General features: G+C 47.2%; 6 protein-coding genes across 36 annotated transcripts; 4 read left to right on the forward strand and 2 right to left on the reverse strand.

Annotated features, from left to right (window-relative positions):
• Positions 1–632: 632 nt before the first annotated feature.
• EHMT1 (euchromatic histone lysine methyltransferase 1) lies at positions 633–175,165 on the forward strand. 7 transcript variants are annotated; one of them, XM_030535184.1, is made up of 28 exons: positions 66,617–66,640; positions 77,392–77,479; positions 99,201–99,757; positions 116,612–116,789; positions 119,754–119,890; positions 120,837–121,025; positions 121,840–121,920; positions 123,807–123,927; positions 126,258–126,389; positions 128,323–128,468; positions 130,435–130,578; positions 132,091–132,317; positions 133,193–133,357; positions 134,246–134,328; positions 135,436–135,542; positions 137,319–137,441; positions 138,589–138,744; positions 140,559–140,660; positions 141,586–141,690; positions 143,949–144,103; positions 145,151–145,318; positions 145,717–145,861; positions 147,414–147,491; positions 148,616–148,731; positions 151,160–151,246; positions 158,117–158,195; positions 167,045–167,220; positions 173,804–175,165. In XM_030535184.1, exons 2-28 carry the CDS (start codon positions 77,434–77,436, stop codon positions 173,985–173,987), a joined length of 3,987 nt encoding a protein of 1,328 aa, XP_030391044.1. In that variant the 5' UTR covers positions 66,617–66,640; positions 77,392–77,433; the 3' UTR covers positions 173,988–175,165. The 7 variants fall into 7 exon arrangements, with proteins under 7 accessions (XP_030391039.1, XP_030391041.1, XP_030391040.1 ...); XM_030535179.1 differs by lacking the exons at positions 66,617–66,640; positions 77,392–77,479; positions 138,589–138,744 and adding exons at positions 633–706; positions 12,909–13,072; XM_030535178.1 differs by lacking the exon at positions 138,589–138,744.
• A 55,688-nt stretch (positions 175,166–230,853) lies between these two features.
• Positions 230,854–738,326, forward strand: CACNA1B (calcium voltage-gated channel subunit alpha1 B). Of its 16 annotated transcripts, none has more exons than XM_030535592.1 (50): positions 230,854–231,601; positions 233,786–233,891; positions 246,031–246,170; positions 429,932–430,023; positions 434,156–434,308; positions 439,249–439,436; positions 492,909–493,012; positions 519,281–519,396; positions 527,646–527,702; positions 528,444–528,515; positions 530,228–530,317; positions 534,479–534,688; positions 547,312–547,424; positions 552,934–553,046; positions 561,470–561,601; positions 562,437–562,509; positions 568,881–568,998; positions 581,211–581,278; positions 588,318–588,424; positions 595,914–595,976; positions 607,399–608,220; positions 613,784–614,001; positions 616,110–616,236; positions 621,311–621,440; positions 623,466–623,525; positions 626,478–626,584; positions 630,613–630,624; positions 638,729–638,825; positions 640,817–640,977; positions 642,518–642,655; positions 644,324–644,525; positions 645,258–645,422; positions 646,299–646,409; positions 646,550–646,633; positions 653,565–653,570; positions 658,477–658,593; positions 667,466–667,531; positions 668,174–668,265; positions 673,502–673,652; positions 682,632–682,759; positions 693,884–693,980; positions 709,369–709,477; positions 712,379–712,486; positions 713,863–714,020; positions 716,532–716,659; positions 717,528–717,666; positions 719,106–719,255; positions 727,097–727,304; positions 727,687–727,886; positions 734,454–738,326. In XM_030535592.1, exons 1-50 carry the CDS (start codon positions 231,342–231,344, stop codon positions 734,991–734,993), a joined length of 7,206 nt encoding a protein of 2,401 aa, XP_030391452.1. In that variant the 5' UTR covers positions 230,854–231,341; the 3' UTR covers positions 734,994–738,326. The 16 variants fall into 16 exon arrangements, with proteins under 16 accessions (XP_030391452.1, XP_030391457.1, XP_030391458.1 ...); XM_030535597.1 differs by having other exon boundaries at positions 719,106–719,216; XM_030535598.1 differs by having other exon boundaries at positions 713,863–713,975.
• A 6,451-nt stretch (positions 738,327–744,777) lies between these two features.
• COL27A1 (collagen type XXVII alpha 1 chain) lies at positions 744,778–999,277 on the forward strand. The gene is made up of 69 exons (XM_030535277.1): positions 744,778–744,883; positions 824,298–824,445; positions 824,877–825,035; positions 831,156–831,351; positions 834,182–834,337; positions 834,996–835,085; positions 836,908–836,949; positions 871,057–871,935; positions 881,694–881,738; positions 885,069–885,188; positions 900,162–900,200; positions 900,829–900,882; positions 904,240–904,293; positions 911,478–911,585; positions 913,515–913,568; positions 916,005–916,058; positions 916,823–916,867; positions 917,563–917,616; positions 920,168–920,212; positions 921,927–921,980; positions 922,097–922,141; positions 922,505–922,558; positions 925,373–925,417; positions 928,182–928,235; positions 931,158–931,202; positions 932,952–933,005; positions 937,845–937,952; positions 941,237–941,290; positions 943,837–943,890; positions 944,844–944,888; positions 946,468–946,521; positions 948,131–948,175; positions 949,633–949,686; positions 951,633–951,686; positions 953,284–953,337; positions 954,418–954,471; positions 955,283–955,336; positions 955,619–955,663; positions 959,301–959,345; positions 960,075–960,182; positions 961,829–961,882; positions 962,849–962,902; positions 963,714–963,767; positions 964,857–964,964; positions 966,810–966,863; positions 967,226–967,333; positions 968,361–968,414; positions 968,580–968,633; positions 969,188–969,241; positions 969,679–969,732; positions 972,626–972,733; positions 973,442–973,495; positions 975,333–975,386; positions 975,792–975,845; positions 976,528–976,581; positions 976,968–977,021; positions 978,334–978,387; positions 985,042–985,095; positions 987,169–987,222; positions 987,316–987,369; positions 988,195–988,248; positions 989,087–989,104; positions 990,470–990,523; positions 990,809–990,871; positions 991,682–991,847; positions 993,941–994,047; positions 994,744–994,824; positions 995,942–996,130; positions 997,593–999,277. The coding sequence occupies exons 1-69, from the start codon at positions 744,778–744,780 to the stop codon at positions 997,740–997,742; spliced, it is 5,751 nt and encodes a 1,916-aa protein (XP_030391137.1). The 3' UTR covers positions 997,743–999,277.
• A 1,261-nt stretch (positions 999,278–1,000,538) lies between these two features.
• Positions 1,000,539–1,024,293, reverse strand: LOC115635913 (ER degradation-enhancing alpha-mannosidase-like protein 3). Of its 6 annotated transcripts, none has more exons than XM_030535271.1 (20): positions 1,024,209–1,024,293; positions 1,022,951–1,022,996; positions 1,020,923–1,021,023; positions 1,019,852–1,019,891; positions 1,016,925–1,017,037; positions 1,016,289–1,016,442; positions 1,015,440–1,015,574; positions 1,014,150–1,014,255; positions 1,013,561–1,013,658; positions 1,012,459–1,012,584; positions 1,011,070–1,011,153; positions 1,010,065–1,010,148; positions 1,009,355–1,009,479; positions 1,007,529–1,007,694; positions 1,006,479–1,006,633; positions 1,005,726–1,005,846; positions 1,004,177–1,004,365; positions 1,003,137–1,003,302; positions 1,002,404–1,002,592; positions 1,000,539–1,001,616 (listed from the first exon to the last, which is right to left on the reverse strand). In XM_030535271.1, the coding sequence occupies exons 2-20, from the start codon at positions 1,022,978–1,022,980 to the stop codon at positions 1,001,522–1,001,524; spliced, it is 2,277 nt and encodes a 758-aa protein (XP_030391131.1). In that variant the 5' UTR covers positions 1,022,981–1,022,996; positions 1,024,209–1,024,293; the 3' UTR covers positions 1,000,539–1,001,521. The 6 variants fall into 6 exon arrangements, with proteins under 6 accessions (XP_030391131.1, XP_030391130.1, XP_030391133.1 ...); XM_030535270.1 differs by having other exon boundaries at positions 1,005,726–1,005,867; XM_030535273.1 differs by lacking the exon at positions 1,004,177–1,004,365 and having other exon boundaries at positions 1,005,726–1,005,867.
• Positions 1,024,294–1,025,745: 1,452 nt separating this feature from the next.
• SLC31A2 (solute carrier family 31 member 2) lies at positions 1,025,746–1,047,679 on the forward strand. Of its 5 annotated transcripts, none has more exons than XM_030535801.1 (5): positions 1,025,746–1,026,055; positions 1,035,727–1,036,118; positions 1,041,425–1,041,491; positions 1,042,786–1,042,975; positions 1,046,598–1,047,679. In XM_030535801.1, the coding sequence occupies exons 2-5, from the start codon at positions 1,035,984–1,035,986 to the stop codon at positions 1,046,764–1,046,766; spliced, it is 561 nt and encodes a 186-aa protein (XP_030391661.1). In that variant the 5' UTR covers positions 1,025,746–1,026,055; positions 1,035,727–1,035,983; the 3' UTR covers positions 1,046,767–1,047,679. The 5 variants fall into 5 exon arrangements, with proteins under 5 accessions (XP_030391661.1, XP_030391660.1, XP_030391664.1 ...); XM_030535802.1 differs by lacking the exon at positions 1,025,746–1,026,055 and adding an exon at positions 1,027,222–1,027,255; XM_030535800.1 differs by lacking the exon at positions 1,035,727–1,036,118 and having other exon boundaries at positions 1,025,809–1,026,055.
• Positions 1,047,680–1,049,154: 1,475 nt separating this feature from the next.
• On the reverse strand, positions 1,049,155–1,150,011 carry NIBAN2 (niban apoptosis regulator 2). The gene is made up of 14 exons (XM_030535855.1): positions 1,149,762–1,150,011; positions 1,102,968–1,103,098; positions 1,087,864–1,087,992; positions 1,086,918–1,087,023; positions 1,083,946–1,084,113; positions 1,070,630–1,070,745; positions 1,067,692–1,067,796; positions 1,061,100–1,061,262; positions 1,059,192–1,059,379; positions 1,058,097–1,058,252; positions 1,056,263–1,056,379; positions 1,055,516–1,055,623; positions 1,054,873–1,054,984; positions 1,049,155–1,053,660 (listed from the first exon to the last, which is right to left on the reverse strand). Exons 1-14 carry the CDS (start codon positions 1,149,814–1,149,816, stop codon positions 1,052,831–1,052,833), a joined length of 2,484 nt encoding a protein of 827 aa, XP_030391715.1. The 5' UTR covers positions 1,149,817–1,150,011; the 3' UTR covers positions 1,049,155–1,052,830.
• Between the last annotated feature and the right edge of the window lie 3,422 nt (positions 1,150,012–1,153,433).

A 1,153,433-nucleotide genomic window follows, 5' to 3' on the forward strand; every position in this document is an offset into this window, starting at 1 on the left:
CTGTGACCAGGCTGCCAGGGCGAATCCTGGGGTGGGAAGTGAACGCATGTCCAAACCCGGGCCGGGGTAGAGCGCCCGCACATGTAGGGCGACCAGACAGCAAATGTGAAAATCAGGACAGGGGTGGGGGGTAATAGGTGCTTATACAATAAAAAGTCCCAAAACCCAGGACTGTGCGTATAAAATCGGGACATCTGGTCACCCTAAGCACATGCTCCCCCCGAGCCTGGGCAGCTCTTTGCAGGGGGGGTGTCGGCGGGCGGGTTAAGGGCTCAGTGAGTCACAACACAGCCGCAGTCAAACCTACAGGTGTCAAACAAAAGGAGACGAATAATTAATGACTCATCGCAGCCACAGGGTGGGATGAAAGGGCTGAATCCCGCCCCCGCTGCTCCCCCTGGGCGCGGCTCGGAGCTGCCTCTGCCTCCCCGCGCCCGCCCGCAGCAGCTTGTGCCTCCACCGCCCATGTGTTCGGAGCTGTACGGAATCACCACTCGTGGGAGCCGCCATGACGCTACGGCGGAGGAGGGGGACATGGGTGCCGCCATGATATTAGGCGCATGCGTGGTCGCTCACGGAGCTCTCCATTGAGAAGAATCCGGGGAGGGGGAGGAGCCGAGGCGTGACGCGCCGCCAAAGGGGCGGGGCTAGGCTCCGGGGCGCCGCTCCCTCCCTCCCTCCGGCCATGGCCACTGTGGATACCGAGGTGAGTGAGAGCGGCAGCGTCCATCTACCCCGGGCGGGGGAGAAGGCGGGGGGGGAGGGTTGAATGGTATCACCCAGGGCCAAACCGGCTCTGTGGGAGGGGAGGAGGGGCCCTGTCCCCCGCCAGCCCGTTCCATGGTTCAGTCCAACTCCGCGCTGAGGGGAGGAATGTGGGAGCTGCTGCCATTGTGTGTGTGGGGCCCGGGACTCTGTATAACTCACACCCCTCCCCGGCTAACGAGTGGTATGGGCCATACCGGGGCCGGGGCCCCCGAGGGGCAGCAGCCATGCAGGTTCCGGGGCCCACGTGGCTGCGAGCCAGGCAGAGGCGGAATTGAGCCATGCCGCGTCGGGGGCCCGCGGGGGGGGGGGGGGGTGAGCGCCGCGGGGGCAGTATGGGCCATTCAGTGTCCTGGGCCCACGGGGCGGGGATGAGCCGGGCAGGGGGCGGGGCAGCCACGTGGGGGCGGGGCTGGTGAGGAGCGGTCCCCCTCAGAGCCAGCCTGGGGGTCCAGGGGGTGCTTGGGGGGTCGGGGGCCCCATGAGCAGCATTGACCCTGAGGGGGTCGGGGGCCCATGGGGCCATCGCTGGCCCCAGGGTGATCTCTGGCCCCATGAGCATCGCTGGCCCCAGGGTGATCTCTGGCCCCACGAGCATCATTGACCCTGAGGGGGTCGGGGGCCCATGGGGCCATCGCTGGCCCCAGGGTGATCTCTGGCCCCATGAGCATCGCTGGCCCCAGGGTGATCTCTGGCCCCATGAGCATCATTGACCCTGAGGGGGTCGGGGGCCCCATGAGCATCATTGACCCTGAGGGGGTTGGGGCCCCACGGGGCCATCGCTGGCCCCAGGGGGGTTGCTGGCCCCAGAGGGGTCGCTGGCTGCAGGTGTCACTGGCCCCAGGAGACCCATTTGCCAAGTAGTTGCCGACCCTAAAGCAATGGTTGAAAGCTTTCCGCTTGAAGTGCCACTAGGGACAAGCCGTGCATGATTCCTGGTGGGGTGTGTGTGGGTGTGAACCATGGAAGTTTGGGGGGCTGTAACTGGAGGCATGGGGGAGTCTCAGCCTTTTAGGGTGACTGTGTGTCCCTGAACCCTGTGTTTAGCCCTGGTCCATCCTGGCCAGGTTTGTAAGAAGCAGCTTTTCGTCCTGGTTTTTGTAAAACCTGCAGGCTCCACGTCTGAAGGGTGCAGAACCAGTGACTTTGACAGTGGGCTGATTAATCACATGTGTGCCTCGAACACCATCCCCTGCACCCATCACATACTGACACTGGGGTGCAGGTTCTGAGGGCCCTGTCCCGGGAAAGGGAGTGAGTCCTGGGGGTCATTGACCCCAGAGCTCACTAGGGAGCTGCATAGTGTGGGCCCCAATAGTTAGTTATGAAAGGAAGATTGTCTGTCTGTTTCTTACTCACTGCTGGGATTTTAAGCATCCACTAGAGGAGGAGATAATCCCCTCCCACTCCAGTGGGGACAGCTGATACCCACTTACTCTCCACAAGTACACACATTCAGGGCTTCTCGCAAGACCAGCTCCTTCTCCCCCCAAAATAACCTTGTGACTAATGTATCAGTGTCACCCCAGTCCCAAGTCACTCCGAGGGTACTGTGTCAATACTCTTTTGCTCTGCCCTCCCCCGCACGTTGAAATCAATATCAAATTTCCCTTTTCCTCCAACTTAACCAATGAGTACAATATAACCCCCCCATATGCACAACCAATTAATCAAGAGGGTGACGTTTCATTACCATCCACTCATCTCAGTTATAGGATGTGTGGAGATTTTGGAGGGTTACATTTAAAATCAATACTACCTCTTTTCAATCAAACAAGTGAAGTTGGCGGTGGTGAAAAGGAAATAATTTTTTATTAAACAGGCCCATTCCAAATTACATTGGGGAAAATGAGCATGCAAAAAGAGCTAGTTGGCATTTTGAGCAGGAGTGGGGATGATGGGATCGTAGGGAATGGGGTAGGCAAATTTTCCATTGGAGAAAACAACTTTTGGGGCCTAGGAACTTTTAAGATTCCACGAAAACATAGGAGATTCCAGGCTGCTCTTTGGTTACTGAGTGTGTATCTGCTGGCATTCTTTCGCTTTCTCTTTGCCTGCTTGGCAGTAGTTTAGATAAGGGGGGCTCCCAGTTACTAAAGATAATTCTTTCCCCTATGTCTGGTTTCTGGGTCTCGCCCACATGCTCAGGGCCTAACGGATCGCCATATTTAGGGTTGGGAAGGACTTTTCCCCGGGTCAGATTGGCAGAGATCCTGTTTTTTTATTTTTTCCTTCCTCTGCAGCGTGGGGCATGGGTCACTTGCAGGTTTAAACTAGTGTAAATGGTGGATTCTCTGTAACTTGAAAGTCTTTAAATCATGATTTGAGGATTTCAGTAACTCAGCCAGAGGGTCTGGGTCTATTACAGGAGTGGGTGGGTGAGGTTCTATGACCTGCGATGTGCAGGAGGTGAGACTAGATGTTCATGATGGTCCCTTCCGGCCTTAAATTGTGAGTTGGTGCAGCAGCCTTTACAGTCAAGGTTATGTTGATCAGAAAAAGGTGATGTTGAAGGACTGGAGAGCCCCCTGGTCATAAATGGGGTTGGAGGTTGTGACATACTTTCTGTGGGAGGTGAAATGTACTGGGACTTTGTCAGAGGTCTTGTCAGTGAACTCAGACCATAAAGTTTCCATCCATGAAGATTTTATTTTGGGTATGGCTACACTTACAGCTGTACAGCGCTGGGAGTTACAGCTGTCTTCGTACAGCTGTGTAGGGAAAGCGCTGCAGTGTGGCCACACTGACAGCTACCAGCGCTGCAGTGTGGCCACATTTGCAGCATTTGCAGTGCTGTTGGGAGTGGTGCATTGTGGGCAGCTATCCCACAGAGCACCTCTTCCCATTTTGGTGCTGTGGGTTGTGGGAAGGAGACAGAAGGGTGCGGGTCGTTCTGCTTCCTGTCCCAACGCCCCGTAGTGCATCACTACACATCCCAGCAGTTTGGCGCCATTGTGAGTCTGCAGCGTGATTTCTGTTAGAAATGGAGCCCGAGCTGCTGAGGACTTTGCTGATGAATGTCACCAGGACATCACGTTTGGCAGTTGAGCTATTCCTTCAGCTCCAAAGTGACAGTGAGGAGTCTGGCGATGATATTGATTCGCCTGACGCGTGTGACAATAAAATTGCTTTTGGCAGTAACGGACATGCTTAGCATCGTGGAACGCCGCCTTTGGGCTCGGGAAACAAGCACTGAGTGGTGGGATCACATTGTCCTGTAAGTCTGGGATGACGAGCAGTGGCTGCAGAACTTTCGGATGAGAAAAAACACTTTCATGGGACTGTGTGCTGAGCTCCCCCCCACCCTGCGGCGCAAGCACACGAGATTGAGAGCTGCCCTATCAGTGGAGAAGCGAGTGGCTGTTGCAATCTGGAAGATGGCAACTCCAGACAGCTACCGATCGGTCGCGAACCAGTTTGGAGTGGGAAAGTCGACCGTTGGAATAGTGTTGATGCAAGTTTGCAGGGCCATTAATCGCATCCTGCTAAGAAGAACCGTGACTCTGGGGAACGTGCAGGACATTTTGGATGACTTTGCAGAAATGGGTTTCCCTAACTGTGGAGGGGCGATAGATGGGATGCATATTCCTATTCTGGCACCACCCCACCTGGCATCCGAGTACATTAATCGGAAGGGATATTTCTCTGTGGTTCTCCAAGTGCTTGTGGATCACCGTGGGCGTTTCATTGACATTTACACAGGATGGCCTGGAAAGGTGCATGATGCATGCATCTTTCGGAACAGTGGCCTGTTCAGGAAGCTGCAGGCCAGGACTCTTTTCCCAGACCGCAAGATCACAGTAGGGGAGGTCGAAATGCCCATTGTGATCCTTGGAGACCCCGCTTACCCGTTAATGCCATGGCTCATGAAATGGTATACAGGGAAGCTTGACAGGAGCAAGGACCGGTGGTTCAACTACAGGCTGAGCCGGTGCAGAATGACTGTGGAGTGTGCTTTTGGCCGTTTAAAAGGGCGCTGGAGATGTCTTTATGGGAAGCTAGACTTGGGGGAAAGCAGCATCCCTGCGGTTATATCCGTGTGCTGTACCCTCCATAATATTTGTGAAGGGAAGAGTGAAACATTCAGTGAGGAATGGACCTCCGAGGTTCAACTCCTGGAGGCTGAATTTGCACAGCCAGAGAGCAGGGCTACTAGAGAGGCCCAGCACAGGGCTACAAGGATTAGGGATGCCTTAAGGGAGCAATTTGAGGCTGAAAGCCAACAGTAATGTTTGGTGCCTTACACGGGAGTGAAGTGGAGTGGTTATAATGATTTGCAGTGCCTGTTTTTCTCTTGGGGTAGAGTATTTATCACTTTCTTCAATAATAAAAAATGTTTTATAAGCCAAGAAATCATTTATTCAAAATACAGTACATAAAAGGGCAGGGGGGTAGGGTGCTGAACTGTACAGTCAGAGGTTTGAATATGTCCTGCCTGGAGTGCTGTGCAGTGCCTGCTGCACTTCAGTATTAATATGCTGCATGGTGATGGGGGTTGAGTGCATAGGGTAAGGGTCGTAGTTCTCAGGGCTGGTAGGTGAACGTACAGGTGTTGGGGGCAGCTGGTGGTGGTAAGAACCAGGATGCTGGAGAAGGGGGTTTTGAGCAAACAGTAGGGCACAAGGGAGAGAGCTTTGGGATGGGGAGGGTTAGCACGGTAGTGATCTGCCTGCATGGCTACGAGTGACTGCATACAGTCCGTTTGGCACGCCAGGAGGCTTATCAGCTGCTTTGTGCTTTTCTTGGTAGCCAATTCCTTTCTCCTGCTTTGTGTTTCCCTCCAGTCCTGCAGCCTCTTATTCTCTCTGGCATACTGATTCATAACTGCTTTCACCAAATCTTCTTTGCTTTTGCTTGGTTTCCTCCTCAAGTTCTCTAGTCTTTCAGCAGGCTGTGATAGGGCTGGAGGATTCAAGGACACTTAAAAAAAACAGAAATAGAAACATTTATTACAGAGGCTGCATTGTTTATAATCACAGTGAAGGAGTTGGTAGACTATTTGCAGCATCATTTACACATAGCAAACATAGCACAGAGATGCCACAGCAGCGAAGACATGGTGAGTAATGGGGAATGAGTGATTAATGAAGCCATGTTGCTGCCGTGTCTCACCTGGGAAGGGGAGCTGCTTGAGTCAGGGCTCACTGGGGTTTCTGTGCATTGGGGAAAGCAGAGAGCAGCTGGAGGGGACCTGCACTGAACACTATCCCTACCTTTTCCACAGGATTTTATCCTGCCAGATATCTCGCTGCTGCAGGTTACCTGGGAAGAGCGGGAGGGTCTTCTACAGCAATGTGGATTCCGCCCTGGTCCCTGTGCAGCTTGCCTGTGTGCAGCAATGGTCCCCCCACCCCTCGCGGCACAGTGGCGCGGATGCGTTAGCCTGACTAGGACAAGGACCACAATGGCTCTCCCTATAAACTTGCACGAGCGCATTGCCCACGCTCTGGCTGAAACTTCTGAACAGATTACAGAGGCCGATTACCGCGACGTGATAGACCACATCAATGGGCTATTCCACATCTAGGCATGCAGGCAGGCAGCCATAACCCCCACCCTCCTCTCCCAAAACAGTTCCATCCTAAAAATAAAATCTGCTTACCCCGAGCACGCTCCTCTGCTTCTTCTTCACCAACAAGTTCCAGCTACTGCGATTGGCTAGCTTCCTCCTGGCTTGAGAAGAGCTCCTGGCTGCATGCCTCCTGGGACTCCGGGGTGTCTCCCACCACCTCAGTAGCCTCACTCTCAGTTTCCTCTACACCCTCCTCCTCCTCTCCCTGCTCTGAACTGTCCATCGTGGTCCTCGGATTGGCAGTGGGGTCATCCCCAAGTATCACATCCAGCTCCTTGTAAAAACCGCAGGCCGTGGGGGCAGCACCTGAGTAGCGGTTTCCCTCATGGGCTTTGCAATAGGCACTGCGCAGGTCCTTTACTTTAACCCTGCACTGCACCGCGTCCCGTTCATGGCCCCTTTCCAGCATGGACTTTGATATCTGGCCATAGGTATCATAATTTCTACGGCTGGAGCGCAGCTGTGATTGCACAGCTTCCTCCCCCCAAACACTGATGAGGTCTTGCAGCTCACAAGTGTTCCATGCTGGGGCTCGTTTGGGGCATGGAGGCATGGTCAGTGATTGATTGCACTCCACACCTGGCTGAGCAAACAGGAAGGGGATTTTTAAAATTCCCCGGGGCATTTAAAGGGCGGGTCACCTGATCCCAGGGCAGTGGAGTGCGAAACGATGAGCAAAGTGGCTGAAAAGGTATGCTGGGATACCTCCTAATACCCTGGAGGCCAATAAAAGCGCTTTTGCTGGCCACACTTGATGAGCAGCGCTGCATCACCAGCGCTGGAATCGTTACACCCCAAGCAGACCAGGTGTACAGCCAGCGCTGCAGCCAGGGAGTTGCTTTGCAAGTGTGGACACAGAGTAAGTTGCAGAGTAACCCCATCACCAGCGCTGCAACTCTCCAGTGTAGCCAAGCCCTCAGACTCAACACTCGCTTTCAGTTGTTTGAATGCACCGAGTCTGAAATGCTAGGGAATATATCAAATTCAAATCCAAAATTCCTGAAGGAGGCGGTGTTTGCCAGCTACCCTCACCACATGATGGCAATTAGTTATCAGATTCATAGCTCTAAGTATCCCAAAAGATTACATAGATTCATAGCTCTAAATGTCCCAATAAAGAAATACAGGCAACACACTGAGCGAAGATGCCTTTTGCTTGCTTTGCTGCTGAACACAAGACTAAGACTTTCCCTCAAACTTTCTTTTTGAACATAGTTTCGGAATATACACGTTGCACTGAAATGAAGAGTAAACGCTAATCTGCAGCAGTGAACAAGATTTTTCATGTGCATAAGAGAACAGACAGGATAATAATGCTATTGTACATTTATATATCAACTGGATACAAATAGCTGCTGCAGATTGATAATTGGATACATCATAGTCATAGCCACTAAGCACTTAATGATCAGTAACCTCCCAACAGCCTGGCTGCACCTGACATTTCAGGTGTGCAGTTGCCTATGCTGTAACCTTTCACAGCTTTCTGGTTTAATCCTGTATCCAAAATATTGCACTGTGGCGGAGGAAATTTCAGCCCCATGTGCGATGAAGTTTGTGGCAGAGGTATGCAGATGGTAACATTAGCAGTTCTTTGTAAAATAGTTCGAAGGTGGAATGCTCAATCTAAATGCTTGTCGGGTGAGATCTTGAATTTCTTGCTCAGGGAAAGCCCTCATTAACTTCAGTAGGCATTTTGCTCAAGTAAGGACCATATACATCATATTCAGTCACAATTGCAGTCTAGAGGCCTGATCCTGCTGCCTCTATTCATGTGAGTAATAACAGTAGGGCTTTTAAAGGGGATCAGGTATTAATCTTTCTGTGTGATTTAAGAGTTCGTATCCAGGCAATTCCATCATTTCAATACACCAAATTTTGCCTTCAGCTACAGTGGTTAATTGATGTGGCGCTGCATGGTTGTAACTGAGCGCTCTTTCCCCATGAACTCTTTATATATAGTTTAGTCTTGCAAATAAAAATGTACACATACTGTGGGGGAAATCTCCAAGGATCTTGGCTGAGGGGCTATTCCGCATACAATTCTCTGGAGAATTGTTGAGTATTATTGCTCTGAGGGCACTGGCCTAATATCTACAGCAGTGGAACATGGAGGGCAGAGGAGAAATGGTGAGTTATTTAAATCACTCTCCTAGGCCTTGGCTACACTGGGGCTTTACAGCGCTGCAACTTTCTCGCTCAGGGATGTGAAAAAACACCCCCCTGAGAGCAGCAAGTTACAGCGCTGTAAAGCGCCAGTGTAAACAGTGCCCCAGCACTGGGAGCGCGGCTCCTAGCGCTGCAAGCTAATCCCCACGGGGAGGTGGAGTACCTCCAGCGCTGGGAGAGCTCTCTCTCAGCACTGGCCACACGACCACACTCGCACTTCAAAGTGCTGCCGCGGCAATGCTTTGGAGTTTTGAGTGTAGCTAAACCCCTAGTCTAGTCTTTCCTCCCTCTTTGTCTCTCCCAGCTCCAAGAAGTTTAGGGACCAGATTCTCCCCTGATTTATACCATGTGTAATCCCACTGACATCAGTGGGGATGGAGTGCATGTAAATCAGGGCAGAATATTGGAAACTGATGCAGATTTTTAGACTAGAGGCTAGCAGTTTGGTTTGTAAGGGCTAGCCCTTAGAAGGAGTAGCCCTTCATCCCGCAACTGGAATGGGAAAGCAGGGACTGACAGATCCTTCTTGTTGTCCCATGATCAATTTGTTTTGCCAGATAATAACAATAACAATAACACTTAGCTCTTATATAACACTTATCCTTAGTAGATCTCACAGCACTTTACGCGAGAGGTAAGGACCTTAGTGACAAAATTGAGTGGGATTGGGGAATTGTGTTGTGGCCAAGAGTCGTGGTTTGTTCTTTCCTGTGTGAGCCTTGTGCTCAGAAAACAGGATATGTCTGATCTATCCTAAATAAAGAATAAGCCTTTATAATCTAGAACAAACGTGGGCAGTGTCCACATCAGACTTTACAAACGTGTTAAGTACCTTAAGTTAAATGGCAATCCGTTAACTCTAGGGGAAATGCCTAGAGTAATGAAGCCTGGGGTGAGGCTGGGGGCAGAAATCAGTCTTTAGCACCAACCTAAGCACTGAAAGGCTGGTTTGTTCTCCAGTGAGTACCACCTTGTGGCAAGCCCTATAGGGTGGAATTCATAGATTCTGAGGCTGGGCGGGACCATTGTGATCATCTAGTGTGACCTCCTATATGACACAGGCCAGAGAATGTCTCCAAAATAATTCCTAGAGCAGATCTTCTAGAAAAACAGCCAGTCTTGATTTAAAAATTGTCAGTGATGGAGAATCCACCACAACCCTTGGGAAATTGTTCTAATGGTTAATTACCTTCACTGTTAAAAATTTACACCTTACTTCCAGTCTGAATTTGTCTAGCTTCATCTTCCAACTATTGGGCTGTATTACACCTTTCTCTGCCAGACTGAAGAGCCCATTATTAAATATTTGTTCCCCGTGTAGGTACTTATCGACTGTAATCAAGTCACCCCTTAATCTTCTGTTTGTTGAGCTAAATAGATTGAGCTACTTGAGACTATCACCTCAAGACAGGTTCTCCAGTCCTTTAATCATTCTTGTGGCTCTTCTCTGAGCCCTCTCTAATTTATCGACATCCTTCTTGAATTGTAGGCACTAGAACTGGATGCAGATTCTAGCAGGGGTCACACCAGTGCCATATACAAAGGTAAAATAACCTCTCCACACCTACTCGAGATTTCCCTGTTTACGCATTCCAGGATCACATTAGTTTTTTGGCCACAGCGTCACACTGGGAGCTCATATTCAGCTTTTTATCTACCACAACCCCCAAATCTTTTTCGTAGTCACTGCTCCCTAGGATAGAATCCCCCGTCCTGTAAGTATGGCCCACGTTCTTTGTTTCTAGATGGATACATTGACATTTAGCCATATTTAAACACACATTGTTTTCTTGCACCCAGTTTACCAAGCACTGTAGATCACTCTTAGTCAGTGACCTGTCCTCCATTATTTACCACTTTCCCAATTTTTGTGTCATCTGCAAAGTTTATCAGTGATGATTTTATGTTTTCTTCCAGATTATTGATAAAAATGATAAATAGTGTGGGGCCAAGAACTGATCCCTGTGGGAACCCATTGGAAACACACCCACTCAATAATGACTCCTTGTTTACAGCTGCATTTTGAGACCTATCTGTAGAACCATATCTGTGCCCTGTAGTGTCTGTAGTGTACATATCCCTCCGTTTTTACACCTAGAGTAGTTCATCTGCATGGTAGCTAATGGTTGAGAGCCTAGTTAATTAACTGTTCTGCAAGTATGATACAGACAGGACCCACACAGGGGATACCTGCCTTCTTTACTTCTCCTGTGGATGATTTTTGTTCATTACAGGTTTTTACATAAGGTTAGTTTGATTCTTTAGGTCAGTGGTCCCCAGCCTTTTCCGGGTGGCAGGCACTGGATGAAGAGCCACCGAGGACCGTGGCTGGTGTACAAGCATCCGCCGAAATGCCACGAGAAGCAGCAATCTCAAGAGGCTTCACCGCCAAAAAGCGGTGTCGCTGCTAAAATGCTGATGATTTTCGGTGGCATTTTGGTGGATGCTTGTCCACCAGCCAGTATGCGGGCTCACATAAATGCCCCGGCGGGCGCCATGGTACTCGTGGGCACTGCGTTGGGGACCACTGCTTTAGATCTTCAGGGGTGGGCAAATTTTTTGGCCCGAGGGCCACATCTGTGAATAGAAATTGTATGGTGAGCCATGAATGCTCACAGAATTGGGGTTGGGGTGTGGGAAGGCGTGAGGGCTCTGGTTGGGGGTGCAGGCTCCAGGGTAGAGCAGAAATGAGGAGTTCAGGATGTGGGAGGGGGCTCTGGGCTGGGGCAAAGGGTTGGGAAACAGGAAGGGGGGCAAGCTCTGACTGGGGATGTGGGCTCTGGGGTGGGGCTGAGGATGAGAGGTTTGGGGTTCAGGAGGATGCTCTGGGCTGGAATTGAGGGGTTTGGAGGGCAGGAGGGGGGATCAGGACTGGGGCAGGGGGTAGGTGTGTGGGGGGAGGTTCAGATGTGCAGGATCTGGGCGGTGCTTACCTCAAGTGGCTTCTGGAGGTAAGGCATGTCCCTTCTCTGGCTCCTATGTGGAGGCACAGTCAGGTGGCTCTGTCGGCTGCCCTGTCCGCAGGCACTGCCGCTGCAGCTCCCATTGGAATGCTGGAGGGGGCCTTTGGAGCACGTAGGAGCCAAGGTGGGGCCATGTTGTGCCTTTCGGGAGCCGCATGGTGTGGCCCCCGACCCTGCGCCCCAGCTGGAGTGCCGGAGCGGGGCCATGCCATGCCTTCCAGGAGCTGCATGGTGTAGCCCCTGACCCTGCGCCCCAGCTGGAGTGCCGGAGCGGGGCCATGCCATGCCTTCCAGGAGCTGCATGGTGTAGCCCCTGACCCTGCGCCCCAGCTGGAGTGCCGGAGCGGGGCCATGCCATGCCTTCCAGGAGCTGCATGGTGTAGCCCCTGACCCTGCGCCCCAGCTGGAGTTCCGGAGCGGGGCCATGCCATGCCTTCCAGAAGCTGCATGGTGTAGCCTCTGACCCTGGGCCCCAGCTGGAGCGCCATAGTGGGGCAAGCCCCAAACCCCGCTCTCCAACAGGAGCTCACTGGCCGCCTTAAAAGGGCTTGTGGGCCGAATCCAGCCTGCGGGTGGTAGTTTGCCCACCCCTGCCTTAGAGTCAACAACATGCTGAAGATTAAAGCTTGGGGGCCTGACTTGCTTCTTGCTCACACCAATTTTACCCAGTGCACCTGCAGGTTCATTGAGTTTGATGGAGAGCTTCCTGACTTGCACCAGCATGAGTGAGAAGAACCTCAAGCCCTGGGTCTTTTGGAAATGTGCACTTTCTAAAATGATAACTTGGGGTAAAGCTCCTCCACAGTACATGGGGCCCAGGCAAAGCCCCTAAGGGGTGCATTTTATCTGTGATGATTAAGAAGTGGAGTATGTCCCCCCAAGACATCTGCGTCAGGATTGTGTCAGTTTGCTAGTCAAGGCATGTCTTCCCAAGGCCTGTTGATGAACAAAGCTGCTGGCTCACCTGTTGTGTGATACAGTCACCAACAGGTTCTGCACTTTTCACCTCGACAGAGTAGCCCTTAGGTAAGTTTGAAAACAAGTAGCTTCCAACAAGGATGCAGTTTCTCCTGGGTCCAGAGCAGTTTCTGTGAAAATTAGTGTCTAGTTTCTGTGCTTTGAATAAACCAGCTCTCGTTAGAAATGATTTTTTCTTCTTGTAGCTGTTCATCAGTAAGATCTTTTTTTCTGGAGATGCTTTTATCTTTACAGATGACGGATGACAAGCCAACCCCATAGGGCCAGATTCTCAAGTGCTCAGCATCCAATGTGTGTTGTGGATTAAGGGGCGGCATTTACTGGTTCAAAGCAGGGTTTCTGTTCCCTGGTAGGAAGGACAATACTGTAATAGGCCATTGAATGTAGGATGCAGGAAGAGCTCTGGGCAGAATGCGAAACCACTCCACATAGGTGATTTCCTCAGAGTTTCCCACTTTCAGTTTTGCAGGTGACGTGATCGCCTTTCAGTCCTGCCCTGTTCTGCCTCCTTTTCTCAGTTACTCCCGATGGCTGATATCCTCTCAGGATCCCTGGCTCACAAGTGAGGAGAGTGCTCTGCTCTGCTTGCCTAAGCCCATTATTTTTAACACTTAAGCTGCTCCAGGTAAGTTAAAATAAGAAAACCTCTTGCATTTTAAATCTCCCCCTCTCTCTTTCACATGAATGATTCAGAAGGCCATGACTTGATAGACCAAAACAAAAGTTTTCTTCAATCTTGTTAACTCAGTAGAGTTAGCTTAATGGTAAGCCAGTGTGAGCTCGTCTACACAGGCAAAAATGGGTGTGTTTGCAGCCATGTTAGCTCTGCTTAAGGCTAAAATGTGGCCAGTTAATCCAGCTTCAGAGGTTTAAGTCTTCACTGGGGGGAAAATTGTCTTTTTGTCTGTTTGTTTACCTCGTTAGCTAACGTGGTAAGATCCTAATGTGGACAAGGCAGTTGGTAGTTTTCGCATGTTAGCACGTCACAGTAAACTCTGTGGGGTGCCTTGGGTTTACTTATCCTGCTAACAAGCATGAAAATTACCAACTGCCTTGTCTATGTTAGGTGCTAGTAAGCCACCTTTTTTCCTAATGTGGATGCTCCCAGTGGGGCTTTAATCATGTTAAACTAGCACCGTTTTCTGCCCATGTAGACAAATCCAAAGCTACAATACATTCAGCTAATATGAGTTCAAATGTGTTAGTCTGCGTATTAAGGAGCATTAAAAGAGGGCTTTTCAATTGCTTTAAGCTAATTCAATTGAGCAAACGAGATTGAAGAAAGCCCCAGTTATGCCCATCAAGACAGAGCCTAGGAGGTCTGGTAAACCCACCAACAGGTGAGCAATATTCTTCCCTGAGGATTGCTTGCATTCTTAAGGTTATATTCTGGGCCCCTCCTTACCATCCTGCAGTTTGTTTCTATATTACATTTGTCTGAGTCTAAATTTGAATGTAGTTTGGTTCCACGGCATGACACATTGCAGAGGATTCTTTGCTGCTCTGACATAACGCGCAGCTAACTACTGAACAAGATGAGCATGCATGATACTGGGAGTAAACTACTTGTGTGGATAAGGAACTGGGTGGAGGGTAAAGACAGGCCATTCAATATTAAATTCACCCCTGTCAGAGTCTTTGCCAGGGGGATTTCTCAAGGGCAGTGATGACTGGTAAGCGGAATGGCAAGTGGATTGGAATGGTAAATCAGTGCATTCAGGCCTAGTTCTGTCTGCATATCAATAGTCTGGAAGAAGCAGCATGGAATAGAGGGAGGAAAGTTGCAGATGAACAGCTAGAGAGGAAATAAGTGCAGAGGAAGGAGGCAACCAGGTTCTGATTGACTTGGATAGACTAGGATTGTCCCCAGGTAAATGGCTATTGCTATTCCGTTGTGAGAAATGTAAAGTAACGTGAGTAAGGGCAAAAATTAAAAAAGGGGTTATTGCTTCTCAGGGCAGACAGCACAACACACAGATCAGGAAAAGGATTTGGGGCTCATAGTGACTAGATCACCCAAAACCATCAGCACAAAATTTGGGGCTGAACGAATAGATAGCGCTAATATTGATGCCCAAAGGCTACAATGACAGGCACTTTAGAGACAGGCAGCTGGGTTTGGAAATAAAGTATTTTAGCACAGTGCAGGAAATCAGTGATTCTGCATGTGGTGTGATGTGCTCATTGGTGGTTGTGCTTTGATTAAAAAAGGAAGGGGACACAAGGATTCTTCCACGTGTGGAGAACGAATAGTACAGAGTAGCAAGAATTAATCTGTTGACCGTGGCTATACAGGGAGCCATGGGGGACCCAGGACTGAAATGAGGCGACCTCAGTGAGGCGCTAATGGTGACTTTTGTATGACTTGAAGAGAACAGAAATGCTGTATGCTTCAGCCCTGTTTAGAGTATGATGAAAGGTGTATTTGTAAAACCTATTGGCTTAGATGTTTAAACTAACACATTTTAAACCTCTAGTGTAGAGAGGGGAAGTTGTATTTTAATGCATATTAGTTGGTTGAGAGGAATCCTGTTTCCCGTTACTGTTCACTTTGAGCTGCTAATATGTTAAAATACAAATTGTAGTGTTGCCAATTCTTACGATATTTGGTGTTTTTTCCCTGAGCTCCAGCTCCTGAAGTCATGTGATTATATGAGAATCGTCTTTCTTTCTTAGATTTTTCTGCGTGGATGGTAGGGGAGTTGAGTTATAATCCAGGTTAGCTGTGCAGCGTAGACATACCCTATCTGGGTGCTTAACTCTCTTGGGTTTTCAACGGGGCCTGAAGAAGTACTGGGTCTGGGAATTTTGAGGGGTCTGTTAGGTGCAAGGGGTAGTTACAAACTGCAAACCGTCAAAAGTGGTTAGTGGAAACCATGTGGCCTGTCAAGGTAATCTGCTGGCGGGCTGCGGGCCAGCCGCCACTGGTTTAAATGGTCTATAAAAGGTGTTAAAGAAGTATATAGAGAGTAAAATGTTGACGGTCATGGGCACTGACTAGTTTATCTAGTTCTATCTGGCTTCCTATTGTCCTATAACTTTTTAGGTAAAGATGTCCAGATTGCTAGAGCATAGAGCCTGAGTCTAAATAATGTATTAATTGAGGGGCATAATAAATATTTGATAAACTAAATCAGCATCTTGAATGCTTTGCACCACAGACAGGCTCCTACCAAGATACTAGGAGTTTTTAATCGAATGCATGTAAATAATAGTCATTGTCAATTAGTCTGAGTTCTAACTGTTAAGGGAGTGTGATTTCCTTGCATGTGGAATTTACTTTGTGGTCCTTGCAATGGGAGAGGTGTTTTTTAACACCACGCCAGGTTGCAGTGTTACAATTTGGTGCTTATAAGATTCTTTAAAAAGCAAATCTCTTTAAAGTCCAAATCTTTGTTGTTCATAAGCAAATATCTTATAGGATTTAGAGGCTTCACCTAGAATATTTCAACTTCCCTCCAAAACACTGAGTATAAACAACTAACACTTCTTTAAAAAGTAGACCTCACCTATACAAAGCTAGGTGCAATATTTACTTTTCCTACTGTTCCTTCATGTGCAGATGGTAATTAATACTGAGATGTGCTACCAGTATTTCAACAAGAAGCTCCCACAAAGTCTTTCACCCTTGGTGACAAGCACTGTGACCTAGGCGTGCATGTGCTTGCAGAGAGGAGAGGTCGTGTTATCTGTCTGTTTGTTTTACTCTTGGAACTAAAACACAGGGAGGCAGCACCACTAGTCCAGCAAATTTATATTCAGTGCATTTCCTGGAAATGTTTGTGCTTTGGTCCATGAAGAATGTACAGCGTATAGAGAGAGTCCAACTTACATCATTTGAAATGGTGGAGAAAGTGTAAGTTTGTTCCCTCAGTGTGTTTTGATTTTTCTAGACAGTCTTTAGTTTGGTGTCCATCTTATGAGTTGGAGACTGTCACAGCCGTAGCCCCAGCAGGGCTGGTTTCTCTCAACACAAATATGGGGCACCATGCTTACTCTGAACGTTTGGAATCAGCCTGTTGTGTATTTGATAGCATCCTCTCCCAAACAGGATACCCTAGATCCTGGTGACACGGCTGCCCTGCTGGTTTCCTAACAGTCCCAGCCTTCTCCCTGATGCAGCGTGATGTTTATAGCAAAGTGTTTTTAATCATTCATTTCTCATTGATTTAATTTCTTTTCAAAGTCTTTGTTACTGGACTGAGAATGCCGGGAAGATGTTGAAAGACATGTTTATCCTGCTCCGACTCCCATGTGGTATTAGATCGGACTTTCAATGAGTGCTTTGGGATGAAAATACCCCTTGGTTGTGCATCTGTACTAATAGGTATACCTCTTGTTGTTGTTATTGTGGTGGTTTATTTGTATTGTGGGAGTGGCTAGAGGCCCCGGTTAGGAATCAGGGACCCTTGTGCTAGGTGCTGTACACAAATATAACACAGAGTTGGCTCCTGCCCTTTGCAGTTTAAGGGTCTGTAGCTATACTGCAGAAAAAGTTGTGTTCTTAACCCAGGTTCGTTAGCCCGCATTAGGTAACTCAGCTTCAAATAGCAGTGAAGGCTTTTAACTCAGGTTACCAATTGGAGTTAAAGCCTGTGGGTTGAACTGGAGCTGGTAACTCAAGTTAAAATCCGTGTTGTGTGTCCTCACTGCTATTTTAGCCTAGGTTTGCTAACTGAGTGAAGGATACACCTTTTTTTTTTCATAATGTAGACATACCCAATGTTTGACCCCATCTCACTGTAGTATTGTCACAGATTCTGTGCAGTCTGGTTAGAAAGGAAAAGATTGCGAGGAGATGGTGGGCACGTTTGCCTCACCTGACCTACAAGCCAGGTATACGAGGCCCCATCATGGGCACATATTTAGATATTAAGCACTCAGAGACCTGAACAGTTTTTTCAAGTGACAGAAGCTCCCTCATCACCAGTGAGAATGGAGTGATCCAGAATTACTGCTTGATGCAACAATATCTTTTTTTTTAGAGGATAACAGTCAGTGACATGCAGGCCCGTGGTTCCCCTCTTATTTCTGTGATGAGTTTTATGTCTGAGCTTGCACTGGGTTGGCCTTGCTAATGCTGCCACTGATTATTGCCAAAGCACAGAGTCCATGTCGGGGCATTGGAAAACATTCCTTCCCTCCCTTTGCTGGGAATTCATTAGCATTTTCTTGCTACTATATTATTAATAAAACGAATTTCTATAGCACTGTAATTGGTGCTTTGCAAATGCAGAGTAGGAACTGTTTGCTTCCTCAAGAACTTCTGGTCAATATGTTTAAAATATTGAGAAGCTGACTATGCTTCTGAGTACTGAAAGAAAAACCACATTTGTCTTCTCTGTATAAGAAGATGCCCAGCTTCAAGGCTGGTCACTAGTGGCGAATGTGAAGATGCATGAGTAAAGACCCACAAACTTGCTCTGTGCTGAGCTATCAGGGTGAGTCAATGGGAGTTCTGTGCAGGCAGAGCCCCTAAGACAGAGGGCTGCACTTCCTGGGTTTTCAACAAAGGCAGAACAGTGAACTAAAAATGTTCCTGGGATCTGATCCTGCACCCTGGATGCTTTGCCATTGACTTCATTGGGAGTGGGATTGGCCCCTGGTACGTTTAAGCATTCAACAGTTTATAACAAAATTTGATCTTTTTCTCTTTAAGTTTTAATACAGAGGCCGTGGAAACTTCCAAGGAAGATCTGCTTGGCTGAGCCTGATTAGGAGCTTTAGAATTTCTCTCAACTGAAAAGCAGCTGCGTCCGAAATGTATTAGTTGACTCATTAAATCCAACATGTCCAAAATTCTGCTAATTGCCCTTGTATCATTGCTGCATTGCTTTAAGCCTTGGCTACACTGGCGCTTTACAGCGCTGCAACTTTCTCACTCAGGGGTGTGAAAAAACACCCTCCTGAGCGCAGCAAAGTTACAGCGCTGCAAAGCGCCAGTGTAAACAGTGCCCCAGCGCTGGGAGCACACCTCCCAGCGTTGTAGGCTAATCCCCACGGGGGGGTGGAGTACGTGCAGCGCTGGGAGAGCTCTCTCCCAGCGCTGGCACCGTGACCACACTCGCACTTCAAAGCGCTGCCGCGGGAGCCCTATGGAGTTTCGAGTGTAGCCAAGCCCTCTGTCTATTGCGAACACACACTGCCCTTGCAATCTGTAGTGAAGTGTCTCAACATCCAGCCATGCACAAGCAGCAGCTGGCACATCTGTAGAGGAGGTGGTGATGTACTGCTCTCTGTGAATTTGCTGTTTTAGGTCAATAAGTTGGATATATTTATTATTGCATATATAAGTCCAGATCTGTGTATTTTGCAATTGGCATAGTCTGCTGAGGACAAGTATGCTTCTGTACGAGTTGTTTTCTAGTTCGGTGAGCATTAGCAGGCTGCTTCTCTTTCTTTGACCCTAAGCAAGTCACTTAAACCCTTCTTTATAGACGTGGATGGGTGACATGGGCAGGGAACTGGGAGTCAGATGTCTAAAGTGTTAATCTAATGGGGAGAAAGTATGGTTTTGTAGCTATGGCCTGGGACTGGCCACTGGCCGAGCTGTGTTCTGTTCTCTGATCTGCCACAGCCTTCCTCTGTGATCGGGGCAAGTGATTTAATCTCTGTCTCTGCCTCCATTTTGTATCTGTAAAATGGGGACAATGCTACTGAGTAACCACAGAGGAGCTTAATTTATTTATATACCTAAATTGCTTTGAGATCTGTAAATGGAAGGTGCTATAGAAGTGCAAATCATTAGTATTGTTAGTTATTAGTCTGCCTTCCTCTGCAGCTGACTGCAAGTCACTTAGCTGAAATTTTCACAAAGGGTCACAGGTTTTTTGTGCTTCAGTTTTTGGCTGAGACACCTTGGGCCTGATTTCCAGAAGCACTCAACATCCACAGCTCTGATCAGGGTCAGCGGAAGCTGCAGATGCTCCGCACCTGTGCGTGCAGGCTCTAGGTATGTGAATTGGGATACTCAAAATCTGAACCATCCAACTCAGAGCCCTCTTTTGAAAATGCTGGCCTTAATCTCTCTGTGTTTCTGTAAAATGAGGATAATAATATATCCCTGCCTCAGAGGGGTGCTGTGAGGATTGGGTAGTTTATGTCTTCCAAGCACTTTATAGGAGAAAAGAGCTACAGAAGTGATAAGTATTCTCATTGGCTTCTTAAGTTACGTATTAAAAAAACCTTTACAAATATGGTAGCTACTACACATTCTTTATATACCCTTTTTAACATTGATCATTAAAAACAAACAAACAGAATTAGCTCTGAAATATTCAGTGATTTTTTCCAGGGTAGCTTCAGAAATTACGTATAGAAAAGTGTCACTTTGGATGGATAATTGTTCAAGTAGCTATTTCTTTACCATTCCAGTTTCAAATGCTTCTTTCAAAGAGTACAAGACGATTGCACCCAAAGACCATAACCATTGTAAAAAGCTGTGTACCACTGGTCAATGTAACCTCTTTCTGCATAGAATAAAGGCCCTAATATTTTTAGCATGAGTTCACAGTACTTCCTTTTATTCTAAGGGTGGCAAAATTGTGCATTACTCAACTTCATGTTCAGTTTAGCTGAAATTCAGAGCAGAGCACTATTGTATGACCAATGCACAATTTAAATTATAATGGACCAGCAGGTCTACTATAGTCAAGGGCTAAACCAGCTTTCTCTTTAAAGCTGGTCTCTTCTAAGTGCTGTAACATCTGCACGGTTACTTGAATAGCCTTGAGATTGGGTGTGACTCCTGGGGGTGCAGGATAGGGTCAGTGATCCAAATCTTACTGAAGTCTTATTCTCAGTTAGAAAGGTTTTGCTCTGGCCTTCTCTGCAGGGGTTCTGTTTCACCTTTTGTGAAGTAATACTATGTAATGCAAGTACAAGTTAAATTGCATGTAAGGAACACTCACCAGGGTTGGGTTTTTTGCAAGACAGCATTGGAGCTTTTTAAGAAATTGGACGTACTTGACCCAAGTAAAGGAACTCTTGGATCTGAAAGGCAATGTTCGGTTACCCATTAGTTCTTTGAGTTGGCAGACACACACGGGTAAACAGGTCTGTTCAGAGCATAGTAATCCAGGGAATGTCAGAAGCAGGCCACCTTTGGAGTCTGTGTTCATTCTGTAAACAGATTTCCAGGAGACACAGTCATTTCCCCCGCTGCTTTCTACAACTGTATTTGAATCATTGTTTATATTTTTTGCCCCAGGAACCTCAGGATGATGATGATGTCCACAGTCTGATCTCAGAGCTAACTGTTTATTCACCCACATGCTGTCATTTTCTAGGTTACATTTCACCTACCCATATGCTCACAGCTGCATTGTGGTACAAACTTTGCAAGCTGTGATGACTGTCTTCCTTGAAACTAGATGCTGCTGTCTCTTGGCTGGGTACCTGGGGTCGGTAGGGGGTTGGAGAAGCAATTATAATCTGTCCCCTCCCCAGTGAATACTTTGGGTCACCTCTGTGACAATTGCAGCCTCTTCTAGGACAAGGGACCCAATATCACTTGTAAACTATCTCCTATGCTGTCAGCACAGCATGGGATTTGTGACTGAGCCACGTGACCTGCCCCTGGCCAAAGATTTCCCATGGAAACACAGCTCAAAGTGTGAATAAAAAACAGGGTATTTCTTATAATGTTACGGTGTAGGACTGAGCTTGGTGGGGGTGGGGACCGCACACTACCGAGTTTTGCACTCTATAAATACATGACAGTGACAGACAGGTAGGGCCTGATCTTGCAGGCACTTGAGTAGTAGTTATAACTGTGCCTTGGGGCATGTCTACATTGCAGCCACTATAGCAGCACAGGTATGGCACAGCTTTGCTGCTGTCGTGTAGATGCTTCCTATGTCGACGGAAGGGTTTTTTCTCTCAGTGTAGGCTATCCACCTCTCGGAGAGGCAGAAGAGTCCTTCCGTCGACGTAGCCACATCAGCACTGGGAATTAGGTCAATCTAACCACAGTGCTTAGGATGTGAAATGTTTTACAGTGACATAGCTAGGTTGGTCTAAATTTTAGGTAAAGACCAGGCCTTAACGTTCACTGGATCAGGCCTATAGAGAACGCTAAAGCCCAGTGGCCTAATGGCTAAAATACCAACTTCCTAAATTAGGGATTGTGAGTTTCAGTGCCAGCTGGTGTAAGGGAATATTTTCAGCTACAAGTTGTTGGCTTTCAGTCACGTGCTATTTGGTTTAATGCAGGGACCACTGGTTGAAATGTGAGACTAGGATCACAATGGTTCTTCTGGACCTTAAAATCCATAAGTATAAGGTACACGGCAAGGGTAAGAGTGAACAGTACAGAGTGAAGGCTTGTGTACACATAGCTTTTGTACCACTCTAAATATGTCAGTTTCAAAACTGTTATAGGTATACTGATACAACCCCTAGTGTGGATGCAGTTTTACCAGTTAAAGGTGATTGTACTAGTATAACTTATTCCTGTAAATGTACAGGAATAGGCCATATTGATACAAGCACCTTTATGCCAGCATACCTGCATTCCCATTGGGGGTTGTCCCAGTATAAATATTTCATTATAAAGTCCCCCTCAACCGAAATAGTATCAGTACAAAAACTGTGTGTAGACCAGGGTGAAATCTGATCAGACCCTTGGGTTCGTTTTCTTTCTCACGCCCTTTCAGGACAGTCGTTGTCTTTGCCCGGGTTTTCACTCATCAAGATGAAACGATGAGAAATGTTTGTATAATCTGTAGAAGAGCTAGTGCTTAGCTCCCAGAGCTGGAGCCCAATCCAGAGCTTGCTTGCGTTGCATACTGGGTAAACGATGCATTGTTGAACAAGAGAGATGCTCCCGGAACAAGGTGTAAGCGAGGTCCCCCGCAGGAGGTTCCTTAAGGTTGTGAGCCTTTCGGAGCACTGGACCTGCTCTTTGTTTGGCCCTGATCTCCCACTGTCTGACACCTTGCACGTTTACAGCACGGTACACATGAATACTAACAGATACTAGGGAGGGCCTGAGCATTGTTGGTAAATTGTTTAAAGGGGCTCGATTCAAAGCCCACTGAAGTCAATGGCAGGTGTTCCACTGCCTCCTATGGGCTTTGGATCAAGCCCAAGGTCAGGAGATGTCAGAAGTTTCGGGCCAAATCCTGCAGTCCTTACTCGGGTCTGAATTCCCATTGGCTGCATTGGGAGATGTGGCTATTAACAACTGTACAATTTGACCCTTTTTGTCTTCTTTCCAGTGCTAAGCAATTGGTCAGTTTCTAATTCCATGACTGTGAGCCACTTACTTAACCTTTCTGCCTCTGTTTCTTCCGCTGTGAGATTGGGATAATAAGGCTTGCCTATGTCACCGGCAGGGTTGTTAGTGCTAGTTCGGTAACATGCGTACAGGGCTTTGAAATATAAAGGGCTGTTTGACGGCTAAATAGTGTTATTAGCTTGAGCTATGGATAGCTCTGTATTCAGCAAGTCTGCAGATTAATTTTTACAAGCCTGTGCAAGAGTATTTGTCTTTCCTATGCTCTGCTAAACCACTTGTGACCTTGAGATTTTTTGCCTTCCTCCGAAGCGTGTGTGTGTGCGGGTTGCTTGCCAAGGTTATCTGGGTCTATCTCACTCAGTCATTTCCCTGCCATTGCAGGGGCCTCTGGCATTGGTGCATCTTGGTCCCTCCTGTTTTCTGCCTGTGACACATCATAGTCTAGTTTCCTGTGGGCTGTGATATGGTCTCATTTGGGTGGCTGGGTTTAGTGGGCAGATGCTGGGTGGGGTTGGTGGCTGTGATATACAGGAGGTCGAACTAGATGATCTGGTCACCTCTTCTGGCCTCAAACTCTTATCACTTGTCTAGAACTGGGGAGTGCTATTCTCTGTTCACAGTTGCACCATGGTAACCCCATGGACTTCAGTGGACCTCCTCCTGCTTTACATTTAGGTAAGTGAGGGGAGAATCAGGCCCTAAGATTTACTTTTCAATCCTCAGAAGCACCATTACCTTGAGCAACAATTTGTTTCTCTTCAGAGACAGAAAACAAAGCAAAACTTGGAACAATAAGTCCCAAATGAGTGTCTGACGTCCAAGGATTCTGAGGATCATCCCCCTATTCCAAATTTTTCCAGAATCAAAACTTTTATCACAGATAACATGCCACAAGGAACCACAACTGCAATTGTCTGATTTTGGCAATAGGTTGTAGCCTTATCATGTAATTGCATAGAACACCCCAATAGATAGTCCTTGTAGATAGAACCATCTAAATCAACCTTGGGTCCAACCTTTCTGGAGATGATTGTAGCAGCAGTACACAGGCCCTGAGCCAGCCTGCATGATTAATGTACAAAGTGCCTATATTAATGCAAGCAATTGGGACACCCCGATAATTGAAGAGCCCTGGTAGATAACTGGGATCTAGTCATATCCTGCTGGTTGATTAGTATTAAGTCCTCTGCATAATGCCCTTCTGGATTTAGGCTGAACCACAAGTGTCCTATCAGAAATACTTCCATGAAGCCTCCCCCTGCAAGGATTACCCACTACAAAACCCAAGTAGCAGTTTGCTTAGGTGACACTCCAGCTCCAGCTCCAGCTCCCTCACCCAATGCCCCGATGCACACACTACCAGCTAAAAACATTTAATCCCACAATGGTACATCCAGGCTGAGCATATCTGAGTGGATCAGGGAGCGCTGCAACACATCAGGACAGAACAGCCCAGAGCAATGATAAGGAATCCCCACCTGATGCTGAACCATGTTGCCACAATGTCACATCTCACAGGTGGTGTGTTTCCCAACTTGATCAGCTGCACCAGAATTGATGTCATCCCCATCAAATCCATTGTGGTTGGCGGTTGGTCCCCTGCTAACATCACATTGCGAAGATAAACAGGGCCTGGCCTTTTGCCTGGGCAGAGTGGATGCAAATCACTGCCAAGTCAGAGTTGTCTGCTCACTTATGCCAGTGTGTATTCAAGGCTATGGGGAATTGGGTCCATTAAGGCCTACCCAGAGCCTTCCACCAAGTAATGTTCCCTGCAGTGCACAGTGACTGTATCTGGCTCTAAGGGAAGCAACTTATTCCCATTTTATGTCCCTGATCTCCTCTGCAGAGAGCGTCCATTGTGGTACCCAGTCAGGAGCCTTGTTTCATTTTGCTCCCATTGCTAGAATTCATTGCTGTGACCACACATCCAAACTCAAAGAGGAATGGTTCCCAGTGGCAATGGAGCTGAACAGAAATAAAGGAAGCACACCACAGGGGGCCAAGAACACCCTCATGAAAGTGCCACAGACACATCGGAAGTATGAATGGAAGGTCTTCATAGCCTGCAGTTTTTCAGCCCAAATGCTCCCAGAAAAACCAATGTTGCTGCCCCAGCTGTGAATGGGTGGCGTCCAAATTTCCCTTTGGGTAAACCCTGGAAGACTGAGGCCTTGCAGCTGGCAGACTCATGCCATCAGGAAAAGAACTCCTTAAATTGCCAGCATTATTAATCATTTTGCAAGTTGCACATCCAGCTGATGCACTTACCCATAGAGGCTGGATATACCTGTCATGCTCTTGGTTGTCATTCACGTCTCTTCCATAGGAAAAAGGCAGCAAGTTTTACCTCCGAAAAGCAGCAGCGATTCAACGGAAAATTGTTTTGATTGATCATGTAACCGAGGAAGCTGCCACTGTTCTGCAGTGTGGTTTGTGGGATTCTGTCAGCAGGGTTGGCATTTTGTGGGTTTGCTATGAAACAGTGATAGCAGTATTGTAAACTAACCCCTAATCCCTTTTTTTTTCTATGCTTTGCCATGATATAGAGTATTAAACTGAAAAGGCACAGCTAGATGGGGTAGCAGTCATCTGCAGCAATTCTGTGGGCAAGAGGAGGAAGAGAGATCCTTGCAGACTTTGGCATGCCTTCCCACAGCTTCCTATTGTCCCAGGCAATGATGAAACAAAGAACCAAAAGCATTTCACGTAGTAAATAAATGAAGACTCAACAGGCCCAGCTCCGCAGTGATTGGTTACAACAGCTCACAGTGTATAACCCACCCTATCAAGTGTATTCAGTAAGAATGATACAATTAAAGCAACTCATCTTCTGTTCTGCACCTGTTTGCAGGGTTGTGGTAGCCTTATTGGTCCCTAGACAGTAGAGAGGCCAGGTGGGTGAGGTCATAGCGTCTGTTGGTGAAAGATACAAGCTTTCGAGCTTGTGCAGAGCTCTGTGTATGCTCGAAAGCTTGTCTTTGTCACCAACAGAAGTTGGCCCAATAAAAGACACCACCTCACTCGTCTTGTCTCTCCATCTTCATCTTCACCTGCATGTTCTTCCGAAAGCTATGAAAGTCACTTAAAATGGAGGCCACAGGGTATAACCTCACCTCCCCTACTAAATGCCTGCATTTTATCGGGTGAGTGATTTTGGTGTCCCAGTCACTGAAGATGCTGCGGTAAAGCCTATGTACAGTAAGGGGTTGATCCTGCTTCCATTGGATTTAGTGGTAACCTTCCTATTAATGGGAGTAGTATTAAGCCCGAAATCCCTGCTTGTCTTCATCACCCAAGCAGTCCATTGAGGTCAGTGGGGCTACTCATGTAGTTCAGATTTGGTCCTAATCATTATAAAAACGATTAAGCTCATGTGAAGCAAGGTGGGGGCCTTGCCCCCTCCCCCCCCAATTCCATGCCTGCTCTGCAACTTGCAGGCTTCCCCACTTCCTCTCCTGCAGTAAGACTTGACACAGAGGAAACTGTCTCCAGTAATAGGAGCAGAAGGAAAGTAACTATTACGATTTGTATTGTCAGAGCATCCACGGGTCTTAATAATGGATTGTGCTAGGCGCTGTACAAATGCGTTTTTTATACTCCTGCAGCACCAGGAGATCCTGCTCAGGGATTGTGGTAGGCTTTCTTTGTAGTGGCTTAGTGCCCAGCAAATCATACAAACTAGCCCTGTTCCTTGTCCTGCGAAGGGGCCTTTTAAAAGTCATCTGCATCTGATAGCGTAACAAGCTGTCTTGAATTTTCAGAGAGGGGCTGGTGCTCCTCTTACTGGCACTTTGTTGGTACCCGTGTTAAACTCCCCGTTGACTTGGAAGAACAGAGAAGTGAGTTTCCATAAGATGAACAGGAATATTGATTTTATTGGATTTAAAACCACTGCTGAATTTAAAGAAGAGAAAAGTACCTGAGTTTTGCTGGGATGGTGCCATTAAACACACCCTTATCTGTAAGCTCTGGGGTTCCGCTAAAGAGTTAAATGGATTCATAGTGATTAAGACTTGAATGGTAAACATTTCACAAGGGCCATTCTATTCTGCTCTTGCCTTGCAACTAATTATACTAAGCAGATTCCTCCCCCGTGTGGCCCATTCCACACCCAACTAACGCTTTCATGATGCCAGTGAAAAATGAGGAGTGCCCTGGGCTGATTTTGCAGCATCACCCATAACCAGCCCATTTGGTAGCTTAGTAAGGCACAATTTGCTCCTTTGCCAGAACATCACTGGGTTGGTTGCTCTTTTCAGCCAGGTTGCAGGTTGGGTGGTTTTATAAATGCTAATTTTTTAAAATTGAGAAGGGCTTTGATTTATTGACCCATTGCTTCTGCAAATCAAGTTGTCTGGGCTGGCATCTGCAGATAAGAGGCTGCCAAGTAATTGCTTATTATTGATGGATTGCCAGCGTGGACTATTTGCTTGAAGAAGAATCAATGGCAATCAATCTTCAAAGTATAAACTTTCAAGGAGTGAGACTCGTTTCCAAATTGGGTGCAACGGTTCAGGATGACACCATATCTGACATCCTGACTGTGTTCGGCTGTAATCCTGCTGCGAAGTAGGAAGCACAGAACAAAATCATTTTCACATCTGCCTGCTTTCATGTCTGGGATTTTCCTTCTCTTCATTTCAGGGACAGATTATGCCTTATTCTAAGATCTTCTTCTAGTGTACAGAGCACTCTCAACTCCTGTGTATATTAATGGGAGTTGAGAGAACTCAGCACCTTTCAGGATGGATGCAGCCCTAAACTCACTGAATCCCCAAATCATGGAACAGGGAGGGATGGTTGAACAGCCTGTGCTATGACACATCAAAACCAACCAGTTTGAACACTTTATAAATAAAACAAAACATCTATTTTAATGCATGGTAACAGAGGTTTCCTTCCTGTGGGTGACTCTATTTAGGTGATAGCAGAGCAAAATATCCACTGCCACCAAATGTTTATCGTTCCTTATGGATGCTGTCACTTTGGTTTGAGTTCATTTTAAAAAGTAGACATAACCCTTATTTAACATTCCCATGACATTTTGGATTTTTAGTGCAGTTTCAAAAGAATGTTTTAAAAAACAAAATGGGATTTGAGATATTTTAAGAATGTAACACTCTTTAAAATGCCATGCATCCGACGAAGTGGGTATTCACCCACAAAAGCTCATGCTCCAAAACGTCTGTTAGTCTATAAGGTGCCACAGGATTCTTTGCTGCTTTTACAGATCCAGACTAACACGGCTGCCCCTTTGATACTTAAAATGTTTAGAGCTTTAGTATCAAGTGGGGAAAATTGAGGGCTGGATTCTGAGCTCATGCTACTGGCTTCAACTGAGATAATCCAGGTTTACCCTAATGTTCATATGATCAGACCTGTCCCCTAAATCTTCTAGATTGAAGCAGCTAGGGTGACCAGACAGCAAATGTGAAAAATTGGGACGGGGGTGGGGGGTAATAGGAGCCTATATAAGAAAAAGATCCAAAAACCAGGACTGTCCCTATAAAATCGGGACATCTGGTCACCTGAGAAGCAGCAATCATAGCCCTAAAATATGAGTATTTATAGGGGTAGGGTGGGAGGGGGAGCTTGGATTCCTACCGGCTGTGAAGAGTAATTAAGTACTGGGACATAAAATAGATGAGAAGACAAAGGCGGAAATGTTGCTATGATGATAATACAAGAAGATAAAAATGGAAGAATATAAGAGACTCTATTTCTAAGGGATCAGTCTTTGTCTTTCAGTAGCAATATTGTCATTTTAATCAAGAAATCTCTGATTGAGATGCACAGCTATGAGGTGAGGGAGAGGGAATTAAGTTGCTCCAATTAAGATATAATGTAGGGTGGCCAGAGAATGAGTGGACAAGATTACTTGCAACTGTCTTGTTTAGCTATTGGATTTATTGCCAGTAAGCAAATCCTCATTTGCATTGGCCTTTAATCTGTAGAGTAAAATGTGTTTGTCGGGAGCTGTTAGTTACTGTGCTACACTATTGAAAACTATATTTTTAAAGCAGCCTCCCCCCCCAATCTTTTCTGCCATTTTTAAAGCAGAGATGAGCTGAGAAATATAAGGAGGAAAAAACTGCCAGGGAGAAGGAGCTATTTTGACTAAAGCTTCATTAGAGGGACCCTCTACTAGTTTGTCAGGAGCGAGTCAAGAGCAGACATTTAAACCATGTGCCTTATAGAGAAACCATTGTAAGAAATGTGGGGAAATGCATATTAGTCTCTAGACAGTAATTACTAAATTACTGTCCTTGGAGGTAGGGAGTTTGACAGAGACTCTTGCTAGAACTTCAGAAAGGGATTAGCCCTTGTTTATGGAGCTATTCAACTTTGCATGTAGTCCTGAAATGGCATTTCCTCGTGTCTGCAGTAGCCCTCATTTCATGAAATGGATGCAACTGCTGAAAAAAGATCTCGCGTGAGCATGCTCACTGGAAGATTAATCCTTTAGAGGGAGTTGGAGAGTTAAGCTACTGTAATTTCTCTGCAGTTGGCTGCAGTAAACAACTGCTCTAAAGACACGAGGAAAAAAAATTGACAGAGGTACATGGGACTAATGAACATATCTTTTTGTGTTTCTACTTTAACATAGAGGGGTTGATAAAGGTTTTCTCTATAGAGAACTGGGAAAGAAGGATCTGTGTTATGATGTTATGGGTAACCTTCATGTTGTGGGTTTATTTTGTTTTCCAGGCCACTGTAATCCTATTTCAGTGCAAGGCCATACTGCGAAGCTGGTTTACTTTCTAGAAGTGGACCGAGCCCTGTTCTGCCTTCATGTTGGGCTAAATGAATATACCAGTTGAGGCCTGCTGCACATTATGCTGTGTTGGCAGGAAGGAGCTGATAACACGCAGTACTTTTCAGTTGTGAGCATAGCCCAATGTGATTTTTTTTTTTTCCTTTTTGAAATATCATGCTTCTGTTGAAAGTAAATTTGTAAAAGGATTAGCTTTGATTGCTTGCAGAAGAATAGTCTTTTTATTCCATTTAAAGAACTGCCAACTTGTTATATTGGTGAGATATCTTAGCTTTGGTCTAAAGGGCGATCACTTTTGAATGCTGAGGGAAGCCTGTCTTGGTGGCGAAGGAATTGTGTGCACAAGGACTGTGTCAAGGTGAAACTGGGCCATTTTGTTTTTTCATTTGCTCTTTTGTGAAGGCAGCCTGAAAGAGTGAAATCCTCTGCCAGTTATTAGTGAAAGGACAGCATGGTATCAGCTCTTGCCCTGAAAGCATGGACGGAGGAAAACACTGTTTACCATCCTTGATACTTTAATTAACAACAACATCAGCTTCAAGAAGCTTAAGACACTGCAGATCAAGAGCCAGCCTAGTCCTTGCTGTAACTCCATTGAAGTCCAGCCCAGTTTAGTTTCTTTCTTGGGCTGAGTCAGCACTGTGTGAGCGTTGGGAAGGGCAGAGCTCAGTAACCCACAGCTTGAGTGTTTGCCATTGAAAACTTCTAACTAATCCTTGTGGGGGATGATGGAATCAAGGTGAACTAATTGTCAGTGAAGCATGCTGGGGATATTTCTTTTTGGAGTGGGGTGGCATTGATTATTACACCACTAGCTTTAGTAATTCCCCCGTCTTCAGTAGCAAGAGTGCTCATGGATTGCTTCCTACCTTGTTAGTTCCAGGACCGTATTACTGGAGCAAAGGGGGGGAAGGGTGCACTCCTAGTTCTGAGGAAGCTGAAGTATCTTGCAATATGATGAGAAAGAGTGAACAGTAGGCAACAGTTCGTTTTGTACAGTCTATGCCATTGAGAAACTATGTTGGATGGCTGTAATGTTAGTCCTGGCATTGCCCGTTGTTAATGAATTTCCAGCAGCAGCAGGAGTGTGTCTTTGCAGTGCTGCATGTTGGAAAATGGCTACTTAAGTCCTTGGTGGTGGGATTGTGTTTTAACAGGTAGGCAAATGCTGATGGCTCCCACTGGATTCTTCTTGCAATAGCTGTGGGCTTAAACACAATACGCAGGTGAAAGTTAGTGCAGTCAAATGAGTTCAAAAGGACATTTCTGTGACAGGCTTTGCGGAGCTAGATGCACTGTGTTTTTCAGGAAGATTTTTCCAGACGGTTGTTGAGTTTCTTAGGTTTATTTTTCGCTCAGAGCCATCTTCTTTCAATCCTTTCCAAAAGCTTTGGCTAGCACAGATTGTCAGTGTTCTGTGGACATTTTTAGGGAATACTGATGGGTGTGTATGTCGGGGGGAATAATTAGCTACTAAATGCAAATGGATTGCATTTTACTGTTTTAAATACCATTGTAGTCTCTCTGAGGGTGGGTTAATTATGTCTTCCTTTTGTTGGGTGTGAGGAAAGGGTTTTTTATATATATGGGGAGGAGCATTGTTTTCAGAACATGTTTTCAAATGTGACGGAACAAAGCTGTGTTTGTCATCTTGGAAAAGCTACAGTTCTGCTGGGATCCAGCAATGCTGCCTGGTTTCTCAATGTGTGTTTGTTCCTAACAACGGATTTTTATCTTTTGTCTGATGCCAGTGAAGGATCCACAGGCACTAGAAGGATTTTCATGATGAGAAAAACCGCTCAAACTCAGGGCAGATTACAACTGACTGAAGCAAAGGGGGCTGTTTTCAATTTTTTAAGATAAAATACAAGGAAAAATTGAAGCAAGAAAACTAAAACAGGACTTCAAATCTGATTGCTATGTCCACCACAAACCAAATAATCATCTCACATTAACCCACCACATGTGAGTGCTGGCTTGTTTTGCAAATATAGAATCCAAAGGTCTCATAACACCAGGGCTGTGGGCATACAGTGAAGGAACCTCCTGTTGAGATAGGATCCATATATCATAGTTCTCTCCCAAAGTGCAGACAGTTCTTGTTTCCTTCCTCTTTTTGTAGAAAGTGACTATAGCGCCTGGATCAGTGCTCTTCGCCCTCCTCATTCATCCAGGGGATGGTTGAGAATTAACCTAGTCACTAAAACAATTCCAAATGCTCATCGCAAAATCTCTTCCAGCCTCTGTTGGAAGGTGGGCTAGGGCTGTAGTGACTAGCACCAGAAATTAAAGGGAAGACTCAACAAGAAGAAATACGACACTTCAATACACATGCCTTTTGGCTCAGAACCTCTCTGCAGTGGGCAGCTTACCCTGGGGTAGGACTGAGGCTTTGCTCAGCTTGATTCAGACTAAAAAGAGTAAACAGTTCGAGTGTATTTAGCAAGAAGTCCAGTCCCTCGGTGTCACCAAACATGCAGCTTCTCAGGGTGTTCATGTGTCCTGGTCAAAGCTTGGTCTGGCTTGGTAGGACACTAGGACTTCCTCCTGACAGATCCCCCAAGCTACCTGCCCTTCCTGTGGATGAGCCCATGTAGAACACCTTTCTCTTTCCAGCTAGGACGCTGGGTGGCTTCTCCATGACAGGCAAAGCCCTCCCACTGGTTCATTTGAAGGGAATTAGCCACATCCCTATCTGACCCCCCTACATTTAGTCTGGACTAAGTTTCAAAAGTGAGCTCTTAGAAGTGTTAGGTAACATCCTAATACATTCTGAAAGTCTAGTGTAGACAAGGCAGTGTAGATTTTAAGAGGTGCTAAGCTGATTGAGCTAGAGGCCGGGCGTCCCCCAGTGTAGCTCTGCTGCTAGGAGTGCTGGGATAGATGGATTGCCAGAGGCAGGTTGGCCACCAGATGTCTTGACCCCATCTGAGCAAGGTAGGAGGACATAGTGATTTAATCACCAGCAGTGTGTCGATATTAGTGCTTCCATCATTGCTGTCATAGCTGGAGCTGCACCATTGCTGGTGCAGAGTTGGGAAAACTCCAGTGCAGAGCAGGCCTTGATGTCTTTTACTGGACTCCTAGACTCCATTGTAAGTGCCCCCTAAGGAAGTTAGGTGCCCAAATCCCACTGGATTTTCAGTGGGATTTGGTACCTAACTTCCTTAGACTCCTTTACAAATCCCAGCTTTAGGGCCAGTTTCTGCTTTTTGTTCCATTAGTGCAACTCTGCTTAATTCAGTGGAGGAAATGAAAGCAAAATAGAGTCTTGTTGACTAGTAGATGCCTAACTCTTTGGCAGACATCAGCCCCTGAGTTTGTTAAAAGCAGTTCATAAGAAAAAAAAAGAAAGTGGCACTGACCAGCCTTTCAGACACCTAGACCAGTCCTTAGAAATGTTATAGGGCTGCAGCAGTGATGTGAAGGCAAAAGCGATTCACCAAGTAGGCTATATGGCACATATTCCTCAGTCATTACTAGCCAAATAATGACCATTGGAGCCAAATAATGACCATTGAATTGCCTTTGCTTCAGTACCTTAACTCCTTCTGCCAGTTGTTATCTGATTGGTAATGACCTTAAAGCCAGACATATGGCTTAAGCATTGTAATTGTCCACTGTGCTGAATCCTCTTTTTGCTGGGAAACTGTGCAAGGGTTTTCTTTAAAACATGGAGTTTGTCTCTGCTTGTGCCTTGTTGTGTCTCTTGCACTAGAAGTGGAATCATATCACCCTTCTCCTCAAACATTTGTCCTGGCTTGCGGGCCCCAATTTAAAGATTGCATTTCAGCTTTTCAGAACCCTCAAAGGGCTCCTAACTGCTGCACACCTGTTCTGGCAATATTGACTGCCAGTCCCTCCACTACTGGGGGACAGGATCAGAGTCCTGCCTACTCATTCAGTATGACTGTCCATCTGCCGGAGTCAAGTCCCCACCTTCCCTCAGCATACACAAGCTCTGTGGAGTGTTCTGCAATGACCTGTGCTCAATGGGCAAGAAGAATTGGACTGTATTATACCATAGTCAGCCATGGGAGTTCTGCCCCGGGAAAACTGGCCAGCTTCATGGTGTGATGCCACTAAGAGAGGACAGAGCAGGGCGTGAGTTATGCTGGCTGGAAAGAGGATTCTCGCCTGGGCTTATCAAGGCAGGTGTATAAAGAGAAAGTGGGAAGTAGTTTAGAGGCTGTCTCTCAGGGACAGAGGGTCTTTTACACATCTGCAAAACAAGGTTAATCACTCCACTACCAGCGGGAGGACAAGGCTTAATTAATTAATGAGCATAGGTAAAGTACCTTGGGGTTCTTGGATGACAGGTGCTACAGGGGAACAGAATGTTATTATTGTCCATAAAGTATCTTTGAAAAATGATATACAGTGAAAGGAGAGAGTGATGGGTGTACAGCTTGCAGGGGAAGAACAAGAAATGAAACAGTGAAGGGAAAGATCTGAAATGTAAATGATATATATGCGAGGATGCTAGTTACAAGGAGGGGAGAATAGAAAGACCCAGGAAAGGACAGGTGGGTGGGGTGTAGAGTCAGCAACAGGCAGGTTTTTAAGTTAGTATTTGAAGAGAGGAAGTGACATAGTGGCTCGTGAAGAGAAGGAAGTGCACAACAGATCATTCTTAGAGCGTCCTCTACTCCCTGACCTACTTGCTGTCAGTAATTTGCAGCTAGAAAGGAAAACAAAAGAAATTGAAGTTCTCCTTAGAAAAGATATAGATCCATCTTTCCACTCTGCCTTCTCCAGGAACTCTGCATCAGCTTTACGGAGAAGGGGAGAGGCAGAAGTCTGGAATTTACGGTGAACCCTCAGGAGAAAGCAGAAGAGTAAATCCTGGGCCACATATTTCACTCTGGTGTTGTGAATCATGATACTGAAGGAGGACAGTATTGGATTTATCTACCAACTTTAATGTGTAAGCCCCTTAATGCAAGAGCAGCTATTTCCCCAAGAACGACACAGGTGTTAATTAATTGGCTTGCCTGGGGATACATCTCACCATGACACATTATGAGCATTAGAAATGATCTGTCCCTAACCTCCTTCATAATCCATTGCAAACTAAAAGTCTGCTTTCCCTGCCTCTGCGCCTGGAGGAGCCCCCACTAAGCTGATATATCTTAATCTCATTTTATTCTCCAGATCATTTGATTTCTCAGTGCTTCTGCAGTCCTTAGCGTTCTCGGGAATCTTTGGGTCCATCAATCGTTATCTCGGTGTCTTTGATTTCCTTGTCAGGCCCTTAGCAACCTTGGAACAAAGTTCCCAAACTGTCTCTCATATATAACCCAAACTGTTTATAATGTGGAATCTTTTAGTAGTATGTGTACAACTCTTGGTAAATCAAATTCTGCCCTCTTTGTAGTATGATACTGGTGATCTCCTTTCCCTTCTCCCTTCTCTGCTACTGGAGATTGGGAATTAAATGCCAAATATTTAATAGATCCACCTGTGTGTTTAAAGGTTGTAGGGTATTTCAGACATCCCAGTAACTGGATTAATCACAAAACAGAGAAACAAATATCTCAAATAGTTAAAGAAAAAAAGCAAATAAGCAAATGAAACTGAAAGCAGCACCCTTCTGCTCTGCATTCAGCACCAAACCTTGTCCAAGTAACCTTCCTCCTAGACTTAGTTTAGGTACAGATTCCAATCTTCTCTAAACTGATGGGAATCCATTCGAACTGCAGTGACTTCAATGGAGTTACTCCAGATTTTCACCAGAGCAAGGAGATCAGTCTGGCCCTTAATTTCTGTATTGTTCTTTACTTTCTAAACAGCAGTTAAAATTAGTAATAATAGTGTCTGAAATGACAATAATCTCTTAAGTATTCCTCCTGCTGATTACATCCAGGGAGTGGCATGGGTTAGCTCTCCCAAGCTATTTACCTCCAAAAGTTCTGCAGTTGCCTTGCAGCCTTCGTCCAAGAACACCTTGAATGGGAAGGAAAAATGAAAGTCCCCTGGTTTTCGAAGTTGTCAGTTGTGCTCTTGGCTAAGCTGATTATTTTATTTATTCCAATAATCCTCTCTTCCAGAATAAAAGAAAATTAATTGTCTGCCTATTTCAGGAGTGATTTGCCTTGCAGACGGAGTTGCTAGGCAAAGTGCTTAAAATCTGGGCTGAAAAGATGGCTGAGTGTTTAAAATCAGAGTTGCTATAAGAGAGGGTTTGGATTTTAATAGGCTAGTATTCAAGTTGCCACAAAGAGTACCATTTGCTCAGTGTTCTGTAGGATTATGAAGTCCTTTCTCTACATATTAAAAATGGGGTCAAACCTGTTGTGATAGATAATGTTTCTTAGCTAGGATTTTGTTGGTAATATGAACTGGCTGGAATTGAAGCCCTAAAAATTATACAGTATTAAACACAAACTGTTTGTTTTTTTTTAAATGTGGAGCATTGTCATTGTTTTTCATTGGGTTTACTTATTTGCCTGCTAGTCAGTTTCAGCTGCATTAAACTGCTTGAAAACAGAGATCTATTTCAGTGAGCTGTGGTGGAACAATGAGACTTTTACTGCGTATTATACCTGGCTCTTTGGACTGTTAAATATCACGTGATTTCTTGTCTGCACAGGGACAAGCTAAATTTACTACAGCAAAATGCTGTATGGCTTCTTGGCAAAGATCAAAAGCAATGTCATAATATTTAGTGATGAGAGTAGCTACTGCAGAGAGATTTAGGTCAGTGTCTGTGTGTGGTGAAGAGGAGAATTTCATCTTTATCTCGGGTCATATTGTCTTTGATCCTGCTGCTAAATTTTGTTCTTGTTTAAGAAGCTTTTATCCTGGAATTTACACCAGTGTATTTCCATTAACATCTATGGAGTGACTCCAGATTCAGGCAGGTGCAACTCCTCCATTTTGCCATTTAGATTAATTCACAATCCAAATGGCCACATCCAAATTTCCTCCTGCCTCCACCACGAGATTAGATTCAACACATGGCAGAATGATGCATGGGCTGAATGAACAGCTTGGCTACTGAATGGCAAACTAGGCTTCTTGTGGCTGAGATGATCAGCCTCCTGCCCACCAGGAATGCTAAGTGCTTGGGCCTGTGTCATCCATTGCACTTGCCAGATGTGCTTCAGCTTGTGTTCCAGTGAATGTTGATCCTAATACACACTGGTGGTTTTGGCACAGTTTGGATTGTGCTGAACTATGGGAAATACAGAAAAGTTTAGAACTGTGAATACCGTCTGACCGAAGGCGTGCCTGGTATGAGGGCAGGAGAGACAAGGGGAATGAACAGGGGATTGTTTGTCCAAACCATTCGCTTCCCCCCCCTCCCCCAGCATTATATACTGGTATATGTGGGTGCATCACGCTCGAATTCAGTGGAGATTCTCACTTACGCCAGGACTGAGTCTGGTCTGAAACCTTCTTCCTCACCTCGCTGCATGATCAGAAGGCAGCAAGGACAGAGCCTTGGCAGCTCCAATGCTGTTTCAACACAGAAGGGTACCAAGAAGCCGCATGGCAGTAAATCCCTCGTATCTGTCATGTATGTTTCCACCACCTGTTTTTGTGAGGCTGTCCCATGGTAATCCATCATAGTAAGAAGCAGGGTAGGAGTTAATTCATTTCCATGATCTTTCTGTAGCACTTAGTCCAGGTAGTAGTAACTGTTTTACTGGGCTGCTGCGATAATCCCATAAGGGACCCACTGGGAGCAGGCTCAGCACAAAGGATCAAGAGCCCAGGGATATTTCCATCAGCCCAACCGCACAGGTGAGAATCCCTTGCATTTCCATCCACAATTTGCCTGTGCCTCCATGTACGGGAGAACAAATCTCTACCCTCTTCATTCAGCGTAGATCTTGGGGTGGGCTTTTATTTTTATTTAAATACCATCAAACTAGCGAGACAGTTAATTATTGAGGCTCCTAATAGCTTTCTGGTTTGCCAGAGAGTGATTTAGAATTGGTCTGTATAGCATGTTACAACAGAACTCCCTCTCCTTCCCATTCTGAAGTCCTCAAGGGATATGCTGTAGCATAAAGCTGCCCAATTCTATTTCTTCTTTTGCTGCTTAATATGATGATGATGACGACGTGTTGAGCACTGTTGATGTGCTTGGCACTTAACAAACATTGAGAAAGACATTGTCCCAGCCCTGAGGAGCTTACAATTTCACAGTCTGCTCCCCTTGAATTCGACAGGAAAGCTCCCATTGACTTCAGTGTTTCAGGATCAGTCCCTTAGTTAAACACAGAACCAGTTTCCCTGCCAATATAAACCAACATCGTTCCACTGAAGTAAATGGAGCTCTGCTGATTTATATCAGCTGAGGATCTGACCCACAGGCAGTGTATTTCAGATGTTCCTATACATACATTGAAAGCTGAATTTATAAGCCATCCAGAGTTTTGTTGTAAAGATATGATCTGTTCTTGGTGGTTTATTGTCAAAAACACTTTTGTTTAACTGTAGCACCCTAATAGCCAAGATGGAGTCCGCTCTGCAGGGCAGCTTCTGCCAAGAAAATGCATGCACAGGAATGCAGCAGGGAAACTCCCTCCCACCCCAGGGACACCTGTTCTGTACCTGTGGAATAAACATCCCTCCCTCCCCCGGAATGGGACAATGAATATAGGAAAGAGACATATTTATTTACAGAAGGATGAATGGAGAAAAACAACAAAGTTAGGGAGAGAGGTAAAACAGGGTAACATCCAACCCAAGAGTCCAGGGGTACCACAATATAAAAATACAGACACTGCGCAATGTGTCTAGACTCAGAGGTTAGGAATCCTGGGCAGAGTTTCAATCCAGTCTTGGGTGCTCCTGGTCATCTTCAGCACCAGTAAACTTTCCCCAGCAAACCCCTCTGGTGCCTTCTTCTGCCCCTCTCTGCAAATCCACACAGAGCAACAACCTCCCTCCTTATTCCCAATGCAAAGTCACAAGTCCCACTACTCTGGTCCCATACAGTTCTGGGTGATGATGGTGATACTGAATCCAACTCCGGTTTGTCCTTCTCGGGTGATTCCTTCCTGGCACGGTGCTCCCTATGGCTCCCATCCTGGTTGGTTGCTTTGTCCCTCCTGGGCTCCAGTCTGGTTCTCGACTGCTTTGGTACACGAGGGCCTGCTTGATGTAGGCACTCTTGTCTGGAGCTACAGGCACTACACGGCCCTGTCCTCTCCCTCTCTTGACGCCTCTCCCCCTGGAACAACCAGCACTTCCTCTCCTTCAGGATGAGGTTTTAAAGGTGCCATGCTCTCTAAACCTCAAGGGGTTACAGTTGGAAGGTATGTGCATTACGGGAGGATCATGTCCTGGTGAAAAGTCAAAGTTTATGAAATTCACAGCAAAGCTCCTGAAAGACCAGAGACTTGTTTTAACCAAATGGATTGGTACATTTTGACATCTGCAAAACGAAGAGTAGAGAGGATGGATGGTAGAGGCCAACATTTGCAGGCCATTGTAGACCTTCTCAGGACCTTAGCTTTTGTCCCCTTCAACCTTCAATAGTCTTTTCAAAGGCCCTGTGTTCTACGGATACCTCTCTCTTTCTTCCAAGTTCTTTGTGGTGCTTCACTGCTGCACCTGCTTTGGCTAACTGGGTCCCATTACTAGTCCACCCCAGTTTGACAGTCCTGTCTTGTTGTGTCGACTGTGCCACTCTCTGAGCCTGACTCTGATCTCTGTTCCACCAGTGTCAATCTGGAGTAATCCACTCAAATCAAGGGGCTGATTGGCCAATTCACTGCATTTTGTGTGATCGTTTACACCTGTGCAAAGCAGATGTAAAATCCTACCAGATTAGAATGGCAGTGTGTTACACACACAATGCAGGGCAAAAGAGAATTGGGCCCAGGGTGCTTACTGCAGATTTACACTTGTTTAACAGAGGTCAGAATCTAGACCCCAGAGTTTAACGCTTCACCCGTGTTTTAAGACTTTGAGATTGCTTGAGAGACCACGATGGCCAGGATCAGTAGGATTTGGCCTGTTAGTTGCAGCTTTGGTGCCACTGATGAAGCAGGTCGCTTATGGGGTATACAACAGGAATGTAGTTGCATTACATCCCTTGATATCGTCACATCATGCTGAAAGCTGTATCATGACCCAAAGCCTGTGTATCTGGGTGTTATAATGGGCTATACTTTGACTTGCAAGGAATACCTTACCAAAACCTTGCTGAAAATATGGACAAGAAACAACCTGACCAGCAAACTAGCTGGTCCTACCTTGGGAGTGAGTGCGGGGACACTAGGAATTCTGGGCTTGCTTTTTACTATTCTGTAGCAAAATATTGCTCCGCAGCGTGGCTCAGCTCTTTTCACACAGGACTAGTAGACAGTTGAATGAAACCATTCGTATACTAACAGGTATCATGAGACTGACCAACCTAGCTTAGCTACCCGTTCTGTCCAATATTGCCTCTCTGGATATTAGGCAGCAAGTCACCTTGCAGAATTTGCTCCATAGGGTACAAGACTTGCCACATCTATCCCTATTTAAAAATGGATTTAATTTACTGAGCCACTGTCTCTGCTCAAGGCACCCCATTTGGAGAGTTCCCCTAAGGTGGGAGTTCTCAACTTTTTTCTTTCTGAGCCCCCCCCCACCCCCCAGCACGCTATAAAACCTCCATGGCCCACTTGTGTCTCAGCAACTGATTTTCTGCATATAAAAGCCAAGGTCGGCATTAGGGGGTAGCAAACAGGGCAGTTGATTGCGGCCCCGTGCCACAGGGGCCCCTGCGAAGCTAAGTTGCTCAGGCTTTGGCTTCAGCCCCAGTTGACAAGGCTCAGGGCCCTGGACTTCAGCCCCGTCTTTGGGTAGAAATCAATCGCTTCAGAGGTAGAATGATCATGACTCCCCCTTTTGCCACCATGGCGTGTTAAAAGATATAGGTGGTATATATGCAGGTTGCACCTATCAAACAGGGCTACCTGGTTCCATCTTGGACATTGTACAATGCTCTTCCCTCATCTGTTGACTGGTTAAGAGACTTAGATCAACACGCTTGACTTGACTATCTGTGCAGATGTATTATCTCCACACTTTCCTTTTCTCCTTTGCCCACTCACAAACTCATCTCCTAAGCTCTGAGGCTTTGCAGGTGTTGTGTTGGAACTTGAATACTGCAGGATCAGTAACGCAACTGCACACTCTTTGTCTGGAGGGAGACCAGGCTGAGCTCCCTAATCAGCGGCATTGCTCATTTTTCTGGGGTGACCGGTGCATACCCCTATAAAGAAATAAACTTGTATCTCAAGCATGTTTCTTGCATCAGCATAGGAAGGAACAAAAAGCAGTGGGGCTGGCACACAATGAAGTGGTCATGATATAAATTGGCAGACTGCGCTACAAAGCCAGTAGGGTCCCACACGTATGTGATAACTTGAATACTATCGTTTATGCTATAGTCAGCCCATGCTCTCTCATTGTTTCTAGCTCCCCTGCCATCCAAATTTCAAGGGGCCGATTCTGCATGCTTTGTGCACCCAGAACTCAGCTGAAGTCAGTGGGAGGAGTTCACCCAGGAGTACTTCCTCTTGGTCTCCTGGCTTGGATTGATCCTAGCAGCAGTTTACGGTCTGACCCCTCCTATGTTAGGGGACTATACTCTGCTCATGCAGAGGGGATGGATTGGAGGATCCAATAGATCTTTTCCATCCCTTGAAATGGATCACTAAACACTGCATTCTGCTCTTTCTCCCCCCTACCCCAAAGGTGAGAAAATGGTCAGGCATCCTTATAGACAGAAACTTGCCAATGCTGTCCGTGCAGCTTCTCTTCTTAATGAGCAACAAGAGATTCCTGGTTAAGAAACAGTCATGTCAATTCTGCATATCCGTGGGAAAGGCCCATTTCAACTCTTCTTCAGGCTTAGCCATCTAGCCTGTGTATTTTTCCAGTGGGAACCTTCTTAATGAGTTCTTGGCATCTCTGTGTTATAAGAATAGACTCCAAGGCAGTGCCACATACTATGCATGAACTTTAGGTGAAATAGAAAACCACAGTGATAGTACATTCAGAAGGGTGTCCCCCCCCCCCCAAGTGCGGTGATACTTATCCCCATGATTTTCTTAAGCTGTTTTTCCCCCTGGTTGCAGCTTTCTTTGTCTCCATGGCAGCTGCGCCTGTAACTTTACAGTTCTGCATAGTTCTGAGCATGAGTGTTGACTATAAAAATTGAGTTGTTTGCAGGGTGTGGTGGGGTTGTTGCTTATGGCTGGTTTAAAAAAACAAGCTACTTTGTTTCCCAGTAATAGTTGAACAGCTGCTGTTTGCCTCTGGGTACTTTTACTTTGAGTTTGAGAACATGCTTAGGCCTCAATTCTGCAGTCTGATCCGGGCAGAGGGACCTTTATAGGCAGAGTTCCAGTGAAATGAGCATGATGGTACTGGGGTCTACCCACGTGCTTCAAATTGCAGGATTGTGGCCACAGTCATTCCTAACCCAGAACTATCTCATCAGGGTTCACTGGTGTAGTTTTTTGCTGTTCCAAAATCCTGGAATGGTGAGCTGGAATAATAATTTTTTGAAAAAACAGACTGACTGAATAAATGTTCGTTTCCTCTTTCTGAGTTGCCACTGCACATTAAAGCAGGTGGAGATGTTCAAATGGCTAAGATCATGGCTTCATGGCCTTTTTCAGGCTACCATGGCTCAGAGAAAATGGGAATGGATGCCCTAGACAGAAAAAAACCCAAACCCTCTAACATGTTTCAGGCTCTTTTTTCCCCTCTCAAATGCTCTTTTTAAAGAATTACAAATGCATGTTGGCATAGAAACTACAGAATCTGATTGAAGCATGCAAATGTAAAAGGAGCCTTTTCTGTGTGAACAACATGGACTGACTCTCAGAAAAAGCTGGCTAAAATCTTTTACAAGGCAAAGAAAATTGTCCAGATGTTGCTGGAATTATCATGGCACTAAATATTTAGGGTTTTTTATTTGCATTTAAAATTCAAAAAGGCTCTAATGTAGGGAATGCAGATATGTTACCATTGGGTTTTCTTTCCCCTCCCTCCTTCTTTTGAAAGAATTTATGGCCTACAAATATTGCTAAAATCTGTTTGGCTTTGAATAGTGCCAAATGCTCATTAAACATGTGGATATTTCTGTGGTTTAATCTGTTGGAAATGTATTCGAGATCCAGTTATGTTAAATTAAGGAATAATATTGGCGTGGATGTTGTTTGAAATCTTAAATGTGGCAGTCGGAACACCAAGCAAAATGTTTAATCATTAAGCGATTAAAATGTGCAATCTCTTAGTTTAGTCCGAGACACGATCTGGAGTGCTTAAAACTGTCCCAGTTCTCCCTTTGGAAGGGAAATATTTGCTTCCTTTCCCCCTGAAACACCCAAAGAGTAACACAGTATCTCCTGCACCTTGCTTCCACTCACTTCCTCTTCAGCTGGCTAGCACAACTGCAGGGCCATGAGCTGAAGGAAGCTGTGGAGCATTGTAAGAAAGCTCTCACTGAGCATGCTCCTCAGCACCTACCGTGGGGTTGGAACTCATGGACAGACCAGTGTAGGCCTCTGAAATCCTTGATGAAAATCTTAAAAGCCAGCACAGCCAAACAGAGGTATGGATCATGTCAAGCTTTATTTAAGAGGTTTTTACTGCTGATTCTTCAGTCCTTTGGGGTTTTCTAAAGACTGTCTTAGAGGAAATGCTTCTCTAAACTTACATGGCTTAGCAACACATATCAGTAGTTTGTCTCTCTGATATTTTATCTGCTCTGCTGAAGGCCAGGTTAGTTCTGGTAGCATGGAACCTTTGCACTTTTCATTTGTGCTCTGTGTAAGGTGCTGCCTTTTGCTTGCATGCTGCTGTTGTTGGAAATAATTCCCTTTTCATGTGTTACTTCAGAAGCAGGTAAGGCCACGAATTGCAAAGTCAGTTCATATATATTTTTTTTAATTGCCTGTGGTAAGTCCCACCAAGTCTTTCTCTCTTAAATGCAGCAGAATTAAGACAACACTTCTTCATTTTGAGTGTCGAAGTAGGTAGGCAAAGAGAGCCATGAAATGCAGCTTACAAACCACAGTGCCTTGGGATACATACATAATGTATAGTATGGAGAAAAGGTTAGAGGGCTGGGTGGATTTGTTGCGTAGCATTTTGGGGACTGTTTACTTTGAATGTTACGTTTTCCAGAGTTTAATAAGAGTTTTGTTTATTATTTTCTTTTTTAAAGATAGAAATGAGGGTAACCGTGGTAAATAGGCCCATTTTTTTTAAAAACGTGTCCTTATTTTGGACTTTTTGCCTTGGTTTTCAGATGACATTGTATTAAAATGGGCGTCTAGGTGAAAGGTCTGTGCTGTTTCTTAAATAGCATTGTGTTGCCATTGCCTCGTGTGTGAGTGTGTAGCATTTGCACCCCATCAGTTGAATATGTGATCACTCTGACTTAAAAGGGGCACTGTTTAAAGTCAATAGGCCCATAACTCGATCGATTTTTTTTTCTCTCTCTCCTTCTGTCTTAAAACTCCATATAATTCTTTCTGTTTGAGGGTTTGGATTAAAATAAATTTTAGTCAGTGCAATTTCAATTTTTTTTAAAAATTGGCATCAGTAGCCTAGTTCTCATGAGCAACCCTACAATAACAAATCAGGTTGCTAAGTCATAATGCTGAAAAATCAATTAGTGGGTTGTTGGTTTTTTTTGGATAAATATAAGGCACCTGGCGATGGCATCACTCTAAATTTTTCAATAAAATGTACAATAATAAACCAGCATGCAAGGAAGGGTGGGGAAGGAAGCCAGCTTCAGGAGGGAAATAGGTGTCAAAGGATTCTTATTGGTGACTATGAAATGCACCCGAACAGTGGGCTTTGGAGCACTGATGCTTTCCTATGATAGGTTCTGCAGGGGTGCTGGCTGAAATTCATCTCTCCCATCTCCCCTCTTTCTCCTGCATACCATACAAACCATAATTAATTGGGCTTTGTGCTGGGAATGCCGCTGGGGACGGGGGAGGGACAAAATCCACCCCAGAGACATGAGGGCAGGCATAACTGCATACCAGTCTGCAGACTGGTAAGTGGTCACAGTCTATCCATGCCCCTAGGTGGGAGTTCTTGTTACCGTACCCAAGTGCCAATCCAGTAGTCCGTCTGTTCCAGCCTAATCAGGTTTGCTGGAGACTCCCCAAACATGGAGCTGGCTCCTGCAAACTGCTGGCTTACTTTGTTCCAGCCCAGCAAACCACTTTAAGCATGTGAACAGTCCTTCTTAAAGTGCTTTGTTTGACTGGGGCCAGAGGGCTCTGCACTGGCAGGATTGAGCCCACGATGCATAGGGGATAAGGATGCAGACACATTCTGCATGGCCATTCTGCCTCCTCCCCCAACAGAGACAGTGGTAGGCTTAGGTGCTGTCTTGTACAGGCCTTCTGCACCTGGGCGCTCTTCACCTTTTCAGAGTAAATCTGGATGCTGGAGTGTTTAATTCGATGGCGTAGGCACTGTCTTCTGGAATCTTTAGGCTACAGTGGGATACTGACAGTGCCTGTGCCCAAGAGTAAAAACATCTGATGTCAGAGGTAGGGGCTGTGACCTAGCAGAGAATCCAGACAAATATAAATGAACAGGAACCCTGTATTTCCAAAGATTCTGCTTTACAAAGACTTTTTTGAGGGGAGATTTTAATTCCAATATTTATTTCCTCGACCGATTTTTAGGGAAATTTTCCCGCATAGTTACAGCAAGATAATTATTCTGCTACAGTTATATTGGGATAAATCCTGGCTTTTTAAGTGGAGTAATTATACTGGAATAAAGTCACTTTAATTCCAGAATAGTGTGTCCACATGTACATAACGGGATAATTATTCTGGTATAGCTAGCCCTTACTAGTGGCTGTTCCATCACTCAAAAGGTAAAAGGTTGAAAGAGCTTCAAAAAAGCCAGGAGCCCTTCCCCCTACTTCAGGCCATACACACGCAGTCTACTGTTTGGACACTTAACAAGAAAGAAGATCTGTGTCTAAACCTAGGTTAAATTAGAGAAAGAAGTGTTCTTTGGAATCCTCTACATACAATGAGAGTGGGAACAGGTCCTAGTAAGCTGGGCTTCCTCCTCACTGGCTGGCTCAAGGGAGTGTGTGTATGTGTTTTGTGGTTTGAATTTTACAGTTTCTGAGACCAGGACAGGGGATTTGGCAGAGTTTTCTAGCAAGCTCACCTGTTTTTGAAGGATAGCAGCTGCCAATTAACTCTGCTGCCTAGACACCTTCATCCCCTGCATTTTGAGGACTAGCAGGATCTGTGCTCCAACTACCATCTGAAGGCGTCCATAGGAAGAGGATTAGATATGGGGGGTGGTGTCATTGGGAGAGCAGGGAAAAAGAGGAGAAAGAAAACACTGAAGGTAAAAATAGAGGAAGAGAGACCGGATCAGAAGAGGAATAACTTGGCACAGAGGATGAGGAAGGAGAGAAATGCACTGAAACATTTAAGGGGATGAACAATTATAGACAAACTAGTGGAAGAAAGAGCCCAGATGTTAAAAAAAGACTGAAGAAAAGACACCTAAAGATACAGACAGAAAGGTGGAGAATGGATGAAAAGGGCAAAGGATGTGGGAGGGGAGGAAGCAGGACCTAGTAACTTGCCCCTGTGTTAGGTAACAAGATGTTTGCTTTATCCATCATGTGAACCTGTGGTTAAATGGTGATTTGGCTGTTGAAAAAATAAATCTGAAAATTGTGCTGGCATTGGACTGAGGGATGACCATGCCCTTCCCCCAACTTGACCCCCCCTTGTGGAGGCAGTAGATTCCCCTCATTTAAGACACTACAGCTGGCTAAGTAATGTCTTGATGCTTAGAGGCCTTGATAAAGCATGTGAATGGCCATGTGGAAAGAGAGTTTAGGAGGATTATACTCTGTGCTAGTGAAAACGGATTCTGTGTAACTCATGCTTCCTAAGGCATGGCAATAGCCTGTCTGCCTTGTTGTTCTCAATGACTATCACAGTCTTAGGCTCTGTCTTGACTGCTAAAAGAGGTACATCTTTTCATCAAGATAGCAGTGGTGAAATGGCTATCTTAATGTCAGATCCTAGTGGAAACAAGATATAGGTAGGTTTGACCTCAGTGTAGGTTAACACTATACATGCAGCCTGGGGTTCACCTCGACTAGAAACATCAAGGTAAAAGCTACAGTGCCTTCTCTCTGTTAGGATTTTCTGTCAAGCTGGCTATATCAAGTGAGCCATTTCAACCTCAAACACACACCTCTTTTTTTGCCGTGGAGACAGAGACACAATTTAAAAACGTTTCCCTTCTCCGGAGGTGCCCCTGTTTTCAATGAATGTAACATTTAAAGGAGATTTTGGGAACCAGGCAGTGTCAGAGTTGGTTTCGGAAATGAAGTGTGCCCTTGATAAGCACTGCGAGGTAGGTTGCGATGAAAATGGCTGTCTGGGTAGAGTACCTAATGGAACTCTACTCAGTTAGCCAAAGCTTTAGCGATCATGCTTCTCAATGCATTCTGTAAATGGGACAGAGAACCTGCTTTAATATTTTGCATGGCAAGATATGGAATATCAGTGCATGGGCTGACATCGAATCATAGAAATGTACGACTGGAAGGGACCTCAAGAGGCCATCAAGTCCAGTCCCCTGGGCTCAGGCAGGACCAAGTAAACCTAGACCATCCCAGACAGCTGTTTGTCTAACTTGCTCTTAAAAACCTCCAATGACCAGGATTCAGCAACTTTAAATCCATCATGATCCTTATGGAGCACTGTTTGGTTGTAGTTTTTATAAGCAAAGTGACAGCAGCTATTTTCCCTTCCTTTTCCTCAAATAGAGTGAGAGACGCCTAGATTTAAGCATAACTGAGTGAACGGTAGCATTGCGAGGGACAAAAGAAATGGCTGCAACAGAAATACAAACGTGCTAGAAACGAAGGAGTGAAAAATCCACTTGACTCTCTCGTTTAGTATGCGCACGAGTGTCCACTTTCCACAATTTAGAGCTGAACAGAATGTCTGATTTAGTAGCATCCCTCACTGCAGAAAGATTCTGCTTTATGAAGATGTGGCATTAGCATTTCACTACAGACTGGGGTATTAGTATTATACTGATGCAGGGATAAATAAAGGTTTCTATGTACTTTTATTATTTATGACTGTGAGCCATGTTTCTTTTGTTTTCAGTTTGTATGTTGGGATGGATGGAGGCTGCTTATTTGATTCATGACATCCATTCCAGTCTCTCTGGAATGAGGCATATTTAGGTTAGGTATGTAATATGCAGAACTGAACTAGGATTCCAGCAGAGCTTTAGTCACTCCAGAATGGATGGAGAGCATTGAATGTTTTCTGAAGTGACAGGCCTCTTAGAGTGCCTTAAAACTCATCTTTCAGACTATTCCTTCCAAAGGGAGTTTAAAAAAAAAATCTGGAGCTCCAGGCATGTCAGTTTACTGACCTGTAAATATTCACCCTTGTAGGTTTCACACCAACATCTGAGGCACGTTAGGAAGAGAGAATATCAAAAATCCTAGCAGAGTAATGACAATGCCAAAGGGATTTTCTCTTTGTAACCATGTGAGTTTATATAGGGGTAGCTGTGTTAGTCTGGATCTCTAAAAAGTGACAGAGTCCTGTGGCACCTTATAGACTAACAGAAGTATTGGAGCATAAGCTTTTGTGGGTGAATACCCACTTCGTCAGACACACGTGGTGGAAATTTCCAGAGGCAGGTATAAATATGCAGGCAAGAGTCAGAGTTTATATAATTGTTATCGTGATGTGCCTGAATGGGCCTCTCCACTTAAAGGGAGAGAAAGGGAAAATGCTACTCAGCAGTCCCTCTCACAACCACACGATGATTCCCTACAAGCAGTCAAGGTTTAAGATACATTTGCATTTAGATCATACATTTGCTTATGCTTAAACCCCAATCCTGCAGAGAGATGGATGTGGGCAGACATCTCTGAGGAGCCTTGTTGACTTTGATTAAGGCTCCAGGTGGGCTCTGGGATCTGCCTCCATGATTTTCTTTTGCAGGCTCAGGGGCTTATTTAAGATCTGTAGTATTTGGGCTTTTCAGTCATGAAGTGGAATGGTACAAAGTATACACAGAAAAGAATGAAAAAGAGTATTTTACTTCCTACAAAGGTGTTTCACTATGCACCACGTTTTGCCAACCCTATACTGAATGGTGTCTTACGTTGCAAGTTGTCCCATAGATTTCAGTGGGACCATTATGGAGGAAAGCACTGTGTGATGTGAATAAGTGAGGGTGGCAGGATCGACACTTGTTTTCTTGTGTGGTTGAGGCTGTGAGGTGCTTTGCCAGCCCAGATTCGCAGTTCCCATGTTGGTGTTGCTCACTAGTGACAGCGAAAGACACCAGGGGCTCAAGAAAGGAGCTAAATAATGTTTGCAAGGTGATCTACCAGTATTTAGCTTGACATTAACCTGTTTGGAGAAAGATCACCGCACAGACTGTGCTGAAGCTTAATGAATGCGCCATGGTGACGCTGGATAAAACGCAAACCTCAGTGCACTGAAGAGGTTTCTGGTTTGCATGTTTTCTGCTGCTGACTGTAGGAATAGGATGTCTGGTCCTGGGAATCTTTCTGTTTGGCTAAATCCTGCCCTCATAGGGGTAAATGAGGACAAGATTTAACCCCCAAAGTACAACACGAGTGATTAGATCAAAGGCCTGCAGGGATAAATTGATCAAAGCCATTCAGTCAACTGAGTCTGAAATATCCTCATGAAGGGCTAGTTCTGGTTTTCTGGACAAGATCAAGTGAGCAGATACTGGGAATGATCCAGCTCCTGGTAAGCCTCATGTGAAACTGCAGAGCTTTCCCGTACCAAGTGGGAAATATTACCTAGCTGCGGGAGGAAAGCAGGCGGACTTGAGTTTATTTAATTGAGGCCTGAATGATCAGATGGTTGATGACACCTGTGAGTAGGTTCCCTGTCTGAAAAGATCTTGAGCCTGATTCTGCATTGCCCATGCACACTGTGCGGTCACATTTATGCAAAGGGGGGTGTAAAATGCTACTGAGTTAGAATAGTAGCGTTTTACTGGTGTAAATGACTGTACAAGGTACAGGAAAACAGAGGATCAGGCCCCTTGTTCCAAGGAACAGCTGTACCCTTGATGCAGGATTGCACTGCAAGGTCAGAACCCAATACCGAGGTGTAAAGCTCAGCACCTGGGAGAGCTAGTCTGAGCTGGTACAAAACATTGAAACGTTGAGCCCTGGGTCTTTGCATTTTTCTTGCCCAGTGAGAGTAGGGGAAAGAGTAGTTTTTGTCGCTAGACTAAGTTTACCCTAGTGTAACTCCTTTGACTTCGTTGGATTTACACCAAGGTCAGATATGAGCTACTGTGTCTGCGAGAAAGCAAAGAATAGCAGAGGCTGGATTGCTGAATTGAAAACATTTCAAAAGCAAATGGCCACTTTGCCTAGCACAGCCCTCTGAAAGCTCCAAATAATGCTACTACTATTTTGCATTTATCTAGCACCTTCTCTATGAAGGTCTCAAAGCCACTCCAGATGTTAACAAATAAAGCCTCATATCTTCCTGGGCAGTAGGTGTGTAGTATTATTTCCTGCCTGGGAAACCTGAAGCACTGACAGCTTGAGAGGCCAGTTTTGAAAATATTGATTTAATTCGGATGCCTCTGCTTTTTGGGTGCTCAGTCTGAGTCTTGAGGCCTGAGTTTAAGAGGTGCTGAACACTTGCAGCTTCCATATGTGTCAATCAGAGCAATAGGTGCTCAGCGCTTCTGAAAATCAGGCCTAAGGTGTCCAAAGTTGGGCATCCAGCATCAGTGACTGCTTTTGAAAACAGGGGTACAGTTGACTTTGAACAAGATCAGACAGCTAGCCTGTCGCAGACTGAGGCCTTGTCTACGTTATGAGGGGAGATCAAGCTAAGTTATGCAACTTCAGCTATGTGAATAACATAGCTGAAGTCGACGTACTTGGATCTACTTACTGCGGGGTCCACCCTATGCGATGTCGACTGGAGATGGTCTCCCCTCGACTCCCCTTGAGCTTCTCGTTCAGGTGGAGGACAGAAGTTGACAGGAGAGTGATCTAGACCTGCGAAATCGACCACTAATGCACCGATCGCCGTGCGTTGGACCTGCTGTTAAGTGTAGACAAGCCCTCAGGAACAGAAACTACTTCCCACTCTCCCCTTTTTCTGCCATGACAAAGGCTTATTCTTGTAGAATTTTCTTACGGAAGATGAATGTTGGGCCTTTGTCATGGCAAATTGTGGAACATATTTAAATGGGGTGGTTAAATAGGTTAGTACACCAAATGCCATAGCTACCTTTCCTCATTTAAATTAGTGTTCAGACATCTCCAGGAACACGAGTGGCCCCAAGCATTCATTCTTTGTTACTTAGGTATTTGCAAGCAGCACGTGTTGGGGCACTAACAAGGGTGCAGAAAAAAGGGAGAATGGGAGACTTGTTAAGAAGCAAGTGGTCTGACCCGATATTTTTACATACACTATTATTGCCATATTACATTGTTACCTAAAAAATTGGCAAATGTTTATCTGTACAAACCACATGATGTAGCAACTCCTGCTGTCAGCTGTCTGCCCATATTCTGTGTCCCTGCCACTCCAGCAAAGAAATAATTAAAAAATTTTCAGTAGAAGTGGTTTTTCTGAGCCTGAGGTGGTGGCTAACTTCTTGAAGAGTGACCTCTTGTGACACTGGCCAGTTGGTGTACTGGTGTCACAGATTCAGTGACAACAGGATGCAGTCTGGTTTAAATACAAAGAAGCGCACCAATTAAAAGTTAAAGCTTTTTGTTGAAATACATTTTTTGTATAATTTTTTTTTCCCCACCAACTAAAAGTTATTTTTGGGGGAGGGGAATATATAAAGAAAAAATAATATAGCTGCTACTTCTGTCTAGTACTGTTTATGCTTGTTTTAAAATAGTTGAGGCTGGGATTTTTAAAGGAGTTAGATGCCCACATCCCATTGAATCTTGAAGTCAGACCCAAAGTATCTCACATTTGGAAACCAAAAGCAGTGGCCTAAATGTTGGCTAAAGTGGCATGCCCAGGGTGACACAGTGAATCAGTGGCAGGGCCTGGAGTAGAATCTAGGTCTCTGAAGACCCATCCTCATATTCAGTACACTAAACTAAGAGCTTGTGTATACCACCCTGCAGGGGTGTGAATAGCAGAGTGTCCCAGAGTGCTAAGCTGTGACATCCCCATGTTGATGCTAGGAGCATGAACTAAAAGGTTCCTAGGTTGCGTTAACATAATCCTGTTTTGAAGAGGTTTTTGTTAATGTGACTAGGAACCTTTTAGTGCATGCTCCCAGCATCCACATAGGAGTGTTACCGTTCAGCACTGTGGGGCGCTGAGCTATTCACACCCCCACAGCCCAAACTGTAGGGTAGTATAGACATAGCCTAAGACCACTTTTCAAACTTTTGGCCTTCTCCTCTCTGTGCCTCAGTTTTTCCATCTATAAAATGGGTAAGTTTCATTATCTCCACCTTTTATACACCACTTTGGGATTTAGAGATGAAAAGTGCTAAGTATTTTTCTTATTTGTAGTAATAAAATTAAGCAGATGATTATTTTTCCTTATAGCCAGTTCTAGGTGATTTTAAATGCTCTTTTGGGTATTTAATCTGTCTTTTTAGCTGAGACACACAGATAATTAGGGCTGGGAAATGGTCAGAGCCTCCAAGAACATCTGCATTGGTTTGGACAAATCTAGTATTATAAGAATAAGCTGCAGGAGGTGAAGATGTACATTTGTGGGTGGTTGGCTGGAGAATTTGCCTTTGGGATTACAGTATTTCAGGCTGGACTATGATTGGAAAATTGCATTAAACCAGTTAAATGCTATTCACTGTCAGTTGAAAAGTCAATGTACTGACAGTGGATTGGCTTTTAAGATAGGGCTTCATGCTCTAACATGGTGGTTCTCAACTAAAGGTTCACGTACCCCTGGAAGTACCCAGAATCTTCCAAGAGGTACATCAACTCATCTAGATATTTGCCTAATTTTACAACAGGCTACAGAAAAAGCCCTAGCAAAATCAGTGCAAACTAAAATTTCATACAGACAGTGACTTGTTTATATGTCTCTATCTGTAATGCTGATTTTGGCACTGGTATTTTTATTAAAAGTCATGGACAAGACGTGGGCAATGAACAATAAAATCATGGAAACATACACAGGGCTGGCATTAGGGGGTAGCAAGCAGGGCAATTGTCCGGGGCCTCATGCCTCAAGGGCCCTTGCGAAGCTAAGGCCATGTCTACATCTAAAATTTTGCAGCGCTGGTTGTTACAGCTGTATTAGTACAGCTGTATAGGGCCAGCGCTGCAGAGTGGCCACACTTACAGCAACCAGCGCTGCAAGTGGTGTTAGATGTGGCCACACTGCAGCGCTGTTGGGCGGCTTCAAGGGGGGTTCCGGGAACGCGAGAGCAAACCGGGGAAGGAGACCAGCTTCGCCGCGGTTTGCTCTCGCGTTCCCGGAGCCACCCTGCAAACCGCAGGGAAGGAGACCTGCTTGCTCGGGGTTCGGGGAACGAGAGAGCAAGCCGGGGAAGGAGACCAGCTTCGCCGCGGCTTGCTCTCTCGTTCCCGGAGCCACCCTGCAAACCGCAGGGAAGGAGACCTGCTTGCTCGGGGTTCCGGGAACGAGAGAGCAAGCCGGGGAAGGAGACCAGCTTGATTACCAGAGGCTTCCTCGTTCCACGGAGGTCAAGAAAAGCGCTGGTAAGTGTCTACATTGGATTACCAGCGCTGGATCCTCTACACCCCAGACAAAACGGGAGTACGGCCAGCGCTGCAAACAGGGAGTTGCAGCGCTGGTGGTGCCCTGCAGATGTGTACACCTTCAAAGTTGCAGCGCTGTAACTCCCTCACCAGTGCTGCAACTTTCTGATGTAGACAAGCCCTAAGTTACGGGTGGTGGGGCTCGAGTTTCAGCTTTGCAAATGAAAAACAGGCTGAAGTATCACTCTGAAAGGTAAGTACAATATTTATATTCCAGTCGCTTTATTTTATAATGATATGGTAAAAATGAGTCAGCAATTTTCCAGTAATAGTGGGCTGTGACACTTCTGTGCTTTTGATGTCTGATTTTGTAAGCAATTAGTTTTTAAGTGAGGTGAAACTTGGGGTGTGCAAGTCAAGTCAGACCCCTGAAAGGGGCACAGGAGTCTGGAAAGGTTGAGAACCACTGATCTAGAGGCAGTTTCCCTGGACACATGCAAGTTTTTAATGTCAAATTTTACCCTTCAGGCTGCTGCCTGGGTTCTACTATGAGCATGTTCCGGTGGGTCACAAGGTCGTTCCATCAGTAAATTGGCATTTTCAAGCAGAAGGCCTCTTCTAAAACCCTCTGATGGATAAGAGCTGAAGGCCTGATTTTTAAAAGTTTCCAAGCACCCTCATTGCAGATTAACCTTTGGACAGAGCACTTTTGAAAATTAGGTGCTCGATGGCGTGGAGGTCTCAGTTGTCTTCATTTGCAAGAAAGAAATGCAGTTTTACTAGATATTGGTGATGTGGCTGCATTCTGTGGATCTCTTATCTATGTATAACAATAAGTCATCAATTATGAGGACTTGAAGGTGGTTTGCTTTGTTTTTGTAAATCAAGCAAAGGTAAACACTTAGCTTTTACCATTAAAAGACAATTTAAATAGGACAGATGTTTGTTTGTATGTTGCATCCCTTTTCCCTTCTCTGTAGCTTGCCTGGTTTCTTGTGCATCTCATTCTGTATTTGGAAAGTGCCTATATCACACTGCGGGTTGCATTCAGAATAACAATATGAGTATGCCGGGACCAGTTCTCCTCTCACATCATTATCTCCATTGATTTCATTGCTGTTGCTTGTGATTTTCACACATGTAAGGGAGAGCAGAATCGGGCCCATGTCAACTCAAGCAGATATTGCAAGCTGGCCTTTCGGCCCAGCTTGTTTTAAGATGAACTCTGTGCTGAGTCAATCTTCAGAAGAATATGTTTAAGGAGCCATCACTTTATTTGCTCTTTCATGTGTGTTCATTTAACTTCCTGCATCCTGATTTTCAAGCCCCGGCAACTCCAAACGAAGTCAGTGGGAGCTGCAGGTGCTCAGCACCTCTGCAGATCAGGCTCTAGATCACTCAGCACTATTACTTAATGTGTCTCTCTCCTTGCCCTCATTCCTGTCCACACAAAGAGGTTATGTGTCATCACCAGAGGATTTATAGCCTTCAGCTCGAGGACCTTTCGGTGTGAACAGCCCTATGAGAAGAGTTATGATTGTGAGGAAAGGCAGCCTTTGCACATAAACCCTAATGCGTGCCCTTGGCCTGAAGTTGTGGAGATAAAACTAACAAAACAAATCTGGGAAAGGTTACTGTTTCTACTGGACATGTTGCAGCTCTTCAGTCTGTGTTGATGGCAGGTGTATTTTGAACTGTGCTAACATACATTGTGGAACTGTGTTAAGGGTTTCCCACTTAGTCTGCTCATCCACTGGAAACAGAGGACCTAGTCTAGGGTAAGCGATTGAATCTTGATTTCCTTTCTTTCTTTCCCCGCCACTTCCCAGGGAAACAAAGCAAATGCCTTGGGCAGATAGCTACTGAACAAGGGGTTTTATATAGTTGCAAGCCAGTCTGTCCCTTTAATGAACAGTTGGCTTGCTGCTCTGACTATTGATAGTTCTGTAAGAACCTTGATGGTATGTGAAGCAGCTTTCATTCCTTTTTATCAACAAGAGTTGCAGGTACAGCTTCCTTATATATTTTAAGGGCAATGCTTACAAATTGGTCTTTGTTTCCAAGGAAACAGACTTGACATGCTTGAGCTGCGCTAGTTGCAAATGCTTACATTTAGCAGACATGCCACAGGATTATATGGTCTGCATATTATTTTTAAATTACCTTCAATTTAAAGGTAAAGAGGGGAGGAGGGGGATGGAATTAATCAGCAGACTATGCCAATTTGTGCTTAATGAAAACCTATATAATATCTTAGATTTATCTGTTATGGTGTAAGGAGAACACTGTCCTGCATTGAAAATGATGGACCTACTACACATTCCCATAAAGAAAGTGTCATGTGGCCAAATGGCTACTTCAATTTGTGAGTATGGGTGATGTAATGAAATGTTTTGGGAGAACTAAAGGCTTGAGTGGACACCAACACACACTTTTTACATAGTAAATTTATCATGGGTCACGTTACCGAATGTGTTTATACTCTGAAAAAATACTCTGGTGAAATGCATCTGACAGATGCTCTGCTCAAAAGGATGTGTCAAAAGTGAATGTCATTGCTTTGAGAGTGAACAGGAAGCCATCATCAGCACTTCACTACCCCTAAAATAATTTGGTTAAAGCTAAAAACCACTAGTTGGCTGTAGAGTGCTTTCTTGAATTTGTGTGTGTGTGTATCTATATAAATTGTGAATTCATGTGAGAAGTGTCCACCTGGCACGTGAGTATGCTGTATATAGACGAAAATGGGACATTTAATTTGGTTTATTGCATTAAATATATTTTAGTCCCCTTTTTATCATTTGAGTGGCTCTAATTGCCTCCTTGGAAATTTAGCTTAGAAAAAGATGCACTCTCCTGACCCAACTACCAACTAAGCTAGTCCAGGGTTTCTGTGAAATGCTGTGTTGTGAATATCTGGTTGTTCTTCGAGGGCCCAAAACATTTGCATCGAAGCGGACACTGTACATGAACTAAAGAAGTGTTAGTCATGGGATGCATAGAAAACCCGTGTCAGGTAGTGGTGTGCATGGACAATTAACTGATTTCCATGTCCAGAGGTTTTTTGGCTAAGATCCAAGACTTTGTAGGGGCTAATGGCTAGTTTTGTGCCCATTCCTGCAAACCGTTACTCATACAACTAGTTTTTCCTTATGTAAGTAGTCCTATTGAACTAATGGGACTACTCACGTCAGTAAGGAGTAAAGGCTTGCAGGCGAAAGTTCGTAGTTTTCACAAGAAGAGTAATTCACAAGATGCAGTGTGCCAGTGAAAAATGCCCGCTGGGCTTCAAGCCTATTTTGTAATTTGTAAAGCAGTTTGGAGGGAAAAAATACTCTATGTATTTTGAGGAATTAGCGTTGAAAAATGAATTGAGGGTTGACTGGACAACAACAAATATCCTTGTTTCTTTGGTTTCTTAAAAAGTAATTTGATGTGTGGTGCAATTTTCTTTTCCCATTATGCATTGTAACTTTCCTTTGGAATAGTTTTCCAGCTAATATAGAATAAATTAAGGTAGATTTAGCTTTAAGACGAAAAGCACTATTTGCATAGTGCATTCAAAGCATCAGTTAAAGTCTGCTGTAAATGCATTTTTTAATGACTTCTGATGAAAATGTTCTCATCTGTGAAAGGCCTACCGTGAAAATATGCTTGTTTCAGTGTCTGTTAAATGCTACTTTTTGCATAAGGCTTGCCAGAGACAAGATGTTCTCCTTGCTTTTGTTCTAAAATAACGCTTGACAACTGAAAATGCAGCCTGCATTCCACATATTGAAAGATTAACCTTGATGACACAGTGGATGGAAACAGTGAGGTTGACTGGATCATGATGAATCCTGCACCTTTTTTTGCTAATGACACTTCCTTATGCTTACATTTCATTAAAGCTCTGAAATGGCTGAAGATGCCTTTACTGAGCATGCTCCAGGGTTGAAGCTGCACCCATAGAGTGAGATGGATTTGTGGCTGAAGGAGTTATAGGCCTGAAGTCAGGATCTGGAAGGAAACAGCAGCTCTCTTCAGACAGAACCACAGAGGTAGGGGAATTCTGGAAATTTAATTCACGTGCCATGGGGCTTCCGTAGGGATTCTGACTTGGGAATAAATAGACCAGATGAAGTGGTTCTTGAGGAAAGTGTTGGAATTGATTCAAAAGCAGCATAGTTAACCACTCACATAAGGTGGCTTCAAACTGCTTCCTGCTGATCAGACTGGAGGATTTTAAAATAATGACCTTTACTGACTTGCAAACCTATATAAAGAAAGAACCTGTCTAATGTTAGGGTTATGACATAAAGCAACAACAGGCAGGCCACTCGGAGACAGAGCTGGCAGCGAAGGCTTTGGATTTGTCTGATTGTGCCTTCATGTTGGAGAACATGTGATCACGCTCAGCGTAGGATTGTGGTAACTCAGTTGTTAATTATTATTATTTGTAACACTGAAAAGGATCAGATCTACATTTCAGTTTGAATCCAAAGCTGTTTGGGGCTATGGGAGTGCAAAGGAATGTAAAACTAACTCCCTTTTTTATTTTGCATTCCAATGATTATAAACAAATCAAACTCCATGAAATCAATTGTCTTTCTAATTTTGCAAGAAGTGGGAAAATATATATTTTGTTCCTTGGCCGACATGGTGATTTATGCTAGTTGTCAGCCTGGAGTCAACAGGGTTTAGTGTTGGCAAGTAAGTTTGAAGGGAAGAACAGCAATCTGTTATCTGGGTTGAGTTGGGTTTTTGCATTGGGTGTGCAGTTGTTAGCTTTTTCCATGGAATTTTTAATCACCAGCTGACTGGTGCAGTAGAAGGAGGTGATTGATTTCAGTTGGTATACTAGCAAGCCACATGGTGTAGTGCTAATAAAACATTTACATTGGCTGTTGGTGTTTGTTGTAGGGAGGTGTAATGACAGTCTTAGTGTAGAGAAAGGGGGAAGTTTGGTGATTATAGAAACATCTAGTCAGTGCTGAGATACTGTATATACTCTATGGGGAACATCATATTGGCTGTCCAAATTCATATCAGTCTGGTTCTAAAAGAAGTTACAAATGAGGGTATCGTATTTAAAACAGTATGGAGAATGGAGCTTTGGAATTACTGTATGAAGTTAGTGCATTTGGCTTTTTTTATTAACAGAAGTCTCTGATTACAGTCCATCTTTAGACTACATCCAGTAAAGTGGTTTGACTCTTTAGGACAACTCTGGTTGTTCCTCACAATGTACTTTAATGTGTAAATGTTTAAGAGTGAAACCTGCGGGTTTTGATTTTATTGCTTAGTTCCAGATGATTGCCTTACATGGTTAGATCAATCTGTTGAGTGATGAGTCAGTTTATGGCCTAAATTAACTTGCATATTTATTGCCCAAACCTGCATTTCTTGCACATCCAATTCTCCCCTTGCCTTTGCTGAGAGTTGTCCGAGCACAAGGAAGGAATGATGCAATCCTTAAATAGCTTGTTTGATTTAGCAACTTTGTAGTAAGTTTGGTGTCAGTTTTAAAGTGCCTTTCAGAAGGTCTGTCCTGCGCCTCAGGCATCTATGCTACATGTCTGGATGTATAGCACGTCTCTTTATAATAGGTGATGGTGGGCTAATAGTGGAGAAATGGCTAAGGAAAAAATAAGCATGTGTACGAAATATATGCATTGTGACGATGCAGTTTATAAGCATTGCTTTCATTTTCATTGGCTTATATGTGGAATATATTTATAGCTTTTCATGATTGATCTCATTGGCTGCTTCCCCCTTCCCCCACTGATTTTCTGGTGTTGAGAAAATTGGGGCTGAAATTATCGTGTATGGTCAAGTCTCCTGGAGGAGGAAGTTTGACTTAGTAGTTTCAGAGGCTAAGGCTCATGTGACACTACTGTGTTTGTGCGATAGCCTTAAAGGTCCACTGCCACCTCATGGCAATCGCTGAAAAGCAATCCTTTTAGAGACAACTGAGTGTACACATCATGCTTTCTGTATTTCTCTCCCCTTACTGCCAGTGATATTTGCATGAAGACAGGATCTTTGCTTTCAAGAGTTCATTTCTTCCTGCTCTCCCTCACACAAATTCATTATGTCAGCTGAATCACTTACAGAGCCATCACGTGCTTTTGCAACCAGAGGTTGATGATTTTGGGGAATTAATAAAAGCAACATGAACAGATGAATCCCAAAGGTTGTATTTTCATGTGGCTGTCTATCCCTAATGCTACAAAATTAGGTGGGAGGTCAGGAGAGGGAAATACATGATCATAGGAAATTTAGAAGCAGAATTGTCTCTAAAACGATCTTCAGCATTTCAATGGAGCTGCAGCAAAAGTCAGAGTGAATGGAAGCAGCCATCTTTACTGCCTGCTTCACTGACATAAGACTATGATCATGACTAGTATGACTTTGCTCTGTGGATCCACTGAAATGTCTCTGATCCCTGCCACGTCTCCTCTCCCAAAGAGAAATAACAATACTTTTCTTTGCTGAGCACATGGTTACTGTGGTTAAAGCAATAAGCTGGATCTATGTTCTTGAAGGTGAAGTATGCATGATGCATTCAGTACCCTGGCAAAGCTTTATTTATACAGTACAAACTTCCTGTGTGCAGAAGCTAAATGAAGGGGAAAAGTGGAAGTTTGGGATTTCCAAAATAGAAATGTTGATTGCCAAGTAACTGCATGTTGAAGCTGAAGGAATTTGTAAATTAGGATTGTTAGGAATACAGTATGTTGTAAGTTACACCCGGTCTGCCCATTATAAATTTAACCTTTTAATTCTAGGGTTGTTATATTTATTGAGATATTCTGCACATTCTTATAAAAACACAGGAGCATCTTCCAAAGAGCTTGTATCTCACCAGCCGTCACCACAGCATATGTTTTCATAGCATTCTCCATAGAAAGTCAAGGGGCATTTTTACACTTCAGAATGGCTAACAGCAGCATCAAACTTGTTGAGTTTTTGGCTTAAAAACCTTTGAACACACTCAGTTTTCAGAATGTGGGGTGAAATGTGATCGAAGGATAATAGTTCACTAGCTGACCTCTCAGAATATAATCGAATTATGGTTCCTGCGAGGTGCTGAGTGAGCATTCAGCACCTTTTACGCCCATTCGAATCAATGGGAGCTGAGAGATCCAGCCTTCTGTTTAGGACATAATTCCCCTGAATAATCGTTGAGGGAAGAAGGAGGTGTGGTGGAACTGATGAGCAGTTTTTTTAGCAATGGAAAAGTAAACGAGGGTTCCAAGAGATGCGCTCTCATTTCTAGGGAAAGTTACTCTCTCTCTTAAGATCGCCTCTTTGTCGTACTTTTAAGGTAGCTTCAGAGAAGACCGAAAAGCAACTTCATTTCTGGGTACAAGTGAAGTACGAATTGGAGAGGGTGGCAAAATATTGCTCGTCTTACAGAAGGAAAAACCTCCCTTTTCCTCCCACTTTTTTTTTCCTTTGTGAAAATGACATATTTAATGGTGTAAATTAAGCAAAAGCTTCTTAGGAACTATGTATCCTTTGTGAAGGAAGGTGGTTGTTCTGCTGTCTTTCTCTTTAAAATGTGAGGTCCTAAAAGCATATTCAAATTCTGAATCACAGAATGGAGGCCAGAGAGCCAGGAGTTTAAAAATAAGGTTCCTGTTGTTTTATGGGCCCCTGGGTAGAACACGTTTTTAAAAAGAAACAAGTGATATGCTGTCCCTGACAAAGACAATCCACACTAGAGACAGTTTGATGGGGAAATTTCTAGGTATACTTGGATTAATTCAAGGAGAGGGGGAAGGGGAAAATCTTTCTTGGAAACAAATGACTGTTTTGTTTCATTTATGTGTGAATTCATTCAACTAACATCCATTTTAGGGAAGGATTTGATTTTCCTGAGGGGTGGATGGAAAGGAAAGGTCAATTCAACTTGTTTTTACATGTGTAAAGTCACTGAATAGTTAAATTGTTCAACCATCTTCTCATCTGAAATGTCAGTAGTTTTCTGCTTCAATCTGTGTGTGAGAGAAAGCGAGCGAGGGGGAGAGAGAGATGCAAAAGATGGCTCCTCTTAATGTCTTGCAAGATCTGTCTAGAAAGAGGTTGTGTCTGTGCACTGCCTGGCTTCCATGAAATGGCTGCAGTTTCCACAACACTGAGAGAGGCTGAAAGGAAATGGCCTCCTATCTGAGCATGCTTACTGTAGCATAGGAACCTGTAGAGGGAGTTAGGTCATGTGGCCTAAGCAGGACGGTTGTTCATGTGGACCAAGAAAGAAACAGAGCAAGAAGCACTGTCCGTAGCTTCCATCAAATACCAAGCACCTTAAAACAACAGTGCAGCTTTGCCCTGGGCATCAAACTAGAACATGATAGCGTTTGAGTCTGTCGGGACACAGTTAAACTCCAGAGCTGCGAACAAGACTGTTACTTAACTTCACTCGTAGGTATTATAACTGATTATCTCAATGTGACTTGCAGCATTCCATTGAACGTTAGATCCAAAAGAAGAAAAAATTTTCTCCTCAGACATGATGCACACAACAGTGTTACTTTAGGATATTGGCCTTTCGATGCTGGTGTGTTGCAACTTATGGTATGTGCAGTGTTTTAAGGGCAGCTTAGAAGCTATTTTTTTCCTCTTTTGCTTTCATAAATGTAAAGAACTTGACCATTACCTCACCAACCAATCCACAAATAATCTTGATCCTTTCATATAGTGTCATTGTGACGTTGTGAAATGTTCCTGGTAAGATGCTAATTGATTGCTTTGCTTGATTTTTTAGTGTAATTGCTGAAACGTCCCACTATGTTGTTTGAGGATCATCAGTGTTTAGTGCTTTGGAGGAGATGCTTTCAAAATGGAGGGGAGATTTGAAAAGCAAATTGGAATCTGCATTAACTTCTGTTTTTAGTGTCTTTTTAACCTTAGCAGCGAAAACACTTCTAGCATTGAGATGCAGTAAGACTACTGTATTAGTGAACCTACTGAAATAATGAATACTGTAGCATGCTCTTGTATCATTTTTTTAGCTTCCTCTGAAAATGTGTTTTGACTAAGTTAGCTCATTGACTTTGCATTTGTAATGAATTTCTCTGTATCCATTCCCACATTTTTAATATTAGTTTTGTAAGATCATGCCATAAAGAAGTATAGAGGAAACATTAGACCTATTTTAAAGCCATCTTTTGTTAGAACTACAGTAATCTTTTGTAAAATTTCTGTCTGAACTGTCAGGGTTGTTTCGTTTTGTTTGGTCTTAAATAGGTTACAGTTACAACTTCCAGTGATTGATAGAAAGGCCAGAAAAAAAATCCCATTATATATGTATTACAACTTAAAGCGGAATCAGACAAAAGCCAGTGGGTGAAAGTGATATCCTTGCTTTATTGTGTCATCTCAAATTTTCTTTCTTTATCAATTTTATCCCCTCAGCTTAGACTGGTGTACATTAACCATTTGGTAGTTAAACTTGTCTGAAATGCTTGGAGAAAGGAAAGTAATAGTGTTTTAGTTGATGCAGCACTATGGAAGATTCCTGCTGTTGTTTAACCATGACAGCTTTTCAAGCATGTACTGTATGTGGGGAATGGTGCAATAAATACTTGGTTTAGAGCAAATTGAGACTGTTTATGTTTTCAGCTTGTGACAATAAAAGATCATGACAGTCGCATGCATTGTTATGGACACTAAGGGTATGTCTACACTACGAAATTAGGTTGATTTTATAGAAGTCGATTTTTAAAAATCAATTTTATACAGTTGATTGTGTGTGTCCCCACTAAGTACATTAAGTCGGCAGAGTGCATCCTCACTACGGTGGCTAGCATCGACTCACAGAGCGGTGCACTATGGGTAGCTATTTCACAGTTCCCGCAGTCTCCGCTGCCCACTGGAATTCTGCGTTAAGCTCCCAATGCCTGATGGAACAAAAACATTGTCGCAGGTGGTTTTGGGTACATGTTGTCAGTTTCTCCTCCCTCCCTCCATGAAAGCAACTGCAGACAATCATTTCGCACCTTTTTGCCTGGGTTACCCGTCCAGATGCCATAGCACAGCAAGCATGGATCCTGCTCAGCTCACTGCTGCTGTTGTGAGCATTGTAACCTTGCGCATTATACTGCAGTATGTGCAGAACCTGGCTAAGAGACAGCAGCACAAGGATAATTGTGAGGAGGACATGGACACAGATGTTCCTGAAAACACAGAATGTGGCAAGTGGGACATTATGGCTGCAGTGGGGCTGGTTAATACAGTGGAACACCGATTCTGGGCCCGGCAAACAAGCACAGACTGGTGGGACCGCATAGTGTTGCAGGAATGGGATGATTCCCAGTGGCTGTGAAACTTTCGCATGCGTAAGGCCATTTTCCTGGAACTCTATGAGTTGCTTTCCCCCACCCTGAAGTGCAGGAATACCAAGATGAGAGCTGCCCTGACAGTTGAGAAGCGAGTGGTGATAGCCCTGTGGAAGCTTGCAACGGCTGACTGCTACCGGCCAGTCAGGAATCAATTTGGAGTGGGCAAATCTACTGTGGGGGCTGCTGTTATTCAAGTAGCCAATGCAATCGCTGATGATCTGCTATCAAGGCGTAGTGACTCTGGGAAATGTGCAGGTCATAGGGGATGGCTTTGCTGCAATGGGTTTCCCTAACTGTGGTGGGGCAATAGGCGGAACGCACATCCCTGTCTTGGGACCGGACCACCTTGGCAGCTAATACATAAACCCCAAGAGGTACTTCTCAATGGTGCTGCAAGCACTGGTGGATCACAAGGGATGTTTCACTGACATCAATGTGGGATGGCCTGGAAAGGTGCATGATGCTCGCATCTTTAGGAACTCTGGGTCCTTTGAGCAGCTGCAAGAAGGGACTTACTTCCCAGACCAGAAAATTACTGTTGAGGATGTTGAAATGCCAATAGTTACCCTTGGAGACCCAGCCTACCCCTTGTTCCCATGGCTCATGAAGCCATACACAGGCAGCCTGCACAGTAGTCAGGAGCTGTTCAACTACAGGCTGAGCAAGTGCAGAATGGTGGGTAGACTGTGCATTTGGCCGTTTAAAAGCTTGCTAGGTTATGATCGCAGCGCAACCAATATTCCCATTGTTATTACTGCTTGCTGTGTGCTCCATAATATCTGTGAGAGTAAAGGGGAGACGTTTATGGCGGGGTGGGAGGGTGAGGCAAATCGCCTGGCTGCCAGTTTTGAGCAGCCAGACATCAGGGCGACTAGAAGAGCACAGGTAGGCACACTGCGCATCAGAGAGGCTTTGAAAACCAGTTTCACGACTGCCCAGGCTATGGTGTGAGAGTTGTGTGTGTTTCTCCTTGTTGCAAACTCGCACCCTATGTTGATTTTAATTCCCTGTAAGCCAACCACTCTCCCCCCTTCGATCACATTTGGCAAAGGAAATAAAGTCACTATTGTTTTGAAACCATGCATTCTTTCTTCATTAATTTAAAAAAAAAAAAGGGAGGTAACTGATAAGGTAGCCCGAGTAGGGGAGGGAGGAGGGAAGGAGAAGGATTCACCGCTTGCCTTCTGCACATTGTCCTCCTCCTCTTCCTCTTCCACAAAATCCTCCTCCGTGTTGCGTGAGACTCCCCCCCCCTTGCAAGTGTCCACGGACAATGGTGGGGTAGTGGTAGGGTCCCCCGCTAGAATGCCATGCAGCTGATCGTGTATGGGGCTCTGACCCAGAGCGACCGTTTGCCTCCTTTGTCTTTTGGTAGACTTGCCTGAGCTCCTTGACTTTCACGCGGCACTGCTGTGTGTCCCTGTTGTAACCTCTGTCCATCATGCCCTATGTGATTTTTGTACATATATTAGCATTTCTTCTTTTTGATTGAGTTCTGCCTGCACAGATTCTTCTCCCCATACAGCAATCAGATCCAGCGTCTCCCATTGGCTCCATGCTGGAGCTTGTTTGCAATTCTGGGGGGACTGCATGGTCACCTGTGCTGCTGAGCTCGCTACGCTGACCAAACAGGAAATGAAATTCAGAAGTTCCCTACGCTTTTCCTGTGTACTTGGTTAGTGCGTCAGAGTTGAAAGTGCTATCCAGAGTAGTCATATTGGAGCACTCTGGGATAGCTCCCAGAGGCCAGTAACGTCGATTTGTGTCCGCCCTATCCCAGATTTGACCCAGCAAGGTCGATTTTAGCATTACTCCCCTTACCGGAGAGGAGTACAGAAGTCATTTTTAAGAGCCCTTTAGGTCGACGGGATTGCTTGACCTAAAGCTGCTAAATTCGACCTAACCCTGTAGTGTAGACCAGGGCTAAGAGAGGAAAGAAGGGGACTCTTGTCAGATATGGGTTCATAGCTCAATGTGAAAACTAGAATTTAGTGCACTTGATTCTCATGCAATGTCTGAGGAAAGTAAAATCATTGGACATTTCAGTATCTCGCTATGGATTTTTAAGGTCTGACGCAGGCTAGGTTTTCCTCTTCATCTCAGTCCATTGTGATGCAATAAGTTGAATGAGCATTTGTTTTAATCTTGAGAGAAAAGTCTTCAGTCCTAGTTGATGGGAAAGCTGTGTTTTCCATATTCAGGAACTAACAGGAGACATTATATTCTATATAAGAATTTCCCTTCCTTCTCTCTTCTCCTCGAGCTTCCCTACCCCTCCCTTCTCTGTGGGAGGTTTTCCTGAGAAGTATTAAACACAGAAACCCCCCCATTTTGCATTATGATAAATATGTCACTTCTTGCATTTGAATCCAGTCCAGCCGATCTCTGCTTACAGATGTTCCTGCAAGTTGCTCAGGCAGTTTGACTGGGAACTTTAGCAGATATGGGGATTGCCAAGAGTTTGTGCTTAATTGTTAAATGGAACAGAGACAAACTACTCGTGATGTAGAAGCTAAAACTTCTTATTTTTTCTTGCTAGCTGAGCAAGTTGTATCATACATATCTCAAGTTCACTTTCAGTTGGATACTGTAAATTTACCAATTAACCTATGTGCATTTAGCCCAGCATTCAGAGGGTGCACAGTTTGTTACACAGTCTATAATTAGCAGGAGTGTCTTCAATTTTAAATGCTGATATGCAGCATCTCCTTTTGGAGGCAAGAGCTACTCTTGAAGGCCACTAAACAACATGTTATTGCATTGTTTTGAAAGTTTTTTTCAGGCTAGTGATCAGTCTTAGGCATGGCATTATGTCAGAATGCTGACAGATTGTCTTTATTAACTGTGTATTGTACCAGGACAGAGGCAGTATCCCTGTGATGCCTGAGATAATAGTTGTTCCAATGGAAGCCCTGAAGTGTGCAGGTTCTCTGTGAAATGGCTGCAGCTTGGAGTGAGCAGTGAAATGGTCTCCACTGGGCATGCTCACTCTGTAGAGGGAGCTTTTATCACATGAGCAGAAACTGAATCACTGTTCATGAGGATCTGGAATATGCAACTCTTTGAGTCTTCATCAAAAGAAGACAACAGATGTCTGCAGGTACAGTAACTTCTAGTGTCCATGCTCCATGTGTCATAAATAGCAGATTCCCTCAGGTTGTGTCCGCAGACAGACTGTTGTCAGGTAGTAAAGGAGAAACCTTTGAGAGGAGGAAGACAGTTAAGATAATCATGGCTGGATTTTTTTATTTATTTTTTGCCCTGCGCAAGGAAGAACAGCACAGCAGAAATATATTACATATTGATGCAGCATGCAGGGCAATGTGTAGGGGGCTTCATTCAAAGGAGGAGATTTAGAGAGTAACATGCATACTTTCTGACTTTTTTCTGATGAATGTTTTGTTCAATAGGCTGTTGTACACAATTCTGCGTCTCAAGTTATATGTGGCAAAGGACGCATGCGCACTCAGATTCTACAAATTCAGCGAGTCTTTCACTTATCTAATTTGTCGGGGAGTTCTTTGGGGTTGTTTTTAGCATGGATTCTCTCTTTTGAATGTGTGGTTGTATACTGAACTCTTCCCCCCATTTCATATAAGTGAGAGGAGAAAACTCTGGAGTCTTTAAACTGTTCGAAGGCTGATCTTTCAAAGACAAAGGAGAGGGCCTGCAGCCACATTTCACCAGCTTCCTAGAAACATTTTGACAGTCTTCGCTTATGTCAAGGGAGCCTACAGTTTTGCTTTTGGGGTGTTGGGAGGATGAAGATTGTATTTTATTGAGGGGGAAAGAATCCTTTTTCAATAACCTGCAGTCCAGATCAGGGAATGATTGAACCATTGATATTTCATTTTATTTTATGGCAAAAGGCTCATGCTGGCAGATGATTGAAAATGTTGACTAAAATCCTCACACCTAGTTCTGCCATGTACCTTTTTTGTTTACATTGTGTATAAAGAGCCTTGTGGTCTAGTTTACCATGGACAAAAAGGAGGACATTCAGCGTATGGGGATATACTCCATTCTTGACCTTCAGTGTTGTCCCTTGATTGTTGCAGAGCTTCCAGAATTGATTATATTACCAACCCCTGCTGGTATGTAAAATCTAGGCCTGTAAAATCTGCTTAATGTTATTTCTCACACACACATTCTAACTAAGAAGAAAAGGTGAAAATACCATCCTAAAGAAATCTGTCCTACAAATGTAGGGGAAATGACGGACAGTCTGTAACCCCCTGGTCCAAATGCCTGTTGTTTATGCGATACTCTGAAAATGTTCCTAAAAATGTCATTTTTCCTCTTTTGAATGTATATTGAGAGCCTGCATATTAAAGCTGTTGGGGAAGAGACAAGCAAGATTTACTTTTCCAAAGATAGTACTAAGAAAAAGCAAATTCCCTGCCTCAAAGCGAGTGATCATTTGCAGTCCAGAAAGAATGTGTTTTGGATTGCAAGTAGACTTGTGATAGAAATGCTGAGATAACGTTGACTGACTGTGGTGCTAAGAGTGCTCCTATGTTATCATGGCCATGATGATATCAGCCTGATGGAATATGCCTAAGCTTTTTAGGCAGTCTGGTATTGGAGACTGAAACCTTGCAAATGCTTTCAAAAGGTGATGCTGAAATGCTCATCCCATAACCTTCTGTTCTGTTTTAAAATTCTGGGTCAGTTTTCAGCGGTGTTAGGGTTAATAGCCATACACCTGTTTGTTTTTCGGTCGTTTTTCCCTGTTATATGAAACTGAGCATTATGCTAGTTTATGTGGTTACAGTACACCTGGCCTAAACCAGCCTTCCAAAAACTTTGTGAAAATTTACTAGCCCAGGCCCACTATCTATTTGCCTTCCCTTGCCATAGTTATTCTGGAGAGAAAAATGGTATTGAACTTGCCGTCAAAATTATTTTTCACTCTTCCCAAGCAAATGAGTGAGTCGAATTTTTGCTAGTCTAATCTATATAAATCTATGTAGCTTCCTGTGGATGAGTCAGAAATGTAGCTGATGTTTAGGTACGTGAGGAAAGTCAGGACTTGCTGTAGGATTCAGCTGATTTTATATATAAAACAGTCGCATGCCAATATTCAGAGGGGATCTGCGGACAGGTGCTCTTATGTCCATTGGAGTTGGGAGTGCTCAGCACCTCTGCAGAACAGGCCCTTGGTGATCAAAATAAGACTTCCAGCTTACCTTGGGCCTGATACCTGACGGTGCTCAGTATCTTGAAGGACTGGGCTTGCGGTGTCGAGGTGCTGTTTGTATCTGGGCATCTCATGGAACATTTTTATCACATGGAACATGAACATCCGGGCTGGTTGTATGGCAACTGATATGCTGCAAGCGTCCCAATTCCAGTGTGACCTCTCTTGTACGGCACCATCTCCTAATGAAAAAGGATTGCATGCTGCTTTGTACCGTGGAAGGGAAATACTTCTTTCAAATAAACAAGGCGTTTAAGACCCTCTGCCATTGTGACTAGCAGGTTTGTAAGGGGAGGAGGGAGATATGGTTTGACATCAGGGGCCTTTTATTGTTTGTTTTTTCTTAAACAATTCTTCCCTTCCATCTCTTCTCCTGATACTTGCAAAGATCAAGGAACTAGTGTGGAGACTTCTATTCAACCAGGAATCAGAGAATAACCTTGCCTTGCCATTAAAGACTTGAAGCACTTAAAAATACGTGCTAACAAGCTTTGAAGGAGCTTGTGTTCTTCCTATGCAATCTACTGTCAGTACCCTTCGAGGCAACTCTCGAACTTACAGCTCTTAATATCATTTTCAGAGGTCCTTTCTATTACTCTACATTTTAAAGAGGCTTGAAATCAACTCCCCTTCACAAAGGAGAACCTGGAAGTTGTAATGTGATCTTCCCTAAGTCCCATTTCCCTCTTCTCTCTGCTATGAACCTGCCTTCCTCTGCCACTTTTTACTTGAACTTCACCTCTTGTTCTAGCACTCTGGATGGTCTTGTGGTGTGCTAGACAATCTGATTTGTCTCTGGCTATGCTGAGGTGGTGTTGGGGTGGGGGTGGGGCAGAGGGGATTAGGAGGAATGGGAAGGTACACTCCCTGTGTAATAATGCATGCCGGAACGTATAGTAGTCAGTAAAGCAGCAACACACACACACACACACACACACACACACACACACACACACACACACACACACACACACACACACACACACACACACACACACACACACACACACACACACACACACACACACACACACACACACACACTATAAGCTAACAGGAATGTGTATAAAAAACCACGTTGATAGCAGGATAGTTTTTGAATGCTCTAGGAGCCAGAATAAGAGCTGTTTAAACAGTTCCTCCCCCCTCCTCTCATCCAAGGTGATTAATTTTCCCTTCATATTCCACCATAGAGGTGGAAGATGGTGGGGGGAGAAGGTGTACGAGAAGTCTCACATGCAAACGTTCCCTGAGTCACTGCCATAATGTGTGTCTGAGCAGTAGAATGCCTCGTGCAAAGGAAGCATTTAACAAATTGTCCTTGTTCCAAGGATGAGGAAACTTAGGGCTCTTCTGGCATTTGCTCTTCACAACTCGAAGCTGCTTTCAGTTGTAAAGTATGGGGTTAGGCATAAAAGGAGAGCGAGAGAACTGGAACACAGAGTAACTTTAAAGCCATGCAAGGCTTTTCATGGAGCTCTTGGTGTTTAATCGAGGAACTTTTCCCCCTCCTCCTTCGTTTTCCTGTGTGCCTGTGAAAATATTCTGCTTTGCATTTAAAAGGAAAAACTGTATTTGCTGGGATGAAGCCAACTTATTTATTCAAGGGAAATGCCATCTTCCCAACCCTTTCTCTTTCAGAGAAGGTTTGTCAGAGGATGGCACGGTGGGTTGAATATTAGATGTCTAGGTGACATCGAGGTATGGTTGTGATTTGAAGAAGCTAAAATCATGGCTGGCATTTTGCCTTGAAGCCCTAGATGTCTATCTCCCTCCTCCCCACCGCCCCCCAAAAGGGTTAACTCTTTCCTGCTAGATTGAATTCTTACAGCAGGTGGATTTTGACCTATAACAAACAAACAAACAAACAAAAAACCCACAACCCCACAGCGTTAGAATTTGCAGTTTCCAGTGTTTATAATTCTCCTCCCCAGATTGGATTTTTATTGCATGACATGAACTTGACTGCATCCTGGTTGTAACGAGAGCCTTGGACTGAACAGGGCTCTGAATTAGCTGTTGCTAGTCGAAGCAAATAGTAGCTTCTATTTTACTGTCAAAAAAATGGCAGGTCACTGTGTGTCTGTAAACAATGCAGTTATGAAATGGCAGTGCAAGGCCGAGCTGAGCATGCTCAGAAACAGCCTGTAGGGGGAGGTGATCAGAGAAAGATGATCTAATTCAGTGCAATTCTGGGGATTGAAGGAAAAGACCAGGCTCCATCCTAATGACAGAGCAGAAAAAATACTTCTGGGACTAAGCCTGTAGGCCATAGCTGATAGATTCTGATGATCTCCTACCTTTAGGACTTCGAGTTACTGACCTGTGCTGTTTCGCTTTGTCATTTTCAAGAAGAGTAAAGTCTTGGTGAGGTTTTTCTGTAGTTATTAGAAGAACTGGCCCTAGATTGCTCTCTCTTTTTTTTGTTTCTTTCTCCCTCCCCCTGTCTGTTTCTCAGCTTGCAGGAGTCAATGTAGTGCTACCTGGTCAAGACAACTAACAGATGACACAAAGTGTTGTTTGAAGAGGCTGTGATCCTGAGCGAGGGCCTCTCCGCTCCAAGAAATTCCGCTCATTTGGGCTGGGGGAGAGAACTTTATTTTGTGTGTGTCTTTTTCTCACCTGCCACCCCAGCATGGCGTCTGAAGTTGGAAATGCGAAGTGAACCCTTTCTGTGACTTCCTCCTGGAGGGGAAGGGGGAGCGAACTGTTCTGCTGGATATGACAGTTTGATATGGGGTGGGCCTTATGGCTCAAAGAGGTGGTTGAGTAATTTCAATGAGAGAAGCATGCCAGTCTTCCTGTTCTAAAAGATCTGTGTTTGCACCCATTGGGCTTTCATGTTGGGCTTTGCTTCGGATACCCATTCATATTACGTTTTATTCTTGTAAGTCTTCTGGGGGGCTGAAGTTTCTAAAATGGATGTTTGTAGCCAGTAGGAGAGTTTAGCTTTTGCTACAGATAATGATGAGTTGCCAGGCAGGATCTGACTCTCCATTTTTAGGCTTTTTTTCCAGCGGTAGGGCAAGGAAAACAGCAGCTGTGAAAAATGCTCCAGTACTTCTGTCAACCTCCTCCTGTGGAAGGAGGAGATGCCTTTGTCTGCACTGATTTTTAGGGCTTGTCTGTACGCATATATTGTACTGGCATAACTATCCTGAGTCAAAGAGATAGAGCCCTCCTTGTGTGGATGCTGCTATAATGGTACTTACACCAGCTTATTTCTGTACAGGAAGGGAAGTAAATTGTACCAGTGTAAGGTACCTTTTGCACTGGCATAACTGCAGCCACACTAGGGATTTTACTCAGATCACTATTCTGGTTTAAAAAAAAATGGCTCCGCCCTCCAACTGCCATAGTTATATCAGTACAAAAACTGCACGTTGAGCAGGCCTGAGTGGGAGGCCCTGCAAAACCCATTTGCACAAAAGCCCAAAGACCATTATGAAGTTTTTGTGTTGTAAAAAGTCCATTTGACATAAATACTGTTACATTTCATGCATGTGTTTTTGACTGTTTCTGGCTCTTGCAGGCAGAGACTTTTACCTTGATCCAACCCCTGCTCTCCCAGCCCTGCTGCTTTGGAAGATAGTGGGGTTTTTTTTATAGCGAGAATAAGAGAATCTCATTGATAGAAGAAAATATTAATCTCTAGGGAGGGAAGGGAAAGGCTTTGTGATGAATCTGTCCTCTGAATTGCTTGGTAAAATAAAAGAATCATAAGACTAATGTGACTTGAAGACCAACTTCAGAAGTAGAGCAGTGCTTGTTTTAAATAGGGTTTATTAGATACAGTTCACATGATTGCTAGCAGCTTGTAAGGAAGTGGCCTCAACCTTAAAAGGGGCTTTGAGAATGGTGACTGCTCTGTAGGCCAGGTACATTACTGGTTACTTTTCTTCTCCTTACTGAATGAAGTTATTCTGCTTGTTCTATTAAGAAATGGTCAGTGTGACACCAGCAAGCAACTGGACAGCAGGACATGATCGGTACTGACTCCTGAAATTAACACTCTTCACAGGCCAACCAAGAACCGCCCCCTCCCCACCTTTTTTTCTGTAGTTGTTTTCTTAATAATTATTTCCTAAATAACTAGCTGCTAAATGTTTATCTTCTCAAGCCAAAGGATATTATTAGAAAGTTGATTTTAGGAAAAAAATGGGGGGGAGGAGGTGAAAAAGAACGGTGAATGTGAATCTACTGCTGCTGGAGTTGCATCATTTATTAAGGGCTTTGCCTCTCTTTCTTGCTACAGCACATATTTCATACCTCGCTGCCGCCTTGCACAGTAGGTGAAATTCTGCTTTGTTGAAGTGCTTGCTGAAGGTTTGCCTAGGACTAGAATTTGATCTGTTAGGAGACTGGGTGTTGTAACAGGGGGTGGGTGGACTGTGGGGAGTGGAATGGCAGCCGTGTCGTGGAAAGACGGGCTACATATCCATTGAGGCTTTGAACCTTCTGGTTATAGGCTTTATAGGCCATTCAAGATCACTCCTATGTCATTCTTTCCTAGTCTGCAAACAGATGTGTTGATGCAGATAGTGCCCTGAATGTTAAAAAACATAATTTTCCTTGTGCTCTGCCTAGTTTGAGAGGAGAAGGGTTAGTCTTGAATTATTTCCCTCCCCAGCTCTACTTCGCATTGACGTGTTCTAGCTGAGTATCTAAATGAGGATAATGTTTCTGCTAAGTCTCAGTTTACTGGACAGTTAATTTTAAGACACAAAGAGAAACCCGCTGAAGGTTTACACCTGAGCATATCAAACTCTGATCCCTTTTCTTATCCGACTTTAGAGAACTCTGGTTCATGATGTAACTCGCTGCTCTCTTGGGGGCTCCTGGAAGGAGGAAAGCTACAAGTTTTGATACCCTGGTGTTGTCTTTTATATGTAAACCTTATTGGAACCATCTTGCTATGGAGTGAACCTGGATGGCTAATGACATTTCCAAAGAGAAGGCTGAGTAGATTTCTTTCTGTTTTTCAGCCCTTTTTTTTTTTTTTTTTTAAAGGCACCAGTTTAGTTTCTAGCTCTGTGTTTGGAAATGCTGCAAAGCCTTTACTTGGATTCTCTAAACTGTCTTCCATTGCCGCCTTAGTTTTAAAACAACAAAGAGAGCCTGATTTCTTGTACACAGAAGTGGAAGGGGAAAAAAATAATCAACCCTATTACAAGTCCTTGGATTCTTATGGCTTTTAAAGACCTAATCAGTGTCTTTTAAGATGCAATAATTTTTATTTGCCTTGAAAGCAAAAAAGAAAAAAAATGTTTCATGGCTTGTGGTGCATAGTCTTTGTGGAGGCTCTCCAGTGATTGAAGATTAATAATCACTCTTTTGTAGGCAGTGGAATGGAGACAGACGGCTGCAGGAAAGGAGGGGTGGGGAAAAGAGAGTGAGACTTTTATTCTGAAGCAGACTGTGCTTGGCAGTTGGCTTTTGTTGGGACTGCTGTTAAAGCAGACATTTCTCTGCTAGGAGGGTGGGTATAAGATTTCTCTGCCAATCAGGAGCCGACAGATTGGGGCATGGTGGAGTGTGAGCAAAAAGGGAAGTTTGCTTTGAATGTAAGGGGAAAAAAATGGAGGTATTGACACTTACAACAAAGTTGCTGCTAACAAGTTTGGATGAAATTGTGTGCTGGATGGAAATGGATGGAAAGCTAGAATCCTGCTGATTTTGGAGGAGTGTGTGTTTGTGTGTGGTGTTGGTTGTGTGGATTCTGCAGGGCTCTGTTTGTGTGAATACTGTCTTCAGGCTGAAAATGTTTGCCATGAAGTTGATACAACTGACTTTTGATAGACCTAGAAGGGGGAATGCTGCCTCCTCCCAAGCTTTATGGGAGGCAGGCTTCGAATGCTTTGCAGCAATTGTCTGCTGTAGCCTCCTTTTGATAAATATGCTTCACAACTTCCAATGGTCTTTTCCTCCCACAGGGTAAAAGATGCATTGTGCTGCTTTAGACATTGATGTTGGGGTTTTGCTTTGGTTTTTAATGAAAAATGAAAGTGATGGGACTGCTGCTGTTAATGAGGACTGTTTAGACGTGGTTCTGGAATATGGACCATGCGAACCTGTCGAAAGCAACCTAGAGTAACTCTGGCTGGCTGGACACAGGTGTATTGGCTGTGAGCTGGGAAAGTGTTGTGCTGCTCAGTCTCTTCTGTGGTGATGGGAATTCTCTTAGAAAGCTGGTTTTGTTTGCAAGAATTCTGGGCAGCAGGGCACTCTTGTTAATTACAGTAGCTGAGACATGTGGCTGTGGTCAGTTCTTTCTTCAGAGTTCTAGCGGTGGCTTTCCTTTAGGCCTCTTCCCTTGCATGGCAATAACATATCCCTTGGAAGGGATGAAAGGGGGAGTATGTGTGATTTTGTGGGGGGTTGGGGTGGGTAGAGGTGTTAAACTTTGAAGGAAAGATTGTAAATCAGTTGAGCAAAAATGGCTTGTCTGAAATCCTGAGGCTTTTAGTTGGAATCATTTTAAAGGTGGGAACATAAAAGGGTTTTCTTTGCATAACGTAAACCTCTGAAAACAAACCGGTCCCTGTTAGAGATACTGAGACTCTTTATTTTATTCCAGTTGCTGTAGCAAGGGCGAGGATTCATTCTTCATGAGCAAAAACCCCAGGGTCTGCGTCATTGTGTAGATACCATGGGACTGATTCTGCTCATACTTGAGTTAGTCTTATACCTATATAATGCCATTGGCTTGCTCCTGATTTCCACCAGAGCAAGGGAGATGAGAATTGGGACCTAAGTATACACGTGTGCATCAAGAATAATGTTTTAACTCTTGGCTTAACAAAAATGAAGTTGGCCGCCATTCAAACTTCAGGCTGCATTGATGCTCATATCACTGTGGAAAATACGTGTCCCTATTACCAAAGCTTGGCTTGTTCAGGCAGGTTGATCAGATGGCTAAACTAGAGTTTACATCACTCTTTTAAAAAATCTTTTTTTAAAACCTGAAAATAGTGTGTCAAATATTTTGTTTCCTCTCAAATGGGATCGCCTGGATATGCACCTGTGTGGAGTTTGTGTCTGCATGGGGAGATGGGGCTGCACCGGACATGGATTACTCATTTGGGGGAACCATTCTGCAAGATGCAGAGTGCCCTCCAGGCAGGACTCCAAGCGTAGTTGCTCCATTTTTCTAGATAAAAAGGGAGCTTTTCCTGGAAACTTTAACAAGTGGTGATTTCCATCACATTACAGACTTTCTCCTCTGATTAGCTTAGTTATCCATTGGGTTTCAGATGATGCCAGCTTTTTTGTTTAACCCTCTATACTGTGGCCTTAGAGTCCTTCCCTGCTCTTTCCTGAACAGCCTGTAGCCAGGCTCATGAGCATGGGCCCTACAGGATGGTTACTAAATGGGCCAGGTGGGCTTTTGCATACATAATGAGAGAGCTTCTCTGCTGTAACACCTACAGGAGCGTGGCAGTGCTGCTCAGCTCAGATGGAAACAAAAATTGCCTGGTGGCTGATTATAGTAACACGAAGATCAGCTGCGTTGCTAGCCTGGGAAGGTTCAGACTTAAATGACAACGAAAAGGGCAATACTGTGTATGTGTTCATATCTTATCTGCTTTATTTGCTTTATGGGAGATGGGCAGGAGTTTTTCCTTATCACCCAATGTGCTTTAAACCTTTTGATTTGCATGGCTGCAGGCACCATCTGTGCTCTGTGGAGGCCTACAACAGTTGGCTTGACCTAGGCTTATTCTTCTTCTGTGATGCACACAGCATGAAATGAACACTTCACCCTTGCCATTCCCCAACCTTTAAGACAGACAGTTCTGTTTGCATTAACCAGATGCAGCTTTGCCAGGCAGTTGCCATGTTTACTCTTTAAACTAGCTTGTCACTTTAGCCAGAGAATTGTGTCAAAAGGCCCCTCCTCCTATATTTTTTTAAAATAATACCCTTTTCCTTTCTGTTGCTGCTGTGCTTTTCTTTATAGCCAGGCATTTATAAGATAAGCAGCGTAGCTACCAAGCCCATATAGCAACGGGATGCCAAGTGCCTCAGTGGCTGAATAATATAGCAGGTGTTCAATAGAAAAAGCAAAAACTGTAGAAGTCAGATGAGGGTGAGACCATTAAACTCAATAAACTTAAATTATGTATTAACTGTTACTTTCCTAGATTGAAGGTTTAACTCTTGCAAATTGTGTCTGTTCAACCTGGGAAAAACACCTATGTTTGTCATCTTTGCTTGGCTAAGTTCTTGGCACTCTGGCCTCTATTTTCAAAAGTGACAAGTGAGTCTGATACCCATCTTGACACCTTCAATCAGGTTCCTTTTGGGTGTGTCAAGGTGGGCACCCAAAATCACTAGTGAAAAATCTTGGTCCACATCTTTTCCCCATGTGATCTTAGATCTCAACTGTACAAGAAAATCCACGCTCACGTCCTTCTCGAATGAGATGCGCTGCCAGCTCTGGCAAGCCTTTGAATTTTTGATCTTTGACCTGAACCTTGCAGGCAGTTTCCTGGAGTTGTTAGTTTTCACTCAGCAGTTTGCCCATTACTTTTCTGCCCTGGCGTGGGAATGTAAACAGGATATTTTCACCATTATTTGTTGTTAAAATGTATAGTGAATGGATGTTGGGCTAAACAATAATTGTTTGTGTCCTTCCTCCCGCACCCTAGCGAGCAGTGCAGAGTAAGGCAGAGACTAGGAAAGACGTCTGCATGAAGACTGAGCTGCTGAAAGATATTACCAACAGTAAAGAGGAAGGTAAGTGCATGCTTTGATCTGGGACCAAACCTCATCAGTGGGAACACTGCATATGGCATGGTTAAAAATGAACCAACAGATTAGTGACAGTTGAGCTGTGTGTATTAACGACCCTTGTCCTGCTCCCATTCAAGGTAATGGCAGAACTCTGCATGGGCTTCTTCAGCAGGATCGTTCCCCAAAGGATGCAGATATGGGTCTCAGTTCCTTTGTTTCCACCCATCACGAGAATTACACTTCTCACTTCTGCTTCTGATGTGCCTCTGAAACTGAAAGGAGACTTACGTTACTTTGATCTCCTGATCCATAACTAGTTTGAACTGAAGTCTGTCTTTTGTTTCTCTGATGTTAATATTAGTAACGAATAGTTCCTTAGATACTAGAGAATCCAGCAAGTTGCTTTAAGGAACTATTTTCACTCAGGGGGACAATGAGTGGCTCTTGCCTTGTTGAGTTGGTTGCTGATTGCTTCATGATCAATTTTGATATATATATATATATATATATATATATATATATATTTTATGTCTTGAAGCTTGTTTTGTGCTTTCCTGTGAGCTTGCTGTTTGCTTCAAGAAGAAATGGTAGCACTGGGGAATGACTGGGACATGGCCTGTCATTGTGGGGCATCTCCTTGCTTGTGCATTGTTGCTCTTTTACCTTTACCTTGAACGATGCCATGCACATCCCACAAGGTATTTCCAACCAGAGTCTATGTGCATGTGTGTGTGTTCCATGCATGCACTCGCCATCTGAGGATTTAATATTGATCTCCATATTTAAACCTCTTATTGTTTGTTTTTTTTGGTTTTTGCCTTCATGGCGTCATTACTGAAGTCTTTGCTTCTGCATGGATGGGCGTACTTTTGTTCTAATCCCTAGTCCAGGACTGGGGTTTAGAAAAGAACTGAACTGGCCTCCTCCAAAATATTTCTAGTTCTTGCTGGACATGAGATATCAGACCTTAAAATTCATACCAATCTGAGCACAATCTTATTTTCCTTTTCTCTTCAATCCAGCATAGAATTGCAGAATCATAAAAATGTAGGAGGGACCTCAAGAGGTCATCAAATCCAGCCTCTGGCACTGAGGCAGAATCAGAATAGGGCTAGACCAGCCCTGACAGGTGTTTGTCCAATCTCTTCTTAAAAATCTCCAGTGATGGAGATTCCACAATCTCCCTTAAAAGTCTGTTACAGAATTTTAACTAGTCATATCGTCAGAAAGTTTTTCCTTCTATCTAACCTAAATTTTCCCTGCTGCAGAGTAAACCCATTGCTACTTGTCCTGCCTTCAGTGGACATGGAGAACAATTGATCACCATCCTCATTATAACAGCCTTTAACATATTGGAAACCTTTTCTGGTCTCTCCTCGGTTTTCTCTTCTTTTATGAAGACTGAATATGCCCAATATCTTCAACAATTACCTCTCATATGTTACATATGACACCCTTGTTAATACACCTCAGAATGACATTAGCCTTTTTTTTTTTGCAACTACATTGCACTGTTGACTCATACTCAATTTGTGATCCACTATAACCCTCAGATCCTTTTCAACGGTTTGACCACTTTGCCTGTTATTCCTCATTTAGTAATTGTGCATTTGATTTTTCCTTCCTAAATGTATATGTCGCTACTGAATTTCATCTTGTTGATTTCAGATCAATTTTCTAATTTGTTAAGTCATCTGGAATTCTAATCCTGTCTTCCACCATGTTTGCAGACCATCCAACTTGGTATTATCCACAAATTGTAGAGGCATTTTTTTAAAAAATGACTTGAATAATGTAGTGAAAATACTATATAGCACTGGACCCAGGACTGACCCCTTTAGGTTCCCACTAGATACACCCTCCCAGTTTGACAGTGAACCATTGAGAACTACTTTTTGACTCCTGTCTTTCAGCCAGTTGTGTAACCACAGTATAGTAATTTCATCTAGACCACATTTCCCTGATTTGCTTATGAGCATGTCATGTGGGATTGCATCAGAAGGCTTACTTAAATCAAGATATATCACATTTGCTGTTTCCCCCCTTATCCACTAGGAGAGTTACCCTGCTAAAGGAAATTAGGTTGGTTTGGCATGATTTGTTCTTGACAAATCCATGCTGACTTTTCCTTAAAACACTCTTATCCTCGCTAGGTGCTTATGAATTGATGGTTTAAATATTTGTTCCAGTATCTCTCCGGGTATCAACGTTAGGGTGACTGTCTATAATTCCTTGGTCTTCTTTGTTCCCCTTTTAAAGATAGGTACTATATTTGCCTGTCACCAGTCCTCTAGGACTTCACCCATCCTCCATGAGTTCTTGAAGATAATTGCCAACAGTTCTGAGAGTGCTTCAGTTAGTTCCCTGGGCCTAGGATGACTTTTGTCAGGCCCTGTTGACTTGAATGTATCTAACTTACCTAAATATTCTTTATCTTGTTCTTTCCCTATTTTCGCGTGCCTGCCTTCCCCCTTGTTAATATTGTGTTGAGTATCTGATCACTGTTAACCTTTTTAGTGAAGATTGAAGCAAAATAGCCATTAGACACATTAGTCTTCCTGATATCATCCGTTATTAGCTCTCCTTCCCCACTAAGTAGAGGACCTACACTTCTTCTGCATCATTTTCTTGCTCGTAATGTGTTTTAAAGAACCTCTTCTTACTGCGTTTTGTGGCCTGTGCTTAGTGTAACTCATTTTGTGCTTTTGTCTTTCTGATTTTGTCCCTGCATGTTTGTGCTATTCTTTTGTACTCCTCCGTAGCACGTTATCCATGTTTCTACTTTTTGTAGGATTCCTTGTTGATTTTCAGGCCATTCAAGAGTTCCTGATACAGCCATATTGGCCTCTTTATTATTATTATTCCTAAATTTTCTTCACGGCTGGATAGTCGGCATTTGTACCTTTTAATCTTGTCTCCTCCTGGAGAGCTGACAGTTCCCGAACTCCTTTATCTCATAGATTTTCTTCCCATGGGATCTTACCTACCAGTTCTCTGATTATGTTAAAAGTCTACTTTTTTGAAGTTCATTGTCCTTATTCTGCTGCACTTTTCCCTTAGAATCCTAAAATCTATCACTTCATGATCATTGTCACCCAAATTGCCTTCCACCTTCTGATTTGCTACTAATTCCTCCCTGTTGGTCAGAATCAAGTCTAAAATAGCTGCCCCCCTTGGATTCTCCTTCCACCTTCTAAAACACAGTTGTCCCCAACACATTCCAAGAACTTATTGATGTTCTGTTGATGGATTTGCTGTTTGACGTATTGCTTTTCCTACAGATGTAGAGGTAGTACAAGTCCCCCTTTATTACCAGTCCTCGTGTTTTGGATATTTCTGTTCTAGAAATGCCTCATCCACCTCCTTTTCCTGATTTGGTGGTCTAATATCACCCCTTTTCCCCCCTTTTATCTTTATCCTGAGACTTTCAGCTAGTCTACCTCCCACCTACTTCTGGCCCTTGACATAAGTATTTATATTCTGGATGCATAATGCAATGCCGCCTCTCTCTTTCTTTTCCCTGTCTGTCCTTCCTGCAAATGCTGTACCCCTCTATACCAGTATTTCAACCATGAGATTTATCCCACCAGTTCTCAATGATGCCAATTTAGTCATAGTTTAGCTTATGTATTTATACTTCCAGATCTTCCAGTGTTTTTCTTGCATTTGTATATAGACATCTAAGATTTTGAGCAGATTGCCCCACTGATTGCCTTCTTGTTGTTCCTGTGTAGAGTCCTGTGACCCTAGTATACATTTCCATGTCTGCCCTCATCCTTGTTAAGGTCACCTTTTTATGCTTACCTGTGGGCTTTTGTCGCCCTCTGTGAAGCCTCCCTCACTGGGTTGGTGAGTCAGTGCTTGAAGAGGCTCTTCCCCCATCTCTTCCCAGAACAGAGTTCTGTGGTCGATGTTTGTTTTTTAGAAACCCCTTTCTTACAAACTGCTCAAGTTAGAGACTGATGACCAAATCCTGCAAGCATATGCACCCATGCTTGTCTTTAAGCATGTGACTTAATCTAATTGAAGTCAAAGTTATATGTGTGCTTAAAACTTTGCACCAGTGTAACTCAGAGGAGAAAAGTATCAGAGGGGTAGCCGTGTTAGTCTGGATCTGTAAAAGCAGCAAAGAGTCCTGTGCCACCTTATAGACTAACAGACGTATTGGAGCATGAGCTTTTGTGGGGGATGCATGCATCCGACGAAGTGGGTTTTCACCCACGAAAGCTCATGCTCCAGTACGTCTGTTAGTCTATAAGGTGCCACCCCAGACTCTTGGCTGCTTTTGAGAGGAGAAACTGGCTGTGGTGCCTTATATCACTTGAATGTGGGATATGAAGCTGCTTTTGCATGATGCAAACCATTGCTTCTAGCTGGTCTCAAACAGCAACCTCTAGGTTCTGGTGGGTTAAAATACCAAGAGGATAATCAGAATGGAGTGATACTTGAAAGTCTTGATACCTCGTGACTGATTTTAGGCTGAAAGGAAATACTGTGTATCATAGGAAAGTGGAGAATCCCACGTGTGCAATGGTATAAAATGTGCTTTTCCGGTCTTGGTGCTTCCCGAGGTATTGGACTTTCAAACTATCCTCCCTCCTTCAGTCTACCAGCTTTTTTATGGAGCTACGGGACAGAATATTTCAAGTACGGAGGCTCAGACATGTCATTTCCATTCCCTATTGTGTTTTTTTGTATTAACCCATTATTTTAACATGCCTGACTTTGTCTTGCATGATTATATGACTTGTACATATAATTCTAGCCTGACCTTCGTAAACCAGCATTGGTGCCACATGAGTTTAATTAAGTAATGTGCCCCAATTCCATTACCAATAATGCATATAATTTATATAATGATTTACAGTTTCAAGTGCATCCCAAACATTAAATAATTACTACTCCCTGACAATTTGACAGGAAATGTTTTCTCTAGAGGTAGCATATGGTGCGGTGATGGATGGACACCTCTCCAGGTTGGGAGGTTTGGTTTGGTGAAACACCCTGAGGTCTGGATGCTTCTTTGAAATGTCTCTCAACTACCTGAATCTCTTGAATCTGTAAAATAGGACACAACTAGTTCAAGAAGAAGATTCAGTGAAAAGCTTCTGGTTCGCATGATCAGATCTGAAGGAGCATGAGACTGCTGGTTGTCTCGTGTTGGATGAGAACTGTTGTCTATTAGAATAGGAGCTGATCTGGATTCTGTTCCTGTTGTAAGGACACTCTGGGCTATCTGCAGGGTTTGAACCCAGGATGGTTGGAGCTAAAAGCTGGAGCCTTTACTGCTTGAGCTAACGGATGAGAGCATGGATTATACACATGAACAATTTGTAAATGCTTATCCTGAGCTTAAGAGGTCCATGTCAGTTCAGATCCACATTGGGACAGTTATTTGTAACAACGCTGCTTTGTGTTAGTGTGGATTGTGCCAGCTCTGCCACTGACTAACTGCGTGGCCCTTGGCAAGTCATACAACTTGTCTGTGCTTCAGTTTTCTCCATCTGTAGGATGGCAAGACAGCTACCTACTTCACATGCATTTTGGGAAGCGTAATGCATGAAGTGCTTTGAGTTCCTCGAAGGGAAGATACAGCAGAGCTGCAGTGTTGTAGTTCAGTAATTTGGAAGGTCTCTTCTGGCTTCAGCCTAGCAGCACAAAAATGAGAATTAATTAAATTTTAAAGTTCACACATCTATCAGTGTTCTGGGAGCAAGTCCCAGATGAAGTAAAACCCAGTATTTGCTGCATGTGTTGACTAAAAGCTCCTTTCTATCTAAGGCCACACAATACAGAGAGAAAAAAGCTACTCCACAATAGCAAACTGGTAACTAGAACCTTCATTATGAAAGGGTCCAGTTCAGTTTTCCTACGGGTAAAAGTTCAGGTCAGCCCTTTGCTTTTGGGGGAGGGGAAAGGAGTGAATGGAAAAAAAGGTTGCTCTTGTGTTATGTTAAGGCTGGACGTATCTAGTTTGTCTCAGTGTGTAAAGAACTATTGAATCATCTCTTACATCAGCATGACTTCAGTTCTTCTGCTAATGTTCACCATGCAGAGCAACTGGCTACATCTCACTTGGTCTTTCAAAGCAGACCGCACTTGTTTTGCTCAGCCCAGCAGATGGAAAGCTCCTAGTGAGAGACCAGTCAAGGTCTGGGAGCTACGATGGCTTGCGCCCGCTGAGGATCAGGCCTGATGTTTTCAGTGCTGTTTCACCAAGAGGAAAAGAATCACCCCTGACATCAAAACTTTCCTGATTCTGGGTTGAACTAAATGGATGTAGTTTTCCTCTTAATTCTAATACAAAATCTTAATCCAGAGTTTAATACTAACTAGTGCTCGTTCACTGAGCATCCTTCTTTCAACTTCCTTTTTCTTTCAACTGGGCTTTTCTCTGCTTTACTATTTCCTTTAATTGTGTTCTTTTTTCTGAGAAGGAAAGAGTTCTCTTTCTTACCAGCAAACCGTAAGACCCACAAACCCTTGAACGACCTCTTGTTAAAAGTGAATTCAGCAAGGCAATCTGATCTTGAGGAAATGGCTCTTGTATCTTGATTAACTATACAGGCACACTGCAAAGCTTTGGTTATAGACACACGGGAGTAGAACTACTGCACCTTTTGGACTGTTTGAGGATGACCTAGCAGTTGGATGTTGTAACAGGGTGGTCTGCCCCTTTACCCCTGTTCAGTTGTCAGACCCATGACTCCTATAGAGAGCTGCAGTCAGGAGGTTGGTGTCTGGCTGTCCCTGGAGCAGGTCTGAGAGATGCAGCGGGAGAGAGCTCCGGGCCCCCTAGCCAGTTAAGGTCAGGGAAATAGCTTGGTTTTGGTGTTACTTGGTGTGTGTTTGTGTTCAAATTCATTGTGCTCTGCAGTAAGGGCCTGAAAGAAACGGGGTGTGGTGTTAGCCCTTCCTGGGCTGGGGAGATGGGCCAGCAGTTTCCACGTGACCTGTCTCCAGTAGAAGTCAGTGCTTTATGGTTCAGGGGAATGTACAAAACCCTCGTAACGGACAACTGTGCATTCACTTGCAGGACGAGTTTTCCTCAGCTCAGTCATAGTGGTTGGCTTATGCCCTGAAGCATGACGGTCCATATCCTCTAGCTGTTTTTCCTGACTAGTGTAATTGAGGATAGAAGTCTATGGTTTTCAAGGGGAGCTAAGGGAGTTAGGTGCCCAGCTGAAAGCCACAAGCAAACTGAAGGGGAGAAGGTCATGTTGACCTAGTCATCCTCAGCTGTCTCTTTAGAGGCAGTACTGTTTCCCTCAGGCTGTGTCAGAGCAGCTGGCATGAGTTGTAGCTCCTTTGTCATAGAATCATAGAAATATAGAGCTGGAAGAGATCTCGAGAAGTCGAGTCCAACCCCCTGCATTGTGGCAGGACCAACTAGACCTAGTCCTACACCGTCTGCCTGGGGACAGTTACTGGCAGGCTGGCCAGGAGCACAGGCCATTTCTATCGCAGCACAAGAGCCGAATGTGAATCCGTTTGAAAGACAGCTATCCAGTACAATCAGAGCCAACAGAAAGGAGCACAAACTATGGCAGGCAGTGCTGGGATGTGAGGTGGCATGGCATATGGATTCTCTTGTTCAGAATCTCAGCTTTCATTAAAAAAAACCCAACCTCTGTCTTGCTGTTATGCTTGAAAAGACAACGTCAGACATGTGGGATGTAAACGACAAGGAGATGTCTGCAGAGAAGCAGGAGCAAAAGCTGGGAGAGCTGAGAACTGCCCCCATCACCTCAGCAAGGTGTTGGCCCAGTGGTGATCATTTAAATGTCAACACAAGCTGTTTCATTCCTTGTGTCTGAAAGGAGTCACAGCCGTGCACAGTGAAGGAATGATTGGCAGCATCGGTAAGCATACCAGCGAACAACCAGCCTCAAGCCTGCCAGGGACCCTGGGTATGTCCTTTGGTTGCTAGCCTGTGTGGAAGCCTGTGTGCCAAGTCTACACGACTGCTATTACCTGTGATATTTAGATTAAAGCCAGCATCTGTACTCCTGACTGTGCTATCAGTCCTTTCATCACTTGGCAGTGTGGATGTACCCTTACTGTGGCTGACGTGGTGCCACAAGTGGGTGATGTCTGGGAGAGAGATAATTGAGGTTGGCTAAAACATGGCAAGTCAATAAGAACTTCAGAGGGACCTAGCAAAACTGAAGAGATGAAATTCTTTGTTGATTATATGTATCCACTCAGACACATTTCTGGTTTCTAAATTAACTGTGACCTCTCAGGAAACAGATCTGGCCACCACTGCACACAGTTCAATGACATCCTCTGTTGAATGTGCAGTGGGGTAAAAAACAACACTCGCACTCTCTCTCACACACAACCAACCCCCAAAATTCTCAAATGCATAAAGAAAGGAATAGAAAATAATGCTGAAAATATGATGATGCCACTGTATATAAATTGAGGGTATACTCTCTCATGAAATAATGTGCTTTGTTCTGTTTTCCATATTTAAAAAACAACCACCACATAGATGCAGCAAAAAGAAAAGGGGTTCTGAGATGGGTGAGGAAAATGAGTGGAGGCCTGAAGCAACTTCATGTGAGGAAATATTGAAAAGATAGACTTCAGAGAAGAGATTAATAGAACGAGACATGGTAAAAATAGACAGATCAGACATTTCTGTTTACCCTATCTCATAATATGTAAGCGAGGAGATGTTCAATGAAACAGAAAAGCAACACTTTTAAAAAGAAAATACATCATGCTCTGCTTAAGTGACCTATGGAACTCATTGCCACAAGATATCAGCAAAACCAGCATCTTAACAGGAGTCTGAAAAGGATGAGATATAATATATCGCTAGTGAGAACCCTCACAGTATTATTAGAGAAGATGAAAAATGTATTAAGACTGTAAAGCCTCAGGCTTCAGGGCATAAACCAGCAGTTCTCAAAATTTGGATTGCATCCCCACTTGGGGCTGTGCCATCAGCAGATAGGGTCATCTGTAAATGAGCCAGGTTCAGCCCACGAGACAATGCCGTCTGACCTTTAACATGTCCGGATCTGCTCCACACATGCTGTGCCAGGAGGCTGAGGTACAAAATGGCAGCCTCCACCACAGCGCGTACCACATGTGCGAAGTCCCACTGTGCGGAGGCCACTATTTTGTAAAATGGTGGCCTCCTGGCATGGCGTTTGTGAAGCAGGTCTGGACACGTTGGCTGTGTGAATGCCATTTTTCCACTTGCACCATACGACTGTGCAAGCATCCAGCTGAGAGACTTGAATGCAGAAGTTTATCTGTGGGCAATATCTTTATCAACAGAGCATCTTCTCTGAGCTCTGAGGAGCCTGTGCTAGCCTTTTCTGCAGTGGCTTGTAAGCTCCTTAAAACAGGGCCCATATCTTCTTTTATGCCACCCTGAATACCCTGCTGGCACTTGATAAAGAATTATTGTAAGTCACTGTCTCTGCTTCCCTAGTATCACCACATGGGGCCTTCCTAAGTCCTGCCTCATTTGCCTAGCAGTGAATTCCTCTTTCTGATTTGTAGTAAGAGGCACAGTGGAGCCATTTTTATGCAGAATCTCTGCTGCAGCCTCCAGCAGTGAGTTTGGTGGTGTGGTTATGAATGAAAAAGGAGAGTGCGAGAAACGTGCTCTCAAATATGATGAAGCTTTCTTTGAGTATGGCTTCACTGGTGATTTTGAGAGCATGAAGAAAGGCCAAAATGCCGGCTATGTCACATGGTGTTATCTAGCAAAAGCATGAAACCTAACTAACTTAAACACTCAAAAACCCTTCAGAACGAACACTTGGGCAAACTAAGTCATTTTTCCAGCTCTGGAAAGAAGACCTTTCGGGTCACCAAGTGCCGTTCAAGAAAGCCATGTCTGTCTGTGACTGTGTTCAAAAGGCATCATTTGAGGTGAGTTTTACCACATCATACAGGCCAAAAATCCTCACACAACTGGAGAGACTTTGATTTTGCCAGCTGTAATCGTTATGGTGAAGATAATGGTGAAGGGAAACTCAAAGCCATATCACTCTCTAACAACATAGTGAAACGGAGGCTTGAGGTGTTAGCAGCAGATCATGAAAACACACTGGTGAAGCATCTGCAAAACATGGATGCTTTTGCTCTTCACATTTACGTGAGCCCTGAAGGTCGTGATGCACATTTATTGACTTTTGTGAAGTACATATGGCAAGGTACAATTCCTGGACACAACGGCACAAGGAATGTTCTGTGTGCTACATGAAAGACAAAAGTATCTCGTGTGATCACATGGTGGGCTTCTATCTAGTTGGAGGTCTGTCTGTGGCAGCCCACAAAGCAGGTCTGTGCTTTGATGAAGAAAGTTGCTCCGTCTGCTGTATAGACTCACTGCATGATTCAGAGAACAGCTGGCATCTAAAGCTCTGAGTCCAGAGCTGGGTGAAGTTTTGCAGCCGGTCTTGTGTATTGTGAACTACATCAAGACTCAGCCTCTTTGCAGGTGTGTGTTTGCAAAATTTTGTGAAGGCATGGGGTCCAGTCACAACATGGTAGTGTTCCACACTGAAGCTCGTTAGCTCTCGTGAGGAAAAATACTGGAATGATGTTTTGAACTGAGAGATGAGCTGCATGCCTATGCAATGGATTGCAAAAAGAGTGAATTGATTTTCTTTGTGACCGAAGGAAGATGTGCCTATGTCCCAGACATATTTGGGAAACTGAATGAATTGAATAAAGGTCTGCAAGGAAAGAACACCCACATCCTTCATCTGAATGATCAAATAACAGGATTCATGAAAAAAAGTTGTTTTCTGGAAGAATAATCTATTGAAGACAAACAATGACTCCTTCCCACAGCTTTGCAAGTTCCTGGCTGACAATGAAATTGTTCAGCCACCCACATAGGTGATTGCTGAGCATCTCAGGTAGATGGAGGAACAATTTACATCCTTTTTTTCCTGACTTGGACGTGACAACATCCAATTGGATGCGAAACCCCTTTCAGTGCAAGCCCGAGATGCCATGGTTTCGCCAGCATCTGAAATCAAACAGCTCATTGAAATTTCCTGCAGTCAGTTCTTGCAAGGAACCTATGCCCAACTTTATCTCCCAGCGTTCTGGTGCACTGTCAAGAATGAATATCCTGCACTATCAATGTGCGCCTTGCAACTGCCAGTGCCATTCGCGAGCACATATTTGTGTGACTCTGGATTGAGCGCACTTGTATCCATCAAGCTTTGGTACGGATCTACTGTTGATGTCACATTGGCGATTAGATATTCAATTTCTGCCACGCTACCGGATTTCGAGACACTGTGTTGTTACACTCAAGCCTATGTGTCACATTACAGAGCATTCAATAACATACTTCATGTGTAAATTCCTTTGCTTCTTCAGTTGCTATGTTGCTTTGCTGCTGGCTGCTGTCACAGGAAACAGCAAGTCGCAAAATGGGCACAAGTCGCAAAAGTTTGGGAACCCCTGGCATGAGCCCTTTATTTAGTGTCTGGGGTTAGGGAGGATCTAATGCTATGGGCTACTTAATAACTATCCATGATGAGGTTTCTTTTACCTTCCTCTGAAGCATCTCATACTGGCCACTCTCAGAGGCTCCAATTCCGCAATGTACTTAGTGTACTTAAGTCCATCTCTGTTCAGCAAAGCAGATACTTTACTTTTTAGGCTTGTGGCTACATCTTATTGACTTGAACGAGACTTAAGCCAGTGCTTATGTTGTATTGGGTCCAGAGCCAGGGTACTAGGCAAGGTCTAGTTGTTCTGAGCTGGCATGGCAATGTTTTTATCACCAGATCAAGGTATTTCTACTCTAAAAGGAGCCTAAATTATGTTACCATGTCTTATTAAGCAGTTTAGAGCTTGACACAAACTGGAGCTTAGTGGGGGGTCTTTCTAATTAGAGGCTTGGGCAAGGACCTGAGATAATCCTTAGCAACTCTTGAATGAGCTCATGCAGGCCATCAGGCATTGTCACGGCAGCTCTCATAGGAGATTTGGGCAGTGCAAAAACGTGTTTGCAGGGAGCTGCCAACTTTCTTTTTTAAACTAGTGAATTTATTATTATTTTCTTCAATTTAGTGCTGGTGAAAAACTTCAGATTCACAGCTCTGAAGATTGATTATCTCTTCCTCCCCCTCCCCCTGTCCTCCCCCCGAGCAGGAGCTTCATGGGCAGCTGCAGTACAAGTCTCCTCCATACTGTGCTTCAAACCTGAAATGAGATGAGAGGGAAATTTAATCTCTGGTCATCTTAAATCTTTGGCCGCTTTGCTGGCTTCTCCAGCCAAGGAGCCCAGTGATTATCATTGTAATCCCAATTTTTGCTATTGACAGGTGTCCACTAGAAACTAGATTGTCAGACCTTATAACACCTTATGAGCAGCAAATAAGTGGGTTGTAGATGGAAGCTCAAAGGGGCAGATTTTGCGTTGTTCTGCACCGTGTACATTCACTTACACCAGTGCAGAATGGTATTAAATTATTTCGGGGAAGTTCTATAGCCTGAGTTACACAGGAGATCAGACTAGATGATCACAGTCATCCCTTCTGACCTTGAAATCTATGAAATCAGAAACATGTTCACTTTGCCTTGCCGTAAATGATTGCACAAGGTGAAGCACAGTGGCAAAAGAGGCCCGTAGGTCTACTGTCAAGTTCTAAAGTTCCACACTACTCTACAGAATATGGACTATTTTCCTTTGTCGCTTTGTACCATTTCCAGTAATCAAGGTTCAGAAATGTTTGTCTGTTTGTAAAGATTAATGGCATTTGTTCAGCCCATCATATAGGAGTTTTCACACAACGCACAGTCAACCTGTGGAACTCCTTGCCAGAGGATGCTGTGAAGGCCAAGACTATAACAGAGTTCAAAAAAGAACTAGATAAGTTCATGGAGGACAGGTCCATCAATGGCTATTAGCCAGGTTGGGCAGGGACGGTGTCCATGGCCTTTGTTTGCCAGAAGCTGGGAATGGGCGACAGGGGACGAATACCTGTTCTGTTCTTTTCCTCTGGGGCACCTGGCATTGGCCACTGTCAGAAGACAGGATACTGAGCTAGATGGACCTTTGGTCTGACCCAGTATGGCTGTTCTTATGTTCAACATTTATTAAAAGTAGAAAATTGTAGGTTTTTTTTTTCTTTTTAAACTTCAGTCAAGTGGCTTTTTTCATAAAGTCTCTGCATCCTTTATGGAGTAATACAATTATCCTTTCCCCTAGTGTAGTGCTCTGATCCAGGGGTTCTCAACCTTTTTCTTTTTGAGGCCTCCCACCAACATGCTATAGAAATTCCATGGCCTGTCTGTGCTACAACTACTACTTTTCTGCATGTAAAAGCCAGGGCTGGCATTAGGGGGTGGCAAGCAGGGCAGTTGCCCAGAGCTCCACGCAACAAGGGGCCCTATGAAACTAAGTTACTCAGGCTTTGGTTCAGGCCCAGGCAATGGGGCTTCGTCTTTCTGCCCTGAGCCCCAGCAAGTCTAATGCTGGCCTTGCCTGATGGACCCCCTGAAACTTGCTCGTGGCCCCCCAGTGGACCCCGGACCCCTGGGTCAGAACCACTGCTCTAATCTGTCTCAATTTGGTCACTTTTAGCTAAATTGAATGAGCAGAGAGTGCAACAATTGCCAGTTGCAGAAGCTATCTAATTGCTTCAGTGGGAATGCTCAGCAGCGTAAATCCTTCCTGTATTTAGCACCTGGCAAGAGGAGGCCCTGAGTGCCTCCTGCAAAATACTGGGAACCCTCCACTCCCAGAGCCTGGCAAATTTCGACCCATAATTTTGTGTTTCTCCCAGTGCTAACATGGTTGAAACGAAGATTGAAGTGGCTACACCAAGACCAATTTAAAAGTGCAAACTAGGGGGAATATAAAGGGCTGTCAGCTTTCTTCTGCTCTTTAGCTGAATTTTTCCCCTTGGTGATTGTGGACAGTAACAGAAAAATCCATTCTTTGTCTTTCCTCCTTTTAAATCACAGCTGGCAAAAGCACATGCCTTCTGCATCTTACTGGTTTCTTAAGCTGTGAATGCTCCCGTAAATTGAAGCTGTCCCGAATGGCAAGAGTTGGTGTTGCTCAGACTTTGAAGCCTGCTTGCACATCCATGAAGCTGCATGGCTGGGGCACGTCTTTGCCTCTGCTCTCCTGCATAGTCTCTAGGGAATACTAGTGAGTTATTTTTAAAAGTTACTCACCTGTCCGTAGTCTAGACTGGCAGAATCCACCTGGGGAGCTCTAGCATTCCTGACCTTCTCTTTGTGGGAAAGAGAGCATTCCTAATGGAGGTTCCTAGCCAGGCCGAAGCCCCAGAGCCCCATGGGAAAGCCATGTACATGAAAATACTTTCCTGCAGGATATTCAGTGCCAAACATCCATTGATTTCAACGTGAAATAAGCAGAGCTTTAGAAGGTCACGCTGATACGGCACAGTTATAATCAGTGTTAGGGCTAATGGCAAATGGCTGTAATGGGGAAACGTTTGTATCTCAGCAGAAGACTAGAGAAAGTAGAAGTGCTAGGAAATGTTATGCGTGTTTCAAGTGCTAGAGCAGATATGGAGTATGTGTAAGTGAAACAGTCCGATGCCACTATGACTCTCCAGATGAAACCCATTTGCAGACAGTGCATTAAAGATGAGTTGAATACTTAAAAAAGAAATATATAATGCAAAAACAAAGATCTCATAATTTGGGGGCAAATCAGCCTCCTAGTCCCTTAGACCACGAGTGGGCAAACTTTTTGGCCCAAGGGCCACATCTGGGTATGGAAATTGTATGGAGGGCTGTGAATGCTCACAAAATTGGGGGTTGGGGCATGGGAGGGTGTCGGAGCTGCAGGCTCCGGGCGGCGCTTACCTCAAGCTGCTCCGAGAAGCAGCGGTATGTCCCCCATCCAGTTTCTACACATTGGTGCTCTTAAGCAGCTCTGTGCGCAGCCCCATCCGCAGACGCCGCCCCTGCGGCTCTCATTGGCTGCAGTTCCCAGTCAATGGGAGCTGCGGGAGCAGCACTTGAGGCATGGGCAGCATGTAAAGCCCCCTGGCTTCTCCTACGCATAGGAGCCGGAGGAGGGACATGCGACTGCTTCCAGGAGCCGCGTGGAGCGGGGCAAGCCCCCAACTCCACTCCCCGGCTGGAGCGCCCGGAGCAGGGCAAGCCCCGGACCCCAAACTCTGGCAGGAGCTAGAGCGCTGGATTAAAATGTCTGGAGGGCCGTATGCAGCCCCTGGGCTGTAGTTTGCCCATCCCTGACTTAGACGCTCAGTCCCACGCCAGGGGAGAACGCTTCATTGCTGCCATCTTTGTGGCAGCAGAGGTTGTTCTCCAGCCCCTGTTGCAGTCTCAGAGGTACATTGGTTCTTGCAGCCAGTGCTCTGTTCCTTAGATTCACCAGCCACTGCCATGCGTCCAGTGCCATCTTTGCACTGGGTCTCAGCAACTCCTGGTAGAGCTGAGCTCAGAGTCAGTGCTCCAGGTATGTGAAACCCCCTGTGCAGTCCAAAATCTGTCCCCATGCTATAGAACCACACCACTTCTTCCCCAAGCAGAAGAGAGGGGCAGGATTCCCCTAAGAGAATGTTTGGATGGATCTAAAGGGCCAGATTCTCAAAGCAGCTCCGTATCCAGTGTGCTGAGTTGTGAAAATCTGGCTTCTGCTGAAGGTTCTGAACCCTTCTAAAAATTCCAGCCTAAAATTACCAATATGTATTTTGAATCAAACAGGTTGTAAATTAGGCCCACATACCCTGACATCCCAGTTAGACAGATAGCGCAAAGCTTCAGCTGGTATTTTGTCTTTATGCTTCTTAATCTGTTTGGCCTCGGGAAGGAAAATAATACAGGGAATCTCTGATAGTACGTCAACCTAATCATTCCACAGAACAGGCCAGTGAATTATTATCGCTTCCGGTTGTCCAGGGAACTGCTAGTTTTTCTGGCTGGCAACTTTTCTGCTTCACATGTAGTTCATATTTGGATCCTTTTTACTCAGAACTGCAACTTGGATGGGACAATTTGTGTGTGGGGGGGGGAGGAAGAGGAGGTTTTGCAAGGGAGAAAAGAACTTTTAACACACCCCTTCCTGTTCTAGTTGTGAATGAGCTTTTCGTTCAGTTTATTAGCTCAGATCTCACTGTAATTTGAATTTGATGAATGTGGTTAGCCTAGAACTGTGTTAAAAGTGGTTTGGCACTGTGTTTACTCTGCCTTATGCCTCTGCTAGGAAACCATGCGTCCTGATCCTATGCTTTTTAGGCAAGCTAAATACTCTTTGAGCAGTTCTACACTAGAAACTTTTGCTAGTATAGCAACATCAGTCAGTGTGTGATCAGGGTGAATAAAAATCAATGATTTAATAAAAAAAATCAGGTTTTTTTATTTAAATTGGAATTTTTGATAAAATGCTTTTTGAGGAAAAACCTCTCTAAAGATAGTTTTAATGAAGATACATTATAGCTCAAAGATATCGCATTATGGAATAGGGATTATAATTTCTAATTCTATTGTATGAGACAATATATTCATGTCATGTTTAAGAAAAGTTTTATAAATGAGTTCCAGTCGTTCATGGATTAGAGACCCAATCTTATGGGGTTCCAGGGGCTTTTGTATAGATTATTTAGGCTAATCTTTCTATCTACCCAATGGGCCTCAGTGCTCAGTCTAGAAGATACCGTCAGAGATGCTTAGTTTTGCAGTTCTCAAACTGCAGATTTGTGTCTCCAGAGCTAACATGCTCGTTAACAGCAAAAATGTTTTTAAATAAATAAATAAATAATATATAGCGGTGAGAAATAAGACATCAACCATGTTGTCCCTCTGCAAATTTGTGTACACAGAGTTAATGCTTTACCTCTCTCTAAAAGTGCAAAGTTTCAAAAAGTTGTATGACTAGAAGATTGTTGGGGGTGGAATAGATCTGGACAAGGAGAAGTGTGGAGATAACTGTGAGAAGGGAGGGACAGGCAGTATAAACAAAAGTGAAACTATTTGAGCAGCATATTCCAGAAGTCCTGAGGTCTTTCTGAGCGTAGCCTTCATTGATTTGAGATCTACCATACCATTCCCTCAGTGGAAGGGAAAACCTATAATGGCAGCAGGCCATAAAAGAGACGCAGTTTGGGAATATTTTAGTGAAGTTCCTCTACGTGTGGGTAAGACGGGCATGAGTGCAAAACGCAAACAGTGAAACAAAGAAATAGAAGGCCTGATTGCCCGAATGAAACGACATCATGAGAAGTGTTCCTTCGCAGGAGGAAGCTGCATTGAAGATGATGAAAGGAACATGTCTGAACATGCAGGATCTTCAGGTTGGTAAACTTTTTTATTTCATACTTCTTTCTTAAGGACTGCTTGTCTTCCTTCTGGACTATTCTTGGATTCTCATGTTTGAGTAAAAAATATAGTTGTTACTCTATAGTACAGTAACTCCTTGCTTAATGTTGTAGTTATGTTCCTGAAAAATGCTGCTTTAAGCGAACCCGTATTAAGCAAATCCAGTTTCTCCATAAGAATTAATGTAAATGGAAGGGGGGAGGGGTTAGGTTCCAGGGAATTCTTTTTGCCAGACAAAAGACTATGTTTACACACACACACACACACACACACACACACACACACACACACACACACACACACACACACACACACACACACACACACAGTAGAAGTTTTAAACAATTTAATACTGTACACAGCAGTGATGATTGTGACGCTTGGTTGAGGTGGTGAAGTCAGAGGGTGGGATATTTCCCAGGGAATGCCTTACTCCTAAATGATGAAATAGCACTTGGCTGAGCCCTCAAGAGTTAACACGTTGTTGTTGTTAATGTAGCTTCACACTCTACAAGGCAGCACAAATGGAGGGAGGAGAGACAGCATGGCAGAGAGAGACAGAGACTCTGTGTGTGTGTGTGTGTGTGTGTGTGCGAGAGAGAGAGGCATTGCCCCTTTAAGTGTGCTGACCCCATTCTAAGTACATTGCCTTTTTAAATAGATCAGCAAGTTGACAGCAGCTGCTCCCAGCAAGCTCCCTCCTTCCTGAGCCCTGTTGGTGTACATCCCCCCGCCCCCCGGCTCTGTGGAGATGGCCCGATGGGGTAAGGGAGTGCGGGGAGGATGGATACCCTGACATTAACTTGCACAAACACACGCGCACACAGCAAGCAGGCGGCTCCCAGGGCAGGAGCAGCACACGGCAGTGGGGAGAGGGACAGCTGAACTGCCCGGCAATTGATAGCCTGCTAGGTGGCTGCCGCACAGGGAACTTAGGGGAGCGGGGAGGTGATGGGGGGGCTGCCGGTCCACCCTGGTTTCAAACCCCCACCAGCTAGCTCCAGTGGGCTGCTCTTTCTGCAAGCAGTGGACAAAGCAGGTGGCTTCCAAACAACATTGTAGGGGAGTGTTGCGCAACTTTAAACAAGCATGTTCCCTAATTGATTAGCAACATAACAACGTTAACTGAGACCACTTAGTGAGGAGTTACTGTACTATCATTTTAGATGCAGTTGTGATAAAAAAAATAAATAGATGACATAGGCAGAACTTCCTTTTACAATTTCACCTTCAAAGTAGTACTGAATGTCCGTGAATGCAATGAGTAATACTAAATGAGCAGTGTGGTGGTAATAATTAAATAACTGCATTGACTTATTTTGTTTAGGAGACTCCATCCTCAACATACAGGATTCTGAAGACTATCCATCTTCAAGATCACCATAATTTTCTATAGTTTCAGAGTTATCTGCCAGTGATAGTATTTCAGTCACATCATGTATGTCACATAGCCACAGTTTATCACCTGTAGCAAAAAGAAAAAAAAAACTTCATCCAGAAACAACCATAGATAAGTTTATGTTAAGAACCAGCTGATTGCAAAAAGAAGTAATTGATGAAAAAATTGTCTGTTTTGTTTATGCAACAAACTCTCCTTTCTGTATGATTGAGAACCGACACTTCATTAACGTGGTTCAGTCATTAAGACCAGGATACAGTCCACCCAACAGAGCGGATGTCACAGGCAAATAGCTGGATAAAGTGTATGAAAGAGAAATTGAGCAGTGTGCAAAAGGTCTAGAGGGTGAAATTGTTAACCTGACTCTTGATGGGTGGAGCAATGTCCACAATGATCCTGTTGTATGTGCTTGTGTGACAACAGAAGAAGGGAATGTCTTCTTTATAGAAACAATTGATACATCAGGAAATGCCCACACAGCAAAATACTTACAAGAAATAGCAGTAAAACTATAACAAACCGTGAAAAAAAATTCAAACGTCTAGTGTGCAGCCTGGTCACAAACAATGCTGTAAATGTATCCAAGATGAGAAGAAATTATTTAGAAGAGCGTGAAGAGAGTCCCAAGTTAATAACATATAGTTGCAGTGCTCATTTTCATGCACCTCCTAGCCAAAGACTTTAGTGTTCCAGAAATAAAGGCTAATGTTGTTGAAATTACAAAATACTTCTCTAACAACCGCTTTGCAGCAGCTGCTTTGGAAAAAGTGGGAGGAACCGAGCTAACTCTCCCACAAGACGTGCGATGGAACTCAGTAATGGACTGTTCTGAGCACTATATCAAGAACTGGACTAATCTGATGACAGTTTGTGAACAAAATCATGAAAAAATAGATGGCATCTATGGATAAGTTCTCAACATTGGGCTTAAGAGAAATGTTGAACACATGCTGAGTACCCTGAAACCTATTTTGTAGCCTTGAACAAAATGCAGGGAAATAGCTGTTTTATTGCTGATGCTGTTGAAATTTGGAAGGAACTGAGTGAGATCTTGAAAAGAGAAATATGCAATGACAGAACTAAATGACAAGCATTAAAAAAACGAATGGGACAAGCACTATCTCCAGCTCATTTTCTTGCAGATATTCTCAATACTCAGTACCAGGATCAAACCTTAATTGCTGAAGAAGAAAAGTTGGCTATGACATGGACATCCAGCAGTCATCCCTCCATAATGCCAACTATCATAAACTTCAGAGCTAAGGGTGAACTATTCAAGAAATCTATGTTTGTGATGATGTTTTCAAGAAAGTCACACCAGTGAACTGATGGAAATCACTTAAGCACTTAGATTCAGAGACTGGTGAAGTGATGATCTTACTTTTAATAGCAGTAGCTTCTTCTTCTGGTGTAGAAAGAATATTTTCTTCCTTTGGACTAATTCATTCCAAATTGTGAAATCGTTTGGGACCTGAAAAAGCAGGAAAGCTTGTTTTTTATTTTCCAGATTATGAACAAACAGGAAAATGAAGGTGAAGATGACTGAGTTAGCCAATATTTTAGCAGAAGCCAATATTTTAAGTTTCTCATGGTGACCTCGCTGGCATGGTCGATTTAATTTTTGTTTTTTTTAATATTTCATTTAACTATTTTAGTTAAAAACAGTTTTAAAAAAAATAAACCTGATTTTAAAAAAGTTGAATGTGTAACTAAATTCAAAAATTCATTTGCTTGTTTTGTTAAAATATATGTTTGCTGTTGAAGAAAAAAATCAAGAATACATAAAGTTTGTTTGTTTGTGTTAGTTTAAATAAAACAATTTAAATGTCTGTCTGTCTGGTGGTGATCTCCTCCTAATACAGCATGGCAAGAAAATCCTCCAAATAATAATGATTAACCTGTTGAATTGGCAATAATTCATCTCCCAGTGACCTCATCAATATCTACTTCAATTACCTTTGGTAAATGAAATAACCAAACAATCATTCACTTTCTGATATAGCTGTAAAACTAATCTGAAAAGTTTTCAAAATAAATCACTTTAAAAATGTCTAGTGTGTACCTTCTAAAAATAAAACCTACATCTATCTCTGAGTTGTGAAGAATCTGTATTAAGGTTATAACAACCAACAAGAATGCACTTTTATGTAGAAATCCATGATTACATTGAGTCTTCCTGACTAGTGATTTAAATCAAATCTACCCCGAGTGTGATGCTTTTGGTGATGCTTCTCTACCAGCAAAAGCCCTAGTGTAGACACAGTTATACCAGCAAAAAACTGATTTTGTCGGTGTAGCTTATTTCACTCATCGTACCAGTATAAGCGATACACCAGTATAAGCAATACACCAATATAACGCTGTCCTCAGGAGCCAAAAAATCTTACCGCATTATAGGTTAAACCGCGTTATATCAAACTTGCTTTGATCTGCTGGAGCATGCAGCCCCGCCCCTTGGAGCACCGCTTTACTGCGTTATATGTGAATTCGTGTTATGTCGGGTTGCGTTTTATCGAGGTAGAGGTGTACTAGCAAAAATATTTGTTTGCCAGTATAAACTGCTTCTGCCCTGGGAGAGTTTGCTGGTGTAGCCGTGCCAGCCAAACTTTTCTGGTGTAACTCTGGCCTTTGTAACGAGAGCTTTGCCTGAGGTGGGCATGCAGGATTGGGTAGCGCTTTGTTTGACATGCTAGATGTTGAAGGATGATCAAATAAATGTAGTTACTGGGAATGCTACAGAGTATTTTTACCTTGAAAACCTATCGTTAGAAGTGAGGGACCAGATCCCCAGCTGATGTAAGTGGTCATGGCTCCATTGACTTCAGAAGAGTGACACTGACTTACACTAGCTAAGGAGCCAGCCCAAAATAAGCAACTGGGTAAAAATGGCATCCAGTTTTTTGGTGGGAGGAGGATTTGCTGTGACATAGTTACTATGGCAGCTAGCCATATCTTCCTGTTGAGGCTCAGTAACCTGTAACCCCTCTTTCTCTCACCCTCTGTCTGCAGGATTTAATGCCATGGCTGCAGATGAAAGTGCTACGGAAAAGCAAGTAGGGGAACCAAAAATGACGGCAGATGGTGAAACCAATGGCTCCTGTGAGCGCAACGAAGCTGGTAGCCACCCAAACCCAACTAAAAACACTCAGGACAATACAAAAGTGAGCCAGCAGGACTCCAGTACTAAATTAAATAGGATAGCAGAGAATGGCATTTCAGAGAGAGACAGTGAGACCGGGAAGCAGAACCACATGAAAGCTAATGACTTCACACATACTTCTGTAACAGGGAGCAATGGATATATTTTAACTAAGCAGATGGCACAGGAGCAGCCCCTAAGGACTACAGGCACCTTTGCTTCTCTCACTGGCCATGCTGCAAAAACCCTCCCAGGAGGAGCAAGCAAAGGGAGAACTCTGAGCGCCTTTTCTCAGATGCAGGCCACCATGCCAGCCAAGCTCGGGGAGGGGAGTAAGGACATGGATGCTAAAAAAGCCACCACCACCAGCGCTGAAGTCAAGGTCCACAGAGCACGGAAGACAATGCCTAAACCCACACTTAGCCTGGTAATGTATATACACTGCAGTGAGTTGCTCTGCTACTAAATGGCCTTGGGTTTTTTTGTGGGAAGGGGAGGGGCGCGTGGGGCATGGTACCCTGATCTAAGCCAACCGGTGTAATTTGGAAGTGTCCAGCCAGGTCACTGATCTCTTTCTCCTACAAAGAGGCAGGGGTGATAATAGGGTTTATAACTCGCTGCTGCTGTTAGCTTCACACCTCCCGCTCCCAGTTTGTGTTTCTAAGTGTGCAACTGATCAGTTACCTCCCCCAGCATATTTGTGTGAGCTCCGTAATTGCCTTTCAGCCTCAGCTATGCTGCACTTTCAGCCCTTTTACTAAATCCACGGGGTTGCTTTGGAAACAGATTCCATATAAGGCCAACTGAAAGGAACATCATGCACAACCCCGATGGAAAACTCTGGGAACTTCCCACTGTCGATGTCTGGGTTTTATTCTGTTGCACATCACTGAGTATCCTGGTACCTTTCTGTCCCTTTCTGCAGTTCTTATTTGTTATTTAAACGTATTCATTTATAAAATGTGCCCTTCTGAGTGACTCAGGGTACATGCCCACTACTTAATAAAACGCACAGTTCTGCCTTCTCTCAGATTTGGGGCATGGGAAACACCCACTTCCAAACAATCCCATCCTTTCCCCTTCGAGAACTGAGGTGGGTTTTGCTTTGTGCATTAAACATTAGCAAACTCTGGCTCTATCAGATCAGCTAGGCGGGGAATGGTTTCCAGAACTGAGGCCTTTCCACTGAGAATGCTCTGCCACCAGCTCTTCGGCACTTCATGTCTAAGATCTCTTAGCTAAAGCATCCCAGCTGCTCTCCACTGCTGTAGCTGCTCATGGAGAAAGAGGCAGACTCTTCGATAGCCAGCACCCAAGTTAGAGAGAGTTTTATAAGCCAGGTTTAACATTTTGAATTGCACCCAGAAGCAATAGGAAGCCAGTGCAGCTGATGAAGGACTGGTATAACGTGTTCCCTTTAGCTGCCAACATCTTATGCCCCAGACGCACCTTCCAAATGATCCTCAAGCAGAGACACAAGTGCTGTAACAGGGCAATAATCCAGTCTAGAGGTCACAAAGTTGTGGGTCCCTGTGGTGAGGTCTGGATCAGAAAGAAAAGGCCCGAGGCACCTAGCCAGAGGTAGATGGGAAAAGGTCCTGTTAGTTGTCCACACCATCTGTGACTCCGGAAGCAAGGGCACTTCAAGATAGTGCACTCTTGGACACACAACCTCACTAGGTGGGCACAAACCACCTCTCCCAGACCATACCCCAATTGCCTTCTGTCTTCTCTTGATTGCACTTCGGTGAGCTCCCTTTCACTCCTGTTCCCATTTCGGCTAGTGATGGGGGAATCGCTACTGCACTTCCAGGTCTGGTGAAAGCACAACATTGAACTGCGTCTTATCCAAATAAAGCACTACAGCCAAAACTGCTTTGCCATCTCCCAGGGTGGCCTCTCATATACTTGGATTAAGCAGGTCAGCAACACAAACCCTTGTGGAACCTCACATGGAGAGCGCGATCCCTTGGGGCAGAGGAACAGGAGGAGGCAATTTTTCTGTAAGAGATAAACATCAGGTGAGGAGAGATTACCTCACTGCTCTTGCCTCACTTTTATTTGACTATAAATCAGAATAACTTGTACCTAAACCCACAAGGCTGCGGCGGGTTTGTTTTAGAAAGCTGGAGGGTTAACATTTGCAACCAATTGCATGGCTGAATTTACGTGCACAGTTACTGTGATTGCTTGTGCACACGGCTATTTGTGGTCATTTGCAATCGCAGTAACGGCACAAAAATTAGGCATGCAGTTGTGCACACAGGTTTTTTAAAATCACATCCTCAAGAACTCTCTCCATTTAGTTTTGGTCAAGAGAGAAGGAAAATACACAGTAAGACCAAGCCAGTGGGTGTTGAATAATTGTCTGTCTGTGCTCAAGCCGTTGCATCTGACTTTGAGCACAGGGTCTTCCATTTTTATCTGATCTAGTTTCTACAGACAACAAAACATCTGCTCAATTCAGCATTCAGGATAGTTATTGACTTTCCCTCCGGTGGCTTTTGGCTACATCCAGTTCTGTGTTGAGAAGCACAATGTCCAGACTGGTTCTCATTTTTCAGTTTCTTGGTTATCTCTGTCTCTCTGTCTATATGACCTTCATCACCATAGTATCCCAGTGTCTTTTAAAGTATGACTCCACCATCACACCTGCCTTTTCCACTTGGTAAGTAAAGCAGCTAAGTTGCAGGTGGCACAGCCTTAGCAATAAGTCTTTACCCTTTGGAGATCAAGCAGCAGACAAGGGGGTGGAAGACTGCAGCTTCTACATTTTCATGTTTAGAGCATTGTTTTATTCCTGCTAGATCCTTGTGTTGCCTGCGCCAAGGATAGGAAAAAATTAGGATTCCTTAGTCGTCAAATTGTAGAATCTTTTCTCCTGGCCTCTGCAAGATTGGTTGGGAAGAGAGACTTGCTTCTTGGACTTCAGTCCCCCTCAAGCAAACTTGGCATCCCCTTTCTGTGTGAATTGGATGGTCTTTGGTAGAAATAGAACAGGTGGCGATTGGGTGCTTCTCCACCTGGAAGTCACTCTCAGAAGCAGAAAAGCAGCTAGGAACCAAAACACAGCCATAGATTTCATTGCTACAGGTCTATGGTGATTTTGTTTTAAAATACTGATATTTGTAAAGCATCAGCCCAACCACTGTGTTGCACGCATGTCCTTGCATCTTTTACCCCACGTGAGAGTTTTTTTCTTTTCTGGTTTGTCCACCTACAGCTTCATCAGGCACATGAAAGGCTTTGCGAGAGGAGGAAATGGGCCAAAAGGAAGCTGGTTGTAGGTTTTAGGCTCAAATGCTTTCAGAACGCTTCTGTTGATCATATATTTTCTGGGTAAAGAACCCCATACTCTGCCCCACTAGCATGAAAATTTAAACCCCTTATCAAACTTAACTTCATTTGCACAACTCTAGAAGAGCCTAAGAACTTTGATAGTAAAACCCTGCTTGTATTTTATCTATTGAAATACAAAAAGCAGTGTTGTCTGGTGGTTAGATCAGGGCATGGCGTCAGGAGACCTAGGTTCTTTTGCTAACACTGAGGCTGGATCTACACTAAAAAATTAAGTTGACCCAGGTACGTCACTCGGGTATGAAAAATCCACACCTGTGAGTGATGTACTTAAGTCGACCTATCTCCCAGTGTAGATAGGACTAGGTCAACGGAAGAGTTAGTACATGACCTCAGGCAAATGACTTTTCCTCCCCGTGCCTCAGTTTCCTTTTCCATAAAACAGGGATAATGGTGATGTAAATCCATTTAAGGTCCCCAGACAAAAGATGCTGTGTCATTACAAAATGTTGTTTGTCATATCAATGGTATGTTACAGCCTGATACCTAACTCCTTCTGTGCTCTCCTATGTAGTCCACATGTTCAGAGAGTCCTAGGGAGTTCTCGCACTTGACTAACTAAGAATAGACAATTACAAATCACCAGCCAGTAAGCATCTAGGATGCATTTGCATTCTTCTATTCTCTGCAAAACTAGAGCATTCAACTGTCAGAACGTGGAGGAATCCTGACTGAAGTGATTGTCTTTCAAATGGAACGTCCCATGAGAGCAGAAAGGATAGTCTCTCCTGAAGGAAAGTGAACTGTACATAACCAAAAACCCAAACAGTTGTGAAAAAGAGAATGAGATATAATTATAAATGATCGTAAGGATTTGTCTAAACACAGAATTTCACCAGTTTAACGTAACTTAAGGGCTTGTTTACACTTGAAAATTAATGTGAAATAAGATAGGGTGTGAATTTAAAGTGCAATAGCTGTTGTTGAATAACTCCCTATCTGGGCACTCTTATTCTGCAACAAGAGTGTCCACACATGGAGTTTTTCCGAATAGCTATTCTACTTTAAGTTCACACTCTAAGTGAATTCCCATTACCTTTCAAGTATAGACAGTGAAGTCAACAACTCTGTGTAGATAAGCTCTAAATCCTTTTTTTAAACTGAAGTTAAACTGGTTCAATTTTGTGTGTGGACGCTCTTACACTGGTTTCAACATGGCTTGTATCTCTTTAACTTGCGTGGCAAGCTAAACCGATGTAAGCCAAGTTTACACTGATATAAGGGTGTCCACATACATGGGTCAACTTTAATCTAAAATCACATCTTTGGGCTATGTGTACACTACAGACCTTACAGCGGAACAGCTGTACTGATGCAACTGCCCCGCAGGAAGCTCTCCATGTAGCTGCTCTGTGCTGGTGGGAGGAGCTCTTCTGCCGACATAGAGTGTGCACACTACCACGTATGCTGGCGAAACTTGTCACTCAAGGAGGTGGTTTTTTCGCATCTCTGAGTGACATAAGTGATAGTGTAGATATAGTCATAGCCTGGTAGGTACAACTTTACATGTAGACGCAGTCTAAGAGTGCCAGTCAGAGTCTTAAGTACTATGGCTTGTCTGCCATGGATAGTTAGCTTTGCAGTGTCCCCATCCGTACTGTTCCAGGTTAACATTCGTATGCTGGGTCACCACCAAAACCCTCTACGGCATGTTTGAATTTCAATGAAGAAAATGGTAATTCTCTGCCAACCCTAATGTAAATGTGTAGCTTCAATACTACAGTCCTTCATCTTTTTGGTGTAGTTTGTGATATATTTTACTGGCTTGATAGTCTGGGCTTGAATCTCATTTACACTAATGCCAATTATCAGAGGTTGATATGCAAGATGAGACCCTGACTATAAGGTCCAGAGGCATCACGTTGGTTGGAATCTTGTGGCCCTTCCATGTCCCAGCATCTGGGGAAGGAAGGGAGATGGGCAGCTTACTAAGTGCTGCCTCTGGACCTGGCTGCTCTGGCTTTTTGGGGCTAAGCCCCTGGCTAGTTGGTTAGGTTTTCAAGCCCCTGGCTAATAGAGTGTTTGAGACAGAAGTGCCTGAAGTCTTATGTTTTACTGAAAAATGTGACAGGCAGCCCAGCCTGAAAGAGCTTATATGTGTAAGCTGGAGATGAGTATATTGGATGTCGAGGACAGATGTCAAGATCCTGCTGATGTGCTCTCTGAAACTGCCTTCTTGTTAAATGATTTGTGCTGCAGGATTTACCACTGTATTGTCACTGACACAGTGATATGTTTTTGGTCTTGTTTTCTTTCCTTGCTAGTAATTTGGTTGGTAACGAAGGGCCTCTTAATTGTCTGGTTCTGGGCAGAATGCTGTGGGCCATGCTGGTCCAGGGCTTAATTAGTTGCTTTGCCTCTGGAAAAATGGAGGTACTCCATCTTTGTCATTTTTAATAACTCCCCCTACTGTTCTAAGGGAGCTGCATGCCAATAACACGCACCTAATCAATCCCATTAAAGCATTCAGCTATACAATGAATCTTTCATGTCACAAGTGTGCCCCTGTTCTGACATCAGCAGCTTTCTCATCTGCTCTCCTGAGGCGCAGAGAAAAGTTCCTGTTCAGTCCTGCCTCCTCTGTGTCTAGATCTGGGCATCTTCTGAAACCCAGGCTAGACATCAGCGTGTCTTCCTTTGGCTCCCTGACTGCCTCCACTGTGCCTTGCATGGGAGAATATATCTGTAGCCTCTCATGTGAAGAGTAACTGATGCTCTATGGGAAAATGCATTATTTAGAACATCAACCTGTGGTTGGGTCCACGGACTACATCAAAGGGGTCTGTCAAAGAGTTAGACTGAAAACTGACGGAACAGAATTCAACTATATATGCAGACAACAGGTTTCCTCAGAAGTCTGCACCTCACCTCCATTCAAAATTTTTTAAGGGTCCACAAATGAAAAAAGGTTGAGAACTACTGCTTTAGAACATGTTCTTCTGTATTGCTTTTGCCTGGTGTAACTCTGTTAACTTCCATGGATCTTGGTGCTACTCTGCACACTGCTTTCTCTTTGTGCGGTGTTAGGATGGCATGAAGGCTGCCCTAAGTTACGCCAGACAGTAATGGCCCTAAGAGACTCAATATCTGATACAGTGTGGGGATATTCTGACCACTTCTCTCTCTCTCTCTGAGGTATAAATGAGAGTAGAACCAGTCTTAGATTTTTTTTTTAGCTCCTTTATAAAAATAACAAACAAAAAAAGAACCCCTGGGCCAAAACTCTTTCATGAGAACAATAAATAAAATTGCAGTGGATTCAATACACCTACATCATTACTGACCTACTCCAGCTCTGTATGTACTTGTCCTCTTATCCTGTGTAGTCAGGGGACAGAGTTCAAGGCTTCAGCTATAGTCGGGGACTGGATGGATTCGTGCACTGGAAATGAGATATAGAGCTTTTAACCTCTAAGTGTTGCCAGTTTAATCCCATCAGGAGAGGTGTCAGCTGAATGTTGTTCTGCTCTCTGATGAACCTACAGGAAATAAGATGATTTTGGTCCAGGTTCCAGGGCTAAGGATCTGTAGCATTTAGAGTACACACAGTCAGCATTCATCTCCGTATTGGCATTCTCAGCAAATAAACCTACTACTGATTGGGCTGTGGAAGTTGCATATCCATTTCACTTCTTTGGAGGCAGCCACTCGATGTCAGGGTCAGGGCAAATTAGCTTATCCTATCCTATCCTATCCTGTGGATAAAAGGAGCACCTCAGACTCCAGGTTTATTTATCCTGAATCTTTCACCAGTGCTAAAGTCTCTCACTGAGGCCAGGTCTGCATTAGAGGCTTCTGCAGGCATAGTTGTGTTGGTCAGGGTTGTGATGAGTTGTGATCCCTGACCGGCATAGCTGTGCAGGCAGAAGCTTCTAGTGTATGTGCGCTTTGCCGTATAGCTAGTTTCCCTTGAGTATGTTTTTCCTCTGCTGATATGGCTGTGTCTGCCAGGAGCACTTGGCTGGGATAGTATACCAGTGTTCCTGTACTAGTAAAGTGACATGGCCTTAATCTCACATGCTCTCAGAATTCCAAAGGGGCAATTGGAAGAAAAATCCAATACATCTTCCACACGAAGGAGAGGAATTTGAACTTTCAGGAAATGAGGTAGATTTGTGTTAGGACTTGACGATGGCAAACTGGATGAAGGAATATTGGCTGGTAAATTACTCACCACCAGCTTTGTCCTTGTTCCCAGGCTAATATTTGAGAATTCCTCTCTTCGTACTTTCCCAGCTTTGGATAGTATTAAACTGGATGTAACTTGTCAAGTCCTCTGCCTGGCTACCAGGATCTCAGAGCCCAGGTGGAAGCCCCCTCCCCCCCCCACTGCCCCTCTTAAGTCGGTGCAGGCACTCCTGGTGAGGATGCGCATCACCGACAGAAGGAGGGTCATGTGGACCTGAGAAACCGCAGTAATTACTTAACTTAAATTTGTAGTGTAGACATGCCCTCAGATGCATTCAAGGAGGTGGGTCCTTCCAGAACAGGGGTGAGGCACATTGATGCAGATACTATGGTAGCCTTGCTCTTTTTACCTGCTCTGCCTGTTCTGCAATAGAAGCCCTCCCTTTCTGTGCTGTTAGCCTGATGCGTTTCTCCCCAATAGTAAATTCACTTTAGCTAAGTGTGTAGGGTTTATTTTAAAATTTTCACTAAGATGTCCCTGCTCCTAGCCATAGCTCTGAGCTGAAGTATCTATTCTTCTTCGAGTGCTTACTCATATTGATTCCAATTAGGTGTGCGCGTGCTGCGTGCACATTCGTCGGAAGACTTTTTTTACCCTAGCAACACTCGGTGGGTCGGCTGGGTGCCCCCTGGAGTGGCACCGCCATGGCACTGGATATATACCCCAGCCGACCCAGCCACCCCTCAGTTCCTTCTTACCGCCCGTGTCGGTCATTGGAACAGTGGAGCGCGGCTTATCTGACCTCCACTTTCCTAGATACTCGTAGTTCTCTCGTTCATTATTGTGTAGATAGTTGTAAACTTTTTATATAGTTATACTTAGTTTATCTGTTTATAGCATAGTTAGTGTAATATAGTTAAGAGGGGGGTTCGGGGATTAGCCCCTTCCCCGCACCCGGTGCTGGGGCCCATGCCAGTTTCACCGGGTTTCAAACTGTGTTCGGCCTGTCGCAAGCTGATGCTGACAGGAGATCCACACGACTCCTGTCTGAAGTGCCTCAGGGAATCGCACCTGACAGCTAAGTGTCATATTTGCAAGGCTTTCAAGCCACGAACAAAAAAGGAGCGGGACTTCAGACTTAAACAGCTCCTCATGGAGGCGGTTCTCATCCCTCCGCCTTCGGCACCGAGCGCTGGTCAATCGGCGGGCAGAAGCGCCTCCTCGGCACGGGACCTTACCAGTACTGCCAAGGCCTCTCAGCACTGGCTGTTGCCGGCACCGAAGTCGGCTCCATGCCGCTCCCTCTCCCCGAGGTTGAGAAAGACTAAGACTCCTGCTCCTTCTGTGCCGCCTGCACCGCAGCCAGAGAGCTCGTCTAAGTTGGATCGCCCGGCGCCGACACCCGCCGCGGCATCGACAACGTCGGCACCGTCGATTCTGGTCCCACAAGGGCCATCAAGTCCGGCGCCTGTTAGCTCCCCGGCACGAGCCGCGGTAGAGCTTACTATCCCATCCACGCCAGAGACGTTCTCAACAGCGAGGGATCTAATTGCCATGACAGAGTCGACACTGCCTCTACTCCCGGCACTGCCAGTGCTGATAATACAGTGTATAGGCAAGCCGGCCTTCATAAGACCACCTTCTGTCAGCACAGCAGACCAGCACCGTTCACGATCACAGTCCCGCAGACATTCTAGGTCCCAGTGGCGCTCCCGCTTCCGACGCCACTCGCAGTCCCGGCACCGTTCTCCTCCTCGGTATTGGTTGCACTCGCTGCACCGATCGGTATCCCGTTCGCCGGCCCGCTACTCTCGGCACCGTTCCAGCTCCCGGCACCGCTCCAGGCACCGTAACTCCCATAGCCCATCCGACGTCGAGCCTCAAGATCTCGGTCAACGTCCCAGCACTGCTCTGGTTGCAGGTCCCGATCTCGTTCCCGGTACCGGTATGCTTCCCGGTACCAGTCGCCGGTGCCAAGTAGAGCAAGGTCCGCTAGAGACAGAAACTCTGCCCAGGGCTTCTCCGCTCCTCCATGGCCATCCAGACACACTTCAGTGTCGTCCCACGCAGACAGCTCTTATGCTCAGGACCGTGATTCTGATGTGCCCACTGGAGTCTTTCAAGAGACCCAGACCCAGGACCAAGGCCCACATCATTGGTCCTTCTGAACACCTTGGGCGTACCACCAGGCCCAAGGTGCTCCAGTAGTTCCGTCTCACTCTGCCCCATCAGAGCACCGAGTGCCAGAGGCAACAGCTAACCGTCCCCCTCTGGCTGGTACGGAGGAAGCACCAGTCCACCTACCGGTCTCCCTGGAGCAGGAGGTTGCCCAAGAGCAAGAGGCCACACAGGATCCGCTCGTCCCCAGCATCTCCTCTTCCTCTTCTCCAGATGAGGCTGTGGCAGGGACATCCTCCTCGGGCTCTCCTCCAATCTACCTGAGAACCCATCAGGACCTCCTCAGGAGGGTGGCACTCAATATGAACCTCCAGATGGAGGAGGTCCCAGAGGTAGAGAACCCGATAGTGAACATTCTGTAGATGGATACTCCCACCAGAGTGGCCCTACCATTTATTCGGACCATCCAAGCCAATGCCGACACTATATGGCAATCTTCAGCCTCTATCCCTCCTGCGGCCAGGGGAGTCGAGCGTAAATACACGGTACCCTCTAGGGGGTATGAGTATTTGTATGTCCATCCTCCTCCCTGCTCACTAGTCGTTCAGTCCGTTAATGAGAGGGAGCGCCATGGTCAACAGATGCCAGCCCCGAAGTCGAAAGAGGCTAGGCAAATGGACCTGCTCGGCTGCAAAACCGTACTCGGCAGGCACCCTACAGCTCCAGGTGGCAAATCAACAAGCCCTGCTCAGCTGCTATAATTATAACACCTGGGTGGAGGTGGGTAGGTTTACGGAGCTACACCCTCAAGACTCCTGCCAAGAGTTCGCTGCCTTCTTGGAGGAAGGGAAAAAGGTGGCCAGAACTTCCCTCCAGACCTCGCTAGATGCAGTCGACTCAGCAGCCAGGACTCTGGCCTCGGGTGTTGCCATCGAGACGCATCTCATGGCTGCAGGTTTCCAACCTCCCACCGGAGCTGCAGTATACATCCAAGGACTTGCCGTTTGATGGTAAAGGTCTCTTCTCGGAAAAGACTGACCCGTAGACTGCAAAAGCCTGAAGGACAATAGGGTCATAATGCAGTTCTATAGTCATGCATACGCCGGTGACCCAATGCAAGGCCTTTCCAGTCCTCAGCCTCACTGCCGTACTTTGTGCCTAGACATAGACAAGACTTTGGCAGGCGGTGCAGACGAAGGTGGGCGTAGATGCCAGTCAGGACCCCAAGGGGGCCAAAACCAAGGTCCCTCGAAACCACCAGCGGGACCAAAGTCCAACTTTTGAAGGATGCGCCCGAGGACAGCGTACCAGTTACAGGCCAGGATCCTTTTCCTCCGTTTGCCAACCATCTCTCCTACTTCCTCCTGGCGTGGTCCCAGTTAACCTCAGATCTCTGGGTTCTATGCACGGTGGAATATGTATACCATCTCCAATTTGTTTCAACCCCGCCCTCCCATCCCTCCAACCCCATCCCTCTTCAGGGACCCTTCTCACGAGCAATTCCTCTTGCAAGAGGTGCGGACGCTCCTCACCATGGGAGTGAATAGAGGAGGTACCGAAGGACAAAAAGGGCAAGGGGTTTTACTCCCGTTATTTCCTAATCCCAAGTCAAAGGGAGGTCTCAGACCTATCCGAGACTGCGAGGACTCAACCAGTTTATGATAAAGTTGAAGTTCCCATGTATCCCTGAGGACCATTATCCCGTCCTTGGATCCTGAGACTGATATGTTGCCCTCGATATGAAGGACGCGTACTTTCACATCGCCATTTTTTCTCCTCACAGGAGGTACCTTCGCTTCGTAGCCGACCGTCAGCACTTCCGGTTTATGGTCCTACCCTTTGGCCTTTCTGTGGCCCCAAGGGTATTTACAAAGTGTATGACCATAGTCGCCGTGTATCTCTGCCGATGTCGGATACATGTTTTTTCGTATCTGGACGATTGGCTTATCCGAGGAGACTCCGAGACACAAGTCACCCAGTATGTGGGCATCATCAAGGACCTATTCACACGTCTATGCCTGATGATCAATATGGAGAAATCCACTCTGGTTCCCACGCAGAGGTTAGACTTCATAGGAGCTACCCTGGACTCCAATCTAGCCAAGGCCTACTTATAATAGCTGCGGTTTCAGGCAATGGCAACAATTACCCAAGGTCTACAGAATTTCCCGACAACCTTGGCTCGCACTTGTCTCGGTCTTCTAGGTCACATGGCTGCCTGCACGTTCGTGACCAAATACGCTAGACTCCGCCTCCGTCCTCTCCAAACTTGGCTCAACTCGGTATACCGCCCGGGCAGGGACCCAATAGACATGATAGTCACCATTCTCCCGAGCACTCTAGGCTCCCTAGACTGGTGGCTGACTCCCTCCCTGGTGTGTGCAGGGCTGCCGTTCCATCCGTCCCAACCCTCAGTGTCCCTGACGACAGATGCATCATCTCTCGGCTGGGGTGCTCACCTCGGACGCCTTCGTATTCAAGGCCTCTGGTCATCTCAGGAACTGGTGCTACACATAAATGTCCAAGAGCTGAGAGCAGTCCACCTGGCGTGCCAGGCGTTCTAGCAACATTTACAAGGCCGTTGCGTCTCAGTGTTTACAGACAACACAACGGCCATGTATTACATAAACAAACAGGGAGGGACTCGATCTCCCCCCCCCCTTTGTCAGGAGACTATCCGACTGTGGGACTTTTGCATAGCCCACTCGATAGACCTGGTAGCATCCTTTCTCTCAGGGGTTCGGAACACTCTGGCGGATCAAATGAACAGGTCCTTCCTGTGCCACGAGTGGTCGATACGCCCGGATGTTATTCATTCGGTTTTCCAGAAGTGGGGATTTCCCCACATAGACCTGTTCACTTCCCGCGCGAACAGGAAATGCCAGATGTTTTGCTCCTTCCAGGGTCTTCCACCGGGATCGATCTCGGACGCATTCCTAATGTCGTGGAAGAACCGGCTGCTCTATGCCTTCCCACCAGTTCCCGCTGGTTCACAAGGTCCTGCTAAAACTCCGCAGGGACAGAGCGCACCTATCATGATCGCTCCAGCATGGCCCAGGCAACACTGATACACCACGCTGCTCGACCTGTCAATAACCAACCCAATTACCCTGCCACTCCACCCAGACCTCATAACTCAGGACCACGGCAGTCTTCGCCACCCAGACCTGCAGGCCCTTCACCTCACGGCGTGGCTGCTGCGTGGCTAAACCAGTCAGAGTTGCGTTGCTCTGCCTCAGTACAACAAGTACTCCTGGGTAGCAGGAAGCCTTCCACTCGGTTAACGTATCTGGCCAAGTGGAAACGTTTCTCTTGCTGGTGCGGAATGCAGAATGTTACTCCCACTGAGGTCTTGATCCCTACCATCTTGGACTAACTCTGGTCTCTTAAGCAGCAGGGCCTGGCGGTATCTTCATTGAGGGTGCACTTGGCAGCCATCTCTATCTTCCACCCAGGGGAGAGTGGCCGCTTCGTGTTCTCACACCCTATAGTTACTAGATTTCTGAAGGGCCTGGAATGCCTATACCCCCAAGTACGCCGCCCCGCCCCAACATGGGACCTCAACCTGGTTCTAACCAGACTTATGTCTGCCCCATTTGAGCCGCTGGCAACATGCTCGTTGCTATACCTGTCCTGGAAGACAGCTTTTCTCGTAGCCATTACATTGGCCAGACAAGCTTCGTGCTCTCACAGTGAACCCACTGTATACTGTATTTCACACGGACAAGGTGCAGTTGCTACCACACCCGGCATTCCTTCCTAAGTTGGTTTTGGCCTTTCATGTTAACCAGGACATCTTTCTCCTGGTCTTCTTCCCGAAGCTGCACTCATCACGATGGGAGCAACAATTGCACTCCCTGGACTTCCGTAGAGCGCTCGCATTTTATATCGAGCGGACAAAACCATTTCGTAAAATGCCCAGGCTCTTCGTCGCAGTGACGGACAGAAAGAAGGGTCTCCCTATCTCTTCCCAGAGAATGTCATCGGGTGATGGCATGCATCCGTACTTGTTATGATTTGGCTCATGTTCCCTTGAGCCACCTCACCGCGCATTCTACCAGAGCCCAGGCTTTGTGTACTGCCTTCCTGGCTCGTGTCCCTATCCAGGAGATATGTCGTGCAGCTACCTGGTCTTCGGTCCACGCCTTCGCTTCACATTATGCTCTGGTTCAACAGTCCAGAGATGATGCAGCCTTTGGCTCAGCAGTTTTGCATTCTGCAACATCTCACTCTGACCCCACCGCCTAGGTAAGGCTTGTGAATCACCTAATTGGAATCGATAGGAGCAATCACTTGAAGAAGAAAAGACTGTTACTCACCTTTGTAACTGTTGTTCTTCGAGAGGTGTTGCTCATATCCATTCCAAACCCACCCTCCTTCCCCACTGTCGGAGTAGCCAGCAAGAAGGAACTGAGGGGTGGCTGGATCGGCAGGGGTATATATCCGGTGCCATAGTGGCGCCACTCCAGGAGGCCCTCAGCTGACCCACCGAGTGTTGCTAGGGTAAAAAGTCTTCCGAGGAACATGCACGCGGCGCACGCACACCTAATTGGAATGGATATGAGCAACACATCTCGAAGAACAAGTTACAAAGGTGAGTAACCGTCTTTTCCTTTGTGTTAAAAAGCAAGGAAGGGAACTTTACCTAGCTCAGAGCCTCGGGTAGTGACTTCTGCAATTACAGCTGACAACACTGCATTGTATGTGACACCGTTCTGCTGCAGTAGCGCAAGACCTGCAAGGAAGAAGCAAAGCGTGTGTCAGAAGAAACAGGAGAACCTTCTCCCAGAAGATTCCCATTTGAGAGATGCACGTGAGCAGGAGAGAAGGTCTGAATAGTGCAGACACTTGCAACTCATCTGTTTTGGCAGAGCAATTCTGGGCAAGTGCAGGGTGGCAGTTGCATGCCAGAGCATTGGCCTGGCAGTGAAGGGTGCAATTAAATAGGGTTGCTTGAGCCGGCTCTGGAACTGCTAGATCAGACTATAAGGACATTTTAGGTTGACTGTCAGAAGCTCCATGACAAGATGAGGTGGGCTGTGAAAGTATCCTCTGGAAACATTTATGAGTGGACAGGTCGGAGCACAAGAAACTGCTGTAGGGTACAATTCCACACTGGTTTCCAGGGATTGGACCAGAGGAACTAATAGAATTTATAGCAATCAGAAAAGGAAAAGCTTTAAGTGTAATTGTCCATAGAACATGTATAATGATCTTTCAGAAAGCACAGCGTTTCATAGCGGGAATGCCTTATTTCTTCTGCCTTACTCTTCTCCATCATCTTTCTGAGTTTGGGGAAGGGAGAGAAATTTGTTCATGCTTTCAGATCTTTGCTGATCCTTGTTAACCAAATCTCTCATATCCAGGATTGTCTTCACTGGGGCTGCTAAAATCTTCTATCCAGTTAGGCCTCCCAAGAGAGAACCAGTAGCATTGCTCCATTTAAATACTTTCTGTCGCTTAGTATTGAGATGTGTATCTCCAGATAGTAGGTTCAGGGAGTTCCTTACCCACTGGAGTTCCAGTAATTCAAATCTTACAAGACAGAATTCAATTTGCATATTATTTTGCGGGATTGATATTAAAAGTTGCTATTTGCCAACAGCTACCATGCAGCAGTATCTGAGATGCCTTACTGACTTCTCTACTGTAATTACAGGAAAACAAAGCAAATAGCGTATTTCTTTTTAATTCGTTCTTTGTGTTGGTCCTGGCAAACTCTTGCCTCCATTCTGCTGTGATCTAGTTGACAATTCTCAATGTTTTCAGTCCATCCATCCAGATGAAGATGCATCTGACTGCAGCCCAATGCAAGGTCATACATTTAGGGACAAAGAATATAGGCTATAGGATGGGAGACTGTGTTCTGGAAAACAGTGATTCTTCAAAGGATTTAGGAGTCAAGGTAGATAACCAACTGATCCAAGCTTTCAGTGTGATGCTGTGGCTAGTAAGGTTTACATCCTTGGATGTATAAACGGGGAATATCGAGCAGACATATATGGCATTACTGAGACTAATATTGGAAGACTTGTGTTCTGGTATTCACATTTTTAAAAGGATGTAGAAAAATTGGAAATGGCCACTCACAAGAATGATTTGAGGTCTAGAAAATGAGCTGCTTATATTTAATTTAATTTATCCATATAATTTATCAGAGAGGACATGAAGAGGTGACTCGATCATGCTCTGTACATATCTACGCCAGGGGAAGATTTCTGGTGATGGAGTGTTGTTTAATCTAGTAGAGAGAGGCTAGATTTCTTAACAGTGAGGGTCATGAACCATTGGAACAATTTACCGAGGAACGTGGTAGCTTCTTCATCGCTCGGAGTCTCTAAATCAAGACTGGCTAGCTTTCGAAAAGATGTGCTGTAACTCAACCAGCAGTTCTGGGCTTGATACAGGAATCTAGGTGAAATTCGGTGGCCTGTTTCATGCAGGTCGGACTTGATGATCATAACGATCCCTTTTGGCCTTGAAATCTGTGACCAGTTTCCTGCCAACAATGCTCCCTTGGCAGATTAGAGGAGTCCGTCATTTCTCCCTTTTTTCTCAAGACCATGTTACTTGAAAGCAGCATCTGAGGATGGGTCCCTGATCCTAGAGTGATAGGGGCTTTAAAAAGTCTTCCTTCTCTGGCTTACTTTTTCTGTTTAGCTCTCGGTCCAGAGTTCCTGTACCAGAAGCCTCCCTATCCCAAGCGGAGCAGCACTGAAACATCCCAAAGCTTGTGATCTTGCAACAATGCTTTAGGATTTCTGTAGCACCTTTCATCAAAGAACCTTGGGCTTCACAACCTCACAACCCGCTTCCTCCCTGAGTCCCATTTGGTATCTAACCCCCTTGATGGCTGGCTTAGCAGAGGCACAGAGAAGTTTGAATGGGCCAGTACTGAGCAGAGCAAAACCAGCGTAAAATACCACTGCATCAGAATGGTCACATTCTATACCCCTCTGTTCCTGTGTAAATGATGGCTCAAGGAGCAGGGCAACAGGGAATCAGGCCCTAGGAATACTGGCGCTCAATCTCTGCAGTAGCCACTAGACAAGCTTAATTCAAGCCTTTGTTTTGCATCTCCGTGTCATGCAAAACAATTAAATGCCTTCTTTCCTCCATTCCGGGTTGTTTATTAGATAGCATTCGTGGACCAGAACCTCATCGTGCTAGATGCTGTAAAACCACAGAGCAATCCTCTTCCAGTGTTACACGCAGTGTGGTAAACCATAGTAGACTGCTTCTCTGGAAGACTGTGTTGCCTCTGCCCATCCGCCCTCTCACATACGGACCTCATTACAGATGTGTGTCAGGGAGTAGGCAGCTGTTGCATTAACTCCTCTCCTCCAGGGGTGACCAAAGGCCTGCGTAAATAGCATCTGCTGCTTTCCCTTCTTTACGCATGCTTTGGATCAGTCTCTCTCCGCTAGACACCTTCAAAGGGAGCCGAACTCACTGGAGGAGTAGTGGGCTGCCAGAGTGCTGCGGGGATTAGGCAAAGAACTGTTCGGTGGAGGAGATCGGATAAATGACTGGGTCTGTGTGCTTCTGCTTTGAATGTAGACCGCCCTCTTCAGATGGGTTTGGAGGGAAGGAGAGTGGGTGTGTGCACGCTTTTTTGAATGTAACTAGTAACCTTTGACCCGGATGCAGAGGCTCATTTTAATCTCTGTTTTCCAGCATGCAAGTAAAGACCCCAAAGAAGCAAGAGACACCAGAGAACAAAAAGAATCCAAGGAGGAAGGCAACAAAAACGTCTTGGAGTTCGGCAAGCCCCCACCGTTGCCCCCTTTCCCAGGCATTCATCAGTCACTACCTCAGAACCAGAGCTATGTGGCCACCACAAAATCTCAGACAGGTAAAAAGGACAGAGCCAAATAATAATAATAATAATAATACAAAAATCCCCTTTCATTGTGCTTGGGAAGAGACACTGTCAGGCTGGCGGGGGCTAAAAGTTGCTCTGCTGTGGCCTTGTCTCCACTGTCTTTTGCCCCTAGAGTTCCCCTCTTTTGCTAGCCCCAGTGGAAGTCCCATTGTGGATCAGACCCGGGTAGTTGTCATTGTATTAACCACCGTGTTGCTGTGACCTGCTCAGAGGTGTGTGTGTTAAAACGCTAGCAGCCTGCCTTTGCTAGCACAAGTGGAACAACAGTGATGGGGAATTTGGGGGGTGGAGGAGGGAGGCTAGCATAGACACCGCCTGTACCTTTGGGCCCCACTTGCATTACAAATACATATTTAATCAAAAATATGACCAAATATCACTTATTCTGGGCAAGGTAGGCAGAAAAAAACTATTGTATGTTAAACGCATGTTAGAGAGCCATGGTTTTTCCCTAGTTCGATATGGAGGAGACGATCCTTGTCCCTTTATGCGCCAGCGCCTTTAAGAGAAACATAAGAGCTTGAGCAGAGTAAATGAGGTCCTAAAAGCAGTGTATCTCCCTGGAGAGATTTTCTTCCAGTGCAGGCATTGCAGACGAAAGCAGTAGAGCTGCCCTCCCAGGACCCGTTTGGAACCCCAGCGTAAGGAGCGCTTTGGGGGCAGGAATGCAGTCCACAACACTAGAGATTCTGGGCAGGGCTGCAGCCCATCAGGTGTCTTGAGTTATTCTGGGGGCCTCCCCGGTCACCTGGGGAACCCCAGTATTGGGAGGACATAAAGGTAGCTTAAAGCTGCTTTAGCGCCTCTTCCCAGGGCTACAAGTTCTGTGTTCTGCTCCTTAGAGGTACAGCACTGAACTCGCCACCTAGACTGAGACATGGTTCTCTTACATAGTTGTACCATATGTTTTTATGCCTGCACTTGGGAGAATAAACCATGTTATAACATGACTTGGCCGTAGTGTGTTGATTGTGAAAGGGTAAGTGGAGCCTAAAAAGACTAAATTAAACCAAGCTGGAAAATAGTATTTGATAGTGGCCTGTTTAGAGCCGCAATGTACTCTGTTGCTCCCAGTATTAAACTCAATTGATTTGGTTGATTTCAATGGGGTTACTCCCCATTTACACCAGAGTTTGAGAGCAGGATCTGGCCCAGAGTGCTTATCTAGTTGTCTTATCAGTTTTACATTTAGGATGAAGATTTTCAGGTGCTCCCAAGTCACTTTTGGTGCCCAAGTCTCATTGACTTTTGCAACGACTTGTGCTTCTAAATCACTTTGATGCTTTTGAAAATCTCATCCTTATTCTTCTTCTACAGCTGCCAGTTTGTACCACTTGCAGATTTGTGGAACTTACTGTCGTTATAGGGGTATGTCATGGCACAGGTCAGAGTGAAGTTTCAGGGCCTGATCCCAAGGAACCAAAGCACCTAAGATAGACAATTAGACAGCACTCCTTTGACACCCCAAATTCCCATTGACTCCTCTTGGGGTTTGGACTGAGCAAGACTGGCAGGACTTGTAAGGATAATGCTGTTTGCCTCCTACACCACGGACCATGTGCTAGCCTGCAGCCTTTGGACAGTTCAGGGCATAGTCCTGCAGTCCTTGTTGAAGCTGTCTCCCCATCCAAGGGAATTCTGTGTAACTAACATGGGGAGGACTCTGCTGGCTGTAGTGTTTATGGAGGGATGCAATAGAAGCCAGGTGCAGTTTTAGAAGGGGAGAGATCAAGAGTTTGAGAATGGAATGGGTGAGTGAAAATCCCCAGTGTAAACTAGTATCTTGAACCTCGGTGTTCAGAGATTGACAGTCTGTTGTAGCTTTGGTGTTCTGCTTCAGTGAGAATGTAGAGGGCAGAGCACCTGTGCCTTCCATCACAATCTCCCACTTCCCTTGGGTGCTGAAGGCAGTCATGGGCAGACATTTCATTTACTCACTTGCACTCTAGGGTGAAGCTGTTTACAATAGGCAAATTTGTAGCCCTTCAGTTGTCACATGGGGTATTGATGCACTGAAGGCTTTCTTTGGGATTGCTGTAGCTGCTAGTACACAATTTCATAGGATTCTGATGGTAGTTTACTACTGGTTTCTGCTTATTGTGAAGTGTAGCTTTGTAATAACAATAACTTGTATTAACACATCTCTTTTAAAGAGAAGCCTCTTTAACATCCTTTAAGTGAAATTTTTAAAATAAAATGAGATGCAAGGGAATGTTCTAAAGGAACTGAGAGTTCACAACTAGAGAGCAATAATGTTGACTCCCAAGATAGCCATTCCCTGGGCTTACATTATTCTTCAAAGAGCCGGAACCAAATCTGCACGTGACATGTATTCTCTGTGAGGCACTGAGGTGTGATCTCTGATTTGTCTAGAGGGCTGAAGGGAGGCTAACAAAATTAAGGGTTGAATAGAGGCGTTTAAGGAAGAGAACTGAAACTTTGGTGCAAGGTTTAAAGTGAAGTTAAATAACAGCCATCTCTGTATTCAATATCTCTGCTCCCTGTGTGTTCTCAAGTTGTTCTTGATCACTTTCCTGGTTAAAACATATGTTATTACACCTGTAGGCTCTGAGAGCGAGCTGGAGTCTCTTCTACCTCCTGCATCATCAGCAGAACTGCCCGCTGAGTTCTGAGGGTGAGACTCTGTATTACTGGTGGTGATGTAAAGAGCAGAAAAAATTGGGAGCGGGGCAGGGGAATGTCAGAACGTAGGTTGAGTTTGCTGCTTTGACGGAAACACGTGTGCATGCACACAAACTCTTTTGGTTGACCTGTAAGTGGAGCAGTGGGTTCCAGAAGCCCTTATGTTTGTTCTCTGTGTTGCTTTTCTGCCCGTAATCTCATTTTTAAAGCACTCGAATGGCATCTCTTCTGCTTTCCACGCTTTCTCCTTCCCATCCTGAATCTGCTTTGCGTTTTATTCCCCCCCGCCAGCTGCTGCAGTATCCCGGAAGAAAAAGCGGAGAATGGGAACCTATAGCCTGGTTCCCAAGAAAAAGACCAAAGTGTTAAAACAGAGAACGATGATTGAGATGTTTAAGAGCATAACTCATTCCACTGCAGGTGCCAAGGTAAGGGCTGAGCCAGACCTGCTACTTACTTGCTTATTGGGGGAATAAAGTGTTTGACTCTTTCATCCATGTGTATTTTGCACTGGGAGACCAGCTCCATGTGCAGACTTGCAACTATGGCAGCTCATTGGAGATCTGTAATTCATTCTTTACAGCTGCATTCTCACTGTAACCATTTCCTACCCTTCTAAGGCTGGTGGTTGGGAGTCTTCTCAGGTGCCGTGTGTCAAGAGACCTTGAACAACTGAAAACAACCCCTTTCTGATTTTTTTTGTTGCTTCCCCTTCCTCTGTGATTTTCTCGGAACCGGGGATTTCTCAAGGCGACGTTGACAAATGTTTCTGCCTTGGAGCCCTCAGGAGAGTCATCCCTCGTGTTAGTGCTTGAGGTTGCAAGAGGAAAAAGGCAGGTGATTTTAAAAGGTGGGATTCGGAGTTGGCCTAACTGTGCTCCCACTGCAGTTCATACAAGGGGAGTTTCACCATTAAATTCAGTGAGAGCTGAAAATCCCAGTCTGGGTGTTAGAACTTTTTTCCTTTTAGAGGAACCCTCCCTAGGTCCTTGAGATGACACAGTGGAACTGTCCCTTTGTGAAATAAATTAGATGCTTTCAGTTAACTGGTCAATCTTTACTCATGATCACTCCTAGTAAGCATCAGGGCTGACCAGTGACCCTGCCATTAACACTCTGTACTGCCACAAGAGCCCAGCATTACTCCCGCTGGCATCTCGTCCTCCAGGTTGATGGGGCAAGGTTGCTTGTGGCAAAATCTCTATCCAGATCCATTAGAGCCATACTGGGTTCTGAGGAAAAGCTCATCTTATACTCAATCCACAGCAGGTGTCCTGGTTCAAAGATGATGATGTGAATCTGTGGTTAGATGCAATGGGTCAGTAGCGTGAGTTGCTGTGGCCTTCCTGGTTTATGTACTTGGGTATGTTTCAGGGTGAAAAGGACCTAATTGACATCAGCCCTCACATGAATGGGGAGAGTATAGAGGTGGACTCTGAAGAGGAAGACTCTGACGACCTGGAAGAGGAAGATGAACATGGAGCTGAACAGTCTGCTGCATTTCCTGCAGAGGACAACAGGACCTCTAAGGAGGGCTCATCTGAGGCCGACAATGCCAGAAAGGTATTTGGATGCCTTTTGAGTGACTGTGAAAGAGTTGAAAAGGGATTTTTGTACATGGGGACAGGGCAGAGAAAGAGAGGAACCAAAGTTCACAGCATGACGTGAGGACGTTTCTAGGACTTAGCACTTGAGGTGTCAGAGAACAGGGCTATGGAAGCAAAGGCCCCTGGTGACCTGCTACTTCTCCTTGCCTGCTGTGGGAATTTTGAAATTGGGGCATTGTCATACAGGATTGTTTAGTCTCATAGCCTGTTTCGGGACAGTGACCAGAACCAGCGGCTTGAGGGATAGAAGCAGAAACCCCATGGTAGACAGTCATAAAATTAACTTATCAAAGAGCAAGTTTCTTCCTAATCCTCTTCAGTTATAGGCTGTTTTGTATCCTGAAGCATGAGGGTTTATATTTGAAGCAGTAAAAACCAGATGCACCGAACATTGCCATATCTGTTCATATCACCGCTCCTGAGTGGCTGGATCTTTATATATTAGTAGGAGCCAAACAGATGGCGAAGACATGAAGCTGGCCCTGCTTCTGGGAAGCCAAAAAGGTTATGATCCTCACGCTGGGTAGCAAAGTTTTTCCTTGTGCTAGAAGTGGAGCTTCCAATCCTGCCCCAGCACATGTGCCCCTGCTGTGAGTTAACAGACAAGGGGTTCTTGGTTTGGGAAGTGAGTTCTGTTAGTTCACGTTCTGGCTAGAGCATGGATGGTGCTTGGTGACAGAAACCTTGTAGTTGCATGATGAGGAAGGTGCTTTGGTTTGAAATAGCTGAGATGGCCGGCTCTTTCTCTTCTTGGGGGATGCTGACTACAGATGGAAGATGGTGAATCTGAGGAGGAACAAGAGTCTGGAGAATCTGGGGAGGAGGAGGAAGATGGAGATGAATCTGACTTGGTAAGCCAGGCTGCGAGATGTTTCTTTTCAATCTTTGCCCTGTACGCTGTGCCTGAGAGAGACAGAGAGAAGCACCATGGTTCCCTGCCAGAGTAATGGAATCACTGTCTGAAACTCAATGGAACTACTCAGACGGGTGCCATATTTTCCATAATGTCCATGAATTGCAATAGAACCAGTTGCCTTCTGATGCTCGCTAATGAGCTTTTGTTTGTTCGCTGTTTTCAGCAAGGTGCTGACTAGTTTCTTCTTACGTTTTAATGTTAATGGAAATATTTGATGGTTCCTCTTAAGTTCTTCCTTAGATACAGACCCGGCAGTTGTAATGAGTCTATAACAATTTTTTTTTATAAGCTGAAACTGAACCCTCCTTTTCAGAACACTGTTGAGTTCATTCATTAAGCCATGGGCCAGACCTCCCTGCGCCCTGTGAGCCGCAGAACACATCAAAGAAGAGGGATTTAGGCTTATAAACAACACACAGAGTCACCTGCCTCAAGCAAAATGGGGAGATAATTGCACTTTTTTTTCAGTGTCAGAATGTTTGCACTTTTTAGGTGCCCACCTTGAGATGTCTCACAGGAACTTGGTTTTCATACAGTGCCTCCACCCCCTCTGAAAATCAGGCCCCCTTTTAAGGCATCCAGGATCACTAGTCACTTATGCATCCAACAAAGCGGGTATTCACCCACAAAAAGCTCATGCTCCAATACGTCTGTTAGTCTATAAGGTGCCACAGGACTTTTTGCCGCCTTTACAGATCTAGACTAACACGGCTCCCCTCTGATACTAATCAATTATGAAAATCTTTAGCCTCAGTCATTTCTTTCAATTATTTGCATAGTCAGTTTGGCTGAGCAGAAGATTGAAGGTGGAACAAATTGCAACAAGTATCGTTTCTGTTAAGTTGGAGAGGGAAAGGAAGGTCAGATCCTGGTCAGTAGTAATGCTCCCTGGCATTGGCTTGTTTCTGGCTTCCAGAATAACTTTTCCTGGGCAGTTACTTGATGTATCTCATTATCCCTTCTGGGACAATTTCTGGGTTGAATTTTGATCTGTAAAGCTCTTTGTGGTTTGGATTCTGGCTGTCTGAGTGACCACTGCTCTCCCAATGAGCCATTAGGGAAGAATGAGCAGCAGAAGCATTTGACTGAGAGTCCCTATAGTTAAACATCTGGAGCACAGTGTAGTCAGCAGAAAGCCCTTGGCTCTGTACCGTTCTCCTCTCATTGGTCGATAGGAGTCTGAACCTGCCCTGGGGAGCAAGAATTCAGTATCTGATATTTTCCAAGTGATTCCGGTGCAAGGGTAGAGAGTGGTAACAGAGTGTTTTGAGGAGGAACACAGTGTAGATCTGCAACCTCTTCCTTGACTGAAGTGGGAGTTGGGTTGAGCTGTTAATGAGATGTCAACTTAAATTTGATCACGGACTTAGAGGCTTAGATTTTCAAGGCTGCCTGAGAGATTTGGATGCTTTGACCACCAAGCCTGGAGTATGTTGTATAAGCAAATTACATGCATTAAGCAGTAAATCACCCTGGATTTGTAGACATCGCTGTTGAGGCTGGCCTCCAGAGAGCTGGATGCTCTCTCTCTCTGTGGTGAGTGCGATTAGGCTGTGTGTATACCCAGTACCTTGCCCTAGAAAAGCACTTTGAAAGTGAAGTGTGCACTGTTTTAATGATGGAAAACGTGCCTGCGCATGTGTGTCTAGTAAGCTCTAGACATTTCTTAGTACCACTTTGATTTCAAACCCTGATTCTCAGTTATACTAACCACCCTGACATCATTCGGGTCGTATAAGTGGCCTTAACATGGGTGGAAATGAGTATTGGGCCACTGGTCCGGGCGGGCTTTGTGTGCAAATGGTCTTTCTGGTTATTCAGAGCTCCGAGTCCAGCATCAAGAAGAAACTGCTGAAGAGGAAAGGAAAGACGGACAGCCCATGGCTGAAACCCACCCGGAAGAGGAGGAGGAGGAATAAAAAGAAACAAGCCAGCGTGTTAGGTAATCGGTTGCGTTTGTCTGCTAACTGTACAGAAACAGGCCTTCCAGGTGAAGACAAAGAATGGTGGCCTCTACTCCCAGTTGATTTGTTGCCTTGCCTTTGTACATGTTAAGGATGATAAGTGGGAGGAGGGAAGGGCTTGAGTGGAAAATGATTACAGGGTAAGAAGTTGCCTCTGTTACCTTGGAATGCATCTCAGGATTTGCCATAGGAACTTACACCAGCATCCTTGTCTTCACCAGTTTTGAAAAAGTCACTTAGGGCCAGTTTACACTTGAACTTCAGCTATGTTAGGGGCCCCAGGTACAAAAGAGCTGTCCCCAATGCATTTTACTGTGCTGTTTTACACCACCAGCACCCCCAAACCACCCACAAAACCTGAACTGTTTGAGATTTTGAAAAGGTTCAAGGGCACAAGGGAGCAATATAGAACCATGGTGTAACCAGGGTCATCGACACAGCTACTGTTGCAGATAGACGTTATTATTCAGTATTTGTCTTTTTGTAGCGCCTAGGTGCCCCAGTCATAGGCAGGACCCCAGCGTGATAGGTGCTGTACAAACGCAGAACTAAACAATCTCTGCCCCCATGAATTTCCGGCACGTGAATCCTCTATACTTCAGAACACCGATGCCCAGCAGCCAGTGATTGTGTGTGCAGCACTTATGGGCACTTCTCCCTTCAGAAAGGAATCAGTAGGTTTTTCAGGTGACATGGCAGATTTGGGAATAACCCCCAGTCTTTGTTCTTCCTCCAAGACAGCAGAAGAGCCAACAAGCGGAAAGGCTGCATCAGTTTGGGTAGAAGGCAGTGGGGACAGGTTGGCTGCTGCTCCTTAGGTGAATGTTTCCCAGTTAGTCATGGGATTGTTCTCTTGCCTGCCTCATCCAACCAGAGGAAAGAATGCCATGATCAGAGCCTGTGCAAGAGAAGGAGCAAATCGGGTGGCTTCTCTGTAGTAAGAATTAAGATCCAAGCAAATCTCACAAACTCATCCAAGTATGCTCAGAAGGGACACAGGGAAACCACCATGTAGACTGGGACTATGCCTGGTTTTGGGTATCCTCATCATATGGAAGCAATGCAAAGTGTGTGATGATTAACCTCTTGGTACCTTCACAATGAGGGCAAAGTTCGGAGTGTCAAATTTATTTGACCCAAAATATGCAACATACTGTGTAGCATACACTACTCTTTCTCTTGTGAGCTGCTGCGTAGAGAGATTGAAGAGAGGGTGGGTCTGATCAGTTCTTTGGCTGATGGGTGAAAGAGATTGAGTCTCCAGGAGTACAGCAGTGAAGCCTTTCAGTCAGCTCTGTTATTACAGGTTCACACTTCTCCTTCACCATCAAATGATTTAGCCAATGGGGGAAGCGGTCTTTCTGCTTGCAAACTTTCTGCAGACAGACTGACTTTTACCAACTTCTGTCATAACTGGCTGAATGAACACGTTTCAGTCCCTGGGTTGGTTCATAGTGTGAAATCGATCACATCCGTTGTGCTTGGCTTTTCTTTTCCCTGACTGGATGACGGAAACGTTATTAATAGGAAGTGGAGGTGCCAATCACTTCTGGGCAAATAGCTAATACTAAAATTCAGGCCTGGGTCCCGTTGTTGACCTGCAAATACAGGTATTGGCATGAAAACCAGCTGTTCCCCAGTCATCCAGGGGAACAAAAGCCCGTTGGCACCAATTAGACTAAGTGGTAGGAGCAAGCAAGAAACAAATGTGAAGGTGGGTGAATCTAAAGGGGCTTGAATGCCTGAAAAGATTCCCACATATCCCTTCCCCCCCTCCCAAAATCTTGATTCAGCAGCAGCATTGCTTATTTAATGGTAGGACTGGGCACTTACATTGCCCCCTCCTATTAATCTGGATGTCAGCTGTCCCATTCCCTTCCAGTGTTTTTATGTGCACGTTATTGGTTAGTTTGCACTGCCTGTCTGGGGCAGTGGCCTAGAGAGTTTGTGGGGTAAGTCAGGGTGAGTGAGGCTTCCATCCCTTTGTCTTGCCACTTAAGCTTCTGCTGCTGATTCAGTACAGCAGCAGACAGATGTGTCTTCGGAAGGCATGACTTGTTTGTCTCGTTTTATTCTTTTATCGTTACCTAAGTGAAAGTGAAAAATCTACCCGATCATATAGAGAAGGAGATAAGAGATCAATTGTAACATAAATGCCCAGATGTTAACGTGTTCATTATTCTGTGTGCATCTGTATTTATAGACTCCTAGGAGCATTGCCTGCATACTGCTTTCTTGTGATGAATGTGGCCTTTATACATACACACACTCTTTTTTGCTATATAAATATATGTATATTTTAATTTAGGTACTGAAGCGTATAAACCACCTTTGGGAGGCAGAGAGGGAGCTGGGCAGGAGAATAGTATGGAATACATGGAAGTGTCTCTTGATTCTTTGGATCTCCGAGTAAAGGGAATTCTATCTTCACAATCAGAAGGTGAGTGTCAGCTTTCTAAATATGGCCATGTACCATTTTGGTTCTTTGTTTCCTTGGTATTATCCTCTGTATTAAGATGATGCCCCCTGGTGGCTACTGATGGGAGAATTTGAAGAGATGCATCATTAAAAAGGCAGCTAGTTAATCTCACTGAATTCAGGGACGTAGGTAGCACCGTTAATGTCTGGCCCAAGTGGTGTTCAGAACGGGGTTCAAGGGAGGGAACCCTCCTTAAATTAGGTTACTGGGTTTTGTTGGTGGATTTTAAGCTTGCAAACATTTCTCAGGGAGGATGCAAGCCTTCGTAGTTTTGGTTGACTTTTTCTCCCTTGATTTTTATCTACCCAGTTTTGCAGCCCCGCCCCTTTAAATAACCCTTATTTACCCAAAAAGCACCATACTGCAGCCCTGCAGTATTCTACATTACTAGCCCCCAGCACTGCAGTGTGACTATTGCAAAGTGGGGTGCGTTGGATCGTAAGTACGTTCTGAGAAGGGCAGATCAACTCCCTGAGGATGGAATGCTTCTCCTATGCAGGAGGGCAGTGCCTGGGGATCCAAGTACAGAGCTATCTGCCTCTTGGCGCCAGAGAGGCCTCTTCTAATGAGAAGGCTGCTGTTCCCAGTGCTGAATTTGCCTTGAGTCCAGTGCTTCGTCATAAAACTGACTCTCCCCCACACTGAGCTGCCTTTGAAAGTCTGCCTTATTCTCTCTATCATGGGACATCACAGAGCTGGTGGGAGTGTCCACCACGAACGGAAAGTCAATTTCTCTCCCTCCCCCAAACCACCATGAGCTGGTGGTGGGTGTTTTGACTGGATCCGCTGAATGTCAGAAGGGCTGTTGAAATGGCAGCTTGGAAGGAGAAATAAACTGCTCCTCACCTTGTGATCCTGCTTGTTCAGCTAGTTGGCTGCAGTAGAGACAGACTTTATCCATGTACTGTAGTGCTTCTTGGAAGCTTAATGCTTACAGCTTGGGGACGTTCCTTATGAGATGAAAATGGATTGGTTTTTAACCCTTAAAATGGTGTCCTCAGAGGAAAAAAAAGAATGTTTATTTCACCGTGGCACCAGAGGGGATTCTCTACTGTGACCTGAATGATTAGTATTGGTGTTTCAACCTTTGCCCAGAGGAAAATAACTCCCCTTTTGAAGCTTTTTTATTTTTTAAATAAAAAAGTAGCACGATTACTTCACTTGAAGACCTTATAGCTTCCCAGGCTTGGCTCTGAAGAACAAGACAGTTTTGAATTAGCCAAGGGGAAATGTATAGGAAGTTTAAAAAAAAAAAAAGTGTGTTTCTGTAACTCAAAAATGTGTAAGGAACAGTGTTCAGATAGGATCCAAATATTCCGTCTCTGGCTCAGACTAAATGTGCCAGGGAATATTTTTCAGCCATGTCATAAGCCTTTGCAAACAGAAGCCAGTGATGAAATACTTTCCTGACATTCTGCCATGCTGCTATAATGTAGCTTCAGACTTTGAACTGCAGTTGGTCCCTTTCAAGTTATCTGATATTTAGAGTATTGGGAGTCAGGACTCCTGGGTTCTCTATTCTCTGCCACAGGTGCACTGTGTGACTTTGGGCGAGTCACTCTTTCTGGGGTGGGGTTTTCAGTTGTCATAAGTGTCCATTTCCATTGAAATCAGTGGTAAAATTCCCAGGGGGAGCGGAGTTAGACCAACGCTGGACACTTCTGAAAACACCACACTAAGTACCTTGGTTTTCCCCATCTGTAGGATAGGGATAAGAACAACTGCATACCTGTGTAACAAGATGTAACTAATGCTTGTAAAGCACTTTGGGAACCTTGTATGGAGGGGGCTCTAGAAGGATAAAGCTAACATTGGCCAAATGTCCCCTTTTCTTCCCTATGGGTGTTCTCAGGAGGTAATTACAGAGCTGACTGACTTGACTTTCGCACCATAGGTCTCTCTAATGGCCCTGAAGCAATAGAAATGGATGGTCTTCAGGAAGTGCCTCTCTGTAGCTGTCGAATGGAAACCCCCAAAAGCAGAGAGATTACCACGCTAGCCAACAACCAGTGCATGGCAACGGAGAGCGTGGACAATGAGGTAGGAGACCCTCCTTCAGCTTCTCTTCCAGCTTCTCTCAGCTTCCTCCCATGTAAGGGTTAGGCCTATCTGCTTCACACGCTGAGGACTCTGTCTGCTCTCTTTGGGGAGAGAAATTGGATGTGCTCAGTTGGTTTGCCACGGTCTTGACTTTGACGGCAGGAGTCTGAAGAGGTCTGTGCTAAGAACATAAGCGTGCTCAGTTTACAGGCTAGTTTCCCAGCCTGGGGCAGGTCCCCAGACTAGTCCATGCAGAGGGTAGTTTGGGAGCAAATAGGACCAAGAACTCTCTTCGCTGCTTATGAATTGTAGCAGGTAAAGTGGCTGTCAGGTGACTGAAAGCCGCCTGCCTTCCCTCCTGCTTCTGCCCTGTGACTGGGATGGAGCTCAGCTTCAGGAGCACGTGTTGCAGCCGCACGGAAGCACCAGTGGACTCTTCCCCCAATAGCATGTGCAGTTCTGATGAGAGGGGCATAGGGAAGGGAGAGAGCCAGGGTTCTGGAAAGAATTGGGGGTGGGGGGGGATAATCACCCTTTCGCAGGCCACCTGTATTCCAGTCACCTACGCACACGAGTACCCCATGGCAAAGGAATCCCCAATACGAGACAAGAGCTCATCATTGAAGGGAAAGCACCCCTAGAGCCTTGGGAAGGAGAAGACCTGGAGTCTCACTCTCAGGGGTCTCTAGACAAGGAAGAGAGGATCTGGCAAGAAGCTATAAGGTTCTCTGAGAGCTACCTTTCCCGGACAGATTGGTGATGAGCAGGCTGAGGGAATAATGGCCACCCTTTATATTAAAGTTCTATGTTATAAAGCATTAATAAGTGGCTAATAGGTTACATGACTAGTACGTAGCGGGATGTTGTAAGAACAATATTGGAAGGGGTTATCAAAGGTTATAAACCACCTGTTGGCCTCTGTAACAGTTGATTGTCAGTTGGATAAAAGAGCTATTAATCATTTATGTACTCTTTCAAAACTACCTGGATATGAAACCTTAATAGAAAGTGCGACCAAGGTAACCTCAGGACTGCTTAATACAGACAGGCTGACCTGCTGTATGGCTGATCAAATTTGCTTAGTTTTTAGGTAAAACAAGAGAATTTGTTCGCTAATTTTCAGCTCACTCTGAGTGAGAGGGTGCATTTAAGGAGTGAAAGTTTTGGAAACCCAAACATAACCCCATGTTGCCTAGTGCTTGGCATCCAGGCACTGAAAACGCCGAGATGTATAAGTGCGAATGCAGCAGGGGGAAGCACTGGTTTCTCTGATCCAGTAAAGCAAGCAGCACAGGTGTTGATATAGGTTAATAACCTACGGTAGTGGGAGAGAGCATAAGGATCCTTTGAATCAGACATTGATGGTAACTCTATCCCTAGAAGGCCAGATTTTTTTTTATATTTTTTTAATGGTTTCAGCACACAGTGCTCTCACAGTGTCTTGAGTTCTTGTGAAAATCTGGCCCTTAACATGCCTGAGCATGTTCCAGCACGGGACCTCAACAAGCGCAAGCCATAATTTAATTGCACATTGATTCTCCCTCTGCCTCTGTCTCTGTTCTCCCTCTGTTCACTTTCGAACAGTAACATGCTTTGGCCCTTTAGGTCTTATTCCCTCAGTCACTGGCACCCTCCGTTTCTGGCAAAATGAGAGTGAGTGTTTGGTGACTCAAACCCGGGGGCTGCCCATTCTGCTGCTGCTTGGCTCTTGCGTATTTCCAGTTATGAATTTCCTTATGAGGACTGAATGACTCTCTGGTCCATATGCATGTTAGTTAGTAAATGATGCATTTCTTTCTGTGAGAGCACCTTTCTCTGCTCACTATTGGACGGCTAATGCTGTCTGGCATGCATCTGAATGGCTGTGAAAAGGCCAGGTTTCATCATGGCAGTGTGCACAAGCCGAGAGGATTGTCTGTGTTTTGGTCTCCAGTAATTGTATTTCCTCTCATTATTCCCGTTCCAGCTGGGCCGATGCACAAACAGCGTGGTGAAATATGAGCTGATGCGCCCTTCAAACAAGGTCCAGCTCTTGGTGCTGTGCGAGGACCACAGAGGGAGAATGGTGAAACACCAGTGCTGCCCTGGCTGTGGATACTTCTGCACTGCAGTAAGTCTCTCATTTAAGCCTGGGGGGGACTCAGAGGTGCTGTAGGTGCGTGCCATGCTGTCCTTCAGTGATCACACACATCTTTTCTACCTTTCACTGCTGGGAAATGCTGCTTCAAGTGCTGTGGAATAGGTACAGCAGCAGCTAAGTAACGTACCCTGGGGTACCTTTAGCTTCCAGAGGAATGTCAAAGAAAATTATTGACTGATCCAGCCTGATAGCTACACCATGTTGGAGGCCTTGCCTTAAGAATTTCAGGGCTGTGGGTGTCTTCCCTCCCACGCTGATCTTTCCCATAATGACCTTTCCCAGTTTACCTTTGTAGATTTCAAAGCCAGAAGGGACCATTGTGACCACCTAGTCTGACCACCTGTGTAACACAGGCCAGAGAAATTCCCCAAAATAATTCCTAGAGCAGATCTCTTAGAACAGGAGTGGGCAAACTGTGGCCCACAGGCCACATCTGGCCCGTCAGACCTTTTAATCTGGCCCTCAGCTCCCCCTGGGAGCGGGGTCGGGGGCTTACCCCACTCTGTGCAGCTCCCAGGAAGCAGCCAGCATGTCCCTCCTCTGGCTCCTACATAGTACTCACAGGCACGGCCAGGCGGCTCTCCACGCTGCACCATCCACAGATGACGTCCCCGCAGCTCCCATTGGCTGTGGCTCCCAGCTATCCCAGAGTGCATCAGTCTGTACCATCACAAAAATGGGCTTCAGGTAACACTAGTGCCACAGAATGATGGATTCTGGGATAACTTCAAGTCATCAGGAAGTGTTGGAGGATTTTGGAGAGAGGAGAAGAAAGTCACTAGCAGCCAGTTAAGTAGCGTTCTACAGCGCACACTTATAGAGCTTTGAGAAACCCAAAAGTCATCCTGATTTTTCTGAGTTGGTTTAGAAACTGAAATCGCTACATCGGTGTAACCCCTTGCGCGGATTCTCTGAAATTGGTTTAGGAGTGTAGCTCTGTGTAGGTAAGGCCAGGCACTAACTCTATTGTCAGTGTAGCTTTACAGCACTCCTGTAAGTGAAGGCCTGCAATAGAGGTCAATCGTCCGATTTTCTTAGTGTGCAGACCTGACCTGTCATCTTGACATGTGCCCCTTTTTGCTTTTAGGAGCATCGTGTGCACAGAGAGAGCATCCACTGGGAAAGGGAAAGTGTGACTCCAATGTATAAGCCATTACAACATGCCACGTATTAGAGCTTGTGTTTCTAGAAACACCAGCAAGAGTTTTGATGTTGGGGATGTTAGAGCAGAGAACAGGGAACCAAGACTCCTGGGTTCTGTTACCAGATCGGTTAGTGGCTTGATTTGTAACCATAGCCAATCGGCTGTTTCTCATTGCTGCTGTTTTGTTCATCTGTAGAATGGTGATAATTCTGGCCTTCCTTCCAGGCGTGCGCTGGTGAAACTAAAGTGATACTAAATGTGATAGTAAGAGAAGGGCAAAGAACATTATTATTTATGACTGAACATGTGAACTACTTCTGTGCGTTCTCTCCCCCCAGGGCACTTTCATGGAGTGTCAGCCTGAAAGCAGCATTTCCCACCGTTTCCACAAGAACTGTGCCTCCCAGGTTAATGACACGAGCTACTGCCCACACTGCGGGGAAGAGGCCTGTAAGGCGAAGGAGGTGACGATAGCAAAAGCAGACACGACCTCCACGGTGTTGCTGACCTACGAGCAGGAGAAGCCGGTGTCTCTGGAGGGGAGGGCAGACACCACCACAGGGAGGTGAGTCGCTGCTCAGTGGAAGCATCGGGCCCTCCATTGTGCCTTGATTTGTCTGCTGCGTGGATCAAACAGATTCCTGGTTCTTGTCTTATATGCCAAATCCAGCAGCTGGAAGCTGAAGGCTGCACCAGGATGATGCACTAGACTTCCACCTCTGAAGACCTGTCCTCCCATGTCACAAGTTAAATGAGTTCTTGGTGTCAGTCCAGTCCCCAGAGACATTTGTCCACCTCATAAAACCACTATGTCATTCAGCACATATTGCATTCTGCTTGAGAGAGGCCCAGAATTAGCAGGGAGAGCTGCAGAGACTGGGGCGGATTGGCAGAGCTGCATGGGGAGCCTAGGACAGGATTAGTAGTGGGTGTCTGCAGGTCAGGATTGGGGATAGCAGATATCATCTCAGGGAGAAAGCTTACATAGCACCGGACCATAACACATGTGGCTCTAACCGACCAGCATGTGTGCATAGAGAAAATCAGAGTGAGAAGCAAATCACCACCTGTTCTGGAAGTCTTCATTATTGAGCAGCACTTAAGAGACATCCTAAATCTTGAGATTTATCTGAATGTGTGTTAATGATCTTTGTCATTTGCCACCTTGTATTTTCTCAGCAGACTGCTGGGACAGAACTCTCTGCCCCCTGCTGTGGTAGTAGCTGTATCCCCAGATATGTTACTTAGAGCACAGCTACTCTAATGAGAGGGTAACGCTGCTTCTGGTCCGAGGAGAATTCTAGCCAAGAGACCACTTTTCAAAATTCTTTAAGGCATTTGAATTTAAAACCTGTTTTCTTTCCTTATTTGGCATAGACGTATGTGTTCTTGTCTGGGTTTAATGCTTACGTTTGGTTCTCTCTCTCTCTCTCGCTTCAGTGGCATTGGAACACAGTTGTCTGAGGAAGACAAACCAGAGAGTTTGGCTACTGAGGGATTTGATTTGGCTGGATCTTCTGTTTTTGTGAAGCCTGTCACTGGCCTGCCTCAGGGACCAGTTAAAGAAACCTTGGAAAGTGCTTTGATTGCGCTGGATTCAGAAAAGTAAGAACTGGCCCCCAAATCTCTCCAATGCCACCCTGGTTCATTGGGCTGGAACAAACCAGGATTTAGTTTCTTTGGGCTTTGAGGCCCACTTGAGCACAGTGTGTTTCTATTCTGATCGGTCATTCTCCTCTGAGGATTGTGGATTCTGAGCCCAGCGTCTGCTGCATCCATCATGCTGATGGATTTGCTAGTGGGGATTAGTCTGCCTTCCCACAGACCGGGCTACCAAGGTTGACCTACCAGGGATCCTCATTCACACTCTTAGCACACCGACAAGAGTGAACCCCAAAGTCAGGAGCTCCCTCAGTCTGGCTCCTTTGAGCCTTCTCCTTTCAGACAGTTGCCTAAATAGAAACATCCTACTAGATATTCCGAGATGCCCAGAGTCCTCCAAGAGCAAAGTAATTAATGGCTGCTGTTTAGCAGCCATTGTAGAGGTCTGTTGAGCAGCTGAATCCTGTGGAACGTCACACGAAAGGTATTGCTAAAGGATTCGGGGGGAGAAAATGCTGCTTCCTGCCTCTTAACGCCTCGCTCTGTGTGTGCAGCCATGTGACGCTGGTCACACGCTGCTTGAGTGGGTGTGGTAAAAAGCCAAGTGCTTGCAGTAGCTGCATTCTCTCGCTTTCAGTGAGGGACATCCACTGGGAGAACCCAAAGGCTCTGTCTAGTGGGCTCGAGAATAGGGCTGTCCATGGTATGTCTGAAGCGGGTTGGCAGAGGGTGGTAGAAAGGTGCACTGCAGGGAGAGCAGATGCATGTGGTACTTCCTGATATTCCTTAGGAACAGATTTCTGGTATAAGCCGATGGCAGTCAGGAGAGGACAGAGCTCTTGAGATTTTTCTTTAAGAGTAAATAATAAGCCTATTTCCTCCCTGCTACAGACCCAAGAAGTTACGGTTCCACCCAAAGCAGCTATACTTCTCTGCCAGGCAAGGGGAACTTCAGAAGGTCCTGCTTATGTTGGGTAAGTGGATCCTTCCCAGAAGGTGCTAGTTTGGCAGTACTCCTGCTCCTGCAAGTCAATTGCCACAGTCCAGTTCCCTACTTTGCATTCCCCATTGGCCCAGGTGGGAGGGTGTTGGAAGCTAAAATCAGTTTTGCCAATAACTTACCATTGGCAGTTTTTCCTCCTCTGTCTCATATGTGGACCCATCTGAATTTGGACACAGTTTTATACAGATGCCCATCCTTAACTGCCCTCAAACATCTTCTATGTAATTTTCCAAACTGGCAAAATTTGCCTCGCCTCATAACGAGTGGGGGGATGTTTACATGCGGTATGGAGGGTGTTTTAAATTAGGACTCTGTGAGTTTGCAGAGAATGAAAGATCCTTAATGTGCAAAGCTTTATTATTAAGGTGCTTAATAAACTGAAACTGGAGGATAATTTTGAGATTCTGATGTTGCTTTTATCCCTGATCACATGGGAATATTTGCTCTTTTTGTTTTGGTTGCAGGACACTGAGTAATTTTTTCTATTGATCGTGTTCGCTCCTCTCCAGTGTTTTGCAATACATTTTTGCAAATATTTTCAGTCTTTTCTTTTAACAAACACCTTTGTCCTTTTGGCAAATATCAACTGCATTGTCTGAGTCCTTGGTAGTAGTGAAATTCGATTCACTGGTGTTTTGTTTAACCATGACTTCATCCTACATATCATATTGTCATGCCCAGCCATTATTGCTTGGCCATCATCATCATCTGTCAGTTTCTGCACAGTTGAGCCAGATAGATTAAATAATTTCCCAATTACTTCGCCATGTCATCAACTGCTGTTGCAGCCATCAGGATGTTAGAGAATTGTGAATGAGAGGGGAGGTGGCATGCAGGATAGCAAATGGGAAAACAGGCATCCATGAGACCATCTCTGTGTTAAACGGTAGTTCACATCATATCTGAGAACTGCCTGGTCTACAAAAATAGTCACTCTTGGGTTTCATTGTTTTAGCACTTGGTGATAGCAATGATGTAACAATTTAATTTAAGATCCCAAGCGAGATTGGTGGCAGTTTGCTGGTGGTGGTTCTGCTGATCTCTGTATCCCAGCTGGAAGAGTCTGTTTGTTTTTCAGTGGACGGGATTGATCCTAACTTCAAAATGGAGCACCAGAATAAGAGAACCCCTCTCCACGCTGCTGCGGAATCTGGGCACGTGGACATCTGCCACATGCTGATTCAGGTTCATCTCCATTTATATTCTTCAAATCAAGAGGCTTCTCTCCATGCCATGTCTTCCTACCCCCCAGGGCTGAAAAACATTTGGGAATTAACCTACTGAGCCTTTACCTTCCATTATAACCCCTTAAATCTCAGGATTTGCTGTCTGTCCGCCCCACCCCCCTATCTGAATGTAGGCTCAGTGCTTCCATTGCAAATCAAAGGCACTATAAATAATAGTGCATTCTTCTTTTGGTCTGTGGAGTGTGAGTTGATGGGACTTGGACACTAATAAGTTTGTATAAAGGTAGACACGTGGTTAACACCAAGAACTGGAGTACCAAAAATGCTTTGCATTGGAACCCTCTAAAATGAATGTTTTTTAAATAATGGGCTTTTTAAACTTGTACAACAAAATGTAAAGCAAAATGAATAGGCCCATGTTTTCAAAGTGGCCGGTGATTTTGAGTGCCCAATTTGAGAGACTTCTAAGGGGCTTGATTTTCAGAAAGTGCTGAGCCTCCTGTGCTCTGAAAATGAAGCTCCTGAAGGTGTCTCAGATTGAGCACCCAAAAACAGAGGCACTCAGAATTAGTGGTCACTTTTTAAAATGTGCACCTTAATCCTGCTCCTTTTATCCAGGTGAGTTGTCCTGTTTGAAGTCAGTGGAACTACTTGCATGGGTAAGGCCTTGCAATGAATCACAGAAATAAAATCGGTTAGAAGAATAACTCTATTAAAAGGATGACCATGTTAGGAGATGGAGCATGAGGACAAGTCCATCATCTCATGCATTTCCCACTGCAAGGCTGTTGCGACAACACAATACTGAGGCAGTAACATCCCCAGCTCCCTAACCTGAAACACACAGTGAGGACTGGGTGTTTTAGATTTTTCAAAGCAATGAAAACAAAGTGGTCTACTGAAGGATTGCTAGAAGCAGTGGGCCCCCTTTTATGTGCATAGATAAATCTGAGTCGGCCTGTTACTGCTGTAAATAGGCTTTCTCCTAACAACAACAAAATCCAAGGGTTGTGCCTGCCTCAGAATTGTTGAGTTTGGGTATGTGTTTTGTTTGTCTGTTTGTGTTTTGCTTGTTTTGAAGCAGCTTGTGTGTTTATTGCGCAAAGCATAGGGAATAAACAGGCCACATGCTTTGCACAGTAGCATTCTGACAACAAATTATGGTAGTATTTTCCCAAGCAGCTCCGCATTGGCCTAACTCTGCTCTGATGGAAGTCAATGGAAATTTTACTGTTGATGTCAGTAAACATCCTAGTTAACTGTTGACCCTTGCAAGAGGGGTCAGTCATCCTAGTGCTGAGCGCTTTGAAAAACCCTCTCCTCACTATTGGTGAATAGGTCGTTCCAGAACAGCTTGTGATGGATAGGGAAGGGACAACTGTTTGTTTCCTCGTCCCCATGGAGTTGATGGGCCCTTGGAAACAGAGAACTTCTCTTTGGCTTTAGAGGACATAGAGATTTTTGAGATATCGTACAGATGATCAGAGACAGCTGTGAATTCTACAGTGGCACAGAATGAGTTAATAACAGTGACCATCTAAGTCCAGATGTGTGTTCCTTTGTGCTCCCAGTTACTGAATATGGAAGAGAGCAAATAATATGATTCTTGGACAGGGATCAGCTTTGACTCCCCCTCTTCCCCATCATTCTTCTTTATGTGGGTGAATCGTTCTCTCAATAGACAACCTGCTGGCAAATCTGTATTCCCATATCCTTCCATTGATAAACAGTAGCTATTATAATGGCTCTTGTGTTTGCCTTGGCCATTTAACAGGCTGGTGCTAACATAGACACCTGCTCGGAGGACCAAAGGACCCCGCTGATGGAGGCAGCAGAGAATAACCATCTGGATGCTGTGAAGTACCTTATCAAGGCTGGAGCATTGGTAGATCCCAAGGTAGCCGCTGATTCCTTGTTTTCTCCTTGCGTGGCCTGTCAGGCTTTCCTTCCCTTTCTTGAAGGGTTTGAGTCTGGATGCAAGTTCCTAACTAGAGGGGAAGGGGGCCTCTTATCATTTGGGTCAGGCTGGCTGGTGGTAATTTTTAAAAATTATTTAACACCTAGATTGCAAGCTCTTTGGGGCAAGGACTGTCTCTTACTACCTAAGTGTACGATGGGGATCTGCTCCATGTTTGGGGCTTCCAGATTCTACTGTAATAAAATGATGAATAGCAATAATAGTTGGTTCTGAATTCCATGGGCACAAAAGAGTTTTGATTTTTAACCTCTGGTTTTGTGCTCCATTAACTCAGCACTAGGCTTTTTGGGGCAATTTTTTAAACAGGCCTCTAATTAGGTGCCTACAAATCAATTGAAGGTGAAAGAGAGAGCATTTAGCTGTCCAAGTACCTAATTGTGTAGCAGTTTGCAAGCACAAAACTGCAGTGGCAAAATCAGAAGCTGTCTTTAAAATACAGCCCTTTAAATTAAACAGATACAATAAAAGTATGTCTGGCTAGCTGCCAGTAACATGCTTGTTAAATACATGGATGGATTATTAGTGTCTTAAATCAGATGCCATTTGGAGGGCAGGAGCCCTCCTCGCCACAAACTTCATGGAGTTACCACCTGCTCACTTCAGCTCGCTGCCTGTGATATTGCTAAGGAATGGAGCAGTATGGTGATGATACTTTGCCCACTCAGGAGCTGGCCTATGTCTGTGGGATTATCCTGCTTGCAGGCTACAAGAGGCCAAATGCAGTCTGTCATCGGGCCTTTGACAGTTCCCCTGGAGACCTTCTCCAACGTGTGGGGGCACATGCAGGTTCAAACTAGCTGGTGCCAGGGGCATCCCCAAGCAATTGCCAGATGCCTGTTGTGTGATTTAATGATGGCACAGTGCAAAGAGATTTTTTAATAAAGGTAAAGAGGGGGAAAAAAACCCTTATCCTAACCAGCGAAAGTAAATTAGAACTGTTACAACCTTGGGATCGTTACTGAAATTCAATAATTCCTGAAGTTTATTGCGTCAATTAGTTTCCTGTACGATATTAGTCATGTTTGAAAATAGCAGCCTTGCTACATCAACTGGGGTTCTTTTGCAGAGAGACAGAATTGCTAGCTGCTGCTTCTCTGCCCTCCCCTCGCTGAGAGAGAGGGATTGTCAAGCAAGAAAGGGGCAACTAATGACCAAGGGCATTCCTGGGTCCCCCTGCGAACTGCTGCTGTTCCTGTCAGAGGGACATCCTGGTCCCATTGAAGTCAGTGGGAGTTTAATATTAACCGTGCCTGCTCTCACACAGGTGTATTGAGAGACTACAGTTACCTCTTGTGAATCTTAACAGAAAGGTGCTGCTGTTAGCCAGGGTCATACGTAGCTACAAGCCTGTTGTGCTTGTGCTAATTATGAACCAGATTCCCAGCATGCTTTTCACTTATGTCAAGGTTGCAGTGAACTTTGTGCAGCCACTGTTCTTTGTATATGCGGAACCTGTGAGGAGTAAGATACACCATTGATTATTAACACTGTGCTCATGGGCACTTGTGTATAGGGGCTTGTGGGACACTTTAGAGAGAGTAAAAATGTCCTCTTTGCCCTGAGGAGCTTCACAGTGTAAACTGTCTAAAACCTCACCTCCCCCGTAAGAACGGCCAGACTGGGTCAAACCAAGGGTCCATCTATTCCAGTGTCCTGTCTGCTGACAGTGGCCAATGCCAGGTCCCCAGAGGGAATGAACAGAACAGGGAATCATCAAGTGATCCACTCCCTGTCACCCATTCCCAGCTTCTGGCAAACAGAGGCAAGGGACACCATCCCTACCCATCCTGGCTAATAGCCATTGATGGACCTATCCTCCATGAATGTATCTAGTTCGTTTTTGAACCCTCTTATAGTCTTGGCCTTCACAACATCCCCATCCAATTAAATTGCTTCCCCCCCACCCCCCAGCATTGTCCGTGAGGCACCTGTGCTCTCTGTATTGGACACCTATTTGGGAGGGGGTCCTCACTTTTGTGAGCCAAAGAGGTGCTCCTATGTTGAAGTGTGTTGCTTTTTGTGGGTTTAATGTGAAGGAATGATGTGGTTCAAATTGGGGGAGGGGTGGTTGCTTTTGGTTTTTCATTTATTTTCAGTCCCTTGGGGCTTGCTCTGGATTGAGTTTGTGTGAGGTAAAAGTTTGGGTTCTCCAGAGCACGGCTGGTTTCTGATTTTACGCTGTGGGTCTCTCCCCTCCCACCATCACTCACATCCCAGCCCTCCCACCTTTCCATCCTGTAGAAGGCCCCGTACTCGAAAACCCCAAAGGGAGTTTTGCTTTCAAAACTTGATCTGAGTTTCTCCTCAGCATTTCCAGACCTTCTTTTAGGCCTTGTCTCTCTGGGGACCTCTGTGTGGTTCCAGTGTAGAGGTACCGGGGCAGCCCCCTGTGTGGACATACTGCACTGGTGGGAGGAGTGGTTTGTACTGAGCAGCTGCGTCGGACTAGCAACTGGGGATTAAAAAAACCCAGGTGTTGGCAAAGCCTGAAGTTTCTGGTTGAGATTGTCTCTCCTGGAGGGCCCTGCTGATGTAAGGGGCCTTATGGGCACAGTCACAGCCTGTGCAGAAAGCTCTGCCTGTGTGAAGGAGAGAATTCTCCCCCGCACTTCCTGCCCCTCTGGCTCCAGCGGGGGAGCAATAGACGACAGCTCTATGGGAAAGGGAGGGGGCAGAAAGCCACAGTCAGCAGACGGAGATGGGGAGCAGCTGACAGCCAGCTCTGCAATCTCTGCAAACCTCTCAGGGGAGCCTTTTCATCCAAGGCCCTTCTCCTCCTCCCAGCCCCGACCTGTGCTTCCTGGTGGTGGCTTGTCAGGGCTCCGCTTAACACCCTACTGGGGGCTGGCTGCGGCTGCTCTTCCTCTCTCCTGACGTCCTCAGCAGGAGGGGCCAGGGGGCTCTCCCAGCTCCCAGACCTGTGCTCTGAGCACTAGCCTGTCTCTTTCTGACATACCACAGTGCGACACCAACAATATCTGACGCCAGGGAGGGTGGGAGATGATTTTCCTTGAGTTCTGTGATTTTGTTGCTCAGGATGCTGAGGGCTCCACATGTTTGCACTTGGCTGCCAAGAAAGGGCATTACGACGTAGTTCAGTACCTCCTCTCCAACGGGCAGATGGACGTCAACTGCCAGGTGAGGTCCTTCTGCGCGGTGCCTAAGGAAGACCAGGCACTTTCCACGGCTCAGGAACTGTAGTCTGTCCCTGCAGTCTCAGCAGTGCTCCATATAGTTACTCAGACACTGCTGGGCTGGTCTGGAGAAGCAAACGTGCTTAGCTAATGGGGTCGTGATTCATCAATAATCTGAACCTACCTTCCCAGCCTTCAAGGCCATCACAGAAAGGCCCTCCTTCTCTGCCTCCCTTCCACACACGTCGGGCAGCCCGGCCCACTAACCAGCAGTCAGCTGTGCTCTGTGCTGCCTCTGACTCTGCTTTAAATTCCCTGCTTCCTCTAGGCCTCTGCTGAGCCTGGGGCCTTTACCCCCAGGGTCCATTAACAGAGCCTCAGTCTGCCCCTGCAGGCTCCTCTCACAACCCCTCCTCCCAGCAATGGGGCCAGAGAGGAAGCTGATCCGGGGCCCATTTGCACTGTCCTGGAAAGGGTGGGAGGCAGCCGGAAGCTAAGCCATTTTCAATAGGACATCCAGCCATAAGGAGTGAAGCAACACGGCCTTCCCATAGCCTTCCAGGCCTGTTCTGGGCTGCTCATCGGGCTGGCAGCTCCCCTGGTGCCTTGGCAGTCAGCCCACTTCAGATGTAGGGTTGGGCTCTGATGCTACAATCTTACCTGCACAGATGGGCCCTTTCTCTCGCACCCCCAGAGACCAATTTTCAGTCTGTGATGCGACGCCAGGATGCAGGAGTGGGGCGGATGGGGCTGAACCACACTATGCTGTGTGTGAACGACAACAGGGTTTTCTCCACAACATGGTGGCCTGAGACAAAGGGGGTCAGTAGCTGCCTGTTGCGGCTGCAGCCCATGGAGCCAGTGGAAATCAAGGCAGGCTCTGCTTTGTCCATGTTGTGTGTGTCTCATGCACTCCTCTCCCCTCCCAGGACGACGGAGGCTGGACGCCCATGATCTGGGCCACCGAATACAAGCACGTTGAGCTGGTGAAGCTATTGCTGTCCAGGGGATCGGACATTAATATTCGAGACAATGTAAGACTTACCGGAGTTGGGGGTTTTAGTACATAAATGTCAATCTTTATTGAAAAGTTCCCCAAACCAGTAATGCCAAGCCCCTCGGAAAGGACGGTAGGAAGCAGTGGGTTTGATAGTCAGTGTGACACGGAGGGAGGTAGCGGATGAGCGTTTGCAGCACGAGCAGCCGCATTGCTTGCACTTTAGGTAGGTCCTTGCAGACAGTCTGCTAACCTTCAACTCCAAGTACTTCCCTCTACGGTATTTAAAAGTCATGTCCATAGTGTCTCTCCTGTTCTGTGTAGTAGTAAGTCCTGTGCCCAGTTGTGTCTGCAGCGTGGGGCCCACACAGTACCACACGTTCCGTGCCCCAGAGAGCTTGCGCTCTGGGGACTTGACTTGCAGAAGTGCTGAGTAGCTTCTGCCCCAAATGAAGTGAATGGGAGCTCCAGGGGCTAAGCTTCTCTGAGGAGCAGGCCTTCGGAGCCCAATTCTGCAAACCCTTCCTCATGTGAGAAGTTGCAGATGGGACTGCTTTCCCGAGCGAGGGCCAGGCACCTGATACCACGTTCTGTGATCGGAAAGATAAAACACGGGGCAGGAATTAGGGAGCGTGGGCGGGGATGATTGGAGAGGAGGGAGAAAGCAGTGTCCAGTCCTCCATCTAGGAGATGGGTCAGACCCGCCACTGCTCCTTTTATTGATTGAGTGCAGCGTCTTTCCCATTTTCCCATTCCGCCTCTGAAAAACTCCTGTGAGTCCAGTGGATGTAAGAAGCTGTTCCTATTGGTCTCCCCCAGTGCCTCTCTCTTCCCGATGCTGTCAGGGTTAGATAGAGGTGCATGTATCTCACTGCGCTCAGAATGACTCAGACTGCTCACTAGTAGCTGTCTTCCCCAGCCCGAAAGCCCCTCCTCTTTAGGAGCCTCCATTTCTTGGGTAGCTGAGTACTTTCCAGGCAAGTCCTGCTCTGACAAAGCATAAGAGTCAGAGGTAGGAGAGGGCATTCCAGACTCTTGCAATTGACTTCATCGCTGTAAAACTGGTTCTGAACAAAACGGTTTCGTGGCTGATCCATCACAAAAGCCGCCAGCTACCAATCCCTTGGATCGCACGTTAGTCTCACCGTGTAAATCCAGTCATTCCGTCCAGCAGTTCCCTCGCACGTGTGAGATCCCCTTTAATTTGTCCAGAGTTCCAGCATCTACTTATTGTTGGTCATTAAGGGTCAGCTCCTGCCATCGTTCCTCACACTGAGTAGCACCTTACTCCTCGAGTAGCCCCATTGATTTTAATCAGCGTAAATTAGAATGGCAGGAGCTGTAAATTGGTCTGTCCTCTCTGTCGCCTGATACACAGTATGTGCAGCGGTACCCTTGCTGGATTAAATTAATCTTCAAAACTATACTTGGGATTCGCTGCCATTTCTAGATGGTGGTATGCTTGGGAGCAGAAGCCCTGTCGAAAATATGCCGCTCCTGCACCCGGGCATCTATTTAAGTCAGATCTTCCCTTTAATAGAGAAATTAAGTTGCAGAGACTTAAATATGCAACTTTTTTTGCCATCTGTGAGAGACCTCCGTTTATAATCATCGTCGTTACGTGGTCACAATCAGCCTTTCTGGTGCTTGTCATGCTGAAGGATTCCAAGGTGTACTATACATTACACAGTAATAGGATCATCACTTAAAACATCTATATCCGCAAGATTAGGATTCCCTTCTTTCTGGTGCTTTAGTGAGAGAGTGATACACACAGGATTTACGAGATGCCTGAAATCAGTTTGCTCTCCCTATGCCTGGCGTCCTGCTTTTCAGACCTTTGTACCCTACAGCTTGTGCTCTGCTTCTTCCCGCTGGGGTTGCTCTCTTTGACACTGTAGAGTTAGGAGATGGGCTAGTTTTGCTGCATGTCTGGTTTGGACGGTTCAGCTCCTCGCCCTTCTCTGGGGCTCGTTAGCATCTGTCGTGTCTCCCTGTGGATCGATCCAGATCGTTCTGTGGCTTAGAGACAAATGACTCGTCTGTACGGATAAAGAGAGTAGTGCAGTAGCTTAGGTGTAGCCTTGCTGTCTCCAGTGAGCGTGGAGGCGGCTGTGCTGAGAACTCCCTGCCTGCCTGTTGCAGAGTTGTGTTCCTCCGAGCTAGAGAGAAATCCAGTAAAGGAGAAGGCCGGCCATGTGTTTCATGCCATAGCTACAGTGCTAAGGATGGTGGAGTCCCAAAGTGGTGGGATCTTAGTGCACTAAACAGCCTCTCCTGTGTTTTCCCCTCCAGGAGGAGAATATTTGTTTGCACTGGGCAGCTTTTTCTGGCTGTGTTGACATAGCGGAGATACTGCTGGCTGCTAAGTGCGATTTACATGCAGTAAATATTCATGGAGACTCACCACTGCACATCGCAGCCAGAGAGAACCGCTATGAGTGTGTTGTGTAAGTACGGCACCTGCCACCCCCGCTTTCTTTCGTTACTTTGTTCACTTCTCATTTGGACACTGGCTGGCAAGCTGAGGAGTGCTATGAAATGCCTTTACCTCTGAACATGAACCAAAATAGGATGATGAGCCTGATTCTGCATTGCTTTGCACCCAGGCAAAGTGGGGGTGAAATACATGGGGCTGATTCTCATGAACACCAAGACCCCTTCGCAACACTCTGGCCGTAAATGACGCAAATTAAAATTGCATCCACTGTCAGGCACCTTTCCACTGCCAGAGTGGTGTAAAGGGGCCTTTTGAGCAAACAAAAACCGAGCCCTCGTATCCTGATTCAGTAGCACACGCACCGCTGTAAATGACTGCGCGATGCACAAGGCAGTGGAGAAGCAGGCTGAGTTTTGTAAGCACGCGAGTGGAGCTTGTGATGGCTCCTAGCAGCTGAGCCTATTTATAGCGAGGTGGGATGCAGGGCCACTCCATTTGCAGAGCCATCGAATGGAGGCCCCGGATGCTTTCCCTGTGTTACAATGCATGCAGCAATTCCAGCTAGCGAGCAAGTGCTCCGTTTAGAGGGTGAAATTCACCCCTGGACAAAACTAGCTCAAGGCCTATGCCCCTTTCTAAAATTCCATTTATGTCCTTGAAATAGGGCTTCAATGGGACTTCAGTGGTGCCTATGCCTAGTTCTAGGTCCATTTGGAGCTAGGCTGGTTATGAGCAAACTCTTTTTCATGCCTGATATAAGGCGAGATTTGGACCCAGCTTTCTAGAATTGGCAGTCTGATGTGCCAGTCTGTTCCTCTACTCAGCTTCCAAATTAACCTCTACCTTTAGAAAGTGTTGTTCAATGGACCAGCTTTATAAAAAAGGAATTGAGGTGGTGGCTTTCTGTTGTGGTGGAACCTGTTCTGAGTCATCTTTCTCAAGAGAAAGTGGTCCTGCGAATGCAACCTTAAGGAATGGCTGCAGAATGCCATTTGACTCTTCCACCTCTGATAAGTTCTTTCTGGGTGGGTTATCTATTGTTGTTGCTGTTTTGCAGCCTCTTTCTCTCCCGTGGCTCGGATGTCAGCTTGAAGAACAAGGAAGGTGAGACTCCACTACAGTGCTCAAGTCTCAACTCTCAGGTCTGGGTGGCTCTGCAGATGAACAAGACAATCCGAGAATCATCTACTGACAAACCTGCCCAGATAGAGAAGATGGTGAGCAGGTGAGAGTCCAGCTAGCCTCTGTTGTGACTGCCAAGTACAAACTCTCTAGGCTGAGGGTTGAGGCCCCGATTCGGGAAAGGCACTTAGCTTTTAAGCTTGTGCTGAATCAGGGTTGGTGCAGCACATGCTGAATCAGGGCTGGCATTTATGAATTTACCATCTACATGGAACGGTCCAACAGGAAGTAATAATGTATACATCTGGCTGGAAAAATGGATTCAGAATGAAACGGAGTTCCTTTCAATCTTAAATATTCAGAGATCAAATTCTGCTCAGGATGCCACTGAAGCTGCACTGGATGATTTTATAGTCACCAGATTGTTTTGGGGAGTGGAGGATGGTATCTTCGTTGCATAAAGCGATTGTTCTCTTCCCTACCTTTCCCCTGCTGTGACAGAGACATTGCCCGGGGTTACGAGCAGATCCCAATTCCATGCATCAATTCAGTGGACAGCGAGCCTTGCCCCACCAACTACAAATACGTTTCTCAGAACTGTGTGACCTCCCCAATGAACATCGATAGAAACATCACTCATTTGCAGGTTAGATGGGCCGGGTACATATGTGGGTGGGTGTGTCTCTCCTGTCCTGGTACGGAATATTGTTAGAGAGGTTGTTGTGTGCTGATGAGAAAGCCAGCTGGAGTGTGCACTGCAGAGATGTGTTCCCATAGGAAGGGGTATTCGTGTGTCTGTCTGTCTCTCTAGGTGGACACTGTGATATGAGCAAACATGGTTGAGTTGCTTGATTGTGTGCTTGTATTCTAGTTGCACACTTGCCTCCTCCACCTTGTTGGTATAGGTCTTTTTGCAACAGAAGAACGGAAATTCCTCCCACTGCTCCTTGGAACTGAGAAAACATTTTGTTCCATGGAAATCTGAAAGTCAAGCCTCATAGGCGCTGTGATGGTGGAGGTGCGAGTTTTAAGATGAGAGAGAAAACCCACGATCCTTTCCATTTTGTCTGAATTGAAAACCCTGTGACATTTTCAGTAAGAATTGGGGTAGTTAACCCCCATGTCCTGGCAAAATTCTAGCTTAGGCATTTGGACTCTGCCTCCCTAAATTCCCCCAGCTGTTTCTCTTGGATGTAGGATTCTCTATCTCTTCCTTTCTTAAACTGCTGCTAACTGCACATGACGTCCCACTCTAGAGATGGCTGCTTTTCATAGTTCTGATGTAGCCCATACACTAGGTGTAGTGAGGCTTTAATTAGTCAATGTTTGTAGATCCTCCAATGACAGAAGCTGGAGATGAGCAAAGTAATATTTGGCAATAGTAATAATTCAGGCTATTGATTGTGGTGTTCTGTGTGATATCCATGAAGGCTATGTGTCCTGGTGCCATAGTTATGAGCCTTGTGTAATATCCTCGAGAAACAATCAGGCATTCATGGCTTCCCAGGCTTGATTCTTGCAACTCATTGTATCCAGGCATGAAGCCACATGCCCTGAAAAACCTCCAATTGGTACAGAATTCAGCAGCCTGTCTACTTAGCAGCACAAGTTGCCAGGAACACATCGCCCCAGTGTTCCACTCGCTACACTGTCTCCCCAGCGAACTCAGCATCCAGTTCAAGGCTTGTGTCTCTGATATTCAGAGCCCTCCAATCGATTGGCCCTACCTACCTGAGAAGTCACTCTGCCCTCTGTGACCCTGACTCCCCATGCCAGTGACCCTGGCAGCTAGTGGGTCATGAGCACAGGAGAGAGAATTTTCACAGGAGCTGGAGCTACACTGGAATTCACTTCTGCATGAGAGAAAAATGGACACAGGATCATCCCTTGCAGAACTGACTGCAAAATCCCTTTCTGTGATCTAGCTTCCCCCAGTAATGTCACCCACAAAAATGAGCAAACAAAATGCCCTGTGAAACCAATGAAGCTGATTGTGCTGTTGTCTGATGAGAGAGGGGGAGGGATTTGTGCCTATTTTTAAATACTTGGGAGGCCCCCATATTCTTGGTGTTTGGGAGAGGATGGGGTATCTCAATAACTAAGTCGATAGCTGTTTCCTTTCCAGCCCATTTAACCAATTTAGTCTTTCTGTTGCATTTGTGTGAGAACTGGGTCTGCTCCTTGTTTCTCCCTTCCAGTACTGTGTGTGCATAGATGACTGCTCCTCCAGCAACTGCATGTGTGGCCAACTCAGTATGCGCTGCTGGTATGACAAGGTGAGGACTTTGAACTTCACGTTTGGTTTGGCCGATATTCACGTATTATAACAGTTAATTAAAAAAAATTCTTAGATTTTCTCAATTCCAGTATATAAAATACTCAAGACTGTAATCTTGGCTTCAGTGTGTACGTGGCAAGAGACACAATAAATCTCAAACTTGTGTTACTTCTATACCAATGGAGCCATTAATTATCCCCCCATGATGCGCAGTGTTTAACAATTCGTGCCCAAGGTACAAGCCCCATTGAAGAATACAGTGTGCTCTGTTCAGTCGTTAAGTGTTTGTGTAATTTATCAATGAGGGGAAGGGACTAGGGATTTTTTATTTTTCCCTTATTTACCGTGATCCACCTCCTGTGAAGGCTGAGTGGATGTATTTTAATTACAGGGTTGCTAGGTGGCTGCTCTAGCTTTTTGTGTATATATGCTTAAATCCTCCAGGGAAGTTTGGAGGTTAATCCTTGAGCAGGTTCCACATGTTCCCATAATCTCTGCAGGCTTCTCCCTTGGGAATTTTGGTATCTCCTGGCTTTTGCCAGGTATCCATTTGAATTGTGCTTTAACAGGCTTCACAATCCAAAGTGACTTCACTGCTCGTATCCTTTGAGCATTTATGTCCAAATTTATTAAATATGGTGCACTATCTGCCACCTTTGCATCTCCATGTAACTGGAAGATACTTAGAGGGGCTTCTTATGAGAATAAAGGTGGTCCAGCAGCATGACTGCTGGCCTCAGAGTCTGGAGACCTGGGTTCTAGTCCAGGCTGTACCATAAACTCTCTTCCCCAGTTGGAAAATGTGGCTAAAGAAGCATGCACACTTCTGTAAAGCACCTTGAGATCTGCAGCTGAATAGCACCACATGCAGGCAAAGTTCTGTTTTTGTTTTTTGCCTGTCCTCTGTTTCTGATAGTGGTGCAGAGCTCCCTCAGACTTCGGGGAAGTTTGGGTATGGATCTATGTTGTCATCTGAGTCAACTCTGGAAGATGAATGGGAACCAGTGTATCAGCTCTAGATTGACTTAAACTTTGAGGAAATTCAGCTCTGGATTGGAGCTTTCCAGCTTTATTTCCAGTTCCAAAAGAATACAGGAATATAATCTCATGTCTCTTCTCCAGGATGGCCGACTCCTGCCTGAATTCAACATGTCTGAGCCACCGCTGATCTTTGAGTGTAACCACGCTTGCTCATGTTGGCGAAACTGCCGGAATCGGGTGGTGCAGAATGGGCTCAGGTGAGAGAGAAGGCTCCTGATTTGGATCATTATTTTAAAAGGAATAAAGCCCCTTGCCTGTCTGCTCTAGTCTGTCTGTAAAAGCAAAGATTTCCAAAGATGAGGGAGAAATGGTGCAGCGATATCATCATTGAAAGATGTAAACCAGAGCCAAGCTTCTGGGTCCTGCTAGTGACCACAAAACAACAGCAGGGTTGTAGATAAGCTGAGAACACCACCCTGACACTGGCCTAGACATTTAGACCCTCTGTGTTCTTTAGTCAGCCCAAATGTACAATTTATTAGTTGCTTCTGTGTGGTTTTTCTATTTTTTTTTTTTAAAGTGGTCGCTTTGCTGCCAGTTCAGGGTAAGGTCTTTGGGGAAAATAGAGTAATAATAAGGAAAAAACTGAGCCATTTATGTCAAACATTATTTATGTCATAGATTTATGTCAAAATTATAGGTTAGCAGTTCGTATCAGAAGTGATGGCCAAAGCTTATGGACCTGGGTTCCTAAAGTTCCTCTCTAACTGGTCTGATTTATTTTTTTTCCAGAGATGCTCAGCACCCATTGAGTTCAGTGCTGTCAGTCACACTATTTTTATTGTGTTGCTGAAGGATGAATGTAAGCCTGTAACTTTAGGTACTCAGTTTGGTAACCTCGGCTGTCTCCTGTAAAACAGGGGAAGGGATGTTGTGGAGAACTGACTCAAGGTTAAACTGATGTCGTCTCTGGTTTGGTTTAGTTTTATTTAGTAAAGAACTGATTTTTTAACTTTGAAATCTGATGAAAATTTGAAATTTATTAAAGAAAAAATCCCACTCAAGAAACTTTCCTGATGAAATTCTTGGCCGCACTTTCTCTTTTTTTCCCCTTTGGTTGGCACAATGTGTTTGTTCCTTTAGGAGTTGTGCAAACAAGGTTGTCACTGTTGTGCCCTGTTTGTAAGTCTTGCTAAGGGAGACAGGTTGGCTCTGTAAACTGAGGCTGAGGTTGAGTGATAAGTCCCTGTGGAGCCTGTGATAAGGTCAGATATTTCCCAGAGCTCTGTGAGCCGCGTCCCTTGAGAAATCAAGGATAACTCCTGGCTTTTGATCTGCAAAGTGACTGCTCAGTAATGATGCCTGGGTGCTTCCTCTTCATTCTCAGTATTTCCCTTATCAGATTTGCTCCAAGTTAATGTTACGTGTCAGTGCGCATGTTTCCCTCTGGCAGGCCTACCAGCTCTGCCTGGCCTCTGAAAAGCAAGCGATGTTCCCTGCGTCACCCCCCAACCACACAGTGTCCGCGATCCAAAACTCAGCTGCCTGTTTTACTGGTGATGAACGAGGCAAAACAGAATGCAGCTTCCTCAGGCCTGAAGCACGGTGTGAGCACGTTTTCTGAAGCTGCTAGTGCTAAGGAAAACCTATCTGCCTTGGGTTGTGCTCCTGGTACAGTCTGCCAAGGGTATGAAGTGCCATGGAGGGAGAGGGATTATTTAAGACAGTGCGATGTAAAAGGGATATCAAAAGAAGCAATGGGGAGAAATTAAGGAAAGGGGAAAAAAGGGGAGCATTAGGATTCTCCCCTTCCTTCCCCCCCTCTCCCCAATAATGGAGTCTATGAAAGTTGCCTTAGGCTCCAGCGGGGGATGCAGGGGACATTCCTGGAGAATGTTAAGTATAAGATGGTCCTAGGATATATTCCAGCAGTGGCTGGGCAGTGCAGTAGAGGACCTACTGGGGCTTTTCTGAGTCTAGTTTTATAGGCTGTTTATAGGGGCCAGAAAACCCAGCAAGTTTCAAGTTACACAGTTTCCTTCCTACCTCTCAGATAGTGGCTTAGATAGGAATGAGTGGGACCCACCAAACTTCCAGCTCTGCGCAGGTGGAAGGGATATCTGTGTAGTGATCCAAGGCGTTCTGAGTACTGCTCCAGCTCCATCCCCTCTATTGCAGCACACTTTCCACACAGCCATGCTCCCATGTGCTCCTGCCGACTTCTCCTCAAACATCTCCTCCTTCCATTGTGCAGATGGGGAACATGCAGGAGGGAAGAGAAGCTGGTAGCTGACATTTGTATCCCATGTGTAAATCCCCAGAGGTTTAAGGTGGAGGTGGTAACATGGAGAGCGCCCAGTCCCCATGGAGTGTGGTAAAGGGGGTTCTGCAGGATGGGGATAAAGGAGAGGTGCCACATAGTTGCTGCTTCCCCCTCTTGCTATGCCAGAAGCCAGTTTGCACCTGGTTTTCCTTCCTTCTGCTCACATTAGCAGAGGGAGCAGATCGTGGGGTGCAAGGAACTGGGGTCACATGGTGACAAAACTAGAAACTGTCTCTTGAAATTAACATTTTCTGATTAAATTTGCAATTTCTGTGTAACCCACCCCTCCCCAGAGAGCGGACGCCTTTCTGCAGAGCGCTGCCTCTGATGCCTTTAATGGGACCCCTTTTCTTGTCTTTCAGGGTTCGACTGCAGCTTTATCGAACGCAAAAGATGGGCTGGGGCGTGCGGTCAATGCAAGACATCCCCTTGGGAACATTCGTGTGCGAGTAAGTTCATCAGCTTAGAGTAGCTCACAAAGAAAGCATCAGCTCATGAACTCTTTTGGACAATTGGTGTCGTGCACCCAAATTAGAATGCTCCTTATTGAAGGAAGAGGTACATGCAAAAAGAAATTGCTTCATACAGAACCATCTAGCCTAAGTATATAAGAACGGCCATACGGGGTCAGACCAAAGGTCCATCTAGCCCAGTATCCTGTCTTCCAACAGTGGCCAATGCCAGGTGCCCCAGAGAGAATGAACGGAACAGGGAATCAAGTGATCCATCCTCTAAGTGAACATTCCCTATGCAGTTAGAACATATCTTCAAGCTTTCCCCATGCTGCTGAAGTCCTAAGTCGGCTCATAACCCACCCTACCTTAGTGACCTCCATGCATCACCTTGGAATGAGAGTAGTCTCATAAATTCCACATTATGGCCCTAATTCAGCAAAGCATGTGCTTAAATCCGTTTGACAGCAGTGAGATTTAAACATGTGCTTAAGAGCTGTCCAGAATAGGACTGCTTTCCTGAATTGGGGCTTATGACTTTGTCACAGTGACTGTTGTATTGATAGATATGCCTGAGAGACATTGATTTAAGCTCTGAAAGCTTTGATTGTTTAGCAGAAATGAGTAGCGAGATGGGAAATGCAAGGCGGGGGTAGAAGTAATCCATTTAATTTGTATTGGAGATGGGCTCAAACTGCAAAATTCACGCCTGGGACATCCCAAAGTCTGAGGGGTTGGAGGTGCATCAGTGTCTCTGGAGCCCGTGTTTTGAGTTGGGCCAATCTCTAGTCAGTGTGAGACAATTAAGGGTTTTCTACAGTACCGAAGTTCTGGTTTGGACCCTGACTCTGCAGAGCACTTAAGTGTATGTTTAAAGTTAAACACATGAAGTGCTTGGCTGAATCAGGGCCTAAGAAAGAAGATGATTGCTATCGTTTATGTATGGTTAACAAAAATAATTCCTGTTTGAACCAGTGATTTCTTAGGCTTCAGCGTGGTGCTGATTCTTCATAGCGAGCTTTGGAAAATGACCCACTCAGCTATGTTCTTCCCATGAAAGCAGGATCTCTGTTTCTTAGCAGTATGTCATGGATGCCTCATGGTATTTTGGGATGGGGCAGGGAATTAATTTTAAAGGTATTACCTCTGAGAAATCTGAGCCTGAAAGTCTGAACAGCAGCAGAAATTTAAATAAATAAATTCAGCATTAGTTTGGTAAAGTTGTCCTGCACCTGCATTGCTGCAGAAGCTCATTAGAAGCTATAATGGCCTTGATGGTGTTTTCATGGTTCTGGCCTAAAGCCAAACCCTGCCTGGGTTTTTCCTGAGATCCATCTTGCAGCTGGGCTGGTGAATGAAGTTGGTAAACCCGAACAGGGCTTTCTACCCAGATGGAGCATTCAAAGTCCAGAGCTAAACCTGTGCCTGGAGATCAGCTGGGTCCAGTAAGAAGGCAGGGGAAAGCATCAACTCTTCACAGATATACAGATACAAGGTTCCTCCCTGTCACGGTCAGGGTGCTCCCTTTCGGTGGCATCAGGGAGTTGGTAGATGGGCTAGAAGTTCATCGGGATGGCCTGACTTGCAGCAGCACACTGCCCATCGGCAGGGATCCCCAGTCCCTGTTTGGGGTGCACACCAGCAGTCTATGATGCTGGCACCTCAGGGTCTGGGGGCTGAGCAATGAAATAGTCTATGGCCTCAGCCTCCTGGCTGGGGCAAATAGCCAAAGTCTAGGGTTTAAGGCCTTCTGCATCTGGGCTGAGCAGCTACACAGTCTTTGACCCACAGCCTCCTGGCAGGGGCAGGCAACCAGAGTCTGGGGCTCTGGCCCTCTTGGCAGGGCAAGCAAATTATCTAACGCCCACAACCTCCTGGCTGGGGCAGGCAACAACCGCACCATCTCGGGATCAGGCCCCTTTGGGGGTGTGGGCCAAGCAACCAACAGTCACTGGCTCAGGTGTCTTGGCCTAAAGTTTCATGCCTGGCCAGTCACTGAATGTAAAGTGGGCTGGGGGACCCTGGCCCATCCTGCTCCACTGCGTCCCAGCCCAGGGCCCTAATGGTGGCAGGCGATCCCACCACAGGGTCAGCAGGGAAACGGGATTGCTACCTTGCATCCTGGCAGCACAACCGAACCAAAGTCTTGTTTTCCTGGACTGCTTCCTCCCAGTTTCTGCTGGTGCTGCTCCATCACTGCCTGGCTCTGGTTCACAGGCTTGCGGTTGGGTGACCCTCCTTCCGGTCTCTCCCTTGGGTCTTCCATCCCCATGGCAGTGAGTTGACTGGTCCTGGACCTTGCTGAGGGCTCAGCTCTCTGCTTGGGACGTCTGCCTCCTTCCATGATCTGTCACAACTGAGCGCAGGGCCCTACTTTTATACTTCCTGCCCCACCCCTGCACTTCCTGCGAGGGGGGTGGGAGGGGCTTAGCTGTGCCTCCCAGGGGAAGTTAACCCCCTCTGTACTGGAGGGAAGCCATTCTGCCGCACTGCACTAGAGTAAATGCACAAGTTATATGAGGAACAGCTGATTAGAGAAGTGTAATTTTAAACAGAAGGCATGAATGCCAGGAAATTTAAAATTAAGGTAATGATGTAATAAAATGATCACTAATGTGACATTTTGGGGATTGCAGAGTTGAGTGAAGATACCACAAGCCACTTTAGCTCAGCTTATCCCCATCCACAACTCATGGCACCCTTTCACCTGTCACACTGTACCTCTTCTCCATTACAAAAATGAACCACATACTAACCAACTTTGAATGAATACGTAACATGCCCCCACTATGGGCTGGTCTACACTGAGGGGGGGAAAGGAGAGGTGTTTCAAACTAAGATACTCAGCTTTAGCTACGCTATTTGCATAGCTGAAGTCAAAGTATCTTAGTTAGACTTATCTGGCTGTCCTCATGGCGGCAAGTCATCTGCCGTGGCGCTCCTCCTGCCGAGGTGGAGTACGGGCGTCGATTAGCGAATCGATTTATCGCGTCCAGATGAGACACGATAAATCGATTCTCGATACATCGAACACTAGCAGGTAGTGTAGACGTACCCTAAGTGTCACCAATATAACCATAGGTCAGTCTTCAGCTCACCCTCCTTTGGTGAGTCAGCCACACTAGCTTCTTACCTTTAACTGTCTATATGCAAGGCTTGGAATTGTCCCTCCCTCACCTTATTCCCATAAGGAAAGAAACTCCAGTGTTTACACACCTTAAGGCTTGTGTACAGGGGGAAATTGACTGGAGTAGCTATTGCAGAATAACCTATTCCACAATAGCTACTTCAGAATAGCTCCCCTTGTGAACATTCTATTCCAGTGTAAAAATTACTCCATTCCAGCATAGTCAGTATACTTTCAGAGCAGAGTAATTTTTCTGGACTAGATTTTAACTGAGTGTCTTCCACCTCCCGTTCACGATCACTCAAGCCCCCTCCCCTCCCATTCATGATTGCAAAACACCCCCTTGGCAAAACACAGCAATGGCTTGAATAGAAAGCATTTAGCTGTCTTCAAATGCAGCTTGGCAGCTGAAAACAAGAAGAGCTAGACAAGCCAGCAATTGCTCCCATAGACCACAGGCTGAGAACGATTGCTACATACCGCTCCACTGCAGAAACCTCCGGTCCATGCTGCCATGTCTACATTATGTGTAGGTCCTTGGAACGATATTCTGCCTAGTAAAATGTATGTCTTCAGTCCCTCCACGTACATCCAGTCAATTAACCCATGCCCTGTCATAGTATCCTTCCCCAAATCTGAACCTTAGATTCCAAAAATATGGGGTACCAGCATGAATTTCTCTAAGCTTAATTACCAGCTTAGATCTGTTAAGTTGCCACCACCCAAAAATATATAGTGTTTTGGGGCACTCTGGTCCCCCCAAAAACCTTTCCTGGGGACCCCAAGACCCAAATTCCTTGAGTCTCACAACAAAGGGGAATAAACCATTTCCCTTCCCCCTCCTCCCCTCCAGGTGTTCCTTCCCTGGGCTCCTGGAGAGAGATACAGATTCAAGCTCTGTGAATCTAAACAAAGGGATTCCCCCTTCTTTCTTTCTCCCAGATCTTTCCCGCCCTGGGTACACTAGGAGATCACCGTGATTCAAACTCCTTGAATCACAACACAGAGAAATCAGGTGGGTTTCTCCCCCTTTCTCTCCCCCCTCCCTTCTCCTTCCCTGTTAAGCACAGACTCAATTCCCTTGAGCCTCAACAAGGGGAAAAATCAGACAGGTCTTAAAAGCAAAACTTTTAATAAAAGAAAAAAGAATAAAGAAAATCACTGTAAATTCAAGATGGAATATTACAGGGTCTGTCAGCTTATAGACACTAGAAAGAAGCTTCCCCCCAGCAAAATACAATTTAAAATACTTCCAGCAAACTACACATTTGCAAATACAGAAACAATCAAAAGACTATAACCGCCTTTCTTACTAAATTACTCACTATAAAAGACGGTAGCAGGGAGATTGGCAAGAAAACTGGTTGCCTATCTAGTCCCTTCCAGGACCCAGAGAGAACAACGCCAAACCCAAAAACACAAACAAAGGCTTCCCTCCACCGAGATTTGAAAGTATCTTGTCTCCTGATTGGTCCCCTTGTCAGGTGTTTGTTTCCCTGTTTGTTAACCCTTTACAGGTAAAAGAGACATTAACCCTTAACTATCTGTTTATGACATGCCCACTCTTCAAAGATGGCACCACAATGCCAGAATCACTCCTCTGAAACAGGCGCTCCTGTTACCAGCTCCATATGCAACTAGCTCTCCAGGGAGAATTGATTTGAATCTACAGCGTATTTGTTTCCTTGCTAATAATTTCCCTATTAACTTCAGAATGTTCGCAGGTGGTTATAATAGCGTGTAGAGAGGGTGCTCAGGTTGGTGGGACACAGGGACAGAGCTAAGGGGGATGGTGATACCTGTTTCCAATTCCGTACCTCATATGCTTTGTGATTTGTCCCCCATCCTGCCATAGAAATAACCTGTGCCAAGCAGAATTTTTACCCCAAAAAGGGAGAAGATCCAGAGACTCCATCGAGTCTTGACTTCGCTATTGATTTTTACATGGAATGTGCTCAGATACCTAAGTGACGGACACCGTATAAACCTGTAGGAGATAGATAGATAAAGTGCTGCTGAATAACAGTTGCCTCATGCAAGTCTTTCCACTGACTTCTGATCTGGGAAATCAATGGGACTATTTCCATGAGTAAGTACACCTGAAAGTGAAGAGTGGTTGTAGAATTGGGCCCTAAAGGAACATACAAGCTACATCTCAACTTCCATTTTAACTAATTTTTTTGTCTCACAATTGCTTATCAAAAGGAGTGTCACAAAATAAAATGCTTTTCCGGGTGCCATTTTTCAGCTGCTTTTGAACTGCCTTTGGTTTTGTCTACTGTGCGACACTAAAGCAATTTTGCTCCATCCATAATCCTCTCTTGCTCTAGGTTACTAATGATGTTGTTGTTTTCACTAATGCTGCAGCCATATGGGAGTGGTTAATAGAGACCATGCACTGAAGGCAAGATGATAGGATTCCACATGCAGTCGGCATCCTAGCCTGGTATAGCAATTCTGTGCCAGGCTGCTCGAGGTCAGGAACTGCATCTGAGTGCCCCCTCTATTATGAAATGTTTAGTGGTTCTCAGGGTTCATGTTTCAGGCTTTCATCTCCAGGGCCCTGGGGTCAAATGCTACCATCACAAGGGTGAATGCACATCGTTAATGTTGGAAAGCGCTTGGAAGCTGAAAATGCTGTTAAGAGCGGTAGGAACAAGGAGTATGAAAATCTCAGTTTTCTCTTCAAAAGACGTTTACTCATATTCCTAATCTGTCACTCCTATTGCTTATTTATTTGTGTTGCCATAGCACGTAGGAGTCCTGCCCGTGGACCCAGACCCCATTGTGCTAGGTGTTCTGCACACACACAGCAGAAGTACGGTTCCTGTCCCACAGATCTTACAATGTGACTATAAGATAAGACAGATGGAGACTGTCTCACTTTCCTTCTGTTCTCCCAGTCTGTCACACAGTGGGGTCCTGGTTTATGACTAGGGTTCCTAGGCCTTACGGTAATACAAATAAATCATTATTATAATGGTGATAGCTAGGCTGGCAATGTGTCAAGCGTGGAAGAGGTTACAAATATCTAATCCTCTACTTGAAGCAAAGCCGTTTCAGACGGAGAGGAGAAGGCTGACATCTCAGAATACTTACCGGGCATGATGGCGATCTCAGTGACACTGGTTTTAGATCAGTGTCACTGCATTGACTCTGATAAAGTCATACCTGTACTCCTGATTTGAAGGTGGTAGGAAGCCCAGTTACTTAAAGGGACACTGTCAGGTTAACTTAATGTTGACATCTAGGAGATGGTAAGACAAGGCTTTAAGTAAGTAGCTTCTATGACCAGTAACAATATTTCCATGTTTTTTTGCACATTCCAAAGCAAACAATTATGCATTGGTATGTAAACGTCCTCTTACAGTGTGTGCAGCCCAAGTGTTGCAATATTGCATATGAGAACCAGAAAGTCGGTGGACAGTAAACAAAAGCAAAACTAACTAGCCTGTTGTTACTGGGGGGAAAGTGGATCCTTTTTTAAAATTCACTTTTAATGTTCAAAAGTATTAGCAGTAACTTGAGTAAAGGAATTTTGTTTTTTTATTTTAGAGATATGGGGCCAAATTCTCAGTGTCAATCAGCATTGCCCCACTGGCTTTGATGGATCTATGCTGATTTATACTGGCTGATTTGTCACTTTCACTCTTTACTTTGCACACAAGAGGCAAGATGTTAAAATCCAAGCTAACATCTGCACAAGCATCTCATTGCTGCATTTCCCATTCATCCGACAGGTACGTTGGAGAGCTGATTTCCGATTCGGAGGCAGATGTACGTGAAGAGGACTCCTATCTCTTTGACCTTGATAACAAGGTAGTGTGTTCAAGGGACTCCCTGGCAAAACAAAAGCCAGCGCTTGCTACTCTAAAGAGCTAAAAGAAAATTTGTCCTCATCTTGCTGGGCAGAGCAGTCCGAGATCTTGGGAGAGGGGAAGCACTTCTCACCTTATCTATTCATGGCTAAGTAAAGCGTGGACTGTGTGGCTCAGGGGATTGGTAATGGGGTACAAAGCCTGACTGAGTTAGGTCTGCAGTTTGAATGCAGCTCAGGTCGATAGTCATTGCAAGTTATTCCCATCTGATGGCTCTGTGAATTAAATTGGTGTCTCCGTCTGATGTCTAATGTCCAAGTACCTCTGTAGCAAAGCCCATCCCCAGCTGGCACTAATCAGCGCCCATGTTGGCAGCCTTACTAAAGAGCTCACCGATGAATGAGCTGATAGACTGAAATACTAGCTCACCAGTAAAGGACCTTTCAGGTTCGGCTTCTGGTACCCTGGCAGGGCAGTGCGGGGAAGCTTGCGCTGCTGGGTGTGCTGCATCTGGCCCGAGAAGGACTGGTGTCCCTCGAGCCATCAGCTCATTCCTTTCTCAGAGACTTTAAACTCACTTTTAAAAGTCTGAGCAGAAGCTTTATGCGAAACTGTCCTTGGCAAGAACAAATGTACAGAAAGGTGATGCTGATGACTTTCTGTGGGGAGCTGCAAACCAGCTTCCATCCTGCTTCCGTATTGGTTCGACAGTTAAAGATTAAAAAGAGGCTTTGCCTTTAAGAAAGGGAGAGGCCTCTCCAACCACTAAAGAAGGATCCAGTGAGGAGTCATGTAGCCAGTGCTCTGAAATCAGAAGAGTAGAAGGACCAGCCTCTCTCATAAACCTCACTAAATGCTCAGGGTCAGTCTGTTCATCCATGGATTAGCTAGTAGGCTGCATCCTCCTCCTCCAAAGATTAACCAGGCCATCATCTCCACATTGCACCTTCTCTCCATCAACCTAGATTGAGGCATTTCAACATGGCTGCCAACCTACATCGGTCCTGTGTTTCTTCAGCATGCTCTGCCGATAAGGCTGACTGGGCCTAGGATTGAAAATACACTGTAGGGAATAGGCAGATTGATAAGCGATAGATCAGAAACCCGTCATTCATCCTGGCTTCCCTTTTGGATAAATAACCAAGAAATGATGCTAGCACCAGGGAATTGCCAGGAGTTCTGTACGGGGAAATTATGCTAATTTCTCATGGTATTATGGGAGTCTGACCTCTTCTCCCATAGTTCCTCTGAGCTCCCAGATGGCCTTTCAGAATCTCCCAGAAGCCATTGCTTCAGGAAGCTGTGTTAGGAATTCTGGAATAAGGGTGCTCAGTGGCCAGTACAACTGCACCAACATTGAACATTGCAGGTCTGTGCTACAGACTGCTGCCGTGAAAGCTGTGTCAGGAGGTGTGATTCCTGACCGACGTCGCTGATCAAGGAGAAGCCCAGCGGAGACATAGTTCTACTGGCAAGACTGCTTTTACCAGCCCAGCTTGTTTTGTTTGTGGGACAAAGTGCATCTTTGCCGGTCTAGCTGCCTCTGTGGCAGGAGTGCTTTGCTGGTGTAGCATACCCGTGTCTCTATACTGATAACGCCCTCCTAGTAAAGACATAGCTTTACACCAGCGCTGCCCAATTTAATTCTCTCGCGTAGACAAGGCCTGAAAGATTTATGCATAAACTTGGGAGCATCCTAGATACTTGCCTTGGCAGAGCTCTTACATACAGACATGAATGTAGGGAGGTCACTGAAGCCAGCAGGCCAAGGCCACGTAACCACTTATATTGGAAGATTTTGTCTCTAGCATGATCACAGTATTTAACCAGCAGCCAGTACAGACCTTTCATAATGTAGCATGTGCCGATCATCCCCTTCCCATGAGGAACCAGCTCTGGCAAATTCTGCCCTCGCTGGAAACTTGGCACAGCTTCATTGGGTTGACCAACCAGTGAGGAATGGTGAAAGCATGGCTCAGCATTTCGGGCTCTGAGACTGGAATGCAGAAAGCCCTGCAGTAGAGGGGATCTTCTCTTTGGGGTGCTCCTTGTGCCTCCCCCTTACTGCTTCTCTCCAGAGCCCCTCTAGGCTACTCCTGTGTCATGCAGAGGGAAGGCAGTACTTGTACAGCAAAGCCAAGCCCTCGATAATGGCAGGGGCCAAGCAGGCGCCCCCCAGAGTAATTCTAGCCTCTGCCATGTCGAGGAGTGAGAGATCATACCTGGGAATCAAATCTGGGTCTTCCTGGAGAAGTGCAGAGTGCTGAGCACACAGCTCTGGAGTGGCCTGCTTGCTGCACTCCCAACCGCGGCTGTTCAGCAACTGGAGAGCGAGAGTGGATTCAGCTCCCTTGTGTGGTTGTGTAAAGCGCTGTGGGATTGACCATCAGGATAGTCCAACCACACCATTTAGAGGCTTCTTGAGAGGACAAGGAGAAGCCCCCTGGTTGTACGTTGCTGATCCAGGGAAAAACAGGATTCTCTCAGTAGAAATGTCAGGCAGCAGAAAAGAAGCCTAGCTGATCTGTTGGGTCAGGGAGCAGCATTTCCTCTTTGCTAGGGCTACGTTTGAGGAGCTAACCAATCACTGGGCTGAGATGTGAGACAGCAGATCCATTGTAAATCGGCAGTGGTAGACAAATAAATTATAATGGGGTAACCATAACCACTAGGATCATAGTGAAGGTAATAGCTGGTGCAAACTCATGTGGCGCTGGGGAAAATCGTTAGTGGAAATGCCTGGAAAAAGTGAATCAGGAGTACCAGCAGGATGGTCAGATAACATATGGTGGCTTTATAACCTGGAGTGCTGCTGCTGCCGCCGATTCATGGAGGCCTGACAATCTCTGGGCATCAGAGCGAGTTTATGTGCAAGAGTAGGACAGACCCCATTGAGTACTCTTAGTGCTACAATGGCTGAGGCTGCACTGAAAACATGGCACTAACAGAGTGAGGAGAGAGACAGTCACCACTGTCTTGAGCATCGTTATCAGAAAGGCCAGTTTTAGCGTTGTGGAAACGAGCCACAATGGCTTCCCCTTCTCCCCCCAGAAATGGAGGGAGGACATGAGTCTGCACATCAGGATGGCGGTCAAGTAATCGGTAATGACTGGAGTTGAGATAGGAACATTTTTTAAGAGAAGCTAAATTGGAAAGGGGCCTGTGGAACAGATTCTCTGGTTTACCAGACTTGGATGGAATTGTCCTAGAAAGTATTATGCAGGACCGATCCCTATGGTATATTAGCTATCTGCAAGGTGGGGCAGGAGAGAGCAGATTAGGACCTAGTGCTTTAGATATGTTCATCACCTAACTTCTGAGATTTGGTCAATGAAGAGGCGTCAGGATACACAGTGAAACGGTACATCTTGTTTATCTTCACCAGCAGCAGCAGTATCGAAGATGCATAAAGGTTGAAGGCTGGGTACCTTAGGTTCTTATTCCGACAGAATCTGAGCACCTCACAGTCTTTAACATCTTTATCCTCACCACAACCCTGTGAGGTAGGAAAGTGCAGTTAGCCGCTCTGTGCCTCAGTTCCCCAGCTGTAAAATGGATACAAGCGACTTGCCCAGGATCATGCAGGAAGTCTGCGGCGGTTCTGGGATTTGAATCGAACCAATTTGTGGGCTAAATCTCTAACCACGGGACCATCCTTCCTCTCCGTTTAGGTAGCCATTGCGAGCTTTGATGGAGAATCTGTGGATTAATCCTAGATTGAGCCTTTTGGCAGCCACATGTAGTCCCGTTTTCAGAAAGCTAATGTAAAGTTACTAACCGGGAGGAGGAGGGTGGAGCTGTCTCTCCAGGAATGTCAGGGAAGTGGAATTGTGTGGGATTTCACTTCATCATCTGTGTGTGGAATAACAGCCCCCAACTGGGAGTAATCAATCAGAGAAAGAAACCTGTCAGCCAAAACCAGCCAAGGGAGAGCAGACTGCAGTCAGGTGAAGGCAGGAAACAGAAGGCAAGGCTCTGCTATTCGCTGAGTGATTGGAAAATATGTCCAAAATGGCATTACCTGTTTTCAACCACCAGTAACTCAGAAGAGAATGATCGGGAATGCTTGTGGATCAATGTTCTAACGGGTAAAGCACAAGATGGGGCATTAGTTGGTGTCTGCTACAGACCAAATCACACTAGGGAACAGGAAGACCAGCTCCTTATGCACCTTATCTATAATGTAGAGGAAAGGGAAAGCTGTGTGATCATAGGGAACTTCAGTTTGAGTGGCAGATGCTGGAGGGGTCATGCTGGCAGTACTGAAACATCCTTGAAATTTCTAAATATTGTAGGTGACAATTTCCTAACTCAAAAATTGTTGAAACTAATACAAGGGAATTCTATATTAGACCTTGTCTTGATAGATGGAGCAGAACTGATCACTGAATGAAAAATTAAGGCTAGCTTAGGTATGAGTGATCATGTGCAAACAGAGTAAAATTCAGACCAGTGATATATATTACGCTTGGTGCTTTAAAAGTGCCAGTTTCGCAAAACTGAAACCAGTTTATGAGCCAAATTAGCTGTGAGGAAATAATAGAGTTAGCAATAATAATGCCAAAAAGGCAAAGGTGTTCAAAAAATATTTCTATTCTGTGTTTGGGGAAAAAACAGATGATGTCATCCTATGATAACACATTTTTCATTACAATAGTACCTCAGGAGGATGTTAAACAGCAATACTAAAGTTAGACACTTCTAAATCAGCAGGTCCAGAAGACATTCAACCTAGAGTTTTAAAAGACTTGGTGGAGGAGTTCACTGGACTGTTAATGTTGATTTTTTATAAGTCTTGAATGCTGAGTAAGTCCCAGAAGACTGGAAGAAAGCTCATGTTGTGCCAGGATTTAAAAAGGGTAAATGGGATGGCTCAGGTAATTATAAATAGGGCTAAGGTTATGTCACAGAAATCATGGATTCCGTGAGTTCCAGAGACCTCCATGACATTTTTTGCTTCATCCCATAGCAGCAGGGTTGGAGCTGTCAGCTGGTGGGGGCTCTGGCGTTCTAGGCCACGGCGAGCGGTAGGGGACCCTCACAGCTCTCAGATGGACCCCGCCCCCCTTCCCCTCCCACAGCAATGCTCCGGATCTCATACCCTCCTCAGGCCCATTTTGTCAAAGTCAGGGACAGGTCACAGGCTTCTGTGAATTTTTGTTTATTGCCCTGACTTTTATTAAAAATAACTGTGATAAAATCTTAACCTTAATTATAAGCCTGTCAGCCTGACATCGAACCTGAGCTTGATAATGGAGTCTGATATGCGACCCAATAAAGTCAATTAATAAAATCAATAAACACGGGTTTATAGAAGATAGATGCTGTCAGACTAACTTGATTTTTTTTTTTGTTGAGATCACAAGTTTAGCTGATAAAGGTAATAGAGTTGATGTAGTATACTTAGACTCCTATAAAGTGTTTGACTTGGTACCGCATGACACTTTAATCTAAAAATCTAGAACAGTATATAATTAACACGGCACCTGTTAAATGGATTAAAAGCTGACTAATGGTTAGATCTCAAAATGTCATTGTAAATGGGGAATCATCATTCAGGAGGTGTGTTTCTAGTAAGGTCCTGCGAGGTTCGGTTCTTGGCCCGATGCTATTTAACATTTTTATCAATGACCCAGAAGAAAAAACAAAAAGATCGTGGATAAAGTTTGAAGATGACACACGAATTAAGGGAGTGCTAAATAATGAAAAGGACAGGCCACTAATGCAGAGTAATCTGGATTGCTTGGTAAACTGGGCACAAGCAAAAAATATGGCATTTTAATATGGTTAACTGTAAATGTATCCATCTAGGAACAAAGAATGTAAGCCATGCTTACTGGATGGGGGACTCTATCTTGGGAAGCAGTGACTCTGAAAAAGATTTGGGGGTTGTGGTGGATAACCAGCTGAACATGAGCTCCCAGTGTGATGCTGTGGCCAAAAACACATGCGATCCTGGGATGCATAAACAGGGGACTTGTGAGTAGGAGCAGAGCGGTTATTTTGCCTCTGTGTTTGGCACTGGTGCAACTGCTACTGAAATACCGTGTCCAGTTCTGGGGTCTACAATTCAGGAAGGATGTTGATAAATTGGAGTGGGTTCAGAGGAGAGCCAGGAGAATGATTAAAAGATTAGAAACCATAGTAATAGCTCAAGGAGATCAATTTATTCAGCTTAGCTTAACAAAGAGAAGATTCATTGATTACAGTCAATAAGTGTGTCAGTGGGGAACAAATACTTAATGATAACAGTCTAGCAGCGAAAGGTATAACCTGACTCAATGGCTTGGAGTTGAAGCTAGACAAATTCAAACAGGAAATAAAGTGGAAATTTTTACCCGTGAGAGTAATTGCCCATTGGAACAATTTGCCAAGGGTCATGGCAGATTCTCCCTCATTGATGGTTTTTAAATCAAGATTGGATTTTTTTTCTAAAAGACGCTCTAGGAATTATTTTGGGGAAGTTCTGTGGCCCATGTTATACAGGGGTCAGACAAGATGATTGCAATGGATACTTCTGGCCTTGAAATCTATGGAAGAAGAGGCTGTTAAGTCCTACCCAGCCAGGCAACTGCCTTGCAAAGCTCAGCATCCCTGGAGAATGGCTGAGTTTGAGTTTGCCCTGTAGCACAAAGGAGCAGTAGGGGCATTATTTTAGTTATCTTTGTTTGTCACTCCAGGCTGTGTGCACTGTGGTTTATTTAGCATGCTGGGTCCTACGTGCACATCCTGTTCAGTGTTTGAAAAAAGCAAACATTTGTTTGATAGCCCCACCTCTCTGCCAATTCAGTGCTCTTGGGCAGGATGTCCTATAGTGGATGTTGTCTGGGCTTCCCCTTTTAAAAGCACAGCCATCGTCTTGCTGTCCTAGGGAAATGCAGAGAAATGCACATTCTCTTGGGATCTTTGGGAAAGATGAGATTGGGTTTTATCAGTTGCAGCCTCTTGCTAGTGAAAGTTGCCTGCTTTAACTGTAACATGGGACTCTCCTTTAGAACCTTTCATGTGAAGATCTCAAGCACATAGCAAACATTAATGAATTACGCTCCCCTTTGACCTAGGTGATATCACCCCATTTAATATATGGGGAAGTGGAAGGCTAGTCCACGTACATTCGAAAGCTACGTGGGGTTAGTTAATATGTTTCAGACAATGATTTTCTAGTGCGTCCTGGCCCGGAACGATTAAGGGACTTGCCAAAAGACGCCCAGCTGGTCTGTGGCAGAGCTGAGACTAGAACCCTGGTCTTGTGACTCCCAGTGATGTGTCCCCCCCACAAGTCCGTCCTTCACCCCATTACTGAGCTACATTTTAGTTCAGTTCTCGGGGGTGTTGGAAATTACTTTGCGTGTCACAAGCACAGGACCAGCTCCCGCTGCCCTTCCTTATGCAGGTTGTCCCACTGCAGTCAACAATGACCGTGTCCATGAGGAAGAACTTGCATAAGAGTGGCAGGATCAGGCCCACATCTCAAGTCTCACTGTGTGATCCATTCCCTCAACCTCCCCCTTCCTATGTTGCTTTCTCTATGTTAAAAGAGGAAGGGCAAACAACCCCCAGGCCTCTTTGCTGTTCACATTGGTTCTCCCTGGCTCCTCACATGACTCCTTAATTAGAGCCTCGTTTTGTCAACACACAATGAGGTTGACAGGCTTGATGCACCTGCGAACCGCCAGGCACGTACCCTGCTCCTACATATCATGCAAAACCAGAAAAGACTCATTCACAGAATCACAGCTGAAGAAGCTGACCCTTTCCACCGCAGTGACCAGCTTTCAGGGTTAAACCCTCTATGAAATCCTAGTGTGGTGGGTTTTATTGTCCTGTTGCTGCAAACAGCTCAGGCACCTTCTCTGAAGCCCTCTGATCAAGTTCTCATTGCTCTCTGTTCACTGTGGAATGAGCGACATGTTCCTCACTATACCCTAAGGCGGACATTCTGCAACCTTTCTATCCAACAGACTCTTTCCCCGGCCTGACTCAACACCCCAGCCTGAACTAGATACCATTAAAATTGCAAAGCCTGCTGAATTTTAAAAACTAGCAGGCTGCTCAGTGTAAACCAAGTGTGTATCTTTTTCACATCTTCAGATGTCTTCTTCTGGGGCTCCTGTATCAGTTGGCTGGTAGAATTCTGGCACAGCTGATTCATTAAGGATTGTGAGGTGCTTGCCCAGAAGGGAATGTGAGCTCCACTAATGGATCCTTTTGCTTTTGGCTTGCGTGTGACTGAAATTAGCTTCTGTAATTAAAGCCTGCAGCTTGCACAGTCATTCTTCGCTGGAATAAAAAGCCCTGAGGGAGTCTCTTATTTTCAAGGAAAACAAAATATTACTGTTACTGCTGTGAGGGCATACATCCAAAGGGAGAATGTATGTGTTCTCTCTTTCACTGTAGTCTGCAGGAAGTAGTGTGTTTGCTGTAAGCTCCTGCTTTGTGCTTCTCAGCTGTCATGTTCAATTAGCAGGGCAGGAGAGATGCTATTTCCTGAATCCACTGGCCTTTTACCCACCAGGTGTTTGTTCGCATGTAACAGAAGTACCACTGTAGCAGATTGGTGCCTTAGCAGAGCAGGTTGTGGAGAGCAGATCATCCAGCTCAGCTCCACATGTGGCTTCTCAGGAGTGTTTCGAACAGCCTCCAGGCGTGCAGGCCAAGTGCTTTCTGAAGAGACGTGTATTTTGTAATGCTTAATGGTTTGGCCTTTTAAGTCTTCAAGTAGGAGGCTCCGAGACTCCAGGATTTTGAAAGATCTTGAAATTCCCTTGTGTGTGAACTGTGAAGTGACCTGTATCTCAGTTGCTTTTAAATAACACCACCTAATGCAACATTTACTGTTTCTCCCTCTAGGATGGAGAGGTGTACTGCATAGATGCTCGTTTCTATGGCAACATCAGCCGCTTTATAAACCATCTCTGTGAGCCAAACCTCACCCCTGTGCGAGTGTTCATGTCGCACCAGGACCTGCGCTTTCCCAGGATCGCCTTCTTCAGCACCAGGCAGATTGAAGCCGGCGAGGAAATCGGGTATGTGCTACCCACAGGGTCTGCCTTTCCCCTGGGAATTGTCCTTGTGCTCATGTTCCACATTTTGTGGGGTTTCTGGGGCATTCTGAATCTAGGAGCTAGGCTAGAGATGACTCTTTCCAAAGCGATACATCTGCCCAGTCTGAAGCTGTGTAAGCGAACATTTGGAGTGCTGCTTGGGTTCCTAAGAGTGGGAAATTCCATGGTTAGGGAAGGGATAGTGACCTACTGGTTAGTGCAATGGTCTGGTACTTGGGAGACCTGGGTCCTATTCCTGGCTCTGCCAGTGGCCTTCTGGGTTACTTTGGACAAGTTGCCGTGCCTCAGTTTCCCCATTGTTAACTAGGACATAAACAATGCTCACCTCCTTTGTAAAGTGCTGTGAGCTCCATTGATGAAAAGCACTTCTATCAGAGCTAGAGATTCTTATTGATGTCGGTCAGTTGCAGGCTAAGGGTAAGCAAGCCTCATGCCTTACGGGATACAGGGATTGGTGCAGGAGTTGGGAAGGAATTTTCCCTCCTGTGCATATCCTTGCCCCGCTGATGAGGTGCATTCTGGGTTTGTCTTTCCCTTAATGCTTCCAGGGATCTCAAAGTACTTTGCAAACATGTAATGAATTTCTTTTCCTGCCCCGCCCCCCCTTGTGAAGTGAAGTCAGGAAGCGTCTCTATTCACCGCTGGTCAGATGGAAATGCAGCAGGATAGGTCTTCTGTTGCCTCATAGAGTGCAGAGTGGGTGTGCCACTCCACTAGATCAGAAACGTGGAGTCTCATGCTTGCTTTGCCCAGTGTAAATGACAACACAAGGTGCCAGGCAGTGAATAATCAGCCCCAGAGAGCACAGTGCTCCCTTTACTCTCACTCTGTGTAACCCTATCAAGTTAGAGGGAGTTGCATGAAATGTAACGGTTTTGATACTGTCTCGCATGACCTTCTCATAAACAAACTGGGGAAATACCACCTAGATGGAGCTACTATAAGGGCTGGTCTATACTAGGCGGGGTATTGATCTAAGATACGCAACTTCAGCTACACGAAGTCGAAGTATCTTACTTCGACTTACCTGGCCGTCCTCACAGTGCCAAGTCCACTGCCACAGCTCCCCGTTGGCTCTGCTTACTCCTCCTGCCGAGGTGGAGTACAGGTGCCGATTTGCGGATTGATTTACCGCGTCTAGACAAGACACGCTAAATTGATCCCCGATAGCTCGATTACTACCCGCCGATCTGGCGGGTAGTATAGACGTACCCTGAGGTGGGTTCAAAACTGGGTGGGCAATCACTCGTTCGCAGAGAGTAGTTATCAGTGGATCACAGTCAAGCTGGAAGGGCGTGTTGAGTGGGGTCCTGCAGAGATCAGTTCTGAGTCTGGTTCTGTTCAGTGTCTTCATCAGTGGTTTAGATAATGGCATACAGAGCACACTTACAAAGTTTGCGGATGATACCAAGCTGCGAGGGGTTGCAAGTGCTTGAAGGAAAGGATTAAAATTCAAAATGATGTGGACAAATTGGAGAAATGGTCTGAAGTCAATAGGATGAAATTCCATAAGGAGAAATGCAAAGGACTCCACTTAGGAAGGAACAATCAGTTGCACACATACAAAATGGGAAATGACTGCCTAGGAAGGAGCACTGCGGATCTGGGATCATAGTGGATCACAAGCTAAATATGAATCAACAGTGTAACTGTTGCAAAAAAAGCAAACATCATTCTGGGATGTATTAGCAGGAGTGTTGTAAGCAAGACACTAGAAGTAATTCTTCCACTCTACTCCACACTGATTAGGCCACAGCTGGAGTATTGTGTCCCGTTCTGGGTGCCACATTTCGGGAAGGAAGTGGACCAATTGGAGAGAGTCCAAAGAAGAGCAACAAAAATTATTGAAAGTCTAAAAAACAAGACTATGAGGGAAGATTGAAAATATTGGATTTGTGTAGTCTGGAGAAGAGGAGCAGGGACATAACAGTTTTCAAGTACATAAAAGGTTTTTAAAAGGAGGAGGGAGATACATTGTTCTCCTTAACCTCTGAGGCTAGGAAAAGAAGCAATGGACTTAAATTGCAGCAAGGACAGTTTATGTTGGACATTAGGAAAAACTTCCTAACTGTCAGGGTGGTTAAGCACTGGAATAAATTACCTAGGGAGGTTATGGAATGTCTGTCACTGGAGGTTTTTAAGAGCAGGTTAGACAAACACCTGTCAGGGATGGTCTAGATAATACTTAGTCCTGCCAGGAGTGCAGGGGACTGGACTGGATGACCTCTCGAGGTCCCTTCCAGTCCTACAGTTCTATGATTCTATGTGAATCAAGGCCGAATCCTGTCCTCAAGTGACCCTGACAACGTCACAGTGAGCCAGTGATAGAACCCGGCTACTCAGATTCCCTGTCTTTTGCTGTAACCACTAGACCATCCTTCCTCTGTGGCATCTAATGTTAGCATTTGCTGGGATAGCCTGTGAGAGCTTATCTGCCTGGTTCCCAAGAACTCAGCTCTACTCCAAACTCATCCCTGAGGTTTCTTTCTTGGCACACAGTCAAACAACCCTTGAGCTGATCCGGCTCCAGAGTGAGGGGCACGTACAGGGTGTACAACACATCCAAAGTTACACAGCATATCTCCTCCTTCCACACCGATACACGTGTCCTTGCAGTTCCTATACATAGCACTGCATGTTTTGGGACTGGCTTGGTTACTCTGCAGGACCCAGTCCCTGTGCAGCATGCTCTGTCCATGTTCGACTTTACTCCTTACCTCATCTTTATGCTCCTGACTTCTCTTGTCCGTTGTATCTTGTCATTAGTAAATGGTTCCCTAGATTTTCCCTCTTATTGTCGCTAACTGAGACCTTGTCCTTTAGCTCACTGATCCATTACTTACCTTAGCACAGACATTTCATTTTTAGCCTGTTCATTACCTCCCCAATCCTGTCTTGCAAGAAATGAGGCGACCTGCATGTTTAATTTCTCACGTCAAGTCAGGCCTACAGCCATTATCCAAGGCAGGGATAGAGGACATGGTGGCCCAATGACAGCTGCTCTGTTCTTGTTCCTTACGGTCAAGAGTCACACAATGTAAAACCCTGCTACTGAATCCTAGGAGGAGGCCAGTATACAGGCTAATGGTATCCTCCAACATGCAACCGACACTGGGATTGCAGAGAGTAGTAACTATTGCTAAGCAAAATACCAGTAGGTCCAGTGGGTTCACTATGGCAACAGTGCTCTAAATTTGACCAGCTGTACAGTTCAGAGGCCACCCTCTTTGGAAATGGCCAGGAATGTGATCTGGGTGCTTGGCCATAGAAACACGTGGGAAGTCCCCAAAGAGCTGACGTTTTCTTTAAAGTGAGATTCAGAAGCGAAGCTGGGTGAAGAGGTTGCCTTGGCACCGAGAGAGGGGCTGAATTCAGAGGTGAGGCAAAAATTATCGCATACGCAGCACATCCGGGATGAATTGATCTGAAAACAGGCAGGACAAAGTAACTAACTGTGTAAATGAAAATCAGTGTAAATCACGTCAGCTTTGTATTCTGAAGGGATCAGATTGAGCCCCTGGCAGAGCAAGTGCAGTTCCTGTTGAAGTGAGTGGCCTCGATCTGGACTCACACTGATTTTGTCACTGTTACACCATTGACCTCAGTGGAGTTACTTATGCTGGTGACAATCCGGAGTGACATTGGAATGGGGCCCAGTGGAAGCTGCCCCTGTTCACACTGTGGCCCAGAAGCACTGGGAATTGTGTAGGCATAAGTTAAGGGGGTGGGGGGGCTGCTTTCTTTTGTGTCCTCCCTGTTACTTGTTCTTCTGGCTTCACCCCCGTTCAGTCCCTCCATTGTTTCACACGCCCAGCAAGGGGCAGAGGCACACCAGTTACCATGCTTTGCCATGCCTGTGTGTTTCCTGACTGTGGCCATGGAAGTGGCATCTCCAGTCTCTGTATTGAAAGGATAAGGAAATGCAGGAGGCTATTTTTCCTGTCTGGTGCAGAGCACCCAGCTCATCTAGGAGCCAGGACCTAGGGCTGATGCCAAACTGGTGCTACTTGCACTGGCAATTTTTGCCATTGCTGCTGATGTGCTTGTAGATCCCAGACCAGGAAGCTCACTGGACCAAACGGCCTGTTGTCTGCTTTCAGCCTGATCTGGGCAGCGTTTTGGTTCCCGAGCTCAGAGCTGGGTTTGAAATAGCAGACTCTGATTCATTGATTCGATTCCTCAGGTGTCTTCTTTGACTTACAAATCTCTGCAGTGACTGACACTAATACAGCTCACCATTGTACAGACATCTCTGCTTTGCCGAGTGAGTGCCTGAAGGGACTGAGCTGGATTCCAGCCCCCACACGGTCCCTTTACTGCTCTCCGGCAGCGTAGAGGAGCTGCAGTGGTCCCCAGGGGAATTCCCAGGATGCAGGGGCAGCATACAGCCCTGTGCCAGACTACAGCAGGGCATCAGCTCCCATTACAAACGAGCTTCGTTACCGGGTTTTTGAGAGCCGTTCCCTATGGTGTCTCGCGTCTCTCAGCTGTGGGAAGGTGAATGTATAGTGATTAACAATAGAAAATTGCAGCCTCTGTGGCTGAGACTTTATCGCTGCACAGATGGACAGGCAAGACTGCAGACATGTATGTTGTGTTGTTCACCTCTATGGATGGCTTCTAGCCATCACTTAGGATGCGTCAGGCTCTTTGCCTGTGGGATCTGGGTGGCTCGGGGCCATGGTTACAGGGTAAGGAGCCTTCTGCACAGAAGTGTCCCCATTCACATCCATCCCAGGGTAGCAGTGACTGCAGTCCGTTCTCGTCCAATGCCTGCTTGATAGACCTGTGAGCTGAGCTGGTGGGGCTCAGTAAGTTCCTAGAGATCGGGTAACGATGTCACAAACGTTTCGGCACAATTTGCGCAGCGTTCTTGCCCTGCTGCTTTAGTTTCTCCGCGTGACGGTTCCTAGTAACGATACAGTAAGAGGTGGGAGGAGCTGCAGGGAGATGGGTTTCCCCGAGGCAACTCCAGCTCTATTGTACCATCGTCATGACTGCCGATGAGATGTCCTTCGAGGCAGCAGTGAGGAAGCAGTTTAGGAAGCACCAAAGCCAGAGAGGGCTCCAGTGCCAGGGAAGGGGGGACATGGCAAAGGAAAAGGGAAATGTTGTTCCCCACATAACCATGGCCCTAGTAAGTTTATAGCTGCACCGTGGATAGTGTCCGTACTGGTTTCTTTAGAGAGTCCCACCCCTGCTGTGCAGGGACCAGCCCAGGGGGTGGGAAGGGAGATCACAGCTCTCTTCTTACCCCCCAGCCAGATAGAATAACCCACAGGAGCCGAAGTGTTGAATTCCCCATCATGATGTCCCCTGGGCCATCTAGTCCTCCCAGGCTTGTCATGTTCGTGGCTGGGGAGCATTTTTACGTGCTGTCCGTTCCCCTCTTGAGGCTTGCATAGACCTCCTGCCAACCTCTGTGGGAGAGGGAGCTGAGTGGTTTGGCAGTGGGACACCTTCCGTCTGGCCCCGCCGGGCACTCCTACGGAGGCATTGCCATCACTGTGCAGTACACCAGCTGGGTGAATGTCATTGGTGGGGCTCTGTCCAGCTGGAGCACTCCCATCACTGGTCGCACCGAATGGTCCCCTCTTGGCAGCTTCAGCAGGGATGCTAATGACCGAGACTGAATCAACCCCTGACTAGGAGATGTGGTTCTGCCAAGTCCAGATTGAGACATATTGACCAAGGCTGGTGTGGGAGGGGAATCTCGACCTGCTGCTGTTACTGTACCATTTCTGGGATGTCACAAAGGGTTTTAGCCTCTAGGGGGCACCTTTCCCCTGGGCCAAAGGGGCTCTGCCCCCGCATGGAGTGGAGAAGGCACTCACCCTCCTGGCCCATTTCATCCTTTGCTTCCAAGCGCCAGACAGCAGCCCATTAGAAGGGATCGGCTCTGTACACACAGATTCCATCAGAGCCCGTGGTGTGTGGGGGGGAAATGGGGCGCACAGAACTCTGAGCAGTGGGGGAGATAGACTGCAATGGAGGGGAAAAGGGAAATGGGGGCACCCAGAGCCCCTGCCATGCAGGAGGAGAGTGAGGGTGGGACCCTGGAATGGGGGAGACGGACACACAACTGGTGGAGGGAAGATTCAGGGAACTTGGTATGGGAAAGGGGGGTACACAGAGCTCCTTCCACGTAATCCCCTCCATGGAGGGCATGGGGGAAATGGGAATGGGGTGCACATGGCTGCTGGTGTGTGGGACAGAGTGGGAGACCCTGGTATGGCAGAAGGGGAATGAAGGGCGCACACACCCCTGGCAGGGGTGAGCCTGAGGGAAGCTGTGGGTCCCTACAAAAGAAATGGGAGAGTGGCACCCAGGAACTTTGATGGGGGAGGGATGGAAAGGGACAGGGAACCCCTGGGGTGGGCAGTGAGTTCAGCCTGCACAACCTATGAAGTGTATGAACCCCTGCTGTGCAACCTTTTTTGTTTAGCTCTTCTCTGCTTCCCTAAAGTATTTGTTTGCATGCGCACACAGATCCCTCCTGTTGTGTTCCAGTGACCAAATGTCCCTCGCTGCTTTTCTCTTCCAGCTTTGACTATGGAGACCGATTCTGGGACATCAAAGGCAAATACTTCAGCTGTCAGTGCGGTTCACCCAAGTGCAAACACTCGAGCACAGCCCTGGCCCAACGGCAAGCGAGCACATCCTCCCAGGAGGCCCAGGAGAACGGACTCCCCGACACCAGCTCTGCCGTGGCAGCCGGCCCCTTTTGAGGACTCGCTCCCGGGAGCCTGAACTGTTTTAACTCGATAGATTCACATACTGTTTGAAATTTCCATTGAAAGAGAAAACACATTCAAGGAAAGCCAAGGGGTTCGTGACATCTAGGGATGTGCCACCGACTGTTACTTGAGGAATAAGTGAAAGCAAATCCAGACTCCATGTTGTCGTTTTCCTCCCTCTCCACCCCTGGAAAGCTGCGGGTTTTACAGTGAGTGTGAAGGGACGGCTGTCTCAGTTTTTCCATGCAAGATTCCTCGCATCCATCTCTTAATGTGCTAAGTATTGCCAGAGCCAAGGGAAGAGTTTATCCCTCCTCTTCAGAACGCTGGTATTGATTGAATGGAACCGTCATGCCAAGTCATCTCCAGTTCTCTTACAATAAACTTTGAATACTTGCTGGAACTTGCTTTTTAAAGGAGTGCAGGGAGGAATGGTTCTGACATTGGTTTACTTGACGCAGCTTTGTGGGGCAGGTCTTTTAAACCACAAATTTCTCCCTCACCTGGCAGGACATTACGGTGTGGTCTTTCCTGGCCCAGTTGCTGGGAGCTAGAGGTTCTTTGCTTCTAACAGATGCCTGTCGGTTACCAAATCTGCCGATCTGTTATTTTTTTTCCTAAAGAAAAATGGAAAAGAATCCTTCATTTCCCCCCGCATCCCTGTCTCTGTTCCAAGCCTGCCAGAGATTCTCTCCCCACCACCCCTGCTCCATACCAAGCTTTCTCCGTTAAAAAGCTCTCACCTCTGCCCTTTGGGCATGTTATTGTCTCAGTGTTGGTTGCACCAGTGGAAAGATTTGCCTCTCCTGCTGCGTTAGCAACCTTAGAGAAGGATGGGGATTGTACCAGACACTAACTTCTGAAAGAATCAGTTTGCTTTTTTAAAACAAAACAAAGTGGTCCGTATACTATAAAGAAGCGTTGACGTATTTCTCAAGAGGATGCTTCAGGCTGGGCAAGCATCAGATAGGACACATCCCAGAGAGAGGAGATACCATTGTCACCAGCTCATTCCCTCCCTTTTCTCAACTCTGGGCACCTCCAATTTAATTTTTAAGCCACACACTATGAAGTTGAAATGAACAGATTTATTTTTTACCATTATTAAAACATTTGGGACAAAGCATTAAAAAAAAAAAAAACCCAACAAAAAAACCCACCCACCCACACAACAACGAAAAGAAACCACAAAACAAAAACGGTGCTGATTCTGGTGTGATTTTTACTCACCACGTGAATATAAACTATCAATTGTATAAAAAGAACAAAGTGATTTTAGTATAAAATGCAGGAAAAAACACAAAACCTTTTTTAAATTGTTAGTATTGTAGTGTGAATAAATTTGCCATCGCCTTTTGTGTGATGGCTCAGCAGGTCATTATCTTAATTTTTTTTTTGCATATATCTTTAAATACTGTAATTAGTGCAGTAACAGGATTTTTTTTGTGCATCTCTTCTAAAACATTCATAATGCCATCATGTTTATTATTATTATTATTATTATTATTTTCTGTTAATGTTTTTGACAATTTTAAAGGAGCAGTCTTTTGGCTCTGGTCATTTTCTTGTTCTGTTTTCAATGAAATCAATAAAAAAAAGTGCTTTAAAATGAATTTGGCTCTTTCATCAGTGTTGCCAACTCTGATGATTGCATGACAAGTATTGTGAGGTACGGGGTTTTTTAATTTAAATCCCAGCTCCAGGAGTCATGTGATTAGATAGCAATCTGAGTTTTGGGGGGAGAGGGGTTTCTTGTGGGGGGGGGGGGTTAGGCAAATTTCTGGCCCTCATGGTTGCACAGAAAAGCTAGAAAATGTGTATTCTAAAAGCTCAGAAAGCAAAATGAAAATCCCCCACATCTAGTAGTAGTGTAAATATTGTGCTTTTAAGTCACTCAGGATATTTTGGGGCAGCGGCCTTCATGATTTTTCAGTGGTTGAGGTTGGCAATGCTGTTTTGAGGTGATCTTCCCCCAACTGCCTCTGCAGAATAGGTCAGCAGCAAGGCAGCCTTCCAAAAATAGGCTTCTATCATGAGCCAATTGCTGTGCCCACTGAAGAGCCCCATAGACTTCCATGGGCCTCTGTCCAGGAGCAGTAGTCTGCCCGTAGAGATTGCAATGCAGGACTGCGGGCCCTGGCCATGCAAACCCACCATTCCTGAGATCTAGTTGCCTGTCCTAGGAAAAAAACTAATGAGATCACCCCCCGCCCCCCTCTCCCTCCAAAAAATCTCACCCAGCATGGAGATGCCAGTTTCTTACCAGCTTTGCTTGGGACACCTGTGAATCCCCCCTGAGCATTGTTCACATGGGTGAGAGAATTGCATGAATGGGTTTCCACTGCTGGCAGGAGCTGAGTGATCTGGAGATGCAGGGTTCCCAAGGGACCTCTTTTACAGTGCAGATAAAAAGGACCTGCGGATGGAAATAAAAAATGGACTTTCTGCCCCCAGTAGCTTATTTATGTATGAAGAAGGCCTGAAAGGTTTTCTTCCCGTCCCCCACTTTTGTAAGGGGGCAGGGGGGATGTGGTTCTGCCTCTGGGGGTGGGGGTAGTTTAAGTTTAGAATGATTGGGAATGTGATGTCTGGGCTTCCCTGGTTTTCCTGGAGGACTCCTTGGAGGACTCAGAGACGTGGACTGGGCGCTTTCTCAGTCCGGCAGTACCGGCTTGGTGAGGGTGGGGAAGCCCTCAGCAAGGGAGCTCTGCATCCCGTGACTTGAGTTAAATTGGGGTTGACCAAATTTAGAACAGTCTGAACAATAATTACCCCTGGCTCAAACACAGTTCTCTCGTCTCCACTCCGACTCCTGCTCGTTCCCCCAGTGGCCCATCAAGGCTGAATTTCAATTGTGAGTAATCAAAATAGGGGGGGAAACCCTTCTTGGACACACACCTAAATGAGTTTCTCTTTCCAAGGTTCCCTGTCAGAGTTGGCCTCTGAAGCTCCTCGGCGATAGCCACAGCAGTGCCTGGTCCAGAGCCCACTCATGTCATTGCCAGGCTGTCCGGTGACTTCAACAGGCTTTGAATCAGGTCCAGAGAGTGGAGCAGCAGCAGCTATGGTCAAACCACAGGCTTGCTTTTGAGGCTGCTTACTCTGTATTAAACACAGCCTGTGCTAGCTGCAGCTTGGGAGAGAGGAATGAGTGGTTAAGGTGATAATGGGTTCTTCCTGCCAAATCTCTGAGTCTGAGCTCAGGCTACAGAAATTGCTCCCGAGGCTCTGGAGGGAACAGGTGATGGGGTCCTTCCCCACAAGGTCGCTTGGGCTTCGACTCTGCCGATGCGTGAGGGCAAGAAACACGTCATAAAATACACAGTGATTAGGCATGATCATGGGGATCTGTCACCATAAATCTGCCTTTTAAGAAAAAATAATAAACTCATGGAGTCATTTACAGGCTTATAAAAATAATGGGAAACAGTAGTAAAAGTTGGGCTCGACTCCAGCTGAGGAGATAAGGGGAGGCCAGTGTTTCAGTGGCATTCTGCCTCAGCCACATAGCTTGAAATGGCGGTTCACCTTGTCTCCCCCTTCGAGGGAAGCGTCCTGTGAATCCCACCTCTGGCCTCTACCCCCTTCCCCCTTAGTTCAAGGCTCGCTTTGTCTCATAGCCACCAATCTTTGGGATGAGGATTGGACTGGCCTCCCTCCAAAGCCCCCTCCTGGCACATTTCTATTGATCACAACATTTAGCACTTGTTTAGCCCTGTTCGTTTCAGAGGTGCTGTCCTGCAATGCCCTTGTCAGGAAGGCATGGAAAGATGGCCCAGCAGAAGCACTCCAGGGGAAGTGACATTCCCAGAGTTACACGGTAAATCAGTAGCAGAGCGAGGCTTAGAAGCTCCTAGTCCTATGTACAGACCACTAGGCCACACTGCCACAAAGCCATTTGCTCTTCTTTTCCTGGAGTCAGCCAGCTTCCCTCCAACAGGCTTTCAGCTTCTGCTGGCCCAAGTGTGAGATACCAGGAAATACATTTGGCCTAGTCCTACCTCAAGGCCTTTCACATTAAGGAGGTGACCCAAGTGCATGAGAGCAAACTGGTTCTGCTGAGTGCTCTCTCTCTCCTAGCACTGCGAGGGAAGGAGAAGCATGTGCACGCGAGTGGCGGTAGCTGCTTGTCACACTGGTATATGCTTCCACCACTGGACAAAGGACAGAGGCCTGGTCTACATGCTGCAAAGTTAGGTCGACACAAGTCACCTTGCATCAACCTATGGGCATTGTAGTCAGGTGGAGTGGCCTCCCTCCAGACTTGAGAGTGAGGGACCACGACACTTCTCTTGATGGGTGGGGCCAAACCTGCCCCGCCCCCTGCCAGAAGTACTGGGGCGGGGTAGGACGTATAAAGGGAAGGCCCTCAGCTCAGTTGAGTGGGAGCTAGGGAAGTAGACAGATGTCTCTGGCCTGCTGCAGAATTTGAGCTGAACTGTGCCCTGCACCCAGCAGAGACGGAGCCTGGAGGGGCATTACCCAGATAGATCTCCACAGAACACCCCAGAATGACAGAGGACCCTTGGCCTACGGAACCCCCCTGCCCAGACTGTGGTGGGAAGTAGCCCAGGGAACCAGACTTTAGTCTGGTTTTGTTGCCAGAACAGGGGTCCATGGGTTTCGGTCAGGGCCGGCGCTACCATTTAGGCAGTCTAGGCAATCGCCTAGTGCGCCAGAAGAATTAGTGGGCGCTGTTTTGCCGGAGGGGGCGGCAGGCGGCTCCAGTGGAGCTGCCGCAGTGGTGCCTGCGGAGGGTCTGCTGGTCCGCGGCTCTGGTGGAGCTGTCACAGTCATGCCTGCGGACAGTCGGCTCCTCGCACGGCTCTGGTGGACCGCCCACAGGCACCACTGCGGCAGCTCCACCGGAGCTGCGGGACCAGCGCGCGGGGCAGCGAAATTGCCATGCGCCTAGGGCAATCAAACCCCTAGCGCCGATCCTGGTTTCGGTAGGATCCCTGCTGACCCAGTGGTGGAACTGTTTGCTGCTGTTAGGGCCCTGGGCTGGGACCTGGTGGAGCAGGGTGGGCCTGGGTCCCCCAGCTGCCAACCCCCACCCCTGGAGTGGCAGCCTAGGCCAGAAGGCCTGTGCATCACTTGTGTCTTGCCCCAGCCAGGAGACAGTGGGCCCAGATTGTGTGTTTGCAGGCTGTCTTAGCCGGAAGGCTTTGGCAAAAGCCCAGCTCTGCCCTGCCTAGAAGGCCAGAGCTTCCCCTATAGAATGGGTGGTGGGTGGCATCCCCCCCTTTTGGGGGGCTGGCTCCTGGCTCTGCCCCTTCTCCCCACACCACCTGCTGGGCTGGAACCCTGAGGGCCCCCTTCTGCTGCTGGAGCCCTGAGACTCCCTGCACGGTTGGAAAAGCAGCCCCCCCCGACCTGCCAGGATGAGCCCCCCAACTTGCCCGGAAGAGCCCTGGGCCAGTCGCGCCTCCCCAGACCCCAAGCCACCTGGGAAAAGTCGCAGCATTCTTCCCGAAGAACCTGAGCGTTTGCTATTCCCCATGCAGGTTCCGGGGTGGCTGAGGAGGCAGTATGTGCTACTCAGCTTCCTGGGTTCATCAGTTACCTCTCTGGAGTCCAGGGAGATGACTGATGACCCTGGGAAGCTGAATAGCACATACCGCCTCCTCAGCCGCCCTGGAACCTGCATGGGGCATAATAAAGCAGAAAAGTCGCCCGCCAAACCCGCACCTGGGCATCCGGCAGCAGCGACGTTATACCTGCAGCCCATGCCCTATGGACTGGTTGAGTGCTGTCTGCCTAGCCTGGTGGCGTAGGCTAACCACTGCCTATGCTCTGTCTTGCTTAGAGGGCCAGAGCCCTAGACTCTTGACTGGTGGCAGACCTAGCTGGGAAGCTCTGAGCTAAAGATGGCTCACTGCCCTGCCCCGCCCGAGTGGGTTCGACCTCCAGACTGTCAACGGTGTTTGCCCCTGCTAAGAGGCTATCTGGGACAGACTGCCTGCTACTCAGCCCGCCACCAGAGCCTGAGCAGGAGAGCGCTCCCTGACGCAGAGTGGCCTGCCTCCCCCTGGAGAGCGAGGGACCAAAGCCAAGGACACTGCCCCTTTTAACTCTTAATTGCCGTGTGTTTGTGTGTGCCTAGGGAGTCTGTCAAGGGCGTATCCAAACAGCACCTTCAGCCCACTAAGCATCTTTGGACATGCCTTATTATCTGGGTAGCTAATTGGCTTCTCTAGTATGCAATAGTTTGGGTCCATAGTACCCTCTCAAGCTCTGTTTGCCTTGTCAGCGGGTGATCTATTCGGTGTTAATGGGCTCTCTTGGCCACCCTGGAAGGTTCTCATGGTTGGGAGCTTATCCAGTTTCATTAGCACTCGGAGTTCCTCTCTCTACATCGCTTGATTTTGGAGTGTTCGGTTGGTTAACTCTGTAGGTGTGTGTTTTTCCTGGATATTTCTCCATTTGGAGGCATAGGGGGGCAGTTGCTCTGTTGTATGAATTCTCTTTGGCTACCTCCCTACTTCTTTTCCTTGGGCTTGGAGCTATTTGTTAGTCTAGTTGTGCAGGAGGGCTGGTAATTAAGTTTTGTGTGGAGCTTCTGGTTGTGCTTAGACACATAGCAACTGGATGCCTATTATCTCCTCCTGTACACAGACGTCAGGGCACCATGACTTTGCAGAGAAGCCCATGATGATAAACGCACTGCTGTGAAATGGGGCCTGGGGCTGGTGGCTGCTCCTGTTATTGGGAACGGGGTGGGGAAAGATGGAAACAGAGCAGAACTTGGAGCTTTAAAGATGAAGGGACAGAACTAACTTATTAAGAGCTTCCAAATAGAGGGCCCAATCCTGATGCTGCGCACGCGCGCGTACACACACACAGAGTGACAGCTCTCTATTGATTTGGGTGGAGTTCCTTCTAGTTCATCCGAGTAAAAAATAGCAACAAAGTCAAGAAACAACTGCCCCCCCCACACACACACATACTTCACTTTAGTCTCTTCTAGATCCTGTTATGATTTGGGCGCGACTATTTCAGATAGTTGTAAGGAACCCTTAACCTTCTTTATGGCACCAGGTAGTTGAAACAATAGCAGCCTCTACCCCAAACAACGGCAGATGCAAGGCATGTGTGGACGAGTGATTTGGCTCGGTATTGTTTTCTGAAGGCTTGCTTGTCCGTGAAAGAAAAGCAGAGAGAGATAGAAGCTCCGCACACAGCCTGAACAGGGAACATAACGCAGAGAAAAGCCAAGAGCAAGAGCTTTTGGGCTGAGTGCTGGCTGAATGGGGCTTGGAACTGTGAGCAAAAAAACTCTCTTGCTCTTTGAGTCCTGCTGGGTTCAGGGAAACAGGTCTATAGCCATTCTTTGTAAATAAACAGGAAGACACCAAAGGAACCTGACTCCATCACCAATTGCTCCTCTTAACTGGAATGAGCTGTTAGCCAAAAATGTGTCCCACTACAAAGCCTCGTCTCTGGCAGAGCTGCTGGAGTGATTCTCATCAGATACAGCCCCTTTTTAGGGCAATGGCTCTCAATCTTTCCAGCCTACGGTCCCCCTTTCAGAAGTCTGATTTGTCTTGTGTACCCCCAAGTTTCATCTCACTTAAACTACTTGCTTAAAAATCAGACCTAGAAATACAAGTGTCACAGCGCCCTACTATCTCATTTTTACGATGCAATTCTAAAATAAATCAATTGGAATATAAATGTTGTACTTACAGCTCAGTGTATAGTATACAGAGCAGTATAAACAAGTCATTGTCTGTATGAAATTTTAGTTTGTAATGACTTTGCTAGGGCTTTTATCTAGCCTGGCGTAAGACTAGGCAAATATCCTGATGACTTGATGTACCTTCTGGAAGACCTCTGTGTACCCCTTGCTTATTTTCAGTTCCTTCCTTCCTAATTTTGCCTTGCACCAAACCACTAAAAACAAACCCCTGGAGCCGGAGACTGTTCCCTAGGGGATTGTGCAGGTTGCTTTGGCAGGGACATACCCAGAGCTGGTAACCATAAAACCCCTGGTTGAGTGGGGGCCCAATTTGCAAGCCAAAATGAGGGACTGCTGGATGGAAAGAGAGATGGAGGACATGTATCTTCTCCCCCTGTCCCCAGGGATAATGCTGCTGGGGTCCTGCGCCTTTCTAAGCCTGAGCAAACCTGCAGAGAGGAAGAGATGAGATGGTCAGCAGTCTGCACCTGGAGTCTGCACTAAACAGCGGCACTAGGGAGCTGGGAGCTGGAATGCAGAGAGGCAGGATTTCACAGCTGAGTTTTCTCCCTCGCTGGTGACAGGCATCAGATAGAAGCCTACCCTCCAAAGCAAGGCCTGATTCTCCTCTCATGCCGGTGTAAAGCAGGAGTGACTCCATGTATGCAAACGCTGCAAAATCAGCCTAGCTGAAAGGTGATGCAGACCCACAGGGACAGAGGATCTTCAAACTCTTCGGGCACAGAAGGGGTCCCCTTTGCATCTCCCTGTGCTGCTCCAGCCTAGCTCTCTCCTGAGCAGGAATTGCGGCTGGTGGCAGATTGTGCACTGCTTTTGCGATGAGCACTCACTTAGATGGGAAGTTGGCTAGTGAGCTAAATAGGGTTTGAAGCAGAATCTCCCCAGAACCAAAAAGCACTGACTGCATGTCCCTTCTGGCCCAGCCCCAGCCATATTTCATACACACCACAATAAGCCTGCAAGCCCTCGGCAGTGGGAGTAGCAAGCCGGATGGCATCGTGTCCTGTTATGAACACGGAGGCTAGGGCTGCACTTAAAACACTTTTGCAGCACAGCTGCTTCTGTACTGCCATAGTGCGTCAGTGTAGACATGCCCTACAGCAACAGGGGGGGTGCTGCTGCTGCTGCTGCTGTAGTTAATCCACCTCCCTGAGAGGCGGTAGCTACAGGGACATACGAATTCGTCCTTCAGCCTCCTGCTGTCTACACTGGGGCTTAGGTCGGCCTAGCTACGGGTGGGGATTATCCACACCCCTGGCAGATGTAGCTATACCAATGTCCGTTCCTAGTTCAGACCAGGCCACAGTCCCATGAGTCTGGCCAGGTGCGCCATCTGCAACCCGTTGTGCTCAGGTACCTCGTGGAGTTTTCACAAAGCACTCACTATCAGCCCATCCTCAGAGGAAACCTCTGCACCACACTGCCAAAAGACAAGGCGCAGAGCCTAAACTCATAACTTGGGTACACACTAAAAACCAGGGTCTTAATAAAGACCCTGGATTTATGGTTTATTACAACTCTGTAACCCACTAACCCCCACGTTTTGTCCTGTGATTGCAGGGGTGTTAATGGGCCACTCCACCTTGAACAGTCCCTTGGGATAGGCTCTAACTAATTCTGCTAAACAATCTGATCTATCCTACATTTAGCTGGGGCGCTCTGAGTACCTTTCCCAGACCTGAAGGAGACCGTGTAGCCCGAAAGCCTGGCTCTCTCACCAACAAGAGCTGGGCCAATGAGAGATACAACCTCACCTACCTTGTTGGTCAGGGGCACAGAGTAATTTCTATGGAAACTTATTATTTTTCATCCCTGTTAAATTCTTTAGAACTTTGGGTAACATCTGCAGCCTTTGTTGACATGTGTGAGGTCTGAGCCTCAGCTCATGTAAATCACCCCACTGACTTGGAGCTAGACCAGCTCATGATTTGGCCCATCAACTGTAATCTTACCCTCCAGAAGCCATTGCTCTGCTACAAAGCAGTTTTCACCCTAATTTTTTTGTTTTTTTAAACCATCCCTCGTTTCTAGGGTCTCCAACTTTCCTCTTCCACTCTCTGGAGGCTGCCCAGGTTTAATTTCACGCAGCTAATGTGTTTTAAACTCGACCTAGCCCTGCCTACACCCTTTGTGTATTGGACCCATCCTCCTAATACAAGTGAGAAACCCTGGAGTAAAGACGCACTTTTCTCCCCATTCTCTTCCTCTGCACGCCTACCCCCCTTTTCTCATTGTCAGGAGGAGGCACCTCTACACACCTAAGGTGCAGAGCTCAGAGGGTTAATTTGATGCAAACCTGCTTCCCATGATTATGAGAAAAGGATTTACTGGCTGGATGGCTGCTGTTGCTCATAAATCTGGAAGTGCATGAGAATCCCTCTTGGTGGTTTCCTTGTTATTATACCGGCATTGGGCTTGCCCTGTTGTGAGCATCTCAATATGTGTCATCTTAATGGATTTTCTGAGAGCCTCTTGTAGACGCCAGGCTCCGTGCCCTCCATCTATTTAATTCTCTTGCCATGGTGCGCAGGAGTCGCCGTGGGGACTCCCAGAATGCTAGCGACCAGGCTATCTTGGGGATGCTGCCGCTTTCCTAGGCCCCAGGACTGTGGTGGCTGTAACACTTTCTGCCCAGCTACCCACTTTAGAGTGGGAAAACTAGGCTGTGTTGGATGATTAATATAAGGGCAGTTTGGGCTCCTGTCTGTTTTCGACTCCTCCTTATTAGCTGCAGTGTGTGATAGCTGTGCATCCCCCCAGGCTGATGGACTGTTCTGCTCCGGGGCTTTTGAAATGCTCCCTGGCCTCTGTGCAATGTTCGCAGTTTGTTAGAGATGCAGGGAGAGTCTGGTAACAGGAAGGTTTGGATTTTAAGCAGGGATCTCGCATCATGTCCTCTTTCCTTCCTGTCCCCCAACCAGTTTCATAGCCATGTTCCGTACAGGGCCTGAGCCTACTCGTGCCTGGTAACATCAATGGCAAACCCTGCCCAGTGTCTACAATAGCACAAAATCACGGGGCAGATTCTGCCCCCTTGATGCTGTTGTACTGGGCTCATGAAGCAGCTGCCTAGAGAATTCCAGCAGAGGAGAATCAACATGAAGGGGAAACAGCTAGAGAGTCCTAGGCGCTGGCCATCCTAGCCTGCCAAAGAGCTCTGGGATTGCTCTTACATTTGGGGCTGCATTGTCACCCAGACAAGCCCAGAATCCAGGAGACACAAAGGTGGCTTAAAGCGCCTCCTCTTAAGAGGCCCCTCTGGGCAATACTGGTTTGTGTTGGCCGTGGACTGGGCACAGACAAGTGCCTTGTGCTACCAGGTTTCCAGACAACCCTGCACACCGGACAATACTTCCAGCCAGCAGGTGAGGGGAGATTCTGGAAAGAATGGGGAGCCGAGAGGATTTGAGGGAGGGTGTTGAAAGCCCCAGGTGTAGGGTGACTTCTCGAAGCACAAGGGGTACCAAGAATGATGGCGTGATGCTAAGATAGGGAGGAGGAACCAAAGGGGCCAGATGCTGATCTTAGGTGAATTGGTACTGGGGACTGCCTAGAAAGAGAGGACATAAGTCACTCAGTGGCTGATGTTTTTGAATCCCCTGAGAAACCACTAATCAAGGCGAAATAGCATAAGGGTCTCTCTTCCCAACATTTGGTCAATGCTAGCTTTGCGCTATGCACCGCGTGTAAACAGGGGAGGGGACACCAGAGACCCATTGCCCTACATCAGCCCATGTCAAAACCATTCATGCCTGCCAGGCTTGACTCAACCACCCGTCCGCTCTGGTGCCTTGGTAACTCATTAGCGACACACAAGGAGCTTAGAGCCAATGTTTAAAATAGGCACTGACCTAGATCCAAATTTTGAAGAGTGTCTTGCTTTATAAGGGGTGGCACTAAAACCATGTATCTGAACGCCTCCCGCTACAGCTTGAGCCCCTCTAATAAAATAACTTGAACTCAGAGGATCTCAGTTAATACATCACTCCCCCATTCTGTGCCTCACTTTCCCCATCTGTAAAATAAGGTTAATGCCAGGAGGCACCAAGGACTGATTGAGCAGTCCCTATAAACGATCTCTTCAGAGGGAAGAGATTAGCCAAAGGCAAAACCGCATTCATTTTAATATTAAACTTCTAACCTAAAAGCCCCCATCTTTCATAGCTCTAGTTTCAATCACCGTCTGCCATCCGTCCAATCCATGCTCTCTGCTTTTCCGTGCCCTGAAGCTTGGCACCCTGAGGTTAACTCTCTAACAGAAGTTTTACTCATGAGCAGTTTGAATTAGGGCCATAGGTTGGCAGACAAATGAGACACCTTATAAAACAATTACATGGAAACAACCTCCAGGCGCCAGACAGACTCTACAGCATGCTTTAAAAAACAAAGAGATTACAAAACTTTTACTTTCTCAATTCCTGCCTCCTTTCCAGCACCCGTGTGCAGTTCTTGTAGTCGGCCTGCTAAGGTTGTATTCCAAAAATTCCCCTCCAGACACATCCCCAACTCCCAAACACACACTCATCCATATTCTAGGCCAAAGTTTTGGAACAACTGTGTTTGTCCAGTCTCTAGCGCAGTGGGGCCCCATTCTCGTCTGGTTCTTCGGCACTATGGTAATAAACACGATTCATAATAATTAACAGAAGCAATCCTCAGAGGTCATTTCAGGTTTATCCCAGACCCAGTTTGTGCTGAATGAGTAGGATTCTGGGGACAGTTTAGCTGGACAGGAGGCTGGGATAGACGTGTGTCATATGTACCATCACTCATAGGTGCCGACTTCTAGTTTTCCCTGGAGGTGCTCCGCCCCTGCTCTGCCCTGAGGCTCTGCCTCCACTCCACCCCTCCCCCTGAGGCTCTGCCCTCACCCTGCCTCTTGCCACCTATGCTTCACCCCCTCCCTGAGGTCCACCCCCCCGCCCTCTCCGAAGCCACTCCCCAAGCTTCCAAACAGCTGTTTGATGGCTGCCGCTGATCAGCTGTTTGGAGGTGCCCCTAATTAGCTCATGGGGGGGGCCACCAACAGCTGATCAGTGGCGGCCTTGCCTTAGAGCTGTGGCTGATGGGTGCTGAGCACCCACAATTTTTTTTCCATGCGTGCTGTACCTCTGGAACACCCATGGAGTCGGCTCCTATGCCAGCCCTAAAGATGGTGCTATCCCTTGTTTTCTGTGCAATTGTTTACAACAGAAAAGGCTGAAGTTGTACAAGGCTACAGCCATAGAAGAGTGCAACACAAAATCAAGTACTTTGGAGTGTTAAATGAGACAGGCTTATTGCTGGTTCCAGAGGAGGGGTGTGTGTGTGTGTGTGTGTGTGTGTGTGTGTGTGTGTGTGTGTGTGTGTGTGTGTGTGTGAGTGTGTGTGTAATAATCAACTTTATAAAGTAGCGTGAATAGTGTGTAATATGTCCATTATTAGCAGGGACACACAGATGATGAGGATATGTACTGTTTCTTTAAATCTGTGGCTCAGCGCCTTGAAAAATCAGGCTTAGGGTGACCAGATATCCTGATTTTATAGGGACACTCCCAATTTTTCACATTTGCTATCTGGTCACCCTAATCAGACCCCACAATGGCTAGAGGTCTTGTGGTTAAGTCAAAGGACTGTTGCTAAAGAGATGTGGGTTCAGTTTCTAACTGTCCCCTAGACTCCATGCGACCTTGTGACACGTAATCTCTGTGCCTCAGCCCCCCACCCTGTGAAAAACAGTGGTAATGACATTTCCACTGTCTGTCTGTTGTGTCCATTTGGATTGTCGGACCTTCCGAGCAGGCCCTGTCTCTGCCTACACTTCACAGCGGCATGTAGCATACAGACGTTACAGCGAGTCACACACCCCAGTGAAAGGCCGACTGTCCCCACACCAGTCACCGCAGTGTGGAGCTGTGTGCTGCAGTGAAAGACACTCTGCTGCTGGACCCTTTCAGTGCAGTGAGGAAAGGTTCTGGCAAGGGAGAGGCAGTTGAGAAAGGCTCCTGCAGTGGAGAGCTGCTGAAGCCCTTCCTTGCTGCGTGCCCACAGCTGGAACCTTTTCCCCCTGCCAGAGCCTTTCACTGGCATGTAGAAAGGCTCTGGCAGCAGGGAGGCAGCAGGACGCTACACAGCTAAAAAAACGCAGTGCAGATGTGGGCGGCCCGGCTTCAGTGTAAAGAGAGCCCATGAGGTAGATAACCCCGGGGTTCAGGTGAGCAGGGCACGCTACTCTACTTGCCTCGACATCCACACTGCTATTTATACCCCTGCTAGCTGCGTATAGATGCAGTGTCTGGACTCGACTTACCCTATGTGGCTCCATAGTGCCTAGCACTGGGAAGCCCAGATATTAGCCGAGGTCTTTGGATGCTACTGTAATGATAGGTGTCTCTTGACAGGCAAAAAAAATTAGCTGTCCCTTTTAAAAAGCTCAGCTTTAACTTACCAGTTCCTCAGTTTCCCCATTTGCAAAACTACTGCAGAAAACGTGATGGCAAACAGAAAATGAGCCTATTTTGAACCTGTGAAACAAAAATAATGTTGACACTTCTCAAGAAGTCATCTTCCCATTTTCCAACCTGCTCTAATTAAGAGCTCACAGTAGGAGAAGCCATTTCCCTGATTGCATATAAAGTGCATTGTGCCCTCTGCATATTTACCGTCTCTTAACAAGGGGTTTTATTCAGTCTCTGGATTGTTCTCTAAGGTTCACTGGACTGATGCTACAAGTTAAGGAAAGGGTTATTGGCTTGCTGGACAGGGATCACTGTATTACACTTGGCACCAAATTCAGCCGAGTAGCTGTTGCTGCTATGTCTGACCGTGGGAGAGGCCGAGAGTTCAGAGTCACCTGTCCAATGGCAGGGCAGGGCTCTGTGACTGCTGATCAGAACACCTGCCTGTTACAGCATGAAATGTCGGGGTAGCGTCCCATGAGCATTCAGGAGGCTGTGAAGTTAAAGAGAACTTTAACGCGAGCTTCCTGTGCGTTAATGAGAAGTTCAGCCCAGAAGAGGACCCTAATTCTGGTTCTGCTTTAGCTGTTCAAATGCTTTCTAGCGACACTTGAAATGGTCCATGGCTAATCGAGTAGGGTCTCGCTAATTTCCTGGTGCTGCCTTGGCTACAATCACACTGCACACCTACAACATGGTTCTACAGTTTTGATGGAACTTTCTCTGCCCTGTGCTCACTGGCTGGTCGCCTCCAACGCTTCCCTCTCATTTCCTCACAGTCCTTTTGCCTACTCTCTATTCCTCACCTGCCCCTCTTACCCTCTTCTCTCCCCAGCCCTGTCCTCCTCACCCCCCTACCCTTCCTGTTTCGTGGATCCCATCCTAACAAAACCCACCCAATGGAACTAACTGACACTTACTGCCATTGCATTGTTCACTCTGCTTGTGTGTCCTAGCCTTTCTCCCACCCTGCGTCTGTCCCGTCCATGTAGTTTGTGAGCTCTTCTGGGCAGGGACTGGCTACTCTTCTGGGTTTGTTCAGGGCCGAGCACGCTAGGGCCCCATTCTCAGTCAGCCCTTAGGTGCTACTGTAATAAACTTGTTTAATAATAAGTTTCACTTTGGCGGCTTGGAACTGTTGTGCCGTGGTGGGTGGAAAGAGCCTCGAACCCATGACACCTGTCTGGCTCTGGTCTTCCCTGGGGATATTGGTTTATTGAAACACTATATTTGAAAGGAAGCCCCAATTTTAATGGCAATGTTTTGACTCACTGCCTGGAGCATAGTTCCTGTGCAGCCACTTGATATTTATTTATGAAATCTGGAGCTAAATCCTTAGCTGTAAATGCCCTATGATGCCTGGGAGCAGAGGAGATGTTTGTGGTCTCACTTTTGTTGTTGTTGTTGTTGTTGTTGAAAAGATATATTAAAAAAAATCTATCAAGAGTGTCTGTTTGGGGCTTTGGTCTGAAGCTGCTGGCTCTAATCCTTCTCTGTTAACTATTGGGGGATTTTTTTTTTGTCTTCAGTGCAAAGTAATATGCAGCCTTTTCAACTACAAGGCACTTGGAATGGCTTCTAAGCAGCTCTATATTAGGAGATACCAGTTAAACAGCCACTGTCCCTCAATTTCCCCTCCACATCAACCTAAGAAACAAACAAGTTTTCGATAATTCATTTTCCTTTGGCAAGTGTTTTCGCACTTGCTGTGTAAGGTTTGGGGTCATCTATACCCGCCTTTGAGCTCCAAGGGCTTTACAGAGGGGAGTGAGGCTGCTCATCTCCTTCTGGGGGAAGGGAGCACCCAAAGCAGGTCAAAGGTAGAGCTGGGGATAGAACCTAGGTGTCCTGAGGCTCAATCCAGGACCTTAGATGCTGGGGTATGCGTAGGGTGACCAGATGTCCTGATTTTATAGGGACAGTCCTTATTTTTGGGTCTTTTTTTTATATAGGTGCCTATTACCCCCCATCCCCTGTTCCGATTTTTAACATTTGCTGTCTGGTCACCCTAGGTATACTGTTAGGAGGCATTTATAGAGTTAATACTGTAGGTCTCACTGCAACTAGGAGTGCTGATTCTCCTGGGTTACTTGTGGGTAAGGTTTGGTAACTAGGTCTGAGGAGTAAGGGGCTGAGCAGCAGGGGAGGTCTGGATCAGGGACCAAGGGATGGGCTGCGTGAGCGGGAGGCTAAGGCTTGAGGCAGTGGAAGTGAGGCTGAGCAGTGAGGGAGGCCGGCTGGAGGAGGGCCATGGGGCTCGTGCCTGGTGAGGGAAGGTACAGGGACAGAGCTAAAGGGAATCCTGCCTTCGGGACCGTGTGGTCAGGATTGTTCCTCTGCACATCACCTGCTTTTAAACGTGTTTTCATTCCGTTAAAAAGGGGGTTACCCCCACCCTTGGGGGCCCCAAGCCACGGTCGATGCCCATCTGTCCCACAGAGCAGCTGCAGCAGGAGCAGATGGTGTCTGGGCATATGTGAGGAACCAGCCCCTACCTCCCACTGGAGATTGTGCAGCTTGCTTGGCCCGGTCTCAGTCTTGCAGCCTCTCTATTGTTTCAGCTGTGTTTTCATTGAGCCTTGCCTTCCCCTACATGGCTGGGAAACAGCTAACGAAGGCCCATCCTGTGTTTATAAAGGACGAGACCTGATTACACATGACTGACAGGGCAGCATCACTTTCCTTCCATGCTCAGGAAGTCTCTCCTCTCCCGCTCGCTCCTGCCACAGCCCCAGTAAATATTTATCCTGTCAGGCCCCATTACGACTGCAATTGCTGAGTCTGGGATAGCGGAGTCCGCGTCCTGAGCCTGGACTTGGGAATAATAACAATAATCCTGGTATCGCTTGATAACTGGACATCAAAAATAAAACCGCATTCAACAAGTGGGAAAAATGGCCCTGTGCAGACAGCCCAGGAGTGTCCCCGATAGGCTGAAGGGAAATGTTCTGTGGTGCATCGCTGCTCCCTGAGAGCCTGTGCTGATAGCAGTGGCTTGTGCCATTGGGGTGAGTAGATATGAGTGCATTTGCAGTGGGTCCTCTCTTGTTTGGATGGAGGTGCCCTAAAGGTAAAGCCTCTTTAAGAGAGACAGCATGACAGAATAATACCATTTGATAGGGAGATGCGGGGTGGGAGAGGAGGTGAAACTGGCTCCTCCGGCCTCTAGTGTGTGCCTGGGGAAGAGGGTTAACTTGTTTTGATGTTGGAGAGAAATTGAGCGCTGGTGAAAGGTAGTGGCTGGAAAGCTTTGGGGAGTGGCGTCTTTGGACTTCTCTACACTTAAAACCCCATAGCAGCACAGCTGCAGCGCTTCGGTGTAGACACTTCCTATGCCGATGGGAGGGGTTCTCCTGTCGGCGTAAGTAATCCACCTCCCCGAGAGGCGACAGCTAGGCTGACGGAAGAATTCTTCCATTGGTCCAGCACTGTCTACGTGGGTGCTTAACTACGTCACTCGGGGAGGGGGGGTGGGTTTTTCACAACCCTGAGTGACATCACTGGGTCCACCTAACTTTTTAGCAGAGACCAGGCCCTAGCCCCAGTCCTCAAAGACTAGGGCCTAATGACATGCTTAGAGACAAACGATAGGCCACTAGCCTGTGACATGGGAGGTTTGGTGTAGTGAGGCGGCCTGGCTCCCAGCCACACGAGAGAGGGATGAGCCCCTCCGGATGCCAAAGTGGGTGCAGCCACTGGATCCTGCGCCCGCCCCCCAGAGGTCACAGCACAGGACAAGAAGTATAAAAGCCCAACCCCACGGCTCAGAAGCTGCCTGGCTGCCGGAGAGGCTGCATGCTGGTGGCCTAGCTCCCACTGGGGAGACTCCTGCCGCCTGTGACCGCCCCGAGGACTGGCCCATACCCATTGACGCCAGACGCCGACCAGATGCCGGAGAAGCCAGTAAGCCTACCGGTGAGAAGGGACCCAGAGGAGCTGCCCAGCTTACTGCTTGCCGGGTACCCCGAGGAGCCCATGGTGCTCGATGCCACGGAGGACGCCGACCAGACGCAGGTACTGCTAGAGGGGAAGGTCGGAAGTAGCCCGGGGGCAGCCGACCCTAGTCTGGCTGCAGCACACCCAGTGCCCATGTCGGTGTGTTGTGGCCAGGATCCCCACTGACACACCAGCGGGTCGCCTGCCGCTGTTAGGGCCACGGGCTGGGACGCAGTGAAGTGGGAGAGCCTGCGTCCCCCCTGCCACCCAAATCCTGGGTGGAGCCTCCCCCTCGCCCTGACGCTCAGGATCAGGAGCCTGGGCTTGTTCTTGAACTCTGTGCTCAGCCCCTGCCCGAGGGCCTGAGCCCCGAACTGTTTGTTCACTGCCCTGCCCTGACCCAGGGCCTGGGCTTGGTATTGGACTCGTCGCTCAGCTCCTGCCTGATGGCCTGAGCCCCGAACTGTTTGTTTGCTGCCCCGCCCTGACTCAGGGCCTGGGTTTGCCCTGTTTGAGGGCCTGAGCTCCCGACCGGGCACTTGCAGCCTGCCCGTATCCAGGACCGGGCCGGTCTCTGAACTATGTGATCAGCCCCTGCCTGAGGGCCTGAACCCTTGACTGTTTCCTGCCCCACCAGGTTAATTCCCCGACGCACTGGACTTGTGTAGTGAGGCGGCCTGGCTCCCAGCCGCCCCAGAGAGGGGCAACCCCAATAGCACACGCCTACACTTGGGATTAGCTGCCCGCTTCTCCACGGGTTTCCTTTGTGACCCTCAACAAGTTGCTGGTTCGTCCTGTTCCGCAGTCCCTCCCCGCTCATAAACTGGGACTAATACCATGCCCCTCCTCCATGGGGCTGTTGTGGGAGGATAATAGAGAGTCTGAGGTGCTCAGATACAGCAGCAATGGGAGCCGTACAAGTACCTCAGATGGCTACATGGCGTTCAGCAAGAGCCTAATATTTACAGGACTGGGGCAGCGGCAAACCTCGCTTTCCAAGGTACCTGCTGCACCTTGACTTGGACAGTCGGGGTGGAGAAGAGATTTCAGACTCTATCATACATTTAGGGCCAGGCTCTCCTGCTGAAACCGCCCCAGAGGCCGGTTTTGCTGGTGGTGCAGATGAGACTTTGTGGCTGTTGGGACATCTTTCTTCTGGGTACTGATGTGAGACGCTCCCAGTTCATTCCATACAGGCTGCTGAACAGCAGTCAGCGGTCAGGCGTTTTTGATTGGCTGTATTGTAAGGCTGTATTGAGCCTTCTTCCATGTCTTTGACTGCCATGATAATGCTGGCACGGCCGCTCATGTGCCTGGATGGGAGAGAGGCAGGCAAGTCCCCAGCGATGACATTTTGCCTGCAAAGAACATCAGTCTTAAAGGAGCTGTTGACTATTGGAAGGTCTCCACTCATCAAGAGCAGAGAGATGGCAATTGTTAGAGATAGTCAGGAATTTTTTAGCAAAATATTTTTTTTGTGAGAAAATGCCAATTCCAAAACTTTTGGTGGAAACGTGTCCATTTCAACAACATGGTTTCTCGACCCGGGGAGAATTACTGGTCAAAACAAGCAAGAAACAGAGACCAGAACAGCCAATAGCCTACGCATTAGAGCACTCACTAGACCCAGGTTCAAGGGCCCGATTTGAGCAAGGATTTGAACATGGGTCTCCTATAATGCAGGTAAGTGCTCTAACCATTGCGCCGTGGAGTCAATCTCATGCTCAGACCTAATGAATATTTAATCCGAAGTGGAACAGCTCCTACAGGAGAGACAGGAAGAAACCCACCTCAGAATAGCCACAGCCCAGTGGTTAGGGTGCTCATCTGGGCTGGGGAAGATCAACATTCCAGTCCCTGCTCTGCCTGCTTGAAGCAGGGACTTCAGTCTGGGTTTTCAACGCCGTAGATGAGTACCCTAACCACCGGTTTGATTAAAAGTTTTGAAAGTCACAGTTTTCCCCTGATCTGAAACCTCAGTTTCTCCTCAAATAGCATTTTTGTTTTCTGGCCAGCCCTGCCCATTGTGACAAATTAAGAAGTTTTGTTTAAAAACATCAGTTTTTAAAATGGAGGGTGCCAGCCCCTCAGCTGGTGTGAGCTGGCATTGATGACAGCGGAGCCAGGCTAAACTTGCATCAGACCAGCCAGGTGTGAATTGGCATAATTCTACTGATTTGCTGCAGCTGAGGATCTGGCCCATCATTAAGAATTGAAGCTCCCTTTCTGAGCCAGCACTGAAATCCCACTCTGTTATCTCAAAGTAGAAGTAGCAGAGCAGAGAGGGTTGCATGACTGTTGTGCAGGTGAGAGTTATATATATATGATTTTGACCCATCTCCTTACTTCTGAGGTTCTGCCAGTTCCAGGAGAAATATTACTTTATCTTATGGATAGTACAGCACATTCCATCCTCTGCTGAAAGAGACAAGCTATTGCCTTTTTCATTTCCTTTCCAGTGGCGCTGTACGTGTATGTCTGTATTGTTTGGGCAGGCCACGGATGCTATCTCTGCCAGCAAGGGGGAGACCCAAACATCCTGAAACAGTTATGAAAGCTTTACACATATCAGACTGAAATTCACGTGCCCCTGAACCTTATGGTTTGAATCTAAGCGATGTATTTTATTAGATCTGAGTGCATGTTAACCAAAGGAATCAGGGAGCGGCTTTCTTGATATAGCTCTCTCCCTGCTGATGCTGGGCCAAATGTTTGCCCATTTATTTCAACAGAACTGCAGCAGCTTAAGTGAAATCAGAATTTGTGCCCTTGGGCCTTATCGTGAGACCATGCTCTAGCACCTTTTGCCAGGGCCATCCCTAGCCATTTGGGTGCCCTACGTAGCCCCCCCAGAGTCTGGGAGGCAGGAGCTGTGGGGGGCCACTTTTGGGGGCCCAGAGTTACCCAGGGGATTAGCGAGGGGCTGAGTAAGAGACAGGGCGGGAGGGAGTTGTCTGGGGCCCCACACCCCCCTAGGGACAGCCCTGCCCCTTGCAGGGAGGGCTGGCTGAGGGATAGGGCTGGTGCTGCCATGTATGCAGCACCCAGCCGCCTAGGGCACCATGAAATTTGGGGCAATTTGGTGCCCCAAATTTCATGGTGCCCTACACAGCTGCATATGCTGCATATGCCTAAGGATGGCCCTGCCTTTTGATTCTGCAGAGCTCAGGGCATTGAACAAATTTAACAAATGAAACCTCAAATAGGTCAAACACTACATGGTTCTGTCTTGTTTGGATCCTGACTTTTGATTCATCCTATTAAATAGACACGAGCCAGCTGCAACATTTGGCTTCAGTATTCCATGCCTCATCTTGAAAGGCAGCAAATTCAGCAGCATAGTGCCACCTGCCACCATGATTAATGCCCTCTCAAAAGGAACAATGTTGCCTACTGGATACAGCTCCACTTCCTACAGTACTATCCTAGCATTGCCTTGGAGCTGGGTTGGCTGGGCTTAAGCCTCCTTTGTGAGATTGGCTGGAGGATAACGGGCTGCAAGTCTTAAAATGTAATGGAAGTGACACTCACACAAGTCAAGGGGAGAATTAGACCTCTAAGCTGGGTGGTAGCTGCCTCCTCGCTCACTTTCACAAACAATAAAAGAATGAATTAGTACACGGAGGAACCAAATATTGCTTAACACAGGTTGTAAGCAGGGGAGAAATGTTACAGTTTTAATTGGGGGAAAGAAGTTGAACAGTGTCACCCCAGCTACTGGCTTTCATTACTCAGCTGCCTTTAATTTGTATTTACCAATACGGAGAGTTGGGAATGTGAAAGAGCAAAATAGCAACTCCATTAAGCACCCGCCGCAATTGCTCTGACAGGCCGGAGGAGTTGGGCAAGCAAGTGCAGTTGGAAGAGGGTAGGTAAGGGAAAAGAAAGCCGCTCTGCTGACAGTCCCACATTCCTCTTTGTTGAAGATACAGTTCAACACTGTTCTCCTGCATTTATGTGATTTGTGTTTGCAGTAGCACCTAGGAGCTGGAGTGGTGGACTGGCACCCCATTGTGCTGGGTTCTGTACAAACAGAATAAAAAGATAGTCTCTGTCCCAAGGACTTTACAATGTAATCTATGTGTGTTAGACACGATTTGCCTCATGGGACTCTGCTGCTTCCTTCCCTGCTTCCCTGCCTGTCCCCTTTAGATCTACCAAGTCTCACATGACCCTGTCAAAACTAACCATTCTGTAAAACCTGCCAGCACCGACTTCCAGGCTGGGAAGCAGCAGGGAGCCTGTACAGCTGATCTACTACAGCTTTCACTGTGGGGGTTGAGAAGGACGCCAGCAGCCCTACATAACAATAATGGCACGTTTATCCTGCTCCTCCGCCCGCCACACACACACGAAAGAATCTCAAAAAATCGTACATCCCTTCATGAACGCTTGATGTTGGTTGGTCCTGTTATCCCCATTTGAGAGGGTGGAACGGAGGCAAAGACCAGTGTGTGGAATGACTGCCAGAGATCCCGAGCCTCACTAAGGCTGAGATAGGGGACTGACTGGAGCAGGAAAACTGCACCTCAGGCACGGTCAAGCACTGAGGAAAGGACCAGACTAAATGGAGCCCCAGCAACCTGGGCAAGGGGGGAGAGAAGCTATTTCCTGGAGGAGTATCACTCGGCAATGGGAAGAGAAACAGCCTCCCCACTGCTGAGGTCTTGCTGTGAGCTGCCCCCTGCCCCTGTGACAATACCCAAGAGGGAGGGAGAACCGCAAATAGGGCACTAGAGGCTACCAGCATTGACCCCTAGATTGTGGGGTTTGAAGTGAAGGATTTAAACTCAGTGGCAGCCAGGTCCCAAACAGAGGTTGTCAGGTGTGGTAGGAAGTGGCCCAGGGGAAGGTGAGCAGCAGGTGGACTGGGGCCTTGCTATCCCACACTATTATACTTTTGGGGCCCAATGAAGTGGGAAGGTCTAGGTACCCCTGCTCACTCCAGACTCTCCTACTCTAAGCCCTGGGTTGGGATTACCAGCAAGGAAGCCAACTGAGCTGGAACTTGTCCAGGACATGGTGGGCTGGAAGAGAGACTGGAGTTGGAGGCCCAGACCACTAGGCCTGCTGACCAAACAAGTGACCCCATGATAAGCTCCCGCAGAGGATACTCAACGCCTCTGAAAATCTGGTCATAGTATTCCAGGTTTTTCCAAATAACTGAGCACTAGCTTCCCAAGTTCTCAGCACCTGCAGTCAGGCCGAGGCTTTCAAAAGGGCTCCCCACCTAATGTGCTGCTTGAAAATCTGGCCCCTAAAGTGACTTGCTTCAGGTAAAGCAAATCTGTGGCAGAGCTAAGAATAAATCCCCCCCTTTGTCTCCCAGGCCTGTGCAATAGCCACTGATGCTTCCTCTCTGAAAGCCGCGACTAATCTAATGGTATTGGGCGTCCCTGGGGAATTCCAGATGAATGGGGCTCATCTGTCTCTGGAGTTGGAGAGGGGCATTTTCTCTTCCAATCCTCAGCTTCTCCTGCGTGCTGCAGCGCAGGGTTACGGCAGCGCTAAGGATAGTGTCATCTGTTGTTCAGCTTGGGCCGGGAGGCTATAAACCCAACCCTACAAATGAATGTCCCTAGATGACCAAATAGGAGAAAGGGGCTGGACTAACAGCGAGCCTAGCCTTTGTTTAAACATCCCTTGCTCTGGTAATTACCAAATAGGGCAAGAGGTTCTAGTTTTACAAGGGCTTTCTATTTTAAGATGGATCTGTCTGAAAGCTTTCCCTGTGAAAAAAGTCCTCCTCTAATTTTGGTGCCGAAATCAAAAGTATTTGATACCTACATACCCGGTCTCCAAAGATTGGTTTTAGGAAATGCATAGGATGTCTCTGCGCACAGACAAAGGTGTTTGGGTGTCTCTCTTTTTGGGGGGTGAATGGGAGTGTTGGGGCAGGAAGGTGGTCACTGAATGGAGGGGCCTTTGATGTACACAGACTATGCCCAGGGCAGGTGGAGGGTCAGCACAGTCTCCCAGAGTGGAGGAAAGGTCACGGCCGTATGCTCTAATTGCAGGGCTTGGCAGAGAAATGCAGCTGGGGCAGAGTTGTGATGAATTAGAGAAGGGCCAGGAAGGGCTCTGAGGAGGTGGGGTTGGCAGGCAGTGAAAGCACAGACAGATGCTTGGGGAAAGAGCTGGAAAAGCCCTCAGATCTTGGCTGCACTGAACCTGCCTGTTGGTTAAGTTCATTCGCAGATCAGCCTTCAGAAAGCCCTTTCAGATTATACCTCACATCTCTGCTAGGGAAAGGTCTTTGTTAGTGTCGGTAACTACTTGTATCATGGTACTGCCTAGAGGTCCCAACTGAGGCAAGGGCCCTGTTGTACAAACACACAGTAAAAGAGACTCCCTACAATCGAAACAGACAAAGGATGGGTGGAGAAACCAGTGGGGAAGTAACTTGTCTAGTGGCACGCAGGAAGTCGGTGGCCTCTGTCATAAACAGATCGTTAAGGGTTAATGTCTCTTTTACCTGTAAAGGGTTAACAAACAAGGACCCAAACACCTGACCAGAGGACCAATCAGGAAACAAGATACTTTCGGGTCTGGGTGGAGGGAAGCCTTTGTTTGTGGGTTTTGGGTTTGTGGGTTGTCCTGTCTGGGTCCTGGACGGGACTAGAGGTGCAACCAGGTTTCTGCCAATCTCCCTGCTACGGTCTCTTATCTATTCAGAATAGTGAGTAAATAAAAAGGCGGTTATAGTTTTTTAATTTGTTTTTCTTATTTGCAGAGGTGTACTTGCTGGAAATAGCTTAAATTGTGTTTCTGCTGGAGAAAGCTTCTTTCTATTGTCTATAAGCTATAAAAGCCCTGTATATTTACCATCTTGATTACAGAGACAAGTTTTATGTTTTTTCTTCTTTTATTAAAGTTTTCCTCTTTTTTAGAATCTAATTGATTTTTTGGTTATCTTTTGTAAAACTCCAGGGAAGGGAGTCTGCACTCACCAGGGAATTGGTGGGAGAAAGGAAAGGGAGGAGGGAAGAAAAACCTGCTCTCTGCATTTATCTCTGTATCTCTCTCTGGGGAAGAAGGGAGGGGGAAGGGGTGATTCAAGGAGTTGAATCATGGTGGTCTCCTAGTGTACCCAGGGCGGGAAAGAGCTGGGAGGAAGAAAGGAGGGGGGAAGGGAAATGGTTTATTCTCCTTTGTTGTGAGACTCAAGGAATCTGGGTCTTGGGGGTCCCCAGGGAAGGGTTTGGGGAGACCAGAGTCTATCAGGCGCTCTACCTAAGTCCTGATTGGTGGCAGCCTATTAGATCTAAGCTGGTAATTAAGCTTAGGAAAATTCATGCTAGTACCCATATTTTGGACACTAAGGTTCAGACTTGGGAATTATACTATGACAGCCTCATCTCCTAAGTGCCAGCCCAGTTCCCTGGACTACATATCCTCAGCCCTTGACTGTCCCATTCAGCTGGACTTGTAGACACGAGGCTGTACGTTTGGTAGAGTGCCGAAGCACAGCTCCCCTAGCCTCTTAGCAATTCTCTGTCTAAATATTCACATGACGCAGGTTATAATTGTCAGTTCCAGGGCAACTGCATCTGTATTCACCTTCCAGCCACCTTGGTTAAGCACATTAGGCTTCCTGCTCCCAGCCATTATCTCTGTTGGGCAAAGACCCACCACGTTTCACTGTCTCCTGACCAGGAATTTTAAGGCTGCACAGCCCCCTTCCTCGCTGTGACATCCCCAGCAAGCCAGACTGTCCCAAAAGCCAGCACCTTCACTTTCCTTTCTCATTGTGGGCTATGACCTGCAATTACAAGTTAGCCCACTGCTCTTTCTCAGCAAGCTCATTTATTCTTAAGGTGAAAGCATTACAGAGAAAACACATTAAAACAATAAAAGAACCTACAGATATGCTTGAAAGCTTAGCAGAAGTTACCTCAATTCTAGCCCAAGTAGGGTTTAGTCCTTCAAAACCCAAACCTGGGTTTTCCCCTGGGTTTTCCCCAGGGTTACAAGTTCATCCATCTTAGATCCAGAACAGAGATTGAGCAGATGTTTCTTTATACAGCTTGGGTCTTTGATCTTCGCCTTCTGTAACAGGCAATCATCAGACAATGACTCCTCAGGGTCGTACCTTTGAAAAGCTGGGGTTTTGCATAACCAGAGTTGAGGAATTTGCATTAACCCTAGGGCTTGCCCATGAAATCTGCTTAACAGTTATTGTTCCAGAAGTCCACACTTGTCTGGCACATTTTCAGTATGATCTTTTGAACTCCCACATCTCACATCTGCCCCCTGAGAGAAGTAACCTACCATCTTGGCCCACAATAATGCATAAACTGAACGCAATAAGGTCTTCGAAGGATATTGCAGGAAATTGCCACCTCTGTCACAATAATTTTAAGATAATGTAGTTGTCTGTAATGGGGCTTACTTTTAAAAAAAATCAGCAAACCCAGTTTTAAAAAGCAAAACAATGTACAAGGGAATTGTTGGCTTTCTTCAGAAAACATGGCACTGCTGAAGTATCAGGTGATGTATTGCTCAGTGCTGACTGAGGTGTGTCATACTAAATTGATAGGCTTGGAAGAATTAGCTTTTTATCAATAGATGTTGGTAAACATCGATGTAACTGTGCACACAGAAACCCATGAAAAAAATATTTCCATCAATGACAGTCCAAATGTACATATAAGCAAAGTAAGAAAAGTGTTGCTTGAGAATTTATTGGAGTTTGATTTAAGGATTCTTACTGTGTATATTTTGACATGCGATGTTGACAATTGGTGTTTCAATGGCTATAAAGCTGTATCATTTTGAATCTGTGTCTACTATCATTAAATAATTATTGTCTGACTCCCAAATAATTTCCCACAAATGTCAAAATTTAAATCAATAAAAATTGGGGAAAAAAGTCCTTAAACCCATAATTTTATGCAACAGTGAACATTCAAATCAGGGGCGGGCAAACTTTTTGGCCTGAGGGCCACATCGGGTTTCATAAATTGTATGGAGGGCCAGTTAGGAGAGGGGGTCATGGCCTGGCTCCCACCTCCTATCTGCCCACCCCCGGGCTCCTGCCCTATCCAACCCCCCGATCCCTGATGGCCCCTCTGGGACCCCTACCCCATCCACACCCCACCGCTCCCTGTCTCCTGACCGCGCCTCGACCCTCGCTGCCCCATCCAACCCCTCCTCTCATTCCTGACTGCCCCCCCGGGACCCCTGCCCCATCCAACCCGCTGGTCCCCCCGACCCCTATCCACACCCCTACCCCCTGATCACGACCCCAAACTCCCCTGTCCCCTTACCATGCTGCCAGGAGCTCCACCACGCAGCACAGAGATCGGGTCAGGCCAGGCTCTGCAGCTGCATTGCCCCAGAAGCTCACAGCCCCACAGCCCAGAGCACTGCGCTGGTGGCAAAGCAAGCAAGTTGAGGCTGCAGGAGAGGGGGAATAGCGAGGGAGGGGTCAGGGCAAGCCTCCCAGGCCAGGAGCTCGGGCACCGGGCAGGACGGTCCTGCAGGCTGGATGTGGCCCGCAGGCCGTAGTTTGCCCACCTCTGATTTAAATAGATTAAAATGAAAACAATGCTTAAAAATAAACACGGACATCCGTTGAAATTATATATATAAAAAATTTTTATTCTGCCAAGCCTATAAATAAAGTATGAAATCCAGCCACTGCAATGCCTGGGCTGGATGGAAAACATTCCACCTGAGTAGCAGCAATTACTTCACTTCACTTTATACTGGCTACACGCCATTCTCTGTAAATCTGATTCAGAACAACCAATAAGCGGGTAACCCTTCCCCAAAGTTAATGGTACAAATACCCTTCTCTTTTGGCTCTGCTGGGAAGAGAGTTTCTCTCTAGTTGTGCAGCTGTCAAAGGAAAGTAGCTGTAATAAATTGCCTAGGAATTTGTGAATAGTAAATGTAGCCTGCAGCTTTAGCAAAATCACTGCTATATACATGAGTAAAGCTGGTGGGAAGAATATTCTCATTTATACCATGAATTGGCTCTTAAAGAGGGACTTGTGTTGGGGCAAATTGGAAGCAAAGGAACTCTTACGGCATGAAAGCATTTTGCTTTGCCAAGGACTCACTGTAGCTTGAATTCTGTTACCACAGGAAGAGTTTTTTAGCTGGACTGAAGGCTTCTTGTCTGAATGTTGTGCTGTAATCCTATCAGTTCTTCTCAAAGAAACAGGTGCAGGCTAGGTCATTAACTGGATGGGAAAGAGGGCTGTTTTTGTGCCCAGGTGGTGAAGGAAGGTGTGTGTGTTGGTGATTCAGTAGGTAGATGCTTGTTCCTTCTTTGAATTAGTAGCACACCAGCATTAGTGATAGGGCCCTGGTTTTTAATAAGAAGACAAACGCAAGGGCCCACCTGCTTGTGGCTATTGGGATCCTACAAGGCTACCTTCTGCCTATGTAAGCTACCTTTGTGGTTTAATTGGATGTAGCATTTTTCTTAAGTTCCCGCTCTGAAACCATTGCATTGTTTTTCTCTGAGTTGTTAAGACATCGGTGGTGCTACACCCCAGAGATGGATGCATTCAGTGATGGATGAACAATCCCTACAGTATGTGCTTCATAGGAGGGGCTGTAAATTTTAACTAGTTAATATTTCCACAGTGCTCTGAGATCCTCATATAGAAAAAAATATAACTACAGGAGGGCAAAGCATGAATTTTCCCTGTACTAGCTGTGTAATTTCTCTGTGCCTCTGTTCCCGTCAGTAAAATGGGGATAATACATCCTTGTCTGTTTAGACTGCAGACTCTTTTGCTGCTTTCTATTTGTACGTACAGCACCTAGCACCATAGTTTGGTTGGGGCCTCTAGACACCACAATAATTTTGAGTTCATTCACAAAAGCCTCTGAGTCAGGAGCGCAAATCCCACTTTTAATGCACATCTCAAAATGACTGCAACTCAGCTGAGGGCGAAGGGACACACAGAAAAAAAATTGAAATACATACAAGATTGTCAAAGGTACTGAGGCGCTTAAAGAGGCTTTAATGGGTGTGTACCCCCACAAGGCCCTGAAGGGGTTAATGTGGGCTCAAGGGACCTGTTAGGGTACTTGGCTGCCCCTGGAGGGTGGGAGGAAGCCCAGAGAAACAGCAGCAAGGGTTAGGACTGTGCAGACCTTGGCTGTTTTTTATGGGTTCTCTGGGCTGGAAGCCCGTGTAGAGGGCAGGCCTGGGTTCCCCTGCGAGCCACTGGGAAGTGGCACAGGAGTTGGAGATGCTAACTGAATGTCTGGTACAAAGAGACTTGTTATCCTGGAAGGGGAGGAGTATAGTGACCTGGATGGAGGGCTGAGTCACAAAGAAGGAGTTGTGGGGAGAAGGGAAGGCGGTCACAGCTTGAGTACCTGATGGAAGAAGGCGCCAGACCAGGCAAGAACTGATCCCCCAGAGCAGTCACAAGGAGGCTTCTCCTGCGGTGAGCAATTCCTGTCACAGATGCAGGCATGTGCTTGTAGGAATTTTCAAAGACACCTGTCTGCATCTTTAAGGGCTGAAATACCTCTGAAAATCTGGTCCTGAGAATACACTAGACTGTTTTGTCTTTTACATGGAATTATAAAGGTCCAAATTTGCCATGACAAATCTTATTAATCTACCTAAGGAAGATAGTAGTGAATGGTGTGTTTATTTTTCAAGTGATCATTTGTCTTCACACTTTTCTGCGATTTCTAAATGAGAAATATTGTTTTTTGTTAAAGAAATCCACATTGTGTCTGTGGATTTGATTTCAATGGTCCAGTTATACATTTCTTTGTGATAACTGACAAAGTATCCCTTTTCTTTCCTAATAGTGACACCTTTCTATCCAGTGAGAGATCCTCTACTGTGGTTCATATTTTTGTTTAGTTAGTAGAGGTGGGTCTTGTACAACAGATTGCTGATGATTTGCCAAAGCTGTAAAGAGAAACTCTAAAAAGTAAATGGATTTCTGCTTTAAGTGTAAAATAGTTGAAACATTCCCCATGTGTGGAAACCCCAGTTTACAGAAGACTAAAACCCACTATTCTTGTATTAGTTAATTTTCCCAGTGCATGGCAGATGACCACAGCTGTAATGAATCAGCTGGCTATGTGCTTTGGATTGTTGTCTGAACTATGAACGAATCCTTGGCAAGATGCTTGTGACTTCAAAAGCATGTTACTGACACTCCATTTGCCACTGTTATGCCTGGTAGCCTCCCCTTCAGGTAAAATGCACATCGTGCGGAATAAACACTTATTGCTAATTTTGTTAAGAAAGTTCTCAAATCAAACGCTGAAGAGTAGTAAAATGAAAACCAAGGCTTGGATTTTCAGAGGGAACTGAGTGTCCAAGTTCTTTAGGCAACTTTGCAAATCCTAGCCTAAGTCTTTTGTGAGTTAGTTAAATAAGATTTGCATAGCCAATAAACCATTTTTTTGCTGCGTCCACATCTCCAGTGCTCAACGCTCCATTAAGTGTAACAGCTGGAATGTCTTGCTGGCAGCATGAATACCACTGCTCCTCGTCTAATGGGTCACGGATCACTTGCTGGAGGATTGTCTGCAGCTTGAGGTCTTCAAACCACAATTTGAGAACTTCAATAACTCAGACATAGGTTAGGGGTTTGATACAGGAGTGGATGGATGAGATTCTGTGGCCTGCATTGTGCAGGTGGTCAGACTAGATGATCATAATGGTCCCTTCTGACCTTAAAGTCTATGAGTCTATAAGATGTCCTTTAAAATACGGTAATGGAGGAGCTGGCCTGTGAAAAAGAAGGGGGCAGAAGGAGCAGTGTCATCCCAGAAGGGAGAAGCTGAGTGATACCAAACCCAGACTTGACCTATCGTTCAGCTCCGGAATGACAGGGAAGGAGATAAAATTCATCTCTGGGGAATCTGGCCTGACTGACCGACTGGATACTCGGCAGCAAGCTTTGGCGCAGGTGTTAGAACATGAGTGGGAAGGTGCCAGGGTTGTAATTGAAGTTGTCACGTGTCTGAGCAGAGACAAGACCTGACCTGCCCATAGGTAGGTGTGGGAATAAGTTAATTCAGGGGAGTGGGATTCTCTTTAGGGTTGCTAACAGTCTAATCGCACAAACCCAAGCACCCTTACCCTGCCCCTTCCCCGTCTTTTCTCCGAGGCCCTGCCCCCCCCGCTCACTCCATCCTCCCTCCATCCCTCACTCGCACTCCCCCACCCTCACTCACTTTCACTGGGCTGGGGCAGGGGTTGGAGTAGGGGAGTGGGAAGAGGGTGCTGGCTCCAGGCAGTGCTTACCTCAGCGGCTCCCGCAAGCGACCAGTATGTCTGGCTCCTAGGCTCAGGGGTGGGAAGGCAGCTCTGCACGCGGCCCCTACTTGCAGGCACAGCACCTGCAGCTCCCATGGGCCGTGGTTCCCAGCCAATGGCCCTCAGGGTGTGTGTGTGCAGTGCACAGAGCCCCCATAGCCGCCCATCTGCCTCGGAGTCAGAGGGACGTGCTGGTCACACCCAGGAGCCGCGCGGAGCCAGGGCAGGTAGGGACCCTGCCTTAGCCCCGCTAACTGGACTTTTAGCAGCCAATTAAAATCTCCCGGATTGGTTTCAGAAGCCACTGGGAGATCAATGCTGATTCCAGGAGACTCCTGGCCAATCTGGATTCTCTTCCTGAGAGGAATCACTTCTTGGGCACTCTCTCAGAGATTACACAAACCAAGAGATTGACAAAATCTTGCTCCGCTAGTCTGATTGGCGCTTTCCTGATGGGGACACTTACTTCTCATTCACTTAGATGCTTATATCAATACAAAGTATCTTCCTTGCTGGATCCCCTCCCTGTCATCTCCTCTAGTTCACTTCAACCCTGACCTTATTCCTAATCTGAGCCCTTAGCATGCTGTGTGAATGTACCTCAGTTCTGGCTCGCAGCACCCACTGCCAAGTCTGTCTGGCTAATCACGATATGCTGTGAAGTGCGTGTTATGAGCTGGATGAATGTACTCTGAGGACTAGGTTGAGACCATCAAATTCACTTCACTTCTAGCTTGATCCAGACTTGAACCCTGACTTCCAGAAGTGACAGCCTGTTGTTGTTGGGGCACAGCATGATCCAAGAGCTAGAGCATGAGACTGCTTTAGTTACCGTTCCTGCAACTGCCTTGCTGGGGGTCCTTGGACATCTCTCTCACCTCTTCTCCTCTGTGCAATGAGGATACTGCTTAGTAATCAACCTCCTTTGAGGAGGTTGGGAGGACTAACCTGTCTAATGTCTAGGCAGTGTTTTGAAGACGTAAAGCACTACGAGAGACTTCCTTAGAGCAAGAAACAATGTGGAGAAGTGGCAAGGTAGGAAAGAAAGAGACAAGAGATCAAGTGCTAGGTAACATTCTACCACCTTCCAGATCCAAGGAGATAGTAGAAAGGTAAAGCCTGGGAGACAATGGCTGTATAATGGGATGGGAGGGAGGTGTCCAACCAACTGCTCCGTGTATTCCTGCTTGGCTGTGAGCTGTTTGACACGACTCAGCCTCTTTTGCTCCTGGAAGCAGCCTGCCAGAGGACGAATCCCAGACAGTTTGTGTTTGTGCAGGTGCTTGCTTTCTCCTTATCTCATGTTGGGGCAGCAAGACCAAAGTGACGACCCCTACTTCCTCTCCCCGGGAGCAACTGCATATCTGAGCTAGAGACTTGGTCAGGTGATGCTGCACAACCAGCACTGAAGCTCAGCAAATCAGAGCTTTTCCCCCAAAGAAGTTACTTGCAATTTATCCATAGTATTTTTCAGAAACTGCAGACAGAAGAGCCAGACAAGTGACCTGTGGTTTGTTTAAGCACCAGTTTCCCAGGCCTTATAGCATGTGAGGCAATAAACAGCTGCTGAGATTGATTGGGTGCCCAAGGGAAGTTCCTTCATACTGTGCCTTCTCTCCCCTATGGCTTGTAGCTGTCGCTGTCTGCATGATCTCATTGTCTGTCACTGGACCATGAATCTGGCCTAGAGAAATGCATTTCAGCAGTGCCAGCTTGTGTTATAGTAGGATAGGACTGAAGTAGCTCAAGCAGTCTGGGAAGAGGAATGGAATGTAAAATGAGATCATTGAAAACTCCTCCCTTCCACAAGCCTCTTTGGTGCTTCGTGCTTAGCTAGACTTGAAATGTCGCCTTTCTCTGGAAAAACAGTCTTGCTTGAAGAGGTCTGGGCTGGACGTTGAATTCTGTCAAAGGAATTCCATTTAGAAAACGTTGTCGTCTTTGCTTGTGAGAGAGGGAGACATGCAAAACACAGTGGTTAACCATTCCAGACTTTTCTCGCTAATTCATAAGAAATCCATCTTGCTTACATGAAAGTTGCAAAGGGCCAGATCTTGAAAGCTGTTTAGGCTCCTAACATCTGTTGAAATGAATGGCAGTTAGTTGCCTAAACCTTTCATGATCTGGGCCAAAGTCAACATTCTTTTATTCTATAAGTCAATATGGGTCCACTGGCGTCAGTGGAGGTAGCACTGATTTACCCCAGCTGGGGATCTGGCCTGACAGTCTGAGTCTTCTGTATTTACACGTTTTATTATCTAAAATAAAATACAAAGGCTTAAAAGAGAATTTCACAAAGTAAAATAAGACAGCTATATGATAGGCAATGACAGAAACTGACTGCATAAAATTTAACTTGGCATGTTCAAAGTTTTATCTAACTGGTAATTAAATTCAGCAATTGTAATACACAGCAATCCAAGTGGTATTTAAAACTGGTCATCTAGTTTAGCTTCATTCCTCTCTCCTGAAAAGACAATCTATGTCCAAATATGGATCTTTAATACAGATACTTTCTAAGGTCAATCATGCTTATGCCAATAAGTAGTTATCAAAATTAACTCTAGCTAGAAATTTAAAACGATGTGAAAAATTGTTTAATTTTGTTTTGAATTGATATTTTAAACAATTTCTTCCAAGGGTTAACAAACACAAATCATAGTCAAGCATTTTTATTTTCACACCCACTTAGTCGAAGATATAAGACATAAAAATAATGTTGTTAAGCTAGAATTAAGGTTGAGAGTACACATCAAAAGCCAAGCACTGGAATCTTAGGAAAGTCAGAGGAACCCAGATGTTTGAAAGCATGGAAGTGCGTGGTTACGACACCCACCCAACGTTAACTGTGTCCCCCGAACACCTTGGATCCAACCCCATTCCCTCCTCTGTTCCTTTCATACCTTCTCCTTATGCATAGAACATCTTCCCTAACCTTGTCAGTAATGCCGCCCTTTACTCCTTCAACTCCCTCCTCAAGATCCGCTGCTATTGTGAACTGTATAGGAAACTGCCAGCTGGCATGGGCTAGTTGGTGGAAATAGCTGACACTCTTCCTTCTTTTAAAATAGAAATCAATGGTTAAATTATTCATTGCCATCACATTAAGGTACCTACATATCCACTTGTGCGCACATGGGGTGCTCTGGGCCAACTTCCATTTGATTCTCACTTGTTACATGATGTTTTAAATTGGCTTGTCAGCTCTTTGGGGCTGGGACTGTGTTGCTGCGTGTGTTTGCACACTGCCTATCACAATGAGACCCTGATCTGGATTACTGCCATGCACAAGATAAGGGCTTGAAATAACTAAGGTAAGCATTAAGCCTTCATCTCTCTTCTTTTCTGACAACCCATGCAAAGCACGATGCTTTTCTGTTTCCTATAGTTTTCTCCTTGGATCGCCTCACCTTTCAAGGCCTACATTACTTATTCCTGATCACCTTTCTATTATGCACACTTCTGAGGCTCTCACTCTTACATGCTTGTCAAGAAAGGCCAAGCACTGAACAGGCAATGCAGGCAGATCTGCGCTCTCACTCCCAGAGGTGGTACCTCCAGCTCAGGGCTGTAGTATATTATACTACCACAGACCATCTACTGCACCTCAGTATTTATTTGAGAGCCAACAGTATGCTCAGAGCTGCACAAAATGGAGAGCAAGCCATGACCCCTGCCCCAAGGATCTTACAGTCCTAAATGCACAATACATTCTAGGCACACAGCTGTGTTACCTGCCACCTCTGCTGCTGATCTATCACTGAAGAAAGCAACTCCTGTATTTAAAAGACCTTCAGCCCCCTCTTGCTTTCAAGAGCAGTCTACTGAGGCAATTGTTTGTGATGGTAGGGGGCAGGGCTTAGCAGCCTGGGCCTCACATCCTGTTTGTTCCTAAAAGCTCATGTGTCTGCCTGCCAGCTTCAGGGGCCAGGAAGAGATTTCCCCACCCCCTGATGTATTTTGTGTGGGTTTTTTTATCTCCTTTCTCTGTAGTGTTAGGGGTGACCACATGGGGATAGGGCAGGGCTCTGAGGTGCCACCAAGCACTCTCTCTCAGAGGTGCTGCTGCTCATGTGCTCAGGGTCTAACTGGTCACCATGTGTGGGTCAGGACGCAATTTCCCCCAGGTCAGATTGACAGTGACCTTGGGGTTTTTTCCTCCATCCTCTGCAGTGCATGGGTGTGGGTCACTTGCCAGGATTATCTGGGTGTATCTCACATTATCATTTTGCTGCCATTGTACGGGCCTCCTATTCTCTGCCTGTGGCACATCATAGTCTACTCTCATGTTGTCTGTGATACGTTGGTCATTGGGGATAGTGTGCTGGTGCTGGGTGGTGTTGGTAGCCTGTGATGGTCTGATGGTCCCTTCTGGCCTTAAACTCCATAACTCTGCCAGTCATCCTGAGTCCTCTCTTCCCCTATGTATTTGGGAGAGAGCAGTACCAAACGCTCAGGCTACCAATGCCTGCTAGAGGGACAAAGTCCACTCTTCCCCATCTCAGACAGCTGGCCCGTATATTCCATGAAATGGCTGGCAGTCTCTTCCCTTCAGCCATCAGACCAAACCAGAGGGAAACCTCCTATTTGGTTCAGGAGGTAGCCCTGAGCAGCTGCTTTCAATTTCACCCAACAGGCCAAACTGCTCGGTGAGAGTTTATAGAAGGTAACAGTGCTAGCAGGCTCTGCCAGTGGCAGGGTCTCTTGTACCCCTTTGATCACTTCTCCTTTAATTCTATATCCCTCCAACCCACTCACCTACACTGCAAAGCCCAGAGGTTCAGCAATTCTCCCACCAATCCCAGGTAACAACTACCAGAACCCATCATTGATGGGCCATGCAAGAATTACACAAGGTGCTCCTAATCTTGGGGGAATTGAGAGCTCTGATTCCAGCCTTCATGGAAGCATTCCTCCCACAACGGGGATCAATGCTCCACCTCTACTCAACACACCCAGCCTGCAGTGAGGGGCCCAGAGCCAGGTTTCTTGTCATCCTAAGCATCAGCTCACTGCAAAGTCCACTCTGTGGCCTTTGGGATGCCTTTCCTCTAGGCTGCCTCTGTCCTCACAAACAAGGTCAGCTCCCAGGCTACTGCACTGGGCAGCACAATATGGGGAGGAGGTGACCAGCCCTCTGTGGAAAAAAGTGGTTCAGGACTTTTTAGAAAAGCACAAATCCCTGGGGCCGGATGCACTGCATCCAAGGGTGCTAAAGGAGTTGGCAGATGTGATTGCAGAGCCTTTGGCATTATCTTTGAGAACTCATGGCGTTCAGAGGAGGTCCCGGATGACTGGAAAAAGGCTAATGTAGTGCCCATCTTTAAAAAAGGGAAGAAGGAGGATCCGCGGAACTGCAGGCCAGTCAGCTTCACCTCAGTCCCTGGAAAAATCATGGTGCAGGTCCTCAAGGAATCAATTTTGAAACACTTGGAGGAGAGGAAAGTGATCAGGAACAGTCAGCATGGATTCACCAAGGGCAAGTCATGCCTGACTAAATTAATTGCCTTTTATGGTGAGATAACTGACTCTGTGGATGAGGGGAATGCAGTGGATGCATTATTCCTTGACTTTAGCAAAGCTTTTGATATGGTCTCCCACAGTATTCTTGCCGGCAAGTTAAAGAAGTGTGGGCTGGATGAATGGACTATAAGGTGGACAGAAAGCTGGCTAGATCATCGGACTCAACAGGTAGTGATCAATGGATCCATGTCTAGCTGGCAGCCGGTTTCAAGTGGAGTGCCCCAAGGGTTGGTCCTGGGCCGGTTTTGTTCAATATCTTCATTAATGATCTGGAGGACGGCGTGGACTGCACCCTCAGCAAGTTTGCAGATGACACTAAACTGGGAGTAGTGGTAGATATGCTGGAGGGTAGGGATAGGATACAGAGGGAGCTAGACAATTTAGGGGATTGGGCTAAAAGAAACCTGATGAGGTTCAACAAGGACAAGTGCAGAGTCCTGCACTTAGGATGGAAGAATCCCATGGACTGCTACAGACTAGGGACCAAGTGGCTAGGCAGCACTTCTGCAGAAAAGAACCTAGTGGTTACAGTGGATGAGAATCTGGATATGAGTCAACAGTGTGCCCTTGTTGCCAAGAAGGCTAATGACATTTTGGGCTGTATAAGTAGGGGCATTGCCAGCAGATCGAGGGACGTGATCATTCCTCTCTATTTGGCATTGGTGAGGCCTCAACTAGAGTTCTTGTAGCATGGGACCCAAAACTGGACACAGAAGGATCTGGAAAAATTGGAGTCCAGTGGAAGACAAAAAAAATGATTAGGGGGCTGGAGCACATGACTTATGAGGCGAGGCTGAGGAAACTGGGATTATTTAGTCTTCAGAAGAGAAGAACGAGAGGGAATTTGATAGCTGCTTTCAACAGGGTCAGCTCTAGACATTTCGCCGCCCCAAGCATGGCGGCATGCCGCAGGGGGTGCTCTGCCAGTTGCCGGTCCCACGGCTCTGGTGGACCTCCCACGTTCACAGGAGATGCGGGACCAGTGGACCCTCTGCAGGCATGCTGCCAAAGGCAGTCTGCGTGCCGCCCTCCCGGCGACCGACAGAGCGCCCCCCATGGCATGCTGCCCCAAGCACGTGCTTGGCGTGCTGGGCCCTGGAGCCGCCCCTGGCTTTCAACTACCTGAAGCGGGGTTCCAAAGAGGATGGATCTAGATTGTTCTCAGTGGTAGCAGATAACAGAACAAGGAGCAATGGTCTCAAGTTGTAGTGTGGGAGGTTTAGGTTGGATATTAGGAAACACCATTTCTCTAGGAGGGTGGTGAAGCACTGGAATGGGTTACCTAGGAAGGTGGTGGAATCTCCATCCTTAGAGGTTTTTAAGGTCAGGCTTGACAAAGTCCTGGCTGGGATGATTCAGTTGGGAATTGGTCCTGCTTTGAGCAGGGGATTGGACTAGATGACCTCCAGAGTTCCCTTCCAACCCTGATATTCTATGAAGACTTCAGCACACGTTAAATAGCAACAGGGGAATTGCCAAAGACTCAGTGCTAATGTTGGGCAAGAAAAGTCCTGAGAACAACCTTACTCCTGATATTTCTGGTGCGTCCCACCTCTAGCTGGGCTGGAAAAATGAGTGAGAAAAGTCTTATTCCTGGGGCACTTTCAGTTTCTCCCAGCTCAAAGTGCAAAGGTCTGAAGATATAATTGGGTGAATGGGGGTGCAATTAACCAGCTGTTTCAGAACCTTCTGAAAGCTTTTGGTTCCTGAAATAAACACTGTCTGATCTGGAGGCATTCTTGTCTCTCCTGAACCGATTCACCGTTCTCTAGTTTCAAAGAGGTGTCACTTTATCCAGGTGGTACTGATGTTGCAAAAATAATACACATATTTGCCTTCTACTGCCTCTGCCGCCCTCCCGCCCCGCTCTTTCATGACTCTCTCATGGCATGAGAACTCTAGCAGCCTGCAACAGAGCAGCTAAGAAATCTCTGAGGACTCCAGCTGTAACTAAGCAGAATGTGGCTTATGTTGGGAGTGACTGTTGGTAACAACAGTGCTATGAGTGTCAGGGAGTAGGGGTGTTTTGGGCCATGCTTATAGGCCTGAGCTGGTTGGCTTTTTAGCATTGATCTGGTTTTGTTAGCAGAGGAAAATGCTAGCCATAGATAAATGAATGGGCGGTTTGTAACAATAGATGCTTGTTTATTTGTATTATGGTAACACCCAGAGGCGAGGGCACCACTATCCAAAACGCTGAGTTGTGTTCCTGGAAGCAGATGGTTGGTTTTAAAACGTAAATATCCTTTTGGAGACTTGCATTTATGCAGTACCGTGTATCCTTTACAAATATAAACTGAAATGCAAAGCCTAAGCAGGATGACCCAGCAGTGAACTGCATCTGTCTCGTAAGTGTTCAGTGCACAGCAACACTGCGTGACCGCTGGGAAGCACAAGTGGAGAAGAAGACTGCATTCTGCCCACTGTACCTATGGTCCACATGAAGTTTCCATCAGATGCAATCAGCTGAGTTTGGATTTCCTCAGGATGTGAGGGTTAAGGCTGGCAGTCTCATGAAATGTGCATGGAACGAACACAAGTGAACAAAACCTCAGGTTTTTGTTCCCTAAAGCAAGGCTGGGGCACTGATATTGACTCAGAGGGAAAAAGCACTGTCTGCTGAATTACCAACAGTCCCAAATATTGGCCGATTCCCAGCCCTGGTTAGCTGGCGTGATTGGACAGGCTTACAGGTGATGGACAAGGTGATCCATCTGCAGCCTAAATGTAATTACCCGCTGGGTGCAGGGCTCTAGGGAGTGCTGGATGTTATACTGATCATTCTGCTTGCTGTCACTAATGCTCAGGCTTGGTTTCACCACAAGACGATCACTTTAATTTCAGCATTCCAACAGAAAGTGTCAAGCAGATACTTAAAGCCCTGTTCCTTGTCCTTGTAATGGATACCTCCCTAGAATGCTTGTGAGTCATAATTACCATGTTTAACTTGCAAATATCGCTCTACTGAAAGAGTAGGCTCTATGCATTCTCTCTCTCTCTCCTCCTCCCCTCCCTGAAATAATTTGAATAGTGAGCAACATAATTTGACAAGAACATGAAGATGTTTGGGGAAAATAGGGCAGCAAATTGTTGTGCATATGGAATGAAGCTGACCCAGGGAGATAACTGGCTTCTGCTTTCTCTAGCCCAAAGTCTCAGAATTCTTAACTGACAGAGGAAATGTTTGATCTGATGCTCAGATTGGCTCTTAGATGTTAAAGGAAATATCAAACGGCTGGGTATCAAAGGCAGACTACCAGGACTGGATAGCTTTGCTTCTGCCTGACATGAAGAGGAGATGGCATTGCCCTGGAGTTATTCAGTTTTACCTTATTCATGGCAGGTCTAAATGCCCCAAGTCCTGTTTAAAGGGGAAGAGATGGGTAACCTGAACTGTATATCAAAGAGGAAATCATGGTGGTTTTTGTTCAGGCCTACAAGATTTAAACTGTGTCCTTTCTTTTCTTAGGTCTGGGTAACTTACCCAGACCAAACTAACAAAGCTATGGTGCAGTGGTGTTTTTTCAGTAAAAAGTATTAGGCCATGAGTTTGGGTCAGCCATTCCCAGTGCCCTGAAAGGTGACAATCCTTTGCTCTATTTGACATGCTAAGGTGCAAACATTTTAGAAACATTCAAGGTCAAGTTTCCAAGAGCATCTAAGTAACTTAGGAGCCTAAGCCCTGTTGATATTTAATGAGACTTAGTCAGATTTTTCAGAGATATTAGTAGACTAGTGTGGGGTTATTTTTCCTTCCTTTTCAAAAATGCCTAAGCAGGTTTGGCATGTAACTCCCTTTGACTTCAATGGGAGTTAGGTGCCTAATGTACTCAGGTACATTTACAAATCCCACTAGGCAGCTAAATACCTTTTGAATCTAGTCACTTTTGAAAATGAGACTTAGATGCTGTTGACATTTTTAACCTGAGTTTGATTTTCAGAGATGCTGAGCACCCACATATCCTACTGCAGTCATTGGGAATAGTGCCAAGCAACTCTGAATCAGGCCAGTTTAGTCTTGCAAAACACCCATGTGAGGTAGGAAAGCAGTATTTCCAATTGCAGATGGATAAATTGAGACACAAAGAATCATAGAAATGTGGGGCTGGAAGGAATCTTGCGAGGTCATCAAATCCAACCCCTCATGCTTAGGCAGGACCAAGTAAACCTAGACCAACCCTGGCAGGTGTTTGTCCAACCTGTTCTTAAAAATCTCCAGTGATGGGGATTCCACAACCTCCCTTGGAAGCCTGTTCCAGTGCTTGACTATCCTTATAGTTGGGAAGTTTTTCCTAACTAAAGAGTAGTTAAGCTTTGGAAGAAGCTAAGTTCCTTGCCCAGAGTCACACAATGAGTTAGGGATGGAGATGGGATATGAACCTAGGAATCTTAACTTCCAGTCCCCTGCTCTCCTTATCTATCTCCCGAAGCCAGGATAAGAATGCAGGCTTCCTGACCTTGTATCACCTGTTATCACCATGGACCCTCACCATTACTCATGAAGGACTGGGCTAGAATCTCATGACGTTTGGCCATTGAGTTGCAGAAGGGCTGCAGCTGTCAGCTGCATTTTCATCCATTAACTACTCACCCAAAGTTGAACTGCACAGGCAATGTTGTCCGACTGGTGTCGTGCAGCGATACTTTGTCATCCTCCCTGCTGCTGACTGTTCGATAATATCGCTCACTTCTGGGTCAGCATCTCCAGCTCTAACACAAACTGATCTGTACACAACTAGGTTTTGAAATGTGAACTCTCCAGATGTCTGACTTCCCCTTGGGATAAACTTTTGTTTCTGATCATATGCAAGGGTTCCTGATGAAATTGTTTTTGACCCAACAGGAAGATCCCAATATTTTCTCTAATGTAAGGAGAACAAATTAAGCAACCTATGTAATACAAGTAATCAGTGCTATTGAGGAGTTCTGTGCCAATGCTTTAGGGCATGCTCAGAAGTGCCCTAGAGATGTAATATCCTTTTATTATGATGTGGCACTCTAATGGTTGGGGTATTGTCATGGGTCAGAGAAGAGATTGTCATTTGAGCTGCATATGTGATTAAACTATTTATGCTGCTTATATGATCCTAATTTGTGAGCTGCTTTGGTTTTTTAAATGCATTTCTAGTCCTAAAACTCCTGCGTGGAGGGCAGTGCTATCATACCCATTTTACAAATGGAGAAGTGAGGCTCACAGACGTTAAGAGGCTCGCCCAGGATCACATCAGAAGTGGCAGAGCAAGGTAGAACCCAGCTGTCCCATGTCCTAAACCTGGCCTACACTTAAAAGTTAGGTTGACACCACTATGGCGCTTCATTTAAATCCTCAGCGTAAGGTTGATGGAAGAATTCTTCTGTCCATCTACCTACCGCTGCTTGGAGAAGTGGATTATCTACAGTGACAGAAAACTTCCTTCCATCACTGTAGGAAGCATCTACGCTATGACCCTAAGGCACGGTAGCTGTACTGGAGGTTAGTGCCCTTATCACTGGACCAGGCTTCCTCTCCAATTCTAGGCATTTGTATTTATGCTGGTGCAGCTCTGATACAGCTAGTCAAAAAGAGGTAGGAAATTTTCATTAAAAGTTTTAAAAAAAAAACCCAACCTTAGAAGTATGTCTTAGTAACTTAGAAGAATGTATTCTCTTGGTGTAGGATGGAGCAGGGATGATCTTTCTTTCTTTCTTTCTTTCTTTCTTTCTTTCTTTCTTTCTTTCTTTCTTTCTCCTGGCTCAGCCCTAGGCTTTTCCTAAATGGATACTATCTACTTTCCTTTGCTGGGGTGAGATAGCATTTGTCCTTGTAACTGGCAGTGTTCTTAGGCTTGGTTTACCAACTTATGTCAGTATAACTATGTTGCTTGGGGGTGGGAGTGTGTGCGGAAAACCACACCTTTGAGTGACGCAGTTAAACCAGCCTAACCCCAGTGTAGACAGTGCTACATCGAAAGGAGAATGTCTCCCCTTTATGTAGCTACCACCTCTCGGAGAGCTGGATTAATTACGCCAGTGGGAGAAGCTCTCTCATCAGCGTAGTGAAGACGCTACGAAGTGCTACAGCGGCACCAATGCAGCTGCGGCACCAATGAAGCTGCGCCACTGCAGCGTACAAAGTGTAGACAAGCCGTAGTATTTCCCTGTGTGTAATCTAATGGAGATGACTATAAAAGCTTCTTTCAACCCAGGAATGATCTGAGCATTTTGCAACTCACAACTTTTAGCTTTAATAAACAAAGGCAGAATTGCTGTGTGGGTGAGGAGTTGATGATGTGCTATGGGAGCATCTTTCCGCAGTGGAGAACAACTTCCAGAATTATCCATGTACATTTTACTCCAGTTCTTGAGATAAGCTTAGCCGAAGGCTCCAAGAAGTGATTTTCCGAACACGGGAGTTATTCTCCCAGGAATCTGAAGGTGATTTACCGAGGTACATCCCAATGGCAATTTCCTGCATAAATCCCTCATGTATCAATGGAAGGCTGTAGACCTATAAATCTGATTAACTTTTCAAGCCAGCCCTGTGCCTTTGTGTGGTAGGCCCTGTGGGATGAAGAGTACCGCGAGAGATGAAGACTAAGGTCAGGACTCTTACCTGTCTATAAAGCTGTCAGAAGTCATCCTCTTCCTGCACATACTGACAGCTCTTCGGAGAGGGACGACATCTGCATGTTTTGTCAGCTTAGCTGCAGATTTGAGGATGTGAGAGGTGAAAAGGAACTTCAGTACTGTCTGTGCTGAAATAGAGGGCACCAGAGTACAATAAAAATACCAAGGCTGCTGCGAGCTGTTCTCAGATGCTCCAACTTTGCAGAACTCCTCGGTTTCTCTAAGGAACCAGAATGGAGGGATTCAGGAATGGTGGGGTAGGGGGAGATCAGGGAGGCAGCAGGCCAAGGGCGGTTGTAATGCGATCCAGAGCCTTTTGCCTTCTGCCCATCAGTGATGGAGAGTTCAGATGATGGTCAGTCTGTAGCCTGTGTGGAATTAATTGGCCTCTCCAGTCTCATGGCTGAGTGGGACAGGGTCCTCCTCAAAAAACCCCACCCTCACAAGTGGCACCTTCTTGGCATATGAGAACAAGAGGATTGAAAGGGTAGGGAGACTTGAGTGCCTTGCAGGGCAATGTGAGGGCAGCTTGCAAGGCGACTGTCTGCGCTCTGCCTGTGTTGTGGATCAATAGCACACTTCCGTCACGAGGGCTGTCAGTCTAGTATTAGAATTCACATTAGAAACCCAAGTGATCTGCAAAGCTGCAGGAGATTCCTGCTGGACTTGTGACAAACTGGAAAGTGTTTCTTTGATGTGCCCTGAGAACCCCCCGTAGCAAGCATGAGCTCTGCCCCATGATGCTGCCAAAGAGCAGCTCTGTCCATACAGAAGGGGAGACCCTGGAGGCAGCCTTCGCTGGCACCATCCTTGTGGGCGCTCTGCTTTTCACTTACAAGCTAATCAAACACACTGAGTATTTGCAATGCCTTTATCAGAGGCCAAATAATTGCAGCCACCTCCCGTATTTCTAAGGAGCCTCTCACCCTGGTATCTGTGTACCAGTGGCACAGCTAGGAGTGGAAATTTGGGTGGGCCCTGACTTTCGGGTGGATGGACAATGACAGACTGTGCTATCCACTGGCCATGCTGGCTGGCAGTGCACCTGGCTGGGGCAGGGTGTGCTGATATCCTTGGTTGCACCCTGACTCTGCAGTGGGGGAAAAGGGGGAGCCCTTGCCTCGTTGCAGGGTCTGAGCTGCTGCCCTTTGGCTGGGGGCTTATGTCTCCTGTGGGCCAAACGGCCCCTGTGCAGGGTCTGCTCTGGCTGTGCTATGTGGGAATGAACAGAGGCTTGCAATCTGCGTGCAATTTGGCCCGGACTCTGTACTGAGTTGCCCAGCAAAGTGCATCCTCTGCTGGGAGCACTGCAGAGAGACCGGCCTTGCCGCTGCCTCCAGCTGTGCAGAGGATAAGCCGTGTGGAGAACGCCACTGGCCAATGGGCAGGCCCTGAGCACCTGTTAATTCTACTTCTCCCGCAACACCATGCCCTCTTCCCAGTCCTGGGGCCCCCAGACACAGGGCTTCACTGGCCGAGCTGGGCACATGCAAGGGGCAGCTCAGAAAATGCCCAGGCAGAGCTGCCAGAGTGTAGCTTTCTGAAAGACGGGCGCAGAGTTCCGGCCTGGATTTCAGATGCCTGAGTGATGCTCTGGGGTGCTGTGGAAGCACTACACCCCAGTTCAGATTTGGGTGGGCCTGGATGCCTGGATCCCAGACCCACCCATGGCTATGCCCCTGCTTTGTACCCACCAATGGTCAAGAAATGCTGAGATTCTGGCTGCTGGGCTTCAATCAAACCATCCTCTTGGGGAAGCAGGGTCCCCGCCCCACCGCAAGGGCAAGGGGCAATGCCCTTCCTATCCTGCAGATGATCCATACTCATTGGGGAGGACCCCCATCCCTTGGTGTGTCTGCAGAGGGAGGGAGACCCACTTGCTCAGCATTAGTCTTCCATCCACCCTCCAGGCCCCTATGGGCAGCATGTGCTGCTGACCATTCCCTCCCTCTAGCTGAGCCAGTAGGGAAAAGAAACATTTGGGGAAGGAAGGTGTTTTGAGAGGGTAGAGTGGGCATCCTCTTAAAGTACTGGCAGCCAGCAAGTCCCCCAGTCTTTGGGAGGGTGATCCACCGGAAAGTGGTGCCCCTTTATGCTTCCTGTCCCTTCACTCACCATCACCACTCCATCTCCTGAGTCCCCACACCACAGCATCCTGTACCAGGGCTGCTGGAGGGGCAGGGGCTGAATTGGGGATGAAGTCTTGTTAGCTTAACACCTCTCTTCCTGTCAAAGCTAGAGCCAAAGACCTGAGGTCTTTGCTCCTTTTTAGCCCCGTGAGAAAGGAAAAAACCCGAGGGGTTGATCCTAGCCCCACATGTGTAAGTACAAGACCTACTGTTACAGGGTAACGGGCCAGTGTCTTGACTTATTACTGTCTTGTGGCCTGGTGTTCTTCCACCAATGAAGAAACTGGGGAAAAAGAATCCCCCACTTTAATGCTAGTGCAAGAGGGGTATTTCATTTTCTGTACTGATTAACCTTTTCTTCCCCTTTGGCTACTTCTTTTATTTTAGCATCTTAAGCAACCATGAGCACGAGACAGAAATCACTGTGTTCTGTACGTGACCACAGCTTAATTAAACACTGAGCCTTAATTACTTGGGCCAAAGATGACTGACTAAAGGCACCTGAGAAAACAGCTGAATACTTAATTTATGCTGGAGTGTGGGGTGTAACTTCCACCATTAGCTGTCTAAACAATGGGCACTCAATCTAAGCATATTGATTGCTTACTAGCTGTATTTTAATGGCGCACCTACCTTCATGTGCAGACATAAAGCTGGACTCTGCCTCCGTCTGTGTTGCTAATAGTTACAAAATAGAATTTTACAAAGGTGGAGCTGCTCTTCAGAGAATCACCCGGTCTTAAGCCCGGGGGACTCCTTGACTGCCAATATTATGCAGCTGTCAGTCCAGTTCTCAAAGCACTAGTAATCTGCATTTCAGGAGGGGATATTCAAAGGCACAAAAAGTGCTCTCTTTGCACTGAAAGTTAGTTAATGGAGGTAGCCACCTATCTCCCCCTTGTGCCTTTCACAATCTCCCCTGATAACTACTACAGACCCTGAGCAGGGAAAGTTAGTCTGCAAGGCCTGGGCACCTCACTACCATGTCCCCTTTTACACATCTACATGCGTTAATTTCTCCAAATGTTAGAAGAGCGAAGGATGGGCATAATTTCTTTCCTGTAATTTTAGGGAGGTTGTACCATGGCTTTTCCTGATCTGATTCTAATCTGAATAGCTTCACAACCCCCCATTAATTGTATCACACAGAATAATAATACACTGCCGTTCTCTGTTTCCTCTTTGAGGCCTCAGTTCAGATCAGAACCCTGTTGTGCTGGACGTTAACCAACTACACATGGGGAGAAACAGTCAAAATAGAAAAGACAGACAAAGGGTGGCCAAAAGGAAGTCTCATCAGTAGAAGGGTTAGAAGGTGCGCTGGGGAATATTTCCTTGTAAAAGAAGGGTGCAGAAGAACATAGCAAATCAGGCAGGATTGGCTCCCTCAGAGAATGCTCATACTGCTGAAGGACCAGGAAACCTAACTGGAATCTAGCGTATCTCTCATCAAAGGTTGGAAGGAGAGAGATAGACAGTATTAAAATTATGTGTCTGTCCTGAGGTGATCATCAAGAATGATTGACTGAAGAGATAAATATTGATTGAGACAAAGCAGGGACATTGCTTATCTTAAAGGATAATAAATCTTAAGTTCCCAGTGCATGAACACCACTAAATATTATATACATGGTGAATGGCCTCATCGTGCACACCCAGAAATTCTCTAGGATGATGTATTTGGACAAAGTCGGGTTTTGGAGGGAGAAGGGGCAGGAGATTTGGTTGGGGTTGTGGGCACACATTTTAAAATGGTGATTGAAATTACAGTTGCAGGAAAACTAGCCTGCATTTCCAAGCCAATCAGCAAGTTTAGCTGTCCATATGCTATCTGATTGGCTCATTAAGGTTTCCCTTCTGAAAAAAACAATGAGGAGTCTGGTGGCACCTTAAAGACTAACAGATTTTTTTGCGCATAAACTTTTGTGGGGAAAACCCACTTCTTCAGAAGCATGGAGTGAAAGTTACAGATGCAGGCGTTATATAATGACACATGAAGAGAAGGGAGTTACCTCACAAGTGGAGAATCATTGTTGACAGGGCCAATTCAATCAGGATGGATGTGGTCCACTCCCAATCATTGATGATATCAATGGGAAAGTTGCTTTTGTAGTGAGCCAGCCACTCCTAGTCCCTATTCAAACCCAAATTAATGGTGTTAAATTTGCAAATGAATTGTAGCTCTGCAGTTTCTCTTTGAAGTCTGTTTTTGAAATTTTTTGTTGTTGAAGGATGGCTACTTTTAAATCTGTTATTGAATGTCCAGGGAGATTGAAGTGTTCTCCTACTGGCTTTTGTATGTTACCATTCCTGATGTCTGATTTGTGTCCATTTATTCTTTTATGTATAGACTGTCTGGTTTGACCAATGTATATGGCAGAGGGGCATTGCTGGCACATGATGGCATATATCACATTAGTAGATGTGCAGGTGAATGAGTCCCTGATGATGTGGCTCATCTGGTTGGGTCCTCTGATGGTGCCGCTAGAGTAGATATGGGACAGAGTAGGCAACGAGGTTTGTTACAGGGATTGGTTCCTGGGTTAGTGTTTCTGTGGTGTGGTGTATAGTTGCTGGTGAGTATTTGCTTCAGGTTGGGGGGCTGTGTGTAAGCGAGGACTGGCCTGTCTCCCAAGGTCTGTGAGAGCTAGGGATCATTTTCCAGGATAGTTTGTAGATCGTTGATAATGTGCTGGAGAGGTTTTAGTTGGGGGCTGTATGTCATGGCCAATGGTATTCTGTTATTTTCCTTGTTAGGCCTGTCCTGTAGTAGGTGATTTCTGGGTAACCATCTTGCTCTGTCAATCTGTTTCCTCACTTCCCCAGGTGGGTATTATAGTTTTAAGAATGCTTGTCTCTGTCTGAGGGATTGGAGCAAATTTGGTTGTATCTTAAGGCTTGACTGTAGACAATGGATCATGTGATGTGTCCTGGATGGAAGCTGGAGGCATGTAGGTAAGAATAGTAGTCAGTAGGTTTCCGGTATAGGGTGCTTATGTGACCATCACTTATTTTCACTGTAGTGTCCAGGAAGTGGATCTCTTGTGTGGACTGGTCCAGGCTAAGGTTGATGGTGGGGTGGAAATTGTTGAAATCCAGTGGAATTCTTCAAGGGCCTCCTTCCCGTGGGTCCATATGATGATGTCATTAATGTAGCACAAGTGGAGGAGGGGCGCTAGGGGACGAGACATGAGGAAGCATTGTTCTAAGTCAGCCATAAAAATGTTGGCATACCGTGGGGCCATGCAGGTACCCATAGCAGTGCTGCTGACTTGAAGGTATAAGTTGTTCCCAAATCTGAAATGGTTGTGGGTGAGGACAAAGTCACAAAGTTCAGCCACCAGGTGCAGAACTAAAATTCATTTGCAAATTTAATACCATTAATCTGGGCTTGAATAGGGACTGGGAGTGGCTGGCTCACTACAAAAGCAACTTTCTCTCTCGTGGTATTGACACCGCATCAGTTATCGGGAGTGGACCACATCCACCCTGATTGAATGGCCCTGTCAACACTGGTTCTCTGCTTGTAAGGAACTCCCTTCTCTTTACGTATAATCATGGACTCCATTCTGAAACTCTTCCAGAGTGGTACCCTAGCTGGCGATTTCAGGGGCACTACCTGAGAAGGAAGGTATTACTGCACATAAAGGTGGCAGAAGGGGATGCTAGGGGAATTTTTCACTTTAAAGCAGCAGCAGCAGCAGCTTGGGTGCAGTCACTGCTGATTGGCTAACACACCTCCGTTGGGGCTGTTTTCAGACACTCTCGAGCCAGGACTCTTTTCTTGTATGCAAAAATAGTCTTTATATAAATGGCTGTTTGTTCCACCCCACTCCTGTTCCAGACATGTGCCATTATGCAGGCTAGTGTCCAATTAGTGAGTGACTGTCAGAGGTGCTGAGCACCTGCAATACCTTATTGGAGTTAATGGGAGCTGCAGGTCTCAAAAAAATCAGGGCAACAGCTTTTTTGTTCTTAGAATGTGAGTTTAAAATGCACAGAACAATTTCCCAAACAAGGAAGAAGAGAACTCTGCAAAGTCCTGCTCTGCTTGTATAGTCTTCCCCCTTAGGCAGGGGCAGCTCCAGGCCCCAGCACGCCAAGTGCATGGTTGGGGCGGCAATCCGCGGGGGGCGCTCTGCCGGTCACCGTGAGGGCGGCAGGCAGGCTGCCTTCGGCGGCATGCCTGCGGAGGATCCGCTGGTCCGGCGGCTTTGGCCTGCCTGCCGTGCTTGGGGCAGAGGACTTAGGCGTTCTGTGCTGTGGGTTGAGGCCTCCTTTTAGGTACCTCATTCCAAGCAATGGCAAAATTGGAAACGTTGCGTCGTATGTTCCTATGTCAGGGACCTCCTTCGGGGCCTTGGGCAATGTTTTCTTTGCTCCCTTAATGCATTAGCATATTATCTTCCCCATCACTGAGAAGAGTAAACATTCCAGGATGAGTCACGGGCTGCCTCTGCCTAACTTACTACCACCCTTATTATAGAACAAAGTGTTTCTCTCTTCCACTGTGTAACTTTACATGCAAGTGATCAGAGTCTCACAGGCAAATTTCTAGTGAGGACAAACTGAGGCATTGCCAGTTTCATTTGGCAAGGAAGAGAGGAACTGGGTATTTATGAAAGTGCATCGCTGAGGGCCACTGGTGCTAGGGTAAGACAGAGGAGGCACTGCGCAAGCTTCTCTTCCTACCTTTCTAGCGCTGCCCCAGAACAACCTGGCTTGCCCAGTCTTGGAGCCCCTCTAACAGCTTTCGTAATGCACCTCACTCCTGAACTACAACAGTCACTGCTAACCCAGTCTGGGGCACATAGTGGGACACTTGCCATCTCAGTTAAGGTCATATTTTCAAAAGTATTTACGTGCCTAAAGATGCAGATAGGAGCCTGGTGGGATTTTCGAAATGCTCTTATGGGCTAGTGCCTTAGTCCCAATAAAATCAATGGGACTAACCTTTTGAAAATACCCCTCAGTGCTCATTTTTATGTTTATTCACTAGGCCCAGATTTTTAAAGATATTTAGGCATTGCTCTGATCAGCATTGTCTTATTGTCAGCTAAGTCTTATTTTCAAAAGTTACTTAGGAACTTACTCATGATGAGATGTAGGCTCCTAAGTCACTTATGTCTTGCAATGCTGAGCAGAGCAACATCTAAATACTTGTAAAATTTGGCCCTAAATGCCTTAGAAAATCTGGCCTTTAACACCTAATTTGCTATGGCCTGCTGCATGCAGAGAGTTTGTTTCAAAATGCGTGGCGGATTTCTGTGATGCTGCCAAAATTGCTACTAAAAATTAGGCTGAGATCCACCAAACTCCAGGTCTCCTGGGGTGGAAAAGTGAATGTGTTATCGTAGCCCATTACCTTCCTCTGTTTGCTGCCAAGTCTTCAAGAATGAGGGTAGAGAACTTTGTAAAGAACAAGCTCAGAGGTTCTAGTGAAAATAAATGTACAAAGTCTGAAATAAAAATAGCAGGACACGTTCAATTCAGTACCCAGCACCATGGTATTTGAGAACCTAATTAGTCACAAGCAGATGCAGCCTTATCTGATTGGACTTCTCTGGTATCCACAAAGGAAAACTGTAATTAGTGTTGCTGGAGCTAAGCAATTAGCATAGTGACCTTTTAAATGGGAGACTGGACACCAGACTGTGGGCTCCTTGCCTCTCGTCCCCATTCATTGAATAGCTAAGCAGACACTGTTGTTCACTGTGATCTTTGATGCGATATGCATCCAGCACAGCAATTTTTTTAACCCTTTATTATCCAGACATTTGGTCTTAACATCCAAAGTCTTTACTGAGCTGTGCATTTCTGACTGTCTGATTATTTAGCTAATTGGGTGAGGGCACTAAGCTGTATGCAGCAGCCTCAGACACATGTTAAACCCGCTTCTTCTGCAACAAAGAAATGGCTGTAGCTCGGTTACATGTAAAATAGCCTTTTAAAAGGATGAGGGCAAGGAACCCATCAGAGAAATGGAATGGCTTGCAGCCAATCTTTGTGGACAAGGAAATGCATTCAGTATTAGACAGTGTGATATGAGAGGCAGTGTGGTCCAGTGGATGAGGTGTTCTTTTGGGACTCAGGATACCTGGGTTCTCTTCCTGACTCGGTTACTGCTCTGGGACCTTCCTTCCTCATGTCTGCTTTTCCTTCCACCCTTTGTCTCTCCTGTCTATTTAGAAGGTAAACACTTTGGGGCAGAGACTGACTTTTACCATGTTTGTTCTTTGTGTAGCACAATGGGCCCCAGTCTCAGCTGCGGACCCTAGGTGCTAATGTGATACAATTTTAAAGAGCGTTAGGAATCCCTGCCATCCCACTCTCTCCAATCATCCTTTGCTCAATGGTGTTATGTAAGCTCTGACCAAGCTAGGAATAATCATAGTGCCCTTCCACAGGAGGTATCACCCCAAAGCTCTCGGCTAATGGTGTCACAGAAGGGCTGTACTCTCTAGGTGATAGGTACCCGTTGCATACACAGCAGTTAGGCAAGCAGACATTTGTGGCCAAAAACATGGGGAAGACCTCATTCTGACCAAAAGTACCACTGGGTCCTGAATGTGGAATGTGAGGTGTTGGCTTTGACCTAGAGAGCATTATTGGCTTGCTCATCAGGAATGCTGAGGTTTTTAGCAGCTCTCCCATGGATGATCCATATCTGAGGTCACACCTTGACTCCACAGCTGCTGATAGACTGGACTAAAGGTTTGTTCCATCCTTAAGTGGTGCACAATTTTTTGGGTGGTGGTGGTCATGGTACTTAAATGAAGTGCCAAATAATATGCTCAGTTGTGGCCTTCCCAGGGCCTCATATGAATCCAAGCAGGGTGAATGCCAAGCAGTCTTCCCCTTCCCTCTGAACAGTCATTTAAGATGTGGGCCAGTCCTTATGGGAGTCTTTGGAATTTAATGGCCCTTCCTTCAGTTTTCATTTAGCCTCTTCCCTATCCCCTTCTGCCACCATCTCTGCAAAGACCTACTTGCCAGACTACAGTCTTGGTGACCAGCCATAAAATGATGTTGGTGTGGTGTCTTTCCAGACAGAAGACCAAGCTCAGGCATCTGGGGCGTATCAAGCTGCAGGTGACCTATGGTGCTTCCACATGATTGAACCAAAAAGCCCTAGAGTTGGGGCCTAAACTTATTAGGAATTTCAATACTGTCATAGTGAATCGTGTCCAGTGTGTCCCATAAGAATCCTATCCCACTAAATAGAGGACAGCAGCCCCTTTATATCCAAATGTCTGTAACTTGGTATCATTCTCTTTAGCTTGCCATTGGAATGTAGGCTTTGCCATTCTGGATCCAAATACTGACCCACCAAGCACACTAACCTGCCTCAGGCACTAGCCAATGCTTGGTACTTCAGAGGAAGACAAACCCCCTCGTTGATGGTGCAATGTTGCTCCAGGTGGAGGATGGGGGGAAGGCAGAAAGAACAATTTCTCTCTGATGGCAGAGGCAATAGGCCAGTGCCATAAAAGCACGAGAAGCACCATCATCCTCACATTGGTAACTGTAAAACATTATTCATCAAATGATCCAGTCTGTTTTTAGAACAAAATATTTAATGCTTTGTCCTCTTGCGGTGGTAGATTCCACACTGTTTTAAATATTTCCTTACTGGCTTGAAGTTTGCTTTCCATTAATTTCCTTGAGTGACCCCTTGGTCAGGTAAAATGTAAGAATATTCTTTTACTGTTCTTTCCATAATCTTATGTACCCAAGCTAAATCTCTGTGTTTCCCTTTTCAAGGCTAAATAATCCTACCTTTGCAATCTGTCTCTTGGACTTAAGTACTTCCATGTCTCCAGACAGCTTTGCTGGCCTTTTGGATCTTCAGACTCTCAGCTTGATCTTTCCTGAGGTTTAACAAAACAGATCATGCAGCTGCAGAGTAGGGCACAGAGGAGGTGGTAGTGTGGCCTCATCGCTAGCACACTTGGACTGGGAGATCTGAGTCCAAGATTTTATTCCTGGATTTACCCTGGGCCTCGTGAATGACCTGGGGCAAGTTCTGTCCTTTTCTGTACCTCAGTTTCCCCATCTGTTAAATGGAGATAATATTGATGTACTTTGCAAAGTGCTATGAGATCTACTTATGAAAAGTACAATGTAATATTTGGGTATTAGTTTAATGTCATTACAACATGTTTGCATTATTTTCTAGTCATTTTGAATGTACCCAAGCATCCTTTTTAATGTACTATTAACTACAGCTCCACAGCTGACTTCCTCATGGAGAGAGGCAACATGGTCTAATGGATCCACACAGAACTGGGAGATAGGAACTTGGGAGCTCTAATTCTGGCTCTGAGTTGATTTGCACTATCATCGTGGATAAGATCCTTCAGGCAGGGTTCTTCAGAGGTGGTGAGCATCCACAACTCCTGAGGAAGGCATCAGGAGCTGGAGGGGATGAGCACCTCTAGAAAGCACCACCTACCCAAAGTTGGTTGAAATATTTTCTATAAAATGATTTTTCATCCAAAAATGGGAGGGGGAGAGGGGTGTTGGAAATGACATTGTTCATAAAAAATGTCAGTGGGTTAAAATGAAAACAACAGAAAGGTTTAGACTTTTAGCAACCAGAACAGGAGAATCCCCCCCAAATGTGCAATTACCATAATAATAAAAATTAATAATAAATTCAATTTGGAGTGTTTTAGTTTTTAAATTCAAATGATATTTTGTGGAAACCATTTAATAAAAATGGGAAAAAAATTTTGTCAATATTTTTTTCTACAGGGAAAGAAATAATTTCCCAACCAGCTCAACCCATAACCACCCTGAGCCCTGACTTTTCCATATGTACAATGGGGATAATAATTCCCTGCCAGGCAATCAATAAGATGTCCTGCATTTTGAAGATGTTGAATCTATATAAGTACTATTTATTTATTTATATTATCGAGCTATCTGGGATGACTCCCAAGATTTTTTTTTTCCCTCTGAGGATCCTGTAGATATCAAGCCCATAAGGACATATGACCTGAGGCTATTTTTGTCAAGGAACATTACCTTGCAGTTATCCATAGGCTCAACTACGATTTCAAAAGAGATTGGGGTCAGATTTTTTTAAGGGGCAGGTACCCATAGTTGGGCCTACTGGGAGACTGAGCAGATTGAACACAAGACCATATTTTCTCATATTTTCTGCATGCACAATGAGGACAAGATTTTCCAAAGAGCCCAGCACTCAGCATGCACCCAGTGTGCTGGACACTTTTGAAAATCCCTAGCCTGGATTGTGGGTGTTGGGAAACCATTTTTATATTTCATCTACCAGCAGGCAGCCAATTCACTCATTCCCTGTAGGTCTCTACACTGGAAGCTTCTTTATCAGCATTCTACCTATAAACCTTAGAAAACATGATGACGTGGATGTGTCAGGCTGGTACCATGTTCGCCTTATCACTGAGGCAGGACATGATGTCATTCCTCCATTATTATTTGTTTCTGTGTTCCCTTGATTTAAATGTCAATACTCTTTCGTCCTGGCTCTAAAACAATATACTGCCTGTAATGATTACGCAGGCTTCATATACAAGAAAGCCCATCTAATTCCAAAGCCATGTGGAAGAAGCCAGTTTCTTCTTTAAAGTCACCTTAGCAGACAGCAGCTGACCCTTTTTATGAATAAATACACTTCTGTCCCCAGCAGATGTGATTGTTGCAGCCTTGCCTAATGGTGGGTTGGTTTTGAAGTGAGACAGCTTGGATGACTAAGGCAAAAATACATTAGCTGCTCGGAATGAGATGAATCCAGGATTTCCTTTTGTGGGAGAAGTGAAAATGTCTTGACTGACTTCTCTGGAGGGTACATTTTTAGAGTTACTAGTTGTTATGTCAGCTTAGTCTAGCTGTAAAAGAAGGGAATCCACCCCAGCTAGGGAGTACAGCAGCATTTGTTATGGAGCAGCAGGAATAAGGGGTTAGCTTCATGGCCTGTAGGGAAAGGGAAGAAAAGAGGGTGTTGAAGTAAACAGGATTAAAGGATTTCATTGGTAAATACAGGGTTAAAGGTAGCCAGTGCTCACACCAATGGGAAGGAAGGCCAGTTCTCCAGAGTGGAGGAGTTGTTCCTGTTCAGATAGGTGTCTGTTAATGCCCAGGTACAGAGAGATGTGCGGACACACACAACCCACCCCCTCTACTGACCCCAATCCAGTTTTTATTATTAACAACAAAGCCATTAGAAAAACCAGGGGCCCTATCATGCCCTCAGGGGTTGAGCAGAACCCCCACCCCCGAAGTCAGGGAGGGTTTCTGCGGCAAAACTACTGTAGGGCCCAGGCCCTGTGCTGCAAATGATCTGAGAATCTCCCCCCACCACCTCCCAATTAATCCTTCAATCCCAGTCCCTACAGGATCAGCGCTCCGCCAGGCTCTATTCATTGCGCCCCGGCGGGGCGGGGGAGGATTCCCAGGCTCTTTGCTAGTCCAGCGGGATCAGTCCAACCCTTGTGCTCCATGGCTCCGACTTCTCCAGCCTGGCCTTTGCCCCGGTGCGTGGCGAAACCCTGCGGCCCTTCAGCCCGGCCGGGTTCGGAAAGTTTGCAGCGCGTCCTGGGTGCTGGCGGGCAGGGGCCGAGGCCAGGCTGGCACGGGGCGATCCCGGCAGGACTCCTCCAGCTGAAGCAGCTGTGTGACCCAGGCGGGGCGGCGCCCCCAGCCCCCCCCGGCCCGCTCGGGGCGAGCCCTGCAGCAGCTGGACAGCTCCCAGCTGGCCGAGGCGCGCCCGCGAGTGGGGTACCTGCTTCTCAGGTCTGCCCCCCCCAATTCTAGCTAGCGCCCCCATCAGCCCCAGCGCCGCCCCCACCCCAGCCCGGGGAGGCGGGCGGGGTTGCTAACTCCTTGCCCACCGTAGTGTGTCCTCTGCTGGCAGGGGCAGACTCTGGCATCGTGTTAGAGGAGGGGGTGGGGAGGGGGAACTTAACCATGGATTGGGGCATCTCTATGGCATGGCTCCAAATCTCCCCCCCTCCCGCGATCCCTGGGGTGCGGATGGACAGGGTGTGTGTGTGGGGGGGGAGCGAATAGACCTTCCCAGCCCCTTGCTATGCACTCAGGAGTCGGCCAGGGCTTGGCAATGAAGCTGGGGGAGAAAATCTTGGTTCTCTCTCTCTCTCCAGGGGTTGTATTGGCCTGGGTGGAGCTGCCGCAGCTGATTGGCTGAGGGGAGTCACCGGGCCGGGCTCTTATAGGGGGCCGAGGTTCCACAAACTGGTTACTCTGATCGTTTCCATTCGAGCTGCCGGTGACTCAGGGAGTCTCCTGCGCCGCGCTCCGGCTGCCTGCGCTGGCCACCGCCGGGGCAGAGGAAAGCGCCAGCCGCCCGGGGAGAGGGAGGAAGAGCGAGAAGGTCGGAGGAGAGGAAGGGGAAGGAGGATTCCTGCCCCCCGGCCCGGAGAGCCATCGCCCTCCCCCGGGGGAGCTGCCCGGATCGGGAGAAGCATGAGGCTGGGCTGGAGGGAAGGCACCTGGGTGGGAAGTTGAGCGCAGCCCTCTGCACTGCCTTCCGCCGGGTGGGGAGCGCGGCGTGGCCGGCTGGACCGGCGGGTCCCTACCGTTCCCGCTGCTGCGTCCCCTCCCCAGCTGCAGCCGGCGGAGCAGAGCCGCACCCCCCGCTTCCTGCCCTCCCAGCAGCGAGGCCCCAGGAGGCAGAGTCCGGGGTGCTGGGATGCGTCTTCCCCCTGCCTCGGCTGCCAGTGTGGATTGTAGCGCCCGGCTCCGTGCGTTGCGAGAATGGCTCGGTTCGGAGATGATCTGCCCACCCGCTATGGAGGCGGCGGTCCGGCCGGGGCTGGAAGAGGGAGCAGCCGGCAAGGTGGCCCCCCACCCGGCCCAAGGATGTACAAGCAGTCGATGGCCCAGCGAGCCCGGACGATGGCTCTCTACAACCCCATCCCCGTCAAGCAGAACTGCTTCACGGTCAACAGATCCCTCTTCATCTTCAGCGAGGATAACGTTATACGGAAATACGCCAAGAGGATAACAGAATGGCCATATCCTTTTGGGGAGGGCTGTGGGGGAGAGAGATCAAGCAGGGCGGGGTGAGTCTGGGGGTAATAAAAGCTTGGGGTGTGTGGGTGTGTCTGTGTGTAACCCAGATCGCGAGTGCTTGTGTCTGGGTGTGTGATCTAGGCGTAATACAACTGTGCGGTGTGTGCCTCGTCTAGATCTGTGTGTGGGGATGATATGGGTGTGTGTGTCTGTAAAAGAACTTGTTTATAATATCAGGGGTGGTGGCGGTTGAATATAATACATGGGTGTGAAATACATGGATTTTTCATAGTGTGTGTGTGTATTATGCATGCACATTTCACACTATTTAGAGCCATGCAAAGGGATCTGGAGGACATCTAAGAGTAAATTATGGTTCTTATTTTAATATTTTAGCCTTTCTCTCTCTCTCTCTTTGCAGGAGGGCCAATGTGAGGGAAAATGGTGACACCTTGGCATTGAAGCTAGTGCTAGGGACAACAATAATCAAGGTCTCCTTACTGACATCTCACCCATACACAATTGTTGCAGCCTGTTTTTAGCACCCCACCTTGGCCAGGCTGTTTCAATGAGAACTGCCATTAGCCCTCTCACTTGGAATGGGGTACCACAAATACCTGGAATCAGGAGAGCCTAGGCTTGGGGTTTGGTTTTTAAATGCTCAGTGGCAGAGTGAGGCAGGGTACCAAGAGGCAGTCCATGGCTGTATTGAGAAAGGGGCAGATGCTTTTCATCCCAGAACCAGCTTTCCGACCAAGTGATCTGCAGAGACCTCACTAGGAAAGCAGACTCTGCTTCTGTTATGATGCATGTGGTGAGAAGCTAAATCCTGGGCAAAGGGAGCCCGACTTTTCCTTTGAGGTTTAGGTTGCCAGGGTGTGTGTGTGCAGTAGCTGATGTGCACCAGCAGGAATGCATTGCACAGGGGAATCTCAGGGGAGCCTGTTGTTTTCATTTCATCTGAAATCACACACCTATTAATCCTTGGCTAGCAGCAGCAAGGCCTCCTCTCTGCCTCCTAGCAACCCTTGAACTCGCCAGGAGCCCGGCTCCCATTCAGACCTCCCCAGCTTGAATTCGGAGGGTAGCTGGTGGGAGGGGAATGCACTGGTTTGGTGAATAGACGTTCCCCACAGTGATCTCTCGATTAATGCTAGGAAACACAGGGATGGCAGTTGCAACCACCCTGGAATAAACAAGCAGCAAAAGCCCCTGGGGCAGTCTCGCACCTCCTCCTCCTTCTTTACCACTAAGGAAAGGTACAGACTATAGAAACCCCAGAGTCAACAGGAAAAGCAGAGCTACAAAATGTCCGCAAGCCCCACTTGGGGAAGTTCCAGCTCAGGCCAGAGATGAGTTCACTGTATGGTACTTGCCAAGGATGCTCTCTGAGATGAATCAAAGAATCTGCTCCATGAAAGGACTGGCTTGTGAAACTGCGATGGGTAGACCAGGCGCTGTCCTTGCCCTGGGGAGCTCTCCGTGGTGCTGGAGAAGCATCACCCACCACTCTGAGCTACTCTTCAGTGCTGGAGTCAGCCAGGGGTTTGCTCATGTACAGGTCGAGAGAGAGAGAGAAAAAGGCAGAGGTACAGTATTTCCAGCTGGCTTTACTATCTTGTGAAGCTGGTTTCTCTTCAGCAGCCATCTACACCTATCAGGCACTGAATATCTTTCTCTACACTTTGCTCTGGCATGGCAATCCATCAGTAATTCATATTGCAGACCTAGATAGAAGGCTTGAAATCCAAGTTCCCTAACCTATCACTTACTTATTTACATAACATGCTTAGATTTAAATTCCAGAGAATTACTAACGGGGGGACATCCAACTTTACTGTCTCTTGGGAGCCACTTTATATTATCAGTCTTTTTTTAAAATCAAAACTTCCTATTTGCTTTTGGAAAAAGAAGACGAGAAACCCAGAATTTATAGAGGGATTTTGTGTGACAAAATCTAAATTGCTGGTTCCCAAAGAAGGGAATTGATTTCTTAAAAACCTCCCAAAGACACCCCTAGAAGGGACTGAGGTATGATTCAGATAAAGACTGGCTGAGGGTTTCCAGGAGAGACCAATGCCACTTGAATGATCAACATCTGAAGACATGTAATAATACATGGCATTATTCTTCTTGCTGAAATTCTCCTTGTGTCAGCTAGTTTCTTCTTTAACTATTGGCTGTACTCCATTTGAATACATGATTTTAGCAACAATCATAGCCAATTGCATAGTTCTGGCTTTGGAGCAGCATCTACCAGAGGATGACAAGACACCCATGTCAGAGAGATTGGTGAGTTGCATTTATTTAGGTTTTTACTATTATGTGATAAGAGAACCTACCCACCCAGTGCTGGATGCCTGTAGCAATCTTTTAAAGATACAGTAAAAGCTGTGTTATCCAGCACTTTACTAGCTGGAAAGCTCTAGAAACCAGGCATTTCTGATATCCATTAAAAGTCCAGTTGGTGTGGGTTCAGCAGGCTCCCTACCTGGCTCTGCGTGGCTTCCTGGGAGCAGCAACATGTCCCTGCTGCTCCGAGGCAGTGCAATGGCCACAGGGGCTCCGTGCGCTGTCTCTGTCCTGCCCTGAGGAACTGCGGCCAATGGGAGCTGCGGGGGACGGCACCTGTGGGTGGAGGCAGCATGCAGAGCTGCCTGGCAGCGCCTCCACCTAGGAGCAGCAGGGACGTGTCACCGCTTGCAGGGAGCCACTAGAGATGAGTACTGCCTGGATCTGGCACCCTGAAACCCATCCTGTGCCCCAACCCCCTGCCCCCATCCCTCTCCTGCACCCAAACTCACTCCCAAAGCCCACAACCCATATCCCCTTCCGCGCCGCAACCCCCTGCCCCAAGCCCCCTCCTGCATCCAAACTCCCAGAGCCCGCAACCCGCATCCCCTCCCTCACCCCAACCCCCTGTCCCGAGCTTTCTCCCACCCCCAAACTCCCTCCCTTTTAGTTAACCAGAATTTTTGACTTACCAGCACCTCCCATTCCACCAACATGCCGGATAAGAAAGCTTTTACTGTACATGTATAAATAAACAGACCCATCAGTTACCCTAAGGCCAAAACGAATAACCCAACCACAACATGAATTTAACAAAAATAAATGATGCTCTATATACAACCCCCACCAGAGATGTGCACCACTGCTTGCCAGCCCTGCCCATCTCTTTAAAGTTAAGGGAGAAAAGTTGGACCCCTGAAGACCAACAAACTCAGGCTGTTACAGACCAAGGTGGGAAGAGAATTCCAAAGGCTTCAGTACTATATGTGGAATCGAATGACTCTCTTGGGTCATTTTCCCCAGTATTCTGTATAGAATACAGTGGGTTTTTGTTACTCTTCAGATATTGTCCTGCGTGAACATATGTTGTGGGGGACCTCTCAATGCGCAACTCTTTGGTTTTAGAAACTGTTACGATCTTGCCAAAAAGAAACCAGCTTACAAAGAAAAGTAATTTACCAGCAGGCTTTATGATAGTGAGTCAATTACATTGTTTCAAATGGAAAATAAGAAAAGCTTCAAAATGATCCTTTCATTTCTTATCACCCGATGACAAAATGGGCAGAGTTTGGTTTCATTTTTTCTTACTCTACGCAAACTGGAGCAACTTTCAAGCTGGAATGAACAGATATTGGTGCTTGTTCGGTGGGGGACTAAATCTGAATCCACCTGTGTTTTATATGTATAAATGAAACGATACAGATGAAAGTAATATTAGGCTTAGGGGCAAAAGCTAGGAAATGCAGGAGATTCTGATCTATGGTTGGTACAGTTTCCCAGACTTTGCAGGACATGATCTCTGGAATAGTACATTATGATGAGCAGTGTTGATGAGCTGAATGATTCTTCAGTAAAAGGAATACAGCCATAGGCGATAGAACTGGAAAGGTGTCCAGGGTCATTTATTGACCCCACCTTTTCTTATGCATGTTGACCTGGGAGTGCCTATTTATTTACGTTATTGGAGTGCTTAGCAGTGCCATTCATGGACCAGGATCCCGTTGTGCCAGGCACTGCACAAACCTATGAACTTCCTTAATTGTATCTGTATTGATTTTTCCCCCACCTCCCATCTAGTTGAAAAGAACAAAGGGAAAAGAGGAACTCATGTATACATGCCCAACCTTTTTACCATTCTATGAGAGTGTATTGTTATCAGTCTTGCGCTTTATTAATTGGGGAAGGATGGTTTTGTGATGAAGGCACTGGCTGGGACCCATCTGACTTCAATGGAAGTTTTGCCTCTGTAAAGATTAAGGGCTGGATAAATGCTGGATTTTCCCTTGGAGTTCCTAAAAGTATGAACCAGCAAAGGGACAAAATGATTTCCTAGCCTAAGCTCCCCCAGTAACTCTTCAGTGATAGATTATTCCAAGCAACAAGGGGCACAATTAGCAAATCTTATTTCTGTCTCTACATTTCTCTAGATTGGGGGTAAGGGAGGGGGGAAGAGAGGATACGGTTCGATGCCATGTCAGAAGCTGAGAGGAGCATTTTATTGGTCTTCCCTCCCTCCCATCATTTTAACAAGGTTCTTCACTGCAGGTGTTGTCCTTCTGGGATTCCTGCCAGTTGCTGTCAGTGTTACTCCTTAGCGAACCAGAGGTTCACCAGCGTGTGGCATAAAACTCATCCAGTTCCTATGAGTCTCTACAGCACTGCCAGCTCTTACTGACTGGTGAACGAGTTGATCCATAGGTTTTTGACCCACTGATAGTGGACAGCAATGTCTCAAAGGGTGAGTCTACACTATGATAAAAGACCTGCAACATGAGAGCGGCTGGCCCAGGTCAACTGACAGGCTCGTGAGGCTTGGGCTCTGGGGCTATAAAGTTGCATTGTAGAGGTTTGGGCTCGGGCTGGAGCCTGGCCTTCAAGGCCTTGTAAAAGGGAGGGTCTTCAGCTTGAACGTGAATGTCTACAGTGTCATTTTATAGTCCCGCAGCCTGAGCCCTGCAAGACCAAGTCAGCTGACCCAGGCACTGAGACTCGGAGCCGCAGGTCTTTTAGCGCAATGTAGATAGACCTTGAGCCAGCCTTTGTGAGTGTGTCTACACTGCATACTAAGCCTGCATCTGTGGGACCTGGGCTTGTGGATTCGGTGTTTCCAAGCTCATGCTTGAGCATCCACACTGCATTGTAACCCTGGGTTTGCAGTTGCTGGACTGAGGTCTCACAGCCATGCTAATGCGTTCATGTTGCACTACACAGACCTTTTGACTCTGGTTTGTGGCTTGAGCTGTGTCCACACTCAAAAATGACAGGGCTTGGACCCACCTGCCTTGCAGGATTCTAGGACTCAGGTCCTGAGTGCTTAATGACCCAAGTCAGACGGATTTGTGGGTGGGTGGAAGTGGGGCTTGGACTGAAACCTGAGTCAGATCCCAGGCTTAGAGTATGTTTACACATGGATAAAAGACCCACTGCATGGTCATGGCTGGCCTGAGTCAGCTGACTTGGTCTTGCAAGACTCTGGCTGTGGGGCTAATAATCTCTGTATAGACATTTGGATTCAGGCTGGAGCCTGAGCTCTGGGACCCTCCACCCTCAAGTCCCAGAGCTTGGACTCCACCCTAAGCTTGAACATCTAAACAGCAATTTTTCAGTCCCAGAGTCCGAGCTCTGTGAGCCCAAGTCAGTTGTCATGGGCCTGCCACAGGTTTTTATCCCTCGGTAGGCATACCCATAGACATGCCATAGGGCCGTTGTAATTAGAGTGTTTTGATAACCATAGTTAAGGCTGCCAATTAATTTCCATGCGCGAGGCCTTACCAAAGAGTCACGGTGATAATGTTTTGAGGTTAGATTAGCTCTTTCATCCTCAAAGTGTGTTGCAAAAACATAAGTATTGCTAATGAGAAATAGTTTTTGTCGGTTTTCCAATTTTTCTGCTGTGGGTCACAACCAGGGCTGGGCAGGAAATGGTATTCCTAGTTCCACAACAATTTTCAACAATTTTTCCCCATCCCAACGTGAGGGACTGCACCTCTCTCTCTTTTCTTTTTTTTTTTTTGTTCAGGTCAATAAAAATATTTTATTTCAATAATTCTGAAGTGTTTCATTTTCATTTCAACCTTTCCCCTTCTTTTACTTCCTTTTTCTTCAGTGAAAATGTACTCAAATTTTGCAACGAGGAGTCCTTTTGACTGAAAAAATGGAAGTGGCCCAGTTTGAGAATCTTTTTACCAAAACTGTTTCAAGCTGGGTGTGTCATTGAACCTGACGCTGGTTTTGTGAACAGTTTCAGTTTGGAAGAAATGGCATTTTAGGGTGAAAATTGCCCAGCCAGTTCTAGTTGTGATGCAGGTTGAATGTGCTTCCTGTTTCTCCTGCAGATCATAAGCTGTCGAAAATGCTAAACAACTAATGTTAGATGCACAATAAAACACAGCGTGGGAAGAACTGCCCTCTCATTTTTGATACCTGGGGCCAAATCCCGATCCCATTGAAACCTGTGGCAGTTTTACCATTGACTTCAATGGGACTAAGAATTGGCTCTTCTGGTTTAAGGACTTAGGGCCACATCTTCCCCTCTTCCAGGTTTATTAAACCATGATTGCTAGTACGGTGGCATGGGAGTTGTTAGCTGACACAATGAGCAGATCACCTCTTGGGAATGGGACTCAAGCAGCGCTGCTGAAGGGATAGAGGACTGGCCAGGTAAATACTCCTACACCACAAAGAACCTGAGCCCTCTGGCCTCTTGGAGCATACATGTGTAGTTTGTAGAGTGTCAGAAAGGGGGTGGGGGAAGGGAAGAATTGCAAAAATTTTGACAAAGTTTCATTTAGTTTTGTTCAAATGTTGGTGTAAAGTTTTCTGTCCAGCTCTAATTGTTTCCCTGCTTTCACAGGGCTCCGGGCTTCCCTCAGCAATGGAAGTCCAGCTAAATAGCTCTACTGCTGTGCTACCACAGGTTGCCCTATATTCTCTTCCCCTGTGGCCATGTGATCCTTCAGCTGGGTTTTCACGTGGCCTGTGCGAGGAGCTAATGCTGCCCAGGTCAGCTTTAATGTCTGCAAGGTTTCAGCATATCCAAGGCTGGTTTTCTTGGCTAGACTTGCCTAGACACAATGGATCTTCCTTGATTCCTCTTTGGGGCAGCTGTGTGCAATTTGTGGCTGTCATGTAAGCAGCACAGAAACGGTGGCAATTCTATGATGCTGTGGTATGATTCCTCCTTGTCACACTTTCCCTTTCCATGGCCTCTCCAGCCTCCTCTGGCTATAACACACTACTTTGCGGGGCATACGGACCTCAGTGTACATAACGTCCATGCTTGCTTGTAAGACACGGGAGGTTTCTAGCTGGTGATGCTCTGGAAGATGCCACCTGCTTGGGTTTTCGGGATGTTTTTGATGGGAAGGTGGGGCAAAGCTGGCTGCTCTGTTGTTCAACATGACAGATTTTTAACTTGGCTAATGGATTTCATTCTTTATCCCAGCCACAGGCATTCAGTGCAGGCATACGCAAACTGCTCAGATTAACCTCTGTTTGTACAAAGCCTTTATTTACCAGCACACCCAAACCTGTTCGATTTGTCATCTAGAGCCCAAGGAATGACATTAGGAAATGAACCGGGAATAGCGATAACGTTCCAGAATCAGAGCTAGTTTCCGATGTGAAGCTTATTTATTAATCTGTGTATCTGGCCCAGTCACGGCTGCGCCCACAGACAGCAGCCTGCTGGCATAGCTTATGGCCAACTTCTCCACCAGAATTCTGCCCTGGTAGGAAATGTTCTCAGAGGTCCCTTCTGAGCACATAGAATGGCACCCCAATGTCCCACCAGCCTTTTCCAGCAGGGTTGTGGATTCCCCCCACCCTCCAGGAAAAGGTTGAATGGGGCTACATCAGTGGTCCCCAAACTTTTCACATCATGCCCCCCCTTATCCCTCTCCACCCCCACCCCCTGGAGCTGCGATGAGGAGCCGAGGCTGCAGCTCCCAGGTGTGAGGGGATGCAGACAGACATAAGGGGGCCGAGGCTGGGGCCAGAGTCACAGCCAGGCCATGAGCCAGGGGCTGAGGCTGGGGCCGCAGATGGGGGTGGGTCTGGGGTTGGGAGAGGGGTGTGGCCAGGGGACAAGGCTGGAGGTGAGGCTGGGAGCGGAGTCATGTGCCAGGCCGTGGTTTGGGGCTGGGGCTGAGGCCAGGAGTGGAGCCACAGATGGGCCATGGTCAGGGGCTGAAGCTGGGGAAAGAGCTGGGGCCAGGAGCAGAGCTGTGGACGGGCCCTGACTAGGGCCAGGAGCAGAGCCACAGCTGGGTCAGGAGCCAGGGGCTGAGACCCGTAGCTGGGAGCAGAGCCGTGGCTGGGAGGCAGGGCCGTAGGTGGGATTGGAGCAGAGTGGGGCTGGGTGGCACTCCCTCTTTGCCCCCTGTGGCTGCTGGCCCGGGCCCCACCACACATTCCTATGTGCTCTCCTGGTGTGGGGAGTGCATCCCACAGTTTGGGCACCACTATGATAGATGATGGTCTGAAGGTATCTCCCTGACTGACAGCAGCATTGCTGAGTTGTCAGCCAGAGGGAAGAGACACGTCTCATTGGGCTGACATCATGGCAATTGGTGAAAGGGGGTCTGAAGAAGAGAGGCCCCCACCTCAGAAGAGATCTCCCCTTCCAGCCCCCACCCCAGCAGTGTTGTTTGTTTTTTCTTTTCAGCAAAGACATGAACCCAGCTCAGACCCCCTTTTCCCCCACCCCTTTGGAGCTGCCAAGGACTTCCCCTTCCCCCTAGCTTTGGGAGGGACTTATCCTATAAGGCCTTCTAGTAGAGTACTGGTTCTTGGGTGCGTGTAGAGACCATAGTGTGTCTTGTGGGCAATGGCCCTTTAAAGCTGGGAGCTGGAGGTCACAAGCCACATGACTCAGAATAAGCATGTGACCTACAGGACCCCAGATATAAGGCAGCAGAGAGGTGAGTCTCAGAGCAGGGGAAGGGCTCTTTGCAGGGGTTGTACAGCTGGACTGGGTGAAGAAGCCAGGTACTAGAGGGGCCTGGGGCTCGGGCTCTCCAGAGTAGCCAGGTGAATGACTGATGGGTTAGAAAGCTTTGAAGGGGCAGACCCTGCTGGTAGAGGGGTGGGGGAGACAGGGAACTCTTTGTGTGTTGGGTTGTAGAGGATCTGGAGATTGAGGGTGGGCTAAGCCCAGAGAGGACTGACTATTTGTGAAGCCCTGTTTTGCGGGGGTGGGGAAGCAATGCTTGTACTAATTGTGTGGGTCTACCAGGCCCTGAAAAAGGAATGGTCTCTGAATTATGTGGGGGGGGGGGGTGTTCATTGCAGAGCTGAGAAGGGGAGCTTGAGGCAGCAGCTGTGCCGTAGTTTCCCCTTCTTGGCTCCAAGATGACTGTGTGCTCCCCTGCCCCCTTCTCCATGGTTCAATGAACATCGCTCTTTTGATGTCTGATTCATTAGACATGCTGCTGAATTGGAGCCTATGTGAGCTGTCCTCCATGTTGGAGTCTCTTCTCCAAACAAATGCAGCTCCTGCTACAGAGAAGGAAGTGTTTGTTTTGTTTTTTTCCAAATCATAGGGTCTCTGGCTGGAGGTGTGAGCTGCAAGCGGTACCCATCATAAATCAGAGTCAGGTGGTGACCACCTCACCTTTCCCTTGTTGCTAACTGGGAGAGGGGTCTAGAAGCTTTAGCGGAGGTCCTGACCTTAAAAACCTCTAAGGAAGGAGATTCCACCACCTCCCTAGGTAACCCATTCCAGTGCTTCACCACCCTCCTCGTGAAAAAGTTTTTCCTAATATCCAACCTAAACCTCCCCCACTGCAACTTGAGATTATTGCTCCTTGTTCTGTCATCTGCTACCACTAAGACCAGTCTAGATCCATCCTCTTTGGATCCCCCTTTCAGGTAGTTGAAAGCAGCTATCAAATCCCCCCTCATTCTTCTCTTCTGCAGACTAAACAATCCCAGTCCCTTCAGCTTCTCATAAGTCATGTGCTCCAGCCCCCTAATCATTTTTATTGCTCTCTGTTGGACTCTTTCCAATTTTTCCACATCCTTCTTGTAGTGTGGGGACCAAAACTGGACACAGTACTCCAGATGAGGCCTCACCAATGTCGAATAGAGGGGAATGATCACGTCCCTCAATCTACTGGCAGTGCCCCTACTTACAGAGCCCAAAATGCCATTAGCCTTCTTGGCAACAAGGGCACACTGTTGACTCATATCCAGCTTCTTGTCCACTGTAACCCCTAGGTCCTTTTCTGCAGAAGTGCTGCCTAGCCACACGGTCCTAGGTTGTAACAGTGAATGGGGTTCTTCCGTCCTAAGTACAGGACTCTGCACTTGTCCTTGTTGAACCTCATCAAGTTTCTTTTGGCCCAATCCTCTAATTTGTCTAGGTCCCTCTGTATCTTATCCCTACCCTCCAGCGTATCTACCACTCCTCCCAGTTTAGTGTCATCCGAAAACTTGCTGAGAGTGCAATCCACGCCATCCGCCAGGTCATTAATGAAGATATTGAACAAAACCAGCCCCAGGACTGACCCTTGAGGCACTCTGCTTGATACTGGCTGCCAACTAGACATGGATCCATTGATCATTACCCATTGAGCCTGATGATCTAGCCAGCTTTCTGTCTACCTTATTGTCCATTCAGCCAGCCCATACTACTTTAACTTGCCAGCAGGGCTGGCTCCAGACACCAGCATTCCAAGCAGGTGCTTGGGGCGGCAATCTGCAAGGGGTGGCAGTCTATGTGTTTTTGCCCCCAAGCAGCATGCCAAATTGCTGCCACGAACGGTGGGGGCAGTCTGTGTGCCATTACGGTGGTTTGTGCATTTCCGCCGCAGCGGCATTTCGGCGGCAGCTTCTGTGTTCAGCTGTCCGTGGTGGCGCAGCTTCTGTTTTCCAGCTAAGACAGAAGCTGCTGCCGAATTGCCACCGCTGCAGAAACATGCATGCTGCCCTAATGGCACACAGACTTCCCCCGCTGTCCACGGCAGCAATTTGACGCACTGCTTGTGGCAGCAAAAACAGTAGAGCCGGCCCTGCTTGCCGGCAAGAATACTGTGGGAGACCGTATCAAAAGCTTTGCTAAAGTCAAGGAATAACACATCCACTGCTTTCCCCTCATCCACAGAGCCAATTATCTCCTCACTGAAGGCAATTAGGTTAGTCAGGCATGACTTGCCCTTGGTGAATCCATGCTGACTGTTCCTGATCACTTTCCTCTCCTCTAAGTGCTTCAGAATTGATTCCTTGAGGACCTGCTTCATATTTTTTCCAGGGACTGAGGTGAAGCTGACTGGCCTGTAGTTCCTTGGATCCTCCTCCTTCCCTTTTTTAAAGATGGGCACTACATTAGCTTTTTTCCAGTCACCTGGGACCTCCCCTGATTGCCATGAGTTCTCAAGGATAATGGCCAATGGGTCTGCAATCACATCCGCCAACTCCTTTAGCACCTATGGATGCCGCCCATCTGGCCCCATGGATATGTGCTCGTCCAGCTTTTCTAAATAGTCCCGAACCACTTCTTTCTCCACAGAGGGCTGGTCACCTCCTCCCCATGCTGTGCTGCCCAGTGCAGCAGTCTGGGAGCTGACCTTATTCGTGAAGACAGAGGCAAAAAAATCATTGAGTACATTAGCTTTTTCCACATCCTCTGTCACTAGGTTGCCTCCCCCATTCAGTAAGGGGCCCACACTTTCCTTAACTTTCTTCTTGTTGCTAACATACCTGAAGAAACCCTTCTCATTACTCTGAACATCTCTTGCTAGCTGCAACTCCATTTGTGATTTGGCCTTCCTGATTTCACTCTTGCATACCTGAGCAATATTTTTATACTCCTGCCTGGTCATTTGTCCAAGCTTCCTCTTCTTGTAAGCTTCTTTTTTTGTGTTTAAGATCAGCAAGAATTTCACTGTTAAGCCAAGTTGGTCGCCTACCATATTTGCTATTCTTTGTACACATTGGGATGGTTTGTTCCTGCAACCTCAATAAGGATTCTTTAAAATACGGTCACCTCTCCTGGACTCCTTTCTCCCTCATGTTGTTATCCCAGGGGATCCTGCCCATCAGCTCCCTGAGGGAGTCAGTTTGCTTTTCTGAAGTCCAGGGTCTGTATTCTGCTGCTCTCCTTTCTTGCACCAGGAAATTGTCCCCTACACTTTCCAAAAACTTCCTGAATTGTCTGTGCACCGCTCTATTGATATCTGCTGGGAGAGCAGGGTGATTGAAGTCCCCCATGAGAACCAGGGCTTGTGATCTAGTAACTTCTGCTAGTTGCCAGAAGAAAGCCTCGTCCACCTCATCCCCCTGGTCTGGTGGTCTATAGCAGACTCCCACCATGACATCACTCTTGTTGCTCACACTTCTAAACTTAATCCAGAGACTCTCAGGTTTTTCTGCAGTTTCATACCAGAGCTCTGAGTGGTCATACTCCTCTCTTACATACAATGCAACTATCCCACTTTTCCTGCTCCACTTGTCCTTCCTGAACAGTTTTTATATCCATCCATGACAGTACTTTCCCCACTTAATCCTCGGTGTGAATGTGGATGTATGTTCATGCCGCTTTTGTGGGATGTGTATGTACCTGTTTGGGAGGGGAGTGGCTCCTGACTTCCTGTACTGGTGAGACTTTGGCTGTTTATTGTATACCCTGTTTGGAAAGTCTGAGCACGTGCACATGTGCTGGGTTTGAGAGCTGAGCAAGAGTTCTGATGCTTGCAAAACAAATTTTTGTATCAAAATCACTTCCTTATCTCTTAACTTGTGTGAGTCAAAACTGCTGCTGTTCCTGCCCAAAAACACAGGGCCAAATTTCATCCCCACTGGAATTGTATTCATTTAAATGGCAATACACCAGGGATGAAGCTAGCCTACAGTCCACTCAGAGTCAATGGGTCTTAGGCTCCCAAATATCTGTCCTTTTTGAAAACTAGGCATAGGCTGATAAATCAATGAAGGTGTGTACATTGGAAAAAACAACTTTATAGCAGCAAGTTTCAGAGCCCAGGTCTACAGATGGGACTTCAGGGGTTCATGCTACAGGTGAAAAAGAGCAGCGTAGATGTTCCCACTGGGGCTGGAGCTTTTCTCTGAGACCAACCTCCTTGCCAGGCTTCACAGCCCAAAGCAGGAAGGTCTATATGGCTGTTTTAGTGCCGTACTAGGATTCCGAGTCTGTAGACTCAGGCTCTGAGACTAGCTTCTGTGGGGGATTTTGTTTGCAGTATAGAGGTGTCATTAGGTGCTTTTGAAAATTGTACCTAATGTCTTTGCCTTTGTTATCTCCAGCTTATACATGAATGCCAGCCACAGCCATTCCTCTTTGGCACCAAAGATAATTTTCTGATACTTATTTTTTACTTTAAATAATTGATCTAATATTGCAGTGCCACAAATGTCTACGGTGCTGAGCAAAACATAGCCCCTTCTCCCAATGAGCTGACAGTGTAAAGTTCTGATTGTTCAGTGAACTCCATGTGAGTCCAGGAAAGCACATTGCAGGGGTGGGGGGCCTAAGAACCCAGTCCCATTGTCCTTAAGTAGGCAAAACTCCAAGGGAAGTGAATGGGAATTCTGCCTAAATTGTGATAAAGTTAATCACAGTTAAGTTTGTTTCACAAACTTAAACAAAACTACATGTGGGACAACAATTCAGATAAGGGTAGCTGTGGAGACACATTGGAAGAGAAAGTTACTGAAAGAAGAATTGACAGAAGAAATGATTTTGGAGGAGGATGAGGGAGGGATGGATCATTGTACAAGAAGTGGGGAGGCATTTATAAATCAAATGAAGCTAAATAATTCATTCACAAAGAGTAATCTTGGTTGAATTTTGCCTTACATTTATTAAAATGAATTGTCCATGATCAGGTCATAACATTCTCAAATTATTCCATGATTCAACTTATTTCCCCATCAACTAATTTTCAGTTTGCAGATCATTTGCAAATAATATGTTCCCAATATTTGCAGTCCATGCTGCTCTGATTGCCTGTGTGTCAGATGCTTTTGTTTCTGGTCCCCGACTGCATGGTGTTTGTAAGTCACCAACATGGGAAGAACTTTGCAGTGTACAATTAAACCTCAAATTTGAAATGTTGTGCTTGGTGAATATTTGATCTTAAAATTCCCTTTTCATGGCTACTTGGGCAATTGCAGTTTGAAGGCTCAGATATTCATGGCAAAAGAAAATGAGATTCGCAAATATGTTGAATCACAATTTATTTTTTAATGTCAAAAAATGTTCATGGAATAGGAGTTTTTTTGTTTGTTTTGTTTTTTTTACTACTATGTCCTTAGGTCTGGTAACATAAATATATATGGGTTTCCACTTAAGCAAGAAACTTCAACACTGACTACGTTATTTTTAGTTGTACAGAAGTTGAGGCAAACACAGAAATGTGTCTCTCTCTCTGACATCTCTAATTTTTTCCCTTCCTTTCAGGATGATACTGAGCCGTACTTTATTGGAATATTTTGTTTTGAAGCTGGTATAAAAATCATCGCTCTGGGGTTTGTTTTTCACAAAGGCTCTTATCTCCGAAACGGCTGGAACGTGATGGATTTTGTCGTTGTCCTCACAGGGTAGGTGACTGTTACCATTGCTTCAAGTTTGCTAAGGGATGAAGGCTGCTTTGTTTCATATTGTTTTTTAACTTTAGATCCGTGAAGAATTTGAAATATGCACTGTAGTAAAGTTGTGCATTGCTGAACTTACTGTCTTTAAGATAGCTTTTGTGCTGAATGAGCTGGTTTTGAAGTATTGTTTGAACTGAACTAAAAAGAAGTTTTGAAGACTTGTTAGAATCTGTTCTTGCCCAGATGCTCTGAGAGACCTATTTTTCCAGGTTCTAATTAGCAATAGGCACTGAAACTCTAGTTACAATAAACCCTCCTCTGAAATGGTGGAGTGATTTCAAAAGGAAACACTGACAAAGATGATGGGTGAAAGTTTGTCTTTAAAACAGCTGCAACTCCCTCAGACTTCATGGAGTTTCACCACAGATGAAGCTGAACCATTACAAAATAGTGGCTTTTAAAGGAATAATAGAAAGAGGCTGAGCATTCTCAAAAGCTGTACAGTTAAAAATTCTGTTTATGCTTCCTGAAATGTGTAATGCACATGTCTAGCTGGAAAACATCTGTTGGGCTTGGTATGTTGCACCTATGCTGAACACACGTTGTTCCTGTGCTGTAGGTTATAAGTTTACAATTATGTACTTTGCCACAGTGCGTTTAGCCAGTGAGAGATTAGAAAAGTAACTTTATTTAAAGAGGTCTTGTGAATCCATAGTGATTGATGAACTGTACCCTTAAAGTCCAAAATAGATGTTAAGGTTTTGAAGTTGAGGAGCTGATCATACAGTCTTTATACAGGCAAACACCTGATTGATTTCAGTGGGAGTTTTGCCTATAGAAGACTGCGGAATCAGTCCATTAAGTGTTAATATCTACTTGTTTTTCATACCTCTCTCTGGCACTGTGAGTATTTTCTCATGGGGAATATACATTCTCTGATGTCCGAATCCTGGCATGTGATGTAGAATGGAGTGCTGTTAAGAAAGTGTGTGTGTGTGTGTGTGTGTACACACACACACACTTTCCTAGCAGCACTCCATTATATATATATAGATGCATTCCGACTGTAATTCTGTTGTTCAATGTACCATGTGATGTGACTGTCAAGATGTTGAAGGGAATTGTTTATGCATTAGGAAGAAAAGAAATGTGTACGCTTTAATTCTCCTGACGCTGGTGTAAATCAAGAGCATCTTCACTGGAGCCCCAAAGGAGAATCAGGCTCATATTCTAGGAATTTGTTAGAGGGGACCAGGATGAAACCTGAATTAGTGCAGTTGCTACAGGCGTTGATGATGATAGGATGTTCCACATCCTATTTCTCATTGTACCCTTGTAAAGAAAGGAGAAACAGGCCTCAGTTCCGGAAAGCCCTTAAGCACATGTTTAAATTCACCCTTATTTTAAGCATTTAAGCATTTATGCATATGCTTAAGTCTGACTCTAAAAGTACTTATGCATGTGCTTAAAGTTAAGTGTACAAGGACTTTCTTGAATCCAGAGGCTTCTCTGAATAGGGGCCATGTTTTGGTTTATACAGGCAGGTTTTTTGATTTACATTTTTTTAAAGACCTGAACACACAATCAGAACACACCGTGTTAAATGCTTCCTGATTGTGACTGAGTTGCTCAGGATTTAGCTCCAGGGTGTGGAATACTCCTGGCGCGTGCCATGCCTGTGGAATCATAAATGAAAGTGTAATGCTGTAGGCTCGACACAGGCATTTTATTGCTATAATTTCTATGGCAAGTACTTGCAGAGCTGTTTGATCTCTGAATATAATTGTGGATTACCAGTTTGATTAGACAGCTGTAATAAGGAATCCTGTTGTCCTCTTCAAACATGTATAATCCTTTGAAGTACAATCCTGTTAATGTCAAGGCTTCTGGTTTCCAGTGGTGGCACTAGCTGGGTTGTATTGAAGTTGTCTTGTACATGGACTTCCCAACAGGAAAGCAGTGTAGGGAAGACAATGTAAACTAAGTGACATCAAGTATAGCAGCCATCTACACTGAAGAAATTCTTATCACCTGTAAATATTACAACTTATGGCCCTGATTCTTTGGCACGGTACTTACATGCATGCTTAACTTCATGCATTGAAATCAATGGGATTGCCCATGTGTTTAAAGTTAGGTATGTAGTGTCCGTACCTTTCTAAATTGGGGCCTGAGTTTGAAAGACCAGTAATGAAAAGAAGGAACTTAGGGACAGAAGTGGTGTTGAAAGATCTGCAACATCACACAGGATATTAAATTAATTTTTCTATGAAGACTCTTATACTCTGGTCAATTTCCTAGATTAATACGTTCTTCTTAGCTTACTGTTCTTGCTCCACATTTTCTAGGCTAAAAGGCAAGAATTTATGGTTGTTTGGGGATCACTGGCTAGCTCAGATATCTTTATTTACATACTCATTTTTTCTCCAATAACCCATATACATAAGAAGCTTTAAGCAAAGCCATTTTGTTAGAGAGAGAGAGATTATTATGACATCCCCGTAAGAGGACTTTAAAGAAAGGTCACTGAGGAAGAATGTTTACCAATAACAAACCTAATTATTTCTTCAGGGAAGATTTTGCTCGTTGATGACATTAATTCAACTTGAATTTTTCTTTTCTATGAAAGGTGATAGCAGATCAGTTTATTTAAAAATGCTTGTGCTGGGGCGCGTGTGCGTGGTATATCAGAAAATAATAAAAATGACCTACAGTAGTAAACCTGCAGCTGATGCAGCATTTCACATATTTATAGAATGTGTGCTACAGTATATTACTCTTGCTACACTAATATGGCAAACTCTGTCGTTGCCACGTTATTTTCTTCTTGCCATACGTACTGATACTTTGTGAGATGGATTAATTCCTCTTATATGGAAAGTGCACAACTGTCAAACCAGACAACCCCTTGGTCATTCCAAACCCCTCTCATTGCAAAGATAAAAAGGTAGACTGTGTTCAGAGTGCAAGCACAGAACAAAGCTTGCCTTCAAATTAATTTTAAATAGATATGGATTTTGATTTCTCAGGTTTGTGAGATTGTGAAAACATATGATGTGATACAGAAAATTACACACACACAGAGCACCTTTGTTAATCCTGTGTTCTTTGTAAAGATAAATGATGAACACCGGAAAACCTGATCTCATTTTCAGCTTTCAGCTTAAACCCAGAAAAGCAAAAAGCAGATTTGCTCTCATTAGGTGTTTCCATAGGGAGAGGGCTAGTTTGTGCTGCGCTTTTATCAAACCCATCCTTTGTGTGAATTTGAACATGAGCTGATCACCTGTCTCAACAGATATTCTGCAAACTGCCTTATCCCTTTCTCGGCCTCTTTTCCCCCACACCAAAGCCCAAATCCTGGAACATTTTTGATGATGATGTTGTGGCTGCCAGCAATGATAGACGTTTTGTCTGTCAAAATTAGACATTAGAACTTGTTAATTAGAAAATAAATCACATTTCTGGTATCTGCAGCCAGGATCAATATCCTATTGAACTAAACTGGAGGCTAATAGATTGTGGCCTACAATGACTTGTTTTATCATTCCAGAAAGCACTCAGTCAATGTCTTACCACAAAAGTGCTGCGGTGTCTCCTTCTCATTTACTTTCAGGAAAGCCTGCCGATTTGTTGTTAATAAAGGCAAGGGAAACAAACAGATTTCTGCTCTTCAGAAGATTGTTTCCCTTGGATTTTTGTTTGTTTTAAACTCCTCGGGTTTCAGACAAGTGCCAAGGACAGTTGCATTGTTGTGATGTCTGTTGCTATATTAGAAGGAGCCACAAGTATTTAATAGCTGCTGTTATTTGACTTGCATATTTTTATTGGTGTGTTTTAATTCCAATGACATTTCTTTCACGTAGTAACTGTTAACAAAAAACCCCAAACAAAACGCACCTGAATAAGTGGACCAGAACCAGAGGAGCTTGTTAACTATTAGCACCAGAGAATAGGCCCTGCACACCCTTAGATCCACCTGTGCACCTGCAATGTGTCCTGTAATGGCAGTTCCCAATGTTTTGGGGACTGGAGCTAACCACCTTGTGTGGTGCATCAGTGTCATTCCCAGAGGCTTGGTGTAATGTTCCTTTGGATTAGGGCTGGATCCAGAGACAACTGAAGTCAGTGGAAAGATTCCAGTTGACATCAGTAGGCTCTGAAACAGGTCCTTAATGAGGTAGACATGGTAAACTCCCTCTACTCTATAGAAGGAACGTGCCATGTGAACCTGTTGCTGTTCCTTGCAGTTAAGAACCAGCTGTAGCCTGCCATACAGTCACACTTGTGCACTAGCATCAGAGCTTTCTCCCACTTTAAGCTGCAAATATTAACGGGAAACATTGTTGCATTCACTGTAAAATGTCAACAGAGCAATTTTGCATAAGAGTCTATAGCCAATGGAGGGAAACTGGATTGTGTCTGCTTGAGCATTCCATGCAGCAGAAGGAGCGGTACTCTCACACCGGGTTGGAAGACAGACTGACAAATGTCGGGTGGTATGTTCTAGCGGAGCTGTTTCAATCTCTGCTTCCAAGGAAGGCATCGCTCTAGTGGAACTAGTAAACCCAACAGTAGTTGGGAAGGTAATTCTTTCTGCACATAGTAACAGCCTGATTTGTCCTCAATGTGGACCTGACTAGTTACCAGAATTGTCTTAATTATGTCACCAGTTTGATATACTACTTTTGTAGCAGGGTGTGAAAAGCGGCAGCTTCTGTACCTCAGTGATATCAAGTCCCAGAACACTGTACTTTTTTTGTCTAAGTGCTGGGCAAGCAGCAAGTATCAAATAAGCAGCAGAAAGCAAGAGGAGGTTAAATACATAGCTTCCTAGTTTGACTTAGGGTCCAAAACCCAATTCTTTTAAGAGTTACCATGTCTGACAGTTATTAGGAGGAAGGTGTTGCAGGCACAGAGGGTGCCCGAGGCAAGCAACAGTGGTTCGTGCCCGGAGTGCTTGGCGCCAATGAACACACACCAGGGTGGAGAAGCAAGCAAAGTTTATTTGAGATCTCAAAGTGGTGCTGGGAGACTTAGCATGCCTCAGATCCAGCACCCCTACACAAGCGGCTTTTCCCTTTTTATAAGTTTTTTTTCTCTTTCTTCTTTCTTCCCCCCTCCTCCTCCTCCTCCTTCCTCCCCCTGTAGCAGTTACGTAAGCGCAGGTGCATTAAGTATTCTTGGCCGCGGCAGCTCGTTAGTAAGTTTTCCTTCTGCAAGTTATCTTGTCCTTCTGCTAAAGGTGCACAGGCCTCATTATTTCTGCTTTAGACCAGTTAGAACTGTTGCTACTGATAACGGCTGTTACACCTGGCCTTTTAGGTCGATTAAAGTTCACACATGGAGGGACTCTTGTTTGCTGAGGCCTAAAACCAGGAAGGCTCCATACCCTTGTGGTCTTCCACCCTCCCGAGTTACTTAGGGTTATGCTTAGTGACACCAACAAAGGTACACAAATTATCAAAAGGGAAATGCACAGCAGTGTCCGGTGGAGCTCTGATCATGCAGCCAGAGACGGAAATACCTTGCCCCGGTTTCGCAAATGTTTGTTTGACATGAGGATGAAGAGTACTTGCACAGTGGTTGGTAAAAGAATGAAAAGTGAATTTCTTGAGGCAGACGTGTAGTTTGGGACTTTCAAAACTGCTTGCTGGATTTTAGATGCTCAATTCCTATTAATCAGTTAAGCACCTAGAAAACGAGGAACACACTATTCGTGACCACTTGTGAAAAGTTTGGTTTAAATAACTTGCCTGCAGTTCTCTGCCTCATTCACGACACACCTTCCAACTTCTGCAGCAGATGAGGCCAAGGTCCTACAGACAACAGCCTTTTTCACTACAGAACCTTGATTGAATCCCAGAGCAGGGCTAAAGACGATCCAAATGCATACATACAGGACAGGGCAAATTAAAGTAGCGCAGGCAATGTTAAGTCTGATGCTTTCTAAATTATGAGTACTTGACTTTTCAACCGTAATGTTTTTATTCATCTAGTTTTGGTATGTAATATACATAGCGATGGAGATAGGTATGAAAAAGATCATTCACATAGGAGACTTTCAAACCTTTAATATCTTTTACCCACTTTTTCCTAGAGTCTTACTATAATTTGGGGTGTATTTTTGTGGATTATTCCCATGGCACGGAGCTCATGGTGTCACACCTTTAATGGGATATCAACCTGGCTCTTATAATTGTGCCTACAGTTTTCATGCCTATGTCTTTATGAATGTGAAAAGCTTGGACTTGCGTGTCTGAGTGCAGTTGCCCAGGCAATCGGCATTTGTGTGTGCACAAAGAAGTAAATTTAAAGAAACTGTTGGGTGCAATGTCAGAGGCTGCTTTTGAAAACATGCTCCCTGGATTTGTGTAATGAACCTCATACTTGAAGTGCTTTAGGGGCAAAGGGACCAGAAGAGGGGAAATGTAGGTTTGTCTGTGCTTTGTATGTATTTAACCCTTTCCATATCTTCAGCAGAAGGCAAAGCTGAGCACAAGCATCAGTGGAAATGGATACTTTCACAGGAGCAGGCTTTAATCTTGGTAATTTGTTGAAGGAAAGAAGGAAGCCTCTTTGTATCACTGCATTGTACAGGTGGCGATGGGCTATGGCTGACTGCTATTAATGTTATGCTTGAGTCACACTAAGAGCAAAGCCTATATAGAATTAGTCAATTTGATCCCTCTTTTCAATTTCTTTTGTGCTTTCATGATGGATGGTGACTTGCTGGTGCAGAAGAGCTAGTGGTACCTTGCAAAATGAAATCAAATAAGGAATGTGACAGGGTGAAGAGGGTCTATGTGATTTCCAGGGAATGCGGCGTTAACTCGCTGCTGAGATGTCTCACTGGTGTCTGGAAGGAATAACAAAGCAGGGCGAGAGACAAAAGGCCCCAATAATAAATAAATCAATCAGAGAGAACCCACCAAGAACCAGCTGCTTGGTAATTGGCGAGAAGGGCCTCTGTGGAGGCAGAACTCCACCTTTAGGAGCTAACTCTAAGTAGGGTGACCAAATGTCTCGATTTTGGGGGCTTTTTCTTATATAGGCACCTATTACCCCTCACCCCGTCCTGATTTTTTACACTTGCTATCTGGTCACACTAGCTCTAAGGGGCTTGGATTGTGTCCATCACCATGGTATCTGAGCCCCTTCCAAGTTTATTGATGTGAATCCAAGAAGACTTGAGAGGCGGTGTGGTTCAGTGAGAGGGCATTAGACTAGGAGTCAGGCCACCTGTATTCCGATCCCAGCTGGGCCAATTACATCACATCTCTGTGCTTCGATTTCCCCTCCCACCCTTTCTCTGTCTTGTGTATTTTGATTGACAGTTCCTAGGAGCAGCCAGTGCCCAGCTCTCTGCTGGCATCTCTTGGCACTACCATAATACAAATCATACTGATGTCTCTCTAGCTTTCCTGCCCCTTGCTGTGCACAGATGTTAAGTGTATGAAGTCTGGGATTTTGTTAGGGACTTGAGAAGGCAGCTGGAGAGGTGGGTTGTACCATATGGCTGCATTGTGAGTCAAGGTGAGCCTTTCCTGAACCCTGTGCACAGCGAGGCTCAGGAATAAAGCCACAGAGAGAATCTGTGCTGGGTGACCAAGTTTCTTTTAGTCTCCAGACCTGATGCCCATCTTGTGGGCCAGGCCAGGACCTCTGCTGGTGCAAACTGGTGTAAGGCTTAACATGTGTATTATGGCAATGCCTATGAGCCAACCAGGTCATGGCCCCGCTGTGCTGGGTGCACGTAGGCTACATCTACATGTGGAGCTGGTGCTGTGATTCCAAGTTCATAGATACATTCTCATTGGGGGTGCATATTCACAATAGTGGTGTGGTCACAGTAGCACGGGCATTGGTGAGCGGCAGCACGGCCTAGTCCCCACAGTCACATCCACCCAGGCCCATGGGCACGTACTTAGCCTATGCTGTGGTTGCCCACACTGTTGTGGCTACGCTGCTATTTTTAGCGCACAAACTCAACAAGAGCCAGCACTAGCGTGTCTACACAAGCTGGGATCCATGCCCTCCCCAGCTCCAGGTGTAGACAGAGCCATAGGGTAGCTCCATTGACTTCAGTGGTCTGACACCAATTTACACCAGTTGGGGATCTGTCTGCCTTGAGAAGGGGAAGGAAGAGTGAACTCCAAAGAGCTTCTTGGGGAACACAGAGCATGCCTGACCTAGGCATCAATCCTGCAGTCTAAACTGTGCAGCTCCATTGAAGTCAGTGGGGTGCCATGCAGGTGCTTTTGTTTGAACTCATCCATGTCATGACACAAGAAGTTTTTAAGCCTTTCTTTTGTCAGACGTTCTAAGCCTGGAGTTTCTGCCCGCTCCTCCTCCTTCCCCCTATTGCAGCAAGGTGCGAATTTCACGTGAAAGTCTCTGAAGGGAATTAGCTAATGAATTTAAGGTGTTTTTGGTTTGTTTTATTGGCAGCAAATACTAGAGAGCTGACTACCTGAGCTGTGAATAGATAAATAATGGGCCTTATGCAACAACGAGCAAGAAGGAGGAGGTCTGTGACAAATGACTTTTCTCCAGAGAGAGTGAGGAAACATGACAGCAGCATTTTTCAGATTTCCATCTCCTGCCGATTTCCATGTTTTGTGCCTGTTAACTTCTCTGCAGCTTTTTCTGTTAGCAAAAAAGAAACACAATCCCCCATGCTTATTGCTGTGACATTACTGGAGAGCTTCCTCCTCCTTTGCCCACAGACCCTGCAGTGGGCTGCCTGCAGAAGAGGGGGAAAAAAAAATCCACGAGCTATTGAATGGAAGGCATGTTTCCCCATTGCAATAGGGTCATTATCTGAGCTGGTAACGCAGGCCAGGATCATTAATCTAGGCAGCAGTGTTACACATTTCATGGCATTAAAAGGGAGGCTGGTAACAACAGAATGTCATCTCTACCGAGTCAATTAGCTGAAGAATGTCAAGACAATGGGGGCTTGGTGTGGTGGGGAGGTTTGCTGTGGTCTGTCCCTAAGCTGTGATGGTTCCATAAATGCAGGTGTCTGTCCCCTAGGGATGCAAAGGAGCTATTGCCTGCCCTGGTGGAAGAATCTGGTCAGCTGACAGTTGCTGCTCTCTGGGGCAGAATGTGCTACATAGGTAACTAACTCGGAGTGAAAAAAGAGCAGGAGGACTTGTGGCACCTCAGAGACTAACAAATTTATTTGAGCGTAAGCTTTCATGGGCTACAACCCACTTCATGGGATGCACAGACTGGAACATACAGCAAGAAGATATTTATACATACAGAGAACATGAAAAGGTGGAAGTAGCCATACCAACTGTAAGAGGCCCATCAATTGAGATGAGCTATCAGCAGCAGGAGGAAAAAAAAACATTTGAAGTGGTAATTGAGATGACCCATAGAAGGTGTGAGGAGAACTTAACATGGGGAAATAGTCATTTAGTGTAATGGCCCAACCATTCCCAGTCTCTGTTCAAACCTAAGTTAATTGTATCTAATTTGCATATTAATTCAAGTTCAGTCTCTCTCTGGAGTCTGTTTTGGAATCTGATTTGCCTCTTACAGTCGGTATGGCTACTTCCACCTTTTCATGTTCTCTGTATGTATAAATATCATCTTGCTGTATGTTCCAGTCTATGCATCCCATAAAGTGGGCTGTAGCCCATGAAAGCGTATGCTCAAATAAATTTGTTAGTCTCTGAGGTGCCACAAGTACTCCTGTTCTTTTTGTGGATACAGACTAACACGGCTGCTACTCTGAAACCAATAACTCAGAATGTTGCATCCAACATGGAAGGAATTCTATTAGGCCTTGTCCTCACAGATAAAGAGGAATTGATCACCAAATGAAGAATTAATGGTAACTTAGGGCTTGTCTACACTACAAAATTAGGTCAATTTAAGTTAGGTCAACCTATAGCCACAGCAGTAATTAAATTGGCTGTTGGTGTCCACATGACCCTCTTTCTGCTGGTAGTGCGTGTCCTCACCAGGAGCACTTGCACTGACTGAAGCGGGGCATTGTGGGGCACTGAGAGCCAGAGTGTAGGGTGCTGACAGCTGTGAAGGGCTCACAGCTGGAGCCCCCGGCTCTGGGGCTGACAGACAGACAGAGCCGAAGACCAAATATGGAATAATAGCAGCCGTGAACCTGACAAAAATGTCAGTTTCACTGCTGGTAGGCTCCCTGCTGTGAAATTGAGCCCCCTGCTGGGCTCACAGCTCAGGCTGTCAGCTCCTGGGCATGCGGAGGTTGGGTGACTGACAGCTAGGACTCCTGTTGCCACCTCCCGGTGAGGGATTGGGACATGGGGGCGGGGAGAGCCTGGGCGGCTCAGCAAGCAGAGTTAAGGACAATAAGAAGGAGTTTAAGTATATTAGGGACAAAAAGAATCCTGACAACAGTATTGGTCCATTAGAATTATCAGCAATAAATATGCAGAAAAGGCAGAAGTGTTCAAGAAATATTTCTGTTCTGTATTTGAGGAAAAAAAGCAAAGGATGTCATGTCATATACGATAACGTGCTTTCCATTCCACTAGTATCTCAGAAGAATGTAAAACAGCAGCTGCTAAAGTCAGATGCTTTTAAATAAGCAGGTCTGGATAACTTGCATGCAAGAGTTTTAAAAGAGCTCACTGAAGAGCTCACCGGACCATTCATGTTGATTTTCAATAAGTCTTGGAACACCAGAGAAGTTCCAGAAGCCTGGAACTAAGCTAATATGGTGCCAATATTTAAAAAGGGTAAATGAGATAATGTGGGTAATTACTGTCCCGTTAGTCTGTCATCGAACCCGTGCTAAATAATGAAAAGTTTGATATGGGACTTGATTAATCAAGAATTAAAGGAGAGTACTGTACAGTAATGCCAATCAAGATGGGTTTATGGAAAACAGATCCTGTCAAACTAACTGGATACTTTTTGTTGATGAGATCACAAGTTTGGTTGATAAAGGTGATAATGTCGATGTAATATATTAGACTTTGACTTGGTATCACACGACATTTTGATTAAAAACTAGAAAGTTATAAAATTAACATGGCACATATTAAAATGCTGGCTGGCTAACTGATAGATCTCAACATGTAATTGTAAATGGGGAATCATCACTGAATGGGGGTGTTTCTAGTGGAGTCTTGCAGGCCCTAGTTCTTGGCCATATACTATTTAGCATTTTTATTAATGGCCTAGAAAAAAACATAAAATGATCGCTGAAGTTTGCAGATGACACAAATTGTAGCAGTGGTAAATAATGAAGAGGACAGGTCAGTAATACCGAGCCATCTGAATCAGTTGTTAAACTGGGCCCAAGCAAAGGTATGTATGTTAATATGGTGAAATGTAAAAATATACATCTAGGAACAAACAACCTAGGCCATACTTATTGGATGAGGGACTCTATTCTGGGGAAAAAGATTTGTGGGTTGTGGTCGATAATCAGCATGAGTTTCCGGCATGACCGTAAGGCTAATGTAATCCTTTGATGCATAAACAGGAGAATGTGGAGTAAGATCAGAGAGGTTATTTCACCTCTATACTGGGCACAGGCATAACAGTTGCTGGAATACTGTGTCCACTTCTGGTTTCCATAATTCTAGAAGGATGTTGATAAATTTGGAGAGGGTTCAGAGAAGAGTCATGAGAATGATTATAGGATTGGAGAACAAGCCTCAGAGTGATGGACACAAGGAGCTCAATCAATTTAGCATAACAAAGGGGAGGTTAAGGGGTTTGATTACTGTTTTTAAGTACCTGCATGGGGAACAAATATATCTGATAATTCACGCCTCAGGCTAGCAGAAACAGGCATAACGTCCCAATGGCTCGAAGTTGAAGCTAGACAAATTCAGACTGGAAATAAAGCATCGAGGGCAGCAAATCGTTAGGACAATTTACCAAGTGTCATGGTGGATTCTGGATGTTTTTCTAAAAGGTCTGCTGTAAGAATTATTTTGGGGCAGGTCTCTGGCCTGTGTTACACAGGAGGTTGGACCAGCTAATTGCAACAGTCCCTTCAGGCCTTGTAATGTCTGAATCCATGAATGAATCTACTAGCAGTGCTAGTGTAAGCAGTGCTAGTGATTCCGAGAGCAAAGAAGAATAAAAGGGCCAACTTACATGATCTTATCATAGAATATCAGGGTTGGAAGGGCCCTCAGGAGGTCACCTAGTCCAACCCCCTGCTCAAAGCAGGACCAATCCTCAACCATTTTTTTTTTTTTTGCCCCAGATCCCTAAGTGGCCCCCTCAAGGATTGAACTCACAATCCTGGGTTTAGCAGGCCAGTATTCAAACCACGATGCTCTAGAGTGATGATTACTACAAGAGAGGAGGGTGTTGTCTAATGATTAGCGCTGAAGTGTGGGACTGAGGACTCCTGTGTTCTCTTCAGACACTGACACACACTTTGGCCGTGACCAAGTCACTTAGGCCTAAGTTTTTCAAAAACAGCCTCTGACTTTGGGTGCCTCAGTTTCAGAATACCCAGCTTTAGGCACCTAAGGGCCTGACCACTAGTGGTGCTGAGAATATGCCAACAGCTCCCGTTGAAGTGGGTGGGAGCTGTGGGTAATCAGCCCCTCAGAAAATCAGCCTCCCAGGTATCTACAGCCTGGCAGCTTTAGCGTTAGAGGCCACTTTTGAGAACATGGGATTTTAATATTTAGGACCAGGGCTGATCCTAAAGGGTTTTTGGTGCTTTGGGGACATGGAGTTCATCAAGATTTTCTGAAGGGAGGTGATGGCTTGGCAGCAGCACTGCTGAGAAAGATCTGGGAGCTGTGGTGGGTCACGACCTCAATATGAATCAGCAATACAATGCTGTTGCAAAAAAAGCAAATTAACAGAGGCATAGCATGCAAGTTACAGGAGGTGACAGACTGCTCTGCTTGGTGCTGGTTAGGCCTCCGCTGGAGGATTGTGTCCAGTTTTGATCACAGCTGTATAGAAAGGATGTAGAGAAACTGGAAAGGATCTGGAGGCGAGTGACAAAGATGATCAAAGGGATGGGATGCATATCATATAAACAAAGGCTGAAGGAACTGGATATGTTTAGTTTGGAAAACAGGAGATTAAGGCAGTGGTGGATTAATGATTTTGTCTCCCCTAGGCCCTGAAATAATTGCTGCCCCCCTGCCTTTGGCCCCGCCCCCACTCCATCCTTTCCCTGCCCCCATTCCAGCCCCTTCCCCAAAGTCCCTGCCACAACTCCGCCCCCTCCCTGCCCCTATTGGATCCCTTCCCCAAATCCCCACCCCAGTCCTACCTCTTCCCCCAGCGTGCCGTGTTCCCCCTCCCTCCCTGCCCCATGAAGCGGCTGTTTCACGGGACAAGCGCTGGGAGGGAGGGGGGAGAAGCAGGGGGCGGGGTCAACCTAAGAGACTCAACTTCAGCAGTCGGCGTGTCTTAGGTCGACTTACCTGGCCTTGAGGACGGCGGCGAGTCAACCGCTGCCGCTCCCCTGTTGACTCTGCTTCCACCTCTCGTGAGCTGGAGTTCCGGAGTTGACGAGTGCATTTGGGGATCAATTTATCACGTCTCATCCCCGATAGAATGATCGCTACCAGCTGATCTGGCAGGTAGTGAAGTCCTGCCCACAAATTTGCCACCCCTTGCCACCGTAAACCTAGGCCTCGTCGGCCTAGGGGATAATATGCTGCTGGATTAAGGGGAGACATGAAAGTGCTCTTCAAATACTTGAGGGGCTGCCATAAAAAAGATGGAGAAAAGTTGTTCTCTCCTGCCACAGAGGGCAGGACAAGTGGCAATTGGTTCAAACTACAGCACAGGAGATCAGATTAAATCTCAGGAAAAACTTCCTAACTGTAAGAACAGAAGGACAATGGAACAAATTGCCTCGGGAAGTCATGGAAGCTCCTTCACTGAAGTTTTTAAAAAAAGAGGCTGTATAGCCACCTGCCTTGGACGGTTAGACAACAAATCCTGCAGTGTGGCAGGGGGTTAAACTAGATGACCCTTGTGGCCTCTTCTGACCCTGTGGTTCTATGATGTGCCAAGGAGGATCAGGATGTGGGGAAAAGTGACTTCCACTTCATTCATTCGAAAGTGTCAGTAACTGCAACTTGAGAGGGGGAAGGGAGGTTGACCCAGGCTGGACCGAGCAGCCCAGGGCTTCTGGGAGACAGGGTAGTGGTAGAGTGCCGTTGGGCCGTCACGTACGTATCCCAAGAGCCAGGATATACTCCCCTGGCTCTCAGATGATTAAACTGTTAATCTGCAATGTCATGGCAACATTGTTAGTGCAATCTGGTAGACAGCACACTGGATTGGGACTCAGGAGACCTTGGTTCTGTTCCTGACTCTGCCACTGGCCTGCTGACTGACCTTAGGCAGGTCATGTCCCCTCTCTGTGCCTCAGTTTTCCCATCTATAAAATGGGAATAATGGCACCGGCCTCCTTTATAACGCCTTTTGAGAGCTCCAGATGAAAAGTGTCATATAAGGGCTTGGTGGTATTAACTCTGGCCCTTGTGTGTCTGTCTGCTTACACAGGAAGGTGTGTTTGTTTTTTTTTTTGCTCTTTGATGTTTGAGATCTCCGGTAGAAAGGCCACTGCATAAAGGCAAAATGTCTTTAATATAGTGGACAGTAGAATGAATGGGACCGTGCACGGTTCCCTTAAGCTCATTCTGGGCTGGGCCAAATGTGAAGTCTTGGAAACTCCACTTCTGCAGTGTGAAAACAATGGATCAACAGGAATCCTAGTCGGGCCCAAGCCAAAATAGCTCCTGTTCCCCCCAGGTGACATGTCAGGCATATAAAGAGCTGGGATATTTGAAAAGCCCTTTGTGATTCCTGCAAATGAGCTGGCTGGTTTAATCCCTTATTTAAAAAAAAATTCTCCTTCCTCCCTGGTGTTTCAGCATTATCTCAATCAGTAGCAGGCAATGAACAAGAGGCTTTCTCTCCATTCTCTTGCAACCAGCCAGTCAGGCAAAGCACCGCCTGTTGGCTTTCAATAATTGAATGGAAGGATCTAATTTGCTCTGGTATTTCTATGGAGGAATATTGAAGACACCTGTTGATTAAGTTTATACACTTATCCTGCCAGTCTGGTTAGGCCACCTTGGATTCAACAGCTGGCTAGTGTTGGGGCAGGAAGGAGGTTCTGCTTAAAAACCCATTGCTGATCAAAGTGGATGGGGAAAGGCTCTGAGCATGCTCTTATTGCTGGGCTGAAACCAAAATTCCAGAACCAAGCACCCTTAAACTGTGGGTTTAGGGGGTAGGCAATGCAAATGAGTGGGCTAGAGAAACGTCCATCTGAAGAGAGACTGAAAAGACCGGGCCCGTTTAGCATGGGACATGGTGGAGGTATAGAAAATAAGGATTCATACAGAAGATAAATTGTGTGTTCCAACTTCTCCTTTCATAATGCAAGAACAGGGACTGTGCAAAGACACATGCTCATTTGCCGTGTAAACTTATGTGATGCATAATTAACCTGCAGAACTCATTGCCACAAAAAATAACTGGGGCCAACGTGGATCCAAAAAAGGACTGGACACTTACATGAACCAAGAAAACATCCACAGTTATGTTAGAGAGGAAACATTTTTTTTTTTTTTTTTAGAAAGGCTGTAAACTCTCCTGCTTCAGGGCTGTTAATCATGGGGGTTAGTAAAAAACAAGGTAGTTACTCCATAACTCTTCTCTATGGGGTGTCTTTACCTTTCCTCTGAAACAGCTGCTACTGGCCACTGTCAGAGCCATGATGCTGGAGCACTGGTCTGGTCTCCTACAGCAACTCCTAGTCCTAATAAGCTTATTTATACATATGAAAAGCCAAATGTTGCCATCAGGTACACAAGGAAAGTCATCAATGGTGGCAGTGTGAGTTGCAGTGAGATGCAGGCTCCAATACTTGACCTCTTTAGCGCAAGACTGGCTATGGTGCTAAAAGACATGCTGCAGCTCGAGGAAATTATGGGCTATGTGCAGAAATTACTGGGTGGATTCTCCGGCCTGTGTGATGCAGGAGGTCAGACGAGGTGATCGTAACGGTCCCTTCAGGCCTTAAACACTAAGTGTCTGTGCGGATATTGGAGAGCAGATTTTGGCTCAAAAATTGTATGTCATTAAAGTGAATTGCTATGGTGAACATGGGGCTGTTTTTCTAATAATATAGAAATGGCTTCCGTGCAGAATAGCTGTTGTTGGGCTCTGCGGCCACACCCCGCTTCTTGCTACACTGAAGCCGTCGTCCCCGATGGGAAGGCAGGTTTCAGAACAGACAGCAGCTGGCCACAGCTTGTGGCAGGCTCTTGTTGCTGTGTTGTGTTACATTGAAATGAAAACGTAGCTGTTAAATGCAAACTTCCCATGCCTGGAGAAGAATAATGCAGCTTCTAGTTCCTTCTCTTCCCAGGGAAGAGTGTTGGACTTAATCCCCACCACCTGTAAGGCAAGGTGTCATAACCTATTCCCAGATTTGGACCTTAGCGTCCAAAATATGGGGGTTAGCATGAAAACCTCCAAGCTTAGTTACCAGCTTGGACCTGGTAAAGCTGCCACCACCCCAAAAATTAGTGTTTTGGGGCACTCTGGTCCCCCCAAAAACCTTCCCTGGGGACTCCAAAGACCCAAATTCCTTGAGTCTCACAACAAAGGGGAATAAACCATTTCCCTTCCCCCCTCCAGGTGTTCCCTCCCTGGGTTCCTGGAGAGAGACACAGAAGCAAGCTCCGTGAATCTAAACAGAGGGATTCCACCCTCCCTATTTCCAGTCCTGGAAACACAAGTACTTCCCTCTTCACCCAGAGGGTATGCAAAGTCAGGCTTAAAATCTAACACACACAGATTTCCCCCTGACTTCTTCCTCCCACCAATTCCCTGGTGAGCTACAGACTCAATTTCCTGGAGTTCCCCACTAAAGAAAAACTCCAACAGGTCTTAAAAAGAAAGCTTTATGTAAAAAGAAAGAAAAATACATAAAAATGGTCTCTCTGTATTAAGGTGACAAATACAGGGTCAATTGCTTAAAAGAAATATGAATAAACAACCTTATTCAAAAAGAATACAATTCAAAATACTCCAGCAACTACACACTTGTAAATACCAAAAAAAACATATAAACCACTGTCCTTTCTGTACTTACAACTGGGAAACAGAAGATTAGAAAGCAGGAGACAGAAATCCTCTCATAGCCGAGAGAGAGTTACAGGCACAAGACAAAAAAACAAAGAACTCAGATACAAACTTCCCTCCACCTAGATCTGAAAAAGTCTTGTTTCCTGATTGGTCCTCTGGTCGGGTGTTTCAGGTTACTCCTTTCCAAGTAAAAGAACATTAACCCTTAGCTATCTGTTTATGACACAAGGGAGGGACCCTAATTACTTATGCTCCTCACCTGGGGGGTGATTGCCTCCTGGCCAGAGGAGGAGGAGCAAGGCTGGCTAAGGAGCAGAGGGAGCTCAGGTAGAAAGGGGGAGACCCAGGAGAGAGGAGATCAGGAAAGGTCCCTGTTGAAGGGAAGGGCCAGTAGTTGAGATGGACTGTGGGCAGAAAGCAGAGCTCCTGTGGTAAGGCCCTAGAGGGGAGACAGGGTTACCAATCCCTCGTGGTTTCGTCGGGAGTCTCCTGGAATCAGGCTCGATCTCCCGGAGGCTACTGAAGCCAAACTGGGAGATTTTTTAGGTTGCTAAAAGTGCCGTGGTGCAGCAGGGCTAAGGCATGCTCCACCCTTGCAGTTCCCATTGGCTGCCGTTCCCAGCAGGCGGGTGCTGTGGGGTTGGCGCTTGGAGTGCGGGCAGCGCGCGGAGACCCCTGCCCCCACAGGGGCCATGGGGATATTTTGGCCACTTCTAGGAGAAGTACGTGGCCAGGGCAGGCAGGGAGCCCACCTTAGCCCTGCTGCACCGCTGCCTAGGAGCTACCCAAGGTAAGCGCCACCTGGCTAGAGTCTGCAACCCAACCCCGAGCCCTGAGCCCGCTCCTGCAGGCAAATTCCCTCCCAGGACCTACACCCCAATCCCTTGCTCTAGCCCTGAACCCCCTCCCAGAACTTTCACCTTGCACCCCCTTCTGCACCCCAACCTTCTGCCCCAGGCTCAGCCTGGAGCCCCTCCCACACTCTGAACCCCCCAGCCCAAAGCCCATGCCCCCTCCCACACTGCAACCCCCTGCCCCAACCTGGTGAAAGTGAGGGAAGGTGGGGGAAAGGGAGCGACAGAGGGAAGGGGGATGGAGCCTTGGAGATGGGTTGAGGCCTTGTGAAAGGGGTGGAGCAGGGGGCAGATGGTTTGTTTGATTAGACAGTCCGCAACCCTAAAGGGAGCAAGGGCGCATGAGGACCAGGGAATAAGATGGAAGCCCATGAGGGTTGGAAAGCTAGTTTCAGTGGTACGTGGACTCCCAGCAGGGAAGAGCCTAGGGGAGGAGTTGAAGTTGAGCCCTGGGGAGGCGAAAGACCCTTTGTCTAGAGTCTAGCTCAGGAAGGGCAAAGGGCCTTTTTGCTTAGAGCTGAACCCCAGAAGGGGATTCAGCTATTGTGGGGCTTGGCCAAGGGGTTTGAGCAGAGGTGGCTCTATGTATTTTGCCGCCCCAAGCACGGCAGTCAGGCAGCTTTCGGCGGTGCGCCTGCGAGAGGTCCGCCAGTAACGTGGATTCGGCAGCTTCCCTGTGGGAGGTCTGCTGGTCCTGTGTCTTCGGTGTACCCACAGCCAATTTGCCACCGAAGCCATGGGACTGGTGGATCTCCTGCAGGCAAGCTGCTGAAGGCAGCCTGACTGCTGCCCTCATGGCGACCAACAGGGCGCCCCCCACAGCTTGCCGCCCCAGTGCAAAAGCCCCAGTGAGGCAGTCCAGAGATGAAACCACCTGGGCTGGGCCCCTGCGGCTGAGGAAGTGGCCCCCTGAGGGAGTGCAAGAGGCAAAGTCCCCTGCAGTGCCACATCCAGTTGCAAAGGGATGCTCTAGAGAGATGAGGAGGTGCATTTACTGGGCCACTAGCTCCCTTCTGCTCCATTTCATAGCTCTCTCCATGCCTCTTGATGTGATAGCAGCACTCTGCCCCTGGGAATCTGGCAGGGGGGATAAATCCTGAAGGAGGCCTGGATCCTTTTCTAGCATGGCTGAGCCTGCAGCAGGCAATATGATCACCTGAGGCTCTGGCTGCCTGTAAGCTTAACTGTATAACAGCAGATGCTGGCCATGCACTTTCCCTAGATATGCGGAAATACTGTTTCTGGTATTCGGTAGGCAAAATTCCAGAGAAGGAACAATTTCACAGTCCTAAGACTTGACTAGATAAGTATGTATAGATGATCAACAGCACCTAAAGCCTATGCATTTCCAAATGCAGTGGGTATAAATCCTGTGTCTTCACAGAGATCACATTAGTGGTCAAGGCCCCAATTCAGCAAAGCATGTGTTTAAAGCCCAGTGATTTTTCAAAGGGACTTAAGCGTGTGCTCAAAGTTAAGCATGTGGCCTAGTGCTTTACTGAATCAGGACCCAAAATACCATTTCTAAAACATTTTAGCAGGTGACATTTTTATCCTGTTTACTAATGTGTAGTGAGTATTCCTAATCTGACGTTGAAAAAGATTTAACAGAAACAAACACTTTTTTCCAGTTTTCCTTTCCTGGTGTCAAACTTCATTTAACCATTTTCCAGACAGAGAGATTTTTGGTGCTGAAGATTTTATAAAGTCCTGAGATGAAGAATTTTCCCCAGGATTCATAGCCCAAAAAGTTGGGTTGGGTGAATCCTGTGTTCTTCACACTGTCTAAAATCCCTTTTGTGTGGTAATGGATAAAGTGTTTTAAATTGGATATGTACAATGTAAGAGGATTTGGGAATACTAAACTTGGCTGCCAATTGTAGAAAAGATAAAACCACTCCTTGATCCATTAAGTCCATTACCCCAAAAAAAGGCATTTCTCTCCCCTTTCCCCTCCCACTGGTTACAAAGTTACTGCTAATTATACCTGATATAAAATTAGGGTAACCTTGGATTAGCACAAGAGCTGAAAGGGATGGAAGAAGCTGGGTATGATCCGATTTCCCTGCTTTAACTGGACTACATTAAAAAAAGACTATAGAGGCAGGTAATGCTGTGTATTCACAATGAGGGATGCAAGACAGTGCAAACCTACCTGGACTCCATGGGTCCATACTCAGGTGGTTAGCCCATGCTGTTTTTAGCATGCTAGCTGAAACAGGGCCAGCGCATGTCTGTCTACCCGAGCTGGAAAGAACACTGCCAGCTGCAATGTAGGCATATCCATAGTTAGTGAGGCCTAGTGGCTAGAGCACTGGACTGGGCCTTCAGAGACCTGGGTGCTATACCTGACTCTAGCCCGCTCTGTACCTCAGTTTCCCCATGTGTAAAATGAGGATAATGATACTGACTTTCTTTAAGTGCTTTGAGATGTACTCATCAGAGCTAGCTATGGTTATTTGTAAGGGCACTTAAAATGTCCCAAATGTTTAAAAATATTTTCTTAAGATGTTGAAGCCCACTGGGGAGCATTTGAAGCTGATGATACGCAGGCACACGTTTGACTGCTTTATCCAGACCCTTCTCTTCTTCCTCCACTGCCCCCGGCCACAGCAGCTCCGTGTTCCTATTTGTAATAATTGTTCTAACCTCCCGGCTCCTCAGAGACCCTTGTTGTCGTTGTTGTTGGGAGGAAGGCTGGGTGAGGCTTAATTTCAATTTCTTATCTCTGTTAATATGTTAACCTAATCTCTTTGAGAATGCCATTAAAAATCAATTACATTAATGGGGCTCAGCTGGAGATTTTCTAAAATGTAGTTATGGCCAGAAAAGTGACTTTGCAATATTGGCCCCTTGGTGTTGCAGATATTTGCTCCTTACAGAGATCTTCTCACTCATAGCTGTGCATTTTACTGGCAAAGTTTTGACTCGTGTCAGCTCTGCAGAAGGCAACATAGCGGCTCAAGGGCAAGATGCAAATTTCATGCTCCAGGCCATAAGCCCATCACTTTTTGGGTCAGGAGGGAATCTTCTTCTCTCCTTTATTAATTATTTACATCGTGCCACCAGTGGTGTGCTCAGCCCTTTGCAGACAAGAAAGAAGAAAACATCCCTATTAAGCCTGGAGCCTGAGCTTGCAAATTTACTCCAGATCAGATACTTACTATCCTCTGTAGTCACACTGAAGTCTCATTCTTCACCTTCCTATCGGCCTGCCTCCTAGGTATTTCTGAGGTGCTTATCACTGTGATGTCTGAGTTCTGTTCCTCAAAGACATGTGGTGCTAGTTGTTGGAATCAGGCTATTGGATTCAGTAATCCTGTGGTCTGATCTGCTATGGCATGTGCTGTATATTTCCACCTGTACCGTAATTTTACCTGCATGTAATGGAGGGAGGAAGGATTGTGTGGTGGGTAGCCCAGACCACAGGAAGCTCGCGTTCAATTCCCCACTGTGCCTTGATTTGCTGTTCAGAGGATACGTATCTCAGAGATACTTATGAGCAGGCGAAATACTATTTAAATTCACTCCTGTAACCTAAAAATCTAAGGTAACAACTGATTTTTTTAAGGCATCTATTCAGTGAAGGGGGAAGTAATGTAGTTACTGGAGCATGTGTCCTTGCAGCGTCCCCAGTGCAGATACCAGGAGATGGGGTCTTTCATGAGGTGCACTTCCACCCCCTGCATTGAATGTGGAGTGGAAGCAAAACTCGGTAACGAGAGCCAGATTCTGGCCCACGCTACTCAAAGCCTGCAAGCTGTAGTGACCCCCAGCAGAGTCAGCACTGTGCCCTTGTTGCCAAGAAGGCCAATGGCATATTGGGCTGTATTAGTAGGAGCGTTGCCAGCAGATCAAGGGAAGTGATTATTCCTCTCTATTGAGCACTGGTGAGGCCACACTTGGAGTATTGTGTTCAGTTTTGGTCCCCCCGCTGCAGAAAGGATGTGGACAAATTGGAGAGAGTCCAGCAGAAGGCAATTAAAATAATCAGGGGGTGGGGGCACATGAATTATGAGGAGAGGCTGAAGGAACTGGGCTTATTTAGTCTGCAGAAGAGAAGAGTGAGCGGGGATTTGATAGCAGCCTTCAACTACCTGAAGGGGAGTTCCAAAGAGGATGGATCTAGACTGTTCTCAGTGGTGGCAGATGACAGAACAAGGAGCAATGGTCTCAAGTTGCAGTGGAGGAGGTCTAAGTTGGATATTAGGAAACACTATTTCACCAGGAGGGTGGTGAAGCACTGGAATGGGTTATCTAGCAAGGTGGTGGAATCTCCTTCTTTCGAGGTTTTTAAGGTCAGGCTTGACAAAATCTTGGCTGGGATGATTTTGTTGGTGTTGGCCCTGCTTTGAGCAGGGAGTTGGACTAGATGACTTCCTGAGGTCCCTTCCAACCCTGATATTCTATGACTGGCTTGCAGCCAAGTGATGTTCTCGTAGGCAAAGCTCTGGATAGTCTTTGGCCTATAATCAGTGGCAATGCCCACTGGGTGCTGTAGTGGATTGGAAACTCTGGTCATCAGTTTCATTTCAATTAGCAAGTGGGGGCTTCAAGCTAAGTGAGATCTGGAAGTAGCTAATAGAAGGGGCAACCTCAGGGGTGGTTTTATTCTAAATTCAGTTTCTTTCATGCTATCCAGTGGACCACAGATGCAAAAAAAGCAAACATGATTCTGGGATGCATTAACAGGTGTGTTGTAAACAAGACACGAGAAGTCATTCTTCCGCTTTACTCTGCGCTGGTTAGGCCTCAACTGGAGTATTGTGTCCAGTTCTGGGCACCGCATTTCAAGAAAGATGTGGAGAAATTGGAGAGGGTCCAGAGAAGAGCAACAAGAATGATTAAAGGTCTTGAGAACATGACCTATGAAGGAAGGCTGAAGGAATTGGGTTTGTTTAGTTTGGAAAAGAGAAGACTGAGAGGGGACATGATAGCAGTTTTCTGGTATCTAAAAGGGTGTCATCAGGAGGAGGGAGAAAACTTGTTCACCTTAGCCTCCAATGATAGAACAAGAAGCAATGGGCTTAAACTGCAGCAAGGGAGATTTAGGTTGGACATTAGAAAAAAGTTCCTAACTGTCAGGGTAGTTAAACACTGGAATAAATTGCCTAGGGAAGTTGTGGAATCTCCATCTCTGGAGATATTTAAGAGTAGGTTAGATAAATGTCTATTAGGGATGGTCTAGACTGTATTTGGTCCTGCCATGAGGGCAGGGGACTGGACTCGATGACCTCTCGAGGTCCCTTCCAGTCCTAGAGTCTATGAGTCTGAGATGTTTGCACTAGCGGTGCATAACCTCATCAGACTGTAACAAGGCCACCTCAGTCCCGCTTCCGTCTCGGTCTACAAACTACGCAGAGACCCTTGTGCTGGACCAACCCAGTCCCGCCATCTTCACAGCATACATAGCATCTTTAACAAGCAGGGGAGAGCAATCTCTCTCTTCCTCTTACTCCCTGCTTCCCCCTTTTTTACTTCCTGTGCCTATTTGTGGGCTCTGGCTAATGGCTTAATTAGCCTTTCTGCCCTGCCCCGCCCACAAATTAAGCACAGCTCTTCTAACTCTGCTCCAATTTGCCTTGCCTGATTGGAGCTGCTGTGAACAGAGTGCTGACTCATGCTTTCATACCTAGCACTCTGTCACATAGACAGTGGAAGGGGAAGCTGGACATTTTGGCAGGTGAGTGGACAGTAGCTGGCCGGGCATGGAAATTATCTTGGGATTGTGAGATAAACACATGAATAGGATGTTTTCTCTAGTGGAATTTAGGTCATCTTTAGGTTTCAGGGTTAACAGCGTGATTGAGATGATTAGGGCAGCTGGCACCTCTTGAAGCTGTGTGCAGATTGAGGAAGAGAATGCTGCATCTGTTTCGGTGTTTTTTAAGGTTATCTTTACAATTTGCGAGGTAGAAACATAATGTGAAAGAGCTGAAGCTTAGATTCTGGAGCACGATTCTGCAGAGCGTTTCATGTCTCTGGAATTGTGGTGTACGCAGGGCTCCTCGCATGAGAAAAAAGGGAGAATGTGAGGGTGGTGAGGTGAGGCTGATCAGTCAGGGCTTTGAGTCATTTAGGGAACTGACGAGTCTGGTGCCCTCATGCATCGTGATTAACCGAGCTCTGACAGTGTGCTCAATGCTGTACCGAACAGGGAGGAGAAGGTGGATGCCTTCCCAGGGAGCTTGGGTGCTTCTGCTTATGTGCTGGCAGTGACTGACATCGTCTCTGTTTACCCAGTGCCTTCAGTACTCATTGCCCGAATGGAGATGGGAGTGCCAGGGCAACTGGGCTTCAGTCATGCATGGGGTGGCAGAGACAAGGGACTGGGGCTGCAATGGTGGTTCTTAGGGAAACTTTTGTCCATTGTATTCAGAGTGCCCATCTCTCTGTGTGATGGAGCGACTGAGGCGTAACACACTTCTGCCTGTTTACTGTAGGGACAGACCGATCCTGGCAGGGGCTGGAAGGGAGAAGGCTGTCTAGATTAGTCATGACCAGGTGTTTGAATGGGGAGAGGAGGGACAGAGAGACAGTGTTTCAACCAGGATAAAAACAGACAAATTCTCTTTCTGTTTCCACTAGAATCCTTCCACAGCCATTTTAAGAGCCCGTCACAGACACTGTGGCATTGTTTGATGTGTGTGTGGGGAAGATTGGCCATCTACTCCTCTTCCTCCACCCCACCCCCCTTGCCACAACATGGTCTCAGTTTTTCTCTTGAAGTCTGGTTTCTCTATTCTCACCACCCCTGCCAGGCACTGGAGGTGACTCTTCCCACAGCAGGCAGGAGTGAAGTGTCCTGCTCCCAGATCACTCAGTGGGACAGCGGCAGATCTAGGGATGGAACCTGTTGGCTTCCAGTCTCCGGCCCGTACCACTGGCCCTGCGGAGGTGTCGCTGGAAAAGATGCCTATTAAGTATACAGCAGTTGTGATGCTTCGAGGCAGGGGGGCATCTAGAAGATGGCTGCTGTAGTGCCTTTCTGTGGAGTTGTCATCTTCCATATCAAGTGCAAGGGCTGCCTTTAATGGCTTATTGCCCTTAATGCTTCACACCTGAAATCCAGGAGGGCGGGTGAGGTTTTTCCTGGCAGGGCTGGCTTTCCCCAGCAATGCCAACTGCTTTGTCTCACCTGCAGTCTGCTGATTAAGCAGTGCTCAGGTTAGATTAGATCCGGGGTAGGCAACCTATGGCACGAGCTGATTTTCAGTGGCACTCACACTGCCCGGGTCCTGGCCACCAGTCCGGTGGACTCTGCATTTTAATTTAATTTTAAATGAAGCTTCTTAAACATTTTAAAAGCCTTATTTACTTTAGATACAACAATAGTTTAGTTATATATTATAGACTTATAGAAAGAGACCTTCTAAAAACGTTAAAATGTATTACTTGCACGCGAAACCTTAAATTAGAGTGAATAAATGAAGATTTGGAACACCACTTCTGAAAGGTTGCCGACCCCGGGATTTGATTGAAATCTCCAGGCTTTTCTTTTCTGTCAGGTGCAATTCAAGGCCAGGCCTCGGCATTCACAGGCAGTGTATCTTGCAGGGAACAAACCAGGTGGCCACTAAGCTGTGTCTAAGCAGCTGGAGTCAGCAGCAGTGTGGAGTTAAGCTGCAGAGTGAGCCGGATTCAGAACCTTTAGAACTTGTGCATTGAACAGGAAAAAGTGTGTGTGTGTGTGTGTGTGTGTGTGTGTGTGTGTATGTAAAAGAGAGACAGAGACCTCCAGAGGCCTAAGGAGTGCCGAGGACACATCAGCAAAAATGAATTGAACCAGAAAGCAAAGTTCCCCAGTGGGAAAGACATTGATTGGGATTAGCTCTCCTCATGTGGACTGAGAGGATGAGATACTTGGAGAGGAACTTTGTTGATCAAGGCCAGGAGTCTGGTACTTCCTCCGCCTGACCATGGCAGTTCATTTTCTCCCTTGCGTTGGTACTGTAATTCCAAGATCATTAGAGCCTCTGAGGTGAGAGCCCTTTGAAACCGAAGAAAAGAAGTGAAGTTCTGAGTGAAATTCTGATTCTGCTCCTGTATGATGGAGGGAGGACTGACAGACATGGCAATTTCCTTCAATGTCCTTGGAAGACCTTATTGTATTAAGGTGGGTTGGGAGTTTCCTAGGGGGAGATGTGACAGGTGTGAGACTTTTGAAGTGTAAAGGAGTTCAAAGACCATATTGAATTGTGCTGGATAAATATGGACATCTTGGGACAATAAAAGTTAAGTGGATTTCCTGGGGAAACCCTGGGGAGTGGCTGATGCAAATTCCACACCTGCACTTATACAAAACCCCAGCCTTTTGTAGCTATGCCCAGAGGGGAGGGCTTTTCTTCTGGTTACCTGTTACAGCAGCCCAAGATCAAAGGCCCGTGTGTGGCTCTCATCTGCCCAGCCTCGGTTCTGGATCTGAGACACATGAATCTGTAACCACGTTGAAACCCAGCTGCGGGGTTTGAAGGACAAAAACTTCCAGAGTGCCAGGTTGGAGTTGAGTGATCTCTGATCTGCTTTTTAGCATGTATGTAGATTCTTTTATATTCTAAGATGTTGTCTCTTTAATGCTCCTACCTTAAGAATAAATGTGCTTGCTTGGAAGGAGCTGTTTGGTAACTTCTAACTGTGGGCGATACACTGGTCATAGCCTTTGGAGAAAAGGCAAAGTGCAGGGCTTTGGGGCAGGCTGGCTTGCTGGGGATGTCACAGTGTAAGGCAGGGAGCCGTGCAGTCTTCAAATCCTGAGTGAGATGGAGGTTTCCTGAGTGAGATGGAGATTTCTGCCCAAGAGAGGTGGTAGCCAGGAGCTACAAGCCTAAGGTGTGTGCTGTTGGTGGTCCGCAGAAGGGGTGCTGTTCCATGAAACTGTGACTGGAGGGTGCTTCCTTTTTCCATTGTGAGGAACAGCCACTGCCTCCCTTTCCTGCACCTTGCCAAACCCCCCATACGTGAGTAGTTTAGTTTAGCCCTTGCCAGCTAAATAAATGCATCTGGTGTGACCATCAAGCCCGAACACATGAAACATGGATGGAACATATGTGGAGAGCTGCATGGGCACGTGTAACCCACTGGTGAGTTGTGTGCCGCTCCACAGAGGAGCTGAGTAGAGCTAAGAATCATTGATCTTTCAGTTCAATGGCTGACTGAAAAAATCTGGGGAAAAATCAGCTTATTTTGAGCAAAACTGACTTTTTTTTGGTTGCTGTCACTGAAATGAGAAACCAAAAAAAGCCACTCAGATCCAACAAAATGTTTTTGGAGCTTGCCAATTTTTTTTCCTCGTTCTCCCCTTGGCCAAAACTATTATTCAACCTAAATTCACGAATAGTTTTGTTGCCCTGAAAAGTGCATTTTTGGGGTGGATTTTACTATTTGCTGAATTTTTTTTTGCCGTGCCCAAGGTGTGAGTCTGTTTCTGACTGGGGCCGTGACCCTGATTCTTTAGCTCAGGCAGTAGCAGCCCGAGCTTTTAGCTATGGAGGGCCCAGTGCAATCCCTGATGTGGCAGCTGTCACGTAAGCACAAGGTGAAATGCAATGAACTGGAGAGAGACTAAGCAGGAGAAAACAGCCTTGTGTTAGTGAGAGTGCTGAGGTTATGTCTACACCACATTGTAAACCTGGGTCCGGGAGATCCACGCTAGTGGACTCAGGTGTTTCCAGGCCTGTACTTGAGCAGCTACACTGCATTGTAACTCTGGGTTTATCATTGCTGGACCTGGGTCTCACAACCGTACTGATGCATCCACAATAGGGGGGGAGGGCAGGAGTGCCACCAGCTTGTTTTGGCGCCTTAGGTGGCAGAAGGTCCTGCCCCCGAAATACCCCCGATGACTAGAGCAGCTGCCCCCCTCCCCCAAATGTTAGTGCCCTAGGCGACCGCCTAGGTTACCTAGTGGGTTGCGCCAGCTCTGGGGGAGGGATTGCTCAGTGATTTGAGCATTGGCCTGCTAAACCCAGGGTTGTGAGTTCAGTCTTGAGGGGCCACTTAGGGATCTGGGGCAAAAATTTATCTGGGGATTGGTCCTGCTTTGAGCAGGGGGTTGGACTAGGTGACCTCCTGAGATCCCTTACAACCCTGATATTCTATGATTCACACTGTACCACCCAGACCTTCTGACTTGGGCTGGTGGCTTGAGCTGCATCCACACTGCAAAAATGACAGGGCTTGGACCCAAGTCTCAGCCCCGAAATTCTTGCTGACTGTATCAGAAAGATTTGTGTGTGGGCAATGGGGGGTTTGGGCTCAGGCCTGAGTCTGAGACCAGGTTTACAATGCAGCGTGCACACTCCCTGAGTTACTCCAGGAGGGGAGCACTCAGTTCAGAGAGTCACTATAGTACTATCTCCTCAGACATGCCCCTCCTCTGCTCACTCCGCTTTGAACCTGTGCTCTCGAAGAGAAGGGGGTCCATCGTGCAAGAGGCCTGATCTCTACCTCAGTGCAAGGGGCTTTGCCTCATGCTTAGCCCTAGTTAGGACCCCACATAGCCTCACTTCACTAGAGTGCCCCAGCCTTGCGTCCCCTGAGTGAAGACTCTCATGATCAAGGCCTGAGTGGTCTGTGCCTCAATTTAATCTCAAATGGAAGCAGAATACTGCCTCCACCATATGTGCTTCTCACACACACACCCTCCCCTGAGTACCATGTCTGACGTGTACTCAAGGGCTGTGCCTTTTCATATAAGCTCACCGCACCATTCGTGTTCCACTCTAGATGCAGTGTGGATGTTTAATCAATGAAGAGAGACTATGGCTGTGTGGACAATATGGGTACGTCTGCACTGCGGTAAAACACCCGTGGCTGGCCCATGTCAGCTGACTCGGGCTCGCTCTGGGGGGAAAGAGGAGGCTATACAATTGCAGTGCAGATGTACCCATATCGCCCACACTGCTGCGGAAACTGAGCCTGAAAGTCTCTACTGCAATTTTACAGCCCCACAGCCCAAATCCTGTGAGCCCAAGTCAGCTGACTGACATGGGCCAGTTTTGGGAGTCTTACTGCAGTATAGGCATACCCAATGAAACTGCACGGCTTCCTGTGGTGGGTCCAGCAGCCTCCTCCACCTTGGTGAATTCTGTCTTCTCCCAGTCACAATTCATCCCAGTCCTCAGGGCTTACTAGCCCAGAGCAGTAGGAGCAGAGGGACAGACTGGCACATGGGAACTGGAATCAAGCTGTTATGGCTAATTTTGGGCCTGTATACCAGCCAAGTGTTCCTTGACGTCATTTTGATCTATTGATTTGCAGTTCACCACCTCCCTAGGGGCTGGCCCTAAAGGAAAGCTGTTGCACCCGTTGTGCTCAGCAGGGCAATCTGAATGTGCCATCTAGGTGGCCACGGTGAAGCCCAGGCCTAAGGAATGCTGTTGCTCACATGGAGACGCGCTGGCTTAATCAGAGCCACCTGCGTGAGATGTGTGCACAATGCCTGCTGCTGAATTCTCAGCGCTGGCAAACAATGGCAGAAGTAACCTGCAGGATAGCACATTCTGTTTCGTCAGGGCCCAGAGACGAATACCATTTCTATAATAGCTTCAGCCGTTTGTTGGCATGAGTTTGAAAACACAAGTGAGCTGCAGATGCAGCGTATGCAGATCATCCCAAGTGATTGCTCATGTGGAAACTTTACCCCACTCCACCCTGTCATGTATTCCAGATGCGCCACACTTGAGTGAAAGGGGATTCTTAGCAGACTTAAAACCTGAGATTATGTGAGGCACCACGGCTAGAAACAAATGCTGTTCATCAGTAGAAAGGCTGGAATCTCAGCTGCACAAATGCTGAAAGCATCTAGCTGAGATTTGCTGCTGCACCTCCAAGAGAGACAGCCTGGGGGAAGGAAGCATAGGCTGCCCCAGGAGCCAAAATGGCTCTGGTATATTAGAGCAGTCATGGGGCTGCTCTGATTTATGGCAGCATGCTGAAGCTTGCTCTATAGCCTGGAACAGCCCAGAACCCCCATTGTGGTGTGTGGTGGAGTTCTACCCCCTACCCCAACACTCACCTCTGACCCCTAGTCTTGCCTCCAGCATGCCCCTAGTGCCAAGATTTGCAAGGGGGCCAATGCAAATGGGGCAATGCCTGGACAGGAGGAATTCGCCCTGGCCCCTTGCAGTACAGCAGGGGTTCTCAAACTGGGGATTGGGACCCCTCAGGGGTCACGAGGTTATTACATGGGGGGTCGTGAGCTGTCAGCCTCCACCCAAACCCCACTTTGCCTCCACTGAAATATATTAAAAAGTGATTTAATTTATAAGGGGGGCAGGGGGTGGCACTCAGAGGCTTGCTCTGTGAAAGGGGTCACCAGTACAAAACTTTGAGAACCACTGCAGTACAGTTCTCACCCTTATGTGCTGCTGCAGGGAGGTATTCAGGCTGGGCAGGGCACGGTATCTGTGTCTCTATTTCTAGTCCTGCTGCTTTGCCAGATAGCCGACCTTAAAACAGCAGTGAATCCTGGTCCAGCAATGAATATAGCAAGTGTTATTTTCAGCCTCTGGGACCCACTCTTCCACTAGAGGACAGAAGTGACTTCAGAGGGGAGATGCTTGTGTTCCATTGTTGGAGAATGACACCCTGTTTTTAGTGAATGCACATTGGGTAAAGGGGAAGAAACCTTTCTTTACAGTGGGGTCTTTTTGAAAACAGCTCAGGTTTCCTCCTGCTTGTTTCAGCTAGAGTTGCAAGATTAGGCCCCTGTACTTCGACTAGTATTATGGAAGCTTAGAGGCTTCAGTGGAGATCAGGGCCCCCTTGGGCCAGGCCCTGTACAGACACCAACAGAGGAAGTTACTACCCCAAATAGTTCAACTGAAGTTCAACTAAATTTTTCAAAAGGGGTTATGGACATGCTCCCAAATAAGCCAAATTTACATGCCAATGAGAGATCTCTGTGTTCCTCCTTTATTTCTTTAAAGGAAAGAAATGTGCAATTATTTTTCCCCCTGGGAAATGTGTCTATATGACTTTAAAACCAAAGCTAGTGGATGTGCATTTAAGAAGAAATGAAAGAAAAGGAACAGAAAGAACTTGGCGGGCTGGGGAGAATATTCTCTTTTAGCTGAGACCAAGCATGGGACATTTCCACCCAAAAGAAGAATATCTCAACAAGTGATGAGTGATGCTACAATTATGTCACGGAATCCATGACTTCCATTGACCGTTGTGACATTTTCTGCCCAGGGCTGGAGCTCCCAGCCCCCAACCTAGTGTGGGGACCCCACAGCAGCCTGGCAGGGGGGACCCTGCAGCTTCCACCCCCCACATCGGTGGGGGACCCAGGAGCTCCAGCAGCAGTGGGTGCTAAACCCACCTATCCCTTTTGCCAGGGATATTTTTAGTGACAGTCAGGGACAGGTCATGGACTGCTGTGATTTTTTGTTTATTTCTCGTGACCTGTGTGACGAAGTGGGGCTGTTCTTAATGTTTCCTCTGAATACTGTGTGGGGGCCTCAGTTTCTGGCCGACCCTCTGTCTCCTGGCAACTAATGTCCTGGTCCTTGCCCCCTGCAAGGGGATGCTAAAGGTGTGGGAGAACAAAGAGATCAGGTGACTTCCTATCCCGGGAAAGGAACTCAGCAGAGAAGGGGCTGGAGGGGGTTTCAGTTTGGAGCTGGCTAGAGACGAGGAGTGAAGGCAGACATGGGGGTCTGCCTCTCTGGGCCCCAAATGGACTCGGCTGAGGGGTCTGGTTCTCTGTACCTACAAGCTCTGTTTTAGATCGTGTTCTTGTCATCGAATACACCTCTGTTTTACTGGCTGGCTGAGAGTCACGTCTGACTGCAAAGTGGGGGTGCAGGACCTATGGCTTCCGTAGGATCCCATCTGGGCGGACTTGCTGTGGGAAGCGCACGGAGGGGTGTATGGTGAATGCTCCAAGGAGAGACCCAGGAGGTGAAGCCATGTAAGCTTCTTGCCCTGGAGACAGTCTGCTCCTGACTGGGGAGCAATTCCAGAGCATCGCCTGGGAACTCTGTGACAACCTGTCCATGACTTTTACTAAAAATATCCCTGACACAAACTCAACTCCATTTTCATTGGCTCATCATTAAGGCTATCATAATGAAAGCATTCTCTGTTTAGCGACTATTATTTATATTGGAGACAGTGGGAAAAGTCTCTCTGAAATAAATACAATGTGGTATTGGATAGCTAGCTACACAGGTGGAGCAATGAAAACAAATGGCCAAATATTCATAGTTAACAGTATCAGTCTAGTTTTAAGTGTTCAGATTAATTAAAGGAAAAGAACGTGGACTATTGCTCTATTAATTTGTAGATCCAAATGAAGCTGATGTATGTTAAATAAGGCATGATGACTCTGTTATCATGCATTGGTGTTTAAAATGCATGAAACAAACTGATCGAGACCTTAGGTATACACTGAAACTAGATTTCTCTGGAGTTAATACTGATTTTCCCTTTTCTTGTCATGGTGGGATTAGGTGCTCCATATTTCTCAGTAGGCTACTCAGTCTCGTGTTGAGCATTTTTCTTTTAAGACGCATAACAGCATGATGTTAACTGTACAATATTGTAAGATTTAGTGAATCTCATGTTAGTGCTTGGCTGCTGCTTCTTACAAAGAGAAGACGCAAGGTGCGGCTGACTCAATCTGCGGCTTGTATGATTGATGGACGAAGTCGGCTCCGACTGCAGATGCAGGCAAGAGGGGTTTATTTCTCCCTTCCCTTATGTTGCATTAATATATATGTCCCACACAGGCTGCTTTCTGCCGTCCGACTCCAGGCCACTGCCTCTGATTCCTGCCACTGCACATGGGTATTTGTGTGTTGCTAGTGCAAACAGCTCATGCTATGTTGCCACAGGTTCTGCTTAAAGAAAGAGAGAAAGAATTCACTACTAATCACTCCCAGCTCATATGTGAATTCCTATTACACCCTCATACACTTATATGTCCCTCTCATGCATATACACACCCACTGGTGCTCTTTATCCAACTTGTGTGTGCATCCTAACTGGCAAACCTTCTGATGAGATACCTACTGCTAGCTTGCTCCAACATGCTGCATAGCTCTTTAAATTCTGATGGGCAATAGGCACCTGTTGAAAAGGACTGTGGTTCTAAGTTCTGGTCCCTGCTCTGCCATACCCTCCCTGTACAGTCTTGGCAAAGCGAGTAAGGCCGAGTTGTTTTTCAGAGGTGACGTAAATCCACCAACCTAACTGACGTCAATGGGAGCTGCAGCTGTTCTTCCTATTGACTTAAGGGGGCCGTGGAACAGGCCCCAAATCTCTCGGTCACACCACCATGTGCTCTGCATGGGCCCAATCCTGCACCACTGGCAAAACTCCAGCTGGCTTCAGTGGTGGAGCATTGGGGCCTACGTACAGTATGAAATGGAGAAGTCTTAGTGATGTCTCATTATCCCACCTCACTCCTCTTCCCCTTAAACAAATGTCAAATACGTGTCTTCCTTCATGCCTTTGCACTTGCACCACCTTTAACTAGCTAAAACAGTCTCAACTATATCAAAATAGGTATATTTTGTATAGCAGGTTTGTATTTGTTTTGTCAGAGGATCCAGGGACAGAGTGAAATGACCTTATTGAAGTTCAGTAGTACCATACTCCACCAAAATGAATTGCCACACTCCTGGAATGAGGAGGAAGGGTATCAAATTCTTGGCCTTGGTGTAAGAGCTGTGCAAACAGGTCAAGGAAGCCAAATGTCTTCCAAAAACCTGTGGCTCTGCCTTGCAATCTGAACATCACTCCTTCATATAACAGGGAGACAGGAAGACATGATACTCATTCAGCTTCTGGCCGTGTCACTTCGCCAGTTCATTAGGGATTACGTGCAGGGCACCATGCAAAGCTTGTTGGCTCTGGAAAGCTGCAATATTGTTTCCTGCATATAACAGAGCCCGACTGACAGCTAAAATATTTGTAATGACTTTTTCTTAGAATTTATAGATCTCTTTGCTCTCATAAAGCATATAAAGTGTATTCCCTATGGTGTTCCAACATTGATGGTGTAAATTTGAATCCATCATTTTGAAATGTCACTGTAAATGCCACATAAATAATAGAGCATCTTGCACCCTTGTAACTTGAAATTACTGTCCATTACTGCAGAGTAATTACCCCCGTCAGTGAGTCCTTGGTACCTCTGAATAAGCCTTTCCATCCTCCCACATTGAAGTCTTTTGGAGAGGCAGTTTAGAGTTGTTCCGAACCCAAAATACTTACATGGTTATGGACCTGATCTTGTAACATAATGATTGGCTTTATAGAATGGTTTGTCATGGAGGCACTGCCAGAATTCTGATTTGAACAAACCCTCCCTGGAGCTCAGTGTAAATTGCAAATGTGCTGTTACCATATAGGTCTTCAGAACAGCATGCCAGTGTTTGTTTGTTCTTGACCCATGCAGGATAAATAAGGAATCGCTGCAGACATATGTGTCTAGCTGCAAATCTGTTCTTCCTCTGCTTTCATGTGTTGTTTCCAGGCAAGCCTTATGATGGGATTTTTGATGATGAAAGTAGATAAGCTCCAACACCAGAAGTATGATTGTAGTTAGGCGTCCTTTTACTGAACACAATATCCTTCCATGGGATTGGGTTAGGTTCTGGTATTCACAAAGACCAAATAATTGGTATAGCTTCATCAAAATCAATGGATAAGAATCTGCCCCCAAATCTTAATGTGTGATCAGTTAATGGCTTTCTGGTACCAGTTAAAGTTTGGAAGTTTCAAACTGCCATCTTCCCATGAAGGTATTTCTTCCAGTTTGGTTTTGCTTTGTCACTGGACCAGCTGAATTGTGAAATTGCTCTTTCTTTGGTGAAACAATTATCCACAATATCTAAAGGGAGCATTTGCAACACAGAGTTAAATTCTGGAGCAGAAGACAGTTTTTATAATACTTATTCTGCTTCGTTCCACCTCTTGGAGTCTTCTGTCGTGTTTTTCATTGCAGGATCTGCTCTCTCTCTCTCTCTCTCTTTTTTTTAACTACATTCTTTCAGCCTCTCTCTAACATACCTAGCGATAGTTAAATTCTTTGAATCTCCCCCCCCCCACCATTGGCATAAACTTCCCTTTGTTGTCAGTCAAAGCAGAAGGACCAAGGATTGCATGAGCCATAGAAACTAAACTCCAGTCTGTTCTGGATGTTCTAGAGGAGTGGCAGAGAGGGTGGGTAATATGGGAGAGACCTGAACTGATCTGTGGGTAAACAGAGTGGCCCACTGCGGCCCCTATCAGCAGCACTAAGGTAAAAAATGGAATGATTTGGTCAATTTGAGGTGTTGAAGAATGGATCAATCTAATGGACTATGACATGTGAAACTTAAAATGTTATCACCTGGGTTGGCATTTTGAATGGAGGCCTCTGGAGGCTGCAGATCTGCTATGGGTTTATTAAAGGAAGTTTTTGAAATGTGCTCAAGATTTTACTGACCTTCTCTCTCCTCCGTATTGCAGACAAGATGGCCCTGACATGCTGAATAAATGACCATGCTGCCGTTTGGTCATTTTATCTTTGTAAGGACCATTTAGCACACTTCTGTTTTTTACTCCTGTGTGAGGGAGCTTTTCAACGTGAGGGTCAAGGAACATGATGCAGGCAATTGATTCCATTCTTTCAGCTGTCCTTGCTAGCAATACGGCTTTAAATATCTCAAATGGCATTGTGTAAAACTCCGATGAGCTCACGGATCACACTTAGACCAGGAGAACACAGGGCAGATTAAGATCCACATAAGTTATAGCATATAACGGGTCTAGTGGGGTGAGTATGGGACTGTGAAGTAGGAACCTGAGTGTTCTAATACCAACTGTGACAGTCTGAGTTTGGACAGAACATTTACTCTCTGTGCTGCACTTTCTGATCTGTAAGGAGGCAATTTTTCAGCGTTAATTAATGTTTGAAAATGAAAAGTGCCTGAAGTGTGTGTGTGTGTGAGTGAGCTCTTTGGGGCCGGGACCATCTTTTAGTCTGTTTTTTACAGAACCTAGCACAGTGGAGTCTCGGTTCATGATTGCTACCACAATACAAAATATAAGCCTGACATTATTATGCGAGACCTTTCATGGGGCAGGGGTAAGGAGGCAAAGCATGCTTTTCCTAGTGTGGAATCCATTGCTGGGGTGTCAAACACCAGGCCCAATTGGTGCCATGACGGTTCTGCTGAGCATTTACTGAGCAGAAGCTAACCAATGATGAGCGTAGTCTTAACTGTGTTTCATAATGAAGATGATGATACTTAGCAGTTCTACAGCAGCCAGAAGCTGGGAATGGGCAACAGGGGATGGACCAATTGATGATTCCGTGTTCTGTTCATTCCCTCAGGGGCATCTGGCACTGGCCACTGTCAGAAGACAGGATATTTGGCTAGATGGACCTTTGGTCTGACCCAGTATGACTGTTCATATGTTCACCTTTCATCAGAGGAGTTCAGAGTAACCTGCAAAGACTCATTAATTAAGCCTCACAGGTTAATATAGTTGAGTATCGTTATCCCCATTTTACAGATGGGAGTTAGGAAATGGTGGCATAAAGTCCAGAACTGTCTGGAACAAACCGCAGGGGTCTTGACTACTGATCATCAGACAACTCCATCTCTTCCCCAAAAGCAAGATATGGTGGTGAACTATGGCAGGGAGCATGAAATTCCTGTTTAGCTAGAGCTCAGTGTGAAGTTCACCTTAAATCTCTGGGGTCTTTTACATGAAGATCTGAAACCCCGGTCCTGGCCCATTGGGGTCATTACCACTTTTATACTTTTCAGCAGTATGGGGGTGTTAATCCAAGTGTCCTGCCTAAGACCGACCAGAGATGCTATCTTCCTAAGTTTGCTCTTCAGTGCAAACTGCATATAGTATCTTCTCCACTTCCTGTCCTAAACTATCATCATGCCTTTGTAACAGGGTGTGCAGAGTCAGCAGTGGACTCAGCACCGTGTCACTCAATTCCCCACCCCGGGATACATTAATTGGGGCCTGACTGAAAGACAGGCAGTTGGCAGAGGGTGCCAATTAGTGAAGTAGAGAGACAGCTGAGGTCCTAATTGGGTGGAAGAAACCCCAGCAGCTGGGCCTATGTAGGCAGACAGGAAGGAAGTGCTAGGGAGGAGAGAAGGAAAGCAGGGTTAGGCAGAACTGGCTGCTGCTGCTAATACCGTATCCATCCCCAGAAGGAAGTGGGGGATTGTAAATAGTATGTAAATAACACTCCAGGCTGTGGCCTGCTGAAGGGCTATGATGAAGCATGGTGGTAGTGAATAACACCTGGAGTGGTGGTGTCAGTTCTCGAGGCTGTAAAAGAGTCAGAGGACCGCTTTCTGCCAGTACTCTTTAATAGCTGCTTCCTTCTACCTGAGAGGTGACTACTTCTGTACAGTAAATGAAGCGACTCCTGTTCCTTGTAAAGCACTTTAAGGTGATTTGGGATGAGAGGTACAGTGTAAATGTAAGATGGTTATTATTTAAGTGTGGGGAGCCTTACCCACAGAGTTCAATTGTGCATAAAACCAATTAGAGTCTGAACAAGGTTGAGGGAAAATTGCAGGATGGGGAGAAAAGTTGGGGTTGGAGGGAAGAAGGAATCCCTGGTTCTTCAGCAAGAAAAGTTCCAAAGCTGTGGCTGGCAGCCCCAGTTATCTGAGCTTGACATCCTAAGTAAAGAAGGGACAGTGTGGTTTTTGATGGAAATGTAATGTACGCTTGAAGAATGGCACTATCTGTGTGTTACAGAAACACAAGCAGAAGCAGTTCTGATAATTCTCTACTGCCTTTGAACATCTCCCATCTTAGGAGAAAAATGTGCCTTAAAAAAAAAAGTTAACAAAGCAAAGGACCCTGGTATTGCTCTTTTGTGTCATAGTAGGAGAACCAAATCTTACCCTCATCTTCCTAGGACGTGGCTGTATCTGCAGTAATTGGCCGATTTGTTTGTTCCTCTTATTGGATTTCATTTTCTTGAATCTTTCTTTGAAATACGTATTTCCCATGCTCAAAGGGGCCCAATTCTGATCTCACACCTTGGTGTCTATCAGTGAAGCCAAGAAAATGGCTCCAGGACGGGAGATCAGAACCAGACTTGGGTACTTCGGCTTGGCCGTTCGTTTAAGCCCGTTCTAAGAACAACTCTTCGTATTGCTGAGAATGCTGGGCTCAGTGAGATGTGCTGACCAGCACTTTATGAACCTGCGAGGTCTGAGGCCCATGTGCTGCTCTGTGCGTGGGTCTGTGTAAAAGGAGGGAGCCTTTATCTCCATATGCCTAAATTGTTTCACTCAACTGGATCAATCAAGGGTTACTAATGAGGTTCTCAGGGGGCCTGATTTGCTTCTCATATACTTATTCCAGCCAGTAGTTGGAACACTTCTTCCTGGCACGTGAGAGTTTTTATGTACCAGGATTCTGAGCCATCCCTTCATCCAGACTTCTTTGGTTTGGAAATCTTACTACAGAAGTAGTTTTTCTCATGATAGATCAGGCATTTCCTGGCCAGACATGCCATGCCCAGAGGAGGCTGCCTCTTCTGTCTGGAGGAGACAGTTCAACAAATCTTGACAGGGGACCTGGCAAGGTGAAGGGGGAAAGCATAGGACTGAGGGTTGATGCAAGAGAGGCTGCATGACAACTGTGGATTATGGAGCTCTTGTGGAAGAAATCAGTCACAAAGAGAAGAGGTTATTTCTTGTTGGGGTCGAGAGGGAGGGACATATTTGAACCCTCACAGCTGTGTCTGAGGGACTGAATGTTGCTGGAATCACCTGTTCTATTTCCATTCAAGAGAATTACTCTCTTACAGGGAGAAATGGGCTTTAAATCTCTGCCAGCCTAGCTGAGGGAATGGGACAGGAGACAGCTAATCATGTTGCTAGAAGCATTGGGCACATGAGGATGTTGGGCTCAGATGGCATGGCTGAAAGGTAAAAGTGGAGCTTCCAAGTCTCTGCCTATTTATAGACGCTTCTGCCATCCCTTCCCTTGTTGGCATCGCTGGATGGGAGTAGAGTGGGAAATCTTGTGATTTCAGGGGTTGGATGGAAAAATAAGTTACTTTCTCGTCCAACATCAGGAAGGTGCAATAGGAAAAAAAAAGCTGTTGTTACTGCATGTATTGTGTCCTAGGGGCCAGGGCACAGATTGTGGCACGTAACAGATTGTCATAATGTCCTGGGCCAGCCACGCTTGTCTGTAGGCAAGGTAGCACAGGGTCCTTTAGAGGTGTGGTGCTTAGGCCATGATCAAAGCATGTTGACTGAATAAAGATTTGAGAGTCGTGGGGGGACAGTCATCTGAACGTGAGCTCCCAGGATGGTGATGTGGCCACCAGATCTAATGCAATCCTTGAATGCATAAACAGGGGACTCTTGAATAGGAGTAGAGAGGTTTATTTTACCTCTGTATTTAGCACTGTTGAGACCATTACTGGAACACTGACACATTCTGGGGTTCAGAGAAGAGCCATGAGAATGATTAAAGATTAGCAAACAAGCCTCAGTGATACTCAGGAAGCTCAATCTGTTTAGGTTAATAAAGAGAAGATGAATTTGTAAGTAACTATATGGGGAACAAATATTTTATAGTGCACTCTTCAATCCATCGGACGAAGGGCATACCACAATCACATGTCTGGAAGCTTAAGCTAAACAAATTCAGACTAGAAATAAGGAGTCAATTTTTAACAGTGGGGTAATTAACCACGAGAACAATTTACCAAGGATTCTGGGAAATTCGCCATCACTAGCAATTTTTAAAATCAAGATGGATTTTTTTCTAAGAGATCTGCTCCAGGAATTATTTTGGGGCAGTTCTCTGGCCTGTGTTACACAGGCGGGTTAGACTTGATGATTACAATGGTCCCTTCTGGTCTTGGAATCTATGTGAATCTGTTTGCAATGCCCCCATCCCTCTGCTAAAGAGCTGATCCAGAGTGTAGAAGTGTGTGGCTATGGGGCGGGGGGGGGCATATAAATAGTGTGAAACAAACTACTACAGCCCCCAAATCCATCCTTCTCCACATTAGAACATCTTTTTTCCTCCCAAGATGACCAGTTGTGGGATCATGCAACCTCCATTGCTCTGCCTCATGCTCCTTTTTCTTGAGCTAGTTTGGAATGTGCATTCCAGGTTGGGAAACGCTTGACTTAGACAGGGAGAGGAGACCAAAGAGGTTCAGGGAATTTGGATCAGCCTCAAAACTTCAAAGTTCTTCCTTGCACCAAGCCTTCACAGGGTGGTTTTGTGGAAAGCAATATTCTAGCATCACCTCAAAAGCAGAACGTTGATAGTTGAAGGAGCTGCAGGGGAAACATGTTTCTGAATCAGTAACTGTGCGAGTGTTGCAGATACTGTCAAAAGGTGAAGTGTGTTATGGGCTTTCTGAGGTCTGTAATGAGGACAAATTACATCTGAGCAAACACTTGAGTCACATGACATTTGGTTATTGCTGGCCTCAGGTCCAGCTATTAAAATCGAGATTAGAACCTCTAACGGATTTACTAAAATGATTCAGTCAACAAACAAACAAGCAAACAAAAAAGAAACCCGGAAAGGTTAAGAATCAACTATTGGCGTCTTCATTAATGCCTTTGAAAAACAGGTGAGAGGGGTATTGCAGGAGCTTTATATGAGTGAAATGTCAGAAAGTCCTCAGAGTTGCAGTCTAATGGGGTGTAGTTAAGCAGAAGATGAATCTAATCAAGATGAGGGTTGGAACGATAAATCTTGGTATAGCGTTTCCAGGATGTAGAAGTGAGGCTGGATTTGCACCATAGAAGCTGAGCCTTTTATTATCTCTGTGTTTTCACTGGGAATATGTTCAAAGGCTGAACTCATTTTTTCAAGCAAGCATCAAAGCGAGAGGCTTAGAAGAAGGCCACTTCTACCATCAGGCCTCTGATCTTGTAGGAAAGATGCCTTCAGGAGGAGTGCATGTTGAAGTTTTTCCTTCTTCTTTACCCCCTTGTGCTTCTTTAGAATCACAGAATATCAGGGTAGGAAGGGACGTCAGGAGGTATCTAGTCCAACCCCCTGCTCAGAGCAGGACCAATCCTCAACTAAATCATCCCAGCCAGGGCTTTGTCAAGCCTGACCTTAAAAACCTCTAAGGAAGGAGATTCCACCACCTCCCTAGGTAACCCATTCCAGTGCTTCACCACCCTCCCAGTGAAAAAGTTTTTCCTAATATCCAACCTAAACCTCCCCACTGCAATTTGAGACCATTACTCCATGTTTTGTCATCTGCCACTACTGATCCATCATCTGTGGAATTCCCTTTCAGATAATTGAAAACGGCTAACAACCCCCCCACCATTCGTCTCTTCCACAGACTAAATAATCCAAGGTCCCTCAGCCTCGCCTCAAGTCATGTGCTCCAGCCCCCTAATCATTTTTGTTGCCCTCCCCTGCCCCTAGAGTCTGTGCTTTGTTTTGCAGTAAAAAACCCCCAATCATAACAATTGAAGAAAATCCTCATTGAACTCGCATGACATTGGCCAGTCATCACCCGGAGTGCTCTGTCTGTATCCCTTTCTTCCCATGACTCATGTGTTTAGAGTGTAAACTCCTTAATGCTGAGATTTTTACTGCTTGTTTGTACAGCCCTAGCTCAATGTACCTTTGATCTCAGAAGGGACTCTTGTATAAGTGATATACACAATAGCCCTATTTTTTCCCCCTTACAGATCACCTTCTACAGTGCTTTGTGTTGCCATGGTTGTATATTTCCAGTGGAAGAGACTGGGGAAGCGGGAAGATTGTCAGAAGCACAAACAATTGTATCTCTACCTGCCACTGGATGCCTTTTCAAAATCTTGCCCCAAGGTTCCGGGGAAGATTTTCAGAGTGACTTAGTGAATCTGAGGTGTCCAGCTTGAGACATCTCAGACATGTACCTGATTTTCAGAGGGCAGCTGCTCAGCACTTTCTGCAGGTTGTTGGTGAGCTCTCAAAACCGATAGTCACTTTTTCCAAAATCTTGGCTTTAAATTCTTATCATGACACCTTCCATTTGCAGCAGAGAAATTTGCCAAGGAAGATGCTAGATCAGGGCAACCATCATATTTTCTACACCTCTGACATTTCTTCCAGAACAGGCTCTTATTTTGGGGCGAAGCAGTAGCTTTTACCTTCTGCATTTCACTGACACGCTTTTAGTTCTCTCACGGAAATTGTCCCTGCAGCTGCCGCCACTGGGCATATCAGGTCAAGGAGTGAACATGTGCATTGTGATGTCACAAAGAGCAGTTGAGGCCATGTGAGACTTAAAAAACTTACCAGCAACTTCGCTTTCCAACTAATTATTTTTTTCCAGAGTTCAGAAAGCTGCACTCCCCACTGAGACAAAGGGCTCCATACATGCCAACTTTGATCTTTCAAAGCTGAGTCATTTTTGAGCTATTGAGGTGGAAAACAAATATGTATGTCAATTTAAAAAAACATTGGGCAAAGTGCACTTTTTCATCCAGCACTCCTAACAAAAATGCTGAAAGCGTTTAGCTTAAACTTAATCAATCAATCAATCAATAAATCACCATCTTCAAACAGACACCAAGTATGGCAAATTATCGCTTCAAACCAAAATATTTTTAAGCATGTTAAATACTTGTTTGCGTTTCACTAGAGCAGCAGTCATGGACCAGGAATAGTGTTGCCAAGTGTCCAGTTTTCGACCGGGACGCCCGGTGTAAAAGGGACCCTGGCGGTGCTGACTGGGTCGCTGAAGTCTGGGCAGGGGTGCAGTGGGACTAAAGCAGGCTCCCTGCCTGCCCCGGCTCCATGCGGCTCCTGGAAGTGGCCGGCAAGACTGGCTCCTAGGCGCGGGGTGGCAAGGGAGGCTGCGGGGCAGTTCCTGTGGGCGCAGGCAGTGCACAGAGCCCCCTCGCCCCTCTGCATGGGAGCAAGACATGCCGTCCGCTTCCGGGAGCCACCTGAAGTAAGTGCCGCCCGGCTGGAGCCCACATCCCGAACCACCCCCCCACACCCCAACATCCTCCCTCAGGTTGGACCCGCCTCCTGCACCCTAACTACCTCCCAGAGCCTGTACCCCAACCCCCTGCCTCAGCCCTGGTCCCCCTCCTGGAGTTTGCACCCTTCAGCTCCTCCTGCACACCCCAGCCCTGAGCATCCTCCTGCATCCAAACTTCCTGCTGGAGCCCACACCCCTGCCCCAGCCCTGAGCCCCCTGCTGCACCCAAAATCCCTCCTGGAGCCTGCACCCCTCACCTCATGCCCAGCACCCCCAGCTCTGAGCCCCCTTCCATACTCTGCACTCCCTCTTACACCTCAAACCTCTGCCCCAGCCCTGACCCCCCCTCCTTCAACCCAAACCCCTCATCCCCAGCCCCACCCTAGAGCCCACATCACCAGCCAGAGCCTGCACCCCTTCCTGCACTCTGAACCCCCTGCCTCAGCCCTGAGCCACCTCCTGCACTCCAAACCCCTCATCCCCAGATCCACCCCAGAGCCCGCGCCCCCCAGCCCAGAGCCTGCATCCCAACCCCCTGCCCGGTGAAAGTGAGTGAGGGTGGGGGTGAGTGAGCAATGGAGGGAGGGGGGATGGAGTGAGCAGGGGCGGAGCCTTGGGGAAGGGGTGGTCTAGGGGATGGGGCAAGGGTGTTTGGTTTTGTGTGATTAGAAAGTTGGTAATCCTAACCAGGAGCACATTTTGCTAGGTGCTGCACAAACGCAGAACAAAAAGAGTCCAGTCCCTGGGGCCTCAGCCAGTTAGGGGCACTGTGCAAGCACATAATTAGACCCCCCGCTCCCTGCTATCATGGAGTCTGCTCTGCGCTCTTAACAATAATGGGCAGGATCAGGTGCCTACTAGAATATAATAGGCCTCTCTGTTCTAGATGGAGAGTAAAAGGGGACTGTGGAGGGGTTAAGACTTTTTTCGGGTAATCATAGTTACCAACTTTCCCTGGCGCCGGTGGGTGTTTGTGCCCCCTGGCCCCGTCCTGACTCCACCCTTTCCTCACCCCTGCCATGCCCTCATTCCAACCCTTCCCCAAGTCCCCGCCCCAACTCTTCCCTCTCCCTGCCCTTATTAGACCCCTTCCTCAAATCCCTGCCCCGGTCCCACCTGTTCCCTGAGCGTGCCACGTTCCCCCTCCTCTCCTCTCCCCTCTCCAAAACGGCTGTTTTGCACAGCAAGTGCTGGGAGGGAGGGGAAAAAGCAGGCATGTGGCGTGCTCAGAGGAGGATGCAGAGGTGGAGTGAATGCAGAGGTGAGCTGGGGCAGGGCGGGGAGCTTCTGCTGGGTCCTGAGTACCCACCAATTTTTCCCTGTGGGTGCTCCAGCCCTGGAGCACCCATGGAGTCGGCGCCTATGCAGGTGATTATCACTGGGCTTTTCAATACTTGCAAACATTTGTGGGGTCCATGCTAGGGCTGGTGTTGAATATGCTCATTAATAGTCCAGAAAAGGGATTGAAGAGAGAAGGGTTGACATTTGCAGGTGACAATAATTAGGTTAGTCAAGACTAAAGAATTCCAGAGGGACCTAACCAAGCTAGGGGAATGGGCAGCATAATTGTACATGGATTTCAATGCTGACAGAGCTGGATGATGTTTTTTGTTTGGTTTTTTTGACAAATAGCTTATCTGATAAATGAAGTTTTGGGTTGTCTGACATGATTTACAAAATTGGGTCAAATAATTTCAGTAAAAAGGAGAAAAACAGAGACAAAATATCAGTGAAATGTTTTGACTTTGTTTCTAAATTTAACTAGATTTAATTTTTACCAGGGTTAAAACAAAACATGTTGTTTGATCTGGGTCTGTGTCGATTCCCCTTCTTCCCCGCCTCCCCCCGTTTTTCATTTTGGGGAGGAAAACCAAAGGAATTTTCATTTTGGTTTGACCCAAAATGAAGAAAAAGTGGGTTTTTTTTCTGCCCTCTCCTTCTGTCTGGCCACTGAAACAAAAAACAAACAAAAATCAAGTCTATTATCTGCTCTGCAGACAACAACAAAAAAGGTTTAATGCTTTGCAAGGAATAATTTGAATGTCTCATACAACTGTCTGGATTCTAAATGAATTTAAGAGAAAGATCTAGGTGTCACTATGGACGGCTTGATGAAAACCTCTGCTCGATGCACAGCAGCAATCCTAAAAATGCCAACTCATAAACCATTGTGATCATCTAGTCCAATGGTTCTCAACCAGGAGTACGCAGGTCTTCAGGGGGTCCATCAACTCATCTAGAGATTTGCCTAGTTTTACAACAGGCTGCATAAAAAGCACTAGCGAAGTCAGTACAAACTAAAATTTCATACAGACAATGACTTGTTTATACTGCTCTATGTACTATACACTGAAATGTAAGTACAATATTTATATTCCAACTAATTTATTTTATAATTATATGGTGAAAGTCAGCAATTTTTCAGGAATAGTGAGTGGTGGCACTTTTTTATATTTTTCTGTCTGATTTTGTAAGCAAGTAGTTTCCAAGTGAGATGAAACTTGGGGGTACGCAAGACAAATCAGACTCCTGAAAGGGGTAGCGTAGTCTAGAAAGGTTGAGAGACGCTGATCTAGTCCGACCTCTTGCATATTTCGGGCAACAGGACCACACCCACCTCTAACCAACCAACTTTTTAGGATTAGAGCTAGACCAGTGGTCCCCAACGCAGTGCCCACGGGTGCCATGGCATCCATGGGGGCATCTTAATGCACCCGCATCCTGGCCCCTGGGAGAGCACCTGCCGAAATGCCGCTGAATTTCAGTGGCATTTCGGCGGGGACGCCTCTCGATGATGACGCTTGCCGTCGACAAGTGACGTCATTGAGATGCGTCGCTCCCAAATTTTGGCGGCGACGCCTCTCGATGACGCCGCTTGTTGACAGCAAGCGGCGTCCTCAAGAGGCGTCCGCGCCGAAATGCCACTGAAATTCGGCAGCATTTTGGCGGGTGCTCCACCGCCGCAGTGGTCCTTCATCTGGCGCCTGCCAGATGAAAAGGTTGGGGACCACTGGGCTAGACAATAATCCTGGAGGCATGTCAATGGGATGCCCTCACCTGCAATACCATGTTCTGGTCTGATCACGGCATCTGAAAATATATCTATTAAAAACATATAGGGAGGTGTCCAGATGAAAATTATTGGCCTGTAGATATGGAAAAGCCTGGACTTGTTTAATTTAGAGCGGAGCTATATAAATGGGGAGATGAGGAGTATACACAGTGACCAATGTCCCAGAGAAGGTAAATCAGGCTCTCCTGTTCACGCTCGTGCTCTCATTACATGAAATTGAAAGGCAACAAATGGAGAACAACTACATGGTAATGCTTTATTTTTATGCAGCACGTCATTAACATGGGGAGCTCATTGCCACAAGGTGCCACTGGGGCCAGGAACTTAGCAGTTTATTCAAAAAACTGACATTACATTTATGAGTAACTGCAAAAATGTCCTTAGTTACACTAGATAGAATTTATTGAATTTTTAAAAGGAGGGGTAGAAACATCACGATGAAGGGCACAATGCAAAGGCTAAAGTGCTGGGGTCTAGGAAGACACTTTCCCTCCTGGCAGGTTATTCCATCATTGCCTCCCCTCCCCCCGAGGGGGGATTTCTTGAACTTTCCTTGGCTGCAGTTGGTATTGGCCACTACCCGAGACCCTGATTCCTTGATGCCTTCCTTCAGGAAAACACTTCAGCACATTCTTAAATTCTGTCAATTTCAGCACATGCTTAAAGTGCTTTCCTGAATTGGGATGGGTTTATACACATGCTTTCCTGGCTCGGGGCCGGACACAAGATGTGTTCTGCTCCAGACTAGCCCCTTTATTTATTTATACAGTGCTTTACAGAGCCAGTGAAAAGGAGTGGCCTGCTTCTCTCAAGCCCCAAAGAGTTGCTCTCCCAGAAATAGACAGGGCTCTGAGGCTCCTTTGCAGACAGTGAAGCATCTCTGCTTGGAGAGAGGCACCGTTTTGAGAGATTACTCAGTCAGCATTACTTAATGTAATTGTTTCCCCTGTACAGGCTGTCTGGTCCCGGCAGCCGGCGGGATAGATTTGGACATTGCTGGACTTAGATGTCCGTTGGGAACTTGAACAGCTAGTGTGGTGAAGGAAAAGAAAATACATCTCGAGCTGAAGTATCTGATTTTTGTTTTCTTGCCTCCTCAGGCCTGTTTAAGGGACTCGAACTCAGCCGCTTAGCTCGTTCCCTCCTTGGGCTGCTCCTGGGAGAATGGTTCAAAATGCTCTGCCTGTTGCCTGAGCCTCGCAAGAGAGGGGCGACCGAGGGGGTGGTGTATTAATAGCCGTGGGGTGCGGGGCGAGCTAAAGTGCAGTAGCTCTGCATCACGGAAGGGCTGGTGAGCGGCTGGGGAGGGAGCCTGGCTGCAGTTAAAAGTAAAATTTCTGCCTATGAAAGAAAAAAAACAAAATAGCCCCTCTTCTGCAGCACTTGCTTGGTTCCCCACCTCCACATCCCAGGCTTTCTCCCCTGCCCCGCCCAGCCCCACCCTCAGCCCAAAGGCTCAGCCTCTCTGCTTCCTGTCATGTTGAAATTAACCAGGGAGAGAGACAGCGCCTGTTCCTCCTCACCTCGTTTCTATGGTGATATTCCACTCAGCTGCTTTCAGCTGGTCTCCGCTTATTTCCCTGCAGATAAGGCAGCCTATGCTATTATACTGCAGCCTGGGCTCTAAAGCTTGGTATCGAGCCGAGGCCTGGTCTCAGGGAAATTAAACGGCACTAGGTGGAATGTATGTCACGCTGGCTTTGGCAATAGCCTGCATTATCTCGTAAAATAATATTTTGATTGTTTACTGCTGCTGTTTGACAGTCCAGGCCAGGAAGCTGGAAAATGCACAGAAAACACGCAACTTCCTTTCCTTTCGGCCCTCCTTTGTGGTTGGAAGCCCAGGGCCTGTCAGCAATGACCTGAGCTAAGACGCTGGGGTGAAAGTCACACAAGGGTAGACAGGGCATGCAAAGGCCTAACAATGCTGCTGAAAACCTGCCTTGCCCCTCTGCGGTTAGGGGCAGAGAGTAGGGGGCGAATGGTCATACAGAGGGTCTTGGCACTGCGTAGTCACGCAGGAGTTTACTGGGGATTATTGGACCTGCCTGTACTTGGATCCAGTGACCCCCACCTCTTTCTAGGGGTCTGGCATGGCTGTAGTGCATCCCCCTCCAGGTCTGCACATGGGTTTTAGGGAGCAGACCTCATCTCTCTTCCTGTCTTTCCCCCAGGGCCGCCCAGAGGATTCAGGGAGCCTAGGGCAAAGCAATTTTGGGGGCCCCTTCCATAAAAAAAAATTATAATACTATATTCTCGTGGGGGCCCCTGTGGGGCCCGGCGCAAATTGCCCCACTTTCTCCTCCCACATGGGCGGCCCTGGGAAAAATAAACCTTCTGCATCTCGGCACAAATCCAGTTTTGAGAAAACTTCTTTACGAGGTATCACTGGCTCTCAGCATCAGCTAGTGCTAAAAGGCACTAAAGCTCATTAAAAGGGTTGGACAAATATGTGCCGTCAAACCTGTTTCTGGATCAAAAACTAGGAGTTTTTAAAAAGCAGAAAAAAAATTACAGACAACATCTGCTTTTCTTCAAAATGTGTTGTGTTTTTTTAATTGAAAAGCTGAAATTAGTCTGCCATAACCTGAATATGGTTTGGAGTTTCAGAAGTGTGTGGCCAAATATCTGCTGCTTGCTGTGTTTGATTGTTTACAGAAACAATAAAAAAATTCTGCTTAAAAAAAATCCAAAACTTTTTGAACCACCTCAGCTTGTGACCAAACGCCTGAGCTCATCCAGTCAGAGACTTTTCCAGGTTTCTGATACGCTGCTGGCTTCCTTGACTAATATCTGTCTCCATAACTTTGGGTTCATTTAGGTTAGAATATAAGAACACCCATACTGGGTCAAACCAAAGGTCCATCCAGCCCAGTATCCTGCCTACCGACAATGGCCAATGCCAAGTACCCCAGAGGGAGTAAACCTAACAGGTAATGATCAAATGATCTCTCTCTTGCCATCCATCTCCACCCTCTGACAAACAGAGGCTAGGGACACCATTCCTTACCCATCCTGGCTAACAGCCATTAATGGACTTAACCTCCATGCGTTTATCTGTTTCCTAGAGACTGGCTCCATGGGGTCCCTCACAAACTGGAGACAGTTACTGTGGGTTTGTCTTTAGTATAGTTTATGTACATACTCCACGAACTGAGCATTTGAGCTTGTTCCAAATCTGGGATGAGCCTATGTTGTGAAAACTGAAATGCTCAAAATAGCACATGCATGTGAATGGACATAGGTGTTAAAATTAAATTACCCCAGGGGTTCTCAAACTGGGGGTTGGGACCCCTCAGGGGGTCACGAGGTTATTACTGGGGCCGCAAGCTGTTAGCCTCCACCTCAAACCCTGCTTTGTCTCCAGCATTTATAATAGTGTTAAATATATTAAAAAGTGTTTTTAGTTTATAAGGGAGCGGGTCACACTCACAGGTTTGCTATGTGAAAGGCTCACCAGTACAAAAGTTTGAGAACTACTGAATTAACCCCTCTGGAGCCTCAGGAGATGTGTGTGTGGGGTCTCCCTTGGTAGGGTTGGGAAGGAGGTAGGTGGTGTAGGATATTGCTCTTCTCATGTGATCCCCCTCTCCCAGTGGCTAATTTTAAAGGAAGCCCCCTCCCCTGACATGAATCTCCCTATGGCACTGAAATTCAATGTAGACTATAATTTGGCATTTGAGAAGTGAAAGGGATGGTAGCCCTAATGGAAAAGCTAACAGCTTGGCTTTTCTGCAAGCCTCAAACTGCTGAATGAGCTTTAGGGTAGGGAAGGCTGTGCCTCCCAAACAGCCTGGCCCTGCCCTCTATCCGACCACCACCCACTTCCTTCCCCCTGGTTGCCCCCCGCTCAGAATCCCTGACCCATCCTGCTCCTTGCCCCCTCACCATCCCCCAGAGACCCTCCACTACCACCCGGGGACCCCACCCCTGCTCCCTATCCCCTGACTGCCCTGACCTCTATCCATCCCCCCCCCCCACTGAGTCCTGACAGACCCCCGGAATGCCCACGATCCAACCCCCCCGTTCCCTGTCCCCTGACCGTCCCCCCTCAACCTCTGCCCCCTCCCTGTCCCCGGGACTCCCTGCCCCTTGGCCAAACCACTCCCGCCCCGGCCCCTTACCCCAGGTCCCCCCCTCATCCAGAGCCTCAGCATATCCAGGAGCTTCGCCCGACAAAGGCAGCGTGTCTCCGGTGGGGCCCGAGCCCCGCCCCGCTCAGAGCCGCGTGGCCAGGGGGCAGGGCTGGGAGCTCCAGGCTGAGCTCAGATCCCTCTGCTCGGCCTGGAGCTTGCAGCCCCGCCCCCCCACCACATGGCTCGGAGCAGGGCAGGGCTCAGGGGCCACACCGGAGCCACGCTGCAGCTGTCTGGGACGCTGCTGGACGGGCTGAGGCTCTGGGAGAGGGGAGGGGAGGAGACAGGGCCGGGGAGGGAGCGTCAGTCATGCTCACAGGGGCCCCTGCGGAGCCCGGGGCCTGGGGCAAATTGCCCTACTTGCGCCCCCCCACTGGGCGGCCCTGGTTTCCCCATATGAAGCTTGATTATTCAGGGAGGGGGAATGAATTTCACCCACTGAGAGAATGAGATGGTGCAGTTTGCCCACTCTGCACCTTACCCTGGCACCATCCCCTAATATTGCAGAGCGGGGAGGGGAGGGAGGAGGTCTTTTTTTCAAGCAGAAGCTGCCAATTAGGGCTGCTGCCCCACCTGAAAAATTGGCACAGGTGTAATTTTCTAGCTGCATAGAAAAGAATCCAGACTTCAGGGTAAAAAAGCAAAATAATACTTAATAGCAGCTGCTACCTGAGGATTTCAAAGTGCTGCACAAACATTAACTTAGTCTCTGCTAATTGGGTGTTGTTGCAATTCTACAGTCAGGGAATCTGAAGCAGAGGTGACATGACTAACCTAAGTCCATTGCAAAGTCTTTTTTTTTTTTTCTTTAAAAACAGTCCTTCTGCTCCCAGGGTGTCCAGACTCTCTGCAAGGTGCTGGGAGTCATCAACTCTCCCTGATTTAAGAGGTTGTTGAGGGGGCTAGTAGAAAGTGCTGAGCACCTGGCAGGATCAATCCTGTAGGCTGGAAGCTCACATGCAAGTAAGAAAAAGATAAGTATCTAAATTGCCATTTGCAATTACATGTGCAATCTCCCCCCCCCCCCCGATGCTTACTGACAGATTTTGATGGTTATTTACTGGCAGTCATTTACTGATGCTTAGCAACCCAAGTCACAATGTTATATTCACTCCCACGGGAGGGTAAACAAACTTGAGGGTTCTGAAAAGTTCCGATTGTTATTGTTTTAATCACTCCCAGGTTCCATCCAGGGTCAGGGCTGGAAATGGCACGATTACTTGGTGTGGCTGGGTTGGCTGGACGTGCTCACATGAGGGCCCGTTCTTGTTCAGCCTCCCTTTGCAGCGTTTGGATGCAGGGGCCAGCACACTGCGATGCTGAGAGCATCTTGGTCTGTCATGTGAGTGGGCCTGTCTGCTGAGGGACAAAGTGGGCTGTGTCTGTATCAAATTTTGAACTCCATTTTGTATGAAGTGTCAAATGCATGTCTGGACATGTCCAAAAGCATCCCATTGTGTTATGTTCCAGACAGGTGCCCTACCTTGACCCCTCATGAAGGACCACCATGGGGAAGCTATCAAGACAATAAATCAGGGCTGTCAATGACTGTCTCTCAGCTACTGGTCCACCCAGGGAACAATTTGTTTTTTTGCATGGCTGGGGCAAGCATGACTCGGGAAGGAGGCAGGGGAACACATGGTAAAGAGACAGACCCTACGTATGAGCAGGGTGCTGTTCTCAGCTGTGTGTGAAAGAGAGAGACCGTCACCACATGGAGGAAGGACTTTCCAGAGAGAGAGGGCAGAAGGGACTCTGCCCAGCTGGAAACACAGACCTTGGACTCTCAGGAGGAGTGAGAGGAGACTCGAGGGGAGGGTGGCTCAGGACTCATTTTGAATTCTCTATAGCTCTACAGTGCTTGAAGGGCGAAGTGTCTGGGGTCAAGAAATTCCTTTGCTAGGCCTGTTTTCCCTGCCATGTTGTTGGTTAAGGGATTAAACTAGAAGCTTAGAGAGCGTACAGCCATAGGAGCACTTAGGGGCATGTAAAAGCAGCAAAGAATCCTGTGGCACCTTATAGACTAACAGACGTTTTGGAGCATGAGCTTTGGTGGGTGAATACCCACTTCGTCAGATGCATGTAGTGGAACTCCGAAACGTCTGTTAGTCTATAAGGTGCCACAGGATTCTTTGCTGCTTTTACAGATCCAGACTAACACGGCTACCCCTCTGATATTAGGGGCATGTGTAAACGACTGTGTGGGGTGAGGCTTGGATGTCTCAGATGCTGGTTTCAGGGTCTGTGATGGCTGGGCAGTGGCCCATGTGCCAAGGAAGGGCGTCAGAGTAGTGGTCTCAGTCTAGTGCATCCAAGGTTCCAGACCTAGAAACAGTGACTGGATTCTACCCAGGACTGTATGGAGATTGGACATTGGATGGAGTGGGCCGAGGCTCTGAGGTGGCACCACGCAATCCCTTTCACAGGGAGTTGGCTGGCTGGTTCTTGCTCACTTGCTCAGGGTCTAAAGGATTGCCATATATGGGGTCGGGAAGGAATTTTCTCCCAGGTGAGACTGGCAGTGACTGTGGGTTTTTTGCGTTCCTCTGCAGAGTAGGGTGGGGGTTATCTGGGTATAACTCATATAAGCTATTCCCTGCCATTGTAGAGACCTCAGGTCTGGGTTCACCTTGTTCTCTCTGCCTATGGTACGTGATGGTCCTGTCTCCTGTGGGCTGTAATACCTTGCCTGGGTGTGAGTTTAGAGTGCAGGTGGTGGGTGATGGTGGTGGCTTGTGATAGACAGGAAGTGAGACTAGATGATCTGGTGATCCCTTCTAGCCATGAACTCTGACTCTGACAATTTTCCCCACCCTTCTGTCCTTACGGCTGCTTTCTTACCTGGGGGTGTTCTCAGGTGTTACGCTCCAGAAGAAGGACTGCAGCACTGTTCCATGGCTACTGTTATTTCGGACAGGCTTGTGTGAAGAGAAGAGTTTTGCAGTGCACCTGAAAAGTGGAAAAACTCGGGCTCATTCCAGACTCCCACAATTCAATGCTTTTCAGTTGAGGGCCTACTGTCCTGCCTGTGAAATGATCCCATAGTATCCATGCTCCTAAGCAGGGGGGCCAAGAGGCTCCGTACTCTGCCCCTGCCCCAAGTACTGGCTCTGCACTCCTATTGGCTGGGGACTGCAGCTGATGGGAGCTGGGAGGGTGTTGCCCGTGGGCGAGAGCAGCGTCCAGAGCCTTCTGCCCCCCCGCCTAAGAGCTGGAGCTACTGGCCACTTCTGGGGTGCAGCGTGGTGCTAGAACGAGCAGGGAGCCTGCCTTAGCCCTGCTGCACTGCTGACTGGGAGCCACCTGAGGTAAGCTTGTTCCCCAACTTCGAACCCCAACTCCCTGCCCCAACCTCAGCTCCCCAAAATCCACAGCTCTCTCTCCTGTACCCCAAACCCGCAGCCCCACCCCAGAGCCCTTACCCCCTCCTGTACCCACAATCCCTCCTGGAGCCTGATCCCTGCACCCCCTCTCACACTCCAACTGTCTGCGCCACCCCAGAGCCCCCTCCTGCACCTTGAACCCCTCATTTCTGGCCCCACCCCGGAGCCCACAACCCCAGTTAGAGCCCTCCCCCCTTCTGCACCCCTTCCCCAGCCCAGTGAAAGTGAATGAGGGTGGCGGAGAGCGAGCCACCAGGGGAGGGAGAATGTAGTGAGCAGGGGGGAGGTCGGGATGGGGCCTCAGGGATGGGTGGGGCTAGGGTGTTTGGTTTTGTGTGATTAGAAAGTTGGCAGCCTTAAGTCTTGGGCAGAGAAGGAAATTGAACACTGATCTTCTAGGTCCTAGACTGAGGCCTGACCCACTGGACCAGCCTTCTGCTCAAAGCATACATCAGCCAAACTCTCAGTTCTCAACTGGTTTCCACCTAGAGCTATACTAGGGTTACCAACCATCCAGGACTGTCCTGGAGTCTCCAGGAATTAAAGATGAATCCTCCAGGAATTTGTCCAACCCAAACTGGCAATCCTAAGCTATACCTTTAGTCCAGTTTTGTTCTGACATTGTAGGAACCCAGGTGAACCTGCTGGCAAACAAGCCTGAGTCTCATGTCCATGGGTGAGCCTGAACCGGAGTAAGCACTGCCCAGTTTGGAGTTGTTAAGGAAGTTCATTGCAGTTCTAGTGATGACCATTGAGCTCCTACTGACTGACCTGTGCTGGAGCTAATTTTACTTCCTTGAGTTTATTTTTGTCCATCACAGATTAACAGCTTGAACGTCTGACGGAAATCTGCTTTTTTTCTTTTCCCCTTCCAGTGAAGGGTTATTAATAGATGAGGCATTAACAACAAAAAGACCATTTGAGAAATAAGAAAGGACATTTGATCTACAGGGAAAAAAAGCAACAGCAAACCTCCATATAAAACTTATAACTTTTTAAAAGGACCTTGACAAGGACTGATTCTCTCTCTTCTTAATAGCCATTTTTATTCCCTATTGTATGGTTCAGCAAAGCTCTCTGCTCCCTCTAAAGAATTTAAAATCTGAAGGACTCTTCTCCCCTCCTCCCCAATAGCATGGAAGAATGATTTTAAGGGAGGTGAGGTGTTGACTCCAAAAGTCTTGCCTTGAATTCCACTTCCTTTTATCGCTCCTGTGTGAGATTTGTTTGTCTCTTTGGGCTCTGAGTAAACATTGCCTACAAGCATAATCAGAACTCATGCTTCAGGAAGTAAGAGGATCACTTGCAGGGATCAGGCAGGAATTGTTTTTCTTCTATTTATAGGGCTGACTGGATCCATTGGGGAGGGCTGGGTGGCCCTGGTGCTTTCCTCTGGATTTAGGTCTGGGGCACAGATGCAGGCAGACTTACCAGACCAATGATCTGATCCAATGTGACACAGTCTGTGCCACAGACCCAACTTTAGGAACATAAGAACAGCCAGATCGGGTCAGACCAAGGGTCCATCTAGCTCAGTATCCTGTCTTCTGACAGTTGACAATGCCAGAGGGAATGACCAGAACAGAACACCCATTCCCAGCTTCTGGCAACTTGAATGATCCATCCCTTGACACTTGGGAGTTGTGAGTTAGAAGTACCCCATGTCCACAGATCCTGTGAGAGTTTCCGATTTAGATCCAAATCAGAACTCCATGGATTGGGCCAGTTTTGGTAGAGAAGCTTCAGATGTCTACGGGAGCTGGGAACTCTGTCATTGTTCTGGGGTCACATGGGTAAAACACACTCTCAAATCGGGAGTCATGCCACAAAACTTGAGCGAGGGTGGTAAGTGAATGGATGACACCCTCCTTCAATCTCCCCCTTTCCAAACCAGCCCTGTGCCTGGTGTTTCCTCCACAGCTGAGTGAGAGTACCACACAACTCTCCACATCCACAACATCCTGTATGCCCCCCCCAAGAGATGGGTGTCACTCTTCCCCTTATTCTGATAAGGAAATGAAGGCATGGGGGGGAAGGGGGCGTGTGACTTGCCCAAGGCCCCCCCAGCAAGCCAGTGACAGAGTCAGGAACAGGATCCTGGTTTGCCTGACTCCCAGTCGTACAAAATATTTGTAGGACTTGAACCACGGACCACAGCTTCCCAAGTGCTGGTGTGACATAGGCAGAGTGTGTCAGCTGCTGATTGGAACAGAGAGTCTGGAATCCCTACCCTGCAATTCTTCATAAGTACCAAATATCCTGATTTCAAACTCCCGTGAAAAAAGGCTTATTCTGAACGGGACATGAATGAGGATAAATTACCTACCACTAACTTGTAGCAGCAGAAGAGGAGAGAAAGCGTGGGGAGGAGCACAGCCGGCTAATGTCCTCTCTTGGAAGGTCACTTCCTTCTCTCTTCTCACAGGACTCAGCTGGACCCTGTGAGGTGTGGAGCCTCCTCAACACCTCACAGGGCTAGTTTCTTAATAACCCCCCTGTGTTATCTGGGGGTAATTATCTAGCCCCATTACAGTAGTATCTGAGTACTGCAGACGCTGGTAATGTATGTATCCTCACAGCACCTCTGTGAGGTAGGAAGTTCTATTAGGCCCATTTCACAGATGGGGTGCTGAGGCACAAAGATGACTTGCTTAAGGAGGCTGTGGCAGAGAAGGGAACCAAACCCAGCCTACACCTGTACTGAGTTATGCTGCTCCTGCTGCACCTTTACAAGTCACATTCTCAACTGGTGTCAGCTGGAGCTAGCGACTTACCCCAGCTGAGAATCTGTCCCTCCTGTATTGCTCTAATATCAAGATTCCTCTGAGTGCAGCTTCATGCACCGCCTGGCAGGCAGTCTCTGAATGGAGAAGAAACTTACTGGAGAACTGTATTTCCTAAATGCAGCGTCTGTTCCCTTTTTGCCGCGGTCCCAGGTGGGGACCCACTGTGTTATTTAAATACTTGGGGGCATTGGCAGGGTTAATATGAAAAATGAAACAATCCTCTGAGTTTTGCAGGTGATGTTTTATTTGGAATTCTAGGGAAATCCTCCTAGGTCAGTTCCCTGGGGTATTGCAGTCTCTCATGGATTTGGGTTGGCTGTATTTATAGTCATTCTTGCAAACCAGGAGATTCAATAACAAGTTGCCGCTCCCGGACCCGTATGTTGAGATAGAAGTAACTGACGTCGTTAACGCCTTGAAATCAATGCAGAGGAGCTTGTGGTTGGCCTTGTATTGAAGACGTTGCCTGGGACTCAGCAGCCTGAGTTAAAATCCTGGCTCCCTCACCGCTTTTCTCTCTGATGTTGCATGAGTTGCTTGATTTCTCTGCGCCTCAGAGTCACCCCTCTTTGAAAGGAGGGCGATAGTCTTTTCATTCTTCAACCCTTTGTCCGTCCAGTCTGTTTTCACTGTAAACTCTTTGGGGCAGGGCCTGTCTCGCAGTCTGTTTGTACAGTGCCCCAATGGGGCCTCACTCTTGGTTGCTCTCATGGCTGCTATGGTAATCTAAACCCAAGAGTGCTGCCGAGGAGGCGGCTGGTGAGTGGTTAGTGCATAACTCATGTTTCTGTACACAAGGAGCGGGACTGCCGTTTTCATTCTAAAAGGACTTTAAGTTTAGAGGAACGCAAAGAGCGAGGGAGAGATCGAGAGCATAGTATGTGCGTCTCCCGAGTAATCTGCCTCAACTCTGAGGACAAAATGGCAGGCAGAGCTTTTACAGATTTAAAGACGTAGGACACAGTAAATTGAAGCCAGCACGGCTCCAAGCTACCTATGCTACAACATGGCCCAACAAGCTAAAGTCGGGTCATCTGAATTTGAGGTGCCAGCAGCTAACCCCAACTCATTTGCACATTGTTCCCAAAGGTGGGGCAGGGGAAGCTTTGAAGGCTGGGGAGCAACTACTGGAGCTGCCCGAGGGAACTTTGCCAGTTCGTGTTTGTCTTATTTCAGGCCTTTCCCACCCTGTGGCAGGTTCAGATGCCCTTTGGCTCTGCTACTCCCACTATGCTCTACGTGGGTGGCTATTACTGCTACTGCTGGTACAGTACAAGGAATGTCCCTAGCCCTTAGGATTCAGCTAAAGGCCAGTAAACAACTTAGAAGATAAAATGAGAACAAATGGGGGGAGATGGCACCAGAGGGAGGGAGAAGACAAGGGAGAGGACAGCATGATGGTGCAGTCGCTGTCACGTGGGAGGCTAGGACACGTGTCTCCTAGGAGTACAATCAGTCCATCTATCTGTTGCTGTCTCACTGTGTATAGAGATTGCGAGTTCTCTGGGGCAGGGGTTGTCTTTTTTTACCTAAGTGTAGAGTGCTTCCCTGTGGCTTAGTGGGTAGGGCTCTGGACTAGGGTTCAGGAAACTTGGGTCTGTTCCTAGCTGTGCCACTGCTTTCCTGGGCAATCTGAGGTAGGTCACGTCCCTTTTTGTGCCTCAGTTTCCCTTTCTGTAAAATGGTGGTAATAATACTGGCCACTTCTGCAAAGAGCTTTGAGGTCGATGGATGAAAAGTGCTAGAGTGAAACGAGGTTATTCCTATGATGTGGTGCAGGGAGAGATGGCCAGCAAAGGGGACGGAAATGTAGGAGCTTTTGCCTGTGAGGATTGGTGAGCTTGAGACTCTGCTATCAAAGGCCCTGCTGCCAGGGTTAAACCTGTCAGGGACTCTGTTCTCCAGTGGGATCATGCTGAGGTTTCATTTAAACAAGTGGAGAAAGGAGGAACAGTTACCCCCCTCCCTCATCTCTGTTCCAGATCAGTGAACACCATAGAGACGCTAGACATGGGCCTGGGCTGCGCTGTCTGGATACACACCTTGAGTTTCCCAAGTTCTGGGGGCATTTGGCTCAGGCCCACGTCAGATTGTTATTGGGCACAGTCTGTGCCTGCATGATGACACACTCCTGGCACTTCACCACCATTCCCGGAGAGCTTGGGCCAAGGCAAGTGCGTGACTCCGTGTAGCTGTGTCCAAAGTAGCAAGGGAAACGGTTTATCGATTCTCTGTGTCTTTCTCTCTCAGGCACTTGTAGTGTCCATCACTATGTGTTGGTGCTGGGGCACAGCTGGTTAGAAAAGGATTGTTTGTTTGTCTGTAGAAAATCTCCACCAAACAGAATTGGAGTGGAAAATGTTTTAGGTAAAAGCCCAATTTTCCATCAAAGAATGTTTTTGACAAGATTTTTGACCAGCCCCATGCTGGGGTTTCCTGCTGTGACAGAAGGTATCAACATTCATCTAAACCTTGTGAATTGGGTCTTGTTTGTTGAATAAAGTGATGTACATTTCGTAATGACAACCCTGGCCTTGAAGCATGAGTATGTACTGCCTGAGCAATAGGACCAGGTCTGACAGCTCAGACAGCAGCACATAAACCTCTAGCCACTAGAAGATGACAGAGCCCTACACTGCCGACATGGGTTAGCGTTCTATCTGGTGTCAGTGGGCCTGACGGCAGTTTTACACCAATGTAACCCCACTGACTCCTGTCAGGAATAACTCCTGATTGACCCATGAGGAAGTCAGAAGAGAATCAGACCCTATAAGCTTATGAGTGCGGTGTTTTTGTTTGATTTGTTTTAACATATTTTTAGTCTTGGCAAATTCAATTTTTCATAATGTTGATGGATATTTATGTTCTTTAAATATTTTAATTTTTTTATCCATTTAAATTTTCTAAGTTGTGCAGAATTATCGTTTTTAAGCATTTTTCTCAATTTTAAAATTTTCACAGCTGTGGGAAATTCTGTGGGTCAGGCAATAATTATTTAATGACAGGAGATGTTGAGAGTCAAAAAGTTGAAGCTTTATGACTGTTAAAATACAAATGGTCAACATCAGATGTCAAAATATGCAAAGTAAATAGCCTTAAATGAACCGCCAAGCATCGGTTTTCTTACTTTGCCTGTCTTGTACATTTCGATTATCGATGGAAATAATATTTTTTTCACTGGTTTGTGTGTGTGTGTGCTGACACTGAATCAGCATTTACTGATAACAATCTAATCCTGCCAAGCCTAAATGTTACATTGAAAAAAAAAGTTCATAAAACCAGATGGGTTAATTGTAACTTGCTTTACCCATGATGCTTTTTTTATTGCACTCATACCAATCAAAGCATCCCTGACAGGACCCCCACAGCCACTTGCTACCTAGAGATCAAGCCAGGAGCTGCAGGGGATCATTTATTAAAGAAGCCGGTGTTTGGATCAGCATTAGTTGAGCATAGGAGGGAGGAGATGGGAAAATCAAGTGTTAAAAGTAACCAAAGAAAGAGGGGTTTTTGGGAAGTCCTTGTCATTTAATAAAAATTGGAGCTGCTCGGAAAAACTGAAACAAATTTTACAGGAATTTTTCAAAATCTTTTTGACTGCTTTTTTTTAATTTTGAAATTTCGAAGAAAATGTTCGGTTGTTAGTAATGTTGTCAGTTCTGTAGCCGGTCGAAAGACATGACATGTTTTAATAGAAAATTTTCATTGCAAACTCGAAATGTTTGAAGTTTCAACCAGCTCCAAGAAGAATGTTGTTAGTCACACTCTACACGCACACTCTCTTCCCTATGTGACTGATATCTGTAACTAGGGACATGTTCGCTGCAGGGAGCTGGTTTGAACTGTCATGATTCTAGCCTTGCAGGGGCTGGTTTGGCTCCTGACCCTGGTTAGGACATCCTTGGGACCTGCCACGGGGAAATCACTGGACACAGAGCTGCCTGGCCATGTCGACTCCCTCTCATCCACCTCTTGTCTCCTGTGGCCTGCCCTGAATGGGGTCCCTGTCTGGAGGGTCTCTGTGTGGTAGCAAAGAGCTCCCTCCTATACCGATATTGGTCTATTCAGAGCCATAGAAGTGTAGTACATCCATATTAGGTCAGACTAAAGATCCATCTAGCCCAGTATCCTGTCTGCTGACAGTGGCCAATGCCAAGTGCTTCAGAGGGAATGAACAGAACAAGTAATCGTCGTGTGATCCGTCCCCTGTCGCCCATTCCCAGCTTCTGGCAAACACAGGTTAGGGACGCCATCCCTGCCCATCCTGGCTAACAACCATTGATGGACCTGTCCGCCATGAACTTATCTAGTTCTTTTTTGAACCGTGTTAGAGTCTTGGCCTTCACAACATCATGTACAGCAATTCCTTGGGGTGGTTCTGAAATTTTAAAATGGAGCTTCTCCCACTGGTTTAAAAAAATAGCTGGGATCAAAATGTACTTTCCCTGTGAGGTGGCCAGGGTGTAAAGAAAGCAGCATTATCTAGGGGTTAGAGTATCTGACAGCCAAGCATCCTGGGTTCTATTCCCTGCTCTCCCACTGGTTGGCGTGGTGACCTTGGGTAGGTTGGTTTCCCCCTCTGGGTGTTGGTGTCCCATCTGTAAACTAGGGTGAAGAGCATTGAGCTCCTCAAATGAGGCATGAAATATAAATGTGACATTTAAAAAAAAAAGTTACTTCCTTTAAAAAGTGCTTCTTTCTCCCCCCGCCATCCCTGAATGAGCCAGCCAGCCACCTGTGACACCCCCAAAAGGCTCTTATGGGTGTACGGTTGTGTCATCAGCTCATTTATTTTTTCAGTATGACAAAGGCTCCTCCCATGCTGTAGGTTCCTGCTGAGGAAGCATGGCTTTCCAGGGCAAGGAGGCATTTCTGAGAAGGGTATCATCAAAACAGTGGCACCAGCCACAATTCAAAAGCCATTCAAAAAACTTGGGCTCTGATTCTGTGCTGTGCTTCCAGAATGCAACAGCCCACAGGGAGAGCTGGCAAAGGTGGCTTCACACCACATTTACTTCCTCTGGGCTGTGTAACTTAGAGCAGCCCCCACGTGCTACAGGCTTCCCCTTAATCTGCTGTCTCTTTGCCTCTGATGGGTCCCCTATGACAGGGTTTGTGAGTGTAGCTGCAGCTCATTAATGGACCTCCTGTGTTGCTGGCATGAGGGGGAGAATCCGTCCTATTCTCTGTGGAATGTCCTATAGCCCAACCCGCTGTTCAACCTTAGTTTTCATTTTTAAAAGCCTCTAAACAAGGAAAAGAAAAATGTCTTACAATTCTGGAAGTGAAATTTGAATTACACATGTCAAGAAACCTCTTTTTTAAATCTACAACTGTCCTGTCTGTCTATATCTATCTAAGGTGGATTCCTCTGCCAGGGGTGCAGGATCTGAAGTTAACAACCTATCCAGTTATATTAAAGCCCTGCATATGCAAGAGGGTAAAATAACAGTTGCTGTGGGAACTAGTATGAAATAACTTAACTGCAGAAAAAAAATCAATCTCAGCCTTAATAACTTTAGTTATAAAGGCCTCTCCCAAAGCACTTACAATGCTGGACAAACTATTCATATGTACTAATAAAAAAACAACCTCATAAAAAGGTGTGGCAGAATTCAGTTTTGATCAATTTTTTTTAAGCTTTTTTCAATTTTTATTGATTTACTTTTTCACGGTTGCTTGGACAAAATGATTGGGTGGAGGGGCCAGTCGATTATTTAATGATGGTAAATGTTAAGATTCATATAACCATTAGAACACAACTTGTCTAGCATGTCAAAATATACAAAGTAAATCAAACGCTAAGATCTCAAGCCACATTTTTCTTTCTTTGCTTATCTATAAATTTTGGTTATCATGAATGGAAATATTACGCTACAAGAAGGATATGGAGTCCAGCAGAGGGCAACAAACGTGATTAGGGGGCTGGAGCACATGACTTATGAGGAAAGGCTGAGGGAACTGGGATTGTTTAGTCTGCAGAAGAGAGGAGTGATGGGGGATTTGATAGCTGCTTTCAACTACCTGAAGGGGGGTTCCAAAGAGGATGGATCTAGGTTGTACTCTGTGGTAGCAGATGACAGAACAAGGAGTAAGGGTCTCAAGTTGCAATGGGGGAGGTCTAGGTTGGATATTAGGAAAACTTTCACTAGGAGAGTGGTGAAGCACTGGAATGGGTTACCTGGGGAGATGGTGGAATCTCCTTCCTTAGAGGTTTTTAAGGTCAGACTTGACAAAGCCCTGGCTGGGATGATTTAATTGGGGATTGGTCCCGCTTTGAACAGGGGGGTGGGCTAGATGAGCTCCTGAGGTCTCTTCCAACCCTGATATTCTATGAAATATCTTTTCATTTGTGTGTGTATAGTGAAAATGATGTTGACCGATAAACCTAATCCTTCCAAGTCTACTCATAAATAACACAATCTAGAAATGAAACAAACTACTAAAAAGAAGCATCATAAAAATGGCAGGTGTTTTGCAGTTTACATTTTTATGTTAAAAAGGGGGAGGGCACTTTTTCTTGCATCTTAAATAGTAGTACTGCTCACCTTGTTACCTGGGGTTCTTTCAACCCAAAGCTCTTGATAACTTTTACTCTGTGTGCAAGGAGGTGTCAGGGGAGACACGGCCGTCCGACCGATAGATGGCTGGCACAAACAGGACAACACAAGAGTGCTTTCACTTAAAGCTAAACTTTACTTAGTCTCAAGCATTTACACACATCCACAACAGATTAGTAACACACCCCCAACCCTTGATAATTACCGAAGCTGAGTGTGGCTCTTGAGTGGCACAGTGGCTGCCCGTCTGCTGGTGGGGAACACAAGATGCATCCAGAGGGAGAGACCAGTCCTGAAGAGTCCCCCCATCTCAAGCTTTTCCCTCTTATTTATACATTAGTAATAGAATGACATATCCCTTAAAGAAGCCTTGTTAAACAAGCAGTTCCAATGGGCAAGCAAGAGGCTCCTTCTGATTATTGAATAACCAGGTGTGGGTTTTTCCAGAGTTTGCAGCCTTGAGACGCCAATAGACATTCCTGGGGCACATCCTGCTCTTCTAAAACGTATCAGCAACTTTAACACAATTCTTATCAGGAAGGACGTGGGGTCAAGCTGCCCTTTCTGTGGCACCCCAGATCCTCTCCCCTCCTGCCTTGGTCAAGCTGAGATTGCTGAATGGTCAATTTACAGCTTGCTGACTAGGCCGCCTTTAACAATAAGCCATAGTGGTTTCAAGCACTTTACTGGTTTGCCAAAGTCTCCCCATACAACCTGTTTGGTCCCATTTATCACAAGGGGAGGGATAGTTTTGAAGCTTACTACACAGGACTGCAGTGAAGAATTGAACGCAGAATTCTTGCAATCCTCTGCTCTAGCTGCAAAACCATGCTCCCCATTGTGATAAATGGGTACAAAGAAATGACCGTGGCACCAAAGATATAAAAAAGAAATAGCAACGAATTGGTGATGTACTCTGTGTATGTGTATACGTCATCTTGCCATTTGGTGTATCTCAGTACTTAGTCTTAGGTATGATGGCTCCTATGCTTGCAATATGAAATCTGTTCATTATTGATGATTCCACCAGAGCTAGTTAGAAATTTTCCATCAAGGATTTTCTGATGGGGAAAAACAGCCTTTTTTCAAAATCAAAATTTCCCTCAGGAAATTGCATGTTCATTTCCATCTCCTGCTGTGACGGTGGGTGCAGCCTGTATCACTGTTTCAGTGTCTGTAGTGGGGGGCCTCTGATGCCTGAATATTGTAGCTCTCTCCCTGCCTCCGCTCTTGAATGGAAGTGAGGGATTGATTGCACTGGCTGTAGGCAGGCCTAGGGTACGTGGGGGAAGTTTGGTACATGATTTCCACAGGCCTCGAGAAGACTGTAGTGGAACGTCCTGAGTAGAAATGAACCGCACAGACCCGGTCCCTGCATGACTGCGTCAGGTATTTCACTGCCTTCTCCACTGTTATGATTATTGGCATAGAAGAAGATGCAGCCCCGGCCCTATGGCGCTTAGGCCTAGATTTTCAGAGGTGCTGATCACCAGCATCTCATGATGCCTTCAAAGGCAGCTGTGTGTGCTCAGCATCTGTTCTTCTAGCAGGTCTTCCGTAGGAATTATTTTGGGAGAAGGTCTATGGCCTGTCTTATCGAGGAGGTCAGACTAGAAGATCACAATGGCATCTTCTGGCCTTGGAATCTATGAATCTAGCCCAGGGGTGGCCAGCCTGTGGCTCCAGAGCCAAATGCGGCTCTTCAGAGGTTAATATGTGGCTCCTGGCATAGGTACCGACTCCAGGGCTGGAGCTACAGGCGCCAACTTTCCAATGTGCCGGGGGTGCTCACTGCTCAGCCCCTGGCTCTGCCACAGGCCCCACTCCACTCCTTCCCCCAAAGCCCCCACCCCTTCCCCTGAGTTTGCTGCGCTCTTGCCCCTCCTCCTCTCTTCCCCCTCCCCCCCGAGCCTCCTGCACACCACAAAACAGCTGATCGTGGTGGGCGGGAGGCATAGGGATGGAGGATTAGGTGCTGATTGGTGGTGCTATTAGCAGGTGGGAGACACTGAGGGTGGGAGCAGAGTTGATGGGGGGCTGCTGACATGTTACTGTGGCTCTTTGGCAATGCACGTGGGTAAATTCTGGCTCCTTCTCAGGCTCAGGTTGGCCACCCCTGATCTAGCACCTCTGAAAAACAGCTAACAGTCTAAGTGCCAGATTGTGCTTCTCAGCGCGTGACTGAGGTGACATGGAGTCGTGCCAGTCCAGCAAGAGAGAGGTTCTCAGAGCTCCTGGCAGGCACCGCTGCTGCTGCTGCCTGAGCTCTTAGGGTAGCCGCTGAGCATGTCCCCAGAATACCAGATATTCCAGTACTTGTGGGAGCCGTATGGGACTGCCCCCTCCTATATGACCCTTTGCCCCCAGCGTGACCTCACATGCACTGTGGGGGTGGCATGTTACGCTCTTCAAAATGGCATCTTCTGTCCCATGTAACGTGATACCAGACACAGCCACGTCTCATCTGGTTTTATGTCCGTATCAGACGGGACAAACCTTGAAAAAAACAGTATTGTACCGCTTAACCGCAGATGAATGGGCTGCCTGTGCGCAGCCCTCTGTGATCTGACGTGCCAAGCACAGGGACGGCAATCAAGGCTGGCCCTTGCATGGGATGTGCACGTGGGGTAGATTCTGGCCCTGTGATGTAAACTGCCATGAGCTCAGCTAACCCCTGCTCTTCCAGGCTAAGCCCCTTCCCGCTTCTCTTCCTACTGCTCAATGCATCTCCAAATGGGTTTACAGCCACCCACTATTCTAGCTCTGTACCCACACGGAATGCATCTCAGACTCGACATCCTGCCTGCCCCGCTGCTCTAGTCATAAGCAGGGCCTATGGAGGTGGGTCCACGATACAAACAGAGAGAACCAGGCTCTGATCACCAAGCTTATTCCACTTAGAACTGAAGGCAGCTTTGCATCCAGATCAGCAGAGCTGAAAGGCTGGTGCAATTACTCGCTAGCCACCCACCGCTCTCCCCAAGAGCTCCATTTTGATGTACACTAGTGCTGACAACTGTAGCATTACCTATGAGCATTTGATGTTCACAGACTGAAGCATGTTGGAGGCAGCATAAAAATTGCATGTAATTATGCTTGGCCTGGGTCTATGGGAGAAAGCAAACATCAATATTGATGGATGACGGCATTTATGTTTTATACGAGTGTGTATATGTGCCTCTCTATATTCAGCAGAGTCTTTTGATCGCTGTGTATGTGCTGGAACATGAAGGGCGGGGTTCTTGGGCTATTTTCTCTTTCTGGGGCCAGTGTCGCTTGGCTTAGAGCAGGGGACAGAATATTATGGACATCTTTTCAGCCTGTTAGAGTAAAGGGGTGCTGATCATTAAATTGCAAGAGGTCAGGCCGTTGGCATCCGGGCAGCAGCGTCAGGGAGTCTTTTGGGTCCAGTTTCTTTTTTTCCTGAATGTATTTTTGCACCATCCCTGACACCCAATGAATAATTCAGAATGAAAGATGTAAGAGGGAGAAGGATGTTGGCTCATGACAGAGGAGTGGGAGGGAGGGGTTAGGGATAAGTGCTGGCAGACCCGTGACAGCCAGCCCATTAAAAAGAGAGAGATTAGGCAGGAGTGTTTGAGGATGAAAGATGTGCTCAGCTGACGGGCACTCAAACGTGTACAGAGGGGGCACGGAGGCCGGTGAGGGTTGATGCTGATGCCAAGGAGGGGAGATTTGGGGGAATATATTAAGTATGGGTGGAGTGGCTGGGTAGCCCAGGGTGTGTGTGTGGGAGGGAGAGAGGTGGTGGGTAGGTGCAGGAAGAGCATATGGGGGTGGGGAAAATGTGGCAGGTAGGTGCCGGGGGTTATGTTTGGGATAGTGTGGCGTGGTGGTCAAGTGCCATCCTCTTCACATGAGAAAAGCTGCTGTTTATTTCCATTCTTAGTGATTTGTCTAAGTCACAAGTGAAATCAATTTCCACTGCATCTTCTCACTTGACCCAGCTGCTGCTGGAGCTGCGTCGCAGTGCCTGCCGGTGGGGATGAGCCATGTTGCTTAAAGCGACGAGCCGCTCCTGGGAATCCAGAAGCAGTGAAGGAACAATGGTCCCATCAAGCTGCCAGCCGGACTGTCTCAGGATTGGCATCTGCCCCTTTGGCAGTGTCAGCGTCTGAGCAGGAAGAGAGAAACCTCACAGGAGACTCGGGTCAAGCAAAAACCTCTCATGGTTTATTTTATAGGGTTCCTGTTCAACCCAAAGAGCCAATACTAACAACAGTCCTTGCATTCCCTTCAGGCCACCTGAGGCTTTAGACCCATAGCAGCATGATCAGGCCAGCTCCTCTGTCTCTCAAGCTCCCCATCATCCTGGCTTTTGGTTAGAGAACCAACCCTTTTCTTCCCTGTCCCCACCCACCTCTCGTGAGAGTTGCCCAGATCCTTCTCCTAAGGTTCTGAACACAGCCAGTCTCTGTTGCCCCCTCTGGCTCCTGCTCAGGGCACGGCCGTCCTCTTGGAAAGCCCCTGCTGGAGTTCAACGCCAAGCGTTCCATATTCTGTGTGGTTTAGTCGGGTTTATTCCCCGTGGCAGCCAAAGCCTGTGCACCTGCCCCCATGCTGACTCCAATAGATGCTGCAGACCTAGCTATGGCCACGTCTCCCATGACTTCCCCTTTACCAACCCACCTCACTTCCGTCCTATCTAGGCGGCGTATCAGCTAGTGTCCCCCGGTCTGTTCTGATCCATGTAAGTCCTTACGCCACTCAGATCTGAGCACCTTCTAGCCGTGCATTAAGCAACGTGGCCCACTCCTTGCCTGTACCCCCACCTGGCTCTGGGACACAGGGAGGAGGCAGCTGCAGCTGGTTTAGATGAGGAGATGCCGCATAAGACTGTTGAATTGCTTTCACTTGTGATTTGAGACAAATCAAGAACTGAACTGAAATAAAACAATATTCTCTCATGTAAAGATGGGGGCACTTAAATCCTGTGCTCCTCAGCTGGTCCCCTCCAGCCACCCTATCCCACAGGGTACCATGACTCTCTGCTCAGATGCAAACCTTGCCACAGGGATGCATGCCTATGTTCCTGCCAGGCTAGATTACTGCAATTCCCTTTACCTGGCGTAGCTTAGAACAGGACTGGGAGAGTGAGCAGGTGCAGAATACAGGACCTGCTTGCTAATCCGGGGTGTGACCCCCTAGTTAGCTCATTATCCTGTGCGGGTCAGGCACACAGCACATTGGCAAGGGAGTATAAAAGAACTGCACAGCATCTCCCTGCTCTATGCCAAGCTCTACCATTTTATTGTTCTAAGGTAGGATGCACCATCTTACTCCACCCTAGATCCTACCTCAGCCTGATGTTTATGCACCTCAAACATGCATAAGGGAGGAAGACTGTCCCCTTTCTGTAACAGCACTGGCAACCCCCTTGGGCTCTTGTGTGCTAAAATTGTCAAGGATAGTTAATATTTTGCTGCTCTATAACTTCGTTAGCTGAAACTAGACCTATAGTGCTCATGAAAATCTGTGGCTGAGAAAGATGGGAGCCAGGTGTATTGCAGGCAGGTGTGCAGTTCTTCCCATTACAGCGTCAGCTCTGCTGATGCACCTCAGCTGCAGAACCCCCTGCTGTTCCAGTCCTGGGCTCCACAGGCAGGCCTGCTAATGCCGCTTTGTGCTGACCTGCAGCACTTTCTGTTTACCCAGCCCTGAATCTTTTCTTTTCTGAAAATCTACCTAGGATCAATCTGCCCACCCACTTGACGCTCAAGTATCAGAGGGGTAGCCATATTAGTCCTCCACTTGTAAGGTAACTCCCTTCTCTTCACGTGTCAGTATAATATTGCCTGCATCTGTAATTTTCACTCCGTGCATCTGAAGAAGTGGGGTTTTTACTCACAAAAGCTTATGCCCAAATCAATCTGTTAGTCTTTAAGGTGCCACCTGACATTAATATCCAAGCCCTATTCTAAATCTTTATCTCACCGAAGACCATGAGGGTTCCGGAGGCTACTAAACTTAATTCATCTCGTGACCTAATCTAAACTTGACCTCACATCTCTGGGAGTGAATTACTAGCACTAGAGCACCAGGATTTTGCTAACGGCTGCTGCTGTTCATGTGGAAAAGGGCTGATATTTATGAACGGGGACAAGGTTGGTAGGACTGGGATGTGAGGTAAGGACCGACAGTGACTCATTGATCCCTGTGAGGTGGGCTGTCGTTACGCCGGGCTGTAACTTGCATTCCTAGAGGCAGCCTCCTGTGCCGCTGAACCCAGCAAGAGTGTCTGAGTGCTGCAGATGACATCAGCCTGGCTTCTCAAAGTGGAGGCAGATGGCCCAAGTCAGATATGTCCTTCAGCTGGACTATAGCTGGGTACCTGGCCAGGTGCTGTGCTATGCCAGAAACAGAGGCCCGTTACACTAGGAATCCCAGTGGTTTCTTTATAAAAAGTTTCAAGAATGTTCTTCTCCCTAAAAGAGTTGGATTTAGAACAAAGTGCAGTGATTGGTAGCTAGAATATCTTACCCAGCAACTAAATATTTTCTGTGTAACGACTGAATCCTCCCCTCCCATATTCACATGCAGTATCTGCCAAACGAATTGAGTGAGACAAGGTGGGTGAGGTAATATTTCTTAGTGGGCCAACTTCGGTTGGTCAGAGAGACAAGCTTTCAAGATCCATTTTTCTTATTTTGGGGGGCATGTGTATGAAATTTACCCTGTGCAGAGGGACATATGTTAGTCCCACTTAAAGCCTTTGAGGATTTAAGTTTTGCACAGGCCTTTGGCAAATTACTCATGTTATACTTAGGTATATCTGAGAGCAACGTCTAGCCCAAAGAACACACACAATGCTAAGTATTTTGCAAGTTTATTCCAATAGAGATTCATGATTCCTACCTTCTGTCCTTCAGAAGAGTGACTGGCAAGAAATGCCACTCCTTTGTTACCTCATAACGGTGAATGGAGCTGGGACCTCTCCCAGCGTTAGCTGGTCATCCTCTAAAACTGCCGGTTGCCTTAGATGTCTAACATTGAACCTAGCTATTCCTAATAGGCATACTGAGGTAATCAGATCTATTTATCTAAGGCAAAACTGGCCTCAGTAGATCATCTGACTATCAACAGGGCAACTTCTGTTTGTTCTTTAATTCTTATTCCAACTGAGACCCGCTCAATCTTCTGTAGTGATTTTCTCTGCATTGTAACTAGCTACACTGAGAATTTCCTCTCCTTCACACTTTAAAGTGAGGCTCTACTCTGATAAATGATTCTGTAAAGATGAGATCATAGGGTGTCTGTCTCAATTTCATGTCAAATCAGGGCTGAAGGAATTTTCCCCAGAAATATTTCAATGAATATATGCAGAAGTGTAGGTTTATTGAGCAACCTGGTGCATTTATCGTAGAGCACATGCATTCATTCCGCCGCCCTCAAGGCCTGATTAGCCAATGCGAGTTTGTTCTGAAAATGTAAAGTTTCTAACATTGCATTTTATTGGTTGAGTGTTGTCACATGATATCTTGTGGGTGGAATTTGGAGGTGAAGTTTCCATTTACAGTCCCAGAAGTTTCTCTACCATGAGCTGTTTAATAGACTGTATTGACATAGAGCGAATATGACTTGGAATTGAGTAGCGCTTAGGGTGACCAGACAGCAAGTGTGAAAAATTGGGATGGAGGTGGGAGAAAATAGGACCTTATATAAGAAAAAGACCCCAAAATCAGACTGTCCCTATAAAATCGGGACATCTGGTCACCTTGAAGAGCTCCTTGAAATTTTTAGAACAAGAAGTGTGTTTGTTTATGTCAAATTGCCTCTTATTTTTGAGAACAAAATTGTGTGGAAAAGTGTTGTAGTAGACAGAGCCTGGAGCATTGAGCCTGCTGCAAGGCCTGATGCCTGAACGCAAAATTAGCAAGAGCTATGCTCTGTACCAAAGCCAGGCCCTGTCATAAAGCAAACGCCTGCTTGTAAGTTCATTATCCAGTATGTAAACTTGGCAAAAACACGGCTAATGTTGCTAAACCACCCGGCACGCCTAAGAAGTACTAGGCACAGGGTATTCATGTAGGCACATTCCAGAAAGCGAGTACGGGTGTGTCCCAACATAGAGTTATGGCATAAACACAGTCCTGGGAGATGGTACAAGAGCATAGCGACCTCAAATAAAACAACGGCGGGAGGACGGGACAGGATGATGGATGAAGATGTTTTGTTCGAACTGGCAAGTACAAGGTGTAGGGTTGGTAACTACCGATGTCAGGTGTGTAATATGGAACTTGTTTGTATCACTGTATAAAAGAAAAGGAATAGGAGGGGCAGCACTGCCCACCCAAGGGGGCATTGGAAAGTCCTACCGCTGACTGAGCTGATTCTGATGCCACTGAGCACTCACGTGTTAGCACCTGTAGACATTGATCCGGGAGGGTGGTACTATGTATTGAGGGCAATAAACTTGGCTGAATGCCTTCGCCACCGAATCAAGTCTCTGGTCCTTCTGGATAACATTATTGAGGTCCTCTAGACCAGCTATCTGCGCCGAGCTGATGCAGCACACAGAGAGACCACACACACCCCGCACGCACTGCCAGCTGACAACAATTGTCAACATTGTCCTTACATTTTTTTGTGTGTGCAAAATTGTCTGTTTTTTAAATTTTTGTTTCAAAAAAATTGAAATGGTTATCAACATTTTTTTTACTTATCAAAAACCAGCTTTTTGGTAAACAACATCATTTTATAACTATTTCGATAATATTTTCAATATAAAACATTTTTTTAAAACATTGTGAGCAATTTTGAGAAAACGGGTCTACTTCAAATCCATTGAACTGAAAAGGCTGTTGAATTTGTTCACAAAAATAACTGTTTGTTTTCCAGGCTACTCTAGAACTGAGACATTTGATGCTCCCTCAACCACGGGCCCTGCCTCGGGAACCTCTCTTTCTTCTAGGAGTCTCAGGCCCTCAGTTGTGGTGTTTCTGCTTCCTTTGGACCTTATAATAGGAGGTGCTGAGCATACACCCTTCTCTATTTATGTGGGAGCGGTGGAGGCTCAGCACTACTTAGAATTGGTCCATTTGTTTGCATGGTTGTTTAAACTCCGAATGTAAGCTGGTGGGTTTTTTCCCCTTTCAAAGGTCATGCTGTTTTGTGTCTGCGCAGAACTCATTGTAACCTTCTTCTATATAGAGTTAAAACTGGTTTCTGCTGCAAATCACTCAACCCAACAATTACCTGAAGGCATGGATTAAGCAATCTCTTTGCAGGTTTGTGACTGTGTGGTACTAAATCCAATTAAGTTTTCACACAGTAGTTACGTTGTCATTGCGAGGAGTTACTGCAGGAGTTTTCTGTCTGTCAACTCTCCCTGGTCTGAAACCCCATAGACTAACCAATGATAGACTGGAAATTTGTTAATCTGATATACCGGAGAGATGCCACCTTTATAGAAGATAGGAGAATCAGTAAAATGGAGGTGAGCAAGCTAAAGCTCCTGTTAAGGAAGATGACCATTGACAGGGGTAGCAGAGGATTGGGAGCAGATTTATGCTCACAGGATTTTAGCTGATAAAGTTAGATATTCCTTATAGCAAGATTTTCTCTACACATCCATCCTTCCTATTAAAACATTATTACCTGATTGCCAGGTCTTTTCTTCGACACTGAGAGCTGTCCTATCAGCACATTCAGTGCACTTGCGAACACAACATTTAGTTTTCTTTCTACAATCAAAGGGAGTAATTTTTGGTAAACTTAATGGGAGGCTAACATTGTTCCTAGAACTGGGCAAACAATTTCCAATGAATAATTTACTAGGTAAATCTAGGTCATTATCCTTTTTTTTTCTTTTTTTTTTTTTTTTCAAATTCTTCAGCCTTCACAGACACACCCCTGCCTGCAAAAATTCATTTGCTGTCCTGAAACATCAGAATTTCTTTTGCAAACAAATTTTAGCCTATGGACGGCTCGCCATCTGCTTGTTATGAGCATTTGTGCTAGTAGATCTGAGTGAATACAGTAATTGATTTTTCCTAGTTTGGGGGCTGATCCAAAATATACAATTTTTTAAAAAAATTGGTTTGGTTAGAACCAGAACTGATTTTTTTCCAGTTTCTCACCAAAATGAAAAAAAAAAACCACCCCAACCATATTTATTTTTGGGTTCAGCAAAACATTTTAGTTGACCTCAAATTATTTTTGTTTGTTTCAGGTTGTTTTTGGATGGTCGTCATCCATTTAAAAAGAAAATTAGCTGAATTTCCTAACAAAATGCCGTTTTGAAATCAAGCATCTAAATGTCTTATTTCGAAATGGCCGAAATTAATTTTCAGCATTTCTGGGGGAAAAAAATCTCTTTTTGTTTTCAGCAAAATTATTTGTGACCTTGGGAGTTCTGGTGTCCTGACAAATGCATTTTTCAGCATATTTACTATTGACCAAAAAAGTTTCTCTCAGTGCTGCATGCCAGTGTTCATTCTTCTTGCTAGATGATTAATCACTTAAGTCACATGATGCTCTTTCTGGCACCTGGTTGGACAACCTGTGATGTGTAAACCAGAGGAAATCGTTAGCGGGGGACAGAGTATGTTCACTTCAGTGAGACCAAGATGAGCAGGCCTGGGGAATATTAAGGCATTTTAAAACCTTTCCTTCCCTCTTATGCATAATGAGAAGTATTATAATATATATGGCTAGGCACATGATTCCTGGATTTTTTAGTATCAGAGGGGTAGTCATGTTAGTCTGGATCTGTAAAGGCAGCAAAGAATCCTGTGGCACCTTATAGACTAACAGACGTATTGGAGCATGAGCTTTCCTGGGTGAATACCCACTTCCTCAGATGCATGTAGTGGAAATTTCCAGGGGCAGGTATATATATTCAGGCAAGCTAGAGATAATGAGGTAGTTCAATCAGGGAGGATGAGGCCCTGTTCTAGCAGTTGAGGTGTGAAAACCAAGGGAGGAGAAACTGCTTTTGTAATTGGCAAGCCATTCACAGTCTTTGTTCAATCCTGAGCTGATGGTGTCAAATTTGCAGATGAACTGAAGCTCAGCAGTTTCTCTTTGAAGTCTGGTCCTGAAGTTTTTTTGCTGTCAGGAACAGTATCCCTGATGATGCCACAGCACAACTGGCTGCTGAGCTCTGTGCCTTTATCCTCACACACAACTATTTCAAATTTGATGACAATATATATCTCCAGATCAGTGGCACCACTATGGGCACCCGCATGGCCCCACAATATGCCAATATTTTTATGGCCGACCTGGAACAACGCTTCCTCAGCTCTCGTCCACTCACGCCCCTTCTCTACCTATGCTACATTGATGACATCTTCCCATGGGTTAAGATGATGAAGGAAACTCTGGAAAAATTCCACCACTATTTCAACAGCTTCCACCCCACCATCAACCTCAGCCTGGACCAATCTACACGGGAGGTCCACTTCCTAGACAACACGGTGCAAATAAGTGATGGTCATATTAACACCACCCTATACTGAAAACCTACCGACCGCTATGCCTACCTTCATGCCTCCAGTTTCCATCCCAGGCACATCACACGATCCATTGTCTACAGCCAAGCACTGAGGTACAACCGCATCTGCTCTAACCCCTCAGACAGAGACCAACATCTACAAAATCTCCACCAAGCATTCTCAAAACTACAATACCCGCATGAGGAAATAAGGAAACAGATCAACAGAGCCAGACGTGTACCCAGAAGCCTCCTACTGCAAGACAAACCCAAGAAAGAAACCAACAGGACTCCACTGGCCATCACATACAGTCCCCAGCTAAAACCTCTCCAACGCATCATCAGGGATCTACAACCCATCCTGGACAATGATCCCACACTTTCACAGGCCTTGGGTGGCAGGCCAGTCCTCGCCCACAGGCAACCTGCCAACCTGAAACATATTCTCACCAGTAACTGCACACCGCACCACAGTAACTCTAGCTAAGGAACCAATCCATGCAACAAACCTCGATGCCAACTCTGCCCAAATATCTACACCAGTGACACCATCACAGGACCTAACCAGATCAACCACACCATCACCGGTTCATCCACCTGCACGTCCACCAATGTAATATATGCCATCATATGCCAGCAATGCCCCTCTGCTATGTACATCAGCCAAACTGGACAGTCGCTACGGAAAAGGATAAATGGACACAAATCAAATATTAGGAATAGCAATATACAAAAACCTGTAGAACACTTCAACCTCCCTGGCCACACTATAGCAGACCTTAAGGTGACCATCCTGCAGCTGAATCAAAAAGTTTAAATTTTTTTAAAAATATCTGGGCTCTTTCTTCGTAGAGAGAGAGAAGCCAGATTTATTTATTTAGTCATTTCCTTTTGTTTCATGGATCCAATGTCATTGTGTTTGCGTGTATGTACGCAGAGCCATTTGCCAACGGTGCAGCTGCTTGTCTTTCCCGACTAGCTGCCTCATTGTCAGGGTTCGGGATAGAGGGTTTGGGACTGGCTCTATGTTCTCCATCCCATAAACTGAACCCTTTTTTATTATAATAGACTGCTAAATCTGCTATGGTTAAGTCCAGCTTTCTGTTTAAAGCTCAACTCTTCTTAGTGTTGTAAAGTCTCCATGGTTATATAACTAAACGACTGACACAGACTATTCAGTCTCCCCATGATGGCATGCTATCACCTCTAATCACCGGTATGTGTTTAATGACTTGCTGGCTTGGGTTGTCTGGGGGGACTGAACCCAGGACCTCTGGATCTAAAAATATGAGTTTCTAGTGCTTGACCTAAAGAACTGTGGCTTGTAATGTGGAGGCAGCAATAGATTCATAAACCTCTATACATCATCCACCACTAGAGGGCGACAAACACCTGCATTGGGTTAACAGAGGTTAGTGGTTCTCAACCAGGGGTATGTGTACTTCTGGGGATATGCAGAGATCTTCCAGGGGGTACATCAACTCATCTAAATATTTGCCTAGTTTTACAACAAGTTACAGAAAAAGCTCTAGCAAAGTCAATACAAACTAAAATTTTATACAGACAATTACTTGTATATAAAGCAATATAAACCATACACTGAAATGTAGGTACAAAAATTTATATTCCAATTGATTTATTTTATAACTGTATGGTAGAAATGAGAGAGTCAGCAATTTGTCAGTAACACTGAGCTGTGACACTTGTGTATTTTTATGTCTGATTTTGTAAGCAAGTAGTTTCTAAGTGAGGTGAAACCTGGTGGTCTGCAAGACAAATCAGACTCCTGAAAGGGGTAGCGTGGTCTGGAAAGGCTGAGGGCCACTGGGCGATTGCATTGACAAACAATTAAGCCCGGGGCCGGTGCTTCCATTTAGGTGACCTAGGCAGTCGCCTAGGATGCCAGGATTTGGGTGGGGTGTCATTTTGCCGCCCTCGGCAGCAATTCGGCAGTGGGGGATCCTTCCGTGCTCCGGGTCTTCAGTGGCAATTCTGTGGCGGGTCCTTCACTCGCTGTGGGACCCACCGCCGAAGTGCCCCAAAGACCGGGAGTGTGGAAGGACCCCCCCGCCGCAGAATTGCCGTCAACGACCGGGATCGCGGAAGGACCTCCACCTAGGGTGCCAAAAACCCTGGTGCTGCTCCTGGTTCAGCCACCTATTATCTCTGCTGGCGATGGATTTCCAGCTCTCTGGCTAGGGGAGTTTGCAGAACTGCTGTGTTGAATGCTGTCCTCTCACTACCCCACAACAGCTCTACTTCCTGGAACTTCCAGTGAATGAATCGAATTCACTCGTCTCCACTTCCTCCCATTGCCTTTCTCACCCAAATCCTGGCAAAGATAGGGAATAAAATGGTTGTAAAATCCTGGTGACTCAAGCTCACCCATTTTATTCTCCAGACAAATACTTCTCTGCTGTGTTTGTCACTCTGTTCGTTAATTAGTAGTAACTCACCTTTCTCCAAGTGTGGTGATTTGGTCAATCTTGAAAAATATAGATAGCAAGAAAGTCAATGGGGCTTGGGCTTCTAAGTCTCCTACATCCTAATGCCCGAACCACTGAGCTGAAGCTTAGGCCACGTCCACACTACAGAATAAAATCGAAATTAATAAAATCGATTTTATAAAATCGATTTTACGCGTCCACACTAGGGCACATTACTTCGGTGGTGTGCGTCCATGGTCCCAGGCTACCATCGATTTCCGGAGCGGTGCACTCTGGGTAGCTCAGTAAAAGAATGGGACCAATAACTTCGATTTCTGTCCACACTAACCCTAAATCGATTTAGTAATACCGATTTTAGGGTTACTCCTTTCGTTTAGCTGGAGTACAGAAATCGATTTTAAGACCCCTTAAAATCGATTTTAAGTGCCTTGTAGTGTGGACGGGTACAGCGTTAAATCGATTTAACGCTGTTTAAATCGATTTAACACTGTAGTGTGGACCTGGCCTTAGAAGAGGGAGGTGAGGCTAACTCCTTCTCCAGCCATTGTGGGAACTTTTTGTGTTTCACTTTTTTCAAAATGTCTGAAAATCAAAAGGAAAATTTTCAGATTGAAACAAAACCTTTGGTTTGGAGACTCGTTACTTTTTGATTCAGCAAAAAGTTCCAAAAGACGTTTTTGGTTCAGCCTGAAACACAACTTTTTTTTAGACTTGCCAGAGAACTGAAAAATACACCATCTGCCCACCACTACATCTGACAAGCCAACCATTAGTCCCTAGTACCCCGGTTCAGCGAAGCACTTCAGTGTATGCTCACGCTTAATTCCATCAATATTCAGCAAATGCTTAGGACAAGGGCTTAAACTAATAGTAACAAGAACACTGAAAGCTGTTCATGAAGATTGCTTTCCAGTACCTGAAATCAGTGAATCCGGCCTTTCATCATCTAAAACTTCAGGGTGAATCTGCTTTTAGTTCACAGTCCCACTTGGCAGGGTCAATTTTTAGCACTTGTGAATTGTTTGCCCTGTACAGTCATATGTTGTTGCACCTTCCCTTCTGGCTCAGACTGCGATGCAGCAAGCAGAAAGCGATGGGAAAGCCACAGCGACTGATCCATGGTTTGACTGTAAAACAAATTCACCACCAAAGTCACCACCATGGGTCTTTGACCTAGCCAGGCACCAAACATTCATAATGGAAAGTTAGCCCCATGCCTGTTCCCACTGGGCTTTCTTCATCATCATTTTTTTCTTTATGAGCTCAGGACTGTGGGCTGTGTCTCATGAGATGCATCAGTGTGGACAAATGACCACTCTCTGGTGAGCTGTTGGACGCAGATAAGACTCAGAGGTGCTCTGTGCCCCTTGAAGACCTGCAGTATTTGCAGCACTGCCCTATTTTTTTCAATGCCTCAGATATTTTTAGATCATGAGCGACAAATATAGTTAATACATTCTGCACTGACGTCAAACCCGGAGCCGGTGGGTAGCTGGACTGGCTTACGTTTTATTTAATCATCCTGGTAAGCAATTTTTCCCCTCCCTTTCTTTTTAGCTAAGAAAGAAAGGATCTAGATTCTCTGTAGTTGCCAGGTCATTGTAGCCGCAGCCATGGGGAGGATGATGATGATGATGTTTTCACTTTGGTTTTGTCTAGATCAGGAACTGGATTCTCTGCTACTTTTCACCTTGTACAGTTAGTTACACCTGGCAAAGTGGGTGTGAAATGCTGCTGTTCGGATTTGGTAGGGTTTGTGATGCGTTGCCCTGGTCAGCGTCTGTTATGTGTATAGCTGGGCAAATAACTGATCTTTCTGTTTGGTGGCAGATTTAAAAAAAAAAAGGGTTCTGGTTGAATTGAATCTCAGATGGGTTGGAACTTTGAGGTGGATTAAAAAAGCCTGTCTGGGGTCTGTCCCAGAGCAGGGAGCAGAGCCTGGGTCTACCCCTTTGCTTAACCACTTTAACCTCTAGCCCAATGGTCAAGGTTATTGAAGTATGTGTGTGTGTGGTGGGGGAGGGAAGCAGTGGCATGACCACAACCCACTCCTCCTTCTCTTTTATGACGGACTGCAACTATTGGTGTCAAACTCGCAAATAGTTTTGGGTTGGACCAAAACGTCATTTCTTGGTGACTCATGTATTTGTCTGAAAAATTTCACCCCACTGGAGTTATGTGCCTCCTCCCACCCCCCCATGTGCCTGCTTCACAGAGAATTGAGTCTGTTACAGCCCTGGTTACAAAATTTGGCTCTTTAGTTGAAGCTGTAGGACCTCATGCCTTATGTTCTGAATGGCCCTGGTGCAGCAGTCAAAATGGCACCTGTCACGTTTGCCAGCAAGTCTACAAAAGGGTTTGTACCAGTGCAGTGACATCAGTGCAAAAATAAGATAAAAAGCACCAAAATCAGCTAAAGCCGGGGCTGGCCCTGCAAGGTCCCATGAGCCTTGTGAGATGGGAATTTGGGGTGGCCAGCACTCTTGTTTTGAAACAATGGAGTGCTGAGAATGTTAAGCAAAGAGCAAACTCACAGACACCAGTGCTCCAAAGACAGGGGTGGTTTGATACATTGGCTGCAGAAGCTGCCTTCTTTCTTTATTTTTAACAAGAGACCAACATCTCTGAAATGTTAGGGGAGGAGCCTGCGAACTGGAGCAGTGCAAAAGGCTGAGCTCTCGTGGCTGGTGTTGTCCCAGTCAGCTTATGCTGCTCACCTGAGGAGAAGATGGCAGGAGAGTCCCAGATGAGGGGAATTGGCTCGGTGAAAGAAAGATGCAGCAGGGTAGTGCTTCAGGGATGGTCTGCTGGGGGGAACCACAAGCAGAGAGACGTGTATGTGTGAGAAGCGATTCATCTCCGCCTCCCTGAAAACGGCTTATGTGTGGCCAAGGTGGGTAGGCTGCATGGATTTGGTTTGTCTGGAGTTTCTTCCTATTCCTGCTCTTTTCCACTCTCTCTCTGCATTCTCCAGTCTCTGCTATTGGAGATTTCAATCTAGCAACCTCATTGTCCTCCCTTGAGACCTCACTCGAATATTCACCTTCTTTCAGCAAGTCCTGTCCCCTTCAGTAGTTCCACAACCTGTCCGTGACAAGGCGAAAAGGCGTCCTGGCATGGGAAGGATTGCCAGCTCCCCTGCCTATCTGGGGTGAGGCTGTACGTTGAAGGGGGAAGTCCTTGCAAAAGAGGCTAGATATGGGGGCAGGGAGGGTCTTCTCCCCTCCCAGCTCACCAAACGCCAGCTGTGCTGCAGTGTTTGGAGCAGCTTTGCTCTGGATTTTTCTTTGCATCGGGAAAGGGACTTGAACTGAATTTTTACTGGGACATTATTGTACTGTCTCTCCCCCAGCTGGTGTATCTGCTCACTGGCATATGCTGCCCATACTCTACCTGTGCTAAAACTGTTCTTCTCCTTGCCCTGATTCTAAAAGCTGTCCTGCCAGGCCTTTCCTTCGTGGCCTGACGCTCCGCCCAACTGGCCAGTGTTCCACATGCCATTGCCAGTTGTCTTCCTCTTCTGCTGCGCTACTCCCTTCCTCGAATCTCTCTGCTGGCTTCTTGTCTCTTAATGTTTCACCTTCATGCTCCTTGAGCTCCTCCTAAAAGGCCCAACAAGATCTTACTGCCGGCCTCCATCTCTGCTCATCATCACTTCCTCTGGTCTTCCATTCCTCCCATCGCCTGCATGCCTCTGACACTTGCCCATTCTCTGTGCTGTCTCTTCTGTCAATCTGCCATATAGAGATTGAAGATAATCCCTGGCCTCTTACAGACATTCCTCCTCCATTCTCTCACCCTTCCCTTTCCTGAACTGCCATCCAGCCTTCTGCCTTCTTTGCCTCTCTGACGACGTAAGCTCTGTGGGGCAGAGAATGAGCCTATAATAACTGAGAGAGACGTTATTTCTTATTCAATTCTCTAGTTTGGTCTGTACTATGCAGGAAGTCAGGTAGATGGTCTATTAATCGATGGGTTTTTAGAATATTTTGTACAGAACACTACTGGGTTTGTAAAATGTCTAAAAGCACTAAGTGACCGTGGCTCGTAAGTGCTGTTCACTTTCAGTGCTCGGGTGCTTTGGGAAATGGAGGCCTTCTTCCCCCCTGTATCCTAAAGGAGTTTTCCGTAAGAGCCAAGCTTTTTGATAGATAATATTGGCTGTGTGCAGCCCTGGTCTGCCTCTCATTTAAAAATCTCAAGCATTAATTAATTAAGCCCCACAGCCCTCTGATGAGGGTCAAGTATCATCATCCCAGATGTATAGATGGAGAAATGCAGGCAGGCAAAGTTGATTTACACAAATGGCCTGGTGACAGAGCAGGGGATAGAAACCCAAACTCCTGGCTCCCAGCCCTGTGGTCTGGCCTCTGGATACCTCATTGCTTATTGTTACTTTTATTCTGATTTGCATGAATCTTGTTACAGGTTGTCTTAGGAGCTCTGCCCCGTTTTGATGCTTCAATTGGGAATTGGTCCTGCTTTGAGCAGGGGATTGGACTAGATACCTCCTGAGGTCCCTTCCAACCCTGATATTCTGTGATTACACTGAATACCCGAACAGTCTAAACACTAACCAATCAGATTTCTCAATTCAAAATAATCCCTTAACGTACGTATTCCTTGGCAGAAAATTAAAAAAAAAATAGATTGAGGAAACATTGTTTTCTGTATCCAAGAATATTTGCGGAAGTAGCATTTGTTGAAAGAAACGGCGTGTGCCAGTAATAAAGATTTCAAATAATACAATCAGAGCGAGGGATATAAACTTCAGCTTGGTTAATGGAGCGAGGCCCTGGGAAACCTCCTGCACAACATCCCTTTTCTGAACCAGAAGATAAAAGCCTCTGCTCTCAAACAGTGTTTTAACAGGCAGCTTTGAGAGAGCAGCATGTTCTACTTTGAGTATATGTCTCCATGGGCGCTCCGCCATAGGATGTGCGCACACCAATGCGCTCTTGACCGGAGATTTAAATGAGCAGTGTCTGCGGATCCATGCCTGCATGCTAGACAACCTCCTGCCCAGAGCGAAGTATAGAGGGAGGAGTGGACCCACTGCTGCTCCAGTTCCTTCTTCACTGCGTCCCGTTTGAGATGGAGCAACTGCTGTGTCCACTGCTTCCTAGAAGCTTCTTCTCTTGCTTTTATTTTAGAATTTATTTTAGTTTAATTTTGGCATAAGTTTCTGCTTGGGGCGGGGGTCCTGCGCAGTCTCTTGGGATCAATTCCTTGGCCCCCTTTGCTTGTCAGCTAACTTCCGGGGTGTGCCAAAGGCTCCAGGATGCCAGACCTGCCATAGGTTTGTCCACCAGCTGTCACTGGTGTCTTGGAGACTCGCATGTCCTATCCTTGTGCAAGGTTTGCACAGAGCTTAAAGAGCCAAGAGGTGAGACTGAAGCTTCTCCTGGCCCTCGAATTCCAGTTTCCCCCTCCTCTACTCAGCCTCGCCATACCAGTAACTAAGGTTACGTCTACACTGCAAAACAAAACAGCCTTGCAGCAGTGAGTCTCAGAGCCTTAGGTGGACTGACTTTGGGCTCGCGCTACGGGGCTAAACGTAGCCATATAGACATTCACTCTCAGGGTCTGAGAACCTCCCCTTGGCCAGGTTTCAGAGCCTGAGCTCCAATCTCAGCATGATCGTCTACATGGCTATTTTTAGCCCTGTACTACAAGCTCCGTGAACCTGAGTCAACTGACCTGGGCTCTGAAACTTGCTTCTGTGGGTTTTTTTTGTTTTGTTTTTGCAGTGAGGCTGCCTCGGGGACGAAACACTCTAAGAAAAGAGCCTCGTCCCCTGCTAGAGCTCCAGTACCACCCCTGGCTCCTACTATCCACTTTGACTGCACACTTGCACCCTCAAGATTCCTCTGTTGCAAGGATGTGTTCATCTCCAAGGAACCAGGGTGCTCTTAGGAGGCACCGAGAGAAGCTCCCCTCGAGAAGCTCCCCTCTGGTGCTGCTATGTCCGTCAGCATAAACCCTTACACATGACTGCAGGCACCAACCTTCTGGTACCGACCTGTCTTCCAGTTCTTCCAGCACCTTCTTGGCCCCCAGTACCAACCCTGGCACCAATATCCAGGCCCCCCGTTTTGTCTTGAGGGTGGCACATCTGAAATTTCAGTGCGAGGCTCTACAGCTCTACCTTACCACTCTATACCCATTGAGGTGTGCCCCGAAGAGGACTCACCGGAGCCCAGAACACTCCCTAGGTGCTCTGAATGTGAATACTCCTGCAGACTCTTCTCTCACCCATTGCAATTGGCCTGGTGGAACCGCTGAACCTCTTATGGGAACCAGTTCTATAGGGCACGTGTCCAGTAGATGTTTGGAAGACCTGTTGATGTTGCAACAGCCCCTGGCACTGCAAGAGTGGCCATCAGTACTGCGCATCTGCCAGTTCAGGAGGAGCAGCAGCTACCAATGGAGGAGACGACATCTCCATTGCACACACCCTCCTCTTCCCCCGACAAGGTGGTGATGCCATCACCACCCTCCCTAGACCGACAGTTTTAGGAGGTTTCAGCACCTAATGAAGCCACTTGCAAATCTCTATGGGCGAGGTACAGGAGTCTCGGCACTCCCTTGTGGATGTTCTACGTTCTCATCCCTCAGAGTAAGAGCCCTGCTCGTTAATGAAGTGCTCTTGTCTCCAGCTTATAATCTCTGGCAGACCCCCGGTGCTGTCACGTGCACGTGTAAATGGGCAGACAGAAAATATTACATAGCAGCTGAAGCACTGAAGCATTCCTTCTCTCCCCTCCATCCCAGTTCGCTTGTGGTGGATGTGGTCAATGAGAGAAACAGTCCAACTTGTTCAAAATCTGCTCCCTCTGGCAAGGAGGCTAAACACCTAGACTGCCTTGGCAGGAAGAGTTGCTACCTGAGACTGTACAGCTGCAGTAAACTGCCAAGGCCTGATGACTTCAACAGCAATTGGAAGTTTACTTATTTTATTGACCACCTGCCACAGGGCCAGAGGGAGCAGCACCAGGCTATCCTTTCTGAGGGCCCGCTCATAGCCAAAGCTTCCTTGCTGGTGATACAGCTTTATGATCTTTAGCCACCACTGTTATGTGATGAGCATCTGGGCTCCAGTCGCTTGGCCTTACTAAGGACATACATAAGATGATGTAAAACCTCCCCTTTGAAAGGTCTAAGCTCTTCAGAGGCAATACGGTTACCTCTCTCCACTCCCACCAGGACTCAGACAACACTGAGGTCACTCGGGGTTTATGTACCTGGAACAAAAAGGCAGGCAGCACAGTGCTCCTGGCTGTCCAGTACGACCCATGTCACATCTATTCCAAACCTGCGGAAACTCCTAGAAGGAGGTCCAAACCTCAAGAGGGACCACCCTTGATGGTGACTCTCCCCTCCCTCCCTGCCTGAGCCTTCTGCTGAATGACCATTTTGACAACCTGGTTGACAGTCACAAACAACCCTCATCTCAGGGTCTGCTGTGCGAACCCACCATCCACCCCCTTTGCAGACTGCCCATCCCACTTTCTACCTGCTTGGGAACTTATCACCTCAGACGATAAGTGGATCCTAGAGGTGGTTTCTATAGGATATCCTAACCATTTCTATTCTATGCGCCCCTCCTTCTTCAGGGACCCCCTCACAAGGATCCCTCGTGTGTCTCTGGGTGTTAGAGCCAGTTCCCTCAGAATTAGTTGAAAGAGGTTTTGCTCCAAATATTTCCTGGTGATCATTACAAACAACAGCTAGAGGCTGATCTTAGACCTCAGGAACCTGAACACCTACGTTCTTCGGCAGCACTTCAGGTTAGGTGATTCTGGCTACGATAATCTCATCTGTAAAGTAGCTGGGTTGGTTTGCTGCCCTTGACCTTCAGGTCGCTATGCAAGCCTCACACAAATGCCTTCTGCGTTTTGACATTGGCACGGACTTATATCAATATTGTGTCCTTCCCTTCGGTCCACTGATCCTCAGGACCTTAATCAAATTGAGGCAGGAGCAGATGCAGGCCACCTTAATAGCATCTTCGCATCTTCACTGCTGAGACAAGTGTGGTATTCGGATGTACTTCATCTTTCTGTAATGATGCCTAAGTTAGGGTGACCAGACAGCAAATGTGAAAAATCAGGGTAGGGGATAATAGGAGCCTATATAAGAGAGAGACCCCAAAATCGGGACTGTCCCTATAAAATCGGGATATCTGGTCACCCTACCTTCAATGCCTCAAGGGCTGGCTCCTTGATGGTTCTCAGAAGTGGGACGCTTGGCTGTAGTGTAGACACCCAGGCTGTAGTAAGAGGCCCTCCACATGTAAAACTTACCTGCAGGAGTGGAAATGCTCCCTTTCCTGGTGCTCCCACCATGCTCTATCTGCGTCTGAAGCTCCTCTCTCAAAGATCCCAGGCTACCTGTTGGAACTGAAAACATAGGGACTATCCAAGAGTTCTGTTAAAGGCAGCTGTTATGGCCTTCCATTCGCTTATTGAGAGCCTTCCAGTCTATGTCCACCCCCCCACAGCCAGAGTCCTTCAGGGCTTATCTATTTTTATTTCCTCATGTCTGGAATTTCCATGAGACCTCAGTTTGGCCCTCAACACCTTAAAGAACTCTCCATTTGAGCAAAGGGGTACCTGTTCATTCCTTAATCTCTCCCTTAAGACTTCATTCCTGGTAGCCATCATCTCCCTCAGAAGGATGGGCGAACTCGGGGTGCTCCTGGCTGACCCCCCACATGCTACCTTCTTCCACCAGAAAGTTGTGCTGTACCCCCATCCTCAATTTTTATTAAAGGTCATGACAGACTTTCATATCAGTCAGGATATCTGTCTGCCAGTATTTTATCCCATACCCCACCCCTCAAGAGAAGAGGCCAGTTTCTACACCTGAGATGTTAGAAGGGCTCTTGCCTTCTATCTGGGCAGGAGGCGAATGTTTAGGTCTTCAGTCAAGTGATCCATAATCATCAAGTAATCCATTCCCTATCCATTCTCCCAGTCTGTTTGTTCCCTTCACTGAAAGAATGAAGTGGCAGTCAGTTTCCATGCGGACACTACCAAAGTGGGCTTCAGATTGCATCCTAGCCTGCTACGAAGTCGCCGGGGGGCAGACACCTCATAGAATGATGCCCCGCTTCACCGGGCTCAGTCCACTTCTATAGCCCTTCTTAAAGACATTCCCATCATGGAAATTCACAGCCTTCTACCTGGTCCTTAGTTCACATGTTCTCCAAACATTATGCTATCCATTCTGCATCCAAGATGGACACAACTTTGATGCTGTCCTCAAACTGTCTTGGATCTGCCTCTTCGCCTCCTGCCTCAGCACTGAGTTACTGCTTGGAGTCTCCTGTGGTGGAGCAGAAGGAGAGGTTTATACCTGTACAGTAATTTGAGTTCTTCAGATGTTTTGTTCGTGGGGATGCTCCACCTCCCACCCTCCTTCCCCTCTGCTGACCAGTCTTCTAGGCTCTGTAGTTGAGAAGAAGCTGGAGTGGCGAAGGGTCTGCTTCTCCTCTATATACTCTCGCTGTGGAGCACAAGGTTGTGTGGTATGCAGGACCGAGCTCATGGACACTGCTAACTTAAATCTCCGATCAAGAGTTCATAGGTCAGTGCTCTCCGTCCCTACTGTGGAAAACGTATAGTGACAAAACATCTCAAAGAACTCAAGTTGCCATACACCAGTAAGCCGTCCTTCTAGTGGGCCCTGCCTGGCTCCAGTCTTATGGACTCCTGGAGTTTAATCCCAGTACTGGCACTTAAAATCTCTTTTTCCTTGACTGAGTCATTTGACCTCTTCCTTGGACCCCTTGTCTGAGAAATGGGGATAATGGTACTTACCTCACAGGGCTGTTGTGAGGCTGAATCGATTGGTTTTAAAGTGCTTTGTAGCTGAACAGAGCTAAATAATTTAGTTTCATCCTGTGAGGAAGACACCACCCATCTAAAATCTTGGCACTATGTGGTTAAAGCAAAAAGACAGTACTGATGCAGAACTGGCTCCAGTGGTATCTTTACAGCCGTGTTTCATTGTTTTTCCCACGAAGGAAGGCTTAGGGAGTGCTGAAGTTTTTTGGCTGTGCCGAGTGTAGGTGCCCATAAGTAAGGTGCTTATTACACATCACATAATAAGTATATTAATCCAGGCAGGAGCAGTGTCTCAGCGCAAAGATGGTTGCTGGGGCTCATACTACTACAGCAACACTCAAACGGGATGCAGGGAAGAATTACTCCTAGCGCTGCTTACTTTGGGTTGCTCTCAGTTGGTTCAGGTTCACAGAGTGACTTAGTGAGACTGAATGTCTCTTATTTCCTGACTTGACTTTGCTTATGGCCCTGCCACTGAATTCCCCATCTCCGCCAAAAGACTGCACACCCGTAATGTCCCCTAGGGTGTTCATGGCACTTGCTCCAGATTTCTCCTCCCTGCCTTCCCCAGTGGCCTGCTTGCAGAGCCATGGTGTGTTGTCCCCCTATTCCAGAGTCATGCTGCTCCTGCTCCATGCAGGACTTAGTGTTCACGTGCTTGAATGGGAAGCAGTGGCCGTGAGAGCAGCGATCTTAGCCGGCCATACCGCTGTCACTGCCTTTGTATGGCTGACCGCCGTTGTAATATGCCAGCAGGGCTCCCTGTTTTACAAACACCGTGAGCTGGATTCTCAGCTGCATCCGGTCTGTACTGAGCATGGGGGATGGGTGTAACCTGCTCCCTGAGTCTCTTTCTGCCCCAGCCCTGGAGGGTTGCTGTAACCTGCACCAGTTGGCAGTGGCCCTGAAGGGACCAGCCACTAAGTGGGGATTGCCAGAGTGCTTAGGTCTTCAGCCACTCTCCCTCTCAGCTGCCTTCTCTGCGATCTGGGGAGGGTGGCACAGGGGTGAGCTATGCAGTCTGCTGGAGACCACCCCCTCCACACACACATGCACTGTGGGAGAATCCTCGGCGGGGACGTTAAAGCTAGTCTCTGCTCCTGGGCATTGCGAAGAGAATAGAGAGGGACAACAAACCTGTCAATTCGTCTCCGATTCCGACGAGAAAAATGGGCTCAGCTGCTCCAGTTTTTGGGATGGATTCCAGGGAGAGAGGGGGGAGCAGAGCTCAATTTCTGTGCAGTGGGAGAGGCCAATGTTGCTGGGATCCTTGGAACCGGGTGCATGCTGGGGCTGTGCACGTGGTACCCAACAATCACCCATCTTGAAAGGGTTACAAATGGGCATGATGGACTGAGCTGCTTTGCTGCATCGCTTGGAAGGGGAAAGAGGTCCCGTTTCCCTGATGCTCCTTTCATACGCTTCAGTGCTCCAGTGTACAGCAGAGACTTGCTGCACTTACACACTTACATTATTTACTAAACAAGGACCTCATTTCTTATTTAGGGAGCGACATCTGTAAAAGTGACTCAGAAGCCCATAGCAGTGGAGTCTGCCTCTCTCCGGGCTGCTGCATGGCCTTCTGCTAACCACTGTCCAAAGTGCTCTGCCTCTCTCAGCCCTCCTCTCCCTCTGCCGCTATCTCTGTACGGTACATCCCTGACTTCTCGCCAGCTGCATTCTCCAAGTAACTATGTTCCTTCCCCGCAAGAATGAAAACAAACAGCTCTCTTAATAGAAAGGTCTCTTGTGCCATGATGTGATTTTATTTTAGTTATTATTATTATTATTATTATTTTTGCTTCATGAACAAAACCTTTTGCTCTCTGGATTTTCAAAAGTTATAGGCAGGGGCTTTGAGCCTTAAAGGGCCAACCTCTGACTTAGGGTGACCGTATGTCCCGATTTTATAGGGACAGTCCCGATTTTTGGGTCTTTTTCTTATAGAGTCTCCTATTATCCCCCACCCCCGTCCTGATTTTTCACACTTGCTGTCTGGTCACCCTACCTGACTTCAGTCGCACAGGGTGTAAATCCAGAGAGGAGCTACTCCATGTTTATGCAGGATGCAACTGAGATCAGCTTATGGACTTTTCTCTCTCCTTGGTTCACGCTACAGGGCAGGGGTTTTCTATTATAAATCAGTTTCTAGTGCCCTTATTCTATAAATCTTCCATCCATTCCAGACACGACAGAGAAACATTTTCTCCTGCTCCTATTCTTGCAGCAGCTCTGCATGTCCCACATAAAAGCTATGGTCAGTTTCTCACTGGTCTCTGCAGAGGGTGGTACCAACCTCCCTCCAGCTGTACTTGGACTGCAAGCTCTCCGAGGCAGGGATGGTCTTGTCATGACATTTATGTACAGTGACTAGTACACTGAGGCCCTGATTACTGCTGGAGGGCCTCTAGGCGCTACTGCCAGGCAAATGTATAACTGCCCATCCACTAGGAAGATAGGAGAAGGGAACCGGATAGAGAAATACTTTTGCAACCCCATGGAGGTCTGTGGGGTGGCCTGGACATAACACAGTAGAACGGAACCCATTGTGTTAGTTTAGACTCCTTCAAAAAGATCAGACTTTTGCCTCGCTAATCAAGTTACGTGAGCAGCTCTGTAAGTATGCCATGAAGCTGACACCTCCAGTTCCTCTGCAGACACCCCCTGCTATGGTATTTATAGAGTGCCTGGTAGTGGGTGGTGTGATTTTGTTATTTTTTTTAACTTTCATTCATGAGGGATGATGCTGCACATCCCACTCATGAGTAATGCAGCCATCCCTAGCTGCTGCTGCGAACGGAGAAGCTCAGATTCAGGCACAAACGCGCCCACTCAGCTGTTCTCGGAAAGGATCTGAGCAGAGAGAAAGCCAGTTCTGCTTCGAGTGGGCATGGACGAGAGCAGGTTCCCCCATACCAGACGGCCTGCTCAAGGCTTGGGCTGTTGTAATAAGCTGCTGGTTTTGCCCCATTTAACTGGACCTGATTCAGCTCCCCTCCATTGCCTGCCACACTCCGCTCGCTTTCTGGAGCTTTCCTCCTCCTCTCAGCAGGCCCAGGCCCCCTCTGACAAGCTCTTGCCCCCTCTCCAGCCTAAGATCAAGGCCTTCCAAACTAACCAGACATTGAGAGGCTTCAAAGAGGCCTGCTATTCAGCACATGCCACCCACCTGCCCTCTGAAAACCAGGCTCCTTTGTGTCCCCAAATCCCTAGTCCCTGTAGAAAGTCTGAGTGTTATTCCCGCATCAACAGCTCCCCAAAGGGGCCTTGGTATATTCCCAGCCCTGCTCCATGTGTAGCCTCCCTGCCTGCCATGTCTTAGCACCCTCCCCTCCCACAACACGCCCTCCCCTCCATCCCTTGCCCCCTTGGATATGAAATGGCCACTCCCCTCCCTACCTGTGCTGGGGCCTCTTTCCCCTTCCGGAGTCGTCTTGTGAAGAAACACTGTGGTTGCTTCGACCCGATATTGAGTAAGACCCACCTATCTGGCTTTGCCCGAAGCTTGCCTCCACCAGCCGACACCACGTATCTGAGATGGGAGCTGAGATGTGTGTAATTCTGTGCCTCCCAGAGGGAAGTGCTATGCTGTTCTTCCTGTGCTGGGCAATCTGTGTTTCTTAGGGACCCTGTAAGCAGCACAACGAGACACAAAACACAGAGATGGAAAGTACAGAAGACTCAACGTTTCACAATGTAGAAGAGAAGAAAGAACAAGGGCTCTTCAGAGGAAGGTGCCAGACTGACACCGCCACTGTCTGAGTGCTTCTCTGTAGCCACAGAGTAGGTGCTGCACGGGTAGTGTAAGCTTCTATGCTAGCTAACCTCAAGGGACCCATTTCTGTGTAGTCCTTGTTCGCTCTCTTCAGTGAGCGCCAGCAATGGAGTCGCTTGTGGAAGTGACTCTCAGATGCATGGACCCCTGCCCACTGGACTGAAACCAATATCTTATTTTGCATGGGCCACTAAGCAGGCATCAGATGGTAATTTTTTGAACCCTGTTGCCCAGGGCTGGATTCAACCCAGCAACTTACTGGCTAGGTGAAAGGCTCCTTAGCTTGTTATCAATCCCCTTGAGCTGTCCAGTACCCTGACTGTCAACATTTTACCAAATATCTATATATCTTCCTTATATAGAATACTGTGCTTTTGTGCTGCATCACTCTTAGCACAGGAAAATATATATATATATATATATATATATATATATATATATATATATATATATATATATATATATATATATATATATATATAATGCAGAGCTGCAGTAAGACGAGTTTAGCACTCAGGCAGTGTTTTTTGCTGTGCTTTTTCTTAGGGAATGTGAATGTCAATACCATGAAATCCACTTAAATGCCAAATGTGAGACTAAGCACTGTTGGAGTGTAAAGTTATTCCATGCCAATTTACACAGCTGCTGAGTGCACTGGGGCCTCCTTCAAGAGCAATGGGGAAGGACAGATGGAATCTGTTAAATGGATACGACCCCGTGTACCAATTGGTTGAAATAAGAAAACTGCCGGATACGTTAAACTGATAAATCCTTTAAATAAGCAAATCCAGTTGCAAGTCTCTTCCTTTTTGCCCATGCGATTGCTTGTACAATGGATGAAAACAGCCCTATTGCCCAAAAACTAAACACGTTTTAAAGAAAACCATTCAAGTCAATTAAAACTGCATGTTTGAGAGGGTGCTCTACCCTTGTCAAGTATCAGAGGGGTAGCCGTGTTAGTCTGGATCTGTAAAAGCAGCAAAGAATCCTGTGGCACCTTATAGACTAACAGACGCTTTGGAGCATGAGCTTTCGTGGGTGAATACCCGCTTCGTCAGATGCATGTAGTGGAAATTTCCAGGGGCAGGAATATATATGCAGGCAAGCTAGAGATAATGAGGTAGTTCAATCAGGGAGGATGAGGCCCTGTTCTAGCAGTTGAGGTGTGAAAACCAAGGGAGGAGAAACTGGTTTTGTAATTGGCAAGCCATTCACAATCTGTTTAATCCTTAGCTGATGGTGTCAAATTTGCAGATGAACTGAAGCTCAGCAGTTTCTCTTTGAAGTCTGGTCCTGAAGTTTTTTTGCTGCAGGATGGCCACCTTAAGGTCTGCTATAGTGTGGCCAGGGAGGTTGAAGTGTTCTCCTACAGGTTTTTGTATATTGCCATTCCTAATATCTGATTTGTCTGTTTATCCTTTTCCGTAGCGACTGTCCAGTTTGGCCGATGTACATAGCAGAGGGGCATTGCTGGCATATGATGGTGTGTATTACATTGGTGGACGTGCAGGTGAATGAACCGGTGATGGTGTGGCTGATCTGGTTAGGTCCTGTGATGGAGTCGCTGGTGTAGATATGTGGGCAGAGTTGGCATCGAGGTTTGTTGCATGGATTGGTTCCTGAGCTTGAGTTCCTGTGGTGCGGTGTGCAGTTACTGGTGAGAATATGTTTCAGGTTGGTGCTTAACAAAGACTGTGAATGGCTTGCCAATTACAAAACCAGTTTCTCGTCCCTTGGTTTTCACACCTCAACTGCTAGAACAGGGCCTCATCCTCCCTGATTGAACTACCTCATTATCTCTAGCTTGCCTGCATATATATTCCTGCCCCTGGAAATTTCCACTACATGCATCTGAAGAAGTGGGTATTCACCCACGAAAGCTCATGCTCCAAAGTGTCTTTTAGTCTATAAGGTGCCACAGGATTCTTTGCTGCTCTACCCTTGGCTCTCCAACCCCGTTACCTCTCTGCTGTGAATAAGCCAACTGAGACCACAGCAAGATGCCCTCAGAACCAAACTGACTTAAGTTCTGACTCTGGCTAGGAGTCTGAGTCTTCCTAACCTGTCCTGGAGGCCGATGGATCTGTGCCCTGGAGCACGGTCATATTCCCAGTGATACGTCTGAGGGAGGTTGAGAGAGAGAACGACTGAGTTCTTCTTCAAGGTCCTCCTGGGCTGTCAGTGCAACCTTATTTGAAGGATGACATCCTCAAAGGCATTGCCCATCACTTGCCTAGTCTCCAAAAGACTCTTCACCCCCACATTTGAAAGGTGAACTACTCAAGAGAGTGGGAGAAATGGACTGGAGGTGGGATCAGTGCAGATAAAACTGGGGAGGAGAAGAGAATGATGAAGTGGTGGGGAAAGGAGGATGAGAGAGGGCTGGGGCCTGTGGGGAAATTATACCTGGTAACATAGAGGGGAAAGGCCCAGTCGGAAAAGAATGGAAGCAAAGGATATTACCAACAGGTTAAAGTGAGGCATATAAAGGGCGGGTGCCAATTATACAAATAGCCACATCCCAAATCACCATCTCCAACAGGAGCGGTTGGCACCAACATCACCCTCTGCAGGCAAAGTCAGCAGAGATGCCAAAGAGTAACAGGGCTGCGGCGATTGAATCTTGCTGTGACCCACTGAGCTGGTTAGGGTTACAGCTCACTGAGGGCACAGGGAAGCTTGCAGGGCACTGCCTGTGCCACACCAGCTCTGTTCTGCAGATTAATAGAGACTTTGAGTCTCTAGGACTGTCAAGCTGGCACCAGATTCATTGTCAAAAGGATATATATATAGAGAGAGAGAGCGTGCGCATGAGAGAGATCGAGCTGCAAAACACAGTGATCTAGTGGTTAGAGAATGGGACTGGGTCTTGGGAAACTTTGTGTTCTGTTCCTGGCTCTGCTGGTGACCTGGGTGAGTAATTAATTTCCTGTCCTGGTGCTTCAGTTACCCCATCTGTAAAGTGGGGATAATGAAACGGAACTCCCTCATAATGTGCTTTGAGATCTCCTGATGAGAAGAGCTAGGTGGTATTGTTGTTAAAGCAGACTGAGCAAGATATCGGCTGTTGTGTAGTGCTCTGCTGAAAGGGGGTATGGTTCTGGTAATGTACCAACTCAACATGCTTTCTCTGCTTTTTCATTAAATATAGGTGCTCTGGCACAATCTGTGTGTCACCAGTGTCCTCCTCTAAGAGCTTCAAACAGCTGTTGGAGGGCTTGTCTACGCTTAAAACACTGCAGTGGCATAAGTGCACCTCTGCAGCGCTTCAGGAAAGACGCTACCTATGCCGACAGGAGGGGTTCTACTGTCAGTACACATCCTCCACCTCCCTAGCATTGTCTACAGCGCGGGTTAGGCTGGTGTCACTGCGCCGCTCGGAGAGGTGGATTTTTCACGCCCTTGATTGACGTGTTATACCGACTTCATTTCCTAGTGCAGACCAGGCCTGCCTGCCTGAAAGCATCGTATGTGTGTGTCCCTCCTCCTGCCGCAGGCTAGGGAGGAATCATTCACCCCATCAAACACTTTCCAGTGGTGCCCAGCGGGCTCAGTTCATTGCTGCCTGCCCCTTGTGGAGTCGTTTACACCAGTAGAAAGAGGGTAAGAAGTGCTATCAAATCAGAACAGCAGCATTTTGCACTCCCTGGGCACTGGTGTGAATGATGCCGTAGGGCAATGGTGAACTGGGCCTACCATAGCGTACCAGATATTCGGTTCTCCCATAGTGCTAGTAAGCAGCAGGCCTGAACTAGAAACCTCTTCAACCCCAGTTCTGACTGTCCAGTTAGTGAGGTATGAGCTGTCACTGGCCTGGCGTCCTTGCCATCCTGACTATGCATGGGAGAAGGTGAGAAAAAACTCCACAGGGGTTGGAGAAGAAGACTGCTCTCCCAGGTTACCCCTGCCCCAGGGCCTCCTTGGGAGAAAAAAGCCAATCAAGACTGTGTCTTCCCTTTCCCCGGTGCTCAGAGAAGGGGAGAGAGGGTGGTGTAGAACTCTTCCAAAGTCGAGGACCTGCAAGGGAAGAGAAGAGCTGCAGAGCTGCTGATATTCACATTTGGGGCCGAATGTTTCCTAAATAATAATACAATGCCCAAATGATCCCAGTGCAAGCAGCAGCATATCGGTCTGTTCCCTCATCCCTGCTCGTAGTGTTACAGTTCTGGTTGTATTTTACCATGAGTCTCAGGATACTTTGTGTCTTTGTTCAAAGCCCCAGCTCCTGGAGTCCTGTCATTAGGTGAAACTTTGCGTTTTTTGTTAGTCAGTCTCTTCCTAGCTTTCATGGCTGCAGAGCGAAACTTATAACAGGGCTCCTGAAGGCTCAAAAAACATAAGACAAAAAAAATCCTCAGTATTTTCTTTTAAAAACCTTATGACTTTGTGGGTGTCTGTCTCCAGAGACTTGAATCTCTGGGGTTGGCGATAGAGTTGCTGCAGATCCAGATCCCACCCATTAACATTCACTTTTAATGTAATTTCTTAAATTAAAGAAGCTAAATCAGGTGTATTTCTGCCTGGAAGTGTCAGGCCATGCTCCCCTATTAATAATGCTCCCGTTTAGTATGGCAAATCCCTGCCATAAAACCATGATTAGAAAGCAGCCTGTAAACAGAACAGCCATCATTAACACCACCTAATGCACTGTAGCTTTGCAATATTTCTTTTTCCAGATCCTTTTCTAATTTCTAGTAATTGAGCTCAATGAGCCTACTTGGAGCTGATTTCGCCATACAGTTTTCTTTACGTCTGTTTTTGATTTCTGGCCTGTCTCCAGCTTGTTACTTGATGGTACATTTTATTTTAGCCTCTTAATTTGCTGCTAGAGTTGTCAACAACATGCCCCCTTCCCCCACTGTTGTTGTTGTTGTTGTGGGTTGGTTTTGAGGTTTGTTTTTTTTTTTTTTTTTTTGCCTTTGCTTAAATAGAGCCAATATATTTCTTTGGAAAATTAACTCCTTGGCTGCTGCTAAACCTTCCGGGTACATTCAGGTAGCGGGCACTGGCTATACTGCTAGCAAGCCGGCTACATTCAGGCAGAACACACCTGCTGGGTTATTGAGCGTTTGAGGACATATTCGGGAAGAGATCAAGCCCTTGCTGTGAAGATGAATGTACTAGGCACATCCTCACACTCCTTTGATTCTAGTGGCATGGTAATAAAATTGACAGCTGCGCAATGGTTGCCTCAGAGGACCATCTGCAAAGGGGCTGATGTCTCTTCCCCTTCCAGGAAAAGGGAATATGTTTCAAGGAAGGATCGTGAGATGGCAAACAAACTTCACGCATGCACATTGTTCTGCTAATAAACCTAGGGGCCAGATTCTCAGCTAATGTCAATCAGCGTCATTCCATTGATTTCAGTGGAACTACACCAGTGTACACCGGTAGAGGATCCGGTCCTATCTCCATGGCTTTGTTGTTCAGTTAGCCATTGTAAAACGCAGCACCCTTGTTTCATTGTTATCCAGTAATGAAAGTGATCTAATGGGAATTGTGATACAGCCGCAGTAGGCACAATAGAGGGGGCAGCAGCACCTTCCTTGGTGACTTCCTCGTCCCTCCTAATTCTCCACAGTGCAGGGATATGCCATCTTACAGGAACTGCCACCCAGAGAGCTTTTCTTGTGCTGGCCCTTTAAATTTGGTAGAGCCCATCACTGCAACCCTGAAGAAGCCATTTTGCAGGTTTCCTGATGCATTTTCTCTCCTTCAGCTGTTAAGTTTTGTGGCCTTTCTTATCGCTGAGGAGCCAGCCTGTTCTCCCAGGAGCCACTCTCCTGCCCATAGCTGTAATGTACTGGCTTGTGAGTATGATCCCTTGCCCCTCTTCTGGATGTAGTATTTATCAGCCCCATACATGTAATCTATTGTGAGCTGCCAACGCTGTTTTTTTAACTCCTCAGTAGAGGCCCTGTTGGCAGGTGGGGGGGGCTCTGAGGAGGGCTAGATAGAAAATTGGGGGCGGGGGGCTGCGCTATGCATCTTGTGTGCCACCCTTCTGCAGTTCTGGCTGGTGCCTTCAGAGCTGGGCACCCAGCCAGCAGTCTCTGCTCTTTAAACTCTGTCCTGGGAGCTGGGCAGCTGGAGAGCGGCGGCTGTTGGCCGGGCGCCCAGCTGGGAAGGCAGCGCTGCTGCCAGCAGCAGCGCAGAAGGAAGGGTGGCAATACCATACTCTGCCACCCTTACTTCTGTGTAACGTTTGACCTTTGCACTACGAGGGGTGGCTACAGGGGCGAGGGGAGTGAAGGCCCCTCAAGCCGTCTCCCCCCGCCCAGTGCTGCCCCTGTCTGTGGGCTCTTTGCCCTAGAGGTCATGTGATTAATTCTAGATGCCTTCTGCATGCTGCTGTCTGATGGCACATGATGTCTTCGTGTAACCATTGCTCATTGCAGAGTCTCTCATTGAGGAAATAAAGCACACGTTTGTAGCCTGTTGCTCAAGTGCTGATCTACTTGCTTTGGCTGAATCATCACCCACAGGCACATGATCACTGCTTGTTTACATTGCTACTGAGTTAACCAGCAAGTGTCTCTGCGGAGTAGAAAGGGAGGAAAGGATTGTTGAAGCTTGTGTTTGGCTGAGATCTTTTAGCTTCTTTGTTGCTGCACAGGTGCACGCCAGGTACTTAGCGCAAAGGGCACCTCCAGATCTATCCAGTGGAAGTGCACATCTCCTTGGGAAGTGACCGTATAGTATTGATCGTGCAGCTCTGCCAAGAGGACAGGTGGGGGACCTTTGTCTGCACTCGTGTGTTTTTGCATTTATCGTTCTTGGTACATAACACAGTACAGTGAGTGTTACTAACTTGCTGCTTCACTGCGGGTCTATTTATATATGTGTGTATGATGGTAGAACCTAGGCACCCAAATGATGAATCAGGGCCTCATTGTGGTGGGTACTGTACAGACAAAGAAGAAAGCCCCTACTTGGACAACTTGCAGTCCTGGTGTCAGGTGGGCAAAATAGATAAGAGTTGGGGAGTGTGGGAGGTACCAACCTGAACAGAGTTTAGCAGGAGAATGCCAGGCTCTCATTTCCCAAGTTGCTGATGCTCACTAAAGGTTCCAGCCATCAGCGTGACTCCTATAGAAGTAGAGGTGAATATTCATCTTGCAATTGCTATCCGTTTATTTGTCGAAGGAGGTAGGGAGGTTTGGAACAGAGACATCTGCACTTGTCGCTTTAATAAAGAAGGATTTCAAGCCTGATAGTCATGGGAAAATAGGTATGGCGATACCAGTCACTGCCTTTAATGCTGTTGTGGTCAGCTGGGTGCAGCATCGAGGACTGGGACCCGAGTCCGTTCCACGAAGGAAAAGGAAGAAGGAGAATGACAGGCGGAAGTTGGGATGCACAGTAACAGTAGAAATTGCCCTTCTCTACCACACAGATGCAGGCTGACGTAGAGAATGAAGGAGGCAAGGGGGAAAAGCCCTAAAAGAAACAGTTAGCGCTTAGGGGTGCAGCCTTGTAATTCCATCAGCTGTCACGAGCAAAGCTGGCTCGAGCAGGGTCACTACTGGGATGGGAGTCAGGATGGATTGGATCATTATGGGGGGACCTAGTGCAGTGCAGGCAGATGTTAGTGATTCAGTAGGTGGTGCCCTGTCCCAGTGGGTCTTCTAGCTCAGTGGTTTCTCAACCAGGGTACACATACGTCTTCCGGGGGTACATCAACTCATCTAGACATTTGCTTAGTTTTACAACAGGCTGCATAAACAGCACTAGCAAAGTCAGGGCAAACTAAAATTTCATACAGACCATGACTTGTCTATACTGCTCTATATATTATACACTGAACTCTAAGTACACAATTTATATTCCTATTGATTATTTTATAATTATCTGGTAAAAATGAGAGTCAGTAATAGGGAGCTGTGACACTTTTGTATTTTTATGTCTGATTTTGTAAACAAGTAGTTTTTAAGTGAGCTGAAACTTGGGGATACACAAGACAAATCAGATTCCTGGAAGGGGGACCGTAGTCTGGGAAGGTTGAGAGCCACTGCTCTAGCTGAACATCTATAAAGTCTTTCATCAGCAGCCTTCCTCTGCCTCCTTTCTGGCTGCTGCCATGACGGGTCCTCTTGAAACATGAGCGAGAGCTGCAGGAGTTCACATGAGATGAAAGGAGGAGGAAAAGTGCAAATTCCTTTCTTTAGCTAGCAAGAAGAAATGAGTGTCAGACTGGAAAATACAGTCGAGGGGAAACAATAATAAAATATACACAGAAAAATTAGCACCGTATTGATCTATAACTCAACCTTCAGTTTTTTAAGTGGTTCATCAATATTTAGGGGTTTGGGGTTTTTTAGTGCTGTTTGTTTTAATATGAACAGTGCTGTTTCTGGTAATTGAGCTTAGTCTGATCCCGGTTTCTCCCATTCTTAATTATATCCCTCTCTGTATGTGGCTCGTGGGATTAGTGGTCAACTCCATTATCTCATCAGTGCTTATAATGCCATGTGGGGTGTGTTCCTTCTCCCAGGTTGAAGGACAGACGGTTTTACAATTGTTGCACAGGACTGGGCATATGTAGCTCTCGGTTCTCTTGGCCGCCACAGATTCACAGGGTGTAAACTAGGGCATATCACTTTATAGCCCTAATATACTTCATTTTCCCCATCTGTAAAATGGGGACAATGAAACTGATCTCACTGGGGAGAAAAGCTGAGAGAGGAGGGGAGGAGACTATGAGGTTTACATTAATTAATGATTGAAAATCACCATAAGCTTCTCAGACAGAAGGTGCCTTGATCCTGCAAAATACTGTGAAGCCAGCTGGGCTTTCTGCAGGATCAGCGGCCCACTGGAATGTTGCAAATAGCAGGATTGGGGTCATACTTGCTGTCCAGATACTGAGCCAGCCTGGATTGTGAGATCTCAAGGGATGGCAGTGCAAAGGCATGTGACTGCAGGCCCTACAGCATGTGATTCGAGCCACAGTATTTCAGTTTTTCACACACAGGCCATAAAATAATCTTCATAGTCCAAGAGAAATCTTTAATAGTTGTCTGATGGTAAATTTCCATGTCAACTGCTCTGGAATTTGGTTTCAAGGCAGAGCCAGGAAAAGCATATTGTCGCTGGGGGATTCCTGGTTATGTGAGAGAAGCAAATGTGACCTCGCAGGGCAGCAATCCAAAAGATGAACATAAAGTTTGAATGATACCAGTTGTCTCATTCCAAGATGCAAATGAAACACCAAATGTTCCAGTACAAGCTGGGGTGGCAGTTTCTCTTTTTAGAAGGATTTTGCCACTCCCAGATTGGGTCTCATGTAGTTTCCTTCATGAACATATTGAAGGCAGAATTCATCTTCTTGATCACTTATTCCATATGGCCATTATTCCTCCTGGATACAGTTTTGCATTTGATTCTTTTTTTTTCTTTTCTTTATGGCTTCCAATTCCCTGATATGCCTTTCCCTTGTCTGCCGATTTTTCATCAGAGAGACTGGGGTCCATCACAGCTTTAACATTTGTCTTGGTCAAATGTTGGAAGAAAATGAGCATGGAGCAATTGTATATTTCTAGCGCTTCATGGTGTGTTTTCTTTCATGTACACTCATTTCATAGTCACACTCATTCATCCACACAGATGCACGCTCACTCATCCACATGGCTATGCTCACACGTTCTCAGGTACTTACACTCACGGAAATGCACATGCTCACACGAACTCATTCTTACGCTTGGCCTAATCCTTACCCCCATCTCAACATGAATGCATAGGCAGGTCTTATTGAAGTGTTGTTGTAGCCATATTTGTCCCAGGATACTAGAGAAACAAGGTCATCAGTTTCAGAAACAGACTTCAAGAGAAACTTCAGAGCTACAAGTCATTTGCAAACTCAGCACCATCAATTTGGGCTTGAATAGGGACTGGGAGTGGCTGGCTCACTACAAAAAGCAATTTTCCCTGTCTTGGTATTGACACCTCCTCATCAATTATTGGGAGTGGACCACATCTACCCTGACTAAAATGGCTTTCAACATTGGTTCTCCACCTGTAAGGTAACTCCCTTCTCTTCAGGTGCCAATATATATTTATGACTGTATCTGTAATTTTCACTCCATGCATCTGAAGAAGTGAGTTTTTTACCCACGAAAGCTTAGCTTATACCTAAATAAATCTATTAGTTTTTAAGGAGCCACCAGACTCCTTGTTGTTTTTAAGGTTAGTGAAGTGATGTCTTTTACTGGACCCGCTTCTGTGGGTGAGACACAAGCTTTTGAGTGCTCCACAGAGCTGGAGAAGCACTCACCCACCTTGTCTCTCTAATAATCTTTGTCATTTTGCCCATTAGTTTAAGGATCTCTCGTATGAACACAGTGTCTCTTTAGAGGAAAGGGTGATGGCAAGCAATTGCTGCTTTCTCTGAGGGGCAATTGTTGCATCAGCACATGGCTTTAAGCTACTCTGTTAAGTTAGTGTTTCTAGAACCTACCATATAAGCCTTGATTCAGAGCACACATGGACAAAGTAAACATCCCAGAGGAGGAGAGTCAGTCAACAGGGTGACTTTTGTAGCACTCTTCTCTTCAGCACAGATAAGATAAGAATCTGGCACATCAGAAAATACTTCAATGTATACCCCAAATTAAGAATCATAGTAAAAGAACTAAAAAAGAGCCACTGTGGCTTAACAACCATGTAAAAGAAGCAGTGAGAGATAAAAGGACTTCCTTTAAAAAGTGGAAGTCAAATCCTAGTGAGGCAAATAGAAAGGAGCACAAACACTGCCAGCTTAAATGCAAAAGCGTAATAAGAAAAGCCAAAGAGGAGTTTGAAGAACTCCAGTCAAAAACTCCAAAGGTAATAACAAAATGTTTTTTAAGTACATCAGAATCAGGAAGCCTGCTAAACAACCAGTGGGGCCCCTTGATGATCAAAATACAAAAGGAGCGCTTAAAGACAATAAAGTCATTGCGGATTCTTTGTTTCAATCTTCACAGCTGAGGATGTCAGGGAGATTCCCAAACCTGAGCCGGCTTTTGTAGGTGACAAATCTGAGGAACTGTCACAGATTGAAGTGTCACTAGAGGAGGTTCTGGAATTAATTGATAAACTCAACATTAACAAGTCACCGGGACCAGATGGCATTCACCCAAGAGTTCTGAAAGAACTCAAATGTGAAGTTGCGGAACTATTAACTAAGGTTTGTAACCTGTCCTTTAAATCTGCTTCGGAACCCAATGACTTCAAGTTAGTTAATGTAACACCAATATTTAAAAAGGGCTCTAGAGGTGATCCCGGCAATTACAGACCGGTAAGTCTAACATTGGTACTGGGCAAATTAGTCGAAACAATAGTTAAGAATAAAATTGTCAGACACATAGAAAAACATAAACTGTTGAGCAATAGTCAACATGGTTTCTGTAAAGGGAAATCGTGTCTTACTAATCTATTAGAGTTCTTTGATGGGGTCAACAAACATATGGACAAGGGGGATCCAGTGGACATAGTGTACTTAGATTTCCAGAAAGCCTTTGACAAGGTCCCTCACCAAAGGCTCTTACGTAAATTAAGCTGTCATGGGATAAAAGGGAAGGTCCTTTCATGGATTGAGAGCTGGTTAAAAGACAGGGAACAAAGGGTAGGAATAAATGATAAATTCTCAGAATGGAGAGGGGTAACTAGTCGTGTTCCCCAAGGGTCAGTCCTAGGACCAATCCTATTCAATTTATTCATAAATGATCTGGAGAAAGGGGTAAACAGTGAGGTGGCAAAGTTTGCAAATGATGCTAAACTACTCAAGATAGTTAAGACCAAAGCAGATTGTGAAGAACTTCAAAAAGATCTCACAAAACTAAGTGATTGGGCAACAAAATGGCAAATGAAATTTAATGTGGATAAATGTAAAGTAATGCACATTGGAAAAAATAACCCCAACTATACATACAATATGATGGGGGCTAATTTAGCTACAACGAGTCAGGAAAAAGATCTTGGCGTCATCGTGGATAGTTCTCTGAAGATGTCCACGCAGTGCGCAGAGGCAGTCAAAAAAGCAAACAGGATGTTAGGAATCATTAAAAAGGGGATGGAGAATAAGACTGAGAATATATTATTGCCCTTATATAAATCCATGGTACTCCCGCATCTCGAATACTGTGTACAGATGTGGTTTCCTCACCTCAAAAAAGATATTCTAGCACTAGAAAAGATTCAGAAAAGGGCTACTAAAATGATTAGGGGTTTGGAAAGGGTCCCATACGAGGAAAGATTAAAGAGGCTAGGCCTCTTCAGCTTGGAAAAGAGGAGACTAAGGGGGGATATGATAGAGGTATATAAAATCATGAGTGATGTGGAGAAAGTGGATAAGGAAAAGTGATTTACTTATTCCCATAATAGAAGAACTAGGGGTCACCAAATGAAATTAATAGGTAGCAGGTTTCAAACAAATAAAAGGAAGTTCTTCTTCGCATAGCGCACAGTCAACTTGTGGAACTCCTTACCTGAGGAGGTTGTGAAGGCTGGGACTATAACAATGTTTAAAAGGGAACTGGATAAATTCATGGTGGCTAAGTCCATAAATGGCTAACAGCCTGGAAGGGTAAAAAATGGTGTCCCTAGCCTCTGTTCATCAGAGGATGGAGATGGATGGCAGGGACCATCTCTTTATATGTGGGTGTAGAGGGCCTTGCACAATGGGGCCCTGACCTTGGCTGGTGCCTCTAGGTTCTACTGAACCCCAGTAATAAGTTCTCCCATGTATCTCTTGGCTAAAAGTGAATTATTGTGCAAAGAAATAGTACAGAGTGGGCCGGCATAGAGACAGAATATTTCAGACTATTGACCGTAAACACTGCCAGGAAACTGGCTAGTCCTGAGCATACAAACTACCTCCTGGCTGGGCAGTCTCCAAAGGGTTATTGCTGGATGTTTTTAAACTTATTATCTTTATTTCCTATTAACCAACAGTGCATGCCTGTGACTTTAGACAGCAGTTTGGGGGAAGCTTGGGCATTAGTGAGTTACACTGAGAAACCACCTCCCTGTTTCATACTTAGCAAGCCCAAGTCTCACCCACTTGTCAGCGTGTATTATGTATCCCCTTCGCTTCTTGATCTACAGAGGATCTGAGACTGTTACAGCCCTCAGCCACAGGGCCTGGCTGTTTAGCTCTAAAGAGATGGATTCATGCATTTAGCTTTGGATCAATCCCTGGTGTTGGCCAAGATCGCAACTGTCATACAAGCACACACTCGGCCCCCTGTTTTATGGCTCCGTACCAGCCCACAGAGCTGGCTGAAAAAATTCTCCTGCCCTCTTTGGCTCTTGAATTAAATTTCCTCCCTTTCTCTCCTCGCGAGGGGATCCCTCTGGAGCAGGGTCGAAGCACATTGGCAGGCCAGTGTGTGGGAAGCTTCTGCTGCTACTGTTTGTGCTATACCTGTCCTGTGCCTAAATAGAGGACTTTGGTCTCCAGGGCTGTGAATCCTGAGTCTTTCACCAGCACAAAAGGCACTTAACCAGGTTTTGTTTTCAAATGTTCCCCTTCTCATGACAGCTGGCAATGAGTAATCAGAACAGGGAAGCAGGCTGGTCTCCTGAGACCTGGTATTAGTAACTCATTTTGCCCTTTCCTGCAACGCCGTGATCAAATCCGCAATAATGTCACTCTGTATCACATCTGCGGCTAATAACCGAGATAGGAGACATGCAAACATCTCTTTAGAAGCCTAGAATTGCTCCGGGAAGATAAGGCGAATGAGGATGAGGATTAGCTAACTTGCTGAGTCATTGGGGCAGACACACATGTTCAATATGTTTCACGGGGAACATGGAGTTTAGTGATCAAAGCAGCTGTTTCTGTTCCAAAAAGCCTACAAATCATATTTGAGACCAGATTGCTGATTGCCGTGGCCCTCCTGCCTTCCCCAGAGCCTTCCTCCAGTTGGAGTTAGCTGAGGATTACTGCATCACTTCTGGTATTTTGTGCCCCCACCCGGCAAAGAGCAACCCACCATTTGGAGCATGGAGAGACCAGAGGCCTGACTTCATTGTTATGCTGTCACCCCTATTCAAGGTGCCAGATTTCAAAGACAGCAGCAATAACACAGGAGGATACGATTTACTCTCCTCTGTCACCTGAGGCTCATCAGATCCTGTTTCCTGCCTTGCAGTTGCATGGTTGTAATGCAGGGGGCTTCACGAAAAGGCAACTCCCCATACGCTGTAATGCACCGCGGTAGCTGCAGCGTGCTGTACCTGTACGGGGGCAGAAGGAGCAGACAACAGCTTACCTTTGGGGGACCGTTTCAGGAATGGAAGCAGTAACGAAGGCAGGAACAGAATGCCAAGGAGCAGCTCAAACAGGCTCAGAGTGGATTTATTTGGTTTCAATATCCCTAGGGAGACACAGGGCAGATTCTCCCTTGTGACTGAGCTCCACTCAGCTCTTCGCATGTTCCCTCAGCATCTCTCTGTCTTGGCACAGCAGACTATGGAACCTGATTGGTTAACTCACTCGGGCTGGGCCAGGGGTCCAGGAGAGAGAAATGATCTTGGCCATTCATTGATGGAAGCAAAACTGAGCTCAGCCTTGTTTAAAAAGATAAAAAAGTGGCTCAAATTGGGGCCCCAGATCCAAACCCCACACCTCCCTCCCACACAGAGGAAGAGGAGGGCCTGTGTGTATAATGGGATGGATGAGCCAAACGCTGGGCAAGTCTGGATCCATACTCAACATGTTGGCATGGGAACATCTGTTTTAAAGCTTCTCAAGTGCTGGGTTAACTATATTTTCCTGTCCACCCGCTGCTGGGCTCCATCAGAACCAGGTTGCCAAAATTATCCAAGGATCCGATCAGCATCAGAAATTTCTTGAGCAAAACCTGTTCTTGTGATTATTCCAGTTCTCTAGACTATTCTGGCAGCTCTGTATAAGCATCCAACTGTTGTGGTTCTTATTCTAATTTGATCCCAAACTCAGGCTCTTTTCAGTTTTTCCTGTCTCTCTGCTGTCCTTATTGACTATAGTAAACAAAGATGAGGCTTATCAAAATGGTCGGTCTTGTTTCCTTGACATGTGCATCAAATGGTTGAGGTAATTTCCGATGTTACTCTTATGCTTTGCACCCTTCCTGGAGCCGCTGGGATATTGCATATGCTGTGTGTGTCTTGGATCTTTTTCGCTCTCTTTTTCCTTTTCTCATTTGCTTGCTTTTTTTTAATGAAAAATGATTTAAAAAAATCCTGAAACAACAACAAAACCCAGCTAAAGGACTAAGCTTTTTAAAACCACAATGTCTGTGTGACAAGGTGGGTGAAGTAATATCTTTTATTAGGACAGCTTCTCTTTTGTCTCTCGAATATCCAGCGACCAAAACAGCTACAACAACACTGCAAACAGTGGAAGTTAATGAATTTTGCAGTCTGATGCGGACACTCCACAACACGAAGAAGAAAAAGCAAAACTTAGCAGCAACATCTACTCCCTGAGCAAATGTGAGATGACAGCTGTTGGTCCAATAAAAGAGATGCCCTCACCCACCTTCGCTCTCTAATACCTGGGACCAGCATGGCTACAACACCACTGCAAGGAACGTATTTTCTATGTCTAAGTCTAAACCTATGCAGCGAACCAAGCCTTTCTGAACTGCATTCCCGCTAAAGGAATAAAGGACTCAACAGAACGACTCAACTGTCCATGCTCCCGAGGTGCCAGTTGACAACAGGCTGATGTGAAAAAGGAGCAGTCCTTTTCAAAAGCACCCTAGAATCCAAGGTCATGTCTACACTACGGGCACCACAGCAGCAGAGCTAAATTGCTGCAGTACTGTGGTGTAGACACGCCTGATGGTAACAGAAGGGGGTTTTCCGTCAATGTAGGTAATCCACCTCCCCAAGCAGCAAGAGCTAGGTTGATGGAAGAATTCTTCTGAGCTGCATCCGTGCCAGAGGTGAAACTGGCTTAACTGCAGTAGTCAGCTGTGATTTTGTTTTCACGCCTCTGATCACTGTAGCTATGTCAACCTAACTTCTCTGTAGATCGTGCCTGGGAAACGCACCCTTTTGGCTTTGAAAGGGTTTGGTATATTTGATTCCTCTTAATTCCTGCTGTTGTTGGGTATAGGCTCTTTGCTGGGAGTGACTCAAATCACATGCTGCCGTTTCAGATGGATGGGTGGGGTTTATGCACTATGTTTGATGACAGGGTGCAGAATTTCCCGTCCTCCCCATCTCCCCCCACAACAGGATATGCAGGCCCTTTAAAGCTTGAGGGAAACCCTCCTAGGCCAGCACAAACTCTTTGCAGGTTTCCTTGGTAGCAGGGGATACAGTCACTCGTGCTGCAAACTGTGCTGGAATTGCAAGCTACTGGTTTAAGAGTGGGGCATGGTAGCAAAGTGTGCAAGCAGCGGCTGGTGAGTGTGCCTTACTGCTTTAGGAGCAGGCTGCTTTGTCTCCCTCTGCTTTGGGTTTCTTGTGTTGTCATTGAGAGATCTCAGAATTAAAGTAGTGTTGCATTGCAACTGTCTAGCAAGAGCACTCTGTTTTTAGCTAAGCTCTCTGTTAAGAACATAAGAACGGCCGTACTGGGTCAGACCAAAGGTCCATCCAGCCCAGTATCCTGTCTTCCAACAGTGGCCAATGCCAGGTGCCCCAGAGGGAGTGAACCTAACAGGCAATGATCAAGTGATCTATCTCCTGCCATCCATCTCCACCCTCTGAAAACAGAGGCTAGGGACACCATTCCTTACCCATCCTGGCTAATAGCCATTAATGGACTTAACCTCCATGAATTTATCCAGTTCTCTTTTAAACCCTGTTATAGCCTTCACAACCTCCTCAGGCAAGGTGCTCCACAAGTTGTTTGTGTGCTGTGAAACACAACGTCACTGAGGGGGAAGAAGTGATGTCAGGGAAGCAGTCTGAACTTTGAGACCCCAAAAGCACTCTGCTTCCGATTGGTTTTAAGGCCAAAATTGGAAGTCCACGAATAGGGCCATCCTTAGGCATATTCAGCATACGAGTAGGGCACCTGAAAATTTGGTCTTAGTGTCCACTTTGTGGCCTCTTCCTATCTCTGTTCTGACCCTTCCTGCCGGCTCCCACCAGGGCCGGCACTTCCATTTAGGCGACCTAGGCAGTCACCTAGGACACCAGGATTTGGGAGGGTGGCATTTTGCGGCTTTCGGCAGCAATTCGGTGGCGGGGAGTCCTTCTGTGCTCCGGGTCTTTGGCAGCAATTCTGTGGCTGGTCCTTCACTCGCTCCGGGACCCGCCGCTGAAGTGCCCCGAAGACCAGGAGCGTGGAAGGACCCCCCCACCACAGAATTGCTGCTGCCGACCAGGAACACAGAAGGAGCCCTGCCTAGGGTGCCAAAAACCCTGGCGCCGCTCCTGGCTCCCTGGCTGCTGCAGCCTGGTGAGTCTTCCTCAGAAGGGGATCAAATAACTTAAAAGTGAAAAAGACTCCAGAATGCCAGACCTATTAGCACAACATTGAAACTGTTAAAGAGCCATTCAAGGGATAATGAAGCCATTTTACAGGCATTTGCCACCTCCAGGTATAGACTGTCAGTTTCTGAATGTACTGACAAAAACAGTTGTGCATGGCTGTAATATTTACTCAGAACATGTTAGTCTACAGGACCTTAGTTTAAAATTTGCTTTAAAAATATTTCATGAGTGTGTTGCTGAAGATTATAAAATCACATCTCTAAAAAATCCTTGCACAGATTTTTAGATGCACAATCTGAGGGTTCATCTTTAGCCCTAAATGCTTGGATCTTCAGACACATGGTTTTTTAAATAAATCCTTCAAAAGACCCCCCTTTTATCTAAAATACATGTGAGCCTGGGCTGCCATTGGGCATAGGGACACCAGTTTAATAATACTGCATAGAGCTCCATAAATCCTAAGGATGGCCCTGTCCATGAGGGGGAGATGGGGGCAGGACCTTTCCTTTATCCTGGGTAATGAGGAACAAGCAAGTTCCTAGCTGGTCTCTTGTGAGATCCAGGACTTCACAGTTGTTGGAAAATGTTTTCCCTCCTGGCAGGTCCCACCTTGCCTCCTGCAGCAAGGCAGGCTGGGATATCAGTTGGTAGATAACCCTGCCCCATTCCCAGTCGGGGAGAGACTTAAATGGAAGCAGGTTGCTTTTTGGTCTGATCTTTTTTCGCTTTATAGTGGACCTTTGAAGCAGACACTTCAGATGAGTGTCTGAACCTATTTCTACGGGAATGTGTAGAGACATCACTGTCATCTTGGTTAGGGTGAACTGTTTGTTTGTTTTTTTTTTTTAAAGAAAAGCTCCAGGCAGGGAAAATTGATATTTTTCTCTTTTGGTTATACATTCCATGAGATGTCTTTCTGTTTGTTTGCTTATGTGCCACACCCTATCTTCATTCTCAGCTATTTTGTTCAGCGACCGGGCCTGGCTCTCCTTTAAAAATAGTTTTTAGCTTCTTTCATAGCATTCCTTGTCCTCCAGCGAGAAGTCCTTCAGGATAGACGTGTGTGCATGTATTTATTTAGGGCCTCTTTCTGGCTTTAACGCCTTTGAATCCCACTTAATGCAGCGCTTGTCCTATGATTTCAAATTGATTCAGTTTTCTTCCCTGTCAGCAGTTTCCTTCCCCCCAGTTCATAAATTTCACCAATAAATCTTCTGGTTTGTGACCTCTCTAATGTAATCAGCTGTAAAAATAGTTTTGAAAATACCTCTCTGTGTAAAGTGGCAGATTGTCCCTTAATATCTTCTCTCTTAACCCTGGAATTATCTATTTTAGAAAACACATGGTATTTCTCTGCTAAAGCCAGTGCTCTGTTTTCCCGAGATTCTTCTGTAATTACTGCCTCAAAAGAGACTTTTTCTCTGTTTGTTTGTTTATTTGGTTGCTGTGGTTGCAGATTAGAATATGGAGATGTGAATCGTTCATTGGTTCAAACAGACACTGGTGTGCAACTGAATGGGCTGCGTATGCCGGGCCACAGGAGGGCACTGTCTCTTGCCAGCTTGGTGACAAAAGCCCACAAATTCCTTTCCTTCATGCCCCTGTACTTCTGAAAACACAGCAGCAAATGTCTCTGGAAGCACCCGATCCAAATCAACTGTTGTTTGTATATGCAAATGTAGTATTTGCATATAAGCCTATTTGGCCACTCTGGGTGCATCTTTTCCATCCCCGGGGGAGCAGACTAAGCAGTTATTTGGGACTGCCCTTGGGCATATGCTAGATTGCAGACTCTCTGGGGCAAGCACTGCCATTTTGTTCTGTTTGTACAGCACCTAGCACAATGTGGTCCTGGTCCATGACTGGGTCTTGGAGGCTCTCCGCTAATAATCATGAGGGAGAAATTGGATTAGGCATTGTCACTTCAGACTCCTGCATTCCCATGCACAGCAGGATGGTGTCAACAAAACTTAGATGATATCAACTCTACAGAATGCAGAAAACATCTGGAGTTCAAGCTTGGCCAAAAAAATCTGCAAATACCATTGTTTCTTTCTAATGTGCAGAGGACTACGGTGGGTACTAGGGGATTAACTCCGTTCCTGTGAACAAAGCAGCGACGGATGTCTTGCGTGATCTGTTGCTTGCTGTACCTGAAGGATGGAGCTCAGACGGTTGCATCTGCAGTTGTCTGCTCTGATAAGGGCAGTTGGGTCTCCAAACTCGAAGGCTGGGGAGGAACAGCAATGAATGCATGACTTCCGCTTTGTAGAGCATTCATTGCCCATTTTGTCAGGTGTATTAAGGACAGGGTGATGGAGTCAGCTTCCTTTGAAACATCAGATAACCTTCAGAGGTGCAAGCAGCTGAGCGAGAGATCAGCAACTGGACGCTACCAGTGTTGAGATACCTGCCTGGATGGAAGAATCATCTGATTACTATGGACAATCTTAAATAACTTCCGTTTTTCTGAAACCAGGGGGGCTGAGAGGTGCATTTGCCACTTGCAAAGGCAGCTGTGTTAGGCATCCATCTTATTTCCTGCTATTCATTCTGCAGAAAAGCAATGGACTGACAGCACCTCCTAGAGTGTGGAAAGCACAGCGCAAGCTTTCCTGGCCCTGTTCTAGTACCCCTCAGTCCTGATCTGTGATGACACCATGTACATGTCAATGCTTAGTCTTGTCTCTGTCCTGAGCAGGGACTGCTAGTCATGCCAAATAGGGCAGTAAATTTGTGCTGTGGACAAACACCTTCTAATACCTTGGGCAGAGAACCGCCAAACCCATCTCATTGATGACTTAAGATGGAATTTAAATCTAAGTCCCCAGAACTAAAAAGCGAGAGCGTTAGCCTGGTTTCCTCCCCACCCTGTGAAAATGCCTCCGGAGTGAACCCAAATGCTGGTGTTTCTGGTGTTCAGTGCTAATTCAGCGGTAATCATGGGAAAGGCTGGTGGTACATGTCTGACAACAGACAGGCAGAGACACGCTGCAGGAGAGACAATTGTCTGGAGATTAATTCAGAGGCATGTCCATTTTTAGCAGAGTACTTGACCCATTTATATCAGAATTCTTTTTCCCCCTTCCACCCTGAAGTGATTTTCACTCCTTTTTTATTTCCTCTTATGTGCCCTGCACATCCCAGATGAAGCGATGAGACTCACCCCCAGCCCCATTTGCTGCTCATCCTGAGCCCTTGTATTGCTGATGTCAAGCTTGCAGATGAGAAAGAGTGCACTGTTGGTACTCCCTGGGCCCATCAGTCTGTCTCTTCTCAAGCATAGTTGTCTATGAATAGTTGAATAAAGCAGGAATAAGCAAACCCCCCACACCCTCAGGACCAGACAGGGGAGCTTAGGAGAAGATGCAAAAATCCAAGATGATGCAGCCATTTTCATTTGGTGAGTTACCTGGAATAAAGGATCCGATTCGATTCTGCTGCGCAGAGACACGCCATTCCTCTCGTAGTTTTGAGTGCACTGCCTCACGCTTGTCCCCAGTCCCCTGGCAGACCAGGGAGAAAGGAACCCAGGAATTGACCCTGATTTTTTCCATGACACAGGAATGGGCTAACAGATGTATCAGCATCTTAACCCGCATTAACCTGTACCTTGTTACTATTCTGTGAGGCCTCTACTTCGGGAAAGTACTTAAACACGTGCTTAATGTCCATCCTCATTTAGCAAAGCAGTTAAGCACCAACTTAACTTTAAGTATGTGCTTAAGCACTTTGCTGAACAGGCATGCTTTCCAGACTCAAGGCTGAAAGATGGGGGCAGGCTGGGTAGACTCAACTGATTGCAACATGGGTTGCTACTAAATGGAACAGTGTGATCTGGTGGCTAAAATGGAGCGACGGCAGTCAGGACTCCTGGGTTCTGTTCCCAGGTTTGTTAGTGACTTGTATGACTCTGAGGGTATGTCTATACTGGCAAGTTTCTGCACCACAAGTGATACCACTTTTATTAAAATATTGGAATTAAGCCGCTCTTGTGTGTCCACACTGTGCTCCTTGTGATGCTAGAGCACATCCACATTAGCAGCTCTTGCAAAGACAGCAGTGCATTATTTTAGCTATCCCACTGTGCAACTGGCTGCAGGATGCTTTGGGAAGGGTTTGCAATGCCTCATGGAGCAGGCACAGCATCACATGATGCAGGTTTCCTAATCCCATTGTTCCATGGGCATCCTATTACATTTCCAGCTGCTTTTCAACTGAAGTGCGAGGGAGAGCCTGTGACAGGGTGTGTGTATATGGAGGACACCGCTCTCCCGCCCGCAAAGGCTGTCAGAAAGGGGCTTTAAAAGGGGAGGAGCACATGGCTCCAGGACAGCCAAGCTCAAAACAATGAGCAGAGCAGTCACTTGAGGCATTATGGGACAGCTCTGGAGGCCAGTTACAGCGCAGAAAGGAATCAAGTGTCTACACTGACAATAGAACGCTGGAGCCTCTGCGCAAATAGCCGGACGACTTTTATCGAGGTGGCTTTTTTTTCAGCGCTGCAGCTGAGGAGTTTCTGCGCACAAAGTAACTTGGCAGTGCATACACGTCTGCAGTTTTGAGCACAAAAAGCTGCTTTACTGCGCAGAAACTTGCCAGGGTAGACAAGCTCTGAGCAAGTCGGTTCCCCGCCTTCATGAAGTGCCTTTTGCCTTACAAACAATGAGCACTGTCAAAGTGCAAAGTCGGCTGATGATTGGTGATGCTCCAACAGCCCTCTCGGCACCAGACCCAGAAGGAGCGACAGTCCCTACCCAAAAAGAATGAGGAATCCTTGTGGCACCTTAGAGACTAACACATTTATTTGGGCATAAGCTTTTGTGGGCTAAAACTCACTTCAGGGTTTAGCCCATGAAAGCTTATGCCCAAATAAATGTATTAGTCTCTAAGGTGCCACAAGGATGTCTCGTTTTTTTTGGCTGATACAGACTAACACAGCTACCCCTCTGAAACCAGTCCTTACTCAAAGGCTCTTACCGCTGAAATCGCTGCCTGTTTTGGCACTAGTAACATATTTTATTCTTCATAATAAAAGTTTCATAGTAACAAAACAAAGGCAGAACTTCATCCTTGGGTGTTTAATGTTTGTTGGAGACGAGGGAAATGCAGTATCGGAGGCATTGCTCAAAGCCACAGTGAAGAAGATACAAGCTCTTGTTTTCAAAGAGATGACATTATATTTGTCTTGGCATCTGTGTTTGGGGAGTTTATTTCTCCCCACTTCATTAATTGCAGCAGTCCTCACTATAGTTCTCCTTTTTCTTTTTTTCTTTTCGTTTTGTTTTGTTTTCTTTGCTTTGGGGGGAAAACCCACAAAGGCCCCAGGATGAATGGATGCCAGAGGAATGTGCCGTGTGTTTTTGTGTGTCCAGGGAGACACCGCCACTGAGCAAGGCAAAGCCCACAGTCTGGCACGAGTTGGTTGTTTTTATAACATAGGTGCTGTCTCCCCTGAGTCTCATTAAGCCTGAGTTTACGTATCTGGTTACTGAGCTGCATTAGCATGGAATTCACACTTCTCATCCGCCAGCAGTGCCGTTAGCTCCACTGATTTAAATACTGTGGTTTAAAGTGTTATTTGAGGGCCTGCCTTGGTGGGCCAAAGGGATGCTCTGGTGTCCCGCTGGCGAGTGATACCTATCCTGCTTGCTTACTGAGCTATGAAGACAGGGAGTCTGTTATGGCCCCTAAGCGCTCAAGCCCTTGTGATGTGTATATAGTTAGCAAGCGCTGTACCTCCTCGGTTCAGACCCTGGTGTTGCCAAACTGGTAGCTGGCATCATATTTTCTTTAACTGTGTTAGCTCAAGTCCTGTGAATGCTTAAGACACAGACTGACCCATCTGAAGTTGTTAGCTGGTCATCACGGAGCTCAATAGGGAGTGTAAGGACAGGCACAAACCAGAACCCTGGCTCCAGATAGCCCTGATTATTGGGAAAGTTCAATCAGGCTCTGAACTTGTGTGGCTTGAACATGAAACTGAACAAGACTCTAATGCAGTGTTTCTCAAAGGTGGCCACCAGGGCCTTTTCTTGCAGCCACAGCCATCTGGGCTGTGATGGCGGCAGGGGTGGGGTGGGGAGTGGGACGCAAAGCAGTGGCCCCTCTCGCAGGGCCGCCAGCAGCCATTGGGCCCTGCCCCCTTCCAGAGACTCTGGAGGTGCAAGCAACTAGTGAATTCCTTATTTTCCTGGGGGGTAGGGGAGGCAGTCTTCAGCCACGGGGCTCTGGGCTCTGTCCATACAGTGGCAGGCTCTGGATCCAGTCTCCGGCCCCAGGCTCGCCACGCCTGCCATCGTCCCTGGGCCCTGCTGCCTCCCTGCTCACCTCCCCATCCAGGGCTTAATTTGTCACAGGGCTTGCCAGGGCTGAGTAGGTCTGCTGTGAAAAGTGATATTAACAAATATCACTTTTCACAGTAGAAGACTTACTAGCTAGCAAGTCTTAAGGGGGAAAAAAGCGCAACCAAGAAAGCAAAAGAATCAACAATAATAAAAGACAAGAACATGCAAAGTGCCTTATTTGTGTTTCTATTCTGTTTAGGTCCAGTAAAGAATAGATTCAACTGTAAATTACTTTTATTGCTGAGTCTGAAAAAAACCAAACCCTACTTAAATAAATTACAATGATTTGGAGATGCATATGTGCATATTTATTTGTTTTTCCTAAAGTTAATTAAGTATTTTAGGAAAAATGGTCAACGCGGCCACTGCAAGTGTTGTGAGAAAAATTTGTTGTGAGAAAGCCCTGCTAACGTGACTTAAGTTCATCTGGAACCCAAGAGAGCAGCAGTGTAGGTATGTAGCTAGGACTTATATGTTTGTATGTAGTTATTAAACGTGGTTGTTTGCAGCCCAGCTGTGTCCTGTGGTTGGCTTGTATTCATATGCTCTTCTTATATGTTCCATTCTATGCGTCCGACAAGGTGGGCTGTAGCCCACGAAAGCTTATGCTCAAATAAATGTGTTAGTCTCTAGGGTGCCACAAGTACTCCTGTTCTTTTTACAGATCCAGACTAACACGGCTGCTACTCTGAAACCTGTCACAATCTTATTGGTCTGTTGTTTTCTGGTATGGAATTTTAATTGTTTAGAGATGTGCTGAAGGCACCTGGATGCCAGAAACAAATGCCTTTTAAGTTGGTATATATTGAAATAAAATAGTTATTTGGAACATAAGGGGGAAGAAACAATTTAGCTAATAGAATATCAGGATTGGAAGGGACCTCGGGAGGTCATCTAGTCCAACCCCCTGCTCAAAGCAGGACCAACACCAACTAAATCATCCCAGCCAGGGCTTCGTCAAGCCTGACCTTAAAAACCTCTAAGGATGGAGATTCCATCACCTCCCTAGGTAACCCATTCCAGTGCTTCACCACCCTCCTAGTGAAAAAGGTTTTCCTAATATCCAACCTAAACCTTCCCCACTGCAATTTGAGACCATTGCTTCTTGTTCTGTCATCTACCACCGCTGAGAAAAGTCTAGATCTAAAACACAACTTCAAAAGACAGAAGTAAAGGGGAGGCAAGAATGGGTTTGCAAAATAATCTCTTGGGCCTCAATCTCCTTCCCAGCTTGTAAAAGGGGGAAGTGAATGTTCACCTGCTATACAGGAGCTGTTGTGAGGATCAGATAATTGATGTTTGTAAACCTCTCTGAGATATGGAGGGCAAAGGAGCTAGAGAAGTGCAATGTTTTATTAAGAATGGGGGCCTTGGCATGGGCTGAGGTGGATTAGATGACCTCTTGAAGTCCCTTCCAGCCCTACCTTTCTATGAAAACAGATGCATCAAATAGAAACGGACCTGATATGAAACAGAACCTTTTCCCAAGGACTGAAAGCAGCCACCAATTTCCTCTTCTCCCCATGTCCATTGATTTTTATTGACCCCACACCTCAGTGTTTCTTGGTTCATGGCAAGTAGGATGGCTAGATAGCAAGTGTAAAAAATTGGGACGGGGTGGGGGTTAATACGAGCCCATATTAAAAAAAACCCAACAATTATAGGGACTGTCCCTATAAAATCGGGACATCTGGTCACCCTGATGGCAAGATAAGACCATTCCAGAGCTTTATACCAGAGCCTTATACCCCCATGGAGTCCCACTGAAGTCATACCAAAGCCCTGAATCTGAACAAACCCTTAGACAATAGACAGGTGTGTATGGTAACACCCATTGTTTCATGTTCTCTGTGTGTGTGTGTGTGTGTGTGTGTGTGTGTATATATATATCTTCCTACTGTATTTTCCACTACATGTATCCGATGAAGTGGGGCTGTAACCCACAAAAGCTTCTGCTCAAATAAATTTGTTAGTCTCTAACGTGCCACAAGTACTCCTGTTCTTTTTGCAGACAATAGACAGTATCTTCACAAATATTTCCCCTTTACCTCTTAGCAGAATATCCATGACTTCCTCAAATTGACTTGTTGTTTGAAAATGGCTAGTCTTAGTTTTTTGCAAATTTCTGTTGCTGTTTGCAAGTTTCAAATCTGGAATGCAAGCTGGCTTGCTTAGTTGCGATTGGCCATCTCAGTCACATGGCACTATTTCTTTATCAGATTGGGTGAGTGTTATTTTTTATAAACAGGTTTGTGGTGCAAAGGCATGTACGCAGTTTGAATTGGCTTTCAGGGAAAACCCGTGCTAACATCTCAGTCCTGTGGATGTTCATGGATCAGGACATGATTGCAGTCAACAGGAATTCATTTAAAAATTGAGATGACTGTTCCTTGGATTTCCCCAGTCTGGATCCCTTCCTGACATGACAAAGCTGTATCCATACTAGAGCTAAGTGAAAGCTGGAATTTCCATCCTCCAGGAAATTTTCAGATTTGCTTTAAACAACATTTCCAGGAAAACCAAACAAAAAAAAAATCCAAAATATTTTGTTTAGGGTCAATCAAAACGTTTTGCTTTGCTCTTGACTTTTCTATTACATCCTAATTTATAATCTAAAATAAGTTGAAATGAAAATACTATTTTGCAGTGAAAAAGTCCAAATGAATCGTGGTAACCTTATCCAAATGAATCATTTGGGTTATTTTCTAAATGAAATTGTGTTGCCTGACACATTCTTGGGGAGTGTTTCCATTTAATCGAATCAGCATTTTCTGACAGAAAACTGTTCACCTGGAAAGTTTTCAACCAGCTCTAATCCTTATCTCTCTTTTCTTGCCCTAAGGGCGTCTCTGGAACTGAATTAATTAGGTTTTTTGTGTATATACATTTCTCTTCCTGGTGACATAATTTAAACTAAATTACACTTGATTCAACTTTATAAAAACTGATTCCCAGCCACTGAGCTACCTCCTCCCCAGCCTGCTGCACTCAGCAGCCTCTTGCTGCTCTTTGATGAGGCAGCTTCAGGGGAGTGGCAATGTCTTGGAGCCTGTTTTGGGCCCAGGTGGCTCGCTCTCTGGTGTCAGATCTTTTAATAAATCCCAACTGGTATCCACGCAAAGCCCTGCTTGGAGCAATTGTTCACACCAAGAGGGTCTGAGTTGTGGTTTTGTGGGTTGCATGCCTGTTGGAGAAATGGCTGCTTGCTTTGGTCAGCAGTGCTGGGTAATGGGGTAAGAGGGAGTGATGGGAAGGCGAGAAGGCCTTGGGCTGGAGTTTCTGTGGAAGCGGAAGCTGTATAAGTGGGGCAGCATTATTAAACAGCAGAGAATTCAGCTTGTCTCTCTCCAAATCGAAAGAGCTGAAGGGGGAATTAAAAAAGGAACGCTCCCCAGCTTCACCAGTGTCACCTCCTCTTTTCTGGCTTCAAACTCCAAAGTAATTTGTCATCAGACATTGCCCCCTGTGGCAAAGCGAACTCCCTGGGCCAGTTACAGGTGTGTTGAACTTGCTCTATGGGCCTCACTGGCCCTGTGCGGGTGGAACCTCGTAGAATTCACTTCCCAGTAGAAAGTCTGTGCATGGGGGTGTGCGAGCCAGGCTCTGACAGAGGCCTAGAGACAGCTGGAACCGCCCAGAAGGAGCTAGACTGGGTCAGTTTGAGAGAACTCTGGCTGATTCAGCCTCCATTGAATGGGCTGCTGTGTGGAGTCCCATCTGATGTTTAATGTTTTTCACCCCTCCCAGTGGCAGAAGAGGAACACAATGGGCATTCCTAGTCGATTAATCAGCAGGAAAGTGGCTTTTGAACTGTCAGTGTTAATTCTACAGCCATTATCGGCATAACCAGAAATGTGGGTGTGTGCGCTTGGGGGCAGAACAGGTGGGTGGATAGATCTCTGTGGGGAAGAAGGGATGGGGTGGAGAAATGTCAGTAAGACATCAGGGAAGGGAGATACTTAAGGGGCTAGGAGTTGTCATAGGGAGGAGATGGGTGGTTGAGATTTGCTTATATGATGGCTGCCATCTTTGCTAACGTACCGGGGACTGAACTGGGACTTCTGGACTGAAAGCATGACGATGAGCTGCTGCAACTTGAGCTAAAGAGCCAAGCGCCTCTGTGAATGGGGCTGTAACAGACTCTGTGGATGGTGTGGGAGGGGACCTGTTGCCCACACTCACCAATGGGTTACGCTTGTAGTGTGGGGGAAAGGTGTCCCTGTAAGGGAAAGGAATAACGGGTGGAGAGAGAGCTTCTTGCCTTTAAGTGTAAGTGTTTCACTAGCAGTGATCCACAGGATTAACTCATAGGCAAACTAGGCACGTCTCGAGGGCCCAAATCCATGCAGCGAAGGACCATGGGGCAGGGTCACTGGGTGTCCAGTTTTCGACCGGAACACCTGGTTGAAAGGGACCCTGGCTGCTCCAGTCAGCACTACTGACTGGGCTGTTAAAAGTCTGGCCGGTGGTGGGGCAGGGCTAAGACAAGCTAGTCACTACCTGTCCTGGTACCACGCTGCACCCCAGAAGCAGCCAGCAAGTCCGGCTCGTGTGTGTGTGTGCGCGGGGCTCTGCCCCTGCCCTGAGCACCGGCTCCACAGTGAATGGGAGTTGGAGGGGGCAGTGCCAGTGTAGGACAGGGGCTTGTGGAGCCTCCTGGCCCTCCCGCCTACGACCCAGACCTGCTGACTGCTTCCAGGGCGCAGAGCCAGGACAGACAGGGAGCCTGCCTTAGCCCTGCTGTGTCGCTGACTGGGAGCCGCCTGAGGTAAGCCTGCACCCCAACCCCTTGCCTCGGTCCTGGCCGCACCAACCCGGAGGTCCCTCCTGCACCCCAAACTCCTCATCCCCGGCCCCAGCCCAGAGCCCTCACCCCTTCCCACACGCCAGCCCCCTGCCTCAGCCCAGTGAAAGTGAGTGAGGGTGGGGGAGTGCGAGCCACCGAGGGAGGGGGAATGGAGTGAGCAGGGGCGGGGCCTCGGAGAAGGGGCGGGGCTAGGGTGGTTGGTTTTGTGCGATAAGAAAAGGGGGAACCCTACCATGGGGTCGCAGCACCACTCAGGTCTGGCCCGGCAGGCCCTCGAACATGGTGAGCCGTGCCTCGAGCAGCAGCAGGATGAGCAGCCGGTCCCAGAGGAGCCGCAACCAGTGGCGGAGTTTGTCCCATGGGGCCCCTTGCGAAGCTCGATTCTGGGGCCACTGCAGGACTTGAGAGGAAGATGGGGGAGCTGGTCCCAGGAAAGGAAGGGGTGCCTCCCCCCCCCCCCGAGCCTGTGCCTGCCTCTGCCCAGCTACAGCTCCCAGCTGGGGGCTCCGCTGCCTGCGCAGCCCCACTACTCAGGACCAGCCCCTGCGCTCCCTGGCAGCATCCCTGCTCTGACCCACCTCTGAGCACCAAACCCATCCCCAGCCTGGGCCAGGCACTGGTACCTGCTGGCTCAGAGGATGCTCTGCAGGGGAGGGAAAGGGGCTGCCTGGCCAGGGAGCACAAGGGCTGGAGCCACCAGCAAGGGCTTTTCATTTGGCCCACTGGGTGCTAGCCATTCCTTCCTGCTCCCCACTGGGGACTCTGCTGTCATGGTGGCCTCACTACACGGCTCCAGCCCTTGCACTCTCTGTCTGCCAGGTAGTCCCTTTCCCTCCCAGCGGCAGAGCATCCTCTGAGCTGGCTGGCAGGGCCAGTGCAAGGAAGTTTCGCGCCCTAGGCAAAACTTCCACCTTGCGTGCCCCGCCCCCCCAGCCCTGTGGCAGCTCCCCGCCCCGCACCTTGGCCCTGAGGCGCTCCCCACCGCTGCAGCTCCCCCCTCCGGGGAGCCATGCGGCACCTCCCCAACCCAGCTCACCTCTGCTCTGCATCCTTCCCGAGCACGCAGCTCCCGCTCTAATTCTCCTCCCAGGCTTGCGGCACCAAACAGCTGATTGGCGCTGCAAGCCTGGCAGGCGGGAGAAGTGGAGCAGCGACTGCGCGCTTGGAGAGGAACCGCTGTAAATAAGAACTGGGGGCACTGCTTTTTGGCGCACCCAAATCTTGGCGCCTTAGGCAACCGCCTAATGTTCACCTTAATGGTAGCACCGGCCCTGCTGGCTGGGGGAAGGAAGGGGGTGTGTTCAGAGGTGGGTCAGTGTAGAAGTGCTTGCGGGGGACCGGATGGAGGAGCACAGGTGCCGGAGCTGAGGGGAGCCTGAAGTGGAGCTGGCTCTAGGTAGCAGGGCCGTCCTTACAGCAGAGCCCCAGGCAAGGAGCAAGATGGAGCAGCTGATGCCTGGCAGGCCAGATCTGGCTTTCAGGCACCCCCGCCCCCCGGTAATTGCCCAGGCTGCAGGTGCCTAACGCTGCCACTCTCCGCAGCAAGGCCCGGCTGGTCCCACTGCGTGTTCTGTACAGCTGTTTGGTTTTCATATTGAAAGACAGGGGCCCAGAAGTGTGTGTTCATCTAGGCCCTGGTGATGGGCTAGTCTGGCCCCGAGGACCAGGAGACAGACCTCAGAGTGACAGAATGAATGGCATCTCCATCCTCCACACCTCGCCCAACAAATGTAAAGTCTGGGTGATTAGTGCTGCCACTGGGTGTTTCTGGGGTATGTCAAACCCTAGGGAGGGGCGGCAGCGTTCCCAATTAACCCATGTTCCCCTGCCATAAACTAAAGTTGAAGGGCACATCTCCGCTGCATTAATGCCAAATCATTTTCCTTTGATTAGTGTGATTGCAGTGCAGCCGTTCTGGATCTAATAGGAACAGATGTTTAGTCATGAATTTTTGCAACCAGGCAACACTCCAGAGAAATACAATGCAGCGACTTCTTCCTTGCACGGTAACCCTTGCAGTTATCGCATGAGCTATTTCTAATGGGAAGGGTAGAGAAGGAGATGGACCTTTCTCCTAAACTAGGCCAGTGGAAGGCAAGGAAGAGAATCAGTTTCAAGGAACCAGGACTGAAAGTCAAATGGTACCAAGATGTTACTGCTGGGTGGGCAGGACAAGGTTAGGGAAGGCAGGAGGTACAGGGCTAGGTTGCATGAAAAGTGCCCTAAGGACTCATTCTGGCCTTAGAACGTCCTGCCTGGTTGAAGGCCAGCTCCCGACAAACTGTGGAGACACAGCATGGGGGTGGGCGAGGCATCCAGAGGAAAGCTGAGAAAAGGATGGGTGAGACTCGTTAGCACTGACCTGGAACTGCTCATCTCCTTTTCTCTGGGTCGCTGCAGCTCTGCTGATCCCCAGTGAGTGCAGAGCCTCCAGGGAACACTCTCCTCTACTCAGGAAGAGCCCCATGTTCTTGTTGTGAAAGGTGCTGGACTGACAGTTGTGGAGACTGAAATTTCCTGCGTGTCCACCGAACGAGCAGCAGCACTACGGAACTACCCATGCTGCCCCTTGCCGCCTCCTTGGCCTGGAAGACTACACTGCCTTACAGTTAGTCCCACCCCTCCAGCCAAATGGTAACAGAGGAGGTCAGCCTCCGGGGCTCGTCCTAAGCCTCTCTGCTGATGCTGCCAAGTCATGGCGGTGGTGGTTGCAGTGTGGACGCCACTCCAGCTGGGGAGGGAACTGAGAACCACTGAACTAATTTCACGTTGGCCACTGAAACAGCTGTCGGGTGTGAATGAATTTCTAGCACTGCTGGTCTGAATTCACAAGTGAAAAGCTGTCCGGTTAACAATCCGGCCCCTCTGTATTGTTGTCAGCTCTGTACTGGCTGATATATAAATTTGCTTCAAAGGAGCGGCCTTAATATGCTTCCTTTTGTTGTGCCAATATCTCTTTTGCCTGTGTAAGCATTTTCTCTGCTCCTGAAGATGATGTGGTTTCTGCTAGTGTATTAGGCGGAGCAATTCTCATCTGCAGCTTTTCTTCTGATTTGTTTTCCTGGGTTTTTCCTGTGCCATGGATTCCAGCTGCACTGTTCAGATGTTCAGTGTTTGACAGTGCAGCTCAGACCTGCCCTGGGTGCTTAACAGCATCCTGTGGACAGCTGATCTGCTTGTGGAACTGAGACAGCAGAATTGGAAGGATGGTTGTGTAATTAAGCCATGGGATGAGGACTCTGGAGGTCTGGCTTCAGTTCCTGGCTTTGGGCAAGTCACTTCATCTCTCTCTGCCTCATTCCTCTGTTTCTAAAAGGGAGATAATATTTCTCAACCCCAAAGGGGAGCTGGAATGATAAATTCCTTAATGATTGAGAGATGCTTGGCTACTCTGATGGAAGCTATACAAGTACATAGGTAGAACAAGCTCATGATCTGTACCACATATGAAGAACATACACACAGATTCCCAATGGCACATGTGCCAGGTTCCTTGTTGGCCAGGTGGGTGTGCCACTGCCTGATCTGTACATGCACATTAGATGTTCATGTAGATAAGCAAGACATGCAGATATATGTGAACAGTTACAGGGGCTGAGATTTGAATATCTGGTGCTTAATGTTTCATCAGGTGGTAGCTGTAATCAGTCTCCCACGTAGCTAATATTGAGCCTAAACCTCACAGAGTTGGTTTTTTAATTTAAAATTTTTATTGGGGTAATTATTGTACAATTACCCAGGGTCCTGTGCTGCTTCGACCTGTATCAATTGATCTGTTTTTCCCCAGGAGTAGGAGAACAGTGCTCTTTGCCACCTTAGGTATATCATTTTAGTGATACATTCTCAGCTCTCTCTGATGTGCTGCTGTGATTAAGAGAGGGAGAAAAACTCTCTTTATGGATGACTTTAATTGAAATCCACTTACCCAACGAATGCCACAAATCTCCAAAGACCACAGCGTTCATTAGCCTCGGTGCAGATGATATTTTTAAAAACATGTGGATGGGTTTATTAACCATCTCCGAGCTGCTGAAGAATTGAGAGCAGAGTGGGCTGTCACGCTGGATGGCGACTGGGCAGGGTTCTCACTGAAGGTTCAACAAACTCGGTTTGCCTTATTCTAATCCAGCTGAACATTGTGGTGTTCATTGTGTGACAAGTTCAGACATGAGGGTCACATTCCACTTAGGAGCACCTGAAAATCGGCGGAGAGAGGCAGGAGACAAGAGGAAACTTAGTGAAACCATCCAGGAGCTAATAGATCAGGGAGCAGGGGAGGGAAACATTATACACTGGATTTATTGTTCAATTTGAAAGTGCCCTGTTGTGCTAGCCTGGGTTTTTTTGGGGGACAGGCGGGATTCTCTGTCTGTCACTCAGAGAACCCTGCCTGGTTTTGAGTCAGCTCTCCATGCAAAGCCAAAGGCTTTCAATTGCAGGAAGAAAGGGCGGTGACCAAAAATAGCTGTGCAAATCCCAGAAAATATCTAGAGAGCTTCTTGGAAGCCTTTGGCTTATCCCTGCCTGATCAGATCACTTCCTAAAGGGGAGGAACTCTGGGCTGGGAAAGGAGAGGCCTGGTCATGGCTCATGAGGGAAAGCAACACCACCGAACCCCTCACCCGCCCCCCAGCTCTGCCTGCTAGTCCTGCCCCAGGGAGGGGGCAGAGCACAACAGCACGAGTGGCAATGGACAGGGATGTCCTGGCACTGAGTGGGTCCATGGAAGAGAGTGGCTACCTACAGGGGACGTCGGGCTGGGCTAGGGAAGTGGAAGGGGTATAATTTTATGAGCTGAGGTGGGGAGAAAGAACAGATGGGATCTCAGAGCCCATTCAGTGCTTTGAACCTGAGGGTCCATAAGGTAAACTGTTCCTTTTTGCTGGTCTGTTTGGGATAGATCTGAGCTGTGTGCATGCGCACGCAGATGCATGTGTAACAGGCACACGTGCATCTTGGACCGAGGACACGGTTACAGTCCAGTAGGCCCACCACTCATAGGTCAATCCTTGGAGCTTTCCCTGGTAGGCCTCTTCCCCTCCCCTCAGCCCAGGGATCCCCACCGCTACTGCCAAGTGCTCTGCATTCCTGTGTGGGCACTGGCTTGCATCCAGGGAAGATAACAGTCCCCATCAGAAAGTAGTCGTGATGTGTTCCTTACAGTGTTGAGCCTGCATCCTTCCTGCCTTCAGAATAGGGGGACCAGATGTCCCGATTTTATAGGGACAGTCCTGATATTTGGGGCTTTGTCTTATATAGGATCCTATTGCCCCCAGCCCCCTGTCTTGATTTTTCGCACTTGCTGTCTGGTCACCCTACTTCAGAATCAAACCCAAAGGGTTTAGGTCTCTCTTTCCCTGCCGCCTTCACTTCCCACTCTCTGAGCCAGTGCAGTGTCTTAGCCACAGGACAGTGGACTCTGGGCAGTATTGGCTTGATCTTAGATGCCTTGAAGTCAATGGCAAAGCTCTCATTGAGTTTAATGGTGCAAGATCAGGGGCTATGTAGGCCATAGGGTTCTCAGGCCATATGCTGTTGTGTGGGCTCTATGCAATACAAGTCCAGTGCAACACCCTTTGAAGTCAATGGGAGTTGATCCATTGACTTCAACGGGCTTTGGATTAGGGCCTGTAGAGGCCCCAGTGCTCCTGTATGGGATAAAGTGGGTGCCTTGCAATCCTTTTGGACGGTAATACCCTGTATAGCATAAGCTCTATAATTCTCTTGCACTTTGTGCAACTCTCCTGCCTGGTTCTCAGTATCAACTACAGCCCCTACAGCTTCAGCCGACTTTCCCCCTTCTAAATCATTAGTAGCCTTATTATTACGACTCCTTGATTTGTGATGGTAACTAATTCATCAGCCCATGACCCTCTGTGTGCTAATGCTAATGTAAGATCTGGAATGTGGGGTGTTGTCATTTCTGGCCTCGTCTCTGCTCCTCTCTGAGCACACTCATTTATTCTAGCCTAGGGCTTTAAAAATACCCCAGACACAGCTCCACCATCTCCCTTTTGCAATAGGCTGTCTACAGCACAGCCAGCTGGGAGAACAATTATGCTTATTGCTCCTGAAAGAGCCCTGGAGCGCCCTCAGAAAAGGCTCCCAGCCTTCTGCATTGCCCTGCAGCTGTCAGCAAAGTGGGGCTCCTCCACTTTGCTGACAGCTGCTCCACTAACTAGCCTCTTTTTTAACCCGTCGCCTCACCTCCTTCCCAGTCTACTACAGTTCTAGGGCTTGTCTTGAATCATAGAATATCAGGGTTGGAAGGGAATTCAGGAGGTCACCTAGTCCACTCCCCTGCTCAAAGCAGGACCAATCCCCCAGTGGCTCCCTCAAGGACTGAGCTCACAACCCTGCATTTAGCAGGCCAATGCGCAAACCACTGAGCTATCCCGGTCCCTGTAATATTCTGTCTCGTATGCTCCAGGGGACAGGGTCCAGCTGCTCCCAAAACACATCGGTCTGGTAGAATACACTGAAATAGTGGAGACCTGGGTTTTATGCCTGGCTCTACCAACGACCTTGGCAAAGTTATTTCCCCTCCCCTGGGCCTCTGGGTCCCATCCCACGCATTAGAGATGGGCAAGCCCTATTAGATCATCCAGTCCGTCCTTTGCCAGTGCAGGATTGTTCCGTACCACTCCTTTCCAGCTATATGATCTGTCTCTTCAGTCTCTCATCATGTGTAAGGCCTGTCCGAGCCAGGTGGGCCCAGACAATGCTTCTTTTATTTTCATGAGCGCAGAGCTCATAAATTGCTGAGTGATGGGAATTCATGTGTGAGCTCCACCTGGTTCTCCCTAGCGAAAGGCAGAGTGTGTCACACTGACACCCACCGTTACCTGTGATTCCTATCAGACCAGTTTGTCTATTGCTTATCGTGTTTGTCTATTGTCTTAGTGATCTCAGTTTCATTTGACTTTGAACCCAGCTGAGACCAGATCCTTCCTCACTGCCCGTTTTAGAGATGGGAGGGGATGAGCAATAAGGATCTCCAGACAGGTTATCAAATAAACTTTATTTTCAAAGTTTGCTGCCTGCCTTGTGCCTGCACTGGTTTGCACAGGCTTATCCGCATACACAGAGGTAGGAACTGCATGCAAAAATGCCTGCAAATATGTGTGTCCGCATGTAAGAGTGAGTTCATGCCTGAGCAGAGGGTCAGGACAAGGTCTCTTTTGAAGACCCCCGATATAACTCATGAGGGCTTAAGCCACACACAGCCCTCGTGCTAGCCTGTACGGGGTGAATTTCACACGTGAGTGATTGATTTGTGGAATGCAAATGGCTGCCTTTGCTGACTTCCTGTGCACGGGCTAGGTGGTGCCTTTGAAACCCTCTGTGTATATTTTGGAGAAAACCCCACTGTTTTGTGTGCTGCTTGCTTTAGGGCTGCAGTTCGGTGACTGTACATGAGTAAACTGCCCCATTGCATTCATCTGGGGAATAAATACCCAGCTCCTTCTGTAGGCCAGGCATAGACTGTTGGTTACACTGTTCTCTGGTTGTGTAAATCCCCGTTAGCAGAAATCTTTCCAGCCACTGTTCTGTCTCTAGGACTATTGCTTGTTGATAAACCAGGCGTTGAGGCTTCTCCAGTGGTCGTGTGCAGTGTGATTCCTTTGTAACTATTGCTTTGCAGTGGGATTGATTTATGGAGAGGCCTTAGCCCTTCTGCAGGGGCCTAGGGATAGCAGTGGATGAATATACAGGAGCAATGCCCTGCAGCATAGGCGCCCACTCCCACAGGGAAAAAATGGTGGGTGCTGAGCACCCACCGGCAGCCCCCCCATCAGCTCCTTCCCTGCCCCCGGCGCCTCCTGCCCACTGGCGGGCACCGCAGATAGGCACCTACCCCTCCCTCCCCACACCGCCCGCTTGCCGCAAAACAGCTGTTTCTTGGCATGCCTGGCTTGCGAGGTGAATGCCTGGCTGCGAAGATGGTGTCGCCAGGAGGGCTTTGGCTTCCTCGACCACGGGATGCTATTTGAGGAAGGACTGCTAGGAACAGATGGTGTTCACCTTTCGAAGCGGGGAAAGGCCTTATTTGCGCACAGACTGGCTAACCTAGTAAGGAGGGATTTAAACTAGGTTCGACGGGGACAGGTGAGCAAAGCCCACAGGTAAGTGGGGAACAAGACCTGGGAGATGGGTTGGAAACAGGAGGGAGCACAGGCTATAATGGCAGAGAGGAAGGAGGGTCAGGGCAAAGCTGGGAGGCAAGATCAAACCAGTATCTTAGATGCCTTTATACAAATGCAAGAAGTATGGGTAATAAGCAGGAAGAACTGGAAGTGCTAATAAATAAATACAACTATGACATTATTGGCATTACTGAAACTTGGTGGGATAATACACATGACTGGAATGTTGGCGTGGATGGGTATAGTTTGCTCAGGAAGGATAGACAGGGGAAAAAGGGAGGAGGTGTTGCCTTATATATTAAAAATGTACACACTTGGACTGAGGTGGAGATGGACATAGGAGACGGAAGGGTGGAGAGTCTCTGGGTTAGGCTAAAAGGGGTAAAAAACACAGGTGATGTCGTGCTGGAAGTCTACTACAGGCCACCTAATCAGGCGGAAGAGGTGGATGAGGCTTTTTTCAAACAACTAACAAAATCATCCAAAGCCCAAGATTTGGTGGTGATGGGGGACTTCAACTATCCGGATATATGTTGGGAAAATAACACTGCGGGGCACAGACTATCCAATAAGTTCCTGGACTGCATTGCAGACAACTTTTTATTTCAGAAAGTTGAAAAAGCTACTAGGGGGGAAGCTGTTCTGGACTTGATTTTAACCAATAGGGAGGAACTTGTTGAGAATTTGAAAGTAGAAGGAAGCTTGGGTGAAAGTGATCATGAAATCATAGAATTTGCAATTCTAAGGAAAGGTAGAAGGGAGTACAGCAGAATAGAGACAATGGATTTCAGGAAGGCGGATTTTGGTAAGCTCAGAGAGCTGATAGGCAAGGTCCCATGGGAATTAAGACTGAGGGGAAAAACAACTGAGGAAAGTTGGCAGTTTTTCAAAGGGACGCTATTAAGGGCCCAAAAGCAAGTTATTCCGATGGTTAGGAAAGATAGAAAATGTGGCAAAAGACCACCTTGGCTTACCCTTGAGATCTTGCGTGACCTACAAAATAAAAAGGCGTCATATAAAAAATGGAAACTAGGTCAGATCACGAAGTATGAATACAGGCAAATAACACAGGAATGCAGAGGCAAGATTAGAAAAGCAAAGGCACAAAATGAACTCAAACTAGCTATGGGAATAAAGGGAAACAAGAAGACTTTTTATCAATACATTAGAAGCAAGAGGAAGACTAAGGACAGGGTAGGCCCACTGCTCAATGAGGAGGGGGTAACAGTAACGGGAGACTTGGAAATGGCAGAGATGCTTAATGACTTCTTTGTTTCGGTCTTCACTGAGAAGTCTGAAGGAATGTCTAGTATAGTGAATGCTTATGGGAAGAGGGTAGGTTTAGAAGAGAAAATAAGGAAAGAGCAAGTAAAAATTCACTTAGAAAAGTTAGATGCCTGCAAGTCACCAGGGCCTGATGAAATGCATCCTAGAATACTCAAGGAGTTAATGGAAGAGGTATCTGAGCCTCTAGCTATTATCTTTGGGAAATCATGGGAGACGGGGGAGATTCCAGAAGACTGGAAGGGGGCAAATATAGTGCCCATCTATAAAAAGGGAAATAAAAACAACCCAGGAAACTACAGACCAGTTAGTTTAACTTCTGTGCCAGGGAAGATAATGGAGCAGGTAATCAAAGAAATCATCTGCAAACACTTGGAAGGTGGTAAGGTGATAGGGAATAGCCAGCATGGATTTGTAAAGAACAAATCGTGTCAAACTAATCTGATAGCGTTCTTTGATAGGATAACGAGCCTTGTGGATAAGTGAGAAGCGGTGGATGTAATATACCTAGACTTTAGTAAGGCATTTGATACAGTTTCGCATGATATTCTTATAGATAAGCTAGGAAAGTACAATTTAGATGGGGCTACTATAAGGTGGGTGCATAACTGGCTGGATAACCGTACTCAGAGAGTAGTTGTTAATGGCTCCCAATCCTGCTGGAAAGGTATAACAAGTGGGGTTCCGCAGGGGTCTGTTTTGGGACCGGTTCTGTTCAATATCTTCATCAACGATTTAGATGTTGGCATAGAAAGTACGCTTATTAAGTTTGCGGACGATACCAAACTGGGAGGGATTGCAACTGCTCTGGAGGACAGGGTCAAAATTCAAAATGATCTGGACAAATTGGAGAAATGGTCTGAGGTAAACAGGATGAAGTTCAATAAAGATAAATGCAAAGTGCTCCACTTAGGAAGGAACAATCAGAGATCTAGGGGTCATAGTGGACCACAAGCTGAATATGAGTCAACAGTGTGATGCTATTGCAAAAGCAAACATGATTCTGGGATGCATTAACAGGTGTGTTGTAAACAAGACACGAGAAGTCATTCTTCCGCTTTACTCTGCTCTGGTTAGGCCTCAACTGGAGTATTGTGTCCAGTTCTGGGCACCGCATTTCAAGAAAGATGTGGAGAAATTGGAGAGGGTCCAGAGAAGAGCAACAAGAATGATTAAAGGTCTTGAGAACATGACCTATGAAGGAAGGCTGAAGGAATTGGGTTTGTATAGTTTGGAAAAGAGAAGACTAAGAGGGGACATGATAGCAGTTTTCAGGTATCTAAAAGGGTGTCATCAGGAGGAGGGAGAAAACTTGTTCACCTTAGCCTCCAATGATAGAACAAGAGGCAATGGGCTTAAACTGCAGCAAGGGAGATTTAGGTTGGACATTAGGAAAAAGTTCCTAACTGTCAGGGTAGTTAAACACTGGAATAGATTGCCTAGGGAAGTTGTGGAATCTCCATCGCTGGAGATATTTAAGAGTAGGTTAGATAAATGTCTATCAGGGATGGTCTAGACAGTATTTGGTCCTGCCATGAGGGCAGGGGACTGGACTCGATGACCTCTCGAGGTCCCTTCCAGTCCTAGAGTCTATGAGTCTATGAGTCTATGCAGGAGGCTGTGTGGAGGGGGAAGGCGCAAGGATGCGGTGCACTTGGGGGAGGGGTGGAACAGGGTAGAGGTGGGAAGAGGCGGGTCATAGGTGGGGCCTTGGTGGAAGGGGTGGAGTTGAGGTAGGGCCCGGGGCAGAGCCAGAGTTGAGCAACCCACCGGCACTTTGAAAAGTCAGCGCCTGTGCCCAGCAGGCTTTCACCCTGCAGTGAGTTGTAAATGGTTGAAAGAATTAGAATGACGGGAGCGATGCTGAAGAAGATTTGATGTTGCAGGCCTGGGATGTATTATTATTATGAAGTATCATAGCGCCTAGAAGTTCCTGTCACAGATCGGGTGTCCAATGTGCTAGGAGCTGTCCAAACACAGAACAAAAAGCCAGACCTGGCCTCAAAGAGTTTTTAAAATCTAGAGGGAGGCCTGCACTTACAGCAGCATGTGGAGCCCAGCTAGGACAGGTATAAGTAGCATTGTAGAAAGTAAGGTATGGCCTAGGTGAGTGGAGTAGAGTACCCTATATGCCTGAACCCCCGGACTATATAGCCTACATGGACTCTCTACACGCACAAGTACTGCCTCTCCTGTCTACACTGCTATTTTTCGCACTGTAGTGTCCTGTTGCCTCCCTGCTGCTGGAGCCTTTCACTGCCATATGTAGCTATAGACCCCAGTGCAGTGTGGATCCAGCCTGCTTTCACTGCGGTGGGTAGCTATACATGTCGTGCCCGTACACTACACGCTGCCTTAAGTGCAGATGAGGCATTAGTATAATATGAGACAACAGGTGGATACAGACAGATGGATAGTTCAAGGAAACCATGAGATAATATTGGTCGGAATGATGGGCAGTGATTTTAGTACAGTCTAGACAGACAGATGGGCAGGAGCTATTCTAGGTATGCCTTTGAATGGAACTATTGGTTTTACCTATTAGGGATGGTGAATAAAAAATACCTGTTGCCATTTCTCTTTTTGTCTGCCTATCCATAGCTATCAATTTTCTCACTAGAGTACATTGGAGTCGCTCCATGCACTCTTTCAGGATGCTGCTCCGCTGGCAGCCAGGATGAGAAATAGTCATTTGATGGGAAAGTAAAATAGCCTTTGTTTTTTTCATTGCTCTCCATCCTCACAGTGAAGGACAGCTGCGGGGTTTTGCACCTGGGCTTGACCCATTTTTATGACCGTTTTGCAAGACTGTATTCATGTATCACCACATTAACAGCTGGTTGGGAATTTTTGGACTAAACGTTTTCCCCCCTCAGAACCAAAACGAGTTGTGGGAATGTGTCAGTTTTGACAAAACTTGGATCAGGAGAGGTGTCTCGGCTGCAGGATGGAATGGACAGAGAGCCCAGAATAGCCCAGTTCTCTGAATCAGACAAATTGGGGACTGGAATCTGGATCTCCCACATCGCAGGGGAGGGCCCCAACCAGCAGGCTGTAGAAATAGCCTCTCTTGGTTTTCATGAAAAATTCTGAAAGGTCTCTGTTTAATCCCAACCAGACCAGGAAAAATTTCCCACCCAGCTTTGCATGTTAATCTCAAATGCAGACCCTCGCTGCTGATCTGCCAGCCACTAAGGGGTTTGGGAACTACGAACAGCTATGATCTTCTTTTGGCCACTGAGGGTCGTTTGCACTGAGGCTGCATGCTGATCCCACATTGCACCAATTGGGATTAGGTAGGATGGTAGAGGGGCAGTGCATTGTGGGATTGGGCGGGGTGGTAGAGTGGCAGTGCATTGTGGGATTGGGCGGGACGGTAGAGGGGCAGCGCATTGTGGGATTGGGCAGGGGAGTAGAGGGGCAGTGCATTGTGGGATTGGGCAGGGCGGTATGGGGCAGTGCATTGTGGGCTTCCTCACAGGCAGGGACAGAGGATGGTGCATATGGGAAAGTGCTGGTGATGGATTGGCAGGGGAAACGTTACCCATCTATCTCCACCCAGCCTGCTCAGTGCCTCTGCTGATCTCCTGTGCCTGAGGAATGGTTTTGGGGGTCATTTCCCTTTGCCTTGGATAGGGATGCTGTGCCGTTTCCCTAACAATGAAATTCTCTCTGTTGTGCCAAGGACTAACCATCGCTGGGCAGTGTGTGTATATATGTGTGTGTGTGTGGGGAGAGTGTTTTGTTTCCTTATTGCAAGGAGCTGCCTGCTGAAGACATGGGTCCTCTCACTGCATCCTTCATGGCAGTGAAATCTGAACGGGTGGCAGCAGTTGCTTTTTAAAGCCCATTAATAATTAGAGCTGAGTCCAAGCGGAGGGTCATGGCAGCGGAATTTAAGAGTGAGTCTGCACAGAAACAAGTAGGGATGACATAGACAAGGCTAATATAATTCAATGCGGCCCCTGCTTTTCGTGCGCTGCGGTGCCCAGAGAGCGAGCCACCAAGCCCAATGGAAGCCAGCAGCACCAAGGACTAACAGAGACCAGGGACCCATAACTCAGGCTGAAGAGACAGCCTAGCCAGGTGTGAAGACCCCTCTGGGTCGCTTCTCAGCAGCTGAATGAACCTTCTGAATGCTCGCTCTCAGCTAGTACAGCCCGCCTGCTGCTTTTATTACTTACTCCGTGGGTTGCCGTAGTGCCTAGAGGTCTCCTACAGAACTAGGGCCCCACTGTCTAGACAGACAGGGACAATCCCTACCTCTAAGAGCTAACTATCTATCTCAGAGGTGGGCAAACTACGGGCCACATGCAGCCTGTGGGACTGTCCTGCTTGGCCCTTGAGCTCCTGGCCAGCAAGACTAGCCCCTGCAGCCTCAGCTCATCATGCTGCCAGCGCTCTGGGCGATGGGGCTGTGAGCTCCTGCCGGCAGCACAGCGGTATGGTTGGCTCCGACTGGGCATCACAGCTGCCAGTCCTGGTGCTCTGAGCGGCATACCCAGCCCTCTATACAGTTTCAGAACCCTGATGTGTCCCTCAGGCCAAAAAGTTTGCCCACCCCTGATCTAAACAGACCCCACAGACAAAGGGGAAGTGACTTGCCCAGGGTCACAAGCAAGCCAGGATGAGAACCCAGGTGTCTGGCATCCCAGCGCAGCTCCCACTCCATTGGGCTGCTCCGCTGTGAGGGTTAATTCAGGTACAGCAAAGGAAAGCAGAGGCAATTGATAACCCTGTGGCTGTCTGGTCGCACAAACTGTGAATTTGTGGCTCCTGCCTTGTCATTACCATCATGGTATGTGGCCCCTATGTGGCGCTGTGGTGAGAGCTACAAAGCTGTTGAATATCCTCGGAGCTGGGTATGCATGACACAGGGTCACTCTGTCAAAATTAGGGTAGTACATGGGCTGCTGTCTAGGTAGGACCTGTCTTTGTGGAACAGTTCAGGCCATCCAAGGGGAGCATTCCTCATGGGCCTTGGTGCACACCACTGCAGTGCTGGTACAGTACGGAAGCAGTGCATGCAGGAATGCGGCAAGGGCTGAGCATGAGGGAGGAAAGAATTCAGAGCCATTGCCCCATACCCTCTTCCTGTGTTTTGGAATGGCATTTATTTATGCCTCAGTCAGCCTGCTCTGCACTAGGGGCTGAGTGCTCACAAGCTTGCTTCACTCTGGGCTTGGTCCCGTCTGCCTGATGCTAGCTCAAGACCCCTGGAAACCCTGCGGGTTCCTGAGTCACTGCAGCAGGACAGGTGGATTGATGACAGCTGACAGGAGAGACAGGACAGATTGTGCCTCTTGGAGTCACCTCTTGGGGTGGGAGACCATGCAGACTACACGGGTTGGAATGCCCACATGTGGCGAGTCGGCTTAGGACCCGGTGGTAGCCTCAACTTGGAACGTCCTTTGCTGTTGACTCAGACCCTGAATGTCATTCTGTTTCGTGTGACTGCTGAGCGGCAGCCAGAGGAGGACGCCTGCCTTTGTCTCCAGCTCTGTTGTCCCTATGCTTTTGTTTTGCACTTGGTTCTTGGCTGGCATTTATCTGAAACATATCAGTTGAGAGGGGGAAGGAGGTGGCTGGGGTGTCTTCTCAGGGACTGGTATGGAAGCACATGGATGTTTCTATTGAAAGCTGAACCTAATGTGTGATTTTTTTCCAAAGAGAGAGGGGCTCCAGGAAGACTTCAGCTGGCTCAGCCAGAGCAGTGCAGCACTCTGCGGGACACAAGCCATTCATTAAAGGCCTGTGAGGGAAAAACAAGCCCTGCCTTCTTACTGGCTGAGGACGGACACAAGCTCTACCTGCCTTCCAGTAGCACACAAGGCATGGAGCTCCCAGAGCCATGGCATCACCTAACAGAGGGTAATGCGTGGGGCAAGCCATAAGCCAGGAGTGGAGAGCAGCCCTGGGATTCCAGGTCTCATCTGTAGAATTGTACCATAAAACCCTTTCCATGTTAGTCAAGTGTTTTCCTACTTGGCTGTTTTTTTCTTATTGTTAAGAATTGCCACTCACTGGCCCCCAATGTAGCTATACCACCCGGTCCCCTAGTCAGCCAGCATAGCAAACAGACATTTGGATGGGCATATGTATCCTGGCATTAAGATATAAGGCATGTGAGCGCTGAATAAATTGCCAAGATTATGGCTTAATATGACTACTCCAGCCAGTCAGGATTAAGGAGCACTAGGTAAAGGTGACATGGGGAAGGCTGGAATGATTGGATTGTGCTGATGCAGGAAGAGGTTGTGTAAATTGTGAGATGGTTGTTGGGGGTGTATGTGTGGGAGTGAGGACTATATACAGATTGTAGGCATGCTGGTGTGTGGGTGTGCGAGAGAGGGTGGGAGAGAGAGTGAGAGCACTAGGAGTGGGTGAAGGTTCTGGTGATGGTGGGATGTGTGTGGGGCAGTGCAGTGATTGTGGCAACATGGCTGGGAGGGGGTGCAGGTTGCAGCGGCGTGGGTCTGGGCATGGGGCGGATGTAGGTTGGGATGGCACAGGGGGCGGGTGCAGGTCACAGCGGCGTGGGGCTGGGTATGGGGGTGGATGTAGGTTGTGATGGCATGAAGGGGCGGGTGCAGGTCATGGCAGCATGGGACTGGGCGTGGGGGTGGATGTAGGTTGTGATGGCACGGGGAGTTGGGTGCAGGTTGTGGCGGCGTGGGGCTGGTCGTGGGGGTGGATGTAGGTTGCGATGGCATGAGGGGGCGGGTGCAGGTCATGGCAGCATGGGACTGGGCGTGGGGGTGGATGTAGGTTGTGATGGCACGGGGGGCAGGTGCAGGTTGAAGTGGTGTGGGGCTGGGCATGGGGGCGGGTGCAGGTTGTGATGCCACCAGGGGCGGCTCTAGACACTTTGCCACCCCAAGCAGGGCAGCATGCCGCGGCGGCGCTCTGCCGGTCGCCGGGAGGGTGGCAGGCGGCTCCAGTGGACCTCCCGCAGGCGTGCCTGTGGAGGATCTGCTGGTCCCACGGCTTTGGTGGACCACCGGAGCCATGGGATCAGCAGACCCTCCGCAGGCACGCCTCCGGGAGGTCCAACGGAGCCACCTGCCACCCTCCCAGCGACTGGCAGAGCCCCCCCCACAGCATGCCGCCGCAAGCATGCGCTTGGTGTGCTGGGGCCTGGAGCTGCCCCTGGATGGCACGGAGGGGTGGGTGCAGGTTGCGGTGGCATGGCGCTGGACATGGGAGCGAGTGTAGGGGTTTTGGAGACACAGGGTTGTGCAGGTGCAGGAGTGTGTATGTGAGATGTGTTCTGCAGGCACAAGAGTGTTTAGCGTCCAAACCTCTGGGTACCAAGCCAAGAGTCACCTGCTGAGTGGCCTGCGGGCTGCCATGTTCAGCTCACATTCAGAGGTCCCAATATCCAAAGAACATTCAGCTCCCTGAATAAGAAAAGTGCCCAACCTGTCTCCAGCCAGGGCCTCCGCAGTCAAGACCTCCCCACCCCAAAGGCTTCGGCTTTCCCCTCGCTCCTGAGAAGAAGTTGTGGTGCCTGGTTCCCTCCAGGGTCTTTCAGGGCCCATCGTGGGGGAGCTGGTTGGCCTGTGTCCCCACATCCCGCCACCTGCTGTATTTGGCCGCGGCTCCGGGGGAGCAGCTGAAGGATGCCTGCTCCTTCAAAGCTGGAGAGAAAGTCCTCTGAGATGGATGTTTTGGTTAGTGGGCTGCCTGCCTGCTGGCTTGGACCCATTTTAATTCCATCCACCAGGCCCCTGCTCTTGCTCCCAAACCCGCAGCTTCATTCCCTCTGAGACGTTTGTTCACCACAAGGAATGGCTGAGGCCACGTGTGCCCGTTCCATCTGGAGCCTGGTCAGAATCTGAACCCAGACCTCGAGAAATAAAAAGGCGTGCACTTCAACCCAGTCTCCCTCCAAGATGGCTGCCCGGCCTGCATGGGCCAACCTTGAAGAGCAGATAGAGGCAGCTGATCTTCAGTGATTTCTTTTGGGCAGCAAGAGGGGACAGGGAAAAGCTGTAATTATAAAGCTCCTCTAACCAGATATTTCATGCTCCTAATTGCTGACACTGGGTGGATCAGGATGTTTTTTCTCCTCCTGCTTAAAAAATGCAGGTTAAAGAAAGCTCATCTTTCAGAGCAGAGTAATGGGAGGGATGTGGGCCGACTCCCCCACTGAGCCATCACTTTGACCTTCTCTTCTCATGGATGCACGACGGTCAGAGAGGAGCGGGGAGGAATTTATTGACTGGCATGAAGCAGCTTGAGCCTTGAATGTGCAGTTTGACTTAATCTTCACCGTGGTGGGGCGAAGCAGAGGAACCTGCAGATTATCTGGGCTGGCAAATGCCAGAGTCCCAGCAACCCGGCAGGCTGAGCAGCTGAGGAACAATTTGCTGACCTTGTACCCCACGGAGAGGCAACACATTGCCATGGAGCACGGTCAGTGAGCTGGGGTGGATGCTAAAACTGCTGCCTCAGTGCAATCCAGCTGCACTAGCCAGAGGGAAAGAATCCAATTACAAGCAAAGTGATGGAGACGTGGCCCAGCAGCCATGTGGGAACCAGGTGGGAGCTTACAGGCCTGGTTTGCATTGCGAATGTTAATGCCCCTTATGCTGTGCAGTTATAGCCAGGCTGATGAGTTGTGCTGCTTAGGCAGGGCGGAAGGAAAGAGGTGGGTCCAGTCTTGGCCTCAGCCCCACCATGGGGCTGATAAATCAAGGGGAATTTCCAAAGAGCAAAGGGCAAAAAACCAAGTCTTTGTATGCCTTATGATTCCTTTTTATAAAGTTCCAGAGATGCTGAATTGGCAGTGAGTCCTGTCCCCTGCCGCTCCCAGCTGTGCACACAGTGTCATGCCAATGCACGGTTGGAGTAGCTCCACTGCGGCTACGGTTCTGTGAAGCCAGCGCCAACGGGAGGAGAACCAGGACTCCTGGGTCCCACAGGAAGTGATGAATTTAGCTGAGCTCTCAGTCACACTGTAGGATTAGGTGATGATTGCAGCAACGTGTGTGTGTATAGGGAGATGGAGTGGTGCAGCCCAGTAGAATAGCACTACACTGGGTTCCTACTTCCTAGTTTTATTCAACTTTGGTTCTTAGCTTCCTACTTTATCCAGTCTCGTGCTCTCCAGCCACACCCAGGAGCTAGACGGACCTTTGATCTGATCCAGTACGGCCGTTCTTATGTTCTTATGTACCTGGAAAGGGAGTTGCTTATAATTTGGTGGATGTTTCAGACACAGCCAGCTTAATGGAAACATCTACTCCAGCCAGACCCAGTTCCCCTCTCAACCTCCCTGTCTCTATATATAGCTGATTAAGATCTATAGTTGACTCTTTCCTGGGCTGTTCCTGGAATTAGCTGGCTGGGTTTTTGAAAGCACTTTTTGAAAAACCAGAAACTATCTTTGTTGGAGTTGTACACCTTCCGAGGCTGTTTTGGGAGGACCAGGTGTTGCTAGTGGCGGGTGCTAACTTCCTGTTGTTTCCCTCTTTGGATGTAATTGTCTTTAGTCCCTCTTTCTTGTTCTCCTGATGTAGCTTTTGGAGGTTTCACACAGTTATTCATCCTGGTGAAATCATTCCTCCCAAATCATCCTGGCTGTGCAGTGGCCCATGTCCAGCGTCCTGTGGGGCAGAGTGTGGCATTTGCTAGTGCAAATGAAGAAGACTGCAAGTTCTTTGGTGGCAGGGACCATGGCTTTGTTGGTACATATGGGCTACAGCACCTAGCACAAAGAGGCCCTGATCCTGAATGGGGCTGTCATAACAGATAATTAAGGGTTAATGTCTCTTTTACCTGTAAAGGGTTACAAGCAGTGAACCTGGACCACCTGACCAGAGGACCAATCAGAAGACAAGATACTTTCAAATCTCAGTGGAGGGAAGTCTTTGTTTTGTGGTGTTTGTCTATCTGTTGTTCTCTCTGGGTTCTGAGAGTAACCAGACTTACCTACAGGCTCTCTAATTTTCTGTTCAAATAGTAAGTACAAGTACAAAGGCGGTTTAGTCTTTTTGATTGTTTTCTTTATTTGCAAATGTGGAAGAATTTTAATTTGTATTTGTGCTGGGGGGAAGGCTTCTCTCTAGTGTTTATAAGCTAAAAGACCCTGTAACCTTTACCATCTTAATTACAGAGACAACTTTTACTTTTTTCTTTCTTTTATTAAAAGCTTTTCTTTTTTAAGACCTGATTGGTTTTTTCCCCTTGTTGAGGCTCAAGAGAATTGAGTCTGTACTCACCAGGGAATTGGTGGGAGACAGGGAGAGAGAAGGGAGGGGAAAAGAGGAAGGGGGAAGGTGCATTTCCCTTTGTTTTAAGATTCAAGGAGTTTGAATCACAGTGATCTTCCAGGGTAACCCAGGGAGGGAAAGCCTGGGAGAGACAACGGTGGGGAAAAGGGTTTACTTTCCTTATGTAAGATCCAGGGGGTCTGGGTCTTGGGGTCCTCTGGGAAGGTTTTGGGGGGACCAGAGTGTACCAGGCACTGCAAGTCCTGGTTGGTGGCAGCACTACAAGATCTAAGCTAGTAATTAAGCTTAGGGGGATTCATGCTGGTACCCCATCTTTTGGACGCTAAGGTTCAGAGTGGGGGTTATACCATGACAGGGGCCCCGTGGTGTAATGTGAAATATTCACAATAATATAAAGCCCCCCCCCCATATTGTGCCCCAGGGCATAGGCGTAAATTCAAACCCACCAACACTTGGTGGCCTTCAAGTCCTGGGGAGCTGCCGTTGTTGCAAGATGATGCCGCTGGCTCCAAGCTGAAGAGAGTAGCAGAGTCATCAGCTACTTGGGTCTGGAGGATGAAGGGAGGATTGTGTGGGTTAGGACAGATGTTCTGAGTAGGCAGACACTGCTTTGGCATGGCACATGTGGGCCCATCTCTGAAAGCCATTAGCGTTCCAGAGTTGTATTACGATTTAGAGGAGTCTCTAGAGCAAGGGTAGGCAACCTATGGCACGCGTGCCGAAGGTGGCACGTGAGCTGATTTTCAGTGGCACTTACACTGCCCGGGTCCTGGCAACAGGTCCGGGGGGCTCTGCATTTTAATTTAATTGTAAATGAAGTTTCTTAAACATTTTAAAAACCTTATTTACTTTAAAGACAACAATAGTTTAGTTATATATTAGAGACTTATAGAAAGGGACCTTCTAAAAACATTAAAATGTATTACTGGCACACGAAACCTTAAATTAGAGTGAATAAATGAAGACTCAGCACAGCACTTCTGTAAGGTTGCCAACCCCTGCTCTAGAGGCTCCCAGCTGAGATTGAGGCCCAGTCGTGCTCAGTAATGTACAGACATGTAGCGAGAGACAGTCCCTACAGGGAGAAAACAGGACAAAGGGTAGGAGGGAGAATAGAGAGGTGAAGTGATGGTTCTAAAGTCAGACAGCAGAGGCAGGAGCAGAACCCAGCTCTCCCGATGCATAGGCTGGTGCCCTGTCCATTAGGCCACACAGTCTCCCCTTGGGGCAGGAAGTTGTGTGTGTGTGCGTGTGGTGTTTTTTGGGGGTGGGGGATGAGGGTAAAGGTTAGATGGCCAGTCAGTTTATTCAGTATGGGAGCAGAACTCTAGGCAGACCATATAAACGGGACTGGCAGGGCCGTAGCCCCATTCATCATATTGTTCCCATGCTCCTCTGCACTTCCTGGATTCAGCCAGGACCAGAAGCAGGTTGGCTGATCTACTATCAGGGCAGCATTTTGGGGGTATTCCAGGCCTGACCTGAATGGGGAATACTGGGAATGTCACCCAAGGGCCCAATCCCATCAAGCTTTAAGCCTCTTTATGCAGATCTGGGATGTTTGGATACTTCGGTGAAGCGTTTGTGGTGAAATTCTGACCCCATTGAAGTCAATGAGAATTTTGCCATTGTGTTTAATGGGGCCAGGATTTCACCCCTGACCTTTTAGGTTGCTTTACCAAACTACTAGGCTTCCTTCATCTGTAGCGAAATCTAGTTGTTACCTGCTATCTTGAAATGTGGTCTGAGATGTACAACCCATCTTCCCTATTCCAGATAGTAAGTGGTCCTACTGGAATGATTGGGAAGAACGGACTTAACTAGATCTGGGTGAAACATACAGATTCCGTGACACTGAAATGTTTTGTGAATTCATGGCGATTTCACTGAAGGGTTCATTCAGAAATAAACAAATCCTAAAATTCAGAAGAAAAATCAAAATGCTTCACTGACATTTTGGAAACAAAACATTTACTTTTTTTTATGGAAATGACATATTTTTTATTCAAAATGTCTTAATTTTTTTTTAATTTCAGAAACATTTTAAAATGGTCAAAATCAAAACAAAACATTTCATTTGACCTAAAAAATTTTTTTGTACTACCTGATTTGTTGAAAATGTTCATTTTTGGTCCAACCTATAATTTTTTAAAAACTTTTTGGAATGGCTAGCCAACTCAAAAATCTAATATTCAGCTAGCTCTAGTCCTAGCCATTCATTTTGAGGGATGGGGGAAATAGTACCCAGAAGATCATTTGGTCAGTTATTCATAGATCTAAGACAGTAATTATTCAACATGTTCCAAAAATGAACATAATTAGTACAATTATCTGTCTCAGATGGTAATTTAGTCCATTCAGTAATAGTTCAAGGCATAAAAAGGAACTCATCAAACAATGGATCTGACATATGTAAGTCAACATCTTCCGATCCTGACACGTACAGCATGTGCTGGTTCAAAAATATAATTACAGAGATCAGTTCCAGATAAATTGTTGTCTAGAAGAAAAAACAGTTTAATACTATTCAGTTGTTTGTGTAAATGCCAGGCGTGAAGTCCTTCAGATGCAAAGTTTTGGGCTGAAAGTGGCAGAGAGACAGTGTGGCCTAGAGGTTAGACCACTGAAGTGCACTTCATGCATCTGATGAAGTGGGTATCCACCTGCGAAAGCTTATGCTCCAATATGTCTGTTAGTCTATAAGGTGCCACCGGACTCTTTGTCGCTTTTTTCAAGAAACTTGGGTTCTATTCCTAGTAAGGCCAAAGCAGATGCGAGGAGTTACAGAGGGATCTTACAAAACTGGCTGACTGGCCAACAAAATGGCAAGTGAAATTCAGCATTGATAAGTGCAAAGTAATGCAGATTGGAAAAAATAACCCCAGCTACACCTATACAAGGATGGGTTCTACATTAGCTATTACCACCCCAGAAAGAGATCTCGGAGTCACCATGGGTAGTTCTCTGAAAACTTCTGCTCAATACACAGCAGTAATTAAAAATGCTAACAGTATGTTAGCAACTATTAGAGAAGTGATAGAAAATAAGACAGAAAATATCATAATGCCATTAGGTAAAGCCTTGGCACACCCACACCCTGAATACTGTGTCCAGTTCTGGTTTCTCATCTCAAAACAATCTAGTGGAACTCTGAAAGGTTCAGAGAAGGACAACAAAGATTGTCAAGGGTATGGAAGAGCCTAGTCAATTTAGAAAAGGGATGACTAAGGAGGGATTGACAGAAGTCTATAATATCCAGAATAGTGTAGAAAAAGTGAATAGAGAAATGTTGTTTGCGCTTTCAACCAGGCATCATCTGATCCAATTAATAGGCAGCCGATTTAATGCAAACAAGAGGAAGGACTTTTTTTTCACACGATGCACAACTAACCCATGGAACTCATTGCCAGGGGATGTGGCAAAGGCCAAACGTATAACTGGGTTAAAAAAAGAGTTAGATTAGTTCATGGAGGAGAGGTCCATCACTGGCTACTAGCCAAGATGATGAGGGATGCAACCCTATGCTCAGGGTGATTCTAAACTCTGATTACCAGAAGCCAGGGTTGGAAGGTAGGAGTGGATCACCCCTTAATTGTCCTGTTCTGTACATGATCCCTTAAGCTCTGGTACAGACCAGTGTCAGAGACCAGATACTGGGCAAGATGGCCCGTGGTCAGACCCAGTATGGCAGCACTTGTGTTCTTATGATGCTGGGAAAGACTCTTCACCTCTGTTTCCTTTCCCACCCTTGGTCTATTCGGCGTATAACAGTGTTTCCATCCTTTGCAGGACTTTTTTTATTTTGAGTGTCTCAATATTTGGTGCTTTCCTTTCAGCCCCAGGTGCTAGAGTCAACAAAAGGAGGCACGACCATCTCGTCTTTTGTTTAAAATGAAAAACAAGTTTCCCACCCTCATGGTTGCAGAAGAAAGCTTGAAAGCATGAAGTGAATGTGCCCTAAAGGGTCAGAAATCAGAGGCAAGGGAAAGGAATCTAACCTTTCTTCTTCTTCTTCTTCTTTTTTAAAACCTCTTGATTTTTAAGCCCATCTCATGTTTTTGAGTCCTGGCTTGTGAATTTTGAATGCTTGGAGTGGGCAGTGCTGTTGTAAGCTTAGTGGGGTGGGAACTCTTTTGCCATGCATTTGTACAGCATCTAGCACAATGGGGCCTTGATCTCAGCGGGGGCCTCTGTGTGTGATCATAAAAATCAATAACAATCATTAGGAAGGAAATGGCTGTGATTTGCTCCCAGTTCAGGGGCTCCTGTGGGCTCCTTCTGCCTTTGTCTCCCCTCCTCAGCCTCCTCTATTTCTTTAATGCTCAACCATCAATTAGCTTTTACATTTCCCAGTAATTTCGCTGTGGTGGGCCCCATTGCTGCAAACATTAGCTAGAGACTTTAGTTACAGAAAGAAGAGCGCAAAGTCTTGTGGCAGAGGAGATAATTACCTTTCTAATATAATTACTCTGGGTTGGTGATCCTTTTATTTCAATGCATGTACTTCTGGCGATAATACAATAACAGGCAAGGATTAAAATTTACTAGGCTGTTATCAGTCGCCTGTAGAAATTGGAGCCCATTTCCCTCTCAGTGGAGAGAAATTTGCCAGAGGAGATCGCAGCTAAACATTAGGGAAGAAGGAAAGGTTTGAAGAGAAAAGGGAAAAAAATCCCCAGTTAAATCAATTCTGTGGGTTGTTGATACCAAGGCAGGATTCATGGCATTTTAGGGACAGCTGGCACTGGACCACAGTTGGGTCTCCAGGTATAGAACCTAACCCCGCTTGTTTGAAAGCACTTCCATGGCAGACTGATGGAAAGACCTTCAGGGCATGCTCACACTACAAGCAGGGCCAGGGCAACCATTTAGGAGACCTAGGCAGTTGCCTAGGGCGCTAGGATTTGGGGGGCACCATTTTCTTCGGCAGCGACCGTGGCGGCTGGATCTGACCCAGGGGAGTATGCTGCAGGCTGACCCAGAAATGGAGAACTAGGATCCACAGCAAGCAGGCTACAGCTCAGCCCACAAAAGAAGGGAGTACCCCTGGGTAAAGTCAGATCTAGCTGGCAGTAGGAGGGGAATACAAGATGCGTAGGACAATGGGTTGCCCCTTTTCTCCCTGAGTGGCTTGTCAAACTTTGGAGCCCTCGGGCTGTTCCAGGTGGAAGTAGAAATGGATGGAATCTGGTATTTTCTTTGCTGCCAGTTTGTTTGTTTGCAAGGAACGTACAAAGTCTAACTCTGAATACAGGAGGAACCAAGAAAGAAAGGAAGAGTTTCTTAGCTGACCGCCCAAGCCTCTTTAGCCAATCAAGGAGCCACAAGATCGCTTTAGCTTTGCTTCAGCGCTGTCTACACTGCACAGCTTTTAGCGATGTGGCTGCATCGCCACAACTGTGCCGTCTAAAGTCGCGCAGCGTAGCCACTGTTTGTTGGCTCTCCTGCCGACTCTACCCCCAATGAGCGGCGTTTGTGTTGTTGGCACCCTCCTGCCGACAATGGGCTGCTCACACTGGCACTCGTCACGGCAAAACTTCTGTCTTTCAGGGTGCACAGTGGGGGAAAGGGGGATGTTTAACACCTCTGAAAGACACAAGTTTTGTTGTTCGATTGCCAGTGTAGACATAGCCTTGGAGTCACACTCTGCTCACAGGCTGCTGCTTGGCTTCCTGGCTTTTTGCCTCTGCCTCTGTCTAGGTTCTTGTCTTTTCTGCTTTCTGCTCCTCATCTCCCACAGCCAACAGACCCCTGTCGAAACCAACACTCAGCCCAACGCTCCTGGGCGGGTTCACACACTTCTTTTGTCTTAGGTGGAGGCTTATGCTTACATAGGGTGACCAGATGTCCTAATTTTATAGGGACAGTCCCAATTTTGGGGTCTTTTTCTTATATAGGCTCCTATTACCCTCCCACCCCAGTCCCGATTTTTCACATTTGCTGTCTGGTCACCCTATGCTTACTGTTAGGTGTGAACTCACCCTTCAATTAACGTATCAATCTCAAAGGGGTTTTAACTCAATCCATTGGGAGGTTTCTCCCAGCTCATAACAATCTGCTCCCAGGTCTCTGTGTTACTTTAAATCCACTTCTAAGTGCGGTGTCCCTTTTGGGCAAAATAAATCTTTCATTGTTTTGGCAAACTACCACGATCCATGGGCTCCCAAAGGAGAATGTCTGCAGGTACCAAGTCCACTGGGCCTGCTAGGTATCAGAGGGCTGCAATTTGGAGAGACCTGGTTGGGCCTTAGAAGAGGAGGCATGGGCCTGCCACCTGAAAGGGGTGCAGTGGAGAAGGGGTCTTGGGAGGAGCAGCTTACCCAAGGACCATGACCACCATCTTTCTCTGGTCATTCCGAGGGGTGCTATCCTAAAAGCAAATCAATGCAGTTGGGTTTATATTTACACTCCTCTGATGCACTCTCAACATGTCCCTGTGCCGGGCGTCCTGCTGGGAGGGTGGAACAGGGCTGGCTTTGCTGGTTCTACGCCTGCCAACACCTTTTCCTATACTGGGGGCACTTCTCTAGGGGCAGATTCACGGCCCTTTTATGCTGATGAGGTAACAATGAATTGGGCCCAAAGCCTAGAGAGGGTGGAGGAGACAGAAGAGAAGTTTGAGCAGAGCACTGAGAGCAGCAGGGTGTTAGCAGGAGATGAAGGCCAGGGCAGGTGCACTTTGCAGTGAGCACCAGGAGCTGGGGCCCACGGGGGGCCTGGCGTGGATTCTCTTCTAAGAATTCTCTGCTTTTGGAACCTACAAAGTCCTAGTGCCTGACTGATCTCAGGCTGCTGTTCCAGGGATGCATCTCCACTGGCTTCAGTGCGAACACTCCTGATTCACACCAGAACAAGAGAGATCAGAACTGGGCAGTAAAGCTGGATCACAGAGGGGATCCCCCACTGGATAGTGGGCAGACACAAGTGCCTGGGCAGGGCTGTCATGGGGAGCTGATGCTACCAGCCGCCACTTGCCACCGTGAATCAGCAGCAGATGCTTTCAGCCACCACTCTCACCATCTGGTAGCATTGCTGTCTGAGGACAGGGTTGTCCTGGTTATGGCTGAGACTAAACCCCCAGGGTTAGCCAGCCTTTTGTGCCTTCTGGTGTTGCTCTAACCTCGTCCCTAGTGTTTTCAGGGGCTCCTGCCTCCCTCTGTATATTTCCCCAGCATCCCACAGCTACGCTCAGCACCTTTTTCTCCACCCCTGCTTTCAGTCTCACCGCCCTTCCCTGCCCTTGGGATTCTCCTCCCAGAGACAACGAAACTCTTCCATGAGCTTGGCTCCACTTCCTGAAAGGCAAGTGTCTTCCCAGCTGCTGGCTGAAGGATGACTGACATCCGGCATAAGCAATTTGCACATCAAGGCTTTAGCATGTCACTGCCTGTCAGAGCTCTCCTGCTGCTGCCAGCTCCCTTTCGCAACAACACAGGGTGCCAATCAGACTCTGGAGGTGCAACTGGAGGCTGGCCAAATGAGAGAATGAATAATGTCCCGCTCCCTCAGAACGGAAAAGGAGTGTGGGATTTGGGGACCATGTGTGTTCCGGAGCTTGGGCTCCTGGGTTCTATGCCCAGCCATGAGAGGGCATGTGGGCTAATGGTTAGAGCTTGGGAGTGCGAGTCAGGAGTTCTGGGCTTGATTCTTTCCCTGACTCCCCTCGGTGATATTGAGTAAGTCACTGAACCTCCTTGTGCCTTAGTTTCCACATTTGTAAAATGCAGATGTGATCCTTACTTACCTCTGCGAGGGAGGGTTGCAAGTCTCAACTTATGTTTGCTGAGCGCTTTGAGATCCTCAGAAGGAAGGTGGTATAGAAAGGCAAGATTTTATTATTTCACTTCCCAGGTGGCTACCTCTCTCCTATCTGTGTTGTCAGGTACCTTGCTGTCTTGACCACTGCCTTTCTAAGTGAGATACGGGACTAGAACTCAGAACACCTGACTCCCATTGGCAGGCTTGGCGATGTTTTCCTTCCGGAGATCTGTGCTGATCTCCTGAACAGGAGGTGCCAGAACATCCCTCTCCCACGTGCTCTGAAAGGAAAGCAGCTGGCACATGTGGGTTAGCCTGTACTTGGCTTTGTTGTCCCCTCTGCCTCTTTTTCGCTGGTGGCAGGGGCAGTAAAAGTGGAGTGGCTCTGGACAACCAATCCAATGATAAAACATTGAAAAGGTCAGAGTGGTACAGTTTACTGTTCTCTGTCACAGAACATAAGAGATATTAAAATTCTGCTGTCTCATTCTTGTAACAAGGGAGAAAGTTGTAATGAGAGAAGAAAATGGCCACCCCCCTCCCCCACAAAACCTCAACAAAACAATCTCTTCAAACAAGATTGGAACAACACAGGGGAATGGTGCAAACCAAACCCTTTGTAGCTATAGTCATAACTTCAAGGGGCTTGCGTTGGTGGATTCATATTCCAGCCTTTCACTTCTGTAGACCTAGGTTCAAATTGTGCCTGAGGGAAGGCCACAAGTAACGTGAAATTAGTGGTCTGGGCTTTCTTCTGGTTTTGTTTTGCCTGCAGCAGTGGTTCTCAAACTCTTTTTTTCGTGTACCACTTGAAAATTGCTGAGGATCGTGGCGGACCACTTAATGATCTTTCCAAATGTTGTTTGTAGCGTTAGCTAACTATTGTAAAGTGCTCAGAGTAAAAGCGCTGTATAAAAAAACCATTAATAATAATAAACATGTTTTGTTCTACAAATAAAAGTGCACAACTCGTATTTTAATCTCAATAGTCTTACCTTTCTAATGCGATGGATGTGCCCCCTCTCCCCCGCTGCAGCAGCCCCTGAGCTGGGGCTGGGAAGGAGGGGGGTCTCTCCCTCTCCCCCCCACCGCGGCAGCACCTGAGCTGGAGTTGGGAAGGAGGGGGGTCTCTCCCACGCCACAGCAGCCACAGAACTGAGGCTGGGAAGAAGGACCATCTCTCCTTGGCAGCTGCAGCCCTGGAGCTGGGGAAAGTTGCCTCTTTCTCTGGTCACCACAGCCCTGCACATCCCAAATTCCCCCCACCCCCTCTGCTCACCCTCTCCCACCTACCCACTATTCCCCCCAAGGCCACCACCTTACCTTACATATGCATCTTCTCCAGAGTCCAGGCACCTAATTAGTGGATCCATGCCTGCGCGGCTCCACTAATTAGGTGGGTGGCCCTTCATTCTCTCTTGTGAGGCCACCCAGATGCATACCTTAGTGGGAACTATCCATGGACCACCTGAATGGAGCTCGGACCACAGTCTGAGAACCACTGGCCTACAGTATTTTGACCCAGTCTGTGCTCAGCTGGCTGGAGTTGAATAACAGAGGTGTTGCAGGAAAGCTGTATTATAATGGATCTGTTGGGAATGACTTCAGGACTGGAAGGTCAAAAGTGGGGCGTGGGGCTGTGGTCTCAGCAAACCCACAGTTGATGCTGATTGAGTCCTTCTCCCTCCCAGCCACACACAGTGCGTTGTGGAGGATTGCAGGCTGGATGTGCAGTGCCTGGCCTGATCTCTGAGACCTGCTTTCTGGGAGAGACCTGCCTCTTGGAGTGTGTTCCTGCTGACCATCTTGTCTCCTGCCCCTGGCACTGCCTTCACGCTCGCAGCCTCTTCCTTGATCCTGCCTTGCAGGAACCAAACTGAGTCTCTGCTGCTACTGAATACACTGGAAGAACATTTCACCTGGCTTTTGACTGCTCTTCCACTCCCCCGTCCCCCATCATGCTTCATGACATGTTGCCAGGCTGCCTGGAAATATGACAACAAAGCAAAAGGGAGCTGGCAAAAAACCCCACTTGCCTCTCTCCACCTTATAACCGACTGAAGGAGTTTTACTTCCCTGCCAAGCATGTGGGCTGCTGAAGATTACTGTGACAAGTGGCTCACTTATATAAATATCAAAGTTTGATCAGTTATCTGAACCATCAACAGCTAAAGAGGCAACTGGGTTTCCCTGAGCCATGCTCTTCAAACCTAGGCAGCCTCATGAAATCCAGCCAAGAATCGTGTCCATATAGAGCACCTCTGGCAGGCTGGTTTCCCACCTGGGGTGGGGGGGCGTAGCTGGCTGGGAGATTTCACATTGCTGTTGGAGATAAAATGAACATGAAAAAATACACCATCAAGTGCTTAAGGCCCCAAAATGTATCCTGCCTTAAAGCTCTTGTGATCTGATGCAGGGAAAAGCCTTCCTTTGGATTTTAAGGAGAGCTGGTCAGAAAGCCAGTGGTCTTCCTAGGAGAAAGGTCTTGCGAAAACTCTTGGTTAGGAAATGTTCATTTTGGCAGATGCTGTTTTTTCCAGGGGAAGTTTCAAACTGATTCTAAACAAAAAAGTTTGTTTAGAATAGATTTAGAATACTGTTTTGGTTTAAAAAAACAACAACAAACCCCAAGCAACATTTTAAGTCAAAATGAAATGACCATTTTAATTTCAGTATTTCCCAAAAAAAATCAGTTTGGTTTCTTTTTCAGCAGGAAAACTTCCTCTATGAAAGACTTCAACCAGTTCTGGTTCAAAGTGCTGGCATGTCAGTTCATTTGCTTTAAATACTTATCAAGAAAGTAGTAACTTTCCTCCCACCAAGAGTCAGTTTATGTAGGCTCTATACAGAAGCAATGTTTTGTGCTCTCTTATTTATGTTACAGTCGTGCTCAAAGGCCTCACTCCATTGTGCTAGGTGCTGTACATCCATACACTAAAAGATAGTCCCACCCCGGAAGAGTTTACAATCTGCAGATGACCAGACCACCAAAGAGTGGGAGGGGAAATAAAGGCACAGAATGTTGCTCGAGGTGACGCAACAAGTCAATGGTAGAGTTGGGAATAAAACCCAGTCTCCTGAGTCTCGAACAAAGTGAATACCCTGCACATCACACCATGCTGCCCCCTCCTTATACTGCTTTGCAACCGATGAGTGTTCTCAGCGCTGTAGTGTGGCAGATTCCCAGTTAACAGGGATCAGGAGGAAGCACGTGGGTGCAGAGCTGCCTGTGGGTTCGCGCCACTTCATAGCCTTATGGTTTGCATGCTGTACTTAGACAAGGAGCCATGGTAAAAGTTCCCTTTTGCACGACCTTGAAGGTGTCAGCACTGGCTGTTGCTTGTCCCTGTTTCCAGAGATGCTCACACAGAAGAAACAGGCAAAAATTACTGAAAGGAAAACAAGTCTGTAACTATTTCTGGGAATCTATTTCCCCACCACTGAGGCACCGTTCTCCTGCTGATGCTAGTGAGGATTAGGCACAAGCAAGGGATGGCGAAGGAGAATAAATCCCTCAAGGTCAGATAAACTACCTGGTTGGAGGCCTCTGGAAAAGTGTGGCTGATTGCGGTGCTAGAACAGAGAGTCCACCTAGCCATATAATTTCCCTCCTAGAGTGACACGTTCTTGATGCTTCAGATGGAGCTGTAGCCCCTTCCTCTCCCAGCCAAACACCCACCCCCACCTACAGTGCACCTAGTCCTGTACAGAGGGTGGGTGTGAGGAATCCTCCTTAGATCTACCTGGTGAAAAGTACATGCATCACGCATGGGATCTAACTGAACTTACATTTCTTTAATCCTACCAGTGTTCCTCTAGTTGCTATTCATTAGGCTTCAACCACAAGATACAGGGTTGGTGCAGGTATTACCAGCTAGAATTCTGTGTGGCCTGTGTGTTATGCAGGCGGTCAGACTTATCATAATGGTTCCTCCTGCTCTTAAAACCTATGTGCCAAGTCCTTAAAAAATTTTTAGTAAGCTGTTTGCCTGCATTAATATCCTGCAGAAGTGAGTTCCACAGATTAGGTACAGGTTGTGTTTAAAAACTAGAAACCATGCAGTGCTCATTTGTTGTCTCTTCACTTGCATCATAGAGATCCCTCTCTTCTGTTAGAGTGTGTGAGGCTTTGGTTCATGTCGGCATATCCAGATTTCCAGTGACATACTTTAGACCGCAACAGTTCTGAAACTCAGACTGCTGTGAGGAGAGAGTAAGGCTTTAAGTTCTTCTGAGAACAGTGCTATTCCTGTTTGTCTGATCTTTTCCTTTAGGTGAGGGAAGCAAGGGCATGCAGGGAAGGGTCCTAGTGGCTACATTAAGCTAGAATTTTAGGTGGGGGACTATGACCCTCTCAGCAGGTAATTGTGTAGGTACTTATTTAACTAAGGGCACTTTTGGAAGTCTCCCTCAGTCCTGCTGTTCAGGGCCCTTGTTACAGTCCGACTGCTGCTTTTAGGGCCCTGTTTTGGAGCACATACATGTTGGGTGAATTGTGGAGATGCTGGAGCAGCTGCTGTTTACCGACCAGTCACGTTTAGTGCATAGAATTGGGAGACAGATGCACTGCTGTTCTCATTTGCCCCAGTGGCAGAAGGTGCCGTTCGCTCACACATCTGTGTCAGAAAGTTGGAGAGCTCCAGCTCTGTGCCCTTGGAACTACAAGGCCACCACCTTTCTGGACAAAGAGGATGTCTGGAGAGTTCCTCAGCACAGCTCCCCAAGTGGCCAAAGTGCACGGGGGCTCGCTGACCCCACAGCATCTCTCTGGGGTGTGAAGTCAGCTCCGAAGGCTGAAAAGGGAGAATGCGATCCCCACTCACAAGAGTGGGTAAAACGGGGTCATCTGCTGCTCGTTTCCAGATGGGGCCCTCATCCTTACTCGGAATGGAGCTACTTGTCCGATTCCTCTGGCCAGGGAAGTGGTGGACTGCAAGAACAGGATGCACCGAAACTGCAGGTCCTCGCAGAGCCAAAATAACAGCAGCAGCTGCTGACATGGACACAGGCACATCTGGAGCTGCCTCCTCCCTGCCGTTTCCAGGGTTACAGGAGGAAAGGATCTCTGATAACTACAAACGAGAGGAAAGTAAATGACTAAGCGATTGTCAGAAATGCTTGCTATGGAGATTAAACTCCTTCCTCCTCTTCCCTTCTGGAGTTTAGAGCTTCCTAGGCTGGGCTCCGCTGGATGCAAATCCTCTTTTAACTCAGGCAGATAGAGTGCGAAGTTGCTAAGAGGCCCCTTCCTGCCCTGGTGCTGGCTGAGAATCCAGCCTCAGAGCAGCATATCCTATGATTTCCCTTTCTTCCCGGAGAGCCTCTTGCCTGGAGATTAGAGCTGTGCGACAGAGTCACAACCCAGAGAGAAGCAAGAGATTGCAAACAGGGCTGGGCACCAGGAGCTCCTGAGTTCCAATCCCAGCTGTGACATGCCCTCTCTGTTAACACAGGCAATTATTATCTATTATTTGCATTACAGTCTTGCCTCAAGACCCCACTGAAGATCAAGGTACCATCACGCTAGGCACTGTACATCCTTAGTAAAAGATAGTCCCTGCCCTCCAAGGCTTTCTAATCAGACCGACCGACCCGGTGGGGACAGGCATCCCGAGAGAGGAAGCAAAGTGATGTGCCCAAGGCTGTTCAATAGGTCAGTAGCTGAACAAGAACAGAGTTCTGGTCCTCTCAGTGTTTTCATCACCTCGTGCCTCAGTTTATCTGCTTGCAAAATGGGGAGCATTTCTAATTCACATGAGATTTGTGAAGGTTTATGCTTTGCATTGCGTTATAAACTTGAAAATGGCCCCATTTCAGTGACAAAATCCATCATGATTCACCGTTTCTTTCTTTGTTGGTTGGAAAATGGGCTCCTTGTCCAGTCTCCTCCCTCTGGATGTGTGATAGGCTGTTGAGAGTGGAGACAGCTTCGCTAGGGGCCTCTGCCTGCATTGGTGTTGAAGTGCCGAGATGAACAGTACTCGAGGGCAATGAGCAATCTGCCCTGTTGATGTCCGGGTTTAAGGACAAAGGGGTTTTCCTCACCCAACTGAACAAGGTGGAATCTGCTTCAGCCAAACCCATCACGAGAGAGCTCTGAGGTCTTCTCTCTGGTCCAGTGCTCTCTCTCAGCTCTTTCCCTCTGTGGCTATGGATCTCACCCCTCAAAGTTCAGCTGCCTCCCACTACCAACCTCCTTTGCCACAGAGCCTGAGCAGCACAATCTGGATCCCGTCAGAACTCCCCCAGGGTTTGGTGGTGCTTGGAACTAAAGTTTTTGGTTGAGCCTCGGGTCAGCCTTCCAAGCCAGATCTGGATCTAGACCCCCACTTCCTCCAGATCCAGGGTTGCCTGCTCTCACAATTTTATTCCGAGTCTCACCATATTTGGTGACTTTTTTCCCCAAAGCCCCAGCTCCTGGAGGCCTGTCATTACATGAGAAGTGCAGCTTTCGTTAACCCAAAGTGAGTTTCTAGCCCTCGTGGCTGCAGCGAAATGCTGGGAGATGTGACCCAGGGGCACCCTGTGGCTCGGAAACCAGCAGGCAATTTTAAACCACTCATAATATTTTGGGGGCGGGGGAAGGGCTTACTCACAAGTTTTGAATGCCTGACTGTTGGCTATGTGAGTTAGGGTTTGTTCTGCCTCTACTCATGTTAGCTAACACAGCCTCAGGCTATAGGAATTAAGAGCAGACTCCCTATGGGTGATGTGGGCAAAGAGCATCCTTCCAAGCCACTGTCCACCCGCTCCTCACCACGGATCCCTAGCTGGGCACAGAGGAAGGGGGTTGCACTGCCATAGAGACTGCTTGCATTCCTTGCACCCTTTCCATGCAGGCAGGGGGGATTCCTGGCCAGGGACCTCTCTATGCCGGGCTCCAATTGGTCTGATCTCCGGCTCTAGGTTACGTAAATGAGGCAGGGAATAGCTCCTCAAGTTTGAATGCAGCCAGTAAAAACTGTGGCATAGGGTCAGGGCTGGCTCCAGCTTTTTTGCTGTCCCAAGTGGTGAAGCAAAAAAAAAAAAAAAAAAAAAAAAAAAAAGATAAAGCCGCGATCGGAGATCTTCAGAGTCAGCTCTACCGCGCCACTTCATAATTTGGCGGCGGGCCCTTTGCACCGAGAGGAACTGAGGGACTCATTGCCAAAGACCCAGACATGCCGCCCCAAACACCTGTTTCCTTCGCTGGTGTCTGGAGCTGGCCTTGCACAGGGTGTACGGTCCTGTTGTATTTGTCAGGCTGCAGCGCTCAGACAGAGGGTGACTGGCCAGCGAAGGCAGAAGCTGAGCTGATATGAGAGCACCAGCCTGCTCAGAAGGCTGCAAAGTTCCATCTCCTTTTTGCAGGCTTGTAACTCCAATGGGCCTAAAGAGACTGCTCTGGACGCTCGGAAAACTCAGGCATTTCCTGCTGTGCTAGGACTGCATGTGTCAAGTTCCAGCTGAGTGCAATTTTTATGACTGAATTATAGAACCCAGAAACACTGAGCTTATGATGAAAATGCTGCCGGACTTTTATCTAGAGCACTTTCTGCATTAGTAACAGCCCATTGGAGAGCAAAAGCTGCAGTCACTGGATTCCCGATTATTTGAACCCCTTTCTCTTACCCTGTTACATAGACGCTGCCTCTCTGCAGCAGGGAAATTGCATTGGCCTCAAAAGACGGAGTTAGAAGGAGGGTATGTGTGGGGGGGAGGAGGGGCTTTCAATCTTAATTCAACGGGGCCGCTGGCCATGCCCGTGCTGCCTCCTGCGTCATTAGCTAATAGCAGCATCTGTGCTGGCCTTGTGGGCAGCTGCCTTTTCTGACAACGCTGGGGGAATAAAAGGAGGCTGAGCAAAATGGAGAGGAGGAGAAAGATTGTGGCTAGTAAAATGTGGCAGGGGAAGGGGAAAAAATGTGACTAGCAAAATGTTTAGGGCGAGGAGAGAGAATGTGGCTAGCAAAATGCGCAAACATAGAGAGAATGGCTACCAGACTGTGGGGGGAGAAGGGCTGTAGGTAGCAAAAGTCACAAGGGTAATAGAAACGGCAGTCACTGAGCTGATTGCATCCAGAAGTCAGGTTCCCAGCTGCCACATGCCATAGCTGCTGTGGGAAGCTCAGAATCCAGAATGTTTGTCCCTCACGTGCCTCAGTCTCTGGCCAGGAGGGGATACTGGTGCTGCTGGCTGCAAGCAGAGAGCAGACCCCACCTGCTGCATCTCAGGGATGACTGGAGCAAGCATTTGGTTGACCCCGGTTAGGGAACTGACAGAGTCTGAAGTAAGCCCAGTCCCCATGCTGCTGGGAGCTAACCTTGTTGTATTCTCGGTCTGTAGCTGGTCCCTCTCCCGCTATCGAGGTACTTCTGTGGCCCTCCTCATCCTCGTATCTGAGCTTCATTGTCGTTAGTGGGTTTTATTCTCGCAACACCCCTGTGAGGTAGGGACGTACCAGCCTCATTTCCCAGAATGGGAACCGAAGCTTAGGGCAGAGTCAGTGATTTGTCCAGGGTTGCACAGGGAGTCTATGGCTGAGCGGGGAAGAGAACCCAGCTCTGTTGAGAACCTGGCCCTTATTTAGGTACAGAACTCCTTTGGAAATCAGGGCCATGATGCTTAGACATGAGGGGTCTGATCCTGTGAGGCACCAGGCACCCTCAGGTCCTTGTACAAGGTGCTCGGAACCTCAGAGAGTCAGACCCTCGCTATTAGCCTATCAACACCTCCTTGGCATAGGCACATATCATCCCCATGGGGCAATGGAGGTGCAGAGGTTCTGCAGCTTACCAATGATCACACAGGTTGTGTCTGCACTGCACAGGTAACCCGGCGAATGGACATGTGGGTTGCCTAGCCTGGGTACCAGCATCCTCTCTACAAGGTCCTACCCGTGTGACTGTGTCCTCACTGTTTCTGCACTTGGCCATGTGTATCTGGGGGCGAATCCCATAGTTCTTTGTGCTGAGACACGTTAGGGTTCTTTCCCAGGCAGCTGGCAGTTGTGGGAGAGGTTGTCTGTGCTCTAGGGGGAGAATTGTAGGAAGGCATTGGCACTTACCTGAGGGCTGTAATACTTTGGTCTAATTTTGGTTGGTTGTTAGGTTTAGTGGGTGGGGTTAATGGCCCGTGATGTACAGAAGGTCAGACTAGAAGATCTCACGGTCTTTTCTGGCCTTAAACTCTGTGGCTATCAGCACTTGAGTGATTTAGCTTGCTGCAAAGTGAGTGGCTTACAGCCTGGTTAAGGGACTTGCCTGAGGTTACAGCAGAGTCTGTGACATAACTGGCAATAGACTCCCAGATCTACTGATTCCCAGTCCTATGCTCTGTGCATCAGACTACTGTGGTTAGATGTTTGGTTGCTTGTGTGTTTTCTCCCTGTGCACTGCCCCAACTCTGTGCAGACAGCTGCCACAGCAGACCTCGAGCGAACCACCCAATGACCACCAGATCTGTTAAGGTACGAAGGTGTCATGCCAGGTTTATTGTCGACAAAGCACGGTAATAGCACCTAGCAGACTCCACGAGGATTCTAGGACATGTGTGCCTGTGACAATGGACGCAGCTCAGTGACTGGTGGGACTTTTTATTCCCCCCTTGGCTGAACAAAGACACTCCCTCTGAGATGCATCGTTGTTCCCCGATACAAACAAGTTAGTACTGCCCCTCTGACATAGTTACTGCCCCCTGACGTGGCGAGTTTTCACTCAGTACCTTGTACATGTTGGTTCAGTTAAAACATGTCTATTACGTACTATCATCCTGACCTTATCTTTTAGGAGGGGTCAGTGTGTTCCTGTTATCCTTGGGGGATGTTTTTATACCATCCTGGATATCGGGATGTGTTTGTGTAAGCACTCTGTGCCTAGCACTTCTTAGGAATGTGTATTTCTGCAATATCAGCCCTGTTCTTGCCAGATTCTGCGAGCAGGGCCTGCCTCATAAGAGGCCTCTGATAAAAAGGCTTCTGTCTCGGGCCCTCTTCCTACTCAGCTAGGTTTGGGGTGCTGAGGGTTTTGCACTGGAGTCCATCCCAGCGAGGATCATGCCACCATCTCCAACCCATTTATTGGACTAGTGCATCGAAGTGGCAGAGAAGGAGCTGTGGATTAGCGTGTTCCAAGGTGATGGAGAAGAGAGGAGGAGGAAGGGGATAGGAGACTCTGTTGCAGGTTACCTACTGAGGCCTCTTGTCTTGTTGGATAATTATTTTTCAGTTGACTTTTGCACGGCTGCTCAGCAAGAATGCAGAGGAAATGTGATGTCTGGTGCAGATACTGCCTTCCTCCCCAGGATCTTCAATTCACGGGCAGGCTGGGCTGGGAAGGGCTCATTATGTGAGAGGAAGGAACATCTAGCATTCAGCGGAGGTGCTGCTGTTTCCCATCAGGCTGCTGAAAACCACCCTACTCCTGCGTGCTGTGGATGACTCCCTTGTTCCCCCAAAGGCCTGATTGACACTAACATTTCTGGGGATCGCTCCACCCATTGCACAAGACCGGGACAGCCCCACCTGTGGGAGCACTGGAATGGATGGGGCACCAGCTTTGTACCCAGCATGTCATCGTTTCTTGTGTGTTTGTTCAGCACCCAGAACAGTGGGGTTGTCACTAGCATGAACTATACCTCCTAGAATGCACCTGCAGAGGAACTGAGGTGGATAAACGACCTTTTTTTAAAAAAAAAACAACAACCCAAACAAGTCACAGTTCTTTGTTCTCTTGTCAGATAGATCGATTCTGTCTTCCTCATGTCAGCAGCCCTGCTTGCGCTGGGTTTAAAGCACTGTCTGGATGGCTATACAGTTATTGCCAGCTTCCATTCATTATATCAGATAAGGCCCTGAATTTATTTAGTAGAAGCAGATGGAGGGAATACACAATATTGTAGCTATCTTGGCAAACTGTCTCTTCTTTAGAACAACATTACACGGTTGCTGTAATGACTCTGGCAAAAAAACGTATCCACTCTCTCCTGTTCTCAGACTATTATGAGAGTTACACAGAGGTGAGTATTAATAGACATGAGATGAGTCCCAAGGTTGCCAGTTCTCACAATTTTATCATGAGTCTAGTGATATCTAGTGCTGTTCGTGAAGGCCCAGCTCCTGGAGTCATGTGATTAGAGGAGAATTTCTGCTTTCATTTAAAAGTTTCTATCTGGCTTGGTTGCAGAGAAAAGCTGACAGGATCTGAGTGCACCTTAAAGGCTTAGAAATAAGAAGGCCAATAAACAGACCCCAAATGTTGTCGTCGTTTGCCTTAAAAATCATGAGATTTTTTTTTTAATCTCATGATTTGGGGGGGGCTGAACTCATGATTTTCAAAGGCTTGGAGGTTAGCAATGCCGAATCTCAGTGCAGGCGGCTTCTTCCACAGGCCAAACAGAAGCCTGAGCCCCACTGCCTTGGGCGGGGGGAGGGTGGGAGCAAAGACCGAGCTCTACCACTCTGGGCAGGGGGCCAAAGCTGAAGCCAAAGGGCTTCAGCCCCAGGCAGGAGGCCTGTAACCAGAGCCCACTACCCAGGCTGAAGTCTTCAGGCTTTGGCCATGGGCGTGGGGGCTCGGACTTTGGCCCCTTAGCCCCAGCAAGTCTAGGCTAGTCCTGGCGACTCCATTAAGTGGGGTTGTGACCCACTTTGGAGTCCTGAGCCACAGTTTGAGAACTGCTGCTTTAATCGGACAGATTGGAACACAAGATGCAGTGGAAACATATGGGCATGTCTGCTTACTCAGTGCCTTCTTCCCTGCAGTGTCCCGGTCTGAGGGAGAGGGCAGGACCTGGCCATGAGGGAAGACAGAGCATATCAGGGGGGCAGGCTGGAGTTGGGGAGGAGTGGTTCCTAGTTGTGGGATGTAGAGCCAGTCAGGTCTTGCTGCAGATAAGACTCCAGGAGATGACACTTGATGACCCTGCTAAGCTCTGAAGAGAGGAACCTCAGCTCCTTCCTCCTCTTCTAAAAGAGATGGCCTATTTGTCATTTTACCCCTCCTCCCGCAGGAGACCCTCACAAAGATCTGCTGTTGGCAGGTTTGCCATAAAGTAGGATCATTTTGGTCTTGTTATGTTCATGCAACATGCCTGAACTAAGATCATGAGCTGGATTCTTAGGGGACTCTGGTTCCTAACAGAACACTTGAAAGATCAGGCAGGCCTCATGCTTGAGAGAAGCACAGCACCCATGGTCTTTGATCTACATGACAGCCATCCCCAGATACCTGTCACAGGTTGGATTGGGCCCTTTAAGAGGTAGCAGGCCCAGTCTACCTGTGCCTAGGGTTGCCAAGAGTCCAGTTTTCGACTGGAATGCCTATTCGAAAAGGGACCTTGCTGGCTCAGGTCAGCGTTGCTGACTGGGCTGTTTAAAGTCTGGTTGGCAGTGCAGCAGGGCTAAGGCAGGCTCCTTAGCCAGCTCTGCATGGCTCCCAGGAAGTGCCTGGCATGTCGCTTCAGCTCCTAGGAAGGGGAGCAATTATGAGGTCTCCATGCGCTGCCCCAAGGGCTGGCTCTGCAGCTCCCATTGGCTGCAAACTGCAGCCAATGGCAGCTGCATGGATGGAGCCTGTGGGTGGGGGCAGTGCACGGAGCAGCCTGGCTGCCCCTGCACCTAGGGGTCACAGGGACATACCGACTGCTTCCTGGGAGCTGCCTGGAGCACGCATCCCCTCCCGCGCCCCAAGCCCTTGCCCCAGCCCTGAGATCCCTCCCACAACCTGAACCCCTCAGCCCGAGACTCACCTCAGAGCCTGCACCCCCAGCTAGAGCCCTCCTTCCGTGCACCCCAACCCCCTGCCCCAGCCAAGAGGCCCCTCCCTCAATCCCAACCCCTTGGCCCCATCCCCCAGCCCAGACCCCCATCTTGCACCCCAAACCTCTCATACCTGGCCCCACCCCAGAGCCCACACCCCCAGCTGGAGCCCTCACCCCCTCCCACACCACAGCCCAGAACCCCCTCCCACAGTCCGAACCCCTCCCTCCCAGCCCAGAGCCCACTCCTGCACCTCACACCTGTCATCCCCAGAGCCTGCACCCCCAGCCAGAGCCCTCAGCCTCACCTGCACCCCAGCCTCCTGCCCCGGCCCGTGAAAATGAGCGAGTGAGCAAAGGTAGGGGAGAGCAAGCGACGGAGAGAGGGGAGATGGCGTGAGGAATGGGTGTTTGGGTTTTCTACAATTAGAAAGTTGGCAACCCTACCTGTGCCTCATTAATGGCTTGTGATAAGGCTTGATAGAAGGTAGCTGGTCTCTATAAGGATCCAGAGAGGCAGCTGTGGCAGAGTGACAGTTGCAGATGGGTTTGAGATGTCAGGGGAATGACTCCAGCCCGGTAGGGCTGAGAGTGGCCTGCTAAAAGCAGGGAAAGGAGTTGGACTGTGTACACTTCATTTTGGGACTCTGAGTTTTGCTTGCGACTTTGGTATTAATAAACCTGGACCCTCACTGGAGGTGTGTGAAGTTCCTTGAGGAGGCCGGGAAGGAGGGGAATGAAGGCGGGATGCTGCAGGAGCAGCCCCCCGGCCGTGGGGGAGGGGGCTTGCTGGGAGCTGCCCGGTTTACAATGTTCCAGTCCCACATCACACACAGCTTCCTTTGTGCTTGGCAGAAGTTGCAGGAGGGCCTGCTGCAGTCAGTCATCACAGTAGAACTCATAGGAGCATGAATAGTAGAATCATAGAAGATTTGGGCTGGAAGAGACCTCAGGAGGTTATCTAGTCCAATCCCCTGCTCAAAGCAGGACCAACCCCAACTGAATCATCCCAGCCAGGGCTTTGTCAAGCCGAGCCTTAAAAACTTCTAAGGAAGGAGATTCCACCACCTCCCTAGGTAACCCATTCCAGTGCTTCACCACCCTGCTAGTGAAATAGTTTTCCTAATATCCAACCTAGACCTCCCCCACTGCAACTTGAGACCATTGCTCCTTGTTCTGTCATTGGGTACCACTGAGAACAGCCTATATCCATCCTCTTTGGAACCCCCCTTCAGGTAGTTGAAGGCTGCTATCAAATCCCCCCTCACTCTTCTCTTCTGCAGACTAAACAAGCCCAGTTCCCTCAGCCTCTCCTTGTAAGTCATGTGCCCCAGTCCCCTGATAATTTTTGTTGCCTTCTGCTGGACTCTCTCCAATTTGTCCACATACTTGCTGTAGTGTGGGTCCCAAAACTGGACACAATACTCCAGATGTGGCCTGACTAGTGCCGAATAGAGAGGAACAATCAGGTGTGCCTGTGGGAGGTCCTCCGAAGCTGCGGGACCAGTGGACCCTCTGCAGGCAAGCCGCCAAAGGCAGCCTGCCTGCTGCCCTCGCCGCACCGGCAGAGTGCCCCCCGCAGCTTGCCGCCTCAAGCATGCACTTGGCATGCTGGGGCCTGGAACCGCCCCTGACAAACATATAGACAAACTACAGAGCACGATGAAACAGGACAGCTGTTCCCACAGCCGCTCCCTGCTGTGCCGCTGTTTAGGACAGGAAGGGAAGAATACTACAGCCAATTGGAATCAGAGGGGAAATGTACGGCGGCAGAAAGGCATGGCTGGGATAACCAGTGCACTGGGGGTAGTGTCCTTGCTCTGGCAAAAAGCACCCTGAGATCTCTAACTGCCTTTACGTGCAAAGAATTAGCATCTTCAGCAGGCATTTGTCCTGTATGGACTCACCACTCTGCTCCTACGATACCTGGGTGTGTGTTGGAGGTCTCCTGTTCAAGAACTGGCCTGGCTGTGCTTTAGGTCATGAAATTGGACAAAACCAGAACTCTGGGTAGTGGACCACAGGTGATGTGGGAGTACACTGCTTAAATGCTTAAGTGTGTACATAAAGACTGCTGCAGTGCATTGCCTTTTGGATTCAGTGTCCTCCAACCATGTTCTTTAAGAGGCAAGTCACATGCTCAATGCCAGTGACCGTTCATTGCTTTGCACGGCCTGGTGCCAGGCGGGAGAAACTGCGATAGTCTGACTTGTGAGCCACCTGTTCTTCCATGAGAGAAAGCCACCTTCACTAAGCAGAACATGTTTGATGTTCTTCCCTTGAGTGGGAAATGGTGGCTGAGCACTCTTTCAGGTGGTTGTAATGCAGCGTGGCCGGCACAGCTGCTTGTGGTTTCTCATTACTTGACAAAGAGCTCTCTTTGGCTGTGCATTAGAGTGGCAGGTTAGCATCCCTGCTGGCTTTCTCTTGGAAAATCAATGGGATGCGACAAGCTAGAAGGACATGAGTCCCTCCCTTGTACACAGCACAGCTCCCAATGTGCTTCAGCCGAGAGGGCAACCAAACACAATGACAAGGCAGGGAAGCAGAGCTGTTTAACGACACACCTATGGCAGCAAGGCCCTCACGGGTTGTTCTGTACTTGCTGTGTTTGTGCTGTGCTGGGACACCATGCCAGGGAGCCCATATGCAGGCATGGACTATGAAGGAGATCTTTCCGATGGAAGTACAGTAGGAAGTGAATCTGGGCAAATGATCTGCGGCAAACTTGGCCTGTCTGTCTGCTCATGGAATAACCATGAGCAGATGAGGGCCACCTTGAGTGCATTCAACAGATTTCCTTTTGATTTTTACTCCATGGACTAGTAGGAAATATTTGAAATTCTGATCGCGGCTCTTGGCTTTGATTGCTCGGGTCAGTTACATGGCGGTGTTTATGTTCCCTGACTGGCTGAGCACACAAGCACTTTGGGGCACGAAGGACAATATTCCATTTCTGCAAATCCTCAGGTATGTGATTGTGTCACTAAAGTATGATGGCTTGAATGTGTGAGGAAAGTGAACGCAAAAGAGGGGTGTGTGGCCATTATGAAATACTCAAATGAATATTCCTGTCCATTGTTTTGCATTATCTATTCAGCTCTAGTTGGAAGGAAAGATTAGGGATATGTACATACCGCATTCAAAGGGATGCATTCCTTCCTTCCCTCACAGTGGCAATATAGTAGTATTAGGTATATTATCATCATTTCTGATTTGTACTATGGTAGTGCCAAGGAGCCCCAGCCATAGTCCAGGACCCAGTGTGGTAGGTGATGTACAAATGCAGAATATAAAAAAAGTTTCTTCAAAGAGTTTACAGTCTAAATCATTGGACATTCTTGTGGGGGCCTGTCCTCCAGGGCATTGTACTCTAGGGCTAGAGGGACTAGAGGACAGTTCAGAGTAGGTGAACTCCTTTCCTGCCTTACCTGTGCTTCCCTGGGAAACATCCAGCCGTGGTCTGTGTGGACCTTTGGACAAGAGAAGCCTGTTGCCAGGACCACAGTCCAGCACCAATGGAGGGGTCAGGACAAAAAAACCAAACCAGGAGGTGAGCTTTGCACTGAGGTAACAGACATACCTGGGGGAATAAGTGCCTAGTAGGCAGAGGGCAGAAGGAGCCATTGGCAGGTAGTGAGATATACTGAGTGCAGTACAGGCAAAGCTGTGAAACACAGGCCATAGAGAGCTGGAGCGCAGGATGCAGACTGCCAGGGGACTGGAGTGACCATCAGCAAGGGGATGCTAGAAAGCAAAGGGCGGCTCTGCCGTACCCAGCCACGAGGGGGCACACGAATGGCCAGATGACTCCTCTACGCCCTGACTCTGATTTGCCTCGCACAAAACTCCCCTTTGCGTTTGACGAGAGGTTTGCACAAGAAAGGCCCGAGCAAAGAGCTTCAGGACAGAGCCTTTGGTGAAGAAATGGGAAATTAGTCCCATCCACAGCTCCCTCCACCCCATGAGGTTTCCTCCTCCACCTGTTGCCTCCTCTCTCCCTCCTTCTGAAGGAGGCTGAAAATGCCCTGGCTAGGATCAGCTCTGGTGGCTGTTTTCTTGCCCATGGAAGCTGAGGGGAGGTAGTGAAGACAAGTAGATATTTTCTTCGTAGGGAGAAAAAAGCAGCCTCAGCGTTGTCCCAGCCCCAGAGAGGAAACTCAGGAGCATCAGGCCTCTTGGCAGATGTTAGAACAAACCAACCCACACCCTGTGTTCCACATGCACAGGGCCGGCTTTAGGCTGATTCAGCCAATTCCCAGGAATCGGGCCCTGCGCCGAGAGCCGGAGCCCCAGCCGGAGCGCAGCAAGCCTCCCTGCAGCCCCGCTCTCCCGGCCAGAGCCCCGACCAGAGCGCGGCATGCAGCAAGCCGCCCTGCAGCCCCACTCTCCTGGCCAGAGCGCAGCAAGCAGCCCCGCTCTCCCAGCCGGAGCCATGGCCGGAGCGCGGCAAGCTGCCCCGCAGCCCCGCTCTCCCTGCTGGAGCTCCGGGCCCTTTAAATAGCCCCCATAGCCCTGGGATAGCGGGGGGCTCCGGGGGCTATTTAAAGGGCCGGAGCTCCAGCTGCCTCTGCCACCCCATCCTTTAAATAGCCGCCGGAGCCCCGCCACCCCTATGTATTCTCCAGGGCTCTCGCCACTATTTAAAAGGTCCGGGGCGGGGTAGAAGCAGGGGAGCCCCGGGCCCTTTAAATAACCCCCAGAGCCCTGGGATAGCGGGAGGCTTGGGGGCTATTTAAAGGGCCAGGGCTCCAGCTGCCTCTGCTGCACCCCCTGCCCTGCCCCCAGCCAGCTCTGCCCCCAGCCAGCTCTGCACTCCGTGCCCACAGCCAGCCCATGCCAACCCCCTGCCCTGTCTCCAGCCAACCCCTGCCACACACCCTTGTGGCCCTGCCCAAAGCCAGCCAGCTCCCACACACCCCTGCCCACACCAGCCCTGCACACCCTGCCCACACCCAGCCCCAAACCCCCTGCCCTGTCTCCAGCCAACTCTGCTGCACTCCCCTGCCTGAAGCCAGCCAGTTCTGCACTCCTCTGTCTCCAGCCCTCTCAACCCCTGCTGCACCCCCCTGCAGCCCTGCCTGAAGCCAGCCCACCCCACACCCCCCCGTCTCCAGCCAGCCTCGCACCCCTTGCCCTGCCTGCAGCTAGACCCTACCTCCAGTCAGCCCCTGCCCTGTCTCCAACCAGTCCCATGTCCACTGCTGCCCTGCAGTTCCCAGGGCAGTAACCCTGCACACCTGCTTCAATGAGGGGGGCGGGGAGCAGCTGGGACCCACACATGTGCACACCCGCAGGGAGTCGCAGGGAGCCACACATGTGAAATGACGGTCATTAATAAGCAATCAACAGCATATATGATGCAATGTACATAATATATAATTTTATTATTTATATAGTTATGGAAAGTAAATAATACATGGAAGAAATGAAAGGCTTTTTTTTCTTTACACTTTTTTTTTTTTAGTCATCCCTGCCAGGGCCCCTCCGAAAATGTTCGAATTGGGCCCCGCACTTCCTAAAACCGGCCCTGCACATGCAGCTGCAAAGGGAATGTGGTCAGAGGGAGCGAGAGTGCCCCCCGGTTTGCTCTGCAGTATGTGGTGAGGGGAGCATATCTTGGCACGCTCCGAGGAGCATCTCAGGTGATAGGGTGGGCGTGAGTGAAGCCTGGGAGATTTGGATGGGGCGGGAGCCGGGGTGACTTGCTCCCCAACCTGGAGTAAATATGTGTGGTTATGTCTCACCCCCATCCCTGTCATCCACTCTCCAGTGCTCTCCCTTAGGCGCACGCAGTAGGATGAGGGGCTGCTGGGCCCTGTTAACGTCTCCAAAAAGGGAATGAAGGTGATGGAGCTCAAAGGGGAGGTGTTATGGGGATGAGGTATCACCCCCTGCCTGGACGTGAAGGGGTTTGGGGGATTGTGCCCCCCCTCCATCCAAAGGTTGGGGAACTTTTAAAAAAAAATATCCTAGCAACGGCTGAAGCACTCTCTGAAGCACAGAGAGAAAATGAGGGGCAAAGCGAACGCTCGGTAAATGGGAACAGCAATGCTAAGAACCTGCTCAGGTTTCCTTGTTTTCCTTCCTCCCCTTTTGTGCCCTAATCCCTCTCTCTTTGCCTATGACTTTGTCTAATTTCTTCCCACTTTCCCCCTTTGCCTGCTCGACATCCCCCCTGTCACGGAGTGTGGGGAGTCCGGCCCTGCACCCCTCTTCCTGGGACCCACAGTGACTCTCAGCCAGCCAGTAAAACAGAAGGTTTATTGGACAACAGGAACACCGGTTACAGCAGAGCTTGCAGGCACAGTCAGGACCCCTCCACCGAGTCCTTCTGGGCTTTCAGGGTGCTTGGATCCTAGCTAGGATACCCTGAATTCCGCCCACACAGCCCCAAGCCCAAACTCAAACTGCTTCCCTCCTGCCACTCCCTTCCTTTGTCCCCTTCCCGGGCAAAGGTGTTGACCTTTCCCCTCCCTTACCTAGCTCAGGTTACAGGCTCTGGCATCGTCCATCCCCTAAAGTCCTCCCCTGCTCTCCCACTCCCCACACAGACAGTCCCTACTCCATCACATCTCTCCCCCCTTCGAGACTGAACTGAGCGGGGTCACTCTGCCCAGTGACCTGGGGAAGTTCAGGGTCCCCTCTCCGGGACAACGCATCCGCTGTCAGGTTGGCACTTCCCTTCACATGGACCACGTCCATGTCATAGTCCTGCAGGAGCAGGCTCCACCTCAGGAGCTTGGCGTTGGCTCCTTTCATCTGGTGCAGCCAGGTCAGGGGAGAGTGGTCGGTGTACACGGTGAAGTGTCGCCCAAAGAGATATGGCTCTAGCTTCTTAAGGGCCCACACCATGGCCAGGCATTCCTTCTCGATGGCCGCGTAGCTTTGTTCCCGGGGTAGCAGCTTCTTACTCAGGTACACGATGGGGTGTCTCTCCCCCTTTTCATCCTCCTGCATTAACACTGCCCCCAGTCCCGTGTCTGAGGCATCAGTGAACACCATAAAGGGTTTGTCAAAATCTGGGTTTGCCAGAACTGGGCCACTAACCAGAGCCTCCTTCAGCGCCCGGAAAGCCTCCTGGCACTGCTCAGTCCAAATCACCTTGTCTGACTTCCCCTTTTTGCACAGTTCAGTGATGGGGCCGGCTATGGCACTAAAGTGGGGCACGAACCTTCGATAGTACCCCGCCATCCCAATAAAGGCCTGGACCTGCTTTTTGGTTTGGGGAGCAGGCCAGTCTCTGATCACCTCCACCTTGGCTGGTTCCGGCTTTAGGCAGCCGCTCCCCACCCGATGGCCCAGGTAAGATACTTCAGCCATCCCCACCTTGCACTTCTCCGCCTTTACTGTTAACCCAGCCTTTTGGAGTCGGTCTAGGACTTGTTTAACCTGGGATATGTGGTCCTCCCAGGTCTGGCTGAAGACGCAGATGTCGTCAATATACGCCACGGCAAAACTCTCCATCCCCCTCAGTAGCTGATCCACCAGGCGCTGGAAGGTGGCCGGCGCTCCCTTGAGGCCGAAGGGCAGGGTCAGAAACTCATAGAGCCCCAGAGGGGTGATAAAGGCCGATTTCAGCCTGGCATCTGCGTCCAGCGGCACTTGCCAGTAGCCTTTGGTAAGATCCATAGTGGTGAGGTACCGAGCACCTCCCAGCTTGTCTAGGAGCTCGTCAGGCCTGGGCATAGGGTAGGCATCAGATACGGTGATGGCATTGAGCTTTCGATAGTCCACACAGAACCGGATTGACCCGTCCTTTTTGGGGACTAGCACCACTGGCGAGGCCCAAGGGCTGGAAGACGGCTGGATCACCCCCAAAGCCAGCATGTCCCTGACCTCTCTTTCAAGATCCTGGGCAGTTTTCCCAGTGACCCGAAAAGGGGAGCATTTTATAGGGGGATGTGACCCGGTCTCCACCCGGTGGACAGTCAAATTAGTGCGTCCAGGCTGGTTGGAAAACAGCTGTCGGTACAGATGCAGCACCCCCCTGATCTCAGCGTGCTGGCCCGGGGTCAGTTGATCAGAGAGGGGAATTGCCTCCAGGGAGGAACCAGCCTTTGTCCCAGGGAATAGATCTACTAAGGGGTCATCTCCCTGCCCCTCCCAATGTCCACATACGGCCAACACCACATTCCCCCTGTCATAGTATGGTTTCATCATGTTCACATGGTACACCCGACGGTGATGTGCCCGGTTTGACAGCTCCACCACATAGTTTACCTCATTCAGTTGCTTGATAACCTTGAAGGGCCCTTCCCAGGCAGCCTGGAGTTTGTTTCTCCTCACGGGGATAAGAACCATCACCTGATCCCCGGTGGCGAAGGCACGGGCTCGTGCTGTGCGGTCATACCAGACCTTCTGCCTCCTCTGGGCTCGGGCCAGATTCTCCCTGGCCAGGCCCATGAGCTCGGCCAGTCTTTCCCGGAAGGTCAGGACATACTCCACCACTGACTCTCCCTCGGGAGCGGCCTTCCCCTCCCATTCGTCCCTCATCAGGTCTAGGGGCCCCCTCACCCGCCTTCCATACAACAGTTCGAAAGGTGAAAACCCGGTAGATTCCTGGGGTACCTCCCTGTACGCAAACAGCAGGTGAGGTAAGTACTTGTCCCAATCTTGCGGATGCTGGTTCATAAATGTTTTTAGCATCATCTTCAGCGTCCCGTTGAACCTTTCTACCAGCCCGTTGGACTGGGGGTGATACGCTGAGGCCCAGTTGTGCTGGACCCCACATTTCTGCCATAAGGACCGGAGCAGGGCCGACATGAAGTTGGACCCCTGGTCCGTTAAGACCTCCTTGGGGAACCCCACCCGGCTGAAAATTGTCAGCAGCGCATCTGCCACTGTGTCTGCTTCAATAGAGGACAAGGCCACCGCCTCGGGGTAGCGAGTGGCAAAATCCACCACCACCAGGATGTATTTCTTCCCTGACCGGGTCGTCTTGCTGAGGGGTCCCACTATGTCCATGGCCACCTTCTGGAAAGGTTCTTCTATGATGGGTAAAGGCCTCAATGCCGCTTTCCCCTTGTCCCGGGCCTTCCCCACCCTCTGGCAGGGGTCACAGGATTGGCAGTACTGTCGGACATGGGTAAAGACCCCAGGCCAGTAAAAGTTCTGTAGCAGCCTCTGCCTGGTGCGCCGGATTCCCTGGTGCCCTGCGAGAGGGATGTCATGAGCCAGGTACAACAGCTTGCGACGGAACTTCTGGGGAACCACCAGCTGCCTCCTGATCCCCCATGACTCTACTTCCCCTGGGGGAGCCCATTCTCGGTACAGGAACCCCTTCTCCCACAGGAACCTCTCCTTGCAACCTCTCCTCATGGTCTGTACCGCACTAAGGTCAGCCCGGTCCCGGTGCTTCCGCAAGGAGGGATCTTTCTGTAACTCGGCCTGGAACTCAGCAGCTGGGACAGGAATGGGGACTGGCTCTCTCTTGCTGGCTGGGTCTGAGGCCGCAGCCTCTCTGCACCGTGCCCCTGGGCGTTCCCCGTTCCCTGAGTTAGGGTCCTGCACCTCAGGTCGAGTACCTTCCCCGTTGTCGGGGAGCAGTGCCATTTGCCGACTCTGACTACGAGTCACGACCAGGGCACTCTGGGTGTTACTAGGCCAGTCCTCAAGGTCCCCTCCCATTAACACGTCAGTGGGCAAATATTGGTGTACCCCCACATCCTTGGGGCCCTCCTTGGCCCCCCATTTCAGGTGTACCCTTGCCACGGGTACCTTGAATGGGGTCCCGCCCACGCCCATCAGGGTCAGGTAGGTGTCGGGCACCATCCGATCTGAGGCCACCACCTCGGGCCGGGCCAGCGTCACCTCTGCGCCTGTGTCCCAGTACCCAGTGACCTTCCTCCCATCCACTTCCAGGGAAACAATGCACTCTTTCCGGAGGGGCAGCCCTGCGCCCACCCGGTAAACCAAAAACCCGGAGCCTGGAGCATCCACAGGTGGTATGTTGCCAACCCCCCTTTCCTGGGAATGTAGCCCCTCCTCCAATTGGGTTTTTACCCAGTCCACCCTCTGTGGGTTGGGTCTGCTTGGTCTGTCCCTGAGCTTGGGGCACTGGGCCCGTATGTGACCTCGTTGGCCACAGCGATAGCAGCCCATATCTCGTGGGTCCCCTTGAGTGGGTCGGAGGGACCTGCCGCTGGATGTTCCCCTTTTGGGGGGGTTCTCCATAGGCCCCCTTTGGGAGGTCCCAGGATGACTCTCTCTCTGCGTTGAGGCAGGCCTGCTCCTTCGAGACTCCTCCCTGCCATCCCCTGCCCGACTGTCCACAAATTGGTCAGCCAGCTGGCCTGCGTGCTGTGGGTTCTCCGGCTTCTGGTCCATCAACCACAGCCTCAGGTCGGACGGGCACTGCTCGTACAGGTGCTCCAGTATGAATAGGTCAAGCAGGTCCTCTTTAGTTTGGGCCCCAGCTGTCCACTTGCGGGCATACCCCTGCGCCCGGTTGACCAGTTGTAGGTATGTGACCTCACGGGTTTTACGCTGGCTCCTGAACTTTTTCCGGTACATCTCAGGAGTCAGCCCAAACTCGCGGAGCAGGGCCTGTTTGAACAGTTCGTAGTCCCCTGCCTCCGCCCCTTTCAGTCGGCTGTACACCTCCACGGCTGTGGAGTCCAGTAAGGGGGTGAGAACTGCGATCCTGTCTGCAGGGTCAACCCTGTGCAGCTCGCAGGCATTCTCAAAGGCCGTCAGGAAGGTATCTATGTCCTCCCCCTCCTTACGCCGGGGCAGCAAGTGCTTATCAAAGCTCTTTGTAGGCTTGGGCCCCGCCTCACTCACCGCAGCCGGGGCCTCACTGCTCCTCAGCCGGGCCAGGTCCAGCTCATGTTTACGCTGTTTCTCCTTCTCCTCCCGCTCATGTTTACGCTGGTTCTCCTCATGTTCACGCTGTTTCGCCTTCTCCTCCAGCTCTTGCCTCTTTAACTCGAGCTCCTCCCATTTCAGCTCCCTTTCATATTCCAGCCGCCTCCACTCCACGGATGCCGAGCGTTGCCGGGAGGATCCCCTGCTGGGGGGTGAGCTTCGCCGGGCGGATCCCCTGCTGGCCGGGGGTGTCACGGTGCCCTCGGTATACACTGGGCTCCTCCCCGCCCTTCCCCTACGCCTAGGAAGGGGGGGTCTCGGGAAGCCCTCGTCCGCCAGCTGACCGCTCCCAGCGGGGACAGACACTGGTGCCTGAGCTGCATCTGCTCGGCTGCTTCCCTCAGAGACAGGGCTCCGTTCATTCATGCGGTCTCCCTGCTCCAGCTGGGCAATCAGCTGGTCCTTGCTGAGCCTCCCCGGGCGCAACCCCCTCTGCTTGCACAGCTCCACCAGGTCACACTTGCGCCGCTTGGCATACATCTTCCTGCTGGCCACTCACAGGCCGGGGCGCTCGCCGCTCCCCACGGTTTCCAGGGGGACCCCTAGTGCACCAGCCCTTCGTGAGGTCACCACCTCTCTGCCAGGGTCGAGCTGCAGACTCCTCCACCCTTGGACCGCTTGCTGCAATCCCCCGGGGGACCCTGTTACTGCAAAGTCCTTCTCACTGGGCACACACTCCCAGGGGTTAATCACCCCTTCGTTTTACTGCTCCCCAGTCACTTACTGCAGGAAGCGCCGTCCACGGGGTGCAGTATATCCCGCCGCTGCCACCAGTTGTCACGGAGTGTGGGGAGTCCGGCCCTGCACCCCTCTTCCTGGGACCCACAGTGACTCTCAGCCAGCCAGTAAAACAGAAGGTTTATTGGACAACAGGAACACCGGTTACAGCAGAGCTTGCAGGCACAGTCAGGACCCCTCCACCGAGTCCTTCTGGGCTTTCAGGGTGCTTGGATCCTAGCTAGGATACCCTGAATTCCGCCCACACAGCCCCAAGCCCAAACTCAAACTGCTTCCCTCCTGCCACTCCCTTCCTTTGTCCCCTTCCCGGGCAAAGGTGTTGACCTTTCCCCTCCCTTACCTAGCTCAGGTTACAGGCTCTGGCATCGTCCATCCCCTAAAGTCCTCCCCTGCTCTCCCACTCCCCACACAGACAGTCCCTACTCCATCACACCCCCTCATTCTGCCTCCTCATGAGCCCCCCTACCTCTCCACATGCCACGTGCCCCCCATCTTACCCCCACCTGCCTTCCAGGAGAATATTACGGGTACGTCTACACTGAAAACAAACAGTGCGTTCTTAACTGGGGTTGAGGTAGCAGTGAGGACATGGCAAGTCTGCTTTAAACTTGGATTAGCAGCTTGAGTTAAAGCCTGTAGGGAAGCGTGGGGTTAAACTCGAGTTGCTAAGCCAGGTAAAAGTCAAGTTCCTGGTCTTCTCTATTTTAACCGAGTTAAGGACACACCTTCCCCCAGCCCCAGTGTACATGTGCCGTGCACTAGCTCGTTCCACCCACCCTCTTTCCCGCAATGGGAGAGGCAGCCCCTCATGGCTGAGATGAGGAACTGCAACTGTGCTGCACGCGTGAGGTTGCATCGGGGATCCAGAGATCCATAGCAGGGTCTGGGGCATGGAACCTGAGAGGTGTGACACTCAGCGGCTCCAGGAGAGGTCTCTGGGGGCATGGCCCCTTGCTTCTCCCCCGTCACATATCCCAGGAACAAACCCTCTGCTGTGCCCAGTTTCAAAAAGGCAGCTGGGTCTCCCTTTGCAATGCTAATGTAGTGCGGTGGAGAGTGACCTACTTTCTGGCTAGATCCAAATGCAGGATGGGTTTTAACTCTTCCATGCTTTTTTTCCCAATGCAAAGTCAGGAAAACACGGCCGGCCAAGCCTCTCTGCCAGCTTCCTTCAAGTTCATTGGGAAGAAAAGTCCCCTTAGCTGTTTTGCAGGCTCTGGCTATTAGTCCTGTCTTACCTAGTGTCAAACAAGGCAAGATCACAAGACATATGATTGAACCAACATGTGCCCCTGCTCCTGGGGAGCAGCCCTGTCCCTTGGCTCTCTGCACACCCTGCAAAAGCTGGATTTGAAAATAGTCTGTCTCAGGATTCTTCTGGCTCTCATCATAAAAATGGGAGGGTCTGTGGGGGTCCCCCTCAAGGGGCAAAATCTATTCCAGAAATCATGCTCAGGAGATTGGCTTTCAGTAGCTTCTTTGGGGATTTTGAAGCCTGATGTCACTCCATTGTGACTAGGGTGACCAGACAGCAAGTATGAAAAATCAGGACAGGGGGTGGGGGTAATAGGAGCCTATATAAGAAAAGATCCAAAAATTGGGACTGTCCCTATAAAATCGGGACATCTGGTCACCCTAATTGTGACTCTTCCTTTTGTGGGGCAGTTGTTGTGGCTTATTTTAGGAGTGTGCCAGACACCAGCTTGGGATTTTCATGGAGTACCCAGGTCAGATGAGCTCAGTTAATTCCTAAAGATCAATCCATAGGGATTGATGTATTCCATGGGTGACTTTCTGCCCTGCTTCTGTGCCTCCATGAATGTGTCTCTGCATTTTATTTGCTGATGCAGATTAATGATGGAATGAGGAGAGATGTTTACATTATATATCGAGGCCAAGTATCTTTGTACTGAAGCCTGGTGTTTAATATATATAATCAGGGCTTAAGAAACCCACCCAGGACGTGTAGGAACTTGGAGCGAGTGGGGTGACTGGGGTCAGGGAGCAGAACAGCTCCTTCCCCTGAATGCTTCTGTTTCCCCTTGTCACTTTGCTTCTCTGGGCCTCTTTCTCTCCATCCTTTGTCTATTTAATTTGTAAGTTTAGAGCGGGGACTGTCTTGCTGACCTCGTTTGGGGCATCGAGGTGCTAGTGTCATGCAAATAAGAAATACCAATAAAGAGTGCTAGCTGTTATCTACCTTTAAATTGCACTGGGGTAGCTTTGGGGGTAGAGTGGGTTTTGGGGGGCTGGCTGCAGAGCTATTTTTTCATGTGGACTAGCAGGCTTAGTCGTGAAGCTCATAAGTGTTGGGGAGTTGTTGCACACTTTGTATGTAACATTGTAATTCCATGTTGGTGGGGGCAAATTGTTGTCCTGCTTGGCAGTGGCTGTGAACTAGCATTGCCATGGATAGGGGTTAAATAAAATTAGAGCTAAGGCTCCTTGGGCAGGCAGATGAAGGAATGGCTAGAAAAGCACTGTGCAGAGGTCTGGTTGGATGATTGGATTCCTTTGTGTCAGCCGTCCAACAAAGAGCAGGCAAGCCGGGTGCTTGCATGTATGTCAGAGGATTACTAAGGTTGATGGTTAGGGAAGTCTCTAATATGGAGTCTTCTAACCCACAGATGAAACTGGCGGTGCTATAAATTATACAGCAGTGATTAGCATTCCTAATCTATTTGTCTGCCCGAATTTGGTGTCAGCTGCTTGCCTTCAGCAGCCAAGATAAAGCTCACACCCCACGAAATCAGATTGACTAGAAGAGGGCATCTTTCCAGATGGTGCAGTCAGTGCTCTCCTGGAAATCTGTGATATAGCTGGGAGAACAAGAATGTAAGGAAGAGAGAGAGAGACAGACAGCAATGCCATAGTGGTCTTTTGAGTTTGGAGGCAAGCCAGCCTTGTAGACATGAGCAAAACCACTGCCAGCATCCTAACATCCAGTTCAAGAACTCATTCACTAGCCTTTCACTGCTACTGACCTGCCTTCGGCTCTGTTCTTAGGTCACAAGTGGGGGAAAAATAGTTTGATCTCATCCAATATCCTGTTAGTCCACATCCACCAGGTTACCCACCAGGATTTGGTGACAGAAGTGGTGTATGTCTCAGCAGTCTCTTCTCAAGTAAGGTCCAAGTGTGGGATAACAGGAGTTACATATATTTGTATCTACATGTACTGTGACTGGGTGATGAAATCTTGCTCTTGGGAACATCACTGGATCGCTGCAGGGATCAGGATGGCAAGCATTGCTACACCCCTGGGGGAGTCACATTGCATGTTGTCACGTTTCAGGGGGTAGCCATGTTAGTCTGTATCCACAAGAACAACAAGGAGTCCAGTGGCACCTTAAAGACTAACAGATTTATTTGGGCATAAGCTTTCATGGGTAAAAACCCCACTTCTTCATATGCATGGAGTGAAAATTACAGATGCAGGCATAAATATATTGACACATGAAGAGAAGGGAGTTACCTCGCAAGTGGAGAACCAGTGTTGACAGGGCCAATTCAATCAGGGTGGATGTGGTCCACTCCCAGTAACTGATGAGGAGGTGTCAATTCCAGGAGAGGGAAAGTTGTTTTTGTACTGATCCAGCCACTCCCAGTCCCTGTTCAAGCCCAAATTAATGGTGTTAAATTTGCAAATGAATTTTAGTTCTGCAGTTTCTCTTTGAAGTCTGTTTCTGAAGTTTTTTTGCATGTTGGTTCAGCTGCATTTTGGAAGACTTTGGTCTTCCTCTGAAGCATCAGGAATACCCTACTACTGGAAACAGGATAAATGGTTTGATGGACTAGAATGGCAGTTTCGATGTTTCTAAGTTTGGAGAGGCAGGAATTGTTCCAGGTCAGCACCGAGGTGCAGTAGCAAGGCTGTGGACCTGACTTTATCCCATTGTCATACAGCAGAAGTAACTCCATTGAAGACAATGGGATTACACTCATGTAATAGTGCATGATGTGAGATGAGACTCAAACCTTGTGTGTAGTAACCTTGCATAGCACCTGGCCATATGTTAGGCCTAGGTCAAAGTGAGTAGTATGAATTCTTCATTTTCACAAGCATCAGATTCTCATAGACTTTTAGAATGCCCTAAAAGGCGTCTTTGCCAGGTAGAATCGGTAGGTATCGCACACTCACACAAATGGACTGGCTAGTGCATAGGCGCATACATGCCCTTCCTCTTGATATTTCCCATTGAGTGCTGCTGGTTCTGTTGAAACACGGAATAGCGCAGTGCTTTGACCCTTGGCCTGCTAAGCCTAGGGTTGTGAGTTCAATCCTTGAGGGGGCCATTTAGGGATCGGGGGAGTAACCACGCACTTTCAGGGACAGTACTTGGTCCTGCTAGTGAAGGCAGGGGACTGGCTGGACTCAATGACCTTTTCAAGGTCTCTTCCAGCTCTATGAGATAGGTGTATCTCCATAAATAAATAAATATATATAAACCAGAAAGCAAGTGACAGTTGCTTGGTCTTGTTCGAAATAGGGCAGATTCCCCTGAAAAGTTCAGATGCAGCACATGAACAGTTTAGGAGTCTGCTGCCACGGGGCTGAGCTTAGAATGATTTATGGTATGGGGTAGACACTGGAGCTGGTCTGTGTTTCTGAATAAAGGTCTCTAATTCCAAACTCTGCCATTTGTGGGGCTAGACTGTTGATCACACTCAAATTCAGCCAGCTGCTGGTATTCACAAACCCTGAAAGTCTCATCAACTTGTACCAGAAAGATGCTACTCACTATGCTTTTGTTCTAGGGTGACCAGATGTCCCAATTTTATAGGGACAGCCCCGATATTCAGGGCTTTTTCTTATATAGGCGCCTATTACACTCCATCCCCTTCCCGATTTTTCACATTTGCTATCTGGTCACCCTATTTTGTTGAAATGTTTCAGTTGTCCAATCAGGGAGCGAAAGCAGTGCCATGTGATGAGAGCTGGTGGAAAATTGTAAATAGTTTCCATGAAAAGGTTAGGAAAAGAACAAAAATATTTTTTTTCCCTACAACTTTTGCTGATTTTTTTTTAATAGGGTTTGATGAAAAACCTCAAACCAGTTTGCAAAAATTGATTATATATTTTTGGCAGGGTGGAGGAGAGCTTCCTAGAAAAATTGGAAAATGTTGCGAGAAACGTTCTCATGTTAAAAACAGGCTGTTTTTTTCATTTAAAAATTGGTTTTGGAATGAAAAGATTTCAACCAGTCCTACTTGTGACCAGTAATACCTTTATGCTCAGCTGTGTACCAACATACAATAAATGACAGTGCCTACTTTAGAGCTTGCAGTCTAAATGGAGAAGAGAAGACATAACTGGTGGATGAAACAAGCAAGCAGGTCAGGATAAGGGACAGAAGGTGACAAAAATAATTGACTAATGATGCACATAGCCCATCAGGAGCAGTAAGCACAATTTACCATCTGCCTAGCTGCTGTAAGGTTTCAGTGTCCTGTATGTATGTGGAATTCAGAGGTGAGTTCCAGGGAGGCTCAGGGTGGTGACTTTACAGATATGCACGAGACAGCTTTTCCAAGCAGAAGGGGCAGCATGGGAGAAAACGTGAAGGTGCTTGGGGTAGAAGCACCGAGTGAGTCTGGTGTTGAAGCACGAATAGATACAATGAATAGTTCAGAGTCTGGAAATTCGTTATCTAAGCTAGTCCGCCAGTTCTTGTGAAGAACGAATACAACTGACAGCAGTCAGGCATGGCTTGCAAATGAGTCATAGACCAACAAAGTGGCCTGTTTGTGCCAAACACATACTATTCAACCAGCTGTAGCAGAGGAATTGTGGAAGTCGGTGATATTGCAATGATTTCAGTCTCAAAGCAGGAGATGGAGGTCTCTGGGTCTTAGATGACTTGGTATGGGTCTAGAAAATCTGGTCCAAAACTTGGTTTTGCTACTGTTTTGTTATAAGGTCTTGGGCAAGTCGCTATATTCCATTGTCCTATACATAATATGGGGATAATACCCATACCTATCTTTGAAAAGAGATCTGAGACCAAGAAGAAAATGCCGCATGGAGATTATTGGTATTTATTAGGACAGGTGTCGCCACATGGGGCTATTGCACATAATCTTAAAAGTTATTTTTCTTATTGTGTGAGCAACGTACAGTCTTTGAAAAACTGCTGTCTTCTTGATTGGGTTTGTGATGGAGTTTCTTCTGAGGGAAGCTGTTGCAAGCATCAAGAGAGCTGACTCTGCCTTTATCTCTCTACTTCGAGTCAATTCTGGAGCCAAAGGTGCTCCCTGGGAACTGCATACTGGTATTGGGCTGCAGTCACTGAAAGAGTGGTTTTCCTACACACCATTTGGGCTCACCTCTGTTCTAGGAGTGGTGTATATAGCATAAATAAACCAGTTATGTTAAAAACAAAAAACAAAAAACCCAGCATCTATGCCACTGATTTCTCCTCTAATGGGAAACTGAGCTGAAAGGCCCTGACATCTGACAGCGCTCAGAAGAGGGGCAATGCTGTGGTTATTTTTCCATCTCAGTGGTTTCAGCTGCCGTTTGACATGACCCTCCCGCCCCTCCACACACACACACTTCTAGACTGAGGCTGCTGAATTTCTCACAACTCTAGTTACAATTCTCATGTGGCAATCTCTCCCTGGTCCCCTCCATTGCAACTTATCTCATTATCAACGGCACCCGGGGTTTAGGCTGAAAAAAACATGCCAAATCATCTGCAGTCTGGTGTTCCTCTAACCCTGAGCTTCAATGATTATTCTCTGCTGAAGCAGGACCCACGGTGTCATTTAAGCAGAGGCATTCACAGAAAGCTTATCTAGGATCATTATTCTTGGCACTTAACTCAGAAAGTCTCCCCGTGTTTAATTCCCTCATTCCTCTCCTCCATCCACCTATGGAGAGAGAGCAGAAAGCCTTTCTCATCCAGTCCTCACGGGATCATATGGAAAAGATGAACTAAATCTGCTAAAAGGCTGTAAAGCCAGGATGAACGTAAGATAGCAGCAGCTCTGAAGAAGAGGGTTAGCTTTTTCTAACCCTCCTCGCCTCAGGCTTTACAGATCCAGAGGCTCAGTTCGAATACATTTTCTGGTCTTTTCTTGAGACTGTCTTTGATCAGCGTTTCAATAAGAAGATTCACGATCATGTCTCCATGAAATCCCTGGCATCGGGTGACAATGTGTCTCTCGCTGTACTAGTGCAGTAAAAATAGTGAGTCCCCCAGAAATGAAAACAGACAATTATTTATCCTGAGTTTTTCCTTTTTCCCCTTGGCATCATTTTATAACCAGAGGAATAAGCTTTTTTACATATTATCCCAGGGACCATTGGAACAGAAGATGTCACGTATTTCTCATAAATGGGCCTTGGCCTCTGAGGACAGAAATTGGCCAGAGAGCACTTTAATGGAGGGAGGTAAGATGTGAAGTTTAGTTTAGCCAAGCGATGGTAAAACGGGATAACAGAGTGCAATGCTGTTGGGCAGTGGGGGAATAAAGCACTATGTTTTCACCTTTGGACACCTTTGTTACAAGTCTACATTGGCTCATGAGAAAAGAGTTTTTGGTCTCAGCCTGCTCACACAATACACGATTAGACAGCGGAACTCACTGCAACAAGATGCTATTGCAGTCAAGAGTGTAGCAGGATTTTTGAAGAGCATTAGACATTTATATGGATAATAAGACTATCCAGGATTCAATAGGAAATATTTTAGAAATAAAGTAGTTTTGGAAGGAATGCAGATCTCGTGCTCAGGGCATAAGTCAACCTGTGGCTAATGAGGTTGGGAGGGAGGAACCTTTCCTGGGGGAAGGTTGTCCCATCACTGCCTACTGCATGGGTCTGTCGCATGTTCCTCTGAAGCAGCTGGGGTGCTGGCAGGCCACTGTTGGAGACAGGGTATTGGATTAGATGGACTGATATAATTGCGGATCCTAAGGATTTTTCTTGACTTGAGCAGTTCTTGATCTACTCGGGTAGTTCCAAAACGCTCCAATATTCTGCAGGAGTCGCAGTGAGGGGGAACGTGCAGGCCAGCACACAGCTATGGGGTTAAATCTGTTGCCACACATGCCTCACAATAAAACAAGGTTTTTCTAGGAAGACTTTGTGCTGTAGCTCCGTTGTCAGTCTCTAATCATCACACTTGAGTAAAAGTCCCTTCCTGACACAACTGCTCAGCTTTCAGTCTCTTGTGCTTTCATCATCCCACTGCTTGCCCAGTCCTCCACAGAGTCCTCCAGCAGGGAAGTCAAGACCTACTATTTCTAAAGTAAAAAACAAGCCGAAACCACCCACCCCAAACCTACAAATCATCAAGATGTCCTTATAACTCATCAAGGAGCATGAAAAGGTACAGCCCCATTTTTTTCCCTTGTTGCTAAGTCACCTCTTAAAAACTTCTTTCCCTCTATTTTTATTCACTGTCAATTTCCTCCTCCAGCTCCAGCTCTCCAGTTACTGGCTCTTTGTTCTCACTTGTTACACGTGCAGACAGGAAAGCTTCCGCAGGATTTTCAAGTCAGGCTTGTCATCTTGGCTCGTTTGATCTCTCCCTTTCTCCCCTATTTTTAATAATCCTTCTTGCTCCAGCACAGCCCACAAAGGGTTCTGAGGGTTTACAGCTTGAGTTCAGGGAATGGGGTGTGGGGGGAGAAAGAAAGACAGCCCTTATGTGAATTTTATGAAGTTAGCAGAAGCCTTCAGTTAATTACATCCTTCCCTTCACTGGGGATTGGTATCATTCTCCATGTAGAACTGCAAAACAGCACAGTGGCAGAGCTGTATATTGTCATGCAATGATGTGGGAGAAATGGCATTAGTGCAGAATATTTGGAGAAGTGCCTTACAGGAATTGTATGGTCACACACTGGGGTAGGGCAAACGGTTATTAACAACACAGGGTAGGCGAGTGGCAGAGATCCTTGATTAAAGAGGGTGCAGGGAGCGGGGGTAGCCACAAAGCAGGGAGATTTTATTCACTTCAAACCTTTTAAGAACACGGCGGGGGAGTGAAGAGGCGCCTCTGAGCAGCGAGACAGCCGGCGCTGTCACTGGGGCACTCACTGGTGCCGCGGTACTAATCGGCTCTCTCCTGGGTTCGCTCCCAGTCTCTCTCCAACAAGTTTGAAAGCAAACTGTGAGAGCACAAGGGCTGCTCTTCTCAGCCTGTAGCAGACAGGAAAGGGGCTGGGTCAGGACACCGTGAAAGCCACTGGAGGCCGTGTGCACCTTCGCAGGCGCAGCCAAGGCAGATGGTTAAGGTGTGAAGTGTATGGCGCTGCCATGCTGCAAAGGGTTGATGCATGAGCACTGGCACAGTGGGGGAAAGGGGAGTGGGGTGACCAGATGTCCCGATTTTATAGGGGCCATCCCGATTTTTGGGTCTTTTTCATATATAGGATCCTATTGCCCCCCACCCCCTGTCCTGATTTTTCACATTTGCTGTCTGGTCACCCTAGAGGGGAGGAAGGAGAATGGCAGTGTGAACAGGAAAGCTTCAAATTCGATGCCTCTGAATGTGGTAGCTATTGGCTTAAACCAGGGGTAGGCAACCTATGGCACACGTGCCAAAGGCAGCACCCGAGCTGATTTTCAGTGGCACTCACACTGCCTGGGTCCTGGCCACTGGTCCGGGTGGCTCTGCATTTTAATTTCATTTTAAATGAATCTTCTTAAACATTTTTAAAACCTTATTTACTTTACATACAACAATAGTTTAGTTATGTATTATAGACTTATAGAAAGAGACCTTCTAAAAACGTTAAAATGTATGACTGGCACACGAAACCTTAAATCAGAGGGAATAAATGAAGACTCGGCACAGCACTTCTGAAAGGGTGCCGACCGCTGGTTTAAATTACACCGCTACCTTGATATAACACCACCCGATATAACATGAATTTGGATATAACTCAGTAAAGCAGTGCTCTATGGGCTGGGGCTGTGCACTCCAGCGGATCAAAGCAAGTTCAATATAACGCGGTTTCACCTATAATGCGGTAAGATTTTTTTGGCTCCCAAGGACAGCATTCTATCGAGGTAGAGGTGTATGTTCAGTAGCTTGGGCTCGGATGACAGTCACTCACAATGTGTTCTCTGGTTGCTCCAGTTCGTTGGGAAGATGTAGTGCTAATCACAGTGGCTAGAGACAGCTGTAACGTGGGTTGGTGCCCTCACTCCCTTCGTTCAGCCCCTGCTATGCCTGGATGGGGCTCTCACCCTGCTTTGCCCAGGGACTTAGATCCTGACTTTAGCACCTCCTGCTCCTCGAGTCCTGGGTTCCCCAATGTATTGCATGCTGGGGCTACGCTGAAAACTTCTGCAGGCATCGCTTTGTCTAGCAGGGGTGTGATGTTGCTGACATACTTCTGCCAACAAAAGCCCCACTGTAGGCAGTTACGCAGCAGAAAAGTCCTTGTGTTGGTTTAGCTTATTTCATTGGGGAACTTGTATGAGCTATACAAGTAAAAAGCACTCTTTTGCCTGTATCAGCTGCATCTACACTAGGAGGGTTTGCTGATCTACCCACACCAGCAAATCCTTTCTGGTGTAGACAAGGCCCCGTCCTGGTCTTCCAGACCCTTGATTATTCCTGTCCCAGACTTCTGTATGGCTTTCCCCTGACCTGAAGCATCCACTATGCTATTACAACCACTGGAATCTCTCACAGCTGCGGTGATACATCTTAATGCTATTTGTGACAACGTCTGCTAGCCAAGTCCTTTGGACAGAGTGTAAATTGCGCTGCATTGCTTAGCGGGTTTGTGACCTGGGCACGTGTCTGGGGATGTACTAAAATGAGCCTCAGTTTCAGCAGAATCATAGATGAGGGGTGATGGAAATAACATCCTGGGCTGTCTCATCAGTGCTTTGGTTGCATAGGAACCTCTCCTGCTTGAGCCTAGCTTTGAGTCCCTTTAATAGTAGATCAGTAAGCAGAGAGTTGTACTGTCAAGAATTTCCCGCCCCTTAATTGCTTTCCTAAGACAGGATTTGAATCCAGCTCTCCAGTGGCAAAGGGCAGTGCACGAACACATCTGCATGATGTTGGGCCAGGCTGCTTTACTGACCTCTGTGCACGGGGATATTTTTTCCGTCTGGGAAGGGGACAATGACAGACGTGATGGTTGCATGGGCAGGAAGCAAGAATGGCTAAAAATGGTTGGGTCTGTGTAACATTGGCTCTTGCAGACTCCATTGGCCGGGCTAGTTCATCCGCACCTTCCTTTTGTTCCCTCTGTTAAAGTAGCCTCACAACAATCCTATAAAAAATTAACAGATGTTGCTTACAATGACTTTAAAGGGAGTGATCAAGAGGGAGTTGGTGAGGTGCTTTCCCCTTCTGAGCTGTTTTCTGCAGTGGACATGTGTTACAGAGGATCTTCCTTCCCCAGATCTTAACATTTTCGTTGTTGAAACACCAAAGGAAGAGCTGCAATAATTGCTGTTGTCATTGAGGGGGCATTGAGTGTCTAAGTTGGCTGGCAACCAGGAGTTCCAATTGTCTTGCTCAGAGAAGATGGCATTCCTGATACCTTTTGGATCCTATGCCCTCTTTTCTTCCCTTGGTGCTGGAGTGAAATGTGGTGCACTCCGGATAGCCTGAAACTGTGATGCCTTTTCGTTGTCTGTGGATGATGCCCTTCTAGTGTCTATGAACTGTCTGCCTGCCAAGATGGCAACCATTTTGTTCTCAGAGTTATTGCAGACTGTAGATGCCCAAACCATGCTCTCTCAGGGAGACTTTTTTTTCTTGTTGATTTCCTTTTTCTAAAGTAGAACCAAACTTACATTTACACACACACAGAGTAAACCCAACAGGAACTGCTTTAGTTCAAAGAAATCATCAGCATTATGGAGTCTTTAATAAAGCGTCTCACACTATAGCCTTGTTAGGGGATAATTTATGATGTGACAGAGGGATGTGTTCCCCTATCATCTGACTGGAAATGGAAGAAGGAGCCATCTTTCTTTACGTGGAGTCTGGTCAACTTCCCCATTCCCCCATAAGACCTTGGGTAGGGAAAAAGGGGGAAAATGAAATTTTCTTGGACTATTTTCTCCCCTCCCTGAATTTTGAAATTGAATTGAAATTTCAGAATTTGAAAAATTTCAACCAACTCTGTAGTTGTTTCCATCTGGAGTTGATGCAGTAGGTAGAGATGGAGACCATCAGCTGAAGATGTAATTGACCTGCAGATTTCTGGACACTGGGGGCCAGTTTTCAAAAGAGCCCTATTAGATGCACATTTCATACTAGGTGCACGATAGGAGCTGAGCTCTTGAAAATATGACCCCAACTGTGAGGCCTGAGCAAATTTCAAAATGTCATCAACATTCTGAATTTGGAGGGTTTTTTTTGGTGGGATGGGGAATGGGTGAGAAAAGTTAGAATTTTTTTTCTTAATTCCTCTAGCTTCTTGATTTTTGGACCAATTATAGAGGTGGCTGAAATTTTTCTTACTTGGAAATTTTCAAAATTCAAGGTTGTATGTGAATTCCTCACCATACCCAGGATCTTGTGGGGGTGACTCAGCAATCTCCTAAAGAGCAAGGCAGGTGACTCCAGAAGGCTAAGTTAATAATTTTGAACTCAATGTAACTGAAGGGGGTAAAATTGTTCAAGATTAAATGGAAAACATCAAAATCAGGTAAAACAGAAAGTAAAAACCATTAAAAAAAAAGTGAAGCTTGCGTTATGTAAATGCACTGGTATTTGTGTGTCTGTGTCCACGGGGCACTCCTCTCTACTGGATGGAATCAGAACTGCTCAACTGTGTGTCATAGCTTCTATATTGCAGAGAGCTAATGGAGATTTTCCTTCAGCTTGAGTAGTAGGGATATGTGACTCAGGAGCAGGCAGATATGCATTGTATGTTTATGTTTCTGCTGGCTACTGAATGCAGTGTAATGACTACCATAAAGTCCTAGGTGGCCTGAATTTGTTATCATGCTTCATTTATTTGTATTTTGGAAAACTCACATTTAATTCAGTTTCTCTCTCTTTCTCACCTTTCCCCACACCTGCCCCTATTTGTGTCTTAAATCAGGATTCTAGCTACCGCTGGGGCTGATTTTGACCTACGAACCCTGCGAGCCGTTCGAGTATTGAGACCTTTGAAGTTGGTGTCAGGAATCCCAAGTAAGTATAACGAGAACCATTACAACATCATTGTCGTTGTCAGCAAGGCCCCCTGGCCTTTGGGGTCTGTGTCCTCTGGACTATATAATCTTCCCCCTGCTTCCTGTCGCACTGGGGTGCCCTGGTTTTCCATGCCTGGGACCTGATTTTCCATTGCTCTGTGTCGTGTGTCAGCATTTACACCTACGCAAAGGGAGTGCAAAATGCTACCATATGAGGCCCCAGGACTGGAACTTCACAGATTTGGTGCTTGAGACGTCTTCACTCTGGGGCTTGATCTGTACTCCAAGCACTGCCACGTGTACTTGATCTGTACTCCAAGCATTGCCAACCTACTGGCACCCCAGTGCAAGAATTCCAAGAGAGATCTTTAGCTGGAGCCCAGGCAGTTAACACCAGGCCCGTAAGTAACACCAGGTAAGGGCAAGGCAGATAAAGGGACAGTCTCTTTAATCAGGTTTTCACCATAGGCAACCTGATACTTTGTGTTAGTTTGAAGTGCCCAGATGCTCTGGTGATGGTGTTGAAATACAGGGGACTCCTAGTGAGATCTGTTCATTTCTTCCCTTTCTGAATTTGGAACTGAAGCATTTTCCATGCAGCATGAGGCAGTGAGAGGAAATTGTTTCCCTTTTAAATAGGATGCACTCACATGAAGCTCAGCTGTTCATCCACATTAACTCATTCCCGTCCTTCTCCTCCTCTCAAACAGCAGCCTGGTGTTTCAGCTCTGCCCCCGAGATGGTTTCTTGCAGCCAAAACGCCAGGGGCTGTGCAGAGCTGATGAGGAATGAGCTTCCCTGCCTCTGGTGCTGGAAACTTGAGACAGCAGTGTCCTTTTGGGAGCACAGATTACACAGGCATTTCCCATCCAGAAGGAAAGGGCTCATGGCAAGCTGGCGTTTATTTATTAATCTGTATTTGAAATTAATAGTCATAGGGAAGTGCCCTTGATCTGTTAAGCACCAACCAACAAGTGATTTTTGAGTGTAAATGGACAGGATAAAGCATTGGAGGGGAAACTAAGCTGCAATGACTTGTCTAAGATCACTTGATAAATCAGAGCTGGGACTGGAACTCACATCTCCTACATCCCAATGACTGACCCTTCTTCCCAGCCCCCTCGTGAGATGCATTGACAGTGTGGGGAAGGATTGTCCTGCCATTGCCTGTGCTGAGGGTGGATGAAGAGCAGCTTCCACTCCCCAGGGCTGTAAATCCGGCACCTTTCTCTAGCATGAAATTCATATGGAAAACCAAAGCAGGCTGAATAAAATAACCATGATCCCACAGAGGAACTGCAGGGAGGGTGAGATCACAGTTACGAGAGTTTCTTAAAGGAGAACAACTCACCCTCTCCATTGCATAAAGGCATCCCTGAGCAGAGAGATCAGCCAGGGCCGCCCAGAGGATTCAGGGGGCCTGGGGTCTTCACTTTGGCGGCGGGTCCCGGAGCGGAAGGACCCCCCGCCGCCGAATTGCCGCCAAAGACCCAGAGTAGAAGAAGCTCCAGGGGCCCAGGCCCTGCAAGAGTTTTTCAGGTGCGCTGGAGCGAGTGAAGGACCCCGTTCCAGGGCCCCTGAAAAACTCTTGTGGGGGCCCCTCTGGGGCCTGGGACAAATTGCCCCACTTGCCCCCCGCCCCTGGCAGCCCTGAGATCAGCACAAGGAGTATGCACCACTTAAGTCCAGCATACACCCTATTCTGAAAGTGTGAGTGGGACTTCGGTGGCACAGCGGCTGTGTGCTGGCTGTCTGCGTAGGGGCGAATTTCACCTCACTGTAACCACAACATTACACCCTTCCATGGAATACTCTAGAGCCCCAGCCAACTTTCTAAAACTGATTATCTGGTCGGAGAGAATCTCCCATTTTGTACTTACATACGAGAAAACTTCCACGTTTTGTTTCACGGGCACTTACGCCTTATGAAAATAGACATTCGACTTAATCCAGCCAGCCACAACTCTTCCGCCCCTTGAGCAGAGTCGTAGCTATAGACCAGTGCAATACCATAGATCGGCGGGGCAACCTGGGACTCCGGAGGCACATGGGCTCTTCAGAAGTTAATAGGCGGCTCCTTGTACAGGTGGCGGCTCCTTTTACAGGCACCGACTCTGGGGCTGGAGCTACAGGCACCAACTTTCCAATGTGCGGGGGGGTGCTTGCTGCTCAACCCCTGGCTCTGCCATGGGCCCTGCCCCCACTCTACCCCTTCCCACCCCCTCCCCTGAGCCTGCCGTGCCCTTGCTCCCCCCGCCCCCAGCCTCCTGCATTCCACAAAACAGCTGATTTGGTGGGAAGAGGAGGTGCTGATCGGCGGGGCTGCTGGTGGATGAGAGGCACTGGGAGCTGGTGCGGGAGGGCTGCTGATATATTAACGTGGCTCTTTGGCAATGTACACTGGTAAATTCTGGCTCCATCTCAGGCTCAGGTTGGCCACCCCTGCCATAGATTCAGGGCCGGCTCCAGGGTTTTTGCCACCCCAAACAGCAAAAAGAAAAAAAAAAGTCACGATCAGCTCTACTGCCGCTGCTTCAGTCTTAGGCGGCAATTCAGCGGCTGGTCCTTCGCTCTGAGAGGGAGTGAGGGACCCGCCGCCGAAGACCCGGACGTGCCGCCCTTCACTATTGGCTGCCCCAAGCAGCTGCTTGCTGGGCTAATGCCTGGAGCTGGCCCTGGATAGATTTAAGGCAGCTCTGCTATACAATTTAAAGGCTGCTTTGGCACCTGAGCGTTTTATAATTCTTCCCCCCGCAATACACACACAGTCCTTAGAGGTGCTGTATGCTGTCCTAATATGCTCCCTCCATGTGTCTGCATTTTTTCCCAGCCCAGATGAGTGGTTTTTTTGTGCACATCTGTGTTGACCTCACTTAAGTTTTACAAGGCAGGGGGACAAGAATGATCCTTTATTCCCATTGCCCCAGTGTGGGCCCCACAGCCAAGGTAGCTTTAAACAGGTGATTAACAGGGCATTGCTTTCCTTATGCACATCAGCATAAAATTATCTGACACCTTTATCTCTTTGCCTTCTCCTCTTTTCTCTGCTGTTTTAACTGAAACTGAATTTGAGTGCTGGTGAAAAGACCCAAGATTGGAAGCCCCAGAGATTGCAGGCCTCTGGTTAGCTACAAGATGGGTATGCTAGGTGTAGTGACACTGGGTCTCGCTTAAAGCAGGGCAAAATTTTTCCGACTAATCATTTAGTCACTGAAAAATGCACTTGGGGTTGACTGAAACGATTTGCAAATTTGCGTGGAGTTTGCCAAATCGTTTCAACCAGACTGAAAAAGGCTCTGTATGTCGGTAACGTCGATAACATTTCATTTGGCCCCACAAAAATTCTATTTTGATTTTCCAGGCTTCTGTCAGAAGCAAAGGAAAGGAGTCCTAAAAATGACAGGGGAAGGGACAGGAGGAGGAGGCAGTGGTGGTGATGATGCTGGCTCCCTTTATAAGCTTTAGCCCCCAGGTTAGAGCATTCAGTGAGGATGTGGGAGACACATTCATTTCCCCTCTCTGCCTGATGCAGAGCAGGCATTTAAACTTGCACGCTTGGCAATGGGATATTCTGGTATCAGGCTTTCTCAAACTTCCCTCTTGAAGCTGTTCCACTCTTTTTCAATAATTATAGTCTCTGAGTAGAGCCTTGAAGTTGGGTCTCCCACCTCCCCGGCTAGTGTGCTGCCTACCAGGCTGTAAAGCATTCTCGCTTTTCCCCACCTGGCCCAGTGACTATGACTTGCCATAATGCTCTCTCTGACCCACTGACTCCTTGGCCTCTGTGGGAAACGAGAGTGCTAAATTCACGCCAATTGTGGCAGTAGTTTTCTTGGGTATTTGGACCCATGCTCTGGCCACTGGCTTGAGACCACCAACACGTTTCACATGAGCCACTGAACAGCTTTTAGGACCTGGCCTGGCTCCCACTGATGCTAACTGGAAGAATTTGATGGATTAAGGCTCTGAACCAGATCCCTTACTGAGCAAGGAGAGCTTTGAATTGATGACCTAGAAGAAAGAGTCATTGCAGGACATTGTCAATCCAGAGCAATTCAAACTCCCCTGCCCTCCAAAAAACCTCCTTTTCCTCCAGTCACTGACTACAATAATTTCCTTGCTTCCTACAGGTTTGCAGGTTGTCCTCAAGTCCATCATGAAGGCCATGGTGCCCTTGCTCCAGATCGGGCTGCTTCTCTTCTTTGCTATTGTGATGTTCGCCATCATTGGGCTGGAGTTCTACATGGGGAAGTTTCATAAAACCTGCTTCTCAAACGAAACAGGTGAGAAACAGCTGTTCCCTCAGTAAGTCAGCAGGGCACACGTTATCCGTTTGAGGGCCTAGCGTCGTCTCTCAGAGAAGTGATCTACCTAAGAACAGTTGAATTCCACAGGGTTTTTTTGTGATGTGACTTAAAGCCAAAGTCCAGGTGCTTGTCTAGTGATGACCCCTTGACCTGGAGGTATCCTGGCAAAATTCCAGCTGGCATAATTACCTTCTGTCTCCTTCATTCACCCTGCAGTTTGACTTGGATGTAGTGGGCCCAGTTTTCTGCTGGTATAAGTCTGTGCAGCTTCTCTGGCCCAGAACTCTTCACTTCCTGTCCTATATTGTTGTGTACTGAGTCTGTTTCTGTTTTTCCAGGCTAATTTGTGTGTAACATTTGATGATGAATACAATTTCCAGGTTTGTCTCTAAGTTCATTCATTCTTCTTCAATTTCTCTTCTCCATTCAAGTTAGTTTTCTGATTCTTATTTTCCTCTCAGTGTTTTCTGGCTTTCTTCTAGCTGATTAAACCACAGCCTTCTATATTAGCATTTCTCATCCTGCTCTGTTTTCTTTTTTCCCCTTCCACTCCTCCTCTCCCTCCCGGCCCACCTTCTCTCAGTGCCGCAGAACACCTGGGTGCACATATGCGCACTGGCAACCAGATAGATTCTCCTCTCATTCACAGTGCTGTACCTCCACTGGCTTGGATGGATTTACTCCTAGTTTACACCAGCATGTGTAAGAGGCAGCTCAGGCCCTCAGTTTGTGTGTGTGTCACTTTTGCATTGTAACTGGCAACCAGGCACTCATGGTGCTAGCTAGATGCAGTGACTTTTGATTTCAAGATGATTGAGGTTCTGATGTCCAGCTGTTTGTTTGTGAGATCTCTAGAGGTTTCTGGGGTAAGAGACAACACCATAGCATGAAGCGCGGGTTGGGACAGACGGTGAGCAGCAGAGAAGTCAGAGAGAGAGACAAATGAAAATTCTGGGAGAAGGACACAAGGGTGAAGGACTTCACAGAGAGGGAAGTCAGAGCTGGATGGAGCTTTGAGAAGGGCAGGCCAAGGGCGTGACCGGGAAGGTGAGTGAGAGGGACAGTCCAGAGCTGGGGAGAAAGAGGAACTAGAAGGTTGCTAGCTATGACTGACCATCGATGTGATGGTTGAAGTCCCTGTGCATGAGGAGAGACAGGGACAGATGGAAAAATCAGTCAGAGAGGAAGAAAGGGCCAGAGGGATGGTTCAGAACCCGGCTGAGGGAGAGACGAAGGAGGGAGTAGAGTGCAAGCAGGCCGAAGCTGAGAAGGAGGAGAAAGAATGAGGGGCCATGGCAGATGAGAGGAAGGAGGAATCTATGGCATGACCACAGTCGTGTAGGAAACAGAGAGGCCTAAGAAGGAGGTGGCTAGGGAACCATTTGCATGGGATTTGGGAAGAGTGTGATGCATGCTGCCGAAGTATGGCTGGGGATGTTTAAGTACCAGTGTCTTGTAAGGGTGATATGGCTGGGCCCTTAGGATGCTCTGTTACAGAGTGTACAGTCTGCACAGCATACCCTGTGTCCGGGCGGTGTGCCCACAGCTAGCACTGTGAAAAGTGTCCACACGCTGACCCCTCCCATCTGCTGCACTGACTCCATAGACCCCCAGGGCAGCCCTGCCATTACACGCAGTCTGATCAGCAATGCAGCACCTGTGGTTAGAGAGAGAGAAAGCCCTCACAGCATGTTAATAAAAGGCCAGATCAAGGATAAGGATAAATCCTGGCAATTGCCATAAGAAATGTTGCGGCCTGGAAATGGGAAATTGGACCCTGCAGTGAAAATGACACATGTCTACCTGCCGCTGTGTAATAAACCCCAGAAAATAGAGGAGTAGGGCCTGGACTCCCAGAGATCCTTAACTAAGGGCAGGTGCAACATCAGAATAGTTGCTTGAGGTGCAATTTAACTGTGAAAAATGCAGAATGTATTCTTCTCTCCTCCCCTCCCCCATGCGTCAGTTTTTAATCTTTTCATTAACATGGTGTCCGGTTGTATTAGATGGTGTGGAATCACACAGGGAAAGCGTTCCTACCCCAAGGAGCTTGCGATCCAAAAAACCTTTTTAGTGATTATCATTAACCATCTGTTGCATTTATTTATTTAGATTTATATAAAGCGTAATAAGAGTGTCCCATCCAATGCTCTGGTAGGCCCTTGGCAATTCTGTAAAAACTCTGTTACAATAGTATCTTACATTGACACAGGGCTTTGCAAATCCAGAGTGAGAGACTTTTCTTGTCCTGGGCACTTACTGGGTAAGGTAAGCGAAACCTGGCACAATGGTCCAGGTAAAGGGATTTACAAAGAGCTAACTCCAAAGGAAAGCAAGAAGATTCCCGGAAGAAATGGATTTCAAGAAAGGATTTGTAGAAGGGGAAGAGGGCTTTCTAAATGAACAGCTCTTGGGTGGGGGGGAAGAAGGGGCTGCCTGTCTTTTCGTTCTGTGTTTGTACAACAGCCCAGTGGGGTTCTGGTCCAGGACTAGGGCTCAGAGATGTGATCACAATTCAAATGGGTAATAACAACAATATTGCTGGACAGAGAGTGGAAGATCTTTCCCAAGCGGAGATGGCAGTGTAAGCAGTTCTATAGAGCTTTGCCTTTTCAAAGAGCTTTACAACTATTAGTTAAATGATCCTTACAACCCCCCAGTGAGCTGGGTAGCTATTTAAATAGGTTTAAAAAGGCTGCCTGGCCACTGAATGATGTGGTGCTTTCAGTTCTGTTCTGGGCTCAGAAATCACTTCCATCGAACACAGGCACAAGGCCACTGAGCAGCAGCATGGGAGGCAATGTTCTCTGGTGGTTAGAGCACTGGACTGGGACTCAGGAGACATGATTTCTTGTTCCCTGCTCTGTCAGTGTGTGATTGGCTGACCTCAGCAAATCACTTCCCTTTGTGTCTGTTTCCCCATCTGTACAATGGGAGTAATGATACTGACCTTCTGGGTAAGGTGCTTGGGGATCTCCCGATGAGAAGTGCTAGATAACAGCTAGGATTGTTCCTATTTTACCCCCATTTTCTAGCTGGGGAAATAGAGGCACAGAGAAGGGAAGTAACTTGCCCGAGCTTACCCTGCAGCTCACGTATTAGAAATGTGGCTGAGGTTTCAGGGGCCGGTTTCTCCATTCCCTTATGCCGTGTGGAGTCATTTATGCCATTGCAAACGGAGTGTGAAAAACTCCTGAATCCACCTGGGAATGACTGGTGTGCAAGTGGCAGCATGGGGTCAGGGCAGCGGACAGTCTGGCCCTAGCTCTCCAGAGTGACTAAGCGGATGGAATTGGAGAGATGTGAGATGACAGACAGTTGCAAGGATATGGGAGCAGAGACAAAGACAGGAGTCAGACTGTTTGGGGCCTCGCAGGTGAGGAGGATGATCTGAGGTGGTAGTGAGACAGCCGTCGTCTGGGCTGACGCACTGGGGCTTGAACTGGGAACCTCCAGAGTGGAAATCATGAGTGGCTAAAGAGCCAGCATGGCCTAAAGGGGAGCTGTAACAACTCACATCTTAGGTGGATTGGAATGGAAGGAGACCTGTAGCATGTCTACACTGGTGGATTACACTAGGAGACTGCCAACGAGTGAGCGTGAGGAGGGAAGAGCCCTGGCTAAAGAAGATGGCCAGAGTGGTGGTGTTTTGCAGTAGATTGGAGATGGGGAGAGGTGAGAACCAGGGGGCCCAGGGAACAGAAGGTTCAAGTGACCAGGTGTTGGTCTAAGCGTCACGTAGTATTCTTCTTTATGCCCTTGGCAGAGCACCACTTAGAATTCTCAGCCTTTTCCTCACTGACATGACGGGTTCGGTGGGTGGGGCAAAAGAGGGAAAGTGTTAGGTAATTGCTGGGGTTTTTTCCATTTAATGTTTGTAGCTTCTTTTTTAAAAAAAAAGCCACAATCCCATCCATGGTCACTTGGGAGCCATCTTGGTGAGCAACATCACGATGATGTTGTTATGACTGACAGATCTCTAGGCCAAGCGGAAGGCTGAGCCCTGTGTGTGGCTTGTGATGTAAGATACCCAGCTTAGCACTGCTCTTGAAGTAGCACTCAAGTATGGACCTGGGAGCCCAGCCAGAAGCTTGTGAGTACCATACGTCATGGCATCTGGCATCTCAACAGGAGGGAAGCAGGGCCAGCTCCAGAATGAAGGTTACGGCCTCCTTAAAGCCTCCACCTTACCAGCATATAAAGAAGTCTCTGTTAAAGGGCGCCACGCCGCTCTCTGCTCTGTGGTTAATGTGTTCATCTGCAGATGAATTACAGAAATTGATTCTACCCAGTTCCCTCTCCTCCCCTCCTCACTCGCTCCCTCCGATCGGAAATGGAGCAATGGCACTTCTGAAAAGGCAGCGAGCGAGGTTTCCTGTATCTGGAATCCCTTGTGTGCAGGGAAAGCAAAGTAGCCCACTAATCTATTCAACCCAGCCTTTTAAACCTAAATGCCTAATCTCAGAAGAGGTGCATTAAAAAGCTCAGGTCCATTTGCTCTGAGCATTGACTTCAGGGTGGAAATATGAACCTCCTCAAGGAGCTGCGTCCCTGCAACAGTAGTAGGGCTGGGGATCTGGGGAGTTAGGGGGTTTCATGCCTGGCCTTGTTCCTAGTCCCCAAATGAAACAGTCACTTGAGATCCTTATGGAAACCAAGAAGCAAAGAGCAGTAATTCAAAAAGCTGGTGAGCTCATGGTGTATGAGTGGAAATGTCATGGCTCACCTCGACACAGCATTAGTAATATGGCACAGTGGGCTGTTCTGAGTTTATGGAAAAGACGCTTTTTGTTTTGATGAAAGCCAAGCAAAAGTCTAAGACAGGCCCACACATTAGTGTGTGATTTTCAGTGAATATGTGATATATTTTGATCAGTAACTGTGTTTCGCTCCCCCTACCCCTCTTGTCTCTGTAGGTGAGGAGGTGGGAGATTTTCCTTGTGGAGAGGATCCCCCGGCCAGGCAATGTGAGAATGGAACCACATGCAGGAAATACTGGCCAGGCCCCAACTATGGAATCACCAACTTTGACAATATTCTGTTTGCTGTGCTAACTGTCTTCCAGTGCATCACCATGGAGGGCTGGACTGACATCCTCTACAATGTGAGTATCACAGATAATATCCATAGAGTTCTCCGGGCGATGTGTGAATTGCATTTTTCTATTCCACTGCGGGGGCAGGCGTCACACAGATTCCCAGTATGGAGAACAAAATGAGGAGGAACATGTCAGTGGTTCATTCTTACTGTGATAGGATTCAAATTCTGCCTTGAACTGCAAAACACATCAGCTGGTTGGTGTTTTTCCATCAATTGCCCCCAGCCCAGGCTTTTTTGGGACTGTCTCAGTTTTCTTAAGGCAGGCCTGTGGCCTGCGAGCATTGTGCTTTGTAGGACATTCCTTGATGCCTTATAATCTTTACAGGTCCCACAAATCATTATTGCAGTCCAGAGAGATGGCACTTTGAGGCAGCATTCCTTGTATCTGCATACCTATGTAGTGACTTTTGATGCAGCATGATGATACCGTGCCAAAATGTCATCAGGTTACATTGCAAGATACCGATGCAGTTTCATACCAAATGGGTTTATCCTGTTGTAGGAATTCCAAGTGTTGAGTCCATCCTCACTATTTCTTACAGAATATATTTCATCAAAGGCCGAATAGAAGTGGCACAATCAGTGACTCCTTCACATTCGCCTCTTGTATCTAGGGGCTTTCCCTACAGCCTAGGTTCACACCTAGTGCTGTGTATTGTAACGTGCTAGAAGGAACATAGGGAGATGATGGTCTCAAATGGAGTGCTGGTTTGGGTTATTCGGGAAGCGTTTTGCAAGCTGCATTCTTACCTGCCGTATCTCCACTGACTGGGGCAGACCTGCACCCAGGATGAATGTGGTCTGTTGGGTCTGAACCTTCATTGCCTTGCACTTTGCTTAGTCATTTACATGTATGCAAAGTGGGTCCAAAAAGCTCCAGTTTAGATCGGTGAGTATTTTCCAGCGGTTTGGCACCCTCTTTGTGCCATGTAAGTGACTGCACTCGGCACAAGGGAGTAGAACCCGCTGCTTGTAGAACATGCTCATGAGTGCCAGTGACACCAAAATGTTTTGTACTTAAATGAGGGCTTTGTGTGATAATAGCCAATGCAGCAGCATGCTTCAGGGCAGAGAGACGTTTATAGGGTGCCTTGAGTAGTGCTATAAAGCACGAGGCCAAAAGTGATGTGACTTAGAACCTCTCCAGAAGTGCTGTAACCTCCTGCTTTACAGGTCTAATGAGCTTTATTGCTTATCGCGGAATGTAATTTAGACATAAGGAAAAGAGTCAGACGATTGCATTTACTGAGCATTATTGGAAGGGGCACAGCCTGTGACCTATGAGAAGACTTTAGTTGTGCTCAGTGTTTTAAAACCCATTGAATTCTGGGCTACGGGACCCTTTCCCTCTGGATATTTCTATGACAGCAGGACACCATGGTTAGCAGCAAGCACGGTGAGCTGTAAGGTGCAATTCTGCTTTAGTGGAAGCCAATACATCCCATTTATTCCCTTCTCTCTTCATTGCACAAGTCTTCATTTCTTGACGATCGCTGGCCCATTTAGATTGGTCGCAGAAGTCTGCAACCACGAGGTGGAGGGAAGGCCTCATTTCCCAGCTGTGTTCCCTCCTCCACTCTCTGCTGCTTTCATCACACAACCAGTCCCCCCAGACCCATTCACTGACCCTTTCTCTTCTCTCCACAATCAACAATCATGCGAAAAGCCCATTAGAGTCCTGGTTTTGACTGATTAATCAATAAAGGGCATATTAGATCATCTTCCTCCAGCCTGCCTTTTGTCTAGCATGCAGGGAGCAGAGCTGGCTCTTGGAAATGATTCAGGGTTGCTTTGAAGTTATTGCAGTACCATTTACCTAATTGGAAACCAATACATTGATCTGGGGCAGCAAGGATTGGCTGTGCAAACATGATTCGGACTCTGCAGATCTTATCTGTGGAGCGATAAGCCCCAGCCGCTTATCCTTGGTTAAGCCTTAGATGTCAGGTGGATTTCCCATCACCTACAAGTGGGAGGCTCGTGAATGGCTGAGGACAATGTTTCATAGGCTGTGAGGCTGTCATTCCTGTGGGAGCACAAATGCAACCATGGACAGTTCAAAAATGGAGGATTGTTTTTCTTTCCAACAATTCTATCCTATTTCTGATGTGCCTGTTTCCATGATATTAGAAGCCCTAATTCAGGAAGGTTCTTAAGCATGTGTGTAACTTTAAGCCAATGAGCATGTGTATAACCTTAAGCATCTGCCTGTCACCATGGTATCCAATACTCCTTTGACTTCAGCAGGAATGCTCACATGCTTAACTCTGTGCATGTGACTAAGTACCATTTAGAATCATGGCCAAAGAGTCACCTCGCCATTTAGATTCAACTAAAGCAGAGTTAGATAGATGGTAGCCCGGTCTATTGGTTTCCATATGACAGTAACTCCTCATTTAATGTCATCATGCTTAATGTTGTTTCAATGTTACATCCCTGCTCAATTAGGGAACATGTTCATTTAAAGTTGTGCAATGCTCCCTTATAACTTCCTTTGGCTGCCTGCTTGTAAGATTCTGTGGAAGAGCAGCGACTTTACAAGGGAGCATAGCACAAGTTCCGCTTCTCTGCCTCCTCTCAGCACTTCTCCCACTGTTTGGCAGCTCTGAGGACTTTCTGGGAAGGAGGAGAAGGAGCAGGGACATGCAGCATCTCCACTCCTCCTCCTCCCTCCCAGAAAATCCTAAGTGCCACCAAACAGCTGTTTAGCAGTGTTTAGGATTTTCTGGGAGGGAGGGGGAGGAGTGGAGATGCAGGGCTTCTCCCCCTCCCTCCCAGCACATCACGCATAGGACTTTCTGGGAAGGCAGGGAAGGAGCGGGGCAGCGCTGCATCTCCACTCCTCCCCCTCCATCCCAGAAAGTCCTACGTGCCGCCAAACAGCTGCTTAGCAGTGCTTAGGACTTTGGGGCGAGAGGGATGTGGCATGCTCCAGAGAGGAGATGGAGTGGGGGTGGGAAGAGGTGGGCCTGGAGTGGAGCGGGGACAGGAAGAGGTGGGCCTGGAGTGGAGCGGGGACAGGAAGAGGCGGGCCTGGAGTGGAGCGGGGACAGGAAGAGGCGGGCCTGGAGAATTCCCGGCAAAGTACAAGCCTGTTCTTCTCCAGGGAAGTGGTCGCTGCTGCAGCAAAGGTGTTTCCTAGCATCCTTGCCTGCAGCGGGCTGTGCCTGTGTTGGGTAAGCCAGGGGCACTTCCCAACTACAGTACAGTACTGTCCAGTATATAATGCCTTTTGTCTGCCCCCTAAACATTTCCTTGGAACCTAACCTCCCGCATTTACATTAAATCTTATGGGAAAATTGGATTCGTTTAACATTGTTTCACTTAAAGTTGCATTTTTCAGGAACATAAACACAACATTAAGTGAGGAGTTACTATACCCGTCCCTCTGCCAGCTTCATCCCCATATCCCTCTGATGGTGCACTCCTATCACTTACTAGTGAGCTGTGCTGTTCACAGGGTAGCAGCAGAGTGAAAAGGGGGGAGAAGGGAGAAGAGAAGGGAAGAACCATCTGGTTTGTTGTTTTGTAATTGCTTAGTATCAGAGGGCTAGCTGGATTAGTCTGTATCCACGAATACAATGAGGAGTCTGGTGGCACCTTAAAAGACGAACAGATTTATTTGGACATAAGCTTTTGTGGGTAAAACCCCCACTTTTTCGGGTTCCACAGGTCTCCTTCCTTGTTTTTGTAATGGCGTAGTTTTCCTCTTGTTTCCCCCTGTGCCTACGCGTATCATTTAGAAACATACAACAGCGACTGTTAGCTCATCAGAGCAAATGTGCAGTGATGCAACTATCAGACTGTGCACAACAGAGAATACCCAGCCCATCAAAGCCTGCGGCTCCAACCAACCCAGCTGTATGCCAGCTATTCTGTAGACTTTGCTGCATGTGCTGGCTGAGTCTAGAGTGTGGAAGTGAACCAGAAGGACACTGCATTTTCTATCCATCGCTCTACAAGCACGTTACAAAGGGAGGGTGTAAAGGGTGTGAGCCTCACTAGATAGAGGAGGGAAAATGAAGTATAGGGTGAGAAAATGAGTTGTCCAGGATGACTCAATAGCAGAATTTAGATCATGCTGACTCATTGCCCCATGCTCAGTCCATTAGACTACAGCTACCTCTAAGGCAGAGTCCAAGCTCGGGGACTGAAGCCATGTCTGTGGACTGCCAGCCCCATATTGTGACCCAGTCTTCCCTGCCCATGTGCCTAAAATGCAAAATAGGAGAAGCCTGGATATTTTCTCTGGTTTGCTTGCAGTAAATAGCTCCATAATCTATCCAACACTTTACAAAGCAGAGTAAGATGTGGCTTCTATCTTGCAAAGCCTAGTCTACCCCTCTCTTCTCCTCTCCCCTGGAACTCATTGAGGGCCTGGTTGTTGGTTAAGGAGTTTGCTCTTGGGGCATTCTGCCAGGGAGGAGAAGGTTTCTGGGCTGGGACAGGTGAGGGTGGATTAGGACTTTAAAAGGGTGGAGCATGTCCTGATAGGAGACTGACCCTCTGGCCTGTTCTGCTTTCCCCAGGTGAACTTGCCAGCCCCTGGATGCAGGTCTTTCACCTTGGCAAAATCGTGGATCCACTTTTTGTTGTGATACTTAATTAATATTTGCAAAGTGCTGTAAGATCCTGAGATGAGCCTCCAGGGAGGTATAAGTAGGAGTATGCTTTTGCAAGAAGTCAGGGCTGAGATTTCTCATGCCGTCAGCTGCCCAGGAGCCAGTGAAAAGGTCATCTCCCAGTTCCCAGCAGTACTGTTCCTATTCCCCTGCCTTTGAGTGAACACTCTCCAGCTCCTGCTAGATGTTGGTTTTACTTGGGCTGGGAAGGCCGTTTACTATTCCTTTCACTTTCCACTGTTAAAATGGGCTACCATGGAGCGGGGTCCATCCTAGGGACTGAAAGTGGGTTATCCTGCTGGGCAGTCTGGGGCCCAAGGCCGTTATGTGGAAGTTGAGGTTGCAATGAGCTTGGAGGCCATTTTCTCCTGAAAAACGAGCCGTTTGATGGTTTGATTGCTTTGGATCAATAGCACTCTGTCGCTGTTCATATTTCTCTGCTACCACCAGCGCTGCTGCTGCGCTCTACCATGAGGGCAGTGGAAGGAGGTGCTGCTTTTTCCCTATGTAAGTCATTGTTAGGGTCACTTATAAACTCAGAAGAGCAGAGCTCGCATCCTAGCTGCTTAGCCAGTTCCTCATTAACGGCACCAGGGAATAGGAGTGGTTTCCCCCCAAAAGCAACTTTGGGCTGATGGAAATAACCAATCCTGAGTGGTCCTGTTGTCAGAGCCCAAGCCCTGGAGCTCAGGTCTAGGCTGGCAACTAAACCCCAGAGTTCTGGCCTGTTTAGGCTTAGTGCTGTGATTCAGCCCATTGGGAAGATGGGCCTGAGCTGTAGCATTGGGATTTGGACCTGAAATTCCCCAAAGTTTGCGGGGGAGGGGATGGGGGTTGGATCTGATTCTTCCTGTTCTGGAGATAGCTGACCTGCAGAGATCAAATCCAGGCACAAACTTCGCCAGCCAAGGAGGGCACTTTGGGTCTGGTTTGCCAGTTGGACTCAGCTCTTTCACAAAGGGTATTTTTAGTAGCAGCGATCATTCTGTGGACTGTGTAAGTGTTTCTGAAGGATTATGCTGACTTCACATCTGATACGGACATGACCCTCCCACAGGTTATTCGGGAGTAACGCAGCAGGCAGAAGGCAGGACTTCGTGATAGATAAGATTGTCTTGGAAATCCTTAAACCCCTCTCCATGATGATAAATGGAGGAGTTATATAGGCAAGGAGGTGGATCTCAGGTTTTCATGGACTGCAAAAATGTCCATCCCTCTTTGCCTCACTCATCTACCAGTTATGCTTTTATGGGAGTTTCCCTTTAATTGGAGTCAGTGAAAGCTTTCTAGCAAGACTTTATGTGGAAAGTGATTTATGCTTGAGGCAAAGAGATTAAAGCATCAATCAGGTAAAATGCTTTAAGAATAAGCTGAGGGAAGCTCATTTCTGAAACAAGAGCACAATAACAGCAGAGTAATCGCTCCAAACAAGCCCTTCTGCATACTGTAGGCTCACCAGCTGTGACCTGCACCCAACCAGAAAGCTGCTGTGAGTTTAGAGAGCAACCAATGATTTAGAAACAGTCCCTTTGTCTTGTGCTAATGACAGGGAACCATCTTTTCTCCCGCAAAGAGCAGAGCCAAAATTCTCTCATACTGAGAGAACCCCAGGGCCTCAGCATAATCTGAGAACATGATTAAAGCATAGACTGAGCCCATCTACACTACCATTACACTGTTTTAAATGTCTTGGAAGACTAACATGCCGTAACCATTTTCCCCATCGTGGCAGAACATGTGTTCTCAACATGGACTCGGGAACCAGTTTCCTTTGTCACAGCCCACCGCCTTTTCTTTGTGGCTCATTGAGAAGATGGACCTGAAACTTTTCTCTGTTGTAGCACAGGGTCACATTAGATAGAAGATTGAGAACAATTGTGGGAAGAAGATAGAGTACAGATGGGACCACAGAGATTCCTGTGGCCAGAACATATGGCCAGATTCTGAAACCTTTACACATCCTTACTGTGAGAGTAGCCTGCTGAAATACAAAATAACATTGTTCCCTAGACTCTGCAAGTCATAACTTTTCTCTGTAAAGCACAGATGTGACTGTATCTCCCAGTAGAATACTGCCTACTGTTCTGGGCACCTTGATACTAGATACACATCATTACATTGGAGGAAGCTTGGAGAACAAGAATTAAGAGGCTGGAGGGACTGAAGATTAAAAGAACTTAGTATGTATAGCTTGGCTAAATGATTGCTCAAGTGGATTAAGATAACTGCCAAGAAGTGTTTATAATAATTTACATGGCTCCTTTCATCCTGAAGTGCTTTACAAATTATATACGGGTGCACGCCATACAGCACCGCTGAAGTACAGCCTCATGTGGGGTGGGGATTGGAAACCAACCAGCAAACAATGAGGGATGGAGAGTTTTGGCCAAGGACATCAGAGCAAACTTCTATTCTTGCTAAATGTTCCATAGAATCTTTAGAATAAAATTATTACCCAGCGTAGCACCCAGGAGTCCTAGTCACGGCCAACGGACCCCACTGAGCTAGGCCCTGTACAAATGCCAGCTAAGAAGATGGCCCCTGCCCAAAGAGCTTACAGTGTAAGAATAAGACAAGACAGTGGGGTGGATACAGGGAGGCAGATCGGGGGGACCATGAGGGAACATTTTGAGACAATATTGGTCAGCATGATGGACAGTGATCTTGCCGCACCAGCAGCCTCACTGTTGTCAAGCTTTTTGTTGGCACCACAATGAAGGAAAGTTTTAAGGAGAATGAGAGAGTTGTGCCAGTGTTTACAGGGAGTGCACATGTTTAGAGGGAGCTCCTTCCAAGTATGAGGGGCAGCACAGGAGACAGTATGCAGGGCGGACAAGGCCTTGCTTTTCAAGGTCTCTTCTATGGAAAGTGAGTTGCGGGGGACCTAAATTTGATCCTGTGGACTGAGGTTTAATTTCTATTGAAGCGTAGCATAGAGGAGTGAGTACACAGCAGGGGCGCTGGTTTCTGCTCCCAAATAATTGTTTGTCTTGGGGCAAACTCTTTTATCTCTGCCTTGGTTTCCCCATCTGTAAAAGGGGGATTGTAATGGGATACTGACCCTATAAGACCAGACGGGTGGTAGTTTGAGACAACAGTTATCCAGTTCCATGTATCCAGGGAAGGAAGTGAAGCAGTCCTGGGTTATAGTTTGTCTGGCAGAGGGAAGGTGAGGGCGAAACCAAAACCACTGTTCCTTTAAGGGACTGGGACAAGGAGCCTTGTCGAGTGTCAGGGCAAAGTCCCCCCCCCCCTTTCAGCTGGCCCAGATAAAGGTTCGAGGTTATTAGATCCACCTGAAGAGGATTGTGGTGGTGGTGAGATGACTGAGTGGGAGAATCTCAAAAGGATGCTCCAAGCCCTATCAAGGAGGAGGAAGTCGGCTAGCCCATGGTTCCCAGAAGGAGGGCTGTGAAACCTTGAAGGGTTAGTTTGTGGGCTGGCGGAGGAGGTCAGGACTCTCTCAGCCCCAGAAGGAGGGCTGTGAAACCCTGAACCTAGGGGGGTGGGTGAGAAGGACCTCACTTCGGGGAGCTGAACTAGGTTGAATAAATTACTCCCCAAGACAGAAGAGGATATTGTTTTGCTATAAGTGGATTATTCTGAGAGCCCAGAAGGAAACCAAAGAAGGATGAAGGAGATGCAAATAAGAACAATGCGATGAGACTGGGGAAAGGAAAACTAAGGTTGAACATCGGGGAAAAAAACTTCTTAGCCGTGAGGTTCAGTAGACAGTAGAATAGTGTCCCCTGAGAAACACAGGAGCTCTATTGCTGGAGTTGTTTCAAACTAGACTAGACAAAGTACTCAGGTCATCCTGCTCATGCAGGATTGTTCTTATCAGGTCTTTCTCCACCCCTAGTTCTAGAATTAGTTACAATATCCTTGGGTACAGTTCTTTACCTCTTTAAAATGTGTATGGTATAGAATCATAGAAATGTAGGGTGGAAGGGACCTCAAGAGGTCATTGTCTTCTACTCCATGTCACAAATATAATATGGTATGGCACACAGACATTATGTGGGACTTTTTTACTGTATGTTCAGTGGCCTCCATATGAAATGAGCTTGTGGGCTCAATATAGGCTCTCATAGAAAAGTCCTGCAGCACTTAATGGTCCATAGTGAATTCACAGATTGAAATGCCAGAAGGGACCATCTAGTGATCATCTAGTCTGACCACCTGTACAACACAGGCCAGAGAACTGCCCCAAAATAATTCCTAGAACAAATTGTTTAGAAAAAAAATCCAACCTTGATTCAAAACCTCCATCTAGTAATCTTTCTGTCAAATTTTTGAACCATTCTGGAGAGTACAATAGAGCATTCTGTCCCTGCCATAAAATTCTATAGGATATTTTAAAAGAACCTACTATTCAAAGAGATGTCATCTTCTACTAAATACTGTGGGGTTTAAAGCACTCAATTACTTTTCTACAGAATCCTATTTCCTTCCTCCCTATCAAATTCTATAGTACTTTTCCATACAAAATGGAAAATGACTGCCTAGAAAAGAGTACTGCAGAAAGGGATTGGGGGTCATAGTAGATCACAAGTTAAGTATGTGTAACACTGCTGCAGAAAAAGCAAACATCGTTCTGGGATGTGTTAGCAGGAGTCACCTGCTGGAAGGTTCTCTGCACCTTGAAGTCTTTAAACCATGATTTGAGGACTTCAATGGCTCAGACACAGGTTTGATACAGGAGAGGGTGGGTGAGATTCTGTGGCCTGCATTGTGCAGGACGTCAGACTGGATGATCATAGTGGTCCCTTCTGACCTTAAAGTGTATGATTCTATGAAGCTCTCCTCTGTGCTGATTAGGCCTCAACTGGAGTACTGTGTCCCGTTTTGGGCACCACATTTCAGGGAAGATGTGGACAAATTGGAGAAAGTCCGGAGAAGAGCAACAAAAATGATCAAAAGTCTAGAAAACATGACCTAGATTGAAAAAATTGGATTTGTTTAGTGTGGAGAAGAGAAGACTGAGGGAGGACACAACAGTTTTCAGGTATGTAAAAGGTTGTTACAAGGGTTTGATTTAGTTGGGGATTGGTCCTGGTTTGAGCAGGGGGTTGGACTAGATGACCTACTGAGGTCCCTTCCAACCCAAATATTCTATGATTCTAAGGAGGTGGGAGAAGAATTGTTCTTAACCTTTGAGGATGGGACAAGAAGCAATGGGCTTAAATTGAAGCAAGGGAGATTTAGGCTGGACATTAGGAAAAAATTCCTAACTGTCAGGGTGGTTAAGCACTGGAATAAATTGCTTGGGGAGGTTAGACAAACACCAGTCAGGGATGGTCTAGATAATACTTAGTCCTGCCATGAGTGCAGGGGACTGGACGAGGTGACCTCTCAAGGTATCTTCTAGTGCTACAATTCTATGATTCTATGGTGTATGTTTTCCACCAGGAGAAGGAGAGTCATTTCTGTTTGTCTCCTTCTCTTGTGCAACGTCAGTGGTTCTTGCTCTCTTCCATACTAGGACTCCTTCCTCCATGCTAGGTGCTGATGCAACCTCCCCTCTTTCCAGGATCTAGCCAGACCCCACTCTCATTTTGCAAAGGCCAGGTGGTTGCAACTCTTCTGCCACCTGCCCACGAGCTTCAGGTTGAGAAATCGCTATGCTACACTTAGCAGGAAATAAACAGCAACATTGAGTTGGAGGAGAACTGAGATGTGCAAGTCCTGGAGCTTAGTATTTTCCTGGGTGAAATCCTGGCCCCATTGAAGTCTCTGTGAGTTTTGCCATTGATTTCAGTAGGGCCAGGATTTCATGTAGGAACTTTTTTTTACAGGCACTCAAAGCAATTAGAGGGAATTTACCTTGCGAGATCTGGAACGTCCTGCAGAACGCACACAATTTCAAATTTCTCTCTCTCTCTCTCAATAAGGAGAGATTGTAATATTTTTTGAAAGTGAAACATATGTTTCTCCTCTCTAATACCAGTGGCCAATGGATATTTCATATCTGTGAACTACTAGAGCTAAACTGCTATGCTAATATGTGCTTTGTGGTTCAAAAAAAATCAGAATTGACTCAAAACTTGAGCCTAATTTGAACCCAACCTTTAGCAGGCTTGAGAATGGCTTTTGATTGACTTGGTCCTATTTTTCATTTCTCCCTGTATCTCTGAATTTCCTGGTTCATGTTAGAAAGGGAAGTGGAAGAATCAAAGTACAATGAGAAAATTTGTTCTCACTCTATTTCCAGCCCAAGGAAGGCGGAAGTCCCGGAATTTGGGGAGAGAATATGTGCTCATGAGACTTTAGACCCAGTTATGTTTTGATAGCTCAGATAAGCATCTCCAGACTTTTGGATACTTCTTTCAGATGAACCTCAAAGATGCATTGTTTGAGGTTTGTCCATCACTAAACCAAACTGTGAGTCCTAGAGTCTGCGGGTGTTGCTGGGATGTCTGTCAGGGAGGATTTGAGCACGACCAGCCTAGGCTACGAGAGCCGTCAGATTTTTAGCTGAGAGAAAAGAAAAACTACCCTCGAAAGAAGGTAGAAGTGGCTTGAAGCTTGATATGGAGCAAAAAGCAGGAGAAAAATAAATAAGATGAAGTAATGCAGCCCTCACTCTCATAGATAGGATTCACTGTTGGTTACTTAATGGAAGGATGAGTCAGTGGTTAGCGAACTTTCTTGTGCTCTAGAAGACCCGTGTTCAATTCCTTCTCCCCCACAAACATCTGAAGTGACCGGTGGGCAAACCACTTAGTCTCTCTGTAGAAGGGTGTGTATAATAACACAAACCTGCCTTGGAGGGGTGTTGAGATCACACATTAAAGACTGAGAATCTCAGGGCTTGGCTACACTGGAGAGTTGCAGCGCTGGTGATGGGTTTACAGCACTGCAACTTAGTAACTGTCCACACCTGCAAGGCACAGCCAGCGCTGCAACTCCCTGGCTGCAGCGCTGGCTGTACACCTGGTCTGCTTGGGGTGTAACGATTGCAGCGCTGGTGATGCAGCACTGCTCATCAAGTGTGGCCACCAAAAGCGCTGTTATTGGCCTCCAGGGTATTAGGAGGTATCCCAGAATGCCTGCTCACAACAAACTGGAAGAATGGCTGAACTCCGAGCTCCCCCGAGCTGCTTATCTAAAAAACAAACGCAGCTGCTGTTTGCTCCAGCGAGCGAGCGAGTGGAGGCAGGCAGGGGAATTGCTTTGGAAGGTTCACAGCTGTTTGCTTGAAGAGAGAAGTCACACGGCAGAGGGGGAGGAGGGAGTCCGTGTTGAGCAGCTGCTTATGTGGTCTGAAGGCTATTTAGGAGTGCATAATTTGCATTTAGTGAATAAGAGGGGTGGGGGAAGGGCTCGAAACTTTTAAATTGATTGCAGGTTGGTGATGTGTATGTTCCAGTCCTTAGAACTTGCAGCAGGGAGCTCACAGATGCAAAACCCCACTCTCTCTCTCTCCCCCCCACGTTCCCCTTCACCCCCCTCTTTTGAATAGCACGTTGCAGCCACTTGAATGCTGGGATAGCTGCCCACAATGCACCACTTCCAACAGCGCTGCAAATGCTGCAAATGTGGCCACACTGCAGCGCTGGTAGCTATCAGTGTGGCCACACTGCAGCACTTTCCCTACACAGCTGTACGAAGACGGCTGTAACTCCCAGCACTGTACAACTGTAAGTGTAGCCATATCCTCAGATACTATAGTGGTGGTGTCTGATAAGTAGCTAAGATAGGTAGTTTCTGTTTGTGAGATTAATCTCTGTGCACAGGCCAATACAAGTCGAGGCAGTACTTATGTTCTCCGTTTAGGGTTTGAATGGCTTTTGCTGGCATTTTGCCCGGGGGCGGTTTTCACCCTGAGGTTATCTCCCTGTGCTTGCATGTCTCACCTACTCTGCCTTAGCTGTGGAATAAGCCGGCAAACCCCACAGGGATCCAAGGAAGTGGCTTTGAAATCACTGTTTTCTCAGAACGCACCTACCATCCTGCCATCTATCGTCAATTAGATGTGATTTTAACTGCCAGCCCAAATCCATAAATGTTAGGCACCAGTATCGGCCTCAATAAATGAGGGCTTATTTGCACTTGATATTTATGTGAGCCTGTCTGCAGTGTCACTGGCTGAAGGGATTTATGGTGGGTTCGATATCTCTCGCTCGTGTGTGTGTGTGTGTAGTAGCTCTCGTTGCTCTTAATGAACATGCTGACGAATAAAAACTGTTTAGCCAGCAAAAGCATGGGCGGCCAAAGGGAAAAGAAATCACTTGGCAAAAATGTGGCTTTTAATGAAGCCACAAAGGAGGAGGAAAAAGGACAAGTAAAGGTTTTATTTTTTTCACCTTGGCCACACGTCAAGTTTCCAGGGTGACTTGGTTTTTTTTTAAGCTGCATTCTCTGTTCTGTCCAACAGGTAGAATTTGCGCTATTTGAAAGTGGGGTACCATGAATCCAGATTGCAGAGGGCACCAGCGCCCACTAGTGGTGACGCTGCCTTCAGTAGCTGGGCAGATGGAGAGTGGCAGCTGCTGGCCGGGCGCCTAGCTCTGAAGGCAGAACCACGACTAGCAGTGGCACAGAAGTAAGCGTGGCATGCTCTGGTATTGCCACCCTTACTTTTGCACTGCTGCTGGTGAGGTGCTGCCTTCAGAGCTGGGTGCTCAGTCAACAGCCACTACTCTCTGGCTGCCCAGCCCTGAAGGCAGCGGAAAAGTAAGGGTGGCAATACCACGACCCCCCTAAAATAACCTTATGACCTTGCAACTCCCTTTTGGGTTAGGACACCCAACTTGAGAAAAGCTGGTGTCCCCCATGGACTCTGTAAAGTAGAGGATTAAAGCACACAAAAGACCAGATTTCAAGGTCCGTGACATGTTTTTCTTGGCTGTGAATTTGATAGAGCCCTTGTCATAGGAATAGCTACCAGGTGAGAAGATAGATACCTGCCCACCTGCCGGTGTGTTGATGTCAGGCTCATTAATCTGAAGCTGCAGTGCTTTCTTGTGGGGCCTGGGATTCAGCATGATTCACGCTGTTGAGAGCCAGAGGACGGACAGAGGTTTCAGATGCATAGGGTATCTCTGCACTGCAGTCGGATATGTCACTGCAGCTCTGGTAACCAGACCTGCACTAGGTTAGATCTAGCTAGTACGGCTAACAATAGAAGTGAAGATGCGAGGGCTTGGGACACAGAGGTCTAGGTGGGTTGGTACTGCCTACATCGCTGCATCTTCACTGATATTTTTAGCCATGCTAGCTAGATTACAGTTCTCTTGGCAGTGCCTACCTGAGCTGCAATCACACCTGCAATTGCAGCATAGACATACCCATTGGCAAACCCCACTAGAGGCTGGTGACTTCATGGTGCAGCCAGTTGCAGGTAATAAGGAGTGGGCAGGATACAATGTCAGAAGCTCGAAGGAGCTAAGAAACGTGCGATCGCTAAATTTTCTGAGACGAGGCTTCCGTGCAACCTCCTCTTGCTCAAAAGCACCCCCAACCTCCCTGCAGGGCATGGATGCCAAAGGGAAAGAAAGCAAGAGTAATCAGTCCTATCGGAGAGCTCCCGCTTTCCTCTGTTGTCTGGGGGAAGGTGTCCTCAGGGCCTCCCATGTTCACCTAGGCCTAAGTTATTGTCACTGAAGTAACTCTGATTAGCTAAATGTTCTGAATGCTGAGAGATCTGGCAGGGAACAGAGCAGCAGCAAACACAGGAGTTGCATTAAGGAACCAGTGTAGCTTATGCCATTTGCACTGAGGCTCATGTGTATAGTGGGGGTATAGTGGGTTGTGTGTGGATACCAGAACATGCTATCTGTAATGGGCGAGCCCATCTGCAGCAGAAATGGGACACATCTATAATAGCCTTCTCCTTTTCATCCCTGCTGCACAATGAGAAATTTACCAGCCTCCGAAATTATTAGTGTCAAATATCATCCTCTATTTGGTTAAGGATACTTTCACCTGCTAATGAGAATTAGCCCTCTCTCTCACAGACGCAGCGACGATGGGTCCAGCTGCTACCCCCGATGGAGGAAGCCTTTGGATTGTGTAAGCCTAGGCAGTCGTGTGTTCAGTACGGACAGTGCCCACCCACAGTATGAGGAGTGACTGCTGCCGTAAATGCAGCTGGATTAGCTAATTGACAGTGAATGGAAACTGCAAGGTGGAGGCTGATCAGCTTAATTTCAGTACCAGGAAAACTGGTTGAAACTATAGTAAAGAAGACAATTATCAGATACATCGATGAACGTAATTTGTTGAGGAAGAGTCAATATGGTTTTTGTAAAGGGAAATCACGCCTCACCAATCTACTAGAATTCTTTGAGGGGGTCAACAAGCATGTGGACAAGGGTGATCCAGTGGATATAGTGTACTTAGATTTTCAGAAAGCCTTTGACAAGGTCCCTCACCAAAGGTTCTTAAGCAAAGCAAGGTGTCCTGGGGTAAGAGGGAAGGTCGTCTCATGGATTGGTAACTGGTTAAGAGATAAAAAGAACAGGAGTACTTGTGGCATCTTAGAGACTAACAAATTTATTTGAGGATAAGCTTTCATGGGCTACAGCCCACTTCATCGGATGCATACAATGGAACATACAGCAAAAAAAGTTTTTTTTTCTCCTGCTAATGATAGCTCATCTCAATTGATTGGCCTCTAACAGTCAGTATGGCTACTTCCACCTTTTCAGGTTCTCTGTATGTTTGAATATCTTCTTGCTGTATGTTCCAGTCTATGCATCCGATGAAGTGGGCTGTAGCCCATGAAAGCTTATGCTCAAATAAATTTGTTAGTCTCTAAGGTGTGATAAGTACTCCTGTTCTTTTTGCAGATACAGACTAACACGGCTGCTATTCTGAAACCTGGTTAAGAGAGAGAAAACAAAGGATAGGAATAAATGGTCAGTTTTCAGAATGGAGAGAGGTAAATAGTCATGTCCTGTAGCGGTCTGTACAGGGACCAGTACTGTTCAACATATTCATAAATGATCTGGAAAAGGGGTAACAGTGAGGTGGCAAAATTTGCAGATGATACAAAACTTCTCAAGTTAGTTAAGTCCAATGCAGAGTTACAAAGGGGATCTCATAAAATTGGGTGACTGGGCAACAAAATGGCAGATGAAATTCAATGTTGATAAATGCAAGGTAATGCACATTGGAAAACACAATCCCAACTATGCGTATAAAATTGATGATGTCTAAATTAGCTGTTACCATTCAAGAAAGATCTTGGAGTCATCATGGATGGTTCTCTGAAAACATCTGTTCAATGTGCAGTAGCCGTCAAAAAAGCAAACAGAATGTTGGGCGTCGTTAAGAAAGAGATAGATAATAAGACAGAAAATATCATATTACCTCTATATAAATCCATAGTACGCCCACATCTTGAATACTGTGTGCAGATGTGGTTGCCCCTTCTCAAAAAAGATCTATTGGAATTGGAAAAGGTACAGAAAAGAGCAACAAAAATGATTAAGGGTATGGAACGGCTTCCATATAAGGAGAGATTAATAAAATTGGAACTTGGAAAAGAGACAACTAAGGGGAAATATGATTGAGATCTATAAAATCATGACTGGTGAGGAGAAAGTACATAAGGCCATGTATTATGAGGTGCAAATAGCAAGAGCTAGGGGTCACCAAATGAAATTAATAGGCAGCAGGTTTGAAACAAACAAAAGGAAGTATTTTTTCACACAACGCACAGTCAACCAGTGGTACTCCTTGCCAGAGGATGTTGTGAAGGTCAAGACTATAACAGGTTTAAAAAAAGAACTAGATAAATTGATGGAGGACAGGTCCATCAACGGCTATTAGTCAGAATGGGCAGGAATGGTGTCCCTAGTCTCTATTTGCTAGAGGCTGAGAGAGGGTGGCAGGGGCTAATCACTTGGTGATTGCCTGGTCTTTTCATTGCCTCTGGGGCACCTGGTATTAGCTGCTGTCATTAGACAGATACTGGGCTAGATGGACCTTTGGTCTGACCCAGTGTGGCCGTTCTTATGTTCTTAGTAATAAGAGAGACTGGGTAGCCATCTTCCTTAGGACACAGGTTTGCCCTTTGCCCTCATTAATCTTTCACTTGCTTGCGTTGCATTTCCATATAAACCCAGAGCTACAACCACATACAGTAAAATGGAGTGGTGGGAGGAGGACGGGGAGCCAAAATGCAGGAGTCTGGCAGCTGCTTTGAGTGGCACATCCACAGGATAATGAAAAGCTATGTGGGAAGAAGATGAGCCCCTCTTCGCTCTGCCCAGTGGCAACTATAGATCAGAGCTCATGCAGAATTGCCAATAGAGGATCTTCAGATGGTTCAATGGAGGAAACCCTTGGGGATAAGCGAGCCAGTTCAGCAAAAAGAAGAATAAAGATGGGTCCAGCTCATTTGCCTGAAACCCAGACTGAACCCAGGAGCCCTGCTGGCTGTAGTGTTGAGATGTGTGAGATTTGACTCAGAGCAGAGAGTCAGCACAAGGCTTGTGCACCATTTACCCCATTTCAATCATCTTTTGAGGTCTTGAATGGAACTTTAGAGAGGCATAGTGCTGGCTTTTTGCACAAGGGGGAGTTTCACCCACATTCTCTCTCTCTCTTATCCCTAAGCTACAGATGTTTTGCTTCAATGTGTCTCAGGAATCTCATTACATCCCAAACTTTTGGCTCAATATTTAATAAAGAATAGCTGTTTGCTACTCTTTGTTAAAAAGCACCCATCCAACACTCTGGGCACCCTTCACAACCTTTTAAAAATACATGTATAAATAAACAAACTCGCCAGTTACCCCCATATCAAATCCAACCCAGTGAATAAAGCTAGGCAAAAAATAGATTTTTCAATTTACTGGCAATTCCAAAAAAATCAAGGAAAAATAAAATAATTTCAGGCGGATCTGAAAATGAAGCTTTTCAAAATGTTCAGCTAATTGAAAAGTGGGGGGAAATGGTCATTTTGATTTTAAATTAATTCTGTTAGATCTGAAATGAAATGTTCTGTTCTGAGCAATCATTAATGTTTTTCAGTTGTTTTTAATGAATTTGAAGGAAATGAAAAGGTTGGTTTTGAACTGAAAAATGAAAACATTACGTCTGCAAAATATCAGAACAAAATATTTAAAGCTTTTCAGGTTTTATTCAGCTGAAACAATTTGGCAAAATCAACATGAATTCACGAAACACTTCAGTGCCACCAGATCTGCATTTTTTTCTCTCCAAAAATGTTTTGGCTAAAATATTTTGACCCTATCTACCAGCAACAGATATATAACAAAAAATAATTAAACTCTGCACGCAGTCCCATTCCACTTGACTGCTACCATGCCCAATCCATCTCCGATTGCTTAAATATGGACCTTCCAGTATGCACTGAAGGCCAACCCTGTCAAGCTGTTATGGACCAAGATGCGTAGTCAGCAATAACTCAGAAGCAAAATAAAATTCTTTAATCTTTTGAGTGCTCATTGGTCTGCTTTAGTTTGCAGCAACAAAAATCATTAATCATGTACATGGCAGAAGCACATTTTTTTAATTTTGATTGCCAAAAATATCTTCCTAGAAAATGTGAAAAACAACCTGTTTAATTGTGACCAATAGTTTAGTGTGGAAATCCTTATACACCTGTTTCATCCAAAGGAGAGATTTTGCATGCAGTGGGCTTTTTTTTTTTTTTTCCCTAAGAATAGCAAGTGATTAACAAAATATAAGGAAGGCAATAACAGAAGTGGGCTTTGTGTTGTGAGGTTGTGAGGATGACCAGCTTTTGGAAGTGGCCAAAGTCTTTTTTCTGTTGATATTCAGGCAGCCCCCCCATTAACCTTTCCTGAGAGCTTTGAGTAAGGACATCAATAAATACTGGGCCAAATCCTGCAGTTGGATATCTATGAGCTTATTGCTAGGCACTTTAGAAACACCCAAGGTGGACTGATTTAAATCAGTGATTTCAATCATGATTTACATCAGCAAGCAGAAAACCTTGATTTTTACATGTTTAATTTTAATTGTTTTGCATTTGTGCTTTTTAGTTATTTTCCTGAAGAAAGGTTGATTTAACTGGTTAGCCATTACAACGTGTTGATTTGAAATTAAATGCAGCCTTTACACTAAATTTGCTGCTGCTTTCTGAAAACCAAGAGGATACACTATATCTGTGCACATTTATTTATGCAATCTTCTTCTTTTGTGTGCATCACAAGTCACTATCTAGATCAAAGGTCGGCAACTTTTCAGAAGTGGTGTGCCAAGTCTTCATTTATTCACTCTAATTTAAGGTTTCGTGTGCCAGTCATACATTTTAACATTTTAGAAGGTCTCTTTCTATAAGTCTATAATATATAACTAAACTATTGTTGCATGTAAAGTAAATAAGGTTTTAAAAATGTTTAAGAAGCTTCTTTTAAAATTAAATTAAAATGCAGAGCCCCCCGGGCTGATGGCCAAGACCCGGGCAGTGTGAGTGCCACTGAAAATCAGCTTGTGTGCTGCCTTTGGCACCCGTGCCATAGGTTGCCTACCCCGATCTAGATTATTCAGCCGTCGAACTGCCACATCATCAAAGGTAGCAAGGTGTGGCAGTCCACTCTCCAGTCTTCTAATTGTGCACTCCTCTACCACACATCTGACTGTCTGTGTCGCTGCCCCTCAGTCAGACTTTGAAGCTTGGGCTAAGCCAAATTCTGCATTGTGGCAATGACTGTGGCTGTTCCTGTCAGCAGCCTCTTAAGCCAAGTCCAGGATCTGTATCTCAATTTGCAAACTGGTAAGTGTAAATTAGGGCTTCTGAAGTTTGTCAAGGTCCCTGTGTCTCTATCCCAGAGTTACTGTAACTCAGCAAGGACACAGCCTTGTCCTTAGAAGGACAATGTTGCCCTCGTATGCTGTTGTTCATCCAAAATTGGCATGGTGCCGGGGCACTGGATGTGAATGGTCCCACAAAAGGCTGTTATGAAGTCAGTCATGGCAAGTTAGCTGACTTGAATTAAGCAGTTATATAGCTGAAGCTGCATTTATTCACGTTTTATTTTTTATCATGTTAGAAAATGGTGAATAATGCACTTGGTTACCAGATGATTAATTTTTTACTTGTGGTTTGTGTCAGGCTTTATAGTTGGATGGAAATTTGAATCCAATTAAAAATGCGACCCTCTGCCAGCATGTTAAATAAAACTACCTTAACTGTTCTGGATACATGTTTTGTATTTAAAACGGTTTTAATAAACAAAGAAAGGTATTTTCTGCAGTTCCTAAACTGAACTGGTTGTTTCTGGTCACCATGTCCTTCAGGATTTTAGAACTAGCAGTCCTCACCCTCACACCAAGTTTTTATACATAGATTGGAGGAGGAAAATAAGCTTTTCTGATTTTCAAATTCCTATTCATTTCTTACTTTGAATCATTGAACTGAACTAGCTAAATAAACTGAAATGAAGAAAATATTCTCTCTGCACTACAGAAGAGGCACTATGATCAAAATGTGGTTTAGCATATTAACCTACTCTGGTTCCTGGTGCTTAGCCAGTGACTTTATCAGTTCCCTGGTTTGACATTCTTTAAAACTTTGGCAGTAAACATATAAGCCTATTTCTATTTACTTTAAATGAGTTTAATAGATTAGACTAAGTTTAGGCCTTTACATAGATTGTTATTTCAAATATTTATTTTTAAAAAGAAATCTGTATTTAACCTAATTGGAAAAAATCCAATTTAAATTTTAAAAATCTGATTTTTCTTTTTAATCATCTAATATTTATTGGCCCTGGAAATATCTCAGACACAGACAGCTGCTAGTAATGAAAGCTAATCAAGTGTACACAACACATGTATCTAATTGCACTATCCACACTTTGGCTTCTATTTCAGGTTAGGTTAAACATCGCTTCCAGTTATTTGGATGATTACTGTTAAATGTTCAGAACCCCTTTGAGATCTGTCCCTCACTATCTAGCATCACTAATCACCTGCTTATCAAAACTTCTCTGTTGGTTTAAGTGGGAAAAACCCCACTGAAGTCAAAGGGTGAAATTCTGGCCCTGTTAAGTCAATGGCAAAATACTATTTTGCTTCAATAGGGCGAGGATTTAACCATAACTTTAAAAGTTAACTGCAGTTTTTATCATCTCATTAAAACTGTGGGTTCATTTTTACTTTAGGGCAAAGGTTCAGGCTGGGACTTATTTTACCTGATCCCATTTGCCTACCCCTGCCCAAAGGTCCAAATTATCCAAAGTATCCCCTAATTTGGGATGGCCAATGTGAGACCCAGATGGTCTCGCTTTCAGAGATGCTGGGACTCACTTCCTGCTGAAATAAAACATTGCTTTCCATTCCAAAGTTCATGGTTCCTCATCCAGAACTAATTGAATAACTCTAAAGACATAATAATAATAGATTTGGATTTTGCCTAAGGCTGAAACAGTCTTGGCAATGGTATATTTAGCTTCTACAATCTGTCTGATACGTATCACTGATCATGCACCAATATATACTTGGCTGGAAGCACAAACTGTCAAAGACCTAGTGCTGAGATGAAAATTCATCTTGTGTAAGCCACTCCCAACCCCCCAAAAGTCATGAGATAGCAAATTATCCCTCTTCAGGAAAGCACTTGAGCAAATGCTTTAGGTTAAGCAAATGTCTGTGTGCTTTGCTGAATCTTCAGGGTCTTATTTAGTTTACTAGTTACCATATATTCAGCAGTAGATTGAAACAAATGACAATGGGGCAGCTTCCTCACGGGTTTTATGAGAGGCACTTAAGATGCACAGTAAAGGAGTGACATCTATCATGCCCACCCAAAGAGCCCTTTTAGCAAAGCAATTAACTTTGGAAAAGAATCTAAAATCTCTCCAAACAGCAACTTAATCATAGGTGCTTGCCAAGAAACGAAAGCTGAAGCTGAAGAAATTAACTTGCAGCGTGACAATATTATCATATTTAGGGTACAAGCAGCTCTGTCATGTGTCCAACAATTGGTGTCCTGCATAAGGAAATAAAGCCAGCTGTATGCTTTCAAAAATATGCCATCCGGTTAATGCCACGACTGATACATCTGCGGTTATAGTGGAACAAAATAATAGGACACTTATTAACAATAAAAAGCAAGACAATACACATTTGAATGGTCTGCCAGAAACTTTATTCACCCTCAGGAATTCCTAATGCAAACAAATAAATAGGGCTTGATTCTCCGTGCAAAGCAAAGTGGCTGTGTTCTGGCCAGAGGCACCCAGAGCAGAATTCCCTTTTGCTAGACCATTGAAGAACTCTCCAGTGTTGTCAAGATGATGGAGATATCCTAGCTGCCTCCTGTGCTATCTGTCACCTGCATCTCTGGTGTCAGGAGAGTGTTGGGATAGGATCAGAGAAAGGAAGGGCACAGCGGAACAGAGTTCCACTACACCCAATCTTCTATTTGGGTAGCTCCCTGAGAAATATTGTGAACCACTTGGCAGCTCTAACTTAAGCTGGGGCTGGGCTGTGTGGGATCAAAGAATTGCAAACAGCTCCATACTGGGACTGCCTCCCCTGCGCCCAAGCAGATCTCAGGACTGGTGGAGATTTCAGCCCATAGCGAGTTTTTTTGGCGAACCTAACATTCAGCAGAGGAAGTTCTAAGTGCTGTAATGGGCCTTGCAAGTGGCAAATCTCCAGGGCCAAATGGTTTTAGCAGCAAGTTCTCTAAATCTTCTTGGAGTTTCTAATGCCTCAAATATGTCAAATGTTTTGTCACTCCATTGCACAGGGAAAATTGACCAGCTCCTGTTTGGAAGTCAGCATAGCTACTCTTGAAAAAAAGGCACTGTAGATCATACTGACCGATATCACTAATGAATCTAGACAATAACATACTGGCGAAAAGCTTCTGGGCTTGTCCACAAGCAGATTTTGTACAATTTAACTGTAGTGGTCTAGCAACTGATGTAGTTAAAGTGACAATCTCCTAATGTGGATGCAATTAAACCAGTATAAAGGTATTGGTATAGTTTATTTCTGTAGATATACTGAAATACGGTATACCGCTATAAACACTGGTATTACTGCATCCACACAAGGAGGTTATACTGATTCAAATATATCTGTTTCTAGACTAATTTAATTAAATGGTACAAAACCTGCCTTACCAATTTGACTAACTGCTGAGTCACGCTGGCCCATCTTATTCCAAGGGATGCCACAAACTGCCATAATATTCTGTGAAAGCTAAGCACCATTTATGCCATTAAACAAACATAATATCAGCCTTCTTCTAGCATTGGAGACAGAGAAGATTGTTTGCTGACTATCTTTTAACATTGCAGGAGTTGCAGACTTTCAAGCATTGATTCATAACCTCCATCAGACTGTTCTGCAGTTTTATTTGAATGGCTCCCAGTTAGTGAATTTCTCTTTAAAAGATGATGTACAAGGCACTGTTTTTTATTTTGTTCATTTTTTGCTGTCTCCACTGAACCACTTACAGTAGCTCTCAGATGCTCCAGAGATTCAGGGCATTGCAATCCATGATAAAGAACATAAAATTGCTCTCTTCACAGATGGCATCCTGCTTATCTCAGTGTAATGCAATCCTCTATTCAGTGCCTTAAAAGAGTCTTAGGCCACATCCAGACTAGGGTATTAAAATCGATTTTAGATACGCAACTTCAGCTACGTGAATAATGTAGCTGAAGTCGAATTTCTAAAATCGAGGTACTCAGCAGTCTGGACGGCGCGGCATCGATGTCCGCGGCTCTCCGTGTCGATTCCGGAACTCCGTTCGGGTTGATGGAGTTCCGGAATCGATGTAAGCGCACTCGGGGATCGATACATCGCGTCCAGACTAGACGCGATATTTCGATCCCCGAGCAATCGATTTTAACCCGCCGATGCCGCGGGTTAGTCTGGACGTGGGCTTAGAGGCCTTCAGCACTATATCTGCTTTTTAGTGTAAATCTGGTAAGTCAAAGGCAATGTCTTGAGGCCAGACTCCAACAAAAGTCTCTCTAATTTTCTATGTCGATGGGCCCCCAGAGGTATCCAAATACAGGGGTTACAGAACTCACCCACTTTAACAAATCCAGTCATTTGAAATGTGTAACCCCTTCAGAAATGGTGCAACTTACCATTGTGTATATTCAAGTCATCTTGAGAACAATGAATGGCCTTTTCTAGTTGTGACACTTCCTACATATTGTCCCATTGCTTTGACCTACTTGTTCTAAAATAGAAGAGGGCGAGCTGGAGCCATGCTTGCCACACTTGTGTGAAAGGTAGCTGGTAACAGGAACAGATGCAGCTACAAATGATGCATTGGGAATTTTAAATGGTCATGTCACTGTGATCCCTGGGCAGCTGAGTTCAAAACTTTTACCAGACAGGTTAGTGCTGAATACATGTAGGACTGGTGCAGGAGATCATAAACCAGTACAGATACAAGTGTGCCGATAGAGGGCTGATGGCAGAGAGCTATCCAGACAGAAAAGCAAAGCAGATATTAGTAATCTCCTGGACTAGAAATTCCTTAGCTGGGCACCTGTAATTTGATATGTTTGACATTGATTATGTTTTACAGACACCCAAAACAGCAGCCACACATTGCAAAGCAGTGGTGCGGCATATCATTCAGCATTTATCTTTTCAACATGATGTGTGGCCAGACCTGTGCCTTCAGGGGTTCAGGCAATATCCTATACCACTCTGCAAACATGGAACAAGGTAATCGGGTATCTTGGCCTGGTGCCAGAATTTTCACTGATTTCTCCTGGATTAGCATTTTCAGCCATCTCCCAATTTGAAATTAGATTTGAAATTTTGACAAAAATGTTCATCTATATTTGGAAAAATTTGACCAGTTCTACAGCATGTTGAAAAACTGGATTAATTTTTCTTAAAACATGTTATGAGAAGGCCCTCCCTTAACTTTTAATCAGAAATTTCTACACACAATTTTGTTGAAATTTTTAAATTTGGGAAATTTTGAGGAGCTCTGCTAGCAGGTTTTTCTCTCAGACAGGAAAAGACTAACTTTAAAACAAGGGAATTGGGAAAGTAAGTGGTCAAAGTATCCAGGTCTTGGCTGAGAATCCCTTCCATCTTGTGGAAGTCATTTCCAGTGTCAGCAATAGGGATATGAACACATACTTTTCGGCCTGCATTTCAGGAAGGTTGTATGCGTATATATTGCATAAAAGGGAGGCCAAAACTGACCCTTGTGGAAGGCCATTGCAGACATTTAAGGCAACCAGTTTTCTGCCCAACTTACGAATGGCCATAGTGGGTCAGACCCAATGGTCTGTTACAGGATGAAACATCATATGCTGGTCATTTCTTGGATGAACTGCTCCATTGGCTACAAGGAATAACTTGCAGCACCTTGGCAGGGGACAGGGGCCAAGGGCTGCTCTCGGGCCCCCTCTCCCTCGGGCAGGTAGAGGATCTGCAGCTCCCCACAGCTGCCCAGACTTCCTGGGATGGGCTCCAGCTTCCAGTCTATTGGGGGTAAGGGGGGCCTCAGGGGATGAGGAGGGGTAGGGGGCCAGTCCTGTGGCAAAAAGTGGGCGGGCTAGGCCTGTCCACTTTCAAAAAGTGGGTGAACCTTGGCCTCCCCATTCCGGTGCCCCTGTACAAATATTCTGGAGTTTTGCTAAATGATAAATCAATTGACTACCCCTTGAAACTCTCAAGATAGCACAGTCATGTTCTAGTCAACCAATCTGATTCCCAAAGGGTTACTAGTATTAAATATTTAGATTTACAATGAATATTGAATGAATGTAGGGGAAGGATTACTATTTAGAGTTTTTAATTGCTGACTTACATATTATTAATTTGGAAAAAAAATAGGGCTGTCAAACAATTAAAAAAAATTAATCGTGATTAATCGCACTGTTAAACAATAATAGAATGCCATTTATTTAAATATTTTCGGATGTTTTCTACATTTTCAAATATATTGATTTCAATTATAACACAGAATACAAAGTGTAAAGTGCTCACTTTATTTTTTGTTACAAATATTTGCACTGTAAAAAAACCAAGAGAAATAGTATTTTTCAATTCACCTAATACAAGTACTGTAGTGCAATCTCTTTATCATGAAAGCTGAACTTACAAATGTAGAATTATGTACAAAAAATAACTGCGTTCAAAAATAAAACTGTAAAACTTTAGAGCCTACACGTCCAATCAGTCCTATTACTCGTTCAGCCAATCACTCAGACAACAAGTTTGTTTACATTTGCAGGAGATAATGCTATCTGCTTCTTGTTCACAATGTCACCTAAAGTGAGAACAAGTGTTTGCATGGCACTGTTGTAGCTGGTGTCGCAAGATATTTGCATGCCAGATGCCGTAAAGATTATTATGTCCCTTCATTGTTCTACCACCATTCCAGAGGACATACGTCCGTGCTGATGACGGGTTCTGCTCGATAACGAACCAAAGCAGAGCAGATCGATGGATGTTCATTTTCATCATCTGAGTCAGATGCCACCAGCAGAAGGTAAATTTTTTTTTTTTGGTGGTTCGTGTTCTGTAGTTTCTGCATCAGAGTGTTGCTCTTTTAAGACTTCTGAAAACATGTTCCACACCTCATCCCTCTCAAATTTTGGAAGGCACTTCAGATTCTTAAATCTTGGATGAAGTGCTGTAGCTATCTTTAGAAATCTCACATTGGTTCCTTCTTTGCGTTTTGTCAAATCTGTAGCGAAAGTGTTCTTAAAATGAACAACATGTGCTGAGTGATCATGCGAGACTACTATAACTCGAAATATATGGCAGAATGCGGGTAAAATAGAGCCAGAGACATTCAATTCTCCCCCAAGGAGTTCAGTCAGAAACTTAATTAGTGCATTATTTTTTTAACGAGCATCATCAGTATGGAAGCATGTCCTCTGGAATTTTGGCTGAAGCATGAAGGTGCATATGAACGTTTGGCATATCTGGCATGTAAATACCTTGCAATGCTGGCTACAAAAGTCCCATGCGAATGCCTGTTCTCACTTTCTGATGACATTGTAAATAAGAAGTGGGCAGTATTATCTCCTGTAAATGTAAACAAACTTGTTTGTTTTAGCAATTGTCTGAATGAGAAATAGGACTGAGTGGACTTATAGGCTCTAAAGTTTTGCATTGTTTTATTTTTGAGTGCAGTTATGTAACAAAAAAATCTTTCACAATAAAGAGATTGCACTACAGTACTTGTATGAGGTGAACTGAAAAATACTATTTCTTTTGTTAATCATTTTTACGGTGCAAATATTTGTAATATAAATAATAATATAAAGTGAGCAGCGCATACTTTGTATTCTGTGTTGTAATTGAAACCAATATATTTGAAAGCGGAAAAACATCCAAAAATATTTAATAAATTTCAGTTGGTATTCTATTGTTTAACAATGTGATTAAAACTGCGATTAATCACGATTTTTATCACAATTTTTTTGAGTTAATTGTGTGAGTTAACTGCGATTAATTGACAGCTCTAAAAATGTACAGAATTAAGCATTCATGTGCACCAAGTACTTTACCGTGCAGTATGGTTTCTGTCATAACAACCAGTGCACTCGAATTCCTAATAAGTATTCCTCTTTTGGGGGATGTGTAGAGAGAGTGTTGTCTAGTGATTAAAGCTTTGGGGTTCCTGAGTTCTATACACATCTGTGCCACTGAACTGCTGTGTGACTTTAGAGAAGCTTCATACAACCTTCATGTCACATTGGTTGGATGTGGTTGGCACCAACAATCATGTAGATGTTGTGTTAATGCTACCAGCTCAATACTGTCCACACTAAGGGTCCGACCCGCTCTTGCATTACCAGCAGGCACTGTGATTTGCTTGGACCTCGTTCAGATGAATAATTAAAGTCTAAAGCTGTTTTAAAAATTGCAGGGAGGGGGATGTTTGGCTGAAGTAAGAATTCCTTGGCCAGATTGTAATTCTTGTCAGTGAATTAAACTTTTAACAGTGCCAGGCAGGTGGGCAGCTGAGCACTCTCATGAATGAGGCAGCTTAGTGAGTGCACAGTAGCACAGGACTGAATGAATTTTTTATCACTTGATCCTGTTAGCATATTTATTGATTGATTTATTGCTGCCATAAGTCTTCAGATCGGTGCAGAAAACGTTCCAGTTCCCCCTCTTTAAGTCTGAGCTTCTGGGAAAAGGGTGGGGCCAGAGGAGGTGGGAATAACAAAATAAACACTTAGGTCCTGTTCACACTCTGGCTGAATTAACTGCATCATGATTTGCAATGACTGTCTTTAAACACATACACTGCTAGCAGGTTCCAAGCACAATTTCAGTGTTGCTAGCTCTCAGGATTTTATCCTGAGTCTTGTGAAATTTAGCATGGATTTTTTCTTAAACCCCAAGCTCCTGGAGTCATGTGATTGTGAGAATCTCTGTTTTTATCTTCTTTCTGTTTTCTTAAGGAATTTTCTAGCCCTCATGACTGCAGAGAGAAGTTTGAAAGTGTGGACCCTAAGAGCTCAAAAACCAAAAGGCGTAGTATAGAAATCTGAAGATTTTTAAAACGTTGCGGATTGGCAATAGAACAGGGTGGGCAAGTAACTGGTTTTTTTGTTTTCCTGGCAGTTCTGAAAAATTGAAAAAAGAATTGATTTGACCCGAATCAAATCCAGAAATTGCAAAAAAATGTTGATGAATAAAAAAAAAATATCCTTTTCAGATTGAATGACTCAACCTGCAACTGAACTTTTGCAGCCATAGAGAAGGAGGAGGCTGCCATTCTGGCTTGTAGCTCATTGGTCAGAACACTCCCCAGGGATATGGGAGACTCAGGCAGGAGTGGCGCCAGGGTTTTTGGCGCCCTAGGTGGGGGTCCTTCCATGCTCCCGGTCGGCGGCAGTTCTGCGGCAGGGGGGGTCCTTCCACACTCCCAGTCTTCGGGGCACTTCAGCGGCGGGTCCTGGAGCGAGTGAAGGACCCGCCACCAAATTGCCGCTGAAGTCCCTGAACGCGGAAGGCCCCCCTGCTGCCGAATTGCCACCGAGGGTGGCAAAATGGCATCTCCCCAAATCTTGGCGCCCTAGGCAACCGCCTAGGTCGTCTAAATGGAAGCACCGGCCCTGGACTCAGGTTTGATTCCCCACTCTGCCTGATGTGAAGAGGAATTTAAACTTGGGTTTCCCACCATGCAAGAGTGTGTCCTAACCAGGGTGTGTGTGTGTGTGTGTGTGAGAGAGAGAGAGAAAGACTGATGGTCAGGAGAACTATGCTAGCAGCAACTGTGTTTAAATGCCAATACAACAGAACCAGCAAAGCTATCCATCTGAGTGGGCAGCTTCTAATAAAAATAAGATAATCCCAACGTTCCATTTATAAACAGTTCATAAAGGGCTAATAAAAGAGAAATTGGTGTTTTCATTAAATGGTCAATCAGTTGTTATAGATCGTGAGAGACCGACAGGGCAATGAGTTTCTTATTACCATGAGTTACAGCCATCCATGATACCTGCAGCTGCTGTGCTTAGAAACATCCATACTATTTCCTATTCAAGTCTGCAACATGGTTATAACCTCTATGGAACATTTATAAATGGAACTTTTTAGTAAAGTATCTCAATCATGATTATAAGGAGACTTGGACTAGGTACTACTTTTACAGTTAATAAAAATGCTGTCCAGTATGTTTTCCCCATATTTTATTTTGTTTGGTTCTCCATTGTTTAGAAAACTCTACAGGAAGTGTGAAAATCATGGGTGAAATTCTAGCCCCTTTGAAGGCAATGGTAGTTTTGCCATTGACTTCAGTGGGGGCCAAGATATCATCCAGAATGACTTCCCCACCCAGTTTTGACTGCCCACTGTGCCCAGGTGGATTTCCCGTGGACCAAACTGTAAGTTCCCTTACAATCCTGAGAGATGGGCCAGGTGTGCTCAACCTGTTCTTGAACTTGGGTTACATTCTAGATGAATCTGGTCCAAGTTTGGGGAGAGCATGGGCCAGTTTGTTTTGTGGTGCAGATTATTCACACCCCTGAGTGACAAATTGTCGTGGTATAATTCCCCACTCTGAACCTTAGTGTCCAAAAGATGGGGTACCAGCATGAATTCCTCTAAGCTCAATTACCAGTTTAGTACTTGTAGCGCTGCCACCAACCAGGAATTCCAGTGCCTGGTACACTCTGGTCCTCCCAAGACCCAGACCCTCTGGATCTTAACACAAGGAAAGTAAACCATTTCCCTCACCGTTGCCTCTCCCAGGCTTCCCCTCCCTGGGTTACCCTGGAAGATCACTGTGATTCAAACTCCTTGAATCTTAAACAGAAAGGAAAATCCACCCTCCCCCCCTCCTTCTCTCTCCCCCTCCCAGACTCTTCCTGAGAGAGAAAGTAATCCTAACACAGAGAGAAATTAACCTTTCTCTCCCCCTTCCCTCCTTTCTCCCCACCAATTCCCTGGTGGATCCAGATCCAGACCCAGTCCCCTGGGGTCTCACCAGAATAAAAAAGCAATCAGGTTCTTAAACAAGAAAAGCTTTTAACTAAATAATATAGCTCAGTGGTTTGAGCATTAGCCTGCTAAACCCAGGGTTGTGAGTTCAATCTTTGAGGGGGTGATTTGGAGATTGGTCCTGCTTTGAGCAGGGGGTTGGACTAGATGATCTCCTGAGGTCCCTTCCATTCCTAATAATCTATGATTCTGTGAAAGAAAGAAAAAAACAGTAAAAATTATCTTTGTAAATTTAAGATGGAATATGTTACAGGGTCTTTCAGCTATAGACACTGGGAATACCCTCCCAGCCTAAGTATACAAGTACAAATTAAAATCCTTTCAGCAAAATACAAATTTGAACTCCTTCCAGCCAAATATACATTTGCAAATAAAGAAAACAAACATAAGCCTAACTTGCCTTATCTACCTACTTATCATTAACACCACCCTATATCGAAAACCTACCGACCGCTATGCCTACCTTCATGCCTCCAGCTTCCATCCCGGACACATCACACGATCCACTGTCTACAGCCAAGCACTGAGGTACAACCGCATCTGCTCTAACCCCTCAGACAGAGACCAACACCTACAAAATCTCCACCAAGCATTCTCAAAACTACAATACCCGCATGAGGAAATAAGGAAACAGATCAACAGAGCCAGATGTGTACCCAGAAGCCTCCTACTGCAAGACAAACCCAAGAAAGAAACCAACAGGACTCCACTGGCCATCACATACAGTCCCCAGCTGAAACCTCTCCAACGCATCATCAAGGATCTACAACCCATCCTGGACAATGATCCCACACTTTCACAGGCCTTGGGTGGCAGGCCAGTCCTTGCCCACAGACAACCTGCCAACCTGAAACATATTCTCACCAGTAACTGCACACCGCACCATAATAACTCTAGCTCAGGAACCAATCCATGCAACAAACCTCGATGTCAGCTCTGCCCACATATCTACACCAGCGACACCATCACAGGACCTAACCAGATCAGCCACACCATCACTGGTTCTTTCACCTGCACATCCACCAATGTAATATATGCCATCATATGCCAGCAATGGTCCTCTGCTATGTACATCGGCCAAACTGGACAGTCTCTACGGAAAAGGATAAATGGACACAAATCAGACATTAGGAATGGCAATATACAAAAACCTGTAGGAGAGCACTTCAACCTCCCTGGCCACACTATAGCAGACCTTAAGGTGGCCATCCTGCAGCAAAAAAACTTCAGGACCAGACTTCATAGAGAAACTGCTGAGCTTCAGTTCATCTGCAAATTTGACACCATCAGCTCAGGATTGAACAAAGACTGTGAATGGCTTGCCAACTACAGAACCAGTTTCTCCTCTCTTGGTTTTCACACCTCAACTGCTAGAACAGGGCCTCATCCTCCCTGATTGAACTGACCTCGTTATCTCTAGCTTGCTTGCTAGCATATATATACCTGCCCCTTGAAATTTCCACTATATGCATCTGAGGAAGTGGGTATTCACCCACGAAAGCTCATGCTCCAAAACGTCTGTTAGTCTATAAGGTGCCACAGGATTCTTTGCTGCTTTTACTTATCTACCTAGTACTCACTATTCTGGACATATAAGAGACTGTATCAGGGAGATTGGAGAGAAATCTGGTTGCACGTCTGGTCACTCTCAGAACCCAGAGAGAACAACAACCAAAAATTAATAGCACACACAAAAACTTCCCTCCCTCAAGATTTGAAAGTATCCTGTCCCCTGATTGGTCCTCTGGTCAGGTGACAGCCAGGCTCACTGAACTTGTTAACCCTTTACAGTCAAAAGAGACGTGAAGTACTCCCTTGACTATCTGTTTATGACACAGTTATATCAAAGTAACCTGTAGTGCAGACAAGGGCTGAGCTAAATACAAGTTGGGACAGATAGTTAAGCATAAGGAGTAACATGAAGGAGTGCACTTGAGATGGAGCGGGCAATAAAGAGTTAGATTGTTATGCAAAAGGGTTTTGAAGTGGTCTAAAGGTTAGCAGTGAAGAGTGTTCCAGGTTGTTATAGCGAGCCATGAAACCAGTGTTCAGTCTGTGGTATTTAGTGTCTGGCGGCATTATGAATTTAAGGTCCCCGGGCTCGCCTCTGGAAGGTGTTGTGCAAGTTTTCTTTGAGGACAAATATTGAAAGATCAGTTATGGAGTGATCACTTTTTGAAAAGTGTTCACCCACTGATGGCATGATTTCTTGTCTTTTATCATTTTTCTATGTGATTTCATTCCAGAGGATGGTGATTGTCTGGTTTCATCCACCTAGTTGTTGTTGGGGCATTTGATACACTGGATGAGGTATACCACATGCTGTGATAGGCATGTGTAGGACCCATGAATCTTGCAAGGTGTATGGTGCGGGTATTTATCATAGCAATGGGAGGTATGTCTGTAGGTTTTGAGTCTGTTGTTCTGGTAGGGTTTGGTGATACTTTGAGTTAATCTGGTCTGTTGGGAGCTTGCTTCTGATGATCAGTTTGGCAACGTTAGGGGATTGTTTAGAGGCTAAAAAAGGGGGGAAGATATCTTTCAGGAAATAGTCCCCATCAAATATGGGTTGTAATTGTTCAATGATATCCCATATGGCTTCCATATGTACTGTAGTTTGGTAGGTGACAACTAAGGTTTTTTCCTGTACTGAAGCAGGTTTTCCTGGAGCGTTTGGGTGGATCTTTCCATGATGCGATCTACTTCCCTGGTGGAGTGTCCTTGTTTAGTGAAGATGATGCGAAGTGTGTTTAGGTGTATTTCCTGGACTTTCTCCTCATAGCATGTTCTGTGCTATGTGAGTGCCTGGCTATAGATAGCCAATTTCTTGGTATGTTTGGATTTGTGAAGGAAAAGGTGGTGATCCATGGCTTTCTTGTATATATTCATTGGTAGAGTTCCATTGTTGAAGCTAATAATGTTGTCCAGGAAGTTGATTCTGGTGTGAGTGTGTTCTAGAGAGAGTTTGATGGCTGGGTGGTGGTTGTTGAAGTTGTGGTGGAAATCTATTCGGGAATTTAGAACGCCTGTTCAGAGGAGGAAAATATCATTGATATATCTCAGGTATATTGTTGGTTTCATGGTGTATTTTTCCAGAAATTCTTCCTCGAGATGGCCAGTGAAGAGACTGGCATACTGGAGAGTAATCCTACTACCCCGAGGTGTCCCCATGGTTTGGACGAAGCATTTGTTGTTAAATGTAAAGTTGTTAAGGGTGAGGATGAAATGGATGAGTTTGGCAATGTGTTTTTGAGTGGATTTCTAACTGTTGCAAGTTATTTTGTAGGTATTTGAGACAGGCAGTGATGCTGTCGTGAGGAATGTTGATGTATAGGGATGTGACATCCATGGTGGCAATGACAGTTTTCTTTGTGGTGAGTGGTTTGAAGATGGTGTATATTATGAGTCCTGGTACTCCTTTAGTAAGATTGCGCTGGCAAGATACGACAGGTCTGCCTGGGTCCCTTATTTGTGTATCTTGAGAAACAGGGGAGGGTTCATGGGAGATGAGGTTGTAGAGTTTTTTTCTTGGAGTGACGTGGAGCAGAATTCGATGATATCTTTAAATTCCTGTGTAATTGTGATGTGGAGTTATCTTTTAGTTCTTTATAGTAGGTGGTGTCAAATAATATTCTGTTGTCCTCATTGAAGTAGTCATTGCAATTAAGGACTACAAAGGTGCCCCCTTTGTTGGCTGTTTTTTGATCACTATCCAGGGACTGTATGATCACTATTCAGGGACTGTATGGCTGTCTCGTTGGTGGGAGAGAGACTGTGGTGGATCTAATGTTTGTTGAGGATTTCATAGTCAATTTTTTTCCTGGAGCAATTGATATAATGATCAAGTGTGGTTTTGTCCATTGGGCCGGGGGGGGGGGTTGTTCAGTCAGATTATTCTTTTTTTCTTATGACTGTTGGTGGGGATGTGGTAATTGTGGATGGCGTCATCTTTGTTGTAAAATAATTCCTTGAGGCAGAACCAACAGAAGAAGTCTTCTAGCTCTCCATATGCTAACATGGTATCAGGTTCTGTGTGGGTCAGAAGTTCAGTCTTTTGGAGAGTACAGATACTTCCCTTCTTCCCTTAGGGATAGTCTTGATAGGTTGATGATGTTGGAGTGTTGTGTAGTGCCCAGGTGGTGAGTCCTAGTGCCTTGAGTTTTCCCAGAAGTAGTGTTCTGTTGGTTGTGGAATTACTGTAGTTGGTTCCACTTTTTAGTTTTTGTGTTGGGTGGCTGTCATTAGGGAGTTTTTAGATAGTTGTTTTGGTGTCCTGCATGATCTTCAGGTAGGTTTCCTGATTTTTCTAAATTTTAGTGTGTGGGAGCATGTGATGATTTTTTTATTGAGATGGTCCCTTCTGGAGTTTCTAAGGTGCAGGAGATGGTTTCTCGGTTTTCCTATAGTCCTTCTGCAGAGCTATTCAGCATATTTGGAGTTGTATGTAGTGGTCAGAGGGTTATAAGTGATAAGTTCTCTGGGGATGACTTTTTTTTATTGCATTTGCTCAGGAAGTGGATGTCACTGGTTAGTCCGGTTTCCTCCTCCTTCATGTTGTAAGGTTTCCATTTTAAGCATCAAAACTGTATTTAGTTTCTTAGAAGCATATTATACTTCTATTTTATTTGTAATGATATCTGTTTCCACTGTCTTTGCATGGTATCACTTAAAGATCTATCTTTATTAATGAATTTCTCTTTATTTTATCCTAAATTCATGTCAGTGCTGTAATATTAAAGTGTGCATCCTCTGCTGTGCTAGCAGGCTGTTGTGTTCACTGTCTGTTTGGAGACAGTGGAGCTGGTAATTTCTGTGAGTGTCCAGTAACAGGGGCTGGGAATTGCAAGGGAAAGCTTTTCAAGGAGGTTCAGGCACTGGGGTGCATCAAGCTTTACCTGCAAGGCTAAGTAAGGGCTGGCAGAGTCCTGAGAAATTTGCTTGGAGTGGCTAACGGACGGGAGTGACAAGGAGCTGCCACTCAGCTTAGCACCAACAAATCTCTCTTTTGCTAAGGCAGAGGCGTAGCAAGGTCACCCATAGTTCTCGTGTCCTGAGAAAGTGTCACACCTCTCTGCAGATCTCTAACTCCCTGGCTTGGAGGGGCACATGGGGGGTTCAGCATGGGTAACTCCACAAAGCCACTATGGACTCAGCTGGGCTCTGAGGCCATGAGAAAAAAAGAACTCAGGGCACCTCAGCTCACCCCTGCTGAGAGCCTCCATTAGCCCAGCCACCTCAAGGCTGCCAGACCATATTTTCCCTGCATTGGAGCCTGGTTCCATGTCAGTTTCTGATGGAGCAAATAGCCCCTTTGCATCCGTGTGCTCATGTCTCATACTGCCTGCTTGGCCATCTGAGACTCTTAGCTCTTCTCAGCAGGGCCTTTAGGGACAGAACACCTGCTCTCCCTCTGCCTGGCATTCAAATGCTATGGTGTCATTGGAGTAGCTTTGTTCTTCTGTGTATCGGAATCTGCACATCCCATGCTGTGCTGCTTTGCTTAGGCCTGGTGAGGGCTCTCCCCTTGTGCCCTCCCGCCGCTTCTATTTTTATCTACCTTCTTTTCAGCCATTCTGAGATTTGTTAAAAATTAACATCAAGTGCATCACTCCTCACGTTCCTCTGAGACATGCGCATGAGAAGAATAGATCATGATGGAGTGACATGAAAGATCCTTCACTCACATCCTCATCTTCCCACCTCCCAGCTCAGAGTGAGCTTTGTGGTTCTTTGCATCTCTGTTAGGCGTGAGTGACCAATGCCAAACTACGGGGAGAGGGCTTGGCTTTATTTTCAGCCCCTCACTTTAGGAGGAAAATAGGAATCGCCTGCGTCAGCGTTTCCCAAACATCTGACATTAGAGCCCCGCTTCAGGAAAATGAAACCATTCTCAGTCCTACCACGCCTCAATCCCACGATGTGTTGTCAGAGGCCTACCAATCTTAATGGACACACGTACTGTGCCCCTCTCATCACACCCGATGTTTCTTGCCACCACACGAGGCTGTATTATCAGAGTCCAAATTTCCTTATCAAAAGGAATGGGTTCCATTGATTCCATGATTCCATTGATAAATGTTTGATAGCTGTGATCAGCGTGTTAACACATGAGTAGAAGGTGTTACAGATACCTTCTGCTGATGTGCTTGGAACGATCATGGGTGGTACTAAGCATATTCCACACTTCGGAAAACATTGGCGTTGATGGAACAGGCTCATGGTCTATATAAATGTGGAAGCCAGCTTCTGATACTGGCCCATATTGGAAGCTGAAGAGAGAAGCATAAAAATCCCCATCATGCACCTGGCCAGATGTGCCATAACAATGCTCTGAGTCTCTGTCAAAGCAGGTCCTGGTGTTGGCCGTGTGAAATGGGAACTGTGACCTATAGTCTTATAGCTAGCATGGCGGAGTCTAGCAGCATCCTTTTGCCCAGCAATGTTTATAAAAATGGTCCTAGAAGTAGTGAATTCTCAGGGGGCCAGAGTTGCTTTTCATTTGAGCCAATAAAAAAATCTATTAAGGGTTTGGGCTTGTTTGTATTTTAATCATTTAATATCAAATGCCATGTTGATTCTATGCTGGATTCATTTTTGATCCAATTAGCAAACAGCTGTGCACTTTGCTCTCTTAAACATAAAATGACTGAGAGATTGGAGCTTAATGACTTTTTTTTTTTTACTTTTTTAAAAATATTGCTGAATTTGGAGAGTTTGTGAGAATCGAAAGAATTGCAGAGCTGGGCTGATTCTTAGTCCGCTGCCCAGTTAGGAAGCAGGGGCTGTGAAAAGATAGGAGGAGGAGGAGGAGGAGGAAGGGAGATTTGAGTTGTCTGGTCCCTTATATCATTAAAGCAATAACTCTAACAGCCCCGTTTTCGTTTGTGCCAGCAGAGGGTGTAAAAGAATCAAAGAGCTGCTTTCTTGGAGAGAGGGTCATCTCACTAGTCATCTTCTGCTTTCATCCTGTGAGCAGATGTGGCTCTAGAGGATTGCAGTCCTTTGAGCTGTAGCAATGTTCAAGGTAATCTTGAGATCAGAAGCCGTGCAAATGGGCAGAATTCCTGTTTGTGTGGTAGGAGGTTACAGAGGAACATAACCCTCCTTTTTTAACCAGTGCTGGCCCAGAGATGATACAAATATCAAAACCGGCATGCATGCTGGAGAGGAGCAATGGTCTGGTTGTTAAGGCACTAGCCTAGGCTTTAGGAAACCTGCGTTCAGTTCCCTGCTCTCCCACATGGTTTGAGTGTGACCTCAAGCAAGTCACTTAGTCTCATTGTACCTCAGTTTCCCATCTGTAAAATAGGTTTAATAGTACTGACCTACCTCACGGGGTGCTGGGAGAATAAATACATTTAAGACTATGAGGCACTTGGATTCTGTGGTGCCGTGGGTTATCTAAGTTCTGAAGATAAATAGATGCAATGTTGTATAAGAGAAGTGATGCAGAAGGATTTGGGTGAGGAGGGGAAAAGTGGGGAGGGCAATTCTATTGACCCACCAAACCTGCCTATTTTTCAGCTCACTATCTGGCCTTGCCACTGAGCTGCAGCTCCAGAACATTTGGTTACTTGAGACCTTTTGTCAGGGGTGAAGGTAACTTAAAGGATTTACGAGTACTCAGGAGTCCTGAGCAGGGGGCGGGGCCTCAACCAGAAGGGGCGTGGCCTCAACTGGAAGATTAAATCAAGATTTAAAGGGCCCTGGGCTCCGGCTGAGGTAGTGGCAGCTGGGAACCCCGGGCCCTTTAAATCACTGCCAGAGCTACCAGCTGCAGAGGTGGCTGGGAGCCCTGGGGCTTGGAGGCCATTTAAAGGGCCTGGGGGTCTGGCTACCGATACGGCAGTGGAGCCCTGAGCCCATTACATCACCGCCTGAGCCCTGCTGCCGGAGCCCTGGGGTAGCAACGGCGGCCGGGGGCTCTGGCGGTGATTTAACAGGCCAGGGGCAGTAGTGGTGGCTGGAGCCACAGGCTCTTTAAATCGCTACCTGAGACCCACCGCTGCTGCCCCAGGGATCTGGCAGTGGGCCCTTTAAATTCCTGCCAGAGCCCTGGGGGTCTCAGCCACTTCTGCTGTTGGGAGACCAGGGCCCTTTAAATTGCTGCCTGGGGAAGCTGGTCTGGCATACTGACTTACTTTCACCTCTGCCTTATGTCAATAAAATTCTGCAAAGTATTTGTAAGGAAACGCAAAAGCAGGCTCTTGTGGGGTCCCAGAGGCCAGACTCCAGCCCAAACCTGAATGTCTGCACCACAATTAAACAGCCCCATAGCCTGAACCTCACAAGCCCAAGTCACAAACCAGCCGCGGGTGTTTAATTGCAATGTAGACATACCCTGTGATTCCAAATGAGTTTGGTTCCAAGACGTGGTTTTAAATGTAAATCCAAAGTTCCAAGTGCGACTTAGGACTTGTCTGTGCGGGGAAATTGACTGGAATAGCTATTCTGGAACAACGATTCCACTATGGCAGTTATGGAATAAGAGGGTCCACATGGGAATTCCAGAATCGCAATATAGCTTCAAATTCACATTCTACCTCTTCCTGGAATAACCTCCTATGCAGCCAAGCCCTTAGGTGTCAGCAAATCCCACACAAACCAGAAAGAAGAGATAGGGCTTGGCTACACTCACACTTTACAGCGCTGCAACTGGGGTGTGAAAAAACACCCTCCTGAGCGCTGCAAGATACAGCGCTGTAAAGCGTCAGTGTAATCAGGGCAGCAGCGCTGGGAGCGTGGCTCCCAGCGCTGCACGCTACACCCGTAAGGGATGTGGTTTACATGCAGCGCTGGGAGAGCTCTCTCCCAGCGCTGCGGCTCTGACTACACTCACACTTCAAAGTGCTGCCGCGGCAGCGCTTTGAAATTCCAAATGTAGCCATACCCAAAGGTCTTGCAACAACTCTGCCAGCGCGAAACACTCCGTTTGGTACAGCTCTAGCTGTGATTTACAGTCACAACCCACCAGCCCAGTTCCTTACAACAGAAAGGGATGAATGAGCCTATTCCGGTGGTGCTGCTCGCAACTCCGTGTGATTCAGATGTGTGTCCAGTGCTTCCCATTCAGATGTCTTGTTCCTGGGATTTAGACTTGACTGTGGGGAAAAAAATGTTTGCCTCAGACTCAAGTGTAGCTTGCAAAGCCTCAGTTTCATTTCAAAACATACATCTAGCTATGAGCCCAAGCCACAGCCTTCAGGCCAGGATGCAAATTTCCTTAAAGTTCAGAGGTGTTTGCATCTGCTATTTTGACTCAGCCCCTTTTGAAGATAAAGGGGCCTGCTCTGAATTGGATCTGAATCGGGATCCGAGTTGAGAGCGGTTCAGATGTGAAGTTTTGGGTCAGGCCCATCTTTAGCTAGGTTTCCTGGCATTTTTTCACTCCATGATTTCCTGTGGTAGTAAAGGACATGGGCTGGGGAATATAGCGTATGGTTTGAAACTTATGGTTTGAGACTTATGTTTACTGCCCATTAGTTTCAAAGACTGATCAGTTTTCATTGTATCCTTCACAATGTTGAATACCTCTGTCAAACCGCTCTACGGCTTCTCCTTTCTAGGCTACAGAATCCTCACTATTGATGTGTGTCTTCTAATATTTAGGCCATCCCCTTGCCAGTTTTATTTTGCTGGGAAAGGTCTGCTGATATTGCTTCTATCCAAAGTGTCAGGCCAATGCAGAGCTAAACACCAGATCCACTCTATCAATGGAACTGAGCATCTGAAAAACAATAAGCAGAGTTATTTGATGCATGCTGTGTCTACACTACAAGCACTATGGTGGCGTGGCTGCAGCACTGCTGTTATGCTGCTGTAGTGTAGACACTTCCTATGCTGATGGAAGGGGTTTTCCATCGACGTAGGCAGTCTACTTCTCAAAGCAATAGTAGCTAGGTCAATGGAAGATTTTCTTCATCAACCTAGCTGTGTCTGCACCAGGGAGGATTAGGTCGGCTTAACTGTGGTGCTCAAGGATGTGATTTGATAAGGCTGATGTAAGTGTTAAGTGGGAACCGGGTCTATGTTTATGCCAAAGTTAGAATGGACTGAAAAAGAAAGTTTGCAAGTAGCTACTATGTGATTTTATACTACTGGTGTAGTAGTTAGGCCTCTGGGCCTCAGTTTCCACCTCTGTAAAATGCGGGTAATCATACTGACCTCCTTTGTAGAGTGCTGCTAAACTGACTGCTGAAAAGTGCTGTAGAAGAGCCGGCTGCTATTGTCATTACTATGTCATTGAAAGTCAAAGTCACATCCGTTTGCCGACACTGGCTAATTTCACGTGTCTGTGGAAACAGGAGATGGTGAGATGAAATCTCTTTGACTGTGACCCATCTGACAGGGCAGAATTCTACTAGGCAGTGCCCACTGGCTTTTCAGAGCCTTCTGTAGACCAGTGATTGTTCAGTGGAGCTCTCTCTCTCGTGACCTCTGACAGCATCTTACATCCGCAGACACGAGCACTTCCTATTGTTAAATGAGTCGTCATGGTGTATTGTCCATTGTTTAGTTGAAAGAAAGCACTGACCCTCCAATTCACACAGGAATGCAATTAAAGTGCAGAGCAGGAAGAAAGTCTCAAATAAAAATCGTAACAGCATAGCCTACCTGTGCATATTGCTAATATACCCATCACTGACACAGACTTCAGGTGTTCCCTTTACTACTTAAAAGATATTCCAAGGTTCAGTTTTTTTCCCCAAAAAATTTTAGTTGAAAAATGGCCCTTTTTTCCAAAATTGGAAATTCTCACCCAATTATTATTATTGTTTACATTTTCTGTTATGATGAAATTAGAAAATAAAAAAGGAGCTTTTTTGTCTGATTGCTTTACCTCCTCCGCATATCCTTTTTCCAGTGCGTGCAACAACAACAAAAAATGTGCGGGGAAGGGGGTAAATGGTAACCGAAAAAAAGGAAAAACTTTTAAAATTTCAAAACCAAATCTTTGTAATCATTGTTGGGGAAAAAACTTGAATAAGCAAAAGCCTTTTTCCTGTTGAAACCTGCTGAATGAAAGGACTGCAACTTTTTTGAATCTTTTCACAATTTCCCCCCTCAGTTTGTGACCAGCTCTGCTTTGAACCTTTGAAAAATAAAGCAAGTGACATGAAGTGCCTAATTAATATTCTACTAGCTGTACCTACTTTAGGCATCTGAGTTCTTTGGCATAGATGAGACAAAGTGAATCAGGTGCTGATCAGAGCTTCATTCACATAGAAATGCCATTGTCAGCTGAAGCCATGCTAGGGAGGCATGGGCCATCTAACCCTAAATGATGCAAAGGGATTGAGGGGTTAAGGGGTGACTTGATTACAGTCTATAGGTCTCTGCTTGGAAACAAGTATTTAATAATGAGCTCTTCAATCTAGAGAAAGATGTAGTATGCTCCAAAGGCTGGAAGTTGAAGTTCTCAAATTCAGACTGGAAGGAAGGCATACATTTCGAGTGGTGAGCGTAAGGAACCATTGGCACAATTTACCAAGGGTCGTGGTGACTTCTCCATCACAGACACTTTTTAAATCAAGACTGGATGTTTTTCTGAAAGATCTGCTCTAGGAATTATTTTGGGGCAGTTCTCTGGCCTGTGTGATACAGGAGGTCAGACTAGATGATCACCATGATCCTTTTTGGCCTTGGAATCTCTGAAGAAAAGACCTTCACTTGATCACTGAAGATAGTTTCCAAGTTTATTACTTAGCTTAGAAGCTCTTTTTGTTCCATGGTTGTACAGCACCTGCCACACTGGGGTCCTAGTCCATGAATCTTGACCTGCTAAACCCAGGGTTGTGAGTTCAATCCTTGAGGGGGCCACTTGGGGATCTGGGGCAAAATCAGTACTTGGTCCTGCTAGTAAAAGCAGGGGGCTGGACTCAATGACCCTTCAGGGTCCCTTCAAGTTCTATGAGATAGGCATATCTCTCTCTTTATATATATATTTTTAGTCAGAGGGATTTGGCACTTTCGGACTGTGGAAGAGGACAGGGAGAAGGGAGATGCTGGTTATTTTCCTTAGTGTTACAGTTGATGAAGAGTTAACAGGATGTCAGAAATTTGCATCTAATCAAAATTTTGTTGCAAACCCAGTGAACTATCTAGAGGGCCTATTAAAAGGAAGAACAGATTATTGTGCAGGCCAGTTTCAGGAACAAAGATGATAGAGGGAACAAAAGCTCTAATGAAAGGCTTTGTACACATGCTTCTTGCCTAGCCAAGGGGGACAAAATGCTCAAAAAAGAACATTTGCAAAAAAAAAAATGTCCCCCTTAATAACCACTTTGAAGCAACACACTTGCCTATGGCTGGCTGCCTGGTCGTGCCTCAGCAGAAGACCATTCAGACCCTTTAGCTAGTGCAGACTGTGCCCCCATCTGCTTAATTCACAGTGTGTGTGACACCTGTGGGGCTGGGCTGGCTTCTAAGTTATTTCTGGGTGCAACTCAGGGTGTTAGTGTTCGTGTATAGAACTCTAGTGCATAGGAGGATGAATGGTCCAGTATAGAGCCCTGCACGGGACTAGTGTAGAGCCATGCAGCGGGACTGGGATCCCACAGCTCCCACAGGACCGGCCACTATAATAGCAGGAGCAGGCGGGAATGGGTATCGCGGGGCAGGATGGGAGCAGGCTTAAAAATCGTTCTGTGCAGCGCTCTAGTCCAGTGATTAGGGGGTTAGCTTGGGATGTGGTAGACGTGGCTTCAATTCCTTCCTGTGTCACAGGCTGTGACTGTGGGCAGATCATGTCGTCTCTCAGCACTGAAATGATAGTACAGTAAGGGGGGGCAGCAGCACATTTAAATACTGTAGAGAGATAAATAACTTGTTCTGATTGGTTCAGCGATTGCCTCTCTGTGTGAAATTGCTAAAGGGGCTTGACTTTATAGCCCCGTCCCCCACGACTGAAATGGGAGGTGGCTAGAAACTGGCCATTCTCAGTGTAGGATCTGGAATTCACTTCTTCCCACTGGTTCCCTGGAGCCCATAGGTGTCCTGTTGCAAAGTCTATCACTTTTTCTAGGGTGGAGGGCTAAGCGGATGGGAGCAGGTGCTGGGATACATTTGTTTGGGTGAGTAGAGGAGGGCTCCAGGTGGAAATTGATCCAAATTCTACTCTGTTGCTTGTGTTGATTATGGCAGTGTATATGTGCACCCAGAGCTATGAGTAGGAAGAAACAGAAATAAATAAAGCACAAATGGCTTGGCTAATTAGCAGAAGTGGCACGGAGAATTGTGAAAATCAGATGAAAGGTAAATGAAATTCAGCTCAGTAATCTAGCTGAGAGTGAAAGTGCTTCTTTAAGGGAAGATTATAATTTAATTGCCCCAGATAAGTCAGATTCTGCCAGTAGCTAAATTAGCTAAGATAGAATGAACTTTGGGTATGCCGTGCATTTTTGTAAAAGACATACTAAAGGACTAATGGTCTGTTTATTTCCACCTCGGATACCTCTGTCAAATTAAATCTCTTCTCTACTGAACTTCAGAACTCCAAAACACTTATAAACATTTCTTTAAGTTCTGCATGGGCTGCATTTCATATGGACAGAATGTGCTATGTCACCATAGTGGCTGTACTTCTTCCCTAAAAGAGGCAGGGGCATTCAAGTCAAGTCTTCCACCCCAATCAAGAGGGGAAACTTATTTAGACAACTCTGTGGTTTCCTGTGCAGAGACGAATGAACTGATTCTTCTCTGTCATTGGTGTAAACCAAGAGTAATCCTGCTAAAATAAATGGATTGTGCTACTGAGAGAAGACAGTCAAGGCCACTATTCACAGAGACCTTCAGTTCTGAATCTAGGGACAGAACCAACCCTGATGCACTTGAAGCATGGCGGTACGTACTCCGGCAGCTAGCCTGTGCTGCTGTGGATTCACTGCTATTGGTTCCTGAGCTAGGGTATGGCTACACGGGCTGGAATCACACCTCCGATTGCACTGTAGCATACCCATAAAGAGACTCTGGGTGCTGATCCTAGACAGGTTTCAGAGTAGCAGCCGTGTTAGTCTGTATCCACAGAACAGGAGTACTTGTTGCACCTTAGCGTCTAACAAATGTATTTGGGCATAAGCTTTCGTGGGCTAGAGCCCACTTCTTCAGATGCATCCTAGATAGCAACACAGACAGCATTTGTTAGGCTCCGAGGTGGAGAGCCAGAGGGAGCCACAAGATCTGTGTGTCTCCAACAGCCCCCATAAAGAATCAACACTTGGGCATTACAGTCCGGTCCTGTCTGATCACCTTGCCATAAAAGATGCTTCATGTCCTTACCACCCTTCCATTGCTACGCCATTCTTTAGTTCCTGGTTTTGACTGGGACCAGAAACAGACACAACCAGAAATGACTCTTGTGGTCTTGCTGGCTCAACCAGAAACACCTGGGTGGATTTCCAAATTTTGCAAATTCTAGATGTTCAAATAAGCACCTCAGCATTTTGGATGCTTATCACAGCCTGAGCTTCCAAGTGCCCAATGACAATATTTTACAGTCATCCCAAAAATTCCCAGCCTATGTGCCTACAGCAACCACTTTGGGTGGCATGAGGCAACGAAACGACACGCATTATTCTACTTGAGAACAAAGGTGATGGATGGAAATTTCAATCAAGAATAAGCCCCTGCTCTCTGAAAAGTGCCATGAAAGCTTTCATGTCTAGTCCAAGCTGACAGGACCTTTAAGAACAAAGTCTCATCCCTCTGTGATAGTAGAAGAGTCATTGTGGCCAATGGAATAAAGCCCTGGGACGTCAGTGAGTTGGGTTGTAAAGACCAGTGAGTTGAGAGAGGATGGGGACAGGTACTTGTATCTGGTGGTCTGAGCCTTGCCTAAGGGCCCCAGACACCATTTGATCCTTACTCTCTCCACTGTGTAATAATGAGCTAATTTAGACTCAGTTGAGAGCCTTGTTACACACCGCAGAGCTGAGATCATTGATACCTAGGTCTAAGCATTAGACCTGCTTTGAGACAGCATCTCTGATGCAAGAGGCTGCCCAGTATGCATCAGCAGTGAGGCTCCCCCACTAACAGCTGAAATCACTGAGAGCTGCTTTAAGTGGTGGGACCTGAAGACATCCCAGTGGATGGGTGAGCAGCTGGCAGGGTGGCAAGCAGAGAGGTGTGGAGATCGGTCAGCAAGGCGATGGGCAGAGAGGCCCAGTGATTGGCCAGCATGGTGGCTGGCGGAGAGGTGCAGTGATCGGCCAGGTGGCTGCCAAGGAGGAACGGTCAGTGAATGCCCAAGCAGTGGAGTGAATAAAGTGCCTTCTTTACCCCCCTCCACCCAGGGTGGAAGGTGAACTCTGCAGATGCACCTCTGGACTCTGGGTCTGCACTGACCAAGGACAACAACGGAGAGTGGGGTGCAGAGAAGGGATGGGCACATTAAAGGGGCTTTTGGTTGCTGGACTTAATAACCCTATGAAAAAGGACACTACCCAACTTGCTTCGGGGTTGGTCTTTTGCTCATAGTTTAGATTTATGAACCCTGTTTGTGTTTTTTTCCCAAATTAATACCAGGTTACTTCCCGCCTTTTATTAAAAATTCCTTTTCTACACTCAGACTCTGTGTTTGTGAGAGGGGAAGTATTGTCTGTTAGAGGTGCCCAAGGGGTGGTGTATAATTGTCCCAGGATACTAAGTGGGGGCTTGAGCTGGTTTCATGTTGTATTGTATTGTTCTGCACTAGATATTGAACCCGGCTATGGTTGCTTCCAATTCCAAAGGGCAGAAGGGTTACATAAAGCACCTAGCACCCTGGTGCAGCTAGGTTCTACCAAAAAAGCCATATGTGAAATGAAACATGTCTGTTTCAGAGTTATGAAGGGCTTTTTTGATCTGGTTATTCTAGAGGGCCATCAAATGTAATGTCTTGACTGCTAAGCTACCCCATCACTGAACAGGCAGTGGGGGGAAACATTATCAATCGCACAATGTTGTAGCCTGAACTTAATATCCGAGTGAGAAAAGGCCAGTGAAACTCCACCAAGGACTTGGCTACATGCAAACTTGTACTGGTTGAACTTTGCGTGATTTGAAACCTAGTTAAAACATTGCAAAAGGCCGTGTGGGTGCTTTTACTTTGGTTTACTTTCTGTTCAATTTAAATGGATTAGGAGCAGGTTAAAACTAAAATGGAGTTACCTACTTACACCAAAATCAGAGCATCCACACAGGGGTTTGCAGAGGTTCAACTAAACTGGTGCGAATTTGCACATAGGCAACTCCTATTGTTCTTTGTGTACCCCAGAGGCAGGAGTCGAGGGACTGCTAAAGGTGATAGCGAGGTTTTGAGGGAGGGTCTGGAGAACGTTGGGTTTTCAGCTAAATACCTGAAAGACAGGAGGCGAAATGAAAGATAAATAGTGTTTTGTTCAATGAATCTGTTTATTGTTTAAAGTGCACCGCAGCATGATGGTCCCAGGAAGGGGAATTCAAAGGATCTGCCATGTGCCACCCAGCATCTTCCTGCGGGGAGGCCTCTTTTGTTCTGCTGCTTTTGTTGTTGTCCCCAAAATGGATTTCGTCGCTCTCAGCAAGTTTAATGGGTTATCCGAACAGGCCATTTAAAGACACGTTGCCATTCTGCTCGTGCCATTTGGTCCTTGACGCGTGTGAACTTGAGCTGCGGAGCAGGAGGTGGTGGGCGTATTGTTTGCTCAGGTTGCAAGAAGCTGTAAACTCCAGGCTTTAGACCGTGCTTAGTCCCTTAGTGTATGTCTACACTGCAGTTAGACACCCGGGGCTGGCCCATGTCAGCTGATTCAGGCTTGCAGGGCTCAGGGGCTGTGTACCTGCGGTGCAGATGCTCGGGCTCGGGCTGCGGGTGTCTAATTGCAGTCTAGATATACTCTTAGAGCCTAGAGAAGCCCCTGCAGGCATGTGCTAGATTTCAGCTCTCTGGCTTCTGCTAGGTGGAGTTCAGACAATGTGCCTATCAGTATTTGGGAGTTCTTTTGCTCATTAGAAAAAGTACATCATTAGAAACCCAAAGGGGTGGAGGATGGAGTGATTGTAAGATTCCAGGAGCCATTTTCTCCTGTGGAATTTTTCTCCCTTGGAACATTAACACTGGCCATTCCCAGCGAGGAAGTGTGCCCTTGACGACAGTTCCTCATCTCAGTGTTATCAGCTGATCCCTTTGCACTAACCAGATGACTGGACACATTTCCATGTTCCTTTTCTTGTCCAGAATGTTGGCTTAGCGTCATTATATGAAAGTGCACAGAGACACTTCTGAAACAAGGAGAGATGCAACAAGAGATGGGAGGGTTTGTAGTCTGGTTAAAGTAAGGGAGTGTGGAGTCAGGGCAGGGCCTCCCAGAGAATTCAGGGGGCCTCGGGCAAAGCAATTTCAGGGGCCCCTTCTATAAAAAAAAAGTTGCAATACTATAGAATACTATATTCTTGTGGAGGCCCCTGCAGAGCCTCCTGCCCCACTTGCCCCCCCCCCCCCCGCCGGGCATCCCTGGAGGCCGCTGCCCCACTTCCCCCCCCCCCCCCGCGGGGCATCCCTGAGTCAGGGCTCCTGGATTCTGCTCCCTCCTCTGGCGCCAACTCATTTTATGACCTGACGCAAGCCTCTTAATCTCTTTGTGCCTCCGACTGCTCATCTGTTCAATAGGTCAATTTAATCTTCTGTTAATACTTGTCTACCTAAAAGGGTACGTGTGATGCTAAACTAGCTATTGTATGTTAGGCACCTGGGAATTCCTAGAACAGAGGCTCTCTGTCAATGCAAATTGTTTTACACTAGTCTATACAGAAACTGCTGCAGCCTCCTCTTGCTCTTTGCTGCTTGGTCTGGTTCTGCAGGGAACATCACAGGTTTCCTCCCAGCCCCCTCTCATCATTAGTGGAGATGTAGCTGACAATGAAGGCAAAGTCTTCAGGAGTATTTACATGCTCCTTTTTCATACCGAATGCTGGGATGTGGCCCCTTTGATCAGCACCCTTTGAAGTCAGTGGAATGTGGAATTCAGCAGCTATGCCCACGATTCATGAAGCTCCCCTGGTGATTCCCCCAGCCGGAGGGAGTGTGGAACTGAAAGTAGGTAGGGTCCCTGGGGGTAGAACTTTCCACTGCCGTGAGGTACATGGGGAGATTTGACTGAGCTGGCAGGTCTCCACTGATCTGTGCTGGCTGGAGCAGAAATCCCATCTCGTGTTTGATGGAATTGGGTCGAGCTGAGAGCGGCGGTCGCTCCTTCTCTTCCAGTGACGAGAAGCTCTGAAAACAAAGACAGCCTCCTCCTCCCGGTTTAACAGGGCAAAAGGGCTCTGTCCCCTGGCATTTTCAGGGCCGAAGAACCACCAATGAAGCTGCATCCAAGAATAGAGCGAGAGAAGGGAAAGCAGCAGGGTGGCACAAAAGGGTTTCTAGTCAGTGCAGCCGATTGCAAGCAGGAGTGAATTGCTGTCAAGCAGGTCGTCTGAAAGCATCATTTTAAAGGAATTCACAGTGAGGCACAGGCTGCCATTGCTAGTGCAATGAGGCATGGTTTAGGGCAACAAGAATGCCTGAGGGTTTGGCTGTACATCATCTGGGACGGGGTGGGCAAACTTTTTGGCAGGAGGGCCACATCTGGGTGTGGAAATTGTATGTCAGGCCATGAATGCTCACATAACTGAGGGTTGGGGTGCAGGAGGGGGTGAGGGCTCCAGCTGGGGGTGTGGGTTTTTGGGTGGGGCTGGGAATATGGGGTTGGGGTGCAGGAGGGTGCTCTGGGCTGACACCGAGGGGTTTGAAGGCAGGAAAGGTATCAGGGCTGGGGCAGGGGGTTGGGGCACAGCAGGGGATCAGGGGTGCAGGTTCCAGGCGTTGCTTACTTCAAGCAGTTCTCAGAAGCAGCAGCATGTCTCCCAGTACAACTCCGCATGCTGCCCCGTCTGCAGGCGCTGCCCCTACAGCTTCCATTGGCCACGGTTCCCAGCCAATGGGAGCTGCGGGGGCAGCGTTTGGGGCAGGGGCAAGGGCAGCATACAGTGCCTCTGACTGTCCCTACAGGTGGAAACTGGAGGAGGGACATGTCGCTGCTTCCAGGAGCTGTGCAGAGTGGGGCAAGCCCCTGACCCCACTCCCCGGCTGGAACGCTGGAGCACAGCAAGCCCAGGACCCCACTCCCCAGAGCGAGCTCAAGGGCCGGATTAAAATGTCTGGAGGGCCGAATGTGGTCCCCGGGCCATAGTTTGTCCATCCCTGATCTGGGAGGTGTGATTCCCAGCTCAGGTAGATGTACAGATGCTGGTTCCGCTCGAGCTAGTGCTTACGAGCAATGTGGCTGTAGCGCAGAGGTGGGCAAACTATGGCCTGCGGGCCACATATGGCCCGCGGGACCCTCCTACCCAGCCCCTGAGCTCCTGGCCCAGGAGGCTAGTGCCCAGCCCCTCCCCTGCGGTTCCCCCTCCCTCACAGCCTCAGCTTGCTCTGCGGCTGGCACAATGCTCTGGGCTGTGGGGCTGTGAGCTCCTGGGGCAGTTTAGCTGCAGAGCCCGGCCTGATCCGGTCTCTGTGCTGCACAGCGATGGCGGCGATGGTGTTGCTGACTCCAGCCACGCCAGCCACCGGTGCTCCAGGCAGCATGGTAAGGGGGCAGGGAGTGGGGAGGTTAGATAGACGGCAAGAGAGTTCAGGGTGGTGGTCAGGGGGTGCGGGTTTGGATAGGGGGCGGGGCGGTCAGAGGGGAGGAACAGGGTGGTTGGATGGGCAGTAGTCCTGGGGGGCCGTCAGGAAGGAGAGGGGGGTTTGAACGGGGTGGCGGGGGGCAGTTGGGGGCAGGGGTACCAGGAGCAGTCAGAGAAAGGGAGAAGGAGTGCTTGGATAGAGGGCAGGGGAGTTCAGGGTGGTGGTCGGGGGCAGGGTGGTCAGGAGGAGAACAGAGTGGTTGGATGGGGCAGGGGTCCTGGGGGGCAGTCAGGAAGGAGGGGGGGTTCCAGGGGCTGTCAGGGGACAGGGAGAAGGAGTGATTGGATGGGGTGAGGGTCCTGGGGGGCCATCAGGGGGCGAGAAGCAGGAGGGGAAAGATGGGAGCAGGGCCAGGCAATGCCTGGTTCTTTGGGGAGGAACAGCCTCCACTAACCGGCCCTCCATACAATTTTGGAAACCCGATGCATACCTCAGGCCAAAAAGTTTTCCCGCCCCTGCTGTAGTGGCATGGGTGGTGGGTTGGGCTAGCCACCCAAGTACAATCCTGTTCTAACTCCTCATTGTTTATTCAGCCGAAAGTATTCACCAGATTTGACCTGAATTTGCAAAGCGTTTTGATTTCGGCAAATTCAAATGAAAAGTTTCACCCAGCTCTGGTTGTAGGGATAAGTGCCTGAAAGATTGTGAGGGTCGCAGATACGGTGGTGACGGGGGGTCATGTATAAACCCTTAGCTGGATTTACCTGTGGGGCTTGTAAAGTGTCAGGTCACTATTGTTACTGATGTGAGTGCAGCAGTTGTGAAGCTGCCCATAAGCGCCTTCTGCATCTTGATAATGCTGTCACCTCATTAAAAGTGTTTTATTTCCATCCCTTCCCTATCCGGTTAGTCCTGCGTTTGGGATTGGGCAGCACAGTCAGCCAAGCATTAACTGGAAGCATAAAAATTGATTTGATCTCTTGGCTTCCCCCACTTAATGAGCAGGACTGGAGTCGGGATGTGGGAGTCAAGCCCATCGAGCACTGTCCTCTGCGGCTCAGCATATCATGATATGGCTGCAGGGCTCTGCTGCCGAGGATTGGCAGTTCCTTTTTCCTGGCAGCTCACAGGTTGATTCACAAAAGCATCTCCCTGGGCAGGATTGGAGCCATAAACTGTGTCCAGACACAAGTTTTTAGGGGTGTGGAAAAAAGATCCCCCCTGGTGTGTGGACACAAGACTCCCCCCTCCCCGCCCCGGAAGATTCCTATGGCCCCTTCTCCCTTCCTGCTGAATGCTACCTACACCTTGACCCCTTTGTGCATGTGAAGAACAAACAGAGCAAGGCCCTTGCCTGCCCCAAACACAAGGCGACCCTGCAGACGCTCAAAGGAAAGTGTTCAACGAGACACCTTTCTGCCCATTCTGTTCTAAAGGCTTTGATCGTGGAATTGAATCATGGATCGGTCACCAAGTTTGGGCTTCAGATGAATAAATAAACAATAAACAAATGATCACTCGGCAACATTTTAACCTCTAAAGCAGGGCATGTTTATATGAATTCTCTTCTCCCATCTATGCCCTTCCCTTATGCTCCCCCTATGACCTTTTCTAGACCTCTTTGTCCCATCAGCCTGATCAGGGCAGGCCAGACTGCAGTTCCCAGTATTGGTAAATGTGGTCTGCCACTGAGGGAGCACTCCATTCATGTGCCACCGTGCTAGCTGTGCTCTTGGCCGACAGAGTGGGAATTGAATGGAGTTCTCCAGGGCTAAAAGGCTGTGCCGCTTAAGTTTTAGCAAAGAGACCTTGGTTCGCTCCCTGGTGCTGTAACAGACTCACCTCCTCCATGGATCATGCAAGGAGGGGCACCTGTAGCACACACTCACTGTTGGCTTACTGCTCAGCATCAACACTATCAGCGGAGCCAGAGCACGTGGGGAAAGAGGCATGAAGGGTGACACCAGTACTCACACTTCTTCCTCATGTGTTCAGCCCCATCCCGTGGAGAAGGGGCAGGGCAGAAAAGGCGAGGAAGAGTGGAAGGGAGGGAAACCAAGAGCGGGAAGAAAGAAGAGAACAGAAAGAGAGAAAAAACTGCAAAAGAAGGAAAAATATGGGATAGGGGAAAGCTGAAATATACTGGTGGGGGTGGCTTTTTTTTTTAAGGTATTTTGTGGGAGCGGGGGATGGACCAGGTGTGAGGCAGCCTATTTTCCCTCCTTTAGTCTCTCTGCACCTTTTCTTTCTTTCTTTTCTTTCCAGAGGTTTGTAACTAGGACAGCATGAAATGCTGGCAGGCACAATTTGTTAGCCCTTCTTATTGTTGGCGAACATCAGTGAGCTGCAGTAGATATTTATAAATACATTAGTTATTCAGAGAAACGTTCCTCATGAATCTGCTCCTTCGTCTCAGTCATTCGAGGAATGGTTTGTGTCAATGTATACTCCACCGGTGACTCATGAGCTATTTGCCACAATTAATACTTCACTCGTTTGTTATCTGTAATTCATACTGCGTAACTGGTCATCTAAGTCACATGGTATTTGTTTTTGCTCCCTGATTGGATGACTCCCAAACAACACGAGGAGCTTTCAAGATGGCTTGAAGAACGCATGTGGTTCAAATACTTGTCAATGCATTTGTGACACTTCCTGAGTGAATACAGTTGTAAGCAAAATTTCACTTGCACAAATGTTGGGGAATGGTGAATATAAGGCCTGACACATTGTGAATAAAAGACTCTATGTCAAAGTGAGTTAATGGATTTTGTTCAAGCCAATGCTCACAAGTATTTTCCTGCAGTATTTGCCAAGTTCTGTTTGCAGTCTATCAGGCATTTCAGGCCTGTATTATGGATGGAGGAACTGTCATTCTTTCACCATTGCAAAAGGACAGATGCAAATTTCCCTTTTTTTTTCCCCTTGAGTCTTCAAATCACCTGGTTCAAAAGTTGCTGCATTTTTCTTCCACAAGAGAAGAATCTGAACTCTCCAAGGCATTTGGCTTCGGTAGTGGCCACATGGCATTTTACTTTTCAGCAATTACTTGAAGAGCTCCCTTGTGGTTAAAGAATGCAGAAACTTTGTCAGAAACTAAAACCCAGTCTTCCCCTCCAATACGCACAGTTGCTTACTCAGAAAGTTTTAGATACTGGTTTTGATGACAGACTTCCAAAGTGTGGAATAAGCAGATGTCAGGTTGGCATCACGCTAAAGGATTTGTTTTGCCCACCGTTTTCCTCTCTTTCTGGTGTGTGTGTGTGTGTGAGAGAGAGAATTCTGGGCATGCCGCCAAGTGCTGCGTTAATTGCAACACACACAAAAAGACGACTGCATCTCCCTTATGTACTTTGTGTCTTGGTTCAGATATAAACTCAACACAGATATAAGCACATGGTAGCTCAGACCATAGGTAGGCAGGGATTTTGGAATGGAGGGGCTGTATTTGTAACAAGGTGGATGACTGGATTGGATAGTGTGTGTCGGGAAGGAATGCCGACAGGCCATCCTGAGGTTGGAGGGGCCCGGTACTAGGGTCCTTTCAGTCAGAGACTGCTATTCTTGCTGGAGTTGGTGGCAGCTTTGTGATGTGGACACCTTATGCACAGTACACTGAGACCCAAATTTGCTTCATTCTGTTCCTGGGATTTCAGTCCTGAGTTCAGTTGCTGCACATGTAAAAATGCTAATTAATATTGGCACAGTCTATAGGGAGTCTAAAGGAAGGATCCATAGTCCTGCAACAATAGATGTTTGCTTTTCTGGGGACTGATAAAAAATTGCTTTTCTTTCTCCCCTTCTCTATTTCCAGACCAATGATGCTGCAGGAAATACCTGGAACTGGCTTTACTTCATCCCTCTCATCATCATTGGCTCTTTCTTCATGCTCAACCTGGTGCTGGGCGTCTTATCAGGGTAAGGCGCCGATGACTTGTCCATCTCCACCTGGATGTGCGGGACAATAACAGCTTCAGCGTGTGGTGGGCAAGGACTGGGATGGGAGGGAGACACACCAGACTCAGCACATTGCTTTGGTTTCACTCCCTACCTACCCCCTTTCTCTTCCTTGTAATAGTGTGCCCCTATGAGGCCACCACACAGCTGTAACCTGAGAACACCAGCAGGGCTGGTGAAAAGTCAGTAGCCAAGATGGTCCTGAATTGTCAAGTGTGACTCCAGTTGCCAGGGTTAAGGGAGTTTCATGGGATACACTGACTTAGGCCTTGTCTAGTGAATACTTACTCAAGTGCTGAACTATAAGCAGATGAGTAGCCCCACTAAAGTCAATGAGGCTACTCTGATGCTTAACATTAAGTATGTGAGTACGTGTTTGTAATGCGTTTGGGTTTATTTCCCTCCAATAATGGTGACAACCTGCTACTTACTCCCAGATGATGGAGCTACCTTGTCAGCTCATGCAGTGGTAGGGGCTTGTACCTTGGGTGACATCCACTATGGTGTCTGTGGCTACATCTAAACCACACACAACTTGGGGCAGCGTGTAGGGTATGCGTAGCTACATGTTGCAGTGAAAAGCAGGCTGTGTCCATGTGGTGGTGTATAGTGAAGGTTCTGGCTGGGGAGAGGCAGTGGGGAATGGCTCTGGCAGTGGGAGCGGGTGGGTCACTACACTGCCTAGATGGAGGAGACACTGCTTGGGTGTTTAGAGAGTTGAGTAGGGCATAGAGCCTGTGGGTTCAGTGGTGTCTTTACTTGCCTACACTGCTATTTTTACCCATGCTAGGGAGGCATGCAGTGAATGTACTCTATACGCTGCCATTTGTGCAGTGTAGACATAACCAGTTTGTATGAATCCCCAGTGTTGCCAGCTCTTATGATTCTATTTCATGTCGTGCAATATTTTGTGTTCTTCTTAAAACCCTATGTGATGGAGTTTGTTGGGCCTTTTCTGCCCCCTGCTGGAGCCATTGGCTCCCTGACACCTGTCTGCTCAAGGAAAATCCACTCAGAGCAGGCTACCAACAAGACAGTCCTCTGGAGGTCTAGAAGGGCCTGGAGGAAATGCAGACCAATCAAGAACCAGCAGACCAGTTAAGAAGGCTTACCTGCTTCTTCTCAGGAGAGAGATGGGGGAGACTGGAGCAGAGGAGGTGTTGCTCAGTGCTAGTCCTGGACCACACGGCTGGGCCAGGCCCTTGCCTTTGAGTGCTGCAACTAAGTGTTTGCATTTGAAGTTTGGCTTCTTTGCATAAAAGTGCAGACAACCAAATCCTGAGTTTATTTTGTTATCTAAATGTTGAGAGACAGACACCGATCTGCTCCAAGCAGGTGGCCAGATCTTATGGATTAAGGTAGGGTTTGGCCCTACAGGGGGTGTTATGGAGCAGCCCTACCTGCCACACCTCAGCTCCTGGAGTCCTGTGATTACAGGAGAATGTCAACTTCCATTTAAAAAGTGAAAGTAAATTTCTAGCCTTTGTAGTTAAGGAGGCAAGCTTGAAAATGTGGAATGTAAGGCTCAAAAACCAGAAGGCAAATAAAAATAATTCAGCTTTATTTTTTTTTAAATGTCATGTTTAAGCCAATCACCTGATTTTGTGGGGAGGGTGTGTGTGGACTCAGATTATTTAAATGCATGAAGTTGGTAATACTGAGCCAGGGGTTCATTAAGTTTGGATGTGAGACTTTGGTTTGGCCCATTAGAGAGAGAGAGAGAGCTGCTAAATTCGGATCCTAACCTGAATGTCCCCAGCATCTGTGGATGTTTGGGTCTGGGTTTATCATCCATACCCATCTCAATAGTACACAAGCTCTTACAGTGTGTGCAACTGGGTACCGGAGCCCCTCTGAGAAACCAGTATTGGGCTTGTGTATGTGCACCTAGATTTATCTCTCACAGCATGGTTCTCAGCCCCTGGCATCACGATCCCTTGTTTGCTCATTGCACTTCTGGTAACAAGAGGAGTGTGCAGCTGTGTTGGAGGAAAAGGTTAATGCTGTTCAGATGTAAAAGCCCTTTAATATTGCAGCCTTTGCTCTTTCTCTGTTTTATGTAGCCAGGGAAATAAAACATTCTTCAAAGAACAGATCCATGCCTGGTGTTTTTAAAAGAGCCTCAACATCCGCAGATCCTCCTGGGTTCAAAGCAGATGTGGGGGAAAAGTAGGGAGTGGCTTTGTGTGAGGATCAGGAACACTGCCCTAGGGCAGGGAGGGCACAGCTGGCATAAGTTGTTTAAGAAGGTCACGGACAGGGTCGGATTTAGGGGCAGGTGATCCAGGCGACTGCCTGGGGTGCCGGGCTTGTGGGGTGCTGGGCTCAGGGTGCTGGTTTTGTTGTTAATGACAAAAGGGAAAGTAGAATGTTTGAAGTAAAATGTTTCAGGTATTCCGTATGTGGATTTATTTTTCACTAACCTTCTAGAATGTTCTGGATCTTTGTTGAATCTCATGGAACCTTCCAGGCTTGCTTATATAAGGCGTGAATAAATACAGATTTACAGATCCTAGTGTGCAAATTTATCCTCTTATATGATAAGGATAAATCACGCATCCAAATCGTGCATCAAAGTCGTGAAATGGGCTACAGATGCACTAACACATAAGGTATTCAAAAGTTTAACAAAAGGAGCGGGAGGGTCTGAAGATGCTTCTCACCTGGAGCACTATTTGGTCTAGGGCTGGCCCTGGTCACAGAGCAGGCTGGTGTCTGCCAGCTGAAGAGCTTTGCTTCCCCTTCATTCCTAGATGAGTGTTAGGGGCAATGATGTTCTGTCAGGGCCATTGATCAGGCATCGTCTGATCTCAGAGGAGTTGGCAAAGGGGAAGCTCGTGTCCATACTCATGTGGTATCGTACCGAAAGCACTTGTGCAGTAGTTGGAACTGGGGATGGTTCAATGTTTGGACAATTCACCTGCATGGTTCTCCAGTGTCTCAGCCCAGCTCGGTTAATAAGAAGTTGCTTAATAATAATAATAATAATAATGAACAAAAGTTGCAGGCGCCTGTTCCCTTACGTTTGGACTCAAGGGTGATCTTGTGACAAAAGCAAGGACTTGAGAGATCTGTTTCTTGCTCTGCCACATGCTTTTTCTGACCTTGGGCAAGTTGCTTTGCCACTCCATGCCTCAGTTTACCCATCTGTATTATAGGGGAAATAATACCCACCTCACAGGGAAAGACTCAATTCATTAAGATTTGTAAAGAGCTTCACGAGGAAGATCCCCTGAGGAAAGGCTAAGAGAAAGATCCAAACACCTGTGGCTGTAGCCACAGTGCTTACCGCTCTACTGGAAGGTACTAAATATTACGGTGACGAGGAGAGTATAGAAGAAAATGGCAGTTATTAATTTTAGACGTGCTGATGACAAAGCCTTGCATTCCTGCAAGCAGTGACTAGTGGCGTTACCTTCCCTGGGAGAGGGTTCTGGAGCATCACTTCAAAGAAGTGTGTTTCTGCTTAAATTATAGGATAAACCCTGTATTTCATGTGAAGAGTTGTTGGCTGCAGAGCATTTGATCATTAAAAGAGAGCCAAAGGATGAAATCATAACCCAAGTCAAGTCTATGACAGAACTCCCATTGACTTCAATAGGGTAGGATTTCACCCAAGGATTTCCTATTAATCCGCAGTACAGTTGCTCAGTGTGCCGGCTGCACCCAGCAGACATTAGCCCCCTTGGCCATGGACAGCCCCAGCTATATACCAGCTTCCTGTAAAGCAGAGGCACACATGAATTTGAGGCTGGGGGGCTAATGGGACAAGGACCAAAGGGGTTCACTCTGAAATCGTATCTTCAGTCTTTATCTGGTCCCCATTATCATTATCTCCTTATGTATGCCCCTGGGAGATAGGGCAGTGCTGCGATCCGCACTGTACGCCTAAGGAACTGAAGCACAGAAAGGCTCGCTGGCTTGCTCGAGGTCACACAAAATGTCTGAAGCAGAGTGAGGAATGGAATGCTGGTCTCACAAGTCATAGGTCAGCCCCATAATCAATATACCATCCGTCCTCTCATGAGTGTTACTCAGGTGATGATATACATCCAACACCTCTGTGACATTCCCCTGGTGTTATCTGGACTGGTGATCTGCCAGGCCACTCCAATCCTTGACTCTGAGAGCCAGCCTTACCCTGCTCTGCTGTGAGAACCCCTGCTCCCGGGATGTTCACGCACAGCCTCTGGCATGTAAGCTGCTCCCAATGGGCACTTTTGGCCAGCCACTGCTTGGATTGTGCAACCGAATGACACTAGCCAATATCTCCAGTCCCAGACACAACCGTAGGAACCTCCATCTTATAGTGTCCAGTTATATCCGCTGGACACTTTATATGAGTTCATCAATTTAATCAAGAAATTGATATGTAACGGGCTTGTTATCCCAAGGGGAGTTTCTGACATGCTTCAAACCAAATGCGCTGTTTCAGGTAGAATAAACAAACACATTTATTAACTACAGAGATAGATTTTAAGTGATTATAAGTCACAGCACAACAAGTCAGATTTGGTCAAATGAAATAAAAGCAAAATGCATTCTAAGCTGATCTTAACACTTTCAGTGCCCTCACAAACTTAGATGCTTCTCACCCCAGGCTGGCTGGTTGCTCTTCAGCCAGGATCTCCCCTTTGATCAGCACTCCAGTCTCTTGGTGGTGATGTTTGTAGATGGAAGTGGAAGAGAGAGGAGAGCATGGCAAACGTCTCTCCTTTTTATCGTATTCTTTCTTCCCTCTTGACTTTGCCCCTCCACCTTCAGCGTCAGGTGAACATTACCTCATCATAGTCCCAAACTGACCAAAGGAAGGGCGGTGACTCACTTGAGAGTCCAACAGATCCTTTGTTCCTGCCTAGGCCAGTGTCCTTTGTTCCTGTGAGGCTGGGCTGGGTTTGTCCCATGCCTGCCCTGATGAGGTGTGAACTGCCCCTCTGCTCCTGGAGAGTTTTGCCTGGGCTTATTTTAAGCCATGAGGACACATTTTCAGCCTCATAACTATGTACATGAAATTACAACCTATTACATTACTATAACAACAATGCTCAGTACATCCTGAGCCTTCTGAAGACACCCGACATGACAAAGTTTGCATTGGATACCACACAATCATAAGGATGAACATGGGGGTGTAGGGTGTTCCCCTGAGGTACAGAGTGTCACAACCTTAACCTCACAAACTACAGTGGCATGTATATGGCTTTTTAAAAAATTTGGTTTCTAGTTGCGTGTATCGCTTCCACTTGCCACCGTTGGTGACATGGAACCGACTTTTAACTAAACAGCTCTTGGGTATTTATCATTGTGATTAGGTTTTAATTAATTCCTCCCTGATGCCTGGATTAGGCCCCTTTCCCAGAGTGGCAGGGGAAATGCTATAGATTTCTGACCTGTTTAAAGAGATGCCATCATCTCAAAAATCATCATCAATCATAATAAATAACTTTAAACACAAATGAAATTACCTACATTCCCAGTAGCACTGGAGATTATGAAAAGAGCAGTAATAAAAAAAATCAAATTACTTTTCACCATTTATCTAGGAATTCCTCTTGCTAGCCATTTATACTGCACTCATTGCTATATAGTGTCTGAGTACCGGGCAAAGCTATGTTGTTTGAACAGCTACTACTGTTTCTGGTCCCATCTACGTTAGAGAGATTTGTACCACTACTTCAACTCATTTAGAAGCCCTGTACCCATATAAAGCTGGGTTTATAGCCAAGTTACTGTGGGAATTGGTAAACCCCCGTTTAACATTGGTGCAGTGTGTTTACATTAGGGCTTTTCACTGATGTAGAGTGTCAATAATGTAATACTGGTGCACAGTTCTCTAATGTAGACAGGATTTAACACGTGGGTTCTCTCTACCACACTCCTGTACCTTCTCTATGCTGGAAGTTTTGTTTCTTTTCCTCTCTCGGTGGGCAATGCAAATAAACAAGCCTGGTTTGTTTCCTGTTTCTCATGTACTAGTAAAACCTGGCAATGTTTGGGTTGCAAACACTGCAGGTGTGATATTTGTTTTAAAAGGAAGGCCACATAACCCCTCCATTCCCATCATTTCCAGTGGGAATTAAAGTAAAATAAACAACCAACAACAAAAAAACTGGAGAAAAATGTTTGGCTCTTACGTGTTAGTAAAATTGTTATATAAAAGTAACCCTACACCTCAGACCACACTTGACGTGCTGATGTCCCTTGAGTATATGGCTAAAGATGTCATTTAAAGCATGTTGGCTCTGTCATTCAGATTAAATTAGGCTTTCCCTGCTGTATGGCATGGCCCCCATGCATGCTGATCAAAGTGCTGCCAGCGCTCTTGTAATCACTTAATATTTAAATACCCTCTCAGAATGGCCTTCTCAGATTTCTGCTGTCTTTCATCTGATGCTCATCACTGAAGCGGGTGGCTGTTTTCTCTTCCCCAATGCAAATATCATGGGTCAGATGGTCAAAGGAGCTTAGCTCCCTTTGAGACACCAAAGTAAGTGGGTAGATTTTCCAAAGGAGCACATGCCACTGTGGCTACGATGCAATTTTTAGTGAGTTGGCTCGCTCAAAGCTAGCTTGGATATGCTTACACATGGTCTCCAGATTGTAGTGTAGACGTACCCTTGTCATATCGATTCATTGTGACATTAAGGGTGAGTCTATAAGGACAAACTCAGTACCCATTTTCCAGTGGTAATGCAGCTGCACCAGTCTCAAACTGCTCAAGACAAGGTTAGGATGTTTTAGCCCCATGGCATGGGTTTTCATGTCTACATTAGTGGCTTAAAACTCGTGCAGCCGAATTCTAGCAGTTGCTGAAATCAAGGTCCTAATTTTGTTAGTGTAGACAAAGCGCGAGTCTCTGCAACAGGAAGAAAGCTGCGTACTCATCATAATGTGACAGCTATGTGCAGTCATGTTCTTCACTTTGGACTTTCGGAGATTGCATGCCGTTATCCTTTGGAACCATTGCTCAGGGAGGAGTAAGACTAGTAGACCTCAGTGCCAGATGTTCCTCTCAAATTCAGCGCATGCCCATCCCTTCTCTGCTCTGCAATGAGTCATCAGATTTTTCCTAACCACAGGGTATCTTCTATGTTCCTTTTGAACCCCTGGGGGTCTCCACTCCCCTTCCTTCCTTCCCTCCCTTACCTATACCAGTATCCCCCTAACTGTTCCTAACTGTCAGGGTAGTTAAACACTGGAATAAATTGCCTAGGGAGGTTGTGGAATCTCCATCTCTGGAGATATTTAAGAGTAGGTTAGATAAATGCCTATCAGGGATGATCTAGACAGTATTTGGTCCTGCCATGAGGGCAGGGGACTGGACTCGATGACCTCTCAAGGTGCCTTCCAGTCCTAGAGTTTATGAATCTATGAATCCCACATCACAGGCACTATCCTTCTAGCTGAGCATGAGGAGGTGAGACGCCCTTCAGAGATGACTGATGCCAATAATTCACCTGGCTGGTATCTGTTTTACTGGGCTAACCCTCCCACTCAGCAGTGGGTGGTGTACTTGATCAAGTTGGACAGATGCAGTGTGTGTTTGGCCATCCATCCATCAACCTAGTGCCCTAGCAAACACATCAGACTGGCTTAAGGTGTCCACATGCACTCTTCAATTACACAGACAGCAAAAGCCTTTTAAAGACGAAAATGTTTACCTCAAAGAAACCAAATTAACAACCCGACCAATCTTTCCCAGGCACCATTCAGCAAGCCCAGCCATAGTAGGAGTATCTCAGGTTTCGTTTACACTAGCAAACTGGACTGGTTGTACTGATCTGACTTAACCACAAACAGGCCTTTGTGTCCATACTAGCCTGGCTTAATCCGTTTACATTTTGTCCTACATCCGTAGTAGTGCCGTCCTAAACTGTTTTGGTTGCAGTGCCCTCTGGGTACCTATCCCACCATCCCCACCTTGGCTCCCAGAAGCAGTGCCTTCTAGGAGGTGCCACAAGGCCGCTAATGCACTGTGGGGCAGTTGCAGAGGGCCTAGCTGAACAGTTTTAGTTTATTTGCATCCATGTTGGCACTAATCTGATCGTGCTTTAACAGTTTTATTCAGCCTGCTGAAAGGCGGTCTGCCCTAGCTAGTTATTAAACCATTCATAGAGTATTTCACGGGCTGCTGTGTGGATGGCTGTAAAGTGCTCTCCCTACTGTAACTGACAACACTGCAGGCTGTGGCTCGGAGTGCTGTGGTCCCCTCCATGATTGGTAGTGTGCTGGGGGTAGGCTGTGAGATCAGACGCGGGTGCTAGAGATCCTGCAACCACTGGGCTCTTCAGGCTCCAGCGCTGTGTGGATACAAACACTCAAATCCAAAACACTCATGTGCCTCAAATCGCCTAAAAGGGTCCTACCAAGCATAAATGGGGCAGTTAAGCTAGGCGTGGCTTTTTTTTTAACACGAACAGGAGATCAGCCCATAGTTCCTAACTCGGCCCTTGGGGGCAGTCCAGGGGTCTACAAGGTAACCAGGTCTAGTTATAACCTTGTACACCATCCTCTTGGCAGCAGGCTGCAATTCTGTGTCCTCCTGCTGTGGCCTAAAGCTGGTCCCCCTCCCAGCATCAAGGTGGGTGTGTGTCTGTCCAGCTCTCAGGCCCTCCTGAATCTCCTCCAGGCTGGCCACTCTCCAGCCTTCCCTCTCCAGCATCTGCCAGCATTCCTCCTACAGGAGCAGTGCATAGGGCTGGTCTGTGGGGCAGCGCTTATAGTGTGCCGGGTCGAAGTGGGGGCACATTGAGCTGGGTTGCCGCCTGGGGGAACCCCCCCCTCTGATTGGTTGCTCTTCCCTATGAGGTCGGCTAGTGGGGCAAGCAGCCAATCAGAGCTGCAGCAGAAGCTTGGTGAGCAATGACTGACAGCTCCTCTGCCCCTCTCACTTCCCCTCTCCCGGCAACACTGGGCCTGGGGAGGGGAAGAGGGAACCCTTTCAGCTCCCCCCCCCAGACATGGGAAGGACCCAGGAGGGGAAGAGATGAGGCTGAAGGGCTGGCAGAACTGAAGAGGGGGCTGGAGGGTGCAAACAGATGTGGGGGCAGAATTGATGTGGGGACTGGACTGATTTGGGGGTTGAGGGGCAGAATTAATTGCTGGGCAGATGTAGGGGTGATGAGACACCCCGCACCAGCAGTCTTTTCAGACCACGTTCAGCATTTCTGGGAAGGGAGTGAGTAGTTGCCAGTGGCTCACTCCGGGTGTATGTCCAAAACACTGGATGCTTTTACATCTGAACCGCGTGAGTGTGAAGGATGGTACTGGCCACTTCCTGAAAACGAGCTTCTCCACAACACTGATGGTGGCCCTGGGGGTATTTCCAGCCCAACCAAGAAGCAGGAACAGCCTTTTTGGGGCCTCGGGTCCCAGCTGCAACCAGGAAGTGCAGCGATGCACCAAAATGGTAGCTAGCATCTATTTGTCCTGGTGGAGCCATACCTGTGTGTTGTCTAGACTGGCTACATGCAGGGATAGACAACATCAGCAGCCTTGCTTATATTTAACATCCCAAGTGTGTTGTGTGCTCTGAGCGGCCAGGCAGGGAGGCTCCTTCTGCTCGATATCTCTCAACACTGAGAATGACTCTGGCTTCAGGGTGCCAGGCTTAATGGATTTCAGTGGATTTGAAGAGCTCATCTCTGGCTCGAACTAGCAGCTGTTGATTGTTCTGGAAGAGCTACTGCAGCTTTCATGGTTCACTGTAGCAACGCGTCTTAAACTCTCCTGCCACAGCTCATTTTGAGCAGGTTGCGCCCTATCACGGTATCGTCTGAACTGAACTTTCAATACATCCTCCTCCCGTTGGCTGATGTACTCTCAGTGCTGAGGTAGTGTGTCCTAGATTATCACTGCTTCCCATCTCTTACAGCATCCCGGGGGATTCTATTTTTCATTCCTTACCCTGGTGTGTTGGGTAACCGTGGCTTCAGTGCTGATTAGTGCAGCCTATTGGCTGAGAGCACCCAGCTCCGTTCAAACCTCATTGAGCCGTCTGTCTCAGTGGCTCGATGTGCTAAGTGTCGTGACAGGTTTTTCCCTTTCAGAGGATTCTGCTAGACTGAGATCATAAAACTTCAGCTTGTGAGAGATGCAGAAACTGGAGTAGAGTGAAAGGCTAATTAATGTATCATAACGGCAAAGATTTTCCCCGTCCTTCTCTTCCCTCATTATGAGGGACAATCGCTCATTTTCCACCCAGATTTACTTCCATCCCACGCTTACCTACTGCGATCTCACTTTGGCTGATATCAATTATTTGCCTCAGAAATGTCGCATAATGGAAAGGGATGTCAGTGCGATAAACGTTTCTTGCATCAATTTCAGATTCCTGCTCTCTCACTCTGGGTGATCTTTATTACGGGGCTTAGCCCACCTTCTGCTCCGCATTAGAACGGCAGACAGAGTTCAAGAAGTGTTGACTCTCCCTTCTTTCCCACCGCCACCCCACGTGGGTCACAAACCCACTGCTTTAGAGTCAGGAGCGGCGCCAGGTTTTCTGGCGCCCTAGGCAGAATTCGGGAGGGCGGCATTTTGTGCACTCCCCATGGAGCGCGTGGGAGCTTCTGGTTCCACTCCCATCGCACCTCCAAAGAAGGACCCTCTGCTGAAATGCCGCAGGTCCTCCTTCGGCTGCGCGATGGGAGCGGAAACAGAAGCTCCCATGAGCCACATGGGGAGCGCACAAAATGCTGCCCCCCCCCCCGAACCTTGGCACCCTAGGTGACGGCCTAGGGTCACCTAATGGAAGCACCAGCCCTGTTTAGAGTGGTAGCCGTGTTAGTCTGTATCAGCAAAAACAACGAGGAGGCCTTGTGGTACTTTAGAGACTAACAAATTTATTAAGCTTTTGTGGGTTAGAACTCACTTCATGAGATGCATGGAGTGGAAAATACAGGAGCAGGTATAAATACATGAAAAGATGGGAGTTGCCTTACCAAGTGTGAGGTCAGTCTAATGAGATAATTCAATTAACAGCAGGATACCAATGGAGAAAAAATAACTTTTGTAGTGGTAATGAGAGTGGCCCATTTAAAACAGTTGACAAGAAGGTGTGAGTAGCAGTAGGGGGAAATTAGGTTTAGGTTTTGTAATGACCCAATCACTTCCAGTCTTTATTCAGGCCTAATTTGATGGTGTCAGATTGCAAATTAATTCCAGTTCTTCAGTTTCACATTGGAGTCTGTTTTTGAAGTTTTTTTTGTTGAAGAATTGCGACTTTTAGGTCTGTTATTGATTGACCGGGGAGATTGAAGTGTTCTACTGATTTTTGAATGTTATAATTCCTGATGTCAGATTTGTGTCCATTTATTTTTTTGCATAGACTATCAGGCTTGGTCAGTGTATATGGCAGAGGGACATTGCTGTTACATGATGGCATATATCACATTGGTAGATGTGCAGGTGAATGAGCCCCTGATGTTGTGGCTGATGTGGTTAGGTCCTACGATGGTGTCCCTTGAATAGATATGTGGACAGAGTTGGCACTGGGGTTTGTTGCAGGGATTGGTTCCTGGGTTAGTGTTTGTGTTGTGTGGTGTATAGTTGCTGGTGAGTATTTGCTTCAGGTCGGGGGGCTGTCTGTAACCGTGGACTGGCCCGTCTCCCAAGGTCTGTGAGAGTGAGGGGTCGTCCTTCAGGATAGGCTGTAGACCCATTGCTGTAAACAGCAGAGAGGCTATGTTCTCCCACGTGGTCACTGCAGAGGTTAGAGCAGAACTTCTGGTCCATGGGCGGTGGGTGAACTGACCCTTGAGGGAGGCTAATCTCCGGCCCCTCCCCTTTTTCCTGAAGCCCCACCCCATATCCCAGAGCACCCCCACCATAGCTGCTGGCCTCCCTGCTCCTGCTCCGGGCTGCCCCAGCACCCCCAGCCCAAGCACTGGGTAGGTGACATGGCTGCAGTACCCCCCGATCCCAGCCTCGGAGCGCAGGGCAGGCAGCACAGTCCCAGTGCCCCCAATCCCAGCCCTGGAGCACCAGATGAGCGGCGCATGGGCAGGGCCGCACTGGGCTGTTTGGGGAGGCTCAGCCTCCCCCAGCCTATGATACATGGACCATGTTCTGGTCCAAAGTACAGGCCTCTCTCACTTGAGCTCAGTGACCCTTAGTTTGCAGCTGAGGTAGCTGGTCCCTTATTCTGTGTGTGGTCCAATAAAACAGCGGCTCTCAAACTTTCCAGGCTACTATGCCCCTTTCAGGAGTCTGCATTGTCTTGCACACCCCGAATTTTACCTTATTTAAAAACTTGCTTACAAAATCAGACATAAAAATACAAAAGTGCCATAGTCACACTGTTACTGAACAATTGCTGACTGTCTCATTTTTACCATTTAATTAGAAAATAAATCAATTGGAATATAAATCTTCTACTTGCCTTTCAGTGTGTAGTACATAGAGCAGTATAGACAAGTCAGTGTCTGTATGAAATTTTAGTTTGTACTGACTTTGCTAGGGCGTTTTCTGTAGCCTGTTGTAAAACTAGGCAAATCTTTGGATGAGTTGATGGACCCCTGGAAGAGCTCTGCATACCCCCAGGGATACGCGTACCCCTGATTGAGAACCACTGCACTAAAAAGTGTCAAGGGCTGTTTGTCATTCAGTCACTCTGTGTTTTACACACTTACCCCTGTTGGAAGTGAGATGGAAGATAGAGCCTGTAGTGTATGAACCAAGGGGGAGACCAGATTAGGTTATGCTGCACGGGGCTGTCCTTTCCCAGCATCCCTCAGAACTACCTCTCATGTTCTGGCCCTGTTGAAAATGGCCCTTGACACTGTGGGATAAATGGGGCTGCTGTCCCCAAGCCCCCATCTCAGAGCTGCACTGACATGGGATTGGCAGCATTACTTCCTGGACGAGGAAAATAAAATCAAAACTGGTGTAAAGACAAAGAGGCCACAAGGACATGAAAGGGCTCGTCCCTGGGCCTTTCTGCTTCCCCGTCTCTGGGAATACATGGTGCTTTCTCTGCTCGATTCATGTTTGATTCACTCCATGCTCAAGAGCTAGAAATGGTGGCAAAGCCCGGATTGATTGTGAGCGTCGCTCTCCTGGTAATGCTTTCATCCCTTTTCAGCTAGCTGAGGAGAGCTGTTTTTTCCTCTGTGCAAGTGATGAGGTGGAAGCAGCAGCAGCAGCTCTGGCTGTGCAGGATTGATCGAGCCTAGACCTTGACCCTTCCTGAGATAAATGGCAGCTATTAGCAATGGCTGGTGTCTCTGCCAGCTGGGCTTCTCCTGCCCTCCAGGTAGCCCTGTCTCTGAGTCCCGTCAGGAAGCAACGGGGAGGCTGTCTCTCCTATGCACAGCATGACACAGCCAGACGCCAGCCCGAAGGCCAGATGGGGTTGGATAGCACTGGGCATGCTGGGGATTTCATGTAGCTAGTGAGAGCACTGAGGACAGATCTCAGCAATGTGCTCTGTCATCTGCATCATCATCATCATCAAATCTTACTCCTCCCTCATGCTTCTTTGAAGCGTATGGTTAAATGTTGGCAATTTAATCTTTTGGCTCAGATGCTGGTGTCATTACACAAGTGCCTTTATGCTTCAGAAACTGATGCTGAAAAAAGGCACCTTCTCACTCGGGGCATCTGCTTCCTGTGTGACTCTCGAGCCCGTTGGTTTACTGGTGCTACCACTTTTCCATTAGCGTCAACGCTGCAGCGACAGTGCAGCTGCTGGGCCAGGCAGGGGCTGCAGAAAGCTGTGCACTCACAGTGCTGGCATGATTCTGCTGTGTGGTGGAGGTGGGAGAGATGGGGAGAGCCTGAACAGGGAGGCTGCAGCCCCAGTGCACGGCAGTGCTGAGCTCCACGGGGGCTATGTTCAGGGGCATAGCTGCAATGGTGCAAGTAGTGCAGTCGCTCCAGGTTCACGAGGCTATGGGGGCTCAACCAGCCGAGGCTGCTCTACGTTAGGCACCATGGTAGTTACCCCACAGACCACCTGTAGGCAGACGGGGCACTCCCACACCCTCTCCAGGGACAGTCAGCCTAGCGTGCTGAGGGATGGGCTATCGCAGGCTGAGGGAAGTGCAGAGACATAGCTGGTATAGCCACTGCCAGGAGGATTTCAATAACTTGGTCCTGGGATAGGGGTTGTTATAAAATTGGATGGGTGGGGTTCTGTGGCCTGCCTTGTGCAGGAGGTCAGACTAGATGATCAGATTGGTCCCTTCTGACCTATGAGTCTATGAGTCTATGATCCATCAGCTGTATTCTCCACAGTGCAGGAGCAGCCACAGATTTGCTCCATGGCCAGAGGTGACAGCGTGCCCTGCTTTCCTCCCAACAGCAGTGCACCTCCCCGTGCAAACCCCATCAGCAGGTCCGATCTATGCCGCTAGCGCAGCAGTGCCTGCAACGGACACGCAGCTCCATGTGCTGGCGTTGATGTGCCGCCTCGTCCCAGCATCAGGCGCCACAGTTGCTGCTTCTGTTACGCCATCCTTGCAATTGCTTCCATTCAGAGGGGAATGCCCAGGAATGATGCTGAAAGGCACCAGCTATGCACAGCTCCTAAGGAAGGCACATGAGAACAGACACGTAACTTTCCTTCTCCATGGCTCTCAGAGCCCACTCTCCGGTTTGATACATCCAAAGTGACAGGGCAGTTGGCCCTTCCCATGGGAGGCAGTGCTGCAGCCAAAGCTGTCTAAGTTCTGTTAGAAGTTTCCTGCTGATGTTTTGCCAAATGCTTCACTTCCCTAATTTTATCTCATCTCATCCCTGCCCAGTTATTACCCCTTGTATTGCTCTAAACAATTCCTCCTTGTTCTGGGTGTGTACACCTTTCTTGCACCCGTAAATTGTAACCACCTCCCTTCCAAGTGATTTCCTAGCCAAGCTAGATGTATTTAATTCTTTCCCTCCTAAAGAGAATGGAAGGATGGCCCGATGGTTATGCTGCTAGCCAGGGATTTGGAAAGACTCCATTCAATTTTCTACTCTGCTGCAGACTTTGTGCATGACCATGGGCAAATTGCTTAGTCTGTCTGTGCCTCGATTCTCCATCTGTGAAATGGGGGTAATAGTGCTACCTTACCTCACAAGGCTATTGTTAAGATTAAATGTGTTAAAAGTAGTGAGGTACTCAGATAGTACTATCTGATTGGGAAGAGGGGAGCAGGCCTATAGATACCTAAGATAAATTTGTGTCCTTCAGTCTTCACTGATCTCTCTTCACTTTGTTTATATGTTTTTGGTAGCAAGGTGCCAAAAACATAGGGTGACCAGATGTCCCTATTTTATAGGGACAGTCCCGATATTTGGGGCTTTTTCTTCTATAGGTGCCTACTACCCCCCACCCCTATGCCGATTTTTCACACTTGCTGTCTGGTCACCCTACAAACACAGTATTCTCCACATGGTCACACCAGAGCCAGATAGTCATGGACTTGTGTCTTTCCTGCGCTGCACCGTTACCTCTGTGCATGCAGCCTCCAATTGTGTTGGCCTGTGCTGCTACCATGATGCATTGCAAAATCCTCTCTAATTTGTGGCCCATTGTCATTCCTGGATCTCTCTTGACTTGCGGCTGCCTGCGTCTCTATCCCCTCCCACCATATATAGGCTTCAGATTATTTCTCCCCAGATTTACTTGCCTTTGTTTTTCTAAAGACAAATTTCATTTTATTTTCTACCTGTGTTTGTAACCTCTCAGCAGCTGCTCTGGTTAGTGTATTGAAGAGAAAGATGTTCTCTCCTTGCCTCACCATCCCTCCTCCATGGCTCCGATCTGCTGGTATGAATAATTCAGCTGCTGCTGAGCCTGCATTTGTTCTTTGCACAGAGGAGCTTTTCTGAGCAACTCCAAAGGTTGGCATCTTTGAGGTTGTCGGGTTGTGGCTGGCTTGCTGGGACATATGAAGGTTGGCACGATGGGGGGTCTCTGTTCTCTTGCAGCCATCTCCCTGGCCTAACATTTCAGGCTCCCAGAGGTCTGCCGCATCACAGGGCGAGTTGGTGGGCTTCTACCTGAATTATTCAGCTTCCAAAAGAGTTCAAAGGGTTGCCAGCCCTGTTTCAAGTGACATTTCCCCACTGAAAATACATCCATCTGGAGCTAAACAAGGCAGGAATCAAAGGAAAGAAAGCCTATGTTTAACCCTGCTCAGGTCCTGAGCTTTGCTACTATATCTCAAATCCCCTGCCTCTTTTCCCACAGTCTTTTTCTACCCCCTCTTCATGGCTGCCTAACCACTCTCCATTTTAATTCCTGGACCCATTCCTAAGCATCCTTAGAAGTCAATGGGATTGACAGATACTTAGCATGGAATGCCATCTGCATTTGCAAATTCATCTGCATTTGGCAGTGCTTTGCACTTTGCAGGATTGGTCCCCTGTCTTCTAACTTTTCTTTTCTTTTCTCCTTAGGGCACACTCGTTGCTTTTTGTCTCTCCTAGGGCAGGTTAGCAGTGATTAAATGGATGTTAGAGTCACCGAAGGTTGGTGTCCATATGTCTTTTAGTTGTATAAACAGAATCACAAAGTGGCTGCTTTTTTTTGCTGCAGCCAGGAGGGATTGCATGTTACAATGGATTTACTGTGCTCCAGGAAGACACAGCAGAGATATGAACCTGCAGAATAAATTCTTCCCCTGGAGCAAGGATCTGCTTCTCATAAACACTGGAACACTAATGTGGTTACTGAGGGAAGCGTAAGGACATTAACAAGATCGGATTCCCAGTGAGACGAGCTGCAGGGGCTTTGAAGGACTTTGTAGCTGGGATTTGCAGGAAGGGAGAACGGGAGCTTGCTGCAGAAAGGGTGGGCTGGCAGGTGCAGCATCACCAGCTGACAACCACCTGAGGAGACACAGCATATTGCGACAAAGGAGTCCAAGTTCAAGATGGAGCAGCCTCAGGAGCAAGCACTCCATGGGCTGGCAGAGATTGATAACAATGGAGGGATGTACCGACTACAGTCTGGCCAAAAAGAGGATACTGGGTAGATGGACCATTGGTCTGACTCAAGATGGCCGTCTTGGTAACCCATGCAGCTGTGACACTGCTGTCTTTAGACATGTGGCACGTCCCACCCAGGAATGACTTTCCTCATCAGAAGCATGATGGCCACAGAATGAAAGGGAAGGCTAAGCAAAACCCACTCTTCCTCTTCTCCCGCCCCACAGGACAGCTGAATGAGCCAGAGAAGTCTAAGGAACCTGCTCCCTCCTACCATCCCTTAAGTCTAGCCAAGTGTTCCTGCTTATGTGTGGATGCTTTTGATGATGGAGACACAGTCACTGTCAGGCCATGGGGAAAGGGTTAGAGTATCACCCCATTCCCTGAGTGGAGAAGCAGACTGAATGCCCCCAAGGTTAGGCCTATCAATGATTCAGTGCCCCAGACCAAACCATGTTGGATCCTATGCGACAAGCTAGGGCACAATCCAAACTGGTGGGCGGCTATGTACCCCTGTATGCAATGCTGGGTGCCTTACAATGCTTTGCTGTAGTAGCTCCCACCTGGGATGCTCACAAACAACCTGCCAGCATGCAATGCCAGCTACACTCTGAGTGTCTGTGGGTAGCTCCTGCCTGCCAGCTACACCCTGGCCCTCACCAGCCTTGGTTATACTTCAGGGTGACCCCAGCTTGCCCCCAGTCCCAGATCTTCCCCCAGGAATGTGTGTTGTCTACTGCCCAGCCCTCTCCTGGAAAGTGCAAATATATTCAGTTCATTATTCCTTTAAGGGAATAATATGACAGTTTAATATTTTAAATAGTTATCCAGACACTTCAGCTTTAACACTCTGGATTAGAGAAAACAATAAAACAAGTTTATTAACTACAAAGAGAGATTTTACATGAGTGCAAGTAATTAGGCATAAAAGTCAGAAATGGTTAAAAGAAAAATAAAGAGAAAATGTTTACTGGTGCCTAACTGAACAAACTGTATTAGATTCAAGCAAAATTTCTCACCACGTGCCTCCAGCAAGGTTCTGACCAGACTCTTCAGGTCAGAACTCTGCCCCCAAAGTCCAACAGCTGTTTCCTTTTGTCTTCTCTGGTGCAGCGAATGCAGCGGGCAGGGAGAGGGGAAGGGGTGTCTTGGGGTGTCTGCCTCTTGTCTTTATAGTCCTGTCCCTCCTTGGAGAAGCATTTCCAGCTGGGAACAAGGTGACAGGCAGTCTAGTGAAGAAAGGAAACTGTGCTGTTTCTTTGCTCATATATAGATTTTTGTCCCTGCTCCCTTCCTTGCCAAAGAATGGCCACTTAGAATGTAATGATTCAGAATACTGGGAATCATTAAGAAAGTGACAGATAATAAGACAGAAAATATAATTTTGCCTCTATATAAATCCATGATACACCCACATCTTGAATACTGTGTGCAGATGTGGTCACCCCACAAAGATATATTGGAATTGGAAAAGGTATGGAGAAGGGCAACAAAAATTATTAGCGGTATGGAACAGCTTCTATATGAGGAGAGGTTAATAAGGCTGGGACTTTTCAGTTTGGAAAAGAGATAACTAAGGGGAGATAAGGTGGACTAAGGGTACTAAAAGGTGGATAGAAAGCTGGCTAAATTGTCAGGCTCAACAGGTAGTGATCAATGACTTGATGTCTAGTTGGCAGCTGGTATCAAGTACAGTGCCCCAGCGGTCGGCCCTGGGGCCAGTTTTGTTCAACATTTTTATTAATGATCTGGATGATGGGATTAATCGCACCCTCAGCAAGTTTGCAGATGACACTAAGCTGGGGGGAGAGGTAGATACGCTGGAGGGTAGGGATAGGGTCCAGAGTGACCTAGGCAAATTAGAAGACTGAGCCAAAATAAATGTGATGAGGTTCAACAAGGACAAGTGCAGGAAGGAAGAATCCCATGCACCGCTACAGGATGGGGACCGACTGGCTAAGCAGCAGTTCTGCAGAAAAGGGCCTAGGGGTTACGGTGGATGAGAAGCTGGATATGAGTCAGCAGTGTGTCCTCATTGCCAAGAAGGCCAATGGCATATTGGGCTGTATAAGTAGGAGCATTGCCAGCAGATTGAGGGAGGTGACTATTCCCCTCTATTCGGCACTGGTGAGGCCATACCTGGAGTATTGCATCCAGTTTTGGTCCCCCCACTACAGAAGGGATGTGGACAAATTGGAGAGTCCAGCAGAGGGCAACGAAAATGATTAGGGGGCTGGGGCACATGACTTACAAGGAGAGGCTGAGGGAACTGGGGTTATTTAGTTTGCAGATGAGAAGAGTGAGGGGGGATTTGATAGCAGCCTTTAATTACCTGAAGGGGGGGTTTCAAAGAGGATGGAGCTCGGCTGTTCTCAGTGGTGGCATATGACAGAAGCGGCAGCAATGGTCTCAAGTTGCAGTGGGGGAGATCTAGATTGGATATTAGGGAACACTGTTTCACTAGGAGGGTGGTGAAGCACTGGAATGGGTTAGCTACGGAGGTGGTGGAATCTCCATCCTTAGAGGTTTTTAAGGCCCAGATTGACAAAGCCCTGGCTGGGATGATTTAGTTGGTGTTGGTCCTGCTTTGAGCAGGGGGTTGGACTAGATGACCTCTTGAGGTCTCTTTCAACCCTAATATTCTATGATTCTATATGATTGAGGTCTATAAAATCATGACTGGTGTGGAGCAAGTAAATAAGCAAGTGTTATTTACTCCTCATAATATAAGAATTAGGGCCACCAAATGAAATTAATAGGCTGCAGGTCCTTGGGAGATTTTAGGCAAGTTTTAATTTCCTGAAAGGTTTGGAGAAGACTCTGAGAAGTATACAACATTTAGGAGAACTATCTTCACCAAACCTCTGGGCCTTTTGAGGTTCCTTCATCACCGGTCACATCAAGGGTAGATTAAAACTAAATTGGTCGCTGTTCCACCAGAATTTTGGGACATCCCCAGCCCCTTAAAATGGTGCCTCTTCTCCTCTCCCCTGACAAACTCCCCCACCCACACAGGCTCCCCCCCATGAACAGCTCTTGCCTTCCTCCCATTTCTCAGTCTTTAATTTTCCTGCCAAATGAGGCAAACCAGCGTGCGGCTGTCTGGCACCACTCAGGCAAACTTGGCACCACCACATGCTATGCTGACAGATTCATTGCTGCACTCACTCTTCCTCTGATTGTGGGTTCTGGGATCCCAGGGAACCAAAGATGTTGGCTTATTCCAAATCTTATTTTCAGCTTGAATTAGGTATCAGCTGTCCTTTTCTCTAGGCTGTTGAATAACTAGGCTGTTTAACATACTGCTTGCTATTCCCTAGCAAGCCTGTTCTTGGGCACTGCCCTACATTCAGTAACAAGAGCTTCCAAATTTAGCCTCTGCAGGGCTCATCCATCTCTCTCAGCCTACTTTATTTTTCCACCAAGAGAATTCTCTTCAGCCAGTGACCAACCCAGACTCTGCAACATCTACCTGGCTTGCCAGCCCCAGAAGGAAGAATAGCCTTCTCACCAGTTGTGTTCATACGGCTGGGCTTCAGTTGGATGGGATTATGTTTTCCCACACAGTGCTGCGTGCCGTTAGCTTCCTGCATGCTATGCACTGCAGATTCAGTGCAGCTTTTCATCGGTGGAAGGTCAATTCCCAGCTGAGGTGACCGAGCTCTAGACACCTGAACTAGGTTCTGTTTCACAAACTAAAGGGACGTTTGCATGCACCCAACTCATCTCTTTTTGGGCACGGAATGGTGACAAAGCTGTTCTGCTAGGTCTGTGCTTCAGTTTCTCTCTCTCTCTCTACTTGTACAGAGCATGGCTTTCAATTCAATAGCCTATGGCTGCCATCCTATTTTAGGAACTGTGTTCTGATAATTTATGTACAGCACAGTTATATGGCTCTGTATAAGAAGGTAATTGTATATAAGAATAATTATTAATAAACAGTACATAGCACTTTTCATCTGAGATGGGTAAATGTTAATGTTCCCATTCTACTGATGGGGAAACGAGGCTCAGGGTGGTTGAAGTACGTGGCTGAGATCACACAGAAAGTCAGGAGTAGCTGACCCAGAGAGGCTGGTAGGAAACCCAAGAACGACGGCCAAATTGTCCGACACTTGCTTTTCAGCTGGCTTGCTCTAAAGTGGCAGAGCTAACCCTGAGACCTGCTCTGCAGACCCACAGAAGGAAACCAAGGGTTTGGCTGCTGTGACACAAGTTTATGCAAAATTGTGGAAACCACATTACTTGAAATATTTACAGCTAGCATGGATAAACCACTTGGAAGACCTTCATCAGGCAGTAATCCCCTGTTGGTCCTGGTGGTGATAAGATTAGTTTAATGGTCTCTTCTTTTCCTTAGCTATGATTTCCCCCAAAATGGCCATCCTGACATTTTTTTACACCCTGATTTACTTTCATCTTCCACCCACCCAGGGGTTGACCACCCTTTGTGTCTCTTCCTACTGACTGGCTCCAGCAACTTGAACAGCCTGCTACTCTGAGCAAAAGAAGTGACTCCTTTCGCTCAAGTGGTTTTCATGCTGAACATCATGGATTTGCTCCCTGTTCGTGAGTGTGGTGTCTCAGTGTGATTTGTTACAGATATATTCCATATATAGTCCTTATAATATTTGATTGTCTTGTATCCAAGCAAAGAGATGAGTATGGGGTTTGCCTTAGCGAGGCCTCCCGGCTGCCAGCCTCACTATGGCGAACTACGGTGTGGGGAGAACCTCTTTGGTGCCATGCGAACTGTGGTGTGGGGAGAACCTCTTTGGTGCCATGCGAACTGTGGTGTGGGGAGAACCTCTTTGGTGCCATGTGAACTGTGGTGTGGGGAGAACCTCTTTGGTGCCATGGTCTCACTGTTCCCCTTTGCTGGTGCCCAGCCAGCAGGGAGCCCCTGGGACAGGAGAGAGTGAGATGGAGGAGGAAGCAGCAGGGAGCCATCAGGGAGCATGTAGGGGGACAATCTGGCTTCTGAGAGCAGATAGATGGACAGGGAGGTTGATGGGAGGCTGAAGGGGATGATGGGAATTTGAGGTAGCCTGAGTTAAATTATTCCAAGACTCCAGGTTCCCACTACCTCTCGCCCCAATCCTGTCATTTGTCTTGGTAAAAGTGGGATATGATGGGATAAATTTTTAGAGCCAACTGCATTGGGCTATGTAGATGGCTGCCTCCATCAGCACTTTGATAACCTGGTACTGTCTTGGATCACCAGACTTAGGTGGAGTTTATGCCCTGGGGAGGGCATGCTTTTTCCTTTGTACATACCAGCTTACTCACAAGAGTAGATCAATGAAACCACCTGTGATATTTTGTTCCATCTCCTTGAACCACTCTGAGTCTGTCTCTGGTGCCAGCACGTTGAACTCATATGCACAACAGTAGGAGAAAGAGAAGAGGGACACTTGGAAAAGAGATGAACAGGCTATGGGCCTTCCAGTCATTGGAAATGGTTGTCTCCAGCTCCAGCTTGCAGTATATTGTTGGAGAAGCTGCTGCCTGTCCTATGGATAGATAAGGTCTTTCCGTCTCCAGGGCTGTCAGTCTGGCATCCTTCACCAGCAGCATTAAATTCACAATGAAAAAGAACGAGGAAAAATCTCTTCTCCTAAAGTTAGAGCTTGGTGTGTGAAAGGCTAGATAGCCCTGCCTGCGTGGGTCACTGCTGTTCACTTCTCACGTCACACCTCCCTGGTGAGATCACTCTCTTGTGCTCCATCTACCTCTTGCCCTAAGTATGAGTGAGACCATGCTGCAGAGCATCCACTCACTGAAACGTAGAAGGCCACAGTCTGTGGAAACTAGCCCCACTGTGTGAACGGGGCGCAATGCTGGGAATCACCCGACAAGGAATAGTCCTGTCGGTTGAGAGCTGCTCTGCTGTGTGGCCGGATGCCCAGACAGCTCTTTCCTGCTTTCAGTTCTGTGACACTGTGAGGGATTTTTGGTTGTCACTGGTGTGAAAATAACAATTTTGCTAAATAAATCAGAAGGCTTATTTAATACCAACCACCCCCATCTTTGCCCTTCTGTGCTCTCAGCTAGAGCTAAATGAAAATTTTCTAACACATTATTTTTAATGGAAAATGGCTTTTGGATTTAACAGAAATTTGTGAACATTTTCGGGGGAGGGCAGTTGTCGAAAACCCCAAAACTGGAAAGCTTGAGAATTTGTTGGTTTTCAGTTTTGTCCCAAAACAAACCAAGGGGTAGGGGGCGAATACCAAAGAAAAATGTTTAAGAAAATGTATGTGTGTGAGGCAGGGTGTGTTTTTGTTGAAAACTTTAATGGAGGGGAAAAATTATCACCTCCACTGTGAGCAGATGCAGGGGGATAGTCCTCTGTTTCCACCAGGCATCTACACTTCCCCACCAGGAAAACCCTTCCCCAAAGTGCCCTTGTCTGCAGTCCAGGTAGCTTGAGTGGCAGCTGCTTCATCATACCAGAGAGTCAATCAGAAGTGAATTGAGGTGCTCCTTCCTCCACAGCTTCTCCAAACTCAGCCGGCATTGGAGAACAAGAGACCTGGCCTGGGATTCAGCCTTGTTCTTGCATGTGGCAGTGTTATAGCATATAACCTTAGGATTAAACATATTCCATTTGTGGCTGTACCTGGCAGAGGTCACTGTAACATGTCTCCAGGGACTGTATCTGTGATAGTTGATTACGTGCAACTTCCTCTGCTAGTCAGTGTTGGCTGGAGCCTGTCACAGCATCTAACCTCACGTTTTACAAGCAGAGTGTCAGTCAGCCTGGTTAGGAGCTACAGTATTATAGTCTTATGCCCTGGCACACTCATTCACTGCAGGATCTAAACCCACTAGTCAATAGCCAAGGACATATTTAACCCCAGCTAAGATTTACTTTTCCCTGGGCCCAGATTATGACTGGTGGTGCTGGTGGGGGGATGTGTACGTGCAAGGGACCTCCCTCCACATCTTAGATGCATTGCTCAAGAGCCAAGAGCATTCATAGTCCCTGCACTCAGGAGATCTCAAAGACTGTTCTATCCGGGCCCACTGCAATGCACCTTGCCCAGAAGGGGCACAGGGGAGACTTTGGCGCTGCTTGTGTGCCTCCCACTGCTCTAGATCTTGGACAGGGCACAGGGTAAGCACAGTCCTTCATGATACTCTACCTGGGGCTCTGCAACACCACATCACCTCCTACTCGGGGCTGTGCTTATCTGGCACAATCTAGCCCTGCACTGTTTGCAGTGTAACAACACTGTATAGCAGCAATCATAGCCCAGCTGTGCTTCCACACCCGGCAGTTTTATACCAGTACCGTCACTGTCCCGGCGCTGTCAGATCTCATTCCTCCTCTCTTTGAAAGAAGGCAAAACTGACTGAAGGTCCCACGGCCTGGACCGATGGGTGCTGAACCAGAAAGGAGAACATTAAAAACAGACAGAGAGGAAAATCAATATCCCTGCTGACACGTGCAGGTTTGTGAATCACAAGCCAGATGCCCACCGAATACCAGGGCAGGCACTTGAGACCGGGAATGATGCAGCTGCTCCTCCACCCAAAGGATGGGGTCATGAGTTGTGCTGTTGGATGTGGGAGGGGAGAGGAGAGGCATAAGATTGAGATTGAAGAGCAGAATAACGGCACAGTTGATGGCAAGTATCAGCTGATAGCCGGTCGCGCTGTGATGTGAATCAAGTCCCTTTGAAATGGGTCAGACAATTTCTTCAGACTAAGCCAAAGTGTCAGCTTTGACAGATGAAATGAAAATCATGAAGCTGCCTCAGGCACCTCTAATCCCCTACCCCCAGCCTTGCTGGTTTTTAATCATAGTGCATGTTTGGATAACAGGGTTGGATGCTTTGAATGGGAATCTAGAAAAGAATAACAAAAATTAACTGAAAGGCTGTGGGGACTAGCCAAGCTTGGCTCAGTGGTGACTAACTGGGGGATAAGAGGATCATCTGTAAGTACTTGGAAGGTGTGGACACCAACGATCCAATCCTGATCTCCCTCACACCACTTTTACCCAAGTGTAAACTCCATTGACTTCAGTGTAGTCACTCCTGATTTACCCCCAGGTGAGATCAGAATCAGCCACAAAGTGAGTGAGGGACTGGGAAGAGAAATTCAAAGCTGTGTTACTGGGAGTCAATGAATTGAAACTGAGGGTATCCGGCGGGTAGTGATTGATCTATTGGGGATTGATTTATCATGTCTAGTGTAGACGTGATAAAATCGATCCCCGATAGCTCTGCTATTGACTCTGGAACTCCACTGCAGTGAGAAGTGGAAGCGGAGTCAATGGGGGAGCGACAGCGGTTGATTCACTGTCATCCTCACAGTCCGGTAAATCAACCTAAGACACTAACTTCAGCTACGCTGCTATTCACGTAGCTGAAGTTGCTTATCTTAGGTCGATTCCCCCCACAGTGTAGACCTAGTCTGTGCAAAAGGAACTTCAGGTAAGTATCAGGAAAAGCTTCTAATAGTGATGTGTGTAGGCTGCAGAATAGCCTTGCGAGGGAAGTGGTGGATACCCGGTTACTAGGGTGATTTAAACACAGACCAGAATATAATGTGTAAGAGAGACCCGCTCTGGCTGGGGGATACATTAAATGACGCCGTGTTCCGTGTACTTTCTGGCAGACACCTCTTTATAGTTCCGTTTTGACTATGGATTTCCATGTCATTTTAGCAGCTAATGGGACTTCCTGGATCCTCAGCATAGGTTTGTGTAAGATGCTTGACCATAACTGCCAAGTGCCCACCAGCACTTTTGATTCCAGTTTGACTTGCATTGGTGAACCTCCGCCCAGGCCCGTGAAAGTTCAGAGATGGGCTAAAACTCCCCATTCCGAATTCTAAAAGGCTGTCTGTGCCCTGATCCCATTCAGCATGACTAGTCCTACGGGGAGCTCTGCTGTGGGATAATATTTTGATCTTTATTAAGTTGTGGTTCTGGGAAGAGCAGAGGTTATTCTTTACATGCACCTTATTACGTAGTGTTAGTAGTAGTAGCATTGTTTTATTTATTTGTATTGTGATAGTGTCTGAGCGCCCCAGTCCTGGACGGGACCCCATTGGGCTAGACAAACACAGAACAGAAAGCTTACAATCTGAGTGTAAGACCTGAGACGGCAGGTGGAGACAGGCAGCTAGGGAAGGAAAAGGAAACAAAGGGACCATATTTGTCAGAACACCTGCTACCTAACCATTGTCAAGTGTTTTGTAGGCATCCTGGCAAAGGAGAGTTTTGAAAGTAAATTTGAAGGAGAAAGGAGGCATTGTTAAGCTGTCCTGACCTTGTGTGATACACGTTCACTCTCTCTGCAGCGAGTTCGCCAAAGAGCGTGAGAGGGTGGAAAACCGCCGGGCCTTCCTGAAGCTCCGTAGGCAGCAGCAGATCGAACGGGAACTGAACGGGTACTTGGAGTGGATCTTCAAGGCAGGTAAGGACAGAACCCTCCTCCTGCTTTGTCTTGATTTGCGTGTGCTGTGACTTGGGCCACCTTGTGAGGCTAAAGAAACAACCTTGTATTGAAAAAATTAGGCCTTTCCCCCTTTTAAATAGCATTGAAACCCTGACTGACACTGCCAGGGACACTGTCCTCACTGCTCCCTAAGTTGCACCCACAAAATATGATTCTGCAAACAGATAACTGTGTGTTCAAAATAGACAGTTGCACATGCAAAATGGACAAGTGCTTGCAGTGACTCATTCTGTGCCCATACCTGTCTCTTTGTTCACAGATGCTTGTAACATCTGTGTCTGTGTTTTACCATGCACAGCCTAGGTGCCTGTATTTAAAACAAAGGACTTTATGTATCTCCAGTGGCTTCATTTCTTTTCCTTTATTCCTTGGATGGCTTTTACCCCCTCTGCAAACCCATCCATGGATAGCTCTGCCCCTCTGTGAATTCCTCCGAGGCATTAACATTTGCTGGGATTTGAAGAGGAGATTGCAGTAGTCAAGACAGAAGATGACAGTCACCTGGATAAGAATTTTGACAATCTGGTCAGAGAGGAAAGGCTGAAGCTTTGAAATGTTAAGTAGGGGAGGAAGCAGCAGCAGCAGTTTGTATGATCACCTGACCCCATTATTTCACACTGTGCTCTGTAGAGTGACAGTCAAAAGCCAATTGTATTGACCAAGCTTTATTGAAAGTAACTGCTCAACAGGAACTACCCTCAATTAGTTAACCACGCTTTATCTCCCTTTTAATTCTGTGATTCCTTAGCACTGAAGAAAGGAACCATTCACATTGCTTTCTATTCATAAATTGTCCCTCCATTTGTTTACAACTTTGTGCTACCTCAGATTCAAATTAGTTAAAGGTTTATCTAGTAGCAAAAGCAGAGGATGCCTCCGTTCTAATCCCGTCTCCAGCTGCCTTGTTTTAGGGGCCCTTGTGACTACTTCGTCTCTCTGAGCTGAGCTGTAGCCGGAGGTGTAATTTCCAGCTCAGATAAAAATGTATGTGCTAGCTTTGATGGATCCAGCATGCTAAAAACAGCAGTGTGCTCATGGCAGCACAAGCAGTGGTTCAGCCTGGCCACCCGGAGTACTGTCCTATCTAAGATCCTACGTACGTACTCTGGGGGGCTAGCCCATCCCGCCACTCTGGCTACATGGCTATATTTAGTATCATAGCTCAATCAAAGCTAGCGCAGGTATGTCTACCCCAACTAGAAGGTATACCTCCAGCTCCAGTGTAGAGGTACCCTCGGTTACCTCATTGGTAAAATGAAGATAACAACACTGTTCTTGCAAGGGTGTGGCCTGGTGTTACTCTGATTGCTTTGACATGTTCTGCTGAAAGGAACTGTGCAAGTGCCAGGTATTACTGGAAGTGGTTGCTTGAAAATTGAGATGTGTAAGTTGCAAAACATGCAGTGAAATCTCTTCCCTTAAATTTGCATGCCACTGTGGAACCTCTCTGTGGGAACGTCTGGTTGCTGTGTCACTTTGGCCCTAAATGTCACATGAGCGGGTGGTACAAATGCTGTGAGATGCCTATCGTTTTCATTTTATCGAATGACATACGACATTTGGAACTGCAGAGCTTAAAGGAAGTAGCTGAATCAGGGAATAATAAAACACTCCTACTGAGGCATTGTTGGAAATACAATAGCAATGTAATACAGGCTCCTAGTATAGCCCGAAGGAAGTTTCATGCAGCAGAAAAAAAATAGCTAGGCTGAGAAATCATTAAATGCAAGAAGTAGCATTGGAATCTATGCTAAAGCTGAGAAATCAAGTGCTCAGAAGTCAGGTCTTGAAATCTTGGCCCCAGTGAAGTCAATTTTGCCAGAACAAGCTGCTTCAGAGGAAGGTAAGAGAAACATATCGTGGACAGTCCTGGACCAACCAGCCCACATGGCTACTTAAGCAATGCAGAAGTAAGAATCTTGGCATTACTAAAAGACCTTAGAGACAGCTCACTGCTGGTAAATCACCGAAGCAATGTACCTTTAACAGATGCAGAAATGGACTTACCTGAGGCTGCTCTAATGGAGGAGTTTATAACTTTGGCAGAGGCGTATCTAGTTGAGGCATCTGAAACAAAGATGTGCTTAATGTTGACATCCTTAATATGGGACTACTTGCATGAGGTATACTTAATACAGGAAGCCTTCATTGAGAGAGTACTTAACAAATGCTTTCTTAACAAAAGGATAGGGAAAGAAATAGAAAGCGCTCGACTTAAAAATAAATTACACCCATTTTCTTAAAGCTTCAATTGACACCTCCCCCCCCAAATAGTATTATAAAACAAGCTAGGTATTTCTAAGCCCTGCAAATGCTAATGTTTCAGCTGGAATTTAATTAGAAGAGTGGTTTTGGTATTTTTAGTGCTTCCAAGCTTGAAGACAGCCCATTTTACTTAAACTTCCCAGCAGAGCTTACCTTGGGGCTGAGACCAAGCACTGATCATTTTAGTTCAACGGAATTTGCTTGAGGAAGTTGTGAGTGACAGAATAGAGACGCTAGTGTGGAAACTGCATCTCAGCTCAGAGTGCAGGTTTGGGAGAGTGTTTGGGAGATAGGAGTTTGTTGCAGGAAGGCTAGGCCAGAGAGGAGTCCTGCATTTGGCTCTAAATGGGGTTTGATCAATCTCATCTCTTGAGAGGGGGAGCCCAACTATCTAAATTCAGCTCCTGTCTGTCTGTGACTGAGATGTGGGTGGTTGTGCCTCGGGGTTGGCACAGGAGTCATGGCTAGTGGTTAGAGCAGGGGATGGTAGCCAGGGAATTGAAGTCAGAGGCTTGGTGCCAGGGCCAATGGTTGGAGCCGGAGTCAGAAGACAGGAACTGGAGCTGAGGTTTGAGACTGGGGTTCTTGATGTGAGGCCAGGCAGGATCAGGGCTGGGGACAGGGCAGGAGCAGGATCTATCACAGCTGCTACACATAGGAGCTGGTTTGCTGATTCTTTCAATCAATCAGGTAGCCTACTACAGGCCAGCTGCACTCATTAGGTTGCCAGGAGACTGGCTTTGCTGCCGGCCCCGATTCCTGACTGTCAGAATTCTGTTTCCTGGTCCCACGAGTCTCCCCAAACTGGCTGATAGTTTCAACTCTCCAGTCCCATGGAAGACTTTGAATATCGGGACAGAGACCTTAAACTGGAATCAGTCTTCATTGTGGGAGCCAGTTCAGAGAGCAGAGCAATGGGGTGATGTACTTGTGGTACCCTATGTTATTAAGCAGATGGGCTGCAGCATTTTGTACCAGTTGGAGCTTTTCCAGGGTATGAGGCTCCATTCTGAGATACAATGAGGTGCATTAATCAAGGTTGGAGGTTACAAGTGTGTGGATCACCATGGCCAAGGATGAGCTGCAGACTCCTGCTCAGCTGCGGATGAGGCTGACTGCTTTTTACTGTCATGGCCCTTTGGACATCTGGTAGCACTGAGGACTGCAAAAGGACCCCAAAGCTGCAGACCATATTAACACTCTGAGGGCAGATTCCTTCAACAGAGAGGTCTTGTTATAGGGGAAGTGGCTTTTCCTCAAAAACTTGTAGCCTACATTCACAGGTGGTCCAAGTGAGAATTGCGAGCCATGGAGTGGGGAGAGAGGAGGAGGCGGGCACAAGAAAAAGACTTTGGGGTTACTCATTCCAACATGTGCATGTCTTGATGGCTCCCTTGCAGTTTTGCGGGAGCAGATTTATATTTTTAACATATGAACTCACTTTGCATAGGCAACCTAGCGAATATGAGTTTTTAGGAGGGATGTGGATAAGGAGAGGATGGTCATTAGGCAGACAGATTTCAGGTGGGTATTCCATAGATAATGGGGCATTATGAAAGAAGGGCGTGGAGGTGGACGTGAGAGAAGGAAGCCAACATATAGGATCTGATTTTACTTTTTCATTGGTATAAATGTGGCGTGACTCTGGTGGGGTTAGCAAAGATACATTGGTATAAAACTGGGATGCAAGGAGAATTTTCCTAGATTCATAGATTTTTAAGTCAGAAGGGAACATTGTGGTCAACCAGTCTGACCACCTGCATAACACAGACCACAGAACTTCACCCTGTAACTCCTGCCTCAAGCCTGTAACTTCTGGTTGAGCATATCTGTTAGAAAGAGACATCTTTAATCTGCTTTAAAGACTGCACAAACTAAAGAATGAAGTCCATGGGATTTTCTAAATAAACTCTGTAGAAGGGTAATCTCTACCCACCGTTGAAATGTATCCAGCTCCTGGTTCACAATGTCTATGGATTGCATTGTTTTACAGCCCTAGACCCACAAACACAGTTTTCTTACCAAACGCCACTTCCTCAGCGAATTCAGCACCAAGTGATATCTAGCTGGAAACCAGGGAAAGGTGCTGCTGTGTTGGGAAGCTTCAGCCTCACTCACTCTCTGCTGGGGAAGGGCTTTTTTTCTTTGGCTCAAAGGGAAGGTAGCAAGGAGTTTATTTGAAACTGTGCCCTTTAGGGGAGTAAAGGAGAAGAGCGTTGAGGGGACACTGATTTAATCCGTGAAAATGATCTTGCCACTGCAGCTTTCTTCATTAAACTTCTCAGAGCTGTACCAATTTTTAGGCTGTCGTGCTGCATTTCTAAGGGAGCTGAGAGCTAGAACTTCCTTCTGCAAAGAGAAAAGCATTCATAAGTCCCCAAGGAGTCTTTTGAAGCCATTTCTCTTATCTTACAAGGACATGCGTCATTTGAAAATGTTTTCGCTTTGGAGACTGAAAGTCTTACAATTCAGAGCGAATCAAGCCACTTCTTGCCTTTTAATTCCTTTCAAATCCATCTCCTAGCCACAGCCCTTCACCGCCAGTTCCTGTGCATTTCTTGTCCCCTGGAATAAGCGATCTTTGGGACAATTTGTTTAACCTCTCCCAGCACATTGTCACGTGAGTGTTATGCTCCAGCATTGTGAGCTTTTAAGAGCATCAGGATGTAGCCTTTGTGGAAGATGCACAGAGACAGCAATCCCCTTGCACAGCTGAGCCTAGAAGCCTGGATTAATTAAAGAGAGGTGAAGCCATGCCAGAGATTCAGCAGAAGGATGCTCATTCATGGGACATGTGATGAGCCCAGATGAAAGTTTAGTGGGGTTCTCCTTATAGATGCATTTTTGTCTTTCATATTTACTAGCCCCAGTAACTTAATTTGAGTCTTCTGCCTTGTTGTGTTTCTATTGCATCTTTAATTCCAATAATCCAGCCTTTTTCCTTGGCACACAGTGTCCTTTCTCTACATAACAGAGACTGTAGAGCAGTGGTCTCTCTGTGGTGGTGTCTGGCTTGCAAGCTCTTTAGGGAAAGGGCTGGCTTTATTTTGTGCCACGTCCAGCGCCAAGCATATTCTCAGCCCTTAATTAGTAGCAATAGGTCTAATCTTAAAGGCAGCTACCGCTATGATAGTTAAGTGCAGAGAAATAGATTCAATCTGTGTAATGAGTCATTGAATCTATTTTCCCATGTTAAGTATCCTGACACCTCTTGTCAACTGTCTGAAATGGGCCATCTTGATTATCACTACAAAAGCTTTTTTTCCTCCTGCTGATAGTTGCTCATCTGAATTAATTAGCCTCTTAGAGTTGATATGGCTACTTCCACCTTTTCATGTTCTGAATGTATATATACATCTCCTTACTATATGTTCCATTCTGTGCATCTGAAGAAGTGGACTGTAGCCCACGAAAGCTTATGCTCAAATAAATTTGTTAGTCTCTAAGGTGCCACAAGTACTCCTGTTCTTTTTTCATATTCTTTGTTTCAGTTGCAAACATGAAGTTTATACTCAGATACAAGCCAAGCTGTTGGATTTTAGTTTTCACTGTAACTTAATGGATCTAGCTGTGTGAAATAAGGCTTAGCGAAGCTACAGATAAAGCCCTGCATTATTACGGTATGCAGTCCATTGTCCAGCCAAAAGAAAATCATTCCATATTGTACATCTACTATTCCATGACTTGTTCAGAAGTAAACTGGACAAAGTGACAAGGATTCTACTACCTCTCTTGGGAGACTGTTCCACAGCCTATGGGACCTCACAGTCATGGACAACTCCTTTACTTAATTTGTCCCAGTACCTCCCATTTAATACCCCTTTCTACAACGTTAAATTATTCCTCTTCCTCCTATTTCAGAAATATCATAGTCCCCTTGCATTGTCACCTACCCATATTTAACTCTTGTCATCTTCTCCCTCCCCACCCTACTCCTAAACATTTCTGCAGCTCTTCTCTCAACTGTCTTCAGCTTGTGCTTATCTTTTGGATACTGAGGTGTCCAGTGATGTTGCAGGTGGAGTCACACCTGAGCCATCTAGAAAGGCTCTTTCTACTTTCCTGTCCTGTCACGTGATGCTGCTACACATGCACCCAAAATTATATTGGACTCATTGGATACCTTGTAAAACTGCAGACTGATCTATCATTTGCTATTTGCAATCACCTGCCAGTCTGTCAGCACCTCTGCTTCCTGGAGTTCTCCCGCCTGCTGACTGAATGTCTCTAATTATTTTTCACTCAGATGCATTAATCTGCGTTTTCCCCAGTTGAATCTCATTTTGCTCTTTTCTGCCCATATTTCTAATCTCTCTTTCCCTTTGTATTATTTCTCCTTTCAATTTTGTGTCTTTTCATTAGTGTAGCAGCATTCACTACATCTCACCTCTTCCATATAATTAATAAAGATATTTTAAGACTTTTTGTTAACATCCATCTCTCTAGTACAGGGGTAGGCAACCTATGGCACGTGCGACAAAGGTGGCAAGCGAGCTGATTTTCAGTGGCACTCACATTGCCCGGGTCCTGGCCACTGGTCCGGGGGGCTCTGCATTTTAATTTAATTTTAAATGATGCGTCTTAAACTTTTTGAAAACCTTATTTACTTTACATACAACAATAGTTAAGTTATATATTATAGACCTATAGAAAGAGACCTTCTAAAAACATTAAAATGTATTACTGGCACACGAAACCTTAAATTAGAGTGAATAAATGAAGACTCGGCACAGCACTTCTGAAAGGTTGCCGACCCCTGCTCTAGTATCTTTCTAGATAGCTTCCCCAACGAATAGGTTCTTTTCTGTGTGGTCTGTTTCTTTAGCCAAATCTAAGATGATTTAAATTGTCTTTTCAAGTAGGATTTTGTGAGATACTATATCAGATACTTTACTAAATCCAAGTGCACAGTTATGCTTAAGAATGTAAAGAAAATTACAACTTAGAATGTCAAAGTCTTGTGAGGTTCACCAGCTCCTTCTTTAAAAAAACCCTCCAACAATTCACTTTTGTACAATAGTAAGCCAAAACACTGTAGAACTATTTATACAAGCCCTGGTCTTTTGACTTGTTGCTGTAGAATACTATATAGTGTAGTTTCACGTGGATGGAATTTGCCCTACTCGCTAGTAAGTTAAAGCACCACTGGCTCCATGCTTTGGCTTCAGTCAATGCTAGGTTCAGACGTTACTGGAGAGCATCATCAGCTCTGCCAATTTTGGAGACAATTCATATAAATATGGAAAACAAAAAATGTATACCAAGTTTTTTCATGTGTCTTATGTAGTTTTAACTGTGTTGACACAGTGGGTGAAATCCTGATCCCAGTGAAATCCATTGGAGTTTTGCCATTGACTTCAGTGGAGCCATGATTTCACACAGACGAGCTGCAGATCAGTGCATAATTGCCTTTAGTGCTGGCACTGATGAGTGAGTGTCTCAGAGACATGGTAATGGCATATGGCCTCTTTCACCGCTGGTACGATGGCTCGAATTTGACTGAGAGCGATGGTACTACAATATGTGCTTACGCCTATGCAGATCTTGGGTCCGGGTTGGAGTAGGTGGCAGCAATTGCTCTCCAGATACTCTCCACTGCAAGCAAGTGGGTGGGGACTGGGCAGAGGGGTGTGGGCAAAGCCAATGCTCTGCCTTCTTACTTGTCTGAGGAGGTGGCTTGGTGAGAGGGGAGAAGCAAGCTGCAACCTTTCTAGGGTTTTAATAACTTGTTTTCCTCCCTGGAGCATGGAGGGTGCAAGGGAGTAATTATGACTCTTGGTGCTGACCCTTACTCAATGCTGAGTCTAAAGGCTCAGTCTAGTTGGATGGTATGGTAAGCTGACGTTGTGGCAAACATCCACGCCCACTGCCTCCCAGTCAGGAAGCTTTATGACGAAAATGCAGTCGATCCAGGGTTGAGCGCTGCTGTTTCCCTTTTGCAGAGGAGGTGATGCTGGCAGAAGAAGACAAGAATGCCGAAGAGAAGTCCCCTCTGGACGGTAGGTCGTTTTGCCTTGTACTTTTCCTCTTGCACTAGAGGAGAGGTTTATACACCGTATGCGGATGTGGTTTTCACTGTGACCTAGTGGGTACAAGCGCCATATTTTTGCATGCAGCTGAAAATTCTGATCCCAGCCTTGGAGCAAACCCAGCTAAAATTCCCTCTTCCTGTGTAGGACTTCTTCAAAGTTTCAGGTGGACAATCAGCAGCTATGCGACACGTCGTTCTGGGATCTGCCAGACTCCCAGTGTAATTGTGGGGATCTGGTGTGCACAGGGCCCCCTACCAGCCTCTGGGTAGCGTCGAGGGATGTGTCTACTTGTAGCCTTGAGGGGAAAGCTTCAGTGTGGATGCCAGCAAAAATAAATAAAGGCAGGGCTCTAAATCAAGGTTTTCAAAAGAATTTGACAAAGATACTAAGACCCCTGTCACTTTTAAGCAGTAAGACATAGCAGGGTGTGGTGATCCTATCTAATCTCAGAACTCCTAGGGGCCTCTTGTTAGCAGGAGAACTTGAGGGATTAAGATTTCTGACACAGGTGCCGTGAGAATATGGAGAGTGTTTTCCCCGTGCCTCTGACATCAAGCTCTTAGGATGTTACAGAGAGTGAACGTTCAGTTAAAGACTCTTCCCTCTCCCTTTTCTGACCATCTTTCGTCCTCCTGTGTCTCCTCCTTTTCCCTTCCCTCCCCGTCCCTCCCCTTCTCTTTTTTTGTTTCTCCTCCCATTCACTGTCAGGGAGGGCTGCCTCCGAAGGGCCAATTCAGCAAGGCACAGCACCGGCGGAGACTGGCGGCAGCAGCTACAACAGTGAGTGGATTGCAAATCAACAGGGGATTAGGTGGCACAGTGGGGTGATGCTTTTTGCTTGTGGCCTCAGATCCTGAGTACCGTAGGTCACTAGGAGCAAGGTTTATCTGAATCCTCCATGGCCACTGGTCCACCATGCGAAAGGATCACAAAATCTGGCATGCTTTGGAGTGGTTGGTGATCTAAACGCAGGAGAGGCCCAGGAGTGGAAAAGCAGGGGGTTTGGCAGGTCAGGTTTGAGGTGCTTCGGCAGAGCTTTGGGGTGGGAGGGAAGTTTTGCGCAGTGCTTGGCTGTAGCCGGTGCTGTTGGTGCCTCATTGCAATGAGCGCCTGGTTTGGAGGAATAGCTTTACAAGAGGGGAGTTGTGTAACTAAAAGAGAGATGGACTTAGGCCACAGAATTCAGACCCAGACATTTAATGCCCCGAAGCTGGGGCCTATTGGTTCAGCCTGTTATAAAGTCAGTATATGCAAAAATTGGATCCAGATCCCAGTTCCGATTAGAACCCTTCACCCTCCAAAGTTCGGATACTTGGGAATCTGCGGGGTTGCGGTGAGCCCATCTCTAAAGTGAACTATGTAATCATTGATAAGAAGGATTCTGATGCCGAGGAGGTGGTGCACCCATTATTCAATCATAGCAATGCAGCTGGTGTAGGATAAGGATCCCCTGTAAACCCCAATTATCCTCAAGACAGTTCTGACATAGCAGATTTCCTGTATGTCTCCAGTGGACAGTTTGTATCACCACACCATGGAGTGTCTTACTGCTGGTATCAAATGGTGCATAATCATTATATTGTTTTTAAACTCTTAACAAGACGGTATCAAAATATTTTCTGATAGTTTGCAAGGTTCCACGGCAGGTGGTCTGAGGCTCAGAGCAGGCTTTGTGAGGCAGCAATTCTGCTTTGCCACTGGCATGTTCAATGGCCTTGGGCAAATCAGTTAATCTTTCCGTGCCTTAGTTTCTCCATCTGTAAAAGAGGGATAGTGATATTTACCTACCTCACAAAAGGGATTGCCGGGCCAGGCTTATGTTTTCAAAGAGTTTTGATGTCCCCAGATGGAAGGTATTGTAGAGAGGGTGTCATTAAAAAGACATTCACCATGGGATATTATCTGCTTATCGATGGTATTTCCTGTGCTTAGGGCAACATACGGTGGCAAACAATCTCTACTGGAATAGCGTGAATGCTGATGTTTTAATGGTGCATGCGGTAGAAAAGCAGAGTGTCAATATAAATATGTTAACAGATAATAGCACTATTATCCCGTATCTCGTCATGGCTCAATTAACCAAGCCAAATCTCTCCTCTGCATATGCCTTTGTTTAACATAAATATCACTCCGGTAGCTGTGCTGAAATGAACAATGGTGGCAGTGCCCTGACTCCGAGCTCTGAGAAGCTACCAGATATTTTTCTTTCCCTCTGCCTTTCCACTTTCAGTTGCATTGAGACGTGGGTGGACAGAAGTCTTGCCTGGCAAACTTTCAAGATTAAGAAGGTTAAATAAATAATGACCCTGGCATCAAAGCAAGCAAAGGCCACAGTACAAAGGTGTAGGTTGATCCGTTTGCTATGGCTTATCCGTGTATGGCAGCTTTTAACTGGCATTGGGAAGGAAATACAGGCCCCGGAGAATGAGAGGTGGAGAGAGGATTGACTACACAATGTTTATAGTGCTTTTTTTTTTTTAATTTGCATGCAGTGTTGAAAAGAGCTACAATAAAGAAGAGCAAAAATGACCTGATTCATGCTGAAGAGGGGGAGGACCATTTCACAGACATTTGCTCCGTTGGTGAGTACTGGCCCTGCATTCTCTGGCGGTGCTAAGAACTCGGGCAAAGTGCTTTCATGTCACACTCCTCTGAGCTATTCCTTTGTTTCAGCAGACTGCACTTAGCTACACTTAACATGGACATTTCAGCATCGAGTCCTTAACCAGCATGCAAGGGAGTGGGAGAGGAGCCAGCCAGGGACTCTCCTCCACCCTTTTGCAGTCCTGCTTGAGAGCCAGATGCAATCCCAGTCCTTGCCCTTACACAGCCCTTGGAGGAGTCATTCCTGCATCAGGCACAATGACTCTGGGATTCCTTCTTGGGGAATGCTCCTCCATGCATACACCACCCGCTGCATCAGGCTGGGCCTTAACGTGCTCTCTAGCCTCATCTGTTGTGGGGAGGGGAGGGAATGGACAAAAATCTAAGCCCATAAATGAGCAGTGTTCCCAGTTGGACACATGGCTGACTTATTTAGAGAATGGCTTGTATTCTGGATGGTCACAGGGAAACCCTGGACTGACGTCTCTGCTAGCTCTATAACCTTTGCCCTAGCAATGCCTCTTGTTGCAGATCTCCACATTGCTAAGCCAGATGTGGACATGGAGGGCTGCACACAGATGGCCACCCCATGCTCACATGCATAAATGAGGTGCAGCGTGCGCCATTATATACCTGTCCCAGAGCCTTTCCATGACCACAGAATCTTCTAATACATAAAGCAGGAATGTGATAGGGTCCAGAAACTCTACTTGCTTTCGTGAAAACTGGAATTAATTCTCTGCTTAGACCTCACACAGATGGACAGGGTGGAGTGATGAGACAGGGCTGGAGGACTGCAAACTCAGGCAACTCTCTGCTGCTTGAGCACCAGCAATGGGGAAGGCCTTTGAGATGGTAAATTTCCACCTCCAGTGGTGGCCAGGCTGGACTATAGCCCCAAGCTGGGAACATGTCCTGATTATTTTCTGGTAAATCATTTTGCCCTCTTCCCTCTAACCGTCCTGAATGAACCCCCTAGGAAGAAACTTTGCTGAGTGTGTCTTGATTTTAGTTTGCTGCTAAAGCAGCAGCTGCTCTCAGTCAGCTTCTAATGGTACCATAGACATTAAGGAGCAGCAGATCATGAGCTTTTCATGATGCCCATTGAAAATGGAACCATAAGTGGTACGTGTCCATGTGGAGGTACAAATGCGAATGCACCGTGCACACTCACTTCCACTCTTTGAAAATTTGGCGCTTAACGGTCTGAGGGCTTGTCAACATGGCAAGTGGCTGCGTGGCAAACCAGAGTGTGAATCTAGAGCACCCTAGCTTGCCCCACAGTAATGTCCCATGTGGTTGCTGCTATAGTGCAGTGAAAGTCTTAAGTGCGGCTTGGCGTACAACTAATTGAAAGTACAATGAGCCAAGCTGCACTCTGGGACTTTGACTCTGCTCTCGCGTTGTCCACATGAGATGCTACTGAACAACAAGCTGGTGTGCTGTAGAATCACACCATGGCTCACTGTGTGGTTACTGGCTATGTAGACAGGCCCTAAGACAGTCAAAGGTTTTGGTTTTTTTAAATGAGCAGTGGATCATTCCAGGTGAGTGTTGTACAGTGCATTGGTGTAACCCACCATTCATCCCCAGGAATCCACCCATATTAGCCACAAAGCAGTTGAACTGCTCAACCTGCTGAAACTAGTAGGAAAGTGTTGCTGCTGGAGAAATCAGAGCATCTGTGTGTATGTGTGTTTTGGAGTGAGGAGGAGTTGCTGTGTGCATGGCAGGAGGTCCACACTGCTACAGCATTCCGTTATTGCCACGAGGACATAGAGGGAGCTTTTAATCCATTTCTAAGTCCTCTCGGGCTCCAGGAACGTGTGCCACGTGAGCAATTCTCTGCATCTAGCGCCTCCCACAGCAGATCTGGTGGAAGCAGCAGCCCTTGCACTCATGGATAATCTGATGCTGAACGAGACCCATCTATTGAGTGTACGGTCAGGAAGATATCTGCACTGCCCCTTTTTCTGTATGTCTGGTTCCCCCAATTATGAAGAGTGTGTTTGGTAAAGCATGGCACACGGTGGAGAAGAAGAAACAAATACAGCAGAGAAAACTAAAAGTGCTGCAGGCTGTGGAAGAGATATTTTACCCTCCTGAAATGCATGAAACTCTGCATATCATAAACAATCAAAACATACTGGGGTTTATGGACAAAGTGAGGATTTAATGCAGGTTTTTTCTAATGTTTTCCTTATGCTATAGTAACATATCTCTCTGATGTGACTTAAAGGCCCTAGAAGAAATAACAATCTAATTACAAAGTGTGATGTAAATGTGCTGACCGGTGCAATAGTTGCACTGATGAACCTCTTGCCAGCTGTTACCTGCACAAGTTGCTTTGTAATTCAATTAAAAGTGCCTCCTGGAACCTTATAGTCACATTAGAAAGCTGTATAACTATAAATATCAGTCACAGTTTGCTTTCTGAAAGAATAGTTTAATCCACACTTTCATTTTCTCCCTTCTTTTTGTGTTCTTTCTGTGCTGATAAAACCATAATGGTAGATCCTGGCTGCCTTGTGACAGGAACATTAGGTGCTGGAATGGAAACATTCACACTGGAATAACCAGCCAGTTCAGCACTCTGAGTGCCTAATATCTGGTGTGGTTTTCCAAGGAACGGGCAAAATTCTGCTCAGAGGCACATGGCAAATCTGTATTCTCTTATTGGTCCAAATACCACTCTGATTTACACCAGGGTGGGTTCACGTCAGAGAAGTTACTCCAGCTTCAGACCAGTTGAACTGAATGCAGAATTTAGTTACCTCGGAACGGTGTCCATATGAAGAGTGGTAGGGATGTAAGCAGAGTGGAATAGCCGTGTGCAGATCTTCTGGGCAGCTTTGACACCAGAGCTTTGCCATAAGTTCCTGAGAGGTCTGTATTTACAGAATAACATCAGCTTTCTTCTTGGCCTCTGGTTAATTCTGTTGCCTTGAAGGGCAATATAAACAGTGAGAAATTCTGCTGCATGGAAGGAAATGTTATAAAACTAATAGCTCTAATAGCACATCAGGCATTTCTAGAGTGCCCATCCCTGTAGGGTGGACACTTTAATCTCGAGCTCCTTTCTTCTTTCAAGTATCTATTTTTAAACATCTGACTCTTAATCGGGATTTCAGACAAGATGTGAAATGCAGCCATGAGAGGCAGAGCAAATGTGAGTCAGCCCACCTGCCGTAGAGCACTTGGGTCAAATCCTGCTCTGGGCTGTGCGGGCGTATGAGGTGAAAGAGGGATGTAGGGAGCATTTTCCCTCAGCGTGAGCGCCAGGGCAGGATCTGTGCCACGCAGGTTATTGGGAGGAGACACTGGCAGCACTTCCCAGCTTCAAGGGGATTCAGTCTGCCAGGCTAGGGGGTGGCTCTGAGGCTCTGCCCCATCCAGCTAGCCAGCGCCTGGGCTGCTGTGAGCAGAAGGCAGTAGCTGAGGTTGCATCTTCTCCTTTCTGAAAGAGCGATAAAGGGTGCTCAGCATGACTTCCCTGCCCCCTGGCCAGTGCAGTGCTGGGGGGCAGGGGAGCGGTCTGGGTCCCAGCATTCCCGACGGCCAGCGCTGGATTGCAGAGGGAGAGTCAGCACACCATGCTGTGACCCACACTGTAGAGCCAGAGGGTGCCTGCAGCCAGTTCCACAACACTCAGGCTGGCTTGCAGGGGAGAGGGGGTTAGACTCGTATCACAGATAACCGAGTAAGTGCTGTGCTGCCCATAGCTTTAACCTGGCCGGTCAGAGCTCAGGATTTGAGATTAGCTAGGGTTTTTGAAGGTATTTACAGGGGCTGGGTGCCTAATTCACTTTGAAAGGCAGTGGGAGCTGAGCATCTGACACCATTAGGCTCTTTTCAGATCCTAGTGTTAATCCATTGGGATGGTCTGGGCAAATCAGTGTCTCTTGCAGCTCATTGTAAATGTGGCCACATTTGTGCTTAGCTGCATTTCCAGAGAGGAGGGAGGTTCTTTGGTTTGGATCCTCAGAGGTATTTGGGCACCTAACTCTCAGTCATTTGTTAGGCATCTACATACTTTTGAGGATCTGGGCCCTTTGTGGTTGTGATTTCAAGTTTCTCCCTCCTCCATTATCTTCCTGATTTCAGTCTGATGATAATCCCTTGTGTCCTCCAATGTCCAGGGTCTCCATTTGCCCGGGCCAGTCTGAAGAGCGGAAAGAATGAGAGCTCCTCATATTTCCGGAGGAAAGAGAAGATGTTCCGGTTCTTCATCCGGCGCATGGTGAAGGCACAAAGCTTCTACTGGATCGTCCTGTGTGTTGTCACCCTGAACACTCTGTGCGTCGCCATGGTGCATTATGACCAGCCGGAGGGGCTCACCACTGCTTTGTGTAAGTGTCAGGGATCAGAGCCATGTTCCATCCGGTCCTCTCTCTCCTGAGTGCTCCGAGCACCAGCCCCACGTTGCCATTAACACCTGCAGCCTTGAGGTCTTTTTATAACATCTTATGCCCCATCCAGGAGTTTCACAAATAAATTACTAAGTGGCTCCAAGAAACACCAGAGAAAGTGGACAATGTGCTTTGACTTGTAATGGTCAGCCACAAACTGACCATTGTCAGTTGTGAACATCGCAGGAGGATTTTTTGGGGGCTTGTGGATTGGGAAAAACATTTACTTGGGTCCCTCACAGCAGCGTTATAAGTTTCTCAAGCTGTCTTCACCTGTGGCTGTCCAGAGAACCTCACAATTCAACCCCCAACCAGGAGATGTATAGCTTGTTCTCAGATTTTCCTTATGTTCAATACACTAGGCCATTTTTTTATAGTAAAACATATGAAGATAATATAGACCCTGAAGCCCACTTGATATCAACTTGTGCAATGGACAGTTCCACTTAATAGAAACATTATTTCCTGCACCAAAACATTTTACACTAATTCAGTCCAATTGTGCCAATTAATAGCAAACTCTCTTGGAACATGCACTTGTACAGAAAGGGGCTTTCCATGAGAGCACTTGCCTGAATAAGCCAGGCGTGGCCAATGAGGAGAAATGCAGCAGTACCCTCCAGCGAATCACACTGTGCAAATATGTCCCATACATGTATAAGCAATAACACAGGACAGGTGGGTGATAATATCATATGCCTGCTCATGTTAGATGTGTTTTAGCCCAATGCCTTTGGTCATCCATTAGTTTGGGCATCCAGTACTGTATAAAGGCCCTTTGAGTGTTACTGCTTTTGTAAAGTGTGTAATGTTGTTTTATTTTGTAATGAATAACCAATGAATCCTGCTCTCTGCAATTAGATCCTTTATATAGTTAAACTGTTCCTCAGCTGATCACCTTCTTGCCCCCCCCCCTTTTTTTTTTTTACAACAGTAGGAGCAGCCCTGCTCATCCAAAGGTTGTAAGATTTGACCCAAAACCTCCTGAGAAACTGCAGTTTGGATAAACTGAGAATTTAAGCATACAGTGACAATGAATTTCAAGCACCATCAATTTCTCCCTGAGAGGTTAGGGAGGGTTGAGTTTATTATGGGGGTGGAATAACAGAGCTGCATTGTCTGTATGTATCTGACAATTCAAGTCAGAGGGCTTGACACTGAATAGAAGATGATGCATTTTAAAACCTAGCACCGAGTCAAAGCAGCTGCTGAGCAGAAGGTCAGTTGTAGGACCTTGATTCTGGTTTAAAGATCCAGTCCATGAAGATATACTGGTGTGAAATGTTTATGAGGGAAATCATAGTCAGACCCACAAAGTTTAGTTCTGTGCCAGCAGAGCTCATGGATAGCATGGATGTGAAGGTGGTAATGGGGTCTGAGACCCCCACAATTTAGAGAGTTGAACAGCATTTCCATATCCGGTACTTGAGTTCCCCCATGTGCTGTTCTGTCCCCATCCTAGTGTCCCTCTCTGCAGAGGGACATTGTGAAAATGGTGCCATATGTCAGACTGGGCAAATTGCATAATGCACTTTCCAAGATTTCCCTATGGCTTTGGAGCCGTTGTCCCCAATCCTGCTCCCACTGAAGTCCCCTGGAAAACTCCCATTGGGATCAGGCCCCAGATCTTCAGCTCTTAAGGTGACATTTTCAGAAGAGCTCAGTGTGCATGTGCAGACGAACGGCGCACAGCAACCACACACTTACTATCCTACTGGTGAGCACTAAAAGTTTCTTAGTGCACCGCAGGGTTCATGCGGCCAGTCAGTGTGCAGTATGCGGACATGCTGTAAATCTATATCCCAGCTTGCTGTGCACTAGCTGCTCATTTAGACAAGCCCAGCATGCTGGGTGCTAATCTCGCTATATGTATCAAAATGGGAACTGCTGAATGCTGAGCACTTTTGAAAATTTGGCTCCCAGTTGTGCAGGCTGGCCCTTAGTGTGCTGCAGTTTCTTGTATTAGTATGGAGATCAGAGAAGCTGGAGGTGGACTCTTGGTACAGTTTGATCTGCTTCATGCTTCTGGGGCTCAGTCTGGCTCGGTAATAAGTACACTGGCCCGGACTAACAGATCATTTAAGCAGTTGCTTGATTTTAAGCATGAGTAGTCCCATTGGGTGAAATCCTGGGCCCATTAAAGTCCATAACAGAACTCCATTTGACTTCAGTGGGGCCTGACTTCACCCATTGAGTTTAATGGGACTGCTTAAAGTTAAGCCTTTCCTTAAGTGCTTTGCTGGACTGGGCCAGAATGCTCAGCACCTTGAATGATTGAGCCCTCACGCCAATATGTGGGTTATCGATTCGTGGCTCATGGCAAATTTTTCCAAACCAGAAAAAAAATGAAATAAGATGTTTAAAACAGAATAACTTAGGAACTAAGTCTACCTATCTTAAAATAATAATAAAAATAATTAACTTTTGAAGTCTTTCCTTTCCCACAGGCTGAAAGGGTGAAGCTATGGGTTACTGTGTCTTCAAAGAGCTCCTGCTAATATTTACTAAAATATTTAATAATACCAGGTAACTGAAAGCTATAATGAGGGTTGGGTGAAAGGGAGAAAAAAGTCCTTTCAACTCTTCTCCTTTCTCAGGATTTAGAGGGAAAATAGAGACAGACGACACAGGAAATCAGTCCTGCCTTTTCTTTTTCTGAACTGAACAGCAGAAATAATAGATTAGAGTAGCAAAGCAATTAGAAATCTGAGGTTTAGGTTTTCTTCTCAAATTGGGAGTAAATGGCTAGAAAAATGTTTTTAAGTCTTTCATTCTAACCAGAAGATTTTAGATTTCCAAGTTTGCTTTCTGGAACTGTAGAAATGCAGTAACATTTCTGAGGGAATGTTTAAATAGGAATGTGAGCTGAAATCCACTTTGTTTTGATATCCAAGCTCACACTGAAGGAATGTTCATGTTAACTGGAATTAAAGATGCAATTCCTGATGGGGAGAAAAAACATCTAGGATAAAGGTGAGAAGTTAAGGGTCCAACTTATCTCAATGGGGGCAATATGGGGCACACTCCAACCCCACTGAAATGCACACTGTGCCATGATAGCAGTAACTATTGAGTCTACCAGAAATGACCTCCTATTATAAGACAGAGGCCAAGTGATTAATGATTTTGGGTCACTTAGTTCTGGGTTCCCAACTTGGGACACCTCCAAACGACCTGATGTTCAGAAATTCCCCAACACCTGCTCTCTGAAAATCAGGTTCCTTTGCGGAGTCTGAAATTGAGCACCCAGAAATGGAAACACTCAAAATAACAAGATGCTTTTGAAAATCTTGACTGGGTGCTCTAATCTGTGCATTTAGGATGCTACCCAACTGGGAATCACAGTTGACCCCTGTGATTGATTGATTTTCAGTAGGAACAACAGAGATATTCTGTTCTCAATCGCATCTGTTCCTTGACTCTAAATATTCAGTAACTTCCCAACCAGAGATGCTCTGTCTTCTTTCTGTCCTATATAGTTTTCTGTGGTTTGCATGATCATTTCCTATGACACCTTTGTTATACCATTTGCAGGCCAGAGATCTTGGTATAGTTTCCCATGCCCACAAATAAATCCCTGGGTGGTGCTAAGGAAACACCAGTGGAAATGGGCCACGTGCTATTAGAAACAGCAGCCTGACACATTCTTGTCATGGGACTGTAGAAATTAGATGTGGGTCCCAAGCCAAAACTCTAGATCTGAACACTCACAAACTTGGTGGCCGTTCAGATCTAGGTGTGAGCTTTGCATCTCTAGCCTCTCTCTAGTTAGAATATTATAGGCTATGTAGATTGGTAGATGGGGATTGGTCCTGCTTTGGGCAGGGGGTTGGACTAGATCACCTCCTGAGATCCCTTCCAACCCTGATATTCTATGATTCTATGATTGATTCTATGATTGGTGACAATCAGAGAAAAGGAGCCTTGGACATGGAGAATGAACCTCAGCCATAGAAATTCTAAGAGCAAGTGTCATAGCTTGTAACTCTAGCCTCATTTCATAGGCTGGAGAAGATGATATTTCAATTAAGATAAGGTACAGTGGTTAGATGAATCTGAACCTTGAGATGAAATTCCAGCTGAGCTCAGATCCAACATTTTCTAAAGTTCAAATATGCCTGTTTAACTCCCTGTTCATAATTTTCATTTGCCTCTGAACCTCCTGTCTTTGGCTGAGACCAGTAGCAGAAGTGCCACCATGCTGTGTGCAGTATTTCCAGCCTGTCATTTTCAGACCAAAGAGCTCCAGAAAAGCATCCAAGCCCCGAAATGATTAACAAACCCTGCTCTTCCTTTAAGATGGTTCAAAGCTTCAGAAATGGAGATAGAAACTTTTCCAAATGTTGGGGCTGATCAGATCTGGTACTTTTATTTAGGCCTGTCTCTACACTGAACCATAGGCACTCTAATTATCTAATGATGAGAGAACCCTGGATGTAACAGGGTTATATCGAAGAGTGACAGTGACACTGAATGAGATTCCACAAAACCAGGAGATTTGAAATATCTCATTGAAACACACAGCAAAATCCTTCGCCACAATAGTGAGAGATTTTAAAAACCATTGTTAAGATTAATCCACGAGTGAGCCTCTCTGTAAAGAAGTAAAGGAGTGAGACTTGGAAGGCCTCATGTAGAACATGAGAAATGTAACCACCTCTAATTATACTGTTTCCTGGAGGGCCCTTATAATTGAACTTGAAAGAAGTCTTGTGAACTGCAATGGACAGGAACCCGAGGAGTGAAGTCATGTCTGGGAGGGTCTGCAGCATCTTGAAACTCAGCCAGGCACCCTCTCATTCAAGTATAGCTGTCCCTCTGGGAAGCATTTAATTAAATTACAAATATGTTTTACTTAATGAATAGATGGTGAGAGCCTTTGGGTCTGCATTGATTTTTCCCCCCACCCCTGTTCTTTTAACTTTTGTGTTATTGAAATGCTCTGAATAACTTTCTCTGCTTGATATTTCCCATTGTCTCCACTGCTTTGAAACAGGAGCTGTGGGAGCTTTAAGAAATTAATTGGAATATTTGTTTAGTTTCACTTTTGTTTAGTACCATCTGTGTTCTGTGAATTCTTTGGACCCAGGTCCTCAGTGAATAGCAGCAGATATCCACATGCCCCCGGAATCAATGGTCCACTGGAGAAACAGCCATTCCCTCCGGGATGCAACTGGATGACTGAGCAACAAAATGGCAGATGAAAGTCAGTGTTGATAAGTGCAAAATAATGCATATTAGAAAACGTAATCTCAGCTTTTCATGCAAAATGATGGGGTCTAACTTAGCTGTTGCCACTTAAGAATTAGATCTTGGCGTCACTGTGGCCAGTTCTCTGAAAACATGCGCTCAATGTGCAGTGGCAGTCAAAAAAGCTAACAAAATGTTAGGAACTACTTGGAAAGGGATAGATAATAAAATAGTAAATATCATAATGCCACTATATAAATCCATGGTATCACTGTGCCTTGAAGGCTGTGTGCAGTTCTCATCACCCCATCTCAAAAAAGATATATTAGAAATGGGAAAGGTACAGAGAAGAGGAACAAAAACGATTAAGGGAATGGGACAGCTTCTATATGAAGAGAGATTAAAAAGACTAGGACTATGCAGCTTGGAAAAGAGATAACTAAGAACATAAGAATGGCCATACCGAGACAGACCAAAGGTCCATCTAGCCCATTATCCTGTCTTTCGACAGTGGCCAATGCCAGGTGCCTCTGTGTAGCAGGGATATGTATTATCTGCAGTGAGGTGAACCCCTGTATCCTTAATCAAATGATTTAGGTCCCTTCACAAAACCTCCTTCTAAAACATAAGAACATAAGAACGACCATACTGGGTCAGACCAAAGGTCCATCTAAGCCCAGTATCCTCTCTTCCGACAGTGGCCAATGCCAGGTGCCCCAGAGGGAATGAACAGAACAGGTAATCATCAAGTGATCCATCCCCTGTCGCTCATTCCCAGTTTCTGGCAAACAGAGCCTAGGGACACCATCCCTGCCCATCCTGGCTAATAATAATTGATGAACCTATCCTCCATGAATGTATCTAGTTCTTTTTTTGAACACTGTTATAGTCTTGGCCTTCATAATATCCTCTGGCAAGGAGTTCCATAGGTTGACTGCGTTGTGTGAAAAAATACTTCCTTTTGTTTTAAACCTGCTGCCTATTAATTTCATTTGGTGACCCCTAGTTCTTGTTCTTCCTTATTTACGTTCTCCACACCAGTCAAGTTGAAAAGTCCCACTCTTATTAATCTCTCCTCATATGGAAGCCATTCCATACCCCTAATCATTTTTGTTGCGCTTTTCTGAATCTTTTCCAATTCCAATGTATCTTTTTTGAGATGTGGCGACCACATCTGCATGCAGCATTCAAGATGTGGGCGTACCATGGATTCATAGAGAGGCAATATGATATTTTCTATCTTATTATCTGTCTCTTTCCTAATGGTTCCTAACATTCTCGTTGACTGTTGCTCCACATTGAGCCAGTGTTTTCAGAGAACCATCCACGATGACTCCAAGATCTTTCTTGAGTGGTAACAACTAATTTAGAACCCATCATTTTATATGGACAGTTAGGATTATGTTTTACTATGTGCATTACTTTGCATTTATTAACACTGAGTTTCATTGACCATTTTGTTGCCCAGTCACCCAGTTTTGAGAGATCCTGTTGTAGCTCTTTGCACTCTGCTTTGGACTTAACTATCTTGAGTAATTTTGTATCATCTGAAAATTTTGCCACCTCGCTGTTTACCACTTTTTCAGATCATTTATGAATATGTTGAATAGGACTGGGCCCAGAACAGGCCCCTGGGAGACACCACTATTTACCTCTCTCTGTTCTGAAAACTGATCATTTTTCCTACTCTTTGTTTCCTGTGTTTTAACCAGTTACCAATCCATGAGAGGACCTTCTCTCTTATCTCACGACTACTTAATTTGCTTAAGAGCTTTTGGTGAGGGACCTTGTCAAAGGCTTTCTGAAAATCTAAGTACACTATATCCACTGGATCCCCCTTGTCCCCATGCTTGTTGACCCCTTCAAAGAATTCTAGTAGATTGGTGAGGCATGATTTCCCTTTACAAAAATCATGTTGACCCTTCCCCAACAAATTATGTTGTTGAAATTATGTTGTGTCTGTAAATTTTGTTCTTTACTATAGTTTCAACCAGTTTGCCTGGTACTGAAGTCAAGCTTACAAGCCTGTGATTGCCAGGATCACCTCTGGACCCCTTTTTAAAAATTGTCGTCATATTAGCTATCCTCCAGTCATTTGGAATAGAAGCTGATTTAAATGATAGGTTACAGACCACAGTTAGTAGTTCTGCAATTTCACATTTGAGTTCCTTCAGAACTCTTGGGTGAATACCATCTGGTCCTGATTAAACTGTTTAGTTTATCAGTTTGTTCCAAAACCTCCTCTAATGACACCACAATCTAGGACAGTTCCTCAGATTTGTCAGCTAAAAAGAATGGCTCAGGTTTGGGAATCTCCCTCACATCCTCTGCTATGAAGACCAATGCAAAGAATCATTTAGTTTCTCTGCAATGGCCTTATCATCCTTGAGTACTCATTTAGCACCTCAATCAGGGAAATATGATAGAGGTCTATATGATAGAGGTCTATAAAATCTATAAAATCATGACTGGTATGGAGAAAGTGAATAAGGAAGTGTTATTTACTCCTTCACATAACACAAGAATCAGGGGTCTCCCAATGAAATTAATAACAAACAAAAGGAAGTATTTCTTCACACAACACACTGTCAAACTGTGGAACTCATTGCCAGGGGATGTTGTGAAGGCCAAAAGTATAACTTGGTTCAAAAAAGAATGAGAACCTAGCCTAGATGGTCAGCGATGCAACCCCATGCTGTGGGTGCCCCTAAGCCTCTGACTGCCAGATCCTGGGACCTGGTGGCAGGTGATGGAACACTTAATGATTGCACTGTTCTCTTCGTTCCTTTTGAAGCATCTGGCATTGGCCACTGTTGGAAGACAAGATACTGGGCTAGCTGAATCATTGGTCTGCCCTGGTATGACTGTTCTGATGTTCTCATGTTATGAAGAGATCTGGAGTAGGCACTGGAACTTTTTGGATGTTTTTGGAGCATTTTCCAATTTTTCTCCTGTGCAGAAAAAGCCCATCAGTGTCGCACAATGCTATAAATATTATGGCTCTGCTATGCAGGTTCTCTTCTTCAAAGTGCAGACCTTTGTTTAGTGGCCTAGATAAAATAGATTGCAGTTCCCAGTGGACAGGTTTGCTTCATACAATCACCCACCATCACAGTTTGCGTTAATTGCCACTGTTGCTGGCATTTTCAAGAGGAAGAGATTTCTGATCACTGACAACTCTTTATCTAGCACAATAAGGCATAATGAGAGCTAGTGGCTTGAAGCTGCTGTTAGACAAAGTCGGAGTTAAAACAAGGCATATATTTTCAGTGAGGGTAATTAACCATTGGAAAAACTTATTTAGGCATGTGGTGGAGTTTCCATCACTTGCAGTCATTAAATGAAGACTGGATGCCTTTCTAAAAGATATTCTACAGCTCAACCAGAAATCATGGGCTTGATGCAGAAGTTCTGTGAGATAATCTCAGTTGTCTATAGAATCATAGAATATCAGGGTTGGAAGGGACCTCAGGAGGTCATCTAGTCCAACCCCCTGCTCAAAGCAGAACTAACCCCCCCCCCAAATGTATGGAGACATACCTATCTCATAGAACTGGAAGGGACCCCAAAAGGTCATTGAGTCCAGTCCCCTGCCTTCACTAGCATCCCAGCCTTAAAATCGACACGTCTATGAAAGAAGATCGAGGAACTAATGGACCATAGAGACTGAACTGTCCTTTCAGTTTTCTAGGTAAGTCTGGCTGAGCAGTGTGCAGGGAAATCTCATGTTGCTGCTGTCCATGTTGGTCTTTGGGTCCCACCAATGGAGGTTGATATTCTCCAGGACTGTCCATCTAATACCTCACACCTTCCCTCAATATGCTTTAAGAATGACATTTTTTTTTTAAAAAAGGCTGAACAAAAACATTATTATTATTACTATTATTTTTTGGGAAATAGGGAACTCGATCAAGCTATTTGGGCCATCATAGTCTAAGAACTCATCTCGTCTGTTTTCTTTTGTGTACGGCAGTGTGCTTAACTGAATGCATTATGCAATTAGTTTCTTGACAATATCGTATTTGCCTTTGAAGTAGAGGCCCAGCTCCCTCTGGATATAAATATGCAACATTTGCAATCGAAAGAAACAGGATTTCTGAAACATGCATGTTTATTTATGTCTGCTGATTGATTATTTCAACCCGCTCTCTTCAAGGAGAGAGGGAGGTTGGACTTGGGGCTCTTTTCCTGGTTAGAGATTTCTACAAGGGGAAGAGCAAATAAACCTGATAGTAGCATCCCCAGCTCCTGCACCTAATGACATCAGACTTCCAGACAGTGCGGAAATGGAATTAATTTGTTGGTGATTGACAAAAAAGAGCCACTAACTACCTAATTTAGACATATGGGGCAAAATGATACCAGTGTGGCCTTTGCCAGCAGCAGACATTTTAAATTAAATTAGACTATTTGTATCAAACTATTTTCCCTTTAAATTGAATTACAGAATGCTTCTGTTTAAGGGAGATTAAATTAAATTTAGGACCCAAATACCAGAAGGTCCAAACAATGAAATTGCATTTTCAATTATATGGGCAGGACCATGTCAGAAGAAATCCTATTTTGGATCCGTCAGCCAGAGAAGCTGATTCATTCTGAGTTGCTCTCGTACTCAAGGAGTTAAGTGCTTTCGTTTTTCTCTGCATCCTTGCTTCCGCCCTTTCTTTATTGCCTGCATATGGCCGCTTGGTGCCAGGGCCCATTGCAGCTGGTCACCATTGAGACACTGCCTCCACTGCCAGCTTTGATCTCTGGAACCAGGTGCCACTGAGTCTAGTTCTGGCTCAAGGAACACTAGCTCTGAAACGACATTTGGTTCCTTCTCTCTGGGGTGCAAAGAGGAGATCTGGAGCAGGCACTCAAACTTCTTAGCTGTTTCTCTGACTTTTACATCTGTTACTCCCATTTCTTGCAATGTACCTTAAAAAAGCCCAGATTGATCGATCTGTCTGTCTATCTATCCGTCCAGCCAATCTGTGTTGTGTTTTTCTATATATGAATATTTAGGGTGCTAGATAATTCTGACTCTGTGGTAGTGTTATCTAGTGGGTAGGGCATTGGACTGGACTGAGACTCAGGAGACCTTGGTTCTATTTCTGGCTCTGCCATTGGCCTGCTGAGTGACCTTGGGCAACTCACTGCCCCCTCTCTCTACCTCTGAAATGGGGGTAATGATACTGACCTCCTTTGTAAAGTGCTTTGAGATCTACTGAGGAAAACCGCTATATAAGAGCTAGATATTGGAATACCTATATAGCAGGATTCTCACACTGAGCCAGGACTTTCTCCAGTGTGACTTCCTGGATCCATAGCTATTTTAAAAAACTTTGGGGTAAATTTGGTGCTCTTGAAAGCAAGAAACCCAGAGCTTTGCCTAGAGTTAGGTAGAACATGCATGTGGATGCAAATTCCCTGACTTGGCCTGACCTGCAGGTCCCCTTTCTGCTTCATATCTTGCCCCCTCACAGGTAGGGGCTTCTGCATGTTTCATAGCATGAGCTGGAACAAATATCCATAAGGAAATAAAAGGATTCCACTAAACTCATTCCACTTATGTCCTGAAGGCCACATCCTTTGCTAGGGCCGAGTTTTGCTGAGAAGGGAACTGGAATTGTGTTCACGGGCTAAAGAGAGTTGGAATCACAAAGCTTAAAGGGCAGCTGTAGACAAAAGAGTGACTCTGTAAATATGACATGTGAGTTTTTATAATGCATTTGCCGCTGTTGCATACGAACACCTTCCAGCTGTGCATTAAGCATCAACATTAATATCTGTCATGTGGTTTGTTCTTCTCTCATCCTTTCCCCAGGAGGAGAAATGTGTGTGCAGTGGAGAGTTCTGTTTTGGTAGGGTTTTGTTTTTGATGTTGCTTTTAAAAAAATGCTCCCTGGTCACTCTTTCTCAGTGACCTCCAGATCCAAGCTGCTCAGTTTACGAAGCAAACGGTATTTTTTTCTTAACTGTGACTCCTGCAAATTCAATCTGGGATTTGAAAAATCCAGCAGGATTTTTTCTGTCCCTTATGTTTTGATAGGTGATTAAAATCTTACCAATCAAAAACGTACCTGGCTGTTTTATTGGTGATGCATGAGGCAGAATGGAACCCAACTTGCTGTCTCCGAGCTGTGTAGGTTCTGCAGGGGTAACAAAAGGAACCTACTTTTGAGTCAGTAGTAAAGTCAGCACCTTGGACACTGAATGCACACAGGGTGCGGGTCCGTTGAATTAGGTGAGATCATTTTTACATATGGTAAAATTTGCAAAAGCACCTAAATCTCATTTTCAAAAATGCCTCTATCATTTAGGCACTTATGTTCCATTGACTTTGTGACCTAAATCACTTAGTTATCAAAGTGCCACTAAAAGTCAATGGAACTTAGACACATAAGTGACATAGGCACTTTTGAAAATAGGACATAGATGCTTGTAAAAATTTTACTCATTGTCATTTTTAAGACCATAATCACACCTGGAAAAAAGATGATTTTTCAGCTATAGCGGATCTAATTTAACCAGTGATCTAAAGGGACTTCAAGGGACTCCGTGTTTGTGCTAGCAATACTTAGGATCACAGGTTTGTGCTAACAATACTTAGGATCACATCTTTTTGCATATTTGAGCAAACTGGGTAAACCGCACATGATATTGTTAGATGCAACCATTGGAAGAATTTATCTAGGGGTGTGGTGGATTCTCCATCCATGACCATTTTAAAATGAAGATTTGATGTCTTTCTAAAAGACCTGCTCTAGGAATGATTTTGGGAGAAGTTTTACAGGGGCACTGGGACAATTTTTGTAGTGGGGGTGCTGACAGCCATTGAACCAAACTGTAAACCTTGTATATAATGGAAACCACTTCAAGCAAGGAGGGTGGCAGCACCCCTAGTTCCAGCACATATAATGTTTTATGGCCTGTGTTATACAGGAGGTCAGACTAGATGATCACAATGATCCCTCTGGCTTTGGAATGAGTGAATCTACTACCCATTTGAAAGAGCGATTGACAGGTCTGTGTAATTGTACATATGCAAAATGTTATGGGTGGAGTTAAGGGAGGGAGACCTTTATAAAGAGCCCCTCACAACCCTCTTTCTCAAAATGCTTTTCCTAGAGGTGGACAGGATTTCTCAAAGCTCACATACCTAACTTCCCCAGCAGAGCTGAAACTGCTTCCTTTGTGCTTCTTGTATGATGTACCTCCCATATGTGTATGCGGAAATAATTGTGTGAAAGGTACCAAAGCAGTTACCTTCCCATTGCAGAGGAGTTTTCGACCAGCAGGAGACAGTCCATGCTGTGAAGCTGTTGCACTGCATTATCTCAGCCTAGCAGGACCTCATTAACTGATTCAGCCTTTTTGTTGGCTTCTAGATTTTGCAGAGTTTGTTTTCCTGGGTCTGTTCCTTACTGAGATGTCCTTGAAGATGTACGGACTGGGGCCAAGAAATTACTTCCACTCCTCATTCAACTGCTTCGACTTTGGGGTAAGTTGACATCAGCTACATAAACTAACGTGGTGTGGAAGCCCCTCCTTTGTCGAGTGATGTTATATGTTTATCAGTGAGTACAAAGGCAATGATGTCCCATGGGCACATTTTACAGGGATTAGCTACTCCTCTCTCATTTCCCTGTATAAATCAAGTGAAGAGTGAGATACAATGAGGAAACATGCCAGTCTGAATACACTTCCTCTAGGAATTGTCTCCTAAGAAACCCAATAGCCAACTAGAACTTATGTCTGTGGGAATTGTTTTCTGCTAAAAGCCCACATGGATCCAGTTCTCATCAATAGCCTCACTAAGTACTCTAATACCAGGAGATGCCATTTTCAAGTTAGGGGTGTGTTTGTGTTTTAAATCACGTTTCCCTTTGCTCGGATTCTCTACCATCCTGTGGGTGACTTCCCCTCACGGTCCATGGGCAGTGAGTTTCAAAGCTCTGTGTCCATAATGAGGTGTAAATAATAAAACTGGCCTGATTTGGGGGAGATGCTGAGCATATGCCATTGATGTGAACATTTGTGCTCAGGCCCTCTGGGCAAATAGGACACTTCTACAGGTGTCTGTGGATATGGGTGTCTAACACACCTTCTGTTGTCTTTAATGGGAATTGTGCACCTGGATCCTAAGAGAGTATCTGGGCTGCAATATTTCGTGTCGCTGCCACTCAAGATGCAGCAACCACCATAAAGATTAGAGAGGGGAAAGAACAGCTGGGGCATCTTGTGTGTCCTCCAGCCAGTCTGAAGTGGACTTTATGTCTGACCCCTTGGACATTTAACTGACAAGATGCTGCGAGAGATTCCCATCCCCTTCTGGAAGTGAACACGCTGTTTCTGCACTGTTCCTCGACTGGGAAATGAATATTGAGACTCACTCCATTTCACCTTTGACAGGTGCCCGCAGCACGAATTCCACTCTCACCGTTGACTCTAATCGGCCCCTTTGTTGGCCATCTCAGCAGGGAGGCCAAGGACTAATCTGGTCTAGAGCCTGGACTACCCCCTTCTCTCTACAGGGGGGTTGTTTGGAGCAGAACAAGGCCACGAAAGGTGTGGTGTGTGTCGGGCTGCTGGCCGGGCTCCCAGCCCAGGAAGGACTACCACCATGCCATTCTTTCAGAACACGGTTTATTAATTAAGATTTTAAAAGCCTCACAAAGTCACACAAAACAAAGCTCTTGCCCAGACCAACAGCACCCCTGCCCCCTCAGGGCCAATCATAGGAGCCAGCCTTCCTCCTGCAGCCCCCCTCAACCCCAACTGAGCTTTCTCAGCTCTTCATTGGATCACTTGACCTCTTCCCAGCTGGGACTGATGGGCCATAGATCCCCTGCTGCTTAAAGGGGTAAACCACCCTCTTACATGTGGGAAGCATCAGGTGTACTTTGCGGGGCTGGCAATCCCTAATCTTTCGCTGACACTGCAGAAAGAAACCACCACCACCAACAATAAACCCCTGACAGAACATATCAAATATGCCTAAACTGGGCGATATTCATGCTAAGACGTAGCATTCAGGGCTAGCTGTGCAGCCACCATCCCCCAGTTCTGTGGGAGCAAACTGTCACACAAACCCCCTTGAGAGCTGCCAACTGATGTGCCAAGTCTACCTCTGCTCCTGTTTTTTCTTCCAGCTCAGGACTCCAGCACACTGTCTTGCTGAGCCAGACACTCCTGTCCACTCCAACAAAGACCCAGGGTTTAATTACTTGCCCCAAAGCTGCAGGTTTACCTGAAAACAGCTCACAGAAGTGTTCCTGTCTTTAGCACTCAGATGCCAAACTCCCAATGGGGTCTAAACGCAAATAAATCCGTTTTACCCTGTATAAAGCCTATGCAGGGTAAACTCATAAATTGTTCGCCCTCTATAACACTGACAGAGAGATATGCACAGCTGTTTGCTCCCCCATGTATTAATACATACTCTGAGTTAATTAATAAGTAAAAAGTGATTTTATTAAATACAGAAAGTAGGATTTAAGTGGTTCCAAGTAATAAAAGACAGAACAAAGTAAGTCACCAAGCAAAATAAAATAAAATGCGCAAATCTATGTCTAATCAAACTGAATACAGATAATCTCACCTTCAGAGATGTTTCAGTAAGTTTTTTCCTCAGACTGGACACCTTCCAGATCTGGGCACAATTCTTTCCCCATCATACAGCGCTTGTTCAAGCTCAGGTGGTAGCTAGGGGATTCTTCATGATGGCTCTTCTCCCTCTTTGTTCTCTTCCACCCCTTTATATATCTTTTGCAAAAGGGGGGAATCCTTTTGTCCCTCTCTAAGTTCCCACCCCATCCTTCTCAATGGAAGGACACAAGGTTAAAGATGGGTTCCAGTTCAGGTGACATGATCACATGTCACTGCAAGAATTCATTACCCACTTGCCAGTACACAGATATACAGGAAGACTTGCAGGTAAAACACAGCCATCTGCAGACAATGGTCCTAGTTCATGGGAGTCATCAAGATTCCAAACCACTATTAATGGCCCACACTTTACATAATTACAATAGGCCCTCAGAGTTATATTTCATATTTCTAGTTTCAGATACAAGAGTGATACATTTATACAAATAGGATGAACACACTCTGTAGATTATAAGCTTTGTAATGATACCTTACAAGAGACCTTTTGCATGAAGCATATCTCAGTTACATTATATTCACTTATTAAATTTTTATAAAACCATACATACTGCACAACATCACACCCATCCCCCAGTTCTGTGGGAGCAAACTGTGTCCTGCAAATAATTGTGTGTGTGGCATTGCACCTGCAACTACTTGCACCCACAGTTTAAGTCACCTAGATGGCTACACTCCTGATTTTGGGATGTAATCAGGGACTTCAGTGAACGTCACCTAAACTAAAAGCAATAAGCCGGTGCGCGCGTAATTCTGTGCCTGCAAAAACGAAGGTTCTGCTAAGGCTGGACTGAAAATTGGGTTGGGATTTTCAAAGACTTCTAAGGGAGTTGGCCAGGGCCGGCCCAAGACCAACTGGTGCTCCAGTCAAGGAGGTTGTTCAGCACCCCCTCCATTTGTTAAACTTTTAAATACCTTATTTTTTTTATTGCACTTGTAGCCCATTTCATGACTTTGATGCATGATTTGCATGCGTGATTTATCCCCGTCATATAAAATGATAACACTTGCTTACTAGGATCTGTAAATCTGTATTTATTCATGTCATATATAAGCAAGTATGGAAGGTTCCACAGAGGTCTCAGAACATGCTAGGAGGTTACTGAAAAACGAATCCACATACAGAACACCTGAAACATTTTACTTCAAACATTCTATTTTCCCTTGTGTCGCTAACAACAAAAACAGCACTCCGAGCCTGGCGCCCCCCAAGCCTGGCACCCCAAGTAGTCACCTGGGTCGCCTACCTCTAAATCCAGATCTGGACTTGGCCCCCAGCTCCTATTGAAAGTCAATGGGAGTTAGATGTCTAACAACCTGAGGTGCCTTTGAAAATTCCAGTCTGTGTGAGCTGGATCAAGAAAATTAGCCCGTCTTGTAATACTTTCATTTGGCTTTTAATTTACCTAAATTTAGCATTGCCTCATTTTTTGTCAAGTTCTAGTGAAAGATGCTGGATTGATGTTCGCTATCCCCCCCACAGATACCGCATGGACCACAATATGGCAAGCTTCACCCTCACTGTCTGCTAATTTCCCTTCATTTATTTCATAAAAGGCATTGTTGAGCAGAATGCTCCACCCACAAGGAACAAAAACATATACCTGATCTTGTGGGGTGAATGATTTAAGAATTTTATATTAAAATTATTTAATATATTTTATATTAAACAATTTTATATTAACACACCCACTGGGCTTTTGTTCATGCCATGCTGAATGAAGCTCTGGTAATAAGTTTTACAGGCTGAGATTCCCATGAGGGAGAGGGTTTTGAGCACTTTTCTAATTCTTCCCTTTTTAGAGAGTCCATTGGGAACACACGACTATCTGTTTCTTCTCCCGCACCCACGTTCCCACGTCCCAAATTAATTCGGTTTCTTCACCCCCTTTGGAACAGTACAGAGTTCTCTAGTCAGTTTAGTTTGACAAACCATCGAGATGAAACAGTTCAAAAGCAAAGAGCGAAACAACAAAACAGAGACATTGGCCCCAGGGAGGGGTAATCTGGTGGAATCTTGTGTGAAGTTACTCCCAAGAGGTCATTTTAATATGGCAAGAAAATTAATTATCAACTTAAAACTCAGAGGGTCTGGGGGAAGGTTTCTCTGATGCATGATGGATCCCTAGAAAGGATACACAGTGGAGGAGAGGAGAGTTGGGTTCTGCTGAAAAGGAGCTGGAATGCTATACACAAATGGTGTTCCCAGGGTGTTGACAATCTCATATTATCACTCTGGTGCGGTAACGGGCACAGGTCTGTCTGTTCACCTTGATTTTCTGTGAAATTTCTATTCCATGGTAGAAATAAGTCCCTCATGCATTTCAAGGCAATTACTGTGCTTCTCCATGGCTAAAGTGTCTCAACTTTTGGTCTTTCCTGAAGCTAGACATAAAGGCTAAGAAATTCTTGTCTTACCTTATTACCTACGCAGTAACCTAGCTTTTATATATTCCCCCTTTACTATAATGCATTTTTCATTACTATAATTTCTACCTATTTGCACTACATTTCATAGAAAGTCCCTTTGAATCTTAGGGTTTGTACTATTGCATAGCTGCCAACATTTTAACAAAATATGTCCCGAGACAATTCTGTAAATATCTGAAGGCCGGGGGCTGCTGAATGGTTGGCTGCGAACTCTAGTGGATTTTAAGGATTTTTATTTAACTGCAAGTATCTTAATTAACCAGCATTTTAAAAGTTCTGATCAGAGAGATGCTTCCAGTTGATTTTACATAATAATAATACTTAGCTCCTATACAGTGCACACTCGTGAGCCTAGCTGTGCCCCTACTCATGGGAGTAAGGGGTGTAAGGAGACACTTCACATCCCTGTGGGGGCTGCCCATATGCACGGTTTGCGGATGGGGACAGCTTCTACCTGACTGCTATCCCCAGCCTTGTGCAAGCGGGCACTGATGGGAAGTAGGTGGAGTCTTGGCTGTGACCTCACAATACACCAGCCAACACACACGGTGCACAGGGGGAAGCAATCTGCACCTGCAGAAGGGCTCATGTACGGTGATTCTGCCACCGCAGCAAGGGAGAAGCAAGCAGCAGACTGTGACTTTGAGTTGCCGTCCTGCTCCAGGGGCAGTGCGACAACTTGCCGCCCCTTTCTCCTGCTGGATCGCACATTTACAAAGTGAGAGCCATTATGTCTGAGAGTTTGGGCTTTCTTGCTGTTTCCTTGATTATGCGAATTAAACTGGCAGCCCTTATTAGAATCCAATCACAGTGCAGGAGCTGGCTCCTCTTTGGTCCCTAGCCCCTGTTGGAGGACCCAAAACCACAGCCGGTTGTGCAACCATTTTCCCTTTTAAAATGGCTTGTTCTTGCAGGTGATAGTGGGGAGCATTTTTGAAGTGATTTGGGCAGCAGTGAAGCCTGGTACCTCATTTGGCATCAGTGTATTGAGGGCTCTTCGACTGCTGAGGATTTTCAAAGTAACCAAGTAAGTCCAGGTTCCTTTTTCACTCCCTTCGGCTATTTAGCTCGACATTTGCCTGATTGCCTTGCACGCTCGTGTTATAAAGCCATGTAGAATTTGTGCCCCAGCAGTAACTTCTGCTTCTATCCTTCACCCTTACGCTGCCAAGCATGAACTGTGATTATGGGATGTGAGCGCTACCAGCACCCATGTCAGCCAAAGCGGGTGATTGTTTCTATAGCTGAATAAGTCGTGAAGACGAAACTACTGCCCTGCAGAGGACAAGACGATTTGCCAGCACAACAACAGGAGGAAGCTTGTGCTGCCTGTACTGTACCTAATTTAGGAGTGTACTGAGGTCTTCGGTTTCCAGGGTTGTGAATCTGGCACTTTTGTGATCCAATAGAGTTTGGTGGACGAAGCTTTTCATTTGTTCTTCTGAGGTGTCCGATTAATATGCGCTGGAATTAACAAACAGCTGTTGTTGAAGTTGTAATCCATTGCTGCAGGATGTTAAAGTTGTAATGATGAGCTAACTGAAAATGGTATGAGCATTTGTGCCGGTTTTGTTTTTTTCCCCACAAAGAAGTTTGCCCCTCCCTTCCTCCCCCTCTTTAATTATCTTTTTGTATTAACAAGAGTAGTGTAGCAGCCAGGTGAGCGTTGGGGCCACTCAGCTCTGGTCAGTTAGCCTCACCTACCACATCTCTGCAGGATTGGGGATGCAGAGCAGACAAACTGTCCTGTGCTCTGCAAGGAGCCTAACATGAGACAGGAGCCGATCAGGGACTGCAGCCTGCCTAAATCCCTGGGGAGAGGGAGTGTGTCCAAGCCACAAGGTGGTGAGGTTAAAACCCAGGAACTTGGGTCGGTGTCGGGACAGTTTGTAGCTAGCCTACAAAGAAGGAAGCTAACAGCTGAGCCTAGCTGGGCTGATTATTTGGTTCTTTTGGTATTTTTTGTTTCTGATTTTAAGAGAAGGACTCTGAGGCCACAGAAGGGATTGGACTCTATTAAGTGGCTTTTTGGCTGGAGAGCCAGTCACTTTTACAGCCAGAATGGGACAGAAAAGACATTGGGTAAACTGAGGCAGAGCTGCCGCAATATGACTACTAGCTACAAGGAGGAATGCTGGTGCAGCATATCTGTGCAAGGAGCAACCCAACAAAGGGTTTAGATGGGGAGCCCGATTTTTGAACCTTAACGAGATGTCCAAACGTTGGATGCTCAAATTGTCCAAGTAGAGTATGAAATGGTCATTTGTTGTACTTATGTACTTCTCTCATCATCAGCTACACAGTTTGGGTGTCTTTTAGCCCCTTAAAATAGGTCTACACTGCGATAAAAGGTAAATTCTTAACTCAGGTTAGCTACTGCACGTTAGCAAACTTTGGTTAAAATAGTGACAAAGACACAGCACTCAGCTTTTAACCTGGATTGGCAGTTCTAGTTCAACGCCAGGCCCCCAAGGGTGTGTCTGCACTGCAGCTGGGAGTGACCCTTCCAGCTCAGGTAGACAGACTTGTGGTGGTGGGGCTTGCGCTAATATGCTGAAAGTAGCTGTGTGGACGTTGCAGCAACCGCAGAGGTTCAGACAAGCCACCTGAGCTCAAGCCCCATCTACCCCCTGGGGCAAGCTCAGGTGGTTCTCCTGAGCCTTCCCTGGTGCTGCAACATCCACACAGCTATTCTCAGCACTCGAGCATGAGCCCCTCTCTACCACACGTCTGTCTATCCGACAAAGCTGCCTCCCGGCTGCAGTGTAGACGTACCCTGCAGAGCTGAAGTCGAGCTGCTAACCCAAGTTAAGAGCTGAGTGTGATGGGTTGGACCCTTTGAGAAGTCACCTAATGTGCTGCAGTTCCACTGAGTCTACCTGTTCTGCCAACCTGGGTCCCCTTTAACCTGTCTTCCCGTGCCAGGCTCTTAAAACCTCCTCTAACACACCCACAGGCAGGGCCACACCCAGCTGCAGATCAGCTCTGGGAAGACTCAGCTTCAGGGACTTGCTCCAGCACCACATCCTCCCTTGGAGTGCAGACCCAAAGAGAGATTCTGAAATTCACCTCCTCCCTCAATGTGGAAGAGGGATGTGCACACTTCTCGCCCCTCCCCCCAGTTATAAATTGCATAAACTGCGTTATATTATAACCCAGAAATACATTTATTAACTATTACAGGTGTATTTTAAGTAGTTAAGGACGTAGCAGACAGAACAAGGCTGATTACTAAGAAAATAAAACAGAGCCCGCAAACTAAGCTTAATGCACTCAAGAAACTGGTTACATGTGAGTTCTCACCCGAAATGTGGTTCTAATAACCTTCTTCACAAACCAGACGCCCTTCCAGCCTTGGCCCAGTTCTTTCCCCCTGTTCAGTCTTAGATTATGTCTATGTCATTTAAAATGCAAAATCTCTCTCTTTTGTGTGAAAACTGTGGGGGCATCTACACTTGTTAATGGCTTTTTGCGGTGACACTCAGAAGTTTCACTGCAAAAAGAAAATCACCTTCACGAGCGGGGTACAGTTCTTACTGCTGTTGTTTTGCGCTGTTGTGAAAGTGAAGATACGTTCCACTAGTGTAAACACCTTTTGGCCTTCGGAGGATATTCCGCAGTTCCAAAAGTGACCACTCTGGCCAGCATCTCCACTGCTCTGGCGCCAGGTAAACAGATGTCTGCCCCTCCCCCTGTAAGCCCTGGGAAGTTTGAAACTCACTTTCCCTTCGCTTGTAGATGTGGCAGAGGGGTTAAAAAAAATGCCACGAAAGAACCAAGGAAGGAATGTGGCTGCTGGAACATGAAGCAGTGCCACATGGGGCACTGAGAAAAAACCCAAAATGCCTCCCGCGCAACCCCCCCAGACCTATGCAGAGAGTTGCACCATGGGACAGCTGCCCTGCAGTGCTGCTCTCATTGGCAATGGAAGTGCTGCTAGTGTAAACGTTCCCTGACACCTGAGAAATTAAATGAGAACACAAACCAGCACTTTTCTGTGACCGGTTCCCTGTCACCGATGAAACTTAACACCGCAAAAACTCTGCAAGTGTAGACATAGCCTTAGTTGTTTCCAGCAGTCATCTTGGGTGGGGTAGCAGGGGAGAATTCACGACCTGGATTACCTCACTCCTCACCCTTAAATAGGATTTGCATAAAGTGGGAATCCGTTGCTTCCTAGTTTGACCCCCCCTTCCCTTAACAGTGAAAAGTTACAAGATGTCCCAGGTAATGCTTTAGTATCAGGTGACAAGACCACCTGACTCTGTAGGGCCCTTGTCCTTCACAGGCTGACCCACGGATTCACGGGAAGACTAGGCTCTTTCACAGTCCATTGTCCTTGTTGATGGGCCATCCTCCCTGTCTGGCTTTCCCATTGTTGTACCTGAAGTGCTGGCAGTGGGCGCCACCCAAAGTAGCATAGTTGAAATACAGACACATAGTCAATGTTCCTAATTTCAGATACAGAAATGATACATACACACAAATAGGATAATGGCATTCAGTAAATCATAACCTTTCCAATGATATCTCAACAGGAGCCATCTTGCATAGAGTATATCTCAGGCATATTTTCATAAAGAATATGGAATGACGCACCATACTGAGTTGCTATCTCTTTGCTGCTATTTCAACCTGCTAGCTAACCCGAGTTAGGAACACACCTTTCTTTGCTGTGTAGATACACCCTTAGAGTTATCTGGCTTTTTAAATGTTGATCGTTCTGCAGCTCCAACTTTCACCTGTAAGTGTCCGAGGAAATCCAAATGTTGACACTTTCTGGGAAGGGTGAGGTTCTCAGCAGAAAAGAAGTATCCTGACGGGACAGCAAGCTCCAGGAAAGTGCTCAATCAAACCAGCACCGCACATCTGACCATGAGCTAGTTGAGAAAGTTAGCAAAGCAAGAGTTCCAAATGCTGCGTTGCTGCTGTCTGGTTCTCATTACAGCCTCACCCTGTACTAATTCCTTCCTTTTTGCCTGGCTTTCACTGCAATGTTTCCCTGAAGCATCCTGCCCTTGGATTTTTGCCTCTAATCTGTTCAGCGGAAGGCAGGGGCACACCATCCTGCTCTGAATAATTGGGGGTATTACGCCTTTTGATTTGGAGGCTTTTTCTTCCTTCAGCACAAGCCGGGAAGATTGTAAAAAGCAGAGTGACATGACGGTTAGGAAGTTAAATTGCAGCTGGGTGAAAAGGTCACAGCAGGATGGCACATCACTACCGTGAGTGAGAATGCAGCCTAAGAGGAACTGAAATTCAGAGAGAGGAAGACAAGGAGAAAATAGCTCAACATAATTTCCTCCTTGTCAAGATGTAATGAGAGCTGGCAACTGTAGAAATTTAACTCCTTGTTACAGCCCTGGGGCCTGTCATCAGTCCTAGATGGATGCTGAAATGACCCGGGTATGCCTAGCGACTCTGGATAATCTAGCCACCTGACCTGTGTGTTTGCTGCCCAATCATGTTAACTGAGAAATACCAGCATGAGGCAGGGAAAATTCCCTTGGAGAACTTTCTGTCCTGGTCTGTGGTCACAAAAACCCTTGTCTCTCCATCAGAGCAATTTATCCTCTTTTTAGGGCCTGAGCCAGGGGTGGGCAAACTTTTTGGCCTGAGGGCCGCATTGGGGTTCCAAAACTGTATGGAGGGCTGGGTAAGGAAGACTGTGCCTCACCAAACTAGCTGGCTCCCACCCCCTATCTGCCCCCTCCCACTTCCCACCCCCTGACTGCATCTCTCAGAACCCCCAACCCATCCAACCTCGTCTGCTCCTTGTCCCTTGATTGCCCCTCCCAGGATCCCCCGCCTCTAACCATCCCCCCAGGACCTCACCCTCTATCTAACCCCCTCTGCTTCCTGTCCTGATTGCCCCGATCCCTATCCGCACCCCCGCCCCTTAACAGGACCCCAGGACTCCCATACCTATCCAACACACCCTGTTCCCCGTCCCCTGACTACCCCCCCCCCAGAACCTCCACCCCATCCAACTGCCCTCTGCTCCCTGTCCCCTGACTGCCCTAGGGACCCCTTGCTCCTTATCTAATCCCCCTGCTCCCCGCCCCCTTACCATGCCACTCAGAGCAGCATATCTGGCAGCCGCGCCGCCCAGCCGGAGCCAGCCACACCACTGTGCTGCCCAGCATGCGCTCGCAGCCCCGCTGCCCAGAGTGCTGGCGGCGCGGCTAGCGAGGCTGTGGGGGAGGGAGAACAGCAGGGAAGGGGACAGGGGCTAGCCTCTCCGGCCGGGAGCTCAAGGGCCGGGCAGGATGGCATAAATGGGGGAATCTCGAGTAGGAGCAGAGAGGTTATTTTAGCTCTGTGTTTGGCACTGGTGTGACTGCTGCTGGAATAGTATGTCCAGTTCTGGTGTCCACAGTTCAAGAAATATGTTGATAAATTGGATGGGGTTCAAAGAAGAGCCATGAGAATGATTAAGGGTTTAGAAAACATGCCTTACACTGATAGACTCAGCTTAATAAAGAGAAGGTTAAGGAGTGATTTGATAAGTCTTTAAATTCCTACATGGGGAACAAACAGACTCAAAGACTTAAAGGCCAGAAGGGACCATCATGATCATCTCTGATCTCTTGCACATTGCCACAGAATCTCATGCACCCACTCCGGTAGTAGGCCCATATAGTTAATAATCTTAATCTAGCAAAGAAAGTTATAACATGAGCTAATGGCTGGAAGTAGAAGCTAGATAAATTCAGACTGAAATAAGGCTTAAATTTTTACCAGTGAGAGTAATTAACCATGGGAACAAGTTACCAGGGGTTATGGTGGATTCTCCATTGCTGACAATTTTAAAATCAGGACTGGATGTTTTTCTAAAAGATCTGCTCTAGGAATTATTTTGAGGAAGTTCCCTAGCCTGTGTTATGCAGGAGGTCAGACTAGATGATCACAATGGTACCTTCTGACCTTAGATTCTATGAATTTATGAATTCAAAATGGCTTTTGAGAAATTTCCTTCAATTTTATTAATTTTTTTAAAGTTAGTGTCTGAAATCTAAATGAAATGTTTGTCAAACTGAAACAACATTACTTTTTGGTTTGCTGAAAGATTTGAATAATTCTGGGTTTGGGACAGGCCGAAACAATTAAAAAAAAATCAGAACAGACAGCACACCAGAAAATCAGTTATTCACCCAGCTCTGCTTGCTGGTAGATGGTGGAGAAGGGAATGGTGTTCTAGGAAAAAACTGGAAAAGCGGAACAGAGAAAAGTGAAGGAGGAGTGGGTAGCAGTAGAATAATTAGGAGCCTGTATGAAAGCCAGCTTCCTCTGTAAGCTGTCTTATGGAGTTGTGGAGGGGGAAACAGACAAATCATCTGGCACCCTTCTTCCACACCCTACAACAACTGTTCTGCAGTAAGAATTTCAGGTTAAGGGTGTGGAAGAAGGGTGCCAGCCCCGGTGGAAACTGTGGAGCAGGACTACCATCAGGAGCCCAGGCTCTGTGTGGTAGCTTCCTGGTCTGTCAAGAGGAAGTGATAGAAGTAACTGGAGAAAAAGGAGAGAGAAAGAACTGGAAAAATTCCTGCTTGCTATCCCAAAGTGATCAGAAAAACTTGAAGGGAATGTCTACACCGCACATTAAGCCTGGGCTGTGACTCAGGTTTGAGGCCAAGTCCCTCTTCTGCCCACACAACAATCATAGAACCACAGGGTCAGAAGGGGCCACAAGGGTCTTATAGTCTAACTCCCTGCCAAGGTGCAGGATTTGTTGTGTCTAAAATCAGTCAGACTCAGGTCAGCAAGCGCTCAATACCCAGGTTTTAGAACCCTGCTTAGGTCAGAGCCTGAGTCCCACTAAGCCTCGGCGTCCAAGACCTGTCATTTTGCAGTGTGGATGCAAATCAAACTACAAACCTGAATAAGAAGGTCTGAATAGTGCTGTATGGACATGTTAGCACAGCTCTGGTAAACCTGGGTTTGCAATGCAATATAGATGCTCCAGCATGGGCTTGGAAACTCCATGTCCACAAGCACAGGTCCCACAGACCTAGGTTTACAATGTAAACCTAGATAAACAGCATGTATAAAGGTTTAAATCCCTATCTCCCATTGTGTGCTCTAACCTTGTTGTTTCTCAGGCTTGTCTGTCTAACTGAAGATTATTAAAGAGATCCTCAGCTTTAATAGCGCTATCTGCATTTTCTGATTCATTAGTTTTCCTAATATAAACGTTCTCTGCTTGTTCTCAGCAGGATAATAAACTGAACAGAGAGTGCCATTTCTGTACTCCCTCTCAGGACCTCCTTTATTTAACCTGCCTCTTCCAGCTTCGTGTGTGGGTGTATATATGTGCCCATAATGACGGGATGGAATAAATCCAGGATGACCTGGGTGGGGATAAGAGCAGATTGAACAGCAGTTTCTGGCCAGGTGGAACCTGCTGTGTGGAGGTCATGAGCTGAGTTAAGTTCCCTTCCTTGAGTTCTTGTCCACCATTTGCACAATTTAGAGTTTTGATGCAGTGAGGTTAATTTTTAATCATGGCTGTCTGCTAAATCAGATGGCCAAATCTCCCTGGAGTGCTCACATTCTATGCCTAAAACCCCGTTTCAGTTTAAATGCCTGAATGTGAGATGATTTTTTTGAGGTCTGTCTGTGGAAACCACGCATGAAACAGTTGAAAGTTCATGTTTAAATAGCTTCCCAAACAACATGGTGGGGGGAATCAGGCTCCTATGGAAATGAACCATTCAGTCCTGGCTCAAGTCTTACCAAAATGAGAAGTTCACATCTCCGCCAATTCATTCTGGCCTTGGCATTATCAGTAAATCCTCATTCTTGGCATCCCCAATGGTTGGTATGCAGGGCCAGTGCAACCCCTTAGGTGACCTAGGCAGTCGCCTAGGGCGCTGACATTCGGGGGGCGGCGACTGTGGTGGCCGAACATCCGCCACCTCTGTCGGGGGCACCATTTTGGAAGCGGGATCTTCCGCTGCCTAGGGTGCCAAAAAGGCTGCTGGAGCTCCTGTTGGTATGTGTAGTAATGGAAAGGAAAATGCATGGGATTAGGTCTGTTCCCTACAGTATATATACTGCAGAGAGGATGAGCTAAGGAATGCTGCATTGTTTGGAGCATTTAAAGTTAGATTGGACAAAGCACTGCAGAATTCATAGTAGCGGACTATTCTCCACAGGCAGGCGTTTGCTCAGGATGACTAGAGTGGTGTTTTCCATCTCTGACTTCTCTGATTCTACATGTTATTTTGCTATCTGATCGACTCAAGTGGGCCACATTGTTCTGCTGGCATTACATCAGTGGAGAGTTTGGCCCAGATGAATTGAAGGAGACTGTTCAGCTTGAACTGTGTCCCATAGAACACTCATCATCAGGTCTCTTTTAAAGAGCTAGATCGTTTTAATGTCTTCCAGAAATGGCCCCCCTCTCCCCGTGACACTAATAGTTGGTTGCTTTGATTTACAACCTAGATACTGGAACTCTTTAAGGAATCTGGTGGTCTCCTTGCTGAACTCCATGAAATCCATCATCAGTTTGCTATTCCTGCTCTTCCTGTTCATTGTGGTGTTTGCTCTGCTGGGAATGCAGCTCTTTGGAGGACAGTAAGTGTAGTGTGTTGCTCATATCAAAGCAGTCCCTGAGGAAGGCAAAAGGCTGATGGGGACTGGATGGCTCAGACGATTTGCAAATCTGTTTTAAATGCTTTCATGTGGAAAATTTTCCTACCGGAACATAGTTTTATCAAACCTGAGATTTTTTTTTTAATGGGACAATGTCAGTTTCTATGAATAATTTCAGTTTTGCAAAGTGAAATGTCAAAACAAGCATTTTTGTTGCAAATTGACATTTTGAAAGAAATGAAGAGCATTTGTTTCATTTAAAGATAATTTTGTCATTTTGTTCTTTAAAAAAAAATCTAAACAAAATGACATTTGATGTTGAAATGTCCATTCATAGTTTCATTTAGTTTATTTTCAGTTGGCTATTTTGGATTTAAAACTTTTGGAATTATTTGTTCCACAACATTTTTCAATGTTTTGATTTTTCCATTCCCATTTAGGGATGGAAATTTAATTTCAAAATGTTGGAATTTCCAGTGAGACGAAAATCCCATTTTCTTAACAGTTCTGCTAAATGCTCCTCTCTTGGGTCATGTCTGCACTGCACTGTTGGCGGTAAAAACACACCCTGGACCGACAAAAGTTTTACTGATGAAAAACGTTGGTGTGGACAGCACTTTCTCAGCGGGAGACACTCTCCCGCTGACAAAGCCACTGCCCCTCATTTTGTTGGCGGAAGAGCTCCCTTCCTGAAACTGACCAGGTTATCTCTATGTGGAGCAAATTTTGTCTTCTGACTCTGGTGATAGAGAATTATGAGAACGTAGACATTTTTTTCCTGCACTGTTTTAATTTTAAATTTTTATTTCCTGCTTAGGTTTAATTTCCAAGATGAAACACCAACCACAAACTTCGATACATTCCCTGCTGCCATCCTCACTGTGTTCCAGGTAAAGCTTCCTCCTGCATTGGGTGTGCACTAGAAAGGAACGTTTAGACATCTTTCGGTTCCCAATGGAGGAGATGTTCCTCAAGCTATCTGGAATTTAGGAAAGGAGAAAGTAATTTTTGTTTGCTCATAGCCTACTGTTTATTAGAGAAGAACTGCTCACAATATGCTGTGGGATTATAATGCACACATTTACCAGTGAAATGATCCATAAAATAAATGCTGAGGGGCTCTTTGAAATTCAGGCAAGCAGAATTCTTTTATGGGGAAAATGGACGGTCACTTTGCACAAAGCAAGCATAATCCAAAGGCTGGAGGAGGCCCTCCAGCATTCTTCACGAGGTCACCTCCACATTACCTTACACTGCAATGAGATTTCTCGTGTGTTGTCCTCTGCACAGCATCTATAATGGCATAATGTAGCAAATGAGCACACAATGACCCGCTTCTATTTCCTCCTGCAGTTGCCATATGTTCATGGGGAGAGTTGCTGGAGAAGGGCCTGAGGCAATAAGGAAATAATATAGCATTTTGCACTACCAAGGTTGTGGGATGAGATTGGATAAGAATTAAAATCAGTGGGGGAGCCAGGAAAGAGTCATCAACCTAAGCCAACATGATGTGATGATCTGGGAGAGTTGCAGCTCAGGTTTTAAGGGCCTGATTCTGCAGCTGCTCCATGCCTGACGTTATTACAGAATCACTTGCTTAGTTAGAGAAACGGGAGTGATGCGCCCCGTTCTGTTTGAAACAGCAAGTGAACTCTCACTTGCCGTTGGGAGACCCATGAACATCCTTTACCACTCTGTTCTCTGCGTATCCATTTTTGCTGGAGATGGGCTCAATCTGAGAAGTTCAAATTTGGATCCAGACCCAAATTTCCCCAAAGTTGAGTGATGCCTGGATGGGACATTCCAGTTCACAGTCCTCCAAAGGAGTCTTGTGGTTAAAACAGAATGAGACCTGGGTTTTATTCACAGATCGGCCACAGTTTCAGTGAGTAACCTTGGGTAAGCTGCTCTGCTATGGCCCTCAATTCCTCCAGATGTGAAGGCGGGGGGTTCTATTACTCAGCTTGCTGAGATGTTGCAAGGCTTACTGTGCTCATATTTGCAAAGTGCTTTGAGGCTCTTCCAAGGCGAGATCCCATAGAGGAACAAAGGTATTGTGACCGATGGGACTGAGCTGAGAAGCCTAGCTCTAGATATGAAAATCCCCAGGCTCTGGTGGTGGTTTGGTTTAAGCCAATTGTTACCCGTTGGGAAATTTTATAGTACTTGCTTTCCGCTCACATGATAAAGACACTGGGCAATAGGGCTTCTGTGGGATGAGAGTGAGTCTTTGCGGATCACTTCTAAAATTTATGTAAAAGCGAGTGTAAAATGGCAACACAAGATAAACTCAGTGAAATTTTGAAGCCAGCTTCTGCTACCCTGTTCATTCTGATCAAGTAATTTGCTGTCATGTTTCCCCCACCCCACACACAACCATTCAGAATGCCGTAATAAGGGCTCTCCAAACCCAGCGTTAGACCTTGCCCCGCCTCAGTTTCCCTACTCTCATACAAGCCAGTGGGCCAACTCACTGGCCAGTGCATCTATGGCTACGTCTATACTTAGACCCGGGGACACGATTTCCAGCTGGCATAGACGTATCCCAAGTGTAGATGTAGCCGATGACACTCCGACCAGTGTCAGTTTTTCAGTCCCTTTTTCCCAGCAAAGCATTTATTGCTCAGACACAAACATAGATCAACATCAGTCGAAACAGGTAAACAACCTCCTGTCCCTGCCCCTGGTCCCTCCTAAGGCCTCAGAGAGCTTCTGCTGCAGCCCACAGAGCAGGTATCCCCAGCCAGGTCTTTCACCTCGCTGGCACAGCAAGCTCTCCCTTCCTGATCCTTTTCTTGATTTCCAGTCTGCTGTAGGAGCCACTCTAGTCCCTTCAGTTCTTCCTCTGAACTCAGCCTGCCCTTTAAATCCCAGCAGAGTGTTTGAGTCACAGTCTTCTACCATGTGACCTGGGGCATTGTAGCAAATTGCTGCATCTCTGCACTCCAGCAATTGGCTCAGCGAGAAATGTTTACAACAACCATAGACACAGACTGTTTATAAACCAGAAAGACCTCAGTTAGCTGTCCATGCAGCACTACTTGAGGGTTGCCACTTAAATAATTACAAGTTGCTAGCTGGTAAGAGGTAGGCCATTGACGGGTGCCTGAGGGGATGTGGAATGTTGGAGACAGGATGCTATTGAACTTTGGCTCTGCTGAGGGATGTTTTGTTCAGTGGCTGAGCTCTCTAAGTACTGACTTCGTGACCTTCTGCTTTTGGCCACTCTAGCTGAGTTGCATTGCATGTGTGTCTGAGGCTGGGTTTAAATTCATTCAGGTCCCGGTTCAGAAAGCATCCCCATTCAGGACAGCGCCTTAAGTACGCACTTCAGTGCCTTCCTGAATTGGCATCCCAGTCTTTGGCATCACTCACATGCACTAGTCAGTCCAGTATCGTTATGGAGCAGATTTTAAAAGCTATTCTTATTCTATCATCTGATGGCTGTTCAGCCAAACCTTTGCATTCACTACTGAGCAGTGCCGGACAAACTAATCACCACAGACAATCCGGTATATTTTGCCCATTGATCTTTCTGCCAAAGTTCCATAAAACAAACTTTGACATTTGCAACTTTTTTCCATATTTCAAATGATCTGGCAAATAGTGTGAGCTGCTCACAGATCATTTCCCACAACTCTTGGCGTGAGTATTCACTAGTTGTGATTTGCTATGCAATCTGTGATTGGCTTCCTAAGTCACATGATATTTCTGCTTCCTGTCTGGATGACCTGAAAAGCCACAAATAGCTTTCCAGTGGGGTTGCCAACCCTCCAGGATTGTTCTGGAGCCTCCAATTGTCATGTGATGAAACCTCCAGGAATAACAAAACTGGCAACCTTGCTTTTTCCAGTTGACCCCTAAACACTTCCATCCTGATTTTTCATGCATATGCCTGTTTCCCCAGCTCCTCTTTCCATGAACGTTCTTGTGAACCAAATTCACTCACATGAATGGTCCTGGAAAGCAAAATGAAAGCAGATGCAAATTCATGGGAATTATCTGATCAAGTGTTTGTGAATCCTGTTTTTCAGAACTTATCCAGCACTAGTGCTGAGAGACCAATGGCCAGAGTCAGATACTCAAGTTATTCTGATATAACTCCAGAGTAAATCCATTGACTGGAGTTACTTCAGATTTACACTGGTATAACTGAGACCAGAATCTCTGTCCCTAAGTGGTCATTAGGATATACACACTGCACTATATTTGCTAGTCTGCCATAAGAAACATCATTGTATCTCAGCCAGAGCCTTTCCCAAGGTAAGTAGCTGGTGGGCAGTCTGAAATTTGAAATTCTTTCTAGTATATCATGCACACGTGGGTCTTGTTTGCTAACAATACATCATAGACTCATAGACTCATAGACTCTAGGACTGGAAGGGACCTCGAGAGGTCATCGAGTCCAGTCCCCTGCCCTCATGGCAGGACCAAATACTTTCTAGACCATCCCTAATAGACATTTATCTAACCTACTCTTAAATATCTCCAGAGATGGAGATTCCACAACTTCCCTAGGCAATCTATTCCAGTGTTTAACTACCCTGACAGTTAGGAACTTTTTCCTAATGTCCAACCTAAATCTCCCTTGCTGCAGTTTAAGCCCATTGCTTCTTGTTCTATCATTGGAGGCTAAGGTGAACAAGTTTTCTCCCTCCTCCTGATGACACCCTTCATGAAACCATCATGTTTTAGTTTCTTACTAAATACAGACCATTCAAACTTTCTGTTAGTGGGCTGGAGTACTGAATTCCAGAAAAACATTTCCTAATGCACCAAGAAGTGCTATCATTAAAATCCCCCATATTTGGCAATCAGAACACTAGGTGCACAAATTTCAGAGTGCTGAAAACACAAAGAAAGTTGTTGAAAAACGAGGAGGGCAGAGGCTCAGAAGAGTGAAAGTTTTAATGTGGAATGAGCACCTAGGAGCTGTGATGCTTATCAAAGGCTGAGACAAATTCATTAATCACTGTTTGTTTAGATGTTATTCATGTACTATTTATTGTTATTGTGTCAGCATCCAAAGTCCTCGATCAGGATCCGGGTCCCATTGTGTTGTGCCCTGTACAAGTACATAGGAAGTCACAGTCCCTCTCCTACGAAGCCAAGGTTCCTCCTCCTCCTGATTATGTTCTCCATTTAGATTCTGTGTTCAGTTTTGTGCTTCTCTGGCCTGGTGGTTGCTGTCTGCAGTGTTTGGCTGTCTGTGGTGCCTTGTGGTCAAAGGCGGCAGGGAGCAGTAGGTGCCGACCAGACTCCTTTGTAACCCGCACGCCTTCTGGCGTGGTGCGCTGTCCTGTCTAGTGGCAGAGAGAGAGAAAAAACGAATCTGCTCTACAGCCTTAGCTAACAGCCAGTTGGCTTTTAGCTCATGTGATAGAGGCTCATGTACTAAGCCCCAGAGGTCCCCGGTTTGATTCCGCCCGTCGACGGACCAGGGTCGGGTGGCGTTGCACCTGCTGTTACTGACAAACCAAGATGGTGGGGCTACTGAGTGTCCAGTGTCTCCTGTGACGCTCATGTCTGCCTCAGCCCCATTGCACCTCCCTGTAGGATCTAGTAGGGAGGCAACAGGGATTCCCCAGCTTTCTCTCCTCAGGTCACTAGGGCTGCTTTGAGGGAAAATTGTAGCTTAGCTGCCTCTTTACCTCCGCTCTCACTGCTCCCCGGCTGGAGCCAAGCTGCATGGAGCAGCCAGGAGGAGGAAGCAGCTGTGGCTGGTAGCCTGGTGCCATGCTGCTGGCGAGGGAGAAGAGTGGGTAGAAGAGGGGACAGATGGAGAATGGGGCAGGTGAGTAGGAAGCAGGTTCGGCGGTTGCTCCTCGAGACTGCTGGGTGGTGATTACTGAGCAAAAATCCAGATGGCCTCTCTGCCCACCCCTCTTGCTGCTCAGCCTGTTGTCACTCTGCCAGGGCAAAGCATGGAGCTGAGGTGAGAGAAATGGCTGGTTGAAAAAGAAGGTGAGAGATTCACTGCTGGGCTCTGCCTCCCTTCCATTGCCAGCACACTCACTTCCTCCAGCTGCACCCTGGTACCTCCTCAGCATCCTTCTAACTGCTCCAACACCTGCCAGCTAGCTCCCCTCAGCTCCCCCACCTGTCCCCCGGCACCCACCAGATATCACTCAGAAACCCCCCACTTGTCCCATGGCACACTGCCCAGGTATCCCCTCCCTAGTACCCCCAACTTCAAACCTCTTCCAATTACCCCAGACACAACCCACAGCCAGGGTGCCTCCTGCATCAGGAGACATCTGCTTCTATCTGCCTTTGCCCCATAGGCAGCTGGTAGTGTTCCCCCCTGCCAGAGGCAGGCTCTTCTCCTGCCCCCGTATGGAGTGAAGTCAGTGACACTCTCCCATCCATGGGAAACATCATAGGTGGAGCTGTGGAAATCTTGGCCCCTATGCATGACTGGTTAATAGAAGGAAACTGAAGATTCCACTGGGCTGGCCTGACAAGGGCATATGGGAGTAGGGCTGCTACTGCTTCTGCATGCTGGCAGTCTTCGCTCTGTGTCCAGCCGTCAACCTCACAGTGCTGGTGCTGCCAGGCAGCAGAAAACAGGCAGCCCCAGAGTCCGCTGAGGGAAGGAGTTTTGAGGCAGGAATAGGACTAAGGAGCAGCTATTAAGTGCTGCTACTGGCTTCCTGCTGCCAGTGGTCCCAAGTACTCCTCAGCCCTCATGGCAGACCACAAATGTCTCTGATTACAGGGCCCTCTCATGGGTTGTTGAGTCCAAGGGCCTCCTCCCAGCCCAAGCTTTGGATCTGTGGGTCCATAAATCCTGCCTCAAACCATCCCCAGCTGGCTGGAAGGAATTTATAGAGTCTAGTGGATAATACCTATTTTCGCTGCTGTACCTCGCAATAATCACTATACTACTTTGGTTTTATCTAAACCAAAATAGTTTAAACAATGTATGTTGAGTAATGTAATTGACTGGATTTCTCAGAAGGACTCTCTCCCTATCCTCTTAAGGGAGGCAGAAAAATGCAAGCGACTGCCAGTTTTAGATAGATATGTACGCGACGTTGTAGCCATGTTGGTAGACAGAGTTGCAATTGATCTTCAGAAAGAGCTTCTAGAAATTCTTATGGGCAAAAGAAGGCTAAATAACCTGAAGGTGTTGGACGGGTTTCTGGCACACCCCTTTGCAGTGGCCTTCTTATCAGATGATGCTTATATAAAATGATGCTTAAACACTCCAATCCTTTGCTCATCTTCCTCTCTCCCTCTCTCATATTTAACTACCCAGATACTGACTGGCGAAGACTGGAATGCAGTGATGTATCATGGGATAGTATCACAAGGTGGTGTCCACTCAGGAATGTTCTCTTCCATTTACTTCATCGTCCTGACTTTGTTTGGTAACTGTATCCTTGCATTTCAGTATGAATTGTCCATGGTATGACATGCCGTCTCTCACTAGCAAATCAGCATTCAGGATGCTCCAGCCTCCTGAAGTGCTAGAAGGCCATGCAGTGTAGTGGTTGAAACCCAAGTCTGGGAGGCAGGACACTTCGGTGCTATTCTGACTGCTACCAGCTTATTGGGTAACCTTATGTAAGTCACTTAGCGCTTCCCTTTGCACAGACCTGCTCCAAACACTAAATTGGTTTTAATTCATACCTTTTGGTATTTCACAGCAGTCTGTGTGTGGACGCTTACTTCAAATTAAGAAAGTCCTATACTGAATGAATTTAGGCCAGGGAGAAAATAATTTAAGATAAATCCAAATAGAACCTTTTAGCGAGAAGTGTGTCCACACACATACTTACACCGAAATGAAATCCAATGTAGACTAGGTCCACACTACAGCCTAGGCCGGCAAAACTGATGTCACTCAGGGATGTGACTATTCCACCCTCTGGGTGACAGAAGTGACACCAGCATAAGCACTCGTGTGCTCAGCGCTATGCCGACAGGAGAGCTTCTTGTGCCAACATAGCTTATGCCAGTCGCATAAATCAGTAGGAGTTTTGCCGAAGTAAGGATTGCAGGATCAGGATTCAATAAAATGCACCATCATGCATGCCACAGCCGATTGCTCTAACACACTGAGTCTTTTAATTATTCAGTGTAAAATTATATGATCATGTATGAATTTATTAGTAGACATTGATGCCTGCTACTTTTAGCAAATTCTAATCTCAAGAATACTCCAGAAAATATTTATTAGGTACCAAGTCGCCACACTCATACCATATTGATTAGATTTCTCTTTAGACCTTGTGATTTTAGTACCACTGTTATATGCTCTGATAAAGTGATTGCATACTTAGTAATGAATTATAGGGGTGAAAAATTCTTTACTAAAAGCCAGTTAAAAGTGTACTTTTCAGCCCTGATTCAACAAACAACACATCTAGCTTACACATATTGTACTATTCGGTGCATAGAGCATGTTCACCACACATGCTGCAGCGGTGAAAGTGTACCGGGACACCTGCAGCGCTGTATGTATACACACGGCCTTAGTTATTTGGTGAATGTTTGAGTGTAAACTACTCCTGATCTCCCTGTCTCTCAGTTTGTTTCTCCGCCTGTAAAATAGGGATAATTATGTTCACCTTTGTGAAACGCTTCAGGGTCTTTGGATGAAAGGTCCTATAGCAGGGCAGAGGAGCCTTAACAGCCCCCTCCTACCTGAGAGAGCCTCTTTAGGCTTAGCAGCCTTTGCTCCAGGTCAGAAAAGATGTTTGTTTGGGAATTTGTATTAAAGGGCGAGTGGCGGGAGAGAATAGCTGTATTGAAACAGTCCATGTAGAATCATTTTGGAGGAGAGGTGAGAAAGCAAGGTAAGTGCACATTTACAGCAGCATACCAGCCTTTCATTTTGCACATTTCTCCATATTCAGCGTGAGGCAATATGATAAGGAATGGCAGATTAAATGGCATCTGAGTTGTACTTGTCACATTAGAGTCTCTCTTCGGAATTACCCAGCTCTAATTCAGCCTGTCAGTGAGCAGCAGTATCTACTACTTGGAGACGGGCTCGGTCTTTGCACGAGGGTATCCATCTCAGGCAGTGCAGAGACCGTGCTGGAAATAAGAAGATTCTGAAATTGGGAGGGGGCAGGGGAGGAGGGAAGTGCTCTGGATCCTTAGGGCTTGGCATTTGAAAATGAGATGAAAATATTATCAGATTGAAAGAGCGACTGGGAGAAACAGGCTGGCTTTTAACCGTAAAGAGACTGAGATCTAATGCTTTTTTAAAGGATACGGATTCCATTTTTATCCTTCCCCCCCCCCCCTCCACCCTTGGTAGTTCTCTGCTCCTATACACTGATGTCACTCCACAGAATTCATTAGTTTCACCAGCATAAAACTTGTGTAATGGAGTGGCAATTCAGAGCCAGAGTGTAGTTTTCACGAGTACTGTTCAATTTGAGAGCCACCAAGAGACAGATTCTCTTCCCTGCACCAGCCCCTTTTAGGCTAATCTGCCAGTGAAAAGGGGGAGGAACTCCCCCTGCAAAGGAGCTGTGTGAGATGGTTTGCAGCACAGGTATGCCGAAGGCAGGCAGGGGAGTGGACAGAGTGCTGTGTGCTCTGGGTAGCCCATAGACAGCTATACAAGGCTGCTGGAGGTTAGAGCAGTCCCCGAGGCTCGCCTAACATGCATCTGGAGCCACTCCAGTACCTGGAGCAGTCCAGAATTAGGGAGGTACAAAAGCCATAGAGACTTTCTCCAGACTGTCCCAAAGATGTTGTCCTGACCTGCTTAGGAAGAGCCCTGCCCTTTATGAACTGCTGTGAGGGACTGTCACAGGGCGGGACTCACCCCTGCAGCGCCTCCTGCTGGTCATCCTGGGAATTAGTGTTTCCAGCTCCAGAGTGCCCTCTGCAAGCTGGTGTCCCACTTGCCGCTGGGCCTGAGTCCCTCCTGGACCCCAGTGCCCCTTTCAGGCCAGGGTGCAGCCCCCTTGGCAGTACCGTCACAGATCTGTGTCTCCCCTCCCCAGGGAACCTCCAGCCCCCTATCCCCACCTTGCGTCAGTCTTGGGCTACAGCCAGTCACTATCTAGCCTGCACTCACTGGGGCGGACTGAAGTATAATTGCCACTCATCATCGGTGAGGAGGGTTTGGACCTGCTGCCTTTGTCTACCCTTGGGCTGCCCTCATGCAACCCCAGTGCCCTTCCTGGCCTTTCATCAAAGGCCTGCAGCCTGGGAGTTTGCCTGGCTGGAACTCCCCAGCTCCTCTAGCCTTCCCCCAGCCCTGCTCCACTCTCGGTACCCTGGTCAGCTTCCAGGCAGCCAGGTCCTTCTCTCTATGGCCAGAGAGAGACTGCCAGCTCCTGGCTCACTGGCCTTTTATAGGGCCAACTGTGGCCTGATTGGGGCGTGGCTCAGCTGTGGCTGCTTCCCCAATCACAATGCCTTTAGCTTGCAGCCCCAGCCCTCTCCCAGGGCTGGCTTTAACCCTTTCTGAGCCGGAGCGGGTGACCACCCCGCTACAGGGACATATGGCAATGGAGAAGGGGAAAGGGTTTCCCATTGGTTGATACACTGTTTCCTGTACTGGTTTTATTTTCATTTCCATGCTACACACCTTCCAGGGCCAACATCATGTTCTTTGTATGCTCCAGCTATCCAGCCTTCCTCTTTGTTAGGGATGCAAGGAGGGTCTCTTCTCTGTGTGTTTCCACCCACACTCCTCTTGATGTGTGTCTGAAACTTGGGTAGATCCTCACACCTACCTGCCGTACTCTGCCAAGAACAGGTGCCATGAAGAGACACTTTGAAATCTCTTGCACTGTCACTTCTTTATCGATTTCATTGAATCCGTGAAATGTTTTTTTCGAGGCAGAAAACAGACTAGAGGTAAAGGGTTAGATTAAAATAATAGTCATTATCTTTAACTCTGGAACATGATTAGCAGCTCAACTAGCTTTATGGGCTGAGCATCCCCAACCATGAGAATTTTGCACATAAAAGGGATCTCATGCTGTGGAACTAACCCCTTTCAAGTTCCATTTTAACTGGCAGACAGTTCCAGCTGAAAATTACACTTGGGGAGAACATTTTTAAAGACATTTTAATAGCCTGGCTCTTTCATTGCTTTAGAGACATAAGATGGGGGAGGGATAGCTCAGGGTACGTCTACACTACAGGGTAATTTCGAATTAACATAAACCGGTTTTATAAAACAGATATTATAAATCGATTGCACGCGGCCACACTAGGCACATTAATTCGGTGGTGTGCCTCCATGGTCCGAGGCTAGCATCGATTTCCGGAGCGTTGCACTGTGGGTAGCTAACCAATAATAACAGTAACAATAACTTCGATTTGCGGCCACACTAACCCTAAATCGATATGTTAATATTGATTTTAGCGTTACTCCTCTCGTTGGGGAGGAGTACAGAAATCGATTTAAAGAGCCCTTTAAATCAATATAAAGTGCATTGTAGTGTGGACGGGTACAGCGCTAAATCGATTTAACACTGTTAAAATCGGTTTAACTGCGTAGTGTGGACCAGGCCTTAGTGGTTTGCACATTGGCCTGCTAAACCCAGGGTTGTGAGCTCAGTTCTTGAGGGGACCATTTAGGGGTCTGAGGCAAAATCAGTACTTGGTCCTGCTAGTGAAGGCAGGGGGCTGGACTCAATGACCTTTCAGGGTCTGTTCCGGTTCTATGAGATAGGTATATCTCCATTTATTATTATAGTACCTTTTATTGAACCAACTTCTTTTGCTGAAAGGGACAAAGCTTTTGAGCTACTCAGAGCTTTTCTTCAGGTCGCTTTCATTATTCGCTCATTTTCATTATTGCTCATTTCAGTGCTCTGTAATGTGCCTCTGGGATTCTCACTAAGCTCATCCAGGAGAGAGCCACCAAAACTTTGCTTCTCATGTCTGTTGCCTGCAACCTGAACTACCTGCCACACACCCTGTAATGCAGACAGAAGAATCCTCGGGGCACTATATACATACATAAATAAGATATGTCGAGAGTTATTCATTAATTCTCTGTGAATCCTGCAGGTGAAAATGAGTTCACCACTGTGGAATTTTTGCATAAATGAAGTATCAGAGGGTAGCCGTGTTAGTCTGGATCTGTAAAAGCAGCAAAGAATCCTGTGGCACCTTATAGACTAACAGACGTTTTGGAGCATGAACTTTCGTGGTATTCACCCACGAAAGCTCATGCTCCAAAACGTCTGTTAGTCTATAAGGTGCCACAGGATTCTTTGCTGCTTTTGCATAAATGAAGTACACAGGAGGAGAAGAAAGCCAACTGAAAAGTATTTATGATGTTAAGGAACTCACTATAACAGGGTTAATTCATTCCAATGAAGTTCCTGGACCAGGTTCGGATGTGAGATACTGTACACTGTCGCAAATCTGGAAGAAGACTTCAGTGGAGGTTCTCCAGATTTACACCAGTGTAAGTGACATCAGAGTATGGCTTATTTTGTCTCTGTAGAAATAGGTCTTTCTAAGCATTTCAGACCAGTATAATTTGATAGAGTAAATTTGGGATTACTCTGCTCCCTAACCATGTGACTTTATCTCCAATTGACATTCATGAGAATCTGCACAGATTAGGAAGAACAGATGTGGGGGATTTTTTTGTTCTGTTTTTAAAGTGTCTCTTTCCCTTGATCACTCGGGGAATAGCAGAGGTAAGCCCACTGGTACTCCTGCTGATATTTCAAAAAGGATTTCAGTGAGGTCGCTGCCACCTCTGTCTTTCATTGAAATACATTTTTAATGCTTGTGGCATGCAGAGGGCATTCTTTTCATATATCAGAGAAAAGTGAACCATAACTTTCAAATGGCTTATGTTGTGTCAGGTACAACATAATCAGAAATGTCTGAAAATGGCAGACTCCATTTATATTTCAAAAACCAACCAACCAACTCTCCCTAATATTTTTTCTAGATGTTAAACTGTTGGCGGCACAAGTAGGTATAACCTGAAGTAATAGAATGGCATAAAGAAAAGGGAAATATTGGTAGGATACAATATATCTATTATCCTTTAGGGAACAATCCTGCAATGGCCAGATAGTGGATTAGATATGACAGATGATGTCTCTTCTATTTCTAATCCATCAGTTAAAGGGACACTGCTAATTACTTTTTAAACAATAATTTTACTATTTCGTTCCCGCCTCTGTCATTTGCAATACCCTCTTAGAAGTTTGAAAAGAACGCTTCTTTCCCAACCTGGATTGTTCAATAGGCACACACTAGTTTACCACCACCCTTTCCCGTGGGCATTTTCACTGGAGTTGAAATGTACATGGCTCTTCTCATTTTTGTTACTTGCATCACTGATGTCAGATCAGCTCTGGGAACAGGTTCTCTTTGCTAACGTGTGCTCCAGCTGTGCAGTAGCAAAGCAAAAGAAGACACTGCGGTTCCTCTTTAAGGAGTGGCTTTATTTTCAGGTTCTCAGCGCCAGCCTTTGATGAATTACTATTTAGGAGAAGGAGCTTGGAAAGAAATGGACCAAATTCTGCTCCGAGTAGAGAGCCTGTTTTAGCAATTGGAGGCGGGCTTCCAAAGCAATGTTTTGCTGATACCCCGCCTGCTGCATGCATAAATTCCTGCCCACCATGGTCTGTGATCACATCACTCTGCACAGAGCTGATTTAAGAATTTTGGGGCGAGTCAATGAGATGATTCTTCAGGAGACTTAACTGCTTCATTTTAAATGTGGTGAGTGGGTGTATCCCCAGCTCCTGCTTCAATAGTGCAGCCAAGTTGTTTGTATCAGTTTATGTTGTCGAGGCTCTTTGCAAAGAAAAGGGCTAGAAACTTGCTTAAAAACCAAAACCAAAAAGATCCCCAAACCGTGAGATTCTCTTTTATATTCTATTTCTAGTTCCACAAAATCCTGTTGCTGGCTCTGTCTCAATACGTTTAATGGGAGTAGCACTGTTGGGATGGAGAAAAGAATCTAGCCTGATATAAGGTAAGGCCTTGTCTATATTCAGTGTTGCTCCGTACACAAGTGCAACTTTGAATATAATCAAGACCTAGAAGGAGTGTCCTAAATGAAACTTCAAGGCCAAATCTATCCCTCAAAAGCAGCCTGCGATGGCCCTCTCTTTGTAACCATGGAGTGAAAGCAGTGCTGAACAAAAACTGCTAAAGTTAGCCAACCAGTGCATTGTGTCCAGGAAGATACAATCTGAGCCAAATGCTGAAGTTTTGTGCAGTGCTTGGTACAACCAGGGCCGCTGCCAAGGTCTTCTTGTGACTTGCATGGTCCCAAAGTTCCCATTTTACCAGACGGTATCAGTTTGAAGGTGGATCCAAACAGCGCACCCCATTAAAAGATATATTGGCGGCGATTAACAACATTACTGGAGGCTTTTCCTGCCTGTGTGTATGCAGGGGATAGGAATTGGAAGCCAGCTCCGTGACTGCCATTCAACCCCATTGGGAATCTGACTTGGTTGCTCGGAGGCATTTTGAAAGCATCGAAAGCACCTAAGAGGAAGAAGTCAAGATAGCTGTGGTCACTTGGACTGGCAGCAGTGACCTCTGATAGCGGTAATGCAGCCGTCACAGCTGCCACTCCATTTTGTTAAATTAGAACCTCATATTCCAATCAGCAGGTAAACAGGAAATGGGAAATTAGTGTCTTTTCCATTAATGGAACTCAAATGTCTGTCAGAAACGCAATCATTAAGGAGACAGCATGGTGGGTGGGGAATGATTGTTTCAGAGGGTTGTGTTATTTTGCTGACTCGGCTCAGCAGGAAGGATATTCTCTCTCCCATTGCCCCTACCTGCCCTGCCTGCAAACAAGAGGGAACCATTTCCAGCTTTTCTCAGAACCAGGGAAATCATCTCTACAGACTCCGCCATCTGAGATGACAGCCCGGTAGACAGACTCATGGTAACAGGCCTTGCGCTGATGTGCTAAAAACAGGGGTGTTGATGTTGCTGCTCAGGTTCTCAAACCTTTGGGGTTGGGAGGGCTTGAGAGCCTGGATTGCAGTGCTCACACAGCTATTGTTAGCATGCCAGTGCAAGCCCCACTGATGCAAGTCTGTAAACCCAGGCAGGGATGCTCACTCCCAGCTGCAGAGTAGACATACCCATGGAAGCTGACAGACCTCGTGACTTTCTCTGGCTCTGTAGCTCACTGATTGACTAAACACAACCCCTGTTGCTTAGTGTCACCGTGCAGGGAGTTAATGTGGCTATAAGAAGGTGCTTGTAGGGCCAGGCGGCCTAGGGGTTGGTGTGCCTGACCTCTGGCCCCTTCTTTCCCTAGTGGAGGTGCTTCAGGATTTTAGGCAGTGGGGTAGAGGGACCCAGGCCCTCCCTCTCCAGTGGGTCCCAGACCAGGGCCCTGTGTGAGTCGACCCCCAGAACAGGGGGCCCTTGCAGCAGGGAGTCTAAATCACATGCTCTGGGCTACTTCCTACCGCTGTCCCTTCACTGGGGTGGCTTGTCTCCCAGTACCCCTTTGTGAATCTTGGGCAATGCCCTGCCATGGACCCATGCTCCTTCAAGTGGGGCAGTCATAAGATTGGTGAGGCTGAACCCTACAATGGTTCTGTGCTTCAGTCACCCAGTTACCTCAGGTGCTGGAAGCTCCTTGTCTCCCTTGGCCAGGGAGACAGTACTTACTCCCGGATGGCTGCCTCAGCTGGTAGGCTAGTGACCCTTCTTCTCAGGTAGGGAGGCAAGTAGCTCTTGCCTCTTTGCCAGTCAGCCCTAAACTGAGCCAGGCTCTCTCCTTTCCTCCCCGTTCCAGACCTGGCATTGATTGCAAGTGTAATGGGGCAGGGCAAAGTGAGCTCAAAGACTCTCTTTACCTCTGCTATGCTGATGGGCCATGTTGTGAGGAGGCCTCACTCCCTGCTGCGCTGGAGAGGGACGAGCCAGAACAGGTGCGGCAGTGGGTGGAGCCATTCCCACCTGTCCCCGCCCCCCAGAAGTCAAGGGGCGGGATAGGAAATATAAAAGCCCGGCCCCGGCGCTCAGTTGGAAGGAGGCTGCCGGAGAGGACAGACGCTGGGGCCCGAGCTCCTGCCGGGCCCAGCCTGCCCCATGCCCAGTACCCGGAGGAGCGCTGGCCTGACCTGCCCCGTGCTCGGTACCCGGAGGAGCGCTGGCCTGACCTGCCCCGTGCCCGTTACCCGGAGGAGCGCTGGCCTGACCTGCCCGGTACCCGGAGGAGCGCTGGCCTGACCTGCCCCGTGCCCGCTACCCGGAGGAGCGCTGGCCTGACCTGCCCCGTGCCCGCTACCCGGAGGAGCGCTGGCCTGACCTGCCCCGTGCCCGCTACCCGGAGGAGCGCTGGCCTGACCTGCCCGGTACCCGGAGGAGCGCTGGCCTGACCTGCCCCGTGCCCGGTACCCGGAGGAGCGCTGGCCTGACCTGCCCCGTGCCCGGTACCCGGAGGAGCGCTGGCCTGACCTGCCCCGTGCCCGCTACCCGGAGGAGCGCTGGCCTGACCTGCCCCGTGCCCGCTACCCGGAGGAGCGCTGGCCTGACCTGCCCGGTACCCGGAGGAGCGCTGGCCTGACCTGCCCCGTGCCCGGTACCCGGAGGAGCGCTGGCCTGACCTGCCCCGTGCCCGGTACCCGGAGGAGCGCTGGCCTGACCTGCCCCGTGCCCGGTACCCGGAGGAGCGCTGGCCTGACCTGCCCCGTGCTCGGTACCCGGAGGAGCGCTGGCCTGACCTGCCCCGTGCCCGGTACCCGGAGGAACTGCCTGAACTTCCCGACATCCGGCATCCAGAGGAGCTGCCTGAGCTTCCCGACGCCTGGCATCTCGAGGAGCTGCCTGAGCCACCCCACACCCAGTACAGAGAGGAATGGCCTGGAGTTCCTGATGCCCGGTATCCCGAGGAGCCCATGGTCTGGGACCCACTGGATGGCGCCAGCGGATGGCAGGTACCCAGTGAGGGCGAGATTGGAAGTGCCCCGGGGGCAGCCGACCCGTCAGGCTGCAGATCTACCTGAGCCTGTGTCAGTGTGTTTCGGTCAGGATCCCCACTGACCGTCAGCGGTGTTAGCCGCTACAAGGGCCCCGGGCTGGAACGCAGTGCAGTGGGAGGGCCTGCGTCCCCCCTGCCACCCTTCCAGGGGTGGCAGACTCCCCCTCCCCCTGGCCTGAGGAGGCCATTCAGACTGGTTGTTTGCTCAGTCCCTCCTGAAGGGCCTGAGCCCTGAGTTGTTTGCTGCCCCACCCTGAGCCAGGGCCTGGGCTTTATGCACCTGAACTGCTTGTTGGCCCGCCCTGCCCCAGGGCTTGGGCTTCTGGACTGCTTGTTTGCTCAGCCCTGCAGCAGAGGGTCTGAGCTCCCTGCTAACTGTGTGTTGTTACTTAGCCCTGCAGCAGAGGGTCTGAGCTCCCTGCTAACTGTGTGTTGTTGCTCAGCCCTGCAGCAGAGGGCCTGAGCCCCGAACTAACTGTATATTGTTGCTCAACCTTGCAGTAGAGGGTCTGAGCCCCGAACTAACTGTGTGTTCTTGCTCAGCCCTGCAGCAAAGGGCCTGAGCCCCTAATTAACTGTGTGTGGTTGCTCCGTCTTGCTGCAGAAGGCCAAGTGACTGGGCATTGTCACTGTCTCCCAAGTGACTGGGCATTGTTGCTCAGCCCGGAAGCAAAGGGCAGGACCCGGGACGACAGAGTGTGGTGAGCTGGTGTGGCTCTCCTTCACCCTCAAGGAGGGTTGAGCCCCGGTTCCACCCTTCTACAGGCCATTTTTCTGCTTCATCACAGTGGCCCCTCATCATAACTGAGAAGAGACTCAGGCACTGAGTTAAGCAGCCTGCTCTGAGCTAGCTGAGTGCTGCTGGAGCTCAGGGTGCTCTGAGCACATCCCTGATGTGCCCATAAGCTGAGGGGTCTGGGACTTTATGCCACCACAGATCCCCTGGACACAGGAGGGGGGGCCCAGTTACCCCCCTAGGAGAACTGCCTGAGAAGTGCAAAGCACCCACATAGTTAAATGAGTGCTTAGCCCAGCGTTTCCCTAAATCCTGTCTTAGGCTATGTCTGCACTGCGCGGTAAGTCGACCTACGCTACTCAACGTAACGTCGCTGGAGTCAACGTATCTTAAGTCAAGTTACTGCAGGGACTACACCGCGGGGGATCAATGGGAGAAAATCTCCCCTCAACTTACTGTACTCATCTCGGGGGTATAGTACAGGGGTCGACTGGAGAGCAATCTGCAGTCGATTTGGCGGGTCTTTACTAGACTGACAGTTTACTAGACCCACCAAATTGACCGCTGGTGGATCGATTTCAGAAAGTCGAACCCTGCCATAGTATAGACCTGCCCTGAGATTTAGCTGCCATGGAAAGGTCTGCTAACTATACTACACACCCTTCCTCCTTGCCATACTCCCCTTTATCTCCTTCGCTCTTTTCTGTCTCATTGCTTTCTCCTATAAATCATTTGTTCCCCACAGCAGTGCCTTGTGCATCTTTCCCAGGTCACAGACCACATGAGCAGACATAGTCTAGTAGTTAATTACATTCTGTTGGCCTAAAATTCCTTCAGGCATTTCAGCTGGCTCTAGTATATTTTCAATTCCTGTCCTAAGTTCTTGTGCAACAACTACAGTGTCAAAGAACTACATCGTTTCGCTCTGGTGGATGAAGCAACCCCTGTACACACACACATAGGCAAGTATAGTAGTAAATGACTCTGGGATTCTTTAGAGGAAGAAGACTAAGTACGTCCAAGATCATCTTCATTATCATGTTAGGATCCCATTCAGCAGATCCATCACTACTTCAGATAGCCATCACAGGACACCTAGAGCTGAACATCTTGTTGTAATATATCAAGTATTTTCACAACAGCATGGGATTCTTTCTGAGATGGATTTGTGGACTTGTTTTTATTTGTTTGCTGTATATGCCCTGCCTTTTGTGGCTGTACTATCTTATTTGTAATTGATCTTTTGCTTTATTGCAAACTAATACCAAAAATGGTCACAATAAAAAAAAAATAAGAAGGAGGAGCTGAAATCATAAGTAAAAATGAAAGTGGTCCTCCTAATAATAAATGAAAGAAAAACAACAGAGAGGACATATAGTAGTTGCCAGTGATAAAGGAAGCAATAATCTCATTGCCATATTGACTTCATTGTGATAAGTTGTATTTTCTTCTAGCTAGTATGTCATATTGCAGTGAGACAAATTTAACTTGAGAAGAGATTTTCCTTTTTAATGGTGACCACTGAATAGTAGAGATGGAAGAATTGTCTCAGAGCACACCGTTTGTCAGCCAGTGGTTGATATTTAAGTAAGAGGGGGAATGAAGAAAGCCAAAAAGTAGGTGCATGTATTTGAGTCAGCATAGTGGAGTGGAGAAGTTGGAGGGGAAGAATGGATGGAACTGAGAGATCTCCTACACTGTGGAATAGTCTCCCAGTGCAAGTGATGAAGTTGGGTAATTTGTAACTGGAGAATATTCAGTAGAGTGCAATCCTATGTTGGCAGGAGGGGAACTAGATTTTTCCTTTTTGCATGTCTGTAATACTCTGTTGGTTGCAGGCGGTGGTGGTGGCGGTGGCGGTGGGGAATATAAATGGAAGATTATTTAACCCATCACTGTGTGAAGATTTTTCCTTAGCTGCTGCCTAAAAGACACACTCCTGAATGTCTTCTTGGCTATTGCTGTCGACAATCTTGCGAATGCACAAGAGCTAACCAAGGTATGTATGAAACATATGGCTTTTCAACCAATACAATACTTGTTCCAGAGGGACTGTAGTATGTGAGCTCCATTCTGCAAATGTGACTAAATAATTCTTATTGCATTCTCCCCCTAGCACCCTAAAATTCTGTATACGCCACTGGTGGTGGATCTACATGAACTGTCCTGCTCCAGCCAACCTCTGGTGGCCTTGAGATTTTTTTTTTTACAAGTGTCATGCTCCTGTGGCACCTTTCTTTATTCATTTCCATTGCTGCAGCCCTTATTTAGGGAGTTGATTTTGAAACATACATTCTTTTTTGCTTAGTAATGAAGACCTGTGCATGTTCATCTTTGTACCTCTGAGCTCTCCTTATTCTTTAGATTCCCTATTATTATTATGATGATTATTATTAATCATAATAATAGTACCGTTTTGTTTTATTATAGAGTGGGTAGTGAGCACTTTTCCTTGCTATCACACAAAAGTGAAGAAGGACCTCTGACTATTAGCTAGTTTCAGGGGCAGCGGTGAAGCAGTTGAAGGTTTTTAGTTGACTCAATAGCATATTTTGAAGCTGTCGCCCAGGGAAATTCAGTGATTCATGTCCTATTGCTTAGTGTGGTGTTTCATGCTAATACGTCTTACCTTGCCGAATTTCAGTACAAATCCGAGAATTAAAATCCTCCAGTCAGGTCTGTGGAAAGTCACTTGCAAAAGGCCTTTACAGAAGTTCAGTCACGAGATTAAAACCTGCCTTCCCCTTGGCAGAGACAAGAGAAATTCGACACACAGGCCAGAGCATTGGCAGAATGCCAGGACCTGGCAAGAGCTTAAAACGAAGCTGAGGTAGCTTTACTTCATTTTACATTGGAACATCCCATATGGGAAAATATATATACACCAGGATTGTGCTGGAAAGGTCCAAAATGCTACAGCTTAGCATAGCATTACTGTACTGCTTTGGATCATTACTGCAGAATCCTCCTTTGGTCTCTATGGTTTTGTTTACACATATCTAACTCGTTCTCATTGGCGAATAAAATTAACACAAGGCTGGTTGTAATGCTGCTCCCCCTGCTACAATGGTGTGTGTCCTGCTAATTAACAAGGAGAAATGTGTTTGTCCAGCAACTAGCAGAACGGGATCCTAGGTGCTAAGATAATACAATAATTAATAATAAAATCCTTTTGGGCAGTTATATTTCACAGACTTTTATGGATTATTCCATCTATAGTAAAATGATCACTAATCCTTGTGCTTGTTGCACCAGTAGTGAGTGAGCTTTCCTTCGTAGAGCTGTGACAATACTTGCCAGGCAGTGGCATGCCATGAAATTTTCAGTCAGGCATGCAGTTGTACATTGGCACGCAAGGTGGCATCCTCCATGCGGTGTGACCTTGCACATACAGTACACGTGAGGTCATGCTCTGCAAAATGGTATCCTCCACACAAGTTCAGGGCCAGACAGAATTATCTTGCAGGCACAGCCAGACTGAGGCATTCAATGCGTGCCTTGCAGACACAGATGGCACGGCACTGTTGCCAGTAGTTCAGAGATACCATACATCCTTAACAGTTCTTGCGGTGGGAAGCCAGATTAAAAGAAGGTCCCCATCCCATCCCAATTCCTGCCACTCAGATACAAACACAGTTAACTATACCATTGTACAGGGCTGTTTTAGGGTTGAATTTTTCTTCTACAGTTCTCCCTCCCTGCTAGGCAGCTGCATTGCTGCCTTCAGTCTGCAGCTCTGAATGGAGCTTTGTTTCCTGAAAGCGGATGTCTGATGTATAGCACAAGAAAGAGATAATGGGCATCAGGTGTATAATAAATGTTCCTCTGTGAGATCATGTTTCTGCAGCTCTTTTCTGTTACCATTCGTTTGAGTCCTGAGTTTTGGGAATGGGCCTTAGTTTTACTGGGGAAGATTTTCCCTTACAGGAACTCAGCTGTTTCTGTGCATTATAAAATCCAGAAATTCTTATATTAGAGATTTATGATCATAGGTGCATATTTCTTTTTTCCAGTTTAGTGAACAAGTTTCATTTGCACTATTGTTTCTGAAATAACATGATTCTAAATTAAATACACACTAATGCATGCAAGGATAAAAGACTAGGCCCCTTAGGGGTCTTGTCTAATAAAGTTCATCTCTTCCTTTCTAGTCCTTTTAACTTTCCCCTTTTGCATATTTCAGAAGCTGACTCTGATGGTTAGAAAACTGCCTTTGTTGAGAGTTTATAGAGTGCAATTAAATATTGACAGAATCAGAAAGCATTGCCAAATCACCGAGCTTCTTTTGAAACTCTCTTTCACTTCATGGATCCAAAAATCACTAGGGTTTTCAAAAGAGAAGGAAAAAGATAAAAGTAATTCAATTATGCGGCCTACCTAGACAATGAGAGATTAATCGCTAAGTAAATATGATCATGCAAAATCCAAAATGGCCTGGAGATATAATTAAATTACTCAGGAGTCAGCTGACCCCCAGAGACTTTCTTTGACAATTACATTTTAAAACTCATCAAGATCAGTGTTGCGTACAATGTCCAAATACCATAAGTAACCTGAAAATGACTGTTTGGGGAGGACAAAATAACCCTCCCCACTTCCGTTTAGGTCTGCATCTGTTCAGCCAGCACTACCTCTACTAGATATGAAATAGGACATGGTTTATCACATGACTTGAACTTATTCTGTAGCATTAACCAGTGGATTGTCACTGACAGTGGAAACCAACAGAGTCATTGATGCTGCATTTCAATGCAGTTTAGTAAGCGGAAACCTGATTAGAAAACTGACCAGTACTGTAAAGCAACTCCCTAAGAATACAAACTCCTCAAGTATTCCCCCTTCTGCTTTGAATAAGAGTGTGTGCTGCCCATGGGTGGCAGGTATCAAAGGCAGGGGAAGGCTCAGCCTACCAAATCTGCCTGCGTGGCCCTACCCACCCTCTCTCCAGGGCCCCTCTGGCTTCCCACCTCGGACCCACAGCTCTTCATTCCCATGTGGCCAAGTCCTGGGTCAGTGGCACCAGAACCATGGGGGGAGGAAGGGAGAGGACCATAGCTCTCCCACTTCCCGCTTCCCCTCCTCTTCCACCTGAGCCCCACCATCCCACCCCCTGGCCAGGCCAGTGTGGAGCCCTGCTGGGGAGCAGTCGGCAGACCCTCCACCTGCCCGAGGTGTGCGGGGGCTGAGAGCAGCCCCCGGCCCATGTCCCTGCCCCTCAGCTGCCCAGGGCAGGAGGAGGGTCTGCGACTCTATGCCGGCTGCCCACAGCTGCCTGCATGGCTCTCCCCAACCCGGCTCCATCCAGAAGTGGGGCCTCTAAGCCGCAGCCGGCTATGGCAAGAGCCACACAGGCAACTATGAGGAGCCGTGGAATCACGAACCCTCCACTTGCACCTGGCAGGCAGGGACACAGGCCGGGGGCTGCTCGGGCCCCCCGCACTGCGGGCAGGTAGAGGGTCCCCCATGGCTCCCCACAGCTGCCCGCCCGGCTCTTATCATGGCCAGGCTGCGGCTCCGAGGCCCCCCACAACCCCAGCCAGAGTTGAGTTCGGGAGAGCTGCACAGGCAGCTGTGGGGAGCCTGGGTCCCTTCACCTGCTCTGGACGGGGGGCCTGGGACATGGGCAAGGGGCTGCCTTCACCTCCACCTTGAGCAGTTATTTTTAGTAAAAGTCACAGACAGGTCACTGAAAATTAATAAAAATTCATGGAAGCCCCATGACCTGTTCCTGATTTTTACTAAAAATAACTCTGCAGAATGGAGAGGGACTCGGGAGAGAGTCCAGCCTGTATCGCTGCTGTGGCTCTGGGGTCTCCCAGGCATCCACAGCAGCTCAGAGATCTAGGGTCCCTCCACCACCCATGGTGGCTGAGAGCTCTGGGGTCCTTGCTGGCTGACAGCTCCAGCCCTACTGGCCCCAGAGCTGAAGTGGAAAATGTCACTGAGGGCTCTGGTACTCACGGATTCTGAAAGCTAGTAATGGATGACGGGGTGGATCATCTGATGATTACCTGTTCTGTTCATTCCTTCTGAAGCATCTGGCATTGACCACTGTCAGAAGACAAGATACTGGTGGATGGACCTTTGGTCTGACCCAGTATGGCTGTGTCTTATGTTCTTATGACCTTTGTGACATATTCTTAGCCTTAATGATGGTAATCCTGAGCATTCATATCAAAGTTTTCATCCATTGGTCAGATGCATGTTCCAGTGTAGGGATCATGGACTAGATATCAGCTTCAGGGAAGGAAGTGGTTAGAGCACAGGACTGAGAGACAGGGATGCTGGGTTCTGTTCAAACCCACTAAAGTATCCCCAAGCAAATCACTAACCTTCCTATCTGCTTTCCCTTCTGTAAAATGAGGCTACTGATAGAGGCGTATGACCCAGGGTGGCAGCGGCAGCTGCTGCTATTGTTAGCAGTAGTAATATTGGATTTGTATTGCGGTAGCGACTGTCAGCCCCACTCGTGCACCACGACCCACTGTGATACACAGTGTACAAACACAGTCTCTCTCTGCCTCAAAGAGAGCTTATAATTTAAGTGTAAGACAAGTTTAATTAATATGTGTATAGTGCTTTGAGACCCCTGGATAGAAGGTTCTACAGAACTATTATCGTCTTTATTTTATTATGAAACACTTGTCTGCTAAACACTGCAGTTGTTCTAAGTTATGTATTGCTAAATTTGTAAATGCAATAGCAGTTTTCTTGAGCTACAGGGTCTATCAAAATGTTGTGCTGCAGTTAAGAGTGGCTTAGAAGCAGGAAATGTAATCTACTTTCTAAGGTTTATGTTCAGTGAATGAGATAAAAAAAAAAGCCAATGACAACATTTAAACCTTTGTGATCGTATTAAAGTTGGCTAGAACTTAGGAGAAGAGACAATCAGAGAACCCCAGCCCATAAAAACAAAACTGTCAAACCTTCGTCAAATTACGGCTCTTTCAGATTTTATACCCCAAAGGATTCATATTCTGCAGAATAAAAATATACATTTGACTTACAGTAAGAGTCTCAAGTGATTGATAAATGTACTGGAAGTTGGCAGCTGAGAAACATTGACTTTGTATAATTGTTTAATGGAGCGTTTTCGTCTTGGCCTGGCTTGGATTCCTCCTTTAACTGCAATGACGATTTGCTCATTATAGATGTACTAATATCTGGAGAGAAAACAGCCTGAAAGCCTAATGGCAGAGAGTTTTTTTTCCACATCTATAATTCACTGTCATTTTTTCCTCTTGAAATGAGGAAAGAAAAGGAAACCAATTTCAAAGTGAGTTAAATCTGATCAAATACTATTAAATTCAGACCAGTTACTTGTTCTTACCTATACTATTCCAGGATGGAGAAATCCATGTGTAGGCTATGCACTAGTTAATAGCTCACAAAGCTAGTCCTCAGCAGCTGGAGGTGGCCAAATAGCATCCCACGGAGTGCTACGGTGTGGTCTATAGCTGCCCTCATCTTGGAAGAGTGATTATACTCAGAGTAGTGAGGTTAAAAGTGGCACTGTAGGGTTCCAGGTTTATCTCTCCATAATTTCCCTGACAAATTTGACTAGTTTGGAGGTTGGAAAGGCCGGCCCTGGGATCTGAGCCCAGACAGGTTCTTTGTTTCCATGGATCACCATCAGAAATAAAGATTCAGCAGTCAGAACGAGACAATGGTGTTGACGATACACTAGCTAGAACACAATAGATCGTGCTTCTGCAACTGTATGCGTCCTGCAATGCCAGCGGGAGTGACAAACACAGACAATGGTTATGGGGTTTTTTGGAAGAGTCAACTGATGTGTTTCTCAAGGCACACATGGAGCAGACCTGCTGTATAGGTCTGCTTGGAACTAGTTTTAAAGCCTGACCTGACCTGACTAGAGCCTGAGAGGGTCAAGTTGTTTTCAGACCTTCCCCCTGAACCTGTGTCAGCACTGCTGCCACCTCATCCTTGGGGCTTGACCTGGTGGGGGCTTCCCACTCCTCACGCCCCATGATTGCTTTCCGTCTGCCGCCTGCTGTCCAGGGGCTTGGCGCAGCAATTGGGAGACCATGAGCCACAGCTCCTCATACTCGGCAGCACACAGAGCGCAGCTTGGCGGTGGTGGCTGAAAAGAGTGGGGCATGCAGCCTCTCCTTCACAAACCCCTGGGCCCGAGGAGGTGGTCAGAGACTGCCTGACCCAAGCCCGAACAGGGTCATTTAACCCAACCCTGGTATTTGGGTCCTGTAGAGTTCAGGTCAGGTTGCAAACTTCTAATCTGCTGAGTAAGAAGGAGCTATCTTTACATGAGCATCTTTCTGGCCATAACTGTAATTTAATATGTCTTCCGATTTCAGGTCCACTAGGGTAAATCTGAAATAACTCAGTTGAAATCAGTGGAGTTACACCCATGTAAAATTGGTGTGAATAAGTTCAGATTCAGGTCCTCTGGTACATTATTTGTTTTAAGAAAAAATATTTTCAGTCTAATCAATGGAATGTGGCCTTATTTTACACCCAAAATGTCATGCTCTTATATATTCTCTTTCCACGTTATGGCATGTGTTGCCTGATTATGATGAGAAGAGGCATCAGAAGATGCACTCAGAGACTAGAGATTCCACCCAGCACGCAGTTCTCCCTCTTGGTCTGAGTGGAAGGAACCTAAGCAGAAGGAACCACAGGGAACCTTGCATTGTAGGATTTCCAGTCTTGACAGACTTTGCCACTGTATTAAAGATGAGGGCAGCTGCCATCAGCTCCATTTTATGCAGAGTAGCTGAGGCCTTCAGACTCCACCTAACTTGCTAATATGGCACTAGACAGGTAAAGCCCATGGGCCCTGATGAGGAAAATATGCTGTAACAAATCATGCGGTTGTGTCCTTTAACAAAAACTGAATGCAGTGTTTCAGAGTGTTTAACTGTTACTTAGTTAAAAAGTGTTGTGACAGTTGTGTATCACTTGTGGCCGTTTATGAGTTCAGTTGATTTTCATCCTAGGTCTTTAACTAAACGATGAATGATGTAACCCTGGATTTGTCTTGATTTCGGAAACAGGATGAAGAAGAGATGGAAGAGGCTACCAATCAAAAGCTTGCACTCCAGAAGGCCAAGGAGGTAGCAGAAGTCAGTCCCATGTCTGCAGCTAATATTTCCGTAGCAGCGTAAGCATAATTTTTATTATTTGGGAACTTTTATCACTTTGTTTCTGTTCTTCAGACTGAGTATATAGCGGTTCCATTGTCGCAACTCATAGGGCACATGAACTCTGATGTACGATATGAAGGACTAACAAGGGCTGTAGGTTGATTTGAATACTTCAGTGTCGATCACTTAATTTTGTGTTTTATTTGGTACCTTTGCATTTAGTTTGTTTTTCTTTGAAATGTCATTGTCTCTACATCACCGGAAAAGAAATGTATCTTAGAGAATTTTTAAGTTGTCCTAGGAAAGATTTCACCAGGTGAACTGTTATCATTTCACTTCAGACTTTCGTTCTGAAGATGTGTGTGTGTGCCATATAAAATTTAGTTGAAATACAATAATCTGTGCTTTGATAACTGAATTGTAAAGACCACCTCCTGAATTTCAGACACAATAGTGGCTTTGCATGCCCTTTGCTCTCAAAAAAGCCATTTGAGTGTGCAAAATGGGACATTTCACATGTGAACTGGCACTCCTATACACCTGGTTCACATTCATAAGTATCATCTTGCACATGCAAATGTAGGCTTTGTGCATGGAAGTGGGTGTACTTGTGTGATCTCCCTTTGCAAGAATGCTTAGAAAATATTACCTTTGGTTCCAGCTTTTCAAGTATATGAATCTAAACTTCTCCTGCAGAACATGCATAGGCAGGTGGAAATCGGTAATTTTCAGACATGTGCTGAGGCCTTTGAGGTCAGTGGGAGTTTTGCCTGCATAGGATAAGGACTTAATTTGGTACACTCAATTGCTTGTTTGTACATATCACATGCATTTTGCATGTGCTGCTTAGGGAGCCTGTGTTTGAAAATGAACACATTTTGAAATGTACTTATTGACACATACAGTTCTTCAATTTATGCAGTTCCATGGGGAAGTTTGAGTGTCTTTGTGTCAAAAATACTGCCCTTCTGTTTGCTGGGAGCTGCAAGTATTTCTCGACAGCCTCCAGTCCTCAGAAAGGGGCAGCTGGAAATGACTCCAAGGAGCAGGGAAGCCTAAACTTATTTAGAATAATTTCCTGTCCAGGTGTGTTCCAAAAATCTGTCGTCCAGAGAGAACCCTATTTAAGTGAACAATTTGCTAATATATTTTCCCCAGTGTAAATCCATCTCATGAGGCCTTCATTAGTGTGTATTTAATTTAGAATCATGTTATTTCAGAAACAATAGTGCAAATGAAACTTGTTCACTAAACTGGAAAAAAGAAAAGAATATGCTTAATTTGTTTAACATTTTTTGCAATTCATATTTGTAGGCTATATATATGATTAGAATTATAGATCATTCTCCTGTTATAATGATTTGCCAGCCTCAAAAAGAAATCACATGAGAAAAGTTACTGTTGTTCTTTGATGTACATGTGTGTACTGTAATTTTAAAATGTAAGATGATATTGCTTATTCTATTATTGTTATAAAATGATTGTATATGTGAAGATTACTTAGAACCCCAAACTCCCATTGACTTTAATGGGCCCAGGATTTCACCCCCGATTATTAGTTACCAACAATACTTTTAGTCCCTGATTTTTCATCAGGCTTTAATCTGATTTTTGATATCACATGATCAATTTTGTGACTACAGTTACATGTAAGTGCAAAATTGCAAGTTACTATTTGTTGCGTCTACAGTTATATCTGTTCAGACACCTGTGTGCCTGATTTGTAGGTACATTTCGGTGGTTAGGCTTATAAAAAGAATGCAGTTGCAGATGCAATTAGTTGTTTCCACATTTAACAGCAGTAGCAAAATTGTGCTTGCAATACTAGAGGCCACATTTGGAAATGTAGAATTTATTCTTTCAAGGATGTTTCTCTAGACAAGTTGTATCTGCTGAATAGAAGCATGGGATACTTACATGGCTACTGTGATTTACTTGCATGTGTGAGTGAGTGATACTATGTTGGAAGAAAGACTGAAGAATAAATAGATGGGTGATTGAATGAATATCGTAGACAGAAGAACAGATTAGTGGTTAGAAGGTAAGTAGATGTGTGGATGGATTGTTGGTTGGTGACAGGTGGTTTAATAGATGGATGTAACAGAGATTTGAGTGATGTATAAATCTATCCACACTGAATTTTTTTTTTTGAAATTTGTGTTTATAATTTTAATAGGTCTTTATTTTTTAAAAAGACTTTATTTGATTTTGTGCTCTTATTTTTAAATTTACTTTCAAAAAGCATATTTTAAAATTAATTTCTGTCATAACTGATGACCTGAGTGTAAACCAAATTATGAAAATGTATTTCAAAAGTCTCTCTGCCTGTGTCAACTAAAATAACTCTCTCTTTCTTTCAGTGTTTTGTAGAGAGAGCGTTGTGATTCAAGTGTTTTCTTAGTAATGTTGTTCATGTTAGCAGAATGGTTCTCAATGAACCTTGTAGTGTGACTCTTAAAATGGTTTGTTATTAATTTGGTGGACCTGTCCTTTGGGTTCCTAGAACCTACAGAGGTGACAAAATCATCCTGGTGCTCAGTCTGGTAAAAAATCATTTCTATTTTCCCTCCCTTCTGTTTAAACAGTAAGATACTGTGCTTGCTACTTTGCTTCTATTTCTTGTCAGTTTTGTAACATTTGTTCTATAAGTGGGAGCAAATCCTGCACCCCTTCATCTAATCCTCTTCACTCCTATTTCCTCATCTGATCAAAGTCTACATTTGGGAAACTCCTTATCGTGCATTTACACTAGAGTGGGAGGCAGCGTACCCAAGTTTTCCATCCTCATGCATTACTATGATGTGTATATACTGTGCATTTGTTTGTATGTGGAGGTGTACATGTGTATCCATATGCCTGTGATTATCTGTACTTGTCCTTTTGCTCTGTTATGGAAAATAATGTCATTTAACAATAGCTAAGCTCCAGGAAGAATTCAGCTTACTGAATCAGTTATTTAACTTGCTTTCTAGGCTACAAAAGTTAGTTGCTTCTTTAGTAGGTCAACCTAATTTCAGGGTATTAAGTGATATCTTAGAATTTTGCAGATGCATAGGATTCAGTGCGAACAAGGATTATTTTTTGGTTGGTAGACAGTAAAGTCCTACTACTGAACCTTGAAACTGTTTTAATAATTTATTGATCTTTTCAGCCAAGTAAGGATATCATCTGTCTCATAACTGACTCAGAAGGTGCTATATTATAATACTGCATCTATAACTGGGAGAGGCAACGAAGTAAGTTATTGTAGCTTGTGGTTTGTTGATCTTTAAGGATATCAGTGATTCAACCTCTACTCCATAAAAAGGGCTAATAGGAGTGGATTGATTTGGCCATGACTTGGCTTTTTTTACCTGGTGAACTCTATCCTGAATAGGCTTTTTATTTTTTTTATTTTCTTTTTCAGGATTGAAGCTGATATGGGACATTTTTCTGTTGCGATGTTTGTTTTAAAACAAGATGTTTGTTTAATCTGTGTTTTACATTTTAGTTTTAGCTCATTCTTTTCATTCTGGTTTTGTGATTTTTTTTCTGTTTAGCGTTTTCCTTGCTTTATTGTTTCTTGAGGTGAGTTTGGGTTTGTTCAGCTTACCCAGAGTTGTCCTTTGAAAACCTCTGTTTCGTATAGCATTTAAATTGCTCGGCCTCGTGAACTGAGCTACTGTAATAACAGATGGGACTTGACAACAAGCCATTGGTGCAATTTCCTTGCTGGCGAAAATGGAGGAGAGAGGGGGAAGTCCATCTGAGGGGAATTCCGCTTTAATTGTAGAGTTCATTAGCTGATAGAACAAGTTACTGGGAGGCAGGAGTCAGTGCTTTTTTTCTTGCTCTGCCACTAACTCACGATGAGAGTTGGAGCAACTCATTTAACTTTTCTGTGTCTCGGTGAGGAAAACAGGGTGATGACTTATTAACTTTGTGGCGCGTGAGGCTCCATTGGTCAATGTGTAAAGCACTTTGAGTTCTTACATGAGAGGCACCAGAGAAGTGCATCACATCAGGATTGAGGATTAAGGCACAACGCCCGTATTCTGAAATGTAATTTTTTGTCAGTAAGTTTGCTATTTCACAAACCTTCAGTCCCAAACACCACACCTTTCAATTCCTCCTCCACCTCTTCTTTCCCAGCCAGAGAGATGCACCAATGTCATGTACAAAAGGGGCTGCATTAAACAAAAGCACACACCAGCTCTCTTCACAGTTCAGTTGACCATACTGACAAACAAGTGATGACTCATAAAGGAATCTGAAGCCCCATGCTTCACCACTGGCGCTCAGAGGCTACTGATGCAGAACTTGTGTTTAAAAAAATAACCTTTGTGTTTCCAATGGCTCTGCCTCAAACTCTTCTTGGGGAAAGTCTTAAAACAGCAACAGCAACCGCAGCAGCAGCAACAGCCAAATTACTAGATTTATAACAACCTGCAAAATAGTTGTGCCTAAGGTGTCACACTGAGTGATTTTTTTTTCAATGGTTTTGAGTTGTAGCTGGCTTCCAAGAGTCTAAGCATAACATGCTGCACAATAAGTCTCCAGATGGAGATTTTGATGGGAGAGGGAATCCCCAGATATAATGGCTGTAACCCTGTATGGAGTGATAAGGAGACAGTTTCTCCTTGTGGCAGAATATACGGGCCAAGCCCCACACTAAGAGCTGTCTCTAGGACTGACCATGTGATTGACCACTTGAAATGACTCCATGTATTTTCCAGTTAACAACCCACTCTATTAGGTGACTGGTTTTTGCTGGTCCCTTATGTAGTTGCTTAAGACCTTTTACTTGTGTGCTCAGCTCAGACCTCCTGCTCACAGGTAAACCCTACCAATTGCATTGCTAGCCCTGACCCAAGGATGCTGCCAACTCATCATAAATTGGTACATAAATAAAAAAGATGTGATGTTAAAATACCAAAGCCAGTACATGAAAGAGCAGGTGCCGTAGTGCAATTCCATCTTCCACACACACTTCTTAGTGATCATCTGTCCCTTTTGTACAGGTTTGGGGATGAAGGTCTGGGCGGGTTGTTTTTTTCCTCTTGTCTCTGGAACTCTGTGGTCCGTCCTACAGTCGTCGTTGTTGGGCATGGCTGTTGGTAACCAGTAGAACCCTGCAAGAAATATGCCTGAATAACTAGCAAATAAAAAGTTCTATGTACGATGACGTACAGACTAGAAGAGGCGTTCCTTCTATCTTGCCGGCTTGTTGTTTCTTCTCTTTTCCTGCTCCCGGAATGTGCTGGTGTTTGGGGTACCGTGACTTCCTGTTAGTTTGCTTTTCTGCCCTTTTTGTCATGTAACTGTGAATCAGCAAACAGCTGCCCAGAAAGACTCTGTCTGTCTCTCTCTCTTTCTCTCATGGTAAGTAGCAGCAAGCAAAGCTCAAATACCTCCTCCACTTTGCTTTGAAAAAGGAGGCTGTCTTTGCCCTATGAGTCGACACAGTGTGATTTCAGTATGAAATTAGCTGACGGATGTTGCAGAACAGGGATCCCAGCAATGAAGACAGAGAAATGGACCTATGAGAGCCCTTTTGCAGGACTTGTGTAGTCATGTTTGGCCAAGTACAGGGATGTTTGGCAGCATTATTGCGGGGCCTTCATCCTGCATCGGACCAAATGAGGCAATGAGGAATATGATGATAAGCACAAGTGTTTTGCCAAGGGATTTTGAGATGTGCTTTAAGCAATAAAATACTTCAGTTTGCCCCTGTGCCTCCACAGACACCTTTGCCAATGCTGGTTCCCCTTTCCCGGAATCTCTGATGGGTTAAGCCGTGACAGGTACATTCTCTGCTATCATGAGTTTTCCACCTAGTTTTCTCAGGCCATTCTACCCATACTTTAGACATTTATGCAATAGTAGGATCTTGCTGGGAACTTCACTTAACATCCTATGGATGCAGCATCCAGCCAAATCAAGCAATAAAGGAGTTCCAACTTTGGTGACCCCATAACAATAATTTCCCTTTAAAAACGTAGAGTGCCAGCACCGAAGGGTCAAAAATGCTCCTGTTTGCAATATAAAATATACTAATAATGAAGTTATGGCAAAATAACCATATGGTTGCTCCCCAAGACCATTGATTCCAAGCAAAGCCAAGTAAGTGTCTTTAATGATTGCTCCCCTGCACAAGCTATCCCATCCCCTATCTACATACACTTCACCTTGGTCTACTTTTAATTTTATAATACATTGTTACTTAATATCCTGTGGATTTGTAATGTATATAGTTAAAATTCCACCAGTTCATCCTGCTTTCCCCCCTCCAACCGCATTTCCTTACCAGGGGCAATATCCTATCAGCTGGGCCTTCTGGCTTTATCATACCAGCTGTTAGCTAAATAAACTCCACAAAAATCCAATGGAAATAAAACGGTGTTTAAACTGAAAGTGGTAAATTCAGAAAGAGGACAGGTCATATTTTCCACCTCCTGGGAGGGATCTATAGACAATGTAATGTTGCAAAAACCGAATATATAGAATTATTTTTAAAATTAGAGCTAAGTCTCCCTTTAAGTGCTGGACCAGGCAGAAACTGCCCCCCAATCTGTCAAATCCACCCCTACCCCACCCCGATTAGGCAGTCACATGTGTTAAATGGAGGCAAATCTACCAAATAAAACATGAACAAACGCCTCTTTATTTCCGTGTTTGAGACACAGACGTGCTTCCTGTTGCCCATGCGGATGGTATATCCCAGAGGTAGGCAACCTATGGCACGGATGTTGAAGGCGGCACGCAAGCTGATTTGCAGTGGCACTCTCACTGCCTGGGTCCTGGCCACTAGTCCAGGGGGGCTCTGCATTTTAATTTAGTTTTAAATGAAGCTTCTTAAACATTTTAAAAACCTTATTTACTTTACATACAACAATAGTTTAGTTATATATTATAGACTTTTATAGAAAGAGACCTTCTAGAAATGTGAAAATGTATTACTGGCACGGGAAACCTTAAATCAGAGTGAATAAATGAAGACTCGGCACAGCACTTCTGAAAGGATGCCAACCCCTGGTATATCCTCAGGGCTAGGCCCTTTTTCCCTACCCCATGGATGCTACGATAACCTGAGTTGGAATTGGTGGCCTTGTGGCCTTCTCTTAGTTGGAGATGAATCATTGCAGTACATGCTGTAAATGCAAACTCCACCTATTTCTACAAAGACCTCTGCTCTGGGGCCCTGAAGGTAGCTTGTGCAGAGGACTTTGACTATGTGAGTACTGCATATTGCAGTATAAAGTCTTACTATCATCTTGTGTCTTTTGGTTCACCTTTTTATATTTTCTTTTGGTTCTGGTTTGATTTTCCAGTTGTTTTCCTTTTAACTAGAAGACGATGTCTCAGTGGCTTCCACACTTTCTGAAGCTTGTCCGGGCTCCTTCCAAGATGCACGCTGCAGCCTGCATTCGATAGGACACAGCCTGTATGAGTCTCCTCCCGATGTCTTTTATAGTTTCTCTTCTCTCCTTTATTTTCTCACCTTTTTTTTGTTTTTTGCATGTGCAGTTTTGTAAAGCAAACTCGAGGTACTGTATCTCGCAGCTCGTCAGTCTCCAGCGTAAATTCACCGTGAGTTGCTCTCTGTTACAATATTCAGTAAATGGATTTATGATATATAGCTATATATTTATAAACCTCCCTGCTTCCAACCCTCCTGATGCCTTCTCCCTTCCCTTATTTTTTCCAAAAATCATTCACATCTTTGTGGAAAACCTCCAGACCAACATATGGTGGAAGGACTGGAAGGTGTACAGCAGTGCCATATAATGCTTGTGATTTGGGCGTGAGCAACTCTGTAGTGTTTTGTACATTGGGTGTGAATTCTTCCGCTTCTTTCCTTTTTTTTTCTTTTTCTCTTTTCTTCGTTCAGCCCTTCGCTTTGTCCTTTCCTTACTTAGAAGTTTTCCTTTCCTGTCCCTCTTACTTTCTTCCTTGCCCTCTTCTCTTGTTTTGTGGCCTGTCTTGTTCTCACTTATATTTTAACCCTCTGTGTTATTTAAACACTGGGCTAATGGTTTTTATGTTCCACCAGTGTTTGCACTTTTGGTTCAGGAGGAGAATGGGGCCCCACCATGAGCGTGCTCTTTAAAATGAAAGCTAGAAGGGGAGAGTTTTAAAGGGAGCCAGCTTCTGGAAACAGGACTCAAATGGGACAATGTTTGAAAACACTGCCTAAATAACCCTTGGAAATTTGTTATGATGAGTAGACACACTCCTCCACCCCCTCTTGGGGTATGAGTTTAAAGCTCCAATGTATCCTAGAATTTCGCAAACACAGTGGTAGACTCTTCAACCATTCCACCCACTTCCCATTAAAAATCCCACCCTCTCCGGGCCTCATTGTGACTCATGAGTAGGCTTCAAAGGTGCATGTTGCAGGTTTGTAGAAAATACCTTTGATCCCTTCCACATCATGCAGTGATGTTTGTCATCAACTCATTGAGTGTCTTTGCTTATATTATACTTTTATCATTTTATGTTACTTTTCTACAGTGTAATGCTCTTGGGAAGACAAGTTAGTGCAGTTCAGACACGGATAGCCAGATCCTCAGGTACGACATAGTAGGGCTCAGCGTGCCTGAGCAGTTGGGAAACAGAAGGCTTTCTGCCTCTTCCTCCCACTCCCTGATTTGGAGTGGCATCTCAGGTCTGGTTTTGCCCCGGAACAACTTAGAGATGTTTGGACTGATTTCTCCAATCTCTGTTCACTTTGTGCCATGCTGGAAAATTTCTCCTGTGTAGAGGGAATCTCTGTTGGTGCAAAGTTGGTGGAGAGGACTGTGCTGCCTCCTGCACCAATTGCGATGTCTGTCTGTTGTGTAGTTCACTGGAAGCCTTTTGCAGGATAAGGGGAGGGAGGTGGAAGAGAGAAGAAAGGTGGAAGTTTGGCAGGGATGGGGATGTGGTGAATTGAGTCTATGCCTGATTCTCTGCTGGTGTGGGACTTTACTCCAGCAATGTAAGTTAAAACTGCACCAGAGCAGTGTAAAGCAGCTTTCATGTTAATGTGAACCAGGCCTGTTATCTTTGAATTTGACCCATGTTGCCCATCTCATGGAGACGGGGGCAGACTGCGCTTTTAAAAAACTGAAATTGACTGACAAGTACACAAATCACGTGAGTATCATTGACCCTAAGGCCACTTCACACCTGTTCAGTCATGTAGTGGAGCCTTAAAGCAGGTGCAGATATAGTTTATATCCACGTTAAGGCCCCTTCACACTACCAGAGCAATAAATGTGAATCAGGCCCATTGTGTGTAAGGCAGATCTAGAATTTTGAAAGTTTAGCTAAGTCTGCATTTCTTTCTCAATGCATATCTGCAGTGTTTTCCCCAGCTAAATAAATACTTGTTTGGCTAAACAGTTCACTGGATCCCATACGTAGCTGTCACTTGCCAGGGCCGGCTCCAGGGACCAGCGAAGGAAGCAGGGGCTTGAGGCGGCCAATGGAAAGGGGCGGCACATCCGGGTCTTTGGTGGGAATTCGGTGGCGGGTCCCTCAGTTCTTCTCTTCCTCTTTGAGCTGCTGCTAAAGTGCCACCAAAGAGGAAGAGAGGGAGCGAAGGATCTGCCGCCGAATTGCCACTGAAGAATGAAGTGGCGCGGTTGAGCTGCCATCAAAGTGCCATTGATCGGGGCTTTATCTTTTTTTTTTTTTCCTGCATCACCGCTTGGGGCGGCAAAAAGATGGAGCCGGCCCTGTCACTCTCTATATGTTACATGTTGGATTTCCAGTATCCAGTGTGTACCAATAAAATCCCCTCTGTACCTAAACTTGAAGGACCTGATTCTCAAGGCTTGATATACAATGGGGGGGAGTCGACCTAAGATACCAACTTCAGCTACGCAAATAGCATAGCTGAAGTCAGTGTATCTTAGGTCAATTTACCTGGCCGTGTGGACGGCAGCAAGTCGACCGCTACCTCTCCCCCGTTGCACGGTGGAGTTCCAGAGTCGACAACAGAGCAATCGGGGATCGATTTTATTGCGTCTACACTAGACTCAATAAATCGATCCCCAATAGATCAATCACTACCCACCATTCCAGTGGGTAGTGTAGACATACCCTTAGCTATACTGAGGCCTACACACAGTTTTGGCACCAATATAACTATTTCAGCTAGAGGTGCTGGTTTTTCTACTTAAACAGTTAAATCGGTACAATCCCCCCGTAGTGTGGATGCAGTTATACCAGTATAAAGGTGCCTCATAGCTAATTCTCCTTCCCTGTGGGAATACTTATACTGGTATAAGATACCTTTATATCAATATAATTGCATGTACTCTATGGGGATTCAACCATTTTAACTATACTGGTACAAAGGGGAATCATTTTTAGACAAGGCCTAACGCCATGCTCTAGTCATGTAAAGTACAAATAAAACTTATTTCCACCTTAACACTGCTTTGCATTGGGAGAGCAGTGGAAAGTGGCCTTAATAACTAAGAATTAGGCCCTGAGAATCCATGGCTACTGAATGGACACACCAAAAATTCCCACTGGAATTTAGATATTTGTTCAGTATTCAGTGTTTAATTTTGTCCCATGGAAATTTGTTCAGTTGAAAATTGTAAGTGGCAAGAAAATGGGGACAAAATATTTGCGGTAGCTTCTTAACAAAAAGATATTAAGGCGAGTCACCTTCTGATGTCATTTTCAAACCTTTGTGTCGTAATGAACTTATGGTATAAACACTGCAACCAAAAAAAAATCTGTTTGGTTCACTTGGGAAAGAAAAATAAGTAAACACATATACACGCAATTCTTTTTCCTTCAAAAAGTGAGTCGTCATTTGCATAAAATGCCTGCTGAAAACTGGCAACTAGCTGCTTTAGAAAGTGTTAACACACAGCTAAGTGCACAGTTATACTTAAGGTATAAGTCAAAGGCAAAGTGCCTTCAATCACCCCAGTCACAGGTATCTAGGAAATATCAGTTTTTTACATATATATTAAGATGGGCAACTGAGTCCCAGCCTACGTAGTTACTCACTCAGTTGGGATTCTCTTTTTGTTAGTTAGTTGTTTGTACCCATGATGCATCAGTCTCATTCCAGACATAAAAGAGGGGGTGATCTCAAGACATGTTGTAGAAAAGGCCAACATTTTCAACCCTGGGTCCCTATAAGATTAGACATCCAACTCCATATTTAGGCACCTGCATAAGATGTTTAGAGGTGCTGAGCACCTGCTGTTCCCATTGTAGTCAGTGGCTGAAAATTTTGACTAAGGAACACTATTACTTACTCAACATACAACTACAACAGCACTCGTGATAAAGGACGTCTTTGCAGCAGATTCGCATGGTCATCTAAACACGTAATATGGAGGGGGGTGGGAGGAAAGGAGGACATGAGTGTAAAGTGTTATAGTAGGTACACTATGTAGGCATCTTGGAAGTCTAGCTGGGAAATTATAACTGCTGCTGTGTCACATTTAAACCTTAGGGCAAATTCTGCCCAGGGTTGCAGTCAGTGCCCATTGACTTTAAAAGAAGTTGATGTTCTTGGAGCTATTGCTTCTCTGGTTAAAGCCATAACTGCATGATTCTGCAGCACCCATCCAGAGGGGAAATAAAAAAACTTTAATGTTTCCTGGTCCTCATTTGCCATCCAAATCACTGTTCACCCATATCACTTGCTTCTGCCTGAATTCACTATCCATGTCTTCTGTTTTATCTTCATTCTCACAGCAAAAAGCTTCATTGCACTAAATTGTTTTGTTCTAATCAGAACCTATGAGTTCCTACTGAGATTTAAGCCAGAACCCAGTGTGGGGTGTGCAGTTGTGCATAATAATTGCCGAAGTGTCTTTATTGAAATTATAATGAGTGATGTAGAGAAAACAACTCATTGAAAAGGAAATGTCATTTGACTGGCTTTAGGAGGACTTCTGTGCACTGAATCATTCAATATGTTTAAGCTAGATGTGTTTGTTGAATCAAGGCTGAAAAGTGCACTTTTAACTTGCTTTTAGTAAAGAATTTTTCACCCCTGTAATTTATTACTAAGTATGCAATTACTTTATCACAGTGTATGCCAATGGTACCAAAATCACAAGGTCTAAAGAGAAATCTAATCAAAATGGTATGTGTGTGGTGACTTGGTATCTAATAAATATTTTCTGGAGTTTTTTTGAAATTAGAATTTGCTAAAAATAGTAGGCTTCAGTGTATACTAATAAATTAATTCATGATCATATAATTTGACACTGAGTAATTAAAAGACTCTGTGTATTAGAGCAATAGGCTGTCGCATGCATGATGGTTCATTTTATTGAATCCAGATCCTGCAGTCCTCCTTATTCAGGCAAAACTACTGATTTCAACAGAAGTGCTGCTCAAGAAAGAGCTTCAGGCTTTGGCCTTGAGGACTTTGGCTGTTTGAAGATGTAAATCAATGGACAACACCATTCATTTTGGTGTTCGAGGCTCTAGCAAATTGCACTGTAGTGTGGTTTATTGCTTCTTGTGAAATTGAATTGCTGGAGTGACTGACTGGCTCAGGGAATTGATAACGAAATACTAGAGCTTTCCTTTCTAGTTTACCAATCCATAAAAGCCCTGCTCTATAATCACCCAAAGTTGTTACCATCTTAAAGATTGCTCGATAGCCTGCATGAAATGAGTCGAGGCTTGTTTGCTTCTTCCCAGTGGATAGGTGTCAGTAAGAGATGGACTGGATCATCCAATAGGTTGTTATTGTAATCCTCTCCCCCAGGGGGTCACTGGATTGCTGAGGTGCAACAATCCTTGTTTTGATACAGTATTGAAAGTGTGCTAAGTATACAATGACCATAGGGCAAGAGTTTAAGCCACTTCAGCTGATGGACCTTATAGGTTCTAGCATCTGACAGTTCCTCTGATTGCCCCAGAGCCTTCCAACCCCTGCTGACTTATCACCCTCCAGGCAGCAGAGTGAAGAACAACAAATGTACTACTTAACGCATTCACCATAGTGGTCTTCGCTGACGTCTGACAACTCAGCTGATTCATTCCAATATCTAGTTTCTGTGAAAAATTGCTATCAGAACTTGGCACAAAATGTGATGTTTGTTGGCAGTTTCAGCAGCGAGACCAAGAACTGAATGTGCCATGGAGAACAAAGTCTCCAGGCCAGGGCTAAGACATGCTGGCAGGGCAGCATGACAGAAGTCAGCATTTGTGCTTCCTGGGCTGTAACTGCTGTTTGGACAGAGGACTCCAGCCCCCAGAACTACCAGCCAAATGAGTACCCTTCCCCCTACTATTTTCATGTTACTTGTTTTCTTCCAACGAGCTAGAAAGTGAAATAGCATTTTTATACGAGAATACTAAAAGTCAGATTCCTGTATTTATTGGTCTCTGTTGATCCAGGAAGTTGACATTGTTGACTGTTTTAAAGCCATTTCATAATTCTATTGTAAGCTTCCAATATGAGTTAAATAGAGAATTCAAGCTGGTCACAAATCCGAATGTTCAAAAACTGTTTTTGTCCTGAATTCGGACAAAAAGTTGCAATATCAATTTTTTTCACAGAACAGAAATTATAATTTTCAGTGGGTAATGCTCATATAATGTTAGAAGGCATGGCTGGACAACACCTCCTGTGAGGTTCCATGGTCATATGACTCCCTTGATGTACCAGGGCAATTCAGCCTGCAGGAGACTGCGGTGCATCATGAGAGACGTGGGCCAGCCAGAGGGTGGAGCCCATAGACACTCAAACTACAACTCCTAAGAGGCAGTGCAGGAGCTGAACTGAGCAGAGATTTAGTGTTGAACTCACCAGGAACAAAAATGTTTGAGTTGGGTTTAACAAACCAAAATGGTTCAATATGGGTCAACTCAAACCAAACTGAAATACTTGTTAGATTTTTCCCCATAGAAAATCAGAACATTTAGGCAAAATTGAATTTTGACTTTGCAGAAATTGCGTTTGTCATCAAAAAATATTTCAACAAAAAATTCCCCAACAGCTCTAATCAGAAAATACTTTTCTAGGATATCTAAAACATATAGGACTAAATTCTGGAGTTCTTATACAGCGTTTATTCTGTCTATACTCAGGTAAAATTCCTAAAGACATCAGTGTATGATTTATTATTTGTTTTTATTCAAGTGGTTTATTTTAAACAGTTGTTCTGGAAGGTAATAGTCCATTACATAAAGCAGCACTCTTAATGGCTGTGATAAAAATACCTCAGCCAATAAGAAAGTTGCTTGTTTTTAAATGTGATTTTAAAAAAATACCAAAAAGGAATGCACTGTACTTTCTTGAATAATCTAGATTGTGATTGATCGATATTTCATTTGTATTATTTTTAATGAGGAAATAGAGGAGTCACCAGTCAGGAAACTGATAGAGTAACATCAGTTTTATTTGACACAATCTCTGTTTTGTACAGAGAGATGTAAATTAGCTGATTATAGACACTGCTTTATTGTTTGGTAGTCAGTCTCTGAATCCAAGTAGAATTGGTGGTGTTATGCAATTAAAATGCTCTGTTCATAATATCTGCCAATCTGTTTTGTCATGTCAGGCCATGGGGGACTGAAGCTGTGTATATTGGCAATATCACTCTAAAGAATTTGAAGAGCTGTGTTGGTAGGGAACAGAATAAAGGCAGTGGACTCTGGGGTTTGGGGAAGAGAGGTGGATTCATGAGTCGATTTTTTCCCTCTTATGAGGAGGTCTGCAGAAGGAATAATATGGAGAACTATTGATTTAAAGCACCAGACCAACAGTACCAACAAAAGATGTGATCACAGAGTTCCTGGTTGCACCTATTATTGTAAAGAACCATTTTGCTTAGTTCACACCAACATAGAAATATCTGCTGCTAATGCTATAGTTAGTATCCTAAGGGGATTTTGTGGTAGCCCCATCACTTGAGTCATTTAAAATTGAACTAGACAAAGCACCAGAGAATGTATTATAGGGAATAATTGTACATTAGCTAGATTTTTGCCGTCTCTTCTGCGATTCTTTGTGTGCAACGCACATGAACTGTATCCTCATATGGTAGTTTAATGATACTATGTTTTGTCTTAAGGTGACGGCTATTGTGCCATAAATAAGTCTGGTGAATAAGTTCAAAAGCCTTCCTCTCTGAAGAAATACAACATCAGAGAAGCAGCACTCAAATGTGTCTGTATTTCAGTTACTGTGAGAACATGTGGAAAGCAAGAATCGGATACATTTAACTGGACACGCAGAGTACATAATTCCCCCAGCTGCTTGAGCTTTTGCTCTGAAAAGCTCTAAATACTGTTCCTGGAGGGACCAAACTATTCTATTTCTTTATTCCCATTTCCCAGCCAGGACCCAAATATGCACCATCACGTGCTCCTGATGTTCTTGACTAGTTTGGGTATGATGATGATGAACTGAGGGCATGCTTCAAACTTTCAAAGAGAGTGTCTTTGCTTATTTTAATTTTTTTTTCCATTTCATTCCATAAAATAAACGTAATCATTACTTCCAAACCTCACTGCTAACTAATTCTCTTGCTCTTTGGCTTGTTAGTAACAAAAGCTAGTGGCTGGCAATGCATTTTTTGTGTGGGTGTCGCGCTTTGCTAACTGTCAGTGTCAATGATGTGACCTCAGTATTTATAGATTCTGAAAAGTTTGAGTCTGTAATTTTGCTGTCCCTGTTAAGGAAGCAAATTTTGCAAAATAGACTTCATTAATATGCAAATTACTAAGCTCCTACAGGTTCCCAATGGTGTGTGTTCTTAGCAGCAGCTTCAGCTCTCAGTTGTCCATAGTCCAAATACAATGGAACACCTTGCAACTCTGAGATAATTGCATTTTTTTTAATGACTGTTTTGTGTTCTTAATACATGTGAAAAAAAACTAAAAAACAAATCACACTGCCATTTCCAGAGCAAATGCTTCCTGCACTAGTAGGTCACTGACCTGACACTTACGCAAGGGGAAGATCTCAAAACCTGCTGCAAACACCACCATATAGGGGCTCTACCTGGGTAGGAGCCATAAAGAAAGCCTCTGAAATCTCAGAGGGTCATATGCATGTTCTCAAAGTTTCATAAGCTATACAGGCAGGAAGTCATACCACTCAATGGCACAGCCATTCACTGATTCACATCCAGCCTAGGTTGGTAGGAGTCAGAAGTCTCTCAGTCTGTCCAAGTTTTTACCTGGCACCCCTCTCCAGGGTATGAGTGCTTTAGGAATTTGTATAGAATACGTTTGGGGGTCTCAATCCAAGTGCCGTTGGAGAGGTTACATCACAAATAACAACCACAGTTGCACTGATTGTCCGCTATACTGGCCACAGGCTGCATGGGTCACAAAGACAGAACTCCCCTCTGGAGATGGTGCTGCCAAGTCAGGATGGCAGCGCACTGGAAGGGCAGTGTGTGTGGGAGGGCACGGTGCTGCTGCCTGAGCTATTTCTGTTCTGTGGATAGATAGAACACATCAATCAGCGTTAGGGGTGTCACCTAGCACTCAATTAACACATTATTACATGTTATTTTAGTGCTGACAGCATGCTCTGTGCTGTACAAGACGCTGAAGAAAAAATGGTCCTTGCCCCAAGTGCTTTAAAATCGAATGAACAGTATCAGCTGAGCAACATCGTGCTGCGTGCATACAGTAACTGACATTCAGTGCATGGAAACGCACCAAATCATGCTCAAGCTTTCTTGCTGTTTTCCCTGAGCTTGAGCATCACAGGACAGATTCGCTCCCTAGCATGACCCTGTTTGTGGGCTTCCACAAAACTCTAGGATCTCCGGACCAAGCACACAGCAGAACAAGCCATCTAGAGTGACCAGACAGCAAGTGTGAAAAATTGGGACAGGTTGTGGGGGATAATAGGAGCTATATAAGAAAAAGACCCAAAAATCAGGACTGTCCTTATAAAATCGGGACATCTGGTCACCTTAAATCCATCCCTGCTGTCCTCGGGTACCCCAGACCATTGGTTGCAGCCCCCAGGCTGGTGGAGCCATCCCAAGACAGTCAGGAGATGCTCTGGTGCTGTCTCTTTCCCAGGAAGCTTCTGCTGGTAGGGCCTGAAGGTGGCGTGTCCTGATCTTAAAATTGCCAGCCACTCAGGTGAGAATTGCCTGAGGATGCAACTACTTTTGTAGAGGCTGCAGTTATACAGCTGTGAATTGAGAGAGCAATGCAGGTGTATGAGCCATACTGAGTATCCCTCACTTGCTTCTCAAATTCCCATGTCAGCCAGCACATATAAGGAGGCAGGGTTCTGCCAGTTGGGTATCTTAGGGCAGACACTCAGGGTTGTCAGTTACAGGAAAGAGTTGGAGAGCTCTCCATGCTTTCCATTTCTAGTTCCTTTTGAGAGCACACAGTTCTTTAAATAATCCACTAAGCTGGTAGGCTACTGGCTTAAATTGTGCTCACCCTACAGAAAACTCCGTCCAAGAAAAGAGAAGCCTTCCGATTTGAACTGAGCGATCAGCTGTGTTCGTTCTGATTTTGTGGTCAAAGCAGATTCGTCTGCCTGACTGTCCTCATCTCCTCTGAGTGAATATTTACATACATTTTTGCCCCTTTTAGTAAAACTGGCTGACACCACGCTCAGTAAAAACATGGCAGATGTCTGAGATGCAGACCTTTTCCGACATCTTCCGTAGTGTGACCTAACTCCGTCTGAATGCTGCTTCCCATAGAGCCTGAGAATGGTGACAAACACTGCCAGTCTGAGTCAGAACACATAAACTCACACTCTGGTTTGTTCTGTCACTGGAGCAGACCCCACTGAATGTAAAGAAAACAGTTCTGGTTTCCCATTTCCACAGCCTCTCCCAAGGCGGTCAGTCAGCCTCAGAGATCTCCTGTCCTATTGCATGGGTTCATCATCCTGCAGTGACTGACTAGGGAAGTCCCAACTCAGATTACACCTGTACAGCTGCAGATTGGGGTCTGAGAGGGAAGAGATCATTTCCTTTCTTGGCAAGGGGATTTTTGTGAAGGAACCAAGAGCCAGTTCTGTTCTCATTTAAGTCAGTGTAAAATCCAGAATAACTCCCTTGAATCCAATGGGCTTACTCTGGTTTCACACTGGTGCAAATGAGAGCAGAATTGGATCCCAAATCTTTAGACTTTCCAGTTTAAATAAAAAAGGCCAACAGGAGTACATTGTCTCCTTGCCTCATTGGTTAGGCAGAATACTTATCGGCATGCCCTTATTGGCAAGCCTGCGTTTGCTGCTGTTATGTGGTTATAAAGAAGTCCTCATCCCATCTGTGTTGTATCACCCTCCAGATCCTTTTCTGACGGGTGCAGACTAGCTGTATGTGTCTCACATACACATTTGCAAGACTTGTTCCCGTGATAGCTGAGATCAATGCCACTTTGGTAATGACTGACGTGTGCCTTGATTTTTGGATATATCAGAGGCTGCCTCTCCCTCCAAGCGCTAATGGGACAGTTCAGATTGTCTCAAATGACCGCCTTTTTTGTTGAAATGTGAGGGGTCTGGGGCAGGGCATTGTGGGTAAGGGCTCCTTGACTGTGGGTTCTACTTCCTGCCTCTGTTCCCCAGCACCCAAAATCTGTTGAGCTTCAGGTTGCACTATGAGGTTCAGTCGTTCTCCCAGGCTTGTCCTGGTGATCAAGGATAGCCTGTTGGTTAGGAAAGAGGGTCAGTGGATGATTTGGTGGGATTTGGAGAGTTACAATGGTTTTCAGGAGAAGTGGCTTTAATTGTGCCAATTGTACACGCCCCTAGACCATGGGATGGCCATGTTTTAGAACTCAAAATAGCCCTTTTCTATAGAACCAGTTGTGTGTGGGGATGTCACTAGCACTCTGGTGACCTCACTAGCTTTGTCTGCTCATGTGTTTTCCACTAGTCATTCTATCTTCATCCCTATGTTTTCTTTGGCTCAACCCTACAATTCCCTGTCTCGGCTAGAAATTTACAGTTTCTTTTAAAATTTCTTTTGAAGAAGTGGAACCAGACCTGATGCTGACTATCTCCTTATTTTTTTTCTCCTCTGTTCTGCAGCAAACAGCAGAACTCCTCCAAATCCAAGTCCGTTTGGGAACAGAGGACCAGCCAGATCCGGATGCACAATTTCCGGGCCAGCTGCGAGGCACTGTACAATGAGCTCGATCCGGAGGAGCGGGTGCGCTATGCTACCACCCTCCACATCCGGCCAGACATGAAGACCCATTTGGATCGGCCTCTGGTGGTAGAGCCAAGGACCGAAGGGCGGAACAACGTCGGTAAGCTAAGCCCAGTGGACGTTCAGGAGACTGAGCAGGCCAAGGCCACCTCTGCTGACACTGTAGAAGTGCCACGAAAGCACCACCGGCATCGGGATAAAGACAAGATGGGAGAACAGGAGAAGAGCGATGTGGCCAAGGATGAGAATGGGGAATCTGGCATAAACAATAAGGAGGAACGGCACAGGCAGCACAGGAGCCGCAGCAAAGAGGCAGAGGGGAGCAGCAAGGAAGGAAAAAGCAAGCGCAACAGAAGCCAAGAAGGGGGTAAAAGGCATCATCGTCGAGGCTCCGTGGAAGAAGGGGCTGAGAAGGAGTACCGGCGGCACTGGACTCAGCGGCACTCAGCGGAGCGGCAAGCTAAGGAAGGTAATGGGACAGCCAATGGTACCAGAAGCGAGCGGCGTTCACGTCACCGAGGAGGGTCAAGGTCAGGGAACCGGGAAAGTGATCCCAGCTTGAAAGGAGAGACTGGGGAAGAGCCCCACAGACGACACAAGATGCGGCACAGAGCTCTGTCGACGTATGAGTCAATGGAGAAGGAGAACGGGGAGAAGGAAGGAGAGGCTGGGGAGAAAGATCTTAAGAACCATCAGCCCAGGTCAGTCAGCACTGCACACACAGACCTTGTCAGTATGTCAGCTGTGGGGTGCTCCAGTCATTCTCAGTAGCACTGTGAGCGCCGAACCCCTGGCATGGACAAGAGGACACAGTCACCCCTCCCCATTCCAAGAGAGGCTGTTCCCCCCTGCAGGACAACTTTACATATTTGGTCAGAGCTCCTCTGGTCAGTGCTGCCTTGAAGTGGTGTTGAGCTAGGATGTCTCTGGCCTGGCCTTAGCCTTTTCCCGTCTAGGGCCTCTGGCAGAGTCAGGGTTGATGAGTTGCACGATTGGGCCCCTGCTCCTGGCATGCTTCCCAGCATGGTACACGTGTTTATGGTAGTGCCAGCAGAATGAATTGAGCCCCGTTGCTTTTAACAGTGTGTTGGACTACGATTGCAATATTTACTTAGCAGAGTATTGTTACTGTTCTTATTTATCATTTGTCTTACTGCAGCATGTAGGTGCCCTAGTCATGGAGCAGGACCCCCAGGTGCTAGGTGCTGTACAAACACGGACAAAAAGATGGCCCCTGCCCCAAAGGCCTTGCAATCTAAGCAATTCTGTTGCCTCTTCCCAACTGATTTCCCACCTTTCCTCATGGCAAAATGTCTGGGGTGGAGCAGAAAGCTGATGGCTGAGTGGGCCTGAAAGTCATTGTCAGAAACCAGCACAGTTCCATGCCCTGTGCATCTCACACGGACCCAGCCTGTGAAAATGCCAAGCTGTTTCTGAATAATGTGTATACATCCACTCTGTCTCTCTGATGGCTGCAGCACTATCACAACAGTGTTGTGAGGTGTAGGCTGGGGGCCTGTTGGGGGTGTCTAGTTGCCTTGGATACCCTTGTATTAATATTTAGGGTTGAATACATCATTCTAGAATGTCACATGGTCTGCATGGGGCAAAATAAGCCCCAACTGGCACAGCAGCTTTGGTGCATGTAAGAAGTGTCTTGGTACTAGGGTTTTGCCCTTCTCAGTGGAGATATGTTCGCTAACATCTATACAGCGCAACTGTCGCTGCATTGCCATAAGCTCACCTCCGCTCTGGGCATAGCTAGGCTGTATTTTAAAGGCTGTAGAGCTAGTTGACAGCATTGGAGGTGAATCTGTTTACAAGTGAAATTACATGCATGCAAACGCTATGGGCCCGATTTTGCTCTCGTTCAATGGCATGCCAATGGGCTGTAGCGCCATTGAATTCAGTGGAGTTACTCATGACTTGCGTCCATGTCCATGAGAAGAGAACCAGCCCGTTATGTTTGCCATGTTAAGGTTTATGACATCAGTGCCTCCTTGCTCCTCAGACCAGGGTGTGTCTACACTGCAGCTGGGAGGTGGGTAGACATACACCTCCTGATTGCAGTGCAGTGTTCCCTGGGAGGGTCTGTTTCTCCTGTGCCATACACAGTTTTTTACACCTGTGCAAAGTGTTCAGCAAAGCTGTTCTGATTGGTAATATTTGCATACACTTTACAGAGATGTAAAAGGCTGCAGCTGTTGCAAGGTGGTGGAGAATTAGGCCTTAAGACTTGTAACCCATTCTGTCCCAGGGCTGCTCTGTGTGCTAACTGGCATCACAATAATGAAATGGTTTTTAATTCATATCTGATGTTATATAGGTGCAAGTCTGCCTGTGGATGGTCTGATTTTAGAATAGAAGTGTTCTGTTTCTCCTCTGCTTAAATTGGTAACCCCTAGGGCTGCCTAAGTCATGTTGGGGTCACCCAGACTCCCTAAACAGCCAAGGATCAGTGGGATGCAAATAGAGTTGTAGGTTTTAAGGCCAGAAGGCCTCCTGCATAACATAAACCATAGGATTTCACCCAGTAATTCCTGCAGTGAAGCACGTGACTTGTGGCTGAGCTGGAACCTATTTTTTAAAAAGACATCTTGGCTGGCCATGATAGCCTCCCACCCTGTGGGCTATGTATCTGTGTGCTACACCATAATTGCACGTCCCAAACTTTCACAGAATCGTGGAGTTTAAGGCCAGATGGGACCACCAGATCATCTAGTCCCGTGGTTCTCAAACATATTCGATTGCATCCCCCTTCTTTGTGTCTGTAGTCGTTTGTGCCCCGCTCCCTGCCATACAAGTACATATACCAGTAAAAACAAATCAACATGTGATTCTCCCTAAATATTAAGCCCAGTAAGGCCTTGATTTGAACAGACCAACGATCCAGTGTAATAAGAGCAAAAGCAGACCTGCGAGTGTGGTTCATGCATGAGCACCGCCTCGTAGCAAATGGATTAAAGTACAGATGGCAACGGCTTTGCAGAGTGCTCAGCAAGTGTAACAGAAATCCATCGAAGTGCACAGGACCACTAGAGTCAAATGCACAGCACCAGCTGAAGACCCGCTCTGTCTGGCGGAATCAGCTTTGCTCGTTATTCATTGCTGTGAGTAAAACATGCACAGTACATTTTTTTTCCTAAAGCTTCTCACACACCCCCAGAACACATTCTGCGCTTCCCAGGGGAGCCAGCCCCCGGGTTTGAGGACTTCTGATTTAGTCTGACCTCCTGCCTGCCACAGGTCACCCAGAACCCACTCATTAAATCCAGCAACCAACATTAGACCAAAGCATTGCAGCCCTCAGAAGGCTAAACTATCATGTGCCCCAATAGGCTGAGAATAGGAGGGCTCTTTTATTTTCTGATCTGTAAAATAAGTATTGTGACATTGACCTGCCACAAGGGGAGTTAGGAGGTTACGTTAGTGAATGCTTGAAGAGTACTTTGACATCAGCAGGTGAGATGCTTCATTATGGCACTGCAAAATTAATGCTCTTAAATGGTGAGTGGGGAACAGTGGGGAGAAATCCCTTTTTAGTAAATTATGAAAATGGAACATGTCCCTTGCAGGATGGAATGTTGTTACATTTAACCCATAGAACACTGTTGAGTTTCCAGGCAGCCAGTCATGACACAGGAGGACGTGTGTATTCAGTGGGCCATATTCTGAGCTATTTTGTGCCTGTAGTAAGGTGGGGGTGTCTCCTGGAGTTCCCCAGTGTGCATTGGGGACTGTACATAGTGGAAGGGTCTGTTTCCCAACCTTTCGTGGTCACCATGCACCCCTGGGGGAGCAGAGAGGGACTGACATTTTGTCTGGCCCTTATGAAAGACTGTTTGTTTCCTCCCTTCCCACTGCACAGCTGCAGATGAGAGCAGCAGAATCTGGCCCCCTAGTCTCAGTTACAGTGTGCTACAAATCCAGAGTAGTAATCCCCAGGAAGTCCTTTCTGTGACAACTTCAGTTGTATATCAGTGTAGGGATGATCAAAATCTTGCCTTGTGTGTCTGCAGTATCCAGACAGCTTTCATGTCCCGGGGTATTTACGCTGTTATCAGATCCTTGACAGTTTTGTGCATGTGAATTTCTGTTGTAGTTTGCAAATGAATTTTATTTGAAGCTCAGAGTGTCTTAGGCTGAGCACAATAGCCACTTACTACCCTGATTCTGTCACATGTTGATTCCTCAGTAGGTGTTCACGGGCACCTTAAAATGGGGATTCCACTAATAAGCACTTAGGGGCTTTTAAAAACGAATGTAATTGATCAACTGGCCACTCACACCTCTCTCAAGCTGTCACAGCATATCACATAAACATGCTTCCGCCCTTTAGAGCACTTGGAGCCCAGTCTTGGTGAGCTTGTGCAGTCGAAATCTCTGCAGGGATTGATTTCCACACAGATGCGGTAGCTACAGTTTCACCCTTAATGATCTCTTTAGGCTATTCTTTCTTCCTGTGTTTGATCCATTTGGGAGTAATCCAGGAACCATCCTGGGCCAAAATGTCTCTTTTGTTGTACTACTTAACAAGGTAAGGCGACACTTATGGGGAAAAGGTGGAAATGCCATAGACTGGTTAAGGCTGAAGTCACTTCTTGCCCTAAGCGTATTTGATTGTAACCATATCATGAGGCAAATATAGATTTTGGGTGCCCAGAGTCCCCTGGAGGCTCAATTTCTGTGACAGGTTAAAGATTTTTGAACAGTGCCTGAAATCTGAGAATACACCCGAGAGCCATTTGCAGCACTTAACTAATCAATCCGCATGACTCCGTGGGATGCACTTCATGTGTGGGCTAGAAGGTTGTACATTCACGTCTCGCACTAGAAACTGGGCTCCTACTTGCTGCTGCTTTCGCAGCGCCTCACTAAGGCAGGGCTGCTGTGTTAGAAGTGACACATTAAACCCCAGTCCCTTTCTGGTCATTATTCAGCCAGCAGTTAAAGCGCTGGAAAACTTAAGTGCTCTGGCTAATTGTCTCTCATTAAAAATAGCTTCGACAGCCCAGTCTTACTCCCACTGAAGTCAATTACAAACCTCCCATAGACCTCAGTGGAGAAAAGGATGAGTCCATTATGTCCAAGACGATACACGTGCACCTAATGGCAACCGCGTTCAGTGCATTGCTGTTATGTAAGGGTGGCAGGAGAGTACACAAACCATTCTATTCTCTTATGTTTCATTCTTATTAGAATTAATAGAAAACTTAATCACTGTGAATCATTTAAAATATTTAATAAAGAAATGAGAAAAGAGTACAACATTGCCTTTATTGCACTGCTAATCTAAATAGAAACAAATTAAGTTGGGAATCATTGGAGTGGGCATAGTTCACCTGTGAAGTCCTGGTAACAGAGTGGAATTGACATGATGATCTCTATATAATGCACCTTCCAACTGGATCCCACAGCACTTTACAAATGTTATAGATCAGCCGTACACGCTTTGCTCATTGCTGAAATGCAGCCACTTCTAAAGTGGAGCTCAGCAGCTAGTTAACAGCTTAGGTCAGGAAGTGAAGAGCACCTAAACTGCAGGGAGATGGAATGAAATGTCCTCATTTGCAATCTGGCCAATGCAGAAAGGCTAATTTGCTTACTGTTGCAAAAGTGCCCAGGGGGATCCTTACTGCACAGAGCTGGGACCTCAGTTTTATGTCTCATTAATGCAAACGGCACTGCCAGCCGCCCAAAACCTCCAAATGTCATTTGTACAGCAGCTAGCGCAATGGGACCCTGGTCCATATCTCTGATTAGTAGGCACCGAGGTAATACAATAATACATAATAATAACCACCTCATGCTTGGATGCTGGTTCAGCCAGACTCAGAGGAGAAAGAGTCATTACAGCTCTGTTGCACTAGGAGCTCGGTGTGTGATTCCCTGCTCGCGTACACATACTTGCGGCAGCTGTCACTGAGCCGGTGCTAGTATAAGTACATAGCCACTCGTTTCAGGTGGGTTTGTATTCGGCACAGTTCAGTACCTATGCTGCTGCAGCTATACTGCTATTGATACTTGTGTTAGCTCAAGTATGTGTACATGAACAGGGGAATCACACCTCTAGGTGCAATGTGGACGTAGCTTTACTGAATGACTGACGTATGAGTTTTCCCCAGAGATCTTCCATGTAGAGACTGACCTGGCTTAGCTGAGAAGATCTGACAGGCATATCCTGTGGTGGCTTGGCTGCAGGGCATGGGTTTTCTCCCTCCTTTGATCTTAAAGAAGTTTATAATCTCTGCTGTTCTATCTCAGGGAAACTCAGTGTGAGATAGAGGCTGTGGGTAGTGTGAGTGTCGTCCCAGTTCATACCCTGCCCAGCACCTACCTGCAGAAAGTCCCCGAGCAGCCAGAAGATGCTGACAACGAGAAGAATGTGACACGGATGACTCAGCCACCGCTGGACAAAACCACCACTGTGAACATCCCCGTCACCATCACCGCACCTCCAGGGGAGACCACTGTCATACCAAGTGAGTGCCTTGAACAACCTGTCGGTCTCAATGGAAGTTGTGGACCCTATGCCAGATTTTAAAAAACAGCTCTGCATGTTGGGTGCGGCGCTCTTTTGAAATCCCACCCCTCTGGTGCGCATTGCCACACTGTGTAGATGAGCCCTGACACTGACTTGGTGTGTTGCTCTTGGGCAAGTCACTTGGGGCCTGATTCTTCAGAAGAGATGAGCACCCACAACTCCAGCTGAAGTAAGTGGGTGCTCAGCGCTTGTGGAAATCAAGCCCTTTAAGCCCTACTGCCTCAGTGTCCCTAAATGAAAGATAGGGAGAATACCTGCCTCAGAATGGTTGTGAGTCTTTAATTCATGAAATGTTTGTGAACTTTGAGAACATCTGAGCACTACAATGTGTTATTAATACCAATCGGCTGGTTTTCCCCTCAAAGTGACTAGGACAAGCCCCATGTAGCACATCAGCCAATACATCACTATCAAGACTATTGAAACCAAATAGCCTGTTACCCCAGAGCCATGGTCACTTTACCATGGGGCAGCTGTCAGCTGGGCATGCCAAAAGCTTTTCCTTTGTCCAAAGTGAGTGCTGGGGAAGGGACAGCGAGCAGAGTTTGATTAAAGCTTGTCACTCGAAGCGTGCTCTAATTAACAAGGACTGGCGTGCCATGTCTAAGCCCTTTCATTATGACTCAGATGAATGAGAAATTGGTGGTTCGTTATTCGTCTTTTTTGAGCTTATATCCTGGATACGACCATGACAAGGTCCCTTTCTGAAGAAGATGAGAAGGCTGCTTCCGTTTTTACTCTAAATACAGCTTTTTCTTTGTAATGTCTGATTTGTGTCATCAAGCCCCAAGTCTCTTCCCTGCTGCATCTGTGTGAAGGGGTGTGGAATGATCTCCTAAAAAATACCCGTGGCACAGAACTTTATGAGCAGCCCTCCCCTCCCCCCTGCTGGTGGTCTCTGGCTTGGCGGGAGGGAGCAGGGGAAGAAGGGGATGTTCTGGGAGCATGACTGGAGAGGTCTTCGGATCAAGTCGTCCTAACTTAGAGTAGCCCCTGGAGCTGTTGTAAATTATGCTGGTAGCTGGGCCTGGAATACAGGAAAGGTAGTTAGGCTTAAAGCAGTCTGGACTGTGCCTCTTAGGCCCCTGTTTGTACGCTTCCTCTTTACTCTCTTGACCATATGAGATGTTTAGTAATTCTGCTACATTCTGATACTGACGCCTCTTTCAGTCACGGTCTCCCCTAGTTCTTTCTTCCCTTGTGACGTTGACATGTATCTGATCTGAGAATTAGTAAGGAATTTACTCAGCACATTTTGGAAAAGGATTTAGGGGGTCCGTCATTTGTTCATGCTGAAATATTGGTTTGGTGTGGGGGGGGAATAAAAACCCACAAAACCTCAGCTAAAGCATCACAAGAGAATGTCTTTTTGAACTTACGAACTGATTGGCCAGTGTATGCAGCAGCTATTTGGCTAAGAAAAGAACATGCAGCATAAACAGAGTCTCTAGTTCATGTTTGAGCATCTGACTTCAGTAACTCCTAACACAGAGAAGTTCAGGTTTTTCTCAGATCCAGAATTATTAAAGCCAAACTACAGCTTACTTATTTGAGCCTTCCAGATCCATCCCCGCTGCTGGTTCATATCCCATGCATCAAAAGATTCAGGAGCATGCTCTCAGTTAGGCTCGTTATCTTTCTTTCATAGCGCCCTAGCTGATTCTCTATCCTTACCTACTGGATTACAGAGATATCTGGTTGTTTGGGATCAAATTTCAATGCCTCTTTAGACAGACCCTTTAAAAAAAAAAAAAAAAAAACCTTAAGATTTGCCTGCATTTGGGTATTTCCCAGGCATTTCTGAAATATTGCTCATCAGTGAAGCAGTTAAGGAATAATTTATTTGTACTGTATATTATACTATAATAAATAGCCATGCTAACAACAGACAGTAGGTTCATTATACTTAATCAACATGTTTGAAAGCTGCTTTTCTTTATACAAGCTGTCTTGTCTGTATATCCAGCAGTTGAAGAACATTTATGAATGGGATGTGTTTACATTTTTGACCTGTCTGATGCCTGTTTCCTTCAATTCACTTTGTAGTGAACAACGTTGAATTTGAAAGTAAAACGGAAGAGAAGAAAGATATGGAGATTGATGACTTGACAAAAAATGGGCCTAAGCCAATCCTGCCTTATAGCTCCATGTTTATCTTAAGCCCTACGAACCCGTAAGTCTTCTACCACCACGACGCCTTTTCTGTCTTGTGCATGTGTATGTGAATATGCAGTGAAAAATAATGTACATTTACTTGATCTATGTTTAGTCAAATCCATTGGAAAACTAAGTACATAGCTTGACTGGCCTATGAACCAGATGCACCATTTGAGTTGGGCTTTCCTGAGGTAATAAATTACCAATGGAAAAGAGGGGGGAAAATCCTGGAAGAAGTCTGAGCTTCTGGTGGTCAAGTTAATGGATATTTGTTCATTGATCCATCGGTGGAGACTGTGAGCTCGCTACTTTGGATTGCTCCTTTGAATTTCTAGTCTGACCAAGAGCACATACCTTTGTCAGAGGTCTGTTCTGAAGAATGGAATGTCAGTAGAAGAAGAGGCGTTATGAGGAGCAAAGGGCTGAGGGAAAGTCTTTTTGAGGCCAGCGAATGCAGCCTGGTTCCACAAACACCTTCCCTTGGAGGATGTGGTCCTCTTGCCAGCCCTGTAGCCCCACATCACCACAGAAGCTGAATTTCTGGGAAATTGCAAGTATTTATTCATGAGGTGAGGCTGAGTATAACGGGGTTATAGCACTTCTGCTGCTTGCTGCATCTGTGTCTCATGGATAGCTTTGCACTTTGACTCTGCACGTAGAGAACCGTGTCATTCCCAAGTGCCGCAGGACTAGACATGTACATCATCATGAGCCATCGGAGTTCTAGCATAATGGGCTGTGAGTCATTTCAAGCAGTAACTTGGGTCTGGAGCAAAGGTTTGGAATCTTTGCCACCCCCGAGGATTGCTTGCACTATTTGTGATCATTTCTCTCTGGCTTAAACCCCTATTAGATCTGTTTTTCACAGCTCTGGGCTATAATCACATTCACCGAGATGACCTGACTATAAGTGTGTGTGTAGTTGGCATACATTGGAAATAAATATAGAGGGTATCTCTCAATACAAACTATAGCTCCTAAGGAGCCCAGACCATTAGCAATCTGACTGCTGTTCAGTAGCCTTTAGGAAATGAATTGAAGGCTCAGTCCACTTCTCATTGTCAACATGGGCTTCTCTACTTTGAAAGAAATAACTGATTTCCCCTTCTACATTTTCTGTGGTTTATTCCTTCAGCTGTCATTAAGGCTTCATGGAGGGTTGGGGTGACTGATTGAAAAGTCTGTGGAGATTTCTGTTTCTCAGACTGCTGTGAACACATCGCACTAGTTCTAACAAGTAGCTTCAAATACAACAAAACATCGTTTGATGAATGTGATAATACACAGTCAACGTGAGGAGGAGTTTGATCCGCATGGTACAGAAGAATGATAAACTTTCTGGGAACAAAGAAATGTTGGAATGATGGGGCTTGGATCCTGGCTGGCTTGATTTTAAACATTATTCTGCCTCGGATATTTGGCTGCCTGTTCTGCTTTGCCTCAGCTGTGGGTTGACTGCCTGGGCTGCGTCTTAGGTTGTGAAACACCTGATAATGTTACTAAGCTGCAATAGCAAAAAGAATACAAAGTCCTGGGCTGAGAATGGGCTGTCTGTAGCCTGGTACAGACCAGTTAAAGTGGAACAGGTGTTCTCAGTCTTTTTTCAGGTAACTCCCAAAACACGCCCACTTTTTCTTCTGTTGCCTCATCTTGCAGAAAGCTTTGAGCCCCATATTCCAGTATTCTTTGTGCTCTATTAATCCTCCCTCTCCTGAGCCCCCCCAAGGAAAAAAACCAACCAGCGGTGTAATACATAGTTCACGGGACCATATATGGGCAAAGTAGGCATTAACATAGAGGGCCATATGGGACCTAGCGCTGTGAAGGTAAGCAAGATGAGGCCACAAGATGCCTCCCATAAAGGGGCCAAATGCAGTCCCATTGTGTAGCACATACACTGATCCCTGCAAATGTGGTGGCTGGGGCTACAGGGAGGAGCAAGGACAAGATCGGCCAGACCCAGACTGATGAGCAGGAGTAATGCAGCTGTCTGTGGAACATATGCTCCCCTGGAGACTCAGGGCTTGTCTACATCAGAAAGTTGCAGCGCTGGTGAGGGAGTTACAGCGCTGCAACTTTGAAGGTGTACACATCTGCAGGGCACCACCAGCGCTGCAACTCCCTGTTTGCAGCGCTGGCCGTACTCCCGTTTTGTCTCGGGTGTAGAGGATCCAGCGCTGGTGATCCAGCGCTGGTAATCCAATGTAGACACTTACCAGCGCTTTTCTTGACCTCCGTGGAAGGAGGAAGCCTCTGGTAATCAAGCTGGTCTCCTTTCCCGGTTTGCTCTCTCGTTCCCGGAACCCCGAGCAAGCAGGTCTCCTTCCCTGCGGTTTGCTGGGTGGCTCCGGGAACGCGAGAGCAAACCGCGGCGAAGCTGGTCTCCTTTCCCGGTTTGCTCTCGCGTTCCCGGAACCCCGAGCAAGCAGGTCTCCTTCCCTGCGGTTTGCTGAGTGGCTCCGGGAACGCGAGAGCAAACCGCGGCGAAGCTGGTCTCCTTTCCCGGTTTGCTCTCGCGCTCCCGGAACCCCGAGCAAGCAGGTCTCCTTCCCTGCGGTTTGCTGGGTGGCTCCGGGAACGCGAGAGCAAACCGCGGCGAAGCTGGTCTCCTTTCCCGGTTTGCTCTCGCGTTCCCGGAACCCCCCTTGAAGCCGCCCAACAGCGCTGCAGTGTGGCCACATCTAACACCACTTGCAGCGCTGGTTGCTGTAAGTGTGGCCACTCTGCAGCGCTGGCCCTATACAGCTGTACTAATACAGCTGTAACAACCAGCGCTGCAAAATTTTAGATGTAGACATGGCCTCAGCCAGAATTCCTCCCGAGCTCGCCCACTGCCGTGTTGTCCCTTAGTACCCCGTACAGCACATCCCAGCTGAAAAGGTCAGAATCTAGCTCTCTCTTTGTGTCAGTTGGATGATTTCATCGGGTTACTGAGCCCCTTTACATTCAGAAAGTTACGTTCAATGTAAGAAGGGCTAAAAACATGTTGATCAGAAGCACCCAAAGGTCTAGAGAAGGAAGAGGAAGAAAACACAAGTTTTTTCTGGGTCTACACAGGTGAAGGTTGGGTGTAGGTTCACATCTCTGATTCTATTTCATAAAGCAGTTCCTTTCTATTGTTGAAGGGTGGGATATTTTAGGTCCAGACTACCTGCCATATCGGCGGGTAGCCATCGATTTTTTGGGGATCGATATATCGCGTCTCATCTAGACACGATATGTCGATCCCCGAATGCACTCCTGTCAACTCCGGAACTCCACCGGAGCGAGCGGCGGTAGCGGAGTCGACATGAGGAGCCGCGGATGTTGATCCCACGCCGTGAGGACCCGAAGTAAATCGATCTAAGATACTTCGACTTCAGCTACGCTATTCACGTAGCTGAAGCTGCATATCTTAGATCGATACCCCCCCTGGTGTAGACCAGCCTGTATCTATTTCTAGATGATTATCTTCCCAAGCTCTGTTCCATTGCCCAGAGTACAAAGCATTTTTGAAAAACATAATTTAAATAGGTGGTTTTTAAAGTACCAATGTTTAAAAAATGCACATAGAAAATTCTTTATAACATGCCAGTCATAGTTTATAAATATTTCTGCATCTCAGGACTTGTTATGAATGACAAATAACCAGAAATAACTACTTGTTACTTCTTTGATTAATTCAAATTCAACCTGTAAATTAAAGTTACAAATGTGGGTGATTTCACTGCTTTAGAGTCCTTGAACATGGGGATAGTTCTCCCTTATTGTAAGATACATAACTAGAGCTTGGGGAACCCTGTGAAACATTTCTATGACTGTTATTTCAGTATTTTTTCATAACAAGTTCACTTCAGTTGTTTTGTGCCTCTTTTACATTCACTATCCATTGCTAATATAGCAACAGGAATTACTAAAGTAAATACCTGAAAAAAGGGAATTTTAATATCCACTGCTCAAATATTTGCTAAATATACGCTCCTATCATAATTTAGGGCTGTTGGTTAGTTACATACATCATCCAATCTGGGAATAGAAACAATACCAAGTTTATTATTAACTAACTGACACCATGTACATTTATTATTTTGCATATTTGCAATTAAACATTTGCAGCTGAGTGCCAATCAAGAGTTATTTGCTGAAAGAATTTGTGGATAGTTTTGAATGATGTAGAAATACCAGAGTTTCACAATTTTCTTGTAGACGATTCACAATAAAAAGAGGTTAAATTTATCAAATAAATTACTGGTTATGAACTAGTTGTCCAGCTCACAAATAGTGTATTAAAGAGTGTGGAAGAGATGCCTGGAGAGAGAGAATAAAAACATTACATTGCAGTTATGAAACACTGTTTATCTGAGGATCTCAAAGCACATAGCAAACATTGAAGGTCTGATTCTTCATTCAAATGAATTTCTTGCATGAGTAAGTACTACAGGACTATGGTACTGACCCTGCGTCATTCAAGTCTTTGGGAGTTTTGCCACTAAACTGAACAGGATCAAGTCAAGCCTTGTGCATACAGGGGATGTTAGTGCATGGCAAGCTGGGGTGTCCCACCCATATGGACTCTGCTACGGCTCATTGAAAGTCCCATAGTGCACTCTCTCGTACTGCTGTTGGAAATAGGAGGACGGCAAAGCATGCTACAGAACTTTTAGTGCACTGTAGCAGTGTCCACATAGTCCATTGCTGCACTTCAAGGTAGTGTGCTGCAGATTCATGCCCCGGGTAGCAGCACACTAATGTCCCATAAAGATTAGCCCTTAGTAAGATCTGCAAAATTGTGCCCCAATAAATTAAAGTTCTTGATGGTCCTGAGATATCTAATACCACCATCACTGTCTCACAGATGGATTAGTGAGGTGAAGAGAAGTGACTTGCCCAATGTCCCACAGCAAGTTGGTGGCAGATCAAAGGATATAGCTCAGTAGTCATGACTCCCAGTTCCCGCTATAACCATGATAAAATTCCCAAAGCTGATATCCTTGATAAGCAATGTGCTCCCCACCTGCCCCCCAAGCCACCAACACTGTGGTGCAGACACTGAGGGACAGTAGCAATGCCAGTGCTTCCATCTGCTTTCTTTTATTTCTTTGTTCTTTCAGAATCCGACGCCTGTTTCATTACATTGTGAACATGCGCTACTTTGAGATGGTCATCCTCATCGTCATAGCACTGAGCAGCATTGCCCTGGCTGCCGAAGACCCTGTCCAAGCTGAGTCTCCAAGGAATGATGTGAGTAGTGAGCAAGGCAACCAGAAGATGATTGTTTTGCTTCTCTGGTAGAAGGTGTGGACAGCAGAACAACACAGATTGCAGAGTATGTGGGTTCCATCCAGTGATATCAACATGTGCTATCTAGTGGGTGACACTGGGGTTGGGAGTGCAAACCTGGGACCCTCTGGAAGTAAGTTCTGCACCCTGAAAGCCAAGTGCAATACAGAGAGAAGAAAACAGCCACCAAATCTGGCTAGCACTGATGCCGGATAGGTATCGATTAGGATGAGACTCACACTAACATAATGACAGCTCTGAGATTTCATGTCTCCTTCTGAAAAGCATTGCAGACCCAACATTGAACTTTTTACTTGCATGGCCTTCCAAAGTAGTGGCTAGTCATTTATACCAACAATCTGGTCTGTCAATTTCCCTGCTACAAGCACTGAGGTTTTCTGGCTATTTCCTCTGTTTGAACCCCATCCACCTTTGAGAACCTGTGTCTTAGCTGTCGATTGATGCCAACTGGATGGGACTGCCTTGGAAACCTGGAAAGGCTGTGCCTTCACCAGCCAGAGGGATCGCTGCTGAGCAATGGGAGGCATTTCCACACTCCTGAGGGTGGAGTACACTTTTTTTCAACAGGTTTCAAACCAGACTCTGAGCTTACATGTTCAATTGATGATGCACACACAAATGGGCATGCACCTTATATCTACACACAAACCCACAGCTGCAGTCACAGCTTGGATGGCTGGACACCTGTTGTGTTAGCAAATAGGTACCTATTGGGTTTCTTGGAATGCATCTACTCCATATCATCCATATTTGAATCAGGATACTCAGATGCTGTGTCAGCCAGTCACTAGATTTAAGATGATTACCAAACCTCCTCACTCGTCTCATGTGACTTTTGAGAATGAAAGCTATATTAACCTACGGGCCCAGATTCAAATACTCTTGCTCTTCAGTAACACCTTACTCCACGAGTAGCCCTACTATCAAAGGTATCGGAGGTATCTGGCCCTAAATTAGCAACAGGCAGCTATGAAATAAACTAGCTATGGGGAAAGTTTCTTCCTAATCAGGGACAGCTCTAGACATTTTTCTGCCTCAAACATGGCAGGCAGGCTGCCTTCAGTGGCTTGCCTGCGGAGGGTCCACTGGTCCCGCAGCTTTGGCGGACCACGCCTGCGGGAGGTCCGCCAAAGCCGCAGGACCAGCAGACCCTCCACAGGCAAGCCACCAAAGGCAGCCTGCCTGCCGCCCTTGTGGCACCAGCAGAGTGCCTCCCGTGGCTTGCCGCCCCAAGCACACGCTTGGCGTGCTGGGGCCTGGAGCCACCCCTGTTCCTAATACTTGCTAGTTAGAGGTTGGTTTATGCTCTAGACCAGAGGTTCTCAAACTAGGGGTCGGGACCCCTCAGGAGGTCGCTGGCTGTCAGCCTCCACCCCATACCCCACTTTACATCCAACATTTATAATGGTGTTAAATATATAAAAATGTGTTTTTAATTTATAAGAGAGGGGGTCGCACTCAGAGGCTTGCTGTGTGAAAGAGGTCACCAGTACAAACGTTTGAGAACCACTGCTCTAGACCAGGGGATTTATATCTCTTCCTTACACTCCAGAGGCATTAGCAATGCTATCATCAACTATTGCAGAGGGAAGCACATTTGTACAAAGTGTTGGCAGGAAAGCAAATTCGGAAAAGATTTTCAACTCTTGTGATTTAAAACGTATTCATTTTTCTATTTTAAACTTGCTATGTACATGTGCACACAGATGATCTCTCACATGTGCACACAAGCGTTCGGACAGTGATTTCTTTTGTAAAAAAAAATATTGTTTCAGTTTCATGGAGGGAACTCAAATTTGTGGTCTAAACTACCTTAAAGCATCCCATTAAATGGGTGTTATGCAATGACACCTTGGTAAATATGCCATTGCTGGAAATGGCCTTCCATACACTCTTTTTGGGCAGATCATTTCAGTGATTCTGTGCTCAGTCTCCTTTAAATACAGATTTCTCTTTCTGACTTAGGCGCTGAAGTATCTGGATTATATATTTACGGGTGTCTTTACATTCGAGATGGTGATAAAGGTAAGAATATCACCATGGGTATTTCTTCAGCTTTTCAGATTCACTGTGGTATATTCTCAGCTGTCCAGAGCAAGAGATATGAACAGGGCTGGTAGAAAATGAGATATTTCTCATGTGTGTAGAAAAATATTGATGATAAGAAGTTCTATCCATTATGAACAGGACTTGGAAACAGCTGGCACACACCCATACATCATACCAGCTACTGTCTTGTTCTCCAGAATCTCAGCTTTTGCCTTAAAAAAAAAAGTTTCTTGCTGTTATGGTTGTGAAGAAAATCTCAAACACGTGAATGGAGTGTGATGCAGAAATGTCAGCGTGAGTCTGCAGATACTCGGAACCCTAGTTCTCAGAAGTGCGAACAGCCCCATTCATCTCAATCAGTTGTAAATTCTGAGGCTCAGTGACGATTATTCAAAGGTCAACATTAACTATTTCATCCCACACAAAAGAACAGAGAGGGAGGGGATCACAGATCTGCACGGTGTAATGTGAGAAATCTCTCATTTGGTTGCTGCAAACATTTGGGGGGATATTGCCACTGATGGAGTTCCAAACACAGTTTGTTCTTCCTTGGGCCGCTTTCTCTAACTATTACAGTCAGGTAGTTTGGTTCCCAAGTAACTTCCAGCAGAGATGCCTCTGTGGATGTTATTTAATTTAATTTTGTGTAGTTGGCAAAATGCATAAGACCAGTGCACTACAGTATTATGCATTAAACAGTGAGAAAGTAAACAGTACAGGTGAATGTATATTTAAGAGAAAAGCAAATTACAAAAAAGGATCCAAATTGCCCTATTCTCAGCATAATCTCTAATGTGTGTTCATTGTACCAAACTACCACACAGTGTGGCATAGGAAAAGGCCAGGAAGTGGAAAATTAAGGGGATTGACAATCATGGAGTGCACTGGCAAAAATACGTGTAAGGAAGCTTACAGAGCATCTGCTTGTGTAACCCACACACCTCCTGGTGTTGTGTACTGTCCCATCTAGTGACATCAAGACCACTTAGAGAGAGATTAATGAGCCTGCTGTACAGGATTAGCTAAGGGCCATTTGGCTTTTGGCTTATGCACTAAACTCCAGAGGTCCACGGTTTGATCCTGGTGACCGGGGTCTGTCGGCATTACGCTTGCACTACTCCTGACTCTAGTCAACATTATATGCTTCTGAAATACTAACTCCTCTTGCTAAATTACAAAAACAAACCTCCCTTTCCCCTACTGAAAACTTGTCCAAAAAAAAAAAAAGCATTGCTACTGTGTAACTTTTGGTATAAAACTACTCAAAATAGTTATGTCCCAGACAGACTGCGAAGATCTACAAAAGGACCTCACAAAACTGGGTGACTGAGCAACAAAATGGAAGATGAAAGTCAGTGTTGATAAATGCAAAGTAATGCACACTGGAAAACAGAATCCCAACTATGCATATAAAGTGATGGAACTCCTTACCTGAGGAGGTTATGAAGGCTGGGACTATAACAATATTTAAAAGGGAACTGGATAAATTCATGGTGGCTAAGTCCATAAATGGCTATTAGCCAGGAAGGGTAAAAAATGGTGTCCCTAGCCTCTGTTCATCAGAGGATGGAGATGGATGGCAGGAGAGAGATCACTTGATCATTGCCTGTTAGCTTCACTCCCTCTGGGGCACCTGGCATTGGCCACTGTCGGTAGACAGATACTGGGCGAGATGGACCTTTGGTCTGACCCGGTACAGCCGTTCTTATGTTCTTATTAGAGCTGGGTCCAGGCCACAGTGTGCCAAGCGTGTGCTTGGGGCGGCATGCCGCAGGGGGCACTCTGCATGTTGCCAGGAGGGTGCAGGTGGCTCCGGTGGAGCCGTGGGACCTCCGGACCCCCGCAGGGAAGCCTGCAGTAGGTCCACCAAAGCCACGGGACCGGCAAGCAGCAGAGCGCCCCCCGCGGCGTGCCGCCGTGCTTGGGGCGGCGAAATTGCTAGAGCCGGCCCTGGTTCTTATGGGGTCTAAATTAGCTGTTACCACTCAAGAAAGAAATCTTGGAGTCATTGTGGATCGTTCTCTGAAAACATCCACTCAGTGTGCAGCGGCCGTCAAAAAAGCAAGCAGAATGTTGGGAATCATTAAGAAAGAGATAGATAATAAGACAGAAAATATCATATTGCCTCTATATAAATCCATGGTACACCCACACCTTGAATACTGCATGAAGATGTGGTTGCCCTTTCTCAAAAAAGATGTATTAGAATTGGAAAAGGTTCAGAAAAGGGCAACAAAAATGATTCAGGGCATGGAATGGCTGCTATATGAGGAGAGATTAATGAGACTGAGACTTTTCAGCTTGGAAAAGAGACAACTAAGGTGGGATATGATAGAGGTCTATAAAATCATGGCTGGTGTGGAGAAAGTAAATAAGGAAGTATTATTTACTCCTCGTAACACAAGAACTAGGGGTCACCAAGTGAAATTAGTAGGAACAGGTTTAAAACAAACAAAAGGAAGTATTTTTTCACACAATGCAACTCCTTGCCAGAGGATATTGTGAAAGCCAAGACTATAACAGGGTTCAAGAACTAGATAAATGCATGGAGGATAGGTACATCAATGGCTATTAGCCAGGATGGACAGGGATGGTATCCCTAGCCTCTGTTTGCCATAAGCTGGGAATGGGTGACAAGGAATGGGTCACTTGATGATTACCTGTTCTGTTCATTCCCTCTGGAGCACCTGGCATTGGCTACTATCGGAAGACAGGATACTGGGCTTAGATGGACCTTTGGTCTGACCCAGTATGGTCGATCTTATGTTCTTTATTTTAGAAGGAGGTTTTGTGAAGGGACCGAAATCATTTGATTAAGGATATAGGGGTTCACCTCATTGCAGATAATACATATCCCTGCTACACATCTGTATTTGAAGTTGGTTCCTATGTTTTTACATGTGTCATGTTAATTTGTTTTCTCTGAAGATGATTGACCTGGGGCTGCTGCTTCATCCTGGCTCCTATTTCCGTGACCTGTGGAACATCTTGGATTTTATTGTGGTCAGTGGGGCCCTGGTGGCATTTGCCTTCTCGTAAGTAACTTTTCTTTAGAATCTGAATTTCCAGGAAAGGAGAGAGGAGGGTAGATGTGACACTGAACTAGAACCATTTAAAGCTCAATAGTTGTGGTTCCATTTCACAACATGTTCATGGCTTTCACAGCCCCAGTTTTTTCTTTTAAATTTTGGGTCAAAACAAACTTAAAACTTCACGTGAAATTTTCATTTTCTTTCACCCAAAACTTAGGGGGAAAACAACTTTCCATAATGTCAACCTCAATTAACAAGCTGTTCTAGATTTCATGGAAACTTCACCTAGGTGTGTTTTGATCCCAGCTGCCACTCATTCAAATCTGGACCCATGTTTGTAACCTATTGGCAAGCCTTTGCTGGCTCATTGCAAAAGTTTCTTGCAGCTCTAAATATTTTTAAGCTGCTCTGATTGAGAAAAAAAATGATCACAGGAGATCAAGCCATTTAAGAAAGTGCATTTTTTCATCAGATAATGTATATCTTTTCCCCAAAATCTGGAAAAACATTCTTTTTAGAATCACTGCAGCTTCTGCTTTGTGTGTTTTCTGTATTTCTCCCCCCTCATTCTTTTTCGTTAAAGATATTTACATGACAACAATTTCCAAGTTTCTACAGAGGTCCTCTTCTCCTGCTGCTTATTCAGTACTTCAAGTCATTATCCTCAGTTTCTGACATCAGTATAATTTCCCAAACCAACTACTGTGATTTTGCAGAACATTTTGATATCAAGTGAGGAATGAGCAACAGACACAGATGAATTGTTAAGAAACCAAGATCCTCTTTTCATTCATATGCCCTTACTAGTAAAGAACACAGGAGGAGAAATACAGACACTTCAGAACACAAGCTGAAAACAGTGGGAGTCTGGGAGAACATTTCCTGTGCTGTTGTAGTGTGTAGTTTACCGGTTGCATTATGAGGGGTTTCAGTATGCCTCTGAAGTTCCAAGTATTGACCTGGAGGCAAGTTTAAAATAGGGGTAGATGAAAGTGCACTAGGTAGGTTCTAGTTCATGGCAGCAGCAGGGTCCATATGGATACTTAATGCATGGCAGGCTAGTGCAGGGTTGATTTACACCCCAGATGGCTGCACACTGGGTGTGCATATAGACAAGCTCTAACAGTGTTTTACCTGCCAATCAAAAGAATGAATTTGCTCCTGGCAGTTGAGCAAGGGGAAGTGTGCAGGCCTACCCTATATGTTACAGAAATAGAACCATTTCTAAACAGAAGGCCAGATTTATTTGTGTTCTTTGGTTGATTTGCATAACTCTAACAACGCAGAACCACCATAAACTCATCTTAAAGTTAAGATAGGTCTGTGGTTGCTTTGCATCACTGGAGCTACATAAAGTTGCCAGAGCATCCTGGTGCATCTGGCCAGAATTTTTTCTTCTTCTGTAGTTTCAGAATTCCTTCTGGGTTGTGTCCATGAAGTCTACATGTTTAGATCTTTTGTTCTAGTTCAGTGGCAAATGCTCTAAAAAACAAACCCAAATCTAAGTTGATTTGACCTCAGTTACTGAGACTGTGAAAACAATAAGATGTGACAGCCATGTTTTCCCTCTTCCCCCAGGGAGAGAGCATTGGACATAGGCTAATGGAAACTTGTATTAAATCACAGAAATAGATCCTTTACTCCTCTAGATTTATTTTCAATAACATGATGGTGACAAGGACTTTCCCAGAAATGGTTAGATTACAGCATATGGTCAAACTGTATCATTCGCCACCATTAAATGAAGGTAACAATGTTGACTAGTGTTTGGAGAAGGGGACTGTGAACTGGGAGGTCTGTGCTCTGTTCCTGACTTGGCTGCTAATGAGCTTTGTGATCTTATGGGCAAGTTGCTTGAGGCCCAGATTTTCAAAAATGACTTCTAGTTTTGGTTGCCCACTGCTTTGGATACCCAGTTTTAGGTACCGAGGGTTTGGTGTTCGGAAGGGCTGAGAACTCCTAACTCCAGTTGAGGTCAATCAGGCCCTCCATACTTCTAGTAATTAGGCCCTGGTTGTGTAAAGTGGATATAGTAATACATGTCAAGCTTTTATTTAGTGAGGCTTAGGTAATTAAAGCTTGAAAAAAAAATTAGAGAGCCTCAGATGAAAGGTGGTATAGAAGTGTTAAATATTGTTAAACATAAATGTAATTTTCTGGAAAATAATGTCTCTCTCTGTGATCTGTTGTAAATTCCTGATCTCCCTCTCTAGTAAGAATTCACACTTCCAGGAGAGGTTGGGAGGAGAGGAATCTAGGGAGCTTGTCCAGTCAGAGAAACTCTTGTGTGTCCTGAAGACCAATAATATCATTGGTCTTTAAACTATCTACTCCTTGGTGAACATGGTTCTCTTAAGGTAATGTAGAACATCAGCAGATTTATAGAGCCTTTTATGTTGCTGGACAAATTGTTTGTGATGAAAGGTTTCTAGTTTCTGCTCCTCATGAGAGTGTATTGTACTCAGCATTTCTTTAGTTTGCTCTGGCATTGCTATCTAATGGTATAATATCAGCCTCTGCACTTTATTTGCACATCTTTGAGCTGTACTTCATGACAGCGTGTCTTGAACGACATGTGTGTTACATACTCTTTTGAGTAAATGTTGAGAATAGGTTCATGGAAAGATTATAAAGGGAAGGGGGCAGGATGCTTACACTTGCACCTTTTTTGGGAGGCATGGGGAAACTGGTTTGGATAAAACAAGAACCATCCCAAACCTTAGCCCAGAGTTGAACTGAATCCAACATTTTTTGCGGTCTGGAAGAGTTTGAAGAATTTTCTATTTTTGCTGCTGCTGTTCTTGCTGTAGTTTCTATACTTCCATATTCCAGCTGGGATTTTAAATGCTGAAATTCCATGAGAGAGACAATATTTTCAGGATTTCTGGACTCATTGGATGCAGGAAGTACCAGCAATCTTGTGAGAGCCTGTTCTCCAGAGTTTCCTAGTCCAATCTTGCTAACGTAAGGGTTTTGGACAGTTCAGATGAAGTTTGGATAAACATTCAGGCTCCTGGGTACTTATCCTAACCAAAGGCCCTCTAACTGAACGTTGTGGATTTTTGTTTATCACTAGAAAAGAACTTGATTTGGTAAATGAGATGGGTGATTTTGTTGTGCCTCTGTAGGGATTTTTTTTGCTACCAAATGCTAGAGCACAAATGTAGATAGAGCGTACAATAGTCTTGTAAACATTCTTCATTGCAGCCTTTACTGATTCCAGTCTGCAACATGACAGCTCAATGACTACCTCTCAGCCAAACCCATTTAATTCACCAAATTCATTTTCTTGTTCTACTATTTGATAGTGGTGATCTGTATTCAGTTTTGCCAAATGGACATGTCAAGCGGACAGCAAGTCAAACCAGCCCATTCAGAAACATGGTCTGCTGGAATATTGCAACAGCATCAGCTTGTTAATGTAGATAATAATATGAGTCACTGCTGCACCAGTCCACCTTCTTCTGCTCATAGTTCTTCAGATTGTAACTCAATTTATTCTTTTCAGGGTGGGCCCCAAAGAGATGCCTGTAAGCAATGAATAATAACAAAAATTATATATCTTCATTTGGCCAGCCCCAGGCATGAATTCTACTTGCTCAATCAAATGATGCTTATGAATGAGGGGGCGGGGGAAACTAGAGATACACTCCGTGGGCATCAACAACAAAAAATTACCCCAGATGTGTAGAATTTTGCACAACTTGTTTAAAGTGAATGAATTTACCATAATTTGCTAAACAATAAAAAAATTATTTCCTCCCAAAGTGACAATAAGTTGAAAGTAGGGCAATACTGTCCGTTTGTCAGTAGGATTACTCCAACACCAGCCAGGGTGTGTGTGCCTATGTCACGTATCAAATCTATTGCTTATTTCCTTGGTTATTTTATAAGCATTGAGTTTAGGGTGGGTGGTGGGGCAGGAGCACGTATCTCTTTGTGCAGTGGGTATACTGTATAGACCTCTGTTTCTGTTTGTCATTGACTCTGTGCTCTTTCTTTGTCTTCCTGTTGCTGGAATCTCTCTCTAGGAGTTTCATGGGGTAATGCATTATTGCTCTCTTGCTGCATTGTTATGCCTGTGAACTGTGTGTATTCTCGGCAGAGTATACACACTCACCTGTGGAAATGATCCATGTTACGCCCATTGTGTTGACTCCTTTGTCCCTTCATTACCCATTGTTCAATGACATCCCCTTCCTCTTAACAGCTCTCATTTGTCCCTGATTACTGTAGCCAGAAGAATAAACCCAGGTTGCAGTTCCTATGTTTAGCAAAAGTCACAGATTGAAATAAGCAAAATTATATGTATCCAGCTACAGTGTGAAAGATTTGGGGAAGTGACTTATTGGGACTAGCCTTGATGTATGATATAAGTCTGCATGAAAAATAATAAACAACTTGGCATCAGAGTAGCAGGGTTTAGTTTCACGTAGGGGGTTGCATGTGCAAACTCCATTAGTGGTAACGGAAGTTTTATGCATAACTTTCTGCATTCGTAAGAATCGAACCCTGCGTGAATTCTGGTTCTGTGCAACTGACAATAGAGAAAGCTGTCTGACACGAAAGCTACGTGATGTGGGGTTTTGAGGGCACTACAAAAGAAAGATGTTGCAAGAGTGACCTTTAACCTCTTTGTCAGGGGATCTCACTCAGTTATGTCTGTGGGACACAGGAGCTGCCTTTTCAGGACCATGGAGAGCTCCTCCTGCCAGAAGATAGACTGCCATCTCCTTTTCTGGCTTTCTAAAGTAGGAGAAGGGGGCAGAGATTCTCCTCAGTCTCTCTGCAGAGGAAGATGAAGAGACGGAATGAATGGGACAGGAGTTCTGTGATACAATCCAGGAAGTAGGATGCTCTCTTCTTTCTTCCCTTTTAGAAGCTGGATCAATTAGGTATTGGAAGTAAATAGAATCACACTCAGGCAGAACTGTGACCTCATTTGCTCTTAAGTGGAGGAGTTCACGTTCTGCCTTGGGGATTTCAGGCAATCACAGGAGACAGTGGCTCTACCTCTCCATGAATATTTGATGATAAGCCTTGAAGAGCCCTGTGTACATGAAATCAGAGCTGCTGGCAGGAGCAACAGAAACAAGAAGCTTCCATTTGAAAGATCTATCAGTTTTTTAACAGATCATTTATTTATTTTAAAAAAGTACTTATGAGGTTCCTTTTGTTATTTTTAATAGTTTAAATGTATGGGCAACTCTCTACTACAGGACAACCACAGCTGGCCTGATGCAACCAGTTTTGGCCTGACACAAATCCACAGGCCATTTTATTTTTTCTTTTTATTTTTTTCCATGATTTTTTCGATTTTTGGGTTTCTATTTTCTGTCCATTTTCTATCATACTCTGCTGTTCAACCAAGTTCATAGTGCAGTGAAGATCAACTCCCCCTTTTCTTTCTCTCACACCCACAATGTGTTTGTGGGAATATTAGACAGTGAAATGCATCCTGGTGCATATCCATTAACTGAATTGTAGTACGTCTGAGCATCCCAGTTTGTTTTCTAGCCTCGTACTAGGGCATTTTGCCAATCAAATTTGGAAAAGCCCTCTGTTTAAAAACAAACACTCTTGTCCTTGTACAGATAACTAGTTAGTGGAGCTGTCAAAAGGGAGTATGTCTCATCAAGATGTCACTTGCATTAATCCATCACATATAGTCCTGGACCTTTTAAAATTCCACCTCTCCTGTAGGGAGAGCCTTATTTTTTTCCTCAGGAAATCAGGGTGGGTTTTTCAAAAGCACCTCCATGACTTTCAATGGAGCTCATGCCCTTAATTCACGCAGGTGCTTTTGAAAACCCCACTCTCATTGTTATTGACTGAGGTCCTCCTAACACACAGAAAGAGTTTTAAATCTTGAAATCCTTTATTAGGAATTCAGCATGCCTCCCGTTCTCATCATTGATTGGTTTTGAAGTATATCCCTGCATCAAGAAGACTGGTGGCTATGCTGGGTGGGAGGTGTCACCATAACTGTTTATTAAGCCCCATATCTGTTAACCTTCTACCCCTCCCCAGGAATGCAGTCACTTAATATTTGGTTATAAATTGGTTATAGATGAAGCCTACTGGATTTCCAGTCTGCAGTAATGTCTTTCCCACCTGAGGTTTGTGATCATAGTTCTACAGACATAGCCTCCCTCTCCCAGATCATTTGTCCAACAGCTTCCCTCTGCACAAAGAACAGTTTCAGATTTTAAACATTGCCTCTTATTCATTGTAATAAATGTTGCCCGTTCCAAAACGGCTCCTGAGCACGGCTGTGTAACTACAGGAGTCACGACCTCAGCCGTCAATGGATTTCTAGTTTGCCGGAGTTCATGTTTTGTGCTGTTTTAGATACAGTGCACCCCATGAGAAGCCCTCCCTGATTGCCTGTATTTCATTCTTTCCCAGCTACATCAGGACGTGTAGAAACAGATCCATCTGTTTCCTGTGCTTCGTAGTGTGGGTGGGCTGCCAAAAGCCAGTTCTTGTTTCTGTATACTGAGAGCACTAGATTTTTGTTTGCAGAGATGAGCATTGTATAGCTCACACCCACAGGTACCTACTATCTCTTCTCTTTTCACAAGACATTTGAATCTCATTTTGTTTACTGTTCGCACATCCTGTTTCAAAAAACAAAATTGGGCTGTGAAATTAGTTGTTTTTCTTTTTGATTCTTTCTTATGTCTAAGTGCTCCATCTTTCAAATAGAAAAGAAGGATGAGCAGTTAAGTATTTTTTTGTGCTTGTCCCCCGGAAGATGGAAACTCAGTGGAAGGATGTGAACAGTTCCCTTCTGGTTATGCTGGCAGAGATGGCCATCATGCAGTGGGTGTAACATCATCTTTGCTTGCTAGCATCTGGTGATGTAAAAATGCATAAAGAGATCCAAAAATACTGTTTAAAACCTTTGGGCCTGAGTCTCATTTACACTAAAGTCACTGCCCTGACAGTGTAAAGGGGCCTAAAGGGAGAGTAAATTACTGTCATGCTCACTTCAAGGCCAGAGCAGTATGAAGTGGTCTTAGTGTAAATGGGAGTCACACCCGTTATTCTAGATAATTGATCATTCTTAATGTGACATTAACCCTTATTCAAAATTCAAAACACATTTAGGCCCTTACAGTGTTGATGATCTTAACTTTTGCGTTCAATGCTTAATGCATCACTAATAATATTGTATTATATTCTAATCCCTCCAAGAGACCCGTGCAGTAGGCCAGCTAGAACAATAGCTGCCTATTTACCACTTCTTCCTGCAGTCCCCACAGAGCAAGGTTAGGAAAGCATTAGCCCATTGAAGATGAGCTTTCCTGTTTTTTTCTGAACGCCAGACCTCTGTATTGAAGATGAAAGAGGCTACAGCTTACTTCATTTCCTGCAAATGGATTGTGAACCTCGGACACCTGGCAGTTTTCCAGTGCAGACCTCAGCTGAGTGGAGATTGGCTGCACCTTGCTAATGTTGATCTGCTCCACAGTCTCTCTGCTTCCTTCAGAAATGAGGGCATTGTTGTCCCTGTAACTGCAGAAATGATTCTCTCGTGGCTGCAATCTGAGTTGTATGTCGAATCCCTGCCTCCTCTCACATTGCATGTCAGTGTCCTCAGACATCCTGCAAGAAGAAAAATAAAAACCTTCTCCTGCTCCCATTGAACTAAAGGAATTGTGCCATTGACTTGAGCAGAAGTGGGATCAGGGCTTAGCACTGCATGGGTTGAATCAGCCTACCATTCCATTGGCCTCCTATATTTATATATATATTTTTTGCATCTGCCAATTTTCCCACTGGCCGTGCCATTTATTACAACACAGGCAACCATTCTCTGTCAGCATAGACAACAACAGGAGCTGATTGACCACATACACAATGCTAAAACTTTGTTACTGCCCTCTGGAAAAAATGCGTACAACTCAGTCAGACACAGTATAAAAACTGTCAAGTTTTTCTGCTATCTTTGAGATGCCTATGGGAACATTTCTTAGAATCTCTTAAACCAAACGGTTGGCTTGTCGTCTTAGCTTTTCACTCTCCTTCATGCGGCTTCCCTGACCAGCATAGACAGGGATTCCTTTCCCTTGACACTCATGTAACAGCCTGCCTAGAGGGGATAGTCAATAGCATGGTGCAGGCTAGCATGTTTTTTCAGCAACTATGCTGCTTAGAGAAACCATGCTAGCAATGACCCTGCTTTAGCACAGCTGTGGCTAAAACTTTTACCAGCTGCATGATAGAGACAGTGCCTATTAGTCATCAAACGTCTCCTAATCAGGCGAGACAAGTTGGATGAAGTAGTATTGTTTTTTCATTGCACCATCTTCTGTGGATGGAAGAGACAAGCTTTCGAGCTTCACCAAGATCACCTTCAGGTCACGACTCCATCAAAGACCTTCACATTCCTCAAAGAGCAGTTGTTAACGTATTAAATCACAATTAATTCTCCTGATTAATACAGCTCCATAGAAAAGCTTTGTACTGCTGCTGGGTTTTTTGCAAATTAAGAACAAAAATATTTATGGTGATCTACTTGAAAACCATATATGTTGATTGATTCAACGCCTGAGTGTTTTGGCAAGAGATTGGTCTATAGAGGGACTTTCGAAAGCCTCTTCTGCCATCTGTATGCAGAGGAGTAAACGCTTCTTCCCTCATCTGCATTGGAGTTAAACCCATAAATCCCCTTGTGACTCAATTGCAGAAGAGGTTCCCCAACCCCTTAGACCATGAGAGATCATGAGGATCTACAATGGCTTTCTCAATTTATAGCTGGAACAGTCTCCCTTAAGACTAATAGTGGAAGTGGGCAATCCCTTCCATTCATAGCTTGGATTTCCAATCCACATGAGTCTAATCTCCTCACACTAATTTTATGCTAATGTCATTCCATTGAATTCAATGGACCTACGTCTGGTTTACAGCAATGTGAATTAGAGCAGGATCATGCTCCAGATGTGTCTGATTAAAGTGGTTCTAAAATAGCAGTGGAAAAACTCACATGTTCTGTCCTCTCCCTGTCTGTGTTCCTATCCCCTCACCCTCCATCCCTCCCAATCCAGTCATGGAACTCAACACCAGAGACTAACCTGTAAAGATGATATGATGATATAGGCAAGAGCCTCTCAGCTTTCATTCTGACTGTTCCTGATGTCTCCCTTGCTTATCCATGCACTGTAAATGAACAGAAGTGATTGATGTGACATTTCCCAGGGTACAATCTGGAATGCTGAACAGCTGTTTTCCCCTCAATTCTCCAATCGGGGATGCCTTTTACACAGCTTCACTGTGAGAGCAACCACTCCTGGTCTGCCCACACCCAGCCTCCAGCATATAAATCACCCCCAGCTATACTGTATGAGAGGTGGAGCCAGCCAGCCATGAATTATATTACAGAGTGACACCAGTACATTCTCAGTCCCAGACTTGTGTGTCTTGTACTGCCCAGCACTCTCCTGGACAATACAGGCTCATAGAACGTCTGTCATTTCATTCATAGAAAATGATGTGCACAAATCTTATCCCCACTGAAGTTCCCAAACACGTCAAGTCAAAGACACTGGTTTAGAGAAAACAATAAAATCAGTTTAACTACTACAAAAAGAAAGATTTTAAGTGATTACAAGTAAGGAGGCATAAAAGTCAGAATTAGTTACAAAGAAACAAAAGGTAAAACACAAACTAACACCTAACTTAAAAGCTAAGAGACTTCAAAGCAAAAGTCTCTCTCACCACATGCTGTAGCAGTCTTACTAGCGGAATCTTCCAGTCAGAATCTCTCCCCAGTCCCATGATGCTTCCCTTGTCTTTTCAAGTATTGTTGATGCTGTGCATAGAGATGAAGGGAGAGAGGTAATCTGAGGTGTTTGCTCCCCTTTCTTATGGCATTTCTCTTCTATGGGCATGTTTACACCAATTCGGTGGGTAGTGATCGATCTATCGGGGAACGATGTATCGCATCTTGTCTTGACACGATACATCTGATCCCCAAACATGCTCCCCGTCAACTCCGGAACTCCACCAGGGCGAGAGGCAAAAGCGTAGTTGATGGGATAGCGGCAGCATTCGATCCCGTGCTGTGAGGATGCAAAGTAAGTCAATCTAAGTTGATCTAAGATATGTCAACTTCAGCTACTCTATGCTCGTAGCTGAAGTTGTGTATCTTAGATCGATCTCCCCCACCGCCCCCCCCCAGTGTAGACCAGGCCTTTGAGAATCATCTCCAACTGCGGTTCAGGTGACAGCATGTCTGTGGGATGAGAAATTCCATCTCTTTCTTTGCCAACATGTAAATGTCTCACTCTCGCCATTTTCCCTGCCAAAGAATGGCTGCTTAACCAGGGAATGGTCTATTTGATTTTGTTGACCCTGGCTGAGGCATTAGTTTGCCTTTTGTCTCTGATGAACTGGTTTGTGTCTGTTTTTCTAAACTTGGAACAGGTCTTATACAATAGAATTTCATAGCTTCACATACATTGTTGCCACACACATTTTACCAAGACAATAATGTTCAGCAGATTATGAGTTTTCAAATGATACCTTACAAGGGACACTTTGTACCAGACTTATCATAGTCTTTTAGAAAGGGTGAACACAAGGATACAGACTGTCACACTAGGTAGAGAAAAAGACTACAAATGGGACATGGGTATGTTCACCTCTAAGATACTGGTGCAAATCCACTCTGTTCAGTAGTGAGCAAAAGTTGTTACCCTCTCATTTCTGCTCAGCTGGTCATATGAAATGACTTGTTGGTTTCTCTTTACTAATGGAACCAAGTCACAAAACTCACCATCATCACTCTCAGAAGGGTTGGTGGCTTGAGTGAGCCATAAAGTTTGAGCTGTCCACTTACCCCGTAAATATGGTTTCTCCAGAAAAGTGTTAAGTCCTTACTGGTGAGGCTGTGTGGGAGAAGTCTGAACTTTCCACTGCCCTTGCTGTACAGTTCTGAGTCTCTTGGCTTAATTGTGTTTTTCTTGACATGCTTTCCCAATGGGGAAGGGAAGCTGAATGTGGGGGGAGCAGAGAGGAGCCAGGGACCCTGCTCAAAGCAGTGTTCATTCACACCTTTTGTTATTTCAGTGCAAGTTTATGTCTCAATCAGCCCTTAAACCCATGCCTGTAGTCAAGTTCAGCACCATCAACAGTCTTCCATCTCATTCTCACGCCATACTAAATGAAGGTGAACTGCATTGTTGTACTAGCAGATTGACAAAAGGTCTAGCTGCATCTCTTCAGAAAAAGCCCTACTCTTTTATTTTGGGGGTGGCTTGGGGAAGGAACTCTATCTCCCCATCAACCCCCCACCCCCTTTCTCCTTAATGGTAGCTAAATGAACAGTATTGTTTGCCTAAATAATTAACCTTCCGCATATGGTTTTCGTAAAAGAGAAGTGACCTCCAATCTCTTCATGCATGGCCTGAAAAATTACACTGTTATTGTTTCAGGCATGTAATATGTCTGCATATTACATGGCTCAGCATGGTCTTGGCAGCATGTCCTCTAAAAGAGACCTGAGAGCGATAGTATGGCTGTACAGAATGCAGAAATGGAAAGCTTATTCTGCCCAGGTAGGACGTGCTGTCCATCTACTCACTGAAAGATCCAATCCCTTCTATTCACTGCCTGTTTTACTAAGGAAAACATTATCTCCAAACCGTTAAGAGAACTGCCCTGACAAATTGGATGGGAAGTGTGTCATCGAACCTTCTGGCTTTGTGGGAAGAGGCGGTGATGTGGGTAACACAGGTCACAAATGTTTTGGGTGGGGCAGATGTGACTTTTTCCCCCTTCTCCTACCAGTAGCTGCAGCTATGCTCATGTGTTCTGGCTTCTCTCCTCTGCTGCTCTCCTACTAGTGAGAGGAAGGGGAGGAATCTGAACCTCGTGACTCGGTGTGAATAGCTGGGAAGTGATGCCGGGATGGAGAGCACCAGCAGTTAAACTTTCTCAGGGCCAAGTTCTGCCCTCAGCTTCCCTTCTGTACATTGCTTTACGCTTCGCAAGCAGATGCTCATCTGTAACTCCTTGTGTGAGCATCAAAGGGGGAAGATTTGGCTCCAAATCTGAAAAATCTGGGTATTTGCAGGGCTTTATTTGAGCCCCTCTAGAACCAAACTCCTTCCTTTTGTTGTTCTTTCATTCCCCTTTCAGAGGAAGCAAAGGCAAAGACATCAACACAATCAAGTCACTGCGAGTCCTGCGAGTCCTAAGACCACTGAAGACTATCAAGCGTCTGCCCAAGTTAAAGGTTGGCGAATAACAGGAAACAGTTCTTCTTTTTTGGGGACTTGCAGGCTGGGCTGTGGGCAAAATTTCTTGTGTAAACTCAGTGGGTAATGTATAGACCTATTATTTTACTGTAATTGTTTTTAATTTTTGCCAGTTTTACTTAGATAAAAAAGACACCCTTCCCCCCATTTAATAGTTTTGCACATTTTTATCAAATGTTAAAAGGTCTTTTGGTTTCACAGCAAATGCCACGTTCAGTTTTTGGACTGTTGCATAACTAATAGCCCTTATAAAGGTTGGGGATGGGGAAACCCACCCAAAACGCAACCTACACACTTAACACCGTTTTTTGAAATTTTGTGGTGTGCAAAAAGTAATTCCTGGAGCATTCACTTTCACTGCTCAACTTGTACGCAATGAACATTGCACATTTCACCCAGCTCCTGTGGAAATCATCCACTGAGTCAGGAGGAATTTTAATCTGTTCATCTCTTCATTTAGGAGTGTGTAATGCAGGGTTAGCATCAGTAGCCTTACATCTCTGGAATCCTGAGTCACAAGTTGAATGAATTTGGTGGCCTGAACTTAGTTATTCACTACTTTTCAAGAATGGATTTAAAACTGTTCAAGAATATCCTGCTCCTGGAATTGTGGAGTGGGAGGATTTACAGGATTAAAGAGATGTGCATTGTAGGCACTCAATGCAGGAAATAATGGCTGTACAGTGTTTTTGTGCGCTTACCGGTATGGAACTTTTCCATTAGAGATGGGCCAAAAACATAAAGAGCTTCTGCTTTTGTGAAACCACATCAGCCCAATTTTTTTAGCTTGTCTCTGGGTCCTGTTTGATCCAAATCCCCCTGGTTCAGGTTCAGATAATTTCAATTTTAGCCAATTTAATTTTCACACATGCTAAATTCACCTGAAAACTCTGTAGAACACCAAGACTAGTTGATTGGAAATTTAAATGTGTTGCTCTGTGGCCCTTGAAATCAGCAGTGTTACTTTTCGTCTTCTCTGGAATGCAAAGAAACACTGACTTTTTATTAAACAAATTCTTTCTTTTCAAACTTCTATTGGCCAGAGCGGGTTGAATACTGCTAAAAAGTGTCAGTAAATATTTATATGAATCAGAAACTGAATTCATATTGCTTGTCTTCACACCTATTTTGCATTTGCTCCTTGGAAACTAGTTACTGGTCACGGAAACTGAGTGTTTTGTGAGGATTATTAGAGAATATTTGCAGAAAGTGAATTTGGAATTTCTGGATTGTGCTTGCACCAGAAACATGATTCTAAGAGTTACATTCAGAAAAACAATACCATATGCCTTGTGTGTCCAAACAGAACTAATCAATCCCGCTCAGAATTCCTTACATTGAATTATCACCACAAACTGCTCATGAACGTGGTGTAAGCCACCAGCTATTTGCAGAAATTATTTGGCAGCTAATACCATATAACAAATACTTTCGAAAAGTGTTTGCAGACAGTTCACAAGCTACATTTGCCAACTAAATTATTTAATAGTTAACACTGGTTGAATTATGTGCTACAAATTATTTATTCAAAGCATTTTCTATTTTATCATGAAATAATTTTCCTTATCAGTCAAGCAGTTCAAATAATATTTAATGAGTAATTTATTTAAGAAGGTTTATTCCCTATCAGTCATTGAATAGATTAGTCACATATACATTTTTCACCTACTAATTCAGCTATACAAATATTTTCTCAGGACTAATATTTACATAGACAACCAGTTATTTTATTTGCCGTTTTTACTGGCAATATCACAGAATTCAGTCACATGGTTTAAACTCTTGCAACCAGGAAAAAGAATGGAACTGCAGGAAATGGTTATTAGTAGAACTAGGAATTTGAAACATCTGGTGTGCAAGTTAAAGGTATCGGATCCAAAATTTCATGTGTTCCTGTTTAGATGCCGAGATCTCTCTCTCTCTCTCTGTCTCCTCACCTCTTCCCCTGCTTGTCACCCCACCATTATAGGCTGTCTTTGACTGCGTGGTGAATTCCCTGAAGAACGTCCTCAATATTCTAATTGTTTACATGCTCTTCATGTTCATTTTCGCTGTCATTGCTGTGCAACTCTTCAAAGGCAAATTCTTCTACTGCACGGATGAGTCCAAGGAGCTAGAAAAGGACTGCAGGTACTTGGCAGGATGGCAGGGGATGCTGGAAGCCAGCAGTGGATTACTTGCAGGTGGAGAACCCTGGGGCCTTTCCTGAGTTCCCTTGGCGGTGATAACTCTTCTAACTGTGTGTGACTTAATCTCATCATTCTGAGCTCAATTAATTCTAGCGTGGCTCCATTGAATAAGAATGCTGCTTTAACAGAGTTATACCAGACATTAATTTTACCCTTTTTGTTTTTAATAGTTTAAATGTCTAAGACCCCGATCCTGCAAAGTCAAATACTTTAATTTTAAGTCTGAGTAGTTACAGTGACTTGATTCAAACTAATCATGTGCTTAAAGTAGAGCACAAACTTAGGTGTTTGAAGGATCAAGGTCTGTGTGGCTAATTTAGCTAGCTGCCTTTCTGATTTTTAAAATGGATTTTTTTTTTCTTGAAGCTTTTATTTGAACATTGTAGTTAATAAGTAAGAAGTGAAAAGGAAGTTAAAGGGCCATTGTTGGCACTAATATGATAGAAGACTCGTGTTTTCAGCCTGATTTGTCCTTTCCCATTTAACAGTGTTTTTTATGTTGTCCACATTGGCCCCTCCTTGCTTGCTTCTTTCTTTGATGATTGCTATCATCTGGAAATGCCTTCAGTAATGTCAGTGACAGCGCTTGGAACAGTGATATGTAGGTTACTCTCTGTATATTTCCTCTTCTGGCTGCCAGCTTTACAGCAGCAGAGCAAATATATTAGTTGGTCACACATCAGCAGTATTTCTGGGGTTTATATTTTCAGTTTCTCATTGGCTGAAGAGTGGATTTGTTCTCAAACAGATATTTAGAACCCAGAGGACATTCTCCACTAGATTGTAACAGTTTGTGATGGATCAGATTATTCCAAGCCTAAAGTAATTGACAGTGTCCTCTTAATTGTAAGTATTGTCTTAGGGCTTGTCTACACTGCACTTAAGTCGACATATGTTACATTGCTCAGGGGTGTGGAACCCTTCTCCCCTGGGAGACGTAACTTACATGGACTTAAAGCGGTGTCTACAACACGCTATGTGGGTGGGAGAGTGTTCTCCTGTCAACATCGCTTCTGCCTCTCGTTGAGGTGGAGTAATGACATTGATGGAAGAATGCTCTCCCATTGTCATAACACATCTTCATCAGAAGCACTAAATCGACACCCCTGCATTAGTGCAGCAGCAGCTGATTTACCATGGTAGTGAGGAGAAGCCCTTCGTAATTCTCACCTGTGACTGACTGGCCTAGGGATATGGTCCTCCTCTCCCATGCCCAAGGTTGTGGATTCAAGTCTCTGCTGCAGCTTCTGCAGAGATTAAAATTTTCTGGCTCTTTTCATTTTTATTTAGATTATAAAATCCTGGGGCAGGAACCATCTTTTTGTTCCGTGTTTGTACAGCGCCTAGCACAATGGGGTCTCGATCCAAGACTGGGGCTCCCACATGCTACTGCAATACAAGTAATAACGATAATTATCCGTAATAAATTGCTGCTGAGCCTTGTCACCTCACTTGTTTCAAGCCTCTGCTCTTCTTTTTAGGGGTCAGTATCTGGATTATGAGAAGAGTGAGGTGGAGGCACAGCCCAGGCAGTGGAAAAAGTATGAGTTTCACTATGACAATGTGCTCTGGGCTCTGTTAACGCTGTTCACTGTCTCCACAGGAGAAGGGTGGCCAACGTAAGTAACATGGAGTTTGTCGGATCCATTTACCTCATTGAGATGTAATGCTAACTCTTTGTAGCTGTCAGGGACGGATAAACAGTCGATGATTTGTGCAAAGTGGATGGGGAATTCGTTATCAGCCAGGCTTCTGGTTTTCCTCACGAAAATGTTTAACGAAGCAGAGGATTAGGCAGGACTTGAGTGTATTTTTCTGCACATTCCTATAAGGTTGTACAGTGGTGTTTCCTGGGCACTTTTTGATAAATAATTGTCTGCTCACTCCTAGCCTTCAGATCTGTACTGCTTTCTTTGGTGTGAAATAGATTAACAGGTTCACAAAAGCTGCTGACCTTAAGCTCGGAGGAGAAAGGAACATTGTGACCCGTGAAGAAAGCAGTCCAGGTTTTTTGGCTCAAAACTATCATTACTGCAACCTGGAAGTCTTTTTCATGTGGCAGGCAACCCCTGTCACCCATGCCCCACTGCCTAATAAAATAATGAATGAAAACCTCAGTGGCCAACATATTCTCAGGGCAGTGTGCATCGCAGATTATTCACAGTCCTTTCACTTCTGTTGTTTCATCCATATTGACACATAGAAGAGGAGAGGAAGGATTCTGACCCCAAAGTGTGCCTTCTCCTTGCAATCACAGAAAATTGATCATGGCAAATATGTTGATGGGACACTAACAAATGGTCCCCTATTCCAAAATGGAGGAAAAAGAAAGGATGCCCACTAGCCCGTAAGGAAAGTTCTTTCCCAGTTGCAAAGGTGGCAATGAGTTTAATCCCATGCATGAAGGAAGAATTTCCGCAGTGCAGCCTCTGATACCAAGTAAATCTAGAGCTCTCACTGGTACTTTGCCCTGTGTTGTCAGAGGTGTTGTCAGAAGGTACCGGTTTGGTGCTCTGCTCTCTCCTTGTTGGTATCACTCGGCTGCATGCGTGTGTTCCCTCTGTGTGCTGCCCTAGCTCTGCGCAGATAGCTGACACAGCAGACCTGAAGAGAACCCCCAATGACCACAGAGTCTAGTAAGGTACGAAGGCACATCGGCCAGGTTTATTGCCATGTGGACACAATTGCAGTTCCCTCTAGATTGTTACTCTACAGGGCATACTACGAGAAAGTGTCCCCGGTCAATGGACTCGGCTTAGTTAGTGGCGGGACTTTCCACTGCCCCCTAGGCCGGACAAAGACACCACCCCAGGGATACATTCTTATACACAGGTACAAACAAGTTACACATCACTCCTGACGTATTGAGGTGCAACCCCTCTAGGTAATTAGGTGCCACCTCTCACCTTGTACAGATTGGTTCGATCAAAACAACTCTATCCATCATTTTACCCTTTTGCCCCTGTCATTGGGATGGGTCAGTCTGTTCCTTGTTATCTGTGTGGAATGTGCAAGTATGTGAATGTTCTGATCTCTAGTGTTCAGTATCTTTTAGGTACGTATCTTCTTGCATCAGCCCTTTCCTTGCCAGCTTCTGTGAGCAGAGCCTGCCTCTTGCTCACAGCTTCACTTTGCTTTATGTTAGCAAAGTCTCGACCATTACTTTAGTTCAGGCCTTAGGCCTCATACCAGGCCTCTGACACCAAGGTTTACATCTTAGGGCCTCCTCTTACTACACCCTGCACTTAATTTAATTGCTTTTCTTCTCTCTCTGCATTTTATTACAGTGTATTGAAGCATTCGGTGGATGCTACATATGAGGAGCAGGGTCCCAGCCCTGGTTATCGAATGGAAATGTCCATCTTTTACGTTGTGTACTTTGTTGTCTTCCCCTTCTTCTTCGTGAATATATTTGTGGCATTAATCATCATCACCTTTCAGGAGCAAGGAGATAAAGTGATGTCGGAATGCAGTCTAGAGAAAAACGAGGTACCCAGGCTTTACAAATTCAGCAACCACTTGCACACTGGGAGTTGGCATTTTTTGGCTCAGACTGCCTAGCTACAAACAAAATCCCATGCTTACCACCACCACTAACGACTTTTCAGCAGTTATTAACAGAGGGAGGCCCTAAATTTTGTGTTATCAATGACCACATTGAGAGATGTGTTGAATATGAAATGTAAAGAATCAATTTGCCGCCCCAGTAATCCGTTGCATGGATGTATGGCCCATGGAGACCACACATCTCTGAATATGATGCTACAACTTGACCTGAGCAGCTAAACAAAATGACATATCTCTGCGGACCACACCTCCCTATTACAGATGAACATGGTGTTTAGTACTGGCACTCTGTGTATGCACAGGTGCTGACTTTTATTTTTCTCAGTGGGTGCTCCACCTGTTCCTCCCCAAGGCTCTGCTCCACTCTGTCCCTACCCCGAGGCCCCACCCTCACTCTGCCTCTTCCCGCCCCCTCCCCCAAAGCTGCCCACCTGCCCAGCACTTGCTGCTCTCTGCCGTCCCCCACGTGCCTCCCACCAGCCACCAAACCGCTGATTGTTCTGTGCCCAGCCACTATGTGATAAACATACTCAGTCCATCCTCCCCAAAATACCTCACCCATGCTCTCAAAGATAACCTGTTTCATATGAACACATTGGCTATTGGATGACCCCAGCCGATTTTGATTTTTCTCCCCATGTTCCTGTTTTGTAGAGGGCCTGCATAGACTTCGCCATAAGTGCCAGGCCACTGACCCGCTACATGCCTCAAAACAAGCAGTCTTTTCAGTACAAGATGTGGAAGTTTGTGGTGTCCCCTCCCTTTGAATATTTTATTATGGTCATGATTGCACTCAATACTATTGTGCTGATGATGAAGGTTAGTGAGCTGTTATTAGTTCTTCCTGACTTCACGTGGGCTAGGAAATGTGGCATTTGCTATAGGAGGGACGTGCTTGAGACACTAGAGTAAGATTAGCTTCTGATGTTGCCTAGTCACTAGTGTGACCGCAGTACTGTTGGTTGGGCAGTCCTTACTGAAGAAGACAGGATTGCCCGGACGTGGACAGAGCTCCCCAGCCCACGATTTAGATACAAAGGCAGAAAGCTCAGACTGCTTCTGCTTGCACTCCCCTATGCCTGTTGTAGAGGAATTGGGACTCAGTTCTCTAATAATGTGTTGTTCCCCACTGAATCTGTCACTCCTAATTAACGGTCAGATTTACTCTCGTTTACACTGGTTGAAATCCAGAACAACTCAAGTCAACACAGTTACTCAGATATGCACCAAATGGCGAATCCTTGGGTCTGGCTGGGCTTCACTCACTACAGCACCCAAAAGGGAGAGGCAGAGGTTTCTGTATTGCATGTATGATCTCCCCCAATCCCTAGCGTAAGCTGGAGCTGCCTCAGATGAGCCCAGCGGCTGTTGCGTTGCTGGAGATCATTTGGGTACAGCAGCATTCGGGGCACACTCTAACCTTCTGAGCACTCCTCCAATGTACCTGCTACTTGTGAGGAGGTCCTACACCAGCAGAAGATTCTCCAGTGCTAGGGGAATGTTCAGCTGCCCAGTTCAGATAGTGTCATGACCCTGTTGTTCCTTTGGAATGGCACAAAGGATCCATAGCATAGACTGGGATCTGGCCTTAAGTGAAAGCAGGAACTGGCCCTAAATCAATCAAGAGTCTTACAGACATTGTTTCATCAGCGTAAAAAGCCTTCTCATAACAGCCTCTCTTCCCTCTTGGTTTAGTTCTATGGTGCTCCAGAAGCATACGAAGAAATGTTGAAATGCCTGAATATTGTATTTACATCTATGTTTTCAATGGAATGCGTTCTGAAGATCATTGCCTTTGGTGTACTGGTATGTTCCTTTCTCATTTACCTTCTGCTGCTTTCCCTTCTCATCAAACATTCATGCTGTGAGATGACATAGAGATTAAAAAACAACCCCAAATTTAATTTAGGGATTTTATTTTCCTATCTTGTGTTTTTATTTTGCAGAATTACTTCCGAGATGCCTGGAACGTCTTTGATTTTGTAACAGTTTTGGGAAGTATTACTGATATTTTAGTAACAGAGATTGCGGTAAGTACAGTTTGCTAAATTCATTTTGTTAACCCACAAAACTGTGCCCTGTCAAGGCGTTACATCTCCTTCCCACCAACCTATTTCCTGGAGTTGCCTCCCGGGCTCCTAATGAGATGCTGCACTTTGGGGGCCTGTTCACATTAGCTCTGTTTTTTCCCCCAGGCCGAACACACTCTCTGGCTAAAGACTCCATTTTACAAGGAGTTCTGAGGAGAACGGCAGTGGTAGTAGATGTGCTAGGAAATGCTGTCTCTTTCTCGTTTAATGAAAGGATCCCGTCCTTGAGCCTTTTTTATCCCTTCATGGAAAAGTCCTATAAAATTTAATGGAGAAGAAACCCAAAGAGGGTTATTACAATTGCTTCTGTTTAGTAGTGTCCCACACTGTACTAGGAGCGTCTCAGAGGAAATAAGGAAGTGTTATTTACTCCTCATAATACAAGAACTAGGGGTCACCCAATGAAATTAATGGGCAGCAGGTTTAGAACAAACAAAAAGACGTATTTCTTCACACAACGCACAGTCAACCTGTGGGACTCTTTGCCAGAGGATGTTGTGAAGGCCAAGACTATAACAGGGTTCAAAAAAGAACTAGATAAGTTCCTGGAGGCAGGGCCGGCTCCAGGGTTTTTGCCGTCCCAAGCAGCAAAAAAAAAAAAAGAAAGCCACGATCGCAATCTGCAGCCCTACCACCGCCACTCTAATCTTCGATGGCAATTTGGCGGCTGGTCCTTCCCTCCGACAGGAAGTGAGGGACCCACCGCCGAAGAGCCAGATGTGCCGCCCCTCTCCGTTGGCCACCCCAAGCATCTGCTTGCTGGGCTGGTGCCTGGAGCCAGCCCTTCATGGAGGATAGGTGCATCAATGGCTATTAGCCAGGATGGGCAGGGATGGTGTCCCTAGCCTCTGTTTGCCAGAGGCTCGGAATGGGTGACAGGGGATGGATCACTTGATGATTACCTGTTCTGTTCATTCCCTCTGGGGCACCTGGCATTGGCCACTGTCGGCAGACAGGATACTGGGCTTAGATGGACCGTTAGTCTGACCCAGTATGGCCGCTCTTATGTAAAGATGCTGTTCTCTGTCCCTTCAAGCTTTCAGTCTATGTTTTGTATTGGTGTCATAAACAGATAGCTAAGGGTTAACGTCTCTTTCACCTGAAAAAAAGTAACCTGAAGCACCTGATTTGTTTATGACAATTGGACAAAAGAGTGAAAGTGACAAACCAGGAAGGAGCAGATGGGGTTCGGAAGGAGGAGGGTTAGAACAGCAGCATTGTCTGCAACCTCAGTTTAGCCATGTTGGGATCATTGTTCATTTTTAAAAATCTACATAAAAGGTTTCCATAGAAATTAATATTAAAAGAATATAGTAGAGAATGAGATAATTTCTGTAGAACTTACTAGCTGAGCTGTAAAATGTAAGAGACTTCCATCACTGCTAAGGAATTTTATAGGATTGTTTAAAAATTTCTTACTTTCTATTAAATTCTTTAGGATGTTTTCATAAGGGTGAAGGACATAAATTTACACCGTGTAGAGGTCAAGCATAGGGGTTTATTACACACAGCGCTGGTGAAGTGTCACCTTGCTTATTAGGCTCAGAGACACTGTTAATTAATTGATTACAATAGAAAATATAGATTTTCCATGGGCAGGGAAAAGTTCCACACCCCAGGATAGGTTTTGCAGTAAGACAAGATGGCACATTAGCCAGTGGTTAACAGGTTACATAATGTCTCTACCCAGTGTCTTAAGTTAGCAAGTTAACATTTAATTAATACTTTGATAAAATATTGTTAGTATAAAATATATATGTTGAATTCTGATTTGGGGTCCATAAGAATGGAGCAACTCCTTTGATTGTTCAACAGGTATATTCCTAGGGGTTAAAGCAAAGAAACAGTGAAAGTATATGGCAATAAAGATTGTTTTCTGTGTGTCTTAAGGCAAGACATTGGTCCCTGGGGAGGGAGGTGGAAGGCTGCCATATTTTATAGTGATGTGCCAACTTTTCATAAACTCAGGGTTGGATCTGTGGGAAGAACGTCTCCCTACAGAAGAGACTAACACAGTCGGAACAGGATTCTTTGTTCAATTTGCAACTCTGAATAAGACACAGTTATTTAGTTCTTAGCTCCAACACCTGGCAATGTGCTGACTAGTCTTAATTTAGGAAAACAAGATTATTTGTTTATCACAGCTTTCTCTTAGCTGATCACTGTTTGCTAGGCCTCTGGTCTCTTGACCATACTCTGGACTTTGGGTCTGGAAAAGAGCTGGCACAATTCACATACCAGGTTGTTATATAAAATGCACATGGATTTTAACCCTTCAAAGGGCAAGGAAGAATAATGACCCCATACCAAGAACCTGGTTTTACCCCATTTATGAACTATTCTTATCTTAGCTGCTTGTCTTCATCACATGCTGGTGTTGTTTTAGCTGTGCGTATTGAAAGCGTACATCACTGTAACTTTTCCTTGTACACCTCCTAGGGCTCATCTCCATGGCAAGTTACTACACAGCAAGATGGGGTGTGAATCTGCAGCACACCTGCTAGTGTAACATCCCCTGTGGAACCCTGTCCAGCTCACTGAATGTCCTGGTTACTACTTGTAGAATGTCAAACCGCACTCCGCAACTTTCAGTGGTCTGTAGCAGTCTCCATGCAGGATGTTACTGCGTGGGAAACTGGTGCATCATATATTCACACCCTGGCTTGCCACACATAATTTGCCATCTAGAGTAGCCCTTAGAGACATGTTTTCAGATATTTCTGTGTATACTGAGAGCCCAGACCTTTCCCCCTTACTCTAAGAAGTCCTGTCCCAGGAACTCATTTACAGAACCGAGCCAATTGTGCCTTTGTTACCAGTCCATGTTGCACGGTGCAAAGCTGCTATATCCCAGGACCCTGGAAGCAGCTATCACACAACTGGCTGGTGTGGGGGTGGTGATTTGTTTGAGGAGGAGAAATTTACCCCAGAGTCATTGTCAGTCTTCTTACCTCCCCCACCCACAATTTTGGGGTAGTTTGCACTCCAGCCGTTGCTAGGATGGAGCACTATCTGTTGTCAGGAGAGTGCAGAGATAGAAATTTTGCCTGGCTCTTCAGAAAAAGTGCTGGGGGGAAAGCTCCATGCTCCCATCTTTCTTCTCCCGCATCGCCATGGAGAGGTCAGCCATAGTCTGACCCTCAGCGGGCAATGAGATGGACCTTAGAGCTTCCTATAATCATAACACAGCTGAGTAAATATGCATGCAGCTCTCAGCACAAATAGTGTATTTCACTCTCAAATTGTAACAGATTTATCTAGAGCTTGTCTATGTGAACTGTTTAGTTCATGGCAAGTTGAAGTGTGAATCCTACCCCACACTAGCCTGCTGCAGACTAACTGTCCCCTTGGACCCTGCTGACACGCATTAACAGTTCATTAGTGTGCTTTGATCTAGTCCTGTTTACAATAGAATGAGATCAATGCACAATACCAAACTGTTAATCCACATCAGCAGGGTTCATGCTGACAGTTGGCAGGCTAGTGCAGGGTAGCTACACTCCTCAGCTTGTTGCAAACTAAATATTCATGTAGAAAAGCCCTTAGTAATTCTGAAAATACAGCGTGTTAGGAATGACCAATGATTTAATATGCAGGCCTGCATTACTCATTTATTGTATTGTAATTTCTTCAAGCTTAACCATCAAGTATGGAGGGCAGAATACTTGGATGGTTTAAAGGCTGGTGTAAGTTACATCAGAAGATGGTCATTTACAAGAGAGACAAACTTCCAAGCACCTGTAACACTTTTCATGGATGCTCCCAAGTTGTATTTTAGGGGATCCTTGTATAAGAGTAACTAACTGTATCTAGCTCCCCCTCAGAGAGGGATGTCTGAACATTTCCAGCTATACTGGTTCTCTAGTTTTCCTTGGCTGTGAGTTCTGTTGCAAAACTGTTCTTACAAACTTTTCCCTAACATTTAACCTAAATGCCCCGTTTCAGCTCCAGCCCATTACCCCTTGTTCCGTATCCATTTACTAATGAACCTATTTTAATCCTTGCTCTCTTTTAATCATGTATTTGTATACAGTTGTCTTGTCTCTCTTTTACTCTTCTTTCTTCTCAACTGAATATGCTCACTTGTCTCAACCTTTTCCTAAGTGGGTTTCTATCATCTTTGTTGCTGTCCTCTGAACTCTCTCCGGTTTGTCACTATCTATAGTAACAAATTCCTCATTACAGAACAGCTTTGTAGCCTCTGGTGAACAATCCTCTAAGCAAAGCACATATTTTTGTAAAATTCAGACAGGATCAGGGGGCAAATAGTTCTCAGGCACCACACAACGCTGGCTGAAGAGATGTTAGAAAGGAGCTTAACTCACTTAAGGGTGACAGGGACATACAGATCTCATGAAATCATTGCTTAATAATACTTTTTTTTTTTGGAAACGATGTTCCATAAATTACATCTAGAACAGGACATTAACAGCAATAAATAATTCTAGTTTTCACTGCGTCATTCACAAACAGAATGGTACTTTTATAGTTTCATCCTGCTGTGTGGAATCTAGGCAACGGGGGCTCGGCTCCACTGGAACTTTTCCTCCTTCTCCAACCCTAAAGAAGCCAGTGATACCCAGGGTGGAACCCAAGAGGAGGGATTCAACTGCCTGCTATGGCCCCATTTCACAAACCCAGGCATGGGGGGGCAAGGTTGTCGCACACATCACTATGGCCATTCTGACTTTGCCTGGTACAGACACAGGCACAGGCAGCTATAACTTAGAGCAGACCCTAAGGCTGCCTGCGTTACACCAAGGGCTGTTTTGGCCCCTGCACCAGCCCAAAATCTGGAGGGCATGTGGAGCCTGCCCTTGGACCTCTCCCCCCTTGGCTGCACCAGCTGTGCTCCATCTCCTGGAAGTGCAGTACAGAAATTGATCCAAGCTCTCTTTTCTTTTACACTTCTGAGCAAACATTGAAATCAATGGGAGTTAGATAAGGATCTTTGAGGATCTGGGCCTAAGCAGCTTTGTCCCTTTAAATTCCAATGGGTCTTAGACTCCTGATCACTGAGATGCTTTTGAAAATGTTACCAAGTGAAAAATGGCGTAAAGAACAAGGAATGCGAGGGAACGTTGCCCTGCTTTAGCGAGAGTACACTTGGGCAGACACCAATAACTCCACCTAGGTGCTGGAACAGATCTTAAGAGGGGCACAGGCAGTGTGGTGCCTCATTAGAAATTTGAGGCACATACTTTGGGGTATATCCCTTCAGTTGTGTTTAATCTTTGTGCATTCCCTACGCCTTTCCTGCCCCTTGTGCTCTGGCGTGTAAAGGAGTGTGGGTGGCAAACGGACTTTGGCTCAGCATAGAAGAGTGCAGCTAGTGCTTAACCTTACTTGAACTCACATATCATCTCTATTCATGCGTAGTCTGGAACATAGAAACCCTTGTGCATCATGCACGCGCTTGTGGGACCAAGGCTGTGGTGTTATGCAAACTGCAGGAGCCGGAGAAAGGAAAGGGACTTTGATCTCAGGTCATATTCCAAAGATCGGTGTCCAAGGTGTATAGTTTCCTGATTGGAGGAAATGCCTCTTTTGTTGCTAGCCTGGCCTTCCTCTGGGCAAGACTCTCAGCAGGATGTAAACAACAGTATGGACGTTTTTATGGCAGCGCTAGTTAACCCCCACATGGTGCTCAGCTCTAACTAGTTATCAGCTTGAAGTTACATATTGTTGTTTTAACATGGGCACAAAGGAACCCAGACGCAGGGGTCGGCACCACCATGTTGCACAACAGACACTTGACAGAATTACTGTACTTAGTAACAGACATTGGAGGTGTCTGTCATTCAATCATTCCATTTTTTGAAAAATTACCATGGACTTCAAAATTTTTACCCTGGACGCTTGTGGCTGTGTACAGACACGTTGCTGACCCCTGCCCAGATGACATCCTGGCCATTCTCAGCTCAGCACAATTTCTGTTCATGGTTCCCCATGGTGGAAAATGAACTCTTTCCCGCTCTCCATAGGGGAAGGACTCCACTGTGGGACCAACCCTGAGATCGCTGGCATACTGTGACTAGAGATGGGCAAGAGATAGATCTGGCTTGCAAATAGATGCAAGGAGTCCAGTTTTCTGCTTTGCCAATCTCCCTCAACTTTCCATACTCTCCAAGCCAACTCAACTAGCTAACGTGGCTAGCCTTGCTGCATCTGCACTTGTGTGTCACTGAAGAGTAAAGATAAAAGGAAAAGAAATGTGTTGATTAACTGCTTTTTTTAAATTTCTTATTCATGTTATATGTAATTTACTTTGTGAATGCAGTGGATTTTTTTTTATTTCCCTAGGCAAAAACATGTATGTCAGTTTTCCCTTGGTTTAATAACCTAAATAAACAAGATGGAGTTAAAGACAGATCAGTCCTTCTGAGTGCAGTAGGCCTGCAGGAGGTGCTGTGAGCCTATGTGAAACTGACATCTATTTCTCTGCCTGGAAATACAAAAAAATAAAATAAAAAGTGTTTGTGAACTGTCTCCTAATTTGCATTACAAAATGAAATGCAAATAACTGCCACACTGTCTGTGTTACCTTCAGCGTTTCAAAATCTATTTTAATTTGAAGCATTTCTTTAATTTGGGTAATTACCATTAAAAAAGGGGGAAAAAACCAAAACACAACAATTTTTTTTCCAATGAAATTTTCAGAGCTTCTGTTTTTTGCTTGTCCTGATTACTCATTTTCTCTTTTGTTTTCTGTTTTTGTTCTTTATTTTCCTTACCTACCTGCTGAATCACGCCATCAAATCAACATACAATGCGAAAACCATGTCTCCGTCTGTATGTTGTGCACCTGCTGCTCAAAAAATAATTTGTAAATAATCTTGCAAATATTCATCCATGAAAACATCACATATAGGAAACGGTTGGTTCCATTGAATTTAAACAATTATTTAATTCTCTGCTTTTATTTTCTCTTGGTTTATTATTATTTTTATTTTTAATTTTATTTCATTTTGATGAGATTTCTGATTGCACTAGTGGAAAGCCTCACTGTATGTCTGCAGCGTGCCTCACAACTGGCTTCTCTTGTGCATCTTCTTTCCATTGGCTACTTGGTGGCATGAGGCACATAAAGTTACCAATAGCCCATTTTTTGCTGTTTGTTGTTTCTCTTGATAACAATAAAGGGGAAACTGACACTTGCTTTATTTTCATGGAGGACTGAATAAGTGTTAGAAGGATACCTGCTTTCATATGACTTGGAGTAGGGAAGATTGTTTGGCTTGGGAAATCTTTATTTTGCAGGTGATAGAATCAGATTTAAGGTTCTAAGCAACCACTATTTTATAGTGAGATTTGTTGGACTTTGTGAAAAAGGAAGTAGTGCATTTAAAAGGACAATGCCAGGTGCTTTAAATCCACAGTTTAACTTTGATTGAAAGGCAAAGATTTTTAGTGAAGCTGATATAGAATTAATTGAATTAAATTCATTGAATTAAAAAGAGGTTAGTAAAAACATTGACTTTGTTTGGCTTTGAACGTCCACTGCAAAGCCAACAGGCTCCCATTTTGCCATCACGTGAGATCTAGAAGAAGACAGTGACTAGCGACAAAAGTGAAGCATTCTAAATAAAATAAATGAGGCTGGGGTTGCAAAAAAGGCTGAAAGGAGTTAGGAATCCAAATCCCATTGAAACTCAATCAGTGTTAGGTGCCTAACTCCCATTGGCTTATAGAAAATCCAAGCATAGACTGTTTTCTTTGCCCAAGATGAGCAAATACAAAAAGCAAGCCATTTAGACTGTGAAAAATACATTTGTAATAATCCCAGGTGGTATTAGTAACACAGCTAAGGAAATGGGTTTATTAAAAATACATGCATTTTATCTGGTAGCATCACTTTAGCTGTGTTAGTTTTCCATCTGGATTTTCTGTTGCACAGTTGCGGTTTTCTCCAGAGATTAAGTTAGCTTTGGCCTCCATGGCAGACGGCAAACACACACATTCCATAACCATTTAATGCAGGGTCGTGGGAGGAAGTCGTCTTCTGGGAAGCAATAGAGAAGAAAAAGCAATGTAAAGTTCAAATGATGCCTTTCTAGAATTTTCATGGTGAAATCTGAAAGGCGCATTCTTGATGCGCTTTACAGTAACTTGAATTATTACCGCAGTGATGGTATAAGGCCATGATTGCACTACCCAATTTGTGTGGGCAAAAGCAGGTTCTGAATGTACGACACACGAGTGCACAATTTATTCTCGTACAACTTGGTCACCCATGTGTGAGAATGTGAGCCTTGGTACTACCAGTGGTGCATCTTAATGGTTGAGATCCTGATCGTCCATGGGCTGAACCTGACATGCTTGTGGAATCCCCTTGAATTCACTTTCTAGGATCAGGGCCACAGCAAACAACATGCCTGAAATGACAGAACCCCTGAACACACACATAGATGGGGTGAAATCCTGGCCCTCTTGACTTCAGCAAGAGTTCTCTACTGACTTCAATGAAGCCAACACTTCATCCAAGGTCTGGTCATTTCCCCTTAATGTTGATAGAGTCACGTGCATTTTGGAAGACCATCCCCTTCTCTCTGCACATTTCAGACTGTTCACACACTCATTCTTAGTGATGTAGCTGAAATGTTAGTTCCCAACTGTCACCCCCACAGCGCAGTAAAGGCTCCCCGAGATATCCCAATCACAGCCCTGAAGACCCAAATGCTGACCTCTGTCCTCAAGGCCAAATTCCTGGCACATGCAGTGCATGGCTTTGGAAAAGCCATTATTCTGAAGGAAGACAGCTAGCGTGTCTGCAGTGAAGACGCAGCAGCGTGGGCCGTCCAAGCTTATCAGGAATCCTGGCAACGTACTCAGGTTGCTGGTCCAGGCCATGACCTGAGACATAGCATCTTCACTGCTGTATTGATCCACGGTAGGCTAAAGTCAGTGCTGGTATGCCTACCTGAGCTGCAGCCACACCTCTAACAGTGGAGTAGACATACCCTAAAGCTACAATCCATTTGTTTTTTGTTATATCTCTGGGCCAAATTCAGTTTTGACAGTGTTGGCATAAGTTAGCTGACAGAAAAAAACAGGCACTAATGTAATTTTCATTGATTTCATCATTCTGTTAGCTGTAACGAACATTGATACGATAGTCCGTGGGAATTAATTCAGTTGTGGCATAAGGCGTCACAACTGCCATTTCAAATAAAAGCTGCTGGAATTCACTTAGCCAGTTATTTTGCTGCCAATACCCAGAGCAGAATAAAATACAGATGGCTTTTCTGCATCTTTACTGCCTCTGCTGACACTGCCAACAGTTTAGCTGTTTGCAAATGAAGCCGAGATGATGCTGTAGCTGCAGAAGGAGCAGATTTGGACAATAGCAGGATACCATATTTGTGGTCACTTTGCTGCTTTTAAATATGGTAAAGGATATGATATCACAGGAATGGGCAAAAGCTAATACTTCAAAATAATGTCACCCTGTTCAGTCTTCAGCACCTGTGCAACAGAAAAAAGGGGATAGCAAGAAGGAAACAAATAATCCACGGGATTGACATTCGTGCGTCACGCATAGTTAATTCAAGGGAAAATCAACGCAAAAACCATTGAGCACAAGAAATATTGCAATGTGGAGTTTCCCCTTTAATTGCATGCAATTCTAATAACTGCTGAGGCACTTTTGCCAATGAGGGGCAGGTTTTCTACACAGTGTGCTGGGGGTAACACACACGCAATACCGCTTTGATTATCACAGTTGTGTGTGTAATGTTACCAACCAGTGAATAGCATGGAGAACCGTCCCTCAAAAACTTTGTAACTCTTGATACAGTAGGATTTTCCTGGGTCTCTGGTGATCCCCCTCTAGGCTGTTCATTTTATTACAATTTGTGAAATGGTGGCAAGTATGTTGGAAAAGCAGATGTTGAGCCTGGGTCTGATACTTACTGTATCAATGGGAGTTAAGGGCCTGATTCTCCAAAGTCATGCACCTTATGTGGTCAGATGGGGCCTGATCCAACACCTTCTAATAAGGTGGAGTCTTTCTATTGACTTCATTAGGCTTTGGATCAGGCACCCCAATTCCAGTGGTGATATGTACCCCCACTATGCACAGAGGCAAGTGATCACTCAAGATCTTAGACCGTGTGTTTAGGTTGGAGACTAGATTAAATCAATGACGTTCGGATATATTTACATTGTTGTGTAACCACAGTCAGAATCTGACTCCTGTCCATAGATGGCCTTTAATGCTGAGCTGAGCTCTGCTAGGTATTTCATGAAGGAGCAACAACCTAGAGAAAAGTGTAATTTTAAGAAATAATCTTTGAATCCTCTGCTCTGTTTTGCTAACCTTGACGAGCCCAGGAGAATCCTTGCTTGCATTTTGCCTGCCATGAGCTGCCTTCCGTTGTAGACCAGAAATAGCTCTGTGTTGTCTGCTCTTTCATTGAACATCTCTGTGCTTTTCTCTTTTCTCTTTATTTTAGGGTTGAGTCTGACATACAGTATATGCCTAACTCTGAGCTGCTTGCCTTTTAAACACAAACCAAGTGCATGTCTGAAACTGATTCCGTGAACCAGTTGGTAGTCTTGGTGGAATGCAGCACCATTGGCCCAATTGCTGAGCTGGCATTTAAATAAGTGAATAGATAAAACAAGTGCCTAAAAACTCAGCATGAGCTGTGCACCCAAATTAACAAGAGCTTTCAGTCACTTTAATCTGAGCAGGTATCTTGTGGTAAAAGATGATGAGGGGGAGGGATGGAACAAGGGGAAGACTATAATGATTCATCTTTAGCTACAAGGCCTCCTTATGATTGTGTCACCCCCTCCATTGCTTAATACTAGGTGGGATTTTATGTAGTTAACCTCGTCAAATTAATTCCTGTGGTTAAATTTTCACATTCATGATATTTGGAATCAGCCCAGGCCGGGGGACTTTTTTTTTTTTTTTTATCTACTTAGATTCCCCCAGGCCCTGCTATTTTAATGTTTGCATGTTTTCTTTTGGAAAGACCCCACTCTAGATTAGCTCGTTAGATGAGCTATTTTCTGTCAAATAAAAGAAAGTGGAAGGGAGAAGGAGAATCAACCAAAACAATCAAATGAAAATGAAAATCCCTGGCATTTCTTTGATCCACCTTAAAAGGGATATTTATGAATCATTAATAAGTCAGCAGGCTCCTAAGGGCAACCCCTGCTGCTGAACATTCAGCCTTCTCTCCATTCACTCTAGTCTACAAATGATCGTGCTCCTAAAGATAACAATCATGCCCTAGCAATGCTTGTCAGCAAGGCTCCTGTCCTATCACCTGTTGTGTAAATATCTCTAAAAGATGGGCGCTTTAAAGTGGATTGGCTGATCTCTTCCTTTGTCCTGGAAGAGGCTAATGGTGCCCACTGTCTTAGACTCCCTTGGCTTACATTGATTCACTCTAATAAAAATAAAACCCAAGGCTTCAAAACAGTCCCACTCCATAGCAAATAACAATACTGCACCATCGCCTTTCCGTAACGGCTTGGGGAAACCTGCTTTGCATAAAGAAAACAAGAATCCAAAGAAAAGCACGTGAGGGCCATTTTTCTATTTATTATTATTTACCCACTAGCCGAGGGAGGGGCTTTTGTAGAGAGGGGTTTTCTCAGACTTACTGCATGTGGAGTGATCTGCACTGACGAATGTTTCTTTTGGAAGGTTTTCTGGTGGCCGATTTGCTGCTTAGATCGTGAAGCCGGTAATTTTAATTTCTTTTTTGCGGGCTGTGGTTTCTAGTCGCGTTAATTTCTGAAGGACACAAAACCTTTACTTTCCACAGGACAACTTCATCAACCTCAGCTTCCTGCGGCTCTTCCGGGCAGCCAGACTTATCAAACTGCTTCGCCAGGGTTACACCATCCGCATTCTGCTCTGGACATTTGTACAGTCTTTTAAGGTGAGTGGCAGCCGGGCTCGCGAGCCAAGCGGGATCAGATAATGCTTTGCACTTCTGTAGCATCTTCAAGATGAGGACCTCAAATAGTAAAGGGCTAAGCTTTTCAGCATCCCTAGAAGGCCATTCTCAGATAACCTTTCTGTAAAATGGGTAATTAACTTGACAAAGGTCCTCCTTGGTCTGATTTTCAGAAGCACTAAGTACCCCTAACATCTGACAACAGTGGATCCTGCTGGCGCTCAACACATTGGAAAATCAGCCCCAGTTGCAGACCCAGAAATAAAGCGCAGGAGTGCAACATTCCAGTCTCTATCTGCTACAAAACCTCTTCTGGAATGTAACAGCGGCGAAAACAGCAGTGGTCTACAGATATTTAGTAGGGCTTTCCAAAACCTATAGAAGGTAGAGAATGAGTGGTGCTTGTTTGGATTTTAATTCTGTAGAAGGGCTGTGATTAAATTCTGTAGACTAGGAAGACTATCATTTTCTCCTAAATTCTATAGGGATGTCTCAGTGTAGTCACCAGACCATCTGCAATAATAATATTTAGCATATATTATTACTGATTGTTTCTACTGTGGTAGAGGCCCCAGCCTCATGGTGCTAGGTGCTGTATGAACACACAAGTAAAAGATGCCCCAAAGATCTTACATTCTCCTGTAGCCAAGGACTCAAAGTGCAGACCTATCCATTATCTCACATCCACATGCAGTTAACTGCATTTTTCCCTACCCTGACTTAGGTACATCCACTGAGTTACAGCAGAGTGTGTGATGTATTGCTCTGTATGTCTATGTATCATCTGTCAGGCTTTCTACTGTGTATATAGCTTCCCTCTAGCTTGAGGTCTTACAGCTGCAGCTTTAGATCATTGCATGGAAGTTTTTGCTGCAGGAGCTCTCCTGAGTACAGGTTTATTTTATCTGGGGGCTTTCATGCAAACTGCCCGCCTGCAAATGCCTTACAGAGTTAATCCATAAATAACTGCAAAGCGAAAGTGAAGTCCAGAGGGAGCATGTTTTTAACTGTGTTTTGGAATGTGATGTGGAGTCAGTGAGGCAGGATATTCCCGGTAGCAGAAACTTCCTCCAAAAGTAGCAAGAGAGAGTGAAGGGTATATGGTCAAAGGAGCAAAGAATCCTATGGCACCTTATAGACTAACAGACATTTTGGAGCATGAGCTTTCGTGGGTGAATACCCACTTCGTCAGATGCATGTAGTGGAAATTTCCAGGGGCAGGAATATATATGCAGGCAAGCTAGATATAATGAGATTAGTTCAATCAGGGAGGATGAGGCCCTGTTCTAGCAGTTGAGGTGTGAAAACCAAGGGAGGAGAAACTGGTTAATTGATAACCATTCACAGTCTTTGTTTAATCCTGAGCTGATGGTGTCAAATTTGCAGATGAACTGAAGCTCAGCAGTTTCTCTTTGAAGTCTGGTCCTGAAGTTTTTTTGCTGCAGGATGGCCACCTTAAGGTCTGCTATAGTGTGGCCAGGCAGGTTGAAGTGCTCTCCTACAGGTTTTTGTATATTGCCATTCCTTATATCTGATTTGTGTCCATTTATCCTTTTCCATAGAGACTGTCCAGTTTGGTCGATGTACATAGCAGAGGGGCATTGCTGGCATATGATGGTGTATATTACATTGGTGGACATGAAGGTGAATGAACCGGTGATGGTGTGGCTGATCTGGCTAGGTCCTGTGATGGTGTCGCTGGTGTAGATGTGTGGGCAGAGTTGGCATCGAGGTTTGTTGCATGGATTGGTTCCTGAGCTACAGTTACTACGGTGTGGTGTGCAGTTACTGGTGAGGATATGTTTCAGGTTGGCAGGTTGTCTGTGGGCAAGGACTGGCCTGCCACCCAAGGCCTGTGAAAGTGTGGGGTCATTGTCGAGGATGAGTTGTAGATCCCTGATGATGCGTTGGAGGGGTTTTAGCTGGGGACTGTATGTGATGGCCAGTAGAGTCCTGTTGGTTTCTTTCTTGGGTTTGTCTTGCAGTAAGAGGCTTCTGGGTACACGTCTGGCTCTATTGATCTGTTTCCTTATTTCCTCTTGCAGGTATTGTAGTTTTGAGAATGCTTGGTGGAGATTTTGTAGGTGTTGGTCTCTGTTTGAGGGGTTAGAGCAGATGCGGTTGTACCTCAGTGCTTGGCTGTAGACAATGGATTGTGTGATGTGCCTGGGATGGAAGCTGGAGGCATGAAGGTAGGCATAGCAGTCTGTAGGTTTTCGGTATAGGGTGGTGTTAATGTGACCATCACTTATTTGCACTGTCGTGTCTAGGAAGTGGACCTCCTGAGTAGATTGGTCCAGGCTGAGGTTGATGGTGGGGTGGAAGCTGTTGAAATCGTGGTGGAATTTTCCAGAGTCTACTTCCCATGGGTCCAGATGATGAAGATGTCATCAATGTAGCATAGGTAGAGAAGGGGTGTGAGTGGACGAGAGCTGAGGAAGCGTTATTCCAGTCGGCCATAAAAATATTGGCATATTGTTGGGCCATGCGGGTGCCCATAGTGGTGCCACTGATCTGGAGATATATATTGTCATCAAATTTTAAATAGTTGTGTGTGAGGATAAAAGCACAGAGCTCAGCAGCCAGTTGTGCTGTGGCATCATCAGGGATACTGTTCCTGACAGCTTGTATTCCATCTGTGTGTGGGATGTTTGTGTAAAGAGCCTCTACATCCGTAGTGGCTAGGATGGTGTTTTCTGGAAGGTCACCAATGCATTGTAGTTTCCTCAGGAAATCCGTGGTGTCACGGAGATAGCTGGGAGTGCAGGTGGCATAGGGTCTGAGTAGAGAGTCCACATATCCAGACAGTCCTTCAGTGAGAGTGCCAATGCCCGAGATGATGGGGCGTCCAGGATTTCCGGGTTTGTGGATCTTGGGTAGTAGATAGAATAACCCTGGTCGGGGCTCTGAGGGTATGTTGATTTGTTCCAGTATTAGTGTAGGGAGTGTCCTGAGTAGATGATGCAGTTTCTTAGTGTATTCTTCAGTGGGATCTGAGGGAAGTGGCCTGTAGAATTTGGCATTGGAGAGTTGTCTGGCAGCCTCCTTTTGGTAGTCAGACCTGTTCATGATGACAACAGCACCTCCTTTATCAGCCTCTTTGATGATAATATCAGGGTGGTTTCTGAGGCTGTGGATGGCATTGCGTTCTGCACGACTTAGATTATGAGGCAAGCGATGTTGTTTTTCCACAATTTCTGCCTGTGCACGTCGGCGGAAGCATTCAATGTATAGGTCCAGACTGTCATTTCGACCCTCAGAAGGAGTCCATGTGGAGTTCTTCTTCTTGTGCTGTTGGTAGGAGGGTACCTGTGTATCAGTGCGCTGTTCAGTGTTGTCCTGAAAGTATTCTTTGAGTCGGAGATGGTGAAAGTAGGCTTCCAGATCGCCGCAGAACTGTATCATGTTGGTGGGGGTGGCAGGGCAGAAAGAGAGTCCCCGATGGCAAAGGCATTGCCAGATGGCTAAGGAAAGTGGGAAAGGATTGTTGAGAGGACCTGAGAGCAAGAGAAGGGTTATGAGGGAGGCTGGAGCGAGCCCCACTGTGGGATTTAAAAACAAGGTTTTGAAATAAATGGGAAGGTGTCAGAGGATGGAGATGGGGATAGTGTCACTAGGCTCCTTTATTCATGTGAGAAGGAAGGCAGCAGTATGCTGTACAGGCTGCAGCCTGGAGAGCTGGAACTTGAGTTCATTACAAGGAGATTGTATTTAAAGTCCTTGGAGAGACCGCGGGGCAGGCAAACTGGTGGTTTCAAATATGCCTTCAACATTTCCGCTCTCACCTAGACGTCAGACCGTGTAATTAAAGAGTCTGTTGCTATGGCTGGTGTGCTTTAAAATAAGCACCCCATGACGTTTGTTTAACAGCACTTTCCTTAAGGACTCAATCTATGGGCTGGGTGGGGAGGGTTTTAGTCTATCACAGCTACATCAGCCAGTTTAAAACTACCCAGGAACATCTCTCACCCTTGGACTGAGAACGTGCCTCCTCTGAAGTAAACCGGTGCCCACAGAATGGTGGAAGAGGTGGGCTTGTAGTTAAAATACAAGAGTGGGACTCAGGAGACACTGGGTCTGGATCAACCTCTGCCACAGACAGAACAAGTCACCCAGATCTTGAGCAAGTCACCTGGCCTGGTCTTGAGAGAGAGAAAGAGAGAGAGAGCTGCAGCTGCATGAGCCAAGCGTTCTGGCTGAATTTCTAAGAGAGCCGGATAGTCACAAGATCGCTAGTAATATCTGTAATGATACAGGCCAAAGTCAGAAGATCCAAAACATTTGGGGGGCAAGAGAATCATAGAATATCAGGGTTGGAAGGGACCTCAAGAGGTCACCTAGTCCAACCCCCTGCTCAAAGCAGGGCCAATCCCCAATTAAATCATCCCAGCCAGGGCTTTGTCAAGCCTGACCTTAAAAACCTCTAAGGATGGAGATTCCACACCTCCCTAGGGAACCCATTCCACTGCTTCACCACCCTCCTAGTGAAAAAGTTTTTCCTAATATCCAACCTAGACCTCCCACACTGCAACTTGAGACCATTGCTCCATGTTCTGTCATCTACTACCACTGAGAACAGTCTAGATCCATCCTCTTTGGAACCCCCTTTCAGTTGAAAGCAGCTATCAAATCCCCCCTCATTCTTCTCTTCTGCAGACTAAACAATCCCAGTTCCCTCAGCCTCTCCTCATAAGTCATGTGCTCCAGCCCCCTAATCATTTTTGTTGCCCTCCGCTGGACTCTTTCTGATTTTTCCACATCCTTCTTGTAGTGTGGGCCCCAAACTGTACACAGTACTCCAGATGAGGCCTCACCAATGTCAAATAAAGGGGAATGATCACATCCCCTGATCTGCTCGCAGTGCTCCTGCTTATACAGCCAAAAATGATGTTAGCATTCTTGGCAACAAGGCACACTGTTGACTCATATCCAGCTTCTTGTCCACTGTAACCCCTAGGTCCTTTTCTGCAGAACTGCTGCCTAGCCACTTGGTCCCTAGTCTGTAGCAGTGCATGGGATTCTTCCGTCCTAAGTGCAGGACTCTGCACTTGTCCTTGTTGAACCTCATCAGGTTTCTTTTGGCCCAATCCTCTAATTTGTCTAGGTCCCTCTGTATCCTGTCCCTACTCTCCATCGTTATCTACCACTCCTCCTAGTTTAGTGTCATCTGCAAACTTGCTGAGGGTGCAGTCCATGCCATCCTCCAGATCATTAATGAAGATATTGAACAAAACCCGCCCCAGGACCGACCCTTGGGGCACTCTGTTTGATACCAGCTGCCAACTAGACAAGGAGCCGTTGATCACTACTTGTTGAGCCCGACGATCTAGCCAGCTTTCTATACACTTTATAGTCCATTCATCCAGCCCATACTTCTTTAACTTGTTGGCAAGAATACTGTGGGAGACCATATTAAAAGCTTTGCTAAAGTCAAGGAATAACGCGTCCACTGCTTTCCCCTCATCCACAGAGATGGCCTTGTATGGAGAAACTGCACTCTGCTTAATATATGACCCTATCCAAGACTGATTGATTTGACCTGGAAACTGAAGTGCGTGTCCACTGCCTGCTGATAATACACTGTACTTCTGTAGCAACTTTCATCCGAGGGACTCAGTAAGCACTGCAGACATGAATGAACGTGTCCTCACCGCTCCATCCTGAGGCAGATAAGGATTGTTACCCACTTTGGCCCAAGTGGTTCTCTGATTTTCAGGGTCTTGCAGGTTGTTTCTGTTGGAAGGAGAAATCGACGATGGAGTCAGGTATATTCATTGGTATGATCCTGTTTACTTGCAAGGAATGTCCCAAGTCCTGTTTCCAGGATCACAGTAGGAATCAAACAGCAGGAGACAGGTTCTTTGCTCGCAGTATCCAAGCCTCTTTCTAGCCAGCACTCAGCCCAAAAGGGCTCTCTCTCAGGTCTTTCCCAGGGTCCCACCACAAGTGCTTCCCTGGCAGTCTGTCAGGCTCCCTTGTTGCCTTCTCCGAGCTTCTGAAGTGTTTCTCCTGCTCCTCTCTCTCTCTCTGTCTCTCACCCATGGCTGCAATCAAATCAGTCCCCTACCTCTGCTTTTGTTATCTGAATCCCAGGAAACTCCTTGTGCTGCATGGCCCAGGACTGCATGCGGTCTGGCCTCGGGGGATGGTTTTCCCTTATTTCAGCTATCGCTAAAGAAAGGGGCATTTAATTGTTCCCTCATTTAGCTTGAATGGATCATCATTCCCTGCAGCTCCAGTGAGGTGGTCTGAGTGCCCAGCCCTCAGAATAACAATATTATTGTCCCCATTTTTACATGGGTGGAAACATAGGTGCAGGGGAGCAAAGAGCCTGATCCTGAGCCCCTATAGTTCCTGGTTATCAGCGTCTCTCTTCCCCCACACTGTGCTGGTTCAGCTGGGCTAGCTATCCTATAGAGGAGATGCAGCTCCAACCATTCTCCTCCCCTCCCATCTGCTCCAGGGGGAGGAGCAAGCAGGCACATCGCTTCTGCTCACCCAGATGCAAGGTCCTGGTGACCTGCACAGATTGGGTTCGTACTAGCTCTCAGCATGGGCCTCTAGGCCAAGTCATAGTCTAGCCCTTAATGATTTATCATGAAAACTTGCAAACTTTTCTTTTTCTTGCCCGTGTAACTTTCTGCCCAACTAAAACCAATGCTTGCTTCTTTGTAGCTGAATAGCAAAAATAACTATGCAAAATAAACACATGCTAAATGCTATAAATGCTAAAAAAAAAAAAAAATGCTTGTGCTCGCATTAAAAAAAATGCTGGTTTTATACTAATCATTCTAACTTAAACATAATTTACAAACTATTAAAAACGCTGCTATTGTTTTTCATACTATATCTCTTAATCACACCTTTAATTTTAAAAACCTTCTCCCAAACCTTAAATCATAGTTTACTAGCCTTTTCCATACAATTATTAAATAAATTATTTTCTATCTATTCTTCCTATATATTATTTAAATAATAATACAATACGCAAAATATCTGTATAATGCTATAACCAAAAATTCTGCTGTCCATAAAACAACTCACTACCTGTCTCTTCAGCTTAATCGTAAATTACATAACGGGCCTGGCAATCTAAGGGCTTGTCTACATCTGAAAGTTGCAGCGCTGGTGAGGGAGTTACAGCGCTGCAACTTAGGAGGTGTACACATCTGCAGGGCACCACCAGCGCTGCAACTCCCTGTTTGCAGCGCTGGCCGTACTCCCGTTTTGTCTCGGGTGTAGAGGATCCAGCGCTGGTGATCCAGCGCTGGTAATCAAGTGTAGACACTTACCAGCGCTTTTCTTGACCTCCGTGGAATAAGCAGGTATCCCAGCATACCTGAGGAAGCCTCTGGTAATCAAACTGGTCTCCTTCCCCAGCTTGCTCTCGCGTTCCCCGAACCCCCGAGCAAGCAGGTCTCCTTCCCTGCGGTTTGCAGGGGGATTCGGGGAACGCGAGAGCAAACCGCGGCGAAGCTGGTCTCCTTTCCCGGTTTGCTCTCGCGTTCCCCGAACCCCCGAGCAAGCAGGTCTCCTTCCCTGCGGTTTGCAGGGTGGTTCGGGGAACGCGAGAGCAAACCGGGAAAGGAGACCAGCTTCGCCGCGGTTTGCTCTCGCGTTCCCCGAACCCCCCTGCAAACTGCAGGGAAGGAGACCTGCTTGCTCGGGGGTTCGGGGAACGCGAGAGCAAACCGGGGAAGGAGACCAGCTTCGCCGCGGTTTGCTCTCGCGTTCCCCGAATCCCCGAGCAAGCAGGTCTCCTTCCCTGCGGTTTGCAGGGTGGTTCGGGGAACGTGAGAGCAAACCGCGGCGAAGCTGGTCTCCTTTCCCGGTTTGCTCTCGCGTTCCCCGAACCCCCCTTGAAGCCGCCCAACAGCGCTGCAGTGTGGCCACATCTAACACCACTTGCAGCGCTGGTTGCTGTAAGTGTGGCCACTCTGCAGCGCTGGCCCTATACAGCTGTACTAATACAGCTGTAACAACCAGCACTGCAAAATTTTAGATGTAGACATGGCCTAAGCTTGCCAGGCCCAAAAAAAAAAAATTATAAAAGCTAGCTAACCCCCCTTAATAAATTACAAGCAGCCAATAAAAAAAAAAAATACTACTCAAAAACACGGTAGCCTAAACTTTTCCCCTATCTCTTTTCCTCTGCCTCAAAGCAAAAAAAACCCTGCTCCAAACCAATCAATACTACCCAAATAACAAAAACATAACATTTTACACTTACCAGTCAAATATTAACACGCAAAAATATTTATCTAAATATATATAAAAATTTGTAAAATGTATATAAAACAAAATCTTGTATACCAAAATACAAGCTCTCCTTTTTCTGCAAAATAAAACATTTTTCCTTATCCCTATCAGGCTGTTAATTAACTCTCAGCTAAGCAAACCCAATATTTCAATAACAGCTTGCTTCTTTGTAGCTGTATTTTTCTCAGAGAAGGTTTTTAAAATTTTTTTTAGAAATAGCTACTTTCTCATTGTGTAACTTTGCCTGAGAACTGCCAAGCTATGTCGCTTCTAAAGTACGCACCATGCAGTGTGTTACTGCTTCCTCTCTGGGTAGGTTCTGTCTACTCACAAGGATATGTATGCAATATAACAGTGGGGGAAACTAACTCTATCAAAAAATCCTAATGGTTTGTAATAAGGCAAGACCTGCTGCCAGCAATGTATCTTCTGAAGGTCTCCTTTGCGCCACAGCTGCTCCAGTTTCTCTTGCTAGTGCTCTCATCCAAACCACACACAGCGTAAAGAAGCAGCGGGTTAACCAGTAATGAATAAAGACTGTTGGCTAGACTGTGGCCCTGTTTTGTTAATGCTGACCCTATTGATTTTTCTACAGGCCTTGCCTTATGTGTGTCTCCTCATTGCGATGCTCTTCTTCATCTATGCCATTATCGGCATGCAGGTAACATTTTGGCTTCAATATCTAAAAATCTAAGATTTGCCATGCTGATGCAGAGCATTAGACAAGCTATTGCTACAGCCTGCCTCCAGCAGTGGGCCTGTTTCAGAGTAAGGTGAAGAGCTCTCCGGGCACCAGAATAGGAGAGGTGCAGAGAAGGCATAAAGTCACCTTTGCCACCACCCCAAGGTCCTGCGCCAAACAGCGCTCAGACGCACTGACAAATTGGGCCCTGGGTGTCCGAAATGAGTGGTTTTTCCATATGATATTCCTCGGGGATCCAGTGCAGCCCTGGTGTTAAGCAGAAGTAACTCTGATTGAAATCAATGAAAGTTATACCTACATATGCTAAAGCTGAATTGGCTCCATCAATTTTGGGGACAGCCAGCTTGATTTGCATCCAAGCCATCTTCTCTTCTGTTTGACATCTTTCCTGCTCCACTCCTGCCTCCACAGTATATGATACACCCATTTTGCACATCTGCTGAATGTCAACTTGATGCAAGTTACATTACCACCCTCTCTAACATCTGCTTTATGCCCAGTTATGCCAACTGTGCTGCTCTCATGCATCACTGCTGACTTGCGACCAGAGATTCCCGGGGGAGCTCACTCCAGGCTGATTGCTTTTGTTTTCTTTTGCAGGTATTTGGAAACATTGCACTAGATGATGATACCTCAATTAATCGACACAACAACTTCAGAACTTTCTTGCAAGCCCTGATGCTATTGTTCAGGTAAATAAAATAAAATCTATGAACTTTTAGGTTTTCCACATGAGTAATAAATAAGTTTCTGTCTTCATGTGCCAGTTTAATTGCTGAGGTTATTTGAGTTACAGAAGTCCTCCAAGCGCAGCAGTTGTAGTGAACCATACCTCCCTCCATTTTCTGTTCCTCCTGGTTAGAGCTGTACACATCAGCTGGGAATGTATCTGCCAGACATTGCACACAAATTTCATTTCATGTGAGTTTATACCACTCAGAGTTTGCTGTTTTGAGAGATTCAACTTAATGGTTATTTTTGCATCATGAGCAACTTGAAATTTGATATTTCAAAGCTACTTGTGATTCAGAATGAATCCATTTCCCCTTGGGCTCATTTGCGTTGGAAAAGGAATCCGCTTTTAAGTGAATTGTAGCAATATTTTCAGCCATCTGTTGCCTTTTCTGTAGTTCTAACAAAAGGAGAAAAAACAACCCTCAGCATTTGGTAGCTTCACCTTGTATTGTGTATATTTCACTTATAGCTGTGTGTGCTATATGTTATGCACAAGAAATGGTTAATTTTTGCATAAGGCTACTGCTTCCACAAGCCTCTAGCACCAATGTCAGGGGCTCAGGCTTTGGTCAGCCAATGAAACTTTATTCTGATGATGTAATGCTTGTAACTGGATATCCTGCTAAGGGTCTTGATTAATGAAGTGTGTGCAGAGCCAGACAGACATGAAATTAGCTCACTCTGGTTTGCTTATGCAGTTTAAAATAATCTGATTGAAATTAATCTCTTAATGTCTGGGAGATTAGCACTATATGTGAAAGAAAGCATAGAATCAAATGACGTGAAAATCTTAAATGAACCAAACTGTATCATAGAATCTCTATGGATAGTAATTCCCTGCTTGAATAATAATATAGCAGTAGGGCTATATTACCGACCACCTGACCAGGCTGGTGATAGTGACTATGAAATGCTCAGGGAGATTAGAGAGGCTATTACAATAAAAAACTCAGTAATAATGGGGAATTTCAACTATCCCCATATTGACTGGGTACATATCACCTCAGGACGGGAAGAAGAGAGAAAGTTTCTTGACACCTTAAATAATTGCTTCTTGGAGCAGCTAGTCTTGGAACCCACAAGAGACAATTCTTGATTTAGTCCTAAGTGAGGTACAGAATCAGGTTCAAGAGGCGAATATGGCTGGACCGCTTGGTAATAGTGACCATAGTATAATTAAATTTAACATCCCTGTGGTGGGGAAAACACCACAGCGGCCCAACACTGTAGCATTTCATTTCAGAAAGGGGGGAGCTACACAAAAATGAGGAGATTAGTGAAACAGAAATTAAAAGGTACAGCACCAAAACCAAAATCCCCGCAAGCTGCATGGAAATTTTTTTAAGACACCATAATAGAGGCTCAACGTAAATGTATACCCCAAAGTAAAAAAAACATGGTAAGAGAACCAAAAAAGAGCCACTGTGGTTAAACAACAAAGTAAAAGAAGCAGCGAGAGGCAAAAAGGCATCCTTTAAAAAATGGAAGTTAAATCCTAGCGAGGAAAATAGAAAGTAGCATGAACTTTGGCAAATTAAGTGTAAAAATGTCATTGGGAAGGCCAGAAAAGAATTTGAAGAACAGCTAGCCAAAGAGTCAAAAAGTAATAGCAAAAAAATGTGTAAGTACATCAGAAGCAGGATGGGGGGACACTGAATGATCAAGATGCTAAAGGAGAACTCAAGGATGATAAAGCCATTACAGAGAAACTAAACAAATTCTTTGCATCAGTCTTCATGGTTGCAAATGTGAGGGAGATTCCCAAACCTGAGCCATTCTTTTTAGGTGACAAATCTGGGGAACTGTCCCATATTGAGTCATCATTAGAGGAGGTTTTGGAACAAATTGATAAACTAAACAGTAATAAGTCACCAAGACCAGATGGTATCACCCAAGAGTTCTGAAGGAACTCAAATGTGCAATTGCAGGACTACTAGCTGTAGTCTGTAACCTATCATTTAAATGAGCTTCTGTACCAAATGACTGGAGGATAGCTAATGTGACACCAATTTTTAAAAAGGGCTCCAGAGGTGACCCCGGTAAGCCTAACTTCAATACCAGGCAAACTGGATGAAATTATCGTAAAGAACAAAATTGTCAGAGACATAGATGAACATAATTGGTTGGAGAAGAATCAGGGGATCCAATGGATATAGTGTATTTAGATTTTCAGTAAACCTTCAATAAGGTTCCTCAGCAAAGGCTGTTAAGCAAAGTAAGCTGTCATGGGATAACAGGGAAGGTCCTCTCATGGATTGGTGACTGGTTAAAAGATAGGAAACAAAGGAAAGGAATAAACGGTCAGTTTTCAGAATGGAGAGAGATAAATAATGGTGTCCCACAGGGGTCTGTACCGGGCCCAGTCCTATTCAACATATTCATAAATGATCTGGATAAAGAGGTAAACGGTGAGGTGGCAAAATATGCTGATGATACAAAACTTCTCAAGACAGTTAAGTCCCAGGCAGACTGCGAAGAGCTACAAAAGGATCTCTCAAAAGTGGGTGAATGGGCAACAAAATGGCAGATGATATTCAGTGTTGATAAATACAAAGTAATGCATATTGGAAAACATAATCCCAGCTATACATATACAATGATGGGGTCTAAATTAGCTATTACCACTCAAGAAAGAGATCTTGGAGTCATTGTGAATAGTTCTCTGAAAACATCCACTCAATATGCAGCGGTAGTCAAAAAAGCGAATAGAATGTTGAGAATCCTTAAGAAAGGGATAGATAATAAGACAGGAAATATCACATTGCCTCTCTATAAATCCATGGTACACCCAAATCTTGAATACTGCGTGCAGATGTGGACACCCCATCTCAAAAAGATACATTGGAATTGAAAAAAGTTCATAAAAGGGCAACAAAAATGATTAGGAGTATGGAACGGCTGCCATATGAGGAGAGATTAATAAGACTTGGACTTTTCAGCTTGGAAAAAAGATGACTAAATGGAGATATGGTAGAGGTCTATAAAATCATGACTGCTGTGGAGAAAGTAAATAAGGAAGTGTTATTTATGCCTTTCTCCTAACACAAGAACTAGGAGTCAAATAGGCAGCAAGTTTAAAACAAACAAAAGGAAGTATTTTTTCACACAACACACAGTCAACTTGTGGAACTCCATGCTAGAGGATGTTATGAAGGCTAAAATTATAACAGGGTTCAAAAAAGGACTAGATAAGTTCATGGAGGATAGGTCCATCAGTGGCTGTTAGCCAGGATGGCAGGAATGGTGTCTCTAGCCTCTGTTTGCCAGAAGCTGGAAATGGGCGACAGGGGATGGGTCAGTTGATGATTCCCTGTTCTGTTCATTCCTTCTGGGGCACCTGGCATTGGCCACTGTCAGAAGACAGGATACTGGGCTAGGTGGACCTTTGGTCAGATCCAATATGGCTGTTCTTATGTTCGTAACTGTAATGAAATCAGATTTTTTTCATTCTTGCCCCTGGATCATTTGGGCCAGATCCTGGCCCCTGGTATAGACATTTTTTTTTCACAGTTGCAGCAGCAATGGAGACTGAAAAGTAAGTTTAACCAGGCGGCTGAGGGTACTCCTAGAATAGGGGGAATTCCTGAGTGGCCTAGAGCTGACATTTCTAGCTCTGTTCTATACCATCACTGTAGAAGGGTGGACAAAGGTCTGGGGCCTGACTCACCTTGCACAATTTAGAGAAGTCTCATGGCTGCTCTGACTTGCACGAGGAATTGAACCAGCCCCAGGATCAGGGTCAAGGCACATGAGTCGGGTACTGTGTGGGAGGTTTTCACAGTCCATGCTGTAATAGCCTATGGAGTTTGTGAAGTTTAGAGGGGGAAAAAACAAATGGAATAACAAATATGTTAGGACTTCAGAGCTGCAGCACTTTACGCCCACTTTGCACAGCTGTAAACAGCTACATAAGATTCCAGGCAATGGAGAATCAGGCCCTCTGGCAGAAGTTATGGGCTTGATGCATCAATTATTGGGTGAAGTTCTTTGGCCTGTGATATACGGGAAGTCAGACTAGGTTATCATAATGGTCCCTTCTGGCTTTATAATCTATTAATCTGAAACTAAGTGTCAGAGGCAAGGTGGGTGAGGTAATATATTTTATTGGACCAACTTCTGTTGGTGAGAGAGACTGTCTTTTTGAGCCACACAGATCTGAAGAAGAGCTCTGTGTGTCTCGAAAAGCTTGTCTCTCTTACCAACACAAGTTGGTGCAGTAAAATATATTATCTTACCCACCTTGTCTAACATCCTGGGACCAACATGACGGCAATTACATTGCGTACAAGCCAAGTTTCAGTCATTTGATGGAAGAATATTTGGAAAAGAGACAAGAAGTGACTATTGCTGTGGGAGAAGGTACATTTGGCCGAGTGCCTCTGGGATTGGTGAATTTATTTATTTTTAAATAGCGTGTGACAGTTGGGAGTCACGTTGGGAACATTTAAGGTTATATTTACATCTGTTTCTTACTACAGGAACTGCTGCTATAAGTAACACAAGGAAAGAGAAGGGGGGAAGAAGTTAAAGAAAAACTCAGGAGACTTTCATAAAAAAGTGCATCTGTGTCATAGTGATAGGCCACAGTTCTGATGCATCCACCTAAAACAATAGATTAAGACAAAAGAGTCTGTTTATGTTTCACTTCCTCTCCACTGGATTTTCAGCAACCATCAAGGCAGAGCTGTTGGATTTGGGGCGTGGGGCGTTAAACATCTTTGATTACATTTGTCCTTTGTACTTGACTGACTTCAATTAATCTATATTCACTTTCCAGAAACAGATTAAGAGTATCCTATCTCAGCCTGTCAGATTGATTTTGTTTCCCTGTAACATGGGGGTGTGAGTAGGGGAATCTTTTTCATTTCTTTCTTTCACAAAGTTGGTAAATGAATCAGGTACAGTAAATGCCAGTGCAAACTGCTTCCAAGAATACATACGAACACACAAAAGCCAGCCGTGGATGGAAGCAAGATGTAGTTTGTAACAAAAAATTGATAAAGGAATTCAAAATAGAATTTAGAAAATGTTGTTGGAGGGTGTATTTTTGGTTAATTTGACCTCCTGTAACAGGCCCAGGTGTGCTGGGCAGAGCTCTGGTTAGCCATAATGGTGTACCTAATGGTGTACATTTCTGCAGTCAAAAGAACTCATGCTTTTGCCTTTCATTGAATCTTTGTCCTCCGTCTGTAGGAGTGCCACTGGGGAAGGTTGGCACGAGATCATGCTGTCCTGCCTCAGTAACAGAGCCTGCGACAAACTCTCCGGCCTCACCAAAAACGAATGTGGCAGTGACTTTGCCTATTTTTACTTCGTCTCTTTCATCTTCCTTTGTTCCTTTCTGGTAAGTCAGTCCCAGTCTCTGCTTCTTTTCCGTCTTATCAAACCACAGTCATCGCACCAGCCCTTGCTAACTCCTCCAGCTCCCTTCACACTTAGCACAGAGTAGGTCCCTCTTCTCCTTCCCACCTCCTTGTTTTCTGCTGCTCCCTAATGATGATTTAGACAACATTACTAGATAGTTCCATTAAAAAGCATTTATTATCATGGTGATAAAGGGTTTTAATCTCCAAAGAGATAATTTAGTAATTAGTTTAATGCACCGGTTTTTATCTTTCTCCCCAGGAGGTGGGGGGGGGTCTAATTTATGGAATTAAACATTAATCTGTTTTGGCTCAATTTTTATACGGGCTTTTGAAGAATGGGATTCGGGATCGGGAGGGGTTGGGGAGATAGGGACACCATCGGCTCTATATTGCTTTCAGAAAGCAGCAGGAAAGCACCAAGTTTGTATTTTATTTGTTGGGGGAAAAGCCTGATAATTTTACACTGATAGTGTTTGGGAAATTTTCAGTCATGAAGGTGAAAGAAGCACACCAAGCTGCTGTAGCTGATTCTTCCATTGTTCATCAGGCAGGACTGGAACTAGTCTTTTAACATAAACCATGTTTTGCAAATCCCTTACAAATACATGAAAGTCTATCCATTCCTGGAGGCTGATTCCGCCTTCAGCGATGCTGGGTTTTATGCTGACATAACTCCATCAGTGTACAAGAATGGAGAATCAGGCACACAGGGAACAAACTCAGAGATGAAGAGTTGAAATCACAGCTCTGAAACTGTGAAGGCAAATAGGATTTGTCTGTTCTAATCTACATATGAATCCTCACTACTTTTCACTGTACAGACAAGATATTGCCTTAAAATGTAAGAGCTGTTTATGAATCAGAACTTCACAAATGCAGCCAATCCCTATTACCCACAAAAGACTCCATCCAGGAAAACTACCTTCACATGGCATTTATATATTGCAGGGAGACATACCACCTCCTAGGTCACCATGAGGTCCTTTGGCCAACTGAAGCCCTTTCCTTGACATCTGGCATCTCCTTCCTCCCTGCGTGGATTAAAATTTGTAGCACCCTGGAAGCTGATAAAAGGTTACTGCTCCATTTACTGATTCCTTTAGCACTCCACCACTTTAAAGCTTTCCTTGTACAAAGAAATTCCTAACCTAACATCAGAAATCCTCTATTTTAAAGTCCATTAACGTACCTCAGGTTCTCCCCGCCCCCTCCTCCCCCGTGGAAAAACCTCACCGAATCACGCCAACTTTCACAATCAAAATGTAGTAGCAGAATGGGAGGCTGGCGTATATCTGTGACATACACATCCCTAAATGATCGTACTCCTTGAGTCAGTGCTCCCGAAAGCTCTGGGATGACATCCTTCATTCACTGGCAGGCCATGGGGAGGCCCCAGGGTGAAGAATTAAGGATAGGAAGCGGGGCTCCAAAAATATATCGTGAAAAGTAAACCAGCTGCAAAATATTTCAGGATAGACTCATTACTCATTTTTTAAAATGTACTTGGCACTTTATTACAATAAAACATGTGGTTCCCCACAAATGATTAAAGCATTATAGAGCAGTGGCCTTGCCAGCAGGGTGTGTATTTATGGTTTATTAAATTTTGTTACATCACGGAATTGGGGGAAATTATGTAATTTATTGGTTTTTAACGTTGCTTCAGGGGCTTTAAGGATGTCTGGTTTGACATCATTTTCCTTGTTTAATTTGTGCTGTTTGATATAACATGAAACTGAAAAATAGAACAACTGTAAAAGTTGCTCTGTAGCAGTTAAATAAACCTGTATAGAACCCAGCCTTGCACTGGGGACTACACAGAACTGCACCACCTTCATGGAAGAACAACCTCCCATAGCTTCCCAATTCACCTGCTGTGTCATCACAGGCACTCCCCCCTGTGGCCAACCACCTCTTCTGGGCAGTGCAGAAAGAGGAGAGGAGACAGGGTCCTGCCCCTGACTCCTACTTTGAGGCTTGGGGAGGCCGTAAAAGGTTGTAAGAGAATCATTTTCTTTGATCCTAAGGGAGGTGAGCAGATGCTCCCAACCTGAACCTGATCCAACACTCAGTGGAGTCAGAAGAAAGACTCCAATCGACTTCTTTGGATCAAGCCCCAAACTTGAAAAAAGATGCCATGGATGTGAGAACTTTAGGATTGTAATTATTATGTATGGAACAGCTAATGTGTATCAGAGAACACATAATCAGATGTACGTACTAGCCAGATGTAGTGACTTCAGTACCACAAAATGAGCCGAGTACCTTCAGGGATTATTTCATTGGCCTCAGCTGTCCTGGACTAGTCAGTGGCCTTCAGTGCCAGGCAGGCAGGAGGGTAGCTGTATGTAAGCCATCAGGTTTATGCCATGTAAACGCTCACCTCCTTCAATAGCCACCTCTTCTTGTTGGTGTTTCTGATTGAGGAGGCAGTATTAAGTGTAACTGCGCCTAATGCAGTTTGGGGATAGCAGAAGGGATCCTGAAAAAGTATAGTCTAGGAGTAACATTTTCTAAAGCGTCCAAGTGATTTGGGAGTCCAAGTCCTATGATCAAAAAAGACTTCGGTATTAAAAAACCTAAGTCCCACTGATTTTCAATCAGATTTAGTCTCCTAAGTGTCTCTTACTTTGTAAAATGGGACTTATGCTCATAAGTGACTTAAGCACTTTCAACATCCCTTCGCAGATCCTTCAGAAGGTAAGAACGGCCATACTGGGTCAAACCAATAGTCCATGTAGCCCAGTACCGTGTCTCTGACAGTGGCCAGCATGAGATGCTTCAGAAGGAATGAACAAAACATGGTAATTTTGAGTGATCCATCCCATTGCCCAGTCCCAGCTTCTGGCAGTTGGAGGTTTAGGGACACACACAGCATAGAATTGTGTCCCTGACCATCTTGGCTTATAACCATTGATAGACCTATCCTCCATGAAAGTATCACATTGTTTTTTGAACTCAGTTATACTTTTGGCCTTCACAATAGCCCATGATAATGAGTTCCACAAGTTGCCTGTGCGTTGTGTGAGGAAGTACTTCCTTTTCTTTGGTTTAAACATGCTGCCTATTAATTTCATTGGGTGATCTCTAATTCTTGTGTTATGTGAACAGGTATATAACACACCCCTCTTCAGTTCTCTGTACCATCCATGATTTTGAAGACCTCTGTCATATCCCCTGTAAATCATCTCTTTTCTAAACTGAACAGTCCCAGTTAGAGTTCTGCACAGATACAAAATTTGTATCTGCATCTGATCCACAGTCTGCAAAAATGGTCCGCAGATATCCATGTCCGCAGATGCAGATATCCGTGGATTTGCAGGGTTCTTTTCCAGTCATTTTAATCTGTCCTTGTATGGAAACTGTTCCATACCCCTAATCATTTTTGTTGCCCTTCTCAGCACCTTTTCCAATTCCAATAGATCTTTTTTGAGATGGGGCAACCAAAGTGGATTGCAATATTCAAGGTGTGGACATAGTACGGATTTATATAGTGGCATTAAGGATATTTTCTGTTTTATTATCTATCCATTTCCTAATGGTTCCTAGGATTCTGTTTGCATTTATGACTGCCGCTGCATAGTGAGCAAATGTTTTCAGAGAACTATCCACTGTGACTCCAATATCTCTTTCTTGAGTGGTAACAGAAATTTACCACTAATTTAGACTCCATCATTTTTGTATATAGTTGGGATTATTTTTTCCAGTGTGCATTACTTTGCACTTAGCTATGAATTTCATCTGCCATATTGTTGCCCAGTCACCCAGTTTGATGAGATCCCTCTGTATCTCTTCACATTCAGCTTTGGACTTAATTATCTTGAGTAATTTTGTGTCATCTGCAAATTTTGCCAACTTACTGTTCATCCCCTTTTCCAGATCCTTTATTAATACATTGAACAGCACAGGTCCCAGTACAAGATCCTTGCTGTTTTCCTCTCTCCACTGTGAAAATTGACCATTTATTCCTACTCTTGGTTTCCTATCTTTTAATTAGTTGCTAATCCATAAGAGGACCTTCCCTCTTATCCCGTGACAGTACTTTGCTTAAGAACCTTTGTGGTGGGTCCTTGTCAAAGGCTTTCTAAATGTCCGGGTGCACGTATCAGCTGGATCACCCTTGTCCACATGCTTGTTGACACCCTGAAAGAATTCTAGTAGATTGGAGCATGGGATGAGAATAAGGATTCCTGGATTCTGTTTTCCGCTTTACCAGGAGGTCAAGTCAATTCACTTTTCTGTGCCTCAGTTTCCTTGCTTGTAAAATGGGGTTAGTAATACCATGTAAATTGGAAGAAAGGTCTAAAGAGTGATTAATTGGCATTCATATAATATATTACTGTGGCAGTAAGTTAGGGATTGGGGATGTCTTCATTAGTGGGTCATGAGTAACAGCAATAGCACATCCTGTACATGATCCCCCAACCAAAGATCCACCCCCTGTTCCTCACAAGTACGGAAGGATGCAAGGTTCTTTTAAACAGCACAAACTCAAACCCCAGACTTAATTGCCTGGTTTTGTTTTAATGACTTGCAGGTGCTGCTGAGCTGGAGACAGCTACATTCTGTTTAATTTGGTTGATCACAAGTGGAGAGCTGGCAAACTGCTCCGCTGCACTATTTCCTGGTGCGCAAATGTCATGCCACGAAGCAGCACCCCCATCAGCATATCAGCGCCGGGAATAGAGAGCGGAAATATAGAAAGCTGCCTTGTGCTTCTCAGGTCTTTATCCGGCACAGGGGCATCACCTCCACCTTTTGGGTGGGAGAAACTAACAAGATCTTGTCTGTCTTTTGTGACCTTCCTAGCCTACCTTCTGAGCCCAGTTCAACTCCTGCTGAAGTCAGTATGAGGTTTTCCATCGACTTTAATAGACGTTGGGTTGGACCCTTATCTCTCAGGAACATTTGCCAACCTGTGTATTAAGATCTTGCCATTGGAGGCAGAGGCCTTTTGCATGCTATACTTCTCATCCCTGGGGTCCCTTTGAGAAGTCTCATCTCTGAGATCCTAACAGAGGAGCTCCAGGTTCAAAACCCGTTCATCTGAGCTGCTGTGTCTTGAGTTGCTCTGATCCGAGCAGCACTGGGAAATGTTCTCAGGAGAGGAGCTGCGTACATCCAAATGATGGGTTAGTTGATTGGAGCACTTTCTGCCTGTATTATGAATAAGGAAACAATGTTTCTCCAGAGAGAGAGAGTGAGTCACCTTGTACCAGTTATGCCTGGGATTGTATCATGCTGCATAACTGCCTCAGTAACGGAGAGAGACGTTTCCTGTTGCAATAATACACATGTATTGAATTTCACACTGGCGAAAGGTGCTGGATTAGCAGCCCTGGAGAACAAACTCCTCTCTTTATTCACTGCAGCAAGTAGAATGGGAAGCAGTGTCCCAGTGTTCCCCAGCGCACTTCAGTCCTGCCAGGCAGGGACTGTCTTTAGGCGATGAGAAGGAACTTTACTCTCCTGACCCATTCAGTCCTTGACTCTCTGTGGAGGGGGTCATAAAGGGAGCATAAGGTAGTGTGCTCACCACCTGTGGTGTCCCCTTGCATCAGGGTGCGAAGCTGCAAGGGGACATTGTTCCCAGCACCTCCTACTGGCCATCTGCTTCTGGCTGGGCCTTCTGTGGCTCAGCCCTCTGTCCCAGTCATAAAGTCCAAACAAATCCAGTGTAATAATTCTTTGGCCTCACTCAGGCCAAACTAGTAGCTACTACTTCTCCAGCAGGTTTCACCATGCTGCCTGCCTCCCTCCCTCCCCCAGGGACTCTGGCACTTTATCTCTGGGGTCGCTCTCGTCCCATGGGAGCCTGACCTGCCTTCTATCCATTTGTCACATTCTGGGGTGCAATCCAGACCAGTGAGGGGTTGCACCATCACCTGCCATGTACCCCTGGTTGCCTCAGTGCTCTGCTGCATGCAGATGACACCCTGAGGGTCTATGCCCTACACATCCCTGGATCAGCAACTCTGACCCCAGCAGCCTGCCTACAGCCCCACCCTGGCTTCCCCCAGCGTTGGTTACTACTAGCAGGGTGACCCCAACACACTCCCAGTCCCATATGCTCTGCAATGTCCTGTCCTCTCCTGCAATATTCAGAGGAACAATCAGGTCCATTTGACCCTTTAAAGAGAGAAAATCCAACATCTTATCACTCAAACTGGAGTTAACCAGCACTTTAGTTCTAACACAGCACTGCTGGTTTAAATTAAAAGTAAAACAAGTTTATCATTTACAACTTAGAAGATGGGATTTTAAGTGATTTCCAGTATGAGAGAAAAAGTTAAAAATGGTTACAAGAAAACAAAAGTGAAACATGCTTTCTAGTAACTAAAACTCAACCTGGCAACATTCAGTGTGGGTTCACAATGGCTTTTCTCACCCACAGTCGTCCAGCAGGACAGCTGAACCTACCTCTCCCACCCCCCCGCTCACCCCAGGGTCAAGATCTTCTCTGGAAGACCAAAGTGCTGGTTCCTTTATCTTCTTAGGAGAACTTGAGTTCCTAGCCTCTTTCTTTTATAGTCTAGTGAACATCTGAAATGGATTCTTCTGAAGGTTGTCCCCCAAAGTAAAGTTTATTCAATCTGTGAGGAAGGCAACATGAAGTCTAGTGGTGAAGGACGCTCCATGCTGTTTGCGAAAATGCAAATTGTTCTGTTTCTTGCAATCTCTTCCCCTTCTTAGACTGATGGGCCTGTTTACTGCATATGTGTAAATTAAGGTAACCCATGTTCCTTTGTTTAGGACAAACCTGTTTAACACTTTTACCCCGGCCAGGCTGTCCGGTCTTGAACATGGGCCAGTATCATCATACAGAGGCAATTCAGAACTTGCCCTATAATATTATACATACATTTCATCCTGACATCATTGATCAGTGAGCAATTACTTTGTGCAGTGCTACCTCATAAGGTACAAAGACTATTAAAATAGCGTGTAGGGTGTGGATACAGGAGTTCTTAGGGTCACACAGTTGTACGGCCTAGCTCAGGACTTTCCCCCACAGGAGTCTACTCTGCTCCCAATGAGTTTCTTCTGCCACATCACGCTCCTTCTTCCTCTCTCCCACAGAGCCAGTTTCTACCCGTAGGGCTCTGTGGGATGGAGGTCTATGCCCATTCTCATCTCAGAGCCTAATAACAGGAGCTCTGCCACTGCTTCCCTTCTCCAGATCCGGACAGTTCTCTTGGCATTCTCATTGTCAACTCCAAGCCCTCATTTAGGGCCTGCTCCCACATAGACCTATTCTATCCCCTGTGGGCTCCTTCCAACCTGCGCCAGCTGCATGGCTTCTCTAGAGAGAGCACCTTTTCTCTCCCGCTTCCTTCTAATCAACGTGCCCTTTATTCTGTTCCAGCAGCCTCTTTCTAGCTAAAGTTGCTCCCTTTCTCATTAGCAGAAGGGGCATCACCTGGAGCACCTGATTGCTGCCAGGTGTAGCCCACAAGGTTTTCATGAGTCAAGTAGGCCCTAATTCTCCTGAAGAGCCATTGGCCCCATGACAGATTAGTGCCCTTTGCGGTGTTGGGCTTTGTGATGCGCATGTCTGGGAAATGGACTTGGACCAGCAGCTCTTTTTATTTGGGCCACTGATCATCCTAAAACATCCTTAATGCTGCCAAAAAGAATGGGCCACATGGAGTTCCTGATCCTGGCTGTGCGGCCAGGAAGAAAAAACTAAGCCAGCATATTCTAATGTTATTTCTTGACACTCACAGCAGACTTCTAAACCAGGAGTTCTCAAAGGTTCTCTACCCAGGACCCCCCAAAACAATCAGTGGTGATGGTTCCAATCCCACAATCCTTTGCAGTCACATCCTATGTCTCTTTGGCAATTTTGGGCTGGGGGGTGTCTGATGTGGGTGGTTGATGGGGTTGGGTTTGTGAATTCTGGCGAGGAAGGTGGGTGCTGCTGGATGGGAACCCACCTGAGTGGAGAGCTGCTGGTACTGGGGAGACACTGCTGGAGGGGCAGGAGCTGTTGTCTGGGGATGCTGAGGCAGAGATGGGTGGTCTAGAGTGGGGTTATATGGAGTGGAGGGGAACATGCTTCTGGGCATTGGTGGAAGGGTTGCAGTTTCTGTTAGTTGCAAGGATGGGAGGGGTGCGTCCTCTTCTTCCTTGCCTCTCCGTGTGTCTACACTGTGTTTTTCTCCTGCAGTGACTGATGCCTCAGGAAAAGGGAAGGGCATTTAGCCTGTGGAGTCGGGTTGGGCAGGTCTCCTGTTAATATGCTACTATTAATAAATGAGGAGCTATGATTACAGGCCCCAAAGGAGTATTTCTCCAGTTCTTCCTGGCCTGAAGGGGGAATAGTGGCTGCAGTGCCATATCGGGAACTGGGATTGTTTAGTCTGCAGAAGAGAAGGATGATGGGGTATTTGATAGCTGCTTTCAACTACCTGAGAGGGGATTCCAAAGAGGATGGATCTAGACTGTTCTCTGTGGTGGCAGATGGCAGAACAAGGAACAATGGTCTCAAGTTGCAGTGGGGGACGTTTAGCTTGGATATTAGGAAAAACTTTTTCACTCAGAGAGTGATGAAGCACTGGAATGGGTTACCTAGGGAGGTGGTGGAATCTCCTTCCTTAGAGGTTTTTAAGGTCAGGCTTGACAAAGCTCTGGCTGGGATGATTTAGTTGGGGATTGGTCCTGCTTTGAGCAGGGGGTTGGACTAGGTGACGTCCTGAGGTCTCTTCCAACCCTGATGTTCTATGATTCTATGAAATGAGGATGAGGGTGCAACCAAGATTAAAAACTGGGGGACTTGAAGACAAACATAGGGATATGGAGAAACCCCACCTCCCACAAAGCAAATAACTGTATTCTCAACTTGCAGCTTCATTCTTCCCCCTTCTTTAGTTACACCTCTTACATCGAATGCACAAGGTAAAAGGCCAGTGTGTTTCTTTCCTCCCTGACCCCAACATCCTTTTCCCCCTGTGCAGATGTTGAACCTGTTTGTGGCCGTAATCATGGACAACTTTGAGTACCTGACACGAGACTCTTCCATCCTAGGACCCCACCACCTGGATGAGTTCGTTCGGGTCTGGGCTGAATACGACCCAGCTGCCTGGTATGTGCACAGCATATATCTATATAGACAATATATAGAGAGACATAATCCATATACTGGTTTTAATGTGACTGCAAGTCCACAAGGAAAACAAAATCCAGAGGTGAAAAGAGCTGTGGAGATGAACATTGCAACCCAGATTCACTATGCACTTGAGATTAACAAACCTGTTGTAATTACAGGGGAATTTCCTTTTAGCTGACATGGGAACCAGAAAAGAGAGAGAACTCAACCCCTTAACAGTGCCAGAAAAAGAAATGGGCCCGATGCAAACAGAGTGCCTAATCCTAGCTCCATGGCCATGCAGAAAAGGCATTTATTATTTCTGGAAACACAACAGAACACCATTGGTTTTCATTTCCCAATGTGAAGGGGAAAGAAAGTGGAATCTCTCACCATCTTAAGTGTGTTAGTTAACACTTGAAATTAAGTTCTCCAAAACCCAGTCTAGATACACAAAGATTATGCAGCATTTGTTAATAGACAAGAATTGCCTTAATCACTTAAAATAACAAAATACCGCAGCATGTATTTGTTTTGCGGTCATGGGAAACCAGTGAAGCTTTCTTTTCACGTTTTCAAGGTGCCATTCCCCCCTAAAGAGCGTGGCCCTGATTTGCCACCACTTTACATGTTGAGTCATCACTTTCAGCTGGGCAACAGGAGTGGAGAATGCTACCAAATCATAATTCTCCACTCACACCCGGTAGCATTTTACCTCCACTCTGGACAGGTGTACGGGACAACATAGGTTGCAAGGCAGTGGGGGAAGGACTGAATATTTGTTATTTGTTATAAGCATTGGTTTGATTAAACATACAACTTAAATAGAGAAGACGCATCAGATGTTTTGATCCTGGAAACATCCACTGAATGGCAGCAAGTTACAGATGAACTCTTTTTAAGAATACATTGTTGTTTGGGCAAGAGGTTGAAAGCTGAGACATGTAAAGCAATAAAGAGAAGAAAAACCAATAAGCCTAACTTCTCTGAGCCTTTCAATTCCCAGTGAATCTCCAATAAATCATCCTTGGTATACAGGCTTGTTAAGGGGAAGGGTTTTTTTCTCCCAGCCAGAAAGTGAGGTTTTCAATGAAATCTGCCTTGGGTTTTTTGTTTTTTAATCCAAATACAGTAGTGGAGGAACCTACCACAACTGGCCAGGTCCCTCGTGGCAGGAAACACTGCAATAAGAGGAGCAAGAGAGTGTTACCACAGACCAACGGGTCAGGCTGGAAGAGTTTTAGGGTAGAGATGAAGTGGAGGTTGGCTCCCACAAGGTTGCCTTGTTACCAGATCTGGAGCAAAGTTTGCTTGAAAATATTGCAACAAATGTAGGGGAGAAAAGCATTCTGTTACGTGCCACCTTTATGACAAAGCAGGACACTTAGCCACTACAGAAGGCTTTAAAGGGGCGAAGCGAGCTCCTGAAGGTTTTAGATGCTCTGGGGTGCAGTCAGAATCATTTCCTTGATCTTTCACAGACTTTGGAAATTATTTATTGGGGACAATTTTTTTTTACAAACTACCACCTAATTCTTATCCCACATCTACCCCACAAAGCCAACGGGCAATGCGATTCCCACAAAATACAGCTCTCTTGTGAAAAGGCTTCAGACTTGTACATCTACAACACACAAGCTGCTTCCAACCCCTTTATGCTTTTCGTCCTGTTTTTGTTCCCCCGCAAGCAGAGCTGAAGATATAGGGGAAATGTTTATAGACATGAACTTAAACCCCTAATAAGAAAAAGCAGCAAAGAATCCTGTAATTACGTGCATCTGAGGAAGTGGGTATTCACCCACGAAAGCTCATGCTCCAAAACGTCTGTTAGTCTATAAGGTGCCACAGGATTCTTTGCTGCTTTTACAGATCCAGACTAACATGGCTACCCCTCTGATCCCTAATAAGAATGCACTTAAGCTGGTTTAAATCAAACTTAACTAATTTGGTTTAATATAGTAGCTTTAGTACAGTGGGTAAATCTGTTTAAACATAATTTATACTATCTCAAGTGCATCCGCATTAGGGATTTGAACCAGTATAACTAGATTTTAGTTAGTGCAAGTTTCTAATACAGACCAGTCCTTATATATTATTTTTCATTTGCAAATCCTGTCCACTTTCTTACCACTGATGGGAAACTCAGTGAGCCTGAAAATTTGGGAATGTCCATTCTCCCTGTAACAAATAACTTCAACTCCCATGAGCACCAATGAGATAAATTATCTCTGTACAAGAAAAAACACTCATGTGCTTTTCCTAAGATTCAGAAGCTCAGACCATTGGGGTTATAAGGAGGGTGTTTTCTGCATAATTTCCTCACTCTTCTGATTCTGAAGTGAAAGATTAAAATGGTTTAAAATGACACTTATTTTTAAAAAGTAATGAATACACACTGTCACCCATGAAGATCAGGGAGCTTCATTCTCTAATTTACTCCATTTTTGCACTCGTGTGACTCCATGGACTTTGGTGGAGTTACTCCCAAAGTGCAACTGTGTAAATCAAAGGGGAGTCAGGACTTTTGATATCTTAGGCCTTGAGCCTTCAAAAACGTGCCTTTGCAGAATTTTACACATGCAAGTAGTTCCATTGAAGTCTCATACCTCAACTAAGCATATTCTTAAGTGTTTGCAGGTTTGAGGCCTAAAATATCAGTGATTTACACTTTCTGAGATAAGACCTTTTCTTCATAATGCAGGTATTTACATGTCATGGGGAATAATAGATAATCATAATAATGTGAATGAAAGGGGATTATATGCAGTGTGATCTAGATTGAGGCAGACTAGATTATTATTCCTACTTTTATCGATGACTTACTTTGTGACCTTTGTCAAGCCACTTAACCTCTGTATGCCTCAGTTTGCCCATCAATAACATAATAATGCCTTATCCACCTTTGTAAGCTATCTGAGACTCCTAGATGAAAGGCGAAGTGTGAGTGCAAAGTGCAAATATTATGATGTATAGGGTAATAGTTATGTATTTATTTTAATATTTTATGTCTTTAAAATATTATCTTCAGTGTCACCATCATTCTCCTGGTTATGATGTCTTTAAACTTTCTTGGGGGGAAATAATCAAAATGTTGAGAAAGAGGTAAAAGCAGAGGAAATATTACTATTGTTTTTAAAAAGTATTTTGCTAAATAGAAGGTAAATATGGTAATGCTGATGGATTAAAGGATGGTAGAAACACCATACATCAGAGAGAGAGAGAGAGAGAGCTATGAACCCTACTAATCTGGTTCTGGAGAAAATCTATCACATGCAAACTGATACTGACAAATGGCAATCTCACATTAATTATCAACCACTTTTAGTCATTTTTAAAAATAATAGCATTGAACTTCAAGATGACCTGCAAAATAAAATAAGATTGGATGTATGCAGGGCTCGTGCAACCCATTAGGTCACCTAGGTGGTCGCCTAGGGCGCTAGCATTTGGGGGGCGGCATTCGGGTCCTTTGGTGGCGACTGCGGTAGCCGGATCTTCAGCTGTCCCAGTCGTGGTCGGCATTTAGATGGAGGGAGCTGAGGCAGGGGGGTGCAAGGAGGGCAACCTGCAGCAAGTAAGGGGTTGGCGGCACGCAGGGGAACTCCCTGCCCCAGCTCACCTCTGCTCTGCCTCCTCCCCTGAGCATGCCGCCCCGCTCTGCTTCTCTCCCTCCCAGGCTTGCTGCGCCAAACAGCTGATTGGCACCACAAGCCTGGGAGGTGGAAGAAGTGGAGCAGCGACGGTGTGCTTGGGGAGGAGGCAGAGCAGAGGTGAGATGGGGCGGGGAGTTGCTGCACAGCTCCCCAGATTGAGGGCAGCTGCTGCGGGGGTGGGTGCCTCGGTGGAGAAGGGGCGGAGAGCTGCCACAGGGCTAGGGAGGGGCACAAGGTGGAAGTTTCGCCTAGGGTGCGAAACATTCTTGCACCCGCCCTGTATGTATGGCCTTTTTTTTTTCTTTAAGATGTATAAAGAAGGCCTGAAAGGTTCTGTATTTTTCTTTTGAAGAGTTTTTACTATGTGTTCCTCCCCCCCTTGGAAATATTAGCAATGTCAAGCCTTGTATTTCCTCTTTTGTCAGAGTCCTCCTTGGATGACTAGAAGTGTGTACTGTAAGTGTTTTCAGCTCTTAATTGAAGGAGCAGGGTTGTGGGATCCCTAACAAGAAGAGCTTCTCTCACAAGCAACTGAGATAAATAGGTGCTAACAATGGCAAACAAAAACCAAAGAGATTTCAAATGCCTAAATAAGAATAAGTTCCACTGTCAATTAATCATGGTTCACTACAGTGGCATTTGTCATGCCAAAAACACACTAGCTCTTCCAGTCATCCACAGAGTCTCCCAGGGTAGATATATTTCGGGGCTTGTCTATGCACAGTTTTTGCACTGACGGAACAATATCGATTTAGAAATTTCATTAAATTCACCAAAGGTAAATGCCACTATACAGGGCCAGCTCTAGCCATTTCGCCACCCCAAGCACGGCAGCATGCCATGGGGGGCGCTCTGCCGCTCGCCGGTCCCGCGGCTCCGGTGGACCTCCCGCAGGCGTCCCTGCGGATGCTCCACCGGAGCCATTGAACCAGCGGACCCTCCACAGGGAAACCTGCGGGAGGTCCACCGGAGCCGCCTGCTGCCCTCCCAGCAACCGGCAGAGCGCCCCCCACATGCTTGGTGCCCTGGGGCCTGGAGCCGGCCCTGCCACTATAATATCAGTATGCCACAGTTTAATATCAATTTAACTGTATTCATAGTAGTGGGTTACACCAATTGAACTGTGTAGTTTTCTAAACTGATACAATTATACCTGTGCAAAAGCTAAGAGTAAACTAGTTTGGAATTTCTAATACAAAAAGCAAAACCACGTGAAAATATTGGGGGAAAAAAGCCTTTTTTATGTATCATAAAGAAGCTAAAAAAAAGTGTGTGGGGGGGTGTATAATCCCAGTTTGCTTTCCTTTGCAGGTTTCCTTGAAGTTCGGTGCTGTTATTTATTTAGATGATTTGTCTAATTATAATTAGGAATAAAAGTAATCCATGAAGTTTCTTAATCCAGCTGCTAGATTAACTGAAAACATTTTTTTAAATAATAGAATTAACCATAAAAACAACTTTGCGATAGTCTGATTTCAGTTGTTGCTAATGGAATCTGAATTTTTTCAGTCCTAATCAGTCTCATAAGGCTCTTAAAATGGCAAACTACTGAGCTGACTGTTAATCTTCTATGTTCTTATATTTCAGACATATTAAAGAACTATAACATTAATGACTCTCATAATTAAATGCAGTGGTTAGAAGATCTTTTGTATTGCATTGTAGTTCGGACAGTAATTAAAACATCCAAGCTACGTTACGCTGTGGCTTTTTTAGAGCAACTGGAAGTTCTCACTCTCTAGATCTGAATTAAGGTGTCTACCTCCCAGAAACGAGCCTTGCTTCTAGAATGTTTTCCTCCTCCACCCTCTACCATTTGCTATGTTCTGTAGGGGAGTGATCTTTTGGAACAAGGCCTCCCTTCTTGCCTGTGCTGTTATAACTTGTGATGTTTTCTTTCCAGTTGCCGGATTCATTATAAGGATATGTACAATTTGTTACGTGTTATTGCTCCACCCCTTGGCTTAGGAAAGAAGTGCCCTCATAGGGTGGCATACAAGGTTTGGAATTTCAGAGAGTCTGTCCAGCATTTCCTCCTTTGGTTTTCCTTTTTTATTTTTTTTCCTTCCTTTTTATCCAAACTGCAAATGCAAACGATACTGAAAAGAAACTGGAACGTGACTAACCCATTGCCTGAAAAGGAATGATTGACTGCCCCCTTATCTCTTGATGCATCAATTCCCCATCTACTCCTACATCCCAGCTGGCTGGAGAAAGGCAGCCTTATGAGACAGTGAACTCACAAGCTTCCATCCTTCATGGTCTAAATGGGAAGGGGTGAGCAAGGGGCAACACACTCTCTCTCTCTCTCTCTCTCTCTCTCTCTCTCTCTCTCTCTCTCTATATATATATATGAGAGAGAGAGAAACAGCATAATAATATTTCTGCAGAATACTGAGGAGGAAATCTAGTGATATGGGGCCATTTTATTTTGGATTTTTAGCTGATGTTGCACCTTCAGTTTAGTGACTAACCTCTGATCCCTGCTCTTTCCTGAGTTGAAAGGACATTAGATCAAGGGCCCAGTTAACTATGCAGCAGGGTGGGAATGCTGACATAGTCTTAGGAAAGGATGAGGGACTGAAAAGTCTTTCTCTGCCACAGTGTAATAGCAGCAGGGGCAACTCTAGGCATTTTCCCGCCCCAAGCACGGCAGGCAGGCCGCCTTCGGCGGCTTACCTGCGGAGGGTTCGCTCATCCCATGGCTTCAGCGGACCCTCCGCAGGCATGCCACCGAAGGCAGCCTGCCTGCCGCCCTCGCAGCAACCGACAGAGCGCCCCCAGTGGCTTGCCGCCCCAAGCACACGCTTGGCTCCTAAATAGCAGTAGCCTTAGAATGCCATTAGGAACAACACAGATCTCTTGGAGATTCTCAGATGACAGTGTAATGAACTTGCAAAGTACTATAATGCTTGGATGAGATGATGGTGTAGGGGGAGGAGGGTTTTAGGTTTATTAAGGACTGAAGAACCTTTTGAGAAAAGGGGAGCCTCTACAGAAAGGATGAGCTCCACTTAAACCAAAATAGACCCAGATGGCTAGCATTTAATATTCAAAAAGATTTTAGACTTATTTTTAAAGTAAGAGCTGAAGGAAAGCCGACAGATGCAGAGAAGCACATGGTTCCAGTGGAGATCTCCCTTGTGGATTAATTTATTAAAGGGGGAACTCTATGGTCTAGGAAAGCAGTTGGTAAAGATAAAGGTAGGGCCTAGTGAGCAACAGTCAAATGTAAAAGAATCCCATTTAAATATAACATATGGAGGCAAGCAACTGAATATTGATAAAATGTGCAAATGCTCACATAGAAATGCTAGAAGTCTTGAGTACTAAGATGGGTAAACTGGAGTGCCTGGCATTAAATGAAGATATTGTTATAATAGGTGTTGTGGAAACTTGGTGGAATGAGGACAATCAGTGGGAAATGGTAATACCAGAGTACAATATATAGATAAGAATGACGGAGTAGGTTGCACTGGTGGTGGAGTGGCTCTGTCTGTGAAAGAAACCATAGAGTCAAATAAAGTAAAAATCTTAAATGACTCTAAATATACCATAGAATCTCTTTGGATAGAAGAAGGACAGTAGGAGTATAATATTGAGCACCTGACCAGGATGGTGATTGTGATTATGAAATGCTCAGAGAGATTATAGAAGCAACAAAGACAGATAACGCAATAATAATGGGGGATTTCAGCTACCCTCATATTGACTGGGTATATGTCACCTCAGGAGGGTATGCAGAAATAACATTTCTAGACATGTGGAACAGCTTCTCCTGGGGAGAGGCAATTCTTGATTCATAACAGAGGTTCAAACTAAATATGTACGCCCCCCCCCCATATAAAAACAGTAAGAGGACCGAAAACATACTGTCATGGCTAAACAATAGAATAAACAAGGCAAAATGGTTAAAGGCAAAAAGACATCCTTTAAAAGTTGGAAGTCAGCTCCTACTGAGGTAAATAGAAAAGAGCATAAAGTCTGGCATGTCAAGTGTAAAGTGTAGTCAGGCAGGCCCAAAAAAAAATCTGAAGAATAGATAGTTAAAAATACAAAAGATAACAGCAATTTTTTTAAGTACATCAGAATCAAGAAGCCTGCAAAACAGTCATTGGGGCACTGGATGATCGAGATGCTAAAGGAGCGCTCAAAGAAGACAGGGCATTGCCAAGAAGCTAAATGAATTCTTTGCATTGGTCTTCACTGCAGTGGATGTGGAGGAGCTATTCTTTTTAGGTGACAAATCTGAGGAACTGTCCCAGATTAGGGTGTCAGTAGAGGAGATTTCTGAACAAATTGATAAACTAAACAGTAATATGTAACTGGCACCAGATGGGATTCACCCAAGAGTTTGAAGGAAATAAAATATGAAATTGGAGAATTACTAACTGCGATATGTAACCTATTGTTAAATCAGCGTCTCTACCAGATAACTGGAGGATAGCTAATGTAATGTCAATTTTTTTAAAAGGCTCCAGAGGCGATCCTGGCAATTAAAGGCCAGTAATCCTAACTTGAGTACCGGGCAAACTGGTTGAAGCTGCACTAAAGAACAAAATTATCAGACACATAGATGAAACACAGCAAAGAATCCTGTGGCACCTTGTAGACTAACAGACGTTTTGGAGCATGAACTTTCGTGGGTGAATACCCACTTCGTTGGATGCATGTCGGATGAAGTGGGTATTCACCCACGAAAGCTCATGCTCCAAAATGTCTGTTAGTCTATAAGGTGCCACAGGATTCTTTGCTGCATTTACAGATCCAGACTAACATGGCTACCCCTCTGATACTTGACATAGATGAAACACAGTACGTTTGGGAAGAGTCAATATGGCTTTTGTAAAGGGAAATCATGCTTCACCAATCTATTAGAATTCTTTGTGGGGGTCCACAAGCGTGTGGACAAAGATGCTGCAGTCACTATAGTGTACTTGGACTTTCAGAAAGCCTTTGACATGGTCCCTCACCAAAGGCTCTTAAGCAAAGTAAGCAGTCCTGGGGTCAGAGGGAAAGTCTTCTCAGGGATCAATAACTGGTTAAAAGATAGGAAACAAAGGGCAAGTTTACATTTAAATTGCTGCATTGGTGCCACTGCGCTACTGTAACGCTTTAATGAAGACGGTCGACACCGACAGGGGAGAGCTCTCCCGTCAGCATAGTTAATCCAGCTCCATGCGAGGCGGTAGCTATGTTGCAGGAAGAAGATCTCCCACCGACACAGCACAGTCTACATGGGGGGGGGCTAGGTCAATATAACTATGTCGCTCGGGAGGTGAGAGTGGATTTTTCAGACTCCTGAGCAACGTAGTTATACCAGTCTAGATCTGTAGTATCAGAGGGGTAGCCGTGTTAGTCTGGATCTGTAAATGCAGCAAAGAATCCTGTGGCACCTTATAGACTAACAGACGTTTTGGAGCATGAGCTTTCATGGGTGAATACCCACTTCGTCAGATGCAACGTCAGAAAGCTCATGCTCCAAAACGTCTGTTAGTCTATAAGGTGCCACAGGATTCTTTGCTGCTTTTATAGATCTGTAGTATAGACCAGACCATAGGGTAGGCATAAATAGTCATTTTTCACAAAGGACAGAGGTATATAGTGGAGTACTCCAAAGATCTACTGGGACCTGTGCTGTTCAACCCACGCATAAATGATCTGGAAAAGGGGTGAACAATGAGATGGCAAAATTTGCAGATGATGCAAAGTTCAAATCTTAGTGCAAAGAGTTACAGAGGGGTCTCACTAAACTGGGTGACTGGGCAACAAAATGGCAGCTGAAATTCAGTGTTGAGAAGTGCAAAGTAATGCACATTGGAAAAAATAATCCCAACTATACACACACAACGATGGGGTCTAAATTATCTGTTACCACTCAAGAAAGAGATTGTGGAGCCATGGTGGATAGTTCTCTAAAATGTGCATTCCATGTTCAATTCATATGATCAATGAGGTTTAAAAATCTATCTGAAATATATTTTTTTCAGGTGGGAATAAAACCCCCAGGGCTGTATTTCTACGTTGAGATAACGGCTAGGCATAGACACTTATCCTTTTGCTTTTGTCAGTTGTTTCTCTCTTCCTTCCTTTTCCCCATCTAGCAGCTATCTGTGTAGTACCTGGGAGTGTGGTCTAGTGAGCACCCTCGAGCATTTGGACTCAGGGTACCTGGGCTCTATTCCTGAGTCTGCACCTGACTTGCTGTATGAGCTCTGCCAGTTCATTTAACTTCTTTGGCCACAGTTTCACCATCTATACAATGGAGATGATACTTCCCCTGCTTCACAGGGGGTTCATATTAATTAATAATGGTCTTTAAATGCTTTGGTATCCTTGGATGAAAGGCATTGTGGAATGACAAAGTATTGTTAACACGCAGCCAGCTGGGAAGATAAAACCAGACACTACAGTTATGTCCAAAGTCAATGGCAGCACCATAGGGGTAGCAGGCCAGGAAGGGATGGATTTTCAACTCTGCTGCCCCTTCTTCCCAATGGAGGATTTAATTTGTTGTGGACTCCGGCCATAACAAAACTCATCAATGACGGAGACAGAATTGCAAGGGTTCTGTTGAGCCCCTGTACTTCCTACCTTTTTCCACTGCTCCCAAACTCGCAGGCTGGTCAACGTACCCTTTTAATGAAGCCAGTCGGTTAGACAATGGAATGGCCACCTCCTCTCCCCAGTCCCAATCACAAATCGAAGGTTGGCTGGGATCTATGCGGCTGCTCTTGTCAGATCCGAATCTGAGTTGTTGGAGGAGTCTGGCTTCATTGGATAGGGTGCTGCAGAGATTCAGCTTTTTCTGGGAGTCCGAGCAATCTTAGTCTACCCATGTGAAAAAGCCAAAAAAGGATTATTCTTCTTTCTCTTTTAGCTGTTAACCTAAATTGGAAGCAAAACTTCTTATTCACAAAAGGAAAAGAGAAGCATTGTATGAGTCACATCTGTGTCTGTCCCATAACTCTGCCTACCAGCAGTCCCTGGCATGGTGAATACAACCACCTTTTTTTGATTTGAAAAACAAGCAAACAACAAAAGCAACCCCTCTTCATCACCTCCCCCCCAAAATCCCTATCCACCCCAATCCCTTTCCACATCCATTGACTTAGACATCAATCATTCCATACTGCTGTCGCAGGGATTAGAGCATCGGCGTTTAACCTGGGATTTCTCTGCGATGAGGAGACACACGGGGGTTCAGCCAAAGGGACAGAAGCGGAGAAATCCTGCAGTTTACCCTCTTGTTTATTTTGTTTATTTTTCTCTTTCCTGAGAAATCTGATTAACCGGATATCTGTTTTTCTTTTCTGCTTTCTCCCCCGCTCCTCCCCTGCATTTCCCTCTCCCTGGTTTCGTTTCACCCTTTGTGTTGCTCCCCGTTTTTATTTTGGTTCTGGTTTGATTTCCGTGTCCTCCTGCTTTTGCCACCCCCTTTTTTTCTCCCCCCGCCTTCAATTCCAAGCGGGCGCATCAGTTATACTGACATGTATGAGATGCTGAGACACATGTCCCCACCTCTAGGCCTGGGAAAGAAATGTCCTGCTCGAGTTGCCTATAAGGTAGATCATCCTTAAAAACTCCCCAAACCACCAGTGAAAGCTTCTTTTGCCATGGCTGAAATGGGTGCCGTTTTCCTGTGATTTTATTGGTGTGATCCTGAGTTCTTTCTGGTGCTTAATCTTCTTAGTACGCAGGCAGCATTTTAAACGTGCCACATTTTTTATAATGTTTTTTTCAGTCATTAAAATTGTGACACGTTAGTTTGTCTTTCTAGCTATGTCTCCACCTATCTATATAAGTGTTGCTCTCTGTATCTTTCTGCTTTCTTTCCAGTCCACTGGGGGAGGGTGGGGGTGGGAAGTTGAGTTAATAAGCAATTTACGCCACCAATACAACTCCACTTATTTTTGTATATCTCTGTCTACTCGGACTAGCCTTTTAGTTGTGTGTTGTTTTTTTCTTTTAATTAGGTCAAAGTAATTAGGGTAGGCAGGGCCGTAGGAGGTAGAAAGTTATTAAATACAGTCGATACCATAAATGCTTCCTAATGCACTCATGGAAATAACTGCACACAAATCAAAGCATTTTGGTCCAAAGGAAAAAGAAAAATCACATATTATTTGTCCAAAAATAAAGTTTTAATTAAACCACAAGACATATTACATTTAAAAATACGTTAGTTGCTACATTTCAGACCCTGCTGTGGAGAGTGTGGTAGAAATGCAGAGATAAATTAGATTGAATGTATAAAGCGCGATCCAGGATTCCAGCCAATTCCCTCCCATTGGTTTCAGCGAGACTTGCGCTGCTGCCACCAAATTCTGCATGAAATTTGCATTTGGAGGGGGCTTCATTAGGAATATTTCTTTAGCTTTGGTTCTCATGCCTTCAAAGGGATTTTCAACAGGACTGGCTCCCATTCAAGACAATGGGAGTTTTACTGTTAACTTCAGTGGAAACAGAATTAGGCCAGCACTGAGCATTTTTGAAAATCCCACTCATCCACCCTGAGCTTTGCTTGGTGTGACAGGTTGGAATGAACCCAGACCACATCATACCTCCAAGTGTCACCTGATTTCTCATTTAAACTATATGACACTGAGTTTCAGGAGCGGTTCCACGTGAGATGGGCCTGTGCCAAAACCCCAGGTCCAGTCCCCACCTCCTTCCACTTCCAGGAAGACCTGAATTTCACTGTGGCCTTTCGTAGCGCATGTAAATATCAACCAAAGTTTCAAATACATACTTTCCACATGACTCTTCTCTGTTGTAGTGCATTTCCCCTCTATGGGACACAGTGAAAAGAAGGTAAGAATAGTTGGCTTGGAGGAGTATTTGGATCCAGTATTACACGAATGATCAGTTAGGTACATTTTGTGTGTACATCTAGATATGCTCCTGGCATAAGATGTGAGTACTCCAAAGGGGCGTATCTATTATGAATATATAATAATGGCCAAAATATAGTGAACATCCTTATAAAAACTTTGCAGGTACATTATCAATTTTTAAACTTCTATATTTCAGCCATTTAAAATATCCATTGGTAATATATATACACACTCAGAAAGGGTGACATTTGCAAAAGTGGCCACTGTTTTTTTTTAAGTGTGTCTATTTTAGAGGCCCAAAGACGGAGTGAGCTTGATTTTCAGAGCTGCTGGGTTTTGGTTTTTGTTTATTTGGGTTTTTTGGCCACTTTCTACATATGCTTTTTAGAGCAGACGTATGTACACACACAAACAGAAGCACAATATTTTCAATTGTTTTACTTTTTCCTACCTCTCTACATTAAAAGTAGCCAATAAGTGTGTTTAAAACATACATTTTAACAGGGTTATTGGCTGCTTGTAATTCTGCATTGTTTAGAGGCTGCATTTGTTGTTGTTTAACCTATATATGCAGACTTTTTTCCAACCTGAGACCTTACATACTTATCTGCCCTCATTCGTCACTAGAAAGTTCTTTTCCCATTAGGCTTCTTACAGGCAGTTTAATTTATGTCTGTATTTATAAACCTCTCCCGTAGCATTTAGGTATCCTTGAGTATTTTTTTTGAAATACAGCCACTTGATTCTTCCACCCTTAATTTTTACTCATCAAGTAGCAGATCTCCAGAGAGATAGCAGGGAGTGTACGCGAGACTCATAAGTAGAGGCGGGTCCAAGCTGTGAAGTTCAGATTCACAGTGAGACTTTCCCTGAGTTGAAGGTGGTCAGATATATTGTTCCACTTTGGCTCACTATAGAATAGGTCCAAGCTCTGGAGTTTGCACCTGGATCTTGATTTGAATTCCCCCTTCCCCCCCAAAGTACTGGAGGGTTAGATCAGTCATTGCAGGTTAGGCTCATCTCCATTGATAGTCGTAGCAGTGTTACTAGGGGATTTCACTCATTTAATTTGTAAAAATCCATGCTTTCGCTAATAATGACATTGGCTTTCATTGCCTCTCTCCTCCATTTTTATGAACTGACATGACTAGGAAGAGCATGTGCAAGGAGACATGTTTGTGCTGAAAATCTGCACTCATATTAACACAGCATGTGAATGGTTGCATTCAGTTGCCCTGGACTCCAGTGGTTGCCAAGTGGTCATTGTCTACCTGGTGTTACCATTGCTGTTCACCATGATCTGTTTGTAACTGATGGGAAAACTAAGTGTGACAGACAGTCGGCCCTACTTCAGGCACAGTGCAACCATCCATGCTCAGCTCCATGCACGTTTCAGATCACAAACAAATTTGCTTTCGAAGAAGATAGAAAATAAGTAAACAACAATTCAAATGACACCCTCTACTTGTGCAACTGTAGCTCAGAGACAGCTAGTGAAAGGAGTCAGCGTTTTGTCTCTGCCCTCTCCTGTTCTCTCACTGTCAGTAAAAGTCACTTGTTTTCTGTTCTGTTGGGCAAAAGGTTTTTTGCCCTTTTTGTCCCTCTTTGTAATATGTGTGTGTTGCCGACTCTCTCTTTGATTGCAAAGATCTGAGCAGCCTGTATGGTTTTGTCCCTGGCTCTGTCTGTTGACCTTCCCGATATTTCAGTGGTGTTTTTTGTTTGTTTATTTTCTCCAGCCTTTTGGGGCTCATGTTTCTTTCCATCAGTTTTTTTTTAATTTGTTAATTTTGTTCCTCCTTTGTGAACTGTTCTCCTTGGTTAGCAAGACCAATCCCTGCAGAGTTGTTATGCATGTGGCTTGCTGCTTGCCTTGATGTTCATGCATGGGAATCTTTTAGTGCCTTGTTCTGACACTCCTCAGGTGACAGGAGAGCTTTATCCCAAGAGACACTGGGCTTTCGAAAGAAGAAGACCACTTTCCTCGACATTGCTGGGGCTGGGGTAGGGGAAAGTAGCACTTTGTCTCCCCTCCAATTGATTAAACTTCTAGTGGTAGCATAGTTTCAAATTGGAGCCTTCGGTCCATTTAGCAGAGTTTACTGAGACTTCATCTTAGTCCTGTACAGGCCTTGTGAGTTTGTCAGCAGCCATGGGGAGGGCTGGTCCAGATTTTTTGGCAAAAGATGCAGATTTGGTGACACCAGCACATTTTGTGAGCTCGTGTCAGTTTCGCCAAACTGATCTTGTCAAAAACAAAACAAAACAATCAAAATGTTTTACAATGACATTTTTGAAACAAAATGTTTTGGTTGGAAGCAACATTTTGTTTGTTTATTAAAAATACAAAAAACCCTTTACAAATGGCCAAAAATGGAACAAAACATTTAGTTTGGGTTGAACGAATTGTTTCATTTTTGACAAAATAGAAACATTTTGTTTCAGGTTGAATGAAATGTTTAGTTCAACCAGAAACCTTTTTTTTTTTTTTTTTAATTTTAGATTTGCTGAAAATTCAAAAAAAAATTGGTCAATTTCTTTAAAATTACCAACAAACAGGAAAAAATTCATTATTTGCCCTGCTTTCGTTATGAGTCTCCCCTCTTTTTATAACGCACGCTGGGAGCATGGAAGCTTCTAAACATTGCTATTTTTAGCAGGTTTGTAGACAAATAATCCTGGCTAACCCCACCATTGTGCGTATGCACGCGTACATGCACACCCGGAAAAATTGCATAGGAAAATGGTCAGTGCATTATCTGAATACATTAGAAGATTTTTTGGCTGCAATGGTTGCATGCATCTTGGTGCTCGTGATGCTCTCTCTTGGAAATCTGTCCATTCGTTTTCAAGGCAATACAGTTAGCATTCCAGCAGCATGCTTTTAATCAGCTGGCAGAACTGGAGCCCAAGCGTTTGCAGTCATTGTACACAGCTCTTAACAATGGCATTTTCAGCATGGGGCTGATTTTATACATCCCAGAGAGTATCTGCAGTGAAATTGGGGGAAGGAAACCCAACCGGCGCAATGCCCTCTGTGTACTTGGCAATGCGTTGCTATTGAGCTGATGCCAAAGTGAATTAGAATTTGGAGGAGGGGGTTCAGTTTGATTTGAGTCGAGGTTCAACTCTTGAGCATAACGTCATTAGGCTTGGAAAGATTTGATTTTCATTGGTAAATGTCAATTTCACTGTACGCGCACAAACCGACGGAAGAAATATTTCCATAGGTGATAGTGGGAATGTACAGATAGGCTAAGTAAGAAAACTGATGCTTGAGAATATATTAGAGTTTGATTTAAGGCTATTTACTTCATATATTTTGACATAGGATGTTTACCGGTTATAAAGCTTTAATTTTTTGATTCGTCAATATTATGAAAAAAAAACCAAACAAATTCTGCCACGCCTCACTATAACATCAGCGGTTTTGCTGATACCAGGAATATCTGAACGTTGCCCCTGTGTCACACTGTGTGACTTTTGAACATCTACACTCTTCCAGCCAAAATACTGTTAATGCGTGTGTCAGCACAATGAGTGAATCTCATAGTGTGAACACATTGGAACAGTCCAGGAAAGAAAATGAAGAATATCCTCAGGGACAGACTTATTTTTCTCTGAGAGACTCTTCATTATTCAGGCATTGTGGCACACTTACAATTTGCCAAGCGTACCCGGTCCACCCCCTTACCTTGCCCATCTTGAACCACAGCCCATGATGACTACAAATTCCAGCATGCAATGCTTCATCTTGTTCTGAGTACCTCTCGGTTGGCCCAAAGGCTGAGCCTTGCATACCGAGATGGTAGTGCCCATGGCCTATACTATACTCCTTAGGCCATATCAAACCGGCCAGACTGGCTTTGGGGACACCTGGCAATATTCTCCCTCCCAAGCATTGTGTCAGGAATGGGGCCAGCAGAATTTGAATGTCTGGATTATGCTGTGAAAGATTCTAAATGAATCATAGACTTTAGCTGGTCTCTGTGCTAACTGGCTGGTCATTCTACTTTCTTCAAGAGGTGTTTGTATGGGAAAACGCAATGACTAGCCAGTCAAAAGACAGGGCATTAAATAAGCCAGAGCGTAATAGTTACAGTTAGAACAGGGTTAATTATTCATAGCAAATAATTTATTCAACAAATTCAGACTCTTTTTCTGCCAGCAGATTGTCCGTAAGCAGTTCTCAATTCTTTCAAATGTATTCACTGTTGGGAATCACTACCTCGGTGATTTTTGTCCCATAAATTGCCCATGAGTAGTTCAAAGTGCGTTTTCAGTATCCAAAATTTGAATGGTGTTAGCTAGTTTTAACAGGATATGCACAGAGCACATGGTGGTTTTTTCCACTGACATTTTGATGAGTGTAACATTGAGTCAGATTCCCCACACACATACTCATGTTTACAATTCACTTCCTTGCAGAGGGTCTATAGTTAGGAAGCCTGTGTGCCACTTAAATCTCACTTACGCCCTGAGATGTAAGGGATGTATAGGCTGTATAGTAGCCCTCTACACTGAGATGTTTTGCCCCTAACATTCTTTAATATCTGCTTAAAATTCTCTGTCTCCACTGGAATTCCTGTGAGTAAAGATTTTCAGGAGACTATTTGCTGAAAGTGAACATGAAATTGGCACAAATTCAGGCCAGGTCAGTTCTGTATTTTACTTGAATGAACATCTGTGCACAGTTAGTTGCCCAGTTCTAGTTACAACCCCTGTTAATAGCTGAGACATGTCTGATTCTCTCATCTCCTGGAGCAAGAAATGCTGCAGATGTAAGCTGTGCTCCAGTCTGTAATTGGCTGTTATCTTGTCATCTGGTTGCTCCCTCTTCTGTGATGCAGAGAGTTAATTAGGTTGCTCTAGAGAAAATATCACAGCCCCAGTCCCTGAGGCCTTTCATTTGTTAGGTTCCTCTTGTTAGCCTCTGTTCTGCTCATGTTGAGAAGGGAGAATGACTCTGAAACTGCCTAATTAATGTCTGGGGATTGAGGAAGTTTCTCTGGCACAGGTTAGGAAATCAGGAACTAGATCTCCATCTCCTTCTCTTCAAACTCCATTTGAGGAAATGTGAGAGCAAATGCAGTGAAGGAAGGGGAATGGCAAAAGGAGCCGAGAAATCTATTTTTGCCAGGCACAGAGATCTAGTGTGGGCTTTTCTCCTCGTCTAAGGAAGTCGTCTTCCCCCATTTAATTAGTGTAGCTAACCACACTTCTGATTTGTGGCAGGCAGTCCCAAGTTGATCCTGGAGTGGAGTGAACTCTTTACTGGAGTCTAGGAGCATTGTGATCCTTTCCCATCTGTGTCAACATGCTTTTATGTTTTCCTTTGAAATCTGGAGTAATGGAAAAATGCTGCAAATGAAACCCTTCCCCTCCTGCCTACAGTTCCTTCTGGCAAATTTTTGAATCACACTTCAAAGCAACAGGCAGTGCCAAGGCTCAGTAGGTTGCAGAGTGAGGACTGCAGGTCTGAAATACTGCTAAAATGGGCAATTTTTTGGTTTTGAGTGGGGCATGAAAGGCAGAGGGGCTAGATAGTGCAGCCCCCTCTCTCACTGAGCATGCTCGTTAGCTCTCACAGGGTTATAGTGATGCAAGGTTGCCTTGTTGTGCCGGAGAGGAATGGAGAGGATTAGTTCAGTCTGTGTAATGTGAACCCACTTCCAACCACTGTGGAAGGTATTAGATAAAGTGTGCAAATTTAGGTTGCTAATGATTGTGTTACACTCCTGAGCGTGCCTAGTCTGAACTAAGTGCTCAGAGGCCTGGGCAGACTCAGAGTGAGCAGATTGCTTGTGACTCAGTAAAAGTGCAAGGCCTCCTCTGCTGTCTTCTACGCTTGTTGCATAGTCCCAGAAGCTATATCAGGTCAAAGACGAAGCAATTACTTCCTCCCAGGTCCTTTGGTTTTGCAAGGAACCGTCACAGAAACTTTAAGCAACATTTTGACATTTTTCTCAGAATGGGGGTTGTAGAGGGAAGTGCTGATTACATGGTTTCAGAAGTGGTGAGCACACACAGCTCTCATGGACTGCAGTGGGACTTTTGAACACTCAGCACCTTTGAAAATCAGGCCCCTAAACTGTAAGCAATGGGATGTATTAGGGATGTATTAGCAGGATTGTTGCAAGCAAGACATGAGAAGTAATTCTTCCGCTCTACTCTGTGCTGATTAGGCTGCAACTGGAGTATTGTGTCCAGTTCTGGGCACCACATTTCAGGAAAGATGTGGACAAATTGGAGAAAGTCCAAAGACAGGCAACAAAAATGATTAAAGGTCTAGAAAACATGACCTTTGAGGGAAGATTGAAAAAATTGGGTTTGTTTAGTCTGGAGAAGAGAAGACTGAGGGGGGACATGATAACAGTTTTCAAGTACATAAAACAATTTTACAAGAAGGAGGGAGAAAAATTGTTCTTCTTAACCTGTGAGAGTAGGACAAGAAGCAATGGGCTTAAATTGCAGCAAGAGATTAGGTTGGACATTAGGAAAAACTTCCTAACTGTCAAGGTGGTTAAGCACTGGAATAAATTGCCTAGGGATGTTGTCTAATCTGCTTTTTAAAATCTCCGATGATGGAGATTCCACAACAACCTATCAGGGATGGTCTAGATAATACTTAGTCCTGCCGTGAGGGCAGGGGACTGGACTAGATGACCTCTCAAGGTCCTTCCAGTTCTATAATTCTATGATTTCTGTTTGGCAGGGCCTAGCAGCATTGCAGGTAGATGAGGCTTGTAACTGGGAGGAAGAAAAAAATAAATATTTGGCACATATTAAGGACTGCCAGGTGCTGTAACTGGAGGAAAGGGTTACTTTAAAGAGATATTTGCTATTTATGTTGCCAGATAAGACAATATGAATCAGCTTGTCCAGTGTGAACTAGAACTAGAAGCCTGAGCAGACTCATGCTGAGCTGGGTACTGGTGGAGTCAGTGACAGGGCTAAGTGTCTCTCCTAACAAACCTGGCCCCTGAGTGCTTATTCAGCATGACAGTGAGTAGCCCCGAAATAAGGGGAATCGACCATAGAAAAGGGCTGTTTTTTCCTTTCCTTTTCTCCAGGGATGCATTCAGAAAGGGGTGGCTGCTCTAAGTAGATGATTTAAAACCTTTGTGATAAACTCAAATCTTGCTATTGAGAGATACTGAGAGCATTTTATTCATGTGCATTACAGGTTGCTATCCTGTCTTCTGCTCTTTGGGAAGGAGTCATTCAAGTAGGGGATTGGGAGTCAGGACTCTTGAGTTCTGTTCCCAGCTCTGCTATTGACTCTCTTTGTGATCTCGTGGAGGTCACTTCATTTCTCTCCCTAATGGGAACAATAATAACCTGCCTCAGACAGGAGTAGTGAGGCTTATGGTCAGAATGTGCATGAGTGAGCAAGGCATTGCAGGGAGTGCAAAGAGACTTTCCTTGCTCAATGGCTAACTACAGTCCCATTGGAGGGCGTGCACACTGATCCTTGCCACCAGCTGTGGGAGGAGCTGGATGGATGGCAGAGGGAAGGCCCCTGGTCTTGTCCATCCTTTCTCCTGGCTGGGTCTGGAGGGCCATGATTGTGCCACACGTTGCAGTGGTGCTGGAGCTAGCTTGTGCTTCGCCCAGGAGGGAGTCTGGTTGAGTCTACTGGACTCACTACATCACCTCTGACATTAACAGCCAGATTTTAGTTCCGAATGAATATCTGTAAAGTGCTTTGAGATCCTCAGATGAAAAATGCTGTGCATGGGCTAAAAGTTATTCTTGTCTTTCAGTGCCATGGCTGGCATGTGTTGATAACATGTCCAATCAGAAATAACCCATACTGGGTCACTCTAGAGGTGTGGGCATTAGGTCATCCAATTAGTTTGTAATGTATGGCTGTCACGGCCGTGTAGGACTCTGCAAGGCAAAGCAGCCAGTCACATCACTCCTGCTACTCAGCAGTATGGTTACAATGGGACACAGAATAAATGTGGAGGGTCACACGTCCAGGTGGTTCGCTAGCACTGCACCCAGCGAACACCGGTTTGCATGTACACGTGAGCGTCCGTTTGCTCAGTTAATCAGCTGCGCCACACGTCTGTTTGTGTGTGCAGATACACAGGGCTACACGTGCCCTTGGAGAGTTCACTTTTGAAAACTGTCCTCCAAAATCCCATCAGCACTGATTGAAACTTGCGAGGAAAGGCCTCATTACATTGGTGCCTTGTCTGGTCACAGTCTGGGCTACATTCTGCCCTCTGTGCATGAGCACAGCTCCTCTTGGGAGTTAACTCTGCTAGGTCCGTGGGGAGAGCCAGGTTTTGCAGTCCCAGTTCTCAGGAGGATGGAGCTCTCCTATGAGGAATTATTTCTCACCTGCTTGGTCTTTATTTCCACGCATCTTCTTTCTCTCTCCATCTCTTATCTCTCTATCTCTCTCTCACTGAAGTAGGATTCAGTGGGGCTCTTTCAGTAAGTTAACCATTGGATTGCATTGAACACACTGCCTTTATGCTAACCTTTGGCGTGCTGAAGGAGGATATTCCAACCAAGGCGTTCTTTGGTTTTACACCATTGAACAGACAAAACGTGTGGAGCTTTGCCAGCATTCGATATTGCCTTTGAATTACATGGGGAGGAAACTCTCAGCTTTGATTTCGTTATCCCTCATGTCAATACACTGAGGAGCACCCCGGTCCTTGTTTTAAAGGGGGTTCTGTTAGGTTGGGCTGGTGTCTCCTAGCTCACTGATTACTAGACTAAACCTGTAGGGGGCAGGGTGGGTTGCTGCACCATCCTTTCACCCCAGTAGACATGGGATCAGAACCTAACACGTAAAATGAATGGGGTGGTCTCAGCTCTTTTCAGTGCTTGTTCACCATAGACAAAGATAATGTGCCAAAAGGATGCCCCAGCCCCACTATATGTCAGCAGGGCTCAGAATAGTGTTTAAAGTCCTACCACGCCCATCCCTGCCCTTCCGAGTGCTGGCCAGTTTCCCTGAGTGATCGAGTATTTATTTTAGCTCTTCCCACACTGCTCTATGGCAGCTGGCACTGTGTGTGCAGCCCTTGGCCTGTTGCTACACAAGTGGCTGGGAGGGTTCGAGGTTGAGGGCTGATGAAGCTAATGAGGGGAGTTATTCATTGAGGATCAGGTGCAGGCACATGCACGTGTTAACAGTCCAGTTTCCTTAAGCAACCATTGTGGTTTAAACAGGACAGGCTGGATTTCTCCCATGATGCTTGATGCTGGTACAATTTCATTGACGTCACCGGAGTTACTTCTAGGTTACCTGTAAGAGCAGGTGCCTGGGTGCTTCCTAGCACAAGCAGACAGTCAGACTAAAATAGTCTAGAAGCAGTAGTGTGGCCACGGTGGCACAGGTAGCAGCTCGGACTAGCTGCCCCGAGTACAGTTTCACCCGACACCCGGCATCCGTGGCTGGGCAGCTAGCCTGAGCCGCCACTCCGCTGCTGTTTATAGTGTTTCAGCACAAGAAGATGGGATCTACCCAAACTGGGATGCATGCTACCAGCTGTGGTGTAGACATACCCTAGTTTGCACTCCTAGAAGTGAACAGGGGAATCAGGCTCAGCCATTTTTACCTCAGTTCCACCCTCTCTGTGGTTGTGTTTGATGCGACTCCTAAGTCAATGTTCAGTTTATACCACTAGGAAATACAGTTTCTGAGATTTCCCCCACAAAGAGTCCAAACTGTTTTTTCCCCTGATGATGGAAAAGGAGGATGAAATATTCAGGTAAGAGTCCTGTCCTTTTCTACAAAGAACAGTTGAATGACTGGAGCAGAGGACTGAGCAGCAAGATCTCTGCAGAATCCTATTCCCAGCTTTGGAGTCTCTGATAAAAGACTCTGGGTAACACTTTCAAAAGCACCTGGGTGACTTAGGAGCCTAAGGTCATGTCTACACTAGCACTGTTGTTGGTCTAATTTCTGTTTCTCAAGTGCGGGAAAAAACACACCCCTGAGTGACATAAGTTTCACCAACAGAAGCACCGGCAAGGACAACGCTATGTCAGCGGGATGCTCTCCTGCAGACACGGCTACCGCCACTCTTTGTGGGTGGTTTGATTATGCCAACGGGAGAGCTCTTTCCTGTCGGCACAGAGTGGCTGCATGGGAGACCTTACAGTGGCACAGCTGCATCGGTACAGCTTGGCTGCTGTAAGGTCTCTAGTGTAGATGTGTCCTAAATCTAGGGTAACCATACGTCCCTTTTTGGCTGGGACAGTCCCTTTTTTAGGCCTTCTCCTGGCCTTCCTGACTTTTTTGACAAAACTGATCATCAGTTGGCAAGAGCAAACGGGATAAATGTCCAGTTTTGCTAAAAAAGCGGGGTGGGACCCCTAACAAGGCACGGAGGAATGTGTGGGGCAGAGGGAGTGGTAACGCCAGCCCTGTGCTGGAGGGAGGGCTCAGTAGAGTGGCTCAGGCCACCCTGCCCCACATGCAGAGGCGAGATGGGGGCCCCGAGTGGCCCTGTGCATGGGGAGGCAGTGGGGTGTGGGGGCTCGGATGACCAGCCCACTGCGTAGGGGAAAAAGGGAACATGGTGGGAAAGAGGGATCATGGGCAGGCTGGGGGTGGAGGGAGCTTGGGCCAGCCCTGGCTGCCAGTGAGGAGGCTGGCCCTGTGTGGGAGAGCTTGGACAGCCCTGCAGGGGTCGGGGCGGGGGCTCAGGCCGGCCCAGGGGTGAGCCGTTTTTCCTTTGGGAAAATATGGTCACCCTACCTAAGTCCCATTTCCAAGAGTGCCAGCCATTTAGGATCCCAAGGCCTTGTCTATACATGAAAGTTGTGGCTCTTTATCTATAGTGGCATGGTTAAAATATCAAAACCCTCGTAGTGTGAACAAAGTTATACCAGAATAACTGTGCTTCTATGATATCGCTTACTCCAGTAAGGGAAGGGGAATAAACTATGCCAGCGTAAAGCCCCTTTATACAGGTATAACTGCATCCACAGAAGGGATTGTACCAGTACAACTATACAGGTAGAAAATAATCACACCCTCCACTGCCATAGTTATACTGGTACAAAAACTGTGTATGGACCAGGCTTAATTCCCATTGGCTTTTATCCAGACTTAAGTGCCTGTCTAACGACAGCCACTACAGCAGAACAACTACAGTACTGCAGCGGTACCATTGTAGTAGCACCTAACGTAGGTGCTTCCTACATCGACAAAAGGGGAGTTTCTGTCAATGTAGTTAATCCACTTCTGCGAGATGGAATTCTTCCATCGCCTAAGCCACACCTACACTGGGGTTAGGTCAGCCTACCTGCAGCTTCAGGGATCAACATTTTTCAGAGCCCTGAGCCATGTAGCTAGTTCAATTTGATTTTTAAGTGTAGACCAGGCCTACGTGTCCAGATCACTTTATTAAAAAAGAAAGAAAGAAAGAGGGATGTAGGCTCCTAAATCACTTAGGCACCTTTGAAACTATTAGTCTCCCTCTTTGTAGTGGTTGGAGATGAGGCAAGGAAGTGGTGTCTAGATCTGAATCCAGATTCAGTTTATCCTGGGAAGTGTTTGAGTTTTAGGCAGAAAGGGACACCTTTTCTATAGGTTTCAGAGGGGTAGCCATGTTAGTCTGTATCAGTAAAAACAACGAGGAGTCCTTGTGGCACCTTAGAGACTAACAAATTCATTTGGGCATAAGCTTTCGTGGGCTAAAACCCACTTCATCAGATGCATGGAGTGGAAAATACAGTAAGCAGGTATAAATATACAGTACATGAAAAGATGGGAGTTGCCTTACCAAGTGAGGGGTCAGTGCTAAGGAGGCCAATTCAGTTAGGGTGGATGGCTTCAACAGGGCTTCTCCAGCACAGCTCCTCTTGGAACTGTTGGGCACGCACAAGGAGAGAGGAGTGCGTTCGCGGTGCCTCCCTGTAGGGGGCTGCAACATGTTCTCCATTGTGCATCTACATCTGTTAGTCTATAAGGTGCCACAGGATTCTTTGCTGCTTTTACAGATCCAGACTAACACGGCTACCCCTCTGATACTGGCCAGCTATGTTGACTGGAGCAGAGAGGGTGGAGCCGTGTCCCTGGTGGAGTGCTTTGCACCCCAGGAGTTCCTAGAAAGACACTGCCCCTGTGTGTAGGAGAGCACAGAGATGAGAGGATGCAGACAGAAGGCTGGTTCTTTGCCCCCTGGCAAGCCCATCCAGCGCCTAGCTCCAGTCTGGCCCTTTCTGTGCACACGCAGCTGTGGCAATCCTTTATGGACAAATATCTTCAGCATGGTGAAGAATCACAAAGAACCCACTTAAATGCCCTTAGCAAAGTGCTGAACTTCTGTTAAACAAAGAGAAGGTTTCCATGGAGTGATCAAAATAACAGCCTAAGCAGCTTCCAGATGGCACTCTCGAGGGATGAAATCCATCCTGTGCAGGGGATGCAAACCTACCTAACGCTTGGGTTCTACCAACCTGTGCAAACCCCTTTCACAGGAGCAAAAAAATAAAATAACTCTACAGATAACAACCAGTAATTTCCTTGTGTTGCATGAAATCTTAGAGCAAATAAATGCAGAGGCTTGTCTGATTTGGCTCCACTTTAGGAAGTTTCTGAACAGCATATGAAAGCTCAGAAGCTGGGAAATCATCATTTCCCCAGGAAGGAGAAATCAGTCCTTACTGAAAAGTGCTCAGGTTATCAGCTAGCCTGGAGGACTGGGCCTCTAGTGATCACTTACTGCTCCACCAGCCAACTTGTTCAAAAGCAGGAAGAGCTGATGGGCCAGAGTGGCACACTTGGTGCAATCTCGCTGACTTCATTCGAGTGACACCAGTGATTGATTTGGCCTGGGGGGTCTAATCCTGGATGATGGGGGAAGTGTTCCCATGGGGCCTCAAGATCCCTAGCCAGAATCTGGAAAGAGTGACTCTGACACTGTGACTTGCCCATCAAAGGGTGGGAGCTGGAGCTTTGTGTGGGCATCACACTCTGCTGCCAGGAGGAAAGGGTAAAGGGAGGGCCTCGCATTCCTCAATAAAAGGACCCCTCCCAGCTACTCTGCCATGGCATTGATGTGGACTGGATGGGAGTTTGTAGCTGACAACAAGGGGAGGAGGCGCTACAGTGCTCTGCAGGGATTGCAGGGTATCTGCAGGAGAGGGTCGGAGAAAAGAGTCCAGTGTGTCTGTCATAATAGGGATCCTCCCTCTCCCTTAGCTAGGAGCAGCCCTGGCAGGTCTGGCAGGTCAGACCCCTTCTCTGATGCGCTCAGGAACGCCAGTCTCCTTACAGACGTGGAGTGAGACAGCAGTGTGACTGTGTGCACATACAGGGCATGTCATGTCTCCCAGAACTCCGTATAAATGCAGGGCCACATGCACAGCTGGGATCAGCAGGCACAGCTACACTCGCTGCGGTGGTGTTGCACTCACTGACCCTAGAAGGGAATTGCCTCTGCAGTGTCGACCTACTCACCCTTCAGACCGGCTTGAGGTTGCCAGGTCCTGCTTGGGGTTCTTTGCCTCTCTGCTGTAGCCTCACTGTGGAGCAGGTAACGCCTGTAGTTGGAGTCAGATGTGGAGTGTTCTCCTTAATGTGCCATGTCACCCTATGCCTCTTGCCTGGCCAGCGGTGACCTTGACTGAGTTGCTTTTCTTAGACATACACCCCCAGGGTGTGATTGGTTTGCTTGGAGCATCAGTAGCACCACAAAGATAGCTGAGAGAAGGCCTCAGCTGCCGCTGTGCTTCTGTTGCCCGAACCAGGACCCCTGGAGCTCACATAGTGGGCGATTAGACTAGGATGGTAGGTCCTGCCATGGGATGTTGCCAAGGGAGATCAGATTGATCCAGCTTGAGACAAAATATACTCCTCTGAGGGCAGCATGAATGCTGGCAAATCCCAGTCTCAGAACTTTGCAGTGAGCCCTCTGTTTCAGCAGCATTCCCGGAAAGAAGCCACCCTCCCCAGGGGCAAGGCTGCATCTCCTAACAAACAGCACACGAACGGTTAGCGTTTCCCAATTGCACATACTTGTGATTTTGCTATTGTAAGAATCGGGGGGATGGATGGTCACCCTAGAAGGGGCACCATGGAGGGTGGGGGAGGGACAGCGCCGGCTGGTACTGACAGCAACTCTGCTTGGTTCCTCAGCGCCTGGTGCGGATGAACATGCCGATCTCGGATCCAGACTTAACAGTTCATTTCACTTCCACGCTGATGGCCTTGATCCGGACTGCTCTAGATATCAAACTTGCGTCAGGTGAGAGGGGAGATGAGAGGGAGACTTGCGCGCAGGTGAGCATGAGTTCAGAAGCTAGCTTGCAGCCGGGTTATTGTGCAGAGAGGGCCAGCCTGCTAAGCCAAAGGAAGGGGATGTGGAGGAGGAGTTCCACAGAGGAAGTGGGAGGATCCTCTAGCTGATTACCTCCACCTCCTAAAAGGGAAGGTGGGCTGATGGATTTTGGACTGGGAGACCCTAGCTGTGCTCTGACTCAAGGTATGTCTACACAGCAGCTGAGCAGCGTAATTTTCAGCCCGCATTGATGTAAATGGGCGTGTCTGCTGCAGCACGGCTGACGGCTTCGGTTGCCTGAGAACGTACCCAAATGGGTAGGTGGAACTGCAGCAGCTAGCCCGAGCCACCACCTGTGCAGCTGCAGCTACCTGGCTAATTTTAGCCTGCTAGCTGGAGCAGAGCTAGCGCGTTGATCTGTGCAAGCTGGGAATTCCACCTCCTGCTGCAGTGCAGATATACCCACAATGTGTGTCTGCTCTGTACTGCTTTGTAAATGAAGAACGTGGCTTGTTCTCCTGAGTCAATGGCTTTGAGATGAAAAGCGCCAGGCAAGCACCAAGCGTTGTGATTTAAAAAAAAAAAAAAACAACCCAGACTCCTTAGGTTTTATTGCCTTAGCCAGGTCAGTCAGAAGAAAAACCTCTCCCTGCTAATGATCCTGTCTGCTGGCGTGGAAGCCGTGAGTCTGCAAGCTCAGACCTATATTATGCTCTGAGATTAAATTCAATTATTTGAATGTTTAATCAGGCCAGATACATGGTTTCCCAATTAAACAATACAATATAAAAAAAAATCAAATTCTACCTTGGATTATTAGCCTGATTAATCAGCCTTCAAAGCTGTGGCTTCCACTGGAATGGAAATGGCCAGAGCTCTTTTATGGTCACATATAATGTCAACTGAAAGGGAGGACAAAACATGTCCCTGTGGTTCAGATGCGGGACTGGGAGTCAGAAGAAGTGGATTCTGTTCTTGGCTAACTGAATGAGACTGAGGATCTCGGCCTACATGACTTGCCCAAAGGCATTTAGGTGCCTAACTCCTATTTATAGAATCATAGACTTTAAGGTTAGAAGGGACCATTATGATCATCTAGTCTGACCTCCTGCACAATGCAGGCCACAGACTCTCACCCACCCACTCCTGTATCAACCCCCTAACTTGTGTCTGAGTTATTGAAGGCCTCAAATCAATGGGAGTGAAGAGGCTAAATACCTCTGAGGCTCTATACCTTAACCTCTTTGTGATACTTACTTAGCTCATAGTAGGGCTGGACGCTTTCACTCATAAATGCACTTTGAGATCTTGGGGTGAAAATTGCTCTAGACAGTGGTCCCCAAACTTTTTACCTTGCGCCCCCCCCCCTTACTCCTGTCCGCAATGCACATGGCTGGAGGTAGGGGCAGGGCTGGGAGCAGAGTTGAAGCCTGAGGCCAGCAGCTGGGACCCCAGGCATGGAGCTGGCAGCTGGGGCCCTGGGCGCTGGGGCCAGGAGCAGAGCTGGATGATGCTCCCTCCCCGCCGCCTGTGGGGGCTGGTCTGGGCCCTAGCCGTGCTCCCCCAAACATCCTCTGTGCTGGGGGCACACCCCACAGTCTGGAGACCTATGCTGTAGGGGGCAAAATATTATGGTCCAATGGATCTAGGGTGACTGAAACCAGCAGAGGTTCTGACCATGTAACTTTAAAGCATGTGTTCAGGACAGTCTCATTTCTTAGGGGCTAGGACCCTTCTTCACACTAATAAGCCTGCATGTGAAGGGGACAGTCGAGCCCAGAGATCCTATGTCATTTTCTTACATTTCACTGGTGATTGGTCAGGCCGAGTCACTTAACTGAGGGTGTCTGTCTGTGAGACCTTTGGCCAAATGCAAACAGGAACCAGCAAACAGGCCACTTTCAACAGATGGGAGTTTGAGGGGGGTACAGGTAGTCAGGGGCATGGATTTGAGGTTCTGGATTTGGCCTTACCCATTATTACCTGGTTGGTTTGAATTTTAAGGTTTCTCCTGCCAAATGTGATTGAGAGTGGCTGGTAGGACAAACGGCCCCGTAAGCAGCCCATGAGATGCAGCATGGCAGGTGGCATGCTCCAAGCCCTGTTATAAGAGCGATAATAGTCTCCTCCCTTTGCTTTTCTCTTAGAAAATCCATCTCTGTCATAGAGATAAACTACTCAGCCTCGTACTGGGCAATTTAGCCACTTGGGAACCAGCCTGTTATCTCATAAATACTTGAATCATTCTCAGCCCGCATGTCGAGAACCCACTTCGGCCTTTTTAACGTTCTTACTGTCCTTGTGTTTCATTTTATAGCAGTTAGTTGATGATGTTGTATAACTGTCTTTTAATTTTTTTCTGTGTGCCGCCCCACCACACCCATCCCGGTGAAGGGGGAAGGGGAGCGCATGGGGGGAGATTGTTTATGTAATAGCTCAAGCCCACTGTTATTTCATAGATTGTTTTCTGCTGTGGCTTTGCTGTGTCCTTCGGAAGCCGCTAATGATGTGACAAGTCTAAAAGAGAAGGAGATTGTTCAGGTTACAGGGTAACAGTGACCGTGCGTCCCGCGGGTGTGGACACTAGATCAAACCGGTCCCTGAAATATTGTACTGGTTAGACTGAGTCTGTTCCAGAACTCACACACTGGTTTATAGCGGGGAGGGCTGGCGCTGCCGTTAATATCAATGGTGAAGCTGATCCTGACTCGGTGTTCTGGGAAGAAGGTGGGGGAATGGGTTTGGAAAAGACAGGATCTTTTCATATGGTAGCTTGCTCGTTCATTTGAGGTACAAATGAGGAAAGTGCATGTGCAACATATAGTCGTTTGCTCTCAGCTTCATTTGCCTCTTTTGCCCCCTGCCCAGCGGGTGTGAAGCAGCACCAGTGTGATGCGGAGCTGAGGAAAGAGATCTCTCTGGTTTGGCCCAATCTGTCCCAGAAGACATTGGACTTGTTGGTGCCTCCCCATAAACGTAAGTGCTAAGTAAGGCTCCTCTTCCCCTTAGAAGCAATGCAGAGACGTGAACCCAAAAGCCCATTCCAGGCAGCCACAGAAATCCAGGTTCTTCCCCTCTTGTGCCCAGAGCCAACCCTCGGTGTGCACCGCAGTCTAGATAACACAGTACAGAAGCCCATTTCATCCTCTGCCTCGAGTTTCCTTCAAGTGTCACCTCTGGAACGCTCACAGCCCCGTGTCCCTATCCCTCCATAGTAAGAATTCCAGGTCACTCCGAAGCATGGGTCTCAAAACAGTATGTCTTAGTGCCTCTTGCCTGAGCCAGTAGATTCATTGAATTGTGGACCAGGATACTACATAGTGGTCAAAAGAAAGCAATGCCTTGTCCAGCCTCTTCGAGAGAGATTTTTTTGTCATCCAGCAGTCCTGCTTCCTGTAGTTTTATCTGCTTCCAGTCTGGCTCCTGCAGGTCAGGGGAGCAATTTTTCCATCTGGGTTCTGTCTGCATCCAAAAAAAAGTCAAGAGAAGGATGTTCAAGGCTGCAAAGAGCCCATGTAATAGGAAGGGGGGGTTGGTACTAAAGGCTTAATCTCCCCTAAGGATGGCCTGTGGGAGCGTGTTGAGAAAATGGAAAGTTTGAAATTCTCTTGATTGGCAAAAGCAAGGGCTCTGAATCCCCTGGCTTGCTGATTAATGAGAAACAGCCCCGTCCAATCAGGGCAGCTGTAACTGAGAAAGGTATGGTGCTAAGCTGCACGACAGGGAGAGGTCAGTGGTAGAACTGTAAAACAAAAACAAACAAAAAAGCCATCTGGAAAAATGAAATACTATTTAAATGTTTATTAGTCCATTATTCTGCTGTTGATGATATTATAATGAAAGAAAAATAAGGCCTTTCCGATGATGATAAGACTGGCTGCAGATCTGGTATTAATTTAAATGTTCTTTTCTGTCTCTAATTCTTACGCCACCGTACGGCTTTACTTGCCTAGGGCACCCTTCCTGTAACATATCCCTATATATTTTCAGCAGTAAGCAAAGCTAGGTAGGTGGATGGCCTTAAAAGCGGGGTGCTGTGACACTCAGAGAGAGGAAAGGCAACAATGGTCAGGAAGAGAATGAAGGAAGAGGAAAATTGCTAAGCTGAAGAAGCCTGTTCTAACCATATCTCTTCCTCTTTTTTCTCTCTCCTCCTCCTCCTTCTCCACTTCTAATGTGACCGCTTATATGTCTTTTTACTTGCTTTTCTTGTCCATTGGACATTTCCCCTATTTAAATAATTTCTTCCCTTTCCCTCCATTTCTAACACCCGTTCCTTCTCTCCCTGTGCACCTTTCCCCCTCTCCATCTGACTCCCCTTTCTGCATTTCACCTCCCATTTCCTAATCCAGCTGACGAAATGACTGTGGGCAAGGTCTATGCTGCTCTCATGATATTCGACTTCTACAAGCAGAATAAAAACAGCAGGGAACAAGTGCACCAGCCACCTGGAGGTCTTTGCCAGGTACCCAGCAGCAAGACGCTGTTCCCTCTTCTCACTCCCACCAAGGTGCCTGCGCATCTCATGGTCCTTTATACTAGCAATGACCAAATCTCAGAAAGTCTAGCGGTCCCATTCCATCCAGCACCTGAAATCTGGGATGCTTCTCCAAGCCTTTTTGAACTGTCGAAGCATCTTGGAAGTGGAAAATCTCATTTAGTTTCTAACCCTTCCTAATTTCAGTGGAGCTGGAAATACCTTGGGTAAAATTTCCAAAAGCACCTAAGTGACTTAGGAGCCTATGTCTCATTAAAAGTCAATGAGATTTAGGCTCTTATAAGTGACTACGAGTAATATTTTCAAAAACAGTAAAATGTGCTTAGGCTCTTGGGAACCTAAGAGCCATTGAAAGTCAGTGAGATCTAATCTCCCAAGTGCTGCCACTTTTGAAAAATGGAACTTAGGCACTGTTGAAAATTTTACCCCTTGAAAATATCTCCACCCATGGTGTTTGGGCACTTCTCATCCTACCCTGGCCAGAACTGAGAGGGCCGAGGCACAAATAGCCTGGTAAATGTTGAGAATGTGAGATTGCACTTGTCACTAACTCAAGTTCTTCCCCCAGATGGCTACACAGATATTGTGGTTGAGTGTGGGACAAACAGATAGAGACTTGATGGTGTTTTAGGTAATACAGGCAAGTGTAATTTAAATTATAGATGAAGAAAAGAAAGCACAATAAATATAACAAAACTTCCCAGATTATGCAGATTTATGATGACTGACATACTTATGACATCATGGAGACTGATTACAGTAAAGATAGGAGAAAAATCAGTGGTGCTCACTGTGCCACTTACCACACGAGGAAGGTGCTGGTCTAGGCTTCCTATCTGGTTGCCCATGTCGTCATCCTGGTGAGCCTGCTAGGAATGGGTTTGACAATCTTTTATGCACCTTTTTCCATTCCACCCACATACATCTGGGACCGTATCTAATTAAGTCTCAGCCCCCTACGCATATTTGATATTCTGAGAGACCAGTTTTACAGTTCGGGTTGTCCATGTGGGATATTCCAGTTGACCATAATTACATTTCAAACAGTTAATGTGAGTCCCTTCCCCAATAGTTTTGGTACATCAATGTACTTAACTTTTATTGCAGAAAGCCCCTAAGATGCTACCATCTCTTCATTTGTGGTTTATCTCTTTATCCCTAGACGCATTGCTAACCTATCACAAAATACAGATTGCTGTATTTAACCCTCTGTCGAGCACATATTTCATAACCTTAGGTCAAGTACATAATATTTATGCAAACTTATGCTGACTGCCGATGTCTGCTAGGCCTGACCCTAAGCCCTTAACACTCAGTGCTGAAGGCCTATAGCCGAGCCTATTTTTAATACATGTATTTGGGTTTTTCTACGAGCTGTTGCAGCTTCAGTAACTTCCATTATTTTGTCTATAAGCATGCTTTGCAGATAAATTATATTCTGCCCCAAACTGTAGTCCCTCCAAGATCAGGTCAGGTGTCAGCAATCAACAATAACAAACAATGAGTGAAAATTTTATGCAAACAGTGAGAAAGATTTGGCTTGAGTCTGGGGCCAAGGTTTGGGTTGATTCTTATTGTAGCCACACTGGTCCGTCTGTCCCTGTTTATCACTACTGTGAGCCTTACTTTTGCTGCAATAATCGTTGCACAGCTCACAAGCACAGCACGTTGTTATTGGGCTAAATCCTGAGGTTCTTACTCAGAATTTAAACCCAGCTCCCGATGACTTCAAAAGGGCTTGTGAGTGAATAGGCACTGCCGGAATGATCCCCATGCTGTGTCCGTGTTCACATCTTAAGGTCATAGGATAAAATCTTGGCCATACTGAAATCAGTGGCAAAACTCCCACTGACTTTAATTGGGCCAGGATTTCATCCATAAAGTGTATAATATGGTCATAGGGTCACTCAGTTAACGCCAAGCTGGGATGATGAGTAAATTTCATTGGTATCATGAAGCCCTAAATCAGAAACATGGCCTTGGGATTGAAACCTTGGGAATTTCTGAAATAACAAGCACCTAGTAGGCTTCAGGGCGATGTTCAGTATGAGACTCGGTATCCCAGACTGAGATCTGAGTTAGCACCTGACCCTTTAAGCTGTGGGACCTTTTGAGGTTGACTCAAGACCATATCAATTTATTCTGTTTGATCTGAAAATTGATATGTAGCTAAAACCATTCCTCCTAAGGTGCCAGATTGACATCCCTGGATTGTGATATTCTTCTGTTTGCCCACAGAATGTGTACAGCAAGGACAGTGGCAATGCATGCTTCCTTTATACTTTCCCTGCAATGTGCCTCATCCCTCATACATTGAGACCACTTTTAAGGTCCACGTGGCCCTCGCAGCATGTGACCTATACATAGAGAATGCGAGTGAAGGGGCAATTAGCGCTGGTTGTGATCTTGGAAGAGGGTTTAATAATGTGGACACCATTAAGAACGCGACTAGGAAAGACCACACCCCACGTTCTCCAAGCAGCTGTAGTTTTCTCATGGATGCCCTCTCTTTATGCATTGCAGACTGGACCAGTGTCGTTGTTCCACCCCTTGAAAGCAACCCTGGAGCAAACCCAGCCTCTGGTGCTCAACCACGCTAAAGCATTTCTCCGCCAGAAAAGTTGCACCTCACTCAACAATGGGGGCACATTGTGAGTATTCCCTGGGCTTCCCACAATTACCTTTGACTGAAGCGGCCCCCACTGTGATTTCTCCATAGTTCTTGGATTTCTCCTTATTTGAGCCAGCCCCCTTATGCAGTCTACATTTTGTAAATTCCCACCATTGCTAGTTTATGTTTTTGGGCTCTGGGAGCTTGGAATGTTGCAAAAATTGCCCAGCGAATGTTCAGTGATTCTAAAGAGTCTTGGAGCCAAAGAATGCCCCCCGGATATGAGAGGTCTTAACGTCAGTGGGAGTTTCCATGCATGGTACTGAGAAGAATCTGGCCCTCATTTTCTGCAGCCAGACAGTACAATCTCTGCACAATATGCATGCCAATTGTCCCCTACTGCCCTCTCTGTTTCCTGCTCTCCTTATGTGTTAGATTTATCTGGGTCACTCATGCCACTGACATTCAACAATAGACCTCTGAGACAGAAATACATTAATAACCAGTAGGGGGAAATATGGTTGTAATAAACCTATAACTGTAAAAACCCAGGGGGAAATTTATCTCTGATGCAGCTTTAGCAACATGTGATCTGCAAGAAAAGTTTGGTCTTCTGCATCAGTGCCAGAATTAATTTCCTACGGCACTGAAAACAAATTGCTCTTTTCCCCTTTAAGTAAATTGGTTTTGTTTCCATGTTCTTCCTGAGATCCTCAGGGTGAATGTGGAAATTATCTGTCAGTCAGAGCTCAAGAACCCTGCAGTTTACTAGCTTCACCAGCCGCTCCCCCATCCAGCCACACAACTTGAGAAGTAGGGGGGTCCCCAGACTGCTCCAGAGCACTTTAAATAAATCCAACTGCAACGCCTAGCACAGCAGTTCAGCTTTTCTCTTCACCTTGCACCAGGCCAGCCCCAGAGAGCGGGATCAAAGAGTCTGTTTCGTGGGGGACTCAGCGCACTCAGGATGTGTTTTACGAAAGCAGGTCACCAGCTTTTGAACGAGGCCACTCGGAAGAAATTCCCATTGAGCGGACAAGCAAACAGGTGAAGATAGAGCGGAATGCAATAGGTCTTCATAGGTGTCAAGCGAGTTATTCCTTTTGACTGCCAAACAGCTCTCCATTCATGTTTTGGGCCAAATATTGCTCTGTTAGTTGCAAAAGTCTTGCTTGGATGTAACTGAGAACTGAATCTGACCCATTCATATCTTTGTAACACTTTCTTTGGCAGATGCCCCTCTTGGGCGTGTGGCGGATTCAGGCTTATTCCAAATGGCAGCATGGGGGAGGAAGAACGATCTCATGGCTAGGGGGCTGGATTGGAAGACAGGAGTCTTAGGTCCAATTCCCAGCTGAGCCACAAATTTTGCTGTGTGACCTTGAGCAAGTCACTGTGCCTGGCTTCTCCATCTGTCCCTTGCCATGCAGAGGTGTGAGGCTAAAAACCACTGGTGATTGTGAAGTGCTCAGGTAGTAGCTGTGCAAGTCCCTAGACAGATCAATGTTACTGGAGAACAGGAAACGTGGTTGAAGAAGGCCTTCGCATTCGTGTTTCTTTCAGAGGCAATGTTGGGACTGGCTGCGGTGGCTTTGGCTTAGTGTATCCAATCTTATATCTCGCTTCATGGGCCTTCCATTTCCAGTGCTGCCTGTCTGAGTCCCCACGGGGGCTTCAGCAGACGACAAATCTGTAGAAAATTTCCAGACCTGGATCTCATTGGCTATTGGAGCTGCTTGGAATTGGGGCTCAGGTGACAGGCAGGGGAAGAAAAGAGAATTTGGGATTAGTTTGGCATCATCGATACTTGATCAGAGGTGGACACGGCTGCACAGTGGGTGTTAAGCGGGGCAGGGCTGTGACTGTTCCTTCTAGTGAGTGTCATTTTCACAGCAAAACTTTTTAGAACTGGAGAAGCTGGAGCAGGGGAAGTTAGCCAAGAGGAGGAAATCAGAAACCAGACACCCAAAGGAGGATTGAGGGACTAATGCGATGGGTTTACGGAGTCTTTAAATTGTAGGTCACCTATTCAAATCCAGCCCAGGTCAATAGGCACTGTAAGTGTTTATCATAGGATGGCTCTTCAGTGACCTATCAGACGTTTGGGGTCTTTAGTGCAGCTCCTTGCATATCGATGGGCCATACTATAAAAAGCACCACCATATTTGGCACTAATTGGCTCTCTTATTGACTGAGTGCGGCATGGAGACTGACCTGTGCTGAGAAGGGGTCCACGCTGAGGCATGCTGGCAGGACAGTGTGGGGAAGTGTACACCAGTGCTCCCTAGGCTGAGCTAGTTCTGTAGATAAATAGTGACCTTCGGTCACCAGGGCTATCAGGCTGGTATCTCTGACTAGCCGTAAATTCTCACAGATGAAATAGAAACCCTGCAGTTTGCTTTAGTCCTGGAACAAGCCTGGCAGAGCGATTGCTTTAAACGGACATTTATGTTCCTGCTTCTGAAAATATTTCTCAATTCAATCAGGTTGTAGAAATGAGAGAAATCAGCCCTACCCTGGCCAACGGAGAACAGCAGCCTGGCCTGGAGAGCCAGGGGCGAGCGGCTTCCATGCCGCGTCTGGCCGCCGAAACTCAGGTGAGGGAGGGAGACTTTACTGGCAATGGAAAACTTACAGTAAGTCAAGCATTCAGCACGTTCTCTCTTCATGTCCCTGTCGTGTTGTTTTTTAAAGCGACTGGTGGGTTGTTTGTTTCTTTAAGAGACACTGATGGAGCAGGAGGCTCAGAAATTTGAGCAGCCTTTGTGTTTTGATCGTTGGGATGCTGTGTACACAGTGCTGTTCCCCCAGCTGTCTCCATCCCCTTATACAGGCAGCAAAACAGAAATTCTGCTCTCTGGGCAAAACACCTCATTTGTTTTGATGTCTGCCTAGCTGAAAATATATGTTCCGACCTTCAGGGAGTCACTCTATGGTTTGCAGAGGTGTATTGCATAACCCTGCATATAATAAGCATACGTCACTGCCCTGAGTTCATGGTGGGGTATATCCATAGCCTTGGGAATAAAATAAGCGGCATGTTTCTTTTGATGAGCCGGTTTATATATGAAATGTGCTGTAGGCTGTCCTCCTCCACCCTCCGGCTAGGTTTAGCATGTAGTGCACTGTATGGTGGATTGATAATATGATGCTTAAGACTTTACTTCCTTTGCTTACCTGATGGAGCCTTGCAAGGAAGCCTTGTCATGAGAGGTTGCTTTCAGAGCAACTTTGTGACTACCTCTGTGCACTTCATGGGGCACATGACAACACGGTTTTCTCAAATCACTTCTGGGCATTTCACAGGTGCATTGCTAACATGTCCTCCAGACACTCTCCGATCACCACGCTGCCTGTTATGTGTTAGAACATCTCCATCTTGCCATGACTAGTTGTGTCTCTTTAGCTCAAATTGCCTGATTCATATAATAATGAGTGAGTCACATGTGACTGTGCTGTTCCACAGGCGAGACAGAATGTGGGAGGTGTGCTGAATTCTAGAACTGACTAGCAGCACCTCCAGTAGATAATATCCTTCCATCCTGTCTGTATGCCAGCCAGCTTGGATCAGGACACCAACTGCACTGCTGACTGGATCTCTGTGCTACCTTCAGGAAGGAACACCTTTCCCCAAGGACTGTAGGAAATCCTTGTATAAGACTCCATCTCCCAGAATCCTTTGTGTTCTCAGAAACTATTTATTTTGCTTAAAACCAACCACCCCAAGCCCCAAAAGCTGAGCTACCCTGATGGGATAGACTTGTGCCAGGTTCTACCAAACCTAAAGCCATTCCTAATGGGAACAATATCAGCATACGAACCCTAAAAACAACCCTTTCTTGGGCTTTAGTGTTGGGCATTGATCTTTTTCTTCAGTGCAATATTAACGCTAACTTTATATTTGCATTGCTCTTTTCAGCCTGTAGAATCCCAAAGCACATTAAGGACTGTGCATGTAAACGGTGGTTGCCAATTAATTTTTTGCTGATGCTTGCAAAGGCAAAACTGTAGATTTTAACAGGGACCACTGCACATGCATAGGGATCCCTCACCCACCACTGAAAAGCAGCTGTGTCTTAGTAGCCATTTCACTTAATAACGTCGCTTCCTGGGAAATATCAGGGGTTAACACAGAAATTGCATGAGTTTTTTGATGACCACAAGACACTTAAATAAAAGATAGTCCCTCCAGCACCACACTGCTCCAGTTTAATACACTGATTCACAGGAAAAGAGGTCACCTGTAGCACTTGGGCAGTCCTTGGAAAACTGCATACCCAGTACTGACCAATCCCAGCCTTGCTTAACTGATGAGAACTAACAAAATCACAGTCCAAGGTTGAAAAGCCCCAAGGCCCACAGATACCCCTCCAGCAGAACAGATGAAATCTGCCAGACTGCTCCTGGACTCTCCCATAGACCCATCATTTTCCCACAGGAGACTCCTTCAACTTCTCCTGTAGTTTTCTTTTTTTTTTTTTAACAAAACGAATCGATGCCTCCATTTGCCCAACAAAGAGATACAGATGAAGCCTGTGAGCAAACAGGGGCATGGGAGGGACACCATTATCGAAGCCAGGGAATGAAGTTCTTGCTCAGGAGAAGCATGTTGCCCAGAGCGAAGTGCACATCCTCCCTGCATTAATGCTGTGTCATTTATTTATGAATCAGGCCTACGGTGTCTGAACAGATCTAACCTCATTTAATGATGTAATGTTTTAATGCTTGTAGCTTCAGCAGAATAACTGATGTCCTTTCTGTGTGTTTCCCCTTCTGTGCCCTCCCCCCTACCCTTTATGTGCTACTTCTGATTTCTCCCCAAATTTTAATTTCTTTTTTTAACTTTTATTAACAATACTTTTTTTCCTTTCCTTTTTTCATTCATCCCCTTTTCTGTTTGCCTGTCATGTCTCTGTCCTTTTGCGTTTCCCATCTTTTATCGTTTCACGCTACCGATCTCGCTTCCTCCCTCCCTGTTTGCTTTCTTCCTTTCCTCCGGTCACCCTCCCTCCCGTCTCATCATCTCGTCTGCTGTACATCTGCCGTGATGTCTGACAATGGCTGCTTCAAATATTCTCTCTCATCTTGTCCGAATTGTTTGCAGAGGAGCAAAACACGGTCACCGGGGAGTTACCTGGCAGTATGTAGTTTACATAAGTTGTATCCTATTCAATTGTTATTAAGCAATAATTAACATTCACTAACCCCTTTCTACCCCCCCCCCCGGCACTCCTTGTTTGGATTACTTTCTGGTGCTGTAAAGATGCAGCTGCGGTCTCCCTCTACCTCAGTTCATGGCAGTTCCTTTGATCCACAGTTGCATGCTGCATATTGTGATACCTTGCGTTTGTTTGTATTGCCTTGTTGGCTAAAAATGTCATAAGGGAAAACAGCAAGGGTTGCTAATGAATGAGAAACTAACCAACCTCTCAAAGGCTGTGGCGAATTCTCCTCCCGTAGGTCTCCACTTAAGCTGGAGGTGTCATTTCCTGCTTGCATAGATATAGTCATGCTAGGTTTGATGAGGCTAGCGCACTAACAATAGAGATGGCTAGCCACCCGAGTACATACGAGGGTCCCGGGTGGAATTGTGCTCCAGCAGCTAGCCTCTCCTACCCCCCATGCTGCTCCAGCTGCACGGCAATGTTTAGCATGCTATCTCAATCACACCTAGCATGTGTACTGGCAATTACATCGCCAGCTCCAGGATAGATGTACCTGGGGTGTAGGTGGTAATGAGAGCCTCCAGGAAGGAATATACCTGTCTGTGTGGTATAGGCAGAGAAACTGTTCTAATCAATCTCTGATTAGTTTTGGGGCAGGTGGGAGAGGGTTGCACCTGAAGGGAACAACTGAAGAATCAAGCCCTAGGTAGGTTTGTTTCCTAGGTACTTGGCTTCTTTTTGGAAAGTCTTTGCCCCTCCCTGTTGTTTCCTTTGCAACAGTCCCTTTGGGCAGAGGGAGCTTATCAGGTTGCTTAATTTAAGGTCTAGAGCTGCGTTTTTAGGATGGGGTGATTTCCTGCATTTACTTCCTGGCCAAGATCTGTCATTTCCCAGATTTCAGCACGTCAAACCTGCAGTGTTGTTACCTTACCCTCAGCCCCCCCCAAAAAGAAATCTCCTGGCTCTGAATAGTAAGTGTGGGGACTTGGCATTGGGAGGTCATTCCATGCACAGGGGGCAGCGTGGAAGAAGGTACAAAGCGGGCAATGGAGAAGGAAACAAATAAGGGATGAATTATACTGTGGCCAGTTGTTCACTCTATTGGTGACTTACATACAGAGCTCTGTCTACTTAAGACAGGTACATCTCCTGAAAGCCCTATAAAATGGACAGCTCCAGAGTGGGGAAAGCCCACTTGTGAGTTCCAGGAGAGGGCGCTCAAGTGGTGCTGTCCTTTATCCAGCATTTTGTCCATATGGGCTGAATAACCTACCAGTCACCTGTTCGGAGATCCTCATTGCCTCCTTTCTCTTCCCCCTTACTTAAATTTTCTTTATTAAAGCTAATGTTAAAAAGTACATAGTACACAGGTTAAGAAAGGAGTGTTCTGCACATCTGGGTATAGTGCTTTGATTGTCCACAAATACAAAGTTTGTTTTTAAAGTCATAAGGTACATATAGTGCACAATCAGCAATAACCCAAATGTAGGTTAACAAATTTAAGAATACAGTTTAGATGTTAGCATCTAAGTATTCAGGTCCATCACTCATGAAAAGTTATACAGAGAGTTGGTTGTGGAACGCAGTGTAGCAATGAGTGAAGATTGTCCCTCAGTCGTTGAGAGTTTAGGGTAGGTTGTCCATTTAGAAAATACAATCCACCAGGAAAGTATTTCAGTTACTTTCCCCACTGCGTGTCTCATCTAATACTCACCACTACAAACCTGCACCACTCACCAGACCCATCTTCCTGACTGGGCAGCAAGAGCGTTAGCCGTCCAACCAATTCCTGTCCCTTTATAATAACTCCGAATACTCCTGTTGAAAAGTTGCAGCCAGAACTGCCCTGCTCCTCAATAGGCTGCAGCATCACTGCACCCTGGAGAGAGTCCTCTTGGCCATATCTTAATCCCCGGTGCCCAGTCTGTACCTTCCCAGTGCTTATGTGCTGCTCCCAGCAACAACATTCCACCTGGGAGGCTGATGGGAAGGATCAAGGTTTGGCTGAGTTGCTGGGAAGAAAGAATGCGGGGGTTAAAAATTCTGCTCAGATTGCTCCCTGGCATGTGAGATAAGAAACCCCATCACTGACACTAGCCACGAGGAAATGAATGGGGTCTTTACATTAAAAATAATTGTATACCAGCTAGCCTAATAATATGCAAATATCAGGGGGCAGCAGATACTCCAACTCCAGTGTAAGCAAACAAAGTGGCACCACCAGTTAAAAAAAACAACCACCAGAACAACCCCACAATGGAGTAGATAGAAAGGTTAAAAAGAACAAAGTTAATGCTTTGCTAGAGCTGTCATTTTAGGCACACATAGGAGGAGGAGGGAGCACTCCGTCATGCATAGGACCAAAGGGACAGAGAGAAATCCTGAGTCCGCATCCATGAGACTTGAGACTGCTGTAAGTAGAAGTCTCTTCTCTACCAAGTTCCTTTTGCGTAATCAGTAGACACAGCAGAGCCTCTAGAGAGTGTCTGGCATGTCCATAAAGCAGGGCCACAGAACAACTGGAGACAAGAGAAGTGTAAGAAAAGAAAAACAGATTCTTGACATTTATGGAGCTTTGTCAGTGGTTGCTGGGCAGGAGACAGGTCTCGAGCTGAGCTAGGAGCAGTCAGGATAGTGCAAGCAAAGACCATGGCAATGTAGAGAGAGACCAAAACTCAAAGCACACTGCCACCCCTCTCAGTGACCCCAGCACTTGCCCCCTGGCACTACTCTGCACATGTCCTACCACCGTGCTAAGGACTCAAGTTCCAGGAGAGTTTCAGCAGGATTTCCACTTTGGTTCTTCACAAAACCACAAAGTTGTCTCCTGAGGCCCTCCCGGGATACAGAGGGGTCCTCTTCTCACCGATCTCCCCTTCAGCCACCTTGTGGCTCTGAACCTGCATCATGATGGATCTGCCTTTTCTCCTGCAGCACCTTGGCAACAGGTGAAATGCTCTGGAGAGGGGAGCTGCTGTTCTTAGAAAGACAGGGCTGGGGCTATGGTGGCAGTGGGGGTAGGGGAAGGAGAGTTTAATGAAGTCTCCGTTGTCAATAGACAACGGAGACTTCCTTATTTTGCACTGGTGAGACACTGAGATTGTAAAGGGGGAGGTCACCGAGGCCAGGTCTGGCGCTGGCCTAGGGACAAGGCTCAACATTGCCTCCAGGAAGCCTGTATTTGATACAAAGTTCTTGTCATTTGTTCCCAAGCTGGGAATGTGGTGAAGAGAGGAACTGGAAGGCTTGTAGCCAGCTAAGGATTGGCACTGGCTAATGTCTGCAGGGAATCCCCTCTAGCCTTCACCAGCCAGAAGAGGGGTGGTTACAAGATCTTGAAAAGCAGCAGGGGGAGTCCCAATGGATTTGCAGGGACCTCCAGCAGGTGTGAGGAGAGAAGCTCCCTTCTCCACAGCAACAATATGATCCATAGCTAAGACTACGATTTAGTCACGGAGGTCACGGCAGTCACGAATTCTGTGACTTTACTGGACATCCGTGACTTCTAGGGCTCCAGGAAGAGAAGGCAGGACTGTGCGTCCCTGCCCTGCAACTGGGGCTGGTTGGAACCAGGACTCTGCAGCTCTAGCCCCACTCCAGAGGCTGCAGCTGAGATCGTGCGCCAAAGTCCCACCGCACGCCCTACTTGCAGCTTCCCAGGACTGTGTGCCCCCCCACGTGGTCGTGGCTTGCCGGGGGCTGAAGTGGGGGCTGCACACTCCTGTCATGCAGCTGGGCCAGCTATGGGGTAGGGGCTGTGTGCCCCTGTGGCTGTGTCCTCCACTGCAGTCACTGAAGTCGGGGCTGTGCCCTCCACTGTCGCAGGGGCTTGGCCTCTCAGTCCACCCATGGGACTCCATTCCTCCCCCCCACCTCACCCTGCCCCTGGTTATTTGTAGTAAAGTAATGGACAAGTCACAAGCTCTGTGAATTTTTGTCATTGCCTATGACCTGTTAGTGACTTTTACTAAAAATAACTGTGAAAAAATCTTAGCCTTATCCATAGCATATGATGTTTCCAACAGGCAGCTGGTCCCATGGAGTGAAGAAGACATTGGAGGTGGAGAGAAAGGACCGTTTCTTTCTCTCCTACTCGAAAGGAAAAAAAATGCACCACTAAATGAAAGTTCTGAGCCAAAGTCTCCTCCATTAAAGCGATGTGACCCCATGGAAAATCAGTGGGCTTGCACCAGTCTTACTGAGAGGAGAATTTGTCTCCCTAGTTTTAACTTTTAGTTGCAGTTTATTCCCCAGGGAAGGCGGGATATGATGGAGGAGGCGTTAGTTACCTGTCTACATAATACAACCAGGGGTAACCCAATGAAATTAATAGGCAGCAGGTTTAAAAAAACATAAAAAAGTACTTCTTCACACAACACACAGTTAACCTGTGGAAGTTGTTGCTAGGGGATGTTGTGGAGGCCAAAAGTATAACTTGATTCAACAAAGAATGAGTGAAGATCATGGGGGATAGGTCCGTCAGTGGCCAAGATGGTCAGGGATGCAACCATGTGCTCTGCATGTCCCTAGACCTCTGCCTGCCAGAAGCTTGGACTGGACGACGGGATGGATCAGTGGATAATTGCCCTGTTCTGGTCATCCCCTCTGAAGAATCTGTCACCGGCCACTGTCGGAAAACAGGATACTGGGCTAGATGGACCATTAGTCTACCCAGAATAGCCATTCTTATGTTCTTAAGGAGGCCAACTCACATATTTGAACTCATACAGTGCAAGTGGCTTAGCCCAGGCCTGAAGTAACACCTTCTTTTAGTCCCAGTCCTTTGCTACAGCCACTGGACAGCATGGCCTGTCTTTCTGCCCCACTTACACAGCATTATTAATGATTTTCTTGCTTTTTGTGCGCCTGCTTATTTCTTTTGGTATTGCACTGGGAATAGTGCAGTTTCTGGAATTGCACTGGGTGAAACAAACGTCGGCATATTATCTTTGTGAAACATTTAGATGTCATGCCTGCCCTGTGATCCTACTTAGTCCTTCCTGATGACTCACATGAACACTGCATATTGTGGTTGATATTAAATGATGTGGCTACAATAATTGTGTTGTCACAAAATTCACAATAAAGCCCAATTCAGGTATCGCCGACTACATTCGTTCCACACATTTAGCACTAAATGTTTCATTGTGCAACTGCTTCTGTCCTTTCCTGTTCTGTTTGATTAACCTTTTCTGTCTTTTCCCTTCACCCCAGCCCTGCAAAACTCTCCCATTCTGGAAGACACCCAATTAACTGCAGTGTGATCTCTGCCCTCTCCCACCCACTTCCCCTTCCCTCCTTGTGCTTTGCAGCCCATCCCAGACACCAGTCCCATGAAGCGCTCCATCTCCACACTGACGCCGCAGCGCCCGCATGCCATGCACCTGTACGAGTATTCCCTGGAGCGCATGCCCCCAGACCAGGCTCATCATCACCATCACCATCGCTGCCATCGACGGAAAGACAAGAAGCAGAAGTCGTTGGACAGGTCACCCAACCAGCTGGTCGATGGGGATGCCGGTAAAGGCTTTTCCGCATTGTCGTCTCTCGTTCACACCACAGAACCGTGATGATTGTTCCTCCCAAACCACTGTTCTTCATGCGTCAGGATGAGGGGATGGGGACTTGGGAGGGAGCATGATACCCCAGCTCAGTTAGCTCCCTTGAGGCCTTTCCCCATGGATGACAGTACCCCCAAGGGGGGGCCTTTATGGCTGTTTCCCCCCATTATGAACAATGGTGCCCAACAGGGAGGCTTATACTAGGTGTATGGGTGGGGAGTTCCATTTGAGAGGATCCACATGGGACCCTCAGAGTCCTTGAACTTGCTCGGCCCCAAGTTGAATGTTTCTATGGTTATTGCAGCCCCCAACCCATTACTTTATTTTGGTGGCACATTCAGGTGAGGCGTCTTCCAAGGATAAGAAGCAAGAACGAGGCAGGTCCCAAGAGAGAAAGCTGCACTCCTCTTCTTCCTCCGAAAAACAGCGCTTCTATTCCTGTGACCGCTACGGGAGCCGGGACCGTTCTCAGCCCAAATCAGCTGATCACAGCAGGCCCACCTCGCCCAATGGGGGGCTGGAGCCAGGCCCTCACAGACAGGTGAGGAGATTCAAGGCGGGAGGAGGTTGGGGACTAGCGTGACCAGACAGCAAATGTGAAAAATCGGGACAGGAGGTGGGGGGTAATAGGAGCCTCTATAAGAAAAAGACCCAAAAATCAGGACTGTCCCTATAAAATTGGGACATCTGGTCACCCTATTGGGGACTGGTTGGGCAATAGGAGATGGAGCCTGGTTCAGATCCAGGCTGGTGACTGAGGGTTGTTGACATCTGATGACTCTTTGGAGGCCTTCTGCAAAATGAATTGATCATCTGTGATGGTGCTGCCCTGTGGGAGCCAGCTGAGGTCACTCAATTAGGGTGAACTGCAAACAAAACGGGGCAGACCAACCCCAGAAGCTGGTGGTTATTCCAGTACTTAGGTTTACCAAGCCAGCACAAAACAACTTCTGTAGTACCTCACTGGTTATTTGGAAGTCCAGACAATGCAGTTCCCTTAAAGTACCCAGCCTCAGGCCTCCATTCAGACACACCTGTCAAATATGATGATGATTACTGAAAATCTTATCTCATCATATAAAAGAAAAGGTTCTTCAAACCCCAAAGGGTCAGCCACATACTCAGGTCCAAGTATAACTTAGATCTTACCCAAAATACACTCTTAGAGCCAATTCTTATTAACTAAGCTAAAATTTATTGAAAAATAAAAGAGAGAGAGGGTTGGTTAAAAGATTCATATACATACAGACTTGAATTCAATTCTTGAAGTTCAGATACATAGTAGAGATGAGCTTGTAGTTGCCAAAAGCCCTTTAAAAATAGTCCATAGGTTATGGTCCAATGTCCATATTCAGGGTGACTCCAGTCAGTGACTGGGCATCTCAATCCTTATGGCTTTCCCCTTCCTGAAACCCAAAGCAGATCTGAGATGAAGCAATATCATGTCCCAGGGTTTTTATACATTTCCAGCAGCCTTTCGGCCTGAGAAAACAATAGGCTTAACTCTCTTCCAAACATCCTGGCAATTAGCACAGGGTAATTTATTCATTAAACAGTTCAGATACAGGTTACCACAACCTTCAAAGAGACACATAGACAATAATACTATTTCACTCAAGTATTATCCTAAATGTTAATATTCTATTTTTGATCTTCGAATCAAAGCTATAGTGATAGACAAGACTTATTTGCTTACATCATAAGACCTGAGCAAACACCTGCCCTTCTATCTCTAACAATGCAGACTTGCATTTCAAAGTTCTATTCATTTACATATTTTCCTAACAAGTCTCTAAAGTTCGTCCATGGGTCAGGTCAGCCTGTGAGTTAATTAACTCTTTTTGGTCCTGTCATCTTTCAATGAGATATTATATTACACTCATAACATCACATGGTTTCAGCCCAGTTCCTACAGAACAGGGGTCTATACCTCAGAATCCACTCTCCCAGTCAGCACCCTTGTTGGCAGTGTCAGGAGAGAGGCCAAAGACTAAGTGGGGCCTGCAGACTGAACTACCTTCTCATTCCTCCTGGGGAAATTGTCCCACCAGGTCTAAGCCCAGGCAGGCTGGCAGGGCAGAATGGGAAGGTTGCACTGCTGATTTTTGCGCTCTCTCTCTCCAGGAGATAGAGATATTAACCCAGCACCTATTGCCGCACTTTGCATAGAGCCAGAAGCCACTCGTGAGTGTTATACAGAAATGGAGTTGTACTAACCACATAAATCCAGACCACCAGAATACAAGCGAGTACAGTCCAATGCAGAGAGAGGGAACCCAGAGAACTAATCCTGCCCTCAGTTACACCTGTGCAACCATTGACTTCAGCAGGGGCGAATGAGGGCAGAAGATGGCCTCCAGCATCGTCCCGTCTTTGCAGCTGGAAAACTTCATGGAATAGGAGCATTTCCAGCAGCATTCTGAAACAGGAGTTAGGATGGGCACCTTACCCCCATGCTAAATCCACCCACAAATACATCAACTCTACGGGAGCAGGGAACCAGCTAACATGATGTAGGAAAAAAGTAGAACTTGGATGGAAGTTGAGTTGCCAGAGTGAGCCCTAAGTGGGTCTCAAAACACTGTCTAGCACTAGTTCTAGGGAGGAGAAAGTTGTGACCACACTTAGAAATCTGCCTAGAACTGCAGTCTGAGTGTGACTGACAGGCCGTCTCAGGAGAGCTGACTGGTACTGTCATTGGAACAGACACACATCCCCGCAGCAGCATCGCTTGATAAATGGATGGCTCCGAGGGAAGAAAAGCCGGCTGCATTTTCTGCATGGGTTAGAGCCCAGGGGATAAAAGTAAGAAAGGCTGAAAAAGAAGCAGAGTCTCTATAATAACTAGTGCCACCCCCAAGATAACAGATCTTTCCACCTCTTTGCCTTGTTCTGTGCATTATTCCTCTCTCCTGGTGCATTGTACTTTCATGATTCCTAGCAGCAAAACAGGTTATAATCTCGGAGGCTGGGTGTGGACAATAAACTGAATGCTTAATGCCTCATTAGTCCCCACCGCATTGCTTGGCAACACACACTGGCGTACTTAAGGTATAGAACATGCTCTGTAAAATCATCCACTTATTGGTCTATTGGTTAAGACCAAGTGTCACAGGGTGCTTCTCAGGCTCTCCCAGAAGCAGTGCTACCCAGCCTGTTTTCGTGGTCTCTGAGTCACCACCACCCACAGTCTGTTTCTTTTTTACCTACATTCCTTTAATCCTCAGTTTCCCAATGTGGCAGGATGTACCATAGGTATCAGCACACTCTCTGAACTCCTTCTCCTTTACATCCTGTTCCTCCCAAATATGTATCCTCCCCTTTGCTAAGCCAATTCCCTCATTAAGCTCAGCAATTGGCACCAAGTGGCAGTAATCCCTCTTCCACCTCCCTCCCCCACAAGTAACAAGTTGCCTGATTCCAGTTAAGCCAACAGCCTTCTCTGTGCTGTAGAAACCTCAGTGACCAGGGTGCTTCAGCTAGTCATGCCACGGGAGATGTCTGTTTGGTGTCTGACACATTCAGGCCCCGCCCAGGCACAGGGATGGATTCAGTGATCAAACAAGTCTTTTCTATCTCCAGCTACTACGATCCTTAAATGTATCCTACTTCATACTCAGCTGCTCTGCAGATGAATTTTCTTTCTGATCCTGCTGTTCCTCCTTGAGAGAAGGGAAGAAGATGATTACTTCTGTTATTGTTAGTGGGGTTGCAGGACCTCTCCTCTTCTATGTGTATATACTAGAGCGTTAAATGCAACGCACATTGTAATTATAAACAAAAAGGTTCCCCGGAGTTAATAATCATTCAGTGTTGAGCTCCAATGACACCTTTTACCCTGTCCCCACTACTCCGTTGATTTTTAGTTTGCCCAGTGTGTCTCTTTAAAAACAAATGCCTGAGTTGATTTAGGAAGGACGGACGAAGAATGTCATTCCAGTGTCCATGTATGTTCTCCATACAGAATAGCATTAAAAAGGCCCCCCAAGCGATGCATGTCAATTGACTCACACGGGACCTGCTAATATGTCCCTTTGGTCACGCTGGAGCACTTGGATTTTTTTTAAATAAACAGTAACAGTCAGTGCAGAGTTTCCACCCTAATGAGCTGAGGATGTTTGCCCTGATGAGGGGCCTGTGAGAAGCTCGGTTAGGCTGGTTTCTGCATTGTTGTAATCTGCCTATTAATGTTCAAGGGTCATGGTCTTCTTCTTCTTCTTCTTCTATTAGCTCTTCCCTTCCCTTGGGGACACCACCTTTAACCAGGAGCCATGCCAGGCTTAGCAGATTTTGCCAGGCCAGGGAAGCATTTTGCCTATACACCTCCAAAAGTATCTGATTTCTGGCCCTCCCTGCTTCAAAATAAATAAATACACAAATCAGCTGACTCCTGTCCCCCCCACTCAGCATTAATGGAATGAACAACACAATCTCTGTTTGCCTAAGTCTGCTAGCTTGAAAGGACTATCTCTGTGTCACTTGACCAGCACACAGTGTTTGTCCTGATGTTTGCCAGCTCCAGCAGACTGGGTCCCAGAAGCCACCGCAGCCTGGTGGAGGTGGTGATCTTGGCATCTCAGGAACCATTCTGTCTCCCCTGCCCTCTGTAGCAAGAGAGAACAACTTTTCTCTATTGTTTTTATGGCAGCCTTTCAAGTATTTGAAGACCGCTATCATGTCCCCTCTTAATCTCCTTTTTTCCAAACTAAACATACCCAGTTCCTTCAGCCTTTGTTTATATGACTTGCATTCCATCCCTCTGATCCATCTTTGTCGCTCGCCTCTGGATCCTTTCCAGTTTTTCTACATCCTTTCTATATGTTAGTGACCAAAACTGGGTACTGTACTCCAGCTGAGGCCTAACCAGCGCCGAGTAGAGCAATACCATCACCTCTGGTGACTTGCATTGCTATGTCTCTGTTAATGCAACCTAAAATTGCATTTGCTGCTTTTGCAACAGCATTGCATTGTTGACTCATGTTGAGGTTATGATCCACCACAACTCCTAGATTCTTCTCAGCAATGCTGTCCCCAAGTCAGCTATCCCTCATTCTGTATTTGTGCATTTGGTTTTTCTTCCCTAAGCGTAGCACCTTACATTTGTCTTTGTTGAATTTCATTTTGTCATCTATAGCCCAGTTCTCCAATTTATCAAGATCCCTCTGGATTTTAGCTCTATCCTCCAAAGTGTTGGCAATTCTCCCCAGCTTTGTGTCATCTGCACATTTAATCAGTACACTCTCTAGTCCTACATCCAGATAATTAACAAAGATGTTAAACAACACCCGGCTCAGAACAAATCCCTATGGAACCCCACTTGAGACCTCCCTCCAATCTGACATCATTCCCTTAATAGTTACTTTTTGTTTGTGGTTGTTTAACCAATTATGTATCCACTTAATGGTAGTTTCGGCAAGACCGCATTTCTCCAGCTTACTTATCAGAATGTCATGTGGGACTGTGTCAAAAGCCTTGCTGAAGTCCAGGTATATCATGTCCACTGCATTCCCCCATCAACCAAACCAGTTACCCTGTCAAAGAAGGAAATCAAGCTGGTTTGGCATGATTTGTTCTTAGGAAATCCATGTTGGCTGCTAGTGATCACCCCTCCATCCTCCAGATATTGGCAAATCCAAGGTTTTTTACATTGCTCTAGTGCTTTCCAGGTCTCAAAGTCAGACTGACTGGTCTATAGTTCCCCCGCTCCTCCTCTTCCCCTTTTTTAAAGATGGGCACTACGTTAGCCCTTTTCCAGTCTTCCAGGACCAAGCCTGTCATCCAAGAGTTTGTAAATTTTATTGCCAATGGGTGGCTCTGAGATTTCTTCAGCTAATTTCTTCAGCACCCTGGGGTGAATAGCATCAGGCCCTGCTGATCTGAATTCATTAAAATTGATCAGAAGATATCTGATGTGTTCTTTACTTATCCTGATCTGCATTCCTTCCCCTTTATTGTCTATGGTAACTTCGCTATATAGAAGACAAAGGCCGCTATCTTCCACTACCACTCAGTCCACCTACAAAAATGTAATGGAAAAAATGTGTATAGCAGAATAAGGACTGGAATGACCTGACAGTTGTGTGTGTATATTATAGATAGATAGATAGATAATATAAGAGTGTCACTTCCAAAGTTAAAGGGCGCTGTCAGGTCATTTCAACCAAACAAGAAATAAATGTTTGTAAAAATACTTCAGAAAATTCATATTCTTCCATGTGACACTACAAACAAACACCAACACAAGGGCCTGACTCTCCTTTTGCTTCCACCAATTTCACACCAACGTAACTCTATTGATTTCTATAAAGTGACTCACAGGCTGTGAAAACATTATTTCACCAACAGTGTAAAACTGACCTGTCTACACTGCCATCCAGCTTGAGACCCACAAAGTAAATGCACAGCATAAATAGTGAAAAGTAAATAGATTGTTAAGTGTTCTCTTTAATGATCCCAGGTGTTTTAAAGTCAAGTTGGTCAAAACATTTTCATCTTTTTGTGTGTGTGCGTGTGTGTGTGTGCGATGAAAAATGGCTTTTTTAATTCAACAGAAATTTTCATCACACTACCAAAAATCCAAAATATTTTCAGTTTTCAACAGAAAATCAAAAAATGGACAATGTTCAGGTGTCAAAAACCTGAAAAACACTGCAGAATGTTAAAAAAATATATATGAAAGAGTTTAGGTTTTTTTTTCCAATTTGTTTTGTGGAAAATAATAAACATTTTCCTACTGGCTCCACTGAATATCTCAGGTAAGGAACTGGGAAAGAATATGATTGGTGTGTATGCCTTTTCTCTGGACAGTGTCCCTTTCTGTTGGAGCCGTCTGCTGGTTTGCGTCCTACTAATGCTCTGATTGTTTCTGTTCTGATTTATCGCTCACGGCACTTTTCCAGCTCTTTACATCTCTGTTTTAATTGCTTCTCTATAACCTCCTTCCCCTGACTGTGCTTGTCTAAATTCTCTCTTTTTTGTTTTTTCTCTCCTCTTGTGATGTGTCTTTCCCTCCTGTTGCTTGTCCTTCTGTTTTTTACCCGCGTGCCTTTGTGTCTGTCTGGTGTTTCCTTTTTTATTTTTGATTTGCTGTGTTCCAATTTTCATGTAGGGTAGTGGTTCAGTTAATGGGAGCCCCTTGCTGTCGACATCTGGTGCTAGCACCCCGTGCCGCGGGCGGAGGCAGCTCCCGCAGACTCCGCTGACCCCCCGCCCCAGCATCACTTACAAGACCGCCAACTCCTCACCCGTGCACTTCACCAGTTTCCAAGCCAGCCTGCCCGCTTTCTCCCCGGGGCGCCTGAGCCGAGGTTTGTCTGAGCATAATGCGTTACTGCATGGGGACTCTCAGAGCCACTCACGCTCCCCGGTGGCCCGCATTGGTTCCGACCCCTACCTTGGACACCGCGACGACAGTGACAGCCCGTACCGTGTCGTGCCCGAGGACACGCTCACCTTCGAGGAGGCTGTCGCCACCAATTCAGGAAGGTCCTCAAGGACTTCTTATGTCTCGTCCTTGACTTCCCAGTCTCACCAAATCCGCAGGGTTCCCAACGGCTACCACTACACGTTGGGCCTCAGCACAGGCCCTGGGACATGCGCCAGAACCCGTAGCTATTACCACGAAGCCGATGAGGACGACTGGTGCTAGCATAAAGGCAAACCCCTTCCCGGTGTACGCGTTTGGAATCGATGAGTTTTATCATCTGGATGGCTGTGTGCTCAGACACACATGGTGACCGGGGTCATGGGGGGGAAGAAACAGCCGCTGGCGAGAACTGCTCCAAACCCGATGCCATCTGAGACGCTCATTCAGCCTCTGTCTTTTCTTCCTTTCTTCTTTTTTTCCCCCTCTTTTGCACTAGACTAAATAAATAAATAAATAAATGAAGATCATTATTGTGGAGGGAGTGCTTTCTCTCTCTCTCTCTATCTCTATCTCTCACCTGCCTACTGCCTTGTCTAGTTAAATAACATATACCAGATGCCAAATCTGCAATGTATGCACATAGCTGTGGGAAGGTCTGAACTTTGACAGCAGAAAAAGGACTGTCGATCCATAGTTTTTGTTGGGTGGGTGATTGTTTTTGTTTTAAGTTTCCGGTCAGAGCGGGTGTCGGGGATGGAAATTGACACTCTTGTACAAAATCGAACCTGTATTTTATCTCATTCAAACGTTAAGAGGAAGAGGGAAATGCACTGGGAAAGGAGAAACCCAAATCAGAATGGGAGACAATCCTTTGACTCAGTGTTCAACAACAGCCATCGTTTTCAATGGAGCCAGTAACAAACCTTCAAGCTGATAAAGCACTGTGTCGCCCAGGACTCTCTGCTTCGACATGCTGCTCTGGGGATTTCTTTTCTTTTCTTTGTCCACGTTGAGTCATTCACACTGACACCCGATAAAGCTACTTGGTAAGGACTGTTTCCTTGCTGCTGGGACTTCTGTTTCTGTCCCCCCATCTCCTGTCAACTGCAACATGCCCTCAATGTTTTGTCTTGTTTACAATATAAGCTTGATTTAGCAACACACAAAAAAAGAAAAAAATAAAGAAAAGAAAAAAAAGCGGGTGGTGGAAAGGAGAAAAGGAGTTGGTTTTATATCAAGCTATTAGATAGAACTTTAACTTTTCATTGTGTGCATTTTTGTAAATTGTACAGTAAAAAAGAAAAAAAAACTTTATGTAGAGAATTAGTCCAATTGTCATTCCAGGTCCCACTGTTTCTATTGAATGCTCCAGTTGTTCACTACTAAGTGCCTAGCCTTTGAAATCTCTCACAGCGATGATGCTCCCTCTTGCTTCAACGCATCAGAACTTGAGAACGTGGTGGGGAGTGGGGGGAGGGAGAGGAAGCGCCTGTAAGATCTGTTTGTCTCAGATATCGACTGTGCATACAATGCCACGTGTATTTGTTCTGAACAGTGTTTTCAAGTAGCCAGGTTGGAAACTTCAAAGGGGAGGGTAAAAATCTTTTTAAAATAATTTTGTTGAGGAGTGGGAGGAGAATGATCTGGGCAAACAAAATCGGCCTTTTCTTGGTTAATAGAATTTAGGATCCTGAAGGAGAAATGCAGGTAGAAGTACAGCATCAGCAGCAATGCTTTTACAGGAAAAAAAAGAGACTTTCACATTGCATGTCTAGTTTTAACTTGGTTGTGAAAGCTCTGGCAACGTTTCATGGTGCGTAGTTTGTGTCGAGGGCAGTTGGAGAGAGCCTTGTTATTATTGCCTGTTTGGAAAAAAAAAATCCGACTCTCAGGGATGAGATTTCTGTATTTTTATGTTGGATCATTTCCTTTTTGTGCGTGAGTGCGGATTTCTGCGTTTGGAGAAGACAGTGACAAGAAGTGGGGGAAGTGTTAAAGAAAAAGATTGGTAGACCTTCCATTGATGGGCTGGAAGAACCGCTGCGTGGCCACTGTTGGACGTGCTGTGGCCAGGGGGTTGGCATGGAGAAGAGTGAGGGAGGAGAATGGGGGAGAAGGCAAACCCTGCAGGGCCACACAACAAGTGTTGGTCAGAATGCTGGCAAGGAGTAGGCCTGAGATAGTGGCCAAGCCATGGGACACCAAGAGTGTAGAATGAGTGAATACTTGAGAGGACCAGCAATCCTGATGGGCCCAGTTTCATTTTGTAGCTAGGTTAGCAGGGGTATCACACGTTTCAGAAAATGGCTCGGAAGGCATCTACCACTATCGGCAAAGTCTCCAAAGGGGAGTGGGACAGGTGTTGGGTGGTCGTCCACATCTCCTCTAAGCTTTACGTTGAGAAAAATTGAACCTTGTTTTGTTTTAGGAGCTTTGGCCAATCTCATCCCTGGATTCTGCTAAAAGATAACCAGCTCATCTCTATTATATCGCTATATATCTGGGCACTTTGAGGAAAGGAAGTGCTTTAGCCGAGAGGTACATTATGGATAACGGATGTAATTTTTAATTGTAGGGCTATGCAACATGATGACACTTAAGGAAACAAATCAAAACAAAACAAACAAAAAAAGACCTTCATCCATTCTGTAGCTTTACCTGCTGGATTTTCCTGTTTCAGGCTTCAGCATGATTGTGACCAAATGTTTTATACATTTTCCTTGTATGAAGGCACAAACACTTTCTTTGAAATTTTAAAGAAAACATTACTATTTTACTCCAAGAAGTAAAGGAGGAAAAAAACAGTATGGCTGATAGTGCATGCAACCATTGTACCCACACTGGAAAGTGAAAGGAAATGTTCTCCCTGTATTCATTTATTTTGTCTTTTCCTCCACCTCCGCTTTCCCCTTCCTGCATCACTTTAGATATTAAAAGCCACAATCTCATATAAATAAGATGGCTGGAATCTCACAGAAATAGACGGCATTGGATCATTTAAATTCTTATATAGTATAGACCACAAAGAAGAACATGGTTGACTACTTCCCCCTCTTTTCTCGGGAGGTTTCTCCAAATGACAATGACAGAAGAGCCTGACCACAGTTGTTCATAACCCCATTTGCATATTTTTACAGCCTGTGCGCTGTCTCTTAAACACACACATAACATTTCCCAGAATTCTCATAGTGAGTTGCCAAACTTGAATTGCACCAACCAGTTTTCTGCATCCAAAACCAGTCTCGTAGTGGCTGTACTTTGAATAAGTAATGTTTGCATGTAAAATATATACATATATATATATATATAAAGTATGTGCATGGAAAATGTTTATCTTCGTACTTTTTTGATACAATGTATTCATCAGTTGTTAATTTTTAATTATATTTGATATAAATTGGGGGTTTGTTGCAAAACTTTATATTTAAAAAACAGTGTTAAAAATGATAAAAGTTCCAACCATGCAACACAACTGGAACTTTAAAAAAAAAAAAAAAAAAAAGGTTCTGTGATTGCCTAGTTTGCTGCCTGAGTGATATTTATCAGCCAAACTTTGAAGTCTGCAGTTGTTTCTACAATTACATTTTGTATGAAGCAAAGTCCTTGAATTCAAATAAAAACTTAGCAAAAACCGTACAGATCCACAGGTGGTGTGTGCAGTGTGCCTGATGAATGGGAGATCAGTATCCCGAGAGCATTGCTCATTCGAATGATCTTGCTAGGGAAGAGTCATTATTATGAAATTTACCTTTTCAATATGAGGAGTCCAATATGCCGGTTACCATTGTTGGAATTTCATATGGAGCAAGGTTGCCTGAACCAATGGCTGGAAGTTGAAGCTAGACAAATTCAGATTGCAAATAAGGCACAAACTGATAACAGTGAGAGTAATTAACCATTAGAACAATGTACCAAGTGTTGTGGTCAGGGCCAGCACCAGGCACCAGCGGAGCAAGCAGGTGCTTGGGGTGGCCAAGGGGAAGGCACGGCACGTCTGGCTCTTCGGCGGCAATTTGGCAGCAGGTCCCTCGGTCCCTCTCGGAGGGAAGGACCTGTCACCAAAGTCCCATTGAAGAAGAAAGTGACATGGTGGAGCTGCCGCTGAAGTGCTGCCAATGGCGGGGTTTTGGGTTTTTTTTCCCCTGCTGCTTGGGGCGGCAAAAACCCTGGAGCTGGCCCTGGTTGTGGTGGATTTTCCATCACTGACTAGTTTTAAATCAAGACTGGATGCTTTTCTAAGAGATCTGCTCTAGGGATTATTTTGGGGCAGTTCTCTGACTGGATGGTCACAATGGTCCCTTCTGGGTTTGGAATCTGTGCATTGCCTGGATTGAATGCCATAAGTAATTGATTCTCTCTTTGGTTGTGTTCCCCTACAGATGCTCATTTTTTAAAGGATCTGTTTGTGAATTTGCCTAATTTTACTAAGGTTACAATTCGTGGAGTCTGATGTGCAGCAAAATTGCATTAGCCAGGTTAAATGCTATAAGAAATTGATTGTATCTTTAGTTGTTCTCTGCAGATTGACAAATGCACATTTTTACACATGCATGTTACTCTCAGGGAGGTGGAGCAGTGTTAGGCATTAACCCCTTAACTGCCATGCTGAATCCTCTGCTTCCCACAGCCAGCAACAGTCCCCAATGATACTATTTCAAATATACATTCCCATTGAAATCAAACAGAACTTCAAGACACAGGAGGTCTGTTTGGCAGTGTAAGAGGTTTACGTCACCTGCCTAATATACAGAGGTAACATGTCACACTTGTAAAACTGTTAATGAGAGCTGCTTGCATTTCCTTGGAGCTCGGAGCTCATATTTAAGCAGAAGAAAAATCCAAGGAATGTTTGTAAATACAAATGAACATCCGTAACTCACTTCTTTTGGCCACCGGACAAACTTCCCCCACCACCACAGAAATTGATGAAAGCTCCCAGAGCAGGATCAGATGTTGTGCTCTTTCTGACAAGTCAAAAAGCATTGCAGAAACATTACATCTGAAAAGAACTGCAGCAAGGAGAACCACTTGCATTTTTCAGTATTCTTTGGTGTTCCAGATTTAGGCTTTTTAGGATTCACTCCATCTCTCCTCCCTCACTGCCCGCCTATTGTTGTTTATTACGGGTACCACTGAATGAGGCCAGCAGTTTGTGCTAGAAGTTGTACATATATAGTAATAAATAGTCCCAAAATCTTATGATCTCCATTGATAAGACTGACAGCGGAGTGGGAGGAGAAATTATTTGGTCAAGGTTCTAGAGCTAGTCAATGGGAGGAACAGAATCCCATCTCTTGACTGCTGGCCTGAACCATTTGGCCTCTCCTTAGAAGTCCCAAATGTATGAGACAAGGAGATCTTTGATCTTCCAAACATGGTCAGAAGGGAGCGCTTCCCTCTGATCGATGCGGCTGACCAGGAAGAAGGGGAAGATTTACTCGCTGGCCCATTCCAACAGTTGGGAGTCAATCTGTGCTCACTGCTCTTCCTACCTTTAAGGAAAAGTTCTGCAGAATGTAATACACAAAGAACTTTTCTACAGGCCTTGACTCATCCTATAGCACTTCTTGCATAAATCAGATCCCTACTATAGAAATCTGTATGCCCTATGGTTTAAGAGGAGTTTCTACAGAATGGTATTGGCTTCATCCCTGGTATGTTCTTCCAGGAGATAAGAGCATGTGCAACTGGCTGGGCATCTTTCCAGGTGTCGTGGTGGCTCCTGAGTGGGCTGGCTGCTGGGATTGAGCCAAGTCTCTCTCAATCTAAAAGCAGACACCTCTGCTGCCTGAGCTAAAGGGCAAGGTGTAGGGGTCAGAAGCTGTGGTGGACACATTAAACCTCTTACACAATCTGACCACTAGACAAAGACATGGCCCTCCCCAGGGTTAGTGCGGGATACCTGTCCCTGCAGCCATGGAGGAGCCTTCCTGAGTACCAGAGGTCCACAGTAGTTCACATCCGTGTACTGACCACCAATTTTAACCATGCCCCCCAACAAGTCCCTTCAAGGGATTGAACTATGATAAAAGAGCAACTTCCCCCACCTCCTATTGTTTAAAAACAATCCTTGCAGGCCTTCTTGTATCATGAGGAAAAAAAGGGGGTGGTGAGGGTGGAGGGTATAATCCACGTTTTTTTTCCCTTTGCAGGGAATTGATGTATCTATTATGCAGGAAATGCTGGATTATGACCCTCGATGAATTCATAACGTGGGTTGTATTGTAACCCATTAGTTACTAAATGTACAGGATAGACATGAAAAAGAGATCCCAGGAGAGGCTGAGATGGTTTGGCTCGAATTGAGTTGGTTCCCAACTCTGTCTGTTTGCATAAGGAGTCCATAGAGTTCTATAGACATCTGAGTCTCCACTAAGTCTAAGACTTACTCATTCCAGTGACCTGCTGGAATTCATTCCTGTTGATCATTGCAAAATTTATGATGTTATCTTTGATCCACTGCAACAGAATACAGTGAGAGGGTAACGTTTTCAAATGGGCCTAAGTAATAATACCTATGTCTTATATAGTGCTTGTCATTGGTACATCTCAAAATGCTTTACAAAGGAACACTATCCTCATTTTACAGATGGGGAAACTGAGGCACAGATAAATGACTTGACTTACACAAGGTCGCCCAGCAGGCCAGTGACAAAGCCAGGACTAGAACCCAGGTCTTCTGAGGTCCACTAGGCCACACTGCCTCCCTAAGTCCTGGATCTTCAATCTCTTAGGCTCATTTGAACGGTTTGCCTAAGTCATGGGTGAGACTGCACCAACAAATCTGCATGCAATACCTGGCACCTCAGATTGCGGGATATGTGTTGATTTGTGAGGAAATCGAGAGATGAGGAATGAAAAAAGATGATGAAAGGACTGGAGGGATTGATTTAGGAAGCAAGATTTAAGTAGACTGGGGGGAAAAAATGATTGAGATGTTGGGAGCAAACCTGTGTTGATGCAAATGGGGTGGTCTAGAGCACGTAATAATTTCTCCCCCTACCCCATCTCAAATTTCTGTGATGGTCTTGAGCCAGAAAATATTCCTCCCCACAATTCTTTTGTCTGCATCTGTTTATTATTAGTCATTCATTTCCAGTTGTGCACTCAGCACTGTATAGCCCAAATAGCCTGGTCCCTGAGCAGTTACCAGTGCACAAATGCTGAAGACTTGAACTGACCCTGAAATAACCATGGGGGGCATAAAACCGTGTTTCTCATCTAATGTAGTGGGAGGGAGTGGGTGTATTTGGATATTGGATTTGCCATGTAAGATGATCGCTTGTTTGAAAGGTAACATTCAGCTGAGTTCAGATGACTGTTGCAGAGTAAATGCATTCATTTCACAAGGCTTTTTTTCCTCCTAAGTACAACAATGAGAAGGTAAAAGGCCTGACTGCAGTTGACTCTTACACAAAGCCTCCCACTCTATAGGCAATGGGAGATTTGCATGTGAACAGGAGGGTTGCATCCTTCAGCTAGTTACCTTGAAGGCTGGATGTCTCACACGAGAAACCTGTTACAAGAGACCCATGGGGGAAATGCTACAGGAGCTTTCCAGAGGGGCTGCTGGGCCAGAAGGTTTCAGCCTTGAAAATCAATATGATTCAGTAACATCTGACAAAGGAAGGAAATGTCCTCCTGACAAACCAAATTCTATGCACTTTGTAAAGCAAAGTCTCTGAAGTTTATTTCCTTGGTCAGCTGACTAAGATGGTGGCAGGATGCTGCCTTAGAAGGGGTAATCAGGGAATGAATAGCAATAGAAATTATAGAAATGTGGGGCTATATGCAACCATGAGAGTTCATCTGCTCCATCCTCCCAGGCTCAGACAGAAGTCTAACTAGGCCAGCCCAGACAGGTGTTTGTCTAGCAGGCTGTTTAAAACCTCCAAAGACAGCAAGTTCACAACCACCTTAGGTCACCGGTTCTACTGCTTAACTATCCTGAGATATTAGGGAAACCTTTCTAACTATAATGAGTAGCAACAGCTGCTCCTGCAGCCCCCATAACAAACAAGTGGAGAGGGTCGGCTTAATAGTTTAATGTTCAAGGATTCAGTCAAGACCTACTCAGGCCTGATTCTCCACTACCATGTCATTGCATACACCTGAGCAAAGTGAGCATCAGTTGCCACCACTCTGCCTTGATAGCATTTGACACCCATTTTGAACAGGTGTAAGTAACTACCCAAGCTGCTGGACAGTGGAGAATCAGTGGGCTTATCTGTACAAACCACCTCTAAAATCTCCCTGTGTTCTGTTCTGGTGGTGGGAACTTTAGTCTAGAGGGGATATGTGTGTTACCAACACTGGAAGCCCACTGCAGTGAATGGGCATTTTCCGTTGTCTTCAGCGGGCTTTGGAGCAGGCCCTAGATTATCTAACCGTATACAGAGCAGGTCTGGAAAGCAAGGTGGTTAAAAGCACCAGTGACTTACAGTCCATGCTAGCACTCCCTCGCTTGTGTTGGTAGTCATTGGACAGTTGCAGAGTTTGTGTAGACAGTGCTTAGAGAAGCAGCCTATAGATCTGCAAAGCAGGGCTGTTTTCTCCAGACAGGCCCTTTGCAGGTTGAGTCTGTAAAATCCTCTGTCTTTAGGAAAATGACTTAAATGTGTTTTGGCCACATTTTCACTAGGACAAAGGTGGGTTTAGTTATCACAGGTGGGCTTCACCTGACAAACTAACATTAAAACTACACCTTGTTCTGTTCACACTAGGATTTTAACACATTTTAATTAACAGGGAAGCCAAGCCTCTTTTCCTAGCGTCCATGTGGCCTTTGACAGCAAAAGACTCCAGGAAGCTGTCACCACCCAGCTCACTAGCAGCACTTGGCTCAGAGGGTGCAACTGAAAGCAAGCAGGTAGAGGCCGGTGTTAGAGACAAGCTCGGCTGCTAATCAGGGAAACAGTCACTGACACTAGGTTTGCAGAGGCAGGGGATAAAGGTCAGGGCAGTAAGAGGCAAAGCCCACACTAAGAACTGCCTTGAGAAGTAGAATAGTTCCTCCTCCCCCTGTGCCATCAGCAGGGATTCTGCACCAGGATCCACAAGCTGGGAACTCCAAACCAGGGCCCCTGAGGGAACCAGAATCCCACAAAAGGCTAGAGCCAGGAGCCTGTAGGGACCCTGCATCTCAGAGAGCTGGATAAACAGACCCCAACTGTAATGGGTGGGTAGCTTTTGTGGGCCCCCCAGGGCAAGTATTCTCTTACCAGCAGCAGATGTGAGTGGAGTGGGGTTGGGTCCAGCCTGGGGTTCCATTAACCTATGAAGCCCCAGGCTGGAGGAAGGGAAGCCTGTGTCCCATGAACCCGTTCTGGCCCTGTCTTTTTAACTTGTGGGGCGGGGCAATAATTTGTATTAGGCCAACTTTTGCTGGTGGAAGGGACAAGCTTTGAGCTTCACAGGCTTTTCCTCTGGTCTTTTAAGGTGTGAAAGACCATGACAGGAGAGATTAGGGCTCCACTGGGGGTGAGGGAGAGAAATAACCCCTGCAGCTCCAGAAAGGGAGAGGGGGGGTCCCTGTTAACTCATATGGTGCCAGGCTGGGAGGGGGATCCCCATTAACCTCTGTGGAGCCAAGTGGGGGATATCCCCATTAACCTGTGCAGCTCCAGAAAGGGAGAGGGGGTCCCTGTTAACTCATATGGTGCCAGGCTGGGAGGGGGATCCCCATTAACCTCTGTGGAGCCAAGTGGGGGAGATCCCCATTAACCTGTGCAGCTCCAGAAAGGGGGGGGTCCCTGTTAAACCATATGATGCAAGGCTGGGAGGGGGATCTCCAATAACCTCTGTGGAGCCAAGCAGGAGATCCCCATTAACACGTGCAGCACCGGAAAGGGGGCGGGGGTCCCCATTACCTCATGCAGTGCCAGCCCGGGGGGTTCCCGGACCCTGCAGTGAGCCTGGGCCGGGGTCCCGCGGGGGCGGGGCCGCGGGCTGGAAGCGGGAGCAGCTGGCCGGCCGGCCGGCGAAGGGAGGGAGTCTGGCCGGGTCCCACCCCCCGGCTGGGGAGTGACTCCGCTCGGCCGGGCGCTGCAGGCTCCGGGCAGGCAGCATGGGCGGCGGGGGGCTGCGGATGCTGCTGCTGCTCCTGCGCTACCTGGCTCTGGGCGCCGGGCTGGGGCGGGAGCCCTCCGAGCCGGGCTCCGGACTGCACCCAGGTAGGGGGAGCGGGGGGCCGGGAGGGCAGATGGAGGGGGGCCGGGAGGGGGAGCAAAGAGAAGGGGAGTGGGGAGAGCTGGGAGTGTGAAGGGGGAGGAGAGGGGGCGAGCGATTGGGGAGGTGAAGGGGTGAGGGGGCTAGAAGTGGAAGCTGGGGGGGCAATGGGGCGAGGGAACAGGGTGAAGCAGGGACCGGGTGGGGGCAGGAGGGGGCAGCCTGGGTTGAACAGGCGTGCTCCTGAGGTCCCCAGTTGCGCTCCCGGCTGCAGGGAGGTCTCCAGCCGGGGATGCTGTTGCTTGGGAGGGACGGGGCCATCCCTGGGCTAGAGGGCACCTCCAACACGGGCCTGCAAACAAACTACCCAGCCTGGGAGCGTTTCCCCCTTGCACCCTGTGGCAGCCCCTCCAGCTCTTCTTCAGCAGCAAGATGCTTCTCTGCTGGGGAGGGACCCTGCTTGTGCCCAGCTGGCACTTCAGCTTTCTTGGTGCGATGGTGTTTTGGGCTGGGAGCTGCATGGGGCAGGCTTAAGCACCAGCCCAGCAGGGGGTGGGGTGGGAGGGAGCCTTGGAGACCTGCCTTGCAGCAGTGGAGCCTGGCCAGGCTCTGCTGATGGGTCTGGGGGACAATCCTCACTCATCCAGAGACCGCTTTAGCTCTGTGCCCCTTATCCTGCTGTGCTCTGGCTAGTCGCTGGCCTTCCTGGACAGTGCAGCTGCAAACAAACCCCAGGTCAGGATCTGGGTTTTAGGGCCCTGTCATTTTGCAGTGTGGGTGCAGGCCAAACCGCAGACCCAAGTCAGGTCTGGGGAGTGCAGCGAGGGCGGGTTAGCACGGTTGGGATACCCTTGTCCTGCCAGTGTAAGCCCAGTTTACAGTGCAGTGGGCTTGGAAACACTGAGTCGACCAGCCTGCGAGCCACAGACCCAGGTTTACAATGTAGAGTAGAAATACACTCCGGGCTTGTCTACTCAAAGTTGCATGTGTTGAAGTTAAATGGGGTTTTAAAAACTGACCTAGTTCAACTGGTGCAAACCTCTGTGCGCAGGGTCCAACCTGATGTATATCTGTTGAAATTGCTGCAGGGATTTCCCCCAAAGCTGCACCCAGCTAACTGCGTCCGTCCCTTGCCTTGTGTGTACAGACAGGCTGCCTGTGTTCAGGGGAGGGAGCATTGCCCTAGTGCACTGGTTACTCCCTGCACAGCCTAAACCATGCGAGGAGCTTAGGCAGTCTGTATAACTGCTCCTCTTCTGTACTGCTCTGCAAAGGAGACAGAGCAAGATGCTTGGGAGGCATCACTTTCTGTCCATGTCCTTTGGGACAGCCATTCCCACCTTCCAAATGGGATGGGGCTTTTCCCATTGAAAGCACAATGAACCTTTGAAGTTCCTGATTCCTCTATGTAGCTGTTCACATGCATGTCCTGGGGTCTGGCTACAGATTCTGGTGCCCCCTGCGATGGAGCCGCTGATAAGAGGTCTCCACTGGGAAGCGCTATTAAACCAGGGTTTACGCTCCTTGGGAAACTCAGGTAGGAGGTGATGAGGTAACTGACGACAGTGCTTGGTCTTAAAGCTTTTCCTGATAATTGGCATGTCCTGTGTAGGTGCTGATGTCTTGCGTTCCCTGCCCCTTTGGGCTGGCTCTATTTTAGAATCCTAATGCAACACACCTGTATGAACTGCAGAGTGATGCCATGACGCACAACGATGTGCAGGTGCTGGGTATGGTTAGGGTGGTTTTGTAATCACAGAGCTGGAAATTGGTGGACATCACCCCAAACCTACCCATCTGACCAAAGAAACTCTTACAGCTTTCTCTGAAGGAGAATATTTGGAAATCATCTCTAGCTGCAAACAACATCAGTCATAACTGGACAACGTAGAGCCAAACATGGCCTGTGTCCTGCTATATGGCTTCTCTTTGTTCCTGTTTCAGAGCCGCCAGGCCGGGCTTAGTTATGCCGTGTGGGGGTGTGGATAGGGGGCTTGGTGATCTGGGGCACTGACTAGCATTCCACAGGTGTGGCTTCAAGAATTAGTCATAAGGGGCATGAACTTGGTGGTCTCTGCTCAATTTGATGCACCTGTGTTGACACAAGAAGCTGCACAAGCACTGCCAGAGTGTAACAAAGAGGCGGGAGGCTCACGTCTGTTACAGCCCGGTACAATCCAGTCCATCCTTACTTTTCATCCATTCGCCAGTGATTCCAGTCCATTAGTCTAATCTAGCCCCCAGGCCAGCCTGCTGAGGGTAGGAGAGCCTCTTGCATGGCTGTGCCTGGTGCTGGCTTCCAGTGCTTCATTTCACTATAAATAGCTCTTCTCCCAACCCTGCCGCTAAACTCAAGGGTGCCTGGGGGGGGGGGGGGGGGGATTACCTGTGGCAGAGGGAGTTCACAGCGAGCTGACTTTTTGAAGGGGAAATACAGTCCAAGGAGAGCAAATCCTTCCCAAAGGGATACAGTATCATGAAATAGCCAGTGCTGCTTTCTCCAGGGTGCAGCCGAGGCAGTGAGAGCTGTGGTCATGGTGGAGGCAAAGATGGACTGAAAGTCTTAAATAAGCAGTGTGTCTAGCGGGTGGGGCAGGAGACTCGGACCTTCCTCCATTTGGAAGTTGATAAGCTCCGTGGGGTGGTAGACAATGGGGTGCGTTTAAGAAGCAAAGGGGAATTCTTTTGTATTTTAAAATGAAGCTCTTGTTTGTTACTAAGGCGAGGTCTGTTATGCATCTTGCGAGCCTCCGCCCCGGGGTACGTTTCCATTTGAGCTCGGAGGTGTGATTCGTCCCTGCGCTAGCTCTGCTCAGATCTCAGTGGATCAGGAGCAACGTAAGCAATCAGCATTACCCAAAAGAGCCACAGTGACGTGAATTCATTGTTTTGTTTACTGCAGTACTATTCATATTTAAACAGCATAATTGGGGACTATTTAGTTATATTTATTTTCTCCCAGCAAATGAGTTAATAACTTTGTGCAAGTTGATAACTTCATTGGTTAATAACACAGTAAACACATCCTGATTGGTTAATAATTAAATCACCCAGTGGTTTAATAGCATGTGCTGCAAGGAGCCACATTAAAGAGCCACTTGTGGCTCAGAAGCTGCAGTCTGAGTATCGTGGAGCTAGGGCATAACAATAGCAGAGTGTCTGTGGCAGCAGAGGTAGCAGCTCGGGTTAGCTGCCCAAGGACGGGCCAGCCTGAGCTCACGGGTATGTACTCGGACAGCTGGCCAGAGCTGCTGCTGTGGGCACGTGGATGTTTTTAGGTGCGAGTTGGAGCAGAGGAGCGAGGGTACATATGCACGAGCCAGGAATCACGCCTCCCAGCTCAAATGTACATGTACTCTTAGCCACGGAGCCGAATCCCATCATGCTAGACGCTGCACAGACACCGAACAAAGAGACTGTCCCTGTCCGAGGAAGCGCATGCTTGGAATCCATTTGACATTAGATTTCAGCCCTGAGAGTAGTCTCACTCGTGCGAGCCTGTGGGGCAGGCAAGGGAGACGTGAGCTTACCTCGGCTTGGCACTTGGCAGCGTTGCAGATAATGGCACTCCTGCTGTTATTCTGGTGGATGACATTAGGGCTACGTCAAAGGCTACATCTGTGCTAGAAACATGGCAGCTGCACAGCTCTGGCATTCAGGGCCGGCTCCAGGCACCAGCCCAGCAAGCAGGTGCTTGGGGCGGCACATCCAGCTCTTCGGCAGCAATTCGGCGGCGGGTCCCTCGGTCCCTCTCGGAGCGAAGGACCAGCCACCGAATTGCCGCCGAAGACTGACTCAGTGGCGGTAGAGCTGATCACGATTGCGACTTTTTTTTTTCCTACTTGGGGCGGCAATAACCCTGGAGCCGGCCCTGCTGGCATTGCAGCTACGCCGCTGTCATGCAGAGAATTACGATGGCAATGGAAGGGGTTTTCCATCGCTGTGGTAAATCCACCTCTCTGAGAGGCAGTCACGCGTGTGACAGAGGAATTCTTGTGTCAGCCTAGCGCTGTCTACAGTGGGGCTTAGGTTGGCTTAACTAAGCCCTGGTCTACACTACAGAATTGCTTCTGTAACTGCGTGGCTCAGGGATGTGAATAATCCAGCCCCCTGAGCTACTAGTTTTACCGACCTAAACGCCGGTGGAGACAGTTCTATTGGTGGGAGAGCTTCTCCTGCTGACACAGCTACTGCCTCTCCTGGAGGTGGATTGACTGAACCGTTGGGAGAGCTCTCTCCCTTCAGCTCAGAGCATCTTCATTAAAGCGCAGCAGTGTAGCTGGGCCGATGTAGCGTTTTAAGTAGAGACCTGCCCATGGTCTCTCAGGGATGTGAGGTTTTTCACACCCCGGAGCAACATAGCTAGGTCGACTTAACTTTCTCAACTTTAAATGCAGACAGCACCTAAGGGAATCTCCTTGGATTGAAGCGCACATCAGAAACTTGAGAGATATTTGCCATCTCAGAACTCCAGTGCCGTGGGTCGCAGCTGGGTGTTTGGAGGGGAAGAGGAAGAGAAGATGTTTCAGTGAAAGACACAGGCTGTTTCTCAGCGCACACAGTACACAGAAATGAAGAACGGATTAATTCATTAATTGGAAGCTCCCAACTGGTGGCTGTCACCAGGTGTTAGAAGCTGCTCTGCTGTTGTGTTTTGGATATTCTTTGTGTTAATACAGCCAGCCCCTGAGGAAAGGGACTTCAATTGTTATAGTTTGGGGCTTCATTCTACCATCTTGCTCACTGACATGCATACTGGTAGAGGGGTTGGGTTCTGTCTGGCTTATGGCCTGCCTAGGAACCTTCCACGCTGCTGCTCCTCCAAAAACTGCAAGCAAACGAAGCCATGCTCTTTGAAATAGCCAGGTTTTGTACATCATAAGAGGGAGTAAATTTTTCAGGGCACGGGCCCTTTCATACTCTGCACAGCACCTAACGCAATGGGTTCTCAGCCCTTCTTGGGGCCTCTATGTGCTGCAGTCATACAGATAACCAATCAGTCTCCACTTGGGTGGACATGTGACGGCTTGTGAAGAGCTGCTCATAGCCCAGGTGCTTGACTTTTCCTCTCTGATGCTGATTTAACCTGATATTTCGAACCATCGCACCATCCGAGCGTATTTAATGGCTTTCCCCCTGTGGTAGCCTGGCTTCCCTCCTTTGAATTCTGCCCTGCTGCTTCCTTCCCCTTCCCACGTCAATCCGCACGCCCTATCTATCGCTTCCCAGTGTGGAGTCGGTTGCCAAGGTTGCAGTGAGTTTATTTTGTGTTGAGGCTCGTTTTCGAAGGAGGTAGGTGAAACCCAGCCGAACAGAAGGCTATTCCTGGCTTCCCTCCCTGAGCCTGGCACTGCATGAAGCTTTGTACGCTGGTGCAGTGACCCGTGGCGTTCATATATCCAGCTGCGGGTCTTTGCGTGCCGAGATGGAGTCTCACTGAAGCAGCACAACTTCCAAACAAAAGTGATGAGTGCAGCTGAAGACTCAAGTTGGACAGTTTGTTGTTTAAAGTCCACGGGCCCTTCTGGATTGGCTGTTTCCTCTCCTTTATGTGAGGGCTACATTGTTCTTGGCATGTGTTTTGGGACGGGGAAGAGAGGACATTGGAGGCAGAAGACCATGTTCACTCAAGGTCATTTGGAGTTAACTTTGGCTGCTTGGCGGTGCTTATTGATCTTCTTGGTTCATATCTAATTCTTTGCATTTCTATAGCAGCTTTCAGCCCTGGGTCTCACGACCCTTGTAGGTGAGAGGGAAAAGATACGGGGTGATCTGTTCTTTACTCGCCGTGAGAGAAGTAAGAGGCCAGAATGCAGCCTGGAGGAGATGGGAGCTGTTACTCTGTGGAGCCCCTTTGCACTTCCCGTCCCAGTTTGTGCCATGCTAGAGGAGATGCTGATTCCGGTCATGCTCCGAGGTTGCATTCTCTAGGTTTCCCAAACTAGGCTCCCATACTAACCCCCTAGCGTCCTCTTGTGAAGTGGTGCGTTGCTGAAGAGACAGTACCTTGTTTAATTCAATGTGGCTTCCCCCTAACGTAGCCTCTGCTGAATGAAATGCTCTTTGAAGGGGAAAATGGCTGTCCTTGAGGGGATGAGGTTAGGAGCCTGGTTGTTCTGTGAAGCTTTGGGTTACACTGGGACAATCAGGAAGCAAGAGAGCTACCCTGCCCCGTTCCTCCTCCCTTGGAGCTCCCTGGCCATGGCAACAGCAAAACCGACAATGGGAGCTGGGGGTGGATGTGACATCCGGTCTCTCTCTCCTGCGGCTGTTTGTCCTTGTCCTTGCTGTGGGGTGTAAAGAGGATACTCCTTAATTATACACCTAGGGCCTCATACTCCGAGGTGCTGCACTTCTGCCGCTGGAAACGATGGGAGCTGACCCGCGCCACTAGAACTCAGGTCTGTGATGACTTAAGCTTCAAAGCACTGTCAGTGTCATAAGGCCCACAGTGAGGCTGACGAACAGGAGAATTAGCTTTTTCCTGACCTGGGACTGTCCCTTCCCCACCCCCTAACCTGCGGTGGGGTTGAGTCCTAAATCTCATGCTGCCTGTGGTAGCACAGAGAGTCCCAGCAGGCCTGGGAGTTGTCTTTTTACTTTCTAGGGAGAATGATGTGGTGTTGGGTGGGTGTCAATCATTGCTAGATGAATTGCATCCAGACGGAAAGAATTGGATAACTTCAGAGTGAAAACTACTTATCAGCTGGCATGTGAGTAACCAGTATAGGTGTGGATGTTGGCAGTGCTGGTTATTCTAAGCTAAGGTCCCGTCTTCCTTCATCAAGGCGGCATTATTTCACTCTTCAGGCTACAGTTCCCTGTGAAGATCAGATCCTTTGTCTTATTGCCACAGAAGGTCATGAGTGTAAACATGCAATCAAGAAGCTAATGAGCAAAGTCGGGAACGAGCAAGGATTCAGAATAGAGACACATGTGGTGGACAGTGGTTTGAAAAGCCCTGTATGAACAACGCTCTGTTCTCAGTTACTCCCAGTTCTTGAATTTGGTTCTCTGACTGCGCAGCATGGTTAGGGTGGGAATGGGAAGAGGAATAAGAGGATTTTAAATGGAGAAGCTGTCAGAGGTAGCATATGGGCATTGGAAAGGCTTTTGAAATCACTTTGTCAGAATCAGTTTGTATCTGTGCCTGCTTTGGGTGATAGTAGCAATTAATGTAGGGCCCAGATTTAACTGGTCTGCAGGGATAAGAACTGATGTGACAAGATAAAGAATTTGTATAACATGGGCCTGTCTAAAGTGAAAACTCAGTTGTGTAAAAGTTGTGTGGTGGTCCTGTAAGATGAACCAATGTTTCCCAGGAACCAGTATGAGACCATTGGTACTTGGAACCCAACTCAGAATGTAATGGCTGGTCTGCAGAGGTGAAGGGCGAAGGCTTTAACCTAGCCACACAAGACCAAAAACCAACCAACCCCCTCAAAAAAACCTACTGAGAAAGTGACCTAAAAATGAATAGATGCAAACAGGTTGGCCTCAGTTAGTGATTAACTCTACTTAATGAAGAGAAGATTGGTATCTGAAGCTGCAAAGCTTGGTTTACTGCAGGACGACATATCTTCCTCTCAGGCCAGTGAAAATGCCCTCATGCTATGTCCTCCTTCCAAAGACCTGAAGCTTTAACTCCCATCCCAAAAGCTCCTCAAACCCTTTCCCAGGTTGAGAGCCTACCCAGCTGTTGTGTTGCAAAGTACATGTGCATGCATTACATGTGTGTGTGTGTGTGTGTGTGTGTATCAGTGTTCCCTCTAATTTTTTATGTCCATATGAGGAATAAATTTTATGTGCACCAATATGGAGGTGATGAGTCGGGCCTAGGGGTTTGGAGTATGGGAGGGTGCCCAGGGCTGGGACATAGGGTTGTGTGCAGGGGCGTGAGGGCTCTGGCTGGGGGTGCAGGCTCTGGGGTGGGGCCAGGAATGAGCGGATTGGGATGAGGGAGGGGACTCAGGGCTGGGGCAGAGTGTTAGGGTGTGGAGGATGAGGGCTCTGGCTGGGTGTGTGGTCTCTGGGGTGGGGCTGAGGATGAGGGTTTGGGGTGCAGGCTCCCCCCAGCCCTCTCCCGCCGCAGCAGCTTGGGGCTGGTTGAGATGCACCGCTCCCCGGCTGCAGCATCTCCGGTGGGGCTGGGCCAGGAGAGGGGCTTCTCTTCCCAGCAGCTCGGGCTGAGCTGGGTCGGGGAATGGGCTTCTCTCCCTGTCTGTGTGAGGCCTTTGATAGCCGACTGTGCAGCGCAGCTTACAGGGAACATAGCTGTTTAGGTGTGTGTGTATATATATGTGAGCCTGCCTTAACCCTGCTGCGCCGCTGACTGGACTTTTGACAGCCCAATCAGTGGTGCTGACCGGAGCCGCCAGGGTCCCTTTTTACTGGGTGTTCCGGTTGAAAACCGGACACCCAGCAACCCTAAGAGGGGCCCTCAGCTGCAATAGCAAAGCAGGGCATATTGCGGGTCAGACTTGCTTTGTGTGGGCCGCATTGCATAGAACTGGAATAACTGCACCGCTTGTAGGCCAGAATTGAGGTAACACGACCAGTCTGTGTGAAGGGAAGCTTTGCACAACACCTGCCCCATGCTACGTCCCATCTGAGTAGGTTGCAGGCTGCTCTGTGTCGAGGGCAGGCTGTATTCAGACATACTAAACCCTGATACAGGGGTCCTGGCTACAAATCTTTCCAGGTTGATGCAGGTGGAATACCAAGGAGTTTAATTCCCACCGGATGCCACAGCCAGCTTCTTTTCAGAGTTGCAGCACTATTGATGCAGTAAAATCTCTCTCCCAGTTCTTATGCAGAAATTCTTTTCCTGCCCAGCTCTCAGCGTTGGCAGTGAAGTGTCATTAGCAGATACCCCTTGGTTACCTGTGGTTTTCTCGCTTCACTCTGCTCACTCCTCAGGCACTTGCTTCAAGATCACCTCTAAGATCAGCATGAATCTAAACCCCACCTTTCCTCCAGCGAGCAGCCCTGCTATGGAAATGCTGTACTCTGAGCTTGGATTCATTACCTACCTTCCAATACCTTAATGCCATGGTAGCCAAGCTGAATGTTTGTGAAACTTTCCTTTTTTTTTTGTTTCCTGCTCTGTTTTCATTTGTAAGGGGATTCCTGGTCCTGCTTGGAGGCTAGGGGGCATTGTAGGGAAGTGTGTGATCTGAGTCAGTCTGCAAAGAGCCAGCCTAGAGGAAGGTGGAGTGAGTTGTCTTGCTGCCTTAAGGAGCAGCCTGCTTTGTCTCTCCCTGGTTTTGGTTCTGGTGTGTTAGGGTTCTGGATTCTAAGAAGTAAAGTAGTGTTATGTTGCAACCATCCCTAAAGATAAACATACTTTATCTTATATTTAGATACGGAATGAACATAATTTAAGTGTTGGTCAGGATGGTAGCTGTCTCACATGCATCAGGCAGTGATCTGGTGATCTCCGGAACTAAAAGCATGAGTCATTCTACAGTTTGTGCTGAATAGTCAGGTTGTATTGCTGGGGGCGGTAAAAGACTCGCATCCCTCAGTGAAATGGGCACAGAGAGGGGTGAATGATATGCACTTGCCAATGGGTTAACCGTGCACAAGGACAGAGTGTGTGTACCGAGCGTAAAGGGGGCACACAAGCATGTCAGGTGTGCAGCACCCTTGAATGCCATGGGCAGGGAAGGCTTGATTGAGACCTGAAGCTGGAGCCATCTCCAGTCGTGACCCTGGGATAATGTCTATTCTGCATGTTCCCTTTGACTGTACTTTGCCTACAGCACTCACTGGGTGACAGTGGAGAGAAACCTTGAATCCAAGTGAAGAACAGTGACTCCTATATTCTGGATTCACTCAGAATATGCTCTAAACATTCACCTGGGATTTCTGTGATTCTGTCCAATTTTCATCCCCCTGCTATACTGACCATCCAGGTTTGTCAAGGAGACGTCTGTTTGCAAACAAAAACCTCCTGATTTAATGATGAGATCTCTTGCAACTACATTACCTAGAATCTTACGTGTCAGCCACATGTGTGTCAGCCTTTCTCTCTGAGTCAGTGAGAGAGACTGATATGCATGTGTAGCTAATGCACAGGATTCTGGGTAATGTAGTTCACCTCTGCTCAGAGCCGGATTAACCCATTACTTGGGCCCTAGCTGATGACTTGGGTCAATGGGGAGTTCACAGCCTTCTCCGGCCAGACGGGACCATTACAATCATCTAGTCTGACCTCTGGCATAACGCAGGCCAGAAGATATAACCCATTGACTCCTGCAGCAAGCCCATAGCTTGTGATTGAGCTGGATTATATATGTTTATTCTAGACAGGTGCCCAATCTTAGTTCAGACTTCAAGTGATGAAAAATCCACCACATCCCTAGTAAGTGGTTCCAGTGGTCAACTTTAGGAAATACTAAAATTAGTGCTTGATTTTGCAACTTAATGTTCTTTTCAGGAGTGCTTTTCCATGGAAATAATTGGAAGAGGGGTTTCTAGACAAGAAGGTGTAAAATATCATCAGAATACCATGTGTGTTTATGATCTAAATATATATGTTTAATGCAGACAGATGATACATGCAACGCTGCCATGGAAAAATAAGCAGTTTGAATTAGTCTGGCAAGACCTGTGTGCTACCATGCAGAAACCTGTTATCTCTCACTCTAGAACTATTTACAGAAGCTCTCCCGTGCTCTCAAGAGAGTGCATGTTGCCAGCAATAAACCTGAACTCCCATCACTAAATGGCCCAAACTAAAACTAGGGTGACCAGATGTCCCGATTTTATAGGGACAGTCCCGATTTTTGGGTCTTTTTCTTGTATAGGCTCCTATTACCCCCCCACCCCCTGTCCTGATTTTTCACATTTGCTGTCTGGTCACCCTAACTAAAACACCGGCTATTTTTATGTGCTGCAGACCCAGCTGTGGCCCAAAAATAACAGGCTGATTGAGCCGATGAGTTGGCTGGGTCCTTGGCGGCCCAGGACTTTAGTGTGATGAAGATGTGTTTGCTGGGATGTAAAGTGATGTGAGTCTGATGTTCTCCTCCATGCCATGTCCCCTGTGGGCAAGCTCTGAAATGATCAGATCTCAGCACTGATACCCTGGGAAGCAAGTGGCGGATTTTAGGTGCACAAATATCTAACATGACACAGCCATGGTGCTAAGGAGATGTACCGGGTGAGGTAATGTTTTTCCATCTCAAATCAAAACAGGCAGGGCTCGTTTCTTTTTACAGATATTCACTGGGTACTGTTTAAAAAAAGAAAAGTCCCCCTTTTACAAACCTTGTGTTCATAGCAGGGCTGCTATGTCACTCCTGACGCACGTGGTCTTTTGGCATGTGTGAGAGATGCTGGTTTTAATTCCAGTATCAGCGGTGGCAGGTGATTAAAACTCCCCCTCTGCTCAGCCCTGCTACGCCAGCTGCTCCATATGGGGCTGCTCGTTTCCCTGCAGACTTGGTTTGATTTAAGCCAGGCTCAGGAACGGGAAGCACAAAACCCCCCTTTGTAGAGCAGAGAGATGGGAGGCAAAGGAAACCCACTCATCATTTGTAATGCCCAGAGGTCCCAGTCAGGACTGAGGCCCCATTGTGCATGGTGCTGTATGTACACCCCAGACGTTACAATCCCTGAACTGAAGAGCTTATGATCCAATTTAAGACAAGACTCAAAACTCCAGCAAATTCAGGGGGGAGGGTCAAGGAGGCAAGGGGAACAGAAATAACTGTAAGAGCAGGGTGGGGGTGGGAAATGCGGGTAATGGCAGTAGATATGTGGTTGTCTTAGCAATCAGTCATTGCATTTTGATTATACTTAATCACTGCAAGGGAGGAGATTGGTTTACATCTCTCTTCTCTAACACTTTGCCTACTTATTGTTTATCTTCATATTGGTGGTTTTATTTTTGCCTGTCTATCAGACTTCTGTTAACGGGCTTATTTCCTTGCATTAACACTCCCCGCAAAACAACCCTTTTCCTTTCCTCCCCTCCCAGCTGTGTACTGCTGTGATAAGACACCTGATCTCCGCTCCCCCTTCACCAGCCTCTTCTGCCACACTCCTAGAGAGACTCTTTGCCACAAAGCTACCCATGGAGGGAATAGATAACTGGCTTTACAGCCCCTCTTGCTGACCACACATCTGTGGATGGAGAGTGAGCCGCGGCCAGACTGGAGCACTCCCGGGACTTCCATGCCTGGGTCTGCAGGGGAAGAGCAAAGGGTGCGAGCTGAATCGTGGGGAGGGCAGGGTGGGTGCTGGTCTCTGCTGGAACGTTGCCTGCCCACTCCTGGGTGGAGCCAGGGTGGAGCCAGAGGGGTGAGCTCAGCCTCTGCTTTCTATCCGGACGTGGAGCCACAGGCAGAGGAAAGGGAAAAAAATGATCATAAACTAGCCTACAAGAAACCATTCGCTGTAAAACACAACGGGGATCTTGCGGTGTTACTTCTGGGCAGAAGGAAAGGTAAAGCCTATTTCTTAAGGAAAGGATTTAGACTTCAGTCAGTTCTTGGGGCACGCACCAGCACCAGGCTGGCTTGCCCTTGAGGGAGATTCACAAGGCAGGGATGTCCTCCAGGTGTTTCAGCCTGTTGATCTTTGAATCAAATATTCAGCCGTAAGGGAGGGCTTCCTCTTGGGTTGTCTATGAAACCTTATTCTAATTGTTCTTGAAACTGCTAGGTCTGTCTTATGTTTTTTACACAGTGTGTAACCAGATGGGCACTATGGGATTCAAATAACCTTCTTTAGTAAATACATATAACATGCAAGACCTAACTACATATATACACTGTTGCTATAGTGGCTTCTGAAATATAGCAGATATCAAGGACCACTAGAGGAATCACAAACCGTTTAAAGGGACATTACCCAATTCTGTTACACTACAAGTTCCAAACCATGAGATGAAAAATAACTCCCAGGAAATAAAGAATATGGTATAACCTGCACAGATATACTTTCACGCATTCTTTTTAAGGCCCTGATCTTGCCAAATGCAAATCGGTTTTCATGTCAGAGCTTGTATGATTAATTGCAGGGTGTGCAGGGACGGCCTGGTGGTTGGATTTTTCATCATTGAGAAATTCTGGCACTGAGGAATCATTCTGGGAGGAGGCGGTTCAAACACGGGACCTGTGTTGAAAAGAAAATGTAAACTAAGCAGAGTGAAATATTATATGAAAGCAAACTTCATCCGCTCTAATGAAGACCATTCAACCTGAGGCTAATTGTCATCTCTTTGTAAGGCCCCTTTTTAATAACCCTGGGTGGAAAGCACCAATTCTCACCACTCCATCACTTTCAGCCCTGCTTTGTGTCGCATGGTAAATGCGTAGAGGCGAATTGCCGGCTCCTATAACTACTCTGCTTTTCCAGCGACAGCAGTGGGAATTACAGTGCCTACAGCTGCTGTGGAAGCTGGTACTGTGCTCGGCCTATAATTAGAGCTAAATTCTCTGTCACATCTGTCTGTTCTGCCTGCTGCTGTCCTAGGAGCAGGGCAGGATGTTGAAATTTACAGCAATCCTGCTGTCACAGCCCATAAGACCAGAGCAAAGCTGGGTTTGTCTCCTGGCTGGAGGCAAAGCACAAGAGCAGAGGAGAGTCCCTGATCTTGTTGTCTCTGCATCCGCCGCAGTGAAATCTAACTAGCAACCTTTGGGATGAGGCAGCCAGTTTAACAGATGGAGTTCCTCTCTCAAAATCCTAGCTAAGATAGCAAATAAATCAACCCTCCTCCCCGCAAAGGCCCAGAGAGAGAACATTATTCAAATCCACTTCTGTTTAAGACCTGTCAACCTTGACGATGTCTCTCTAGCCCACAATGCTGGTAATTAGTGCAGCACTAATGATTTGAGCTGAACTTTGCCTGGCTGTGACATGCCCACTGGCAGCGTAATTTTTGAAAGGTTAAAGGCTGCTTTCGGTCACCAAGCGTTGATCCCAGTGCGCCAGGGGCGAGGGTACCCTGCTAAGATGGCTAGTTGGCCCTTTAGAGATGGATGGATGTGTAAATATAAGCAAGGTAAAGGTGAAATTTTAGCAGAGCATAATGATGGAAGGAAGCTGATAACAGCCCCTTTCGGCAGCTATTCAGTCTGGTTGTTTCACCCAGTGTATCACAGTGGTGTGTTAGATCTGCAGCAGTGACTGCCTAGTTAAGATTGCAAAATACTTTCCAGGTACTTTTGGGGTAATTCTCTGGCCTGTGTTATCCAGGAGGTCAGACTGCATCATCACAATGGTCCCTTCTGGCCTTGGAGGCCATGAACTTGGAATAAGGCAGAATTTTATTTATTTTATTTTTTTTACACCCTCACATTCATCTCTCCCTCCTCCCCCAACTTCTCCACAAATGCTCCCTTCCCACCTAAGTTCCTATTGGTGTGATCTTGCTATGTTTCAGGAGCGGTTTGAGGAAGATTGGGGAAGATGCATAAGAGAAGTGAGACTTCAAAAACTGACACTTTAACATTTTGAGGTTTCAAGTTGCTGCGAATAATCATCTGAGATAAAACTTTGGGCTAGGAGCTTCATATTTGTTTGTCATTAAAACAGATGTTTGGAAGTGTAGCTACTCCTGCATGCTTTAGTAAGTTGCTGGATCATTTCCAGGTTACTCACTATGGGCAATTGCTTCTGCAAGGTCTGTGTTACACCATGCCTCTGGCGGAGTCATCAAACATCAAGGATTGAATTCGGACTTCAGTATTTTAATGTGCAAACCTCTACTTTGTTGAGCTAAAAGACCCAGAAGTCTGTTAGCCGAGGTTGTAGCAACTTCTGTGTGTTGCCCAGCCGCCACTAGAGGGTGATAGAGCACTGAGTGTTATGTGCTCTGAGTGGGTGTGGCTTACAACTGCAGAGATACCGTTTGGGTCAGGTCCGGTGCAGCTCGACAAGAATCAAGGCTCGGTGCTGTGGGGCTGCTTAGCCCCGGGCATAGAGAGCTTTCCTTTCTCGTGAGACCCTGCAGAGGAGGGAAGCAGCAGCAGATGCTGTCTGGGGAGCACAGCGAGCCTGCCAGTGCTTCTGCTTGAGTCTCTCGGGGGTGAAGGTGAATGAGATGTGAAGAACTTTCGTGCATGTGCTATTCTGCTGTGAGCTGACCAGCCCTACTGAACTGCACCTGGTCCTGATATCCATGGGGAATTGAAGTTGCTCAGCACCTTGCAGGATTGGGCCCTCTCTGTTTACTGCAATTCCCTGCTCTCCGCCTCCATTCCTCCATTACGAATGTTGCCTCCGTTATATAGTTACTGTGTATCTGCATCTTCTTACAAAGCCCCATATAAACTGCACCATAAGATACTTATTGCATATGTACGGTTTCTAGTCAGGGAATTCATAATTAACTTAAATGGGGAGCAGGCAAGGCTTAGGGTCAGAGTTAAGGTTGTTTGTGGAGTCTTAACTGTTACATTTCTGTAATGGGTAATACAAACTCAGAGGTCAGTTTTGTCACAAGGGAAGGCTGTGAACTATTTAATGTATGAGCCCTCAGCTCAGTCTGAGGCATCGTCTACATGGAGAAGCTTCACCGGGTTTAACTAAAATCAATTTTTAAAGCAATTTAGTTAACTCTTTTCAACCCCATGTGTGGAAACTCTGACTTTGGCTTATTTCAGGTTATCTTAACCTGTTCATAATCGACCGCAAATAAGTCACTTTTAAAGGGACACAAGTGTCCCCATAGGTTTGCATTGGTTTAAAATCATACATTCGATATTGCTAACCCCAAGTATGCGAAAATCGCAAGTCAGGCCTCCCAAAATCACGAGATTGGTGTAAAAATTATGAGATTGTAAAAATAAAATGGTTGAGTCCTCATTTGTTTCTGGCTTTTGATACTTCAGGAGTCACATTTACAAGTTTATTTTCACAACCATAAAGGCTAGAAACTTTGTTCGGGTAATGAAAGCTGAGATTCTGGAATATTCATATGACTGTAGGAGCTAAGGTTTTAGGAAAGCTACCAACTGTTGCAAGACTTACGATTTAAAATCATGAGGGCTGGCAGTACTGCCCCAGGAATGAAACTAGTGCAACTTCCATGAGCAAAGAAATCTGCGCAGGTCTTCGGGAAAAGGCTGCGACACGCTGGGCTTTCTCAGCAGCTTAACACTTGCATCAGCACAGGTCTCCCTGTATGAACAACTCCTCCTATTTCAGGTGTACTTACGCTAGTGTTGGGAACCAGATACCTCTCCTTGCTGTCCCTCAGGGCAGTCGGTAATGGAGAGCAGAAAGCATTTACCAGCTCTGTTCCTTTCTTTAAAAAGAGAAGCTAGTATAACCCATCCGGCTTCATGCTTGCAGGGCAGCTGGGATGTTTTAACTGCCCGGCCATGCCCTTTGGGAGACTAGGTGGGCATAGTAGGGTGTATTCAGTGCTAGGGCCTTCCATAGCTTGAATGCTGTGAAGAGTACTTCCACATGCTGCGGTGTTAGAATCATAAAACACAGGACTGGAAGGGACCTCGAGAGGTCATTTAGTCTAGTCCCCTGCGCTCATGGCAGGACTAAGACAGGATGCCAGGCTAGATGGGTCTTTGGTCTGACCCAGTGTGGCCGTTCTTATGCGGCTCGAAATAGCAGGATTTGCAGCAAACTCGGGCTTGAGGTGCTGTGGTGGGAAGCCTGGGCAGGTGAGCCTGTGCTGTGAGTGAGACTGAGGTGCACTGACAGACCTGTGAGATGAGGGAGGGCAGAGAGCACCGGGTGGAATAGCAGGTGGCTGCTACAGGATAGGGCTGTGGTGTACTGGAATAACTGCCTAGAGTTCCGGGAGTGGACTAAAGTGTGGTGTGTGCTGACAGAGCTGTATAAGAAACCTGGTACTGAAGTTGTTCTCTTTACCTGACTTCGGGCTTGTGACTTTTGTGTCTGCTCTGTATTTTCGGGGTGACGATGCGACCAGGGAGGCTCCTTTCATGAGTCAGGTGGTCAAGTTGGAGAGTTCTCAGGGAACGTCCAACAAGCTGCACTGTTGGGATGCACCTTTGAGGCAGTGCAGTGGGGTCTGGCTGGAGTCAGCTGAAGATCAAAGGCAAATAGATGCTGCTCAGCAGGGCTGTGTGAGACAAACTGGCGCAGCATGAGCAAAGCGCTGTGAAAAGGACCTGAGGATTCCTGATCGATCACAGAGGACTGGCAGGGTGAAGGACCAGGCTTCAGACCTTAAATCCAGGGCGGCAGGGAGAGCACTGATATAGCCTTCCATATTCTGTGCCCTGGGGAAACCCAATGGTGCATTTCCTAGGGTTGGCACCAGGCAGATCCATTAAAGGAGAGACCTCATGGAAACACAGATTGATGCTCAATGTAGAGACAATTCTGCTTCTGTTTCATATTTTGCTCTGGCTTCTGTTTTAAATGCTGTACCAACCTTTGCATGACACGCACAGCTTAGGAATGTCTGCTGTGTAACGAAGAATCTCCAAGCATGCTCTCTGCGTTTTAAAATAGTATAGCTAATTTTTATTAAACCACTGAAACTTTATAATGAGATCAGAGATCCATATAGCTGCTTCCCCAGCTTCCAGACAGTCCTGTAAGGTAGAAAAATCCTGAGTCAGGCTCCAAAGAATGAGATTAAAAATAATAATTGTTTTTCTGATTACTTTGTGGCTTTTGAGCCTTTAGGGTTCATATTTCCAAGCTTTTTTTCTGTAGCCATGAAGGCTAAAACTCTTCATTTATTTTAATTAAAGTTGACATTTTCTTGTAATCACAGGATTCTGGGAGCTGGAGCTTTAAGAAAAAACACCAATATTGCAAGAGTGGCAGTTCTGATTTCCATAGGCAGCACCTGGTGTTTGAGGAACTTAGGGCCTGTTTCAAAACTCATTAACATCAGTGAAAAGGCTGCCACTGACTCGCTGTTGGCAGGCACAGCAGCCAGCCTGGTGTTGGTCCTTATTCTTCAGTTGGAGTAGTCTTTGCTTTTTGTCTCCATTTAAAATAAGCCATTTGTCACAGTGGTGAGGATTATTTCTGATTTCAGGGTCGTCTTTCAGGGTGAGTTTGGGAACAAAGAGAGATTTATGAGAAACAAATAACTTGTTCAATCTTTTGTGTTGAGAGATCTTTGTCTATGAACAACACTTGTTTTGAAATGAGGGTGTTAAAAGGCAGATCTTCAATGAAATGATTTAATTTGTTAGGGTGAAATGAATGGACTGATTATGCAAAGCTTAATAGAACAGAGGTTATTTAAATCTGTTGGTTCCAGCATGACACTCACTTCTTGTAATAAGGAAGAAATATTGTTACTGAGCTAGTTCCATCTGAAGTCTTCTGGCAAGTAGTTTACCTGATATCTCTCTCTCCATTCCTCATATCTTTATTTGACCCTGTTGAGTGTGAATTTGATTTGGCTGATAAGCATTCATTGTGTCTATATTTTGAGTTGATTAGAGAACACAGGAGATACACCCCCTGTTGTTATCTACTGGCACACACTGGAATCCATACAGGATATCACCAAGCAATTACAACCCATATTTGATGGCGACCATGTCCTGAAAGAGATCTTTCCTGAACCCTCTCTCTGGCCTTTAAACCACCCACTCCCAACCTCACCAAGCTCATCATCCAAAGAAAGTTCCAAACAGACAGGACACACCAGCTCAAAGTGGCACCAGACCCTGCCCTAGCAACAGATACAAAATCTGCATCCATATCTCCATTGGTATGATGATCAATATCCCCCCACAACACATCTTCAAGGTCTGTGGGTCACACAGGCCTGTCACAACACGTGGTGCATCAAATGCCTCAACAACAACTAGGTGGTGAAACCAGACAATCACTGCACTTTCCAATGAACTCTCACAGAAAAATGATAAAAGACAAAAACATCTATCACTGGTGGGTGAACACTTTTCGTGAAATGATCACTGCATGTCTGTCCTCTCAAGTCTCATCCTCAAAGGAAATCTGCACATCACCTTTAAAAGATGAGCCTGAAAGTTTAAATTCATAATTGCACTAGACCCTAAAAATCATGGACTCAGTAGAGACATTGGTTTTATGTCTTGTTGCAACAACTATAACACAGGTTTCTAACTCTCCTTGGTCGTGTTGACTGCAGAAGTGTTAACTGCCCACTTCATTTTGAATGGTTTCTTGCAACATGTGTTAATTCCTTATATTTAACGATCTCTTCCATGTTGTATTTAGCTGTGGTGCTCTGATCGTAGACTGTTAGGGTTGGTAGAGACCTCAGGAGGTCATCTTGTCGGAGCCCCTGCTCAAAGCAGGACCAACCCCAACTAAATCATCCCAGCCAGGGCTTTGTCAAGACAGGCCTTAAAAACCTCTAAGGAAGGAGATTCCACCACCTCCCTAGGTAACCCATTCCAGTGCTTCACCATCCTCCTAGTGAAATACTGTTTCCTAATATCCAACCTAGACCTCCCCCACTGCAACTGGAGCCCATTGCTCCTTGCTCTGTCATCTGCCGCCACTGAGAACAGCTGAATTCCATCCTCTCTGAAAACCCCATTTCAGGTAGTTGAAGGCTGCTATCAAATCCCCCCTTACTTTTCTCTTCTGCAGACTAAATACCCCAGTTCCCACGAGCTCTCTGGAGCTCAAAAGCTTGTCTCTTTCAACCCTCAGAAGCTGGTCCAATAAAAGATATTACCTCACCCATGTGAGCAATCTATTCAGTGGAAAACACTATGATGAAAGTGTGTCCCAAAATTACATTGCTGGGATAAGTGAGTGATACTTTTGCCAAAGTAACTTGAGCAAACTGGTCAGAGTGTGTCTACATTGCAATCAGAGGTGACTGCAGCACTTGTAGATGTACCTGAGCTCTCTTTGATATGGTTCGCTTGAATGACAATAGCAGTGAAGATGCAGCAGCATGGGCTAGCCTTTCAAGCAGGGGTACCATGGTCCCAGGGAGGTTTGCACAGCCCATGTGCTGTGGTTTCATTGCTATTGTTGTTCGAGGTAGCGAGATCAAAGCATGCTCAGGTGTGCCTATATATGCTACAGTCACACTCTGATTAGGGCCTCTATATATTGCAACCAGGAACTTTTTCCCCTTCTGTTCTCACATTGGGAATTGTAGAGATGACCTTTGTCCTGTCCACACCAGATTAAAAACACATCAACACACACCCCTCTTGATGTTTCTAGGTGATCTATATCTCAGATCATGCACTGAAGGCACCATCAAAGGTAAATCTTTTAAGGCTGTTTCAACCTTAGTGAAAATTAACTCAGCTTCCAAATAGTGACTATATGATCATTATTTCTATTGCAGTAGCATGTAGGATGCAAAATAGAGATTAAGGACCCATTTTTCCTGTACAGCTAAATAACAAAAAGACTGTTTCCTATCCTGAGACATTGCAAAGAAAGAAAACATAAAGAAACAATTAAAGGGTTTAGATCAGGAGTTGGCAACCTATGGCACGAGTGCTGAAGACGCATACGAGCTGATTTTTCAGTGGCACTCCCACAACCTGGGTCCTGGCTTCTGGTCTGGGAGGCTCTGCATTTAATTTAATTTTAAATGAAGCTTCTTAAACATTTTAAAAACCTATTTACTTTACATACAACAATAGTTTAGTATATATTATAGAATTATAGAAAGAGACCTTCTACAAACATTAAAATGTATTGCTGGCACGGAAACGAAATCTTAAATTAGAGTGAATAAATGAAGACTCGGCACACCACTTCTGAAAGGTTGCCGACCCCGGTTTAGATTTTTTTTGTGCATCTGGAAGTTGGGTGGGAGTTCTGGCACTTGAAAAGTGCACTCCATGAATGAATTGTTAATTGTAAGATGGAGTTTACTAACCAAACCTGGTAGGAAATGGAAAGAATGATCACAGGGAGCTAACTAATGTTAGAGCTGGTCAGGAATTTTTTTCATCAAGTGACTTTTCAACAGAAAATGCAGATTCTGCAAGAGTATATGTTGCTGGTTTTGTTTTGTTCTATCTGTTGTGAAAACAAATGAAATATTTCATTTAGAGTTGGTTCATCCCAAACTTAAATACTTCAGGAACCAAAATGTTTTATTTAGAGTCAGTTCAACATTAAACCACATTGCCCTATGGTGCCTCATGCCCTCATTTTCTGCTATGGATCTGGCTGGACTACAACCCCCATGATGCAACATGGTCTCCCTTCTGACCAAGCTGTGTGGTTTGTCATGGGAAATGTAGTCTGGCCAGGTAACTCCACCTATAATAGGTGAATGGGGGCATGAGGCACTTGACCTACAACTCCCATGAGGCACTGCAACCCCACAGGGAAATACAGTGTAATGTTGAACTGACTTGAAATGAAACGTGTTAATTCAATTCAACAAACCAAAATGAAACGTTTCATCTTGGGAATGTCAAAATGTTTCAGTTTGATCAAAGATGCTTAAATGCAACATCACCATTTCCAAAACTAAACTTTTTGAATGTCAGTTTGTGAGAAATTTCTATGTATTTTTGTTCCAATTTGGGATGAAAACAAATATTGCAATTTCCCACAGAATGGAATGCTGATGTTTAGACTGCACTCTAATATTAAGATTATAGTCAGACTGTACAAGAGCTATATCCCCTCTCATCTGCAATAACTGAAATAATCTCAAGTGGGAGCATTTAACATACTAACATAGCTATTCTCCTTTCATTCATTTAGGATGCATCACATACTTGTCTCTTCCAGTCCGTTTTCAGTTAAATGTTCAAAGGTTTTTACACCCATTTCCTGAATTAGGGCAATATACAGTTTCTCTGCCTCTTAAGAAGGAGAGAAAGTTTCTTGCATTTATGGAGGGCATTACCACCCAATATTTCACCATAGAACTTAAAAATGCAGAAGAGATGAGGTTAGAGGTTGCATCTTGCTCATTTCTTACATCCAAGGGGCTCTTGGCAATATAGGCTCTTTCATGTATAATGTTGCTTCTTAGAGCAGTGGCTTCTTAACCTTTCCAGACAACTGTACCCTTTCAGAAATCTGATTTGTCTTGCCTACTCCCAAGGTTCACCTCACTTAACTTCTTGCTTACAAAATCAGACATAAGAATACAAAACTGTCACAGCAAACTATTACTGGAAAATTGTGGACTTTCTTGTTTTTACCATATAATTATGAAATAAATCAATCAGAATATAAATATTGTACTTCCATTTCAGTGTATAGTATATACAGCTGTACAAATAAGTCATTGTCTGTATGACATTTTAATTTGTACTGACTTCGCTAGTGCCTTTCATGTCACCTGTTGTAAAACTAAGCAAACATCTAGATGAGTTGATGCACCTCTTGGAAGACCTCTGAGTACCCACATGGACCTCGGTTGAGAACCACTGTCCAAGAGTATTCTCTGCAGGTAAACTATTGGGCATTCCATCTGTTGCCAACTGAAGGATTAAATGTATTTCTAATTTCAGCAATGTCCTTTGAATGTGCTGAAATGATATACAATACTCTGCTGAAAGTGAAGGGAGGAGAGTGGTTATTAAATGGCCATGGCTGAAAGATATAACAAGGATTCAGTCATTAAAGCTATCACAGGACTGATATTGTAGTAACTATGGTAATTTTGCACAAGTGGTCCCCGACTGATGAACAATGACAAAGTCATGTAATAGCTCACAGTCTGCCCTCACTCCTCTCTATCTAGCCATGGGGAAGCATGGTCCAGTGACTAGGGTACTAGCCTTGGGTTTAAGGGATAGGAGTTCAATTCCCTGCTCTGCAATGAGCTTTGTGTGACCTTAGGCAAGTCACTTTCTCTGTTCTCCAGCTGTAAAATGGGGATTAAAAACATAACAAAATTGTGATGGCGGCATGTATGTATCATAGATAGGACAAATGCTTGGGAAGAGATGATAGAGTTAGGAATGTCAAGCATGTGACTTGCAAAGGTGCTCTCGAGGAGAATGTTAGAGGTTGGTTAAAGTCCACACAGACCCCCAACAGTGGTGGGACTACTCAAGCATGTGTCTTTACACTAAGAACCTTGCTGAATCGGGGCCACCCAAAAATAGGCTTGGCTTGCAGGGTATCAGTGTTTCCTCCTTTCAGGAAGCGTGCGTGAGAACATCTGTCAGATGCAGCTGATGCATAGCACTGCACACCATGAACTTGTTGTTTCAGTGACAGAAAAGTGACATTGGTGGCATATAATGATGGGAAAGAATATTCAGACGTTTGCAATCACAAATCCCAGGGATCTGTGGCAGTCAAGGGAGTCCCAGATCCCAACCCTGCCTTTCCTGAAATTGCTTAGACATAGAATTATAGAATATCAGGGTTGGAAGGGACCTCAGGAGATCATCTAGTCCAGCCCTCTGCTTAAAGTAGGGCCAATCCCCAATTAAATCATCCAACAATTTTTTGCCCCATATCCCTAAATGGTCCCCTCAAGGATTGAGCTCATAACCCTGGGTTTAGCAGGCTAATGCTTAAACCACTGAGTTATCCCCCCAAACTCTACTCCTCTATTCTCTAGCCAGGGGATGGTTATAATGAAAACATTCATCTGTTCCCCTTCCTGGGTGAGTGAACCAGGTAGAATTTTGCAATATTTGGCTACAAAGGGAAAGCTTTCTGGAGCTACCAGAAGTACAGTCAATGAGATGCAGCAAGGACATGGGAAGGATGGGGCTCGAGAGGTGGGGCTGCCAGTGCTGATATCCAAAGTGTGTAGGCATGACTTCAGGTACCATGGCTTGTACTTTTAGATGCATGTGTGAGCACTCCCCCTTTCTATATCCATGTTTGCAGTCACAAAAACCTGCCGTCCGTGTCACTGTTATGGCAAACCTTAAGGAACACAAGAATTCCCAAGCCCCCTCAGAGTAATGGTCCATCTAGCCCAATGTCCTATCACCCACACTGACTCATCCCAGAAGCTCCCAAGGAAGCCTTAAAACCCCAGAATGGACAATCAAGGCATAACCTGCTGATAGGGAATGTTTCTGCCTCACCCCAGCGATTAGCTGTAGCCCCAAGCTCTTGAACTCAATAATATCTTATGGCAGTGAATGTAAACTGAGATCAGAAGGGTGACTTGGGGAAACTGAGTTTATATCTGGAACAATCACACTTTTTGAAGTTTTGATCGCTGTTTTGTTGACCTTAATTTAGGGTCTTTGTCCAGTGTTTGGCCCTGGATGATGCAGAGGTGCAGCTCTGAAGAGCTGGAAAGATGTGAGCAGTTGATTCTACTGTGAACAGCTCGTTCATGCTTTGAGGTTTTAAAGGTTTGTTGAGTGTTTTTTTTTGGGGGGGGGGGGTTGTTTTAATTTTATTTTAGTTCATTTGCCACATAGCCCACATTTATCCTCCCTTGAGGATTCTGTAATAGTTGCAAAGACTTGGTGTTTTGTGTAGGACCTGCGTCTCCACACCTGGAATTACTTGAGGCAGTTTAATGGTCCCATATGACAGACGTGCTCAGTTCATCTCCTAGTAAATGTGCTGTGCATAGGTCAAAGGGATTTAGCCCAGGAAAGCTGCTGCCATGTTTTGTTTCTTTATGTAGAATGCAATTAAAGGTCAAGTTTTCACCTCTTGAAATTATTATTTAAGACACAGTTTGTGTATTCTTAAGGAAAAGTACCTGTATCTATAGAAAGTTAACTACTCTTACAAATATCATTACACACAAAAAACTCCTAGCAGTGAATGTATTTTTAATAAATATTTGGTTTACATATTCATATTTTGTTAAGATTGGGAGAAATCAGAGTAACGTGGGAAATTTACTGTAAAGGGAATCTTAATCACCTCTGGAGATATACCTATCTCCTAGAACTGGAAGGGACCCTGAAAGGTCATTGAGTCCAGCCACCTGCCTTCACTAGCAGGACCAAGTACTGATTTTTGCCCCAGATCCCTAAGTGGCCCCCTCAAGGATTGAACTCACAACCCTAGGTTTAGCAGCCAATGCTCGAACCACTGAGCTATCCCTCCCCCTAAAACAAGAATTCCTTCCTTCCTTCCTTCCTTCCCTCTCTCTTTATTTATAGTGTGTATGTGTGTTCTGTATACAAAAATATGGATAATTTCACCCATCACTGAACTGCAGTCACCTCTAGCATGAAATGCAGCTGATGTTTAACAGCACACAGCATCCCTATGTGACAGATTAGAAAGTGAACAACATAAGAATTGTGGTGCATATGGCTAGGCAACTGGCTCCGGAGAATACCTTGGGAACTTGAATGACAATAAGTGGTCTGGCCTCTTTCACAACACAATAGCACAGCACCCCATTGCTGTGTTGATGCATACCTTAAAAAGGAGTGTTTGGAAGAGCCACAGCTACTGGATTCCCAACACTATTCTTTCTATATGTGTTACTGGTGTTTCTCAGAGTCTCCCAGATGAAGTCTGGACCACTTAGCTTGTGAGAGCTGACAGGGCGTGCGTTAGGAAGTGGGGGTGGGCCTGGAAATGGAAGCTGATGACCAGCTCTCTCTTCTGAGAACAGAAAAATTGAAGGGGCTTCCAGTCCGCAGACATCATGGAGGAGGGCATCCATGATACTTACACGATAACTGATTCAATGTATTGTCTGCTGTGCTTGATTCCAAAGAACAGAAGCGTCCATGTGCTTGGAAGCCACAAGAAGCTAACTGCTGAGGATGAGACAGTGTGATCTACTGGCTAGAACGAAGGACTGGAAGTTGGGTTTCCTGCTTTCTATTCCTGGTTCTATCACCTGTTTATTGAGCCTGCACAAGCCACTTTGCCTCTCTGTTCCTCAGATTGTCCATGGGGATTATGAAGCTTTCCCTGCCCTTATAAAGTGCTTTGAGAATGCTAGGTGACTGGTGCCCTCTCTTATTATTATTTTAAAACAAAGTGTGATGCTGAATGTATCCAAACATGCAATGTGATCACAGCATCTGAACCAGCATCGTATGAACTGGCTGGAAGATTATATTTACTCACTCCTCTTTTCTGGTTTTGTACTGCACTAGAGATGAAGTTTGAGAGAGGTACCCTCACTCCACTCCCACTTCAGAATGGGCAGCCGCCTTAAACATTCCCTCCTGGTTAGCGCGGATGCAAATGGCATTGAGATTTGTGAGTGCGGGGAGCCCTGGATTGGAGCATGAGAAACTGCAAATAGAAAGGTTCTTGTGCAATGAATTCCCCTCGCCTCAGAAACTGAAATACTGCAATGAAACCAAGTAATACCACCGGGAGAAATCTAAGAGGTCCTCTCAGGCAGGACTGGAGTCCAGTCACAACCAACGGTTCTGACAGAGAGCTTCCCTCCGAGGATGGTTAGTGTGAGCTCATTTTGCCAGGGGGGCTACAGTAAAGGAAGACGTTTTGATGAGTAGCAGACAGCCTGTGTTCCACTGTCAACCTCAGTCTTGAGGGGTTTATTATACTGGTGTTGGCTTTGCTAGTGCGGGAGATATGTCAATAAATGAACACCAGACCTGGGTCCGAAAGGGATTTTTGGTGGCCTCGAGATCTGCAACTAATTATGAAACAAGCTTGTGGAGGCGTGGCGCTGCTGTGCATAGCTGCTGCGGATTAGCGTGCGTGTTCATGGATTGGGTTGTGTGATGGGTCGGGGGAAGAACAGTTGCTCTAATGTCTGCATTAAGGATCACTGAGAGGAAGAGCTGGGTGATTGCCTACAAACCACATGCAGTGCCAAGATCTCAGTTTGCAGAGGAATCGCATCTGTGCTCAAGGGAAGCAGCCCCCCGCTTCTCTGCGGAAGCATTCGCTGTGTATAGTATGCTGGCTCCATGCTGGGGAGTTATGGATGGTAGCATCCTGCCCTTAACTTGTAGGGGGTTTCTTTAAGAGGCTGTGTTATGTGACCTGCATTGACCTTGAATAATTGAGTCCAGAGGTCTAAAATGTCTCCAGTTTCTAGAGGCCCTCCAGGTGCTTGTGTTTAACATTTCTGGGGAGGGGGAATGAATTTATGTCCTATGTGATTTTGCTGAGCAACATCCAGAGAGAAATCTTGCATCATTGGGGCTGCATTTGATCTGTATCTCTCTCGGTGGTACTTATACAGCCCCCATGACTGTAGTGTCTGAGGACCTTACAGTCTGTAGTGTATTATCTCCACAGCAACCCAGGGCAGTGCAGTTATCCCCATTTACAGAGGGGAAACTGAGGCACAGAGACAATGTGATTTTTCCCAACATCACACAAGGACTCCGTGGAGCAGGGACTTGAACGTGGGACTCCCAAGTTCTAGCCCAGTGTCTTCACCACTGGACCATCCTTCCTCTTGTGAAGAGCAGTATTTGAATCCTGCTCAATTCTGTCTCTTGTACCTAGCTGGCAAGAGCTGGGAGGCACCTGGGCACCAGAGTTGGGGTGTGTGGGTGTGGTTTATAACTTGTCATTGCTGAACATTGGCATTAGTTGGATGCTAGATATAGATATGGTAATAATGGGACTAAATGGGGGAAATGAAGTTGCCCCCTCCAATCCTATCCTTTCTGGCCAGACTCTACCTCTGCAGAACATGGATGTACAAGGAATGGAGACAAGGCACCCTCTCGCCTGTTGGCTAGACCCCAATGGCAGCCATTGCATTCAGGGGACTACAAAATCTGAACTGGCCCCTCTGCCAGTTGGTGGTAGGATGATTTGAATGTGAGTAGCACCAGGCTTGCAGTGAGCAAAATGAACCCCCCTGAGAAGCTCCAGCGAGTGACTCCTTACCTTAGAAGTATAGGTTATTACAGGGAGGGGCCAAAGCATGGATGACAGAAGAAACACACTGTTGATGAACAGCAGCTCCTGTCATTAATTCCAATTACAGTAATGTCCTCTCTTCACATTTCCCCTGCTTTCACTCTCCTCTATTCCACCTCTTCTCAGCTCTTAAGCCAGGAGCACTGCGTTCCACCAGCTATGCCGTCCTGATGCAAGCTGCTCTCTCCTCAATCTTACCTGTTGCCAAGATCCTCGAGGGGGAGAGAGTTGCTGTGGCTTTGTAGCCCAGCCTACAGGGAAGGACTGAGGGATCTCCATTTCAGATTTAACATGGGGAGAAGGGGTGAGACTATTTTTAAAGCAAACCCAATTGTTGAGATAATTGTGTGGAAGGAACGGAATCTCACTCCTTACTCATCACAAAACTTGAGTTGGCACCTATGGTTCCCTCTTTATAGAAGTAAGATTGTGAAATAACCAAAAGCCACCTAAGGAAGCAGCATAAGTAAAACATCAGACTGAGCAAACTGGATGCTGTTCTCAGGCCTGGCACTGACTTGCTCTGTGATCTTGGGCATCTTGCTTAGTCTCTGTGTGCCTCATCTCTAAGAAGGGACGGTGCTCTATTCCACACAGATTTTTTTTATCGCTATAGTATCTGAGCGCCTTCCAGTAGCGCATTAAGCAATATGCTTACACAGATCTCTCATGTTTGTGCTCTCATCCTCTCCCCAGAGGGGGAAGTGTGTGCGGGGGGGGGGTGTCTTGTTTGGTAGGGAGTGGGGTTTATTTAAATATAAAGATAGTTGTTGCTAGGTGTTGATGGAAGGGAAGGCAAGGTCAAAGAAATGAGCCTGAACTTAGGGCAGAAAGTGAAATGGTGTGTGATAGGATTTAGTTCCTTTGAGTTCATTCCAGTCTCAGACCTCCAGAAGGTTTGGTCTCCCACACAGATGAGCTTTACTCTTATTGTTGAGAGTTCCATTGGACCGGAGAAGTGTAACTGCCAACCACTGTCTTGGTTCTGGAGCATTAGGTGGTCGGTTAGATATTCTGGGACCAGGCCAGCGAATGCTTTGAAGACAAGGACCAAGACCTTGAACTTGATTCAAAATTCTGTGGGAAGCCAGTGCAGGGAGCGGAGGACAGGTGTGCTTTGCTCACGATACCGTGTTGTCTGATCAATTCACCTACTGGTTTTGCACAGATGTCGAAAAGGACCAGAGCGAGAATTGATCCTTTTGGAACCCCGCTGGTGAGGGGTCTAATGGAGGTGCAGTTTTCCACCACTACTCTTTGGATAGTGCTCACCCACCTTTGTAAAAGACTTCAAGCTGTGGCTATTGTGGCTGGACTGGGGCTCAAGATGTGCTTTCAGTTCCAGCTGTCATGCGGATTCCCTGTGAGACCTGGGGCAAGCGGCTTGGGGCGGATTTTCAGAAGAACTCAGCTCTTATTAGGTACCAAAGTAAGTGGCTAGGACTTTCAATGAGCTCCGTGCATTTGGGGCTAAGCTCATTAGAATATCTGGCCACAAATATACAGTGGGAGCTGCTGTGTTCTGCGACCTATTTAGGGACCCGAGGTCATGAAAATTTGGCCTTTAATCTTTGTTTTTGTTCCTCATCTATAAAAAAAGGAACAGTCCTTTATTTCTTCCATCCTTTGTCAGTGTTGTCCAGAGATTTCAAGCTCTTTGGGATCAAGGACTGTCTCATATGAGATGATGTGTTTGTACAACTCTAGCCCAGTCAGACCCTGATCTTGGTTGGGGCCTTTCAGATAGCTCTGCTTCAGAAAAGCAAAGCCTGTTAGCATAAACAAAATTATGTTACAATTTTAATCACATAATGTAGCTCTTCCATAGACATTTTCTAATTTGTTATAATTAAAAGCAGCATGCTACTGTCATACAATAATAAAATGTATATGAAACAATCATAGATGTGTGGAACTGAAAGGGACCTTGAAAGGTCATCTAGTCCTGTCCCCTGCACCAAGGCAAGACTAAGTATGGTCTATGCCAGTGGTCCCCAACGCACAGGCGCGGGGGCATCTTAATGCGCCTGCGTCCTGTCACCTGGGAGAGCACCCACCAAATACCGCCAAATTTTCAGCGGCATTTCGATGGGGACACCTCTCGCTGATGCCGCTTGCCTTCGAGAAGTGTCATCATCAAGAGGCATCGCCCTGAATTTCAGCAGGGACACCTCTCGCTGATGCGGCTTGCCGTCGACAAGCAACGTCATCGAGAGGCGTTGCTCCCAAAATTCGAGGAGCGGCACCTCTTGACGCCGTACCTTGTCAACGGCAGCGGCATCATCGAGAGACGTCGCTGCCAAAATGCTGCCGAAATTTGGTGGCATTTGGTGGTGCTGTACCGCCACAGTGGTCCTTCAGCTGGTTTCTCACCATGCCCAAAAAGGTGGGACCACTGGTCTATGGCAACTCTGATAGGTATTTGTCCAACCTGTTCTTAAAAATTCCAGAGATGGAGATTCCACAACGTCCCTCGGTAATTTGTTCCAGGGCTCAACTACCCTTACAATAGGAGGGTTGTTTTAATATCTAACCCTAAATCTCCCTTGCCGTAATTTAAGTCCATTATTTCTTGTCAGCGAACAAGGAGAACAATTTATACCCTCCTCTTTCTAACAATTTATGTACTTCTAGACTGTTACCAGATCCCCCCTCAGTCATCTTTCCTCCAGATTAAAACAAACCAGTTTTTCTCTGTTTCCCTGAGCAGGTTTTCTAGACCTTTAATCATTTTGTTGCCCTTCTCTGGACTTTCTCCAGACTGTCCACATCTTTCCTGAACTGTAGTGCCCAGAACTGAACACAATACTCCAGCTGAAGTCTTACTAGTGCTGTGAATAGAGCGGAAGAATTACGCCCCGTGTCTTCCTTACAACACTTCCTGCTAACACATCCCAGCATGATATTTGCTTGTTTTGCAACAGTGTTACATTGTTGACTCTTGTTTAGTTTGTGATCATCTATAAACCCCCCACGTCCTTTTCTGCGGGACTCCTTCCTAGGGAGGCATTTCCCATTTTGTGTTTGTGGCAGTGATTATTCCTTCTAAGTGTAGTACTTTTGTGTTTGTCCTTTTTAATTCATTCTGTCTATTACAGACTATTTCTTCAGTTTGTCAAGATCATTTTGAATTCTAATCCTGTCCCCCACAAGTGCTTGCAACCACCCCAGCTTGGTATCATCCTCAACTCTATAAGGGTACTCTCCATTGCCATTATCCAAATCATCGATGAAGATATTGAGTAGAGCCAGATCCAGGACAAACCGACATTACATTATATTATATTACTATTAAAGAGCTACATTACATTATTAAAAGTGTAACTTATTTTGTGTTTTTGCTAACAGGCCTTGGTTTTATGAGCCAGAGCTACCTGGAAATGGCCCCAAAGCAAATGTCTTAATTGGTCTACTGACCACAGAAATGTTGCATTTGTAGGATGACAGATTAGTTTAATCCTCTCTATCAAATGCATCTGGATGTGCAGAAATGCAGCATTAGTTTGACACAGTTGCATTAACAGTACTTTTCTGAAGACCCTGAACTGGGTAATTTTAAGAGTTGGTTTTTGCCTGTGGACATGTCTTTTGTTTTCGTCTGTGTTGGATGTACAAGAGTTGAGTGAGATGCTCTGTAATGAGTTGCTATTAAGGGGCCATTAGAGATGCAGAGGGTTTGAAATATGGAGTGTGTGAAAACAAGTCTGCAGTCTCTCAGCGAGATCTAGGTGGATCGGATTTACAACACCCTTTACTGTTTTGTCTCTCTGCCACCCATCTTTTCCCACCGCTTTTTGAGCAGGTCTACTCTTAGAATGATAAATTAAGAGGCTGAGGGAGGAAGAGGGAGAAAAATGGGGGGGCCGGAGCTATACAAAGGATCCAATCTCCATCATGCCTCTCACAGCTCCTTGTTCTGAGGGGCGTTGCTCGTTTTAGTCCCTGAGTTATCCTACCTTCCACAAAAATTTTGGTGCCCCTCACCATCCTTTAACGGTTGAAAATATTCTTTGTTTTGGGTGTAATCATGAAGCTGAGGTGGACGGAGAGGATTTACACTAGGAGAAGGAATCCTGCTTGCATTTTTCAGTTTCCTGTGTGAAGAATTTCATTTCCCTCGCTTGGGTCTTTGTTAGAGTTGACCAGATGTTCTGATTTTATAGGGACAGTTCCCGATATTTGGGATTTTTCTTATATAGACTCTATTAGCCCTCACCCCCGTCCCCACTTTTTTCACACTTGTGTCTGGTCACCCTAGTCTTTGTGTCACATTGCTTTTGGGTGTGTCCATTGCATACCCTACATGTCCCCCTAGCATGGGTAGAAGTAGCAGTGTAGACAGAAAGGTGCTTAGGCAAGTAAAGAAACTCCTGAACCTTGTGAGTATGTACCCTGAAGGGCTCCTCTGCGCAAAATAACAGTGACTAAAATGAGCCAACCTGATGGAACACACAGGCTGCAGAGGAGGAGCCATTTTCTGTAGACGCTGTTGGGAACAGAACCTCCATTATTACACACCCTGCTTGGTCCCGTCTGCAGCGATGGGCCTAAAGCATGCCTTCTACCCGGTTAACACTGACGCTGAAGTGTGGCTGTTTATCTCGGTTGTAACAGAACTTCGCCCCAGATGCGCAAACTGCCCCAAGTTGTCTTTCAACACCTGTGGCCCACGAGAGAATTTAACCACTTGTTAAACTTTGTAGGTGGGATTTTCAAAAATGCTGAAGGGCCAGATTTTAAGGCACATATGTATCCAGCTCCCATATCTTTACAAATCTGACCAAAGTGATTTAGGTGCATATATCTAATTGAATCAATGAACCATGTGGTCCTAAAACATCTAGGCAGTTTTGAAAATCCCCATTCTGTGTCTATATTCAGCCAAGTTCTCGGTGCTCTGCTTTACTGTCTCAGACTTCCAGGCAAATTCTATTCTTACTGAGGTTTAAAACAGTTGAAGCACAGGAACAGAATCCTTTGCTGTAGAGCAGAAGTGACCAGTGTCTTCAGCGTTGAAGGTGATCGTGTTTCAAAAAGATCCAGGTGGTCCCATCACAGTCTTGTCAGTTCACATGGTTTTTGGTGTTTTTTACTTAAGTCTCCAGCTCCTGGGGTCATGTGAATACATTGGATAATATCTCAACGTTCATTAAAAAAAAAAAGAAGTAAGTTCTAGCCCTTGTGGTTATTGAGAAGATCAGGATAACATGAGCTCTAAAGGCCCCTAAAGCAGAAAGCAAACACAAAGAATGCAGTTTATTATTGATTAAAGTCTCAGGGATTTCTAAGCCAGTCTCATGATTCTGGAGTTTTAGGATGAGACTCATACTGCAATAGAGACTTTAGGGTAGATGTTCTGAACCCTTTGCCCCATGAGCCACCTTGCTGAGAGTTCTCCAGCAATAAGGAAGGAAAATCAACTCCTCAGATCAATCCTGGCTCACACCAGAGCTGCTCCTGGGGCTACAGAGAAGGTGACCTGAGGCAGCCAGTAGCAGCACCCCCCTTCCTCCTCCATGTAGCTAGGGGGCTGATTTAAACGCTTCAGTCAAAATGCTGGGACACAGCTCGGGGAGACACCATTTTCATTGCATAATCAAACATACGCTTTCTTTGCGTGGGAGCCTTCATGGGCTGCAGATGGTAGAGGCCGGGCCCTGCTGTTGCAGAGCAGTTTCACGGCTTCAGCAGAGCTGTGCCAAGAGCCATAAATATTATGAGGAGAAGATCTGGAAGTGAGAGCAGAAAAGTGCAATTCCAGAATTGTTCTTTTATAAATAGGTTACCTAGAAACTGCCTGTGTGTGCATGCTTTGTACAAATCTTCTGTGAGTTGGGGAAGATAAGTGGCTCCATTAAGGTCTGACATCTTGATGGTTATGATGGGGGAATACCTGAGCCATAGGATAACATGGGCTCACCTCTGTAGGTGTCATTCTCCTCCACTCCTGCTACAGAAAAACTGGGCCTGCAGTGGGCATGCCAGCCTGTGTTTTAAAGGAATGGTGCAGATTTTCTCTCTTTCTCAGTGTGCGACAGAGGTTAACCATATTGAAATGGCCAAGGGAGAGGACAGTGTGGATCCTGATTTATACTTTTTCATGTCTCGCATGCTGAGTCTCAAATGGGCTTCATCAGGGCCACTTTCTGCCTTTTGGAATTGAGAGAGGGCAAAATCACTTGGGGGAGCATTTGCCATGCTGCTTGGTTTACACCCTCCTAAATCCCCTAAGGACCAACCTTAATTTAAGTGAGCCCATAATGGAAAGTGATTTTTGCATCCTTAACTCGGGGGTCTGTACTGAGGCCTAGTGGTGCGATAAAATGTACAGCAAGTGTGTTAATCCTAGATCTTTAGCAAGCTGGATCACATCTCCTTAGACTCCTGGAGGTTTTTCGCTTCCCCTGCAGCGTGGGGCATGGGTCACTTGCTGGTGGATTCTCTGCAGTTTGAGGTCTTCAAACACACAATTTGAAGACTTCAATAACTCAGACATAGGTTAGGTGTTTGTTATAGAACTGGATGGGTAGGGTTCTGTGGCCTGCTTTGTACAGGGGGGTCAGACTAGATGATCACATTGGTCCCTTCTGACCCTAGAATCTATGAATCAAACTGAAAGTTACCCCATGCAAAGTAGCCAGATCTGTCAGAACAACACATTGAGAACTTCAGATATTACAGAATAGCATTTCCACCCTTTGCCTTGTAAACGGATGAACTTGCTCTGAGCAGCAATCTTTGTGGGTCTTGTGTATAATCAGCAGTTGAGGCTCCCCTGAATAAGCAGTTTTAGATCCTTATTGACGTGTTCATATTAATATTTTTACTGGTGGTTGCCCCCTCCCGAGAATTAGTGAACATTTTGGACAATGTCATATGATAGTGTCATAAATATGCTGTGGATCTTAGTCCACAACTCCAGTGCTTAGTATTAATCATAATTACCATTTCTCACATTCATTAGCATCCCATGGGCTAGAACGATACATATTTTCTTTTGGCCAAGCTGAAATGCTGGTGTTTGTGGTGGATTGTCCATCACTGGAATTATCTGAGTCAAGACTGGAGGCTTTCTGTGAGCTGTGCTCTAGTTCAATCACAGCTATTGCACTTGAAGCTGGAATTAAGTCAGGGAAATCCTAGGCCCTGGCTATGCAGTAGGTCAGACTAGATACCCACAGTGGTCTTTTCCGGCCTTGGAATCGATGCATCTTTAAGCACAGCACGTACACTTCTGGCACTGCAATATTTCAATCCCTTTCCTAGGCTTCCAGCATGTTCGTTTTGGGACACCCGTTGCTTGATAGCTTTCCATAAATGGAAGCAGCAGAGCTTCCACTTCTCGTGGTTAGTTCTAGAGATTTTAGGAGATCAGGCTCAGAACAATAGCTTTAATTGTTTGTTGTTTAATTGTCATTAAATATTTCCCATTTTGTAAAAGAAAGTGCCAGTGGTTATCCCTAGATGCCAAGGTGGTAAAATACCTGTGCCTTGTCTACACTAATGATCCCACCATTGCTACCACTGGAGGAAGATGCAAATGTGATTATGCAATGATGGGAAATTTCCCTGAAAAGGCTACTGCCGATAGTCTATAAGGCTTCCTAACTGCTCTCCTCCCTCCTCCCCATCCTCCCTGGCTTCATGTCCAGTTCCCACCTTCCATCCCCCATCTTCCCTCGGCTGCATTCGAGTCCATCTCTGAATTCAATTTAACGTTACACTCTTCATCTCTGCTTAGATTCACTGTTGTCTTGTTCCATCCCCCAACTTCTGCCTTTGTTCCTCAAAATCTCAGCCTCCTCGTTGTCTTGTCTCTATGTAACTTTTAATAATATTTTGTGAGGGTGGGGAGGGACAAAAGGGAAGATTTGGTGACAGTGGGTATTTTTCTCAAAAGCACCCAAGTCCCATTTCAAAAGAGATTTAGGAGCCCAAGTCCCATTGGTTACCAATGAGACTTCAGCTGCCAATGCCCTAAATCACTTTTGAAATGGGGACTTAAGTACTTTTGAAAAACATATGCTGGGAGTGCTTGTTAATACAGGTTTATGGAACTCAATGCTATCCCCCCCAAAGCTTTTTGAGTTAATTGCTCTCAGAATTCGTCTGTCCATCTCTATCTCATAGCTTTCTCTGCAATGAGTTTGGTGCTAACCCCTACTAAGGACATTGTATAAAACCAAATTGCATGGTGCGCTGACCTGATGTCATTCAGGGTCTTCGATAGCTTCTGAGAGTTTCCAGACCTGACCCTCTACCAGAGCTCAGCCACAAGGTCACATTATACACATGTGAAAGTAACAAAGCAAGGTGAATGGTCAGACTGAGCCTTCAGTGGAAGGATGTTTACCTTGAGGTTTGTGTTGGCAACGTGAAACATTCAAAATTGTGAGATTGGTTTCAAGATCATGAGATTTTAATGAACAAATGTGGGGCCATGAAGGCTGCAAACTTACTCTTTTGAAATAAAAGTTAAAGTTCTGATTTAGACCACTTGACTCCAGGAGCTGGGGCTTTAAGAAGCAGCCAGTATTGTGAGGATCACAAAGAAATTATGAGTTGACAACAGCTGCATGATTTGTTTCTGGATATAGAGCCAAGGCAAAGCTACTTCTAGAGCGTTTTATATCCTGAGAACCTGGCTATAGAATAGTATTTGAATAATAATTAGCTCTTTTTTTATGTTCAAAATGCTTTAGAGATGTTATTTAATTAATTCTGGCTTTGCGAGTATTATCCCTGTTTTACAAGTGGAGAAACTGAACCACCAAGATTAAGGGATTTGCTAAAGGCCTTCGGAATGGGTGGTGAGCTGGTATTAGAATTCAGAAATTCTTGATTCCCAACTTCTTGCAGAAAACGTGAAATAATGCATCTGCGTGTGGTAGCTGCGGTGTTCGTTGTCAGAGAGGGGACAGATACACCAAGGGAAAGAGCTGACTTGCAGTGTATTCTGAGTATTGCGAAGATATTTAGTGATTATAACAATCCTGAAGGAGGATAGCTCAGGCTGATGGTTTGTTTTGCTGAGTGTCAGGATCACAACCGCGATTAAATGTTTATTTTCAGAGCAACCCGAAACCATCCTCCATGCGCCTCTCCACTGGAGCCTTGTGCTCAGATGAAACTCATGTCTCTGCCAGATGCCTGTGATCCTTTTAATAAAGTGACTTTGTTAAAGTGACCTGGAGAGTTTCCAGTGGTGGAAGCAGAATTCATTTCTTACCATTATGCTACACAAATGGGAGGCCACAAAGTGGGGGGTACGTGACCTCCCCACGTGACTTCTCCCTGCCCGTGGTCCTCATGCTCTCCTCGTCCCCTCCCCATCCCATGTTACCTTAGGGAAAGGGGGAGGGCTCCATCCTCCTCCCACGGCACAGGAGGCTTCTGAACTGCAGGATCTCCAGAACCACAGCAGTGAAAGGAGCAGAATGTGAGGCCCCATGCCAGCAGCTCGTCCGGCGTGGCTCTACCACCCCCAGCCCTGCCCTCCGGTGGGGCTTCTGTACAGACCCCAGAACGGAGACGCAGCTGCATGGAAGGGCTGGGAGTGGGGCTGGGGGCAGTACAGCTGCATTGGAGAGCTGCTGGTGGCCCACGTTCTGGACCTCCTGGGTCTTTCCAGTGGGGAGTACCAGCTATAAATATCTTACTGGTCAGCGTACCAGACCGCTGTACTTGCACCACTGAGAGGTCCCCTTCTAAAATGAATATAAAAAAAGGGTGCCAGAATGAGCGTGCTGGAAAGAGTCCTGTGGTTGGTTAGAGCACCACTGGTTTTTCTCCTTTTCTTCCTCTCTTGCGGCTAGTAAAAAGCTGTATGCTTTCAAGGGGCAGTGTGGTCAAGGGTGCGTGCGTAAATCCAACAGCTGTTGGGCTGCTGTAACGGCTCGGTAGAGGCAGCGGACATTGCCTGGTTCGTGGAAGATAAACGGGAGGTGTGCTAATGACAGCACTTAAAAAATAAAGGGAGAAAAATGATGAGCTGGAGTCGACCTCTTGACCCTTAAGCTAAGAGTTGGAGGATATGGTCGCCTAAAGTCTGAGATTTATTTCCATCTGTAATCTTTATGACACACACTCTTCTTTCCTTATTGCGTCATATGGTGCTTCAGTTCTTCATTTCCACGTGTGTCCAATGTGTTTGTAATATCTCAGTAGCCATAAGACTCGACTCCTCATACCTTGAGTTTTCCCAGGTAATGAGAGGTGATAGCTCCATAAAGAGAGCATAAAACTGCTGTCAGGAACCTGAGAAGGGCAGAGCCGGGGCTGGTACCATGGGCGGTATATATACAGGGGCTCTTTCTCTGCTGTAAACGAGAAGGTTATGCAGCATGGCTGATTTCTGAGCTTTCGAGGGGTCTGAAGGCTGCGCTTGGAGGCTCCGTTGCTGCCTCACAGTTTTACTCTCCCACGTGCAAGAACCTCATTGACAGGCGAACGTGGGGCAGTGGAGGAGTTCGTTTAACACGCTGCTGGAAGGTGCTCCGATACTGCAGTGATGAGTGGTTATAAAAACCTGTATAGAAGAGACTAGAATTGTTCAGAAATGGCTCGAAGGTGGGAAAAACTCCAGGTGTTGCCTATTGGCTGGGATCTGTGGGAGCATTTGGGGTTGTTTTGGTTCCTTAAATGAGTAAATAAATGAGTGACTGAGGAAGAAACTTCAACAGCTGGTGGATGAGTCTCGATTGCAACCATTAGTAGCTAAGGCGCTCGCTGGCCCAACTGCTAAAGTAATAGACGAATGAGTGTGCTGGGAATATTGCAGAATGCAACATGCGTTGTGTTTGTGTGAGCTCAGGCTGGTGCATGCCCATGTCAGGTGCTAGGGACACCAGGGGCACTGGAACAATTTGTATAGTGGAGGTGCTGAGAGCCACTGCACCAAACTGTAAACCCTGGATATAATGGAAACCACTTCAAAACAGGGGGTGCCGCAGCACCCTCTGCACCCCAGTTCCAGCACCTATGAGGGACACTGAGACTTTTCACTTCCTGCCTTGCCTAAGCCCCACATAGGAAAACATGACCATAAATCCCACTGCATTACATACCTCTGTAAACATATGCGCGTGTGCGCACATACACATGCGCACACACACAGGTATCTCCCCTTCAGGAAGGCTCCTTTGCAAAGAGATTAATCGGCCTTTGCTTATGAGATTGATCATTGTCCCTAACTTCACCCCAGAATGTTAAGCATCTGGCACACAGGTGCTCCCCTGCCAACCCGGTTAACTTGGTATGAAGCCATTCATACTACAGAAGCAGATGCCATCTCTTGGCTTGACCCACTGGTAAGACTGGATGCCCTGAGACTAGGCAAGGTATGCCCGCTATTAGCACTGCGGCTGTGAAAGTGGTGGTGTAAAGCAGAGCTGGGCAAATAATTGATTATTTTTTTTAATTTAGTGACCAAAACACAAAGATCTGGTGGGGGGAGGGGAGAATTGCTTTATTTGAAGCAAAACTGAAAATGTTTTTCTCACCAAACAGAAAATTTTCATTTCAGAGCAAACAAAACATTTTGTTCAACCCCACTTTTTGAGCAGTGAGGGTCATTTCATTATGGTTTTTTACCCTTTTGATTTTTTTTTTAAACATCTAGGTAAATGTCAAAATGAAACATCATTTCACAATAATTCAGTGTCTTGTTTTGAAAATGCCACAAATGTCTCACTTTGATATTTTTTTTCCTTAATTTTTTGTTTTGTTCAGCTGGAACTCTTCACCACATTCACAAATAGTTTGGTTTCCCTGAAACTCATTTTGTGACAAATTTAAGTCCAGATCAAAAAATGTCACCTAGCTTGAGTTGTAACTGATCTCATAGAAAGGGAATGACTTGCAACTTTTCAGTTTGTTCATAAAATGTTCACTCTGACATTCAATCAAATTAACACCTTGGGGAACAAGTTGAGGGCTGACTTGCCCACCATCAAACCAAAGTTGATTTTAAAAACTACCTCAAACTTGATAGAGAGGAGAGCACCCCCAGTCAGTCCCTAGCACTGTACCACAGATGTCAGTGGAGGCGCTTGTCAAACTCCCATTTTGAATGTGGAATCTGTTTGTTCTGGTTAATGTTGTGCTAATGGTTTCAACCTGGTGCTCTGATGTGTGGTCTGATGCTTCAGGCAAAGAATAGAAAGGCTGCTGGTCAGCTCAACCCATTGGCCATGGCACATCCTGTTGCTACCAGCGTGAGGGGAAGGCAAGAGAAACCTAATTTGCTGCATCCTTTGCTGCTCTCCTTCCTCTCCCTGGGGTTGAGAATTGAGACATCACTGCTGTGTGTAGGTACAGGGCCGATGAGGGGGGAACCCAGTACAAATTACTGGGGCCCGGCGGTCCAGAAGGGGGCCTGGCTTCATCAGCCCTGTTTAGCCGGTCCGCCTTTGCTGGGGGGCCCAGCACCCTCTGGGCTTGGCAGTTCATGACCCTGGCATCTCTGGGCTTGCTGCATCAGTTGTGAATGTAAAAAAATTACTGGAGCACCAGTATCTCTTTCATTACAAATTAAGCAGTGTAGACAGACACAGGCAGTGGCGTGGGCTAGCCACTGAAGTACCCTGGGTCTGTACTTGAGTGGCTAACCTGTGTTGCTGCCCATGCCACAACACCCACACGGCTATTTTTAGCGCTGTAACGTGCGTGTGTGTGGCACATATCCCTAGGCTGGAAGGCATGTTCCTGGCAGCAGTGCAGGCATCCCCTAAGGACCCTTGGCCTATGGCTTCCTCTCAGTGCATCTGAATTGGGAGTTGTTTCATATCACCGCACAGCCAGCCCCCGTGTGTTTTTGCTCATGTGCGTGATCTATGGAATCTCTCTTTGCATGCCTGACACACAGGCTGTAAATACAGTGACTCTGTGCAGATTAGCTCCTTCAAAAGAAGCCTGTAGTTGTAATCCTAATGGGCCATTTGCCCTTATAGCCAGCACTGATGTGTGTGCCTGATGTTGCCTTGCAGAGGGAGGCCTCTCACTGATGCTGGGAGGCCAAGGCCCTTACTTGGCAAGAAATACTTATCCAGCTTTTTGGCATAAAGAGGAATGAAAAAACAAACCAAGCTTGTTTTCACAAAACTCAGTTTCTTTTCCTTGCTTTAGTCTCCCTGAGAGCCAGGCCTGAACGAATACTGTCTCACGACTGCAAACAGAACATAACTGGAAGGCAACTTAGATAAATAAATAGCAGAGAATCCTGGCCCATGCTCACTCGGCACCTGCTACGAACCTGACTCTTTCCAACCTGTTCGAGATGTTTTTGAAGTTGAGCTGAAGTGATTTAACTAATTCCCCCCCCAGTCACCAAACATCTTTTGTTAAGTTGCTTAATACCAACTTGTAAAGTTGTTTATGCAAGGTCATGAACAGAAGTACATTGAGCTGCACCATGGAAGGAAGGTGGGATCTTACTATCTGAGTATCTCCCAGAGAGGTATCTCAGTCCAATCCCTCTCTTTTTCGGGGGGATGGGATACTAATACCAATAGATTAAATGACGTGCCCAAGGTCTCACAGTGAGTCTGTGGCAGAGCAGGAATCGACCTCTCTCGCCAGAGTCCCCAGGATGGTACCTTAACTGCAAGATCTCCTTTTGTTTCCCAGACAATTAGTCTGATCAATGTGTTGGTTCCTGCTTTGTTTCTATGACTCTACAAGCTAATACTAGAGCTGGTTGGGAATCAGAACTTCTGTTCCATGTGAAATTCTGACATGTTGAATTTTTTTCATTTTGAATCTGAACAAAAAGGCCAAGTTTTCAAAATTTCCTTCAAAACAAAAATTCAAACTATATCTATTTGGGACCATTGTATTGTCTCATTTTGATAAGGGAGACATGTTGTGTTTTGTTTCGATTGTTTATATTCATTTTGTTTGATTTTTATATTTTTATTAAAATATATTTCATACTAGTGTAAAATACTAAATTATATATATTCGATAGTTTAATATGCTATAAAATAAATGTATTTTAATAAAAAATCACGAAGTCTAAACAAAATGAATCTGAACAATAAAGTCAAAATGAACTTTTCACCTTCTCAAAATGATTTGTTTGGACTTTTTTCCCATGACAAATGTAGGCAAATCAAGGTTTTCCTGCAAAACGTTTCCATTTTGACTAAACTGCTATTTTCCATGGCAAACTTTAATCAAAATTTCAACCAGTTGTACCTAAAATAAACTTGAGGCAACTTCAGAGTAAATTTTCCTTTTCTTAAGTGTATATGATGTGACAATGGCATACCAAATATTGCCATCAGGAAGCATACCTGCACTGATCAAAAATTTGTGGCTGTGCAAGCCCAATGGTAAACCGTTTCTATAGCTGTGCTGCAGTTGTGGTGTTTTGTCTGATTGTTTGGAAAAAGAAAACAAAAACAAAAACAAAAACCTCTGCTGTACTTTGTTTAAAAGAATCCGGGGAATGCCGGAAGATTTATATTCACGGCCATTGACTTGTATTGTTCTCAACTGTATTTAATAAATAGGTCTAGCAGGCATTGCTGGCCTTGGAGGGCAGAGGTGGGAAGAGAGATCGTCTCAGCACTGGAGACAGCTCAGAACCAGGAAGAAACTCATGGTATTGAGAACGTAAGCAAACTTCCGGTGTCACCTGAAATCAGCTTGCTTTTGCTTTGGTTTCAGGGGTTCCTGAGGGATTCGGCATATCCTCCTTAAGAAAGCATTTAGGTGTTTTATTCTTTGGATTATCATTATTATTTATGTCTATTATAGTAGGGCCTAGAGGATCGGGGTCTCCCTTGTTCTGGGTGCTGTACACACACGTAATAATAAGTCAGTCCCTGCCCCAAACAACTTACGGTCTAGACACATAAGGGGAGAGTTTTGGAAGCCAAGAAGGGATTTAGCAGCATGGGGTCTGTTGACTTTTAATGGGTTCTATGTTCCTGAACCTCTTTATTAATTTGATTCCATCTTAGTTTGCCCTCTGCTGGCAGATTGCCCATCGATGATGTATCCAAGTGCCCCATATATTTTAGTCCTGAGATTAAGCAGCCACCTGGGCAAGTCTGCTCCCAAGCACTGAGCATCAGGCTGTGGGAAGGTTTGTGCTTCACCAAGTCACATTCTCTTGCTGCTCCTAGGAGAGGAAGGAGGGTGTAGCAGCTAGGGCCCTGGGTGGGCTTTCCAGGGACCAGGGTTCAATTCCTGTGCCTAAGTTCCCCATCTCGACAATGGGGATGGGACTTCCCTGCCTCGCAGGGTGTTGAAGATAGTGAGGTGCTCAAATACTTCCATGATGGGGACCACAGGAATACCTAGATTGGTAGAAATGCCATTTTGCTATTAAAAATGGGCCCAAGCAATCCTCATCTGAACAGCCTCCAAGCTTAGAGTGTCCCCAAGGACCTGGCTCAACAATTCTTTCTTGCATGTCCACCTTCCTGCAAAGCATTGTGCTGAGGCCATGTCTGCTCTGCAGCTGGGAGGTGCAGTTCCCAGCTCAGGTGGGTGTACATATACTAGCTCTCATCCAGCTAGCGTGCTAAAAATGACGTTGTGGCTGGGCAGCTTGGTATTGCTGCTCAAGTGCAAACGTGTCCGAGATCCTGATCACGTCCTAGGACGGCTATCTGGAGCCACCACTGCGCCCACACCACTATTATTAGCCACCCACCTTGATCAGCACTAGCGTGAGCACGTCTGCCCGAGCTGGGAATTCCATCTCCCAAAAGCAGAGTGGACGTACCCTGAGAAGCTAGGCCTGTTCTCGCTGAGATCCCTGTCCAGTCTTCACCTCGATTATTCACAGCTCCCATCCTGTAATCTCAATCTATCCAAAATGGCTTCAGCCTGTGATAATTTATGGGTTCCAGATGCCTTGTTTGAAACTGTGTAAAGTCTCCCTCCATTTCAATTTGTTGCGGCTGCCTTACTTCCCTACCATCCTCATGTAGGAGCACATGCCTAGTGTTTCTTTGCATGTTTTATGTCTTAGGGAGAGAGCTGTCCCAAGAAGCGTTTATCTCGCCATGCTGTTGGATATGATGTGGTGATTAACAGATTCCTGAAGATTTTTGAGCATTAAATACAGTATAGTTGTGTGGGCTGTGGAGTGGAGAATTATTGAGATGCCCAAAGCAGTCGTGTGCGGTTGAGCAGGATTAGTTGTCTCTGTGGAATACTGTGGGCCAGACATGATTGGCAGATAGGGGTGGAACAGAGCTACAATGAGGTGTTTGCCAGAGTGATGATTACACTGGCAAAGGAGGGAGTGTCTCTTAGGTTGGGTCAAAATTTAAAACTCTGCAGCCGGTCAGCTGCACTGCTTCAGTGAAGGTGCTACTAGTTAATCCACTTCTGCAAGAGATGGTGGCTATATCAAGGAGAGAAGGCCTCCCATCAACAGAGTGCTGTCTGTCCCGGGGGTTAGGTCAGTATAACGGCATCGCTAAGGCATGTGGGTTTTTCACACCTCTGAGCCACGTAGTTATGTCAATGTGAGTTTATACCTGGCCTAAGAGTTAGAACAAGACTTCCATTCTCTTCCTGGGCTCAACCCAAACTTGCGCTGTTGCCTTAAAGGTGACCTGCAAAGTAGGGGCTAGGGTGGTGATGGGGATCAGGGGAGAGGGTTGTGCCCGTCTTAGCTTTGTATCAGAGGGGTAGCCGTGTTAGTCTGGATCTATAAAAGTGGCAAAGAGTTCTGTGGCACCTTATAGATTAACAGACGTATTGGAGCATGAGCTTTTGTGGGTGAATACCCACTTCATCGGATGCATGTCTTAGCTTTGTTTCTGATGTACAATTAAGGCCTTCCCTTTTTGGGGAAGGAAGAGGGAGGATTTTTTTTTTCCTACTAGAAATTCAGCATTTCTTCTCCCCTCACTCCAGTAATAAGTAGCCCATTGGCAGCAGTTGTTGTAGGGAAGCAAAATGCGTGTTTGTGTCAGAAAAAGAGAGACCCATTTAACTTAACAGGACTGGGAAGCACCTGGCAGGAAGGACGTCTTTGTTTAAAGATACAAACCCTTGCTCTTTCAACGAAAGCCTGTGAGAACTCTCAATCCACACGTGACTGACATCGCCAAGTCTTCCAGTAACTTGATTTGACATTCCTGCAGTGGCGTGCCAGGACACTTTTAGTCAGGAGTTCAATTGTGTGCTTGCATGCAGAATGGTGTCCTTCCATGCAGCATGATCTGATGTGTACGGCACATGTCTGGTCATGCTGTGCAGAGGCCACCATTTTGTTCCTGCTTTCGGGCTGGACAGAAGCATCCCCTGGGCTCAGCCAGTGCATGCCTCTGCATTCCTAATATTTATGGGGGAAACTACAAATACCTGCCAGCCCCCAAAACTCTTCCAGGCTGTCTCCGTGTATCAAAGTGGAGGGTTGCGTTGGTAGTCCATTGCTGCCGAAGATGATGATATTGTAACAATTCTCATCTATGGCTGCACCTATGACTCCGAAGTCCCAACTCTGAGGCACAGAGTCGGCCGCACAGAGGGCGTGGGAAATCCCTGTCTATGATGTTTAATGATGCAGCTCTGTGATGCCTTTCATGTAAAGCCTGGACACTATTTCATCGTTCCCACACACAATAGAGTAAAAAGGACACGCACGTAGTTTTACCAACCCTTTGCCAGTGACCTTTAACTCCTTAGAGTGTCTGTTTCCCAGTAGACAGAATGGGTGTAATACCTAGCCACACACAGGCGGGGGGGCAAGTTATGAGTAAACGTATGTTGGGATCCTTCTTTGAAAGGTGCTGTTGAAGTCTCCTAGGTGCAGCGTAGGGCCATGGATGGCCGTGGGTTGGTACAGTTCCTCCTTTCACAACTGAAGATTTAACAAGCATGAAGCATCCTGATGGGCCACACATTACATAAACAGTGATATTGTCTGCAAAGCCGGACGGTTTCCACGATCCTTTCTCTTTGCTCCTTGACCTGGGGTTCTTCTCCGTCAGGTTCTTGTTGATGCAGGTCTCGTTGTTAGCTGTGGAGCGTGAGACCCTTGGCTTAGGTTCTGAAATGCAGTCTGGTTAAACGCCTCCTTCCCATCTTCATCTCTCCACCTCATTCCCCCCCATGCTAACTAGAGACCGTGTTTATCCCCAGGAGTGGGTCAAGGAGAAGTGTTGAATGCTGCCTTCTGTTTCTGATCGATGGTTTCCCTGTGGGAGCGATGAGAGATTAAGCCTCTTCTCTTATGGATGCCTTTGTGGTTCAGTAATGACTTGGATCTGTAGCAGTCTCTGCTCAGTGGAGAGATGCCGAAATGGCTCCCTTGGGATTAGCAGACCTCTAAAAGCTGGTTTGCAGACGACATCATCTTAGACTGGTTCAATTTCCTTTGTTCTGGCTCTGATGCTCCCTTGCATTCAGGGCCGTCCTTAGGCATAGGCAACATAGGCAGCTGCGTAGGGCAACTGAAAATTTGGGGCACCACTGGGTCTTAGTGTCCACCCGCTTGTTTTCCTATCCCTGTTCTGACCCTTCCTGCAGGCTCCCCCAGATGGCTGCTCTAGCCTGGTGAGTCTTCCTTGGGAGGGAATCGAGTAGTTAAAAGTGAAAAAACCTCCAGCCTGCCAGACCTATTAGCACAACATTGAAACTGTTAAAGAGACATTCAAGGGGTAATAAAGCCATTTAACAGGCATTTGCCAACCCCAAGGTATATACTGACAGGTTTCAGAGTGGTAGTCCTGTTAGTCTGTATCAGCAAAAACAAGGACGAGTCCTTGTGTCACCTCAGAGACTAACAAATTATTTGGGCATAAGCTTTCGTGGACTAGAACCCATTTCATCAGATGTCCACGAAAGCTTATGCCCAAATAAATTTTTATACTGTCAGTTTCTGACTTTACTGACAAAAACAGTTGTGCATTAATGTAATATTTACACAGAACATGTCAGTCTACAGGACCTTAGTTTAAAATTTGCTTTAAAAATATTTCATTAGTGAGCTGGTGAAGATTATAAAATCACATTTCTAAAAAATGCTTGCATAGAGTTTTAGATGCACAATCATCTTTAGCCTTAAATGTGTGGATCTTCAGACATACAGTTTTTTAAATAAATCCTTCAAAAGACCTCCCTTATCTAAAATACACATTTTAATTACTATAGTTAAAAAAAAAAAGTGCTTCCAAGTCTTCCTGTGTCCTTTCTGTCCATCCCTTCACCACCTCTCCCCCCATTCCCCACTGAAGAGAGCCCTTAAAGGGACAACAGTCCTTCCCTTTCAGATAGCTGGACAAAGAGTTTCCCTTTCTTTACTTCTGACTATCCGATGAACTAGTTTTAAAAGAACCCTCCAGCAAAATCAGTACCTTAGTAAGACAAAATCCTTGTTATACCTAAAATCTTTGGAAACATATTTTTTTAAAGTTGGTGAAATTTCATAATCATGTCTCTTGTTATGGAGATCACACAAAATAAATTACCGTTCCCTTTTTCTAAAAGCAATGAACATTGTTATGAACACACTAAACCTCTCTGATTAATTTAAAAGAATGTCTTTGTTTCAGTGAGTTAAATATGTAGTAATCTGAAACGCTGGCTTAAGATTTGAGTACATTTAAAATATAAATTCAGTTTAGAAATACTGATTAAGAAAATGTAAAACAGAGAAGAGCTGCATCATGTATTCCATTATATGTAATGTTGTATTCAGCAGGACAGCTGACTCACCCTTACTATGAAGTTTTTGCAAATAAATCTCTGACAAACTTCAGGGCATATCAAAAAACCTGTGACTGACATTTTTTATTCCCAAATTTTAGTGCTTTTAATTAGGTACTTTCTTCATGTCCATTCTGCATGAGGGAGAGGGCATGGAAGTCTCTGCGGGGAACTGTGACTCTCCGCCACCATGAGGCAGGCCGGGCATCTCATTATCCTTTGCTGTCAAGTCCCTCCTCCCCCTCCCCACCAGGCTGTGAGCTTGGGCTGCCATCCGGCATAGGGGCACCAGTTTAATAATACTGCGTAGGGCCCCATAAATCCTAAGGACGGCCCTGCTTGCATTAAACTCCGATCGGAGCATTCAGCACAGCCAGGGTTTCTTCCTTTAATGCCAATTGTGCATGTTTGGGTTGTGAAGTTTCACACTCGATTCCCCAGCGGTGTCTGCCGTTCCGCTAATGGTTTCATAGGGTGATCTTGAGGGTTCAGGAGTTGTGGTGAAATCGTAAGGGCACGTTCTTGCTAAAAAACTTTCTGTGTTTTCCTTTTTTTCCTATAAGCCACAGCTCTTCTCTGGCAACTGCTGAGGTGTGCTGTTACCTTTATATGTTCAGCGCCTCTCTGGCTGTCTTTAGCTTATTAATGCAACCTGTCCAGGTGTCTTTTGTGCTGTGGCAGTGAATGAATGGAACATATAAAAATGCAGTGAATATTCTTGCTCCTTCCTCTGCCTCTGAGGCCTTTGAGGAGTTTGTCAACTTTGTGGACTTGAAAGAAATATTGCATCCATTTCACTTTGATTTTATCATTATAATCTTTGTTTCTTTCTATGTGGCTGAGCCTCTACTGGGGAATAGACCCTCCATGGGTTCAATAGAGTTTGAATGTTCCCGTGCTTGGTTGAGCCAGGAAAGTGAAGGCTGTAGATTATAGAATTATTTGTTGCTGATTAGCTTTCACAAAAGGCAAGATATATAGAGGTACAGATACTATTTTATGTTTGGCTGTCTCATTGGCTCATTGGCATTTCAGCTGGAGTTACTGTTTAGGAAAGCAGTGGCTGATTATGCGGTGTGGCTTGCAGTGAATTTTATATAATCGCAAGCATCCAAATTAAAAGGAACTTGGCGTGTAAAAATAATGTTAGGAGGAAAATGAGAAACGAGTCAAGACTAGAGTTATGAAAAACTCGGTATGGATAAACTGATGAGAATTCATGAGCTTGGTTTAGGCGGAAATCTCAATAATTCAGTAGTTCCTGGAGAAAATTGCCAACATTCGGCTGTGAAACTGCTCACAAATGTGCCTGCAGTTTGCCTGAGGTGAAAATTTGACTTTTTTTTAAACTGGGAAGTGTCAGTTTCTTTGTCGTTTGTGGAGAACAGTGTGTGCCTGTGTGATGGGCACCTTCTTGGCTGACACCTCAGGGCCTGCAGAGCTAAAAGAGTTACCTGCTGCAGCTTCAGCACCAAGGCTCTGTAACTGGGGGCTGTAACAAATCCTATCCTCAGTGGAATAGCACAAAGGGGAATCTGTAACACCCACCCACAAGACCAAACAGACTGTGAAGAACTTCAAAAAGATCTCACAAAACTAAGTGATTGGGCAACAAAATGGCAAATGAAATTTAATGTGGATAAATGTAAAGTAATGCACATTGGAAAACATAACCCCAACTATACATACAATATGATGGGGGCTAATTTAGCTACAACTAATCAGGAAAGAGATCTTGGAGTCATCCTGGATAGTTCTCTGAAGACGTCCACACAGTGCGCAGAGGCAGTCAAAAAAGTAAACAGGATGTTAGGAATCATTAAAAAGGGGATAGAGAATAAGACGGAGAATATATTATTGCCCTTATATAAATCCATGGTATGCCCACATCTTGAATACTGCGTACAGATGTGGCCTCCTCATCTCAAAAAAGATATACCAGCACTAGAAAAGGTTCAGAGAAGGGGCAACTAAAATGATTAGGGGTTTGAAACAGGTCCAATATGAGGAGAGATTAAAGAGGCTAGGACTTTTCAGCTTGGAAAAGAGGAGACTGAGGGGGGATGTGATAGAGGTATATAAAATCATGAGTGATGTGAGAAAGTGGATAAGGAAAAGTTATTTACATATTCCCATAATACAAGAACTAGGGGCCACCAAATGAAATTAATGGGCAGCAGGTTTCAAACAAATAAAAGGAAGTTCCTCACACAGCGCACAGTCAATCTGTGGAACTCCTTGCCTGAGGAGGATGTGAAGGCTGGGACTATAACAGCGTTTAGAAGAGAACTGGATAAAGTCATGGTGGTTAAGTCCATAAATGGCTATTAGCCAGGGTGGGTAAGGAATGGTGTCCCTAGCCTCTGTTTGTCAGAGGGTGGAGATGGATGACAGGAGAGTGATCACTTGATCATTGCCTGTTAGTTTCACTCCCTCTGGGGCACCTGCCATTGGCCACTGTCGGTAGACAGGATACTGGGCTGGATGGACCTTTGGTCTGACCCAGTACGGCTGTGCTTATGTTATGTTATGTTTATGTTTCTCCATGTTCTGCCTGGATTCATGCAGAACGGTCTCTAGGCAAGGGGTCCTGGGGAGTGAGTGTAGGACCACCAGAAGAGTGTTTGGGATCAGCTCCGTTTTAATCAGAGGTGTCGTAGTCTAAGCGCTGGGACTTGCGCCAGCAAAGCTGGAAGCAGAAGCAGATATCTCCAAAGTGCTGCACAGTTTATGTGGCCGTAAAGGAAAATTCTCCTTTGTCCGTTTTTTAATTTAAACGTGGTGACACTTGATTCCAGTTTTCGCTTCGGTCCTTGGTTTTGCGGGAGGCTCAGTAACAGAAGGATCAGCAGGAGCAGGTTTCCATTTGGGACTATTGAGGTCTGTGGGCAGAGGCTGAACTTGTGCTAGTGTATCTGGTTTCTTCTGCTCATGACTTTGGGGGAGGGGAGGTCACTCTGCGTTGAACTCCGTTACTGAAAACAGAGAGCCTGTTCATCCCCTTCCCTATGGCATGGGAAACTTGCCAGTCGGCAGGGACAGCCAAGTATCTTCATCATATCCTTAAATTGCTTTATTCTAGCTGGCCATTCTAGTTCACTTGGCAACCCTGTGAAGGGGATGGCTGGCCTCATGGATTGAAGGTTTGTATAGTAAAGCTTTTAACACTGAGCGTTTCCCCTATGGATGCACACAGCCCAGCCCAGGCCTACATCCCAGCCCAGGCCTAATGGACCTGCCTGTAGGGCCAGGAGAAGATTTTTTTTTTTAAGGGATGGGAGGGGGGACCCTTGAGGCAATCCTTCGCAATTGCAGCATTGCCGACCCCAAGTGCTCCAAAATCATGAATCAGGTCCCCAGAAGACACGAGACTGGCTTAAAAATCATGAGATTTCTTTTTTTTTAAAGAAATGTGGATGTTATGTTCTGAGGTGCCGTCCAGACCAGTAAGGGGTTACGTCACTCCCTGCCCTGCCACTTTGGGTGCCTCACAGTGCTTTGCTGCTGTTGCTCCCAAGCTGGGCCACTCTCAGACAACCTTCCGATCGCCCCCTGAGTGTCCGTGTAGAGCCTCAGCAAGTCTGACCCCAGCAGCCTGTCAGCAACACACCAGCCCCCTTCTGGCTTCCACCAGCCTTGGTTACTACCAGGGCCGGCGCTAACATTTTTGCCGCCCCAAGCGAAAACAAAGAGCACTGCCGCCCCCCCCCCGGGCGTCGCGCCGCCCAAGTCCCCGCCACCCCAGCACAGCGCCACGCCACCCAAGCCCCGCCTCCCCCCAGCGCTGCCCAGCCAAACCAAAAAAACCCCAAAACAAACCCCAAGTGCCGCCCCGTCCCTAGGTGCCACCCCAAGCACGTGCTTGATGGGCTGGTGTCTGGAGCCGGCCCTGGTTACTACTGGCACAGTGACCCCAATGCAGGCCCAGTCCCCATTTCCCCAAAAATGTGTGTTCTGCACTGTCCAACCTCTCCTGGACAGTCCAGATATTACAGGTCCGGTGCCCCGGTAAGAGGTCAGTATCCAACAGCCTGCTACTGTAAATGGAGTTACCAAACCATTCAGGTTAAACACAGAACTGGATTAGTTGTGATTAAATAAACTTTTATTTAACTATGAAGAGATTTTAAGTCAGTACAAGCGTATGAGACATTAAAGTCAGATGTTACTAGAGGAATAAAGATAAACACTTTCTAGTAGCTGAAAGGTAACAAACTAGACTTGATTCAAGGTAAAATCCTTACTACAGGTTCCCAGCAACATTGCTTGCCAAATGTTCATGTCAGGATCCCTCCCAAAGTCAAAAGGTTGGTTCCTTTGTCTTTTGAGGTGAAAGAGAGAAAGAAATGATAACCTGGGGTGGTTTGGCCCCTCACTCTTACAGTTCAGTCACCCTTTGAAATGCATTTTCCTGAGGGTTACCCCTAGATAAAGTTCCTTCCAGCTGTGAGGATGGAGACATGGAGTCTCATGGTGAAAGAGGTTCCAAGTTGTTCAGAAATGCAGCTCGATCTGTTCCTGTCCCCACTTTGTTGCCGAAAAATGGCCACTTGACAGATGATTGTCAATCAACTTTGACACCTGGCTAGAGGCATCAGTTTGTCCTTTGTTGTTTTGAGAAACGGGTTTACCCCCCTTTGCTCTCCCATGGGCCCTGTTTACTACATCTATGTAAATGGAGGTAAATGCACATTGTTTTTGTTCAGGCTAGCCCTGTTTAATCACTTCTGCTTACTCAAGGTTTGAACATATGCTGACAATGTACAGGGGGATCCCATAACTTCACATGCAGTGTTGCTCCATACAGTTCACTGGGAGATTATTGACCAGGGAGTTATTAGTTTTCAAATGATACGTCCCAAGGTATATTTTGCACAAAGATTGTTACAATAACATGTAGGATGTGAATATCAGGCTTGGAAGGGACCTCAGGAGGTCATCTAGTCCAACCCCCTGCTCAAAGCAGGACCAATCCCCAGATAGATTTCTGCCCCAGATCCCTAAATGGCCCCCTCAGGGACTGAACTCATGACCCAATATGGGGCGCATTAGGTCACAGTGGGTTTTTTTATTTGCCTTGTGGCTTGAGCCTTCAGGCTGTGCTTGGGTCACTTTTTCAAGCCTTTCTCTGCAGCTGAGAGAGCGAGGAACTTCCTTTTTAAAATGAAAGCCGAGATTCTCTTCTAATCACATGACTCCATGAGCTGTGGCTTTAAGACAAAAGCACCAAATATTGCAAGATCCATGATTAAAATCTATAACTTTCTGTAACTATAATCAATATTTGGAAATTGAAAAGAGTTTATTAGGAAATCCACAGAATTTTCTTCTGCCATCAAACACGCATTCTTTCTAATGAATTTGTATTCAAAGCATTCACTTACAAAGTCAGTGTATGTATGTGTACACGTGTAGGGGGCTGCGGGTGGAGGAATGAAATTCTGTACATTTTGCAAATATATAACAATGAACCCAAAGGCTTGGCTAGTTTGGGGGCAATTGGTTTGTCATGTGAAGACCCTCCATGGGAATACTCCGCTGCTAAGGATGCAGTAAGACTGTGTTTTAAATAAACAAGGACAGGGAGACCTGGGCCTGGTCCTTTGGCAAATGCGTTATGTGCTGTGCCATGAGTTCAGTAACTGGTGATTATTAAGCTTGGAAAAACAAGCCATTCGAAATCACACCGCCAGATTTAGTCTTCTGCTCATTAGTGTGCAGGTTTATAATGCATTCTCATTATGAATACCCTGGGACCTGACATCAGCAGGGGAGAGACCCTGCTAAATGATGACCTTTGTCTGCAGGGGGGTGTGGGAAGGGAAGGATGGTAGCCCTGCTCTTCCTTGCCTCAGTTCAGATCCTTTCAGAAGTAATAGCTGACCTTTTCTAAGAACCTCCGTGCCATGAGGGATAGCTCAGTGGTTTGAACATTGGCCTGCTTAAACCCCGGGTTGTGTGTTCAATTCTTGAGAGGGGCATTTAGGGATCTAGAGCAAAAATCCATCTGGGGATTGGTGCTGCTTTGAGCAGGGGGTTGGACTAGATGACCTCCTGAGGTCCCTTCCAACCCTGATATTCTATGATCCCCTAGGCCTGTCTGTTTACCTTGATGCAGTTCTGTGCCCCTCTAAACTTCCCTGCTTCCTGGTAATTCTCAGGTGCGCTAATAAAATACCTGCCTAATTATTTATCTGAGTAAAAGGGTCCCTCAGTGGAATATTACCTAACCGGGTTAAAATGTTTATGTTTCAACTTTCCCATAAAATGGTCTCCACATTGATTTTAATTTTTATTGCTTTTATTCCTCCTCTGGGTACAGTGGAATGCTCGTGTGTGTGTGAGAGAGAGAGAGAGAGAGTGAACAATTTCTTTCTCTCGGTCTCTCTGCAGTCTCATAGACTTTCAGGCCATCGTGATCATCTACTCTGACCTCCTGCCCATTGCAGGTCACAGAACCTCACCCACCCACCCCTGTAATAGACGCATAACCTCTGGTTGAGTTACTGCCTCCTTCTTCTACAGCAATTTGCTCCCCGTTATTCTTGCCCCACTTCTGTCTTTCTCGCTGGCTGCGCTGATCAGACAGTGTAACTGCCTCCTCCTTTGCTAACGTGATCATGGTGTGCCATGAATAATTGGAGCCAGCACCTCATTACAGTGTTTGCAGGCATAATTGGCAAGGTGAAAAGAAGACCAGCATTGCTAATGTAGCTGCCAGAGGTTCTGAACCCCCGGGAATGAAGGACCTTGCACTCTTTAACACTTTACCTTCTTGGTAAACCTAATTACCGTTCTGACCTGTATCTCTGTCGTTTTAAACTTGTTTTAACACCAGTATTGGCACATCCAATGGCATTGTCCCTGACTTCAGCGTACCAGGAAGCATGGGTGACCGGGGGTGGATCATTTGATGGTTACCCAGGACCGGCGCTAGGGGTTTGAGCGCCCTAGGTGGACGGCAATTTCGCCGCCCCGCGCGCTGGTCCCACGGCTCCGGTGGAGCTGCCGCAGTGGTGCCCACAGGAGGTCCACCAGAGCCGTGCGAGCAGCCGACCATCCGCTTGCAGGCACGACTGCGGCAGCTCCACCAGAGCTGCCTGCCACCCCCTCCGGCAAAAGGGCGCCCACCATTTATTCTGGTGCCCTAGGCGATTGCCTAGGCTGCCTAAATGGTAGCGCTGGCCCTGTGGTTACCTGTTCTGTTCAGTCCCTCTGGGGCATCTGGCATTGATCACTGTCAGAAAACAGGATACTGGGCTAGATGGACCTTTGGTCTGATCCACTATGGCAGTTCACATGTTCTTGTGGGAGTGATAGCTACCTGCTTGGCTGATTGAACTGGGGAGACCTCCAGAGTGAAAAGCCAGGAGTCTCTAGAGCTTTAGCTAAAGAGCCAGGCTCTGCAATAGGTTAACACTAGGTACTAAGGATGACAGGTAACACACACTGAGCAGTGTCACACGGGGACATGAGACGTCTGTCTTTACCTCAGCATCCAAACTCCTTACAACACAGTGTGCTATTAGGGTTATTTTACAGATGGGGAAGTGAGATGCAGAGACTGTGCCTTGCCCGGAGTCACACAGAATGTCTGTGGCACAGTAGGAAGTTGAGGCATGTCTCCTGAGTCCCAGGCTAGCACCCTAATCACTGGACCATCCTTCCTCTCAGTGCATGATGTACTGGACAGTAGATCAACTGTATTACCTGAGCAGAATGGGTTGGGTTAAGAATAACATAGCAGCCTGTGTTTGTGGGGTTTGTCAGCTACATGACATTTTACTGGCCCGTCCCTTGGGAAGGGAATATGGTCTTATGACTGAGCAGAAGAAGACTTGGAGTTGAGAGATTTGTGTTCTGTTCTTGTCACTGCCACAGATTTACTGTGTAATCTCAGGCAAGTCACTAGGGCCCTGATCTCATCATTGGCTTCTTGCAAGCAGATCCTTGACATCGACGGGTCTCAGTGCAGGGTGAGGGGTGTGCACATTTGGACCTCATTGCAGGACAGGGGTGTTAGTCTCCCTCACTTGGTGATAAAAGGGGGGAGTTCCTACCTCAAAGAGATGTTATGTGTAACCATTCAATGTTGGTGTCGTCCTAGCTCTGTTGGTCCCAGGATATGAGAGACACAAGGTGGGTGAGGTAATATCTTTTTTCAGACCAGCTTCTGTTGGTGGGAGAGACAAGCTTTTGAGCTTCACAGAGCTGAAGAAGACCTCTGTGCAACTCAAGAGCTTGTCTCTTCCACCAACAGAAGTTGGCCTGTTAAAATAAATTACCTCACCCACCTTGTCTCCCTTAAATATTCATGCTCCAGGGCACAAGCCAACTTCTGACTGATGGGGCAGGTTCTCTGTGGGCAGAGTGCTTCATAATTGTTGTTCTTTTCTCCAGCCCTGGCAACTATCTGAGATGAGACTGGACCCATGGTCTGGTGTGATATGGCAATCCCTTTTTTTTATGTCAGGCGCTCAGAGATTCTTCACTCAGAGAAGCAAAGTATATCATTTTTTTTTCTATTTGTGACTGTGTGGATTTATTTTAATGTAACTTTTTTTATACTTCCCTTGTAACTTGGAAAAGAAGGAACCCTGGTGGTCCTGAGATCTTTCCCTTTTCTCTGTGCACGACAGATGTTTTATATGCACTCGGCTGGCTCATTTGTAATAAATCCACCAGCAGCTACTAAAATTAATGTATGTTGATTTTAAAGTCTCCATTTACACCATGTGTTGTTCTTAAAATCAAGTTATAAGTAAACTCCAGAAGTGCTGGCAGGATAAATCTAGAGCTGAGCACTTTCGAAAATAATGCAAGCAGGGTATTTTGAGGGAAAGACTCATTTTGGGTGCATGTTGGCTATATTTTGTATCTTGCTGAACTGGCTAGAATTTCCAGTACAGACTCTAGCTATTTATTACAGCTGTAATCTCTTACAGCTGCGTGTGTGTGCAGCAAAACAGAATTCCAGCCCCAGCCTGATTTCACTCTGATACTCGAGACAACTTTCGACGTAGATGAAATAACAGCCCAGACTGAACCTCTTCCCGGCTTTAGAATAATTAGCTCAAGACACTGTGAGGCTAAACTGCAGAAATATCTGTAATGCTAAACTTCTAGGAGGGTAGAGGCCGAGATCTCTGAAGGAGCAGGCATGTTTCCCCGCTAAAGCTGCTGGGTTTTTAATTTCGAACCCTCATCTTCTGTCAAATTTTACTTCTCACAAGGTGCTTTTCTTACTCCCCTTCTCCTAACTCTTCAGATCACATTAGTGCCTCTGGGTTTGTTGCTTGCGAAACTCTCATCCCATCCATCAATCCCTTGAGTAAAAGGAAGTTGTATGTGACTAGATAACTCTTTTCATCACGGCCTTGTTGTCTCATCTTGGACAGTGTTCTGTAGCAGGCTCTGCCCATTCTCTTCTCTAAGACACTCCCCCCCGCCATGAGAGCACAAATCCATGCCATCATGCGCTGGATATTAAATATTAATTGGGCAGGGACTTGATCCCAGGTCTCCCACATCCTAGGAATTTCTGGCCTCTTCTGCCAAGTGGAACAGCTCCAACCACGAGATTGCAAAAGACCTATCCCAGACTAGTCAATAGCCCCGTGGTTAGGGCGCTCACCTGTGATACAGGAGGCTATGCTTTGGTGAAGTATTTCTGCAGAGAGGAATCGCTCCAGCCCCACAATTGATGATAGCCTGGAGGGCTAGGGCATGCCGCTTGGACCTGAGAAAGCTTTTTTCTAACAAAAGTTTAATTGAAAATGGTACGTTCCTGTTGGAAAGTTTTTTGTTTTCGACAAACTGGCATTTTCTGATCCGAAAACCATTTCACTGAAAAATTACCAGCAGTCTCTGCCTGCTCCAGTATTGGCTGATGGGCTTGGGTCCGTCAGCTCAAGCAGCAGAGGATCATGCTTTGAGGTCCCACATTCCGCCCTTGTTGCCAACAACCCACCCAAGGGCGTGACTTTACAAGTGGATGAAAAGTCCTATTGTACGTCGATATTATTGCCTGCCAGCACCTTCTGCCAGGGATGCTTCTGCATGTTAGACCAGCCAGTGATCCAGCTGGAGAGGGGCAGTGGCACAGCCCCACAGCACATCTGTGACTCTTTGCTGGGGAGCCTCAAATGCCTCTCCCTCAAGCATGAAGTACAAGTACTGCACTACATTTCCGGCAGCAATGGAAGCAAAAGCGTGCCAGGTATGGCTTGTGCATTGGGCTGCTCTGCTCTGCGCTAGTTTTCTCTGCAACGAGGAAGCTCAGGATCTTCACTTTTTATTTTTACTTTTTTATTTCTGGAGGTTCCTGGGTGTTTCATGTGTATTTAAACATGCGAGTCTATCCGGCACCATTTATGGGGCATCCTTCTGTTGCCATTAGTAGTGATGTTTTGCAAGGGTCTTGTCTATATTCAAAGTTACACAGGTTTAACGAAGACCTAGTCTACACTACAATGGTAGGTTGACCCAGCTACGTAGGTTGTGGATGTGAAAAAGCCCCTAGCAACGTAGTTAAGCCAACCAAGTGCCGGTGTAGAGAGCAAGAGGTCCACAGAAGAATTCTTCCATCCGAGCTAACACCTCTCGGGGTGGTGGATTACCTACACTGACAGAAGAACCCCTCTTGTTGGCATAAGTAGTGTCTGAAGTGCTACAGCAGTGCAACTGCAGCATTGCCCTGAAATTGGTTTCGCTTAGATGTATGCAAACCCCCATGTGGAAACTCTCTCAAATCATTTCACACCTGGCTTGTATCAATTGAGTCTAATTACTGAATTAAACTAAATCAATATAAACCAGATTTGAAACAATTTAAGAGTATCCATAAAGGGGTTTGTACTAGTTTATTAAACACACTTTTCTTTATACTGATTAATCTTTTAATATACACCCTGCAGTACACAGTAAGGGGAGGACATCACATATTTGGCTGAGTGAAGCAAGTTCTCACATTAAACTCAGTGGCATTCCCTGTCTATCCACCATGTGGCTCAGGAGGGAAAGAGGGGCATACTATCATTAGGGTTAGATGGGATCACAAGGGTCATCTAGGTCAGTGGCTCTCAACAAGGGATACATGTACCCCTGAGGTCTTCTGTGGGTCCATCAGCTCATCTGAAGATTTGCCTAGTTTTACAACAGGCTGCATAAGAAGTGCTAGCCAAATCAGTACAAACTAAAATTTCATACAGACACTGACTTGTTTATACTGCTCTATGTACTATACACTGAAAGATAAGTACAATATTTATATTCCATTGATTTATTTTATAATTATATGCTCAAAATGAGAAAGTCAGTAATTTGTCAGTAACAGTGTGGCTGTGGCACTTTTGTATTTTTATGTCTGATTTTGTAAGCAAGGAGTTTTTAAGTGAAGTGTAACTTCAGGTTATGCAAAACAAATCAGACTCCTGAAAGGGTATAGTGGTCCGGATAGGTTAAGGTGACCAGATATCCTGATTTTATAGGAACAGTCCCAATATTTTAGGATTTTTCTTATATAGTTGCCTCTTCCCCCCCCCCCCCCCCGCCCCGATTTTTCATATTTGCTATCTGGTCACCCTAGGAAAGGTTGAGAGCCATTGATCTAGCTAGTCTCTAAGCCCCTGCCAGGAGGCAGAATTTATAGGATGCAGGCCCCTGCCATGGTGAGAAAGGCGGTGCATGAGGTGCATATGGAGTCCTTGATACAGTGGGTGGGGGGAGAACGATGGAAAATAGCAGTGGGACGGACGTGGGGCGCGCACAGCCCCTGGCATGGGAGAGCTGTAGGGAGCCACTGAAGCAGAGGGGGATTGTGGGGGCTGGGGAGGAACGGAGGAGTGGAGGAAGCCCTTGGGATGTGCAATGCGCTTGGCCTATAGAAACACTGCATAGCTCCATTAACCTCATGATATAAGGTGGAGTAGCTCCAGGAAGGAAGGATGGCCCAGTGGTTAGGGTACTAGCCTGGGACTTGCAAGACCTGGGTTCGGTTCTGTGCCCTGCCATAGCCATTCTGCTTGGCCCTGGGCAGGTTACTTACTATGTCTATGCCACTGTTCCCCATCTGTAAACTGGGGATGATGGCACTGCCGTTCTTCCCCACAGGCTGTGAGAATAAATCACATAAACAGTTGTGAAGCTTTCAAACAGCAGGGACCCTATAAAGAGCTAAGGAGATGCAGCTGTGCAGCGAAGCACATGGTATGCCACTGGAGTCCATTCAGAGGTGAAAGTAAGCCAGTCTGGTCCGGTACGACGTACCGGCAAGAGCCAGTACTCTGTGCCAGACTGCACTGGCTTCTGCAGCCGGGATTTTAAGGGCTCTGGGCTCCCCACCGCAGCAGCAGCCCAGAGCCCTTTAAACCCCCCGCTCGTGGCTCCAGCGGCTGGGCTGGGACCGGATTTAAAGGGTTCTGGGCTGCCTAACCCGAACCCCCCTCCCGTGGCTCCGGCCCGCCCGGAGCCCTTTAACACCCCCTCACCACGGCTCCAGCGGCCGAGCTGGGGCGGGATTTAAAGGGCTCTGGGATGCCGCGGCTGCGGTCAGCCCAGAGACCTTTAAATCCCGCCTGCCGCTCCGGTGGCCGGAGTTGCGGTTGGGATTTAAAGGGTCTGGAGCTTTGCTGCGACCGGAGCCCTGGGCTCTTTAGTTTGCCCCTGAGTCCTGGGGGCTCCCAGCCACCTCTGCAGCTGGGAACCCTGGGTTGATTTAAAGGCCCTGGGGCTCCCAGCCACAGCTGGTGCCCCAAGGCCTTTAAATCTTGAGGCCACGCCTCTTCCAGTTGAGGCCATCCCCCCTCAGGACTCTGGCAGTACTGGTAAGTCCTGTAAGTTACTTTCACCCCTGAGTCCATTGCATGTGAATCTCTGGTCTATGCGAATTGTGAGATCTGTCAGGAAAACATGAAGAAAGGGGCTGAGGAACCTCGCGGACTCTCTTGGTGAAACACAACTGTTCATCAACCCTCTGGCAAGATTTGAGTGTCGTTTTTGTTGGAAACTATAGCTGAATCTTGTACCTAGGATCGAAGGATTGCTAAACTGCTCCAGAAGCATGGCTCGGCAACCATGGCTCTTTCATACCATAATGCTGAGGATAGGCACAGCAGAGTGGTCTGCAGGGACAGTTTTATTTTAGGTAGGGTGTGTGTTGACGGGGAGGTGAACTTTAGGTTGGTGGGTCTAAGGAGCTGGCCCCTCTGCCTTGTTTGGCCTCTAAAGCAGTTGCTAGCTCATCCCAGAGATTAAGAAGATAAATTGAAAATCCTTAAAATCAAAAATTGAATGTTCATAGCTTTTTTGATGTTATAAACTAGTTAAAATAGGAATGAAACCATACAGGACTCTCCCAATTGGCTATAATAGAATGTAAAGGATTCTTATGCTTTATATACAATAAAGATTCCTCTTAGATTTCACGCCAATTAATGCTGGGTTCTGAAATGTGATACAGCAGCTAGGAAGACTACATTTCAGCATGCTTGCTAAAACATATTTACAAATGTAAAACATACTTACAAAGTCTTGTCCTTTTAACCCCTGGAGTGCTGATATATGCTGATCAGGTTGAGGTTGGGATGGAGGCTGCATTTGAGCACAAGGTGGAGGAATTTGGTGAGTACAGAGGAAGTTTAAGGAAGCAAGTTGTAGAGATGATGACTGTCAGGGTGTGTGTTTGGTATGCTGCCCGAAGGCATGGGAATGAAGGCTGCTTTAGCAGATTACTTTGATTTTTAGAGTTAATGAGTTTTCACTGAAATATAACTTTTTTTTGTTTGGGTACTTAGTAGTTTTCTGTATTCATAACCGCAAGCATTCAAAAACCAGAGCCAAAAACAATCATCAGCTTGGCTTAAAATTCATGATACGCTTTTAAATGTCGGGTTCTTTTTATTTGGCTTCTGGTTTGAGTCTTGAGGGTGCATTCATTTCACGTTTCCAAGCTGAAACCATGAGGGATAGAAACTTTTTTAATGAGATGAGCGTCTCATGCACTCACTTGATTCCAGCAGGTGGGACTTTAAGAACAAAAATCAAATATTGCAAAAGACACGATTAAATCACAAGAGCAGGAAAACTAGTGTCTAGAGGCACTAAGCATGACTGTGCTGTGCATTGTATGCAAAAATAATTACAAAAATACACATTGTATAATCAACTAATTTTAAAGACAAATGTGTTCTGATAGAGCCACCTCTAAACAGGATTTACTGAGACATTTGCTTTAAAAATCATCTTAGAAAAATTTAGTTTTCTGCTGTCTTGTTATATGAGTCTTTTCAATTAATAGCAGCGACAACATTTTCAGAGAGAATTCCCCCCTCACCCAAGTTGGCTACGTCCTTATTAACTTTCAGCCACTGCTCAGAAAACAAATTACCACTGCTCATCCGAGCATGGAGACTAGGGTTTAAATCCTGTTGCGTAACATCTAGATGTGGATTCCTCCTCATGGCCAGGTTGGTCTGTGCATGTTTAGGCTGAAGCCTTTTGCAAGTAGTTTTTATTGATTATTTTTAATCATAAGAGAGAGGGAAACAGTAGGCAACAGTACAAGTGCTAGATTAACAAGTAACTAGTGAGTGGTTTTGAAATTTCTCATTTAACTTTCAACTAATGCCAACATAGAATCAAAGGAAGAGAAAAGCCACTAAGAAAAAAGTAAAAATTAAAACTAAATCTGCCATAGTGGAAGGGAAAGAGATGCAGTATCGTTGAATTTGATGCAACTATAATTGGGCTATCTTAACAGTATTGCTGATTCAAACATCCTGAGTCAGGCCCCCGCAAAATCAATAGAATGGCATAAGGATAATACATTTGGGGTTTTTCTTAGGAAGGGTCATGTTTTTCAAACTTTTCTCTCCAGCCAAGAGGGTAGAAACTTTACACACAACTCTCAGGGCCATTTAAAAATATAATCAGTTGACTCCAGGAGCTGGGGCTTGAATTAAAAACAGCAATTATCGTGAGAGTTAGCCCTGCTGTATCTGAGGCCCGATCCTGCAATTGTCAGCACCTGGGAAGGCTGCTGCTGGGAGCCCCGTTGGTGTGAATTGCAGGAGTAGAGGAAAAAGATACCATAAAAGGAAAAAAACAAACCCACTCAATCTTACAGTTCAGACATTTTCCAAAAACGATTAGCATTGTCAAAGTACAGGCAGTGAGCACAGCGATAGCTCCAAAACATCTTGATCCAGAATGGAAATATTGATTAGACCTAACTCTGCTGAGCTGGCGGTGATGAAAATCGTCCCAAGAGCCATATGTGCAGCCAATGGTATATCCCGAGGGTGGTGCTGGTGTCCCCAAGGTCCCACAGTCTGTGATGTCCAAACGTGTCTACTGATTTTTTTGGGGTATCCAACTTGAGCCTCATTGTCTGACATCCTGAGCACCCATTGCTCCCAGCATGGGCCCACAATCCCCTTTGTAAACACTTCCTCACAATGCTGCCAAAATGGGACTGACCTGTTTGTTTCAAGGTGTGTTCTCTATAGGAGTTCATGGCAACTGATAAACACAAAACCTCTGTAATCTGAGGCATTTAGATGACTACAGAATCTGGGTTAGGGTTGCCAATCTGGCGATAATTAAAAAACAGACACTCCAGCAGGAGTCCTGGAACCTCCCCTAACCCTCCTCTTCCCCCTGAGGCCCTGCCCCCATCCACTTCTCTTTAGTCCTTCCACTACCTATACAAGTCAGGGGGGATTCACCTGCTTTGCCGGGGCAGCTGCTCGATGCAAGTAGGAGGCAGACCTGGCTGAGTAGTGGCTGGTGCTGGTAATGACCCAGCACCTCCCCACCTGCCCTGCTCACCATAACTGGACTTTGGGTGTCCAGTCAGCAGAGCTGACCGGACTCTGTCAGGTCCCCTTTTTGACCGGATGTTCTACTACACCCTACTACAAATACCCCGTTATTATAAACGGCCATATCTGTATCATGGCAAGATCCAGAGGCCCCATCTGAGATCAGAGCCCCATTGTGCTAGGTGCTGTACAAACAAATAGTAAGAGACGGACCCTGCCCCAAATATCTTATCAGTCTGAATAGACAAGGCAGATAAAGCAAGGATTATTGTCCTCCCTCTATAGATGAAGGAACTGAGGTGCAAGGAGCTCAAGTGATTTGCCCAACATAACACACCCAGGCTGTGGCAGAGCCAGGAAATGAATTTCAATCCTCTGAGTGAGTAGAGCTAAGAAAATACTAGATTTTTCAGTATGAGGGTCAAACTGTGGTGGGAGAATATCCAGTTTGATTTGAACCAAGTCAAATTTTTAGAGGGTTTTTGTTGAATTGAGAAACTTGGGGAAAAAAATTCATTTCAGATCAGCCAGAATGTTTTGTTCATCTCAAAATGAGGTTTTTTTTTTGGTTTTTTTTTAAAGTTTTGTTTCTTTGGTTAATTTTGGGTGTTTTATACTGTGTGTGTGTGTGTGTGTGTGTGTGTGTGTGTGAGAGAGAGAGAGAGAGAGAGAGAGAGAGAGAGAATGCTTGGTTTAAAAAAAATGAAAAGTTGAAATGAGAAAGTCAGAATGAAACATTTTGAAATGATCAAAACAATTTTTTTTGACTTTTTCAAACAACTTCCTGGGATTTTTTTGGATGAAACTATTTGTCACATTCAACCTGAATTCCTGAAATGTTTTGCCCCACTCTGCCTCCAAAATGCATTTTGTAGCCAAAATTCTATTTGCCAAAATATTCCCCTCCTCCAAACTCTATTCCTGAGTCCACACCTAGTGCCTTCACCACAATAATGTCCTGGATGGGGCAAGGCTGGGAGGCATTGGGGTTGTGACAAGACAAGGGGAGAAGAGAGGTTTCGGGGTGCCCGTTTTGGTTAACTGTTCGGCTCTCGGTTGTGCATGCTAATTTGGTGCTGTAACCATTCTGACTTGCCAGCCAAACCAAAGCCTATTCATAGTGAACTCGTTGCAAGCATTTGCTTCCATGGGGTTTGATCTGGTTTATTGGTTTTAACCAAAGATCGGAAACCACAGTTGTGATCTACAAATGTCTCTAATTTACAGTCTGTAAACATTACTAAAGCACAAGGCTTGTGATGCTGAACAGACTCTCCGCAGGATATTTTCACAAGGTAATAATGGAAATTAGAGATGGAAAAGACCTATTAGGTCATCCAGTCTGTTCCCCTGCCCAGCCTAGGATTGAACTGTTTCTTATAGCTCATTCTCCAGTGCTTTGTCCAGGCTGGTTATTTAAATTATGCAAGCAGTGGTGCCTCCAACACTTCCCTTGGGAAACGAATAGATTCAGTCTAATAGATTTTGCTCTCAGGAAATGTCTCCTGACATTCTGCTTATGTTTCCCTTTCAGCCCAGTGTTCCTAGCTTGGCTTTCTTGGAAAGAACATAAACAAATCAAAGCAAGTATAAACTTTGTGCACTGACATAGGGTTGTCTGGATTCAAATCCTGGTTTAAAGCACAGCAGTCAAAACAGTATGGCTGTGGAAATATGGATAAGCTGTCGGGGTGGGATACGAACCCACGTCTCCAGAGATCCAGGGATCATGTCTATAGTTTGTAACTAGAGAAGTGTGTTTGAAAGTGTCTGTTTTTAGGGGGGAGGGATAGCCCAGTGGATTGAGCATGGGCCTGCTAAACCCAGGCTTGTGAGTTCAATCCTTGAGGGGGCCACTTAGGGATCTGGGACAAAAATCTGTCTAAGGATGGGTCCTGCTTTGGGCAGGGGGTTGGACTATATGATCTTCTGAAGTCCCTTCTGTCATAACCTTAGTCCCAGATTTGGACCTTAGCGTCCAAATTATGGGGGTTAGCATGAAAACCTCCAAGCTTAGCTACCAGCTTGGACCTGGTACTTGCTGCCACCACCCAAAACATTAGAGTGTTTTGGGGCACTCTGGTCCCCCTGAAAAACCTTCCCTGGGGACCCCAAGACCCAAATCCCTTGAGTCTCACAACAAAGGGAAATAATCCTTTTTCCCGTCCCCCCTCCAGGTGCTCCTGGAGAGATACACAGACACAAGCTCTGTGAATCCAAACAGAGTGACTCCCCCTCTCCGTTTCCAGTCCTGGAAACAAAAGTACTTTCCTCTTCACCCAGAGGGAATGCAAAATCAGGCTAGCAAATCCAACACACACAGATCTCCCCCCCTGATTTCTTCCTCCCACCAATTCCCTGGTGAGTACAGACTCAATTTTCCTGAAATTTCCCAGTAAAGAAAACTTCAACAGGTCTTAAAAGAAAGCTTTATATAAAAAGAAAGAAAAATACATACAAATGGTCTCTCTGTATTAAGGTGACACAATACAGGGTTAATTGCTTAAAAGAATATTGAATAAACAGCCTTATTCAAAAAGAATACAAATCAAAGCACTCCAGCACTTATATTCATGCAAATACCAAAGAAAAGAAACCATATAACTTACTATCTGATCTCTTTGTCCTTACACTTAGAAACAGAAGATTAGAAAACAGAACTACTTCTCCAAAGCTCAGAGAAAGCAGGCAGCCAGAAAACAAAGACTCAGACACAAACTTCCCTCCACCCAGAGTTGAAAAAATCCGGTTTCCTGATTGGTCCTCTGGTCAGGTGCTTCAGGTGAAAGAGACATTAACCCTTAGCTATCTGTTTATGACACCTTCCAACCCTGATATTCTATGATAAGCTGATGTTCACATATGAAAATAACTCTCTTTTGGGGTGAAGGAGAACTGTCATTGTTATAATTACAGGTTTCAGAGTAGCAGCCATGTTAGTCTGTATCCACAAAAAGAACAGGAGTACTTGTGGCACCTTTAGAGACTAACAAATTTATTTGAGCATAAACTTTCGTGGGCTACAGCCCACTTCTTCGGATGCATGCATTAACACCTGAGGGCTTGGTCCTGCAAGCCCTTAAGCTAGAGCTGAGCAAAACTCAGGATTTCTGTTCCAGGCGGGATGATCAGGCATTTCAAAATTTATTTTCATTCCAAATCAGAATGAAAACAAAATTTTGTATAAAATAACATTTGATTATTTCAAGCTAATTGAAACATTTTGGTCCAATTTTGACTTTTTACATTATAATCTTATATTTATAATTTGTAATATTTGTAATATAGTATCAAATAAATTTCAAAACAAAAATTCACCTTAAAAGGAAGCTCAAACTCTTCCACCCTAATGGATTATTTTGACCTTATCGAAATGTTTTCTTTCCAAATGAAATTTTATCTACACTGACGCATTATTCTGGAAAGTTTTGATTTCAGCAAAGTGGCATTTGCTGATGGAAAAGTGTTTTACTGGAAAATTTCAGATCATCTCTAACTTAACCTCACCCACCTTGTCTCTCTAAATGCTTATTACCTTTTTCATTGGACCATCTGGTGTAAGAGACAAGTTTTCAAGCTACACAGAGCTCTTCTTCAGGCCTGATCTTAGGAAAGTTTTACATAATTTGATTTGTGTGCTCAACATTCACAACATTAGGGTGCAAGTTTATTTACAAGTGAAAGAATTTGTAGGGGGGGTGGAATATTGTTCTCTATTTTGTTTTAACCCAGTTTGGCAGTGACTTCATTTTAAAATTCAATATTATGTTTGTAAAACCAAACCAGGGGGATACAGGCAGAGGTAGGACATAATGCTGCTTTAAAAATATTGGCTGTCTTTTAAGGTGACACTGTCCCTTAAAGTACAGAAACCTATGTTAAGGACAGCCCTGCTGTGTGAAAGGAGCAATGATGAAAGGTGCTGGATGGACAACCTGGAGACGGAAGCTGGGTATTTATCCACAGACACAGAACAATTCATGCAGGCTTCCCCTGCCGTCCCTCAGCAATGTGATCCACACAGAGGGGTACTTTGCTGTACAAGTTTTGCTGCCGTCCAAAAGTGTTGCCACCTCTCATGTATAACATGATGCTACTGTGCACCATATTACCACCTCTGACCCTTTTGCAATTAGCGATCACACCCCAAAACTTGTGTCCGAAAACACCTGACTGTTTTCAAATGGCCTGTTTTCAAATCCCATGGCTGAGTTTTGTGAGATTGACCCACCTCCTCCCACCAGTACATCTCAGCGGGGCCTACAGGATGTGCTGGAAATTGATTGCACTAAAGCAAAATGACTCTGCTCTTGTATTCCTTGGTTAAATATCATTGTTTCCATCTGGCATCTCATCGGCAGCTTCTTTTTTTGTGCAACTCCAGGCCTTGTAATAGATTAATTTGATATGATTAAACAATGGGCTAAGGTGCATCTGTAATGGGTGTTTATAGGCATATTTAGATTTGAACAGGATGCTATTCATTGGGTTCTCCACGACCAGCTTGGAACTGGTCCTCCCAAAATGCGCTTGGTGCTATAGTGGCCACCGATAAACGGAAGATCGAGATGACACATTCTTGGCTACAGTCTCGTTGGCTTGTGCTTGCTTCTGCTAACGTTGGCCTGTGTACAAGTCTCCCTGGCCCAGAGCTGGCTGGAAAGGTTTTTCTGTTGCCTTAGCTGCCCAGAGGCAAGTTAAATTTGGCAATGAATGTTGATCTCTAAGAATCTTCTCTGAAGTGATGAGAGAACCTTCTCTTGTCCTTTTGATTTGAAGGCGAAGAATGCAGAGTAGACACCAGTTTACAGAGCATTTTTCCATACTGAATGTACCCAAAAAGTGCTGTGAAATGAGCGAATGTGCTTGGAGTGAAGTGGGAACCTTACCTCTCCTTTCTGAAGTACAGCAAGGGGAATGAAGGTATCGACTCAGTTCTGGGATGCTTCTGGAGTAAATCTCTGCAAGGTGTGCTAGCCCTGTGCTCCTTTGCCACAGCAGTTGCCAGGGAATGTTTCCTCCGGCGTGGAATGGGACGTGCACCTTGCTAGCCAAGAGCACGCCTCTGGAAAGGAAAGCACTTGCAAATGGGAGACCTGAGTTAATGGTGGTCGTGCAGCTGCCTGTGGTCAGCCTGGGGGGAAAGGGATGCTCAGTCTTGCACTGATGCAGAGAAGCCCAGTGTGATGGATTGGCTGAATGGTCATTGCTCTGCAGAGGGCAGTGTGGTGATTCTCCTGCGGTACGGGGTGCTTAGGCAATAGCAAAAGGATGTGGAAGGAGGCTGTTGCAAGGTGACGGGTGCCATGTTCTGGCAGGAAATGCACGGAAGCTGCTGCCTTGACATAGAAGAACGAACAGTGATGAACCCAACAAGCCGTGCTGCAGAACTGAGCCCTGGCTGGGGAACCACTGGGAGAGGACTGGACTGAGAGGAGACCCCTTAGTACTAGGCTTGAGGAACTCATGTCCCTTTCAGCTGTGCCTAAGGGCCAAGCTAGGGGCTACTCTCTTATTGTTTAGTTAAATCTGTTGCAGCGGATGAGTCTAGAATGTGCGCGACCCCTTCTTGAGTGTTCTTTCATCTGTAGGGCTCCAAGCTCATGGGTGAGTGAGTGTGATGATCCTCATTTTCCAGGTGGGGAAACTGAGCCACCCTGAGAACCAGACTATCTGGTGGTAAAATTCCACTTCTGCTCCTTGTGCTGGGAAATGCAGCGCAGGGTAAGTCTCTAAAACAGATGCTTCACTTGATAGCAAACCAAAATAGATGGGAAAAATCCTCCTTCAGCATGGGATCAATGTAAGGAAAGGTTTCCCACCTGCTCTTATGGTAATTGCAGGAGCTGTCTGTGCACCCCTCCCTTTTCCCTGCCGGTGTTTGGCCCCGGTGGCTGGAACAGCCTTCTTCTTACTTAGAGCGGAGTGTTGCCTCCTTTATTTAAGGAGTAGGGGCTTGTACTTTTGGTGCTGGAAGTCCTGGGCTCCCTCCCCACTAATGGCCATTCTGGCTGTATGTGAATAGGACCATGGTTCATTCCATTTATCTGTCATAGGAACTACCAGGATGGCTCAGGCTTGTGGTCCATCCAATCCAGTATCCTGTCTCCCATAGCAGCTGACACTCGATTTGAGCACATTTTTTCTCGGGCCAATAGAATATCTGCCGAAAAAAGCATTTTTCAGTAGAACCGAATTCACAAATATGTTTGGTCAAATTTGGCAAATAGTTTCAGCTGAATAAAACTGGAGAAAAACTCCAAGCGTCAAAATGTTTTCAGGACGAAACATTTAGTCTTTTCATGTCAAAAAGATGTTTCATTTAGAATTGTAGCTACTTTTACAAACAAAAACCACAACCCAAAAAACCCAGAAAATGAAAAGTTTTGTTTTGGGTCGAATTAAAAGTTTTGTTTGGCCCGAATCAGAAAATTTTTGGTTTTCCTTTTTACAGAATAGAAACAAATAGTTGTAGTTTCAGGTTGACCTGAAACCTAATTGGATTTTTTCTGATGTCGCCACCAAACTGAAAACCCCATTATTCATCCCAGCTCTAGTGAGCATGTGCACTGCTTCAGGGGAAGATGCGAGAAACTCTGCAGGAGGCAGATGTGGGATAACCTGCCTCCCATGAAGGTCTCACCCTGCTCACTAATAGTTAAAGATTAGCGTAAGCCCTGACTCAGGAGTCTCAGTATCCCTTCCAGAGGTAATGGGTCTGTTTCAAACTTCCAGCAAGTTCTGAACTACAGTGGAAGAGAAATATTTTGAAAACTGTTCCGAGTCTCTTAATGTCCTTGTAACTCCAAAATAGCAAAAGTGAGCGGGAGTAGTAGTTTCCCTGGGTTCATCTCAGGAGCAGAAGTCGCCCAGTTTGGCTGGGTTGAACACATCACAAAGGCTGCTTACGTGAGCTTGCCTTGCCCCAATCTCCTCTGCAGAGCCAGTGCATCACAATAGAGATGTCAGTGCCAAGAGCGGTGGCTTGTTTAAGCCGCATGAGAGGATCTTGTTTGTTCTCTCTTGTAGCACAAATCTCTTCTCTGCCTGCTCTCGTGGGTTACTGAGGCCTGCTGGCTTATCCTGACAGAGCAGAAACTAGCCAGATGCGGCTGGGCTTAAATAAATTAATGGAAAACTGCTGTTCCTATGGAGAAGTGCTGCAGTGTGAAGTTAATGCAGAAGGGGAGCATCTGTGCCTCGGGGAGGTGAAATGCTAGTTTGGATCCCCCTGCTCACCTCCAATGAAAGCTGGTGTCTCTGGGAGTGAGATGTCATTTATTTAAACATCAATTCAGCTAGCCAACGGTGGGGAGGCAGTAAAGGTGTCAGTATTCCTATACTGCCCGTCGCCGTGGTTTCTAAGTGGTGATCTCAGCCAAATACAAAGATGGATCTTGGGTACCAAAATTTCTTGCCTTTAGTTTCTTGCCTTCAGGTTAATAGATATTTTTTTAAATTATTTTCTCCCTCATTTCACTCTCTGCATCCTCACCTCCTCCTTTGAGGGACCCCTGCTATATGCCCTTTGAACACACAGATGGTGTCACCACGATTGGGTGCTGGTGCGACTGCGGTTTCTGCAGACAAGTTGTACTCTTGCACGACCATTCGGTGTACTGCCCCCCTCCCCCTCCGATCAGCATGGGACCGTGTGGTATGTTCTGGTCTTCCACACTCTGGAATGTAGCTGGGCTCCCTTTTTGGGGACGAGTGCTTTGGCTGAATCTAGTTTTAAAGAGATCTTGTTAATTTCATGCTTTTTTTTTTTTTTTGGTTAATTGCAGGTTTTTAAGGCCAGTGAAAGGAGTGCAGAGAACGATGCCCTCTCTGTGTACGCAGAACTGCTAATAATAAATGGAGATATACCTCTCTTCTAGAGCTGGAAGGGACCCTGAAAGGTCATCAAGTCCAGCCCCCTGCCTTCACTAGCAGGGCCAATACTGATTTTGCCCTAGGTCCCTACCTCAAGGATTAAACTCACAACTTTGGGTTGAGCAGGCCAATGCTCAAACCACTGAGCTATCCCTACAGTACTGGTATTATGACACACTCTCCTGCTGTGATGCTGAGTCCCAACCCTGGGGGGGACGGACGTCTCTAGGATCCCTTTTCAGGAAAGCGTTTAAGCACGTGCTTAGCTTTAACTATGTGCTTAAATGCTTTCCAGGATAGGGGCCTGTGCTTATTTTGGGATTTGGGTGTTTGCTTCAAGTTAAGCACACACACCTATTCAGAAAAGCAGGGAAGCCTGTAAATATGTGATGAAAGTTAAGCATATATGTGCTTTCTTGAATTGAGGCCTAACTGTGGGAAGAGAGTTCATCCTGTAGGGTGCGCCCGGTCCACAGCCCCTCTTCTGAAGCTGCCAAGGAGGAGATGGGTTAGTGGGGGGGGGGGGTGTTGCAGACTCGTGCCCATTGGGAACTGCACTGACACCCTCCCCCATCACTTTATCTATTCACATTGAGAGCTGGGCAAAAGCCACGAGTCTCCCCTGCAGATCCCAAATCCTCCCACTGAGCGATGCTCCCTCGACAAGCCCTTTGAGGAGACTGACAGCGGAACTGTTACATTACGGCATGTGAACTGAATCAAAACAGCTTTCTGCTCAATTGGCTTGTTATTCACCAAAGCAGCAGATCTGTGCCTTGTGTACATATCCTGACAGGCTGCAGCGTGCCCTAGGGTGTTCATCTGCCCTGGAATAAATCTCACCATTCATCTGCAGTGGGAATTGAAGTGAAAGCAGAGGCTGGATGTCTGCCAAGCAATTGCAGCTGGTACTGGCAGGGCTCCTGCTGCCAAGTAATCAAGTAAGATTGTCACGCCCTCCCACCTATTGGATGACTGGCTCCATGAAAACCCATTGCGTTTGTGCCAGGTGGGCCCAGCGGGGTGTTGTCTCAGGTGATTACCTTCTCCCAGCCCCCGGCCGGTAGTGGGTTATTTCCTGTCATGGGTCAAGGCAGAAACAAGGGATGTGGTCACAGAGATCCCAGAGGCAGAAACGCTGTGTCCTGGGGTGACTCCCCTCCCCACCCGCTGCTTCGGTGGCCTTTGATTCCTGAAATAACGCCACCTCTTCCTCCTTGGTGTGAGCTGGAACCGTTAAATTGACAAGAAAGCTCCAGGCTCCCCAGCTGAGCTGCTGCTGGCTCTTGCCTCCAAGCCGGGCTGTCACCCTGGGCTGCCCCCTGGAGACCTGGCTCCCCACTCCCTGCCCCAAGCACAGCAGCCGACTGAACTCCGGGCACGGATCTTCTCACTGCATCCTTAGCCTGCATCCTCACTGCAAGGTGGGTGGGTTCCCGTCCAACTTAAAGTGGAGCCCAGGCTTTAATCCCCTCTTTCCCCCCGAGCTGGGTCAGTTTATCTGGGCTTAAAGCCCTTCCAAAACCACGTTAGAGGCTTTTCTGTGTGGATGGTAGGGGGTTAAGGCCACAGCCCAGGTAAGAGCCTGGGTAACTCTGCAGTGTGGACATATCGGTGCCCAATTTGACATGCCTTAAAAGTAGCCTGGTGTTCAGAAAAAGCCGAGCACCCACCGTCTGCAAATCCAGCTCCTTTAAGGCATCTAAGGGGGGACACCCAAAATCACTTGTCACTTTGGAAAGGCTTTGTCCTTGTGTCAGACTCTCTGCAGACGCTGCTACAACCCCTGCACTTGGCTCGTGTCCCAGAGGTTTTCCTCGCAGCTGTTAGGGTTAGAGACTTGCTTTCGTTATTCTTTCTTTGTGAACTGGAGAGAAGAAGATGGTACCTCGAGAAAGGTGGCGTACTGATGTATCTGGCGCCCTGGGGAGGAGCAGGCTGAGGTCGATGCTCCAGGGTAAGCAGGGTACTGCCACTTGCAGATGTAAAGTGTGAGCATTGATGTTTGGTCAGGCCGTCTTGCCCCTTCCCATTAGGGGCAGGGCCAGCTCTAGACACCAGCGTTCCAAGCATGCGCTTGGGGTGGCACTTTCCAAGGGGCGGCACTCTGGCTCTTTTTTTTTTTTTTTTGCTTGGGGCACAAAAAGCGGGGAGCTGGCCCTGAGCTATGGCAGTGGAGGGCACGCGGAGGGCCGCAGGAAGTAACCGTGGGTGGGGCAGAGAACCGCTTCCCCTCTCAGCTCATTTCCGCTCCACTGCCGCCTGCTCCCCCGAGGACGCCGCCGCTCCGCTTCTCCAAGCTTGGGAGGGAGGGGTAGGAAGGAAAATGTGGGGCGCCCGGACGAGGAGGCAGGGTTGGTGATTTGAGGAAGGGGTTGGAATGGGGCGGGGAAGGGGCGGAGTTGGGGCAGGGCGGGAGGAGGCAGCATGGGAAAAAAAAATTTTCTTGGGGCAGCAAAAATCTTGAGCTGGCCCTGGTTAGGGGCTTTTGAAAAACAATAGACGCGAGGTACTGAGGCTTTGTTGGCACTGCTAAGAAAAGGTGCAAGTTGACTGCGGAGTAACGAACACACGCCTTGGTTCTCCCATTGTAACAACCACAGTAGAGACAAGGCTCTGCAGGTTCACATCAAGGTAAAGTCAACCCCCGGTGGGGAGGGGTGTCCTGCTGACCTGGCATAGCTACCTGGTGGCAATCACTTCAGGATTTGACTGCGAGATAAGAGCAGTGAAGACAAAGCTTGAGTCTGGGTCATTCTAAGAATGGAAATCCCTTAACATTTGAAATCCGCATCTCTGCAAAACAGAACCAAACCACCAAGAGCCTACGCTGCATAAGCTGCCCTGATATTCCCATTGCTGATTTATTTGGGGCTGGACGAGCTGTGTTTATTAGAAGGTTCAGCCCCAGAGGTCTGAGAAGAGCTGCAGCTGCTGCTAAGCACCAGACCCCAGGGACCCTGCTTTCAACTATACAGCTGCTGCGCACACATTCCTGCAGAACATCCGATAGGTCTGGGGGTGGGATGGGAGAAAGCATTGGCTGGAAAGAGAGGAGCAAGAAAATGAAGGGGAGAGACCCTGAGAGACCCTCCAGCATGAGGTGAGGGAAGAGAAAGGACTTGGCTATGCAGGCATGCACTCTGGAAATACCAGAGAGGGCAGACAGCACTGGTCTTTTCCATCTCTGATTCTGTGCGGCAAAGTAAATTCCTGGCTACAAGAGCAAACCCATTTGCCCTGCAGAAGTGAGGCTGAACGACACGTTGATTGCACATGGATGACGCTCAGATGCTGCGGTGATGGGTGTCAGTGTAAAACCCACAGACAGATGGATGCTCCTTGAGCTGAGAGTTGAACGTGCACATTTATCTGTACGGATGGCCTGGTTCTCATCTTACATATGCCAGCGTAACTTTTGACTTCCATGGAGCTACTCCTACCTTACACTGGTGTAAGCCCGTATCTGCACCATGACTGCAGTTAGCACAGAACGTCGTTTGGCTTTAGCCAGTGCCGTTCATAACCAGGGTGTCCCAAATTTCTTTCCAAAGCACTGAGCTAGGCCGTGCTCATCAATAGCTCCGATTTTGGCTGCTAGAGCCTGTGTTACTGAATCTGCTGTATGGATTGCAATGGGGGGTGATGATGGATAGAGACACTTGGACTGTGAGTAAAGAGACTTGCAGTCTATTCCGGTCTCTGCCATTTGACTTGCTGTGTGACCTTGGGGAAGTCACTTTGCCTCTTTCTCCTCCTGCCCTCTGTCTGTCATGTCTATTTCGACTGTAACCTCTTTGGGGCTGGGACTCCCTCTCACTATGAGTATGCGCAGCACCTGCACAGCGGGGCCCCAATCTCAGTTGGTGCCTCTAGGCACTACCACAATATGAATGTTAAACATGGTAAGATAAGAGCAGGATGACTTAATTTCCATCTGCAGCCATTGCTCAGCTTGAGTGGGGGCTGGGGTTGTCTGTGGAGCTGATCAGTTCTGTAGCTGACGGTTTGGCTACATGATTTCACAGCTAGCATATTTCATGGTCTTGCTTGGCTGTATTTGTAACCGCGCCACCAGCAAGAGAAGCCACCTTTAGCAAACACTGGGGTGTCTAATCTGCGAATGTCATCAGTGATCATCTTAATTCTGTAACCATGGGGGCAGCCCGGGTGATTTACAAGTAATTTGGGGTCCTGCTGTCTGTTAGCATTGGGGCTACTTCTCATCTAGGCCTTTTTTTAAAATGCTAGTGCCAGATGGACATCATTGGAGACTGAAGTCTTCTCGAGCAGTTACATCACTGACCTGTGTATCTGTGTGTGCTCCCCTATCTATGCCCTTCATCAGGAGCTGGAGTTGAATCTCTTTCACGCACCATCTAATCGTAGACCAACCAGAATACTGGTCACGGCTGAATGTGATCGTTTTTGAGATCTGAACTGGCAGAAATACCCAGGCTCATTAGGAATTCAACAACTGGATTCCTAGTGGTATGCACAAACAGCGCTAGCACAGAAGATTCCTAGGGCACTGCTTACCCTCTGATTGTATTTTCTCTGTCTTCCTTTCCAGTCTGACTTCTGCTTTGCTGAATCTCTTTGATTTAAAGCATGGATTCTCAACCTGGGGGTTGTGAACAGACTTCAGGGGGTCGTGACCATCCTCCCTTTCCTTTATGGTTAGATGGGGAGGGAGGGGGACCCCGAAGGTTTTTGCTCTTGCAATGCGGGGTCATGGTTTAGAAAAGGCTGAGACCCACTGTTTTTTAAAGTTCAGAGAACTTCGTGAGCTTCATTCCAAATGTTGTTTCAAATGCATTTCCATTATCGATGTGGAGCCTTGGCCCACTCTTAATTGTTCGTGGGGATGGGGGAATCTGGCTCTTCTTGGGCTCCATATTACCATGTGGTTGCTGTCGCTTCCTGGGGACATAGAAATCCAATGTAACCACACTGGAGTTGATGTTGCCTTTCGTGACCAAGCCCCAGGGCTGAATCTTCCCCTTTTCAGCTCGCTGGCTGCTGGCATTGCAAATGTTTTGCTCAAACTGTTGTTAACCTTCCTGCTCACAGAATGACATTGGTTGCCTCACTGCCTGCATTAAAATGACTGGGTAGAATTCATACAGAGTCCAGATTATTGGGATCGGGACCCATATTTATACAAACCACCCAGGTTTGGTTCAAGAAGTGAGACAATTCAGATCTGAAGCCAACATTTTTGTCCACAGCCTAGATTAAGCGACCGGGCCCGGGATGGCGAGGTCTCACTGCAGAATGCCCTGGCTTTTGCTGCTTTTCTTGGCAGTAGCAATTAACTCTTTCCTGAAGCCACAAGGGTGGCTTGCCCAAGGCCACTGTCCTTGTTGTGGAAAGGACAGGACAGGACAGTCTCCATATGTGCACACGCGTGCCGGCCGGGCAAGCTCTCGATGTTCTGGCCACGACACAGCTGCAGTTGCTTTGCCCATGGAATCCAGTTGTCTGGTGCTTGCTCCCACTCCCAAAGGGCTGCTGTGCCTCAGCCCTTGTCGTCCCTTGTGTGCTTTCCATCTGAAGCGTGATCTGCTCTCCCTGGGAAACTGCCTTACCGCCAAGCATGCTGTACTGATGGCTGGCTAGGATCCTTCCTTCTCTCTGCCCGCTGGTGGGTCCCGCAGGAGTGCTGCCGGTCTCGCTGATATTGCAGAAACCTTTCCTCACCTCTTGCTTGGACGTTTTCCTGGCTCCTTTTGCAGCATGTGGGATACAAGCTTTTTGAGAGGAACCTTTTTTTCATCAATTGTAATTTCCAGGTAGCGGTTCAGTGCCACTAGAGAGATTCCCTCTGACTTGGCAAAAGGGGTGTGGCGGTTCTCCAACAATGACAGTCAGTCACAGAAATGACTGAGATCCTCACACTTTTCTTATAATCACCTGCAAAGCGACAGGTGTCCTTCCTTTCTGGGATGTGAAAAACCTGCTGTGGGAATGGCAGGGGCCATGTTAGACTGAGGGGACCAGAGGGACAGCGAGTTTCCAGACATGCCTGGGAATATAGTGGTATCCTTATGGACGATGCAGTGCAAAGCTTCATAGGGCAATGAAGAGAAAGGCAGTTAACACAAACCCTTAGCTCCGATAGATACCTTTTGCTTAAAGACTCATAGACTTTAAGGTCAGAAGGGACCATTATGATCATCTAGTCTGACCTCCTGCACAACGCAGGCCACAGAATCTCACCTATCCACTCCTGTATCAAACCCCTAACCTATGTCTGAGTTATTGAAGTCCTCAAATTGTGGTTTGAAGTCCTCAAGCTGCAGAGAATCCTCCAGCAAGTGACCCATGCCGCATGCTGCAGAGGAAGGCGAAAAACCTCCAGGGCCTCTGTGACGTTATTGATATAAACTGGGACCATATAGAACATGGTTTGCAACCAAGGTCCTGTAGTGGCACCAAATCTTATGTAAAGGGGGTGATATAAGGTGTCTAAGACCAGGTTATGGGTTACTGGTTATGATTATGCTGTCTGTATGTCTGTATCATTATGTAGTTGAAGTTATAAGTATTGGTTGTATACTGTCTGTATTTCAAATTGGTACTGCAGTTCTGGGAAACACCCCAGACAAGTTGGTGTTAGCTCTGCTTAGCCTGCTTGATGGCCCATTAAGGACCCTCAGCTACACAATTGACTCATTGAGAGGAGGTAGATACGCCTTGTGACTCAGCAAAGTATGCAGGGACTTGCCCATGTGACTCCAAATTCCATTTTGCTGTAATTTTCCACAGTAAGAACAAAGAAATGTTCTTACACCTGGAAGTGCCTATATAAGGCTGATGCCTCATCTCCATTTGGTCTTCAATCCTGCTTCTTACCTCTGGAGGGACTTTGCTACAAGCTGAAGCTCTGCAAAAAGGACTGATGACCCATCCCAGTGGGGGATGTTCTCCAGAAACTTGATTTGAACCTGCAGTTTACTCCATCACTGCTACAAGCCTGAACTAAGAACTTTGCCATTACTGTATATAATTGATTCCATTTAACCAATTCTAGCTCTCATCTCTATCTTTTTCCCTTTATGAATAAACCTTTAGCTTTTAGATTCTAAAGGATTGGCAACAGCATGTTTTGTGGGTAAGATCTGATGTGTATATTAACCTGGGTCTGGGGCATGGTCCTTTGGGATCGAGAGAACCTTTTTCTTTTACTGGGGTGTTGGTTTTCATAACCATTCATCCCCAGGACGGGTGGCACTGGTGGTGATACTGAGAGACTGGGACTGAGAGACTAAGGAAATTGCTTGTGTGACTGGTGGTTAGCCAGTGGAGTGAAACCAAAGTCATTTTTGTCTGGCTGGTTTGGTTTGCCTTAGAGGTGGAAAAACCCCAGCCTTGGGTTGTGACTGCCCTGTTTGAGCAATTGGTCCTGAATTGGCACTCTCAGTTGGGTCCTGCCAGAACCGCATCGTCACAGCCTCTGCCAATCTGCCCTGGAGGAAAATTTCTTCCCAACCCCATATATGGCGATCAGCTAAACCCTGAGCATGTGGGCAAGACTCATCAGCCACACCCAGGAAAGAAAGCTGGGTGGAGCTAGGGTGACCAGACAGCAAGTGTGAAAAATTGGGACGGGGGTGGGGGGGTAATAGGAGCCTATATAAGAAAAAGACCCAAAAACCAGGACCATCTGTATAGAATTGGAACATCTGGTCACACTAGGCCAGAGGTGATCAAACTGCGGCCCGCGGGACACATCTGGCCCATGGGACTCTCCTGCCCAGCCCCTGAGCTCATGGCCCGGGAGGCCGGCTCCCGGCTCCTCCCCTGCCATTTGCCATACCCCGCAGCCGCAGCCTAAGCTCGCTGTGCCGCAATGCTCTGGGTGCCAGGGGTCTTGCAGAGGGGGCGGGGGGGGGTTGGATAGAGGGCAGGGGAGTTGGGGCTGGTGGGCGGGTGGGCGGGTGGATAGGGGGCAGGGCAGTCAGAGAGTGGGGAACAGGGGGGTTGATTGGGGACTGTACTACAAATTATACTGTTTAATCCACCAGGCAGTGTTTTGAGTTCTTCTAGCTCCCTAAATTGAGAGGTCATTCTGGAATAAGCACGTCTTTGGCTGAGACTCTATTTCTGTGATTCTTACAGCTCAGTGACACTTCTCTGGGCAGGAAGATTACAGCCACAAGCTGTTCCTAGACATGATCATTCTCCTCCTGAAAACCCTTTCAAAGGGCTGTTAGCTATGGGGGACCACCTTGCCAGTGGCTAATGATGGTGTTTAATGCATCCTCTGGTGGGAGGATACATTCAACACTTAGTGTCTGTCTCTTTCCTTTTCGCCCCCATGCAGATGAAGTGAATTTACTGGACAAACTGACTTCTTCCGCCCGGGACTTCAGCAATATTTCCCTCAGTTACGATGAAGCCAACTGCAGCGTCTTGGAGGTTGGACAGTATTCCACCCTCAGCATCCCCACCCAGGAGGCCTTTGGGGACAGGTAGGCTGATTGCCCAGAGGTTCTTACAGTTGGACTCCCTGCACGCCTGGTGATTTGGTCTTTTAAAAACCTGGTTCCTCCCTCAGTGCTGCTTCTTGGGGTACGTCATCGTTGCTGGTGGGGTTGTGCATGTTGGCTTGTGTAGACATCCCCCTGCAAATAGAGGGGAAGAATCCACGGCTTGGGCTTCAGCGCCAGCTGCACAAGCGAATACCTACCCCGGGGGTCAAGTGGGCCTGTGTTACCCATACTGAAGCCTGTGCTACGGCTTCCTTAATTCTGGCATTTCATAACTTTTCAGTGCTTGACTTTGCCATCTGCATAATGTTCTTTTAACTTGGTTTTTGTGTGTCAAATTGTATAGAATGAATGAACGTTCTGTTTATTACACCAGATGCTACAGGATGCTGTGGCTTGCTTCCCTCACCTAGGTTTGCAGATGATCTGAGCGTGTTGCTGAAACTTAAGTATTCTCTGAAGGAGGAGACCAGCCTCTTGACGATCCTCAGTCATCGTAGCCACGTGCTGTTCCAGATCAGGATTAATCCCCTTGCCTTGGTCTTTGTCACCACTAGGAGGAGACATTATGAGTAAGTTCCATCTTAGCTCTCTCCTTCCTCCACCCCAAAATTTGTGAGGCTGGAGTTTCCAAAGACAGGCAGCGAAGCTGAGCCTGTTGAATACTTAGCGGTGGGTGCAAAGGGGTAACTGCCTGGGCAAGCCAGGTCACGAGCATGAAGCTATCTGCTAGTGCTAGAGCTGCTATGTGTGTTTTGCCAGTAATCACAGGATTGCACCCATGTATCCATCCTCTGCACTTTCAGGTACCTATGTGAAAATGTAGAACTGTGGCCTTTTGCATATGGAGACATGCTCTAGCTGCAGCCATGAGAGAAATTAGTTGGCAGGTGTGAAGGTTCTTGGAGTGCCCAGGACTGAGTCACCTTGTTACCCCCTGCCTCCAGCATGAAGGAGTCTTGCTTGTGCTTCACTGGGTGTCTGCACCCCGGTCCCAGAGTCCCTTTCAAGTGTTTTCCCATGATATCCAGCCCTGGGCTGCTCACAGAAATATCAGGTCTGCTGTCCCCCAAGAAGTAGTATACACACCAGCCAGTAAGATTCAGCTCTGTTCCAGCATTTTGCTTAATATCACTGCTCTTAGAATGAAAACAAAAGTAAATTTATTATCAAAGATTCCAGATTCAAGTGGTATTGGAAACAAAGAGTTACATAAAAAACAAAATCACATGCTTTCTAGAGGCTAAGCTTAAAGAACAGGCTCACCTGTCTGCAGTTTATCTCACCCAATGTCTTTTGCAGCTTTCCAGCCAAGGTCGTCTGAGATCCAGTGTTCATAAATGTAAATGCATTGCCCATTTATTCCTATGTACCTGATGAGGGGTGTCGTCTTTGTCTTCTACTTATACCCCCCACAAAGTTCATTGTCTGTCCTCAGAGACGGGATAACCACTTGGGGCTTGGGTTTCCTGTGTGCCGCTTCCCTTTTGACTTTGTATCTCTTCGCTGACGTAAATCCATCGTGTTAGCTTGCCATGCATAAGTTGCATCCTGCCAGAGAGAGAGGTGAATAAACGTCTCTTGTCTGACAGAACTCCTGTTTTTTCACCTCTGCTGCTGACTCATGCCTTGTTACGGACTGTAAGATCATATTTTCAGTATAGGTACGTAACTCCTTACACAGTGTATCTATATACATTTCAATGACCAGTGTGACCCTGGCTTTCATTTAAGACCTCACATGACATTCTTTGGTGAACCAGAACATACAGACCAGAATCAAGATGTTCCTGGAACCCCCTCGCTAGTTGGAATTAAGAGGTTCTTAGATCACAGCAGGGAAGAAGGTTGGTGATGCAACAAGACTCAGGATCTTCAGTTAACAGGAATGTGGCAGGCAGGGCCGGTCCGGCTGGTCATGTCCCCTCAAAGTTCTCCAAGGGCCTGTCCCTGCTGACATCTGAGGCAGGGCCCCTCTGATCGCAAAGCTGCATCTCTGCTACTTGTGCCAAACAAGAGTTGGTCATCTGATACCCTTTTCCCCTGCTTGGGCCGTTGAAGGGTAAGCTCACTGCAACTTACTGATACCAGGTGAGTTGGCAGGACAGGGTCTGCGTGTTAGTCTCACATCCACTAAGGTGAAGGCTGCTTTGGCAGATTTTCTACGTTAAGAGGGAGGGTGTGCTCCTGGTTTTGCCCTAGAGCGTTAGATATTATCCTCCTGCCCATTGTGCCTGAGATTGGACATCTCCCCCGCTTCGACATAGTTCTGGGTAGCCAGCATGTTAGTGCTCTCTCCTACTGTTCACAGAGCAGAGTCCCCCTCGGAGAAATGGGGTTACTCCCCCCATCCACCCTGTTTGGGTTGGAAATTGTTTGAAGGGAGGAAGTGTTTGCCACCAGGACATACTGCGGAGCTGTTGTTCTAAGGCCATGTCTACACTAGGAGCTGGGGTGTGATTCCCCTGCTTGTGCACACATGCTCGCAGTAGATCTTATGGAGCTAGCATGCGTATAAATAGCAGTGTAGCACAGGTGGCAGCAGAGGAGGTACGTGCTGAGTATGAACCAGTTTGGTACTCAGGACAGCTCAGCCAGGCCTTCCTTGCCGCTCCCACCCTGCTATTTATACTCATACTAGCTTGATGAGAACTAGTGCCAGTATCCGTACGCGAGCAGGGGAATCACACCCCTACCTACTAGTATAGACGTAGCCTAAAAGCCTCAAGCCATGATGTAATTCATCACATAGAGGCAGAAGAGAGAATCTCTTGGGGGGTACAGATATTTGAGTTCGGTCTGTCTGCCAACATGTCAGTTGGCATTGTGAGGCAGGCCTTTGATACTGTTCTCCACCTGGGAAGCCTCTTATGAGTCCATATGCCGGTGATTAATAGAATTGTAGAATATCAGGATTGGAAGGGACCTCAGGAGGTCATCTAGTCCAACCCCCTGCTCAAAGCAGGGCCAATCCCCAAACAGAATTTTGCCCCAGATCCCTAAATGGCCCCCTCAAGGATTGAACTCACAAGCCTGGGTTTAGGAGGCCAGTGCTCAAACCACTGAGCTATCCCCCCAGGCTAATGCTTCACAGCTTTGAAATGTAGTAGTTGGAGGAAGAAAATACTTTTCAGCGAATCCAGGCTACCGTGCTACGCAGATGGTTCATGTGTGATGGATAGATCCCGCCCACCTCAGTATGGCAACTTCAGTGCTTTGATATTGGCCTAGCAATCGTTATTTTCATCCTGGAGTGAGATCACACTCTGACCTGGTCATTTGGGAGGGATTGCGGCCTAGTGACTAGAGCATGGGACTAGGAGTCAGGAGACCTCACTTCTATTCCCAGCTCTGCCATTAGATGGCTGTGTGGCCTTGGGCAAGTCACTTCTCTCTGTTACTCAGTTTCCCCATCTGTAAAAATGGGCGTAATGCTGGTGAACACCTCTGTACAGCACTCTGAGCTCTGTCTATGAAGAGTGCTGTATAAGAACTGGATGGCATTTGGGATATTTATTATTAAAGATTGAAAGAAAGGGGCATGTTTGCGAAAGAGAAGGGTGAGTGGGGACCTAAGTGTTTGAATATGCAAGAGATTGTTATAAAGAGGACAGCGATCAATTGCTTTCCTTGTCCACCGAGGGTAAGACAAGAAGAGAGCAGCTTAGTTGGTAGCAAGGGACATTTAGGTTAGATATTAGGAAAAACTTTCAAACTATAAGGGTAGTTAAACTCCAGGATAGGCTTCCAAGGCAGGTTATGGAATCCCCATCACTGGAGGTTTCCAAGAACAGGTTGGACAAAGACTTGTCAGGGATGGTCTAGGTTTATTTAAACCTGCCCCGGTATAGGATGATGGACAAGATAATCTCTTGAGTCTCTTCTGACATTACACTTCTCTGGTTTGATGAATATTTGCCATGAGGTGCATAATGACACATCTGTTTTGCTAATGAAATCCTCAAAGCCTGTCTCAGACACAGCCGTGGCTTTTCCAAGGATTCTGGCTGAGATCCAGTCCCCTTTCTTCACTCTCCAAGAAAGAGGGAGGCTCTCTTTCTTGCCTTGTCCATGAACACCTGCTCACTGGGTTTTCCGAGTTATTTCGCTGCTGACTGGCAGGCAGGGACACTTCAAAGCAGCAGCTGGAGTTGCGTTCCCAGTGAGCCGTCGCCTGTTAACGTGACTCTGGATTCAGTCGTGCCTTGGCTTGGGGCTACAGACGACACAATGGCAAAGTGATGGTTCCAAACGGCCTCACATGCCGAGTGTGTCGTCAATGTGGCAGGTGGGGAAATCTGCGCAGTGTAAAGCCGGGGGTATGAGAAATTGGAGCGGGGGAAGTGTCATCCTAAATAAAAGAGTCAGCTGACACAACCTAAGACTCCAGGATTGGATCAGAGCCAGGCTGGGACTCCTCAGGACGCTTGGAAAGGGTCCCTGCACCATTCAGTTTCGGGGGTTGGGATTATCTCTGCCTTGCGAGAGCCAGTCCCGGGTGGAATTTTTAAAGCCTTTGAAAGTCCAGACGTGCTGCTCTCTGCAATGAGGCAAAATATTTCCGGAGCCAGTTTTGTTGTTCAGGCTCTGACTGAGCCAACCTTCCCCCACATCCGAGCTGGAGAAGTTGACTCTAAACCAGCTGCAAAACCCAAGGAAAGGATTGGATAAAGTGGCTGGCTGGGCAATAACCAGTAGAGTACAGTCAATTCCATTGCTTGGGTGCCCACATGACGCGTTACCCTGCAGAAGGAGTGGGGCTGGATGAGTGGATGCAGGGGCCTGCTCAGGACAGATGGACATTTGGGAAAGAAGCTGTAACTGACTAGACGGGGGATTTTTCTACAGATTCCCCAGTGTCTGTTACAAGGAGAGCTGAGTGACTGTTTGTTTTAAACAAAAAGTTTTTTTGCTGAAAAATGCAGTTTCGGTCCATCTGAAACAATATGTGAATTTGATGACCTGATTAGTTTAGACTGGGAAGAAGGCTGTCAGGGTCAGGTTCAGAAAACAGTGTTGTTCCCTAATAGCCCTGAGCCCAGTGGTTAGGGAGACCCACATTTGAATCTCCACTCTGGAGCAAGGATTTGAACTTGGATCTCCTCCCTACCAGGCTGTAGGCAGTTCTGGGGTTGGGTGCTTTCCATCTCTGCTGTGGAAGTTTTTCCATTTTTTTTTTGTGTAAATATTTACTCTTTGCTGGAGCGGGGACTTAGAATCAGAGAAGATTAGATTTGGAAGAGACCTCGGGAGGTCATCTAGTCCAACCCCCTGCTCAAAGCAGGACCAACACCAACTAAATCATCCCAGCCAGGGCTTTGTCAAGCCTGACTTAAAAACCTCTAAGGAAGGAGATTCCACCACCTCCCTATATAACCCATTCCAGTGCTTCATCACCCTTCTGGTGAAATAGTGTTTCCTAATTTCCAACCTAGACCTCCCCCACTGCAACTTGAGACCATTGCTCCTTGTTCTGTCACCTGCCACCACTGAGAACAGCTGAGCTCCATCCTCTTTGGAACCTCCCTTCAGGTATTTGAAGGCTGCTATCAAATCCCCCCTCACTCTTCTCTTCTGCAGACTAAACAAGCCCAGTTCCCTCAGCCTCTCCTCGTAAGTCATGTGCCCCAGCCCCCTAATCATTTTTTTTGTCCTCCGCTGGACTCTCTCCAATCTGTCCACATCCTTTCTCTAGTTGGGAGCCCGAAACTGGCTGCAATCCTCCAGGTGTGGCCTCACCAGTGCCGAATAGAAAGGAATAATCACTTCCCTCGATCTGCTGACTGTGCTCCTACTAATGCAGTCCAATATGCCATTAGCTTTCTTGGCAACAAGGGCACGCTGCTGACTCATATCCAGCTTCTCATCCACTGTAACCCCTAGGTCCTTTTCTGCAGAACTGCTGCTTAGCCGGTCGGTCCCTAGTCTGTAGAAGTGCATGGACTGCTAAGTGTCGGACTCTGCACTTGTCCTTGTTGAACCTCATCAGATTTCTTTTGTCCCAATCCTCCAATTTGTCTAGGTCACTCTGGACCCCATCCCTACCCTCCAGCGTATCCACCTCTCCTCCCAGTTTAGTGTCATCTGCGAACTTGCTGAGGGTGCAATTCATCCCATCATCCAGATCATTAATAAAGATGTTGAACAAAACCGGTCCCAGGACCAACCCCTGAAGTCAGGTCTCTTCCCTCCTAATCCATCCTCTGAATCAGGCAGAGAGACTATACAAATCCCCATCTCCTGGGCGAGTGCCTTCATCACCAGGCAGCAGGGTCCTTCTCACTCTCTTTGAGCCAGTGAACAGTCAGGTATTTATACGAAGTGGAACAGCTGCAGTGGGCGAGATGGAGAGCAGAATGGCCCATAGGCTGGTGGTTTGGATGCTCACTGGGCAAGGGGGACATGAGTTTTCAGAACGAAACTGAACATTTTTTTTTCTGATTTCCAAAAACCCAATGACTTGCCCAGCTCCAAGTAATGGAAGGGTTAGATTTCCATCAGACACTTCCCTTTGGCTTGTAATTATCCAGTGCGTCCAGGGTAGCTGGCTGCATAGCACAACGGGGGTGAGCCTTTGAGGGGGGCCTGTGCTAATACCGAACAGTGAGCCCAGCCCAGTTTAAGATGTTTGTTTTGTGTCTGTCTGAGCCTCCTATTCTGTCTTCCTCCTGTCCCCAACCTGGGGCACACAGGTTCCCAGTTTCCATCCTGGGGGATGGGGACTGGCACCAGGTTGCCCTCAGCATCTCCTCCGAGAGATTGGAGCTGCACGTGGACTGTCAGCTGGTGGAGAGTGTGGGCTGGTCCAATTACTTTGGGATGAGCGTCACCACGCAGGGGCTGGTCATTCTTGGAGGCCTGATTGAATCCTTTGAGATTCCCTTTGAGGTGAGAATTTGCTCCTCCTACACACAGAATCTTCTCTTTCAGCCCAAAGGAGCTGCATAGGCAGCTTGCAGGGGAGACACTGCGTTGGGACAGGCTGGGAGGGCACTTTAATGAAATGATGCTGGAATTCCATTTGCGGATGGAACCCTATCTCCTCCCTCACTGAAAACCCACTGTTTATTTTCACTACACAGGTGATGTGCAGTGCAAAGACTTTAGAGTGCACCAAGGGTTTGCTCCTGGGTCAGAGAAATGAAAACAGTGAAAGGACGTCAGCCAGTAAGACGGAACCCCCCAATAATATCCCCTCTAACCCACTCCTTTCACCACGTGTCAGTTACAGACATGCCCCCACACTGTGGGGAAAGGGATTAGTTTTGTACATCCTCTGAGATGAGTGACGTTTTAAAGAAGCAGTGAAGAAAGAGATTGATAGTCACTCCACACTAATATCCCCAAACAGGATTCTTAAGCCTTTTGAAATAGAAAAGTCCCAACAGCAGCGTGTAAGAACTGGCCATGGATGTAGCTAGAATGAGAAGCATCAGGGAATGCAGCATCTCATTTCCAGCCAAATCAACACACTTGTGACTTCTGAAATTTAGGAGGAGAGAAATCAAAGACTACAGAATTGGCACTCTGACATAGCAGCGTTCCTGTATGGGTTCATCTGTGCTGCAAACCAAGGTGCGATTACTTTACTCTAGCGAGCACCGCTAAAAATAGCAGTAAAGACACAGCAGTGCAAGCCAACTAGTGACTCTGGCTATCAACACTCATTGCCAGCCTACACTGGGGTACGTTTTCCTCATTGCTTTTGGTACCCAGAAAAGCTCGTTTAAAGTTAGTGTGCATATACTCAAACTGCAGTCATGCTCCTGATTGCAGCATAGACGTATCCTGAAGGACCTTAAGCTCCTCACTAGCATCCTTCACACCCTCCAGGATGTTTATAATTACCCCCATTTTACAGGGGGATAAACTGAAGCTCCCACAAGTTGAAATGACTTGCCCAAGGTCACACAGCAGGGTGACAGGACCCTGGAATGTAAACTAGGATTCCCCCAGCTGCCAGGCCATGCTGCCTTCCTGTTCAGTTGGTCCTGGCTTGGAAAATGCAACGTATGAGTAGGATAATATTATTTGTCTAGACACTGTCTAAAGGGTCCAGGCAGGGATCTGGGCCCCACTGCACTAGGCACACTACACGCGTGCATTGGAGATACAGTCCCTGCCCCAATGAGCTTCCTGCCGAAGACCCCACAGCAGGTCCCAAGAAGGAGCTCTGTTAAGGAAATGCCTGGATCTTATTGGATCCAGGATTATTTTAGGGTCTTTGCACTGAAACCCCCTCCCCAATAACTAACATGCAAGCCAGGAACCAGAGCTATCAGGTTACAAAAGGCAGCTCTAAGGCCCCTTACCATCTTGCATCATCTGCACATTGCTCTTCCCTGTTGATTCAGGCATGCATACAGCTCTGTCACCCTTCCCCAGCTCTCTTTCACAGCCAGTCGCCTGGCCAAACCCTTGGCTTGGAAGGAAGATTTCATCTCATCAAGATGGTCTGGGGTTGGGGCGATTATCCAACAGCTTTCACACATTTATCTCATCTCAGCTTTTATGGCTCCTTGGAGGCAGCGGGCGAGAATGACTAAATGGGGCAGGCTCGTATGGAGAGAGATGTTTGCTCTGGACAGTCGCATGGTGTGGAAAAACCTGCTTATGGCTTGATGCTGGAGCTAACAAATTGTTGCACCCGTTACACTGGGCTCAGGAGGGAGGAGAGGTTCGGAAGGAGGCTAACAGAGAGCAGCCCCGTTTGAGTTGGCTCTGACTTTAATCATTACAGAACCTTAGCAACCGTGGAGCTCCTGGCTTCTCCAGGCAAGCAGAGCTCTTCCCACTCCCCACAGATGCTCATGTCACCTCTCCCAGTGCCAAGAACCAGGCCTTCAGTGTTGCATTCCCTACAGGCCTCTTCCTTCTTCAGATTCCCCTGGCCCTGATGCTCTCTCCTTCCTGCTGACACTTTCTTCTCTGCCCAGAGCTGTCCCCAGCAAAGGCCAAGGAAGGCAAAGAGCTGCTGTCTGCCCTGCTGCAGGGCAGCCAGCAGGGCATTTCAGCAATGGCCTTCTTACACCCCCGCTCTAGCCAGGATCCGAGTGCGAGGAGGGGGGCCTGGGTGCGGGGAAGGTGGTGTTTGGAGTTACCAGCCAACACTGACCTCATGGAGACAGCTGGTTCTTCCCTCTCTGTCTTGCCAAATGCTGAGGGGTCTAGTAATCCAGAGCCCTTCTAGGTAATTTCAGGCTGTGGGTGGGGGGAATGTGTCTGCCCTCTAGGGTAGGGTGTTGACTTGGGGCCTGATCCATCAGCGTGCTGAGTGCCATCAGGGCTGATGCTCAGCACCCTCTGCTCCATTCTCATCTCTCAGGAGACGCCCAGCACGCTGCAGAATCCCATCCTTCCCTCTCAGGAGTTGTGCTCGGATGTTCCCCTGCTGCCTGTTCATCTCGTCTCACCATGGAGCCAAGGGGACATGCCTGTGTTGGTGTTGGGAACCGCGGGGTTCAGAGCCTTGGCCAAGTTGACACAAAAAAGTGTGCAGGAGCAAGTGTACTAGGCTCAGACGTCCCTGCTTCATGGGGTCCCCCTGCTCGCCCTGAAATAGGATTCCTTCTCTGTAGACTGCGGTGGAGCGTCTCCCTGCCAGTGTAATTGCTGCATATCCTGAGTCCAAATAACTCCATTCAAACCTTGCCGCTTGTCCTCCAGAGGCAGTGTCCACGGTCCGTGTGTAAACTCCACTTGTTTCCTTGCTTCCCAGGGTGCTCTGCAGCAGCTGACCTTCCAGATGGGAGACCCGGGGGCTGCCGGTGAATACTGTGGAGGCTACAATACCAGATGCGCCGGCGCTTTCAGCACTGAAGCTTTCCGTAATCAGTCCCGCCCCCCCGGGGGGCTTTCTCCCGATTGGCCAGAGGTGTGTCAAGGGCTTGCAATGAGCATTCTTGGGTTTCCGCATTGCAAAGTGGTACCCAGTTTATCCCTGATGTTACTTAATCCCTGGGGACTCTCCATTCACCTAATTTAGTGCATTGGGACTCAAGTTTCGGCAGTAGCGTGGAGAGAATACGATGATGACTGGCACACTCTTTGCAGTTGGGCACTGGTGTAGTGTTTGTCTTTCCCTTTCCACTTGGGTCAGTGCTCCAGGGCCAGAAAGGAGCCCAACAGAACACCTGTTTACCTGGTTCCGCTGCCCCACAACCTACGCAAGAGTGGCAGGTAGCAAGAGTTTCGGCAACGGTGTCGGACGTCACCTGGGGAGAGCTAGGAATACGCGGTAGCTTTGGAGTGTGTCTCCTCTCGTCCTCTCCCACACTGTGTCTGGGGTGGGAGCTCACAGCCGTATTGCCGGGTCTCTGTTTCTGGGTGGGTCAGCAGAATGACCTTGCCGAGGTACCGAGTCTGCAGCCATGGCTGGGCAGGGGCTGTACACTATCATGGTAGCTGGGGGAAGCTGAGTGGAAGCTAATCTGGATCAGCGATGGGGGTGGAGAAGACCCCACAATTGCATGCGTCTTGAAAGGGGCTTATGGGCCAGGGATCATGATAGTTTTATCTCATTCCAAAAATAGAGCCACACCCATTCCCCTGAGGATCCCCATGGCAACATGGGAAGTGGCACTACTGCTGGTGTCCTGGTGACCCAGGAGCCTCTGTTAAATGTAAGCTGCTGCTCTGTCATTTGGGGCTTTGGCACTTGACTTCCCTTTGTGAAATGGCGCACAGGTTTGGTGCAAAGGGGAAGATATGGCTAGCCAGGAGGGGTTTTAGCTGTAGGAAGTGTGCGTATTATTGTGTGTGTGCGTGGGTGTGTAAAATGCACACAACTAGTATTGTGCAATGTTGCAGCAAATTTATCAAAGAGTGCGACGAATGAGAAGTGTTGTGCTCAGGAGTTCCACTCCCACCGTGAAATCCCACTGCCACGCAGCAGGGCCTGGGCACGGAACTTCCTCATGCATCGTGCTTACGATCGTTTACTCCTCCAAGGGTATGTCTATACCAGTGGTTCTCAGCCAGGGATCCTTGGCCCCCTAGGGGGCCGCAAGCAGGTGTCAGGGGGTCTGCCAAGCAGGACTAATGTTAGACTTGCTGGGATCCAGGACAGAAAGTCGGAGTCCCACTGCATGGGGCTGATGCCCGGGGCCCTGGGTCCCGCCATCTGGGGCTGAAGCAGAAGCCTGAGCAACTTAGCTTCATGGTGCCCACTCTGACAAGGGGCCCTGGGCAGTTGCCCAGCTTGCTACCCCTTAATGCCAGCCCTCACTTTTATATGCAGAACACCAGTTATGGTGGCACAGGTGGGCTGTGGAGTTTTTATAGCATGTTTTTTGGGGGTGGTCTTGGAAGGGAAAAGGTTGAGAACCTCTGGGCTATACTACAAATCTAAATCGACCTATTTAAGGCTGACTTACAGCCATTGCAGTAATGTGCACGTCCACACTACCCTTCTGGGCTCGGTGGTGCATGTCCTCCCCAGAAGCACTTCCACCAACCTAAGAGGGGCAGTGTGGGGAGCTGAGAGCCCGATCTGTCAGCTCCACTCACAGCTCCCTGCCAGGGGACTGGATGCCCCACCGGCTCCCAGTGGGCTGCCTCCCTCCTTCTGCTCCCTGTTCCTGCTAGGGGCAGGGAAAGCCGCCCAAGGTTTCTTCCCCTACCTGTTCCTGCCAAGTGTGTGTGTGTTTGGGAGGGGAAGCGGTCTGCAGCTTCCCACCTGCTGGGTACCCTTGTCAATTTCATGGCTCACCAAGCCGTGATTGACAAGACTGCTCAGCAGGGAGCAGGCAGGGGGGTCCCTCCTGCTTCTCACCCCAGCCGGGAGTGGGGTTCGAAGCCACCAAGCTCTGGCTCCCAGCTAGGAACGAGAGGCAGCCCACCGAGCTTCTCACCTCGGCTCCTAGCCAGGAGCAGGGTCCAGTGGGGGCTTTCTTGTGAATTTCAGGGCTCCTGCTGTGAAATTGACAAGACGGCTGATGTAAGGGACATCGTGTCTACACCGACATAAGCCTTACTTTTCTTGCTCACGTTGCTGGGTAGATCTACTACCTAATACTTGCCACAATCCCATGAGGTAGGTTAGTATCATCTCCATTTTACAGAAGGGGAACTGCAACTCAGAGATGATCTTATCCAAGAGTGCACTGGAAGAGCTAGGTCTTTGTGCACCCATTGTTAGCCCTCCCTAGAGCTGAGTAGTAAAATACCTGTGTTCCCGGAGAAAAAGCTCCTGGACCTTTACTCCAGAATCGCAACAAGAAAATGGCTAAACGTGCACACTTGAAGCACAGAGGTTAAAGTACCAACCAAATTCCTCTGATCATGCAGTGAGAAGCATGCTGAAAGGAGCAATTTTTTCCAAGAACCAGCTCTGTTACCCACTGCACTCTTAACCTATGAAAACAGCAGAGTCATCAACAATCACTTGCTTAAATAAATTCATTTACTCAGGTAGTGATGTATTTCTCTCTCTCGATTATCCAGGTGCCAAAAGAAACCAATGAAATTCAGGAATCCGACACTCAGGTATGACTTTCCCAACTCAGCGGGGGGATGTGTACGGGGTAATCCCTTTTTGGGATGGGTTTGGAGGGGATCCAAGATTTCATTACGCCTCATGATGTTTCTCAAGGGAACAAATGGATTGTTTTGGCTACATTAATAATTATCAGGTAAAAGACCGTATTGCACAGCCAGGGGGACAAATGGTTTGGGTTTTTTTTCAGGCACCCCAAAAGTGTGCTAGATGCTCTCAGATCAAACACTAGACAACATCCCTGTCCTGAAGAGCTTCTAGAAAAAATATAGAGCTCCCATGAACCATATTAAACAGTAAAGGCAGAAGAAGAGTCACAAGATTATGGAGTTGCTTAGAGTTTTTAGGGGTACCTTTTGAGTGTTTCGTTTTTCACCCTTGATGATGGATTGAGAGGCTGGTCAGGCATTGGTGGAATGAATCAAATGGCTGCACAGATGGATCAGCTTGTGATGTAAACATGAGTCACATGTGGCAGTAGAAACAAAAATGATCTTTAGGATAGCCAGTGCTGCCTGGAGTTCTTGTAAATAGGGGAGGAGAAGGGGAGGATGACGGGAAGATGGTGAATTCTGAAGTTGATGTCGGGGGAGCAGGAGAATGAAAGTATGGCTACCGCTTCCGCCACTGATGTGGGACTTCAATGATCTGCCCCAGGAAGATTCCTGTTGCTGCTCTCCTGTCATAGAGTATTTGGAAGGGACAGAAGCTGCCAGACCAGTGCCCAAATTCATTTTATAACTGCCAACACTTTTCTCAGTATGGGGATAAGGGACAAGGCCAGAGTCGTTTTTCTAATTGTAGGGGAAAGGTTTAAGCCAGAGATGGAAATGTAAAGGGTTTAAGTGTGAGTAGCTTTTGAAACTTTATTAGTTTTGAACATACAGAAGGTCACAGCAAAAGTTTAATAGCAGAATCCTTTGGCATAGTCTCTCACTCTCACAACTGCTAGAAGAGGGCCTTATCCTCCCTGATTGAACTAACCTTGTTATCTCTACACTGATTCTTGCCTGCATATTTATACCTGCCTCTGGAAACTTCCACTACGTGCATCTGACGAAGCGGGTATTCACCCACAAAAGCTCATGTTCCAATACATCTGTTAGTGTATAAGGTGCCACAGGACTCTTTGTCGCTTCTTACAGGTCCAGACTAAAATGGCGACTCCTTTGATACTTCACTCTCACAATGTCATTAATTTTATGCAAAATACATTAATGTAGCTATTCAGAAGTGTGTACAGAATTCGGCCCTTAATCTGAACACACAGTTTAGTCTGAATGCACGTGCAGTTGAGGTATCCGTGCAAATCCTAGCATATGCAGTTGTGAAAAAGTGTTCCATAAAATTCCTCAGAATCTATTAGAGAACTTTGATATTCCAGGCAAACTATGAATTGCCCTGAATTATGCAGCTTCACAGTTATTCAATGAGCAGCCTAGTTTCCGATGCATTCTCCTTATCTACTCCATTATCTGTCTGCTTTCCGGCCTGTTTCTGAAACCCGACTTGTTCTCAGTAGCTTTCCTACTGGCTAGTGTGAATTAGCGAGATTCTGCCATAGTAAGAAAGCCGGTGAATATCACAGGCCCAAAGGGGAAGAATAATGAAATTCTGGAGCTAGGTCAAGTTCAATTTTTCAAGGCCTTAATCAAAACCAGAGATCAGCTCCTGCAAAGGGAAGTCTTTCCCAGACCTGCTGCAGGGATTGTGATAAAGTTCAGTTTGTAGTTTCTGTTTTCAAGACTTTGCACTTTTAGGGGTAGATGGAAGCTCCAGAGTTTTCATTAACTGCTAATTAGGACTAACAAACTGCATATTATAAAGGGCTTGGTTAGTACAGTGCTGGAGCTGAGGGCAGTCATGTAAGTGGCTGAGTACAAAAGGTATTCGATTAATTGCTTGGTGCTTATGTCATAAATCGATGTTTCCATTTTTCAAGGGTATAAGATCCTTGGTGTGTCTCTCCAGGCAAGGTTAGCAATTTAGATCCAGGGAAGCACTGGTAACGTGCGTTTACCCACGTCCATCGAACCAGCTCGTATGCAGTTCCTGGAGCTGGATAGTTCTGCTTGTCATATTTTACCATTTATCATGAGGGAGAAGTTGGGCCAGCTTGGATTTAATAGCCTTTTTAAGAGGGAATCATAACGTACTGGGAAGAGGAAGCAGGACATGTTTCTCATTTTTTTTCCCTCCACCCCTTTCCCTCCTAAGTAATTGTGATTGCTATGTCAGAGACAGATGGATGGCTTGACCAATACACCATGGGTACCATTTTCCAAAGCACCTGAATGACAGGAGCCGAAGTCTTTTTTTTTTCCCTAGCCATCACACAGGCGATTAGGAGAGCAAAGTCTCATGGACTTTCAGTGGCACTTTGCTATTAAGTCATTTAAATGTGTTTGAAAAATTAAGGTAAGGTCTAAACTAGGGAGAATCTTGTTAAAAATTCCAACTGGCTTCAAGACCAGTTACTGGTGGTTGTGTGTGTCTCTATCTGTCTGTCCCATCTAATCATCTTCTCCTAGCCTATCATTTAGGGCATCAGTGTAACTAAGGCAAAGCTAGACCAATTCAGACTGGAAATAAGGTGTACATTTTTGACAATGGGAGTAATTCACCACTGAAACAACTTACCCAGGGTTGTGGTGGAGTCTCCAGCACTGACAATTTTCAAATCAAGATTGGATCTGCTCTAGGAATGATTTTGGGGCAGGTCTCTGGCCTGGGTTATACAGGAGGTCAGACTTGATCACAATGATCCCTCCTGGCCTTGGAATCTGTGACTCTAAGGCAGGGGTGGCTAACCTGTGATTCCAGAACCACATGTGGCTCTTCAGAAGTTAATATGTGGCTCCTTATACAGGCACCAACTCCGGGGCTGGAGCTACAGGCACCAACTTTTCAATATGCCAGGGGGTGCTCACTGCTCAACCCCTGGCTCTGCCACATGCCCTGCCCCACTGCATCCCTTCCCATCCCCTCCCCTAAGCCTGTTGTGCCCTCACTCCTCCCCCTCCCCTCTCCAGAGTCTCCTGCATGCCACGGAACAGCTGATCAGGAGGTGTGGGGAGGGAGGGGGAGGTGCTGATCAGTGGGGCTGCTGGTGGGAGAGGGGTGGGGGAGCTGGTGGGGGGCTGCTGACATATTACTGTGGCTCTTTGGCAATGTACATTGGTAAATTCTGGCTGCTTCTCAGGCTCAGGTTGGCCACCCCTGCTCTAAGGGCTTGACTACACGTACATCACTGCCATAGTGGAGCTGTAGCCCTTAGTGAAGACTCTACCTCCCATCAGCGTTGGTGCGCCACCTCCGCAAGAGACAGTAGCTCTGTCAGCAGGAGATGCCCTCCACCAACGTAGTGCTGTCTACACCAAGAGTTCGGTCGATATAACTGCGTCATGCAGGCGTGGGTTTTTCACACCCCTGAGTGGCAGAGTTATACCTACATAAGTCTGTGGTGTAGGCCAGACTTTGGTGCCCAACCCCACCATACTCACCAACATTAACCTCTGAACTTTCTCCTCATCTGCCTGATGTCTAGGTTTTCTGAGTGCGGTTTCATCCCTAACCCTTGTGCTTGTGTAATAAAAGACCAATTCAGTTAGAGCGGATGTGGCCCATTCCCCACACTTGACAAGAAGAGGTGAATATCAACAATGGGAAAATTACTTTTTGTAGTGCTAATGAGGCCAATTCAGTCATGGTGGATGTGGCCACTTCCCAGTGGTTGACAAGAAGGAGTGAGTAGCAACAGAGGGAAAATTACTTTTTGTAGTGACCCAGCCACTCCCAATCTTTATTTGGGCCTAATTTGATGGTGTCAAGTTTGCAAATTAATTCCAGTTCTGCAGTTCTTTGCTGAAGTGTTTTTTTGAAGTTTTTTTAATTGAAAAATGGCTACTTGTGAGTCTGGCATTGAGTGTCCAGAGAGATTGAAGTGTTCTCTTACTTGTTTTTGAATGTTACAGTTCTTGATGTCTGATTTGGGTCCATTTATTCTTTTGTTTAGAGACTGTCCAGTTTGACCAATGTACATGGCAGAGGGGCATTGCTGGCACATGATGGCATATATCACATTGATAGATGTGCAGGTGAATGAACCCTTGATGGTGTGACTGATGTGGTTAGGTCCTATGATGATGTCCTTTGAATAGATGGAAAAAATTTCCTCTGTTGATATTCACCCCTTCTGGTCAACTGTGGGAATGGGTCACGTCCACCCTAATTGAACTGGCCTCGCTAGCACTGAGCCCCCTACTTGGCAAGGCAACTCCCATCTTTTCACGTGCTGTATATTTATACCTGCTTACTGTAACTTTCACTCCATCTGTCTGATGAAGTGGGTTATAACTCATGAAAGCTTATGCCCAAATAAATGTGTTAGTCCCTAAGGTGCCACAAGGATATCTCGAGATGACATTGTGTGGGTTGCTGTGAAAATAATCTTCTTTTTATGGCCCACAAGGCCCAGAGGCGTATGAGTCTCCTGCAAAACTAAAAGTATCTTAAAGCAATTCCAGTGGGCAGTGTGGCCAAATAACAACCCAGAACGGTGGGCCTTTCCTGCAGCACCAAATCAGAGGAGGATAAATGAATTGAACTAAGCAAACTTTTATTTCTCCCCTGGATCTTGCAAGTGCTTATGCAGCTGAATGCACTCAACGGGATTATTCCCATGTGCAAAGTTATTCACATGCATCAGCAGTCACAAGATTAGGCCCTTAAGTACCCAGGTTCTGTAACTGCAAAAAGCATGCCATGAGTTCTAGGGGGTTGTTTTGTATGAACTGCAAAGTAAATAAGGTTGTATCTGGGCCCTTTATTGATCGATGAGGGATCAGAAGTTACCAGCAAAAAACACTGCTTCCACTTGAGGTCTGGAAAGGTCATGCTCAGGCCTCAGTTTCTTTATGTTGTCGTTATTCTACTAAAAAAGAACAGGAGGACTTGTGACACCTTAGAGACTAACAAATTTATTTGAGCATAAACTTTCCTGGGCTACAGCCCACTTCATCGGACCCATAGAATGGAACATATAGTAAGGAGATATATATACATACAGAGAACATGAAAAGGTGGGAGTTGCCCTACCAACTCTAAGAGGCTAATTAAATAAGATGAACTGTTGTCAGCAGGAAGAAAAAGAAACTTTTGTAGTGATAATCAAGATAGTTCCCACTAGTTCTTCAGTCCTCCAAGGAGTCGTCCCAGCAAAACTGAGCAAATCAAGACACAATATTTCTGGTCACTCTAAGATTGGTGGTGGTGAGAAAGAACAGAAACCTTCTTTTGGTGGGGAGGGGAGTAGAGGTTCGGATACAAAGAAAGACAAAATCCCTTTGCTGTTCATCTTTAAGTTATGAGGTCTTTGAACTAACACTCTCTCTAGATGGGAAGCCCCTCTTAAGCGTAACTTTTCAAAGTGGTTAATGAGGGATTTGGCTGCTTGCTTACCATTAACATCGATGGGAGTCACAGAGTTAAATTTCAGCAGGTTGCTTGGTACTCAGCATCTTGTAGCAAACTGCTTCTTCTTGTAGTGTGTGTCTTGTGTGATAAAGACCAGACCTGATGGAATCAACACTGGCAGTTTTCTGCCCCACTAATGCTCTCCAGCATCTCTGACTCTGTGCTTCACGGGTAATGCAGTCTAGACAGAAATCCCTCTGTGTGTTTGAGAGCAAAGGCCAGTTTGGAATCTTGAAAGCTTGACTGAAAAAGTTTGAGCAAATGAAGAACTGTTCCTGTCTCTCCCTGCAACTTGTTTGAGATGGTGCATATAAGGGTCAACTCTAATTTCTATTATAAATCAAGCTGAGCAAATAAGTGATTTTGTGTGTGTGTGTGTGTGTGTGTGTGTGGCTGAACTGAAAAATCCACAGAAAAATTGGTTAACTTCCAACTGAAACTGATTTTTATTGTTTTTCTTGATGAAATTAAAAACTGAAAAAATATCAGGTGGGTCACACAAAATGTTTCAGAGGTTGACTGCAATCAGTGCTTTGGAAATTGTTGTTTTCACTTTGTTTTTCAGATGTAACTATTTGCCGAATTCGATCTGAATTTGTCAATGGTTTCTGTGCCGCAAAAAATGGGTGTTTTGGCTAATTTATTTTCACTGATTTTTTTTGTCTGCTCTAATTATAAACCTTCTAATGTCTCAGCCATCTGCAATGGACTGAACTGCATTTCAGATTGGATAGGATATAGCTAGATGGTTTCTGGCACAGCATTCCAGATGTGGGTTTTGCTTCTTAATGCTATATTTTTAAAAAAATGAGTTGGGGAGCAATTTGGGTTGAGTTTTTTACTTTGTCTTTTCTTATAATAAAAATAAAACAACATTCAGCTATGCAATGTGGCATCACCAAGAGTGAATAACTGGCAGTATTAAACCTTTTATCAGCTGACCTGCAGGCTCTCAGGTCCCATGCTCATGCTGCCTTTTATTGTTTACCACATGCTTGCGATATTTCAGTATGTTTTCAGTTTGAGAGATGACTTCTCTGCTCCTGTACTAGCTCCTTTACAAAGCACTGCACTTCCGTGGTTAGTCATGTCATTCTGGTGTCTTGCTGTGACCATGTGGTTATAGATCTATTGATCTTGTGCAAGGTCAGAAGAGCTGCTGTTTGCCAAGGGATGGTTTTTAAAATGATTTATCTTTCTTCCCTTTTCTTGAATTGGCTTCTCAGTGGCGATGTATTAACAGTCACACGTTGTTTTATAGGGATACATCAGGGCATTTAGTTTGGTGACTTCTTGCTTTGGCTGGTCTAAGTTTGACCCTGAGGTCTAAGTTTTTCAAGACTGACTAGAGTGATTTTGGGTACTTCAGTTGGTGGAAACCCAACTTGAGGCACTTAAGAGGTCTTGACCATGAGAAGTCCTGAGCACCTACCCTTTGAAAATTAGACACTTTAAGGTGTTTCAAATTGGGACCTAAAAATGGTGAAACCCAAAATCACTCTAATCACACTGAAAGTTAATGCCTTTAATAATCAAGGTTTGCAGTGTATTAATATTCCAGGTCCAGCATCTGGACATCATTTGTAAATGTGAAGGGAGCAAAAATTGCTGTCGCATTGCCTTAGGCCCCAGGAGTGGGCGGGAGTTGAGTGTCTTGATTTTCCACCGTAGCAAATGGATCAGGCACAGCTTCCTGCTACTCCATAGTTATCTCCCAGAATCTGCTGCATCAAGTCCCCTCGTGCTGCTGATCCCCTCTGGGATTTTGTTACTGAAGGAAACACGCCATAATGTAAAGAGCAATGCAAGATGGGAATTTTCGCAGAACTCTTTTTCACTGAAAAATGCCAGTTTGTTGAAATGGAAACTGTTCATGAAACAGAGTCTGAATTTCCCAATGAAGAAAGTGGAGGAAAAAAGCTTTGGAATTGGCAGTATTTTGTGTAGACACATTTGAAACAAAAATGTCTGTTTTTTTTTCTGAATCAAAATGACTTTTCCTTTAGAAATTTAAGCTCATTAGGTTTAAGATTTTAAAGAAAATATCAATCAAAACACACGTTTTGAAATGATCTGATGAAATATTTTTCATTGGCCTCAACCAGAAACAACTTTGTGTTTTGGTTCACTGACCTTTTCAAGATTTTCACTTTTCAGACTGATTTGAAACGGGGAAAAACCTTTAAACTCTTGAAAAAATGAATGGGATGGGAAAACGGTTTCCTGCTCAGCTCTGGTAGAGATCTGTTTCCCTGAGCATTCAAACTACTGATTCTACTGGCTCTGCTTTCTAGAGCTCTCGAGGCAGAGAAATGCGTCGATTTCCATGGTGGCTGCTGAATGAGGGGTTGCTGCATTGACAGACAAGCAGCCGCTGCCTGAACTGCTCTGAAGCCCAGGAGCCCATGAGCTGCTCCCGGAAGCCTGGCATGAACAAGTCGCTGGAGACAGGCAGGAGTGAGGTATTGAGAGCAGCGACTAGGCTGCTTATCCCGTCACATTCTTCCTGTCAGTGCTCATCAAGTTAGGCTTTTGTTGTCAGGACTGACTGGGAATCAGTTATCTCGAGGAAGGGGAGGGGGGAATGGAGCAAGGAGGCCGTGGACTCTTGATCTAGAAACAGAAGGAATTTGTTTTTCCCAAAGCTCCTGTGGCATAGCGGCTCTGCTCTTGGCCGCGGTGCTGGGTAGCTGCGGCTCATTGTCTCCGAGCGGGCGCTAGTACCACTCACTGAGGATTTGTGCACAGCTGACCTCTACCTTGTCCCCTTTTCCGGCTGCCTTGATTTGCTCAGTAAAGTGCCAGGCACTCAGAGTTGAGTGGGTTTTTACTTCCTGCCTTGCCTATGCTCAGCCCAGTTAAGCAGATCATTGCTTTTGCTTCTGATTTGGTGTCAGGCAGCAGTTTTATTGCTGACCTGCATAGGAAGCAGATTTAGGATCCAAATGAGAACTTGATAGGGGCTAGGTTTACACGCTCCTGCTTCAGGGCATCAGTCAACTGCTAATTAATGGGGGTTAGGAAGGGACTTTGCCTGGGAGCAGGTTATTCTATCACCGTCTGCTGCAGCGTTTCTTCAACCTTCCACTGAATCAGCTGCTACTGGCCTCAAGATACTAGGCAAGGTGCAGCACTGGTCTGTACCAGGCTGGCAAGGTCTGTGTTCCACGGGATGCAGCGGCAAAAGCCGGCCCACCGACAGGGGTGAGATGGGGGGCAAAAGGGTCATTTGCCCAGGAGCCCGTTGACTTAAAAGGGACTAGGTGGATGGGATAGATATAGGGTGACCAGACAGCAAATGTGAAAAATCGGGATGGGAGTCGGGGGGTAATAGGAGCCTATATACGAGAAAGTCCCAATTTTTGGGTCTATCCCTATAAAATCAGGACATCTGGTTACCCTAGATAGATACGCATATTTTTAATAAAAATTAAGATTAAAAGAAATCCAGTTTCCTGCGACTCTGTTCAGAGCACTGTCCCTCATTGCAACAGTAGCTATTTGTCAGAGGCGTTTGCTGCTGCACCCTGCTGGTCCGGCAGAATGTCAGTGACAGCAGCCTGGGAACTGCGGAGCTTGCTGCCTCCTCTGGCTGCTTGGGAGCTGCTGGGACTGCTGTGCTGGCTCTCTGCCTGTGGGGCTGAGGACAGGGAGACTTTAGAAAGGAACAAGCTCCCTCTGCGCTACCCAATTTCCTCCCCCGGGACTGCCGCTCCTCGCCAAACACAACCCAGCAAGTTCAGCCGCCCAATCAAGCATCTCTAAGTTTGCCGAGGGGAACTGGGGCCAGCCCCCCCTTCGCTGCCGCTAGCACTGGCTGACGAGCCGCTATCACAAGTGCAGGATGAGGGCCACCTCCACCGCTCAGCTAGGGAATGAGGCACAGGTTTTCCCTCTGCCTTTGCCCCGGCCGCCTCCTCGGAGATCTCCCAGTAAATGTGGCGCACCAGGCCTGCCATCTCTTCCTCGCTCTGGGAGTCGATGTCTCTCAGCACTGGCAGCGCAAGTATTGTATATTTTGACATTGTTGGTCATATTCAGTCAGTTACATCTTGTATATCAGTTTTTTCCTTCTCTTTAGATTACACATAAATCACAATTAAGTGTTTAATTAGCCTACTTGATACTTTAGATGTTTCCTTACTTTGTGCTTCCTTAAATGTTTTATATATTAATTAGTTTAATCCTATAATGTATTTATTTAATTAAAATATATAATTCAAAATGACAAATTCTACATCTTCTATTTAGGCTCACAATTTGTTTAATGCTGGTACTGTAACTGTGGGGGGGAAGTTAACTAGATCTAGAAATGCCACAGCTTTCGCATGGCTGGTTCTAACGTGTTATCAATGGGATAAAAGGTAGTGTTGTAAACCTCAGCCAGCCCTTTCTAGGGCGACCATTGACTGTTCTGCCCTGAGGCCTGGAATTGCTGGCGGCAGGCCTGGGCAAAAGCAGTTGCAGGCCCAAGCAGGAGCATACCCTCCTGGGGAGAAGTACACTGGGATAGAGGTTGTGTGCAGGAGTTTGTCATCTTCAAAGTCCTTTCTAAACCACGGCTAATCTGTGTAAGCCCCATGGAGGGAAGGAGGTATCTGTCTCTGTTTTAACAGACGGGGAAGTTGAAGTTGAGGGATTTGCTCAGGACCACAAAGGGGAAATGCAGCAAAGAATCCTGTGGCACCTTATAGACTAACAGACGTTTTGGAGCATGAGCTTTCGTGGGTGAATACCCACTTCCTCAGATGCATGTAATGGAAATATCCAGGGGCAGGTATATATATGTGTGCTAGCAAGCAAGCTAGAGATAACAAGGTCAGTTCAATCAGGGAGGATGAGGCCCTGTTCTAGCAGTTGAGGTGTGAAAACCAAGAGAGGAGAAACTGGTTCTGTAATTGGCAAGCCATTCACAGTCTTTGTTCAATCCTGAGCTGATGGTGTCAAATTTGCAGAAAGGGGAAATGGAATCAGAGCCGGGAATGGTGTCCTGCTTCGAGCTTGCATCCCTATGCTTGGTGGGTATAATACGAAGATATTTTTCTTGCATTAACGTCAGCTATAAAATCCCCAGAATGTTTTGATTCCCCTACTGCTTGCAGCTTGTTGCTAATAACAGATGTGCTTGGAATATAAACAGCCTTTCAATGTGATATTTTAGGAAAGAGCTGGGAACGGCGCTCAAGCACTAAGCCCTGGCTGCCCGTAATACTCATCAACGTTAGACTTGCTGCCATCTTCCAGATTTTGACTCCTTTTTTTTTTTCCATGTAGTTTAAAATTATATCCTGTTTTATTATAGCAGCAGCAACTGCCTTTTCCAAGGCCAAGGCTGGAGAAGGCTTTTATGTGCTATAATGATAAAGGGTCTTGGTGCATAATGAGCTACTAGCTGGTATTTAGGGTGTTTCTATCTACCCTGTCGGGTGAGAAGGGAGAGGCCTGTGCTTTCAAGTCCCAGATCCAGTTCTGTTCTCAAAGGCAGAGACAAAAATAGGTTTTCCATCTAGTTCAGCATTTGTTTCTCTTTCAAGTGCAGTTGACTTTCTTTCGTTTGAAGAGCAGATTTCTAAGCCCAGCATTACGTTGAATGGCTTCCACGTGGCATGGCCTTAATTTTCTTTTTCGACTGAGACGTCTTCTAGTCCCTCAGTGTGCTCAGAAATATTGTATCCGTGGGACTTATATGACCCCCTTTGCTATAGTCTCAGAGCACCGCATAGTCTTGAATGTGTGTTATCCTCACAACAGCCCATGATGAGAGAGAGAATCACTGCTATCCCCGTCAGGCAGACAGGGAGATCAAAGCCTGGTGTATACTTGAAGGGTTGTAGTGATATAGTCCAAGCCCTTATGTGGATGCAGTTATATACAAAGGTGGCTTATATCATTATTGTTAATCCCCTTCCCATACCACAATAACTATACTGGTGTAAAGCACCAAAGGGCTTGTGCCGCGTTAACTATACCAGTATAATTAAAGTGGTACAACTTTTGTGTATAGACAAGGCCAAAGTGATGTGCCCAAGGTATGAAATGTTATAGCTTGTGCTTTCCCCTACAGGGTTGGAATAACTCCCTTCACTAGGATTTTCCCTCTCTAAATCGTAGGCCAAAGCATAAGTTCCTTCCTCAGTTTTTACTCTACTCTAGCAGAGTTGCTGCTGAAACCGGTTAGGGTTGAATAAAGACACCAGAATTTGTTGCCATGTCTAATAATAATAGGAGATATACCTATCTCCTAGAACTGGAAGGGACCTTGAAAGGTCATTGAGTCCAGCTCCCTGCCTTCGCTAGCAGGACCAAGTACTGATTTTTGCCCCAGATCCCTAAGTGGCTTCCTCAAGGATTGAACTCACAACCCTGGGTTTAAGCAGATCAATGCTCAAACCACTGAGCTATCCCTCCCCACATTGTCTGAAGTACTCTGTCTATCTTAGGTATTTACATAGCCCCACTATCACTGCAGTATCAATCTTCAGGTTGCTTATCCTCCCAGCACCCCTGTGGTGCAGAGCAGGGCTATTATCCCTGTTGTACAGATGAGGAGCTGAAGCACTGGGAAGTTGAAGGACTTGCCCAAGGTCACTCAGGCAGTCTGTGGCAGAGCATGGAATTGAACCAGGTCTTCCAAGTCCCATGCCAATGCCCTAACTGCTAACATACATACATACATACATACATACCCCACCACCCCATTACTCAGTACTGTGATTTTAAAAGGAGAGTGAGAAAGACCAAGGTGGTCGAGGAAATGGCATGAGAAATGTAGAACATTTTCCATGGAAAAGCCTGAAGTAATAAGAACATCTTCTAATGCTTTCTGAATATGGCCAAAGTCAGAACCTCTGCTAAGAGTGAGTTCCACTGGTGAGCACCTGCAGTGCTAATGAACGCTTAGGCCTTGTCCCATTCAACTTCCCTTGGGGCCCAGCTGTGCTCTTACTCTTTTATCTTGCCAGTGTGGACGGAGCTGAACTTAATTATAACCATGTTATGGAAACTTGTGGCAGCCAAAGACCAGCAGATGGTTATTACACTTTTGGTTTTCCATGATCTGGTCCCATCACTGCAGGCAAGTGCAAGCCTTGTTATTGCGTGAGCCCGTGCGACGGATCTGACCGTGTGGACAAGCCCTGCTGTAAAATCACAGGTTCTAAGGCAGTTTGTGTGTTGTGTTTTAGGGCTATGAGTTAAGAGCTGCTCAGGATCCACTGATCCCTGCAGAACATTCTTTGTCCTCTAAGAACTCCCTGCAGAGCCCTAGCCGAGCAGTGAGCAGACTGGGGGGACAAAGGGCACTCCTGTGGAGTGAGACTCAGGAGACCTAGGAATGTGTGATCTGGGCAAATAACTTAATCTCTGTGCTCCACCTAAAATAAGGATAGTGATACTCCCCTAGCTCACAAGGGCCTTGTGAGGCACATTCATTAACGTGAGTAGGTGCTTTATTACAATGGCATTGGGCATTGGCTGTACAAGTACCTAGATTCCTCTTATGCACGGAAGATTCCTACGGATGGTATAACTGGAGCTGATAGGCTGCAATTACCAATGCCAGCCAGCCAATGGGGAGCCTGTGGCAATGTTAACAAGGCCTGCTGTGCCCATGCTTGGAAACGGCAAGCAAATTTGCTTTGATACGCTTTCAGACTACATCAAAACCTCCTGTTTTGTAAGCTAACAAATGACATCAGGTCAGACTTTGTTTTATCGGTGACTCAACTTTATGATGCCACCAGGCAGCTCTTAAAAGCCAGAAGCTTTGGTCAGCTTGTGGTCAGCTGTAGCTGCCTGGTGGGTCAATGTATGAATGCCAGTGGGAGTGTGTTGGGTTTTTTATTTTTTTTTATTTTTTATTAAAACCTCACCTCGGGGTTTCCTGCCATAAGGAATACCCAGAGTGATTTGGTTTTAATAAAGTTAATAGGACAGACTTGAAGATACCTCTGCCTTAATTTGAAGGCACATTTAGACACTGGATGACTTCCCCTTTTTTAGCTGTTCTGTAGTGAAAGAACAGGCTCCTCTATAATGATCCTTTTAGTTCCATCATAGCAGGCATTGAAAATTACAGCCCTTGAAAACCAGCAATGGGCTGAGGACCATCTCCACAGCCATGGTAGCAAGGATTAAATGTTCTAGGTGAGTGAACATTCTGCATAAATAGTAATTTGAATTTAATAGCACTTTCCATCCGAGAGTCTCAATGTGTTTTTAAGTCATTGAGCTTCATCGTAAGCCAAGTAAGGAAGGGCTGTATAAGAATCCCTTCACCAATCCCAGAAATGCAGCCACGCTTGGGATAGAAAACAGCAGCCATTTAGCAGTATGCGGCATCGCTACTAAGAGCGAGACTCTAGGAATAAAACCATATGGACTTGTGACTGCAAGAGGAATATAGGTATGTGGAATATAACTATCCAAACTGGATTATAGCCAGGAGAACTAGGCTAGTGCCCAGACACGTGATGATGCGTCCTATGGCCTGGATTACGATTTCCAGGTCTTGCCCAAATGATGGCCATAGCTACAGCACAACCTTTCCTCTCCAATATCCGCTGATCTAGGACATTGGTTAACGGCTGAACTATAACCTATTGAATCACCAACACCACATTCTACAGCACTGAGACGACACTCAGAGGCTGACCCTCATTAATGTGGAAGCAAGGAATAACAGAACAAATGCAAACTGGACTAAGGACGTGTCTACGCTGCAGTCATGGAGTGGGATTGCAGCGCTTGCAGATGTACCCAAGCTAGCTTTAATCCAGCTCACTCAGATACTGGAACAGCACAGCTGTGTCAGCCTGGACTTCAGATGAGGCTACAGAAGGCCACCCAGAGCTCTGGGTAATTACACGGGTAGCTAGCCCTCACTGAAGCCTGTGCTACTCTGACTTCACTGCTCCAGGACTGAAGCTAGCTAGATAAATGATAGCTCGAGTATGTCTACACAAACTGGAATCATATCCCATGCCTGCTGTATAGACATACCCTAAGATGAGACACTTGGGAACTAATGGTTAGCATTTTAACCAAGATTCTGAGAGGTGGTAAGCTAATGCTTACCCAAATACATGCTGTCCTACCCTTCTTTCTCCATAGTTATCACTCCAGCCTAGTAAATGCAAGTGAAGAAATGTGGCTTAGTGTCAGATTTTTGTTTTTTAAAAAGCATTTGTGCAATCTCTGATAGTTTAAAACTGAAGTCTTTTAAGTACTGATAGAGAGAGAACGGGAAAGCAATCTGCTTAGGTATTTTTCTCACCATAGCAGTTCTCACCCATTACGCTTTAGTAACCATGTTATTTTTCACTGAAACTTCAGAAACCTTCTCTTTAGAAAGCATTTTGCTTATACATGAAATGTAAGAACAGCCATACTGGTTCAGATCAATGGTCCATCTAGCCCAGGATCCTGTCTTCTGACAGTGGCCCATGCCAAATGCTTTTGTGGGAGTTAACAGAACAGGGCAATTTCAAGTGATCCATCCCCGTTAACCAGTCCCAGGTTTTAGCAGTTGGAGCATGAGGTTGCATCCCTGACCACCTTGGCTAATAGCCATTGATGGACCTACCCTCCATGAACTCATCTAATTCTTGTTTGAACCCTGATATAGTTTTGGCCTTCACAGTATCTCATGGCAATGAGTCCCACAGTGTGAAGAAGTAGTTCTGTTTGTTTGTTTTAAATCTGGTGCCTATTAATTTGATCAGGTGACCCCTAGTTCTTGTGTTATATGAAGGTGTAAATAACACTTCCTTACTCACTTTCTCCACAGCAGTCATGCTTTTATATACTTCTATCATATCCCCCCTTAGTCATCTCTTTTCTAAGATGAACAGTCCCTGGTTTTTTAATCTCTTCTCATATAGAAGCTGTTCCAAACTCCTAATTGCTTGTGTTGCCCTTCTCTGTACCTTTTCCAGTTCTAATATATCTTTTTTGAGATGGGGTGACCAGAACTGCATGCAGTATTTGAGGTGTGGGTGTATCATGGATTTATATAGTGGCATTATGATACTTATTGTCTTATTATCTTTCCTGATGGTTCCTAACATGGTTAGCTTTTTTGACTGCTGCTGCACATTGAGAGAGATTTTCAGAGAATTATCCACAATGACTCCAAGATCTCATTCTTGAGTGGTAACAGATAATTTAGACCCTATCATTTATGTATAGTAGCGATTTTTTTTTCCAGTGTGCATTACTTTGCATTTATCAACACGAAATTTCATCTGTCACTTTGTTGCCCAGTAGCCTAGTTTTGGCAACGTGGCCAAAGTGTGTGCAATGCCTCTTTTAAATATAACGAGAGACTGAAGGAAGACCACATCTCTGCGAGATTGACATTTTGCACAAAACGCATCATGCATCCAATGAAGTGGGTATTCACCCATGAAAGCTCTAATAAGTCTGTTAGTCTATAAGGTGCCACGGGACTCTTTGCTGCATTTTGCCCAAAGACCACTTTATGCTCAGGATTTGGTGTTGACAGCACCCTGTGAAATGCTTAAAATATAGGTTAAAGAAGCAGTATGTTTCTAAACAGAATAGTCCTTCTAAATTCCCCAGAAGAGTTTTGCTTCCTCTTTAAGTCCCTACTGCCCTCCAGGACATTCCAGTGCTGTGCTTCCCAGATACTGCTCGGCGGAGATTCTCTTGGTGATGCACAGGGCAAAGCAGTGAGGGATCACGCGGTTGTTAAAGGAGATGACACTTTACAGCGGGGCAGGGGCACATCTTGATTATGAAGTGTTGTGCAGAATGGAAAAGCTTCAGAACCCCTGGATGCAGTGTAAAAGCAGCTCCTCCCCTCTTTGTGTGCTCACCGACCCTCCCAGTGTCAGCACCCCACTGGGACAGAGTTTATACATTCCGCTTCATTAGATGAATGCACCGTGTCTCCTTGTTCCGGAAAACCATCTGTGCAAGGCTAATCTGATAACATTCTGACTCATAGACTTTAAGGTCAGAAGGAACCATTATGATCATCTAGTCTGACCTCCTGCACAATGCAGGCCACAGAATCTCACCCACCCATTCCTGTATCAGACCTGTGTCTGAGCCATTGAAGTCCTCAAATCATGGGTTAAAGACTTCAAGGTACAGAGAATCCTCCAGCAAGTGACCCGTGCTCCACGCTGCAGAGGAAGGTGAAAAAAACCCAGGGCTTCTGCCAGTCTGCCCTGGAGGAAAATTCCTTCCCGACCCAAAATATGGCGATCAGCTAAACCTTGAGCATGTGGGCAAGACTCACCAGCCAGACACCCAGGAAAGAATTCTCTGTAGTAACTCAGATCCCACCCCATCTAACATCCATCACAAGCCATTGGGTATATTTACTGCTAGTAGTCAAAGATGAATTAATTGCCAAAATTAGGCTATCTCATTATACCATCCCCTCCATAAACTTTTCAAGCTTAATCTTGAAGCCAGATATGTCTTTTGCCCCCACTACTCCCCTTGGAAGGCTGTTCCAGAACTTCACTCCTCTGATGGTTAGAAACCTTTGTCTAATTTCAAGTTTATATTTCCTGATAGCCAGTTTATATCCATTTGTTCTTATGTCCACATTGGCACTGAGCTTAAATAATTCCTCTCCCTCTCTGATACATTTATAAAGAGCAATCATATCTCCCCTCAGCCTTCTTTTGGTTAGGTAAACAAGCCGAGCTCTTTGCGTCTCCTTTCATATGACAGGTTTTCCATTCCTCAGATCATCCTAATAGCCCTTCTCTGAACCTGTTCCAATTTGAATTCATCCTTCTTAAACATGGGAGACCAGAACTGCACACAGTATTCCAGAAGAGGTCTCACCAGTTCTTTGTAATGGTACTAACACCTCCTTATCTCTACTGGAAATACCTCGCCTGATGCATCCCAAGACCGCATTCGCTTTTTTCACAGCCATATCACATTGGCGGCTCATAGTCATCCTGTGATCAACCAATACTTCGAGGTCCTTCTCCTCCTCTGTTACTTCCAACTGATGCCTCCCCAGCTTATAACAATAGTTCTTGTTATTAATCCCTAAATGCATGACCTTGCACTTTTCACTATTAAATTTCATCCTATTACTATTACTCCAGTTTACAAGGTCATCCAGATCTTCCTGTGGGATATCCCGGTCCTTCTCTGTGTTAGCAATACCTCCCAGCTTTTTGTCATCCACAAACTTTATTAGCACATTCCCACTTTTTGTGCCAAGGTCAGTAATAAAAAGGTTAAATAAGATTGGTCCCAAAACCGGTCCCTGAGGAACTCCACTAGTAACCTCCTTCCAGCCTGACAGTTCACCTTTCAGTATGACCGTTGTAGTCTCCCCTTTAACCAGTTCCTTCTCCACCTTTCAATTTTCATATTGATCCCTATCTTTTCCAATTTAGCTAATAATTCCCCATGTGGAACTGTATCAAATGCCTTACTGAAATCGAGGTAAATTAGATCCACTGCATTTCCTTTGTCTAAAAAATCTGTTACCTTCTCAAAGAAGGAGATCAGGTTGGTTTGGCACAATCAACCTTTTGTAAAACCATGTTGTATTTTGTCCCAATTACCATTGATCTCCTTGACTACTTTTTCCTTCAATTTTTTTTTCCAAGACCTTGCATACTACAAATGTCAAACTGATAGGCCTGTAGCTACCCGGATCATTTTTTTCCCCTTTCTTAAAGATAGGCACCCTTCACACCCTGAGGTCAAGCTGCCTCTTTGTTCACTGAGGGATCCTGCTGGCTAGATCAGGATTCTATGTGCTGAAGGGAAGCGCCGATAGCAGCTTATGACTGAATTCTGTGGAGAGTTGGATGAGATTCCCCTATCCCTCGGGTATCAGAATTTAATTGGCGTCTAAAAGGACAGTGCGCATTTTTCACTGCTTGGCTTTTCTATTTCAGCCTATGCTACTGTCCTGCTTGGGATTAAGTAACTTGTGCCTGACATGAGAGGCCTGTATTGTCCAGTCCTGTTTCTCCTGAGAGAGTTAGGGAACGTGCACCTGTTGTCACCTGAGTCACTTCCATTAGGCTGGGTAGGTTTGTGATAGAGTGTGGAAGGAATATAGTGAATTTGATTTACATATGCAGGTGAGCTCTCCAGGTATCATCACTAATTATCAGGATGTTGGCATTCAGGGAGATCGTGCTGGAAGAATGCCCCAGAACTAAGCCCAACCGGCCACAGGATGGCTTAATTCAGACCTATTCTCCAGGACTGTGACCCCCTCAATGGACCTGATGTCATACTGGGCCTGCATCTTGGGACAGGCAGACTGGATCTAGTGTGTGTTTTCTCTTGTGGTTGCTCATTGGGTTGCATTTCTATGCCGTGGGGCTTTGACTCCCACCCGTCCCTTCTTGTCACTCATCTCTTGCTTATTAGTAACCACTTGCCCCAGAGTATTTTTGATCTTCAAAAGCTTCTAAAAAAAGGGACATGATGCTTTTGATTTTCTCTCCTTCCTGTATTTATCTGAAAATTACTGCAGCACATAAAAGAAATCACAGTAGATTGCAATTCAAATATAACCCCACACACTGTGTCTGTCGCCCTCTCATGGCTAGTCTACATAAGAGCCTACTGCTTTTACCAGCTTGAGGAGTTGCTCTCTTAGCTCAATGGTTGGAGGGTCACTATTTTAATAGTGAAGGTTCTGAGTTTGAACCTTTGATGACCCAAGTGCAGGGCGGCTGTTCTTAAAATATATATCCCAGTACCCTGCATATAGATATGGTCGTAATATTGGTTGTAAAGTTGGTTAAATGCAAAACTGCAGGGCAGAGAGACACCACTGTGATATTATCCATTTATATGGGGCTAAGAGCTATAACCCACTTCTTGACTTTCTTGCTACCCTGTAGAATCTCTACTGATTCAAGAAAACAGGCCTGAAGCACAGTTGCCCAGGTTAACTAGGATAAAAAGGGAGCTGTTGAAACCCTTTCAGTGGAATGCCATATTCATGCTGAGAATAGCAGTGCCTGTGACCTTTCCCTGCTGAGGCACCGGGTGGGGAGGCAGGCATGGTGTCAGGGAGAGAGCAGCAGGCAATTTTACCCGGCAAGAAAGAGAGGTGAGAATACAATGCACGTGAGTGTTAGCAATGAGGTTTCTTAAGAAGGCAGCACTCTACTGGTGTCCCTGTGAACCTGGGGAGCCACGGGCTTCCAGTTCACACAATCACTTCATTGTACAGTACTGTCAGAGGGACATGGCTGGAGCCCAAAACACCTGAGTGCTCCTGATTCTGGTACCAACTCCCTGTGCAACTGGGATGAAGCACTTCATGCTTTTGCCTCTGTTTCCAAAGAACTGAGGCACAGGCCTTCTCCGCGCTCCCCATTCCTCTGTCCCGACATGTTCCCCATCCGTTTCCGTGTATGTCCTCACTAGCATGCCCATTCCTTGCTGTTGGAAAGGGTTGTTTTCTGTTCCTTTGAAATGCCACAATTGAAGAGTAAGGCCAAGGTGGAGTCTGGGCAGGTTTTAATAGTACAAGAGACCCATGAGGATACTGTGCAGGGCTGAGTGGATCTCCTGGTCATTAGATAGATACTAGGACAGAAAATATCATGTTGCCTCTGTATAAATCCATGATACGATCATATCTTGAATACTGCGTGCAGATGTGGTCATCCCATCTCAAATAAAGATATATTGGAATTGGAAAAGGTTCAGAAAAGGGCAACAAAAATGGTTAGGGGTATGGAATGGCTTCCATATGAGGAGAGATTAATAAGACTGGGACTTTTCAGCGTGGAAAAGAGATGGCTAAGGCAGGGCTTTGGAGCTGTGCTCTGACTTCGCTCCAGCTCCAGGCAAAAACCTGCAGGTCCACTGCTCCGGAGCTGCTCCATGTTCCAGCTCCGGGCTCCGCTCCAAAGTCTTGGGCTAAGGGGAGATATGATTGAGGTCTATAAAATCACGACTGATATAGATAAAGTAGTTAAGGAAGTGTTGTTTACTGCTTCTCATAACACAAGAACTAGAGATCACCCAATGAAATTAATAGGCAGCAGGTTTAAAACAAATAAAAGGAAGTATTTCTTCACACAATGCACAGTCAACCTGTGGAACTCATTGCCAGAGGATGTTGTGAAGGTCAAGACCGTAACAAGGTTCAAAAAAGAACTAGATAAGTTCGAGGAGGACAGGTCCATCAATGGCCATTAGCTAGGATGGGCAGGGATGGCGTTCCTAGCCTCTGTTTGCCAGAAGCTGGGAATGAGTGACGGGGGATGGATCATTTGATGATCACCTGTTCTGTTCATTTCCTCTGGGGCACCTGGCACTGGCCACTGTCGGAAGACAGGATACTGGCCTGGATGGACCCTTGGTCTGACCCAGCAGGACCATTCTTATGCTCAGACAGTCACGTGTTTTCACGGGTGGAACCACACCCCAGTTTTCCTGCATGTCAGCCAGGTTCTCTGCCATTGGACCTAAAAGAGCCCATCTGCTTGCTTGGGCCAGAAGACGCTTTGCCCAAAGTGCTCTGCACTGTAGAGTAGTTAGTACTATTTGTGCTGCCTTTGACCAGGATTTGGTGCATGGGAACCCAAAACCACTGGATTCCGATTTAGCAATCCTGTCTGCCAGGATTTTTAATTATACTTTGCAGAGAGCTCAAAAATACCCTTCCTGACATTTATACGTCCCTGCGGAAGCTGGGTGTCCCCCTTTGGCAGGCGGTGCCTGGTCTGTGGGTCTGCACTGAAACGCTCCTTTCTAATTATCTCCCAGGGAGCTCTAATTTGGTTCTTAAGAGAAGCAGCAAAAATCATTCCCAAGAAGGGAAGCTGATTGAGGCTGCAAGAGCCTCATGCTTTCCCGGAGGGCTGCAGCCCCCTTTGGGGTTAGCCTCCACTAAAAAGCAACATGGCTTCAGAATAGGCTCTCCGGTCCCTTCTCATTCCACGTCCTCCGTTTGCTGGGGAATTTGTATCTCCCCTTTCTTGGTCTCATGTTGGCTGCTGTGAGGTAGGAAGGATGGAGTCAGGAACCAGGGAACTGCCGGACTGGATCAGCCCCATAGTCAGTCTAGCCCAAGGTCCTGTCTGACAATGGCCAGCACTATCTGCAGAGGAAGGTGTCAGAATCTGACAGCAGATATGGGATTATCTGCCCCCTTGCAGGTCTGGTCCTCATCCCTTATAATTAGCTACTTGGTTTACCCCAAAGCAAGAGATTTTATATCCCTTCCAACATGTATTTTTTAAGCATTAGCCATTATAACTCTGTGTATTCTTTCTATACAGAATTGTCTTGTCCAGAGGTTTCCAAAATGGGGGACATGGAGGAACATTTCAGGGAGGCGGATGGTGGGCCCAGGCCAGCCCCCACACAGGACAGGGAGGGGAGTCAGCTTTGCTCCCAGCCTTGCGTGGGGGCTGGCCCCGGCACGGCTCTGCTTTCACCTGCTGGCCCCTACTGCAGCCTGGCTACGACTCTGCTCCCACCACCAGCCTTGGCCTCTGGCCACGACCCCGACTCTGCCCCTGGCCCCAGCCCCACCCCCAACTGCAGCCGGAGCCTCAACCCACTTAGCTCTGTCCATGACTCCACCCAATCCCTCCCTCAGCTCCCAGCCTGGATCCAGAGTGGGGGGGGGAGGGGGGCGTGGACAGGAGTAAGGGGGACACAACCCTCAAAAGTTTGTGGACCTCTGGTCTACTCTGTCTTTGAACGCTGTGAAGGTTTTGACCTCAGTGAAATGCTATGGCAACGAATTCGTCACATTACTTGGAGGGAGTGTGAAGTTTATCTTTTCGTCTTGGAGGGATCGCTCTCCATCCTGTCTAACCCCCCTGTCTAACCTCCATCCTGTCTAACGGATCTCTCAAATGCATTCCCTAAAGACTCCAGAATGAATCCTATCCTAGAACAGGATGGATAAACTGCTGAACAGTATGAGAAGTTATATTCCTTAGGCTATCTTAATCCCCACATAGTAGGTTTGTCAGGTGTCCAGTTTTCGACTGAAACGTCTAGTTGAAATGGGACCCTGGTGGGTTTGGTCAGCACTGCCGACTGGGCCATTAAAAGTCCAGTTGGTGGTTCTGTGGGTCTAAGGCAGGCTAGTCCCTACCTGTCCTGTTACCACGCTGCGCCCCAAAAGTGGCCAGCAGGTCCAGCTCCTACACAGGAGGGCCATGGAGCTCCGTGCGCTTCCCCCACCCCGAGCACCGGCTCCACACTCTAATTGGTTGGGGTCTATGGCCAATGGGAGCTGGGGGCGTTGGTGCCTGTGGGCAAAAGCAGCATCTGGAGCCTCCTGCCTCCCCTCTCCCAGGAGCTGGACCTGCTGGCCACTTCGCTGACCAGGAGCTGCCTGTGGTAAGCCCGGGCCCCAATCCCGAGTCCCAACTCAAGGGGGAGGAATAGCTCAATGGTTTGAGCATTGGCCTGCTAAATGCAGGGTTGTGAGCTCAGTCCTTGAAGGTGCCATTTATCGATCTGGATCAAAAATCTGTTTGGGGATTGGTCCTGCTTTGAGCAGGGGGTTGGACTAGATGACCTCCTGAGGTCCCTTCCAACCTTGATATTCTATGATTCTATGAACTCCCTGCCCCAGCCCTGAGACCCCCCCCAACCCAGAGCCCCCTCCTGCACCCCAGCCAAAGCACTTACCCCCACACACACCTCAACCCCAAGCCCAGAGCCCCCTCTCACACCCAGAACCCCTCATCTAGAGCCCATACCCCCTCCTGCACCCCAAATCCCTGCCTCAACCCACGATCCTCTCCTGCATGCCGAATTCCTTGGCCCCTCTCTGCAGTCTGAAGTCCCCTCTGGCACCCCAAACCCCTCATGTCTGGCCTCAGCCCAGAGCCTGTACCCCCTCCCACACCCCAACCCCTTCCTCAACCTGCAGGCCCCTCCCACATTCCAAATTCCTCAGCCCCAGCCTGGAGCCCCTTGTGCACCCCAAACCCCTCATCCCTGGAGACCTCACCCCAGCCCAGAGCCCCCTCCTGCACCCCAAACCACTCATTTCTGGCTCCACCTTGGAGCCTGCACCCCCAGTTAGAGCCCTCTTCCCCTCCCACACCCTGGCCCCAGCCCAGTGAAAATGAGTGAGGGTGGTGGAGAGTGAGCCACTGAGGGAGGGGGAATGTAGAGAACAACGGCGGGGCCTCAGGGAAGGGGTGGGACTAGGTTTGGTTTTGTGCGACTGGGCAACCCTATCACATAGTCTTTGTGGTTGCTACATATTATTGTGATTGTGAGACATCCTCTTGTGAGCTAGATCTTGTTTTATTGGCTTGATCATAGTTAAGGATTAAACTATTGGGGGTTTTTTAAATAAGAACCATGAATGATTCAGTTGGGCTGAATTTCAATCTGAAAACATTTTTTTGAAATAAAGTTACTAAATTAGTCCTTGGCCTGAAAAGAATTAATAAAATAGATTGTTAAACTTTTCAAATTATGGATCTGAAAATTGCCAAATCAGATCAAATAAATCTGTTATCATTTAGGGGGCAGGTGGGTTTTTTTAATGCACACAGAGACTTTCTTCTAAGGCCTTGTCTGTATTCAAAGTTGCACAGTGTAATTGGAGATGTGACTTCAAACCAATTTAGTTAAACCAGTGAAACACACAGTGTGGATGCTCTTATTTTGATTTTAAACCTGTCTTAGATCTAAGGTTAAATTGAATTAAGAGTAGCTAAATCAGATCAATCAGATTTAAATTGCATGAAAGGGGTCCATGTGGGATTCTGAACCACTTTAATTAAATCAGTTTGAAATAACACTTTTACTTAAATAAATGAAGACTCTGAATATAGACAAGGGTTAAAAATTTCAAAAGCGCCTATGTGACTCGGGCGCCTCAGTTCCATAGAAAGAAGATGGGCGTAGACTCCTAAATCACTTAGGGCCTTTTGGTCTGCAACCTTGGTTAAAATTTTCATTGTGAATTGTGGGAAGGCTGGAGAGAAGGGGCAGGGTGGGACTTCATGATTGGAGGGGGGTAGAGTGAAATGCACCCAGATGGTTGGCCTGGAGGAGGAGATGGGGTATGCACGGGGTGGAATGTGCCTCACCGTTCAGAATACGTTTTGTAGGAGAAAACTCGTGTTTGCTCCAAAAGTTTGGCTTTCTTCCAAATCCATCTCAAAGCCATCGCCAGGCAGGTTGGGTCTTAATGTCTGAAATGGACATCTGGATGCCTTTGGTTTAAGACTTACGAAGGCTCGGAACATGATCCCTGCATGTGGGAAGAGAGTAAGCATGCTGTCGTAGCCGTCTGCCAAGTAATTTCAGGCTAGAGTTCCTGTAGGGTGCTTGCCTGCAGCTTATGCTTCTATGGGAAAGCCCAGAAGAGAGAGGATTCTGAGCCATACCGTGTATTTGTCTAATATGTGGTATAAACACATTAACACACACAATCCTCTGTTGCTAATTAGTTTCAGATGATACCAGCACTGGCTGGCTGAAGTCCCATATACACTAGCTGTGATGCGTAAAGTGTTCCCATGAACAGCACGAACATTGATTAACCCTTTGGCTTCTCAAAAGCAGGTGGTGCTGGGAAAAAGCAGAGGAATTACCATGGTTTGTGTGAAGAGAGCTCCAGTGTTTAAATACTATCCAGGATTCCTTTGGGAAAATCAGTGGGATCATATGTGTTACACAAATGCTAACTGGAGCAATTTCATCCCCAGAACAGTTTAAGATTCTGTCCTTTGTGTAAATGAGATGAGTTGAAACTGACCATAGGAGGAGGGCTGTTTAGTGTCTAAACTAGGGAATACGGGTTCTCTTCCCAGCTCTCTCTCTGGGATTTTGGGCAAGCTAATGTTCAGAGTCGCTGAGCACAGCCAACTCCCCTTGAATTGACCAAATGGAAGATTCAGATACTCTTCTTCTCTAAAAACCAGTTTATCGATGATTGCTTATGTCGGTTAAAGCATCTATGCTGTAAGGAGGGCTGGCTGCAAAACAGGAATTCCTCTTCATGAACATTTTCAAAACTGAGGCAGTTGGTTTTGTTCCACCCTGGGATAAACTGGAACTGTTCATATGTTTTTTTTCATGAAAAATGAGAGACTGATCTCAGAATAGCCAGTAACCCAGGGGTTAGTATACTTAGCTGGGATGTGGGAGATCCAGATTCAAGTCCTTGTTCCAAATCTGGTACAGCAGGGAGCCTTGAACCTGGGCATCTCATATCCCAGGTGAATGGCCTAACCACCAAGCTATTGGCTATTCTGGGGTTTTGATCAGAAATTCCATCCTGGACTTGAGAGAACTTTCGTTGCAACTGAAAATTTTTGGTTTTGCTTAACTTGCATTTTCCTTTGAAAAAGTGCAAAAAAAAAAATCAACCAGTTCTACCTGTAATGTTTGCTTAATGTAAAGCATCATGAGATACCTTGATGAAAGATGCTATAAAAGTGTGTGTGGTTATAGTTAGCAAAAGGGACTGACCTTCTAACATTAAGGGAATCCTTTTCCTTCAGATCTGTAATAGTTGCTCTTGCAGCTGTCTCTCACACTGTTTCACATTCCTCAGAGTAGGGGAAAAAGGGATCTCAGGTGGCAAACATATTGTGCATTCCCTGAAGTCAGGTGAATAAGGGAATCTGTGTTAGAGCTGGGAACTGTGTCAGACTACTAAAGCATAGTTCTGTGCTCTAACCTCAGGAGCATCTTTCCTCTCCAAATAGCTTTGTGTTAGTCCTTGCTCAAGTTTGCAACCCTCCCAATTGAGTATGTCTGTCAATTTCACCAATGCATCTGAGGAAGTGGGTATTCACCCATGAAAGCTTATGCTCCAATACATCTCCTAGTCTTAAAGGTGCCATAGGACTCTGTTGAATTTCACCAATGTGCTGATAAGTAGAGCAGGTTGGGGATTTTTCGACAACCCCTCCTCCCTTCCCGCCCCCATTTGTCTGCGAAACAGAGTTGGTTTTGATGAATTTCCTGACTCAAAAACATTTTTGAACAGAAGGTCAATTTCAAAATTGTCAAAACATCCCAAAATGAAAACGTTTGGTTTTTTTCTAGTAGAAGTGGTTATGTTTCAAATTTTGGAGTAAGTTTAGACTAAAAGAAGATTTTAAAAGCAATCAAAAATGAAATTTTTAAAAATTATCAAAATCTAACATTTCGGTTAACCTGAACTCAGAAACTTTTTCAGATTTTGGATTCAGGAAACCTTTTTGAGATTTTGATTTTTTTTTTTTTTTGGGTTGCAGTTCAGGGCAGGAAAACTTTTCAATACTCTGAATATTTTTGCAGGATGGGAAAAACATTTCTTAGCCTTCATGTTTTTCTGTTAAGCCCCTTGACCGTGCCAGGATTAATATGTTATATAACACCCCCTCGTCCCCCCCCACTTTGGGAGTGTAATGAGCACCTGGTCCCTTTGCGCATGGACTCACGGTGAAATTTCTCTGTAAAACTTTTTCCTTCTCCGGTTCCTTGTTTTTAACAAGATGCAGGTTGTTTCTTTCATTTGATCATATGCTTCACCTTAATTGGGTACAGAAATAAGCTTTGAAATTGCTTTGATGGATGCTTGGTCATGATCTATAACAGTGGTGCTGGTAACAGAGTGTGTTTGGACGGCAGTGCTTCAGGAAGAGACACCTTTCTTCTTCTGTTTCAAAGTATCGTGAGTAGGGCCGTACTAATTTCATGCCTGTGAAAAATGTGTCATAGACCATGAAATAAGCCCTTCTCCATGAAATCTGATCTCCTTGCAGCTGGGAATACCCTAGCCAGGGGGCTCCTAGCTGTAAGTCCCTGCTGGGCAACGGAGGGATATAGGACCCTGGCAAGAGGCTGGATTTAAGCCTTCCTTTTGCAGTTTGCTCTTGTTCAAAGGTGCTGCACATTTCTTGGCATCTTTCTGGTGCTATTTCTGTTCCCGGCCTCTCAAGGTGTTTCAGATCATGCTTTGCAAACGCAACCACTGCTCAGCAAGTCCAGGCATTGCACTGCCCACAGGGTAACCCACAGCTGGCACCTCTGGGACTTGCATTAAGCCCCAAGTAGAACAGGCGCTGTCATTCACCTTTATTCAAAGGGCTGTAAGCATATCGAATAAATGTGATGAGGAATCTATCCCTCACTCGGACCTGAACCCACGAAGCTGACCCACAAACCAGGGCCTCTCTGCAAGAAAAGTCTCCATTTGCTCTTATCAGGAGTATTGCTTATTTTCTCCCCAGACGACCATTATTTCTTACGTGTTTTCCCCTTCTCCCTCTGTTTTCTTGATGTCAGACCCTTTGTCCCACAGAAGCATCCATTGGCTTCCAGTTTTTGGTGGGAGTTAAGAGACAGAACGTCAGCCGTCAGGGAGGCCTGTTCATGAATTCAGAGTTGCAACAAGTCTGCACTCATAGGCATCCCAATCTGGGGAGGGGTGGGAAAGGAGAGCTGTTCACCTCCACACCTCTCACCTTCACAAGCCCCTGCTGCTTCCTCCCATGCAGATGACTTCTGTTGGACTTTCCTTGTCTGGCCCAGAGGAGATCTGCTACAAAAAGGGCTTGTGGGACACGTTCTCTTCCAGTGCCATGGATAATTCCATTAAGGATGCTCCAGCAGTTAAGCTGCTAGCAGGGGCTTTGGAGATGTGGGTTTAATTCCCTGCTCTGTCCCAGACTTCCAGTGTGTCCTTGAGACTTAGGGTATGTCTACATTGCAAATGAAAACCCATGGCAGCAAGTCTCAGAGACCTGGGTCAACTGACATGGACTACAGGGCTAAAAAATAGCCATGGAGATGGTCCTGTCCAGGATCTGAATTGCACCCTTCAGACTAGAGCCTGAGCAGGGATGTCTACACTGCTAGTGTTAGCCCTGGAGTGCAAGCCCAAGTCAGTTGATCTGGACTCTGTGGCTTGCTGCTGCGGGTTATTTCTGGTTTGCGAGGGAAAATTGACATTGTAGTTGGACGCCATTGCCCTGGGCTTTGTGAAACTAAAGCCACATCCTGGCTCCTGGAGTTCTATAAAATATTCACATAGCCAGGAGCAGAAAGACACAACTCACTCCAGTGCCAATGGGATAAAATTTCCTTATCCTCTCTTGGTATTTAAGTCCAAATTGGCAATGGCTTATTTTTTTATTTTTTTTTAAAGAACCACCTAAAATCTGTGGTGTGCTTTGGAGCCTAGTCATACTTGCAGTCTGTGCTTCCATTGAGAAAAACGAGGGCAATTGTCGGGACTAGCTTTGTGGTAGTTAAGTGGGCGGGGCTATGTAGCATCCCTTGAGTCTTATGCCAACTGCACGGTCTAACCTTTCCATTCCCCATGCTTGGTTTTGCCCTGCAGAGCATGATGAAGATCCTTGTGCTGAGCTGTTTGCTGCTGGATTTGCAAGCAGCTCGGGCTGCCATAGGCTTTCCTAAGGTAGGGGAATTTTGAGCAGGGGGCTGGATTAGATACCTCCTCAGGTCTCTTCCAACCCTGATATTCTATGATTCTGTGAATTGTTTAGAGTTGGTGCTAATCTCCCCCATGGGCACCCAGCCATGGAGGACACAGCTGTAAGTCTCATGTCTTGTAACATGAAATTATTTGTCCTGGAGGTTCAGTCCAGTTTGATTGCAAGTAGTAAAGGCTTTTGGTTCGTGTTCTTTTCCCCGTATCTGCATCCCTTCAGTTATTGATGTGTGTGTGTCTCTCTCTCCCTCCCTCCAGAAGACACTTATTTTGCCCCCTTAGCGAGTGCCTATATCCGTTCATTTGAAGATAAATAAATACCACTGTTAAATTGTTTCAAAATGTTCACAAAGAGGATAATAAGTTGGTTGGGGTTAAACAGCAGGTAGAGTGCAGGGACCTTTTGCTGTATGTTTATATCATGTCCATAAATCTTTCAGGCAAGCGACTGTGTGTCATTTTGCTTCTCTGGTTCTATTTTCTGTAGATCTTCCTTCAGGTAGTGAACTGGGCATAGCCAGGTCCTGTTTTTAACCTGACTTCCTTTCTGCAAGTGTGACTGACCTCAGTGGATATGCTAGGGTGACCAGATGTCCCGATTTTATAGGGACAGTCCTGATATTTGGGTTTTTTTCTTATATAGGTGCCTATTACCCTGCACACTCCATCCCGATTGTTCACACTTGCTCTCTGGTCACCCTGGGATACGCTGCTGCTTTGATGATGCTGCCTCGCAATCCTGGGACTCCAATTGCGTTTGTTTTTATTCTGAACTCAAATAATTCATTTTGAAGTGATTTTTTTCTTCTTTATTTCTGCTCAAGGCGGCTGTTTGTTTCTCTGTTAATTAGGCTTGCCAGGAGACTTAATCGTGTGTGAGAGATACTCGAGGAAGTGGATTACTGTGGACTCTGTGCATCAGACAACAATGTGTCATTGACCTTCCTTCATTTTAATTGTGGAAATGCTGTATCTAACTGTATGGAGTTTACACTTATTTCAGCTAGGTCAGAGGTTTTCAACCTTTTTTTCATTTGCAGACCCCTAAAAATGTTTGAAGGGGGAGGTGCCAGACCCCTCTGGAAATCTTACCAATAGTCTGCAGACCCCCAGGAGTCCACGGTCCACAGGTTGAAACCCACTCAGCTAGATCAGTGCCCTGACGACTGCAGTACAGTGCCACAGAGCGGCACTTGCACAGCTGCAGAGCAGAAGGATTTACTAGTTGGCCCCAAGTTTCAATTCAGTTTTCCTTTAAATAAGTTGTGTGTATCTATATTTAGTAATCTAGAAGCCCAGCCAACTCTCTGTTCCAAGGAGCAGTACTGGAAGAAATCACTGACAGAGAAATGTCCCTCTACGTTGTGTGTAGAGATCAATCAGGCATGTCAGTCAGGGTTTAATTTTGTGGCTTCATTTAGTTCTTGAGGAAACGAACATTGGAGCTGTTGGCCAAAAATGCCTCGAAGACACTAGTCTTTTGGGGAAATCTCCTAGCAGCTTCCTTGGGGACAGCAACAGCAGGAGTTGGGAGGGATAGCTCAGTGGTTTGAGCATTGGGCTGCTAAACCCAGGGTTGTGACCTCAGTCCTTGAGGGGGCCATTTAGGGAATTGTGGTAAAAATCTATCTGGGAATTGGTCCTGCTTTGAGCAGGGGTTTGGACTAGGTGACCTCCTGAGGTCCTTTCCAACCCTGATATTCTGATAGTATAGACAGAGCTGTCAGCATTTTTACCACCGTGTCTAGCCTTGCTCAAAGCAGGACTAGTTAACAGAGGAACAAATGCTTGTCATTGTCAGAGCTCTATTTTACAAGTGCTTCCACTACGGACACTGCTTTGCAAATACAGTAGTGCTGTGGTGGGAGACTTGCTGAAAAACAAATTCATCCTCACGGCAAGCTTGCTCTTAGTTCCATTGGTAAGTAACCAGGGCTTACATCTGTGGCACTGAGTATTAAAATACTTGTCGTGAGCTCTCAGCCTGATCGAAACAAACTCCTCTAGTGAGCATGGATACCTGTTAAGTACAGGGCAACTTGCCTTAAGCGGCACCCAAAGGACCAATAAAAATGGACGGCTTATGCAGAAAGATACGACACATCCTGAGTCTCCTCTTACTCCAGTGTAAATTGGGAGCCACTCCTCTGAAGTCATTGGAATTACACCAGGGTAAAACTTGCATGAAGAGAGAATCGTACCTAGGATCTTGCTGGGTTCTGAGGGGGGCAGTCACCCAGGCCCCTGCCCTGGGCCCTGTACCTCCCTCGTACACACCCAGACCTCTGCTTGACTTCTTCACCCCTGCCCACAACCCCAGCCCTGACTCTGGCACCCCCACACATACCAAGCCCCCTCTCTGTCCTGACACTGCACACCCCTCACATGCCCCAGCCCTCTGCCCTGGCTCTTGCACCCCCGCACATCCGCAGCCTCCCCACATCCCATGCATCCCACACATCCCCACCCTCACCCTGAGCACCAAACAGGAACTCCTGCACCACCGCCACCCCACATTCCCACCTGCACCCCTTGCATCATATGGGAGCTGCCCAGGTAAGTGCCCCACACCCAAACCTCCTGCCCCAACCCTGAGCCCCCTCCCTCATTCTAGCTCCTAGCCAGACCCTTCACCCCTAGCCCTGTGCTCGGTCCACTCCCACCCTCAAATCAGTGCAGAGAGAGAGAGAGAGGAAGAGAATGGGCCAGAACCAGGGAGAAGGTAGGTACCCACTGTATGTGTGTCTGGGGTCCCAGCAGCCGGCCCTGCACAGCCCGCTGCCTAGAGTGTTATTCCGCTGCCGGTCTGGGGTTCTGGCTGCCGGACCCTTGCCAGCCGGGGTCCTGGCCACCGGCCCCGCACAGCCCACTGCCAGTCTGGGGTTCTGGCTGCCAGACCCTTGCCAGCTGGGGTCCCGACCGCAGGCCCTGCTCAGCCCCCTGCCAGTCTAGGTGAACAGAACCCCGGACCAGCAGAGGGCTGAGTGGGCCAGCGGCGTAAGATCAACATTTTAATTTGATTTTAAATGACGCTTCTTAAACATTTTGAAAACCTCGTTTATTTTACAATACAGCACTAGTTTAGTTATATAATATATAGACTTGTAGAGAGAGACCTTCTAAAAAATATTAAAACGTATGACCGGCACTCGAAACCTTAAATTAGAGTGAATAAATGAAGACTCGGCACAGCACTTGTGAAAGGTTGCCAACCCCTGTGTTAACTTATCAGCAGTGTCATGGCTTTGATGGACCCCCACCCCCACCCACCTTGCCCTGCTTCCTTGTGAATCCAGGCCTGTTTTAACACTGTTACAGAAGCAGAGCTGTGGGAAGGGTAACTGAGTGAGGTCTGTTTTCCTTCCTCCTGGTTCCCACCTTTCTCCGCCCTCCTGTCATGTTAAATGAGGCACCACATGTTCTGGAAGTTTAATTATTATCCTCTCTTGATTTTGCCTCTTGGTGCACTTGCTGTTTGTGGCAGATTAATTCATCATTTCTAAATACGCAACAGTGGGTCTGTTAACCAAGACCAGGTGCCCAACAAGCAGTTGGGCCAAGTGATGTTGCTAACCAGTTCTGCTCAAAGCAAGATCCTGGCAGATGTGGATAGGCTAGAGAGGATCTCAGGTAGGAGTGTTCCTTCCTGGTTTGTCCCCATTTTGTAACAGTAATACCCTGGTCACAAGGCTGATAACTCTGTCTACACTAGCATTCCTGCTGTTGCTATTGCCAATGGAGCTGTGGTTGTGGGAGATTTAAAGGGCAACGCAAGTCTGGGGCTTGGTCTCCCTCTAGTGACTGCTTTAATAGGATTGTGATTTATTATTTGTATTGTGGTAGCGCCTAGTCATGGACCAGGACTCAGTTGTGCTAGGCACGCTACAGACGCAGAACAGAAAGGGCTTACAGTCTGCGACAACAAGCAAATACAGGCAGACGGGAGAACAAGGAACATGTCAGGTGGTGTTTCCAGACAGAGAATCTGATTGGCTGAAAGTTCTGGATTCAGACCTCACTGTTAACCTACGTTGGAGTTAGTGATAACAGTACCAGAAGTGAAGTTTAACATATGTTCTAATGCAGCGAAACCACTTTGGGTTGAATATCTTACTTGTTTAGGGAGATTATTTTCTTTTTGAGTTTGGAACTTTTTAATGTCAAGATTTCCCCCTCTCCCCTTCCAACTCCCCAGTCACTGTATGGGGAAGGGTGAGGTACCAGGACTCCATCTCTCTTGTGCCAGGAAGCTGCAAGAACAATCGCTACTTTCACCATCCCTAAGGGGGCAGTTTACTATGATGGGCTAGCCCAGAATGAAACTCTTGCCAGTCACATGTTTAATTCATTAATTTGCCCCAAATGTCCCAGAGGCTGCACTTCCTCTTAACTTTCCTTCTCCCTGCTTCCCAACCCCCTTCCCTGCTGGCCCCTCAAGGAGGTTTGCTGCCTAGAGTGTTATTCCAGCTGCTGTTAAATGGAAGAGGAAGTTTCAGAGTAAGGGCTGGGAGGTTAGCAATTCCCCTTAATTGAGACATGCCTGAGCGTGTGGCTGCACTGAGACCACAAGGGGACTTTAAGAGCTTTGAAAGTTGTATCTCAAAGACTTTGGGTTTATGGATTTGTGCCTCGTGTAACTCCATGGACTTCAGTTAAATCTGCTTGCACCAGAGTTGGTTTTCCATCCTCTCAACTCTGGCCCCTGATCCCCTCCACAAAAACAGATGTTTAATTTTGGTTTACCCTTTAGTTTGAGGCTGATAGAAGAAGTAGCTACATGTTCAAGTTTTGTCCATGGCCTAGCATTTCACTTGGCCAGTGCTCTGGGTGCCTTTAGCAATCTTTTAAATTTACACTCATGCATTGAGGAGCTCTGGGTTCTGGCTCCTTAGCTGAGAAGTTCCATTTTGCCCTGAAATTAGGGATAAACTAGCCTATGCACTCCACCAGGTCAAACCAAACAACCCAGCAACGCTATAATAAAAAATAAATGGCTCCATGCCACTGTTACCCAGCCCTACCCAATGCCCATTTTCTCATGGATGAGGGAGAAAAGGTTGGACCTAAAAGCTAATAAACATGGATTGTTTCTGGACCATCATGGCCAACAGCAGGTGTTTTCCAAAGGCCTGGAATGCGAACAGAGAATGCCTTGTCTGGGTAAAATGATTTTAAAATGCCCTTTCTTCTTCCTCCCTTTCAGGGCTCAAAATTTACCACTTCAGATTTGGCTGTGAGGCCACCCCTGGTGTGGGAGAATCCCCAAGAGAACCTTAGGCTCAGCCCCAATGGAAGTGCCCTCATTTCAGCCCCTCCTACTAAAAAGCTCTCTGCTGAGGAGCAGGAAGAGGAGGAACGCCTTTCTATTGAAGAGGAAGGCTTCGAGCTTTTGAACTCCACCTACAATAAAATCACAGGACCTGGCAGGCCCGGGGTTGGCAGAAGTGAGTTGGAGGTCGCAGGAAATGCCAGTGATTCCATTACCATGGTTACCGCAGTTCCTCCTTCTGGACGTCGAGTTGTCCAGGTGGCTGATGACAATGTTATCCTTTCGAGAACCTCTGCCAAAGTAAACAGACCAGCTTCCAAGAAGGACCACATTTCGAAACCCCAGGATGAGAACATCACTACGGAAAAGATGAAGGGAGACACGAGGTCCCGGACCTGGTTCTCACCCAGCAAACCAATTGATGCCATCATAGACCTAGACAACCCTTCCATCTTCTCCAAAATCTCTGCAGAGGTCAGCCAGACAGTGGACTCTGCAGGAAACATAGCCAGGGCCCCCTCTTCTGACTCCAGTAGGAAGGCGGAGACACCTGTGGGTGAAGGAACCCTAGAGAGCCCTTCTAAAGCTTCCCTAAGCCCTGAGGATTCTGTGAAACCAATCCAGACATCACTGGATACTGAGGTGGTCCCCACAGATCACAACAGAAGGGTCGTGTATCGCTGGAAGACAGGCAGTGAAGCAAAGGGGAGTGAGAATCATGATCAGGGCGGTGTCTTATTGACAGCAGCAGACGGGCAACAGGTCCGAGTGAAGCCAGGACCCCGGGGGCCGCAAGGACCACCAGGTTTGCCTGTAAGTAGAGTGAGGTGTGAGGGGTTGTGTTTGAGGAAACAGTTCTGTATACAGTGGGGAATTCTCATTTACCATAACTGAAGCAGTCAGAAGTTACAAGCGACTATGACTGCAACGGCACATGGATTTGGGGGAAGGCAGGGAGGTGTATGAAGAAGAGGCTCAGATATTGGAGGGTCTTCTCCATGCCTGACAGCTGGTGAGGTCAGGAGACTTCCACCTCTCTGGCAACCATGCTGAGCTCTCATTGCTCCCTGCTCCCATCAGTAACTGCAGGAGACAGCCATTAGTGCTGTTTCATCCACTTGTCTGAAGTGGGAGTCGAGTTGTGGGCCAGTGATTTTAGCCCTACTCTCCATAGTACAGTGCATGTGTGTGACCAGTTAATTTTGTCTTAACATCTGTCATGAGGCAGATCCTGAATGGAAAAAACGTAACCTGGCTTTTAACTATGATCCAGGGACTCGGAGTTGCTTCAAGTAATTTCAAGAGTTTCCTTTTGTAAATCGAAGGCCTCACAATTGGCGTGTGTTGTTCCCATTTCTCGCTGGGGTTCTGAGCTGCCCAGCCCATCTGGGTGGTTTTAGGTGCACAAGCCTCACCAAAAGGTTGTGAACATGCCCCAGGGCTCATGGTGACTAAAGCAAAGAAGTGATGGATTTTTCAGGTGTTTGACTATGTCCTAGCAGGCGTTACATCTGGGAAATATTTTTCTCCCAAGCTGGTTTTAGGTCTGTGCCATTGCCTAGGGCCCCACACAATGCACAGGCCCCTGTGAACGTGGCAATAAATTCTACTGCTCCAAATATGTCTGTCTACTGGACCAGGTGTCTTGATTCTTGCTGTAAGTTCTGGCCTTACCCAGTGGGCTCTGCTCTGCTTAGCCTGGCTCAGTGCTTCAGACTCTCCTTCCTGGCTTTATCAATTGCTCAGCTGTGCCTGGTGCTTTGCAGAAAGGCCAAAGACAGGGTGCCTGGCCTGAGGGCTTCACAGTCTGCAATAAAGCAATAAAGAAACAATGAATATATTAATCATACTCATATCACCTGATTTTATGCCATCTGATGTGATGTGAGGAGAGGGCAAGAGGGAGGGAGGGTGACATTAAGCAAAGCTACTAATCCAGTGCACAGCGTGGATTGTGTTAGTTCCTGTCTTTTCAGTGCAAAATTTCCAGGTGGCAGGGAACCCAGTTGGCAGGACTGGAGATGGGAGAAGACTCTGGAGGAGGAGAAGGAAGCTGAGTGCTGTTCAGGATAGGGAAGGGCTTCCCAGGTGCAGTGGGTGTTGATGGAGAGTGTATGCACAGGGGCTGGGATGAGGAAGAGGAGCCCAGCTAGTCCCTGCTGCTCTCCCGCGGTGGGTGGCAAATGCTGCAGTCACGAAGAGACGGGCATGTGATGGAACCTCAGGCATGGCAGGGTGTTATCGGCTAGAAAGGTGTTGGGTCAGGGCTCGTCAGGGCAGAGGAGTTGGAGGATTTTGGCTGCTGGAAGGAGGCCGGCCTCCTATCGCTTGGGATTGGTGCTTGTCTCTCGAGCCAGGGACTGGGGAGAGGAGTTGGACCATTGGTGTCTCCAGCGGAGTCGTCTGTCCCAGTGTGCTGTGCTGGCTCTTGCTGCCTAATTCCGCTTGTAGAATTAGCGGAGAACCAGCAGAGGGATTGGGTTAAAGTGCAGCAGACCCCCATCAATAGCAAAAGCAGGGGTGCTCATGGGTTCTGACGGTGGGGAGGGGCGGGAGGCACAACAGGCGTGAGAGCTGACTGGTTGATGCTCGATTGGATTGAATTTGGACTTGCACACTGTGCTGCCTCAGGAAGCAAGGCTGAGCATGGGCGGCTAGGGAGGAGACACTGCTGTCTGGGGGCGGAGCAGCGCCACCCAGGACGAGTCACGGCTGCATCGAGTCCACAAAGAAAGCCCAAGGCGGCGTCTGCACTGGGAGCGAGGGGTGCGATATCCAGCTCACACACCCAGGGGAGCTCTCATGGGGCTAGTGCGCTACAAACGGGAGGGTAGGGTGGGTAGCGCAGGCAGTGGTGTCTGAACTAGCTGAGTACACTCCCATGGGCTTCAGGCAGGTTTTCACTTACCCTCACCACTGCCTGTGCTACTGCCCCTACCTTACTATTTGTAGCACACTAGCTTGATGTGAACTGGGAATCTCACTCCCAACATCAAGGGCCTGCCCCATAGGAACAGGGCCCAAAGAGGTGGATGGATATGGCAACATAGAAGGGAACCGCCAATAAAGGGAGAGGGCAGTGCCTTGAGAAAGGAGTCCTGATGAGAAGCCCTGTGGCTTCCTCTGTATTTAATGTCGAGCGGGGTGACAGTCATACCTTCCTGGCTTGTCACAGGCAGTTCAGCAAGGCAGAGGGCGATGGGCTCCCCTGAGTCAGCGGTGAATGAGAAATGAATTCAGATCTCATTCATGTGTGATGCCAAAGACTGGGTGGTGGATTGGTGCCAGGCAAGGGAAGCACAGAAGAGCACTGATATTAAATGGGGGAAGGGAAGGGGGGGGTTTCACATGGAATTACGGTTGTTGATTTCCATTTTTAAATAGTGCAAACATTACAGACACAAGAAACCCAGAGTTAAGGCTCTTACGTTTATATTAATCACATCCTCTTTCCTCTCTTAAAACTTTATGCTGATGCTCATTACCACATATCTTAGCACCTTCCACATTAAGTCTACAGCAACAGCGAAGTCCCTGGTGGACTTCATGCAGTCTCCGCCACTTCACCTTTTGGGAGGGTCAAAATCCGCTTGGGACAGGCTTCTCCTTAAAGTCCCTAAAATTAAGGTCTGGGTGTTGGGCCCAAAGGTTGCACAACTACTGAGCAACAAAGTTAGGGGCCTCCTTTCTGTGCCTCTGTTCCTGCTCCCACCCTTAGTCTCTGCCCCCCAAAAGCTTATAAAACAGGCAATCTCTTCTTTATGTGTTTGTACAGCACCCAGTACAGTGGGGGTTCAGTCTTTTCTGAGGGCTGTAGGTGCCACTGTAATAGAAATAAGGAGGGAAACTGAGGCATGATATGGCCAAAGCCCCAGGGTGAGTCAGGAATTAGAACCCAGGAGTCATGATTGGGCTGCAATAATGAGACTTCTGCTCCCTCTTCCGAGCTCAGTAGAATGTCCCATTACCGCAGCGCTGTGGAAAAGTGATAGCCAGGGCAACATGGCAATACAGATAAACAACCTGTGTTGAATGGAAGCCTGATTTGCTCGCTGTTTTACATGTTCAGTTTGTCTTTGTTTCCAGAGTGCCCTGGTTGTCCCTTCTTCTCCTTCCTGGCCTTTACAAACTCTCAGATTTCTATTTATTTGCATGCACAAGTCTCTCTGGTTCTAGATTTGTATATTTCTGATCTCTTGACAATGGCCCCGTCAGGCTTTTTCTATGCTTTGGAAAAGCCAAGAGATCGCTTTAACATCCAGAAGAGTTTTGATCCCATTTAGCTCTGCACAAGGTCTGACACTTGGCTTCTGAGATCATGAGTCGCTGCTGGACAGAGAGCTGGGGAAAGTGAGGCTGTGCTTGCAGCGTAGAAGTTCATTTGCTCTGCCCTGGCAGTAAAGGCAGTAAAGCACAGGCAGATGGAGATAGCATGAGGTTTGTGGTCAACAGCCATGTTGGTGCAGGAGCCAAGGGGATGCAGCTCTTAACCTGGGCAAGGTTAATGCAGTGGTGCTTATGCTTAATGCTGAGACAAGGCACTCCTAGCATATTCTATTGCAGACTCTCTGTCTGTGCAAAGAAAAAGCAATTGACCTTCCTTTGGGCTGCTAATGTGTCATACTCCTAAAGCAAGGATGCTTTCCGGCGCAGCCTGCGTGTCTCTGCTTTGCTGCAGTTCCTCAGCAGAAGCTTTGTGCCTTTGCAAACTGTTTTGAGTAACTGCCCACATAATGAATCATAGATGGAGCTTTCCTTAATCACCTTGTACAGACGGTTCTTTGCTAACCAGGTCAGCCTGTGCCTAGTCTTTGCAGAGAGGGGCAGCAAAGTAAGCTGCCGTGGACTAAGTACAGGCTTGAGATTGGGTGACTAGGGTTCTATTCCCAACTCTTCTCCTGGTTTCCTATGTGACCTTGGTCAAGTCATTTCTCTCCCCTACGTGTCTGTCTGTCCATTTGCAACATGGCAGTGATGATACCCATTCAGCGTTTGTAAAGAGGTCTGGAGGTAAAAAGCACTATGTTAAGTGCAAAGTATCTTTTTTATTTTAAAAACTGTTGGTGCTTATGATCTCTGCTTCTCATCCTTCCAAAGATTTAACCACATTAGACACTTCTGTGCTGGGTTTTTGACTGCCAGTGTTTTATATGGGGCAGCTTCAAGGTAATCTGTAAGTATTGTCAGGCTTTTTTAATTCATTTTTTGTTTGTTTGTTTATTAATCAAACTTATCACTGGTTATTTGAAGGAATTGGCATGTTTTGTATTCCAGGATTTACCCTGAATTCTGATAGAAACCCATTGTGATTCCATAGAGGGAAGCAAATGCGAGGCATAACTCTGGTTCTCTGTAAGGAGTTATCCTTTGATTCATGACACATGCAGTTACAAATGTCAGGTCGCTCTGGACGATGAAGTATTACGCTCCAGAATGACACTGAGTATGATTTACAGAGAAAAATACGAATTGTCGTCTTTAAGAGACCCCATGGATCAATTTTCATCTTCTGCTCTGAAATGCTATAGCAATTGAGTCCATTATTCTTGGTGCTGTGAACGTGTTTTGTCTTCCTTTAAATGATATCAGTGTAAGAGGAATTTGGCTTTTAAGGAGAGAGAAATATATACTGTGAACTTGTAACTGATACCATGATGACTGTTGCATTCAGTAACAACTCCCAAATTTTCACCTCTTTCTGTCCATCATATATCAGGATTATTATATATTTGTCTGTAAAATTTCCCTCCTGAGATGGCATTTATTTTGTGAATTTATGGTGGCTATTCATTAATGTGAGCTAGGAGAATGTAATCTAATCAGTTCACTGTCCATCAAAATACAGAAAGATAGAGTATCCCAAACATGAACGCAGCGTAGTTTATAATATGTGCCCATGGCCAAGACCATGGAAGAGGGATATTTTTCTCTTTGAAAATACCAGTCCATTTATGAGACTCAGGTACAGATTAATTTTAATATTAGTCATTATTTGTACTACAGTTACGAGTAGAGGCTCCATCTGAGATTGGAGACCTATTGTGCAGTGACTGAGCTAAAAGCGACATGGTGTGAGTTTCCCTGTCCTGAATTGCTTACAGTCTAAGTAGACTAGACAGACAAAGGTCAGAAGGAAGGATTATAATCTGATATGACACACAGAGCATAAGTGATTAGCCCAAGGTCACACAGGAAGGTAGTAGCAGAGTCTGGATTTGAACCCAGCCCTCCTGAGACCTAGTCCAGTGCCTTAACCGCAAAATCAAACTTCCTCCCCAATTTTGGCTGAATGGTTTGCCCTGCTTGAGGGGGAGTCCTGCGCCTCCATGTAGGTCTCCCCAGTGTGAATGCAAAGAGGTTATAGGGAGATGTTGAGGCCTTGAAGAGGCTATCTTCCAACTCATAACATGCATGGGTTAACAGTTCAGGGATGAGAAAGTCTGGAGATGTCACCTGAGAGAAGATGGAAAAGAGGGAGGGGTGAATGGGAAGAGTGATCCTTTAGGGGGGCAATATAAATAATAAAAAACAGGCAGAGAGGACAAAAGAAGAGCAGATGTTGAAGAGAATTTAGAGAAACAGAGAGAGTGAGATGGCAGTTCAGGATGGAATGTGAGTATAACCAGCTGAACTGGTGGGTTTCTTTTAGCAAGGGGTTAGGTGAGAGCAGAACTGAGCAGGGCCTGGAAGGTTAAGGATGAGGAAAACCAGGGAAGGGACTCAAGGAAGGTACCGATGCAGTTGGGGCAGGACAAGGAGACTTTGATAGTCTTCAGCAGTATAGTGTTGCCTGTAAACATTCTTTGGGGATGCGGAGGGACTGGTCTCGTATGAGAGAAGAGAGGTTGGTAGCCGCGCTAGAATGCCCGATTCCCAGCCGGTCGCTCCTACAGCTCAGCTGTGCGAGCATCCCAAGCCAGTAGGAACCTAGAATTTAATTTCCCAGCTTTCACTGACTTCCGTGGTAGATGTGGAGACTCAACATCTCTGCAAATCAGACCACTTATTAATATGCGCAAGTTGGTAGGTGTCCAGATTTGAGACCACTGGGTCTAGCTTCCAGATACCATGGTTGTGGACACGGTATAAATACTTAGAGACATTTGTGCCCATAGTTCTTAAATATTCTGGGCGTCTGTGTTCAGAGCAATATCACGGACGATCGCTGCACACACCGCCCATTAAACAGGTGGGTTGCTAGCACAAATAATCAGCAGGACTAATTCATGTCCATGGCTGCCTCTGCTAGCTCTGTTCAGGGCCACCCAGAGGATTCAGGGGGCCTGGGGCAAAGCAATTTCAGGGGCCCCTTCCATAAAAAAGAGGTGCAATACTATAGAATAATATATTTTCATGGGGGCCCCTGCAGGGCCTAAGGCAAATTGTCCCACTTGCCCTTGTCCCTCTCCCCTCCCCCCTCCCCCCCCCCCGGCAGCCCTGGGAAAAATAAACATTTAAAAACCTTCCGCATCTCGGCACAAACCCAGTTTTGAGAAAACTTCTTTTCAAGTCACCTTTACAAGGTATCACTGGTTCTCAGCATCAGCTAGTGCTAAAAGGCACTAAAGCTCATTAAAAGGGTTGGACAAATATTTTCCCTCAAAACTTTTTTTGGATTGAAAACTAGGGGTTTTTGAAAAGCAGAAAAAATCACGGACAATGTCTGCTTTCCTTCAAAATTTGTTGTGGTTTTTTTTAATTGAGAAGCTGAAAATAGTCTGCCAAGACCTGAATATGGTTTGGGGTTTCAGAAGTGTGTGGCCGCTCCTGGACGCGGTGTGCTTAGGTGCCAGGGGATGGGGAAGGCAGGGGGGAGCCTCCCACATTCTCGTGGGGGCCCCTGCAGGACCCAGGGCCTGGGGCAAATTGCCCCTCTTGCCCCCCACCCCGGGTAGCCCTGACTCTATTGTGGTTTTATACCCAGGAGCTGCTTTATATTTTACCCACAACAGTGTCCATCGGCATTACACACATCCTGAAAGTCAGCCAGAACTTTCCAATAGCACTTTTAAACGTAAAGCATTTTACAGAGAATCCTATTCTAGGATGAACTCCCCCGAGGTGGCTGTCATTCAGGAGTAATGTGCACAGGGCCGGAACGTCAGCGGCTGGGCGTTCACAAAGCATGAAGCCATGTGGAATTCATACCTGTTGGCCAATGTTGTTCCCATACAACGTTCTGGATAATGGCCTCATCTTCAGAACGATATTTGAGTTATTTCTGTGCCAAGGCAGCTACCTTCAAATATAACTGGGAAATATGGACAGAACAGTTTGAGTAATTTTCATTGCTGTTGGTGGTCCAGGGAAGGATTTGTTAATTGATACAGACTGTTTCCTCCTTCCTAGGGCGCTAACATTTGGTGGGCAGCGACCGCGGCAGCGGGACCTTCCACTGCCTCTGTCGGAGGCAGCGTTTCGGGGGCAGGACCTTCCACCGCTTAGGGCGGCAAAAAGCGCTTCTACTTATGAATGCCACCCCCTCAAGCCAAACTCTTGAGTGAACGGAGTCTGGCGTGGTGGGGGGGGGGGAGGAAGGGGCGGTGTCTCCATTCAGTGCTTAGTAGAACATGACTTGTATTACAGAGCCACCAGTCACTTGTTGGCTTGGCTTGCAGGTGATGCTCAGTAAAAATATCCAGGCCCAGAATGAATGTATTGAATTGCAATTTTCCCTCAGGACCCAAGGTGTTTGCTTCCTGCTGCAATTGAAATCACCAGTGTTGTTGATGCAGGTGGTGTATTTTGGGATCAGGGACATAGCTCTAATTATTTTAATGAGCTGTGCTGATTTACAGTAGCTAAAGAGTTGAATTTTTATTAAGCTAGAGCAGAGGTTCTCAACCAGGGGTCCATGTAGCCCCAGGGGTACAGAGAGGTATTCCAGGAGTACAACTCTTCCTCTAAATCTTTGCCTAGTTTTACAACAGGCTATGTAAAAAGCACTAATGAAGTCAGTTCATACTAAAACGTCATACAATGAGTTGTTTATCTAGCTCTATATACTATACATTGAAATGTAAGTACAATATTTATATTCCAGTTGATTTATTTAATAATTATATGGTAAAAATCAGAAAGTCAGCAGCTTTTCAGTAACTATGTGGCTGTGACAACTTTGTATTTGTATTTCTGATTTTATAAGCAAGCAGTTTTTTAAGTGAGGTGAAACTTGGGCTACACAAGACAAATCAGACTCCTGAAAGGGGGGCCGTAGTTTGGAAAGGCTGAGAGCCGCTGGACTAGAGAACTTGGTGCAGAGTTTTTTTCCTTACAAAACAACTGAAAACACAAATATACCATCCCAACCACTGCTGCTGATGTTTGTACTTCATCCTGTTCCTGAACAAAAAGCTTGACACACTAAAAATGTAAAAGCAGCAAAGAATCCTGTGGCACCTTATAGACTAACAGACATTTTGGAGCATGAGCTTTCGTGGGTGAATACCCACTTCTTCAGATGCAACGTGGTATTCACCCATGAAAGCTCATGCTCCAAAACGTCTGTTAGTCTATAAGGTGCCACAGGATTCTTTGCTGCTTTTACAGATCGAGACTAACACGGCTACCCCTCTGATACTTGACACTAAAAATGGGTACTGTCAAATAGAAGAATTGGATCGCATTTTCCAAGGCTGCTAAGTACCATTTTTAAAAGTGACGTAGGTAGTCAAGGAACAAAGGCTCATTGATCATCAGTGGGATTTACGCTGCTGAAACTGCTTGCCTGTCCTATGAGTGTGTGTCGAGCTCTCTCACCCCTGTATAGCCAGTAACCCAGTGCTTATGGCACTCAGCTGGGATGTGGGCGACCCCTGTTCAAGTCTTACCTGGTTTGGATGAGGGTCTCCCTTGTGTTTTGACTAGATTTTCCGTCTTGCACCAAACCTTCCCTACAAAACTGACCCTTCAGTTGGAACAGGCGTTTGTAATGGGAATCAACATTTTCATGCAAAAAAAGGGAATCCAGCTAGGTCTACATTTAAAACCCCGCAGTGCCTCAGTGTGGACACTTACTACTGGTTCTCACTTTGCTGCAGTAAATAGACCTCCCCAAGAGGTGGTAGCTATTTTCTTCCATCTACCCAGTGCTTTCTATACAGGGGATTTAAGTTGGCTTAACTACTTTACTCATAGGTGGGGATTTTTCATGCCCCTGAGCAATGTAACTGGGTTGAGTTTCTTAAAGTGGCTTTAATTCATCTAATTTTAACTAAGAAAAACTGAATTGACGCCCCTTCCATTTTAAATGAAAGTGCCCATATGGGTTTAATCCAGTTTAACTACTTCACTTGTAAATTCCCACCCTCCATTAATCCATATTAATTTTCCTGAGTTCCCCATGTAGATAGACCCTGTGACAGTCCTGCTATCAGTTTCCACCCAGCCAGCAACAAGCTGAGCCTTCCAGTCTGTGTTTGCAGTACCTCTGCTTAGAAATCACTGTCCTGTCACCATCTTGGGAGATCTTCACAGGTCAAGGTTGTCCTGTGCCAGCATCTGAAATCTTTGTAGGTGGAGCAGGGCAAACAAACACAGTTGAGTGACCCAGTTCTTGTTTTCCTTTTCAGGGTTGCCGAGGGAGGCGCGGACCTCTGGGACCCAAAGGAGACAAAGTGAGTAAATTGGAAAACTCTTGAAGTTCATTAGATGTGGTTTAGGTCCAGGGGTGAACACAGCAGACATATCTTCTGATTAGAAACTGCTTGGTTAGCTTCTGAGACTCCTGCACACCAAGCCTGGTGGTCCAATACATATACAATAATAATTCAGTTTTTGTTGGGATGTTTTAGAGCCAAATGCATGCTTGTGTCTTGAGACAGCCTTTCTGTACAAGCACAGTAGAGGGATTTGAGTTGCTAATATTATTCTGAACTACCACTAGGTACCTTACAAAGTATCATTACACCCATTTCACAGATGGGGAAGACTGATGCACAGAGCAGTAAAGTGACTTACCCAATACCATCCAGAGTCAGACTTGAGAATAGAACCCAGGTCTCCCAAGTCTGAGGCCAGTGCGCTCTCTAGTAGACCACCCTGCCCTCTCTGTGAGCAAAACTCTGTATACCTTCGGAATAGACTTGTCGACAAAGAGAGACCCTGGATGTTGTCGTGTCGGGGGGAGGGAAGCGGGCATCGTGCCAGTGCTGCTTCATGTTTTCTATTAGGTTTGAGACTTAGCTCCTCAGGGTACATCTACACAGCAAAAAACTCCCACAGCAGTGAGTGTCAGAGCTTGGGTCCACTGACTCAGGATTGCAGGGTTTGTGCTGAGGGGCTAAAAACAGCAGTGTAGACCTTCAGGCTCTGGCTGGAGCCTGGGCTCTGACACACTCCCCTCTTGTTGGTCTCAGAGTCCAAGCTCCAGCCGAAGCCCAAATATCTACCTGGCTGGGTTGGGCCTGTAACACAAGCCACGTGACCCTGAGTCAGCTGATCCAGGCTCTGACACTTGCTGCTGCCGTGATGGTGGTGTTTTTACTGTGTAGACGTACCCTTAACACTCCAGGACAGCAGTGCACTATGGAGACCTATTCCAAAGGCTGTGTCCCTGCACAATGCCTCTTTTCCCAGCTTTAGAAACCCAAACTGCAGCCCTTGCTGTGGTTAAATCTCAGTCCTCCCAGCTGTCCTGTCTGTGTGCAGGGTGACTTTAAATCAGCCACACTCCCTCTTGAACAAGGAAGGAAGATACCAGGGCAGTGCTTCAAACCGCAGCCAGCAGGCCCAACTAGGAATGCTGGTTTCTCAGATGTGGCTTAAAACCTTGGCCACAGAGACCATGGTGATTTTGCTGCTTCAAGTACACAGGCCCTTCTCAACCTAGCATCATTCAGCATTGTTTATTTGTCTAAATGTGGTGTACCCCGATAGATGTATACGATGTGTGAAGGTCGATGAAGTGATTATTTCCCTCTATTCGGCACCGGTGAAGCCACATCTGGAGTATTACATCCAGTTTTGGGTCGTTCCCAGCCGAGAAAGGATGTGGAAAATTGGAAAGAGTCCAGCAGAGAGCAACGAAAATGATTAAGGGGCTGGGGCACATGACATATGAGGAGAGGTTGAGGGAACTGGGGTTATTTAGTGTGCAGAAGAAAAGAGTAAGGGGGAATTTGATAGCAGCCTTCAACTACCTGAAGGAGGTGTTCCTGAGAGGATGGCGCTTGGCTGTTTTCAGTGGTGGCAGGTGAAAGAACAAGGAGTAATGGACTCAAGTTGCAATAGGGGAGGTTTAGATTGGATATTAGGAAACACTATTTCACTAGGAGGGTGGTGAAGCACTGGAATGGGTTACCTAGGGAAGTGGTGGAATCTCCATCTTTATTGGTTTTTAAGGCCTGTCTTGACAAAGCTCTGGCTCGGATGATTTAGTTGGGGTTTGATCCTGCTTTGAACAGGGGGTTGGACTAGATCATAGAATCATAGAATATCAGGGTTGGGAGGGACCTCAGGAGATCATCTAGTCCAACCCCCTGCTCAAAGCAGAACCAATTCCCAACTAAATCATCCCAGCCAGGGCTTTCTCAAGCCTAAACTTAAAAACCTTGAAGGAAGGAGATTCCACCACCTCTCTAGGTAACCCATTCCAGTGCTTCACCACCCTCCTAGTGAAATAGTTTTTCCTAATATCCAACCTAAACCTCCCCCACTTCAACTTGAGACCATTACTCCTCGTTCTGACATCAGGTACCACTGAGAACACTCTAGATCCATCCTCTTTGGGAACCCCCTTTTCAGGTAGTTTGAAAGCAGCTATCAAATCCCCCATCACTCTTCTGTTCTGCAGACTAAACAATCCCAGTTCCCTCAACCTCTCCTCATAAATCATGTGCTCCAGACCCCTAATCATTTTTGTTGCCCTTCCCCTGGACTCTTTCCAATTTTTCCACGTCCTTCTTGTAGTGTAGGGCCCAAAACTGGACACAGTACTCCAGATGAGGCCTCACCAATGTTGAATAGAGGGGAATGATCGTTTCCCTTGATCTGCTGGCAATACCCCCTACTTATACAGCCCAAAATGCCATTAGCTTTCTTGGGAACAAGGGCACACTGTTGACATATATCCAGCTTCTCGTCCACTGTAACCCCTAGGTCCTTTTCTGCAGAACTGCTTCCTAGCCATTTGGTCCCTAGTCTGTAAGAGTGAATGGAATTCTTCCTTCCGAAGTGCAGGACTCTGCACTAGTCCTTGTTGAACCTCATCAGGTTTCTTTTGGCCCAATCCTCTAATTTGTCTAGGTTCCTCTGTATCCTATTCCTACCCTCCAGCATATCTACCACTCCTCCCAGTTTAGTGTCATCTGCAAACTTGCTGAGAGTGCAGTCCATGCCATCCTCCAAATCATTAATGAAGATATTGAACAAAACCAGCCCCAGGACCGACCCTTGGGGCACTCTGCTTGAAACCAACTGCCAACTAGACATGGAGCCGTTGATCACTACCCGCTGACCTCCTGAGGTCTCTGCCAACGCTGATATTCTATGATTCTGTGAATGTTCAGATCAATGATTTTAGAGATACTGGGGTGGTGATGGATTTATTCATCAGTACATCTCAATGTATCTGTTTGGAGCGAGAGCTAGGTAGAGATGTATATGTGTAATGCTGTCATGCCGCCCCCTTTTGTTAGTATCTTAGAGTTATAGAAGTAGATACAACTGTAATCTCCACCTTCAGCATCTAACTTGGTCTGTGTGTATTCTCTGTACATTTTAGAGTTGGGTCAAGCCACATTTCATTCCCAGCTCCATACTTTCCCAGGGTTGTTTGGATCTCGGGGTTTTAATTTATCCCATTTGGGTCACAGGAATGGACCCAGTTGTTCAGATCTGAACTCCCCCTCAGTCGGGGTACGTGGTTTTGGTTCAGGCTGGCTCTGGGTTTGTGTGGACTGAAAAATCCAAGCCTATCTTAAAGGAGTTGCCCTTCTCTTTCCTAGGGGCACCCTGGTGCAATGGGGAGAACAGGCCCCCAAGGAGATCCAGGCCCCCCAGGCGTCCCTGGTGTACCTACCGTTGTTCTCTGGAGAAATTCAAAGGAGGACTGGCTGGCGTTCATGGTAAGTCTAGGACAAGCCCTTTTCTGCTGAGAGGGAGTGGAAAATTCAAACTGCTTGCTCCCCAGGCCAGTGCATACTAGGGTGAACTGCACAGCATCTGGCCATATCCCTGAGCGGAGAGGCGTAGCACAAACTGGGGAGGTGGCTTTCTTGCCAGGGTGAAACACAAAAGGGATTTAAAGTTTCTGCATAGAAGGAGTGTCACTTCAATAATACCTGCCAACTGAAGCTCTCAAAGAGCTTCTGAGACACCAGCTGAGCCTCACATCATTGGCAGCAAATAAGTTCTATGCCCTTCTGACAGCTGGGGAAACTGAGGCATGGAGAAATTAGTTGTCAGATTTTAAAAGCCTGATCTCCATGTTTGCAAATACCCACTCCAACCTCAATTATGACAGTGTTGGGCCAGAGCCTGGCAAAGAACCCAGGATTCTGGAATCCTAGTCTTGTGCCCGATCCACAAGGCCACACAGCTTCCTTCTGAAGAGCCTACAATCTAATTTCCAACCTCATAGACTCATAGAATGTCAGAGTTGGAAGGGACCTCAAGAGGCCATCTAACCCAACCCCCTGCTCAAAGCAGGACAAAGCCCCAGACAGATTTTTGCCCCTGATCCCTAAGTGGCCCCCTCAAGAAATGAACTCACAACCCCAGGTTTAGCAGGCCAATGCTCAAACCACTGAGCTATCCCTCCCCCCTAAAAGCATCCACTGAGGATGGGATTTGAACCCATGTTTGCAGAGCACAATGGGTTAGCAGTCTATTGCCTTAACCTCTTGGCCACCTCATCCAACCTTTCTGGCCCTATGCCTAAGAGTAGTGGGGAGGGCAGGGGAGAGTTCTGGCAGCAAGACTGAGTGGTTTCTCAGCTTAGGCATGTTCATGTCTTTAACACATTTACATTTCTTTGATCATCTACTCACATCTTGTGGGCATCCCAGAAGAAGCTGGTCTTAAGGAGGTCCTTAGCATTGCCCTGCACAGTAAACATTCCATGAGCCAGAGGAACAAAAAGCTCATTGTCACTCAGAACACACATTCTGGGGAGCAGTAAGAGAAAACCCTACTACCCTCAAGTCAGAAACTCCCCCAGGCATCAGGGTCTGAACTCACGATCTGCCACACCAAAGCACAGGTCTCTACCAATTAACCTAAGGCGGAGCTCTGCTAGCAGATAGTAACCATAGGCAATTAATCCTTGCCAGTGCTTAATTTGTAATGAAAGAGGTGCCAGGGCTCAAGCAATTTTTTTTACATTCATAACTGCCACAAGCCCAGAGGTGCTGGGGCTATGAACTGCCAAGCCCACAGATGCCAGGACTCAGCCCTGGCAAGCCCTAGCACAAATGAAGCACTGATCCTCTCTGTGGACCAGCCATGAAATGAAAACGGGGGTTTGACACTCTTACCCAGCGTGCGATGTCGGCATGTGGAGTGCTGTATATTCTGGCACACGAGCTTTGATTAGTCATAACTTCACTGGCGGGCTTCCTGCAGTGGCAGCAGCAGTGATGCCAGGGGTAAATTCTGCAAAGCTGTGGAGACCATAGCAGCAGCCTCCCTGCTTTACGTACCCACCTTTTCCGTTTTGCCAAAGATCAACGCTGAACAAGCCGCCACTGGGATTCCTTGGGAAGGCTAATCCGTGGTTTTCTATTTCAAGCATGAGGGTTTTGATTTTTTTTTTCCCCCTTCCTAACCCACATTCCCAAACTTTTGCCCTGGGGCAGGGGGAGGGAAAGCAATCCTGATTCAAACCACATGGAGAAAAGAGCAAGACTCCTAAGGAGAAACATGTTTCAAGCCAGTGACAATTCCAATTGAAGCTGTCCTGGCAAGAAATGGAAGCAGTATGTTCAGTATTTATTACTTTTCCTTTATTAGAACTGCATGCTGCTGTGACGTGACATTAGGGAAGGTATATTAAAACATCAAAGGTCTTTAATGCTTTTTAAAGCTGCATCGTATTCCCTGCTGGCCGTGATGCATGCAGGCTGGGTGGCGGGCCAGGTCTGCAGGGGTAGCACATGTTGCTATTTCAGAGCCTAACACAGGCATGCTTTTTAGTGCTGAGTCAGTGTCCTCTCTATAGTGTAGGCACTCCATATAGCAATGGAAGGTGATACCTTAGAGCTAATAATTATAACACTTTATGTGCTTAAGCCCCTAAAGCAATGTCTTGCAGGGATCTGGAAGGAACTTTTTTTTCACTCTGCAATACTGATGTGTTGACCATCCTGATTATTGGGTAAGAGAGGAAGGATGCGCCTGCGCTTAGGGTGATGAGGCGTGAGAGACCCAGCTTGGATTCTCTGCTCTGCCAGAAACTTTGTGGCATCCATGCAAGCCACTTAGCCTCTCTGTGCTTCAGTTCCCTAGGGCAGTGAAATATGGATAACAGCACCGCGCTGCCTTGCAGGGTGTTGTGAGGAGAAATGCATTAATTCCTGTGGGGTGCTCAGATATTACCATGATGGGGACTTCACAAATACCTTAGAGTCATTCTGCTGAAGCATCAGCTGTTGGTAGGGCCCTACCAAATTTACAGCCATGAAAAACGCATCATGGACTGTGAAATCTGGTTTCCCCCTCTGAAATCTGGTCTTTTGTGTGCTTTTACCCTCTGCAATACAGATTTCATGGGGGAGCTCAGCCTTTCTCAGATTGAGGGTCCTGGGAGTTGCAGGGTTATTTTAGAGGGATCACGGTATTGCCACCCTTACTTCTGTGCTACCTTCAGAGCTGGGTGGCCAGAGAGTGGGGGCTGCTGACTGAGGGCCCAGCTCTGCACACAGCAGCACAGAAGGAAGGGTGGCAATACCAGGCCAGGCCATTCTTACTTCTGCGCCACTGCTGGCGGTAGCTCTGCCTTCAGAGCTGGACTCCCGGCCAGCAGCTGCCGCTTTCCAGCTGCCCAGCTCTGAAGGCAGCACTGCCGCCCGCAGCAGCGCAGAAAGTACCAGTAAGCAGTACCACAACCCACCCTGCAATAACCTTACACACACACACACACACACACACACACACCCCGTAGGGCCCTAGCTATTGGCCACTGCTGCCATGGATTGACCCATGGTTTGACCTGGTGTGGCATAGCCTGTCTGTGGGTCTAGTGAGACCACAACAGGTTGATCAATTAACCGTGTAGGTTCCTAGCTGGCTCTGAGAAGCCATTGGAGCATGTACTTTAGGCGTATTCTTTGTGACGCCAGCTGCATGTCCTCGCTTCGCCTCTGCTAAGGGGAACCCACTTTTTATTATTCCAGCAGGAGATGTGAGGGGAGAAAGGAGAAGGGAATGCGGGTTTCACAAAGCGAGCTTGTAACAAGAACTCTTCGTCGCACTGCCGGTAGCTCCATCAGCCATGTGCAGGTGCACTGTAAAAACAAGTGCTCAGGGTGGGGTGGCGGAGGTGAGGACAGCACATGGTGTCTCAGGGACACGTTCCTCTCGGTGCACGTGTGTGTTGGGTACATTCTTGGGGGGGTGTTCTTGTCTACGTTACTTCGGCAGAAAGGCGTCATTTCCCTTTGTAAATACATCAAAGAGGAAGGGATGGCGTGGGGGAGCTGTGAAGGTGCCAGCGTGACTTGGGAGGGGAGTTCACCATATGGGAAATGCAAACCGATTTCAAGGCAGTGGGGCCTGTGTTGCTTATGCTCTCCTGTTAGCAATGTGCCAGTGGGGGAAGTGAGAGATGCTTCTGGAGGAGGGGACTGGAGACCTGGAGGTGCTTGGCAGGAGATAAGAGGGAATCCTCGGGATATGAGCACTGCTTTTGATATTGTTCATCACTAGCCAAGCTAGCAAAGGGATTTTTCGCATCACCTGTTTGGACATGAGCAGTGGCATTTCCATCAGAAAAGATAACCCAGCCCTGTGGACACGTGGGTCATTCCTGCTGGGGTTCTCCTGCAAGGTTAGTCGGTGCCTGCTGTCACTTGGGTGAAGCCACTGAACTGGCCCAGCTCTCACTCACGGGTACCACGGAGAGCATCTACCGCATGGCAGCCAGATGTTGTGATGCAGCATGTTTTTGCCTCGACTCGTGTTGCATTGGAGAGGGGAGGTTTGTGTCGTTCCAAGGTGTTGGCTGGGTCCATCAAGGGTCTATAGAGTCTATTGTTTTCATTCTTAGACAGTGAAGAGATCATTCCTAGTCCTATTAAGGTAGATGGAACGTGAATACTTTACTTATCTCTTCCTGTGAGGTCACATGGGAGCAAACCCAGCACCTGGAATCTGAACCTTTCTGAGAAGCTTGGACTTGGGCTCCCTGGGGCCAAACCTGCCTCTTGGATTTTTTTTTTTTTTTTTGTTTCAAGCCAGATCAGAACTATAAGGGAGGGTGATTTTCAGGTTTGGATGATGCCAGACTCCTCCCGAGAATTCAAACTGGCTGAAATGTCATGAAGTTTGTGCTCTTTATCCAACCTCTTGGCTAAAGCTAACCCAGCATCCACGCCATTCTGATTGCCTATTGCTATAGACCAGAAATTCAGTAAATAACTAATAATAATGATAGAATTACAGAAGTTAGAGATGGATGAAACCTGTGGAGTTATCTAATCCCTGTCTCCCTGCTGCTGAATGGCAAACCTCATAGGTGGCAGATCCCAAACGCACATTATATGATCAGTCGTCTTTCCAGTCCTCATCTGCCTGCAAAATGGGGTGAAGTGAGATCTCAGTGTTGGAGTCAGAACTCTGACATTCCTGGTTCTGAGCTCTGCCCAGCTATAGCTTTTCTCCTGCCTGCATCTGGTGCCGGTTTTATTTGGAGGAATTTTGTATTAAAGCTCCTGGTTTGGCCTCGTGCACTTGCATTCTGTTTGTTTAACATGCCTAAACTCTGTCACTTGAAAATATTCCCCAAAGCCATATTTCTTCTGAGTATTGTGAGCCCACAGTAAACAGTGGTATTATCGTTGGCGGGAACAGATGGTATCTGTAACAGGGTTTTAGAGGCTGATTCTCAAGAGCTCTGTGTTCTGTGCAGAGATGGTGTATTCGCTTGCTACATGTGTCCGCTGAACAAAACATGGACCCTTGTGTATCATGGGGACCCAGTGGCTGGCCCCTTGATCTTAGCCGATTGCTACTCTCAAGGTGAAAAGAGCTGCTAGAAAAGATGATGCTGAGTAGTTGAAAGGCCACCCCAGTAACTGCAGTGGTGGTGGATGTGACAGGTTGGACCCCTGCCATTTGGGATGCCACCTGTTGTACTGAGGTTTCACTGAGCCTCTCCTGCTCCACCAGCCTGGATTCCCTCTCTCAGTTTTGCTGAATTAGGCTCTCCGGCCTCTTGCAGCGTGCGCGCGCGCACACACGTAGGGCCACACCCAATGGCAGACACAGACTGAAGTCAGCTCTGTGTGAGAGCACTCACCTAGTACCCGCAGTCACACCCCTTTTGGGGAATAAACCCTAAATAATACTGTCTTGTGCCATATAGAAAGATCTGTACAATGCAAGTTCATAAAAATTTGCCCTCTCCCTCAATGTGGAGAGAGAGATGCACAGCTTCCCCCCCCATATGAATTGCACAAACTGGGTTACATTATAAACAAGAAATATGTTTATTAACTACAAAAGGTACATATTCAGTGATTATAAGGGATAGCAAACAGATCAAAATAGATTACATTAGTAAATAAACAAAAAACACAAACTGAGTTTAACACGCTAGATAGGTAAGATATAAATTAGCAAATTCTCACCCTGAGTGATAAATAGACTGGCAGATTCTTAAGGCATAAGTTGCCTGGGCTTTCCTAGGTTTTCATGCACAGGCTAAAAATCCTTCTAGCCTGGGACCATCACTTCCCACAGTTCAGTCTGTTCCTCAGGTGTTTCCAGGTGTGGTGTTGTAGGGAGAGTGAGGTCCCCCCATAATGTTGTTTCCCCCCTTTTATATCTTCTCCCCCATTTTCTGGAAAGCTCTTATACTGGGACCTGGGTAAAACAGTTCCCAGTGTGTAGTACTATCTCTGAGAGGTTTCTATTGTACACAGTACCTGGGGTAATCCTTGTGCTCGTGTGCATTTCCTCAATAAGCCATTAACATTGTTTGACTTTTTTACGGTCATTCCTGAAAGGCTGCTTGTGAATGTTTTCAACCTCAGGACATGTTTCAGCAACACATACACAGCCTAACTTCACACACAATGATAGCACATACAATCCAAGGAGATATTACTGTGTAGCAGATCAAGACTTTTAGAATGACACCTCACAAGGCATGCTTTGTATAAGCCATATCATAATTACATGATAGTGGTGAATATTGGAGTGTCAGGGTGTAACAGAGGAGATTTAGCTATAGGTCAGGTAATGATACCATTACAGCTTTGCTGGCAAGGAAGAAAATGACGTACATTGAAACAAATGTGAAGTGTAACGGTGCATCGACACTCTAGATTGACAGGCTACACACTCGCTTGTCAGCGTAATACAGGAATCTTCATTTTCCCTGCAACTCTTTTGTAGCAAGATCACAGCTGATTTTGTTTGTAACCATCTGAGCTCGCCCGGGTGGCTCTGAAATGTTCTGTTTCTTGGGAAGTGGCTTTTTTCATGAGACAGAGACTTCCTTGAGACCTTGGATGACCTCAGAGAAGGCACCAGGTTGGTATAGTTCTCACAACATGAGGTTTTCATGCACTCTTTAAGATTTAGTTGGTTTCAGGCTCAGCCTTTCAAAGTTTGTTTGATCAGCTTGCTCAGTTACTGATCTGGCATTTAGAACTTGGTGGGGGGTTTTCCCAGGACACTGTTCCTTTATTACTTGGGGGAGCAGGCTTTCCACCGTCCATGATGGAGCCTTGAGGACTCCCTCTCCTTGCAGTCTTTCTGGCCTTTACCTCCTTTTCTCACCTTTAAAGCCCCCCACTAAACCACCTGAGTGGGATGATTTGGTCAGGGCTCCTTTCAGAACCTGTCTGTCATTCCTTTACTCTCCTGGAATGGGTCTTGTGGGTGATATGCTCTGCTGCCATCATAACCTGAACACGGCAGTGAAACCAGTAGAAGAATGAGGATGCATCCCATGCTTCCAACAGCACATCTGTTGCCTTCTGCTTGGAGCACCGCTACCTAGAACATCAGGCAGCTACTGTTGCTTTTGACTAATGTGGAGCAGTAGCCTGCCCTATGCTGAGTGAGAACGAGACTGAGAATCCAGTGAGGTCTTTCTCTGATGGCATCACAGTGCCCACAGCGGTGGGACTGGGAGTGCAAAGCTGTGCTGAAGCACTGATGATCTAGCAAGCTGCAGAACCCAGGAGGCAGATGGTAATTGCTACAGAACAATTGTAGTCAGATCCATGAACTAGCTCTTTGTTTCTTTCTCTTTCTCTCTGTCTTTTCCAGTGAAACGGCTCCAGCATCGTAACGTTATTTATATAATTTTATTGGGCGATGAGGTTCAGCAGGTAACACAGTAGTGATCACATAAGTTACCCTGGAGCTGCCGTTGTTGCCAGGTTGTTAGTGCCTAGACTCTGCAGAGCATCTCAGGGTAACCATTTAAATAACTTGGGACCAACCTGGACCAGGTCTCGCTCCAAGGATGTCTGTGAAAGGACCACGGCAGATACGAGAGAAGGAGAGTCAAAGGGAGGTTGCTAGCAAATGAAGGATACGTTTTCTCATCTCTAATAAAATATTCTGGAATGTTCTAGAACTCTGCTTCTGATAAGCATCCAGAGGGTGGAATACTGTTAAAATAAATCTAGATGGCCTCCCTGCACCCTTCTCCCCACAAAACAGACATTTCTGCCTATACTATTCCCATTCTCCGAGAACAGTTTCCTACCAGGAGACAACAGATCTGGCCCTTCCTGATGTTTTCTTGTGATAAATGTTACACAATGCAGCCCCTAATATGAAGATGTCTGCTCCCAGAGCAGATGGTGAAAACATTTATTAGAGTGGGGCGTTCTTTCCACTAATCAGAAGCTGTTGCGGTCATATCTAATTGCACTTAAATTGTTTCAAGATGAGCTAGGGCTGTGTGACTCTTGGCAGGAATGGGTGGCTGATTGCTGCCACAGTCTGGTTCAAGGGCTTTTTGTTGACAAGTCTCTCACAGGACTCCTGAGGAAAAAAAATAGTCACTGGTTGAATGTTAAGGTGTCACTATGGATTAAAACTAGTTAAGCAATGGCCAAATAGCGAACAGAGTTGAGATGGGCAACTGTTTGTATCAGTAAGAACTTTTTGTAGATTCTTAGATTTCAAGGCCAGAAGCAACCATTGTGGTCATCTGACTCCCTATATAACAGGCCAGGGACCTTCCTCTTTACTAATGGGGGATCTCCATGGTTATATACTGGGACATTTACAGGTGATTTTTAGTAATGGTTTGGAGGAGATGCTGGCAGTGAGTTGGAGATGTGTACTGGAGCCTCTGAAGCCTTAGGGATAAGGGAAAGGCCATGATGAATGGTGAGAAATTATATCTGGATTCAGCCAGAAACACCCTGACTGGTGGAATTCAATGTGGACAAATGTAGGGTCTAAACGTACCTGTGTCCATGGACTCTGAACCTGAGGCTTCCTCTGGGAAAGTGTGGGGACCTAGGAGCCAAGAGGAATGGGGAGATAAGAGCATCTGGATGAAGATTTCCACCTAATAGTTCGCATCTAAAGTTAGAGAAGCAATTGAGAGACTAAGGTGCATCTCAAAAGGGGTAGGTTCCATTAGAATGACAATCACACTCCTTTATCAAATTAAGATATAGTTGATATTGCAAATATCTTCAGAAGACTGGAGAAGTCACTGGGCATTGCTGTACTGAGAAATCCACGGGGTTATACTGAAAATCAATCACTCTCTTTTTAACCTTGCCCCATAACTTGAGGTCAAAAGGTCATGCTAGGAAATGAGTGGCCGGTAAATTTAGAACAAAGGAAAAGATTGACACTTGAATCATAGTTAACCGTTAGGAATTTACTGCCGCAAAAGGGCAGGGTCAGTTCTATGGTTCGCTAACTTTATGAGCCTGTTAACTTTGATCTGAAATAAAGGTGGAGTTACTCAATTCTCATGCTTCAGAGCATACATTGGTCCCCAGTGAGAGGTCAGGAAGGGATTTTTTTTTTTTTTTGTGCACCAGTGTTCAGTGTGGCATTGAGGAATTAGCTAGCTGCTGCATGAGAGTGTATCACTGACCCGTGAAGCATCCTGTATTAGCCACAATAAGAGGCAGGATTCAAACTAGTTGGCCCATCAGTGTGACCTCTCTTAGTGCTGGTGTTCTGTCGTGGAGAGTGTCTGCACTAATCATTCCACTTTTCTGCAGACCAGAGCTCCTTCGGGCAGTGAGCTGCTTAAAATGCAGAAAGCAATCGGTTTCCCTTGGCTTCTGAGGCCTGTATTCAGGGTTCAATTCTCTCTTCTTCTTTTTTTTGAAGTTTAACGAAACAGCATCACAAGCCCCAGTGCACTGGAGTTGACTGCTTCAAAAGCCATGAGGAGAAAGCCCTGGCTGCATGCCAGTTCCTCCAGAGCCTCCAAAAAATAACTCTGAAGAGGCTTCTGAGGGAAATGAGACTCCGCTGCCGTGGGCCACAGCCTGGCTTGACAGGCTGTCAGGGATTTTGCACATTTACTCACATTAATCAATTTGGGATAAACTTTAAAGGAGCCGAAATGCCTGGTGCAGCATTAGAGCTAGTTAAATGTATCCATCCATCATCTGCCCAAGAGCCCTGCTTATTATTAGAAATATTTCCACATGGTGAAAGACCTTTGTTTGTTTTTGTAAATGAGGTCTCTGACTCCCCTCCTCTCTCCTCGTATGTCCCAGGAATAATCTGGGAAGGAGACGATTTCTCACAGCCTTGAAGACTGGAGCTGGGTATACAGCTTGGCAATGAGTGGCAACCCAGTCCTATCAATGGTGTTTGGTTTCTGTTTGGAAACTAAGGTGCTTTTGTGCCTCTGTGGTGGACCGGGGTTTGGGGAGAGCTGGCAGAATCAGGCGCTAGTCTGTACTGAAGATCAGAATAAAGTGAAAAGGATAGGGGACAGGAGGAGCAAATAAGACCTTTCTCCTCCTATGTTCCTGTCATTCATGCTGATGAGAGAACTTCCAAAGGGCTGGGGGATTGAATTTGTTCCCTAATGTTTTTAGGATGCTTCTCCAAACTAACTGAGCCTTTCAAGAAAACTGGACTGGAAATGAGGTTTTCGTCAGAAGTTTTTTAATTCCTCTGGCTGGGCCATAGAATATCAGGGTTGGAAAGGGCCTCAGGAGGTCATCTAATCCAACCCCCTGCTCAAAGCAGGACCAATTCCCAACTAAATCATCCCAGCCAGGGCTTCGTCAAGCCTGACCTTAAAAACCTCTAAGGAAGGAGATTCCACCATCTCCCTACGTAACTCATTCCAGTGCTTCACCACCCTCCTAGTGAAATAATTTTTCCTACTATCCAACCTAGACCTCCCACACTGCAACTTGAGACCATTGCTGCTTGTTCTGTCATCTGCCACCACTGAGAACAGTCTAGATCCATCCTCTTTGGAACCCCCTTTCAGGTAGTTGAACGCAGCAATCAAATCCCCCTCATTCTTCTCTTCTGCAGACTAAACAATCCCAGTTCCCAGTCATATTTCATTCCTTTCCCTTTGTGGTGTTTTGTTTTGTTTTTAAATGTTTATTATTTAATTTTCTTTTAAAGATACAGTGGAGATATGATCCGGAAGTGCAGCGGCTCATGAATGAAAATCAGTAGGCGAGAAAGGTTCTTGTCATTTGGATTTAGAGTAGAGCTGGTTGGAAAATGGAATTTCTGTCCTATGGGAAATTCTGACATTTCAAAATTTGTTTCCGCCCCAATTCATGATGAAAAGTGGAAACTTTTGCAGAACAAAAACTCTAGAAAATGTCTGTTCAACATCAAAGGGACCTTGTTGAAACATTAAAAGTCAAATTGAAATATTTCGTTTCACTATTGAACTGTTCCATCAAATTTAATTGAAATTGACTCATGCCTGTGAAACATTTGGAATTTGATAAAAACTACATTTTGTAATGGAAAATTGTTCCATTGATGATTTTTCAACCAGCTCTAATTTTGAATGAACAATTGGGTCATTTTTTTATACTGAGCTGAGGCAGAATACTCAACAGATGCAGATCACGTGACTGGATTTTAGCAGTGGCTTAATGCTGTCATTAGGTCCCAGGGTTAGCGCTCAGGATTTTGTATTGCCCGCTGCAGTGTGTTGCTGGCTTCTTTTTGCACATCTCAGATGGTGATTTGGAGTAGGGCTGGCTGGAAAACAAGAATTCCATTTTGCAAAACATGTTGTGGCCGCAGCAATTGGGCTTCACTCTGCATCAGGAGGAAACCGAGAGCTTTTGAATTTTTTCATGAAAAAACAGGGAGACTAACCCAAGAATAGCTCAATAGAAGACCCAAATTCAAGTCCCTGTGCTGCCTGATTTGGACCCAGGACTTGAATCTAGGTCTTCCATGTCCCAGGTGAGTGCCATAATCTCTGGGCTGTTGGCTATTCTGGAGTATCTCTGGTTAAGCCGAGACAGAGAGAGAAATTCTAGCCTGGGCCTGATAAACTTTCCCAGTGAACGTTAGTAGTTTCACTGAAACCAATAATGGTTCCGTGAAGAATTTGTTTTGCATTTTCTGATGAAAACACATCTTGTGGGGAAAAAATTCTCACCAGCTCCATAGTGACCCATGTAAAAAATCAGTCAGGGGCCACCGACAGCCCCAATGGGGCAGGGGGGTGTCAGACGCTCAGGACTTCCCCCCGCAGAGGGGTGAGCCGGTGCTTGTGGCTCCAGTTGAGGGGCGGGGAGGCTCAGGGCTTCCCTAGGTTCTGGGGTGGGGCCAGAAACGGGTTCAGAGTATGGGAGGGGGCTTTGGGCTTGGACCAAGGGAGCTGGGGTGCAGAAGCGGGCTCAGGGCTGAGGCAGAGGATTGGGTTGCATGAGGGAGTGCAGCTCGGGGGTGGGGCCGGGGATGGGACAGGGAGTTGGGGTGCAGGAGGAGGTTTGGGGTGCAGGAGGGGCTCAGGGCTGGGACAGGGTGTTGAGGTGTGTCAGGGGGTGCAGGGTCTGGGAGAGAGTTTGGGTTGCTGGCCAATGGGAGCTGCAGAGCTGGTGCTGGGGGCGCAGTGCATGGAACTTCGATGATCACCCCTCTGCCTAGGGACCACAGTGACATGCTGGTGAGCAGCTGCTGTTCATATTAAAATCCAGAGGAAATGCAATGTCCCCAAAATACTTTCATGACTAACCACCAAAAGTTATGTTTGTGGCATATTTTTGAGATAAAAGCAACAAATCAACAAGATTTGAAATATCCTGGTGGCTTTCTTGGAGGAGGTTCAGCGTGTAACAGAAATGGTGATTAAGGGGCTGGAGGGATTGATTTATGGGGTGAGATGAAAGTAGCTAAATATGTCCAGCTTGGCTAAGTGGGGGATAAAACAAGCCCATCAGTAGCTTAGGAGGCTGTGAACAGTCAAGACTGAATGAAATATCTGGGGCAGTGTAGTGGGGTTCAGCTCAAGGACCGAGGAGATGAAATTGAGAGAAAATGTTGGCTGAACATCAGGAGATGTTTCCTGGTCCTGAGATCTCTTTGGCTCTGAGATATTTTCTCACCAAAAGCAATCAAAGCCATATCACTTTGGAGGTTCTAAACTGAACTGGAGAAATCACTAGAAACTGTCCTGTACAGGCAGTTTTTTCTCCGGGTCCCAGTCTAGGAACTGGGTGGCCTATTAAATCTTTTTGTTTTCTAGCCTGCATAAGATTCAATTTTTATTGTCTGTTTAACATCTACCTGTCATCATCAGTGAGGATTGAACCCAGGTGCTCTGGATCCAAAAGGATAAGCTACATTTTGTTTAGACCTAGTAGCAGATTGGTAAACCTCTATACGTAGTCTCACCAGAGACAGAAGAAGACAGAGCCGACACCATGTTAGCATAGGTTACATCTGCATTCTGGGTGGTATTGTGCCTTCCCCTTCGGTTAGTGATGGCTCTGTATTCTCAGAGACAGGCAGCATGTCAGACAGCTTTGGTGTGTTGTCTTCTGTTCTGCTGTTTCATTCTATTTGAGTATCTTCTCACCTAGGAGGCTGCATCTCCAGAGCAAAGGAATAATCTTACGTGAAAATGGAAAACAGGAAATCACCTGGCAAAATGGGACCCCGTCCCTCTTGCACCTTCTCCTCTTCTCACCCCACACAACGCATCTCCGTTCTTCTGTCTCTTCTCCTTCTTCTGGGGAGACATATCATGGCCCAGCCCCTTACCTCCCCCTGACACACACACGTCCTCTCCCTCCTCACCACCGCTCTTTTCACTGTATGTCTTCTGTGGGCAATTTCATCCATTCATGTGGCTGCAGCTGATTTGTTGCTGACAAATGGCAAATCAACCTGCCCGCTGCCATCAGATCCTGCATACCTGCCTGTCAATCTGACATCCCAGTGCCAACACGTTGTCTACTTAAACATCATGTAACTGAAACCAATCACTTTCACTTCCCTCTCAACCCCTTCCTCTCTCCATCGCTATCACCGCTGACAGAACCAACCTCCTCCCCATCACTCAGCCCTGTAATGAGGGAGCTGGCTGTGACTCCTCCCTCCTGCTTCCTTCACACATCCAACGGGAACGCAAATCCCTCTACAATGTCTCTAAGCTTTGTCCTTTTCTTTCTCCCTCTCTCTGGATAAAATTCTCTAGTCCAGACCCTCATCATTTTGCGTCTCAGTTATTACAACCTCCCCCTCACTGGCTTCCTTGACTCCTGTTTTGTCTCCTTACAGTCCATATAAAAAGCTGCCCCTAAAATATCGTTTTCATCCATTACTCTGATCATCTTTCTCTCCTCCCATCATCCTTCCATCTTTGAATCCCCCCACGGGCTCCCCATCTTCTACTACATCAAATGCAAGGTGGAGAGATGGGTTTGAGAAGTGGGATTGAATGGAAGGAGAAAACTTGGGAGCAGAATAGGGGATTCAGAGAATTCAAGAGCAGAAAGGCACCTTAAAATCCCTGCATAACTCTGCGCTACCAACTTCTTCTCCCTGGTCTCGTTTCAAGTTGCCTCCCTGCCTGTCTGCTCCACTAACAGTGCCAGCCTCATCCACCTGTCAATTTGGCTTTTCACATCAACCTCACCATGCAGCCCGCTAGGAGCAGAATGGCCTTCCAGAGCTCATTCACGAGGCCTCCTCTCTCCACATTCAAATCCCTTCTGAAGCCCCAGATCTGCTCTGACACCTGTGGAGAAAGCAGCTGACCTGTACTGATGAATATGGGGCATTATTGGGCAGGGGAGAGGAGTAGGGGGAGCCATGTCGACGTTATTTTGTCAAGACTTGGCAAGCACCTCCCTGACCACTGCACTGATATGTCGTAGCCCTTTCGCTTTGTGTCTGTCTTTAGACTGTGAGCTCTTCGGGGCGTGGGTGGAAAGCTGGAAAGTTCTTAGCACAGAGTAGGTGCTGCCGGGTTGATAAATAAGAAGAGCTCAGCTTTAAGGTACGTCTACGCAGCAAAGAAAACCCAGCGCCTGGCCCATGCCAGCCAGCTTGGGCTCACGGAGCTCGGGCTGTGGGGCAGTTTCATTGTGGTGTAGACTTCTGGGCTCTGGGAGACTCCCACTCGGCAGGTCCTAGAGCCTGAGCTCCAGCCCAAACCCAGTCATCAACACAGCAGTGAAATGGCCCCACAGCCGGAATCCTGCTAGCCCAAACCAGCTGGCACAGGCCAGCCACAGCTGTCTAGTTGCTGCATAGACACATCCTGAGTGGGTGTTCTCATCCAATGTAATAGAAATCGTGAAGCTGACAGAAATGTAGTAATGCTCCTGGTGTCTTGGCAACAGAAGCATGTGCCATTCTTTGGTTGGTATAATAGACACATTTGGGTTTTTTTTTACATTCTCTCTCTTTTTTCCCCCCTTTCCTTTTAGCAATCCTCATTTTACCAGCTTCTCCACGCAGGCTGGCCGGTGAGTGTCTCCTGTTAAGTCTACGTACGGATGTGGTAGGTTCTCCAGCACCTGAATTTTTAAAAAAAATCAAGACTGGATGTCTTTCTAAAAGATATGCCATAGCTCAAACAGAAATGAGAGGCTTGACCCAGGAATCATTGGGGGAAATGCTCTGCCCTGTGTTATGCAAGAGGTCAAACAAGATGGTCTTAATGGCCCCTTAAAGTAGGAAAATGGGAGACTGCCACCAGAGTACATCAGGAAAGTGGCTGGGGTTGCACTTTTGGCTTGTAGTTAAGCCTAGGATTGAAGGTTCACGGAAACAAGAGATGGGAATCCAGTGTTACACCCCTTAGAAGCTCTGTCTTCCAGAACCTCTGCTGACTCCCCAGTCATTTTCAGAATCAGTCAGAAATGAATCTTTTTTTTTTTTTAAAGAAACCCATGTAATTATTCTGCCCATTTCACAGTCCTTTTGTCTGTATTATACCATTCCTCCACCCTATGTGTTGCGTGGATTTTGTGCTCAAGTCCTCTAACATGGTCTCTCCGATTTTTTCTGTATGATCATTTGGAGTCTTGTCTCTTTCCAAATAGTTTTGATCTCTAAAATATGTTACTGTTTGCCTTTATTTTTTAAATCTAGAGACATCCAGGACCACGTGGGCTGCCTGGGCATCCAGGGAAACCAGGATTACCTGTAAGTATGAAAAATCCCCTTTAATCCAAAGAAGCCAAGTCCTCAGTTATCCCATCAGACATTTCTGCTTTCATTGGAAGCTTTCAGAGGCAATGTTTAGAGACACTTGAACAATTTAGGCCCCACAGTTGAGCTGCCTGTACATTTGTTACTGTCCAATTGTTTGTCTTGATATAACTAAAGTTTCAGTGCTGGGATTTTCAAAAAAAGTTGTAGCTGAGTGAAAATCAATTAAAGTTGGATGCCTGACTCCCTTAGGTTTCTTTGAAAGCCCAGCCCAGCCCAGCCCCTCAGCTGGTGTAAGCTGGCATAGCTCCATTGACTTCCTTCAGTGAAACAATGCTCATTTACACTCACTGAAGATTGTGTGTGTGTGTGTGAGAGAGAGAGAGAGATGGGGCCTACAAACCCCATATTGAGTGTGGAGAGAGGAGAGTCTCTCCTGTTTACAACCAAGCAGCTTGATCACAACCCCACCCAGCTGCCAGTCATGGAGGTGTAGGCACTCACAGCTGAATCCAGTTGAGGAAACAAATCCCCCAGTAAAGAGCAGAATACAGCTAAGGAAGGGGAGGCTGGAAGGTCTAGGCTGGCAAAGTGGCGACAGCCCCGCACCAGGCTGCCTCCAAGAAAACAGCCAGGAGACTAAAGGAGGCTGCAAGAGCAAAGGGCTGGCAGGCTTAATTGGAGATGAGGATCCAAGAACTGGCCAGACTGAGAGCAAACTAAGGAGGGTCAGTCAGGAGAAGCTGAATCCCCTCGAGAAACCACACCTTGAGACGGTGACTCTGTGTGTCTGTGTGAAGTTATACTAGGTTTACAGATCGTTGCCATGTCCTCATCAAGAGATAAAACAATAATCATTACAACAGTGAGCTTTTGTGTAGAGTATCATTAGACAATGATCTCATCAGATCTCTGTAGAACAGGGTGTTACCATATTACCGAGTGATCCTCTTTACACTACCCAGGATGTGTTGCTTCAGGTCATTTTATTAAACTGAGTGAAACTTCTGACTACACCTGCATGTCAAACCAGGCACTTCTACCCAATTTTAAAATTCAAAAAAATTGGATAGGTGGGCTGGTTGTTTTGCTGGCGAGTGTACTTTTTCTGAGTATCGAATAGCTGGTAACCCAATATCAATGTATCTGTTTGTTCTTTGTTTTGCTGGCTATGTAATTGGTATATTTTTCCATAGCAACAACGCCCTCATATGTTTTTTTTCACTTTTTATTTAGGGAAAGTTACAATAAAACATTAACATACGACATTGTACATTACTTATAGATTCATAGACTCTAGGACTGGAAGGGACCTCAAGAGGTCATAGAGTCCAGTCCCCTGCCCTCATGGCAAGACCAAATAGACATTTATCTAACCTACTCTTAAATATCTCCAGAGATGGAGATTCCACAACCTCCCTAGGCAATTTATTCCAGTGTTTAACTACCCTGACAGTTAGGAACTTTTTCCTAATGTCCAGCCTAAATCTCCCTTGCTGCAGTTTAAGCCCATTGCTTCTTGTTCTGTCATTAGCGGCTAAGGTGAACAAGTTTTCTTCCTCCTCCTGATGACACCCTTTTAGATAGCTGAAAACTGCTATCATGTCCCCTCTGTCTTCTCTTTTCCAAACTAAATAAACCCAATTCTTTCAGCCTTCCTTCATAGGTCATGTTCTCAAGACCTTTAATCATTCTTGTTGCTCTTCTCTGGACCCTCTCCAATTTCTCCACATCTTTCTTGAAACGCGGTGCCCAGAACTGGACACAATACTGCAGTTGAGGCCTAACCAGCGCAGAGTAGAGTGGAAGAATGACTTCTCGTGTCTTGTTTACAACACACCTGTTAATGCATCCCAGAATCACTTGTTACTTTTTAGGATCAAGTTAATAGTCAAGCTAAAGATTCTGGCTTGCTGGGCTAGGGATCCCTCCTCCTCCTCTGAGAGTGCTGAAAAGGGGGAGGGATAGCTCAGTGGTTTGAGCATTGGCCTGCTAAACCCAGGGTTGTGACCTCAATCCTTGAGGGGGCCATTTAGGGATTTGGGGCAAAATCAGTACTTGGTCCTACTAGTGAAGGCAGGGGACTGGACTCAATAACCTTCAAGGTACCTTCTGGTTCTATGAGATAGGGTGACCACATTTCTGTCCTCTTTTTGGCAGGTCTATTGTGTATGTACTTGGTTTTTTAACCATTCCCTTCATTTGGGGCTGCTTTTCTTTTTCCTGTGGGAGGCAGTCACTGCTCAGTATGCTAGCAGCTACTAGCAGTTGAGAGATTAATTCTTCACTTCTGTTGGGTGACTGTACCTACTAGAGAGGAAGGTTGCTAAGGGAATGTCTTCTCAGCAAGGTCCTAGAGCCTGGTCTTCAGCCCAAGCCCAGAAGTCTACACAACAATGAAACAGCCACGCAGCCTGAGCTCCATGAGCCAGAGTCAGCTGGCACGGGCCAGCCACGGGTTTTTCTTTGATGTATAGACAACCCCTAAATGATCATTTGGTAATAAATATTCAACAATCTGTGCTATTTGATTAGGAATTGCACGCCAATACTCCCTAGTGACTGGACATGTCTGTCACTATGTATAAAATCTCCTCTTTCACCAAATTTCTCCAACATATATCCCCTTCCTTCTCTCCCTTTCACTCTCTCTCAGTAACCTGGCTGGTGTGAAGTACTATTACAAAGGTGTCTTAAAGAAACGTTCTTTCATCTTGCAACACACTATTTGTATTAATATTTTATATCTATTCCGGAGGAAGATTTTTTCTAAAGTGATGTTTATTAAAGTCAGTTCTGGTGCTCTTGCATTCTTTCTGCTGACTATTCAGCCACAATTAACTAATAGTGTCCCTAAGCTTGCTGATATAACTGACAGTGCTGATGCACAGACAGGGAAAAAGACAGGTGTGCTCTTAGCAAGCTATATTATAAATATGCCTCGGAAGGTACATGGATTGTATAACAGGAAATTTGTGGAAGCCGAATAGAATGAGAGAAAAGGAGGGGGAAGACATCTCGTCTTATGTTCTAGTCTCCAGAAGAGAATTATAAGGACTGGAGAGAGAGTTTGCTCCCACAGCCTGTGGCTGAGTACTTGATGGTGCCTTTGCCATAAAGCAGGGGAACACAGGCAGAACAGCACACAAGGGCAGTTTCCGCCGAGCATTCAGAGAGCTGTGATGAGGTTGCCAATTTTACCTTTGTGTATTCTTCATTGTCTCTCCTATAATGGTGCCTTTCAACAAGGCTGCAAAGCCCAATATTCTTTCAACACGGTCAATACTGCAACATGATCCGGGCTTGCTGGGGAAAGTCTAACATGCATTGATTTGATCTGTGTGTGTGCAGGGTCTGCCCGGATATCCAGGAGAGCCAGGAGATAAAGGCCGGTTGGGGTATATGGTAAGTGCTGGCTGCCTATAGCTGCTGTCCCAGGTAGGTGTTAGCCTCAGAGGTGAAAGTAACTTACAGGATTTACTGGTACTGCCGGAGTCCTGAGGGGGGGCGTGGCCTCATCCAGAAGAGGCGTGGCCTCTCAAGATTTAAAGGCCCTCGGGCACCAGCTGTGGCTGGGAGACCTAGAGCCTTTAAATCAACCAGAGGCTCCCAGCTGCAGAGGTGGCTGGCAAGTCCCTGGGGCTCAGGGGCAAATTAAAGGGCCCCTGAGCTTTGCGGGGCTGGGTCAGGGATTTAAAGGGCCCAGAGCTCCTGCCGCTGAGGGAAGCCCAGAGCCCTTTTAATCCTGGCTCCAGCCTGGCCGCCAGAGCCGCAGCCAGGATTCAAAGGGCTCTGGGCTGCCCGCAGTGGCGGAGAGCTCTGAGCCCTTTAAATCCTGACCCCAGCCCAGCCGCCAGAGCCGCGGCCGGGATTTAAAGGGCTTTGGGCTGCCTGCAGGCGCGGGCAGCCCAGAGCCCTTTCAATCCCCGTCGTGGAAGTCGATGTGGTCCGGCACGGCATAATGGCTCTTGCCGGTACACTGGACCAGACTGGGCCGGCTTACTTTCACCTCTGGTTAGCCCAGTCCAGGTATGTGACCTTCCAAATGCTAGGGCAGTAAGACACATTCTAGTGTTGGCCTCCTGCTGGTGGGCAGCTATACATACAGAGAGCGAGATTTGGAGATACGGGGCATGCACAAGTTGCGCTGCAATAAGGGGGAACCTGTGGGTTCATCTGAAATATCAGATGGGGATGAGATTGGCTCACTGTAGACAGGACAAGAGGTGGAGGGTGGGATTCCCCTTGCTGGATATTTGTGTCTTGTGTTTGTTCCTTTGCTCTCCTCTGCTGTGAGTGATCACCCGCCTCCAGCACAAGGCGGGACTGGCTTGAGCCAGTGTGATTTGGTCAGTCCTTGTCATTTTCATGAGTTCTGTAACCACCCCACTCATCGTCACCCATTCAAAGAGATGCTTGTACTAGCACTGGGATGGCGATCCTGGGCCTTCATTAGAAGCATCAGTAGAGATGCAGCAGGTGACACCTTCGCTAAAAACTGAACCCCTTGTCAATAGGTAGTGGATAAAATTGGGGTTTGTGCTCTGTTCATTTACATGTGTGTGTCATTCCAAACCTGCTCTGTCAAACATCTTTAGGGCAAATCCTGGAAAGCATCCTCCTCTTCCCCTAAGCTTTAACTCCAGACAACTCTGAATCGAACTCTCCACTGCTCCTGTCTCTCTCTCTCTCCCTTCAGATAGGAGCAGTCCCAGCCTATGCCCTTCTTTCCTCCTTATTCGTGCTGGGGTGAGGTATCCTCCCTTTCTCAGCTGGGACTGAGCAAACTGCTTTGCAAAATTCAGCTGAGATTTTTCAAAGCTGTCTAAGGGATTTGAATACTCAAATCCCATTAAAACACAGGGGGAATCAGGTGTCCAAATCCCCTAGATGGCTTTGAAACCCGCATTCTTGATCTGTACCTAGTTCACAGAAAGGTGTTTGGTTTTTTTCTGAATTAAAAACCATCCTCTTCTCTGAGCCTCCTCTCACCAAACACTCGACTGTTTCCCAGTGACTGTCCACTTCTTTCAGTGATTGTTCTCTTCTTTCTTCCCAGTGACTGTCCTCTTCAGTTCCTGGCTCTCACCCATCTCCCCCAAGAAACCCATTTGTCTTTAACTGCTGCAGGTCCAGCCTTCACAGTTATAAGAGACAGTAGATTTTCCCTGACCTCCCTGTTATACTATTCTCTGGCAGTACATTCACCAGTCTGGTAACAATGCCTTTTTAATTCTGCTCTCATCCCACAATGTTCCCAGTGATAACATCCGATCTACCTGCAGTTCCCTTTTCTTCCTTTCGCCATGCTGCTCCCTTTCATTCATTTTTCTCCTCTTCCTCCCGCCCTCCCCCATTTTCAGAGGAATCAGCTGTCCGTTCCTCTTGCTTCTGCTTTCCGAGTGAGGTGTCTCCTCTGGCCTGTATGTCTAGGAAGAGCACGGGAGGAGAGGAGAAGAGAGATTCTTAGCTTAATACATGCAAATTTAGGTCATTGGCAGATTTTTTCCTTGGTTTCTAGCTGGAGTCCACAAAAAGCTCCATGGAGGAGAAACAGGCCTTTCAGTGAGTTTTAGTGTTGTTTTTTGGGTGATATATTTGTCCTGATTTCTCTAATGTCACTGTGTTCTAGTTGCTAATGTAGCTAGTGCTTCATGGCTTGTGCCTCAGAGCAGCATGGAGTTCCACAGGGAACACTGCCCACCCCCAGCAAAACCTGGAAGTGCTCAGGGTTTTGTGTACCACTGGAGAAGCTGTAGATGGTCTTTCTCAATTCCCGCGGTGAATCCCCAGATGCAGTCTCTCTGTCTTAGTGAGGCATGCAGGCAAGATGGTATCTCTTGGGCCTGTGGGGATCAAAGCCAAAGGTGAATTACCCAGACTGCAAAGTAAACATTAGCCCTTTAAAAGGTTTTGCTAGGAGAAGCACTCAGCTGATCAGCCGAACTATGCAAACCTCCTCGTGTTTGCAAACATGAGGCTGGCTGATATTTCTCATACTGATCCTAGCCAGATCAAGTCCGTGAAGAACCAGGAGAGAACTGACTGGTTTCAAACCTCAGAGGCCTTGGCTACACTTGAGAGTTACAGCGCTGGTGGTGGCTTTACAGCGCTGTAACTCACTCCCCGTCCACACTGGCAAGGCACATATAGCGCTGTATCTCCCTGGCTGCAGCACTGCATGTACTCCACCTCGATGAGAGGAATAAAGAGAACAGCACTGGTGCTGCAGCGCTGGGGTGCCAGTGTGAACAGTGATTAATCTTACTATGCTGTAACTGACTTCCGGAACCTTCCCATAATGCTTTTAATTAAAGATAACACTCTTTGTTTTGTTGTGAACTCGTGGCTCCCGGAGCTGTTTAGCTAAAAAAACAAACACAGCTCCTGTTTGTTGTGAATGAGGCAGGCAAGGGATCCCTTTGGAATGTCCACAGCTACTGTTTGCTTGAGAAGAGAAGCAGCATGGAGGGTGGGGCGGGGCGGGGGCCCGTTTTGGAGCAGCTTCTTATCTGATCTGTGAGGAAAAAAACAAACAAGGCTATTTGCATTTAGTGAATGAGAGAGGGGTGGGGGAAGGGGTCGGAACTTGCAAGGCAGGGAGCTGACACAGTGTCAGCTCCAAAAATCCACTCTCTCTGGCCATGGCTACACTCAGATTTTACAGCGCTGCAACTTTCGCACTCAGGGGTGTGAAAAAACACCCCCGTGAGTGCTGCAAGATACAGCGCTGTAAAGCGTCAGTGTAATCAGGGCAGCAGCTGCCAGCGCTGCACGCTACACCCATAAGGGATGTGGTTTACATGCAGCGCTGGGAGAGCTTTCTCCCAGCGCTGCCGCTCCGACTACACTCACACTTCAAAGCACTGCTGCGGCAGCACTCCCGCAACGCTGCCGGGGCAGCGCTTTGAAATTCCAAATGTAGCCATACCCTCTGTCTCCCCCACGCTCCCTGTCACACTCCACCCCACCCCCCTCTTTTGAAAAGCATGGTGCAGCCACTTGAATGCTGGGATAGCTGCCCATAATGCACCACTCCCAACACCGCTGCAAATGTGGCCACACTACAGCACTGGTAGCTGTCAGTGTGGCCACACTGTAGCGATTTCCCTACACAGCTGTACGAAGACAGCTGTAACTCCCAGCGCTGTACAGCTGCAGGTGTAGCCATACCCTCAATGTGGCAGTTTATATCTGATTTGAGTTTTGTGAAAAAGTGGGGGACATGATTCCTTTTTCCTGAACTGGTTTACCCCATCCTTAGTAGACCCCAAGTCCTCCCTGTCTCAAATATTTTTCCAGACTGGAGAGTTTAGGGCAGAGACAGTTGTGGTTTCCCAGGTATCTGCATGTGGAATGCATAGTCGTGGGCGGAGTTCGGGAGCAGATTCTTGTAGCTTCTGCTGAGCCAGTGCCGGGCATCTTTCAACATGAGGTTGCTAGATAGCACAGCAAAGCTGGAAGAGCGCTGACATCTCAGAGGCCCAGAGACCAAGAGCCCGGAGCTGTTTTAGCATCTCCAAGGCCCATGGGATTAGATAGCACAGATAAGTGGTTGGCTTTTTTTTTTTAACCCCTGACTAAGTGCATTGTTGCCGATTTAGTCGCTCTTTGCAGTGTTTTTTGGACTGTGGGCTGAGGAATTGAACAAAGATGTCTGGTGCACGGGTCCGTTTGGGCTTTGCAAAGAGGGAGCATAGAATGATTCACCTTTTTTCAAGATGGAAAAGCTTTTTTAGATGGAGGGTATGTATAGTCCGTAAATCCAGATGTCTCCCGTCTGTTTGTGGAGAACAGCGGAGGGTAGCTCTGGGGAATCGGTAGCCATGAACAGTATTCTTCCAGTGTATTGCCAGCTGCCAACATCTGGAAGGTTTCACTAATCGTGTTAAGCAGACAGAATGTAAACCTTGGAGGCTGTCAGTGTAACTTAATCAAATGGTACCAAAAATTATTCATCCATTCGCATAAACAGGATTGGCGGGGGGGTTCGCTGAGGGTTTAGTGCAGGGGTGAAAAGGAACCATTTTTCTCAGAGTCCAGCTGTGCCCCTGATGTGCTTCAAAAGCAGGTCTGCATCCCCGCTAGGGGGTTCAGACTGAGCTCCCATCACTGTGTAGCTCTGAACAGAGACCCAGATTTGCAAGGGAAGCAAAACTCTGCATTGTTTGAGGTTTTGAATGAGCAGCTTTGTCTGGTGCGTGCATTAGTTCCTCGAATGCAGCCTCTATTTCTGATACCTGTTGATCTCCTCCTGTGGCACACACGTGGAATATACTGAATAGCCTACCACACATGTAGAGGACCTGCTTTTTGTCATTGTCCGTGTGGACGTGTTTATTTTCCAAAGGCTATAGTCTCAGCAAACCAGAGAAGTCTCAACAAGGTTTCATATCACAGACCACATCCTGAATTCCTGAGTCTTTTCTCAGGCAGCTGTTGCATTGATTTTAGGGATGCAGCCTTACTGCTGAGCTCTGCCGTTGGATCAGTGTCTGTGGGTTTGAACGTTTCAATAGTGGAGTTCTACCTTTTATGTGGAGCTTTGTGCTCATACTGTCCTGTGGCTCTGCAACTCCAGAGGAAGGTAACACGTCCTTAGCTCAAGGTTCCAATAACAAGCGCTGGGCAGAGCCAGTGGAAAATGATGCCACCGTTTTGGGGTACAGTTGTGCAGGTGGCACATAGATTAGATTGAAAACTCTTCGGGGTAGGAACCTTTTGGCTCTGTGTCTGTAGAGCACAAAGCATGATGGTTCTGGTCCATGCCTGGAACTCCTCAGAGCTCTGGATACAATAATGATGATAATATACAGCAGAGCTTCTTGGCTAAGACACCACCAGGCTGATTTAGTAACATATTGTGTAATAAAGTGCAGGTCTCTACTGGAACTTGAGCCAAGCATCTTTTGATCCTATTTACATTAAAGAAGAAACACCATTCACTTCCATACATATCCCACCTTCCCACTTGTCATCTCAGACACACCTCTCCCTCCTGAGTGCCATGTTCCAGTGCAGGGTGTGCCTGGCATATGTACCATTACAAGAGGTGAGTCCCAATTTGCATCATGCTCTGTACAGAAGGGTTCAGAGCATTAGTTGGTAGGAATGTGAGAAATCTTTCCCCACAGTGACGTGACCTTGAGCCCTTGGGATTATATGATTGCGATTATAGTAGAGGAGAGATTCCCCCAGATGGATCATTTGGGTTTGATGCAGATATGGCCTTTCTTTCGTTTTGCACGTATTGGTTCATTCGTTCTTTGAGAAGAGATTGGCGATGAGTGGTAGGCTGGCATGTCATGAGCTGCACCAGGAGGGAAGGTCAAACCAATCTCTGGGAGAGACAGCCAAACCACTGCTGGGCCAGCGGTGAATGGACTTATCCCTCTGGCTCCAGCTTCATTTTAACAGATTGGCATTGCTTTATAATGACAAGCCCCCGAATGGCCCGGAAATGAGCTGACCCATCTTTGCTGCCGCTGTTTTGTTGTCATTGTTGGTTGTTTTTGTGGAGATGGTATTTTCCCCCCTAGCAACTTGCTGTTGCATAGTTGATCTGCACACCAGACTTGACAAAATATTTTTTTTATTCTAGTTTTTAAAGGCAAGCGCAGACTTTGCAGCAAAGCCTGACGCCTGCAAATGCGTGCAAACACTAGGGTGGAATCAGAATTTGGGACCATTGGGTTTTGCTGCTGTTGTTTTTCACATTTATGACTTTCCTCTGTCTGTGGTGATACTGTTACTGAGACTACGTTTACCTTACAAGCTAGGAGTGTGATTCCCCTGCTCATGTACCCATACACACACTAGCTCTCATTGAGTTGAGAGCATAATTATCAGTGTCGCCACAGTAGCGTGTGTAGTGGGAGCGGAGGCATGGCTGACCCATACCGAGCACGTGCACAGCAGTTTCGCTGAGTCCAGTCGATAGAACGTTGCTCTGCCACTGACGTTGTTTTGTCTGTTCAGATTATCAGCTCTTTGAGGCAGGAACTGTCATTATATGTTTGCACAGGCTGTAGCCCGATGTGGCCCCTACATGCTACCGTTACACGAATCATAACTGCAACTGCTCTTGGCTCTGCAGAAGCAACCTTTGAAGGTAACCAGGTCTTTGCATCTGTTCAGGCTGCTGCACACCTGGACTTGCCAGAGAGAAGCCTCTGAGCTCAGTCAGCGGTGTGCAGTTGTTAGGGCTGAGACAGATGGACAAGGCCTTTCCTTGACCTTCTCCTGATGTCGCCTTTATTCTCTTGCCTATTCTCCTGCCTCCATTTCCTTTCTTGTCATGTAGCCAATGAATTTGGTTATAATGTACTATCCATCTGTTTCATAATGACCAGGATTTTGGTTAATCTTTCTGTGCTGCCTTTACCTCCATCCCTTGGCTCTTAACCATGTTTACAGTGGCAATAAAACTCTTCACCTCTTTGGATGCTGCTGATTTCCTCCCTCCATGCACAAATATTTTTACTGAGTCCTAAAGTAGAACTGAACGGCGAGGCAGGAGTGTAAGATAGAGCTTCATTTGTGGAGTTCCTCTGTAGCCTCTTATTAATCCCCCTGCTTTCTCTCTGCAGGGGGAGTCTGGACTTCAGGGCTTCCTGGGACACGCTGGTTTCCCTGGCTCAGATGGGCTTCCTGGAATGGATGGAAAGCCTGGACCACCTGGGTTACCAGGAGAGCAGGTGAGAACCTGAACATTAGCTTGAAGGATCACGTTGCACTTCGTTAGAATTGGTTGTGGGCCAATTAGTTACAAAACACTTAGCACTAATGTGGAGAGATCCCATGTTTCAAAGGCAAACTGCCAAGAGTTTTGGATGCTCTGGCTGGATATCATGGGATAGTTTAGTGCATAGGCAGCCAGCAAGCTCAAGCTGATGCTACTGATATGCTTATTTGCCTCCTTTAACAAAGGAAAAGCCCACTCTAACTATAATTGGAATTTCTAGGCACTACTTTAATAATAATAATAATAATGCCTTGAAGGTTCACATTTAACAAGGAAAAGAGAAACAGCATATATGCTCAACAGGACATAGTTACTGTCTCTGGAGCAACCTGAACTCCTGGAGTGCTTGATTGCATTGCTGCATTTAGTTTTCTAGGTTGCTTTTACAGGAGGGAAAAAGGAAAAAAGACAAGGGAGAAAATGGATTCCATCCACTTGTCTACTTCACAAACTCTGTTGACTTCTTTTGTGGTGCTTGTCAATTCTTTGAACTAACAAGCCCTACCCTTAACTTAGCTTTGCATGCTGACTTCAGTCGGGAAAGTGCAAACTTTGATTCAGGATCTTGTAAGAGGCGTATATGGAGAGGGATAAAAAATTGGTGGGGGTAAGAAGCAGAAAGCCGACAAGAAAGCAGGCCCTAAGAGGAAGCTGAGAGATGGAACTTATTGGGCAGAGTACAGGCTGGAAAGAGGTTTGGAATTGTGAGCAACAAAACTGCTTCCTGTTGTGTTCGGGAAAACAAGAGTTTGTACACATTCGTTGTAAATAAACAGGATTGCATCAAGAAATTCCTGATTCTATTACCAATTTCTTCTCCTAATGGAAGCAACCTGGTAAAGTCACAAGTATTGGCTAACCGCTCTGGCCAAAAGGGGCAACAATGTTGTTGAAGTAATGGCACACACGTCTGCCTGCTTGTAACCAGTACTGTGTCAGAAAAGGAGCGTGGCTGACCTGCTTGGAGCTGTCTGAAGTGGCTGTCTCATTAAAACGTCAAAACCAGGGAGGAAACAGGGTGATGGGAACAGTATAAATGCCTACACCGATTGGGCTGGGGGGTATAGAGTGATAGCAATATGGAAGAGACTTGCTTTGAGGGAGCCTGAAAAGCTGTGCAGCACCTACAGCAGTGGCAGAGCCCCAGGAAGTGGGTGGGGCTCAGAGCTCAGAAGGGCTAAATGACATTTCTTCACCGAAACCCTGCTTTATAATCGACTGGGGGCTCAGCATTCGGAGGGAGTCATTCGATATAAAACAACTGCAGATGAGGTAACGCAGGTTGAGCTCTTCACACAGCTGATTGGCTCACGTGTCTGAGAATTGTGACTGGTCTGATGAGCAGGGTCAGATTAACCCATCACTGGGCCCTAGACGAACATACATTTCGGAGCCCCTGTCTTCTAATACAAAGGACAGCCACCGACTGTGCAGCACGCTGGCCACAACTGGACTGGCCATGCAGTGCAGCCATCGGGACTGGCTGCTGCTTGGAGAGTTGTGCACCATGACGGAAGGATGGCCCGGTCAAATTTGAGTGAGTGGCATTGCAACCTGGCACGCGGGGTCACATTTGGGCTCCCTATGAATTTGGTGACTACGCCTAGTTCACGACAGCGTTAATCCGGCCCTGCTCATGAGGCTGCAATATGGAGAAAGTGCCAGGCTCAAAAACTGGCCTGTGGCCTATATAAGTGGGAGCAACTTGGAGGAAGCCAACAGAGTTGCACCTAGTTACAACAGGCTTGAATTTGGTCCAGTGAGTATCACCACCGCAGTTTGAGAACTGCTGCCTCGTTCTGCCACACAAGCTGTGTCAGTTCAGGTTTCACGAGCATAAACTGGTCTTTTGTGTCTTCCATTCCTTCCTCCTCATTACCAGGGCCCTCAGGGATTTAAGGGTGACCAAGGTCCAGCTGGAGAAAAAGGAGACCAGGTGAGCTGGTGGCAATGATCTGGGGGAAGCAGGGAAGGGGGAATCCTTAAGTCAAGGGGTTTGAGTTCCTCTGAGTCACCTTAGATTTATCAGCCTGGATGGAAAATGTCCATGCAAAGTTCTTTCAGGCCAGGTCTACACCAGGACACTAGGTTGGTATAAGTACTTCTCTCAGGGGTGTGAAAAATCCATGCCCTAGAGCAACGCAGTTAAACTGACCTAACCCCCGGTGTGGACAGCACTAAATTAATGGGAGAATTCTCCTGTTGACATAGCTACACCTCTCGGGGAAATGGACTAACTATGCCGATGGGAGAAGTCCTCCTGTAAGCATAGATAGTATCTTCACGGCAGCTATCCAGTGGTGCAGTGGCAGTGTTTTAAGCACAGACCTACCTCAGGCAAAATAAATTGAGTTCTACTGGTTTCGGTTCCTTTTTTCTTTTTTAAGCCAAAGGCCTTTAGCTTTTTTTAAAGCTGCCTAAAGGATTTGGGTACCCAATTCCCATTCATTTTAATCATAATTGGGCATCTAAATCCCTGTGGTGGCTTCTGAAATGTCAGCCCTGGTTTTTAAAAACAAAAATTTAATTCTAAAAACATTTAGTGTGGAATTTTCAACCGTGCCTGATCAATTAGACACATGGGAGGAGATTTTTCAAAGGCACACATGGAAGGCAGGTGCCTAACTCTCATTGGCTTTCAGTGGAAGGGATGCACCTACATGCGGGTTGTGCCTTTGATAATGTCCTTCTAACTCCCGCCAAATGTCAATGCGAGTTAGGCACCTGCCTGCTGTTTCTGCCTGTGAATATTGAGAGAGTCGGTGGGAGTTAGGCACCTGACTGTCATTTGTGCTTTTGACTTTCAGTGGGACTTGTGGTTTTCAGTCATATTTGAAAATTCCCCTATTTACAGTACTTTAGAAAACTGGCATCAGCATCTTCCTCCTACCTTCCAGTAATGCTCATGATCTGGATAATGCTGTGACATCAGTTTTAACAGCTTCCATCTCTGTTGCATTGTCTTAGAGGGTCCATAGACATGTCTGGTGTGATTTATATGTTAGAACAATTCAATTCATACCACAATTGTCTGGAGGGCTAAATAAAAAAACAAACTGTCCTTATCTTTAAAATAAGTTAATTTTTAAAAAAGCACTACTTCAAAATATTATTCTGAAATAATTCTTTCTATTCAGATACACAGATCTTGCATTGATCCTTGTAGTATACAGTATATGACCTCACAAACATGAAGTTGTCTTCATATCCCTTTCCCTCTGTAAAGTGGGGTAGTTTTATTATCCTAGCTGGGGAAACTGAGGAACAGAGATTGTTCCCCAGGGCCAAACTCACCCAAGGCCTGTGGGAGAAGGGGGAATTGACTCTGGATCCACAAGTTAGCATGATCCAGTGGAGTGAACAGGGGCCTGGGAGCCTGCAAGACCTGAGTTAAAATCTCAGCTCTCCTTTTTGCCTCTGTCACTTTGGGCAAGTCACGTGGGCCCAATTTTTCCCAGGATGCCTCCATTTTCTGAGGCCCATTTTGAGACTTCCTGTGGCCTGATTTTCAGAGGCGCCAAGCACTCACAGCGCCCATTGGCTTCTGCTGGAGCTGAGCGTCTCTGAAAGTCAGCCACTTAAAGACTCTCCGGTTGGAAGCTCAGAAACAGAGTCACCCAGAGTCAGTGGCCTCTTCTGAACAGCTTGACACTAATCTCTTCGAGTCAATGTCACCATCTGTACAACAGCAGTGATGCTTGCTGACCTGCAGGGCTCAACGGGGGGCATGTAAGGATTCGTGACTCGATTAACTTGGGGGATTTTCGGTGCTGCCACATGAAGGTATAGGGCCAGATTTTTCAAAGTGCTCAGCCCCCGGCATCGAGGCCGGATTTTCCCAGTGCTCAGCACATTTGGGGCAGATTGGGAGTGACGCACTTTTGAAAATTCAGTCCTGGGGGGAAAAAATCAAAAATATCCAGAATTCTAGGGCTCCCCCTGTGTCCTTCACTGCGCCTGTCGGGTTCTCTCTGCCATGACTACAAACCACCAGGCCCGTTAAGCGTGAAGGATCCATGCTAGCAACCTTAACTCTGAATGTGGTTCTACTTCGACTTCTTTTGTCAAGAGCTTGCAGGCCTTTTCAACATACGCAATCCCATCTATTTAGCAACCCTCATGCACTGAGCCACAAGTGGTGTATGGACGATGAGGTAATTACATCACTGATACCAGGCTGAAAGACCGTTTTTTAAAGCTAACTGCAGCCTCTAAGGGTAACCCAGGTTGTTACTGGACCTTAAGATGGGCCAGCTTTGGGTCATGTTAATTGCATTCAAACCACCAGCCCTCAGAGAGAGAACGGGCTGATTGCCTCCAGCTGGTTCATAGTTCTGCAGTGGTTCTCATGTCTCCAATGTACCTGTTTCAGGGGTTCTTGGGCGACCCCGGACCACCTGGGGAAAAAGGAGAAAAGGGGACAAAGGTGAGTTCACTTGTTCTGAGCCTGGACACGGGGACCAGTGGGTATGAGACCCATGCAAAAGACATTGCTGGCTGCTGTGTTTTTGAGTCACTTTAATGTGGAGCGCTGGCTTCCAGCAGTAAGCCTTCCAGCATCCCCCATGGCCTCAAGGCATTCTGCCATGTCGCATGGATACTGGCTTTTGCTCCCCTCTCACCAACATGAAGCCAATTCTGCTCAAGTCTCATCATCGCTCAGAAAATAAATCTGATTCCTCTCTGCACCTTCACGTCTGTGCAGCCCCTGTGTGCTGAATTAGCTTGCAGCCCTGGTACAGGTTCCTTCTGTTCTTCATTGCTTTCTCCTTCCTAAAGAAGGGGCCAGCTCTTCCCATTGTTCCGCATCTCTCTTGTGTTTTAGAAGGGGAAGGGGGTAGATTGGACTGTAGTTCCCCTTCACGACAAAGAGCCTACATCAGAGAAGGGAAAAGACCCCCTGGCTCGGGTTGGAGTGCAGTCAGGGCAGTGTCTCCCACCCAGGCCTGGTTTGGGGGGTACAAAATGGAAATCCGTTTGGCTGCACAGCTGAGTGACTCAGCAGACCCATTGCCAGCCCTGCAAAAGGGGGTGCTGATCGGCCTGTGCTCACTGTGCTCTGCCCGGTTCAGGATCCCAGCAGGCATGAGGCGTCCCCTCCCCTCCAGCACTGCTTTCTGCTGCACAGGTTACGTTTTCCTGAGCTCCTCTGTGCTATTCAGTCATTATCTGTGCTTTTTGCTGTCTCAGGGGGTGAAAGGACAAAACGGCCCTTCTGGACCTGCTGGAGCTCAGGTAAGTTGGTAAAGAAACCAGCTCCTCTCATCCTCTGACCACCTCCCAGGGTTCCTCTCTCACCTCTCTTTCCACTTGCCCAGTAGTCTCTTTTGCTTTGAGGTCAGGGGGTTGCTCAAACCCCAAACTCAAAGCAGAACTCAGGGAGACTTGAACCCATGTGAAGTGAAACAAGGGTCTCCCACTCCAAAGGCAGCAAAAAGAGCCAAGCATCTCACGGGTCTAATACTGAGGCTCCAGTGCCTCTTTATTCTGTCATGCAGCATCCCTCCAATTCCATTTGGCCCCTTTGCTCTCCTGAGCAGACACTGTCCCATAGCTGGGATGGTACCTAACTTGGATACCTTTTGTCATTGGATAAGGATGGGTGATCTATAATGATTAAAGCACATGATGAGGAGTAGAGTGATACAGGTTCTATTCCTGGCTCTGACACTGATTCATGTGGCTTTGGGCAAGTCACTCAATCGCTCTCTACCTCAGTTTACCCATCTGTCAAAATTATGATGATGCTACTGGCCTTTTGGGGATGGGGAAGTGTGTGGTGAAGCTCCTTAATGCTTGGAGCTCTCCCCCCCGGGGAAGAAACCCTTGTTGAATGTCTTGGGTTTAACTATAAAGAGGCAGATGAGGTGGCCCTGTGCCTGACGTGTCTGCTCCTAATCCTCTCCTCAATACGTTGGCTTGTTTCCTAGGGGATGATGGGTGTCAAGGGTGCTTCAGGGTTCCAGGGCCTGCCTGGACCAGAGGTAAGTGAGTTGTGTTCTTCTCCATGTTATGCTTACTTCCCTAGTGCTGCAGCATCTGTCTGTTTATGTTTCCTAAGACCAGCGAAAATGCTAGTGCACTGAAGAAGGGATGAGTCAGGCAGTGCAGGACATTAACACAGCTCTGTCATGTCTTTGGAGAGAAAGGAAAGAACTGGACTACCTTGTAGCGCCACTCATTCAAATTTGGCCCAGTGACCCCTCCACCATCACAGGAGGGCAGTCAGGCCAAACCTGAGTGGCATTATGACTCCCCGTGCCAGGTCGCAATGCCACTCGCTCATAATGGAGGGGCAGCCGGGCCAAATTTGAGTGAGTGGTATCATGACCTGGCATATGGGGGAGGGGTAGCTCAGTGGTTTGAGCATTGGCCTGCTAAACCCAGGGTTGTGAGCCCAATCCTTGAGGGGGCCATTTAGGGAACTAGGGTAAAAATCTGTCTGGGGATTGGTCCTGCTTTGAACAGGGGGTTGGACGAGATGACCTCCTGAGGTCCCTTCCAACCTTGATATTCTATGATGTGGGGTTGCAGTGCCACTCAGGTTTGGCTGGGCTAGAAAGTGGTCAGGCCATGGCCTAGGGGTCCCCCTGCCTCTATGGCATATGCCTGTCACCCTGGGGCATTGGAAGTCCCTTCTTATTCTGGTTTTAGAAGTAGGATACCTTTCCAGCAATCCAAGTTCACCATGTGAAAGCGTAATGAGTCTCTCCAAATATGAATCCTAAGGGCTGGGGAGATACTCCTTCGTGAATGTAAAGCAGGTGAAATAACCCCAGTCTGTCTGCAGTGCCTCATATGAGTTGAAATGAGTAGGTGGATTCTGATTTGCAAGGGGGTTCATGCCAAACACCCCTCACAATTCTCATCTAACGGGGCTTTGCTTGGGGTTTCAGATTCAAATCAATTAACAAAACTCAAAGTGAAACCCAGCCAAGTTGCTGAGCTGTGCCTGTCTTTGGGCTAAAGCTATATGTAGCCAGTCCTGCATAGATTGCACCCAAAGCCATAAATGGGCCCTGTTTTCACTTGAAACCCAGCCCCGCTTTGCCAAAAGGTTTGTCATTCTTGGGAAACCCAGTCTGTTCTTTCAGGTTTGCAACCGTCTGAAACCAAATGAGTTCAGGGTTTGGTTACAAACATTTCTATGACTCCACTGAATGGATTGATCATTCAGTGGAGTTTATATAGTAGCCTTAAAGCCAATAGTCCTCAGTACTGTACAGCTAAAGCCACTGGACTTATACCTGTGGACACTAGACTAATTAACCAGTGGATTTTGTAAAAAGATAAATGAGGATTTTAATCACTTGCCCTTCACAATGGCCTTCTGCACTTCTAGTCAGAATTCACTGTCACAGTTTGCCTGCCCAGCAGTGGATAGGAACACTGCTTGTGTGATGCTCTGCCCCTGGGTGGGTCATCCACAGCCAGGATTGAACCTGGTGTGCTGTACTAAAGTGGTGTAAATTGTCACTCAAGGATTTTTTCCTGGTCCTGCTTGCAGTGTATAAGGCTCTTTAGGGAAGTGTGTGATCTAGGCCTGGCAGCAGTCAGCCAGCCTACAGTAAGGAGGGGTGAGTTAGAATCGTAGAATATCAGGGTTGGAAGGGACCTCAGGAGGTATCTAGTCCAACCCCCTGCTCAAAGCAGGACCAATCCCCAACTGAATCATCCCAGCCAGGGCTTTGTCAAGCCTGACCTTAAAAAACCTCTAAGGATGGAGATTCCACCATGTCCCTAGATAACCCATTCCAGTGCTTCACCACCCTCCTAGTGAAATAGTGTTTCCTAATATCCAACCTAGACCTCCCCCACTGCAACTTGAGACCATTGCTCCTTGTTCTGTCATCTGCTACCACTGAGAACAGCCTAGATCCATCTTCTTTGGAACGTCTTTTCAAGTAGATGAAAGCAGCTATCAAAGCCCCCATCATTCTTCTCTTCTGCAGACTAAACAATCCCAGTTCCCTCAGCCTCTCTTCATAAGTCATGTGCTCCAGCTCCCTAATTCTTTTTGTTGCCCTCCACTGGACTCTTTACAACTTTTCCACCTTCTTCTTGTAGTGTGGGGCCTAAAACTCTGTTTAGGGAACAGCCTGCTTTGTGTGTCTCTGTTTTTGGGTTCTTGTGTGTCGTTAGTCTGAATTCTAAGAAATGCAGTAGTGTTATGTTGCAAACTTTCAGCAAGAATATTTGTTTTTAATCTAACTTTTTTCTGAGTGTATGCCATGAACAGAGCACCTGGGACTTGTGGATCTTAAAGCATGAGCCTCTACTGCCTAAGCTAAGAGACCCAGGTCCCTATCTGCAGCCTAGTCACCACCAGAGTGGAACATTGTGCCACCTGGAGTGAGTGTGTGTTACACTTACATACCAGCAGTGGTCTGCATTAGATCATCCTCGTTCCCATACCAAAGGTGGCTTTTTCCAGGTTGTACTTGATACTGTGTCACACCGTAGGAAAGAGAGGAAGGGAAAAGGAGATGTTGCTTATAGTGTTGAGATCTCAAGTGTTTCTTTATCCTGCTTCAGGGGGAAAGTGGTGCAGTGGGTTCTCCAGGGCTGGCCGGGCCTATGGTAAGTTTATAATTTTTCAGTTTAACCAATGGATAAAAACAAGGTGGTGGTTGTGCCTGAGACAGTTTTCATTGCTGTAGGTCACCCCAGCACTCTCCTAGTACATTCAGTGTTATTGTCCTTGAGAGCTGGAAAAGGAATTACAACTGGTTGCAAATTTCCTGGCAGAATGTTTTTCCGTTAGAAAGTGCCATTTTGTCAAAATTGAAATTTTCCAGGAGAGTGTGTCGATTTCAACAAACTTTTATATATATTTTTTTTTGAGGGGGGGGGTTCAAAATAAATATTCATAAGGATGAAAAATTCTGTTTTGATGCTTTTGGGATGGAGCCTTTTGATTTTTTGTTTTGTTTAAAAATACATTTCATTTGATATTATAAAATAAAAAAAAATCCAAATTGAATTGACACATTTTTCAAAAATTCAGTTTCCCAGGAAGCTTGAAATTGGAATTTTCACTCCAGCGTGGAATGAAAGCACATTTCAAAATGGTGAATTTCCTGTGAAATGGAAATTCTGCTTCCTGCCCAGCTCTAAAGGAAATCTGTCGTTTAGGGAATATTACAATGTGCACAAGATGGAAACACCATCTGCAGAAAGGAGAAAAGTGGAAGAAAGGAATTTCCTTTTCTCAGTGATCCTCTACCCCTTGGCTACACACCCACAAAGAAATGGCACTGTGGTGTGAGTGGGGGCAGCTGTCTCTTCAATACAAGAGCATTACTGAGTTTTAAATATATGGCCATAATTGTCCCCATGCCTTGGCCCTGCCAGGGTTAGGAGACAGGGCATTACATACGCATCAGTCTCTGTGGCAATGAGTTAGCGGTGAAGTAAATCCCTGTGCAGCAATAAAAGGGAGGTGTGAGGTGGTAACACTGGAAGGAGTGGGACTGACCTACTCGTGCCAGTGACGTGCTCTCTCCAGTTTGGCTCAGCCCCGTGCTTTATGGTGGCTGTCTGGGGCTCTTTTGTGGAATGTGAGACAATGAGATGTTACAATGTATTATTTGTATAGTGATAGTACCTAGGAGCCTGGCTCATGGACCAGGACCCCAGTGTGCTAGGTGCTGTACAAACAGAGAATAATCAGCTGGTCTCGGTCTCAAGGAGCTCACGATCTGGTGCTTCTGGTGAACTCTGTTGTGTGTTAACACCACGGAGCTGATGGAAATCCCCCATGGCTTTCTCCAGGAATACTAGATTAAGAGATGTTAAGGCCAGAGGTGTCCAGTAGGTCATCTAGTCTGGCCTCCTGTGCATCATAGGCTATAAAATTTCACCCAGTAACTCCTGTATTGAGTCCAATAACTTGGTTTTCTGAGCTTCTTGTCTGTGTTGCCTCAAGTGCCGAGTGCCCTGCTCTGCTGGGGTCTGTCTCTGGAAGTCACAAGACAGAAGCCACTGGTGGGCACTGAAAATCCAATGGTAGGCCCAGACCAATCACCTAGGGCCCAGCCAATCTGCAAGCAAGGACCTAGCCAGGTGGCCCCAAAGCAGGTATATAAGCTACTAATGGAAGTAGCCACTCCAGTCTGGTCAACATTGCAACCTTCTGGGAGAATTCCCAGCTGCCAGGCAGATCTGACAGACCGCTCCAGCCAGCCCCCTGGCTGTCCTGACCAGTATCCGTGAAGGAGCGAACTGCATGGTTCTCCCGCATTTTATGACAGACTAACTATGGGGACTGTATCTGTGTGTTGTTTTATTGCAGGGGGAGCCAGGGCAGCCGGGGCCAGTCGGATTACAAGGAGTCAATGGCTCTCAGGTGGGTCCCTACCAGGCACCATGGGGAAAGGTGGCATATACTTGCCATTGTGTACCTCTCTTTCCTTGCCCACTGTGCCAGTTTAGTGAGCGTGCCTATGTTTGCTTTGTTCATAGGGAGAAATGGGCCCTTCCGGCTTGCCAGGCCCATGGGGCCCCAAGGTACGTCCTCAACACTAGCTTTGTGATGAGAGCAGTTGCTATGGGGACCTTTGTGAAATGAGTTCAAGGGTGGAGCCCAGCTCCCAGTGGCTGTCTCTCCCTGGCACCAAATAGCTCAGCTGGCACTAATTGACAACCAAGGCCTGGATGGAGGGAGGTTTAATTGGCCTGGAGGCTAAAGAACCTCCTCCATCCTTGCACCCCCAGCCCATGCTGCAGACACTTCTGCTCATTCCTTGAAAGAGATGAACGGTGAATAAGGAATGCAGCACGTCTGATGAACTGTATTGCAAGGTGGCACTTACACTCAAGTTCATTCAAACCTAACTGTAGGGTGCTTTCACCCCACTCTGTTTTCTGTAGGGACCACAAGGCTTGCAAGGGAGACGTGGACCTCCAGGGCCTAGAGGATCACAGGTAAATTGCTCCTGGATGCATAATCATCTTCTCAGTACAGAACAGGTGACATTTCCAAGGCCACAGGTGTCCCATGCAGCATCCAGAAGAAGTGGGGCCTTGTCTGAGTCCTTGCTAAGCAAATGGGCTGCTGGAATTTTCCATTGCATCTCGCACATGAAAGCTTAACTCACCCAGGCCATGTTCACCACTGCCTGAGGGAATGCACAGGGTGCCCAGCGGTGGGCAGCTGCATTCTCTATTGGGAGGGCACTTAACTGGGAGCCAGGAGACTCATGTTCTTTTTCCAGCACTGCCGTTTACCTACTGCTGGACCTAGGCAAACCATTCCCCCGCTCTCTGCCTCTGCCTTCCCTTCCACCTTTTGTCTGCCTTGTCTGTTTACATTGTAAGCTGTTTGGGGCTAGCACAACAGGACCTTAATCTTGTTGGATGGAGTCTCGGGATTCTGCAATCATATAACCGAGAGGGTTGTACACTTCACTGCTCATGTAAGGCAGCTGTATACCCTGCCAGGCCCTCACCCTGGCTCTGGCCAGTTCCCCCGCCCCCTTGGCCTCACGATGGTCACGTCTGGCTGGGAAGGCCTGACGGAGGGGAAAATGGGGGTTGGCTGAGGTGTGTGTGAGGGCAAGGGACCAGCTGAGGTGAAGCTGGCCACAGTGCATTGGGGGGCCACTAAACCCCACACTAAACCCCTCACTGCCTTACTTTGTAACCCCAGTTACTCTGCTCGCTGTCACAGGCCTCTGTGAGGTCACTGCCTTGCCCTGTACCCTGAGTGGCCAAATGGTTTTGCCAGGAAATCAGGCTTTCTTGGTTTTTCAGTTTTCACCAGACTCCACAGGGTTCTGCCCACAGATGCCTAGAACATGCCTCAAAATGTTGGAGTGGATCGAATGTGGTGTTCAAATTATATCGCCTGACAGACACCTGCCAGCGAGACTGTAGGGCCTAGCTTTGTCCAGCCAGTTGTAGCTCCTTGCTGATGCTGGACAACAGTAGAAAACTGGCCACCTTCCATTAAGTATCACTAATAATACTTGCGCTTATATATCACTTTTTGTCTGTGGATCTCAAAGTATTTTAGAGGCACATAATCCATATTATCCCTGCTTTGCAGATGGGGAAACTGAGGCACTAAGGCACGAAGGGACTTGACCTAGGTCACACAATGAACCAGCAATAGAGCTGGGATTAGAATCCAGGTCTCCTGACTCCTTTTCTCTAACCAGCACTCCGTGCTGCTGCCCAAGTGAGCAGTGTTCTTCCGAGAAGGGGGTTCGTGTCTAATATTGTTGGCCAAGCAAAGCTAGGCCCTGGAAGGCTGGCTTTAGCAAGTGTGGGGCCTGATTCGTACTCACCCAGCGGCACTCTGGGTCTTCGGCAGCACTTCGGCAGCGGGTCCTTCGCTCGCTCTGGGTCTTTGGTGGCACTGAAGGACCTGCCCCCGAAATGCTGCTGAAGATCCAGAGTGCCATTGGGTGAGTAAAAATTAGAAAGGTGTGAGGCCCGATTCCGGGGTATCGGGTGAATCGGCCTAAAGCCGGCCCTGAGGCCCTACACAATCTCACTGACGTGTCTGTCAGGTGATAACATTTGAATACCACATCCGATCCATTTCAACATTTTGAGGACCGTTCTAAGGATCCATGGGCAAGACCCTGGAGATTTTGGTGAAAATTGAAAAACCAGGAAAGCCTGATTTCCAGTAAAAACCATTTGGTCACTCAGGGTACAGATGTGAGGCAGTGACCTCACAGAGGCCTGTGGCCGGGAAACAGAGTCACTATGGGTACAGGGGTAGGCAGGGATCCCAGGGTGAGGGCTAGGTGAGGATTAGTGGGCCCCTCACTTAACTCTGGTCAGCCCCCCTTCGCCCCCACAGCTAGAGCCAGAACCCTCATTCCAACCAGCCTCAGCCCCACCACCAGCTAGGTGGGGCCAGAGTGGGGGCAAGGGCATGGCTGGGTGTGCATCTTAGTATACAACCCTCTAGTAGGTTATGCTGCGAGATCCTAAATGTTTTTCTCACCTCCTGCTGAGGACTGGAGCCTGATTCTCTGTGCTGCAGGTGAGATCAAAGACTAGAAGGTAGGTTACACTGCAGGAAGAGCAGTGGTCCTCAGAAGAGTTTGTTTTCCTCATTTAGCATAGTCCTGGCAGGGACACCTGTAGGTATTTGGTAGGCCAGCCCAGAGGAGTTAGTGGAAGGAGAAAAGACAGAGTAAGACGCAGGAAAAGACGAATGTAAGCAAGCTGTATCCTGGGTGGAGTAATCCACATGGAAAACCATTGTCGTTGGCATGAAAATATACATCCAGATCCACTCTGTTTCTGTAATGGGCTGTAGGAAAGCTTGGGACGAACTTCTCCATCGCCATGGACAATTCACCAGGATTGTTTTCTGTTCTGACTCCTCCTCACTCATCTGTCCCAGGCTGTCCATTGCTTGGGAGAGTTTCACTTGCAGGAAATCTAAGCGGAAACTGTAAGAATGGGAGGGTGGGAGGGTAGGAGGAGCCAGGGCTTGTGAGATGAAATCACCGGAGATCCTGCATCACCAATGGGCACAGACCGCTGTGCGCAGGGCTTAAGGGTACGTGGCTTTTGAACAGATCGTAGAGTGAAAGAAATAGCAGAAGGTGAATGAGCAAATGCTGCGCTTGACCTGTAGTGACATCTTCTCCCACCCTGATCTGAAGGAGGCTGGAACGGATTCTCTTTCACTTTTACTTCATTTAAACTCTAAAGAATGGGGTCTCTATTCTTGCCTTTATTTACAGCTTATTTTCTTTCTTTCTTTCTTTCTAGGGTCCACTTGGGATAGAAGGAGCCTCTGGGCCTAAAGGAGACCCTGTAAGAGTCTGTTTTCCCCACATATAGAGTTAAATACGTTCTTCCCCATCTTGCTGCCATTGCAATAATGTCTCATTGTTACTGAGGTTGCCTGTTGTAATGAGCCCATCACTGTAGTATCTGGTACCTACAGCCCTGAAGGGAGCAAAATGCTCTTGCCCTCCTCTGAGCTACTTGTCTGAATTGAACGAGTGCTAAGCGGTGCCCGTTTGGCGCCAGGACTTAGGTAGAGGCCTGCACAGACAGCAGAGTTCACCTGTGAGCTCAGCTTGATCTCCGGTGGGAATGAATTCCAAAGCCCAGGGATTTCTGTTGCTAGTATGTCTGTGCTGTACTTACAGGGTGTGATAGAAGCTTGTGTAGACGTTGCTAAATTAAACCTAGCTCCAGTAGCTCAGGGCCTGGAGCCATGGCCGGCTTTAGGCCGATTCGCTCGATTCCCCAGAACTGGGCTCCACGCCCAAGAGTGCTCCATGCCTTAGAAGCCTTTAAAAATTTTTTTACTCACCTGGCTGCTGTCCACTCCTGGGTCTTCGGTGGCATTTTGGCAGCGGGGGGTCCTTTGGTGCTGTGAAAGACCCGGAGCAGACCCTCTGCCACCGAAGTGCCACTGGGTATTTGAATCGGGCCCCGCAGTTAATAAAGCCGGCCCTGCCTGGAGCAGTGAAGCTGCAGCAGCATGGGCTGTACAAGCCTGTCTGGAAACTTGGGTAGCTACTCCCAAGGCTCTCCTGTCCTGCTGCTGTTTCACACCTCTGGGACCTGAGCTGGCCAGACTAACGCCAGCTCAGGTGCGTATACCCTCTGACTGCAGTATGGAGATTGTGAGGATCCATGGGTCTTGAACCCAGGTCTACAAGTCCCCAGGCAACCTTTGCATACCAGCAGTATCCAATGGCCTGCTAGTAACTGAGGGGCTGAGTGGCTAAAGGAACCCTAGCCCCACCAGAGGCACAGTCCGTGGGAGTCCTGATTGGACGAGCGCCTGGCACCACTGGGTGGTCCAGCTATGCTATGTAAGTCAGAGGGAGGCATGGGAAGTAATCCGTGCAAGGGGTCAAATTCCTGGCTAGTGGCTACATCGGACCCTGCCTTCTCGCCTGAGTCCTGATTTCCAAACTTGTCCTGTGTTCCTACTTTCCTGATCCCTGCCCCTGGTCTCTGACCATTGGCTCAACGTATCCTCCTGCCCAAGCCATGGTTGTGACTTATACTCTGAGAGGACCTTGCCCTTAGCCTCTGTACCTGGGGGCCATATGGCTGAAGTGTTTCTGCTGATGGCAGAAACCATGCCAGGCTGCAGCAGACTGAGGTAAGCAAACCCCAGTTGCTTTAGGTTTTTGAAGATAAACACTGTAACCTTGACTGGCCTCGCCTGAGGTTGGTAGCGAGTGCAGAGAATAGCACGTTGATGTGAAATGCTCCCATACTGCCCCACTTAAAGAGAAAAGGTAGGTGGCTTTCTCTGGGCCTTTGCTGTGTTGACTGGCTAGCAGAAGCACCACTGCAGAACCAGCTGTAGCCCACGAAAGCTTATGCGCAAATAAGGTGCCACAAGTACTCCTGTTCTTTTTGTGGATACAGTCTAACACGGCTGCTACTCTGACACCCATCCTCTTTCCCTGTCCAAGTGAAAGAAAACAGGCTCCAGCATGTGGAAAATGCCTTTATACCATAAAAATGATACAGTGCTGCTCTCTGACACCTAAACTCCCACTAGTCAAAAGGGGAGAAAAGAGGAAACTGTAAAATCTTAAGGAAAAAAAGGGCAAAAAACCCCAAATACTCTAACCCAAAAAGGAAGAAGGGCCAGAAACTCCAATAAGTCCGTTAGGAACTTTTGCTGCTGTTATTGATTTTAAGTGGAATGTTTTCAGTTCCTACGGTGATGGACAGGCATATAGAACTCTGATGGAGGTAGCACAGGCATATATCCTATGAAGTGATTCCATTTTTAGCAATTTCCAGTTCGTTTGTCTGAGCTGCAGGCTCCAACTCACAGTCAAAAGAGAGAGACCCTTAGAGCTTGAATTTGGTCCTTTTCACACTTAGATCTGGCACAATCCTGAAACCTTGGGGAGGAGGGGGAGGGTTCTGTTGTTTTTCTCCTCCCACATTTATTGTTGACTTGGTCACTGGCCATTAACTGCCATAAAGGTTAGAGCATGACTACAGGTGTAGAAAAGGATGGAATCTGATGGATAAGCAGAGACATTGGTGGTAATTGGTAAATGCAGAGTTGCGTGATTAGATGCAGGTCTTGAGTGATCCTCTGATCAGTTAGAAGAGGCTACCTTATGAACAGTAGAGTATCCTCCCTTCGCTCCCATTGGAATGAATGTGACTAATAGTCATTTAGAAAAACTGTGTATTGATAGCCCATTCATGGCCAAAATGGGTCCTTGGCACCTCCTTTCCCATAGCTGCTGTGGCCAAGTGCCCTGTACGTGCCGAGTGAAGAGTCTGGCACCTGGGAGTCTTCCCTATGGAGTGGGAAGTGTACAGAATTCATTAAACTTTCGATATCAAATCAAGAAATCTCTCTGTTGGGAGACTCACGATCCCCACTCCCCCCATTCCTTCTTCCTTGGAAATGGGATTTCATTTGTTACCCACCCTCCACCGTTTTTCCCTCCTGCTGTCACTCACGTTGGATTTGTCTGGTTTGTCTGTTGCCTTTTAATAACATTCAGCCTTGATGAGTTAATTAAAACATGGCGGCCTTGTCACGAAGCCGTTTTTATAGGGTTATTTCTGGTTGCAGGGAGCAGTCGGTCCTGCTGGACTAAGGGGAGAGCGTGGTCAAGAAGGCCCCATGGTAAGTCTGTGTGGATGTATCTTTCCATGCCCCAGCTCATTATGGGTGAGGGTGGGAGTGGAGGGGCTTTGGGCACGGTGAATTCTTTATGCCGTATTGCTCCAGTTCGTAACCTGAACAGGTACGTTGCATTGGATTGAATAATGAGGAAAATCCACTGGGTCTTTCCCTTAGCTCTGTCTTTCTTTCTGGAGTCCAGCTGCTACCAATGATAGGACACCATAGACCATTTGAGATCCCACCCACTGCACAAACAAGACAAAGCCAAGCTATCTTTCTTTCCCCCTGTGCTTTCATTGATTCATATGCATTCATCTGCATGTGTAGCTGGACCTCTGCCCTGTTAGGAAATAGGCTAGATATAAGATGGGAGCAGGGGCAGCTCCAGGCCCCAGCACGCCAAGCGCGTTCTTGGGGCGGCAAGCCGCGGGGGGTGCTCTGCCGGTCACCGTGGGGGCGGCAGGCCGGGTGCCTTCGGCCGCTTGCCTGCGGGAGGTCCGCTGGTCCCGCAGTTTCAGTGGACCTCCCGCAGGCACAGCTGCGGGACCAGCGGACCCTCCGCAGGCAAGCCGCCGAACACAGCCTGCCTGCCGTGCTTGGGGCGGCAAAATGCCTAGAGCCGCCCCTGGATCGGAGAGTGAGGGCTCTGCACGCGGCAGCCCTCATATGATACTGCTACAATATCATAGTCCCCAAGCTGGACATCCTGTTAATGCCTGTGTGTGCACTGGGGAGCCTTCCGCCTACTAGAGGAACACTGTTGCCAAAGCTAAGCCCAGGTGACCTAGGGAGATTTCTGGGGAAATCCGGAGTCTGAGCCCTGGGGCAGTCCGCCCTGACTGGGACGGGCTTAACTCCTTGTGGTCTCTTTTCAGCAGGAAAGATAAGGACTGGTCGTTGTCAGTGCCTTCCCTACACTGATGTATTCTTAAAAGTAGCTCTCCATGGCTTTCCTGCACACCACCCAACTGCCAGAACAACTCTTGCTGCTGACTTGCTTAAAGCCCCCAACACACTTATAGTCTTTCACCAATTCACGCAGCCAAAGTGCTTCGTACTCCCCGCTTAATAGTATGGTTGGGGTGCAGTCGTGGACCATATTGGGGCCGTGTCTCAGTGTGGGGGTGTTCCCATAAGGCTTTTGCTTCTGATATTGACATGCTAAAGAGCCAATTGCATTGTAAGTTTTCCTCATGGAGGCATGTAAAACCTGGAAGGTTGGGGGGCACTTGAGGATAAAAAGCAAGAAACAGGCTTCTTCTAAGCTGTGTCTCAGTGGCTGCTGGAAATCTGGGCAGCAGGGAAGTAGCTCTGGTAGGAACCAGATTAGAAAGATGGTCTTGTGGATTGGGTGCTGGAGTGGGACCCAGCACTAATATACCCTGTGTCTCAGTTGCCTATCTGTAATATGGGAATAATGCTTCCCTTCGCTGGCATAGTGAGGCTCAAATCCATGAATGAGGGTGAAGCTCTGGTGATGGTAGTGAGTGGCCACATAAGTACCTAGAGAGATGGCATTAGTATGCCCTTTTGGTGTGACTGGGTTGTCCAAAAGCCACCCCAAATGGCCAATTACCTAGACAGATATGCCCAGCCCAGACCATAGCATCTCCAGGGAGCAAACTCAGCAGAGCACGTGTACCTGGAACCAGCTCACATGGGTGTTTAACACTGATTTTTTTTTTAAACAACCCTCTTTAGGGTTGCTGGTAATTTCCCTTAGCCAGCGAGAATGGTGAGGTGGTGTTTAGAGAGCCATTTCCCTCCTGTTTCTCCTCTCTGTTCTCACTGGATCAAAGCGTGCACTTGACAGGCATCTGCACTGAAGAACAGTGCAAATGCTTAGCCCAGGTAAAAGGATGGCTGCCTGTACTAACAGTAGTTTCCTCATGTTTCTAACTTGCTCTCTCTCCTTCCCGGGGAGTAACAGTGTAGCTGACCCATTAAATGAAACTGGGCTTAACTCAACTCTCCTGCTCCAGTCCAGGTGCTCCCTCTTTGGGCCAACAAAGAGGGCAGCAGGGCAGCACCTAGGGCTGAGGGAGAGACTGTGACAGAGACCCAGTCTGAGCAGACTGGTTCAGTCAGGTAGGGCAGGAGACAAGAGCTGGCAGAGAGAGAAGGTGGTTCCTGGGGGAAGGCTGAAGGTAGGGGAGCAGGACGGGGAGTTTGCTGCTGGTGTCCCTGAGCCAAGGCTTGAAGGCAGGAGCAGCAGCAGCAGCAGAGGGAGATGCCTGCTGGCTCTGAGCTTGAGGGCCAGAGCCAAGGGCTGGAGAGGGTGGGAGGAAGGGAAGGGGTGCTGTGGAAGGGTTTACCTACTGGTGGTCTCCTTGCTGGAGAGTTGGACCCAGAGGAATATGAGAGTACCACCGGGAGCGAGGGATGGCTCGAGCAGAGAGGCTGTGGGTATTCCTGCTGGGATGAGCGAGTTGCAACCCAGAAGGAAGGGCTGGGTTGCCTGTCCTGGCAGAGGGACAGAGGACTGAGAAAGGGTCTAGTACCAGGGTACGGTGAGAACAAAGCCGGGTTTTAAAGACTGTAGGCGCTGGGGTGGGTATGTGTGATGTGAACTGTGTCTTGGGTCTTTTGGTTATGGACATTTGCACCAAGTTTTATTAATAAACTACAATGGCCTAGAAGATAATCCTCCATGGAGTTACTGGGGACTCAAAAGGGAAACTGAGGTGAGGGATCACTTGCAGGCTGTCCTGGGGCCACAAAGGGTGCCTCTCCCTTACACCTTGCCATGGGATCATCAGCAATGACCTTCTGCAAATGAGGCTGGTATTTCCTATTGGTCATGAACTTCAGACACTTCATTTTCTGGCACATACCTTTCACCGAGGGGGGATTTGAAGGCCTGTGTGGATTTTTGTGTCCTTTTTAAATGTTGCATTGACTGTCTTTCTCTTTCTTTTTCAGGGGTTGATAGGAATTCCAGGTTCAAAGGGACTCCCAGGAGACCAGGCAAGTCACTTGGCCTTAGGGTAACCAGATAGCAAGTGTGAAAAATCAGGATGAGGGGTGTAATAGGCACCTATATAAGAAAAATCCCTGAATATCAGGACTGTCCCTGTAACATTGGGACATCTGGTGAATCATAGAACCATAGGGTTAGAAGGGACTGCAAGGGTCATCTCCTCTAACCCCCTGCTGAGATGCAGGATTTGTTGTGTCCAAACCATCCAGACACAAAGCATTTATAATTGTCACACAAGATCGTTATCCTGTGGTAAGAACACACCTTTTTTCCTTGTGTAGACACGTCCCAATTATCGAGGGAGTTGGATTGTTCAAGATCCCTGAAACGTTATCCCCTATCAGAAAGAACAGTGATACTTTTTATTCCCCTTGAATTTGAGTGTCTCAGAGCTCTCCATAAATGTTCAGACATTTGGCCTGCCTTCCCTATGTTCCTCCTCCCCCATTCAAGATATCACCCCCATTTTACAGATGGGGAAACTTCGGTACAGTTCAGCTCAGGTCACACTCAGTGAAACTGTAACAGAGCTGGGAGTCAAATCCAGCTCTCCTGCTTCCTCTTCCTGCACTTTATGCTATGTGGACAGAAGACGATGTTGTGCTTAGTTAGGAGGGGTGTTGGGTGTTGGAGCAAGTGAGTCTCTGGATAGAGTTTAACCAGGATGAGAGTCACCAGGGTGCAAGATAGTATGTTTGCTACTCTTGGACGTGGCCTTTGGGATCTTTCGGCAAACACAAATTGGGGTAGGCTGTACAGCACTGAAGGTCAATGCACTGACCTGTTACATTTTGGAGTTCTGAGTTCTGGTCCTTCCCTACAGAAGGTCACAGCTCCGAACAGATTGAGTGGCCTCCTCTTGGCTCTTGCTGTACATCACAAAAGGTCTGGCAGCAATCAAGGTAGCTGGTGCACACTGCTTGAAACAACAGTAGCAGGACTTGCTGTGTGTCAGCGTTGAGCTTTGTGTGTGGAAGATTTCCAATGATCTGCTCATGTCATGCCCCAATTAAGAAGTGTGTGTTTGAGTTGGGGGGTAAGGGCAGGCATCCCAACATAAAGCAGAAGGGAAGTTACTTTATTTGTTAATTGCAATGCAGGTAGTCCTTCCTTCTGTCCCAAGCAAGTAATATTTGCATCAACTCCAAACTACAGGAGGTCTACTGTTGATCTCCTTGCCATCAGGGGCGGCTCTAGCTTTTTTGCCGCCCCAAGCATGGCAGGCAGGCTGCCTTCGGCAGCGCCTGCAGGAGGTCCGCTGGTCCCGCGGCTTCAGCATACCCGCCACCGAATTGCCGCCAAAGCCATGGGACTGACAGACCTCCCGCAGGCAAGCCACCGAAGACTGTCTGACTGCCACCCTCACAGGGACTGGCAGGGCACCCCCTGTGGCTTGCCACCCCAGGCACATGCTTGGAATGCTGGTGCCTGGAGCCACCGCTGCTTGCTATACACTCCTCCTCCACCATTTTATAGGGGTGCTAAAGCTACCTGCATGGGTCTAAAGTTCCCCGAGTATCTGGCACGTAGGGTCACAATGCAGCTTTCTGGTCTGGGTAGAAAGGAGACTTCCCTTTCTGCCTGTGGAAAGATCCATCAAGAATGACCTTTTGATCAAAACCGGTGAAAGCTTCCTCTTCGATGCTGAAAGCAGATCACTGTGCTCTTCAGCCTTGGGGAGCATCACAGTTCGGTCTTCTGAGAAGCTGCACATTTAACATGTGCTCTTCTTACAGGGTGGTGAAGGCACAGATGGAGTGAAAGGGGACATGGGAGCCAAAGGAGATAAGGTACAGTAGACCCAGTGGCTGGCATTCAGAGGGTAATTTCTATCGCTTCCCCATTCCTCCTCGCTGCTTAAATGTGGCCATGTCGTCTCAGAGCATGTTTGATCTGGTTGTATTGTACTAACAATTAGATTGAGTTCTCTGCTGGCACTTTAAGAGTAAACAATTAGAATCACTAGGCACCTTTATTCTAGCACCCTTCTTGACAGAGTGAGTCTCTGCTCCTGGTACACAGCAGCCTCACTAGGAGGAGGTTTGTATAAAGAAGATCCCACCATGCCAGGAAAGTTACTCTAGCAGTCACTTGCTGAAATTCTGGACCCCCTTTCTTAACATTCTTATAGGTAGCATTGCCAGTGTCAAGTAATCGAAACTCCTGAGTCAGGCCCCCCAAAATCATGATCAGCTAAAAATCTTGATTTTTTTGTTTGTTTAAAGTTTGATTCTTTTTATTTGAGTTCTGGTTTATGAGCCTTTAGGAATCAGTGTTTTAAGCTTTTTCCATGGGTATGAGTGCTAGATGCTTACTCCCCTTCCATTTCTTATTAAATGGAAGCTGTGATTTTCATGTAAGCATGTGACTCCAGAAGATGGGGCTTTAAGCCCCAATATTGTGAGGCTTATTATAAAATCATGAGCGTTGGCAGTGCTGCATAGAGAGCTAAGTTAGCCGGACCCCCATCTGGGAGCCCAGGCCCACAGCAAATGGGGTTAATGTGGTTCCCTTTGCAATAGAGGGTGGGCCAGATGTGGGAGGGCCACACAGGATATACGCCACAGTACAGAGCTAACTTTTTCCAGGAGCCCTCTAGAATGGAGTAGGTGGGGCATAAGGAGGACAGGGAGGGGGCCAGAAGATCTGCCGTTGCCCAGATACTCCTGTCCTTCATCCCTCTCCAACACACAGTGTTCTCAGCACTGCAGCTCAGGTCTGGGAAAATTCCTCCCACCATGGCTCTCCTGTGCCTCTGCCCAGCCTAGCTAGTCCCCTCTGGTACTGGATTAAGTTCACATCAGGGGTGCAGTGTTTAATAAGAGGTGAAGTTTCCCTGGCGAAGACGTGGCTGCCGGGAAAGACAAGCTCTGAGCTCAAGGTCATGAGAGAACCATTGATAGTGCCTCTTGCTCTGCCAGTGGAATTGGATATCCCTGGTCACTGTCTCCTGAGTTCCTTGTTGCAGCGAGGAGGGGCTCTTGCTCCCAGCTGGATGTAGAACAGGCTCAGGTTCTCCAGCCCTTTGTATTTCTCCTGTTAGCATGAAGCAATTTGCGTTTAGTGACATGGAAACACATCACATGTCAGAATAAGGATTATGGAAGCTAAAGTACCAATGGCAAAAACCGCCCCTGAGCTGGGCCCAGAGAGAACCAGTCTCTCCCTCAAACAAGAGGCCAAACACACAGAGGACTAGACGTGGGGCAAATTGCCCAAATGGCCAAAGATGAACCTGACTCAAATAGAAAAGATTCTGCCCTGACTGAGCCTGGAAGACCAGGCTGACAGGGGCTCTGGCAGAGCACAGACAGGGGAATTCCACAGATCCATCTATCTAGGTATTTACATGGGCCCATCACCACAGTATCAACACCTCACTGTCACTAATGGAAGGGGGTTTACTTCCTGTGAGATCTGGCAGCCTCATCCCTGTTGTGCAAGTGGGGAACTGAGGCATAGGGTCAACTGACTTGTCCATGGTCACACAGGAAACGCTGTGGCTGAGCTGGGATTTGAAGCCAGGTCCCTTGAATCCCAGTCCAGCACCATATCCATTAAAATGCCCTTCCTGCCAGAGAATGGATCTGTGACCTGAAAATGTCCTGCCCAGTCCCCATTCAGATGGGACTGTCAGCAGGAAGGAATGGATCACCTACCTGACCTCAGCTGGCTTGGCAGGTCAGAGGTGGGGAGTGATCACTCAAATATCTGGGACCTGGTATATTCTCCCTTAGGCCCTTGAAAACAGAGGATTCCCCCACTCCTGATTTCATGTCTGATGCTTTGCCTTCAAAGCAGAGGCCTTGCTGTGAAAGCAATGGCCTGTGTATTTGCTCTAGTGTCCTGAATGTAGAGAACAGGTTTCATGCGATTCTCCGGGGTCTATCCTGAAAGAGAGCTAACTGGGGAACCTGGAGCACTGCACCCCAGAGCATAGGTGCTGGAACTAGGAGTGCTGGTGCACCCCCTGGATTGAAGTGGTTTCCATTATATCCAGGGTTTACAGTTTGGTTCAATGGCTCTCAGCACCCCACTATTCAAATTGTTCCAGTGCCCCAGAATAGCACTCACAGATCAAACAGAGAATACTAAGAACATAAGAACAGCCACACTTGGTCAGACCAAAGTCCATTTAGCCCAGTATCCTGTCCTCTGACAGTGGCCAATGCCAGGTGCCTCAGAGGGAAAAAACAGAACAGGTAATCATCAAGTGATCCACCCCCTGCCGTCCATTCCCAGCTTCTGCCAAACAGAGGTTAGGGCACCATCCCTGCCCATCCCGGCTAATAGCCATTGATGAACCTGTCCTCCATGAATGTATCTAGTTCTTTTTTGAACCCTGTTATAGTCTTGGCTTTGACAACATCCTCTGGCAAGGAGTTCCACAGACTGACTGACTGCACTGTGTGAAAAAATACTTTCTTTTAAACCTGCTGCCTATTAATTTCGTTTGGGGACCCCTAGTTCTTGTGTTATGAGAAGGAGGAAATAACACTTCCTTATTTACTTCCTCCACACCAGTCATGATTTTATAAACCTCAACCATATCCCCCCTTAGTTGTCTCTTTACCAAGCTGAAAAGTCCCAGTCTTATTAATCTCTCCTCATACGGAAGCTGCTCCGTGCCACTAATCATTTTTATGCCCTTTTCTGAACCTTTTCCGGTTCCAATATACAATATTACCTTGGAGAAACCCTTTGGCACATCAGTTACCCAATTCCCACCTGTTAGGCCTTTCAGATGCTAAGCCTGGGAACCTCCTCCCACGTAGCAAGGCAGCCGGAGAGAGCGACACAGGTATGGCAGGATAGGGCAGTAGGTTATGGGGAGGTTTGTGGCTGTTCATCTGGTTTAACTAATGGCCTGTCTACACTAGAGCATTGAACTGCTGCAAGGTTAAACTGAGCTGCAAAGTGTTTTTAGCCCTATTCGTTCCTGCATGTCTACACGCATTTCCCTGCAACTGACCCTGTTCACCATATTTCCAGGCCTGGCGCAGGTATACAGGTTGCAGTCTGGGCCAGGGCCTTTTCATGATTTACCCATGAGCTGTGGGCAAAGTGTGTGTGTGTGTGTGTGTGTGTGTGTGTGTGTGTGTGTGTGTGTGTGTGTGAATATCTCAACCCTTTTTAAAATGAAAATAATCACAATTCTTCCCCTTCCCCCTCAACCCAGTTACTGGCCCAATGCTAAGTTTTGAGCCCTTGTCTGGATATGTGTCTCTGCCAGGGATGCGCTAGGCCAGAGGTCAGCAACCTTTCAGAAGTGCTGTGCCAAGTCTTCATTTATTCACTCTAATGTAAGGTTTTGCGTGCCAGTAATACATTTTAACGTTTTTAGAAGGTCTCTTTCTCTAAGTCTATAATATATAACTAAACTATTATTGTATGTAAAGTAAATAAGGTTTTTAAAATATTTAAGAAGCTTCATTTAAAATTAAAATAAAATGCCGATCCCCCTGGACCGGTGGTCAGAACCCGGATAGTGTGAGTGCCACTGAAACTCAGCTCGCGTGCTGCCTTCAGCATGTGTGCCATAGGTTGTCTACCCCTGCTCTAGGCAGTGTCCAGAAAGGGAGGCGACTCCATCAGAGGGAGGGAGATCACCCCATCCCTACTTTCACTTTAGTGGCAGAATTTTAAGAAGGATTTCTTAGGAGCTTACTTCACTAGATGAACATTTGGCTGGAGCTCCCGATTGCTCTGTTCTCCTCATGCCCTGGGCAGATCTTTTTAATCTGAAAAGAACGTCATTTTTGGTGAGAAAGGCTGGTCCAGTGGCTAGGAGTTGGGCGATGTGGGTGCAGTTCTCTGCTCCTCCACAGACTTCCTGTGTGACCTTTGGCAAGTCACTTAGTCTCTCTGTTCCTTCTCTGTACGGTGGGAATAACCACATGACCCTGCTGCACAGGGGTGTCCCGGGAATAAATACATTGAACAGTGTGAGGTGCTCAGAACACAGTAATTGGGGCCATATACATATTATAGATGGTCAAATCCTGCTCAGCCCCAAATCTTGGGGCGCTCTGATGAGGTGGAGCGGCGTGTCTTGTTTGGGTTTCAACCCACCGGTCCTGGTAAGGAGACAGGATAGGATGTGGTGTTTCTCAGGAGGGCGTTGTTCAATGGTGTTGACTTTGAATCAGAGGTGGGAGTGAGTTGCCAAGTTCAGAACTGGGTGTGGATCCAAAGTTCAGGGTTACTTGGATCCGGGGAGTTGGTTGAGGTCTATCTAATTTCCCAGGGCTTGGGCTAGAAGGGACTTGCCAGGAATAAAAAACAGCTGGTGGTTGTGGCTGCAGGACAAGCTGGATAACAGGAGGCATATTCTGGTGACCTTGATCAGAGGAGGTGCATTTAGGGTTAATTAAGGCTGTTTCCTTTTCCACTTTATTCTGCCATGAATGCAGCATGATGAGATTGAAGAGACCTGAAGATAAAAGAAGACGGGCTATCCAGAGGGGGAGCAAGGAGATGGCTGCCCTGAGGAGTTAGGAGCTGAGATAGTCACGCTATTTGCTTATTACAAAGACCTCATCCGTTTTCATCTCCGTTCACGCCGATGCAAGGGCAGCAGGAGGTGCAGCCAGGCCCTCCATGATGTATGTGTATCTTATTGCTTCCAGGGAGAACGTGGGCCACAGGGGATGAAAGGGCCCCCAGGAGTTCGAGGTCAAATGGGTCTGCAGGGATTTCCTGGACCCAGAGGGCCAGCTGGACCCCAAGGACATGACGTAAGGATTCTTTGCTTCTTGACATTGGTTATATGTTGTGTTGCAGCACAACATGCAAGAGAAAATATCTTTTAAGTGGTGTCCCCTCCCCACCTTGAAACATCCCCGGGAGAGCAGGGTACGGTGCTTGGCTGCTTTGTCAGTGGCCAGTGAGTCTACACTAATCATCTATTTACACTTTCCCACCCTGCAACTCAGCCATGAGTATATTGTGCTTTCCTTTTAAAATTGATTTTCCGGGAGAAGCTGGGTTCTTAGGCCTTTACGTTCTGCGGGTGCAATTTATCAGTAGTTCTATGCACGAGTGGTTTAACAACATGGACAGCGGGTTGATATCAATTGTCCAAACCTGGGCCCTGAGGTGTGGCACTGAAATAGCATTTGAGATTCAGAGCATCTTCCTGCAGGGCAATTAGCAATTATGGTGCAGGTGTGAATTATAGGCCCCAAGCAGGTATCTGATTCCACGTTAAAATGAATCCGAAGGTCACGTTTCCCAAGCGGCAGATGGAGAATTGCTCTAGAGGCAGGTATGTATTTAGGAACCTCATCCCAGCTCTCATTGAGTTTACGGTTCTGCAGAGCCATTGCCCAGTCTTGGTGTAAGCGGGTTGCTGAATACGCTTCCTGCCTCTCGGCAGAAAGGACCCAGACTAGAATCGTTGCTGCGCCTTGGCTCCAAATGCTTCAGCTTCCCCATTTCCCCACTCCTTTCTCTTAACTGACTGTCTGTAACCCTTGATCCCATCCCACAGCCTACAGTCTTGCTGGGAATCTCAGCTGCTTTCCTCCTCGCCTCTCTCTCCCTCTGGATTAAACCCTGGCATTCTGCCCTGCCCAGACTCACTTGTAGCTGACTCTTCCTGAGACAGTTGGTGCAAATATTTCCACGCGCTACAGTTCAGAACGTTGCAGCTCTCTAACTGACCCAACTTTTTCCTCTCAACAAGTCGTCCTGAAAAACACACGATGCACAAGCACCCTCTAATGGTGAAGCGCCATGTGCTTTAAAAACACGTGTACTCTGCTTATTGCCATTTTCATGTTGTCCGACTAATGCAAATGTCACTTTCCATAGTGAATGATAAATCTCATCTGCCATAAGCTTCCTACCCTAGAAGAAATGCCGAGGAGAGTTAATTAACTGTCTCCCTCGCTATCATTACTATTGAACTGCTGTGAGAAGTTGAACATATATCCTGTTATTTCTCTCTAATCAAGTTACATCTTCCTGGGGAGAAACTTAAAATGAGAAACGAAGGGGTACACGTGCACAAATAGAGATGCTACCTTGCTCTTAAACCCTGCAAAGAGGTACTTAATCCATTGGCAGAGTGGATTCAGTATCAGATAATGGGCCAGGTAGAAATTAAGGGCCAAATTCTCAGCAGGTGTAAATTGGCACAGGTCCACAGGACTTGTCCTAATTGCCCTGGAATTGTCCCATAGCAGTCTATGTAGATGATTCTAAATTAGACAATTGAGAGAGCCACTGGCAATGCAGCTTGGTGCAAAATTGTGGCCTAAGGCAGGAGCTCAATGGATTTCCAGTGTGTTTTTTTGCAGTGAAATTGCCCTTAATAATATCCTTGTGCGGGTCTCAGTGGTTGTTTCTCCAGATCAGACCTGCTCACCACTTTACAAGTATTTTGAGATTGTGCAGTTTGCAGATTGTTCTTTCTAACTGCCTGCCCTTCAAACCGAAGCTGAGATCAGGGAGTGAACCTCTCTGGTTCTTACACCACTAAAAATAAAGAAGCTGCCATTGGAATTTTGTTAGCAATGAAGAAGGCAGAGATTGCCAGACCAGCTCGAAAGCAGGGCTCGTCTAGTTCAGGCACCTGTCTCCAGTCAGTTACACCTGGCCAGGTGGAACACTCCTTAGTGTGTGAGACCCGAGAGGATCAAAGCTTGAGGTGCTGCAAGAAGGAAGCTGATTTAAAAAACGCTTTCTCATGCAGTGCAGATTTCAGTGCCGAGTCTCAGAGCAGGGAGGATGCAGCAGGAAGCTGAATATTTTAACATAGAATTAGATCCTTGCTGATCTTTATCTTTGCATGTTCAAAAACACAAGAAAGATGAGAGAAGGGGCTTGTTGTTTCCCCTTTGCCTTTCCAGGTGTAAGATAGCACGCTGTCTGAGAATAATGCTATCTCATTCGGGCCCTGGAGTTGGCCTCCTATGAGCTCTGCTTAGGCATTCACTGGTCAGATTGGATGCATTCTGAGAGAAGGATAACTCAGCAGAAATTCCCTCCCTACTGCACAATGCCCTTTGCAGCTTAGTATGCAGCAGGCCCCATCTCAAAAGAGTATCTGCTTGCAGATAGTAGCTTCATGCATTTTACTGTGACAAGCCCACAGCCATCCTGGCCTTTTGTGTCCCTCGAGGCAGGAGGGGGGCATTAAGAGATCTAGACCAGTGGTTCTCAAACTAGGGCCACCGCTTGTTCAGGGAAAGCCCCTGGCAGGCCGGGCCGGTTTGTTTACCTGCACCGTCTGCAGGTTCGACCAATCGTGGCTCCCACTAGCCGTGGTTCGCTGCTCCAGGCCAATGAGGGCTGCAGGAAGGGCGGCCAGCATGTCCCTTGGCCCGCGCTGCTTAATCATCTTAATTCAACTTCTTGGAAACAAACGCAGTTCGATAATCCTGGTGATTTTTAGCCCTGCAGCAGTTCCTCCTTCATTTTTGGCCCCGGTCTGTTTTCTTTTCCTACCAAATAAAACACTGAAGGGTTTGTTCTCCGTGCCATGCTTGGGAGGGGACAGTGCTGGACTGCTCAGCAGTGGGCTGCTTCTCTCTTTGACGCATGGAGGACATGGTGACTGTCTCTCTTTACAGCATGTCTGTACGGCATCCAGCTCCATGATCCTTGATTGATGTCCTGGGCGTTACTGCAACACCAGTAATTAATTACCTCATGCCCCCTCTCTCAAGGGATCTCTTCCCTGCTGGATGGCCAGGGATATTTATGGTGAGACATCTCTTCTCTTGCTGAAGAGCAGGGGACCTGTGACTGTGGGTAACACACTTGTAAAGTTGCTTGTGCATACAGCTTCTCTCTCTTTGTACGTTATGTAGGTAAATCCCCCTGGAAAGCAGTGTCCAGTGCATCGGCGTGTACTTAGATTGGCAGCATTTCCAAAGATGAGCTGGAGCCTGATCCAATAATATTGAATTCAAATATTGCCTTGCACACAGCAGTCTGTCTCCGACTTGTTACAGAAATGATTTTCCAAAGGTTGTCTTGACTGTCTTTTAATTCTGCTTCTTTACCCTTTTAGGGGAAGGAAGGACAAATAGGCCCACCTGGCCAGAACAACAATGAAGGGCCGAAGGTCAGTGTCACCATTATTTCTTCCCTCTCCATTTTGTCGTGATAAATCCTTTATGTAACGCTCTTCATCCATGGATCTCAGAGTGCTTTAGGGTTTGTCTACACAGCAAAAACCCAGCCCCATGGCAGCGACTCTCAGAGCCTGTTCAGCTGGCTTGCGTTGCAGGACTAACAATAACATGTAGATGTTTGGGCTTGAAGACCCTGCCCCCTTGCTGGGTTTCAGAACCCAGGCTTCAGCCAAGCCCCGATATCTACCCTTCTATTGTTAGCCTCTCAGCGTGAGCACCAGGAACTCGAGTCAATTGACCCTGACTCTGACTCAGTGCCGCTAGGTTTTTTTGCTGTGTAGATGTAGGCTCATTGACAAATCCAAGCCACTGAATTTAAACAGGGTTTGGGTGCCTAAGACCAATAGGCTCCTTTCAAGATCCCAGCCTCTACAAAGACAAAGTGCCATCCCTGTTTTGCAGCTAGGGAAACTGAGGCACAGAGAAGTGAACTCTCAACAGAGCCATACCACCTATCTGTGGAAGTTGGGAGGCTTGATAAACTCTCTTTGGAGCAAGGCTGGGTGTTGTCAGTGCTATAGCATTTTAGTACATAGCTCTGTATTGAGGTGTCTTATGCTTAAATGGATGCTGCCAGCTTCAAACGCATGTAAAAACCAAATGTCCCATGTTACAAATAACATCATAAATTGTGGAACTGTGGTTGTGGAGAGGGGAAATAAAACCTCTGCTACTCTTCCCCGGTTGCTATACTATAAACATTTGGCTACTTTTACTTTTTTTGTATTTGCTTTTCACTGTTTGCAATTCACCGAACTGACTGTCATTACCCAAGCTGAGAGATTTCATTTGCTTCTTGTCATTTTCCACTTTCCATTCTCCTGCACTGTCATAACGCTGCAATATTTGGGTTTGCCAGCACTGAAAGCAAATTAATGTTGACTTGTTAAAATAAAGGTGTTTTTATTGGGTTGGGAGGGTGGAGGTTGTGGTTTGTGTTTTTGTTTTGTTTTTTTTCATTCAAGGAAACATTTATCTTTGGTCTTAGATTTCGTAAGAGTATTTGCATAACCTAAACCTCATAATTGATCTGATGGAGTCCTTTTATAAAAGATCTTGTTCCGTTTGTAATATAGCTGGCAGTGGGTCCTTCACTGTTTCCCAGCATGTAGAGGGTGTCTCTTTTGCAGGAGTGGAAGGCCCAAAAATACATCTCAATTGCTCTCTGCAGTGGCAACGTTCATTTTCTTAAAGGGGATCAGGTGGGATTGTACTGGGGGCGGCGAGCCAAAGCAGCCACTTGTGCTGCCGAGCAGCGCTAGCACATGTCTGTCTACTGGGCTGGGAAGCGTGCTCCTAGCTGCAGAGTAGACCTAGCCAAGGGCATGAGGCCAGCTTTAAGGTGGATTTGTTTACGCTGGCTTTTTTCTGTTTAGGAAAGGTTTGGGTAATGAACACAAAGGAGTTGATCATATTTTATTCTACTGAATAAGAGTTTCCCTGTTTTCAATATTCTCTTTGTCCTGTCCAAAGAGAGTTTGAGATGGTATTTTGGTTGCTATTTTTTTGTGTGTGAAGTCTGTGCTGATTCCAAGATGAAATGATAGTGACTATATCCTGCAGCCCCATCTGTGAATCTGCTTGACAGGTTTCAGGCTGTGAGACTGTGTGATCTCCACTTGGTGCATTGCCTAAAAAGGGGAAAACCCTCCTTCCTCAGTGGAGGCAGAACTGGCGGAGTAATGGGCTACAAATAAATCTGCCCGGTAGAGGAGGGGGAAAATACTGGCAACCACCTTCCACCTCTGCATACCCATTCACCCCTTGCACACACAGCCTCTCTTTACTGATATGTGGGTGTTGGCATAACAGGAAGCCCTGTGATCCATAGACATCCAGCAGAGCTGTTGCCTAGCCTGGCACCTCAACTGAACCTTTAGGCAGGGTTTCAGAATATGAAGGGGGTGGGAACTACACCTTTCTCAGGGTGAGGTTTTGGCACGTGTTGAGGGTCTTGCTCCAGCTTGTGTCTGCTGCTCTCATAAGATTTCGGGTTCACCTGTGGCCCTGAGCAGACAGCACTTTTGGAGACTTCCAGTGACCTGGTAGTTCTCCCATTTCCAACCCAGACTATCTAGGACTCTGCATCCTGGCAGCTTGGGGGTTTCAATAAGTGACAGGCACATACAAAAAGTCATGTCTGTCGCCACCCCTCCGCATAACAGTGCTTGCTGGGCCCACCATCTCCACTTGCCCAGCTTGGGACTGATGTGGCTTATAATGTAAGCTGTAGCCGGACCCTGAGGCGTAACACGCATTACACCCATTGCAGCATCATTTCAGCAGGAAAATCCACATCAAAACTGACATCTCCAGCCTGACCCCAAGCTGTTAGATCCATTAAGTCCACTGGGCTTTGGAAGAAGCCCCTGAAACTGTAAAGACACATGTCCAGCTCTGTGTCTCTAAGATAGACAGGGATGGTGCGGGAATCAAGCAGTGGTGCTTGAAATGATTTTTCCCTGTGAATTTTTAGGGCAGTCGAGGACCAGATGGCTCGAAGGGAACGCCCGGGCCAAGAGGACACAGGGTAACTAACAGAGCCTTTTGTTACTTGGAGGTGAACATCGGGGTCATTAAAGGGCTTGAAACCAGCACCTTAAATATCTCCAAAAAGTTGCTCTGTGAGCAGCACAGATCATGTAGCATGGGCATAAAGTGTACTCTGCATGAGACACGGCACTGAAGGGTGGCTGCCTTGGTCCTCACCAGCATTCCAGGGCTGACAGCACTTCCGCACATTCTCATCTTTCAGCATAAATTGAAGTCCTGTGGATATCAGTGAGACTCAAGTAAGTTGCTTTGCTGAATCAGGATGCTGTAGCTTCTGAATGACTTGAAGGCACAGAGCCACTATGCAGAGATTTACTGTGGACAGCAGCAGCTCCAGGCACCAGCACTCCAGCGCGTGCCTGGGGCAGCAAGCCGCGGGGGGGCACCCTGCCGGTTCCTGCGTGGGCGGCAGTCAGGCAGCCTTCAGCAGCTTGCCTGTGGGAGGTCCGCCGGTCCCATGGATTCAGCGGCAATTTGGCAGCAGGTACGCCAAAGCTGCGAGACTGGCGGACCTCCCGCAGGCATGCTGCCAAATCCACTGGACCCAAACGGGGACCTCCCGCGGGCAAGCCGCTGAAGGCAGGCTGCCTGCCATGCTTGTGGCGGCAAAACTAGAGCCGCCTCTGACTGTGGAAATGGCTAAGAGGTGGCTAGCAGTGGCAGATAACCATGGCAAGCTCCCTGCACTTGAAAGGACTGCATAAATGATTCCTTGCTAGAGTGGTGGAAATACCATACAAGAGAGGAGCTTAGATAAAATTGAGCCATAATTGAAGTATATAAACCCAGCGATTATGTTTAAAAGCCCTGTAACTTTTTTACTGCTGGCAAAGATCATTCCTGTTGCCAAACTTGCATATTGAGGCCTCTGAATTTGCGTCTTGTTTACTGATGGCACAATCCTTTCTTGTAATATTTGTTTCTTTTCAGGGCCGTACGGGCCAGCGTGGGTTGGTTGGGATCCCAGGACCCCCAGTAAGTAGCAGTGCACTAATGGTCAGGCTCAAACTCATGCGAAGTGTGCTCTAGAGAAGGAATCGGCACTGGCTGCCCCAGTTGCATGGTTCAAGTTTGAAGGCGGAAGGACTCGATGGGATTCAGAGTTGGCAGATACAAGTGTACTGGTCTCAAAACAGATGGTGTTAGTCTGATCTGCTGTTAGTGGGACTCTGCTGATTTGCAATGCAGATCCTCCCGACTGACGCCAGCATCCAGACCTTGTGTGTTTAACTAGGTGTGCGCTTAAAAGCGTTATTGCTCGCCTGTGTGAGAGCAGGAAAACAAACAGTCAATGTGCATGGGAGTATGGCTTCTCATCAAGGGTACGATGGCATATTTACCAACCTAATTAGGCGTCTTAATTGTGCCCTTCACTGTTGGTGCTGTAGTTGCACTTGTGCCTAATTAGGATTTATTGAAAATGTAACACTTTTGTTTTCTGTTGCTCACAAATTAAGGTGGAAAAGACTTGAATTAACAGTGCTTGCTAACTTCTACAGCACACTTAGGAGTGGGCTGTTTGCAGTCAGCGGTTTTCATAGTATAGCTCCGGCATGAGACCGTTCTTGTGCACCATGCTTGGGGTTTGACAGCAATTGAAAATGTGTTTGGGTTCAAATGTTCTGTGGGTCATATTCTGCCTTTTGGTAAGGCTGTAGGAAGATCAGAGGTAGGAGATTCAGGGTGAGTGTTAGTCTATAAAAGTTTGACATTGTTGTAAGAATAATAATGAATGAAAACCCCACCAGAAACACAACTGACTTTATACCTACTAGCAAGAATGTAAGAAGCAAGACTCTCTTTTAAGTAGCTTTCAGGGGGCCTGTTATTACACAAGTTTACATTTGACAACCAAGCTACAATTAATAGTTGTGGGGGTGGGCAAAAGAGGATAGGGAGGAAAAAATATATTTAAGGCCCTTGACGTTTTTCTCTCTGCGGCAGTAAAAATAGGCTTTTACCTGCTGCTCGGTTTCTTTTTTGGTTAGAACGTTTGCCGGCGGAGGCGGGAATGGGCTGTTGGAAGCGTGTTAATGAGCACGGTGCAATTACGAGTGCAAACTTTTCTTGGGAAGGTTTCCAAACCTGCCAGTTTGCACATGCAGTTTATTTCTCTTGCACTGGCATCCAAGGAGTTCCAACTGGAATGAAGCCAATGTTGTACTAAGCACTGTGCAAACAAATCACAGACAACACTGCCTGCCCCAGAGGGGTCCCAATCTAGGGTTTAGAGGACACAAAGCAGGTGACTAAACAGACAGACAGCAGAAGGGGGGCGGAGGACACGAGAACAGTAGAGGCAGATGTTTGCATTCATCACGGTTGTCCCGGTAGGCAGAGCTGAGCGTTCATATAGCAAACGAATGTACATATGCAAGAGCTTCCTATTCCCATTTGTTTAAATTGCTCTTATGAAAATATTTGTGTTTGCTTATATAGTCGCACATAACGGTGTCCTTTAAAAGCTGCTTTTGCCATCTATATTTTCAGCATTTAAAATCTGAGCACCTATTTTCATTCATATACTTATCCAGGGTAAAAATCTGCTTTACAGGGCTTACGAGGCGTTCCTGGAATAGCAGGCCCAGAAGGAAAGCCTGGTACACAGGTTCCCATTCTATACTATATACTTAAATATTCTTCGTTCTGTTGTAATTGCCGTGCCGGCTACGGGGCCAGGGCTGCAGGTGAAAGCTGCTGTATTACTGCGTGTTGCACTAACTCCGATATTCACTGGTTCCTGTGTTGGTTTGTCTCATATAACCGTACCCCGAAAAGCAGGGAGATGAATCTGAACCGAACCACAGAACCGAACTCCCTCAGGCTTGGGGACTTTCGGAGCTGGATCCAAACATTGTGGTCTAGGCCCATCTTTGCATGGCAGTGAGGGTTTGACAGCACAGGCTTGGGGCTGGCATGGTTCTTGCACCTCATTCCCCACTTGCACCAAACCTTCACCTCCCCTCCAGTGTTCCAGTTCTGTCCCCAGCACAGCTCTGCCCATTGATTTCTCCTGCCACCTGCAGCTCACTGCGCCCTCTGTGCTCTCGTGGACATGCTAGTCCTGCGCCCAGAAACAGCTCTGCCAACGAGCCTCAACCCTCACTCCTCGCACACTGGGCCCTGTTGTTTCAGTCCAGAGCCCTTCATGCAGAGACGTTGAATGGAACCAAACTGCATAGTGATCTGCTGGGAACAGAAATTTATTGAGAGCTAGGATGAAATCCAGAAACTCCTTGCTTCTGATTTAGGTTGCCAACTTTCTAATGGCACAAAACCGAACACCCTTGCCCTGCCCTGAGGCCCCACCCCTTCTCTGACACCTTGCCCCCCACTCACTCCAGCCCCACTCCCTCTGTCACTCACTGGCCCCAACCTGACTCACTTTCACTGGGCTGGGTCAGAGGGTTGGGGTTTGGGTGGGGGGTGAGGGCTTCAGCTGGGGGTGCAGAAATGAGGGGTTCAGGGTGTGCGAGGGGGCTCCGGGCTGGGGCAGGGGGTTGGAGTACGGGAGGGGTTGAGGGATCCAGCTGGAGGTGCGGGCTCTGGAGTGGGGCTGGGAATGAGGGGTTTGGGGTGCAGGAGGGGGCTCTGGGTTGGGGCAGAGGGTTGAAATGCAGGAGGGGGTGCAGGGTCTGGGAGGGGGTTAAGGTGCGGGAGGAGACTCAGGGCTGGGGTAGGAGGTTCATGGTGTGGGCTCCAGCTGAGTGGTGCTTACCTCAGGCAGCTCATGGTGGGTGGTGTGGTGGGGCTAAGGCAGGCTGCTTGCTTGCCCTGGCTCTGCATCACTCCCGGAAGCGGCTACTTGGAGACATGGCCAAGCGGCTTCTTGCCCATAGGCGCCTCCTGCAGGTGGTGCAGAGCTTCCCTGATTGCCCCTGCGCCTAGGGGGTGGACATGCTGTCTGCTTCTGAGGAGCCTGCCTTAACTCCACCGAGCTGCCAACTGGACTTTTAGCAGCCCCGTCATTGGTGCTGACCAGAGACACCCAGGGTCCCTTTTCGAAAACCGGACTCCTGGCAACCCTATTCTGATCTAACCTTTAAGGAATGAGCTCTCAGGTTTACCCGTGATTCCGGCTTGCATCACTAGAGCACTTACAGGGAAAGCTGAGCTCACGCGCAAATCCATGTTCTTAGAATACAGTGCTGGGCGGGAGCTGGGGGAAGGTTTGTGCTCTCTCTTGGTCCTTATCATCTGTCTGACTTATCCTGCAGGGTGTATCAGGTGCCATGGGGAGCCCTGGCAGAAAGGGACCAGCTGTGAGTAGAATTCTTTGTGTGTTTGTTTTAAATTCTTCCAGTCCTTTGAGCCACATCAGCATGACAATAATACTTAGCTCTTGTACGCAGCTGTTCATCCGTAGATCTCAAAGCGCTTCACAATCTTTAATGTATTTATCCTCACACTCCCCTGTGAGGCAGGGCAGGGCTATTTTCTCCATTGCACAGATAGGAAACTCAGGCACCGAGAGACTAAGTGACTTGCCCAAGATCACACCCGAAGTCTGTGGCAGAGCTGGACATTGAACTTGAGTCTATCAAGTCCTAGGCTAGTTCCCTAATGATGGTGGCTTCTTGAGCAAAGATCAAGTCCAGCCTTAGTTCAACTAACCAGTCAGCCTGGATTTCCTGGGTGTGACCTCTGAGTCTGAAGAGGGTCCTGCCCTGTATTCAGATCCAGGGTTTTGATTAGAGATAGGGGTTTGTCACTTAATACCCTGCAACACTCTTGTTAATGGTGACAAAATCCTACTGCAAACAAACCTGCTGTGAGGTCTTATTACCTTCCAACGCAAACTTTCCATGTTTGATTGTCAGCTAATAATGACCCAGCTCCGTGGTACAAGATTTAACCTAGAATGCTTGAGAGATGACTCATTACACGCCTCCCCTCTTAGGGCTGAGACACAACAGCATCCTTCACTCTCTTAACCTCTTCTCCCCATCTGACCCTGCCCAGCTCTCTGAAACACAGGTGCACTGCTCCCAGTCACCTCAAACCTACTTAGTTCTGGACACTGCCTGAGAAAGGGACTTTGGAGTCCTGTATCAAGTTAGCATCTTCTCTTTCTTTGGATGGCAGGGGTAGGATGAGGATTTCCTTTGCTAAGAAATGTGCAGTCCCCACCTGCTTATCTGTGCAGAGATGAGCAAAGGAGGAGAGGCTGGAAAAGTTGCTCCCTCCAGGGGGAAAAAAAAAGCGTGGCTATTTCTAAGGCATGTTTGATGCCATTGGGTTATCAGAAACAGACCTAAGATGGGACCAATGGGAGCCAGCAGCCAGAGCTGGGGGTGGGGGAACCAGATTTTCCATATTGTGGGAAATTCTGCAATATGGATTTTTTTTTCCTGATCCAAAATGGAGCAAAGACCCAACCCCCACCCCAAAAAAATCAAAATTTCCCACAAAATGAAATTCCAAAAACCTGTTTGCTTCAGGTTGATCACAACAGTTTCATTTGGATAAAAATACACAACGTTTTTGTTCCAAATTTGACTTTTTGGAGCTGACATTATATAATACACAATTTTTTTTCCAAATGAAACTAAAGTCTTTTTGAAATGGAAACGTTCCATGCCGTGAAGGTGGACGTGTTCTGTTTCAACCTTCCTGGAATGCTCTGTTCCGGGCTGTCCACTATCACTCTCTCCCTTACCAGTAGCAGTTTCCCCGAACTTTCAGTGTCTGTGTTTTGATCTTTTGCTGTTCTCTCCAGGGTGCTGGTGGCTTACCAGGTGACAGAGGGCATGATGGACCTCCTGGACCAATAGTAAGGAGCATCTTCTTTCTACGGTAGTTTGTCTGTTGCGTTAGTCTGCACAGCACTAATGCAGAAAGTCAGCTGCTTTTCTGGGCGGGTGAATGGTAGATGGGGCGGAGGCTGATACTGACTGGTAAGGGATATGTTGTTGTTTTCTTGCTAGGAACCGGTGGGAGGATCCAACCTCCTAGAGCAAAGGTTTCCACATTTTTCTTATTGTGTACCCCCTTCCAGATCTACCAGCTGCCTGTGTACCCCTACCCTTCTCATCACTGATACTTTGTGTGTTCTTCTTAACACTACCTGTCCATAGTTCACTGTTGCATACAGATATAGTTATAGTGTGACATTTACAACCGAAAAAAAAAAAAACCAATCCCAAACCCTGGCTAAGTTCTGAGCTCAGTTAGCCTGGACAGTTGCCAGGCAACTGAACCCACACTGTACAGTGATTGGAGGTGAGGGCTCTGTATCTCAGCATCTCTGTGTCTTCATTTCCCTTGGTACATGTTGAAATAAATTAACTACCGTATTTTACATAAATTCCCACAGAGTTTTAAAGCTTAGTCTGAGTAGTCTATTATGAAAATGCAATAAATAAAATAAATAATAAATCCACCTTTACATAATTTCTCCTGCTTACCCGTCAGAGGTGTCTCACGTACCCCCCGCCCCAGGGTGTGTGTGCCTCAGATTGGGAACCCCTCCCCCAGAGTCCTCTTAAAGGGCTTGACCCAACACCTGTTAAAATCCATGAAACGCTCCAATTGGCAGAAGTGGGTGTTGGCTCATGCCTTAAATGGAGAGGAGAGGAATGCTCTGTCTGAGACACACTTCAGTGAGGATGGGCTTCTCTTTCCGTAATATTTTTTCATGGGAGACGTGCAAGGGTAACATTACTCCCTGGGATTATATACAGGAAATAAGGCTGCTTTGGGGATTCTGATCGCTGAACTTCTACGACGAAAACGCATCTCCAGTGAGTCTGTACAAACCTCCTCTACGTGTCTGCAGACAGAAAAGTCTAATGCAAACCCAGAAACTATGCCCATTTAGCAGTGGTATGCCAGCGCCTTGAGAGTAAATAGCAAGGGACCTGCTGCTGGACCAGCCAGTAACAGAGAGCTGGTAGTAAGCTGTAGAGCAGTCACATTGTGTAGTAGCATTTGGCCTTGTGGCCCCCAGATGATGCAACCACTTGGGGTGGTATGGTCATGTGCGCTGGCGCAGGTTTCAGAGTCCATCCAGGACAGTGCGCACACGTCGCGGGAGAATGCATGAGTGCACAGAATATTCATGTACAGTGGCCAGGGCCCGAAAGCACCCAGGTCTATTTACTTTCTCAATCAGTAAGGTGACTATTTTGTGCCATCCCCAGAAAGAATGTCTGAGACGCCATTAACTACTTGACTGCTACGCAGGGCACCAGGTATATTGAACACAGAGCCCTGTGAGTGCCACCCAGCGTGCCCGGTTAAGTCTCTCTGCAGTGCCAGCTTTGGGCTAGCGGCAGTGGCTGTCCATGGAGGCAGAGTTAATGCATCACAATCAAATATTAACTTAGGGCTGGTCTACACTACGGGGGAAAATCGATCTTAGATACACAACTTCAGCTATGTGAATAACGTAGCTGAAGTCGAAGTATCTAAGATCGAATTACTCACCGTCCTCACAGCACGGGATCAATGTCCGTGGCTCTCCCTGTCGATTCCGCAACTCCGTTCTGATTGGTGGAGTTACGGGATGGATATAAGCGCGTTCGTGGATCGATATATCGCGTCTAGATGAGATGCGATATATCAATCCCCAAGGAATCGATTGCTACCCGCCGAAACGGTGGGTAGTGAAGACGTACCCTTAGATTGCTCAGCTAAGTGAGCAATGAGTGCCAGGACCTGAAACAGCCTTAGAAGGTGACTCGGTTAATGACACATTTCCCCCAATGTTTTTTTAAGGGCCCTCCAGGAAAACCAGGACCAGACGGAGACCCAGGTTCACCGGGGCCAAGGGTAAGAGCCACTAACGAGATGGTATATGTGTGTGAGGTGATGGAGCTCCATGGCGCCATTTCGTGTTGTGACGCAGTAGGGAGCGGGGTGGATTGACCTGGGAATGTCGTTTAGTTTTACTGGGACTGTCTGCATGGGGGATGGGAGAGCAGGGGATGGCTTTAGGAGAGGGACGTTGCCTGAGCCCGGAAGGGGGGTGGGGCGAGTCAACCCCTTTGCCCAGGAAACTGGACAAAGGGAGAGGGGGAGAGAAGGAGGGGGAGAGCCTGCTGGAGTGGTTTTTGGTTTAAGTCTGGGGCTGGCTGGGAAGAGGCAGGGAACCCCAAGTCTGGGGTCTAAGCTCCTTGCCCCTCAGAGAGACCTGGCTGAGGGGTCCTGATTGTACCTACAAACCCACTTGGGACTGTGTTCCTGTCGTCTAATAAACCTTCTGTGTTACTGGCTGGCTGAGAGTCACGGTGAATCGCAGGAAGTGGGGGTGCAGGACCCTGACTCCCATATGTAGCCTGGTCTCAATGACAGAAGCCCCCTGGCTTCGCTCAGTTGGTATTTTGGAATGTTCCTCTGGGATCGGCTCTGTGGTAGCATCTCTTCCAAGGCATTTCAGTACCACAGAGAGATCAGTGTGAGGCTGGGTGGGTCCCTTACTTTGAAGTGCTTCACGAAGTGGATGGCTACAGAAGAGTGCTTTTCAATGACACTCTGAAACATCAGCCATGTTGTCTGCACTCCAGGGGAAAAGGGCTCATTACATATTAGCTGGATATCTCCATGTTCCAGCTCAGTACGTGCTCAGGCTCTTGCTGGCTCTGAGACAGAGGATCCTTTATGTATTTTCTTTTATCTCCCAATCCGAACAGGCACAGTGCCCCGTGTCCCAGCTGCCTCAGGCCATGTGACCTCTTGAATTGCCTGTCTTGGCTCTCTGCAGAGAGAAGCAGCAGCTCTGCCTCTTTCCCCCTCCCCATCTGCAGCACTCACCCTTTGCCACCACACGCAGGAAGTGATGCAGTCTGTGTTACTAGCTTTGGTTCCCCAGATGGGCCAGCATTGCAGCTGGCTGAACACTGGAGCTGGGCGGCAGGTTTTGGGCAACATCTTTTTTTTGGAAAGATGCAGATTTGGGTCGACCAAAACACTGTGCGAATCCATGTCAAATTCACCAAATTGTGTCAGTCAGAAAAAAAAATCAAAACCGGCTGTTTCGAGTTTAACAACAATGTTATTAAATTAAAGAAGGAAAGAAATGGTTAAAAACCCCTCACGTTAAATGAAACGTTTTGTTCGACCCAAAACAGTTGTTGAGGGGTGGAGTGGAGTGGCCAAACCAAAGAATTGGTTATTGGCACAACTCTATACCTTGTCCTTTTGGAGCCTGACTCCAAACATCCTGAAGCCAACAGGAGTTACAAGTGCCCAGGATTAGACCATAAAGGACAATGTCTGTTTGGATGAGCTTTTAGCTGGTGAGGTCTGTGCACCCTACTTCTTTGTCATCTATTTTACTGCTCCTTCCATAATGCTGGCACCAGAACTGACCACCTGTATTCAAGCCAGTCTTGCTGCATTTGTTACATTTTCATTTCTTTCCTGGAAGGGGCTGCCTGGTAAACTTGGCTTGGAAGGACTGCAAGGACCTGTTGGCATGTATGTAAGTGATACCTGTCTGTTCCCAGTGAAAAATGAGGCCTAGCAACAAGCAGGCAGCTGTAGGAGAACATATGGGCAGAGGCGGGGAGAGGGTGAGCTTGGGAAAACAGCTGTCCAGAGGGGAAGCCCAGAAGCACCTGACACCTCCAACATTCCGTGTAAGGAGCTTTCACAGAATTACAGGCCCGGCCCAGCTGTGCACCGTTGGCTGCACTGGGTGTATCCCTGGAATTTCTCTGTGCAAGGAACAGGCCGCATGTCAGTGAGAGCGGCTGGCTTGGTTCAGGCAGTTTTCCAATACTGGCCTATTGCCCCCTGATTGGTGTGGCAGAACTTCTTCTCAGAGTCCCAGACTCGAATCATGGGTCAGACCAGATGTTTGTTTGGTGACTTCTGCCTTGTTGCTTTGAGGAAATAGGGCTCCTATTTCTATGAGGTTTGGAAACCCCCATGTTACATTGTGCAGCTCTCACTCCTGATCCATGGGTTAAAATGAGGCACGTTGATGGTGGCTTTGCATACAGCCTCTTTCCCCATTGAGTGGGCACAAGATCTCGCCTTCTAATCTGGCTAAATAAGCTAAATGGGCACCGTCTGTCCTGCTGAGCCCCTCTCCACCCCAACTGTGTGCTTTTTAAATAAGCAGAATGATAGTCAGGACTAGCACATCCCACTCTGTTGCGGGGGGAGGTTTCTAGTTTTTAAGTGACCATTTTCAGTGCTCTCATGAGGTTCTCCTGACCCAGGGGAAGGGTTAAATATGTGAGGGGTAGCCAGCTAGACATGCCACGGCTGGCCAATGCAGCTGGAGGGCCACAAGACCCTCATTTGTAAGAGATCATTATGGTTGGTTTACGGTAAGGTGGTTAATTTGAGAAAGAGCCAAATAAACAGAGGGAGGTATGTGAAACCTTAAACCATGTGATGACCACTACCTCTTCTGGACATCGTGGTGCCACATCTCGGACATGATCACCACTTTCCATAGGCTGCTAGCTTCCTCCACTTCCTCCCCCTCCCTGCAAGAGAATACAATGTGTCAGCCTTAGCTGACCAGTATCAATGGCTTTCTCTGTCCCAGGGCTACCCAGGACCTGTTGGTGACAGAGGAAAGGCAGGACCCAGGGGTGAAAAGGTAGGACCATGAAAGAGCTACAGAGATGAAGATCATTGGGAACTCTGGGGTGGCCTGCAAAGATCTTTTTCTTTGCCATTTACTGGGGCAGTGACTGTGGAGAAAACTATCTACTTCCAATGCTAGGAACAGGATGTAAGATTAGCCTCCTTAGGGTCCGACTGTACTGCTCTTCTGGTATCTCTTGTGCCATTTATGCTCATTCATTCATTTCCTGATGGACCAATGTTGGATTTAAAAGAAAGTGGTGGTGGTTTGGAATTCAGAGGGGAAATGGCTGTATAACAGACATTTAGGGCGAGAGCAATCTGAACACACTGAAATCCTACTACATCTGTTCCTCAGTCCATGTTAGTAACAGAGATAGGCCTGAGTTGCTAAGTTCCAAACTAGATATGGATTTCCTTGAAATGTAGGAGTTTGCATTTCCAGTGTCTGGCTTCGGCTTATTATAAGGACCTGTTAAAAAGACTGGATACCAGATCAAATGTTGGGGGTGTTTGGGGTGTTGACTCAGGCCTCTCTCGAATCCATTGGGCACACTTATTGGTATTGATGTCTGTGAAGTTATCCTACAACGGTTTCCCGAAGTCCAACTTTCTGTCTCCACCAACACATGTCAGCAGCACTCGCCTCTAGAACTGGTCAAAACTTTTCTGTAGGCTTCTCCCCCACCCCCATCTTCTTACCAGCTCTCCTTAACCTTCCCAGCCCTAGTCACCATTCTTCACTGAGAGATGGCTGCTGCTGCTCCCAAGAGGTTCTTCAGCAGGACAGACATGAACAAACTTCTTTTTGCTCCTTCTTGCAGGGAGAGCCCGGAGTCCGGGGCCCACCAGGATTTCCAGGAAAAGCCGGTCCCAAAGTGAGCATTGTTCCCTGCCTCTCAGTAGAACCAGCCTATAGTGCACCCCAGAACTCCAGGCTGATTTGTTTTCTATGGGCACAGATAGGTCTGATGTGACCTCTGCGCCCAGCGGTTAAATGAAGTCTGGTGGGGGCATTCTGGTTCTCGAAGTGCTTAGCCTGAGCTGCTGTGATGAGAAGATGAAAAGGCCTCTCAACCGACCTATGTGCAGTGAGTGCTCAGCAGAAAGGAGGTGAAATATTCAGGCTCTGATGTCTCTGTCTCTCTCTCCTCACACAGGGTCCCCCTGGCCCACCTGGTGGGAAAGGTCCCCCTGGTCCACAGGTATGTCCTGTCCTGTCTTTCCTCTCTCTTTATATGTGGTGAGAGGCCCCAGGCACTGCAAGGATTAGGCCAGTTTTGCCAGCTCATTTAACACAGGTGTGAAAGGTCAGGGCACGGACAGGGCCCTCAACAAGGCCAGGACTATGCTGTGCTTGCACTCAGCTTTTGCAGGACAGCGGGGAGGAAAGCATCTTCGTGCCAGAGGCCAGAGCAGCCCGGCACACCCAGACCTAGCCTCCTATGTGCTCAGGCCAGTCAGGAGGAGAGTGGGAGCTGTGTGGTTTTCCAGGGTTACTGTGCCATTGCTCAGACACCCCAGCAGTGGAAAGCGGCAAGGGGCGCACTTGTTACAGCTGTCTCCATCTGTTCACGTGCACATCCTGGGGCTGGACCCCAGCCCAGCCAGGTGGAGCAAAGGAGCCCTATGGGGATGAGAGGCTGTCAGTGTCGGGGACTTTGGTACAGTAAAAGAGAGAATGAGGGGCCTCCCATCTTGATTGCAGCATGGGTCCACATCCCTCACGACAGGCTCAGTGTAATGACTTCTAGGGCACTCCCGGCACCTGGGGTGGAGCAGCTGCAAGCGGATGAGCAAATCTGCTTCAGTGAGAGGCTGCAGGCCCCAAATAGGAGCTGGCTCGCAGCTCCCTGACCAGGTAACAGCCGGTGCTCTAGAGCCCAGGGGCAGTAACAAAGAGAAGGCAAGGTCTATAGAACTTTCTAAGCTGCCCTCCCCCTTTTCGGGTTTTCCTGCTCCATGCAGAGGCCATCGCTGTGACAGAAATACCAGGCTTCATTCCTGAGCCCAGGTAATTAGTTCCAATTAATCTGTCAGCACTTTAGCTGTGTCAGCTCAGCGGCAGATTCATATCTCCCTTTGGAAGGGGAGTTGGCTCACATCTGCGAATCTAATTTGCTGGTGCCGCATTATGTGAATTTCCTGAGGAGGGGGCAGCGCCAGTCCAGTCCCCTGGGTTGATGATGGTGGGGTGGGATCGGGGCAGGCTGGCAAGACAGGCGTAGTGCGATGGGGATGGGTTTGCCACAGAGCTGGTGCCCCCACATAGGCAGTAGGGCTGCAGGGAGCACTCTGCTCAGTTTCCATCTCCCCCAGGTCCAGTGCAGATGAATCATAGTTTTCAAGTGCAAAATCCGGGATGGTGGGGCTTGGGGGCCTTGCAGGGAAACATTTTGCTGCAGGGGGGTAAGAGAGATTGGGGGAGAATTGAGAGGAAAATGAGACTCCCCGTCCCTCTCCTCTGTACAGAAGAACTTTACAGTAAAGGGCAGGATGAGAGAAAATTATCCATCCCTCTGTGTCCCTTTCACACCAGTCCAAACTTCTCCTCCTCCAAACTAGCCTTTGACCTACCATCACCCCCTCCTTCATCAAGTGACTCCATTCTCCCTTCATTCAGCCCGCCTCTCTCCCAACTCAAAACCTCCTCAACGATCTTCAGCTCCCTCCAGCCCAACCCAGCTCAGATGCCCCCTCACCCCCGCCCCAGTCTGAGAACCACTTGTCTTACTACGTAACCTCTCCTCAGCTCTGGACTCACATCTGCCCTGCACTCCCGGCTCAGCATGACCTCCTATCCCCACATCTCACACACACCCCACTTCTAGCTCAGAGAGCCCATGCTCAGGATCAGAATTCTGCTTGTCGCTGTGTCTGGAAAATCAGGAGCCGAGGCAGCAAGGAGCATGTGCAGACACCCCTACGCTTTGCCCATGTGGGGCTGAACTGAAATAGCCCCCACAGAATCCCTATCCCCTGCTTTGTGCCTCCTCCCTCTCCTGCCTGCAGCTCACATGCTGCAGGGCCAACTGAGGGCAGCCAGGTATTCTTAGAACCGAGCAAGAATTGGTTTTCCCATCCTATGAATGTCCCCTAGGGTTTGGACATTTCTCCCAGTCCACATAAGGGACTGAGACCTTCAGAAGTTTTTTGATGAATAAGCAACGCAAGGGATACCCTAGGATAGCCAATAGCACCATAGTGAGGGCACTCACCTGGGACATGAAAGATCTGCCAGCAGCTGATTTGGAGCAGGGACTAGAGCCCAGGTGAGTGACCTAACCACCAGGGTATTGCTAGTGTGGGGCAGTCTCGCTCACTCCCGCATTCTCATTTTGACCAGCTCTTGCATCCTGTACCTGAGAAACCTTCCTCGATTGAAGTTCTGTCAAACCTGGTACCTTCCCACAAACAATTTTGGTTTTGATGAATCCGTATTTTCTGATGAAAACCTTTTGGTCAAAAAATTTCCAACCCCCTGGAGGACTCCTGCACCTAAAATCCCACCTGTGGCAGCAAGAGGTACTGCACTCTGCATTATGCCCAGCCACACCTCTCTAACTGTGGCATTAGCCTTTCCATATTGGCCAGTAATGCCAACTCACCCCCATGGCTTCGAATCAGCCCTCTGGAGTTCCTGCTCTCAACTTTAAGCACCCAAGTATGACCACTTTGGTCAAAGCTCATATGGCATCTGGCTGCCAGACCTGTCGGATGCCGGAGTTTGTGGGACATTGTGCATTTTGGCTGACCCGGGCTCCCTGCCTCACTGCACCACAAAAGTAGGCATTGGGATATGCATGACAGACTCCCTCCCCAGCTACCTTGGAGTCTCAAGGGAAAGGCATGGAACTGGGATCTCAGAGGCCTTCAGTTCCAGTTTCACCTCTGCTGAGTACAAGTTCTAGAATGCAGATTTCTGGTTGATTGAATTCACACAGTGAGAAACCATCATTAAATTTGATTTTACTGTTTAAAATCCTTTATAATGTGAAAATGGAGGCTGTGTTGCACATCAGAATGTAGCTGTTTCCCATTTCAGCTGCTCAGCTGAACATGTTCTGATCACTTTTTGCACCTGAGAAAGTTTGCAGGTTGGGAGAGGAGTAATGAAAACAGTTAACACACGCTGACATCCATTTCAAATACTACAGTTATGGTGTCCCCTCAATATACTGAGTATATTTTTCAGCAATAAAGTTAGACGTTTCCATCCTGCGTCCTTAGTTCGGTTTGGCCTGAGCCAGTGCTTTTCTCTCCCTCCTTGGTTGCAACTGGCCCTGCAGCACATGAACTGCAGGCAGAGATTCTGTGGGGTCATTTCAGTTCAATCCCACGTAAGCAAAGCATAAGCACATGTTCCCTGCTCCTGATTTTCCAGATACTTCACTGCATGCAGCAAGACACTTCGGTGCACATGCATCTCCCCTGGGGAGAGGATGAGAGAACTACGAATATGTGACTGTTGTGTGATCACGTTACTAATGCACTGCTGCAAGGTGCTGAGATACTACAGTGATGAATGAAGTATAAGAACCTGTAGAGAGTAGAAGAGAAACCGTAGTTTGATGTTCAATAGGATTAATGAGTGAATAGATACCCTTGTCTTTGCAAACATAGGTCCTGGGACGTGGCATTTATCAAAGGCTCTGTGCTTGTGGGAGGCGTCCTTTATGTTGGTGGCAGACTGCTGCGGGGCCCCACCTGAAACAAACTGTGTGTGTTCTGTTTGCATTATGGAAAAGCTGAGTGCGTTCCCCCTCTTTGAGACAGGTGGTCTCTGGGCCTAGGTGGGAGCATCTCACCTTCTACTATTAAGCAATATAAACTTTGTTTCAGGGGAGACTGGGAGACCCAGGTCCTAGAGGGCTTCCAGGACTGCTGGTAAGTAGGCGATGGATAGCTGTGTGCTAATGCAGTTACCCCACTTCTGGTCTCCAGACATGTGACACTGATGGAGCTGGAAAGATGCACATCCACACCCCTCCAGAGAGTGATTTGTTCCCATCTTTGGGCTGAGCGCTGCCCTATGTCAAATGATTTGGTGGTGTCAGTCCAGCTCTCAGTGAGCATGTGTCCCAAGCCACCCAGTGGCAGAATGGATATGGAGACTTCACCACCCTCACACCCATAGAAGGGACCCCTTCCAGCTCAGGGTAAGGTGCACTGGATCATAGTGTGAGGCAAACCTGCCTGGCTTATGGTCAGTCTGTTTTTATTCTGCAGAAGGGGTCTGGGTGATGCATTCTACAGGTTTTAGGTCTCCAGCATCCTTGACCGTAGCAAAACATCTAACTTTAAAACTCTTCTTTCGTGAAAGGGGGAGAGAAATAAATTCCCATGTTGAGATATTCAGTGAACATGCCTTTGTGAGCTTCAACATTATAAATACTTCTGGGGGCTCTGATGGTGCCGTTATAAACCATACGAGTGATTTGATTTTTTTTTTTTTTTTTTATGATCACTTCAGACACTGTATTTCACCTCTCAGCTCTTGGGCGCAGTAACTGACTATTGGAACTCAAATGCCACCTGATGTGTGTGAGATTCATAGAGTATCTCTTCCCACCTACATGCATAGATAGATGCATAACTGTCCTTTCCTTTGCACAGGGGCCTCCAGGCATTCAAGGGCCAGATGGCGTCCATGGTAAGCCTGGTGTGCCAGGAGAGAACGGGCCTGCTGGACTGAGTGGGGCTGCAGGACCGGCTGGATACCCAGTAAGTACAGATTCTGATTTCTTTGACTGATGAGTAAGGTGAGAATGACACCATCAGGTGCCGCTCCGCTTGTCAGTGGGATTAGAGACGTGCTCCATGGCTTCATTGTCTGAGTTACGTACTGCATGGCTACAGATCTGCCGAGTGCTTCACCCCACCCCCTAGTTACCTCAAGATCAGATACGTAACCTGTGTTCCCATTCCTAAACTCTGCAGAACTAAGTCTCTTATGAGACAAAGATTTGTGAGGCCCTAATAAAATCCAGGTGTGATGGTATATGCACCAGCACCCTTCCCCCGCCTTCTCCAGCTGGGCATGCCAAGGGACATCAGTGCAGTGAAACTTTATTGAGGTGACCCACCAAGTGGAGTTAGTCTTTTGGGGGATGCACCATTGAGAGAGAATGAAAACTACCACTTGCTGGAAGGTGGCCTACAGGGCTGTGAAATGCTATTTAAAGTGCGGGAACCCTCCAACTCCAATCCCCCTGCTTGGCGCTCTCTCCCCACCCTGTCCCCCTCCTGCTGCCCCTCTCTCCCTGTGGCTGGGCCCCAGTAACTACCAGGCTGACTGGCCACTTGGTGGTTCCAGCTGCTTCCTTCACACTGCTGCTGTCCAGATCTTCCTCCCCATGCCACTGCCTGCTGCCTCAGCACAGTAGAAGTGACCACATGGAGCAGAACATTTCTGGGGCACGCACAGGGCGGGCAGCGATGCAGGCAGTGACAGCCGACCCCCACTCGGTCCTTCTCACAACCCACTGGTGAGTCAGACTCCACCGGTTCTGAACATCTCATTAATGAAACCAATGATTCATGTCTCAAGTGGGGCTCCAGGTGCAAGGTTAAAAGATTAAAATGCTCAAAAATGGTGACAGATTTGGGGAGCCCAAATTTGAGGGGGCCTGATTTCCAGAGGGCAGGTGCTCCACACTGTCTGAGAAGCAGGCCCTCTTCAGGGGTATCAAGTTGCTCTCCACCCCCAAATAGCTAGTCGCTCTTGAAAATCTTGGGCAAAATAACTTCAGCTCCCCAAGACAGTGTTACTCTATGCAATCGACATGCAACAGCCCCTGCCTCCCTTACGCTCCACTGTGCATACAAGATGGGCAGAGTGTATCCCTGTAATCCAGCACCTCATCTTGTATTCGCTGCTTGTGTCTCTGGTAGCCCATTGCAACAGCAGGAGGTTTCCCTGAGGCACTTCTTAGCCCACAGTCGTAACACGGTTCCTGTGCTGTGGAACCTCCTCCAGCTCTTTGTAGACGGGCCAGATTTTCAACCTTTAGACACAGGGAGGGGTCTGTGATAGGCATTTCAGGCAGCCAGGTTGGAAACATCGTCCGTCAGGGACTCAGTGTACCCACAGATCCTGTAGTTTGATGTTCACCGCCTTTGTCAGCCTACCTTGTTCTTTCAGTCTGGGTTATTGGGTGTGCTGGGTGTTGTAGTGATGTTTTCCTAGTAAGTTGTGACAGAAAGTGTGAGCTTGCCAGAGGCCTGAGCCCCGGGATCTAGTGGGAGGGAGTCAATGGTGATATACGAGCCCTTAGACAGAAGCTGAAGACTGGCTCATCTTATGTTGGGGATTGGCAGGGACTCTTCAGATTAGGACACGATTGCTAATTCAATCCATGCTCTTGCAGGGCCAGGAAGGGCCAGCTGGGCTGGAAGGGCCTTTGGGGGAGAAAGGAGAGAAGGTAAGGAGGTGAAAGGGGCACCTGATTCCATATCTGTGGATGCAGTGTTACAGATTCAGCATTGCTGCCTGCATTGAGTCTATGTTCATTAATGAAGGACGTGTGCAGAGAGGAGTGATGAATCCACCCCCAACCCCTCCCACGCTTGTTGTTCAAATTCTTGCGGGTGGGTGGGGAACAAGATGCGATGGGTGGATGGGTGGGGAACAAGACACAGTGTATCTCCAAAGAATTGTTCCCCTTACATGTTAGAATTATTCTTCCTATGACAAACAGATTGCGGTCGTCTTTGGGGGGCGGAGGCTGGAATCTCCACTTGGGGAGAATGGTGCATTGTGCCCAATGGGTAAAGTGAGAGTGTTAGGGGGACAGGAGGAGGTTGAGCTATAGCACTCACACACCTTCCAGCGCCCCCTGCAGCCTCACTCCGGTAACATTGGTAACTTTACCCCTTTGCTTCTCCTGGACGTAGCCATGTGTAATGAGCTCATATGGACCAGTAGCTCTCCCCCATGGAGAGCTCACTCCTCTGCCTTCCTCTAAAGTATTGCATCCCAACCCCAGTCACTTCTGAGTCCAGATCTCCTACTTGTTGCCCCAGATCTCCTAAGCCTGTTGCTTTCCTCCAGCAGCCCTGATTACGCCTCAGATGAGTGCTATTCCTTCTTATTAATGGGGATACCTGCCCAGGTTGAGAGGCACTAATGCACACACCCCAAGCCTTCCTTCCCCCCATTATTTGGGGTAGGAGTGAAAATACCAACATGGAGAAATGTAGGTTGGAGCATCTGCTACAGTGAGGAGTAAAACTCCTCTTCAAACTCTCCCACCACATCTGTGCTCAGATGTCACAGCTTGGTGATGCTAAGTTCACACCATGGTACTGCAAAAGCTTGAAGGATGGAGACTCTTCGGTGCAAACCCTCACTAAGATTAGCTGCTCGGTTGAATGTCCTGTTTCTTTAGGGTGAAGTGGGAGAGCCGGGAGAAGCTGGCATCATAGGCCTGGATGGAGAGCAGGTATGGTGGTAATGCCTAGGTCTTATATAGCACTTTTCATCTGTAGATCCCAATGGATCATTATCCCCATTTTATGAAGAGGGAAATGGAGGCACAGAGCAGTGCAGTGACTTGTCAAGGTCACCTAGCAGGCCAGTCGCAGAGCTGGAACTAGAACCCAGGTCTTCTGAGTCCCAGTCCAGTGCTCAATCCACTAGGCAACACTGGTAAATAGCTCAGGAAATCATGTCCTATGTCCCCTTTTTTAATGTCCCTCTCTCTGGACTTTTCAATCCCCCTTCCCCTTGGCTTCCAGCTGCTGAGAGGAGTAGAGTTTGAAGGCTGCTTGTTCGGAAGGAAAGCTGTGAGAGTCAAGACTTTCTTGTCATCTTAGTTATCGGAGTTGAGTATTAGTGCTGCCCTAGGGCTGACCTTCAGCCAGATAATATGTCTGCAAGGCAGGATTTGGTGTAATCTGCTGGTGTGTGTTTGTCAGAGTCTGTAACAGCCCCAGCTGAGGAGTTGTGGTTCTTTAGTTCAAGCGTTTAGCTCTGGAGTCCCCAGTTCAGTCCCTGGTGTGTCAGTCAAGATGGCTTCCATCACCTTGGCAACCTGCCCCAAAGAAGACCAATTGGGGATATTCATCTATAACTCTCATGGGTGTCCTCTCTAGGTTTTCCTCTACTGGGTGACTTCCAAGATTGCCCACCACGAAGCCCTGCTCTTGTTCTAGCAGCGCTGAGTCGCAGATGTGTTGCTATTCAGTGTGTGCTACCAAAGGGTAAATAAACTCTTTAAAACATTTACGAGCTGATCTATTTTCCTTCCATAGGGTTCCCCGGGACTCCCTGGAGTGGAAGGTCAGCCTGGGTCCAAAGGGGAGCAGGTCAGTACTGAAGATAGGTTCTAAAACCAGGTTTTAGGAAGCTGAAATCCTTGAGGTAACACTAATTCCTGAGCTGGATTTCTGGGCAGAAGCCTGGATAAAATTCCCCCATGGTGCTTTGGAACTCGAGTTTCCCTGGCGCATGTAGTTGCAGGTATCCCTGTGCTCAGGTACACGCTTTTACGCTCATTCTGTATCTATGGTTCTAGAGCGTGCAGAAACTGGAACTTAGAGGGAGGCCTTAACCTGCAATTAATAATCAAGCATTTTAAAAAAAATCATCCTTATCCATGTTACTAACCGCTGCTTAGGCTGTTGCAAATGAAAGAGCCCTCACTCAGTTCCCTTTTCACGCTGTGATCTGCTTGCACGATGGAAACACGCCAGTGAGTTTTGCTTACAGATTTTCCACTCTGCATACAGAGCGACACTGGCAGTTCTACCAGAAAACATGCACACTCAAGCTTTCCAAGGCCGATTGGCACGATTGTAGGATTTGGAATAAACAGCCAGGCCTCCCAGTTTTTGCGGTTCATCCGTCATTACCGTCAGTTCTCATGGGCGAGATTTTCAGAAGCGTCTAAAGGAGTTAGGTGCCCAGTTCTCATAGATTTTTCCAGTGGGAGTTGGGCACCTAACTCCTTCAGTGCAGGTGCCTGGGGAGAGAGTGTTCCATCCATGGCAGCCAACAGAAGATACCAGCCTCCGGTGGCTGTAGTTTTGTTTTATCATTCATTTACTGTTTTGTGCCTGATAAATAATCACTGTTCTCCAGAATCCATCCTCCCCAGGCAGCCTCAGCAGTTAGCCGCCTTGTTCTCCCATTGTGGTTCAGGGGAGGACCGTCACCCTTCAGGAAACCCCAGTCCGCATGACTAAGTTACTCTTCTTGGGAATTTTCCTCTGATTTGTTGTTACAAATTATAGCAAGCGTCTGCTGGATTGGAAACCCACCAGCCTTACCTCCTGCTGTCAGGATCCATCTGCTTGCTGAGGCGTTAATGATTTATATTGAAAATCAGCAGATATCCAGAACACAGCTGGTAAGGTCTGCTGGATAATAATACTTGTCATCTTCTTCCTTTCCAGGGAGACGCAGGAATCTCAGGGGCTCCAGGTGTCAATGGAGGCTCTGGGGAGCCAGGAGAGGAAGGGCCAAAGGGACACCCTGGGAGACCTGGGGAACTAGGAAAAAAGGTACACCTCGGGCATTCTCTGACAGGTGGCCCACCACCATGGTACCCATGTCACTGCAACCCCCTAGAGAAGGCTGCAGTTGTGATCCTTGATGTGAGTAGGAAGCAAGGTTGAGCAACCAGGGAAAAATGATTTGGATGGCTAGATTATTAGACCCAGCTAAACAAAGGGCTCTGAGATGGGCTTGGGGAGGTCTTGTCAGCGTGGGGGGAGAGGGTGGCATGGTCACATAAGTCTTCAGCTAGAGACCAGCACTGTCTATCTCCATCAGCTTACTTTCCTATATATTTCCTGCTCCTTTCAGGACAGGATGTTACTTGCAGTGGTAGCAGAGCTTTGGCCCAGGAAAGGAAGAAGGGCTAGAGATGTCATGAAGTCCACTAGGAACTTTGCTACTGCCCTTGACTTTAAATGGAAGGTGCTCAGATCCTACCGTGATGGATGGCAGTGCAAGTAACATCTGGGTGTGGCACTAGGAACAGGGCTCATACATGTTAGGTTAGATGAATGTCAGAAAGAGCTTGATCGGAATTTTTTTTTTCTGTTGGCAATTTTGATTTCTCATCAGAAACCTTTTCTTCTGAAAAATCATTTTGGCTGAAAACAGGAGGGGGAGAGGGGAGTTCAGCCAAAAGAGAATTAGATTTTCAGTGTTCCAACGCATACTCTATTTTATTTTAATTTTTTAAAGGAAATTTTACACTTTCTGTGAAAATTCTCATATTGAAAACCCAATTTGCCATTTAAAATGGAAAATTTGGGGCCAGCTATACCCAGTGATGGGGATTTGGGATTTGTCCCTGGGTTTCTGAAGTATGGGTTTTCCAAGTATGGCAACCTTCTCCTCTTGCTTGTGAGGGGCCAAGGCCATGTAAGATTCTTCGCCAGCCCCCTCTGTTCCCATCTCCTGCTTGCTTCGGAGTAGGCTTAGCAATTTCAAACCATTTCACCTTGGCAGCCACTCTGCATCTGCTGTGTAATATCAAGACCACTACCCTGTGCATCCCAGAGGCATAGTAGTGCTACAAATAAGTCTAAAGAAACTGTCCCAGCTCTAAAACTCTGTTACAAACCACTGGAATTCCATCATGCAGCAACGACAGAGCTGGCAGATCTCCCTGCCAGGGCCAAGGGATAGAAGATGCTACTTGGATGTGCTAATAACTCCTGCTGGTGCTGGTCAAAATTACACATGTGCATTGCATGCAAAATAAACTCTAGTGTTGTCCTGGAGACTTTGAGATAGAAGGAAGTCTGGCTGTAGGTAAAGACATAGATTCAGTCATTGGATCTTGTTATAACTTGTCACGCCCCATTAATTCACCCGATGCCCCTATGACTGTAAGGGCTGATATAAAGAGAACTGTGATTAATTGTTCTCCATGTCCATTGAAGGTGGGACAAGAAGTAATTGGCTTAGTTCATAGCAAGGGAGATTTAGATTAAGTGTCTGGAAAAGCTCTCTAACCATGAGTGATTAAGTTCTGCACTAGTCTTCCGAGCGAGGTTGTGGCATCCCCATCACTGGAGGTTATTAAGAACAGGGTTGGACATACACCTCTTCGAGATGGTCTAGGTTTACTTGGTCCTGCTGAGCACATGGGGGCTGGTCTTGATGACTTCTTGAGGTCCCTTCCAGCCCTACCTTTCTATGACTTGTGGTGCCTACAACACCTTCACCAGAATTCATATCACAGGCTGAATAATATTTTGCTGTAGCAATGGAGAGTCAGTGTAAGAGGCCTCAATCCTCAGGGACTGATGAGCTTCGAGAGGACACACCTGATGCAGAATATGGGTGCTCGCTGAACTGGGGCTAAAGAGTTTGCTTCTCCTTTCTTGCAGGGTGACATCGGGGAGCCCGGAGATATGGGGGAGCCCGGGCCCAAGGGCCAAAAGGTGGGGAGATCTTTTATGCTTTCCCTTTGAGAACCTACATTGCCACTCGTGGCCTGCTCAGTCCCTGTTTGTCTCAAACATCTTAGTAAAGTATCTCTTGGTCCCCAGATGAGATGCTGGAGATGTGCCAGGCTTACCGAGGTGCCACTGGACGGCTGTAGTTTTAAGACTGAGATTTTCGAATAAAGCCGGGATTCCTTCTTGTGTGTTAATGATGTAGGGCCACATAATTGGCACACAAGATGAGTTTAAAACATGCGTTGTGTTAATTAGATACCATTTAATTGTTGGCTCATTTAATTGCAGTTGATTTTACTCATTCAAGTCCTCGTAATAACACATCTGTTTTCACTAATGAACAGGGTGACGCCGGCCCCAGGGGCCCTCTTGGAATGTCTGGACCAGGTGCCATTATGGGAGAAACTGGTGAAAAGGGACTTAAAGGAGAGAAGGGGCAAGAAGGTTTACTGGCAAGTACAGCGAGGACCTCTCTCTCCATGTGGGTCGCTGGGCCCTGGCAAGAATCCCAGGATTTCTCATGAGGGTGGGAGTTTAGGTCTAGCTGTGTATGCAGGAGAGTTCTTGGCCACCCAGCAGGAAACCAGAGGTTTGCCAAGGACTATGCAAAACATTCCCAGGGAAATTGGAAAACCTCCATAATTGGAGATGTTTTATGTCATGTTTTGATTTCACCAAATTAGTCCAATTTGAGGGTGAGGGGCTAGAGTTGGGAAAAAGCTTGCACCTCCCCCCACCCCACCCCAAAAAAAGACATGTATTTGTGAGCAAAAACGGACTATTTTAACACACGTTTTCCTCTTTTTGACCATAATGAGATGGTGTCAGGACTTTTCAAATTAAAACGTTCATTCGACAAAGAGCAGTTTTCACACTGACATGTTCAAGATGCTGACGTTATGCGCGGTTTTGTGCCAAAACTATCAGCTGGCAAAAAGTCCACATTTTGAGCCAGAGAGTCACTTGACACACAACCATGAGCACTTCTCCATGGGGCTTCTCCTTTATGTGCCTCTAAGTCTCAGGACTAATTTTTGAGTCTCTCTCTCTCTAGCTATTTGAGTTCCTAGTGTGTCTTACTGAGAGAAAAAACTGGTCTGTCAATATCCATGCATGTTTCTTGCTCCCCGTTTAGAATATCATGTGTCTCTCTCCTCTAGCCATGTGTGTTCTTGGAGTTGCCCATTAGGGTAATTATTGGGTTTGCTTCTGGACCCTGGGTGGCCCATGTTGACATTGTCCATTAGTCTGTCACTCTCCAGGCAATTGCTTGGTTCCCTGTGAACTTGTTGGGATGAGATTTTCCCCGTGGCATCGTTATCTGCAGGTTCTGTCGCAGTGACGGTTGGCTGGAATGCAGTTGCTGCTGTCCAGGGCATTCTAGATTAATGCTGGATTCAGCAGCCAAGTCAAGCTCCGGTCTCAGTTTTCAGAGCTCTGTCAGGGTTCTAATAAGTAACACTTCCCTTCCTTCCACAGGGCCAGGTCGGTGTGATCGGGACTGCAGGACCTGCTGGAGCCAGAGGACGAATTGTACGTTAACTTGTATTATTCCTCCTTCCTTTGCTGGTTGCAAGGTCTCTGATGTAGAAATCTGGGGGTCATGCATGTTACTTGACCATCAGATGGCAACTGGCTCCTCTGTGTAAGGCATGGCTATTTTGAATGGATGTGACCTTTTATTTTCCTTTGTGACAGGGTGAAGTAGGCATCCTAGGTCCACCTGGGTTAGCTGGCCCTGAGGGAGAGAAGGTACTGAGAAGAAACGATAAAGTCTGAAATAGCCTTACCCACCTCACCCCATTGTGATAATGAGCTTTACGAGGTGGAAGAGCTGGCATTGCCGAACGGCATTGGAGAGCTGTCTATGGTTTGGTGACCAGCAGAGCTGCTTTCCTGGGATCTGAGAGGGCTTAGACAACCGTAAAGAGGACTCCTCTTGTGACATAGAGAAGCCAATGAAATTTAAGAACGGAAAACTCCCCTTCCTCTGTTTTACTCATTTCCTGAGCCTTGATTTCTAGCCCTGGGATAACAAGAAAGGCTGCCAGTGAGTTGAAGTATGAAGGGAGGGTCCACTCCTCCAGTGCAGTCTGCTGCAAGAAAGAGGCAGTTACCAGATCAGCATACCCGATGGAGAGAGATTTTCAATGGCAGGCTTGTAATGCAGGCTGCCTGTGCCAGAGATCAATCCCCATCCCTTTGGGTTTGGTGATCAAAGGGGAGAGGGCTGGGGCAGCCCCACAAAGGTTTTAGTGGCCTAGGTTTGAGGGCAGGATAAGAACTATTCCCTTATTTTTCCCCAGGGGGATCCAGGACCAAGTGGACTGATTGGCCCAGCCGGTGTGGCTGGATTGGAGGTAATTGTCACTGGCGTCCTGCAGAACCCCAGTATGCTGTCTGAGGTGTGCCTCACAGTCACCCTCTGAAATGAAAACTAGAAGAATTCCCCCTTCCCAGCCTAGGCCAGGACTTTCAGAAGTGACTAATGATTTTTGGATGCTTCAATTCTTGGATGGCCAACTTGGGCACTGGACTTTAGGAAGTGCTGAGCACCCGCCCTCTGAAAACCAGGTCATCCAGCCAGCACTGCCATATCCTCACTAACGCCAGCTTAAAGGCAGTTCAGGTGTGCCCACCCCCACTGCAATCACACCTTTATTTGGGGTATAGACCTTGAGACTAGCAAGGGTACCAGTCTCCATGGTGCTACACTTGGTAGTATCCTAAGAGCTACCAATGAATGCATCAAACCAGTAAGAGTCACATTCATGTTAATTCTTAAATGTTACTGCAGGGAGTCCCTGGGGAAGGTGGAAGAAAAGGAGAGCGAGGCAAGCCTGGGCCTGCTGTAAGTACTGAATCCTGCTCCAGAGCAGAGACTGAGGGGTGTTCAGAGATCAGCTCTGGTGTCATGCAAAGAAGCTCCTGGCAATTTTTAAGGCGGCTGTTCTTTTAACCTGGCTCTTTAATACTTTATTCTCGTCCTGATTTCTTTTCTTACGTTTTAGTTTAATGGTTTGTTTGGTAGGGAAGAGGGTGCTGCTGTGTGGAACCAACTCTTATCTGGACTGTCCCACCTCTTGAGTGCAACAAATCAGGCTGGAATCTCATGGCACCAGGCTTTGTTGCATCTTTCTTTCCACCTAGGCTGTAAACGGCCTTTCCACAAGCTACTTGGGGATTTTTATTCTAGTCCTGGATGAAATCAGAGCACTTCTGAAACTGGGACAAGATGAAAACTAAGACTTTTTCAAACCTCAAGGGTGCTTCCAGGTTTGGGTTAGGTTTCAGGTCAGTTCTGAAGCATTCCCATGTCCCAGCCTAGGAGGCTTAGGACTGAGATGTATAGAAGTTGTCTAGTTTCCAATGCAAAATGAGAAGTCATTGCAACGTTTTGCTTGCTCTAACGGAAATAATCTGCTCCTGCTGATGCTAACTGTATTATGGGACAAGAAATGGGCCCAGCCTAGTGTCATAGTATAATTCCCAAATCTGGACCTTAGCATCCAGGATATGGGTACTAGCATAAAGTCCTCTAAGCTTAATTACTAGCTTAGATTCTGTAGCGCTGCCACCAATCAGGAATTTTTAGGGCCTGATACACTCTGGTTCCCCCAATACCTTCCCAGGGGACCCCAAGACCCAGATTCCTTGAGTCTCACAACAAAGGGAAATAAACCATTCCCTCCCACCTCTTTACCTCCTCCCACATCTTTCCTGCCTGGGTACACTAGGAGATACCAGTGAGTCAATTCCTTGAAACACAACACAGAGAGATCAAGTTTCTCTCTCCCCCTCACCCAGAGGCAATACAGATTCAAGCTGCCTGAATCTAACACAAAAAGGAAATTTACCTTTCCCTCCTTGCTTCCCACCGATTCCCTGGTATATACAGACTCAATTTCTTTGAGCCTTAATTAGGAGAGAAAAATCAACAGGTTTTACAAGCAAAACTTTTAATAAAAAAGAAAGAAAAAAAAGTAAAAGGTTTATCTCTGCACTTTAGATGGTAAAACAGTTACAGGGTCTTTCAACTTATAAACAATAGAAAGAAACTTTCTCCAGCAGAAACACAATTTAAGCTATTTCCAGCAAGTACACATATGCAAATGGAAAAAAACAAATTAAAAGACTATGACTGCCTTTTCTTACTTACAATTGTGAATAGATAAGAGACTGTAGCAGGGAGATTGGCAGAAACCTGGTTGCACCTCTAGCCCCATTCAGGACCCAGAGAGAACAAAGCCAAACCCCAAACCCTCAAACAAAGGCTTCCCTCCATGAGATTTCAAAGTATCTTGTCTCCTGATTGGTCCTCTGGTCAGGTGTTTGCAGGTCATTGTTTGTTAACCCTTTATAGGTGAAAGAGACATTAATCCTTAGCTATCTGTTTATGACACGAAGTTGTCTAGTCTCCAATGCAAAATGAAAAGTCATTGCAATGTTTTGCTTGCTCTAACGGAAATAATCTGCTCCTGCTGATGCTAACTGTATTATGTGACAAGAAATTGGCCCAGCCTAGCATCCCTGACTTTTTGGTGCTTCAGAATCTAGATCCAAACAGGACATTAATGTCCCAGCTCAAGACAAAATGGTTATGTTTATGGTAATGCCACTATGCAATTGCTCTGCGAAGGGGCATTGTGAAAATGTGAAAGGAAGGCCAGGAAGGGATCCCTTCAGGTAAATACTTTACTTTCCAATCAAGTCCTTATTTCCTTGATTTCTGCAGAACTATAGTCAGCTAAAAGCATTTTAAATATGGTTGCCAATAAGACACATGCCAAAGTGCTGCTGTAATGGTGCAATTAGTTACCAGTGTCTGTTGTCGAACACACACAATACATTTTGTTTCAGTTTTTGCTGTCATAGAACAAAGATGCTTGAATTGTTGGGATCTGAAAGGTCACCAGAAATGCACCTCGCAGATAGCCCAATGCCCAAACAGCAGTGCCATATTGTTAAAAGTGCTCACTATCCTCTTCAGTTCAAATTAAAAAGGGCAGATAACCACCCCGCTTCCCCTCATGCACCGTATGATAAAGGCTGTACCTGATGACATGTAATGATTGCAGAGGTGACATTTACAAAGCACTGCAGATGTACTAATGATTCTGTGCAGCTTAATTGAAGAAATAATTCTTGGTCCGGGTTCTGGGTTTCCCATTGTCTAGGATGGGAACTCCTCTCTCCATGACGACGAATGCTTTTTTTAGTTCAATAAATTCCATTTGCAAAGAGAAGAGAGGAAGTGAAATAAACTGTATCAAATAAAAGAAAGTTTCAAAGATTTCTGAGAAATGCTGCTTAGACCTTTTCAACAACCCGCCCCCCCCAGCTAGGCTAGATTTGGACATCAATGAGCAACAAGGTGAATTTGTTGTTTCTAGAATACGTCCAGTTCGCAGAGAGACCTGGCTCTGAGCTGTGAAGCTCCAGTCCTGACTGAGATCCACAGCTGACCATCCTCGTAGTTGAGTGAAGTGTGGATCGTGGTCCAGTTTGGGGTCCCATCTGGATTCACCTATTCTCTCCCGCTTTTTTGCAAGCTGTTTGTGGGTTTTATCAAATCTCACTCGCTTTGGACATTTCCACAACCACGCTCTGAAGGAAGAGACGGTGGAGACCAGTGGTGTCTCCTCTCCACTCTCTCATGCAGTGTCACCGTGTTGGGTCAGGTGGTAATGCTATGAATTAAGTCCATAAGGCGGCTGCATCTCTCTCTCTTCTTTGCACTCTAGGGTGCAGCAGGCTCCAGGGGTGAAAGTGGGAGCCAAGGACTCAAGGGCTTTGGTGGGCCTGAAGGACCCAAAGGAGATGAAGGGGGAAAAGGAGAGACTGGCCATCAGGTAACTTTATTCACCACCCTCCCTCCTGCCTTTGTGAGACGATTCCCCTCACGGCACCCTCTCTCAGCTGCTGCACATACAGAGCTCTACTTGATCTTCTAAAGATCCACACATTTTGCTTAGCTCCCTTCGCCCTGACTCCAGAAGGAAGATGCATGTAACAGGCACAAACCGTTGGTTGCTTTAGTGCAGGATGGATTTGATCTCTGAGTCTGAATGTGCAAAGTGACCTCATCTCTTGCCTGGGCTTTGAGCACATATGATGCAAGTTGGTTGCTTACAGCCCTCCCACATGCATCTTTGGAGACGACACATGCAAACCCTATTTGTGAACATCACTAGCAGTCAGGATAATGATCTGCCATGGTAGCTATCAAGACAGAAGTCCAAGCATCAAAGAAATACGTTAATAACCTTGTGCCGCTCTGTGACTTTCTGTTCCAGAGCACAAAATGATTGATATAGATGAATTAAGCCTTATAACTCCCCTTTGAGGTGGGAGGTATTATCCCCATTTTACAGATGGGTAAACTGAGGCACAGAGAGCCTGCATGAGTTGCCCATGGTCACTCAGTAACAGGTCAGCAGCAGAACTGGGAAGAGTGCCCACAGCTCCTGACTCCCAAGTGTATTTAATCACTAGACTGCCTTTCCTCTGATTCACCCGAAGCTAATGTCAGTTGTGTTTTTTCCCCCCAATGAATTCAGGGTTCTCGTGGGCCACCTGGAGAAGTGGGAGCAGCAGGGCTAAGTGGTGTTGAAGTGAGTGGGCCCCTTTACTGCTTTTTCAGCAAATATGGAGTTTGTGGTTTGTGGCTGCCCTCATGGTGAGCCTGTGATCAGAAGTGTGAACAGGGTTGGGCGTGGTGAGGGAAGATGGCTGGGACTGCATCCAGTGTTTCAGAATGGTTAGGTGAATGGCCGAGTATGAACAACATTAAAGATCTGGATGATAGGATGGATTGCAGCCTCAGCAAGTTTGCAGATGACACTAAGCTGAGAGAAGTAGATATGCTGGAGGGTAGGGATCGGGTCCAGAGTGACCTAGACAAACTGGAGGATTGGGCCAAAAGAAACCTGATGAGGTTCAACAAGGACAAGTGCAGAATCCTGCACTTAGGAAGGAAGAATCCCATGCACTGCTACAGGCTGGGGACCGACTGGCTAAGCGGCAGTTCTGCAGAAAAGGACCTAGGGGTTACAGTGGATGAGAAGCTGGATATGAGTCAGCCGTGTGCCCTTGTTGCCGAAACGGCTAACGGCAAATTGGGCTGCATTAGTAGGAGCATTGCCAGCAGATCGAGGGAAGTGATTATTCAGCTCTATTCGGCATTTGTGAGGCCACATCTGGAGTACTGCATCCAGTTTTGGGCCCACCACTACAGAAAGGATGTGTACAAATTGGAGAAAGTCCAGCGAAGGGCAACAAAAATTATTAGGGGGCTGGGGCACATGACTTACGAGGAGAGGCTGAGAGAACTGGACTTTTTATTCTGAAGAAGAGAAGAGTGAGGGGGGATTTGATAGCAGCTTTCAACTACCTGAAGTGGGGTTCCAAAGAGGATGGAGCTTGGCTGTTCTCAGTGGTGGCAGATGACAGAACAAGGAGTAATGGTCTCAAGTTGAAGTAGGAGAGGTCTAGGTTGGATATTAGGAAACACTGTTTCACTAGGGGGGTGGGGAAGCACTGGAATGGGTTACCTAGGGAGTGGTGGAATCTATCCTTAGAGGTTTTTAAGGCCCGGCTTGATGAAGCCCTGGCTGGGATGATTTAGTTGGGGTTGGTCCTGCTTTGAGCAGGGGATTGGACTAGATGACCTCCTGAGGTCTCTTCCAACCCTTATATTCTATGATTCCGTGATACAAGCAAATTGCACTGTGTGTCCACCACACTCATAAATGTTGGGCATAAATGCACACGCATCCATTAAAAGAACATTGTTCTGATTGCAAAGCCAAGCACTGAAAAACTAGGAAGCATCAGAATGTTGGTTGCCAGTGCAAGCTTAATTTGCCCCCTTCCGCCCATCTGCGTATGCATTGTGATGGGTCTTTAATTGCTTGATCACAGGCTTAGTTTTTCCACAGGACTCCAGCCTCATTCAGTGCACAGGCTGGACCTGCTTGGAGAGGAATCAAGGTTGTGCAGTGAAAGAGACTGTCCCCTCCCTACCAAGGCTTCTTGTCCCAGTTTCTTTGCCCAGCCAGTCCCAGTTCTCCCACCACACCCTGTCTGCCCATCCCCTCTTCTCCTTCCTTCCTCCTACCCCTTTTGGTTCTCAGTCTGTCTCCTTGCCCACCCGTTCTGTCTCTCCTTGTCTCCTCAGCCAGTGTCGGTCTACCCCGCACCAACTAGCTCCTAGACCCTGTCCCCTCCCACTCCCTTGTTTCCCGCCAGGATCCCAATGGGAGTTGCCCCTCTCTGTACTTATTTACCTGCCAATCGGGGTGTTGTGAGGACAAAATCCATTCCTGATTGTCATGCGCTTGGATAGGAGTGTGGTGAGGGCCAAGGAGGGGTCTAGAAAGGCAGGTCACCAGGATATGCTCTTTAGGGAAATGTGAATGTAATGGATTGTTCATCTGTTTGTTCCATTAGGGCCCTCCAGGTGAGAGGGGGAAGCTGGGGGAGCCAGGAGAACCGGGACGAACGGTAGGAGTGCCATGTGCCGACTTGGAGCATGTCTGCTCCTCCTCTCCCTGCAAGCATACGTTTCATGCCTCCTTTTCTTCCCTGAAAGCATGACCCCATGGCCTCTTTGGTAGCGGGGCTTGAGGACTTACCTGGCCCCTATCAGGCTGGGTAAAAATCCCTGCGCTGTCTCATGCCCCTGCTCCACCCCACTTCCCGCCCCCCCGGGCTTTTACAAGCCCTGCTTAGAAATGGGAAGAAAGAACCAGGTGTGTGGGCAGGCATGGGGACAGAACTCAAGGAGGAATTGGCATTGGACCCCTTTGTGAGGGCACTGCGTTAGGGGGATCGCTGAAGAGACTTCTCCTTCCTTGGGGAGTTGTTGGTGTTCCCGGAGAGACGTTTCCTTCTCCCTTGTGATTTCAGGGGCCTCGAGGACAACTGGGTCCGGAGGGACAGAGGGGTCGTAAAGGAGAAAAGGTAACTTCCGAAGTCCTTCTCTGCTCTTCAGATGGGGAATGACCCTTCCTCCCAATGGAGCACTCCTGTTGTAGAATAACATGCCCTTGGCCCTATTGATGGTGTGCTCTGTGTCTCTAGGACACTAACCTTTTGAGGTTTGGTGCCAGGGACTCTTCTGTCAGAGTAACAGGTGCCATTGACACGTGGCTTCCTGCTGGCAACTCTTTCGTTTATATAGCTCCTTTCACGCCAAAAGATTTCGTAGCACCCACTACTGAAATGCAGCCACCTCTGGGGCACACTGCAGCACTGCGCAATAACCTAGGATGAGTGCAGTTGGCCCTGCAAGGGGAGAGCAGATGAGCAGCCAAGTGCTGTGCAGGCTTTCGTGCCTGTTTTACTCCCACCGGAAAAGTAATGATTGCAAATAGCGTCTCCCTCACCCCAGGGACAGTGACTCTTTCCTGGTGGGAGAGTGTGTACAGTGAAAGAGGGGTGATTGCTCCAGTGTCCTGATGCTCTCAGCAAGATGGGGTTATGGGCCAGATTTGTGCTGTTTTGCTGCATCCCTTTTATCCAAGGGATGCTTTAGCAGCGAACGAGCACCCTTGGGTAGATAGGGAGGAGCCTCTGCCCCCTTTCTGGCAGTTCATCAGAGCTGCTGGTGACTTGCCATGTGTGTGTTTGTCTGTTTCCTTAGGGGAACAGTGGGCACAAAGGAGATCAGGGCCTCCCTGGCAATCCTGGCAGACGGGTAAGGTGACATTATCTTCCCCACCGCGTGCTCTGCATCCACTGCCAGCAGCTGCTCCGTGCCGGTGGTTAACGCTAACCCAGTGTGAACAGTCTGAGTTAATTCCTCTCGCTCCTGCGTGAGCAGCACATAATGAGGGCAGTTTGCAAAGGGGCATGTTTGAGGGTCACATGGGGACGGGACACAGCATCACAGGTTGTTTGGGATACTGTAGCGATGGGGAGAGGATACCGTTCCTGGGAGTGATGCTGGGATACGTTAGCAGTGAGGAGCTTTAGGGGCGACCCCCAGGCGGACTGTGGTAGTGAGGAGCGGAGCTGAGCAGGAGCCATCGCTGATTTTCATATTACTTTGTTCACAAACTCCAGTTCTCTATCGTTGCACAGGGCAAGCGAGGCAAAGCTGGGCACAAGCTCCCAAGAGGCCCCAAGGGACCCAAGGTAGGCAACGCAGCTGTTTCTCTTGTCCTTTCCCAGCTGTGCCAGGTGACGGTACTGGTCTCACTTCGCCTTGACATGTCTAGCCTTGCCCGGGCTGCACTAGCCACCCACAGTGCAGAGCTAGCATGGACGTTAGGCTGAGTGAGTGGCCTGCACAGCTACTTTGCTCGGCAGTGGCATATGCATGGTTGTGTAGTTATCACCAGTTGAATGTGCCCAGACTCCGCTGGGCAGACAGATCCATGTCACCTACATCTCCTTGGCCTGTCATGCCAGGGCTAAATCTAGGTCCATTATAAGTTTCATTAACAGTCATCTTGGACAGCCATGGGACAAACTGGACTGGATTTTCCTGTCGTCCTGGCCAGGATTCCAGGCACCAAAGGTCTCTGAATGGATTGGATTTGCTTTCCATGAGAACCGCCATGGAAATGAGTCCACCCTTTCAACTGGTTCAGGTCACTGGCCTTGGAGGGTGAGCAACATGCTGGGCCCTACGGAGCCCAGCTGGGAAAGGCTTTGTCACTGGCAACTGGGGGCGGCTTAGGCGTCAAATGAAAGGAGCTGTGGTGGGGATCCCCTTGGGTAAGCCAAAGGCAGGGCATCTTTGTGTCTGTGAAGGGTGCTTAGCATTACTGGGCCTAGAGCGCTTACCAGCAGAGCTCTCAGAGAGCCACTGGGGCTCCCTAGCCTCTTCCCACCCTCCCCATTTCATCACTGCTTGCGGGGGAATCTGGTCCCTAAACACTAGTTAGTGTACTACAGCACATACGAGTCCTGATCTGATAGCCCCTGATGGTGCCAAGCCTGCGAGATGCTCTTGCCTTTGCATGGGCCTGTCCCAGCTGTGCCACTGCTGAATTCTCTGAATTCTCTTTCTCTTTCCTCTGTGCTGAGGGTTTTCACAGCAATGAAACAGTAAGAGGCTGATTAGCATCACCGGCGATCCTGCAGAGAGCTGATCTGTCCATGTGGCAAGGTGGGGAGGAGCCAGTAGAGAAATGGGAGGAGAAGCACCTTACCTGCCTTAGGCTGCTCATGGAGCAGTATGTCCTGTTCCTCACAAACTCTCCCCACATCTTGCATACGGTCGTTTGTCCTCACTCTTACTCTGTGGAAGAATCATCTGGGCCAAATCCTTTCACTATCTCTTATCTAAAGCGTGGATCCCAGGACCTGTTCCCATCTTTCTGGCACATGCATCATCTCCACAAAACTCTTCTTTCTTTCCCAAGAAATGCCCGTGGAATCATTCCTAACTTGCTGTTCTACTGTGACACTGAGATGGATCTCTTCTCCTTCTGCCTTCCAGGGCCATCCAGGTGAACCAGGGTCAGAGGGACCACGTGGCCCGCAAGGACCTTACGTGAGTATTGGCCACAGAGATGGGATAGGTGTCTCTTCTGAGCCTACTCTTTTGCTGACAAGTTTTAAATTAAGATTGGGTTTTTTGGATTTTTTTTTTTTTTTGAAAGATCTGCTCTAGGAATTATTTTGAAGAAGTTCTTTGGCCTGTGGTATGCAGGTGGTCAGACTAGTTGATCAAAATGCTCCCTTCTGGCCTCGGAATCTGACTCTTTTTAGGCATAGAGCACACAATGCTGAAGAGCTTTCTAAGAGAAAGGAAGGGCAGTGTGGTGTGTAAGAGCAAAGTTCAAATCCTGGCTCTGCTACAAGGCTCTGTGTGGGCCGGGATCCTATTGTGCTAGGTACTGTACAAAGGTGGAGAGTCCAGGACTGCTTGGAACCTTGTCTCAGGGAGAGTTTGGTGCTTTTTGCTCTCCCGGCACCATGGGTCTGATTCTTCTCTCATTGGTCTGACACCCTTGTAATGCCACTGTCCTCGGTGGAGTTACTCCTGATTCCTGCTGGCCTGAGAGCAGGATCCCGACTAGCACAATGGGGCTCTATATAGTCAGTGCATGCTCTTTGATGGTGCAGTATCAGGTCTTTAGGCTGCTAGGGGCTGTGTGCTGGGAGCAAGGCTGAGCCCTGAGTTGGGGGCGGGGCTTACCTGATTAGGGGTCCTATATAAGGAGCCAGGCACTCAGGCAGCGGCACAGGAGCCAGCCAACAGAGCTGCTAACAGGGGAGTTTCGGTGGGAGTTTCCAGGGGGAGGTTACAGGGGAGACCAATGCAGAGAAACCAGGAAGTCAGACTAGGGAAGAGGCAGGGGTCTGCCAGCAGCCCAGTGCGTGTTGGTGGCCTGTGGTGCGGTGTGAGGCGTGGATTGCCAGGCACAGAGTTGGAAGGGTATGATTGAGGCAGAGGCAGCAGGTAGAGACACACTGAGGATGACCGGATGCGGTAGCTGTGGCATGTACATGGTCCTGGAGGGGGCACCTGAAAGGAGTTTCGTCTGCATGAAGTGCTGCCTGATAGAGCTGCTGGAGGAAAAGGTAAGGGGACTGGAGATGCAGGTGGAAACTCTGGCTGAGTTTAGAAGCGGGTTTGAGCAGATGATGGAACACAGACATGATGAGGCGCAGGGGATAAGCTCAGACGAGCGGATAGAAGCAGGACCAAAGGACTCTGAGGAGGGGCTGCTGGGTGAGGAAAGTGGACGGTGGAAGCATGTGACTCGGAGAACCAGGCAGAGGAAAAGACGGGCCAGCGATGGAGAAATAGAACTCAGGAACAGGTTTGCTGAGTTGGAAAATGAAGATGGAGCACAGCAGGCTGCTGAAGGAGAGAGGGCAAGGAAAAAGAGACGAGCAGCTAGTCCTGCAGAAGGAGGGGAGGAGTCAATGGAGGCAACACCAAGTATGAGCCCTAGGAGGATTGTAAGGGCGAATACAAATCGAGAGGACTTGCGGCCAGCTGGTGTGGGGGATAGACCGGAGAATCACACTGTCGCCAGGAAAAGGCAAGTCTACGTGATTGGAGACTCTTTACTGAGAAGAACAGACAGGCCTGTAACTAGACCTGATCGGGAGAACAGAAGGGTGTGCTGTCTGCCAGGGGCTAAGATACAGGATGTGGACCTGAGGCTGAATAGGATCCTAGCGGGAGCGGGAAAGAATCCTTTGATTGTCCTTCATGTGGGAACGAATGATACGGCTAGTTACTCGCTGGACTGTATCAAGGAGGACTATGCCAGACTGGGGAAGACGCTCAAAAAAATCGAAGCTCAGGTGATCTTCAGTGGGATTCTGCCGGTTCCTAGAGCAGGGCGACGAAGGAGTGACAAGATTATGGCGATCAACAGATGGCTCAGGCATTGGTGTTATAAGGAGGGCTTTGGGATGTACGGTCATTGGGAAGCGTTTACGGATAGACAACTGTTCGCTCAGGATGGACTTCATCTAAATAAGGAGGGAAATAGAATTCTAGGATGGAGGCTCGCCGACCTTATCAAGAGAGCTTTAAACTAGGAAGTTGGGGGAGATGGTTGGGAGATGTTCAGAAGATCTCCACGCCGGAATATAACCTGGAGAGGGAAGTAAACAAAGTGAGAGGGGATACCCTTGCGGACCAAAGAATTGATCCAAGGAGGAATAGTGGAGTAGAAACCAGATTAACGGGTGATGCTGGTGGTAGAAGGTCTGTGCATGACGGGAGAAAAATGTCACTGACGCCAAACGCCAAAAATTAAAATGTCTGTACACTAATGCGAGGAGCCTAGGTAACAAGATGGAGGAACTGGAGCTACTGGTGCAGGAAGTGAAACCGGATATTATAGAGATAACAGAAACCTGGTGGAATAGTACTCATGACTGGAGTACAGGTATTGAAGGCTATGTGCTGTTTAGAAAAGACAGGAAGAAAGGCAAAGGTGGTTGAGTAGCCTTGTACATCAATGATGAGATTAACTGTAATGAAATAAGAAGCGATGGAATGGATAAGACAGAGTCTGTCTGGGCAAAAATCACACTGGGTAATAAAGCAACTAGAGCTTCCCCTGAGATAGTGCTTGGGGTGTGCTATAGACCGCCTGGATCTGATTTGGATATGGATAGAGACCTCTTTAATGTCTTTAATGAAGTAAACACAAAGGGGAAATGTGTGATTATGGGAGACTTCAACTTCCCGGATATAGACTGGAGGACGAGTGCTTGCAAGAATAATAGGGGTCAGATTTTTCTGGATGTGATAGCGGATGGATTTCTTCATCAAGTAGTTGAAGTACCTACGAGAGGGGATGCCATTTTAGATTTGGTTTTGGTGAGCAGTGAGGATCTCGTAGAAGAAATGGTGGTAGGGGACAACCTTGGTTTGAGTGATCATGAGCTGATTCAGTTCAAACTAGATGGAAGGATAAACAAATGTAGATCTGGGATTAGGGTTTTCGACTTCTCGAGGGCTAATTTTAAAGAGTTAAGGAAATTAGTTAGGGAAGTGGATTGGACAGAGGAACTTGTGGATTTAAATGCGGAGGAGGCCTGGAATTACTTTAAGTCGCAGCTGCGGAAATTGTCGGAAGCCTGCATCCCAAGAAAGGGGAAAAAAAACATGGGTAGGAGTTGTAGGCCAAGATGGATGAGCAAGCAACTCAGAGAGGGGATTAGGAAAAAGCAGAAATCTTACAGGGAGTGGAAGAAAGGCGGGATTAGCAAGGGAAGCTACCTTGGTGAGGTCAGAAAATGTAGGGATAAAGTGAGGAAGGCTAAAAGCCGCATTGAACTGGACCTTGCAAAGGGAATAAAAACCAATAGTAAAAGCTTCTACAGCCACATAAATAAGAAGAAAACAAAGAAAGAAGAAGTGGGGCCGCTATACACTGAGGATGGAATGGAGGTTAAGGATAACCTAGGCATGGCCCATGATCTAAATCAGTACTTTGCCTCAGTTTTTAATAAGACTAGTGAGGAGTTTAGCGATGATGGAGGGATGATAAACGGGAATGTGGATATGGAGGTGGATATTACCACAACTGAGGTAGAGGCCAAACTTGAACAGCTTAATGGGACAAAATCGGAGGGCCCGGACAATCTCCATCCGAGGATATTAAAGGAACTGGCGCGTGAAATTGCGAGCCCTTTAGCGAGAATTTTTAAGCAATCGATAAACTTGGGGGTTGTGCCGTACGACAGGAGAATTGCTAACGTAGTTCCTATTTTTAAGAAAGGGAATAAAAGTGATCCGGGTAATTATAGGCCTGTTAGCTTGACGTCTGTAGTATGTAAGGTCTTGGAAAAAATTTTAAGGGAGAAAGTAGTTAAGGACATAGAGGTCAATGGTAATTGGGACGAATTGCAACATGGATTTACTAAAGGTAGATCGTGCCAAACCAATCTGATCTCCTTCTTTGAGAAGGTGACGGATTACTTAGACAAAGGAAATGCGGTAGATCTAATTTACCTCGATTTCAGTAAGGCGTTTGACATGGTTCCACATGGGGAACTGTTAGTTAAATTGGAAAAGATGGGGATGAATATGAAAGTTGTAAGGTGGATAAGGAACTGGTTAAAGGGGAGACTCCAGCGGGTCGTATTGAAGGGTGAACTGTCAGGCTGGAAGGAGGTTACTAGTGGAGTCCCTCAAGGATCGGTTTTGGGACCGATCTTATTTAACCTTTTTATTACTGACCTTGGCACAAAGAGCGGGAATGTGCTAATAAAGTTTGTGGATGACAAAAAGCTGGGGGGTATTGCTAACACGGAGAAGGACAGGGATACTATTCAGGAAGATCTGGACCATCTTGTAAACTGGAGTAATAGTAATAGGATGAAATACAATAGTGGAAAGTGCAAGGTCATGCACTTAGAGATTAATAATAAGAATTTTAGATATACGTTGGGGACGCATCAGTTGGAAGCGACAGAGGAGGAGAAGGACCTTGGGGTATTGGTTGATAGCAGGATGACTATGAGCCGCCAATGTGATACGGCTGTTAAAAAAGCAAATGCGATTTTAGGATGCATCAGGCGAGGTATTTCCAGCAAGGATAAGGAGGTGTTAGTACCGTTATATAAGACGCTGGTGAGACCCCATCTGGAATATTGTGTGCAGTTCTGGTGTCCCATGTTCAAGAAGGATGAATTCAAACTGGAACAGGTCCAGAGACGGGCTACTAGGATGATCCGAGGAATGGAAAACCTGCCTTATGAAAGGAGACTCAAAGAGCTTGGCTTGTTTAGCCTGGCCAAAAGAAGGCTGCGGGGGGATATGCTTGCTCTATATAAATATATCAGGGGGGTTAACGTTAGGGAGGGAGAGGAATTATTTAAGTTTAGTACTAATGTAGGCACGAGGACGAATGGGTACAAACTGGATATTAGGAAGTTTAGACTTGAAATTAGACGAAGGTTTCTAACCATTAGGGGAGTGAAGTTCTGGAACAGCCTTCCGAGGGAAGTAGTGGGGACAAAAGACTTATCTGGCTTTAAGACTAAGCTTGATAAGTATATGGAGGGGATGTTATGATAGGATAGTTTAATTTGGGCAATCGATCTTGGATTATCACCAGATAAGTCTGCTCAATGGTCTGCGGGGAGATGTTGGATGGGATGGGAACTGAGTTACTGCAGAGAATTCCTTCTTGGGTGCTGGCTGGTGAGTCTTGCCCACATGCTCAGGGTTTAGCTGATCGCCATATTTGGGGTCGGGAAGGAATTTTCCTCCAGGGCGGATTGGCAGGGGCCCTGGAGGTTTTTCGCCTTCCCCTGCAGCATGGGGCATGGGTCGCTTGCTGGTGGATTCTCTGCAGCTTGAGTTCTTCAAACCAATTTTGAGGATTTCAATAACTCAGTCCTGGGTTAGGGGTTGTATAAAAGTGGATGGGTGGGGTTCTGTGGCCTTCCTTGTGCAGGAGGTCAGACTAGATGATCAGATTGGTCCCTTCTGACCTATGAGTCTATGAGCAGGGCAGCCTTCACTTTGTGTGAGCTTCAGCTTCCGAGCTGGGAAGGCAAAAGCTGCCTTTTTGACCTCCAGCTGTTGCCATGGCAATCCCTGCGAGCTTCATGTTTTGTTCATCTATAAATGACCAGACAGAGGACTGACAAGGACTGCCTGGGTCAAGTCAAGTCCTCTGCTGATGCAAGCACCCTATCATATAATCCTATTAATAAATTTATCACGCCCTATCTTAATATTAGTTAGATTGTTTGCCCCCTGGACAGGTTCATCCTATAGAAAAAAATTCCAAAATCAGTTAAGCATAAAGGTCAAAACTTTGTAGGTATTTTGCCTATTCAATCTTACTTGCCCTTCCAAAAACTAACATTCCTACGGTAGAGCATGCCATATAACTGGTTAGATTATCCTGATGAAAATAAAATCATGATGGAAAAACAACATTTTGGTATAATCTGGGCATCTCCCATCCCTGAATTTTCTGACCAGCCATGATGTTTGAGAAGAACATCTCAGCCTTGGGATGGATATGTCAGGCAGGTGATGTAATCACATTCCCAGAAGAAGTGCCCTCTGTGAACACAGCACTTTCAGGTCAAGATGTGACAGCTAGAGTAGGTCAAAAAAACAATATATTTTTTGGATGGTGTGTGAATTTTAATTCCTTTTTTTAACAAGTTTTTTCCAAATGTTGAAAAACTTTTAAAAGTTTTGTTGAAATTTCAATCGTTAAAAAAAAAAAAGTCCAGTTGAAGAACTTGAAAAGTTTTGATGAGAACTGTTGGAAAAATGTATTTTCCCTGTTGAAAGTCTTTGCTCATCCAAAAAAATTCATCGAAAATGCAAAATTCATAAAATTTCAAGCAGCTTTAATGGCAGCCAGTAGTAGTTGTTACTGGCAAGGTTGGTCTTTGTTGGGGGAAGAGATACTCATGGAGGATTCTCTGCAGCTTGAGGTCTTCAAACCACAATTTGAGGACTTCAGTATCTCAGACATAGGTTTGGGGTTTGTTACAGGAGTGGGTGGGTGAGATTCTGTGGCCTGTGTTGTGCAGGAGGTCAGACTAGACCTTAAAGTCTGAGTCTATGACACGAGGCATTCAGCCCATCTAGAAGTGTTATTGCCTAGCAGAGTTCTCAGCAGCAAGTAACAAACTCAACAGTATTCAGAGTGTCCTAATTGATGGAGATACATGGATGCTACACTTTTCCCTCCTACAGGGGATTCCTGGACTGAAAGGGGTGAAGGGAGACCAGGGGTCAAAAGGACAGAAGGTATGTAGTGCTCTGTTCTACTGGTCACTTGAGCACTGTGTTGTAGTGGGGGCTTTGCATGGGTGGAGTATGACTCTAGTTCGTGGTAGCATAGTCAGGAGAGTCACTTATTCAAAATCTTTCCAGCTTAGCCATCCTGCTTCTTCGCACGTTGGTCTAACTCTCTTTCCAGGAGCCTGTAGATATGCACGTTAGGCTTCTCCCTTTCTCCCTTGCCTGTTACCGGTCTTACCCTACCCATCATGTGACCTGGTGGTTGAAACCAAGTCCTAGGAGTATATGATCACTTAATCCCCATATCACCTGTTCCTAATACTTCGGATGACTTTTACATGTGAGTAGATATTCTCTTTGTGAACTGATTAGGTGCCTAATTTGACCACAGCGCAAGAAGCCCATGCATATCTTGATGGCCCTATCTGCCAGCTGGGATACGGTACATAAGGGTGACAGGTGTTCCCCAGTGCCGGTCAGTTGCTCATGACCTTCAGAACTCACTGTAATAAATAAAACTTTTAAATGTAACAGAACCCAAAGCATTGTCAGTAGGGCTGGTTGGGCAATTGGTTTGGTTTTGATTTTCACCATTAAAAATTATGGTAAACAATATATATTTTTTTTTATTTTCATCCAAAATTTTCTTGGGAAGCTCCTTGGGTTTTCATCAAAAAGATGAAAAAAAATGGTTTAAAATAAAAAATGTTTGGCGTTTTGGTTGCCAAATTTTTTTGACAAGAAGTTTTTATCACAAGAATTTCTGTTTTATTGTCTAATGCCATTCCACGCCCGTAAAAAAACCAATCAAAGAAAACCAGAAATCCCCTGAAAAACAAAAGCACTTCTCCAGAAAGTTTTCAGCCAATTGCACTTGTCAGCATCACAACACTGGTTCACCATGCTTGGAACTGTCTGGCCCTGGTTGGCTGATTTTTGTTGGATATGCCGCTGTTAGCGCATGTCTGCTCTCAGTGGGAAGAGTTTGGGGTTCTTGGTCAGACTATTTGCCACTGGCCTATCAACGTAAGAGAAAACCCCATGTAATCAGGAAAGCAGAACGAATCTAGGCCTCCTGCTGATTTCTGCACTTTCCCTCCTCTCAGCATTTGAGTTTGAAGGAAGAACATTTATCTTGTTTTGCATTTGTGTGGATTACTCATCTAGGGAGGATTTTGAATCTCTTTAGGGTGCTCACCAATCTGATGATAATAGCTGTATAGGGAACATGATCAATATCTATCAATACTTTGTACTTAAAACGTACAGCAAAGCCTGCACTGATGATCATCTGCATTAACTCCTTTGGTCTCAGAATCCCTTGTCCTACAGCCAACAAAACCTCAGTCCTTGGCTGCCATAATGAGATGTAATAACTGACATTAGTATGGTTCCCTGTATCTAACCTCCATGCCAGCTCATCCTCCGTCTTCCAGAAACTGATTGTTAAAGGGCAGGACTGGTGCAACCATTTAGGTGACCTAGGCGGTTGCTTAGGGCACTAGGATTTGGGGGGCGGCATTTTCTTCGGCAGCGACCGCAGTGGCCGGATCTTCGGCCGCCCTCGTTGCCGACGGCATTTAGGCAGAAGGAGCAGGGGCAGGGGGGCGCAGAGAGGGCCGCCTGCAGCAAGTAAGGCGCAGGGGGGCGGAATGCAGGGGAACTCCCCGCCCCAGCTCACCCCTGCTCTGCCTCCTCCCCGAGCATGCCGTGATTGCTTCCCTTCTCCCACCTCCCAGGCTTGCAGCGCCTAAGCTGATTGGCGCTGCAAGGCTGGGAGGCGAGAGAAGTGAAGTGGCCACGGTGTGCTCAGGGAGGAGGCAGGGCAGGGGTGGGGGTTGGGGTGCTGCCACGGGGGGGAGCATCAGGGCGAAGGGGGGGAGCTGCTGCAGGGCAGGGGCTCAGGGACGGGGGAGGGCGCAAGCTGGAAGTTTTGCCTATGGTGTGAAACATCCTTGCACCTGCACTGGCCCTGTTAAAGGGCTGCTAGAACCTGGCCTTCCCACTTCTCAGCTGTAGGGCTGTTGAGTTTTGTCGTCTGTGCTGTTACCAATTCCCGCCCGTGATTGGCTCTTCTAGGGTGAGAAAGGCAGCAAGGGATATTGTGGCCCGCAAGGAGACGATGGCTTCAAGGTATGTACAGTGATTTCTTTCTTTTCTTTCCTTTCCCTGTCCTGCCTCTTTCAACTATGGTGGCGCTCACTCAGTACCTGTCGCATCTCTTAGGGCAAGCAAGGACCCGTAGGTGCACCTGGAAGGCCAGGATCAAAGGGAGAGCAGGTAAAGGACTTCAACTTGTCCTCTCCTTCTTGTGTAGATTGTTCTGCAGTCATGTGCAACCCTGCCCCGTGCTGGCTTGCATGGCTGCTTTCAGGCACTAGCTGGTAGTTCCAATGTTGGGGAGAAAAGGGAGGTACATGGGGGAAGCGATGAATTCATCCAAAGGTAAGTTCCCAGCCTGGGGTTGGACTGTGAGAAGAGGAATGCAGTGCACGTGCCTTGGGGTAGGGACAAAGGAGTGCAGGCAGAAGCTACGTTATCAAAGGGAGGGAACTGGAATTTGGCTTGGGTGAATTTTTGGCACTTTTTTTGTTGCTGTTGCAAAATACACTGGCAGATAGAAAAATAAGAAATGGCTTTGAATGTGTATCACAGCGTGCGGACCGTGGTGCTGCAAAAGGATGGAGAATCGCCAACAGAGACAGTGATATCTAATGGTTAAAACAGGGGACTGGGAATCGGTGCTCGGGTCCATTCCTGACTCTGACACTGCCTTTCTATTGACTTTGGGCAAGTCTTCTAATCTCATTGGACTCCATTTCCTTTTTATACTCCAGATAGGGTTGGGATCAACCTCCTGGACGAAGTGAGGTTTAATTATTGACGGTACAGTGTGATCGTCAGCTGAATATGTGCAAAGTAGTCTTGTTAGTGATGTTCCTTTCTTGCCCTGAGGGCTGGAGAATCCCTCTGCAGCTTGGAGGTTCAGTGCATGCTTTAAACTCCAAGGCCCTGAATGGGGCAACCCAGGTCCAGGGGCACCCATGAGTTTTCCCCACATATTCCTGCAATATGTTGTCAGCTGAGTTTGTGCCTTTTTTGCAGGGTAATATTGGCCCACCTGGTCCATGGGGATCCTCCGGCTTCCCTGGAATGCCAGTAAGTCCTTCGTTGTCCCAGAGGAGGTGCATATGACGGTACCATGTGATAGATGGGCAACCAGGTGCTTCGTGCACTTGGATAGATGCTCTGGTTTACAGCTGTCCACCGAAGCCAGATGGAGAGTAGCATAACTAGTTACATAATAATAATTATTGGGACATTTCAGAACGACTCGGGGAGCCCTCCACCACAGCACTCCTCTCCGTCAGAAACTTTCCATTCCTTTCCATTGTTTCTTTTGAAACCACTTTGCTCCCTCTCCCAAACTGGCCTCCTCCCCCATCTTCCTGTACTATGGCAGGCTTGATGGGGACGTTCACACTCTCCCTCTAGACTGTGGAGGCGGATGGGGCGAGTCATGTTCTGCCAGGTGAGATAGATTATGTATATTGGGTTTTAACCTCACAAGTCATCAAAAGCCTGGGATTCCCTGGGCTCATTGTGCTTTGCTGGTAACAAGCGATGCAGTGACAGACACTTAACTGGGGTAGCTCAGGATTGGGCACCATACAGATGTGAAAAGGGTGGCAGTGGGGCCTACTGGTCAGAGCACTGGCCTAAGACTCGGAAGACCTAGGTTCTATTCCTGGCCCAACTAGCATGCTGGGTGACCATGGCCGAGTCACAGCCTTGCCCAATGCCTCCATTTCCCCATCTGTCAAGTGGGGCTAATCATACCTCCTTTGCATATTGCTTTGAGAGCTGCTGAGGAAAAGTGTTTTATTCATATTATTCTATGTATTTATTTATTGCTGCAGGTGTCGTATGTCTTCCCCAGTCAGTGTATATCTTCCAACACAGAGAATGTTTGTTTTTTTTCTCTTTTCCCTTCCAGGGCTTATTTGGACAAAAAGTAAGTAGGATGTGGTGTTCTCTTCTGTGACCTGACTGCATCCTAGCTCTCTCCGCTGAACATATCCCACCTGGCGTGGCTATAGCCACATGTCCTGTGCTCTGTGTGCATCTCCCTCCACTTCGCTCAGAAAGGATGTGGACAAACTGGAGAGTCCAGCGAAGGGCAACAAAAATGATTAGGGGGGTTGGGGCACGTGACTTACGAGGAGAGGCTGATGAAACTGGGCTTATTTAGTCTGCAGAAGAGAAGAGTGAGGGGGAATTTGATAGCAGCCTTCAACTACCTGAAGGGGGGTTCCAAAGAGGATGGAGCTCAGCTGTTTTCAGTGGTGGCAGATGACAGAACAAGGAGTAATGGTCTTAAGTTGCAGTGGGGGAGGTCTAGGTTGGATATTAGGAGACATTTTTTCACTAGGAGGGTGGTGAAGCACTGGAATGGGTTACCTAGGGAGGTGGTGGAATCTTCATCCGTAGAGGCTTTGAAGCCCATCTTGACAAAGCCCTGGCTGGGATGATTTAGCTGGGGTTGGTCCTGCTTTGAGCAGGAGATTGGACAAGATCAGGGGTTCTCAGACTTTTCTACTGGTGACCCCTTTCACACAGCAAGCCTCTGAGTGTGACCCCCCCCGTTATACATTAAAAACACTTTTTAATAAATTTAATGCCATTATAAATGCTGGAGGCAAAGCAGGGCTTGGAGTGGAGGCTGACAGCTCGTGACCCCCCACGTAATAACCTCATGACCCTTTGAGGGTCCCAACCCCCAGTTTGAGAACCCCTGGACTAGATGACCTCCTGAGGTCTCTTCCAACCCTAATCTTCTATAATTCTAAGGAAGCAACCAGCCCTCCTCTGCATTTTGGGGGTTGGATTTCATGCTGTGGGTGGCCCCACTTTCTAGGGCCTGTGCTTTTGCGCTCTCCAGGCATGAGAAGGAGGCAAATGAAACCACATCTGCATCTGATGAGCACGACATTACAAGCCATTCCCAACTCTGGTGGGAAGCCGGGGCAGAGCCTGTCTCTAGCCTGCAATGTGCATCATGCAGGGATGGATGGGGTGTGCACTGGGCTAGTCTTCAGCATTGTTGTCTCATCTGTTCTGGTGATGCTGCTCTAAGAAACAGCCAGCACGTTCCAAAAAGCTCCCCGTGTCTCCTCCAGTCCCCGCAGCTTGTCCCACACACCTTCACCCTGGAGAGGTGTCTTGGGAGATGTTATATCCTAGATGGACTGATCCACTAGGGGTGCAGGCCCTGACAGAGGGAAGAGCAGGGATTCCTAGTGCTTTCTCTGGGACAGTCTCCAGCTGCAGAATATCTTGCTGACTGTTTGTTTCCCCCTCTCTCTCTTTCTCATGTTAGGGACTTAAAGGTTTCCAAGGCCTGCCAGGACCCAAAGGCGAGCCAGGCCTGCCTGTAAGTTGAGCCGATATTTACATACTCCCCCCGCAGTCCTTTCTTTCTCAAACAAGAGAGAACTTGCACAGTGTGGCTGACAACAGAGGGAGGCGGAGGAGTCAAAAGGCCTTTGCAGCAGAGCGCCAGCAGCCTGCCATGTACCTGGGGAACACTGAATGGTAGCAAGACTGGAAGGGATCTCATGGGTCCTCGCACCCAGTCCGCTGCTGGCTCAGGCCACCCAGGTGATGCTCTGTGCAGAATGCCGAGAGGGGTGCCAATGTTGTTGTCGTTGTCGTTTAGGGTGCGCCCGGCCTTGCTGGTCCCAGGGGACCCTCGCTAAACGTCTCCGTGGAGGAACTGAAGGTGAGCGTCGTGGGTGGGGAAACACAGCCATCGAGTCGCACAGAGCCTGTGATAGCGGCTGCTGCTTTGGTGGGGAGAACGTTTCCTTTCCCAAAGATCTGGTTGGTCTTGGCCTGATGGGAGCTGTGTAACTAGGACAAAGTGGCACCTGACAAGGTGTGACTGATGTGCTGACTGTTGTTGGCTCCTTTTGCGTAGGGGTGGGGAAGGAGAGTGTTCACCCGCACAGGCCTGCTTGAATATAAAATACAGTGGCTTAATCAGCACTAAGCTAGAAGCAGGAGAATTGAGGGCCAGTGGCCTCCATCTCCCCGGGTTTGCATTGCAAGTCTCAAATCACGTTCCCCCTCCTGACACTGCTTTCCAATTTCCAGCCACAACAGAAGAGCTTGTAACTTTGCTCTTCTTTGGGCAGGAGAAGGCTTCCTCCAGTGAGGAGGCATCTGAGGAGAAACCAGCTGAGCCTGTTGGTCACTCCCCAGAAAGCATCACCAGTCAGTGCTGCAGTGTTTGATCACAAAGCCCCCATGGATGTACTTCCAACTTAGTAAGGAGGCATCTGCTTAAGGATACCAACTTCCTCGCCTACCTGCCCCCCTTATTCGTATTCCAGTAGTACCTAGAGGCCTCAGCTGAGATCAGGGCCCTATTGCGCAAGGTGCTGTACAGAGTGAGAGACAGTCCTTGTTCTCAACAGCCACTGTGTAACTAGACAAGACAGACATTGGGTGCACTTGGGCTGTTCCTGGCTGCCTGGGGAAAGGTGAGGGAGATTTGAGTTACTTTCTATATTTCTTCCACCCTTTTTAGCATCTGATTTATTCAGCCAACAAACTGAGCTACGCCAGGGTGTGGGCTCTTCTGGACAACTTGGGCCGTGAGCTGAAGCTCCTGGTAGACCCCCCAAATGGCACTAAAGAAAACCCAGCTGCCAACTGCAAGGAACTCCTCCTGGCTCAGCCTGGCCTGCCTGACGGTACCGAACAAACATCGTGCGTGCCCTTGGGGGAGCGGGAGCCCAGTCCGGATGTCACGGGTGGACTGGGGTCCTTCCAGTTGTCTCTGAACTCAGCTTGGTAGCTCCATTACGGAAAGATCACTACTGGCGTGTAGCAGCTGGGGAGCTGGCTGAGCTCTGCAGAGAGAGTTCATGGGGGGAGGGAAGCGTCCACAGGGCCTCTCCGCTTGGCTTTAAGCAGGAATCATTAGTCCTGCACCTTCAGCAGCACTGAGGTTCGCTGTGCCCTGCCCTGGGGGAGGTGAATGGGACAGCGGTTGCCTCACGGTTAATCTCTCAGAGGAATTTAGAGCCAGTGCACTCAGGGCATCAGTGTCCAGCAGAAAAGAAGGTTTCCTCTGTGGGTAGTCTCCAGCTGTCCAGATAACCTCCTCTCTCTGATTCTGGATTGCACGCACACACAGCCCTCGGCCCTTCGGACCTGCTTTCTCTCTAGAGCCTGTAGACGTGTGTACTCACCCCTGTGGCGCCTCCTGCTGGTCTGTTCTGGGAATTAGCTCTCCAGCCTCCAGAGCGCCCTCTGCAGGCCGGTGATCTGCCTGTCCTCTTGGCCCTGTGTCCCTCCCTGGACCCTGGTGCCCCTTTAACTGGGGTGCTGATCCCTGGCAGTACCCCATCAATCTGGGTCTCCCCTCCCTGGGGAACCCCCTACCCCCACTTCACTTCAGTTTTGGCTACTGCCCAGTCTCCATCTAGCCCCCGTTCACTGTGGCAGACTGCAGTATCAGCCACTCATCATAGGCAAAGGGGTTTGGACCGGCTGCCTTTGCCTACCCATGAGCAGCCCTCTGCAACCCCCAGTACCTGTTGCCTTATGCTAGGCCACAGCATGGGGCTTTCCAGGCCGGAGCTCCCCAGCTCCTCTGCCTTTCCCCATCCCTGCTCCACTCAGGTACCCTGTCTCTAGCGCCCTGCAGCCGGGCCCTTCTCCCTCTACAGGCAGAGGAAGAGTCTCTCTGTCCCTGGCTTCTCTGCCTTTATAGGGCCAGCTGAGTCTGTTTGGGGAGTGGCCCCAGCTGCAGCCACTTCCCCCAATCAGCCCAGCCTAAAAGCCACTTTATCCAGCCACAGCCCCTTCCCAGGGCTGTTTTTAACTCTTCAGGGCAGGAGAGGGGGTCCACCCTGCTACAAGCCCATTAATTGACAGCTCCTACAGCCAGAGCCTGGTCATGTCTTCTCAGTAGGAGAAAAGATGAGCCAGGGATATCACCTGTTACTCTTTACGGCCTGGTCACATCTGCAATATCACAGCTGTTGTGCTCAGGCGGGTTGATGTTTTCCTGGCATGGCACTCAGGGAGGGGGCAGAGTGTTGACTTCTGCCATCTTGGCTGACCCAGCAGAAACTCGGCTGGGGCCCCTCACAGCTAAAAGTCAGAGCTGCTAAAGGCTGGGGCTGTAACACACTCAGATCCTGTTTGGATCAGATACCGAGGGGGACGTGTAACACACTCACCAACGGCTTACATGATTCCTTTGGACTTAGGAAGCCCATGAGGAGGGGCCGAGGTTCACAGCAGTGCAAAGCCGGGATGAGTTCCTGCTTGTCATCTTGGCTCACTCACTGGGGATTGAACGAAAAAAAAGCAGAACTCGAAGCTGGAGCTGCTACAGCTTTGAGCTTAAAAAAATAAGTGGGTTACAAAGCGGCCATTCTGGCAGCGTGGAACGTATTTCCTGCTGCGGCGTGAGTGCCCACGTACCCTGCCAGCAGGCTGGCTGGTGTTTATTAGTCCGCAGGCTTTGTCAGCCCATTGTCGAGAATGGACTGCGACAGGTTGGCTGGGGTGGGGAGTCAGGCCGCATTGCAGGGGCGTGTGACATGACTGGGAATTCAGCATGATTTATAGCAAAGTGAGACCGACGCGGTTAAGGGGCTGGTGTGGGGAATGCAGCAGAGCACATCACAGGACTTTTGCGCTCATGTGGACGCCCTGGTAACAGGCCCTACCCTTTAGAAAAGGCATGAGCTTGGACATGAAAGCTAAAGCAGCCTCCTTCCCAAACACGAGCGGCTCTGGGTGACCTGCTCCTGGCTCTTCCCCCGTCCAGGTTATTATTACATAGACCCCAATCAAGGCAGTCCGCAGGACTCGCTGCTGGCCTTCTGCAACTTCACGGCAGCGGGAGAGACCTGTATCGCTCCAGTACGCAATCAGGTATGGCAGGGGGGTTGCAGCATGGAGGGGAGGAGGGGGAGTCTGGGGGACTTGCACAAAATCTGCGTCTCTGCAATGCCTCTGATGGTGACAGAGCCAGGCATGTGCGGCTAAGGACCTGGGCCATGATATGGAAGCCAGGGTAGAGGTCCAGGAATTGGGGAGGAAGTGACTGATAGCATAGTGGGGACGGGACAAGAGGGAAAGGAAGGGGAATTAGAGAGGAAGTAACGTAGCCTCGAGCCTCAGCACCAACGATTAGCCACATGTAACTTACTTAGTGTCTAGTTTGGCTGGTTTGTGCTGCCAAACAGTGCAGGGGGCAAGGCACAAAGCAGTCTTGTTCTGTAGCCCCTCTGGGGGTGCTTAGGGGCATACTGCTGCCTGGTGGGGGAGGGGGAGGGGATTGCTCTCTCTCTAAACCCCAAGAGTGAGCAGAGGGTGGGAAGAGGTGGAGCCTCTGTAAAACACAATTATTTACTACACCCATTAAGGCCCAGAGCACGGCTCTGCTGAGGTGCCTCAGCTGGAGACGAAGCCAGGCTACAGTTCCTGGTCAGCATTATTGGCTGCCAGGAAGTCCAGCTGCTTAACCTCAGACACAGAGGTGCAAGTGGGACCTGAAAGTCACGACAAGCTGTCGTCTCGTCAGCCGCACATGGGGCGTCTAACTGTGGCAATGTTTTTACTCCTCAGGTGCCCATCAAAGCCTGGCTGAGAGCATACACCTCCAAGGACACCTTTGAGTGGTTCAGCGCCCTGCCTGGGGGCTTCCTGGTCAGTTCTGTTCTGCCCTGGTGTTTCAGGGACGGGGCCCTCATATTAGTTCATTGGCATGGTGCCAGGAGCGTTCAGAGCGCTGCACGCAGGGCTGTTTTAATAGCGGACACAGAACCTTCTGTTCTCATTCTTGGCATGTTCTGTAGGGTGGGTGCTAAGGGAGCTCTTGATAACTCTTGAATCAAGCTCTGCTTGAAACAGGAATTAATCCAGGGACGTCCTAGGGCCTGTGTTGTACGTAAGGTCGGACTGGGTGAGCACCTTCTGGCCTTACAGCCTATGAAAGCTGCTCTCAGGTTCACCGACCACCACCACGTGTGCCTGTAACCGTGAAGGGGAGTGGGCATCCAGCCTGAATAATGTCTGTACACTTGTAACACCTCTTGGGGGGGGGGGCATGCAGTCCTGCAGCCGGGGTGTATCCCTTCCTTCCTGTTCCACTGGAACTCTGGCAATGGGGTTAAGCCATCGTCCCTCGCCCCAGCTGATAATCTTAGGTTGCCAACTTTCCAATTGCTCTGCTCCTGGCTCACTCCATTCCCCCTGCCCCACTTTCACCAGGATGGGGCAGGGGGTTGGGGGGTGGGAGGGAGTGAGGGCTCCGAGATGGGGTGGGGATGAAGTGTTTAGGGTGCAGGAGGGGGTGAGAGTTAGGACCGAGGGGTTTGGGGTGCAGGAGGGGGCTCAGGGATGGGGCAGGGGTTTGGGGTGTGGGAGGGGGTGAGGGCTCCGGGGATGAAGGGTTTGGGGTGCAGGACGGGGCTCTAGGCTGGGGCTGAGGGGTTTGTAGTGTGGGAGGCAGCTCAGGGCTGGGGTAGGGGGTTGAGGTGTGGGAGGGCCCTGGCTGAGGGTGTGCGCTCAGGGGTGGGGCCCGGGATAAGGCGTGCAGGAGGGGTCATAGGAGGGGGTGCAGGCTCCAGGAGGGGGTTCCGACCTGGGACAGGGGGTTTGGGCTCTTCCGGGAGGCGCAGCCTGCCTGCCCTGGGCCCGCATGGCTCCTGGAAGCGGGTGGCAAGTCCATCCCCTAGGTGCAGGGGCCAGGGGATGTCGCAAAGCAGCTGCAGTAGGTCTGCTCTCCCCCCGTTGAACTCCATTAACCCTCTTGTCGCTACAGCTGGAATACCAGGGCGCTAGCACCGTCCAGCTCCGCTTCCTGAAGCTGCACAGCAGCCTAGCCACCCAGAAGGTGTCGTACTCCTGCAGGCCTGACTCCAACGGCAGAGAGCCACAGCTGGAGAAAGCCATCAAATTCCTAGTGGACTCCAGGGAGCAGAGCTACCTGTCCATGCTGCCAGGCTGCATGGTACGTGGAGGGGCGGGGGGTGGCAGGAAGCTGTGCCAGTGCTTTGAAGCAGGGGTGTGTTCTTAGCAGAAGCAATTCAGTTGAGAGAAGTGGGGATTCCTGCAGGGCAAAGGCCTTTCCAGTGGCACCTCTTGTAGGTCACACTCAGCAATCATTGACAGCCCTGCCTGTAAGAGTAAATCTTGTCTTCCCAACTGCAAGGAGAGGGCTTAGTGCTGGGCTCAAAGGTAGCCTTGGGAAGAGGTGATGGGTGCCATGTCAATCTTTGCCATGACGAGAGACCTGGCCAAAGCAGTTACACGTTACCCATAGCTAGGTGGAGCCCATGCAGTATGGATGCTTGCCCACTATTCTCCCCCGTCACCTCCCAAGCAAGCAATTCCAGTTCAGGCCAAGCATACTAATATGTCGAGTAAATTAGGTGCCAGGTTCCCTTTCAGGGTGTCTTTATGTTCTCAATAGACTCTGATGGAGATGTTTAATCCCAGGAGGGTAGGGATAGCTCAGTGGTTTGAGCACTGGCCTGCTAAATCCAGGTGGGGAGTTCATTCCTTGAGGGGGACATTTAGGGATTTGGGTCAAGAATCTGTCTGGGGATTAGTCCTGCCCTGAGCAGCAGGTTGGACTAGATGAGCTCCTGAGGTCCCTTCCAACCCCAGTAGTCTCTGAACCACAGGGAGGCCACATCCACCCAAATCCAAGGGCCATTGCAATCATATTTTTCAGCTTCCAGGGCCTCACATTGGGCATTTTAAATAAGGCCCCAGCCCCTCACGTTGGCTTGAGGTGGCACTCAGCAGCTCTGCCCCTCAAGCCATTTAGCTAGAGATCCAACTTCAGGCAGTCCCATTTGAAAATGAGGAACTTAGTTAATTCCAGGCAGTGCAAACATCCAATGTTAGCAAGTGAAGTTAGATCCCAGTGGGATGGTGCAGAAGCAGCATCATGAAGCAATAATTTTGTCTCAACAACAGACCCTTTGGCACCCAAGCTGCATTTTTAGTAGCACCTAGAGTCCATGCTCCAGGCCCCATTAGGGCTGTAGCTCTTCCATAGGAGGGAAAAAGGTGTCTTACTCCTGGTAACTGGCCATGCTAAAGCCAGCAGTCTGAAGCTGAGAACACAGGGGAGGAGGGGAAGCTAAGGTTTACCTTGGCCTGCTAACGAGTATTAGTCTTTACTAGGATTTTACCTTGTTAGTTACCATGTTATTCCAGCCCCTGTGCCTATGGTACGTGCCCTGCTGAGATCCCTTCCAGCCCTACATTGCTATGATAACACAAGGTAAAAACACTTTTCCTAGTTGATTCAGTTGGGGATTGGTCCTGCTTTGAGCAGGGGGTTGGACTAGAACCTCCTGAGGTCCCTTCCAACCCTGATATTCTGAGCAGAGACAAGGCCTATGACCTCTTACACTGTCGCCACTGACGGGTGCTAATACTGCAGCTCCATTGTGTTACAGCTGGACAATGACTCGTCAATCACAGACACCATATTCCAGTTTTCCACAGAGGAGCTGGCGCTCTTGCCCCTGCGAGACCTGGCTGTGTTTCACAATGGAGACATCTCACACCAGTTTGGATTCACGGTTGGACCAGTTTGCTTCAGCTGAACCCAGAAACAAAAATCCACTTTCCCTTTGGGGAATATATGACTGCAAAGGAGAAAGGAACTAAAAAAAAATCTTCCCATTGTTGCACCTCTGGGTAGCTTTTGAAAGCTCCCGTTCCTATTTATAAGGTAATGTTTATAGCTGCATTATGCCATGGACTACACGGCCTTCTGAAGGAGGAGACTACTGTTTACAAAAGTAATTGCTCTATAAATATATATATATATAAAAGGTGTTAATTTAACTCCATCCATTAGGGTCTGCTTAAAAGGAGAGCCAAGCTTTCAGCTGGGACCAAGTTTTCTTCCCCAAGTCCCTGGGTCCCTTTCTCTGCTGCAGCAGCAGTGTGTAGAGCCGCTGGATTAGCACAGGCTGTTGCTGCCTGTGAAGATTCTGCCAATCAAACAAGCAGCTGGAGCTGGTTGGGAATTTTTCCACAAGTGTTTTTTCATCGACAAATGGTGTTTTCTCAAAACCGGAACTTTTTGTAGGAAAGGGTCAGTTGAGATGAGATTTGACTCAAAAATGTCACTGGAAAAGTTCTGTTTTTTTTTTTCTTTCAAAACTCTGTTGCGTTTCTAAATTTAAGCTGCGTTAACAGTGGTTGAAATCAAAACATTTCAAAGGAAGCACAATGAAACGTTGCTGGGTGACCTAAGCTGAATTTTTTTTTTTCTTTTTGGATTTTTCAAGGTGTGAAAATTGTCAAGATTTTCACTTTTCCCCAGTTCAGGATAGGGAGGAATATATTGACAGCTCAAAAATGTCTGCAGAATGGGAGAAGGGATTCCTACCCAGCTCTAACTGCAAACTAACACCTTGCCTTTCAGTTCTTACAGAAAATACACCTATTCATGCAAACTCCTCACTTGGTCAGCCAGCAACATGTTTCTTAGCACTGCTGCCCCAGGGGTGATTGTGAAAGATGGTGTGAGAAATACTGCCAGCAACTCCTGAACTTCATCAAGCCTGGCAGAAGGACAGATCATATTTAATGACAGTTACATTAAGATGCCCTCCTTAAATCATTACAATAAGCAACAAATGCTGCCAATTTTTCAGGGATAGTTGGTGGAGAAAATTCCCTGTGTAGAGAAAAGGGATAAAATTTCTGTGTGATTATTTAAGGCTTTGTTTCACTAAGGGAGACATCCTGAAGGGCAAGAAGTGTCTAATTAGAATCTGCTGCACAATGAACTGGTACATCAGGAGGTGCTGCTGAGACCCAGACTATTTAAAGTAGTTCCGTTGTACAGGGCCATGTTTTCTAGCAGGTGGTGCCAATGTTGAGGCACAGCCCTATTTCTATTCACTGGCTCAGGACAGGGTCAGAGTCCTAGAGCGAAGTGCTGATCTAGATCAGCAGCAGATTTTACAATTCAGCCACATTCCTGGAATCCAATTCTACCCCCCCATCTCCCCCAGGATGCACCTATTGTTTGGAAGAGATTTGACTTCCTTTGTAGCTCTTCATATAAACCCAAACACCTGGCTTGCTTTGCTCTTAAAAAGTCAAGTGAGTGAAATCTCACATTTAAAAACAACGCTGGAATTAACTAAAGCCAGGCATGCCTCATCCCAAGGTGGTTTTGTGGGCTGATGAGTAGGGGAGGGAGGGCAGCTGCAAGCACTGCTTAGGTTGCAAAACACTAGTGGCCTGTAGCTATTTATAAGTACAGCTTCCCCCCCGTCAGGATTGCTGGTGAGGCTCAGGACATCGTTCAGAGCCCTCACACTCATTCTCCAGGGGGAAGTTAAAGCTGTTCCCAGCCCTGTGATAAAGCCCTGTACTCAGTTAAATTCTGCTTCAACTTTCTTCAGCAGAGGTCCTTTACTGTTTACATGTGATTATATCCATTGCTGGCAATGGATGTACCAAACTCACCATTGACCAGGTGCTCTGGCCCAGGATTCACTGCTCTCCTCTTACTATTATTTGTATAATTTGCATTCTTAGCCTGACCTCTACATGATATGCTGGTCATTTTGTATAAAGATGGGATGCATTTTATGAAACTAGCATCAGGTCTGTGTAAGCAATACAAACATTTGACTTAACCGTGCTGGTCAGCTTCGTGTTCTGCAATGAGAACTTTAAAAGCTGGTCCATTACTTTAAAGCCCTCATTTTCCCACTCAATTATATGCCAATACCCTGTGGTCTGGTTTCACAGAACAGTACAAGCCCTTCCTTTGCAACAGGGAAGAGGGGCAGAAACCTGTCTGAGCAAAATATTGGCTTAAAGTCCAGGTAGAGCAGAGTGCTTGACCACTGAGGCTGGGGAGTCACTGGTTTCCTACTTCACTCAGCCAGGGCACAGTGAAAACAAACTCATCAGTTTCCCTTTCTGGTTACCAGCTAGCAGCCCAGGGCTTTGGCTAGGTTTAAAACCCAAGCACATTCCCATGAAGAAGGCTGGCCGGTAGACAACTCCTAGTACCCCTGGCCCCATGCTTTTGGTTTAGGGTTTGTGCACAAGACACCACGTTCTACTGAAAGGGCCCATATGAGGACTGGTTAATTTACTCACACCAGCTGGCAGCTGAGACCAGTTCCTTTGCAACATCACTTCTCCATTGTGTGCCTGAAATTACAGTGCCCAAGTCTGACTCCCATTAAGAACAGAAAGGAAGATGCAGAGGCGCAGCGCGAGAGAAGATTGCGTCTCTCGGCCTCCCCTAACCGAGCAAGCAGTGCCCTGCAATAAGTGGAGGTAGAAAAGTTTTCAAACGGCCTTTTAACTCCAGTACAAAAATGGAACTCTCAGGCATCCTTTCCCAGAAGGGAGTGGAGGAGAAAGTTTATGGTGCCCCTTTATATAAGTTTTTACCACTAGATCTGTCATAGAACTCCAGTGGCAGTGCAGTGAATTGTTTCCTCCTACAGGAGGCAGTTTGATGCACATACTGATGGATGTAATCTCTCCCCCCGCCCCATTAGTCAATACCAGCTGGTAGTTAGAAAGGCACCTCAGGTCAATTGTAACAAATTGCCAAGCCTAATTTAGACCAGTTATCAGGTGTAAATTAGGTCTTCCAGCTGGCCAAGTTCCCCCTTCCTCGCTTTCATACAGCCAACTGAGGTGTGCTAGAGGTTTGGGTTCAATCATAGCAGGTCCTAAAGGCTTGTAAAATTTCAATTAGGCTTTTAAAAGCCAAGCAGGCAAATTAATGCCTACTGTTTATACATGCAGTAGTGACCCTTGACACTTGTTGCAGAGGCCAGTGGGATTTCTAGGTGAAGATTTCCCTTTTGAAGTACCATAGAGACTGCAGAGCATAGCCCATCACTTGAAAGTGACGCAGACAGAGAAAGTTAAAGCCGGGCTTGTCTGAGCTTCTTTGGTACAAAAGCCCATGCTCTTTGTTTGCAGTAAGATCAAGGAAAAGGCTACAGCTGAAACTTACCTCAGAAACCCCGTCACTTGCACATTAACAAACCAACAGGGAGCAACATCTTTCTATTTCAAACACACACATCGGCCCTTAGCATCACCGGGACGGTTGGCACAAGTGTTATTAAAAAAAAAAATGGAGATGCTACGGTCATGCTTCACTTGCACTCTGGCTGGCAGCTAAATGCCACTTTTCCCTTCCTCCAGATTACAAACATGAAAGTTCCTGAGGTTTTGGTAACTGGGTTTCCACTCTACTGCAGCGCTCGAGTCAGTTTGCAAACGGTAGGAGTGCAACACTCTTCCACGCTCTTGGAGCAGCTTCCACAGCGGGATCAGGACAGCTGGCTTCTAGCTCCTGGAGAGCAGAAGAAGCAGCGTCCACTCATGCTTGGTCTGGAGCACTTGTCAGCATCATGGTGCGGGTCTCTGTGGCTGCCTTGTGCAACTGACTTGCAGACAACGGCTGGTCTGTTTTTTCTAGAAATTCAGAACAGTTAAAGGTGGAGGGTTTTCAAAGGACAGATGGGAGCTGTTGAGTGTGGCTCTCATTCCAGTACCAGCCCTGGTGTGAACCCATTTCTGAATACCTACAGTGCCTTTAAAGCCAAACAATCGACCGATTTGAAGGGCTGAGGGGACTACCCTCTAGTCTGCCCTCCTGCATAATCTTCCCCACTGATTCTAATAGCTAGTGGTTGAACCAGAACAGGGCGTCATGTCCCAAAACTGGTAAAACCACGGCCCAGGGCACAGGGTCCCAGCAGCACTGAGGGGCATTGCACCTCCATGCACCAGCTCCCCCTGCTGCACAGGATCTGACACCCTCCCTCTCCTCAACCTAGTCACTGGGTTGCCGCAGGCCATCAACAAAGGCCTGAGCCCCAAAGGTTGAAAACGGCAGCACTAGAGTCTCTCTCTCGGAAAGACATTCTATCTTGACTGAAAAAAAATCCAATCCCCCCACCTTGTCCTAAAGGTGAGCTACCCTCACTGGTAAAGTTTACATTATTTCCCCCATGACTCTGGCTAGTTCTACTTCCAGGCATTCAATCGTGGGCTTCCCAAGATCACGGCTGTTATAATATCGCTCATTAACAAAACCCTCTCCCCGAAGTGAGGAAGAGCCCAAATCAAAATCCAGCAAACTGTCCCTGTTTGTAGTAACTGGGCAATCAGTTGGCGCCAAAGTGCTTTTGCTCTTAATTCAATCTCCTCTTTCATCCCAGCCAGTTCTCAGCTCCCACTACGGTTTGGTTCCTCTTACCTTCACCTAGGAACATGGGTTTAGTGGCCAGCAGCACATCCACATTGCGATGCTGGGACAGTGCATCTAAAAGGACTTGCCCCTCCTTCTGGAAGAGGAAGACAAGAGGGATGACTATGTCACCGGTGCTTCCGTCACCCACCATCTGGAACAGAACCATCTCCTCACTGCAGCTGCCTTCAGCATTGTCTAGAGAGAGGGAATAAGAGAGCCCGTTTCAGGGTCAGAGCTGGGCGCATTCTCTTACTTGGACATACTGTCACACTCCATGCCCTATACTGATGTGCTGCTACTTACGGGGCAGGTTTGGCCTGACCCACAATTTCATGCTGGTAGGACAACTGGAAGTCACTTGTACTGTACAGGTTACTGACCTGGGTGGGAGGGGGGAGGAAGTGGGGCTCAGATGCTGAAGGTAACTGCAATTCCTGCCCCCGTAAGCCACAAGCCTGCAGTACTTTTCTTTACACTGAAGGACAGGTACACATGGTACCTCGGTGAGCTTTCCCCAAGGGTTTTGCAATAAACAGACACTGAAGGTGCCTAATGATCTTCTGGTGCAAGTCCCAGCCCCTAGGACAAGCTTTTGCCCCCTAGAGATGAGCCTTTGCTCCCAGTCATCTCCGTGACCGCATCAGAATAGCTACCGTCTCCCAGCCCCCTCCCACTCCTGCACTACTTCGGTAGCAGGACAAGCCCCAAACACAGGCTAATAACAGTGCTCGAGACTCACCGATAAAAATCACCCCTGAGGCTCCTGCTTCCTGCAAGTTTCTGGCTTTGGTGGCAAACATGCATTCGCCTCTCTGGGCCAGTGCCATTTTCCCTTGCACCTCCTTCTGGTTGCTGATTGCTGCACAGGCCTGGTAAGGTTCACTCAGCACTAAGCTTCCTTTCACCTGCAGTGACACACACACAGGGAAGCACTTCCAGCAAGGCCAGTTTGTACCGCACCTAGCGCAGCAAGGGCTGGTCTGCAACCGGGGCTCACAGGCAATATAAATCATCTCTAACAAGGGGCTATTTCAGTACCAGTAAGTACTGGGCCTGTTCAAATTCCCTGGGGATACCGAGACTCGGGAGTGGCGTGAGATGCACCAATCAGCTTGCTGTGTAGGAGCCCTACTTCCTCCCGTTCTGGTAAGACAGAGGTGCATTTACCACTGGAGGCAGCAAACAGCTGAAGTAAAGGGTGTATACACCTTGCACTTGCATGGCATAGCCAAGACCCCCAGGCTAGCTTCAATCTCTGCATCCTCTCCCACCCCCCGTACCATCCTGCCAGGTCCCAAAACTGTTTGCATCATGCAGTGGGGCCTGGCTTCTCCTTAGCACAGGTTCACAGAGACAAGCCCAGGTTGCAGCCTCTGCAGGCTATTAAAATGAACCCAAAGAGCAATTCCAGCCACCCGGGACGATTCCCAGCCTCCAATCACAGCCTGCAGGTTTCCCTCCTTGGAGCAGGAATGTTGCTTCGTTTTAAAAATTCTGCCCAGAAGTTTGATCTATTTTTCCCTCCTGATTTTTTAAGTGGTCATCCAATCCGGGAGCAGAAACCAGGCTATGTGATTTGGTGACCAATCACAGAGCCCCAATAGTGAACAGGCAAAGCAAACCATTTGGAAAATTGTTCAGCCAATGCACAGAAAGCCAGGCTCAGCTGGCAAGCGGACCGGGCTTCCAGTCCCTCGGCTCCATGGCCCAGCAAGGAGAAGCAGGAACGGTTAATACACTCCTGCTGGCCCAGCTATTAGCAGTGAAAGAGTCACCCACCCCGTGCTCCTGTTTGGTCAGATCCATTCCAAACTGGGCTGGTCCCGCGGTGAGTACCACTCTCCCAAAAAAGGGGGGAGAGATAACTTGGACAGCCAGCGGGGAGATGCCTGGCTGCTCTCCTGCAGGCGGGTCGACCAGCTCGGTGATGAATTTCAGGCTGAAGAGCCCCAGGGGAGAAGCTTCTTGCTACGGAGGGAGAGAGACAGCACTGTACGGGCTCGGGCAGGCTAGAGACACAGAATAACCAAGCTAGCAGCGCCGGTCGGCGCTCCGTCCATCTACAAATTACAGCGTAGAGCCAGGGGAGGTGCTAGGGCAGGACTGTATCGCAGCACAAACAGGGTGCTGTGCCACAGGCTCATTCTGCTCAGCTCCCCCTCCTCACATATCCTCCAGGGCCGGCAAGAGCTTTAATTAGCATATCTGTTAGAGCTCCTTGGAGGAAAACAACCCTACATGGCAGGGAGGGACAAAGCACTTGGAAGCTTGACTTACGCGACCACCAAGAGAGCTGCAGAAACTTGGCCGCTTGGTGGAGTTTGGGCTTTAGACACCGCAAGGAAACACGGGGAGGATCCTTTAAAGCAGCTGCTTAAAAGACAGATTCAGCTGCTAGAGGTGATCTGGGGGCAGGGTCTCATTAACTGCCCCAGCAAGAGAGAGCCATCAGCTGTTCACATACAGCTAGCAGTTCAGGGAGGAAACGGTTAGTCATGGAAGAAGCTCAGCTGCCCTTATCCCTATGAGCAAGCAATCACCCAGGCGACTGGAGCTGGGAGGAACCGTGCCAGGAATTCTCTCAGGGTATGTCTACATCTACAATTTTGCAGCGCTGGTTGTTACAGCTGTATTAGTACAGCTGTATAGGGCCAGCGCTGCAGAGTGGCCACACTTACAGCAACCAGCGCTGCAACTGGTGTTAGATGTGGCCACACTGCAGCGCTGTTGGGCGGCTTCAAGGGGGGTTCGGGGAATGCGAGAGCAAACCGGGGAAGGAGACCAGCTTCGCCGCGGTTTGCTCTCGCGTTCCCCGAACCCCCCTGCAAACCGCAGGGAAGGAGACCTGCTTGCGCGGGGGTTCGGGGAATGCGAGAGCAAACCGGGGAAGGAGACCAGCTTCGCCGCGGTTTGCTCTCGCGTTCCCCGAATCCCCCTGCAAACTGCAGGGAAGGAGACCTGCTTGCTCGGGGGTTCGGGGAACGCGAGAGCAAACCGGGGAAGGAGACCTGCTTGATTACCAGAGGCTTCCTCAGGTATGCTGGGATACCTGCTTATTCCACGGAGGTCAAGAAAAGCGCTAGTAAGTGTCTACACTTGATTACCAGCGCTGGATCACCAGCGCTGGATCCTCTACACCCGAGACAAAACGGGAGTACGGCCAGCGCTGCAAACAGGGAGTTGCAGCGCTGGTGATGCCCTGCAGATGTGTACACCTCCTAAGTTGCAGCGCTGTAACCCCCTCACCAGCGCTGCAACTTTGTGATGTAGACAAGCCCTCGGTGACCAGCAGCAGGCACAGCACGTCGGCCACGCATGGAGCACTCACCTTGTGTCGGATGCCGGTCAGCTGCATGCTCCTGTCGCCCAGGGGCAGCAGGGTCAGTCCCATGTTCTTCAGGATCTCCAAGGGTTCCATCCTGGTGTCATGGAGAGGGAACTCAATCCCCCTGAGGGAGACCAGGACCTGCCATCAGAGTCAAGGTGACAGCAACACAACCCAGCCAGGAACAATGCAAGCCCAGGCTCCAGCAGACAAAGATCTAACAAAATCCAACATCTGGAAGTTGAAGCTAGATAAATTCAAGCTGGAAATAGGGTGCAAATTTTTAAGGGTGGGTGGGATAAGCCAACGGACCCCATTACCAAGAGGCATGGTGGATTCTCCAGCACTGGCAATTTTTAAAACCAAGATCGTGTTTTTCTAAAAGACCTACTCTAGTGCAAACGCAGCTATTGGGCTTGAAGCAGGATTGCACGGCAGGAAGTCCTAGGGCTGGCATTATGCAGGTCAGACTAAATGATCACAGCAGCAAAGAGTCCTGTGGCACCTTATAGACTAACAGACGTATTGGAGCCTAAGCTTTCGTGGGTGAATACCAACGAAGCGGGTATTCACCCACGAAAGCTCATGCTCCAATACGTCTGTTAGTCTATAAGGTGCCACAGGACTCTTTGTTGCTTTTACAGATCCAGACTAACACGGCTGCCTCTCTGATACTTAAATGATCACAATGGTCCCTTCTGGCCCTGGAATTTAGGAATGGACAAAAGCCCGAGTTACACAGGAGTTGCCACTCACCGGAAGAGCGCCAGGCGCTCTGCTCCTGGTTGCAGCAGCTGCTTGTGGGCATCCCGGATGGTGCGGGTGAAGGTTGGGTTATTGGGGAAGAGAGTCTGGGCGCTGGGGCAAGAACGGGTAAAAATCTCCTCCTCTCCATGGCCCCTGCGAAACATCTACAGTGAAAGAGACAGGGATCAATTTCTTCTCTCCTTTTGTGCAGCCCCCTGGGTTTGGGTGAATAATGGCCCAGCACTAACTTTAACACTCAGCAAGGGACTAGCAGAGCCGCTCAGCTGACCACATCAAGGCCTGTGGCTTGTCCCTCCTAGTTCTGAAAATCCATTAAAAACCCATCAGATGAGCTCAGGCAAGTTGGATGCATGTGGAACTCACTGGTCAGTGAGTGCCGTGTCCTCCTGCATCCCAGTGCCCCATTCACAGAGGATGCGAGTCTCTTGGCAGTTTAGCTCAAGCTGTACAGATCCTCCTGGCTGTTAGCTGTGGAGGCCCAGCATGGCCTAGCGTTAAGACACCAGACAGGGACTAAGGAAACCTGGGTTCTATTCCCAGCCCTGCCACTTGTTTGCTGGGTAACCTTGGGTGAGTTACTTCCCATTCCCATGCCTCAGCTTCCTCCGTTAGAGAGGGAGAATGATACTGACCTGCTTTGTCCAGCATGTTTAGCTTTGCTAAGGAAGAGCGCTAGATACGAAGAGCTCAGTGGTATTATGCCTCTGTGGGCTATCACACACGTATTGGCAGGGGAGGGAAGCTCTGGCTGTGCATACATCAGTCCCCCCACCCCAACATTTCATAGCAACGCCGACTATGTTTTAAAAATAAAACTAGATTCAGCAGTAAGCTGCCTAAGGGATTCAGGAGCCCAACTCCCATTGGAAATTCCTTCTCTCTCTGGCTGGGACCCAACACAGCTGGGTTTAAACCTTGAAGAATTACCAGCCAAGTTGACCACCTCCTCTGAAAACAGTCATGTGCCCTGGAAGTCATAAGCTGCTATGAAGCTAAACATGCCCCGGGCACCCTTAAGAAAGCCTACAGCTGACGTACAGTCATGTTCCTGGGGCAGGGGGGCCGGGCGGTGGAGAGGGACAGGGGCAGCAGGTGAGCCTCTGTGGTGAAGATGTAATCGTCAATGTCTAGAGGCAGATCTCGCTTCTCAGAGAAAAGCAAGTAGAGGTACTTAAACATCTCGGCCAGGAAAAAGGAGTCCATCCTGCATGACAAAGAGAGACAGGTGTGAAAGGCTGGGCCTGCTGAGACCGAGGCAGCAAGAACTGAAAGAGCCTGTCAAGATTTATTCACATCCCTAAAAATCTCTGGCAGATCACATCACTCCTCTTTGCTCTGCCCTGTCTTGAGATGGCTGGGAGAAGCAACCTCTGAGGTCTCCCTCTACCTTCCAGACCCACATTGCTGCTGAGGAAATGCTACCTTGTCACTTCATACAGCAACCCCCCGCCACCCCCACCCCCGGAGATGGTATTCCTATGTCCACTGCAGACAGAGAACACACAAGGGGACTTGATTTCCTCTCCATCCAACATGGCTCAGAATTGAGTGAGGATTACTTTGCTCCAGGAGAGATTCTGACCCACGTGCTACCATGGTCCCTCCCATCTGTTGGCTTCCCTGCATCAGTCATTAGATTTAGACCGCGCACTCTTTAAGATAAAGGGCCGCATCTTTACGTCAGCGAAGCACTGCGTAAGCTCATGGTGCTAGAAATGTCGCTTTCATTAAACTATGGTGCCCCGTGGAATTGCGTGGAGAGGAGGATGGAGGTTTTGTTCTTCAGATAAGCCTGAGAGACTCCAGAAGATTAACGTGGTTTGGCCAAATTCAGTGCAGTGCAGCTGCAGAGCAAGGCAGTTCAGTTCCAGCTTTGTACTCGCTGGATACGGCTTTAAACACGTCCTTTGCAGGGCAGTGACATGGTCACTGGTGAGGGCACAGTGGACTCACACACTGCACCATCCCCATACGCACTGCGCAAGTCAGTATTAATAACTATAACTAAGTGGTCCCTGACTAGCCAGGCCAGGAGGGAAGTCCCCTGATTTCCCTCCACATCAGAGATCAATCAGAACAGCTCTGAGACCAATAGGTTGTTCCTGTGCTGGGTGGCTTTACAGCTGGTGATGGGGTTTATTGGTAGCATTCTAAGGGCTTGTCTAGACTACCCCTTACTTGGGTAGAACGTACGTCACTCAGGGGCATGAGTAAGCCACACTCCGGAGCGACGGTGCTCAGTGTAGACAGAGCTATGCCGACGGAAGAGCTCTCTCCCATCTGCTTAGAGCGTCTTCACCAGACGCACTCCAGCGGTGCAGCTGTATGATGCAGCACTTCTAGTGTGGACTAGCCCGAAGGTTATGTCTAGACAGCAGCTGACAGGTGTAATTCCCAGTGTGGGTAGACATACATGTGTAAGCCATGCACCGCAAAACAGCAGCGTGGGTGGCAGCTCAGGTTAGCCACCGGCGTATGTGCCCAGGGGGTCAGGCAGGATTTGTACCCTGATCTGGCTGCAATGTCTTTCCACTGTCAAGAAAAACCACCATCATCCCCCTCTACTTGGGGGGAATTAAACCTTAGAGAATTAGGCTCCAGTCCGGCATCGGAACCCATGTAGACAGCCCCCCCCCCCCCGTGTCATTGGTGCACAGATGCAGGGACTCACCCACACAGCTCCAATTAGCTGATCCCAAAGATACAGCCCATTGAGCCATTCCCCACTGCACGGGACCCAGGATGTGCCATACCAGACACCAGCTCCACACCCATAATTCCCCACTGGGCCATCCCACTCCTGGTCAGCCCTACCCCCTGCCACGTACAGTGCTTCCCTCTGCCCAGAGAGGAAGGGGGTTTACCTGTCCTCGTGTCGGCCCGTCCGTACATCTTGCACCGCCGCAAAGCCGCAGGCTACCCGGGCATACTCATTCAGGCTCTCTACAATGGACTTGCCCACCTGGAGGTAGTAGGGGTCTCGAGTAGCCTTGGAGAGAAAACAACTGCAATTCAGCAGGCCACCCAGGATAGTGAAGTCCGAGAGAAACGGTGGCTCATTCACAGATGGACGTGACAAGTCCCTTAGGGGAAAGAAATGAAGAGATCCAAATCTCCACTCCCCATGATAAACGCTCAGCCCGCTAAGTGATCTGACCAACTCTCATGCCCCAGCCACTTTACAACAATGACTTCGAAAGTCAGCCTGGAATAAGAGCAAGAGAGATAGCTCAGTGGTTTGAGCATTGGCCTGCTACACCCAGGGTTGTGAGTTCAATCCTTGAGGGGGCCATTTAAGGATTTGGGGATTTAGTTGGGGATTGGTTCTGCTTTGAGTAGGGGGTTGGACTAGATGACCTTCTGAGGTCCCTTCCACCCCTAATAATCTGTGATTCTATGAAGTCACTGATCAGCCAGGAGCTGCCCCCACATGCTCTTCTCTCCACCAGCTACATCTCTCTGGGAGCGATGGCACCCTCCGTCCTGACACCCCTCTGCTGCTTCTTTGGAGGAGTTAAACACATCCACTTTCAGTTCATTGGCGTTTTCAGCCAAGCCACAGAAGGGGACTAACCTTGTACAGGAAGTAGGTACTCTCAGCAAACTCCGGCCGCAAAGGATGCTGGGCCCAGTACACAGCAAAGTCGGACGTGAATGCCTTTAATGAAGGGTGAGAGCACACTAAGATACAAGCTGTCATTTTCACAACAGAGACACTGAGGGCTTGTCGACAGGGAGACTTACATCCTGGCTCGCCACACACCAAGTCTACAGCACACTAGCTTACCAGGTACTAAATGGCAACGTGGACCTTACTCCCACGCACTATGAGTTCCCTAATACTCCCACTTGAAATGGCATGAGACCCTTTAGTGTGCTGGAGCAGGGTCCACACAGACAAGGCACGTTCAGATGTTGCCGAGTAGGGGCCCTGATGCAAAGCCACTGGAGTCAGCGCGAGTTTTCTATGGACTTCCACGGGCTTTGGATCCGGCCTTGGAGAGCTAGTAAGGTGCAGAGATGGGAGAAGAGCGTGAAAGGCCGAAGGGCATTTTGCTTTGGCAGCTAAAGGCATTTCAACCTGGAGGGCTGGGAGGAGAGTGCTAGGGTCCAGCTCAGAAGGAGCAGCGGTTGCAGCATAGCTATGAAGACCATATAAAGGATTAAAGGTGCAAACTCTTGAGTCTCTGTCCCCATATTGAAAAGCTCACAGACGTCAATGGGAGTCTATCTATTGACTTCACTAGGCATTGGATCCAGCCCCTAACCCTGGTCAGGGAAGCTAGAAAGAGAACGCAGGTGAAGGTTCTTAAGAGTCTGCAGCGTGGGGCATCAATCCCTGGAATACGTCTGCCCCCAGCGGGGAACCTCCCGACGGTTCATAATCCCCCCCCAGCACTCTCTGCCACGGTGACGGGGTCACTCAGCAGCAGGAAGGATGCTGGGCCGGATATACAGGGTGAGAACACAGGAGGCTGAAGCGAAGGAGGGATTTTCCCCCCCTTCACAGCGGCTCCCCGCACCCAGAGACCGACGGGATCACAGCGCAGTGACAAGGGGAAGCAGCTCGTTCACTCACCTCCGGGAGGAATTTGTGCTGCTTGGTGACCTGGTACAGCATCTCGTGCGTCTCAATGGCAGGCTTCAAATCCCCCCTCAGCACCTGGGGACAGACAAAACAACCCCTTGTTTCCCTGGGGCGCAGCAGGGGGATAAGAACGGCCTCGGGGCAATCGCAGGGCACCAGAAACACTCCTGGCGCACAACAGTGAGAGGAGCAGAAGCGAGAGCCTGGCTAGGAGGTGATTTGTATACAGCACCGGCACACGGGTGTTAGTGAATTTAGTGCTAGTCAAAGATGCCAGCCAGCCGGCTGGTACGGTGTGCACAGGGCAGACACAGCAAGGCAAAGGCTGTGCAAGCTGCCCTCCCATTAACCCACCAATATGATTCACCCCTTCGGGGACAGACCAGGGCTAGGGGCTGAGAAAGGATTCCAGTCTAGTCCCATTCGCTCTTTGGCCTCACTGCTGCCACCCAGAGGCCAACAAAGGGAGGAAAACAATTAGTGCCAGGTACATGGATGCAGAGACAGTCTCAGAAGCTGGGCTGAGCCCCCACCAGCTCATTTCACATAAAGGTTATAACTCTCCCACATCAGCCATAATACACCTGCTGCTGCCTCCCAGCCAAAACCATGGGACACGAAGGAAGGAGGGAGGGAGGGTGAGTATTTTAGCTTCAACCACCAGCAACTTGCCCACAACCTATGTCCTCCCGGACACATTTCCCTGATTCACCTTGGGTCACTGCCGAGCCAGGCTGACTGGATTAGCCAGGAACAGAGCATTTGACAGACAGATATTTCACCAAGCGAGCTGGCTCTGCAAGAGCCCCAAACCTGGCCCCAGGACCAGCTTTTGCAGGAACACAAGGGTTAGGCGGGAAGGAAAAGTGGTTAGGGCACAAGCCTGCCATTTGGGAGACCTGGATTCAAGTCCCAGCTACGTGCCATTGACTTCTTGGGTAACCCTGGGCAAGTCACCTAGCCTTGCTGTGCCTCAGTTCTCCATCTATACAATGGGGATCCTAGCACTGCTCTGCCCCCTGAGGTATGGGAGGCTAAATACATTAAAGACTGGGAGGCACTTACATGCTATGGTAACAAGGCCAGATATGTACCTGAGCACAGAACGCTGGCTCGGGACACATCAGCTAACGGCCGTACAAGTGCTGAAGAGCAGAACCGTTGGTTAATTTCAGGCAGGCCGATTGGGTGAAGGTGCCGACCCTGATGAAGGACCCCGCCTAGCGCTCTCTTTTTATATTAACCGACCTGTCACCGCCCCACCCCTTCGCTGTGCCAGGCTGCATCTGAGCACAGCCCCATTAAAACCAACAGCGAGTGTTTACTTGGCAGCACCACACAGCACCGCCGAGTCCATTCCGCCCCAGGCTGCAGCTGTACCTGGAGGCCGGGGAAGAAGGCCAAAAGGGAGTCCATCCAGCTCCGGATGCTGACCGTGGGGTTGTGCATATGGACGTTGAGCAGGAGGGGAGGCTGGCTGATGTATTTCATTATGGCCATGTAATGCTAGAGAGAGAGACAGACACAAACTCGGTTATCCAAGCAGCAGGGCAGAGCGATCTGTAACCCAGTAAGACAGCAAGGGGCAGAAGAGATGGGAGGGCTTAAAAAGATCTTACAATTCAATAGGGAGGCTCCTCCGTGGAGGACTTGGGAATCTGGGACCATCTTTGATACACATGCCTCAATATGTTAGTCACGGGACACCGTGGGCATGTCGTCCGTGCTCTCACAACTCAAACGGCCAAGCAGGGCTGGCTCCCGCTCAGTATGAAGAAACATTCACCTGTGGCCAACAGCCAAGCATGGATCATTTCTGCCACCAAGTCCTTATGAGCCAGTGGAAGAGCACTTGCTGGCAGCACCTACGCTAACTGTGGAGAGGCTCTGACTGCCACACAAGCCTCCCCACCAGCTCTCTCAGAACGGACGCCGAGCTCCGCATCCTGTCAATATAACAGGAGCTCCAAAATGCGGGGAGGGATAGCTCAGTGGTTTGAGCATTGGTCTGCTAAACCCAGGGTTGTGAGCTCAGTCCTTGAGAGGGCCATTTAGGGATTTGGGGATTGGTCCTGCTTTGAGCAGGGGGTTGGACTTGATGATCTCCTGAGGTTCCTTCCAACCCTAATAAATCTATGATTCTATGAATGGCACTTGCTAGAAAGAAAGCAGCAGCATGTTTGTGGCAGCAGAGTGATGTGCCTCCCCCCAGCACTGGCTGCAAGTTCCTACCCAAGCGAGGAGGTGCCAGGTAGGCCTGCCAGCTCCTGACCACCTGCGGCATCCCTGACATGCTGCCACTGGCCGCAAAGCAGAAGCTATCAGCAGCCGCTCCTGTGCATGGAAACAAATGCAGACAGGCTGCATGGCGGTGGGTCAAGTTGGCCTCGCACCTTCAAAATGGATTCTCAGATGGAAGAGGGGGTGAGGGAGCAATGGGTGATCGACCCCATTTCTCCAGAGCGCTACCCTGTGTACTCACAGCATTGAACCTCTCCAGGTAGGTGTCATCCCCCAGGAGGATATATGCCTTCATCAGGTACTCATAGTACGAGTCTATCCCGGCTCCGACCCCGCTGTCTAGGGGAGAATGACAGGCAGGGAAGCATGAGAGCCTTACTCAGAACCCCCCCTGCACAGGCATCCCAGAAGAGAACGTTGCAGCCTCCTGTGTGTCTTGGTACCGCCCCTCAGGGGGTCTATGTCTCACTGTCACCCTTGCGTCTCCCCGCCAGCGCTGGCCAAACCGTCAGCGAGGAAGATCTCTGGCTACATCCTGACAGCGGGGAGAGCATTCTTCCCCTTCCCAGGGCGGGGCACAGCGAGCGGACCCGCCTTCGGCACATTGCCAAACACAGCTCTGCCCAGAGCTGGCAGGGGGCACTGACTCTGGGGCTGCCAGGGGGTTGTTCTGGTTCCCCACCACCCAAAAAACGTGGTGGAATGTCGGTTCTGAAGCACTCCGGCACAACTCAAGTCCTGCCACTGCGCCAAAACACACAGCGTTACCAGCCGGCACATCTCAGCAGCCAGGTGACACTGGTGTCCCTCCAGGCCTGGGATTCACTTACCCCTCCGCACCCAGTCCCCATTGTGAATGTTGATGACCGTCCCCACCAGGTCGTTCCCTTTCTGGCGCTTCTCCCAGAGAACATCCAGTGCTCTCCGAGCGGTGTCCTGAGAACGGAGAGCGGAATGAATGTACACAACACAGTGTCTCCATATCACCCTCCCCTCTCCCCAGGAACAGGCAGGAGTTGTTCCTATGCCATTCCTTACACTTATTAAATAGACCCACTCTACACATCGAGGGGATAGTAATAGGGCTCAGGAGCTTTGGGCTCTGCCACTAACTGTAGGGCTCGATTCCTCAGGCAAGTTGCCGTGCCTCAGTTTCCTCACCTGTAAAATGGGTGTGATAATACTTCCCAAGCCCATGGGGATAAATCCAGCCTGTATTCCATGCATTCAGGTTCCACTCAAAAGCAGAGACATAAAACAGAATCATCTCCCCCTTCACGCCCAGACTGTTCCCCTCCCCCGTATGTTCCTACTGCTTAGCCAAAGCAAGGTCAAGTTGCTGAATCACGCACGGTGCACTGGGGCGGCATGCAGAGCGCTCGCCGACGGCGGGAGCGCAGCACTGACCAATTCTACGCTCGGCTGGCTGCCTGCCTGGGCGGATGCTTTACATCTCCCAGCTGCCCACAGGACCAACCAGCGCCAGACAAGGGACTGCATTTCCAGCCATCCCTCAGATTCCAGCAAGGTGGGGGGAGGGTGAGCAGCTGTCCCGATATTATTGGGACCATCCCAATACCGGGGGCTTTGTCTTATATAGGCTGCCTATTACCCCCCGCCACCCATTGCCCTCCCTCAGGTCCCAATTTTTCACACTTGCTATCTGGTCACTGAGGTAGGGGTGCTGTGGGATTGCTCACCCACCACCCCCATTTAGCCTGTAGAGGAGGGCAGGCTGGGATCCTGCCGACATGCGGATGGACGGGCAGCACGAGGGCTCTGTTAGGCTGAATGCAGATGGCACGGGGCCTGTGGCTTCCAGTGGCTGTGTGAAATAGGACCTGGCGGAGAGCGAGGGACTCGAGCACAGGGCTGGATAAGCAGCAGTGGGAGGGTTTGACAGAGCGTGTCTAGTTCCTGGCACTGAGGGGCTTTGCCCAATCTCTGGGCAAGTTCAAGGGAAGCAGTGCAGACCACGGAGAGGCACTGGTGAAATGAAGGGCCCCCCACATTCTGGGCTAGCTAACACCGGGGACTCCACCAGGTGTGCCCAGAGGGTCTCCTGAGGCAGGAACCTGTCACGGCTGTTTGCTTTTCCCTCAAGCTTCTCAGCCACTTACTTCGAAAACAGTCTCTTGCGTCAGGCGACTGAGGGCAGCAAACTCCAAAATCATGGTGCCAGCGCAGGCCGTGCAGGTGTCAAGCTCGGTGCCTGTCCGGGAGTTCGGACTCAGGACCCCATACTTCAGGTTCACCTGGATAAAGACAGGCTCTCTCAGTTTCACTGGGTGTTCTTCCTCATACTTGTCACATGCGGCAATGAGGTTATTTTACTTTTGTGCAGCGCTCTGTCCTGCAGCGCTTTACAAAGCATCTGCCAAAATGCAGCCACCTCTGGGGTGGAGGGTAGCAAACAGCTGGCATGCAGCACGTAGCACCACAGCAAAGAAAGGGGTATTCTGGCCAAGATATTGGGCCACACATGCCCTGTTGTCAAGAAGATCAGGAAACCTTTATCACCCACACAGGCCAGGAAGGATTATAAACAGCCACCTGGAAGTGCCCCTCTCCCCACCATAAGCCGCATGGAATATTTCTATCTCCTGCAGCAGGATGCAGGGGTCCCTATGGCTGCAAGGAACTTGGTTGCCTCAGATCGGAAGCAACAGGCCAGGGCAATGCAGAGCCATCTTGAGAGTGAGCTTTGAACCCCTTTCAGTCACTCAGATGCGCTGGGACTGTGGGGCTGTCAAGAAGGATCAGCCCCGCCCCCGCCGGGCATCTGAGTCAGAGAAATGGCTTGTCAAGGCAGGAAGCGCTCAGCGGGGGGCTCTGGGGAAGCACACAGCCCGCTGGGACCCACGTGTGGCTCCAGACCCCACAGACCGTATTGGTGCGTTGTTGTGGCTGTCCATGCCAGTTCACACAAAGCCTCCCCTCGTCCCGGCTCAGATCTGCCACTCCCTTACCCTGGGGTACGGCAGCCCGCTGGTGGTGTTGAAAGCGGGCAAGAGACGGTACCCTAAATCCCGGGCCAGGTGCAGGAGCTCGCCCTTGTACCACTGCAGCCGCACGCTTTGTGCCTTCAACATGTCGGCCATGATGTGACCCCCCAGCAGGCCCCTGCAGGACAGAGAAGGGGAGAGGGGCAGTGCAGAGCAGGGTCAGGCTGCTCAGAGGGACCCTGCAAGTTGAGATCCCAGACGACCTATTTCAGAGCTCGGCGCCCACTTTCCTCTGCCGGGATGATGAAACGCTAGGCCAGCTGGGCCCCTCTGCCCCCACCCCCCCCAAGCCCACTGGTGAGCCAGGGGCCCCGAGCCTGTGGTGGTAACCCCGCTCTCCATCCCCACTGAACCCAGTGTTCATACACAGCAAGGAGCCTTCCCCCTCTCCCTTGGAGCCGCTTCTGTACCCTCACATGCCACCCAGAGCCACTGCACCGAAGAGCCACACCGCCGAGCATGACAGAGCCCACGAGGGCAGCACGTGCCTGGGCACTGAGCTGAAGGGGACAGATGGGGGGGCACAGCTTTGGGAACTGGCCCTAGCCCTGTGCTCTAAAGAACTGCGCAGAAGGGGCCCTGCCCCCGTCTGGGGCTCACCCCAGCACACGAATGTTGGTTTCAAAGACAGAGACCACCACATCGTTGTCCAGCCGCACGCCCAGGACCACCTTCCGCACTGCGTCCTCAAACTCATCCAGCTTGTTAAGGACCTGGGCAGCCAGAGCCACGGGAGAGAAGAGATGCGGTTCAGTGACATGGGGGCCCGCCCCACTGCCCTTCACCTCCCCTTTCAAACACCTCTGCCTCTCCAGGCTTTCAGGGCCTGCTTACAGCCCCTGTCTGGCTACCCAGCTCTCTCCTCTTCAGACCCTGCGCTCTGGTTCCCCGCCCTCCATGGCCCCTCATTCCTTTCTCCCACAAGGGTGCCTGGCACATCTGCCCTGAGACTGTCCACTACACACCCTCGTCTGCCAAATCCCCCTGCGCACCCACCTTCCCCTCAGCCCCTGAAAAAACAATCCAACTGTTCCCCTTCAGCTAGGGCAAAACCCTGCTTTGGCTGCATGTTGTCTGTGGTGCAGGGTCTGGTCTTGTGAGGTGTGTACAGCCCCCAGCACACTGCTGGGTACTCAACAAATGAGAGTCACAACAGCAATTTACTGATTGGTCACATTCCAGCTCGGCATCACCTACTCAGACACATCGTTTCAGGGAGAGCTGGATCTTCCCATAACCTGGCAGATCTAGCTATTTTCGGTACTTCTGTACACCGTGCCCCCCCCCTCCCAATATCCACCTCCCAGACCCCTGAGAGGCAAGCAGTGCTGTTTGGGGAAATGAGGCACAGAAAGGCTTGTCCAAGCTCAGACAGGCAGTCTGTGGAGGAGCAGAGAATTGAACCCATGTCTGCCAAGTCCCAAGCTTGCACCCTAACCACTAGACCATCCTCCCCCTCAGATGTGCTTTCTGGCTCACTATCTCAATGTGAGCACCTCAGGTCAGCACTGCCAACGGTAGCAGAAGCAGGGCCTACACAAGCATACAAGTGCCCCTGGGCTGCCAACTCATGATTTCACTGCGAGTCTCCCAATATTTGCCATGTGTTATTTTGTTTTGTTTTTTAAAAAAAGCCTCAGATCCTGGATCCAAGTGATCACATCAGAATCTCAGCTTCATTTAGAGAAGAGTTTTCAGCCCTCATGGAGAACAGCTTCAAACCATGGCCTGAGTGCACACTACAGGTTTAAAACCCAGAAGGCAAAGAATAAGAACTGACATTTTATGCTAGAGTGCTTTTAAAAATCTCATGATTTCACAGGACCTGACTCAGGATTTTCGAATGTTCGGGGCAGGCAATACCAGTGGGTGCAGGGGGAGGAGGGGCAGCACAGCCAGACGGACATTGTGGGCTTTGGAAAAGCATGGCCAAGAAGGGAGTATGACTGCAAGCTCTTTGGGGCAGACACTGTATTTCTGGTCTCTGTTTGTACAGCACCTAGCGCAATGGGGCCCTGATCCATGTCTGAGGCGGCTAGGACCTACTGCAATACAAGCCACACACACACAGACACAAATAAGAATAGATTAAGGCAGCTAAATAAACCCAGGATCATAGATTAGATAACAGGATAAGGAAACAAACAAGACATAATGAAGGGGAAAAGAAGCTGAAGACAGAAAGAAGCAGAGAAAGGAAAGCATGCCCTGAATTGATTGCTACTGCATCAATCGCCATTGAATCTAGGTCCCAGAAGGGGTTCTGAGAGAGAAAATTAACTGAACACGGGAACATGTTTTGAATGAATGGGCATTAATTTTTCTGTTCGTCACTAGGGGAAAGAATGAAAAGAGTAAGATGCATTAACAGAGAAGGAAAAGAAGAGGATACGAGAAACTACCGAATTACAGAGATGCGCGGGGGGGAGGAGAAAAATCAGGGAATCTACGCTGTAGCACCTAGAAGTCTCAGCTGAGATCAGGGCCCCATCATGCAAGGCACCAGACATATTAAGAGACAGTCCTTGTCCCACATGTCCAGGAAGGTCATTTTTCATTTTGATTATATTCTCTTTCGTAAGCAAGAAGCACTCATGCTAAAATGAGAGGTTTCCTGGCTTTAACTGCATTGCTTTCAAACGCAGACAGACTGTCTGCTCTTATCTCCATGTAGTACATAAAGCACAAACACTAAAACCTGAACACAAAACAACACAACACTACTGTTTATCCCCCTTGGGCAGTGGTGGAAGCTAGGGTCAAGGGACTTGTCCAAGGTTAGACAGTCAGTAGCAAAACTAGCAAGAGAACCCAGGAGTTCTGGACAGACCTGCATGAAAGTTTGCTGATCCTGTGGTTCTGGGTTTCATTACAATCCTGAGGTTTGGGGCATGTTTTCTCCCAGAGTTCCATAGCCTTTTGGCAAGCATAAGCCAAGATCTGGTCTGAGAAGAAACCCAAGCAAAGCTTAGGAGTGGGTGCAGCTGAGTGTCACCTGCAATGGCTGGGTTTGTTTAGCACTCGGATGAGCTAGGCCTGGGGTGGAGGGAGGACGTGTGGGCTGGGAGTAGAGAGAAAAATCAAAAGTTTGCATGAACTCCCATGGGCCAAATCTGTCTTGTGCACTAACACTTGACAATGCTCCAGCCACTAGACAATACTTCCTCCCGCGTCCTATTGAAACCAAGTCCCCCTCCACTCTAACCGCCACTGAAGATGCCCCTGGCACTGAAGATGCTCCTGATCCTAGGTATACTTTAATTGTACTTGTCCATCAAGAATGTGAGAGAAGCCCTATAACTTTAAGGTCAATTCTTAGCTCATTTGAAAAGAGGCAAAAACAGCAGAGGGGAACGTACAGTCCAATACACAAGAATGAAATGGAAACCCCTCTGTGCCGGGAACTCAATCTTGCTGTTGACAGATACCAATGCCTGTAAATGCAGACACCACCAAAATCCAGCTCAACGGATCTAAACCAGCCAGCCCCCCGATAAACTGGTCTGAGAAGCAGATTGCTGACTTACCACAAGTGTATCCAAAGTGTCAATTAGAGTGAGGGAAAACCTACAGGTTTAAATGAAAAGAACATTTTAAATTCAGATGAAAATTAGGTCTTCAAAAGTGAATTAGACCAAACGATTAGCTGAAAACGCACGCCAAGGGGCAGATTTTCTGAGCTTGGCACTTGCATGAATGATGGCACAAATTGTACAAGTGGGTTTTTTTGCAGTTGCTGTAACTGTGCACACAAATGGACAAACCACCATCTAAGCAATTAGATGTATAAATATTCATCTACAGAGAGCCCTGAAAATCTGATCCATGATATTCTAGCTAGAGTAGGTCAACATTTTTACTCAACTTTTATTTTTTCCCTTTGGATTGAAATGGTGCGTGTGTATGTGTGTGTGGGGGGGGGGGCTGTTTCTCCACTTGAAACACAAATTTCTGCAGTAAGTATCCATTTTCAACAACTTTTTTCAGGTTTTCACTGAAAAACCAAACGTTTCAGCCAAACTTGAAACATTTCTGATTGCTGAAGATTTGTATTTTTGCTTTTTTGTTTCTGTTTTTATTTTTTTGATGAAAAACATTGTGCAGAAAAAAAAATTCTCAGAATTTTTTGCAAGAACAAAAACTGTTTCCGGACCAGCTTTCATTCGATCTCTCCTTGATCACGAGGGGGAAAAATGCACTTTAATTGCTGAGACTCGCAATACAAATAGCACCTCCACGTCCCCCTCTTAAGGATCCTTCCAGCAGAAGATCTGAAAGTAATTCTCAAACATTAATGAATTCAGCTTCAAAGCTCCCATGAGGAGTAAATATCATCATCATTTTACATGCAGGGAAACTGAGGCAGTGCTGTGAGGTGGTTAGCCCTTGGTGAGCCCAAGTGTCTGAGCTGGGAACAGAAGCCCGGATTCCCAGTTTGCTGTCCTAACCACTGGTCTACTTTGTAATACATATAATCACAAAAGCCACAAAAACCCCACACAGTAGCAAAGGAATCAGAGGACGCTTGAGGCCAACAGGTGCTCTGCAGGCTGCAATGTGAAAGGAGGAAGAAGGAGGAACCCATCTTGCACACTCACTTGCCAAGAGCATCATCGACATCCCCACGACTCGGCTCCATCCCGCGCACTCGGCCCCGACAACTCAAAGGCATTAGCTCATCTGCAGGATATGCGTGTTTCTGTACAAGGGAGGGGAAATCCCACAAATGCTCAGTTGAAGGTAGATCTAGGACTTGGAAACAGTCTTTGAAGACCGTAAAGTGGGCCGCTTTTGAAGTAAACTAGGCCCCTTGCCATTCCCGTTGCAGAAAAAATGCCTCTTGTATTAGGCTGCTTGTTCCTTGCTCTACAGATATGCACACGCCTTATCAACCTCTAGCCAGGCCATAGGAAGCAATGCAAACAGCCACTTAGATCTGTGCTGCATTCATCCAGCTCTTACACTAGGAGGGCTAATACTCTGCCAATCTAAAGCACCTAGCCAAGGCTGTCGAGGGCTTTGCAAACATCCAGTGAAATCCTGGAGCTCCTACTCAGACAAAACTTTCAACATCAGTCGGATTTTGCCTATGTTAGGAGCGAATGAAAACCAGGGGTGAGGATTTTGGTATTTGGCTCTTTAGTTATGATTAGCCCCATTTTACAGAATGCGGAGTGACACAGCTCATCAGTGGCAGAGCCAGGAATAGCATGCAGATCACCTAATTCATGCTGACTGCTACACCATGCAATCTCCATAGGAAAACTGAATACTCATCTCCAAGCAATTCTCACAGTCAGGACAGCTATTTAGGTGAGGGGACATTCGGAATTCTGGACAAAATTAGCCTGGCCTTGCCAGCCACAGAAGCTCATACAGCGAGCAAGAGTTACGCTTTGTTCTGATGGACAGCTGCCCGCTATCTGCTATCCCTACTCTCTGCACAAGGGATAAAATGAGGAAGGTTTCCCTGCTCCATTTGCACGTCTCCTGGAGTCCGGTGGATTCCAGCCAGCACCTGAATGTTGTCCAATGGCTTTGCCACGTAGGAATTTCTTTGGTGGAGCTTCTACACCTAAAACATAGGTTGACCTCGTTATGCCGCTCAGGGGTGTGAAAAGTCACCCCGAGAGAGGTAAGTAAGCCAACCTAAGCCACAGCATAGACACTGCTAGGTTGATCGATGGAAGAAGTCTGCTATCAGCCTAGCTTCTGCCTCTTGGGGGCCTGGATTTACCACAGTGAGAGACCCTTCCATTGCTGTAACAAGTGTCTAGACTACTGTGCGGCAGCGATGCAGATGCTGCGCTTGTAACGTAGGCACACCCTTAGCGTTCATTTAAAGAACGGATAGGGGGAGGGGGAGAATTTCTCATAATGAAGGCAGCTCTTTTTTTGCCAAGTGTGACCCTCTGAAGGTTAGATTGGAAACAGAAAAGACCAGACAGTGCATGGCCATGGTATAGGGACACTCGGGTGGGGGCAAGTGGGGCAATTTGCCCCTGGCCCCAGGCCCCACAGTGCCCCCCATGAGAATATAGTATTCTATAGCATGGCAACTTTTTTTTATGAAGGGGCCCCTGAAATTGCTTTGCCCCAGGCCCCCTCAATCGTCTGGGCAGCCCTGCCATGGTATGGTGCTTGGCGGATACAAGCAGCTTTCCAGCCTCCTGTATACCCCATACAAGAGCCCGGGGAATGGGACACTGGGTCTGGTCCTTCCTGCCATGCACACACCACTCCAAAGGAGGAGGGAAGGGTCTTTGCCCTCAAAACTCCTCCTAATGGGGAGACAGCCCCTCCCAACTCTACCCCAGGGTTGGAGCAGCTCAGCATCACTCCCCAGCTTGGCCACGGCCTAGCCCCAAGAGGAGAGTAAATTCAAGGGAGTGGAGGTGTGAGTGGCTGCTGCACCTGGTCTGCTTCCCCCATGTTTCTGTTTTAAAGAGGGTATTTTTGGTCAGACCGCAAGACTCTTGTATTTTTTTCTGCAGTTGTAGAACACCCCAAGCTACCTGACATGCTGTGGGAGGGAAGGCTGCTGGGTAAGCAGGGTTAGAACAGTCAAGACTCAGGGGGTTGTCCAGAGACATGTGAGCAAGAACGAACATAAAAATACAAGTTACCATGTAGCTGCCGTACGCGTGGTCAAACATCTCCACGACCTGGTCCCTGGAAAGGAAACAGAAGAGAGACAATGGGAAGCTCGGCCAGCCCAGAACTGCTGCCACTGCCACTAGGCAGCCCTATCGATCGAGAACTCTGTGACTTCCGTTTCAAAGCAGGTGAAACGACAACGATCCAGCAGTGATCCATGACCTGTATCTATTCTAGAGCATTTTATTAAGTCAGGGTTAAATTACTGGTCCTGTTCCTTTTCAACTATCGTCATTAGGTTAAATTGCATTATCTAGCAGAGAAGGTGCCAGCTCTCCACAGGGGAGTCAATGCACAAGATGTTCCAGTGTAGAGATCTTTTGGTTCACATACACAGCCACATTTTTAACAACAGCACCCTACAAAGCTCATCCCTTAGGGTATGTCCAGACTACCCACTGAATCGGCAGGTAGCGATCAATTCATTCCCGTAGCTGAAATTGTGTATCTTACATTGATCCCCTCCCCGCCCCCCAGTGTAGACCAGGCCTCACTCCTAGACAATGGGAAATTGGGGGGGGGAGGTGGATTTCTAGGGGAAGCAGGGGGAGGAGTTTTTAAATTGTCTGTCTTCCTGGTGCTGGGTTATATTAAATTGCTCTGCTGCAGTCTGGCTCATTAGGGATGTATTTTCAAGTTAGGTCAGGTTTTCCTAGGGTGCAGAGCATTAGTGCAAATCTATTGCGACTGTACACTCTTTGGGTCAGGTACTGTCTTTCATTATGGCCATAATTATGGACAGCGCCTTGCACAATAGAAGCCTAATCCTTGACTGGCACCTCCCTGTGCTACTATGATGAAGTAATACTTCTCAAACAGGACGCTTGTATAATAAACACCAGCACCTCCCTCCTGTCCCCTGCGTCCTGAGACAGTTTTCACTCGTGAGTGGTGGAAACCAAACTTTCCCAAACGCTACTTGTTTCACTGTATGTTTTGCCGTGGGGACGGGGGTGGGACCCAGCCGGAATTGCGTTGGGTGCGGGCAGAGGAGGAGACACGATCTGCTTCGCACACCTCCCGGCACCGGGGAGTCCTCCTGGGTGGGAAGTTTTCAGCAGCCCCCAAAGCCCCGCAGTTACCGCAGCAGGAAACCCGGCGCTGGGGCTAAGCGAACCCAAGCGGATCAGCCCCCGGCGAGCCCCGGGGGGGAGGGGCGGACTGGGGGTGCTGCCTGCTCCTCGGGAGGGGGGCGGACAGACGGACAGACACGGGGGCTGCTCTCACCTGAGCCGGCTCTTCTCCGCCGCCCCCACGGCCGCCGCCCCCGCGGCGAGGGGCGCCCACAGCAGGGCCACCAGCACGCCCAGGGGGGGCCCCCGAGCGAGGCCCCCGCCCATGATCGCCTCCGCCCCGCGCTAGCAGCATGAGCCTGCGCCCCAGCGGCGGCTGCGCTGCGCTGCCCCGCGCCCGGCCATGCTGCGCTGCGCTGCGCCGCGCCCGGCCCGCGGGCTAGTGACCGTGTAACGCCCCCAGCCCGGCCGGGACCAGCGCCCGCTGCCGGGGCCGCGGCTCGGCCATGCCCGGCTCAGACCCCCGCCCCAGCCAGGCATTCTGGGACGTGCCGTTCCGCTAACTCCCTCCCTGCGCGGGGGATGCTGGAAACTGTAGTTCCGAGGCCTCGCCCCGCTGGGTTCCTGCCCCCCCGGAGCGGAGCTACTGGGCCTGCACCAGCAGCCCCGGCCCGCGCCCTTCAGGGACCCGGGAGGCTCCCAGGGTGCATTGCAAGCCGCAAACCCGGGCTGCATGTAGATTGCATGTTACTAGACTGGCTGTATTCAGAGTACATGTTACTAGACTGGCTGTATGCAGGTTGCATGCTACTGGGCTGGCTGTGGCTGTGTGCAGATTATAGGGGTGGCCACACAGGCTCGCGAGCTGCATGCAGAGCTCCCACCTACTAGACTGGAGGCAGGCTAGGGGCTTCTGCCTAGCAGAGATCGGGGCCCAAAGCTTCAGCCCCTTGGGAAGCACCTGCCAGGACTCAGGGCTTGCAGGGATGCCCAGTGGGGCTAAAGTCAGGCCACCCAGAGGATTCAGGGGGCTTGGGGCAAAGCAATTTTGGGCATCCCTTCCATAAAAAAAAGTTGCAATCATGTAGAATAGTATATTCTCATGGGGGCCAGCCCCCGCCCCTGGCAGCCCTGGCTAAAACCCACCCAAACCCCTCCCCACAGGGCTGAACCCCCCCACCAGACCCAGCCAGCAGGCCCTGCGGAGCTGAAGGCCCAAGTCCTGACATGTGTGCCCTGCTCTTAAACTTCGGAAGATTGTCATATGCAGCTGGGTGGGTCAGTAATTTTGACCACACCTGGCATGTTATTACAAGCCAGCACCTACATTTCCTGCGTCACCTCTGTACACTTTGATTGCATCGCTTCAAGGTCTAGGAAGGGAGTCTCTAAACAACAATGCTCGTCCTCCGTTGGAAACTGCTCCTGCTCTTTGCAATGCAAGATGCAGCCACAGGAGATCAGGCAAAAGGCTTTTTGGAGGGATGGGGGTCCCAAAAAGAGAACTACATCTCCTAAAATCCCACAGTCCCACATGCTAGCACCAAGCGGGTTACCCTGCCCTCCTCTGCCTTGTCAGTTTTGCCATCTGTAAAATGGGGGCAGGGATCGTGAGCTCCTTTGTAAAGTGCTGTGCGATCAATAGATGAACAGTATAACAGCTAGGTATTAGTTTCCCTCTTGAAAAAGAAAAAGATGTCATCAAAAAGTTGCAATAGCTCCAAGGGGGATTCAAAGTCTGATCACATTAATTAGATCTGTAATTAAAATAATTTTAAACTGCTGCTATAACGCAGAAGGGGCTGACAAAATAGTTCTCCCCCTATACAAAAATCTCCCATGAGTCCTTCCCCCTATGATGCACTACAACTCCCACAATTCTGCGCAAGCCCTGTGATTTTATCTAGCTTGCAAGTGACCTATATTGAAACATACACCGCACCGCGAAGTATTGAGTTTCCAGAGGCGCAGCTATCATACTTCGGGATCACTTTACAAACTCCCTTTCTTTCCGGTTGTGTTGCACTGCAAAGGCGAAAGAAAGAAGCCAAGATGATGCAAGTAAGTACATTTCAGATTTGCAGGCTGATGGGGTTAGAAATCTGCCCGGACTATAAACTACAGGTTGGAGTCAGATGATACATACAAGCCGTGCTTTCCTTCAAATACAAACGATACATTGGTGGTAGGGTGACCAGACAGTCAGTGTAAAAAATCAGGACGGGTGGGGAGTAATAGGTGCCTCTATAAGAAAAAGCCCCCAGAATCGGGACTGTCTCTATGAAATCGGGACATCTGGTCACCCTAATTGGTGGTATTTAATTCACAATCTGATTTGAAGTGATTGCCAGTGGAAAGGTTTATGTTTTGCCCAGAGAAGGCTCTGCTGCACTCTGCCCATTTATCCGGGGGCAGGGAAGCATGATGTTGACACAGTAACATTATTAGGGACAGCACGAGGCAGTGTAACTGCTTCATTCCTGGAAGGAATGTTTCTCCTCCACCCCCACCCTGTGGTTAAGGTTTCTGATTGGAGAAATGGCACATCTCAGCCAAACTGAACATATTCTCATTATGTGGAGGGCCACTTTAAGGTCAAAATCATCTTCTCAGTCCTACCCCTTCCTCTGCAGCAGCTCTAGCGCTTGGTTACAAGAAGTAATTACATTAAGACAGTGCTACAGAGACAAGTTGGATGCAAAGGGTGGGGTACTTGGTAACTTCTACCCCCCACCAGCCCCGTTTTGTATCAATGCGGTTTATTATCTCTGCTTGGGTCTATGACTTTATGAGCATGCAGCCTTTAGCACTGGTGCTTGCAACTCCCCACTGCTCTATCCTTTCCACATCACTTTGCTTCTGTCTGCCACTGTGCTTCTGCTGCCCTTTCCAGAAGGGGTGCTCGGCAGATTTAACCAGGGCTGACTGTACCCCCAAAATAACCCTTGACATAAAGAAATGAAGCAGCCACTGTTTGCGAACCAGTGTCCTAGATAAAGGGGGAGGGTCAACTTTTTTTAGTTCAAGATAAATTGATATTTGGCCATTTTCCCAAAGATCACGTTGATTTTCTCAACGTAATTTTTCTAGTGAAAACTTTTTCCATTAACCATTTGTGGATTTCTCTCTCCTCCTCCTCCCTGCCCCACCACAGCTGCTTTTCTTCATAGGTTGGCTCAGGGTAGGTCTGCCCTAGAGAGTTCTGCCAACACAGCTATGCCAGTCAGGGGTGCAAAGACGTGTGATCCCTAACCAGCATAGGTAAGCCAACCCCACCCCCCCAATTATACTGACAGCTGTGCCCTTACTGACGTAGATGGTTTTGCTCACACAGGGTAGTTTTAGTGTAATAGAATCGTAGAATCATGGGGCTGAAAGGGACCTCAAGAGATCATCTAGTCCAGCCTGCTGAACCCAGGCAGGACCAGGTCTACCTAGACCATTCCTGACAGCTGTTTGTCTCACCTGTTCTCGAAAATCTCCAATGACCTCCAACCTTCCTTGGAAGTTTGTGCCAGTGCTTAACTATCCTTATAGGTAGAAAATTTTACTATACTGGTGCAAAGCCCAGCTTTGCTAGTACATCTGTGTCCAAGACAGTATCCTGGTTGTCCTATACCAGTGAAGCAACGCTGGTGTACACCAGACAGCATTTTAGCAAATCATCTCCTTTCGGGGTAAGGAAACAGTGACAGAATCACTGAAGTTGGAGATAAGGACCTAAGCTAAGGTCATCTTACCCATTCAGGATTGTTTCCTGCAGTCTACCGAGTGTCTAATCTATTTAGGAATGAGTCTTATGATGAGGTTTCTGCTAGTTCACATAGGAAAATGCTGCCTTTCTGAGTCACTCCAGTTTATAGATTTCCTTATTCTCAATTATTACCACACGTTAGTGAGCACTGTAATGACAGCCTGACTCCTGCCCTGATCCAGAGTCCATTGAAGTCAATGTAAAGACTCTCAGTAACACCAGTGGGGTTTGGATCCGGCCTCATGCGCCTAGTGTCTGCGGCAACGTCTACAGTACATGTGCTACAGCAGTACAGCTGCAGCTATGTCACTATAGAATCATGGGACTGGAAGGGACCGCGAGAGGTCATCTAGTCCAGTCCCCTGCACTCATGGCAGGACTAAGTATTATCTAGACCATCCCTGACAGGTGTTTGTCCAACCTGATCTTAAAAACATCCAATGATGGAGATTCCACAACCTCCCTAGGCAATTTATTCCAGTGTTTAACTACCCTGACAGTTAGGAAGTTTTTCCTAATGTCCAACCTAAACCTCCCTTGCTGCAATTTAAGCCCATTGCTTCTAGTCCTATCCTCAAAGATTAAGAACAACAATTTTTCTCCTGTCCCCTCTCAGTCTTCTCTTTTCCAGACTAAACAAACCCAATTTTTTCAATTTTCTCTCAGAGCTCATGTTTTCTAGACCTTTAATCATTTTTGTTGCTCTTCTCTGGACTTTCTCCAATTTGTCCACATCTTTCCTGAAATGTTGCACCCAGAACTGGACACAATACTCCAATTGAAGCCTAATCAGTGCGGAGTAGAGTGGAAGAATTACTTCTCATGTCTTGCTTACTGCACTCCTGCTAATACATCCTAGAATGATGTCTGCTTTTTTTGCAACCGTGTTACACTGTTGACTCATACTTAACCTGTGATCCACTATGACCCCAGATCCCTTTCCACAGGACTCCATCCTAGGCAGTCATTTCCCATTCTGTGCGTGTGCAACTGATTGTTCCTTCCCAAGTGGAGTCCTTTGCATTTGTCCATATTGAATTTCATCCTATTTACTTCAGCGTAGCATAGATGCTTCCTACAATGAGGGAAAAGGGTTTTTTCCCCATGGATGTAGTTAATCCACCTCCTGACCAGGGGTAACTACGTCAAAGAAAGAATTCTTCTGTTGCTCTAGCTGCATCTACACTGGGGGATAGGTCGTTTTTCACAGCCCTGAGTGACAGAGCTGAATTGATCTAAGTGCAGACCAGGCCTGGGCTGATATACTCCACAGGGTGCAACAGCAAACACAGTAATACTCCAAACCACAATCTCTCAAATCCGTTGTGTAGTCACCAGCTATTTGTTTAACCCACAGGTGCAGGGTAACAAAAAGGAGCCAAGCTTCTAGTACATGCATGCAAATTAGATAAGCAGTCATCATACATACAGTGGATATTTCACTGGTATATTTAATGTCTGCTGTTTGGAGGGCTGTTCTGAATGCTACAGTTCAACATTATCGCAAAAAATGTAGTGAATTAAAATTTAACTTTTGTTAATTGGCTCATCAGATGTATTAGCTTCTTAAGGAGTGATTCGACTGTCAGATAATTTAATTCATAGACTTACCTAAGAGTCGAGCTAATACACAGTTGTGATCAGATACAGATATTTAAAAAGCAGAAATGAACGCAAGACTCCTAAATTCAGATCCAAAATCAAGACTGAACTTCCCCAAATGTCAGTAGGTATTTGGATCCAGAGTTCTGGTCTCAGGCTTCTCTCTTGTGAAATGAGATGCTTACCTACCATAGTCTAATGGGAGTTAGGCACCTAAATATCTTTGAAGGAGCTGGGCCAGTATTGCTCAGTGACTCACCCCCTATAATTAGTGAGGGTTTGGGGCTTTAGGATTACCTCCATGTAGCTGAAATCTCATGCAGTCCTTAGCAGCAGGTTATTAATCTAGCCCAATACCTCTTCTCCCATTACATTATGTTACAATAAGTTTTAACAATTGTACTTGCTCTTCTATAGCATTTTTCATCTATACATCTCACAGTGCTTCAAAAAAACAACAACAAAAAAGGACAGTATAGTCAGTCCCATTTTACAGATGGGGAAACCGAGGCACAGAGCAATGACATGATTTGTCCAAGATCACTCTGGTGATCAGTGTTTAAACCAAGGTTAGGACCCAGGTCTTCTGACTCCCGGTCAAATGCCCTATCCACTGGGGCACACTCCCTCACTGTTTTGAAATAGGACCAATGAGCTAAACGCAATTTGCTCCAAATCCTGTGTAACAACCTGACAGCCACATGAACATTTTGTTTTAAAATAGCAATATTAATATCTTAATTAATCTTTTTAAAGTTCTTTGGGATCCTCAGGTGACAGGTGCCATGTAACTGCAAAGTATTATTATTTAAAAGCTTAAATCTCCCCCCAGTATCACATGTGCATTTTCCCTTAAGAGAATTGCAACACAGGAAAATCTGTCTCTCTAGTTCCTTTTTTGCCATGTGATTTGGCTCAAGGTTTTGGTTACAACTAACTTGTAAACAGAACTGACTTCCACAGCAGCGAGTGGGACGCACTTGTGTGGGTGTGAGGGGTGGGAACGTCAGGCACCCTAACCCTGCTGTCTGGAACGTTCAGAGGTGAATCAACCTGTTGGCACAGTGCAGCTTTGGAATCTTGGGTGCAGCCCCTCGGTCTGGTCTAGAGTAGAAAACATGACCTGTGGAACTGAGATGTCTTCTCTTTAAACCGTTTCAACTGGGTTAGATCTTGCTTAAAACAGTTTAGCTTAAATTAGTGAGGCTTAAACCAATTGAAGTGTGTCTGCATTAGACTGGTGTATAAGTTGATTTAGCAACACAGGTGCAACTTTACCAAAGGCCCGGTCTACTCACTACAGGTTTGTCTTCATTACAAATTTAATCTGATTTACTGTTCAAATGTTGCCCCTAATTTGAGTCCTTCCTGTCCACACACACAAACTTTTAATTCAAATTAGCCTATACCCCCTGACAGGCTGGCTAAGGCTCAAATCTGCACAACTTATCAGCTGCTAACAGGACCACTCTGTAGTGCGGTCTCCATTCAACTGCCTCTGGACAGTCCTCCAACGCTTCCCCATAATTCCCCACCACGGGCCCCGAAAGGACAGGCCAGTTCTGCTACAAATCGCCTGGAAAGCTGGGCTCAGCTGACTGCTAGCACGAAGAACGCGAGGAAGTAGAGTACTAGTGTAGATGCAGCAGCCAAGTATTGTTTTGCGACGTGGCCGCTCATTTGAGCTCAGCCAACCTGAGAGGAGTAACTTGCATGTAGATACCTCGACTTAACACTGCAGTGAAGACACGCCAGAGTTGCACTGGTTTAACTACGTGCAAACGTGTGCATAGAGACTCTTAAAAAGATCTAATCCTGGCTTATAATGGTTTAGCTTGCACGTATAAATTCCTAGGTTCGAGCTACTCCAATGCATCAAGGTTTAAACAGATACAAGTGTGCCCATGCAGGGGGTTGCACCGGTCTAAAACCGTTAACTGACTTAAGCTACCTGGGTGCAATCTGTGTGTGTAGAGAAGCCCTTGTATAACCTTGTAGTTATGGCTTCCACAATCCAACTAACGAAGCAACTTCCTTTACATAATGCCGGGTGTCAAATACCCGATCTATGTGCTGGATCCACCCCAATGACTGCTTGTTGGGTCATGTCTGATTTTACACAGTAAGATCATGGGGCCAAGGACCGTGGGTTTTATATGTCTGCAGTGCTCACTTTGGGGTCCTGCATGGTCGATGCGCCTTGTGGTAGTCGGAGTACTTTGGCTGTGTTAGTGTCACCGTTATCTGCCTGCACTGATGCATGTAAAGGGTTAACTTCCTCTCTTGGAAGAGTCTTGCATTATTTAGCTCAGGGGTTCTCAAACTAGGGGTCACTAAGTCATTACATGGGGGGGTTGCAAGCTGCCAACCTCCACCCCAAATCCCACTTGCCTCCAGCATTTATAATGGTGTTAAATATTTTAAAAAGTGTTTTTAATTTATAAGGGGGGGAGTCACACTCAGAGGCTTGCTATGTGAAAGGGGTCGCCAGTAAAAAAGTTTGAGACCCACTGATTTAGCTTTTCGCATGGTGACACCTGGGCCATGTCTACACAGGGGTGCTATAGAGGCATAGCTACGGTGCCATAACCCCATAGTGCAGAAGCAGACTCCTACTACAGAAGGGGCTTTGCCATCGCTGTAAGAGCTCTATCTCCCTGAATGATAGTAGCTAGGTCAACAGAAGCATTTATGACAGATATGGCAATTTCCTGCAGTATCCTTGAAAAGCCTTATTGAATTAAATGAAAGTCTCTTTGGAGTTCCTTGCATTACCAGTGCATGGTTTACGTACCATTGTGGACTTGTATGTAACTTCTCAGGCCTGGAGGGGTAGCATGTGTCCAGTGTAAATCCTGGCAAGTGTTAAGAGCATCCAATAACTATTTTAAACCATGTGCCCGACCCTGAGGAACCTTTGGGACAAATGAAGTTGAGTGGGTTTCCTTGGGAAGAGGTGAATGCAAATTCCTTCCTCCAGCTCCAACCATTTGAAGCTACGCCCTAAGCAGAAACCCATTGTCTGTTGATTATCTATTCCCAGAATCTGAAGGTCAAAGCCTTGAGCTGCCTATGGGAGGTCCTCACAGATTCATGGGGTTGGTTGTCCTGAGCTAACAGCTGTTATGAATTTGTAACTACAGTCCCCAGCAAGGGTCTTTTCTGAAGAACTCTATACCTGCCAGGCCCTTGTTGGAGCTGGGAGAGGGGGATGATCTCTGGTAAGATTATTGCCATGCATGTGCGTTCTTTTATTTTTTTCTCTGTAATGCTTTCACTTTGACAGTAAACATGCTTGCTTAGAAGGGGTTGTGTGGTAACTTATAACTGTGGGAAGTTACATTGTTTATAGCCTCTGAGGAGAAAGCAGAACAGGCCTGTGTAGGAAGTCTCGCTTGCTGGGGAATAACACAATGCACGCAGAGAACTATGCTGCCTGGAAAAACCCTAGTAAGATGGGAGAGAGGCACAGAGTTCAAGGCCAGAAGGGACCACCAGCTCATCCAGTCTGACCTCCTGTGTATCACAGCCACACTCTAATCCCAGCAACCGAAATTAGACCAAGGTATTACAGCCCAGGAGAGGTGATGGCTGAGGAGCCGGCAGCCTAGAGTGGGTGCTCTTGGAGGACCATGGAGGGGGAATACAGGTGCAGTTACCCCGAACTGTGACAGCGTTCTTCTGTCAAAGTAGCTGCGTCTAAACTGGGGGTTAGGTCTGCATAGCTACAGTAAGTGCCATAGTTTTAACTGTAGCCCAGGCCTTGGATTGGCTGTGAAAGGACCCAACAAAGCCCGTTGTGGGTCTGTGCAGTGACGTACAGTAAAACCTCCCCATTAGGAGCACCAGAGTTATGAACTGACCAGTCAACAACACACCTCGTTTAGGACCAGAAGTGAACAATCCGGCAGCAGCAAAGACCCCAATAAACCAAATAAACACAAATTTGTACAGTGCTGTGTTGAACGTAAACTACTAAAAAAAAATAAAGGGAAAGTTTAAAAAAAGATTAGACAAGTTAAGGAAACTGTTTCTGTGCTTGTTTGGTTTAAATTAAGATAGTTAAAAGCAGCATTTTTCTTCTGCATAATAAAGTTTCAGAGCTGTATTAAGTCACCGTGCAGTTGTAAACTTTTGAAAGAACAACCATAGTGTTTTGTTCTGAGTTACGAACAACCTCCATACCCAAGGTGTTCGTAATTCTGAAGTTCTGCTGTAGTGTGCAGATCATCTGCTGGCATCTGGCTCCCGGCCGGCCATTCAGGATCACTTCGCCCTGTGTGAAATGGAGCGCGCTCTGTCTGGGAATGTGTAATTCCCAGTGTGGATACACAGACATGCACTGGTTGTGCTTGAGCTAGTCCTAAAAATAGTGGTGTGGCTATGACAGCATCGACGGTGGGGTGGCTCAGGCTAGCTAAAGGAGCCAGTCTCCAGAGGGTCAGGCGGGATTGTCCTCGGGTGGCCAGCCTGAGCTATCACCCATGTCACCATGGCCACACTACTAGAGAGCGAGCGTGTCTCTGGTGACCCAAGCTGGGAATTACACCTCTCAATTCAGTGTAGACTTATCTTCCGACATAAAACTCTGGTGTGTGAATGGACTGGGGAGGGAGAACGCTGGCGTGTTGCCTCTTCGCAAGAATCTGTAGCCCATCTTTGTATCTTAGGCCTGGGTCTCCCAGGGGCGTGGAAAATCCAAACCCCAGCCAGATGGAGTTATACTGACCTAATCCCCGGTGTAGACAGCATGAGGTCAGTGGAAGAATTCTGCCATTCACCTCCCTACCACCGCTCAGGAAGGTGGACATGAGAAACCCTCCCATCACCTAGGTAGCGTTTATACCAGGCACTGCAGTGGCAGAGCTCTAGTTATTTAAGTATAGACATTCCCTTATACTGCACTCTACGGGCAGGTTTTTCCAGCTCCTGGGCAGACATATGGTACTTTTGGAACCCACCTCCATTGTCTCAACATACAGCACCTCGCACAACAGGGTCCCGGGCCATGACTGGGGCTCGCGTGCTCCTGCAGTACAAATAAACAACATGTAACAACAGCTCTTTAGTGACGCTCCAAGGATTCCATGTTGTGGCACTAAGTACTTTAATACCAGATCATCTCCAGTTCCTGGACGCTCATTATGGGCCCACTAGGGAAGGCCCCTCCCCATTTCACAGAGAGGGTCCCTAGCTTGCTTACGGTCACACAGACAGTCAGAGATGTAGGTTGGCTCCTGATCCTGCCCCTTCACCCCAAGCCCATCCTCCCCTTCTGACTCTCTGTGGAAGTAGCAGCAGTGCCGAGGAGTAGCTGGTTTCAGCAAAGGAACGGTCTTCCTGCTGCTGACTCAGATAGTGACAGGACACAAGAGAAACCCAGTTCTTGGGTGCCTCATGGCTTCTTCACAACACCACAGCCACAATGACGGAACCATAAAGTAGCCTAAGTGCTCCTGAGAAATATATCCAATGCAGAGGGACAGCCCAGGAGGCATATCTAGCTCTGTACCACACCCAGAGAAGCCCCAGTTTCAGGAGTATCAGCCGGGGGGGGATGTCTTGGCAGGGGTGTTCCTAAACCTCGGGATTTGGGGATAGCTGGAACAGCTCATAGGGGTTTTCAGTAGCCTGGCTGCCAGTTATGGTATCCCTCTAACTTGGGCTGGGGGTAAACCACCCCCCAGCATCCTTGCATAGAAAATATGCCAGGGAGACTTGGCCCAGGAAGCATAGCTCTGTCCTTACATTGTGTAGCATTTCCTCCTGAGCTAGGGGTAGCCAGTTTCTCATCTTGCAACACATGGAAAGAAGAAGGCCAGCCAGAAGACAAAATGCCATCTAATCTCCAGTTTAGGATTACAGCCATAGCCCTTCAGACAAAAACAGATGGTCCAGTAACCACCCAGCAGGATTCGTGCATTTGAAGGTGGTAAATGTAATTACTGGACTGAGCACAGGACTAAAAGTCGAGGGATCTGGGTTCAAATGCTGGCTGAGACACCCTGGGCAAGTCTCTGAATATTTCTGCGCTCACATTTTCCCATCTGAAAGGGGAAAACAACGCTACCGGCATAGTGAAGTGTTTGAGATTGATGGGTTAAGGACGCCAAGTCCTATAGTCTCATTTCAACATTATTATTATAAATCTGCTGCCAACAAAAATTCAGAAGAATGAGCCAATTACAGGTGATAATATGCACTTCACGATGTACTGACTAAGCATATAATTAGATCCTGTTTACTGGATGAATACTACAGCCATTAGGCAATATTTCTAGCCCAAGCAGGTCCCTTCAGATGCATAATGGAGATTATTGTATAAAAAGCATCATCTGCTCATGTCATTAACAAACTGCTGCTGTTGTATCTGTAGGCAGAAGAGAGAGATCTTACCGGAGTGGTTCCTGTGCTATCTGAAGCCTTCCCTTCTTAGGAGGAAAGTCTCGTGTGTGGCTGGAAAAAAGTGCTCCATGCTCAGAGGAAGTGACTTTCTGGCTTGGACGAAGTGATTTGCCCAAGGTCACACAGAGAGGGAAAGTGGCAGCTAGGAGAAAAGTCCAAGTCTTTGGCCTCGCAGTGCTGTGCTCTAACCACAAGGCTACAGGGCTAACGGCCTCAGATGGCATCTGAATGGCCTGCAGCATGTCCCCCTTTTCAGGGCCTTCCAAAGTCCTTGCTCAGGAGCTCCCAGCACATACTGGGTTGGAAGTCAGGCCACCACCTCACTCTGCTGCACCCGAGGAGCTGTCTGGACTAGGAAGAAAGGTGCTTTTTTTGAGCAGGGTTAAATCCTGCTGCAGCCTGCTAAATTCAAGCCAAGGGGGTTAAACTGCATTCATCGAAGTGGGGTTTTTCCATCAACTTAAACTAGCTTGATTGAGCCAGTTCTTTTGGGGAAAAAAATCCCTTTTTTCATAGTCTAAGTCTGTGCGTGTGGGCGAGAGGGGACAGGTATTATTGAAATCCACACACCATAGTGCATAATTGTGGAAAGCCCCTGTTTTAGTGCTAGAAGGTAAACAGAATGACACATTAACATAGAAACAACCCCCCATTTCCCAACACTTACGGTACCTAACCCCTGGCCGCGCTCCACTCCCTTCCCACGGTGAATGCAGCGCCACCAGCCTAGTGCTGCTTTTGGAGGTATCTGGCATAACTCTTAGTCTAGTGGATGTTTCCTAGCCCTACTGGTAAGTCACCATGGCCCTCCCACAGAGACAAGCACCTCACTGGAGAATCTCTCCTCACTGGAGAATCTCTCCTAAACTCCCAGTGCAAAGGAAAACACAGCTTAGAGCAGGGCTTCTCAAAGCCGGCCCGTCGCTTGTTCAGGGAAATCTGCTGGCGGGCTGGGCCAGTTTGTTTACCTGCCGCACCCACGGGTTCGCCTGATCGCAGCTCCCACTGGCCGCGGTTTGCCGCTCCAGGCCAATGGGGGCTGTGGGAAGGTTGCAGTCGGCCAAACCTGGGGACACGGCAGGTAAACCCGCCCGGCCCGGCCCGCCAGGGGCTTTCCCTGAACAAGTAGCAGGCCGGCTTTGAGAAGCACTAGCTTAGAGCACTTCACAATCCCAAAGGCAGGTCACTATACAGGCATGGACACTACTCTGCTCCACCGAGAAGTGAAACTGCCTTGACTCTCAGTGGCTGAGCAGCTGAGCTGATTGCCTGTAATCGGCTAGGTCTGGCCAGCTGCCTGAGACACATGGCACCCTTCTCACTGCCTGCCATTAGCTCTGCCTCTCCAAGGTAAAACTCAAGGTTGCTCCTTTTTGTCTGGCTAAACAACGGGCCCCTTGCTGAGTGTGCTGCAGTCATCATGAGCAAGGGCTCAGTTCAGGATCATGCTCTACATGCTGATTGAGGCTGCGTTAAAAGTGAGAGAAACAAGTCAAATCATGCAGGCAAGTCATGTCACTACTCAGTGCCTCAGTTTCCCCATCTCTAAAAGGGGGATAACGATACTATCTTTGTAAGAAGGGGTGGGCAAACTATGGCCCACGGGCTGGATTCAGCCCACCAGCCATTTTAATCCAGCCCTCGAGCTCCCGCTGGGGAGTGGGGTCTGGGGCTTGCCCTGCTCTGGCGCACCAGTTGGGGAGCAGGATCGGGGGCCACTCCACGCAGATCCTGGAAGCAGTGGCATGGCCCCACTCCAGCTCCTACATGTAGGGGCAGCCAGGGGCTCCATTCTGCATGCCACCCCTACAGCTCTCATTGGCCAGGAACCACGGCCAATGGGAGTTGTGGGGAAGGTGCCTGTGGACATGCAGCATGTAGAGCCGCCTAGCTGCGCCTCCGCATAGGAGCCGGAGAAGGGACATGCAACTGCTTCTGGGAACTCCTTGAGGTAAGCGCTGCCCAGAGCCTGCACCCTGAGCCTTCCCCTACACCCCAACCCCCTGCTCCAGCCCTGATCCCCTTCCCACTCTCCAAACCCCTCGGTCCCAGCCCGGAGCACCCTCCTGCACTCCAAACTCCTCATCACCAGCCCCACATTCATGGCCCACCATACAATTTCTATTCCCAAACGTGACCGTCGGGCCAAAAAGTTTGCCCACCCCTGTTGTAAGAACTAGATAGGAGCCAGGACTCCTGGGTTCTATTCTTGATTCGTTGTGTAACCATAGTCAGGTTCCTTATCCTCTCTGTGCCTCAGGTTACTTATAAAATGCAGCCTCTACCTGCTCCCTCCCCTCCAAACAATCCTGTGAGGCTTTATGCATGGTTGCAAACAGCTATATAAGTGCAAGAATACATCATCCATCACACTCACTACCTCAAACATACCAAGCACCTTGGGGCTGATTTTTGGAAGTGTTTGAGATCCACTGATTTCAGTGGGAGCTGTGAGTGCTCCTCATTCCCAAACCATCAATCCTTTCCCCTGTCCTGATTCTGTTCTGCCTGGGGTTGGTCTTTATGCAAGGCGGCTTCCCCTCTCAGAGGGTGGAGCTCAAACAAACAAGTGGAGCAAACTGAATTTGTCCTTTTGAAGTGAAGATCCAGTACTCAGGAATCTGCCAAGAGGCAAACCTGCTAAGAGCCCTTCAGTTTGGTTCAGCAAGGTCATGCAGTTCCAAGAGGTTCACAGAAGTAAATCAATGATCTCTGATACTTCTGTGCCCAAGGAGGCTTTGGAGAAATGAAGGCAGAGCATGAGCTTGCTCGAGTTACTGTTGGCTCAGTCCTCGGAGGTTGCTTTTTGTTGTTAATGGAACCCTCTCCGCTGTGTGATCATCTGGAAGAGCCTTTGCCAAAGCAGAGGGGCCTGCCATGAGATAAAGAGATGGGGAAAGGGAAGGGTGAGGGGCTGGAAGGAGCAGGAGAGGTGGGGACTGGATGGCTCAGGGATGCGGACATGGGAAACCGGAGCCATTCACTGACTTGGCTCCAAGCAACAACACTCATTATAATTTGCTGGCTGGCTGAAACCTGTGGAGAAGGAAGTGGTGGGAACAGATCAGATAGGTAGCCATAGCATACGACCCATCACCTATGACGCCCTCTGTTGGCAGTCTCAGAAAGAAGCCAAGAACCACCATCACCTCCAGAGGTGGCCTTTCCAGCCCAGAGTTGGGCTGCGCTAGGGGGTGGCATGTGGGGAATTCTGTAGCTAACTGCTTATGGGGCAGAAGAGGAGGATTTCAGTCCCTAGGCCGGCCACTCAGCCTTTTATTTATTTCAAATCAAACCTCTTGCACCGGCCTCCACCAGGCTGCAGAAAATCTACCTTGAAAGTGGGTATAAGACAGTAGAAGCCAATTACAAGCCCCCCAGCCGTGGACCTGGTCACGAGGGCAGGGCCAGGCCATCAATGAGACACGCTCATTCAAGAGATCTCCCATAAAGGATCCTGTAGACCTTCCGCAAAATGTAAGGGAGGGCAGCTTTGGGTGGCATCCCTGGGAGTGGGCATGGGCAATACAGCTGCTGCCGTCCTGCAGCGGGGAGTTCCTCCCTTCCAGCGCAGCTGCAGATGGGGCAATTCAGATTCCACAGGAGCACATCTGGCTCTTAGATATCAGCCCTGTGCAATCTCTAGGGCTCAGGCTGATTTAGGAGCCTAAGCCGGCTCCAGACCAAGATGCACAATGGCAGTGATGCAGGAGGAGCTGGGTGTACCTCTCCACAACACTCCCATGCCCAGACACCCCTGGGTAACTGGAGGAAAGGGGGAGAATATGAAAACTAATTAACAGCTGGTTGAAAAACCTCCAGAACAACCTGGCCCATGAGAGACAGCACGTTCCAACAGATGAAATGCAACATACACACCGCAGCAGCTCCTGGCCTGTGCTGGACCCTAGCTACCACCATGAGGAGCACACAGTAGCTAGCCTGGATAGCGAGAACATGTGAAGAGCTGGATGGAAAAGCCTTCAAACAAATCATGTCTCATTCTTTCACATGCATCTTGGAGGCCTACGACTTGAGTTGCTGGTCTCAGCCCAATTCATAATGGACAGGCGGCATCTGCATCACAAGCTACACGCTTGTGGGCATCCCCGCTGCCAGGCCAAGGGCTGGACATGCTGTGGAGGCTGAGCAGTACCTCCTGTCTTAAGGGGAAGGATGGCCCAGTGGTTAGGACTTGGGAGACCTAGACTCAATTCCCTGTTCTCCTACCAACTTCCTGTGTGACCTTGGACATGTCACTTAGTCTCTGTTCCCCATCTGTAAAATGGGGATAACAGCACCTCACCTGGATAAAGACTGGGAGGCGCTCAGATGCCATGATAATGGGGGTCATGTGAGTACCTGATATCTAGACAGACCCTTAACAGTGGCCCCTTCTGTCACAGTCCAGGGAAACTGCACCTGTGTTCCCCCTCCGTGGTCCAGCAAGAGCACCCACTCTTAGGTTCCCAGGTCCCAGCCCTCACCTCTCGGTCAGAGACCTGCATCTCACTCCCTCCTGACCAGGCTGCATAGCTCCCTGTGTTCGCTGTGAGTTTCCCAGCAAGTCAGACTCCCTAAGCAGGCCTGCTTTGCTTTCTCCTCAGTGGCTATAAACAAGGTACTTGGCTACAGCTATACGTTACCACACTGCCCTGTGCAAGCAAGCACAGTTATTCTTCAAGTGAAAGCATTACAGAGAAAACACATTAAAACAATAAAAGAACTTACACGGCTGCTAATAAGCTTACCAGTGAGCCCCACTTCCCCCCCAACTCCAGCATGGGCTCTGGAGCCCTTCAGACTCCACCAGGCTGGTTTTCTGTGGTCAAAAATTCATAACAGCTTTTGCTCAGAACACGAACCCCGCCTGAAACTGTTGGGTATGTACTCAGCACTGCTCAGCTGTGCCTCCGCTGCCACTACCCACGCTGCCCACTGTGTTTACACTGTTATTCATACTTCTGCTTGCTTGATGAGAGCAAGCGTGAGCATGTGTACGCGACCAGGGGACTCACCCCCACCCCCAGCTCATAGTATAGACCGGGAGGAGGTAATCCACCCGACAGCAGTTCAAAAGCTTGGGTCTGGAGTCAGGCATCTGCATTCCCCTCCCTCCAGATATTTCCTAGGAAATCCACTTTGTTCAACCTGACAGTGCCTCCCTGTCTGGCCCAATGTGTAAAGTAGCCCTTTGAAGCTCATAACGCTTCCCAGCAGGTTTATATTAGCCATGTCTGCTCCCCTAGAGAAGTTATGGCCAATCCCACAATAACACATCCACTTTGCATTTGTAATGCAATGGACTCCAAAGCTATTTAAACTTAATTCAGTCAGATCTCTCAAAGTAGTGCCGGAACTTGCCATGTCTGTCTACCTTTACTCACTCCATGTATTGGCTGTGCTCCTCCCAGTCTGTCACTGCACAGAGACTTTCTGGCCTCTCAACCTGGCAACTTTTATCAATGCTAACCTCACTTGCAGAAATGTTTTTATTGTCATTTATAAAAGGCGCTGGGGAGCCATCTATGAGAGGCTGTAATTAACAATCATGGGTCTCTCTCTGCAGCTGGAAATCTGGCACCGGCTGGTAAGAGATGAGGCTGCTGTGTCTACATTCCACCCCATTCCAGCTCCTAACTTTTGCCTTTACTTTGCTTCTCCTCCAGATGTATTTCTACTTCTCCGACAAGGTGGTACTTTTGTTTGACTTCTGGAATGTCCGCACCCCTGCAGGTAAGAACAGAATCTGTGGATTATTCCCACCCCTGAGCGATAGAAATTAGACCCAAGTAATTTGTGCAGTAGACAGCCACAGGGAGCAGCTGATTATGGGTGGTTATCAGCTATGTAGTTCATTCATGTTTCCTCTAGCAGAGGCCATAATCTGTGCTGAGTAGGTGATAAATAGAGGAGGGAATAAGGGCTGCTATTCAGCGTACTCATTGTTTTCGCTGTAGTGACAGACCCCAAGTCAAGGGCTGGGAGAACAAGAACTTGCATGCACAGAAAAACTCCAACAGAGAATGTGTTCTCCAGCATTCTACACAAACCCACTGCCTGCTCCCAGCCCCACTCCTGATCTCCGGAGGTCCCTTCCTGTCCCCTGTAATAGCCCTGATCTCTCCGTGTGGAATTCACCGAATACCCCAAACCGTCACTACTACATCACAAACCACTGAAAGATCGTCCACGCTATTGCTTAGTAGGGATTGACACATTTGATGGGCACAAATTACAACAGCTGGCAGTCTCTGCTCCAGAGTGGGCCATGACTGGGACAGGAGGGAGGAGACAAATGAGGATGTAGAGCAGTTATTTATCACATGCCTGCCTTATCCATTATACCATATACACAAGCACTACATTTATGCATAAAACAATGCCATCTGAGATTAAGCTGCAAAGAAGCCTAGCAGAAGACTAAGAGTGTGTAAACTCAGCCTCTAAATCTCCCGTCGCACGAGAAGAGTATTGGTTTGGTCACAGATTGGGGTGGGACTTGGGGGAAGATGCCTTTGCACAGTCTCATGAGGAATGATCAGTGAATCACACACCAGCCTGCTGCCACTCCAGCAATGCTAAGGTGCAGGAAGAGGGTGACATTATGACATGGAAAGTGGGCAGTTCTGCCAGAGGGCTCAAGAAGAATTTTGTACCTCATGTCCTTCACTTGAAGAGGTTGTGGCCCCATCTGGGATGAGCAGAGCAGCAGAGATAGGGGAGACCCGTTGGGGTGGGTAGAGGCAGATGTCACTACAAGCACCACTGCCCCTTTGCTGCTGGATCGGAGCTTTGCAGCCTGATGGGGTGGGGATGAAGAGCGGAATAAGGGTGAGGGAAAGGCAGATGCTGAGGATCAGCTACTGTATTTGGTCAGGAAACTTCCTTAGAAGGAGGGACTTCCGGCTCCTCCCTCTAAAACTTACTTCTTCAGAGTCCCATGAAACACTGCTTGGTGGCAAGTTAAGCGGTGCTTCCTGACTCTCTTGCTGGTTCCTGGCCAATCTGAATGGTGTTTGCCTTGCAGGGATGGTGCTGTCAGTGCTGGTGGTTCTGCTATTAGCGATGTTGTACGAAGCCATCAAGATCAGCAAAACCAAACTCCTTCGGCAGACGATACTGGCCATCCCCACCACCCTCAGTCAGGAGTCACTCAGGGAGCCGGAGACAGGGTCTGTCAACTCAAACCTGGGTCAGCAAAACACCACCTCAAAAAGGTAACGCAGTTCCCCGTCTGAGGCTTTCGCTATCCCGTGCTGCACAAAGGAGGCCCAAGGGACTCTAGCAAAGGGCTTTAAGCACCATTTGCAGTGTGGTCCCATCATAGGGTTGCCAACCCGCCAGGATTGTCCTGGAGTCCCCAGGAATTCAAGATTACTCTTTAATTAAAGAGTATGTCATGTGATGAAACCCCCAAGAATATGTCCAACCAAAATTGGCAACCCTTGCCCATCGGAACTGCCATGCTAGACCCAGGGTCTGTTCAGACTAGTGGCCTGTCTCTAACAGTGGCCTGAGCCAGCTGCTTCAGAGGAAGGTGTAAGAGACCCTGCAGTAGCTCCCAGGGAACCTTCTTCCTCACACTTAAGTGCTCGCATCTGAAGAGCGCAGAGGACATACACGCCGACTTCTCCTCTTTCCCATGGGTGCTGGATCCCCCTTCTGCCCCAGGCCCTGCCTCTTCCCACCCTTTCCCCAAAGTCCCTGCCTCAACTCCGCCCCCTCCCTGACAATATTCAACCCCCTTCCCCACATCTCTGCCCTGGCCCCGCCTCTTCCCCACCTTCTCCCCTGAGTGCGCTGCATTCCCATTCCTCTCCCCCCGCTTCCCTGGAGCGTGCTATCCCTGCCAAACAGCTGTTTGGCGGTGGCCGGGTGGGAAGCACTGGGAGTCGGTGCCTATGGCTAGGGGGGCGAGGTGAAGATGAACAGTGCAATACACAGGGAGAGGAGAGGTGCCTGCCAGTTAGACTGGGTCAGGGGAGGCCGCGAAGCAGAGGAGGGAGAGGTTCCAGCCACTGTCAATTCAACACTCTGCGGGTGTTCAGAGCCCTCTACAGGCAATCCTAACCCCACTGACTGCTTTCCCCATTCCCCCCACTGCCTGGGGACAGCCTGGCCCCTCAGACAGGGAGCAGCTAGATTGCTCCAGCAGGATTTGCAGCTCTGACCCCATCTCTGGCGTCTCCCACGTCCTGCCCCCTAAGCCAGGAAGGGGTTGAAGTTGCTGGCACTGCTCCTCCTCCTTCCCCAGAGCTCTGCTCCTGGTCAGTGAGACACAGGTCAGGGGAGATGAGGATCCCAGAATCCCCAAACACCTCTCAGTAGGTGGCCACTACCCAACCATGCCTCCTCCACTAAGTGCGCCTGCCCTCATGTCCGCCCCGTACTGCCTCAGCTCCTTCTCCCCCACCCCTATGGGCTGCTGCCCCCTCCCTCCTGCACCTAACTTAGGTCTCAGCTCCCTCATCTTCAGAGTCAAGAGGCACCACTGCCCCTAGGCCCACTGGGAGCGGCAGGGTTGCTGGGAGGCAGCGACACTGACGGGGGGGTGGGAAAGGGCTGTGTGACAGGGAAACTGTTGATACCCAGGGAGCTGGCACTGCCCCAGGCAGCAGGGCTGCTGCCGGAGGAGTTCAGGCTGTATACATATTAGCGCTGTTTGGAATGTCCCAGAGGAACAGTTTTCCATTGGAAAAATGCTGATTCAACAGAAAATTATCGAACCGTTTCTTTTTATGTTGGCTGCAGCGACGTGTTTAAATTATAAAATTGGAATATAAAACACGTCGAGCCAATTGAGTGAGAACAAATGGTCATTTTGATTTTTCTTCATTGAAGTTTTGGAATTCCCAGGCCAGGGGGAGATTTAAAATTTTTGTTCCGATTCGGAACAGTTTTCCCCCAAATGTTTGGAATTTGCCATGGGACAGGAATTCTGGGTTCTGACCAGCTATGATTTTTATACAAGTTGTTTGCAGATTTGTTAACTGGAACGTACTGGTTTTTCTGGGTTCAGATGGTGGCAGGTGCTGCAGGCTTTCTGTACCCTGTAAACCATCACAACTGTAGCCGTTAAAACAGAACCAATTAATCCCATCCGATCTCATCTTCCCTCAGGCACTACCTGTATCATGAGCTAAGCCATCCTAATTATGCTGTTTTTTTCTGGCCAGCCACATTTCTCTAGCAAGGTTCCTTTGGCAAACAGTCGGAGGAAATACGCTGAACGCCTGCCCTCCCTGTATTTGCAGGAGCCCTCGTCAGCGGGTCCCATGTGATCGGGGGTAACTAGCATGAAAGGCTTAATCTCAGATGGAGTCTCATTCGTAGGTGCAGGATTGACCGCACTGAGGCTGGGAACGAATCACTGGACATAATGGGAATGCTAAGGGCTTTCCCCCCTTCAGCGGCTCCACTGCAGCTGGGAATGGGGATCTGTTATGGTCACACAGGCCTATCCCACGTGATCACTTTCTGCTTTGGCAGTGGTGGGATAGTGGAGCTTGGGCCTTTGACACAGAAAACCCATTCAAAGGAAGAAGATGGGAGGTTGCCTACAAAGATACACGTACTGACTACTGTTCTGACCCTCCTTCATTAGAAGGCCATGTCCGTTAAGCATCCAATTTCTATGCTCAGTTAAGGCCAGTTTCACTATTTTCCTGCAGCTGGAAAGAGCTTTTCACAGCACCAGACTTAAAACATGAAGTGCAACTAACTAAAAAGAGCATCTTTGGCTCACGCTGGGACGAGGTGTAACCATAGCAGGTGACAAGGTAGAGAATTCCACCAAGGTAGAACCCCGGGGCTAAAAGCTCCATGTGCCTAAGTGAGCCATGCATGGAAAGGGTTAAGAAATCAAAGGCAGGTTTTAGCCCATATGTGCAGAAACCAAAATGCAGAAGAGGCAATGCTTAGTTCAGAGCTTACTGCCGTCCCCTGATTGTGCAAAGGAACAGGAAGCCAACCTGCACGAAATGCAGGGAACAAACAACGCAAGGGGAACTCGCTTCACTTTGAAGAGCATGCTGCCCTGCCTTGCGTGTCCTGTTCCACGTGGCGCAAAGTTTCATATCCAAACCAGCAGGAGAGGAGGACGCAAGCTAGTGTAAAGGGGAGGGGCTACAGAGCGGTGTCATTTTAGTGCTATAGCCCACATAGCTTTGGCAGCGTGCTGAGATCACTGCCTATCATGCTGCTGAAGATTGTCCCATTGTTTCCTTGTGCTTCCCCGTCTGTCTGGATCCACCTGTCGCTTCTTGTCTTACACCGTAAGCTGTTTGGGTCTGTGTTTGTACTGCACCTAGCACAATGGGGTCCCGATCCAGGAGTGGGGCTACCGCGATACAGCTCATTAATAGCCAATCAGAACACCTCAGTGGCTCAGCACAGCGTCAACGGCCTGCGTACACGTACCCGAGCCAGCGTGAATCGTGCCAGCTCAGGTACGGGAGGGAGTCGTAATGCTGCAGTAGCAGGCACTTCAGTGTGGAGCATACACACCTGGCTGGAACCCCGCGTGATCACGCCGGGGCTAGGTCATGCTGCAGCTGCGTGAGCTGGGTAGCTTGGATGCTGGCAGATTACATGAACTGCAGTCAGCATGGACAGACCCTTCGGCAGCACAGTGCCCTCAGCAAACATAAATTAACCCCACTTAATTTTCTACCCCCATTGCGCTACCAGGGCTCCTAGCCATGAGCTCTCACACCTCTTTGGCCGGTACCGCTCTCCCCTCCTGGAGCACATCAGACACACTTGGAAGCCTGGGGGGATGTTGCTAACTAGCAAGGCTTGTTCGCGCCATAGTTAACTCTGCTTTTCTTTTCCGGAAAGGTGGTTTCTTTACCATATCAGCCAGAGCCTGCTCCACGTGGCCCAGGTGGTGATCGGTTACCTGGTGATGCTGGTGGTGATGTCCTACAACACTTGGATCTTCCTGGGGGTGATCGTGGGTTCCACCCTGGGTTACTACCTGGCTTACCCGGTGTTCACCTCGAGATAGCGGTGGCCTGCTGCACGCCAGGGCGCTGCAGAACAGAAGAGGGCGACATCTGCAATGGGAGGAGGACTAAGGAGGCTCCACTAGAGAAACAGCTTGTGCAAGGCTTGGCCAGGAGCTGGCGGGAGATAATCCCCACGCAATGGGGGACTCCCCCCACCCTGCGGGGATTGAGTTTCTTCCTTTTAAACCTAGCGTGGGCTCCACTTCTATACAATTATCCATTGGCAAGCTCACTTTTGGACCCATCCTGGCCCAGCAGGGCACGACCCCGCAAAGCGCTTAACTGGGCCACGTGGTGCGAACTGGGCTGATGAGCAGCTCAGCCTTACAGCTGCCGCCTCCAATGACTTTGAACCCACCCTCAGTTCTCACTGAGGAAGCCCAGGAGCCTTTCCCTGCTGACTGGAGGAGCAAGGGGGCTTGGGCCATGGGCACTGCCACCCTCACCTGGGGACTGACAGAGCAGGCGGATGTGTTACAGGCTACGTCCGTCAGCAGGTGCTGGAGGGATGGGAATGCCAGGGGATAGAGTGGTGTTATTTTACATTCCCTCACGGGTTGTTCATGTTCCTGGCTGGCCCCCCTAACGGCTCTGTTCCCCTCTCCCTGCTGCTTGTGGGCAGGAGGAAGCTAACCTTCAATGGGCACATGCTGGTCTCTGACCCTAAGGGGACGCTCCAACAGAGCAAAGCCGTACGTCAGCTCCCTGTCTCAGCACCCTCTGGGTGGACAGGGCTTGACCACCCTCCTGCTGCTGGAGCATAAGGGAGTCAGGCAGTTGGTTTAACCATCTTGCGCGTGCAGTGGTTGCTTTAGAAACCAGGATGCACCAGGGGCTGGTGTGTCTCACAGGATCCTGCTGTAGTTCATGCCAAGAGAAGGGTCAGTTTTAATAAAGCTAATTGCTTGACTACTTGTGTGTGTGTGTGTGCAGCTGAGTGTGGTACCAGGCTGAGAGAAGCAGCTGGCCTCTCATAAGGCTGAAAGATAATGTGTAAATAGATGGTGCTGATCAAAAATTAGGCTTCCCAATGGCCAGTTGTTCCCCAGTGGCAAGGGACTGCTCAGAAAGCTGCAAGGGATGCAATCGAGCAAACAAAGATTTCAACATTTTTAGTATAAATTAATTTCTAAAGGAAAAGTCAGTCATTTTGAAAACACTGAAAGGGATTTTTTGACAATGGCTCAGCTCTCTGCACATCAGGCACAAGCCATCTCGGGCCTGCACAGCCCAGAGTTGTACATGCACAAAAAAATAAATTATTCTGTTGAAGGTTTAACAGTTAGAAACTTGAGTCCTTAATTCACCAGCCTCGTCCTTCCAGTGAGGGGACTATATGCTGACGGGGAGACTTTATGAACAAGAAAACAATACCACCTAGCCCTTAGATACCACTTTTTTCTCAATAGATCTTAAAGTGCTGTACCAAGGTCAGTAGCACTGTCCCCATTCTACAGATAGAGAAACTGAGGCACAGAGCAGGGATGGTTGACCAGCAGGCTAGTAGCTGAATCAGGACTAGAACCTAAGTCTGTCGAATCCCAGTGCAGTGTGCTAAGTGATACCCCAGCTGAACACGCACCATGTTAAGCAGCCATTCACTGACCGTAGCCAGCCAGATAGCACTGGCCAGTTATCCTCATTACAATCAAGTCCTAGGCTCCCACCATCACGTGGAATGTCCCAGAGCTCACCATTTTCACTAACAGTGAAGGAGAGATGGTCTACTTAAGCCATGGGACGGAGACTCAGGAGATGTGGATTCAGTTCCTGGTTCCACCATTGGTTTTTTTGTATACCCCTGGTCTTTCTGTGCCTCACTTCCCTATCTGTAAAGTGGGGACACTGCCACCTCCTTCCTCCCACCCTTTGTCTTATGTATTTACATTGTATGCGCTTTGGGGCAGAGAGAGAGAGAGAGAGAGAGAGAGAGAGAGAGAGAGAGAGAGAGAGTGTGTGTGTGTGTGTGTGTGTGTGTGTGTGTGTGTGTGTGTGTGTGTGTGTGTGTGTGTGTGTGTGTGTGTGTGTGTGTGTGTGCAGCGCCTAGCGCAGCAGAGCCAGAAACTGCAACTGGATTACAAATCCACTTTGAGCTAGGCCCTAACCCCAGAGCCCAAGTTCTCTGCCACGCAGCACCTGCCTAAGCCCCAGTCTACTTTTGGATGCGCCCATGTATACACACTTACCAACGGCATAGCGGGCCCCAGACTTGACATCAAATTAAAGCCCTCCTTCTGAATTTAGAGGAACGCCGCAGCTGGCCCCAAACAATCTAGCTCCGCCCCACCCCACCCCCAACACTCCATGTGGAACATCTCCCTTTCGTTGGTGTGTCTGGAGTGATGTCACTGCTCAGTCAGGAATGAGACCGTGTCGCTAGCTTTAAATAAAGCTGGGTTTTATTTAGTCTTAGAAGCATATTTTAAACATTTGAATAACATTCTCAATAAAATATCTTGAAAGAGGCAGGTTTTGATTCCCAAGGCAAGGCACTTTGGGAGGTCCCAAGTGGTTTAGACTGGACACCACCCATTTAAAAATAGAAAAAAATGGCATCTAAAATACACATGAAAGTTGGAATGGTATCTGTAGCAGAGGACAGGATTTGAAGGCTGGGCTCCTGGTCCATATTCTGCATTGAAGGTCTAAGCAGCTCATTCATGAGACTTTACACCAGGTGTTTCAACTGTACCTCATGTTTCAAACATTACATTACCTGCATGCAGCTTGTGTGTCTGCTGAGTCTATTCCCCAGCTAGCTACATGTCCCCAGTTCCCCTTAGCGTTAATGGAAGTCTGAGACACAGGTCACCTGTGAGAGGCATGGATGTTCCATTGCATATTGGGTTATATACCACCCCAAGTATTCAGCTGAGCTCCTGGCTGGAGGTCTGGCTCAATGCAATTGTATTTGGATTGTACTCGAGATGCTGGAGACAGATCTGGAGAAACCCACTTCAGCAGCCTAGGCCATCCCCTGCGTTTGGCCAGGGAACATTTCTGCTCTCCCCACACCCTGACTTCCTGAAAAGGGCACCACGGAGAGCAGACGTCTGTCAAGTTGGGTTGTGCCCACACAGAGGAGTCATTTGACCATCTCCGCTGAAAGACCCTGGCTAACTCCATCGGAGCCTTTCTAGGAGCTTGGCCAGAGCAGGGCTGGAACTGGATTCCAGTGCGCGTTCCACCGGTCTTGCCTTTGACAGAAAAACTACAGGGCTCTCCTCTCCTTCACTCTTGGTGCAAGGACATTAGGATCCATGGAGCAGTCTCTGAGGGGCTGGCATTCCACAGCTACGCTGTTGCTTTAAGGTGACCTCATCCCAGAAGTTTAACTTGTTTGCACAAACCCCAAAGCCCAGTGGGGGCAGACAGAGCAGTGACCTCCTCTCCTCTCCTCCCACCCGGACAGGTGTTTCCAGGAGAACTTAACCCTTGCAATGCATCAAGAGCTAAATCCACCACAAGGCTCAGGCTTCACGCTGGGCACCATTAAGAGATCCCGTTGTCATGTGAAGTCTTACCAACCCCAGCAAAGTCAAATACCTTCAGGGGGTCAGGGTGGATTTAGCTGGCATCCTGGGATAGCACAGACTCAGAAAGGAACAGGGGAAATTTATTCCTAGCATGTTCTGTGTGCTGGAAAGAGCATGTAATCTCAGCAGAGCTTTTCCAGAAGAGTTGGATATAGGGGAGGGGAAGAGACATAACTAGGGACCCAGTGGGAAAATGAAAGCGAACCCCCCACACACTCCCCCTCATATTTAGAGATTTTCCTGACTGGCTGTGGGGGGAGGGGGAGGGAAGCCATGCAGACAGGTTGCATCCTTTCCCTCCGCAGGAGCAGCTGTCTCTTTCCTATCTAAGCCATACCTCCTGGGACAGGAAAAGTATCCCAGGCCAGTCCACCCTCAGTGCAATGAAATTCCCCATTGGGTTGGTGATTGCCAAGAGCTGAGCACAGTTTTATCAAGACCTCCTTTCCCCATTAAGGCACTTGTTTCTCTCACTGCTATTAGGAGGTTTTCAACAACAGCCCAGCTCACCCCAAGACACCTCCTACCCAGGAGGTACTCAGCACTCCCCAAAAGCAAGCCCAAGGAGAATAAGAGCCCTAAATACACCATCATGTGCAGGAGGGAATCGCCGACTAGCAACCAGCCAGAGTCCTACAAGGTCAGATGCTGAAGCCTCCTCCCTGCCAGCCTGCAGCCTCCTCTCCGGTGCAATGGGAGATCTCTCCCTCTGAACCATGCACCTAGATTTCTGGCCTTCTCTGGGACCTTTAATTCTCTCTCTGCAACACCAATTTCCTCTCCATTCCTGCCTGAAAAGCTTCCGAAAACACTATTTCACCTACCCTGGCCTTCCAAGGAGGTTTCCGCTCTCTCCCCTTACCTCCTCCATATTTTAAGGAAAGGGAAGGAAAATGTCCATCAACAACATTCATGTGGCCATTAGCATTTGTAAACAAACCAACTAAGCTTATCGGGGACCATCTTTGGTAGGTTCAAGGCTGCAGGGGGCTTGCAAGAAAAGGGATGAATGGTGGGGCCACCCCTCACCGGGGCTTTGGAGAAACCACATACCAGAAGCGAGGGGAGGAAAGAAAAATACGTGGCTGGTTCTAAAGCTTCAGAGATGTATCGCAATAGCCGTTTTTAACCGAACAAGGGCATCAAGCATCCACTAAAGGCTCCCAGGAGCAGAATGGCACTGGATAGCGTCAGGCATTTACAGCTCAATCTATGCATGACCAGCCATCCTTGTCATCTCTTTCCACAGCCACCAGTTCTCTCTCGCAAGCCCAGGGGTGAACTCTCCAGTTTACATCGCAGTCCTAATCTGTGTGTATAACGGGAGGAGGGATGTGGAGGAGATGGTGATGGCAGAGAGGTATTGGTGGCTCCTTCCATCCCACAACTGACCCTGCAAGCGGACAATCTTTGGAGCCATCAGGAGAACCCACAGTCAGACCAGCCCATGCGAGGAAGGCCGGAGCAACAGAGTTCAGGCACTGCCCTGAATTACCCACGCCAGCTAGTTCTATTTATTCTTCAGCGAAGCACTAATGTGGCCAGAAACTAGGGAAGCAACAGTCTCATCCTCCGTTGTTGACTGTCCTTCTTTAGGGGCCAATCAGAAAAGAGGGATTCCAGTTCGCTTGTGACTCATTTTACCCTCCCTCTGCCAGAGCGTGCGGCAAGACACGTTAAAGTCATGGCACTGGCTTGACTAGTACTTCGTAGCAGACAAGGGCCATCCCATTGGCCATTTGGCTCAGGGAAGAGGTGCATCTCTCCGGGGGGTGATGGTGTCAGCATTCGCAAAGGCGGGGGGGGGAAGCACATTCTATCTCAGCCAGGCTCTTGCACGCGGGCTCATTCGGAGGAGAAATGATGGATACCGGCAGGTGGCCTCTGACTGCAGCCGCCGTGCTTGACAAAAAAGCGTGGTGTGCAGTATTGACCTCTTTGGTTGGAATGAGAAGTATCAGACGAAAGGAAGGGCTGGATTGTTGGAAGGCGAAGGGGAATCTCTACAAAACCCACACCCCCCAGGGCATCAGGCACCCACTGGCATATGCTGTGCAGATGTCCCGGGGAGCTCCTGCCTACGGGAAACCCCAGGCATTCCCACAGTCACACTCTTGTTAGCTGAGTAATGCAGTAAAGTGTCTCTTCAACAAAGGGAAAACAGCAAAGGAAGACGGAGCAAGGTGTGCGTGTGCGGGTATCCTATACCGAGCTAGAGTCCGTGGAGGAGGGGCAATGGCTTGGCCAGCATGGCGGCTTGGTTCTGGTCAGCACACAGCTCCCCTCTAAGTGGGTGTGCAGGAGAACTTAGTAGGAGATATTACACCTCGGTGGCGCCCCCCACCCCTTTCCCTGGGATGCTTTTGTCTAAAGCCGAGTCTGCTTCAGAAACTGGGAATGTAAAGCTACCCGTGCCAGCAACTGGCCCAGCCTACGACCCCCCTGCTCCCTGGTGTCACTGATTCCAGTCCATCTTTGGCACACCGTGTACACAGCCAGCAGGGATCTCGACCGGGGGGGGGCTGACCTAGAACTGAGTCTGCACCCCCTCGCTGTTCTCGGTGGTCCCCGCGCTGGTCCCAGTGGCCCCTGCGCTGGTCCCTGTGCTGTTCCCGGTGGCCGGCTGGGCAGGCTCCACCTTCTCCGCATGGGCCTGGGTGGACACCTCTTCCCCCGTCTCCTTGTCATTGGGTTTGTGGTGGTTGATTTCAGCTCCCTCCTCAGCGAGCAACGAGGCAACTGTCAGGGCAGGCGGCTGGACTGAAGTGGCGGGCACAGCTGGCTTGTCTTCCTGTTCCTCTACCCCCGGGTTCGCTAGGCTTGGGGAGCTGGCATCATGCTGGGCGGAGTGTTCCAAGGAGCCAGGACCTTCCTCGGCCTTCTGGGCAGCTCGCTCCACCTCGCGTTCCTCAGAGCTGCCGCTCTGCTGGACTATTGTACCATTCGTCAGCGGTTCCTTTGCCTCCTCTCTTGCCGGGACCGGGGTCTCCACAGAGAACTCCTTCACCAGCATCCCCCGGATCCCCTGCACGCTGTCAGGAGAACCCGATGAAACAAGGGCAGGGCAGGCCTCCAGCTCCTCCGACCCAGGCTCTTCCTGGGAGACCTGGTGCATCAGCACCTCCGCCCCGGCCTCGTAGGGCAGGACTCCCTCATCGTCGTGGAGGACCGACACCACCTGCCTGGCTCTGCGGCGCTTCTCAGCGGATGGGTCCGAGTCCGGCTGGCTGCCGAACTCCTCTCCCCAGTCGATGGGCAGGCCTTCGCCCAGCAGATGCAGGTTGGGGTCGCTGTTGTGCATGACCATGCTGTCCCGGTACAGATTGTGCTTCCTCTGCACCGCTGCCTCCTTCACAGCTGGAAACGCAAAGACAGGGAGGTCAGGACAGGACAGGTGTCTATTTACGTGTCAGTAGCACCCACAGGCCTCATTCGAGATGGAGAACTCACCATGCTCGGCAAAACCTGGGCCCAGCCAGCCTTCCTAGGATTCAGAGCAAAGCACATGCAACGAGCCGGTAGGGAGAGAACCTTACAGTCCAATCTATACCCTGGCTTAATTCTCATGCTCACATAGTCTCCATCCATGCCTCAGCCAGGCCCTCCTTGATCGGCTAAATTCCTAGTTCTGCCCTGGCGGTGCTGGGCAGGAGGGTTCCGGAGAAGAAATCTGGCGAAGGAGGGAATGGCAGACGAGCAGGGGCACTCCATGCCGAAGGGACAACATGGAAGGACACAGGGAGGGGTTTGCAGCTGACAGATGGACCGAGCTGAGGGGAGCACGATGCAGTACGAGGATAGTGGAGGAGGGCAGAATCGCGAAGGGCCTCGGCGGGGAGGACAGGAAGCCTGAACGTGATGCGGTGGAGAAGCAGGGGCAGGTGGAGGGAATCCAAGAGGGGGTGATGCAGGCGGAGTGATAGGAGCGGAAGATGATCTAAGTCGATGCTTTTCGCATGGACGGGAAGGGCTGTGATGTGAGTGTTGGGCAGGCTGGGGAGCAGGAGTTAACGGTAATCAAGACAGCAGATGATGCAGGTGGGGGTGAGAGGCTGGGCTGTCTGAATAGAGGGGAAAAGGACAGATCCTAGAGAAGTTACAAAGGTGGAAGCAGTGAGATTTGGACCCAGCTTAGGTGTGTGGCACAAGCAAGCAGAGTCAAAGCGGGCCGCTGGACTACGGAACGGAGACCCATGGAGGAAAGTGTTTAGGTGACGGTGCAGAGTGCACATACGCCCTCTCCACCATCACCTAGACTCTGGATCCGGAGCAGGGTGGCAAAGTGCTGCAGGAACAGATGCTCCAGGGGTTAGCTTGAGATGGCTCCCATCGCTGTAATGCCCGGAGCCTCCCCATGGCAAGTGGGTGGACACGCGCATCCAGTCCTTGGCAGCCAGCCCCCTTAGCAGCAGTGTCCCTCGGTGAGCAGAAGGGGAGTGGGAGGATTCACTCAGCGTCTCCTGCCTGTTACTGCAACAGTTACAGGCTTGCATAGGCCACTTCCCAGAATGGTGTAGGACCGAGCATGCACCCCTCCTTCCCTCCCACCCAAACCTGGGCAGCCCTCACCCTGCATGATGTCCTTCATGACTGACTGCAGCACGACCTCCTCGTACGTGTTCTCCACTAGGATGAAGCTGTCGAAGTCCTCGAAGATCAGTTCCTGGAACTTTGGTAACTCCTGCCCGAAGGAGAAGGCAGATTTCACCTAGCTGGCAGAGATAACCCAAGACCCCCTAGCTGCCCTGGGGCTTTCCAAAGACAACGTGCCTTTGAGAGGCAGAGAGCTACCCCTTCTCACAAAACCACGGGCACCACTGTTGAGCCAGGGACGCCACTGTATATGGGCCACCTAGCCAGAGGGGTTATACGCCAAGTTGAGATTAAACATAGACCCAGAGGGGTGAGGAATTTCAAGATCAGGATGTTACAAAGAGAGATTAAGTCTTTGTACATGCACTGGGCCCAATTTTTCACATGCACCAAGGCCATTTTACACCCCTGGCAATGTCAAGCAACACTGGCGCCCTAATACGTCCAGAGTGATGTAAAGGGGCCTTGGTGTAATGAGAATCAGACCCATACTCCACGGTTGTGGGCAAGGAGCGGGGTGGGGTGATGGTGGGGGGCTTCATACACCGAGGTTGATGACTCAGCCGGGTTTTTGACACGTGCCACCAAGCCATGCCCACGGGGCTGCTCAGGCTCTTACCGCCTTGCAGGTTGGCGCCAGCTTCTTGAGCAGAAAGGGGATGGTGATCTGGAGCAGGGCTTCCCTGAAGAACTTCTTGCGCACGGTGCTGCTGTCGTAGTCGAATTTCTGCGGGACGAGGGGCGCACCGGGGGAGAGGTTAACAAACCTTTGGCATCTCGCAGGGGAGGAGATTACATAGGAGCGGGCCGTTCAGAGGAAGAGGAAAAGGTGCAGCTTTCCTGCCATTTTTTTTTTAACAATCCCTTCGACAGGAACCAATTTACACAAGGGGATTTACTGAAGTGTTTTCAGTATCCAACACCAGCCCCTTCCCTGGGCTCAGGAGGCAGCGTGGTCTAGGGGACAGGTCACTGGACAAATTCTGATGACTTGGGCTCTATTCCTGGCTCTGATCTGCTGTGGGGCAAGTCACTTCACCTCCCTGTGCCCGATCTCCACTGGGTTCTAGGAACAACTGTGATACCTTTTGATACTCGGACCATTTAAAGTGACAAATGCCGAGCACTGTTCTACACAATGCACTCACTCCTACCCTTACCTGCCCCATGGCAGGCACACAGCATGCCTGGGCTTCGAACAGAAGCTGTAGATGCTTTCTTTGTGGCAGAGGTTTCTCTCCTGTCTAGCATCCCGAGTCTTTATCAGTGCAGCATGGGCGAGTTAAAATGCCCAACACCTTCACGTTCCAGAGACAGCTGACCTTGCATGCTCAGGGGCACGCAGCTGCTTTGCGGGCTGCCTTACCTTGAGCACCCGTTCAAGGATCCGCTGGATTGACTTGCACAGCTCCTCCTTGCCCAGCATCTTCGCCAGCTCCTGGTGCAGGAGCGTCCCGAACGTGTGAACAGCATCGTCCATTTGCTACAATGAGAAGCATCATCAGACGGTGTCCCAAAAGGAGGCCAAAAGACCACGGCACCTTAGGCTGGCTCATGTAGGACATCCAGCAAAGCAATGATGGCAAGGGATGAGCAGAGCAGGCCCAGTAACGCACCACCACATGGAGACAGGTCACGGGCATCTCCTCTATTCCTGAACCTGCACCAGGACAGACGACAGGCCCGGTCCCCATCTGCTACCCCATCCCACTCATGCTCTGCACCCAGTCAGGATTTTGAAAGCACCAAGTTAACCTGCATAAAGATGTTTTCTTTCCCACCACTAGAGGGCACTAGCAGCACATTTCCCCAAAAAGAGCAGCAATGGTGCATGGGATATCGGTACACAAACTCCTCCTCCCTCTTAGGTGGGTCTTGTCCAGACTGGCCCCTGGATACTCCTTCGGGAGCTGCATCACAACCAGTCTCCTAAATCAGCTGTGCCAGGGTGAATGGGATGCGAGTGATGGAGGTGGGAGCATTACAGTTCTAGAACGTCTCCCAGTTTTCCACAGGTGCCAGAAAACCTGGTGGGAAGTTCCACTGGCTCATAGGCTCGTACACAGCTAATTGAGGCTGGCTTCCTTGACCCCGTACCGGAGCATATAGATTATTGCCTGTGGGAGACTCTTCAATGTAAGGGGGAAGAAGAATTAAATCAGCGTAGCCCAGGCCTGGTCACCCATCCTGCCACCAGCACGACAGCGTTGGATGTATACGAGGTCTCCCGTCCCCATGAGGTTGTTCATACGCATATGTTCCCTCCCAGTGGGACACTGAATTGTTCACAGGCACCAGCGCAGTCGCAACATGCAGGGTCAATTGTCCCCAAGAACATAGGTGGTCGTTGGGTCAGACGTGCACCAGGCCATGGGCAGTGTGGTGCTGGGGAGCAAAGCGAAGGAGGTAGGCCACTGATGGTTCTGCCACTGAGGCGTTGCCATATTCAGAGGAGAAAGGAGGAGAAAAATGAAGCCCCTGAAATAAGCTTGTCACCGTACCAGCGCTGTGACTTTCAAAGGAAGGCTCCTGGGGGGTGGGTACAGCTGGACTGAAGCCCAGCCTGTCCAATGCACAAGATCACACTCCAGTAGGGGGTGCCCATGCAGCAGGACATTGATGACCAGCCCAATGGGCAGGGCACTGGGAGAACCTGAATTCATAGCCACAGCGACCCACCTAAACTCTGACCCACAGAGCATAGGCGCCGGCTCCATGAGTGCTCCGGGGCTGGAGCACCCATTGGGAAAAATTGGTGGGTGTTCTGCACCCACCGGCAGCTCCCATCCGCCTCCGCTCCACCCCCTCCCCTGAGCACGTGCGCATGCCCGCTGTTCCTCCCAGCACTTGTGCCACAAAACAGCTGTTTCACGCAGCTGAGAGGGAGGAGGGAGAACGCAGCACGCTCGGGGAAGAGGCACGGCCAGGGCAGGGATTTGGGGAAGGGTTCCAATGGGGCAGGGAGGGGGCAGAGTTGGGGCAGGGACTTTGGGGAAGGGGTTGGAATGTGGGCGGGGCAGGGGCAGGGAAAGGGTGGAGTCAGGACAAGGCCAGGGAGGTGCGAGCACCCACTGGTGCTGGGGAAAGTTGGTGCCTATGCCACAGAGCCTGGTGGCTAGGGCCAAAGACGGCTCCCCGTGGGGCAGTGAGCATAAGGGCTGATCACCCCTTGAGTTTGGCTGTTAATATTAACACGCTACCTGTCTCATGAGGATCTCGGCCCTCTGCTTGAACACGGAGGCACTGGAGACGTCAAATCTCTGTTGAAGCCCCTCCAGTTTCAGCTGGTCCATCTTCTCATAGCAGGACTGCATCTTGACAGGGTGGAAGGCCAGCTGGGAGAGCTTTTCCATGTACTGAAGGGCAAGGAGTCACACACACAACTCACTGGCTGTACAGAGAGAGCGCCTGGCCTTCTGCCCACTCCCCACACCTGCTGAGACCTGGCATCAGACTGACACCAAGCTTCCAGGGAGCAGAGGATGCAAAGCCCAGAAATCAGAATCCTTCCTCAACTGCGCCCATTTAATCTGAGTCACAAAGACAAAAGCATTTCCAAGTGTCTGGGTCCCTGCACCGCACACAGACATGGGTGAGCCTGGTGCAGGAGGATCACCTGCTGTAGGTCTATCACAGGTCTCTACTGTTTAAATAATGGGTCTCTACTGTTACGCAGGGTGGGCAGGAGGTGTGTGAGCACCTGGGGCTGCTCTGGCTGGATCCAGAGGGACCCAGCAGGTGAAATTGGATGCCCTGGATTTTGTTAAGGCTGACTCGTCGCCCAGGGCTCAGGAGGAGAGCTGGGAATTCAGTTCCCACCTTAAGTGGATTGTTCCAGCTTCTGCCAGAACACCAAAGGAATCTATGGATCTAGTGGGACCAGGACTGGTGCTGCCCAAGGAAGCCCTGGGCCCCCTACGGTCTGCGGCTTCCAGCTTAGAGGGGAGCACAGGCCTGCCAGCTCTGATGTGAGCAGAGTAGGGGCAGGGTCACAGGGTTTATTCTCACCATTCAGCTCCAGCCTTACTCAGGACAACTGGGGGTGGAAAGTGCGCTCCCTGCTCGGCCAGGCTTCCCCTGAGCACACACAAGGCTGACACTCTGCCTCCTCCTAGATTCAGGTGTGTGTGGGGTGGGAATGAGAAGCCACACTTGAAGCTGCCCATTCACACAGCCCAGTGTCCTCCGCCCCAGCAGCCCCTGCAGCAGCTACGGAGTCCATCCCCCTGGGCCTTCCAGGCCATCCTGCTAGGCCAGCAATGGGCATTGATGCAACCTTCTCCATGGGGCCTTACCTCTCCCAGCTTCTCCATCCCGCTCTCATTGATTACGTTCATGTTCATGTCTGTGACCTCCTTGAAGAACACTTCCCGGACTTCCGCAAAACCCTGGCTTGTGGGAATCATCAGCGCCTCCAGGATGGAAGGGATATAGGGCTGCACATGGTTTCGGACACAGATCTCTGCTTTGGGCAGCACAAAGGCTGGACAAGGAAGAGACAGGCAGACAATGAGCAGGGGATGCTCCCACTCTGCCCACCTTCCTCGCTGAGCTTTGGAGCCACCTGGAAGCCTAGCATGGTGCTCCAGCTCCTAGACAACACCCTAGGGAAGGACAGGAGTTGCTCTGCTCCACCCCTTCCAGGTGGGGGCCAAAAGGATAGAGATGGAGCTAGATAAATTTATTAATGGGATGACAGAGTTGCTCACCACAGCAGGGGACTAGACTTGAAGACCCACAAGATCCCTTCCCATCTTACGTCTGATCAGCCTGCAACCACAGCCCCTCTTCTGCTATACTTGACAGAACTTGAATGACGATCTTCCAAGCATAAGTGCCAACTTCTCCTGGCACCAGTAGCTGCTTGACCCCCCTCCCTCTGACTCCACCTCTGCCAGTGCCCTCTCACCCCCGCCCCCATTCTAACCCCTTCCCCAAATCCCTGCTCTGCCTCTTCCCCGCCTCCTCCCCTGAGCGCGTCACGTTCCCGCCGCATTCCCGCTCCTCCCTCCTCCCTCCCACAGCTTGTTACTGTTTTGCGGCAGCAAGTACTGGTCGGAGAAGTGGGGATGTGACGCACTCAGGGGAGAAGGTGGCAGAGCGGTGCCGAGCTGGGGCGAGGAGCTTGGCTGCCGGTGGGTGCAGAGCACCCACCAATTTTTCCACATGGGTGCTCCAGCCCCGGAGCACCCACACAGTCGGCGCCTATGCCTCCAAGAAAAACCTGTGGGGGTGCAGAGTGTGCTACTGGCAATTCAGTAGGCGGCACTCCTGAGTCAGTACTGACCCTGTCCTTCCCCCGTATGGAGTATGGGGCCAGTGTGCTGTCAGAGATGTTGGCTTTTGTATGAGCTCCTGATATCACAGGGCATCCTACAAACACGAGCGCTCGTCTCAAAGCCCTGGTCAAATTCTAGTCTGAGGAGCTATATTCCATTGCTGTCAGCCCTGCCCCTGCCCTGCCGTGGGATGCTTCACCTCCTGCCCAGCACTGTGGTACGTTACAGATGCCACGTTCCACCTCAAGTGGCGAGAGTGTAACAGTGCAGACTTAGTTAGTAATACTTGGGATCCTTCAGGATAGAAGGAGCTATGCAGGGTGACCACCTCTGCTGGAGGGAAATAAGGGAAAACCACATGAAAAACAAGCGACACCGTTTTATCTGAAGGGACATTTTAGGGAAAACACCATTTCCCTTGGCACATCATGTATTTCCTCCTCATGCACATTTCTCCGGCCCTCCAGCACACAATGCAATTAGCATTAGCTTCAATTCCATGTTTTAAATAGGGGACGGGTGATCATCTTAGGGACAAATCAAAGACATAAGGGATGGTGCCTTCAAATAAAGCGAGGCTGGAGTTACGTGAACTACAGGATGGTTCCAGCACTTGGCCTCTTCGCCCCCGGGTCAGGTTTCTGGCTCCTAGCCTCAGGAAACCACTGCCGTTTGGAATGTCAGGATTCTGACTAACCCAGTACAATGGGCTATTGCTGGGGGTAGCCGTTTGGGCTCAGGCTCGGAAACCCAGACCCCTCATTAGGCACCAGATCCCGAGCCTGAACATCTGCACAGCTACTTCTAGTGCCACTGGTGATCCCAAATCTGCAGATCCGGGTTCCGAGACTTAGTGCCGCGGGTGAATTTATTTATTTATTTTTTGCCATGTAGACACACCCATAGGGGCAACATGTTTCCTACCTCGGATTTTGCTGGCTAAATGTTCCTTTGATGTGATGATCTGGTCCATGTCCGTGCGAATGGTGCTCTCCATTCTGGGACGCTCCAGCTCACATTTTGTCACCACCGCATCATAGTGCGCCTTTATCTGGTCATAGGCGAGCCTGTAGACAGCATCCGAGATCTAGAGGAGGAAGAGGAACAGCATCTTCAGCATCCTGATCCCAGGGAACGTCTGAGGCTGTGTTGCCATCTGACCTTGGTGAGCCCAGGACCCTTCCTGACCTCTTCCTGCAAGGCAGCCTGCCATCTCTTCGCACCCCACGTGGCTGAGTGCTCCCCAACCATGGATATGCAGGGACATCTGGCAATAAACTTTCTACAGCATGCCCAGGAATTGTGTCTGCAGCAGCCATTAGATCCCCTAACAAGGAAAGGCCTAGCTATTTGAGATCTGCCTAGCAAGTCTTGTCATAGCGCGGTGGCTGGTCAGTACATCTCAGGAGACACCGCTTCCTGATGTCAGCAAGAGCACCGGACTCCATCCAACTCTGAGTTTTGTTCACTCCCACCTACTCATTTCTCTTTTTAAAAACAGCTGACCTGAATATTTTCTCTCTCTTTTCTACTGTATGCTTGTGGTGATTTACACTGGAATCCGTGCAGACATCTGCTGTGCACCACTGCGTGTAAATGGCAGGACTCCACCGGGATCCATGCTAGCAAATCTCAGGGCAGCAGCAAAGTCTAGGACTGTAGTTCCCAAGGCTCACGTGCCTGAGGGTGCTTTATTCATACATATTTTTGTTATGACTGCACAGTGCTACTGCATGTACAAGTTATTAATTTGTGGTGCTTGGAGGAGTCTTCTGCCTGGAATTTTGTCATGCTATTATTTAGCACCTCTGGTCTTGATCACAGAATCATGGAAAGGTTGGGCTGGAAGGGACCTTGAGAGATCCTCAAGTCCAAGCCCCCTGCACTGAAGCAGGACCAAGTAAACTAAGACCATCCCTGACAGGTGTGTTCGTCCAGCCTGTTCTTAAAAGCCTCCAATAATGGGGATTCCACAACCTCTCTTGGAAGCCTCGTCCAGAGCTTAACTCTCCTTATAGGTAGAAAGATTTCTAACCTGAAATCTCCCTTGCTGCAGATTAAGCCCATTATTTCTTGTCCTACCTTCTGTGGCAATGGAGAACAAATGATCCCCGTCCTCTTTATAACAGCCCTTAACATATTTGAAGGCCTTTCTGATACAGACTAAACATGCCCGGTCTTTTTTTAAACCTTTCCTCATAGGTCAGGTTTTCTAAGCCTCTGACTATTTTTGTTGCTCTCCTCTGGACTCTCTCCAGTTTGTCCATAGCTTTCCTAAAGTGCAACCCCAGAACTGGATGCAGTACCCAGCTAAGGCCTCACCAGCATCGAGCGGGACAAATACCTCCCCTCGCACTTCCTGAAAGCCAGGTCCCTTTAAAGTGTCGAGTTATGCGCCCAAAATCAGTCACTTGAGGGCCAAAGTTTACACAAAGTGTTAGTGACAGAGGCAGGAATTTAACTCTGATCTCTTGAGTACCATTCCAATGCCTTAATGGACAAGGTCACCCTTTCTCCCTAAGGCCTGTCTCATCCTCCTGTCCCTTTCATGGGAGCAGCACAAGCCCTTCCTCACCTTGGATTATTACAATGAAATAGCAGCAAAGAGTCCTGTGGCACCTTATAGACTAACAGACGTTTTGGAGCATGAGCTTTCATGGGTGAATACCCACTTCGTCAGATGCATGTAGTGGAAATTTCCAGGGGCAGGTATATATATGCAGGCAAGCTAGAGATAATGAGGTAGTTCAATCAGGGAGGATGAGGCCCTGTTCTAGCAGTTGAGGTGTGAAAACCAAGGGAGGAGAAACTGGTTCTGTAATTGGCAAGCCATTCACAGTCTTTGTTTAATCCTGAGCTGATGGTGTCAAATTTGCAGATGAACTGAAGCTCAGCAGTTTCTCTTTGAAGTCTGGTCCTGAAGTTTTTTTGCTGCAGGATGGCCACCTTAAGGTCTGCTATAGTGTGGCCAGGGAGGTTGAAGTGCTCTCCTACAGGTTTTTGTATATTGCCATTCCTAATATCTGATTTGTGTCCATTTATCCTTTTCCGTAGCGACTGTCCAGTTTGGCCGATGTACATAGCAGAGGGGCATTGCTGGCATATGATGGCGTATATAACATTGGTGGACATGCAGGTGAATGAACCGGTGATGGTGTGGCTGATCTGGTTAGGTCCTGTGATGGTGTTGCTGGTGTAGATATGTGGGCAGAGTTGGCATCGAGGTTTGTTGCATGGATTGGTTCCTGAGCTAGAGTTACTATGGTGTGGTGTGCAGTTACTAGTTGCAGTTACTAGTTGCTAGAACAGGGCCTCATCCTCCCCGATTGAACTACCTCATTATCTGTAGCTTGCTTGCATATATATACCTGCCCCTGGAAATTTCCACTACATGCATCTGACGAAGTGGGTATTCACCCACGAAAGCTCATGCTCCAAAATGTCTGTTCGTCTATAAGGTACCACAGGACTCTTTGCTGCTTTTACAGATCCAGACTAAGACGGCTACCCCTCTGGTACTTGACACCATGCAAGGCACTGCATTTAGCTGTATGGAGTGGAAATCCATCAACCTCATGAAGAAACTTGCACAAATACAGACAGATATCATCTTCCTTTCCAAATGCAAACGGATGGACATCATACCAAATGGACTAAAGGTAAAAAATCCACTGCTATCTACATACTACACAGACCACAGTGCGAGATTATGCCATACTCTATCAAAGAAACTGAGGAACCACCTGATCAGCATCCTATACCGCAAACAGGAAAACATCAAAAAAGAGCTCTCCAACCTGGAGACTCTCATTAATAACCAAACTTCCATACAAACGGACTTCACTAAAATAAGACAGGAGATCTACATTACTCCCTTCACCTCTCTACAAAGGAAAAAGGACTGTAAGCTGTCTAAACTCCAACCTGCCTCATGGAGCCACAACCGTGGTACCCCCAACCCACCCAGCAATATCGTCAATCTATCCAACCACACACTCAGCCCAGAAGAAAAGTCTGTCCTATCTCAGGGACTCTCTTTCTGCCCTGCCACCCCCACCAACAAGATACAGTTCTGCGGCGATCTGGAAGCCTACTTCCGCCGTCTCCGACTCAAAGAATACTTTCAGGACAACACTGAACAGCGCACTGATACACAGGTACCCTCCTACCAACAGCACAAGAAGAACTACTCCCCATGGACTCCTCCTGAGGGTCGAAATGACAGTCTGGACCTCTACATTGAATGCTTCCGCCGACATGCACAGGCAGAAATTGTGGAAAAACAACATCGCTTGCCTCATAACCTAAGTCGTGCAGAACGCAATGCCATCCACAGCCTCAGAAACCACCCAGACATTATCATCAAAGATGCTGATAAAGGAGGTGCTGTTGTCATCATGAACAGGTCTGACTACCAAAAGGAGGCTACCAGACAACTCTCCAACACCAAATTCTACAGGCCACTTCCCTCAGATCCCACTGAGGAATACACTAAGAAATTGCAACATCTACTCAGGACACTCCCTACACTAACATCGGAACAAATCAACATACCCTTAGAGCCCCGACCAGGGTTATTTAATCTACTACCCAAGATCCACAAACCCAGAAATCCTGGACACCCCATCATCTTGGGCATTGGCACTCTCACTGAAGGGCTGTCTGGATATGTGGACTCTCTACTCAGACCCTATGCCACCAGCACTCCCAGCTATCTCCATGACACCGATTTCCTGAGGAAACTACAATGCATTGGTGACCTTCCAGAAAACACCATCCTAGCCACCATGGATGTAGAGGCTCTCTACACGAACATCCCACACACAGATGGAATACAAGCTGTCAGGAACAGTATCCCTGATGATGCCACAGCACAACTGGCTGCTGAGCTCTGTGCCTTTATCCTCACACACAACTATTTCAAATTTAATGACAAAATATATCTCCAGATCAGTGGCACAACTATGGGCACCCGCATGGCCCCACAATATGCCAATATTTTTATGGCCGACCTGGAACAATGCTTCCTCAGCTCTCGTCCACTCACGCCCCTTCTCTACCTAAGCTACATTGATGATATCTTCATCATCTGGACCCATGGGAAGGAGTCTCTGGAAAAATTCCACCACGATTTCAACAGCTTCCACCCCACCATCAACCTCAGCCTGGACCAATCTACACGGGAGGTCCACTTCCTAGACACCACAGTGCAAATAAGTGATGGTCACATTACCACCACCCTATACCGAAAACCTACCGACCGCTATGCCTACCTTCATGCCTCCAGCTTCCATCCTGGGCACATCACACGATCCATTGTCTACAGCCAAGCACTGAGGTACAACTGCATCTGCTCTAACCCCTCAAACAGAGACCAACACCTACAAAATCTCCACCAAGCATTCTCAAAACTACAATACCCGCATGAGGAAATAAGGAATCAGATCAACAGAGCCAGACATGTACCCAGAAGCCTCCTACTGCAAGACAAACCCAAGAAAGAAACCAACAGGACTCCACTGGCCATCACATACAGTCCCCAGCTAAAACCTCTCCAATGCATCGTCAGGGACCTACAACCCATCCTGGACAATGATCCCACACTTTCACAGGCCTTGGGTGGCAGGCCAGTCCTCGCCCACAGGCAACCTGCCAACCTGAAACATATTCTCACCTGTAACTGCACACCACACCATAGTAACCAGAGCTCAGGAACCAATCCATTCAACAAACCTCGATGCCAACTCTGCCCACATATCTACACCAGTGACACCATCACAGGACCTAACCAGATCAGCCACACCATCACCAGTTCATTCACCTGCACATCCACCAATGTTATATACGCCATCATATGCCAGCAATGCCCCTCTGCTATGTACATTGGCCAAACTGGACAGTCACTACGGAAAAGGATAAATGGACACAAATCAGATATTTGGAATGGCAATATACAAAAACCTGTAGGAGAACACTTCAGCCTCCCAGGCCACACTATAGCAGACCTTAAGGTGGCCATCCTGCAGCAAAAAAACTTCAGGACCATCTGCAAATTTGACACCATCAGCTCAGGATTAAACAAAGACTGTGAATGGCTTGCCAATTATAGAACCAGTTTCTCCTCCCTTGGTTTTCACACCTCAACTGCTAGAACAGGGCCTCATCCTCCCTGACTGAACTACCTCATTATCTCTAGCTTGCCTGCATATATATACCTGCCCCTGGAAATTTCCACTACATGCATATGACGAAGTGGGTATTCACCCACGAAAGCTCATTCTCCAAAACGTCTGTTAGTCTATAAGGTGCCACAGGACTCTTTGCTGCTTTTACAGATCCAGACTCACACGGCTACCCCTCTGATACTTGATACAGTGAAATAAGAATCCAATTTGATCCTCAGGTTTTATGCTGGAAATCTGCAATCTTCACCTTGGCCCTGGAGGACAGAGTGGTTCCCAGTCTATTTTGCTTCCCCTCTCATGCATTAGCTCAGGGTTGCAGCGTCTGAGTGGTTACGGCTAAGGGGCACTGTTTGTTTGTTTAAAGGAGGCTTCAAGTGGAATTTTGTAGAGAATGTCTCATGGAAACATTTCTATTGCTCTCAAAATTTTAGAACAAGCTTGTTTGTATAAAACCATAGGTCCAGGCCAGATTTAGCCTGTGTTGGTCTAAAAATGGTTTGCTAAATATAATTGGGACGAGCCACGCTGCTGGCTTAGCTGTGGCTGAGTGTTTGCTAGGCTGTACTTCCTTCCCCGCGGGGGTGGCCAGCACCACAAAAGCCGCATGTTCTGCACGCATCAGAAGGTAAGTGGGAGGTTGAGAAATAGGCTGTTTACACCTGTGACAGGGAGCTTGATAAAACCAGCAGAGAGGCATATGGACCGCTTGTTTCCCTGCGCCCTCGGGGAGAAGGGGATGAATCGGGGAGGTGATTCACACAAGCCAGCAGGAACCAGAGTCAAGGCACCACACCCAAGGCAAGGGGACCCATTCCGAAAGCTGTCAGAATCAAGTCCTGGATTTCCCAGCAGCCAGCACCAATCTCTGGAGTGTGTCATCCATACAGGAACATTTCAACCAGTGCATGCAAATAGGTATGATTTCACCCCATGCTGCCCTGGCCTCTTACCACCACTTCCTTCCTCCCCTCACACACACACACACACACACACACACACACACACACACACTCTCTCTCTCTCTCTCTCTCTAACCCAGGGGTAGGCAACCTATGGCACTGATTTTCAGTGGCACTCACATTGCCTGGGTCCTGGCCACCGGTCCCGGGGGGCTCTGCATTTTAATTTAATTTTAAATGAAGCTTCTTAAACTTTTTAAAAACCTTATTTACTTTACATCCAACAATAGTTTAGTTATATATTACAGACTTATAGAAAGAGACCTTCTAAAAACGTTAAAATGTATTACTGGCACGTGAAACCTTAAATCAGAGTAAATAAATGAAGACTTGGCACAGCACTTCTGAAAGGTTGCCGACCCCTGCACTAACCTGTATCCAGAGTCTCTGCCTCTCCTGGGCCTTGCCCTTCAGCTTGGGGCCGATCATGGTTTTCAGTTCTGGGACCAGTTCCTCCATCACCAGATTACTCAAGACCTAGAGGAGCAGAGCGAGGAAGCTGTTAGTGACTAGATCTCACATGGCTGTTAGCTGTCCTTCCACCGCTGGGCTCTCTGCTCTCCCCACCTCCCAACCCATCTTCTTCCTCCCAGGCTGCCCGTTTGTTCCCAGCTGGGAACTTCCTCCTTCCCCACCGGGAACTTCCTGCTTCCCCACCTCATGATATGCAGCTCCAGACTCTTACGTGACACCATCCCCTGTGCACCTAACACTTTGTTCCGTGGCTATGGTACTTCCATCTACATCAAGGCCCACCATGAGGGCTCTTGGCCTGAAACGATCTCTCCAGAACACATGCTAATGGCCTCCCTCCAGCAATTCGGAAGCACTGATGAAGTGCTCCTCACAATTTGTTTTCTAGCAGAGAGAGCCCCTTTGGGCCACAAATCCTTTTCTGATGCCCTAGCGACATCCGGGCCCCGTGTCCCGACAGAGCATCAGGAACAGGTTCTGTATGGGGAGTTGCTTCCTTGTCCCGCACAAGGGTCTTTCGTGGCTCAGAAGGGGCACACTGTGCCGCTCACGTCTGAGTGACACCTGAGACGGTGCTCCGGTTGCCAGCTAGGATGGCTCCACCAACCCAGGAAGGTGGATGGTCCTGCTGGAGACATCTGCTGGTGGATCCACCCTGCGCATCTGCAAGGACCGAAGCCAGTTTCCGATGGAAGGGGCTGGCTGGATGTGGTTGTGTGCACATGAAGGACGTATGCGCAGGAAGCTAACAAAGATGTTCTCCCACCGCCAAACACGGGGAGCATCATGATTAGAGCTTCAGCTCAGAGCAGCTGCTCATGGTCCTCTCGGGGACTGGGAGTCAGTTCATGTGCAAGCTAACCCGGCCTTGGTGCCTGTGGCAGCCATCGGCCACACTGCCCTTTGCATCTCATCCATGGTCCCATTGCATTACGGGGTAGGCGCTCACCACATCAGTGACAGTCTCTGCTTGGCTTAGGTCCCTCCCTCCCAGAGGTTTGGCTTGACACCTCTCTGCCCGTTTCCTCCACGTTCAGCCTTCTGCCCACCTTCCGATTGGCTGGGTTCCTAAACCCAGGCGTTGACCCGCCCCTCCTCACCACCTTCCTAGTCCCTTCTGAGGCCTGAACTGTTCACAGGTGGGATTTTGGCGCTCCACCCACTGGCCGCCTCCGCCATGCCAAGAGGATCATATTAAAATGCATCACGCGAGTCCGTAAAGCCACGTCCTTGACATCTAAGCTCCAGTATTTCACAGCCTGCCAGCGTCCCTCCCCACTGGGGATTCCAGCACCCCCCTGCCAAGGATTCCTCCCCCTGCCCCCAACCAGGAGATTCCACTAGACACTGGCGGGGAGGGGAGAGAGGATATTTCCCCTCACATTAACGCTGGGAACTGTGTATTTGCAGAGGCCCAACCAGCTCCCTGAGTTGTAACCAGCCACGGCTGGAATTCCTGCCCGGCCAGAGCAGCCCGACTCCCCATGGAACGTCCTGGGAGGGGTGCGTGTCAGAAATGGCTTTTACCAAGGCACCTTTCTCTTTCTCAATCTTCCCGTAAAGGACGGCCAGGAGCGGTGCCTGTGTGCTGGGAGGGGTGAAGCAAGGGGGTGACAAGGGAAAGAGGAGGGGCACAGGAGCATTTGGGGTACCAATCCCTGCCTTAAGCTTGCCATCAAGCATGCAATCTTTCTTTCCACAAGCTTGCCCTCCATGCCAACCCAGCCCCAGGAGATGGTTTAAAGCCAAGTCTTCATGGAGAGCCAGATGCAGCATCTGAGCAGCATTTCTCGGGGAAGGGCATAGGCGGTAAACTCCCCCATCAAGATACCAGCTTGGGCACAAGCTTCTCTGCCCAAGTTAAGCATCACTCTTGATGTCTGGGGAAGGCTGGGGAGTGGGGGGGGTCACTTTTTAAAAGGTGGCTAAAGCCGATCTTTCTAAAGATGTTTCCTCCCTTTAGGGGGTCGCTAGGACCCCAAAATGCAGCCCTGTCTGTGGAAAGGTTGGGCAGGGCAGGTGAAGGCATTCAGCATCCCCCAGGACCTCCGCAACCAGCAGACGCCTTGCCACGGCAGCTCGGTGGTGGAATCCGTTCATCCCTCCCTCATGCCCATACAACTCCCACCCGCAGAAAGAGAAGTGTCTACGAGAGGGAAGACACATTTGCAAGCTGGGCTGGAGAACAAGGGGGAACAGGCTGCACTGGGCCTCCAGGCATCCAACAGCACCAGGCAGAGGTGGAGGAAGGACCAGGAGCTGCCAGTGACCTCTACCCTAGCATAACACCCACTCAGCAGTGACACGGGGCTGGCACGTAAGCAGCATGCACATCCCAGGCTTCCCCCCAGCCCTCCCTGGAATGGCGCCATTTTCCCCAGCCTGGAGGGTTACATGACTAAGCCAGTTCTCCCCAAGAGACCAGCTGCCAGAGCAAAGTCACAGCGGTTTATCCCTTCAGGGGGACGTCGGATGGGCCACGCCTTGCAATGCAGCCAAGCCTCAAGGCTTTGGACAGTCTAACCCAGCAGGGATGCCAGCTCCACTCCCTCAGCAGCCACTTAGGCCCCCAGCTAGGGTGACCAGACAGCAAGTGTGAAAAATCAGCACGGGAATGGGGGGGTAATAGGAGCCTATATAAGAAAAAGACCCAAAAATCGGGACTGACCCTATAAAATAGGGACATCTGGTCACCCTACCCCCAACCCTGAGTAATCTCAATCCATTCAGAAGGCTGATTTGGAGGCTCCAAACCATCCCCCTTCTGGCTGGGGCCAAATTATTGCAGGAGAAGCAGCTGTGCAGCTCTTGGCCGGGGGACCCCTCTCGCCCTCACCTGGACCTCGTTGCCACAGAGCATGTCCCAGGTGCCGTACTGCTCCTTCGACTGCCGGTACATGCGGACGGCATCCGTAAAGGCTGGGGCCTCCACCTTGGAGTCCTCTGGGATCCCTGAAGGAGAGAGAGGTTATTTAGGCTCGGGGAGGGGGGTGGCAAAGAGGAAACCACAACAGATTTTCCTGTGATGCACTCACAGCTTCGGTTACATTTTTGTCCTTCACATTAGTTCTACATTCTCTTCCCCTGCCGTGACTCACGCTGACAGGGACGGCAGCCCTTGCAGGGAGCTCACAGCCAGCGAGTGGACACAGTTCTCTGGCACTGGAGTAGCATGAGCTCCCCACTCCAGCCAGAGTGGCAAAGCATCTTCAGAGGCCAATACCGCTATTTAAGACTTATTGAGATGGGCCTGGACTAAAACCCCAGATCCAGATACCCCCAAAAGCCCTGGGGACATTTCAGATCTGGAGCTAAAATGCAGCTGCCTAATATTGTTCCCCGTACTGCCTCCGAGCGGCAAGAGAATTGATATAGGGCATCACACAACACCACCATTGTCATTTGACCAGGGGGATCCCACAGCACATACAAGAGGGAGAGGGAAGAAAGAAGGTGCCTGGGCCTCGCCAGAAAGATTTCCTATTGGCATCAGGTAACTACACACCCAGCCCGCCCCATGAGAGCTCTACGGAGGCTTAGGGTTAGACAGACTCCTGGAGCACTGGGGAGCACAAGCCACAGGAAGTGAGGTTGAAAGGAGGCAGGGAGGGAAAGGAGAGAGAGGTGAAAAAAAAATAGTATGAGGCAATGGATGAGTCATGGGCAGCGTGAGGTTCCCAGCCAAACCCAGTGTGGGGAGTGGGGACACCAACTGCATGGCAGCCTGCTCCACTCCCAGTGAGATTTCAGCTCCATGAGTCACAGCAGCACAGACCACAGTGCAGACCTCGGGACAGGAAGAGGACTAGTTGATAGGGGGTGGGGTGGCAGAGAGGTGGCAGTTTTTTGCATGACCTCCCCCATCCCTGGAAGCCAGAAGCCCCATCTGTAGATGGCTGTCCATGCAGGGAAGGGACTGGGCTGCACCAGCAGCTGAGGTGGTTAACGGGGGGTTAGCTGGACTTTGAGAGGTACCAGGCTGGAGCCAGAGAGTTCTGGGTTTGCATAACCCATTGCAACACTAAGATACCCAAGAAGAGGTGGCACTGGCGTGAACCTTTCCAGAGCTATTCCTTTCCCGGAGCTGTGGAAGACAAGAGAAGCGAGGGGGCTGGGGGCACAAATTGGCTGGTTGCCGAGCATTCCATGCCAAGTACAGGGGTCCCATTAACCCTGCCCTGCCTCCAGCCTCTCTGCAGTCTGCACTGGGATCTGCAAGTCTGGAACGCACATGCTGGGAAGCGGAGTGGGGGGAGTTCACCTCTAGTAGCAAAGACGCCGGATGCCTGATGCATTAGACTGCATGTGGACTTCCCTTCTGTCTGCCTTGGCCAGCAGTAGAAGGAATGCAGGATGTGACTGGGACTCAGCACAAAGTCTGGGTCTCTGCAGTCTCCTGCCAGGCAGAGCTGAGCCTCCAAATGCTTGATTCAAGCCAGCTCTGCTTGTGTGAAATCCTGAAAAGCAGCCTCCCTCCCTCCTACTCTGCCCCCTCGGTGCAAGTTACAGATGCCACAGCATGGAATCCAGGCAGCCACAGATGCAGCCGAGGGATTCTTAGGGCAGCCAAACTGGAGAAAGGACCAGAGGCCACAGCTAGGGAAATGGAGAAGAGGATAAAATAACTCCTGTGTAGACAGAAGAAAGCGAACGCACACAAACGCGAAATGCAGATCAGCCACTCCCATCTGACAGTACACAGAACAGCAGCAATTTTCCGAGTGTTAAGGCAGAGGCTAGGACCTCGGCCAAGAAGAGGAGCCAGCGTAGGGTCAGTTCAGTAGTACCTGACATTCGTGCGTAGTGCCCGGGTACTCCCGGCACTTTTCACAGAGACTACAGCAGCAGGGTAGAATCCTGGCCCCACAGAAGTCAGCGGGAGAAATCCTAGCTGTGCTAAAGTCAGCCTCTGCCCCAAGAAGCATACACTGAGTACCCAATAAAGCCTATAATCAGGGGCACGAGACACTTGCCCTGGCAAGACTGGGGCTTGGGGGGAGACAACTCAGACTTTAAGGGCAGAAGGGACCATCACAATCATCTAGTCTGACCTCCTGCTCATCGCAGGCCACAGAACCTCACCCACCCACTCCTGTAATAGACCCCTAACCTCTGGCGGAGTTACTGGAGTCCTTAAATATTGATTGAAAGACTTCAAGTTATATTTACTCGTGTTCAAACAAGCAAGTGACCCATGCCCCCTGTTACAGAGGAAGTCAAAATCCCCACCCCCCCTCACCACCACCAGGGTCTCTGTCACTGTGATCTGGGGGAAAATCCCTTCCCAACCCCAAATATGGCGATCAGTTAAGAGGAATCAGCCCCCCTAGGGATACACATATCTGAGAACCCAGATGGATCTCAACGGATGTGGATTCAGATACTATGACAGAGTCAAAGTGCATTAGTGTCCTACGTGGTTTCTAAAGTACTCTCAGACCAGAAACTCCAAGTCCCCAGATTTGCTGTGATACCCACAGACACGGGTTTGGAACACGACCAAACTAGAACAGTTTCCAACATGTTACTGCTTCATATAGCACCCCCCTTTCAGGGCTCTGCTCCTGCAGCCATCAGCAGCCCTGAGCTGGAATAGAGCCCCATCAGTTTCCATCTAGATTGGGAGACCGCGTTCCTAGGGCTAGAGCACTGGGCTGGGTTTATTCCTGACACAGACACTGGCCTGCCAGGGGACTTTGGGCAAGTCAATTCACCTCCCCGCCTCAGTTTCCCCATCTGTAAAATGGGGACATTGATACTGACCTCCTTCGTAAAGTGCTTTGAGATCTACTGATCAAGTGTGCTATACAAGAGCTGAGAATTATTATTTCACAAAGCCAGGCCATCATTGTTAATGCCCTACCAATTTCACGGCCATGAAAAATGCGTCAGGGACCGTGAAATAAGCCCTTCACCAGGAAATCTGATCTCCCTGTGTTGCTGGCAGCAACCCAGCCAAGGGCTCCTAGTTGCGAGTTCCAGCCAGGCTGGGGAAGGACAGGACTTGTCCTTCCCCTGCATGGCTGCTCTCGGGGGAGAAGAGGGGGAAATCAGACCCACCTCTGGGTGCCTCCCCATGCTGTGGGAAGCTCTGGCATTGGGCAGCAGCTCCAGAGGTTCCTGCAGCCGGAGGAGGCTTGTGGAGGTGGATCTGATCTCCCCCTAAGAGTGCAGGGAAAGGACAAGTCCTGTCCTTCCCCAGCCTGGCCAGGACTAGTAGCTAGGAGCCTTCAGCTGGGGCAGATCAGGCCCAGCTCCACGAACCTTCTGTGGCTGCAGGAAGCCCAGCAGTTGCTGCCTTCAGATCCCAGCTCTGAAGGCAACACAGATGTAAGGGTGGCAATCCCATGACCCCCCTATAACAGGTTTGTGACACACCCACCCACACACACACACCCACGGTGGCCCCCTTTTGGGTTGGTTCCCCTGCAGTTACAACAGCCTGAAATTTCAGATTTAAAACATCAGAAAATGTGAAATTTACCAATTTTCCAATCCTATGGCCGTGAAATTGACCTGAATGGACCATGACTTTGGTAGGGCCCTAGGCATTGTGATATCGGGGTGACGCTCTTATTATAAGCAACCAAGAAATGCTCAGGCCAAGATTATTCCTTTGGGTGGTCACAACAGCTGCAGTATCTTCTGCAATGATACAGCCAGGCGCCTGTTCCACTGTTACTACTGGGGCCGGGGGGGGCGGGGGTGTTGCTAAATCCACTGAAACAGTTCAGAGCAAACGAAAGCAAATTCCTTCGAAGTGTTTTGAAGCAACAACTGTTGTAAACGGAAGAATGCAAAAAGGGGTCAGTTTTATATTAATTTAGTAGCAAAAACAATTCCTAAAAATCTTTGAAGTTAGACTCCACTGGCCCTCATCATTTCTAAAGTTTGACTTTAATTTAAAAGTCCCTACGTAAAAACGGCAAGTACTCAATGCATCCTACTCCTCGGGTGTCAGACCTACCTGCAAAAACCAGTTTATTTACTTTTCATTCCGGTTAGCCCTGCAGTGCCTGGAAGAGCCAGCCGGATGCTCATGTGACTCACGCATCTGACACCAAAACTGCTAACTAAGCAGCTACTGCAGAATCTCTGTTGCGATCTGTAAGCCAGGGAGAACCCAGCTGTATATTTGCACCCCAGGAAGCGCGAGATGGGTTGGCAGTTAAGAGGGGGAAAAAAAAATCACAAGGCATTTTTGCTTGTGTGCCGAGTATTTCTCTGGAGCGTGGGCAGCACAAACATGAGGAACCACAAGTCCAGTTTTTAATCAAGGGAATTTCAAGATAATCTTATTGAAACGCGGCTAAAAGATTTAAGACCATAAGGGACCATTATAATCATGTTGTCTGATCTCCTGCAGAGAACTGACCGGAGACCCTCCCCAGGGGGTCCTGGGCTATCTCCTTTAGAAAGGCGTTCTGTTACTGGAATCTTTGGTTTTATTTGTCATAAAGCCAGGTCACCAATGCAGCTGTGGCATGTTTAAACGTGTGCCCCTTTAACACCAGAGTTTTTCAGGGCAGGCACTTCCTAGTTCCAAAGCCTATTTGGGGAAAGACGGTCTGAGAGGAGAGCAGGTCAAGGCAGAGCTGGTGATTTCTGCCTGACAGCCAAACCAGGACACCTGTAACGGTGTTTAGAGTAAACAGCAACACAGCAGGGTAATGCACTAACTAGCCTCTCCCTTCCAGTGACTGAGGTTCACAACACAATATAGATCAGCAGCGAAGCAAGCTGGACAGGCATCCGCCTACTCCCCCCACGTGGGTGTTTGGCCCAGGTGAGCGCAAGTGGCAATCTGACCAGGAATGGAGTAGCCAGGGACACGGTGCATCAGAAAGCTGGACGAGGCTGAGGAAGCATGTGCAGCACCTCTTCAGAAAGTGCTGTGTTCTAAGCAGCAGCAGCCTTCCAGGTAGAATGTGCTCATTCGCCCCAAAGAATGCTGGGTAAAAGTGATCCCCCTTCCATTGGGTAGCTCCCACCTCCAGACAGATTTTACTCCTGCTGCGGCCAGGGCCACCCAAAGGCCTCTGGGAGCCTGGAGCAGAATTTGAATTGAGACCACTTCCCCCTGCACTGTCAAAAACATTACTGCTGATGGGATACCTGGAGGGGCAGGGGAGTTGCAGAGAAAGACTACCCAGCACACACCATACACTGGTGACTCCTGTCCCGCGGGGCTAGCCCCAGCATCCCGCTCTGCAACCTGGCGCATGGTGTCGATGCCACTCAGGTTTGGCTTGGCCCCCCAAACCCACATGGTGCTGTGGCCCCGTGCACCAGGGCACAATGCCACACATTCAGATTTGGCCCAGTGGCTCTTTATCATGACAGGACAAAAGGACGGCCCGGTCAAACCTGCGTGGTACTGCAATCCAAACACCAGGTTGCAACACCACTTGGTTTGGGGACCCTCTTAATGGCAAACGTCCCTTTTTATCCGGCACCCAACCCTGGCCAGCTCTGGCTGCAGCTAAGTAAATGTGGAGTAAGACAGACCCTCTCCTGCAGCCCGAGGTCTGTAAGTAACCCTCCTGCCCTTGTAAGTGCCAGAAACAGGTTTGATGGGGGGTATGGCTGAGCAGAGCTAGGTGGGTTTTTTCACCCCCATCTCACAAAAATCTGAGATTTTGAAAATTTCTCTGCCACAGATGCAGATAAAAGCAAAAAATATCAAAAATTTTCAAATGAAAAAATCCTAAGAAACTCTGTTGAGGTTAATCAGAAGGTTTCTTTTAGATCATTTCTACAAAAAACCCTGGTTTTGACCCTTTCACGTCCAGAATTTTTGTTTTGCTGTAAATTAGCTTCAATTTCTGAACAAAAAGCAGTTTTTGAAACCAGAAAACTGGATTTTTTTTTATTTAAAAAGCATCAAGAGACGATTTCCCAACTTTTTCAACTAAAGGAAGTTCATTAAAACAGACCCTTTCCTGCACGACGGTTCAGTCTTGACAAATCTGCATTTTTGGACAAAAAATGCTTCAGGCCAAAAAAAAAAAAAAATCAGTTCTATAGACAAGTTTGCCAGCAGCCCCTCCCCACCTTTCAGCCAGGATCTTACTGCTGGCTGCCTCACAACAAAGGGTTGGTTTTGTTTCTATTAAGATTGCCCAGACCAGGGTGGAATAAATGATTGAAGAAAAAAATCCCCTCATCGTTACTAATGGGGAACAGTTCCTCTTTCATTAGCAGCTGCTAATTATGGATCTTGGTCTCTCTCCGGTTATGTTTTTGTGTCTGGTTGGCAATTTCCCCTAAATCAAGGGAAAGTGGTAAAAGCCCAGGATAATGTAGGGTGTGCGCATGCGTGCGGAACAGGGGAACGAACGCCAGGTCATGTAGCTGGATGGGCTTGTGGGTTAAATCAGAGCAGGCCCAAGGCCTTGTAGTCCAAGCCTATATCCTAAGTCTGCAGCTCCAGCAGCCCCTTGCTCAGAATACAAATTTACTAGGTCTGGTCGTCGGAGATCTCCAAGCACTATGAGGAACAAGGGTGACCAGATGTCCCAATTTTATAGGGACAGTCCTGATTTTAGGCTCTTTTTCTTGTATATGCTCCTATTACCTCCACCCCCATCCCAATTTTTCACACCTGCTGTCTGGTCACCCTATGAAGAACCCTATGGTCCTCGCCTTTGAAGTAGGCCAGGCTGATTGGACCTAGGACAATGCTGGAATAAATTGCCTAGGGAGATTGTGAAATCTCCATCTCTGTAGATATTTAAGAGTAGGTTAGACAAATGTCTATCAGGGATGGTCTAGACAGTATTTGGTCCTGCCATGAGGGCAGGGGACTGGACTCGATGACCTCTTGAGATCCCTTCCAGTCCTAGAATCTATGAATCTATAAAACGCTGCCTGCTGTCCGCCTCCACCACCAGCCCAGTTACGTACCCACCAGCGATGGAAATTCTTCACTGTGGCGCTGGACTAGGGAGGTGGTATCAAGCTGTCTGAGCACAGCAATTAATGAGCATTGATTACAAAGACAGCAATGCACCTGCCTGGCCAGTTCCCCAATGTTCCCTTCTTGCCCTTCCACTTCCCCCTTGGCTTAGGGCCCTGAGAGATACCAGGGAACTGAGGGCCTTTGTCACTTGGGCAGAGCATGAAGAACAGCACTAGGTGGGAAAGGAATTCCAGGGTGGTGTGTGTGTGATAAGGGTTGCCAACTCTCTAATTACACAAAACCAAACACCCTAGCCGCTTCCCTGAGGCCCTGCCCCCTGCACACTACATTCCCCCTCCCTCGGTGGCTCGTTCTCTCCCCACCTTCACTCACTTTCACTGGGCTGGGGCAGGGGCTTAGGGTGTGGGATGGGGTGCGGGCTCCAGCTGGGGATGCAGGCTCTGGGGTGGGATGGGAATGAGGGGTTTGGAGTGCAGGAGGGGGCTCCAGGCTGGGGGGTGGGGCTGAGGGATTTGGAGTGTGGGAGGGGGCTGCGGGTTGAGGTGGGCATTGGGGTGTGGAAGGGGGTGAGGGCTCTGGGCTGGGGATGAGGGGGTTGAGGTGCAGGAGGAGGCTCCAGCCTGGGGCTGAGGGATTCGGAGCGTGGGAGGGGCTGCAGGTTGAGGCAGGGGGTTGAGGTGCAGGAGGAGATGATGGTTCTAGGATGGGGCTGGGGTTGAAGGGTTCAGGGTGGGGGCTGGGGAAAGGGGGTGGAGTGCAGAGGGTATAAGGGCTCTGGGCTGGGGCCAGGGATGGGGGCTTTGAGGTGCAGGAGGGAGCTTCAGGTTTGCGGGGGTGGGGTTCAGGGCTAGGGTAGGGTGTTGGGATGTGGACTTTCCTCGGGCAGCTCCCAGTCAGCGGGGCTAAGGCAGGCTGCCTGCCTGTCCTGACATCTCGTTGTGCATGCCCTGGAAGCAGCCAGCAGGTCCAGTGCTAGTAGGCTGGGGGTCCAGGAGGCTCCATGCACCGATCTAACCCACAGGCACCGCCCCCCCACCCCAGTTCCCATTGGCTGGAGTGTGGAGCCAGTGTTTGGGACAAGGGCAGCGCGCAGAGCCCCATGGTCCCCCAGCCTAGGAGCCGGACCTGCTGGCCGCTTCCAGGGCTCAGCGCACTAGCCTGCCTTAGCACTGCAGCACTGCCAGGGTCCCTTTCCGACTAGGTGTTCTGGTGGAAACCCGGACACCTGGTCACCCTAGGTGTGACTGATGGCTTTCCCCCTGCAGAGCTGCTTAATGAGCAGCAACTTCCAGCCTGGCCCCAGGAGGAAACACCAAGAGAGAGGGTGAGCGCGGGAACGGTGTGGAGAGATGCATGTAAATCCCATAGTGTGCCTATGCCAGCAGGGCCTCACCCCACGCACAGCCCTGCCAGCTCCCCATTCCCAACCTGCAGAGGCCTGTGACGGAGCTAAGCTCTGCCTGTTGGAGCATGAACGTGGAGAGCTGGGATGGAAATTTTAAAAAGCAGCTAATATCTGCTGAGTCAAGGGAGCAGGGAGAGGAGGAGGAGGAGCTGCTGCTCTGAGCACCTCCATTCCTGGCAGATTATCACAGGCAAGTGCAATGAGACACCAGTGAGGATTACAAGAGTTGAAATCTAACTCACAAGGTCTTAAAGGGATAGGGGCCTGTTTGTTCAGCTAAGCCTGGAAAGCTGATAATTTTGTTCTGGCAACTGGCAGACAGACAGACCTGCAGTAGCTCTCACGTGAGCCCAGAAGCAAGTGCACTGGTGGCCGAGCACAGGCCTGGGAGATCTAATCTCAGCTCCAGCACCCGTTTGCTGTGGGGGCCGGTTGGACAAAGTCATTTCATAAGTTGTATCATGGCCGTCCTGAGATCCCCATTGTGCTAGGCGCTGTGCATAAGAGACCGTGCTTACACGAGCGGACAATCTAAGCAGACAAAGGGAGGGAGGGGAAAAAACAGAGCCACAGGCAGGGGAAGTGACTTGCCCAGAATTGCACAGCAGGTCATTGGCAGAGCTGGGAACAGAGCCCAGATCACCAGGATCCCAGTGCAGTTCCTCACTGGCCAGGCCACAGCGCCCCTCCTGGCCTGGCCGTACTGCTCCTCCCAGCCCACCATCTTCTGGAAGGGGAAGAAGTGTCTGAATCCTGCGTGCGACTCCCCAGCCTGTCCAGGAGCTCCGCTGAGAGGAGTCCTCTGCTGCTGAAAACAGCTAAAATCAAATTCATGCTATTTAGGGCCTAGTTACAGTTCTCCTAGTGATGGGGAATTTCAGGACTTCTGGAGGTGGGTGCGAATCTCGCTCCAAGTACAGAGATGTTACTTGCAGCCCTCTGACAGCCAGACCTCAGGTGAGGTGGGCAACTGTTTGAAACAATGGGAACACTCCTGCAGTTTAGACTGGAAGCTCTTTGGGTCAGGGACCATCACCAGGCGCATTTCTCTGTCCTGGCACTCTCCCATATAAACACGTTGCAATGGGTGTATTTAACACCAAGAGACCCTCTACCAAAACAAGACACTCCACTACACACACTTCTCCCTTTGTGGAGAAGACAACAGAACGAACACGTGACAGATGCGTAGTCACATAACTTATTGCACTGCTGGTAGGCGCTCAGATACTACGGTGATGGTATAAAAACCTTCATGGAGTAAAACCGGGACAGCACCGGGCTGGCTGACAGCTCTGTAGAGAGTTTTATATGGGCTACCATGAGGCTAAAGGGCACAGTGCTGCTGGAGGTAGCTACTTGTGTGTGAGGCAAGAAACAGAGGCCCTGACCACCAGTGGTCATTAAGAATTGAGCAAGGTTTACAAGTAGGGGGCACTGGTTCTGGCTGAACGATCTATAGCAGAGCTGCCCAGGCTGTGGGGAGCGGAGGAATGTTTGGAGGGGGTGTGGCGAGTCCCGGGTCAGACCCCACTAGTGGCAGGAAGGGAGCCCCTCCCAGCCCGACACCACTCCCAGCTCTGCTCTGGCCCCGCTCCCAGCCCTGACCGTGGTCTGGCTGCGGCTCTGCACGTGGTCCCAATCCCAGACCCACCCCAGCTGCAGCCCCCTTATCCCTCTCCACGTCCCTGCTCCTGCTCCTGCCCCTGGGAACCGCAGCCCCGCTCCCAGCCCTGGCTCCAGGGGGCCATAACTCTGAAAAGTTCAGGCACCACTGATCTATCGCAAAGCAGGATAATGTTCTGCCTCCCTGGCTGGCCTCCTCACATTAACTGGCGGAAATATGGTGCTCTCTGCTCACTGGCCTGCAGCCCCTGCTGGTATCGATGTAACACCCATACTGCGAGGGTGAGATGACGTTAATCCCCGTTTGTGCATAAATTGCAGGGCTGTAAAACGCTTCAAGGCTCATGAAAGGCGCATGAGCTGCTCCTGACAGCAGCTAATTCAATTACGCAGTAACACTGATTCTCTGCTTGCCTTTCCAGTCCTCCCAGCAACCACCAGCCCACCCAGCTCCCACTCCCCCTCCCCTGAGGCCAAGTGCCACGACACCCTGTCAGAGCATGGAGACAGCAAGGAGGTGGGGTGGGGAGGGGTAAATGACAGGAAAGTGGCTCTTTAAGACTGAGCTTTGATCAGTTTAATTACCCCTTTGAGGGAGAAAAATAATAATTAAATCTGGACGAGCGGCTTGCCTTTAACAAGCGCTTTCCTGGCTGGTCCACACATTGTTGGCTATTGAAACGCTTTGTCGTGGAGTGTTTAAACTCCCTCGCAGCGAGCTCTGGCTCCCCTTTCTCAGTTCCTGGGTGATGGGCCCTCAGCACAGGCTCAATCAAGCGCCACATGCAAGGGGGTTCCAGGAAAGAGCACAGAGCCAGCGGCGCCTCCAAGCCATTTCTCTCCTGGACTGTAAGCCAAGGACTTCAGTCTACCTCCTCGCCGCCCAGCCCCACCCAGTGCAAGTCAGTCTCTCTCCTCCTGCACTTTAACCTTTCTGGGATCTGAACTCCATATATCACAGGCCTCACTCCAAAGTCAGCGCTGAAGAGCAGAGGTATCTATGGGCCCCCAAACTCTCCTTGAAGAGGTCCTAGGGCCTTACCAGCTGGTCAGGTTCTGAGGAGAAAGAAGGAAGGAAGGAATCTCTCCCTCAAGTCACCCACCAGATTCCTCACCCTGATGCTTATATATATGGAGATATACCTATCTCATAGAGCTGGAAGGGACCATGAAAGGTCATCAAGTCCAGCCCCCTGCCTTCACTAGCAGGACCAAGTACTGATTTTTGCCCCAGATCCCTAAGTGGCTCCCTCAAGACTGAACTCAACGCTGGGTTTACCAGGCCAATGCTCAAACCACTGAGCTATCCCCCGCTTAACAGTGCCATTCACTATCTGGACCTCACAGGGTTGTTTTTTGTTTGCTTGTTTGTTTTGTTTTTGAAAACATCCTCACAGTCTAGAGTCCAGACAATGGCAGGCCAACTAGTCCTGCTTTCTCCTCTGACTCTCACCCCGTCCACAGCTCCTGAGGTCACCTGCCAAGGGAAAGAAGGCTGGTTGGACAATGAAGTGCAGAACTCCATGTGCTTCGGCTCCTGTCTGAGCACGGGATGCTCCAGGACCTAGTCCTGGCATCACCTCTGGCAGCTGGTCTAGTTTGCAGACGCCTTAAGCTGTGCTCAATACACCCTGAAAAGGCCCTCAAGGTCCTAGTGATTGTGGGGCTCTGGTAACAACGGGGTAGCCGCCCCATTTGTGCCCTGGCCTTTCATCCTCACCCTCTGGATCTCACCGGCTGCCACCTAGATTTTGGATCTTTCATTGTGTCCAACTTCAGATCAAAAGTGCTGAGTGAAAAGGTGGGTGTCTCAACTGCCACCCCTTCAAACTCAGTCTGAGATCTAAGAGCCAAGCTGGGTCTTTTCTAGCATGAAAAGCACATGAGATTCTGCCATCTGAAGCCATTCAGGCTTTGCATGAATCCAGCTTGCTCTCCCAAAGCAGGGTTAACTCTGCAGAGCGGACAGGAATGAAAGTAGTAACATCCCATCCACCTTACTGTAGCCAGTCGAGTCAGCAGAGGTGGCTTTTAATAGCCAGTGGCAGATCAGATGAGTAAGAAGGGGCCCCTATCAGTGTCACTGTTTAGGCCAGGCTCTCACGTAAAGTGTATTTCCGTTAATGAGGCTTTCAGAGATCCTGCTAAATCCTGAGCCACGAGCGCCCCCCCATCCAACTCTGTCTCAAGTGGGAAAATGGCCATTTCATCCAAAGCAACAGCACATACAAGCTGCTATCACGGGGCAACTGGAAGAATCCAGGAACATGCCGGCCAGGCTCTGATGCCTAAGTGACAGTTTTGGAAGGAGCTCATTCCCTTCAGAAACAGTTCTGCTTATGAAGGTGTTTTCTCAAGATCATTGGGGACATTCACGTGAAGATACCAGGTTTAACTTGTGCCAGATCTGCCGACTTACCCGATCTCTCCCCCAAGCCCCCTTTCATCTTCTGTTAGCACTGCAGATCCAATGCAGCTATGGGGGAGAGTGATCGATTCCCTCTGGGCTCAGGGATCAACCCCCTCCTGTCCAATAACCAAAAACATCCCACCACCCTCCCTCAAGCAAAGTTTTACCCTAGAAGAGAGGAACCCGAGACTCCATAGAGCCAACTGGGGCTTGGTTACGGCTCTCGATTTTACACGGAGGATGCTCAGGTACTGCAGTGTTGGGCAGCCATATAGAATGACCCAGTAAGTTCAAATTCTTACACCACCGGGGCTGCAAGCATGCCCCAACAGATTGAACACAGACATGGCCGGAAGGGTCTTTATTAGCACGAGGAAGCCAGCCCCCGGCTTGACTCAGCTCTCAGGATTACTTATTTAGATTGCAGTATCACCCAGGAGGGCCAGTCGTGGCCCAGAACCTCATGCGCTGCGCACTGAACACACGCACAAGGATACACACGCAGGACGGACATTTAGCAAACACAAAGTGCTTTTAAGCACAGCCTGTTTGACACGGAAACAGCAGAGACACAAAGAAGCCTGGAATCCCCCCGCCCCCACGGCATTTCCTAAGAGGATCGCTTCTCGGGGCCAGACGTCACTTGGGGAGGGAATAATTCTGATCTTGCATGTATTGCTAGTAACACCACAACATTCACAGCTTCCCGGGGGCAGGGGACAGGGAAGGAGGAGACCAAGGTGCACAACGTCCAATCTCTCGGTAGGAGGCCGCAAGCCCAGCACTTACCATTGTTGCAGTGACGCACACAGTCCTGGAACACCGCTCGCCATTTGTCCTGCTCCTTCCCAGTCATCACGCAGAAGTAGTAGTGACGGGAGTACGGGTGCCAAAGGATGAGAGGAAACTGGGTGGGGCACTTGAGGATCGGGGCATTGCCGGATTTGGGGGCTGTCCCTGATGAAAGAAGAAAGAGATTCCAGCACACGCCCGTGACTTGAGCTAACATTGGTTGGAACTGGCCAGGCAGGAAGCCCACATTCTGGATCCAAAGGCAAGGCATGGGTGAAATGTATCAGAATGAGTGCCATGGAGATGGATGCCCTCAACAGCCTGACCACAGAGTGGCTTCCTGCATTGCCCCACTACGAGGGGCTCAACCCAGACCCGTCATATGGGACCTAAGGGGAGGCCAGTCTCCAGGGGCCATTCAGCCGCTGTGGAGACTACCGGCAAGAGGCCAGTTAGCTCTAAGTGGGTGCTGCTACTGGACCAGATTCTCTCTCAGTCTCACAAAGCCCTGCCCATATCATGCTGCATTTTAATCCAAGGGGGAATATTTCCTCTCATCTCGTTACTTCCAGCCTCCACTTTCACCATTTGGTTGCATCCCTATTCTGGGTCTTTGTGTCGCATCAGCTGGCAGGAGAAGCCCCAGCCCAGGGGGCTGGCACCAGCCGTCAATGGGGATGTTCGTGTTCCCGGGACAGGCACGGGACTCACACCTAGTCAAGGGCATGGCAATAAGGCCTCCATCTAGACCTGCCTGCAGAACAGCTCCACTGGAGCTTTGATGAACCAGAGTCAGTGGCATTCCTAAACCGGCTGCCCCAAACTAAGATGGAATAAGGGGGGGTATTTGACAGCAGCCTTCAATTACCTGTGGTGGCAGATGACAGAACAAGGAGCAATGGTCTCAAGTTGCAGTGGGGGAAGTCCAAGTTGCATAATAGAAAACACTTTTTCACTAGGAGGGTGGTGAAGCACTGGAATGGGTTCCATAGGGAGGTGGTGGAATCTCCATCCTTAGAGGTTTTTAAGGTCAGGCTTGACAAAGCCCTGGCTGGGATGATTTAGCTGGTGTTGGCCCTGCTTTGAGCAGGGGGTTGGACTAGATTATGACCTGATGTCTCTTCCAACTCTGATATTCTCTGATTCTCAGATATGTACTTGCCTCAGTCTCTATGTGCTCCAGAACTAGCTCTGGAGACATCCCAAACCATCCCCCACCTCCCTTTTGCCTGAAGTCGAGGTGGTGACCCAGACTACCCTTCCTGTTCTCAGGGAGCATCACAGCAACGTGGTTGCCCACTGGAAAAGCAGTAGGGAGTGACAGGCCAAAACCGAGGGAGCAGCTCCACTGCAAAGCACGAGTGAAGTGGCCAAAAGGAACAGCTGCAGGGAGCTTGAAGGAGCAGCTGAAGGGCCCTTGGCATGTGCCACTGGATGACAGATCACATGAAGACTTGTTTTAGCTGCTGCAGAGGGATGGATGATGGGCACGTTGCATTCCCACCTGAGATCACCAGATTTTGTTAAGGATGAGCGTCCCAGAGGAGAAGGAAGCAGTAGGGGAAGCACCCACATCTGGCAGAAAGAAAACCAACCTACCAGAAGATTTTCTGCTGGGGCATTTAAGAGTCTCTTCAACAAGGTCAAACCCGTGGGGATAGCGCTTGCCTGACATTGCAGAGAGGACGGGAGGGTCTCAGCCTGTGGGCTGGGAGCACGTATGCACGGTCTCTGTAACATAGCATTTAGATGCAACCCGCGAACACTTTCCACAGCAAGGGCAATATAGCCCAGGGTCCTGGCCCCATAACTACCAGCTCCTCCACCTGTTTTAGGGACATATTTTCAATCCGCATGGGGTCGATCACTGGCCCGAATTCAGTGCCCTGCAGCAGCAGCTCTGCTCTGAAGAGAGGTGTTCCCCTGGGAAAGAGCCCCTGGAGTGGGAAGGGAACGTGTTCTCGCCAAGGCACGGGGAGGGTTTCTACCAACTCCCAATCCCACAGGCCTGCTCCTTAAAAACGAGGTCATTCCATGTGGTTTTAGAAATCACCAAAGATTAACCTGGTTTTAAAAATCTCTGTGTGTGTGGAGGGGGGGAATCCACACACATAACCAGAACCAGGACCGCCCAGCGATGCTGCAAGGGGTGGCTAGCAGGGTGCCCCATCTGAGCCAACCAAAGCCAGCTTGTTTCAAGATCGTAGGGGACGAGCTCACAGTGATCAAGATATTCAGCATTGCTCAGCTGCCAATCCGCACCCAAGCGCTTTTGAAAACCTGGCACTGAGCCCCTGAAAATCAGCCCTGCCCCCCCAGCCCCCTCACAGCTCTCCAAACAAGAGAGCGGGAGGAGGAGAGTTGGCCAGAGAGGTTTCTCATTTGCTAAGGGAAATGGTTTCAGAGAAATCAAGTGGCTGGCTCTGGAGAGCAGAGGCTAGAAGTGACAGGCTCCCTTCCCAGAAAGGAGCAGAGACAGCACAACAGGGGCCCTGGGGAAACAATCCCAACTGCATTCTCAAGGAGCAGAGCCAGGGAGGGTGAGAAGGCATTTGTGTGGGAGGGAGCCTATGCCATGCAAAGGAGTGTTCATGTCTTCATGGTACAGCAAGGGACACCAGAGGTTTTCACTCCTCCCTACCTATACTGTGTCCCCCCACACTTCCTTTGGAGCCACCTCTCCGGCTCCTCTATTTCTCCTCATGAAGAACACTGACACCAGGAGCTCAAAAGGGACAAAAGGGGACCAAGATCATATGTATCCATGTCCGCCTCCAGCTCCTGTCGTAGAGATGATGAAAAGCATTCTGGGATAGCAGGAGAAGGGAAACACAGACGTGAGCCAGCCTGGAATAATAGAGTGGCCAACGTACATCACCTATTCTAGTCCTCCGTTATCCCACCCTCCCCCTTTGCACCTGAACATGCAGAGCACCTGGGAGATTGGGTCATCAACAGGGTGGACATACCTGGTAAACTGCTATTGACAAGCTCAAGATACTGGTCCAGCGAGGTGAGGATTTTGTAGCCGGCGCTGTTGAGGACTATTCGAGGCTGAATCCCTCTGTCATAGGCCTAGAGAGGAAGAAGAGTCAGTCTGTGGGAGCAGTTCCCAAAGCTGCTCAATCCAGGATCTGTAACAAGCTCATGTCTCGGAAACTCTGTAAGGCAAGACCTGTGCCTTGCTCCTCACCCTTGTTTTTGGCAGGGGTTAATAGGCTAAGGCTCACCCATACAGACCTTCTAGCATCTGATTCTTGTGGCGTGGGTGCATGTGCATGGGAACCTACTGTGACTGTGGGATACTCACTGGTTTGAACGGTAACCAGGTCGGCAGGTGCCTGCACCTTGCTGGAGGATTGTGATGGGGGAAAGGAAGTGGTTGTCTTTGATACATCTCCCACAGAAGTGCAATAAGATAGACTGCTCCCTGCAGGGGATGTCCCATGCTGGAGATTAGTGGGCTCCAGGGCATTCTGCTGCATCAGGGGAACACGACATCTCAAGCTCAGCCGTTCCCATTGGCGAGGGAGTGTCTCAGTGCTCAGGACTGCTTTTCAACTGGTGCAGCAGCCAAAGGAAGCCAAGAAGTTGTTCAAAGCTTCCCTTCAGTTCCCCAGCTCTGTGACGCCAGCCTGGTTACTTAAGTCCATTTCTCAACTGGAGACAGCGGACGTGCTCAAGGAGGTCTTGCTTTGAAACACTAAGGGCACTGAGTGAACTGGCTAAGCGTCATTCATGTGCAAGAGCTGTTTGAACAGCTGTTGCTGAAGGCTCCTTGGCAGGAGGAGAGCTTTTTTAAGGGGTACATTCCCTGGCAGGTGCTACCTGTGCTGAACAGGCCTCCTGGACAAACACACCCACCACAAAGCAGAGAGGGAAGGGGAGGGGGTGGAGAAGCAGTGAGGGCCTCACCAGTTTGTTCTCGTATAGCACCAGGCCATAGTTGTGTGGCACAATGCTGAAGCGGTTTCGCCACTTCTTGTTTTCCTCCACGTACTGGAAGAGGTTCCCCGAGATGATGACGCGGTCCTCCAGAGGAACCTGCACAGAGGGGGGAGACATAGCACAGTGAGCGGAGGAGGAAGGAGAATTGATGGTATATTGGAGAAACCAAATTCAGGGGAGCCAAACCACGTACGCCAGCTAGGGATCTGGCCTCTGGCCCTTATGCCAAAAAATGCTTAGCTCTTATACTGCATGGCGTTTTCTACTTATAGCTCAAGAACTAGGTAAACGTGATCCTCATTTTTTAGAGACAAGGAAGTGGCAGCAGAGAGGCAAAGCGACTTGCCCAAGGTTACACAGCAGGTCAATGGCAGGATTAGATCCCAAGTCTCTTGATTCTCTGTCTGGAGAAATACTCCAAAGTCTAGAGCTGGAAGAGTCCAGAGGGTGCTAACGAACACCTCATACATCACACTTGCCTTCAGAATCCTCATGCTCATTACAATCCCCCTCCCGCTCCAGAAAAGCGCATCATTCAACTTATTGATCTGTATCACAGTAGCGCCTAGACCCCAATACAGATCACATATTACTGCACGTAGCAAGAAATTCTCCCTATGTGACCCACAACCCCCTTAATGCCAACTGGCAAGGACATTACAAGAATATGCCGATTCGAGTCCATACATTCTGGTTCACCAAAGAATATCATGTGAGGTTTTCAAGGAAAGTCAGGGTCACACTGTAAAATGTATCCAGAGATACTATATAAGGAGTTATGTGTATATATACTGAAAAGATGTTCTTAGATTCTTATCACAGCAGAAGTAGAGAAACTGGTTTTCACTCCTACACGAGAGGTTTATTCACTTGTCTCTGTCAGATGTAAATTAAACATCGTAAACTAGGACAGTGAATACCCATTTATATAGGATGTTATTGAAGTCAACAAGGAAGCAGCACAGAGGCAAAACAAGCCCCAGGGTGTTCTCCTGTCTCTGAGCACAGGACAATGAGCTTCGGGGATATAAATAGATGGCAAAGATGACACTCCTCATCCTACACCTAGGACATAAATGGGCAGTGCATTTTCATTCATTCAGCCAGCTTGATTGAAGATGCTGCAGCAAACATAGGGTGGGATAAGCTTCTTTAGATAAGAGAGTAACTTGTGAGTTAAGTTTAATCTCTAGAAAGCACATTATGGTTTAGTTTTATAAGTAACCCTTTTTTCCCAACTCGTTATCACCTGACTCTTTAGTCTTTGATAATAAACCTATGGCTTTCACTATCAATATTATCTGAGTGCTGTGATATTAACCAAGGTGCTGGATCCTGAGTTGATTCACACAAGCTAGTGCGTACAGTGTTCTTTTGAGGACTGCAGACCTGGCATTTGTGAGAGTGTTGGGTGGATAAGCGGCTGAACACCACAGGGGAATGCTTCAAAGTGTCTCGGGGACCGGGGCGCACCTATTGCCAAGCTGCAAAGCAAAGTGAGGGCTGGCAGAGTTCAGATGAGTGTGCTTGCACGACTAATAGGCTAGTGGTATCACGGAACTGACACCCAGCAAAGCACAAGCAAGACGCCCTTTTGCTGGAGGCAGGGGGTAGCAAAGGAACTCACAATCCTGGGTACCCCGAAACAGTCACACCCTACCCAGAAGGATTTATAATCTAACTGCGTAAGGCATAGCATTGGAGGTGAACAGATTAGTGGCCTACAGTCACACAGCAGGTCAGTGGTGAGAATAGGAGTCAGGTCATCCTTGTCCCAGTCTGGACAAAGACCCATCCATTGGACTAGGCGGCCTTCAACTTTCTAAGCTTTTTGCCCTGAAAGCTCCTGTGTGTTAGAACTTGTTATGTGAACCCAAACACAGACTTGCCCAATGATCCGAGAGAATTCACGTCTCAAGGGAATTTTTATGACCATGGAATATAAACAAGAGCAAAAAGCACTTCTTGTGGAGAGTGTCTCTCTCTCAGTCTTGTAGCCAAGTTTTCAGCAATGAAAGTCAGCGAAAAGGATCAGTATTTGGAAGATATTACACAGGCGTAAGTGATCTAAATCCACAGACTCTGCCTCCCCCCAGTAATATTTCAGATGGGAAGCTGAGGCACAAAGACTAAGGATATGTTTTCACTGCAGAGTTAACTCAGGCTCCTGCCACACACAAAACCCTGTCCGCTGAGTTTAGGGGTGCTTTTAAGCAGGCTAGCTGGCCTGGCTGGGGGTGCAGGTTAGAGCTCAGGTTCCACTTTCCCTCTGGCTGGCAGTGAAGTACCCACTTTGCAGTGAGGACTCAGGCTAAGCCATTTGAATGCTGATAATCCACCAATGCCTTCCTGCAATGCCCCCCCTTGTGTCCAGAAGGACAGACAAGTCCGCCCACAATTCACTGGGAATGAATCATACAGCAGCCCAGATGACTGCAGCACAAAGCACCATGGGATATACCTCCAGCAGTCCTAGTGACACATGGGGAAGCAAAGCACCAGTGAGGATGCAGTAACTGATATGGCTTTGCAGGGGGGTTGCTCACACCTAAACTAGGCTGACTCAGTTGCTGATCACCCGAGTTAACCCTACAGTAAGGGATCACTGTAAAGGGGATGTCTACACTGCACGGTAAACTCAAGGTTAGAACTCAAGTTAGCAGATCACGGGTTTGTTAACCTAGGGCTTGAGCATCTATGCTCCTTTGTAACCCCAAGTTAGGGAGTGTTGAATCCTGGGTCCCAACCTGGGGCTCCAGCATCTACACTGTATTATGCAGGCCCAAGTCCAATCACCCTTATCCCAGACTTCCTTGCATCCTCCAAAAAATGTGGCAGCCCTAGCCCTTTGTTTGTGGTGCAGCCTGGGAAAACTTGACTGTCCAGAGGACAACAAGTTGGTCTATGGGATACTTTTGGCAGACTCCCAGACCATGAGTCCAAGGGGCTGTATTTACACTGCAAAGCAATAGGGTTTGAATCCTGAGTCCCAGCTTGACTAAGGCTTGGACCCCCGTGTAGTCCTGGGACCCTGAGTTAAAGCAATGTGTTACACTTGAGCCTCAGTTCAAACCCTGGACTTACACTGCAGCGTAGACATAACCTCAGTGGTTTGTCCAAAGTCTGTGGCAGAGCAGGGAATTGAACCAGGATCTTCAGAGTCCCAAGCTAGCGCTCTAACCACTGGACCACCATTCAGAGGCAGAGCAAGTTAAAAAGTAACACCAACTTGCATGCTACTGCTGCTCACAATCTTTCTCTCTCCCCAGCCTTTTAATATATTCACTATGTTTTTTTTAAACAACTTTCTTGTAGGTGTGTCACATGTCAGTGGGAACAAACAACAAGGTAAACTGAGTGGCAAAATATATCGGGCAAAACCAGATCAGCATCCACCGAGAGAGACAGAAGTTTTCCTTCACTCTTTCAGTTCTAGTAATCTGGGTATTTCCTGTACCAATACTAGGTATAAAATGGCAGATAAAAGTGTAATTGTTAACTTGACAGTGTCCCTTAAAGAGACTTGCCTGTGGTCACACAGCTAGACCAAGGCAGAGCCATAAAAAGAACCCAGGAGTCCTGTTTCCCATAATCAACATTCCCTCTAGGGTCATTATCCAGAGTTTTATAGCAACAGTAAATAGACTGGCTAATTCAATTTTAAAAAAAAGCATCAGGCAGTTCTACTTTTCCAAGGTACTTGGAAAAAAGGTGCAAGTAGAAAATACAGTTAAGGAGGTGACGAATTCAAGGAGGTCGGTAGATTAATGGTAAGCTAATCATAAGGCAAACAAGTGGGGTTTTCGACAGAACAAGGATTAAAAGCCCAAGGGGAGAGAGAAGCGCATGGAAACCCAAGGTCTGGTACACAGACTATGCAACAGGACATTCAGCGAGAACACCCCACTGCATACACCCTCCGAACAAGATCTCTCACACCCCCATGCAGGTACTGGGATGAGAAGCTTTTAGGTGGAGCCTCCGTAGTTAGGAGTGAGTACGTTTCTCTAGCAGGGTGGCTTGTCGCAGTCTGTGCTCAGAGCACTGCCCCATAGCCAGAGCTGCAGAGCCCCTCTGAAATCAGCCTTGCACTCACAGGGTGTGGCGTGAATGCGATGCACATCGGTGGTGGCTCTTTAAAAACCAAGTGTTTATTTACAGCAGATGCCTTGTGCAGGCTGAGGCCAGACCCAGATGGATACAATGTTCAGACAAACCCTTTGGTGCTGAGGTTGATGTACCAGATCCCCTGGAGAAAGGAGCTGGGTTTCAATGCTAACCACCGAGAACTGAAACAGGGCCTACAGGACTAGCACGTCAGACTCCAAGCAATGGAAATCAAGGCAGCCCCTGGGGGAGGAGAGGCTGTCCCAAGGATCTGAGAGCTACGTCCTAGCATCAGTTCCTCATGAATTGTTTCTTCCAAAGATTACTCACAACTAGAAGCACTTTCTGGCCTACATTCAAGAGACCCACATTCCACCAGATGTGGGCAGCCCTGCCCTTCCCTCCCCATGGAGCGATCCAATACCCACCGCCATTCAGAGATGCACTGGGAGATAGGGGTCTCGTCGGGACCAAGCAGAAGCCAAGGAGTGGGGAGGAGGGGGCCATGGGCAATGGCTTTTATTGCAACCCCAAAATTCTGGACACCTGCTTTTAAAGTAGTCACAGCCCATTTAACATCACTGGTCCTCTTGGGATTATATGAGGAGACCACTAACAGCAGCCCCTGCAATCAGCACATACTGACCCTGCCACAGGACATGAGTCACTGTTACAGCCAGTCAGTGTCCATAGACTCCAGTGGCTGCTGGTCACAGGGACACAAATCCCGGTCCACTATGCCCAAGCATGAGACAGCACCTCATTTCGAAGCAGAAAAGCAAATCTGCCACCTCCTGTGGTGACCTGCTATAGATTCCTGCAAGTCTTTGACCAAAAAATGCCACCAAGTCATGAAAAGCCAGAGATGTGGCCTGTGATAGAAGATGACCAAGAGCTTGTCTACACAGGGATACTGGAGCAGAATAGCGAGTGTGGAGGGATTACTCCGTAATAGCTACTCCAGTCTCCCTAAACCTGTCGTGAGCCATAGTAGTCACCCCACATCAGGGTAAGCTCACTCTCCTGAACAACAGGAAGTTGGAATGCCCAGATTTCCTGGGACCCCACGTTCTACACTCTCCTCTTTTCTAAAGGAGAGTCAGCGCAGTTCACACGGTGCAGACGTCCTTCAGAGGACGTCTTACAACCAGCATCCCTGCCTGCTGAGCACGCGAACTAACGCTCTCACAGCATCATCTGTAAACAGCAGAAGTTTGCCCTGGGGTCCTTGGCCAACAATCCCCTCGCCCATGCCAAACGCCAGTTTGCCGCCACTTTCCTCCTGCCCCAACTGACCCAGCCAAGCAGTCTATGGTTTGAGTGCTTTGGGATCCTGAGGGATCAAAGGCCCTAGATAAGTGCAAGTTACTCCATGGAGCGTCTGTCCAGCCGGGGCAGGCATTTGTCCCTGGGCAGAGAGACAGCAGTGCAATTATGTGCTTCGACAGTTTACATTCGGGAGAGCAGGGGATCAGCTGGAACACCAAGCTTATTATATAAAATAAACCAACCAACCAAACAATGAGCTGCTGCAAACAGCTGAAGGATAATTGATCCGCCTTCCTGCAGCTGCCAGTTACCATAATGACTCAAGAGGTGCTGCGGCCCACTAACAGACCCTTTAAATATTTTTGTGGTGGTTCATTTAACACTGTTAACAGGTGATTCAGGAGACTCCTGGGGCCTGACATCCCTCTGCCCCCTCTCCCCCTGCCAGAATGAACACATTAACCTGCAGGAGGTAGTTAACGGCACTATCGATGAGACAGCATTACCCACACCAGGAACAGGGGAAGGAAAGAGGCGGAGGCGACACCAGCCATGTAAGCCGGCTGGTGGAGGGTGTGGTTGAATGATGGGGGCAGATCATATTTAAGGATTTAGGGTGGGGGGGGTCCAAACACATCCATTCCCCGGTATCGTCAAATCCAGGTCCCTCCACTGGCTTTATAGGGATACTCATTTCTCTGCTTTGTCAGGAAGAACAAAGAATTCAGTATTTTAATTATTTACAAATGCCCCCAAAATACTGAGGCTCTCCAAGCGCTTTGCAAATACGGAGCCGGGCAGCACTTTCAGTGTTAGCCAGGTTTGAAGAAGGGGACACTGAGGCAGAGAGAGCCTGCTAAAGAGACTTGCCCAAAGTCACTGAGTTAGACACGGAACATACAGCTCCTGATTGCCACCCTGGGCTCTAACCACTACGCCATACTTCCCCTCACTGAGAGAACATGCGGGCAGACCGGAGACCTTGCTGAATCTCAGCCTAAGCAGGAAGTGCTGGAAGGGCCCAGGATCTAGCAATGCCTAGTGTGTTTCTGTGCTTCCAGTTTGCACCACTCTGCCGACTGCTGGAAACGGGCACCGCATGACAACATGCCATCGCCTCTGGTGAGCGCTTACAGCTCATCAGCCCCACCAGCCTTACTGGCCAAACTGCCGATTGGACCCTCTGACCCCGAGTCAGGACGTCTCTGCACAATCGAAGCGGGAACACCAGCCAGTCAGGCAATTTCCAGAGGCAAACGGGACATCAACTTCCCTTGGACTATCTGGCAACTGCCTTCCTAGGTCTCTGTTTTCAGTGTATTGCAGGGGGAGTAGACTCCGCAGGTGTTTGCCAAGATCAAGATTTTCCTCTTCTCTCAACTCCTACGACCTATAATCCTAAAATCCAGCCACTGTTAATGAGTTTCTCCCCATCCCGGTATGAGCCAGAAGAGGAAGCCAGGTTGTGAAGTTAAAAAATACATTGGCGTGTCCAGGGAGTTCTGGAGAGAGGTCAGAGATTCAGCAAGGGAATTTCTCCGGGGAGTGGGGAGAAGAGCAGCCAGGTGATATCACCTTGAGAGACCGATTGCAAGCAAGGAGGCTGAAAAGGGACAGCAAGAGACACCGTATTTATTCGTTTGTTAGTGAGAACAGTTTGTCTGACACTCACAGCACATGCTCGCTCACATGCACACAGCATCTGGGCACAGGTTGCTTCTGCTCAGTTTCCCATCATCCATTATCCTACGAGCAGGGCATGGCTGGCTTGCCCACATTGGTAAAGCGTCTCTAAGCTCTAGATACAAGGGAGTGACTCCTGGATGACTAGCGAGGCCTGAGCGGCGTTCCTCAGATCTGCAGCGTGGCGCAGGGTTTCGTAGCGTCTCATGTTGCCAACACCTAAGCTTGTCCAGCTCTCAGTTTGGCTACTTCCTCTCTACCCTCTTGCCCACAAGTTGCCATCACTAGTCGCAAGTCTTCAGACATATGGAGCCAGGCAGCCTAGGCAACCAGCCAACAGCAGCGATGACTAACACTGTGCGCTGGGGCTCCGCAGGGACCCCAACAAGTCCAACTCTCTGTACTGCAGTTGATTTTCAGGGGCTTGCGTGATAAAGGGAGACAATTACAGCACGACCCCAATCAGAAACTGAAATACCACGAGACTACAAGAGCAGATGTCATCTTTAATACCGAGCAACGGCCCACGAGGGCTCTGCGCTATAACGTTCCAGCGCTGACTGGCGTGAAATGCCTGTTGAATCAAGACTGATCATTGCAGGCTGGAACCTGTAGTATCCATAGACTGCACCTCTGTATTAAAGATGAAGCCAGCTGCAATCTGTTCCGTTTTACGAACATTATGTGCAGCGTTCTGGGTGGGCAGAGCACAGTAGACATGGCTTTAGCCCGTCTCTAAAGGAAACCAGGTCAGAGTCTTGAGAAGCCCTGCTCTCAGATTGCAGTCCCCCTACCCATCTACTTTTACATGGCATGTTCATCACGTCTTGCATTATTGCTTTCCACTTAGGGGCAGATACCTTTTCCCTCCTGCTCTGCAACTACAGGACGCAATATGCAGAGTCCAAACTCGATCCCTTGCTGGGGACTGGCTTCATAAACTTTATCTCTGTGTGTTCAGCTCAAACCTCCTGCCCCTGACTGCTCCTAGGGTTCCTCTCTTAGGACCGCTCAGCTCATACCCTAGATCCTCACTCCTTTATTATCCAGGTGAAGTAATAAACCACCAGCCCTGGTGAGTCAGCAGAAGTCACTTCATACCCCACACCTTCCTGGAAAAGGCTTTCAGGCAAACACTGGCTGCCTATTATGCCCCCCCACCCCCAACCCCCCATCTGAGAGCTACTGAGCAGAGATCTCGGAGTTAATCTGAATTTAAAAAGCAAGTTACAAGCTCAGGACAAGACAGCTCAGCTTCACTCCCCTCTCCACCCCCTTCCTTGAGATTTCCATTTAGCGAGGCCTTGGTGTCAACCAGAGACACATTAATCCACAGGGCCTTATTACGCAGGCACACCGTCATTCTGGCAGGCTGCCCAGGCAAGGATATCAAAAGCAGGCTGGAAGGCGGACAGCACTGAGAAACTCAAAATGCTCCTATGGGTGCCTGGCAGGAAGAACTGAGGGTTTGTTCGTGAACAAAATCCTCTTGCTTCCTGGAGGGGTCCCATCCTTGCAGCGCTCCTTCAGAATAGAACCAGGCTACTAACTGGAAGCCAAGTCACAGCCACAAGCCGGCCTTTCCCAAAGCAGCAAGTGGTCCAAACCTGTGGGGCCAGAGTTCCAAGGGCTCAGCACCTCCAATCAGGGCCAGATTGGAGAGTGCGCTCAGCACGCAGTGTGCCAATGAACCTGGCCCCGGCTGTGGGTGCTGAGCCCTGAAGATTCTGCCCCCAGCATAGGAAGGGCTGATCGCATACCCTGCTCCAAGTACCGGCGGTTAATCTCCCTGCACCTCGAGTCAATGAGCATGATGGCTACTCAGCACCATTCAGGATCAGGCCAAAGATTTGGCTGTGCAAGCCAGCAATCACCTCTGGAACCTGGTATGGCTGGAGGTTTTGCAGCAACTGCGAGAAGCTAAACTGATCTCCCCGCAGCAGATCAGCAGTGGAATGTCCTATTTATATAACCATCTGGTTTTAAAGTTACACCATGTCCCTGACCTCTGCGACTCGTTTCCATTTCTCAGACATTCCACAGCCGCTAGCTGGGATTTATGACACAGGCAACCTTTAAGCGGCACTCACTGGGAGGGCTGGGTGTATCACGTTTGGTGATGCACCCAGCACTTGTGAATGCCGGGGCCTCGTTCCTCACAGGGGTCTCATTCATCCCCTGTTTATTTTGCCTAACACACCCACTGAGCAGACTGTAACATGCACCTGCACCACCCTCTACTGTGACATCCTTGCTGCTACGGGACAGGCTAACACCCAGAGCTGGATACATACCACGCAGGTTACGTGTGTGTCTTGTCTGCTCTACACTCGACATTAAAGATGCCACAACATTTTCTAGAAGAGTAGGCGTGTGCCTGAGTCACCTGGGCTAGATGTTCCCTTTCCCCATGAGATTGTGTACAGTGTGCCATTACGTGGTTGCCCTCCACCCCAGAGGTGGCTGCATTACAGTACTGGACGCTCAGCACTATGTGCTTATCTGGGGTTCGAGTCTGAACTCTCTCACTGGTGTAAGTCCATAGACTTCTGTGGAGACTTTACACCAACGTAAACCTGATCAAACTCTGACTCGGTGCTTGTGAAGAACTTGGGGCTCCTGAAGAAAAGAAAAAATCCTCCTCCACCCTGACCTGAACCCAACCCCAGCTCCCTTCACCCCATATCAGAATCAGTGAAAGAAAGGCTGGTGAATTCCACCAATATCGCAGTTGTGTGGTGTCTCTCTCTCTCTATTAAGGGTGGAACATACAGTTGTCTTGTCCATCCTAGACTTTACTCACCGTCACGACTCCAGCAGTGAGCATGAGCGATGACCAGGGCTCCAAAAGCAGCAGGCGTTTAGCGATCACGATGCCATCTGTCATTGAGCCTTTGTTATGGTGGCACCTAGCTGCTCCTAATCGAAGTCAGGCCCCATTGTGCTAGGTGCTGTACAAACTCAGTGACAGTCTCAGCTCCAAAGAGTTTACAGAACCAGCTCTCAGGAGAGCTCCCATCAGCAGGGCAGTGCTGGTAACAGCCGGGGCCGGCTCCAGCATTCGGTGGCAGGGCCTTCCCTCTGAGAGGGACTGAGGGACCTGCTGCCAAATTGCTGCCGAAGACCCAGGCGTGCCGTCCCTTTCCGTTGGCCGCCCCAAGCACCTGCTTCCTTCACTGTTGCCTGAAGCCGGCCCTGGTAACAGCAATGGCTGGAAATCTCAGGGAAAAGAGGCTACTGTAGACCTAGTCAGGGAGGTTATCTTGTAACGGGAAAGTGGGATGCCTTTGGTTCCTGAGCCCAGCATCCGTGGCTGGGCTCCCTGTCTTCTTCTGGACACCTCATTCACTCACACCTCCTGTGGCTGCACTTTGCCAGTTAATTAGCATTGTGAGCTCTCCCCAGAGACCCCAGCATTCCTACCATGCGGGCAAGCATGCACGAGAGGGTGTAGGCGTCCAGAGAAGTTACTTAGTCCCCTTGGGACCCACCTCTAGTTCTGAATCCAGGTCCCAGGGAGGAGACTGCAGGAACAGGAGCAGGACTCAGGAACAGAAGGCCTGTTCACTGGGACAGCAGCTATGTGCATGATCCTCTGGGCATGCCTTTGAGTTACCGTTACTTAGCGAGGCTGCACTGCCACATCCCTGTTCTCACCTGCACTGCCACACACGCTGACAGGTACAAAGCCCGCCACGTCAACTCCAAAGGCCAGGCTAGCCCTACCAGCCTCCACTTCCCTTACGGGAGCTCACCAATATTGACAGCGAGTTTCTGATCCTTCCCATCAAGAACACTGTGCCTCCAAGCGCTGTACAGAGCTACTGCAAACACCCCACTTCCAGAGCCAGGCGAGGCGGACAGAGGGAGAGAGAAATGAGGAGGCCCAGGCCAGGGAGAAGAGAGGTTTCCAGCAGCCATGTGAAGTTACAGTAGATGTACTGGGTTGCTCTTCTGACTCTCCAAGGCAATTGTTCTGGAGCGGAAGGCGGTCTGGCTGCAGAGAAGGAGGCTCTTGCGCTAACAGAGCTGTTACAAGAAGATGACAAAGATGGCTGGCACTAACTGAACAGCTACAGAGGAAGAAAAAAGCAGCCCTCAGGATCCCCTGCAATGCCATGGAGAGCAAGTGTCGGCACATGGGCTGGGCTGGCAGCCGAGGTGACCGAACGAGCGACCCAGATCCAGAGCACTGCACTGGTAGGGCTACAAAGGCCATCAAGCCACGTGCTTCATTTTGTTCCAGAACATCCCCATTTCGTGGCCACAGAGTGGCAGTGGTGGGGCTCAGGAAGAGTCCCAGAGCGCCTCCCCAGAAGGAAGCTCTGGATAAACAAAATACAAACACACTGAAGTGTTTAGAGCAGAGGTTGCGACTTGTGCCAGTCTTAATGCTCTCTAAACAGGCTCTCACATGGATCACTGCTGTGGGAGGGGAACTCAGGCCCAGCAGAGCTACTTCCCATGGCGTGTTCACTTGAGTTAACGACCATTACAAGACACTTTCAAGACAGTAACCAGATAGTCCAAAGCTGCTGCAGCCTGCCACGATGGGCACATGCTTTGCAGGCCCGGAGCACAAGCCAGCCCCTGGTTAACGCATACTCCACCCTTTCATGAAGAGTTGTGAAGCGCCTGGAGGTCGTTGGAGGGAAGGTACCATGTAAACAGGCCTCAAATGCCCCCCACAAGGCTGTTCTCCCCTACTTTACCAGAGGGGGAAAGTGGCACAGAGTGGGAGAGAGATTTGCCCAAGGTCACACAGCAAGTCTATGGCAGAGAAAAAGGAAAGCTCCCAGATCCTCCAACCCACAATCCTATGCCTTGACCACATGAGCATCTTCTCCCTGGCAGTCCTGATTTAGGTGGAGTGGCATGTGTACAAGAGACAAATTGCCCCAGCGTCCAGACCACCACACCCGAATCTCATTTCAGTCTAGAACTCGGAAGCTGTTGACCAGATTCTCCTGGGGTCCCCGCAAAGCCCACGGCTCTCCCCACGTGTTTATGCAGCACCATCCTGAGCAGCGGCATCTATGCGCTTGCAGAGGGATCACGCTTAACTATGTGAGCAATGGCAGAAGTTTAACCCACTGCTTAACCCACCTGGAGCCGGAAGGTTGTTGCAACACAGAGTCATTCTTCTCAGTGTGATCTTATCCTGCGTATAAATTCCCCTCTCCTGCCCATCCTCATTCATCCTGCCCCAGGTTTGTTACAGTCAGTCTTGGAAGTATTAGACTCTAAATGGGTGACAGGTAAATGAAATTTACCGAGGGGATGTTAAAAGATAGACAAGCGGGGCCCATGCTTGCTGATAATTAAAATCTACCAAGCGAGCACGCGCTAAATGCTCTAATCAAATAGCATTATCCGGTGCAATTCGGCTTCTGAAACACCACTTCCAAACATTATATCTGAGGATTTGGTTTGTTTCCTGCTAGTAAAAGACTCAGACAAACTAATATGGATACTCATTTCTAAGTATCAGCTGAAATCAAAACTAATCCTTCCCAGCCTAATTATAGGCCCAGAAGGAGCGATTTCCCTTCCCTCTTCTAACCAAAGGCTTCCAACCTCGCACAGCCTGGTATTTCCTGTCTCTGGCTCTTTGTTTATGGTTGAAGTTCACATTCTCTTCCCCCTGCAGTGGGAACAGGTCTGAGCTGCAGACAGGATGAGTGGCACCACTGAACGGGTGAAGAATTGAAACCCAAATGCTCCTCCCCACCCTGGAAAAATATCAGCCAGAGTGGAAACAATGCAAACCTAGCTTGAATCTTAAAGGTCTCCAAGATTCAGTCACGGGCAGCAGCCCAAAAAGGAGGGTGCGACCCTACCCACTATATCCATCAGCAACAAACATCACAAGGGTGTCTATACTCCGGAAGTTTCTGAAACCTTCCTGTTTGTAACATAGCACGAGAGACGGAACTCATGATGCCTGTCTCTCTGCAGGGCCAGGGCTACGTCTACTTGGACTGCAAGCTCTTTGGAGCAGGGATGTTTTGTGTTGCGTTTGTACAGCACCTAGCACAATGGGCCCACGACTGGCGACTCTCTCAATATAAATCAATCCGTGCATCAGTAGTTGTGTGTTGATCAGAAGTGCCTCTGAGCAAGGCCCAGACTCTAGTCAGACTATCAATTGCAATAATGCATTCGTTTTAGACTGTACCTTGGTTCTCCTAGCCCAGGGGTAGGAAACCTATGGCACGCATGCTGAAGGCAGGAAGCAAGCTGATTTTCAGTGGCACTCACACTGCCCGGATCCTGGCCACCAGTCCAGGGGGCTCTGCATTTTAATTTAATTTTAAATGAAGCTTCTTAAATATTTTAAAAACCTTATTTACTTTATATACAACAATTGTTTCATGATATATAATACACTTATAGAAAGAGACCTTCTAAAAACATTCAAATGTATTACTGGCATGTGAAACCTCAAATCAGAGTGAATAAATGAAGACTTGGCACACCACTTCTGAAAGATTGCAGACCCCTGTCCTAGCCTATCGCACACCGCAGGTTAGCTGTGCTAATTAACTTTGTGCTCTAGTACAAGACCAGGTTAACTCTTTAGCTGCTGGCTCATTTCAGTGTGACCTCTAGAATAATAAGCTAGTAAGTACTGGCAGGGGCAAGGTGTTCAAAGCTTTCTGCTTCGGTCTCCAACGCTTCGCCTAGCTACATTTGCATCTGGACACTGGAAAAGCAGGCATGTGATTTTACACGAGGGGGATGGGAGGCCGGAGGGAATGGAGGGCAGGCTATGCTCTGAATATAGGAATTTGCATACTTAGTCAGACCCAGTGTCCGTCTGGTCCAGTACCTACCTGACACTGGCCAGTAACTCATGCCTCAGAAGGTGGTTTACTGCCTGCTTTGGGGTCAAATGGGAGAATCTGTCTTCCCAGCATTAGGTCTCCAAATCCCCCTAGTTAGGGAGACTGGCTTATGCCCTGAAACAGGATATTCCCAAATTTGTCAGCAGCAGCTGTAACGGCACAGTCTTGTTACCCATGTAAGGCTCCAATCTCCGAAGCTCTCGTCCCTAGCCCCTTGCTGCAGGGAGCACGCTTCTGGATGCAAAACTGCCATCATCTATGCAGATGGAAATTCTCTCTCAGATACACCTATCCTCCCAGAGCTCACTCCCTCCAACGTCTGTGGCACCTCAGGCAAGGTGCCCGTGCTGCTCCATACTGGCAGTTTGGAGCCACAATGAGCATTAGCAGTCAGACATACAAGGGAGTCCAGTGAAAGGCAAAGTGGGGCTGCAATGCACGGCACCTCCAGGGAGCCCATTCACTCCCTCTGTGGCTAGGGGAGATGAATCACATTGCACACAGCCACAATTAAGTCACTTGACTCACTTGGGAAGGAAAAGCCAAGGCTGGATCTTGGGTCAGAGGCAAGCTGCGGGGTGAAGGGCCTGTACCAGCTCCTGGCCTGGAGTAGGAGTCCCAGAAGTTCTAAAGCTAGAAGATTCTGCTCCCCCAGAATGAGCCCCAGAGCTTCAACCACCTATGGTGGGACTGGCCGCTTGCCGTGCCCCCCTTCAAACACACATCCCATAAGCACAAGGGTTCAACTCCAACGCCGCAGTTTGGCTTGACTTGCTGGAAGAACTTGGCCTTTCCCCACTAGAGAGGTGAAATTTTCCACTCCAGCTTTCTCCCGGATCTCACACTGGAAGATCCCCACCAGGAAGGCCTGCTCTCACAGCACTGAAAAATGCATCATTGCTGACGCTCCCGGCAGCAGACTTGCCTGGGGCATCTGCCTCCCATCCCCGTGAGCCCACCTTTCAGCTACATTTGGGCATGCACAACGCTCCCAGAGCCAAAGCTCCCTCGACACTGAATCTGGATCCGTTCTGTGGCCCAACTCCATTTCTGCATTCAGGTCTGAGTGCAAAGATGTTGCAGGGAGCAGCAACCCAAGCCAGCATCTGGAGCAGAGCAGAGCCAGAGATCCCAGGACAGGGCAATGAGGATCCTCTCCCTTACCTTGCGGTGGAGCAGCTGGGACTGAGGCCCTCCATTGCCCTCGATTTCATACCGGACACTGTTGAAGAGTGCGACTCCATACTGTTCCTCGTAAAACTGGCAGAATTCTCCCAGCACCTTCCCGGTTTTCTCTGAAAGTCAAAATGGAGAGAGGTTTAACACAGATTGCCTGACTTCAAAACACATCAAAAACCCCACAGACACGCAGGCTACAAACCCCCTCTCCCATCTGCTGGGGAGACTCCTCGAGTCACTTTGCACTTTAACATGAAAGCCTGGGACCGGTCTGAGATTATTAGTAAGGAAGTGTCTCACTTCCTGCAGCTCTGGGGGACTATCTACCAGCTAAAAGCAGCCCTATCATGATGGTTAGCATATCACTGGCCATCTGTTTGTGGGCTCATGGGCGCGGGAGGGGGGAGGGTTTGCGTGTGTTAGTGGAATCATCTTACTCCGATGAGCAGCCGGTGGGTTACTGACTAATCCATACACACTCTATTGCATTAGCAGGACTTGTGGTCATTTCTCCTCCTAGTCTACATACCTTCTACATTTAAAACAACCCCCTCTCCCACTAAGTCCAACTTTTCTTTTGATCACAATACTTCTGGAAGACCTATGCTGAAGAACTCACTTGCACCTAGGCTAGGACCATGTAGCCTTCCAGTTTGCAATAAACGGCTCTTTACTGTGTCTGCCTGCATTTCTACTGCACACATCACGGTGCCAGATACATAAGCAGGAGTCCTTCTGCCCTGACCATCCAGCCCTTTCTTGCGTTAGTGGTTGTGCCAAGTGGGGTCACTTTGGCATATGCCTTCCTCATGCCCACATGCCCCACTCTTAGCTCTTAGAGGGATGGACAGGAAGAGGCTTGAAAGATGATGCTTTTGCTACTTTTTGGGTGCAACATGACAGGCTCATGCAGGACACTGCTCACTGGGGAATTCCACCTCTACCAAGAATGTCTTAAAAACTGTCTTCTGAGTGGCCCAGGTAACCTCAAAGTCCATCACCTGTTATGTTACTTCAGTGCTGCCTGTTTCCTCCTCCTCCCATTCTGAATGTGCCAGGAGAAGTCAGCCAACCAGAGGCCATCTGGGAAGTTTCTAGCACACCCCGCTGTCCAGCCCGGTTATGGAAGGAATCCAACCAAGTGCCCACGGGAGCTGCTCCAGTTCACCTGCCAGCAGCCTATCATTCGCACGCTGCCCAGGAGGCCTTCCCTGCCTGAAGGGGAGGTTCCATCCTCTTATTGCAGGACACTTTTCACTTGCATGTTCCCAGTCTGGCCCCAAACTCAGCTCTCTCACTGGTGAAGGGAGGGCAGCTTTCGCCACATGCGACCTGCCCCCGGGTGCAGGCGCTCAGCACATCCTACTGAATCAAACAGCCCTGGGCCAGGTCAGTCACATTTCCATCAGCGTCCGATCTGCAAACAAACCCGAATAGTGAAACTCGGAATGGAGTGGTGAATCAGGGCATGTGGGCAGACTGTGCCACTCAAAATATTTTCCCATTCCTAGTGCCAGCAATACCAGTGACCTTTGCCAGGAGGCAGAGCTGGCCAGCGCCCAGAGTGCCGCCCTCCCTACTGGGAGTCATGCTCCTGTCTTTGGAAACAGAGGCCAAGATGCAGAGTAGAGGGATGCAGGAAAGACTCCTACAGAGACTCCAGAAACCCTGGTTTGGTCATATAGTGTCAGGTGGGAACTCAACAACAGTTTTGTTTCATACAAGAACAGTCACTGGTGGACTTGGGGCAAGAGATGGTGGAAATCACAGGGGAATTTCAGTACAACGTACCCCTGGGACCAAGTGACAATATATTCAAAACTAAGGTCTGCTCTACAGTTAAACTTGTTATTGGCATAGCTGTGTTGGTTAGGGCTGTGATTTTCATGCTGGTATAAACCCTGATATACGGGCATAAGAGTGCTTTTGCCAGCATAGCTTTTGTCTCAGGGAACGGGCGAGTTCCCACGTCTCAGGGAATCACTTTGTCGGGAGAAACTCTGTTATACTAATGTAAGTGGTTTCTGCACTATGAAGGTTTGCCAATATAACTCTGCTGGTATAGATATGCCAGCAAAACTTTTCTAGTGTGGGCAAGGCCCCAGGTGTCCCTCCTGCCCTGCTCCCAGTCTAACACACAAGCTGTTCCATACCAAAAGGAGAACTTTCTATCGGGGTGGTAAATACTCGGTAACTTACATTGGCATGAACCAGACAGCCTCTACTACCGACGCTCCCCCACCACCCAGCCAGGATTTCTCCACTGTATCACAGGCCAGATACTGATTGCAGTTCAAGATTCTTCCTTGGCTCAGTTTGCTGTTAGGGACCCATGATCCAAATTCATTCCCCACTGTCACCATGACATTTCAAAATAACCATCACACGCAGCGTGGCAACAGCTGGCAAGTACTAGGCCCATTTGTTCCAATATGTATTTGATCAGGGAAGTTCCTCCCCAGCTCTTTGGGATTCCGCAAAGAACTCCCTTAACCGCTCTGGAGGATACCAAGTAGTTCATGCTGGCCACCAACTTGGTTGATGCCAGAGAGTTCCAGAGCTAAAAAGCATGAACCTCTGCAGTTAGGTTTGGAAGCTGGGCTGGTTCAGAGTCAAACTCGCATCCAGTGTGGCTCCAGCAGAGGCAGAACATGTTGAGCAGCCGGTTATACTAGCAAAGTCACTAACAGCAGGACAACACCAATGAGCCAGACACACGTGGAGCAATTCTCAGCTGCCCCAAGGCTTCTTCTAGGAGAAAACCCTTCTCGCATCAAAGCTTGTTTGTGTTGCAGCCTAAGATCAGCCCTCAGACCTGAGACTCCCACCTGCTTCCTCTCCTAGTGTCGGGAGCACCTGGAGCTTCCTGCAGCTCTGGGACTCCCCAAGGGGCAGCTGACCCCCGGGAAGAAGGCCTTACCATGACGGCACATGGCCTCAATTCACACCACTATAAGAGTCTTCCGGGCCATGCCCCTCTTGCCCTCTGCGATAATGGCTTCTGATAGAGAGATGGCAATGCAGACCCTGTGATTATAGTTTTGATAATGAAACTGCAGGATGGGGCTTGGCTGCGTCATACACCGACCTGGTAATGAGCAGGGAGAAAGGTTGCCCTCCCTACCCCACCTCCAGGGCAGTGCTCAGCGCAGACACTGTATTTAACTGGGGCCTAAAAAGGCAAACCAACAGCTGAGACAGGCTCTGAAGTTACCAGTCGCAGGCCCCAGCTGAGGGGCGTTCTATAATCCTCTGCCAGCTCCAAACCCAACAGTTGTCCAGCAACCCCCACAGACCCCTGCTCCGCTGCTACCTACTCCCGATCGTTCCAGAACATGCCTGCCCATTAGCTCCCCAGGGAAGATGCAAAGCAAAACGTACACAAGCCGCTCCCCAGGTAAAACAAGTTCAGCACTTCCAGAAACTCTGCACGCCCCAGCAATACCATCATCTGGGCCAGTCGCTGCTTTCCAGCAGGGCATTTCAAAGGGACTTGAAGGGAGTTCAGTGGGATTCAGCTGCCTAATTCCCTTTTGGTTCCTTTATAAAGTCCCAACCCCCATTCAGTTTAGGCCCCAGTCATGCTGCCACTGAAATCAATAGGACTTTATCTATTATCAGTTTTCCCCACGTGCTCACACATATGCTAAAGCACCTACCTAGGAAAGACAGCCCTTGCCCCGAACAGCTCCCAATCCATGTTCCACAAGGCAACAGGGAGTGATACCAGAACAGGATGCCGTGGGGATGCCACTCAACGTGCAGTAGTAGTCAAAAAAGCACACAGAATGTTGGAAATCATTGAGAAAGGGATAGAGAATAAGACAGAAAATATCATATTGCCCCTCTATAAATCCATGGTACGCCCACACCTTGAATTGTGTGTGCAGACCTGGTCACTCCAACTCAAAAAAGAGATATTGAAATTGGAAAAAGTTCAGAAAAGGGCAACAAAAATGATTAGGGGTATGAAACGACTGCTGTATGAGGAGAGATTAATACGACTGGGACTTTTCAGTTTGGAAAAGAGACGACTAAGTGGGGAGATGATAGAGGTGTATAAAACCATGATAGATGTGGAGAAAGTAAATAAGGAAGTGTTATTTACTCCTTCTCGTAACACAAGAACTAAGGGTCACCAAATGAAATTAATAGGCAGCAGGTTTAAAACAAACAAAAGGAAGTATTTTTTTTTCACACAACACACAGTCAATCTGTGGTACTCCTTACCAGAGAAGGTTATGAAGGTCAAGACTATAACAGAGTTAAAAAACGAACTAGATAAAGTTCACGAAGGATAGGTCCACCAATGGCTATTAGGCAGGATGGGCAGGGATGGTCTCCCTAGCCTCTGTTTGCCAGAAGCTGGGAATGGGCGACGGGATGGATCACTTGATGATTCCCTGTTCCGTTCATTCCCACCTGGGGCACCTGGCATTGGCCACTGTCGGAAGACAGGATTCTGGGCTAGATGGACCTTTGGTCTGATCCAATATGGCCGTTCTTGGGAACAATAAGATTGCATGGTTACTCATTAAGGTATGCACGCCTTGGGCATACCCAGACACTGCAGTGGGAGCAGGACTGGGCTGCTTGGTTGTAAGTTCCTCGGGGCAGGGACCTTGCCTGGTCGGTCTGTACATTACTGTGCACACCTCCATAGGAGGAGGATTTATTACGCTAAGAACCAGAATGGTTTTGACAGACTACTTCATCCCAGTACCTTCACTGGCAAGGCCCTGAAATCTCTATCTGTCTACCCCTCCATCTCATCTCTGACACATAGCTGGCCCTTCGCCCCAAGACCACGCGACACATGCACACTAGCAGGGAATACAAAGAGAGCGCCGGGCACACAAGGGCCGGGTCTCTGCTACAGCCTGCTCTGCTTCACCCATCCACCAGCCAGGCCATCAGAAGGTTCAGGATGGATGAGCAGAGCCGCATCTCTGGCGTGTGACTTTTCCCTCCATACTGCATCCAAGACAGAGCCCCTGAATACACGTCCCCGTCACGTGGGAGAAGGCTGATCTACCGAGGGAAGCTATTGAGTGCAGTCAGCAAGGCTGCCCGTACCACTCCCATGCCAGGGACGGGACAATATAAACTCTCCCAGCTGTCGTGGCTGCTTTTTCCCAGTGATTATGTCTGCACGGCATGGGAAGCTGGGTCCCTCTATGCACATTGCAGAACGGCAGGGAAGGTCCCCTTTGGACTCTTGCTTGAAAGCCGAGACATGAAGGGACCACTGTCCATTGAACAGATACCACCTGAGAACTATTCTATTCCCAGCTCTGACACTACCTCTTTGTGCAACCTTGGGCAAGTGACTTTCCCCTTCGGTGCCTCAGTTTCTCTTCCATCTCCACAACACTGGGACATAACCACCTCTGAGTTGCCATGGACTTCAGTGGGAGCAGAGTTAGGCCAATGCCCAGCCCTGCTAAAACTCCCACCCTCCATGCAGTGTCTTAGCCCCAGTGTAGTTGTGGGTTACACACTTATTAACGCTAGATACAAAAAAAGCCTGAGATCCCAGAGGCAGGAAATTCCAGACATTAAGATTGTTCTGTCAATACTAGCAGGCCCGTATTGCACATCCTGTAGAGTGAGTGTAATAAAGGACAGTGGTTATGGAGGAAGAATGGTGGTGTTATGATATAAACCAGAGGTGGGCAAATTACGGTCCGTGGGCCAGATCCGGCCCCTCTGGGTTTTGGATCCGGCCCCCAGGATTGCCCCCCGTGCTGCTCCAGGAAGCAGCTGGCACCATGTCCCTGCAGCCCCTGGGGGAGGGGAGGCAGAGGGCTCCACACGCTGCCCTCGCCTGTGGGTACCTCCCCTGAAGCTCCTGTTGGCCAGGAACAGGGAACCGTGGCCAACGGGAGCTTCAGGGGAGGTACCTACAGGCAAGGGCAGCGTGCAGAGCCCTCTGCCCCCTCTCACCCACAGGCTTCAGGGACGTGGCACCGGCTGCTTCCCGGAGCAGTGCAGGGGCGGGGCTGGGAACAGGGCCCGCTGTGCACCACTGCCACCCCAGAGCCGCTCCAGGAAAGCGGCACTGGGCCAGAGCCCGCACCCCGAACCTCTCCTGCACCCCACAACCCAACCCCCTGTCCTGAGCCCCCTGCTGCACCTCGCACCCCTCCTGCATCCCAACCCCCTGCCCCAGCCCTACACTCATGGCCCCGCATGCAATTTCCCCACCCAGATGTGGCCCTCAGGTCAAAAAATTTGCCCACTCCTGGTATAAACAGAGGCTGCAGAGACTTTTCACTCCTCAAGTGAGGAAAGACCTAACAGTATAGCTGGGGAGAGGTCACGGAGTTAATCTTATAGGGTTTCACACCCCCTCCCATCAATTGCTTAAGTTTCTTTAAGCGAAGAAAGAAACTTGGAGGAAAACTGCTCGCATGCCTTGCCAGCTCAGTGGGCTTTGAGCAGGGCTCAGGGATACTTGTAACCACTTACGGAAGCAGCCCTGCATACGTGCTTAGCGGCACATTGAAGACACTTTCCTACAGCGCATGCAGCCTGAACACAGACCATCTGAGGTTGGCATCAGTAATGGGACTAGCCTCCATGGAGGGTAGTTAAGAGACAGGCTGCAGAAGAGCAGGGAAGGTGCACAGTATAACAGAGCCTGCTCTTCCACTGCAGCCATAGATACCTCCCCAAATGGCCTCTGCACCACCACACCTGCTCCAGCCGGGCTCTGGCTTTTCCAGCCACAACCCAGGCCTTAGAGAGAACATGTTTAGATCAGGATCTGTACAGATCCCATCGCACTTCCCCACCCCCTCTCCCAGCTCTTGCTTGTAGGATCGTCCATCCACTCGGATCCATTCTGCGATGGAGTTTGTGACAAGCCCAGGCATCTGCCTTAGTGAATTGCCCCTAGCAGAGGACAAAAGGCATCAGGTTGGCAAAGCAGAGCTTTCCTTAAGGTGAGCTGAGCAGAAAGGGTGAGACACAAACTCATAGCCAGTCTGGGAGCGTCTAAGCAGGTACTTTCTGCTTTTGAGAGGCAACAGCTGCGTTTCACAGGGATTCTTTCAACAAAATCCTTTCCCAGGCGAACCACCATTGGGGAATTAGAGGAAAAGGCTTTCGGTCACTTTAACAAACCCACGACTTTGTGCAGACAGTATGCTCCAACCAGGGAGCCCTGCCAGATTTCACTGATGGGACCACCACACACAAGGGTTTCCTGTGGCTATCAGCAATGACTGGAGGATTTGGGGTGGGGGGCAGGGTGAAACCACTGTGCACTTTTGCCTCTGGTCTTTGGCTTTAAGAGGCATACAGACAAGCCATTTTTACAATGGCTCTCAGAGTGCACGAAAGGGAATTGTACCGGTATGGCACAGGGGACCTCGCTCACCTGCTAAGGGCCAATGACACCCGCTAAGGCAAGGAACAGGATGGGAACGCTGCAGGGGCTTCCTACACCTGGCAGATCTCGCCCACGGGGTTCAGCAGCACCCGGAACACACCAAGCAGGCATCCTGGGGCTTGCGGACTCCAGTGGGAAGGCGAGTGAGTTCACCTACCAAACAGCTTGGCTGCGGGTGAGTTTTGTTCCCCCCCCCCCACACACACAGGTGCTCTCTGATTGGTGCAAAGTACCAGGGGAAGAAGTGCCTCTGCTGGTTCAAACTGGGGACTAAGGTTTGGAACAACTCCGTGGTCTCTTCTGGGCTATTGGCTCCTCCTGTGGAAGTGACCCAAAAGTGACTCCGCTGCATGGAGTGATCAAACCGATCCCTATCCCCATGAGACAGGAGCTTCCCCCACTTCCCCCGCCCAACTCCTTCCTCTCAGGAGAGGAGACATGGGGGGTCTAGCATGCATCCCATCCCCAAAGTCAGCTGAAGAGATGGAGTCCTGTCAATAAGGCACTGGGCTGGGAGCCAGGAGATCTGGGTTCCATTCTCAGCTGTGCAAGAGACCTGCTATGAGACCACAAGCAGGTCACTTTCTCTCTCCGACTCAGCTCCCCATCTGGGATGGTTAAACTGAAGGTTTTTTTGGGACAGGGACCATCTCACTGGGCAGCAGTTAATGGTGGGGCTCTGGACTTCATCAAGGCCTCCACAAGATACCTCAGTACAACTGGCATTAGATAGTGAACAAACAGTTTGGTCCTTCCCCAGCTCCAGAGACTGTGGCAACGCACCCCTGCCCCCACCCCAACCAACAGAAAGCAGTTAGCAGCCGAAACACCAAGCAAGTGAAGAGAAGGCCTGTTCCTTCCCGCTGCCCTGCAGCAAGCGGGCAGGACATGAATGGCAAGGAAGACTGGTGCAACCTCTCTGTGCTGCCATCTGAGAGAATTCCACAACCCTTCAAGCCAGCTGGAAGCTCTCTGGGCTGCAGTACTACAGAGGAACATTGCATCAGATCTCCCTTGGTACCAGGGTCTCATCTCTCCCACACACGCCAAGGGTGAGCAATTACAGGCAAAGGCCCCTTCGCTTTCTCAGCACCACAACAGGAATGCCTGATCAGCACCTGAGCAGGTGGACACTTGGCCAGTGTTCAGGAAGGACAGGCATGTCCCAGCCATGGACAAACTGAAGCAGATCACACAGGGAGGGTCCTCTAGGGAGGATCATTGCAGGCATTTCCATGGGGAGGCTGGCACAGAGATGGAGCCGTGAGCAAGTGGTCCCAGCGAGCTTAGGTTAGAGAGCTGCAAACAGGTCTGGAGAGATTTTAGGTTCTTTGGGTAGCCAGGCTCCCAGGGTGAGTCCTACGCAGCAGCAGTCTCCCTGTCCTTGAGGGGAAGCAAGGCTCCACATGGGTGCCTCTTCATTGCACTGTTCATCGGGGTCCCTTTGACATATACAATCCCCCTCACCTGCCCACGTAAATCCAGCAAGCTCAGTACACTGCTCTTCTCCAGAGGGGCTTACTGTCAGGGAACTGGGGCCCAAGGAGAGGAAACGTTCAGCAGAGAATAGCATTGCCATCTCAGGAGTTCTCCAATGAAGCCAGACAACCGGATTGGAGATTAGAGTCAGCGCAGCATCTCGTCTCTCCAGGGTGGCGTGTTTAAGAGGCATGGGGAGGCTAAGCCTCCCCAGAAAAGGCCAGTCCTGCAGGGGGGAAATGCCACAGGTACGGTGTGGCTCACCTCTCCGGAGGCACGCTGGCCCACCGCCACCTTTGGAGCATCATAGAAAAAATCCATAGAAGTGTCGGGGGGCCACCAGTGCCCAAACAGTGGCCCCACCCCACCTCTTCTCCCAAGGTCCCCCCTGCCCGCCCGCTCCTCTTGATGGCCCCCTGCCCCACCCTGTTCCGGGAAGGCGGCAGAGAGGAGCAAGCAGCAGGAGCAGGGAAGAGGCCAAGCAGGTGTGGGGCCAGGGGCCAGGCACCAGTGGGCCTCCCCACACACACTTCTAGGGAGCTTTCGATGCTCGCATGTGAGCCTCCCCAAAACCGGAAGGCTCACGTGCCACCTATGCATGTCTCCCCACTGAACGAAGGGGAGATCAATGCCCCCGTGGCTCTTTATGAATTAAAAGGTCTGATCAGGACACACCACCTCTCTAAAGTCAAAAGTGTTCTGGGACCTCCCATGCTGTGTTCCCGTCCCCTCCCAAATAACTACCCTGGGGAAAAAAAAAAAGCCTTGATACATGTCACACAGAATCTAGTTCACGGTTAAACTCGTCATGAGAACTACAGTGGTGCAACTCCCAGACTCCAGCACAGACTCCCTGTCAAAACACATGGCAAGAGGGATTGAGGCAGCGTCTGCTTTGTGTTTCAGACTCCCCACATCTCCTGAGCTCCTCACACAGCCCCCTCTTGCATTGGGGAGCCAGAGTCTACGTGGCATTTAGTTAATATAAGTGACTTTTGTGGGGCTTTTGACCCTTCCCTTGCCTCTTAGTCAGCTGCTGTGGTTTAAAAAAAAAATCCTGTTTAAAGAACTAGCTAATTCTCTCCTGCTGTGTGAGGGACCCACACAAATAGGGGGACTGACCTACTATAAAGAGGGGAGGAATAAAGGGCCGGGGAGAGCCAAAAACAGTGCACCAAACTACACAAAGTGTTGTCAAGTGTGTGCAGACAGACACAGCCCCTTTCACTGGACCCTCGCTGAGGGAGGCCACTGGTTTTACAGCCCCAAAGTTTCGCTGTTCCCTTGGTTTGAAAACAGTTTAAAATCAGAAATGCAGAATCACAAACTCTATATCCATATATCCACTGGAGAAAGGAAACCCACCCCCATTTCAACCTCCCAGCATTAGTCACATCAGTCGCACAGCGCCCCGTATTTGAGGCGCGATTGGTGGAGGGGTATGGTCCCGTGTAGGAGGGGACAGAATGGAATGAGACGAATAACTCTAACCTCACTTGTAATTATAGGAGGGAAAACAGGGCGATTTAAAGGCGCTAAGATCCCTTTAAGAATCACTTCTGCGGCGTTCTGCAGGGGTCCAACAGGTAGCGTCAACCAGGGCTCGGGGGAAGATAGGAGCCACTTTCTGCACCACACGCTAGGCTTGCCACGGTCACCATTAAGGCCCAGCGATCAAGTTAACAGGCTAGTGAGTTTTGCTACTCAAAGGGCAGCCCTACTGCTAGAGAGCAGGAGGGTCAGTTTAGCACAAACACACACTACGCAAGTGATACCCTTCCCCACCCCGAATCCCCAGCTCTACTGATGCACTGCCTCGGTTCCCATTTGTTGCAGCCCCTGCAAGCAGAGCCTGGCCCTGTTCCCAGTCGCATGCCCGACCAGGTGGGAAGCCTATCATCCACATGGCTGGAGAGATCAAGTGTTTCCCTTACTTAGGATGCGAATGCGTGCCTCGTTCTCCAGCAGTCCCTGCACTAAGCCTTTTAATGTCATCCCCATACCCACGCTGAAGAAAAGGCAGAACACTTCCACTTCGCTCTCCTTTGGGCTGATTTCAAAGTAAAAAACTTGGACTCCTTCGAGGCATCACTCGTATGGTGTCGGGGTATGTGAGTGCTCTGCATTCCGGCTCCTTTCTCTGATCAGCTCCACCTGGATCAGAAAAACTCCTCTTCGACTTGCTTCATATGGAGCAGGCCGAGCACAGGTGGCTATCAGCTCCGTGCTCCTTGCTTCCCTCCTAGCGGAGCGAAGCAAAAGAGGTGGTGGTAGCAGGTTCTCTTCTCTATAGGGAAGACAGCAGGCAAGATGCACTGGGCCAGAACATCAGGACGCAGGAGGAGGTGCCCTAGAATGCCTGCAAACCCAGGAGTATGGATTAAAAACCAACCACTTGAGTAATCCTCCTCCTCCTGGAATGTAAGGAGAAGGTTAAACAAAGTTGTTCCCAACACTAGAACTACTCAAAGATTTTCCATAGACCCCTTTTTTTGGATGAAAGAATTTTTCCATCTACAGTTTGCCTATTTGTCAAAAGTTCATAGGAAATTAACATTTTTCAACGTTTCCTGCAAAAAAAAAAATCCATTTATATTTTCTAGCCAGCTCTACTCAGCGAGTTTCTCCAACTGCTGGCTTTAGACTCACAACTGGAGCCTACATACGCCACAAGTTAGCATTAAATAAACCAACTGATGTGGACACAGGCAGGTCCCCTCTTTATTTTCTAATCTAAGAGCTAGAGAAGAGTGTGTGGTTAAGAGGCTTTTAAATGGGTTTAGCAGAGCTTCAGAACCAGCCACTTCTCTCCCAGTGACAGTCTCGCTTCGTTTTGCACACCCCAGATGTTGCCAGATGTCATTCTTCATATGGACACAAGCTTCCAATCTGATTGCATGATGGATGGGCTCTCTCTGCGCAGCCTGCTCAATACATATGGAGAGGGAATAAAGTTGTGGGGGAGGAAAACAGCATGGTGCAACACTGGGTGCTTGGATTTGGAGCCCTAGCTTTAGGTTCAGAGAAGGGCTGGGATAAGAAGCAAGATCAGAATTGAATTTAAAACTGCATGAGCAAGTAGAGGAGCAACGTTCCGGCGTATTTCAGAATGCCACCCACATGACACAGCGTGGAGTATTGAGTTCCACTAATAAGACACACCCTCGCATCAAAACAGCTCCCTGGCTGACTGTTCCCTGGAGGCCAGGACAGTAATTGCTAGATACTGACAACTAAGTTAACCTATTTGCGGTTGGAAATGCATGGGATAGCTTGACGCTTCCTTTACTGTCCACCCGTGTGTATTAAATGTTACATGCAAGTCGAATATGGTTCTAACCGATTTATAAGTTGGCAGGACAGGAATGCAAAACGTTGAAAAGGCTAATTCACGGCATCTTTTAGAAAGAGATTTCGCACAGCGAAACCTCCACCAACACATGGCAGGGTCCATTTTGTACCAAGGATCATTCCTGAACAGTTATGTAGCCTACGGACAGTGAATGATTTCATGGCATTGGAATTCTGAAGAACCAGAAGGAAGTCTCATTGCTCAAGTCATTTAACTCTAGTCTAGTCTCTAGATAAAGCACTTGAGACTCTATGGTAGGAAACAGCCCAGCACTGCCCATGTACATATGGAGCGAACAGGCCTTTTCCTCCATCTAATTGCAGTGAGCCTGGAATTCTGCATCCAGCTGCGGATTTTTTCCATGAGTTCAGAACTACACAGTTCACATAACTCCATACTTGGAGATTGCCCACCGATCAGTCCCGCCCCTGCTATAGAAACTGATGCTGGAGTGTCAGCGGATTCCGGAGCTTCTAGTGCTAGCAGGGACTTCCACCCAAGGGGAGGTTTTCCAGTATGATTTGCAGCAGTTTTGTTTGGCAGGTGGGACCTTTGTTTTGAATTCCTCTCCTTCAACTTTACCCTGGAGAGAGGGAGACTTAACAGTGGCCTCCAACAATTTCAGAAACTATTTGATCTATCCCAGAGATTTGCAGATAGCAGGAGGAAAAGAATGCAGCATCCTCTCTTCAAGGAAGCCAGCAATGTCCGGAGAATGCTAAACCAGACCACACACACGCACATACACTGCAGAGCACGTTGCTTAAAAAGGTGGCCAAAGGCTCTTCCACTTCAGCTCCAGATACAGCTCTTCAAGAGTGACTTTCATGCAAACAGTTGCCAACTGAGCTAGTAAAATAAGGAGTGGGGAAAAGGACCAACTTCATCTTGGCTGCAAACTCCTTGTTTACACCGGTGAAGAGCACTGCAGATAGTACAGAGAAAATGAAGATGAACCCTGATCCTAAAGGATGGAAGGGGATAATCAAGTCTGCAGAGATGACAACAACCCAGTGCAGCACCTATCTGGGTATGAGGCGTTGCTTGGAGGTTCCTCACCCTGCTGATGTTTTGCTACTGTCCTTTCTTTTGTCATGGACACAGAACAGCCAGTGTGGTGCTTCAGGGCTGCTCCCCAGAGGGTTGTGTCAGGCTAGCAGTCAATCTCAGACTGACTTCTTCTCTCCAAGTGTTTGACAAACACGTCTGTGCCAAGGATGGGAAGATATTAAAAACCCATGCAATATGAGCTGCTTCCCTCCTTGGGGACCTGCTCTTGTTCCTTGTTACTGAATGGGATAGGGAAGTAGTACTGGAGCGGGATAGGCTACGGTTCCCAGTTTGGGGATGAGCCCAGACCAAGAGCTCCAAAGTCTCATGTGCGTGACTCCAGCAAGATTTTTGGCCCAGTGCTGCAGGAAGGTTGGCAAGATTGGATGCTCTTCTGGCAGCATTCCAACTGGAGCCAGTAGCTACATGGGGAGGTTCGGCTTCACACATTCACAGCCAAGCCACTCCCCAAGATGGGACATGCTGGAGAGTAGAGGGTCTACTTCTGGACCCAGCTCCTCCTCAGAGTTCGGCCCTTTGGCTCCACTACGATGGCAGTATGCCACTAAGTTATGGAACAGGTTCTGCACTTACACCCAGCAGAGAAAAGCTGGAAACAATTCAGACAAGGAAGGGATGGCCTGGAGGGGTTATGAAGAGGGGTGGGTGGTTTCAGGTTTGGAGCACACAGTGAGAAATGCATGTGTGTGCAAGGTGGTCGGGGAGGAGACTGCTATTAGGAACAATAAACCTCCCAAAATGACATCACCTATTTTGGCCTCGTCTATCGGGGAAAACCCCCAAAGAATGGATATCCAGTGGGTTATTTGCAACTAGATGTTCTGTTGCAAATCAGGGCATGTACAAAAGAAAATCCATTGTTTGGGTTTAAACAAAAGAATTTGAGAAATGTTGATGACAGAAAGACTAAGATTTAGGAGAGTATTTTGAAGTCTCATTTCCTTCAAGTTCATGGGAAAGAGAGAGAGTCTCGCTCTCCAGCAGCGAAGACAGTGCAGTTACTCATTCTTTACTAATTAATGACAGGCCACTCATTAGGTCTTGGGTGAATGGAAATAAGACCATTCCTTGCACTGATATTAAAAGAAGTTTCTTGATTAGATCAAGACTGAGTATTCCCATCACCTGGATTTGAAGTGGTTTAACTGCCCAGGAAACCCAAATTATTCCTTTGGAAATTTGTCAGAGATCACTACCCAAGTGCACTTATTTCTTCAGTTCAAGCTCCCTTCACACCCATAAAAGATGGCTAGTGAATGCCCTTCGCTTTCCTACTAGTGCTAAGGTTAAAAAGGTTTCCGTCCTACCCCTACGCCCCGGGCAGCAGATCGCAGTTGTAAGAGTCCATGCTCTCTCTTAATGTTGTTTCTTTATCCAGTTCTCATGCCATCCCCCCTGATGAGGCTAATATTTAAATATCATTGCTGCGAATGCCCCTTTTGTGAAGAACCAGTTGGGCAAGACAGTTTGGGCAACCATTCAGAAAGTGGCATGCTGACTCTAAACTTCCTTGCTTTGGGAGACTAAGCCCTGGTCTACACTGGGGGCAGGGAGGGGGAAGAAATAATAATAATTTGTGAATAACGTAGCTGAAGTTGTCATACTTCGATCAACTTACCATGGTGTCTTCACCGGGGTGAGTTGACTGCTGCCGCTCCCGTCGACTCTGCCTGCGCCGTTCACGGCGCAGAAGTACAGGAGTCGATGGGAGAGGACTCAGGTCAATTTATCACATCTAGACTAGATGCGATAAATCGATCCCACTGGATCGATCCCCGCCGATCCGGGTAGTGAAGACATACCCTGAGGCGAAGCTGCTCTTCACATACAATAGGGTGGCAGATATTATGGAGACCAGAATCAAGTTCTGTTCCCCACCCCTGTATTTGTTAGACGTAGCATCCTGAGGAAGGCATTTTCAGAAGTCGGTATCTCAGCAAGCCACAGATTTTACGCGATTTCTGGTCTCTCTCGTAAGCCGAAGCAAGACACAAGTATATCATCCTGCCAGAAAACGGATGACTATAGAGGTCAGATACATGCCCCTGACACCCCACCCATTACAGCACTAGGACCCCCCACCAGCTGTTTGACAGCTTTTGACAAGCACAGCCTCGCCACTCTGCAGACTGGTGCATCTCGCCGAGCACTGGATGACTTTTGGAAGCCGGGAAGTTTACTTTGGAGCCAAGGCAGGGGCCTCTCACAGATACGGGCACCTAGTACAGGGCAGAGAGCCCATGCACCACACCTCAAGCCAACGGGAGCCCGGCGACAGTGACAGAGTCTGACAGTGGCAAAAATCCAGCTCTTCATTTGCCACAGTGGGAGCGGTCACATAGGCAAATACAGGCTCCCTTCACGACCATGCCGTCCACACATTCTTATGCAGCGAGTGTTTCTGAGCCTAGACAAGGAATGTGCACACCAGCCCCGACTCGGCAACAGAAACAGTTCCCGCTCTCACAAGTAATAATCCATCCACCCTTTCTTGGTGTGAGTGTCAGACACCCAGCTGGTGAATGAACAGAGGTGAAGCAAGCCAGCATCCAGGCTGTATTGGGTGGATGTAATTTCACAGGTGGTGCAACTATGGGCCGTTTCTGAGTTTCCACATGCTTCTTTCGCTTCCTGTTTCTCCCCTAATCCAAACCCAGTGTGTGACTGAGGCAGGAAAAGCGAATGGGCCAGGTTGGAATGAACCAGAGTGGAATGAAGTTCCTTTCAGCCACAGGAATGGGAGTTTCCTGGCAGCATATGCAGCATGCTAAGGAGGGAACACTAAGACGTGCTTAGCTGAAGGGCTGCTTCTACGTAGTTCAGTCCTGACACACCACACCCCATCCTATTCCAGCCCCAGGCCTCTGCCTAGCAGCTGGCACCAGCCAGGTGCTTTTGCATATAGATCACTAGGGATCCAAGGCAAAGTTTTGAACCATGGTCTCCAGCCGTAAGTGATTGACACCACTGTGTCAAATAGCCCCGGCTAGTGGCCGGCTTTGTGCACTTAGAACTGGCATTATTCCGTGGGTGGCCTAATCAAAATCCAATCCGCAAATCCACTCCCCACTCGCACCCTGGGCTTCTCTTCCCCAATGCAGAAGTATCCAGCGCTAGCCAGGTGTGAACCGCGAGGGGAAGAAGAGGAGCTCCAACAGTCCCGTGACTGGCCACGCTGGTTTTAGACATGCTGGGCTAGGCATGAGAAGAGAGGGAGGGACATTTCCAGCCACAGCCACAAGTGGAGTTTTCCAAAAGGCCACCCTCGCCCATCCCTTGGCTTTTGCCCTAGGGCCTCGCCCAGCAGGAGCTCGCCCATCATGAAGGAGCCACCAAGTCAGTGCCCCAGTTAGCTCAGACCCAAGATGCTTTACTCTGCTCCCTCCATGCAGTTCGGCCTCCAGTGGCACATCACCGCCTCCTCCAGGAACCTATTCCAGATCTCGTTCCCATGCTGTCTGAGGTACTTACCTGCCTCCCCTCAATGGAGTATCTTAATGCATTGATACTCACAGCACCTGTTAGGTAGGTTGGTTCCTGCGCAGCACAAGGGGAAACTGAGGCACAGAGCGGCTAAGTGACTTGCTCAAGTTCTGTGGCAGAGCAGGGAATTGAACCCCCATCTCCCAAGTCCTGGGCAAGTGTCTAACCATTGGACTGTCCTCCCTCGCCTACTGTGGGGGAGGGTAATGCTGCCTCAAACTCACCTCTGATGCCAAGGTAAACAGTTCACTAGAGCTATTCAGAAAATGATCAGCATTCACATTCCAGACCCGATGCACTGTGCCCTTCCCATCGCTCTTCTGGGTCATCCTCAGGAGGGGATGTTTTTGCTACTGCAGATGACGATGAATCATAAGCAAAGATTGCAAACCACGCTGGGTACACAGAGGGCTCCAGGAGACAGACAGGGCGCCAGTACTTGTTACGCAAGGGCAGCATATCAGAGAGGAGTCCAGAGAGACACTAGAAACCGGTCACAGATGTAGTTGATACCCATCGGGCTGCTGAGCGGGGAACCAAACCCAGAACTCCTGCGTGCTTTAAGTCTCTGGAAATCCGAACACAGGTCCAGGCATCTCAAGGTGCAGATCCAGTGTCTAGCACCCCCTCTGAGAGCTCTGTAGTCCAATTGCCTCGTCTCTGGGACCAGCGCTGACCTCCTCAGTATCACAGCATTCCCAAAGTATGGGACACTACACCCCCTTCAATGTATTCGTCTTAACTCCCCAGTGAGGCAGGCTTCAATATGCCTTTACCCACAGAACACAAACCCCAGCCAAGCTCTGGTCACCATCTACCAGATAGCGACCAGAACCAGAAGACCAAACACTAGTGAACTGCTGATGCAAACTTCTCTGATCTTTGCAGCTCAGGCCCAGCTCTAGGCTGGAGACAGCCTCATCACCAGGCCTAATATGGGGGGATACACTGAACCTAGCTGAGTCTGAGCTCATAGGGGAATTGGTTAGCAGGAGTGCCCTGAAGCTGGGGATTTGTTCCAAGGTATTTGGTAATATGGACACGGGAAAGGGGGGGGGGATGTTAGAAGCAACTTTAAGTGCTCCACATGCAGGGGAGGGTTTCCTTTTGAAGAGTATCCCACTCACTCTTAATCGCCACCCCTTCTGGGTGTTCAGGTCTCCATGCAGCGCTTCTGGGAGGGGTCACAGCCATGGAGCTCCTTGGGTTTGCTGAGCCGGTGACATCGGCCAGCACTCGTATCAGAGAGAGGGCAAGCTGCCTGTGCTGCCTTCAGACCCACAATCCAATGCTCTCTCCCCATGCACTCTGCTCCCCAAAACGTGTCTTCCCTCCTCACACCTCAAGAAGCCATGACACCAAGGCACCATCTTCCAGTTCATAGCAGGACCTGATTCACGGGGACCTTCCCCTATGTCACTGGACTCCTCATCGCACACCTGCTTCCTCTCCAGCCCTGCCACTGGTCTCACTACCACTGGCAAGAGACCTCTCTCCCAGACAGTATTCCCGCCTTGGACTCCCCCATCTCTTCACTTTGCCCATGGTTATGCCTCAGCTTCCTCTTCTCCCTCCAATAGCCTATCAGCACCATCATTAAACCAGACCTGTCCTATCTAGACAGCATCTTGGAGCCACAAGGAACACTACAGACTATCCTCCACGTTCGTTCATTCCCTGCCCCTCCCATGCACACTTTGCCCCAGCACGCATAGCCAGCCACCTACAGGAGGTCCAAGGGGCCAGAGCCTGCTCGCACTGACACGGGTGTAAATCCAGCGCAGCCGCACTGCGCCTCCACTCTCCTCCCACTTGTGCCATTTGACACAGCTGCGACTCCACTGAGTCACGGCAGGTTGCCACTAGAGTAACTGCAAATTTTGGCCCCAGAGAGCTTCTTGGCCAGGTCCAGCATCGGGGACGCTGTGGTTTTGCCCAGACATGTCTCCCGCTGGGTGTGATTGGCCCAGTAGCCAAACGATTAGGTTGGAGAGTGCCGTTGCCTGCGAGATAAATGACAGTCCGAGTGAATGAACAAAGCCTGTTTTCTTCCAATTACCCTCGAAATCATGTGAAAATGAGGGATGCTTTAAACAGCCCAGGCTGCGGCTGTCCGAGTCAGCTGACTTGACAGCAGGGAGATCAGAGCCTGCAAACAATCACTGCACTGCAAGTGGCGGGAGCACTTAGAACAGAGACTATGAACAGAGCTACTTGGTAGGCCAGTAGGTTGCTTTTCATCTGCTCTCTGAAGTTAGGACCTGATTCCTACCCAGCCTGATTATCAAGTTTCTATCTCAGCAGTGGCTAAACAAAACCTGCAGCTTCCCAGCAGGGGAAATCTGCCTTAACAGCCACACGCCACAGGTTAGATGCTCCCAGCTACACCTTCTCAGGTCTTTGTAACACGGGGCATCTAAACCCCTTCCACAGATAGAGCGGACAAGGCAGTATGGTGGAGAATGAGACAGACCAGCGTGCGCTTCCATTTAATGGCCCAGATTCTCTAGAGGGCTCCGCTCTCACATAGGAACCTAAAGGAAGGTGGCCCAGTTTGCCAAGAATACAGCGCCGAAGGGCATGATGGAGCATTGTCAAAGGTCTGTCTCCCAGTTGTGGGCCCTGAGCCTTTCTGAAAACTCTGGGCTTTATGGAGCTGAGAAAGTGTGGTCCCAATGACTGCCGGCAAGAGAGATTGCTCCTTTCCGAGGGCGTGTGTTCGGAGAGCAAAGGTCACGTACACCGTTTCTCCATATGCTAAGTGGCATTGACGTATGTGGCTCTGATACACACGTACAGAACACTTCCCTCTACACGCTGGAGCTTCTCCACAGGCAACAGCCAGTCTAGGCTTGTTCCCATTCACATGGATCCGACTCCTCTGTGCTGCACATTGAGAGGTGGGATGAGCCTGGGTGTGACCAAGTTGGCGCAGTTTTTACCATAGCACGATGCCTCTTGCCTCACTGAGGGCCTTTGTTTCCCATCCTACCTGTATAACACACCGTTTCCGGCCTCCCTCTCCACCCTCGAAGCCCTCAGGTAGCCAGAGAGCTTTAGAACCAAGAGAAAGCCAAGATACACTGTGTGCTGCCAACGCTTCCACCACACCCATCTTTATGGGCCACCTCATCCCAGAAACCTCCACCTGAACTGGGCATCTGGCCCTCCAGGCTCCTTGTATCATCCTGTAACTGGGACTTCTGCCACGTGCTGCCTTCCCCAACTCCTCACCTGCCCAGTCCATGTACTTCAGTATCAAAGCTGTTTTTCGAGATGCCTCTTTAAACACAATCAGATCACACAGAACTAGCAGTTTGACTGGCTGGCCAAATGTTTGTCCTAAGACAGGAGGGGATGAAGCATCAGTGATCCATAAATTCTGACTTCTATGTCAAGTGGCCCAATCAGCTCTTCCTCTGCCCTCCTGACAGCTCATTCCTCCCTGCTGGCCTCAGACCTTGTTCCAGCTTGAAGTGAATTTTTAAAGCGTTCGTGAATTCTTCCTAGAACCTGGGAGGTTCACAGCAGAAGCATTGGCAGAACCACAGCTCTGACTAGACCATCCCGAGTGCTGGAGTGACTGTATCTGTCTTCCACCCCTATCTGGAAGCTGCCCCCAAGTCACCCACCCCACACACTAACAAAGGGTCCTGGCTTTGTGATCACTGGCTAATATTTTACCAGCGAGAGAAAGGTCTTCTGGAATCTTTGTAGAAATGTCTCAGGTTTCCTTGCTGCCCACTGAAGTCAGTAGGCCAGGGTTACGTTACCTCTGGAGAATGGAAGGCAGGTGCATACACAGCGAGATGCTAGAACAGAAAGGGGACATTTGACAGCTCAAGTGGCAATACAGGAAGACAGGCCAGGATGTAGATGGACCCATAACTGACGCACCAGCACGCAGGAATGCAGCTATCAGTCCCATCGGGGGTGAGAGCACAGTAGGAGAGCAGTTGGCTCCAAGCCTGTCTCAGGTCCTGGCTACACTACAGGTGCTATGCTACAATGGCACAGCTACAGCAGTGTAGCTACGTGGTGTAGACGCAGACTACAGCAATGGGAATGGGTTTTTCCATCAGTGCAGGAATTCCACCTTCCCGAGTGACAGTAGCTAGATCAATGAAAGTGTTCTTCCATCAACCTAGCCGTGTCCACACTGGAGGCAGGTCAGCAATGCTAGAGCACTCGGGGATAGGGATTTTTCCAAACCTCAAGTGCTGTAGCTATGTTGATCTAAGTGTAGACCAGGCCTCAGACACCTGAGTGGTCACCTTGCAGGGACTGATGCAGCCTGGGATTGAGACTGAAGCTATATAGGAATTAGGGTAATAACCAGCTCCTTTGGGCTGGCAAGGGATCAAAGGCCTGGGTGGGGAGTCACCTGCACCACATCTCTCTGGCACACAGAATGGCAGCTGCTCAGAGCAGGACAGGGGATCCAGTTCCTCTCCCCTCACCATCTGTGTCTGGGCCCCTTTCAGCCATCTGTGGGTTCCATATGCTCTCACCAGCAAGCACATCTCTACTAGGAGCGACACAGCCTTCAACATCCAGTGCAAGCTTTGCTGCCCCAGCCTTCCCTTTGCCATGGATGCCTCATTCATCACACCCGGAGAGCGTGAGGGCTGAGCAACAAGATGGAGGGAGAGTCCAATGAACGCTGCTCCATTGTTATCTGAGGCAGGGTCAGCGAGATCGACCCTGGCCCTGCGCAGAGCTCAGCAGCCATGGCTCAGAAAGTGCCTCTACCCCAGCTCCAGCCAGAATGATCAAGGTGGCGCTGCTCCTAGCAGGCAGCACATCGAGGCGAGGGGAGGACCTGTTCACGGCTCCGGGATAGCCACGTCCCACCACAGAAGTATGGCCAATAAATGACACCAACTAGCGGAACATCCCCCACTTTTCACCCAGAGGGGTCCCCCATAGATTCCAACAGAGAGCGGAATTCTTAGTTCTCTCCTATTTGTAGCTTTTCACCATGGACAAACACAACGCTGAAAGCGATCAGAGTAAGGGTCCCTCCCAGGTCATGTTTCCAGTGGTAGCTTTGTACAAGACTGGCCTAGCTCTTAAGCAACAACACCAGCCGCAGAGGGTAGGCCCCAGACCCTGGGAGATTAAGCATGGCTTCTGTTCAGATGAAAAGGCAGGTTGTGGCTATAAATTACGGCCCTTAGAAGCAAGGTGGCCCGAGACATAAAACCTCAGTGTATTCTTGCAACAAAGAGCCAGAGTAAGGTATAGTTACACCCCAACCCATGATCTTCCGTTTGTTTGGGCTGGGCATCAGCAAACAAATAAAGCAGAGTCCATATCTCGGCAATAAAAATCACAAGTCCTGGGAGAGCTGGTGTTTTCCCGAAAGCCTCAGCTACTGGAGGACGGAGATTTTTTTTAAAAGCGAAAACAGATTTTTTCACAAGTTGAAGTTTTGATCCCTTATAGATGGAGAAAAGCTTGAAAAATGTGATGCCAGGGTGCCCCTAAAGGCTCAGAGAACCTCAGACAAAAACAAAGACACAGAAAGGAAGTAAACAGAAACCCAGTTTGTCCTTTCAGTCTCCTGATCTTTTAAGCCAAGTTTGCGTTTTGTTTTCTGGGGGTGGGAGGTGACTCAAGGTTGTGAGCCTTTGGGGTGGGGAATAATGCAATTGTTGCTGTCAGCCCTGGAGGTGACTTGCAACCGGAAAGGAAAGATGCATGAGCAGGGCTTACGGGCAGGGATGAAAGAATAAGGGGGAGGAGAGGAGAGCATGCATAGCACCTGTCTGCATCTCCAGTTCAGTTACCAACTCGCCATATCCATCCCAAAGCAATTGCTGCCACATTCAGACTATTGCTTCAGGGAAAGTAAAGCCAATCCTCCTGAGACACATGACTGTTTTAGAGCATGCCCAAGAAGGGCAACCTGTTGATAGATAGCTTCTCAGTAGGCAGAGCACTGAGGTCCAGAGCACGAGCATTAGCTTTTAGCCAGTATTTTGGACTTCCGAGCCTAGTGAGCATTAGACCCTGGGTTCCCATCCAGCAAGGCCAAGGAGCGAGCCACCGTCCTGCATTCCTTGCGCACGCCAACCTTCCCCCTTTCACCTAAAACTTCAGCGGGTGAAGGGTCAGGCCCCTGCTGTCCACTCAAAGTGTTATCCAAAGAGGCAGGTGCCTCTTAGCTACAGCTAGTCCAACCCCAAACCCTTCCTTCCTCCTCACCACCGGAGAAAAAACTGGAACAAAGTGTCTGATGTTTCAAATTACAGCTCGGTTTGGGATTTCAGAAACCAAAACTTTGGAGTCCTCCTTGAACCCTAACCTCCCTTGATTTCCTTGTAGGAAAAGTTTTAGTTAAAGCAAGGGGAGGGAGTGGAATAAAAATATATCAGTGTTTGAGTTTTGGAGGTTTCATCCCCTTTACCCCCATTCCAATTTGAATAGAAGAAATAGATTTTTTTTCCAATCCCCCTCCCAGTTCCCCCCCAAATCTGTTTCCATAAAACATTTAAATAAAACTGTTTTTTTTCCTAGGGAAAAAAAGGATCAATCCCCCCACCCCCCCAAAGTTCTACTCATGTCCCCTGCAGTGGTGATTCGATGCTGCGAGATAAAATTTAGGGCTTGTCTACACTTTAACAGGAGAGCCATGTGCGGCGATCAATGCATTGGTGGTCGATTTAGTGGGTTTAGTGACGACCTGCTAAATCGACCGCAGATCGCTCTCCCGTCAACATCGCGTAGTGTGGACCCCACACTAAGGAGATCTAAGCTACGTCGACTTAAGTTACACTATTCACGTAACTCAAATTGCATAGCTTAGGCCAACTTTTCCCTTCAGCATCAGCAAGGACTTAGTTTAACAGGATTTTGATAGCAGACTCTCTCCCAGGAGGAAAGCTAGAGTCACTAGAAACCAGTCTTACAACAGATACAGTTTGGGTATTTAAAGTTACTTGTGTGAGAAGGGGAAGCCAGATACCACTGTATACATCAACAATTCCCAGCCCTTGTTTTTCTGTCAGGCCACGTTGCTTTTGGAGCCATGGGGGTGTGGACAGGAAGGAGAAGGGAGCACCAAGTGGAAGCCCTTGGAGGAGTTCTGCCTGTGTCCTGGAACAGCAAGGAGGATGTCTCCGGGGTGTGGCTGTTGCTACACCTGAACAGAGAGAATGGCCGTGCCAAGGCCTCTGCTACCCTGCACCCTTCCAAGCTCTGGCCAGCACGGACGACATTGGGCGAGCTAGCAGGAGGCTAAGGCAGAGATGAGCGCTCAGCTAGAGAAAGAGGCTCTCTGCACCTTCACCCACTTCTAGGTGCCCAACACGCAGAACCCACAATTAGCACCAAGGTCCTAGTGTATCTAACCTGTGATTCTATACAAAGGTACCAGGAGAGCCAGCCCCAGCAGCTCCACTTCCCATGATACAGAGGGGAGCTGCAGTGACCCCTCCATTGGATTACTAGAGCAAATACACTACGGGACCCCGCTGCAGGTGGCTAGCTGGAAGCCACTGTCATGGCAGTTGGAGGCAGAGAAGAATGAAGTGAGCGCAGTCCCCACTGGAGAGCATGAAGAGCCAAGGGACTTTCAAAGTGCCATTTGGTGAACCACATCTCCCAATTTAGCAGTATCCTACTATCACGCTTTGCTTAATTTCAGTGTGTGCGGCTTTGAGCGGGGGAACCCAATGCTGACCCAACAAACATCAACAGCAGGATTGGAACTCAGGATCCACAGCACAAAAATGTCTACCTAGCTAACGGAACTACTCTTAGAAGAACAGCTGTAGTAGACTTTTATCCCCATGTCACCAGCCACTAGGGCGGGGCGGGGGGTGGACAAAGCCCTACACTGATTGAGGTTATATTGCCCAAAGCCCTCAACAGAGCAGAACATGCCTCACAGTAACTGTCTGTGTCCTGTTGCATTCAACTGCGAGCAGTAATTCCCGGGTCATCCTCTACATTGGACAGCACCTCAGGGGGAGAATTAACAATAAAACATCTCAGGCAAAATTCCACCCGCATGATTCACAGATCTGGAGATACTGGCACAGTGGCCAGTCTTGCCAAGAGCGGCTTTGGGAGTTAATCTGTAGTTTTATGTAGTAAATGTTTAACTAGTTGGTCACTTTGGGGAGATTCTGTGGGAAGCAGTTGGGAAACCAAGGGAAGATGCACTAGCTTCAGCAAGATGAACTGGCAGCACTGATAAGACGTGTCCTAATGGTCTGCTACGTTCAGCCTTTCAGTTTACACCTCAGAGACCTTATGAATGGACGGAAGCCGATTTCGAGCTCAATACAAACGGAGCAAAATAAAGGGCCTCTCCCTCTAGAGGCCACATGGCTTCCGTGGGTAAACATCAGAGCTGCCAGCGTAATCTGAGCCAGACTCCACAGCCCCCACCCTCCCAGACCGAGCACTGCTAGGCAGGAAGAGGGACATGCCAAGGGAAACCTCAAGGACAACTAGACACCAATGGCTTTGCTGTTAGAGCCAGGCGCTGCCTGTACAACCAAGGCCCAATGACCGCTTACCTGACATCCATCCTTCACTCACTGACTCCTAGGAGCTTATGAAAAACCACGGGTCACTAGATCCACCGAGCATGAGAATCCGTTACTGTCACCAGATAGGAGTGCCTGGCTCTTTGTCATGCTGTAGAAACTCGTGTTAAGCTCAGGAGGTCCCTCGGGTTGGCCAAGGTGGTGGCCATCTCAGTTTTTTAGCTCACATTTCTCCTGCTGTGGCTGTCTCCCATCTCTCTGGCCTACCTACCTACCCCTGCCCTTGCACGCCTACGCTCAATCCAAACTAGTGTTCCTCTTGCGCGGCTGCTCTGACCACTAGGGGCTCCACTAGCTCTTCATCAAATGCAGAGTCCTCAGTGTCACTCTGCCTGACACCTCCCACCACTGCCCTGCTCAAGCAGTGAGCCCTCTCCACCTTCTATTCAGTCCCCTTTGTATCCTCCTGGTTCTCCCCCATGCCCCCTTCACATGCATCATGCATCCTCCAGGACCCTATTCTAGAGATTAGCAGGCCAGGTAGAGATTTCTCTGAGTGCTAGCCAAATACACACCCATCCCCCTCTGTAGCACACACCACTTTTAGTGCAATATTGCTGTCCATTCCGACAGCTACTTCAGAGGGATTCCTCTATCTCGGATTTGCCACATGCTTCTGGACTCGAGATGCTGTAAAAGACAGACAGTGGAATAGCCTGTTATTAGGCCCATAAGTGATGGCTGCAAATGATAAGGGAATTGCTAAAGTGAGTAGGCTGGAGGGAGGGAGAGGGAGAAAGAAGTTGCCCGTTATTCATTAAAGCCAATCCAAGCTGGAAACCAAAAAATTTATGATCATGTTGGAAAGATCAGCCAGCTGCATTCTCAGGGCTTGCCTACATGGAGAAGTTCCTGCCCTTGAACTAAAAGGTGATAAGTGGTGATGCAACCTCTTCAATCTGTTTATTTCTGTTTTAAAAATCAGTTTGCTTTAGTTTGCTCAAGTTAATCCAACAGGTTTAAGCCAGGCCGAAATCTCGACAGTCACTATGTAAGAGGTACTGCACAGGTATAAGCAGCCATCACAGATGGGTTTGTGCCCTTAAACTGTTCTTATTAATACAAAGAAACAAAAGTAACCCGCCTTAAACTGGTGCAACTCCTGCCTTTAGACAAGGCCCTGGGCAACATCTATGCTGCAGTCTTTCTGAAATCATCCCACCACTGGAGCTTCACCAGAAGCAGCTCTACATAGATGTACCCTTAAACGCCTGGGCAGGTCTACACTGTGCCAGCTCAGGTCAATTGACGGGCTACAGGGCTACAAAACTGCAGTGTAGTTGGTCAGGCTCAGTGTAGACATTCCCTATGTCAGTGGTTCTCAGCCAGGGGTTCACATACCCTTGGGAGTACGCAAAGGTCTTCCGGGGGTACATCTGATCATCTAAATAGTTGCCTGGTTTTACAAGAGGGGACATAAAAAGCACTAGCAAAGTCAGGCAAACTAAAATTTAATACAGACACTGACTTAATATATGGAGATCACCTATCTCATAGAGCTGGAAGGGACCCTGAAAGGTCATCAAGTCCAGCCTCCTGCCTTCATTAGCAGGACCAACTACTGACTTTTGCCCCAGATCCTTAAGTAGCCCCCTCAAGGGGTGAACTCACAACCCTGGGATTAGCAAGCCAATGCTCAAACCACTGAGCTATCCCTCCCTCCTTGTTTCTACTGCGCTACATACACTGAAATGTAAGTACAATATAGTATTTATATTCCAGTTGATTTAGTTTATAATTATATGGTAAAAATTAGAAAGTCAGCAATTTGTCAGTAACAGTGGGACTGTGACACTTTTGTGTTTTTGCATCTGATTTTGTAAGCAAGTTGTTTTTTAAGTGGGGTGAAACTTGGGGTACACAAGACAAATCAGACTCCTGAAAGGGGTACAGCAGTCTGGAAAGGCTGAGAGTCACTACCCTAAGTCACTCAGCTAATCTTATTGAGCCAGTCAACAGAGGACACAGAGATCTGCACTTCAGCTTCCAGTGGTGCTATCACCAATGGACTCTACCTGTTAGCTAGGGTTGTCATCTTTGAGTTCCAGGAGACCATGACATCCAGAGTGATCCTGAGCCCAGCAAGCAGCATGTACGGAGAACCCTTACAGGACAGCTTCCCCAAAATGGGATGATCCTGGGAAACTTGGACAGGTAGCAACCCTACCACTAGGAGTCACCGAGCTGACATACCACTCCAATCATGTAAATTGGATTAGCCCAGCATGTTAGGAGTCAGTCAAGTGTTGAGAAGGTGCCAGGAATCCTACCACAGCAGTGTCACTTGAATGCAGGTGACACCCCCTCAGAGCTTAGGTCAGCTTTTGCAGGGCAGGCATGCCCTACAGCTCAGCAGCCAGGAATAATTCAGGTGCAGTCAGAGTTCGTTTTTGGCCCCATCTACACTAGGACTTTGAGTTTTGTTTCATTATGGTGATGGGAGGTCAAAGGGCTGTCACCCCACCACCCCAAAACTGGAGTTGAACTCTGCTGATCCTGTCCACACCAGGAGAATAACTGAGTTCCTGATCCTAACAAAGTCTGGTCAATCCCTAAGGTTTTCAGCTGTACTTAGCCCTACTGCAGACGGAGCCTTTGGCTGCATTCGCATTACCCTCTGAGTTCCCTCTCTTGCTCTCACGGATGCTGCCCCACCAGCAGGGAGCGCTAGCAGACCATCACGTAACAAAGCACCACTGCCGGCTACGTTAGAGGTTCCACCATTGCTACCCTGGTTGGAGCTGCAGCAACAGGGGGAAATTCATAGCTAGAAGGGAGACTGGGACCCTGTTATGTTATCACGGTACAAAACACATAGTACGAGACAGCCCCTGCTCTGAGACATGTACAATAGCTAAGAGAGGGTGGGAAGAGAAATGGGCAAACCACTTCTCTTTGCTTCTAGGATCTCACAGCAGGTCCGTGGCAGAACCAGGAACAGAATCCAGCTTTGATTTCCAGTCCAGTAGCCTAATCACCAGACCTCTTGCTAGCTTAAGCACTGACCTGGCTGAGAGGGCAGTTAAGCTGATACAATTACATGGTAGCCTCATGGTCTCTTTAAATTCCTCCCCACGCCTGAAGTACCCAAAGGGTCAAACATTCAGCCTGCAGATGGACTTGCCAGAGCGGAATCTTTATTCCATTAATTTCCATCTAGAATACACAAACGCCTTCACCTGGAACAAATTTAGCTCACACCAGGAGCGTTTCCCCACCAGAGGTATGTTCGCAGCCCCTGCCATCCCCTGCCCCCAAAACACAGAACACTTCCAAGTTGATACACACATGTGGGATTTTAAGAAGGAAAGGCATCAACTTGAAAGCTAAGAGTAAGGCAGGGTTCGCACTGAAACGTGTCCTCTGTCAAGTTTGCTGCTTTGTATTTCTCTCCACCCTGTAGCTTTGTCAAAGGCTCATGGGATCAAGGGAACTGACTTTATACAGATTGTCAAATGTACATGCAGATTTGTCTACATGCAGATTTGCATCAGTGTAAGTTGTTATTAGACATGCCGATGTCAGTGGAGGAATGGCTTATTTCAATTTCGCTTCTTCCTAATGGACAAACTAAATCAAAGCCAGTCCTATTTAAACTCAAGTCGTGCCCACACTGCCTTTTGCACCTGTTGCTCTAAACTGCTTTAAAAAAGGAGATACGGTAAGTTAAACCAGTGCCCCTCTCCACGTAGACAAGTCTGAAGGAAGCCAACCAGCAAGATGAAGGTAGGGATCTCCCCACCCCCACCCCAATCTTCCTCTGCGCTTTTAAAGTTAACATTAGCAGCTGTAGGTACAAATATTGTCGGACTGTGGGGTGTCTTTTTAAGTTGGTGCCCCTTTAAAAAAAAAGTCACTTCACTGGCTGAAAGCAGGTGGTTGCGCTTTGGGACTGGATGGTCCAAACAGCTGAGTGCTCGTTTGCAGAGCCCAGCGCATTCCAGGGCACAGCACCACAACAGGTCATGTTAGAGACGGATCTACATGAACACGCAGTCAGACTAACTCTGGTGGGGTGGGGTGAGGGACAGAGACAACGCAGAACAGATGAGGGTAAGAAACCCAGACAGGCAGAGGCCTGACTGGTTCATCTTCTATTGCACTGTGTGATGCTCCAAATACCTGCAGCTCCACCCCTCCCGCGAGCGACCTATTGCACAATCTGGCTTCTTGAATACTTTTGTCAATGCTTCCCAAAGGAACTTCTGCAGGCATGTCATAAGCACTGGCCCTCACTGGGTGGATCCAGGCTACGATGAGGCTGACAAAACAAAAATGAAGCAGCCCTTGGAGCTGATCACAGGACCTCAGTGGGTATGAACTGGCGCATCTCTATTGGCTCCAGTGGAGTCATGCCATTTTACACCAGCTGGGAATCTGGTCCCAAGAGTCTCATATGGGTTTAAAGACTCTTGAAAGCAGGCAGCCAACATTTGGGGATTTTTGGTTTATTGCGGAGCGTGACCAAGGCCCCAAAGCATGGCGGTGTTTTGACCTAAGCACTTAAGTATTGTGGTAGCAAGGTCAGTTTGTGCACCCTGCTTTACAAGGTCCCTGTCTCAAAGGGTACATCTACCGTGCAATCAGGTATGATTGGGGCATGTGTAGATGTGCCCAAGCCCGCTTTCATCTAGCCAGCTCAGGAACTATAGCTCAGTGGTTTGAGCATTGGCCTACTAAACCCAGGGTTGTGAGTTCAATCCTTGAGGGGCCCACTTAAGGATCTTGGGCAAAAATCAGTACTTGGTCCTGCCTAGTGAAAGCATGGGGCTGGACTCCATGACCTTTCGAGGTCCCCTCCAATTCTAGGAGATAGGTATATCTCCAATTATTATTAACCAGTAGCAGCAGCCTGGTCTGCAGCATGGACTAGATGCTCAAGTACCCAGGGTCCTGGGTGGGCTTGCACAGCCCATGCTAAAGCTGCTTCCCTGCTATTGATAATCAAAGTAGCCCAGGTGTGTCCACACATGCTGTTTGTTACACCTCTGACTGCAGTGTAGACATACCCAGAAAGCTCAAAACTGTAATTTTCACAATGCTGCGACCCCTAGATCCCTACCAACTGAAAGCCAGTGCCCTATTCCAAACACAGTTTGGCCCAAGCAGGGAGAAGTGCTAGAAACTCCATTTAGCACAGCTACACTGATCAGAAACAGTATGGAGACCTCAGACAGGGTTTTCAGCTCAACCTAGAGTGCCTTGCGGGAAAAGTTTCAGATTCAGCAAAAGCAAACGTATTCTCAGTGCTGGCGGTCAGCCGCATGGAAGATCTCAGATGCTGAATGATGAACCCACTTCTCCTCCCCCCAAGACACAAACATGCATCGGTCCCAGGAGGTTTGATCCTGGGAACTAGCTCCGCTCATACTATGTAGGATGCTCCCATGAACTGCAGAAGGGCTTGCTGTGTGACTGCTTGTGTTTTGTGCAGTGTTCTGGCTTCCGCAGCTGCCGTGCTAGCAAAGTGCAAAATGGAATTTACATCAACAGCATCCAAGGCTTTCCTTCAGCTGGGGAGAGTTCTAGCTATGTGTGAGCTGGAAAGTCTGACATGTGGAATTCCTCAGATAGCGTCCGAGGATTCCAACAACAGCTTCTTTGAAAAACCCCTCATGCTATGAGCTGGAGTTTCCATTCTAAAAGAGATCCCACTGTACGGATTAGTGCTCCTGCCACGGGAGGAGGAATATATCCCCATCCTTCTCAAATAGCTTCCCCATCCCATCCCTTCATACTGGGCACAGGAACCTCCGCAGTTTCAGCATCACAACCGTTTGCTAGAGTCCCAGGGTACCGCTCTTGTAACAAGATTGAGAGCTCAGGACAAAGACGTAGAAGTTTCCCATCTAGAGCTCAGATGCCCAGGCTCTCAAGCCATCTGGGCTGCACAGAGACCAGGCATCTCAGAGGCCAGGCAGCTTTCTTGGCTTCCACTGGAACTTTGGCAAAATTGAACCATCTCCGCCAAATGGTTCGATTTCATGGAATTGGCAAAACCCGACAAAGCTGTCAAGATTTTTTCAGACAGCTCTCTTGTTCCTGCAGCACCTAGATCAACAAGGCTCTGCTCTCACCTGGAGCTTTAGGTGCTACTGCAATAGATGTAAAAGTAGGTAGATGAACCAAGGCAGGCCTGGGACAGGTTTTCTGCACACACTAGGCTTCAGAGGTGAGAGGCCACATGGACTCGAGGCCTTGATAGGTCAGTACAGGACAGAGATGAAGGAGATCTGAAAAAGGGTAAAGCCTGGTACAACAGAATCCCACACCAAGGCAGGTTCCAAGAGGCCAGATGTTTCTTCAAGCTGATTTTTGCCTCATATGCTCCATGGTGGCAGAATAGCTAGGACCAGTTTGTGTCTACACTGTGCTTTTAAATGGAGTGGGTTGCAGGGAGAGAAAAATGGGATAGTCACTTTTGTAACATGCTACATATTGAAGCTCTGGGCAGAGCAATTTTCAGGCTGCTTGCGGTAGAACAGACCCCAGTTAGGTCTATGAGAATTCAGGGAGAAAGAAGAACTCTGTAGAACAACTCAAAGGTGGGGAGGCAGCAAGGACGTCTCCCTTGAAAACAGGTCTGATGGCCTCCATCCTCGTTCCCTGCTGCTACAGTGAAGGCTAGAAAGAACTTCGCTATGGAGCCCACATCATCAGGTCAATAGCAGCAGCAGCTTCTTCATCTAGCCGCTTGGTCTGGGTCACTGGCTACCAGATCCTCCTAATTCATCTGTTCCAAAGCTAAGTGCCAGGGCTAGTTAGGACGAGGGGTATCACAGTCAAGTACACCCACCTAGAGTCTATTCTGCTGTACCTTTTGGGGAGCATGGCTAGGGGCAGTGTAGTTTCACCCCGCCACACAGAAGTGGAATGTGATGGAAGATGACGGGGCCTGCGCTGGGGAGGAAGGGAGGCAGATCACTGCCATGCTGCCTGGATACCATGGCAACCAGTATTTGCAAATCTAAAAGACATTTCCCTGTGGGTAAGGTGATGCACACTTCAGTCGTGTGGCTTCCGGTACATTCGCCTTGAACTCAGCAGGAATCCGCACCAACACAAATACAAGAGCAACTCTCAGTCCTCCCAGCTTTTCAAGGGGTTTTCAGCCCTCCAATCACTATGAAGTCTGGTCACCCATGTGGTTTGATTTTCTACCCAAGAGCCACTCTGTGCAGAGCAAAGCTTGGAGCCTCGCTTCCCGTGCAGCAGTGGCCCATCCAAGGAGGTTAACAGGCTCCAGTAAAACCCTGAACAAGAACGTTCCAGGCTCACGTGTTCCCTCCTGGTCAGTCTTGGGTACGGCTGTTTCTGCTTCGAATTGCAGCCCCTGCTGCTACACGTTATATAACTGCAGCAGGCGTTTTAAGGCAACAGGGCCATACAGTGGAGTATCATCTTATTACCAAGTTTCATGGTAGCTTCACTCGCCTACATGGGACAGGCCCAGAGGCCATTTTGTGCTTGTGAAATTTGGCAAGGAGATAATTCTCTCTGATACAAGGGGGCAGGGAGGGGGAAGGAGGAGGGAATGGATCACATGGGCCCATGCAATTCAATACAGCAGGCTACCTGTAGGAGTGCATTATGGGTAGCAGGTTTACCAAGTTCCCTGGGTAGTTCTGCAGGTTTTTTCCCCGTAGTTCTCAGTGTTTCAGTCTGTCTCCCGCCCGCCCCCAATCTGCTTCATTCCTCTTTCAAATTCTTACAAGTTCCAACAGTTCTCCAGCTGCGTGTACCAAAGACACATTGAGGTAAGCACTGGCAAAGGATCCAAGACAGAGGTTAAGTCCTTTATTTTTAGAGTCTTGGTAATACCTTCTTCAAAAGCGAGAGCGGTATGAGAGCTGTGATCGGCCATTGCATAAGCTTCTCTTTCTTCCCAAGGGAGGAAAGGATCTAGCCTTTTGCAATCTCTCTCTGTCTGTCTCTCACACACAGTCAGTCCAAGGGAGAGGAGAATATAAAACTTGATATAAAAGTTTGGTCTGCAGAGCTGGTTTGTGCCAGCAGGAAACCCAATTCCAGCATTCCACTGCCAGGGGGAAAAAAAAAACCCACAAAGACTTTTATGTATTTAAAAAACAAAGTTTATTCAGACAACCAAACAGCCCCAAGTCTGTTTTCAGCTGTTATTAGGCCCTGGTGCTTACGAGTCTCTGACACACACTTTTCTATCCACAGGCCTCAGGTTCAACCACCTCACTGCAGTGGAGTCTAATACAGATTTCTCTTTCCTTCTGCCCACACCTTGGATCTAACGCGCTGGCTGGAGGCCAAAGCAAGGGCATACTGCAGTTTACATGCATACGCCACCTTTCATCCTTTCCTCTAAGCACTCTCTAAAATCCATGCCCATAGACAGAGAGGGGAGGTAGCTGGCCTCAGAATTCGACCCATCAGAACATTTTGCCAACTGATCACCCCTGGGACAGAGTACAAGGGAGTCCAGGGAGGGGCTGTGTGAAGCAGTCGTCCCCCCCCCGCCCGCCCGCCCCAGGCGTGCCTGTTTACCAGGAGGCCAAACAACAAGAGTGCGTGAAGGGGAGAGACTCCAGCACTCAGGGAACAAGGCGTTGGAGACAGATCCTCACAGGCTGGAGGAGACGCTAGCCCCAGCCAATCCAATGGCAGGGCACCCCCCTTCGTTAGTACGTGTGGAGCCTCTTGCAGTCCAAGGGCGTGTGCACACGTAGCTCACAGAATTCCCATGCAAAGGGTAAAGGGGCTGAGAGCTTCCAAACCTGGGCATCTCCATTCGCTCAGGAGGGGCTTCAACACTTGTCTGCACTAGCCCGCTGCCTACTGCTGATCCCCTGCTCACAACAGCAAGTTGTTTAACCTCCATGCAGGGTCGGAGACACCCATGCGCTGCCTGCACTACTGCTTCCACTTCTGCTTGAGCTGTGGTGCCCAGAGGGCTGAAGAAAGACTCGTGGCTGCAGATGCAAGCAAAGGGCACGGGATGCCCCTGGAGGAGGGGAGAAGAGAGACGTGGGGCAGAAACAGTCACCGCTTCTCTACCACACAGCGTGCCAGGTCCCGGCACTTCCAACACATCCCCTCACTGAGCAGCTCAAAGGGCTCCAGCCGCATCAAACCGATCGACAGCTACAGAGCCTGGCAAGGAGTCAGCATCCCAGCACAGAGGGCCACCGAACCAGATCACAACAAGCTTCTAGTGCCTCCAGTCTTGGCTGGTGGACACACAAGCAGGAGGGTAACTGGGGTCCCAGCAGTCAGCACCCTGCAGCCTAACTGGTGCGCTGTAGGGGCCGGGAAACGCAGCGGGTGACATAGCAAGAACGTCTCCCGGGGAGAAGGCCGTCTCCACCTCACAAGCCAATAAGACAAGTTTCAGGAGTCAAGAGGCCCCTTCCCAAGCAAAAATGGAGGTAGAGCTACCCAAATGTATGCTGGGAGGCTCCAGGATCACCACAGTGCGGGACGGAGAAGTCAGATGACGATAACAGATAATGATCTTCAGACACCACCCCAGCCCTTCCGCCAGCTGAACCTGGAACGACTTGGGACTCAATGTGCCCAGCCATGTCCAGGAGCAAACCTGGGCTTGACTGGTGCAGGGAGCAGTGTCTAGACTCCAGGAGCTGGGTGCTGGGAAATGGCTGGTGGGAGGCAGTGAGACAGGGAAAGCAAACACCGCTTTATTCCCCGCTCTGCGGGCAAGAAACCCCTCCAACCCCTCCCCATCATGCACCCAGGTCGTAGGAAGCTTAGAGCGCCAACGAATTCCCATAAGCACAGAAACAGGTGACCAGTCAGTTGTCCGGCCCTCCCCAAGAGAGGGAGTCCTCTTTATTCCCCCACCCTCACATACACTGCTCTAGTTGGTGCCAGAAGCACCACGCTATCACAAGGAAAGGAGGATTGCGGGATTTCCAGCCTTGACCTGAGTCCTTGGCCACCCCAATTTCACAGCCCCGGGCAGTACATTAAGCAAATAATACTGCTTCTATAGCACTTTCCTCCCAGGATCTCAGGCTGTTTTAAAGATGTGAGCATATATCATTCCTTGCTTAACCCACACCCCCACATGGTGAAACTGAGGCACAAAGAGGCGCAAAGTGACATGCCCAAGGCCACAGCCAGTCATTGACAGAATTGGGAATAAAGTGAGCCCTGCGCAACGTCCCCAAGACCGTGCCGCCACCCTACATATACCAATCACAAGCTTTCAGTTCCTTACCTAAAGCAACCCTCCTCCGATTTGTCCGTCAGTATCATATTGTCCATCCTTTTAAAGAACATGGACCTTAAGATGCACAGGCTGCGTTCTTACGAGAGACTCAGCTCAGCAGCTCTAAGGCATGTGCCCAGAGGATTTCTCCTCCGACCGTGTGACGTGGAGGAAATCACCATCTTTCCATCCTCTTCACTAATCTATGTGGCTTGGACACAGACGCCTCAGGCAGCTGGTGCAGTTCGGGGATGGCGGTATTGGAATGCAGTGGAGGAAGAGGGCTCACCTGAACCAGGCCCCTGCATCCACCATGCAGTGAGTGCTCTGAACCCCCCTGCACAAGGCCCACCTGTGACCTGCCCACATTTCTCCAAGGCAAGTGCAAGAGGGATTAGAAGCTCCCAATGAAAGATTGAGTGGCTACCTAGGTTCAGCCTGGGGCTAATGAGAGAACTGGGAGCAGGGCAAGCAGGCACACGAAGTCTTGTATCCTCTCGTCTACAATAGAAACAGTAAACGCTGATTTGCAGCAATGGGGCTTCTACACAGGAGCCGCAACTGCAAGCACAAGTGTAGACAGGGCTTTGGCTAACACAGCCACTAACCCTGATCAGAACCGTCGAGTCGAGGGGTAAAAACCCCACCTGCTTCTTTGTCCTCCCACCGCTGCCAGCGCTGGTTGGGCTGTGGGATCACGAAGGCAACCTCTTGCCTTGACTCTAAACATCTCAGGTAGAGAAAGCCCAAGAGACAAGCTGTGTGCTAGTGAGACGGGGGCATGAGAGCTCCAGTATGGACATGCCCACATGCCTTTCCCCTCGGACATGGTTTGTTAGGACTCCGTACAAGGGCCTGGTTCTCAAGCTCCAGAGGTTTGTGCCATCAGCGCTGGAAGTCCCCAGTTCAATCCCCAGCCTTGGCCAAGTTGGCAGCATATGCACACCACCTGCAACAGACTCCTCCCCCAAGTTTAACAGACTCCCCACACCCATACACCAGCCCTTTAGAATCGCAGCTGCTAAACTGATGAGCTCTTTGCAACAGAAGCTACAGTTTAAAGCATTGGTTCTCAACCCATTTACCACCGTGGGCCGCACATGCAACACTCTGTGTGTTTCATGGGCCGCATCCACAGGGCTATACTACCTGTATGGCCCTGAGCATGTGACATGGGCTGCAGCTGGGTGCCGATGGGGCCGCAAGTGGCTCCCAGGGTTGAGACGCACTGGGTTAGACAGAGCTTTAAACAAACCCAGCCCCAACCATCGTGGAGGGCGGCTCAGCGTGGGGAGGGTTCCTGCAGGGAGACAGCTTCCCTGCTTTGTTTCGGCTGCAGATGGCAGGGCCAGCGCCAAGAGGGGATTGTAAAAAGCCGGAGGAGGAAATGCAGCAGGACAGAACTCGGGGGGTGGGGGAGGAGGGAAAAGTTACATTTTTTGACCATTTTTAGAAGTTTCCCAACTTCTGCCTAGTCAGGAGAGACCAGAGAGGTGTGAGGAGCAGGAACTCCGAGGGCCCGCTTTAAAACGGACCGGGAAGAAGGTGCTGGGATACAAGAGAGGTAGTGAAATCGGGTGAGAGCGAGGCACCTTGGGGCCGAGGAGAGACTTCCTTATTACAGCTTAGGACAGAGAGAAAGTGGGTGTGTGTCACAGCCATCAATGCCTAGGAGAAGCCAGCAGCCACATTGTTTCCCTGCTGTCACCAAACTCTTTGCTCCTACAGTGCAGGTCTGAGCTCTCCAAGCACCTTGCTAACAATTAACACCTCCAAAATAGCCATAAGGAAGGGGCTGGGTTACCCCCATTTTACAGGTGCAGAAAATGAGGCACAGAGGCTTGCCCAGCTCCATTCCCCTAGGCCCCATCCCCAAGGACCCTGCCCTGGAGTCCCAGCGGCCACTCCAGTCACTGGAGGGTGCCCTGCTGCTTCATCCTCCCATTACCAACCCCCCCCCATCCCCCCAAGCCATTGTTCTCGGACTCACAGGGGACCCTTGACCACCAATTAGTGGAGGGGGAGGTTCATCATCTTAGCAGTCGACACAGCCCTAAACCTGCAGCAACACGCACCTTCCATCCAGAAGAGACACCGGACCAGCCCGATCTCCCTGACCCCACCCCTGCCATGGACAAGAGAGCACCTCCAGCAATTCCCTCCATGCTGCCCACATGGGGCACCCTGGGGAGAAGTGGGAGACCCTCCTTCTGCAGGGCGTGGGAGGGGAGACAACTCAGCACCCCTGCTGGGCTGGCCTCAACAGGCTCCTCTCTCGCTGCGATGCGGGGGGTGGGGGGAAGAGGTCGCTGCGTTGAACAAGCCTGTTTATGTGCAGTCCTGCCACGCCCCCCTTATCACTCGCTTCAGTGCTCTACCTCCACAGCTGGTTGTGTCCCCGGCACCACAGTCTACTGGAGGGAGAAGTCGAAAGACCTCGGTTCTGACACTGCCTCCCTGCAGGAGAGCGACCAAATTACTCACCCCCTGGGCCTGAGTTTCCCAATCTCTGAGACAAGGAGGATAACCCTACCCCACTTCAGCACGCGCACAGAGATCTAAGAACAAGAGCACCCAAGAGCATTAACCAGCTCTGCCCACAACCTCCTGTGGTCACATGTAAATGCCAAGTGTGGACGTGCGATGGCTTGGGTGCACCAAAATCCCCAGTGTGCACCGATGCACTGGGGGTTCTGTGCCTGCAATCCGGGACTGGGGAGGCCACGTTTCCAAGTGAAAACCCAGGATGGTTGCAGCTTGGCATCAGTGAGGTGCAGCACAGGAAGGTCTGAGCCACTGGGAAGGAGAGATTTGAAGTGCCTATTTCCTCTGCTCCCCACTTCCACTGGCAGGCTTCTATCGCTGATCCCTTCCCCAGAGGCCAGCCGTGTCTTGTGCCTCGACACAAGCTAGTGCTCACGTCAGGTATGGGCACTGGGCTGGTGCAGTACGAGCCACCCGTCTGCAGCCACTGATCTGCCCACTGACTTGCCTCTTGTAGCACTGCTCAGGCCAACTCCTTGCACATAGCAGGGACTGGTGCTGTGTGGCTCACTTGGGAGGCTCCAGTGGCAGCATGCAAAGGCCTGGGAGGCTGGGGGACTGCCTGGAGGTAGCCTCGCTAGTTCAGCTGACTGGCTGCTCCGATAGGTGGCCAGTCTGCCAAGGGTTTGAAAAAAAAACAAACCAAACCACTGAAAGAAAGAGACCCCAGGACAGATCCTGCAGCAGGGGCATTCTTAGGTTCCAGGGACACACGCTCACTGACCCAACAGCATAGGTGCACTGTTCACAGGCTGAGCTCAAGCAGCTTGCTCAAGATCTCACAGACTGTGGACTCAACCCCAGATCTCTGGGTGTTTACCCAAGAGTCGTAGAAAGGTGGCTTACATTTAACAGCCGGATCCTGACTCTCAGTCCCCTGCCCCCTTCCACAAGCATGGATCAGAGATTCATCCCAGGCACCATTGCCTGGGTTAAATGGCTTTCCTCTGACCACTACGGGACCCCAGCTAACACTCTGGGTCCACAGCTGGGCCTCATCTTCACTGAATGCTCTAGACCAGCGTTTCTCAAACTGGGAGTCCTAACCCAAACGGGGGGGAGGTCACAAGACTATTGTAGAGTGGTTGCGAGAGTAGTGGCTGCGGGCCAGGCACCCAGCTCAGAAGGCAGCGCTGCTGCCAGCAGTAGCACAGAATTAAGGGTAGCAATTCCCAGCCATGCCATCCTTACTTCTGCACTGCTGCTGGGGTGAGGGGGCGCTGCCTTCAGAGCTGGGCACCGCGCCAGCAGCCACCACTCTCCACTCTGCTTTCAGAGCTGGGTGGCCAGAAAGCAGCAGCTGCTGGCTGGGCAGCATCGCCAGCAGCAGCACAGAAATAAGGGTGGCCATGGTGTGGGGTGGAGTTGTCACTTTTGGGGCAGGTCGTCACAGCCTGAAATGATCTGAAAGGGGGTTCCAGCAAAAAAAGTTTGAGAACCCCTGCATAGCCCCTGCTTAGTGGAGCTCGCCCTTGCAGCTGGCAGTCCTGGTCCTTGGAGTGCAATTGCTGGGATGTGTCTTGGTCTCTGATTAAGGGGGTGGAAACTTTGGGGGTAGCTGGGGCCAGACCCATCAATGGCCCAGGACCAGGAGTCTGAATCTGAGCTGGTGTTTGCTGGCAGGCCTGTGGAGCTCCGATAGCACGGGTGGGATGCTTTGCTGGGGCTTATGCTGTTCAGGCAGGCATGGCACGGTGTTTGGAATCAGCTGGACCTCTCCCAGACCATGCTCTGCTTCTCCACCTATGAAGCACCACCAAGACAGCTGAGCTGCTCTGGGATGATGCAGATCATGGAATTCAGGGCAAAGTACCCAAGAGCCGGAGTCCAGTCCCGCTTCAGAATCATATTGGGACTCTCCAGAGGGACTGGCAACTTCGAAGCTGCTGATGCCCGATGAGAGTGGCTCCTCGGCTGCCTTGCGCAGGCTTCATGAGCTGCCCCACCAAGCAGCCATTCAGCGGACTCCCACCCCAGCCAGGGCTCAGCTCCCATTTGGGAAAATCCCAGTCTTGGACACTACGACCCACTTCAAACTCCTGCTCGGAAACCTCACCAGAAATGCCACAAAACAAGGATTTAAAAACAGAGACAGTCTTTAAAGTCTGCATTGACAGGCGGGGCATTGTTATGCCGATGCCCCTTTAATAGGCTGGTGACTTTCCTTTGTCTACAGAGAAGCCTCTCTCTCCCCCTCCAGCTCTCAACCAAGCGCATCTGGGCATTTGTGGTACAGCTGGCATCGGCTCTGCTGCCCCACTGAAAGCCCTGCCCCCTGGAAGCTGGCAAGCCTGGAAAGGCCAAAGCAGAACCACTAATTGCAAACAGGCTTCCTCCTGGGACTTTCACAGAACGAGACGAGAAAAGAGAAGCTTTAATTCGAGAGAGAATGAGCAGTTGTGTGCAGGGCTGGTCTCTGCCATAGGACCCGGTAGAGCCTGGGACAGGGTAAAAGTGTGCTGCAGAATGACAGGGAAGGGATTTTTCCCCGTGGGATGGAGGAAGAAGAAAAAGGCACCTTCAGCCAATATTCTCCCTCTCTCCACCCTCCAAACTATGCTAGGAAGATCTTGCCCTCCAATCAGTTGTGTTTATGCCCTCAGCCGTTGCTAAGGGACTCCAATCCCCTCCGGTGCAGGAGATTTGGCCTCCGTGTGCTCAGAGGGGCTCTGTCAGGGCTCGTTTTACACAACCAGAAAGTCTCCAGCGCTGTGGAGTGAGAAAGGAAAGGCAGTCCCGGGAGAGAGTGGGACTCACTGTCTGTAAGGGGAACAGCGGACGGTTTGACGGGGCCTTAAACCGAGCACTGGCACAGCCAGCCAAGGGGTAGAGGGTTGGACACCGAACTCAGGGTCTGCTGCAGGCAGGCTGGGTTAGTGAAGCAGCATGGTCTGAGCACAGGCCTGGGGGCCAGACCCTCCCGGGCAAGAGAGGATCTTTAGCTGCACATGCTAGAAGTGCCTGCTATACAATAGGCTCAGCCAGTCAGGGAACGGAACTGAAGCCACATGACTGGTCGCACCCATTAAGCGGCTGATACTTGCAGGGAACAGTTTGCAATCCATGGAAGACAAAGTTATTCCCCATGGCACAGCAGAGGACACTCCGGTTGGCTGATTTTCATGGCAAGACCAGAAAGAGGCTAAGATTAGTCACGCAAGTTAGCGGTAGCTAATTATTCACTCAGCTCCAAGGAGAGCCAAGGCCCTTTGGGAAATGGAGAAGTGTATTAATTAAATTTTTACTGTTATGAACAGCTGAAACCTCACCCAGGGCATCTCCCAATGAGTCAAATTTCAGTGTTTGTCTGAAGCGGTCTGGGCTCCCCCTCCAAAAATGTTGCCTGGGCTCGAGACCACCAAAAAGGCCGGGTCTACGCTAGGATTCATCCCCAAGTGCAGCTGCACCATTGCAAAGTGTTTGCATAGACGTGACTGGCACCACTGAAATGAATCCGGTTAACCAGGGTCAAATGCACTGGTGCAAGCAGAGTCTGCACTGGGAGACACAGTGTAGACGAAGCGTCTGGTGTTTCCTTTTCACTCCCTTCCCCCTCTACACAAGTGTGCACGCCCACACCCACCATTCGAGGGACAGTGGAGGGAGAGCAAAGGCTCTGGGCTGGGCTTGCTCAGGCACGAAGGAGGCTCAGGCAGGAATGAGTTCCAAATGAAAAACAAACCGTGCCAGGCTGCGCCTCCCCGAGCTCGGGGGAGGCGCTTGGTTCACAGCTGCAATAACTAAGGCCTTTTATGCCAGGAGCCTCCTGGAAACTAACCCCCAAACCTCCCTGAAAATAGCACGGCTGTTTTATTTAGGAAGGATGGGAGGTGTGGCGGCAGGGGATAGGCAACTCCACTAGAAAAGCTTCCTAGAGCAACCCATGAGCTCATGGGCTCGCCACAGGGAATGTCCTTGCGCTGTCCAGGACGTCGCGGAGTGGATGGGGAGAAGGCCCACCCAGCTTCGTAATGCATTCGGTGCCATCTCCTTTCAACGGGAGGGACACTCCTGCTTCCGAACCAGCCGAGTGAACTAGACGCAGTGCAGGGTGCCCACGCTCGCCATCCCAGCTAGCGCAAACCATGCTCCCACCAGCCATTGCCGGGTCAGTGCAAAACAGATTCCTAACCAGGGGACCAGTCACCCCCTCCAGACCCTGGTCCTCCCCCCGCGTCCCAACTTTTCATAGATCTGTACGCGCCATGAGGTCTTCAACGTCTGGGGAAGGCGGAGGAAGAAAAGCAGGAGACTGATGTGAGGAAAGCAAACTCCTCCCTACCCACAGAGTTTTTCTGAAATGACATCATCCCTAACCCTGCAGATCCCAGAACAGGTCTCCTAAGGCAGGGAGGGGTGAGGTGGGGGGGAGCATCATGGGTATAGCAAACCTGCAGTTGGAGAGGTGCTTTCATAGCGTGTTTGTTGGAACTGTAAATGGCTAGAAGGATGCACAAGCCTTAGGAAGCACCTGCTATTCTAAATGCCATGGGCACGGCATGGCATGGCAGGTTGCTTGCCTTTTTAACATTAAAGAAAAAAGCTCTAGATTACATCCAGGAGTACAAGGCTCAGGTGGACAGAGCCGTGCTCAGACTAGAACCTGCTTGAGCAAGTCACTTCACCGCTCTGTGCCTCTCACGGTCTGTCCCAGCTGTTTAAAAGCTCTGGGGCAGGGAGTGTGTTGCGTTTCTATGGTGCCTAGCACAGTGGGGCGGCTAGGAGCTACCGCGCCCTAGGGAACCAGGCATGCCAACACTGGCTGAGCTTGTGAGGCCCTATGCGCCACTCGAGGGAGTCTGTCTAAAGCAACAGATGTTGTACACCGCATCTGATCAATGCCCAGATTTTGGGGGAACATGCTTGGTGTCAATGGACAAAATTGGAAAAAGACAGAAAGAGGGTAATGGAGGGCACACGGGGGCCCTGCCATCTGTCCAGCAGAGCCACAGCTTCAAGCACCTGTCTGTAGATCAGAGAATGAGTTATCCGTGCCCCTTAACTCCTTCCAGCAGAACAAGGGCCCCATCCCATTTCTGCCCATCCTCACAACGCTGATAGGCCCAACGGGGGAGGAGGGAGCTCAGTGGTTTGAGCATTGGCCTGTTAAACCCAGGATTGTGAGTTCAATCCTTGAGGGCCATTTAGGGATCTGGGGCAAAAATCTGTCTGGGGATTGGTCCTGCTTTGAGCAGGGGGTTGGACTAGGTGACCTCCTGAGATTCAGGGTATCTCCCAGACAGAGAAAGAATGGTGGAGGATGTGGGGGCACACAGAGCCCCTGGCCGCATTGAGGCATGAATGCAGGGCCCTGGTATGGGGTGGGACTGAGGGCACTAAGAACCCAAGGAGGTAGATTGAGGGACCCTGGCATGAGGACAGGGCTAGGGGTTGCGGGGAGCCCCTGAAACAGAGGGAGATGGAAGGGCGGCACGCAGGGAAGGATGCAGGGAGCCCAGCCAACAGTGGCAACACAGTGTTACCCCTCGTTTAGGGAACAGAAGACCCCTAGGCAGGAAGTTACAGATAAGGAGGGCTAGGGGAGCACACTGGGATTGGGGGGAAGGGCCACCTGAAACAGCTGCACCTTCAGTTTGCTCTGGCGCTGCAGTGGCCTGCGTCAGGTTGCGGCCCTGCTGAGCGAGGCACTGCGCCCAGCAGGCCGTGACAGTCCCTGCCCTGGCAGGCTGACGCAGCCTAGGAGACTCCAGAGCTCGCCAGGGTGGGGGAGAAGTACCCGGCTAACATCAGCCAAGAGGGGCTGGCGTCACCATGCACCCCTCCCCCACCCCGCAGACGGAAACGCTGTGACTGTTCTGGCAGCCTTCAGGGCATTCCCTCCATGATGCCAGCACCGCTGCACTGCTCCAGCAGGAGTCAGCTCCGCCGAGTCCCTAGCATTACCACCACCGTCACCTTCCCGAACGCTGCCTGCAGCAAGGTGCAGAAATAAAGCAGGGGTAGCTGGTACTCATCACTGGGAGGCTAGTATCCACCAGATCTTTGGACACTGTGTTCCTCTAGCCATGCAAGAGCAGAGGGCAGGAATCTCAGAGCCCGCCTTGGCACCACATTTGATGAGCCGTTTAGATCGCCAAGTGTGTCTACACTGGGGAGAACTTGGAAATGGCTTATCCTGCACTGGGGCATCTCCATCAGTCTTGCAAATGAGGGGGATGCTGGGGGGTTGCAAGAGAGCAGAAGATTGTGGCCCAGGAACAAGTCTGAGGAGCTCATTAATAGAACATTAAGAAGTCAGACTTTTAGATGGGCAAAAACCTGTCTGGGGATTGGGCCTGCTTTAAGCAGGGGGTTGGACTAGGTGACCTCCTGAGGTCCCTTCCAACCCTGATATTCTATTCTAGAACATTAAGACGTAATTGTGCCACCAGTTACTATAGGCTAGGGGGTTTGGGACCTTTACCCAAGAGATTGGAAATTCTTTGGGTCTGTACAGCAAATTGTCCCTTCTCTGTGTCATTATAGCCAGTCACACCCCTACATCTTTCCTTAAAGATAAGGAAAAACATGTTTTAAGGCTCTTTGCTCAATGCTAGCTAGTAATGGAGCCTTGATCCTGACTGGGCCTCTAGGCACTACTTAATACAAGTATCAGAGGGGTCGCCACGTTAGTCTGGATCTGTAAAAGCAGCAAAGAGCCCTGTGGCACCTTATAGACTAACAGACGTATTGGAGCATGAGCTTTCATGGGTGAATAACCACTTCGTGGGATACAAGTAGCGACTCAAGTTAGCAAGAGGACACAGCAGTAGGTTTAGGAGCTAAACCTCGTATTTGAAATTGGAGTATACATTTTAATGTAGCGTCCATTTAAAAAAAAAATGGGGGGAGGGGAAGCCAGATAATCTCCTTCCCTGCAAAGCGACCAGGCTAATAAAATAAATCTTACTCACTCCTTGGCTTTAACAATCTAAAGTGTTATTTGTTCTATACGACATTTTAGAAACCTTTGTTTGTAAACCTGATGGTGTCCCTTTAAATGGTGTTTGGCCCACACGAAATCCCATGATTCAGGGAGCTGACTAGGAAACTTTACAGTAAGTGACAAGTCATAATTCCTTTGGCATTCAGCAATGCAACAACATTAGTCATGTTGCGAGCCCCTGATATTAACGCAGCTGCAGTATGCTGTTTCTCTGGCATTTTAATTGTAGCTTTGTATGAAGGGCCCGCTTCATTGGAAATCAGAGGCAGAGCCATGGTTTTGCTCCAGGGAACAAGGAGACTACGGTCGAAAGTTTCCAAGGCACCTTGGGTCTCCAGCGTGAGAAGTTGGTTAGGTTTCGTGCCATCAAAGCCACATCTCCTAGTGCAACCTGATTTGAGAAGTCTGGGGGTCCCAAGCAAGGCTGAGATTCGGAGTAGTAGCTAGGTGCTTAATACCGCCTTCAAAAAGCCTCTGAAGTCATTGTAATTGAAGCCTGTGTAAGGACGAGACAGAGGTCAAGTCCTGCAACTCAGAGGCCCTTGGGAGCTCAGATGCCTGCGTCGTAAATTAATGTCCCAAGTAAAGAGGGCGAAACAGAGGCCAAGTCACAGTGCTCAGTGGCAGAGTGACCCCACTTATAAGGGTCAATCAAGTAACTGCAGGCACCAATTAGCCCCCCAACCTTCCCCATCCTCAGTGCAGTCAGATGTCATCTCCTTGGACAAAAAAACAACTGTATAGAAGCCACAATCGCATGCTTACAAAAGCTGTTCCAAGCAGGACTCATCAGACATTCTGATCCCCAAGTCCAAGAGGAATCTTTAGGCCAAACACGTCAGACTGAAAGACCCACAACAACAAGAGTAAATACAGGGCAATGCAATCAATAGCCACATTGTCACCTCCCTAGACTCCTACTCCCTACATTTCAGTGGCAAGACGGCCTGGAGCCCTGTCTGAACTAAAAGGCAAACCCATCGCTGGCACTGGTCCAGATCTGCGATCCTATCCGCGCAGGCAGAGCCCTACACCCATCAGCAGGATCAGGGCCCAATGGGCCCGCCTTGAACCAGTGCTGAACATGGTTTAACAGCTCACTGTGGCCAGGACAAAACTTCTCCTCATCCTTAGACAGAGATCTGTTCCCCTTCCTTCCCCCTGCCCACAGACCCAGCAGAAACCCTGGCCAGGAGAGGGTTGTTCTCCTGAAGCAAATCACCTAGTCCTGCAGCCAACACAAACATCCATCACACAAGACAAGCTTTTCAGGGGGAGGAAGACAGGCGGACACCTTATTTCCCCATTCCCCGCCCCCCTTAAGAGAGAGGCTGCTCCTAGCTCTGCAAAGGAGGAGAGAGAGACCCAAGGCTGCAACGTGGAACTTTAAAAAAAAAAAGTTTTAAGGCATTAAAATATGATCCCCTTGTAGGGAGGAAACGAAACCCAGATTGAGTGGATTCCTCACGGGGGGGGATGTTGTTGGGGGGGGGGTTCTCACCATTATTTAATAGGAGTGGGCCAGATACAAGTTTGGGAACTCTCATAACACACTGTCCCCATCACGCTAGTTACGGGGGGGAGCAAACGACGGAGAAGGTTTTCCTCCAGCGAGAACCGGCTCCTCTTTTACACAGCCCTCCGGAGAGCCGGGGCCCGACGCTGGCAGAGCCGATCCCCCCTTGAAACTGACTCTGGCTCCTGGACCCCGAGCAGCCCCAGCCCGGGGGCCCCACGACCCCTCACCTGAGATGTAGTGGCGCCGGCTCTCGTCCAGGTGAGAGGAGATAACATCGCCCATGGCGGACGGGGGCTGGATGCTCACCGGGGGGGATCCCAGCTCACCCCCCAGGGAGGTTTGCAATTCAAAGGGGCGCTGGGGGGGGTCTCCTTCCTCCGGGCCGGGCCGCGGCGGCGGGTCTGCTCCCAGTCCTCGGGCGCTCAGCGCTGGAGCCGCTCCATGGGCAGGAAACAGCCTGTCTCCTCCCAGCCGAGGGAAGCCCTGGGCGGGCCGGAGAGGGAGAAAGAGACGCTCCTGCCTCCGCCCCGGGACACACCCTGCGCGCGGCTCCCTGCCTGGGAGCGGGGCCAGGCGGCGAGTCCCCTCGTCCCACGCGGGGGCTGGGCGGGCAAGACTCCCTCCCACGGCCGGGGGGGGGGGCCTGAACGTGGGAACCCAACAGGAAAAGCTTTTACCCCTCCCCCCCTGTAATGATCGCACCGGCCTGTGCTAAAAACCAGCCCGCCTGCACCCCAGCCCACGCGCGGCCGCTGGGAACCCCCAGTCTCCGGAGCTGGACCCAGGGGTCAGGCCTCTGCAGCAGAAGCTGATCGCCCCTGCAGCTAGAAAAGGGCTTTTCTCTGACACCTAGTGCCAGCCAGGGGCCTGTTCCCCCTTCCCCATCAGAGCTACTGAAGGCACCTTCCTGCGGCAGGGACTAGGTCTAACTCTGTCAGCTGGTGAAACCAGCTCCTTGTTGGCACCTGGCTTGGTTTCATTCTGACGTTGCTTCACAGGGGATTGCAACATTTACCCAGCCCTTTCCCAGGGCCAAGGAGTGGGGGAAGCCAGTACAAATTACTGGGGCCTAGCCGTCCGGAAGGGGGCCCGGGGCCCGGCTTCGTTGGCCCTGTTTAGCCCGTCCGCCCTTGCTGGGGGGCCCGAAAAAATGTTTTCACAAGGACCCAGACTTGCTCTTGGCGGTCCTGTTTCTACCCCTCTGACGACGCCCAAGTCATCATAAACCACAGCCTTGATCCTTCTCTACTGCCAGGGTGCCTCTCAGCCGTGAGTGGGGAGGACAGGACACAGGACCTGAACATACCCGCTGGAGGAGGGGTTTCTTTGCCCCCTTACCCCAGTGTCTGATCCTCTGCTGCTTGTCACAGTCCAGCAAGCCTGGGACTCACACCAAGTTTCGGTGCAAACTGTACAAAATAAAACCTCTTCGGACTTGGATGCTCAGGACAGGAAGTGGCTTGAGAGCCCTGGAGAGGAGGGTCCCCCACCCACAAAGCAGACACAGCAGGGGCAGTGCCCGCGCGAGCTTCATCGTCCACCTCCCAGCGCGTGCAGCTCCCCTTGGAGCGAGAGGCAGCCTCTGTAGGGGCCCGAGGGTTGGTGTGGACTGGGGAAATTGGTGTCATTAGACCCGTGCAAACCCTTCACTGCCGACACGTTGCACTGGGCTAGCCCATCTGCACTGGGGATCCACACTGGGCTTATTTCATTGGTGCAAACCCTGCCCTCCGGCTCTATGCAGGGCCTCGGTTACAGCCCATGGCCTCTTTGCTCAGGCTGTCTAACAGGGCTGTCAGTTGGAGTGAGGGCAGAGGTGCTCTTAAGGGAGCTGGATGCCCAGGGCCTGCCCACGGATGGCAGTGGGGCTGGATAGAAAAAGCTCCTCCTCCTTCTGCCAGACCTGAAGCGGAGAGGCCAGATTTTGCCTTAGGCTGCAGTCTCATTCAGCTGCTCTGGTGCCGTACCAGGGTGGAAACAGCCCTCGCTGTATCCCCCTCTTGCAAGAAGATGGAGCTGACACAATGGCCATGTGCTCTCCCTCCCGCATAGCCCTTGACACAGAGAGCGGCAGGGGCCATGCCCAGGGGAGGAGGGAAAGGTGTGGCTAGGGAGCTCTGGGCCTTGGCTGCTGGAAAGCCCTGTGGGGAGCCATTGCTTGGTGGCAGCCATAAGGCAGAGCAACCCATGAGGCTGCTCCAGCTAGTTCAGGGAACTGCTCTGCTCCTCCAGACTGCAAGACGCATCACACACAGGTCTTAGCCTCCCTGGGCTGGGTTCAGCTTGACCAATGCCCAGACTTGGGGCCCAGGACTCGGATCCTCAAAGTGTTTAGGTACCTACGTCCCATTTAAATTAATGGATATTAGGATTTGGGGCGGGGCTTCCTAGTGTATATGAGAGAGAGTCTGGACAGCTCAAGGACAGTGTTGTGAGACATGAATCTTTTCCAGGGGGTACTGCTTGCTTCCCAAGGCAAGGGGGTGGGCGGTATCCTGTGGCCTGCGTCATGACTGCTCTGAGTACAGAGTGTCCTGTTTATCCCATCTGAAATAGTTTGTCTTGGCATACTGAGCTTGCTACTAACACCTCTCTGCTTTGGGAGCAGGGCTGCCCAAACCCATGTGTCTTCACAGCCTGGGTGTGGGTAAACAGCACGCCTGCGCACACACACACATTACGCAATGCAGGACTGCAGGCCTGCTCATCCCAGGCTGAAACACGCTGCACTGGGTGGGGAGGGCGAACCCCTGCAAGAGGGCAGAGCCGGGCAGTCTGCTACTTCTGGGAGACCTGCTGGTTTGGTCTGGGAGATCTGTTGCCTCTGACAGCTTCAGAACCCTCAGCCTGCCATAAGGCCGGGTGCTTTCAGTCTGGACCCTGGACCCAGGACCCTGTCCCCACCCCTTTGGAGCCATTGTCCCTGTTTGAAATAACATAGCTGAGTACACAGAAGGGGGGAGGGTCCCCCTTGCTAAATATTTACCAACCCTCCAGAGAACCGGTAATAGAGGTGTGACGCCACACCCGTCCGTGCGAGGGTCACTGCCAGAGAGGATCCAACCTCTGGATCTTAATGCATGATCCCTGTGACAGAGGGTTAATCGATGAGGGGCACCGACCACTTGCAACCACACCCTCCACTCTGGCACCGTAGCACTAATCCTGCCCGGTTTAGAGGGGAGGTTCAGGGGGGAGGGGGAAGGTGGAGAGCAGGCCCAGCTGCCCACCCCACAGTCACGCAGCAGTGGTGGCTCCTGTCCCAAGAGGCTTGTCATGGGGTCACAGTGCCACTCAGGTGTGGCCCTGGAGATAGTGAGTGAGTGGTATGGTGACCAATGTCACAGTCCTGGCATAGGGAGGCAGGCCCAGCCCCACACATACACCTAAAGGTCGCTGGGGGGAGCAGTTCTCTCCCCTCCCCCATCAGCTCCACTGCTGCGTGAGCCTCTATGGACTGAGCTAAAAGACTCAGCTCTGCCTGCCAATGCTGTTGCAAGCTCATCGACCGCTCTGCAGCCCAGCCACCCCTGGAAGGGGACAGGGAGCCGGCACTAGTGGGCGTGGCTTAGAGATGCCAAAGATTCCACCCGCCAAGTCATCAGGTCAAATTGGAGCATGTTCAGCGATGCCCGGCCGCTGTCGCCGTCTGGCCGCTGGTTGCTGGCCTGCCTGAAAGGGGTTAGTGGCCAAGGTACCTCAAAATTCAGCCTCGCACTCGCCACTAAATGACTGTCTTCATTGTCAGGCTCAGCCAGGGCTGAAAGTAACTTTAGGGACTTACCGGTATGCAGGGCAACTGGGGTTCTGAGCAAGGTGTGTGTGTGGGGGGGGGGCAGCTCAAACAGAAGAGGTGGGGCTGGGGCCAGACTTGCCCAGCCAGCCCTTCAGCACGGCCC

Source organism: Gopherus evgoodei, chromosome 16 (genome assembly GCF_007399415.2).
Source record: "Gopherus evgoodei ecotype Sinaloan lineage chromosome 16, rGopEvg1_v1.p, whole genome shotgun sequence".
Lineage (NCBI taxonomy): Eukaryota > Metazoa > Chordata > Testudines > Testudinidae > Gopherus > Gopherus evgoodei.

Bases quoted from the DNA above. Each gene is read 5' to 3' on its own strand.
- LOC115635913 (XM_030535270.1), bottom strand. From the start codon at position 1,022,980: ATGTTTGACCACGCGTACGGCAGCTACATG. The intron at 1,009,480-1,010,064 runs GTTAGTCCCCTT...TTTCTCTCCAAG, and splicing joins GTACCTACTTCCTGTACAAG to GCTACTCGAGACCCCTACTA. The intron at 1,004,366-1,005,725 runs GTGAGTGCTCCA...CTCCCTCCGTAG, and splicing joins TGACCGGCATCCGACACAAG to CAAGAAGCTTCTCCCCTGGG.
- SLC31A2 (XM_030535800.1), top strand. From the start codon at position 1,025,834: ATGAGTCCTTCCCCCTATGATGCACTACAACTCCCACAATTCTGCGCA. The intron at 1,026,056-1,041,424 runs GTAAGTACATTT...CTTCTCCTCCAG, and splicing joins AAGAAGCCAAGATGATGCAA to ATGTATTTCTACTTCTCCGA. The intron at 1,041,492-1,042,785 runs GTAAGAACAGAA...TTTGCCTTGCAG, and splicing joins GAATGTCCGCACCCCTGCAG to GGATGGTGCTGTCAGTGCTG.
- EHMT1 (XM_030535184.1), top strand. From the start codon at position 77,434: ATGAAGACTGAGCTGCTGAAAGATATTACCAACAGTAAAGAGGAAG. The intron at 77,480-99,200 runs GTAAGTGCATGC...CTCTGTCTGCAG, and splicing joins TACCAACAGTAAAGAGGAAG to GATTTAATGCCATGGCTGCA. The intron at 134,329-135,435 runs GTAAGTGGATCC...TTTGTTTTTCAG, and splicing joins GAAGGTCCTGCTTATGTTGG to TGGACGGGATTGATCCTAAC.
- NIBAN2 (XM_030535855.1), bottom strand. From the start codon at position 1,149,816: ATGGGCGATGTTATCTCCTCTCACCTGGACGAGAGCCGGCGCCACTAC. The intron at 1,087,024-1,087,863 runs GTGAGGCCCTCA...CTTCCTCTCTAG, and splicing joins TGCTATACGAGAACAAACTG to GCCTATGACAGAGGGATTCA. The intron at 1,084,114-1,086,917 runs GTATGTCCACCC...TTCTTTCATCAG, and splicing joins TGTCAATAGCAGTTTACCAG to GGACAGCCCCCAAATCCGGC.
- CACNA1B (XM_030535592.1), top strand. From the start codon at position 231,342: ATGGCTCGGTTCGGAGATGATCTGCCCACCCGCTATGGAGGCGGCGGT. The intron at 581,279-588,317 runs GTATGTATGAAA...TTTCGGAAACAG, and splicing joins ATGCACAAGAGCTAACCAAG to GATGAAGAAGAGATGGAAGA. The intron at 614,002-616,109 runs GTGAGTGCCTTG...TTCACTTTGTAG, and splicing joins GGAGACCACTGTCATACCAA to TGAACAACGTTGAATTTGAA.
- COL27A1 (XM_030535277.1), top strand. From the start codon at position 744,778: ATGGGCGGCGGGGGGCTGCGGATGCTGCTGCTGCTCCTGCGCTACCTG. The intron at 922,559-925,372 runs GTAAATTGCTCC...CTTTCTTTCTAG, and splicing joins CAGGGCCTAGAGGATCACAG to GGTCCACTTGGGATAGAAGG. The intron at 972,734-973,441 runs GTAACTTTATTC...CAATGAATTCAG, and splicing joins AAGGAGAGACTGGCCATCAG to GGTTCTCGTGGGCCACCTGG.